Source organism: Anas platyrhynchos, chromosome 16, assembly GCF_047663525.1.
Source record: "Anas platyrhynchos isolate ZD024472 breed Pekin duck chromosome 16, IASCAAS_PekinDuck_T2T, whole genome shotgun sequence".
NCBI classification, from domain to species: Eukaryota; Metazoa; Chordata; class Aves; order Anseriformes; family Anatidae; genus Anas; species Anas platyrhynchos.
Window position 1 is genome coordinate 2,946,624 of NC_092602.1, and position 1,114,574 is coordinate 4,061,197.

At 46.8% G+C, this 1,114,574-nt stretch overlaps 35 protein-coding genes and 6 long non-coding RNA genes across 142 annotated transcripts; 22 read left to right on the top strand and 19 right to left on the bottom strand.

Annotated features, from left to right (window-relative positions):
- Positions 1-2,602: 2,602 nt before the first annotated feature.
- Positions 2,603-17,717, top strand: ANAPC5 (anaphase promoting complex subunit 5). 2 transcript variants are annotated; one of them, XM_072024603.1, is made up of 17 exons: positions 2,603-2,885; positions 3,553-3,632; positions 4,218-4,327; positions 4,668-4,863; positions 6,645-6,714; positions 8,096-8,197; positions 9,087-9,277; positions 10,192-10,273; positions 10,971-11,060; positions 12,009-12,190; positions 12,680-12,815; positions 13,049-13,123; positions 13,874-13,995; positions 15,174-15,281; positions 15,769-15,916; positions 16,524-16,686; positions 17,095-17,717. In XM_072024603.1, exons 1-17 carry the CDS (start codon positions 2,682-2,684, stop codon positions 17,307-17,309), a joined length of 2,274 nt encoding a protein of 757 aa, XP_071880704.1. In that variant the 5' UTR covers positions 2,603-2,681; the 3' UTR covers positions 17,310-17,717. The 2 variants fall into 2 exon arrangements, with proteins under 2 accessions (XP_071880704.1, XP_005028244.2); XM_005028187.5 differs by having other exon boundaries at positions 2,604-2,885; positions 6,648-6,714.
- Positions 17,718-18,771: 1,054 nt separating this feature from the next.
- Positions 18,772-33,513, top strand: CAMKK2 (calcium/calmodulin dependent protein kinase kinase 2). 9 transcript variants are annotated; one of them, XM_027470151.3, is made up of 18 exons: positions 18,772-18,980; positions 22,650-22,763; positions 23,202-23,671; positions 24,421-24,468; positions 24,827-24,880; positions 25,018-25,069; positions 25,170-25,303; positions 25,985-26,021; positions 26,207-26,228; positions 26,321-26,409; positions 26,513-26,712; positions 26,797-26,850; positions 27,135-27,208; positions 27,448-27,535; positions 27,781-27,876; positions 28,291-28,419; positions 29,480-29,580; positions 30,297-33,513. In XM_027470151.3, the coding sequence occupies exons 3-18, from the start codon at positions 23,258-23,260 to the stop codon at positions 30,370-30,372; spliced, it is 1,668 nt and encodes a 555-aa protein (XP_027325952.1). In that variant the 5' UTR covers positions 18,772-18,980; positions 22,650-22,763; positions 23,202-23,257; the 3' UTR covers positions 30,373-33,513. The 9 variants fall into 9 exon arrangements, 7 of the variants coding, with proteins under 7 accessions (XP_027325952.1, XP_027325949.1, XP_027325953.1 ...); XM_027470148.3 differs by having other exon boundaries at positions 18,772-18,960; XM_027470152.3 differs by having other exon boundaries at positions 18,772-18,960; positions 22,656-22,763.
- Positions 33,514-33,827: 314 nt separating this feature from the next.
- On the bottom strand, positions 33,828-41,806 carry P2RX4 (purinergic receptor P2X 4). 2 transcript variants are annotated; one of them, XR_005269659.2, is made up of 13 exons: positions 41,280-41,806; positions 39,675-39,822; positions 38,636-38,707; positions 38,481-38,553; positions 37,907-38,003; positions 37,618-37,698; positions 37,370-37,511; positions 36,922-37,058; positions 36,082-36,167; positions 35,489-35,582; positions 35,340-35,405; positions 35,160-35,255; positions 33,828-34,471 (listed from the first exon to the last, which is right to left on the bottom strand). XR_005269659.2 is itself a non-coding variant. In XM_027470156.3 (12 exons), the coding sequence occupies exons 1-12, from the start codon at positions 41,408-41,410 to the stop codon at positions 34,439-34,441; spliced, it is 1,170 nt and encodes a 389-aa protein (XP_027325957.1). In that variant the 5' UTR covers positions 41,411-41,799; the 3' UTR covers positions 33,828-34,438. The 2 variants fall into 2 exon arrangements, 1 of the variants encoding a protein (XP_027325957.1); XM_027470156.3 differs by lacking the exon at positions 36,082-36,167 and having other exon boundaries at positions 41,280-41,799.
- A 184-nt stretch (positions 41,807-41,990) lies between these two features.
- Positions 41,991-62,792, bottom strand: P2RX7 (purinergic receptor P2X 7). Of its 3 annotated transcripts, XM_072024610.1 has the most exons (14): positions 62,363-62,792; positions 61,332-61,607; positions 56,387-56,519; positions 55,774-55,845; positions 54,820-54,892; positions 53,754-53,850; positions 50,631-50,711; positions 49,955-50,084; positions 49,377-49,507; positions 45,941-46,034; positions 45,434-45,499; positions 45,220-45,336; positions 44,329-44,424; positions 41,991-43,870 (listed from the first exon to the last, which is right to left on the bottom strand). In XM_072024610.1, the coding sequence occupies exons 2-14, from the start codon at positions 61,340-61,342 to the stop codon at positions 43,400-43,402; spliced, it is 1,572 nt and encodes a 523-aa protein (XP_071880711.1). In that variant the 5' UTR covers positions 61,343-61,607; positions 62,363-62,792; the 3' UTR covers positions 41,991-43,399. The 3 variants fall into 3 exon arrangements, with proteins under 3 accessions (XP_071880711.1, XP_071880710.1, XP_005028243.2); XM_072024609.1 differs by lacking the exon at positions 62,363-62,792 and having other exon boundaries at positions 61,332-61,958; XM_005028186.6 differs by lacking the exons at positions 61,332-61,607; positions 62,363-62,792 and adding an exon at positions 58,118-58,321.
- A 771-nt stretch (positions 62,793-63,563) lies between these two features.
- On the top strand, positions 63,564-106,396 carry IFT81 (intraflagellar transport 81). Of its 2 annotated transcripts, XM_021277952.4 has the most exons (18): positions 63,569-63,988; positions 64,808-64,911; positions 65,594-65,774; positions 68,758-68,847; positions 69,901-69,966; positions 70,286-70,396; positions 71,674-71,758; positions 79,325-79,488; positions 81,907-82,002; positions 83,968-84,114; positions 92,288-92,437; positions 94,448-94,576; positions 95,686-95,775; positions 96,927-97,013; positions 98,637-98,708; positions 98,795-98,880; positions 103,791-103,836; positions 104,790-106,396. In XM_021277952.4, the coding sequence occupies exons 1-18, from the start codon at positions 63,845-63,847 to the stop codon at positions 104,970-104,972; spliced, it is 2,031 nt and encodes a 676-aa protein (XP_021133627.4). In that variant the 5' UTR covers positions 63,569-63,844; the 3' UTR covers positions 104,973-106,396. The 2 variants fall into 2 exon arrangements, with proteins under 2 accessions (XP_071880708.1, XP_021133627.4); XM_072024607.1 differs by lacking the exons at positions 92,288-92,437; positions 94,448-94,576; positions 95,686-95,775; ... (3 more) ...; positions 103,791-103,836; positions 104,790-106,396 and adding an exon at positions 85,394-85,533 and having other exon boundaries at positions 63,564-63,988.
- A 32,686-nt stretch (positions 106,397-139,082) lies between these two features.
- On the top strand, positions 139,083-184,313 carry ATP2A2 (ATPase sarcoplasmic/endoplasmic reticulum Ca2+ transporting 2). Of its 3 annotated transcripts, none has more exons than XR_002400541.4 (21): positions 139,083-139,936; positions 141,000-141,017; positions 141,108-141,190; positions 149,143-149,247; positions 151,992-152,130; positions 162,811-162,891; positions 164,682-164,767; positions 165,657-166,121; positions 168,808-168,896; positions 171,406-171,508; positions 172,046-172,177; positions 172,269-172,391; positions 172,560-172,778; positions 174,074-174,409; positions 174,641-174,861; positions 175,546-175,748; positions 176,184-176,269; positions 176,721-176,854; positions 177,892-178,009; positions 178,123-179,689; positions 183,211-184,313. XR_002400541.4 is itself a non-coding variant. In XM_021270084.4 (21 exons), the coding sequence occupies exons 1-21, from the start codon at positions 139,819-139,821 to the stop codon at positions 183,222-183,224; spliced, it is 2,994 nt and encodes a 997-aa protein (XP_021125759.1). In that variant the 5' UTR covers positions 139,084-139,818; the 3' UTR covers positions 183,225-184,313. The 3 variants fall into 3 exon arrangements, 2 of the variants coding, with proteins under 2 accessions (XP_005016370.1, XP_021125759.1); XM_021270084.4 differs by having other exon boundaries at positions 139,084-139,936; positions 178,123-178,243; XM_005016313.6 differs by lacking the exon at positions 183,211-184,313 and having other exon boundaries at positions 178,123-179,786.
- A 3,858-nt stretch (positions 184,314-188,171) lies between these two features.
- LOC119718476 (uncharacterized) lies at positions 188,172-191,497 on the bottom strand. Its single transcript, XR_005269628.2, has 3 exons — positions 190,594-191,497; positions 189,655-189,798; positions 188,172-189,461 (listed from the first exon to the last, which is right to left on the bottom strand). It is a non-coding gene; the product is annotated as an uncharacterized lncRNA (long non-coding RNA).
- A 2,958-nt stretch (positions 191,498-194,455) lies between these two features.
- ANAPC7 (anaphase promoting complex subunit 7) lies at positions 194,456-202,083 on the bottom strand. Its single transcript, XM_027469814.3, has 11 exons — positions 201,793-202,083; positions 201,286-201,472; positions 200,835-200,954; positions 199,329-199,440; positions 198,938-199,091; positions 198,690-198,832; positions 198,212-198,329; positions 197,565-197,761; positions 196,874-197,098; positions 196,330-196,480; positions 194,456-195,480 (listed from the first exon to the last, which is right to left on the bottom strand). Exons 1-11 carry the CDS (start codon positions 201,891-201,893, stop codon positions 195,291-195,293), a joined length of 1,698 nt encoding a protein of 565 aa, XP_027325615.1. The 5' UTR covers positions 201,894-202,083; the 3' UTR covers positions 194,456-195,290.
- A 1,264-nt stretch (positions 202,084-203,347) lies between these two features.
- Positions 203,348-207,990, bottom strand: ARPC3 (actin related protein 2/3 complex subunit 3). The gene is made up of 7 exons (XM_027470218.3): positions 207,686-207,990; positions 206,712-206,811; positions 205,858-205,934; positions 205,507-205,575; positions 205,134-205,260; positions 204,473-204,567; positions 203,348-203,635 (listed from the first exon to the last, which is right to left on the bottom strand). The coding sequence occupies exons 1-7, from the start codon at positions 207,689-207,691 to the stop codon at positions 203,573-203,575; spliced, it is 537 nt and encodes a 178-aa protein (XP_027326019.3). The 5' UTR covers positions 207,692-207,990; the 3' UTR covers positions 203,348-203,572.
- Positions 207,991-208,544: 554 nt separating this feature from the next.
- GPN3 (GPN-loop GTPase 3) lies at positions 208,545-213,201 on the bottom strand. The gene is made up of 8 exons (XM_027469817.3): positions 213,040-213,201; positions 212,827-212,935; positions 212,522-212,689; positions 211,641-211,765; positions 210,830-210,945; positions 210,063-210,159; positions 209,767-209,895; positions 208,545-209,025 (listed from the first exon to the last, which is right to left on the bottom strand). Exons 1-8 carry the CDS (start codon positions 213,085-213,087, stop codon positions 208,963-208,965), a joined length of 855 nt encoding a protein of 284 aa, XP_027325618.1. The 5' UTR covers positions 213,088-213,201; the 3' UTR covers positions 208,545-208,962.
- Positions 213,202-213,215: 14 nt separating this feature from the next.
- On the top strand, positions 213,216-219,554 carry DENR (density regulated re-initiation and release factor). The gene is made up of 8 exons (XM_027469818.3): positions 213,216-213,361; positions 213,899-214,013; positions 214,979-214,998; positions 215,245-215,329; positions 215,938-216,021; positions 217,667-217,783; positions 218,422-218,561; positions 219,278-219,554. The coding sequence occupies exons 2-8, from the start codon at positions 213,908-213,910 to the stop codon at positions 219,320-219,322; spliced, it is 597 nt and encodes a 198-aa protein (XP_027325619.1). The 5' UTR covers positions 213,216-213,361; positions 213,899-213,907; the 3' UTR covers positions 219,323-219,554.
- Positions 219,555-219,699: 145 nt separating this feature from the next.
- Positions 219,700-234,460, top strand: CCDC62 (coiled-coil domain containing 62). Of its 7 annotated transcripts, none has more exons than XM_027469807.3 (13): positions 219,700-220,186; positions 220,305-220,468; positions 220,733-220,925; positions 221,540-221,706; positions 222,418-222,519; positions 222,850-223,018; positions 223,104-223,205; positions 224,062-224,150; positions 225,163-225,266; positions 225,873-226,607; positions 230,354-230,534; positions 230,701-230,832; positions 232,474-234,460. In XM_027469807.3, exons 2-13 carry the CDS (start codon positions 220,433-220,435, stop codon positions 232,558-232,560), a joined length of 2,097 nt encoding a protein of 698 aa, XP_027325608.2. In that variant the 5' UTR covers positions 219,700-220,186; positions 220,305-220,432; the 3' UTR covers positions 232,561-234,460. The 7 variants fall into 7 exon arrangements, 6 of the variants coding, with proteins under 6 accessions (XP_027325608.2, XP_027325610.2, XP_071880705.1 ...); XM_027469809.3 differs by lacking the exon at positions 219,700-220,186 and having other exon boundaries at positions 220,193-220,468; positions 232,474-232,566; positions 234,273-234,460; XR_003500816.3 differs by lacking the exon at positions 219,700-220,186 and having other exon boundaries at positions 220,193-220,468; positions 230,354-230,478; positions 232,474-232,566.
- Positions 234,461-237,386: 2,926 nt separating this feature from the next.
- HIP1R (huntingtin interacting protein 1 related) lies at positions 237,387-253,411 on the top strand. Of its 2 annotated transcripts, none has more exons than XM_072024602.1 (31): positions 237,387-237,606; positions 241,339-241,402; positions 241,754-241,896; positions 242,102-242,158; positions 242,468-242,548; positions 242,683-242,759; positions 243,098-243,159; positions 244,193-244,333; positions 244,521-244,578; positions 244,666-244,741; positions 244,933-245,070; positions 245,145-245,276; positions 245,584-245,767; positions 245,858-245,946; positions 246,214-246,330; positions 246,710-246,811; positions 246,980-247,174; positions 247,371-247,518; positions 247,728-247,814; positions 248,091-248,198; positions 248,333-248,469; positions 249,092-249,202; positions 249,323-249,381; positions 249,663-249,693; positions 249,827-249,889; positions 250,407-250,507; positions 250,900-251,005; positions 251,796-251,919; positions 252,014-252,075; positions 252,224-252,427; positions 253,022-253,411. In XM_072024602.1, the coding sequence occupies exons 1-31, from the start codon at positions 237,514-237,516 to the stop codon at positions 253,025-253,027; spliced, it is 3,156 nt and encodes a 1,051-aa protein (XP_071880703.1). In that variant the 5' UTR covers positions 237,387-237,513; the 3' UTR covers positions 253,028-253,411. The 2 variants fall into 2 exon arrangements, with proteins under 2 accessions (XP_071880703.1, XP_027325605.3); XM_027469804.3 differs by having other exon boundaries at positions 237,388-237,606; positions 252,510-253,411.
- Positions 253,412-257,279: 3,868 nt separating this feature from the next.
- VPS37B (VPS37B subunit of ESCRT-I) lies at positions 257,280-272,121 on the bottom strand. Its single transcript, XM_027469816.3, has 4 exons — positions 271,936-272,121; positions 263,448-263,619; positions 262,736-262,818; positions 257,280-261,590 (listed from the first exon to the last, which is right to left on the bottom strand). The coding sequence occupies exons 1-4, from the start codon at positions 272,038-272,040 to the stop codon at positions 261,093-261,095; spliced, it is 858 nt and encodes a 285-aa protein (XP_027325617.1). The 5' UTR covers positions 272,041-272,121; the 3' UTR covers positions 257,280-261,092.
- Positions 272,122-278,293: 6,172 nt separating this feature from the next.
- Positions 278,294-291,808, bottom strand: ABCB9 (ATP binding cassette subfamily B member 9). Of its 3 annotated transcripts, XM_027470031.3 has the most exons (12): positions 291,712-291,808; positions 289,680-290,365; positions 289,244-289,358; positions 288,773-288,903; positions 287,223-287,428; positions 286,479-286,676; positions 284,864-284,992; positions 283,712-283,900; positions 282,942-283,115; positions 281,426-281,585; positions 280,939-281,075; positions 278,294-280,055 (listed from the first exon to the last, which is right to left on the bottom strand). In XM_027470031.3, exons 2-12 carry the CDS (start codon positions 290,284-290,286, stop codon positions 279,726-279,728), a joined length of 2,376 nt encoding a protein of 791 aa, XP_027325832.1. In that variant the 5' UTR covers positions 290,287-290,365; positions 291,712-291,808; the 3' UTR covers positions 278,294-279,725. The 3 variants fall into 3 exon arrangements, with proteins under 3 accessions (XP_027325832.1, XP_021125752.4, XP_021125753.4); XM_021270077.4 differs by lacking the exon at positions 291,712-291,808 and having other exon boundaries at positions 289,680-291,407; XM_021270078.4 differs by lacking the exons at positions 278,294-280,055; positions 280,939-281,075; positions 291,712-291,808 and having other exon boundaries at positions 281,433-281,585; positions 282,970-283,115; positions 289,680-291,409.
- Positions 291,809-297,720: 5,912 nt separating this feature from the next.
- Positions 297,721-303,036, top strand: OGFOD2 (2-oxoglutarate and iron dependent oxygenase domain containing 2). 5 transcript variants are annotated; one of them, XM_027469739.3, is made up of 7 exons: positions 297,724-297,857; positions 297,960-298,016; positions 299,004-299,114; positions 299,854-299,953; positions 300,801-300,925; positions 301,406-301,663; positions 302,335-303,036. In XM_027469739.3, the coding sequence occupies exons 1-7, from the start codon at positions 297,735-297,737 to the stop codon at positions 302,608-302,610; spliced, it is 1,050 nt and encodes a 349-aa protein (XP_027325540.1). In that variant the 5' UTR covers positions 297,724-297,734; the 3' UTR covers positions 302,611-303,036. The 5 variants fall into 5 exon arrangements, with proteins under 5 accessions (XP_027325542.1, XP_027325540.1, XP_038043334.1 ...); XM_027469741.3 differs by lacking the exon at positions 297,960-298,016 and having other exon boundaries at positions 297,721-297,857; XM_038187406.2 differs by lacking the exon at positions 297,724-297,857 and having other exon boundaries at positions 297,978-298,016; positions 299,004-299,953; positions 300,483-300,925.
- ARL6IP4 (ARF like GTPase 6 interacting protein 4) lies at positions 302,657-307,850 on the top strand. 5 transcript variants are annotated; one of them, XM_027469744.3, is made up of 6 exons: positions 302,657-302,797; positions 303,793-303,982; positions 304,235-304,564; positions 304,983-305,100; positions 306,009-306,078; positions 306,307-307,181. In XM_027469744.3, exons 2-6 carry the CDS (start codon positions 303,805-303,807, stop codon positions 306,361-306,363), a joined length of 753 nt encoding a protein of 250 aa, XP_027325545.3. In that variant the 5' UTR covers positions 302,657-302,797; positions 303,793-303,804; the 3' UTR covers positions 306,364-307,181. The 5 variants fall into 5 exon arrangements, 4 of the variants coding, with proteins under 4 accessions (XP_027325545.3, XP_071880473.1, XP_027325544.3 ...); XR_011803767.1 differs by lacking the exons at positions 302,657-302,797; positions 303,793-303,982 and adding exons at positions 302,970-303,426; positions 307,188-307,850 and having other exon boundaries at positions 306,307-306,482; XM_027469743.3 differs by lacking the exon at positions 302,657-302,797 and adding an exon at positions 303,290-303,426.
- Positions 307,851-308,187: 337 nt separating this feature from the next.
- Positions 308,188-441,752, bottom strand: PITPNM2 (phosphatidylinositol transfer protein membrane associated 2). Of its 16 annotated transcripts, none has more exons than XM_038187403.2 (27): positions 441,356-441,752; positions 426,391-426,490; positions 375,536-375,708; positions 360,255-360,469; positions 358,608-358,729; positions 356,707-356,940; positions 349,186-349,509; positions 346,089-346,184; positions 342,501-342,605; positions 341,546-341,616; positions 338,618-338,862; positions 337,950-338,139; positions 336,750-336,869; positions 336,253-336,464; positions 331,195-331,370; positions 330,664-330,834; positions 327,787-327,936; positions 322,711-322,872; positions 320,443-320,649; positions 318,542-318,690; positions 315,867-315,983; positions 315,028-315,144; positions 314,724-314,872; positions 313,824-313,973; positions 313,551-313,734; positions 312,103-312,231; positions 308,188-311,814 (listed from the first exon to the last, which is right to left on the bottom strand). In XM_038187403.2, exons 3-27 carry the CDS (start codon positions 375,611-375,613, stop codon positions 311,467-311,469), a joined length of 4,221 nt encoding a protein of 1,406 aa, XP_038043331.2. In that variant the 5' UTR covers positions 375,614-375,708; positions 426,391-426,490; positions 441,356-441,752; the 3' UTR covers positions 308,188-311,466. The 16 variants fall into 16 exon arrangements, with proteins under 16 accessions (XP_038043331.2, XP_027325532.2, XP_038043329.2 ...); XM_027469731.3 differs by having other exon boundaries at positions 322,711-322,875; XM_038187401.2 differs by lacking the exon at positions 441,356-441,752 and adding an exon at positions 435,678-435,696 and having other exon boundaries at positions 322,711-322,875.
- Positions 441,753-443,695: 1,943 nt separating this feature from the next.
- MPHOSPH9 (M-phase phosphoprotein 9) lies at positions 443,696-471,992 on the bottom strand. Of its 4 annotated transcripts, none has more exons than XM_027469738.3 (24): positions 471,805-471,992; positions 469,939-470,071; positions 468,995-469,145; positions 467,573-467,662; positions 463,953-464,473; positions 462,838-462,961; positions 460,721-460,811; positions 459,361-459,467; positions 458,852-458,977; positions 457,586-458,022; positions 456,567-456,725; positions 455,378-455,465; positions 454,416-454,631; positions 453,500-453,547; positions 453,063-453,127; positions 451,255-451,356; positions 450,436-450,573; positions 449,839-450,014; positions 448,911-449,075; positions 448,473-448,593; positions 447,571-447,674; positions 446,298-446,509; positions 445,690-445,758; positions 443,696-445,051 (listed from the first exon to the last, which is right to left on the bottom strand). In XM_027469738.3, the coding sequence occupies exons 2-24, from the start codon at positions 470,043-470,045 to the stop codon at positions 444,950-444,952; spliced, it is 3,519 nt and encodes a 1,172-aa protein (XP_027325539.2). In that variant the 5' UTR covers positions 470,046-470,071; positions 471,805-471,992; the 3' UTR covers positions 443,696-444,949. The 4 variants fall into 4 exon arrangements, with proteins under 4 accessions (XP_027325539.2, XP_071880471.1, XP_021125748.3 ...); XM_072024370.1 differs by lacking the exon at positions 471,805-471,992 and adding an exon at positions 471,584-471,610; XM_021270073.4 differs by lacking the exons at positions 469,939-470,071; positions 471,805-471,992 and adding an exon at positions 466,812-466,844 and having other exon boundaries at positions 468,995-469,031.
- Positions 471,993-472,151: 159 nt separating this feature from the next.
- Positions 472,152-476,316, top strand: MTRFR (mitochondrial translation release factor in rescue). Of its 3 annotated transcripts, none has more exons than XM_038187414.2 (4): positions 472,152-472,253; positions 473,807-474,117; positions 474,717-474,952; positions 475,979-476,316. In XM_038187414.2, the coding sequence occupies exons 2-3, from the start codon at positions 473,842-473,844 to the stop codon at positions 474,927-474,929; spliced, it is 489 nt and encodes a 162-aa protein (XP_038043342.2). In that variant the 5' UTR covers positions 472,152-472,253; positions 473,807-473,841; the 3' UTR covers positions 474,930-474,952; positions 475,979-476,316. The 3 variants fall into 3 exon arrangements, with proteins under 3 accessions (XP_038043342.2, XP_038043338.2, XP_071880476.1); XM_038187410.2 differs by having other exon boundaries at positions 472,153-472,253; positions 474,717-474,957; XM_072024375.1 differs by lacking the exon at positions 472,152-472,253 and adding an exon at positions 473,383-473,531 and having other exon boundaries at positions 474,717-474,957.
- CDK2AP1 (cyclin dependent kinase 2 associated protein 1) lies at positions 476,255-492,643 on the bottom strand. 7 transcript variants are annotated; one of them, XM_005016295.6, is made up of 4 exons: positions 492,427-492,643; positions 480,852-480,958; positions 479,864-479,990; positions 476,255-477,081 (listed from the first exon to the last, which is right to left on the bottom strand). In XM_005016295.6, the coding sequence occupies exons 2-4, from the start codon at positions 480,927-480,929 to the stop codon at positions 477,014-477,016; spliced, it is 273 nt and encodes a 90-aa protein (XP_005016352.1). In that variant the 5' UTR covers positions 480,930-480,958; positions 492,427-492,643; the 3' UTR covers positions 476,255-477,013. The 7 variants fall into 7 exon arrangements, with proteins under 7 accessions (XP_005016352.1, XP_027325547.1, XP_027325548.1 ...); XM_027469746.3 differs by lacking the exon at positions 492,427-492,643 and adding an exon at positions 491,301-491,716; XM_027469747.3 differs by lacking the exon at positions 492,427-492,643 and adding an exon at positions 489,638-490,088.
- Positions 492,644-499,852: 7,209 nt separating this feature from the next.
- Positions 499,853-535,123, bottom strand: SBNO1 (strawberry notch homolog 1). Of its 2 annotated transcripts, XM_038187277.2 has the most exons (33): positions 534,940-535,123; positions 528,803-528,936; positions 528,105-528,209; positions 527,161-527,470; positions 525,408-525,449; positions 524,935-525,035; positions 523,750-523,846; positions 522,451-522,611; positions 521,707-521,840; positions 521,482-521,572; positions 520,401-520,562; positions 519,694-519,829; positions 519,513-519,618; positions 518,081-518,234; positions 516,426-516,608; positions 516,204-516,301; positions 515,452-515,603; positions 514,668-514,865; positions 514,199-514,369; positions 513,932-514,101; positions 512,762-512,893; positions 511,412-511,547; positions 510,896-511,008; positions 510,720-510,791; positions 510,180-510,279; positions 509,607-509,681; positions 509,208-509,354; positions 509,035-509,129; positions 508,732-508,824; positions 508,174-508,311; positions 507,541-507,617; positions 506,782-506,975; positions 499,853-505,972 (listed from the first exon to the last, which is right to left on the bottom strand). In XM_038187277.2, exons 2-33 carry the CDS (start codon positions 528,932-528,934, stop codon positions 505,830-505,832), a joined length of 4,218 nt encoding a protein of 1,405 aa, XP_038043205.1. In that variant the 5' UTR covers positions 528,935-528,936; positions 534,940-535,123; the 3' UTR covers positions 499,853-505,829. The 2 variants fall into 2 exon arrangements, with proteins under 2 accessions (XP_038043205.1, XP_071880518.1); XM_072024417.1 differs by lacking the exon at positions 525,408-525,449 and having other exon boundaries at positions 534,940-535,120.
- Positions 535,124-536,990: 1,867 nt separating this feature from the next.
- LOC113845362 (uncharacterized) lies at positions 536,991-539,200 on the bottom strand. Its single transcript, XR_003500934.3, has 2 exons — positions 539,062-539,200; positions 536,991-538,458 (listed from the first exon to the last, which is right to left on the bottom strand). It is a non-coding gene; the product is annotated as an uncharacterized lncRNA (long non-coding RNA).
- Positions 539,010-548,935, top strand: KMT5A (lysine methyltransferase 5A). 2 transcript variants are annotated; one of them, XM_038187186.2, is made up of 8 exons: positions 539,010-539,224; positions 539,546-539,640; positions 541,646-541,802; positions 542,950-543,166; positions 543,929-544,013; positions 544,379-544,438; positions 545,366-545,556; positions 546,662-548,935. In XM_038187186.2, the coding sequence occupies exons 1-8, from the start codon at positions 539,080-539,082 to the stop codon at positions 546,870-546,872; spliced, it is 1,161 nt and encodes a 386-aa protein (XP_038043114.2). In that variant the 5' UTR covers positions 539,010-539,079; the 3' UTR covers positions 546,873-548,935. The 2 variants fall into 2 exon arrangements, with proteins under 2 accessions (XP_038043114.2, XP_038043115.1); XM_038187187.2 differs by lacking the exons at positions 539,010-539,224; positions 539,546-539,640 and having other exon boundaries at positions 541,665-541,802; positions 542,851-543,166.
- Positions 548,936-550,748: 1,813 nt separating this feature from the next.
- Positions 550,749-555,263, bottom strand: RILPL2 (Rab interacting lysosomal protein like 2). 2 transcript variants are annotated; one of them, XM_027470232.3, is made up of 4 exons: positions 554,652-555,263; positions 553,725-553,876; positions 551,524-551,634; positions 550,749-551,064 (listed from the first exon to the last, which is right to left on the bottom strand). In XM_027470232.3, the coding sequence occupies exons 1-4, from the start codon at positions 555,246-555,248 to the stop codon at positions 551,040-551,042; spliced, it is 885 nt and encodes a 294-aa protein (XP_027326033.2). In that variant the 5' UTR covers positions 555,249-555,263; the 3' UTR covers positions 550,749-551,039. The 2 variants fall into 2 exon arrangements, with proteins under 2 accessions (XP_027326033.2, XP_027326035.2); XM_027470234.3 differs by lacking the exons at positions 550,749-551,064; positions 551,524-551,634 and adding an exon at positions 551,655-552,120.
- Positions 554,303-557,044, top strand: SNRNP35 (small nuclear ribonucleoprotein U11/U12 subunit 35). Of its 4 annotated transcripts, none has more exons than XM_021270069.4 (2): positions 554,303-554,517; positions 555,833-557,044. In XM_021270069.4, the coding sequence occupies exon 2, from the start codon at positions 555,836-555,838 to the stop codon at positions 556,631-556,633; it is 798 nt and encodes a 265-aa protein (XP_021125744.1). In that variant the 5' UTR covers positions 554,303-554,517; positions 555,833-555,835; the 3' UTR covers positions 556,634-557,044. The 4 variants fall into 4 exon arrangements, with proteins under 4 accessions (XP_021125744.1, XP_027326032.1, XP_012951928.1 ...); XM_027470231.3 differs by lacking the exon at positions 554,303-554,517 and adding an exon at positions 555,146-555,271; XM_013096474.5 differs by lacking the exon at positions 554,303-554,517 and adding an exon at positions 555,379-555,635.
- Positions 557,045-558,011: 967 nt separating this feature from the next.
- RILPL1 (Rab interacting lysosomal protein like 1) lies at positions 558,012-582,907 on the bottom strand. 4 transcript variants are annotated; one of them, XM_027470230.3, is made up of 8 exons: positions 582,396-582,906; positions 578,910-579,060; positions 573,840-573,958; positions 572,795-573,013; positions 567,960-568,132; positions 567,448-567,540; positions 563,286-563,373; positions 560,681-560,820 (listed from the first exon to the last, which is right to left on the bottom strand). In XM_027470230.3, the coding sequence occupies exons 1-8, from the start codon at positions 582,699-582,701 to the stop codon at positions 560,815-560,817; spliced, it is 1,155 nt and encodes a 384-aa protein (XP_027326031.1). In that variant the 5' UTR covers positions 582,702-582,906; the 3' UTR covers positions 560,681-560,814. The 4 variants fall into 4 exon arrangements, with proteins under 4 accessions (XP_027326030.1, XP_027326031.1, XP_021125740.2 ...); XM_021270065.4 differs by lacking the exon at positions 563,286-563,373 and adding an exon at positions 564,217-564,292; XM_038187184.2 differs by lacking the exon at positions 560,681-560,820 and adding an exon at positions 561,250-561,336 and having other exon boundaries at positions 582,396-582,907.
- A 2,103-nt stretch (positions 582,908-585,010) lies between these two features.
- TMED2 (transmembrane p24 trafficking protein 2) lies at positions 585,011-590,996 on the top strand. Of its 2 annotated transcripts, XM_027469783.3 has the most exons (5): positions 585,011-585,247; positions 586,154-586,346; positions 586,767-586,787; positions 588,504-588,611; positions 589,483-590,996. In XM_027469783.3, the coding sequence occupies exons 1-5, from the start codon at positions 585,068-585,070 to the stop codon at positions 589,605-589,607; spliced, it is 627 nt and encodes a 208-aa protein (XP_027325584.1). In that variant the 5' UTR covers positions 585,011-585,067; the 3' UTR covers positions 589,608-590,996. The 2 variants fall into 2 exon arrangements, with proteins under 2 accessions (XP_027325584.1, XP_027325585.1); XM_027469784.3 differs by lacking the exon at positions 586,767-586,787 and having other exon boundaries at positions 585,013-585,247.
- Positions 590,997-591,271: 275 nt separating this feature from the next.
- DDX55 (DEAD-box helicase 55) lies at positions 591,272-597,946 on the top strand. The gene is made up of 14 exons (XM_027469772.3): positions 591,272-591,459; positions 591,689-591,739; positions 591,828-591,914; positions 592,189-592,280; positions 592,394-592,456; positions 593,161-593,310; positions 593,789-593,978; positions 594,237-594,319; positions 594,635-594,766; positions 594,888-594,980; positions 595,533-595,647; positions 596,399-596,567; positions 596,915-597,216; positions 597,708-597,946. Exons 1-14 carry the CDS (start codon positions 591,352-591,354, stop codon positions 597,873-597,875), a joined length of 1,803 nt encoding a protein of 600 aa, XP_027325573.2. The 5' UTR covers positions 591,272-591,351; the 3' UTR covers positions 597,876-597,946.
- A 104-nt stretch (positions 597,947-598,050) lies between these two features.
- Positions 598,051-602,050, bottom strand: EIF2B1 (eukaryotic translation initiation factor 2B subunit alpha). Its single transcript, XM_027469773.3, has 9 exons — positions 601,915-602,050; positions 601,731-601,832; positions 601,492-601,628; positions 601,290-601,406; positions 600,697-600,809; positions 599,768-599,836; positions 599,240-599,315; positions 598,922-599,047; positions 598,051-598,486 (listed from the first exon to the last, which is right to left on the bottom strand). The coding sequence occupies exons 1-9, from the start codon at positions 602,009-602,011 to the stop codon at positions 598,331-598,333; spliced, it is 993 nt and encodes a 330-aa protein (XP_027325574.3). The 5' UTR covers positions 602,012-602,050; the 3' UTR covers positions 598,051-598,330.
- GTF2H3 (general transcription factor IIH subunit 3) lies at positions 601,918-607,085 on the top strand. 2 transcript variants are annotated; one of them, XM_027469779.3, is made up of 13 exons: positions 601,918-602,057; positions 602,197-602,276; positions 602,602-602,711; positions 603,105-603,268; positions 603,508-603,570; positions 603,826-603,855; positions 604,209-604,237; positions 604,322-604,396; positions 604,883-604,936; positions 605,628-605,696; positions 605,826-605,961; positions 606,043-606,079; positions 606,160-607,085. In XM_027469779.3, exons 1-13 carry the CDS (start codon positions 602,048-602,050, stop codon positions 606,227-606,229), a joined length of 927 nt encoding a protein of 308 aa, XP_027325580.1. In that variant the 5' UTR covers positions 601,918-602,047; the 3' UTR covers positions 606,230-607,085. The 2 variants fall into 2 exon arrangements, with proteins under 2 accessions (XP_027325580.1, XP_027325581.1); XM_027469780.3 differs by having other exon boundaries at positions 602,605-602,711.
- Positions 607,086-607,278: 193 nt separating this feature from the next.
- Positions 607,279-618,105, top strand: TCTN2 (tectonic family member 2). Its single transcript, XM_027469771.3, has 18 exons — positions 607,279-607,450; positions 607,771-607,884; positions 608,184-608,257; positions 609,337-609,532; positions 609,761-609,861; positions 610,101-610,297; positions 610,526-610,655; positions 611,264-611,399; positions 612,098-612,163; positions 612,800-612,928; positions 613,625-613,702; positions 614,001-614,081; positions 614,470-614,581; positions 614,978-615,081; positions 615,488-615,644; positions 616,321-616,446; positions 616,943-617,031; positions 617,815-618,105. The coding sequence occupies exons 1-18, from the start codon at positions 607,378-607,380 to the stop codon at positions 617,928-617,930; spliced, it is 2,079 nt and encodes a 692-aa protein (XP_027325572.3). The 5' UTR covers positions 607,279-607,377; the 3' UTR covers positions 617,931-618,105.
- A 421-nt stretch (positions 618,106-618,526) lies between these two features.
- Positions 618,527-636,154, top strand: ATP6V0A2 (ATPase H+ transporting V0 subunit a2). The gene is made up of 20 exons (XM_027469769.3): positions 618,527-618,806; positions 619,901-619,979; positions 621,208-621,305; positions 621,864-622,001; positions 622,530-622,630; positions 623,316-623,442; positions 624,533-624,615; positions 625,000-625,093; positions 625,426-625,638; positions 626,064-626,214; positions 626,982-627,121; positions 628,075-628,232; positions 629,735-629,825; positions 630,123-630,241; positions 630,711-630,921; positions 631,478-631,597; positions 631,854-631,973; positions 633,177-633,294; positions 633,902-634,073; positions 634,974-636,154. Exons 1-20 carry the CDS (start codon positions 618,690-618,692, stop codon positions 635,074-635,076), a joined length of 2,553 nt encoding a protein of 850 aa, XP_027325570.1. The 5' UTR covers positions 618,527-618,689; the 3' UTR covers positions 635,077-636,154.
- Positions 636,155-636,288: 134 nt separating this feature from the next.
- DNAH10 (dynein axonemal heavy chain 10) lies at positions 636,289-692,303 on the top strand. Of its 3 annotated transcripts, XM_072024388.1 has the most exons (78): positions 636,295-636,651; positions 637,702-637,847; positions 638,646-638,751; positions 640,043-640,158; positions 640,672-640,864; positions 641,560-641,717; positions 642,382-642,612; positions 643,149-643,339; positions 643,802-644,000; positions 644,780-644,974; positions 645,608-645,778; positions 646,520-646,696; positions 647,029-647,202; positions 647,526-647,695; positions 648,426-648,577; positions 648,975-649,139; positions 649,827-650,034; positions 650,478-650,634; positions 651,644-652,117; positions 652,576-652,734; positions 653,133-653,249; positions 653,319-653,421; positions 653,652-653,830; positions 654,515-654,726; positions 655,047-655,203; positions 655,616-655,849; positions 655,950-656,072; positions 656,222-656,455; positions 656,968-657,191; positions 657,682-657,951; positions 658,041-658,224; positions 658,513-658,647; positions 659,232-659,384; positions 659,944-660,132; positions 660,242-660,388; positions 660,792-660,983; positions 661,156-661,274; positions 661,448-661,606; positions 661,919-662,054; positions 662,180-662,302; positions 663,612-663,746; positions 664,046-664,262; positions 664,743-664,862; positions 665,769-665,914; positions 666,348-666,500; positions 667,066-667,326; positions 668,030-668,202; positions 668,581-668,674; positions 669,758-669,925; positions 670,245-670,433; positions 670,910-671,081; positions 672,003-672,206; positions 672,998-673,078; positions 673,499-673,696; positions 674,347-674,508; positions 675,043-675,217; positions 676,064-676,245; positions 677,011-677,147; positions 678,076-678,293; positions 678,674-678,895; positions 679,538-679,685; positions 680,201-680,480; positions 680,866-681,095; positions 682,146-682,419; positions 682,826-682,930; positions 683,453-683,607; positions 684,331-684,485; positions 684,721-684,904; positions 685,528-685,728; positions 686,924-687,133; positions 687,535-687,630; positions 688,301-688,472; positions 688,970-689,101; positions 689,607-689,818; positions 689,905-690,072; positions 690,327-690,507; positions 691,560-691,705; positions 691,968-692,303. In XM_072024388.1, exons 1-78 carry the CDS (start codon positions 636,420-636,422, stop codon positions 692,112-692,114), a joined length of 13,767 nt encoding a protein of 4,588 aa, XP_071880489.1. In that variant the 5' UTR covers positions 636,295-636,419; the 3' UTR covers positions 692,115-692,303. The 3 variants fall into 3 exon arrangements, 2 of the variants coding, with proteins under 2 accessions (XP_071880490.1, XP_071880489.1); XM_072024389.1 differs by lacking the exons at positions 691,560-691,705; positions 691,968-692,303 and having other exon boundaries at positions 636,290-636,651; positions 689,905-690,050; positions 690,327-690,498; XR_011803779.1 differs by lacking the exons at positions 688,301-688,472; positions 689,905-690,072; positions 690,327-690,507; positions 691,560-691,705; positions 691,968-692,303 and having other exon boundaries at positions 636,289-636,651; positions 689,607-689,624.
- Positions 692,304-692,416: 113 nt separating this feature from the next.
- Positions 692,417-759,226, bottom strand: CCDC92 (coiled-coil domain containing 92). Of its 7 annotated transcripts, XM_072024418.1 has the most exons (10): positions 759,032-759,226; positions 758,118-758,299; positions 757,514-757,641; positions 750,654-750,717; positions 721,341-721,421; positions 717,655-717,834; positions 711,491-711,635; positions 697,049-697,195; positions 696,629-696,670; positions 692,417-695,323 (listed from the first exon to the last, which is right to left on the bottom strand). In XM_072024418.1, the coding sequence occupies exons 7-10, from the start codon at positions 711,507-711,509 to the stop codon at positions 694,548-694,550; spliced, it is 984 nt and encodes a 327-aa protein (XP_071880519.1). In that variant the 5' UTR covers positions 711,510-711,635; positions 717,655-717,834; positions 721,341-721,421; positions 750,654-750,717; positions 757,514-757,641; positions 758,118-758,299; positions 759,032-759,226; the 3' UTR covers positions 692,417-694,547. The 7 variants fall into 7 exon arrangements, with proteins under 7 accessions (XP_071880519.1, XP_012951916.1, XP_012951917.1 ...); XM_013096462.5 differs by lacking the exons at positions 717,655-717,834; positions 721,341-721,421; positions 750,654-750,717; ... (1 more) ...; positions 758,118-758,299; positions 759,032-759,226 and adding an exon at positions 713,018-714,069; XM_013096463.5 differs by lacking the exons at positions 717,655-717,834; positions 721,341-721,421; positions 750,654-750,717; ... (1 more) ...; positions 758,118-758,299; positions 759,032-759,226 and having other exon boundaries at positions 697,049-697,256; positions 711,491-711,642.
- On the top strand, positions 725,403-729,870 carry LOC119718475 (uncharacterized). Its single transcript, XR_005269625.2, has 3 exons — positions 725,403-725,533; positions 726,480-726,651; positions 728,807-729,870. It is a non-coding gene; the product is annotated as an uncharacterized lncRNA (long non-coding RNA).
- An 11,483-nt stretch (positions 759,227-770,709) lies between the features above and the next one.
- LOC110352112 (uncharacterized) lies at positions 770,710-826,611 on the bottom strand. Its single transcript, XR_011803783.1, has 17 exons — positions 826,416-826,611; positions 822,714-822,822; positions 820,367-820,535; positions 818,124-818,217; positions 817,239-817,374; positions 814,615-815,551; positions 813,281-813,444; positions 810,000-810,153; positions 809,308-809,480; positions 807,924-808,043; positions 805,800-805,968; positions 799,592-799,879; positions 797,226-797,435; positions 783,148-783,310; positions 776,890-777,401; positions 776,387-776,495; positions 770,710-771,591 (listed from the first exon to the last, which is right to left on the bottom strand). It is a non-coding gene; the product is annotated as an uncharacterized lncRNA (long non-coding RNA).
- On the top strand, positions 816,359-834,353 carry RFLNA (refilin A). Its single transcript, XM_027469782.3, has 3 exons — positions 816,359-817,051; positions 827,046-827,155; positions 829,028-834,353. Exons 1-3 carry the CDS (start codon positions 816,386-816,388, stop codon positions 829,359-829,361), a joined length of 1,110 nt encoding a protein of 369 aa, XP_027325583.2. The 5' UTR covers positions 816,359-816,385; the 3' UTR covers positions 829,362-834,353.
- Positions 834,354-844,696: 10,343 nt separating this feature from the next.
- NCOR2 (nuclear receptor corepressor 2) lies at positions 844,697-1,066,582 on the bottom strand. 25 transcript variants are annotated; one of them, XM_027469767.3, is made up of 47 exons: positions 1,066,284-1,066,582; positions 1,003,587-1,003,798; positions 990,715-990,842; positions 981,727-981,907; positions 962,715-962,894; positions 957,252-957,365; positions 946,567-946,623; positions 942,846-942,898; positions 932,596-932,662; positions 928,065-928,237; positions 926,808-926,901; positions 924,379-924,557; positions 921,350-921,404; positions 919,415-919,513; positions 906,430-906,554; positions 905,371-905,543; positions 901,409-901,471; positions 892,175-892,317; positions 887,532-887,679; positions 884,119-884,692; positions 879,506-879,626; positions 878,416-878,659; positions 874,427-874,582; positions 873,785-873,924; positions 873,601-873,706; positions 872,819-872,923; positions 871,836-871,939; positions 869,364-869,514; positions 864,918-865,070; positions 864,444-864,530; positions 863,725-864,002; positions 862,649-863,012; positions 859,926-860,153; positions 859,525-859,770; positions 859,246-859,395; positions 858,677-858,817; positions 858,406-858,568; positions 857,315-857,748; positions 855,566-855,709; positions 855,272-855,414; positions 854,734-854,927; positions 853,032-853,181; positions 852,177-852,322; positions 850,910-850,963; positions 848,344-848,571; positions 846,733-846,912; positions 844,697-846,643 (listed from the first exon to the last, which is right to left on the bottom strand). In XM_027469767.3, the coding sequence occupies exons 2-47, from the start codon at positions 1,003,689-1,003,691 to the stop codon at positions 846,468-846,470; spliced, it is 7,497 nt and encodes a 2,498-aa protein (XP_027325568.3). In that variant the 5' UTR covers positions 1,003,692-1,003,798; positions 1,066,284-1,066,582; the 3' UTR covers positions 844,697-846,467. The 25 variants fall into 25 exon arrangements, with proteins under 25 accessions (XP_027325568.3, XP_071880500.1, XP_071880514.1 ...); XM_072024399.1 differs by having other exon boundaries at positions 857,201-857,748; XM_072024413.1 differs by having other exon boundaries at positions 926,808-926,904.
- On the top strand, positions 895,693-902,368 carry LOC139998812 (uncharacterized). Its single transcript, XR_011803784.1, has 3 exons — positions 895,693-896,698; positions 898,224-898,850; positions 899,473-902,368. It is a non-coding gene; the product is annotated as an uncharacterized lncRNA (long non-coding RNA).
- LOC139998813 (uncharacterized) lies at positions 957,378-959,340 on the top strand. Its single transcript, XR_011803785.1, has 2 exons — positions 957,378-957,744; positions 958,398-959,340. It is a non-coding gene; the product is annotated as an uncharacterized lncRNA (long non-coding RNA).
- Positions 1,066,583-1,114,574: the final 47,992 nt, after the last annotated feature.

Genomic DNA, 1,114,574 nt, shown 5'->3' on the forward strand with positions numbered 1-1,114,574 from the left:
AATTTTATTATTTTAAAATCCAGTTTCGGCTGGCTTCCAAGGACCTCTTGCTTTATCTGTGCTAGGAATGGGGTGTGTCAAAAAATAAAAATAAAGAACCGTGTATAATAACCAAAAGCTTGCAACCAAAAATATTTCATTAAAAAAAAAAAAAAAAGCCTTGAGGCAAGCTTTACATAAGAGCACACAGAGCCAGGAACAAAAGAGGCTGCTGCCAAAAGGAGGGATGGACAAAAGTGGCTGAAAATAGATTTTGACCACAAACCCAATTTACTCATACAAAAGGTTGCGTAGAGTCTCTAATAATTTGTGCAGGCTGGATCTATTTTTGGAGCAGGGCTCATGGAAGAACTGAGTCCAACAAATGTATGTTATTGCCACCAGAATGTCACAGTCTTGGCAGCTCCAGCAACAAGAGTGGAGCCAGCTCCTGGATTTGCTCTGTTCCCATGCTTTCGTTCAAACTCAGGTTGTCTCTTCTTGGAAGCATTTATGTTTCTCGAGAAGCTTCTGATAGACTATTAACTTTACAAGTGTTTTAATAAAAGATACTGTATTAATATATATATTTTTTTTCCCAACAATAGCCTGCAATTTTAGCCAACGCACTTGAGAAGACAGTTGGAAAGCTTTCTTTTCTCCTATCAGTGGTAGAAGTGGCACATACCCCACATTTCTCATTAAAGAGATTTCTGTAAGACACCTTAAGACACCTTGTTTTTTATAAACTTTTATGTCACTTAAACTCAGTTGATTCAGAGAGTCATCCCTGCAGTACCGAAGTATACGCAGATATTTTGTTAATGATCTCACGCTAAAACATGAGAGCTCCTCATGCAGTTGCTGTAAGTGACATAACAGCTCTGTCCCACAGATGAGAAAAAAACAAGCAAAACCTAGAGTTTCTCTTTTAGCTCTGGTGAGGACTTGTGACAAGAAATCCTCCCCAGCACAGATGTTTTAGGGAGCAACGTGGGCCTAACGGAGCTGAGATCTGGTGACTGTGCTGACAGCTGCAGTTGCCACTCCCGCCTTAGCTTGGGCAGATCTTGATGATTCATATTTGTAACATGTGATTTGAGATCAGTTTATCATGTCTAAATTGTAACCACATAAATTGTTTTTAAGCAGGGGACTTGACTGCATAAAAAACAGTTTAAGAACAGAACCCCAGCTGCTACTGTGTGGCTGACGAGTGGCATTTGTAGAGGTTCTATTAATAAAAATCTTGCCCTTGCTGAGCCTCTGGATTGTGCCAAAGAAGCATTAAAAGATTTAAATCTATTAATGCTAGATGTCCCATTTACTTCTGTCATGAAAGAACAAGTAATGATGACTCGCTGCAGCTCTGTAATCCCCCAAGGTTTTACACATCACAAGAGAGTGAAGTAGGGAAGTGATTCTTACTAGGAAACATTTTTTTTAATGTAACAGTTTGCAAAATGTTATATTAATGTTGAAATAAAAGTTAATCTCTGGATTTTATCTGGGAATTTCAAACTGGTTGTTACCATGTATAGTAGCAACAGTCATTACAGTAGTCACTTTTTACACCAGAGACACAATACTTTGGGATTACCTTTTGAGAAGGTTTTCAGATTACAGAGTCTCAGTTCAGCAGATTTAGTGCTGCACTAAAATGCAACAGTTCCCAAATCTATGTGCCAGCTATTTCATGCTTTATAACTTCAGGTACATTACATGGGGGCTTGAGCCTTGTTCTGGTGTGATAAAGGATGACCTTTTCAATTGTGTAAATTAATCTTTAACTTAATATGACCAACATAATCTCTTGCTGCCTATTTACAGGGCTGGTTATTGGGTATTGCGGGTTAATTTAAATATACTTTAAAAACATATTTTAAACTTTACACAATATACTGTACAACACGCTGAAGGTTTATCAGTTTCATTTGCATGTTGACTTTGGAGAGTTACACAGAAACGTCAGGATTTGGGCCAGATGCGTGTCACTTCCTTTTTATGCCAACTTCTGCAATCGCTGACCGCAGCGTTGGGTCTTTCTTCTCCTGCTGCTCCCTGGCAGCCCATGTTGCTATTTAAGCATTTCCACCCAAGCTGTCGTGCTTTGTTTTCAGGAAATACCAGTAAATTAACTTGTATAACCTCACAGCTGTCGCTACTTCCTGCTCTTCACATTCAGATATTATAACAGAAGCTCTTTATATTCAGATATTATAACTAACGAGCATTAGTTCCTGGAGATCTAGGGTCATGCCAGCAGCAACTAACCACAACACCAAGTTTCTTAAATGGAAACGAATCCTAGGAAATTACTCCCGGCTTGATTTGCCTCCTCCTCCTCTCACAGCCCGCAGGCATGAATCCAGAGCAAGTCAACTGAGATCCCTGGGGACACGCAGATGTCTAATAACAGCGGTTTTGGGTTCTCTCACCAGAAATTGAGTTGTTTTAATAACCGGGAGTTTTATTGGAAGCACGACACCTCAGGGAGGAACCAAAAAGCACCGCTCCCCCCTCCCGGAACGTCTCCCCGCGGCCCCATCCTCCGGCCGGCCCCTTGGTAGCGGTGCACAACCCCCGCTCCCGATTGGCCGAGGCCACTCCCACGTGACGGCGGCGGCGGCGGCGATTGGCTGGGCGGGCGCGGGCGGTTGCCTTGACGACGGGGCTGCGGGTGATGGCGGCCGGGCGCCGCCATGGCGAGCGTGCACGAGAGCCTCTACTTCAACCCCATGATGACGAACGGCGTGGTGCACGCCAACGTCTTCGGCATCAAGGACTGGGTCACCCCCTACAAGATGGCGCTGCTCGTGCTCCTCAGCGAGCTGGGCCGCGCCGGCTCGCAGCTCGGCCTGCTGGAGAGGCGGCGCCTCAACAGGCTGCTGCTGCCCCTGCTGCAGGTCGGGGCCGGGCCGGGCCGGAGGGGAAGGGAAGGGAAGGGAAGGGAAGGGAAAAGAGAAATGGAAGGGGAAAGGAAAAGGAAGGGGAAGGGGAAGGGAGAAGGAAGGGAGGGAAGGGAAAGGGGGTTGCTCCTTGGCATCATGGCCTGTTTAGTTTTGGGCCCCTCAGTACCAGAAGGACATCGAGGCCCAGGAGTGTGTCTACAGAAGGGCTCCGAGGCTGGTGAAGGGCCTGGGACACAAGTCCTGTGAGGAGTGGCTGAGGGAACTGGGGGGGTTTGGTCTGGGGAAGAGGAGGATCAGGAGAGACCCTCATTGATCTCTGTAGCTACCTGAAAGGAAACTGTGGGGAGCTGGCGGTCGGCCTCTTGTCTCAGGTAACTGTGGTAGGACTAGAAGGGATGGCCTCAAGTTGTGCCAGGGGAGGTTCAGGTTGGAAATGAGGAGACATTTCTTCTCAGAAGGAGCAGGCAGGTGTTGGGATGGGTTACCCAGGGAGGTGGTGGCATCACTGTCCCTGGGGGTCTTCAAGGAATGGTTGGACGTGGTGCTTAGGGACATGGTTTAATGGTTGACATTGGTGGTAGGGGGAAGGTTGGATCGGATGATCTTGAAGGTCTTTTCCAACCCTAGTGATTGTATGATTCTGTGTCGCTGTCCTCCCCAGGGGCCCGACATGCCACTGTCACGACTGCGCAAGGCCATCGAGGAGTCGTGCCCACACCTGGCCAGCTCCGTGCACATCAGGTAGGTGCCAGGCCCTGACAGGCAGGGAGCTGCCCAGGACAGACGCTAAGTGGTGCCACAGCTGGGGCATTCCTGCACTCTCACATCAGCCCCACTGTCTCTTGATAACCTCTCTGCCCATGTTTACATGCCCAGTTGAAAGGGCCATTTGTCCAGAGTGAAAACATGCTTCTGCAGCTTTCCTAGTTGTCACAAACAAGTTCTGAAAGGCACACAAATCAAACATTGAGGAAGTCTAGTTTAATCAAGTCTCTATGATAGAAACCACTTGTTTCAACATTAGTTAATTCAGAAAATGACAGCTTTAAAATCAGTATTTTTTTGATTCCTAATTTTTGTTAGAGTAAAAATCCCTTCTGTTTGTTCTCTTTATTACAATAGCAGTTTTAAAAAAAACAACTGATCATTAATTATTTTCTTATTAAAATTTAATGTGTTTTGATTTTATTCATTATGTAAAAACCTTCTGGACATAATGAACTATCTGCCTTTTGGATCTGTTACTGCTTACTCGTCTATACCTGAAATAGAGGACTATTATTTGATGTATAATGTTTAAATCCTATTTTTTTTCCCCCTTTTTAGGTTGAAACTTATGGCAGAAGGAGAACTGAAAGATATGGAACAATTTTTTGATGACCTTTCAGATTCATTTTCTGGGACAGAGCCAGAAGTTCATAAAACAAGTGTAGTAGGTAACTAGATATTGTCTGTAGGCTGTAGTTGATATGATGGTTGCTATTGAAGGAATTCACTCAAGATACAACTTTGTAACCAATAATTTTCCACAGTCTGCAGTTCTTGCTGCTGCTAATTGTTCTGTGATCAGATAATCTGTGAGCTTTGCCACTGAATTAATTAGAGATTTATACTGAGCAGACCTGAATTTTATCAATTGGTAGGCTGAGATGAGACACTTAAGCTAAATTAAATAGTGCAATTTAAGCAATTTAAGGTTATTACACTGATTTGTAGTCTCCTCTGAATCGGAAACCTTACCTAAAGGTGTCATAACACAGATGTTTTCCTTTGCAGGCCTGTTTCTGCGCCATATGATCTTGGCATACAATAAACTTTCTTTTAGTCAGGTCTATAAACTTTACACCGCACTTCAGCAGTATTTTCAAAATGATGAGAAAAAAAGTGGAATTGATGAGAATGATATGGAGCTGACGAATACAGAAGAACAGGAGGGGAAAATGGAGAAAGAAGAACTTGATGCACCTCTAAGGTGATATATTAATACGTTAAGTCTTTCCCACTTCTGTCAGTAAATTAGTTGCATTTTGGACTGCTTCTGTACACATCAGAGCAAACTGAGGCTTTGTCCAGGTCAAGCTTCTACTCCTGTTAAACTTCTCAAAGTCCATGGACGCTCATCTGTGGCTGTCCTATCACAAATGCCACATTACAATCTGGGATAATTTAATTTTAGTGCAAGTGGACAAGTTATATGAACTTCAGCTGCAGTATTGAGATGTAGTGTACCGTAAAGTCGTACTAGCTCATATCCAACTTAGAGCAGGATGTCGCCGATTTGTCTAATGCATAAAGTTTAGGTCAAGGCCAAAACTTAAGAATATTGGCTTAAAAATTTATGAACAGTATTTTTGCTAAAGAAGTGATTATCATAGTAATCTGATCTTGTTGATTTTTTTATTTTTTTTTTAGCCCTGTGTACAGATCACAGAGCTTGTGCTGATGTTGGTTTGCAGTTACTCAACTTCAAATGGTTATTGTAGTTCAGCAATACACACTGAATCTGGTTTCTTTCCTGTAGTAGCTGCTTACTGTTTTCGGCACAGATAATGTTAAAATACCGAATGTTAAATGTTAAATATTATGTTTAAAATACCGATTTGCTTGAGGAGGAGGGGAAGAAAGGGGAAGTGATGTCACGTTTGTATTCAGAAAGTTCTGTCTTTATATTACTGATGAAGTTTAAGGCATGTGAAGAGGAGGTATCCAGCTGTGTGTGTTTTTTTTTTTTATTTTTTTTTTCCTCCTGGAGCCTAGTGCACTCTGGCCGAGTTGGGTGGCCTCCCCGTTTCCGTGGTGCCACCCTGTGGTATCATTTGTAAATGGCAGCAGTTGTGCTCGCTCTCAGAAGATGGCGGTGCCCCATTCTCACACTCACACAGGGAATTGCAGCCTAAAGGCCAGATGCTGCCCGTTTTCCTTCTGTACAGCCCACTGCTGAATGATTCTTCCCTGGTTAAGCTAGGGTGTGATGTGCTAAAGCTGTTGGAAAGAGCACTGCTGCTTCCAGCAAGGAAAGATTCCTCTTTGCGGAAAAATTAAGCTTAATATTTTGGTTTCTCTTTTTGCTTTTCTCCAAGTAAAAGTAATAACATTTATTTAAATCAAAGATGTATGGGAGGCATTGCACTCGCTAAAATGTTACACTGTAAGAATAATCCTCAAAGTATTTTGTGTATCCATTTACTTAAAATGTGCTTTTAAAATTGTCTTCAGATAAGCTCATGCTTGGGCATGCTCTGCTGCAGCTTGAGTCAGTTAACAATTCTGGAGTCTTGCTTTATGCTGTAGTTGTTGTCTTTGCATGGAATGAACTTCGGGCTGCTTTACAGAGCAGCTGTTTTCTGGAGTGATGTATGTGGTGAAAGTGCCAGTTCATTTCTTTGTGAATATCTTTAGAAAAAAAGGAAGAAAAAAAAAAAAGGAGCTAGATGTTTAAGTATATCACCACAAATCTTGTATCTGCTGTTGTTGTTTTTGTTTTTTCTTAAATACATGTGTATTTGGGGTAACATTCATACTGACCACAGTCTGTGCAGGCTGAAGATAGCAACTAAACAGTGTAAAATCACTTGGATTGTTAAGTTTGATGTGGTGGATTTTATTCTGTATTATTTTTTCTCCTTTTATTTTCCTTTTGTGCTGCTGAGCTCTGCTATCTCATAAAAATTCATAAAGCAAAAGTATGGAGTGTCTGATAAAAAGTATTTTCTCTATTTCATTGCCATTGTTTCTAACTAGAGTGCTTTTTAGCAGGGAAGAAGAGGTATCTTGCAGTGGGCCTCTTTCCCAGAAACAAGCAGAGTATTTTCTTTCTCAGCAGGTATGTTAGTTGTGAATGAAGTTGAGTAAATGATCTGTAAGATGATCTTCACCTTCATTTTTATCCACAGTGTCAAAATGATGTGTTTTTATATCTGTTAAAGGTTTGTTAATTATCTCAAATGTAGTTGCTCAGTATGAGCACTTGGGGTTAGAATTGTTTCATCTAAGCATGTACACCAGATGATGATATTTGATTTGGAGAAGGTCACTTCTGTTCTGACTGCTTGCTTCAAATGTGCTGTCTGCTAAATGTGCAATGTTGTTGGTTATTCTAGCTGGTAAATACAAAAAGGAGCAAAAATACACATGGGCACCATTGTTAGTAAATGCGCTGGGTGCTTATAATCGTTTGCTAATAAAATAAAATAACGTAATATGTACTGTTTCATACGCATTTAAAAAGCTCAAAGTGACTTCTCAATCCCACTAGGACCTTTACTTTTAAGGGTTGTTGCATCTAGCAGCCTGACTGCAGCAAGGTTCTGCAGCTCCACGCCCCCTGGTGCAACCAGTGGTAAGGCTGAATGTTACCTGCTACCCCAGTTCCCTCTGGCTGCTCAGGGTGAAGGTCTGTTAGGGGAAATGTGTGCATACTTGCACCCTTGCTCTCTCAATCCTGCCAGCAGCTGAGCTTCAACACTCAGTTTATCAAGTAACTGGCACCTGGATTGCCCTGTGTCTAGTTCTGGCACAGGCACGCAGAGCCCTGCAATCCAGCTCCAGTTGCTGGCACTCTAGCTGCCTTATACACATGTGCATGTGGAATGGACTCACTACTCATCCAGGAGTAGTTAGAAGTGAGATTAATTGAGAAGACAAGACAATTATGATTTACGGATTTTTTTTTTACCTGTGTGTATAACAAACATTTTCTCTCCTAATTAGAATATTGTGGAGGAATCAGATGCTTAGGACGGTTCTGAAATGTGAAGTCCTTTAATTATTCACTAATGCTTATTCCTGTCAATAGATTATTAATTTTGCTTATCAATTGATCTACTTCCTAAAGCAAAATATGGATTCACTTTTGCTTAGTTTGGTTTCGTGATTGGTTTTTGTTCGTGAAAGAAGCGTGTAATTCCAGTGAGCAATCTGCTGTACTAGTTCTTAAAAAGGAAACTTAAAATTCTTTAAGTACCTTTGAACAGTCATTTGAATAAGCTTTTATTTTACTCAGTCTCTCTGATCTCTGGAAAGTGAATGCTGTAATATAGGATAGAATAAAACTGCCACGGATGTTTCAGTGTCATAATAGAGCGGTTCTGAAATCTTCTTTAACGCTTTCTCTAGAGATGACAGAGAAAATGACAATCATGTATCAAAATGTATTCCTAATGCTCCACTTTGAGTTACTTAGCATTGGTTTCATTTTTTTCCAGGCTTCTTTACTAAAGAACGATGAAACAAAGGCTCTTACTCCAGCATCGTTACAAAAGGAATTGAACAACTTGTTAAAATTTAATCCAGACTTTGCTGAAGCAGTAAGTGTCTTTTTCTTCATCCAAAATGGTTTTAAAGGGATTTCTTCATATCTCTAGGATGGGATTATTTGGGAGTATTTTATTCTATATTGAAACATAAGCAGATGATGAAAATGTGAGAAAGTTCCATGTAAATGTTTAGTAATTCAGACCGAAACTCCTGAAGGTACCAAAACCTCAGTTAAGCTAAGTACTTAACAACATGTCTGGCTTCATGCATAGAAATAATCCTCTTAATTTTGGTGGGTCTGTGTCAGTGCATTCTTATTGAACTAAATCTAAAACTTTTTTCCTCAAAAATGTCAGGCCTCATACTTGCATAGATTAAAAACTAGCATTGAATACCTGCTGATTTTGATTTTTGATGTTCACTTCACTTCTGGAGCTTAGCTGCAATTTACAGTGAAAGCAACAGACAGCTCATGTTGAGAGTTGGTTCCAGACCTGCACTGCAAGCATTTGCCTTGTACCTAGAGAGCTTACTCTTGAGCAGGTGCATTTCTTCCTGCACAACGTTTGGAAGCCGTGTTCATGCTTCTGAGTACCTTCCTGAGTGCAGACACAGTAGGAGTTGTGCCTCCATTCCCACTCAGCACATAAATATAGGCATTCTGCCTATGCTGATGTCTTGGGCTGGGTGGAATAATTCTCATGGCCTGATCTTGGAAGATCCTATTAGGAGAATGACCAGTTTTATTCACGAATTAGAGAAGTTCTGCACATTTATTTGCATCAGTATCATTGTGACTTCTGGTCAGCACTTTCCTGGCCATATCTATTGCTTCATGGTTGCACTTGCTGGACAGTAAGACCACACATGGTAAGTATAAACCAAAACTTTGTTTTAATAGCTCCATATAGTTAAAACTGATTTTGTTTCAATTTTTAGCATTATTTAAGCTACTTAAACAGTCTCAGAGTGCAAGATGTCTTCAGTTCAACGCACAGCCTTCTTCATTATTTTGACCGTTTAATTCTCACTGGAGCAGAAAGCAAAAGCAACGGGGACGAAGGTTATGGTCGGAGTCTGAGATACGCTGCTCTGAATCTAGCTGCGCTGCACTGCCGCTTTGGCCATTAGTAAGTCAAAATGTACTGCACACATAAAATTCATCTCACTGCATCCCGTAAGTACTGATGGATAGGCCTTCAGTTCGTTTTGAAAATCTGTTTGAGAGAAGGGACTTGTCTAATTTGATAGCAGCTATAGTTGGCTTGGAATTTTCTTGTAATCCTGATTTGTTTTGGTTTGTTTTTATTTTGACATTTATTTGGTTTCCATAATAACCGGGCCATTTACAGCACGGTGAGAGTTGACATTTGTCTGCGTCCGGTTGTGACCATTTCTTAGGGATTTAAGTTCTCCATTGCTACATTTCCATGACCTCAGAAAGGTCAGTGGACATAAGTGCTTATTTCCAACTATATTCCCAAGAAAGTACAGTTGTTCTTTTGTTATATTCAAATCAATATAGAGCTGATCATCTGGAAGAAGAATAATTAAAGAAAAAGCCATTTAGGAGATGCATATTTTTAAAAAGCTGTAGTGGTGGTTGTTATTTTATTGATAAAGCTGGCTCACCTATCTCCATGTACAGTTTTCATTTATTGGCTGCTTCCTGGATGAATCCTGTAAAAGGACTGGAGATGGAAAGGAGATAAGAAAAATTAATGACCATTATTTCTATATAGGGAGATACTTAATGTTGCCCCTGTTCAAACACTAATTTGGCACTTTGGCAGGTACACAGGTTTGAAAGCCTGCTTAGGGGTTACAGTTGCGTTTTTGTAGTGGCTTGCAGATGCCATCATGCTCATTAGCCTTGGGTCTAGAATATGTTGCTGGACCGCTAGGCTTTGCCATTCAGTCTTTTAAATCAGTTTTCTTCTGAGTGCGATATGCATAATTTAGATCAGTATTCCTCTGTGGTGTTGTAATGCTGTATTTTAAGCATGGTGGTGATCCTAATACGTTCTTTTTTGTTTGCTGATAGTCAACAAGCTGAACTTGCGCTTCAGGAAGCCATCCGAATTGCACAGGAGTCTAACGATCATGTTTGCTTGCAGCACTGCCTGGTAAGATAGCCATGTTGAAACAGAGGTTAAGTCACCTTTGTCTGTTACCTCAGCCTTTGAACTGTTGCAGAACTACTCTTACTCTAACATTTTGTCAAGTGGATCAATAATTTGAAGGTGACTGTCCCGCAGTGGGGTGATGTTTTTAGCAGATGGGTCACCAGGAGCAACAAACACTGGAGTGTAGGGAGATCACAGGACGGTTTTGTTGTGACTCGGGTTTACTTCCTTAAACAGGAGTTGTGATCCCAGAGTTACTCAGTACTAAGCTCAAAGTTTAGTCTGATGTGCTTTAAAGAGCTGAAGTATTTCATAAACTTTCTTCTTACTGTCTTCTGGATTTTCACAGAGTTATCCTCCTTTTCAGCAAACAAAAAGGAGGAAGGGAAGACTTAATTTTCTCTCTATTTTTTTCTGTAATGAACATCAGTACTGTAATGAGAGAGAATCTCTGCAACCAAACTCTGGAGGTGCTGCATTCCACAATTGACTGTATAATGGGTTTCTGTGCATTACTCTGAAACCTCCAGTATTGACTCTAGTATTCTCAGGCCCGTGCCCAGCCAGGCTAGAGTTCTGATATATTTTGGTGATTCCACAGTTCTCATGCATTCCGTGCAATGCTGTAAAATGTGTTCCACAAAATGCTGTAGCAATCAGCTATTTGCAGTGACATTTTAACTTTTTCCCTTACTAGAGCTGGTTATACATCTTGGAACAGAAGATATTTGATAGCTGTGTTCTGCTGGAGCACTCAGTAAACAAATCTTTACACTTTGGTTTGCCCGTAAGTCTGTTTCATTTATCCTTAACTGTATTCTAAAACCTTCATACGGGAGTGAAGGGGTGTATGCATGGTAGGTTTTTGTTTGTTTGTTTTTTTGGGGATGGTCAAAATTATTAATACAAAATACGTAATTAAATTTAAACCAACCTATTTTATACTCCAAAATCTACCTGTTTCTATTATTTTGACTCTTTATATTAACAACCAGAATTTAGTTGCTTTATTGTGAGTGCATTATCACAAGGCATACTGTTTTTCCTTCTGCCTTGTTTGTTTTTCAGCAGGAGAACTGTGGCCACTAGCCGGGCCCTATGCACCATTTAGGTCCATAATGCAATCTGCTGGTGCTCAAGGGAGGTTCTTATGCCTCAGCCTTCCCTGAAATTCAGTGCTGATGCCTCTGACAGGGCTTTGAACGCATTTACTTGTATGGCTCTGTCCCAGCTGTGAAATCTTGTATGGTAGCTCTCCCCTTAGATGGTTTTATGCCCTGTATCAATTGCTGTTTTCCCCAAGATCTGCAACCTCTTTGAATTGTTCTAAAAGGAACTAAACTGCTGATGTTGGGAGATGAAAGCAGACATGGCTATTTGGTGGGGAAGGGGAGGAAAGGCTCTCTGTTTTCACAGCTGTTTCATCACTGGAGAAATCCAGGTACAAGTCCAGTCATCCTCTTTAAGACTTCTGTGTGGAGGAGTGGAAATTACCTTTCACATCTATCAAACTGGCATTCATGTATGTGTGGGTGTGTGTAAGTGTGTATTTAAAGAAATGCCTGGAGCAGTGTTCCTTTGTCTGTGCTGAATAACATCACATCTTTTTCTTTGGGATTTTTTTCTTAATTTATAACTTGCTCTGATGTAGTTCACAGGTGTAGTGCGTAGCTATCATCTATCATCTTTCAATGACTTTCTTTTATGTTGTTTTTTTTTTTTCCCCTCTTCCCAGTACCTTGCTTCCCTGGGAATACAATCCTTGGTTCAGCGAAGAGCTTTTGCAGGAAAGGCTGCCAACAAACTAATGGATGCCTTAAAAGATTCTGATCTGTTGCACTGGAAGCACAGCTTGTCAGAGCTTATTGATATTAGTATAGCACAGAAGACTGCCATTTGGAGATTATATGGCCGCAGGTATTTCATTTCTTTTCAACTCTTGGGTGAGCTCACTGTACTTGGTAGCACATAATGCATTCTGAGTTATTTATATAGATGTAACAAGTGACTGTGTCTCTCCAGTGCACTAAAATAAAGCAATCAGATAGTGATTTGATATAGGCTGGGTTCAATTATTTCCATTTCCTTGTGTTCATTCAAAAATCATACTGGAGAAGAGATTGAGTTTGCATTTAGTAGTGGCAAATAGTGCATAAGTCATTCCCATGTCCCCATTTTCAGCATCACTGTGCTTGGACCATGTGCAGCTTTTGGTTTGTAGCATTGGATGTGCTTGCATAGTCTAGAGTTCCTGGGTAGCAGTTGTTTTACAAGTTTGCATTCTCCCCCAGGCCACTGGCTTACCCCGAAAATCAGTCTGTAGACCACAGTCATAACAAGACTCTAGATTAAAAAAATGGTGGTTGGTTGTTGCTTGAAAGCTAAAAGATGTTTCTCTTGCTCAAGCACCATGGCACTTCAACAAGCCCAGACATTGCTGAGCATGAACAGTCTGGAGGCTGTGAATGTGGGCGTTCAGCAGAATAACACGGAGTCCTTTGCTGTAGTATTGTGTCACCTGGCTGAGCTGCATGCAGAGCAGGTGAGTTTTATGGCTAGTCGCACAAAAAGTCATTTGGTTGAGAGGATGTGTGGGTGGTGTTGACAGAGAGTGCGAGACTTGAATCATGTTTTCTTCTGCCTTTAATGTCTGTATTAGGAACAAAGAAAATAAAGGGCTTTTACCTGGCGAGTTCTTGCCATGAAGGTTGGGTCGAAATCAAGGGGAGCAGTGCTTGCCTTGGTCTGTTTATCAGTGCTGTTTTTCTGTTACAGGGATACTTTGCAGCTGCTTCTGAAATACTGAAACATCTAAAGGAGAGATTCCCTCCCAATAGCCAGCATGCACAGGTAGAATATATACGATTTAGCCTGTAACTTGCATAACTGTTACACAATAGGACCTGAATTCATACCCTCTTTACTCTGGATGCTTTGGGGTATATGTTTGCTGATCTCATTTGGCTCATGACCCCTCCAGAAGCCACATAGCATAAACTCTTCTGCAAAAGTGTGAAGAAGAAGCCTTTGTTTTAATTGCCTCCTAAGAAAAGGCTGATTAAATAGAACTGTAAGTAACAGAGGAACATACATCTGCTTCATGAGCACACACAGGAATCAAATGGTCTACGTCAATTTGGAGCTTCAAAGTACTGTTTAATTAGTGGTAATTATTTTGATATATTACACTCCAGAAATAACTGAGAAGAGGCTGTTTTTGTGCAACACTGGGAAACGTTAATATGTCAGTCTAAAAGGCACTATTTATTTTACAGTGTTTAAGATTCTATTAAATTTAGCTTGGTCCTTCTCTTTTTGTTATAGGACAACTCTACTATTTTAAAGTAATAGTAATGGTTTTAAAGCTTTTTTTTTACTTAAAATATGGTCAAATAGGTGAACAGTGGCATTGAAACACTACTCCAGGCCTAAGCATTTCTGTTGAGGACTGTAATTTAAAAAATACAGTAATTGGACAGTCGAGTTAGTTGTGTCTAGACATAAATATCCACGGGGGAAATAAAAATTAAGTTTTAACTTGGGGTTAGACAGTGAGCAGGTGCAACTTCTAAAACATGTTCCTGGATGTTCTTTGTTTAGCTTTGGATGCTGTTTGATCAAAAAATACAGTTTGAAAGAGCCATGAATGATGGCAGATACCATATAGCAGATTCTCTTGTAGCAGGAATTACAGCACTTAGTAGCATTGAAGGAGTATACAGGTAAGAAATCGTGAATCCGCATATGTTTGCAGGTGTATCCCGTGAAGATAATGAAAAACGTAGCAAAATGGTTGCTGGCAATCACGTGTGTTTGTGTTCTTCCCTTTCCAGAGTTAATTACAGTCATGTTGTCTAATGTGTAGTGCTTATTCCATTACAGTATATCCTGTAATCATCATTTCTAGTTGTTTCTCTGGACGTTCTAAGAACAGGAATAGCACCGGTGAATTTCTTGTTGTTTTAGCGCTGTAGATCTGGCCTGAGAACACAAAATATTTCTTCAAAATTTGCCATGGTAGCTGTAGTCAAACCTGAGCACTATGCAAAATTTTATAAAAAGACAGATCTAAGGGACCTAAGGCCAAATCTCAACTCTGCTACAGTAAGAGCTTGAGTTATGTCTTCATCTGTGTCCCAGTTTCTACATCCGCAAAATGGGACAATACTTTTTTTTTTCTGTCACCTCAATTTGTTCTCGTTTCTGAATGGAAACGTTAGAAATAGAATAGGGTTAAAACTTGTTATTTGCTGAGCATGAAGACAGTTTGCTGTTGAAATCAATTTCTTGTTGTTTTGCAATGAGGCAAAACACCTAAAAACATAGCCGGTGCCAGTAAGCCGGAAGATCGCTATTCAAGCTGTGGGACCTGATGCTTGTCCTTCTGGAACTGGACTGTCTTACTTCCCTGATCTTTAAATATAGCACTCAGTATATGGGTTTGGGGTGTTTTTACACATCCCCTACAGCTATGTATTTGTTTTTTTTATTTCCTTGTTCTCACTCTTTCCCTCTCGCTCCGTGTCCTTGTTAGCTTATGCCAATTTTAGCTACCTTACATCATACCTGTTTTTCATCCACAAATAATTGCTTCTGCTTTCCAGTTTGCATGCCCTCCCACTTCTGCTGCCTCTTTGGCCTTTGTTTTTGGCAATCCCTGTTTTCTATCTAAAGCTGTTTCTTGAGTTTGATTCGTTCTGCTGTGAGTTGTCCAGCAATCAGAGCTACTTGGTTTTCCCTCTACCTCTGTGCATAGCACGAACATGCTTTGTCAGAGTGCTGTTCTGCTGTCACAAGAAACAGAGGTCACAAAATAAAGACCTGTTTTACCATGTTCTGAAGAGCAGATTTGTGTTTAAAATATTTATATATCAGTGATGTTTTCTTTCTACCACGGCAGAAAAGCCATTGTATTGAAAGCCCAAAATCAAATGTCAGAGGCGCACAAACTCTTGCAGAAACTGTTGATCCACTGCCAGAAAATCAAGAACACTGAGATGGTGATTAGGTAAGAATGTTTCATTTTCAGAGTATTAAAGCTACTTCGCAGTGGTTAGAATCAGCCACTTCAATTTGTCTGTGTTCGGACTTCACCAGTCCTCAGGTTACCTAAAATGATTTGGAGATTGTGAAATAATTATTTCATTTGTTAAACATGGTATAGAGGAATCCTCAAAATATCACAGAATTGAAACCTAGCACCACGTTATATATGTATATGTAACCTAAAAGGTATTAAATGCTTGCAAAATGAATAATAAGAAGAAACGTGAATGTAACTGTGCTTTTGTGCCAACCTTCAGAGTAGTTAATGTTATTTCATCTTTGTAAGGAGGTGGGATTTCCTCTTAAGGGTGCAATTTAAGTTTATTGTATGTACAGTAATGTAATTCATAATAAAATCAATACTGTTACGGATGGAGTAATTGGGAAACAAGTGGCCGTGTTTCATCAAAAGAAAACAGTTTATAGTTCTCTCCTTCTCTGTTGATTAGCGTACTGCTGTCAATAGCAGAGCTCTACTGGAGGTCTTCATGCCACACCATAGCCTTGCCTGTCCTACTGCAGGCTCTTGCCCTCTCTCGAGAATATAGTCTACAGTATTTGGCTTCTGAGACTGTGCTGAACTTGGCTTTCTCCCAGGTAGGTTTGATTTGTGTTTTCACAGGGCTGTGTGGCAACATTTTTGCTGGGGATCTGGGTACAGTTTTCACTCCTGTGAGATTTGAGACCATAACCTTGTCGGAATTAAATTATTGGTACTGATGAAGTACATTCTAAATGTAAAATCTTTTGGGGAAGCTAATAAAAGTTGAGTTCCATGTGTATCGGTAAGATGGGTAGCTATTGTATATACTTAAGCAGGCAAGCATAAATTGGCCCTGCCTTCATTTCTCCAGTTGTTATTTTTATGCTGTTTTTTCAGCTTTCTAGTAGCACAGTTTGGCATGTGCCTGAATTAAAAATAATGCTGGTACTGGAGTTCAGTTACACTGTTTATTCTGAGCTGGCAGGGACCTGGTTGTCAGCACTGACTGGAGGACCCATGCCTAATCATTCCAGATAGTAGTTCATGTCTCCTAGTAAGTTTTGATTTACAAGAAGATTGTGGGGAAGAAAATGACGTCCTTGTCTGTAGCATTGCTGTGTTGGAAACAGATGTGGCTTTTGTGGCTTATTCTGGTCTTTGCAGAAGGTCATGATCTCACCAGTAGATTCCAGCATTAGACAAGCAAAGTTTCTCTTTCAGCTGATCCTTGGCATTCCTGAACAAGCCCTGAATATTTTGCATATGGCAATTGAACCTGTCTTGGCCCATGGAGCTGTACTGGACAAAGGCTGTGCCATGTTCCTGGTGGCCAAGTGTCAGGTGGCTTCGGCAGCTTCCTACGCTCAACAGAAGAAGATTGAAGGTAATGTGAAGAGTTAACTCTTCCCCACTGAAACTGTGCTCAGTTGAGAGATACAAACCAGGGCATATGTTGGAGTCCTGCTACATAATCACCATTAATGAAGTTTAAACGATATAGTGGAGTGTATTACCTGGTAATCAGATAGGAGAATTAATTTGGAATTAGTTGTTCAACAGATGCAGTGTTTAGAACAGCAAGTTGTTTATGCGGTTTATCTGCGTGCTTCAACACCCGTATTTTGCAGCAAAGGTTGAATAACAGACACTAGCTGAAGGACCATGTTGCTAAGACACAAACTGTTTTGAAAAGCTGAGGAATTTATAATTGGGCTCCTTAGAATGGAGCTGCATTGCTCGGAGTTGTTGTTGTGTTATTTTCTTAAGTATGACTGTCCCACCTTTCTCACAGCTTTGGAATCCGCTATTCTGAATCTAAATGAAGCTAAGACTTACTTTGCCAAGGTGGACTGCAAAGAGCAGCTCAGAGATGTTCTCTACTTCCAAGCCCGGCTGTTCCACACCCTAGGCAAGACCCAGGAAAGGAATAAATGTGCCATGTTGTTCCGTCAGTTGCACCAGGAACTGCCTGCACATGGTGTCCCCTTGATAAATGCATTCAAGTGACGCATTTAAAGATGAGATTTGTTTGTTTTCCACTTTTTTTTTTTTTTTTTTTTTTACAAATGTCTTTTTACTATATTCAGTCATTTGTGTTTCAGAACAACTGCCAATAAATCATGGTCTTCTATGGAACATGCTTGTACTTTCTTTGCAATGACGTAGGGGAAAACATGGATTTTCACCCATTTTGCTTCTCTTCTGTGCTTGAAATTGAGAATTGAAAGGGGGGGAAAAAAAGAAAGGACTCCTGACCGCATTACAAACATGCTGTGGGGAGCAGCACTGTTGTGATGAAATCTCTCAGTGACATTTTCAGAATCAGTGCTGCCCTTATGAACACCGGGGTACAAAAATAGTGAAAAATGTAGGTGAGGCTTCTTTGTGCTCAGTTTAAGTGGTACAGAAGGGGAAGTCTCATGTGAAATGCTTTCCTTTCCTTGTGCTTAACCTGTCCATCGTCTCTGTAGCTCTGTAGACATGGATGGTGCTGGCAGAAGGGGAAAACAGGATTCAGTTGGAAGGCTTTAATGGTACAAAGTCCCGGCACTGTTGCGTTAGGCACATCCTTGTGCAAAGAGTGGCTCAGAAAAGGAAAATGTGCAAACAAGAGCCTTAGCTCAGCTGAACTACGTTTACTGTGTGTGTTCTTCCTTAGGTGCTGGCTGTAACTTACCTGCGCTGGTTTTATCTGTGGATGACCGAGGACCGCAACTAACTCAGTATCTGACCCGTTGCCATTGACTGTAAGCAATTAAATCCTTGTCTGGGGGGGAAAAACCAATTCGGATGCCATGTGGGATTTCATGGGCAGGTGGGATTGCACTGGTGTGAGTGCAAATGTGTGTGCTGAGTGAACCCTGAGCACTGGGCTGGTGCTGGTCCCTTCTGCTGGTACATCCTTACACCCCGCTGCTGTACAAAAGCTGAACCTCCTGGTTTAGATGTAGAGCTTAGGGATATGGTTTAGTGGGGACTGTTAGTGTTAGGTTAGAGGTTGGACTCGATGATCTTGAGGTCTCTTCCAACCTAGAAATTCTGTGATTCTGTGTGTTGTAAAGGCGGACAGGTACCGTGCCAGGAAGCGCTCCGTTAAGCCGCGGGGCTGGTAGCGATGAGAAAGCAGCTTTGGGACCAAACCTGCCTCTGCTGGAGCCCTGCCAGGAGAGGCAGGAGGATAATAATAATAATTTATTAAAATGAAAAGTGGCCCGTGCTCCCTGAGCGATGCTGGAGCCCCTTGGGCCGAGCCCTGTTTGCAAACCCCGTATGGGGACAGAGAGGAGGCTGAGCTGGGGACCCCCTAAATAAATAAATAAATAAAATAATATATTAAAAAAAAAAAAATACAAACACCCCCCCCGGTACCCCCAGGGCCCGGCTGCTGGCGCTGGGGGCGGGCAGGATGCGGCTGCCCGAGGGGGGCGGGAGGGGGGAAACCTCCCCTTCCCCGGGGCGGAGCGGGGCCTCCCCCCCGCCTCCCTGCCAGCCTCCAGCCTCCATCCCAGCCTCCGTGCCCGGCTGCCTCCCTCCCTCCCTCCCTCCTTTCCCTCCTTTCCCTCCTTCCACCGGAACGGAACCGAAAGCAAAGGCGGCGCCGGGCGGCCCCGCTCCGGCCCCGGGGGCCGCGCCCTTCCCCGCGGCCCAGCCCAGCCCGGTACGGTCCTATACAGCCCGGTACGGCCTGATACAGCCCGGCACGGCTCGGTATCGGTCCGGCCCGCTCAGGTCGGTGCCTGCGGGCGGGGCGGGGGCGGGGGGGTTGCGGCTGAAGCCGAGACAAAGCCGAGCCCGGAGCGGGGACGCCCCGGTAGCAGATCCGGCCTGCGCGCGGCTCCGCCGTTATTTATTTCATTTAATTATTATTAATTTTTATTTTTTTTTTTTTAGGGGGGAGGATCGGTGCTGGCACTACCCCAGCCTGGGCTGTGGGGTCCCGGTGGCATCCCGGGGGGGGGGCTGGAGCTGTGGCTGGAGGCTGGAGGCAGAGGGGAGACCGGTGCCAGGGGGCTCCGAAGGGGGCTGGGGGCTTTTGGGGTTCCCCGGGGCTTCCCCTAAGCCTGCAGGGTTCATGCAGAGAGCAGCAAGGCTCGCTTCACCTTTGGGACCAAGTTCCCATCTTTGCTGCACACCGCTTGCTGCCCCCCCCCCGGGGAGCCCTACAGCTCTGTGCCCCCCAGGGCTGAGGGTCCCAGCCCCTCCCGGCCCCCCACCACGAGCCCTTGGGGCGGGTGCGGTGCTTTAGGTTAGGGCAGAAGGATGGAGCCTGCTCCAGGGAGCACTGGCATCGGATGGACCAGGGGTAGGCGGCCTTAATGAGGCTGGGGAGGTAATTTGGGGGAGGTTTTGCTGCCAGCTTGGCCCCAATATCTTTAATTAGTGTTGGCAGCGTGCGGGGCCATAGGGCGAGAGGCTTTGAGCCCATCCTGATGCCAGGTCCGACGCTTGCACTCTCATTTTGGGATGCTCATTGTGTCCCACTGAAGCAACGTTAGGCAGTATCATCGCTGTTAAAAAGAAATCTTGTTCAAGATGCTTTTTTCTTCCAGTTGGAACCTGCCACGGGGTTTTCTGCCCCCGCAGTGCTCCCGGCCAGCCTTGGTGGTTTCCTCCCCAGCTTGTCCCATCCCATCCCATCCCGGCCGCGGCGATGAGAAGCCCGGGGACACCCGGCCTCGGTGGGGGCTGGGTGCCTCTTTCCAGTACCTCGTTATTTTGGGTGTCCTCCGACTTCTGAAGAAGCCGCTGAGAGATTTTTTCCATTAAAAGTCAGCCGGGGATGCATATGGTCTTTGTATACTACGGTGACTAATAGATTTCTGGCAAGGTCTGAGCTCGCCCGTAGGAAGGGAAGCGGCGCTCGATGCCCCGGAGCTGCCGATGACACCGCTCCTGGCACCGGCGCTTCCACCGCTCGCTGGGACCACGGAAAGCAAACCAGCGGCCGGATTCTGCCTGGCCGGAGCTGCCCCGGGCAACTTCCAGGCTGCTTCCAACCTCTGGGAGCAGGGGGAGGATGTGTGGGGGGAGACTCTGCAGTGCAAACCAGCCTTGGTTTAGGTCTGTGCTGAAATCAGTAATTTTTGGATCGTTTTTTTGGGTAGCACGTGAGCTGATCCCCCCCCCCCAGCAGGATGGATGGAGGTGGCGGCCGTTGCTTGCTTCTGCTGTGAAGGTGAAAATGGGGCTGTGGGGGGCTCGGAGCATCCCTCAACCTGGTGGTTTAGGGTCCGTGGGTGCCCCCAGGGCTCAGGCAGCACCGAGTGCCACCTGCGGGTGGCTGTGCCGTGTCCCCATGCTGCTGAGGGGCTCCTGGCCAACTCGGGTTAGGGTCAGGGGCACGATGTCAACAGAAATGACCCCCAGAGGTGTTGACTCTGCTTCCACCCTGAGCGAGGCGTTGGTTTCTGTGTGCTCTGACACTTATCAGTGTGGGGCCTACATGGGGACCCCGCTGGGTCACCGCGGTGGCCACGTGGGCTGTGTCGGTGGCTTTGTCCTTGTAGGGGCCACTTTTGTCCCCATTCGTTTCCACCAAGCCACGTGGCCACGGTGCGAAAAGGAGGGATGACGCCTGGGCTTCCCAGCCCTCTTTCCCTTTTAATGCCCCTCTCCTCGGTGAATTAGATGCGAGACTGATTGCTTCGATAATCCTGCTGCAGCCGCTATGGGTTAGACGTGGCTCGCAGCCAAAAGCTGGCCCGATAAATCATTCCTATACACCAGGCTGCTACAGTTCCTGAGGATTTTGTGGCATGTGCTTTTTGCTTTTACGTAAGGATCTGCTGGATTTCACACCAGAACGCGCCGCTTTTCCCCGCACAATGCTGGGGGTGGGCGGGTAAAGCCCCCAGGCTGTATTTCTTCCCTTTGGCTTCATTCCCCCACAGTCGATTTTGGTTTTCCTCTGCCCAGTTACACGGCTGTCTTCCTCCTCCTCTTCCTCCTCCTCGGCATCCCTAAGTGCTTATTAAGGCTAACTGGCTGCGTTATTCTTAGAGGTTATTCCCCTTCCCTTCAGTAGCTGGGTCTCACTTTTGGGTTTTGCTTGGGAATGGCATCCCGGTGTCCTCTAAAAGGCCGGATTCTGCACCCACCCTTTTTTCCATACAGACAGAGGGGAAAAAGAAAGCCACAAAACTTATTCTCCACCGTAGGAGTTGTGAGGATGGTACTGGGGTGACTTTTAGCCTCTTCCCAGAGCCCTGGGACGCCTGCTTGAATTAATCAGCCCTGATCTGTTTATCCTGCTCAAGCCAATTAACTCCATGGTCCAGGGCACGCTCGCTTCCGAGCCTTATTTCACACCTCTGCTTTGCTGTGGCCCAGCAGAACGGCTCTCGCGTAGCCACCGGGAGGAGATGGGGACGGCCACGTCCCCCCGGGGACCAGCAGTCCCCCGGGGGTGGCAATTGGCCGTGGCCCCCCTCGGCGCTGCCTTTTTTGGTGCGTTTTGCCTGGGCGGCCGCGGCGCTCAGCCAGGGTGCAGGGCACGGCGTTTGGGCCCCGGCCCCGCTGGGTGGGATGGTTATTTATAAACGCTGCCTGGCACGCTTCCCCAAGCGATGCAGGCAGATAGAAACTCCCGCCGGGTCTGTCCGGGCCGATTTGGGGCAAAATCAAGGGGAAGGAGGGGTGTTCCTCATTATTTTAGCGTATTTTTGAGCGTGCTTTTAAACAAGCTGCCGTGGTCCTAACGGCTTCATGCGTCTTGGTGCTGGGATGCGCTGCCAGCTGCACCGGGGGAGTTTCGCAGCCGTGGTTTTGCTGGCAGCGCCCGCGGGTCCCGGCTTTCTTGAATAACGAAGCCCCGGCCAGGAGCGGATTGAGCGGCGTTTCTGAAATAGTTCTGTCCTTGTTGCCGTTCGGCGGCTTATTTATAGCTGTCGCATCGCTTGCGCTTCTCCGGAGCGGCGAGCTGCACTGTGCCGACTCGGCTGCGCTCTCGCTTCAGTGCCGGGGGTGAAATAACTCAGGTTTACAGATCAGGGCTGGAAGTGGCAATTTGGCCTTCAGAAAGTCTGGAGGAGGGGGGCACCGCTTGAGTTTGGCACTTGCCTTGTAATCGGTCTAAAGCACTCGTGAGCTGGGTGCAGCCTGGAAACTTCAGCACGGCCGAGCGGAGCTAATTTTAACCTGCGGCCCTGCCAAGGTGCAGGAACTGGGCGGAAAACCCAACGAAGCCTGGTCCTGGGCACTGATCCGGGGTGGTTTTATTCATTTGCAGCTCGTGGCAACTCGGAAACATAGAAATTAGAAATGATGGCACAGCACAGGAGGAATGGGTGTGTGGCTGCTGGCCCCATGATGTGCTGCTAACGGAATTGCTTTCTCGTTTCTTCCAAGGTGCAGAAATCCTGTCCTTGCCAAGGAGGAAGCAGGGAGGAGGAGAAGCTGTGCGGATGCAGCGCGGCGGGCAGAGGTGGTGAGCCTCAGGGCCAATCCCGCACCCCACGCTTGGTAAGTGTCTGTACGCCCCTGGGAGCAGCTTCCTTCGGGGGCAGTTTGGCAGAGATCTGCCCGTTATGAGAAGGAGAGATGGGAACCGAGCGGTATTTTTGTGTGCTTAGTGCAGGGTCTGATCCTGCCCATGTAAAATACCACTTCGGGGGCCTGGTTGCTGAGTTCCCATGGTGGTGCTGTGCCCTGGGGGTGCTTAAATAAAGGGGGTGAGCAGAGAATTAGCAGTGGCTGATAAAGGGGGAAGAATCCTGCCTGGTGCCACTTGGTTTCCTCCGGTCACTTCACCTAACATTAGCTGAAGCCATTTTTTAGGTGTGAAAGCCCTTTAGGGACCTTCCCCGTGCGGGATCCTACCAGTAGGTGAGGGAAGGGCACAAAACCTCCTTGGTCCATACCAAGCCCTGACGCAGCCCTTGTGCAACACCGTCCTTGCAGGTGCACGTCCCCATCGGAGCACCGCCGGCAGCCGGGATGAGGCCGGCGGCCTCGCCATGCCTTCCTGTGTCCCCGGCAGCTCCCCCACAGCCCCCCGGCCCCCACGCCACGCCGGAGGGCGCAGCCAAGCACCCGAGCTGCCGCTGAGCGCCTGCCGCCGCCGCACCATGGAGTCGCTCATCGTGGTGACCGAGTGCGAGGCGACGGGGATGGCGAGCGAGGAGGAGATGAGCGTGGCTGCCGGGGAGGACGGCCGGGAGCCGAGGGCGAAGCTGAACCTCTCCGGCCGAAAGCTGTCCCTGCAGGAGCGCTCGCACACCGCGCACTCGCCCAGCAGCAGCGACGGCGCCAGCGAGCGCTTCATCTACCCCTCCCTGCCCTACTCGCCGGTGACGTCCCCGCACTCGTCCCCGCGCCTGCCGCGGAGGCCGACGGTGGAGTCCAACCGGGTCTCCATCACGGGACTGCAGGTGAGGCTGCGGGCCTCCTTCCTCCTCCTCCTCCTGCTTCCCTCCCTTGTATTTTTGGGATGAAGTCTGCAGGAGTGTGGGGGAATGTGGGGGAAGGGTGGCAGGATCCTGGTCCATCCCTGGCTATGGGGACAGCCCCAACCTGGGGGACAGCACAGCTCCCCGGGTTAATGCAGTGGGGAGAACGGGTTGGCTGCGATTCCCTGTGCCACCAGCTCGCCTGGCTGTGTTTTGGGGTGCTGGGGTGCGGAACAGCCAGAAATCAGATCCTGGTCCTGCTTAATCTGCCCAGATGCAGGCCGCTTCACTCTTTAGCTCCTTTCAGGAATTGGCAATTTTTGGGTTTACCCTTAAAAAAGACAGACCCCAGTGAGGCTCGGAGAGAAAAATTGTACTGCCTGCCCTGGCCTTCTCAGCACCGACAGCAAACGGGCAGCAAACACCCCCGGGGCAGCACTTCGGCTGTTGAAATAAAAAAAAAATTTGGTGCCGGGCAAGCGTTAAAGCCCCGGGGCTGCCAATCGCCGCCGCCGCCCTTCATGCTCTCGTTTCGCATGAGCGGACAACGCCGCCTGCCCGGCGGTGAACGTTGGTAATTAGCTGTCTCTAAACGAGCCGGCACGTGGCTGCGTGGCGTTATTGCCGCTGAACCCGAGCTCTCCGGCTCCATCCTGGAGCTGCCAGCCCGGGCGTGGAGGGCAGTGTCCACGCACCTCAGCTCCTGGCAGATTTGCCCTCTCTCCCCGCAGGACTGCGTCCAGCTCAACCAGTACAAGCTGAAGGATGAGATCGGGAAGGTGAATATTCTCCGGCTTCAGGGATGGGGTGGGAATTCGGGGTGCAAACGCGTTGGTTTTGCTCTTGCTTTCAATCCGGTGACATCGATTGTTGAGTTTAGCCCTTCTCTGTGGCAGCTCCCCTGGCTCCATGCTGCAATGCTGGTCTTTTGGGGTTGTGCCCATTGATTTATTTCTTTTAGTGATCATTATTTGTCCCCTTTCGAACAAAATGGGGTGTCTGAGCCTTTCTGTGTCCTCCTGGGAGAACTGTGCTGCCTGCTGACCCCCGGCATTGCCTGGGCTTTGCAGAGGAGCCTGGCTTGGTGCTGGTTTTTGTTTTTTCGGATGGGTCACCTATGGCTGTGTCCCTCTCTAGGGCTCCTACGGCGTGGTGAAGCTGGCCTACAACGAGGACGATAACACCTACTATGTGAGTGGCACACGTTCCTGGAGCACACAGCGGGGACAGGGACAAGGATGGTGATGGGGACAGGGACGAGACAGGTCCCCTCTACTCACCCCTGCCCAGTTTTTGTGCCAGATCTCACCACTTCTCCCTTCTTGCAGGCAATGAAGGTTCTCTCCAAAAAGAAACTGATGAGGCAGGCGGGCTTCCCCCGTAAGTGGCACCCGGTGGCATGACAGCTCCGGGGCAGGTGACACCTCGGGGACATGGAGGGCTCGGAGCCATTCCCACCCCATTTTTGCCTTTCCCGCAGGCCGCCCGCCGCCCCGTGGGGCCAAAGGCGCCTCAGAGGGCTGCGTGCAGCCCAAGGGGCCCATCGAGCAGGTCTACCAGGAAATTGCCATCCTGAAGAAGCTGGACCACCCCAACGTGGTGAAGCTGGTGGAGGTGAGCGGGGCGGGCCACCAGGACATCAGCGTGGACGGAGGAACTGTGGAGGGGCTGGGATTGGGGTAGAGGGGCTGGGCAGCTTCCTCTTGTTGCAGATTCATGTTTTCCCTGTTACGAAAGGTCTTTTCTTCCCTCCTCCCCCTGCCTAATAATTTTCTTTCCTGCACAGAAGGGAAAGTGCAGAAATAATTTGCTTCCTTTGAGGATGCGGATCAGTTTTGGGGAGGAAGTGGTGTGCCTGTGGGCTCTGCAGCCGCACTGCCCACCACCCACTGCCTGCGTGAAACGGTCCAGAGGAAACAAAAATTGAGAATTAAGGACAGGCAGGCTGGAATTCATTTGGCTTATGAGTCAGATGATGCTTCCTGCGTGTCTTAAATATTTATTTCCAACTACATCTTTTCTCTTCTTCTTCCCCCACCTTGTGGGTAGAAGCTCCGAGATTAGCAGACTGAACCCACATGTTTTTAAATTAAAATGTCATGAGCAGGACCCGAGGGTGGGTGGGAGCTCACAGCCTGCCAGAACCCCCGTTCTTGCCCGCCCTGAGCTCCTGGGGGGGCTTGGTGCAAAACTGAGGTGGCTGATGCAAAATAAATTGCAACATTTCACTTGCAAGGCAATTTCTTGATTTTATTTTTGTTCATTGTCTAATTTCCTTTCTGCTTCTTCTGACAGGTGCTGGATGATCCCAGCGAGGACCACCTGTACATGGGTAAGTGCCCACAGTCCATCCTCCCACATTTCAGTGTGGCTGCTTATGGGGCTGGGTCTCTGCGGGGTGCATGGGGCATTTTTCTTACATTCACCATTAAAATAATTGCTTTTGTGCTGGGACCATGCTTGCAGGAGCTTGCACCTGTACATAATCAATTATCCATGTTCCATTCTCTGTTGCAGTGTTTGAACTGGTGAAGCAAGGGTGAGTTTTCCCGATTTGCCCCCCGACGCGTTAACACGGGGCTCCTTTCGGCATCTCCGGCCGGGAGCCAGCTCTGTCCTCTGCCTGTGCAGCCCCGTGATGGAAATCCCCACCCTGAAACCTCTCAGCGAGGACCAGGCTCGGTTCTACTTCCAGGACCTGATCAAGGGCATTGAATACTGTGAGTGCGGACAGCACCCAATTCCTCATTTTTATTGTTCCTACCCCCGGGGGTTTGGCTCCTGCCTCCTTCTGCTGCATCCATCATTTCCCTTCAATCGCAGTGCACTATCAGAAGATAATCCACCGGGACATCAAACCTTCCAACCTCCTTGTGGGAGAGGATGGGCACGTCAAGATCGCCGACTTTGGTGTCAGCAATGAGTTCAAGGGAGCCGATGCCCTCCTCACCAACACGGTGGGCACCCCCGCCTTCATGGCCCCGGAGACGCTCTCAGAAACCAGGAAAATCTTCTCTGGAAAGGTATTTAATAGTGATTTTTTTTTCCCTAATAACCCTCCTTGCACATGCTGTTGCAGATCTGAGGATGCTTTCTTCTCTCCGCAGGCTTTGGACGTGTGGGCCATGGGAATCACGCTGTACTGCTTCGTGTTCGGGCAGGTAATGGTGTTTGGTAGTGCTGGTTTTGTTTTGGTGCCTGCATTCAGCCAGGCACTGGCTGGATTTTGGGGGCAGGAGCTGTTGTAATAATTTGGCCATTTTTAGTTAAATGTTATTTTCACGGCTTTTCAAATAAGACACTGCTATAATAAGAAGCCTTCCAGTATTTCCCTACAAGCATCTCCTTGTTCTCCCTGGGCCCCATGAGCCCCCAGCGCTCTCCAGGCTGCCCTGCTCCTGCTCAGAGGCTGTTCCTCTCCTCAGTGCTCTTTTCTTTGCGGCAGTGTCCTTTTATGGATGAAAGGATCCTGAGTTTACACAATAAAATCAAGACCCAAACGTTGGAGTTCCCAGACCAGTAAGTACTCAAAAAAAAAAACAAAACACCCACAACCCCTAAACCATCAGCCCTTATTTTAAAGCATGTCCGTGCTGTTGTCCTGGGCAGATTCCAATTTTTGGGCTCTCCCAGCTCTATGCATGTGGGACCATGCTCCACATTGCCCAAAACAAGGATATTTTGATTGTCTGGGGAGGACAGCGGCTCCATGCCTGGGGCTGGGTCCCCGTCTCACCTCTGCCCTCTCCTCTCCCAAGGCCAGAAGTGACGGATTTCTTGAAGGATCTGATTACGCGTATGCTGGATAAAAATCCTGAATCGAGGATTTCGGTCCCTGAAATTAAGGTACTGCCCCCAAAACCTGCTGGTGGCCATGGCCCCACTTTCGTGGGGCTCTCCTCGCTCGGCTTTTTTGGGCTCAGTTTGCTAGCGCCAGGCTAGGTTCTCCCCATGTGCCCAGGCTCCCCCCGGGCAGGTAAGTCCCTGCTCCTTCCCCTGCTCCGGGACCCGCTCAGATTTGGGACCTTTGGTGCCTCCAGAAGTCGCAGGCAACGGAAATCCCCTGAGCCTGGTATTTCCTCTGCTACCAGGCAAGTACCTTGCAACAGCCTTTGGCAGGAGATTTCTGGTCCTTCGCCCCTGCAGGAACCTGGAAGGGGCGAGAAGCTGAGAAAATGGAGACAAAGGTAGGGGGAAAGGATTGCGGGGGATTTGCCGAACCGGTCCGTGCTCCTCCAGCGGCTGCCCGGGACGCCAGCTGTGCAGGCAAGGAGACCAAGGGGTTTCTGCCTGGATTAATTCTAGTCCGAGCCCGGGGCTCGATGGGGCTCCCCATCACGGCTGTTCCTGTGTGCGGTCTGGAGGAAATCCCCTCTGTAAGATAAGAGTGGTGATAGGTTTTCTGTAAAACCCACGGGGACGCGGTGTTTTGGCGCTGCACGGCGCCGAGCTGCGACGCCGCGTCTCTCCCGTGCTCCCTCACATTTCGGAAGGGTACAGGCGCCGTAGCTTGGGCGAGGAGATGCGTTTGCCAGGCCTGTTGTGGTTGGAGTTACGAAAAAGAGGCAATCGTCCCTGACAGGCTGTGTTATTAATTGAAGTTGCACCCTTGGGTCACCAAGAACGGAGCGGAGCTGCTGCCTACCGAGGATGAGAACTGCACCCTGGTGGAGGTGACGGAGGAGGAGGTGGAGAATTCGGTCAAGCACATCCCCAGCCTGGCCACCGTGGTGAGTATGAGCAAGGCGCGGTGAGTGCAAGCGAGGCACGGCCTGCAAGCATGCAGGCCCAAAGGGGAAAAGCCCAGGATGAGAGCTCTCTCCCAGTGTGTTTTCTTCAGCCCCAGATAATTCAACGTGCAACTCTACCTTTCTCCATGCAAGACTAAAAACCAGCTCTTGCTCTAAAGTGACTGCAGCAGTTGAGGGTTGGTTTTTCCCCATTTGTGAATTTTGCGCTGACCTCTGTGGTGGGCACTGGCTGCAGGGACAGGCTGCCCAGCACTGCTGGCCCCCTCAAAAACCCAGGTGGGTTCAGCCCAGCTCAGGGTGAATCAGGGGAGTGTGTTCCTGGGAACCTTTTTAAATAACGCACCGCCTGTGGCTAGATTTGAATTTTCCCATTTGCATTTGTTCCTCAAAATTACCCTCCAGCCCCTGATCTCCATTCATCCAACTGCGGGCATCACACTCGAGTGCCAGCCGCACGTGGCTTTGACTCTTGAATTAAATTCCTTCCCCCACGGGACCCGGCTGGCACGGGCATTTCACATGTGTGAGGGCTCTCGCTGCACGGTGCTGAGCAGATGGAGAACCCAGAGAGGGAAGAGAAGCAATAAAAATTCAGCTGGGGGTTCCCAGGTGCCGAGGGAAAACTGCACTGGTTCCTTCCTTCCCCTTTCCCCGTCCCTTTCCATTTAATTTTTCAGCCAGGTAATAATGGGCAAATGGGGATTTGCAGTTACAGGATGCAGGAATCAGTGAAACCTGCTCCCCTGGGCGGAGGAAAGGATCCCACACTTGGTTTTGCTCTCCTGCCCAGCCTCGCACCAAGCGTGGCTGTGATCTGCACCCTCATCTGTTGTACCATGGCTTTCAGATGAGGATACAACCTCTGTGTTAAGCAGTGGGAGGCTTGTAAACGTGTGTTTATTTATTTATTTTCTTTTAAAGAAAGGGAATTTTGTTTTCTGTAGTTTAATTTGTTGAGCACAAGGGTTGGGTGTTCCTGCTGCTCTTGAATGAAAAGAAAAGCAGTAACGCCCTGCCCAACCCCAACCTGGTCTTGCAGATCTTGGTTAAAACGATGATCCGGAAGCGATCCTTCGGGAACCCGTTCGAGGGCAGCCGGCGGGAGGAGCGCTCGTTGTCCGCCCCTGGGAACCTGCTGCCGTAAGTGTGGGACACCCACAGCCTGCCCTGCACCCCGGCCAGGACGTTAACACGTGCCCTATCTGACCTCAGCTCCTTTGTGGGGTCTGGGGGAAGCTGGGGTTTGTGGTTTCGAGCATCCCTGACCCTCCTCTGGGGTGCAAAGCTTCTTTTCCCGGTGCTTCCCGCCTGTCACCAGGAAGCTGGGTTGGGGGGAACGTGGTCAGAGTCATGAAGGCTCTGTGGTGGGGACAGTGCAGGTGCTGGTGTCACTTTCTGTTTTGTCCCAGATGCTCAGCAGGGGTTAGGTGGCTCCTCTGGAAACTCGTCCTGCCCAGAGGTGACTTGTCCTCAGCCCAGGTGACCCCTGCTGCCCTTAAACACTGCCCACAACTCCCAAAATATGAGACAAGGCTCAGTTTGCCTCTTTTCTCAGCCATGTTTTCTTCCTCCACACTGGAACGGGCAGCACATTTTGTTACCCCTCTGGAGCAGGGTCGGGATATTTCTGGGTCCCCCCCATCTGCCCATGGGGCCACTTTTTCCTGCAGTCCCAAGGGAGGGGGACTGCCAGGAGCACTGGGAGCTCCAGCCTGGCTCCGGTGCCTGCCCAGTCCTCCAGACACCCACAAAACAACACGCAGGGAGCAGAGGCAGCTTTCTCCTCCCTCTGTCCTCACCCTGCCCCAAACAAATTGCGGTGGAGGAGGCTTAAACCGCTTGCCGTCCTTTTAAAGCAGGAAGCAAGGCAGTGAAGATAACCTGAAATGCAACGACTTGCCCAACGTGGGAGAGGAGGAAGTCCTTTCGTGAACGGCCGCTTTACGGTTCTGTTGAGCAACTCGGTCCAGGGCATGTTACAAAGCGTGCGGCTGAGGATGAGCGACATTAACAGAGCCCACACCAAACGCAGCATGACGCGGCGCTATTTCAGTGTAACGCTGGGTGTAGAGCTTCCATAGCAGCATGTTGTAAGACATCCGACTCCCGTATCTGTCATAACCATTGAACATCTCTGATTGCTTGGACCGCAGACTTCTCATGGGGGGAAAAAAAAAAACAAACGTGCTGGCAGATCCCGGAGAGGTGAGCGATGGTGTTGAGCAGCAACAGCGCATTGCAAAAAAAAAAAAAAAAAAAAAAAAGGCAGTCAAACAAAAAAAGCATTTGGAACTGCTTTTACCTGGTTTTTCATGCCAAAAAAATTTCCAGGCACTATCGCCAACGTCCCAGGGGTGTTGTATGCCCATCTCGTGCGCACGTGCAGAAGTGTGAAGCTTTTGCAGAGCGGCATGCGCGACAGCAAAACGACACTCACGCACTTGGAGGGTTCACGACCTGCCAGAAATGTTGCATCTATTCCTCGTCGTCCTGTTTTGGTTTTAATTGACACCTTTTTAACTGCATGAGAACAAAGCAAAACCCACCTTTTCAGCTTTTTTTATTTATTTTAAGAATGCCTACCTTTGTGAGCCGAGTTGTATTAAACAGCATCTACAGGATGTTCAGAAAGTGAGGCTAATTGCAGCGTTTGAGGACGCTGCCTCTCCTGAGGTCTTGGTGTTGGTGGGACTGCCAAGGGGTAAGTTCAATACTCAGTGTATGAAAGGAAAAGGTACTTAAGGGCTTAAGTTCAGTCTGAACTATTTTTGCTGCAGACATAAGAGTGAAAGGTGGTGTTTAGCTGAATGTTTTGAACAGCAGAGGAAGCACTAAAAAAAGTTTTGTTTCTAAATCTTTTACTTGATCTAGATAGCTATACTAGTAACTATAAAATTCAGGGTAAAATCCTTCACTTCCATGTACATTACATGGTTTACTACAATTAAAAATAATACAACTTATGCTATTTTTTAAGTATAGACTTAGGGCTTGCTTAGACTTTAAGATCTTAACGAAATACATAGATTAGCTAGTAATTTTCAAAGAAACCTTTGTTTTCCAAACTCTTCATTTGGATTTTGGGGCCAATGCTGTGTACTTTTTGCAAGTTCGTTACCAGTAATTTGTGAATGCCTGTGGATCAGAGACTTGTTAGTAAATTAAGTGTATATCTAATTCATGGATTGTTTCTTATGAAGAGCTCCTTCACCTGCAGTCAGATTTCTCTGATCATTTTTGTGGTGCTTGTTGAAAAAAAAAAAATAATCGTGTAGTGGGAGAGACTCTGGCTTCTGGACTCATGTTCACAAGGTCTCTGTGCTCGGACAAAGCTGGAGAGCGGCAGCGTGTAGGTGAGCTGGCGGAGATCAGGGTTTGGCTGAGCAAAGGGGTCCGGGTAAGTACGGCTGGGCTGTGGCTGGAGCATGGGGCCAGGAGGAGAAGGTACTTTAGGAAACTGAAGTGTTAGGAGTGGTGAGATGGCTGCCTGCTGACCCCACCACAGCTGCCCCATTGTAGGCTTTTAGGACGTGACTGTTCCCTTGTCTTCCCTCACCTTGGGCGCTGCTGGCAGCAGAGTGCTGAGGCTCTTGGCTGCGGTGGGACCTGGCCCAGTAAGTTCTGGCTCTGACGGGTCCTTGTTGAAGTCGGGTGGTGTTAGTGAGCGCACAGGTGCCTACACAAACTGCCCCGTACGTCTTTTGATCACCTGAAGCGATGCTCCCCGAAGGTCGCAATTCATTACCGAAAGATTGTGCTGCTGGCCTCTCCAAAACCAGTGCCTCTGGTTTGTGGTTTGGGAGCAGTACGGTGGATTTGGGAGCCATAAGATGCACTGTTTTCCTCCCATTTTTTGTCCAAAGCTATGCCAAAGCCCTGCAGCTTCAGCTTTGGAAAAACCAAACAAGTAACTTGGGTGCCAGCACTACTACCACTGCCTCCTCCCCTTTCTCTGAACAGAATTTGTTCATCGTGGAAACGATGACTGGGAGTGGGCATCTTGGTTCTATAACCTTGTAAATGGACTTATTCTGAGGGAAAAAAAAAAAAAAAGAAAAAAAAGAAAAAAAGGGATCTGATTACTTGTAGCTGGTGTGTAGTGATGTGTGTGGTGTGTTTTTGTTAGAGGTGGGTGAGCTGTAGCGATGCTCCACACTGAGCATCTCCAGCTGGTGATTTGGCAGGTGCCTAGCAAGACAGTTTAAATTCACCAAACAGGATTGCCAGGTGCAATGCAGCTTCTGAACAGAACCTCCACCAGTTCCTTGGTGCCCAGTCACAGTTACTGGGATTCAGATGCTAGCATAGATCGGTCTTATGGACAGTGTGGGCTTGGTTCGTACAGATCTTAAGGCTCAGCACTTCCCGAAGGTACTCTGCAAAAGGCTTGGATCTTAGTGCCAGCTCTGGTAAGGCTGCAGCCAAATGCACGTTTCCAAAAGAAACTCGATGTAGATTTTCTTGTTGATTCGTTCTGTTGAAAGCGTAAAGCTTGGGTGTGTGAGGAAGATGTATCTCAATGCATGACCTGTTAGAAAGCAGTACTGTATGTTTCAATCTGCCCAGTTCCCTGTCTGCTGTTCCTTAGTAATAAAGCTTGCTTTTTTCTTATAGTGAAGTAAACATTTTGCTTGTGCCTTGGAACTGGGCTACAGCTTGATTTCCCCAATTCCCCTCCTTTCAAGCAAGCCCAGTGCTGACTGTGGGGTTAATGCTGGGTACGAAGCCTTTTGGGCTCTGAAAGCACACACGGGAAAGTGCTATGGGGAAACCGGGCCTCTTGTGCTGAGTAGTTTTCTTGGTGGTCCCCTCTTACCTATCAGGCAACTGATCTGTTTCTTTTTTAGAGTCCTGAATATTGGCAAATTTTTATACTGTTTGTTTAATGACCAAGGCTTGTGTTTCATTCCTACCCCTTTATTATGCATTTAACTTTATCAGGTGTATCAAGTTTAAATACTGTGTATTTACCACTTTTAAATTATATTACCGAAGAAGAAAACAACTAAGTGTTTTTCCACACAGCTGTTCAAGCTTCTCTGTACAAGTTGAAATAAATGACATGCAACCACACCCTGAATTAGTTGATCAAGGGGAACCGTTATCCTGTTTGACTGGTCTTTATCAAACAGATTTTGCTGGTTGAAAAAGGAGTCTGAAAGCTCCTTCCTATGTTACTGAAGTCTGGTGCTGTACCATTACTGGGGATCTTGGGCAAGGAGGAGACAATGTGAATTATTTGTGGGCTATTCGTGTGCACAGACTGGAGAGCTGACTCTTGGCAAGACACCATTTGAGTTGTTATTCTCAGCTTGGTGCTCAGAGCAGCAGCAGGCAAATCAAGAATGAAACAAAACCAAAACCCAGCTTGCAGGACGCCAAGAGGGTTGATAGAAGTTAACATTTTATTAAAAAAGAAAGCAAATTTTTGCACAGTGGCACAAACAGAAAATAGAACTTGTAACCAGTAAACCACGTACCATAGCACAAGGGAATGGGGCACCGCTTTATCTCAGTTGATGGCCACTGGAGCTTGGGGACAATTAAATAGAAGGAAGTCTCACCTAAACATCACCATCCCTCATGGTGAGGAGAAGTGAGCTGATAACTGCTCTCCTAAGGTTAGGCAACACATGCCAGGAGCCACGTTTGCTGTAAGGAAGAGCCTTTGCTGCTCTCTGCTACCACTGAGCTCAGGGAAAGGAGGACTGTTGAAATGACAGTGACATTATCCCAAGCTCATCTGTGCAGAGGTCTGGCACAAAACCACGAGGCTTTGTATGTGCTTAGTGCAGTTCACCTGGAAAGGACAGATCCAGTTCTCCTCTCTGGGGGTTGGTTCTGGCTAGCAAAAGGTGGCGAGTAGTGAAGAACATCCCTTTCTTAGGTTTGTTCCCCCCTTCCTTCCAAGGAAGAGAGGGGCAGGTCTCACAGCAGGGTCAGGGAAACATTCACAGCGTCAGTTCACAGCAGCAGCTGGTGCTGCAGCAGCAGGAGATCAGGAGTCGGTTCCGTAGGTCTCGCCGTCTCCCTGCAAAGATCAGAGATTACGTTTATCTGCCAGAGAACTGTTCTTCCACTTCCTCTCACACAAACCCCTCTCTGCACAGGCGATCTACTCTCTGCTACTGGACTCAGACTTTACAGTGCCAGTGCAGCAGGTCTTTTGACTCAGAACGCCTCCTTTTTGGCACTGCCCACCAAGCACAGGGCTGCAGAGCACAGCTCTGCCCTCAGTACCAGCCAAGGAACCCCACCAGAGGCAAGAGGAGGGCTAAGTCCTACTGGCCTGATGGATCCTTTAGCTCCTGAAGGGGAGTGGAACTGGCCATCAGCAGCCTGGTTTCAGAAAACACCTGCCCAGGGGCTGTGTTTGCTTGCAGCAGCAGGCTTTGGGGGGATTTAAAAGCAGCAGAACTGTCTGCAGCTTGTGGGAGGCAACTGCCAAGGACGGCAACCCAGAACAGAGATGCAGTGGGAGCTCAAGTTCTTGAACATACACTTCCCTCTCTGAGAGTGGTTGCCCAGGAAACACAACATTTTTTTCTAGTGCTTCTCCCCACAACAGCTCTGAAGTAAAAATGAGCTGCTCTGAGGACAAAGTTTCCTCACAGCTGTGGTACAAAGCCTGTGTTTGATGTGGACTTTGTACATCCTGTTTCAGAACGCTTCCTCCTCTGATTCCAAAGGCATCTCGCCCTGCCTTCATTGATGCTTACCATCTCATAATCCTCCACATATTTGTATTTCTTCTCCCGATAGTAGTATTTCTTCTTCATGCAGTTCAGGACAACAAGGTCGCATAGCACTGTAGCCTAGTGGAGATTGGAAGAATTTAAGGCAACGATCCTCAGAACTCAGCCACTAACCTGGAATTCAGTCCTAGTGCAGTCACTTACCACTCCAAACAGCGCTAAGCCAGAGCCAATGTTAATCATTGTAGGAATTACATCAAACTTTCCTGCCTGGAAGACAGTTACAAGGCTAAATATGTTTTTTCCGTATCTCTGAAAGCCCTCACCCCACAACCTCCACGAAGTTGCCCTACCTTTCCAAACACTATGATATCAAAGCGGATTCCATAGGCTTTGACAAGTGTCCGCGATTCAACGCCACTACTATCCTTGTAGTATTTTGCAAACCTATAAAAAAAAAAAAAAAAAAAGTAGGTCAGAGCTTAGCTGGAAATGTTGAGGATCCTTATGTGATCTTCATGCAGCATCCAGGTGTGTTCCCCATCCCAAAAGGATGGGCTAAACATTTGTACTTCCACAGATTAGTTTACATGCAAGCAAGCACATACAGGAGAAAAGCCCAGAAGAGGCAAGTTTAAAACTGCAGTTAGCACCAGCCCAGTCAGGAGACTTCTAAAGGATAGAGAAAGGAGGAAGTTAGGTGAGCAGAAGGACAGATGGGGAGAAATTGAGCTACACATGAGAATCAGACCCTCACAGAGGCAAGCAGGAGGCTGCAGGAGCACAGCAGCCACAAGAGGGCAGGGCCGGGAGCAGGCAGCGCGGGAGGCAGCAAAGCTCACAGCTCAGCTCGGCACACGAAGGCGGTTCCTTGTCCCACACAACGTGACTCGCACGCAAATGACACGGAAAAGGAATATGAACAAATAAGTGAGATTAGACTTACTCTGTCACATGGTTCACTAAGCCAGGAGGAAGCACAGAAGAGGGTAGAAGAGAACAGGAAGGATTGGTAAGGGCAGGCACCATGGTCTGCAATTAGCAAGAGCATCTCAGAGCCTGCACCAGCTGGGCCGCGATATCCTCCAGCCTGAATCATCTGACACCCCAATACTTGCAGGCCTGGCACCTCCCAAACACGGACATGCTCCGTGTGCATGGCAGCAGCCTCCCACCACACCATGAAACAATCCTCGGCTCCTGTCTGAGTGACTGCAGGCCCAAGTTCACGGCCCTGGCTGGCAGCAAATTCACACAAGTTCTACCAAAATTGATTCCCTCTGCTAACTGAGCTGGTGACTCCAGAATCAAGCCAAGCCCTGAGCGGTTTCCTCATGACCAGGACAGTTGCAGGGATCTCGGCAAGGAGGGTGGCCAATCCATACCATAGCTCTGAGCCTGGATGCAACCAGCTGCCCAGCTTTGCACTCAAACTGCTTTACTGGTGGTACTGAACCCACCCATACCAACCAGCACATGTATGTGGTGGTGTACGCCAGAAGGATGCTCCTGGTGCAGATCTGGTCTCTGACTGACAGAGACACCTTCTAGAGGCTAGTTTTTCCCTCACCTTGTACAGTGAAGGAGGCCCTTCAGCCTCCCAACCCCGTGCTCCCTGCCCCTTACATCTCACAGCACCAAAGAAAACCTCCAAGCAAGTTTTACAGCATCAGAGGAAGTCCGAGGACCAGCTGCAACTGCCAGAGGAGCGCAGGCAGCCTGCAACACTGTGCCAACGGCAGGCGGAGCCACAGGCACAGCAGGGTCCCTTCCATTGCCACGTTACCTGAAGTTGTACCCAGGTGAGACGGTGTGGGCAGTGTCCTTGTTGTCAAGGCGCCGGAAGGAATATTTCGGCACGCAGTAGGAAGCAGCTCTGTCAAGGTTGCAGTCCCAGTTGATCTGCAGCCCCATGACTCCACCCTGCAGAGCAGAGGAGAGGAGCTGGTGAGCAGTCCAAGAGCCTGAGTAGCCTAGCACAGGGCTCTGGGCTGAGCAGGACCCTGATCACTGGCTCATGATGCACACCCAGTCTTCCCCACTGCTACAGGAGAACACAGCCCCACCCAAGGCACCCAAGGCCAAATATTGCTAAGTAGAGCTGACTCTGCTCCCTCTGGCCAGGGCAGTTCTCCGTTTTGCAGCTAATGCATGTCCCATGGCTCATGCCACCAGGCGGGGGGGATGATTACTTACTGCTCCTATCCTACATACCCAAAAGGTCTGCCAAATACCTCCACAGCCATCTCCTGGAAGTTCTGCCCTGCAGCTTCAACTATTTTCCCTAGGCGAAAGATAGGGCAGAAGGGATCTGTCTTGGAGTCATAGATGCAGTTCTTGAGGTAAGTGGAGTTGATAGTGGGGAGGATGTTTCGTCTATAGGGGAACAGAGAGAGGAGATCTGTTGCATCTTCTTCCAGTTGTCCAGCTCCCCTTTACTGTCCAGGAGGCCAGGCAGCAAAACGCCTCGCACACTACTTACTTGGTGAAGTTGAATTTGGGATACCAAATATTGTTCTTCACCAGAATGGTGAAGTTCTCGGCTCCTTGCAGAAATGCTGGCCTGCAAAACAACAGAAAAAAGTAAATAAGTTTCATTTATATTTTCACAAACAAGGTCTTCATCACTGCAGGGCCTTTGATGATAACCTCTTTAGCTTTTCCCAATAGTAATGCGTAAGGAAACATCATTGGTTGTGGCAGAAACCAGCTGTGTACTGCTGGCCTCCTCTCAGGAGGGCCACCACAGAGTAAGAAGACAGAGCTCTCACTTGGGTACGTGATAGTCATCTTCCACAGGACACCATGCAAAGACTTCACAGGTCTTGATGCTGTCGTTGTAATTTACACATTTCCCAGTTTGGATGCCTGGAAAGACATGCACATGGAGACATTCCCAAGGAAAAGTAAAGAGGTAGTATTTGCCCTGTGATGTCTCCTCACTCTTTAAGGTGAAAGCAGTCTGCTCGGAAGGGAAGTGCCACTGTCTAATCCTCATTATTTTCCATTGCAACTTGTAGTACAATTTCAGAGAAAGAAGCATTTTCCAAGTCAAATCCTCATCTATGCATGTGAAACTGCTTCATGGACTTAAGGTCTTGAAAAAACTCTCACACTGTTTACTAACTCACCAAAGCACACATCCATCCAGTATCCACCCAACGCAGTTAAGCCCATCTGCTCTTCCCTGGAAGAAAAATGTGAGCTTCCTTTTCAGTTCTCTTAGGTAGGAAAGAATGAGAACAAGGAGACTCAAGCGGAATGCTGCTTCCTTCACAGGAGAGTGGGCACAGCGCAGAGATATCACAACACAGAATGAAAGAGCCCTTGCAGCAAGTTTCCTACCGTTGCTGTGGGTGCTGACATATCCTGGAACACAGCTGTTGTTCTTGCTGCACTCTGTTTTATCATCTGGAAGCTGGACAGGAACAACAATTAAACAAAACTCCAAAACCATCCCTCCCCACACCACGTAGGATTAAAGCAGACCCTGTACCTACCTCTGGACATTGGCCCTGGGTCTGGTTTAGTGTGAATATCATGTTGGTCATGACAAACACACTGTTCTCTTCCTGAGCATGCAAAGCAAGAAGGAAATTTAAGAGTGACAATACTATGCAATAGTATATCCACGGCACTGCCCCAAATGTCAAAATGTCTTTACTGACAAAGCTGAGATGGTCCTGCAGAGGGGGCTTGTTAAAGGAGCAAGATCCCACGAGTATCGCCTGATACCACTGCCTTTGGGCAGAGGAAGGAATGTGGGACTAGCAACCCCTTCTGTCCTCCCATTTAGCCCCTCCTTTACAATATGAAAACAGATCACAGAGCTATTCTGGGGGTTACAAGGCATGACCAGGAATAAAAATCCAGCTGCAAGCTTGTTCACAACTCTCACTTTTTTTTTTTCAGTATATCTACTGAATATTTGACCAGTCTTGGTTTGTTTCTGCAGTGAACACCACCTCCATTACTTTCAGATCTATATGAGTTGGGATCTGTTCTTTCCTCCTGCTCCATTAATATGCAAATACGATCACTCAGCCAAAAACTGGCTGAATACTATCACTTTCTGCACCACAACTGACGCAGACAGAGTGACCCACAACTAGCAGCTTGGCCACGTCTGCCAGCCCTGAAGGCCACGTACTTCCCACACAGCGCAGATTCCTGCAGACACACCGCCAATCAGTAACTACAGCAATACCTCCTGTTCAGTTCCGGATCAGATGAGTGGCAGGCTATTCCTTGGGCTTCTGCCAACAAATTATCTTTGAATTGTTTGCCTTTGAGAGTAAGAGGGAGGATGTGGTTATTGCCACAACTTTTTCCTGAAGTCTGCAAAATTCTCCTTCATATGCATACACACACACACACACACACTTTGCTTGAAACAAGCTTCCTAATCTGCTTTATTTGCTACATTCTCTTGTATAAAGGCTATGCTGGAGCAAAAGCTGTTCCAGACCTCATTGGATTTTGGCAGAGCAGCAGCTGTTTCTTAGAAAACCCACCGTCTGCATGTGAAATGATTCATACCTGAGGAGGGATGACATAGTCAGCTACATCCCAGACCCTGGCTCCCAAGGAGGATGTGTTTGTCAGCGTTACTCCTTTCACCTTTGTGGTTACAGAACTGACCACAGAGTCTGTTTCCTGGTAGCCCTTCTCCCACACAAAGACCCAGCTGCAAGATAGGGATTGCAAGAAAAAAATAAAGAAATCAAACCACACAGCACACATCAGAAAACAGCTAAACATCATAAATTAGCACAGGCAGTGGGAATTTCACCTTTTTCCATGTGTAACCTGAAAAGGCAGGTCCATATAATTTCACAGTGATTTGCTACAAAAGTCACAGGATCAGCCATCTCCCTTCTGTTTTTTTTTTAAGTGGTTTGTCAGTGTCTCATTACTGCATAATTGTATGTACGTCCTCCCACTCCCACAGGTGAACATCAGTTCACAAGAGGGGAAACAGCACAGGGCTCTGACATGGTCTCCACTACTATCACCAAGCAAACGTCACTTTGACTCGGGGCAGTCAGCATGGCCATTACTGCTGTATAGGTGGTGGGTCTGGTCCACACCATCTATTTTTGGCTTTTTATTTAGGTATTAAACAAGAATAGGATGAAGTTTCCTTTCACCAGCTGCGTGCAGGAACGAGAAAGAGACAGAGAGTGCGCTGCAGAAACCCCCTGTTAGTGAGAGGAGCAAGGATGCAAGAAAGCAACTCTCAGGATAACCAGTTCATGACTTTTCCCAACTACATGCCTTAAATAATTACAGTTTTCAGGTTTCCACTGGCACTTACTGTAAAAGCTATACACTCACATCCTTTGCTGCCAGTGAAGGATCCATCTCCTCAAAAAGCATTTCAGGACAACTGGGAATTAGGTTAACTTTTACAGCTTACACTGATATTTCATATATTCTCAGACTGCAGCAATCCACACACAAAGCACAATCTTTGCTCCTGTGACCAGGAAGGGCTGCCCTGGTTTTTCCTTGCTCCTATGGGCCAGGGCCACACCACAGGAGTAATTCCTGTCAGTAAAACATTGACCTGCTGCCTCTCTCTCATGGCGGGCTGTCCACCACCTGGTTGTCAGGTCTTTCCTCACAACACAACGCTCTTTGCCTCATAAAAGCTTTTATATGTTATAAAATGCTACCTGTGACCTGGCGACAGGTGGGAGGGAAAGCCACCAACCCCTCTCCAAACTTTACGCCATTTGCGTCCTTCTGAATAGTGATTTGAAGCAGCCAAGACCCAGTTACCGTCACCCACAGGCACACATCTGCCCTATTCCTGGAGCTCACCCCACATTTCTTCCCCCAAAACGCCTCTATCCCACACATTTCTTCCCCCAAAACGCCCCTATCCCACACGCTCCCTCTCCTCAGGCACGACCCCAGCCCTCCCCTCAGCGCCCCGGGGGTCGCTTCCCGCCCCTCAGCGCCTCCCTGACAGAACTGGGGACCGGGCAGCCGCCGGCTCCTTCCCCTCAGCCCCGGGGAGCCTCCGCCTTTGGGGCAGCCCCAGACCGACCCCTGCTGCCCCCTCAGCCCCTCGAGGAGCCTCCCGCCCTCCTCCCTCACAGCAGCCCGCCTCCCTCAACGCCCAAGCCCCCAGCTCACCCGATCACGTAGGCGAGGATGGCGAGCTGCACCCCGCGGTTGACGAGCCCCACTTTGCGGCTGCGGATCAGGACGATGCGGGGGGTGTCATACTCGAAGAGAAAACTCTGCACGGCCCCGCACCACACCATGGCGGCTGTCGGGAAGGACGGGCGGGCTGCCCGCCGCCCTCCGGCCCCACACGGCGGGCAGAGGCCGCCGCCGCCCCGCCGCGGAGCCACAGCGCCCCGAGCAGCCCGGAGAGCGCCGCGGCAGCCCCCGGGGCTCGGAGCGGCTCCCGGCGCTTCCCCAGCTCCTTCCCGCTCCGTTCTCCACAAGTTGCCTGCCAGCCGCCCCTGCGGCCTCTCTCCGGGCTGTTTTCGGCAGGGTTTAGGGAGTGGTCCGCGGCCCTGAGCCCTGTGGGGCGCCCCGGGATGAGCCGGGGCAAGGCTCTGCCCACAGGCTCCCCTCAGCTATCCCGGCAGGGCAGCGGGGGTGGCCTGGGGCCTAAAAATCCGTGTTAAAAGAAAGAACCGGGCACTTGTGGGTCCTGATTTTTTTTTTTTTTTTTTTTTTTTTTTTTTGCTGGTTTGTTTGTTTTTCCACACTCCTCGTTGTTAGCAAGGTTATGGGGAAAGAAAGTAGCAGGCAAAGAATTAGATGAAGAGAGCTCACCAAGTGGCAGTGGGGTTTTCAGACATTGCAAAATCATTGAAGAGATTCTAACTCAACTAGTAAAAACGCTCTGTTTATTACAAAGCCAGTTAAAAGTGACAGGAGAAGGGGCAAGAGGGAGCGTTAAAGAAAAACATACATGAGAAAAGTGAAAAGAACTTAAAAATCACAGTTTTAAGTGAATATCCATTGTAATTCTTCCAAAAGGAAAGATAGCGCACGTGTCAGAACAGGAATGCATTCATGCCAACTGTAATCTTTTCTCACTCTAGATATATAAAATGATGCAATGTGAATGTTAATACAATTAATGTATATTACAACTGAAGATAGAAATACAGCTGACAATCTCCCAGCCATATATCTCAAAATGTATGTTGGGAATTGAAACGGCAAACTGCTGGTTTAGCTCGGAGAGAACAAAGCTTACTTGAAAGGAGTGCAAAATATACACGTTACAATCCTTCTCACCCTGTTTCTACAAAAATAGAACATGGCCAAGTACAACAAAAAGAAAGAACTGAAAAGGTGTTGGAGCACAGATTAATCTACCCTAAATTTGCTGTTCCTTGGCTGTGGCCTTATGCATCACTGTAAAAAGCAACTTGCACTGTGCTGCATGCAGTAGGAGGAGGTGTAGGAGGCAAGGCCTGTTAGAAGCTAAGAGCAAACAGGAGGACAAAGACTAACATTAAAATTCAATGAATATGAATGAAATGCCTGAAAATATTAGACAAAGATGGTAAAAGTACTTTCCACTGTAATTCCCGGTTTAAGGTAAAAGGACCAATACAAAGAGAACAGCTGGGCTTTTCAGAAAATGCTTTCTCTGTGCCACTGAAATCTAAAATAAGCCTGTTTAATCTGGACAGACTGTCAGGCCTTTAACAGTGAGTTATGAAAATGCATACTCACTGGCTTCTTTCCAGAACCTCTGATCCAGAGCTGCAGCAAGGTGGTGAGGCTAGGGGAGAGAAATGCTCAGGACTACATCTTCAACTGATCTCTCTTTTGGGCTTCCTTCTTTCAGGGGTCATGCTTTTAGATGGTTCTTGGCTCCATCTTATTTTCAGGGTGCTGGTCATCTCCTCACTCATCTGGGAGTCTGGCACACTCCAAAGCAAAGACAGGAGACCTGGAACCTCTCACTAAAATGTAGCCCTAAGAGCTCACCCCAGAGGCTACATTTCTAAACCACACAGGGTGAGTCACAGAGCAAAACAAAGGGAGAAGTACATACTTTAGCTCAAGGTACTTGTTCCTCTAAGACAAGCAGTAGGCAACAGTCCCTCTCTAATGATAATATACAAAAATTCAGCTGCACAGCAAAGATTTTGGGATGTCACACACTTTCTTTTTCTTCTTCTTTTACACATATAAAAAAAAAATAAAAAAATCCTATGAAAGAAATCAAAGGTTAAATGCCCAAGGTAAGCCACTGCATGAGCTCAAGTTGTGCTGCTTCCTCATTCTATCTTAAAACCAGTATAGTTGCCATCTGCTTTGGGATAAGTACTTCTAATCACCCCTCTGCAGCAACTTGGGATGACAGCTCTGTCTTCCAACTCAAAAGAGCCAAAACGCCAGTGAACATACTGCTTGTAAGCAGCATGACGCAGCTGATTGCTGGTATTGTCACCTTGCAGGTCCAGAAAGGGGTCTTCGTAGAGAAGGGCTTTATTCAGGGTTTCTCTGGACAGCACCAGCTTCTTAAACCAATAGGTGGTTGTGATGCACGGCCCATCTGTGCTGCGGCAGCAGAGCTGCTCGTGGAACTTCTGCGTCAGATTGCATTGGCCACAGCAGCACCACTTGGGGCACTTCGGAGAACGGGTGCTTTGCATTAGACAACTAAGCTGAGATTCTTCAGTGTCATGGTTCTCATTGGGCTCCTTGGTGAAGAAGCTGCAAGGATCACTGAATTTCACAGGGTGATTCTGCAAAGCAATTCCCAACATAAATTAGATGATAAAGCATTGCTGCTGTTTCATCCATCTGCAGAGAGAATTTACAACAGTGATCCTCACCACTGGGTCTTTCGTTTGACACAGCACAATAAGTATAATGATGATAGATCAGCAGATCTGGAGGAGGATTATCTTTCTGTGTTGCCAACGCCCACCCTTGCAAAATCGAATTGACACCTTACAAGTTGTTTCAACACCACCACACTCCCACTAGCACATGCCCACTACAGGAAAGCAGCAGTTTTTAGCTGACTCTAGAAAATACATCCTCTGGTCACAGGACTTACTAACTTTAGGGGGGCAATACAAATCCATTTTTAGTCACTCAGGATCTAATCTAGAAATATGGGGAAGGGGAAATCCAAATCAGTTTGAAATGACATTCCTTTCTGAAGAGGGAATCCCGAAGGTTAAGTGTCTGCCTTTACCTCAAAAATGCTGCCTTCAGCATCCTGCAAGCTTGTTTTCAGAGGCCTCTTTATCAAAATAACATGTGGCTTATCAACATAGGACACAAGCATCACCTGTAGAGCAGAAGAAATTAGCACTGTCAGCTGGAATAGTTACCTAGAAAGCTGGGGATATAGCACAGTTTTGCAGTCTGTATGCTGACAACAGTTCCCTGCAACTGTGTGCTGCAAGAGTAGATGTATCCCAGTATCTGGGATAGCAAGGACATGGGCAGCAGCAGGGACAGACAAAGCTAAGGGGAAGAGAGGTTATGGAACTAACTGTAGCTAACTGCAGGAGTGCAGTTGTGCAGGGCCTTTATGTGGAGAGTTCATCTTTGCCTTTCATTAAAAAACATTTGTCTAAAATGCTGGGGAATTAGTAGGTGTACCCAAGAGTAATAACTGGTAATGCCTTGAAAAAGAGGAAGAGGAAATTCAGGTTGGCAGGGAAGAGCCTTTGAGCAAAGCCCTCTTTGTAGATAACCCTTCTGCGACCTCCTTCCCCTGCTTTAAAGGGTCACTACTCCCAGCGTGTTTCTCTGATAGAGATGGTGTTGCTCTGCTCTGCCAATGATCTATGTGCAGAGCCCACTGCAGCCATGCAGTGCACAGCTCCATGGAAGCTACCTGGAGATTCTCTGGCATGAAAAGGAGGAGGCAGTTCCCTTTGCCAACTCCTTTATGCACTGGATCCCGCAATCCCTCTCACAAAAATCTCTGATCTCCTAAATCCACAACTGCAGGCTGCACACAGCGTGCAGAAGAACAAAGCCCAAGCAGTGAAGCAGGAATGAACCACACAGCAATTACGAAGGGTTTGATCTGTGGCATTTGTGTGTCTACTGAACAGCAATTTGCATTCTTTACCTGTTTTGGCTCCAGCACAGTCTCATACTTCTTCCTGATTATATTATCACAGAATTGTATTTTCCAGCAGCCGGAGCAATTGTATAAGGAAAACAAGATTTCAATGGCAGTAAAAGCCTGCATAAGAAAGAAAAGCAAGTAGTGATTCCACTTTTTTAATGAGACTGGAGTTCTCCAGAACTGGCTCTATTAACACAAAAACCAAGTCTCTCACCAAACCAAAATAGGTGATTGTGGATCCAATGAATGTGAAGAGTTCAACACTTCTAAATTTTCCACCCTAAAGGAAGCATAAAAGAATATCTGGGTAGCAAGATCTATAACCACTCACTCATCTGAATGCCATTTCTCTTTTTGTCCTTTTACAATGATTCATCCATCCAATCCTAAGATTACATAAACTATCTCTAACACTTTGCAGGGGAAAATAAACAATTTGAGAGGGAAACAGCGGTGACACACAAGGTTCACACAAGGTTCATGATAGACAAGATACCTGTTATTCTTTGTCTAAACAACAATCCTGTCTCTCTCAACCCTGCTATGTCATTCTCAGCTTTGTTCTCCTATGCCAGTTGAGTTTAGATCTACTAATCTGACAGGACTTCCATTCCAGAATGATGGACAGAAGAGGGGAAAGGGGAATATGGCAGACGCAGGGCTAAAGAAATAGTAAGTTTTCTTCTCTCCTCCCTCCACAAAGAAAAACAATTGCATTTACTGTGCCAAAGACGAGGACATCAAACCGTATTCCATAGGCTCTGAAAAGTGTTCGCTGCTCCTTTCCATTTTCTCGCTTGTAGTACCTTGCAAATCTGCAAAAGAACAAATGAAGATCAGTGTGGCTTCCCTAGGGAATACAATGATACAAAAGTGCAGAACACAAAAGGGGGCATAGTTTCTTTTGCCTTCTTTCTTACAGCCTTCTGAAATGCTGGAATAAGCATTCAGGAACAGTTCATGAAGCCAGCTTCATCGCTGGCAGTCTAAACTAAATTAATACACATGTATGTAGAGATTTAAGCAAATTAAAAATCTAGCTAATGTCCAAGGAGTGTTTTGCTGTCACCATTCAAATCAGAACCTAAAGCTACAGAGGGAAGTTCAACTATGGGTAAAGCAGTTAGAAAACCCTAGCAAGAATATATGAGGAACTGGCAATGGCAAAAGTGCCCATGTTCTTAAGTCTTTTAATGCTACATTTTCCACTACCTGCTCTGAACTCCTGAGGACACTTCAGCATGCTGGATTATCACTCATTTCCAACTCCTTAAGCAGCAGAGAGTGCCAAGAATCACATTGGCCTTTATGAACTTCCAGTTTCTTATTCTATCAACAACACGACCCGCCTGATGCACAGCTCACATCAGCTTATGGATAAATAGTCACAGAGCATGCAACAATGAGATCTTTTTCAAGCCTGACAATGAAAAGCTGGCAGTACAGACAAAATCATTACATTAAACTGAAAGACTTACTAAAACACACAATGGCACTAATTCTCAGCTACTGAAAACAATACCGTATGTCTTTTGCCTCAGACTTGCTGTCAGGATTTAAAATGCTGTGTTGTTCTTGACTGGTTTACTTGAGTGATCTCTAAATCCTCTTCTCCTTCATTTAGATAAATAATTTGAATTGCAATTTGCTGAGCTAAAGGGCTGCAAGGTTAGTTCCGTGGGTGTCAGATACTCACAGATCATTCTGTCATTGTTAATCAAAGTTTGTTTTTATAGTTGGCTGCCTGTTCTACTACAAGAAGAGTAACTGTGTTTAAGAGGATATGTCTAGCATAAATACTATCAGCTCAGCCTTCTGATTTCCAGTGTCTTGGTTTACTCATTCAGATTATAGAGACATCTAAAAAAGAAATACTTTTTCCTCCTTTCTTTACTCTTTGGGTTCAGTCCCTGCAGCTCTGCTTTGCCATCTTGATGCTAACAAACCAGCCCAGAGCAAGCTTTTACTTGATTCCATTCTGTATTTCGCATTCCCTTTGCATTCTACTCCAAGCTAAGTTTGTCAGACTTTTAGACTACTCTTAATCAGTTTCCTAGATCATTTGCTTCTCATTCACAGAGATACAATTTAAAATTCTCTGAAGGAAAGTCACTCAGAAAAACACAGCATAATGTGTTCTGCTTTCTTCTTACTTGCACAGATATGAAATACCCTTTTTGCTTGTGCTGAATGGTTCCAAAGTCTATGACCAATGCATGTTTTACCAGCCAGCTCTTAGCCTCCAAAGCTTGCAGGTCATTTAGGCTTTATTTTAAAGTTTTCCTAACTGTTTTCAGGATCAGAGGTTTTCTCTAGCCCCCATGGTAGAGGTTATTTCATATTTCTTCTTGATGGCATACAAGCTTTCTTCTCTGTAACAGCTTTGTGCTCAGAGATGACCTGTTGGGAGCTTTCTTGACCACTGTCTGAAGCTTTGCTCCCTTGCACCTCAAGTAGTTATTTTCTTTCAGAAGGCTTACATCTTCCCATTCAAGTCTATCACAAAATTTCCTCTGGAACTGGGCTAAAAGCAATAGGACTCCATGCAGACAGGTTATAACCTGCCTAGAGTCCCCATCTGGACTGCAGGGGAAGCAGCGTTCTATAACCTGTTTCTTAGGGTCTTTTCAAAGTTTTCTTCTGCTACTGATCTCTGCTAGCTTTGGGATGCTGGGCTGGATGGACCTCTGGTCTGATAGTATGTTACATTCTTATGAAATGCCACACTGATGAATAAAAGTTTTATTGAAATATATTTATTGTAGGATCATTTCCTTTGGGTAATTCTACTGAAATCAGCAGCCGTTTATACAGGTTTGCATACACCAGCTCAACACTGTGGCAGAGTTTGTGCACATTCTTCCCTGAAACACCCATGGCTGTTTTAATGGTATTATGTTCAAACTATTCATCATCCTTCAACTTTCACTGTTTTCACTTTTTGAATTGCTGCACAGACCTACTCTCCACCTCTTTTTTAAATTTTGCAGACATCAGAGAAAGGTTTTCTTTTGCCAATAAAACCCCTTGATTAACAGCTGCAGAATCAGGCCATCTGGATGTTGTCTGGTATCCTGTACACTCTCCCAGCAGGCTTGCCTGTGTTCTCAGATGAAGCTCACTTCCTGAGTACTAGAGTTTTACTTCCTTTCAGCACACATTTCAACTGCACCACAGCAAAATAATCTTTCCACTGGTATTTTGATGCTTAAAAAACAGGATTTCGGGCAAACCCATTCTTGGCATTTTGACCCTAGCTGTTAATCTGATACTAATATCCTCAAAACTACTCCAGTCTTCCTCCAAAAGCCTAAGAAATCCCCTTTGCCTGCAGAAGTCTATTGAATAGAAACATTGCTGGCCTCAGCCTTGTAGAACTGTCCCACTTTTAACTTGTGTTCTCCCCCATCTCCTGTCTGTGGTTGTCAGCTCTGAGGGAACACCTATTTGTTCCTTGTTTGCACAGCTCCAGCAGAACACAGCTTTGACGTATATTGGCAGCTCTTTGACAGCTCAGACACTCATGCTAGCATCACCGTATGAAAACCCACGATAATAACCAAAGTCAAAAAGTGCCGTTACACAAAAATTTTGTCCTAGATCTGAGGGATAACTTCAATTTTAAACACGCTGATATGCATTTGATAAATTGTGTAACTATTTAGAACTAGAGTCACAACAAGATTTTTTGTTTGAATTTCTCGTAGGTCTGCTGTATGAACACAGAACCAAATGCTCTAATTTACTTTTAAATAAATCTTGATTCAGTGAACTGTAGGGTTACCCAGATGTTAGCAAAACATTTTATTTTATTTTATTGCCTTAGGAAACTCACAAATTTAGGTAGTTTAAAGCTTCAATTGCCATATGGTGGAAGCTGCCCAAACTATTTTCTGTGTTAGTTCCCAGAACACTTGTGGAAAATTTCTAGGCCTTTCAACACAGAAATAAAACCTCCTACCATACAACCATGCTCATCTGGAAAATGACCATGATGATACAACTGCAGTAAGGACATGAAGTTAAGTTAAGGACATGAGTACTGAAGCAAAGCAGAATCAAATATTCAGTTGTTCCAAGCTGTCATTCTCCACACCTCATCACATCTTCGCTTCAACTCAGAAAACACCTTACTTGCTTCATCTAACATTTTTTACCTGTAGCTGAATCCAGGGTATTGGGTTCTTGTTTTGCCATCAAGGCGGCGGAAACCATACTCTGGACTGCAGTAGTAAGACCAGCTGTCTAAATTACAGTCCCATTTAATCTCAATGGCAATTACTCCTCCCTAGAAACAGAAAAAGTAAGTGTGAGGACTAGTGTGATTGCTGCCTTTTCTGAACTTTTTAATGCCAAACATAAGCCACTATTTGTGCCAGTCCGACTTTTGGACAGTTTTTTCCTGAAGCAACATGATTTATGATGTGCTTTGGTAGAATTGAAAGGTGATCATGAGTGACAGCCTTATACAAGGCCTATTTAAATGAAAGGTGGTACAAGGGCCTCTACAAGCTACAGTAATACAAACCAAATAGTATCAACTCTGTCAACGCGGTTTCATTCTGTGAGATGATTAACGCATTTATTTTTTAAAATGTGAGGTTATGTTGGTTCTCAAACAACCTGTTTCTAAACCAAGAACAATTCCATTATATGGCAGACAGGAAAATATGCAGGAAGAAAAAGAAAGAAAAGTTTTCACACCGAGCATAACAAAGAAAGTAGTATCACAGACCTTTACTGCCACCTCTGAAAAGTTCTCTTTTGCTTCCTGAAGGATATCTCCCAGACGGAATATTGGACAGAGAGGGGAAGTTATCTTGTTGAATGTGCAGGAAGAATTGAAATTTGGTGAAATATTTTGTCTGTGAAGAACACATAGAGTTGTTTAAAATTAAAAACAAAAGCTGGAGCAGCTATAAATACAGCTAAGGGCCTTCACTTTTACTAGAAGCTGTGTTAAACGTGCTCAGATTGTACTTACATGAGCTTTTGTTTTCACATCTACCAGATCTATATTTCCCTAAGAGAGATCTACAAATCAAGATCAATTCTTTACTCTTTGAATATATCACAGGCAAAATTTACCTGAGTAAACTAAATATTTTTCACTTTATAATCTGGACCACACAACTGTTACATTGTACTTTAGTTGTTTTAGCCCAACATAAACCAGTATATCTGAACGAGCGATTTTATTGTTCTGTGCCTGGGAGGCTGTGATCCCAAGCTCTTCTATTTCTCTCAGTTCCTGAAGAATTAATAGGACTAAAGACTTAACAGCTGTTGCTCATGCAGATAAAGCCCTGAAGACAGCCTTTCTGAGTAAAGAAGGTGCCAATTTACACAATCCTTTCTTTAGAGCACAACCACTCACTCTTCAGAAAGCATTTGGGAATGTTTGCACTTACACGGTGTAATTAAATTTTGGGAAGTGAACGTTGTTCTTTATTAGCACTGTGAAGTCTTCAGAACTCCTCAGAACTGCAGGCCTAGAAGAGAAACATCAAATGAAGTAACTTCTTGTACTTAAATGCATCAATTAATGCTATGCTAATTTATTACCTGGAACATTGTCAGTAGGCAGAATACTTTGCTGAGAAAGAGATTGAAAAGCAGAGTTAAGTGACTCAGGGAACCAAGAAAGATAAAGGTCATTCTCTTAGTTTTAGATATAAATTGTTCTCTCCCTCTTGCTCTTGCTTGTGTGGGCTGAGCCTAAATGTGTGCTACATGCAGCTAAAATATGAGCTCACAAGACTTCTCGTATAACTCTTGCTACAGAATAGTAGTAAGAGCATATACCATTTGACAGCTGATTATTTCTGCACAATGACAAAGGCAGTTTCATTGCTGGTCCCTGCAGACAGGTGGCCATTTATGCCAGAGCTGCACAGCTAGTAAGAATATAAGAATGAGACATGCTCTTATTCCTAGAGGATGTCTCTGGAAGTCAGGCATCAATCACATCATCAAAGGCTGTTCTGCCTTTCTAGAAGATAGCGGTTTGAGGGCTTACCCTGCAGACTGTGGGGAGACAGTGGTTTGTGTCACTAAATATGTTGGTGAACTGCAAACACCATGGGAAGCAGGCTGCCAGTCCTACCCTTCCTCAAAAGTCATTTATCTGAAGCTAATGTGGCAGGAAAGAAGGCACTTTCCTACAAATTGCCAGCTGAGTTAACCTTGGCCTAGATTGCATGAGACAATCTCTGCTACACCCCAGGACTTGCCTGGGCTATAGAAGAGAAACAGATGCAATTTTTAGCTATATATGTCGTGCACAGGGACAGCGCTGGACTGGAATATTCACACAGCTCTGTTTTGAAAATGAGTCAGGAAAATTTTAATTTTCATCAGGACAGCCATTCCAAGGGGTGTAAACAGTCTTCAAAGCAGTCATCCATATCAAGGACAGTGCTTCTAAGCATGCAGTATTTTTCCTATCATTGCACTTTGAGCAAAGCCTCTGCATCTGTGATGACTAGAAGCACATTAGTTGGGTGACAGTTTCCATGAAGGACATCTCAGAGCATCTCCTAAACAAAGTCAATGAATGAGAGACATGGCTGCAAACCAATTTAATACTTGCAGATACTATCTGGACATAAAAGCTTCTGAAGAATTTCAGTGTATAACAGTCAAGACATGAATAATGTATGTTAACCGTTAAAGAGATAAAAATGAATGAACCTATAATGTGGAAGTGTCTGCAACTCATCCACTGGGAGGCATCTGAAATCTGATCCAAAGATCTTCTGGAAAACGTGGTGTAAACACCTATCCTTGGGCCAGCTAATCTGACAGCTATGCCCTGTTTGAGGCAGAAATGAACAATCAAAAATAAAAGAATCTTCTTGCCAAAATGCAATAGCTTTGTTTGGCTCCTTTGTTCAGCTCCAGCCATAACTAACGGGAAGGAAAAGGAGTACTCCTGTATAGCTCATGAAACTTATCTTTCAAAAGAATTTGGACAATAAAGACAATCATGGGTGTAACCAAAACCCAACATTTCTCCCTCAGTATCTCAACCAGACGGCAAAACTTCCTGGGCTCTGACCTTTCTCTTATATATTGTTCTGGTAGCAAACAAACACTCAGCTTTGCTATTTAGCAATTCCTCCTTTTTTCCTTGCCAATGAAAATTGTGAAGGAACATTTTACATCAGAGGTTTGGATCAAACCTCTCATCCATTATTTTTGGTCCTTGGTAGTGATCAACTACTGGCACTGTAGAGGACGATTAGGAAACAAGACAGAATGCGTCAACTGTGCAATGTAATAAACGACAAAATTCCCTTTGGAACACACGGCAGTAAGCCTACACAACACGACATTTGGAAATGACTGGCAGTCACTGAGACTTTATCAAAAAAACCCTAAGATTCCAATAGCTCAGGAAGCTCATGCATATCTTTCCAGGATGCTGTATGAACAGTAATATCCTTCCTGTTTCTGGGCAAAGCCTTTTTTCAGATCACAGCTCTGTCTGCAAAAGTAATGGCACTTCCTTTAAAGAGCTGAAAAAATCTCAAAGTTGCTGCAGGAAGTGTTGTGAGCCCTGGATGGAACCTGGCAGTAGAAAAACTTCTCAGTCTCTGACATAAAGAAAAGATGGGATATATACACAGAATTGTGCTTGTTATCTTTTAAAAGCAGTGAGTTAATGGAAGTGGTAATTGACCTGGTTTCTTACATGTATATTTCAAAAGCTGGTTGAGAGAAGCTAAAACTGATTAGTCATCCACTCTTAAGTCTTAGAGTGTAATTTCCAGCATCTCTGTAGAAATCAAAATGATTATACAATTTCTTCATGCTTTGGCTGATATAGAAAGAAAATGGACCAGTTTCTTCTTGGAACACTGCACACTTATGCGATTACAGAGAAAGATGGCCACAGGTCTCCTCCATTCCACTCTCTGGGTCACAGCAACATCGTTCCCCAGAGTCTTTTTCCTCCAGTTTTCTTCAGCTCACTATTATGTATTGCCAGCATTGAGGTTTTCATCACCTGTCTAGAAGGATGAAGATGCTGTTCTTCAGTCTGGAGAGGACCCCCAAATGCTACTGTGCAGCACAGACAACCAATCCAGTACTACTGTTCTGAGTGGTGGAAGCAACCTTGCTGTGGTAAATGCACCCATAAGGAGCTTCTACACCTTAAAGCACTGAGCCTGGCAGAAGAGAACCCCAAGTCAGGAAACCTATCTCACACTTGCCTTGACATTTGAATTCATGATCTAAATGCCTCTAGTGAACTCAAAATGCGCCTATGACATCTAAAATTGTTTTTGTGGAAGCTGCATGATGTTACAAACTGGAGGCTTCGGTTTTACTGCACAATCAGCAGGACAATTGTAGAAGGAATTCATTTAAATAGAGTAAGCATTAACAGTATGGCTATGAAGAAAATACCTGTTTTACAAGAGATCTGTACATGCCTGAGCAAAGTGATTATCCTAAAATTGTATGACTCTGTCAAAGCAAATCCTTTTTTTTGACAAAAAAAAAAAAAAGGTAGATTTTTTACTTACACAGGGGGGGTTTCCTCCATTGGCACAGGGCACCATGCCGTGACCTCACAGGTTTTAAGAGTTTCATTATACTGCACACATCTTCCTGTTTGAACTCCTGTAGAGAAAGCATTTCTCATTCAGCAAACACAAGAGTTTTGCACCATATAGAGAGTTTCTACATGGCAGTGGATTCCTCCTCAAATGTAAAGCAGAGGTTTTGACATTATAAATTCTTGCAGCTTTCTGTTCAGGATAAAATCATGGTCCTGCCACACATCATCAATCCTTATTTAGCCCTTTACTTGGGTCAACAATGCTTGCTATTGTTTGGACTGAGGATGAAGTACTTTCCTGCAAAGTTTTCCATTAAGTTACATATCTGAGTCTTGGTATAAACTGAGAAATTAGCCGTTTCAGTCAACTGAATCAATTAACAATCAATTAAACAATTAACAAGTTTAATTCAACAACATAAGCAAATTAAACAAGGATATAAAGGTAAGCAGAAAAACTTAATTCTTTCTACGTTCCTGGAGAGTCAGCATTTTTTGTGAGTGCCCTGTCTTTACCAGCTAAAGCACTAATTCAGCCAGAAGCCTGAATTCAGGAATCCCAGCACTACAAAGAACTCACATAGCTGATGAAAACTCTAAGATGTCTTCTGGACAACTAGCCCTCAAAAAAGGACAGATGTCATTGTCTTATTCTGAGAACTAATTATCATGGGGATGTTACAGACCCTTCAAAAAGATCCTGTAGCCACTCCCCTTGCTGAGCAGTCATGGACTTCAATGGGAGTGACTGGAGTCTGGCCTTAATTCACATCACGGTCTGCACTCCTCTTCACATTTGCCCTTCCTCAGCTCCCTTTCACTGTTTCTCTTTTTAGAAAGGGCATATAGAAAATGGTAAGAACTCTGTTTTGTCGTTTCAAAAACAGGTTATCAGATATCTCTCAGGATTCTGTATTGTTCTACTGCAATTCTTCTCCAAGTTGGAACTTGTACGTTCTGCACTGGTCAATAATGCAACAGAAGGTAGTACCCACGAACAATATTTCAATCTGAAAATGCCATTTACCTACCATTACTGTGGACATATGCACTCCCGTTTTCACAGGACTTGTCTGTAGAGCAGATAGCTTTGGCAAAGGGAGCCTGAAAAAATGACAGAAAAGAGCAACATAAATATATTCCTCTCCATACCTATGTAAAAAGTCTTTCTTAACTTCAATGCAAAAATAGTAAATAATAAGAAAATAATGCAGAGGAAGTATAATCCTTATTTATTATTATGCTTATAACAAGCACAAGGCTAAGCTAGCTGAAAAAAAAAAAAGAGGAAAACAATATTTTTCTCACTTATAATAACACTTTCCTTTATTATGTCCTTTCCTGTTTTTTGTACTCTTTTCTGTACTACTAGGTGCAATAGATCTCATACTGGACTATTTCTTTGTTTACTAACAGCTCCATAAACTTTTGCCAGTGAAAGTTAACTTGTGTTTAGGAACTATACTGCAAAGTCCCACTTCTAGGCCAGCCAGATGAATGAAGAGGAGAGCTGCAGCAGACTACCACATTTGGGCTAGAGAAAGGAAGGAAGGGAACACGTAGGAATGAGCACCATACCAGCAGAGAAGCTGATAGCACTTCTCTAACTCCATCACCCCTTCAGGTTTTTCTCAAGACCAGCAGCAAAGCCAGAGAAGCTGCACTGGCCTGAATGTCACCACTGCCTGAAAGCGATGCATGTATGTTTGGCAAAGTCATTGCTACAAGGCAAAGTCACAACTGACAACTGAATCCCCAGGAAACACCAGAGTAGAGGAAAGAAATGGAGCAATTAAAATAGATTTTGCATGCTTTCTGTTGAGATACAAGCATTAAAAGCAGCAGTATTTGCTTGCACAGGATGGTCCCAAGGACAGTCCACTCTTTTACATCAACATTAATGTTTGCTCCTAACTACTGTCTATTTGTATTCAATACCATCATCCTAAATATACATTACAAAATATATATATATATACATTTACCTCAGGGCATCTGCTTTGAATCTGGTTTTCTGTCTGAATGACGTTGGTCATCACGAAAAAAGAGTCTCTTGACTACATGGAGAAGAGAAAATGAATCTACATGAAATTTCACAGACTTTTTTCAGACCTCAGTCACTCCAGAGCATTACCTGGAAGGACAGTGAGGCTGTTTCTGCTCTACCACCCCCCAACAGACATTAAAGTTCAATCTGGCTTAAACAGGAAAAGCCAGGGACATCATCAGGGCATAAATGAGCAACCAGGGCAAAAAGGCCCCGATTTTGTATTTTTTAATCTGGCATTGCAGCCAAGAAAAACGTGCTGGCACTAACTAGTAATGATACTATTGTGTTTAGTACCACTATACTGGAATAAATCTTTTGATTTTGTAAAAATTCATAACAAATAGCATCACAGAATTATCATAAAAGAGGATAATCTTTTCCCTTGTACCGGGGAAGAAAGGGTAGATTTGGTTTGGTAGACTGCTGTCTCACATGTAAAGTCTCCTTTAATGTTGCTGCTCATTCCAGGAGAGACATACCAGGAAAAAAAAAAAAACAGATGCACTAACAGAAGTTGAATATTATGCTGACATTAAATTAAGACTTGCCTGCATTGGTATGGCATATTCTGCTGTATCCCAGATCCTGCTGACTGCATGAGCCACTCCCTTCACACTAGTGCGAACTGAGCTGGTAACTTCTTCCTTCTCCTGATAGCGCTTGTCAGCGATGAGGGTGTAACTGGCCAGATTAAACAGAAAGAACAGGTACACTCATAAAAATAAAATTGGGTCAGTTTTTTTTGTATCATTTTTGGACAAAATGCACTGCAAGATAAAGTCAAGCATTTTCAAGTAACTGAGAGCCGTTTGGTGTGAGACTGATGCATCATCTGGGCCAAAGTTTCCCTTGGATTCACCTTTGCAATGTTCAGCTTTGTCAGGAATGAGTTCAAATACACACAGAGAATTTCTATTTTCACCGCTTAAATGCTATAGACAGCATTAGGTCACATCCTGGTTCTTCAGATGCCATTTGTGAAACACCAACTAACTGCAAGGGGGCTTAACGTCATCCAAAAACTTTTGCCCATGGTGCATTACTCTACTTAGACTTTGATCTTTTGTGTCACAAACAGTAGTGTCCTCTCTATATTTGGGATTTATATTTTTTTTGGGGGGTGGAGAGCTTAAAATACTTAGTCTTTAACTTTCCAGAGTGAGTACTCTTGCATGTCATTCTGATTGCTTTAAAAATCTTGTCCTAATGCTTTTACTTCCTCGCGCATTGTGTGTGTTAATGATAGAAAGTCATCTCTGTTTTTATGCTGACAGGGAAGTCATTTCACTCATCTAATTCATGAAAGAACTGTCAACTTTGAAAACTACTGTATGTTCAGAAGGTACTTTCCACTCTACATAAACGTACCATAAAAGGCTTTATTTGACAAACAAACTGGCTGCATAGCCACAGGAGCCAGCACCATTTCAGTTTAACAACAGACTCTTCTGGAGGGGATAAAAGTTTCTGAAGGACAGAAACTGAAAGCAACTGATCAATGCTCCTCCATTTATAGTGTCTACTATAACAGTGTTTCAGCCTTTTCCTTCAGGAGAATGGTACTTTGGGATAATCGTGTGTTTGGAAATTGGCAGTAGGAGCCCAGGTCTGAGCAGCAGTAGGTGCCTGCATTTCCTGCCAAATTGATTCTTACTGAGATTGCGATCAGTGTGCTCAATGTTCTGGCCTGTTGCCCTCTCATAAGAAAGAAACCAACCATCTAAATTTGCAGACTTTGTTCAGCAAAGACTTATCACTGAAAACAGCCCTACTTTGGGAGCAAAGAGGAAAATCTGCCCTTTAGAGGCAATCAATTACTGCATATTCCTAGAACACCTTATTGTTCTTGAAATCTGCTTCAAGGGCTAATTGGCTATTTCATCTGTTAGGTGTATCTAACCCTAGATAGGAGACTCTGGAACAAGATCTAATCTCAGAAACACTGGTGTAAATCTGAGATTTTTAGTGCAGGTAGTGTGGTTTTAACAGAACAAAAATGAGAACCACACAGCAATAAATGAAACTGAAAGCATTTGTTAGTAGAAACCCAGCTCTGTCCTAGTAACCCCACCCTGTTAAGTAACCTCCTGTGCCCAACTCCCACCACCAGGTTCCCACTGCCACATCCATCTTCCAAGAACAGCCCAACACCAAAACAATGGTCTTGAGTTGCTGCCACAGAACTCAAAGCACTGAAAACCACGTTGCAAGCCAGACAACCTGCGAAACAAGCAACATTTCTTAGTGTACAACACCATGTCCCATCACCCTGCACTTACCAAATATATATGGCAATAACTACATAAATGAACCACTTTGCACATACACATCCAACGCTCCGAAAGCGGATTGATTTTGGAGAGTCATAGTGAAATGGATCCTTCAGACAGCCGCACGAGACCATTGCTGACACTTCCTTTGAGAATGAAATTTCTAACAGCTGCAACTGGTTGGTGCTGTCTTTTTCCACTACTTCTCAAGCCACACCACTTAAAGGCACAGGCAGAGACCTATGTGAGTACCGGGGTTCCCCAGGCCTTCTACAGAAAGGCAGGTAGTGGATCAAGGACTGATATTAACCGCAACTAATATAAAGAAATGGCAGACAGGATGCCAAACACCTTCTTTACCTGTCCAGAGAAGGAAAAGGACAAATTAACCTGTTTTAGTTTTATAAAATAAGGTGAATTCCGCTAAAAAGTAGTCTGACTCAGCCTGTTGACAGAAAAACAAGCTCATTGCAGCCACCCACGTTTATGTACGACAAAGACAGTTTTGAGAGAGGGAAGATTTTTTGAATTCCCTTCAACTGAGTACCCCTAGTGTAAATTTATGAATTCAGACTTTTTTCAAAGAGAAAAGTCAAAATGCCAGATGCATTAATGCTGCTAGTATGGTCCCCAGCTAGCCCAGCTTTCTACAGTTAAAAAGTTCTGGTTTGGAAAAAAATGAGAGAATTTCCTGCTAAGTTCTCAAGTCCTACTTGTTCAATGTCTGGGGGAGAATTTCCTTTTACTGAATCAATCCAGACATCAAGCCTGACTTTGAAAGCTCCGTGAAGCAGTAAATACTTTCAAGCCCCTGACCTGACTTGAAGAAGGATGGGAAGCTTTTATATTGCTTAAAAGGCTTGATTCTTCCGTGTGAATTCAACACTTTTTTTTTTTTTTTTTTTTCAAAACGCTTCAGCAGGAACAGGATTAGGGTTCACATTAAATTTGGAACGAGTACCGTGGATCAAACCGCGGGACTGTTAGCACAGGACACTTATTTTGTCTCCAAGAATGGCCATAAATAGATGCCTAGGGAAGAACGTAAGGACCAAGAAAGCAAAAAAATGATTCTTCCAAATAGTTTCCCAGTCTGTTTGCAACTCAAGGACACCCTTAGTCAGATATGATTATTATTTTTTTTATATTCAGTAACCTTTAATAAATCCCCCTTCCATTAACTTATCCAGTCTTCCAGGTAAAATTTTAGCATCTTCAAATCCCTCTAGTAAGTATTTGCACAGCTAACTGCACATAGCCTGAAGAGTCACAACCGTTGATTTGTTTAGAGAAGGAGCACTGAATTTCACCCTAGAGCTCCAAAGCTGATTGCTAGCACTGCTTGTCACCTTCTGCCAACAGCACCATCCCTCTGCCACCTGCAAACAGCACCACCAGCACTCAATCTTTCTGCTCCTCTGAAATCCCATAGACCAAAGGCCTTAAAACACAGTGAAATGGGAAAATGGAAGCTCACTAGTTTCTACCATGGAATTACTGTGCAGCCTTCCTCACATCAAATCCTCTTCCAGTGTGCCTTACTCAACATCTTTAAAATGAGCTGATCATTTACTTCCCACTTCTTTGGCAAGCTGTGGGTGCATCACTAGCTCTGGTTTACATGAGGAACTGGGTGGCCTCAGCCACCACAAAAGAACCTTGCTGGGTGTCCCTTGTCCACATAGGCAAGGGGGAAGCTGAGAGCTACAGGAGCATTAAGGCAGAAGCAGCAGCTCAGACGGTGAGTCTCTGCACTGGGAAACAGCAGTACAGAAAGGTCAGGAGGCTCCTGGCCATGCTCCTCCCACTCCAGAGGTGTATTCCAGGCACCAGTGCAGCTCTTCTCCTCAACAACCATATCAATAGGCATTTGCAAAAATAAACTGGGTTCTGGTTGCACCAGGAGCTGAGCACTGCACTGTGAATTATGCTGCTTGGCTTTCCAGGAGAGGGCACTGCTACATCAACGCGCAGGCCAGCACCTCACTGGAGTCTCCTTGTGCCTTGTATGTCAACAGCCTTGCAACCCTTGCTCTCAGCATCTCCCACAGTGAGCGACACTCTTGCAAGCAGATGCTTTGCCTGAAGCTGGGGCAACTGTAGAGATCAATCTAAAAGGACTGAAACCTGCACGATGTTGGCCTCCTTAGCCTGACTCCCCACCTCCCAACACTTTACATCAGTGCAAAGAAGGTGCCATATGCTTCCAGACTGGACAGATGCAGATGACTTTCATTTCACATCATTTCACAATGATGACACAAGGAGTAGAGCAACAATAAAGCAAGCTTTGGGGACATCAGTGGCCACAAAGATTTTCAGCTTTTTTACCTCAGTTTGCATGGGACACAGTCCTGTTTGGTCTCGGGATAGTTTTGTGTCAGGTAGGATTAAAAACAAGTTCAGCTAGCTGACCAAGTCCCTACTCTGATTGAAGGCAACACAAAGTATGCAGTTTGGCTCCAGCTTCTGATACGCCATAGTTCCATGCACAAGCTGCTCAATGTGCTGCAAGCCAGCTACTGGCATCTGGCTCAGGGGCTCAAGGAGCAGGTGTGAGGCTACCATCTGATGCTGTAAACACAGGAGAAGGAGCTGTAAAGAAGTAGAGCTGTTGAGGTGGGACCTGTAAATCTCATTTTCAGAGTCAGAGAAAAGAAGACTGGATCAGAATATATTAGACTCAGATTAATAGGACTAGGTTCCTTCCTCTTGTAACAGAAGACCCACACAGAGGCACAAAATGTATAAAATCTGCAGAACAGATATATTTCTTTGTTTGTTAGTTTGTTTGTTGTTTTCCCCAATCTTTTACTATTTTAAATCACCTAGGATGCTATGGCTGTAGTTGTGATTAACTATTCAGAACCAGTTTTTTTTAGCTGTTAGAATTGTCTTAAATGCTTTTAGCACACAGGAAGAGGTCACATTCTGACCACAAATATGCTTGATTGTTTGAGACATCAGTGATCATCCTTATGCTTTTGCTGACCACAATCCATACCGCTACACTTGATATTAGTGACTTCAGCAAGCAAAATCCTGCTATGTACTAACAACTGCCAAAGCTGCAACTGGGAGGAACTAGAAACAGACCTGGGATGCATTTAAGTGCTAGAATAGCCAGAAACAAATTTATTTTTAATATAAGCCAGTCAGACCTAACTGTACGTATAAAAACACAATAGCTATAATAAAAGAAAAAAAAAACAAACAAGAGGACCTGGATTGCATAAGACATGCTGCAGTAATTGGTGTCTTCACTTCCTAAATGCTCTCATTTTCACATTAACGTCTTCCATCTGTTTGGGATCTGAACTCAGCAGCTCGGCCGGATGCATTCATCTTCTTGTCCATGGATGTTCCCATATAAGGTGATCTCTCTTTGCCTGTGGAGCACGATTTCAATTTGCTCAGGTTTCGTTCGTCTCTGATTTGCTGGCCTCTATGGTCGAGCTCCTCTTGCAGTTTTGTAAGGCAGTCATCCACACAACAGTAGCTATAATGGGAGGAGAAAGTAATGAAGATGTGCCTCCAGATCTAAAAAGACCTAGATAGCTTATTTTGCTCCATTCTCTTTCTTCTGCACACTGCCTCTGCATGATACCCTTTTAATAAGCAGTTTCCATAAGCCTTTTCCATTCAGTATAAAACATGAGCCCTATCCAGAGAATTGGACAGAACTCTAGGGCAGCACCGTTGTAACAACTCACTTGTCATTAGAAAACTTTGTTTCAAATTCTGTATAACTCTCCATGCAAACTAACTTGGGAATTTGGAAAATGCCTGCAGAATTGTACAACAAATATGTATGAACACTGGCCTTCAATTCTGTGAGACCTGATCCAGGCATCGCATCACCTCAATTAAGATCCGAGTTCATGGATTTTCACCACAACAGTGATACAATCTCATGACCTTTTTTTTTTCTTATTGTTGTGTTTTCTAATTTTCAAACATCCTTCCTCTTCTTTGTCATCTCTGTAACACTAAGGAGACATACAAAGAGGGGAACTGTCCTTTATTTCTTAGAAGGTGCGAGGAATGGAAGACTTAACAAGAATCAGAGCAGCACCCTCCCACCATGCCCAGCCCAGATCCAGATCCCTCTCGCTGCCCTTGGCGCTGAAGGCACAATCCATTTTCTCCCCTGTACTGAAACAAGGATGTGTTTCTGTATTTGCAGAAACATGGCATTTCTCCAGCATTAAGGAAGTACTGCCCAGGATCCGTGGGTCTGCCACTTCCTATTACCTTTCTGTGCAGTCTACAGGGAGCAGAACTGGTCCCCAGTGCCTCCATGGGAAATACCCTTCTCATTTGCTCCCTCTGTGTATTCTATATGCTCAAAATACTCATCAGAAGAAAAGCGTAACTGATACCAGGAAAGCATGACAAGGGAAAGTAGATCTCTTCTGGGAACTTGTAGGTAGATACGATTCCTAAAGGTCAGTATACAGCCTGAAAGCACAGAGGAAACATGATCTGGTTTTTAAAGTTCAAATCCAGCAGTCAGGAGACTCGGATTATGTTCCTGGCTTTCATGCGCAATCAAAAGCTCCTCATCCATCCCCTCTGTGACGGAGTTTATCCAGTTAAAAGCTAGGACAGCAATGTAGTGTCACTTTTCAGGCTCTCAGAGAAGATCAGTAAATTAGGATTTTATGAAGCATTTTATATTCCTCAGAAAGAAGAAAGGAGCTAATCTAAGATAGACGCAGTACTTAGAATTGCAAAGCGTTACATTTATGATTGCTATTTACTGAATAAAATTCCGCAGTGATTTACAACCTGTGCATTTCAATTGGCACCAATTTAATATGACTCACTGCATATTTTACTCCATCATCTGTGGACTCACGTGGGTTTCTAAGACAATCCAAAAAGCTAATTGTAGTAGCAGAGGCTCCAAAATCCACCTATTTAAGGTCTAAATGTGATTTTTGAAGGATCTGCAATTAAAAAAATGTGCAAATTGGAGATACCACTTTCATGAACAAGCTCCGGAGTCTATTTTTGATTGTTTGGTATTTTTGAAGCGCCTGTCCTCGTTCAGATGTGGTATTGCTCACACTGACTGTGTGCTTATTGCTCTGCTGAGGCACACTGGCAACCCAAGGACATAATTTGCCATTCCCCCCTCACGAAGCGCCCCATTTTCCACACAGATCCCCCGTGCTTTCCTCCACAGAACTGAGACAACCATTCCAGTCACGGACACCAGCGCCATTTCCCATCGTTTTATTGTGCCAACGACCGCCAGAAACCCTAACTGGGTAACTGCAGCAATGCGTTTATACATCTACACGCCACAGCATCCCCCTAATACACCGGGGTGCTAATTATACGCGTTAAAAGGTGAATACATTCCACCAGCGCCCCGCGCCACTCTGCGCATGCGCAGCCCCCTCCCGCTCTCAGCCGTCCCGGCGCCTTGGCTGAAGCGCGCGCGCGGCAGCGTCGGAAGTGACGTCATCGCCCCGGCCTGGCAACCGTTACCATGGTAACCGGGAGGCGCTGAGGGGAGGTGAAGGCCCAGGCGGCCCCGGCGCCTCAGGGCGCTGCACCCCGAGGGTCTCCGAGGGTCCCGGCCCTTCCCTCGGAGCCGTGGGGCTGCCAAAATCCTCGCTGAGGTGGTGCCTGGCCCCGCTGCCCCTGTCAGCCCTCCCCCGGTCCCGCCGAGGCCTCCTCACATCACCTCCGGCCCCGCCGCCGAGGCTCGGCCCGGCCGCCACCATGAGTGACCAAATGCAGTTCATTGTTGAGAAGCTCAATCAGGAGCCCTTCAGGAAGAGCTACAATCTGATCACGTTTGACTCCTTGGAGTCCGTGCAGCTCTTGCAGCTGCTCAGTGATGTGCTGGGGGAGATTGACCCGAAGGTAAGGGGGGCAATCGGAGCTGCTCAGGCCTGGGGAACTGCAAGCGTCACGGATGGGCTCGTCACAGAAACTGCGCTGAATGCTTTTATTTAGGTCTGGCTCCGTGTTCCTTGTGGCATGTTTGGTTTACCAAAATAGCTTGTATGAATCTTCCTGGAAATAAATGTGCCTGGCAAGAATCCTTTTTGTCTCTACATCAACGTGGTTTTGGCAAACAAGCAAATGGTTCTTGGGCCAGGGATACTGGACCCTTGCCCCCTAGAGTCTGATGACTATATTTTATCTTGGGAATCAGGACACAGATCTTACATTGCTTCAGACTGACAATGACTCCATTCTTAAGTCAAAAGTCAGGCTGTGTCTTGCGCACTTACACAGGGTAGTGACTGATCAAGAACTGAGCCTTGTGATTTCTCACTTGCGATAGATATCGAGTTGTTAACTGCCTCAGCCTCGAGGCTACCAAAGGTGTGTATGAGATCAGAGGGTTCATTCACGTACATGGGGTACAGATATATGTGCCCTGGTCTGGTAGGATCCCAGACTTCCTTGGTGGAAGCAGATGGTTTGTCTATATAGAAGCGGTCCTGTGAGCAGGGAGAACATATGCCTAGAATAAAATTACCTAAATACACATGTAGGAGAAAAATCTGTTAAAGAGAATCAGAGCTTGGTGATAAAAAAGAATGTTCTGTATGGAACATCTCACTTCATTGATGTATCATATGAAAAGTAGATGAAGTCAATTCTTTTAATGTTACCAGTTAATTAACATGATTTGAACAAATACTGTTTATTTGTTTATTTACAACTATGTAGCATATTGTTGACATCAGAGAGGAGCTGCCAGAGCAAACAGCTAAAAGAATGTTGACTCTCCTTAGTATCCTTAAATACAAACCTCCGGGAAGTGTATCAGACTTGTAAGTATCTTTTTGTCTATAAATTGCAGCAAAATGTGCTTTACATATTATGTGCAATGACCTGTAATTCAGTAGTTTTTAAAATTTTTGACCTTGACTATTCAAACGGGCACCTGTAGAGCTTCAAAGATTGTTCCTCGACTGTCCCCATGGCATATGGCTCCAGTGGTGGCAGGAGAAGGCTCCTGCAGGTGTAGGGCAGCCTCTGGGGCCCGGCTGCAGTGGCCGCCGTGCCCGGGACCTGCTGTGAGAGCTGCTATTGCGGAATCGGCCAGGAGAGGGTGCCGCCTGCCTGGCAGGGTCAGTCCTGCCCTGTCCCCTTTAGCCCAGCCGCACAAGGTTGCCTTGCGCCCTCCTGCTTCAGGTTGTAGCCCCAAAAACCTGTGATCTTCCCTCATTGAAGACTATACTCTTCCTGAAGAATATCCCTGGATAGGAAGAGGCGTTGGTGCAGGCTTTAGGCTTTTTATGTGATACAGGGTTTTTATTTGCCTCATGGTAGCAGAGTTAGGATCATGACCAGCAAACTGGCATCATGAGTGCTTTTTGTTTTAACACCATTAAGAAAACCATTAGGCAAGTGGAGAGAGGATGTCAAAACATTGCTAACTGTTCCCAGCCAGCATTCTTGAGTTTGAGATTTATCGGTACGTGATGTTTGCTTTTTCTTGTTTTTGTATAGGAGCGCGTTTCGCCAAGGGTTAGTTATGGGAAGCAAACCTGTAATTCACCCTGTCTTACATTGGCTTCTTCAGAGAACCAATGAACTCAAGAAAAGAGCTTATCTGGCACGTTTCTTAGTAAAATTGGAAGTGCCAGTGGAGTTCCTGCAGGATGACACTGTGGCGGACGTCAATAAACAGGTAGCAATTTTCATGAATGCCAATGTTTTCTTTACGTTAATTAATTGAAATGCCAGTAGGAGAAGGGATAAATGAATCAGGGAGTTACCGTTGAAGTAGATGTTCAAGTGACTTATGCTAACAGTTAAAAGCATGTTGGAATCAAGGGTGGGCGACAATTCATAAAGAAAAGTATATGCATTGACCTGCTTTCTTCCAGTAACCCTGAGATTGTATGGTAATAGGTAGCATTGAATTAAAAGGTTTTAAGTTAATTAAATACTATATGCTAAATAATTGCTAAGACAAAGACTTATTATTTTTTAAAAAACTTTTTTTTCATTTCTGTGATCTTTGATATGGATACTTTTAACTTTATAAATTACCGTTTCAAATCAGAAAACAGTATGACCAAAAGCCACTGCTTCCTAATTGTCAACTGATTGTATAATATTTAGCCCCTAATATTTATATTAGCATTACCCCACTTCTGCTTCAACCATTTTTTAATTTTTTTGTGTGTGAATAAATCTTTTTTTTTTTCTTGGGCTGACATTCCTACTCATGTTCCCACTTCTTTTGTGAGCATTAAATGTTGATTTTAGATAGCGAGTCTGGGTGGGTTTAAAATGCAAAGCTTAAAGTGAACCAATGTTATGTTTTTACATTTGTGTTATCTGAGGTACATATTTACTTAATTTTTATCCAGTTTTCTCTGCATTTTGTTAAATATAGTTGCTTGTAAAATCCCAGTGGTTTTTTAATGGTTGTAACAGGTAACTCCATTTATTAACTGTGCACCAGCAAAGCTGCGTAGCCTGACTTTTCCTTTTTTTGTTACCACTTCTACCATATCTGATTTATAACTTAGAATAACTAAGCGGAAGTAGCATGGAGAGAAAGGAATGCAGATTGTAAGTTTTTTCAGTATGTCACAGTCCCAATATATATAAATATCCAACTCCATTAATTCCATTACGTAAAATGTGTTCCTTTTTGGGATTACAGTAATGTAACCATCTTATTAAAATAATACCCTACTGATTTAATTCAGAACAGAAGCTGGGGTAATATAGTGCCTTTATGTAATTTAGCATAAGCATGCAAATAATTTAGATACTAATGAATTAAATAATTTTGCCTAGGTATTTAGATAGACAGGCACGGAATAGTGCATTTTAATAGAAACATTTAAAGTACGAGAATCTGGAAATCGTAGAACATGATCAAGTTTTATGGGTGTATAGAGTCAAACTCAATTATAATTTTGCAAATAATTTTAAAAAGATCCTCAGAATACCTACCACCTTCCCAGTTGTATTGTGATTTGGACATCGGATTGGCTGCAGTGTATAGTTGTAAAAACAAGCAAATCTAGGCATAAATCTAGTTGTCCAGTCTGAAATTAGTAGCTCCCAGGTGCCAGGAATCTTTTTTTCCATGGTTTAAACCTGAATGTTCTTTGGTCATTGAGTGTGTCACTTATTTCAGGTGTGCGTGGGCCAGCTGCAGAATGTTTTTTACTCAGTGAAAGTAAAAAAAAAAAACAAAAAAACAAAAAAACCCCCTTCCCTTTATTATGATTTGGCAAACTGTGCTGTGCCCTTGTTTGAATTTTGCCATTGGTCTTGAAATTTCATATCCCAATAAGGAAGAGGCTTGCTAAACTCACTTGTTGAAAAATAGCGAATCCACACAAAGGAGAGCTGATGGACATCAGCAATCACGAATACAGTTGCTCAGAGATTACTTGCTGTTTCATTATTAGCTGAACTACTTCTATGAAGCCTAAGTAACTGTAGGCTAGTTGCTTTTCTGCTAGTACCTTTTTTTTTTTTTTTTTAACTCATTATTCATCATCCAGCCTGTGTATACCTTCTTATCATAACTTATTTGTTTAACAAAGATCTTTCTATTATTTAATCTCTTTCTCAGTAGCTGTTTTATTGCCTTTTTTTTTCTTCTTTTTTTTTTTTTTTTTTTAATTAATTTCAGCTTGTCAGTGTGAGCCTGCTAGTGAAACAATCAGAAACAAATGAAGTATTTCTAGAGGCTGGTTGCTCAGGGTTTTATAGAATAGGATTGCTGCTTCACCACTCAGGGATATGTCATCTTTGTTTGAACTGGCCTTTGCTGTTGCTATTTTGTGTTCAACAGTCATATCAATTGCTCTTTCCAGGAAGTAAAAAATGACTTGATATTCTCTGTTTAGATTTCTCCATCTTACTGAATGGCTGTTTCTGTGGAGATTATTCTTCCCTATATCTCAGCTTGCCTTTCTCCAAGTTGAATCTAAATTTATTTCCTATCCATATTTCTAAACTCTTTCTGTCCCCTGTTATTTCTCTGCCCACACAGACTTTCACACTGCCTCTCAGTTGAAGATTACTGGTGGGCAACGTACTGGTGTGGAGCTAGCACACTGTCTACTTCTCTCTAGCTGTCGAACTACATATATCAATCTCTATAACATACTGAGGGCACGATTATGCAATATGTCAAAACTATTTCTCACATGTTAAGTCAGGTGTGCTCTTGGACTGCTTTGCTGGATAGAAGTTCAGTGCTCTATAAATTCAAGCCCTGTTGCTTAGCTCAAGCATCTTGTTAGACCCAGCTTGTCCTTTTTAGCCTGGTAATTTTAACACGTGTGATGTACACAGATTTGTAGTAAGAGAGAATAATTTGTTAATGTAGCTTTGTCCCTTTCAGCTAACATCTTATCCTCCTGTTTTGAAAATACAGTATGCATTGCAAGGGAAGAGGTGAAAACATCGAAGACGTTGTGAAACTTCTCAGTGTATCTTCAAATGGAAGATAATTCACTGACATTTTTTACTTTTGTTTTATAAGTTGATAAGCTTTAGTGGTGAAAAATCCCTTGAATTCTTGTCTTCACCTTATTTCTATTTCTGTATTTACTGTCTCAATAGTAATGCAGCATGTTGGTCTGAAAGCCCATAGCTCTAGAGCTCATTCTGCATATTTTTATCTCATTTTATAGTATGAAGAACTGATGGAAGCGTTTAAAAACCTACATAAGGAGTGTGAGCAGCTCAAAACATCTGGTTTTTCTACTGCAGAAATAAGAAGGGTAAAAATATGAAAAAATAGCACAACTTTTGAGATTTTTTTTTTGAATGTCAGTTTTATTTTTCTGGTTCTGTGGACTCACTGTGTGTAAGTTGTAGAGGTCGGAGCTAATAGGCACTGCAGTTGCTTTTTTGAAACTGTTCTCTGTTGGCAAACATGAGAAAGTCCTCTCTCATGCTTAGAACTGAGCTTTCTGAAGCAGATTGGGAAACAAGGCTGCCAAGACTGTGTTCAGCATGATTTTCAAATATTAGAACTCGTTATTTTTTGTGACCACAAACTGATATAAAACCTTTTCCTTTACTGATACAGGGTAATAATGTCAGAGGTTGTTGAATGAATTAAGGACTTAAGTCAACAAAATGGTGCTTCTGTGTGGCTAGGGTGTTAAGTAAAGATATTTGCCCCATTTCAGCAAAATATTTAAGCATGAATCCAGCTTTCCAGTAAGACACACACATAAGTTAAGCAAGTTTTGAGATAAGGACTAAATTGGAGAAGTTATTTCCTTTTCTCTCACAACTGTCAATCTGTGGAGTCCTGCTGTTGTAAGATAGGATTAAAGGAGGATAATAATTGGGTACATGTTTTAGAACAATTACGTGTTTCTTTTAACAAAATTTTAGTGGGAAAAGTGGAAGCAAACATCACTCCTATGCAATTTCATGCAAATTATCTGCCAGGAAGTGTAACCTTTAAGAACATGTGACCACATCAATTCTTGAATTCATGCTGAATTTTTCTTGTTTCTGTTTGTTTTTTATTTTAGAGAAATACACACATTTTTATTTTAAATGTTCACATTAGTACTCAAGGATGCAGATAAACTATTGTTAACATAAAGAGTATTGGAGCTGAGGAGGATGTAAGAGAGATGGAAGAGACTGGAATCCTGTGTGTTCTAATCATAGATTGATAAAATTATAACCAGTTCAATGTATTCAGAGAGGAATTATGATTTTCATGATTTTCATGTTGGTTTGTACAGTATTTAGTCTAATCCATATTATATAGTAAAATACATTAACATTTATTTATTTTTGCTGCCGTTTAGGATATCAGTGCAATGGAAGAGGAGAAAGATCAACTCATCAAAAGAGTAGAGCGTCTTAAGAAGAGGGTAATAAGAGAAGTAACGCTGTTACATTTCAGTGTCATAATCCTTGGCTTGCAACTCTGATTTTGGAATGCAAACAAGGATTAGGATAAACATACCATAAGTCTAGGAAGGAGTCAAATAACTAATTGACCCACAGGGAATCTCCCTAGGCGTTAGTCCAGAGCTTTTAAGAATCTTGAGTCCAGTACTTTGCTGTCATTTCTGAGTAGTAACATGTATGGAAAGGAAGTGCTAAGTGGGCTTGTGAGACATATGATCTCTTTTAATGTATTTCTCAACTATCTGACAGTAACATGCACTATTTATCCACTTGCTGTAGGTGGAGACAGTACAAAATCATCAACGAATGCTTGAAATAGCAAGACAGCTTCGCTTAGAAAAAGAGAGAGAAGAGTCTTTGGCTCAACAGAAACAAGAACAAAAAAATCAGGTATTGACATAAGAGAGTACCTATTAAAATAAATAATTGTTGACATCTGTTTGGGGGTCATGCATATAAAGAAGTAAATCAGAAATAAACAGAGTTTCTCCCAACATCAGAAAATTAAATCTCGTTTAAAATAGAAATAGCTGTGTACATTTTAAAGGAAGAGGCTTGACCCTACAAGTTTTGAACATCTCATTTAAGACTTTTGGCTGCCTCATCTGCCCCTGACATAATCATTTAGCAATCCCAGGAAATGTTCCATGACTTACTGTGGTAGTACCCAAAGAGAGGTCATTACATTTATGGTAGCGAGCAAATGTTTCCTTAGTTTGATTATATCTCTGTACACTTGCACTAAGATTTCAGTGGCTAAGTGACACAGCAAGTACCCAAACTTTTCGCTGTGGATCGGTGCAGAGGGAATAAATATTCAGGAGCAACCTTTGGGTTTTGGTCCTTAAGTCTGACAAAGATGATGCTGTAGGAAGCACTGGAAGCAGCTGGAATCTGACTATAGGGCAGGTTTTATTCCTAAGATATGTGGTGGAAACAAGATTCTTTAATATAAAGTCCAGCACCAGACTGTTGTATCATCTCACCAAATTCTGTTGATTTCAAATATAACATGAGCTTCCACACTGTATTAAAAGGAGAAAAACTCAGATTTCTAGTATTGCAGTCTATATCTGGATTTCAAATTAATGTGAATCAGGGTTTCAAGCTGTTGGGTCTTTGCTTGAGGGAGATCACAAGTAGAATGAAAGGGATGTCTATCTAATTCCACTTCTTTTTATGCCTTTCCCGAAATTGCAGAAATGCTATTCACTTGGATGTTGTTTGGCAACAAGCTTTGCAGTGTGTTCTCCACTTGGCTCAGCATTAGAATGGTGGATCGCTGTGACAACTCAGCTGCCTTGCATGCACTGCAGTAAAAGATAGCTAGAATCAGGACTGCAGTAGAAAACTGTCTTTTTTATTGTTGTTTTAATGTTCAAACCACTTGAAGGTTTGGTTAAAAAAAAAGTTGAATGATTTTCTGCCATAGAGAAAATATCACTTGGGAATACAATAACACTTTTCTTAATTAACACTACAGAATATCAAGTCAATCCAGGCCAATTGTTGAAAATTTCTTTTGGCATGTTCCCTTGCGAACCAGCTGCTTATAGCTACCATTTCTTTTTTGTATTTGGGATTCTTTTTGATACCTTTTTGTTTTCATTGCTTGGATATGCATTTCAAATGAATTAACTTATATGTGTCCAATTGTGTCTCAAAAGTTGTTCCATGCAGAGCAGAGACTGCAAAGAGCACAGCTCCAGCTGAAAGAGATGCATCACGCAGTAGTGGATTCAAAACCTGAAAGTAAGTGGTAATCTATAACGGCTGGGGGTTTATGCTTTTTCTCTGTTAGAAATGAAATCAAAACTGTATGACTGTCAATAATATGGTAGTGCCAAAAAGCCTATAGGAATACTGAGCTAACAGAAGAAATAACTTGTGTTCTGAAGTCACATGCTTGAGATACTAAGGCTGAATGTGCCTTGCCATAAAATGCCAGGTTTAGTGAAGTTTTATGTTTTTTGTGTTTGTAATTGAGCATCAGTGAAATACTGCTTCTTAAAATTTTTCTCAAGAGAGGCAGGAGACCTTTTCTCCATTAACACCAGCGACAGGACCCGCGGGAACGGGGTTAAGCTGAGGCAGGGGAAGTTTAGGCTTGACATCAGGAGGGGGTTCTTCACAGAGAGAGTGGTTGCACACTGGAACAGGCTCCCCAGGGAAGTGGTCACTGCACCAAGCCTGTCTGAATTTAAGAAGAGGTTGGACTGTGCACTTAGTCACATGGTCTGAACTTTTGGGTAGACCTGTGCGGTGCCAAGAGTTGGACTTGATGATCCTCAAGGGTCCCTTCCAACTCAGGATATTCTATGATTCTATGAAATACATTGAATACTATGTTTTAGTCAGTGTAGATTTGTGGGATTTTTTTAGTTTCATCCAATAAAACATTCACGTGAAGGGCTTTAAGGTCTGTTTCTTATTGTATTTTTTTATGGTATCAAAAATAAAGCCACTTTCTAATTAAGCTTTTATAGAGCATGGATTTTACACACACACGTGTATATACATACACACATACACCTATACGTAAGATTATATACACTAGATACTTGTATATTAATGCATAGACTTAATATAAATAAATATTTATAATATATAAAATACTTTGTTCTCGTGATGTCACTGTAGCTGATTTATTCGTATGTTGCTGCATTACATTAATTATGTCGAGGCTGCTTCTGCTCGTTTTCAGTGGTATCTCAGTCTGCAAATAAACTCAACAAAATAAATTATACTACTTGTAGAGTAAGTTAGTCCTCTATGATCATTTATAAAAATAGCAGGTGGGAAGGAATTGTGGTTAGTAGATTAAATGCATAATAACTATCTCCAAAGGCTACAGTTTTACAACATCTAAGCTGCTGATGGTGTAGTTACTTTGAAGGAAATGTAAGAAGGATTAGCCTGAGTCAATGTAGGGTTCAGTGTTTCTCATGCATGTGACCACAATAAGGTTATCAGTAACCCATCACAGGATTGATACAGGTTTTATGCGCCGTTTATACAGGCATTGAGGATCATTAATATAGAAAAATTCTACTGTATGGAAGATTGTATTGTGAAGGCATAAGACTCAGAATGGTTCTTTTCCCAGAACTTTTGCAGTTGCATTCGAAGTTGCTCTGGTAAAAAAAAGCCATAGAATGATTTTTGTTTTATCTACAAATTACTTCCCAAATGATAGCTATAGATTTAAATTTAGCAAAGTAAGTCATTGGCCTACTTTTTCAAGTACATTTAGTATTTCAGTTGCATCACAGAACAGCTTTGGCAGTTGTTTTGAGTTAGAGGATTTTTCTCAGTCAACAGCATGTTATGTTTTTATTAGTTCATAAATTTTATTTTTTTTTTAAAACAATGTTCATCAGCTGCTGAACCACAAATGGAACTAAAAGAGTATCTGAACTATCTTCTTTACTCTGAGGGACCTGCAAGTAATTTTGTAACCGTTCCATTTTTGCAGTAGCTACCAGAGAGTTTATACAGCAAAGCTGTGTCAACATTTCTATTTCAGTTCCAGGGGTATTTTTAAGGCCAGTGGAAACTTGATGGGTTCAGTTCACAGAAGCAAAGGTAACATAATAAAAAGTCAGTAAATATGTTGTTTAATCATTGAGATGAAAATAAAGTTTACTCATTTAATTCCCTTGTCTTGAGTCCTGCTTGCAGGGGAAAAAAAGTGTTTAGATGATCTGAAGATAAACTTGGAGTCATTACTTAAGAAAACTTCTTCTGAAATTTTGCCCAAACAAAGACTTCAGGACTTAGCCTTGTAATTGCTTTTCTCCATACTAGTTACAAAGACACTGCTTGTCGTAGCAATTACAGAATGCTTTTTTATTTATTTATTTTTAATAATTAAAATTAGGTGACCAAAGTGCATTGAGTAGGATAACATTTATTTTAAAAGCTTTGTTGGTCTACGGTTAGCACAATTTATTTTAATTAAAAATAAAATAAAATAAAATCCCTTTGGCTGAAGTTCTGTATCTCAGCTGCCTACTCATATCAGTATAGCTTGTATGCTGACAATTCAAAGGCTGTTTGGTAGTTGTGGATTTTCTGTGTAAATCAGATGCTTTCCCTTAAAATAATTGAGTTCCATTTTTAATACTTAGGTGTTTTTACTTCCAAATCAAGATAAAATTATAAAAGTTGTTGTGAATGAGTGGAAACTTTTATATATGTCTTACAGACACATGCTGCTTCAACTACTTCATCTTATAATTACTTTAGGATGGCACTTTTTAAAGAAATGTAAAGGAATTCTTTAAAGGATGCAACTAGCATGTATTTAAGAGTGGCGTTAATATGCAATTAGCATCAGTCTGCTTTAGCTGTACCAGGGAAGTATAATTTATGGTTGGTAGTTTACTTACTTTTAGAATCATAGTAAGTTATTTAGAAAACTTTGTACTGTTTCATGAAAAACAGTTGATCATTGTCAAATGTCTTTCAGACTAAAATTGATAACATTGGTTTCCATAGTGCACTCCTTCCTTGTTTATTAACTTCAGTACTACCCAGCATGTTGCTTAACTACAGAGTTAGTTCCTGCTGCTAGTACTGACATGAATTTCTGATTTTTTTAAAATTCATCTTTCTTTGTTCTGGATATGAATAGAATTTTTATTGATACTGATCACTAGTTTGAATAACCTAGCCCATGATTTCTCATCAAGGTTGCCATTTTTTTTTGCTTTGAAATCTCTGTTGGAACAAACACAAATTGTGAATGCCAAGAAGTGAACTGAATTACTGAAATTCTTGATCTCTGTCCATTTTACAGAACTTTATTGTTCATTTTATTAGCAGAAATATCGAGAAGTAGATGACTGGCTTGAAAATATTGATTAAAGAATGGGTTAAGAGGATTTTTGTTGATAAACAGTGAAATGTGTAATTTATACACTTAATTAAGTTGGTATGGAATAACATTTAGAGCAAAGAGAACATCAAAGATACCAGTTAAAGAGGAAATGTTTTATACAGATGTCTCTTTTATATCATTTGAAACATTTTATGAAAAATAGAAACTTAGGAGACTATTACTAATATTTTCTATTTGAATGGAAAGATTAACATTTTTATTTTCGTTAATTTTGAACCTTTTCATTTGGCCACAGAGCTATCTTTCCCTAAAATTCCAAGTTTAAATAACTTCCTTTCAAAACTACAGACCAGGTTACAATTTTGGCAAAGGAGAATGCTTAGGTGGAACTTGATAATAAAATTGCTTATAATGATCTATCGGAAATACAATCACTGTCAATTCATACAAGGTTAGGGGGAAACCACTTTTAAAGTGGTTTAAAAACCTAAAAACTCAGCACGACTTATGTTAAATGGATTAAAAGGAGTTTACTGGAGCTCCCAGGGTCAAAGAGGTGGTGCTATCCTTGCATTTAGTTGTAGAAGGAAATGTAACAGAAAAGTTGTTAGCTCTTTTTTTAACTCAGGTATTTCCATCACTGCAAAACCGCGTCTGTGGTTTAGAATTTGAGACGGTCGTTGAAAGTTAGATTTCAAAGAGACACAATAATATTATAACATGGAAAGCATGCCTTACAGTACAAGATTCAGGAAGCTGTTTAATTTTTGAAGGAGATATTGAAGAGATGATCTGTCATCATCTGTCATTATTTGTATGTCCCAGATCTCTTTTTAATATGGGGAAATGGGAAGTGATATCATTAGAAGCTGTGGACTGAATCACTTAAATACTGCTTTGTAGAAGATGATTGCAGACAGGGAAGTGAAGGCTTTGACGTTTAGCAAGTGAATGCCACGTGGAAGTCTATTCTGCACCTGCCTTTGTCATAGCCTTTCTATGTGATATTAAACAAAGCGTTGGTCAATAACCTATAAAATGAGCGCTCTTTTTTTTTTTTTTTAATTATTAAATCAGTTAGTGTTGCAAATGTTTTTGGTATAGAATACACAAATATAGAGGGGAAAAAAGTAGTAATCTGAGCTCAAGGTGGATCAAACTTTAGCTCAATTAGCAGAATTATGCAGGGAAACTTGCCTTTTTCCTACATGACTGAGCAAGCACCAAGAAACTCTTTCTCCCACCCATCTCTTTGCAATAATAATAAAAATTGAATGGAAAACATGAGGAATTACTGTTAATAGCTCTTCACATGTAAATACATGGTTGGCACAGTCTTGCTAAAATAGCCTTAGGGCACAGAGCCAGACTTTTTGTGCAGCTTACGTATGTAGATTTTGTAATCATAAGTCAATGTTAAAACATTAAAAACAGGGTTTATGTGTGTAATGGAAAGATTTAAAGTATGCTTGCTTTTCTTTCCTTGAGCCTGGGAATATGAAAAAGGGATGTCTTTCACTGAAAACAAATCTTAAAAGAGCTGCCCTGTGTTTGTTTTCGAAGGTTCAGTTAAGCAGCAAAAATAGCTCTTAGGTAGTTACTTCTCCATATGTCAAATCATATAGGAGGAAAATATCTCCAGAAGTATTTAGGAAAGAAACTACATTAGTCATGAGGGATGTTGACATCATCATGTCTTTCCCTGTCAAGATGTCAAGTTTTAACTTGCTTCATTGCTTGGTGCACCTTCAACAGCAAGCGTGAATGCAGAACCAGCCAGTGTTTAAAAGAAGCCGGTAATAGCTCTTGGGTTATCTGTGAAGCAAATCTAGATAGTGATCAGGGTTGTACCCTGTGAAGCCAATAGGCCTCTGCTCTTTTGAAAGCAATCATTTAGGCATGGTTGTTTCCTGAGTTTAGTGTCATATCTATGATGAATTATTTAGGCATATTTATGCAGTTTTATAAGAAGGCTGGAGTAGGATAAGAAATAAGATATAAGTTATGTATGTAGATTTTTTTTTGCTACCAAGAGGAAAGCTAGAAAACAAGAAATTAGTTTGATTAAACTGTTAATATTAAATATCAGGGTAATTTAATTGACATCACTTTGATTTCCACGCCAAAGTTCTTGGTTATAAATATCTAGTTGGGAGTTGTGCTTCTAGTCAGTTCTGAGGTGATAATTCAGCTCACGGTGTACGTGGGAAGCTTTGCTGCATTTGCAGAGGTGGTGGATTTCTAGTGAGACTTGAGAATGTAGTCCTTCCTGCACAGCTCTGTGGTGGGCCGAGGAAGACTGGAACCCAGTTCTTTTGCAGGAAAGAAGTGGGAATTTTCATGGGTTGATTAATGTTCCCTCTGAACGTCCAGGGGTGTTTCTCAGGTTACAGCTGTAGCGCCCAGTGCCTAATGGTTATTGCATGCATATAGTAAGTACGGTTTCCATTCTGAAATTAGTACTGATGCTGTTTATTTTGTGCAAGATGAATGACCTTTCCACATAGAGGAAAAGAACCTATGACATTGTTGCTTTTCATAAACACAGAGATCAACAAACCAAACTGCTGGAAAAGAGGAATTCCCACTCATTTTTAGTTTGCGTTGACTTTATTTTTTTTGCAGCACTGCTTTCCCTAGGGTCTGTTTCCTTTCTTCTCATTCTCGAGGCTTTCTTAGAACTAAGAATGGCTTATTTCCTCTCTGGCAGCTAGACCAAGTAGCTTTCCTTTCAGTCAAAGCTGAGAGCAGAGGCTGAAGAGGATCTGTCAGTACTGTTTCTAGAGGTAAATAGTTGCAAAAGAATGGGCCCCCCTTTTCCAAGGCTTGTATTTCACTGTGTTCTGTTTTCTTTTGCCAGTCAGCGATATGGTCAGCAGGCTCTTTAGCCTGAGAGCCAAAACTCTTCTTTCAACCTGCATCCTTTCCTCTGTCTGTTTCAGCAAGGTCAGCTCTGTTATTGTATCTCTGTACTCAAGCTTTTATTTGTGTAGAGAAATACAGAGATTTGAATTTCTTGTTTTTCTTTGTGCTCCATAGTAATTCCATGTTCTCAAACAAACAACAACAAAAACCACCCCACTCCCTCAGCAAGTAGTTTTAAAATGTACCCAGGATACTTACCTTTTAGTCATCTAGATCATGAAAAATACTCTGAAATACCTGTTCCCACTCTCATCTGACATGTAACTTGCAGATCTTACAGTAGTCCTTAGTAGAGGTGTCTTGGAGGAGTAATTGCACTAAACTGCCTGTTGTCAGCACACGACTGTGTAATGTAATTTAAATAGCAGCTTCATTTTTTACTGTCATATTTTTCTAGCTGTGTATTGCTCTTACCTGTATGTGCCTATGTTTATTTATAAGTTATCTGTAAAGGAGGTTAAATTACTTTATCTAGCAAGAGCCAAGTCACAAGCATGGTATCATGCAGTGTGCATCAGGCTTGCGTAGAGGAAAACTTAAGTGTGATTGCTTTTCTCAGTAGAATTTTTGACATTACACAGCAATTTCTTCTTATTTTTTTCAATTCTTTTTTTTTTCCAGTATTCACAGTCAATATACTGTCCCAAGACCAAACATTTGTTCATGAAAGAAAAAATAGTCTGTTCCTTAGAGAAAAGCAATTTATAAGTGTTACAGCAATATAGAAGACTAAGTGTATGTAGACATCCATTTAATTCTGCTCATTTTAAGGGCAAATTTTAGATGCCAAATTGGAACAAAGAAGTTTTATTTTAAGGAAGAATTTCCAAGTGTATAACAGATCTTACGTGAGGCTGGCCAAATTAAGATCTTTGTTCTATTTTGAGACACAGATAAAGGATTCATGCTGAGATAATTTCTGTCTGTAGATGATGTAATTCACATGAAACAATGACCTACGTAATCTATGGGTAGAACCAGCTTCAGGATGCTTGCTCCTCTGCACCAGCCAGGGAAGCTGTAAGGGATACAATCTTCAAAGGAGCCCTGAGCAAGTCAGCACAGCTGTGATGTGTTTTGCTGTCACTTACCCTGAATGCATATAAGCAACCCAAGCCTAGCCATCAACTTTTAAAATTTATAAAGAATGTAATTCACAACAAAATGTAACATGGAATCAAGTATCTGGATGTGTGAGACATGCACAGGGTTATCAGTGTTGTGTGTTGAATTTTACAACTGATTCAGCTAGACTTTTGTGTAAGGGTTTTACTTGTTCATTGATTAAAATAATTTGTTGAGAAATTAATAGTTGCATGTTAGAGATGCAGATGGATAATGAATGTAATGCATATTGTATCGTTTAACATCCAGATTAAAAAGCTAAAACGAGTAACTACCTGTTTCTTTGAGTTTTGAGAAGAAGACTTAAACATTGTGCTGTTGTTACTGTAATCTGCTGAATACTTTAATATGTTGGGGAAATGAAACTTAATTATCCTCTACATGACTTTGGGTATAGACATACATTGATTTAATCTGTTTTTAAGGTTTAATGAAGAAACTGGAAGAGGAGATAAATTTCAATTCATACCTGACTACTGAAAAAATACCTAGGGAGCTTGAAAGCAAGAAAAAATCAGTATATTTCTTACAAAAGACAGTTGGAGAGCCAGCTCTGAGTAGATCAGATCTCAATGTACTTGAAATGAAGGTAAGCACTTAATTGGTGTTCCATACCATCTCTAGAGTTCTTGTATATTGCAGTTTTCCTATCCTTACTTTACACCCCTGAAAAAAGGTTTAATTCCCAAAGGAACATCTTTCAGCTGTAAAAGAAAAGATGTGTTAACTTGCTGAATGCAAGCTCTTAGATAAGTTAAAAAAAATATATATAAAAATCAAACCCCAAACCACAAAGCCCACCCTATCCTTAAATGCTATATAGAAAATCATGTTAGCAATTTGCTATGGTATGAGCAGAGATGTTAATTCAGCGTTAAAGGTTTGAGCAAGTTAAATATCTGAAAGAAAAGTTGTTTATAGAAAAACTAAATTTATAACTCAGAAAAAGAGCAGGATTTGTTGCCACTTAAGTACATTTGTATTGGTTTTATATTTGTATCATTCTAAATTCAAGATTAAATATGTAATATGGTTTAGAGGAATTTAGAGTAACACTAATCATTAATATTTCTGTTGATGGTGTTGAAAGTTTACAACAGTCTTAGCTAGGGTAGGAAGAGCAGTCCTAAGTACTACTATGTACACCGTTCAGTCTTAAATGTCCTCTCCTTCTCTCACCAGTTGGAGATCCTAAATTATTAAAATCCTAATTATTAAAAAAATAAATTGCTGTGAAAGACGAATAGGCAGAAAACAAAGTATTTGTAATTGATCAGAGAATGATTACCCCATAGAGGTGTGAGGGCTGTCATCCACCATTCTTCCAGTGTCTTATAGAGAGAGGTTTAACAACTTAATCATCATCATGATAGCCTGCGTGCGCCTGCGTGCATTCGCTCTGTGGCACACGTCAGACTAATGTAATAAATGCCCATAGTTTGTTTGGTTGTTTTTTTTTTTTTGGATCAGTCATGAATCAGCAGTTGAGTGTCATCAAGAATACGCTCTATTTTAAGGTTACGACTACTTTTTGTGAAAGAAAAAATAGTGACAACCCAATGCCATTTTGAATCCTGATCGTTATAACTTCTAAGAATTACAGCATTATTAAACTGTAGATTAGGTCTGAAACATTAAACTAGCTCTGTGATTCAGCCTCTGCTTTCCCAGTTTCTTTCTTTAAATCAAAACAACATTTGTGGTTGCAGTTATTTCTTTTAGGCATAGTCGAAGCCCTGTTTTATACCTATCTTTTCCAAAAGTATTCTTAGGATTTTGGCAATATTTCAAAGAGCTTCAAGATTTCTTTTTCACCATGAGGTAACCTTTTAATTTGTTATATTTTGGAAGTGTGTTCTTAACAGATAATAAAAACATGTCATATACTTGGCTGTAATCACAGCATGGCCTGAGCATTTCTTTCAAAGGCAGTCTTCTATTATCTCAATGTCTTTAAAAGGAGCTGAATTGCAGTAAGTATGATATTATCATGCATTTTATAATATATAAAACAGGAATTTTATTCAAAAAATTGAATCCTTATGCCATCTTCAAATTCAGACCTGTTCTAACCACCAGTAGGAAAAGAAATAGGCTTTTGTAAAGGAACAGAATTTACTAGTGAGTTTCTTCAGGTTTTGGACTATTCCTGGTCATATTAAGCACTTCATTTCAAATATTTAGCTTTAAAAGTTCAGATATTACCCATAGTAATGTTAGGGTAATGTCCAGCACTGTACATGTATTATGTTTTGACTTTGTTGGATTTCAGCACATATTTACACTGCTTGCTTATCAACACTCATCTAGGTAGCAGAGAATTAAAGGAAGGTTGCTAGGGCTGTGGTTCAATGGCTGATGAGAGCCCCAGTTTAGCATTAAGTCAGGAGCGGAAAAGCTGGAATCAGTTCACTGGTGTAGCTCTTTATTAGTTTCCCGGTGCAGTTAAGTTTCAGCTAGAATGAAGATCAACAGTTTGAGCCTATGGACAAACAGGTGCATTTTGCGTCAGTAGAAAGAAGGTATCAGAGAGATGGAATATGATGAGACTCTTCAAACCACTGATGCAATTTAGTATCAGTTCAATTTTATCTGTTCCTCTTTAAACTTCTGATAGATACTTGAGTGAAAAGGAATTTTAGTTAATACCGCTAAAAGCACATTTTCACGTAGTACATGACACCGTTCTTTTTTCTGCCTATGTGTGCCAATTTACATGCGTCTTCTGTATACGTGTACCACTTTACTTAATTTTCAGAATAAGCTTAATGCTTCTGCCTTATCATAAAGGCACAGAACTGGAAATAGAAAAACATAGTCTCTTCCTGGCAAATACTGAATGACTCATTGAGTTGTTTTTTTTTCTTCTTTTTTCTCTATTTTAAAAATGGAACTGGTAATATTTCCTTGTAACTGGGTTGTTAGTCTGGCTTGCAAAGCATTTAATTCTTGCAGAAGACAAAGAAAGAAAGCTCTGTTTCTTTTAGTTTTCTGCTCTGTTTTTCAGATAAATGAAGTAAATGCACAAATAAATCAGCTTATTGAGAAAAGAATGAGCAAATATGAGCCAATTGATAGTAAATTTTCCATGTATCGCCAACAGGTAAGGAGAAGCATTTTTTAAGTAGGAGCAGTAAAGCAGTTTTAGTCACTGACTATTTGACATACTGATTTTTTTCTTTAATTTATTAAAGCATAAATCAGAAGAAATAAATAATAGTGCATGACAAAACCAAAATCAATAGCTGTTGAATATATGTATGTTTAGGGCTTAGTCAAACAATTGTTTTCAGTCATTCTAGTGAGTTTACGTCAATTGCTGTCCGAGGTGTTGCCCTCACAGTAATTCTGGAAGGATCATTTTGGAGGAGCTATTTTGGTAAGTCTCCAGCTGTGGACAGATTCTTACAAGGCAGCATGTGGGCTGACTGCTGCAGTCAGACCTGGATGCAAAGCTTTGTGTTTGACCACATGCTACTTTTCCTTTTACATCTGTTAAGAAGGTAGTCTTTGATTTTATTTTTTTTCATCCTGAGGCTATAAAATAGTCTCTCTATAAAATGGGCTCTGTGATCTAGTCTCAGTAAATTTGTAAGTTATAAAAAGGATTTATGAAATCTAAGATTTTTGGAGCTTACACAGAAACATTTCTTTTCCAGCCGACCTGTGTAGCTGCTGATTTTATTGAAAATTTTCATAATGATGCTTATAGTGATGAAAAAAAAAAAAAAAAAAAAGGCTTGGGTAAAATATTCAGTGATAGGAAAAATTGTGATAAAATCTATACTATAGTTCAATCACATATGAAATATGAAACACCCAGTTCTGTTTTGTAAGAGATAAACTTCTTCCCTAAAGAAAAGCCTGCTACATAATATGCTGGTGCCAAAGACCACCTGGCTAGTGATACTCCTACCTATTCTAGCAGTTCAGGTTGCTGCTGTGAGTTGAAAGCATATGGTGGTCTTTGCTTTGTTCTTCTAGGGACAACTTGCTTCTGTTTCACAAAATAAACATATATATTGTACTACAGTTTGTTGCTGCAGATAGCTCATGAAGCAAAGAGCTGAGCAGATCCCAGCAGAATTCTGTTAGATATATCTGTTAGAAATAAAGCTGGCCCTCTTAATGTAGTGTGAGAAAGCCGTTACATTTTGCTTCATTTTTTCTTTTTTTTTTTTTTCCTTCAGATGAAGAAACCAACCATGCATCCAAATTCAGGTTCATACATCTAAATTCATGTGTTGTGTTAAAATATACTTTGGCAAGATAAAAATACTTTTTTTTCCTGAACTAATGTATGCTTATGTTCCTAAATCTGTTGACTTCTAGTCAAACGTTAGGTACTTTTAAATATTCTGCCTGGTACAAAACATTATTTTTTAAATGCTTTATCTTCTAGACTCAAAAAAAAAAAAAAAAAAAAAAAAAAAAAAAAAAAAAGTAATCTGTAATCTACACTATTTCTGTACTGTACTGCTTTATTCATTCCCTTTTAGCTATTTGCCAAGATCTAGCGGCTAGGTTCTGCTGTTAGCATAACATATTTCTGTAGGTTGGAGTAGGTTGGAGTTATAAAAATCTGTATTATGACATTTGTGAAATCTTGGATATCTTTCCAGTTAAGCCATGTTGATGTATCTCACATATGCACAAAAAGGGACTAAATAGATTAAATGGAGCAGCTAAAATGTGTACCTTTTTCTTCAATGAAAATGAAAAATGAGGTGAAGAAACATACATCTAAAATGTAAAGTAAATCAGTATGAATCTGAGAAAAAGGCTAAGATGGAAATCTTGGCTGTACTAAAGAAAGTTGGGAATTTGCAATTCGCTTCAATGAAGCTGTGGTTTAACCCGCTGTGTATAATGTGTAACTGATGCTTTTTTCTTTGCAAAGAGATACGCTCACATTTCCTAATGAAAATTAGTTTCCTACAATTGAAATGTGTTTACAGTGGTGCCATGCCTGAAATTTAAGTGTTTATGTTTTACTAATGATTAAACAAGTCTAAGCAAGAGCAATTTGCACTTTACTTGTCCTTATACGTTTCTAATATTCATGCAGGCATCTATAATTTCTCGGAAAAAGGAAGCTAAGGCAGAAGAACTTCAGGCTGCTAAGGAAGAGATGTCCAGCGTGGAAAGACAGATGCTACAAAAGACAAATCAGGCCCAAGAGTTAGAAGGCTCTGAAGTTTTGAAAGGGGATGAGGTATGCAATGTAACTGTGCAAGTGAGGAAAAGGAAATTTGTAAGAGAGAGATCAATTTTTTTGTTAACTAATAGTTTCCATTTAACTTCACATTTCAAAAACTGCGTCTACAGTATTTTATCCATTTATATAGTATGGTGTCAAACTACATGGCCTCAGCGCTGCAACAGGCTGGGCTCTGCTTTTTTATGTATTCTAAGTAAAAATTGGATGACAAACAATGTATATGAAGACATTTTTAAAGTGCAGATAGTACAATGCTGTCTAGTGCTTTCTAATGCTTTCCAATATTTATGCTGTAACAACACTTTTTTAAATACTTGATTTGTAGCGGTTTTCAAATTAATAATTTAAATTATTCACATTGTATCTAATAGATTATAAAGTACATGCAGACTTAATGTTGGGCTGTCTTAACATTCCAGAGCTTTGAGTTAAAATAATGTCAATATCATCACAATGGTATGATGATAAATAACTTTAACCAACTATAGAAGTCAACAAGACTAATGAGGGGATTAGGACTTAAAGTGATTAGTCATGTAGATCAATTTTATTATTCAATGTATAATAAAAATCTACAATGTTACTATCTATTCTTTATATGATAGATGATCATAAGGTGCAATACTAGCAATTACCAGAAATGCAGGGGGTTTTTTTGTATTTATTACCCCCAAATGCTTTTACTTCAAATAATATTTTCACAGACCCACCCTTTAGGTGCATCATTCTCTGAATTAGTGTATCTCTTTATTCCTCATGTACTGTCTTCATTTGTACTGCTATACTTTAGTAAGAGTAACACTCTTTCCTTTCTTTTTCTTTGTCTGTTTCTGTGCTTTTTTTACATACTACTCAGTACAGTGAACGCCCTTTGTAGAAGGAACTCCCTTCCCGATCCCATAGGACATGCCTGTTCCACAAAAATCTGTTTTCTTTTAAAGGAGTCTTACAGAGTAAATAAGTATGGGAATGTATGTGTCCACTCATGCATAAAGACTTCCTGCATATTATGGAATCTGTGCATATTTCTCTTGTGCCTTCTTGCCTGTCTCCCCTTCTGTAAATCAAGATGAAAACTATAGGTGCAGTTACCATCCAGGGTTACGTTTAGAGCAATGAATATCTCGAGTCTGCTGAAAGTAACTCATGCTACAAGACTTCAGCAAATCTTTGAAGAATTAACATGTTGATTTCTCTTACTATGATGTACAATAGACATTCATAGGTAGCAATAGTAACAAGACCACTGAATTATACTTCTCTCCACCACAAGGTTTTTATCTCCAGTGGGCACCTTGATAGAACCTTTGACAACTTTAAGACAAGAATAGAAAGCAGACAATCTGTGTTTCTGTCATGGGAAAGAAATGTTTAATTAATCATCAGGAATGCATTACAGAGACATCACATATGTTTTACATTATTTGTAAATACACTTGAAAGGTAAGAAATACTTGATGTGCCTACTCCTGAGCGGGGGCAACATACTTTGATCAATAGCAATTTAAGGAGAGAGGGGCGGGTGGGAAACACAGTTACAGAACCTAGGCTTGATAATGAAAAAATGAAGTTAACTGTCTGATACAAGGAAGAGGCTCAATACAGAGGGGGAAAAAAAAAAAAAGAAAGACCTGTTTTGAACATAACATGCATTCCTTTTGTTCAAATCTGTTCTACTTTTGGCTTTTTAAATATTTTAAATCTTCATTTTGATGCATGCAGAATACATGATGGAGCACTTTGGGCAAAACATCAGCTTAAAATAAGAAGAGTTTGCCTTTTTCTAAAAAACATTTCTTGTTCTGTAAAATACTTTCTGTATGTTGGCTCAAGGAAGCCAGCATGATATGATCAACGTTCTGTTTCTGTTTATTAGTTCATTAGGTACACTGTAGTGGCACTCACAGGCACTCCAAAGCAGTAAAAAGAGTGTTTTCTATGGCTTAAAACTAGCAAAGAATTTGGGTTCTTGATGATTTTGATTGCTTCATTTTCAAAGGTCACAGTTACCTCCTCATCTGGAAGAAGGAGGTAGTGATGTTATTATTGTTTTTTTAAATGTCAGCTAACAAAAATGCTGCAAAGGAGTTTGGTGCTATAGTTTTCGTATCTCCTTAAAGTAAATGCAAACACGTATTATAGAAGCAGTCCTGCTTCACAGTCAAAGCTGTGAGAAGATGAGACTGATAGATGATACAAATAAGTTGTCGGGGAAGAGGTGATGAAGCAAAAGTGAATTGAACAGGTTATCTTTCATCAGTAAGTTTCAGTTCATCGCTCACCTAGACAACCTTTCACTGTAGATTTGTTTCTAATGTGATATGTTTTTCAATTTGTATTTTCTGTTTCACCGCTCTGTTACTCCAGCTTTAAGCCAATACCTAAGGAAATCTTGATTAGTGTAATGGTGAATCACTACTGCACTACATATGTTCAATAGAGACATATAGGTTGTAGATTCAACCTTCACTTTCCACTGTCTGACAACAGAGAGCTGCTCTTATGCTTTCTTGTTGCAGTCCCACACATTAGTATTTAGTTCCTCCATTTTCGAAAAGGAAGAAAGATTTATTTATTTTTTAAAACAAATAGATTTGCTGTCTTTCGTCTTGAACAGGCTGTAATCCTGTCACATTTAACTTACTAAATGGTGTGTTTAAGTCAAAGAATTATTTTTCTCCTATGCTCAATGTTTCTCATCTTCTCTTTGTCTACCTTTACTGCATCCTCTTACATCATAGCACCCACAAGATTTGGCAATCAAAGAATTAGTGCCTTCCTAGCTTGTGCTCCCGTACCACAATTTGGATCTTCAGTTGAGGTCTTCTTAGCACTTCATTCACCCAAAGGTCAATCCTGGCTTATGTTTTTAGGTGCTAGTATTTTGCTTTCTCCTCTAATCATAAAAAGGAATGTTACAGCATTCCAGTTGGTTCAAGAGGTTGTACAGCTACATAGAACTTAGAAGAAACAGCAGGGAATAATCAATTCATTTACATCAAACACACACACAAAAAGGTAGGAATAAATTGTCTGCTTCAATGATTACGAAATCTTTTTAAGTACTTCAAACAAAGTACAATGAACATGGGGCAAAGTTGGCAGGCTCCTAGCTGCAGCTGTCAGATCCTGAAAATTAGGGAATCAAATGTTGACACTTAGAAGGCTAGATGGTTCAATTACAAGTGATCCTAGGTAAAGCTGTGATATTTTTAGTTCTTTACACAACACATTGTACTTTTCAGAGTTCAGCATAGGGCCCCAAGAGCCTAGACTTTCCCAAGGTATCAGAATAGACTAGTACCATAGCTGTGCTTAGCTACAGTAGTTAAAATAATGTTTTTGAGAATGTGGTATAGAAAGTCCTATCTGTTAGTTACCAGATAGGTGAGGTTTGCATATTAATGAGTTAATGCATATTAATGAACGCATATTAAGGAGTTTAATCTGTTCATACAGATGCCTGCCTATACCCTGGTAAAACTATAAAAAAGGTAGAGGTTGATACCCTTTGAAAACAGAAGACAGATTTTTTGGCCATACATCTTGTTATTCTTCCTCTGAAATGGTTGAGTCAATCCAAATCGATGAGAAACAGTTTTCAAGCCCCAAACTAGGCAGATGGATTTTTAAGAGAGTAGCTGTTAAGGAGCTCACTAGTTGACCATTAAATGGCTTAAACCAGACCGAGGACATATTATCCTGTTTATTACCTTTCCCCTGACCTTTTCATTAAAGTCCTAGGTACAGTTATATTCCTGTCTGTCAAAGGCTCCTTAAACAGGAAAAGCGGAGAATAGATGGCAGCGAAGTCTAGAGAACGAAAGTGGCAAATCTGTAGGATTCTTACAGAAGCCAGAAGCTTTTTGCTGTAAGAAGTTAACCGTCATTTAAGCCAAATGTATGCGGTGATTCAGACATAAAATATAGCTTCACAGAACTGAATGCTCTTTCAGCACCCACTGGCATGAATAAATCATCGATTTTATTGATCTGTGCATTTCCTGTGATAACTGAAAATGTTTTTTCATTAAAAATATTCTGATTGGCCCCAATTATTAGTAATGGCTATTTTAATATTTCTTTCCTGACCAGAAGCAAGCACTCCTAGAAAAGATATCCTAACTCAGTGCTAATGAAGAATTTTCCTGATCTATCTGTCTAATGAGCAGATTACAGGATACTTTCTTTTCAATAGATTGAGATAATACTGGTTGGATCTTTTAGAAGTTTGCCCTTCTGTGTATGAGTTTATAACTATATCCAACAGTGGCTGTACTTGCTCAATTTTAGAGCCTCTTAAAAAAAAAATACTGAAAATCTGTCATGATAAGGAACTTTTCCTAACTGAATGTTAATACTTTGGACAGTCTGTATCCCATTAATTGGTCTAGTTAAAAAATTAAAACATCTGCTCCTTAATTAATAGAAATAGAGATAATCAACTAAGATTTTCTGCAGTTACTGTCCTTATGCAAATGTTATTAACAAAACTGTTTATTTGGAATCTTCTTTTGATTTTGTGTTTCAGAAAGATTATTTTTTTTGTACAATTAATACTTTATTTTCTGTAGCACTTTCATGTGAAGAACAGTTTGATTATAATACAACCAAATTGATACAGTAATCCACAAAACTTCTAATTGATTTGAAAGTGAGGGATTAGTCTGTGGTCTGTTCTCTTCTGTAAACAACTTTATCTATTTTCTCCTTTAATGATAATCTTAGAATAAGAACCTTGTAAAAACTTCACATAGGGCAAGTGTTAACTTTTAAGGAGATGAAAGGAAGGATTTATAGTTACAGTATAGGCACAAGCATTCGAGGAGCTGGGCTGTGATCATTTGATAGTTGCAATTCAATTTTGTCATATGTAAAATTACAATAACACTTAAACACTTCAAAAAAGCATTGAGAGAGAACCTGTTGATTGCAATTGCTTTCAGCTAAAGTTAGTGGAGAAGTCTAACATACCAGAACTGGTGGATTTTTCAATAAACCTGGAACACAATACAGGAAATCTGCCCAGGGATGCTAGATACCTGCCTGCTCCAGGACCTTACATGAGATAGTGAAGTCCTGCTTCCATTCAGTCTGTTTCACAGTCTGGATTCCACGCTTTTTACGTTACAGTCGCCCATAAAAATAGCCAAGAGGGAAAATCATAATCTTTCGTTGCTTTCATTTGGATAGTTTTTATATCTCAGGGGGCTCTGGCTCGGCTAGCAAACATGAGTCTACAGGCTTGTTTACTTTAACCGCTAACTCAGTGCCAACATTTGGTCCTTGTCCAGTCATTTAATCTTTGAAGCTTAAATAACTATTTGCGTTAAGTTGCTTGAGAAAGAAAAGCTCACTGGCGGACACAGCCTCGAATGGTGCATTACTGGGGGCACTGACAGATCCATGGGAATTCTGTAGGTTGAGCCTGCTGAGTTTCTACGCAGGGAGCAGTTGACCTGGTCTATGGGAAAGTGCTGTTGGTCAAAAATGCAATCCTTTTGGGTGGTTAACTTTACTTTAAAGTGATATGTCTTGACATAGCTATTCTTTCTTGAACTCTTTGTAGTATTTAAACCGCAGTAAAATCCAATCTTTTATAGCATTTTAAGGGCTTGATTTTTCACATACATATAGATGGGAGCGTGAGATATACAAAGCTTGAGAAGTAATGCTTACCCAAGTGAAAGCACTAGTATTTTGCAATAAATTTATTTGTTGTTTTTGGAAACCTAACAGAATGATTCTTAGCTTTTAGACTGGAGAAACCTAATTTTTCCTGAAGATCCCTATCAGCTGCTGACTTAAGTGGAGTTAAATCTAACAGCTCCAGCTCTGAATTTGGCCCTGGATCTAAAGAAGGTTTCAGTTAGTGAGATTTTGAGAGGTAATCTGTGCTACAGTTGGAGTAGGTGAAGTCTTTTGAAAATTCTGCCAAACTATTGATTGATTTTCTACAGGTATTATATTATCATTTTGCTGCTGTTTTTTGTATCTTGTTTCACCTTCTTTGTGGGGGAAAAAAAAAAAAGTTATGTGAAAACTTGCTTACTTTTAAAAAGCCAGAGGTTGTGGTGAAAGATAGACATCTATCTCCTAAATGAATAGATTTCACTTGTCAGTGTGAGCAGCTTGTAGTTCATTTTGCATGAATTTTTTATTATATAGACTTAATCAACTAATAATAGAACTTCAGTGGAATCAGTTCTTTAATCAACAAGATCCTTTGACTCCCATTGTAAAATACATTATGCTGTGCATATTGAATATGCAAATACTCTACCTCCCACTCAAGCTATTTTCAAGACCTTAGAAGTAGTTATAGAAGTGAAGAGAACAATAGTTTGCTTTTCACCCTGGGATAAACTGTCAGAAAATGGTTCAGTTTTGATTGGTGTATGTGGTCACACAAAATAAGTTTCATCCTTTACATAATTTTTTACTATATTCCACTGATCAAATGAAATCTCTCAGGAACTACTCCATCAAGACCGAAGACTCTGCTCCTCTTAAATTTTCCTCGGTTTGCTGGAGAGATTCTATTTATATTCTTATAATCTCTTGAAAATCACAGAAAACTTGGTGTTATCTAAATGAGACAAAAAAAAAAAAAGTCTTTTATATTAACTAGGAGGATATAAGTGAATTTGTTATGAAAAATAATTAATTCTGGTAATACCACACTAATTTGGCAATCATATATTGAAGACAGTAGGACTGTAGCAGATCTGCCTCCATTGTGCAGTGCTGTGGCTTAGGTGACCTTGTCTATCCTTGTCCTAGGTAGTACGCACAATGTAAAATGGTATTCCAAAGCCACACATAGTCCAATCTGCATAGAGCACATTGAGTAATTTGTGGGTTTGTTCTTTCACCAAAAACGTTTATAGCTTTTGGCTTTAAAAATAGTTGTGGAGCATAGCAAGGGAGAAGCAGCTTTGGCCTAGATATTGCACAGGATGGCAGATGAACAGGGTTGATTTCATTTTGGGCGTTTTGCCCAGGACACTTTTTATAGAACATACAGTTACTCTGGGGGTTCTGAGGCTGTGGTCACATTGTTTTTTTGAATTTCTTCTTTAGAAGGGAGAGTGGCATCATTTTGCAAAAACAAGAAAATAATGTAATTTCAAAATCTAAGTTCTTTTATGTTTGAGCTTTAAACTCCTATCAGTGGTAGCAGGGCTCTTATTTTCTGTCTGGGCCTGCCTGTTTTGCACTCACTCTGCACATGCTGAACCCTCCTCAACGAGGAACATTCTGCAGCCTATTCTTACGCTATTTACTCTAATAAATTGTATTTGTTTTCCATCTTTGGATCTGAATGCATTTTAGAGCTGTGACTGGCAGCTCAAAGAGCTAAGCCTGTTTGACATATGGAAAGCATTCAGGCAAAGAAAAACATTACACGTTTCTTTCAACACCTGATTTTTTGTATCTCTTACAAATTGAGCGCACTTGGATTCTGATATAATTTAGTGAAGGCTGCTATCTGTAAGGATGTGAATTATTATGCTTAGTTTTTAATAAAAATACAAATTCTCCATTAGATTAGGTTGGGGTGAAACATACTGCATTTCTTTGCTTTTATTTTCCTGTTTTTAAAACCTTAGCTTGTGATATCATTTAGTTCTGCAACAGTCAATGCAACAGAACATAAAATTGTAACTATTGAGAACTAGTAGTTAAAAAGAAAGCTAATGTTTTTCCCATGCTCTATTTTTCTGCACTTTCTTACCATGTTTCTTGGTCTGCAGAGCTCTCTGTGGGTAGGCACTGCTGATCTGGTGCTCTGTTAAAAGTGCAAATTCCTATTACATTACCTTTTTATCATCCATGATTCTCAGAACATTTTGCAAACAGTGATTAGTTTTCCAGCTGTCAACTGGTGATGAGCAGAGCTGAATGATCTCCGTATTACAAATGAGTGAGCTGGGACGCGGAGCAATATAGCTGGTTTTCTTATCTCACACAGCAAACAGAGAGCTGGAACTAAGTAGACCCTGGGAATCCTTAATTCCAGTCCTCTATTTTAAACACTTAACCTTCAATATGCAGTCCAAATAGGATAATTACATGTTATATAGCAACAGTCAGTGATGAGGTCCTTTTTTGCTTTACATTGAATGACAAATGCTTCGATTCTCTCTCTTCTCTCTCATTCCAGTTTAAACACTATGTTAATAAGCTCCGGAGCAAGAACACATTTTATAAAAAGAAGCGACTGGAAATAGCAGAAATTACAGCTGAGTATGGTATCCTCCAGAGGACAGAAGAACTTCTAAAACAGCGCCACGAGGCTATTCAGCAGCAGTTGGTAATACAGGCATTAACTACTCCCACAGTCCATCATCCTTGCTTCCCTGATAACTAGCTATATAATAAGATAGATGCTGTTTTGTTAGTTTCTAATATATATCATCCTCAGCGCTCCTGCTGTCATTAGTCATTAGAGTACAAAATTTATTTTTGTCTGTTGATTGTGCTAAGCTGCTGTACTTTATGTTCAGCAACTGTTTTTTTTACAGGCAGTCATGAATGTTCTGCCATTTCTTAGAATGAGGGGCTTGACCCTGCTTTTTGAAGTCAATGGTAAATCTTCACTAACTCCAGTTAGAGCAAGGCTGGATTAGTTTAAATCAGTTTTTGGTATCCACATACATAGTAAGGGCTTTGAAAATAATATCAACAGCAAGTAGGATTCAAGTTACTGCTATGAAATATACAGGAATAATCTTTAAAAAAAGAGGGGGCAGGAAGTAAAGATTCTATCCCGAGAAAATCTAGCAGAAAATGTGTTTCACAGTAAGTAAAAAATGTTAAACTGGATGAATGATTTTTCTAGGCCAGAAGAGTAGAAATCTTTTTGCTCTTCTTAACTGTAACCATGTGGGCAGTATACAGTCATCCCAAATGCAAAGAGATTCATTTTTAGCTCACAAAAATCAATTGTTGTAGAATTTTCTTTTAATATCAGTACTCTTGTTATCAAAATATTTTTATTTATATCTGTTTTTGGTACATGTACATATTTTGCATTTTTTTAAACATAAAACTATTTGCTCAATTAAAAAAAAATACATAAAATAGTCTGTGAAAAGATATTCACATAGTTGCAGTGGATGATGTCATGGTATTTCAGTAAGGCACTCACGTTTAATTAAAAATAAAACCAGAACTGCTACTGGGTAGAATGAAGCACCTAAGCAGTAGGATCAGAGCTGTTCTCGTGATTGCTACTCAGCTAGAAGGAGGGTGTGTGGATGTATGTTGTCACTAATGATGTGTTTATTTACAGCAGGCTAACTAACGTACACCAGTCATCTCACAATATAATCACTGCAGACAAAAAGCACTAAATGTTTTTTTGTGATGCGGCTACACATGGTCAATACTATGTTCCTATACGAGTCTGACCTTTTCTAAACTACCTTGTAGCAAAACCAAAGAGCTTTGACTTCATAACGTTCTTGTTATCTGTAGGCTCATTCCCGGTGCATCCTGCCAATTCTACATTCGTACCCTCAGATGACTAGTGCACACGTTTTCCCTATGATATCAAAGATACCTTTCCTAGCCTTGGGCACAATGGCCTGTCAGACTATACCCTGCTATTAAAGTCAAAATGCTCCCATCATAGTAGCAGTAGCTAATAGTAGATATAAATCTTTTTTTAAACGTATGGTTATAAAAGGTTTTGGAGGACAATGGGCTTGGAGTTCACAGATAGATGACTCTTTTAAGAATGAATATTTTGCTTTTTAATAAATTGTGGATGCATAATCAACACCTAGCTTTCAAATTAGAGCTCTTCCTTACATACATAATGAGCAAGCATTGCTAAATACCATTACATCAGCATATAATTAAATGTAAAGTTTATGTAAGTATATTATGTAGTGTAATGTATTACTATAGTATAGTGTATATATATATAGTATTACTATAATGAATACAGTGTTCACTTAGTTTAACTTGACAGTTGTTTATAAAATAATTAGCTACATTGCGTCTTCTGATTAAGCATCTAGATTTACAACAGAGCCTGACCTAAAGTTTACTTTACTTTGTGGTAGCTTTCTGTTAATTTCATTGGGTGTTAGATAACAAAATAGTGGTGTATTATAGGAAGTTGTTGTTAGCTTGCTGTACAGGCCCTAGATAAAAAGTCAGTTGTTGGAGCAGCTAAATTATTAATCACTTTCAAAATAAGTTGATTACAGTACGTTTCCACTTTCTTTACTGTATTTCACTTCTTTGAAGGAATTTGCTTTATTACTCAATTAATAGACTCACACTCAGCCTTTGTTTGTGTGTGTGTTTGCAGCAAGCAATTGAAGACAAAAAAGGTATTTCTGGATATAGTTACACCCAGGAGGAGCTGGAAAGAGTATCTGCAGTAAAGAGTGAAATGGATGAAATGAAAGGCCGAACACTAGACAACATGTCTGAAATGGTGATTTTTGTCTTAAATTGTTGTACTACTTCAGTCTCAATTTCTGGTTCCTCAGAGTATAAAACTAACTTTAATATTTTGGTTGTTTTTTTCATTTTCCTTTAGTATATGTTATATAAACATAAACATATATAAAAACGTGTATTTTCAAACAATATAGACCTGCAAATGTATATTGGAAAAGTTTACTAAAATGTACATTTCTTTTGATGAGTGAAGAAGAAATTTAGAATTATTAAAAAAAAAAAAAAAAAGAAAGAAAGAAAGAAACACCTACTTCCCTCCTCTTCAGAAACAGTAGAGATATCGTCTTGGTTTTAACTTTTTTTGTGTGTGTGTGGTTTCATATTTGTTCTTGCACAGTATTTGAAAAGTTAAGAGGTTTGAATTGTTAACAGAATCTTTTTTTTCCTTGTATCACTGGAGTTAAGCATTCATTAAAAACCAATATTTAACATTCCCAAAGAGCTAAATATTTTTTTCTTTTTCTCTGTAGCCTAATTTTCAATTATACTTAGATCTGTGGTCTTCCAACTTAATACATAGCCACAGAAGCAAAATAAAAGAGCCCAAAGCAAAATAGCGTTCTTTGAAATCATTAAGGCACGTTAGAAATAAAATGGTATAATTAAATAGCATGAATCTCAAATAGAAAGCTGGATAGAATTTGAATTTTCAGTATAAATATTTTAAATTGACTCTGTTTAAGCATGTTCAAATTTTATTTAACCTATGCAGGGTGTGTTTGCTTGTTTTGTTTTGTTTTAAGGATCTCTTTTTTTTTCAGTCATGTCTATGCAGCTCATTCTTTTTTCCCACTCCTTAAGTTGTTTAGGTGTCTGGCTTCTGGACATGTCTGTGGTGTTCTCACTTCAAACAATGGAAACAGAATTTGTCTGGTTTGTGGTAATGACCCTACTGCAATATGGCCTCTTTCCCTTAGTTAATTAGGCCTGCACTTATATTTTATTATACATAGTTCAGTCTCCTTACATCACATGTTTTTTCTCTCCATATTTTGGTTTTCTTCTCCTTTCTTCTTACATGCCCAATAATATAAATGTAGTATTAATATATTATTTAAGTATATTATTTTGTCCCTCTATCAGGTAAAAAAACTGAATACTATGGTGGCAGAGAAGAAGTCCAGCTTAGCTCCTGTTATCAAAGAACTGAGACAATTGCGCCAGAAGTGCCAGGTTAGTAGAAAAACTTCAGAAAAGCTTTAAACAGTGCTTATTAATGAATTAGGGTAGGCAGCAGCAGACTTTGGGAGGCAGTCCTATGTTTTGCTCTGCAAATTTGTCCGTGCAGTCAAGTGTTACAGCAGGAGTTTATTGTACCTACAGACTTCTAGTGTTTATATGTCTATGCACATCCTCTCCCTCATAAGGCACCAGTAACTTCATGGCAATGCAGTTTAGGGGTTGAGCTAAGACCACATAAAAATGGAAGTCAGAATATGATTAGTTATCAGACGCCTAAATGCTTCAAATAATGCAAATCCCTTGTGTCTCATCAACTTTATTTAATTGCATGCCTTGTTTTGTGTGTTTTTTCTTGTCTTTGAAGTAGGTTTATTTTAATCTATTAAACCTTCCTCTTGTTCTATGTAAATAAGGTCAAAATTACAAAGAAACATCATTTACAGCTCTGTTGTGTTGTACAAGGACATAATCAACCCTGAAGGAAAGCTGCAAATATCAGAATAGGTCAACAGTGATTTTTAACAAACAACAAGAATGGAATTCTTAAAAGCTGACAGTATAGGCACAACATCAGGCAAATATTTCGTCCTTTATAGTAATTTCTAAAAATAATAATAAAATTTAATTACTATACCAGGGGAAAATTAAAAAAATCATGGCTTGAAATCATAGCAAAGTTAATTTTCAAATTAGTTTCAAAGCTTTTTCTGCTTTAAATGGATTGCAAATAATATTTCGTTGATCTAAGACCTATATTAGTCCATATGAATGACAGATTTCTCTCATTGCTGTAGAAGTAAATAGAGCTATGAAATTCGTAAATTCTTAATTTTCAGTTTTGTAATTATATTTCCTTTCTTCTTGCAAAGACTGCCATATTTGTCTACCACATTAAAGCTATGGCTGTGGCTGTAAAGAGGAAATTTGCATGCTGTGTTGTGGTGTATACAGCTGATCTGCCAGTATGCAGCTTTACCATGTGTAATAAATAATACCCACGTGCCAGCTAGTTTTATGTAAGTGCCGGTGAGCGTGCCAATAGCTGAGGTTGATGTGTGACACCAACAAGAATGGAGCCTGCTTGAATGTCACATGTCAGTTGAAGGCTTTATTTATGTACTCTTTTGCCCTTTTCACATAAGGAATTAACTCAAGAATGCGATGAAAAAAAAATCCAGTATGACAGTTGTGCAGCAGGGCTAGAGAGCAATCGCTCCACGCTGGAACAGGTAAGATGGTGCCTTGGTCACACATTACTAAATGCTGTGCAACATGTTATTTATTATATCTATTTATTATGGTTTGATACATTCCTGTCTTCCCTTTTGATATGGAAGCTCACTGCAGGTGGAAATGAGTAAGTGGTGATCTACAACTACATAAATCATGCATGAAACTGCTGTGGACTAGCTACAGACCCACACATCTCCTGTTCTGAATGAGCTCAGTGGTACATGTACATCGCTCCATCCACTGAAGTCCAGCACCGGTTAGCAAAAGTATTGTAAAAGATCCATCTGCCAGAAATCCTGCTGACCTAGTAGTATCTGTTAGGAGAGAATCTGACAATGAAATGTTAAGGATTAATTTGTGAAGACAAATCTTCAAATGCATTTAGCAGACTCACTACATTAGCAAAACCAATCCAATGGTTAATTAATGCACTGAAACTGATGGCAAGGATACTTATTAAATGTGATTTGTCTTGCATTCTTGAAAATTATAGACAAAAAAAAAAATATATATATATATATATTTCTTTTTAAATGCAGCCATATAAGTATAGCTAAGGGCTTGTCTGTATGTAGTTTACATATTGCTTGCACTACAACACTTCTAGGAAGGGAGGTACCTAAACTAGTTCTATACTCCGATGTGGGGTCAGTATTAATGTACGTGAATCTGCTTTATCTCACTAGATTACCTCCTATGAGCTTTGTTTGGACTTGATTTCTCAAGGGTTTGCCAACATAAGGAATGTATTTTGCAATAAAAAAAGGTGTACATTTAAAGTGTAGGTGGATATATAGATATTCTTTCCCTGCAGTAAAAGTACCTATATATGGTTTAATCCAAGAATAATAAAAGAACGTACAGATGAACCTGCTATGTGGTAGACCTTCTGTAAGAACTATTTTGCAATATCAACCTAGGCTTTTTCCTTGGCAGACAAACCTTAGTCATGTTCTAACACACGATGACAATCAAGTCCACTGATTAGGCTGGATGTGACTGTCAACAAACTTTTGCAGCGGAACTGGTGAATTCAGTTTTCCAGCTGATGGTCTGAAATTCATACGGAGACACAGCTTTGGAGTTGACAACTTCATTGTGGTTTAGGAGTACATGTAATCCAAATTCCATTGAATTACCAATATTCTTGGTATATTTTCTTGGACCGTTTAGGGATGGGACTAGCCCCCTATCTCCATACCCCTCAACATAATTATTGATTGCTAATTGACATACCATCAACCTGTCTGTAGGTTCTAACATACATTTTGCAGACATGTTCTAGGAAAGGAACCATATTTAGCACTTAAGATGTGCTTAGAAACAAGACTTTTGGAAGTACTTGTGAAGTGTCTTGTAGGAGTCAGATTTATTAGTAAACAACAATTAAGTCTTCTCTAACTGTGACTGAAACTCCACATCTAAAAATGGTACCCTTTCAGTTATCTTTCCCTTTAAGAGAGATTTCTGTAAAGCCCAAATATAAACATTTAAGAAAAGATGAGTTCAGAATTATGCCTGTTTCTGTTATGGACTCTCGTGGTTTATATAGCAACACAGGGCATGTACTATGGACTTTGAGTTATGTTATCCATTGAAATCTTATTCCTGTACTACAGGAAGTGAAAGGACTCCTTGAGGAGTGCATTCAGGAAGAAAGCAACTACCGTTATGTAAACTGCATGAAGAGGGTAAGATCACAGGAAGGACTAAATCGTTCTTTGTGAAATGAAATAGAGATTATATATTTTTAAAACATTTGTGTCTTCATTTATAGAATCTAGAAATACAGCTCCAACGTGCTAAAGAAGAAATGAAGATGTACGTCTCCCCAGATCCTCAGGAGAGACGAAAGGCAATTCGGTAAATGGATTATTGTGTTTCCTTGTGTTAACTTGAGGGATATTCATAAACTGAGACTGAAGTTAGGAATTTTCTCACTGGCATTTGAACTGAAGGAGTTCACCTGATAAATTTAGAAACACTATAATAACCTAAAAATAAGCATCTTGAATTCCAGTATATACTGTTGTAAACCTATGAATTCTCTCAGACATACCAAAAGATTTTCCCTTCCTGCTGGAGATTATAGGCCCCAGATAGTGGTTTTAACTTGCAGCCCCTGCTGGCAAAGGCTCAGAAAAGCTGTGCTTCAGCTAGGTCCCGCAGGAAGTGTGTCTCTACCAGACATAATCCCTCTGCCAAGTCTATACCAAGACTCCAGCAGGCAGGAGTTGGTCTACCACCTCTCAAAGACAGCAACCACATGCTGCCCTCAGATTCTGGCCAATTCTTACAAATCTACTGTTCTTTCAGGTGTAATAGCTATCACCATCCCTAGTACAGAAATGGGGGACTGCGTAGACACATCCAAAATGCATTTTGGATTGCTACTATTTGCAGTTTTCACTGGAGGTAGAATGATTAATGTTCCATACCGTCACAGTAACCTTCATTTTTACACTCAATTTAATTGACAGAACGATTGCTTCAGACTGAGAGGTTTTTCAGGACCCCTTGCCTTTGTCTGGTAGGAAGAGAAACAGAAAAGGTTATGCATTGAGCTGATAAATTATTTTGTGTAGTTTTCCATTTCAAATAATGCAGTCCAGCCAAAAAGATTGAAATGTTTTTTGAGAATGAGATATTTTGGTTTAATTATCTGTGCAAAGAAATCTAAATATTACCATGTCATACAGATTTTTTATGCTTTACAACATACCAAATATTTTTGTAAAAGTATCCTGTTTAAAATTGTGTATATATTAAATCTTTTCATACAATATAAAAGTTGAAACAAAATTTTAGCAATAAAGTCCACAGGCTGGTTCAGCCCCATCAAAATTAAACACCAGAAAAAAAACATAATGAAATATTTTTAACTTTCATTTGATAAAAGTGTGAAAATACCTGTTTTATTCTTCATATATTTTTTTAATTTTAGAAATTTGTATGAAATAGCAATCCTGTTTTCCAGCTAGTTTTATTTTTGACCAAAAAAAAAAAATCTTAAATTCTAGTTGTCGACAAACTGAGCAAGATTAAGTTGTTGTGACTAGATTTATGAAGTTGTCTGTGGCTTTCACACAATAGTATTTATCAGTCATGAAAATATTTACCCAAACAGTAGATCTGTAGTAGTAAAGTTAAGGTCTGCTGTGTTAGACCAAGAAGTCTGTTTTTGTTTTTTGTTTGTTTGTTTTTGTTTTTTTCACATTTTTAATGAATGGAATGAGTGAAAAACATTTTGATCTTTTGAAAGTACGATTGGGCCTCCTCAACAGTGCAGTCACACTGTCTAAAGGAATCTCTGCAGAGTACACCAGTTTTAGTTCAGTGCAGAGGGGACAACAGCTCTGCCTTGTACCTCTCCATCTCACAACCCGCATCAGTCAGCATTCCTACAGTTTGCTTTATTGTGTAGGCTTTAAAAAGCCACAGCAATATCAATCTTTAACGTGAGGCCTCTTCCTAAATTCCTGCGTTTGTATTTCAGAGACGTGACAGATTGTTGCTTGAGATCTGTATAAACTGTCATGTCAGAGCTGTGGTTCATGTACAGCTTTCTGTGCAACATGCCAAAATGCTTCGCAAAATTGTCCCATTCACAAAACGATTCAAAGACATGACTGAGTGGTAAAGCAAAGACAAAACTAAATTAGATAAATAATAATCATTCTGCATTTCATTTTAAAGCTTTAGACAATCCATCATGCAGATGTCACAGCAGGAAAACAGAACCACTACCTGTTTATCACTTCTTAAAGAAGAAGAATAAGTTAATTTCCCAAGATATCTGTCCTCTTAGGTCTCTACCTCTCAGAACAATTTCTGGACAGTTCTCTTGCAGTGGTGGCAACTAGGGAAGCAACCGTAAGTGGGTAGTAAACACAGAATCATGGAATGGTTTGGGTTGGAAGGGACCTTAAAGATCATCTAGTTCCAACACATCTGCCAGGGATACCTTCCACTAGATCAGGTTGCCCCATCCAACCTGGCAAACAATCAAATATAGTTCAGTATCACCTGAGGCAATTTCTTCACTCATTGGGGAAGTGGAGTGAAAAAAGGCAGTAGCTGATAGCTAAGATTTTACAGGCTCTGGAGTGGGGCCGTTGATAGAGACAGCCACATGTCAATGAGAAAACTCCAAGGATTCTGTCAAGAGACACTGAGAGATGAGATCGTCTCCTCTGTCAGATCCTTCATAAACTAGAAATTGTCCTGATGCACCTTGAGAGTGGTGCCAGTGGAGCTGCATCTCTTGCTGTTCCAGAACATGAACCAGAAGTTGCTAGGAAATGAAAGGCTAGATTAATATCCATCAGAGGCCTTTTGCAAGGATCCAAGCCATGAAAATAGTGAAATACTATGCAGAAAACAATGTAGGAAAAATAAGAGTAAGAGATGAATTAAAACCAATAATGTTATGGTGAGAGAAGAAAAGGATGTAAAGACAGAAAGTGAGTGGAGGCTAAGGAGCTTCTTACTCTCACAAAATAACAGAATGCTGAAGGATGCAAAAGATCTATTGAATGAAGGCAGATTAAAAAAAAAAAAAAGAAGCAGAAGGGTAAAAAGAGAAATAGCTGTGAGAAAAATCTTAGTGATGATGTGAACATTCATTAGTATGAAAGGCAGCAGAGCTCAGCCAAGCAGCTGAGAGGAAATGCGGGTCAAGCAGCAGGCACTGGCCTTTTATGGCCTTGCAGGGAAGGGGAGGGTCCGAGTTTATTCACAAATGTTAAGCAAAAAAAATGCTCCAGCTCAAACACTTGTGACAGAAACATCCACAATGTCGATACTCGCGCAGACAAGCCCCCAAATCCAAATGCTGGAATTAAGGGTGAGTCCAGCTATGTCATTCCAGGTATGGTGAGGAGAATGTGAACAGAGCATTATCTCTGCTGTCCCTGCTTCACTTGCTAACTGTGGGCACAGAAGCTAGAGAAATTATCCCTCTCACGGTGACTACACACGTTTCTGACCTTCCATAAGAGGTCGCAGACCAGTTGTGTTTAAATTAATTACAACAAAGTTCCATATAGAGATTTTTACAAAAAATGAGAAGATAACAAAATGTTTCTAGACATCATTTTAGAATGTGAACGTATTTTTCAGCAGGCACTGGAATGTAAACGGAGTGAAAATGAACCATAAATAGAACAGCACTTTCCTAACAACGTATTGAGCAAAAAATGTCTTAATTCCAACACTCTTTTTTTTGAACATAAACTCTCTGTTCCGTGGAGTCAGTTCTTAGGAATGTGAAAAGTTAATTTTCTTCTCTAAAAATAGAAGTTTGTGTTTTTTTTTGTTTTTTTTTTAATGAAGTTATCAAGTTGCATTCTTTCCAGTCATCATTATAAATAGTAAAGAAAAACTTACTAGGAAAGACATCTTATTTTCTGATGATTACTTTGAAAATTCTATTAAAGAAAAAAAAAAGCACGTGTTCTTGAGGCCAAATGTGTGTGAACATACGCTGTGCGCCAGTGGAAATAAGAAGATTCAGTGTTGCTCTGATTTGGTGAGGATTGCTAGGGATCAGCTGTGTCTGCACAGCGCTTGGAGCAGTCTCAAGACTGCTCTGATTTGTTCTGGCTCGAATTGTCCGAGAGTGACAGATCATAAAATGATCCAGCTGCATTCCTTGCACATCCCTTCTGCAGGGAGTATGGCAGGCAGGACCAGGTGGCCTGGGGCCCAAGTGCTCCAGTTGAAATCCTGGAGTAGCTCATAGAAATAGAAGGAAGGGATATAAGAAACATGATGCATTGGTTCTACACTGCTGCTCACTATGCTGTAGCAAACCTTCACACTGATAGCAGAAAGGCTGGTATTTCTTTCTGGAAATTAGGATTTCTCTATGCTTAGTTCTTCTATCCTGAGCAATTTGAAAAGTTCTTTAGATGAACTGGGTTATTTTTTATTCCACTAGCAAACGCTCAATCTCTAAGTGTACCATGACACATGAAATACAGTAATTTATTTTTAGATTGTTATTGTCCTATTTCAAAAACAAACAAACAAACACAAACATAGTAATGTATCTGAATCATGCCATTATGGTTTGCAATATTGTATTGTCAGGTTTCATGTATTAAGTTTGCCTGTGTCAGAAGGCAACCCAGCCACTTGTTACAGACAAAGGTGTACAGCCAAGATTTTTAATAACGAATGTCAACAGTTACACTTCTAAACCTATATTTAGGCACCTAAATGTGATGGCTGTCTTCGGAAGGTGAGGGACACACAGCGGTTCTATTGCAGTGACTGGATTTGTTAAACCTGGACTGAACTACTACTCTTCTTCATTCCTCTACTTTCCCACTCATTCTATCCCTACATTCATGGCAATTAAGGGCTGTGGATTTGTAAACTCTGATGTTTGTACAAATTAGGGCCAAGGGCTAAGCTTAGAATACCACTAGCATAAATACATCATTAAAAAGGGATCAAGTATGTCTTATCTAAACGATCTTGCTGTTGTCTTCAAGCTGGAAGCAGCAGTAATTATGCCTGCTTTGAAAACGTAAGGGATTTTATCCAATACCACTTTTGCCAACTGCACAACTGAGAGAATCAAAAGCAATCCCTGATGTCAAGGATATGTTGTCTAATGACTAAAAGGTTCCTTCATGCTTTCTCTTCTGACTGTCTATGCATGAACCTCATAATACCTTCAGAATTTTCCATGGTTATATCATTATTCTGTCCTATTATTTAGAACCAAATAAAATCATAATAAAATTATCATATATTTCCTTTAGAGAGCAGTATACACGAATGATCCTTGAGCAAGAAAACCTGGGGAAGGTAAGAATGAGGTTTTTACTCTGTAAAAACATCACACAGTTCATATTTTTGTGGGCCTTACTACCAAATGTTGTGGTCAGTCTTTTATAAAAAGCATATTGCAGCCTACAAAGAAAATTCCATTACTGCTGGCAATGGTAATTAATACCCTGAAAAGAGATCATGCTCGCTCTTCAGGGCTTGATTTCCTGCAGTGTATAGCATGAGCCACTTGTAAAAGATAGTCAAACAGCTTAATGTGACAGCACATTCCCTGTAAACCATTTGGATAAGAAACTGAAACATGGACATAACAAACTGTGCCAGCTCAAATTTTATGTTGTATATAAAGCAACCCGTTGAAGACAATAAATTTTGAGCCTGCCAGCTTTATCACTGTTATTAAAGGCCAAGGGATCATCGTTGTAGCAGTGCTAAACAAAAGCAGTTGTCCGTTTTTAATCTTGCATGAAGCTCAGATCAGCGCGGAAGAAGTTAGGCTTACGATTCATGCTAAACATCTTTCTTTTATTAGTTTTCTTTTTATGAGTCAGTCTGTGAGTGATTTCTGCAGGTTTGGGCCACCACTATTAATGATCAATAGCAGGTTTTGCTGTGAAACATTAATTTCACGTCTATAATATGATAATATGAATGCATTGCAGGCTGCAACTTGACACTGCAAGAGCTCTGTATGGAAATAAACTCGGATTTCTACCATAACTTCTCAAATATATGAGACCATTATTTAGGCGGTTTTAAGACACTGAAAGGATTGTCAATCCATACAAAGCAGATAGATAAGTCCCAGGTGCTGATTCATTTATTGCTTGCAAGGAGTGTTATTAACTTGAACAAAAGGTAATAATATTTCAGTAGCATATAAAAATCCTTGTCATTCCAAGCTGTCTTTGTAAGCAATTTTTGTGGTATAAAACTACTTCAGTAATCTAATATTTTTGTATTTTTAACAGAAATTACGAGAGAAGCAGAAAGTTGTACGGGAAAGTCATGGGCCAAATATGAAGCAAATTAAAATGTGGCAGGACTTTGAGCAGTTAATGGAATGTAAGAGAGAATGTTTTCTAAAACAACAAAATCAAACAGCCATTGGTCAAGTCATTCAGGAAGGAGGTAAAGATAGGCTTGTATTATGAATTCTGCCTTCTTTATAACAGCATAAAGTGGGAAGACATTGTATTGACTTCTTAGAGGTAACCTCTTTCTCAACATTGCTGCTTTCATCATTTCTGTAAAAAATTGTTGTATTTTATTTGGTTTTGGTGGATAAACAAGGAGGGCAACTAAGCACTTGATGAAGCTTTTCCTCCATTGTTTAAGTGACAACAAAACGTGGTTAGGAAGATCTGTTATGAAATCTGCACTAGGGTGAACCTCATCGTAAATCTGTTTTATGAGTCTGGGAATGGCATGCATCTGCAGAGAGATCAAAGGGAAAAAAAAATCCTTTTCCAGGGTCACGGAAAACTTATGTAATTGCTCTGCTCCTTATTCTGTATCTCTAAGATTACATTTTTGCAAGGTCTGGGACTCGATATTGTATAATTGTGGACCTCCTGGCTTGGCCCTCTCCTTCCCTATTGTCTTTATTCATCTAGTGTGACTGGTAAGAATGGAGCCATTTTCACTCTGAGCTGCACAGACCTTGCCTGCACACTCCTAGTCATACTTTCCTTGCATGGTTGAATTAAACTGATTGTGCTTCCAGGAGACAGTTCATTGCTACAGCGTCAGGAGTAGGTTCTGAGAACAATTACTTGGATTCTGAATTTTTTTTCCATTGTCTTTTGTTGGTTTTAACAAATGCATTTTTCTTGCACATATACCTTTTTCTCATTTTTCTTAGTTGTCCACCTGAAAGTGCTAGCTGTGGTCCCCTAAAGGCTTTCTCCACTGAGGGCATCTTGCTGTTTCATGTGTGCAGTGTGATTCCAAAGTGGTTGCACTAGCCAAAGAGGGACATCCCAGGGAAGGAGGGCTATTGATGGATGTAAATATGGCACAGTGGTTCCTGTATATGTCCAGCTATGCCAAACAGGTAGATATGCAAGGCTCCCTCATACTCTGGTTTTAACCTGTGAGCCACAGGCAACTGCCACTGCCCTTAAAATTGCATCGTGAGACCCATGACTGACCCAGGGTAAAAGGAATGCAGATGAGGCTTGAAACTGTCCCTCACGCTTCATCATTTCTGATGAGCGCCTCTTAGTCACAATCAAAGACTAGAAGCAGAGAGATAAGTCTGGGTGACGAGAGCTCCTGCTGTTCTTCTTTAGTCTCTTGGCTTAGTGGATTTCTAGATAGGTTTTTTCTTCTTCTTTTTTTTTTCTTTTTTTTTTTTTCCCCTATTTCCTGCCTAAAGTAGAATGGACTTTATCACTGATAGTTCTTTCAGATGTAATTTGGACACAAAAAATTACTTGGTTTTCTCTGATACATACCTATGAAATCTGCTGCTGTTTCCTCTATCAAGACAGAGTCTGGTAACTGTACAGTTCCTAGTTTGCCTTTACATTAAATATATTTGATAACAGAACTAAAATAAAATATGATGACTCCATTTTGGCTGCATGGTTTTATTTTTCACATTTTGTAGGTGAAAGAAGTAATAGAAGGTAAATGCTTTGTGCCAAGTTTCTTGCTGGGTTACAGGAAAAAGAGGTTTGAAAAGCTCAGGGTCATTTAATGACATTTATTTCAGATGCCCCCCAGAAGGTTCAAAACCCCACCAATGCCTAAGGAGCACGTCCACAGATGCTCAGGACATCCTCATGTAAGCCCTCCCACACTGCTGAATAGCTGAAGATAGTCTTTCTCAACAGCTGCACGCTAATCTTTCCCATGACAAGGAGAAGCAGCACATTCTCCCCTACGCACATTTTCACGGAGCATGAAGGGAAGGCCGCTGTGTAGGACACAGGCACAGGTAGAGTTAGCTGCAGTGAGGGGAAGGCGATGCGTTGCCACCAGAGGCTGCTTCCACGATGGCAGCAAGAGAACAGGCTGGAGGAAGGCGCTGAAGGGAAAACGTATCAACCAGAAGGGGAGAAGCTCAGGAAAAAGGCATGTGCAGACTACACGGTGTGGGCACAGTCATCTCTAGAGCCATCTGTAAATTTTCTTCTTGCTAGCTCTGTAGCATCATTACCATCATGTACCACCATCACCATCGTTACCATACATCACCTGCATTGCATTGTAGAGCCTATAGGTCTGAAGGTTATGGGAGTCATGTACCTGGACTTCCAAATGAGGGTTTGCTGAATAAATGCCCCCAATAGTAAGATAACATAGACATCTAGACATAAGACGTGCTGAAAACTTGGGATAATCACCAAAAACGGGCATCTAGGTTACTTAGGATGCAGTGCGGAAGGACTGCCTGTGGTTCAAAGCCAGCAGAAAAAGGGGGAGGGAAAGGGAATATCATACATTTCAATTCAAAACTTTTACCAAAATCCTAAAAGCTCTCTTTGACTAGACCATTTATACAGAGATTTATTATGTGGATTAGTCTGCTGCCCAGGAAAAAGTAATGCTTTTGAAATTCATAGCAATGATGTAGAGTAAGACAGTATAATCATTTTCTGTTTTTCAGTTCAGAGTTACCCTAAAAATAGTTCATCTTTCTTCCTTGTAAAAACAGTTTATTGCTAGTTACTCAACGATGACGTGATTGTTGCTCTGATCTGATTAGTGCTCTGTCATTTGTACTGCACCAAGAAAGGGCACACAGATTATACACTACAGCAGCAGCAAAATTACTTTCTGAGACGAAGCAGAAAATCATAATAACTGTTATGAAAAGAAAATTGGAAAAACTCAAGCTATTTTTAGCTTTTATATAAGTGGACATTTAATAAATGCAAATTTAATGGATTCTGTTCACTGGCTTTTCCACATAGTTTGGGATTTGATGGGAGCATTCAAAAATCTTTGAGTTTTGCAATTGTATCTTTACTTCCTAACTTGCAACAAAAAGCTTACTTCTGTGGTTTTTTTTTTTTTTTCTGTTGTTATTATTAATAGTCTAGCTGGTTAATTAATAAGATGAAACATACCATAGAGAAAAAATACCTGCCTTTCCCCTGTGAAGGCTGAAATAAATAAAAAATGTGCACAGTTAAACTTGGGGTCTCAGCACTTACCAATTTCTTCCATTTGGAACACCGATCAGAGCAGTCACTTACGAGCAGCAGCTTACTTTGCTTCAAAAGGCTTCTCCTTATCTTTATCCAGAACTGGATGAGAAAGTATTCCAGCTATAAAAACTCCTGTAGTGTTGTGCAGCTTTGCATTAGTTAGTCACGTTGACGTCAACTGTCCCTAGAGCCACAGGAGATTTGCACATAGTGCTAAGAAATGAAATAGTTACAGGCATCAGAAACAGGCATGAGAAAACATCACATTCACCATATTATTTAACCAGCCATTTTATCATCTGGAGATCAGATTATTTTGTTTATATTCACAGTACCATTTTACCTCCATATGAGCTATAGTAAGTAAAGTAAATGTTCTTATGCTTCCTTAAGTAACCCAAATCTATGAATACTTACTTGTACACCTTTATTCGCATAGGTATTACTACGAGTGAAGCCATGTATAGTTGCCTACAGACATCACAGTTAGGTGCTGCTATTGTGTTTTATTATGTTTAAATATAGTGATTTCCAGAGCTTTCTTGATAAGGCTTTCCTACAGCTGTGATGGTGATCACTGTTACAAAACACAATACGGCAGAAGCATTTAGAGCAGTTCAGAGCCTAGAAAATGGCCTTATGATGAGCATGAAAAACTGTTCTCCAAATGACTTGCTGGTTCAGGAGCTGGAAATGAAGTCGAGAGCCTTTTTTTCTTAGATCACTGTTTCTTGTCTGGCCCAAATCAACAGCGACTGAAAATTCTCTGTTATACCCAGTGGCTGTCCTCAGCAAGTGCTCCAAGCCGAGCAACTTGGCAGTATCGCTCCAGTTCCTAAATCACCACTCTGGCAGTGTCTGGTGAGCCTGGAGTCAGCGGCCACGAGAAGGCAGGCAGACATGGCTGGGAGGCCGCAGAGGCTGAAGTGCTGTCGCCTGAAAGGTGTCACCTTGGGAGAAAGGTCGTGACACATGGCCGCGGTGGTGTGGGAAACTGGAACGCCGTCATCTTGGTTGTGGATGAGGACAGCATGGATGCTTAGAGATCTGCTTTCTCTCATTGGCCCTGCCTGGATTTGCTCAGATTTAAGTGAAAAAGACAAAGAACTCATTCTCAACGTTTGCCCTACATTATCTTTTGTAGCGCTAGGTCTCCTGCTGAAGGAATGCTGTTAACTCTTCAGCTCCCTATCACAATCGGTAATGGGAACAGATTTTTTTTTTTCAGGGACGTGTCAGGGTTCCAGTGAGGAAATACTTCATGAATCAACATTTTGTCACAAGGTACTACCTGTCTTGACAACACCCAATTGATTAATTGTTTTTTAGCAATCAGAATTTGACCTACTTTCAGCTTGTTTAAAGAGTTCTTTAAATCTTCAGTATGAATTTAAAAGGGGTTCTCCACATTCTCAGTGTCTCTCTTTCTTTAGCGTTAGTTCCACAGCAACAGTCTCCAAAACCCCAAGGCAGCCCATCTTATTCCAAGGTCATTGGGTGAAAAGGGTATTTTTCACAGTCGCATTACACTGATTTTCACGATTGTAACAAAAAAAAACACGCTGTCAGCCACGGTGCCGCGGTAACGTCAAACTCGGTGAGGAGCTCTGGTGTTAGCAATCATACTCCAAATAATCAGCAGGAACTGTGAGACAAATCATGCAGTCCTTACTCTCACAAAACCCTTACTGACTTCAGTGGGAGTTTTGCCAAAATAAGGTCTGCTGGATTTAGCTCTGTATTCTTCCTCCTGACAGAACAAGTAGGAATTAAAAGGGCCAGCATCAGATTTATGAGACAGAGGAAAAAAAGAACTATAATTATCTTTAAAGTAATGACTTTCATCTAACACAAATCAATGTTCCATTAGACACATCCTAATTTATAACAAAAATTGTTTGTGCAAGTTTTTCTCAGCACAACCAAAATCCACAAGTAGTTAGCAATACAATTTGATTTTTATTAGACATGTATGAGAGGCTGTCTTGCACAAATCTAGTGCTGGAGTACTTAATAGTGTTCAAAATGCAGCCTTATGCATTACCTTGTGTTTAACGGTATTATTTTTATTTATTATAAAAATAAGAAGTATATTTTTACCTTTTTTAAAAATCTCCATTTCTCATAGTTTTGAGAAAAGTGTGTTTTTGCAAACTGGGATGCACACAACTGGCATTTGCTGAATGCCAAGAACTAGAGTACTTTTTCTGCAAGAAGATCTGCACAAGCCAATGCCTATTGCACCGTTTCAGTTCAGTCTGTCATTACAGAATAACATTTCATTTTTAAGCTTCTAAATTTTATTGCAACTGCTCAGGTCTTAAAAACACTCATTTATACAATAAGCACTTAATTAGGTCTACTTCTGAAATAGGATAAAGCCAAATCCTGCACATTCTGCTAATACTGGAAAAAATGCAGTTGATAGGAGTATGGAAAATGAGATCTTACCAATTTTCAAAGATAAATTCTCTTCTCTCTCCCTACTTCTTTTCCTTCTAATGGAATAGAAAATATGCCTGGCATGTAGGAAACAACAACAAAACTATAAAGGCATACATCTTATACAAAGAATAACCATGTAAGGGAAATAATAAAATAAATAATCTCACAATGTCTTTATTATATATTTTACAACTGGTTCATGCTGAAAAAATCATGATTGAGATTTTTCTCTAATTAAAATAAATCTGAATGCAATTTTTTAACAGATTACTGTTTTTTAAATATGTTGAAACTCTAAGGTTATAAAATGGGAAGAATAAAGCAGTTTATTTGGTTTACATTATTGCAGCATTTTCTGGCAAGTAACAGTGTTTAGGCATTTCTTTGGAGTTAGCACATAAATCTTAGAGCCATTAGTGATGAATTAGCAAAAGCAAAAAGGGTTGATTAATTTGGAATTCTAAAAATTGAAGATCTAAAAATTAAAAATCATGTGAAAATGATGCATTTTGCGTATTAACTAGCATTTAAATGATGCATTTTTCTGAGACAGCATCCTGTGGACTGCAACATTCAGAAACTGATTTTTTTAGAGTATATATAAAACATCGTACCCACCTCCCTTTTTCCATGTTTTAAAGCTTGCCATGTTTTCACAGCATATTTAAAAGAAAACAGAACTGTATCAGAACACTGAAAGTCACCCACAGACAACCTGTTCCACTAATACTTTTACATTTATACAGCATCTTTTGTCCTAAAGGATTTCTCTACTTCATTTTCATTTTATGTAGGCTGATTAGAGTGCTCAGGTATCTGCATGAGTGAGTCAGGAAACAGTGAGAGATGCAGTTAATGTTCAGAGGACAGCAACGAAAATTGGGAATTTATTATCTCATGAGCAATGACAAAGTCATCTCAAATCTCCTTAGGAAAATAGATCCCACAGGTACAAATGAGAAGAAAACCTGAATCCTTCTAACAAAGAGATGGAATGTGGCATACTTCGTAGTGGGTTGTTACCGATGTGCCTACTATTCCTTTTGTATTTACCACACTGTACTTCAACCATTTGTATGTGAAATGCATTGCTTTAAAATCTCTATACACTAAAGGTTCTTTTCTGCTTGTTGATTTAATTGCGTGAAGTGAAGCTTGATCATAAAATATAACGAGAGGGGAAGAGAGAACTCTTATCCTGGAAAAAGCACTATAAATATTTTCCTAGGATCATTAACACAACCCTGTAACACTTCGCTCAGTGCAGCGGAAAGAATTATACAATCATTTAATGAAATTTCTAAAAAGTGCTTATAATTCCATCCCAAATATATGTGTTTTTTTTTTTTTTTTTTCAAGTGTAAAGAAAACATCCTAAAATTCTTAATTCTGTTATCAAAGTTATTTTCAACTTTTGAAGGGATTCACTTGCTAGGGACTTGGCAGTGTCAAACAAATGTTCGACTTTTATTCTGACACTTCTTGAAGAATTTGATTGAAACTATATATGTCTAGATAACACCCAACAAAGTGCCCCTCTTGCGTTTGTTTCAAGATATTTTTGGAAACAACAGAGGCGACCTTGGATGGAGCTGCTTTTCCAATTTAGGACTTCATTTGGTCTAAGAGAGTAAAATTATACTCTTCAATCCTTTTGTGTAGCCACAAACAAAACAGTGTTATTATTTTATGCTGTTGTAAAATTGTTTTTCTGTACCTTGCTAGCAGTGTCTATCTGTTTAGGATAACAGTTATTTTCGGTAATCAACAGTTACTTTCAAATGTACATATAAATAGTCCTCTAGTGTATCACATGTCCCTTTAAAATATTGTGTAATCAAAATGGGCACTGGTCCTTTATGGAATACCTTTGTTTCTTAAAACTAGCGTTAATAAATAAGTGTTACCCTTTATCTTTGCTTATAGAGAAGAATCTGATTTCAAGCCAGGGCTCGCACACACTTGATGTAAAGTCTAAATGAGGAGAGTGGTAATGCTGGCAAGTGCTCTGTGATGGGACTGCCACCTGTCCCGATCACAGGAGAAATATTGTTTGTCAAGCTTCAAGTTTAAAAGCCAAGGTTAGGAGCCAGGTTCTCTGTACATCTAGAGTGGGGTGATTGTTTTTTTCTGACTTTGGTCTGCCAGCTGTGCAATTGTGTCTGCAAACTTTTATTATATTTAATCACTTAGGAAGTTTTAAATAGTTTGCACTTAATTTTTGTTAAAATCAATATACTTTAATTAATTTGTATTAGAGTCTGTTACAGGCACACTGCAATCTGTAACAAAATGAAATTAGCTTGTTGCAATGATAATGCAGTTTCATTGCTGTGCAGAGAAACAGAATTGACAGAGTATGGTATTGTCATTTATCCTCTATAATATTTACCGTCTTAAATAATAATTTAGCCCTGTGTTATGCAATGGTCAAATGCAAAATATAATATGGAAACTAAAGCTGGGATCTATTTGGCATACGTGGTATATGCAAATGCAGATGTAAATCTACTGCTCGGGTATATTGTTTAAACTCATTTGGTCACGCTCCAATGTCAATACATATTTTTATAGCTCCATTTTCCACTCATTATGACTGATGGTTCAAGAGCTAACTGTAGAATATGTAGCTCCCTGATTTTATGGCATTGTCATGTACATTAGCTGCAGACAGCTTAAGAGAACTAACTGTTAATTGATCCTGTGAACCTATATGTATATTAGTATGACTATATTAGCACATGCACAAATCAGGTTAAAATAAACTGTTTGGTACAGCAATTTTCATCACAGAATCTCAAGATAATTTACAAACAACCTTTACTAAAGTCTGTTGACCACACAGCCAGACAAACAAGTTGCTATTATTTTCTAGGTGAACAAACCATGGTACAGAATGAAGCAGAAGCAAAACCAGGAATCTGGTCCCTGTCTCTGGTATGCCCAGGATCCCCAGCTCGATGCTCTACAAGAAACCTGCCTGAGTCCTCTCCTGACCCTTCATGTTCAGAAGCCCTAACCCTCATCCTAGCCTGATGCTTACCAGTGCAGTTGTCAGCGTCCCAGCTCTGAGTATCCTCGTCTGACCTCTGCCACTCCCTAAAAAGTAACTCAGAAGTAAAACATTAGTACATTTGCAATGTATTAATTTATTAAAATATGTAAAGGAAAGGTCATAACAGGTACTGATAAACAAATATGATACGAATGTGAAGCCATTTTTCTGAAAATTTAAATTAAATTCTAACAGGGAGTTTCAAACTATAAAAAGCATCGCAGCTACCTTCACTGAGCTCATGGAGGCAACAAGACCAAATGTGAGATTTTCTGTTATCCTGACAGCTTTTGACAATCACGAAGAGAGAAATACCAGGAGAAGCAGTCCTAAGTAGAAACACGGTGTGCACATGCATACATGCAGGCAAACAAAGATTAGGTTATCTTAGTTATAAAGCAGTGGACAGCATTTTAGGGCAACTTATTTGTGTGCCTGTCCTGTATAAATTTTTAGCCTTTTACAAGTGCCTACGTTGTGCTGTAACTGGAACGCTAATTATACAACTAGAGAAATAACAAGAAACTTTTTCTTGAACACCCAGAGGAAATCAAGTTATTTTTCACTATTCAGTGTTGCTTTCAAAAATGTAAAGAGGCGTGACTGAAAGCACATGGGAAAACCTATCAGGCTTAGAGCGTGGTGAGGGATGGGAAAGTGTGTGTTTCTGGTTCGGTGCCCTGGCCACTTGTGGTCAAAGCTGTTTCGTCTGCTTGGTTGGTGTAACCTCAGTGTTCCGGCTGCTGGAATTGGTTGGAATTGGTTGCAATAAGACCCTCTCAAATACGCAGGAAGCAGATTTATCACTGGAGCACTAATTTTTGTTTTTATATGTGAGAACAAATCCAGGGTCACCTCAGTTAATGAATAAACCAGTCAGTGGTGATAGGCCCTATTTATTCTGATAAATTTGGCTTTAAACAAAAATTGAACTTTTGGCATATATACCACAGGGGAATAAAAAAACATTTTGCCTACAAAAAATACTCAGTGTCAACAACACAAAAGACTTACATATTAATATTGTATGTTGAAGAAAATCCGGAACATCATGGCTTTCACTAAAAAAAACAAAACAAAACAAACAAAAACAAACAAACAAAACACCTTTTTAATGCAAAGTTAAAACTTTCCAAAGAAAAATTATACTTTCTGAAGAAAAAAAAATATGTTTCCTCAGCAAAACAAAACAACACTATTAGCTTTAATGGAAATCTTCTCCTTACTTACTAGATATTCAGCCTGTAATTCCATTAGAATCAGATGAACTGTTCACAGCAGGCTCAGTGATGCTTACAGCATTGTATTCTCCCTGGAAAGGCATGGATATTGGGGTTTAATAATAAGGGAATTTTTCTTTGCTACAGCAGCTGCATCAGAGCCAGCTTTACCTGCAAATACACAGTGCTAATGCAATTTATCTTTGAAACAATCCCTATGGGTACATCGAGGTTTTATAAAAGGCATTCAACAAATAGAGCGGGTTGCAGTGTTATTGCTTCACTGATGCATAAATATTGAATATCCAAACACAACGCTGGTTAATTAAGTTGGGGGTGACTATTGGTCAGAGATAAGGCACACGGTAAGTAAGCATGGATTAAGCCTGCCCTCTTACTGCACATACTGTGGTTGCTCCCTGCATACAATGAGAATGGAGGTTTCCAGGAAATTAAATCCAGCAATAATTTACACCTGGAAGCTAAAAGAAGGTCAACAAATATTAGATGGAGCTTCTTACATTGCAGTGTGTTGTACAGACTGCATGGAACTTCAAAAACAAGTAAAATAACAGGGAGAACCTTGCATTTAACTGAAAGCATTACTTGGCATATACTAACACCTTCATGGAAAAATGTCTTTGCAAGGCAGACAGTAAACTAAAATTCACAAAATGCTGCTTCAAAACCTGACATACATGCAAACCATGCAGGCACGCACCCCCTGCTGCTAGACCAGAGCCAGCAGCAGGCCCAGCCAGCCAATCTGCCAAAAGCAGAGACATCACAAAACATGTTCTGTTTACACGATTTTATTTTCCAACATGACATGGTTCACAGCCATTACTGCACTGATGGTAAAACACTCAATCCTCATACCTATGTGCATGCAGTTGTACCCACCTTGCTCAAACTGCTTGCACAGCTGACTCCATGTAAAGAGTTTTGGAGAACTGACCCATCTGAAACCCCTTTTTCCAAAGGTTTTCACAGCCACCCATAGTGGACACACAGGTCCACAGACATAGCTACAAGAGTCTGTATGCAGGCTCATTCAGCTTGCATTTTTTTTTTTAAAGATAAATTACTACATAAAGTGCTGTCAATGAACTAGAAGGGTCTACACCAAGAAGAGTGGGCAAGTTAAAGAGCATGAAAGAAGCTAGGTGATGGGCAGAGCACGCTCCTGCTCCCACTTATCCTGCCTGTGGAACAAAACTGCTGTAAAGAAAACCCAGACTGCCCAAACAGAAAATTATGCAAGACAGTTGCTTCACATTCAAAAGAATTCTGTCCCAGATGACTTAAAAAAGCCTGTGTTGGTATGTTCATTGACAGGTTAGACTAGCAAAGCAATGCGCGTTACTGAACAGTTAGGAAAAACCACCTGGTAGCCCGAAAGAGGTGGGACTGCCCTTCTCTGCGGTACCATTGTTTAAACCAGCCTGCAATTATTGTGAAAACATTTCTTCCGCTGTGCTGGCACAAATCTTTGTGGGGCTGCACAGCCAGCCTGTTATTAACTCAGTTACTCAGCCTATAGCCACAACTGAAGGGGAGAGCAGCAAGCAAGGAGCTGGGAACAAGTGGGCATGGATGAAGAAAGGTGGTCTGGAGCTTCCGAGACTGCCTTCACTGCCAGAGAAAATGCAGAACTGCACCAAAGTCTGCCTTTTCTGTTGTCCTTGATGTGCTTCGGTGATTAGCCAAAGACATTCTGAAGACAAATTAGAAAAATAACAACTGTTTTATTAAAAAGCTCATGAGCGAAGGTGAAATATCCCCTTCATCAGAACCTACGTCCCTAATGGGATGTTAAGTGATCGCAGAGTGAAATAAATAATAATTAAAAAATAGACAGAAACGCTGCATCATTTAACAAATGCTTACCAGGCGACCAGTAGTGGAGGGCAGGAAATTAATACTCATAACTTATGATTAGGTTTGCCAGAGGAGTCACATGCTGCTGTCCTTTGTGTGATTCTCAGAAAATGAAAGATGCAGAATGAGATTAACACATCCAAACTTCCCAAGCTCACACAGGCCTTTGATTTTCCAGGGAATGTTCTTCCCTCCATCGTCCTCCCCTCACAGGACGTATGTATTTGTTAACTAGACCAAGAAGTGGGGGAATCTGTTTTCCTAACAATTTACCTGATGGCATAAATCAGCCTACATCACTTTCCTGATACAGAATCTTGGGCAGATCCCTTCCCACTTCCTGACCAGGATTTTGGAACAACCAAAGAGAAAACAGTCTGCCCTAATTATGTACTCCATCATTAGCACTGAGCCCTGCTTGTTAGAAGGTAGGACTTCACCACTTCTACTGAGTGTCACCTTAATGTCCAGGCACGTTGGATCTGTTCTATAAGGCTGACAGTTAATGTGAGATAAAATACAGCAATAGGAGGATCATAAAAATGCTTATGCAAAAAACAGTGGAAAGTTCCAAAATACTGGAATGCAGTTATGGGTCATTCTGTAATTCAATTAGACAGTATTTTTCAATCTCTTTAGCTATGTGAATTTAAAATATGCAAAAAGCCCTACTTCATCATGTGTCATGTATATGGTCAGCTTAAGGTATGAACACATGAATGACAGGCACCACAATGAACGTTTTTCATACGTTCCTTTGCAAAAACAATACTGCTTTGTTGCAAAGGAAGCACTCCTTAACAGTATTTTTCCGAGTGAATGCTTTCCTCCTGAGCTTCATTCAAAATATACATAACTAATACAAATGTAATAATAACATATCTAACTGCCAGCAAATCATGTCATAGCATTACGATATGCTTAATCATTTACAAAAAATGTCGTATAAAGTCAGAATATTTGCTTATGGGAAATATACTATTTTTCTAAGGATTAATAGGATGGCAATTATTAGGGGAATGATTCACTTGTGCTGTATCTTCTCCAAACTGAATGAACTAACCTCTTTTAAGTCAACCAAGTCACACCTAGCTAGGAGAAAAGAGTCCGACCCAAATAATCCATAATTAGATCATCAGCTGCTAACACTATTGATCTCCTGAGATTTGGGGTGGCCTCAGCTGCCCTCATTCTCCAGCTGCAACTCAGACTTCATTCTTGAAAGAAAGGAGAAATTTTAAAAAGACGTGTGGAATAGTAAAATAATGATGTTGACTATCTGCCTTAGAATTGTCTTAATTTGTTAACGTATGATCAGAAATCAGATTATGACCATGTCAAACAGAACAGCAATTATATTATTGCTTACATAACTGGGGGTCTGGTTGCTGCCTTTTATTACAGCTTGCAGGAAAAATCAGGAGCCGTTCAAAGAGATTTAAGTTGATAATATCAGGCTTATACTGTCAAAATCACTGCATAAGGTTAAGCAGCAAAGACAGCCTTTCCACAGTTCCATTTTTACAAAGCCAAACAACTGGATCAATACCGAAGATATAAAACAAAAAATTTCTGTATTCTCACGTATTGGGTATTTTATGCTTAATGCCTTTAAGAACATGATATTCTTGGAATAATTCAAATTGGTATACTGTGTTTCTAGTATTTCTTTTCCAGTGGTCAGTATATGAATGGAGTAGGTTACATTGAACTTTCTTAATGATATATATTAAAGTAAAAATAAACATTTCAAATTTAGTAGCTTATGATGTAATTAAACAAAAAATGTTAAGTGCAACGATTTTACTTTGATTTAGAATATCTGACTCACAGCACAGCTCTGATGACTACTAAATCTGCTTGAAAAAGCAAATCTTATTGGTACCAGGTACAAATAAAACTCACAATCCTTTCCAAAAATATCTGTATTAAATCCTGTCAAGCACAAACATACTGAGACACACAGGATCCTTCAGAAGGATCAGAAGGCCCTCACACTAACTGCAGGGTTTTTTCCTCATTTCTATGGCATATGTTGTATCAAAAATCACAGCAAAAAGAAATTTCATGCTCAAAACTGAAATTTTTTCTCACATTTAACTGAGCCAAAAATCCTGTGATGGCAGAATTAAATTTGGGTTTGTTCTTAAATGGTAAGGAAGCTACAATATGGAACAATTACTGGTTTTTTACTCCCAACTACAAAGACTGTTACTTTCTCTGAACATTAATAATCATTTTAAAGTCATCTGTAGCTGTCAAATAAATCCATTGCCTCTGCCCAGAATTTCTCATGAACTTTGTTAAAGGAACTTGCATATGTACTGATCTAGAAGAAATAATTAATCTTTTTTTTTTTTTTTTTTTTTATGTAAAATGCAATGAGTAGAGCAGATGGGAAGTGACATTCACTTATAAACACTTACATGTAAGCAACATCTTAACCTAAGCTGAGGCTCTCTTCCTCAGATGAAAGATAAAAAGTGGACTGCTACCTTAGGGCCAGATCAGGCAGCACATCTAAAAATTAAATTCTAGACTGGTCAGACTCGGGCTGGGGAGAAAACGGTTTTGGTGATTTCAGTGTCTTTGTCTTCCACCAATATTTTTATTTTCTTGCGGTATAAATATCCCTAGAGGGAAAGATCTCACTGCATGTAACTCTTTTTTTCTGTTGAGTCATTTGGCTTGTTTATGTATCCTATGTAGAGGTGTAGTTTTACAAAATGCCTACTGCATGCATGAAGAACTCCTCTCTGAACAGATCCTCTACCTGAGCATCAGGGAAAGAAATAAATGTGTAACCGATGACATTTCAAGGGCAAGGAAAACAACTGTTCAGAGGAGAATTAGCTGATTTGGTTGGTGTTTATTTTTACTTCTATCTAGCAATCTGCTCTCCAACAGAAGATGCTTATTTGCAGCAGAGAAGGCTGTCTCCTGTTTGGACTGGCGCCCGATCTGGAGAAAAGGTGCGATTAAGGACAAGAGGTATGTCTTAAGTATGTATTGGCTAATGGAATAGGGTCCTGCTGTGGGAAGGGATATTGTGTGCGTCATGTATGATAGCTAATGAAGGATAAATTCTGCATTTCTTCCCATCATGCTTCTCATCCACTACTATATCTTAAATCTGCCTTACGCTCAGGAGTACTTATTCCAAACTAAGATATTCCACATCTGGAATTTTAGAATTAATTATTCATCAATAACTTATGTAGGGAAGCTCTAAGGTATAGCTCAGTTAATTTATTTTACACATGCTTACTGCCAAGTCGGAGGGCATAACAATTTCACAAGTCTTTTCCTTTCAAGAACTGTTTGGAGAAACTTTTACAATCCTGGTATCCTGTAACGAACGTCTGAATAGCTGCAGATTGCAAACTGAAGTAAAACAGATTGCAGCAGAATGGCGAATAGGTTAAGAAGCAGAAAAGAGCTGTTACTTTTTGCTGCAATCCCTAAGAAAAATGTAAAAGGATGGAATCCAATTCCATCTGCCTAAGGCTCAGCCCTTATTTTTAGGTTATTTCTACTGTAATGATTTTGTCTTGCATGCTCTCTCACATAAGACATTAAACAATGCCGAGTTACTGATGTGCCAGCTATGGTATCCAGTAGTTACCGAATATAAACCCGAGTGTTTGCTTTCTCCAAGTCTTTGCCTTGGTAATATCTTTAAACATAATAGCCTCTGCCTGTTGGCTTGTTTTCTCATGGGGAGGGTGACAGAACATTTTGTGTTCTCTTATCTTCAATAGCAATGAAACAGGAGGAGCTCCACAATGCGAAACCAAATCTACTGCTATTAATACAACATCCCAGCCACAGAGAAGAGATTTGTTTATTTATCAAAGCTAGAGATGCCTCTCTCTGACCTTTCCAGAGCTTGTGTGCTTTAGCTGGGAATAGATTCCATAGAACTGGATGCTCTTTTTAAAAATATACAGTAAAAAACTTACCCGTCCCTGAAACAGAGCCAAGGCTCTATCCCCAATTACATTAAATGCCCCGTAACTTGGAATATTTAGAGTCTAACCAGGGCAACAGTCCGTATTCAGTTTTGATTACTTTGCAGCTGCACAGAGACTGGCCAGCTTTCCAAAGCCCACTCGCCCTTCTTGCTGCCACTCAGCGGCATGCTCAGCTGGCTGTAACCATACATGGGCCCACTTCTCTCGGAGGCCTAACATCTGCCTGCAGCCTAAGAAACCTGCCAGCAGAGCTTGTTTTTTCTTTGCAGAATTAAAAAGTGTTTCAGACCGTACAGTTTTGTTCTTTTTTCTTTTTTTCTTTTTTTTTTTTTTTTCTCCTCGGCCATCGAGTTCCCCAGCTCAGCACGTCGATTCAAACACCGCTCACTTGGTGCCTGCTCCATGACTGCTCGGTATTTCAGCCTACACAGACTGTTAATGAGTTACAGAAGCAAACCTGGGAGTAGGAACTAGAAGCCCTGCGTGTCCTGATTCCAAGGCAATAATCATATTATATAAACGAAGAACAATATTTATGCCATCTCCTCCTCCCCCAACAGTTACAAGAAGGCAGCACACAGCCCTAGGAAGCCTCAGTCTTACCTGATAGCTGTGCTTGGAGCGTGCCTGCCTAACAGGGCCCTTCCAAAAACCAGGGCCTATGGATGCCTTTGTGAAATCCCACAGACTGGGTTGGTTCCCCTCTCTTGCCTACTGTCCCTGTCCCTGGGCAGCTGCAGCATCCCTCAGCTGTGTTGGTCCAGTGACCATGCAGAATTGCCAGCCGCATCACCAAGCTGTTCACCTGAAAGGTAACACAGAGAAAAAGTCATAAGCAGTCGGTTCAGCAACTAATCTGTCTGTCAGTTGTAGTGATAAAACCGCTTGTGGGGCTGAACAGGGAACCTTTTTTTTTGCTAAGTGACTTTGCAGTGCCTGTACCCGTGGAATGAGGGAAAGTAAAGGGACTGAAACCAGCACCAAGGTGTAAGATGGGAGCACTGCTGCTTCTTTGGGCAGAAGTACCAGATTTGGGGCAGGGTAAGTTGTCTGTTGAACTGTCTTATGTCAAAGTCTTGTTTTAATTATCACTTACAGTTTTCTAGGCATTACATGCAGGGTCCTGTGGTTTGACAGACCAATTATTAAAGTAGCCTTAGAAATAAAAGGCAAGAATCCAAGATAACTGTCTTCTCTCTCTAACCATTGGGCAATATTATCTATAAATAAAATCTCCCAAATATTATTCTGAACCATATAGCAGCTTGGAAGGCCAAAAATCTGTCTTTCATTACTCTAGAGACTACTTCACACTTTTGAGGGAACTGGTTTAGCAGTGATGCATCCCCTCATGCTCTGACCAACTTCACACTTCATTTTTTATCCAAATCCAAGTAACAGGCTTTGGGGACCTTGTCTGTATTCCTTCCTACTCAAGTCTGTTCCCATCTGCCTGATCCCCTCAGTGACTTTATAATACTTCTTTTGTGTCACCAGAACTACTGCTGCCTCCCAGTCAAACTTCCCACACTGGTCTCTAAATCTGCACTCCCTGCTTTGCCGTGTTCAGATTTTGGATCTGCGAGTGCATGAATAAGGGCTTGTTCGGAGGCACAAAATTTACTACGGCCATTTTACATTTTGGGTTCAGACTGAGCTCTGTCTCCATGGAAAATCGCCAAAAGGCATCTGATCCTGGTAATTAGGGGACGGTTATGCGAGGAACCTGTGGAAAGAGGGCCCTCAGCCTGCCCGCTCTGCAGCTGGGGTTTCTCCCTGGCAGTTGAGCCCGGTGATGTGAGAGGTTAGTCAAGAGTGGGAGCAGATTCCTGTGGGGCTTCACCAGCCAAATTCCTATCTAGCAAAAGGTTGCTACAGCAACTCTGAGCCTCCCGAGATACTGAAATTATTGTAATGGCTGCTGAAACACCTCCCTTCTGCTCTGAGACTGGATAAGGAAAATCCTTCCCTGTGATACAGCCTGGTTACCCACTACCATGCTGCCACACCAGCTCCGTACAAGCTCCAGGCTTCCCAAACTTGCTCAGGAGCTGTGGCCACCTTTCACCTGAAAGCAAGATGCAGTTACCCATTTGCATGTAATGCAAACATAGGAATAATAAACCCAAACGCTACACAACTAGCACTATGCTCCCAGCACATTTTTCCCATGGAGAGGATATGAGAAAAAAAAAAAAAAAAAAAAAAAAAAACAAGTCATAGGATAGGAGTGAATATTCTACTGAGTGAGCTGAACAGAATATAGAAACCTGTACATAGCCAAAATGTGTATAACCAGGGTTTCTCATTGACAAAAAACACATAGATACGAGAAAACATAAACAAAGCAAAAAAAGGGACAAAACCCCTCATAGCTTCCCAATGACTGTCCAGAAGTTTTTTGGCTGCCTCCAGCCTGAGCATGTTTTCCTCTGGCATTTGGCCCGCTCACAGGTCATTCAGTCCACTGGCGTATGTAATAAATACCAGACAGAGATGATGCTTTGGACAGAATGGGAACACTTGTGACCTAAACAGGACCTGGATCTAGTACGGGGTGGACTAAGGATAACAGGGGCATAGAACCAGCAAGTGTCAGCATACTCCTAAGTGCAAAAACTTTCTCAGAATTGCTCCTGTTTACCTCCCTTTTGCTTTTGAGCTACTTGGTTTGCTCTGGAAGCCAAAGATGAAAACAGCCCAATATCCGTTATCTGAAATTGTAAGAATATCTGTTATCTGAAACAGCACCCGTGCTTACCTGAAATAACTGAATGACTTTTAAACTTATTTCTTTAAAAGAGAGGCCGTAGCTTTTTTACAGTTGCTCGATTTAAACCTGACCATTGCATTTTGGTCACAACAAAAAAGGATCAAATTGCTCTGGGTACAGATCCAGTAAAATTGATACAGTTACCTCCTGGCAGAATTTGGCCCAACACCCCTGGAACATCCTTTGGGATTATTCAATTCAAAATATTGCACTAATCCAATCTTCTAAAGTTGCCAAATGTTGTAATGTCTGGTATCAGCATGTGGCTGATATTTTTTGATGCAAGCTTGGTCTCTAGTTAATAGGGTATTTCTCTGGTTTCTTACTTCCACCAGGTCTGTGAGTTTTTGGGCTAACCCTGAGAAGCCTGAGAACGAACTTTGCTTTCAGTACATCAGAACACCATGCTCAAGTCAGAGGAAAGGGTTTTTTTTGCTTCCTTCAGTGTAGTGTCTCCTGTGAAACTGATTCTCACAGATCAAGAAAATTATAGCATTTTTAAAACAAAACATTTGTTAACTAAGGATTTCCTGGATTTTTCTGCTTTCTTATTTACACTGTGATCTGGATACTGTGAAACCACTGTTTAACTTCCAGTATTATTTATGGAAGCCAGGCTGTTGCTGTTTCCAGCCCTTACAGAGAACTTTCAGTTTGCAGTTTCAGTACCAGGTGCACAACCCCGGCTTAAATTAATCAGCTGAGAAGTAACACACTGTAAGTACGCAACCCTCTGGCGCCCTGTCTGAAGCTCCACAGGTAGGACCTTTTCTGCAGGCTGTAAGCTACCTCAGTAGTTGGGGTCCCAAATCCTGAAAGCTCCACGTCAGTGACATCAGAACTTGGGATTCTCCAACCTTTTCAGTAGGTACAAGTTTGGGAGCATTCCTGTTGTGCACAGAGAGAAATTTGGAGTTTTATCAGCAGACTTCATGCCTAAGCACAGAAACAGATTTTAGGAAACGAACAATTTTTATGAGGCTTTGCATGTTACAACTACTGATCAAAACTCTACAGTTCACAATAGAAGGAAATGGGCAAGGAAAAATGATTTAAGCAAACTGGATCCAGTTTCTGTGCAGTCAGTGTGACTATTCTGACTTAAAACCATGGTGAAAACATCAGTTTGAAGTGTGACTCCCCCAGCACATGGGCCCTGGGCTTGCATGCTGCAGCATTATGTGCTACCATTCACAGCTGCATAAACTAAGTGCAAAGTAGTTTGAAATTGTTAGAAAAACAGAAATCAAGATTTTTAATTATTTTGCATGAATAAAAATGACCACGTACGAGACAGTACAGAACCAGGTCAATGAAGCTCACGTGACTGCTATCTAAGCAAGGTTGTTAATGATTGCACAATAGGGAGCTGTAACGAATACAAGAGGATGAGAGAGAGCAACAATAAGTAACTTATTGCAAACTCTGCTCAGGTGCTCCTTTACCTTACAGTTCTCCTGTCCGACACCTGCAGCTTTCTGTCACCTGGCAGAAGACCTGGCATCATTGCATGAACTTCACCATCACACCAACATCAGTTACAGCCACCAGAAGTCTTCTAGGACAACAGATAAAGGTTACAGCGTGCTGAGGACCTAAGTGGATGTCAGTAGGATGGAATACCATTGTTTTCAAATGCTTTTTTGGAAACCAGGGGAAACACATCCTCAAAGTCTTCGTTTAAAAGTATTAAGACTGCAAAATCAAACACTTGCTGAAATTAGAAAATGCTGGGTTAGAAAAAGAAGCCCGGAATCACGTAATTAAAGATTACTTTAGGGTACATGCTTGGAAAGGCAACCTTTCTTCTGGCATTTTCTAGCTTCAGTGTGCAGCAAATTATTCATATTTTGGCAAAGATGTTGGATATGTAAAATGTATATATTATATATAGAACCGTATTTATCTCTGGTATATTTTTGTCTCATAAATGCAGTTTCCTGTTTCCATGTTAGAAATTACAACATTAACATATTCAGATGCCAGTTGCTGGATTTATTTGCTTCTTGATAATCCAAATGCTGAGCCTGGATGTGCTCTGCCTCTCCATACTTCAGTCTTATCTAGCACTTTTTCTAAGCCACCCAGATAAATTATCTCAGTGTCCTGAGGTAAAGTGATTCTCTTGTCCAGGGTGTCTGGATTGCTCCACTATTTTTTTTTGCCACACAAGCATAAGGTCTAGCGTTAAGACCGATGAACAGAAGTTTTCTATATTTCACTAATTTAATTTTTAAAAAAATGTGCAATGCTGTACCAAGAATTTTGAAATAAAAGAATTGGCTTTAAAAATACTGCTTTAGCAGGAATGTGGCCAATTTATTTCAGTGTGCAACAATCCACATAAATAAAAAGCAACATATGAATCTGAAAATATTCTTCCTGTAGAATGAGAAAAGCGGAAAAAAGAATAGAGAAGGAGACCCGCTAATTCATCTTCTTTCAAATCATGTAAGAATGAAACATTCATTTGCACTTGAACAGATTTAGTTCTCCAGAAGGAAGCAAAAACAGTTTCCCATGATTTTTTCCCTGAAAATTTTGTAAAAATCCTTTGAGTTACTAAGTTAATATAGAAGCAAAAGGAACATATTTAACTTTTATGGCATTCAAATTCTGAATCACACACCTCACTAAAAGATATATTTTCATTCATGTCCTCTTTCTGTAATATGGATGTTCTGCAAAAGCAGCAAAACACTGCTCTTTGTTGCTCTGTTAACTGTTCAGTATCTCAAAGCGCTTTAAGTGGAAGTAAGTTTCGCAACGTATTGTGCAGACACTTCAGTTTCATTTAGCAAACTGAGGCACTGCTAAATCTGAGAGCAGAGTGCAGTGCCTTCAGTAACCCATCTGCACGCCCATTCCTTAGCCTTCCTCCTTCTTTCCAGCATATGCACACTTCCAGAAAATAAAAGGCAGGCAATGCACTTTGCATCCTCTGGCCTGGTTAGGGACCTAACACGACACAGACCCCAGAAAACATACATGCAAGATGCAGGACACTGAACTTGTTAGTTTCAGGAAACCCTGATTGCCTCCATTCAGAGGTTAATGAAAGATAATTGTGTACATTTGCTGTTTGTTACTCAAATATCACTTCCTTATGACAATACGTGTTACCTAATCTGCAAAGGTCAATGAATTACTCTTTAGTTCCTTCCAAATGCCTGTGCAATGAACTTTGCCATTTCTAATACAGACCTCTCAGTAAAGAACTGGTGGTGCAGGTTTGAGGCTTAGAGCACCTCTCAACCTGAAAGCACCTTTGATGCCGATGTACTTCTAGCACTAACCATAGACCTTTGTAACTCTCAGACCCAAGCAGAGACTTCCCTGTAGAGCTGATTCAGAATTTGCACAGAATCCAGCACACACTAAGCACATAAGGAGTGTAGTTACGGGTTTTTTTTTGAATCCTCATGTGATATAAATATGATTACCCAATGTATTGGTCCTCAAACACACGTGGAAGGAGATTTCGGAACACTGAGATGCACTATCATCTGAAGTGTGATAATAGGTAATAGCTTGGGTGAACAACTTACTCCGCATTGTCAATTGGATCACTTGAAAAAAAAAAAAGAGGAGCAAACATGGAAAAATTGCAGATCCACAGCTGGTCAAAACTGCATAAACACACAGAGGCTGGTACCACTGAAATCAGTCCTAACGCTGCACAGAGCTGCTGATTTTTCACCCCTGTGGGGCTCCACTGAAATCAGACATGTTTGTAGGGATCCTCAGCACAGCTTACGGGGCTGGGGGCTGTGTTCTGAACCGGTGTGGATAGTTTGAATAGCACCAGAAATCTCCACGTAAAACCAGGACAGCAGGGTTTAACTTAGCAGGTAGTGGAATGCACAAGCATAGCACAGAGACAAGGCTGGGGAATTAGGCTGCTGGCAAGGAGCAGCTGAAAGCTGATTGAACACAACAGATTGGGCTTTCATACTGGACAGATAGGCAGCAGCTATTTAAATGGAGCATTAACAGTTTTGCTCTTAATTATTTCCAAACCTTCCAGCTAATGCAAACTCAGTATGACATGTATCCTGGCCTCATTTACTTGCTGTTTCTGTAGGAATCCAGTTAAAGGAGAGTTGAATGGCTTGTTGAGAATTTCTGTTTAAAATCATTCTCCTGTAACTGCTTGGCTTCTTTCTTCAAGCAGCTCTCATGTAAGTAATCAAATATATACCTCACAAAAATGCTTACTTTCTCCGTTTGAATTAGGATTTCTTTCTGAAATGACGCTGCCCTGCAAGGCAAGGAATGGTCGTCATTCTGAGCCGGCAGCAGGTGGAAGGCCAGTAAACTCCAGAGCAAAAGAGAAACTTTATACCTTCACAAAAGGGAGATTCCTGTCCTCACAGTTGTGGATCATTTGCTTTTTGGTCTGGGATGACCTGAGATCGTGGCATTTCTATGTATAGCACAGCTTCTTCTAGAAGTTTTAAAAAGTGTATTAGTCATAAGTTTTATCTCAGATAATTGTTCAATTAGACTTGTGAAAGCCACAAGGGCTGGTTTATATCTCAAAGCACAAAGCTAAATAACCTCATAAACCTTTACTAATAAAAACGTCAAATTCAACTCAAACATCCCTGAAATAAGAGAATGACCTTCCAGAATCATGTTCCAGCAAACTGTTCTAATGCAATTACTTCCAAAAATGAGCGCTTTGAGCCTTGTTTTCAGACTTGTATTTTCTATACATCCTCTGATATACTATCTGCCAACAAAGATTGGAAACCCTCATCAGTACTAATGTAGTATGGATCCAGGGTAGGTATACAACAGCACTTGTGACAACAAAATGGAATGGAACAGAACAGAATAGAAGTAGAATAGCTCAGTTGGAAGGGACCTTCATAGCTCTTGTAGTCCAACTGCCTTCAGGGCTAACCAAAAGTTAAACCATATCAAAGAGGGCATTATCCAAAGGTCTCTTTAACACTGACAGGCATGGGGCATCAACCACCTCTCTAGGAGGCCTCTTCCCAGCCTTGCCCACCCTCCTGGCATAGAAATTTTTCCTAATATGCAGTCTGAACCTCCCCTGGCAAAGCTCTGTGCCATTCCCATGTGTCCTGTCCTCAGTTAGCAGGGAGGAGATCAGTGCTTCCCTCGCTATTTCCCCTCCTGAGGAAGTTGTAGAGCAATGAGGTCACCTCTCAGCCTCCTCTCCTCCAGACCAGGCAACCCAGGCATCCTCAGCCTCTCCTCACAGGACATTTCCAGCTTTGTTGCCCTCCTCTGGTCACGTTCAAGGACCTTAACATCCTTGCTGTATTGTGGAGACCAGAACTGCATGCAGTATTCAAGGTGAGGCTGCACCAACACTAAATACAGTGGGAGGATCACCTCTTTTGACCAGCAGGCTATGTTGTGTTTAATGCAGCCTAAAGTGCAGCTTGCCTTTTTGATAATCTGTCATAATGACCTATCATAAAGACTGCTGACTGGCACAAATCCAGCCCATCAGAAATCTGTCACCGTGAATTTACAGCCTGAGATCTGTATATTCCTTTCATTAAAAAAATATGCAACGTCTGCTTTTTAGTTCATCGTACTCAGGAAAGGAAGAACGTCCTCTCACCGAAATGAAGTGAGAATGAATTTAACTGAGCCTCTTTCCTAATCAGAGTAATTGAATTCATTCTTCTTTGAGCCAAAATGGCAAAAAAATAAACTACTGGTACTGCCTCAGTTTACCGTGGTGATGAGGTATCTGTTCTGAATGACTGAGAAATTCAGAATGAATGAAAATGCTCAGAAAAAGAAACAGAGCACAATCTCACACGTGTCACCCAGGATCAAGCAGAAGGATTATCTGGAAAGTCACAGTTTCAGGTGGCAACCACAGCTTTACATAAAAAATGCAAATGTAAAGGGGATGAGTGTTTCCATCAGAAAGCTGGACATGGCACTTAGCAGCAGTTGCAATCAGTAGCCTATATTCTTAGCCACATGGAAAGATAGAGGTTTTTCTCATCAGCCAAGATGTCTGGAGAAAGAAGAAACAGAACCAATAGGAGCTAATGGCTCTAGCACTTCTTATTCAGCACAAAAATGATTGCGAAATGCCCACTTCTAGTATTTTGAGGCCTTAACAGGTGTCACGATGTAGCACAACCCCGAATTTGTCTCAACATACAAGAATGCTGACCACGACTCTGTTTCCTTTGGGATGGTGAGCATCCACTGGCTTTGACAGAATGCCTGCGGAATTACCACAACTCAGTGAGTGTGGACATTTTGAAAAAAGTCCTTAAAGGTGTTGCCTTTAAAGGTCAGTCTAAAGCAGTAGACACCTTCCAGCTTTGCAGAGCAGCATAAAGATCTGCACAGCAAATATGAATTAGCAGATCTGCTCATCCCTTCCTACAGCTGTCATAAACAGGCACTATAGGCACACAAGCCAGAAACAATTCATGTCTTTATCACTCTCAACGAGATTTTCATTTGTCTTTCTGCTTGGTCTTTTCTGACACATTTGAACTGTGAAAACTCTTAAATGTGAAAGGTAATCAAGTTCACACTCGGGAATGGTACATGAACTCAACACACTGCCCCAAGGCTTAGGCCTGAAGGAATTTCAGCTGTGCGGAGATCCGATGGAATAAATGAAGACAGAAATACAAGGCACATGCTGACATCGCTAACTATGAGAACAGGCAGGCATTATGGGACTGATAAAAATAGGATGGGGGTAGAGGTGCATGCAAACCAACATGGCTTGCAACGACAGTGACTCACATTCCTTTTGCACGTTGTTCTAGCTGCCATGTCCTCCCCAGATGAAGGCAACACCACCCAGCACAGCTGAGCCCATGTGGGACAGCAACAAGGCTTGCTCTGTTCTCAGCGGCTGCTGCAGAAGTTCTGCCACACCTAAATTATTCCTGGAGTACTTGGTCCTCCTCCTCCACTTTCTGCATGGCTGATTGAAGCTGCAACCTGGCCCTAATTTTGCAGCTAGTCTCAACAAGTACAGTTAACAGCCCAAAGCATTCTTGGCATCCTGGAGCAGACATGAGCAAGTCTTTTAGTAGCTGATACCCAAAAGAGACAGAATATATTTTCCAATTATGGATTTTGGATAAAAGTTAGGAGTTACGAACTCCAGCTAGACAGTTTGTACTGTACCTTCCAATTCAGCTACGGATGTGAAAGATTCTTGAATTTGCAGTCAGAACAAGGTAGGACAACGTCTGCTAATGCTTTTACTTTCTGTTTGCAGAGACTGGAAGAAAAAAATCTAGTTTCTCCACAATGGAGCAAGTTTTTGTTCCAAGCTTTATTTTGCTACTTCATTGAAGACAACATATAGTGCTGTATGTTTTTCACATTTCTTGTGCTATAAACAAGAAAAATAGGTTATTTATTTTTTCATACTTAACCATCCTCATACCTCATATTTATAGGTTTTTATATCACTGTATCATCTGTGCTAAATGTCGTTATTTTTCTTGTACAAATAGGGCACTGAGACAAAATGCTTACCTACATAAGCCAGAGGCAGAGTTGGAAATAGAATTGTGGTGTTGTGATTTTTTTTTAAATTCCAATTCAATATTCATCAACAGAAAATTCAGAATCTTCATTGACAATGCACTTGGATTTAAAACATTATTCTGCCCAGTTTTAAGATACTGTATTATGTCTCCAGATGGCTTTTTCTTAGAGCTATACAGCTGGAGTACAAGTGTTCTGAAATGTCCCAACTGAATTTCAAATGAATATCAAAAATAGGCAAGGATATACATGATACATGCAGAATATGTATCTAGGGAAATCACAGAAGATCTAGTTTCCACTAGTTGGTTATACATAAATTATTTAGGCAATCTTAGTAAGCCTGTTGATTAGCTGGAGGCAAAGATATCTATTTTAGTTGTACCTAGGGTCAGGATTAACTCACAAAACGTGGATGGCATTGCCAATAAAACAGCTAGAATCATTTCAGCAACCTCATTAAAAAATGAAGTAGTCTCCTTTTATCCGTTTAAAAAAAATCTTTTAAGTTTTCCTTAACAAAGAAGATGAGATTTTTGAAAATCATGTGATAAATGTCTTCTAAAGCTATACTAGAAACTATTTAGGGTGACTGGAGAAGGAACAGGACTGAGAGCCAGGAGACTATTTCTATTTCTAGTTCTGCCATCGACTGTGTGACTTTGAACCTCAGCGCCTGTTTTTGTGAAATGGGGATGATAATATTTACTGTTCTCTCAGGGATACTGTATAATATCATTTTCATCAAGGCTTATGGAATGCCTAACATCTTAGATTAGAAGAAGTTTCAAATTATTAATAAAATAATAGAAACCGCAATATCAGCACTACTATTAAAAATAATGTTTGTTAATGCTATTAATAATAAATTATAAGCTTGATAGCATGGTTCTCAAGAAAAACCCAACCTGGTCATAGCAGGAATATCATTCTAACACACTTCTAGGAACAAGAAAGCTGCCGGCATAGCTTCAACATGGGAGTGGAAAAGAATTCATGAAGTTCTCTGAGCAATTGTAGGTGGTAGAAATGAATATCTTTTCAATAATGCTTTGTGACACAGGAGCAGAAGCAGCTTTAAGAGCTGAGCAGTATTTTTAAAATATGACTCAGGAGAGGTTTTCTTTTGCTAACAGAATTGGGAAAAAAAAACGCAAAAAACCACCCAGGAGTCAAACAATCTTTTAGAAACCAGGAACCTTGAAATAGAACAAGTATTGTAGGTCAGGATAATTTGAGTTCACATGTAACACCATTGGCACAGAAGAAATCTATGCATAATAAACAGAGAAAAGCAGACCTGATCTACTGGAGGCCTTGAGCTCTGAGAGATTAATCATAAGATTTTTTATTTTCTGAGTGACCAAAAACTACCACAAGTAATTTGGGAGGTTAAAACCCCCTTCAACAACCTATCATTTTCATGAAATACCTAGATAGATTGTATTGAACAGCAGAAATGAGATAAGGAAGCAGAAACACGAAAGATCAATACAGCAGTTATTCCACTAAAGCAAAATGCATTCAGATTTGGTTAGAGTCACATTAAGAGAAAATGAAGGCAGTCCTGCAGCTTCTCTTTTCTTCCTGGACAGCCCACATTAGGAAGCTGATGTGAGGACCTTAAGAAAGGTAGGGGAAGGTGACAGACACAGTTTAATCGCACCCATTAATTGCACACTGAAATATTGCCTTTTTAAAATAAAACCCACACAGACTGTGGGTTACACAGACTTCTGATGGTTCAGACTGCATGAATGTAACTGGTAAACCAAAGAGAGCATTTGGGTTTGATCTCTATTCTTTTTTCCTACATCATGGGAAAGGAAGAATATCCAACATAAAAGAATTTTAAATATTTTGGAAATTCTATATAATATATCACATGACTCACAAAAGGGCTTTGTTTGATGGTATAGCAGAATTTTATCAATGTCTGCAAACTGAAGTGTGCTCCTTCAGTACGTTGATAGTAACTGAAAATGAAGTAATCTCCATGACTAAGGTGCTACTCACCTACATGGAGCACATAAGGATGTCGTGCTTTCAGTCTTGAAAAGTCATAGAGAGTGTGACTTCACTGTGATTCAGCGAATATATTAAATGATAGATATGCGTTGCACAGGGGAACTGATCATGGCACAGTACTGTAACACCGGAAAACACCCAAAATATACTGTTTACATACCACCCCGATTATAGCCTCTGATAGTGTCAAGAGATGCAAACCAGAAAGTTTTAAAAATAAGTAGTTCAGATAGTTCACTTCAACCCAAGGCTCTTACTATACAAAGCTTAATTAAATAGAAGGTGAAAAGACAAAAAAAAAAATGGCAACTATGAGCTACATTCTGGCTGTCATTGCTGCTCACAGACTTATATGAACATATGAAAAGCATGTACTTTTCTCAGCCATCCTTCTTTCTTCCATCCTATCACAGGCAGGACCATGCAAAGCACTGTGTCTCAGTAATTTCCATTCTCTTTTCCTTTCAGTGTACAAGACTGGTTCTGTCCCCATAAATATCTACAAAGCAGGAAAGGAATTTGAATTTATAGTGCCCCTAGAGACGGATACAATGGTACTATTAATCTACAGTAATTATTGCCCTACCTTGTAGCTGGTAGTTTCTAGGACTTGTCATTAGCCTGCTAAGCACCAGACTAACTCACTTATACCTGATTAGTATAGAAACAATGTGCATTACACGTTCAAGAGAGCGCACAATAAAATCTAAATGCCATGGTAGCATTTCTAATACACTTAAGAATCACACAAAGAAAACCGTCCAAAATAATTATCTTAAGTTTTAATACTGTGAGAAATCAGGCTGTGTTGTGTGTTTGTGTGTGTGTTTGTGTGTCCAACTTGGAGCTGGCACTGTTCTGAATGCCGGAGACTGACTGATGGCTTCAAACCTGGAGCAATTTCCTTGCTCTGAAAGTGGTGGCCCACTAAATTCTACAGGTAAGTAATATGTAGTGTGACCAGAACTATGACATCCCAGTTAGCCATCAGCTTGTTCCAGACATAAAATATAGGGCAATTTTATAACGCCTCCCAAACAGCAAACTCTACCATTCAATCAATATTGTGGCTGACCCCACATCCTTACAAGCTTGGCAGTATCCCTAGCCACTTCTACAGATAGCAAAATTGAGCTCCAGAAGCACACAAGGGATATTTACAAAGGAGAAAAATGGCAGCTAGCTGCCAAATTAATCAGAATTAGACCTTAATTAGATGGAAAATTCAGGTCAGGATGAGAACATAATTCAAATCTCATGGGCACCGACCAGTGCTTTATTTCTAAAGTTGTTGTGCATTTTTAAGACAGCAGTCAAGCTGATTTCCCTTTAAGAGAAATGACTCGGCCAACAAATAAAGATAAAATTATTTTTTCAGATATGATGGATCTTGGTTCTGATGCTCTCTCCCATACTCCTAGATCTCCTATTGACGTCAGTATTAGGATAGGCAGATTTTTCCAAACAGGGAAATGGAGATGATCGTGGTAAATACTCTAATGGATACTTCAGCGAGAAACTAAGTGACTATCAATAGGACGCAGAAATCAGAGAGGAAATCTACCAACACAAACTGTGATCTCTTATTGATATTGGCACCAAGATGAGAATCTGTCTCGCTGTCTCTTTTACACTACTGAGGCAGCAAGCAGCTGCTCTGTGCAGGAGCAGTGATCCAGTTCTAGAAATCTCCCAGCAGCAACCCTACCCTTTGTGTTCACGGTCTCTCAGGTCTCTATGGTAGTCACATTCTACCTGCTGCTGATACAGGAATGCACGTTGCCTAAGCAGAAAAGAGATAAAGAGTAAACTCAGATTATTTTAATTGTCAAATTTCAAACTCATATTTAATCCCTTATTTTTCTACTGGTTTTGTGTAACTGTTTCATCGCAATATTTTTTGCATTTTGCTGTTTAAGCCATAAGCTTCTTAAAGGGAGAGAGGGGAAAAAAAACCCTTGACATAATACCATGAAATCAAAGAGCAAGCTGACTGGAAAAAAACAGTTACTATATTTAAACTGCATTATCCTATCACAGATTTGCAGTTTTTAAACCTTTCCACTTTGATCCAGCATTTTTGCAGTATTTTAATACGTTTTGGTAGATTTCAAGTGGCTGAAACATTTTAATAACTGTAATTTAAGAGGAATAAAATAGTACTGTGGGAGGAAGAAACAATGCCCCCGTTTGTCACTCATGGAGATGTGTGTTTGAAATCATCTGGGGTAATAAGAGCAACGAGTCTGGTGGTCTCAACCTAAGTCTCATTAGGCAATTAGCCAATCTGCAAAAATTATTACACATTTTGGCACAGTTAAGCAGTATAACTTTATCTGTGTCCGCTGAAAGAGATCCAGGCCTGGAATAAAAGGCTATTGCTGGTCAGCACAACAAACTGCCATTTTGTGTGGGGCGCGCCTCTCTCTGCTGCTGGTAGATCCAGTTAAAACTATTAATCTTTGAAACTTGAGCTTGAACTTGATGTTTTTGTGTACAAGAGACAACTCACGTTACAACCAGTAACTCTGCTGTGAAGCTGCTTTGCAGCAATATGGATGAGTTAATGTTACTGCAATTTGAAGGAAGGTATCCTGCAGTCCTTTCTCGGGCCAAATTCCCATTTACTTCAATTAGTAAGCATTACAGGAACAGTTTTAATACTGCTGCCTGAAGTGTTGGCTTCTTCTTCTAATATATTACACTGAAAAAAAAAAGATAGCAGGCCAAATGCATGAATGGTGTACTTCCATTATGTGAATGGAATTTCATCAAGGCTAAAGCTTGTTGTGTTCCTTTCCAAGGTAACACTAAAAACAAACTGCAACTTTATTTTGTAACAGCAAAATAAATCGGTTTCCTTCTTCCTTACAGATGGAGAACGTAAAGCTATCTCCACATGGTGGAAATACTTGTCTCCTGGAAGCTTTCATCGGGCTTGGACAGCTTAGGCGTGCTGAGGTGTCTTCCTTCTGATTGGGGTCAAGATAACCATATTCTTTAAGAGACAAGACAAATTTCTTAGGAAACTTTGTGAATCCCTAGATACCAAAAGATGGGAAGTAAGACTGTCTTCAGGTCACACTTTTAAGTTTATATGATATCAATTGATGCCAAAATTTATCATGTGCTGATTCTGCTGCAGCATCTGCATGGGTATTTGTAGTTCATTACGCGCTATGTTGTGTAGGCCAAGCACTGTGTCTGCAAATATTCTTCAAATTTTCAGCTGACAAATGACCTTTAAGGATTTGAAAGGTATCACTTATGTAGAAATCCTCAGTGATCAGCTAGCATCAATCTTGCACATCTATGGAAAGGCAGGGAAACAAACCTAAAGGAAATGTAGATCTTTATCGTGCTCTGGAAGAGGAAGTCCTAGAGCAGTCTTTGATTCAGCCATTCTTCTCCTGATGTTCACTGAGCTGTAACAGCACCCAGAGTCAGAAAAAACACAGGCAGAGAACTGTACTTTCAGGTTCTTTCCACATTTTATGTAGGGTCTGTGTTCAAAAGATGCAAAAGAATGGGAAGGATCAAGTCTTCTGTTCTCAATGGAAGAGACAGAAACAAAGGAAGTGGAGTTGTCAAGCTGTAGCTGGACTACTGAATCCTAGAGAATGCCGAGAGTTCACCAGGATTTGGTAGAATGCAAACTCTACTCTCCTAGCCACATTTCTGCCTGCAAACAAGTTGAAAGGACACCATATCTACTTTTTTTTACATACTCTGCCAAGTTCTAATTGCACATGCCATTGTTTTGGTATGCTTAAATAATTTTCCGTAAGCCTTTTTGGAGGCAGGCACAAAAAGGAAAACAATAATGACATAAAAAATATATAACAAAGGGAAATAATTATGAAATAAGACCTTTTTTTTTTTTTCCCTAATACCAGTTTGTTTTGAAAATTGTTACTGATACTTAATTATATTGCTTTTTCTATAACATTTACAAATAATACTTCAAAGTAGTAAGAAAACGAAGTGCATGACTTTCAAGTGCTTTACAGGGGTTCTTGTATACAAAGTCTAGTAAAATATGTTTGTGGGGAAAAATGTTGGTGTGGTAAATGTATTTTTACGTAATGTTACATATAATGTAAGCTGTGTTAGTATGGTAGAAGATTGGAAGCTACCCAGGCATACCATACTGCCAGTCAGTGAAATATATTAATTGAAGTAGCTGGGCTTACTGTGTATATATCCATTTGGGAAATTACATGTCCCTTAACGTTGCACATGCACATACTATGGGGACTGACATTGAGTCTATCATTTGGAGGTGCTTGATGACAGAGGTACATATGCACTTGTGTGTTGGAAAACTGAAAACTTAGGTGTGGCTTAGTTGGGCCTGTGACAGGCATTCATCAGTTGTTCTGTTGGCACTGTGTGCTTTTTTTCTAGGACATTGTTTTGTAAGAATATGAATTTCAGATGCATGTGTACCCTCTGATTTCAGTTATGTTTTTGGGATGATGGAATCATGTATTCATAGAGCACCACGAAAAATAGCAAAACAGCAACAAAAATATACAGTAAACTGTATATAAACTATACAGACTCTCATGTTAACATTCTTGCCTCTGTCACAGGGTATGTGTACGTATATGCAGGGTGATGCAGTGATACACGAAGCAACATAACTGTATTCAAGCAACATTTGGCCATGCAGATTAATCCTGCTGATAAGCAAGATAAAATTAATACGAGCATGGAATAACTAATTCTCATACTTGAACTAGGTCATCTGATTGTAACTCATGAATTTTGTACAGAACTGCCCTGTGAAGTACAGACATGCAGACACTAAATCCTTATCTGGACATTGGCTGGTTACACAGGAATCTCTTCTAGGACAGCTGTACTTTTGCTAGAAAGGATAGAGGGCAACACACAGCTTAGAATGTCATCATTTAATATTGGCTGTCCCCTCTCCTCACTTCTTGTGCCAATACAGAGGTAAGATTAAGAGATTTTCCTTCCAGATCAGCCAGTTCCTCATAGCACGATATTGTGGGTGGTTTTTAACACTGGTGGATATGCAGATTGTATGTAGGATCTGCATTTATGTAAGCCAGGACACATGTACAGATCAGCTTTTGTGGTTGCACACGCATACACAGGAGTGTTGGTTGGAACTGAGTGCTTTTAAGGGAAGGTATTTATATTGTGTCCTGTATTGTTTGCAGCGTGTTATGTATAGCTGGTGTCACTAGTGGCGGTCAGTGCTGATCCCTCTAACAGCTTGTGTTGTGTTCCCTGAAGTTTCTGTGAATTGTTGGGGAGGATGGCTAAATCAGTCAGTTTTCTGTATTCTATATTAGTTTTTCAGTCTGTGTCACTTACCGAGATACTGCGCTGCGGAAGGCTGGTATCTCACACCACACACGCTGCTGAAATCACACCGTGCAGTTTCTACCTCCTCATGTTATCTCGGTGCAAGCCGGGGCTGAGTGTGTGTGTTACGGTTATGCTGGCGGGGCAGGGTGCGACTGGAATGGGAACTGGGGAAGGCTGGAATGGGAACTGGGGAAGTCTCGTGGGAGGCACTGCTCTGTCAGCACAGGCCCCGTCACGGCCGGGGCACGATCTTTGGGGCACAAACCCTTCAGTGCATGCACGTTGGCACACAACTCGTGATTTTTTCCCTCCTCGGGTGGATTCAAGGCTGTACGAGGCTCCTGTCACCACAGAAGTGGAGACAGCCCCACTCCCCCCTTTGGGTACTTGACGATCCTGTCACGACACAAACAAGGGCAACCCCACACGCGGCTCCAGTCACGACAGGCCGCTGCGCTGAGACACCCATCACCTCATCCCTCCTGACGGGGCTGCACCCCCGCGCCCCCACAACCACCAGACCCACGTCGAGACCGCACCATGAGGCGGCTGCCACCGGGAGCCGGACCAGCTCGCCCCCCACCCGCGGGCCTCATCCCCCGGCAGGGCGGAAGCTCTCCCGCCGCCGCATGAGGCCTGCAGCGCCCGCCTCCTCCTCCTCCTCCTCCTCCCCCGGGCGGAGGGCGGCCGCCCCGCGTTGCGCAGGACCGCGCCAGGCACCGCCACCGCCACCGCCACCGCCATCGCCTCAGCGGCCCCCGGGCGGGGCCGCTCCATCCCCCGCCCCGCTCCGTTCTTCCCGCCAATGAGCGGCGTCCACATGCCGCGGCGGCGAGTGGGGCCCCGGGCGGCCCAGCTCCCGTAAGTTACATTAGAGCAGCCGCCGCCGCCGGTGCGCGACCGGAGCCACGGAACCTCGCGGGGGGGAGGGAAGGAGGGGGTTGAACGAGCCCGCAGCCCTGACGGCGGCCTTGGGAGTGTGTGTGAGGGGGGCGTAGCGACCCTCACCCGGCTGGGAGGGAGGCAGCGGGGCGGCTGCGCCTTTTTTTTTTTTTTTTTTTTTTTTTTTTGTGTGTGTGTCCCCCTCCCCTCCCCTCTCCTTCCCCGCCTCTCGGAGCCGTTATCGCCGGCCGCGGGGGCGGCTCGGAGCTCGGCGAGGCGAAAGGCGAGGCGGCGAGGCCAACCGGCCGCGCTCTGCCCCGCGCCCCTCAGGCCGCAGCGGCTCTCCTCAGCCAGGCTTCGGGGGTGCCCGAAGCCCCGCTCGGCTCCCTCAGAGGGCGTGTGGGGTGGGAGGGGGGGCGGGGGCTTTTTTTTTTTTTTCCATCGGGTTTTTCCCCCCCCTCTCCTTTTTTAATTTTTTTTTTTTTTTTTAACGTCCCCTCCTGCCTCCTTCGGGAAGAGAGAGGCGGTGAGGTGGGCTCGGGGGCTCTCCTGTGGTGCGGGAGGGGGTCTATGGTGATAGCACGGGGGCGGTGGGGGACAGAGCCAGGCGCTGAGGGGGCTGAGGAGGGGGCTCGCCGCTGCGCCCGCCGCTGACGAGGAGGAGGAGGAAGAAGAAGAACCAGAAGCCAGGCACCATTTGCTGCTCCTTGCCCCAGCCATGGAGAACGCGCACACAAAGACTGTGGAGGAAGTTTTGGCTTATTTCGGGGTCAACGAAAGCACCGGGCTCAGCCTGGAGCAAGTCAAGAAGCTGAAGGAGAAATGGGGCTCCAACGGTAGGTGAACCGGCCCCCTCAGCCGCGGGGATGCTGTCGCTGGCATTCGTCTTCTTTTCTCCCTCCGCTCCCTTTTTTTTTTTTTTTCCTCCACTCTTTTCTCTTCCGCTCATCGTTCTCGGGGCCCGGTTTCAAGGCCTGACGTGTATGTATTTGCAAAGCCGGCATCTCTTACAGGACCCGGAATAGGAGCGAGGGAGAGAAGATGGCTGACTTGAACTCCACCTCGTGGGTTTCTTTCATACCCCGAGCTCGCAGGGCTGCTTTGGGAAGGAGGATGTCACCTCCGTTTCCTTTCACCTTAACGGTGGGAAATCTTCTTCCATTCTGAAATGAAACACCGTGGGTTTTTTTTGTCCGTCTTGACCTTCATTTTTCTATGCTTTCCGATACCTTTCTGTCCCTCATTTTACATTCTTCTCCGGAGTCGGGACACAAAATTCGTCAGATAGGGCGATTTAAAAAAAATCTTAACTATTTGTCCTTACTAGTCCCTTTTGAACTATGATGGCATTGTGTAAAAATGAAAAGCTGTGAGAAAATTATATGTATTTCTTTTTATTAGCTTTAACTCCCCTTTTATGCCTCTCGTAATGCTAAATGTAGTTGTGGGGAAATAAAGAGAGAGCAGAAATGAGAAAATCCTGAAATGGAGAAAAGCACTTGAAATATTTTGAACCAAGTTCCTTCTTTGATTTTTTTAAGTGGTTGTGGAGGAAAATCCTTGTCAGAAAGCATTTGGAAAGCATTTTAAGCCTTTGACCCTTTGTATGCAGCAACAGCAGAAGTCACACAGCTGGCTGGAGTGATGACTTGGCTGAATTTACAACCCTTAGCAGCTCCCAGCTAACCTGTATGTGTCTTAAAATGCAAGACTAGCAGGCCTATTCAGTTCTTACAATGAAAAGAGCTGCTTTAATGGCTCTTAAGGTATGGCTCTCAAACCCAACTGAGTCGTGTGTAGGATGCAGAAGCAGTATCTGGTGGATGCCTTATAATTCTCTAATGTTTCTTCAATGATTTCTTCTCTTTGACATGCTTCCTGAAAAAATCTGACTGACAGAATTACCAGCTGAGGAAGGTAAGCATTTTTTCTTGAAATTTTCTAGTTTTTGTCAATAGTTCATCCTTTTTTATATTCATGACTAAATGTCATCTTTACCCATTGCAGGAAAAACCTTACTCGAGCTTGTGATTGAACAATTTGAAGACTTACTAGTTAGAATTTTGTTGCTGGCAGCTTGCATATCTTTCGTAAGTATGAATTGTTCTTATTTCATTGGCTTGTATATTGCAGACTCAGAAATGACGTATGTTCCAACATATAGGAGCTGTACACCCTTCTCTTTCTTCAAGAGGTAGAAGTATAAGATGCTTAGTAAATCTCTCTCTCTTAAATTGGTTGCCTTGTGAATGGATTTTTTTTCTATGCTAAAGAAGAAAGTTTTGGGGAATCTTTCACTGCATGAGTCAGAAGTACGTAACTATGCTAGGCAGGTATTTTAAAAGTACTTCTTATTCAACCCCGCTTGCTTATTTGAAGTGGGATTTCCCAATGCTTTTGTTGGCTTTGAAAACTAACCTTGAGTAAGTGTTTAACTGGTCATCCTTCTTGCCTTTGAGTTAATTGTTATCAAGCTCAATGTATAATCACCGCAAGACATTTTTGGATGCAGTGCAGACTGTAAATAGAATTTACATGGCGAATATTCCAGTTGCCTTCCCTTCCTGATAATAGCAAGGTGACAGTTGTTGCTTTTGACAGTGACAAGAATGATGACGGCTGTGATGGCACCATTGTTGACCAAATTTGGTAACTGACCTTTGGATAGTCTAGTCATAAAATGAACATCTTGCTTTGCGTACAGGATTAAAAGAACAAGAATGAAATTTAATTTTTTTTAGAAAAGCACGTTTAGTTGGTCATCTTATGCAATATGTAAAATGTATGCGTTTACAGAAAAAATGGAAATCTGAACAAAGTTTTAAGTCTAGAAGGAAGATGAGAGCTATGCATCTTAGGGAGCTGGATGACAGGAAAAAAAGTGCAGAATATGAAATTGTTTCAGTAGAAGTAAAAGTTTATAGTAGACTTTGCCCTCCAGTTGTAATTAACTACTTGGAAAAAAAAAAAAGCTGCAGCTGTTAGGGGTGTGGAAATTGTGACTCTAGCTAAGGGCAAGGTAATTAGATGGGCAGAGGAGAAACTGTTCTGTAATGGGGGAGGATATGGAGTTGGGGGAAGGGTTGACCTGTTGTGGCTGCTGCCGCATGCTGTGGTGCTGATCCTTGACCAAGGGAAGTTTTATCTATCCCCACACCGACACCTCCTTTCAAAATGTGCTGGGTTTTGGTATGTATATACCGTTACCAGCTGAGCAGTGGTTGGTGGCATTGATCTTGGCTGTGGACACAGAGGTGCTTTACTCACTCTTCTGTTTCCTGGGGAGGAAATTGGGCTGCCCATAGCAATTTGAATAAACAGGTCATTCAGAAGTCTTTTTTCCTCTTCTCTTTCTCATTTTCTTTCCCCAGAGGATGGAAAGGGGATGAAATAAATGACAGTACAGAATATTGTTAGCCTTTACTTCCAACATATATTTTGTTTTTATTGTAACCAAGTGACAAAAACAACTTCACCAAACTTAAAAGATTTAATTGCCGAATGAGTATTCAGTACATCACTAGACTGACAGCAGTCATATAATATGCACTTCCAAGCATGCTTTGCAAACTTTATTAGTAACTGGATTCAATTTCTCTTTTTCAGTATGCTTAATTTTCCTGCCTAATTAAGGGGAGACTGTAGTCGAAAGGAGCGTAGGGTAGATCTGGGTTCTCTGCTTTTGTGCAACTGGCATGGTGTATGACCTTGGGCTACTGCTCTGCCTTTTCTCTGTCTCCTATTTAAGAGTTATGGCTACCTGCTGTAGGATTATTTTGGGAATAGCAGGGATTTTCCTTTGAATGAAATGTAAAGGAAAAAACTTAATACATTTTATTTCTGCACTTTAAAAGCACTCCTCCTTTGTGTTAGTTTCTGGCTTTTCCCCTGTTCAGAATGTGATCATGCATTGTCTGATTTTATTTTGTTTTGACACTTCTTCTTGATGAAAGCATATTAGAGGCTTTGGTAGTAGCTGCAAGGAACTGTTGAATGTGTTCATAGATTGTATTGCTGTAAAATTGGGTGGAATTAACATCAACTAAATTCTAGTGCTCCTGAAAACATTTGAAGAGTGTGCGTAGCTGTGTTAAGCATGTGGACAGTAGTTTTTCCATGAGAGAACTTGAAAATAACTACATTAAATACTGGTGTCGTATGTGAAGTTGAGACTAATAAATTATGCTAAGTCATTCTTATGGTAGAAAAACTTAATACTGAAAGTTAACTTAAATGCGTGTATTATGCTCTTTTGCAAGCCTTAAGAATTCAGTCTTGCCATTTGTTCTGTTGGAAAGCATGCAAAACTTCCTGTACCTTAGAGATCTTGAAATGGATAATTAAAATGGAGTCAACTAAATTTGTGTTGCTTTAGGATATTGAGTAATACCACTGAGAACTGCTCTTTCATCTAATAAGACTTTGCCTTTCTTGGGGGCAGTGTCAGACCCCTCAGACTTACGCATGGGACGGATGTGCACATTCACACTTCAGTTCAGTGACTACTTCTTACTATATTTTATTGTTTGATAGACACTACAGTACTCAGGTAGGGTGTTGGATAGTGTACCAGCAGAAGTAAGACTGGATAATGGCTCTGGGTTGAAATAACGTCCAGCTGAAGACTTACAGACCTGGTGTACTTATAGACCTGGTGTACATCCAAAAGGGAGTTTCTGTGGAGATGCTTAAATGAATTGTTTACTTTGCATGACAATAGGGGAAAATGGCTTAACGAGCTTGGGTTTAAGAATGAATGACCCCCAGATCTTGCTAAGTCTTTGAATTACTAGTGAGAGGGCCAACAATTGAAATTAGGCATGAGTATAGGATTGACTTTATTTTTAAGCTTTGAGTGTGTCACTAAAACTTGCTAGAACTTGAGCTGTTGAGTGTACTGAAGATCAGATGGAGAATGTACTTCACCGTGCTAGTGGCAGCCAGTTGTCATTGCGTGCTTGCAGGAAAGGCATGGGTGCTGTTAGGGCAGTGAAAGTAGTGTTCTTCTTCACTGTCAGTTTAAAGAAACAGTTGAACTTGAAGGTTCAGGTCTAAGAGATGGAACCTCAAGGTATGTTAGGGTACTAGTTTGTGTCATGGAAGCTTCTCTGGTAATTGTGTTGTGATCTTAAATCGTATTAGATTTTTACTATTATGATTGATGGCACAGAAAAAAGTCTTTAACATTGAGATCTGCATTCAGCTACATTTTTGTGTAGCAACATCACCTATTACATACCATAATATTCTGTATTCAGAGTGCCTTTTGTGTCCTCTACTCCCACAAGCCCTGTCAGGTATGTGTCAGTAAAATAAATCAGACTAACAGCTGATTCCTTGTCACCCTAGCTGATCGCGGGGGTCATATGCTGCCTGTTGCCTTGGCTGTAGATACCGTGTGCTACATTCCAAGTCGGAACTGCTGTTACAGATGTGCCAAGTTAGTAACAGCTTCAATTCTTACACTGTTGTTTCTCCAATATTTTTACTGGCCTTAAGTATGGCTTTTGAAGAGAAACAATGTTATTTCTGATTTGAAGTAAATGGATCTACATGCGCACTCGGATCTTGTCTCAGTGTTTTGTCGGACACGGTGAAGCTTTTACAGAGGTAACTAGTGAAATGCATCTCAGTGGTTCAGGGGCTTTGGTAGCTTGATTTTCTAGGTGTAAATAAGAGGATGTTCAATTTACCATGAAATCCAGCTTTTAATCCTTGCTATGTCGATAACACGCACTAAAATCTACAGTATTTACGTTAAAAATAAGCTTGCTTTGCTGTATAAATCACTTCAACAAGTTGTAAAATGTTACTTGTGCCCCAGATTGGGAATAATGCTTTGAAGAATGTGGTGTATGCTTAACTGTACAGTCCTATCTTTGCATCACATTTCTGCTGAGTTCTCTTCTACACGATGAAGTATGTGCTTGTAAAAGCTTGTATTTTAAAGTTAAAACTTCAGCATCCTGAGAGCACTCCTCTTTGGTTCAATTACTTCTGTAATGCTTGAACTAACTTAAAAGTGAATGTTCTGGGTCTCTTTCTGCTGGTGAATGTGTGTGTTTAGATGAAAACAATATATTGTGATTTAGGCTGGAGATGTTGGTTATATCCTGGAAATTAGCATGAGTATAGCCTCATCTGTGTTAAAAGGTGAACAAAGCCGCTGGTGAAGGGAGTTAGATGTGCCAGTAAAATGTTGCAGGCTTTGCCCTGGGATCACCCCAGAGCTACCTGGTAAGGTCAGGAGCTGTATGTGACATGAGATAAGGGTTGCTGAAGTACATTACACTGGCATGCTTTTAGCCAAACGCAGATTACTCAATAGGACCCGAGACACCAAATGATAGGTGGGGTGACAAAGGAGTAGGAAGCAATTGTGATTCCATTTTAATCTGTATAAATTAAACTATAAGTATTATGTATATTTATTGTTCCTGGTTTCGCTACAGTAATCACAGGAATGTTCTTGATTTAGAAGTATGGAGTAGCAAAACTATTGGATATTTATGATTTGCTAACCCAATAAAATTATTGATTTCTTACCAATAATTCTGGCCAAGATTTATTCTTTTTCTTGGATAGCAATTAAAAATAAAATCTGTTAGCAAATTGGGGATTATTTCCTGGTCTTCAGGATAACTGTCAAGTAACTAGAACAAGTATCAAGACTGCTAAAAAAAAAAAAAGCTTATCTGCTTAAAATTAAGCAAATTTGTATTGAGAAGAAAAATCGTTAAAAAGATTTTTGAGAAGTGGTAGTTAGTATTCTGTCCAAAACATACTGAATCCTAACTTAGAGTGTCCTGTGAGAAGAGGGCTCTCTTAAAGGCTTGCTGTAGTTCTACATGACTAGCTTTAATTAGTCTAAAACCTTTTTCGTCAGGATGAGGTCTTAATCTGCCTGCTTGCTTCAAAGTTTCCATTGTCAAAATGAAAAACAAACAAAAAAAAGCCTTGTTAGGTTGCTGACAACAAACTGTTTGCTTTTCCTCTGGTAGTAGGTACAGCCTGCTGGACAACAGAATTTTATCTTGAAACTTTCATTCTTCATTTTATTCTTTCTGTTACTTAATGACAAATGGACATGTGAGGCAGTTTGCCACCATAACTTAACCTCGCAATCCACAGATATTAATTTGTAGAAATGCAAAAGGCTGTAAGGACACTTCTGTTCTTGCAGCTGTATTGATCAGTAGTCTGCCTCATTGCTGGCTGACTTCTGCATTGTACTTCTGACCCCCTTTCTTTAAATAACCACAAAAACTAAGTGCTGTTTGCCTGTTGCATGTTTTTGGACTTAGTATCCTGCAGGTCCACCCCATTATGCTTTGGATAAAGTAAGCTTCTGTAAGCCATGACTCTAGCAACACTAAATCAGATGTGCTGAATGAAAGTTGTCCTCAAAGCTGCTTGTGTTGGCTGTTGGTATGGGACTGGTAGGTCTTGCTAGTGATTTCCCTTATGCTGTCAGGCTCTTGTTTCCCCTGAGCAATTATTTTATCTTTTTCTTGCTTTTTAAAACATAAATGATAGTTTTTCTTACTGACCTGAACAGTCCATTGGGGATCAATGATGTTGTAATTAAGCTTCTCTATGTGTGAGTTTAAGTGGTTAAAATATGGTGGGGCCCTTCTGAGTAGTAGCCAAAGATCTTTCATGGAAAACCGCTTTAGGGTTTTAAAGTGTGCAAATGGAAGCTTTTTTGACATAGACTCAATGCCTTGGGCAAGAATTATAGTCTCTACTAGGCTTTGATTTACAATCTGTTATCAAAAATGCATAATGAAATGGTCCTAAACTTACATGTATTACTTGCTCTACCTTTTGAGCTTGCTGTGTTTGTTAACTTTAGGCTACTACCAAATAATAACCCCTGTTTGTTAGTGCAGCATGTTTTGTCGGTCACAAATGTCCTCAGTGGAGTGCTAATGTAGCAGTAGTTTGCTATAGCAAAACCAAGGACTTGCATTCAGGTGTTCTGTTATTTACATGCCTATGTTTGCACTCTAGAACTACACGGTGTAGGTTCTGTTACACAGTTCATGGTTGTGTGGAAACTTTGCGGGTGAGATGTGTGCTGCTTGCCTCCAGGATTAACTGTTTTTCATTTCAATCTAGTTACAGATCGATAACTTTGCCAAACAAGCAACAGTGAAGATCTAAAGCAACTTGGTAGATTTGTACTGTTAGGATTTCTGAGTTCATCTGCTCTTTTTGAAATAATGGTATATCGAAAGAAAGATCTCAAAGTTAATTTTGGCTCTCCTTGATGCGCGTGGATCATGCTGTTCCTGTAGCTACTTTCCTTCCCTCTTGAAGTTGCAGGCTTTCTCGATGTTGCTTTACAACCCACATGGTCTTCAATCTGCAAAGATTATGGTTTAGTATTATGTAAAGCAGATGTTTTACTTCAGTTAACCTTGCAGTTGTCTGCTCTGTTAAGAATGCTACAAAATGATTGAATTTCCTTGCTTTTTTGGAAGCAGCATTGGCTTTGTGGAATCCCAATAAAGAAAGGGAAAGAAGAAACGGATACTAAGCAGCTTTTCTGATGGTGTGTGGCTTTGTATATGCCAAGGAAACTGGGACGTGCTGTTAGCCATTTCTATAACTCTGCTAGAGGCAACAGTGCTGGTGAAGAATAAAAGCTGCCCATGATGTAAGGAGTAATGTGTTGAGTGAAAACTACCGTGTAGGCTGCGCTTCAGCAGGTCAAATGGCAGAAGCTGTTACTGGGAATTGAAGATGTGTGGTGTGGGAGGAGGGAAGAGGCATTGAGATGTGAAGAGCATAAGAATTCCTAAGTAAATCTCTCTCCAGAGGGATTACACAGACCCTCCAAATTATGCATTGCCAGTTGGAGTGGTTCAGTCTTACTAATCATAACCTGGGTCTTACAAGTTTATTCTTTTGTAATAAAATTTGTTGTTGCATTGGGTTTGCTTGACAGTCTGCTTTCTGCTTGAGGCTTTCATGCTGCTGCTCCTTCTTCCTTTTAACGTCCTGGAGTGTTTCACAATTGAGCAATAGCTCTGAGCAGCATGTCAGTGGAATTATGGTGCTTGCTTTAGTAACGGTTTGCTCACTGCAGTCAGTGATTCAGACTGCTGCTGTTGCCTGACTACCAGTCCTAATTATCTCAACACGTTGTTCCTATTTACTGTCACTTTCCAGGCTTCCTGTTGCTCAATATGTTGACGAAAAAGCTCTTCCTCTCTGGTCACGTTAGCTTGACTTTTCTTCGGTAGCTACAGAACTCTGCAGAGGCCCTGATGCTTACCCATTCTCCTGAAGCCAAATGAATGGTAGAAGCCTAAACCTAGAATATGATTTGAAAGCAAATGGATTAAAATCTTCTTGGAGTCCTTTATGCAAGTTTTCCTGTTGATTTACTTAAAAAAAAAAAAAAAAAAAAGTTTAATTTTTATCAGATCCTTGGCTCTGAATTCGACTTCAGATGTAATTGTGCAGTTCACTTAAATGCTTCAATAGGACATCAGTTGTATTTTAATTAGTAGATATTTATTTTCGTATGTACTCAGTGAAAATTTGTAAAGCTATTTTCATTTGTGTAAGTTACTGATAAAGAACAATTCAGTTAAAATTCAGAATCTAGCTATGCATAAACCTTAATCATGCGAAGCTTTAGTACTCTAAGTAGTCAAGCTAATCAGTCTGCATCTTGTTTTAGACAGTAATGAAAAATTTTTGCAACTTTTCAGTGCTGGAGCCGTTGTCATGACTTCTGCTTTCGTTTTTGAAGCAAGAGTAGCAGTATGGTTCCCAAAAAAATAGCTTTCTCCTTTAAAAGAAGAGCAGGTTTCAGAATGAACTTCGTACTACTTCAGTAAAGATTCTTTTTCTCCTTTTCCATTGCATATTGCCAACTCCTTCAGGAGCTACAGCTTGGAAGATTTGAGGGTTCTTCAAAATTGCTGAAGTCTGAGGAGTTGAACCTCAAGCTGAAATTCACTGTGTCTTAGGTTTGCAAGGTGTCAATGTAAATCACTTAATTTAAATCAGTGTTTCTCTCTTACAGGTCCTGGCCTGGTTTGAAGAAGGTGAAGAAACAATCACAGCATTTGTAGAGCCTTTTGTAATCTTACTTATATTAGTAGCCAACGCGATTGTGGGAGTGTGGCAGGTATGCAGATACTTTTACAATACCAAATCACAAATGTTTTGGAGTTTCTTGGTTTAAGAGGAACTGCGCTCTGTAGTGTCAGGTGCTTCATACAATGCAAGCAATATGTATGGCTAGATTTAGATTCTTAAGAGTCTACGTATCATATAAATTCCAGACGAAGTATTGACTAAAGGTGAAATGAAAGCTTCAGAAGTATTGCCAACAAGGCAAAGTGCCTGTCAGTTTGTTTAGCCATACACTGATCAACACATCAACTCAACTGTCCAGAATGAAGTCCTGAATTCAGGAAATAAACATTGCAAAGCTAAGAAGCAGTCATTTGTATAGGCTTACAAAATGTGGCTTTGTTCCAGCTGAGGAACAAAGGATGGGACATCTTGTAATTTTGTTTCTTGTCTGTTTCCTTTTGAGAATAAATACTAGTTTTAGTGCATTTGTTGAGGGAATTAACACAGTATTCTTCCTCTTCAATTACTACAGTTCTTAGTTATAAAATAGTATTGGCAATAACACATACTGACACTTCTTAAAATAGTCAGAATGATACGAACAATTTTGACTTGCCAAATTTGATCACTTCTGATAGAACATTTTATTAGATTTTTTTCTGCAGATAAAAAGTATTACGGGGTTTTAGGGTAACTGAAGTCCCTTGCAGGTTTTTTTTAAAGGGGTAGTGCAAATGTAACATAAGTACTTGCTATCCTAGCAAGTTAGGCTTCAGGCTTTTTTAGAAAAGAACAAGCAAAGCAAAACACAACAAACAACACAACAAACCAAACAAATAATGCTCTCCAAAATAACAATGAAAACTAAGGGAGAGACCTCTTAGCATGCTAAAACACGTAGGAGTCGAGCCTAAACACTGTTAACCACCAGAAGTGTCTTTCCGTGGCATTGCTATGTGTTTCTACTCTTTGCTTTTGTTCAAACACAAGTAGCAGAAGATTGATTTTTCTAGCGGAATCTTGCTTGCTGCACAACAGCTAGAGCTGGTAATGGGTGCAGAGGTTATGTAGAGTGAAGAACGAAAGCAGTGCACGCTTTAGTGTCACTTGTATAAAGCAGTTGTGGAAGAACTAATTTTTAATAACTTGAAACTGTGTGTTACAATTCTGCACATAATCTGAAGCCTGAAATCTAAGGTAAAGCTATCCGTATAGTTTGGGAATTTGCTTGTGTAGTCAGATAAACTCTTGTAGGGAATAACCAATTTTTTCAGATGTGCTAAGTGTGCAGAGAGTATCTGTACATCTACATGCAGCGAACTTAATTGTGAAACAGAATTGCTGCACAGATTAAATGACTCATTCCCTTGTTTTAACGGGCATGGAAAAAAGTCACAGTACGTAGTCCCCACCCATAACTGTATCTGTTTCTACAGGTACTGTGAGCAACTGAGTCATTGCCTTAGCTCTGCCCTTTTCAACCTTTCTTTCCATGTGCACATTTCCCAAAGCGCCATCTGCTAGTACTTAAGTGGTTGACAGGACAGTGTACCTACCCTTCAAATCAAGCAAACTGGGAGCAAAAAGATATGGTCAAAGATGCTGAGATGTTAACTCTTAGTTAATGCACAGAAAAGTAATGTCAGCATTATGTTGTTGAGGAGCAGAATCAATTTTCCTGGTGGAATATGAGGCTAGTATTACTAACAGCTTTTGGGACCTGCACTGGTACCTCTTCACGGCCTGGCACAGAGCTGTACCATGTAAACAGAAGTCCTTCAAGGTAGCTTTGGTGAGCTGCTTTGTTGTATGGAAACACCTCATACCTCAACCTTGGACTTTTTGAGGATTAAGTGTCTGTTTTGATACGTGCTGGGTCAAGTTTTTATCGTCTAGAAAGGCCGGTATGTATTTGAAGTGAAGACTTTCTAAAATCAAGGTGTACTAGCTGTACCCTTAGCATTTTCAGGACTGTATGATGTTTGTACTTGCAAATTGAGTGAGAAAATGAGAAATAAGTTATTCCTCCATGAGACAGAGCATCAGTAATGATAGACTGCTGGTTTCTTACGTTGCCCTATCTCTTGGTAGCATCACTGCATTGACAGCAATCTCTGGTAGTGTTAAGCTGAGGAAACTGCAATTGAGATAGGAAAGTTACTGTGCTAGTGTTTGTGGAAATAAAAACTTGTGTGTGGGGATTCTTCTAAGTTTGTAAGCTGTTAGAGAATCTGGGGAGGCTTCTTGTCAGTGTGCCTAAATTTCACTGTAGTGTGACTTAATTTGCTGAAATGAAACTGATGATAATGCTGTTGGGGAAACTTTGAGCATCTTAACTTGACTCTTGACTTCTATTAGTAGATCAAACTCAGTATTGCTAGCCCACTCCAGTTTGAAGGTAAGCTGGTACAGCTGAGACAAGGCTAGGATTACAACTCGTGGATATACAGATGCTTTTTGACGTGAAAAAAAAATCACTGCTACATAGAACAGTTTGTGCAGCCTCCCTGTAACAAGACATAAAGGATTTTCTTGATAGGAAATTCTGCTGAGTTTGAATAAACAGCATCTAGCTTCTAAATGTCAGCTAATATCTGAATTTCATTGTAATGATTTCCAGTCAGCAACCTCATAAGGGGATGGGTCACACAATTTTCGTTGTGAATAAATGTGGCTGAACTGAGTCAGTAGTATTTGTGTGATGCTGCATTTGAAAAGTTGGGTCTGACATACTTACCTTTCCTTACCTTGAAGGCTCTTTAAACTGCATGGTTTTTTTTTTCTGTATTTTAGGAAAGAAATGCTGAAAATGCTATTGAAGCTCTTAAAGAATATGAACCAGAAATGGGTAAAGTATATCGACAAGACCGAAAGAGTGTTCAAAGGATTAAAGCAAGGGACATCGTCCCGGGTGATATTGTAGAAGTGGCAGGTAAGGCTCATTTATGTGGTACATACATGTATTAGTTTGTATTGTAAAACTGTTGTGGGGGCCTTGTCTTAATGATTTGAGGCCCTGGGGGGAGTTCTTAGAGAAATCTTAAGTATATGCTTCACATAAAGAACAACCTTGCTCCTGTTCATCTGTAATTACTTTAAATGTGCATTTGCACTGAGGGGATTGTTTTTCAAATTGCCACTTAGTTTAATTAGCAGGTCTAAAAGCAAAGCATCTTAATTGGAGTACAGGTTTTAAAACACTTGTCACTACTCTAAAACTGCATTTTCGACAGTCTGGGTTCAGACTATCACGTAACTTGTCTGTTTTCTATCACAAATTTTTTTCCTTGCTCTTAAATGTGATGACTGAAATTTTGGAATGCAGAGATTTTTTTGTTTAGTCACACTCTGTCCTTTAGATAAAGAAAGCTGTAATTTAATTTGAATTTTTTTTTCCAACTCTTATGCTTGCAGCGGCAGTCCTTTTTCAATTTCTTGTTACAAATGTCTTCCTCTGTCCTCAGCTAATATGTGCCTGGCATGTGACATCATTGGTTTCTCATCTTTGATAATGCCTTAGCACGTCTTTCTTTTATGTATTGCTGTACAGGAGGCTGCAAATAGAATAATTATTAAATAAGTAGAGCATCCTGTTCTCTACTGTGAGCATTTGAACCCCATGCCTTCATTGCTTCTTTTTAAAATAGATAAATAAAGTCCTAGATCAAAAGATTTGATTCTTGCATCAATTTTTTCAATAGACTTGTCCTAAAAGATGTATCTTTGTCTGGAAAGAGTACAAAAATGGACGTATGAACTGAATATGTAAAACCCTTTCACTTTGGTGATAATGCCACAGCAATATCTCTTTCACTAAATTGGAGTGGTCAGTGACTTTGTTTCTGATTTCTTCCCGGATAAAAGTGGGTGGTTCTTGTTAAATGTCAGGAGTAATTGCATACTCATATTTCGTAGGTCATTATCAACTGTTAGCTGAGTGATTGCTCCTTTGGGAGCAATTTAGGGTGTACATCAAACTATTTCTTTTCCCCTAGCCTTCCTTTGCTTTTAGAAGTGGTAGCTGTCGAAGGTGGAGATAAATATATACCCTTAAAATTGATTATCCTGCTGTTTTAATTAGTAGGCAGAGAGAGTATGCACTCAAAATGAAGTTGGTGTTGGCTGGCTTCCCAGCTTTCATTCCTTGAGAAACTTTTAACGTTTGCTAAGCCCTGTCCAGAGTCTCAGTCCTGTGCACAGGATGATTCAGCTACGGCAGCTCTGGCTGAGGTGACTGCGAGTGAGTGAGAATCGCATCAAGGCTGAAGCTAGTTTGCTCTTAGTGTCTGTGGGTGAAGAACAAGTACAAATACAAAGTGCTGATAGCTGAAATAAAGGGTGAATTATGATACCTTGTCACTTACTCTGCTGTTTTACCTCGCCATTACCGTATTCTACAGTCAATTTAAATCCATGAGTTCTGCAGTGAGATGTTGTTTAAGCAGCTGAAGTTTTCTTTCTCCCAATTTTAAGTGCTTGCAATAGACTGGTGGTTCTGGAAGCAGTTTATCATGGGAGTATAGTGATTTTTGTGGGGTACTTAAATGAGTATTGGTAGAACAGCAAACTGACTGTATTTTATACAGGTTTGGGGTATCCAGCTAAGGAAAAATGCTAGATTTTGTTGCTCTGACAGGTGTCTAGAGCACAGAAATTTCCCAACTGATTCTTTGTTATTTCAGAAGCGGCAGAGAAATCCCATTTTCATCTTGCAGAAAAAGACAAAGCTCAGGTTGTATGTAAAACAGCTGGGGGATGTGCAGGCTTTACTTACATTGCTGTGCGTTGTCAGTATCAATAAAATCAATTGCTTGTGACTTTTAGACATCTCTTTGGAAAATCTTTGTCTGAAGGAGAAAAACGAATTGGAAATAAATTGCTGACTAGAATGTGTATATTGCTAGGCCGTCTTTATCAAGCATGGTACCCTATTTTTCACAGGGGAACTATTGCATTATTTTAAAATCTGATTGTAGATCAGTGTCTGATAGTTTGCGTGTGGAACGGATTTAAAAAAAACACACTAGTATGCTTAGTAGAAAAACAAAATTGCCCAACTTTTGTGATTGTCCTTTAACATAAATAGTCTAGCCTGTTGACTGACTGTAGAAGTACATACTAATTAAAACACTTGCTTAATCTGGTGGGTCAAATAGTCCTGAGCATGTTTTAAGCACTCATTTCTCTTACATTGGTAAGTAGTCAGTTGCATCTTCAATGAAAGTGACTATATGTGTTATATTAAGTATGTCATGTGGTTGTTTTATACAGAAAGTAAGTGCTTCAGTGTAATATGAACACTGATACTGAAACAGTATAAATTCTAACTTGTAGTCAGACAATGATGAAATTTTAATCATATCAAACTCAGAAAAGCTCCCAAGCAAGTTGAGAAGAGCAATACACTATGTACCAGCTTTAGTGTCAAGACCTGGAGGTGAGGGAGAGTGTGTGCATGCCTGTCTCTCAAGCGCAAGAGTATTGTGATGGCCTTTGACATGGTGTTTGCAAAAAGATGACCATGTAGGGAAGTGACGGAGCACTTCATACTAGGATACATATCTGGGTATGGAATTCTAGGCAAAGTGCCAATGACATTTGTGTGTCCAGGCGAATATCTCTCAACCAAGTGGTGTAAATAACCAGGTGATAGGTTTCTCCCCTGTGTTGATACCTAATTTTAAAGAACTTTCTAAAGGTCCTCTATTACAGAACAGTTAATGCTATAACAGCTATCTTAATTTGATGTGGTTACATTGGGGTCTGATGCAGAGAGAACTTGCTGTAGGAATTGGTGGATTGGTATTGCAATTCATGCAGAAGTATACATTTTTATATTTGCTTCTTTCCACCGCAGGAGTTCTCTGAGAATAAGTAGCATTGAACCATTTCCAAAATTATTTGGTCTATCTTGTAGTTTTGAAGCCATTAAAGGTAACCTGTGCAGTTAAACATAACCAAAAGACAATACAATAATGGCTAATACCATTACTCTTTATTTTGGCTCCTTAGGCTATTCCATGGAGCTTGACTGTGTTCATTACATAGACTACTATGCCTCTTGGCCTTCTAAAATAAAGCTATGTGAAGATACTTCCTTTAATTGCTCTGTCAGCTGGGGAGATGGATGCTGGGGTATTGAAGTAATAGGGGGAAACTGCAGGTCTGCATTGTCACTGTGCAGTAAATGTGGAGTACCTCGAAATAGATTAGGCCATCTATCTCTTGAGGGGCACTGTCTTATGCTTATCTTGGGAATCAGTGTGCACGCAGGCACTGTGGAGTGCTTGATGAGCAATTACTGGTTATTATGGCTGGCAGCTAACATTCGACATAAATGCCACGCTATAATTTTGCAGGTGTACCAGCAGACAGTTGATGGTTTGAATGCCTGGAGACTATGCAGACATGAATTGCTTAACTGTATATGTTCAGAAACTTTTCTTCCATGTCTGCATCAGCAGAGCCAGTGGAAAAGATACTGTATAATCATCAGGAAATCTGTGGGATGGAGTTGGAGTTTAGGGGTTTGGGATATATGCCTTAAATTGGCTTGCAGAGCTCTAGGGGGCATAGTTCTCAGAACTGTAGTGTTTGAGGGTTACTAAGCTACACTGTTTGTTTCTTCGAATTGATGAACTGAAAAAAAAAGTCCAGATGCTGTCCTCAAATGGCTTCTCTGTGTGCCTGTCTTAAATGGATTACCACTCTGCTCTAAAACCTTAAGTTTATTGGAGGATGCACTCTAAATTGGTAACTAGCGGCTGCCTTAATAGATTAAAGATGCCCTTTGATGTTTTGAGTGTTTGTCTTGGTTAAAGTAATATTTTAAAGAGAAACTTAAAACAGCAGGGCTTTAGTTCTTAAAGTTTTATATGAAGCCCAGTCTGACAAGCTGGGATAAACTGGTTGCAAATTGCTTAATTATAAAAGAAGCACAGTAATGAATTTTGTTCACTTTTTTGCATTATTCTGTCTAAAGTGTTCTGGCTTAGATGGTGTATCTAATTAGATTTCTGTGATTTAATAAATGGATGTTCACTAGTTGTAATTTGTAAGTGACCAAGCTGGAGTCACAGTAGTCCCTTTTTCCCTGAAATGCTGAATAGTGGTTTCTGTCATCTACTGTTACATCTGTAAGTACTCAACAGCTTAAAAATACACAGACTTCCCAGAAATTGATGCTTATTTAATTGGTGGATATGCTTGAATACTCACTTTTAAGTTTATACCTGGCATAAAGTATGCAAGTGCTGCTTTCCAAGGCTTTTAATTCCAACTGCAGAATATTTCAAGATACTTTCTAAAGCATAAATACTTTATAATTAAGGGAAGATGAATATTGGCATTAAAGTTGGGAAGGAATATTCTTGAACTGAATTACGTCAGACTCCAATGTGGTTATGAAGGAGCTACAGGTTATCCGTGTAGTATGAAGAGCAGACATCGATTTTTGCAGAATTTATTCTAAAGCAACTTGGTCTCTGCATTTGTGTTACTTTTTTAATGACTAGAATTGATCTTCAGTGCTAAAGATACAGGCTTATTTTCTGTGGAGAGGTAGTTGGAAGGAGTGAGGGTGGCATACCAAACAGCTACAACACAATGGAGTGAGAGTTCAGTCCAAAGTGTTGACCTTCTGGTGGCTGTCCTAAAAGCATACTGCTGAAAGCAGCTCTTGATATGGGGGGAAGAGTCAACTGTAGGTATTTCTTCTTGCCTAGTGCAAGTTGTTGGGTTTGCTTTGTAAAAATGAAGCACCAGCTGTTTTGCTTTTTCCATGAAGTACTGCTTTTGCACCAGAAAAAAAACACACATGGAAATAAAAACAGAGGTTAATAAATACATGTATGCATAGTACATAAATCTGTGGGCTGCGGTGAACATTTTGGCTGTCGGACTCTTCTAACACATCAGAGGCAGTTCTGAGATAAGAGTGCAGTCCAAACTTCACTCGGTACTCCACTGACATCATTACCACGGTGGTGGTTATGCATGAGGTTCAAGTCAGGGCACAGCCTAAACCCGTGTCACTCACTGCACGCATTTGTAAGTTTAACAGACTACTCTCTTGTTTTTTCCTGTTTCTTACAGCAGTTTCCTCTGGAGTTGCTGAACTGTTAGTGAAAAACAGTGATCGTAATTCTATTTTAATTGTTGGTATTCGTAGTATATCTGGTGTTTTATATTCTGAATAGAACCAATACTGCAGTGGGATTTTAATACAAGTAGTACTGAACAAAATACTTGATCATCAAGATAAAGTTCTGCTAATACCGTAATCGCCCTCACAAAGCAAGCCTTTCCTTTTTTAAGACTAAGAAAAACTTGCCCTTTGGTGCTGTGCTGCACTTCCAGAATGCTTACTGGTTGTTCTTGGATTGCCCAAATGCAGTCAGATTTGGAAATGGGACTTCAGCTTTGGTGGGGAAATGTCACCTGCTGCTCTACCTGATCTGGCAAAAGTGGAAGCTTAATGTAACAGTTTCTTCTTTCTGCTATTAGATATTTTAATAGGCTGATCACAAGAGTTTCCATCTAGAAGGTGGTGTTATAAATAAATCCACTGATTAAAAGCTGAAGCTAGACCAAGTCAGATTAGAAAAAAGTGCAGACTTACAGGCTGGGTATCACGTTGGCACAACTTACTAAATGTTCTGGTGCCCTCTTCAGAGAGACTGACATTCAAATATGATTTTCCAAAATGGAAGCATTAAAATAGGAATGATTTGTCTTATGTATTGCTCAATACACTATATACTTTTTCTAAATAAAAACCTTAGTTCTGGCTTTGAAATATTTTGCTCCCAGAAAGCTGAGTTTTTTCCTGTTTTTTCCTGTCTCCTTGGTTGTCATTGATGAGAATGCAACATGAATAACTTATGTATGATGTTTTTCTTCTACCTCTAACAGTTCTTAGGTTTGGATATTTAGACCTCTGCATGCGCTGTGCAGTAAGCTCCAAGGATAACTTCTGTCTGTCCAGAATGGAGAACAGCATGTGGTAGAGAGGGCTGTTTTGTGAATGCTCTCTAATCTGTAGCATGTGTCATCAATGTGAAAAATTGACTCAGAATATGTTGTTTTGCTGTCTTGGCAGTAAAACCAAATGCTGTTTTACTAGTATGGTTAAAACTGAAGGGACCACTATTTTAGTCTACATCTTCTTGAAAAGAAATCCATCTTAACTGTCTTTGGGTGTAAATTCAGGTTTACAGTGTATTTCACAGTCCTCATTTTGATAACTTGACACTTCTGACCTTGTATGAAAGAGTAGGTGGACTTCTTGTTTTGAAGAGCTTCTGATTTTTCGTAGCATTTTTATTATGCCCTATATAGGAAATGTTAAATTTTATTCCTGTAACAACAGGTTAAATTTGTAGTCAAACAATAGGAAGACTGGGCTGTGTGTGAGAGGAAGACGAGTATGTGAAGAGGGAAGAAGATGAGCTAAGCTGAGTTCGTTAAAGAAGTTTAGTATCAAAATCATGCTGCCACAACTAAACTTCCAGATAGAAGCAGTTCATTATGTTCAGATGTCAGTTGCAATTGTTACTGTCTGTCCAGCAGAAACAATACTCAGCTCTGTCTAGGGTCCCATATTGTGTTACTTAAGCCTGCTCATTTCAGTTCTTAAACCTTGTGGTGGTATCTCTACTGTAGGGATTTTTTGATTGCTTGTTTCAATTACCTCAGTTTCATAGGCAGTTTATTAGTAAATACTCCCCACTGGTATGTATTCTAATTTAGAAGATAAACTCTATTTTTGGGCAAGAGTGGACTTTAAAATAACAGATTCTTTAAGAGGCTAAAGATCTCATTAGGAAAAGTGGCCTAAATAACTGTACCCATAATAGTATGTAATGTTGGAACAGATAAAGAAAATGGTTGTTAACCCTTTAATGTTTTGGCAAAAAAAATAATACTCATCTTTTTTTTATGGCTTTAGCTTTTTTTTCCTCTAACCTCATGATTTATAGAACATGTCTCATCACTTCATAGCTTCCCGGGCTGTTGGAACCATAGGCTTCAGCATGCTAAGAGCATTTCTGCTGTAGGAGTCTCCCAGTAACTGCCTCTGTGTTCTGACAGTTCTGAAAATAAATGTTTAGTGTTAACTGCTATCTTGGAAAGTGGTAAAGGGATATTGGTTCTCAAGTTAAACATTTTGATAATGAATTGATCATTCCAGGACATGGTCACAGCGAGGTATTAGATTAGGACTTAATGCGTTCTACGCTTGAAGTCAATTTGAAGACTTGAATCATTCAGGGTCACTTCCCAAGTCCAACTGGGCAGCCTGCATGCTGGTTTTTCATTTAGGCTTTTGTTCATGAGGAAGCCCTCTTTAGGGAACTGCAGTCACATCTGCAAATGGCACCTGTTTTACTTGAAGTGTGCGCCTTTGCCAAGTAGGCTTCAAATTGAACGCATGTAAATGATTGCACACAGGAAGAGTGGAAATTGACCCATAATGCTGCCATGGCACTGGGAGGAGTCAGATAAGTGGGGAGCTTTGAACTCCAGAAGAAAGGCTAGGGGGTGAGGTGTAATCAAGATAATATTGCTAGGTAGTTGCAAGTAGCTGAAAAACTCAGTATTTGCAGGTATTAATTGTCCATATTTTCAGTGAGGCAATGCGGCTTGTTTAAAATACCTTTAACTTGTATTGCAACTAAATGCGAGTCCAGTTTCTATCAAGGAGAAGAAACTGTAAATCACATGCTACAGTATATACTCACATGCAGTTAAATAAGTGGCTTTCTTTGGCCTCTTCACATGGACTAGGCTTTTTTAAGATTTCTTTGTGGGATAAAGCTCGGTATTATAATGCTAAAATGCTATTTTGTGCATGAACAAAAGGATTGTGAGGAAAGCTGTAATGATATGAACCAAGCCATGCTAAAACTGTTCCAAGTTTAATTTGTTAAAAATAATTGATGAAAATACTTCTGTAACTGACTTGTGCTTTTAGGCTTAAAGCTATGAGATTATCTAAAGTTAGACTATATAGACTGTAGCAGCTCTGTATTAAGCAACGCAAATACATATTCTCCTAATTTCTTGTTGTCTTCTAAGTCATGGCTTTGGGTAATACTTGTAGTTGTTCTGTGGTCTAAAATAGTTGATTATCACAAAACAACACAAGATTGATTTGAGTTAAAGTATATGGAAAAAAAGCCTTCTACTTATAGATGAGATCTGCATTAGACTGCTCACCAAAGAATTTCCTGTCTATCATAGGATAAATTCCTATCTATAGTAAGTTTCACTTATGCTCATTAAAGTGTATTTGAGACCATAAATGCCTTAGTGTCGTAGCTGTTTTGCAGAGAGCTGCTCAAAATAGTTCTGTAATAGATCCTGATATAAAGTTGTTTTTTTTTTACATATTGGAAATACTTTGAATGTTTTAACTCCAGCCTTCTCAAATGGAGATGGTGAGGGAATATAACGCATCTTACCTTAAATTGTTGAGATAAACTTAAAAGCAGCAGTATTGTAACATTAAATGCTTCAGTTCTGATGATAGAGGCAGTAATAATAGTGAGTAGCTCTTGTGGCAATATTGTTGCTTGAATATCAATCTACAAGAGCAGGAGTCTCTCCTGGCACATCAAATTTTTGGGAATATTGTGTTTGAGTTTGAACAATTTAGAGCTGTTCAGAATCAGTGCACTGGGAGATGACTCGTGCACTCTTCTGTCCAGTTACTTGAAGGTACTTGTTTACAGCTGCTTTTTGTATTAAGAAGCAATGAAGACTTCAGCATAGTCTTGGCAAATGTGGTAGTGTGTTGGAGTGGGCCGTAACTCTCCAGCTGCTGTAAGAACTACAAAAATGCGTATGTGGATTGACAGGCATTATGCCCCATCGCACTGAGGCATTAGCCTGTTGTTCAGTGATATCTGAAAACCAGCTGCAATTACATGTCTGCATATGAACTTCCCCACGATGTCAGGAGAGCATATTGAATACTTTTGCCATTTTTGGCTGAGGTCACTGTTCGTCTAATGCTATTTTCTCTTGCTGCTCAAGGGCACGGTGGCTTAAATTAGTTTTCACATGCTATAAAGATACAAAAAGACAATTTGTGGCTATTTATGGGATCCCTTCATATACACATGCTTATAAAAAGATGGGCAACTCCTCAAGCTAACCTGCTCGATCTCTGCTGGTTTTAATGGTGGTTGGGGCTTTTTTGATGTTATAAAAAGTCAGGTGGTGCAAATTTACTCAGTGTTCAAAGTAGCACTTAATTCTCTTCAGCATTTTGTTCCTTAGCTTTCTTGTCTGAGTGACTGTATGTTCTAAGGCTGTAACACCATTGCTGACTTTCTCATTGCATTATTTGTTAATGTGCATTATTGCTGTTAGTTGCATAAGCAGCTCCTGCAGGAATTGCAGCTTGTTTTAATTTTACTGCAGGGACACAGTCCATTTACTGAGAAAATCATCTCTTATTAGCTAGTTATTGAAGTATTCTCCCTTGTCTTTATGCATTCTTTTATAATAAAAATGAACTTAACACTTGAATAACTGCATTGCTAAAATCACGTTAGGAATAAACATGATTATATGCATTTGTTAGAAATGCTGATGTGTGAATGTAGACCCCCTCAAACATCAGTCAGAAATGTGGCAAGTTAAGTTGCTTGCATGCAACAATTTATTTGAAGTAGTCACAAAATAGTGAGGCTTAGTTCTTTCACTTTCCTTACAAAAATAGGAAAAGCTCTAGATAAGAGAAAGTAGAAAGAAGGAAGAATTAATTGTGGGATGATAAAGATGCTGGAGCAAAACTGGCCATGCAGCTCTGGCAGCTGACTTCATCACTCTGCCATCTTTAGGAGTGTGCTGTTAACTGTTCTACCATCTGCTGCCTTGGTATCTCAAACACTTGATAGAGGAGGTGGTTCTTTATTATTATTATTATTTTCATCCAGTGTTGTACTCTAGAAAATAGGAATGTATGACAAACACAGCATAGAGTTCTGCCAAAATTTTATGGGGATTTGGACTGTGGTATATTTCATACAGTAGCATTACTGAGAAGTAAAGCTAGTTCATGATCTGAATTTAGCTTTCAATTCTGAAATATCTGGCAGTATTCAAAGGAAAACATTTAAAAGAGCAGATCTGCATAAGCAGTTTCTAAATAAACATGGATAATGTTCTGATCTCTGAAGAACAGAAAACTGACTTTGGGCATAAAGAAAACAACCAGAAAACTGGCCAGGACAGTTTCTGAAAAGGAAACTTGATTCAACTTATAAATAACCAAAATTTGTAGCTATGTATTCTGAAATTGGTTATCTTTCTCCTGAGAATGTAGTCATATGATTAGAAATACAAAATAGTGATTTTCAAAAATGTTTCTTTGATAGGATAGAGATCTTGAAGACAAACATACAATTTCCAAAGTGTATATTGGATACTCATAAAATGAGAGTATTGTGAACCACAACATATTTAAGAAGCTGTTAATAATCTTAATCACCTAAACATTTACTGGAAAATTCATTTTCCTGGCTGATAAAGCTAATAGCAGTTTGGTTAGAAATCTCACCAAAAAACAAATACTAACTTTGTCTTATTAATTTCTTTGCAGTTGGAGACAAGGTTCCTGCTGATATAAGGATTACGTCTATCAAATCTACAACTCTAAGGGTAGACCAGTCAATTCTCACAGGTATGAGTTCTGTGACTTTTGGAGAACTATGCGTACATTTGGAAGTGACTTTTTACTGTTCTAGAGTAATATAGACTATTTCCCTATGGACAAGCCAGAAGTTATAGAAGTACAATGTTGCACTTAAGTGCAGTATATTTCAGATCTAGTTACTTAAATTTTAGTGGTTGAATGCGTTAACATTGTCACTTGTGTTCACATTTGTGGGGTGAATATTTTTCTGAGGTTTATAATACCTTTTTGATATTTTTTTTAGTCGAGAAGCACAGGAATCTTATGGGGAATAATTTCTTCCCTAGTTTATGCATTCTTCTAGGTCTGAACATCCTGTCACTGCTTGAATATGAAAGTATGGAAATCTTGCTAAATGTCTTCTGTAACACCAATTTTCTCTCACAAGAGCTTCTAAAATACAGGCAGCTGTTAAATTGCTGTTACTAAAGCCTTATTTGCTGAAATTCTGTCCATGCACATTCATGTGTTTTCCGATACTAGCTCTCAAGCGCAGGAGCTATATTTAGAGCGCTTTCAGATTAGTTGAAAACAAAACAAAGTAACGGTACTTCTGAATATAGGAAAGAAGCTAGGAATCAACCAAGCATGTTATAAGAGTTTTCTCAGCTGGAACATGAAGATCTATCTGCCTGTTTTGGTAGTATAAATAACAAATGTCAACTAGCTCTGAATTTTGAAACAGTAAATTATTCATCAAAAATTTATTTTTGATCCTTAAGTTCATCTTGAAAAAACAGGTTGCAAATTTTCTTAGTACATATCCTCAATAGCACAAGACTGGTCAAGCTTACTTCTGTTTAGCATAAGAAAATATAAGCACTCTATGTTTGTAAATCTATCAGAACTGGAAGAAGTAGAAGTAGTCAACTGGAAGCTTGCATAAGGGGAATAATGAATTCCCTGCCATTATTTAAATAACTGAAAATATTTACTTTTTTTTTTTAAGAAAACACTTTTTGAGCCTATTTTAAATTGATGTTTGAGTCTTCTAATTAGTAAAACAGGACTACAGTCTAAGATGCTCATCAAACCTTTTAAAAGTAGGAAGCTTTGGCTCTCTTGGGCTTACAAAAAGTAGTATGCTTTTAGCATCAGTCACTGAGTTACCACTCGTTTTGAAATCTGGTGTAGTAATTAACATCTGTTCTTACTGAGAAGAAGCTTTGTATTCCGGTGTGATGTTTATGGAAATTGAGACATTGAAGGTTTTTATGGAAGAGATTTCAGAAGGCTTCCAGCTAAAGGAGTTAACTGACAGATGGCTGCATAGTGTTAAAAAGAGAAAATCAAGGTTTGCCAATAGATGCATAACTGGTAACATGTAATTATTTAAATGAGAATGTAACTCTTCCAATGCATAGAGAACAAACTCATGAATGCATGAGAAGCACAAAACAACACTGAAGTAGAAACTTCCTTGTGAAATAATGAGAGGTCATCCTTGATGCAGTAGATCTTGATAGGTTAAAATAAGGAGTGGAGTGACTACCTATGTGACCACTTTAATGTCTCTTAAAAGACATGGTTTATGCTTCATTGATTTCTAACTCTATAAAATGTTTACTTAAATCTTACCTTATTTTCATTAAAAGCCAGCTGTTCAGTTCTTTGGTCAGTTGAATTATTTCCTGTTTTCCTTAAGCAATTAAAATAATTTAAAGAAAGCAGTTTCACACACAGTCTTTTTCGGACTGAAGGTTATAACTTTTGATTCCCTACAGGACTCAAGATGATACATGTATAATCTCTTCTTAAGGCTATTATCTTCATTTTAGGTGAATCTGTCTCTGTTATTAAGCACACTGACCCTGTACCTGATCCTCGTGCTGTAAACCAAGACAAAAAGAACATGCTATTTTCTGTAAGTTGTTTTGAAAGTTTTAAAAGAAAGTGAGGAGAATTTAAAGCCTGAATCTAAAGGCCGTATGACTTTGCTGTATTCTCTGTGCCATATGTATGTAGTCTCCATGTGCATCAAATGGAATGAATTAAAAGTTAGAAGTAACTTTTAATGAAAGCTGTCCTTAGGGAAGATGCTTGTTGAAACTAGTTTGTGAGGAAATTCATTTTTGTCCTTTAAAATAAAGTTTTGAAGGTTGGAGCACGTGCACTTTTAAAGTACGCCTAAATGACTGCTCTTTCTAAAGGAATTGTTCTCAAGGCTGATAAGAATGTGTACCTGAATTGTGCTATTGTGTTGCTAAAACTGAGAACTAGCTTGATAAAACAGAAATATGGAGTTGATTTGAAACTTGTTTCATGGAAGTGTTGAATGCCTTTCAGACACTGAAATAACTCTTACTGTTGGTGAACTCCCTGTAGAAAACCTAACTTCTTGCTCACGTTAAACATGTTCACACAATCCCACAGACCATGTCTGTTACTCACAGTAAATAACATAATTAGGATTGGTTCTTGCCAGGCTAAAACAAAACAAACCCTCTTAAGATGTCAGTAGACATAGGTACTGAATGTATAGCAGCTGGATTTGATTTTGATGCTTATAGTAGACCAGTATAGGTTCGTATTAGGCCTAAATTGTAAATATAAATTATTCTATGCTGGAATATTCTCTTGCATATATTGGGGGAATGTCATTCTTCCTCTCTTCTACCTTTTCCATATCCTAACTCAAACATGTTCTCTAGTCTGGCCTTGTATAAGTGTGTGTTGTTTTTTGTTTTCTTTATTAAAGGGAACTGTTTACAGTTTGAATGCAATTTGTTTTCTCTTCCCTTTATGTACATTAGGGTACTAACATTGCTGCTGGTAAAGCTATGGGAGTGGTTATTGCAACAGGAGTAAACACTGAAATTGGCAAAATTCGTGATGAGATGGTGGCTACTGAACAAGAGAGAACCCCTCTCCAACAGAAGCTGGATGAGTTTGGAGAGCAGCTGTCTAAAGTCATCTCACTTATCTGCATTGCTGTTTGGATAATAAACATTGGTCACTTTAATGATCCGGTTCATGGTGGCTCCTGGATTCGAGGTGCTATCTATTACTTTAAAATTGCCGTTGCTCTTGCTGTTGCTGCTATTCCCGAGGGTCTGCCTGCTGTCATTACCACCTGCTTGGCTCTTGGAACCCGCAGAATGGCCAAGAAGAATGCTATTGTTAGAAGTCTTCCCTCCGTAGAAACCTTGGGGTGCACCTCAGTTATTTGTTCTGACAAGACTGGTACCCTGACCACGAATCAGATGTCAGTCTGCAGGGTATGTTGAATTGGCTTGCTCTGTTTTTCTTTCTCTCCTCAGTCATTCAGTTTGAATAGTCAGCGTTGTTTGAATTCTTTTGATCAGGATTTTTTTCATTCTCATATCATGAAAATCTTGCTTTATTTTCCCAAGATAAACTTCTACTTTTAATTCAGTTTTCCAGCGTGTAGTGTTTAAAGGCTTTTATCTCTTCCCTTATTTAGTCATGGCCAAAAATAGCTGTACCCGCATTTGATGGAAGGAAAGGTTGTTTGCAAGCAGCTTCCTATGGGCATTCTGCAAGCATGTCAGACTACTGGCGATTAGTTAGTATGATTTGTCCAGTTTCAGGAAGTGGTAGGATGTGTAGAAGCATAAAAACATTCACTTCGACATAGGAAGATGATGATGGTGGAGAAGCTTAGCAATGAGAAAAAGGTAGAAGGTTTACTAGCAGTAGCTTGGATGGTCTGAGTTCTCTTCTCTACTGTTTCCACCTTTTTTTGGTTATCGTTGCTAGTTGCTGTTGCTCTGATGTAGATCCCTGTATTGGTTTCAATGTGCATGACTAATCTGGCAACTTGAGGTGCTGTTGACCCTGTCACCTGCATTGCCAGGGTCCTCTTCAACCAGCGTATGGTGTGCTTTTATGTAAGCATAAGTGATGTGTGCGCCTCCCTTTTTGCTAGTATTCATTCTTGTGCTGATTGAGATTTTTATAGCTAGTCACCTAATACAATACATGTTGTGTTGCCAGTTTTCCATGCTTCCCATGTACTTGATATTCTGAGTAGGAATTTTATGGAGAAAACACTAAGTTCTTTTCATAATTGTAAATGTTCAGCAGCATAGCAAATTTATGATATCAAATGTTTGTTCAGTCATTACATCGGGTTAGAATTCCAAATGTGTAAATGTTGCGCACTACAGACTGGTATTTTTGGCAGAAGTTTTTAAGTCTTAACCACTTTATTCTCATGTGATTGATTTTTCTTTTTAATCGGTGGTTGACTTATTCTACATGCTTCAGTATTGTAGTATTTATACCTAAGAGACACAAAGCAGCTGCTCATCAGTATTCCAGAGGAGGTTACTTGCAGTAGAGTTGCATAACTGCCCTAGTCTTTGCAGAGATTTTTCATCACCAAATGCAAGCTGCCAAAAATGAAGATGCCAAAAGCAGAAGGCTTCATGGTTAACTCGTTTAAGAACCTTCAGATGTATTTACGTAAAAACTCAAATGCTCTACTCCTTAGATTCAGAGGGCTAAATGTTTTACATCTCTAGCAGTACAACTTACCAGGTCAGGCAGCTACAGAAAAACCTTAATTGCTTGACTTTGCGAAGCACAGCAAAATCCTAATATCTGTAACCAGTATGTGTATTCAGCTTCACTTGAAGCAGAGAGATTATCTAGCTTTTTAAGAAGCATTTTTACAATAGTAATTCCCTTTTGCAGTTAACAGTTTTCATAATGTTAAGTAGTAATTCCTGAGTGTCCAAAGGAAACCTTTACTAAATATTTCAGTCAAAAGCAACACTTCTTTAGGAGAAGATTTGAAGTCTTGTTTTAATGTCCTCCTGTCCTGTTATCTCAGACAAGAACATGTTTACTCTGTTTTATGATGTTCGTTTATCTGCTTGTTTAGCTTTTTATTTTTTTAAAATTACTTTGAAGATTACAGGGACTTGAGACACTGCAGACCTAGATATTAGGCTGTATTTTGTGAATGCTTGCCGAAAACATAAGGCTGCAGAGTGAGGGGAAATAAAGATCTTAAGATGAGGTATAGCAAAATGGCTCATAGTAACCAACTTCTAAGAAGTTGTATTAAAATACACTATCAATCAATGAGAAAACTTTCTCCTCTACTACCAGCTAGTCCTGGTAGAGTATGACAACTTGAGGTGCCACATTTTTATCTCCACTTTCACTGATTTGAATCTGCTTGCAGCTCTCCTAGAACGGAAACAGAAACAAAGGACAGATGAACGGATGCATGTGTCTTAGAGCACAAATGCATCCTTCAAATTAGTGTATTTATTTGAAAATAACTTCAGCCTGTACTGTAGGGACACTTGAGCTGTCTGAATGGTTCTAATCAACCAGTGTAGACTGACTGTAGATTAAGTCATTGCAAATGACTTAAAGAAACAGGATAGGAAATGCTTTCACTGATGTTAAGGGGAACTTGTAGTCTGCCTCTTGCCTCAAACCTTACCTGCTGCATAAAAAAGCTTCTGTTATTTGTAGATGCTTTGTATTTTTGCTTTGGTAAGAATTGTCAGTGTACAAGCTGTCCTGTGCTGCTTTTGATTGGAACTGCTACGTCAAATGTACACAGGAGAATTGAGTCTGAAGCCAAGGAAGAACTTAGGCACAGTCAGGATTGGGAGCTAGTCTAGTCCTAATAGCTGAAGTTAAGTGTATGCTCTATAGGATTTTTTCATCTCTTTGATCTACTTGTACCACAATTGAGTTTTCAAATAAGATCTGAACTGAAATGCTGTGTTCTGTACTTCATGCTTCAGTACAAGGAGCTGTTCAAACATGTATGGGAGTGAAGTTCAAAGTATTGTCTGGTTTTGTCTAGTTTGTTTACTGAACGTGGACTTGCTTCTTGTACCTGCATACTTAAGGTTTAAATCTCATGCATTAATTATTTTTCAAAGGCACTTCTAACACTTCTAACTCTAATTTCAGATGTTTGTCCTGGACAGAGTAGATGGAGATAACTGTTCTCTGAATGAATTTACTGTAACTGGTTCAACATATGCTCCAATGGGAGAAGTGTAAGTGTTAAATATTTGTCTATTTACTCACTGACTGTTACAGTAGACTTGCAAAGTGATGTGTATACTACTCAGTAATTGAAAACTCAACCAGTGAGAGTGTAAACTGCCTCAGAGAAGACTTTCTTAAAGTATCTTATGAATGTGCTGAAGTTTTCTTGAATTTACTGTAAATTCCTCTGTCCTGCCCTCAGCAGTTGGTGGGGCTTGATGCTTCTGTACTTGGGTAGTATATGTGTTTGTCTCAGCCTGTGGCATCTGAGCTGGTACTAAACCACTGGCCTTGAAAAGGCATGATCCATTTATGTTTTACTTCAGCAGTTTCAGGTCTTTCCTAGTGGGATAGATGGTTCATCCTGAGAGCTTCTAGAATCTTAGGGTTCTGATTCTAGAGGGAGAGAGCCTCCTTCTATCAGGTTGTTCCTGCTCCTTTTATTTGGCCGGTCTTTCACGTATTTTTATCACTTCAGTTTTACAGAATTAGAATTCTATGTGTAAAGTAGAACTAGATTCAATTATTTTAAACATCTCGACCTTATGGAGTTTCACATACAGGCCTGTGACTTCATGCAGTCTTCACCAATCTCAGTAGCAATTATCCCTCTTTATGGTCTTAACTGCTATCAAAATTAATGTTCTCAGCAGCTGGAAATCTTAATTCCCCAAGTCTCTTTTTGTTTCAAAGCTAATTGCTGTCAAAAGCTTATGCTTCTGTTTCAGCAGACAGAATTAGACAAGGTGACACTCTAGATCCTGAAACGCATCTAGCTATTATGCTTTTGCTGCTCTCTCAAGAACTAGAGATAAATGAAATAATAAAACTCAGTGAGGTGACAAATGTGAGTATAAGAAGTGTCATCAATGTATGTTAATGTTCTGTTTTTACTTGCTGAAACTGGGGAAATGTGAACAAGTGTGTGAGTAGCACTGCGTTCATGTACATAGCATTTTGTAGTGACTGAAACTTTTCTAGTGACTGATTTCTCAGTTACGAGACTGTGTCCTGAGGCCTGACAAAACGCTCTAAACTGTTTGACAATGTGCATGCTGGTTTGCAAAACGAGACCACAAAAATGAAAGTGATTGGTAAGAACTGCAGCAAAAGCTAGTAGAGTGCATTTCTTCATTTTTAGCTAATCAAAAAACCTGAAGCTTAAGAAAAAGCTTCACGTAGAACTGACCCCACAACTTTGACTCCATGTGTAGTTGTGTTACTTCAGACATTGTGATTGCTGATAAGGTGCAGGCAGGGGAAAGCTGGTATAACAAGTTAGGGATATTCAAATACACTGGTTGTCTGCAGGTTCAGGACAGGTGAAAGCAGGATGTACCAGCTGTGACAGATGATGTGACAAACTGAGAGCTGCCGAGAACTTTAAAGAGTTAAGGGCTTAGAGCTGCTAAATTTTGCTTACGACTGTAGGATTATATGCAAAATGGAACTTTAAAGCATACTTATTTTTAAGATGCATTTTGTTCATATGCTATTATGCAACGCTGGATTTCTTTTGCAGTACTACAAGAGGCTGAACAAAAAGCTTACATAATCAGACGTCATAGGCAGTGTTAAGCATTCTTATGGAGCAGTGATTTATTTCTATCAGACATTTTTCTCCTTGAGGGCTTTAATAAGAGATGGTACAAGAGAATTGTCTTGCTGATTCTGGTAAAAATAACAGCATTGAGCACTTCTTCTGGTTCCTTTATGTTTACTCTAGAAGTGTGCTGATGCTACAGAAAGTGAGTTCATTTATTATCTATTTCTAAATGTGGAAGCAAAGAAGTTCCTTTTATTTGTGATGCCTGAAGGGTATATTACTTTGGGAAAATGTACCTTTGCTTTTCCTAAAGAGCTCAGATATTCATCATTAAGTATATATAACTACTAGAAAAGAATATTTTTTTGCTAGTGGAATTTGTGTTGTGAAATTACCTAGCTTTTTATTGATTTAGGAGATTCGCATACAGCACAGATCAATTTTTAAGAAATAACAAAGACCAAATCTACTGCCTGTCCAGTTCATGCATAGCAGTAAATCTGCAGAATGTGCAGTGAGACTAAGGAAGTTAAGCTCCTAATGTCTGGCAATATCCTTTTCCTTGGAACTCCCGTCCAAGTCATACATGCTGTAATACTGATTTCAGATTCTTCTTTCACTGAGCTCTTTATTTCTGTTCTGTGTTGCTGTATGACTGTCACTGGACGAGATAAGGTTTTGTAATTCAGGTAGTAATTTCATCGGTAATGTTGTTCTGTTCATTTCTGTCTGATCTACAATTCAGATTTCACCTTTATCAAATTTATATGATAAACTTATATCAAATTTATTTTTGTCTAATAACTGCATATCTATTTAAAGGTATCCGGATTCTCTGAACTCTGTAGTTCCAAGTCCTTAATAAGCATTGTATTAAATGGCAATACAGTAGCAGGTTTAAAGAAGGGAAACATTAAATGCTAATTGTAAATAACTAATGTAAATTTCCCCCTTTTTCATCCTCTGGGAAGGCATAAAGATGACAAACTTATTAAATGTAGCCAGTACGATGGCCTTGTGGAACTTGCAACGATCTGTGCGCTCTGCAATGATTCCTCATTGGACTACAATGAAGTAAGTACATATCCTGGAAATATCCTGGAACAGAGGGGAGTGTGAGAATGAGGATAAATGTTTGTTCTCATCTGTCTATGTAATACCTTTCAGTGGTAAATCCCCTTCTATTCAAGGAAGAGTATTTAGGTCTTCTTAAGCATTAATTCTGGGAATGACTTGTTTGTTGAACACTGAGGAAACTTAAGCCAGGCAGTAAGTTTAATCTGGAACTTGGAGATCTCTTGCTGTGTAGAATGCACTGCTGCTTTCTTGCTTTGCCTTGCCTCCTTAAGGTTGCTACATCTCAAAATGACTTGAATACTTGATAAGATGCTGACATCATTCTCTGCTGGTATTGAGAGGAAAGGCTTGAAATTTTCTACAAATGAAACTCCTCAAAGTTGCTTTTTAAAAATAGTTTTGCTTGTTTCCTAAGCCATATTAAGATTTGTTAAGCATTTTTTTTCCATTGTGAAACTTGAACTTTGTCTCCAGTAGGTTTCAGCTGAGGGTTAAAGTAAACTCTTGTGTTTGTTTGCTTTGTGTTAACTAAAGGCTAAAGGAGTATATGAAAAAGTGGGTGAAGCTACAGAAACGGCACTTACCTGTCTGGTTGAAAAGATGAATGTATTTGACACAGACTTGAAAGGACTTTCTCGAATTGAACGTGCAAATGCTTGCAATTCGGTCAGTACTCTTTTATCTGGAATTCATTGGGGAGTGAGTTTTGGTACATAAATTGTCTAAACATATTGTTACACTGTTGTCTTCTTAAAAGGTGATAAAACAACTCATGAAGAAAGAATTCACTCTGGAATTCTCAAGAGACAGAAAGTCTATGTCTGTCTATTGTACACCGAACAAACCAAGCCGCACGTCCATGAGTAAGATGTTTGTTAAGGTGAGTTCCATGCTGGAGAAGTGCAGTTATGGAATGGCTACAAAGACTCCATAACATTAGAAATTATGGCCAAACTGCTTGGACATAAAGAACTTTGTTAGTTTAAGCAAATGCTGTGTTGGAAAGGAATTTTTTTTACTAAGATTTTTTCTTGTTTGCCTCTGCAAGGGTGCTCCTGAAGGTGTAATTGACAGATGTACGCATGTCCGTGTTGGAAACGCTAAAGTAGCATTGACCTCAGGAATTAAGCAGAAAATAATGTCTGTTATTAGAGAGTGGGGAACTGGTAGAGACACATTGCGTTGCTTGGCTCTGGCAACCCATGACAATCCACCTAGAAAAGAAGAAATGAATCTTGAGGACTCCTCAAACTTCATTAACTACGAGGTAATTTTAGTTAAACGTCCTTTTAACATTTCTTCCTCTCCCAAATGGGAATGGTGACTCCTTATGTTTGGCCCTTTTCTTGAGGTGTAGTTAAAGCTGAGAATGTCTTACTGGGTGTTTTTGATGTCAGACACAATTAGCCACATCTATGGAGGGAATTATCAGTTTATAGAACAGATTGTATGTAGCTTTAAAGAAATTCAAAAGATACTGTCTGAGAATATTCTGTGGTTTCTGGTAACTGTCCACCTTTTTCTTTCACCAGTTAATTTTGGGTTTAAAAGCAAAATGTGCATTTGTTCTTGATGGCTGGTTATACATGCTGTCACTTGGCTAAAAGCAGGAGAAATCAGCTAGAAACCACCTACAAGTTATACTGTTTTGCATATATGCATACAGTCCTGAAGGTCATAACAGCATAAACTGTTTCAGAGACTGAAAAACCTTCCCAAAAGTGCATTGTGGTTTCGGCTTCAATGATTTTTAGTTTGACGCTGCTCAACTGCGAAGACCTCTGGGGATTTTATGATGAAACCTCACTACCATTTTGTGCTCTGAGGATCAGGTTTACTTCCCCTCCTCCATACTGTTGTCTGCGAAAAATCTGTCCATGATTATCATCTTAGCTACTCTGTAATTTTCCAATGAAATCTGTATCAAGGACTTAGGCTGGGGTGAAGTGTTGAGGGGCGTGATAGCAGTTGGTGAGTTTTGGTTTGTGCACTGTGCTGCTGGCTCTGATGGTGAAAAAGAAAGACTTGACTGTAAGTTGAATTTGCAAGGGTAACAATTAGATCACAGCTAATGAAATGAACGTATTTGAGGCAAGGCTTAAAAGTGTAGGATCCCATTTCAGTGTATGCTTGTGCTCTTGGAATTAACTATGGCCTCTCGTGCATGGGGTACCATGTAGCATTGTGATTCTGAAAGCACCAAATGCTGCCTCACCTCCTCATACTTGTCAATGTGCGTATAGATGTGTGACATTTTGGTTCTCCCACTCTCTGAATTAAGTGTCAGACCTAAAGCACTGTGAAAATTTAGCATGGCAAAACAAGTAATCCTTCCAGAATGAAAACAACAAGCATATCATACATAATACACTGGCTTTGGCCAAACATCAAGTTGACATAGGCTTCAGTGTCCAGTTGCTCAATATAGAATATTGGGAATGGGAGTAAACACAAAGGTCACTACACTGAGATGTATGTTTAGCGTGCAAATAAAATGATTGTTTTGCTAATGTCAGATGTCTACAGGTTTTTGTGCTAAAACTCAGTGCTGTATTGTTTCAGACCAATTTGACCTTCGTTGGCTGCGTGGGTATGCTGGATCCCCCAAGAATTGAAGTAGCTTCGTCTATAAAGCTGTGTAAACAAGCTGGTATTAGAGTTATTATGATCACTGGTGATAATAAAGGCACAGCAGTAGCTATTTGCCGACGCATTGGTATCTTTGTGGAAGATGAAGATGTGTCTACAAAAGCCTTTACTGGCCGTGAATTTGATGAGCTCTCACTTGCTGCCCAAAGAGATGCTTGCCACCATGCCCGTTGCTTTGCTCGTGTGGAGCCTTCCCACAAGTCTAAAATTGTGGAGTTTCTTCAGTCTTTCGACGAGATTACAGCTATGGTGAGGAATTGAACTTCTTACTTGATTTGAAAGGCAGATACTGTGTTTAAACCTAAATTATGCCCTGTCAGACTGATGCCTTGTTCAGGACTTCAGCTTTTTCCTGAACTCCATCTCATAATAGTTCTGTGCTTAAATGATTTGATCTAAAATACCAGACGCGATGTGAAATTCTTTTCTTGTCCTATATAAAAGTGTCTGCTCTTCTTCAACTTTAAATTTTTGTTTTAGACTGGTGATGGTGTCAATGATGCCCCTGCGTTGAAGAAAGCAGAAATTGGAATTGCTATGGGTTCTGGTACTGCAGTGGCTAAAACTGCTTCTGAAATGGTTTTAGCAGATGATAATTTCTCGACTATCGTAGCTGCTGTGGAAGAAGGACGTGCAATTTATAACAACATGAAGCAGTTCATCCGTTACTTGATCTCTTCCAACGTTGGAGAAGTTGTGTGGTAAGTTTCAGGTGTTTTCTTTGGGCTAGAGTAGTGATGATGGAGTCTATTATTCATTTACTTCCAGTATTTCTCACTAAAACCAGAGAAACAGGTTCCGTTCTCCAGGTAGTTGGCTCATTGTGACTGTGTGGAATGAGGTCTGTATACTTCCAGGGTCAGTAGCATTTACTGGAGAACTTTAGCATAGCACAAAAGCTGAGCGTTGCATTTTATATAATACTCTAGCTCAGTAGGTGGCTAAGATGCTTTAGTTACTTCTGTGTTTGGAATGCTTCTCTGTGGAACTTAATTGTAAAAATAAGAAGACAAAATCTTATAAGATCTGTTATTTCAGATAACATAGCAACATTTAAATGTTTCTGTAACTTAAACCTCAAGTTACGGAAGAAAGTCTCTTACATGTCCTGGGGAGAAATGTTGCCCCAGTGCCACAGAATGTAAGTATTGATCTCCTAACCGTTGCTTACATCAAAGCATACTTTCTCCCTGAGCAGAATATAATACAGCATTTGTCTTGCCCTATTTTTTGTAGACTTTAAAGCATTAAAAACTTTAATGCTGTTTGTGATATGAAATGGATAACTCCATGTGAGAGAACAGAAAGGATGCTTTAAGCTTAAGCATTAAAAAACTTATTTGCGTTCACAAAAATAAGCTTATAATTGGTGGGTTTTCTTATAGTATCTTCTTGACTGCTGCCCTGGGTTTTCCTGAAGCTCTAATTCCTGTCCAACTGTTATGGGTAAACCTTGTGACGGATGGTCTCCCTGCTACTGCTCTGGGCTTTAATCCTCCTGATCTTGATATCATGAATAAGCCACCCCGCAACCCTAAAGAGCCACTGATCAGTGGATGGCTATTCTTCCGTTACCTAGCTATTGGATGTAAGTAGTAAGAGCTTTCTTATTTCTCTTAACTACAGCATGTAGATTTTTTGAGGCCCACTTTGAAATCAGTGTCTAACTTTTGCTCAAGTTCTGAAAACTAGCAATAGATGATCTGTAGAATTGGTATTCTATTTTGAGATTCACTGTTTTGTGTATTTGCAGGCAGTGCTATGATAGAATGGTAAAGCAGTAACTTTTTCTTTTCATTGCTAACAACAGAGGCAGAAAAAGTTATAGTTGCATAACATCAGTAAGACATCTACCACTTCATCAGAAACTTTTAATTAGATTCCAGATGTATCTTTTAGATAAATTAGTCTACTTTTTTTTTCAGTACTCGGAGGTTTCGAAGTAGAAGTTCAGGTGTGGCAAGTGAGATGTTCTCTTGCATAAAGTTCACAACGCTGAAAAAAGTTGTTTGTTTTCCTCAAGGTTATGTTGGTGCTGCCACAGTGGGTGCTGCTGCTTGGTGGTTTATTGCTGCTGATGGTGGTCCAAGAGTTACCTTTTATCAGCTGGTACGTGCTCTGTTTAGTTTCTCCAGGGAAAGGGGCACATTCCTTTTATACATTTTTTTTTCTACAGTCATTTCAAGAAAAAACAGTAGCTTATTTTTAAAAAGATTTATGTAATGAGATATTCTTTTGGATTTGTTAAAGTAAAACTTATTTTAAAGACTAATCAATTGTGATCAAGCTCAAAGGTGGCATATCTGAGCTGCTAAACAATTCAGAGGACTGAGGGGTGTCTTGTAAATAAAAGACTAACCGAAATTTTTCTGAAGCTGGCAAAAACTTTTTGTTTTTCTGGTGCTTGTAGTGTCATATTAGACACTTGTCTCTCCTGTAGTGTGGTGCTTGTAGGATTCATATTTGAAGTTTTTTATGATACTACTTACTTCCTAATAGCCTACTTTACATTTTAAAAGTTAACGAGCTGTAGAAATGAGTTCGTGTTTTTCTGTTCTAGAGCCATTTTCTGCAGTGCAAAGAGGACAACCCTGACTTCTTTGGTGTCGACTGTGTGGTGTTTGAGTCTCCGTATCCAATGACGATGGCTCTTTCTGTACTTGTCACCATAGAGATGTGCAATGCTCTCAACAGGTTTGTATCTCCACATCAGAAAGCAAAGCTTTTGCGTAGCTTATCCAAAATCCCACCTTCTATGCAGCTTGGTTCAGAGTATGTGGACAGCTCAACGAGTAATGAGTCATACTTCCTTTCCAAATCCTGGCAGTGCAAACAAAATGACTCTCAGATAACAATTGAGATCCCTTATCATAAGGTGTATTTTTAATTCTGTCAGTTCATTCTGGCACTTTACTAAGCATAAGCAACTGACATATTTTCCGTTACTTTTAATCTGAGCTTAATTAATCAGATTATCCCTCCCATGTGATATCAAGGAGAACTAAAATAAGAATGTTGAAGATATGGAAAATAATTTTTCCTGCCCGAAGGGAGTGTGGGTTTAGCCAATTAATGTTATTATAAATGGAAACCACTAAGTAGCACAATGTCAAGGATATTTTCTTCAAATAGCTTAGAGGTCACTTTAAAGTTGGTTTTTAAAATTAAGTGTGCTGTGGTAGTCCTACATAGTAAGGTACTGCTCTACATTTGGTGTTCTGTATCTCAGACTCCTCTGCAGATTGAATCTGGAGTGGATTTAAAGAATAAGCATGAAGAAGGTACAAGTGGTACAAGTACATGGCCTCCTCTTTATTTCCAGTCTATAACTGACCTTTGGAGGAAATGGGGAGGGAGAAATAGGGCCCCAGCAGCTGACAGACAGGAGGATTCTGTCTCACGCTGTTGTACCCAGCATTCTATTCTCTCTCCACACCTGTGGAGAGGATGTCAGGGTCTTAGCAAAAAAAAAAAAGTAGATTAGGTCAGGAATGGGCAGAATGCACAAAAGCTTTCAAAAACAAACGTGAGACTGAACTGTGGTCACTCTGTGAAGCAGTCTTCCAGGGTAATCTAAAGTTGTAACTTACTTAAACCATGCTTTGGTGTCCTTTCCTTCATGACTGGGATAACTGGGGCTTGCCTTGCTGCTCTTTCCAGCTCTTTTCTGATTTACTGAATTTCCTATCAGTATCTTGTACGTACACACATGTACTGTGTTTCTGTTGCAGTCTGTCAGAAAACCAGTCCTTAATGAGGATGCCCCCGTGGGAGAATATCTGGCTGGTGGGCGCTATCTGCTTGTCCATGTCACTCCACTTCCTTATCCTTTACGTGGAACCGCTGCCAGTAAGTACTTTATATCCTCATCTCTGAGCTTGGAGATGGAGCAAAAACTTGTTGGGAGCTTGAGACAAGGGGTGGAGGAAGAGCAGAGGTGTAATACTTGGCTTTTCTTTCAGATTATCTTCCAGATCACACCTCTGAATGTGACGCAATGGCTGATGGTATTGAAAATCTCACTACCTGTCATTCTGCTGGATGAAACACTTAAATACGTGGCCCGTAACTACCTGGAACCTGGTAAAGATAGTGTGCGGCCTGCCACCAAACCGTGTTCTTTGTCAGCATGCACCGAAGGAGTTTCCTGGCCATTTGTGTTCATTACTATGCCCTTGGTTATCTGGCTTTACAGCACAGACACTAACTTTAGTGATATGTTCTGGTCTTGACTGACATGGTGACAGTTTTACATTGAAAGAAAAAGTTTAACTTAATCAATTTTTTTATTGTTTAGAGCAACTGTCTATTTCTGCTGAATTTTCACATGAACATATTTGCCGGTGATGGAGGTTTCATACTCTAGATTTTGGTTTTTTGCTTTTTCTGACTTCAGTGGGGGCAATATATTCCTCTTTTATACACAGTTAAAGTGTCCATTGACATGTACAGAGAACTAACACTATTTTATGCAATTTTTTTGTAGATGAAAAGCATGTACAGTGTTCTGTTCAATAGTCTATTCATCATGTAAAAAAAAAAGTAAATTTTTTTGAGCCAGCGGACACTATCAAACTAAATTGGCAGCAGATTTTAGGGAATGAATGTGTGTTGTCTGAAACTAAAAAAAAAAAAAAAAAAAAAAAGAAAAAAAAGCATGTAACTGTTTGTCTTCTGCATGATCATCCCAACTTAATTTGTCATACAGTCAGGTTTTATTTTTTTCATAAGCCAAACTTTCTGCACTGGGTAGAGAGTACTGCTACCTTGGTCAGGATTTCTTCTGTATCCCCTCTTCCTGCTCCCTTGCTCTTGGTTCTTGACTGTCCTTGTTTACACCAGTTTCTGTATGAGGTATGCCTAATCTTGCTCGTGCAGAAAATATCATTCCAGGTGCAGCCTGCTGGGGTTCTTCCATATTCTCAACACACAGTTTTTTTTTTAAAGATTATTTATTTAAGTGTCTATTGTATTTTTATTGTAACAGACCTTATTTTGCCAGTGTTGCCCATGATGCAGGGATAGGGAGGTTTTCTTCTGTCTACTTAAATCTAAACCAAGCCTTTTTAACCAACACAGTCTGTTTTAATTCCAAAAGAGCGTTTAAGTTGAGTTTTAATACCTTACTTACATGTGTCAGATCTTTTTTTTTTCTTCCCCCTTTAAGATCAAAACTTGTAATGAGACCTGGAAAAATAACTTGCACTGCATAGCTAGAAATTGGATTTCCTACACTTAGGGCACTAATGCTAAGTTGTATACATGGAGTTACTCTGCTGGCCTGTTGTTAGCCTGACTTGAAGTAACAAGCTCGTGTGTGTGTTTTGTAAAATCTGTAAATAGCACATGACCAAATTGAACATATTGTATAGAACTATTTTTATTTTAATGTGGCACTAACCACCTTCATTATTACGGTAAATGTTAAAGCATGTTTTCAAATTCAGTCCTGTATCAACAACGTGTAAGTCATTAACAGTCCTAACTGTGGTGTTTTTCTCCAATGCCTTCCAACTTTCATCGACTAAAGTGAGTATTTCTCTTCCATTTCACCATGCCAGTGGTGACTTGCTGTAAAATAGCATATGCTGTATACATGTTGAAGAATAAATAGTAATTTCCTTCATTCCCATGCTGTGTTTTGTCAAATTCTGCTGTGCTACATTATTATCACCACTTTAGACTCTCGTTTTATGGTGTGAAGCTGAAATTACTGATTCTGAAGGTAAAGCGCTTGCTTTTGTTTTAGTGCATTTTAGAGCTTGTTTTAGAGCAGCCAGGAGCCTTAGTGTACCCCAAGATCCTACAGCTTTGTCTTAAGTTCAAGATAAAATTGGATAAATCTGTAACTTAAGACAATGACAGGTGTTTATATGAATGTTTAGTGTGCAGAACACTAGTACTCATGGTCAGGTGCTGGTTTACTCTGAGGTTTTGTCCTCCTCTGAGCACACCAGCCCTTCTCTAGGAATAATCCACACAGTGCTCAATGCGCAGGTGCTTCTCTGCTCCTCTTTGCAAAAGCAGCTTATTGTTTCCAATGAATGGAAACACTTTGAACAGTGGTCATACAAAAAGACAAAAGAACAGTCTTGGCTTCACAGGATAGTCTTTGAAAATTGTACAAGGGTCATAATGCCTTTGTTGAGTAGCAGGTGCTGTGTTATCTTGTGTTGGCTTGAAATCTGCTTTAATAACCAAATTCAAACAGCTTTCTTACTCCTCATAGCTTTTAACTACCATTTTCCTCTCTGCTCTTTTAGAGCCAGCTGGAATCCAGTGAGCACAGATTAATCCTTTAGGTTTCAAGCTTTCAGATATACATGCCAGCCTCAGAATACAGACCTGATTTGAAAGTCCACTGCATTGCGAATACTCCCTGTTTATGTAAACATTGATATACTTTAACTGATGCAGAAGTGACTCAGGTAGGGGGAGATAGAAATGATGTAAGAGGTTTTTTGTAGAGCTGTAAGCGTTGAACTCGCTTGAATGCCCTCTGTGTAAGGAGGAACCTGTCTTTGCCAACCTGGATGTTTTGCATACCACAAAACCGATGGCCAGCACCAGTCAGATGCTGTCTGAATACTAACTGAGCATTTTAAGGCTTGCTCCTGTTTCTTCAAACAGGAAACTTAAAGGTCATGTAATTTAGAATTCCTTGAGATCAAAATATATCCACGTCCATTGTCATTTGTTGGAAACAATAGAATTGTGGCCAGATTTTTTTCAAGGGGGCAGGAATAGCCACTGAATCTTTGAGCAATGGCTCTGTGTAAACCTCCAGAGCTGTGCTTTTCTAAGCCATGTATGTGGCAGTAGTTGAGAGCAATTCTTGTACAGTTCTTTTCCTGTCTATTACACAAAATAATTCTTGTATACAACACCTTTCTCCCCATCTCTAAGACACTGAAGGGGAAAATGGATAAATTAAAATTCAGTCTTTGACACGTTCTGTTGAATCTTTGTCTGGCACACTCAGTTGTGTATGTTGAAGACAAATCTTGCTGAGGGCTCACTTCTATCAGTTATCTCAGGGTCTCACTTGCAGTAGGAGCCTTCTGTTTCTTGGAGTTTACCTTTGAAAGCTAGGCTGTTGGTGGGCGAATGGAGTGGCATTTATCCCTCCTGACTACTTCTGCAACCTCAGGAGCCTGGTTTTGTAGGGTTTGCTTAAAGAGCCCAAGCGATCTTAACCTACCTTGCTTTTCTTTATTATTTTTAGATGTCTCCTGGTCTTGCTGTCTAGACCTCTTTGCAGAAATGGAGCAATAGGGTTCCCTATGATCAGTACTTCATTATTGTTGGTTCAGTGACAACTGCTGTTATACTTCAGTACTTCTGTTCTCCAGGTGTTGCCACTATAAGATGCAGGCCAGCCTGGTGTGGTCTGGACTGGCCAAACATTAAGACTTACCATGTGCTTCTTCCCCTGTGGTCAAGCACCCAGCACTAAAATTGCTCTGCTGTGGGCTTTCAGGTTTTATTTCCCATCTCAACTTTAAGAAGATAACTTCATTCCTTTTGTTTCCCTTTGCTCTCATCTCACTGAGCTTCATCTCTCTGGTCTTCTGAATTCCTCACACCTTGCTTGTTTTCTAGCACGTGAGGGGTGTGTAAGATTAAATGTTGATTGTGACTGATGGTACCATATGTGAGAAACACCAGGAGGGATCCCAGCTTATGCTGGGAAACCAGTGGGTTTTGCTATGACAGCAGCGCCTCCTGAATTCAGTGTTCTGTGGGCTGGTCCAAAGCAGAACAAAGAGGATGGTCAGGCAGCTGCAGTCATATGCCAGCAACATGGAGACAAGGGCTTTTATCTTTGTCATGCCCCAGGTGCTCTCAGCTTTCAAATGGCAGTGATTCAAAGTACTGGTTTTGAGCTGCACAACTCAAGCTGCTCCTTCTTGCCTGTATCCAGGCACTAAAATTAGTCCATGGTTGGTTTCTCAAAGCATTACCGCAAATAAATCAGTATGAAAGAAGCTGCAGAAAAATACATCCCAGTCTCTCACAGTGCTGCAAAGCTGATGGTTGTAGAGAGGCCGTTCTGGAGAAAGCTCATGGTAAGAAAATGAGTTCTTAATCTGATGATAAAATGCAGTACAGCAGTCCTCTGTCACTGTTCGAAGAACACAGCTGATGCACAGACTATATGTGGTAAACTGCTTAAAGATGGTTAAATTTGCTGAGATGAAGGGAGGTAAAAACTGATACAAAATTGTCTGTCTCTTGCACCTGTCTTGTTTACCTTCTTGCACTTCTAACCATTAACTGTTTCCCTAATCTCTGCTAATTACATCCTTAATTGCATTAATATTATGCATTCTCAAATCCTAGCAGGAGAGCCTAAATTTTAGTGTTAAGCCATGTTTTGAAGAGCCACCCTTTAGTTCTAGGCAATCAGAGTACACTTTTTCCAGACCCAAGGCTAACCTTACGCTGTATTTTAGGGGTAAAGTCCAGTAGTTATACTGTACTCTACCCTTTGCCTACGCATTAATCTGTGTAGTTTAATGACTTCTTCGGAGCTTTCCTACTGCTTCCCAGAATAAGCTGCGTAACTTAAAAAAGGGACATTGTTAGGTCACTTCAGGGCCAAACTTGCACTATAATGCCTCAATTAAAAGAACACTCTTCAAGATTATTTATTTTAAAGGGGAAAAAAATAGCTCAAACTGGGTACTATAAGAAGCTAAAAGACAGACGAGTCTCCCTTTACTTTTTACTATTACCACTAGTCAGGCAAAGAAATGCAAACGCTATCCAAACATACCTCAATTCATCTTCATTTATGGTCTTCTGGAGAAGGTGCTGACTTTGATGATAAAGGGAGCTCTGCTGAATTCAGAAGAGCTGAGACATAATCCAGAGTGTCCTGGGCTTTAAGAACAAAGTAACCTGAGAGTGTCCCTTCAATGACAGAGCAGTTGTTATCAGACTTAACATTCTTTCTTCTGTCACTGTTGATCTTAGTCTTGCTTTTACAATGATACTTTGCATTCATCCTTTTATTAACTGTTTCCTTTTCTTTCTTTCCTTTTCAGCAATACTGGAGTAATCGCTTCCTAAACAATTTTGCAGAAATGTAAGGTTGTTTTGTTGCGTGCATGTGTTTTTAGCAACACATCTGCCAAAACTTCTGCATGTATCATGTGTAAAGATTCTTTGCTTTCCCTAAAAACAAAACTCATTGTGTTCTCTGTGGAAGAAATGTGTGGTACCATTAGGACTTCAGATGTACAAATGTGCAATATAGTTACAGAATTGGAAACTCTCTCCAGAGAAGTTTGGGTTCTGTGCAGCATGGAGAAGAGTTTGTTTATCTTTGAACAAGAATCGCCGAGCTGTCAGCCAATTTTCCATATTCCTGTATGTAAAATGTCAGTTTATAAAATGTACAATATCAAAACTGCATGCCTTCGGTTGTAGACAAATCTCTGTATTGTATCATCCAAACATACTACTCTATAACAGCTTATGTACAATGCTATCCTATTTATAAAACTCATTGAAAAGATTACAGATGAATGTTAAACTGTAAGCCTCCAATTCATACCTTTGGATTTTTTTATCATGTGTGCAAATCAACCTGTTTTGCACTGTAATGTAACTTATTTAAATCTAAGGCAGTAAGACAGATGTTGGTGCAATACAAAATATTGTGATGCATTTATTTAGAAAGCAGCAAATGATTTAGCCAGTTACCACAACTGCATGTATGACCTTTAGAAGTTGTAAATAAGATCAGTTGTCTATTTACATGCTGACAGTAAGAAGCATCACACCTAGTTTCATTTGTATCAGGTAAATAAATTTATTCTACAATACATACTTTGTGTGTTATTTTATGCACTTTGTTTTCCGCAGGTACATGCGTACATACTTCAGCGTGCTCTTATATTAATGCCAGGATGACACATATTTGCACCAACAGCATTGCAATCTTTCCTTCTAGAACTATGCAGATGCCAGCTGCTCTTCCAGCAGTATTGACCTCCTCGCTGGTGTGACTTCCTCTGTCCAGGGGCTTGTGTGTGTGTTTAAGGGACACTGTCAAGTACTTTGATCACTCAATTTTTTTTAAAATGCTCCATTGTTTGTAAATCCCTCTGAGAAACTTAAAATAAACATTTCTTTCCCAACTACATCTCTATTTTTTGTCCTTTTCTATTTCCTAAATTGCCCCAGCCCTCAGTAGCTGCTGGCCCCTTCCACCTTCCATAGGCAGAAGGAAGATTAACCAAGAGTGCATTTGCTACAAGCCATGACCAGCCTGCTTACAGCTGCTTTTGTTAGTCATGGCTTATTCCCTTCCTCAAGACTTAGGCAATTCTGCCGGTAAGTGTGTTGCAGCAGTGCAGGTCCCACCAGGTCACAGCATCAGAGCCCTTGTTACAGCATTAGGCAAGGCTAAAGCACTCCAAAGGGTAAAAGCTGGGTTAGCCAAGTGTCCTGTAATGCTCTGCTCTGACTCCTATAAACTACGTTTTGTTTGGAGTAAGAGGAGGGAAGTAAGGGCACAAGCAGAGCCTCTCTAACTCTGCAACTTCAGCCAACTTCAAAGGGGAGTAATGCGTTTTAAATTAACTGTAATGCCTCTCCAACTAGCCCATGATACCAGCACAGCGCCAGCAAACAGCGTTATCCAAATTAGGTGACATGTCTGAGCCCCTTCAAACACAACAGCACGAGGTTTAAAAATACTAGAGCCGAATTCCGCGGCTGAGCTCCGCTATATGATGGTCGGCGCTGCATTAATACATAGGGCTGGAGGAGAAGGCTGCTTCCTACTATGGTAGTGTTGTTCCCAGCAAGCTGAGCTCTGCTCCTAACCTCTGGGCCAAGGCTGTCAGAACCGAGTTCAGCACAGCTTTTATCTGCAGCTGCAGCTCTTCCCTCCACCTTATTTATAGACCGGCTCCTGCGCACACCAACAGCACTGTCACCAAATAACCTCCCGGAGCTGCTCCCAGCACAGGCCAACAAACAGCAGCTGTCCATTACACTGTGCAGACACCTGAGCTAAACAATTAAAATCATTTGTTCAGCCCGTTAGGGAAGAAACTGCCCCATTAGCAAACATCTCTAGGCTGGTGTTCAGGAAATGGTAAGAAAAACAAAGCGCTCTTTATCGACTACAGGCAGCTGAAGTCCAGTTTCTCAGAACACACACACACGGTGTAGCAACAGCCTGTAAAAGTTACTCCTGCTGCCCAGCTGAGCTGATGCCCTCTTTTCTACTTTCATAAATACTTGCCAGTCTGTACGTTTGGTATCGGTGCTGTTGACAATTATATTAATTCGTTGTTCAGAAAACAGCTTCAGCTTCTACTCCGTACTGCTGCCACGGTGCGAGGATGGTTTCGGCATTTCTGCGTTGACAGCACAGCACTGGGGAGTGAACTGAGACCAAACCCTTAACTTAGCTTTAAACATTTTTTTTAGTTATGATCTGCAAGCATAACTAGTCCCCAGATGAACTGCAAGCAGCACTTCTGGAGTAGAGCCACACAGAGAAAACTTTGTGAAGCTCAGTGGGTTGCTAGGTACTCAAGTGCGAGAGCATGTGGGGTAAGAGATGCTGAGATAAACAGCTTCATCGCCCCCCTCCTCCTCCTCACCTCGCTGCACAGCCCTGGCTCCAAAGCACTGCATGGATGGGCCCCACTCTGACAGCTGCGGAGGGAAGAGAAATGGTTCCCAGCACCCTCAGGAATTACGGGCAAATTACATCAAGCTCCAGGACAGGAGGCAGAAAACAGCCCCAGCTCACAGCCAGGTGAATGTGACTGCGTAAGATCTGAACCCACAGCCACCCCCAGGCTGGTGGGTGAGAAATGAGGAAAGCACTTGGTAGAGGAGAAAGCTCATTTGTTTCACAACCTCAGCTCTGAAAAAGAGCCTCAGGAAAATCTACGGGCCGAGCCCACAGAAGCCGCAGAATGAAGAAGAGCATCCCACCCTCTGCTCAGCCTGCAGAGCCCTGAGCACCTGAAGACAGTTTTAGAACATTTCATCCCCAACGATTCAGCTGCTCTAAACCAAACTCCACCAGAGCACCACACACCTTCCCCACCACCGGCTGACTTCTGTCCCCAGCAATCTAACACAAGCCTGCTGCTGTGTCATTCGATGCCCAAACCAAAGATGCACAATCAATACCGAAGGGAACCAATCTAACTGCAGTCATGACCTCAGGTTCTGCTATCAGCCACAAACACCTCAGAAGCAGTTAACTGCAGCCCAGAGCTGAGGCTCTGCAAAGCCCGCGGGACGCTGCACAGAAAGCTCTAAGCTAAGTGGGGCAGCACCGAGAGCGGCGACCAGGGGCTGACATGGAAAATGTAGGTCAGCTCTACTGGTGCTGAAGAAACCCTGCAAGATCAGTAGTCACCAAGCTCGGAGTGCTCAGAAGCCTTCTGACATGGGTTTAGCAGGCTCAGCTGTCTGCCTAACAAGGTCAAGGCCCCTGCTGTGTGTTTAAATAGAGAGAGAGGGACCCGAATTCATATGGTAAGAGTTATCTTCATCAGCCTCCTGGAGCAGCTTGAAGGGAATGCGCAAAATCATGAGAGCACCCAGAAACTTCCCTTTTAATTAGTTCTTCTGGAGGCTGTACGAACTCCCACTTGCACATAATCCTAGGAATAACACAGGATTTTGCTGACATCACCAGCTTTAAGAGAAGTAAAATTCTGTAGTCTTGCTCTTCAGCAATGGCCAGCCTCCAAGAGCTGCTTGGGGTGTCCAGCTCAGTGTTTCTCTGAGACTGAGCTGCCATAATCAACTGAAATAGACTTCAGAAACAACAACAAAATCCCCAGACCTGATAAGCCTGGGCTGCTATAAACCCATGCTATTTTTGCAGGTGGCAGAGTCAATTTTTCCTACCGAGGCAGGCAAAGAACACTGCTTTACTATTGGGGTGAGATAACATCAGAGGCTAACAATCAAGCTGCAACCAGCTCATGCATCCAGAACCAAGTCACACAGCTCCAGTGCATTGTGATTGCAAAACAGCGACGCTTTGGTCTCGCGCCTGTTCCTGCCCTGCCCTGCATTCAGTGAGGCACGACACCCCAGACAGAATTTGTAACTTAAAAGTCAGTTTATCTTATCATTGCCCTCCTGCAGGACTCGAGCACTAGCAGAGACCTTCAGTCGAGGTTTGAGACCAACCTTCACCAAGCAAAAGAGGGGCACAAAAGAAAAAGCTCCCACCACCCCTGAGCTCACTGCAATGTGTGTCCTTTCCGCCCCTGGAAGAACAAACTCGCTGTTTCTCAGGACATCACCACGAGGCTTTGTACCTGCGCTGAACTCCTAACACGAGAATCCACCCCCCCGTGCTCACAAACAACCGGCAGGTGCTGGAAATCTCAGCCTCTGCCAGGCAGCACTGACTGGGTGCGGACTGCTTGCCAAAACCGTGCTGCTCTTCAACACAGCTCCCAGGCGTTTCACGGATCAAAAAGAAAACCAGAAGGAAATGGCTGCAGCATTGACTCAGTCTCCAGCCCATCAGACGATGCCTGCAAACCGCAGCTGGCCTCTCAGAAAACAAGGCCAAGCTCCCAAAGCACCCCGAGCCTGCTTTAACAAGTTCTCTGCCTTGCGGAATTACGGAATCTCCCAGAGCGACACTGCAGACATTTCCACGGACATCCCAGCGTTGTGTCAATCAGATTCCGCAATAAAACAGCAAAAAGCTGCATGTAACGTGCCAAAACTAGCCCGAAGAATGACTGTGTACACTGCACAGCACTAGATCTGTATCAGCGCATGGAACAAACAGAGGAAGGCGAGTGCTGCTGGTGGCTGCCCACAGCAGTGGGGAACGAGATGTTCCCTTAGTTTGGGTTGAGGGGCAGAGATAATAAAAGTGCTGAAGTAAAATTCAAGCACCTAAAGTCCTGGAAAATTCCTTTCTCCAGTTGACGCTGATCCCGGAGCACACAGACTCCCTGGGACACTTCTCTTTTCTTCCTGGAACTGCTCTGACACCTTACACTGCCTTTCTGCGTGCGCTCGGAGCTGCACTGGTAAGACCAGTTCAGCATTTAGCTCTTCCTCTGCTAATCAGGTTCCACACGCTCATTAGGCAGTCCTCAGCCCGAAGCACGAGGGCTTTTTTTCTGACAGATGTACGCTGAAAGACTTAACACCATCCGGCCTTTCACAAAATGGAGTTGCTGTTGCCCTGCTTTTACAGCATAATGGGATTAAGAGCTCGCCTCCTCCCCTCACCAGCTGCCATTTGTCTTTGAAGTCCTCATCAGGACACTTCCATCTCAGTGAAAGCTCCACTGGCAACATCCCACAGAACCACTCAATTCCTCTCCCTAGCATCCTAGTGAAAATGCAGCCATCACAGGGCTGGCACTACGAGTAATCCAGGGTTAGAAATAGGACACACGCTTTTCCCTTCCCTCAGGGCAGGGGAGATGAAGAGCAGCCTCACCTGCAGCAAGCAACATTTCCCTTCAGGCCATGCCCAGGAGCTTTGGGAGTTTCCTTCCCAAGGCCAAGAGCCCAGCAGCAGGTGAGGTTAGCCCCTGTGTGTGTCTCGACACCCAAGTAAGGCCAGATGGTGCACATTCTTCCTTCTGCCCTTTAAAACCTCTGGATTGATGGCACGGATGGTAGATCACAGCACAAAGGGAGATCAAACCAACCTGCTTCCTATTCGCTCTTTTCAGACAATAGAGGTAGCAAGAACAAAAGCTGAAATCAAAGAACAGCACGGGAAGAGTTCAGTCCCTTTTGCAAAAACTCAGATATTTCCAGGGATGGAGTGTTACTGGGTGGAAGGTCCTTAAAACTTCTTAGAGCCCAACATTTTGGTAAGGGAAGTGAACATTCAACAGAATCCTGCAGCCTTATCTAATTGTCTGAGTTGCAGTGTGACATCCTCTGCAGAACAGTGGTTAGCTGGAGTCACCTTCCTGCCTGCCTATTAAAAGCTGTCCTAGCGAGCTGAGGAAACATTAAAGTCCACCTCCATACACAGCTTCTCCTCTTGCAACAATCAGCAGCAGCAGCAGAATCCAGCAGTTATCCAGGTCAGCTTGAATTTACACTAACATAGGAAGGGCTATTTTTCAGAATAATGCCTGATTTTCCCCACATTAAACAGATATTTCAGCATATGAGACAACTGAACTTACAGAAGGCACGAACTGCATGATCCGGGCCAGTTCGGAAGTCGCCTGCATTCCAGATCACTCAGGTCCACCAGACTGACAGCCCGCTCAGTCCACGCGAACGTTGCCTCCTTCTTGGTTCCACTGTGGACCTAAGGAGGAAAACCAAAACCTGAGGTTAGGCTTTCTGCCAATTTGGTCTGCCTGCAGCATCACTGGCTACCAGCCCATCAAATATTCCAAGGCAGAAAAGCTCCTCAGTCACTGACTGCAGATACTTGCTGGCTTCCCAGCAGACAGGCTTTGCAAATGTTTATTCCAAGAACCATATGGACTGCAGCTTACCCAGACCAACCAGGGTAAAGAAGATTCATATCTGCATGCTGCTGTTCTTGCTTTACTGATGTCATCATGCTGAAGTTTCCTGGAAAACCGCTCAGTATCCAACAAGATGAAGCCAAGTTACCAGCTTCAGCTCTTCAGACCATACTACACATCGAGGGAGAACACAATATATTAGACAATAAACATTAGGCAAATAGCAGAACAACAGAAATCTGATAAATAGTTCGGGGAAAGAGCTGGCATCTTAGTGACCTTTACAGCAATGCACAAGCAGTGTGCTGTCTCTCCAGCCAACACAGGAATGGAGTCTTTTGTGCCGCCAGATTGACCCAAGCTCTTGGATCAGATGCCAGCGTACAGATCTCACCTCTGCCAACTGCTAAACCCTCCCAGCCCAGGGAGCCCAACCGGGAGATGTTCCAAGCCATCAAAACCCCTCGTTAGCTGAGCATCGTGTGCTGCTGCCTGCCCGTCAGGCGGCTTTGATGTAATTGGATTTTCTGTTCTCTGTAAATATTTTAGAAATTGTCAAGTCCAAGTCTCAGGATGTGGGCTTTTTTCCCCTCTTTTTCCTCTAGACAAGCATTCTGAGGCTCACTGTGCTCTAAAACAGACAGCTGACAGCTAAAAAGAAGCAAGTTGAAGTGACCAAAGGTAAAACTTCAGAATGCAAAGTCACTGTTTCCTGCCAGGTCACGCACTGGTTAAAATAACGTAGTCAGAACACAAGCAAGACAGCCAGTTCAGCAGATGTCATCTATTGTCCTTTAAGAAACTGTACTGCCTGTGAAGGGACAGATGTACAAAACCCAATCCTTTTTAAAACCTGTATGTCAGGAATTATACTGCTGTTGGTAGATCCCCAAACCATCTGCATGCATCAACATTTTGATAGGCGGACAGAGAAAGAAAGAAGAGGAAACTGATCTCCAAACTTACAAAGCCCTTTGCCTCTCCCGGGAGCTGGTTGTGAGCAGGGAAGCTGTTTGAAATGGAGGCTTTTACAATGTAAACATCTGTCAGTGACTCGCCATGGTGAAAGCTTCCCCTGCACATTCCATATAGAGTATTAAACAGCCATTAGCATTAATGTTAGCTAAGTGTGTGCAAGGCTCGAGACAGCAAGTGAAAACATAGATCATTCCTTCTGTTTTGCTGTCATCAACAGCAATCGACGTGGACTAGCCAAATAGCTTTGCTTAATACATAGATATTGGACATTGTTACAGTGAAATCCCCCACACGAACAGTTTATTTTTCACCGAGCTGTTTGCACCAGAATACACCCTTCTTTTTCTGCACCCAAACACCCAGCTCTGTGTACTCTCTGCCTCCTTCTGACCAGCTTCCAAATGACATCTTAACCAGTCTGCCAGTTCTGAAAACAAGCAGAACTGCAGGAGCAGCAGCAGCTGCCCAGTTCTCTCCCCTTCCACACCATCACACCATTATTCTTCCTATCTTGTCATCCTTCCCTCCAAGATCTGGTCACTGGACCGTCACAAACCTGTTAATTATCAGCAGGGCCTTAGGCAAAGCTCCTACACAGCAATTCAACAGCAACACAGCTCCCAGCTCCCTCCTCCTCGATATCCTTGAACCAAGCAGCCTTTTGTGGGGCCACGAAGCAAGCAGATAAAAAGTAAAATAAAAATAAATAGGATGGGAGAGGAGTGTGAATATTTCTGAGGGAATTTCAGGAATCTTGTTACAGGATTACTTTTCAAACCATTACCCAGGCAAAACGGGCAGTACAGGAACACGACTGGTAAGGGAGTAATTCCTTAAGCTCACACTGAATCCTTTCTATGAAGTAACTATTGCAAAAGTGACTACAGTGTAATTGCTTTTTACTGGGTACTACATAAAGTTGTACCAACGTACTAAATTTAATCCCACCTAAGGCCACTAAATTTAAAACCCCTGGAGTCTGCATTAATTTAGATTTATTTTATTTTATTTTTAATATTTGGCTACAATATACCTGTGTAACTTGAAACCACAACAGTACAACGTAGCCTTTGAGATTTCTTTACATCTGAGGTCTGAATGAAGAAATAGGGTTTGCTGGATAAAAAAATATTCCTTGCCTCTATCTTCGACAGATCAGTTTCCACATCACTGAGCTTCTGAAAAGTAAGGATAGAAGAAAAGAATCACTACAAAAAAAAAAAAAAAAACAAAAAAAACAGGCCTAATAAGACAGTTATTGAAAAAAAAAGCCCTAGTTAATCAAAAATCTCTCCATAATCAGCAGTAACAGAAAAGGAAAAAGCACCTCAATTAGACAAAAACATTTATATTGGCCAGCAGTCCTCATTATTTCTGCTTCACAGTTCTTAGATTCTCAAGATCTGGAAATCAGAATTCTAAATACTGCCAGTATTTTAGTTGTTATCAGCACATCATAGAAAGCACTGGCAAGTCACTTGCTACAGAACATATATTATTTAGATAATTCCTAGCCACATCATTGATGTGTGATACTTTTCGATTCCATTAAATTAAGACTCATCCCCAAGCCTATGTAAAGGCTTTAGATCTGAAGAAATCCCATCCCCTTATATCACTTCTGTATCTTGCCTATCATAAAGCAGGCAGGAATTAAGAACCTGTTAATGACATCTGTGATTTAAACGTCAAACAGCTGTCAGGATTTCAAGCAATCACTCTGTCCTTACCCAACCCAGAGACTAGCACTGGCAGATGTGTCAGTGCTGTAAAATACAACTGGATGGCAACAGCTTCTTGCCTCCCCTAAGAATTGCTTCATTTCTGGGAGCTTACATCACAGATTTGACACAGCCTGAACTTCAGGTTTTGGCTTTGTGATTTTTACTTCTAGCGTGCAGAGCACATGATTAATGGACAGAATGAGATCAACTACATAGAATTAGCTAATTGTTCCAGTCTCTAAACTAGAATACCAGTAACTAAATTTGAGTACAAGATTTCTGCAAAACCCAAGATCACGTTCTAAAAGTAGAGCACTAATGAAGGCTCATTAATAGGCAAGAAAAACCCCTTTAGAATTCTCAAGCTAGTGCTAAGTACATCTATCTACATAATCTCAAATGCTTTGGCACATATGACATTTTAAAGTTCCTTATTCTCTACAATTAGAGACTACAAAAATAGTACAATTACTAGCAAAGACTACAAACAAGTGATATAATCCTAATACACCAGGTCCTTACAGAAGCATTATTTACAGGTATCTTTTCACTGGAATTTTCACCTTCAATAAGGAATAGAATTCTCAGAAAAATAAATCAGCAAGGATTTGACTCCATTTTGACAGCTATCTTAAGGTGTTCTCTGGTGTACCTGGGGCTTGTTTGCTAAAGCTGCACGTAAGGACACTGTTCGCTTCACAGCATGCTCATTTATCTTGTAGTTTCACCTCTATCCTACAAGACATTATCAGGTTATCTACAAAAACACTACAGAATGATTTAGTAAAACTGTGGTTCTCAGCCTTCCTGTTCTATGCAAATGTTGTTTCACAAAAATGTGTAAGAGTAGTGGTTTCCACCTGTGATTAATGACTTATTTCAAGGAATTATTAGAACAAAAAGGCCAAGCAGCTCACAAAATCTACATCATGTACCTCATATGCTTCTTTCATCAAAAATTAAATTTGCCTGTTCTTCAGTTTAATAACATTAAAAACTATATTCTTTCATCTACAATGAATGTTTGAAATAACAAAGCTAATGAACCTTCCTACTTTTCAGACATGGAATACAATTTGATGAAACCTTGAGTGTGAAGAAAACACAAGGGAGGTGAAAACAGAAAAAATGCTTTGAATTTGCTTGTACGTGTATACTTTTTTCATCAGACAGCAATAGTATAAACACTTAGGTTCTTCATTAAAGAAAAAAAGGGTTTCAGGCCTCTCACACCAGAATGCAATTAACAAAATGTTCACTAACTGAAACACAGCCATTTGGTGAATTTATTTAATTAAGGAGCAGTCACAGTTTATGCCAATTCAATCACCAAGATAGCAGCGTTCTGTTCTTTTCTGTTCTTCCCATATATTCTTCAATTAAGCATAGCTCAGCTTGATATTTTGGAAAGTCTAAAGCCCCTAGAATTCCAGAGAGAACACATACCTAGATGTTTGTTTGTTTTTTTAAATGGATAAACTATTAGACTCCCTTTATAAGATGTGACATAAAAAAGCATTTTCAAAATAGGCTACGATAGGAGTATCTGCCTAGTCTCTTTGTTGTGCATTTTTCTAATTCATGTAGTGCATATTACAGAGGAAAAGAAATTTTACCCTTATCTGCATTGTACTTCTACGATTAGGGGGAAACTTGTTTTCCATCTCATGTATTTGTAGCAAACAGGCATTTTTCCTCCAGCTGATACTCAGAACTACTTTTTAGTCTTGTAATAAAGTCTGTCTGCTCCAGCATAACTGTGGTAACAGAATAAATACAAAAGGAATTAAATTGTCAAGATAAAAAGATGTTTTCGTAAGACTAAGGAAATCAGAGCTGTAAGAAAAGTAAGAGCACAAAGTAATTCCTCCTCCCACACACCAAACCCACAGAATTGAAAGTTTCTGGATTACACGACGAAGCTCACCCTGGAAGAGATGATGCTGAGGAGAGAACGTTGAGAATCTGTAATCGAAGCAATGTAACTTGGCTTCAAAAGGTGATGGAAAACACAAGAATTCAAACATTATCTCCCAACAGGAAGTATCTAAACATGGCAAAAGCAAGACAATACATACTTGTATAATTTTAACATTTTTACAGTAATGCATGTGGAAAGGGATGAATTCTTTTTATATCATTTTAATTGTCATTGCTGTATGCTGAATGTGAAGTGCTTTGAGTCACTGATGAAAAACCATTTAGTAACATTCTGAAATAAAACTAAAGAACATTTAAAGAGCATTTAAAAATAAATGTTAATGTACAGACTTTATGTGATTACAGAGTTCAGTAAGGATTGGGCAAACTGCCGTAATTCTCCACCATTGGTACAATTCTGTACACACAGAAATCGGTCAACTACAAAAATGTCCTCCTAGACAATGCCGAGTGGCGTATCAAACGTCTCCTTTACAGCACACAGAAGATAAAAAGACATGCCTTATAAAAAGACAAATTAATTCAACAAACACAGCAAGAGAAAAGTGCTGCTTTCAGCCACACCAAAGCAACTCCTCCAGACTTCAACAGGAGTGTGAGCCCAAAAGGTAGCATATAAACAAGGGAACATACAAACCTTTTTCACAAAGGAATACAAACCGCTGTATTTACAAATCAATCAAGCACACTTAGCCCTGAACACAATTTAGACAGTTCTCATCATAAACAATAGGCTTATTATGCACTTTAGATTCTATAATGCTTCTAGTTTTAGCAGGGATTTTTTGAAATTAAAAGTTGCAAATAACCTTCAGTACAGTTAATCCCTTATACTTAATAAATAAGAAGCATTAAGAATCTTCATGGCATTGAGATGCATAGAACTATAAATGGTTTCAGAGTCTATAAAAAAAAAAAAAAGTCTTCTGTTACTGCAAAAAAAATAGCTGAAGTTCTTCAAAGAAGAATGGCCCCGGTGGTATGTTCATGTGCCAAAACAAGCCTCAGTAAGAGAGGCCATCACTGCATGCCAAACCACTGTTCTTGATCTGCCCACTGGGCTGCTTCACTATCACTGCCTTCCAAGTCCCCCTCTTCTCCACTTCCCTCCATATCATCCACATCTTCTTCCTGGGTTGCATCTGTTGGGCTTTCCTCTTTTTCCATTTTCTGCATTCCTTCTAGTGACTTCTGATCGTTTGGATCCAAACTGAGGGAAAAGAAAGGAAAAAAAAGCATTGACTTAAAACTTAGTATTTTTTTTTTATTTGTAATGCTATCATAAAAAAAAATCATCTTGTTTTGTGCACTTCCTGTTTAGCACCACCAAGAATTTCAAATTAGTAGATGCAGCTTCACCTCAGGCTGACAATAACACCAAATATTACATCTCTATACAAAACCATTTTGAGCCTCACGAATGCACTTCTCTAAACATCACGCTCTTTAAGGAAACTTAGTCAACTCCTTCAGACAACACTAATTATAAGAATGTGGAAGTAATAAAAATTTAAATGACTATGACTAAACGCATCATTTACAAGACAAAAATAGCTGATCCATTTACGCAACACGAGTTTATTGTGGATGTAATGTGCTAGATTTAAGGTAAGTTTAACTTTTTGAAATTGAAATATGTAACATTTAACGTAACTTTATAAGATAACATTTAGGTTCTTTATTGAATCACCTATTTAAATTTACTTAATAGCTCGTGCTCATAGAGCACCTTCTATTCTAAAGGAACAGATCCTAAAGTTGCCAATTTAATAATAAATACAAAAATCCACACCTTAATCTTTTCATCAGTAAAGGAGCTGTACGCCTGGTGACATGTTTACCGTTAACACCATCCCTAAATTTTGCACTTCTCAGTTCAAAGCCTTATGAGCAACTAATTCATTATCAGGTCATGTTGTGTTTCTGTTTTAAGGGAGAATGATGTAGAGCTACCTCTGATGCATGCCCTAACCAATTAGTGACTCAATGCTCAACTTTTTACTTGGAGTTGATTATGGATTCTTATAAATACGCTGCAACCTTGGAGTCTCTGGGTTACCTTAGGGCAATACTGTACTGGTCCATCGCTTCCTGGTATTCGTTGACAGCTACAAGAAAGTCTCCAAGTATTCGATGCAGAACACAGTCACTCTGATTAGCCAGCGCGTTCCTCAGCAAAGCAATTCCGTCTTCATACTTTTGTTCTCTACCTGTTTATTTGCAAAACTACAGTTTTAATTAATAGTTTAGACAGATCTATAAAAGTCAGACTGTGCAGTAAAAGCCATCACAACATGGAACTATTTTTTCCCCTCAGAAGTGACAGCATGAAGGATAGTAGTAATATACTTTCTGTAAGCAGTAAATGCTACACTCATGAATACGTATACTTTGAAATCAAAACATTTTGCCTGCAATTGTTTTAAGTGCTGCAATGTCAGTTGCGAGATGCAATTAATTCTTGTTCTTTTCCCTTCAGAATAGAACTGACAACCCCCTGGGCTGCAGCATCACCATCACATTCCTTGCATTGATGAGGCTGCATAATACTATAAAACATAATTAATATTGTAAGTAAGTTGACATGGAAAAAGTGAACTTACTAAGAAGTTCTGCTTTCTTTACGACAGCTTTAATGTAATCAGGTCTTTGTGTCAGCGCTTTGTCCAATAAAGTTTTTGCTTTTTCCTGTGTGACTGGATCTTCAAGACAGACTGTTGCTAACAAAGTGAGGGTCTGCGCGTTTGCTCCCAGAGTTTTATACACATTATTTGCCATAACCATAGCTTCTCGGATACTGTTAGATGCTAGGTAACATTCGATGAGACCTGATGATGAAAAAGGAAAACATTTTAGCATTACTTTTAACTCTGCAAGAAAATCCATATTCCTCTGAAAATATATCTTTATATCTTTTCTTAACTACTTGCCATATAAACTTGTTCCAATTTAGGAGACAGTATGACAAAATGAAGTTCCCAGTGCAAATAACTACACAGTTCACATTATCATCTGAAACTGATTTTCCCAAAACACCCAAGTCTCTTTATAGCCAGATTAAAGAATTTAAAAACAAACATCTTTTTTGAAAATCGTTCTTATAAATACACATGTTCTCTATTATCTCTCATCTAACCACTTTTCATAGAAATGTATAGTTTTGGGGGTAATAATAATGTACTTACTAGAAAGTCAGCCTGAGGAAAAAAAAGAACTCCTATTTTCTTGTTTGATAACAACAACAATCATCACCACCACGCCAATGCTATCTTTCAATAGCTTCACTTCACTCACCTTCATAGCAATCCAGCCTGCAAGGTGCAAGACGTATTGCTTCACGGAAGTGTATTATTGCTTCCTGTACCCGGCCCATGTTCCTAAGAGCAGCTCCTTTCAGCAACAGAGCTTGAACGCTATTACTATTAAGCTGGATAGCTTTGGCTCCTAAATATAAGGCACGGGAGTATCGTTTACTATAGAAACTATGACACCTACGGAAAGACAAGATGGATTGTAAACATGTACTGCCTGCACACATTCACTGAGGCTTACAAGAGAGAAGGAAAAAAAAAGATTACAAGCAACTGTTGAGCTTCTTGGGTTTCAAGTTAAAAATACATGTTCAGGTAAAAACAAACTTCTTTTCAAAAGCTAAAAAAAAAAAAAACACAAACAAGCAAAAATCAATATGAATATTAAACATTATAGCTATTTAATATATCATTACTCCTGAACAGGTATAGTAACTCAAAGAGGTTTAGACTTACTGAAAACAACCAAAATAGGTATTTATTACTAGCTAAAGTTACCCCAAAACCAGAACACAAAGGTTAGAAAAGCACCCTCTGTACAAAAAAAGCTGAATCCACTCTATCAGCTGTAATCCACCTCATGCAGCAAATCAAGAGGGTCATGGTAAGAAAGGAAAGAGAACATCTTACCCAGACACCACCCAGGGTTCTGCATGCTGATCAGAAATATTGAAGAGACGGCAGCCCAAGTTCTCCACATCCTCCAGACGACCTTCCCGTGCCAATAAATAACCATATACATCCATTCCTGAAGCAAAACATTTGAAGGTCAGTCATCAAGAAACGGAAAACTCATTCACAACAAGAAATAATAAAAACAAACTTCTTAAATTATTTTTAATAAATGCTTCTTTGGCAAACCACATGAATAGCTACACTACCTTTTAATTTTAAATGACTGGCAACACAAACACCTACTCTGACCTGTGCAAGTACCAGCAACTGGTCAATGTACACAATTTTGGAGTGTAAATTCTGAATTGAAAGCCAGGTAAAGCAATATTCAATATTCTACTGAATGTTTGTTTGCATGTATCTGCCACTCTAATGTTACTCACCAGATCATTACACTAAGTAAACTTTTTTTTTTTTTTTAGGATTTACTCACCTTTTATTAGGTAAGGATCCAGCATTTGTGCTTGTTCAAATTTTAGAATAGAGTTTTTATTATCTCCAGCTCTGAAATACAGGTCTGCTAAGCTCCCCAGTAAATCTACATTATCCCGCAGCAATGACTTTTTCTCTAAAGAGCTTTAAGAGAAAAGAAACAGCTGTTATTTATACAATGTCATTTTAATATAATTATACATAAATATAAAATATAATTTGATTACATCATGCTCTTTCAACTCTTACCAAATGGTATTGATTGCTCTCGTGTTATCTCCAGTATGCACAAAAGCATATGCCTTGATCCACACTGAAAGCCAGTCCAAGTTAGGAATACTCTGAATTACATTCATTGTCATAGAGGCCACTTCCGCACCTTTCACGGACAGTGAGAGCAAGCCTATTCAGAAAGATACAAAAATGAATTAATTAAGTCAACATAAACAATATTAAATACAAATTAACTGTCTGAAGACCAGAAACTCCATCCCCTGACAAGCACAAAGAAGCAGTTTGTCACAATGTTCTTTATAATTTCCATAACGCATTCAAATTACAGTGAATTACCTAGTCCTAAATATAATTCAAATTATAACACTTTTTAGTGCTGAAGTACTTACAGTATGGAGAAACCTACCTAGTATGGCATCAAGTGCTAACGGGCACTGTCTCAGTACTTCTTTGTAGCTTGTAACGGAGGAGCGTTCTTGACCCGCTTTCTTGTACAGATTTGCCAGCATCATGTTGATCTGTAAGGAACACAACGGCACTAGAGTCAGGTATGAGAAAGGAGAAATCCACACTAAAAAAAGGTCACAGCTTTGCCTTCAAATATGCTCCCTCCCTCCTGTTCTGGGCAGAAGTTATAATTGCCAACTTTTCTTCTAAGATCACTATAACATGCCATTTACTATAAAATTAAAATTGATTATTCTGAGTCCAAACATAAAATTTGTATTCTTCTGTATTGACATAATACATCTTGAAATCTCAGTATTTTGCACATATGATGTCAAAAAATGAGCAAGTGTTTATGTATGATGCCAAGAAGGACCTGTATATCCATTGCATTAACTTTCAGTGCATGTCTCTGATCAACAGAAGTTTTCAAGTAGGAAGGCAGAGAAAGTTTCCATTTGGCTTCTGAATAAAGTTCTTGACGAAAGAACAGAAATGATTTGAGCTCTACACAGCCCAATTAGTTTTCTGCTACAACACCTTTCACTAGTGTGTATAAGTTAAAAGCTTTCTTTCCTTAATCTTTTCTTCTTTTTCTGCTCTGTAATTTGGTCTTTAGACAGAACACCTGTACATTACCAGAGCCTAAGCCACATACACTGCTTTAGGATAAAATATAGTTGATTGAGTTGATGCCTTTATCTTTTGGCCTTTATGACTTAACAGAGCCAGAAGGCACAGACTCAACATATTTAGCACCTCAGTCCACAATGGGATCTAAATATTTAGCATTATCTAAACTGTTATTAAGAAGGATGAAGTGAATTGGAAAGACGGAGCATCGGCATTCCTTCAATTTGCCAAAGTCTTCATCCTTTCAAGCATCTTGTGTTGCTCAAACTCTACAATAAGAAATGATGTGCAACTCCTTATACATTCTGGGTTCAGGAACATATTAAAACACTTGTTGAACTTTAATAATCATAGTTTAACAAGTTCAACTGACTGCCTAGGCTACAAGTGTCTCCCCTTCAGCTCCAGCTGGTGACAGAACGTCTTTCCTGTCCAGCGATACACAGCTTTTTGATGGAGGTTAGGACTCTGCCCAGCTACATCCACAAAATAAAGTAAGGCACGTTAAACCTGTACTTGGCTCTCACTTTTTGAGCCCCACCTCAAAGCCAGAGCAAATTATTTGGTTATCTCGCACTCACTCGCTAACTTGCTGTAACTCAACAGTTTACAATCATATGAACTTTTTTCCTGGTAGAAGTGACACGCGTTTGTTGAGAGTAACCACACTTTCCCCTATGAAAACTACTCATGACTACATCCAAGAAAGAATGGACAATGGATGGATGATACAGATTTCAAGCTCTATTATACTCAAAGACATTGCTTTACTGGCCTAAGGATTAGAAATACACTGACCAAGGACTTGTGACAAACATCTGCCAGAACAAACCTTTGGGGTTCTCTGTCTGGAAGGAATCCCATCCAGAATAGCAATGGCATCTTTATCTTGCTTCAGCATCGTGTAACATTCAGCCATTTTATATTTCACTTCAATTTCAGATGGTAAACACTGAAATAAAACACAAACATTAAAGCACATTAAAGTCACATTAAAAAACGTAAATAACATCTCCTCATTAAACGTTTACAGTATGTTAGAAAAGTCTAGTGCAAGAAAATTAAAAATGCAACTGACCGTTGGTTCTCATGTCTTCAAAAAGCATGAATTGCATGTATAAAAAAACCTCATGTTCCAGGACCATATTAAGGTTTTCATTAGAAAATAGGTTTATTTGACATGATAAATCCACAATTTAACACTACATCATTAAATCAATAACATTAACTGAACAGAGGGATGGTGATCATTTTATGCAGCACATTAGTCAGTTTTTAAATACCTGGCTTTGGGGGGTTGATGCAGCATTCCCAGTAGAAGGTCTTACTTTTGAAGTTTTACTTAAAGCCTTTTTCTGCTGCAAGGCCATCGTGTACTTACTGACAGCATTTCTATACTCCTTATCATGGAAAAGAGAATCCGCGTGATATACGAGGAGTTGGTATTTCTGAGATGGTGAAAACAGTTCCCTAGGAAAAAACGCAAACAGACTGAGTTCAGCTAAGAGCCAAAGGGATTCCAAAGCATGTGAAGCTTGCTTTGTCTGCCTTCAACTCCCAGCTGTTGCTGCTCCCTTGCTGCACTGGGAGGGCCCCTGGGTAACAGGTACAACCCCTCACAACGATGAACTGTGAGGATTTCAGAAGGGGATTCCGGCGTTAATTACTACCTCAAACAACTCTTTAGGGAGTTAGGGAGAGCCCTAACACTGAGCCCTCCTCCTCCTCGCCTCCTGCCCCCAGGCTCCCCGCGGGCCTCCCCCTCAGCCGCCGGCGGGAGGGCCACTCACGGGTTGTTGCCGCTCATCGTCAGGAGAAGCCCGCTGAGGAGCCGCACGTTCGAGTGGAGCCCGGCGGAGGCCATCTCCCGGACGTGCTCCACCACGCTCATGACGGCGGCGGGAGGGCACGGCAAGGAGAAACGGGGCCGGGAAGGGACCGAAAAGAGACCGGGAGAGGACAGTGAGGGGACTCGGAAGGGAGCGGGGCCGCCGCCGCCGCTTCAAAATGGCGCCGCCGCAGGCCCCTCACACGACGCCGCCTCCGCCGCTGCCCTGACAGGCGCTCGGCGGGGCAGCCCGCGGGCGGGGCCAAGGCCCCCCGATAGCTCCGCCCGCGCAGCGCCGCCTTCCCTCAGTCGGCTGAGGGGCGGGCGGGGGACGGGAACAGGGAGGTTTGCCTCAGGCTGGGCACTGTGTCGTAGGGGACTGGAAGAGGACTTCCCCAGCTCAGTAGTGTTTTGTGTAAAAAGATTTAGATTCTGCGTTTGCAGAGCTCTTAAACCCAGCCGTTTTTCTCTCAAAACCGAATTTTCTCCCCAAACTTCATTAACTGTTGGCTGTGGCAGCTAAGTGTGACAGAAGTCTCGGAGGTTCTGCCTGTAAAAATAGACAACTGAGAAGAAAGACCCTTTAAAATCCAGGTTTCTTCTGGGACACGAGCAGAAGAAATGCTTTAACTTGTGCCACCATTAACTATGAGGCATGGAACTGCCTCTCAGAGGGTCGACCTCACAGCAATAAGATGAAACAGACATGTTGGGATTTTTTTCTTACATCAGCTTGATTTTTTCCACTCCCTTTTCTACTGTGAAAGGGAGTAAAATGTGCGAAATGTAGAACGTGGCTACTCTACTGCCACCAACAGCAGGAGGAGCTGTCAGCTCAAGGCCACCACAGCTCTCAGTGACTGTGCCAAGCAGCCCAATGTTAAGGAACACAAAGTGTGTTGGTGCTATATGGTGGCAATGAAACAAGCATTGCCACAATGTTTTGCCACTAACTGCAATTTTCTGTTTAGAAAATAAAACAAACTCACATTTGCAGATCTTCAGGAAGCCATCAGATTGATCAAAACAATTTTTGCTACTATCGAGCTCATTGTTTGTCCAAATCTGCCATCACAAAGGCAGCCTTGGACTAAGTTGTATGTAATCTGCCTGCATTACTCTTTGAAGATGTTTTAGTACAAGGAAGCACTGCTCTGAAAAAGATGTTAAATAATCAGGACGTTGCTGGAGACCACAGCCCCTGCATTAATCTTGTTTATAATACGAATGATTCACTTCTGATTACTTTACCATTACACAATAATGATGGCTTTTTCACCAAAATTTTGATTTTATTTCTTTGAAAGCTATCCATAAGACATAAAGCAGTTATCACATTAATTACAAGCTAAGTTTATTGAAAAAAGGTAAAAATCACTGTACTTTAACACGTGATACTGAGACTCTAGCCAGCAGAGCAATTACATACGCCCCCAGGCACACACATTTCTCCTGTCTAAACAAAAGCCCTGTTTTAAATGCTAGCTGTAGCCACTGATAATAAAGCAGCCTGCATCTGAAACAGCACATTAGAAATCTTTTATTAAGCACCAGCTTAATATTTGCTTACAGTACTCAATGATCTTTTTGCTTTAACTTCCTTTTACCTCTCATTGATTTTTTTTTTTTTCACGAGCACTTAATTCTTCCTTGGTACAAAACATACCCAAAAAAAAAAAAAAAGAGACAAAATCCTTTACACGTGTTCCTGTGGAAATGCTTAATGTTGCTACTTTGCCTCTTCACTGCCCAGGACCTGAGAGACTCTTGTTCATGAACTGTCTCTTCACGAAGCAGATCCACCACTGCAGAAGAAAGTACAAAATAAGAAAATATGCAAAAGCAGTTTCAATGCAATAAATTAAATAGTGACTTCCAAGTACTCTACCACTGACAAATAATAACAAATGTTAAGGCTCCAATTTTGCATATACGGTTTTCCCTATTGGTTTCTATTGGAATTTAGGAAAACAAGATGACAGGAGTGACAAGATGATCCAATGAGTTATAAAACAGGGCTGCAGACTCTGAATTAAGGTAAGACATTCTCCTTTCTACTATTTCAATACTATTTTTGCCATTATTCTGTATATGCTATCTCTTTCAATATATTTAGTCCAGTATAATAATGAACAAAGGGATGCATCAGAAGGCTATGCCTTTGAAACTAAATTAGCCTAACTACTTTCAGTATTAAAAACAGTCATATTTGCACATGAAACATATGACCAAGAGGTAATTCGTGTATTGATAGGCTATTTTTTTAATCTGGGTATGAGGCAAAACGGTTTACTTCAAGGAAGGTATCAGATCAGAACCACCCAAGAAGATAAACAGCATTTCTCATGCCTGTAAATTTCTGAAAACCTGGAATCCTTAGCCGACAGCATGTAATACTTTGAAGAATTGAATGAGACACCAGTTATTACTACCCTGCTTTTAAAAGTTGCCAAAATCGTCATTTGCTGTCTTACAATATTACAGATGAAATGTATTGAAAACTTGCAGTCTGATATCCTTATAAAGTCAGGGAAGCCTGCTCCAAAGTTACCCACCCCTGATCTTTCACCCCATCACCTCACTCCTCTGAAAAAACAAGCAAGTCTCTCATTAAATCTGTGTTGATCACAGCAAAGCCTTACCTTACTAGGCTTGTCACTCTGAGGATCAAATACTTTTTCACAAAGCCGAAGACCGGTTTCTTGCCTGAGCTGCTGCAAGTAGGCTCTCATCACCTCTGAAACACAACACAAGCACAAAATAACACCAAGTGAAATTGAATTTATCATGAAAGCATCGGACACCAATGCCTACAGCAGAAACTGTGAGTTTTCACACCTTTCAGCTTGCTGGCTGGCTGAGTTGGTTTGTTCAATGTACAGCCACACTTGGGATTTTTACATTTAATTTCATATAATGTTAATATAATTTTATATAATTATAAAATCAGTAAAAATGGTTAACCAAACCAGTTTTTTTCTCTTTGGTACCTTTGCCCATCATTACAGACTTCCTCTTTTCCCAGTGTAGAAGTTGGCTTGGGCTCAGTTACAGAATTTATCTAGCAATTATGTTGATGCAAAAGCCTCAGATCCCTATTGCTCTGTTCTGTTGGATTTATGCATCCAGGGAAGTTTTTGGGTCCCTGAGGTCAGAAAATCCAGCTCATGCAGCCCACAGAAGACAGAGCTACAGATTCAGAAGATTCAGTTTTCAGGGTCACTTTTCTAGTCATAGTCACAAAAATGCAGCTGATAAAGTACGGGCCAAAGGAAGCTTTCAGAGTTCTTGGTTTATTCTTACCTTCCTCCTGCTTGTTGGTAGGTTTGGCATAAATGGCATTAAGTGGAAAGCCCGGTTCCCCAGGGATTGGGAAGTTAGTGATTCCTAGCGTGTACATCTCCTTCTCTCCTTGGCCTTTGGAGTTACACTGGAAGAACCAGGCAAACAATTGATTAAAACTTCCAAACAAAAGCCTTAGACTCAAATATTTTACCAGTCACTAAAAGACTCATCAAAATTATCATCACAACATCTCTTTGGAGATCCACAGCCTCAACTATTTGTGGCTCTGACAACTGGGACTGTGGTGAGCAGTGTTAGTTGTGCCCCTAGGAGGAGAACATCAGCAAATACTCTTAAATACAATCCCAGAACAGACTGTTTCCCTGCTTACCTTTTGCAGCTTTTTCAAGCACTCAGAAATGTAGAGAGTTATGTAGATCAGTGTTCTGTCGGCCTCATTCTGCAAAATAAGAGCACACACAGAGTCCAGACACTGTTAGACTACAGGATGTTTTATGGAACTGGTAAAAGTTTGAAACAGGAACGAATTCAAACCATTTGTGATAACTTCCTCATCAAAAAGGAACTTGTAATTCATGACATTTATCCAATTAAAAAAAAAAAAGTGGGAGGAAGGGGAGGTTTTGTTATCTAATAGGACTATTTAACATGAAAAGAAATGTATATCTGTACCATCAAATATCCAAGTCTTACTGTATACACAGTATCACAAAAAAATTACCTTAATTTCATAATTTTTGAAGAAAACATTGGCTTTGAAGTAGTAGATGGCTTCGTCTATAATATCTACATCCTTAGCTTAAAAAGAAAAAAGAAAACCAAAGTTAAACGGTGTACCAGTGCACCACATTTGATCATAACGTTTATTCACTGAAGTAGATAAAAAATGATTCTTCCAAAAGCAAAATAATTTAAAAAATGCAGAAAACAGGGCTACGCTATAGTCTTTGCTACATGGAAGACTGGTGAACTCAGACCATAATATTTAAGTTTCCTACTCTAACAGGAGTTCTAACTCCTTTTTCCTCCTTCCACCATGACTTCTCACTTCACAAAGGGCAGCAGTTCAGCAGTTCCCCAGTTTCCTATTAGCTGAGTAACTTGAGTGTTCAGTGTTGGAATGCCCCAGACTAAAGTTTTGTTTTTTTGCTACCCTACAGTGCTGCCTTTCTTCCTCATCATCATTCGGCTTCTGAGCAGCCGAGCGTCCTCAGCCTCTGCCCCAAAGTGCGAGTTCTCTGCAGTTAAACCTCTGCTTCCTCTGACATCAGAGGCTTTGCACCACCACGTCCTCCTCAGAGCCTGCTGACAAGCACACTGAGACACTGGAGGAAGTGTAAAGATAGTAACGGTAGGCTTAATTTCAATTACTAAAGTAACCAAATTACCCAGAGCTGTTCCAGATAACTATTGTATGATAATTTTCTATGGCTTGTAACACTTCAGTATCTGAAAACATCACCTACAAAGCAATCCATTTCTAAGCCACAACTCCTCACTGTTACTAGGTCTGGTCTGGGACAAACTGAAACGACTACGAACAATATGCAAAGGGGCTTTCAGAGATAAACTTACTTTCCCGGGGCGCTGGGCCTTTGAACTGGCTTCTGATGGGTAACAGCGCCATGTTCCCAACTAGCTTGGTATCAGAGTCCATTAAAGTTGAGTGGTAAGCCTACAGACAGGGGAGAAGACTTGTTAATGCCACTGAAAATGGGCATTTCAGCATCCGCTTGGCAGCGCAGACAGATCACAGCTCTCTCCTGTATCCGCACCGAAGTCAGTTTTGTTGGTTAGCTGTGCTTCCAGCAACCTTTCCTTGCAGAAACAAATTATTTTTTTCTAACTGGGCCCATATCTTAGCACCATTCCGGTGACGACCACCACCTCAGCCAACACTTATGTTAGGAGTGATGGAAGGGAGGACAAAATCATCCCGGCCAACCTGTGTGTGCTGCTCCAGCCCTGGGCTGCCTGAACCCGAGTCGCAGAACTCCACAGGGGGAGCAGCCCTGCAGTGGGGCATGGCACAGGTCACGAAATTGGTCATTAAACGAGTTAGTTCTCCATCATTAGAAAGGGATTTTGTTCCACGTCTAGCTAATAATAGATGATAATTACTAAAATTAGGCTTATCGCATACATACTCAAGAAAATTTCTGTGTGCTACAACAGGTGTAAGCGGGGTAAAAAAACCAACCCTCTGAATATGCCTCTTCCTACAAAATTGACTTTGACCAGGTGACCATTGAAGAAGCCTTCCCCACCCCACAGCCCTGCCTTTGCGGGGCCGTGGCAGGCTGCTGCCCCCTAGGCGGGGGGAGGAAGAAGAAAGAGGAAGATGAAGGCTCGGGCCTTGCAGCAGCCTCCCACCGACACCAACCCCCTCCAAAGCGCCAGCCTCCAGCGGCTACGGCCCCGTTCCCCCCTCAACCCCGGCCCCGTTCCCTTTTCACCCCCGGCCCCACAGCCGAGCCCGAGCCCGAGCCCCGAGCCCCGAGCCCCGGCCCCACAGCGCCCGCCCGCGCCCGGCCTCCCGGGCCCCTCACCGGCATCTCGGAGGGCAGGGGGCGGCTCGGCGGGGCCGAGCGGGTGGATGGCAAGGATTGGTTCCCAGCAAAACCTTTCTCTTCCTCTTCCTCGGCCTCCGGGGCTGCAGGAAATGAGGCAGCAGGGCGGTGCGAGCAGGGGAAGCCGCAGCCTGCGCCGCCCCGAGAGGCGCCGCTCCCGGCCGGGGAAGGAGCTGAGGTGGGGAGAGGGGTGAGGCAGCACGGAGCCAGCCCCAGCGGGGTGGGTTTTGGGGTGAGGTGTTTGAAAAGGCCCAGGTTCGTCTGGTACTTGCGACCCACAGCCCTCCCTGGGAGCCAGGGTGTCTAATTTCCCCCCTAAATGACTCGTTGTGTGATTCAGGCAGGAAAAATGATGGGAATTTGAAGCTGAAGGGCTTGGACTTCTTCCATGCTCCATGAGCAGGACACGGTCAAAGGGATACCCCAGCTCCGCTGCATGGGGCTGGGAGCAGCCTTGGGACTGTGAGGATCCTTTCTGCCCAGACCACTCCCTGATTCTATGACTCAGCCCTAGGATGTGCCAGGCTGGAGGTGAGCTAAACCAGCAAAGTTTAATTCAGCCACATCAGGCCCCGACGTGATGGGGTTAAGGATTAATCCCAGACAGGCATCAAGACATCCACATCATGACATTAACCTACCCTGTAACTATTAAAAAATTACTTGTTTTTTTGGCTCCATGTTTCAAAGTTCTGAAGAACTATTACTTGGCTGATGTTCATGTTTTGTGGGAACGGACTTAATTTTTAATACACAAACCATATATCCCATATAGTGAGAGATGTCATGCCTATACATAGGCATCCACTGAATTTAAGCATTACATAACCATGAGACCTTCATGGAAAATATTTTAATTCAAGGACTCCATGAGCAAAACTCATTCCTTAGGGTTAAGGAAAAGGCAAGGTTGAAAGATACTTGGACATGAGCAGCAGAAAAACATCCTCCAATTCAGCTGAAAGTAGCTTAATAAATAATAAATTGGACTAATACATTTTGGGAGAAGAAATAAAAACAAAATAAAATTGAAACATTTAGGAGAATCCAGGAACTTTCTGTACTTAAAAAAGAATTAAAACCAACAATATAGTTCATAATATTCTGTCATATAAACTGACATATAGCCCACTTCTCAGTAGAAATGTTAGTTATCTTACAGATAAAACATCAAATATATTTGTACAGCAGTGGATTTTTCGTTGTTTTAAACACACAGGCAAGGTATTTTCTTCCTCTTTCTGAGCATCTATTTTTCACTCATTTACATGATCTTGAAAATACTCATCCACAAGAGCAGATTTATCTTCTTCATTTTCCTGCCAGAAAGAAAACAAAAAAGGTAAAACCTGACTTTTTCCTAGTGGCTGTTTTACATTGTCTGTTCTGTGATGCTTTATTTTAGAAACCACAACAGGAACAATGTCTAATATTGTTCCATAAAACAAATTGCAAAACTTTCTGAAAAGCTGTTTCTAGAGGTATGAAAATGTATAGATCAAAATCTAAATGCAGGTATTTTGCATGTTCAGAGAGTACAAAACCAAATTAAAAGCATTATAGAAGCACTGGACTTGTTCCTTATGAGTTTTGAGCTGAGTAATAAAATTAGACAAACCCTGGAACTGATTTTAACCCAGTGGTCTTCTATCATGTATTTTACATGATAGATGTATGAGAGATACAGATGAGGAATAGCTTTGCAACATGAGATATTGATGCAGCAGATTTTATGGGAGTTTGAACAAACATGCAGGAAAAGATCTTGGTGATCTTAATGGCCCTTTCTGACCTTTAAAGGTTAAAATTCTATTATTTTTGAAATTGAAATTCAACACAACCATTTGAACGGTACTTGCACAAGCAAGACAGTATTAAAGAATCTAATTTTTGTAACTATAAATGAAGATGATATAAGCATTGTCACTAAAAGACTAAACATGGCTTACTTTGAACCATACGAAGGCAATCATTTATTAACAAGGCAAAGAACACATTTCTATTATGACTTGTATTAAGGAGCCCTTTTAGTTTTCATCTTATCATCAGAAGCACCTTACCTTTGGTTCTTTAAATTCAAGATCCTCTCCATACTGAATGGTAAGGTCTATGTGTTGCAGAACTATGTTTATACTTTCCTCATCAGAGCGATCAAAAGGTAGAAATCGAACCATACCGTAATCATCGATCTAGAGAAAGGATTCAAAAGACATGAGAAAGAATATGCACTAAGTCTCCTCACAGCACTCTAAACCACCGCCTTAAACTACGCTTATATTTTTGTAGTCCAGACTGCTAAAGCCATTTGAAGAAAAACTGCAAACCAATGGTAGTTCCCAAATCAGAATATACGTACCAATCCACATATGGATTTAGTCAGTTTTTTGAACATTTTGCTTTTCAGTAGATTTGTAGAATCTTCAATCATAGAATACATATCCGGATCTAAGTACCTGGCAGAAACAAATTCATCATTAGCACTGATCTACAGAATACGTGAGTCACTATGCTTTTATTCAGCTACCACAGCCAGCTATGATTCTATGATCTGAATGAACTAACTTAATATCATGGCAACTTACAACCCCTGTTAAATATAGTTCTTGTAAATATTTTAATATTGCAGATTATGATTGCTAGTAAAAAAAAAGTGTTCGTGTTTTTATTTTTCTTTTTGCTACTATACTTCTATACTTAAGAAAGCTTTGAGAAAGACAACAGGGAATACTATTTTTTTCAAATTGTAGTACAAATGTAAAAATAACACCGAGGTAATTCAGTATGTTCAGTACCAAAACAAGTTAGGATCACCTTTAGTTTAGGTTTTCAAGGAAGTGCAGTACCCCAGAATGTCATTCAGAATGATGCAAGTTATTCAAGATATTTTTTTTACAGAAAAATCTAGAGATATGTACACACATATCTCTAGATAACCTTTTGACTTTGACTAAACTGTAAACATCCTATCCAGGCATTTAAAGACCACATTTGATGCAGAACAAATCCATCTTTTGCCATTCCAAAAAGAGCGTATTTTAAATGGGGGAAAGATTGGACTGAATTCTGAGTGAAATTTACCTCAAGGTTATCACGCTACAGAGCAAGTAATGTTTTGGAACTTACTTTTCTATTTCCTTCTTAGCTTTCTTGCTCAACAAATCCATTTTAGTCATGATGTTAATCTGTGGAATCTCTAAAGAGATCATTGCGCTGAGTGCTGCCAGAATTCCGGAAATAAACTGAGTAAATATAAAAAATAACATGGTTAAATACCAAAAAACACAAAACCATCAAGCAGGACACAATCTACCATACAGCAAGTCCAGCTAATGAATACGTGAAACATGGGCATGAGGCCAAGTGGGGAAGTCATTATCTCTGTTGGAAAAGGGAGGTGACAAGGCTCCTATCTGCCAGCTGTTTCCAGAGCTTTAAATCTGGATCTGTCACATAAAAAGACATTAACAAAACTCAAAGCCCTTCTCAGGATTCTTATTGCTGGCTTAGGGAAGGGTCATACTCTCTCTCCAGATCTGAGAAGGCTCTCATAGAATCACAGGACAATTTAGGCTGGAAGGAACTTTTAGAGGTTATCTGGTCCCTACCAACACTCAAAGCAGAGCTAACTTCTCAGTCAGATTAGGTCGCTCGGGGCTTTTGTCCACCCAAGTTTTGAACAACTCCACAACCTTCCATTACGCAGCCGCTCTATGCACCTGCTCCCTCCTGACCATTCTCACAGTGCAGGTTATTTCCTTTACATCCAGCTGGAACTTTCCTTTCTACAACCTTTATCTGAGACAGCTAATGACGGAAATCAGATCTCCCTTTCTAGTATTCTTTCCTTCAGCCTAAACTCAGCTCTCTAAATCAGATTCCTTGTTCTACATCAATATGAACTTTTACAATTGTTTACAAGATTTCAAATGGATACCTTAAAAGATTCCACCATAAATTGAGAGTCAACAAGAAACACTCCACAGACACGGAATTCCCACTGCTGAAGCTGCTCCACCAGCTGTTTCATCACTGGCAAATGTGTATAGAGTTCGATCTGACCTAAGACACATTTGGAATATTAATATGCAGAAATGTAAAGATAACAGAAACATTTCAAAGTTATCGGTTATAGAAACATGGGCATTACACTTAGTATGAATGACAGCTGATAAAGAAAGCCCAATCTTCCAGACAACTGTGCCTGTATTTGGAAGGAATTGTACTGGCAAAGTAGAAATGAATTAAGAACTTTGTTTTCCTTCCTTAGCCTCCAGTTAGCATTGGTTAGCAGATGCCAGTCTTCTCATGCTACATGCTGCTAGCAAAAGTCAGTGCTGTCACCCAAATTAGAATGGAGACAAGTTCACTTCTGAAGCATCTGGAAGTGACTCTGACAACTGTTAATAATACAAAAATACATGAAAAGGAGGCTGAAGGAAGACCTCATCAATCTCTCCAACTATCTGAAAAGGTGGCAGTGAGGAGGGTGTCAGTGTCTTTTCTCAGGTGACAAGCAATAGGACACAAGTTGCAGCAGGGGAGGTTTAGATTAGATGTCAGGAAGAATTTCTTCATTGAAAGGGTGGTTCGGCATTGGCCAAGGGAAGCAGTGGAGGTATTTAAGAGATGTGTGGATGTGCTGCTTAGGGACATGGTTTAGAGATGGACTTGGCAGTGTTAGGTGATGGTTAGACTTGATGATCTTATGGGTCTTCTCCAACCTAAATGATTCTGTGATTCTATGACCAGCACAGAAATCATCTTGAAAACATCATGCTGCGCACAAAGCACGACACCAACACAGGAATTGTTCACCTGGGCAGTCGAACAGTATGTAGTCATCCTCCACATGCCCCAGGCTCTCCTCCAGCCAGTTGAAGTTATTGGCGAAGTACTCCATGCAGAACACCAGCCCCCCGTTGGGGCCAAACCGCAGGGAATCGTCCTCCATAACATCATCCACCTCGATCAGCTCGCGGATATCTGCAACGACATCAGGCACACACGGTGCATCTGTGAGGGGGGCTCCCCGGCCCACCACCCCCCCAGCCCCCTCAGGAACACCCCCAGTCCCCTCAGCAACCCCCTTTTCCCCTCAGGAATCCCTCCTTCCCCCTCACCTGCCATCACGGGGTACCCGAACAGCTCCGCCGCCGGGTCCAGGTTGACCACCTGCACGGCTCTGCCCAGCGCCTCGCAGTGCTGCACCATGGCGGCGCAGTAGGTGCTCTGCAAGGCACAGGCGAGCCGTCAGCGCCCTCCTCACGCTTCCCATCCCGTCACCACACCGACCCTCGCCTCCCCCCTCCCATTACCCCCCTGTCCCTCCTCACCTTCCCGCTGCCCGCCGGGCCCATCACCAGCTGCGCGTAGCGCGGCATGGCGGCGGCCCGGAGCTAGCGGGAGGAGCGGGGGGGGGGGAAGCTCCGCGAAGCGGCCCCGCTCGGTCTCTCCGCCTCCCCGTAGCCGGCTCCGGTCACCTCACGGAGCGGCTCCGCCCCGAGGCTCTCGCGAGAGGGCGGCGGCGGGGCCGGGGGAGGCGCGCGGGGCCCGGGGCCTGCAGCCGCCGCCGCCGCCGGTGCTGGAGGAGGAGGAGGAGGAGAAGGAGGAGGAGGGGGAGGGGGAACCGCGGCCTGAGGGGGCCGCCCGGTAACGGTGCGTGCTGCCCGGCTTTACCTCAGCCCCCCTCCCGGTCCCCGGAGCCCTTCTCCTTGTTCCCGGAGCCTCATCCCCGCACCCCACGTTCCTCCTTCTCCTCCTCCTCTTCCTCCTCCCGCGCCCTCCCGGCCCTTCAGGTGCCCCCGCCGGCCCCCAGCCCCTCACAGCCCCCGAGCCCCATCGCCCCCCGGCCCCGTTCCCTCAGCATGTTCCCTTAACGTAATCCCTCACATTTCGCTTAAAACAGCGTGTTCCGTAATCCCACGTGCTCTCCTTGCACATTTTTCTTCATTTTACACTACATTTCCTGCCACTTTTCCTCCTCCCTTGCGTCCTACAGTTCCAGACTGCTTGGAAGCTTTTGCAGCCATTTTCCCCTCATGGTTACTCCCGGATTTCTCCTGCTGTTCCTATGATCGCGTGTCTTTTCTCTGGGCCTTGCACTTCCCTCAGTCTCCGAGGCTTTTGCTGAGCACAGGAAGATGTGAATAACCTAAAACTGAAGCCCTGACTGTTTCGTTCTGTGACCCACAGGCTGGTGACATGGCCACAGATGTAGCCGATCCTGTGGTCCCTGACTGCAAAGGAGACGTAAGGAGCGGTGCCAGGTCAGATGCTGACTATCCTCTTCGGGTTCTCTACTGCGGAGGCAAGTGCTGAAGGGGCAGTGGGCCGCGATTCTTCCAGTGTGCTGTTTGTGAGGGCAGCCTAGCGGAAAGAGTGAGAGAATCGGAGATTTTCTTCTGGACAGCTGTTGTTGAAAAGATAGGCCATGGTCAGCGTGACCTTTCTGAGCTTCTTTCTGAAGTAGCTTGTGTGGTGGATTTTATCCAAAGCGTTTTTGGTGAAATGTGGGGGGCTCATGTAAAAGTTACATTAGCGGGAATGGTGTTCAGGCTACAAACTTCTGAGCAGATTTGTTCCTGCAGAAAGCTAGTAAAAACCTAGTACCTTTAGCACAGGCGAGGTCTCTGAGTATCAGTATGATAATAAATAAAGTTAGAATTAAAGTGATCATTGCACTGTGTTTAGAATTCTGTTCTACTCATTACATTTTTCTTTAGATAGATGAATTTTTAAAATGAAATAACATACTTGTCTAAAACATATCTCTCAAGATTATTTATTTCTCATTGTGCTTGAACACAGTTGCAGGGGATTAGAAAAGAATCCCTGCTGTGCATGAGTCTGCACAGTTGGTTTGGGTGTGTTTTATTTAGAGTCAAGCCCATCCAACAAGTTACCCGTCTTCTTTGATGGGCTTGGGCCTAGATTTTCTTGGATCTTTGGGACATAGGTAGCTCTTGGAAAATAGAGAGCTATCCAAATCTGTATCTTTTCTCCAAATTGTATGCATCTCCTACTCTTCTTTCACTGACTGATTGCTCTTGTTGTGATAGTTTTATTCTAACACACAGTATGTGATCAAATGACTAATGGGAGGAAAAACTGTGGGGTGGTAGCAATAAAGTAATGTTTTGAGTCAGTGTGAGGTTATAACCAGAAGTTGCAATGTAAGAAGTCATTCCTAGCTTTAAAATACCAATTTGAATGAACACCAAGGTTGTAAGTTGAACTTTTTTGTAATTTCTTTTTTTTTTTCCCTTTCTCCAGTCTGTTCACTGCCAACAGAGGTGAGTTATTTTTTTTGTTTCTTTCTGACCTACGATTTCTATGATGATTCTTTCTGACCTTTTCTGGCTTTTAATTGTAGTAGTTCTGTGCTTCAGTTGCTCTCATCTTTAGGATGCCACGAGGCTCCTTATGTGCTGCTAGAGTGTTGGTATTGAGTCACTCTAAGGAGAAATGACTGAGCTAAGTAGAAAATGTATTTTGCTCTATTTGTTTGTGACAACATTCATGTGTCCTTTCTTCTCTAGTACTGCGAATACATGCCTGATGTGACTAAATGCAGACAATGGTTAGAAAAGAATTTTCCAGATGAGTTTGCAAAACTTACAGTAGGTAAGAATCTTTCTCTGTGTTCTGGCTTATATGCGTACTTATACGTATTCAGAAGTCTTTGAGCTTGTCCGTTTCTCAACTTTTCCATATTCCAGTTGTCTGAAAGTTAAACCATTTCCTCAAAAGTCTAGCGTGCTTTTGGATGCTGTGAAAATAAGTTTGTCAGAAAATCTCAGAAACGATATTTGATCTTCATTAAGGTTTCTGCTGTAGCCAGGCATCTGTGCATTTGTTTCCTGTCAAAGTTAATGTATCCAATTTTATGTCTTCCCAGTCAACTGAATTGCTGGAGGAAAGGTCATTAGTGGTAGGGAGCTTGTTGATTAGAATTTAAATGTCGTTAATTTCTGTTCCTTTTTGGAAATTATGCAGAGACTGCATTGAAACTAACTGCATCCTCGAGCTGAATGTCACAGGTCTAATTTGTCCCAGCACTAGAATGAGGTTGTAACGTGCATCAGTCAGGGAACCATGGCACTAAAGCAAGCTGCTTAGGGATCTAGCAAAACATCACTGTGCCTTACTTCCCGTTTCTGTAAGGGCGTGTGGTAATCTGACCACTAATTTTGTTCTCTTTCTTCTCACCACTCCGTTCTGATGTACGTAAGAAAATTCACCCAAACAGGAAGCTGGGGTTGGAGAAGGCCAAGGAACTGCAGGAGAAGAGGAGGAGAAGAAGAAGCAAAAGAGAGGCAAGGTCTAAATAGTTGTTTGTGGAATTGATTCATGAACAGTTTGGGACATCTTTTTCTCATCTGTAGGCCTGGACGAGGCACGGCTTTCTTGTGTTTTGGTTGTGTTAGCTACCCTTCGACTCCACGCAAAAGATACCCACTGGAAGAAGCGTATATGGTAGCAGAGTTGGTACAGCGATGTGTGCGGTGTTAGTGAAGAGACCTGGGTTGTGTATCTGATTGTCCCATCATTGCAATGGCACTTATTCGGGGAGTAATTCTTTAATCCCCAAATCAGCTGGCATACCTCCCCAAATGCCTGTTTCTGCCCTGTTTAATGTGAGCTTATAGGTTGCTTGCAGAGTAGAGCAAAGATTGTTTGCCTCTAGAAATGCCTCATGGTGCTGCTTTTGCTTTTTTTCCTTCCATCCCTTCCCAGTATTGTTAGCTATTTCTGTTTAATTAACATACGTCCCATCATAAATTAGAATGCTGTGGTTATTAATATGTATTTGCCTGCTTATTGTCAGCTTTCTATAGTGCTTCATAAATGATGGTTAATAGTGCAGTAGGATTCAGATTTTAAGCCACATATCGCTGCAGATGTTTTATTTTTGTGTCTTGGTAACTGGTTATGTTTACTTTGTCAGTGGGATATGTGTAGTGACAACAGTAACTTAGGATCTCTAGCTTGGATGCTTCTTCCAGAGACTTCAGAACATTTTCTTTCAACATTATTTTATTGTGTGGGGTGCTATGGCTAGTATGGATTTAGTTATAAGTATTTAAAATCATTGGAGATTTTCTCCTAGAATCTCAAGTTTCATGTAACTTTGGGTGTGGTTTTGTGTGATGGTACAAGATACTCTAGAAGAGAGGGTGAAGAAAATGAGCAAAAACTTAGTGCAGATGTTGACTCAAAAAACTTTGAGATAGCTGATAATTTAAGACAATAAATTGATATCAATTTATAGTAATGTAGAACTGAGAGTGCTGCACATTAGGGAAAAAAATATTTGCAAGGGGTTAGTTTGCTTGTCATAAATTCTTGGTGAATTCTTGGCTTTCCTGGTGAGAAGGCTCTAGAACAAAACTTCAGTTACCCTGGGGTAACTTGAGTTTATACAAAGTCAACTAACTACTATGGCTGGCTTCTGTTTGAGGCATGTTTTTTATCTACTAACCCATATATATAAAATGTTTCATACATGTCCTGCATGAATATGTAGAACTTAACGTGCTGTTTAACCCAGCAGCCCAAGCAGGCAGGTTCTTCTGGCCTTAGTAAGTGGACATGAGTTAGTTGCTTTGCATCAGACCCAAACCGTAGGGATGTTAAGCTCATGAAAAACATTAAAGTAACAATTCATTCCTAAGATTACTATCATAGAAAAAGGGGTTACATGTAGACCAGAGTAAAGTGTTGGGAACCCCCCGTTTTTATCATTGTAACAGGGTTCTGATGTGTGTGCTATGCTTTAATGCGTATTTGACATGCATAGGTTATTTTTTGTAATACAGAGCTTTCTTGTGCAATGTATTTTTGTTTGCATACATAGATGGGGAGATAGGTTTCATTGTTTACAGGGTTGAAATCTGACTTAGTCTTTTGTCTTTAAGTATTATGTCATTTAACTGTGTAATCTTATCTTCTGTTTTAAAGGTGGAAGAGGTCAGATAAAACAGAAAAAGAAGACTGTACCACAAAAAGTTACAATAGCTAAAATTCCTAGAGCAAAGAAAAAATACGTCACAAGAGTATGTGGCCTTGCAACCTTTGGTGAGTTCTGTTATGTGTATTTTGTTGCCTTTAGATGTGCCTTTAACCTAAGATGTGCTTGCCTTTAACCTAATATTACCTAGAGTCTTGGCTTGTTTCCTGTGAGCAAAAAAGGTTTCAATTCTGAAACTTTATTCCCCCCACTGTAGGTATCTGGTCTTCTCTTCTGTTATCTTCCTTCTAGTTTGTATTTCTTCACAAACTTTTTTTTTTTTTTTAAGTTAACTTAAATGCTGGATACTGTCTTTTATTCTCTGCTGGTACACCTTGTCTGAAATATTTAACCAGTTCTTCATTCTCATTTAGCAATCATCAAATAAGAAGTTACTTAGAAGTGGTTTTTTTTTTTAAACAGTTCTGCGTTTGTGTTTTTGGCAAGTGCATGCAGCCTAGACCTGCAGAAGCAGAACGTATAGATGACTTTTAGTGATTTTGGCCTTGAAGAGTGCTAAATTTGTTAAGTCAGTTGTTTTGTATATAAATATCAGACTTTTGCTTTCCGTGGAAATCGTATTAAAGTTTTAACTATAAAATACCACTAGTCTTTCAACAGTTAAGATTTAAATTTTGGTTGTAAACTTGAGGAAAAACTGGTATGAAAATGACTGTACTTACACTGTTACTTTTCCCTTAAACAGAAATCGATCTTAAGGAAGCGCAAAGGTTTTTTGCTCAGAAATTTTCCTGCGGTGCCTCAGTAACAGGAGAAGATGAAATAATCATTCAGGGGGATTTCACAGATGACATTATCGATGTAATACAAGAGAAGTGGCCTGAGGTAATAAACAATTTCTTCTGTAAGACCTCTAGTTTTCCACAGTAGCCTGTGACTTTTCCAGTGATTTTAAAAAATGGGTGTCACCTTCAGTAGCACAGACTGTTGTGCAAAAGTAAGACGAGTTGTTGCCCTTCCTCCTAAATGTGAACAATTAGGTTAAGGAGTGATTAAAGTTGAAGCTGAATGTTGCTTCCATTGTCCAAGAAACATTAAATCCTTAAAGATTTAGTGTAGGAAGGAAGGTGTATCAGAGTAAGAGCTGTCAAATATCTACAGCTTCTTCCTGACCACTTCTTAATGGTGAATGCTTCAGTGTTCTTGTGCTGCCATTCTATTTTTCAAAGTATCTTAAAATATTGAAAAAAGTTGTTCTTCAGAAGAAGGGGTGAACTCATTTTGAGTTGAGCTGAAGTGTAGATGGTTGAGAGTTTTGGTTGCACTGCTCTAAGTGCAGACAGTTTCTTTGACTCTCCCTTGTTCTGGTATTTCCTGGTTTGAATTCCTTCTGAATAATTCCGTAGACTTGTCCTTGGTCAGAGCCTCATAGGCTCAGCTGTGTGATATAGGCATGTGTCACTCCCTCGGCATTTACAGCAGTGAGTCTCAGATGGCGCTGTGTGCTTCTCCTGCACTTCATTACATGTACAGTGAAGAACGTTGAGTGAGATGCGTAACAAGGAAATATACTTAACCTGTTTTGGCTTTTTTCCCTGTAGGTGGATGATGACAGCATTGAAGATCTCGGAGAAGTCAAGAAGTGATAGCGAAAGACTACCTTTATTTAATTTTATGGTTATTAATGATGTAGCCAAAGTGAGGCTTCTAAATCCATTGACTCTGCAGTGAAACTGTGGAGAACCCGTATCCTTGGCATTTTCACTGTTCTGTATAGGCTGCTTCTTTTTTTTGTTGTGATATTTGCCAAAGCTAAATTGGGGTTCTATCATGCTTACGCATGAAGTAGATTTAAATAAAATTACTGTTCCTCACTAAGTAGTGTTTGTGGTCTGTAGAGCTACTTTCCATCCTAAGCATATAGGAAAATAATAATTTAAGTAATTAAACGCTTATTTTTCATCTGCTGCCCTTTCTGCTGAGCTAAGTATTTAAAGCATGTATCTGGTGTACAGAAATGCGTACCTCTGACTTACCTGCATAAAGTCTGACTGCTTGTTTGCTTCTGCACACTGTGTTCATGTGGCAGGTACAGTGAAGTGAAAGCTGTGCAGCCTTCCAGGCTCCTAGCGAAGAGCTCCGAGCACAGCTTTGGTGCTTTGTATTTCACCGCCGCATTTAAAGACATTAAATGCTCCCTGCTGGCGTTGTCTTGGAATTGCCACTATAAACTTACACGACTTCAAACCCACTGTGTACATTATCCTCTGCCAAGTCCTTTTCTTTGCGATTTTTGGCGATAAACCCGTAGATGTAATTAGATTTAATTAGCGAGACAGCCGCCTCTCTGCAGCTGTTCCACGACAAGCCCGAGGGGGGCACTTGCCCTTCGCTGACAGCTCCTGGCGGGCGCGGGACTCGAACCCGAGGCCCTTCCCCTCCGGGGCGGGGCTTCTGCCTAACGGCCACCGGGGGCGGGGCGCAGCCGTGGCGTCAGGGCCAGGGCGCCGGTGGGTGGGGGGCTGAGGGGAGGGGGTCGCCGCCTCAGGGCTGTAGTGGGGGGACTCCCCAAGGAGTTTTACGTTTTTTTGTGATTATTTTTGGGTGTTTTCCCCCCTTTTCTCGCAGGGCTGCCGGATGAGAAGGCGGCTGGGTGGCCGTGCGGCGCCTCAGCCAGCGGGAGCCGCCCCCCCCTCAAGGCTCCATGCCGGCTGCTGCCCGCTCCGGGCTAACGCCTGGCAGCGGCCCCGGCCCCTATGAACCCGGCCCGGCCGCGCTCCGCTTCGCCTCAGGTAAAAAAAAATAAGTAAATAAATAAATAAAACAAGAACCGGGGCCCTGGGCAGGGGGCTGCTGGAAACGTGAAGCGCTCAGTGTGCTGCTGACGGCTTCGGGCAAAGCCCACAGGTGGCACCACAGCCGCAGGCAGCGTTTAGGGGCGGTCTCTGTGCCTAACATACAAAGATTTCCATTTAAACCGACCCGGAGTTTGTTATCAGGAAACTGGGACGCTTGTTCTTCGTGCTGAAGTGTGTTCGCCGTGTTGTGTTTCCTAGAAATTCAGCCCGAGCTTTGAGAGCAGCACCATTGAGAAGCAGAGGCGAGAGCTCCAGGTTTTAATCGCAGAACTGAAGGATCGAGAGGAGGAGCTGAATGCCATGGTTGCCGTGCATCAGAGGGAGCGCCTCGCCTGGGAAGATGATCGGCAAAAAATACTGACTCTGGCAGAACGATGCACCTTGCTAAACAGTAAGCATTGTCTATAAAGAATAGGATCCCGGTCTTTCAGTAAGTTTGGATGCTTTGAGCTCTTACTGACAGCGTTGCATCATGTATGGAACAATTTCCTACACTTCAGCCTTACATTTAATTGTCTTCTTTCTGAGATCAAAACTTCTACAGTGGTTCTAAAATGGACTGATCATGTAGGACGTTCATTTGAATTTGTAAATTGCTTCTGTGGACTCATGAAGTAACTATGGAGAGAGAACAACTTGCAAGCATGCCGGTGGTCTGCAGAGCCCTGTGGCCTGAGGTTCTGCTGCAGAGCTTTGATATCATCCATGAGGCACCTGTATAAATCACCTGGTGGCTCCAAACAGCCTTGTTTGACAGCTGTACCACAGAAGTCACCATGGAGTTTGTGTTCTGTCTGACCTGGGTAACAGGAATCCTCATTTGGAGTGCACAAAGTGAACATTCATTTCTGAATTACGTGATTTTAATTGAACACTCATTTAATTCATGGACACAGGATTAAATTACTGTACATACATTAGTATAAAATCACTGTCCAGTAATTAAAATCTCAGAAGTATCTAGCGTGGTTTCTCACAATTACCTTCTCTTTTTTTTTTTTTTAGATGAACTGAACAAGAGAAATGACATTATAAAATCATTAACCAAAAAGTTAAAGCTCTTAGAATCTCAGCAGAGTGACAGTAAGGCAATATGTGAAATTACACAACAGAAGTTTAAAGAGCTGTCTCAAAAACTAATAGATGTGACTCTTCACTGTCAGGGTCTGGAGGTAGGAGTTTAATAATGGTCTGATTTTGCAGTCCAAACATGTGGAATGCCAGTGACACTTGTGAATTTCACTGGTGAATGAATATTTCAGATTATCAGGCTCCTGAGTTGTGTGTCTTTTAGTACAGTAATTTTAGATCAAGGTGTCGATCTGAATCATGTGGAGGGAAGAAAAAAAAAAGCTTTTCTAGGATAGGATTTGGAATTTGATGTTTGCTTACTTAGTTTTGGAGAACATTGTTCAGAACCAACTTGCTTCCAAAAATCTCCGGCACCATGACTTCGTGTTAACCCCCAAAACTGTACTGGTACTTCACTGGGAAGTTCCAGAAAGTCTTACTTACGCTACTGGTTACTATTAAGAACTGTTAATATTCTGTAACTGGTTTAAGGATATGAATTATTTTTTTTCAAATGACTTGGCAATGATGTGTTTATTACAATAATCTTTCCCCGTGTCCAATACGGTAAAGCAGTATTCTGTGTTTTCATCTATCTAATAGTTTTAAGGCATGCAGGCTGTTAAGGCCCTTGATGACAAGCAAGTTTAGATGTACAAGAACTGGGGAACAATTTCTATTTCAGCCTTCTTTTGTCCAAATCCTCTGTTGCCATTCGTGATTTTTAAATAAAGTTGTCCATACATTTGCTGGCAAAACTGTAACTTTGAATTAGTGAAGTAAAAATTGACATCGTTATTTCTGTTCACTAGGAGGAAAATCAAATTCTCCGCTGCTCCGTTTTGGAACTGTCTGCTAAGAAAGGTCAGCTGCAAGCTAGAGAACAGGAGCTTCTTAAAAAGCTTGAGCTGAAGGTAACATCTGTCATCTCATCAGGCACTAACTGTGATCAAAATGCAGTGCATTTATTGGTGACTGACACAGTGTTTTAGTCTGTGTTGTTTTCACATCTGTTTAATTTTTTGGCTTGACTGAGAAGGAAAAAGTGGTCAACAAACAATAAACTGGTTTATTTTCATAAAAAGGCATGTTTCCTGGCTTTGATTTCTTTTTTCCCCTCAAAAACCCAGAAGGAAATTTGTGAAGTAGCTACACTTACTGCAGTAAGGCGTACTGTTGTTTTGTTGAGATCCATATGTGAAGGTAAAACAATAATCAGGAATATGTTCTGTTTCATATTTCAGGGAGAGGCTGTACTTGAAACAACTGATTACATTGCTGAGTTTACATCTAAATTAAAGCTGGAGAGTGCACTGCGTGCAGCAAAGGCAGAAGAATTCAGTCTCAACAAAGAAAAGCAGGACCTCAGACTGAGACTGAGAGAACTAATACTTGAAACAGATAAGCTGAAAGGTAAATGTTTATACCAGGCACCTCATTAAGTATGGACCAGCGTGATTTCTTTTCATGCTGGGAAATACTATGTTTTGTTTTAAAGATGACCTCTGTGAAAAGATGAAAGAAAATAATAAACAGCAGGAAGAAATCATTCACCTCAAACAAGAAAATGTCGTCTTGAAGAATGAACTTGCACTTAATGGTAAGTGCAGGCAGTTGGCTTTTCAAGCCTTGACTTTCAACAGATCAGAACCTTCTAGATGACAGCAGTTCACTGGAATCTGAGGGAGGCAGCTTTCTTGACATTTAATAAAGGTAGATGCCCTTCTGTGTTATTCTGTGAAAGCAGTACCTAGGACTTCTGCAGGGACAGTTTATAAAACCTTGTAAAAGCACAAAGTTCACCAATGTGACGATGTGTGGAGGAGTAAATGGTTCAGAGGATTCTCTCTTGAGAATTTTTGAGACTTTCATGTCTCTTGTGGTATTAATACAATAAATGGGGGTGGTGTTCTTCCTTCTGAGTTAGGTTGCATAGAAGTTGGTGATATACTGAAAAGATGCAACATGCAAAGTCTAGAGCTTAGGCCCTGTGAAATTACTAGCGTGTTCACTCCCTCCTGTGGGCAGCAAGCAGGTGTTGCTGTTGAAGCAGCAATATGTTCACAAATTCAGTTTGGTACTTTGGTGCTCGGTATTTCCCAGCACTTACCTGTACAAGCCATGTTTTAGAATTAAGTACTAAGCTTCTTTTCCATGAAAGAATGTAAACATGGAAAAGTAAAATGTATCAATCAATGAAGTTGAATATTGCTACTAGTAAAACTAGATGCTGGTTTAGGTGAAAAGCCCGAAGAAAATACCTAATAAATCTGTGAGACAACTTACTGTGTTTTTGTTCAGAGGGAAAAGAGATCCCGTTGATCTTAAGAAAGTGCTTTTATTTTGTTTAGGTACTTGTTTCTACTGCTACAGACATGCATAAACAAATGTACTTGATTTGTGTCTATTCACTTAAAGTAAGTAACTTGAAAACTATATAACATGTTTTGAAACAGTTGAGAAAGCAAAGAGAAAGGATCAACTTCTTCAGTTTGCCAAGTCTAAACAAGTACGGACTGACACGGAGCTATCAAGTTTGCGACAGGTATGACCCCAGTTGTGCTTCTATTCTGAGATTATAAAGACGTTTTTCAGTAACATCAGATTTGCATAGAACAGTGTGAAAGTTAAAACTGTCTGTTCTTAAATAAGAAAGAAAAAAAAAATCACATTTGCTGTTGCTGCCTTGTTGAGACACTGCCAAATGTTGATATTTTTTTTTTGTTTAAATTAAAAATCCTTGATACAAATCCTTGTATTTACACGGGCTTTTGGCCTCTATTGTGTAGTTGTATCTACTTAGTTCTGCAATGAGTAAACATCCCCGCAGCACCCTGGTGAGGTAACAGTTCATCAGTGTGTGTATAACCAGAAGGTGCTATGCTCCGAAGTCATCTGAAAGGCAGTGGGAGTTGGGTGTGCTGGCTCACGTGTGCCCAAGGTGAACTCCTGCAGCATAAAGGGCAGGGTGTACCAAAAGAGCTTGCTTCAAGGGAGACTTAAACCCAGTGTGTTCACCTGCACTTATTTGATGTTTCCAAGGCACGTTCAATATTCTTTTATTGCAAATAATTGATCAGTGTGTTATCTTTCAGGTTAGCTATACAAAACATTCCGTTCAGTGAAAACCAAAACTGCAGTCATCATTCCTTGTCCTGTAATTTTGCTTTGAACAACATAATAACAACTTGTGCAGAGTACTGAATAGCAGTAATGATATTTTATTTTTGGTTCATTGTGGTTTAGTTACAGAAGACCACTCCAGTCCTGTAATAAAAATACTGTTTATTTCAGAAAAATGTTTTTGTAAATACATGGAGAGAGAGTCCCTTAGATTTGGATGGCTTTGACAATAAATTGACTACAGATATGTAAAAATGGTTTGTTTAAAAACAAACGCACAAAATAACAATAAAAAAACCTGCACATACATTAAAAAAAAAAAAAGCTTATAAAAATATTTTGAGGATCTATTTGGAATACCAGCAGTGTGTTAGTGCCTGACAGCAGCGTTCTTGCATTCCAGAACTTCATTAATGTGCCTTGCTATCTTTAAGCAGATCTATGTAAAACAGCAGCGTGACTTGCAGTTTCTTCATGTCAACTTGGAGAACTCTCAGGAATTACGGCAAAAGCATGAAAAGGTGGCGTATGAAAGGAGGTACAGAACTCTTTTTTTTAATTATTTTTTTATTATTTTTTTATATATACTAATTTACTCTCCAGGAGACTTCACTGTTGAGACACAGTTGGCATTCTGAAATAGATGTGTGTTGTGTCAAGATGGCTTTGCTGGACTTGACCAGATATCCAGTGCAGTTGTCAGATAGCTGTTTTACGTGGTCAGGACAACATAAGAATCAGTCTCAGAAATGAAATATTGTATGGAGGTCAGACAGTTCTTAATCTCTTTTAAAAACTGGAATATTCTGGTGGTATGGCTGTTAATCTGGCCCGCTATTCCACATTTGAAAAACAAAATTCAGTTTGCTTTCAGATTAGGAAATTGGTGCACACCCTGAAAGTTCAAACAAAATTATCAGTTGGGTAAAACATGAGGGAACTCTCAGACTCTTTTTACAAAGTAACATGGTTAAATAGGGGCAGACTTCTGTTGGGTTTGGGCAGGATGCAGCTGCTTGTTAGTATATAAGCCACTGTAGAACCATGGCTACAGCCTCTAGTTAATGTATAGCTTTATCCAGACTAGTTACATATGCTCTTTAAATACAGTATTTCTGATTATTTCTTTTTCACACCACTGTAGCATAGGTACGGTGTTCCCTGCTCCTGAAAGTAACATCCAAACAGAGTCGGTTAGGACTGACGGTACCCACAGGGTATGCGAGGATCATGGAACTGCACAAGTTCCGAAAAGCAGGGTAGAAAACACCTCTGAGATGTGTGAAGTTGATAATAGACTGTTACTGGATGCATCAGGCTTGGAGAAAACTACATCAGCACGCTTAAATCGGTGTCAAAAAGTTGTGAAAGGCTTGGCAGTGGAAGAAGAAGAAAAGCAGGATGTTGCATCAAGCTCTGATGAGCTAGACAGCAAGCTATTTTATGAGGCAAACAACACGAGGCTGTTGAGAAACAGGGAAATCTCTGAGAATGAAGTGGAAAGCAGAGACCAGCAAACTTTTGAGTCATCTTCACCTGAATATTGGCTTAACATCAATTCTTGTGTAGATTCGCAAAATACCTTGATCCAGAACGCCACATCTGACAAAGCTGATAATGAAAATAAAATCTGGGAAGAGAGAACTGGAATTGTATTTGGTCAAAAAAGCAAAGAGACCTCTGTTGCAATTCACACATCTGAATCTGAGTCATTTAGTAGTAACTTCATTATTAAAAAAGATGCAAGGTGGAAGCCCGTATCAGATCCAGAATGGCTGAAGATTTTCAAACCTGTAAAAGGGAATGGAAGTAAATTGCAGAGAAAAGATTGCAACTGTCCCAAGACTGCAGAAGAGATGAAATATGCCAGTTCAAAAAGGTTATGTACTTGTTACATTTAAGAAGTAGACAGGGACAAACTAAAGTTATGTAGAAACTCGAGTGGACAAGCTCTCAATAATTTGTATTATTTCAGGGGATCTTTAAAGTAACTGCTGTTTTAAAATTAGACCAGCAACTTGAAAAGTAGCAAATTTGAAACAAGTTAAAATAGCTGTAAGGTATCATTATTCTATTTTTATGCTGCATAACTCACCAAATAAACCAGTTGAAGAGAAAAATGCAGATTTTCAAAAATCTTTTGATTTTTGGAAATCCCAGATGTTACTTGTAAATCTGGTGGGTTCTGACTCAGTCCAGACGTGGACTTGTACAGTGACATTACTGTAAGGCAAGAAACAAACCCAGATTTTGTGTGATGTTTTACTGACTGTGTTATTTCTGTTGAGAAATCACACAGTGGCTGGGCAAGAATGTAGGACATGGCTCTTCTGCACAGGCTGCTTTTCCTCGCTCAGGACAAGATTTAAAGGACAGCATCTTCGTTCGTGGGGCTTTCTCCCTGTGTTTATCCTGGGGGAGGAAAGCGGGACGTGTGGCTGGGGACAAGCAGAATGAGGTTTCTAATTCTGAGAAGTGTCAGAAAAATACTGAAGTGTCTCAGTGGCACTGGAAGGTGTCTAAAATATAAATGCTGCTTTGCAGTTATAGAAGTTGTTTTTATGCCTGCACAAGCAAGGGCATTCAGAGCTGTGACTGTTTCTATGGATTTTTAGTGCTGGTTCCTCTTCGTCCTTTTGAAAAAGTGACTGGCTTTCCAGTTAACACTTCTGAAGTTTTCTGAAGATTTCTGAAGTTTTACAAAGCGACTTCAGAGCTGCTTTTTAGATGGGCGAAGAAGAGGTAGCTTTCCAGCTGATAGTTTGACATGTACAGTAAATGAACAGCTGTTTAAACCTGAAAAGAGTTTTAACCAGCAAGTCTGGCCCAATACCCAAACAATTTAATGTTATGGAAGGGAAGTATCTGATTGTACCAATGCTTTTATTCTATATTGCTTTTAAAACAAAAATACCATAGAAATCATTACTGCAATGAGACAGACTTCTTCAGAAACAAGGTGAATGAGCAGCTGCTGGAAAAAATAGTGCTGTCCTGGCACATTTCCATGCAGCTTAGCTGAGCTTCTTGTTGTGTTATTGACTGTCTTCATTTTCCACTGTCCACAAGTCATAAAACAAGACTTGCCCTTACGTCTACCCTCACCTCTCTGTATTTACTCTGTCCAGCAGCACAAATGACACATTGTCACCCCTACAAATCTCTTCTGAGGCTGAGTCACTCAAACTGCTTTCGTTTTTTGACTCATCCTTAAGGGGATTTTAGGGGAGAAGGAAAAATTCAACCCAGGCAATGCAGGCAGAATGGATATCTGTCAGTACAGGAGGGCTGCTCCAGCTGTTTGGAGTTCGCTGAGCTATCAAGTTTTGATCCTAGGAGCTATGCTAGGAGAGACTGGAGATAGATTGACTCCAATGCCTGTTCTCCAACCATTGCTGATTCTGATTCGCCACCAAATACATTCTCACCCTGTAAATGGGAGGGAGGCTGTGGTATTGCAGTCCTCAGCATGGGCATCTTGTTTGGCTACTGCCATTAATGCCTTAACACAACATTCCTCCTAGGACTTGAATCTGGATCCTCCAGTTTCCCATTGCTGGCCTCATAGTGCTGATGATGTATTCTGTGTGTACGGAAGGGTGCTGGCACCTCCCTGTCAGCCCAGCAAATATTTTTGACATGAGTTCTTGAATTCTGGACAAGCCAACAAGCAGCCTATTAACTCTGCCAAATACCATAGCCAGCTGCAGGAGAGATCGTGAAGAGCTGTAAGGCAGGAATCCTTTCTGTGTGCTCTGGCTTAAGTGACTCCATTTACGTTGGACCAACATTTACTGGCTTGGGATGTTTATTTCAGTTCTGTTTTTAAAGACAGCAGTTACTTGTTCGGTGTGCCCCCGCAGGAATAAGCCACCCGTGCCTTCAGCCAGCTCCCTGCCTCAAAATCCAACCCGTTTCTCCCCGCTCCCTCCCAGCCTGTGCAGTCCTTCAAACCTGGCTGTGCTCATTGCCTTACCTCTGTGTCCTGCTGCGAGGCTGCTGCAGCTTGTTTTGTCACAGCTCTCCAGAGCCTGCTCTTGTCAGAAGCTCACAAACACGAGCTCCTCTTTTTTAAGAGCCTATTGTACCCCTGTGTTTTACAAGAGAAGTGGAATGAGACACAGCATACGGTTCTCAGCTGGCACCTCTCACAAGGGCTTTTTCTTAGATTGAGTGGCACTGAAAAATAAACCTTTTTGAGGCAGCCTTGCCAGGTATGGAATGGATTGCGCCACCGAAACAAGTATCTAAAGAATACTTAACCAAACATTGGGAATTTGAAAAGTCTTTTATTTAATGGATGTGTATTTAAGTAACTGATGCAGGCAGTGCTAGCAGTCATGTTTTGTTCAGAAGAGTGAGGAATATGGAGATGTTTTATTTGGGGAGATGGTTGCCATTTTATTTACTTTTTGAAAGCTTTATGAAGTGGAAATAGCAGCTGAAGATGAAATGCGCTGCAGAGCTCAAACCTGCTAGAAGAATCCAGGGCACGTCTTTGAACACGCTGCAGACTGCATTCAGTCTGGGGGCCAGGTGATTTCAGGGAAAGATTTCTTACGTATATTTGGGCTGCTGCTGGGTTCCCGTACTGCTGGAGCAGATGAGCCAAAACAATTCCTAATGCGCTGCAGCCTTTGTTAGTTCTAGGCTTGATTTGTGATCAGTTGTTGCTGGAGCTGGCAGAGGGATGTGGGATGTTATGATAAAATTCTGATTTAAGCCACTGAAATTGAGAACTGTTTTTTTTTTTTGAAGGGTAGACTTCAATAAAGTTATCTTTTCATAGGGGAAAGTTGTGAGAAAGTTTCAATCCTTATACATGCATATTAAGGGTTACAGACCCTATCAGGCAAGCTGGTGGTATTTGTAAGTCAGTGTTTTGACAATAATAATGTTCTGGGCCTGATTTGTTGCTTTAATTGACATTTAAATTGCTTTTCAGATAGTCCTAAATATACTCAGATACACCCAGTGCTAAATTAATATTTTTTTTTTTTGCTTTAAAACCTGGGGGAAGACTCATGCCAATAGCTTGTGTGCATCAACTCCACTCTGAAATCATGGTCATGCAACTGAATTTGGGGTTTAATCGCGGTTTACCCAAAATGAACTTTAAATGTACTGTTTCCTCCTGTATTTGTAAATAAATATAAGAAAGCCTCTTTGGGAAAGCTCTCCTGTGATCTCCAAAGTGAGATAGTGGTGTTAAACATCTGAGATTCTCTTGAAAAAGTTCACCTACAAATATTAATTTGCCTAAGTGGTGATTTCAAAAAAAGAAGAAGAAAAAAGGAATAGTTTATGAGAGAAGGAACACCACCGGAGTAGTGGGAGGAAGTAGATACTGCCTTTTGTATGCTCTTTGGGATATTAAATACATATCCTAGCACACGGCAATATCTTCTTGAAATTGGTTGAATGTCAAACCCTTGTCCTCAGAGACTGAAGCTCATCTAGTGAAGATGTCAAACATGGAACAGCTCTGAGAAACAGAGTGATCTCACATGTTTGGTTTTCTTGGGTCGGGGCCCATAAATATTTATTTATTTCTCTTTGCAAATTTAAAAAGAATTGTGATGCTGTTTCTGGCAATATCTTATTTTTCTATTTTTTTTTTAACAGTGAAGAAAATGTGGATCTGAATTCTTTTCACTCGGATTCTCCCCGTTGTTTGACGTCCACCCACAAAGGAGACAGACCTCAAAGATGTGAGAAGTTCTCTGATGCAAACTCCTCCTTGGACATCGGTAACCTTTCAGTGATTGAGCCAAAAAATAGATGCTGCAATCCTACCATCAACAAAGTCAGTACTTTATTGCAGAATGTGTTTTATTAATTTTATGAGGAATTATGACTGATTTTGAACTGAGACATTTTTTAATGGGAGTGATGATTCTTGCTGTTATAACTCTCTCATCTATTCTAGAAAGATGATTTCATAACTGCGGCTCGCTTTCTGTCTCCTCCAGGATGCCTGTTACCCCACAAGTAAGCTGCAGCGTGCATTGGCTGAGTCTCAACAGATGGTTGCTGATCTGGAGCTTAGCACTCTCCTCCACATGAGCCCTCGCTGCAGTCCAAACAGCAGCAGCATTAATACGGTATTTGTTGCTCTTCTGTGACTAGATTTAGGTGACTGGGAAGAGTCACTGTGAACACTGTGCTTGACCTGTGCGACAACATTATAAGCAATATCCTCCTCATGCTTTGCTGCAGAGCAAACCCCTGCATTTCTTTGCATAAAATGCTTGGATTTTTTTATAGGATTCTTTATGGCTCCTTAAGGTCGTGACAGGATTTGACTTTTGCATGTGTCTAAGCAGATGGAAGGAAGAAGGCATTTTGGAGCAAGCTGTAGGAGATCTAGAAAAAAGCGAGCACAAGTATGACTTGCACTCAGAACTGGTTTATTATGCTGGCTATATTTGTGGAAAGGAGGACAGTACAGGAAATGGTGATACAGAGAATGGTTTTGTGTAGGAATATAAGCCTGACTCTCAGCATAAATAACCTTTGAATTTTTGTGGGTTAATAGTTTTAGTTCTTTCATTGCAGGGTCAGAGAGCATACTGAAGGGGCAAAGAACCCGTCTAACAGCTGTCACAGCAATGCGTTTTATGAACATGAACTCTGATAGGAGGTTTCTGTCCTGAGTATGTGAGCTACAGCAGTCATTGGAGAAGGAGGCACTTGTTTGTTTTCGTAAATAGCCTTAAGAATTTCTGCTTTGACAAGATTTGTAACAAAGGAGATTGTATCACTTGTCACTAGTGTTGATGTGTATCACAAAGGGAGAATTTGGGCTCCTAATGAGAAGGCTGCATGCTGAAACTTCAGCTGTGCTTTTCCTCTGAAAGTATTACCTCTCCCTAAAAATGTTGCACTCCTTGAGGCCTTAGATGAACTTGACCAGAACAATCTTACTCTAAGTACCGGAGAAACAAAAGTAATTCTGATAACATTGAGAACCAAAAAACCTTAGTTGTGCTGGGACTGGCTGACAGAGGATAAAGGTTGTGTGCCAGCATTTGCATAAACTGAAAGGATATTTTGTTCAGAAGTTCATCTGCAGGATTTCATTCAGCCTGAAAGACGGCAGCAGTGTAGTCCTTTGCAAAGACTATCTTGTGGGATGGATTCCTGAAAAGCCCTCTGCAGAACAGTAGTTGCTTGTGGCTCTTGCCCAGCCCCATCAGATGTCTGGCTCCTGCTCTGATTGGCATGCCACAGCTCGGCTGAACCGGCCATCCTTTAGGCGAGAGCACGACGCTGCTTTACAACCTGACACTGCGTTTTTCAGCTTGGGAATTGGCTTCTCCTTTGGAATGGCTGTTGCTTCGGCGGGTAGAAAATAAAGCACGCTCATATTTTCTGGCAAGGGTAGCTTCTGCACCACATCTGTAGAACTTTGATCTACTTTCGGAGCAGTTCTGGGCAAAAACTTGTCAAGCATGTTCTGGTTAATCTATGCAGGCTAACTAATCTCTGCTTAAAACCAGGTCTACCTGAGGCTGTTTTAAACTGCTCTTTAAAACACAATGCATGTAAAAAAATAACCCTTAAAATTTAATCAGTGAGAATTTGTGCCTGATGAATTCTGTGCCCTCTTTAGGGGAGGGGGGAGAAGAGGAGGGAAATAAAAAGTGTACCATTGCTGCCCGCCAGTTTGAATCTGGGACCTCTGTAATTCTTATTGTCCAAGTTCCTTGATTTCCATGTAGTGTTTTTGCATTACAATATAGACAACAGAACTTGCAGAGACTCTTCACAGAACGCAGTTGTCTGGTGCAGAAGAAAGAGGTGCTAAGCTTCCGTTCTTTTCTCTATGATATTTTGTGAGTATGCTTTTTTTTTTTTCCCCACTTGATTTATTTTTGTTTGTTCTCATTATAAATGCATCTGCAATATTAATACAAGTCTCTGGGCTTCTGAGATGGGCCTGGCACAAGATTCTAAGTGCACTGCTCTGAATGCATTTCCGATAAAACTCTTGTGAGTACTGTAGCAGCAAACACATACTAAGGCAGCCAGTAATTCCTTTAGTCAAATAATTAAACTTTTCTCAAGCATGTTTCTAACGCTTCCTGCTCAGAAAAAGGCTGGGCTGTCAGATCTTGCAGGTCCATTCCTGAGCCTGCAGCTTTTCTTGTACCTGCACACAGCTTATTGTAGTTGGAGTCCTTCTGTGTGTTACAGATAACAGGATCAAGGATATGAACATTGTTGAGTAAGAGATTGGGAAGTGTTTTTCAATGCCACGGCCAAGGGCTGTTTTAGCATATTGTTCCAGGGCTCAGATCTCCAAAAGTAGAATGTATTGAGTAGAGCTGTTTCTGAATATAAAAAAAAAAGCAGCCTTGCCCATACCAGATTGTTCTTCCTTTTCTAAATCAGGAAATTTCTCACTGTCTGATTATTTGTTCTACCAATGTGAGTTGGATGCTTGCAAGAGGCACCGTGTCGTCTGGTTCTGAGGACAAAAGGGTAACCAGATATGGTTAAAACACAGAAAACCACATGAAACTGAGTAACAGCTAGCAACAATGGGGGAAAGAAAAAAAAAAAAAAAAGGAAATCTTCCAGTGCTGACACAACCGCAGAGCGTGTCTGCAAAGGGAAATTATTACTCTGTAAGCTGGAGTGTGAAGCTGTGTGGCAGTGGCTTTCTAGTATTGGTTCTTCATGGGGACAGTGGGGGTGCTCTTATGCAATTTTGGGCCAGTGGAGGGCTCAGTTCTTTTCTCGGTATATTCAAACTGCACTCTGTGTCTCTTCTGTGGAGCTGAACCTTTCATGCCCCTGGGAAGTGGTGTTGGTTTACAGCACCCTGACGTTCTGCTGTTTCGGCAGGTATGCTCTGCATTAAGCGCAGAGACACTGAGTCTTCTCTCAAAGTGAGTTGGGTCTGCTTACTGCACGCTAATGGGGCTCTCAGAGGAAATGGATGCTGAGTAGCTGGAATGCCCGGCCTCGCTGTGCTGTAATATTCCTGTGCAGAGATCTCTTCTTTTCCTATAAAGATAAGCCCCAAGCTAAAAGAAGCAGGAGGGTTTGTAGATCGAAACCAGCGCTGTGACTTGCATCCTGAAACCACTGATGTTAAAAAGTTTCAGGAGCAAATCCCCAAAATTGCTGAGCACCGTGCTGATGCAGCAAAGTGGTAAGCACATGCTTAGCCTACAGAAATAATCTCATTTGCTTCAAGTGAGAAAGAACTGATGGAACAAACGTACCCACAATTCACTGTAAATCCATGACCAGGTTTAGTGACTCTGCAAGTCACTGGCTGCTGAATAAATCTTAATTTTTTTTCTCTTAATAAAAGGCATTGAATCAACTGTGATGAGTTAAAAACAAAGCAGCTTTTGCAGGTTCAGAAGTAACTAACGTGTTCATGTAATTTCGTATTGAAAAGTGATGGAATTTCTTTTTTGTTGATTGCTTTCAAGTCACTTGATGGCAGGTGCAGTGCTAAACATTAGGTTAATTTCCTGCTGACAGTGATTTAGCCATTTTCACCGGTCAGTCATTTTCTCTTCAGAGAGAAACTGAGCTGGGGAGAGCTGAAGAGCCACACAAAGGAGGAAAGCATTGGGAAAAAAAGGATCTGTTTGGTTTTGGACAGCGTACTGTGTGCCACTTCTTGTTAACTGTGACTCAGTGGCAGGCCAAGGGCACAAAGATCACTCCTTTTTGCAAAACGAAATTAAAACATTTTATTTCATAACACGCGAGTGGTATCCCTGAGACTGTTGTCCTTCTGTGAAGCACTTCATTTACAAATCTGTCTCCTCTTTATATTTTTATTGTATTTTTTGGTCTGTCTTCAGTATGAAAATGTATATAGTAAATTGACGTATATGTGATTGCTTAATATATTTCAGAGGAAATAAAAGCCTTCTGTCTTTTAATACAAATCTTCAATTTTCTACAGTGGATGAAGACATTTCCATTATAGAATTATTTTTGAGAACTGAAGATCAGCAGCCCATCAGCTACAATGGAAAGTTACCTAACTTTTTTTTTGATAGTTCTATGAGTGTTTGAAAGACTCACAAGTAGCAAAAGATGTGACTACGCTGGAATACATTTCAACTTGAAATAAAACATACAATGATGCCAAGGTAAACAAAACTATTTTTTATAGCAATGAGGTCAGGTTAAATACTGGCTTGTTTTTCTAAGAATCTTCAATGTGTAATTGTTACCACACAGCAACTATTTTTCATACCTTTTTTATGGTGGTTCAGAAATAATTTTAGAGCATGACACACCAAGCATTCATTTTTGTTAGTTTATTGTTTTTGTTCGGAACTTGCCGTGTAGAGAGATGAATAATGTTTATAGGAAGTTCCCAATTAGTGTTGTAACCAGGAAATGCCTCCTACATTGTTGAAATTGGACAGCTGTCACCCACAAGGTGGGCAAAACAACTCTTCCCTAGTGAGCAGCTATTTATTCTAGCAAAAGCTTACAGCAAGATCAGGTGTTTGCGTGGACTGTTTTAGCACTGTATGGCAATGGCTAACCATAATGTGACTGGCTTTTTAGCATTTAAACTCTCTTTATCTTTGACTACTGAGCAAGACATTTCATTTTCAGTTTGAACTTTTTTTTAATGAAAAGGTCAAATAAGCTAATAAAAGAGATTCTTTTCTTACATCCTTCTTGCATATTTCACACACTGTCCAACACATTCCATACTTAATTTATGATGATTCTCTGGGACACGCGACACCAACTGCCCAGAACACGAGTGCAGGGCAGGCTCAGGGTAGCCACTCAGCCGCGTGTGGCTTGCAAGCAGCCTGGGGCACCTCTGCCAAGTCCACGTCCTTGTGCACAGTGCCAGCACTTTCACTGTGTGGGGGTAGCTGAGCAAGGGGTGTCTCTGGCCCCAGCCACTGCTACAAATTAATTGCAGTGAAATAAAACACTTGCACCATGGTTTCCCCTTGTTAACTTTCACATAATTCTCTGCTTTCTCTTTAATTACCTAAATGACAGCCTGCTTTCTGTCCTGTACTAATGGCCTCAAAATTAGTTGAACAATTCCGGTCACAGCTGCCATCCTGCAACCTTTCCCTCCTCTGCCTACAAGCATTACAATTGGAGGGAGTCTCTTGCTTCTTTTTTCAGGAGACAAAGGCTGTTTTCCATAAACCTTTAAAGCACATTTGATTCCTCTACCTGCAGAGAAAATTTCTAGGCTCTAGCCTCAAAATGTAATGCTATGGGTATGACAATAATTCCCCAGAAAAAGTCACTGACAGCAATAGCACGATGCTCACCCTGAAGCTGTCCAGCTGCCACCACCCAACTGGCCAAGTTAAGTCAAACCCATGAGAAATTCCTGCAACTTCCTAGCATGAGCTGAGCTTTTTGACTAAAATGTGTTGTGTTAGCAGGCAACTGTACTGAACCCTCTTGTGAATTTAAAATGCTTTGCTGCTGGCATTAAGATTGGAGTGGGAAAGTGAGCTCAAGTGATATAACAAGGATCAGAAGAGCCAGAGGATTTCTTGTTGGGGCTGCCCTAGATTTCTGTTGCTGTGTTTTCCTGTTGAGTTCCTGCCTGTGGAAAACACAACCTTCCCACAGCACCCGCATGCCCTGGTTTGCAGTTGCTTTTCTAGCGTGTGTGGGGCTTGTTCCGGAAGGGGAAGAAGCAGAATATTGGGGCACACTTATTCAGGCATTAAGTGACTTACAAACCAGCTGTATTATCTACTGCACTCTGGAGCTTGCGTTGAAACTCAAGCTGTATCAAACTTGGCTGCCTTATTTCTGGAAGCGTTACAAATACTCCAGGGAGCGCCTTTGCTATTGTACTCTCATACTGAATTATTATTAAAGGAAACAAAGCTCCTGTTCAACTGCAGCTTTCCACAGGGGTGGACGAGCCCTGTGCTGCTTGGTCGTTATGAATGGAAGGCAGAGACGTGGGCAGCAATGAAACTGAGTCCCTGAAACGTGTGGTGGGGTTTAGGGAAGGGTAAAGAAGGGCTGCAGAGCTGGTGAAGGGCCTGGAGCACAAGCCCTGTGAGGAGTGGCTGAGGGAACTGAGGGTGTTTGGTCTGGAGAGAGGAAGCTCAGAGGAGACCTCATTGCTCTCTGCAACTACCTGAAAGGAGGTTGTGGGGAGCTGGGGGTTGGCCTCTTGTTGCAGGTTACTTGTGGTAGTGCTAAATGGAAAGGCCTCATGTTGCGCCAGGGGAGGTTCTGGTTGGAAATGAGGAGACATTTCTTCTCAGAAAGAGCAGGCAGGTGTTGGGACGGGTTGCCCAGGGAGGTGGTGGCATCACTGTCCCTGGAGGCGTTCAAGGAGAGGTTGGATGTGGTGCTTAGTGGGTGACATTGGTGGTAGGGGGATGGTTAGACCAGACGATCTTGAAGAGCTTTTCCAACCCTAGTGATTTTGTGATTCTTCTGTGAAGGGGCTGGCTCATGAGGTGAAGGAAATCGGAGCACTCAGGGCGCTTGGGCACAAGCCTCCAACACCCAGAGGCGAGGACGAGGGGGCCGCGTGAGGCCGCGTGGGGCCGTTTGGGACCGTGTGGGGCCGTTTGGGACCGTGTGGGGCCGTTTGGGACCGTGGGAGGCCGTTTGGGACCGTGTGAGGCCGTTTGGGACCGCGTGGGGCCGGGCAGAGGCGGGTGGCGGCCGCCAGGGGCGCCGTGGGGCCGGGCGCAGTGCGCGGCCGGGAGGAGCCGCGGGCGGCGCCGCTCGCTCGGTGCCCGGTGCGCGGTGCGCGGAGCCCGGTGCGCGGAGCGGGGCCCGCCATGAACAGCATCAAGAGCGTCCCGGCGCGGGTGCTGAGCCGCCGAGCGGGGCACAGCCTGGAAGCGGAGCGGGAGCAGTTCGACAAAAACCAGGCAAGGGCAGGCGGAAGGGGTTGTGGTGTGTGTATGGGGGGGAGGATCGGGGATCCCGGGGATCCGGTCCCCGTCCCCGCGGCGCCGGCTGTGAGGGGAGCGGTGAGGGCGCTGCGGGACCAGCCCCGCTCTGTGGGGGCTCCGTGGGGGCTCCGTGGGGCAGCGGCGCTGCACGAGGGGCCTGGCCGGGGGTGTGTGTGGGGGGGAAAACTGGAGGCCACCGGGCTTTGGGGACCCGCCGTCCGTCTGTCCGTCCTCCCCGGTGGGCACCGGGCTGCAGCACGGGGTTGTTCTCCCCTTTCTCCCCTCACATCGCCCACCCTGCCCCGGTCCCCGGGCTGGTTTGGTCCCGGAGAGCTCCCCCCGCGAAGAGCAGGTGCTGGTTTCGGGTGTTGTGGTCGGCCACGCTGGGTGGGAAGCGGCGATTGTTGGGGTTGGGGTTGGGGTTGGGGAGCGACACGGGAAAACCGGTGAGTCCTGCTCCTGCCGGACCCGTCTCCTTCAACCGCCCCACCGGGCAGCGCTGAGAAATCACCACAGCGTGAGTGCAGCCTCCTGCACCCAAGGGCAGCCTGCGCCTGCCGGGCAGGAGCACGTCCCTCCACCTCCTTCCATCCCTTTTGGCTTTTCCTTCCCTTGGCCCAAGCCACAAGAGAGAAGTTGCATCGTACGAGCACGTCGTGGCCCCACACGGATGCGACTTCGCTCGCACGTCTTCACTCGCTGCAAGGCATCCTACAAAAGCTTCATCCTAAGCAGGACGTTTCCAACATCGTTACAGGGGTATCGATCTGCCTTTTCCGTCTAATTATAGCTGCGGGGATGGCCACTGGGCGGTTGAGGCTGGTGGCAGGGTGGATTTCATGCCCCCACCATGCTGCGGCAGCAGGAGGCTGAAACCGAGCGCTGCCCCATCGCTTCTGCCCCGTGCCGCTGGTGCAGGTGGGTATGCTGGGCCTGGTGTGAGCCTGGTGCTCGTGGGCAGTTTGGAGGCCGCACAATTTTCCTGGAAGTTCTTTTTGAGGTATTGGTGCAGGTGTCCCCCTCGGAGAGGCTGCGTGTGGGACGTGGGAGCCTGCTGTCCCCACAGGGTGCTCACATTGCAATGTCATCGGAAGCAAAACTAATGTTTTTCTGTGCCCAAGTTTTTCCTTCTCTTAGACACGTGCCAGAAGGTAAAAATCCAACCAGCTAAGCATCCACATACGGCTTCTGAGCAGTACTTTTCTGGTATGATTTGGGGAGGAGAAGTGTTAGGAAAGGAGCTCTGGAGAGGATCTGCAGCTCAGCTGATCCAGCAGCCCCCGGGTTGCCCCAGGGGAAGTTTCCAGCCTGACGTCCTGCTGCCAGAAATCGTCCTGCTGCCAAAAATTGCTCCCCGCCGTGGTGTGGGGACCTGGCATCCACCTGCCGGGTGGGGATTGCGGCACCGCAGGATGCCGGGGCTCGGGGGAGCTGTAGGCGGAGAGGCTCACACTGTAATTAAAAGCAGCCTGGAAAGAAAGGGTGGATGTAAACCATGCTCCTTCATTTGGGCGCTTTGATCCCGGCTTTAGTCACCAGCTTGGTACGTGAGGGCTGTGAGTAAGGTGTTCGGGCTGTGCCCATGTGGGTTCCCGGGGCCCGCAGGCGGGCAGGTTTCGGGGTCTGACCCCCCCCAGCTGTCAGCGCTGGGGTGGCGATGGGGAAATCGTCGGCAGGTTGCATAAAGGTTTCGGCCAGGCTCTTTGTGCACCCACGCTCACAACCAGGACGTGTCCATCTCCAGATGTCTCTGTTTTGAACCACTTTTTTGGGGACTTCCTGGCCAGCCCGAGGTTTGGAGGCAGCAGAAGCACATCCAAGTCGCTTTCCCCAGGCAGGGGCATCGTTTTGGTGCTACCTTGGTTTATTTGGGACCAAGCTGGACGCGGTGTCTTCCACCTCAGCAGTGGTGAAGGTGGCCTGGGGGCTGCTCACCTGCTCCGGATATAAATCAGCTCAGTTCAGCCCTCAGCACTGAATCACTGAGTGAGAAACCAGCCCCTCCAGCAGCCCCCAGGCTCATGGGCAACAAGGCAATAAAACCACCAGCACCGATGGGGACTGCAGGAAGGTTTTGGGACAGGCAGGCTGGTCCCAGCCCGTCCTGTTGGGTAGACACGAGTGGACAAGCTCCCATCCCCTGGGATGGATCATCCCCTGGTGGTGTTTCCCTTGTTCCAACCCTGTGGGGATCGAGCTGAGCCCACCTCCTGCTGATGATTTGAGCTGAGCTTGCTGTCACTCCTTGCAGGGCAGGAGACGGCTTTGCCCTGCTGCCCCCTGAGCAAAGCACCCCGATGAGATGCAATAAACCACCCTTAGGGGCTTGTTAGGAGCCTTGGGGCTCGTTAACCTTCGGGGTTAAGAGGATTGCATCTAGTTGCCAGCTTAACTCTGCTGCTGCTTTACTGACCCACATGGCAGGGGAACGCCAGGGCTTCCCTGAGCACAACCAAAGCGAAATTGCTGCGGGCACAGCAGTTTTGGGCTCACTTTGGGCAGTTTGGGGCATAAACGCCTTCAGCATCACCCCTGCGGCTGGGCGGTGGTGATGCAAACCCCAGAGCCTGCACCTGTGTCCTGAGGGCTGCTCGGCCCCAAAATGCTGAGACGAGGAGCGCTGATAATGCCTGTGGGGGGATCAGCTCTGTGAGTTTCTGGTCCCTGCTGATATTTGACAGGACAGCAGCGTGCTGGAGCTCAGGGCACTGAGTTCCTCAAGCATGAGCTCCTCTCACCATGCAGAATACCAGGTGACCCAAACACAGAGCTGGTGTCAGGAAACCTGCGTGCTGCCGGGAGGTAAGGCTGGAGCAGGTTTTATGGCCTGTGCACAGGGAGGGACTGCGTTTCCCTTCCGGCACAAGTGCCAACGGCGCGCTTGCTTCCTGCTTTCCTGGCCACTTGGCTTTTCCTCCGCGAAGGCACCGGTGACAAAGGGCTCTCAGACGCAGGCACGGCCCCAGCGCTCGTGCCAGGGTGGAGCAGCCCAGCTCAGCTGAGCCTGGGACGGAGAAAAATCCTCGTGGTTCCCAGCAGCTCGGTTTTGGAGCCCGGCGTGAGCTGAGCGATGTGTCTGGCTCCTATTTTTGGGACCAAACCATAATTTGAAGCGTGATTAAATCCATTAATGTACAGATAACCATCCTGATAAGGGCAGCATGTGGCACTCCTCTCCATTAACCTCACTTCTCTGGATCGTGGCATCGCAGCCCTGCTCCCTCCTTGCTTGGGGGCTGCGTTTTCCCGGAGCTGCTCGCCTGCGGGGCTGCCATCAAAGCCGTGGAAAAACACCCGGTTCAAAGGCTTCTTGTGATTACACAAACAACCCGAGAATTTGGCATCTCGCAGTCGTGCTTTACCGCTCGCCGGCGCTGAGTTCAGGCTCCAAAAATGCCGTGTGTTTACCGGGCCAGCCGAGGGTACCAGCGGCTCTTGTTGAGCCGCCAGCCATGTGCCAACGGGGAACGGGGAGGGCTTCCAACAGGCTGCTTTGTTCAGGGACAAAAAAGCCTGGGTTTGCGTGTCACGAAGGGTTTCGAAGTGACAAACGTGGTATTAAATTCAGAGTAGTCCCAAAGAGCCCCGGGTGGTTGGGCCGTTCCCAGCTGGCAGCACACCCGGCTCTTTGGTTGGGGGGGGACGCGGGTTGGGGACGGGGTGGCCCCGAGGTTTGCTGCTGACTGCCCATCTCTCCTTCTCCCGCAGGCCATCAGCATCAGCAAGGCCATAAATACACAAGAGGCACCGGTGAAGGAGAAACATGTGCGCCGTATCCTTTTCCTCAGCTGCTTGGTGATGTGGGAGCTCCATTCTTGTCCCTGCAGGAGATCTGCTGCCTCTGAGCAGTGCGGTGCCAGGGCAGGGGGGTTTTGGGGTGTGGGACAGCTTGGCTGGGGTGGCATCTCGGAGGTTCATCCATCGGTGAAAATGCAAAGGAAGGAAATGCTCCACGGGATGATTTGAAATGCTTGTGGCAGGAAAACATGGGAGTCCCTAGTGCACCCTGCAGCCAGGAGAAATAAATGGGGTCTTGTCTGTGGGCACAGCTCCGTGCTGGTGGCCTCTGAGCCCGCAACGTGTCCCCCCTGTGTGTGTCTGCTTGGCCTTGACTGCTGGGAAGGGATCATCCTGGGGACTCACCATGAGAAGGGGGCCTTCACCTTCTGGTCCTACGCCATCGGGCTGCCCCTGCCCAGCAGCTCCATCCTCAGCTGGAAGTTCTGCCACGTCCTGCACAAAGTCCTGCGCGACGGCCACCCCAATGTGAGTGTTCCCTCCCAAACATCCCTCCCACCAGCTCGGTCTTTTTGGGGGAAGCACGTTGCATCCCTTGGCAAAGCACCCCATTAGCTCCCAGCCCTGAAACCTCCCCAGCCTCTGGCATTTGGGGTTGAGCTTTGAGTTTTGCTGTGAGGGGCTGGATCCCGAAGCTGGATCCCTGTTGCATTGCTCCCACTTCTGCCCCTAGGTCCTCCAGGACTGCCAGCGGTACCGCAGCAACATCCGCGAGGTGGGAGACCTGTGGGTAAGTGGCAAAGCTGGGGAGATCAGAGGTTGGTGCCTCGCTGGGGGCTTGGGAGTGGGTACTGGGGCTTCCCTGGGGAGGGAATTTGGGCAGGGGCTGATCCCCGAGCACCTGCAGGGGATGGAAGGGCCAAAAAGCATCACGTACATGGGGAAAGCAACCCACCAGCAGAAATAACCTGCTGGGGAGTGGGTATGGGTGCAGCGAGGGGCAGGTGGGAGAGGGTGAGAGCTGTGGGGCTGCTGTGGGTGGCAGGTGGTTTTCTGCATCGCTCCAGATACCCCAATTTTCCCTTTGTCTCTTCATCAGGGCCATTTGCATGACCGGTACGGGCAGCTGGTGAGCATCTACACGCGGCTCCTCCTCACCAAGATCTCCTTCCACGCCAAGGTGAGACCCTCCGCAGCATCTGCACCCCCAGAGCTCTCTCCTTGCTGGGGCACCCGGTGGGGTTTGCAGGGGCATGTGCTGCACCAGCAAAATTATCAGCAGCAACAGCTGTTTGTTTTTTTCCTTTTACAAAGCACCACGAGTTCCCCCCGGGCCTCGAAGTGTCAGATGAGGTGCTGGAAAAGACGGCGGGGACAGATGTGAATAACATGTGAGTGTCCTCGTGGGAGCAGTGTGCTCCCGGGTGGGTGCATCCTGCTAACCAAACGGCCTCATGAAAGGCAGCCGGCGGCGTTTTTAAATCACCCCTGGTCTGTCAGGGTTCAGCGGTGCCTGGTTTCTCCTAGAGCAATGAGACACAGTGTAAACACAGGGAGCAAACACACCAAAGTCTCGTAGATCAGAGGGAGGTGGGGGGGAAAAAAAGGACTCAGTGGGAGGAAATGCAGCCTGGAAAAGTGGCGTCCTGTAGGAGCACCTGTAGCAAGCATAAACAGCTGGAGCAACGATATCCGTGCTGCACAGTGACCCGTTCGTTTCTTTTGGCAGCTTCCAGCTGACAGTGGAGCTGTTTGACTACCTAGACTGCGAGCTGAAGCTGTCAGAGTCAGGTGAGGAGGAGGCAGGTCCTTCCCAGCTGCCCCGGGGCTCTTGAGCAATAGTTTCGCTCTTTGGTCAGGAAGCAAGTTCCAGTTTGGGTCCTTTCTCCTCCTCCTCCTCCTCTTCCTGGAGTCTTTGGAGAGAGTGTCTCAGCTGGTTTCCCTGTCGATGTTCTGTAGAGGCAGTTGTAGGAAAATATTTCAGAAATGTGGTTATTTTTAGCACACCTGAGCAGTGCACAGCGCTGCTCTGAAATGCCTTTTTGTGCCTTTTCAGCGCAATGATGTTAATTGTGTGCATTACCCAAATCCTTTCCACCCCCCAAAGCAGAGCACGGAGGCTGTGTTCCTTTATAAATATTCATTTCCTCGTGTTGAAATACCTCCAGCAGGGCTGGTGGCCCCTGCCCATGTTTGCTTCCCTTGCCTCATTCTCCAGGAATTTTGAGATGGCTTAAAAATAAGGTAGTTTCTTCCCCTCCATCAGACATCAGGAGCGTGATGCTGCCCTGGAGAATGGGGTGCAGCGGTGGGGCCGTGCTCCTGGCTTCGTTAGCCATCCGCATCTCCTCCTGACCCAGTTATACAGAGAATTTATATTCATAAATATTTCAAAGCTGAGCGGGGAAGAAGTCAATCGATGCGCTGCCTGGATTTCTGCCAGGGGAAGGGATCCATTTCTGTGCCGTCCCCTGCCCTCACATCCTGCCCCAGCTCTTTGCAGGGCAAAAAACATCGCCTTTCCCGGCCACCCCTTGTGGTGGCAATTACCAATGGCAGCTGTCCTGCCCATTTATCATCCCGGGTTAAATTCCTCCTATTTGGGATCGGGGATATCCGTGGCAGAGCTGAGCCCCCATTACTTCTGCCACCAAGGTCCCTGTGGGTGTTTTTCTTTCACGGAGCGGGTTTGTTCCCTGCTCAGCAGCACAGGACGGTGGTTGGCAAAGCCACAGCTGTCATGGTTAATGATCAAGCTGAGCTGGCTGGAGCCTGGTGGCTCTGCAAACACGTCCCCGGCGCCTCACCGTGCTCTCCCCTCCAGTTTTCCGGCAGCTCAACACCTCCATGGCGCTCTCGCAGATGTCGGCGGTGCAGTGCCGCCTGGCCCCCCTCATCCAGGTGATCCAGGACTGCAGCCACCTCTACCACTACGCCGTCAAGCTCATGTTCAAGCTGCACTCCTGTGAGTCCCCACACCCTGCACTTCCCCTCACTGCATCCCCCGTCCCTGCCGCTGCAGTCACCCGGGGATGCCCCTCCTGGTCCCACCTGGCCTTTGTAGCCTGAGGGATGTGGGCATGTGGGAATAAATTCACAGCTGGAGTGGGGCAGAATTTGCAGTCACTGCTGTCCCCTTCCCATTGCCACAGGTCTGCCAGCTGACACCTTGCAAGGCCACCGCGACCGCTTCCACGAGCAGTTTCGCAGGTACCCGGGGCTGACACAGGGCACTGGAGTCTCTCCAAGCCTCCCCACATCCCCTTCAAGCCGTTTTTCTTTCCTTCCCCCTTCCAGCCTCAAAAGCTTCTTTAAGAAAGCCTCCGACATGCTGTATTTCAAGCGGCTCATCCAGATCCCCCGGCTGCCGGAGGTACGGTGGGGTTTCAGCATACGATGGTTTGAGAGGGGTTTTAGGGTGCATGGGGGTGTCCCCACAGCCAGGGGGCCTGAGGATGCTGCAGAGGGACACACCAGCACCTCGTGGCAGTGAGGGGTCGCCTCCTTCCCCGTGGCTCTCCCGAAAATCCATGGAGGTGTCACCATGACTTCTTGTCCCCACAGAACCCCCCAAACTTCTTGCGGGCGTCCGCGCTGGCAGAGCACGTGAAACCAGTGGTCGTCATCCCCGAGGAAGCCCCCGAGGACGAGGAGCCAGAGAGCCTCATCGAGATCAGCACAGCTTCCACCACAGAGCCCCAGGTGGGGGCACGGGGAGGGGCAGAGACCCGTGGTTGGGGGCAAGGACTCAGCCTGACGCCCTCTGTCCTCCCCAGGTCACCTCGGATTTATTTCAGCAAACCTTCGGGCCGCCCAACGGCATTCGGGATGACAGGGACGCGCAGATCGAGAGCCTGAAGAAGGAGGTGGACACGCTCCGCGCGGAGATGGAGAAGATTAAGCTGGAGGTAAAAGCTGGGCGGGGGAGCAGCTGCTTTTCCACACTGTAGTGGGGAAACCCAGATGGGATCTGGCAGGATTGGGGCACGGGGTCCTGGCGTCCTGTTTTGGGACCTCTCCCAGTGCCAGCACCCAGCTCCCAGGGAAGCAGACGGGACAGAGGACAACCTTGGGTGCTAAAGGGAGACCTTCCTGGGGCATCTTGTGGCTGCTTTGCACAAAACTACAGCTGGGCACCTGGAAGGAGGTTTTTTGGGGTAGAGGGGGTGTTGGCACCCCCACGGGGCAGCACCTGAGCACCGTTTGACCCCGCAGGCGCAGCGGTACATCACGCAGCTCAAGGCGCAGGTGAACAGCCTGGAGGGCGAGGTGGAGGAGCAGCGCAAGCAGAAGCAGAAGGCGCTGGTGGACAACGAGCAGCTCCGGGACGAGCTGGAGAAGCTGCAGCAGGTGAAACAGGACAGCGACCGGTCCCTGCGGCTCTGCGCCGAGGCAGAAAGTAGGTGCAGGGCAGCTGCTTTGCCCAGCAGCACCCGTGGGCTGTGGGAAGCCACTGGAGCGGGCGCTGATGTGTTCTCACCCCCTCCAGAGAAAGCCAACGCCACCGAGATTCGCTACACGAAGCTGAAGGAGAAGCACAGCGAGCTCATCAACACCCACGCCGAGCTCCTGAGGAAGGTAATGCCACTGTCTGCAAGGACCAGATGCTGCCTTTGTCCCCCTGTCACTGTGTCCCCCCAGCCCAACCCTGTGTCGATCCCATCCTTCTGCACTCAGAGCCCCCCAAGCACCCCTTAAATTCATGTCTGCCACCAGCCAACATTTTGGATGCCACGAAAAAGGCATCGCCCCTATTGCCCCAGCCAGGATTTGGGCAGAGGGGAGGGTGGAGGTGGTTTTGTGGCGAGGGTCACCTCTCTGAAAGAGCCCCGTGTCCCTGCACAGAACGCGGACACGGCCAAGCAGCTGACGGTGACGCAGCAGAGCCAGGAGGAGGTGGCGCGAGTCAAGGAGCAGCTGGAGTTTCAGGTTGAGCAGGTCAAGCGGGAAGCAGAGATGAAGGTGAGCAAGTCATGGGGCCACAGGTCCTGCCCCGGCCCCGCATGGAGCCCATCCCAGCCCGGGGCACGTGGCACATAGGGGGTGGTTCGGGACGGTGCCTGGTTCAGGAGGGAAGGAGCTGCCCTGGCTCTTCATTGTGGTTTTATTTGATGCGTGCTTTGTTCGCTTCTTGCCCAAATCTGCCATTTCTTCCCCCAAGAAAATGCTGTGCTCCAAACCTCTGGGTTCGGATGCTTTCGTTCCAGCAACCTGGGGGTTGCTCCCCAAACTCCAGCCCTTTCAGCCCCCCTGTTCCAAGACCCCCAGACACCATCCTGCTCCCACAAACCGCCACCAGGCTGGTTTCCACTGAGCCCCAGCACGGGTTTTTTGGTTGCAGCTGGAGGACCAGAGCGTGCAGATGGAGCAGCTGCGGCGGGAGCTGGATGCTCGGCGGGACGAGCTGGACCAGGCGCAGAGCTCGCTCAGCCACGCCAAGCAGGTACCCGGGGAGCACCCAAATCCCTGCTGAGCCCAAGAGCAAACTCACTGGGGTCCCTCAGTGTGGGTCCAGCCCATCGGTGTCACAAGCTGAGCACGTTCTCAGCCCCTTCTGTAGCCATGGGGTGATGACCCGTGGGTGACAGGGTTCTCCTGGCCCTCCTGACAGGCAGGCTCGGAACTCAGCGCCCAGCTGGAGACCCTGCAGGCTGAGAAGGAGCAGCTGAGGCGCTCAGTGAGCGAGAAGGAGCGCGAGCTGCTCTCCACGCGCAGCCTTGTCCAGGAGAAGGAGCTGCAGCTGAGCCAGGAGGCCGACAAGGCCAGCAGGGAGATCTGCGAGCTGCAGGGCAAGCTCCTGGAGAAGGTACAGTGCTGCGCCCCTCGCTCGGTTTTGGGGAGGGTGCTGAGCGTTTGGGGGGCTCTGCCAATCTGCTGCCGATGCAGCCATCTGGATGGGATTTGCAGCACGGGATGCTGGCCTCTAATCCTACAAAAGGGACTCTTGGTGATGGGGTCACTGTGCCCCAGCCACGTGCCCACACCTCCCTCCCACCCCACAGAGCAACCAGGAGCAGAGCCTGCAGCAAAAGCTGCTGGACGAGCAGTTTGGCATCCTGCAAGAGGCAGTGCGGGAGGCTGAGGGCATCCTCCGCGACGCGGTGGCCAAGCTGGACGACCCCCTGCACGTCCGCTGCACCAGCTCCCCAGGTATGCCCTGCAGCCCCCTCTCCCCCCAGGACAGGTAACGTGGCATCTCCACTTCCCCCAGGCATCTTCTCCCACCACACATTGAACCTGAGGAGTTTGGGGTCTGACTTCCAGAGTGGGGATTTTTTTAGCTCTTCCTGAACTGTTCTTTAAGGGTTCCTTCCAACCCAAACCATTCTGTGATCCTAATGAAGCTGAATTCCTTGCAGATTACCTGCTCAGCCGTGCAGAGGCGGCATTGGAGTCCACGGATGCGCTGGAGAGCGGGCACGCGCAGTACGTGGCCTCCATGGCAGGTACCTGGGGCTTGAGACTGGCAGCATTGCTTGGATGTTGCTGTAATTTTATATATCCAGCAGCCCCTGGCCGTTTTGGGGCTGTCAGCAAGCATTCACTGCCTGTGGCGGGGGGAAGACACAGCGGGTGGAGCTGGTGGGTCCCCATGTGCTTGTTTGAGGAGTCATCTGCAAGCTGGAGGGGTCAACGCCAACCTCTCCAAGCCCTTGTGCTGCCTTTGGGGGGATGATAGTGCCCTGGGCTGGCTGTCCCTGACCTTATTCTCCTGCTGGCAGATGCTGCAGCGCTGGTGGGGGCTCTGTCTCTCTTCGCCCACCTAACAGCCGACACCATCGTGAACGGCAGCGCCACGTCCCACCTGGCTCCCACCGACCACGCTGACCGTGAGTGGATGCAGCAGATGCTCTGGGTGGGGTTGTGCTCGTGGGGGTTGTTTTTGGTGCTGGACCCTCTGTCAGGTGGATGTGGGACATCCCTGCACAGCGAGGGGCCCGCCACCGACCTGTCCTCTCCCCAGGGCTGACGGAGACGTGCCGGGACTGCGGGCAGCGGAGCCTGGACTACCTGGGCGAGCTGAAGGACAAGCAGACGCTGGGGCGTGCTGAGCTGGGGGACGTGCGGCGGGCGCTGCGGGGTGTCCTGGGGCTGGCCCAGGTAGACAATGGAGAGCTGGTTTTTACTTTAAAAAAAAAAAAAAAAGGAAATGTGGCTTTTCCTGTTGCCCAGAGCTGAAATTGGAGATGCTGGCTTGGAGTCAGCACTTTGGGGTGGTTTGTCCTGGTGACCTGCAGGTTCTGGTGCATTTTCTGAGCACTGAGACACTTCCTGATGCATGGGGATGGTCACCCTCAGATCAGCTGATGTCTTTCAGCTCAGTACCCCTGTGGTATACTCCTGAGATATCAAATTTCCCAGCTTTCAGATGTTTCTTGAAGCCTCCTGTTAGTCTTTTCCATTGACATACTGCAAATTTCAAAGGCCAGCAGCTCTCTAGAGCTCTGCCATATTAATTCTGCCAAAACTGCACCTGTATTTGTGTTTTGCCACCTTGGTTTGGGACATTTCCTACCTCTGAGGTCCTTGTGTCGTGTTTGCTGCAAGGTGCTGACCTAAGGGACTCTGCCCTTGCTGCCTGCAGAGTGCTGCTCTTGCAGCTTTATTTATTTAGGTGAGAAAAAAAAACAAATTCAATGCCTTCTGTGGTTTTATTCCTTACAAATATTTTCTTCTCTTCCTCTGCTGAAAACCTCCTGGCTGTTGCTGCCTCCTCTGGCAGGAGCTGAGACCGAAAAGCTTGGACATCAAGCAGGAAGAGCTAGGGGACATGGTTGAGAAGGAGATGGCTTCCACCTCCGCAGCAATTGAAGATGCTGTCAGGAGGATAGAGGTGAGATGAAGCTGTGGGATGGGCCCTTGGGCAGTGAAACGTCCACTGGTACCTCCTCTCCTCCTGAGCCCTGCTTGATGCAGCGCGTCATCCCACCTTCCCTTTCCCATTTCCCAACAGGAGATGATGAGCCGAGCCAGGACCGAAAGCTCTGGCATCAAACTTGAAGTGAACGAGCGGTGAGTGTTGGGGGATTGCCATTTTGGTCCTGCAGCGGCTCTAACAGTGGGGCTGGGTGGTGTTCTGAAGTCTCACGTGCACTCTGGACCTGCATTTTTCTAATGCTAAGCATTAAATTGCCTTATGAAGGTTGGGCCTTCATATTGCACGTCTAAGTTAATATTTGATGGCTGCTTAAAGGTAACCTTCAGCAGGCTGGTGTCTGGAAAAGACTCATTCATTAACTCAGGCCAAAGAGGGCTCTCCTGGATGCTCAACCCTTTTTCTTGTTTCCTTACAGGATTCTGAACTCCTGCACGGACCTCATGAAGGTCAGTACTGCAGGAGATGAGCTTCTCAGGGGCTCACAAACTGCACAGAACTTTCACTTCCCACCACTGGCAAAATTGATCCTTCTGTATAAAATCCGCATCAAACACCAAAACCTGTTCTTCCTCGTTCCAGGCCATCAGACTTCTTGTAATGACATCCACAAACTTACAGAAGGAAATAGTAGAGAGTGGCCGGGTAAGTCCTCCCCTACGTTCATCCCCGTGCACTGACGTGAAATACACACAATTTCCCACAATTTGCAGAAACAATTGCAGAATTTCCCACAATTTGCAGAAACACCAGCTGAATTTCTCACTTTCCCCTGTTAGTGGCACATTTGCAGCCCTGCTGGCTGGAGAGGGGCTGCTCAGCCCCGTGCTCTTTGCAGACCTTGCTGTCTCCTTTACAAAGCTTTGTCCATCTAAAGATGATGGCCCAGACGTGTCTTAAACCCAAACCAAATTCACAGTCTCGAGGCTCCAAAGTTAGTTTTCTTGGTCCATATTTAAGTAGGACAATAAGAGCAACCTGAAGGGCACAGAAATGCTGCTCATCCCTTGATATATGGCTTAAAATATGGCTTTATTTATGTCTCTATAAATTGTTATATCGTATGAGGATTTTTTGGTGGATTTTAATGATTTATGGATTTATTATACATTTATATAGTAGAAAGAAGCTAATGCAGGCCATAATATTCTTGTAACAACAGGGGGCAGCAACAACTCAGGAGTTTTACGCCAAGAACTCGCGCTGGACTGAAGGGTTGATCTCTGCCTCCAAGGCGGTGGGCTGGGGAGCCACGCAGCTCGTGTAGGTACCTGGCTGCAGAACGTGGCCGTTACCCCACTCAGATACTCCCTGGCTGTTGGGGTGGTTGTGTGTGGGTGGTTGGGGTCAGGGCACCACATCCTGAGGTGTGCTATTTGGAAAATGTAGGGACTCGTTTGGAAAAAGCTTTAAAAATCTTGTCCACTCTATTGCAGGGGCACAGTCCTGCCTCCTGTGGTGTTTTATCCCCATCCAAAACTTCTGGATCTGGGGTTTGAGCAGTTTGCTTTGTAAATGAGCTTTAAATAACCAGACAAAGCTGTGGTTTCAACATCTGATGCTGATTTCTGAGGGTATAGTGGGAGGCAAATAGCCCCCGCTTGTGCTGCAGTGCGAGGCGAGTGTCTCTAACACGCTCTCTCTTCCGACTGCAGAGAGTCAGCAGACAGAGTTGTCCTGCACACAGGCAAATATGAAGAACTGATCGTCTGCTCCCATGAAATCGCTGCCAGCACGGCCCAGCTGGTAGCTGCCTCCAAGGTGAGCATCCCAGCAGGGCTGGCTGCACACCACGTGGCAGGTTTTGTCCTTTTGTTCCCATCGTTTTGTTCCAGGGCTGTTCTCAGGCACTGGTGCATGGCAGTCCTGCCCATGGCCTCCTTCCCAGGGAAGGGAAGCTCTTAATTGGAAGGGGATTATTAAAATTGGAAGGGGATTATTATTTTCAAGTTGGTTTCTGCTTTTAATATGTGTCTTCACCTGCATGAATGCTCCCACACCTCACAGGGCTTGCCTCTGATGAGAGGTGTAAAACCTCCCATCTTCCTCCTGCCCAGCTGATTATGTAAAGAAAATAACTAGTGAGGAACCCAGGGAGAGCTACTGCAGGAGACAGCATTGAGAGGGATGAATTTCGGTCCTTACCACCTTTCTTCTTCATGGTGACGGAGGTTTCAGTGAGCAGAGGGTTGGAGGGAGGTGGGCCGAGACTGCTTTTTGTGGCAGATGATGTTAAAATGAAGAACGGGGTTGTAAAAAAATTATCTGTGCACCAGTGCTGCTTGTTCGTGTGTCCTTGGCTCACGTGGGAGCAGTGGTGGCTTAGTGTCCCCAGGCTGAAGGAGGTCACCTTGTCCCTGATGGGATCAGCAAGTCCATCTGTCCTTTTCACATCTAGGTTGTTATTCCCAGTTAGGCCACTGTAATGGGGTGGGGTTGGTGTCCCTGCTCCCGTGCAGGATTTGGCTGCCTCACTGTGCACCCGTACCCCTCAGCTGGCAGGCTTTGCGGCCACGCTGGGGACCCGCGACCATCTGTGTGTTCGTTGCAGGTGAAAGCTGAGAAGAGCAGCAGGAACTTGGGCAAGCTCCAGGAGTGCTCACGCAACGTCAACGAGATGGCGGCCAACGTGGTGGCTTCCACCAGGACAGGGCAGGAGCAGATCGAGGAGAAAGGTGAGGTTTGGTAAAGCAGGAAGGGAAAGCTAAAAGCTGAAGCCCTCGGTTCCTTTCTTGGCCTAGTAAACACCCCCCCTGCTTTTCTCTCCAGACACCATGGACTTTTCAGGCATGTCCCTCATCAAGCTGAAGAAGGAAGAAATGGAAACACAGGTGAAACCTCCACACGGGGAGGAAATGAGGGCTAATTCGGTGCTGCCATCCTCTCTGGAGGGGGCAGCACAACACTTTGGGGGGTTATTGCATCCCCATGGCCATTGCTGCTGGGCACTTGAGGACCAAGCGTGCTCTTGTGGTGCAGGTGAAGGTGCTGGAGCTGGAGAAGTGTCTGGAGGGCGAGCGGGTGCGCCTGGGCGAGCTGAGGAAGCAGCACTACGCCTTGGCTGGCGGCTACGATGCGGCGGAGGATGGGGAGGCTCGTCCAGCACCAGCCCCCAGGAGAGGCATCCTCAAGAAGCCGGCCCTGGCCCAGAAACCCGGCCACGTCCCGGGGCCAGACAGAGAGGTAGGGACATCAGAAGAGGGGGGACATGGGGCTGGGGACACGTTTGTGCCCTGATCTTTGGCTTTGTCCCCTCTCGTTGCAGCCTGAGCAAGACGCCAGCCTGCACCGGGCGCAAGCCGTCAACTTCTAGTGGGACCGAGGGGACGGAGCTGGGGCCCAGCCCCGGGGTGGGGGCAGCCACAGCAACGCTCTTATGTCTGTGTTTTAAACAGATCGCCTTGCCTCTGCACTGGTGTGCCTTCGTGCGCGGGGGGTCTCCTCCCTGCCTGGCCTGAGAAACTGGATTTTTTTTTCTAAAGTGACTTTTATTTTTTTTCACTCAGTTCCTATCAGTAGAGTTGTCGGCGTCCTGCAGTTCCCCAAGCAGTGCAGGATGCCCTCCTCGTGGCCTGCTGAGCAGCTCGCCCAGTTTAACTTAATTTGGGATTCTTTTGGGTTGATTTTTATTTTATTTTTTATCAGCTCTAGACATTTTCAGTAAATGTAGCTCTCTACTGTACTGCTTAGACCCTTTCAAAGAACTGTGCAATGTTTTTGAAGTAGGAAACTGCTGGGCTTTTCTTGCAACTGTTTTTTTAAATTCCCCTTTTTCAGGAATAATTTGACTTTGTTTCAGCGTGGGATCAGCTCTCAACAGAGAAGGGGAATTTAGCTTTAACAGGCGTGAGGAACATTTTGTAAGGGAAAAAGCAGGTATTGACACACTGGCAATAAGGATATAAACATTTTTATTTCCTTTTCTATTTTGTATTACTACAGCAACAGCAGGGGATCAGTTGCATTATGTTTTATATGTAAGATAATTAGCAGAATTAAACCTAACCGTGGCCTGCAGGAGCCAGGGGACGTTAAACATGGCAAAGTCTGCAGCAATAAGGGAACGCTGATGGGAAGAGATGGGGGGCAGAGGAAACGTAATCAGCTGTATCTTCTCCTTGAACTACTACCATGATGTAGATTATTAAAGCAGCAATATTTAAACAAGGTGTGGTGCTTGGGCAGCGGTGGGGTTGGCACTAAAGCGTTTTCCAGAAGGTGCTGAATTGCCTCCTGGTGGGGAAGTGCCTCGGGGGAGTTCAGTGATGGTACAGGGGTGGGATGGGTGAGATGTGGCCGTGAGATGGAGGCTCCTCGCTGCCCCTCTGGGCCCCCATGGGCAGGAACAAGACACCAGGAAGGGTTTTGAGCCAGGGTGGCTTTGTGGCGGATCATACAGGCGATGAAAGCTGTGGCTGAAGGCACAGGGCCAGGCACCTGCACCCAGGGCTTGCTGCTGGCTGCAGGGCACCCGCCCAAAGTCAACGGGGAAGTCTTTGGCAAACCTCAAGGTTACTGACAATTTATTTGAAATTGCTTCCGCTTCAGCCTTAGGATGACAGAAAGGAGATGTTTCAAGGAATCTGTTATTCTGCAGGGCTGAGTTTCACTTCAGCTTCTGGCACAACTCAGGTGCACCCATGGACACCTGAAGCAAAGACACCCATAAGAGGGTGAGCACAGCACCTGTGCAGCTAAGAGGAGCAGTGTGAGGGGCCATTAAAAAAAATACCGAGAATCAACATTTTCATCCAGTTCTGCATGACACTAAAGCAATTATAAAATTTGATACAAGCCACAGTACAAAGCATGTACATGTAGTTCACCATTAACAATAGACTGTGATGCTGTTTGTTAGAATTACAACTTGCTATATCTAAAGAATGAAACCTTTAGAAAGCATTTTATTATTCAATAGTGTAGCTGCCTCCTGAAGACCTAAGTTTTCTGCAGTTACACATCACAAACCATATTACCAGGTTATAAACAACCCACCCTGGCAGCGTGGTGAGCTGTAATTCTCATTTCCCAACCAATCATACCCGTAAAGAAGAGCCCACATCTTGAAAATGGGCTTTGGTGTTTGTTAAATACTGGTGTCACTGGGCAAGACAAGCAGCTAGCTGACTCCTGCAAGCTACAGGGAGTGCTTCCCCAGCCTGACAAGGCACATTCTTCCCTGGAAGGCAAAGCAAAGCTCTTATCTGCAGCAGCACTGGAGGAAAGGCTTTAGTTTATTGGGTGACCAATAAATACCACACCGTGCTGTCACGTTACAGCACCAACCGTGGCCAGCCCTGTACTTCTAAGTTTCGTTTCTTCCTGAAACCCTTTCTCTTCACACAAGGAAGTGCTTGCTGCGGTAGCTTGCAGTCTATTTATAGGCAGTGATAACGCTGTATTTGCTGGGAGACTGACGTCACCCTGGCCACTCACACCAGCACATCTCATAATGGAAATATTGATTAATCAAGAATGCTAACTTTCAAATTGTGCTACCGTAAATCTAGCCACAGCTCTATTTAAAGTTTAAAGAATTCAAAAGCAAAGCGATATTGGCTTTAAAAGCAGTCCTGTGGGTGAATGGAACTTGTTCAACAACGCTGCTGTTTCATTATGGTTTACTTAAATCAATACTTGCAGAGGCTGCAGGTAAAGTGACCCGTGCAAGCATGTACAAAGTCAAAAAAAAATAACAGCACAAACTAGCCCCAAATGCCATTTAAAACAAAACTTACGTACTAAAGTAGTTTTATATCAAAATTAAGCTTGCTGTCCATTTTAAGATTGCCTCAATTCCCATTCTTTTTGGAAAGTATTTTCTAGTCATAGCAGTCATGAAAAAAAATAAACAAACCACATCACAAACTGTCTATGCAAAGGTTTAGTCTAAGATTCCATCAAGACGCCCTGCTGTACAGGATCCAATTTGCTAATGAGTTTTAAATGCCATTATTGTATCCGTAGAGCAAGGAACATGCTTAGAACTGTGCCGAGAACAAATTTTACTCACTACTTGCGACAAAAACAGTGGAAAATAACCAAGAGAAAGATGTGAAACATGACAGTCTGCTCCCTCCTACCAAGGGTAGTTCAGTGCAGTTTATTTTTCTTGAAGCAGTTTTCAAGCAGCCTCTTATTGAAGCCCTCCTCTCCCCCCACCCTCTGGCTTCCTCGGCAGCCAAACCTCGTGTAACCACAAATGAGTTTGGATGTGAGCGCACAAAGCAGCTGAAGTTGAGCACCTGCACTGTTAGAGAGAGCGAGATTTAGAAAACACAAGTCTCCCAGATCACTAAGAAGAAAATACTCCATTGAAAGTAAGCACACAAATACAAAATGCTGCTATTACAAGCTTTAGGAAATCAGGTAAGAAAGAAACTTCTGTAAAAATGTTTTTAAGAGCCCTTCAAGCCGTGAGCAGCCGCCACCCACTTGCGGGGTGGGTTATTTCCCTTCTGAGCCTAACCTGCAGGGCACCAGGTAAGTGCTTCTGTGCAACACTGTTCTTGGCACAGGCATTCCCTGAATGGCCCAATTGGGAAAATTACTTGGGAAGGAAAGAAATCTCAGCCAAGACAGACATTTTACAAACACCCCTGGGGTCAGCTGACTTAATTTAAAACAGCACGATGCAAAGAGGCTGCATATAGCCCGTGCAAAACATCACTGGTAGTGTGGGACAGCTAACAGACACACACACACAGAGCACCCCAAAAGGCAGCATAGCATTTCCACAGCACAGTCAGCCGGGGCACATGAGTGTCATAAAGCTTCAGGTGAGAAATCAGAAAAAGAATTTCAAAAGAAATCAGTCTAAAAAGCACCCCGTGCTTCAATCACAGTGACAAAGACTCAGAAGTAAACAGGCAAACCTGTAGAAGATTCTGTCGGGGTTGATTAATGTGCAACTGGAAGAGGACTCAAATTAGAGGAACAAGTGTTACAGTAGGATGTGTATAGGTTTGTGTGACCTCCAAAGCCAACTTCCAAAGAGAAGGGAGGGCTCAAGACATGAAACACTACCTGTGTCACCAACACACCGCTTGCAGCTTTTGTGTTAATTTTTTTTTTTGTTGTTATCAGTTACCCAATTGACATGTGGGTCCCCTACCTGGCAGCATCTCACTGCACTGGCTTTCTCTCCTTTGGCTAAGGAACAATCACACCTAGATCAATGGTTTAGCACACAGTGGCCCCATGGAAGGGCATCTGAACACCCCCGTTTCGGAACAGGCACTTCTCGAGGCTTGGTGCATACCTCCAAACCACGGGCATTGCTGCAGATTCTTAGGAGAGCCGCGTTAAGGAGCTGCAGCTTTTACATAACACCACCTCCTTCCCTCGCCCACCTGCACTGAGTCAGCACAGCAAGCTTTCTGTAGTTGTAGTTCCCTATTTCTGCATTAGCAGAAGGTGATCAAATCTCTGCAGCCACCACAAATGGAACACATCAAGAAGAAAAAAGGAAAAAAAAAATTAAAAAGGGATTTTCTCCCCTATATTATCATCAGTTATTCTGCAGCAGGACTTCTATTTAACATTGTTATTAAAATGACGTTACAGAAAATTACATCAGGTTCTTTCTGCTCTCTGACTCATATTCCTAAATAATTTTGGTTGACTCATTTCTTCTCACTTGGCTGAAATCTAAGTTTTTCCTCTATTAACAAATAAAAGCGGGCTTCCCCCTTCTCTCAGCTTTTCCAGGCCAAGACTAGACACTTCCACTGTTCTAGGGAAGCGCAGGAAACAAAACTGCAGAGATTTGACCTGGCAAAACAGCCCACCCACCTCTTCGCTATGATTAAGATGTGCAGAACCTGAGTATACGTGTCCTGTATCAGCTGCACACACAACGTATATCCAGCCACTAAAAACACAAGCAATGGATTTATTATGAGCAGTTATTTTCCTGTAAATTTAAGTTCCACATTCAGCTACAACTGTATGTGATGTATATACATCATTAGTATTAAAAAACATGAGCATTATCTCCACCGTGATTGAAGGAAGCCGCAATGGGAACATGACACCAGGAGATATGATATTTTATTTAAAATCAGACCACAGTAGATTACAGAAAGACTTATTATGCAAACAAATCCACTGTACATTTCACAACTTGCTAGGCATATAAAATTGCCCCTTTATTCAACTGTCCAGCATTACACAAAGAAACCATTCAGGTGCAGGACGACTCTACCTCCTCTGAACTCAACGTTTGCCAAGTAGCTCTGTGTTCAGGCTCGAGGAATTGTCAGCTGGAGCTCTACGTCTAATTCACTATTCCAGTTTGAGAGGGCAGAAACATCCACAAGAGGTGGAGACTGAGGTTACGAAGTGGGAGCACTAAACAAAACGGCCACCCACAACTGGACTGTGCCCAGGGCCCTGCCTCCTGGAACTGCATCAGAGCTTGTATCCTAAAGAGTCCCTCCAGGGTCACGGTACAACCGTGACCCGTGTGGATCAGCTGTGTCGGAACAACTGACTCCGCTTCCTCCGAGAGACAGCACTGAGGTGCAGCAAAACTCAACCTAGAGTTAGACCCATTCAATGCTGACCATCATTCCAAAAAAAACCCCAACAACCCTAACCACACACAATTGAATTAGTCATAACTTACAAAATCTGCGTACAAAAGACTGGCAAACGTAATGCCATCATTTTCAGAGAGCATTTTCAACCCTACCAACACTCTAAAGCCGTGTTACACATCAAGTTTAAAAGATTTTTCTCCGCTCCAATTGCTTTGGGGAAGTATATGCTATTTGCAGCAGACATGAAAAATCCTCAAGACAACATAAAATATATTTTGGCAAGCACACTGAGCTACCCCATCTCAAGTCTCGGCTTGCCTATGGCATTTTAATCTCACTATCTTATAAACAGTGCAAATTAGTACAATTCTAAACATCCTAGCCATAGCAGAATTTATTAACTATAACAGAACAGGAGAAGCTGTCAAAGGGCAACGGTTCAAAGCACTGACAAAGCTTTTGCCCGACTCATTCAGATTAGTGTTCTGTAACATTTTTTTTTCTGAAAGGATTTAAACAGCTTTCCACAGTCATCTTTCTCCTATACCCTTAAACATTACCAGCAGTCAAGTACATATTTACAGTTTGTGCGCACACACACACAATTAATGGCAAAAACATTTTCCATGAGCAGCTGGATTTCAGTTACGGGACTGCTATAACTGAAACATCACATTAGTTGTATCACCTATGTTCAAACTAACCCATCAGTGAAGGCAACTATACGCTCACAAATAGCAGATACAGCCTTTCTTGATTCTAAAGTATGAGGGTGAGATTTTTTTTTTCCATTTTTTTATATAAAGAAAGTGCTCTTGAAGAGCCCTTAAATTAGAGTTAAACAATGGCTATTCAAATGATAAAAATGCTAGTATCCTAGTATTACAATCACAGGTAGTGATCCTAAGGCACATCAGCCACATGCATATGCAATAATGCATTGTTTTGCTTTCAGACAGAAAAACTGCATTAGCTTTGTCTGTATTTAGTTAGCACAAGAGCTTGTTTTTAGATAAAGTATCCCTGAAAGATCATGTTATCACAAAAGTTACCAAAAGACAGAAAATTTAACAAGTAGTAAAAATACTTTTGGACTACTAATACCAATAAAGTTAGATACATAAAATGCAGTGCAAATTCACAATACACTTATCTATCACCTCCATCACTTCTGAGGATTTGCAACTCTTCAGAAAAAAAGTTGGCACTTGATAAGTGTAAAATATACCTGGTTGTTTTTATTAAATGTTAGCAAAACTAATTTGGGATTGTTTTAGTTTGTGTAGCAGGCTCAACGTATGAATTTCTATACTCAACCACCACCCTGGTAGCCCCCACCAACTTTTATTCTTCCTAGGACACAAATCATTTCTACAGCAGATTTATGTTTAGCATTCAGATACGACAGTTGCCATCCAAATACCAACACTAATAGCACAGCAAAATTTTTTTTTGAAACAAGTCATAATCAACCATGCTTACACAAATGCTTCAATGAGAAAATAATACCAAGAAAAGATATTACACTATTTTAAAAAACACATCCTGTACCATCACTAGATTACAGAAAAAACACACTTTGCAAACAAATCCAATGCACGTTGCTTCACAAACTCCCCCATCTACAGAAACTTTCCAGATTTACACTGGGGAATTGGTTCAGATGCCAGTAACACTGACCAACCTTCTGCCTTTTGTCTTCAGAAGGCAAAACAAGCCAAATAACTGTATTTTCAGAATAGAGAGCTTCCTGTTATGAGATTAATTTAAAATCAGTATTTGCTAGCAACCACCACACTCCAGAGGAAATGATTAAGGGACAGTCAAGGGCCTTATGTGAAGAAAAAAATAATCAGATATTCTATTTTGACTGAAGCTGTTCATAGCACAGAGTTCCAAACAATGTAGTGCATTCCAGGACAATGATAAGAATATTTTAAAATAGTGAAGAAGATATGACAGATTCCTGATCATGTCGTCCTTAAGTCAGCATGAATTAGTTGAAAGTTGTTTGTGGGTATGAAAAACTGATAATGAATTTGTGGACATATTCTGCACAAGCAAGTGTTAAAGATTTGCCTCTCCCAATGCTAGATTAGATTAGCAGCACGTGCCTAGAGTCATATTGAGAATGAGATCTGAACTCCCCTAAGCAGCCTCCCTCTTCGGTGGTATAAAAAGTCATGAAAGGATGATATAAGAGGCAAACAGCCACCATGGAGTTCAAATTTTTTTGTTTCGACTGCTTGCACAGAAATGTTAACTGCAAATTCCAGATAGATAAGCATGCCAAAAATTGCAAGACTAAAGGAAATGAAGAAGTTAAAAACAGTTCTGCCAAGCAAGAGATGGAGTTTGAGGGACAAAATGAAGTTGTGGGAAATTACATGATGTGAGAATCCAACACTTAATTAAGAAAATACCCTGCCTGGATTCCTGGAATCACATGATATCAAAAGCTAAGCACCGGTATATAAAAAAAATTAACTTCTGTATCCCAGGTGTGGAAAAAAAAATATGAAAATCTTAATAGGTAAAGAAATAAAAATTCCTGGTAAAATTTCTATAAAACCCTAAACTGGCTCTACAAACAGTTTAGTTTAATTTCAAGAGACCAGGACTTTCAGAGTATCAAACTATTTAGGAATGGGAAGAGTGCATACTTTTATTGTGAAAAATCTAAGGTAACAACTGAAATGTAGAACTGAAACTTGTGTAACTTTTACTGTTTAAAAACTCTAGAACATTATCTGACAACAGTTTCAGCTCAGCGAGCTCTGAAAGTGTTGTGCACCTGGCCACAAATGCCACTTGTCTGGGCGCACTGTGAAGGCTGCTGGTGCAGTCCCCTCCAACCCTTCGCCCAGCACTCACATATGGCTGTTACCATCCAAACACTGGCACTGGTAGAGAATTCTTTAGAGAGACAAATAGCTCCCGCTTGCCACACACACATCCTTCTGCAACAGGAATACATCAGAACAGAAAAGGATGCTGATTTACCATCGCTAAAGAATTCGGAGATTTATAACGTCAGGAAATCCACTGTGCACTGTTTCACAATTTGATGGATTTACAAAATTTAGCCCCTATCACCTTCCTAGAAAGTTCTTGCTGTCACTGGTATTTGAAAACAAAAATAATCACATTTACTAAACACAATTTCAAACCTCTGTGCCAGAGCTCAAATTTTATACTCCACTGTGCAAAAAACAGAGGCTTTCCATTGCCTACGTTAAGTCTCTGACAGGGAGAGAAAAAGGAAATATAAGCACCAATACATTAAGTCAGGCGCACCAAAATATTCACTGGAGGATAAAACCAGGATGTGGTGGGAAGCGAGGTGGTCTTTGGGGAAGAGCTGGAGGATACGGTGGTACGAACTGAGATGGGTATCCTGGCTGTGACACTTGACTTGCAGACTGAGCTCCCGGCCGAGGTGGGAGAGGAGGATACGGAGCACCTGGATAAGAAAGAGCTGGTCCTGAACTCATGGCTGCGGTAAAGGGAGTAGGAAAGCGTCCTGCTGGGACTGAAGGCGGAGGGGGTGGTATTCGTCGGGGCACAACTGAAGGAGGAGGGTTTGCATCCGAAGTGTAGGAATCTTGAGGTGCTGGTGTTGTGTCAGGTGCTCTCGGCTGAGCCAGCGGCTGAACCTGTGGAAGTCTCTGTCCCTTCAGCACCATCTCTTGGAGCTTCTCGATTTTTACACGTCGCAGATGAGCCAGTTTGCGCTTGCTCTGGTACTCGTCAATGAAGGAATCCAGTGGTATTTCACCATCAAGAAAATTTTCTGCCATATTCTATCAAATATGGAATAATCTTTTAGAAAACGGCATACTCTGAGACAACCTAAAGGGCTTACGTCCTAAAAATAGGGTAATTTTGCCTGTGATTTTCCAGCTTGCATATGGAGGATGACTGGCATATTAAGAATTCGAAGCAGAATTTTGAATTAGTTATTACTTAGAAGCAGTGGGAGTTAAATACCATTTTTGCTGAAATTTATGCTGAAGTAACAGCAGTAAGAACATCTGAATCTGTCTCTGAACATTTCCATGATCATCAGAGGCAGGACTGAATCAAGCTCAACAGCTTTCCAGATTGCCAGCTAAGCTGAATTACGGTTTAGTACTGCTTGCAATGCCAACAGAAACACTGAGAACTCTACAAGCCTCAGTACTGAGAGGTAGATTATTGCTAAACCAGATTTAATACTCATGCTTACTTGTGGCAAAGCAAAGCTTTGGGAAAATGATGTTTTAATAATCAAGAGAGGTGACCACACATACAATCATGAAATTCAACTTGTCCTGGGAATGTTTTTTTTGGAATCACAAGTCAAGGCCAATAAGCAGATCTTTTCCCGGATGCTAACAAACTATGTAGTTATACAGAATGTCCTATAGGCAAATCCACTAACAAAACTAACCACTCCCATTGCTCTAAAAACAAGCCACCCTTCAAGCACTTGTAGTGACCGTTGGCACCTAGACAGGTACATTGAAATCATAATGGAATATTCCACCAGAACTGCTGCAGTCATCCCTCTCTTCTTACAGACCAGCACAGGCAGTTTTTCATTAGGTTACTAATTGATGTTTGTAATAGATTAATACAATAACAGGCAAATACCATTAAAAATATTTCCACATTTAGATGCTGTTAGTTTGAAGGCAATGCCAAGGAACTAAGAGAGTTTGACTTTCTCTTCTGAAAAATACTGTTGTGTCTTAAACCTCAAAGACCTTAAGAATAGAAAACAATTACTCAAAAAAAGTGTCACTGAAATCAAGTGACTGCTTAAGGAAGTTCAAAGACCAGACCACATACTTAAAAATATCCCTTTAGACTACTTATTACATATTCAACGGTATTATATACTTCAGCTACCCCAAGTCTTCACTAACGGGTATAAAGTGGCAGAATTGAAGTGTACTGTCATTACCTCTGTGTCTTCCTCAATCTTAGCCCCCTCTGTCTGAAGGAGCGCTAGCAGTGTCTCCAGTGAAGCATTACTGGATTGTCTGTCTGTAACGGCATGAAAACAAGAGTAAGTGACAGCTGTTTGTAAATGACTTTTAACCGAAGCTATAAAGTATCATCGAGCATAAAAATCTTCTCAGGCACATCTGTATAAACAGCATACTCTACTGACCTAGACAGGATGACTGTCAGACTACAGTGAGACAATACGACATTTAAGTAGTTAGTAATATTGTCATGGTGCTACAAACAGAAATTATAATGTATAATAACGAAAAAAGCACTTCAGCAAGTGTAGTATCAGATTCACAATACTTCATAACTCAATATTAGATGAGAACATTAAATACAAGGTTGTTTGATTTATGACTAATCACTGGAAATTCAAATCGGGTTTTACTTTTTAGCAAGGTGGGCAAGTTTGATCATTTAGCAAACAATAGCTACGTAACCATATCAGTGTAATTGAAAGAATCAGTAGCGCATGTTCCTGGGTGTAAGAGACGCTTAAGTCATTAGGTTCATGATCTATTTCAGAACTACGTGAGAATGAGATTCGATTTTATACCCTAATTCACAGATCTAAAAATGAGTGAAAAAAAAAAAAAAGATGCACAACAAATTTAAATTCGCTTAGGAAAGAGCAAACCATAATAACCAACAGAAAACGTTACCTAGTTTTGTTTTCTTTATCTGGTATGCTTCAAAAAGAACTTGCAGCTCTTGATATTTTTGAGTCAAATTTGCTTTCAAAGACTCCAACTTCGGCTGGAACAGAAGATTGTCCTCTGCCAGACTGCGGTTGCTGGCAAGAGTCATGTCTTTGCTGTGTTGAACATTTTGGGCCTGCAAAAAGAAAGGTGTGTGAAGTGACAGTGAGGATGTTGAGTGAGATTAATGGTTATGTAGACAATATGGGAATTTCAAGACTACTACATAAACAGCAAAAGCTCTCTGCAAAAATCAGTACTAGTGCATTGGAGCAGCAAATAACAACAATACTTTGTTATTTTTTATTTGGGAATGCCTTCTGTTTTGGCGGGTATGGTCAGCTCCAGCTATTGCGCCCATTTTCACTCTCCCTCTCTCTCCTATGCCAAATTTTTCCTCACAAACTATTTCTGCTGCTCCACGATATACTATTTTACTAGAAAAAAATAAGGCCTACGCTGCAAACAGCACGTTAGGGACATCTACATGTACAAACACAAGCTCACACACAGGGAACATCGCCTGAGCGATTCCACTATGAGCACGGTTCTCCCTCCTCAGCCAGCACCACCCGTGAATTCATCGCTTCCAAGCAGGAGTTAGCACTGACCAGAGGGCACCTTCCCATATGTATTTTTTAACCCCCACATGCAGCAGACGGTTCATTAAGCAGTATTATTTCGAGCTTGGGGAAGAACTACTTTTATTCCAAACATTTGAAGAGAGTTTGTGCCTGACCTGTTGGCTGCCACGGCCTTGTGAGATCAGTTTTACACTCACGCCCTGCTATGCGAAGATGCTTTGTATGAATTCCTACCTGTTATTTAACCTAGATGCTTCATCCCCACCTCACTCACCGCCTTACCACCCCATGATGAATACTGACAGATAAATCAACAGTTGCTCATAAAAACCTTTGAATTCCACCCGTAAGATGCAGCGAGACTGCAGAAGACCGTCATCCTTTATCTTACTATAATGCAAAAAAACAAGCATTGCATCGTTATGGTTCCTTCTCCAGAATATTCTTCCCAAACTATGTTAAATCAAATCTGGATTAATGCCAAAAGCCTGTGTTTCAGCTCAATCCTGCTGCTTAACATATTCTAGCCCAAAGACATGATTCTTAAGGAACAAATGACAATTCCCATAAAACCACTGCCAGCAAGATTCCGAGTTTGCTCGCATATGCACAATTTTATCAAGACAGGCTTCAGTAGCTTTGGGAAAGACAAGTGTTCAGAAAAAAAAAAAAAAAAAAAAGACATCAAAAAGAAGGGAGGAAAAAGCAAAGGATCTGATTTCAGTCTGAATCAACAAGTGGGCTAATTTTCCCATGGCACAACAGACATTCTATTAAACCTTCTTCAAAACCAATTAAATGCTTGGTGCACTTCTTGTGACCTCCTACATTAACATGCCCCTTCTACCCCACCTTCAGTGCAGGCATGAAAAGTACAGTGCTTTCTTCCTTTCACACTCCTGGGGGGACATAAGAGAGGCTCACCTCTGAAAGGGCAAAAGAGGAAACCTGAATGAAAGGAAATCTGAAAATCCCTGAAAAGGAGGGGATTAGAACTCATGTGTTCCTGACAGTCTGAGCACAAGGCCATGTGCAACAGGTGGAAACATCTCCCAAGTATAGCAGCAGTGTCTTTATAAGCAGTTACTTCCTTTTAAAATTTTTATACACTGCTTTAACCTGCTAACTTCAAATTTGACTCAGCATTGCTTAAATACATATTTAAGACTTAAATACATCCTGAGATATTGCTCCTCAAATATCCAAGCTTTACTTTTTTGCGCTGTTCTTGCTAAACCACTCAAAAAAATATCATCAAGTCAAGGATAATGCTGAGTCCTAAACTGTACATCAATCAAAATAAAAGTCTATTCTAAGCTGTACAAATGGGAGGAACTATTTGTAATACTGTTTTGGCTTCTCAAGATTCTCACATCGAGCCTAAACAAGCTTCCAACCCTATGCTTGTGTTCAACTTGAATACTTTCCAAGAATAAAAAGAAAATCCTCTCTTCTCACTTTTGATTCCAATGCAAAATAATTTAAATTAAACTCGTTGCTTCCATTTGTTTGTTCTCTTATGATCCAACGCAGTTAGACTCAATTTTAGTAAGCTGAAGTCCTTGTTTTACATTTTTTCCAAACAATAATGAATGGAAACCAAGTACACACTATTTAACAGCTTAATTACTGACATCCAGCTTCTTACCAAATTACCTGCCATCACCACAAGTTTTGTTAACTGGCTGCCTTGTGAACTGCCAGCCAAAGAAGATTGCGTGCAAAAAGATTTATGCTTTCTGATGCCTCTCCTCTTTCACCATTTTAACGAGCAAACTACTTCCTTCAAGTGACTTAAATTTGGTCTGGTGATCACATTTTCACTGCTTGTAGGGCTGATGTTCTCATTTCAAAGTAGTTGTGCAGTCAGGCTGGGAAGACCAGTTTTATGAGCGGACTTTGATCTTTCGTCAGGATGAAGAACATGTTATGTACATTTTTTCTAGAGAAGTAAAAACAGAGGAATGAAAGATACGCAAATCTATAAACATTTCAAGAGTACAAATCTCTGGGAAAGGGCATTACTCAAATCATGTATGTAATAAGGAAGAGAAGAGCTCCAGGTAAATAGGCAGAATAAGAGAAAAGGCTTCTCTAAGTGATATAAAACTTCAGCTACTTTTTAAATAACTCTCTTCCTTAGGTACCATAATGTACTTAACCATGTACATAGCGTGCAGCAGGGCTACAGATATGAACAAGGAGACAAACACCTAGCTTTCTACAATGACTTTCTGAAGAACTTTACTTCTGAATCACTATGAATGCGCAAGATGAATAAACATCATCATAATAGGATATATTTGTCTCATAGGTGTAAGAAACAAATTACTATTACAACAGCACTTGCAAAGTCAGAGTTACCTGGTTTGATGGCAGACAAGCACAGGTAACCCACCTACATCTGACACAGTGACACCCTTTCCTGACCTTGCCACCTGATGTCTAGCGACTACTGACTACCCTATACTTAACTGGAAGTCTTACAAATATGTTTTTAAAGACGACAAAAAGCTGAGCTATTCTTAATCGCACTGTAAGTTACAGTGCTTAAAATTACACAAGCCCTAATGACTCAACTTCTCCTGTATTATAGCACTTCTAAGAAGGGCACGTTTTTCTAAGAAATTGAACAAAAGACACAATTCATATTTAATGATCAATGTTAATCTTGAAGTCTTCGCTTCCAGCTTTAGTCTCTGTACCAAATTTCTTTTTGACAAATGGGCAGTTAAACAGATGAGAAACTCATATTGAATCTTGCTCAAAACCATGCAAAGAACCAACTCTTCAATTACAAGGTAAACTTAAGAAGAACTTCTTTCTGAAACAAAGATAAAGACCCATTCACCTATTTGGGACATTTTAATGCTTCATTTCACTGAAAGAAATTTGGGGAGGGAGTAAATTCTAATTCCTAACAAACAGAACCAATATAAACCCAAGCCAATGCAAACTGAATACTACGACAATTTTACAAACCAGAATAATCTCTGGCACAGATGTAAATTCAGTGTCAAACTTTTCTGCAACTGTTCCACGACATTTAGAAGTTAATTCAAGGACTCAGAAAAGCAAACTCTTAAATTAGCCTAAAAAGCCCTAAAGAAAAGCTTTCAAAAATGTTGCCTGATTTAAAACCCAAAAAAAAATAAATAAATTGCACAATCATCCAAGGGTCTAAGATCCAGCATAGCGTGACCCGTCTGCTAAGAGTACCAACGCAGCACAAAGCACGCTTTCAGCATCCATTCAATAGCTATAACAGAACAAGGAAGGAATAAATCCAAACCAAGTTATTTTGTTGTCAGATCTGCTCTGCAACAAAAAATTGTATTATTAGGGAACTGCTACTGCATTGGATGTTCGCCTGCCTAATGGAAGTAGAGTGAAAAAAAGTTACCAACAGAAATAAGCTCAGAGCACGCAACTCGAGCAGAATTGCTAAGACGACTGTTGAGGTTGTGTGCAGGAAACCTGAATCTGAAAACAGATGAAAAATACCAGCCAGAATTGTGAGACATAATGAGACAGGGCGATATTAAAGTAGAATGTGCTTTTTTTTTTTTCCCCACTTGTTTTCCTTTTAACTATCAAGGCCTTGCTATGAATTCTGAATGGGACAAACAGGGTGACACGGAGCTTCTTACAATGGGATTTTGATGGCAGAGGGATTGCTCAACACTGAGCTCTAAACCAAACTGCGGGCAAGGCAAGGCAATGAAGTCACATACACGTGGAAGTTAAAGACAAAATCAGGGATTATGAAGTTATTCAAAACTTAAGATGCTTAAATAGTTTCTTTAAGAGACATAATTTGAGTAGTTTTACTCAAGGATTTACTTAATAAGCACTTGTAAGAACAGGCAGCAGCAATTGCTTTGGGAATGGAAATCCCACTGATCTCCTGAATTGCAGCTTTGTTTCATCCCACTTTTAAAGTGAAGAAAAGTGCTGGACAAAGTTAAAATACGAGCAAGTACTAGGACTAGCTTAGCAACATTTTTACTGTTTACCATTAATTCCAAAATAAATGTTTGCCCTAAGAGTGGTTTGTTCAGAATGACTCTGAGAAGCATCCCTCCTGTTGACCTAAGGCACGTTCCCAGTACAACACGTCCAGACCAGGTCCTTCTGCCACCGTCCGAGCAACTGAAACCCCAAGGAGCCACAAAGTGCACCCAGTGCTGCTGTAATTACAAGCTGGCTTTGGCAGGCGTCAGGACAAGAAGTCCACTGGTACTTTCAAGAAAAAGTCTCTCGAGGAGCTACAAATAAAACAAACACTTAAACTCTCTCTTTCACTTGAATTACATACTTGTAATTTAGGATTCAAATGCGCTGTCACACTGCAGAATTATAACTATGCACAGTTGGAGTGACAAATTAACCCTTGAAATAGGAGCCAACAGGTGCAGAGGAGGAGAATAAAGACGTCTTTTACAGAAGATTTAGGAGTGCTTTTCATCAAGTACTGGTGAATAACGCACCCTCTAATGGCATCTGTTTGGTAATAAATATTAAGACATATTCCAAAATAAACAGATTTGCTAAATTTAGGTCTGATTATGCAAGTACTAGCTTAAAAATGAGAAAATAGAGGCTAAAAGGTAAGTTGCGATTCCTAAATGTTTACTCCTGCTGCCCAGAACTGCAGTTTGTGCCCAGCAGACACAGGCAGGTTATTCATTCCGTGCTTAGCTGGAAAAGAAAATCCTATAGTTGTCACCAAGTCTAATTCTTGACTTTGTAGCTAAATTTCATGTTTGGCAAACGGGAACATAACCACTCACACCATGTGGTTTTAGGACAGGATAAGGAATCCAAGAAATCTGGGCATGCATTCACATCGTTTGAACTTGGGACTTTCTGCAGACTGCCCGATCTTTTCAAACAGCTTTTGAGAAAAGGGCTACACTCAAAAACCCTTTCCATGCCTGCCAGCAAATTCCAAAATGCTGGAACGAGAGGAAGGCGATGCATTTCTGACGACTTCATTTCATACGATAAAGGTGTTGAAAAGCAAATAATTTTGGCGGTGGACATGGAGCGTTCAGTAACACAATGCTGCACTGTTAAAAGCAAAGTCCTAGTACAGGTCACGAGACGACCAACTCTCACCAGAGAAATTCATCGAGCTACCACCAGTATCCCATCACAGACTCACCTATGCTGTTTAGAATTACCATTCTGAGATTGACTTTTACAAACAATGTACTTTTATTGCGTGAAGATGAATACCATCGATGTACTACAGAAATTAACCTCAAAGGATTATCAAAAAACCTCCTCGATTTCAAAAGATGAGGAGTACCAGACAATTGGCTTCCTTCCTCTTTCTACCAGACAAGATGTTCGTTGTTCAAGCGCTAAAAGCCCAGAGGCTTCAAAAACAACCTTGCAGACAGAAAAAAAAGCAGCTTAGCTCTTTGATGCCACATTTGTACACACCTGGGGTTACAGCATGAAGGACACTGCCTAAGCACATTACCCCAGTGAAATATATCTGCACACAAGCACACACACGCAGATATATATATGTATTTATATATATATATATGCCTACACCCCCAGGATGACATATACAAATCCTGCTCAAGTGCTGCACAGGAACACATTCCCTTCGGAGCTGGAAGGAGCCTATTTTTAGCTATTAGCAAGAAAGCCAAGTGGTTTTCCAATCCCTTCTCTCTGTGAACAAAACATTGTTTTTCTGAGCTGGGTTTCCCTCGCAACGAGGAGTACAAAGGTTTTTTCAATTATGGGATAATCAGCTTTAGCCAATTTTGCCACTGAAAATACGAGTGACCTCAGAGAAGTGACTCAGGAAACATGATTTAATTGGCATGCCCCAATAAAATTACTAATTTAAGGACTTTGGAATAACGCTACAACCTAGATACATCCAGACAGCAAACCAAATACCTACACAAGCAGCAGTGAAGTTACCATGGCTTCCCCTTAATGTTCAGGATTTCCCTCTCTCCCTCTTCCTGCCACATACTTCATTGTGAAAAATCAGGAGCCAGCAGCACAAACCCAAGGAGTAAACAATTCAATGAAGGCAGTAACAAAATGAGGAAGTATTTGAGCAATTCCAGGATAGGTAAATGCTTCTGAGTTGAACAGACTCTGGTAAAAGCCTCCGTGCACAATAAACAAGGATTACACCCGACAGTACTATAGCCCTATTTCCACACAGCTCAAATACCTTCAACCTAGCCACACTTTCCTAACACCACAAAATATTCCCTCGGGCCCGGAGAACTTTACTCTACAATTTAAAAGCCTTCTGTTGCCAACTAAAGAGGGAAACCGGAGGGTCAGATCGAGAAGACGGTGTAATCCTGCAGAGAGAGACAAGCTTTGCCACGAAGGTCAAGAGGTTTTTTTGTCACTTCTCACCCACAGTCTGAAGTCTGCACTGACCGAAAAACAGAGGCTGGCTGGGCCAGCCCACCTACTGCTGTACCTTGCCAGAGGTCATGCTGCAATCAGCAGCACTGCACCCGTTCCTATCTACACCAAGTTAAGCCCGTTATGACCCGCTGGCTTTCCTTAAATCCTCAGTCTTGCCACGGAAGGGTTCTCCTGCCTCCCAGTAAGCCGCTGGGGTCTCCAAGATCTTTTCACATTTTACTTTCCACAGCGGCATCTATTTCTTCAGAGGTTTCTTAAGTCCTCAACATAAAAACTCGTACAGAAAGCTAATATGCCCAACCCTGTCTCGTAAATCTATTTACACAAAGTTTAAGAGAGAAACACTGCACAAAAAAAAAAGCAAAAAGCAGCTTCCCAGGACTCCTCGCTGCCAGCCTCGACCCTCGGAGGGCCCCTCCGTTGTCTGCGATACTTTAACGCTGCGGTGATCCCGAATGACTTCCTTGGAAGTACCAGAAGGGCAGGGATCGCACTTCCAGGAAAAGCAACAAAAAGGGACCTTTCTCAACAGATGAGGCTTTTTAATCAGCTAAGCCATTTTTTTTGTTTGTTTCCCCTGGGACTTCGGTCCTCCGATTTAAAACAAAAGCAATAACACCAGATCCTGGGAAATACAGCACGCTTGCTTCTTTCAAAAAAAATGTTCTCATCAGCAGCGGATCCATCTTACTTGCCGTCAGCTGACTGCTCGGAGCCTTTTCGGGGCGTTTGGTGGAGCACAAAGCTGGGGGAGGCTGCTCCCAGCACTGCCCCACGCTCACCCACCAGCACCCAAAAACCCCATACGAGGGGGACCGGCAACAGCGAGGATCCCAAAAAACACTTCTTCTATTTGGTCTCAGCAAGCCCAGACCCGAACCCATGCTTTGAGGGCTGACAAAGAGGCTCCAAACGAGTACAAAAAGCCCCAGGAAGGCTGACAGCCTCCCCGTTTTTGCCTCTTTTTGACTTAAAATCACCCTGAGCTCAAGAGCACGACCGGGACCGGCTTCACCTCAAGACCCCCCCCCAATCGGCGCTCGGCCACAAAACGAGGAATGTGTTAATGGGAAAAAAACATATATATTAAAAAATAAACACGATACCGTCCGCTTCTCCCTAATTTAGCCCAAAATGAGCGATTTCAGTGCTGCCAGGCCCCCTCCTCCGACAGCCGGGCTCGGGAGCGGGGGGGGGGGCAACGGGGATCAGGGGGCGGCAGACAAAGGGCGGGGGGACCGGGAGGGACCAGGGGGACACCGGGGGGACCGGGACGGGGCTGGAGGGGGGGGGACCGGGGGCACCGGGAGGGACCAGAGGGGACCGGGACGGCACCGGGGGGGAGGGGGGGGGGGACCGTGGCACGGAGCCACCTGCGGCGAGGTGGGGGGCTGAAAGTCACCGGCACCCCCCGGCCACCGAGCGGCGTGGCGGGGGTCCCCGCTCACCTCCTCCATCTCTCGGGCCATGTCCTGCAGCCGCTCCTCATCGTCCAGCAGCGCGCTCAGCTCCTGCAGGCTCAGCGCCTCCAGCCGCCGCGCGTCCACCGCCATGGCGGGCCCGGCCCGTTGCTTTTCTTTCTCCCCCCCCCCCCACCCCCCCCTAAAAGCCCCAAGCGCTGCCCGGTCCCGGTCCCGGTTCCACCCCCCCCCCCCGGTCCCTCTCCCGTTCCCGCCACCGCCCGGAAGTGGCGCGGCCCCGGTGGCCCGGCCCGGCCCGGCCCCGCCCCGCCCGCGGCGCCCCCTGCTGGGAGGGGCGGGGCGGGAGGAGGGGGCGGGACGCGGCGGGGCGGGGGGCGCTGAGGCGGTGCCACAGGGGATGATGTGTGTGGGGGGGGGGGCAGGATGGAGGCGTTCGGGCTCGCTGCTTTCGGCCTCTAAGGGCTGGGGTGGGGGCAGCGGGGCAGGAGATGGGGCTGGAGTGGTGGTGGGGGTGCCCCAGGGTGCGGAGGGGTGGGTGGGCTTCCCTCAAGGTGCCAAGCATCAGCCCTCAGAGCCCCTCGGTGCTGCCTGACCGCAGGGGCTGTGGGGCTGGCTGAGGTGTCAGGGCTTGGAGCGGCCATTTGGTGGGCACCGACCAGCTCCGACTGGCCTCTGACCGGCTCAAAGCACCCCTCGAGTCCCATGTCCTGAGCTCTGTCACGACGTGACGGTGCTGCTGTGGGCATCCTCGTTCTCCTTTTGTGTGTAGCTGTAAATGAGGAAGGAAAACCAGGAGGATTATTTAATTCTCACTTCCTTACCTGGTAGGGAGTTGGCCGCAGCAAATCGCAGAGTGGCTGCGTTCTTCTCAAGCCTAGGCCGAATACCTATTTATGCTTAAAATAGCTAAAAATGCATCTTGCCAAGCTTCAGTGCTATTCGTTTTGTCCATCATAGGCACTTTCTTCATCAAGCATGAAGGTCAAGAAATGATCTTTCTTTCACGATGTATTTTAGAGTGAATTTGAACAATTTTGAAATAAAACCGGAAATTTTTACATTAAGAAGCATCAATTAAAACATCATGGCTCAATTTGGTTTGTTTCTGATTTACATCCATTAAGTACACTTACAAATATATCTACATCATCGACATTTTGCTACGTACTTTGTGATAACACTTTGGAGCAGTAGCTCTCCAATTACTGCTGATGCTGGAGCATAGATGATACATACAATTACGCCTGGAAATAATTAATTGTGTTAACGTAGCCTGGGCTGTATTCATCTCTAGGCACGCACCACCTTCTGGCTTGCTTTCGTAGCTGATTGTGGGCGTGGGTGCGCCCATTTCCCAGTGTGTAACTGGAGGGAGAACCAGGATAAGCATGTGAGCCAAAGGAACAGGGTGGGAAATGGCCATGGGGTCCTTACCCTTTGTATTTGGCTTTTTTGATCATTCTGAAGAAAGAAAATAAAAAAATCAATGTGGTGAACTGAATCAATTTCTGATGTAATCCTACTCAAACATAATGACATTAGTCACGTTCAGGAAGTGACCCAGTACTTCCTGGCAGACCTGAACAAAGACAGCACCATTGTGATTGTTTCTTTTTGTCCTACAACTAAACTCAGCTCTCCATCTCCCCCAAAAACCCTCTCTGTCACCTCACAGGTCGCAAAGCCTGACAGTAACACACTGCCAGCAGAAGGCTTCCCGGCCTTCTGGCTGTCTAGTGCAGGGTTTCTGTGAGCTGAGTGCTAGAGGCAGGTAAGAGAGGTCAAAGCATCCGGCAGCTGAGCTTGCTTAGGGTGGGGAGAACGTGATTAGCGATATGGGCATGTGTCTGCTCTTCCACGTCAACATGCCTGCGTATCGCTGAGCAATGTGCCAAACTCCTCCTTGTGGGGGTGCTGTGCTCGGAGCTAAGATGAGTAAGCAGCTGTACCCCTTGGCTGTGACATGGCTTTTCAGGGCTACTACAGCCTGACCTTGTTATTTAAAACCAGCAGATAGCTGCCATGTCAACACGCTATCGCATGCCATATTTGCATACACCCATCAAAAAGAGTTGTAGCCTGGTGTTGAACCAGTCTTTAAATCTCTACATGCATGCAAGCATGTATACTTATGTGCGGACACACACCCGTATAAGCAGAGGAATTAGCTGAGGGATTAAAAGAAGCCCCTTCTTCTAAAGAACATTAGTGATTCTAACTTCATAGCATAGCAAGATAATTGGTATGGGGGGAGTGTGGTTTAGAAGAGTCTGACTCAGCTTCATGTTGTAAATCTAGTTTCACCACTGCCTCTTCGTGTGATCCTGAGCAGCGTTCTCAGCTTCCCTCAACCACAGGGCCTTTTGTTTAAAAGAAATAAAAATCAAAATAACCACTCAGACCCATGCAGAGAGTGGAGAGGAATAGCTCACAGTGAATAATGCTGGTGGAGGTACTGTGGGTGAATATCTCAGCTGAAGGGCACTACAGTATTACCATCACTGTATTGTCAATATGCTGATGGGAAAGATGATTCTATATTACAGTGACCTTCTCAGGGGATCTTCTATGCAATTATATAATTTGTTCTTGTTTATTTTGCATAGGGTTGTTCTTGGAATTGTACTGCTGTAGACATCAAGGAATGGATTATTTGAATTTGTCAATGGTAAACAATATTTAATTAGTTAGAAGCCATATAATGCAGAACAATGAAGTCCTCAGAAAATGCACGGAGAAAACAGAACTCATTTGTGCTCAAGTACAACATATATTGAAAATACTGTTTCTCCCCATGTAGATAAATTTGCATTCTGAGGTGTTGGGGAGGAGTGTCAATATTAAACATCTGGTCTGCTTTTTAGTACTCTGAACAGAATCTGCATGTGATTGAGAATTCAAGTTCGGCCAGAAAAACAACTGAGGTTGAGAGACAAAATAGGGGTCAGCTGCTTTTGTCTAATTACACATTCTACTTGGATAGGTTGGAAGGTGCCTTTCCATTCAGCAGTCTTCACGAAAGATTAAGGTTTTGTGACAGCATATCACTTCGACAGAACATGAGGAATAGCAGATAAACTAGGATTTTAGGCTACAGGGATTATCAAATATTGCAACGCTGCAGTCTGAGATTTATCAGCTGCCAAGCCCTGCTTCTTCTTTACCTTTGCTAAAATCCTTTTGAAAGGTGACAGTACTCATGAATGTTAAAAATGTAAGCAGGCAAAGTACAGAAGCCAGGATTTCTTATTAAAGGAGAAGTAGAACAAAAACTCTGGGAGGACCACAGTGGAAGCTGTGTCGTGGTGAATAAGAAGTCAGGCCACAGTCATGGGGAGAACTGGCATCCAGCCCAGTTTAAATTAAATGTTAGTTGTTGTTTTTTTGTTTTTAAATTTTTAAACCTGAGCCTGGATTTCCTTCTGTCACCTCATATCCCTTTACAGTCAACAGCACTGCGTCCATGCATATTTATTAGATTTAGACATATTTTGCAAGTCACCTTCACAACTTCTTTTATTTTCCTGGACAAACTGGTTGGTTACGTAGAGACTGAATTTGCAAGTCTAATCTTTGGAGGTTATTAACCCGTTTTAGTCTGGTTGCTCAATAGGTAGATAAGTTTTTAGGCTTCTTTGCAATTTCATTTCCTCATCGAAGTCCACGCTTCCGTCCAGATTTCACAGTTTAGATTCCTTCACACATGAAATGACCTTTATATCTAGCCTCCTGGTGGAAAAACAGCAGTTCTGCTGTTAGTATTGCTTTCATTTAGCGAGCCAGAGGCGTGAAATGAGCAGGTTTATACACCTGCATACACATTCTTTGCCCTAAGCTCCCAGTGACGCTGAAGGAAACAAGGCAGACGCTATTTCTCCTCCCCACGCTAAGGTGCAGCTCCAAACCTGAACTGGAAGCACTCTGGGTATTTATTTGCTTGTGGTATTTCCAGCTCTGCTGAAGGCCTAGAAAGCCCAGCCACTGAAACACACACAATTACATATTGAGGCAGAGTTTGGGGTGCTGGGAGACAAGCTGTAGGAATAAACACAGCTATGTTTTTTCCATTACACCGCATTCACATTTACCTTCTCTGTGCAAACATACAGGGGTAAATACATGTTGTTTGGGAATCGCTGAGAGTGTAGGATCTGCTCTTGAACTTTGTCTTGGAGAGTCTTCTCCAATGTTTAAATTAAATAAAGCTGTGGTTTTACTCATTACAGGACATGGTTTGAGCTTATTAACTGTAAGGAAAACAAGCTATTACAGAGCATACAGTCAACCTTTGTCAGCACCTGTGCTTTTGAATGACCATTGGCTTCCAACTCTGCCATGACAGCCTTTAGGCTGTGCTCCACGAGTTCAGGTTTCGGAGAAACACATCTGAGTTCCCTGTGGAAAAAAAGACTCTCCCCTTCTAGGAGAATAAACTTATCCGCCTTGCTGTCATCCAGAAGTGCCTGAACAGATCTTCTTTGTGTTCCCATGTAAACATCAGCTCCGGGTAAACATGCAGCCACAAAATATTACGTGTCAGGGTCTCAGAGGGAACGGCGGCCTTTTTTCCAGAACAGCCTGAAATTTGGAGACTGCACACAGGCTGCGAGGCCCAAGGACAAGGGCAGCTCCAGATAGAGCACTGAAATAATTGCCATTGCTACACCAAGTTAATACAGCCTCACTCTTGGCCCTTGCTTGGCCAACAGGCATTTCTGACACCAATTTTTACATTACAAGCAAACCCTGAAGAGGAGACAGTGCTCCTATGGAGACTTAGCACAGTGTTTGTTTGTGCTCATGCTCTAATTTAGCTTTCAAGGAAGTCTTTATGAGTTCAGGCACTTGGTTCCCACCCAAAGTTTCTTCTTTGGCTCCCTTGGGAGATCCAGGCCGTGCACGAAAGAGAGCAAGAGGCCTGAAAAGAATGCTTTCAGCTGGACCAGACATGACACTCCTCACGAAAACAGATTGAAAAATGCTGAGCAAGCAACTTTGCATACATGGAACTGCAGCTGAATGCAGCGCCCCGGTAAGGTAGGGGAGTCCCGTCATAAAAAAAAAAAAGTCATAGCTGGAATGATTTTGTAAAGCAAGATTTTCGTTACAGTTACAGGGTTTGTACAGGTTTGGGAACAGGGCCAGCAGAAATGCCTGTGTTACATTAGTATTGCTGGAGCCCTGGTGGTGTGTGGAGCTCCCACCACACTTCCAGGCCCTAAGAAAACCCTTACAGCTTTAGCCTTCCAGCAGATCCACTCGTCATGTGCCAGCAGCACAATAAAAGGACTTGTTCAAGCCCCAAGATGTAAAGCTCAGTGGAAAAGGAGCCTCGAGTTATCTGGATGCAAGAGAGAATTCAGCACCAGTGGCAGTGAACAAAGTCAGGCCCTGTTATCAGCTTGGCCTGGTGCCACCACAGAGACAATCTGCCCATTCCAATTCCCATTTCAATTGAAGCTTTTCGGACCCAAACTGGGAGTACAATGCTGGGATTATCATCACAACACGCTTGGAAAGCAGGGCTCCCTTCCCCAAATTCACTGTAGCCTTTGCAATAAAACTAACCCATGTGTATCCTCAGATTCTTCTTACTGCAGCACTGCCTGGGAGGCCACACACATCAGGATCTAATTCTCTTTTCTGCCATCTCATGTAATAGTGAGCATTGTCCTAACAGCACTTCTCAGGGTGTTGGCTTCCCTAATTCCCAGGTTACATTACTTTATTTTTTTTTTCTTCCAGTTTTTCAATTAAGCAGCAATCAATTCCATTTCTACAACCCTAGAAATCTGCTCAGTCGCTGATAAGAACACAGAATTAATCGCTTGCCCTCCAGCACTGGGTGGAACCCCTCTTTATACCCACAGTGAATATTAGCATCAGGCAGGAACATACTGGCCATTTACTGAAATGATGTGGAGAAATGATTTCAGTGAGCTTTTGCAGCGTGATAGAGGTTTCCCAAGTGGAGGAAGATAAGACAAAGAGAGCTCTCTTCCTTCCAAGGCACGGATTTTTATCCTATCACAAAAGCAAGCAGCTGAAAAGACTCCAGCCACAAAGCCCTGTGCTTTGACAACAGTCAGACTGCCTGTCCTTTTGTGTGAGACTGACTGCCAGATGGGATCCGGGATGGAAACAAGTTCTTAAACAAGTTATACCTAGTGCGATGGTTCACGGTCATTATCAGATGCTGAAGGCTGTTACATACCTCATTCTCCATAGGTACTTCTTGTTATTCCCCATGAGGGAACCAGAACATGTGTGGTAAGCAGCTGTATCCATCCATCATCTCAGATGAACATTACCTTGAAAAACCCAGATGTTCTGAATGCAAAAAAAAAAAAAAAAAACACAACAAAACATCCCCCACTAGACTGGCTCAATGTTGAGTGGCAGAGGTAGTATTTTATTTTTGTTTGAGCATCCCTCCTCAAGGACACTAAAGAGTTTGTAAAACATCACTGAACGAAATCAAAACAGTGCGAACAACAAAACTGCAAAACTGCCAAAAAGTAAAACACAGCAGCATTCAAATACCGAAAAACATGAGAGCTAAAGTGCTTGAGATCATTTCTTAACTATGCACAGTCTGAGTCAATCTTTCCCACCAAATCCAATGCTATTTTTCAATAGCATCTGCCTGGCTGCATAGGTTTCTTCACCAATCTATGGCAGCATAACACTACTAAGCCAGAGCCATCACACAAAAGGACTAGGAGCAATATACGTCTTTCTTTCCCTCTTACTAAAAGTTAATAAATAGTACTCAAAGAAACACATTTCACAGTTCAGGCAGCGGAAGTTTGACTTCCAGGAAAGTGACTGTACGGATTTCCCATGCAGTGAAATCACTTGCATTGCCTGAAGCTGAACAAAGCTTTGGTGGGTTCTATAAAGTGCTGTCTTTTAGTATTTTATGCCTGTCTTTAGTAGTGTTTTTTCAAACCAGCACCGGGGTTGTGAGTTTAAAAAAATACTGAAGTAACAGACTGAATTTCAGTGGACACTGGAGCCAGACAGACATTGTACAGTGCACACAGAAATATAATAATAATTAAAAAAATCCCTAACCCAATTATGGTAAAACTCTTCGTCCTTAAAAAGAAAACCAAACACCCACCAAGCACCAAGAGTAAATCTGAAAGCAACACCTGCCTCCTGGTCCCCTGGCTCATTCCAGGAAGGATGATTACTACGTGAAACAAGCTCAGCAGCAATGGTTGTGAGCCTGAGCCTGCAGGCACTCAGTGCAAAACTCTCCCAGCATTCAGCCCCATGGAAGGGATCCCGTTTTCCCCGAAGCTGAAGGGAGCTCCCTACAGACTTCAGCAGACTTTGGACTGACCCCATAGATTGACAGCAGGAGCAGGACCTTGTTTTACAGTCGCTGCTTTTCTACCCAGCCAAGAAAGCCACCCCCTGAAATTCCTGGAGGGGTTTTCAACCTTCCCCTCCATGCATGCATTTAACATCCAGTACAGTTAATAGCAGTTACACATGCATATCAATGGGAGAAAAGTCCCAGTCGAGAGGAATTACTGGTAGTAAGAAAAGAAACCCAGTAGAAATGCTGAGAATGGCTAAAGACCCAACTCCCCAGTCGGTTTCCCTGTTTAACCAGCAGGCGTCTGCCCCGCCGGGCTGTACTGCAGGAAGCTCTAGAAGTGTGTGGTTTTTGTGTGCACGGCTGCGTGGCGCACGCGGGACGGGACGGGCGAACGGGCGGCGTTGTGCGGCGTGCCGGCCCGTCGGCAAGCTGCCTCCTGCCTCGGCATCCCAGCAAGCGTCTCCAGCGCCGGCCCTCGCCGCTCTCACTTGTGAGCTGTGTTGTTATAATCGTCCTGCGCCGTGGCCGGGAGGGAATGGTCTATCCTGAACTCTTCCTCCAGCCCGCTGGGTGCCTTCGCTGAATCTCCCCGGGCTTCGGGTTGGTGGCCGCCCGTCTCGAGCCCCAGGATCTGTCTCTGCACCAGCTTGGAATAAAGCCCTCCTTCTTCCATCAGCTCCTTGTGCGAGCCCTGCTGCACCACGCGGCCCTTGTCCAGCACAATGATGTTGTGTGCCTTCTCCACAGTGCTCAGCCTGTGAGCTATGACGAGCACGGTGTGGTTCTGCAAGTCGCCGTAAATCGCCTGCTGAATCTGCACGGGAGGAAAAGCTGTTAGTGCACGAGCATCGCTGGTACCACTTTGGGAGGGGAGGAGAGCAGCTTTGTGGCTCTGTGTTAAGAAATCTCTGTGCAGGTTTGCTCTCCTCTGGCTATGCAGAGGACACGAGAGCAGGACTCCCTGTAGCACTACCAGCACCGGCATGTCCATCCTGGCTCTCACTGCCTAGCCACAAATCCTCTCAGTCCAGCCAGCTCACGGATGCGGTATGCATCCATCCACTGCCAGGAAAGGGCTAGGGTGGTTAAATGACAGGTCTGCTCTTGCATGCTGGGCTCTCGTTAGAGCTGGGATGCAAATAAAGGCCACGCAGCGTTGGCACAGACTGCGGGAAGCCGATACCTGGGAAATGCAGCTGCTTAGAAAGGTGGGGCTGTTTCCTGGGAAGCTAACAAGGCAAACCAAGAGAGCTGCTTTCCAGCCAAGAGACAGACAAAGGCGCTAAGATCTGAAGGCTGGCAGATGGTCAACGGGCACACATCAAATTGACACCCCCAGCTATCCAAAACCAGCCCCAGGCCGGCATCAGATACCACGCATGATGCTGAGGACAGTGCTCTGCTGCTGGTAGAGCCGTTTGGTTGTCACATCCCAGTGAGAAAAACCACGGCACAGCTCACAGAGCTCAGGGCCCTTCCTGCAAGTATGGCTGGTTCGGTGCCTCAGCTGGGATTTCAGCTCGGGTAGTCCTACCCTGCCTCCTGCAGAACCATTTTTAGAGTCTTTCTGTGTGTCTTGGCCCAAAAGGCTGCATGGTGTTGCTGTATGCCAGCTAACACTTCGCACACTTCAGCAGCTGGCAGGGATCCTGACCTGAGAGGGCTTGGCAGGCCCCGACACCCGGTCACCCACTCACCGCGTGTTCGCTCTCTGCATCCAGCGCGCTCGTGGCTTCGTCCAGGATGAGGATGGGGGGGGTTCGGATCAAGGCCCTGGCAATAGCCACTCTCTGCTTCTGGCCACCCGACAGCTGAGCTCCTTTTTCGCCTGCCTCTGTTGGATCAAGAGAGAAAAAGGGGGCAAAATAAAAATCAAGAGCTGCCACCAAGTTCAGCGCCCAGCCAACAGCACCAGGATGGTGGCACGCTTTGAAGCAAAGACCAGATAAATGCTACGGCTCCTGCTCACTTGGCAGATTAATTTAAATGTATTAAACACCTGCAAGGCTACAGTCCTTCCCTCCAGCAGCAAGTTCTCCGAGTCCCAGGGTGTGAGGGACTGATGCTCATGGAAACAACCAAAGGAGGAAGTCCCCAAGCCTGGGAGATCATCCAGGTCCCAGCTTCCCTCTCTGCCTTCTCATGGTTCCCTCAGGGTCAGGGCAAAGGGAGGGATGTCAGTACCTGTGTGGTAGCCGTCCTGTAGCTCCGTGATGAAGGCATGGGCGTTAGCCTTCTGGGCAGCCTGAACAACCGACTCGAAGGAGGCCGAAGCTAAGCCGTAGGAAATATTATCAGCAATGGAGCGAGCAAACAGCACTGGCTCTTGGCTCACCAAGGAGATCTGCAGAAGGAAAGGGAAGAGCAGGCAGTAAGGAGCTGGAGACACGACGTCTGACATCTCAGATCAGCAGCATTTCTTCCTGCCAGGTAAGGACTTGAGTGGGCAGAGCCACACCATTAAACAGACAGAAATTCCCCAACGTGAGCTTCCAGCGACGCTGGTACTGACAGGGTGCTGGGAGGCTGCTGCATAGGAAAGAAAACGCAGGCAGTGCTGGTATGTTGGCACCTCAGATGGGCACCCCCTGTCCAGCACCCTGCTGTGGTTTTGCTCCAGGCCCATCAATCCCAGCACTGTCTGCTCTTCCCAGTATAGGAAACCAGTTGCTGGTACAAGGCAGACCAGACAGACCTTCTCCCAAAATCTTGCTGATTTCCCGTTCAAGGCTAGTTGTCACAAATGGGCCCTGTGAATAATCCCCCCTGCGTCTTTTAATCCAAAATTAGGAAGTTCTGGACATAGCTGATGCAATTCCTTAATTGCTTAGCAACGGTCTCCCTGCCCCACTGTACAGCCATCGCTGCTCACTCTCAAATTCAGCCTTTGTTAAACAGCCTATATTGAAATAAATTGAACCCTCCAAATTATTGCTCAGAACGGGACGTGAAGAGAGCCAGCAGGATACGGTCATATTTTAATTGACTTCTCCCCATGCTCCTAACACCACACCAGGCCTGCTAAGCTGAAAGGCTCGCTTGTCTTTTAGTTTTCACTCAGTACAGGCAGGGAATGTAAATTAGTCACACTGACTTTGGCTTTCCAGCCTGCTTCTGATCAATTGTTTTCAGGTTTTCCTGCTGACTTGCGAGGCCATTCACTCTGGGGGCAAACAAAGCGGGCAGTTACTTGCAGAGGAGATGGAGACTGATCTGTGCTGACACGCAGACAAGAGCCAAGGGGCCCAAACCCCTCTCTCCTGGGGAAAGCACCCAGCCCCTCCACTGCTCCCGCTGCTGCTGGCATCTTGAGCAGTTTAAATCCCAAAATCTCATCTGAGAATTACTTTAAGATCTTAAGGTAGAACATGCTGGAGGACTGTAAAACACTTTTTCCAAACTCAGTTTAGACTGTAATTAATCAAACAATGAAAACTGTATTTCTAATGAGTTGTCCAAAAAATACAAAAACACAACATGTTCCTTGTCCTGGTTTTGGAAGACTTCCCCCTCCACACGAACCGATCACTGCCCCTTTCCCTTCTGTCCCCACAATCTAAATTTGTTTCCTGGGCCACCTCCAGCTTTCCGGACATTTTGGAGGCTGCCAGCTCAAATCCACAGCCACATGCACCACTGCCATCCATCCCCTCCGACCACAGCAGGCGCTAGCTAGAAGACACGTAGCAGTCGCTCGTACCACTGAGTGCAGGTACTTGTGATCGTACATGTTAATGGGACGCCCGTCGAGCAGCACCTGCCCGTCTTGCAGAGGGTAGAAGTTCTCCAGGATGTTGACGCAGGAGCTCTTCCCGCTGCCCGAGGGGCCCACCAGCGCCGTCACTTTGCCAGGGTGCAGGGTGAAGGACACGTTCTGCAACACGGATGGGAGAGTGTGGTCAGGTGCTGGCCTTCACCCAGGTCCTGGGGCAGTGCTTTGGGCACTGAGCAGGGGATTTAGCCAAATTGTGGTCCCCACCTTGATGGCGAGCTGCTTCAGACATCTCGCCTGCAAAAGACTAGCTGTTTGCTTCTCCTCCCAGCTCCCTTCCTCTGAGGAAGCAAGAAGCCTGCAAACTCGCCTTGAATTTGCCTGCTTGCATGGCAAGACCTCCAAAAACTGCACGGCTTTGCTGTCTCACCCTGCCCTGTGACCCCAGCCCCTCTCTCACATGGAAGCAGCCTGAGACAACTTGGCACAAAGCCCTGTACCACGCTGACGTGTTCAACGTCTGAGCTGGGAACAAGGGTTTTATTAATAAAACTCCTTCCCTGTAAGGAAAGGCAGCTCTGGACACCCACTGTTCATTATGATCTGTTTGCCAGCATCCCACTGAGCCTGCCTTTACGCATCTCCAGAAGGGCAGCTGACCTTCCCTGTGGGCTGGGGATCAATTATTGTCGTGACAGAGGAATATCGTGATAGGAATATCCTCCTGATGGGGAGCTCTTCGCGCTGTTGGGGCTCACCTGGAGGACCTGCGTGGCAGAGCGTGTGCGGTAGGAGAACGTCACGTTTCTGAACTCCACCTTCCCATCCACGTGGTCTGGGGCCAGAGACCCGTCGTTCACCATTGTTGGCTTGCGGTCGATGAACTCGAACACCTTCTCAGCAGCTCCCACCCCCTGCATCAGGCCGCTGTAGACGGAGCCCACGGACTGGAAGGGAAGAGGCAACGATGAAACCCTCTCACGTGATGGAAACGGCAATCACAGCCACTCGTAAGGAGAGTGGTCAAAGTGTTTCCAAATCCATCACCTGATGTTAACTAGAAGCAGACAGAGAAAGAAAGCTCTTACCCTCACCCAAGGCTTATTCCTCTCTGGAATAACGCCCCATCACGCTGGCCCTTCTCTGTTAAACCCAGAACTGCTGAACAGCCTGTACTGCAACTGCCCCTCCCATTGGAGGAAGAAAAAAAAAAACCCAAACCATACGAAACGCACACCAAAACCACAGCCTGGAAACACCACCAGAGCCTGCAGTTATCAGCACAGATGGTGAGAGCTGGGCGAGCTGTCTCCGGCTCTGCTCTGTCACTGAAGCACCGCTGAAACCAAACTTGGCTGCGAGGAAACCTGGACTTGCTAATTTCTGCCTCAATTAGCCAAACTGACACCTTGGCGAGGGGGAGGCAGCCCCGGGTGGGCTCCACCATCCCGCCCACAATCCCAGCTCGCTAACGCGCTGCCAACGCAGCAGCTTGCAGCCTGTTCCAGGGAAGTTTTTAAAAAAAATAAAGTAATGTAATTAAGCTCTTAATGAACCCTGAAATTTAACAGGCAGACGCACAATCTCGGCATCCTTCATACCAGGAAACGTGCTTGGGAGACAGCCAGGATTCTCCTGTTCAGCGGGGCCAGCCCAAACCTTTTGGTGCTGATTGCCTTATTGGTGCTGAGCTGCTCTGGGTGCTTTCAGGTGTCCAGGCGTTAGCAGTGGCTGTGTTTGTGGGGCCACAGTGGGATGGGAGCGGGGAGCAGAGGGCACACAGGTGGACGAAAACCGCCCGTGTGGTAGGGTAGGCAACACCGTGTCTAATCCTGCGACTGCAGAGATTGGGAACATCTGGAAGTTGAACATCACCTTGATACGGGGTGTCCCAGAGGGATCAGGCTCACCTCCATGCAGTCTCCCAAGACGAACTCATAAATGATGAAGGATATCAGGTTTCCGCTTGTCATTTGCCCAGAGATCACGAGGTGCCCGCCGTAGTAAAGGATGCTGACCTGGACCACCAGGAGGGTCAGCTGAAAGCAAGCAAACAGCCCCAAATCAGCAAGGACGACTGACGTTTTGGTGTCGCTGTAGTTACCCGCACAACATCCCACAGCCCAGGAGCTGACATTTATTCTTTGAGCCCCAAACCAAGCATCCTCGACAGCCCATGGCTGACAGCAGCGAGGATGGATATGAAAAGGGAAAAACAACTCAGGTACTTGGGCTGGGATCTTTCAACAAAACGAGAGTCCAGGGGGGCAACATCCAAGGAAGGAGAATTTATCTGAAATCACAGCGCCTCATCGATGTCTCTTGGGCTAACATCCTCAAGGATAATGATCCATGCTCGAATTACCCAACACATGCAGTCACCTCGCCACTAAAATAAACTCTGTTATATGACTGTGACACATTTTAATTTAGAGCACCAAACCCAGCCAAGAGCTAATGCACAAAATCCCTGCAGCACAACCTCAGCTTGAGATCAGTGTGTGGGGGTGCCACCTACTCCGCGGAGACAGCTCAGCCCTGACGTGACAGATGACAGCCCCGTGCCTTTAGTCAGCCTGCTTCTTTTCACGCAATGCCCAGCGCTCTGCGCAACGTTTGCCACGCAGGCTGCTGCTGGGGAAAAAGTTCCTTTGCTCTCCACCAAGATCTGACCTTAAGATCCTCAGTTTCCTCTGAGAAAGGCTCCGTGAGGGCTGTGCTAAATCTGTCAGCTTCTTTTTACGTGAGCCCCACAGGAGCAGTTTTGATGGTTTTGGACTCCTTTGATTCAGCGGGATCTGTTCTGACCCAGTTCTTGCCGCTGGCTTCACCTGGTTGTGCAGGAACAATGCTAGAAATGCTCCGATTTTGCTTCCAGCTTTGGGAACCCATAAGCCTCCCACAGCTGCACGAGGGCGTCATACCTCAAAAAACCTTTCAGCAGCATCCCTGAAGTCGTGTGGGTAAGGGCAGCCCGACACGAGGGCTTTGCACTGCCTTAGCTGCTGGTGCAGAAGCCCTGGACCATCTGGTCCCAAGCAGTGAAAAAAACACTGCAAATAAAAATAAAACACAACAAAACAGAAATCAGCAGCCTCCCCTTGCCACTGCCCCCACACAGAAGATCTCTGTTTCTGAGCAGAGGCTCAACCAACGCAGCGGCTGCTTCCTGGCTGGAGCAGCCGGAGATGAGCTGGCACAGGCATGCAATGCAGCAGCCCGAAAACACGGGGTTTTCCACGACCTTGAGCAGTTATCAGTGATATTTTTATTTACAGGAGAAAGCAGACTGCTCAGCGGCGTGATGCAATGCTGCCCTAAGGGGGAACGGAACCGTATTTTCGATGAGTTCAAAAAAAAAAAATTAAAAAATATCAAGAGATGGTGGTTTACTGGCAGCAGACACCAAGGCTGGGCTCATCCCACAGAGCTCCAGGAGAGCGTGGAGCAGCACGGACATCACACCACGCGTGGTTTGTCACCTGAAGTGATGTCCCCTGCCCATCCCTAGTGCTGGTCACCTACCCCGCTGGACCACACGTAGTAGGTGTAAGCCAGGGCCTCGCGCTTGTTCAGTTTGTACACCTGCTGCAGCTTCTGCCAGTACACGTTGGCCTCCGCCTCCTCGTTTGCAAAGCTGCGGACGGTCTTCATGGCTGAGATGGTCTCCTCGGCGGTGTTGTTGGCCTTGGCCAGGGCATTCTGCACGTCCTTGGAGAGTTTCTGCAGGGAGCAGGAGCAGAGGGAGCTCAACACACATCCAGCTGCCCTTTCTCAGGCTCAGGAGAGGGCACGGGGGCATTTTCCAAGGCTATGGACTGAGCCAAGGCTGAGCACTGGGATGCATCCCCCACCTCAGGACAGTGGGGCACATGGTGTAAGACTTGTGTGGGCTGTGGTATTAATCATGGGGGACAGACCTCTGGCACAGAAAGGGAGCTTGGGGCTAGGTTTAACCCTCCACCCGAGTCACTCCAAAGGGAGAGGAGAGGAGAGAACATTCAGCAGATGAACGAGCAGGCACATATGGGACATCTTGTGGGCAAGCTACCTCCCCTATCAGCTCCTGAGCATGAAGGTAACAGCCAGGACTATGCTGATCTGCCCACATAGGTGTAACACTGTCCTTCTGCCCCCACTGCAGCCAGCAAAACACCCCAATATCAATCCCTGCAGCTCCAAGGCCACCCACAATCCCCACAACAGCTTCCCAAGGGGGCCAGCCCAGCGCCATGGCACACGACAGCCACACCAGCCCCTCCTGCCTACCTTGTAGTACTTGCCGTAGACATCGGACACCAGCATGATGATGGGGAAGCCCATGAAGGTGACAAGCGAGAGCTTCCACGAGAGGCTGAACATGAAGAAGATCACCCCCGTGGCCTTCACCACGTTGCGCAGGAAGATGTTGATGTTCTGGGACACCAGGTCGCTCACGATGGTCGTGTCCGACGTCAGGCGGGAGATGACGTCCCCTGCAGGACCGAGGGGTTGGGGAAGGGAGAGAGGGGACATGTCACCGTGACAGGTCAATGCCTGGCCGTGTCCCATGTCCTGTGATGGGACCACACACAGCAGTCCTGGCAGATGGAGCTCCTCATCCAGCCTAGGCCCTGACTCGGGGTTTGCTGAACAGCGTGGGTGAGGATCCACAACAGTGGATGTGAAGCAAAGCAGAGGAGCTCAGGCTGCTGGATGCACACGGGACACAAAATGCATCCAAAAGCACAAACTACATCTTCGTGTCACTGAGGACATCTGCAGAACCAAGGGGACTGCCTCCGCGCTATACCCTGGAGGGCACCCTGTGGGCACACAGGCCTCCACGTGGGTGTTCACTGGGCTGAACCCCCCTCTGGAGCTGTCACCCCAGACCCCAGCTCATTTCTGAATGATGCCAGGAGCCCTCCACGAGCCTGCCAGGGGCTGCTGGCACCTTTTCCTGCTGTCCTCGCAGGACCAGAAGCACTCCTGGCACAGCACGCCCCGCAGAGCACGAGGCAGCTTTGGGTTTAGCTGTGTGTCCTGCAGCCTGGAGGAGGCCCAAGTGACCTGGAGGATGTGGGTGTGACAACTAAGGACAAAGCTCCTGCAGTGGAGATGAACATTAAGAGCCAGCAAACACCACCCTGAATTTCTAAGTACTTGGCCTGTCTTCGAGTGCAGCCAGGGCCGAATCCCCGTACTGAGCAACTGCTAGTCCAGGGTTACTGGATCCCACTTCCAATAACATCTCCAGTGTCCTCAGCTACCAGGGCAGCTTGCAACGATTGCTAAATACAGCGGTAACCTCAAAACTAAAAATATCGCCGGGAAGAAATTAAGTGTGGGAAAAGTTGCAGCCGACTGGGACCACGCCAGAATGACACAGCCGGGGACGGGACTGAGTGGCAAGCTGGGAAAGCCACAAGCAAGCACAGCAAGCTTTACACGCCCAAGGTTTCCAGTGCCTGGAGCAGAGATGGAGGGCAGCCGATCAGTGGGAACTGAAGGGAGGTGCAGGAAGGGGAAAGGAGGTGTTTTGGAGATGAGATGGCCAGAGATGAATGTGTCAGCCCCAGGGCTGCTGGATGTCAGGCTGGTTGGTGGCAGAGTGACATCCTCCAGGTGCTGGGCAATCCTGACCCCATGGCAGGGAGGTACCCAAAAGGTTGAAAAAATAAATAAAATAAAATAAAATAAAATAAAAGCTTTCTATCCCCATTTCTAAACACGAGCATTTGGGTGCCACCTCCAGGAGGGCAAACCAAGGGGAAAAATACCGTACGCTGGGACGGGATGGAGGGACTAGAGCAAACCCAGGGGAAAGGGGAACCCACCTGTACGGTTCTCATCAAAGAAACTCATCTCTTGGGACACCAGCGACCTGAAGAGGCAGTTGCGGAGGCGGATGTTCAGCCTTGCAAATATGAGCGTAAAAACGCCGCCCCGGATACCTGCGGCAAATGAGCTAATTGCAGATAAGAAACGTTATAGACCAGTGGACACGAAACCCACTCCTCAGCAACACAAACACACCAACGCCCACGCCGAGGGCTTGGGCAATGCTGTGCCGGTACCGTTTCCACCCCGGGAAGTGATTGATGGTGTTACCAACCCCACAAGGGGGCACTGGTCCTAACCCCAGCAATGACACCCGTCAGGACGGGACATGGGGCTGCCAGGACAACCTTCCCTGGGGGGCCCATCCCCTGTGCCTGTTCCTGCTCCCCACCACCACCACGGCCTCGCAGCGCCAAGAAGCACCGAGACACCAAAACGCATCCCTGGGTGCCAGCCCCCGCGATTACCTTCCTATGGCAAGCAGCGACATGACCAGCACGGCCGTGGAGAAGCGGTCCATGCTCTTCTGCACCACGATGCCGTCGATGGCCAGCCCCGTGTAGTAGGGCAGGAAGGTCTCTCCTGTACGGGAACACAGGACGAGAGGTTACAGACCCACCACAGGACCTGCATTCCCAGCCACGAAGGCCCTTGGCCAACCCCATCCCCACCACGGAGATATTCATACCTCACATGAGATGTACCAGGAGGCACAGCCCTCAGCAGCACACAGAGATGTCCCATTTCCCATTGCATTTTATCCTCCACTGTACATTTTGCCCTTTTAACCATTCCCCCAGCCCGTTTAGGAGGTGTCACCCATCTCAGGAGCCCCCCACGTGGCTCCTTCCCTCCCGACGAGAGGCAGAGCACCCCACGTCCCCCTCTAGCCCCTTTGCTCACCCAGCGCGGCCACCAGGAGGAAGAAGGAGGCGATGCCCAGGAAGAAGGCGTCCGGCTTGGTGTACGACAGCAGCTTGTGGATGGTGGGACCCGCCGCCTCCTCCCTCTTGTCCCGGGGGGCATCGCAGCTCTCCTCCGCCTCGGTGCGGGACTCGGAGCCATGCCCCAGTGCCTCGCGGGAGGACGTCACGCAGGCCAGCAGCTGCCACAGCCCGAAGGTGGCCGCCAAAGCCACGTAGGTCCAGGCAAAGAGCCCCCAGAACCAGGGGTCCTTGATGGTCCTGCGCACCTCGGAGTAGAGCAGCAGCTTCACCATCATGTAGATGCCCATGAGGAGGCAGACGACAGCGATGAAGGTCCGCGAGGCCCTGAGGCGCCGGGGGCCGTAGGCTGTGTTGGTGGCCACCCCGATGGAAGCCCCCAGCAGCACGCAGCTGCGGTAGAGGCAGCCCCCCCAGACGTCCAGCAGCGAGTTGAAGATGTTGAAGTGCCGCAGGTCCTGCAGGATGTCCCGGCCGCCCCGGCCGTGGGCGTAGAGCAGCGTGGTGACCACCACATCGACCCCGCTCAGCACCAGCGTGCTGGCCACCGCCTTCCAGGCACGCATCCTCCCGGCCGGGTTGGGAGCCACTGAGGCGGTGGGGGGGGACGGTTCTAGTGCAGGGAGGACATGGCCACAGTGTCCTCTGTGTGGGGTGAGAAGAAGGGGATGGGGTTGGCATTCGCCACCGGGAGGTGGTGGGGAAAGGGGAGCAGGGTGCGAGTGCCTGTAGGGGAAGCCATGCCAGCCGCCCAGCATCTTGATCCCAAACACCGCTATCTGTTCCTTCGTCCCCTCCTCTTCCCCTCTGTATCTCTCTGAAATATTTCATGGAATTGGAAGCCCAAATGAAGACAAATTCCCCCTCCCACATCTCTCCATCCATCCTAAATCCTGAGCCTGAAACCTCCCCTTGCATCTCAGTGGGAAACTTCATCCTCGCTTGCTGTGATGGCCCCAGGCCCACCCTGAGGTCCCAGCTGGGCAATGCCGGGACATGGGCACAGGGCCACGGGGCCAGGACATCTGTGCAGCCCTCGTGCCCTGCACTATGGAGCCGTGTGGTTATTGAACACAGATATTTGGGATCTGAGGGTCCCTTCCTGCTTTCCCTGGGAGGGAGCTGAAATCAAGCACTTGATCAAAACCCTATGAAACCGTATCAAAGCAGAAGGGAGAGCAGCTCTGCTTTGTAACAGCTTCTCCTCTTCGAAAACCAAAAAAAAAAATGCATTATCTCCAAAAAATGCATTATCAGTGATGTCTTGAGGCCCCTTCCAACCCCTACAATCCTGTGATTACAGCTCCAGGAGCCACAGCACCCTCCCAAATAACCATTTGGGGCAACCCTCCGAAGGTGCTGCATAAAATTCGGAGGCTGCATAAAATTCATTAAAAAAATCACGAGGGAAAACTACAAAGCAGCTGGAAACCCACGACCGCATCCCACGGGAGAGGGAGGCTCCGAGGCGGGACACCGCCCTTGCTACCACGCGGAGCTCCGACCCCACGCAGGGATGCTTGGGACCGGCTCCGAAGTGACATAAAAAGCAGTAAAAAAATAAAAATAAAAAAGCGGGACTTCCTGAGCTATGCCCAGAGGTGCTGCGCTTCAGGACGAGGCAGCGTGACCGATCCACGCGGGATCAGCCCCGTGGAGCAAGGAAGGGCCCTACAAAGGCCCCCCGCGATCCGTGGGCACCGGGGCGTTGCGGGGTCCACGGAGAGCCCTTTTGGGCTCTCCGTGGACCCCGCAACGCCCCGGTGCCCCTGTATGGGGTCTTGCCCCACCCCAGCATCCTCCCACCCACCTACCCGCACAACCCACGCAGCAGCTTTTCCCCGCGCCGCACCCCCTTTTCCCACCAACCACCACCTCCGCCCAGCCCTCCGTGCTCCGGCCATTCCGTAAAAACCCTCAAAACCGGCGCGGAGCCCCCAAAACCCTCCCAAATCCCAACCCACGCAGCGCGCCCCAGCCCCGTTCCCTACCTGCGGCGGCTCCGGCGCCGGCGCGCCCGCTGCGGGAGAAGGTCGCGGGTGGGCGGGGCTTATCCCAATAGGCCACGCCCACATCCCCCTTAGCCACGCCCCCTCGCTGCGGCGCTTTCCCGCCGGCGCCACCGTGTGCCGGGAACGGGGGGTGACCAAAGGGGAGGGGGGCACCGGTGTCGCCCCCCGGTGTCACCCCCCCGGTGTCCCCCAGCCCTGCACCGCCTTGGCCAGGGAAGCCTCAGGGTCCCCCCCCGCACCCTGCAAAATTTCACAGAATTTATTTTATTTTTGGGTAGGAAAGAAGAGGGAAAAGATGAAAGGGCCCTAAACTGGGCTCGGTGGGGTTTTATATGGACCCCAAATACAAGGAAACGTCAAACCCGGCTTGATGGGGTTTTAAATTAGCCCCTAATAATTAACCCCTACTACAAGGAGTGCTGCGAGGGGTCTGTTTTCAAGAAATTCGGCTTATAAATGTTTTTAAGCCCAGACAAGCTCGTGCCAGCACTCAGCCTCTTCCCTGCTCAGCTCCCAGGTGGGGGACAAGTGACACCGGGGTGGCCTGGGTCAGGGGTCCTAGCACGGGACTTTAACAGGGTCTGCAACCCCGGCAGTGCAGGATCTATGAGATTCCTGGAGTTCACCCCCCTGTCCGGGGTGGAACAGAAGGAAGAAGGCAGTTTTCTCCGCCTGGATGACCAACAAATGAGAATCTTGCATTTCGTTGTCGATTTTAATTCTGCTACTGAGTGCTCACAACTAAACAGCTCGCTTCAAGCCATCCCCACGGCCACAGGGATGCAGCCAGACCTGGCGTGGCTCTTCCCGGGTCAGGCTGCCAGCGGGGAGGGCAGATTTAAGCTGGAGGAAGCAGACTGCGACCTGGTGAACACCGCCTCCTTTCTGGTCCTTCCCCTTTCTGCCCCCAGATCGCTCCCCAGGCCTCAGTGCACTGATTCCCGTGTTCCAGGAGGAGCCTCTCGGCACCACCGAGCCCCCTGCTGCCCCCAGATGAGGATGGTGCCACTTCTCTGTGCCGTAGGGATGGTCCAAATCCGGACCAGGAAGGGATGGAGCAGAGCCCCTTGTCTGAACCTTCCCTTTCCTCGCTCCCCAAGACAGAGTAGGTGCGTCCACGCGCTGGGCTCCCACACAGCTGGGACACGACCCTCGGGAACAGTTCGCTCTGCTGGCCCCAGCCCCGCAGGACCCCCAGAAACGCCCCAGCAGTTAACTGGTTTTCTTCCCCCCGGCCATGCTCTGCTCAGGCGGCAGGACTGTCTCGATTTGGAAGGACACAAACTGGCCCTTCTTCAGTTTCTTGAGGGGAGAGGTACCGTTGCTCCCAAACACGTTGTCTTCCACTTTGAAGGCGAGAGAGGGCAGGCCCCGGCTTTTCCTCTTCATGCTCTTGCGCTCCCGCTTGTAGGCTGTGGTCATGTTGGCGATCACCTGGAAAGCAGAGGAGAGGCTGCTTAAAAATCAGCTCAGCCCTGCTGCAGCTCTGCGGGCAAAAGCTGTACCGACAGCGTCAGCACTGCTGGCGGCACCTCGAGGCACGGGAGGGACCAAACGAGGTCTTTCCACCTCATCAGCCCCAAACTCGCAGAACTCATGGTAAGAAATGACAATTTGTGGCTGTGCTCAGAGTTCTCCATCAGTAGAGGGCAGAATGGGATCTAGGCTGGAGCTTCAGGAAGCTCCGAGCACCTCCTGTCAACCACAGCTCCTGCTCCTGCCCCGTTTGCAGGTGGTACCAGCGACCCGGACACCAGACAGGGCAGGACACCTCAGTGTGACCTCGTCTACCTTTTTTTTTGGCACACAGGTCTCCAAGCACTTCCCAAAGGACACTGAGGCTATTTTTTGAGGCAGGAAACTAAGACACGGAGACAAAACACTTTACCCAAGGTCTCCCCACAAATTAGAGCCAGTCAGGAACTGAACGCTGGCCTCGCTCCCTGAATCCAGCCCACGGGGCCGCCGGCCTTCATGGGGGAGAGCCCACAGGCAAGGGACTCCTGTGGGGTGGCATTTCTGGACAGACAGGGGGCTTGGCAGCAAGACTTACGATTTCTTTCACAGCATTCTGCTGCTCCTGCACGGCAGCTGTGAACGGGGGGAGGCCGTCTGCCTTGCTGGAGCTAACGCCCTGCTCCTTGGAGTCCTTGACGAAATCCACCTGCAAGGCACAGACACGTGGGCGTCACCCTGTCACCACACCAGCACCAAATGTCCTGCATGACTCCGCTCCGCCGAGCGGTTACCTCGGAGGACAGGCAGACGTATCTGTTGAACATGAGGAAGAAGGGGGTGTACTTGGTGGCGGCGTTGACCGAGGTGCGGAAATCGAAGAGCACGGGGTCGAGGTGGGTGTCCCACTCGCCGGGCTTCTCGCTCACCACGCTGCAGATGGAGGATCTCAGCACCTCGGCGCTGCGCTCGTCCAGGCTCGCGCAGTCGGCGGGGTCTGCGGGGGTGAGGATCTGTGAGATGTTCCAGCGCTCGCAGAGATGCCGGCTGACCTGCAAAGGGCACCGCAGCAGTGAGCGGCCTCCCCGTGCCATGTGGCTGCAGGGGGGGGCACTCACAGCGCTGCCTGTAGCAAAAAAAAAAAATGGAGCAGAAACGCTCCCCGAAGCCTGAGGTACTACAGGAGAGGGAGAAAGGTGTTAGCGGGCATGGCAAGCTTGCTGGAGAAGTCATGGCCTGACCAAGTATTTTGCAACAACCTTTGTAACTGAGCTTGAGGCTTCTCACAGCACTGGCAAACTGGGTTAATCCCAGCGTAGGGCAGAAAGCTCAGGGGCATCATCTCATGGGACTCTTCCTTCCGAGCAGAGAGGCTGCAGTGCGCCTGGAGAACTTGCACCACCCGACTACGGCCTCAGATCAGGGTGAAAGCTTTGGAAAGCACCTACAGGGTGGTAACAGGGCTGGGGCTGGGAGGTGGCAGCAGCAGCTCCTTGCACCCCGTGCACGGTGCGCTGTGGCTCTGCCTGTCGGACCTGCTGTCTAAAAAAAGCTTGAGATCACGTTGCTTTCCCCTGAACCACCCAGCGTGTGACCTACCTCCTCGCAGAAGTCCCAGCTCTGACTGGCGTAAATGTTCTTGGACGCTCCGAACCTGAACAAGAAGAGGACACACAATTGGTTTTACTCCACAGACCACAAAGCAGAGCAGCCGATCCTCACAGGAAATGGGGTACAGGAGGGACAGAGGGTCCCCAGTGGGGAGAAGCAGGCGTGACCTCGCCTTGCCGAGAGCAGGGAGAGCTCTGCTGCCCGTATCTGTTCTGAAACAGCCAGGCCTGTTTGTTCAGGAATGATAAGGCAGCAGGAGAAGCAAGCAAAGTTTCTTGCTCTGAATGCAGTCTCTGCTGGCCCCACACATTTTCCACCAGGTACTGTGGTGAGGGGCACTACACAAGTGCAAAACAAACGCCTCCTGGGAGGGATCAGGGTACAGGTTAGAGCTTCTGCAGGGAACTGGGGCACAAACTCTCCTGACCTTGGAGCAATGCAGAGAATCATTTCTGCCTCTTTCTCTCTTCCCCTGCTAACAGGAGGAGACCAAGGACTTTGTAAAGAGCAAATGCAAAGCACTGCATGGCCTCTCCTGCAGGAGAGAGCACGTGCTCTTGTGGGGAACCATCTTGTGGACACAGATCCTATCTGCAGCACTTCACAGTGCCCCACCTCACTGCAGAGGCACAGTGTAACTGACAAGAGAAGAGCCCACCTGTAAAAAATCGTAGCTAGGGCTTTAGCCACTGACAAGGGATCTTTCTTCTGCAGAGGAACAGCCTCAATCCACTTAGTGAAATAGTCGGTCACAAGGAGGACATGTGTATTGCTCTGGCTTGTCTCAGGAAAAGGTCCTGCATAAACAAGCACCAAGAAAAATCAACATGATGCCACAACATCGCCCAAACGAGGAAGGTAAAAACCAAACCTAGCAAAACAATTGCTGCAACAAGGCAAACAACCCTGATTCTGTTTGGCTGTCGTTTAGACAGTACAGCTCTGTGACCTTTGTCATCAAAAATCCACCCAGCACAGCCTCAATCCTAAGAAGCAATGCACGCCCACAACTCCCATTGTGTGTTGAGTGGGAACCCTGCCAGTCCCTGGATCAGGTTGCACCTCGGGTAAGCTGCTACGGCCTCCGTGACACCTCCTCACCGCAGAGCTAGGAGGCTTTCACTCACGTGTGGCCCTAAGTCTGCCACGCTTCCTGACGGCTGGCGCGGAAGCCCTGAAGAGCCTGTTTGACAGCCGCAAACACTCACCGTGAACATCTAATCCCAGCACTTCCCAGGGAGATTCCACTTTAACAGGTCTGGCTTTCCGTGATACGTTCTTGTTGTGTTCCGCATTCTGGCATGTTTCGCACATTTTGATCTGGGAAAGGAAAAATTCGTATCAAAGGACTTTATAATAGGCTGACAATTTCCGTCAGATTCGGACTGAACAGGTTATGAATAGGTAGGAGGGGCAGTAACTGTGTACAACTTCCTTCTACCCTACAAAAATAATGGGACAAAAGAGAAAGAGGACAAAAAACAACAGGCTGACACAGTTCACCTCTGACAAACCTCACCCAGACAGATTTCACAGATGCAATAACCAACTTTCTGAATGTGATCTATACCAAAGACATTTCTCACCCCGCTTTGGAGCAAATATTTACTGTATTTTAAACTTCTACTGGCTAGAGAAATTGTCAGCCCCAGGGTGCTGGAGGGGCATGGGCTGCTTGGACCACGCAACATAACCGCACTTCTCCAAAGCAGGCCGTGCCGCAGAGCCCTCCTGGAGGGGACTTTCAGCAATACTCTGGGTGAGGCACAGCAGCCCGGAGGAGCTGATGGCAACACCAAACAGCTCTCATTGCAATAGTTTAGTGACCTGAGGAGCTCTGGCAGGAACCCATCCTGCTCAAAGCCAATCCCACGTTCCCATCCTGCCCAAAAGTGCCCTGCATGAGGATGCCAACCTGTGCAGGCTTCCTGAGGCTCTGGGGAAAGACACCCAATTTACCCAGCCGACTCAGGCCATTCCAGCAGTTTCACCTAGCAGATGGCTTCAAAGCAAGAGCACCAGAAACAACCCCCCCCTGCATTAGGGCTCCTCCAGCTGCTCCCTAGGGTCTCCTGCCTGAACCCTTTGGGGATACGCCGGTGGCACAGCCACAGCCGATGCTCCCCACTCACCCAGTCCACCACATCCTTCACGATGCCCAGCCAGTAGTAGCGGCTCTGGATACGGTGCACGGTCTTCTTCTGGCCCAGGTGGTTGCCGATCTCGGTGAAGTGGCTCTCCAGGAACACCTGCCGCCTGCGCTCGGGGTCCACGATCACCTCACGCTTCTCCTCCTTCTTGGGCCCCACATAGTAGAGGCAGCCGCCTGCGGATGGGCAGGGAGAAGACATTTTAGTGCCACACACCTCATACCTGCTGTCCCCCTTACCCCAAACCCCACAAAAACCCCCACCCCACAGCGACAAAACCCTACTGCAGGCAGCATCACCCCCCTCACACACACACACACCACCTGGAGGCCCCCACACCCCAAAACCACCTCACAGACCCCCGGAGGGGGCAAAATTCCTGTCAGCACGCCCCCCCCCCCCCCACACACACACTGTGAGGCGGCTGTTTGGGATGGGGAGAGGGGGGTGGCTGCCCACCATCGAGGACGAATTTCTGGGCGTAGCGCTTGAGGTTCTTCCTCTGGATGGAGCAGAAGCTGGGCGGGAAGCAGCCGTCGGCCAGCAGCCGCTGGATGTCGGCGAACTTGCTGCTGGGGCCGCCCGGCTCGGCCGCCGCCGCCGCCACCACCTCCTCCTCGGCCACCTGCAGCGCCGCCTCCATGCTGAGGGGAACCGTGACGGGACCCCCCCCGTGCGCGCTCCCGCCTCCGGGAGCCTCCGGGAGCGCGCACCCCTTGCCGGGAGCGCGCCCCGATTCCCCTCAGCCCCTCCTCAGGAGCCGCTGCTCAGGGGCCGGGCGGGAACATGGCGGCGGCGCGGCCGTTCCGGGCGTGCTCCTGTTTCTTCTCCGCTAACATCTTCGTGAGGCGCTGCGGGCTGCACGTTCGGTACCGGCACCGGGAGCAGCTCCTCAGCGACTACGGGACGGTAACGGAGGAGGGCAGCGGGCAGAGGGCGGGGGGGGGATCGGGGTTCGTCCCACTCCCCCCCCCCCTCCCGGGTCGTTGCTCACCGCCGTGTGGGTTGCAGGAGCTGAGGGAGCGCGGCTGCGGTAGCCCTGAGGTGTTGGAGGATGTGGTGAGGGAGGTGAGCGGCGAGGGGACAACTGGGGGACATTGGGGGACAATAGGGGGAGTTGGGGAGGGGGCTGGGGGTCGGTCTCTGGGTGTAGGTGGTTGTGGTAGGGCTGAGGGAATGGCCTCCAGTTGTGCCAGGGGAGGTGGAGGTGGGAAATTAGTGTTCAGGTTGGAAATTTCGAGGTGTTTCTCCTCAGAAAGAGCAGGCAGGCATCGGGACGGGTGGCCCAGGATGGTGGTGGCGGCACCATCCCTGGGGGTGTTCGAGGAGAGGTTGGATGAGGTGCTTGGGGACGTGGCTCAGCGGTGACACTGGTGGTGTGGTGATGTTTGGGCCAGCTGATCTCAGATCTCATTTCCAACCCTAACAATTCCGTGATCCTGCTCGGATCAATTCCCTGGCTCCCCAGGCCAGCGAGCTGTCAAACAGCCGGCTCCAACTCCACCCCTCCTTCCTCGTTTTCCCAAAATGTGCCATAACTAATCTCACGGCGGGTTATTAAAGATGAAGAGTTACCCGAATCAGCTGCTGCTCCAGCTGTTTGGTCTGCGATGACAGATCAGCCTGTCCCGACAGCGCTTAGCAGTAATCCCTTCGTGACAAGTCTGGTCTCCTTCCTAGCAAATGTCTTCATCTTGGACAGCGCTTGTGCTGTCAGGATGTAAGCCAGGCTCTCAAGGCGTAGGCCGGTGACTCACGAGGTGTCAGAAATGCCTGAAAGGGTTGAAAACTTGCAGCTCCACGTGACATGTCCATGGAAAGGCTTCAGTTATTTTTTTTAAGCCATCCGCTGTGAGAATGCGTCTCAAATCTCTCTTAGGAATTTGAATTTTTAAATATTTATAGGTTTTGTCTTGACTACAGAAAAGCAAGGCACGTACTCTGTCTCCCAGAGGTACACTGAACAAAAATAATTGGTTTGAAACAATGAGCAGGTTCTTTGAATTGTTTTAGTTATCCATTTGGATTTTCTAACGAGATGCTGTTTATTCCTAGATCGAGGCAGAAGTGCAGAGAAGAAAGCAGCTAATCCATCAGTCAGCAGAACGCAAAGCCATCATCGCCAGCCGTTACAAACGAAAACACCCCGAAGTGTACGTTCTTCAGGTAGACACTGGGTTTGAAATCTATTTTGAACCCAAGGAGCTGGCTGAGGGTTTGTTTTTGCAGTAGGGAGCCCTCTTGTCATTGGGATTGTGCGCAGTTCTAGAGCTGTGGCAGCCTGGCTCATTCTCCAGGCAGGATTCCGCCAGGTTTGTAGCCGGATGAGGGTCGTTCGTTGTTAAAGCTGCACCAGCACCCGGTACTCAGCTCAGAATACCATCAGTAATTTGGATCTGAAGCATCCCTGCGGCACACAGGGTTAGTGAAGGCTGAGGGACAGCTACAGCAATCGGCTTTTATGCCCATAACTCACAGAGAAGTTCCGAGTTGCTCTCAGCTGGAGGCTGGCAGCCGGCTGCCTGCCTGTGTGCACCCCTCCCTGAGTTGCTCTGTTGTGCTGAGGCCAGGACAAGATGTGAAATCCTTTAGGAATGACTTTGCATTTATCCGTTAGGTGTCCACGCTGTGAGTCAGGCTCTTTCCCATCATGTGAAGGATAAATCTGGTCGGTTATATTTAGAAATACTCACAGACTACAGGAAAACACAATTTACTAAACCACTAAAAACACCAGTATCGTTTTCTGCCACAAAAGTAACCCAAGTCTCACCATCAGCCTTGCTCCCTAGACTCTATAAAGTTTCTATGCCTTTGTGGAAGCCCGTTTCCCTCTGGGGCTGTAAAAGACAGTGCAAGCTAATTGTGTGTCTGTTTGTATTTGTCTTCCTTCCCTGGATGCCAGGATTCTTTCCTGGCCCCGGAATTTTTAGAAATCGTTAGCTACTGCACTTCACCAGATGCTCATCTCGATGGCCTCCTGCGCTACACCGAGTCCTTCTCAGGTAAAAAACAAAACAAAACAACCCATCATCGACAAAGAGCACCCGCGTGACGCTGAGCCTCAGCGATGACAGCTGTTTTCGAGCCCTGTCTTTAATAGCTCGGATTTGATATGCAGCCGAGACGAGCAGGATGTTATTTTCTGCCTGATGAGAGTCTCTGGAGAGGCAGTGTTGTGCAGCAGTTGTGCTCTGGATGAGATCCTGTGTTCTGCCTTTCCTGTCCCAGCCTGCTGATGTCTCAGCAGAGGCTCTCGCTGCAGCAGGGCTGGGGTTTTGGTTGTACTGTAACCTCACAGGGGAGCCCGCTGAAGGAATCCTGCTTGCTAGGAGGGCTTGGTTTTCCCTCCCCAGTGCTTTCCCATTTCAGACAATCCCCCTAGGTTAGTCTGAGCTGAAATATTCTCAGTCTGGCTTTCAGCCTTTTTAAAAGAGATCTGGGTTTTCAGCTTCCCTGGTGGCATTCGTGAAGCTCTCTTTGTACCAGAAATGCTGAGAAAAGCTGAAAAGTTGTCTCCTTTTCTCAAAACAGAGAAAAATGTGCGTGCAGAGCTCTGCTCTCCAGAGCTTCTCAGAGCATTTCCGTGGCACCTACAGCAGGCATTTAAATCGGTGCCAGGGCTCGTAACTGGCTGGAGAAGCCTGGAAGCAAGGGCCCAGCGTGCAAAATAACAAATCCATCCCAGAGCCAATCCTCAAGACCAGTGCCAATCCTCTGAGCAGCTGGAGCACGACGCGAAGCGTGTGGGTGCTGCGTTCTCACCAACATGAGCACAGTCTAGCTCGGCAGCACAACAGCCAAGCACACCCCTGCCTGTTATTTCCCCAGCTGTCTCCCTTCTCTTGGCAGATAAGAGGATCTATCGGCTGCCAGTGTTCACGGAGGAGTTCTGCCGAGCCTTTGTTGAGGAGCTGGAGAACTTTGAGCAGTCGGACATGCCGAAGGGCAGGCCCAACAGTATGAATAACTATGGGGTAGGACTCAGCAGCTCTCGTGCTTCTTTAGGGGGAGCGTTCACGAGCAGACTTTGTTTACCTTGTTTCAGGATCCTTTCCATTCCAAAATGTCTGTATTTGAGTACAGCTTTGTTTGGGTACAGCCTCCTTAAAGGCTGAGGGAATGTGAGTGACTTGTCTGGAGACAAAAGGACAGGGAAAGGCAGGGACAGGGTGTGGGAGCTGGTATCTCAGAGCAAAGAGTGCCTTGCTTTTAAACAACACGCCTCTAAATCAAGGCGTCTGGTTCTAAAGAACACTCAACTTTTGATCTTACTCTGTTCACCACCACTTTCCATCTGATCTTCTTTCCTCTCCCTGTAGCTGGAATCTTTGTTCTTTGGCTCTTTATCTGAGCAAGCAGCAGTGTTGGAAGAGAACAAGGCAGCTTAGTACTTGATGAAGCAGCAGAGAACCCAGCTGCCGGTCAGCTGCTCCCAGCTCCTCTCTCTGTGGCAGGTCTTGCTCAACGAGATAGGGATGGATGAAAACTTCATCACGCCCCTGCGGGAGAAATACCTGCGGCCCATAACGGCTCTGCTCTACCCCGACCTGGGGGGCGCCTGCCTGGACAGCCACAAGGCGTTCGTGGTCAAGTACGCGCTGCACGAAGACCTGGATCTCAGCTCCCACTATGACAACGCAGAGGTCACCTTAAACGTTTCGCTGGGGAAAGACTTCACAGAAGGTGGCTTGTACTTCGGGGATTTCCGGCAGGTACTGGGCACATTCCTTACCTGGAGCCTGCTTCTGTTCCCCTCTAATCCCAATTCCAAGGCATTGACTGTTCTAAACAGCAGTTGTTCACTTCTGACAGTCCAAAGCACTCTGTCCCTTCCCCTTTTTTTCAATGTAGTGGTTATACAGGAACCTTTTCTGCAAGGAACAAGATCTCCCTGCTCAAGCTAACTGCAGCCAATTCAAAGAGAGGAGAGAGCTGTGGTAGTAGAAGGCAGAGTGAGACAAACCAACCCATCTTCCCTTAAGGAAAAGGATGAGCAGGGAGGTGCTGAGTGACAGGGAAAGAAGTCATTTACTTCACATGAGACTTGCACCTAATTCTGTAGCCCCTATTCTCTAAGAATAGGGCTAATCCCCCTCTAAGAAGGGGATTCTTCACAGGAGAGGGGTTAAAAAAACCACCATACACTGGTGAAACTTTTTTTTGGACTGAAACTCTGTCTTTGAATTCCCTCTGGACCTGTCACTGCAAATGCCTTACCTGAAAGCAGTTGTACCAAAGTGCTGCCAAGCCACCAGTGGCTGTGTTTGAGGTACAGCTCATCCTTTCCCTGTTGCTTGTTGAAGAAATCAAAGTTTTAACTTGCTGGCCACTGTTCTTCAGGGACTTTCTGGTATAATGCTGTACCCACCTCCCTTTGTTCCAGGATCCCAGCCCCGTGCCCAGCTACATCGAGGTCGAACACGTGGGGACCCAGGGGCTGTTACACAGAGGAGGGCAGATCCACGGGGCGCTCCCCATCGCCTCGGGGGAGCGCTGGAACCTCATCGTCTGGATGAGAGCCTCGGCCATCCGCAACCGGCTCTGCCCCATGTGCAACCAGAAGCCCGAGCTGGTCGAAGCAGAGGGGTTCGGAGACGGCTTCACGGAAAGCGCTGAGGACGACGTGCCCGAGACTGTGGATCTCTGTTCGCTGTGGTAGCAGGTGCTAGGGCACCATTTCTCTGGACCAAGTTGCCTAAAGCTGTTTTCTGCCCTTTCGGGCTGCTCTGACAGACTCTGGTGGATGCGTGAGTTGTGTCAGAAGTCACTGGCACCTTGCTGGGGATGCAGAACCAGTCCTGCCGGGCTGGGGAAGCCGCCTGCGTCCCCTGCTGGTACTCAGCCAGGTGAGGGCTCACCCCCAGCGTGGTGGGGGGATGCTTGGAAGGTGTAGAAAGCCTTCAGGTGGAGTCACCGCAAGGGCTCTGGGAATATTTCAGGGGTACGGGAAAAATAACTGAAGCTGCTTGGCCTTTGTGGAGGCCTCTGTGCCAACAGCAGGGTTGCAAGGCTCTGTAAATGGGAAAGACCAGTGCAATAAAACCACATAACCCGCAGAAACAGTGCAATAAAACCCGAAATTTGCCACTTCTCTGCTATTGGCGGGCAGTCCTGGCCTCTCCCAGGAGAAAAGCTTTTGGGTTGCGGGGCAGCAGTGAGAGATCTGCCCCAAACCGAGATAAAAGCGGCTCAGAGCAGGCTGCTGGGAATGGCGTGGGGTTGTCACCACTGGAAATTTACCTAAAACAGGCTCAGAAAAACCCACCGGGAGCAGTACCGGGAGCTCTGATCCCCTGCGGCGGCCGAGGGGGTGCCTCGAGGGCTCCAGGAGCTCTTCGGAGCCATGGGCCCTGCCGAGCCCCGGAACCAAAGCGCGCGGTCCCGTTGCCAGCCGGCGCCGAGCGCTGCGGACCGGAAGTGAGGGGGGGACCGGGCCGGAGGAGCAGCGGCGGCGGCGGCGCGGCCCCGGCCCGCGGTGAGGCCGGGGGGCGCCGCGGGAGGGGAGGAGGGCGCATGCGCGCGGCGGCGGCACCGGGGGGGGGGCGGGGGGAGGGTGAAAGGGGCCTTAAAGGGGCAACGCTGCCGGGGCCCGGCTCTTAAAGGGGCCGCTCCCTTCTTAAAGGGGCCGCGCCCTGCAGGCTGCTGGCGGCCCCTGCTGTCTCCCGGGGGGGCGTCAGGGCGGTAATTAGCTGGGGATCCTCGTGCCCCTCATTAATTGGGGGCCCTCGGAGCAGCCCCGTCCCCCAGAGCTCCGGTGGCTGCCCAAGGACGAGGTGGTCCCAGCCCTGGCTGCGGCTGGGTTTGGGTAATTTTGGGGATCCCAAGGGCGCTGTCCCCGCAGGGCTGAGGCGCCATGGCCCGCAGCCAGCCGCGGAAGCGATCGCGGAGCAGGAGCCGGAGCAGGCAGCAGAGGAAGGAGAAGCGCAGGAAGAGCAGCAGGGAGCTGCACTCGAAGCCCGGCAGCAGCTCCCCGGGGAGGCGGCCCTCGGGGCCTCACAGGCACGGGTCGAGCTCAGCAGCCACCAAGGAAGGTAGGGAGAGGCCTGCGACCCAACGTTTTTAACGGGTTTTCTTGGGGCAGGTGGACAAAGGGGGCTTGGGTGGGAGAAAAGGATCCCTGCCTGTCACATCAGCGTGTGCTTTGTGCCCGTTTTGGTGGCAGCACCGAGGGGATTTGCCCTGGGGCTTTGTCTTCGTGCTGGGAGAGGAGGGCACCAGCAACGGGAATCCCTGCTGCTACAGGGCCACAGCTGCCCTGCTCACCCTCTTCTTATGCATTGCAGAAAAGAAGAAGGAAGGAAAGAGCAAAAAGAAGAGGAAGGCAAGCACATCGTCCTCTGAGACGTCTTCCTCCTCCAGCTCCTCCTCGTCTTCGTCTTCTTCCAGCTCCTCTTCCGATGACTCCAGTGACAGCGAGCCCAAAGCAAAGAAGAGTCAACACAGCAAAAAGAAGCGAGCGAAACACAAAGAGAAAAAGAAGAAGAAGAAAATAAAAAAGAAATCCAAAAAGAAGTCAAAAGAAAAACCTACGGAGGAGAGCACCAAGGCAGAAGTGGTGCCTGGCCCCTCACTGGAGCAGTGGCAGAAGGAGTCGCTGGTGGACTCCGGGCCAGGTAACGTTCACGTTTCCCTCTTGCTTAGCCAGGGAACACTGCAGTGGGGAAAAGCTCCTGCGCGTCCCCTTTGTGGGATCCACGCCGAGTGTTGTAGCAGAGCTGTGCACGGAGCAGTCCCTGACTCCTCCCTCCTGTTGCCTTTGAGCAACACTAAGTAGAAGTAAGGAGCTACATACATAGATTGGTGAGTTTTTAGCTCTAATTGTGGCTGTAAGGTGGAAAAAGAGACACCAAATTAAAGGACACAGCAGTACCAACCTGGCAGAGCTTTGGGGCCATCCAGCAGCCCTTCTTTGGTGTGGTTTGTCACTGACCCACAAGCACTGCAGGGATCTGGTGCTGTGTTCCTGACTGCTCATTGCAGGCACGCTGCGGTGCCGCTCGAGCACAGCTCTGACTAATGGACACCTTCCAGTCCTGACAGATGAACAGAAATCCCGCATCCAGGCTATGAAGCCAATGACGAAGGAGGAATGGGACGCGAGGCAGAGCGTCATACGGAGAGTCGTGGACCCTGAAACGGGGAGAACCAGGTACGGGCCCTCGGGGCAGAAAGGAGGCAGGATCTCCCTGTACAGGTGGTGAGGGGAGGAGGCTGTTCTGCTGTATGGGGCCATGTCCCCTTTATCCCCTTCAGCAGCAAAAGCCTGAGCTGAGGCCTTGCAGATCCCTCCTGTCAGCCCTGCAGATGGCACGTTGGGCACCCAAGGGTGACATTGTGCTGGGTTCCTACACAAGTGGCACTGGGCTGCCTCCCAGTGGAGAGCTGCAGGTGGCAGAGCTCCCTTTTATTTAATCCTTGTGGCTGGAGTGGTTCAGCTGTGTCCCATTAAATGGGGCCCTGCCCCTGCAAAAGCAAAAACCAGAGGGGGGTGGTGGTGCTTCCACACCCTCCCTGTTTCATGCTCCTGCCTTTCAGGGCTGAAATGTGCCCTCAGCACCTGGGGCTGAGTGGGCAGGGAGCGTGTTTTGCTTGAGGTTACAGACAATCAGCCTGAAGTTCGTTTAGCTGCCAACTAGAAATGACCCAGATTTTAATAAACTGCATCCTCCCAGCGAGCAGCAAACATCGTGCTGAAGAGAATTGGGCATGACAAGTCCGGTCTTAAAATAGAAGGCAGCCTGCGGGGCTTAGGGAGGTGTGGAGCTAAGGTCAGTTCCCCGGTAGGCACGTAATGAAGACAATTAAATTCCTGCTCGTGGTTGGAGGTGGGAGCTGCCTCTGACACTGCTGGAAATTTGTGCAGCTGAGATGCTCCGGGGCCTGGCTGCCTTTCAGGCCCAAACTGGCTCCCGTTTATGAGTGGCCCCTGTGTGCTTCGGGCATTCGGGAGCAGACCTGAATTCAGTGCATAAACAAATAAAATAAGGAAGGGGTTTTGCAGAGGCTGGGTCTGAAGCAGTAGCTGTCACAACTCATGGCCCTGTCCTTGTCTTCCAGGCTTATTAAGGGAGATGGAGAAGTTCTAGAAGAAATTGTCAGCAAGGAGAGACACAAAGAGATTAACAAGGTAACGGGGGGCTCGTCACCATCACTGACTGCTGGTGGGAGGGCTGGGGGGGCCACAGCTGAGGGGCTGCTGCACCCAGAGGCGTTGTTTTCGCCTCCTGGGACCTGAGTGGCTCCACTAGGGCAAAACCAAGCCCTGGCAGCCCTGCAGCGGCCCCAGCGGGTGGGTGCTGGTGGATTTTTGTCCTCGGGAAGGCCGTGCTCTGAGGGCCTGTCTCTCCCTTTCCAGCAAGCCACCCGGGGGGACGGGCTGGCCTTCCAGGTGCGGACGGGGATGCTGCAGTGAGAGCCTGGGCTCCAGCCGTGCCGGGGGCTGTTCTGCAGGCAGCAGCCTGGGTGTGATGAGCAGGACCCTGCAGGTGGCACCGCGTCAGGACGCTTCCCGGGGCACTTTCCACCCGCTCTGTAAGTTACTGACTGGGAAGAAGAGCACCTTTAATGGGTCGTCTCCCAGTAAACCCCTTTTCGAGAGGTCGTCTCCCCTCTCTCCTGGCTGTGATCAGTGTGGCTGTAATGCGCTTGGGTCCTGCTTGCCCTGGTGCCCCTTTTAAGGCCTGAGGAGCTCAGCAGCACCGAGAGGTGCTGACGCCCCTCAGCTTTGGGTTTTGGCTGGCAGGAGGCATGGCTGTGGCCAGAGCATGCACCAGGGCTACAACACTGGCAGCTGGCTGCCACGTCTTCCCTTCAGGGGCTGCTCTCGGTCCCATCCTTGCTGCCCTGTGCATACCCAGCTCATGGACCCTTTGTGCTCACCCACCCTGCTCGGAGCAGAGCGCCCGTGGTGCTGCGTGGCTCTGCTCAGGCTGCAGCACCCAGCCTAAGCCCTCGAGTGCCACCCTGCGCAGGGGCTTTACTCATGCCCCTTTCCCACAGTGCTGGTCCTGGGCAGCAGCAAGGCTCTGGGGGTCTCGGGGCCTTTGCCCACAGCAGCTGTGCTGCAAACAGCCGTCATTTTCCCCCACTACAAAGTCCATAAAGCTACAAACTGTTAAAAAGAAAAAAAAAGTGGTAATTAATGGACAAATGAGTCCTGTTGATCCTCGCAGAAGCCCTCAGTGCTGTGTTCGTGGCTGTAACCCTCCATTAAACTGGCTCCTGCTCCCATCCCAGGCTTTGTGACTCGTGTTTCTAGCGGCTCCCAAAGAAGCAGACGAGAGACGAGCCTTCCCATTTCTTTAATCTGTGTAACTCACAATGGTACTGTACACAAAGCACACCCAGGCATTGGAACGATGCACTAACAGCAAGGAGGAGAAGGAAGTCGTACAGAAGGTTTGTCACACACAAGCACGTCACCTGCACGGTGCTGCGCACACGGGGGCAGACCCAGCATGGCCCGGGAGCACCGGCTGGGCTCAGGCTGCTCGGCCCGGGCTGCGGGCGGGCGGCCGGCGCCCTCGGGCATGCCCTCCGGTGGGACCCCACACGCGCGTCTGTTATTCCCCCCCCCCCGAAGCAATTTTTTATAAATAAAATATAATTAACATCGTCGAATATAAAATTGACAGTCGAGGGTATCGACAGGCAGAGGGTGCTCGGGACAGGGAAGGGACCGTAAGGCTTCTAGAACTAATAGGAAATGCAGCAGACGGTGGCAATACCTGAAGAAGGGGCTGCTACAGCAAGCACGGCGGCTGCTGGGCGGAGCGGGCGTTTGTTAGTAACCCTTTGGCTAGTTACTGCTCTCGGCTCGCGTATCGGACACTGTAAACGTTTTTTGGTATCAGAATTTCGCCTCACCTGACGGAGTGAGCTGGCCACCCAGGGAAACAACTCGGCGTGAATGCATGGGGGTCCTTTTTTTTTTTTTTTTTTTTCCTTTAAAAGACTTGAAAGGGACAGCGTCAGGTAGAAAGTCTGGCCCGATAGTTCCGTAATACAAAAAGCTGCTTTTTATAAAAATCTGAGCTCCACAGCAGAGTTTGATTCCCATGGAAACAATTAGAAAAAAAAAAAAAAAGGAAAAAAAAAAAAAGGAAAAGCCTGAGGCAGCCTGTGCAGTGCGTGCTGTATTGTGCTAATGTGCGAGTACAGGACGTGGGCTGCAGCAGAAGCAGCGCGACTGTCAGCGGTCGTGCTGGTGGCTGCCCAGACAACAGCGACAGGGAGGTGCACGAGAAACTTTTAATAGGCTTTCATTTCCAAGCAAACACGTCCTTTGTAACAAAGATAAGTTAGGTCTTGAACCTGACAGCGCCCCTTTAGAAAGGACGGGAGATACATTCATCTTTCCCTCACCATGTCCAAGTGGATCCTCTTCCATACACGTGGAAAGACATCGGGTCACATGCATCGCTCTCCAAAACAGCTCAGAACAAACAGGTTATAGACACAGAATTCAACTATTGCTATTGTTCTTTGAGTGAGTAGCACGTTGATCTTTGCTTCAGAGAGATGAGTGCCAGATGGGGGTGTCTGAAGATAGACTGATGCAGACTGTGATGGACTGAATCGGTGGAGAAAACTTATTGGCATATTTCCTGGTAACTACACCCACGTCATCTGGTATTATTGCAGCAAAAAAGGTCCTGCTCTACAATTGCTTCTCCATATCAGATTTGTACAATGGCAACAGATGGGGGGCCAGGGAAAGGACCTGGGGAAGTTTCAAGAAGCTCAATAAAGGATGAGGACAGAGGTGCTATGATTGTCAGTCTGGTTAGTAGCTGTTTAAAACGTGAAGTGATGGAGAGGTGAGTATAATATTGCACTTCTGCATTCATTGACAGTTACATTAAACTTGGTCCATGAAGTAATTGCTTTGTACATAATGCCTGAAACAAAAAGCTACATTTTTAAATATTAATAAACCCTGAAGGTTCCAGTTCCTCCAGACATTTCTTCCTCTACATAAATAAATAACTTTCCATTTTATATATCCACTTTGTATGTTGAACATTTACATTCGCCTCTGTTTTACACTATCTACACATAAGAAAATGTGAACATCTCATCAGCATTGGAAAATGTACAGACCATGCCTTGGTTGTGGGCTTTGAGGAAAAGTTGAATTTTGCAAAGGCCATATCCAAATTTGCAGAAATTGTTTTTGTGATGTGGTTTGGTGACTTCACAGGATGGATTGTGGCTTGGCTTCCTACTCGGATGGCAACTGTTTGATAGAACATTCGACTAGCAAAAAGCTGTGGGACGATTCACATTGTTTGGAAACCCAGCGAGCTCCGGATGTACATTCAGAGAGAGCTTAGCCGGGCCCACAGAAAGGGAAGTCAGTTTTCGGTAATAAAAGTCATCGGATACATTCTGCAATTGAATAATTATCAAAGAGAAGTGGTTAAGCAGTTTGCAGTCAGGCTGCAAGGACGTGGGAGATGCACTGTGCGGGCGGGCGGCTGGGTGTGAGCGCCCCGCCGGCAGCTCAGCACTGTCCCTCCGCTGGCGGCGCAGGCAGCGCGCGCGTTGCGCCTGCACCGACGCCCCGAACACGAGGTCTACCTTGGATGCCTGATGAGTTTAGGTTTGCCTACTGTGGCCCGGAGCCAAGTAGCAGAGCAGTGTTCACAGTGCTGTGTGTCTCAGTGCGGCCGTCCTGCACTTCATATTGAAACAGTTAATAAAATGAAGCAGCCAGTCTAAAAAATTGTTGTTATAAATAAGATCCTCGTAAGTAGAAAGTGATATAAATACAGGTAAGGGTGGTGGGGGAAGCGGGGTTACACACAGTCGAGGAGCTCGGTAGGACTATAAAATCTCCACGTGAAGAGGCCAACTGGAGGCTGTAAATGGGCACCCCGAGCCCCCCCGGGGGGTGCCCCTCTGGCCCAGGAGGTGTGTGCAAGGAGGGAGCCAGGCCCCTCACCGTGGCCAGAAGTCCTGGCCAGGCTGACCTGGGGGGGGACAGGGCTACGGGGCTTTCTGGAAGCCCCCGCTCTAGGCACTGTTCTCCTCTGGTGCTGCAGGCACCGCACTGCACACCCTGCACGTCTCGGTGTCACCAGGGGGTGCCGGACAGCAGCGATGGCTTCCCCCACGCACCGGGCAGCTCCCTCACCTCGCACCCAGCCCCGGCTCGCTCCGGCAGCACACAAACCATCGGCTCAGGCACAGCCGCTGAGAAACACACCAGGAAAATTAAGATATGGCCTTTTCTTAAGCTCGCCTGACTTTGTTGGCACACTTCCTTACAGTCTCCTTACTGCTGGAAAAACTTCTGCACAGAGTTTTGTTGTTTTTTTAAATATATACATATACATATATATACGTGTGTGTGTGGGCGTATGTATATGCACGTGGATGGATATACATACACACACACACACACCCTGGCTTAGCAATATTTCTTTGTCATGCACTACAAACAGTTAGATGTAGCTACATGAGATGGTAACAGGTTTCCATTCTAAAAATCATCAGTGCAAAAAACAATGAGGTTTTACAGTTCAGTAACTACCGGTAAAAGAAGCGAGTCTAGTTCCCATTGAAGCTGCTACTGAACTTGGAGAGAACCTGGGAAGAAGAAAATGTCTCAGAGGTGGGTGTTGAGAGAGTCAGACCCTGCATTTGGATGAGAAGAACTGCTTGCAAATATATGGTGGTTAGTTTTGGAAATAATATAGAGCAATATTTGGAGACTTTTAACAGCAAATTAAGTGTCTGAGGCTTGTAACAGCTCAGAGTAGCTTGTATTCTTCTTTTAACAGGTCAACACGTTAAATTCCATCGGCTTCTAAAATGTCTCTTTAAAAAATAACAGTAATAACGACCCCACTTGCTTGGGCGTGAATCTGCCGACATTCTGCCCCTACCAACAGCATCTTTCTGCTTGGCCACTGCACATACTCCTTGCGAAAGTGGCTGAACTTGAAGCTCCTCGTACAGGTAAAGCTCTCGGTTGCTCTGCCTGGCGCAGCCCCTGGTAAATCCCTCGCTTGGGGCTGTCTGTGCCGGGGAAGCAGCGCGCTCACTGAACCCCAAACCCACCCCGTGCCAGCACTGGCAGAGCACCTTGGTCTGACTCCTGGGACAACCAAGAGCAAGTTCCCCCAGCCTCATCCCCGTTCCTGTGGCTCTGAGGACAGCACTCGGTCACGCGTATCGGAGCGATGGCTAACAAGGCGAGGAGGCACGTATTTACAGTCACTAAACCTGGATAAGAGAAGGAGGCAGGAGAGAGCGCGATCTTGACCTGGAGACTTTCCCCCCCCCGGTTTCCAGCTGTTCCTTGGGCTCACGCTGCACAAACCTGACGCTCCCGCTTGCAAGGCCTGAACGTTCCGCGTGGGAAACATCCCATCTCTTCCCAGAACACCACGATGTTATTAGAGTAGCACCATATTTACCCTTCCAGCCCGTAACGCCGGCCTCGTCCCTCTTTCCTTTTGTTTTCCCCTCCGGTGGCTACAGCCGACAGTCGCTGGCTCTGGCTCGGCTACTTCTGCCCCAAGAGGCCAGACTCCAGGCGGGATGCCGCGCTCCGACCCCAGCACCCCGTGGCGATGCTCATGCTTCTTTGGCTGCGTTCCCTGTCCCTCTCCTTGTCGCTGTCGGACTGGCTCTGGGTGCGCTCGGGGCGGTGGCCGGCGCTGCTGCCGCCGGCAGCTGAAGGCTGGGAGGAGATGGTGCGCAGCAGGTGGTTCCTCTTGCGCAGGAACTCGGTCTGGCTGGGCAGCCCGAAGCTGCCCTTGCGCAGCGCCATGCGCGTGGTGTTCTTGGCGGGGCGCGAGCGGTGGTTGTACTCCAGCTGGGCCAGGTGGGCTGCGTAGCCCTCCGTGATGAACTGTGAGACAAGGGGGACAAGGGCAGGCGTTAGAGGGACAGGAGGCGTTTCCCCGCTAGGCTCTGGGAGCTGAGTGCTTTCACTGTGCCACACTCACTGGGTGATGTACAAGACATGGAGCCACCCAGAGAGATGTCACAGGTCCTGCTACGTGGGACCTTCCTGTCTTGAAAAGCGCCAGGTCTGAGAGCAGCTTTAGGGTGACCAAATCCCCGCTGCTCTCCCTCCCACGGGAGGCCCTTGACTTTTCGGGCAGCACCCAGGGGGCTCTGACGAGCCGGCTCCTACCTGACACTGGCTCTGCAGCTTCTTGGTGGGTCGGCCAACGATGTAGATGTGGGTGGGCGGGAGGCTGATGGAGCTGTACACAGAGATGTCCTTCGTGGAGCCGTATGCCGCGTGGATCCTCATGTGGAGCTGCAGGGAGAGAAAGCAACACGCGGTCAGAACATATGGGCGCTGCTCCTCGCTGCTCAACAGGCAGGGCAGCTTTTTTTTTCTTTTTCTGAACAGCATTTGTAGGAATCTCAGGTCAATAACTTATGTAAGTTCCCAGCTGGATAATGCACCGCTGAGCAAAGCATTAATTAACAGAGCTGGGGATGTTTACAGGCCGGAACAAGAGGAATAACAGCAACAGGCCAGCAGATCTCCTCTGGCTGAACGGCTGCCGTGCCTTGAGGTCCGCAGGGGGCAGGGACGCCGCACACTTCACTGCCTGCTTGCCACTAGGGGAGAGGAGAGTTTTGCAGCCCCCTGTGCAGTCAGCAGCAGCACGGAGCCTTCCCCTCCGCTGGCTGTGCTGCCACATGCGATACCGCTGCTCAGCACCGCGGGACGGAAGGAGCAGGGACAGGCAGTGACACACAACTGCCTTGCGGGGGTTCATCTGCCTGCACTCCCAGCGGAGAGCAAAAGCAGCTCCTGGCCAAAGCCTTCATCAGGGGGTTGAAGCAGGGGAGGTGCTGACACTGGTGCCACCACAGACCAGGCTGCTTTGCCCCCAGAGCTGCAGGCAAGCCGGGGATATGGCCTCTTTGGCCCTGGTCACAAACTTGTCCTCCCGGAGGACAAGGGAGAGCAGCTAGCGCGGCCCTCGTGGCAGCAAGTCGGAGACAGCTGCTCCTGCCTCCATGGCTCAGGTCAAAATGAGAGTCCAAGGGTTAACGAGGGGTTCCCTGTTCTTCAAGGCAGGGCACGAGTGCTCTGGATGCTGACAGCTACTTCGCTTGCCAGGCAGAGAAAAGCTTGTTTTATTTGGAGCTTTTCTGAGCCTCTGGGCTGAGTGACATTACGGCCTCCCTGGGGTGAATGCTCAGGAAGCCGCTCTACGCAGTCTCCTGTCAGGGGTAGGTGATGCAAGGCCACTCCCTGCCGCAGCCCCACGCCCTCCAAAGGGCACCTCAGACCCGCAGGTTACACGATGGGCAGACAGAAAGCCACTGAGCAGGTGACAGAAGCACACAAGCAGGGAAGGGGAGGCACCGCTCCCTCTTTCACTTGGCATTTGGCATTGGAAGAATCGGTGATGAGATGGGACAGTGCAGAGCGGAGATGACACAATTTAACAGCACAGACACTTTGTGGAGCAATAAAAGGATGAAAATAAAATGAACAGAGATTAATCTTCCACTGCAGGTCGCATTGCTGCCAAGAGACTGGTGCTGACAGGGGCAATTGGACAAGGAGCAATCTAAACCCGTGCTACGATCATATTTCAGCAGGCGCAGGCTTACGTCCGTGATGAGGGATTTCAGGAAGTTGGCCTTGTGCCGCAGCGGGTCGTGAACGAGCCCATCGCAGAACGAGACGATCCCATGGGGGAAGTTGTGCTGTGCTAACCACGCTACCACCCTCTGCTTCTGCATGTCGGGGCGGCCTGTGACGTAGATAATGAGGTAGCCAAGGTCTTGCCAGTGCCTGGAAGAAAACCCACAAGTCCATGGATTACAGACCTAGAGCAATGCTACGGGCAAAGCAAACCGACTGCCCCAGGCCCTGCTGCTCACCGTACAACGTCGACTGCTCCAGCGCGGACTTTGGGGTCGCTGCCCATGATGGAGACACTGGCTGCAAAGGAGCCGTCGATGCTGAACACCACAAACTCCGTCCCCTTGGGCAGAACCGTGATGTAGCTGTCCGCATAAGTGTGGTCACCCCTGAAAGGGAAACAGATGTTTATAGGCATAAAGATACCGAGGTTCTTTCAGAAGTAAAGTGCACCACGAGCCCAAGGCAGCCCCAAATCTGGCCCAAAGGCTCTAACAGCTGTGCTACCCTTGGTTAGAGCAGCGATGGGCACTGCAGGAAGGACTCTGTGTTGAGGTAGGGTGGGAAATCGTGCTCTGGTGTCAGTGCCCATCAGTGACTCAAAACACACTCCCAGAAGAACATAGCTGCTTCCACCACTGAAAAGATGCTCCTCTTCTCCCCCTTCCAGAGCTGAATGCCAGCAACTGGAGCTGAGCTGAAACCTTGTGGTCTGTGAATTACCATGAGAACAAAGTTCTGCCTCTCAAGGACAAGATTATAGTCTTTAAAATATGCTCAGCTGTGCAGTTTCGTAGATGACAGTGAGGCCATACACCTATGGTGCAGAAGGCATGCAAGCTCCTGCAACCAGAGCTCAATTACCATCCTGTTCACGATGTAAGAGGCAGAATAAAACATGAATCTTCCTTTTATAGCTGCAGAGTACATATCATTTTGCTCCTGTTGCTGGTAAACTGCGCCCTGAACACACCCAACAATCAGAGCTGCCACGCAAGGAGGGACTGTACTCTACAATTATCAAATTCCTCTTTTATTCTGGATTGCAGGTCTATGACTTTGTCACGCAATCGCATGGCCTGTTTCAAGCCTTTTTTATCCCCTTGCAAACTAAGCCACAGCCATCCAAGGTACATCACCTGACCACCATCTTGACAGGGTACACGCCAATGCCCAGGCGCCGGTTCTCAGGGATGACGTAGGAAATTCTGCCACTGCTGTTGCTGATCTCAGTGTCAAAGTAAACCCACTCTCCTGACGGCGGCTGGGTCATGATGTGGATGTCCACCTGGGAACACAGCAAGTCTGGGTCAACAACGGCGATAAAGATGAGTTGTACAATGGGCCAAGCACAGGGACCTTCCATCCAAGCCCCTTCGTTCAGCTAGACCAAGGCACAAGGGTAGGAAACCCTTTGGTGCACAACCCCCCAGCAGACCGTACCTTCTCTCCCGTGAGTGTGACCATATCGAGTGGGCCGTACATAAACCTCCCAGTTAAGGTCTGGGGCCCATCTTCATTAGCAATGGTGTCGTTTATCCTGTGGTTGGCTGCGACATTCTACACAAGTCAAGAAGAAAAAAAAGGAAAAGGTTCAGTGATGAACAGTCTCATAGGGGAACGCCAAACGTGACTGCACAAATCAGTGCGGGGGTTTCTGTGTCATTCCCCACCCAGGTCACCCACAGCTCTCAGCTTCAGAAAATAATTTGACCTGTAGGGGAGGTGAGACTTTGTGCCCTGCACTGATGACAGGTACAAAATGTATGTGTCTGAAGAGCCCATTTAAAAGGCAATTTGTATGTGCAATTCTGTTTCTGTCCATTGGATCTTACACTTTCGATTTAAGAGGCAATACAAACAGTTGCCAGAGAAATTTGCTGACGTTGTTTCAGCTCTAGCAGAGAACTGCCCTCTTTCAGGAATCAGAAACATTTCCTGGGAACGAAGGGCATTCACACAGGACTTGTGTTCTTGAACTTTGGAAGAAGCTGCTTCTCCTTCCCTGACCTCCAGCCACACTCGCTGCACTTTACACGGAGTGAAGGCCAAGACCTTGCTGATACAGATCTTTCGGGTGCCTTTTTCACAACTTTATGAGTGAAATATCACTAACATACATCAGCAGCATGATGTCTCTGTCTATATAATATGGCAAGAACATGGACAGACGCAGGTGCCCACGGTGGCTGCCTTCAGCACCGTTCCTGCAGCCCAAACTGAAGCCCCCGTAGGTGACAGCTCTCCCTGCTGCAGCAGAGGCAGCCCCCAGACCCCCTCACCCGCAGCTTCACGTGTGTCCTCTTGCGGAGCCACTTCTCACGGGGCTTGGAGGGGGTGAAGACGGACACCTCCTTCCCATCCAGCTCCAACACGCTCGAGTTCTCGTGCCTCATCACCTGTGGGACGACAAATCCCATCCGCAGCTTAGCCACTTGCACAGTGCCCCCTCTCCTCCTGCCTGCGCTTTCTGCATCTCCCCAGCCTGTGCTGAGGGAGGGCAGTGCCTGGACAGAGACAGACAAGTTCTCCTGCTGGGCATTTGGCTTGTCAGCTAGCACTTTGAGAGGCTGCTTCCTTAAGAGCAGAGAAAATTGGTTTCTTCTGAGCTAGCAAAGTCTGTGGCCAGCACTCATTTAATCCTGGCTGGGATGCAGGTAAAAAGGGCGAGTTATTTAGACTGTCAGGAGGTATAAAACTGGCTCAAACACAGCAGAAAGTGCTGCATTTAGAGACCTCCCTTCCTGCAGGCACTCACTAGTCCCATGGTCTGGCAGGGACTGATCTCCAAGCCAGTAGGTGTCACTGCACGGGAACAGAGATCCGAGAGGGACAAGGTCACGTCCCCAAGCCTTTGGGAGCAGCTCCTGCCTGCCAGGACACAGGCAAGGATGGAGAAGGAACCCAGAGAGAGGAGGGTTATATCCTACCTAGGTTGCTCTTCAACCAACCCCAGAAGGGAAAAGGAAGACCAACACCACAGACTTCAAAGGCGAGGAGGTGTCTCAAAGGCTGCTCTAAGGCTGGGGGGTGACCCTGCAAAGAGAACTCCAAAACTGGCAGCAGTCTTTTGTGACCCTGACCCTCCAAAATATTAAGAAGACTCGCGTGTGTCAGCTCTTCTACAAGCTCTCGAGCACAGCCTGTGGGGTCAGCAGCTCTCCAGCTGACCCAGGCAGTAGTGGTCTGGCACAGACCAGCTTGCTTTGCAGAGCTGAGGTTGTTTTTTCTTCCCGGGAAACAGAAAAAGGACCCCAGGGAGGGTGAGCTTGCTGGGGAGGGATTTCACAGAAATCCAAGGCAAACAACATAACAAGTTTTACTGAAAATTATTTAAATCGGGAATCTATTTTGAGTCCCACTTGGGCTTATTTTAACAAGATTCAGTCTTTGGAGGCTAACACTATCCAACGGCTTTCTTTTACACTTTGTCCAGAGATTAGAAACAAGTCCTTATTAGGGGAAGAAGTGGTGTGGTGCTCTGGAAGGACAGCAAGAGGAGAGGGCATGAGAAAAATGACAGTCTCGAGGCAGAGATGAGCGAGTAGAGACAGACACTGGGGAAGCAGGGGTGCCACACTGCAGAGGCAGCCACTGGAGGGCTTTGAGCAGACGGAGAGCTGCAAGAAATGAAGTACCCCACTGTGCTGCAGCCCCAGGTTTGGGCTGAATCCTGAGTAATTGGCTGTGCTATTTTGGGAGGGGGGCCTTTCACGTGTGAGACCATCGTGGCTGTTCCCACTCAGGCACAATTATGGGTCCCTCACTGCCTTCAGCCCCGCTGGGCTAAGTTTGATGCGGGGCTGTGGTTTCACAGCAGCTGAGCTGGCGAGGTGTGTGCCAGCACGGAGACGTCTCGCTGGGCGAGATACAGGCAGAGAAGAAAGGGTCTCGCTGGATTATCGCTACTGCTCTGCTGCCACCAGCACCGACATCTCTGTTGTTTATGGTTCGCACACAATTTGGAAAACAGCACTGAAAGAAAGTTTGCCAACAGAGTCATAAATAATTGAGAGCTGCAGTCGAGGAGGCTGGAAGGGAGCGGGGACAGCTTAACAGCTGAGCTAACACAAAGCAAATCCAAGCGCCGTAGTGGGCAACACAATCCACTGAGTTGCTCTTTGTTTTGTTGTGTTTTTTTCCACTTCCATGCTCCAAGTACCATTCCTTGAAGGGGTTCATACTTTGTAAGGCAAATAACACTCTTTCATCCCCCAAGGAACTGAAGAAAAAAAAATTGTTGAGGAAAAACAGATTTTAAACAGTGAATTTAAATCTCAGGCCAAATTTAGGTTGACAGTCTGAGGCATCAGACTGCAGAAATCCCCATTTACCTAGCCCCAGGAGAACTTCTTTGTACCGGAGGAACAAAAACAAAATCCCAGCACAGTGACGATGGTCTGGGTTCCTACAGGAGACTGCAGTAACTCAGAAACTGAGGAACCCAGCCCTATTTATCAACTCATGTCAAACTCATACAGAACTTCTTCGGTTTTATCAAATTTGGTGCTATTTCTGTTTAGACACCAAGAAGTTTGTTTAAGTTTCAGACTTGGGATCCAAACTCACACACAGAGAACAGCTCACTTGCAAAAAACAAGTGCCTCCGTCTTTTGCCACTGCGATCTGATGGGAAACAGCCCCAGGCTGCTTGTCGCACTCCAACGCTCCTTGGGGAGACTGCCTAAAGCCTGCTTTGGTGGCAAAACCCAGACCTGAACTAACTGGGTGCAACAGCACCCATCCATTAATTTTGCATGGGAGCAGCTCTGCTAGCGACACAGATCAGAAACAAAAAAACAGGGAAGAAGATGGACCTGCACAAAGGGTATTTTCTCAGCTCTGTGCATCAAGAAGAGTAATGGAAGGTACAGTGGAAAAATAAAAATCCTCCTCCCCTTTTTTCCCCCAGCAGAAACAGAACCCAAGGGAGATGAGGGTGGGAGGATGACCGTACCTGTCTCAGCAGGAAGGAGACAACGTCTGTGGACTCCCAGTAGCTGGCGTGGAAGAGGTGAGGTAAGGCAACCGTGGGGAAAGCTGTCAGGGCATCAGGACAGTAGAGAGCGTAGTCGATCCTTTTGGTTCCCCACCATTTGGCAGCAACTAGAAGGAAAAGATTCATTCAAAGCAGGTTCATGTGCATGCACAGTCTGTCACAAATGGTATTTCAAGGCGCTGGCCCCTCGCTCCAGGTAGGCCAGGAAGCTGCTCCCCAGACGGTTGCACTGTTAAGAGGGAACGACCAACCCAGGGCTTATTGTCTGCTCAACCCAAAGGAGGAACACACGGAGGCAGCAGCACTTGAGCTCTCCTTTATTTAAGGACATACAAAAGCACTAGAGGGCAGGTATTAACTTGCCATTAATCCGGACCACAGGGAAGGGATCCAAAGCTCACGTGCAGTGAGCCTGGGAATCCACGTTCCAAAGCAGAAGACAAAATTGTCTCCTGTGGGATGTGGGAGGAAGGATGTGCGTGCTGTCCACTGCAGTGTGCCCAGGTTATCTCCAGCCCTGCTTCAAACTCCTTTAGCTCTCCCCAGGGAGTGAAAGACTCTTTGGCACCCAGATCTCAGCCACACTGCACAGGATATGAATGCTGGGAGCCCACGTGAGATGTTAAAGGTGCCACAAGGCAGGGTGCTATGGCTCTTGCTGCCAGGATTGGCAATTCCCAGTAAATCCTCATTGCCTTCCGAGGCCACCATGGTGCAGGTGACAGAGACACCTGGCCCAGCGGCTCTGGGACTCCACTGCATGGGAGACTGAAAAATGCACCGAGATTTGGGTGGGCAAGGTTACAGAAAATTCAGAAGAGTTTCTTCCACCAAACAGCTCACACACAAGTGGCTGACAGCCACTACTCGCACACCACCACACTTCAACGCTGCCCTGAAGACACACTCATCCTTTCCAGTTCCATAACAAGCACGTTTCAGCCCAAAGCTTCCGACCCTGACAGCGTGGGCAGCTCTCCCAGCAGTGAGGAACCCTCAGCTCCTGCACCCTCTGGCCTGGAAGAGCAGCCATGGAAAGAAGATGGGTCAGGTGAAGACAGCAATAGGAAGAGCTGAGTTTGCATGCAGGTCGCAAGATGGGGTTTTGGCAGTTTTTCCTCTGACTTGTTTTTCTCTGTAACAATTTTCCCTTTATATGGACTTCCAGGAAAGCTGCCAGGCATAAGGTGCAATCCAACAAAGCCTTCTTATTAAGGGAAAGCTGCTGGTGATGAGCCCCGATGCTGAACTTAAAAAAAATGGACCCATCAGCTCCTTCCAGAGCCCAGCACAACCACTGTGAAGTGCAGAGACTTACAGCATCAGCACTTCCCCATGGCCCAAAACCTGGTGTGCCGAATGCCCAGGCCACCTGGGGCCATCCTAACGGCCCTTGAGATTCCGAAGAGCCAAGGGAAAGAGGAGGAGGGCATTGCTGGATCAACACGGCTTTTCCAGATCACACAGGCACCTCCTCGCAGCCACTTCTGACTTTCTGCCTTCCAAATTGGCAGCTCCTGGTCACGTCCCAACCTTTAATTTCTCATGCAAGTCCCCAGCTTGGGTAACTCCAGATTCTTTGTACGAAGCAGACAGGATTTACTCTTCTGTGCTCAAAGGACAGCATGAGGGTGGTAGAGGCAGAAGCGTTGTCCCACAACTCTGCCTAGAAGAACTCCTGCTCTTGCCAGGTGTTAGCAGTGTTATTTATGAGTGACCTTTGGAGCAAAGTGACATAAGTACTTGTTAAAATGCAACCAGAAATTGCAAGTGTCTCAGTGAAAGCGCATAGATTTGTTGTGAAGATCTGTGACCACTGAACAAGAGGAGGTTGACTGGAGCTGGTCTCTCCAGAATACCTTTCTTGATGTCCAGGTTGGGTATCCGAAGAGCACAGTCTGCATCTTGACTCGGTGGCCCTTTGAGTTTTCTTCCCTTTGAAGGGACTTCATCATGTTTATGCTGCCTGCGTCTCTTGGATGAAGTCTGGGTGGGGGATTTGTGAGGGAGTGCAAGTTGGGACAGAAGGCTAAACCCTCTACAATGGTTAAGGTGGTGTTTGGTTTCTAAAAAGAAAAATAAATACAAAAGCAAACAAAAAAACAGAAATCATACTTCTTACGGCACACACGATGCAGGCAACACCACTTCCATCCTCCAGAAGCTCACGCTGTGAGGAAGCTGCACCCTGGGGAGGGCTCCCGGAAGGGAGGCACCATTTTGCAGCGCCCCTGTGGCCTGCAGGCCATGTCCAACCCTCAGTGTATCAGCTTCAGGCTGCTGCTGTGCTAATGAAATTGAGTATAGGAGCTGCAAGGCTGGGGCTGAGGGGCTGTACCAGCACGGGGAGGTGAAGGAAGGGGCTGAGAGCACAGCAGGGAGAAGGAACGGGGCTGGTCACAGGCCAGGTGCTGGGGACAGGTGCCCTGTGAGACCCCATGCTGTTGGCCGGGTGCTGCCCAGCATTTCGGCAGCTTTTCCCCACACCTGGTGAGGCCTCTGGAGGGCCAGACGAGTGCTGAGGGCCAGACTTCTCCCCTCTGGTGTCACAGACAGGTTTTGATGGCTGTGAAGTATGCACAGGAATATTTCCCACAAAACATAAGTCAAAATAACTGGAGGAAAGCTGTAAGACTGCCCAGATCTCTGCAGGCAGGCAAGGGGACGTGCTGACGGACATGAGGGCAGCAAAAGGTGCCCCTCACGTTGACCAGTGGGTTCCCCACCTACACAGCATGAGCGCCGTGCAGGCCTGATCCTGCCCTCAGCTGGCGGAGGCAGGATGGCTGCGGGGCCTCACGCGGGGCCTTCAGGCACCGTCCTGCCATGAACCCTTCCTAACAAACAACAGCAGCCCCCAGCTTCCCTTCTGGGCTGGCTGAGCTTGGCAGCTCTCCGTGGGTGTGAAATGAACACAACACAAACACCTTCTCCCCGAGAAGCCTTCCTCCCGTGCAGATTAAAAGTTAGCAAGAAAGCTCGTCAGGACGAACACAAGAAGGCACGTTGGGCTTACAGCATCGGCTCTCGGATGTGCTTCAGGGAAGAAAAGCTCATTTGTCCAAGGGCAGGTAGTGTGTTCCTGCTGCAAAGGTTGCCTCAGACAGGACAAGAAGCCTCTGCCCTGTGCCCACAGACTTCCAACAGCTCACACTTGCCTCAGGGAGCGTTACTAAGCTCAGTAATTAATTATGAAGCAAATTGTTCATAGCCCTGGAATTTAACGTGCTGGGAACGGACTATCTCTAAGTTTTCATCACTTTCTGAGACAAAAGTTTGGGATGAAGGTTTTTTGGTTTTTAAATTTGTTTGGTTTTCAGCCTCTTTCCATCTGAGTTTATCAGAGGTCCCTGAGGATATATTCTGTTAATCTCACACCTTTAGCTGAAACGAGGAACAGGCTGAACTGCTAACAAAGGCTGTTGTTCCTCACCATGTTAGCTGTAAAGTTATACGGGTTTTGATAAAAAATAAAAAAAACATCCTTTTTCTCCTCACTCTGCTCTGGGACATGGCTCATAATTGACTGACTCTTGGAGCTGCCCTCCAGGCTACAGAAGAGCCGAATTTTCGATGCGAAGTAATAAATAACCCAAACCTTTTTCTGCCTTTCAGCATTACAGAAGGGCTTACTCGTCCCCTCCTCTTGTGGATCACATTTAAGTAATGTGCATCAAGCCACGCACCACATCCTGCATTAATAATCTACAAGCGCTGATCCCCACTACTTCTGCCCGACTCTTATCAACAGCAGCACACAAACATCCCTTTGGGTTAACCCTCACCACACAGCAGCCAAATGCCGCTCAGAGTTATCAGTTATTACCATTTTTGAACAATTTACACCATAATCACCAGCACAGTCCAACATGCATAACACGGCAATGGCCCCTGTGTCATAATCTGGCTCCTCCAGGGGAGACGGTAACACGCAGCACTGACTAGGACACAATCAGGTGAAGGTGAAATAGTTCCAGGTTTGGTTATAAATGGACAGCATATCCCAGACAGACAGACAGACGGACAGAAGCTGCGTGGCTCTGAGCCAGAGCAGGGCGGTTCGGTGCACGGCGCTGAGACAGCGGTGTGGTGGCGAGCAGAAGTGTTGGAGGGGGTGAAACACTTACTGTTGGCTATGTTGGAAGCAGTGTAACTGTCTGCCATTCCTGAGACCTGGCTGGCAATGCTGATCTCACTGGCTCTCCGGAAGCCCCTGAACTGAGGGGCTGAAATGGGGGTGGACAGGGACGCGCTTTCCATGAAGACGGCACCATGAGACTGAACAACATCTGCTACAAAGTTGAAACAGGGAAATCAAAATATTAGACCAACAGACAGAGGCTGGGCAAGATGAACTTGAGAGGAGGAAGAGGAGGCAAACAAGGCTCGTAGATGCAAAAAAACCTTTCAAAACTGATCGGAATGAAAAACATTTCATCGGAGCTCTAGTTTGAAAAGGAAGCAAACACCACAGCAGGCAAAGAGGCATGTGGCAGGAAGAGCAGTCTTTGATTGAGAAAAGCAAAATAATTAGCTAAAAAAAAAAAAAAAAAAACAAATCCAAAACCCCAAACAAAAATCCAGGCAGACTTATTTAAGCAGCAAGAACAGAAGCATGTGTCATACATACAGATGTGAATATATACAACTTTATATATTCACACTGAGACAAAATAATAACCAGGGGAAGGAGAACAACAACAACAAAAAACAACCTTTAAAAAGGGATATTTGTTTTCTTGAAACATTTAGACTTAAATGAACATCTCCAAGATAGAAGCATTAATGCAAAAAACATCAAGAAAACATTTTCATGCCTGGCATGGACTAAATTTGAACTTGTATATCATTGCTGATGGATACAGCCAACACTCGTTAAACTAAAACAGGGGCTACTGAGGAAAAAGGAGCCTGGTGCTGAGCACTTACATCTCCAATCGGTGTTGGTGGATCGGGGAGCGCTCAGTCTCTGTGAAAACAGAGCTTCTTGTGTACAATGTGCAAGTCTGGATTTTAGATCCCAACCTGAGGTTTACCAAGTGTGGCTTAACCCTCTAGTACATAAATACAGAAAAGGAGGATTTAAAGGCATGCTCACGTGGCCCTTATACATGTATTAGGGGGAAACGGACCTAAAAACATTCAGGACTGGCAAACCAAGAGATGCTGAAAGTCAAGATAAAATCTCTGCATTTCATTTTTCCCCCTGTAACAGTGGTATGAGCACCCACCCCTCTGTGGATGCTCTGAGGCCAAATTAAACGTCTCTGGGACATCCTGCACTGCAGAGGGTTTGTGGTGCCAATACCACGTGCTTCACAGCAGGCAACACAGGTATGACAGTAACATGCAAAAGCAAAGCTATTTACTACTGCTTTAATGTTGCCCATCTCTGTTGTATCTGAGTAGCAGCATCTGAGCTTTTTTTTCCAGACAGGGCAAAAGTTTGTGCCCAGCTGGGCAGCGGATGCCACGGGGAACACAAGTAAATTACTCCCCCGCACCAACATCCTCCGCCTACTTCAGCCAGTTTGGCAATCCCTGGATTTGATCCCAGCGTGCGGCTGACACGAGGCGTTGTTTTGGCAACTGGTTTATTTTAATACAGATCTTTTTGCTTGGGGCTACTGCTCTGCTTCCTCCGATCTTTCAGTTCACAGCAGCAGTGTCTGTGCCCACACAAATCCTGCTGCAGCGGAGGGAAAGAGAATGTATGAAGCAGAAAATGTGTAGATAAGTGTCAGTAAAAGAGTTCTGTTCTCTGCAGGGAAAATCAGGCCACAAGCTGCTCTGTGTAAAAGCTTTGTGGACTGCAAGATCTGAGTCCTAGCGGGAGCCTGACCTGATGATGAGCTTCACACACTGCCCACGTTGTGCCTGAAAGGCCATTACCAGCATCACTTTCTCAGCACTTTCCTCCACTTTTCACCTTGCCTCAAGCTGCTGGCTGTCAAGGCTGCTACCAGCATCCACAGCCCAGCCAGCCCCACTAGGCCAGCACAATTTTCTTACTGCAGAAAGCTCCAGCACAAGGCAGGAGAGACAATTCGACCAGTGGCTGTGCTTGGGGAACATGAGCCAAGCCAGGAGCTGGCTGAGTTCAACCCCACAGACAGGGTAAGGGGTCTCACCCCCACTGCGGGCACCTACTGACTGCAAGACCTGGCACAGCCCTCTCACCTCTCCAGGTTACCCCTTCTTCTCCTTGCCTGTACAGACTGAGATCCTTCTGCAATAATCTCTCCCATCACACAGGTGCCCTAAACATCAGCACAGGTGATGACTGTCAGCTCCCCTGAACTTGGTCAGATGCAGGGAGAGGTTTGGCTTTTTCTGACTAGGAAAAATGCCAGGCTCAGTTTAGCTTGCACCTACCAGCGAGGCCTGAACTTCTTTTTCTCCCTTAAAAATAAACATCTGTGGCTTGAATTAGGAAGCAGCTGGAGTCTTACACCAATGCTACACAGGAGGAAAGGCTGGGCCAAATGGGTTGATTACGGCTCTGGCTGTTAGCTTATCTTCCCTTAGCTCTGTGTGATTTTTACCTCCTTTTTTTCATGGGCCCGGGAGCTGGAAAGTACATAAAGTTAAAAACAGTGGCACTCTGGGCTTGCTTTCTTAGTCATCTGGCTTTCTGTGCCTAGCTGTGGATTTTTGAGTCTGAAGAAAAAACAAAACAAATCAACACACAAAAAACACTTCAACAACCCCTCCAGCACCATGCTAGCTAGTGTCACACAGGAGTCTTTCTCCACTTGTATAAAAACCTTATCTGTTTTACTGTTACTGAGCTATGTGCTGTGGCAGGAGTCTTCTCTGCAGGGGCTGACATGCAGCCCAACTGCACCGTTCCTGCGTCCAGCCCACTTGGGTGACTGTCATGTTTCTCCCTTTTCTCAAGCTATGCACCCTCTGTTCCTGAAAGATTACAGTTTCTAAGAAAAATGAGGGCCAGGAAGAAGCAGGGCAGGAAACGTGGACAGAAAACTGCCCCTTTAGCCAGGCTTCCTCAACCCCAAAGCTGCTGTGACAGCAACTTCCAGATAAAAACCTGTGACCTGACCCACAGGAAAAAAAAAAAAAAAGAGAACAAAAAACCACAAAGAAACAAACTAACAACATTTTTCCTAAACTGTGTATTCTTTGTACCAAATCTCTTGGGCAGGAAGGTTCTTGCCTTTTGGAAACCAAGGGGGCTGTCTTTGGGAATGATGTGACCAGGACAGGATGCAGCAGATGCTGCCACAGCGGCACAAAGTGACCAAGCCCCTGCGACAGCTCCTGCTCCAGAAGGGCCCTGCTTTCTGCTTTTCACAGGTGGCAGCCCGTGAGGTTTCTCCAGCAAACACTTCCAATCCAATCCAGATGCCTGGAACAGGACCAGCACCAGAAAGATCAAGTTTAGCCATCAACCACCAAGTTTAGCTGTTTCTTCAGGACATAGATAGAGGTGGACAGAGGTGCCACTGGTTTGCTGAGCTGGCTGAAACGTGCTTTGTACCATGTCTGAGAGCAGACCTCACCAGAGCGAGGAAGCTCCCGAAGCTGGAGACCTGGCCCTAGTGGCACCCGGCAGCACACGTCAGACCGATGCGTGAATTGAGATTTAACTGCACTTCTGCAAGAGCTGCCGTAAGAAGCAAAATCACTTTGTTTTTGCCTGGCTATGGCTCTTTAATACTCATTTCAGTGCTGTACCTTTTTGTTTATGGACCCATTCGTCAATGTTCTTACTAATTGTTTCGCACTCAGTGAACGGCACCGGGCCATCCTTCTAATGTACTGCTGGCACCGAGTTAAGTCCTTGGGGCATCCAAATGGCACATTTCAGTATATGCTCTTTGCAGGCTGAGCTGTGCCACTGAAGCAGGGAGTACTGAAAGCAGTTGAAGATATGGAAGGTTCAATAAAAAAACAAAGAAGCCAGCCAGCTGCCCAGCACAGGCCAGACCCTGCCTGCACCAGTCACCAGCCAGTGCTGGGCACTCTGCAATTGCTACCCTGAGATCAAGAGCCACACAAATTTCCACACAAATTTCAGTTGTCCTTAAGTTGTTATGATTCTGGAGATCCATTCCCAGTGGCTGAACTGGGAATCAGCACCTGCTGCAGTCACACCAGGCACTGCTTGGCCACATCGTGCTCTTGAAACACAGGGTAGAGAGCAGAGAAGCTTCTGAAAGCCCTGTCCTGCCAGCAGGATGTATCAGATAACAGCTAACGGGCATTTCATCAGCGACCTCCGAAGTGATTAATTAATAGTGCCAGATCCTTTCCCTCTGCTTTGTTACAGAACATCACAGCACGGGCAACATGGCAACTGCACACCTGAAAACCATCAGGGAGAGACTATCTGGGATAGTCAGCGACGTTGCCATCCTGTATGACCACATAACGTACTGGACTGCTCATGAACAGCAAGGGTCAGCTTGTTAAACAAATAAATAAATAAAAGGCAGCTGAATCAGGCTCCCAATGCAAAATAATAATAATAAAAAAAAAAGGTGAGAATGGGCAAGAAAGACATGGGAAAGAAAGAACCAAAACAAAATCAAATCTCATTAAAATTACGATGCAGCACCAGCCACCACCAGAATAAATGAGGCCATGCAGCATTTACAACAGTAAAATAAGGCAAAACGAATGCGTCAAAGTTTGCTTTTAAGGCAGAAGTCGCGAAATTAATTTTCAAAAGCCAACACATACAGCTACCTTGGGGTCTGAAAGCCTCAGTCAGTGTATTCAGCAGAGCCACAAGCACTGTCCAAACACGAGATACTCAAATAGACAAAACCTGGTCTGACAGGCATTATGTTTCTGGCCACGGTGCAGTGTGGCTGAGTGCTGGAGAGTTGCACGCTGTGGACAAACCAAACTGTACCCAGGGGATCCTGCACACAAGCAGGGCCACCTGGGGACTCCACATCTCCGTGCCAAAGCCTCTTCCCAGCAGCACAGCCACCACAGAAGGAAAAAAACTGAGCATGTGGCAGCAGTCTCCCCTTCCAAACTGAGCACTGTAATGCCAACTCATTCTTTTTCCTGCTGGGTCTCCCAGACCCCAAGCACGATCCCATGCAGTTTGTTCATGTGGCACAGCCTGAGACACAGCATGAAGATTTCAGCTCCAGGAGGTAACAGTATGATCTCCAAAAAGCACCCCAAGTACCCAAGACAACAATACAAAAGTGTAGATTACACACACTCAGCAAAACCGGCACTTTTATTGGAAACATCTTGCCAATTCAGTACGGGAACAGGGATACTTGTTTCCATGAAGCTGTCCTGGTGCTGGAGAGCACCCAGAGGGCTACTTTCCATGAGGAGGATGGGATTGTTCTGGATTGTCTCAACTAGAAGCAGATGGGAAAATAAAAAAACAACAAAAAACAAAAAAACAGAAGGACAAAGAACAACAGACATGCGGCCACAAAGTGTTAACATACAAACAGTTACAACTGAGCACTTCAACTATGAGTCAGGGTCTTCAATGAAAGGAAAACCTTCAAATAGAGGAAAAGAAACAAAACATGGGTGACTTTCCAAATAGACCCACATCAGAGAGGTTAACTGGTAGCAGAGGAGAGCAAAATGATGGCATTTCAACCACAAAAGAAAAAGGAGTCTCTTAACCAGCTCCTCCAAATGAGCTAAATTCACAAATACCCAGCAGATCCAGAGAAATCTTTTTTTTACTACAAGGAGAAAAAAAAATATATGCTCTAAGGGAGATTTACTTGAATCAGACTCACAGCCTACACAGTGCAAAGCACGGGAGTAAGCAGGGATGTGAATTTGATTTCACTCTGCACGTTGGTTGTAATCAAACAGGGACCCAGCATTTAGTACAGATGGCAAAACAGAAGTCTAAGAGGCTTCCTGAGCCCTGGACCAAAATAAATAAATAAATAAAAAGCCAGCTATCTGTGCAAGGAGATACACACAAATAGTGCTACAGAATGTTTAGTACATAACTAATTATAATTGAGCACCTGAATTGCACATGATCACCAAATCGTATCTCTTAATTATAGCAACAATTAACTTTTCTGGAGCACCCTACGGTGAATGCTCCTGCTTTAGCAGTGGCTTTGCAAATCATGGTCAGAACAGCCCTTCTGGGTAATGCATAAATCTCAACATAATTTTTACTCTAATGGAAAGGAATAGTCTGTTACTTTATGATAAGCTAACGAAGAGGCTTCATCTTACTCAAGAAGAGAATTTAAAGGTGCTGTTTTGTCAGTTCTATTCACCATGGTAAAGCAGCATCTCTTTTAATAACAAAGCTCAAACCTGGAGAGGGTTCTGAAATCGTTCAACCCTTCTCAGAGTTGAGCTAATTGCTGTGTAACTCCTCTCCATTACATTACAGAGAAGTGTCTCTCTAAACTTAGACACAGCCAACTTAACAAGGGTCCAGGGAGGCCCAGTAAATTAATAAGATCACTGCTTGTTGCACAGAATGATAACCAGAATGAAGGTTGCTCAATGGCAATGGGGCTTTTGCTTCAGGCTTCACTGAGAACAGGGGACTTGAAATATAGTTAAGAGGAAGAAGGTATTTAGGAATTTTTATTTTAATTTTTATAAGAAGCCACTTGCAGCTGATACCTAAAGCATACCCCCAGAAAAATCTGCTTGTCAAGTTGCTACAGATTCCCTGAGCTGTTGTAACTGGACTGGGTACAAATGCAGTTGTGGGTGGATCCATTTTTAAAAAGTGTTGCAGCAAGATCTTTGCTAAATTTGATGAGTGAGTAGGGCCTGCAGAAAGTATTTTATTCACTCCATTAAACATGGATTTTAGTTTATGCCCATTTAAACAAATCAGATTCAGCAATTAAAACAATCCTTAAAGATACAGATACATACAAGACAACTGTTCTGCATTTTCAGTTTAAAAGTGATGCAGAGCATCAATTTTTTATTCACCTCTGGATATATATTTCTCTTCATTTGGTCCTACATGATTAAATAAATGGGAAATTACCAGAATTTTAGAGAAAAAAAGTCCCAGTCTTTCTAGCTGATGGCTTTTGTATTTGACTCTGGTTTGCCAGCATGATTTCTTGTATGCTGTAAATCTAGTTTTACAGTAGAGACTCTTAGTTGCTCTGTTTACTGTTAAGTAGCCTTTGACTAACAACCTAGAACAAGGGAAAAATTACGGTGAAATTCTTCTTCTTGCCCCAAAGCCTTGACCCTGCAGGGAGCCAAAGCTTTAGGTGAAGCAGAAAGGTCAAATTTAGTTCTGCACAGTGCAGAAAGCTTCTCACAAGCTTCCTGAAGAGCTCCTTGCAATGAGATCTTGCACTGAAATGGCAACAGACTATGAGAGTCTAGGCACAGAAGTGAGGTGAAGATGGTAGGAAATATAATTTATTTAATTAGATCAACTGCGAGAGCACTGATGTAATGGGAGCTGAGGCAGGGCATGGTCAGGACACAATTGCTTCAGATGCAACCCAGGCAGCCAAAAGGACATGCAGACAGCCATTTTAGACATTGTTACTGCTGCAATTGGGCTAGAGCAAGTGAAAAGGCCACTGATGGCAGAGGAATCCTAGGTATCCTAGGAAAACAGTGTCTCACTGGCAAGGTGGCAAAGGCAAGGCACTGTCACCAGCCCACCCGTGGGCAGTAGCCAGTCCTTTGGCTGGTTCCATGAAAAAGCAAAGGGTGCAACCACGTAAATCATCTCATGATGTCACTATTGACTCTGCTCCTTCCAGTCTTCACTGTCATCCCAAACATCAAGGTCCTGAAACTCAGCCATGTTAATCATGCTTCATCCAGTCCCAACCACAAGCACCAGCTTGGGTGTTAAGCAGGGACCTTCAAAGAGAGGTCACCATATTCTGACTCTCAGCAGCTGATGGCCTTTGTGTGACACATGTTAGGCATTGGAGTCACAAGGCACTGATTTTGTTGGAAGAAAACTACTTTTGATAAAGCAGGAACAAGGTTAACATTACGGGGCCAATTCCCTTTCTTGGCCTTTCCAATTGCTTTGATATCCTCATGTGAAGTGTGGATATAACCCTTCAGACTGCTAATATGAATCCGAAGTGACTTACCCAGAACAGCAGAATTGCCATCACCCAGTGGGAACCTCTGGTAACGGGGAATATTAAAGGGGGGCAAAAGGTAAAACTTTCTCTCCAGAAGAGGCTCGAGGCGTGAAGCAGATGGGTCTGCAGGGTGGAACAGGTTATAGACCTGCTGGCAAGCTGGTCTGAGCTGAAAGACTGAAGAGATGGAGAAAAAAATATTCAAATATCACATGGTTATTTGTTAGATTACAGTAAATATTTGTCTGTAAAACAGATAACAGTCAAGTTTACAAAAACAGAAAAAGCACTGAAGATTCATCATCTCCATCATCTTCCAGTTTAATCAATGGAAACAATTTATCAGCACATCATGTACAGATTCAAAAATTTCCCAGTATTTTTAATGTTTTGAACTAAATGACAAATAAATTGTATCATCAGTGTCGGCTAGAGCATACAGTGATCTGATTCCTTATGGTGCAGTAAGTGTTATACATAAATATTTGTTTTTTACTGGATTACTCAGTGAGCTCAACAGTTTACATCAGGACTTACTGTCAAGAGCTGGAATGACAGTTTTTCGTAGTGCAAGAACCAGACCCAGGGGAGAACCAAAGAGGAAGAAGTCCGTGATCTCAAACTCAAACTTTCCAATATTTCCTCCATCCAGCATAGTGGAGCTACTAGATCGCCTGGATCCCGGGTCATTTCTGAGAACACTAGAATGTAAACTAGAACAAGAGCAGAAAATAAAGACAAAATTTTATTCATATTGCTTTTTTCATAATTGATGACCAGATAAATGATTGACAGCAAAAAGAATTCTGTCTCTTTAGTGAAGAAACGGTGCCAATCAACTCTCCATGCCTCTTCACTGTAGTTTATTATCCAGCAAAGTGTCCCCCCAAACAATGACCCAATTTCATTGGCATCACATAGACTGTACAAATCCAAGCTTCAAGTGGGTTCATTTACACACTCCACTCTCCTTAAATATTTGTTTTTAGGAGTCAAAAACTTGGTTACTGCTAGTGGAACAGTCACTGGCAAACTAAAATAACCAGCAAAGCAAAATTACTAGAGCACCAAGGGAAAAAGCAGATTTACAGCGTTTCACTCTATTACACACATCACTGCTATGCTTTCTGGCTGTCAACATTTGAGTTCCTTCCATCACCTTACTCTCAAATGTTACGGAAAGCTGTGCTTACCCATTTCTTCCTCTTGCAAGTAGTTGGACAAATGTTACAGTATTAAAAAGGAAAGAGAAAAAGAAAATGGGAGGGGAAAAAGAAAAAGGAAGATCAAAATTCGCAAGAAGATCCTTGTGTACCAAGTTTGAAGCACAGTTTCATGCATGTGCATGGCACACACTGGGAATGGAAATGTGGGGTAATTAACCCAGTGACCATGGGGTAAATTGTTTCTATCATGCGCCCAGGACCCTCCCACCTCTCTTCTGCCCATGAGATCACGTATGCCAAGTTATTACCACTCAAACTACCTCTCAACCCCAGCCCAACAACTCCAGGTAACTGCACCTAAAAGATACAGAATATGTCTAAGCTTTTTTCTGTTCCTTTCAGTTGTCAAATCTCCTTGAAAAACTCAACCTGTGTGCAGTGCAGGCTGGCCGATACAGAGGTTTAAAGCAGGGATTTGACGTCACATATCCTTTGGACATGGAGGCAGAGGAAACAGGAACCCTCAGATAACACCACGGGGGAATCCACCCCCGTGCTAGGAAGCAGTGTTTCTTTGCAGGCTAGATCTGGGATAAAGCTGAAGTGGCAGATGTGTAACTCTAATAACCTGGTTCACAAAAGGTTTTCTGGGATCATTCTCTCATGACCGTAAAGCAATAAGCTGCAATTTCTTTTCCTCTCCAGGTTCTGCAGATTCAGACTGCAGCCTCGCTGGGCTCTCACTGCTACAGCTGCAAGTGGAGGGCTGCAGACAGGCTACCAGCAACATCTTAACAGGGTGTTTTCCAACACTTTAACAAGCATCTGAACAGAGTCTATAAAATATGTAGGATAAATGGATACCACAACAGTTGGGCTGGATGAAAGGTTTACTGGCCTGAAGTCAGACACGATGCAAATGGAAGTCTCTACCCAGCCCCAAGACGAAGTCCCAGGTGCTCAGCAGCACTTGCATGGCTCTGCGTGCCACAGCACTGGCTCCCGGCTGCTGCTTCTGAATGCGGCGTGTGCCTGCCCAGCTGGGCACTGCCATGCTCAGGGAACTGGGGATGCTCCCTCCCCACCATCTGGAGCCCTGGAACCGTTGCACTCGCTCACCCCTGCGCACACTTCCCCTCTGGGGTAGCTGTTTTTCAGTAAAAGAAAAGCTGCAAAAATGCAGATGGGAAGAGAAGCGGGTTTCACTTGGACTGAGTTTTCCTGGCAAACAGCACATTGCCCCAGAGACAGCACCTCTGCTCTGCTGGCCGCTGCTCCCAGCAGTGCTCAAAACCTTTCTCCTCGTGCCCTGCTGCCAGGTACTGCCTAGAGGAGCCCGCCCGCACGCCTGCGGTACTATTCTCTTGGTTACCATCCGCAGGGAAATATAACAAGCTGACTTACGCCAGACGTACAGATCACAGAAAGTCAAAACAGTGATGTCAAAAGCGAGAGGAACAAGAGGTTACGGCAGTGACAGCTAAAATGAGTATGTTCCCAGTTCTGTGATGTGAACGAGCCTCCCCGAGATCGCACTGCCAAGATGTGCAGCGCTGAAACAGATTTAAAACAAGCCACCTTCAGTGAAGCTACAATTATTTTAGCTGTCAAGACTGCAACGCATTAAGTGTGCCGTGTGTAAGGAATACAAAGTTATTTAGAATAAGTTGGGTTTTGCCAAAGACAGGGCAGCAGCAGCGTGATCCGAATGAACAGAAAGGATCCTAACGGCGGATGCGTTACGGCAGGGCTGGTACAAGGCTTTTTGTGTATTTGCTCCTCTTTCTGTGGCATCTCTTGGTGGGGAACGGAAGAGAACGAGAACAGCCGTACCGCTCAGCGATTTGGACAGCTCCTCTCGTTTTACCAGGAACTTGATAGTCTTTTTTGCAATCAAAAGAAACGAGAGCCAAGGGGAACTCTGAATCCATCATGCTCCAAGCAACCTACAGCGCCCTGTTCTCCCTTTAAAAAGCAGCAGATGTACTGTGTGCATTAATTAAACAAGAGCTTATGGATTTCAGAAGCAAATCAACTCATTTACAATAATACAAGTACAGCACAGCCAGAAATAATGTAGTTGTGCAGAAGGACTGAATTTAAAAATAAATGTGTGATTGTAATCTCCAGATGCTGCTCTGGCTTGCTGGGCATTATCCCAGAGAAGCGGGTAGGTCTGATACATGAATAAAAATGAGTGTCTTTGGCACAAGCTGAGATCTGCAATAGGCACGGACAGAAAGGCCCCCATATGCCAGGCTGCCAGTATGCGGTGCCCATTAGGAAAACTTGGCTCTGCTCCGCCAATCTCCTGCACGAAGCTGTGTCACATCAGAGCTTAGTTTTCATATGGGAAAATCATTATTTAGTGACAGCGGGAGCGCTGGGGCACTCAGCCCATGACTGTGCTGCTCGGCGATGATGGCTGTGAGCACGAGGTCTGGGGACGGGGCCAGGTGTGACACCCTGCCAAGAGGCTGGAGTGGAAGAGGAGAACCCCTGCCCCGAACCGCCCCTGATCCAGGGACTGGAGGGGGAGAGATGCAAAGACAACTCACGGCATCAGGCTGCTCTTTTTCCTGAATTAATCTTGCTCTTGAGCTGTGGGAGAGGCTTATTTTTGACCCAAGGTCTAAAGGTTGATTAAAAAAGATATGAAAGCCCCAAAGAAGTAAAGGTGCAGCAACTCATCAGCTCACTGAACACTGACAGCCCTTTCCAGGCTCCCCTCGAGTGCTTCCTGAAGGGAGCAGCCACACTCCTTAGGAGACGGAGCAAGAAGGAGCAAGACAAAGCTATCTGGAGACAGATGGCACCGTGCAATCCCTCAGCCATCGCAGGCCCACTGCTTCTGCTAAACCAGATGCAAAAATGCAGCAAGACTCCAGCCCACTTCCCTGCACTCAGTCTGTGCTCTGGAGGTCAAGAACAAGGAAGAGAAAGCACATTTTTGCATGACTCATATTTTCTCCTGTAATACAGGAGGCTGTTTCAATAAGGTATGAACAAGAGACTGATTGCCTTTTATTAACCCGCTAGAAATAGCTGAGAAGCTTATTGTGTTTTTTTGTTTTTTGTAAATGCAGCTTATCTTTCTGAATATAGTAACTCTGTGCCCCAATGACATTCCCTTCGGTGTTTTCTCTCTCCTATGAATCTTTTGCAAAAGGGCCCCTGACGTGGCAGGACAACAGGAGCCCCTGGGCTGGAGCAACAACTGCAATTAACGAAGAAGGAGAAATTGGAGACAGGATTTCAGCTCAGCACAGGGCAAAAGAAACAGCCTTGGACGCAGTTACAATGCAGATAACAGCGTTTGCTGGGGGAGACGTTGCTCCTCAGTACCTGGGACACGGAGGGGGGAGAGGGATTAAGAGGATGATGCAGCCTGTCTGGTCCTGTAGGAGAGAAAGGGATGGGTTATCCAGTTCCACAGGCAAATGAGTCAGAAAAAACAGTCAGAAAAAGCCTCTGGGCTTACAGAAGTAATCCCTGAATGATCAGCAGCAATGGAAAGACCGCTATGAAAATTTTATCAGTTATGTTAACAGATACGTTTCTGAAAGTCCATTTGAAGAAGCTTTGCAATGTGATACTGAGGGCTTTGGTAGTGAGTAACAAATGTGAAACGTGACCTTGGTGCAAGGGTGCAGTCCTGGCAGAGGACAAAACCCAATCCCCTGTCCCTGCGCCATGCAGGGGCCCAGGTTGCTTCGCCAAATAGTCATGTAAGACAGCAGAGAGACAACAATCCTTGTGTGTAGGTGAAGGCTGTTGCCTGAGTCAGCCAAACAGCGAGGGCTGAGAACTTCTTGCCTAGAGCATCCAACTGTCCCGGCACCAGAAACCTGCTCCTATGACAGGAAAGGGCACTGCAATTCAATCTCACACTTGAACTAGGCCAAAATTAAAGGACACAACACATGCTCAGCTTTCCCAACAACAGGTCAGCTTTCAAAGAAGCTTAGAAATTAAAACAACACTCGATCCCCAATCCTGCTTCCCTGTTTTCACTCACCCTATTCATATATTTGCTTTTTGACCTCCCTGCCCATGGCAGGGGGGTTGAAATTTGATGATTTTTAAGGTCCTTTCGAACCCAAACCATTCTATGCTGCAACCGCAGCACAGCAAAAAAAGCAGTTACCTGACTGCTTGGGTTGTCAAGAGACAGGATGAAGGGCTGCTTCCTCCCATTGTAATACAAAGGCAGTAGAGCAGCTGGATTCTCTCCCTGCCACTAATGGTGCTGTTATTTTTTTTTATTTTTGTATATACAACGCACTCAATGAAATCTATACTCCTCCAATCTAAAATTACACTTTCCTCCACCTTCCTTGTCACAGGATGACAAAGCAACATTGAAGTTTCCTAGGTGCACTGATCTCAGCTCCAGAATATTGCTGGTTCTGTTTCTTCTAAATCTTACCTTGAAAGAAAGGCTTGATGCTGCTTGATTGTGTCCAGCTCGTAGGTGGATGAATCACTCCTTTTTCGTGGCAGCTGCTTCTTTGGATCTTCTCCATTGCTACGGGGAATATCAATGTTGCTCCTGCTGAGGTGTCTGCTGGCTTCCAGATTAGAGCCACTGGAGCAATAGGTGTTGTTCACTGTTATTCCAGGAGACAGGAGGTCGGTATCCTGGGATTTGAAATACATGGATTTACCACTCTGGCAGTTGAATCAGGAATACACCCACATTTTATCTTTCTTCTTCCATCCTTCTCTCACCATCTACACCAAGATCCCATTCAGGGCAAAGCCACCAAGTCCTGACACGTGCTCTAGGACATACCTGTTGGCCTGGCCATCAATTAGGAAGACAGCCTTTGGCATTTCATGCAAAGATCCTTACTAAAATCAGGGGCTGTGGAGGTGTTGTGGCCAGCACACCCATTCCCAACAGACACTGAGAACCAGCATTACCTGGACACTCACAACACTCCCTCGCCGACTGCTGTTCTGGCTCTCGGACACAGTCTGATTGCTGTAGCATAAGGCATCAAATCCCAGAATTCCTCCAACACAATCTCCTACCAAACAGACCTGAAAAAGGCAACAGAAGTGGGGCAGGGAAGAGCCCTTTGACTTCAGTTCAGAGATGACAGTTAAAAGGAGTGCTGGATTATACCTGGGAAAGCTGCTGTAACAGGATAACCAGTGCTTTCATCAGTAAATCTATTTTGTCGATGAACATCCATTTAGACCCTGCAGACTCCTACTAGCTAACACAGTTAGCTAACTAGCTAACTACTAGCTAACACTACTAGCTAACACTAGCTAACATGTTCTAGCTGTCCCCACCAGCCCACTGGAACAGGGTGGAAGCAACACAGAGTGCTGACTATTGCCCTAAGTCCAGCCTCAAAAAGACAAGCTTGATTCCCTCCTCATCAACTGCCTGTGCTACTTCAGGCAAGCTTCCCTGTGCTTCTGTTCCCTGTTTGTGTTGTGAGGAGATAATGCTGTCCTGCCTCCAAGTGTGTTCAGCAGATAGGCAAAGTACAGCACTGAGACCCTGAGTAGTAGAGGGCTGTCTGGGGCCCCAGGGCTCAGAATAAACTCAGGGTGGATAAATCACACTGCAGTAGAGCAGTGGGCACAGCCTGTTCAATAGCTTAAATCCCACTGGGCTAGAGAGTGCCTTTGCTCACAGAGGTGTGATGCTCAGTCATGGTATTTACAGGGCACAGCAGCTGTGCTGTCTCAAAAAAGAAATCCACTTTTGCAACAGGCAACCCCAGTGAGAGCTGCTGAAGGTCCTTTAAAGACAGGAACACTCAAACAGCCTTGGTTTGCAATGGGAGTAGAGATCACATTTAGTAACAAAGGTAGCATTCCTGATTTGGAAAGGTGTGTCATGCTGAAAATTGATTAACTTCACAGCTTTGTAGCTTCATTTCTGAACACCAGCTCTGACTTTGTTTGGAATCCCAAAGGTTCTAGACAGAGCATAAGCAATAATCTCTCTCTCCTTCAGAAAGAAATGGAAGCATGCTTTCTTATTGCAGCTCAACCCTGTCGTGTTTCCATCCCTCCTGAGAGAGTAATGAAAATAGAGCTTCAGAAGGAAATTGCTTCACTTGCTCTTCCTTTCATTGTGGCTATAAACAGCTGCTGGCTCACCTGGCCATTGAATGACATGCCCTCCTGGGATCTGATGAACTCGCTGTAAGCCTGGTTGGCTCTGACGATGACTGTGGCTACTGCTTCTTGGTACTGCGGGGATGATGTCGCTAGCAGAGGGAGTGCAGCAAGGGGGATGTGGTCCTGGCTGTTGGATAGGCAGCCTTCATCATAGCTATATGGGCTGAGGCTGGAGAGGGCAAGAGAGATGGGAAATACTCAGCCTAAGATGCAGACTGGGGAAAGCCATTTACAGACAGTACAGTTAGTAATGAGGATTGCTTAAAAAAAAAAAAAAAAGGCAAAAAAAAAGCCCCAAGATAGAAAAGGCCATTTACTCCAATGTGAATGGGTGAGAGCTTAATAAATCTTTCCCTCCCATCAAAAGTAAATCTTCAAGGACAACATACTTACAGTGATGGAACAACCCTCAGACAAGGAATTAAAGCCTTAGTATTTATTGGATTAATTAGAATAAATCAATCACAGAACTCTTGCTGCATGATTACTGTATTCACTGCAGCTAAGTATGAAATCGAGATTGAATGCCTCTCCAGTATATTAAATAAGTGCATTCTCAAAGCGTGGTCAGAGCGATCACTACCACATACAGAGCATTTCATGGATTAAAAAAAAAGGCAAGCACAAAATTTAACCCATCCACTTACCTGGACACCAGCGAAAAGGCTTCGGAGCAGATGGCTGGGCAAGGGACTAGCCTGATGGCAATATGTCCAAGAGCAGCTGGGTAATGCACCCTCATCACTGTGTCAAACACGGTGGTGATGGTGTTGACATCCCCTTGCTTAGAGCTCTGATCACCACTTCCCGAGTCCAGGATGTTCCCCCCGTGGAGTACCAAAAGGAGGACATGAATTTTACTTGGCTGCATTAACGGCTGCACCGACTCGTCCTAGGTGGGGATGAAACAGAACACGGTAGGAAGGCTTGTTCTGCAAAGAAATTGTATTTGCTCCATATGCATTTTATGCAAATTTTATCACATTTTCTCCCCTAAGATAATACATGGTACCTATAATACATGCATTAGCCACATCAGTGCCACAGAAGGATGAAATGCCTGCTCTCAAACACAGTGGAGATGAGAAAAGAAAGCTAGGGAAGGAAAAGAGATACTTAATTCAGAGGACAGTGTGGGCACAAGCACAAAAGAGCATAAACTGATCCTGAGTAAGTGTGTACTGAAAATAAGGTTTCTTAACGCAGGAAGCATGAAATTTTAGAATAATCTCTCCATGTTTTGGGTAAGAAACTAAACTGTCTTGTAGAGAGAATGTGCTTAATTTATGGAAGTGGACCTCAGATACACCTGGATGCAACAGCAGAGAACCTGACTTCCCCTTTCAGGTCTTATTTCCCACACAAGAAAGAGGGGAAAAAAAGAAAAAGAAAAAAGAAAAAAGAAAAAAAAAAAGTTCCCTGTAACCAAGAATGGCCAACATCTGGCTGGGAGACTGCTGCATGAACACAGTAAAGGTTTATATCATGGCTGTCCAGGTACTTTGCTTCCTACATCAAATAAATTCCTTGCCTCAACAGACAGCCTGTAGGTTGTATCTGAACTGGGGAGCATTATCACCACCAGAACAGCTGCACACCCAATTGTGATGCCCCAAAAGCAGGTACAAGATCATCCACTTGCACTGGTTGCACATTATAACACAACAGAGCAAACTATTTTTAATAGCTGTCCACTCTCGGGGCTTTCAGTGTTAATGGCTCCCATGCAGACCCAAATCCCACTAACTGTACACCTCTAAGACATATTGAAGCAGGAGGTGCTGATCTTTGCTCCTGTGCCTCATCCCAGGGGATGGCAGAGAACATTTGAGAACATCCTGGCTCCTTCCCCAGAGGAAGGCAACTCCCTGTAGCCATTGGAAGGGGGTAAGGAAGGGGTGAGAGGCAGAAGGGTTTTCTATTTGGGAAATTCTTTTCATTTTAGCGTCTTTAGTCCCCTGTTGTCTTTTGAGCAGTAATTGAGCCCCTGACGAACATGCTGGTGGGAGGGAAGCATGCCCAGGCACACATTAGCAGCCTAGCAGCTAGCTTGCATTTTTACCAGATAATGTTAAAGCATGTGTTAATACACAGCCCACCAGAAGCATTAAAATTCACATCCAAGGCTGTAATAAAGATTTTCCAGACTTCCTGCGCAAGAATGGCCTTTAATTATTTAGTACCATTACATTGTATTAATGCCTGCTCTTTAAACCCCTGATTCCAGTTTACAGTGCTTGCAAGGTGAACTTTTGCCTGGCTGGAGGCATGGGAGGAGTTCTCTCCACATCTCAGCACCGCTTTTGCTTTCAGCCAAATGTTTAAGTGCTCATTTGGAGAACAACATGAGTCACCAAGCTCAGGTCATCTGGAGGCTTATCAGCAGTCACTTGGAGGCACCTTTGCCTTCCAGTTCATTAACCTCTGCCCTTAAAGGAAGTGGGGAACATGCAAGCAACTGCTGATTAGTTTGGGGTGGAGGTGGCTGTTTCGAACTTTCTTGTGAGATCTGGAGTCACTTAAGACACCTGATTCTTGGACTACCTTTTGGTAAACTGGAAGTCCCCACAATGGTGGCTAGGAAGTTTGAACTGTTTTAGTGGACTATTTGTGAACAACTACAAATAACAGGCATTTTCACTTCACTTTCACGCTCTTTTTCTAAAATGAAGCCAGAAATGGGAGGGATCCGAGTCTGTATAGCAAGACAGCAACTTCTCTGCACCATTTCAGCCTCTAGGTGAAATCTTTAGGCTGTAACTTGTGGATGGCTTATGTTGAGTTGGCTGGAGCCATTCCCATCCCCAGCCACTCATTCTCCCTATAGCCCTCAGCCTCTAAAGCAAAACCAAAGCACCATGAACATACAGCTTGGCATGTAGAATAGTACCAAAGACCATACCAAACTCATCATTTTTGACTGGCTGTGACATAGCTTGGGCTCAGCAGGCACTCTGCAAGCAGCTACATCTGTGCCGCACAGATGCTTGCAGGGTAGGATGAGTACAGCCACTCCACAACACGCGGTCTCGCTAGGACTCTGAAGTACAAGAGCTGTATATTCAAAATCTGGAAAGCCAGGGGGTAATTATTTATTATTTTATCCTGAGCTCTGATACAAGCTGTGCTATAACTAGTTTCCAAACAAGTCCCTGAGCAGCTCGGAGGAGTGGGCTACAGCACAGCTGTGTCAGTGGGATTACGGCAGCCTGCACCGTGGTGCTGCAGGAACACGGCTCTCCTGCTCCCACATCTCCACCAGCTCATTTGGCATTATCAGGGCAGCTCTACCAGCAGTGCCTCAGGCAGCAGTTATCCCCACAGGATCAGTGTTTTTTCCAGCTGGATACCTGACACTGCCTGCAAACGACAGAGAATTTTCGATATGATGTTCAAAAGACAGGTGAAATAATCCCTTAAGCCTAGCCATGGAGTACAGAGTATGCCAGCGTGGCTCCAAACAACACACAAAGACAAGACACCGCTCGCAGCAAAGGAAGCAGTTTACCCCATTTACCCCACAGGGAGACTTTCCAGCAACAAGGGATCTCATTATAAGAAACCAAAGCACTTACTTCAATGATGCTGAGCCTCTCTACGCTGGAGCCAACGTGGTACTCTGCTGATGTCTCGTGATACAAGTCACCTGGAAGCACAGAGGTTTAAAACATCAGCACTGCAAGACACTTTGGCAAAGACAGTCTTCCAATAAAGGCAGATTGTGCCAATGCCTCTCAGCCTTTTTGCCTCACAGCGCTTTAATTATTTCATCTAATTGCCCTCTCCTTCCCACCCGCCTCCTTCCACCAGAGAAGCCTGGGCAATGGCAGGTCACTTATTTTCCAGTAATTTCTCATAATCTCTGTAAGCAATAGAACACAAGCACGCTATCCTCTCATTACAGCAACCCAGCATCCTTACTGCATTAAGCATGGCAACAACGGGAAATCCCTGCGCAATTGTCAGAAATGATCAATTTGTGGGGAAAAATAAAAGGAACGGCTTGAACTGTTCGGGGGGAGCAGAGATCTGATGTGCTCGTGTGTCTGTGCCTACACAGACTGACTTTGTACCAGCAAGCCTAGGTGTCAGCTTCTACTGTGCTGCTACATGAATCGATCTGGTTGAGGAGTCAGCTTCTTTTCAAAACGAGCAGGAAATAAAACCAAGGCAGGTACGGATAAGAACAAAGGATGGAGCAAGAGGAAAGAAAAGCTGGGAGAAATTCGAGTAATTCAAGACGGAGCTGGAATATTTCATCATTATACGAGAGAATCCTGGCTGTGGCACAAAAGCACCCAACCAACGTGGAAAATAAAGAGAATCGAGAGCTTCCTTATCCCAGCTCCCACTGGGCAATTCTATTTCAGCAGCGCTGGGCAGTCATTTTTGTGCTCTGTCTCAGCTTTTCCTTTTATGAGTCGAAGATAACAAGTTTTTCCTTTTTCAGACTGGGGCTGTAACAATTACCTGGAAATACTGTGAAATATCACATGCAGTTTTGGCTAAAAAAAAAATAAAAAAAATTACCCTGGACATCATCGCATTCAGGGGTTTCGATTTTATCCATCAGATCATTGGAACTCCATTTGGTTATTTCTTTCGGGAACATTTCCTCATTGTCAGACAAGTCCTCTTTAAAAACAGATGTTTTGAGAGTCACACACAAACAAATATGTATACAGGCAAGAGCACAGAACAGAATTTTAAACAAAAGACCCCACAGCTCTATGTAATCTCATCAACATTTGAATGGTTTAAGTCATAATAAAACATGATTCTTTACCAGCTTTTGTTAAATACAGCTTTTGTTATATAATATATTCAAAAGCCTATTCTGAAACGAAAACAAAACCTTTTAGTTGCATGTTGGTAAACAAAAATCCTACGATGTGGAAAAAATCCAATGGATTTTTAACACTACCATTTGAGGCACCAAGGTTGATGTTTTCTTTGCCATGCTTTCAGCTTGGCACCACCTTGTAACACCGCCCGAGGATGCCAAAGCAGCCGGTAGGTTCTGGTATGGAAGAGGACAAAGCAACGTTGGCTGCTAGGATCCTCCCTGAGTTGTTTGAAAGCTAAGTGAGGTCTTTGGGGGAAGCAGCGATAAGCATCACTATTGTTAATAGGACTGAATACCTAAAAAGGCATGAGTAATAAAGGAAACATAAACTCCCCAGGCTATCTTTAGCCCAATTTCCTTAGGAGATGAGACCACACTGCCTGTCTGCCATTTCCCTCCTACCTCAAGATCCTCTTCCCTGGCTAATTTTACTACAGTTGATTAAGAACAAGGGTCGCAAAAATATGATGTTCCTAGGAGCGTAACAAAAAGGAAGAGGCATACGGAGGGCAGTCCCTATAAAACACCACCCAGCAATATCCAGAAAGGGTTAACAGCCTTGCTCTATATGAGCCCATGGAGGATCGATGCCAGGCTGGGGGACAAGGACAGCAGGCTCGTGCCCTGAGCCCACACAACATGGATGCACTGCACAGCCCTAACTGCCAGCAGCAAAAGCCCAAATTGGGCTTTCTGGGAAAAGAAACAGCCCAGAGTCCTGGAGCTGCCGTTTGAACCCACAGCAAAGCAAACAGCAGCAGTTCAAGTCTTCCAATGATGCTTTTGGTATGAGCTGCTGGTTCCTTTTTTGCTTTTTTATATTAAGGATGCATCTTTTACTGTTGCAGAGGTTAATTGGTTTTTAATTTATTTATTGTTCTGTGCTTATTATTTCTTTCCTGAAAATTTTGGGCTTGTAAATTTAATAAAGAGCTATAAACATAATAATAACAGCAGCATTTACAGATGCCTTGACAATCTACAAGCTGTAATCTTTGGAGACCCAGCCTCGGATTCCCCCTTGTTGCTGTACAGTTACGAAGAAGATAATTAGCTGGAAGAATCCTAGAATCAGGACCAAAAAGATTTTGAGATATATTACTCTTTTCAACATATCTGAGCTAGCAGCTCAGATCTAAGCGCAAGCCAAGCGAAGACCAATCATTTTTAGGAGTTTCTATTTACACATTGACCATAAAAAGACAGCAACCTGGACACTTGCTATCAGCATGCCATTTCCTTTTTCAGCTATGGAAAAAATCCGAGTAAATCTCCAGTTCCCTGCACGAGGCAGTGCAGAGCTACCTGTTCAGAGCAAGGGGAAAGCATGCGCGTGCGACACACATGCTAGCAGAGAATTAGGGGGAAGATAGCACTCCAAGCTCCTTCAGCAACTTAAGCTAAACGTTGAACTTATTTCCTCGAGAGGTTTAATTACAGCCCTTATTACTGCTTAAGTGATCACTGAAAGGGATACTACTCCTGTTATTAGCATTTATTACAGGATAGAAATTAGATATTACTGTATTTGTCACCATCTTTACACTAGCATGCCAGTGCACGGGGATGAGTGGGAAGCCCAAGACAAGGCGGCTTCCCGGGCTCGGGGTACGCCCACTGCATGGCAAGGAAGCACGTGTGTGTTTGGGAAGCACTGCTGAGGATGCTGAGGAACTCTGCTGGGTGTTGGCTTGTATCCTGATCCATGCCAGTTCCCATGGCACCAACCCCCCAGGCAGGATGAGTTGCACCAGTGCTCAGCCCCTGCTCAGCCCCAGAGCTGGGAGGTGGTACCTGCGCTCATAAGCCAGAATCCCATTAAATTAGGCAGACCTTTCAAACCCAACTGTGTGGGGACTGCAGAGCACAGTCTGTATGTAAAGGGAGGTGCATTGTGTACGAGCAGAAGAGGCGCTGCTGCTTTTCCTCGTAAACTCCTCAAAGTATTGCAACAGAGGGGCAGATGCCAACCGTGGCACGCATTTTTGTTAGTTCTCCTTCCCAGGCCCCTCAGGAGCACTCCAGTGATTCCCTGGGGGCCTGCATCCCAGGCAGAGCTGTCTCCATCTCAATTTTATTACTGAGTAGTTAAAAAGCCAAAAAAAAGAGGGTGGATAGCAGCAATGCCATTTCAATGACTCACTCCTCTTTTCTTGTATGTATATTGCTACAATAAATCCCTACAAAGTTTTTGTAGATGCTACATAAGTTAATAGAGACACTTAAATGAAGTTGGCCCTTCTCTTTCTGAGCAAAAGACACATTCATCACCTTGACTTACAAGCACACTGGCCACTTGAGCTGCTGTTGTGCAAGTCCCCAAAGCATGCCGCATTTTACCCCAGAATTTAGGATGTGTGCCTAAAGACTTGATGAGACAAGTCCTCTGGAGCATGATATTATAATTTTTTTGAGACTGAACTTTAGCTGAACATTACTGAATTTCTGCTTTACAAAACTGGGGTGTGATCTTCTAACAACTCCATTTCACAGAAAGGTCACCAACTCCAGCAGCACGCGTTGCGCACAGAACTTAGATTAGCATTATGAGCCGAGAGAAGGGTCCATCTGTTGTCAGCAGAGATGGAGCCTCTCAGGCTTAAACACACATAAAGTACAACATATAAAATGAATGCAGTGGCACAAAGCTTCTTCACAAACATGCACAGAAAAAAAGGAAAAAAAAAAAAACACCACAGCTTTCTCCTAATATGAACAGTAAAAATAATTCTGGGAATTCTGGAATGAACACTGATGAATTTTGGCACATGAATTACCCCAATGCATTCATTACTGTATTTCTAGGAACAGGAGAATAAGGAGTTAATAAGGCAAACTTTGGTCTCTTCAAGCCCAGACAGGACAATTAATCATACATTTTACTGATTAAAAAATAATAATAAAAAAACCTCACCTTACTGAATCAGAATCATTAAGACACACCCACCATCCAGTTAGCATTGCTGAATTTTACCCACACATTTGCACCAAATAAAATACAGCTCCAAAAGCTTAAGACTGCTCAAGATCACTTCAGATATATCACACAATCCGAAACGCTGCTGATAAATATAAGAGTCTGCTGAGTGATGCTGGGGAAGCTCGAAGAAGCTGCACTGACGCTGCACACAGCTTGGTTAGAAAGGAACGGACTTTAAACAAAGCCAAAAAGTCTTGCTTCCTTCCCCGCTCACCCCCCAGCCTCTCATGCTTTCCGTCCTCTTCCCCCACCATTTCAGGTAACAAATGATGGTAATTTAGGCTCCACATACCATGTGCATCAAAGTATTCATCATCTGAGCTGTCATCCGAATCCCTGGCAATGCTCTGCATCCTCCACTCAGAGATACTATGGCGTGAGGGACTTGCTGGAAGAAACAAAAAAGCCTTATGCGATATGCTACATCGACAAGACAGAGAGTTCCCAACATGATCGTTGCTAGAGGAAGAGTCGTGTGCTCTCTATGAAAATTCACTGCTGCAATATTAAAAACACAAAACCCTGATGATGCTGGTGTGACGTCAGTGTACCGTTTTACAGATCCTGTTTGTTTACTGTTGTTATAACCTGCCAGCAAGATGTTACATTAAAGCAAGCTGTTTGTACCACTCTTATGCTATTTTGAATGGCAGCTATTTATAATTGTTAGTAGGACGTGCAAAATCAGCTGGGTTTTAAAGTTTGCAATTAGGAAGGAAGCAGGCTGATTGGAAGCTTTCTTCGTGCCTTTAATCAGCACACAAGCCAAGCCTCTGCTTTGCTAACTTTTGGGTGGGTAGCTCAGCAGAGCAGCCTGGATAGAAATAATCTGTTTTCTGGAAGGAAATTGCTTCCACACAAATTGGATTAGAGATCTATTTAAACTTTAAACTTGAATGATTTAAACAACATGCTATCCAACTACTTCATAGGGGAGCTGACAGAGCAGCTGTCCTGGTGTAGCGGAGAGAAAACCCAACAATCCTTCTGGTTCCTGCTCACCCTCCTTTCCTCACACCCACCTGCTCCCTTTTACTTTCCCCTTCGGAGCTCCCTGCACTATATATAAACGCATTACAGCACTATTTTATTCAGATATATTTTAGTAATGATGCAGCCTGAACTCTGCTTGACTGAACTTGCCCCAGAAATGCAGTCCGATGAAGGGAACTGCTCAAAGAACAGAAGATACAGTTCCTCCCCTCTTTCAGATCGCTCTTGCATGTCACAGACAGAGCACACACAAAGTCCTTGCAGCAGCCACCCAACCTAACACAGCAAAAACCTGAGGAGACTGACAAATTCCCATTTAGCGTGTGCAAAGACACTGAAATGCTCCAGTTCCTGCGAGAGCTGCACGAGCTCTTTTCAGGCTGTTGTAACAGCATCGAAAATGTGAGCAAAACGCTTCTCATTCTAATTCTGCTCCCTGATTGTCACATGCAAAGACGATGGAGAGCCTGTGCAGTCATCTAATTGCAGCTCAGCGCCGGCTGGGCAGCCCCCAGCTACCCCACCGCCCTCTCCTTTGGGAGCAGGGGGAGCTCGGCAGAGCAGCGCTAATTCACGCCGGAGTGACGTCAAGGCACTCGCATAATAGTTGCTAAAAATAGAGCATATAATAACATATGGGATGGCGACAAGGGTCCTGCTATCACCAGAGGTCTCGCTCGCATGGTATGGAAAAGACTGAGATCTTCTGGGGAGCGGCGTTGCTTTTTTCAGCCGGAGGTAGCGGTTCGTCGAGACAGCCCTCCTTGCTTCCATATGTTAATGCGCTGCCAGCATGAAGAAGGATTAAAATATCCGTGTGACGTACTTCTCAGCACATCACAATTCATTTCTTTCATTACTTTTCCTGTAAAAGCTGAGGCAATCTGCAGAATAAAGCAAATTCACGCTTTGCTACCAGCGAAAACCTTTAAGTAAAACCCTAAAAGGGCTGAAAGCTCCAGCTGCCAGTGAACGTGTCAGCACTGGAAGAGGGGTTTCGTAACAAAGAGCATAATGAGAGATGGGCACATCGCTATAAAATCCTGGTGCAAGAGAAGTAGCCAGCATTTTTATCCTTATCCAACGATTTATGAAGCGTCTGGTAGGTTCTTCCCCAGGGCTCACTCTGGTGAGTCATCACGAAGTAAAACTACTGCTCATATCTCATTCACCCTGTGATGAAATCAGTGATGGAGTGGTAAATAAAAATTGAGAATCAACTCCCAATATTTAGTAGATATGTGAAATGGATAAGCTTCGCTCACTCAGATGCCCCTTCCACTGTCACTGGAAGAAATGCTGCCCCTTAGGGTTTTCAGGAAAATCAAGATTTTTTTCCCTCTCGCTGCAAGAGCTATTACCCAGATATCAGCTGTGCCTGACTAAAAGGAGAGGAAACTGTTGAATATTCAAGCCTTCTTTCTGTCTCTTGCTGAGGATTCACCCCTTTGTAGAGCATGGTTCAAAGAAAGGAGGAGTTTAACGTGGGGGAAAAATAAAAGGAAAAAAAAAGACAAAGCTGACTACTGCTGGAGAGGTGAATGGTGATGTTCAAGACTCAAAGCTGAGCCCTTACAGAGGCTTTAACAGCAAAATCCCGAAAACTTCCTGAATGATATTTAAAGGGGAATGTAAACTCGATCCATGGTCTCACCTAGTCCCAGGCTGGGAGTTTTGGTCCCCAAACAGCCACCAGGCATTACCACCCACAGAAGGCAGCAGCCCCCACCCACCTGGTTTCAGAGCACAGTGACCTGCCTTAATTTCTCCAGCAGCTGATGCGGTACCGTGCTGTGTAAGCTGTGCTGCGGCACCCACAGAGCCAAACGCCTGCTTTCGAAATGAACGGCATGTGGTGAGGTGTAACCACAGCCCAGGTGCCCCGGGGTGCCTGGTAGTAACTGCCTCCTGGAAGATGGGAGCAGTTAACAGCCACCCGCTGCTGGGCTGGTTCTATAGGGCCACAGCACACAGGCAGACATCCAGAAGGGAACATTCCTGAAGGACCAGGACTTCTAAAAGCCATCAGTGGCTCATGGGTAATGGGGCAAACCCTCTCTGCACTTTGTTTGTCATCTTCTGCCACCCAGCACTGCTACCCAGCTCCTTCCTGCTCTTCTACCGTTTTCCATAATTCCTCTGCTTTTGAGATTTGTAAGAAGTCTGCCACGTGTCATTTTGAGAGTCACACTTATGGGATAACTACAAACATTTCCAAGCCCACAAGAGGCCACATGAGAAGACTGAGCCTACAACACCAGCAGAAAAAGCCTCCTATGAGCGCTGAAAGGACTCCCAGGAGAAACGTGTGTTGTCCCAAAGGTGCTGCCATAGTCACACTTCTAAAGCCCAACCTCCACACAGTTCAGAGGAATAAATCATCAGCAGCATCTTACCTCCTCTCTTTGAAGACCGTGAGGACTTGGAAGAGGTGGACCACTGCTTGGTAAGTGATCTCCCAGAGCCTGTCTCGCTGTTACCAGCAGCATCTTCTGTGTCCACAGGTGAAACTGTGTCGACTTCAACATCCTTTTCACCAGGAGTGTCCTTCACTCCATGCTGCTCAGTATCATTTTCACCGCAGAACTGGGCCATCTTCTGAGCCAGCATCAGCTGTGCCTCTTTCTCCAGCTGCCGGATATCCTCAATGGTGAGCCCGTACCATTCATCCTGCCAGCACCATGCCTGCCGATGTGCACGGACCATGACCTTCCGCAAGCCTGCAAAATCAGAATGCCCCAGTCACCAAAGCTACAAAACTGCAGGAGGAGATGCGTTCCCTTCCCCCAAACCTAAAGACACCGTGGCATTGATATTACAGCAGTGTCGACAACATAATGATGCAAGCTGCAGAAAAGGATTCATTGCATTTATCAACCACGAGGATGGCAAATTGGTCGTTTCTGTACTGTAGCTCTGCAGTTCTTGCTAACCAACCGTCCACTGAAAAAGCAGCTGGTCTTCTGCTGCTGCTTTGAACTTGGGAAGGGATTTCCTAATTCCAGATCCAGGACTTTGCTCTGTGACTGCCTGCTCCGCAAGGAAAGAACCAGGCACAGACCACATATGTCATTCTCATGAAGTGCTAGGAAGTTGCAACATTTAGATCCAGCCCTCAAAATGAGGCATGTTCCCAGAAAAAGAAAGAAAAAAAAAAAAAAAGAGAAAAAAAAAAAAAGCCAAAACCAGCAATTACTGCTTAAAAAAAAAGAAAAAAAAAAAAGTTGAGAGATTCAAGTGGATCCTTCATGAATACTACACAGCCCACCACAGTATGTGACATGACAGAAGCACTTCCCACACTGCTTGGTGCTAAGACAACCAAAACCTCTCCTTTTCTTGGAAACCTGGTTTCTGCAAATGGTTTCTATACATCAGTGAAACAGCATCACAGATATGAGATAATGGGATGGGAAGCAAAGGAAGGGAGGGAATGAAGACGCTGTATTTTGCAGAGACTGTCTTTCTTCAGCAGCATGAGAAAAATGAAGTGTGTAAAGCTAATTTAAAGTATCATTTCAATGTGTCACATATCTGAAAGGAAGAACCATCTCAAAAGCAACACAAAGAGCTCACAACAAGGCAAGAGAAACTTGCCACTGAGACTCAAGCATATTGGCTAACATCATCGTATCACCAAGACTTCTAAAACCAAGTATTCACTGTGGATTTTTGACAATATTGCTGCTTAAAAGCTCATGCCAGGACCAAGCTCCCAACAGCTATTTATTACTGATGGGAGCACACAGCAGTAACACTGCTTTTTAAAAGCTTCTATAAATACTGACAAACTAATCCTCAGGTGCCCTTCGGAAAAATCAATAAATATTGTTCCCCCTTTCATTACTGGGAAACTGAGGCAGAGAAGGGTTGATGGACATGCCAAAAGCAGCAGTGGGTTTATGGATCTACAGCTCTGCACTGCTGAGCCTGGACAACAAAGCTGGCAGGCCGGGAGCCCAGGCACTCGCTCTAATGAAGGCCCTGGCTGAAGCCCACAGGCCGCAACACCACTGCTATTACGCACTAGAAAGCAATCAATAGGCTACATTAAAATCATTTTGGTTTCTAGAGTGGCAGACTGAGTTCTCTAAGCACCACCAGAAGTGAAGATGGCTCCCACAAGCCACCCTCCATTTCCAGGAGCGGGGCCGAAGCTGAAGGGTCCCACCACACCAAGGGTTTCTGAGCTGTTCCCAGCCATCAATGTTCACTTCCCTGTGGTAAAAAAAAGTCTTAGATCTCACTGCTGCCATGGTTTCTGTGATATTCATCCTAAACATCCCCTTGTTTTTTCAGTGATTACTTTTTTAAGCATACAAAAAGCTTGTTTTTATATATTTATTTCCTTCCAGGCCTGGGCACTTTATTTTCTACGCTGCACTTTGGCTAGTCCTTAATGCCACCAGCTATCGCCAGTCACCCTATCAGGAGGAAATAAGCCGAGAGATCAGCAGCTAATAGGATGGACCAGCTCAACCTGAACTTCATTTGCACAGTAAGATTAAATCTATCAATATTTTATGTACTTCTCTGCCTGACTTTCAGATGGGAGCTCCACGTAACAGAGGCAAGTTTGAGCCAGAAGACTGCGACCTTTTGGGGGCAGAGCAAGGGGCATCAGCAACTTAATTCTGTTCAACCTTACTCGAGATTCAGAGTTATTTCCTTCACCAGATTACTTTTTGCAGAGCTACGGCAGAATGTTTTAGCCTCTTCACCTCCTGTTATGATTGACAATCAGCAGAGCTTAAAAAGCAGAGATTAAACTCCCATCACATCCACCCTGAAAGCCAAGAAAACGTTCCCTTGCTGTAATTCAGTCCCTCACACTAGAGCCATTCTCCAGGCTTTCTTGTCCACAACACACAATTCTGCCTCGCTTCAAACACCTTGAAAACAGACTGTGATCAGGCACAGAGGCCAGCGGCCCCCTTGCACTCATCCGGAGGCTTCCTCAGATACAGGGCTCAGCAGGATTGTGGGTCCCCAGCCTCTGTTCACACTCCTGCACCCAGCCACAATGCCACCAACTCCTCAGAAATGGGCACTGATGCCACCAACCACATGTATTTGTTTTAATGGACTAACATCCTAGGGAACACAAAAAACACTTGGTGTAATAAAGTTCTCCTTAAGTTCTTCTCTGCCTTCTCTCACATCATCCCTTATATGACCAAAAAATACCCAAACCCATCACTGCCCATTTCCCATCCTCCCAGCCCAGCAGAACCCACAGACCTCCCCAAACTGCTCTTGTCAGGCTGATCAGACATCCTGATCACCCTTTCTTAAAGCCTTTTCTTTGGAAAAGGAGATGGCATTATCCATCATTCTAGATCAGTTATGAACCAAAAAACTCGAGATTATTTTCCTAGCCTCCAGCCTTCACCTGGGACATGTCAGTGATGCTGCTTTTTTCTTTCTCAAGCACAGGGAGAAAACCTGGAAGAGAGTGAGGCTGTCCAGGTAGAAAAGAAATTGAAAAATAAACGTCATGGCTTGCAGAAAAAAATCTCCACTGCTAGCAATGGAAAACTTGAGCAGTCCCTGTAGGCACACACAGCACTGAGTACATCACTGAATTCAACTTCAACTTGCAGCACTGAAGCCTTCCAGTGGGCAGCAGAGACCCAGAGGAAAGGCGAAGTGCCCCCACACAGCTACATGAATTCAAGATCCAGCTACAAATGACTGACCTCACCTGTCAGGACATGGCTTCCCTTCCCATGCAATGGAAAAAGTTGAGTTTTACTGCAGTTTTTCCCTAAAATGTCAGTGAAAAACAAGCCTTTTATTTGGAAAGTGAAGAGGGGATGGATCAGACGCATGAAATAGAGCATAATTGGGAGCAATTTTCTTTTTAACAGGTCAGAGATGCCCATCAGGACAGTGTTGAAGGCAATTTGTGGGCCAGTTTGCCTTCATTTTTCTCTCTGGCAGGCTGTGAGGTGCAAAAGCCTCCTGCTCAGCCCGAGAAGTCACTGTCCTGTGCTTAATCCCACATGCGGTGCTTCCAAGCTGTGCCTCACGGCCAGTTGCAGCCCCCTTGGCAGTTTGCCTCACAAGCCTGCAGCATGCTGCTTGGCTGTGGGGCTGGCTGGAGAGGGCAGGAGGGGTCCAGCATCCCACCCGCCACTTTATTCCAGGCCAGACAGAACCCAAGAAGCCCAGTGAAGAGCAGGCTCTGGGCAACACAACGCTCCTGTGTCCCACCCGGGTGCCTGCTCTCTTCTTGCCTAAAAATTTCCTGTCCTCACAGAGCAAACAAAACGAGCTATGTGGAAGAACAAGGGGTAGGAGGCAGTCTCCCAGAGAGGTCTTTTTGCTGTGAAGGGAGAACTGAAAGCACAGGAGAATCAGGGCACATGTTAGAGTAGGTTTTCCCTTCCACCCCGTGTGCGCATGTTCATCTCAGGCTTCTTTTCCAGAACTGAAGGACAAGCTCACAGTCTAGGGCAGGCAAGTCACCTACTGAAGCCAGTCCAAAATAAAGGGAACAGGATTTGTATAACGATGCGGGTAGCAGCTGATTCCAGTAATATCAGTAGTTACCAATACTTTGTTATTTCTTTGTAGAGCATAACACTTTGGTTAAAAAAAAAAAAAAAGAAAAAAAAGGAAACCACACATGCACATATGTACACATGCAGATCGAGTTCAGAGGTACTCATCATTTCTGTGTTGTTTTAATTATAACATTTCCCACTGCTGCGTGCAGAAAGATGATCTGTGAAGAGTCTAGCAGGGTGCAAACATTTAAATCACTCACCCTTCAACTCACCACCTCAACAACTCTGCCGCAGAGACTGCCTAAATCCTTGAAGTGCTGACTTTTGTAAGTGATTTGCTTGCAGATTGTGGTGTTGAACTTAATTTCACAAAAGGAAGTGTAAATGAACATGAGACAAGCCAGGATAGATGAATTTTAAAAGCCTTTGTCTACAGTGCTGGATTTGTTTTTCAATCTGAAGCAAAAATAGCAACTGCAGAAAAAAATCTGTATTAAAAAAAGAAAAAAACCACCACACCAAACCCTGCCCAAGCCTCTCTCAACTATCTGCATAGAGCAACTGTTCAGACACCCATTGATTATGTACCCAGTGGCAACATCCCAGAGCATTTTATAATGCACTCACACAACTTCCTGGCAGCCAATAAAGGATGCCTGATTCTCCTCAGGCAAAATTATTTTGTTGATGGTCACAACAGATCCCATAACCCTGTCAGTACAGTTCTGGTTGTCTGTTCTGATCAAGGGTAGCAAGCAGATATAACTGTTGGTTACCTTATCTTCTCTTGCTCAGGCCACTCACAAGGAGAAATGTGTGGTCACACCTGCGTGGTGCTAACCACAACCTGCCTTCTCTCAAAAAGGCAAAACCCTACTGCAGGCCCCAATGGGCAGAGCCCATTTGGATGAGCTTTCACATTTTAGTGCTCAACTGAAGCAAAATTTCTGCAGAAGAGCTTTCTAAAACCTCTTCCTCTTCATCGCTGTGTGACAATTTGGGCATATTTAGCCTAAGATGCACTGGCTTAGACAAAGCTCCAGTTACTGGGCCGGGAACGCACTTTGCCATGGTGTATAATCAATAACCCATACACAGTCAACACGCTTGTTTAGCAACAAAAGAACCAGAGCCCACGTGCACAATTAGGAAGCAAGTGGGAGCAGAACATTATGCAGTGCCAGTCCAATTAAACTTAAATTCTATGGGAAAGGAGTAAAAAAGCATACAAATATTACAGCCAAGTAGACTAATAGCCCACAATTTTAGTCTGTGTCTCGGGCTGTCAAAGCACTGAGTAACTGTCCAATTAGTCATCAGAAAAAATGGCTGTTGCACTCAGAAAGACTGAGAACATTTCAACACCATCCCCCAGAGTCACTCCCTCCGCACTCAGTAGCCTTTCCACATATTACAATCCATCCATCACCTAACTCAGAAGTTTTCTTCGTTCAAGTCATTCTTTAATTTTAGTTTGCACCACCTTGGGGAAAGTTTGGATCCTACTCTTGGTTTCTGCCTTGGTTTTCTTTCTGTCTTGATGACCCTGTGCGGGAAGGGCTAATTCCCCAAGAAAACAGGCTCAAAGGAGCCAGGAACCAGCAGAGAGATGCCAAGGAGAGGCTGGCAGACGAGAAATCCCTGGCACCTGAGAAATTTGGTTCGTCATCCAGTAGCACAACACACAAAGGTCTCCACCTGCTTTGGGTTATCAGCTGAAACCCCAAAACTGGGATCACTATCTAAGTCATGTCTTAGCCCCCATCCTTCCAGCTTACACATCCTCACACCTAGCTAGCTGTCTTTTCTACACAAGCCCTGATGCTTTTTCCAGTCACTAACAGCTTGCCTATGGCTATCCCACTGCACGGGGAGGATACACATCTCTGGGCACCCAAAGCTTTTGCTTTCATTTTTCACTCACTCAACTTTGTCTCGCCTTAAAGACTTCTCTGATTTTATGCATCTTAACCACTTTGAAAAACAGTATTTGCCATCATTATAACAGAGTGGAAAGGCTTTTGAAAGGCAGACAATAAGCTGGCTCGGCTCTCGGCAAAGCCTCAATCAAGAGGGAAATGGCAGGCAATCTTTTATGAAATACAAAAGAAACATTTCTAAGAGACCACAGTTTAATCTATGCCAAACACCTCCGAACAACTGGAAGAGTCACATGCTTCTTTCTCATTTAACAGATACAATGGAGTTGTTATTCTGCCCCCATGTTTTGCAGCATACACTAAATTAACCCGTGTCACTGAAACACCAAGGGAGTTCATTGCAGAGAGGCACTTGTAATACAGCCTGTAACAGGTAAAAACTTCCATCTAGGATGAACTAAAGCCAAAGGAGCTCTAGCAAAGGGAATAGACTATTCAGAGAATGGTGTGCACCATTCACCACTGCTCCTTCAGTGTTTTTCACTCTAGGAGCTCCATTTAGGAGCACAGTATAACTAAGAAGAGCTGTAAAATTATTTATTTATTCCAGCATCAGGCACTTCAAAGAAGCTTTGCATGTAGAAAAGGACAGCTACCCGGGTCATGCAGGAGAATTCACTGCGTACAGAAAGCAGGAGACATCATTTACAAAGTCTTTCTTTGGCCTTTTCTTTGCCAGAGGACAGCCATAGCTCTGAACTTCTCTTGAGATGGGAATGTTTCTTTAAAACATTCTTTAAGTTATCCAGCTGGCCATAAAGCCTGTCTCCTCCGGCAAGGCTCAGAAACTATATCAGTTGTGTTATAGATTTTCTGTGGAGAACAAATTACTGCTACCACCTGCACAGTCCCCACTTAGTTACTTCTGGGACTCAAACAATAGGCTACCTCCTTAAAAGCATTGACCTAAGAATGATGCACCAGTCAAAGAAGCACATTTACTCACAACCGAGAGCTGTCAGTGACCCATGGAGAGTTATAACACAGCGAGCTGGGGAGCCCTGAACACCACAGCCCGGAGATGTATGGCCACATAAAGACCCACCTGCCCTACTGCATGCTAGGGACGCTGCAGGGACTGGTTTCCTGGAACCACTTGTGACACAGAGTTGAAGCTCATTTATTTGAGCAGCCCTTGAGGACGTTGTCCAAAACAAAGAAAAAATGGCAGATTTTGAAAAAGATCCCAGTTAAGCAGACAAATCCTGATTTAAAGAATAAAATACACTTGAAACCCTTTCAGTAGCTACATGTGATTAGTACTTACACATACCACAACCACAAGTGATAGAATAACACTTTTTTGAACTGACCAACAGCTCTGCAAAAGAGTAATTGGGTCTGAGAGTCTTTTCACAGACACGCCTTGGGATAGCATACATTGCACATACCTCACCATTGTATTTCAATTTGGAAACAACATTAAGGAGTTGATTGTAAACCTTGCAAGACTATAAATGCTCACCAACATCATGGATAAACCGTTCGATTTTCGACTGCATCCCCCAGTATCTGAACTCGACTTTACAAAGTTTATATGCACACATGATCGGGTATTTCCCAGGGTTGTTCTTGTACTCTTGAATCCAATCTTCTGAGAGAGGGCCTCTTTTAGTCTTTACTGATTTATACAGCTTTGGATCCTCCTCAGCTTTGTATTCATGTGGAGGGATAGGATCTTTAACAATATCAATAGGATCTGTAGGAAGAATAGAAACAGTTAGACACTTCCTTTGCCTGAACAAAAGAAGAAAGTAAATTTTCAGCAGCTATTTCTGTTTTAGCAAGTACCAGAAGCATTACAACAATATCTGTTTTTACTTAAACAAATGATATTTGAATTGTTTATATGCTGCTGCTGGGTAGTGATCTGCTCTACCAGAGCAATTCCTACGCACACTTCCAGCAAACAGAGGCTTTGCTGTAAACATTTTTGCCCAGTGACTACAGGTCCACAGCAGATCTGCTCATGACATATTTCTAGCTCCAAAGAGTTCTTTTGCACGTCCCATCCCTCAGCTTTTGTAGTATGACCGACAGTATTACAGCTCTACCTAATCTGGGACACTTAAATACACCTACCCCTTTTTAGTACTTTTATGGAATAGCTGTTACCACTGAACGTCTTATCTTTGGCATCCATCAAGTGAGGTTACTGTTAGCTCCTCAATCTTTACTGTTACACCAGATATACTAAGGAAGGCAGAAAGTTTAAAGCAAGTCAAATCGTCCTCATTAACACTTCATCAATGAAGAAGTGGAAAGTGCAATGGGAACGGAGTGAGTGAACATATTTTTAAAATCTGCAACCGCCAACCCAAACCACAGCAGCAGAAGTTCGGACTGAAGGGCAGGATCTCACTTCCCAAGAAACAACAGCTCTCCCGACACTTCTCAGGGAGGCAGCATGACTCAAGCCTATTTGTTCAGGACTGAAAACCCAATCAGATAGGCTTTGGAATGTGGACAGTCAAACTGAAGTTCAAAATGAAGCAGTTTAAATCAAGTAACACTCAAAATTGCACTGGGTTACCGCCGTGGCCAGCACGTCAACAGAGCTTAAGGAGCCTGAGCAGCCACTAGATGTCCTTCCCCAGAGCTCCTGCTGAGCTCAGCCCTGGGACTGCAAGAAGTCAGCCTGAGCTCAAGTCACTTCTCAAGCCTCGGCAGCTTCAGAGCAAGGGATGCTTTGGTTCAGTGAGGCTGTAATTGCCAGCACTCCCTGCTATGCAGCTGGGCCTCCAGCAGATGTTATGGGCAGGGGCCATGACGGACAGCAAGACAGAGGAACTGCTCTAATGCTTGCCATTTTCTGCCTTTTGACAAGATGTTCCGTTCTGCCTTTTCTTTTGTTAAATCCTTAAGTATATCAGGCTCATTAACCCAACCTCCCAAAGACAGCTGTGGAGCTGAAGTGTTAACTTGCATAAGGGCAACAGGAGGGGAAGGAAAAATGAAATACACCTTCATGCTTTGGAAACGCAGCTAGGAACATTCTTTCATATACCCAAGGGAGATATTTAATTATACAGCTACATTTTCCCCAGTAGTTATTTCTATTTATCATCCCCAATATCATTAGCTGTCCAACTTCTCTCAGGAACAGCACAAATAAGACAGAAAAGCATCAGCTTCATTTTACAGACAGGGGGATTCAAATGGATTTCCAGGTGCTTTATAAGCATGGAAGAGAACCCAGGTTCTCTCTACTCGATGTAACCCTGCCCAGTAGGCACACCACTGATGGGGTGCACACAAGGGTTAGGAGTGGAAGGGTCAGGCCAAGGAGATGGGGCATAGCAAGAAAAATCCTTTACACAGCAAAAAGCAGAATGAAGGAAGAAATAAAAGAAAAGGGCTACTCACCTAGAATGGTTTGTCTTTTTTCTGCAGGAGAAAGGTTGAAAACGTTGGCGTGCTCTCCTGGATCAGTTTTGTAGTATGTCTCAATATCAATAGAGAACTTCTCCACAAAAGGGCATGTATACCTGAAAGCAAGAGCAATACAGCTTGGAGTAAATCCTGCTCAGTTTGGCAAGCAGAGAAAATGCTTTCCTAAGATGTGTAAAATCAGCCTGAAATCCAAGCCAGCCTTCACTCATTTACTTCAGATATACTTAAAATACTGACTGTACAGATTAAAAAGATTTTCTTTATTAAATTCTTAAGATAGGAGCTTGCCTTGGACTTGTGGCTTCAGTGGAATAGCTCTGGTTTAGTGAAAGCCCAACCCCATAGCACAAAGGGATTTGCTCCCCCTGAGCTGTTACATGGATTTGAGGGTGAGAAGATGCCAATGCTTCCACACTGGGTGGGTAGTCTCACTTTGCAGCGACACTGACAAAAGCCTGTGACTTAGTTTGACAATGCCTCCTCCAAAAGACAATTGTCAGGGCAGACCACATCTGCAGGAGCAGTGTTAAGCAAGGAGATAACTTTTGGGTCTGCTGTATTAACAAATTCTGTCATCCTTACAGACACCAGGACATCCTAGAAGTGCATTTTTAGCAGGAAAAATGTAGGGTTCTTGCCTGGAATTTGCAGCAGAATAAAATACAGACTGGTTCCGCCCAAGACCAGGTTTCCTGGCCAGGTTACTGACTCACTGACATTTCAAGAGGATGGATAAAAACAAACTGAAAGTGGACTTTAATCACTGGAAAGTCATAAGATCTGTATTATTTAGTCATGAGCAATTGTACATACACACACACTGGCTACCCACCTTTCCCCAAATTCATGTTACTTGTAGAGGCCAACTAAAACAGAACTATGAAAGTTACCTACACTTCTGACAAAAATCAAAAGATCCTAAAGCCTTTTTATTATGACAAATGACAGAAACATCACACTTGCAAAGCTGGAATAGGGGAAATGCTCTAAAACAGAGTAACTGGTATACAGGCTACTTAGTCCAGGGCATCTGAAGTCCTCCCAGACAAAAATCAGCTGAAACACAGAGAAGCAATCACCTCCCTGGAGCCTCTGGCTCTCTTCTCTTCTCAGAGTGAAAACCATTGGGCGTAGGTTTGTTATTTTCTAGCTAAAATACAGTAAGATAGTTCCCAGAAAAGCAGCATCATATTTATTAACAATTTTTAAACATTCTTCTCTCCCTCTTCTTTCCCTCTTAGGGCAAGTGAATCCTGTTTTATTTGATAGTGTTCGACATGACAACTTTCCCATCACTGTGTACATTTATAACTTCACTGAGCTAGCAGATAACTGCAATGTTAAGTAGAACACAGTGCAGGATACCAGACTAAATAAAAACTATTCAAGATTTCCCACGCTTTGATGGACAAAACAGCTCACATTTTAAAGCAGCCAGTCACAAATTCTCAAGTACAGATGCAGTCAGCCCAGGCAATGCTGATGCTTCTGAGATAAAGCACTCAGGACTCGATGCCATGTTTTCTCTAAAGGATATTACTGGAGATGTAAGAGATGCCACTGCATCAAAACCTCTCCCTGAAGTAGGGAAACACCTCTGGACATTTTGTTAAGTTTTACCTTGTCCTGGTATAAGGATATGCATTCCACGATTCCTCTTCAACTCGCAGAGCTGCCTTGGGCAATATTGACCGAAACCAGCTGGGTATGTGCATACCAATGTGGTACACTTTGTGAGTATACTGCCCGTTGCCTCCTGGTCCATCCATGTACGGCCTGTTCTCCAGGATCTCCACTCCACTGCCTTCCCCACATGTCTCCTCTCTGCTCTTTTTCTGAAAAGGAAAATATATCACACAGTTAGGCTTTCCAGTGTTTTGTACATACCAGGGTCTCAAAGCACATGAAGATCAGGGTGGTTTCTAGGACTCCTGTTGATCACAGTTTTATAGCCACAAGACCCGTAGCAGCACCCTGGCAGTAAGATTACCAAACCTTGAAATCATAAATGACAGATTTAGAAACTCATCTGGCCAACAGAGGAACCGGGACGTGATTTATTACAGATCCACTAGAAATCTGGATTTGACATCTCTATAGCTACGAGAATTTGCATGGAGACCTCATGACACAAATCCCTCCTCTTATAATAGGTAACACATTGCTCTTTCCGAGAGCACACTAAACCTTGGCTCTGGCTTTGAACCACCCAACGACACAAAAAGCTTTTGCATCAGTGGATGACATGGCAAAGGGGAATTTGTCCAACTTGGCACATTCTTGTGGTGGTGTATCAGCGTGAAGAATCACACACATACACAGCACAACACTGCAGTACTAAAGACTGTTTTATGACCTAAACCCACAGGATTTAGGGGCTTGTTGCTTGTGGTCTGGCAGAGCAGCAGCTCTCCAAGAACAGCTTGGAGACTACGCTCTGCTAATTAAGATATTTAGAAGAAAGAACTCAAGTTTGCCAGAATGCACACAGTACCCCCTGGCAGCTTCAATATTTTGGCTTATTTGTAGCACTGTCCCTCATTGAGGGACCTGGCAAAAATTCCTTCAATAAAACAAACAAATAAACAAACAAAACACCTAATTTCAGTGCTTCTAAGAAGAGCTAGAGGCAAACCAAATATTTGTTCAGCAAATAACACATTTCAGCAGATTAGATGATGGATAACCTTCATCATTTCCAACCAACAGATTCATATTATTAGTGTTTTGAGTTTTTCAGTTTACAGTCTTTATTTGAGAGGACGGTACCCTGGAAATTCAGAAAAAAATGGAATCATACACAAGAATCAACTGTGAAATACAATGCAATAACAACCTCTCACTTCTGGCAAACAAACAATTCCTCGGAAAACAAGACTTAACAGAAAATGATTAATAAGATGCAAGAGATCGGCTTCTCGTCTTTTGAGGACAGCATGATAAGCCAACGGAGCTATTTAAAAAGAGGGCTATTTACTTCTAAATAACTCTCAAGCGATTTTAAATTTAAACAGCTGCAACCAACAAATCTAAATAACTGACAATCTGAATAGTCATTTTTTCCTACCCCACAAACTGTGAAGTACTGCAAAAGAGAAGCACTTTTTTAAAGTTTATGTCTAACATTCAGCTGGCAGTTCATTAAAACACACATCCTCTTAAAACAAATTACTGTCTTTCAGTTCTTATATAAGCATTGACCAAGTCCTGTACAAATATTTATGACAATAACATTAAATAATCTTGATGACCCAAAAATCTGGTTAACTCAAAGGTCTTGGAAAACGAAGCAACCCAGCAGGCATGGAGAATGTGTCAGACAGAATAAGAGCGCAGCATCTGCTCTGAACAGTTGATACAAATTATGGAGGTCTAGAGTCTTATTATATGGCAGAAGCACGTGGAAATCATAAGCAGAGGAAATACAGATTCTCCTTGTGCCAAATTACCACATGTGGAATCATACATCAGCTAGATTGAAAATCACTGTTCCAGATTATGTGGTTACCAACAATTCCAAGTCCAGTCTGCCAGTCCTTGTTTCGGACCAAAACCCATTTAGGAGTTTTTCAAGAAATCCACAGCACCGAGTGAACTCAGTACCTGCTAGGGTGGTGCAAAGCCAAACCTGCACAGAAGAATCGTGTCCCTAGACTTACAGCTGCTTGAATTGTAATGGAAAACCAAAACGCTGAAGATTTATTTTGTTTTAATAGCCACAGTTGAAATTGAAATTAAAATGGATAAAAACACTCAGGCTTTTCTTCTGGGAACGTGATTTCATGCTCTTCTTTTCAGAGGTATCTCTGAGAAATGCCTTATCCCTCTCCGATAGCTCTCCACTTCTCCCTGTCTGATCGCTGGCGATGTGGCATGGTGTCATGCTCCCAGCACTTGGAGAGGGAAGGAAGAAGGGAAAACCCCAAATGAACTGAGACTCTTTGGGGAAGTCAGTTTGCATCCCACTTCTGATTTCTGGTTATTTTATTCACTTTTGCACACCTGCAGGAGACCACGAACCCTGTTCTGAGAGCAGTGCATGCTTCCTCCTTCAGCCTTTCCAGATGACCAGCTCCTGCCGCAGCCTCTTTCACCCAATTGCAAACCTCAAGCAAGTTTTGGCCCTGTGTGTTCCTCCTGCTTGTCACTTACCTACACAAAAGAGGACAGCAAGAATATTCTCTGAAATGAATATGAACTAGGAGCTGCACCTCTGCATGGCAGAAATCAGAGCTGCAAAGTTTACATCTCAAACTCTCTTTTGAGCAAGGACTGAGGCAGGCCAAATTATCCTCAAAACATAACACAATTTATCACTGGGAAGAACACTACAGTCAAAGAAAAACTCACGAGAAATCCCCAACAAAGCTGCCTCCCAGCCCTGCACGCTCTCAATTACCATACAGAGAGGGCTACAAGCACAGCGAGGTCAGGAAGGAACAAAGAGGCCAGGTTAGATGGCGAATGGTACAATTACCAACCAGTCATAAAGACAAAAATAAGATACATATCTTAGACAATAAAATAAAGACATCAGCAACGCACACTCAACAGACCAGGATGATACTCTGTGCTAAGTGGTTCAGCGAAAGTACACCACTTCTGGAAGTGAAGAGCAATTTGCTTTCAGCCATATAGCCTCTTCACGTCTATTGTGACTCAGCTACAGCATGGAGAGGGCTCGTTACAAGGAAGTGGTCTGTAAACAACAATTAAAAAATAACCATTGATTAGGAAAACATTTGGCTTGAGAAGTGTCTGGCAAGCCCTCTCCAAAGACTACCCGTCTGCTGGGAGTGGCAGCTGTGCAGGCATTTTAGGGTCAGTCTTTAAGGTTTCAGCCTCGTAGACCATGACCCTACAGAAAAAAAGACACTTTATTTAGCAGATCACCTGTGTTACTGCTACTTGCTCCTGACAACAGCATCTTCCCTCTACATCCTCTGAGGAACAGTCCCCAGCAAAATCAAAGAGCAGCTAACAGCCTTTATATGCAAGGTATCTAAGCTGTAATCACAGTAAACCGTCTTATATTGTATTACAACAGGAAATCCAGTCATCCCTTTAGAAGTCCCTCTCCTCTGCTGATGCCACTTGATGTTCTGCACAGCCCCATCAATAGCTTTCCAGGACAGATGGTGACACAGATCCCTCCTAGCTAAAGTAATAGCATTAAATTACTCATAACAGGGAACCCAGAGAAGCAGATGCACCATGATTAGCAAGAATGCCAGTTACTTAAAGGGTTCTATTAAAATAAATCTCTTGGCACTGCAGCATAGCATGGGACACAGCACATGACCTCACCATCACAATCACGGAATGAATAACTCCGATGAATGTCGTTTAAACATCGGGCTAGCCTAACCCCATTTATCATCTGTCCTTCACAGCAGGAGACAAGCGGCTGCAAACAAAGCCTCCCGCCAGCGACGACGGGGTGATCAGCTTGCAGGTCTTCCATCCCCTTGCCCAGCAAGACAAACGCCTGGTGTTTCATCTCCAGAGTAAAGCACAACCGTGTACGGGCTCAAGTCCACGCACAGAACATCTCTGCAAAGTCTACGGTTGTGTTGCAAATGATTCAGTGCTTCCATTTCTTCTTTTTTATTTTTTTAATTGTAACTTACTACTTTGAGCAATGTTGCAGAGAAGGAGTAAAGATGGGGTGGGTTTCATGGAGATAAACAGGCAATCCAAGCATTGTTCTAGCTTTTAAAAACAGGTTACAGCTATAATCCTACCTTGTTTACCGCTGATTATTGTTTACACTTCAACTCCTCAATCCAAGTAAGTTAGACAGTGATTATAAAGGGTTGACATGTTTTAGTTTCACAGTGAGGTTTCTTGGTGCGTTACCGCAATATATTTACACAGTGCCAGTGGCTTATTTCAATGACCCATGAGAGTTTTGATTTGAGATTATTCAAGTTATGAAGACTGACAGCGCTCATTTGGTAGACCTATTGTCCATGAATAACAAGGACACAAAACCATTGTCTGGAAACAATAACCAGAACAATTTTTTCCCCTCCAGCTCCTATTAGGCAACAGGATATTTTGATGGTCCAAACAATTTCTCCTGGGAGAATCCATTAAAATAACACTCAAGTCTTGGGATTTCTCATCCCATTTGGACACGGATACTAGAAACTTACTGCTGGTAGATGGTTTCAGCTGATAATGATAGCAAAGGCATCTACGTATCCACTGAACAAGAACATGACAGCAAATTTCCCCAGAGGATCCTGCTAACACTTCCTCATACCGTTGTGGCAAAGGAGACTGAGATAACATTCTCTATGGCCAATTACTGGGTTTTGTCATTTCAGATCCAAAGGCTACCACAAGTGGCAATGAAAACCCCAGAAACAACCCTGTCCTTTGGGAACTGGAGAAAGCCTGAATTGCCTCACGCAACTCACCAGAAAACAGAATTCCTGAGGCTGCTTAAGATGGATAAATCTGGCTGGTTTTGGATAGTTTTTAAGACCTGGTTTGACTAATCAGAACTTTTTTTTTCCCCTTGTTCTGTATTAGAAAGGAAGACCGAAGGCTCTGAAGATGTAAGGGGCTGAAGAACAAAACTTAGGATGAGGATGGGAGAGCAGTAAGTTACCTGTGTTCAGTTTCTTCTATATGTTAAGGGAGAACTATTCCCAACCATCTCTGGTTGGATGTCATTTAGGCTGACCGTGATTTCACTCTTCTAATTGATTTTCCAAAGCAATGCCCCTTTCCCATCACCAACCACCTGCCCCTGATGTGCTCCTGGCACACACTACGAAGGTGCACACACCAAGGGACACACCAGGGCTGCACGCACCAAGAAGGTGCCAGTTACACCACAGCTGGTGCGCTGCAGGTGCGTGTAGTGTGACAGTCATTTTACACCTTTCTTCCCTCCCCTATCCCCCCAAGAAAACTCACGAGAAGATCCCATCCCTCACAGTTTTTTCACTATTTTGTTAGGTCACAAAAGTCAAGCGTTAAGTTTGGGCAGGAAATTAAATTCCCTCCCCTTCACTTTTATGCTTAAAAATTACCTTTTTCCCCCCTCATCCTTGATAGACAGGAGTTCAATAACCCTTTCCAGAAATGCTGGGAGAGCTTAGAAGCACTGCAGCCTGTTGGCTGGGCTCACTGTGGCTATACCAGCATCGAGCACCACAAATAAAACAGCACGACAACAGATGCACAGTTGCAGCCATAGCTGCTGCAAGCCAGAATTACACAGCACCTAAAACCAGAAGGCCAGCGATAGAGATGCTGGAAAATACCGAAAGGTCCCGAACCCAGTACGTGGCTTATTCTTCACACATTTTTCCAGCAGAGGATTTTTGTACGTGGATAACAGGCACGGTGACTGTGTGCACACACACGGGTGTATCCTTTCTGTCTTCAGCTGTCTCTTGCCGCGGTATGACTCAGCGCTGGGTTCTGTTAGCCACTCCTTTTTGATCATTTGAACTGACATCTAATTCATTACGAGCAACCAGCTTTCACCACCACCAACCTTCCGTCTGCTGACACAGATTATCTGATAGACCAGGCACCACTCGTGCTCAGTATTTACTGCAGGTACTCCAAAATCAGGTCTTTGACCATGAAAATGAAATGTTGCTTTATCCCAAAAGCGTAGTTGAGCTGTATGCCTCAAACCATTTTTTCCCCCAAAAAATGCATGTGTCAAAGCCCATGAAACATTCAATTAAGGTGTTATCTATCACCTTAATCAGTTTAATACCTGAGGAAAAAACTTTGTTAGTGTGAAAAAAGAAGGGAGCAGGGGAAATGGTGCTCTTCCGCTCTTACAGAAGCCAAGAAGGAAAACTTTTGATGAGATCAAAATTGACATAATTTTATCAGTGCACGGCATCTTCTAAGAGCAAACAGGAAGTTACACGAATTTAATTAAAAATAAAAAAACACGCCCATACTGTTATTAATACATTAGTCTGCTGAAGTAGAACAGCACACACAACCTTTGGCTGTCAGTCGAAGGCTTTTCTACTGCACTCACAAAGTGCCATTAGTGCTACGCATTAGAGAGCACAGGCTCGGCGAGGGAACAGCCTTTTAAAGAGGGAGAAAGTGACTTGAAGAGACAGAGCTACTGGCAGGGCTGTGTGTAGCATGCAGATCTTTCAAGCCTCATTTCAACAAATTAACTGTGATGTGGCAATCTTCACCGGGCTTGAGTCGGGACCTTTAACAAGATACAGCAAAACAGTCTGCAGACACTCAGCAGCCCTGCATCGGGGAAGGCAGGTCAGCTTCCCTGCTCCTGTTTAGCAGGAGTTGAGCACGTGCTTACTGGTTGCATTGGGAAGACAATATTAAAGGAGGCAGGAGAGAGGAACCTTGTTCCCCCCCAGGGCTGGGTTTTAATGGTACTTCTGAACCTGCACTTTGTGAAGTACAAATCAGAAACAATCCATGTCAAGCAGCATTGCTGGAGGACAGTGAGGAACTCGTGAGTTTGGTTCTTGTTACTCAAACTCACGGCTTACTGCACCTCTTCGTGCACAGCGATGGTGACACTGCCCGAATGGCAAACCAAGTTCCACCGCAGTGGGGTTTCCCACTCTCTACATCCTTTGAGAAGTTGCAGACGCCACAGGACCCTAATTTTGTATACACCACGTGCATCACATTACGGATGCAGGCAACTCCGAGCTGCACCATCCGTTTCCATGGCAATGGGACTGCATCAGCAGTCAGCTGGGTTGAGTTTAGGCCATCCTCACCTCGGCTCCAGCGCTGCACACAAATCCCTGCTGCTAACACAAACCAAGTGATGTCACCAGTAACCATGGTGCCCGCGCCGAGCTTTCCATGTGCCCTTTGCGCTCTAACATGCATCCTTCACGCATGACAATTGCTTTAATCCAATTAGTGCTCGTAAAAAAAACTGCACGAAGGGCCAGTGTCAATACTTATTTAGCAAAGGAAGGTTAGCTCGAGTCAACAGGACAACAATCCGAACACGAAGCTCTACGATTGCACTTCCACTTCTCGTTGCGCTGCACACGTAGGAATGACCTGTAACTGGAGAGAGGGGAAGGAAATCTGTTCCTCGTCAATAGTTTTATTAATGAAGGCAGAGGAGCAGCTGTTTTAAATATCCCCTTTCTAGGTTTGATCAATAGCTGGGCAATGCACAGTGCTTCGTTCCAGCTGGGCAGTATCTCTTATCCCAAACATCAGCACTTTGCTGGTTGAATATAAAACCTGTTTTTAAGTGCTCCTACCACCCGTTCGAAAACAAACAAAAGGAGTCCTAAAACGAGAGTGAGTTGTAAAGAGTGCACATGGAGAAACCAGAAGACTGCCCAGACAGGCAGGAACCCGGCCATCATACCACGAAAAGACCCTGCCATCTCCCACGCCGCTGCTCAGAGCCACCAGGAGGGCCAAGCACCTCCTGCCCTTCCCCTTCAAGCCAGTCTGGTTTCACTGGGTGTACCCAAACACATTAATTAGGCAGAAGATTTTGAGAGTAACCATAAAGCTGTTGTCATCTGTCTTCCCAATTGAGCATCGCACAGATGTAATTTCCAGGAAGGCTGACCCTTCAGGTCCTTCCCTGCTCTGCAGGGAGCTGCCCTCTGATCACCGCCCTGCCAGAAGCAGGAACATTATGGGGCTCTTCCCTCGAGTTTACCAAGCAAGAATTGGGACTATCACACACAAATGGCTGGCCTTTTGTCCCCTGCTTCAATCACCGTGTAATGCTGCCTCCAAGTAGGCAGCAAACACACCAAGAGAAAGAAAAGGATGTCATCCCTGAAGGGTCTTCCTGTCAGAAGAGCCACTTTCTGGCGGTAAGGATCTTGGTGTTCAGGAGATTCTGGGTCTGATCCTGCCACCCCTTCACTCTCCTGAGAGCTGCCTGAGGTGACGGTCACAGACCTTTGCACTGCCCCCAGCCCCAGGCATGACCAGCAGCTCCACCATGGCCAGCAGCTCCACCAACCTCCGAGGGCAGAAGGGCATCGCCACCAGGAGAACTCAACATACTGGGAGAATCCTGCAAGAAATCCCAGCCAGCAGAAGCAGAATAAAGCTGGACATTAAGAAGGCCCTGACCCAAAAAAGGGGCTGTTCTCACCCCAACAAGCACAGGTTACTTGTGCCTCATCTGAAGCATCATCACTCTTGGGTAATTTTCTTGTAATGTAAGACGTATTCCTAAAAAAAGCCCTAAAAATTAAAGCCGGGACAGGTTGTCATCAGGAGGCTCTTGCAAGACAGAGCACAGGTATGCACAGCATTAATTTGTAAAATATTGTATGCGCTGCATTATTTAGAATCAGGTCTAGAAATTAATGAAGCTGTTTGTACAATACCAGGATATTTTGAGGACAATCAATTGCACCGGACTATAAATAATTTACAGCATTAAGAGAACCGTTCTCATGGCCACTCATTAATCACTCCGCCTTACAAAGACACCCAGCCACACTCCTACGGAGCCAAGGCTGTATGTGCCAGAGGCACATGAATTAGGAATCACTTTATTATGGAGATACCTCAAACTTGTTTACCCCACACGCTCCATCTTTCAAAATGTCTGCTGCACTTCCAGCACAATATTTCATCTTACCTCAAGTATTTCCTTCCCTGTCTTTAAATGAATTTTTTACTGCGTTAGCTATTCCACACACACTGTCCATAAGGATTACTGTCCCTAGTTTAAGGAGAAAAAGCAAGTTGCCCATTATTGTGCTGTGAGTCAGAGATAAAATTTCAACTCCCTGTTTCAGATCAGTTCTGATCCTCCGACTATATCCCAGATTTTAGGAACCAAGTGCAACTATTCCCTAATGGGCTGTACACTGAACTACCAGAGGACTGGCTCAGAGAAATCCCCAGAATTTTCCTAATACCCGATTCATTACTTGCCTTCAGGTCCTAGAAGTGAGGCCCTAATCCAGATCAACAATCAATATTTTGTTCACAAGTAGACAGATCAAATTTTCTTTCATAAGAATACAAATGAAAGAGAAGGAAAAAGGATTTTTGACAGCCGCAAACCCAGTAGGATTATCGGTGCTGAAACTTTTATTAAAACTAGTACAAATCTGAAGTTTTAAATCATGTTTTGTTATAACCTTATCTCAGCTTCACTGAGTTTTGTTGGAGAGCACAAGCATGCCGACTGTAAAGGCACCATAGCTCATTACTCGAAAATAAAAACTTTCTTTACCAGGCATGGAAGAACAGCCAATTTAAGAACTGTTCCAAGATAATGACTACAAAAGCAGGAAAAAAAAAAAAAAAAAGTTTGCTATTTCTGTAGGTTTTTCCAAAACATTAATCCATATGGGTGCCAATGTCAACTCCTGCAAATTGGACGTTAAGTCTGGGAACACGGAATGCAGCCCTCCCTTGTTCCTGAAACAATGCAAGTGTGAGCATCTCAGTGTCCTCTTTCATAAGGACACAAACCTTTGTGATCACAGACAAAAGGTTATGAAAACCAGAGGAGGAAGAGAGAACATAAAAGTCACAGATTTTGAATCCTGCAGCATAGAAATTCACTAAAATCCTCAAATCGGGGTTTTGCTTTTAGGAGACTCCGCATCTTCCAAGGTCTCCGGAGCTGTCAGCAGTGTCACCTGCTTTTGAAATTAAAGCATACATGTCTATCTGTCCAGATGGCCAAGGCATCTGCAAACGAAATGAAAAAATAATCAGCCATCCTGTTCTTCGGTGTCCAGAGATGAAGGGTTGGTTTGCTTTCCCCCCCTCAATCTTTCACCATCTGCTGAGCCTGCTGGCAATTGCCAAGTGTAGCTAACAGTTTAAGGGACGAGACTTTTGCACCCAGATACCACCACGTGGCCTCAAGAATTACCGAAAACGGGCTTTGTGGGGTGGAGTCTGTTCTCAAAGGCCCAGCCTGAGAGCTACAGCCAAAGAAAGGAGAACGCAGGGCAGTGCGGGGGTCTGGAGCCCGTGATGAGCAACACACCACTGCCTTTTGGAAGGGAGGAAAGCGACTCCACCAGCACTACGACAGGTGAGCACAGCACACCGCAGATGCTTGGAAACATGCTCTGAATTTTCAGCAAAGCCAATAAATGCAGAGCCCTGAGGGACCGCAGAAGACGGGCTCATGTTAAAAGATGCAAAGAGCCCTCGACGCCCAGGATCCCGGCCAAGTTCAATGGGCAGTGCCGAGCAGATGGGTTTTCCTAAAGAGATTGCCACAAACAAGGGCCAGAGTCTTTCCCCAGCTGTGGACCCTTGAGGTGCTGAATGACAAAAGTATTACTGTTATTAACTCAAGAGGATGAAGTAGCATCTTAAAATAACTCCCATCCTCAAAAGGCAATCACTAGGTCCAAGAGAGCCTTTCTAAAATACTCCGTCTTGGGAGGAAGGTCACAAGTACCCAGAGGAAACTGCTCAGGTCACAAGTACCCAGAGAAAACTGCTCAGAGCAAGAGAGGACTGAAGCTGTTTACAACAGAGAAACAGAGAAAGCAAGCTGTGCACGCTGGTATAAATATAAGATTTAATAATGTGAGGAATCCTCTTGTCTTATGCAGGGGTCAGAAGGGGAATGGTCTCTCGGAATCCCATGCCATATGGAACTGCAGTAATGAATGGTATTAGGACGATAAATGGGCTGACCTTTGGCTAATAACATACTGATCTTCCTATGAATGCATTCATATCTTGGAATATAAACTTTCAGGAGATAGAGACTTAATATTAAAATGTGTGTTGTTTCTGGGGCAAAGGGGAGACACAGAAAGTACATTCACTAAACACACAAGAAAAGAAAGCATATGCTACAGGAGAGGATAGCTGCTGAGACAAACATGCAAACATCTAGAAGAGAAATAAGTAAGAGTCCTTTTAATAAGATCCATCTAAAGTATAATAGAGAAAAAATAGAGCGGTCCTATCCTTTGTGCCCAAGAGGCTTCGCAGTCCTTGCAGAGACAGAAACATTGCACGTGCCTTTGGGGTGATACACAGAGTCAGAGAAGACATCCATGACAAAGTCCTTGGTTCAGCATTTCTGCAGAAAGAAAGAAATCCCTACAGATGCTTAGAACAGTCCCCTCCAACTGTTTGTGCTTCATTTCGGGTCTCCACAGCCAGCACTCACCCCAGTAGCTTTCTGCTTATGTTAGGATAGGAGCCTGCAGTTCCCCCAGTTTTCCTTTGCAGTCCTGTGCGCAAGTCTGCAGGTCAAGTTTATCTAGACATCTCTCCCCCTTGGAAGCAGCAGTGGGATTTTAAATGTGTGTGTACAGATCTTATAAAAAAAAAGATTATGATCTAAAACTCTTGTCTAGAAAAGAGATGCAAAAGCTGATTTCATTGGTTTGAAATATTTTTTGCCTTTTATGCACCAGAACGACAGGCCACAGTGGACAGGAAGATCACTGATTCTGAGTTCAGATATAAAAATTAGTATGTTTCAATTGGACAGAAAAAGAGAGAAAAGTGCAGCTATGATGAAAAAAAAACAAACCACAACCATTGTGCACACGGAGGAGATGAGATCTAACTGCTCCGTGGCTAATACAGTGAGGGTTCCCAACCCAACCATGCCGACAACGCCGCGTGAGAGGTTTCCCATGAAAACAGTGATATTGATAGACTAAAATTTAATAGAGGAAAGCTACTCAGTTTAGACCTGCTAGGCTTCAAGCAACTGAAAGGTACATTAAGCCCTTTGCTGTAATGTAAAATTAACTTATTTATGGAAGAATCTAAGTGCTACTTAAAGTACTGAAACCACTGTCTCTGTAGATAATATTTCAGAAGCCAGCAGAAAGCAATACTTGAAAGACTCCTTGTTTCTCCACCCTCCACCTCCCCCAGAAAAGAGGAAAAAACAAAAGGAAGCAGCAGGCCACTCATCTCAGTTTTCACAGGTTTACAAACCAGCTTGGGGAACTTCAAGCATAAGAGGAGCTACAGAGCAACGTGGGCACGGACACAATGATTTATTGTATGTCTCGCCTGCCGAGTGGCACAGCGTACCAACAACAGTTTATATAACGTGCAATTTTAATTCTCCCATCCTGCAAACATGGTAAATGTGAGTACAGCCTGTCCTGGCTCGATGGAAGGATCCTTTGCTACTTGGGCATGATGCTGCTTACATCAAAACTGGTGGAAATTTTGTTATGGGTTGCAACACGATGGAGGGACTGTTCTCTCCTGGAAGGAGATGAAAGGACCTTCCACTGCAAAGGCAAAAATCTCCATAGAAATGTCTTAAAATGTGACCACAGTATTACAGCTTGAGTCTGAACGTCCATGCCAACATGTCTTGGAGGGACTACTTCTGCAAAAAGGGTTCCCAGAGCAACTGCATGGAGCAGTTGTTTCATCCCCAGCTAGGAAGATCTTTTTGGAGATCTTTAGCTGGGAGGATGCTGAAATCCGGGAGAATGATATGATTGCTCTTGAAAGAGCAGCTTTCTACCAACTGGTTTGGAGCTTAATAGGGAACTTCACTCATAAGCTTGAAGTTAAATGAGTGATCAACTTCAAGGACGTGCTTAAGACTGCCTAAAACCCTTGAGGAATACTTGTGACATCTCCTTTTTACCTTGTTGGAAAACTGCTTCTTACAGAACGGGCTGATTGGCGTCTCCAGTGGTAACAACACCGTATTGTATGCAACAAATGTCTTTGAAATGAACCTTTTGCTCTTAAGAATTGCTCCTCTCCCCAGGAACTACTCTAAATGGTTCTGTTCTACACATTTCAGACAAACATTTTTAAGAAATGCCTCTACACTGCTGTTTTATACAGATATCTCTGCTTGTTCCCCTAAGGAGGCTCAACCTACATGGCTTGCTTCTCCTGTGGCCTCCCTGCACATTTCAGACGCAAAATAAAAGACAGACACGAAGCACTTTCCCATTCTCTGAAAGGAACGCAAGTCATGCTCCCCACTGCTCTCTCTCCAGCAGCTGTCTCACAGACAAAACCTCCGCTTCTAAATCACACTGAAGAAAAAGGACATTTCATAGCATGGTCTAGGAAAAGCTCCCATTGAAGCTAGCAGGAATCTTTCCACCAATTTCAAGAAGCAAATCCCTACCTAATGCTAATAAACAGAACAGAAACTCCATATACTACCATAAGTGACTTTTCTGTTTTTGATAATTTTATTTTTTTATTTTCTATTTGAGCTAAGATGACTATTTTTAGTGTAAAGCACAGCTAAGCTTTCCTCCTGTAATACTCATAACAGAGTAAAGTCACTTGCTTGCCATGTACTTCTGTAGCTCACCTGCATCTTGGGCTACATCCAGCATCTCTTACTGTCCTGCGCTGGGTAGGTGGAAGGAGAGCAGAGACCTGATAACATCACTTCCCAGCATACCAGATACTGGACCTCACCTATGAAGAAACCTGATTTTGCTGCATATCAAAGAATTAGAAATTTAGAAGCAGGGCTGGATGGAGGTGTAGTTTCTCATGTAGTTTCCTGGGCCGCTGCACTTCCCCCCTGCACGAAGCCCTCACTGCATATCCAGTCCCTTGACATGAAGAACTGGCCAAAATCACTGTCAAGTGGACAAAGTGGAGCCCAGTGCTCTGCATTAATTATTTTAACTGCTGAAAGCGAACAGCAAACTCATCCCACTGACCAAGTCCTCCACAGCCAAATAGTTCATCTGACAGCACGCCTCGTGCAGGCACTCCCCAGTTAACAATTCATCCTCCGTTAAATTAGGTGGGCTTTTCCTCCTTAATCACATCGTTCTCCTGCACGCTCTGCTGCTCGCTGAGGAGTTCTGCACAGCCAACACACTGCTTCCATTAGCCAGCTCTTTATTTAAAGCAGCTGGGCTAAATTTGGAAGAAAAAACTTGTGACAAAATAGTTACAACAATATTCAAAGCTACTACAGCATCAGGAAAAGCTAGACAAAAATGATGCCACCTAGGAATAATGTTTACTAATTTACGTTCACATTTAGGTCAAGCGCACAAAGATGATACATATCCTGTATTAGTGTCAGAGAAAGGAATTCTGCAGTTATCACTCGAAAACGCACACCATACACTGCCGTGGCAGTCGAGTCCAAGTGTATGAGTCCACAAAGAAATACAATTGGATGGCTGGGGGAGAGAAGGGGTAGAGTTGTGCTTTTGCTATATTTTTTACCTTAATTTTAAGTCATTTTAGGTTTTAAACCAAAGCAGATTCTGCTAGCATTCATCCCATCACAGAAAGAGGAGTCTAATACTGCCAACTCAGTATTAGACGTGTGCTTTGTTGGATAAGCAAAATTAAATTTTATTTAAGGTGCAGGACAATGAAATAACTCTTCAAATTCATTTCCTTTTAAAAATGCTCCCAGTTGGATTTCAAACACTGGGAGAACATGGGCACAGAGGATTTGAGTTATAAAAAACCAACATTTTTATTAGCTGTTTTATTGAAGAGAGGGGATTTAACAAAAAGTCCCACCAGTATTCAACAGCCTATTAAAAATAACATAAGTTTTATGCCTCGACTGATTAGTATCTGTCTCATAGTGGCACATAACCATTACATCTAGATTTTTCCCCTAAATTCCAAGTAACGCCTGTTTCTTCAGCCCAATATCCTCCAGTTCAGTACCCAAACCCGTAGCTCAATGCTTCCCTCCTTTTGAACAGCCTATCCATGAGTCAGTATTTCCCCAGGTAGGTAGAACACACAGAGGTTTTCTAATTTAAGGACGAAAGGAGGCAGAACTTCAGGAATTTATAACTGGAAGTTCATATTCCGTTTTCCCCCTGCTCAGAAAACCTCAACTTTAAAATAATTAATTCTCCACATGAATGAATACATTCTCCACATGCTCTTTCACACGAAGCCCTGTGTCAGCCTGCACCAAACACACCAGCAGAAGCGTTACTGACCTGTATCATGTACAGCTGCGCGATTCGATATTCTTCCACGCTCATTGGAAGGGGAATACGATACTCCTTTATAAGCATTTTGAATACAAAGTCTTTCGTCCACTTAGAAACACAATCCAGAAGCTTTTAGTAAAGGCTCCTTAAATAATGGCAAGCAAATGCATTGAGGATCCCTGAAACAGAGCGAGAGAGAGCAGCAGTTATTTTCCATTCTTATTGGAGAACATCCTACCAAGAAAAAAAAATAAATAAATGAGCTCAAACGTTAATTTTTGTAATAGCAATAAGCTTAATAGCAGAGATGAGAATCCCTGGAGTGTTACCAGACCCTTAATATCAAATTGAACAGAATCTTTTAGAGGAATTTTGATTTGCTTCATGGGATACCATTAAAGCTATTACCCTCCTGACCTTTGCCACCGTATCAATCAGACTTTCATATGCAATAGCATCTCCATGGGAGAGATGTGACAAAAGCTCAAAATGAATAGGCAGACCTTTTGTTGCTAGACAATAAAGTATCTCTCCAATGTCAGCAACACACCAGAGATGCATCTACTCAAAGGTACCATGTTTTATCCTCTCGTGTTTTTCAGCTGCAAGAAAAGGCAGTAATTAGACTCCTTCAGCCCTCACAAACTCTGTGGAGAAGAATGTCATTTGGATTCTAACAATGAGGACAGCCAAAATGCATTTTTCTCCCCTCTTTTATTTGGAATTACTGTCTTGGTAGGATCCATTCTTTTCCACCTCCAAACAGTCTACAGGCACAATCCTCCCATCATTGATGGCAACATCAGACTCATTTTTATACTCCTGCTGCATAAGAATACAGCCAAAGATCAAAGTGCAACCAAAAAATCCCATCATACCCAGCCTTGAGGCAACTTGATAAAATTATGGCTTAAGAATATAGGGAATATAGCATTTACTACACTAAGGGTTAAAGCAGTTTCAAAACAAATGTCCTTAAGATTCCCCACAGGCTGTAGATAAAAACAATGAAATAATCTAAGGAAGGGGAAAAAACAAGACCAGGGAGGAAGAGAGGGCGCAAGGGGTGAAGTTGCCTGCTATCAGCACTTTGGTGACTGCTTTCCTAGCATGGAAAGCACTCGCCTGATTCCTCTTCATCATCAAAACTCCCCTTTCTGCTGTGCCTGCTTACTGGGAGTCCCCTAATACAGCTGCTGGAGGGAACATGGCCCCAAACCCTACACCTGGGGAAAAAATCCCTGAATCAAAACCACCGACTTATCTAGTGGATTAAACTGCAGCCTGGGAACCAGGAAACTCCCCTCCGCTATCACGGCTCTCCATACATCTCGCTGTTTGCACAGCACTTCACTGACCTTTTACGAGGTTCAGAGAGGTTAAAACACGTGCCCGTGGTCACAGAGCAACCAGGGACGAAACGCAGCGGTGAAACCCGGGTCTGGGACTCCTGATCTGCTCCAACCTCTCTGCCACACCTGGCCCAGCACCAAGCTTGTGCAGGGGCATGGACCACCACCATGGGCCAGCCACGGGCTTGGCACAAACCAGGGCTGCTCCTGCAGCCCCCTTGCTGCTTTGTTGCCAGCTCGCTGCTGTTCGGTGGCCACGTTTCTGGTTTGGCTGTAAAGCCCATCCATCCTGGACCAACTCTTCTGGAACAAGCTATCCGTCTAGTGCCGCATCAGCTGAACGATTTATTTTCAAATTCAATTCCATTTCATTTTATTGCTGTCAGAGTAATCTGTGTGTATGTATGCACAGAGGGGGGAAATAATAAATAATAATAATTCATCTTTGCCATGCAAACTCCGTGGAAAACAGTTCTGGGAAGGCTGCGCTCCTCAACGCTGCCGTGCCTACACGCAGGCGTCTGCATGTCCGCACGCACGTGCAGGATTTCCTTCATCAAGCTAATCCTCCAGAACAGGTGGGGATAATCTCATTAGGTGGGTTTTAATTAGTGTCATGGCAAAGAACAACAATAACCTCCATAAGATGGATCTTAAATGCCATCCCAGATCTGCACTGGTGAGATGCCAGGATCCCAACTCTTGGAGCTGATGGGAGACTCAGCAACGTGGCTGGAGCAGTTCTTTATACTTAGAGATCTTTGAAAATCTGATTTAAAAGCTTCTCCTCCCCAAAAAAATGCTCTGGAAGTGATTCTGCTCCCACCAAAAGAACGTCAGTCACGTCTGCCTCTGCTGCTTGCTAAAACCAGGATATTTCCTATCGATTGGAAGAGATGAATAAAACAAAAATAGAACCTTAAAAGCAATAAAATGGCAGGAAACCAGTACCAAGAAGGAAAAAAATGTGTTTATAATGAAGTGCCAGGCAGGCAATAATTCAGATGGCCAAGACACGGGAGAGACTGCTTTATTACAGACACAAAACACAACCGTTTTGGCCCCCAGCAGCTCAGCAGCAGCCACCACCAGCCACAGCACTCGCTTGCTCGAGTGCACCAGGCTCGAGGAGCATGGCTGGTCCCAGCCACGGGTCCTGGTCCAGCTGGCTTCTGCTTTCCACTTTCCTGTGGTCAGTATGGTTTGGTTCAGCCTGCAGGTCCCCAAGGGGCAGCAGAATCTGCTCCTGTGCCTGCGGAAAGGCAGCGCTCCCACGGACTGCTCCGGCAGCTGCCCTCTGCAGCCAGACCCGAAGGCTGGGCAGAAAGCAGCCCTGGAAATAGCCTGGGCAATAGCAAGAGGCAGGTTTCAACCCCACCCTGACTGTGAGGGAGGTGCAAAGAGCAAGGCAGGACAAAATGGCACTTTCAGGCACTCACAGCAGCCTCTTTCCAATGTCTCGAGGCTTTAAAGAGAACCAAAGCACACCAGGACTGCTTACTGTACTGCCCAAGCAAAACAGAGAGCACAGCAAACACTGCAGAGAGAAAAGAGAGCCCTTCTGGGATGACACAGATTTGAAAATCAGGTCTCACAACGTGGTCTGTGTCCCTGGCACTCACCCCCATCCAGCTGCATTTCGATGGCAGGCTGGATTTCGGCTGCCCGGCCTCCGAGCACCGAGCTGCACCTTCCACGGGCAGCACGTTCGTGCAGGCCGTTATTCAATTTGTACACAGACCTGATAGTAACTGTACGAGCCAGGCACATAATTTTATACCTCAATTATTTCAGAATCAGGCTTTCAAAGCATCATAATTATACCGCAGAGTCAATATCCTGCCGCGATGAGTCAGGTCCACCTTTGAGCTATTGCTTCAGGCTGGATGGAGGCTAAGGCACTGTGTGCTGCATTTCCTTCTCATTTTCACATTTTCCCTCGTAACAGCGGCAAGCTTCTTATGGAGGTGCCCTTTCTTTAAACAGGGGAGCTATCAGGATCTGCAGAAGCTGAGCAGATCGAGAGAGACAGCGAAATCCTCAGCTTAGTCCCCGAACTTGGTGTCTGGGCCGTCACTTCAGGAGCATCAGGGCCAGGCTCCCCGTTACTAAACGAGGTAGCAAAGGGCGGATGACAACCGACAGCTTGCAATTAAGGAATAAGAGCTAGTGTATGAAGGGTATTCAAACTGCGCTATTTAAGTCCAGGAGGCCAAACCATGGCCAGGCTTGACAGGCTGGCCCTGAAGGGCATGGAAATTGAGCGTTAGAACAAAAATCCTGGCTCCTCTGCACGTCAGCTGGGCCCAGTGCAGGAAAACTGCTCACACCGATACGTTCAGGCTAAAAAAGGCCCGTTCCTGCTCCGTTCCCAGCTGACTCTCCGAGCTGTCACCTCAACGGCTGATTTTTGACCAGCTCTCCTTTTCTGTGCCCCGGTTGCTGAGCACAGGCTTTTTTAGGACTGGAACGAGCCAAAGCACGGCAGCCACAACACACCTCATGCCAGGGCTGCCAGTTTCTGTGTTCAGGAGGGAAGAAATAAAACCCTGGAAGCAGAGAGCAGCTGTAATGAGCTTTTCCTAGCCTCACACAGGAGGCTCGTTTTACACTATTATAAAGTTTAAGGACTCATGCTAGGGAAGAAAAACCCATCACGGAGGGTCACACAGCAGCCAGCGGCAGAGGCAGGTCCCAGCCCAGGGACTGAGGTCCCAGGCTCTGACAAACCATTGCCTGCTCAGGGCTGTGCTGCCTTCTGAAGCTGAGAAAGCCTCTCACTCATCAGCTCAGCTATTGCACAATTTTCCTTGGAATATTTTCACTGAGAAATGAGAGATATTAAATAAACAGAAGCTGTAAGAAACAGGTAAAGGTAAAAGGACAAGCAAAGACGTTACCTGGAGTCCTCACCTACCTTCCTAAAGACTTTCTTTGGGTTTTCTACATCTCCTTAACCCCCCAAATAGATGCCTCCTTGAAGAAAGTGATATTTAAGAGATGTTAGCGTTGTTCCCAAGTGTATCAAACACTTGCACCTTTGGGAAGCAACACCAGGCTTAGCAGCCTGGCCACCACCGCCCTGCTGCAAAGTTCCCTGAAGGAGAACACGGTGCCCTCGCAAGACGGGAAGCGCTGCATACACATTGCACTCTGATTTATTTATGCCATTAGAAGAAGCTGCAGAAACGTAAAAGATCCCTAGGACTTAAGTCAGCATTTTTTAAAGGCAACCTCAACACTCACACCTTGATTAATGCAGCAGCCTCCCTGCTGGCCCAAATGCAGCCTTGCTCAGCCTTATCCAAGCAGAATATCAGGGCTGCAAAGACCCTTAGTTATAATTTTGACTGTATCACCCCTCTTATTGGCACCTCTTTGCCAGCACCATCTCCTTTTCCACATCAAACCTCTATTCACTCTCGCCTTCAACCCCTTCAGGCCATCCCTCTCTTGTTCAGCACTTAGTGGTCGATCTGGGTTTCCAAATGAAGGCTGCCAGCCTTCATTTCCCTAACAAAAAAAAAAAACAAAAAAAAAAAACAGAGAAGCTCTGTTCGTCCGTGCTGTCCCTGGCTCTCAGGAGAAGCTCTCCGTTAGGATCTGGGAGGCATCACTGCCGAACCTGGCTCATCAGCAAGGCACAACCTACCACGCCGACCAGTCGCGAAGGTCTCCTCATCTGGGAAGGTGTGATGCTCTCTGTGGGATCGGCTGGAGCAGGACTGTCTCATCCGATCACAGGAATGACCAACATAAAGGTCAAGGGGAAAGCACAGTTTGTGAGGGCTTTCCAGGCAGATGAATATTGAGTGTTTGTGCTTTATCATCCCCTCCTCTCCACCCTGCTGAAGTGATCAACCTGCACAGGCTGGCTGAAAGGTTAAAAAAATAAATAAAATCTATTTTGTGGTTATTTGTGGCTACCATTATTCGCAATAACACTCAACGCTGCACGCAAAACTCTCCCTCACACACACACGCACGTGTGCAATATATAAACTGAAGAGACAGAACGAGAGGCTTTTTTTAAATCAGCAGTTTTCAGTTTTAGTACTCCGGTCATATCTGCTGACTGGCAGCTACGCAGATTTAAAAATTCATCAGCCCTTGAAAAAAAAATAAATTAAAAGTTAAAGTTCCTTAAAAGTTCACGGCTCATGCTATTACTGATTGAAGGATACCATGTCGGTAAGTAATGTTCTTTGTAATCATTCATCTTAATCATCCATCTCATCTGTCACGTCTTTTTTAAATAGAAGTTTTTTATGCAGATGCTTACGCATCTGAGTTTCAAGACTGAGTTTAGGTCACTTCCAGGAGTGAAGGAGAAGCCAGTGAACATTTATTTGCCCGCATCACAACAGGAGCCCTAGGGGCCTGCCCTGCCTCCACTGTGTCTGGCCATAGCCTGCAATGCAGTCAGTAAGAAAAGGGAATTGGGAGGGGGGGGATAAATAAAATAAAAAAGGAGGAGGATGTAAATGCAAGCATGCCTGGAGAACAGTTTTCCTCAGGTGTAAGCTTCAGGACAAGCTCACCAGGGTATTTCAAATGCAGGTAGCAGTGCTAAGGGCTGAGGACAAAACGCTGCTCAAAAAGGAAAGCACAGAGAGTGAACACAACTCGCATTTACAGTACTTAATCTTTTTTCCATTATTAGATACAATTTGACGTCACTTATAGAATTTAAGAGCTCATTGTAAAGCAGACGTTTATTACAACAGAAGGATGGAATCGGTCCAAATGCAATATAGCTACACTGGAGCTATTAAATCTTGTTATAGTTCACTGGGCAGCCAAATACTAGCTTGAAGCAATGAGAGGGAAAAAGAAAAAAAAAAATCATCACACCACACCAAAGCAACTACACGCCCCTATTTCTCCTTAATTATTCAATGATATTGTACTGTCTCTTCATATTTTCCATTTCTGTTACTTCTTTAGCATTTGGGGAAAAGCACAAGCCTGACTCCCTCCCTTCGGCCTTAGAAGTGATGCTGTGGTGCTCAGCAGCCAGTCCTCTACTCACATGCTGACTTCAAGGGGACCAGGTAAAGTCCATCAGCAGAACTTTGGCTTGAAAATTAATGTTTCAAGTCATGCCATGCCTTCAGGTTATGCAATAATGAACTAATAAAGAAGCCATTAAAAGGACTAATATGCACAGTGAAGTCAGCGATGAGTTCGGAGGGAAAGACAAACCAGTCTCTAATCCTTTTGCTGATGCTGAGGGATAAAGCTGAATATTAAAAAGAATGCAATAGAAATTAAAGGTTAAAAGTTTCCAAGTAGTCTCCATGCTCTGCACAAACAGGGCAGCTGCAAAACCCCGAGTCTGGTGGCCTTGCACAGAGCTAGACTCCTCTGTGAGCTGCAGAACCTGGGCAGACCCTGCCTTTCCCTGGCTGCTCCGAGCCTAAGTCCCTCACTGTCACCTGCTGAAAATAGGCAGAGATTACACACACGCATGTAAATAGAGATGTGTCATATAGATTTTATATGTGTATGTATATATAGACACGCACATGTACACACACACTTACAGAAACAAAAATAAAAGCACTGACGATGTGATAACTGCAGTGTGTTGGCTGAAAACAGACTGAAAATTGCTGGGGTGGGATAAAATACTGTAAGGAAAAATCTATGCAACGCTACAGGCATACAGTGATGGACAATATTTGGCTTTTATTTGGGAAACGTCCATTAGCTGAAGGCCACTGCCATGCAGAAGTCTGGGCACTCAATGGACAGTGGTAGCAGGGAGATGGGATGCTGGCCAAGTTAAATAAAAAAAAATTAAACAGCAAACATGTCTAATTTCTAGGACAGCCCTGGGAGACTATCACATTTACACTTCACACCTTTGGTTGCTACAATTCCTCTTCCTGAAGGAATTGAGGAGAGTGAACAGAGAGAGCACTTGGTGCAGTCTCCACTGTTCAAGACCTCGCTTGGATTAAAGAAGTGAAAGAAAAGCCAAGAACAAGCCCAAACATAACCGTGCTCTTCACGATCCACGGAACAACCCTTTCACCTAGCTCACAGAAGCGCTGGCAGCAGCATGACACAGAAATTTAACCAGGAGAAAGACAAAGGATGAACCAGAGTCAAGGGACGACCTCACCTCTAACTCAAGTCATCATCCACCTCTCTCTTCATGAGCTGCTGCATTAGAAATTGCATTAACACTACAACATACCCTCTTTTTTTCTTTTTTTTATAATTACATTATTATAATGACAAGAGCAGGAAGTCACGAGAGCTCCTACTCTGTCATCTTAGTAGTCACCAAGCATGTAAATTTCAAGGGTAAGAAGTTCTTGCACCTCAGCCTGGCTGCTCCCAGAGCGCTGCAAACCTCCAGTGAGCAGCCCCCCAGGAGGTGCTCAGGAGGAACAAAAACCTATCATGCTCAGACCTGCTTTGAAAACAAGCGGTCCTACAGCTAGAGCTGCTTGGGAACTGGGTCTATTTCTCTAAAAAAAAAAAAAAAAAAAAAAAAAAAAAAAGACTGTGAATGAAGAAATATACTTCAAGCTGCAGAACCAAGGAGTCTCAGTCTGCAGATTATTTACAAATGTAAAAGGCTTTCGCTGCCTAACCTAAGTTATTCTCACTACAGTTCATGCCTCTCCTTTTGTGCCAGTCTCAGGAGAGGTTAACTATTCTTCTGCAGTTCTCATTTTCATATTGAAAAATATATGCCTCCCTCCCTCGTCTTTCTTCTGAATTACAAACTTTCAGTCTCTCCTCGAGGGTCACATTTTCCAACCCTCTTCTGATCCTTCTGCTTCTTCACCCCTCCTCCCACTGATCCACCACCAGACCTGACGAAAAAGGGTAGCTTTTCTTTCATACATCTTTCATATCACTCTTGCTCATATATATTCCTGCATGACCTTTGCCAATGGCATAAAGCAGCTGATGGCCACTCAGTCCAAAACCCACTGCAGCCTCATCTCATCTCCTGCAGAAAGGCGACCATACCAGTCATTCCCTATTAGACAGTTTATTCATGGGACTTTGCACTCATTTTACCAAATACAGCACATTTCAGATTGCTCAAGGTTAGTTTGAATTTTTATCCTGCCCTCCAAATACCTGCAGACCCACTAAAGCTGACTTTGAGACATGAGAGGTCTATTTCCAATTTTGGGATTTGAGTCAGACAGACCCTGGACTGCTTTCTTTGTAGCTCCCTATCACACTGAAAGGGGACATCAACCACAACTCCAGTTTTTCAGTAGTTACAGTCTAGATGGAAATAATATTTTATTACTTCACTTATGCAAATATCACGTGGAAAAGGGAATGAACATTCATAGCTGGTTTTAAAAGACTATTTTGTAGAGGGAACAGTGTATGATTGCAAAGTCAGTGTTACAGCACCATCATATTTCATACTGGTTTCATTAGGCTGAGATTTGCCTTGCCTAAAGGCAAGATAGGGAAAGAGAAAATAAGTCCTACTCCATCAGAGGAAACTTGGAATGACACCTAGATCCTTGCACAAGGAGCCAAACACAGCAGTGAAGGTTGATGAACAACGCTGCAACTGAGATGGAAAGTTAAGAGGCCATTTTGCACAAGAGGGGTAAATGTTTAATATCTCTATTGCTTCTTTCATCCATAACATCAATAGATTAACACTGCTTCTGTGGCTGTGTAATTTCTTTGGAGTTTTGATCTTGGAAATAATTACACTAAATATTTCATAAGTGCCTTTGAAAGTTTTTTGGTTAATAAAGAAAAAAGAATTGCCAGCTGCTCTCAGATTGCAGCGGGATAATGAAGGTGCATGGATAATCAATAACCATTTTCAGTTCATTATTCAGCACATTTTGGGCTGGTGCTATTTCTTTCCCTCTACCATTCCGCATCCCACATGCGGAGTGACGGAGCATTTTTAAACCATCAGATCTTACCGCTTTTGAAAAGCATTCTTCATGCTAACCACAACGTGGAACCCCCAGCCTCTAATAACGCCTGCAAAATTTATAGCTTTCCAGGGTGCTTTCAGCTGAGCAGATTGCAAGCTGGGGCAGAGGAGGCCAAACTGAACTACTTGACGGATTGAAGGAGTTTCTTCTTTGGTGTAAAAAACAAATCGCTGCATTTCTTCAGCAACTCCCAAGTGCATACCAGCTCAGACTGGATCTTGCATTAAGTTCCCTTTCGATTTGGGTAATTTCTGTTGCTCGTCCCTCAACTTTTTAATAAGATGAAAGAAAGGTGAAGTTTCTGTTCTGTTAAGTCACTTCACTAGTCCCTACATATAGCAAATATACTCAAAAATCACTCATAGATTTAACCTGTGTTACCTCTTGGCTGCTCGGGGCCATCATCGGGCCAGGCCCTTTTCCCTTCCAAAATCCCCCAATTCCCCCAAATCCAGCTGCTGCACTGGGACCACACTTGCTCCTCCATAAAACTCGGGGCTTTGAAGGTGTTTTCTGGACCTGTGGGATATATCTGCCAGAAGAGAAATGCCATCGCCTTGCTGCTGGAAAGGACTGAGCAGAGTCACAATTCCAGCCAGCAGGTCTGACTGAGGACAGCACCATTTCTGTGTGCTGCTGAGGAGACACAATGCAGTCATGGGAGGAGTAAATCGAGAGGCTTCTGGCAGGAGAAGAAAGTCCTGCCAGGAGAAGGCTGACCTGCCTTTCCATCAGAGAACACGCATTTGCTAAGCTGAGGCAGTATTAAAGCCCTAAAAGAGGGCAGCTTTTCTCAAGGATTACCAGTTACTGGCCACGACAGCTCTTAAAATCTGAGCTTGGCCTAAGCAGCCTTGATTGCTAACCCCAACGCAAAGAGTTATTTTCCATCAGGCATCCAGGGGCGATCTCCAGGATTCCCCACAGAGTTTGCATAATGGCAAAGGACAACTCCTGGTGCCGGTTTGGCCCCAAACACTGGCCCCTGACTGCTGGAGCGCTGCTGGACACCAACATTTCCCTGTGCTGCCATCCCGTCCCCCCCAAGCAACAAGGCCCACAGCACCCATAGTCACCATCCCAGGCACAGGGCCATCATCCTGGATGCCACTGGGCCTCCTGCACCTCAGGGGAGGAGAGGTGGTGAGGCGAGATGGAGGCCTGCAGCTCCATTTCTACTTCTTGGCAGCTGGGGGGGGCTCCGCTGGCTTCTTCCAAACCAGGGTGCCTGCGACAGACATCGCTATGAGAGACCCCAGTGACACTTCCAAGCATTAACCTGTGTGTCCAGCCTCCCCTGGGAATAGCCAGACCCGCTCCACCTACAAAAAAACACCAAGGGACATGCTGTGAGCACTTAAAATATAGCCAGAGCTGGAAACTGAATCCAGGACCTGGGAAGGAGCAAGGCACACGGATGAATCCAGCGGACCACTTGCTGAGAGGATAAGCAAAGGGAGCTGAAGCCATGTTGCAGAAAATTCTCTCCTTAAGAAAAATCAAAACCTCTTGGTTTTACAGAGTGGAGTTAAATTGGAATCTGCCCGAGACATCAGCATCCCCAGTGTAACCTTCAAAATCCCATAAGATCTTGATTTATTAGTTTAGCTAGAAACTTGAGGGAAAGAAAAAAAAAAAACTATTTATTGGTGCCTTTAAAAAAAAAAAAAAGTTTTCATGGCAAAGAAATGAAAGTGGACACTTTTACAGACACAATGCAGGAGGCAAATTGAACATGTTCTTTGCAGTCAGATACAGCTGGAGAGACAAGATGACAAAAAATGACAAAAAAACTGCTGCACGGTATTGGAAGGGAAAATAAAAGCCAAATAACAGCTACACCTTCCATGCAAGCAAACCTTGGGGAGGAAAATTAAAAAGCACCCACAAGAGATACCTGCAAAGCATTTAAAGTGCTAGTTTAAAACAAACATCAGAAAAAAAGAAAAAAGAAAAAAGAAAAAAACACATTTGTCTTCACCTACTTGCTATGTTTTGCTTTTTTTAATCACCTCTTTTTCTCTGACCAGTTTCTCAACAGCCCTGCTATTTCTCCACCGCCACAGCCATCCATCTTCTGATTCCCTACAACACAGAGAAACCTTCACAAACCTCAAGGCAGAGGACACCTGCAGGAAAGCCGACCATAATAAAACACCCAGGTGCTGAGACAGAATTGGACCAGCGGAGGCTGATTACACCGCCGAGTGACATTGTCCCTCCCAGGAGGGAAGCCAGCTGCACCTTTGTATATTTAACTTCTGCATGAGCTTTTCTGAGCACAAAGTACAGCGTGTTTCTACGGAATACTTATAAACTCTCCTCTGATTAAACTCGGGGCCAGCTATACAGCCTTGCGCTTGTTTGGATTTCTCGACATGCAATTCAATTACAATTCCTGTCATTTTGCAGACTCGTGAAACAAAACCCAATATAATAGGGAATTAAAAAGGCACTGTGGAAGGAACATGAGCACCTCCAGCCACTCGGGACACCCTTGGGCTGAAACCCCCCGGACCCACCATGGCAGGCTGGGCTGCCCAGAGGGTTTTCTGCTGCTGCTCTGAAGTGGAGAGAGATGGCAAGAGGGGTGAAATGTGGGGAATTCACTGCAAGCCAGACATTAAGCACTGCTACAGAGACAAGTGGAGGTACGAAGGTAAGTTCTGGCTAGAAAAAAGAGGAAACAACCCTGTTTGACTTAGTCACCCAAATGGAGTGAGTGTATGCAGTGGCTGCTCCAAATCCAAAAGAGCAGCACTGCCTGGCTGGTGCCCAGCTGTGCTCCTTGCAACCATCACACAGCACTTCACAGATGTATTAAAGCTTTGCCCTGGCCTCAGGAGCTAGGACATGTATCATTATCCCTCATCTGTTGGGAAAATTGAGCTACAGAGAGAAGTGATCTGGCCCAACATTCAGAAGAAAATTAGTGAAAGCCAATTCAGGAGTTCCTGGGTTCTGTAAAAACTTCCCCTTTTTTCCCCTTTTAAATAAAAGAGGAAGTCAGAGAGCTCAAATAAATCAAGTTTTGCTGATAACTGACATAATTCTGCAAGACTAAAGACTAAAGCCCGCCGGCTGCAGGGAAGTGCCTGGAAGCCTCAAGAACTTTTCTTTTTATCTTAAAAAAGCAGATAACAAGCACAATCCATGAGCTTGACTCGGTTGTTTGAATGCAGCCTGCCACAGCCTGTGGCTTCATGGCCCTCAGGACAAGCATGGCCACAACTGCATCCCTCCCTCTCCTACAAGGGCTATGAATATCCTCAGAGTTAGAGTTTGTACAAATGTCAAGGAATGAAACCAGCCAGGATGAAGAGACAGTTAAACCCTCACTTCAAGCAGCATCCTCACAGAAGCTTGTGCAAATAATCCTTGCTGTGGATAATGTTATCAGACATAATTAAGTTTTGCTCTGAACCCAACAGGGACATTAACACCTTGGGAATCACAGAAGAAACTAACTTTTCAGTTGTCAAATGCACACGACAGAACTCTGAAGCAATTCCTGCCTCCTGCTTTAGCCTTTTATTATGGCCTGTTCAGCTGAAGAACTCCCCATAGCCTCTCCCCACTCCCTTGAGTTTCAAAAATCCAAGGTCTGAGTTTACTCAGACTCCCCTCATGGAAACAATGCTATTTCCTAAGGAGAATTTCTGGATGTGACAAAGCATTCAACTGCCCAAGACCACATATTGTGGTTTCAGTACAACAATACGAGCCAAAAGTCTTCCCAAGGGCTGATTTCTCGTGTTCCTTGAGGACTTGTGTGGAATTATGTGTGGTTTAATTCCTCAAATTAAACTTGATTTCAATTGTCTTCTCCAACCAAAAATTAAACCTCACAAGTCAGTCACGGTGTCCTCCAACAAAGGGTCATTCTGTGCCCATGGGACAAATGAAAGCTACTTAATGAGGACCAAAGCTAAAAATTTGTTTCCTGACCTGCAAGGCCAATTCAAATAAACTCTTCTCCTCTGTTCCCCATCAAATATCCAAATTGTGTCTGGAATGTCCTCTTTTTTAAGTGTCCTTTATAAGAAAGCATTACAAAAACAAGTCCAGAAAGAAAGAAGTCCACAAAGGTTTATGGCACAACATTTTCCTTTTCATTAGGAGTAACATGGGATGAAAACCTTGCTCCAACCTGACAGCAGCTGAGGAGGCAGAGCACAGAGCAGAAAGTGTCAAATCCCATCAGTTCAGATTTCAGGGACAGCTCTGAAGGCCTCAACTGCCTCATGCACAGTTTCTCTCTCCTTAAATTCCTCCTGGCCCTGTCAGGGCAGGCACACTCATCAGGTTGTCTCATCTGACTGGTGCAGTTTCCAGTCTGGGCTGTACAGTTCTTGTTCCAGTCTGGCCCAGTGTTTTACGCCTTGAGAATTTCACATCCTCACTATTTTGGCTTCGTGTGGCAGCTGTCAGAGAGCAGGAGCGCCGCACGGCTTTTGTGAGAGCCTCACATGCCCTTCATTAAAGGGCATTACAGCTGTATTTATATCTGACATAAATCTGCTTTGTAAACAGTGACCTGATTCAGGATCTGGACTTTCTTAGACTGCGACATCAGAAGCGCATGTGTGCTGGCCCCTAATGGGCAGCACCAGACCTGCCTGGCCCCAGGAGGAGGCACTGCCCACCTCCAGCAGCAGCCCTTTTGCTTTGCTGCAGCCCTGCAGGTAACCTTCCTCTGCTGCCCACCTTCCTCTGCTGCCCACCTTCCTCTCTGACTGCAAATGTGATGGGATCTAGAAGAGGAGCCAAGGCGCTTGAAGATGTCAGCTTTGGTCACAACACAGCACAAAGAAAAGGGGAAAGAGAAGAGAGGATGATTATCCTGAACAATAAAAGTGATTTACATGTTACAGGTAACACAAGTGTCTGAGGACAGTGAAGTTTGGGCAGTTTAGACCAGAACACACTGCAAGTGCTGTCTCATGGCCTGACCAGAAGTAAGTAGCTGTTCTGAAAATCAAAGGCGTGCTCTCACTCCAGGCACCAGACTGTTTTCTCATCTTATTTCTATTTGCTGGCAATTCCAAACGCTATGACAAAAATGTCAGCTCATTAGTCTTGTTCTTAGAAGTCTTAAGCTCTCATATATGAAGTTGGTATTATCAACAGAGTCCATAAATTGCAGCTAAAGTCCATAAAGGAAGCAGTCATGACATAACCCCAATTTAATCTGAATCAAGTTGCTAGAGTCAAAGAAGTGTTTTCCACAATGGTAATTAATTTTTTAAAAGAATGGATGAAAGGGGTTCTCAATTAATAGAATAGGGAGACAAGCTAGAGACGATTGTCCATTTTACTAATACTGCAATTTAACAGCTATTCAGCATCTAATAACTTCTCATTAAAAGTCAACCCTCCCCTTTCTCCAGCAGATTAGCTACCCATTTGTCAAACACAATGCAGCCTCATTAGCCTAAAAGTTCAATTTCTGCTTTCCCACAGATTTGCTTTTATTTTGCTGATACCAGTAAGCTAAAACCCTGAATGACAGCAAAGTCCAGAAACCAGCAACACAAACACTCCGTTTGTTTTTCACAAGTTCTGGATGACATTTGGGATGCCACGTTCCCAGCAACTCCAACTGCAATACCACATACAAGCAGTTGGAGCAAGAGCCAGGTAGGAAACCTCTGGGTCCTCTTACACAATGCACAAGGCAAAGGCATGTCCATACTCTGGAGCTCACCTGACAGAGGAGACTAGGGTTGCCTTTTCCTAACACCTTTTCCACCCAAAGAACAGCCCCGTAACACTGTACAGACCGTCTGGAACTGCAGGGCATAGCTGAAAAGGAGACATAACAGCAATTTCTGCTTTTAGCAGAAGTTTCAGTTGCCATTACCTTGAATTTTTGGATTGTGATTGGTCTTCACCTATATAACACAGAGGTTGATGTGTTGTTCTGAGTGGTTGTTTTAACCAACACCAGAGTTCCACAAACCTTGCAGCAGGGCGGGCTGGCAGCAGGATCACTCCTAGCAGTCAGAGCTCAGGCAGGACAGCAGTCACAGCCCTGAGGTACAGCACCAGCACCCTTAGAGAAATGTGTACCTAGACATACCATGAGCACAGGCAGGAGATGCATTAGAAGATTATAGCTCCTGCCAGGGCAACCCTAAAACAAATAACAACAAGAAAAAAAACCCACACTGACACCAGCAGGGAGGACTGGGCTCTGTTGAGGAAGAGTACGGCCACACAGCCGTGCACGGTGTCTGGGAACGTTATTGAGACCTAAGACCTCAGCGCAGAAAGAATCCGTCTGCACGGATTTCACCGCAGGATCAGAGCTCCAGGAAGCCCCTATAAAAGATAACAGAAACTGAAAGAGGTTACAACTAAGGCTAATACCACCCAAAAGCTAAAGCAAACAAAAACATTCCAGTCTATCGGCTTTATCTGCAAAAACTATTCAGCTGTGTTTAAGGCTGTAACAGCCATATGCACAGGCTTCAATACAAGGGACACCTTTCCCCCAGCTCCTGCTGTTGTAATTCGAAGGAACGGATCCAGACATCAGCAGAAGGGGAAGTTCAGGATATATACAGCATTGGTTTCCAAGAGAATATTTCTCGTGTTACGTGAGACCAACATTTTTAGCCAACTTGGCAGAAAATAGACAAGCTGCAAAGCTATCCTAAAAATACCAGTCCTGCTAATTACAAGAAAGAACAGCAAAGCATAAGCAACGGCAGCACTAACAATCCATACTTTTAGTGACACCCTGCTAACAATTTATTTTTTTCCCTAAATCCACACCATTTCTAAAAGATCATCTCAGTTGCTTGGGTGTGCAATAGATGCTTCTAGTTTTATGTCATGCAATTGAGACAAGCCAAGCTCATCTCAGACTGACTTATGGCTTCATCTGTGTGATTTACTAACATGTTTGTCCTCCTCCACCTCTCCTCAGCACAGCGAATATTTGTTTTCATATTCTGGAATTCAGCTGCACCCAACAGGGACCTTTGCAACACACCCCCAGGTACAGAGGCAGGGCACCAAGCCACCAAGAAATGCTGGAGGGAGATCAGGGAAAAAAAGAGAGAGAAAAATCACCAATGATTTGGTGAGGAGCAGGAACGCTATCTGAGGGACAGCACGACAGCTGGAAGGAAAGGCGATCACAGCATCGTTATCTGTGAACTGAAGAACCTTGGAGCTGAGGGCAGGTTTTCAGTTTGCCCAGACCGACAGCTCCAGCGGGGTCTGTGCAGCCGTGGCACCTTGTGGCCGAGAAGCTGGCCCACGTCTCTGACCTCTGTGGGAGGCAACTCCTTGCAAAAACAAAGCAAGGAGAAAAAAAAAGTGGCAGGAAGGAGCAGAAAAGGGTAGTTTGAAATTGCTGACCCCACGCCTTCTCAAGAAGCACGAAGCACGAGGCCCTAACCACTCCCCTCGCTGCTCTTCCCCTGAAGATAAGTGCTGGAGACCATACAGGCCATCTGCCCTACTGATGTCTTCCAGTCATTCACCACAACTTCAGTGTAATTATACAGAGAAAAAATCAAAGAAAGCAGAAAAACATTAAGACAGCATCAGCTAGAACCCAGGAGCTTATCCTCTGCTCTCCCACTAAAGCACGAGCTTTTGCCAAAAAGCAGCTACCCCTCCTTCCTCAGGACCGCACCAGACAGCCTCAGTGTTTTTAATAAACTGATAAAGATCAAAAACCTCCAAAAGCTTGTAAAAAGCTTAACATCTTAGCCCGGGCTGGAGGCGTGCTGGTGACAGCCCGAAGCACAAGCCAGAGCAAACTCGGGCCCGTGCTCCTGCGCCGAGGGTTGGCAGCGCTCGCAGGAGTCTACGGCTGCAAAAGAAAACTTATTTTTGTCACTGAAATCAGCACGGGTGACTCACAATAGGCTCAGGGAGCCTCGTTGAGTGTTTTTTTTTTTGTTATGCAGTCACTTTTCACCCTTAATTTTCAAAAATGCTTTGAGTGACAATAACGACAATAGAGCATAATAGCCATAATTAGCTAGCGTGAGAGAAAACTTCCAAGTTCCAACCTAACCAGAATTACTACTTGAAAATAGGCCTCACAAATGAGTAACGCAGTCAATCCCCATTGAGCACTGAAGCTAGAAGAGAACAATCTCAGGGGACTGCCCGTCACCTTCTGCAAATTCAGCGGCACGGTCCAGACAGCCCTGGCAGCAGAGAGCAGGAGCAAGCACAGCTCAGACGGCTGCTCCGAGGGCGATTTACTGCTGAATAAACCACTGGAAGCATCTCCGACTTACCAGATAAATGGGTCTGACTGGACCAAAATCAAACAAATCGCTGCCTTCTCGAGCACAGGTTAATGTATTTTTTTTCCAGCAGGACTAAGAAGGTAGAAAGCACATGGGCAAGCTTTGAAAACAACTCGCCAACCGATGGCTCGACATGCACCTTTTGGGAATCCTTCCCTCGCACATTTTACACAACCCAAACTGCTCTTTTAAAAAGACTGAAGGCACCAGCAACACTGAGAAGCCGATGCAAAATTTGCTCCATCGCCTTGTGTTGTCACAGGGCAGAGAAAGGCAAGAAGCAAGAGTGTGCAAAGAGACCAGGAGGTGGGATGTTCTGTCAGCCTTTCTTTCACCTGCGCTGCTCCCTGGGCACAGCAAAGGCCAAAACCCACCCCCAGCCCCAGGGCTGTCCCCAAATCTGCATGCTCCCCCCCAGGCAAGTGCTACCTGACCACCAGCACAGACCCTCTTGGGTTCAGTGACAATGGTCAAAGGTTTGAGCACCCCATATGAGCAGGCTGGTGAAGGCAGCAGTCGAGTTTAGGACAACCACCTCCGCTTCTCAAAGCGCCAAAGTTGGCCAGAATCTTTATTTAGGACTAAAGTCCAGTAGCTTTCCTCTGAAGAGGGGATAACATGGAAACTATTCTTGCAGAGTTTATTTTGAGCTGAAAATATTTTCCAGTTTCATGTTGACAAGCTGGGGTTCTAACCGTGCTGTGTTGCAGGATAATGACTGGATTTCCAAGGCCTGACACGGGGCAAAGCAGAGGAATCTCCATTTTCCTCTTTAAGGTGTTTGTTCCTGCAAGAATTTTTATGCTTTCAAAATAAGGTCGTGTGCTCCTGCAGCACGAAAGGGCCCCAAAACCAGACCACAGCTGATGCTATCTATCATCCCAAGTAAACTGTGATAATCAGATCAGCCAAACAGTTATAAACTGACCGTATCTAAAGGAGAAGGAAACAATTTTCTCAGATTCCTCTCCCTGGCAATCACCTCGGAGATTTTCCAAACAACCAAGCAGCGTCAGCCTCCCGAACACGTCCCAGTGCTGAGCTCCTCTGGGACTCAGAGACAAATTCCTTCAGCCCTGCTGGAAGCCCGGGTCAGCCTGTCACATCTACTGGAGAAAACACTTTGCTAGAAGGATGCAGTAAAAGCATGCATTAAAACCTCTCGTTTTATCCACACCTCCTGCGATGCCTTCAAAGAGCGTTCCTGCGAGTGGCTACAGAAACCCCCCGGGAGGAAACCTTCCACTCCTCACCCAACGCAACGTACTTTGGTGCTGCACAAAGGGAGGTTGCAAGGGCAGAAGGGACGATTTGCTGTGTCTGTACAGCACCTTCCCTCCCCAGTGGCCCCACACATCGTGCTTCAGAAGTGCTGCCAGCCTGAGGACACCCACAGGGAGAAAGCCACTGAGCACGAGGAGGTTTTGAAGGTCCGACGCACAGGAACAGAGCGAGCTGCACAGCACAGCAGCAGCACCAAAGGCACGTCTCCAAAATCCCACCTGGGCTGCTTATTCAGGCTGTGAGGCACCCACGGACCAACGCTAATTACCGCTTGCACTCTTACTCAAAGTGAAAGGGGTTAATTAACCAAATGCATACGCGTACCTTCGGAGCTCAGTCCCGGCAGCTGGAGGCACCTGGGTGCTCGGCCACCCCCCACTCCTTGGAAGCAGCTCCCCAAGGGGCACAGAGGACGGGCGCACGCAGCTACAGCAGCAGCGAGCAGGGCACTTGTGGCTCTTCAGCTGGGAGGTGGTGAAACGCCTTGCTCGACACGGGACCATCAGCTAGAGGATACCACGTGCATTATTTTTTTTTTTGTGAACAGGAAGTTGCTGCTCTGCTGGAACACAAGGTGCTTCGTTTTTGCCCTGTAACACACCCCTGTTCCTGCAGGCAGAGCTCAAATGTCTCCGCTGCCCTGCTCTCGGTGTTGAGAAATGCTGTAAAAGGGACTGCTAGGGCTCGAACTAGGGGTATCGGAAAGAAATGCCACCAGTTTTTATTTTTAAATGCATTTAGCTTTGTGCAGAGTTAAGAACTCTCCCTCAGCTCCCTCAGATGTCCTGGCACGTAGCAGTTCTGCAAAAGGCGGCAGAGACAAACCTTTCCCTCAACAGAAACACGCTGCTCGGGGTCACTCACGTGGGTCCCTGTCCTCTTCCACTCCCAGAGCAGTAATGCCCTCCCTGGGGCTGCTCTGAGCAGCAGCAGCATCAGGGGCTGCGGAGCACAGCAACCATCCCCAAGCTGCTTTTTGCTTACTCTTCTCAACTCGGCGGGATGGAGGAGGCGTCTGGTCTGGACTGCAGCCTGTAAGTGGCACCTCTGGTTACGGTGACCTTAGGCACCCCAAACATTAATGTCAAGCACTCTCTGCCCCTTTCCCGAAGCATGATTCAGGCACAAATTTAGCACAAGCTAAGCAATTCAGAGAGTGACTGTGCTGCAGTCAGGAGGGTTACTACACACCACCCAAACCCATGACATTTCCATAGAAACCACAGTGGGAAAGAGAAAAGCCTCAAAAAGCTGACAAGAGAAAAACACTTGGTGAAGTAAGTAATTCTGGAGGGAGAAACACATGCGTGCGAGGTCCTCCCTGGTTCTCCAGCAGAGCGGGTACTCAGAGGTAAGAGTTAGCATCACACCGAAGCCAGCAAAACTTGGAGAGACCCACCTGACACCACGACACAGCCCTGATGCAGAGGCTGACCATCCAGAGCATTATGCGGCAGAAGAGGAGAAAATTTGGCTTTTTAAAAAGCAGCAGAACAAAGCCGAAGGAGTTCTGGTTTTCACGATTCTAGTTATTAAGAGCAGTGCTGCAATTTGTTCAGCACGCCATTAATTTCCTCCAGGTTTCAGTCCCTGTCTGATGGGAATAACCACGCATACCCCGTGGGGAGATTTCAGAGGACAAACTTGCTGAGCATTCCAAGTAGCGCTCCCTGTGATCTGCAGGGGGATTTTTGCTGTTAATGTGTCACTAAACGTAAAGGAACTTCCTTAACTTTTTTCAAGATTGGGTAAAGTCTTCCAGAATATACGTGGGATTGATTAAGCAAATAGATACCGGGGAAAGTGTAACGGAAGCAATTGATTCTTTTGGTCAAATAACCTCCCTGCTGAGAGCAGGAATGAAATAAAATTAAAAAATAACGTTACTACCAGGTGCACACATTTTCAGCTGCAAACTAATAAGCCACTCCCAGCAAAAAAAAATAGCTTAAGTATGTTCCATTACACACATGCCTACTCCAGAGAAGTGTTATGTGACATCAAGGAAAAAAAAAAATCAGTCAAGAAAGTGATGGCTTTTAAATAATTCAGGATGCTCTGCTCTTGTTCTGGAAACCAGTCACATTCCAGTGCTTGGCAGAAGCGAGCCGGCTCTACTGGGAGCGACGCAAACATGCACGGAAGGAGGCTGTTTGTTCCAAACTGAATCACTCGGTGAGATGCCTGCTGCATCTCCAACCCTTTCCAGGCAGAGGAAAAACATCCCCAGCTTGCCTGGTGCTCAGCTCAACCGACTGCACACCCCAGCACCTTTCCACAGAAGGAAAAGCCACGCCGAACTCCACGAGGTTCGGAAGCAAATGTGCAGGCGAGCATTTCTCAAAAGGTCAGGGATGTTTGGTTCAGGCTCGTTAGCTCAAAGCACAACAAGGTTCTCGCGTCGCTGTCGGCGGGACGGTACAGAAACCCCTGTGACAAACACCCTCAGCGTGCAATAAAAAGCCGAGTCGCTTACCGTGGTACAAGTAGAAGCTGCCGGCAGCGCTTGCAGAGCTGCTCTGCTCACACAGCACACCTCAAATTAACGTCGCTGGCTCCAGGCACACACGTCTCAGATCATGTGCAACCTGCACCCCACCAAGGCTTCGCCGTTCTCTCTGCTCAGCTGGTACGAGCCGACAAATCGTGCCAGGCATCGAACGGGGAGCTGCACGAGCACGCGTGCGACGTGTGCGCCTCGCTCTCCTATCGGGGCTGTGCTGCTGCGAGCTGATTGCCCCCGTTCTTCCCTTTGGCAAGCCAAAGCTTCCCTGCTAGCATCCTTCATAAACAGCACATGACTTTCTGCCTAGAAAAAAAATGGGACTGCTTTTTGGGTCTTGAAAAATACTTCAGCCCGACGGATGCGTTTTTCTCTGGAATTAGTTTCTAAAGATATACTCGAGCTGCCACTTCATCAAAAGCAGAGCTAAGGACACTAAACAAGTCAATACATTAAATGGTTTATCTTGTTAGAGGTTTTACAGCTATTTAATAATGAGTGCTAGTAACTGCTGCCTGTATATGTTTATTATTGTATGAGAGTCTTTAAAAAAAGCTCTGTGAAATGGCACAACCTTGCCTTTCAGCTGCGTAAAAATTCCCTGCTCCAATCAATATCATCATCATTAGCAAGAAACTAAAAAAAGATCAGCAGAAGCTATAAAATACAGTAAATTACATTCTGCGAACAGCTTCACTGCCACCATATTTTACAGAAATCCCATTTAAAATTCGCACGTGGAAAAAAAAAAAAAAGAGGTATACGCAAAAAAGCAAATCTGGGCAGGAGACAGAGCAAATATGTTGTGTTCTCCGACGAGCGGGATAATAAAAGCAGAATGGTAAACTCCGAGCTGACCTTTAGGGGTCAGTCACATTTTCCATGTGCTGTTAAATATCGCTTGCAAAGGCGGGGGGGCAGCGGGGGGAAATCAATTCAGAAGGAAATAAATAATACGCGGTGTTTACAGGGAGCAACCAGCCTGAAGTCGTTACTTTCCAAACCAGAACGAATCGCCCATCGCTTCTCTGGACCAGAAGAAAGCTTCGCGTCCCTCCGCTGATGTGTTGGCACTTAAAGGTTTTACACACCGCGGGGTCTGTGCCTCCGAAAGCAGGCAGGCGCTTCCATCAGGCAATGAACGCGCATTCCTCCCTCTCCCAGCACTGACGGGCACGGCAGCTGAGTTCACAGAGCACGAGAAGAGCGTAAGCGTTTCTTCGGCCAATAAAAACAAAACTCAAAGCTACAAATATAAACCCGACCTGGACCACGAGCCTGCTGCTGAGGAACGAGTCGTTTACCCTTCAGCTTCAGCTGTCTTCCCAACCAAAAGGCATTGAGGGATGCTCACACTGTTACCCAAGTTGCTGCCACCTTATTACCTGGACAAGGCTTACACCACAAAGCCTCCCCTTCGTTATCTCACACCAAGAAGAAATCCAAAGGCAAGGAGATGGAGGCACAGTCAGGAGGAACTGGGATGCCAGGAACCAAACCAAGCCCGAAGGCATGGGTTGTGGGGAGGCCACCTGTTAGTCGCAGTCTGAGTGGATGGTCCCTGTTTTATGGTAAAGGTGATTCTCGTCTTGAAGGTGCTCCTTGATGAAAGGACTCACTGTTTGATATAGGGAAAAAACTAACTCAAAGCTAACAAGCAATAATTCCGTTTATTTCCATTTACTTTGCTGTGCCAGGTGAGGCTACCTCCCACACCCAGTTCAAAAAATCCCTACTTTAAACCTAGAATAGGAGTTTGAGACAAAATAGCCAGGTGATGCTCGCGTGCAGAGCAAATACAGCAATACCCCATTTCTCTCTGAAAAGTTGGCTTTTTCGGGTTGGCTTTTTCCAGGGATTGTTGCGTAGCGGCACGCTTTTTTCCTTTTTACCTTTATGCCAGCTTCTCTAGAAGGAAAGCAAACAAGCCACTGTGACTAATCCTTAGCTTTGCCAGCTGACAGAACCCATTACATTACCACACCGTGCTTTAAAAAAAACCTAAATAATAAAAATGACAATTTTTTGAGGGGAGGAGGAGAAAACGTGATGCTGTGGGAGATCCTGCCCTGGTCCCTCTGTGTTCCCCCCAGTGCATCACCCCAGGCAGGGGCTGGCACTGCTCCCTCAGCCCCAGGAGCCTGCCCGGTTTGGGGACAGACACCGGGCAGAACAGCCACGTTCAGGCACAAAAAGGGAAAAGCGGCTCTCTGCGATACAGGAGCCGCCACGGTTAAGTTGCCATGGAGAAAAGGGAACTGCTGAAGTGTCTTGAGGTACACGGTGCCGAGAGACATTACAGCAAAGCCAGAGGGAATAGAGAAGCAAATGGATTTAAGTGCTCCCACAAACCTGAAGCTTCCAGACAAGAAATTACCAGTAATTACTAATAATATAATTTTCATGCAGCACTCATCAGTACGAACCAGTTCTGTCCTCACAACAAAGAGGAACAACAAAAGCCACAAACAGTTACCAAATTAGCTTATTAAGATCTCTGGGATTTTTTGAACCTTCATAACCATCAAAATTGGTCTGAATGCACAAACACGATTACAATAAAGAGGCCCAGAGATTTTCTGGGCACAGCAGCAGCAGCAGATGCAGCTTCATCCCGCAGGCAGCGGGCGCTGAGGAAGCTCTTCCACGGGCACGACGGCCGCTGCCCCGGAGCTGCTGCTCGCCTCCCGCGCTGCTCCTCGAGCTTAGGAAGCTGTTGTTGCTCCTCTTTCACACTCGCTCCTCTATTTAAAAAATAAAAAAGCACACACTGAATGGCAGAGCTGGCTAAGCAGACTGTACAGCCCACAAGACAAAGCTCGCAGCAGAGCGAAGAGGTGCTAAGTGAGAGAGCCCAACGGGGGCTGCTGATTTTCCTCCTGTGTCTCTCCCTGTTCCCCATCAAGGCACGGCCCCGTAAGCCATGATCAGGCGCTCGCTTTGTTAAAATCCAGGCACAGCAACACTCAGCCAAAGCAATCTTCATCTGTCCGGCAGGACCTACGTGCATCAGAGGTGGAACCGCTGGGCTGAAAAGCCCCCACGGTGCCTGGCTGACTCGGTGGAGCAGCTGCAGTCAGCTCAGCAGCACGGCGAAGAGGAGAGAGGTGCAGCAGGACGGAGGCAGCTCTCTCTGCTCCAGCTTCTGGCCAAGGAAAGGGGAAGAAGAAGGGGAAGAGGAAGGGGAAGCCGCACAGCTTGCTGTCCCCAGCCACCAGAGCAGCAGCCGGACCAGGACGAGGACACAGCTCGCTCCAGAGATGATTTTAGCACTCAGGGAAGGGCTAAACTATCCTGTACGGCTGCATCCATTCATTTTCCAGAATCTCAACCTCCCTAATGATAACAGTTCCTGGAAGAGCGCTTCTAACCAAATTAGAGGACGTCTCACAAGCACGTCCTTGGCAGCAAGAAGGCCGTGATGTGGGAAGACGCCTGACTGCGTGATCCAGGCCCTCCCTAATTCAGTTACGTGCCCCGTTGAGCAGAGGTGAGAGGCAGGTGTTGGAAAAGCAGCCTGCACCCGAGTTCGTGGTCTGTGGGTTGCATGCATGTGTTTTTTCTCCCACACACCCCATTTCTTTTAAGTAGTGGAATGAGTTGTTGGTCTTTCACCTTTACCAGCACCAGCTGTGCTGCTGAGAAAGGTGCAATGCTCATCTCCCATTAAAGCTGAAGCAGAGACCTGGGTTTTGTTGGAGCAGGAAGGACAGAGAATGGGAGAAGCTTCATCCTACACTGAATTAGGCATCACCCAGACATGCTTGCTCAAGGAATTTCTATGCAGCGGAAGAGATTTCCCACAGTGACAGATACTTTGTCCAGTTATCCAAACTAAAACACCCATTTGACAGGGGATTCAGCCCATCCTCGGACACACTCGTGCTCTGAAACATGCCCTTAAAAGGAGACTTGGTTGTTCTTTTGCATTAAGCAAAGCTGTGTTAAAATGTTTGTTTCCAATGGAAGAGGGAGACAGACATCAGGAGGAAGCAAGCTGTGTCTGAAGAGCAGAATTTCTGGCAGATGGGTCAAGAGCAGCAGCTGTGCTCACAGAAACACACGCATCTTTGCATACTTAGGGTTGCCATTTGGAAAACATCACAAAAGACAGCCTAGAGCAGAGGGAAAAGGGGCCAGTTTTGACAACAGGTGTCAGAATACACTTCTCTTGTACCTTTCCAGGGGGTGCTGCAGACGGATGGTCTATTGGGCAGGGAAAAGGTCAGCATTAACAGCAAAGCTGTACTGGTTATGGCAGTACCTGAGATACCCTGCAGAGATATATATCTTAACTGTGGTGTGATCGACACAGTGCCTGTGTCCAAGTCGAGTTGCTGCTGTTCCCAACCAGGCTTCAATCTCCTTGGCAGCCCTCTGGCTCCGTGCACGTCGGCAGCACGTCTCTCCTCCCCAGGGACAGGGTGGAAGTTACCTACACAGCGTGCATGGGGTGTGAATGTGGAGAACAAAAGGCTTCCATCACAAAAGGCTTCCATCAAAACAAAGAAGCGACACGTTTTGGCCTGCGTCCTCGATGAGAAGCAGGTGGTGAGCGCAGGGATGACCAAGGAAGACTGAAGCTGAGGAGCTGGAGTCCAACAAGTCTGCAGTGCAAGAAGTCGTGTTTAATTTCTACATCACCACATCCTACTGTGCCCACTACACACCGCTTTTTGCAGCGGAGCCAAAAAGCAGCGCCACACAACTGCGAGGCAGGCACGATCGAGGCAAAGGGCTGCTGCTGGATTTACTAACCTGTGTCACGGAAAGAGCTACAGATGCCTTATCATCGCTGAAATGTTACAGAGATAACGCGTGTGCGTGTTAGCTGCCTCCTGGAAACGCAGCTAAGGGCACTTTTCTGCACTGAAAGCAGTGCATCAGATCTTTTAGGCTAACAAAAGTCCCAGGCACCCAGCAGAAAATGAGAGCTTCAGCATTAGCACCACCAACTCTGAAACAGCCTGGCCTCAGCAGGCTCTCTCTAGAGCCTCCTCTCCCTCCTTCCAAGACGGTACAAACTGGTTATTTTCCACAGGTAGGGCCAGGAAGACCCAGGAATTGTTACAAGCAGGACAGAAGTAATGAGTTTGCCAAACCCCATGTGCCAATGACACTTAAAATGCTGCCCTAAACACACAGTGTGGTAACAGCAATTAAATAAGCAACAACTTTGTACTGCTGCAACCTTTTCCCTGAAGGATTGGGAAGTGCTTAGAGGAGATGCTCTTGTCATGCAGGCACAGCTTGGTCCTCCTGCATCCCAAGGCTGGGGAGGCAGCTCTCCTGTTTCAGAGGAGCCCTGCACAGGTTAATGAGCTCTCCTGCCTTCTCCCTTACAGCTCAGGGATACAGAGGAATGTCAAGTGTGATGCTGACATCTGGTACAGCAAACATTTACAGGAGGGCTGCAGTAAGAGGAGGAAGAGCATTAGAGAGGATCGTGTCAAAGCTGGGAGCCAGTCCTACGAGCCTTTTGTAGGTGAGCACACCCAGGATTACTCCTGGAAAATCAGCCTGATGTAAAGGAGAAAGCAGGGCAGCAGGAGGATAACTCTGTCAGCAACACTGATTACAGAGGAAAATAAATCACGACCCTATTGCAGGTGCCCTCAGCACCATTTCTTTACCCTGCTGAAAGCCTGGAAAGAGCAGCAGGACTCAGGAGAAGGAGATCACCTCGAGTTCAGCCCTGGCTGAACCCCGTTCTGCGGGACAAATCCCATAACCTGCAGGTTACCCCTTACCCCAGCCAGAACCAGCAACCTAAGAGCTGGCAAGCACGAATCCCTTTGCTGCATCAAGTATTCAACAGGGTCAGCTCTTGGCAATTGTTATTCCGAGGATCCGGTCCTTCAACTACTCGCTATTTATGCACATTGTTCATCTGAGCGCGCCTCGCACTTGTAAGCATTCGCAGGGCTCCAGATAAGACTTGCTCTATTCATAAACAGCGAGGCTCAAACAGAGAAAAGATCCCTGCCTTATTCAGGGCTATTGAGAGAAGGGAAATTAGATAGCAGGTACCGAGAGAAAGCCCGAGCGTGTGTGTTATGTATTTAAATGGAATCGACATTTCTTCAAAGCCTCGTCGGTTTGGCTTTTTTACGGTTTAGGGGATTTCTTTGGCTTTGGTGTATTTTTTTTTTTCCTCCAGAAGGCTGCAGTTGCAAAGGTAAGATTCTTAACGAAAGTGATCGAACAGCTCCTCTTGTCACAGCGGGAGAGGAAGAGGGTAGGAGAGGCTGAACGCCACATACGCGACACGAGCAATAACCGAGCTTACCGGGGATAACAGGAGGAGAGTCAAGCTAGAAAACAAACAAAAACAAATAAAACCACGCATGATCTAGAGAGTTTAGATATTTAATGTATTGTCACAGGAGACAGATTGCCCAGAACAAAGTAAACACAGAGGAGGATGCATGATGTGGGGTGCTCGGGCAGCGGCGCCGTAGGTTCAATGTTTCCTTGCTGTGTTCCCCAGTCTGCAGCTGGGGCTGGACACGGCCTCTGCTCAGGGCTTAACGAGCCAAGGAGACTTCTCTTCAGGGAACACAGCAAATAATAAATTCAAAGACAACTCTATTTTGCTATTGTATCTTCTTAATTCCTTACCTCATTAGCTCAGTTGTAAACTAACCTTTTTGCTTCTGTTAAGATTTTCCCCCTGTAGCTGCCATATTACAGTCATGCTCCACTGCCCTTTCAAGAACTTTTCCCCCTCGCAGTCCAAGAACCAATTTTGTCACTTCAAGCCCCAAACCTGTAACCACATGTGCTGACAGCTTTCCTGAAGTTGTGACTACAAACGTAGGTAGGGAGCACAGGCAGGGTTTGTGCTGCTTCAGGAGAAAAAGCAAGTGAAGCCCAGCACACCTCCACCTTCGGAGAAACCCTGCTCCGCCAGCTGCTCAGACTGAAAGCAGCTTCTCACAGCAAGGTTTCAGCAATCCCCCACTCCCTTCTGCTGCACAAAGGGAACCGATCCACCTGGAGCACCGCACCGCATTGCAGGCACTTCTGTTCCAGGAGCGCACTCTCCATTTTCATCCTCTGCTCTACATGGGCGCAGTAACCTCTCTCCAGGCTAAAACCCACATAAAGCAGTTACAGGTTGAAGAACATGCAGGAACAGCAAAATAAAACTAGCATTTCTGACATTATTGGGCTGGTGAGTCATCAATTAATGCTTGTTTGTCAGCTCCTATAAAGGCCGAGATCTTCAGAGGCAGCTGGGGCCGGCAGACCCTTGACTGAGCAGGCAGCCGGGCTCGGGCCAGGCTGCCCAGAGACACAAATGCCCTTCCTCCCCCTTTAGCTGCCAGCAGAGGCAGGAAGGGATTAGAGAGGAACTCCAAGTGACAACATCCTTCCCTCCGGCCCCTCTCCCAGCTCTGATCTCCACCACGAGCTGCTCAGCACAAACCCCAGCAGCGTTTCAGACAGCCCAGGCGCTGCCATCAGTTCTGTCCCTCCAGGGAGGCACCTCTTCCACCCCAAAAACCCAGGGCTTAGCTTCTGTCCCTAGCAGAGGGTTCCCTCACAGCTGTGCTCTGGATTCGGAACAGAACCATCCGTCACACATCCAGGAGCTCATCACTGCAGGTCTAACCCATGCCCAAGCCCCAAACAACAGCTGCAAGTCAGAAAGCACCACTGCAGGTCAGAGGCAACACAAAAAGGCAGCTTGCTTCAAGCTAGGCACCTTGATTAAAATCCTGTCGGTCAGGATGCAGAGGGAAAACGAGGGATGTATTTGCATTTAATGGCAGGGCCCGCATAGTAATTGGCAGTCTCTATACCCAGCCTCACAAATATAACTTGTACTGAACGCACGCTTTATTGCTTTTATTCTTACACTGGAGTTTTTCTTCTCCTAAGGCAACCCACTGAGCCCTTCCCATGCTTTTCCTTCTCCCCGACCACGAACTCTGTTTGAGAATAGTTTTGCAGAACAGAAAAAAACCTGTCCCCTGCTGGAGCCAGCCAGATCAGACTATTTTCTCTAAAGGTAACAGCATTTAAATATAATAGTAATCTTTCACAAGCAGGAACTAATAAGCTGGTGATCAACAATACCAAAAAAAAAAAACAAACAAACAGTACTTGTCAGGGACCAAGAGTCAAGTCTCTTATACCTAAGAACAGTTTCCACACATGCCCATTGCCTTGCAAATTTACATCAGCTAAAAAACCTCCACCACATGGGGAAGGCAGCTTGTTTGAGGCTTTCTCTAAGTAGGATCAGAGGCAAAGTGTTCACAAGTCCCGATAAGAAAGTAGCAGCCTCTTGATGTTTAAGTGGCTTAATGTTTTGGGAAGCAGGCCCTGAGTACATTGGTGACCCAGGGTGCTATTGGAAAACTGTGCTTCTGGTGCTTAAGTTTTCCTAGAGCCACCAGCTTCTGAGTTATAGGATAGCTTCTGAGCAATAAAACCTCCCGTTGAGCAGCTTGAGTTTTCCCGTAGCTAATTATCAAAAGCCAATGTTGGCAAGGAGCATTACGTGCTTATCCAGTGGAGTCAATAAGAGATTGCTCATTTGTGCACATTTTGAAAGGGCAACCCCGTCTGCCTCGCCTGTCTTTCATTGTTATATTTAAATACATTAATATTTTAATCTTCTAAAAAGCAAAAGCAATTTATCTCTTCTTTAAAAATAAATAAGGTGGGGAACGCGATCATTTTTAGACAGCGGTATCTAGAGAAACATTTTAAGGCAGATGCAGACTCGCTTCAATACCCCTACAGCATACAGAAAGTCAGATCCAAAGTCACGCAGGACTAAAAACAGCTCTGGGTGCCCAAACTCACACCTTTCACAAGGAGCCAGGCTTTTAAAAGATAAACCCACAACCACAAACTAATCTCTTGAGAAGACGGGAACAGATAGATTTCCATCACTTCAAAGAAATATTTCCTCCCATGTTTTACAATAAAAGAGATAAATAATAATAATAATAACAACAAAAGAGACAGAAAGAGACAGACAGACATCTGGGTTATGTTCTAAATGTAATTAGAAGCCTGACAACAGGACAGAATAATGTCAAACAAATTACAAGCAATGTGTTTTCATTCACAGGGTGACAAGTCAACAGGCAGTCAGTTAATTTTAAGACTGATTATGTACCAACTCCTTAAACAAGATAAACACACTCACATACACGGAGAGCAACAGGGAGTCCAAACACACCATCGATTTCCCTTTGGGTAAGGCTGAACATCGCAGTTGTATCCGAGAAATAAAGAGAGGGAACATTTTAGGAGTTTTGTTTGTTTTAAAAGCAGTTGCCATTCCCTTCAGGGTGCCCAAACCACCGTGCTTCAGAGCCCGGGTTTGGGGCTGCTGCACATCCCCAGCGTGCACCGAACACTGCCACAAGCTGCTTAGGAGAAAATCAGGTATAAAGGCGCTATGGGGCACAGCTCCCACAGACAGTCCCGCCTGATGTGATACCTTTTGGGAAGAAAAGCAGCAGGATCTTGAACAAAGATCCTTGGAGAGCAGCACCCTGATGCTGCGTCAGATGGCTCCAGGCTTCCCAGCATCCCTGGGCACCGCAGTGCGCAGAGGCAGGGAAGGGCTCTGCCATATGAGCACACTCGAGGGCTTTTGCACATCTGCTCTTTTTGTTGTTTTTTTTCCCCTGCTTTGTTTCCCCCCAGCCCATCAAGGTAGGGAGACGCAGCCCCTCATGAGCAGAAGGGAACCTGCTAGTTGGCAACTGCATGAATTTGATGGTGTTTTTTTTGTTTGTTTGTTTTGTTTTGAGCAATCTTAATTTATCAAGTAGCAAAGGGGGAAGATGCCCCGCCCAGGCAGCTAGGAACAAGCAGTTGCAGAGGGCATCTTTTCTATTCTCTTGCAGTGATAAGAACTCCCTATTTGTTTGAGTGATGGTGGCTTCACGGGAACACCAATGCAGAGCCAAAAGACGACAGCTGTGACGTAAATAGAGGAAAAAGCAAACAGACTCGGTACTACGCGTTAAGGCAGCAACGGGACACGACGGTGGAGACGCCAGGCTGCAGGGAGAAACAATGCAGCAAGACAGAATGACAGATGAAAAAAAGAAAGGTTACAAAAGCAGAACAGACTAGAAAGGCACTTATAGGATAATAATCCTTGCCTCTGTTTCTAATTATATCTGTAATACTTAAAGCTGAAAGGATTTTAGAAGGCCAATTTACTTTTCGTCCTCTGTGCCATTTTCTGTTGGCGTTTGCCCCAAATGCCTGAAGACAAATGGCTGGTTTCAGCATCTGCTAACGCACGCGTGCAGCTGGGGTGAAACACTGCCCAGGAAACTCCGCAAGGGATGGAGCCAAACCAGGGACAGACACAGCCCCGGCAGACCAGGACAGGGCAGGAGGAGAGGGATGGGCACAGGTCTGCAAGTGCATAGCACCGGGTGATAGGAAAAGGAGCCAGTGCCTGGGGCATGCTAAACACCTGCAGCAGTCTCCAGCTTTCTCCAGGATTTTAAAAAGGGCAAGGGTTTATTAGTGGAGGGCTGGTAACATTTCGGTAACATTTCCCCACTGCTCTGTCTCAGCTTTCAAGTCTGGCTTGTTTGGTATTCTCTGGTCAACAAAACCCACAGGAAAGGCACCACGGCAAGCACAAGAAGAGAAGCATCCCTGGGGGTTAAAATCCACCCATGGTGGCCAGGGCAAACTGGGCAGCCCCCATCAGACATGTCCCTGTTCTCTGCCCAAGGAAATGCAAACCCAGCAATACCACTGCAGTGACTCTGGGCACCTTCTGGTGATAGTTTTAAAACAGAAAGCTGCGGAACAACACCGGACTGAAAGTTAGACATCAGCTCAAAACACTGTGTACTGGATTAACCAAGCAGAGATAAAAATTGTAATCTCAGAGCTATTCGGAGCAGAGTGCTCTGGAGAGGAAGCCGTACTTAGCTTATCTCCTCGTGAGCAGTAGTACTTCGGTTTCATCTGGAGCGCTGTCACTGTAGAGATGCAGTGCTCTGAGAATTTTAATGCCTTATGCCCTGCTTCAAGAAATCAACCCAAGTTTCAGAACACCAATGCCTGTCCCAACAAGCAATCGGTACAAACCGTCATAACTGGAAACATTTACAATTTGGAAATGCACAAACATAATGAAAAATGCAGCAGCACTGCCAGCACACTGAGAATTAATGCTGCTATCTGGAGGGAAGGGAAGCATCTCTACGCTCACTATTTGCTGCATGATTCACCTGAATCTCTCTGCTAATTAGCGTTTTCTACCAGAAGTAGGGGGAAGGGAAAGATTTTTGGAAAAGAAAAACTACACCAGAGATGTTGTTATAACAGTTCCGAATATTTCCAGTAATGCTTCAGATGCTGCAGTGAGAGATCTTACCCAACAGCTTTTGGAAACAAGGCAGTAATATTTATCATCATCACCTTCCCCAGCTCAGTATGCTGAAAGCTGAACAGAGAAAAAAAAACAGACAGCCTTGGAACAGTTAAATGTTTGGGGGGGTTGTTTTGGCTTATTACTGATAACCAAAGCAGGAAAACAGTCTGAGGGGACAGGCTGCACGCACCACACTAGACCTTGTCCCACAGCAAAGATAAACACACTTTTGCAAAAGGAGGAAACGGTTCCAACATATTGAGCAGACATTCTTGAGATTTCTAAAATTATCTTTCCGACTGCCGAGCCTGAATCTCATACTCCTTACAAACAGCACTGCCCGAAACTCGTCCCCCTACAACACAATGTGGCACCCCCATGGCCTGGTACCACGGTTTGGTACATCCAGGACATACCTGCTCCTGGAGAGGACTCTTCCAGCTGCTCTTTTCTTAACCAGAAGCTTATGAACAAGGGGCCCCACTGCTTCCTCAGGCAGCCAAGGGTCAGATCCCAAAATGAGGACAGATCAGAGCCAGCATGAAACCAGAATGGTGCAAGGGGCTCAAACCAGCCACTTCCCAAAGCCACGGGGAAAGGCGTTGGTGCTACCACGTTGCACTTGCAATTATTTTGAGCAATCAGCTTTAGAAAAACACTAATAAATAAGGTTCATTACTCCTTTCGCATAACAGTACAACTTGTACTTAACCTTCCTGTCACTAAAGAAATATTACATTTAAGAAAGCATCGCAGTATCAATTTAACAACTGAGCAAACAATACCTTCACGCTGTTATGCCTGTTGACCTTTGATTTACAGCTACATTTTTGTCAGGTTTCTTTTTTTTTTTCTCCCCTCTCTTTTTAAATTAAGATGCTTATATCCTGACAGGTAACAAAGTTCACTCTATTAAATTAACATCTGCCATCAATAATGCACTATCAGAGAGTCAAACATTTACAAAGCATCGAAAACGGGTGACCGAGCATTGAACGGTCTTCTTTTGGATAGGTTAAGAAATGAAAACCCAGTCAACACGTGAAAGCTAAACACTTTTTGCACACTTTTTTGGTCTGTGAACAGTGGGCTCCAAACACTTGGCTTTGGGACTGCCACCAGAGGAGCCCAGCGGGACGGCGCAGGCTCCTCGCCGCGCTGAGGTGACCAGGCCGGACGCTTCATCAGCCTCGTGTGTAGAGCACTGACTGATCTTCCACAGCCATTTTGATTAAAATAAAGTTTTTGAGAGCAGTTCTTCTCCTTTCCCAGCCCCACAGTAAGCTTTACACTGGGCTCCTGGAGACTAATCCTGCCCTTTCTCCCATTTTAAGATGGGAGGAAGAAGTTCAGCAGTTTCTTACACTACATGAGTGTGGATCTTAGCAGAAACCAGCCCGTGGCTTGTATGGTCTTGGCTTCCCTGCCAGTAGGAGCAGTATGTGCTGGGTGAAAAAAGTTGTATTTCTTTGTGTGAATCCTTGTAGCTCACTGCTCTCATACGCAAGTACCCACTGTCACTTCTGCAGCATTTAAAAGAGGCAAAGGAAATGAAATGAAGACATTATCCTCTTAAAACAAGCGCTTTTTTGTGCTAAGGCCTTCAGTGAAGAAATATAAAACGCGATTGCAACAAGAGCTCGGATTGCTGTTTTAGACTCTAATGGCTTCATAACAGTAATTAAGGCTTCTTCCTGACTTCATAACTATGCCATAATGCATTTATCAAAAGCGTATTACCACAATGGACACATTCACTCTTCCTGCAATATTCTGCAGCTCCCTTTGGACACTATCAGTAAATAAAATCTTATGCAGTCCAATTAAAGAAAGCATAAATCCAAATCATTTCTTTGTGGCTATCTTTGTTTTGAACACACTGCTCTGTCAAATTTCTAAAGGGAAAAATGTGCAAGCATTTTGAATATAAAAAAAAAATCCCCAGAACAACTCCAGGATGCTGAGTCTTTCTTTTCTTAAGAGCCATAGGAAGGAAGGAGGAGCATTACTCAGGAGCTTTGTTTTTATCACAGAAGGAGAGGTTTTGACAGCAGAGAGACTATTGTCAAGTGCATTTGGACTCACGTCAAGTTTCTGCCTTGACAAATTGGACTGGGAGCCCTCTCACAGTGAAAGTGCACGAGAGAACATAACACGCAACGCAGAGCCATTTCTCCACTTCAGCGAGCAGCAGAAGGGAATTACAGACCTCTCCCCCCCCATCCAATTCCCTCCAGCGGGCTGCAACAAGCCCAGCAGAGCGGCAGCGCTCCGCAGGGACCTGCTCACGTGCGTGTATCCTCCCACCAGCCCCCTGCCCACGCAAACCCCACTATTTTATTGTGGGGAACACACGTCGCTGCTGCCAGCTGAGCTGCAGGAGAAGCGGCACATGTGTGAAGCTCACACTGTGTAATGACTGCTACCAAAAGTGCAAATGCAAGTGGGTGAGTATTGGCATGAACTATGCTGAATGTAGCTAAAATTAGGGCTGGCAATATGGAGAATCCATAATATCCTCTGCACCTGGGTAGCTCTGGGGACTCGAGCCCAAACATGCTTTAACTGGAGGCTGGAGGGAGGGGAAAAAGAGGGAAGATGCAAAATACACATGACCTTCTTCACCATTTTTTTCCTACCCAGCAGAAGGGATTTTGCATTAGCCACCCTGCAGAAACAACAGCTAGGGTGGAGATATTTGGGAACACATTATCATTTCTTTGAGCAAACGAGAGATATTTTAAACCAAAGTGGTACTCAGTTCCAGCAGCAATTCTCAGTCCTTGAGATACTCTTTTTGCTATGTACTTCTCCCACATCTCTTTACCACTACCCTAGGAAAAATTTGGCAATTTGTTTAAATATAGATCAATTATTTTTGAGTACTCAAGCCAGAAGTAGCAAAACCTACTTCACGTAAGGGAAGCAGAGTGCTTACCATCCCTTACTAGTTAATCTGTGTTCGGTGCAGAAGGTTTTACAGCAAGGAGCTCTGACTCCTCCTTGGTGCAGGGAGAGCTGTGGGCAAGAACCAGACCATGACTTTTCACAGTGTACTTCTGCTCTTCTAAATTTAGTACCTATGCAAAAACCACCACCGAATTTCCCTAGCAGCACCGGAGAGGTGAGGCACAGTGAGCTCTTCGTTTTTTTGTCTCTGCATTGTGGGGACAGGGGTTGGATCCCTCAAGAAGTCTTCTAGAAATCCTGTCGGTGAAAGGAGAGAGTACTAGAACTGGCTGCAGCAAATGAAAAGTGTAATTCAACATACTGACACGTGTCTCACCAAGGTGTTCTATTAGCTACAGAGGAAGGAGCTGCACCAACATCTATTTAAAGAAAAAATAAAATAAAACCCTAGGGACAGCATTATCCAGGGGCTGTTCCTGAGGCCACCAGCCAGAAACCGACTACCAAGCTTTCATTCAATAAGGTACTGCCACAAGAAAATTACCTCTTGGTGCTAATGGGCTCTTAGTTATAATCCACCTCTTTGAATAAGGAAAAAAAAAGCACTTATCAAGGAATTTACTACAGATTTCCTTTAATAAGTCCTTCCCCCATTCAGTGTTTCCCAACAGGAGCTGGCCTACCAACTACCATCACCAGTAATTCTTCCCCACCAGGGAGACAGTAAAATAAAGAAATTCAGACCATACAAATGCAGCTTTCATCTTGGGAGCAAGTTATTAGGGGCCTTCTCGCTGCCTGGCTGACGTCTGTACCCACTGCTGGCCCTTTCCTTCTCCATTAACTGCTTGCAGAGGTAGAAAAGAAGAAATGCTGAACACGTAAGGTACAGTCAGAGACTCAAGATATACATACTCATTTAGCTTTATTTATAGTAGCAATTATTTTAGTTAGTTAGTTTTATTTACACTAAGAATAATAGGCCCAAAGGCTCCTGGCAAAAGCATCCTGCTAGGGCAGCTGGCTAAACTGCCATCGTGCTGTGCCAGGTATTCCCTACCCGAATTGCCTACTCTTGGCATATCCCAGAAAAAAAAAAAAAAAGAAAAAAAGATTCCCCTCTAATTTCCCAGAGCTCCTGAGAGTTCCTACCTGCTTGGGCTGCTCTCTGCCAGCTCCATGTCGCTGCCAGCCCAGATCTCTTGGCCAGTGCCCTACTTCGAGAGCGCGTGCGGGGCAGCCAGCCTGCAGAAACCCCGCAGAGCTATCAGCGGGTCTGTGCAGGGAACGCACCAACAGGTTCCTATCCAGAGCTCAAAATGCCTGGAAACCCCCTTTATTTCACACTTTTGCAGCAGGTGGTGATGGAGCACATTGTGCGGGGTAAGCACACGGAGCCTCCCAGGGACAAGACCCTCGGACAAGAGCTCGACAGCAGCTGCGTGGCACGATGAAACGCCCGAGGAAACGAGCACTGCCCAAGCTACAACCCTTCTGCAGGGTTCTCGCATCCCCAGGACATCACACTGCTGCAGAGAAGCAGCTTGGACAAAGCTGGGCTGCTCGATTCAGGCTCTGAATGGCTGCGCCCATGGGGACGGGAGCAGAGGCAGAAGCAGCAGCCCTGGGGCTGAGCCAAGAGCTTGCAGGGCAGGGAATAACATCGTTTTTTCCTCAAGCAAAGCCCAGCCTGGCAACTTTTGTTCCACTGTCCTTCAAGTGCATAAACACGCTCCTCTTAAGGAGTTTACCAAGAATAAAGGAACTAACTCCAATAAAGTTTTATCGCTTCCTACACCCAGTCCTCAGGGGAGGACCAGCAAAACTTTGTGGGCAGCCCTAGCAAGCATCTGAGATTACGCTGGGACACATCTACAGTGGAAAAATAGATTCCTGCTGATATGCTGGCAATCGGAAGTGTTAAACATATTCAAGATATGTTTAGCCCCAAACCAGAAAGGAAGAAAAAAAAAAAACCTTCGCCCTCACTTATAAGCTGGTCACACCCTTGAGTTCCCAAGAACTCATAAAATCCTCACAATCCCTTTGGAAAGGAACCACAGGCTGCCCTGCGGCCAGGGAAGTGTGAGGTTTTGCAAGTGGAAGGGAAGTCTAAGGAACCAGGTACTGAAGGGCAGGCAAAGAGCACAAATTCATGTCAGGGCCCAGCTACAAACACAAAGGAGTAGAAATCAGAAGGGTTTCTGCCCCTTATATCCACAAGGCGCTTTATGCAAAGAAAAGCACAGCGCTTTATTTATACAGAAACCTTCTTTTCAGCCCGCACCACTTAGCTATCCATTATCAACCCCAAAACAACAGGGCACAGTAGGCTGCTTTAGTGAACAGCACGAGCAGGAAACACAGAGATGTGGAGCAAGATTTAAAGCTCAAATGATTCAGGCACTGTATTTTACAGGAGGTCATTCCCTGGGCCTTTATACTTCATTTATCAAATTACATTTGAATTGGTGCAGTCATCCTGATTCAAGAAACCATAATGCACCTTTCCCCTTCAAAAAGGGGAAATAAATACTTTATTTTCAAAGCGTTTTGTGCCAGAGGATCTCAAAGTCCTTCCCTGCCACTGTGCTTCATAAAACCACGGAGGCAGCCAGCTGCTTACCTGCAGACAGCCGTCAGAGGTGCCAAGAAGTGCTCTGCCCGGGGTGGCCGGCATCTCACAGCCAGTGTTTAGCCCCTGTGTGAGCCACTTGCCCGGGCTGCTGCCCATAATGGCTGGGATCTCACAGCCATAACGTTTTTCTACTGCTTCCACTCAGAAACACCCTGGTGTTTGCTCAGGAGCCGTCCCATCATGAACACGCACGCTGCAGCTCCACGGCAGCGGAATTTCTGCAGAAAGTCAGCGAGAGCAGCACTGGCTTGCCAGCCACCTGCACCACCTCCCCCTTTAACTCCAACCCAGAGGCATGTTACAATTGCATTATTCCTGCTAAATAAAATTATTTTCCCCTGTTCCAAGACATAAAACAACCGCGTTATTATAGTCATAGCTACCGTGATTTAATAATTTGAACAAAAGACACACACAATGATAGGAGCATATTAAGTAGCCCAGCACTTCATTACAGCTGGAACCAGCATTTATGATCCCCGAAACCAAAGATGGTCTTGAAAATTATATGCCCAAATGCGTCACTTCAAAATTACAACTTAATCATATAATATTCAGCACAGAGCTTTAAAAAAAGCTGATCGCCTTTTGTTTTTTTTTTCCAGAGTGAAGAAAAGCCCTGAGATAATAAATCATTTAATGCATCGGTGGAAGCAGATTACTTACGAAACAGGATTTGCAATGCAAAAAGTGAATCATGAAGCATCACCTTCACACTTCACCCTTCCTCACGCACGGCTGCTGAAGGCTGCCTTCCCAGCTCGCCCACCGCCTCCCACGGCGGGTCAGGGATGGGGCCAGCAGCCCATTTCTCCAGCATCCCCCTGCACAAAAGGGTTTGTCACGCTCTCGGAGCCACACGAGGAACGAGCTGAAGCACAAGCCAGCCGCTCCAAATCCCCAAGTGCCACGAAAGCCCTAGGCCAGCTCCAGCTGTACGGAGAAGTTAATCTAGCAGAACGCTTTGGGCACTTAGCTACAGCCCGAATCCAGTTCTTCGCCAAGACCGAGGACAATATGTTATTAACTGAAGTTTAATTATATCCACAAACATACATTTCTAGCTGAGGCACACAACCGCAGCTCTGTAGATTTGTTTGCTCTTCTAGTGGTCCCATTAAGAAATTAGTTTTGTGCTCACTTTCGTAGTCCAGAACACGCATTTATCTGGGATTCAATTTGCTCCTGTTTTGTTTCCATAGGAATTTCACTGGTTTCATATTAATTAAATTATGCCAGCAACAGACAACACTTCACAAAGGACCCTCTAATCAGTGGCTAATAAGGGCGGGCTGTAATACCGCATTTGTGTAAAATTGGTAAGATTATTTTCAAAAGACAAAGCACAGCCTCAAAGAGCACGCTGCCGTCTCCCCACCTATCAAGCGCAGAAATTAAGTAGATCTTAATTATTACGTCTGCAATGCTTTGGGTAAGGCGCGATCGATTTCCAACCAGTATCGCTTCCCTGTAGGAAGAAGAATGGAGCTACTCGTAATATATGGACGATGCATTTTGCTTTTATGAGAAAATCTGCAGGAAGAATGAGTCAGCAGCAGACATCTAGCCAGGTCTCCACAGCCAAGCAACGACTCTACGGGAGCCTCAGCGTGGAAGCCTTCCCACTCCAAAAGACCCAAGTATAAGAAAATCGCGTTGAAAGGCTGCCCACTCTCCCCAAAACAACCCGATAACCCAACTGCCACAGAGGCAAGGCAGCTAGCTCTGCATGTTTTAGATCTTCCCACACTCTTTCAAGTGCATCGAGTGCATGTGCGAGCGAAGAGCGCGCGCTCCCTTTCTAATGGAGGGGGCAGAATTCAATTAATGACACCGATCTTTAAAAGTCAGCAGAGACTGCACAAATGGCTCATTCGGGAAATTTTTCTTTCTGAAAGCTTCCGTGCACCATAATAAAGCAACCATTGCAGGCATTCATTTATTAATACAGAAAGATTTATTTATGAGAGATCTGCAATCAGCTTAACCTCTGAAAGCGCAGCCTGATGTAGCTTAGCCCCTGGCTAGAGTTTCTCAGCTGCTTTTACGTCAGGAAGCGGCGCCCATCAGCTCCGGGGTGAGCTGAGCACAGCCCAGGCAACACCCGAGCACTCGCTTGGGCTCGAGGCTGCCAAAGGCAGCGGGCTCCCAGGCTCTGCTGCGATGCTGGGCTCCGACACAGCAGAGGGACCGCAGGTAAGGAGAGGTAGGAGGTGGCACAGCCTTCACGAATGCCGTGGTGCAAGCCCTGGGAGCTAGAGAATGTTGGCTGCTTTCCTTAAAGGCTGCTAATGTGAGGCTACATTACCCAAACCCTGCCTTCCTGCTAGAGGCAGCCCGCTCTCAGCTGGTCGCAGCACGGAACAGGCGGCACCTGCACATCACCAGGTCTCTGCTGGGCACAACGCTGCCAGATCCACCGGCAGCAGGAGGTTGGCAGTGACAGAGCCACTTTATTCCAAGCAGCAGTACAGAAAGTTCACTTTTATTCAGGACACAAGGTAGCTTACATTGAAGAGAAAGGGGAAGAGAATGGCACAGGGAGTTATTTCAATTCGTAACAGGCAGCTACTAAGAAATGAGGAGGGAAGTTTTACCAATTTATTTTTTATTTTTGGAGATGTTCTTCCATAATTTCACAAAGCCCAAGGAGTCAGTAAAAGCATACTTCAGGTCTTTAAGGAAGCAGATCCGCATACCACCTCAACAATCTCTTATAAGAGACAAGCCCAAATGAAAGCACTGCCCATTTTCCAAGTATCTGGATCCCAGCCTTCCTCAGCTTGGCTTTTATCACTAGCAAACAGCCACGGTGATAACGGTGAGGCTGAGGACAGCTGCCTGGAGAGACAGCGGGGACTGCTGAACACAGTACGAACTCAAACACAAGTCTCACTATATCAAATTCAAAAGCAAGAGCAGTTTTTCCACCCACAGTAGCCCAGGACCGTAGTTTTCCTTCCTGCCTTCCACCCATCCTGTTTGGGGAAATCCTTCGTCCCTGGCCTCAAAGGGCAGAAAGCAGCCATCAGCACAGACATGAGCGCTCCACAGCCCTTCCAGCACACCTAGAGGGCTGGGCCAACCCCTCCAAGTTATCTCAGTCCGGCTCTGCAGGGCAGCAGTGCCCTACACACCGTGGCCTTGCCAAGAGAAACCCTCCCTGCCCCGCTGCTCCTGGCTCCGCACAACGCAGGCGCTGGTACCGGGCCAAGACTGAGCATCCGTGTCCTCAGAACACAGGGGGAGAGGGAGAACTGCTCAGCGCTGCCTCAAACATGAGAGCCAACAATTACAGTGGATGACATCTTGCATGTAAAAAACCTTTGAGATGTTAATGTTTGTCAGCCCCATCACTGTGTCTCCCCCAGGGCCCCTCCCCTGAGCTCCAGGAAAAAGCAGCAGAGTGCTCAAAGCAACGGGGAGCATGGGCCAGAAGGGTGACATGAAACAAATGGCTCAAGAAGCTTGTTCCACATGCAGAGGACATTACCAGGAAGGACAGAAAGTAGTCCTGAAAGAGTCCACCTGAAAGAACAGCACCAAGCAATTGCCTAAGAGGCATCATGGTCAACACAGCTGCCGGCTCCACAAGCCACAGGGATGCCCTTGGCCGCTGCTGATGGGGCAGCAAAAGGGACAAGAGGGCTCAAAAATCCTCGAAGGGTTAGCAGCTGGGGGGCAGTCACCTCCCAGGGGCTGGGGAGCCCCTAAACCACCCCGACAGGAGCATCTCTGCCCACATCCCCTGCTCCCGCCTCACGCGGTAGCTCCTCACCAGCGGCTGATTAAAGCCTGCACTGACATCTGAGGACTCAGAGGCAAATCGAAAACCCTACACTTCTTAATCTGATTCATGCTTTTTTAATGACTGGAGTTGGTATCATGCGGAAAGCATCTTTTGCAAGACAGTACTTTGACCACTGCTGTTCATAAATATAAAAAGACTTGCTAATGCTTTGCTAAACTCCTCGCAGAAGTATTTATATCAGCACCCCTCTATTTTTTCCAGCAATAATCTAATTCATGTGCCTCTTATCTTAGCTATGAAACAGAATGTTAAATCCAAGATCACAGCTCATTTAGATAAATGGGATTGGGCACATCCAGCAAATCATTCCTGCTGTGACATTTCTACTATTGACAGAGTTATTTCCAGACCCAGCGTGGGCAGGGAACTGGGAGGACTCGCACACTTCAGCACAGTCCCTGCCCCTCTTTGAGGTTAAACAGGAACAGCCAAAATTTCAAAAGGGCCTGTACCTGGGTCTGGGCACATGTTAATAAGCGTTCTGGCAGCCCTTCCCAGAAATAACCTTCAGCAGTTACCTAGAAACATAATCCATCAAAATAAACCTCATAAAAAAAAAAAAAAAAAAAAAGAACTTTTTACTGGTAGATTGCATTCTAGCTATATGCAGAAGAATTAGTACCCAAACTAAAGCCATTGATCAAGGAAATGAAGCAAATTAATTTCAAGATTATTTCCTTAGACAGTTCATATATAATCACAAACAGTGCTGGCTGAAAGCTTCCCTTCCATCATTCTTTGTTACTCGACCTCAGTCCTTAAGAGCAAACCCGAACCTCACAGACCTGTACGGGACCTGAGAGCACCCAGGGGAACCTCAGCACCTGGTAGGCGATGGCCTGAAGCGAGCCTATTGCTCTGGAGCTTAGCACCCAAATCATCGGGAGCAGATTAACCATTCTAGCCAAGTAAACTGAAAGTTCTCCTTCAGCACTGGGCCATTCCCCTTTTTTCTAGAGCTCCTTCCCCACATTCTTTTCTTATCTGAATAAATACGGTATTTGCATCTCCCTCCTCTTATCCTCTTTTTTTTTTTTTTTTCAAAAAAAAAAAAAAAGCAAACACGACTGCTGGGATGATGCAGATACAGCACGAAGATTTTCCTCAGATCCTCGGAGCGCTCCTGATCTGCATATTGATTTTTAGTCATCGTTCTTCACAAACAAGCTGGATACACAGGAGGGTTTGTCAATAGATCTGCTGGAGCAGCTTTCTGCCTGCTCACAGCCAGCGGGGCCGGGCACAGGGACTGAAGCAGACTCACCGTGCAGTACTAGAAGTGGTGCTTTTTGGACCACTTGAAGCTTTCGAGCCTACACGCAGCCAGAAGTGGTCGCAGCCGGTCAGCCACACCCGTCACAGTGCTTTCAGTGCTAGGGTTATCTCACTGATAACCTGCAGGCACCCTGGGGACAGCCGAGCCACGTGCACATCCCCACGCGGATGTTTCACGGGACATAAACCCAAACTTGGCTGCAGCACGCGATTTCCCAGCATTGCTCCCGAGCACTGCGTGAGACACGCTCCGCTTGGTCTTCAGAGGAGAAACCAGCATTGATTTCAGGGAGCAGACGTGCTTCGTATACAGATGCAACACAACTGCTTGCTAATACCCATTAACAGCTGTACACCTTCCTAAGAACCTGATTTTGAGCCAAAGGAAACGCAACTCACTATGAGGACAAGGATCTCTACAGCCACACGCTGCAGAAATTCAGTTATTCCTAAATCAGGGAGCTGGTACTCCACTCAAACCCATCACAGATGGTCTGCTTCTAGGAATTTAACTGCTGTGGGCCAGTCAAAGAGACACACAATTTCAGGATTTCCATACGTTCTCTTACTCGGGTAAAATTCACACACTAACCCTTAAGCACTTGCTGGCTCTGGGTACACGTTCAGCCCCTGCTGCCCTCGGAGGGAGGTGTGGTGGCTCCACCTATCTAAAGTCCTAGGGCAGGTTCTTCTCAAGTCTATGAAGTTTTGCTTTTGGCCTCAGTAGCAGTGCAATAAGACTCTAAATAGGTCCACGGACAATAACACAGGCAACCTGAAACGAGTGCAAGAAACCAGTACTAGGAAAGAGAAGCTCCAAGGAGTGTAGTTTCTGCAAATAAGGTTGTTTTCTGTGCAATAAAAAGATCTTAAACATCCCTCTTACCTGCATAACACCAAACAGCCTTTGCTTCCCAAAGGCTTTAAGGCAGCAGTTTTCAGTTACCTTTCCCCCACCTCTACCTCCCCTGGCATTCCTGCTCGTCCTGAGCAGCCTCCTGGCAGCCCCTGGGAGGTCTCACTGGAAACCATGAATTAAGTACGTGTTTGTCCTGGCTCTTTCACAGTTAGAAGGACGTTTAACAAGTTAACCCCACATTTCTTTTCTCTGTCTTACCAGCAGAGTTTTGGATGACTAATCGAAAGACTGAATATATTCTAAAGATCTAATTCCCCCTTCACTATTTATACCAGGCAATGTCACTTTGTCACTAGGCTGGCTTTCGACTGCAGCAAACTTTCCCACTTAACAGCCCCATAAAACCAACGTGCTCCTACCAGCAGACAGAAGTGCTTTTCGCTCCATCTCTCCCTCTCCCGAGTCAGCTCCAACTGTCACCAAAACCACAGTAAGCATTTTCCTCCTTGGGAACTGTGTGTTCTTGCAGTAATATTCAGTGGACCAGAAGAGTCTGGCATGAGAAAAACATCTGATTTCTTGGACTAACTGCCAGAGAACCTGTCTTGGCCAGATAGTTATTACCACCAAGAACTAAAAATTCAGCTGAGTAGGTTAAAGATGCCCTCGGCAACTAATACTGGCATTGAAAACAGCGATCAAGCATTCAGCCACTGCAGATACAGCTTCGGGGCTTACGACTGCTCCTTAAAGAGTGCTTCTTCCTGCAGTTATTTGTAACCGTGAGCAAAACGTTCACTCTTTAAGTTAGTGCAAAGATGTGCAGAACTCCCAGCCGTGAATCGCTACCCCTACTTCAGTAAAAAAGAAAAGCAGTCAATAGCTGTGCAAGAACCTTTCATTTTTTTATTTTTTTTTTAAATCTGTTTTCAGATTCAAACCAGTATTTTGGCTTAAATCAGACTAAGCATTTAAAGATTGAATTTATTATTTTTTGTGCAGTTCGTAACACCTTAGACCTACCTTGAACCTTGATGTACTGACCCTGGGAGCATCCTGCACATCTTCCCCTGCAGGGCAGAGATCTGCCGCGCTCAGCCACGGCAGGGACTGCTACCTCTGGGCAGCACTGAGGAGTAAGAACTAACTGACTTGTAGGAGACAAACCAGCTTCAAAACAGCTTCCTAAAAACCTGCTCAAGGCAAGTTTCCCCCAGATCATTTCAACCATGTTTTTGCTTCCCCAAAATTGTGCTTGTGTGTTGGAAAAGATGGAAACCATCTCTGAAAAGCTCCCAGCAAGTCACGTCTCCACCCTGCTCTGCCTCTCCAAGGAGCCTTCAATCACTTCATGAACCATCCCTTTCCACCATGCGTTAAGGCATCACAAAAGTGAGTCTTCAAGCACGTGTCCTGCTGTCTGTCCCCTTCAGGAAGGGTCCTACCCCACTTCACAGGAAGGTTGCCATTGGGAATTTTATCAAAAATTACACAGCACCTGCTCTGTGCTATGCTCAGGACACCCTCCTCTACAGAGCTTTTCCATGAGGGGTCGTTCATCAGGTCTTTATTTTTTTTTTTCTTTTAAAAGAATCTGGGCCAAGTCATCCCTGCTGTAGCTTTAATGACGTCAATGAGCTACAGCAGGGGTGAAATTGGGCCATTATTTTTTATGTCCATATGTCACGTGCCCATTAAAGAAAAAAAATGCGAAAGAAGATCAAGCAAGAAGAGTTATTGAATCAAAAGACTATCCTGTGCAAAGATTAACATCTAGATGTGGAAAGTTTCTCTTTTGTTCCTGCTGTGCATTTATAAATGTAATAGTTTATGGAAAAAGAAATACTTCTGTAGCGTTAAGGTAAATGCAAGCTCTGCAGTGACAAATTATATTCACATTTTATATCCTGTTTTGATAAAAGTAACAAAAAAAATCTTTACCAGGAAAAGGCCTCTTCAAAACTCAACAGAAGAAGTGACACAGTTGCCAGTAACTGTTCATTTCTCCCCAGTAAGCCAACATTAATCATACCCTGCATACCACCAGCCAGTAATAAAGGCCACTGGACCTTGTTTTGAGCTCGTTTCTTAGTAAAACCTAACCAGGATTATACAAATGTCAAAATCAAAACATATGAAACAGAAATCTACACCTAAGCGATGTTTTCTGTGAATGCTCAAAGCCCTGAACACCAACGTGGAAAGGAACACAGCTGGGGAGACCAAGCCCACCAGATGTAGGGCGCCAGGCGTGAAACGCAGCCGTAGCGGCCACCGCAGCCCATCTGCCTGCTGCCAATCGGGGCAGAATCACAAACCACACAACGTGCCTGGAGCAGGCGTGCACGATGTATTTTCCACTGACCGTGCCCCAGACCATCGGGTCCTGCCCCAGGCTGTCAGCAACGACTCAGCCTGGCCAAACCACAAGATGCATCACAGCCAGCGAGACCCACGGGCAGAAATTCTCAGCCCCATATTTAAAAGCTCGCTTTACTCATACGCTCAAAGGTCACTTAACACATTAATGCTGCTCATTCATCAGCGGTAAAATTACTCACCACTATGCTTACAGAGTCCTGTCAATATGCCTTTAAAGCTAGACAATTTTTTGGAAGCATCCAGGAACAGCACTAGATCACAAGAGCGTGGTGTCCAGAACTTCTCCTTCATAGGTGACTTTTCATTCAAAGCTTAATAGGAGATTCCTCTGAAATCCTCGAGTCCAATTCTCTAACCCTCAGCTTTAGTCAAAGACTGTCTTTTTCCCCCAACTGCTCTCACTCATAATAACAAGTTGTTTATTTTCACAATAAAACAGAACAATTTGGGGTTTTGCTTTTTTTTGATCCCTGCCCCCCACCATTCCAGCACCGAAATCAAAATAACTTGAGATGGAGAACGTGTGACCTCCCAAGCCTTTATTTACAGTGTCACAAACCACAGGGGAAGGAACTGTCCGAGTTTTCCAGCTGGAATGGGAACAGCAGGGAGAAACGTGCTCTCGTTTTTGCGGCCGTGATATTTAACACATCACAGGGAAGGAGGATGGGGAAGGGGAGGAGAATTAGAAGCACGTAACGATGCCACGGAAATACTGGGTGAAGAGGTCTCAGGCATGTAGGTTCATACGATTACATCCTATCACCCCAGAAATAAACAGCTTTATGCAGGCAAATGTAATTACAAAGCCATTCTGACACACGTTTATTGGTGCTGCTTCTTGACTTCTACATTACACGAGATCAGAAGATACAGAAGCCTTCTGGACTTCACCAGCCACGAATTTTTATTAGACCTCTAATGATCTTGCTTCATGCTGCCACCCCCAAACTGCTACAACAAAGCCTTTATCAAAAACAAGAAGCCTAGAAGCAGTGGAATCTGCCTCAGCTATTTAAACAGCGCAGACAAACACAAGAGAACGAGGTTTAGGTCTATAGAAAGTTACTTGCAGCAGGAAACCGTCAGTTTGTGGTTAGAGCCACACCAGTGTTACAGCTCTTTCCTCCCAGTTAAATACGTACGTCCAAACAGTTCCTCATGTCTAGGGCTTCTATTATAAAAAGGAAGAAAAGGACTGAGGAAAAAAAGAAGAAAAGCCACCTTAGATCCACCAGAAATTTCACATCAGACCATTCAGGAGACTACCTTTTTTAACAGGGCTATTTCTGTGCCTTTCCAAATATTTATGATCTGGACTGTCAGGTCTAACTCAGCTCACCTGTAACCACCTCCTACCCGTACAAGGCCCCCAGTTCCCCTCCCTGACCTGCTAACAGCCTGGCCCCATAACATGTGTCACCCGAACCCGTAACCTTTACACACTGAGGTACGGGAACACCGCGGTTGTAGTGCTGTTATGCTGCCAAACAGGGTTCCCCTCCTTGCTGGCACGGCAGCAGCCCTCACCCAGCTTTCTAAAGCGTTATCACCTCGATCTAACTCACTGTACAGTGTTTTGCAGTACGCAAAGGATCCAGCTTGACAACAGATTGCACACAATTCAGGCGGTTTCCTTAAAGCCAGCCCTCTCAAGGGGCATTATTGGCATGTCACAGGTCATGCAGTAAGGCCCCCGGCAAGTACAGAGCACAGAAAAAGTAAGATTCAGCCCCAATTTGTCTCTATGTAAAAGGGTGCAGGGCTCTGGGAGAGAAAATCACATTCTGCCTCTTCTGACGGAGAGGCACTCACTCATCCCATCCAGCTTCTGCTCTCGTAGGAAGGGAAGAGGCAGAAGCAGTGCAGGGTCCCTGAACAGCTGAAGGCAGGATGCTGAGGGACAGAGCAGGCAACTCCACGGCTGCATCAGCACCTTCCACCTCCCCTTATCATGCTCCTTCCACAAGCCAGCTTCTCACTGCGGTCCCACAGCCACGATAGGAACATCGCAGGTATTCAGATCCTGCTCTGCCTTTCTGCTTCTGCCAGGGATTTAGGTTGCTTTCCTAGATTTTTAAATAATTCCATGCAAAATACTCCCAGGGATGACTTCCAGAGGACTGTCTTCCCATTATTTTTGCTCTGTCCTGCTTCAAAGCCTCCAGGCTGCACAGGGATGCTGGTAGAATGCTACAGCATTTTCCTGTGCTGTGGACATTGTTATTCAGCCCTTTGTTTTCATGAACGCTGCATTCCCTGATGATGTTTAAAACTCATTTTTCTTCTTATGTTCCTCACCTGCCAATCCAGGGACATTACTTGCTCTCCAGTGATGCAAGAGGCACAAATTTGTTTCACTGGGAACACACCGAAGGCACTTTTCCCCTTACCCGCCCAGGCTCTCAACAACCACTCGGGCACCTCTTGGAGAGGAAGATCAGCCCTGCGGAGTGCTGAGTCCTTCAGGCAAGTGAAAAGAGCCGTGCCACAGTCCCAAAGCCATGCGAACCTTAAACATTGCTAAGGATTGCAGTTCTTTGCTGTTACTGCTAATTCCGAGAAATGCTCTCCTCTGCAACACCCTACAGGGGAGCAAGGGGACATCGAGTGATCTATAGCAAGGGAGGCATAGTTTTTGAGACAGAGATGTCCTCCCTCAGCATGGGAGCACAAACTCACATGGCAATTAATGCCACTACATCAACTCCTCTGGTAAAGCTGCTGACAGCAGCGTCTGTTCCCGGAGAGACCTGTCCACAGCTCCACCACAGGGCTGCAGTGGGCAGAAGAAAAGCCGCCGAGCTCTCTCAAGAAAATTAGGTATCCCACCGAGGGACAAGCTGCAGCAGTGTGAGCAGCCTACTCGAGCCAGCCCTGGGCTCTGCTGATGCTAAGAGAGGCTTCAGGGAGGGAATCAACAGAGGGAAGGGCAATGAATTCACCGGGAGCCAATTTGCTGACAGGAGATAATTAAAGTATTCAAGTGACCCTTAATTTTCAAGGATTTCAGGTATTGCACATTAATACGAAGCTAGTGTCACTGTGATTTCAGTATAAGTGCTACAACTTGGAAATGTGTTTTCAATTTCTCTGGATTTCCTCGGTCTGATGTGTGAGCAGTCTCAGATCCAAACTCATTTACCCCTTCTCTGTTCTTCCCAGCAATCCATTACTCTTAAACCAAAAGTTGGGAATTTTGAGTTTTAGCATCCTGCAGCAAAACTGCAAAATTGCTACATCACCGTGTCACTGCAAAGAGAAACCTTTGGTGGAGTTAACAGTTAAAAACACTTCTTGACAGAGGGGGAAAAAAATAAGCGGCAAGGAACTCACTGGAGGAAAATAAGGAGATGCAAAACTACCCATTCTGGTAGTCTAAAGGCTGACACCCCATCTACTGAAAAACATTTCTGTTCAGCCACTAATTTTCTGCACAGATTTAAGAGTATGATACACATTTCTAGAACTCACATAAAGGAGGCTTAGCAGGAGCTGGAGACACACAAAGTGAACCCATAAGCAATACTCCAGAGGTTAGAGCACAAGGAAGTAGCAGGTAAAAAGCAAACAAGTCTCTTAAGATTTACATCCCCATCTACACTCTACTACAGAAGTTTGGCATGGCAATCCTCTTGAAATGTAAAGCAAGTTAGAAGTTCAGAGGATGGGAGGAAAAAAAATGAGGGAGGTAGAAATGAACAGCAATGTTATGGCAGCACCATGGGCTGCATGCTGTTTATTTCAGTACAAATAAAATGTAATAAGGTTAAGATTTATTTTTTATTTTTTTTTAGGGGGAGACCCACAGAATATTTAAATACACACACAAAGTTTATGTTAATTGCACATCCTGCACAGCCATTTTCCCTTTTGATTTATTTATTTGAAGGATTTAAAATAAACAAGAAGACTGACTGACCAGAAAAAGGGGGGGGAACGTGAGTTTTCCTCAAAAAGAGGTTTATCACCAACACATGTCTACGTAATTTAAGCCAACCACGTCCTGTGGCTGCCAAGCCCTTCTCAAAGGCAACTCGTACAGCCATTCTTCCAGACTCCATTTTATCACGTTTCCCCTCTGCGGATATTCAAGTGGAACCCAAGCTAAGGTTAATCCCCTCTCTCACCAGCAAGCGAGTATCCACCGGCCTCATTACCATTCTCCCTAGTAACATGTAAATGTTTTCTTCTTCTAGTATAGGAGAGAAAGAACAGCCATCCAGCTGAACTGCCAGAACCTACCTTCTGCAAAAAATCTCTCTAGATGCTTCTGAATGCAGGAGGGAGCGGAGACAGCACTGCTGGAAAAGGATGTCACTGTTGGTCCACATGTGTCAACATCCTAAAGAAAGATAAAGCACAGTTGCTTAACTGCCTTGCCCATGGGAAATCAACAGCAAGACTAAAGCTGCATTATTTTCACAGTTATACCATGCTAATGGCTCCTATGCAAACAACATACAGCTACAACGTTTTATAATTGCACATCAGAGTTGCTCTGCAGATATCCCTCCGGTATGTCAGAAATTCAATACGTGATGGTAGGCGGCAATGAGCACCTCAGGGATTTAAAGTGCGTTCCAAGCTATGAGTCATCGCCATCTCTAACTCATGGAAATTTAAAAAAAAAGAGAAGAAAAGAGGGAAGAAAAACACACACACACCGCACTGACCACTCGTTCGCTCGCCCTGCACAGTATCACAGCTTCCCCCCAAAGCGTTTCCCTTTTAAGTAGAGCGTTGAATGATTTTCACGAAGGGGAAACCATCACAGACCTCACTCCAGATGAAAATTTAAAAAAAATAATCATCATTAAAATCAAAAAGAAGAAAGAAAAAATCAACGTAGCAGCATTCCTCCAGACAGCTCCCTGGGGAGCGGGCAGGATCCCACGTCCCAGCAGCGGAACCAGAGCCACCCCTGCAGCCACCCCCAGACCTTTCACCGCAGCGGGGCCAGGCCCACAGGACGGCAAAGGTTAGGGTATGAAGCAGCAGCACCCACACAGCTCAGAGCTGAGAGACACCAGGCTGAGGCGGCCCTTTACACCTCATCTCACCACCACCGGCTTCCCTCCAGGGCTGTTTTTGTCAGGGGAGCCGGGGGGAACTCTTGTGGTTTGCCTCGCCACGCCGGGCAGCAAGCTGCGCTCCTGCAGGACTCCTCCTGCAGAGTCCCCTCGTTACCAGCAGCCTGGAGGAACTATTTTTAATGCTGCTTTTACAGCATCTGGCGAGCACTTCGGGTCACACACACGCACACGTGCTCCCCCCTCTTAAATCTTCCCAAGGACGTTCAAGTTCCTTTAGGTGTTTTTAATTTCTCGGCCTTTATTTCTGCCTTCTGTCTTGTCCTCGGTTGCTCTGCCCCGGCTGTCACCCAGCTGGGGGGCAGGACAGGGACAACCAGAGCACCTGCAGCCTCCCCCCAATGCCAGGCAGCCACAATATTCCTGTCCCTTTTGAGGACGGGTGCAGCCATACCCCCTGACAGCACAACCTGTGGTTTGCACTACAACATGCAAATCCATGTCCGTACACACACAAAAAGAATTGGATTCAAAATGCCAATGAGAACGAGGCCCCTGCCCTTCCCTCGCACACTCCATGGGGAGAAAAGTTGCATTAGCACGGACCAGCCAAGCACCTCTCAGAGCATCCCCTCTGCTGGGACCCAGATCCAAGCCCTAAGACCAGCACCCACAGCCAACGGGTTACAAAAAATAACTAAAACACCAGCACACACTGCTTGCTGCACCAAAGGACTTGGAACATTTGGAAAACATGGGGACCTTTAGCCGTGACACCCCGCTCCAGCCAGCAGATTTAGGTCTCATCGAGACTTAAAAAATAACATAAGTGGGATTGCTTGCTATGCTTGTACCTTCTTGCACAGCAACCCCAAAAAATGAAAGTGCTCGCATGGGTCAGATTCCTCCTGGAGGAAGAGCAAGCATGAGTAACATTTCGGGACCATTAATCTCAGAGATCTCACCAAGAGCAAGCAGCCAGACAGCTTAAAAATATATTTAGTCCACAAATGCTTATTAACGTCATTTGCTGATTCACAGCTGAGCCAGTCGCACGGGGCCCAAACACCACTTCTGCTTTCCCAGCCCGGGTAAAAAAAAAAATAAAAATAAATAAAATAAAATTGAAATAGCTGGACATCAAGTGGCTGAGCCTACCTCCAAACCTGCAATGCAACTAAGAGCTTGTGCACACAGCACAGAGGCAATACTCACACCACACGATGATATTCAAGGACTTTCTTAGCTTTGTCAGGTGCTCTGGAAGGTGGAAACACCAAGTATTGCCCACCAAGCTAGCCAGGATGCCTACAATTCAGCATTGGCCATTGCACGGTGGGGCATCATGCTCACTAGATGGCTGCAGCGTTGGGTTACAGAGATGAATTCGTCTTCTGTCCCTTCACCGACTGCCGTTCTTCCTCAACACTAATGTGGTCCAGAGCAGATCACATTTAAAACTGACTCTGCAGGCTTACAAGACGACCAGTGAATAGTTACTATTCTTAAAATTACATCTTGAAATCAACTGAAGAACTACCTGATGAAAGTTTTGGTACATATAAACCTCTGCAAATCAGGTTTCAGGTCTCTGCTCTTTGGGGCAGACATAAACCCACTGAATTCTCGTGAAATTCCTAACTCAAAAAAAAAAAAAAAAAACACAATTCAAAAAGGAAGTTTAAAAGGGCTTAATCCCCTGCTAGTATACGTGATGCCATGATTTAAAGCCCAAAGGATTTTTTTCCTTAAATCACTTATTCAAATCTGTACGATGGAGATATATTTAAATATAAAATTTTAATCTCGCTTTGCATTTGAACTTGTGCTTTCCTGGAGAATAACTCAGTCAAATTATTCCTTTTAACCACTCTAACACACCGATCTGTAAACAAACAGGAACCCTCACACTCCCTTCCCTTTCTTTTTTAAGAGGATTAATTACATTCACATGGTTTTATAGACCAATATACATCTAGTCAGATCGAGTCTTGCTATTTTTAATGTTTCACAATAATTCACTCCTCAGCTGCATCAGGATTTACTAGTGTCCATTCCACATTTGCCTTCACCAGGTAGAGAAGTTTATAAAGACGCTGGATATGCCAGATATCCTCCCAAAGGGCACATCCACCGCACGGCACGGTTAAATAGATATTTTCCTTACGCAGAGTCAGCCCAGAGCCTCATCTCACCAGCACTGCAAAAAAAAAAAAGTGCAGTTCTCGGAATGAGGAGGGGCGTGTAAGAACAGGTTTCAGTGTACAGTTGACCCATCACGGGGACAACCCTGAAGGTCTCACCACGCAGTTACACAAAACTGCACGGGCAGCCACAAAACCTCCTCAGTTTTCAAGCAAAGCAATCCTCCTACCTGCTTCATTCTTTTTTGGTTCGGGGTTGGGTTTCTTCCCTTTTTTTTGGAGGTTGGGGAAGGATGACCAACTTTCTTATTTTCAGTGACAGCGAGTCTGAAATGATTATTCCAAACAGAAAGAGCTCTCTCTGCACTTGCTAACTGTACCGAAATCAAAAGTGATTAAAAGCAAAAGCATTTCTGAGCAACAGAAACCGAAACTACACCCTTTGGAAAAATGTAAACACCAGCATTTTCTCTACAGTAAACTCTGAAAGTAGCAGATAATGAATGGAGCCTAGGACATTATGACACACATACACAACTTCTTTTTCTGGAATAATCACAGAATTCACCTTGATTGCATGCCCAAGTCAGCACTTTTTATACCCACTGCAGCTTGCAGAGGCCTCGCTGATGGTATCCTTCCTTTTATTTTTAGGTGTGAGAACAGCTTACCAACTCAAATTTAAACTTAAATGTTATGCTTAAATCTTAAAATTAAATATTACAGCCCTTTCAGATTAACAGTAATTAACCCCACCTGAATTTCAGATACACGTTGTGGTACGTGGTTATCAAATCCAAGTTAAAACTGGTTCTGTCCCATAACTGCCCTACTGAAACCCAGGGGACCTCGGGTCCCTGTTAAACAAGGGGCACAATTGTCCAAAGCAACCAAACAAAACCATTTAGAAGCACAAGTTAATGCAAGAGTTCCCAAAAGGCTAGAAGAGCATTGTTATTCCGAGTCATTAGCAAAAGACGATCGTTACAGGCTTCCTCCCAGGAAGCTTCTCTCCAAGAAGTCCTGGGGAGCTGGGGTGGCTCGGACCTGAACCCACAGCAGTCACATCTGGCCTTGGAGCAGCCCCACACACATCAGATGAGGGAAATGAAAGATGCAGCTGTCGGCAGACAGATTCATATGAAAACACCCTGTGCGAGGAGGATGAGGAGCCACCCAGCAGGTGGCAAGCAGCTCATTTTTAGCACAGATGTCAAAAACGCTGCATTACACCAGTAGAACTGGCATCTGCCTTTCCAACGAGGATGATGAATTGCGAGATGCTTTCTCCTGGCTTCTGAAGGCTTGCCTGCTTAACCAAAGTGTTGCACTCCAGTTATCAGTCCTCCTCCTTAAGAGGCACAGTCACTGACACCATTGAAACACTTCATACTGGTGGACAAACACACTTGGTGACAACCCCACAGCAGCCCAAGCATCTGCCCAAGAGCAGAGACCTGCATAATGCAGCCACATCCACCTGTGCAGCAGCTCTTGCCCTGGGAAACACCCAGGCTCAAAACTGCTCCTAGCAAACCCTGCAGCTGCTTGAGCTCAGCCCACTGCCTCTGTATATCTGCATTTCTGAATACTTAGCCCTAAAAAGTGTCAGCTGTGCTCAAACCCTGCCTGCTCCCAGCTTGCAAGCACCAGTTTCAGACCATGGGAGACTCAGAGGAGTCCTTCATCCTCAGTGAAGGCGTTTTCCATTCTCACCCACCAGTTAGTCACCCTAAAACAATAAGGGGATATAAATGAGCAACTAAAAAGCAACAAAGCAGGGAGAAATAATATCAAAATCCTGAATAACTCTGTAATCACATGAAAAGGCTCCAGGATGTGCCAGGAAACAGAGGAAATTAATGAACAAGCAAGACAAACACAGCAGTTAACTAGAAAATATGAGCAGCTCCGAAAGGCACCCAGATAACTCTTCCCACCTGATGCCTGCAGCACCTGCCCCCTCCAAAGCACCCCAAGGAGCACCGGGTCCTGGCCTCGCTGACAGCACCCAGCCCCAAGGGGAGGGAGGGAAAGCAAAAAGGTTTCCAGAAATGCCCTGGCCTCTGGATGTCCCTATAGCTGTAAAAAGCTTTTCACCTGCAAAACCCCCACCCTCCTCCAAGAAAATGCATCAAATATACGTATGCAGCTCCACTCTCCATCACCCAGTAAGATGGGAAGGGTTTGGGTGTATCGCCACACACCAAAACCTGCTTCCCAAATCCCCCGGGACACCTCTCAGCTCCCCAGACGGGTGCTGAGCTTCTGCCTCCACGGCAGGATCCCAGGAACCACAGACACCAGCATCTGCAGCACGCGGGCATGGCATTGCTCCGAGGTGGGTCCTCATGCATTCAGACCTTAAAATCTGCTTCTACGAGCATTTATTTACAGCCCAGCTCCCGACTCCCCTCTGAGAGGGGTATAACCCAGGTGATTTTTTCCATGAGTGAAAACCCAGAAGTGGAGGGAATAAAAAAAGCCTCGTGGTGGGCTCAGCACCTGTGGATGCTGAACACACCTGATGTGTTATGCATGAGATCGCTACCACCCTGTAAAGATTTCTAAGTGAATCAGCCAAATAGGGTCTCTACAGCCTGCTTTGGGAGAACCTTTCTTCCCCCCACAACTATTTCAATCCAACCCCATGCTTTATGTTACCTTCCAGTCATTTCTACTGCCTGGATTTCAAGCAGAGACCTCTGCATCAGCTTCCACCTTGCCCCTTCCCATATAAACGTGGCAATTAACAAAGAAATTAGTCAACTATGCAACATTTCACCTTAAATAAAACGGCTCAAGCAATAATACACCATTTAATCCATACTTGACAGGCAGGGAAGAAACATTGTGTCTCAGTAACAGGCTTAGAGAGGGTTCAAAATCCATTTCATAGACCTTGATGGAAGCCTGTCCTTGTCAACGAAAGCCCCAATCCATAATAATTCTCAGTATTGTGCTTTTATCCTCCTCTTTATCAGAGCTCATCTGCTGATCAATGAGGAGTCCCATGGAATAGCACTTTGAATTTCAATGTCAACACAGCAGTACTGTGGTAATGATTGAAAATATTTACATATTGCCTCATTGATCGTGGGGTGTTCTTTTCCAACCATCTGGCTACTGGGCACTCTTTTTTTTTTCAGGGCTTTAAGCAGTTAGAAAGCAGGTTATCTGAATGTCTTCGGAGCTGATGTCCAGCATTGCACCTGAACCAGGTTCTCCTATCATTTTTAACCCGAAATATTAGCGGTGGCATTGATCCATTTTCATCACATCTTAAGGGAGGAAAGAATTCTCCTAAGAACAAAACCAAAAAGCCCGCAGACACCTGCTCCGAGCCTACGGGAGCGAGATGCCAATTCAGCTCCAAGGTCTCATTTTTAATGTGACTCAAGGGTGTCGCCACTTTGACAACAGATGAGTCAAATGGAAATATGTCACTCATTCTGCACTCTTTGCCAGCCTCGAGATAAAGCAGCCCTGGAAGGTTTGTTTTTTCCACCTCCAGATGGAAAACCTTCTGATAGCTGCAGTGCCGAGCCCCTGGGCTCTGGAGCACGCGGCTGTGCTTACACCACCTTTAGGAACTGCTTGAATTGTCCAAGCCAGGAGGCTCAGGCCAGCTGCTGCCACGCAGGCTGCAAGGACGAAGCCTCGACGAGCACCCAGGAGCCTTCCTCACCTTCCCAGGCTGGGGTCTGCACACCCAGACCCACCAAATGATCCCCAGCTGCAGCAGGCTGCCCATTGCCCCACGTCCAGACACACAGACCTGGGCTACACGCAAGCAACTGCAACGAGAAACAGGAATTTAACCTCAGGAAAACCCAGACAAAAGCAAAAAGGAGGAAACATGGGAACAGAGGTGCTCCAAGCAATGTGGCCACATGCTGCACCAAGCCCCAGCCACAACGCTGCTTGTGCTGTGCTGGCTCCTGCCTCGCTGGTCCCAGCTTTCCAAATATATTTAAAAAAAAAAAAAAGCTTTGAGAAGCTCATCTGCATACAATCTCCTGGAAAGTTTAGCAGGGAGCTAAATGAAACGCACGGGAACGACTGACATCTACACATTTGCTGCAGGAGGCCTCTGCAGAGGGCTGGGGAGGAATATTAAGAAGATGGTTCTCAAACAGTTGTTGAGCTGATTTCAAGGCTTTTTTTTTGATGGCTCCAAGCCTGTTTATAATCAGGAGGAGACTCTCTGAGCTGCTGGTGCCATACACTTGATTTAGGAAAAACGGAGATCTAAAAGTCAAATTATACTCTGCCTTAAACCAGGAATAGGAATAGTCTCTCAGTACCGTTCAGCTGATGATTTTGATAATGATGTTTAAGATAAAACATTCTTCTCTCTTCTTCAGTCCTACTTTACCAACAAGGAATAAAACACAAATTCTGCCAGCAAGACGAAGTACAGGCAATGTAAGAGAGAGCAGGGAAAAAATTGCTCCAACTTTCCTACCTCTGGTAACGCCGGTGCTCAGTCAGGCAACAAAACCTCCCCTCCAGGGCAAGGTCTTTTTCCTGGCAGGGCAGTCATGTGAAGGACTGGGCAGGAGAAGGCTTTCTCCTACACAGCCCAGGGGTCTGTACATCTACGATGCAGCAGATCTGGCACTTGACCTAAGGAGGGCCACTGAAAGCCAGGCACAGAAGGAAAAGCACCCATGAAACATGGGGAGCAGTTTGCCTTATGGCTTTGCATAAATACTGCTGTGAGCAGCCAGTTAACGAGACACTAACTGATGAACTTTGCTACCCAGGGTCTTCCCCCTGCCATCCTTGCCCCGACACAGCGATGCTCCATTTCCAGTACTAGGATTTCCAAGCAGAGCCTCAAATACCAAAGTGCACACCCTCAGCAAGGCAAGTCACAGAATCGTTTAGTTTGGAAGAGATCTCCAAAATCACCCAGACCAACCATCTCGGCTCTTCTGACCAAAGTGATGCCTTCAAACCGGGAAGCCAACATGCAGGAGCTGTCCTAAAAGGCTATACTTCAAGTAGGTTGACCCTATTTACTTCCTTCCAACAGCGATAGTGTACCAGATAAAGGTGCCCTACTGACATGCCTATTTATAGGAATTAAATGTAAACAAAACGCAGCATTAAAAGCGATTTTGTAGTCCCAAAACAGAGGACACATTGTGTCCACGCTGAATGCGTTTTTAAGGATATTCACTGAAGGACGTTTACCATCTGTTGAAGTTAAAACCTGGAACAGTTTTACAATCCAGATACAGGTTAGACAAACAATGGGTCCCAAGAGCCTGGATAAACGATGCTTAAAAACAATGGAGAGAGGGAAAACAAACGAGCTGTTTGCTCTTCTCATTTTCCATCACTCTGCTTTGGTGGAGTTGCACAACGGGCCTCAAAGCACCGTGCCAGCCCTACCCAAAAAATACGAGCCCACCTGGAAACAGGGTCCACGGGGGCTCACACCACTGGGTGCTGGACCATGCCTGGAGGCAGAGCCGCTGGGATTTTTACTGCCCCTTCTCCCAAATCGTGCCCTGCAGCATCTCCCACGCCTGCTGCTGGTTATCCTTGCTCAGGACAGAAGCCACCTTCCATCTTTGGTTGTAAAAAACCCGGGAAGTCAAGCACAGGGAGCGCTATAAAGAAGATAAGGTTGACAGAGAAAAAGCTAGCGTGAGGCCTTCCTCCCCCTTCTGTTCCTTCCCACCAAATATCTCCCAGTTATTTACATCCTCACGTCCCGAACTCCCCCTCCAGTTTCACAGTTTGCAGTTAACCGCGTGCTGCTGGAGATAACACATGGTTAGCTTTCGGCATGTTTAGGCTAGAACACCCTCCGAACGTAACGCCAGGTCGCCAAGCCCACAGAGGGAAGTATTTCCAGCTGCAGAGGCTGAGGAGAAGCGAGGGACACAACCACGAGGCTGCATCTCCCCAGCACCCGAAGGGAACCAACCTACTCAGCGCAGTAGGTTGACTAACAGCTTGGGAACGCCTACAATTGGTTCTCAACCTCGGATCCAGAAAAAAAAAAAAAAAAAAAAAAAAAGATGTAAATATTTAGATTTCAATTTCATCGGATATGATAAATATAAAATGCCTATTTCCTTCTTTAAAAAAAAAAAAAGAAAGAAAAGTAGCGCTAACGTAGGTAAACCACCCACACAAAGTGATTCTGTGGTGTTTCTACCTTGAAGAGGATACCTGTGTTACAGTACCAATCTAAAACCAAATTACAGTCCCAAATGAAGTTATACCCCCTGCACTGGGCATACGTAAAGCATACTTACAGCCATGCCCACGTACAAACACACAAGCAAAACCCTTGGTTGCTCCCTGCAGGCAGCTGGTGCCTGACAGTCACTACCTGCACGGAGAAGCCAGGGCCCTTCGGGGTTCCCGGTGCCGCCACCGCTCTGACTCTGGCCCAAATCAGCTGCAGGAGCCCCGGGGGCAATCACCGAGCCCTGCCGCAGATCTGTCGTAGCCAACCTGGATCATACACACAGGAGAAACTGAACTACAGCTTACCACGGCTGTGCTGTAAGAGCCTGAATCCTTCCACAGCCTTTTAAAGCACCTAATGGAATTACAGCCCCACCAGACAGCCAGGTTAACAGTCGTGCGAACAGCAAACTCCGCTGGAGCTGCAGATAACAGGGCCTCACCCCAAACCACCAAGATATGCCAGGGCACTTGACGTGCCGATGTGATTACAGGTTCCCGCCTTCCAAATTAGTTATTGCCCTGTTAACAAGGAACGCCTCCAGGTCATTGCTCTGAGGGTTAAGGCAGCTAATACGCCTGAATTGATGTCCTGGGCTCGGTGCTCCTTACGTAAGCAGAGATCCAAACAAATCACGGCTCGCGTCCCGGGCCGTCACAGGAGCCGCTGCCACGAGGACGGACCAGGAAACTCGCAGCTGATCGCTCGCTGCTCCCTTTCCTGAGCACCCACAGGAGTAATAATGCCGCCTGCCCGGCTGACACCATGCCCCCTCTCACTGCTGGCTTGCCCATGCCCTAGCCAGGCTGTGCTAAGTGGGGAAAGAAGCCCGAGGAGAAAGCCCCCCACAAACCCAAGCCACGTGAAGGCACAGACAGGACAAGGCAAATCCCTTTCCCTCGTGGTGCTGAGGCAGGCTCTGTATCCTCAGCTCATCCGCTTTGCTGCAGAGGGGAGCTGTAAGGTCCTGCTCACTGCACTCAGCTGGCCAACACAACTGAGACAGGACAAAACCCTGCACAAAGTCCTCCTTACCCAAAGCATTCAGCACTCAGATTATTATTTTTTTGAGACACACATTGAGGTCCGCAAGGATGCGGGTTTCAGGATGCTGTAAGCCCTTCAGATCTATGTGAGCGAGAGCTCCTGGCGGCTGCTTAAAAATGCTTAAAAAACCCGGTGAAAAATCTCCCATGGAGTCCACAGGCGCTGACTGGGCTGGGGGAAGCTTTAGAGCAGCCACAAAGGGTTACACTGGCTGCTCGGCCGCCCACGCTGCTGCCCTGACAGCTCCGCTCTGCCCAGCCTCTGCATCAGCCGAGGCGTTCGCCTTCCTCCCAGCCTCTGCGGCGCGGCTGCAGGCAGCGTGCTGCCCCACGGCAGCCCTGACCCCATCCCCAGCGTGCTCACGTTCAGCCCCAGTGTGCCCAGTTGGGCTGTAGCCTTCAGCAGCCTCGCCACCATCCCCAGAAGCCCACACGTGGAGACGCTGCTGGACCGCTCGGGAAGAGACACCGCGGTGCAGCTCCTGAATTCTTCGCTGCAGAGCCAGCACCGAGGTGCTGGGGGCTCCGGGGGATGCTGACTGCATCTCCTTCTGCTCTTCTTTCAATTTAAAATTAAAAATAAACACTTTCCTCTTATTATTTGTTAATTTAAGAACATCTGTTCACAGTTACACCCCTAAAACCCCTCACGTGCAGAAAACACGCGACCACGCGCGCCTTCAGGAGCCCTGTACCGACTTGGCTCTGCGCTGACCGAAACTCCCCGACATGACAGGATCTGAGTTAGCTCAGTGCTAAATTGCTTTGCTGTTCCTACGTTAACAAATGATATTTACACGTTCCTATTTTGTCCACTTAAAGTTTCGCAGAACTCCTGGCACAGACGCTACCAAGAGAGAAGCCACATTCCCTTTCAGGTCGTGGCTAAGCTCGCGCTCAGACTCCGCAGCCCCAGCACGATGTTGTGGTGTGTGGATTTCCTCCAACATCCAGGAAACAAAGTTAAAAATAAATAAAGTGTTTTATTTATTCCCTTCCTCGCCCCTCACCCTCCAATTACTCCATTTCCATCCGCTTTGGATTCTACAGAATAGTGTTGAATATAAGATGCTTTCGGGCTCAAAATTAAATTTAGACATATCTCACTAATTTGGGGATACACAGAAATACTAATTGCATCGTATCTATATCAGCCAGCTTTAAAATTAAATTAGAAGATATCTTCACCATTTAGAGAAATTGACTGTTAAGAAAACCGTGGTTTTCTTACGCTGCTTTTTGTTTCTAAGAAAATTAAAATCTAAGAAATAAAGAAATCGATGTTCATTCCTCCTCCCTTCTCAAAGCAAGGCATGTTTTTCATAGAAGTAGCCTGAAGAAAAACTCTGCCAAAAATTGTTTCTCAATGGATTGTGCCGGTCCCAGAACTGGTCGCTATCATGAATAAGCAAGAATGGCACGAGTCAAGCGACATCCAGGAGTCAGCAGCAGCTTTCGTTTGCCATTTTCTGAAGCTTTGCAGTCAGGCTGCCAAGAACAAAACCGAATGGCAGGATTTTTATTTGGGTGTAAGGGGGAGATTAATGCTGGCTTGGACTGATGGAAGGCACCTTCTTTATATTACCTTCCTCAAGGGATGTGATGCTCTGTGGCCGACTTGCAGAAGCAGTAACAAATTTTGAATTAAAAAAAAAAAAATAAAGAGAAACTATTTATCTAAATTCAAAACCCCTCAGCACCACTGTCAGTTATAAGTTTTGAGATTTTCTTTTTTTTTTTTTTTTTAAATAAAAAAAAAAATCAGGACAAGGTCTTTCCAAACTGGTTGCTGTCAACTAAAATGAGAAGTTAGATAAAACTCCCACGTGCCAGATGGTAAATCACAATAAACGCTTGGGCTGTTAGATGCACAACAAGCAGCAAGTGCATTGAAATGCACCATCAGAAGCGAGCCTGAAATAGAAAGGATATTTTAATAAAAAGTTCTAATCTGGGGGAAAGTTCCTGGTTGAGCTCACCAGAAGCAAAAGTCCTGCACCGAGGGCTTCTTGCTTTCCTCACCACCTCATGTAAGCACGAGGAACAACTAATGATTTTAGCAGAGTTATTTCAGGCTACTGTCAGCAAGAGCCTCGGAGTTCACTATTTAGACATCACTTTTGACCCTTTCTGCCAAGTTACTTAAAAATATTGTTAAAGGATACCAGAAATTTGTTTACTCAAACCATTACTGTTTCCTGAACACAGATGCAAGAAAAAGTTATATTAAGAAGATAAACAGCTGCTACTGTATGCTGTTTAAATGGCAACAAAAGCATCTAAGGGCCATAAAGGGAATAGTAAGGGAATTAAAACGCATTTTTATGCATGAAGATGGCTAACATCCGTACATTCATTAAAGTGGTATCAACCATGCTTTTAATTAAAAGTTAGTGACAGAAACTTAAATATGATTAATGAAATCTAACAGCCTACCAGAAGCCTGCTCTATCAAAAGCAAGAAGCACAACAAGCGGCGTTTTCAGCCCTTGCTCATTTCCCATCCCTCTCGGAGATGCTGCCACAAGCAGAACACATCACAAGGACGACAAAGCAGCATTCCTGTGAAAAAAAGCAAGCTAGGACAAGTCTGCAACCACGCTTTCGTGCTTGGTCATTCCTAATTTTGTGTATCCCAGGGAGGCGTTTCAGGTAGCGAGCAGCCCAGGGCCAAGCCAAGGAGCTGGTGACCTGTCAGAATAGGCAGCTACGCAGCCCTCTCTCGAACGTCTCAGGCACGAGGTCTGCAAAGGACAGGAAAGGCTGTCCTACAAACACCAGCCTCCTACTCAACAGTGGAAAAAATCACTCAGAAGCCAGCGCTGAACTCTGTAACACAGGCAGACTTCTTGTGTTACTCGGGGGCACAACACAGTCACGACAAAAATAAACTACACGATAAAAATACAGCGCAAGCAAAAAGACAAGGCATGGGGAGGGAATCAGTACGCCAAAAGGAGCCCTACAAACTATGTATGTTTCAACACGAGACCAAACCACTGCCCATTTAAGTCACAATACCTGTGAAAGCTGAGCTGTGACCACTGTCCTACTGAACTCCTGTCCCATGCAGAGCCAAGCATTTGCAGATTACGTCTTCAAAAGACTTAAGATGTTTTTTGGCACCACATTATCTACTTTGCTGCTTCCAGAGCATATAGAAGATGGAAGTTCTTACTTCAGAGCGGTTATTAGCAGAGGAAGAAGTTGTTTTTGTGTGGTTTTTCTTTTTAAGTGCACAATTTGAATAAACTTTGTCTCAACCACAGCATTTCAACATAAAGCGTTGATCGGACTGCGTTGCGTGGCTGACTGCACAGGGCACTGCTCTGCACCAGGAGATGGGCTCCTCTCCTCGCTCCTGGCTCTGCCCACGATGCTGCAGCCCAGCACGCACCTCGGCACGCTCCTCCGTGCTTCTGCTTCTTCAGTGAAGCAAGAGGGGTTGGGGAGGTGAAGGAAGTGACATTAACCCTCCTGCAGCTGGGCAGGGAGTGAGAACTGCTCATGCTGTAGCCTGCTGGCACGGGGCAGCAACAAATGCTCCAGAACCAAGCCCAGGGTTGTTCAGGGGCACCAACACCGGGCCCTTTTTGTCAGGTTGAGCCCTTTTTATCAGGTGGAGAGGCACCAAGGGACCACCAGGCCCAGCAGCCTCCCAGCAGAGAGCTCCCTTCTTGCAGCCCATCATCTGGCTACAGAACAGCACCGCTGCTTGTTCTGAGGGGAAAACCTCTCCCTCCCACCCTCTCTGGTGCAGACACTGCCTCAGGAGCCTGCCCGATGTCCCCAGCAGTTCACTGACCATCAGGGGTCTCTAAGGCCCAAAAACCCATGAGGATTTTTGCGGGCTCTACCTCAAAGGTGTTCCTCCTGCAAGGCTGCTGCAGGTCTGGCCCCTGCTCTCCTGAGGCAGACCCCACAAGCAGAGGCCGGCATGGGCAGCGCCTTCACCCTCTCCTCATCACAAAACTGGGAGGTTGTGGGGCTGCCACCACCCTGCCCCTACTCCACGATACCTGGTAACTAAATTCAGGTAAATTCAATCCCTGGGGAAGTGCTAATTGGGAAGCCAGGATGAGGAGGGCCATGGCCGGAGCGAAGCACCTCACCGGGCGTGCTATGGCCTCGTGCCTGGCGTGCTCGAGGGCTGCCCTGACACAGCGCTGAGGGTGCCCCTCAGCTGAACGTGGCAGGGGGATGGTGGCTGGGGGCTGAGGAGAAGGGAGGCTCCAGCACTGAGGGGAAGGCTGGGGCACAACCCAACCGCCCTGATGTGCCAGAGACCGCGTCCAAGCAAGGTTACGCTCGCTTATCAATTTCACGTGAAACAACCCACAGCCGAGGCACGGCGCTGCTATGGCTGCAGCGCCAGGCGCATCCCTCCCCTCTCCTTTATCCCAATATTGGGGAAACTTTCCCCACCCAAGCATCCCGCTGACCGCAGGAGGCGACCGAGGCGGCCCATCCCTGCCCATCCCCGGCCCCAAGACCCCGCGGCACCCCCGGGAGCCCCCGGCCGGGCACCCCGCGGCCCGCAGGGGCCGTTCCTCCACCGGCCGCCTCAGCCCCACCGAGGCCCCGGGGAGGAGCCGAACCCAACCCAGCCACCCCAGCCCCTGGTGGAGGGGGGGAAGAGGCTGCAGCCACCCCCTTGGGGCCCGGCCTTTCCCTCCTCACCCTCCCTTCTCTTCCAGCACCCCCCCTCCCGCAGCGAGGCACGGCCCCGCTGCCCGCCAGGTGCCGGTGCCCCCACCCCGGTCCCTCACGCACCGGCTGCTCCCGGCCGCGGTTCTCGCTGCGGCTCGGCGGCTGCCTACGGGTCTCTGCGTGCCGACATGCCGGAGCTCCGCTGGCATAATCCCCCCCCACACACACACGGCGAGGGTGGGCCGGGAGCAAGCAGCAGCAGCGGCGGCGGCGGCTTCTGGCTCGGCTCTGCTCGTTCCCTCACCCGCCGTGGAGCTGGCGAGGGGGGGAAGAGAGGCGGGCGGGCTCGGTGCTGCGGGGCGGGGAAAAAAGGCGAAAAGCCTCAGCACCCCCCCCCCAGCCCCTGCACCCTTGCTCCTGCCGCACGGTTTGCTTCTTCTTCTCCCCAGCCCCAGCCGTGCCCACCCGCCGCGGGGAGCCGCCACTTCCTTCGGCGGGCCGGAGCTCCCGCACGGCGGGCGGCTGGGGGGGAGGCGCCGCCTGCTGGCCGCGGGGAGCCCCGAGCCGCCGGGGCTGGGAGGGAGGGGGGGGGACACCAAGGAACGCGGCCCTTAGGGCTGGGGGTTACACCTGGGGTATCGGGCCCTTCAAAAGCCGGAGGGAAAAATCACGGTTTTGACAATGTCTCGCGTTCGGAAATCTCGGAGTAAACGGCAGCAAAAAGGGGGTGGTTTAACTTTGAAGGTGTTGTCACCCGTCTGATTTTTTTAAGGGTGCATCGCTTCTCCCTGCTGCAGGTGTAAGGTATTATCAGTAACCAGTCTGTTGGTCAGCACTGGGTAATTCCGAACTCATCAGCCTCAGCTGCCGTCAGCTTCGTGCTTTGGGCTCAGCCTCGAGGACTTGCACACATCTCACCAGGACCTGCTCCCAGGGCTGCTCCATCTCGGGTCCCATCCCTGGAGGGTACCCGTGCTCCTGGATGCCCAACATATTGGCTTTACTCTCTTTTGTAAGGACTACCTGCATTGCCACTGTAAATTCTAATCAATTTTTTATTTACTAAGAGATAAAGTTCCCAGTGGAAGGCAGATCGTAACTAAAGTTATCAATGGTACAGAGACTTTTTTTTTTTTTTTAATAAATGTTTTCTATAGAAGGGGACAAATAAGAGACTTTTCCAAGAGTTAAATCTCAATAAACGTTACTATTCCTGCAACACTCATCGCAGAGAAACTATGCATGGGAGGGGCTTGCAAGGTCAGTCTGAGAAAAGCTGAAGATCTGAGCAAAACCTAGTAGGGTCAAAAAGGTGATGAACATCTACAGAGCTGAGAGGTGCCAGATGGAAGAATGCAAGAGGAAGACAAAGTCCTGCTCAGAAGAAGCCTAAGTTTCTGCTTCTCTAGGCCTTAATTGTCCCCAGGTATGGAAAGAGACAATACGGTTGTGTTCAGGCAAAGAATTTTGAAAGCTCTTGAAATTTAAAAATTTAAAAAGACATTATCCAGAAGAGTGCACAGCAAGTGCAGTCATTTTCCAAACGTGCCCCACTTTTTTTTTTTTTTTTTTTTTTACTTTTTTTTTTTTTCTTTGTGATGCTTCAGGTCTGATTTTCAGAAGCACTAAGCATTCAGGCCTCCCACTGATTTAATCTGGAACTGCAGATTCTCTGCCCCTCTGAAGAATCAGGCTGAAGGCACCATACTGAAACAGGTCACCCTAAGCCAGACATTTATTTGAAAAGGTTGTCCTAGAAGTTTACGAAGAGCAACACTTAGATATTATTTTTTCCCTTCAGTGTTATAATAGAACAGAAATAGCCTAAAGAGCTCCAACAGATGGAGGAGGACTTTTGATTAAAAAATAAATTCTGACTCACACTTCAGTTTTCTGGATGTAATAAAAAAGTACATGAATATGAATAGCACTGGAGAGAATGGAGTGAAAGTAAAGGGAGGTTATAAGGAAAGGCACGGAAAGAGCTGAACCGATTTACCTGCTTGTTTCAAATGCTTGTCAGGAAAGTTCTGTTTGTTTTTGCTGATGAAAGAACAAGACCATTAATGGACCCACAGTAAGTTTTCTAGTGATGGGTTCCTTGTGAAAAATGCTACTTTTGAAGGATACTTCTAAATTCTGCCTGTTAATAATTTAAGATGATGGAAAAAATAACTTGTTCAGCTAAATACTGGAGTTGCACTGGGAAGTCAATGTTCTTTTTTTTTTTTTTTTTTTTTTCCCCCTCAACCCCTCTTTTGAGGGAAAATGTTAATTAAGAATATGAAATACCATGAAAATTCTGAGTCTATTGGTGTAGCCAGGAAGTATATGCAAGCAAGTCATCTCCAAGCATTCAGGCCCAATTTCAACATTTTAGAGTAAAAGGGAAAATGAGTAATTAGCATCCTTGACTTCTCACCAATTCTCATCTTATATTAAAAGCAACCCACATGGCAGAAGTGGAGGCAAAAAACACTTTATATAAAAAAAATAAAAAGACTGTGCATGGGTAGGACAGTTCTTCATTAAATATCTTAAAACAAAAGCGCTCTAATTTTAGAAACAGACCTTCACAAGCTTCCTTTATGACAGCTATTCTGGCCTTTCCACTGCAAAATAATCACATAATTGGTGGCTAAACATCTTGAACAAGGACAGAATTTGAAACACACAATATGATTAAAACCTACATTATCGCTGATGTAATATCCCAGAACCTATTATTGTTCTTGGGCTAGAGGAAAGAATCTAATTAAACATTTATTTAATATTAAAATGCAAACTAAAATATCAATGTTGAACAGTAATTCAACAACATGCCAGCTAGCAAATACATATTTTTCACCAAGAAAAATGCATGTATGGTCACAAAAATAGCTTGGATTTCATTTGGAAATGCGTGCTTATAACTGCGGTCAGAACACTGGCATGGCACAAAACCCCAAACTAGCATTTTAAAACAGGAGCTGCAGTTGGGTAGTTACACGTCCTGCGGTGTCGGCTGGAGTTGAGCTGCTTGGTGGGAGGCAAGCTGGCCACTGTCAGTCTCACGAATTCTGGTCCTCATGATATCAAAGAATTACTCCCTGAACTGTTGGGAGACACCAAATAATTTAGAGCAGTATTTTACAAAGGTAGCCAGAGGCGGCCAAACCAGCAAAACATATACCAATTTGCAGTCAGCCAGCCATAATGTAAGTATTCCTCACAGTTGTTTGTCACAATGAAAAATATCCAAGTTGTAAGACTTAAAAGAAAAGGATTTACCATATAGCAGCAGTTATAACACTGGTAATTCATGTTGCCTTTTGTATGAAAATTCAAAATTTACTATTAGCTATATTTACAACGTAGCATAGATATTTATAAAATGGTGAGGAAAATGAAGTGCAAAAAAGATAACACGGTCATTTTCCAAAAACAAGCTGCCTTTTAGTTTCTTCTTATTATACATTGAATATCATTATTTAAAAATAATTAATATTTCTAAAAATATTACAATACAGGATAAACATCAATTTCTCAACAGTAACAAAAATATGTTTAAAATATAGGTGGCTGTTTGAAGTACAAAATATTGCTGTGTGTAAAGGGTAACATAGTTGTAAAACTACTATTTAGGGTTTATAAAAATACAAAACAATTCTGCATTTACTGAGTGCATAATTACATATTAGTGCAAAAAAAAGCTTATTTGAATTCAAGAGTGAATTGTCAAAGATTTGCAGAGGTACGTAAAACATGAAATCTTTTCAGAGTCATGCGTATTGATCCCAAATCCCTGTTAATCCTTTCCAAGCGATCTTCCAGGGCTTCCTAGCAGTTAAAGAAAAAGAAAGGGGGAAAAAAAAGGATTTAATAACATACAACAAAATCCAGTGATCCTTCTAAAATTAACATGCTACTGTTATTCCTTTAGTATCTAGTAGTATTTTTAGTATCCTTTCTGATATTTTGCTATCATATTCTGTTAGCATCTAAAAACTAGAGCCAGACCTATAGATTTCTCATATTATTTTTTAATGTGTGTGTGTGTGTATTTGTGGGTTGTTGACTTTTTTTTCCTCCTGCTCCCATTACTTTTTTTTTTTTTGGCTTTGGCATTCGGAGTCACACCAATAAAAATACATAAACATATAACTACTATTTTTTGAATTATTGTCATAAATCACACTAACTTATACCTTTTACAAGATAATTCAGAGTGAATTTATGATTAAATTGAGGTAAATTCCCCATTATCTTTTAATGCTTCAAAGGCTAGAGACGTTTTAAACAGATTTGCAATTCAGCCATATTCAGGAACAACTCTCAGTGGAAAGGTAAAATTCCCATAGTAATTGCAGTAATTGCACTTATATCAATTTCAAAATTTGAACTTTCATCTAAACTATGTGTCCTCAAATTGTGGAAGAGCAACTGAAGAGAACAGTTGTAGGTAAAAGTTTTTGCACCTGATTTAATCTTGCTTGCAAAGTCATTCTTCCAGCAGAACAAGGAATTCGACTCAATGCAGCCTCAATCTAATAACAGAAAATATTTCAGATGTAAATTAGAGCCTCAAGAGCCAATATAAGCCTTCCTAATTAATCTTACAGAGAGGTGAGCTACATAAGCCACAGACACATGTCCAATGTTGTTCTTAAACAACAACTTATGTTACCATAACACAATGCCACACCAAACTAATATAAAAGTTAATCGTAGAAGTAGACACTCAAGGAACATTTTGAAGAGAACACTCTTAGTTGCCAAAATAACCTTCCTGGTTTGAAAGGCTGAGTTAAGCTACTGTCCATTAAAGAAGAAAGTAAATTTACTCCAACCCTTCCATCCACTCTGTGTTCAAGTTAAAATTACTCTCCTTTAACAAAGTTGGGAACAGTAAAGGACTATAGTGTCAGAAGCAGAGCAGGGAATGATAATGGCACGTTCCCACATTAACGATGGAAATTATGCATGAACTTCAGCCATGCATGGGGTAGGTAATACAGCTATACCCCTCACCTCTCATACAATAACTATGTTTAGTCACAATTTTAAAATAAAAAATCATCTTTGCCTGTTGCTTTTCTTGAGTCAGCTCATCAAAAAGCCTCTCTGTTTCAGCCAGAGTCTTCATCCTCGGTGCATACTTGAAGTCTCCCTCACAAGGTGACAGCAATGGCTCATAGTTCTGTGCTACGCTCCTCTCATCCCATGCTGTTGCCTTCTTCACTCCAGGATTGACAGATTCAGCACAAGAGCTATGTCGGACACCTGAATGCTGCCTTCCTATCAACAAAACAGGTTGCTTTTATTTGTTTTGTAATTGTCTATTAAGTTATTAGATAGGATAGAAAAAGAAAACGATAAAAAAAGAAAAGAAAAGAAAAGAAAAGAAAAGAAAAGAAAAGAAAAGAAAAGAAAAGAAAAGAAAAGAAAAGAAAAGAAAAGAAAAGAAAAGAAAAGAAAAGAAAAGAAAAGAAAAGAAAAGAAAAGAAAAGAAAAGAAAAGAAAAGAAAAGAAAAGAAAAGAAAAGAAAAGAAAAGAAAAGAAAAGAAAAGAAAAGAAAAAAAAAACAAGAACAGCAGTGTGATCTTGGAGGTACATAAAATGATAGGAAGTAGCAAAGCCTCATTAGCTTGCCTTAAGCAAACTTCCCAGAAGAATGCAAAACATTTGGATGGGTCATCTTTCAAGCAATCTTTATAACACAGCATATTTTTTTTGTTAACAAACAGATTAATGTATTGTGCTCAACATTTCTAAATATCACCATGTAGACTAGCTGTCATGAAAACACTCATCTCAATAATTACATTAATAAAAACAAAAGCAGAACATTGTGACAAGAATTAGAAAATTAGAAAGATTTGGTTCAATCAATCATTTAAAAAAAATCTTAAAACAACTGGCTTTATTATATTTACTTTTTCTGTTACTAAACATTGCATTACAGATAGGAATTTTATTAGTTTGACTGAGTGTGTACATCTTAATATAGACTCTAGTAAGATATGCATTGCATAACTGAGTTAAGCATAGGGAAACATATTGCCCTTCTTTCTCAATTTAATTATTTTTGTTTTTCTTTTGCATTTGTGCACACACGCATATACATAAAAATAAGATCCTGTATGAATGGTATTTCTCAATCTACAGTAATAAGACAAGATATAGAGGATTTTTAGAAATTGAACCTTATGGAGTAACATGTCAGCTTTCTATTTAAACAGCTGTTACCAATGTGGAAGAAATTATGGTAAAAATGTTTCTGTTGGGAGATAAAGTACATTTTATAAACTCAATAAAAGAAGTACAAAGAAACATTTTCGCCTGCTTTGGAGGATTACCTTCTGTATCATCTAGCGAGAGAAACTGGAGCCTTTTTCTTGGATTACTGTGCTGTAAAGTAGAGGCAGGACCAGTTTCCAGGTCATCTAGAAGTACATCAAATCTACAGAATGAGAAGCATGCAACAATTATTCACTAGAAATGATTTATCAACTGATGCAGTATTTAACCAAGATGGTTAAAGGTAGGAAATAAACAAATTGTTTATAAAACAATTTCCATAGTAGTACCATATCCCAATACACTCCCAACTGCACTTTCCAAAATGCTTAAATTCATGTGTCTTTCTTCTGGAATAGGCCAAACCATCCCTCCCGAACATACTCAGCTCCCACACAGTCATTCCCAAAACCCAGAGAGGTGCTACACATTTCTTCTTCCTCATACGTGTGTCCTACACTTTAATCTTGCAGCTAAGCGTGTTCTTTAAAAGTCTACAACCTTTACCAAGCAAAGACCTCTACAGAAACCATATTACATAGCTCGGTTACCAGAAAATTCAGCTTATGCATCTTCTAACATGCTTATAAATGACGCAATAGGTAGATACTAGTTTCAACTTTTATTTACATTTCCTGATAAGCTGCCTGTAAATCTGGACTTACTCCACAAAACAATTCTTTTATAACCTTTTTGTCACCGATCAATGTCATTGCAAGATACGTAACAATAAACACAACACTTCTCCTTGGTAAACACTAGATTACAGAAAGCATTCCAGATTTTTCTCGCCATGTTTTAAGAAGTAAAACTTAGGTTTATGTTTAGAAATCTTCACATGACTCAGATTTTCCACAACTTTTTAAATGAACAAAAACCAGCAGGAACAGTATTAAGCCTGCATAAACATACTGCTGCTATTACAATCATCAGAACACAATTGTATTCACAAAATTCATACCTTGTCACTGTGTTTTCATTTTTGCTAAGCAAATGGCTAAATCCAGGAGAGAGGTTTTCTTTTGGAGATCGTTTTGGGCTGTACGTCACAGACACTGGCGCCAACATTATCTCTCGTCTTGCTGTGAGAGACAAAGTACATTCAAGTACCTAAAATTCTCTCTGCGCAGTATTTCCCATTCATGTGATCTTATGTTTACATCTTTAAAGAATGCTTGTCAAAGCTATGTGTTTATTTAAATTATATGAAAAGGTCAACACAATACAGAAAAATGAAATTACTGTGTTTTCTATGATTTTAGAGCTTTTTTCCATATTGTCTACTAGAATAATGCAGAAATCATACTTTTATTTTTCTTTCTTCTAGAGCAGCCTTCCATTATTTATATACCTTGCGTGCATGCAAAAAATATGAACCAAACTTCAGAAGAGCACTTACTTGGAGTATTTGATTTCCTGTTTGAAGGAGGAAGGGAGGATGACCTCTGTCCACAAGGGGAGCTGTACCGTTTCGGTCTCTGTTGGTCTTTACCTTTCTCTGGGGATCGGTTAGCAATGCAAGAAGTTTCAACAAATCCAACTGTTTGACGTCGAGTTGTTGCTTCTAATTAAAAACAAGAAGCGACTACATTGATCAATACTTTTTTGATACAAGAACTCACAAATACTCTCTTGTACTCAGCTTTTACAACAATTGCACTTAGTCTGCCTCGTGCAAACATTTGTGCTGTTTTACTTAAGACTCATTTCCTGCCCATCACATTCACGAAATAGTTTCACTAACTTATGAGAAAGGGTGCTTTAACATATGATGTTAAATAACAGACAACGAAAAGCAGGATAAAAGCTTATTTTGGTTAAGAAGCTTGGAGTACCCGCCTGAACCAAGACCATAAGCATTTAAGAATGACTCGATGTTTTGTAACTACAAGGCTTCCCAAATCAACATTATTAGAATGTCTCAGTGCAGTTCCACAATACATATGCCAGCTTTCATAATAACATTCTGATACAGCACTATGGGAACAAAACTAAAATGGATTTAGAGCCAGCCAGAATTCTGTTAGGACTCCATTAACTGTTTATAAATACTACGTTATTCTTAGAAAAAGAACATCAACTACTCTCTAGCTTGAGACCTAACAGCAACCTTTGCATTCCTTCTATTTTAAACAAGCCCCTTAGCTGTATCATTATGAATTTTCTTAGGAAAACTCCAGAAATTTGCATGCTAACAACCACATTCATTTCACCCCATCACTGAAGATGGATGAGCTTTCATGATGATAACAAAACCAAAAGACATGCAAACAAAGAAAGGCCCATAAAGACAAGTTTAGGAATATAAAAGTAAATTAAAAAATTACTAGCTGATGAGTCTTCTTTTTCTGTCTGTGTACCCCAATCTTTAAAAGCTTTTCCTTCTCCAAGTTCTTTGAAGGCTTTTATAATTGGTGCTTCTGACATCCCATTTTCTTTCTTTTCAATTGAGTTTGTTGAAGAGTCTTCCTGTGAGGAGTCTTTTTCAGGAGGAGAATGATGCCTTAAAGAAAGAAGCAGGAAGAAAGATCAATTTTTCCAGCTTTATTTCAGCAATCCAAATGCAAGCTGAACAGAAAAACTGGGAGAAATTTATTTTGAGCTTTACAGTTGCCAAAGCAAGATTTTTAGAGTTGTTCTTAATTTCTGCCAAGAACCTCACACAATTGTGTTACAGACAATCCAAGAATCCAAAATATGAGATAAGCTTGATAATTTGACATCTTCTTCAAAGTAAACAAATACTGACAGAGGCTTTAGCAACTTCTGAGGAAGAAGGTAAATTACCGAGAAATGAAACTACACCTGAAGCTTCGCACTAGCAGTGAAGTCTGGAAATAGGAATCTGGTCAATTTTGAATAAAATTATGTTTTAGAATTGTTCAACTTCACATCACATTGGAGTCTGAAGGAAATCTGCTCACCTTGAAGGAATATAGGTTTCTTCTAGCCTGTTGTCTTTCGGGCTTTCCTGGACTTCCAAGGGCTGGCCAGTGAAGATTGAATACTCTGCTCCTGGTATCAGCCACTTTCGCCTGCTAACATCAGGAGTTGCCAACTTGCTGTGGGGAAAAAAAAAAAAAAAAAAAAAAAAAAACCTCTGAATTATGAATGGTTTTGAATTTTTCTTGAAAAAAAAAATAATTAGAAGGTATTATTTATTTGTTCTAATTAGAATCAAATAAAAAATATACAATAACTTTGTAAATACTGTAGAAAAATAGCAGCTTTTCAGGACTTTAAGACATAGAAGCACCAAAACAGAAGAGAGACCAACTTCTAACTTCTTTAACATACATTCACAATCCTTACTGGAGTATGCATTTTAACTGAACTTCCACACTACTCGCAGCATACCCGTACAAACTATAGTTAGAAAAATAAAAAGCAGTAATGAGCCTCTTAAAACAAAGACGTAAGGGCATAAAGAAAACTTCTAATGTCTAATTGGACTATTAGATTTTATTCCCAAGATCTTTGCTGAGCATGGAAATCTCTATTCAGCTTAGCAACTGAGACCAGTCTTCATGCAGAAAGACTAGAGACAGTCTGCCAAATAACACGTGTGTTATCTGATTATTATTTTTTTTAATAATTTCTTGGCACATGAAGTCTTGGGATTACATCATGTGTTTAATCCAGTTTAGCCTATGGACTTACATCTTTATCCATTGTTACCCAAAACACATTAAAGTATTCTAAAGCACGTGACCTGTTTTCATATTATTGGAATATTCACTTACTTGGCACAAGAGGTTCTTAAACGACTTTCAGTAATATGGCGAAGTTTCAACATATTTTCATGTTCTACCTGCTTGAGCTGAGCTTCAAGTTTTGAAATTGTCCTAATGTAAAAGTAGCAAAGATGCATAAGATGATTTAAAATATATAAAGAGACATCATATTTCCTGGAGTTTACTCATTTTTATTCAGATATCCTGAGTAGAGCAGAAGAACAAGAGTAACTATGAGATTTCTATCTATCCATAAACACGTAGATAAATATGTGTTTGTATCCTAAGTCAAATAGGTTAGGTGACCTAGCTAGAAAGACAAGACCAGGAGATACTGCTGTGGATCAAAGCGTTCAACTCCTAGGGGCTTTGGGAGGGGCAAACAAATGTTTTTCCTCTTTGAAATGAGGAATCTACACAAAGGACTCCCTGACTGATTTTAGTGGGTGGCTCCTTCTCCTGTGTGTCACTCACGTAACTGCCAATCTGCTGCTCATGCAGCCCACATCTTCAGTGCAATACAATTTTAGGCATTCGCTGCTTGGAGAATAGAAATTCAGGGTTTTGGAACAGGATGTAAAAATTGCTTTTTTCCACTTTATGAGTATGGAATGATCCCTAGCTAGCAGCATCAACAGTCAGGCAGGAAAAATAGAAGCACTAATAGAAATACCATACTGAACTTTCTTTCACACTCTCTTTATTTCCTCAACAGTACAATAAAAATTGAAGGCAGTGTATTTTTGGCTCCTTTCTACTCCTTCCTTAAATTCTTGCTATTCATTCTTTCCATTCTTCTTCTTTAAAAATCAGGTGATCTGAGTAACAAAGTATTGCAAAACATATGCCTGAAAATGCATTTGCTTTTTCTTGTTTTAGTTTTAACTTTACACGGGTTAATGCTTAGTTGCTATGACATTTGGAATGGATTTTGAGGTGAAACTTGTAGCCACATTTCTAGAAGAATCATCAAAAACCAGGCACAAAAAAAATAATATTTCTAACAGTCTTGGTTTCAGCTGCTCATATAAAACAGGAAAGGAAATAACAGCACATGCCCCAAAAAAAAAGCACTGAGGGAGATGAACGACATCACACCTCACCTCACTGCAGTTCTACAATGCCTGCCCTAGAGCCCTCTCAGAAGTCCTCTCCTCCCACACATCTCTAAACGCCACCGAACAACTATGCTGTTTTACACCCTTGATTAGGAGTAGCTGAGAAATCCCAAACTGGAGGACACATCCATAGCCATAAAACTCTTGATGGTCACGACTGTTGCCTAGTGCCTGCCCAGAAAGCATAAAGCTCAATATGTATCTGTTCTCCCAACCACAAGACAGATCCAGGCTTCTTGAGAGACATCCATAGCAGGTATTATTTCTGCTATATATGGAACACTTTCTGTCCTTTATTCACATTCAGGAGCCATAATCTCAAATAGTGGACTCCTGTCAGCATCCTCACTCCTGAAAACCTGCATAGAGACTGCTAAACTAAAGATGGGGGCTCCTGAGGAAACAACTTCAGTAGCAAAAGCTTGAGCAGCAGACTGGCTGGGCTATCTGACTGACAACAGAGAGGAAGCAATTGCAACCCACTGGAAGAGGTTGTGATCAAGGAAGTAAAAACACACACCACATTTCTTAGAAATGACAAGATTCTTCATATTTGTGCAAAGCTGCATAAAGCAGCATGAAATACTTCATAAGATGTAATTAAGATTGCAAATACACAAACTTGATAGTCTAGGACTAAATGTTTGGGCCACAGGCTGTATTTCATATCGTTAAAATAGTAATAACATTCACATTTACCTTTTCAAATCAGAAATCTGGGTGTTTGCATCAAGCAATTTGTTTTCAGTTGCATTTAATGTATCCTACAAAGTACAAAAGGAAAAAAGTAACGAGTCTGGAAACTACATAGTGTCTACAGAAGAAAAAAAATAACTTAGATCTTGAAAATAATACATTAAATATGCCTTCCTATTTGAAATAGCGTTCCATTACATTTCTTCGGCTTTGACTTCACAGTATTTTTGCTGTCTACAACTAGAACACAATATACTCTAAACTCATTCTTTTTCCCTTTTCAGGGACTCTGAAGACGCAGTAAAAAGCTTTCAGCAAAAAGATATATGTATCTCTCATTTTGTCTTTTTCCTAAATACTTGTGTTAAGTCAGTTAATTCTGTAATACATTACAACAGATTTTACCAGCTTGGGTTTTTAATTAACTAGTGCATATTTACCTTTACTCTTTCATGTTCTTTTCCAAGGGACTCATATTCTCCTAAAAGCTAAAACAAACAAAAAAACAAGCACATATGGAGAGTAAACATAACTAACATTTTTGTTGAGTGCTATAAAATAAATTACTTATCTAACATGCTTATAAGCACTATGGGCTATACAGAATACATTTAAATATTGTTAAGTTCTAGCATCTCCTAATCAGAAAAAAAGTTACAGAAGGGATAAGAACTACATGGACAACGTATTTCTAATTGTCATATAATTTATCTTTAAAAGGAACTGAAGAAGCTGAAGTAGAACTCTTCACAGAACAGTAGAACTCTTTACTGGCTTTTAAAGTTGACTTTGTATTTAAAGTTTTATTTGGAAAATAAATAAATAAATACAGGATTTAAAGCATCACGTTTCTTTTCCTCCTAGTACCCATTTTCCCGAAACGAATCAAACATTCCATAAAGCTGTTACTGAAGAATCAGAAGAACATTTGCTTTGATTCAGTCTAAAATTATACATAAAATTAACGGTGATGACTTACAAAAGAGATTCAGTCCATTCCACATAAACTCAGGAGAACAAAAAGTAACTTGTTCTGAAATTATTTCCTACAATACCTCTACAAAAAGATGAACTAATAGCACAAAGTAATAAAATACCTGAGAAAGGCTACAGCAAATGTTACCATATCACGTACATAATTGCTGCCTTAAATAACTGTTTTAAAATATCTATCAAGTCTGTGGTATAACATAACACCTAGCCTACAAAGCAATCTACAGAATATTTCTGCTCCCTCAGATGTGCATTAAGTCTTGGAAAACTACTCAGAGTATACCACTGCATAAACACCCAGGACTTGCTGTGTTGGTAAGATGCAATGCAACTGTAAAAATCATTTCACATTTTCTTACTCACATTTTGAAACATTTTATTTTCTTCTTTTAACCTTGCATTTTTATTATCGGATAATTTATAAGCTTTTTCAAATGCTTCCTCTAGATCTTTAAGCCTTGATTTTAGTCTACTGATTGTGTTATCCTTCTCTTTATTATTTGTGCGCATTTCTTCAATACGTTCCTGTAAAACTTTGGAAGTATTACTAACAGCATAAAAACGTTCTCTCCAATCTGTCTGTAGAAGAAAAACAACATTAATTATAATGCTTACCTTGCAGATTTTTAGTTCAGAAACTAAAATAATCTAAACAGAATAGCTCATCAACAGACGTACAAGATTATGCGCATTTCTGTGAGGTATATTCATTTTATATGACTTAAAATATCTAGAAGTTACACCTCTAATCCCAACTTCTTGTCTTGCTTCCCAGCAAAGAAAAATGTCTAAAAGGTGGAATGAATTAGTCTCTCCAGGTATTTAACTTCCATGACAGAATGCCCTGTTCTTTCATCAATAAATTCAACTATGCAGTCATAAACAAACAGGTCTGACCTAGCCAGAAAGACTGTATAAGTACACTTAAACAGGTAATATTTTTGCCCCAGTGCAAATGAGATTTCCTCTTAATTACACAGCTCTAATTAGAAATCAAAAAGGAAGTAATTAGATTTTTTTTTTAATCGATTCTGGCTTTGAGTGAGACATCAGAAACGAATGACAATATTTAACTATTAAACTTCATTTGGTTCCTATAAAGGATTGTTTATAAACAAAAGTGATTATGATTCAAGCAAGGAGCCTTCAGAAACACGGCTAGGAAAGTCGCCTCTGTAACATACTGGCTGATGTCATATTAAGAGAAAGGTTGAAAATAAAATACAGAAATACAGATTAGCTTAACAATGAATAAGTGCATCCTCTTATCTTTTTAGTTAAAAAGCAACTTGAATTAATATATGTCACCACAAACATATACTTACCACTTGCTTTTCTAGCATATTATTCTTATTTTCAAGGGCTTTTATGCGAGCGCTTGCTTCATTCAGAGCTGCATCTAGTTGGTCACACCTACATGGAAAAGAGAGATAAAATCAAAAATCTCTTAAACTTTCAAATAATAAATCTACCTTTTATAGCTGCCTTTCCTCTCTAATTTTGGTACCCAGCCTGGGACCTCTTCCCATACTCTACAGCTGTTGCAGTGAGCACCCAGCACCTCTGCACAGAAAGGCTGCGGTGCTCAGAGGGCAAGCAGCAAAGTGGGAACATTTGCTCAGAACCATCTGGAGTCTGTGCACAAGAGCTCCACGACCAGAAGCAGCTGAGAGGCACCAGAGTGGAGTTCCACTTGAGCTAATTGATGATGCTGTGTGATAATTAATGACTGAAAGCATACCACAAGCTTCTTGTAACTCAGTAAATGACTGCTCAGAAGTCACTTTTAATAGGTAGAACCCACTACTGCTAAAACAGAATTAAGGAAGAGACCCAGCTACCCACACAGCTTTTCAATAACTCTGAACGCCATAAATTTTGCAAAGTATTTTAACTGTCTAAATTTTTAATATGTATTTTGACTGGCAGTAATGATATAAAATCACATTGAACCTCTACAGCAGTCACCCAAGTGGCACCGAGTACACAGGTGAGGCACACAGCCCCCGGCAGTAATATCTGGTCAAAGAGCACTGACTGGTAAATTGGCTTTATAAAGCTACCAATAAATTCAAGACTTTTCCTGTAACATCTGGAAACATCTGGTAGTTTTGACGTGAAAGATAAAGAGGGATGATGTTCACCAGCACGACAGGCAAATACTATCTTATGACTGTGATATTTCCATTAAAGATTGCTCAGGACTACCTCAGCCTGCCAGCCAACTGCTTTTGAGCAAAACTTATCCTACCTTCAGCAAAAATCAAGTCAAACAAGACCTCTGGTCCAAACATCCCACTTATCACCTAACAGTCATTTTAAACCAATCTTAAAAGGATGCATTAAATAACGTAAAATGTGTGTTTAGTAGTAAAATATTAGTATCACAGATGCATGAAACATTCAGAATTGAGGAATGACAGACATTTCAAGATATTCTAAACAAGCATATGTAGTTTTTAAAGTAGAAATAATATCTTGTAACAGAGAAAGAAAAAGATGGATAAACAGTACCTGTCAGCAAGATTTTGATTGATTTTCTTCAAATCTTCAGAAGAAGCAGCTTTATGGCTTGCCTCTAGCTGCTGTTTTAAGCTATGTATCTCAGCATCATAGTAAGCTCGTAGATCAGCTATGTGTCGAGCATGTTTTTCCCTCAAGTTCTGCCTAATCCTATATTCAAAATTAAGAACAAAAAAAGTTTCCAGCTACCAACATGACCACGCATTGCCAGCTACACTGACTCAGATGTAATGAACTCAGCACATCAGTATCTCTTGCAGAGTTTTGTTACAGTCAAATTGAAGCAAAGGAAATTTGTCATCTAAAGCAGTGGTGTCAGACACCCAAGGCTGGCATGGAAGCATTCACATTAATAACACAAAGCTTAACTCCTTCTCTCCTTTTCTACCCAGCAGAAAATATGCACAAGAAATTAACCAGGAAACACACAAATTGAACTGTCTTGAAACAGTCAAGACCCTCTGCATAAGCCCTCACACATGGAATATATGCCACATTTGCCTGTCACTGCGCAAATCATGAGAGCCTCAATTGTGATTGGGGGATATTTATTTTTCCTAAGTACAGTAATTCTGGGATTATCCTACCATTTGACTCTAAAAACCATACCTACCACAGAACTTTGAAATTCTGTACCTAAATCAGCACCCTCATACAGCCTAGGAAGTAAGCATGTACTTTTATTTTAATGTATAAACAGAAATAATAAAAATTAAAATATGGAAAACTGTTTTGTGTTCCAGGTAAGGCTCTGATATTCATGGGGATCAAGGAAGACAGTACAAACACCATGCTTAAGATTAAATAGTATGGTCTCAAAGACATTTATAACAAGTGGAAAATGACTGTTCTATCTCCATGCCATTTGTACTTCAGGAAGAAGAAAAAGAAAGAAAAAAAAGCAATGCCCAGCTACATTCTAAGCTCACAGAACGTGCATGTTTTGTTCATGTCACCAGTACTGTTCTTTCATGAAGGAACTAACTTTAAAAAAAAAGAAAAAAACTTACTTTGACATTATCACAGGATCTTCAACAGATGCCACTGAAAGATTATATTCTGGTAAACTGTTGTCAGCACACTGAGTAACAGAAGATGGAGTTAGAGTTAATGTTTCTTCCTCCTCAGTGTTGAGTAAAATATCACTATTAGCATCGGTATATGCCATTGGAAAAGGACAGCTGGCCTTGTTTTCATTTGGAATTGCATGATTTTTCCAGAGGTCCAAATGCACAGCTCTGCTACCAGCAGGATATTTCGGGGAATCATCACACTGAGATGAATTGCTTGTCCGTGAAAAAGAGTCTGTATCACAATGACTTGAAAATCCAGGTTCTGCCATAGAGTCTGGAGAAAAAGGAGTAGTCTCTTCAGGAATATTGAAAAAGCAATGGCCTGGATTCTGCTGACCGGGTTTCATGTGCAGGGTTGGGTCCAACGTCAAGATCTAGGAAGTAAGTTACAATACTAAAAAAAAATGTTTTAACTTTTGGTCATGTAAATGGAATTAATCTGAATACATTAGTCATCCATACAATGTATTCCAGGAATTACTCTGAATGTTACTACAATTATTTGATATTGACAAGCAAGTGCAAAGACAAGAAATCTGTAACAGCTCAGAAGATGATACATGTACCCAATGCTTGCAACTTGTGTTTCTCAGTTTCTGGTAGGAATAAATGATATATCCAGCATCTGTAGCTGTCCAGAAAATTTCAGCCATATATATAAACGAATTAGGATGCTTGCTTGCAGGCTAAAGCAATAACATTGTGCAGTTACTAAAATCATTTCGTGGATTACATAAACAAGACAGTCACTTATTAGCCCCTGTGTAGCCTTGTACATTACATATACGAGGAAAATCTAAAGACTACGTCCTGGATCTGGGTATGGAAACAAGTTTGATAAAGAATACATGTACTTCTACAACCCACAACCCGTGCCTATTCACTTTTTGAGGTGGAAGGAACTCGTCTTGTAGAAAATCATAAGAAAACCCTGCTTCTGCAACTGCAGTCCCATGTGCATTTCAGCAGATTCACCCCTGTGTCACCTTCAAGGATGTGCTGCAAAGGTGCTCCTTCATCCAGAGTGTTCTCAGGGGTTCTTTTCAGCTGGATCCCCTCCCAGTCTGGCTCATCACATAGTTGCAAAAATTGCTGTTCCAGCACAGCACTGGAGGTGGCAGCAGGTGCCGATTAATGTGAAAGCAGCCTGTAAAACCTAACATATCTTCAAACTGAGATGTGGAACAAAGATAATAACGTTACCTCTGGTGGGTGACTTGACTGAGAAGAAGGCATAAAATTCATGTCTGGCAGCTGCTTGTTTTCCCTTTGTCTCTTCTGATAAATATCCTTCAACGACGATAGCTTCATTTCATCAGCAGAAGATGACTTAAGGAGGTGAAATTGCTACGTTAGTCTTGCTGAACACAACCCTTCACCCCCAATTACTTCTTTTTGGCTAATGAAACAGTTCAGAAAAAACAAAGGCTCTATTCAATGCACCCAATTTAAAGAACTGTCGTTAATGAGGCAAATACACCTTTAATACACTAGTTAATCTCTTCTTGTCTCTTACACCATTTCCTTTAGATGACAGAAGGTCAGTAAATTCCAAGTGAAGGTAGCCAGGGTAAATGAATAATGGAGACAGTGAGCTAACAAAAAGAGGCTTCACAGAAAACTTCTCTTCTGAAGGGCTGATTCTTTCCATTTGTAGAAAAGGGGAAAGATGACAAATATAACACAACTTTTAGAACATGCACAGAGTCTACCTGATCTGGTGATACTTTTGTGGAGAAAACATCAGTGAACTCATTTCCGAAGTTCTCTGGTAAAGAGTGATACATGTCCTTTTCATCTAGTTTCCAGTACGAAAGTCCTAAAAGAATCATTGGAGAAAAAAGGTTAAAATTTCAATCTCACTGCTATGGAGCTGGAATCCCCAAAACCATTAGAAAGAAGTTATTCTGCCAATGAACAAGAGTAGTGTATTAATTACTAGCATCTATTGCTTAGGGATTTTACTGAAGTATTTGTTAGCAGAAGTTATAAAAATCTCAACGCCAAACACAAGCAACATACGTAATCAGTACTATATCACACAGCATCGCTAATTAAAGGTGCAAATTAGTGAAAATATAGATATACTCTTTGGTGTTCAAGGTCATAGCCTCATTTACAATAAACTGCCACATTTCTAACAATGCCAGTATAGCTCTTAAAACTTATAATGCCGAAGGAATAATTCTAGACAGCCACTCAAGGTTACAAACTCTTCAGTTTGGTGCTCAACTGCACACCGTTACATGCAAAAAGACAGCCTACCGGGACCCACCTACTGTGGGATGGCACAAGAGGAACATTTAAACAGTCTTTATCCCACTTCAGTTTCTTATATGTGTGGTTGTGTAGAAGAAATATACATCATTTGCAGGGCTACGTCTCTGTATCCCTGTTTGTTACTGAAGTGGATCCACCATGTTATGATCAAAATACATAAATTAGTTGTTTGGCTTTGACAAAAAATAAAATAAAATAAAGCACCCAATAAAACTGTAACAGCAAAACCATACAAAGCTCCCCCCAAAAAGAACAGATGCAAAACCACACTAAAACAAAAAACAACCCCCTTCACTCACACGCACCCCAACATAAAAAATAATAATAATCCTCACATTACACACTGCATTATTTTGTTCTTGTTTATTCACAGAACTACTGAATCATTCCTTTGGCTTACAGGAATTCTGCTTCTATAGCCATGCACTCCTGTGATTACTAAACCATCAGTGGTGCTAATATTTTTAAAGGTCATTTTATCCCCTACCATGATTTTAACAGTAATTACGTTATGAAACAGCTTTAAATACAAAGCTCAGCCTTGAAGCACTGAGAAATTTGAAGAAAAATAAAATTGCCCAAAGCCCTGCATCTGCCAGCAGTGATACACAGGAGCCACCATCAGTTTGAAACAAGACCATGAGCAGCAGAATTATACTATATCAAAAATTATCAGCTTTTCTGTGCTTATACCCTCAGTACCTCCCCAGAAGTATTGGAGGTACGTTCTAGTAAGCTCTAAAAACACAAATCGACAGAAAAGGAAATTTAAGGAAAAGATATTAACGATACCTGAAGCTTCAGACACTAAGGAATTTGGGCTTTCAGTTGGTTGATTGAGGTAAAAAGTGTAAGGTGGCAAAACAGCATCAGTAGAGTTTGTCTAAAATTAAAAGGAGAACACAAACTTATAACAAAAACTGCGAGGCAAGAAAAAAATTTGAGAGTCTAATTTAAAAAAAAGCATGTAGATGCTGTTAGCCTTTTTACACAAATGGATTAAACTTAGTGATGATGATCCAAACCTATACAATTTATTTTAAGGGCAATCAAAGCCAGAAGGGGAACCAAGATAAGCCATATAATTAAATGATGCTGGTAGCTTCTAATTCATGTGCCAGTCCACTTATAGAGCATTTTTTAGATGAGGTATTATAAAAATACACTTTTTGGATAGTCATCTAAACCTTCCTGCTCCTTAAAAGGTGCAAGTATATAGAGGGATGATGACTTACCGATAGCGTTACTCCTTGCTCATCCTAAGACTGGAATTTCTTATATTCAGCTGTTATGCCTCCACCTACCACAAATCAGGAGGTAATATTGTCTACCATCTCGGATAGACAAGATACTACATACCCCCTGTGTAAGATACTACATATCCTCCTCCCCTCCACTCCAAACTTCCTCCTTCCCTTCACTCCAAACTTTTTAGGAGCTAAAAAACTTTCTCTCAGCTAAAAAAAAAAAAAAAAAAAAAAGGAAGTTTAGAACTAGAGTACAACTTTTTGAATTATGTAGGATATTACCTCAAGGCTATTTTGTCCCTTTTGATGTTTTTATTAAGGTATTCTCCTTCGTCTAAGGAGGAAGAAAGGAACTTGAAGGGGCAACAACTGAATTCTTACAAAGGAACACAAAGATTTTTTTTCAAAATCTGTGTTTCTTACACTAATTTCCATTAGCCAATAGTGTTTGCACTGACAATAGAAGACTAGAGAGAGCAAATCCAAACTGCTATGATTACCCTTTCTGGATCACCCTCAAAGTGACCACAGGAAAGAAAACCGACCCTGCCTTGTATCAAGTGATTCATATTTTCTAGCTCTCCAATTCTCTTGTAGGTGGAGCCTTTCAGAATTTCAGGAATTATTTCCTTAAAAATAGCATACAGATGCTTGTGACAATTAATATATTCAAACTAATTCAAAAACTTCAGTTACATGTATGATGAATACTCATGCAATCATGTTGCATAATGTCCTTTTGGGTCAGAAATGTTATATGTGGTTAAACTTCCCAAAATAATTAGATTTGTGGACATACAGAAGGAAATATTTAATCACAGGGGGTGGGGAAGAGGGAAGGGACGCACAAAAAATAAAATTCATCTCAAAAGAAGCATTTTGAGCCAATTCTGCAATCGTGGCAATAGGCTTTACCACAAATAGTTCTAAAAAGCCAAAATTTCTCCTAAACTTCTATTGTGTGGGTTGTTTTTTTAGTAACCAGTGCTGTAACTGAATTTGGAGTAGTTCAATTTAGCCAAATCATGACCATATAAAAGCATAAAATTTATTATTCTTACAGAAACAATACAAGAAAAAAAAGTTTGGATTTTAGCCTAAGAGTTTGCTAAAAACACACACACACACACAAAAAAAAACCCACACTATTAGTCCCATACAAAGTGGCTGATGTCTCAATATGCAAAAAGTTTAGCAGCTTGCATTAAATTCTGTATACCAAAAGAGACATCAACAGCTGAAATGGAAGACCAACATTTGTAAAACAAAGATCCTTTAAAAAATGACGGGACGCAATAAGTTACCATGACCTGATGATTTAGTTGAGAATGTGACTGTTATCTCTACAAGGAAAGAATGTGTGCCACTGAGGCAAGCTAAAAAAAAAAAAAAAAAAAAAAAACAAAACTAGGCAAGGAATAAAATAAGCCAAAATAGCAGCTTTGAATAGGTATAGAAGGATCCAAGCAGTAAACTCTGCCCACATTAACTTTAGACATATCAATGGAAAAAACACTACTCAAATGCTCAAAGAAAGCAAAACAAATTTCAAAAATTTCAAATTTCAAAGCAAACACTGAATCAGACCATACTATAACTCTAAAAACTAGGAGTGACAAGAGTAAAAATTTAAAAATAAAACTAAATCGGAAGGCAACTTACATTCTCCAGTGGTAATTTCTTTGCTTGTTCATTTCCTTGCATAGAGGCTACTTGTACTTCTTCTGCATTTATTCTTTTGGGTTGGTTTTGTTTCAACTTTTGTGCCCATGATGTTAAAGACTTACTAGATGATAAGAAACACACATACATACCATAAATATATATTCCCTTTTTCAATGGAGAAATGATCCCTACAGAAATCAACTTCAATAGAAAGAAGGAAGAGAATGTGCACATCAATGGCATTATGATCTACCTTGTATGTTGAGATAACACATCTCCAAAACCAATCCTCTAAAGAAAGCTGGTTCTGTGTTTCCTAACATAGTAGCAAGGCACAAGTTCATTTTCACGATTCTCCGTTTTTCCAACAGACAGAGCGTTTTTATCTCTGCAAAATACTATCACGGATTCACAGGCAACATGCTGCCCATGTGAGCTCTGATATTGGTCACAGCTGTATGAAGCCACTGCCTTTATAGTCTAGCCTGACAGGGAGAGTTGCAAATTCTCTGCAACTAGAGCAGAAGTTGGTCAGTTATTATGGCTTACAGATGAGCCAAAGTAACTCAAAAAAAAAAAGTTTACTAGATCCACTCACCTTTTGGACATAACAAAAGAAAAACAAAACTTAACTAAAAACAAAATAACAAAAATAGAATAAGTCACACATTTGGCTGTTGTCTGATAAAAATTATTACTGTAATACATTCATGTAAGATAGCAAAAAATGCTGAGTACCACAGCAAAATGTGTCATGTAAAATTGATAATCAGCACCTAAATTTCCATGTGTAGATAAAACAGTATATGCAAACTTTATCTTAGCTCATGTTTACAATAAGGAGAGTTCTGTATTTTTCTCCCAACATACCTACAATAGGTAAACACTGCAGAAACAAATATGCATCACACAGAAACGTCAGACTAAAGAAACACATTTATCTACCAAGTACCTAGGTTCTTGGGGGGGGGGGTCATGTGTTTACTTTTGCTTTTTTAGTTCTTACCATCAAGAAGTTCCATTCAATTCTTACATATTTCTAGTTACCAAAAGGCATTTACTGAGTGAGGACTGTATAATAAATTAACAAATTTGGAAAGTTTACCACTTACCTGCTTTTTCTTCCACATTGCGCTTCATTTACCATATGTTCACATTCAACAGGAAAACCTAAAACATCATTCCTTCCTGATGAGCAGTTTTCCTCTATTTTTTTTGGTAAAAGTTCTCTTGTATTTTGAACAGTGGCTACAGCTGCATCACTCTGCAATACTGCTGCATCACCCTGTCCTTGAGAAGTTTTCTCCGTGCAGTCTATGCACTTGACAACGTCATTAGATTTGCTAGCGTTCAATTCAGAGGCAGAAAGGGTGCCATACCCACTGTTCATCGAAGCGTCATTTGCAAAACATTCCTGATACAGATCAGATGCATTTGGCTGAGTTTCTGATTCATTAGATCTAAGCTGATTGACAATGCATTCATTTTCTTCAGAGACTTCAGATTGCATCCCCATTTGACTTCCTATTGACGAAAAAGTGTCTGTAACCTTCACAGGCAAACTTCTGCTCTTGCCAACACCCCAATTGCTGATCTGCAGTTTCACTAACTGCCTTATTTCATCCTGAATCAGCTAAAGAATAAAAACAAAAGGCAAAATTCCCATGAGATCATGCTACAAGTCATATTTATATCTTGATCCATCTTCAATTCACGTTATTAGCAAGGGAATTAGTGCATTTATTTCAAACAATTCAAATTTTTCAATGCATCCACATCTCATGCATAAAGTAGATATATGCATACTGTGCATAACAGTAAAAGGTGAATGGTAACAACTCAATATCCAAGCAGAGAATTACAGGTCTCAGGAGTATAAGTATATTTACTTATATAAAAAACCATGCATGCGTGTATTGGCTACATGCCTTCAGAACTACAGTTACCTATCAGCCACCTAAAGAAATACCAGTTATCTAGGCATATCATTAGAAGTGGACAAAGTCATTGGCTAAATCAAAGTCTAAAAGACTTTACAATTTGGATTTACATATTTGAAGACTGTAAGGATGCTTTAATGGAAGAATAAACCATTACTCTGTTACACGAATAGGAATAATGTACCTCTGTAAGATTATTCACATAAAACGTGGCTTCAAAATAGCTGATTTAAGTAATGCATTATTGGGTAGTTCATTTAATAAAAATATTTACAGTTTGATTTATTGGTTTTTGGTCTCTGATAGAGTGGAGAAAACCTATAAAAAGGTCACTTGAAGAGACTTAACAGGTTATTTACTTTTTAGTCTGCAATGCCTGCAAAGAATTATTTTACATATATATATATATATATATATATATATATATATATATATATATATATAAAAAAATATATGCATATATGAACTAATCTACTACACTGAATTGTTTAGTGGTGTACTAGTATACTGAAATAACTAATTTTTCTGTCAAGGCCTATGAAAAGACTTCATGCTAGTGCCCACAGCTGTGTCCTTTGACCAGGGAGCTGCACTTTCGCAGAGCAGTGCTGCAGTTACTGAACTCTCTGGGGGCGCACAGCTCTTAATACACATTACAAGACCAGAGTATATGGCAGTTTTCAAGAATACATTTCAAACCAATTTCTCCCTGGAAAAAAAACTCAACTTTCAATAATTTTAAGAACATGAAACTCTAGTACTGCTTTATTCACAGAACTACAGGACATTACTCAGATAAGAATAGCAGGTGCAAAGCACAAATTGATCAAAAATCATTTGTTCTTTTAAAGTAAGATTTTTTTAAAAAAAGGCTTAATTCTAAAGGAACTGACGTGCAATGCTAGTCAGAATCAAGCCTTGTATGTTCTACAAATTTGCAAAACAATTAACAACTGAGTTTCAGGTCAGTCTTCCTATTTAAAAAAAAAAAAAAAAAAAAAAACAGGGATGACATTTCTGCAATAACAAAGTTTTTCGGTGATTTGAATCATTTTGTTGAAGAAGGTAAGGAAGAGAGAATAAAAGTGAAGAAACAGAGTTGTGGGTGGAAAAAACTGATCAGATTCCCTGCTGGCATTTAATCTTTGTCAATAGTACTTTGCAGGAAAGGTGAAAGACTATTATTCTAATTAAACAGTACTTCTACTTCTCCTTGTATAGTCATAAATAGTTCCAAGAGAAGAAAAGACCTAGGAAAATGAAATTTCAGAAATTTGTATAGAGTTTGGGGATTATAGGTAGCTGTCTTATGTTTTTAAATCTTCTTCAATAAATCCTGATCTTAAGATGATATGCAGTTGGTGACAGGATGTCATTAGCACACTTGTATTTTACTGCATAATTCAAACCAGCTGAGGGCTGACCCCAGCGTAATTCCAAAATGAACTCAAGGTCTTTTGACCCATTTTTTGTTATGACAATATATTTTTGTAAGAATAGTTGGTCTTGAAGCACCGCATAGAGCAAGTTGTATCTCAGAGCCATGTCAATGCTAAAACAGAATCTTGCTCTTTGACCCCAAATAGTAGGTTATTACTTTGAAGTTTTATTTTTATTATTACTAGAACATGTTGAATCCCCTGGGTTTTAGAAAATTCACTAGCCTACCAGTTTAAGTTTGAAATAGTTCCATCTAGTTTACCTAATGCATTCATACAACTGAAAATATGTTACAGCCGTTGATTTTTACATTTAGTGTGGCAGTTCATGCAGTTAGTTAAGTCCCTGTGGATACCATGAACTAAACTCTTCCAGAGGTAGCCTTTCCTATTAATAAAGACAAAAAACAGCAAAGGCAACACAATGGATTAGTCAAGACTACCATTAGCAACAAGTGAATCAAACCACTACAGTAAGAGGAAAAGAAATATGAGGATAAGGAAACACTGGTGGGACAAAACCAACAAGATGGGAGAGAAAAGAAAGAAAGGTGGAGGGGGAGAAACAGGAGATAGGATAAAAGGACAGTACCTCTTGTTAATTCAGTTCAGGAACTGTTGATTACTACTAGTGTAGAGGGCATCAGGAAAGGGAAGGGAAAAACAGCAACCAAAATGATGAAGACATTAAGCATTATATAGTTAGAGAATACTGTCTTTTATACATACATATACATTTCTTCTGGTTTAAAGGATAAATACACTTCAGCAAAAACGTGAATCTTCATGTGAGCCATCTGTCTTATTAGAGAGGAGACTGTTTAACCAAAGGGTGAAAGAGGTGTTCAGCTATTCCAGTGAAAGTCTTCCTGTGCTATATACTGTCTAGACTAGGGAATCACGAGTTGCACAACAGTTTCTGATGAAAAGAAAACTGCATTGTTTCAATGTTAGAAATGACACAGTCTAACAGATAACATAAAACAGCTTGTACCTACAAAGTCCAATTATCGTGTGGGCGTTCTGAACCGTTTTTGACAATAAACGCCTGAAAACAAATAATCCAAGAATCTTCAATTCTGAAATGGTTCCTACCAGTTACTTGTTTAATTAGCCAAGGCTATCTCAAATATACACACTGTAAATTGCCAGTCCAGTCCCAGTAACTGGCTGCCTGAATTGCCAGGCCCAGTACACTTACAGGAATGGAGGGGAGGAAAAAGAAAAAGGAAAACAAAAAGAGAAAAAGAGTGCCTGACACTGTAGTGTGCTGTTTTGTATGGCAGTTGGGAAAGAAAGAAAGAAAAAGAAACATTTAACCTAACCCACCCACACAAACAAATCACTACTCACTTGGATTTGGTGGTGGAACTGTTCTTGCTGGGCAACTATTTGTTCCTGGCATTGCTTTTCTACCAGTCTCAATAACTGCAGCCACCTTGTCTATTAAATCACAAAGTAAAATAATTAAGGCATAGTCATACGGAATCTCTTACCTTCTACTCTAGTTACATAATGGTTTTGCAATCTTATACTTAAGCACTGACATAATACAAATTTTATCACTCTGGTTGTGCACCCCACAATATATACAGACCCCTGTCACATCAATCACAGCAAACAATTCACTATAGACATACTCACTGGAAAAAAAATCCTTCTACGCAAAAAGATAGTACATCTCTACAATTAATTTTGGCTTTAAAAAAAAGAACAAGGGAAGTGAGTTATTCTATTAAAAAAAATAATAATAATAACTTAAATGAAAACAAAGATGGCAGAAAAATACAATTGAAGTTTGGAAAGGCAGGTTCCAGTTCAATAAGATCCAGGCAATCTTAAAATTGGTAATTAAGTACCCTCACGTCCAGTGAACCACTTGCTCCAATACAGAAAATCTTCCTTTCAACAATTCAGCCAAAGAAAAAGATGTATAACTGTTTAGTGAAAACTAAAAGATAATAAATAAATACATAGTGTTCCTAACGTGTGGTAAACTCTGAATTTTTATAACTAGTTTTATGCTAATGTTTATGGAGCCTGGTATTTGATGCCTAGGACACAGGACATAAAACACGTGCCTAAATGCAGATATCTACAATCTTTTCTTGGAGCTGTTAAAGAGCACCAAATTAAGCATCTGTCAGAAGACATTTTATTGGAGCGCAGCCAGAAAGCTCAAAAATTCAGCAAGAACCAGCCCATGGTGTGGAAACTTGATGTTCCCTGCAGAGACTAAAAATAATGATAAAATATAAAATTTAAAAAAAAGGGGAAAAAAGGGATTGTGAGAATCAGCTCATTGCACCAAGATAATGGTTTTTGTGTTTTTTTAAATCTGAAAACGAACTAATAATCTACACCTCTTTACAAACAGAATAAATAAATGATGCAACTGAGACAGACATTTTTAGAAGAAAAAAAAAAACAACTACTTTCTAGGATCTCTTTAGACTTCATCTTGAAGTGCTGAATAGAGGTTTAAAATTTTCAGTTCAAAAATTTGCAATTGCTGTCTTAACACTGAAAAAAACATTCACGCCAGAATTGTAATTGTAGAACACTCATACATAAAAAGCGAAGATGAAATCACAACAAAACCCATCCACATGATTAGTTCACAGCACTGTAAAAGCATTTGTCCCATCACAAAGGACAAAGACGTATTTAATCTCTCACTGCTAAACTGTACTATCACTAGATCCATCTTCTAAAAGGCAAAGCTGATACATTAATATTTTTTTCTTCTTTGATATAAACATGAATATCAAATACCTCACAGTTCTTCACAATTTCTGAGTCAGCATTTCCAACGCTCTGGATATCTCGCACGAAGGAGGAAAGCAGCTCAATGGAACCAGGTATTAATGAGGACCTGCTATTCCCTGAGTAACCAGAAACTCCATTGGGATTGGACGAGGGACTTCTGGCGAAACATGAGGAAAAACATTTCAATTATTTATTGTGCCACCTGTCCAACATAGTGGCCAAAATAATATGCTACAGACCCTATACAATCATAAAGGAATTATATGCTTAATTTACATTTGACCCTAATCATGCTGAAAAAAGCAACTTCCATAAGAATGAGGTTGTTTTTCAAGAAAGTGTCTCAGAATCTACAGTGTTATCTTACATACCATTTAAACCCAGGAGCTTTCCAAGACAGCATAATCAGCACAAATGTTATTGCTCACTAGTACAAATGTCAATTAAGACAGCTTTTCATCAAATCTGTATGCTTCTTCATAGATTCTAAGGTCCTCAGTTTACAGATATAACCTGAGAAACAACGAGTTACAAAATTCAAGACTACTACCTCATTTTAAGAAGCTGCACAAGCAGTAAGTGACTTGTCATTCTTATCTCGGCACGTCAGCCAAGGAGAACTACTCCTAATCTGACACTTGGGCCATTAGTCTATATTTGCCCTTCTTATTCATTGAATATATCTTAGACATCAAAAAGAAAAACAATTCCCTACCCATTCTAAGATGCACAAGGCAACAGAAGTTACAAAGTTTAAGGAAGATTTTAACACTTTTTTCATTAAGGCTTTTCTCATTAAACATTTTACCTGCAATTGTACAGAAAACTAAAATATATCAGAGTATTACATATTACTTCACCTTGGTAACAATGATATATCAAGCATGCTACATATGAATAACAAAAATAACAGAAGCATTTGTTAGTAATGCCTTCAATGTATCATTTACCTGTTACAATTCAAATTGCAAACAGAGCTGTGGGTATTTCTGACATCAGACTCCACAGAAGCTGAAGAGACTTCTTGCACAGCATTCACCAAGTCATGGTTTTCCATATCTTATGTCCCAATATGAAGTCACCCTGCAAACACAAAGAATTAAGTTATCACCCTCCTATTTTAAAAAGTCATTGGACTTTGTTGTTTGAAGAAACAGAATTTGATTAAAGCAGCATTTTCTTTTCAGCCAAAGCACCCCAGGAAATGCTGGCATTCCAAAACAGTCTCCTCCTGCCCTGTGCTATGCCTGCAAATAGCTGCTAGTTGGTCAGCAGTGTAACTGCTGTGGCTCTTCTAACTCAAAAAGAAATCCCCATCACACATCGAAGCTGGGACATAAGGGGGGTGTCTCTGAATCCCAGTAGAGCAAAGTTGTGGAGTTTGTCTAAAATCTGGGACTGCACAGTCCATTTTTGAAACTTGTGTGAAGCACAATTAGAGAACAGGCCTGTTGTCAATGCATTTACATCTGCGGAAGGGGGCTCTGTGCCTTCACTGCACTCAACACACTCCTCAGAAACAAAATCAAGAACTATTGAGCTGGGCTGCAGCTCACCAATTCTACCACAGAGTTATCTGAACGCTTGTTTTATTCTTACTGTAGAATGTCAATTCAAAAATGTGTTAGAACTGCTTTGAGAGAATTCATTGTCAATTGGTAAAAAAAAAAAAAAAAAAAAAAAAAAAAGAAAAGAAAAAAGTCAAACAGGAATCACACTTAAAAACACCATAAATAAAATACAAGCATACAAAACACTTGAGCAATGGATTTACAGCGCCCAAAGCAGCAGTTTACAAGAACAGCAGCATAAAAACACGCTTCCAGTGTCTGTAATTCCATCGAAAATAAGGCTTTGAGACACACTGGTGATTCACTTATTTCAGCATCTTCTCTGCCCTAGCGGATTCACCCTAAGCTCTACTGCTGCAGAAAAAACTTATGATCATCTTGCAGACGGAGAACAAGAAGAGGCATTAAGAAATAAATGTCATCCTGGCGGTCCGTGACAACACCTCATCGCCTTGGGGCAGCCCAGTGCCTCACAGCGTGACCATTCCTAACAGAGCTCACAAGGTCACACAGGTTTAAACTGTAATTATTTTGAGGTATCTGGAGCCGTACCTCACAGAGGTAGTTTTGAAGCATAAAAACTCATTTCCACCCGAATTAAACCCATGGATAACTGCTGCTTTCTCCCTGTTTCCCTGGAGCCAGGGGCTTTAGCATGTTCTCCAGCGGTTTCCTTTGGGAAGGGGCAAACTGGAGGGAAGCTACCCCGAGACACGCACCCCTCTGACAGAGATTTTGGGGATAAAGACAGGGAAAGGAAGAAAAAAAACCTTTATTATGTTTATAACGGCGCAGAGCCCCGAAGGTTATGAGGCGGCAGAGGCACCCTGAGAGCAGCTGGGCGCCAAGAGGGGGGGCTCCGGCAGCCACCGGCAGCCACCGGCATCGCCCCGGGCCGAGATCCCCCCCTCAGGGCTCCGCCGCCCCCTCAGGGTCCCCTCAGGATCGCGGCGCCCCCTCAGTTCCCGCCCAGCCGCCCCCAGCCCCGCGCGCGCGCAGCCGCAGCCCCTCAGCGCCCCCTTACCTCGGCCCCGCCCCCTCCCCGCGCCAAGCCCCGCCCCCGCCGCGCTCCCATTGGCCGCCCGCCCCCCTCGCGCTCCTGTTGACAGCGCCGCGGCTCGCGATTGGCCGGCGCAGCCGTCGCTCAGCGAGGGAAAAGGGGCGGGGCGCTGCGGGCGGCCTGGAGGCGCTGGGGGCTGCGGCCCCGCCGCGTGCCCCCCCCCCGGGGCTGGGCCCGGCCCTTACCCGCATGGCCGGCGGCGGCCTGCATCGGCGGCCGTTAAGGGAGAGCCAGGCTTGGTCCCGCCCCCTCGCCGCCGATTGGCGGCCGCTGTTGGAACGCGGGAGGGGCGGAGGGAGCGCCCGCCGGGGTTCTGCTCGCTGATTGGCTAGCTTGGCCGGCCGCCAGGCCGCGCCTCCCCCCGCGATTGGTTCGGCGGGGAAGGACGCGCGTCGCTGCGAGGGGATTGGGCAGCGCGGCTACGCGCCGGATGGCTTCCCTCAATCCGATTGGTGGAGGGCGGAGGGGAGGGCGTGCGCGAGGCGCGATTGGCTCTCAGCGGATGCCAATCAGCCCAGAGGTTGCCCCGCCCTCAGGGGCTGCGCGTGCGTAGAGGCGAGCAGGTGCGTGAGGGGACGCGCGCGCATGCGCAGTGCGGCGGGGAGGGGGGTGGCGGCCATCGCGGGGCGCTGAGGTGAGGGCGGCGGGGCCGGGAGGGGATCGGGGACGGGCCCTGAGGCTGAGGGGGGTCCGGGAGCGGGGACCGCGGGGCCCTACAGCCGTGAAGCCGCGGTGCGGAGCCTCCTCAGGGGTCCTGCCGCCGCTGGCGCCGTTGCCCCGGGCCCACAGCGCCCCCGGTAACCGGGCTGCTGGGCAGGGGCTCTGCGAAGTTTGTCTGCGGGTTTTTTTTTGCGGTTAAAATAATAAAAGTTGCCTTCTGGTGCCGCCAAGCGGAGGTGTTTAATTGCGAATAAAAGCTTCTTATATTGGCCTCATCGGTGATGTGTAACTTGTGTGGGTATCTGGTGTTCGGTGCTGCTGCTTCGTGTGCTGAAGTATTTTCTAATGAAGCAAATTTAAATATTTAAAGAATGAAATCGTTTACTAATTGCTTACCTAGCGCCTTGTTGAAAAACAATATTTGACAGCAGTAGAAGCTGGTGTTCCTCATTGTCCATGAGGAGCTGAAGCATAGTGCCAGCCCCTGTGGCTGTGTTAACAGCCTGACCAGGAGGAAATCAGCGGGTGAAGCAGTGTGCGAAAACCCGGTGGTCTCCTTGCCCTTTGGTTCTCTCTCCTCCCTCAAAACTCCCTGATGGGCTGCATTGGAAGTCAGGAGAGTAGAAAATGAAGCTTGTTAACAGAACCAAAGCAGGAGAATGCTTCTGATCTGAAATTTAGCTCACCACTTCAGACCACTCACCAAGTTCTATGTACACTCTATAGCTCAACCACAACGATTAGAAAACAACGCCTTAACGGGGCAAGTTCGAAAGACAAGTCCAGATTATCTCATCCATTTAGGTAGGGATTACTCCATGTCCTGTACTAACCTAGCATAAAATAAAATCTCAGAATTCAAAGTCATAGATTAATCTAGAACTGCAAATGTACATCCCTAAGTTCTGCCCTGTACCACCAGGCAGTTGTCTTGACTGACCAGTCGTACATCTTTGTGACAGGCAAAAATCCCCCTTCCCGTTCTAACTTTAATTTCTCAAGCTGTGTTCTCCCAAATCTTTACAGCCCATAAATTTGCCGCTTTTTCCAGCAGGTTTCTTTCAGTAATTTTGAGTGCTGGTTAAGGCAACAGAGGATTCCTGCACCCGCAGCAGTCCCCAGCAGTTCGAGCACGTTTTGACAGGTGGATTGCAGGTCCTGTTGCCAGCAGGACAGAACCAGGATGCACAAGGAGCGTCAGCAAAGGCTTTCCTGTCAGGCTGCAATACAAATTTGTTATTCTCCAAGTGGGGTAGGAATACTGATTTAATTTATTTACTGTTTTCCAGATCCATTTCAGCAACGCAAAAATAATCTTGACTATTTTAGGAAACCTAATTGCAATCAGAACTGAAATCCCATGTGGAATGGTAAATGTTTCGAGGCAAATAGCTATGAAACCAGTTCAAAAGGCCTTGAAAATAAATCTATAAGTAAATAAAAACATCACACAGGATGTGCAGCTAAACTAGAACATCTTAAAATAATGATTCTGATCGTAAACCCTATTCCCTACGTCTGTTTCAGGTTTCTTTCCAGAGAAACTGTGTCTTCATTTCTGTATGAATGTCCCAAGTTTATTGCATATTACATTCTTACTGAGACAAGCACGTACAGCATCTTGGAGGCCATGGATTTTGAGGAAGCAGCAACTTTCCCTGCTCAGAATGCCCTTGTTTCAGGCAGCAGGAAAGAAGAACTCTCTCAATCTCCTTGGACTAACTGAGGCACAATTAGAAGAACAGTTTGTAAGAGGTGATGGCCCGGGAGGTCAAGCCACTAACAAGACAAGCAACTGTGTTGTCTTGAAGCATGTCCCATCTGGGATTGTAGTGAAGGTAATGACATTTTAATTCTTTAAGTCCCAAGTTGCAGCATGTCCTCCAAGTCTCCTTTTATAGCGAGCATAATCACAGAGCAAGTGTCACAGAGGAAGAACCTCAGCACAAAGCGGTTTTGGTTAATGGTAGCTAAATAAATGTGGGGTCACAGCCCATCTTTCTAGCTTTGGCACGCAGTGCTATTTTGTAGTTTCAATAAATCGCATCTCCTTACCCTACCAGTGACAGCCTTTGAGTTCCTGTCTCCTGCATAAATGTACTCATTAACTTATCCTAATCTGCAAATTCTTTTTAAGCATTACTCTTAGGTACCTATTGTGGGTTAATACTTTTCAATTAATCTTCACTTCCTTATCATAACAAGGGGGAGACACAGTTCAGTTAAACTCAGAAGTAGGCTTCCAAGGTAATGTGGAAGCAATCTCGTTTGCCAACAGAATTACAGATTAATGCAAAGGCTGGTCTGGCAAGTTCCAGTAGCAAGTAACTATGAGGCAGCCTCACCAAAATACATCATCTGGATACAAAAGTTCTAGCAGGAAAACAAAATAAACAGGTCAAAGTTGCAACAGAAGTGTTGTACTGTGTTTCCTCAGTGTCATCAAACAAGATCAGTGGAGCAGAACCGAAAAATAGCCAGAAAAATCCTCCAGGAAAAAGTTGACCTCTTCTACAAAGGCGAAGATAGCGATGTTTTTAAAGAGAAGAAAGCAGCAGAGAAGAAGAAGCAAGAGAAAAAAAGAAGAGCAAAGGAAAACCTAGAGAGGAAAAAGCAGTTTAAAGAGATGCTACAATTGGATAGCAAATAAACATGAAGAACCGACTGGCTCTGGTAGGGTAAGGGAGAAGTTTGTCATACCTAAGCACAGTTTTCCTACTAACTATAATGTAGGGTTTCATAAGCACAGCCAAAATATTGAGTAGTGACCTGCTATTACAGTAAGACTGGAGTGTTAAAAGCAGGATGTGTTCTTACATCTGTCTGCCATCATCTCATTGCTCATATTTAGTAATCTGTTCTGCCAAGTTCAAAAGATGATAAAGTAAGCAGATCCTTCTGCCTGATATGATAACTTAGGCTGTTTCATAGGAGTTCCAGTAAATAAGGAGAACAGACCTTAAAGGTCTTTCCATCCTTACTCAGACAATGCCTCCACTGATAGAAATCCTTCAGAAACAGTGGCCAGGTTTAGATGAGAAATGAAAAGTTGCTTTGTGCTATTGGTCCTGATGATGGAAACAGATGCACTGATACAAAGAGCCACCAGTCACAGGCTGTCTCCTTCAGATCTGTTAGCTTAACTGCCTGCACAGATGCTCCATCCCTCTCAATTCTGAAAGAATTCTAAACATTACCTTTACGCTTACCTAGAGTGGTGGTGAGCATTGCTGGGGAGCCGGGGAAGGTGGTCCTGCAAGTGAGGGCTTGTCAGACATTTTCTTCCGCTTCAGAGGCAGAATTAGGTCATTAGAGGTAAAGAACAATGTGCATTGGAAGCTGCCTGCCAAGGCAACAGAGTCCAGTTCGTCCAAGCTGTGAAGCAGTTAACTTTTCTTCTTAATGCTATATTCTTTTCAGGGATCCGTAGCTCCATATGTATTAGATATCCCAGGTATCCTGTCTTCCCTAGGATTTAGATTTGGTTGTACTGTAGTGAACTACAGTTCTGTTTATGCTATGCTGCAGTTAAGCTTGGGTATTTCTGTAACTTCACTCATTTTGATAGTTACCCATTTTATGCAGCTGCTTTTCCTTTGTTACTGTTACTTTGGAGCCACCAGTGAAGTATACTTTCCTATTTTAATACCGTTAAAATGCTAATTGCTTAACTAGAGCTTCTCTTTAATTTTCGGACAGAACCCTCACAGACTGCCACTGCGTTCTGACTTTCAGCGATGAAGGGAGAGAGCTTCAAGAACCAAAGCTGTTATACGTATTTTGAAAGCAAGGTACGCTACTAGCAGCTGTACCACCTGCTTAGAGAGATCGACCGCATCAAGGGAAACTCCCCAGCAATCTGCAGGCCCGTTCCCTTGTCCTGAATTTGAGCCTCCTGCATGAAGGTTAAGACTTTGCTTCTCGTACGTAGAGTATGGATCTGATTAAAGTGACTGTAGATACTTTTAATACAAATTGTTAATGAAAATAAGCTTTATTACATCAAGTAATAAATACATACAAAGATGCAAATAACAGTTTTAGTAATTTATCCAGAATTTTCTTTTTTTTTTGTCAAACAAACTGAAATCTCCAGCCTTAATGTAGAAATTAGCTTTCAGGACGTTGTTATTATTTAATAGGTTTCCCTATTTTCCATATAACTCATGCACTTTAAATGGACTTCAAAGCACTAACAGTCATGCAAATGTTTATGCAAAACGAACAAAAAAGGAAAAGTAAGAGGAGGGGAAGGTTATTTCTAAGCAGGGTCTATGCTGTATGACAAATTGTGACATAGCAGACTACTAGGTACAGCATGCTATTCTGCATTTATTAAAAAAAATCCTTAGAGCTTATGTCAAACTTTGAAAGATTGACCATTTGGGGTTAAGTGAATATAGTGAAAATTAAAATAAACAGAATGGGACTGTGACTGGATAAAAAGAGAACTGAAATATAGCCTGGGAGAGAGAGCATTCCTCTGCATGCAGTTCAGTTTTCATGTTTTAGAAACATTTTAGGGAGTTTTAATGTCTTTACAAAATGCAAACCCTCAGTAAGTTGAAAAATCCTTGTTTTATCATTCTTAACTATACATTTTTGTAAGGGCAAAAAAAGAAAGATAAAACATTCAAAATAAAGGAATTTGTCTGAACGTTTCAAGAGTCAAAAGGAATAGGTATTACTTTTTCTTCATTAAGAGATGGAAAATCTTGCAACTGCATTGGTGGGCTAGGATCTTGCGTTTCGCTCAGTCTCAGCCAAGCATTCCCGAACTAATCCTCTAGCATGAATAATGCCTGCAAAAGAATTGGACATATTTTAAATGATCTCATTAAGGTGACACTTGCAATGACAGTCCACAGAAAGGTTTATGTATTTCTGTCCTGAGTTGCTAAGGCTACCACAGCTTGCTAGAGAAAAGGGAGAGATCCTTCACTTACCTAACAACAGCCACTACTAAAGAAGTTTGCTTTCCCAAACTGGCATTATAAATTGAAAATAGCCCAAACCAGCAGTCAGAGCATTATGAGCTCTGCAGGTCTGCAGTGAGAGGTATAGCTTAACATGCAGTGCAGGTCTATTTACAATCAGGGACTTAATTAGAAAAAAATAAATCTTTCCAACCTGTCAGTTATTTTGCTACAATGGGGTGAAAAAAATCCTAAGTTATTTAGGGAATCATTTTAGCAAGGTCTAAAAGTCTTAATTAATACCTTGGAATAATTTTCCAAGTGGATGCATCAAAGTCCAAGCCTTCAAAAAGTTGCCTAAACACAAGTTGCATCTCTTGTAAATATAGGAGGATATTTTTTATGCTGTGTGCAGAAAGTCACCTCCTAACACTGGCTCAGCTCCCAGTGTAAATCATCGCTGCTTTACATGCTGCCGTATCTACTCTAATCTGGTAGACATAATGTGGAATTTTCCACTAAGAGTCCTGTTGCCTTGAGTTCCAGCAATCTGGACCTTGAGTCTTAATCCTGGATCTGAATCTAGGTTCATGTTCACAGAGCTGCCCGAAGAGTAGAGCTCGAGTTAGATTTTATAATAGGAGACAGACAGATTTCTCTCCAACAAGGTTATATTTTAATGTCAGGAAAAGACGGGTGATTTCTCTGCTCATTCGTGCTCCTTAACAAGGGTGGACAAATGACAATAAGGCAATAGATGAAGTTTAATCTCTACTTAGAGGTAATAGATTCTGTCTCTAGAAGGCTGCTAGCCCAGAGCAGCCTCTACATCCAAGGAGCAGTGATTTGGGACTTAATGTGTGCCAGGCTTTGCAGAGGGTTAAATCGACACAGACAAGTAAAGCTGCATCCCGCAGCTGTGGGAGGCAGAAATGCACACTGAAACCAGTATACTGGGCCTAGATCGGGTGGCAGGACGCCCAGTTTATGCAGCAGAACTACCCTGAATTATGTAGAACACTGGGAATTTGGCCAATTTTAGAGGTCAGCAGCCTTTGTGCTTAGAAACAGGTGGAGCTGGGGACAGGGACTTTATTCAGCAATAACCTCCACATGGCCATGGAGGCTGCAGTCACATGGTTACTCTCAATCATTTCTACTCTCACACTTGCCCATGCTCCTTCAGCCATATGGCTCCCAAAATGCAAAGAGAGGTATGTCTGTGACCAAAAGATGGCAGCAGAAAGTACTTATTTTGGATTTTCTGCAACATTTGCAAGTCAGTCACAGTGGCAGCACTGAATCTTAAACCTACATTAGCTAAGGAAATCCTCGCTGCAGTAAGGAGCAAAACAGCTTTGTCTCAACTAACCGAACCGTTATGTTCAAAGAACGTCTGCCTCTCTCCCGATCCCTCTCAGGTTGTCCCTGTTAGCCTATTGCCATTCATGATCTATTAATACTGACTCAGGCGATGCAATAAAGAGAGACTCCAGCAACATTGATTTTAGCTGGGCCAGATTCCACTTACCACTCATCAGCAGACTTTATTGCATCCTTTCCCAGAACAGCTACTAGTCATTTTATTGCATGTCACGGCAGATATATTACTCTCCCGTAATGGTTGAGCCTTAAATAAAGCTTTGTAGTCTTGAGTGAAGGTAAGGGGGATTTGCGAGGTGGTGAAGTTAGTCTGTTACAATAACATTCCCATTCAGGTTCGAATGAATGAGCCAAACTCAGCACAAGGACCAAGGAAAGGGAGGAAAAGGTAACTCCGTATACTGGCAAAGGACAGAGCTGCCAGCGCAACCATTGTCAGTGGCATTCAGGGTCACTCCAGGAGCTGGAGCAGCGGAATGTCCCACTGCTCCTTCAGAAATATCCCTTGCACGTCCCCTGCAGGGGACAATGTCAAGCTGATGTCAGCAGTGGGGAATGTGGGGGTTTCTTTTACACTGCGAGGAAAGGGCATTTCTCTGACCCCTTTTAGCTGACTAAGCAAAGCTAAAGAGACCTCATCAGCCAGGCCTAAAAGCTTCTGCGTCCCTTCCGAGCGGACTGCTAATGACATCCACTTGAAGCAGGTAATGGAGCCTAAGCAGCCCGACGCTCCACGGAGAGCAAGAACACGTATGTTTGACATCTTGGTCTGAACAGCTTTTGCTGATAAAACCACCTTGTTTTGCCTGTCTCTCTCTCTCCAGCAGCCTTAGTGATTTACCACCGTGTAATTCACTGCGTATTTCTCTAATCAAAATGCACTTCAGTAAAGGGTCTTGGGTCAAGTAGGTGGGTGATGTTTATGAGAGGAGTGAACTTGGCTGCATATTTCTGAGGATAGGGAGAAAAGGCAGTTGAAGGAGCAAGCAAGTGACTAGGAACCTGGCAGAACACCTCCAACTGACAACATAAGGGTTCTAAATTAACTTCAAACTATTAACTGAAAATCCCCTTGTGCCCATGAAACACATTTGGCCACTAGTTTATCTATCAAATCCAACAAGAACAGAGTATACCAAAGTTTCAGTTACTCGTTAATACACCTCGTTTACTAACAAGCCTCAGACAGCTGTCTGCTTTCAAGGGGAAGCACTGTCACGAAGCTGTATATAAGCAGTCAGCACACAAAGAGTATGGGACATTTAAAAAAAAAATCAAACCTTACCTCGTTTTAGCCTCTCCATCGCGCTTTTACTCCCAGCGTACGTGGGTCTGATCTCTTTTCCTAACTCTTCTATGATAGCTAGAAGTTCTGCATATTTGCTTTGCGGTACTTGACTGCTGCTGGTACCCTGTAGTTGAAAGTAGATTGATCTCAATTAAACGCTGCTAAAAACAAAACAATAAGAACACACAGCAACTGGAAATTCACAGAGGACCAGAAATAGCCCTGGAAGCCACTTTTTTTTTTTTTTTAAATAAAATTTCCTATTTGTTACATAAACATTATTTTCTTTTTGCCCTTCCTGCTACAGTTGGACAAAATGCTACATGCCCTTCCAAAATCAGGCTTAACTGGGAGGATGCAACTACAAGATTGGAACCTTACGTGAAACAGAAGTTAAATCAGTTCTACAAAAACAGCAAACAGAACTACTTGTTTAACCCCCTCTCTGCTTTTATCAATGTTCAGATGTATGTTCTGTGGAGGAGCTAGCCAGGTAGGGAGAGTGAGGTGTAGATAAAACTGCCCATATGATAAGGGGAATCCTGTAAAGTGGTTAATAAATTTCACAGAAAAACCAGCTGGATTCTTGAAGCTGCCCATAGGAATGTCTGTAACACGCACTTCATGAGACTGTAAATCTTACGTTATCAGTTTGCCCAAGGAAAACAGTTAAAGGTGTAGGAATATCACTTTTCGAACAAATAATTTTTTAAAATGTCACAGCCCTTCCTAGCAGAACATAACTCAAGACACGGTTCACTGTGACTCAGAAGGGACTAACAGTTAATTAGTAACTAATCTCACTCAGCACTCTGCTTAGTCTAATTTGATCCCAAGACATGTGCGATGAATCAGTCTGCCATTTGGGTTTGATTTCAAACCTTGGTGGGAGGGAGGAACACCTCAGATTACAGGCCACAAGCCACGCAAACCATGCAGACGTAGGGTCGGAGACCTGGTTAAAGCAAAACAAGCAGAGCTGTACCTGCATCCCTTGTGTATACCCTAGGGACGGGGGTCCGTAGTCGTTTATAAGCTGTCTGTATTGCGCAGACGTTGCCATACTTGTGGAGGGAGAGTGAACGCTCCCAGCTGTAGAGAAGAAGAGAAAAAAAATCTGTTATTATCTAACGATGGATTAAACGGTTACATCGGGACACACTTGAGGTAGCTTTTCACTTTTCTAAAGCCGTAACCTCTCACCTTTGTCTAAGCCGACTAACGCCATGCCAGAGCCACACTATTCCCTAGGAAGAGAACAGTTAAATGAACGCTTCCCCAACGTTTGCTTTACATTTGAAAATAGCACAGCCTGCAACATTATCAGCCCAAATTGTTTGCCTAAGAGTGAAACGGTGTAACATGACAGGTTGTTCTGCCGCGACAAACCAAATATTAAGGAGCCCTATTTTTGCATATATACATTCCACAGAGATGAGTCTAACGTACTGGGCTATTTTTACTTTTTCGGTGCAAGTTATCTGAAAGCAATTTTGCAACTCAAAGTGTCATCACATGGTCAACGGCACTATTTTCAGCCGATGCCAAAACTATTCATAGAGAACAGTCGGTTGAGGTACATGGGATCTGCTGCTCATTTAGTGACATCGGAGGTGAAGAGCACTAGCGTTATTCCTCTTTGTGTGATATCAAACATTTTTAGCAAGTCAAACAGGGCGGCGTAAGTAAACCTAAGGAAAAATAACATCTCTTTGGGTTATGGTTACTTTTTCTAGTGTTATAGAAAAATATGTATATGCATACGGGGTTGTGACTCAGCTAAGAGTTAAAGAAGCAGACTCAGATGTGATCATTGGCGAGCTGCTCCAGAAATGAGGAATCAAAACACCTCTCCACCCCGCAACGGGAAGAATCTGGGGTTGGAGAAGCAACCTTTAGATTTTTCTTGAAGGCCTTAATTATGCTGCCCCTTTTACAACTGCTTTAGGGGACCTGCTGGTTATGGGCTGCGCACTCAGAACGAAGGCGATGTTCGACCTAGCTGCTGCTCTTTTTCACTCTTGCAGCTAAGCGCCCCTGCATCCACTGATGCTGCTGTCTTCGCCTGCAGGCACAGACACAGCCTGCCTGCTGTCGGAAAAAATCTCCCCTCTTACAAACTTCCTTGCTGCAAATTCCCAACTGCCTTCCCCGGGAGGAACAGATCTTATTCACCAGCCTTCATTTGAATCTAAATTAAACTGATGCCAAAAGTCACTGGGGCTCAGAACTATGTAAATCACTAGCTTTGTTTAAAAGTTGCAAGTGATTTCATTCCCTGTTTCCCCTCACTACAAAAAGAAACAGAAAGCCAGTAGTTTGTGAAAAGCACTGCTGAACAGACTCTCCTCCTCAGTTGGGAAGTCTCTTTCCACTTCAGAATTAATCACAGGATATCACTGTGGTGGTGTCTTTGTTAGGAGAAGAGAGCATGTTCTTAATTTCAACTAGACATGAAATCCTAACGAAGGTAAACTGGGCTGGTCACTAGGTCAACTTAAAAAAAAAAGGAAGGTTTCTCTGTCTTTAACTAAGCTAAATTTTCTGGCTTTACAGTGTGCGTTTCTGTTACTACAGTCTCACGTGGAGCTAATTGTCACATTTTGCTGAAGCATGGTAAAAAAAACTAAACACACCCATGGAGTACGGCTCCTGCACTGTGAAGAAACAGAACGGATGCCAGCTCTGCTCTCAATCAGTTCTTCACATTATCAGCTCGAAATGCATGCACAATTGCAAGATTTCTGTACTTACAACTCAGCCAGTATTTCACGTCCAGATGACTGAATTTCAACACTTATCAAACACGGCACAACAGCAAACCGCATCTTTCCTCCAAAGATTTCAAAATGCTCCAAAAACCTTAACGAACCCTTTGTGCTATACAGTAGGAAGGTTTAATTACCTCGATTAAGTAAAGAAAGACTTAAGCGATTTTTCCTCACGTACAATAAAACAAAAGACCCATCCTGTAAGGACTTGTTCCTAAGCTGTTCCTGCAGGCAGTCACCCATCATGCACACAAGCCCTGGGAGCTCCAAACTGGTTCTGAACCAAGGCAGGGACTTGGTTTTTGTTTTGCTGAGTGGGTAAATCAGGATGCCTGAGCCTGGTCACCCAAGACCATTTTCCACCACCCTACCAGTTAATGCCAGTATCGATGGTAATTGTTTCAGGTCACACTGATTGAAACAACTACACGTGCTTCATCTGTATGAAATAACACCGCAGGGCACGTTGAGCTAAGAGAGAAAGCCCTACAAGAAACACGAGGTGGCAAAACAAAGCAGTGAATCCGGGGCCAACCCAAGCTTGGCGGACACAAGGCGCTGCGGTGGACAGGAGCCGGCCTCGGCACGGGAGCACGAAGCCAGGAATGACTCAATCAGCACAGAACTACGAAAAGAAACGAGGAGAACTTTGACCAGGCAGCGATGAGTAAGGACCTGCCGCTGGAGTCTGAGCATCGCCGCCGACGGGAATCAGCAGTCAGCTCGGTGGCGGGTGCCGCTTCGCAGCCAGGGGTGCTGTATTGTCTCCCGTACCCAGGCGTATGCAGAGCTGTGCTGCAGACACTAGAGGCCATCGCTGAGTACGGCGTGCCCTGCCAAATGACAGATCGTGGTAACCATGGTGAGTTTACCCGTTTCTTTGCAGTCTGCATCAAAAATGTAATAAGACATAATGCCATGCGCCGACCACTTTATCAGCAGCAGCAGGCCCGGAGAACAAAGAAAAGGATTCGACTTGGCCGTGGCACCGGGCTCCGCACACCCGTGCCAGAAGTTGCGCCACTCAAACTCTGCTGGAGGGAAAGGAAAATGAAAAATCCCCGATTTCACCTCAATTCAGGATGATGCAATCGTGAACCTGAAATTAATTGTGGGGGTATCATTATCTCGCAGGGTAATGGACCTTAGGCTTTTTGACCTATCGCTCCGTATGTTAATCTCGAGGAGAAGCCGTGGGTCTTAGATGACTATTAGTCAATTAACCCAAAATACATCTGCCATCTGCATGTCTGAACATCCTGTACGTCTCAGATTTAAAAAAAAATAAATATATCACCAGCTACTGCTATTACTGTTAGGAAGCAAAATTAGGCCAGCGAGTCTCGCAGTCAAGACCCAGTCAAAAATCAGTTTGATGATTAGGTATTCACTAGAGAGGAAAAAAGGAGGGGGGATCTAAACAGGCTTGCTCTCTCATGTTAAAATAACAATGGAGACAAGACAGTTACGAATTGACAGGATCGAAAAGGGAGTGTGCTTGGCACTGAATTCGAGTGACACCGTGTATCACCTCCCAAATTGTCTCAGCACTTGCTGCTGTTTAAAACCTAAATTAATGTACACACTTTCCTCCCTCCACTTTCCTAATTAAATGTATACAAAACCTTTTATATACCCATTTATTCTTGTGCCAACAATGTCTTTTATTTCTGTATTCACACAGAAGACTGACAGAAGCGTTTTTTTCTCCACAAAAATACGGTGATTTTCTTGCTAATCAATATTACCCTTTACCAATGGGGGGGTAGGGAGAGGTCTACAATACAGCAAAAAGAAATGAGATTTTTTTGCCAAGATCTCTTCCTTCCAGTGGTCTCTCAGAGCCCCACTGAACACCCTGGAAGACAAAGGACCAAGAACCAACCTTTGTTAGCCAGAACTCCCACTGACCAGGAATCTCCCCATTTATTTCCAGTAGGTTTGTAGGGATCCATTCGGTTCCTCCTCTACTGCTTCCGAGCCAATTTGCCAGTCTTGAGTTTTAATTCTTAATTGCTGTTGCTTGCTGGAGAAGTAACTGGAAAGGCAGCTTACTGCACACCCCGCAAGGAAGTGGTGGGAGTGGGAACGCTGGGGGTACTCTTACCTGATCTGCTCCCAGCAGATGCCATGGCATCCACGCAGCTCCTACTGCACCCTGTTTAACTCGCACAAACAGCAAGGAAAAATCAGGAATAGTTCCTCAACTCAACAAGTTACTCCCATAAAACTGACTTAGGCAAGTAGAGCCAACCCCACCAGACATGTATTTCTCTACCACCTGCACATTGTAAGGTCCTAAAAAGCTCCATGTGTAAGCTCCTGCCATTTTACTGCCTCTGTATTCAGGAACACGATGGTATCTAAGAAGAGATCCCTGCAGGTATGCAGGATGAGACAGCCAGGAGTTTCCCTGTGAGGACGTAATTTTTGCCCTAAAATGGCCAAGTTTGCAGCAGAACACACGGGGAGCGTTCACGTGAGCTGCTCCCAACGTACACTGTGGGGCAAGTACCTTCCAGCCCGGGGAGAGACAAAACCCATCGCAGAGCAGCCGCTTCTGCAGCGAGTATTTGCACACAGCCTGAAACACGGCTGTAGTGTTCTGCCTGGCTACGAGAACATTTGACTCCCTAGCCCTCCGCGCACTTTGGCTGAAGCTCAGCGAAAGCTGAACTTCATCCATCCGTGGGCCACCACATGCGTGTCTGCACAAGCAGATCTACGGCACAGCCAAGCAACACACCGAGCTGTGCAGGAGCTGCCAACCCAGAGCAAAAAATGCTGACAACCCCTATTTCCCCCAGCCCTCCAATAAAGTTTTTTTTAATTTAAAATAATGGACCCCATTCTCATTCGCACAAAACGTTCCTTATAGGACTGGCTGTGAAAGTTAGATTTTCACCCACTATTTCCCCCCTCAAACAGCCCGTGTGGTAGAAACAGACCTTTCTTTGAATAAAACTATTTCATTAAAAAAAAAATCCAGCACACACATATAAATATGTTCTCAAGAACTAGGACATTCTTTACCGTAACAGCCAGAGGCCTTGCTCTTTTGATCTGTCACACTCTGGGCCTTTCCTCTGGTACTCTCGTTCCATTTAATCTTTCCATGTGGATAACGGCCATGTTTTATGTCTGCTCTTTCTTCCTCCTCCCTCGCTTTTTTTTTTTTTATCAGAAAAACAAAAGACAGTCCCTCAGACTCCCCACCATTCTTCTTTTCTAGCTTAAGATGGGCAATTTCTACATTACTGAGTTATCTGGCACAATGGGAATGGTTCAAATGATTGAGGCATTTAGGATGTGTACACCACATGTAGCTGGAGTGAGGGGGTAGGATTTAGGACTAGATTGTAGTCAGGTCCCCCAGGACGAGTGTCTGTACCAGGGATATGGCTCAAAGCTGCCTTTGGTTTGGGCCCCATGCTCCCATTAAAGGATGCAGTGCCAGCGTTGCACAACTGGAGCACAGCTTCTGGTTTACTTTTATGCAAAAGGAATGAAGTTTGCATGAACCAAAACCACCCTGTAACTCAACCAACAAGTGGTGGGTGGGGACGATGAGGAGATTTGCTGGTTGTGAAAACCATACCGTTCATTGCTTTGAACCTAAGTGCTCTGGCAGACAAAGCCAAAAGTGCCAGCTTTCTAAATGTCCCAACAAGTCCACTCAAAAATTGCTAATTCTGAAACATGCTTACTGTGTTTCTTTTCAGCCTGCTCTTTACCTCACATGGATTTCCAGTGAGCAGGGAACCAGCAAATTTCAGTTTGAATCTTGAGGGTTTGAGGATGGAATATCAGCTACGTATCCTAAAAACTATCCCCTCTGCTAAGACGTGAACACTTTGCTCCCTGCATTGCTTACGGCAGCATTCCTTCCAGCACTCCCACTCTAAAAACCAGCTTCTCAATCTGGACAATATGAAACCTAAGCTGTCTGCAAAGGGCGACAAGCAAGGCATTTGCTCATGCGAGTGTGCGCTGCGGTCTTAATAAGGAATGACCCAGTAGTGTGCTCGGTTTCACCTCGCAGGACTGAATGAAATTGGTCTCTCCAGTTGCAAGAAACAGCCCCAGTTCGGGAAGTTCTTTCTGGTTCACCTCTCAGCGAGAATTTATGCTGTTCACCACAAGGCTCCTGCTCGCTGTGGGGTGCAGCAGGTGCTCTGTCGGCCCCGTTGGTCCTCAGCTGCGGCAGTGCCTGCTGCACAGGGCACAGCCCCTTCCTTCCCTTGTCACAGTCTGACGGAATTTATTTCCCCAGATTCTACGCACGCAGGTTTTTAAGCTTTATGACAGGAGTAGGGGTTTGCCTCGATGCCTGCCATTTTTGGAAGAATTGGGATAAAACCAAAGGAATACCCCAAGCTCTTTCTGCTGGCTTCTGGATCTTAAAACTACTGGTCTCAAACCTGTGCATACTCTGAACAAAATGCTGGTTAATATCTCCAACAGAGCCAGAAAATGCCTAGAAACAGGGAAAATAACAGAACTACAAAATCACAGAATGGTCTGGGCTGCCCCTGGCGCCATTCAGCCTGGCCTTGAGCACCCTCAGGGATGAGGCACCCACAGCTCCTCTGCCTCGCCACCCTCTAAGTGAAAATTCCTCCTCAACACTTCACCTGAACCTGCCCTGTTTAGTTTAAAATCGTTCCCCCGGCCGCACACCCCCAGCTCCCGGCTGGCCCCACAGCGGAGCCGCCCCGGCCTCCCAGCACCCCGTGGCCTCCTCTGGCCCCGCTCCAGCAGCTCCGCGTCCTTCTGGTGCTGGGGCCCCTCCAGGTGGGGCCTCACGGGGGCGAGCAGAGGGGGACGATCCCCTCCCTCGCCACGCTGCTTCCAATGTGGCCCAGGGGACCGTTGGGTGCTGGGCTGCCAGTGCACGGTGCTGGCTCATGTCCTCTCGAGCCTGGGCAGTCCCTGTGGGTGGCAGCTCTTCCCTCTGAGGTACTGATGGCACCACAGAGCTCGGGGTCACCCACAGACTTGCTGAGGGTGCCCACAATCCCACCCTGCATGTCACCGACAAAGACATTAAACAGCTCCAGTCCCAACACCGCCCTGTGAGGGACGCCACCCGTCACCGGTCTCCACCTGGACATGGAGCTGCTGACCACAGCTCTCTGAGAACGGCCATCTGGGCAGTGACTGCGACCACCCAGCCCAAATATAAACTAAAAACCAGCAGTCTACAAACTGCACGGCTGCTGTAAAGCTCTCTGCTCCCACCGAAGTCGATGGAGAAGCCCCGCTTTACCTCAGCGCTTCGGCCGGCCCTCTCACAGAGGAGCTGAGCTGAACAATATAAAGCACAAGGCGAGGAGGAAGCTGTGCCTTGCAGGGCTCAGCACAATAAGCAAGAGAATAAAAACAAAACACTGCTGTTAGAAAGGGTAACAGAGGCTCCCCTGGGACATGGCAGGGCCAGGTGAGGCTGGAAGGAAAAGCCGCAGCAGCACAGGTCCTGCTTACCTGCCGTGCAGGGAAGGTGCTCGTGAGGGAGGTTAAATGGGGCTCCCCGAGCACAGACAGTTTGGAAGCGACAGCACTAAAAGCAGAGGACAGATTCCCAGAGCACAGGCACCCCAGGAGGGAGATGGATAATTTGGCCAAAACACTACGAGCCTGGCTGCAGGCACCCCTTGAAGGGTGTCACCAGTGACTCGGGCAAGGCGAGGAGGAGCAGGCACCGAATCCTGCTGCGCCTCCATGACCTCCTTCCCACAGCCTGGTGTGAGGCAGAGCAGTCAGCACCCGGATGCCTCCAGCACCCTGACTCACTTGCGGAGCAGCTGCGTCTTCCTCACCCGCAGCCATCCCCGACCTGCCCACAGCCGGCCCCACGGAGCCTTCCTCCCCAAGTGCCCCCGTCCCGAGGCAGCCCCTCTCCCCCAGGACTTCAGCCCAGGTTTCCCAGTCCCCAGCACGCTCCCGTGCCAGGACGGAGCACAGTCACCCACCGAGCACGACTGCTTCACCTCACCGGGCCACTCACTGAGATCAGTTTAAGCACGATTTCGCAGGGCAGCTGCTCTCAGGCTAAACTTGAAAGGAGTTAGCTCTGCAGCGAGGACGCGGCTCCAGGAGCTGAGCCTGCCCAAGCACTCCTGCACCAGAAGCCCTGCACTGCAGGGAAGCAGCGTTACCTCCCAGAGGAAAATCCCTGCGAGATCCACAGCTGGCCAGAGCCCTCCGTCGGCTGAGACCAAAATACTCAGCATGCACACGGAGAGGCTTCTGCAGGGCTGGTTTCAGGCCAAAAGGGACAGATTTCCTGTTTTCCTCTCCTCTGCAGGACGGGGGAGGGGGGTTCCTTCACCCCAGGTTTGGAAGCGACCCTGGGATTTCTGCTCCCGGCTGGGGGCATTCAGTGCAAGCACAATAGCGAAGCAATCTCCTGCAACTCAGAATCAAGCTCCAGAAAGGAGGGGGCCATCTGCAGTCATATCACTCCGAACGCGATATGTGCAACTGCAAGGACTGCTTTGTCTAACTCCCTTGGCCTTAGGCCACGGTGCTGGCAATACCACTAGCTAGAGGAAGAGCTGGTGCGTGAGGATAATGGCAGAAGACAGGGAGGGAAGAGAGAGCCCATTTTGGATTCCGAGGAGGACGTTCTTTCATTGAAAAGATTCTGGGGGTGTTGAGGATGATCCGAACTGAGGAGAGAGGACAACTTAGACAAGAATAGTTCTAACATGACAGCGAACTGCTGCTAACTTGCCATTACGGGAGGGGGGAAAAAAAAAAAAAGGAAGGGGGGGGTAGGAAAGATAAAACTGCCTGAAAGAATCTAAAACCCCGATCGCAGCAGGAGCGTTAGAAAGCACACGGGCACGGCAGCAGGAGGACCGGAGGCAGAAACTTCACCGCTCAGCTCGTGCCGTGAGCGGCAAGCTCGCAGCCCTCACCAGCAGAGCAGCCAGCGCCGGGTCCCCCCGCGGCACGACCTAACCCGCACCCCTCACCCACCACCGCAAAATACCACCTTTGTTCCCCCTGCAATTTTACGGCTGTTCCGGAGCGCCAGGCACAGGTTCTCGTGGGAGCCGGCAGGAGAACGATTTCCCTTGCTGGGCTTTGTTTTGTTTCTTTCTTTTTTTATTTTTTTTTTCGCCCTCCGGTGACACTTCTGCTTTTTGTCAAAAATCCTCAGCACATCCCCTGCTTCCTGACCCCCTTGGCTGGACGGTGCGCGGCCCCATGGCAATCCCCACGCTGCTGCCCGGCTTGCCGAGCCCTCCGGCACTCGCAGCCCCACCGAGCTCAGCTCCAAGCAGGATCGGAGCACGCAGGATCAGATCCCGCACGCAGGCGGCTGAGGTGCAGGGACCTCGGCTCCTTGCACCAGCCGGTGACAATTCCTCGCCGTAAAATAAGCTCGCCGCTCTCCCAATAGCTAGGGCAGAGGTGCGCCTCGTTAATCCCTTTCGTTCACCCACATCCCAGGATTACGACCACGCACCGGGGCAAGATCTCCCTCCCTCCTACAACGAGCAGCCAAACTTTCCCCTTCTCAAAAATCAAAGAAATTAAAAAATAAAAAATAAAATCAGCCTTTCTGCCTGCGGACGGTCTGGTGGCATCCCCGCCGGCTGGCGCAGCAGGGGAAGGGAGACGGGAATATTAATTTTAAGTCGGCACTTAAACTTCTCCATTTTGGTTCGGTTTAATACAAGCGAGATCCCCTCCAAATTATCCCAGAGCTGAGCGATCGCTGCTGCGGCTTTGTTCGGGCTGCAGCGGGGCGGCCGCGCACCCTGAGGCGCAGACCCCAGCACCCACCCGCCCTCACCTCTGGAAGGCAAGGGGAGGGGGAAAAAAATAAATAAAAGGAAAAAAAGTTAATCCCATCAAGGAAACTTTTCAGAGAGGAAAGTTGGAAAGGCTCCCGTATGGATCCAAGGAGGTGTGGGGGGGGGATAAGGAGTGGTTTTGGGGGAAATAAAGAGGAATTCCCGTGCACCCCCATACACACACACACACACACACACTTCCAAAAATATTTGGGGGTGAGCGGAGAGGGCTCGCCCGCCCGGGGCCACCCCGCCGAGCTTGGGTCGCTGAGGGGCAGCGGGGAACCGAACCGAGACCCCCCCCCCCGACCCCCTCAGCGGCGGCGGAGGGAGCGGGGCCGGGGTCCCGGGCGGCCCCCTCAGCCCCTGAGGAGCGTGAGGCGAGGCGAGGCGCGGGGCGAGCGGCACTTGCGGCGTCCCGCCAGCAGCGGTCCTCGCTGAGGCGCCGCCGGAATATTCCTGATCCAGATCAATCAGCCGCCCCGGGGAGCCGGGCATGGAGGAAAAAAGCCGGCGGCCGGAGGAGAGCCCCCCCCGCTCCCTCCCTCCTATCCCTCATCTCCTCCCCTTCCCCGGCGGCGGCTGAGGCGGCTGAGGCGGCGGAGGCGGCTCGGGGGGCGGCTCGCGGCGCCCCCGCGGAGGGGCGGCGCGGGGCGGGCGAGCGCCCGGTAATGGCGGCGCGGAGCCGGGCGCGGGGAGCTGGCTGCCCCGCCATCGCGGGACCGGGCACCGCAACTCGAGGCCGGGGCTGGCCGCGGGGCTGCCGGTGGGGGGGGGGGGTTGTGGGGGGGGGTGGGCGGCACGGCGGAGCCCCCGCCGCACGCCTCCCAAAAACTTGGCACCCAGTTGACTTACCCGGGGTGAGGGGAGTCCCGGGGATGTGGGCGTTCAAGTTGGGCTTGTAGGACATTCCCAGAGACATGGCCAGCGGGGGCGAGGAGGAGGAGGAGGAGGAGGAAGGAGGAGAAGAGGCGTCCCGAAATTCCCCGAAGCGTCTCCGCGTCTCTCCCAGACACTTTGGGTTGTTTACAGCGGTAGCAGGCACCGGCAAATATGGCCGTCAGTTATATTGACACCCACAATGCAATATATCATCCATACATCATGAGGAGACGCCGATCCCAAAACTTTAGGGGAGACGAGGCAGCCGCCCGCCGCCCGCCGCCGCCGCCGCCCCGCGCACCGAGGCGCGGCGGGGGCGCGGAGGGGGCGCGGCGGCGGGGGGGTGCCGCCGCCATCCCCTCCCAGACAATGGAGCTCCCCTCAGGGACGCCGCCGCCGGAGGAGCCGGGGCGGGGAGGGAGAGAAGGAGGGGAGAGGAGGGGAGAGGAGGCGGTAGAGGAGAGAAGGGGGGGAGAGAGAGAACCCGAGAGGGGGGGGGCGTTTTAATCAACTTCGCAAAGTTTGGCCGCAAACTTCGCCTCCGCCGCGGCCCTGCCCGCGCCGTGAGGGGAAGGGCTGCAGCCCCCTGCCCGCACTCACCGGGCCCAGCGCTCCCCCCCCCCCACACACCGATTTCTGTGGAAAATACCTGTTGATAATTTTAGAATATCGTGGGTTTTTTTCTCCCCTCGGATGCCGCCAAGGAAAAATCCGCCTTTATTTTATTTTATGTTTTTCTTTCTTTCAGACCGCTATTATCTACCCGCCTGAAGGTTGAAGGTCGACGGTAGATTGCGGCTTCTGAGGGATTAAAAAATAAATATTTTTGTTCGTAATGGACTCATTTTCTGCTTGCGAGCAGCTGTAAGCTTGCCCACCAAATATATATATTTACTTTTCTAAATTTGCGGGATAAATGTTGAAGCTTTTTAGCCTGCGTCTGCCACTCCACAACTCATCTTCCACCCTCTATCATCATTACATTACTGGGGTTTTACTAATACACAACCACTCAGGAGCTGGATAACCCCTCTGAGGGTATCCTGCCCGACCTGAGACCCCCAAGGTGAGACCCCAAGGTGAGACCCCCATCTCTTACCAGAAGCCACTCCAGGAGCAGTGAGGGTGCCTGCAGTTTTATTGCCCAGGCTAACGTCTGCCCAGTGCTATCCGCTGCTTTCAGTGCCAGAGATGGCAAAGGCAGGGAGCCCAGTCCCGCTCCTTGGAAGTCAGGGGCAAATTCCTTTGAAGTGACGCTGGTTCAGGCCTGTAGCATCTCTGGTCGAGGGCTGCTCTGCCAAGGGAGGCAGAGAGCATCTCCCTCACACAGACACAGAAAAAAATCGTGGGGCAGCTGGGTGATTTCCTCAGCAGGGAGAAGAATCGAGCGAGCCAGATACTGAGCTCCCCAGCTCATGACCTAACGACTGCACACTGCGTGACAGAAGCATCTGAAAATTAGGACTGGTACCAGATAAAATACATAAATTTGTTACAGTTTTGTATTTTACCTTACGTCCAAGTACACGACTGCAGCTATTGTGGTGAAGCCCAGAGTAGCACAGATTACTCTTACAAGTGGTCTGTGCTCTCACCTCTCAGAGAGGGGACCTGAGAGCCCCAAGCACAGAATTATATATGCTAGTGACAGTATTTTGACAGCGGTGCACAGGGCTTCAAGAGTGTAATTCTCATGAGTCCTGAAAGATTTTGCAGGTAAACCCTCACACCCTGCACTGTGTCATTTAGAAGTCTGCATCCCCAAAACTTTGCATTCAGCTTTGTAAATCACTGCCTGCCTGCTGGTTCCTGGATGGGCAGCAAAGTCCTGCAGGCGAGGGGCACGCCGCACTGGGATTTTCCATTGCTGCGTGGTTGTTTACAGCCACACCAAGTGAGTGCGAAATGGGAGTGTTCAGAGCCTGCCGTGGTGTTTTTCACGGCTTTGCACCAACTCTAAAAAACTGCACTCAGGGCAATGCTGTGAAGAACAAGATCTCCTGTGTTTTGCCTGGTTTTATAATGATGGCTTAAAAATATACGATATTCCGGGACATGGGTGGGGTGGCATAAGGAGATGATTCGGTAAGGATTAACCTTTCTCCAGCCCAAGATATTACTTGCTTTGGAGCAAACTGACTTAGCGTGAGATGCTCAGGCTTGTAGGGCCAGAGTACTTGCCCTGTAAGTGGGAACCCAGCAATACCACAGCATCACTCAGTCTCAGTATTTTATGTCTGCTCTTCTGTTCTCCTGGTGAACGATCTCCTGGTCTTATTGCTTGGCCTCTGAAGTTATGCAAGCTCCAACTGCCTTTGCTGGCTGCCTGTTGATTTTTGCAGATACCGCGGACGTTGGCTTGGATAGGAAGTACCTACAAGTTCTTCCTATCTGCCATGTGCTCTGTGGAGTTTTACCAAAGTTATTTTGAGCCAGGTGTGGCCACAATAAAACCACCACCATGCCTGGGCCCCAGGATGACAGTTTAGCTGGGTGACCACAGACTCGAGCTCCCTCGGAGGGGCTGCCTGCAGTTTCAACTTCTTTTGCATCACGGCATGGCTTGCGCTGCTGAGGGTTTTGTTCTGCCCCTGCCTTGAGGGTAGCAGCTACAGTTCCAGCAGCTTTTGTGCTCCAGGCTGCTGACAGCAAGCTGCAGGTCTCTGCTCTGCAAACTGATGGCACAGCCTTGTTTACTGACAGCAAAAGCAGCTCTTAATCACCAAGTGGCCAAGTCATAGCGCAGGAAATACAGCAGAGCAATTTTCTCTCCCACGTGACATGTTTCAAGCCTTCTCCACACTAAGAAGTAACTTAAAAATAAATGTTCCTATGCTTTTCAGCAAGGGAAAACGGACGGTAAGAGGTGCCTGTCTCTGCAGTCATCTGCAATTCCACTCACACACTGCCACAACACCTCCCATATTTTCCAGGTACACCAACCTCTTTCTCAGTGGTGTTAAGACCTGCAACTTTCACCCTGTTCCCCCCCCTTTTTTTTTCCTTTGTGTCGTCTCAGTTTCCTCTCCTGGTTTGACTTTCTCACCTCTGCTCCTCCCAAACCACTGGGAATACTCGGCAGCCAGGGTTTCCACGCAGTGAGCCTTCCAGCCCCTGCTCAGCCAAGCTCTGACTGACATCGAGGAGGTTTTCCCTTCGCAAAGCTCTGCGAGGTTGGATGCCGAACCCCTCTGGCAAGGGTGTAGGGAGCACAAATGCAAAGTGTGATGTTGGAAGGCGCAGGCAGCTGGCTGTCAGGACGGCTCTCCAAGGCAGAGAGGGGCCTTGGCCCATGCTTCAAGACAAACTCATTTGTCCCCTTGCGTCTGGAAATCAAACTAATAACCATCAGTGCCTGCAGAGCTATGCTGCAGCACACTCCGAGACCTGTGAATAGAGTGTAAACGAGTCTTGTTTCTTATCTTCTTGGGTGAAATGAACAATGAGAAGAATGAAAGATGGCACAGAAAGCCTCTGTTTTTTTGCTGGTATGTCTTTGACATGTAAAACATTACATGTGCGCATTAATTTCAATGTAATTAATTGTTGTCAAGTTTAATGAATTGAGTGACTTGGGGATGTTCTGACACTCACCACAGAGAGCCATGCAGCAGCGAGAGGAAAGATATGGGAAGTTTGTTCCTTTTTCTGCGGGGAATTCATATTTAAATATTTATCCCCACATTTCCAGGGAGGCAGCATCATAAATAGAATAAACATAAAGGTACCCATAAGTTTCTGAGCACTAATTTCATCTGCAAGTCTCCAAACTGTTCTTTGGTACTAAAACTAAGACGAATGTCTAAAACAAAGTGAAAAGTCCCCTGCTTGGCCCAGGCTGAAAATGAAGCCTTTGAATTCCTGAGTGTGGGTGGATTTAACCCCTTTGAAGAGCACAAATGGTCGATGCATACCCCGAGGCTGCTCCCTCCAAATCGGCAAGGCTGCAGGCTGGGAATATGCAGTGACTGCAGCAGGATTTACCCAGTCTTGGGGCAAAGACATGCAAAGCAGCTTCCTGCAGCGCTGCTTATTTTGCCTGATACGTACCAGCAGCTCTGGGGGCTCAGCACCACGGATAACTTGGGGAAGCCCAGGCCTGTGCCATGCTGCACTGTGCTGCACGTACGGCTTGGGCTTCGGGCCCGTGCTGTGCTGCACAGCTCCGTGGCTGCAGGCTGACCTTGGCCAGCTCACAACAAAGGAACCTGCAGGCGAGTCCCACTTCATACCAGCGATTACACCACCTGCGTGGCCTTGCCTTTATCTAGAAGTGCAGAAAGTTCTCGTGTGAACATCCTTTCTGTTTGACAGAAAGGACAAGCAGAATTGTTTTCTTTCCAGAAAAGCCTGTAGCAGCTTGAATGACCGAAAATGGGCTAACTCTTTCCACAGCCCCGGCATGCTGCACGCCTTTCAATACTGAACAACTCCACATTCCTGCATCTGAAGGGACATAAGTTTATCTATGCTATTTTCTCTTTCTATTTAGTGTTAGTGCTAGCAAATAACATTTGAAAAGACACCTTCCAGAGCCAAACACCTTCCTCACTGATCGTAATGAACCAGCACTTCCTGGTGCAGAACACCTCCTGCCCCAGGCCCTGCTCCAGGGATGCTCCCGGGGTCGTCTGGGACGCTGACAATGAGGGCAAATTGTGCATTTTATCCTTTTGGGCTTCATTGTCACTCCCTTATCAGCTTGCTACAGCTCCTCACACTGCTGTCTCTGTTCCCTGCAACTGCATCCTCCAGGTTTCCGTCCTGTTCATTTTGTTTCCAAGAGAAATCTGACAGCCCTTGGTATCCCTCCACTATAATCTGCTTTCTGGCTGATGTTGGCTGCTTACTGCCCCATCCTCATCAAAATGCACAAGGAACGCTCGATCCTGGATAGAAATACAGATTCCCTAGTTCTACTCTGATACCTTTTCTCCCCGAAATACCCCTGAAAGGACTGGATTGCTCCCCCCAGCGGGAAGCAGCCCTCTGAGACCCTCTGTGAGGGGGGCTGCGACGCAGCGTGACGAATCCAAGAACTCTGCCGCAGCAGCAGCGAGCCAGGCCCCAGGAAATCCTCTTCCAGCGCCTGGCCCGCATCAGCAGACAGGCTCGCTGTGATTTTGGATATAAGTTTGGACGCCTATTCCGGACAGACTCTCCCCATAAATTCTGCCAGATAAACTTTTTCCCAGCCGAGCCCTGCTCCCCACTTTCAGATGGTTCCTCCCAGGCCAGATGCCATATTATCTGGAGCGACTTTTCCCTCCCAGCCTTGTTTTCCTCCTACTCCTGAGCCCTTTGTCTGTCTGCCAAGTGGAACAGCCCTGCCAGGCAGACAGCTGCTCGGCATCGCTGCGCGGGTGCTGCCCTATGGGCCGAGGAGCTGCTTCCAGGCTCGTTCCATCTTTGAGGGGGATGCTGTGCCTGAGAAATGGCGTGTGCAGGAAGGAGGGAAAAACGAGCACCTGTAAAGGTGTCAGAAGGGACTGGAAACGCTTAAGATAAAGAGGCCTTAATGCTACTTGGGTTTGCCTTAGAGACAGCGTGAGGATCGAGGCTGCTCCCTCCTGCTCTGGCTGGAGGTCTCCCTGGAGGACCGCAGCCCGGCACTGAGAAGTTTCCAAGCCCTTAGCCACAAAAGCGCAGGCCTGGAATCTCTCTAATGAGAGTTTTCCTCTTTGCCAGGCGAGCAAGCACCAGGCACCAATATCAAAACCAGCCAGATTCCAATGAAAACCAGCAAAGAAAATACGAACGGAAAGGAAATCGGTCTGCTGGTTAAGCCCAGGCAAACAGAGGCACGGAGCCCTGCAGCCAGCAGGACGGCCCTGCTGGGAGGGAGAGGCTGGCAGCTCCACCGAGGCTGCTCCTCCTTCGCTGCTCGCAGGGACAGCTCACCGCCTGCAGAGCATCCCGCATCGTCTTCCCAGACAGGCAAGGGCTCCACCCTGCCCCATGCCTTCAGTTTGCCTGCAAGGACTCTCCCTTCTTGCCCTGCGGGCTGGACTCCTGCTTCCCTCCCACTCCCGAGCCCTTGAAGGCCGAGCCAAGGCGGGCGGCGCGGCCCAGGGCGCAGTCAGCTGGCACCGCTGCCCTGCCTCTGCCTCCCGCCCTGTGGGCCCCGGGCGGCAGCACCCCGCCCTTTGGCTGGGGCAGACGAGGTTTGGAGACTTGCTTTCATCCCAGCCCTGTCTGGGAAAGCTCCTGAACCTGCTCTGCAGCTGAGAAGTGGAAGGATCCACAGCAAAGCTGTGCGCTGGCCTCTTGAAGTGCTTCCCCTTCGTGGGCTGTGACCAGCGGTGTCAGACACCCCCGTGCCCAAATTCGAGTGGTGCGCAATAAGCGGCCCTGTGACAGCTGCGATGGCTGCAGGATCTCGTTTCCTTTTGGAACCATGCACTGGGGTTAAGCTTTTGGCTTTTGTGGCTTCACAGAAACCCTTCCAAGTGCAAACCGAGTGTCACCAGACCCGCGACATCTTCCTGAAACAAATAGTGAAGGGACACCAACTCGCCAGTCCCTCAGCCTCCTTGCGACATCAAGCTTCGAGCCTGATGGGAGCGTCCCCAGTTGTTTTGTTATTGGTCATTTGAGCAGAGGAAGTGGAGGAGAGAGTAGAAGCAAAGCCCAGGGATGGAAAATGGAAATGACTGCGAGGAAAGGAATGTGGAGCTTCCAACAACTTGGGGAGAGGAGAGCAGAGCAGGGAGAAGGGGGAAGGAGGAAAACCTGAGGGTAAATTGCAGCAACGCCATTGCAGATTCTTGCAGAACGTAGTCCCAAGTCAGTGACGGGCTGTGGTCTCCAGGCAGGCTTTGTGATACTGCCTGCAAACCCCTTCTCCCCATACAGAAGCAGAGAGAGGCTCAGGTTCCCCCACGGTCTCCCTGGAGCAGAGATGCTGGGTGTTATCCCCACAGAGCCACCAGCCAGCCTGGCAGCGGCCGTGCCAGCTCACCTGGGGCTCTCCGTGCACAGGGAGCAAGAGGGACAACCCCAGATGTGGAGGATTTACAGCCCTGGCAGATGCTCGTCACAGGAGCGAGCATCACCTGTAATTTAAATAGTGCAGGCTGAGGCTCAGAGACCTGACAGCAGCCCCACACCACACAGCTGAGGCAGGAGCCCAGTGCAAAGCCCCCAAGACCCTGAAGGAGCCACTGCCCTCCTGCTGCTGCCCAGAAAGGGGAGGCCACAGTGTCCTCCCCTCCCCAGGAGCACGCTGGCCTGGGACTGGCTTTTCTCTTGCCAGGGAAGGAAGGAAATGCCAGTGTTGGCTCAAGTCCACTCCAAGAAGAAGCAAATGGCCAGCGGGACATGCGCAGCTCAGCTGCTGTCCTGCAGCCCCCAGGCCCAAGCTGCGGATGGACAAATCGAGTCCCCCCCCCCAAAAAAAAAAATCAGGTAGGAGATGGCACCAAGAAAGGCCCCGTCTGAGAGGTGCGAGCACGGCGCAGCACTGGGTGCTCCCAAAGCCTCTTACACTGAGGGCAGTGCCAGCAGGTTGTGGAGGCAGCGGCAGGCCCAGATCTGCACTCTGCTTTCGTTGCTCACATCTCCGTTTTTATTCACTCCAACTAACTTCAGGGGAGATCTTACCTAGAAGTAATTAAGGTGCTGGCACCCTGGTTCATGACTTAACTTGGCCGCTCTGGCTAAGCTGATACAGATCTCTGTTTCGTGCCCTGCAATTCACTGCGAATTCAGCAGGCACAATCAATTTTCCTGGCTTTTGTGTAACGGGACCTCAAGTAAGGAACAAATAAACTAGACCGGGACTTCCAAGAGTAAAGGCCATCAGCTCACTGGCTGCCTCTCTGTCATTTTTAAGGTGTATTAGATATGTAAATACAAACACACATTCACACACACACAAAGCAAACAAACAAAATATCCAGTATCTTAAAACATTTCTCCCTTACACACCAAAGTCTGCTGCTTTATTACTTCGAATTATAGAATTACTACCTAAGTTCTGAGGTTTGGGTATCTTCATTTATTGCTGAAATCTTGGCATCATCACTCTTCTGGATTTGGGGAAAAAGAGAATAAAAATCAACTCAAAATTATTCACAGTGACAGGATTAGATTAGCCTGTTTATCCCAAACATATCCCAGACATAGGAAAGATACTTCCGTGCTATGCATGGAATATAAAGGAGTTGATACTTCCCAATCTGGATACAGCTTTCATAAACTCTCCTCCCCTTTGTAAGATTACTGCAGTTAGCATTCAAAGAATCCTGCGAATCTGCTCTTAGCTACCAGTCATGCCAATGCAATGAACCAGCGAAACACCCTCTGTCGTTTAAGAAGTGCCAGGTGCCTAAATAGATAGCAACAAAGATATTTGGCTTATTACAGCACAACTTCTGCTACTCCGAAGGATCCTAAGATGGAGCAACAATTCGTATGTTTAACGTATGCAGAAGTGTTGCTGAAAGGCGTTCCGGTGTAAACAGCCTCTGTGGGGAAGTTCCACAATAGAAAATTAAAGGGGAAAAAAAAAAAAAAAAACAAGGTAGTAGTCAGTTTAATTTATTTAGCTTAAAAAAGAACTCAATACATAGTTTGTGTTCCACAGTTTGTCATTTTTGTGAATATAAATCATTCTAAACACTATTTTATTGCCAGGCACTCACAATTCTGCCACTTTGTATGAGAGCAGTTGGCCCGTGCAGGTATCGTCTGCTCAAATGGGGAACGCGGGGACGTGCGGTGCAACACTGTACTGTAGGGTGGTTTTTAAGGTTGGCAAACATTTCCCATTAGGATAGGCAACAACAGTAACAAAAATAACCATACACAATTCAACTGAAATGTTACACGTCTTTGGAATTTTGTCAGGTTGGATTATTAAAGATGCAGACTGAAGTAGCATTAATAGGGAAGTCCTGCTATAAAAAAATAGCGTGTCCTTAGTGCAGAGGTAGTCTCACAGCAAAAGTTATTGCAGGGGTGCAGTACAGACCCTCCACAGGATTGCCAAAAGCTGCTGAGGCAAAGAACACCCACCTCAAATAAAATTCAGTATGCTGTGGGGCTTTCTGTAAATAATTAAACAATAAATCAAGTGACCCAGCAAATAAAAATGCCATCGTGCCTGCAATGAATCTGGCATTTTACTGAAGTTAACCTCTCCAAATCAGAAAGCAGATAGGTAAATATACTTGCAGAAATGTCTCTTTATCCTTCCCAGTGCAAATCAAATGTAGGAAACCCCCTCTGCTGCAGGTGACCTGTCTAATTATGCCCTAAGAGCAATCAAGTTCAGAAACACTAGCCAAACTTAGTTCTTATCAAGCTTAACGTGTGTTGATTCAGCTACTTCACCACTGGTGGACCTTACTTATTTATTTATTTTTAAATATACCATTTAAATCTGGATGTATTTCTGTGTTGGTTAAGCTAACTGCATAAGTGCATCGAATCTTTTCCCTTCAGTCTGTCCTCCCAGCACAGCTGTCTTCCGTTTACACGTGCAGCATGGAAATCTGTGAAAACCTGCAGTGTCAGTTCATAACACAGCAGATTGAAATTCTATATGCTAGTTTTGGCCTCAACTTAAACCTGCCCAGCTCCTATTCTGGAATCTTATCATAGCCTCAAACTTTGTCCCCTCAAAAAACGTTTTGGGACCAATTAAGGAATAGTGAAGCAAAGCTGATTAAGAAAGTTCGTACTAGGTTTTTACTTATCAGCCAATTCAGCAGAAGCTGTTAGAGGTAATTTGCCCTCAGCTGTTCTAATTGCAGCTGAGACACTCCTATTTCCAAGTCTTTTCTTCTCTCCTTCATGTTTTTCTCCTCAAAAAGAGAACTGTTGCTTCTCAAACTGGGTGCACAACCTAAGCAGCAAAGGAGGCCAACACTGCTCTCGGCTGTCTGAAGCGTCAGCCCCGGAGGTTTCCCATGTCTCATTCTGCACTCACGCATGTTTGTGGTTGCATTACTTCATTACTTCTGCCAACTTTGTCAGCCTTTACCATCAGATTCCACGACACAGAACCATACAGCTACCAGCACACGACCAAAACGCTTCTTTCTCAGCATTCATTGTTAAGCCTGTATTGACCATAGAAATTACCAGAAGTATTTTGCTGCTATTTGCAGCTGGATGCTTCTTACAGTGACTCTCCAGTCAATGGACTTTGCAAACCACTTAATTCTGGAAAAAACCTATGGGCACAGTCCATCCCAGTGTGAACAAAAGGGGAAGGGCAAAGCTGGTGTGAGAGCTGCTGGAAGCTCAATAAGCTAAATTGGAAACAGACAATTCAATGAAATTCTCATCTGTCTCTAACTTAGATCTAAAGATAAGTGTTTTTATCTGCCAATTAAAAATGTGCACCATTTTTCAAAGGTGTAGAAATTCCCTTACCTCTGTTTTGCACATGTACAGGAAGCTCAAAACTTTCCCAGGAAACAATCTACAAGAGCAGCATCTTTTCTACTGCCAAATTATCCCTCTCTTCCAGAGTGCTTTTAAGACAGTTAATATTTAATATGGATATAGCAATCAACCTTTTACATGTTAGGCTAGTGGGCAGGTTCTGATGCTGATGTTAATTCCCTAGAGCTCTTCTTGTAGGAGCTCACAGAAGGCATAACTGGAGATACCAGTAGGTGCAAGAAAATTTAAATTTACCTAGGAATGAATCTTAAGATCTGAAACACACTGAAAAAAATAAAGAAAAACAAAATATGTTTCTTTCTGATACAGGCACTAAAAGTGAATAGTACGAGTCAACTCGAAGATACTGGGAACCAATTTCTTGCAAGAAAATGCATTATACACTAAAAATATCAAATAAAAACACACAGCATGAAAAGGACCGTGGAAGACAGACAACTGATAGTTTTGAAAAAAATGATGACAACATATTAACATCTACGATGTATGCAGACATCCCTTGGAAGTTTTATATATGCTATATATATTTCAAAGTACACACAAATTGCCTATTTGGCAAGTTGAGAAAATAGGAATACATCTTGGGAAGGTCATGAAGAAAAAAACACACAAAGGAAAACAAGAGTTATTTACATTCATTAATTCAGTAGCCTTTAACATCTCTATATACATACATATTCTTTCTATATATGTACAGACTGCAATAGGATCTGAACGAAGCTTATTCCAAACGCAACTGAAAAATACAAAAACCCCTTGATAATTCACTTGACAAATGTTTACAGGTTGCAGAGCTTTCTTAATTTACAAAGAAAATACCACACATTGAGTAGACAACTAGCATCTTTGGGGAACTTTAAGTCCTTACGAGAGGTGTATATTCCTAACACACCACACAGCAATTGGAAAAAATCCGAAAATTTGCTGTGCAGAGTGGGTTTTAGGGGGTTATAACTGCATTTGCTGTGTCAGACACATCTTAAGTATGAAACTAGTTAACAAGTCAATATTCAGTAGCTGTCAAGGGACATTTTAAGAAAAGAAAACCCAAGTTTTTTATCCCTTCATTTCTCAAGTCAGCTTAAAGAAATATCCTCCCCTTCTACAGCGTGCTTCCGGAACTCATCCAGTACAGGAATTTCCACCAGCATCTTACATTTAGGCTTGCCTCTGTTATCAGAGGCATCTATCCTTTATAAATTTAACATCCATTTCAGATGCTGATTTTTGTGAAACAGTTCTGTTGTTCCAGAAGTAACAGAAATATAGATACAGTTCTAGCCTTATATTTATACGATGTAACAATTGGTCTCTCCTTTTTCCTCCCTTTGAGGATGTTTTTCTGACAGGCAGTGCTGCAAGATATTAACACATCCCTGTCCTTATCTCATCCATAGTGCTATTCATAGTCCTTTTCTTCCCCAAGTGTTACCAGCAGTTAATACAAGGATGTATTACCAAATAATAATAATTAAAAAGATCTAGCAGGAATTTTTGAGAGTATATTTCTGTAGCTTGAAGACTAACTTTCCTTCTTTGGAAAGTTAACCTTTCAGATGTTGCAACACTCTGGAGCTGTGGATGCAGCTGTGTTAGTAACAGAATGACAGAGCCAAGGAACTGAGAGTGGCAAGTGGGTAGAGAACATGCAAAGAAGACTAAGTAGGGGGAAGCCAGTACTGGAATAGGAACAAATCTTACAGCTCTTTTAGTATGGTATAATTTTTTCCTCCAGGTAACACAAGTCTACAGGAAATTTAAGAGGGTGTGAACGGTTTGGGTTGGAAGTGGCCTTTAAAGATCTAATCCACCCTGCCGCTACCAGCAGGGACATCTCGTGTATTTACTACTCCATTTTACTGAGGATTAAGATGGAAAATACCATGTCACCCTCAGAACAGAAGTTATTTCTACACTGATTAAAAAACAACTGAAGTCCACATACACAGCTTGCTGTTACTAGCAATTTGGTTCACTATCTGTTGCAATAGTAATCTGTCAACATACTTCTCAAAATCCCATTGCTTTTCCTGGAGTGGATGCCAAATACATCCAATGGTGGGTACATAGCACATGAACATCCTCCCCCACACCCTGTCTGTGGTCTTGAGTTTTCCAATGCATAATCAGCTTCTCCTGATATCACAGCATTCAGGCAAGCTTCCCTTCTCTACCAGAGGATTAAAAAAACCTCAAGACACACCTACCACCTGCATTACAAGTACTTTACAGAGATGTAGCAGGTGCTAGAGCAATATCATGCATGCCAATTTATCCTGGATCTGTATTTCCAGTTTGTCAGAACTGTGTTCCGACCATTTCAGGTTGTGGAGTTGAGGAGAGCAGGCCGAGAGGAGAGCAGGTGACTGCCTTCCACAACAAGCACGTGCACCGTTACTGCACGGGGATGCTGGCACTGGTAGCACTAACAGAGCCTCAAGTGAAATAATCCATGCAAGGGAGCTCACTTCAGCCTGAATTCAGTGATGGAACTTCTGGCCCCATTACTTATGGAAAAACTGAGACACTTGAATCTGGCTCCCTGAAGGTTTACAAAGTGACATGCTACGATAAATTGCTGCTCTGGCAGGAGACCCTTATTTAAAATCTGCATCAAGGTCTAAATACAGTTTACTTCTTGCCTCTCTAATGAGTTCAACTGAAATATTTGGACTGCAAGACAGAAGCCTGGTTAAAGCAGACCAGAACATGCCAAGTCCTGTAAATTCCAATTGTAAAGACTTGTTAGTTGTTTTTTTTTTTTTTTTTTTTTTTTGGAATACAGTGATTGCCTAAACAAGACTCCACTTCTTGTTAGTACAATAACTTTTATTTGACATCTACAAGATCATTATCTTGTAGTTTTTTTGGACAGGTTTATACAATCTCAATTTTTCAATAGTGCAACCTGTGCAAGCAAGAAATGACAAACATTGTCCTTCACTTTCTTATAAACATCTACTATTATAGGCAAAACAAAACTTACCCATATTATAGATAAGTGACTATTCACATTTGTACATTACAATTTCTTTTAAACAGCTCCAGATAAACTCTACAATGTCTTACAACATATTAAACAGTATTCAAGTTACTGGGTAACAGAAACAGCACATACAGCGGAACCCTCAAGTGTTTCCCATTCTCTAATTTACAGCTCAAGTAAGGTTTCATCTTACAAGTGACAAATTAAATTACATTAATGAAGTAAAAAATATAAGATTGTATGCGAGATGGAAGTGAATTTGCACTTAAGTTTCCATAACCACCTCGGATTAAGGAAATGCTTCAATTTAAGGAAAAATAGGCATCCAGCCATCTTTGCAGTACACATTAGGAATACCATTAATACATTAAAAATGAACTAATTTTAATTTAAGATGTTTATCACAAAAAGAACATGTTGTAGACTCAAATATATAACCCCCAGGAGAGAACCAGAAAAAATGCAACACCTGGGTATAAACACTATAAAAATGCAATAACCAATGCTGTACAACTAAGATTGTGTTTCTCTCTGAATTCCTGTCTCGTGTATTTATCCTGTCCATGCCCGTTTCCAAAGACATGCACTGTCAAACAGAAACTGGGAAGGAACCTGAATGCATGATGTGCAACCTCTAGGTTTCATGCTTTTATAAACTTATAAATTGAAGAGAAAAACCCAATATATATTTTCTATATATATACTCAATACATGCATTCAAGGATATCTCCCACAGCAATGGCATTGATGCACTGCGTTAAACCCTGAGCACTGTATGACAAGATAAAAATAAAGCCTGCTTGGGGACTTTCAAGCATTTTCAAACAAATTGTGGTTTGTAGCTTAAAAGGCCAAAAGTAAAAGCAAACAGGAAGCACTACAGAGAGCATAAGGAAAGACAGATGCACCACCATGAACAACTGCTGGCTTTCAGTTCTACCAACCTTTTTAGATCTCTTTATTTCCCAAAGTATTTGAGAGCACACAACTGAACTGAAAAAGTTATATTTCTTTGGAATCTGTCCCTGATTTTTATGCAAGTGATATGCTTTTACAGCCTTTTCCTCAAACACCAAAATCAACACCTGTAGTTTGTCCTCTTATGCATTGTTGAAATTGGTGATGCTTTGTGGGTGATGCTGCTGCCATATCTGCTGCTGTTGTACTGCAAGCTGTTGAGACTGGTCTGACGTCGACAGGAGGTTTACAAGGGGCGATACACAATTTGCAGGAATGATCAAGCCTGAAAACAGCAATAAATCAGTTGTTTCACAAGCGTACAATTTTGTTCCTTAAAACTTCAGGCCAAAGGCTGACGATTCCACCATTTAATTTAGGCTACACAACAGTGCCTGTTTCTAACATCAAGTCTAACCAAGCACAGCTACAAGTTTTGCCATGTAAAACCAGAATTCAGCTATTGCTGTTTTTCTAGTCTCAAAAAAAATACAATAGCATGAAAATTTAAACACAAAACACCTAGTTTCACTATCTTATAGAACCGGCACTATTGTGACATTACAGATCATGGAAAGTCCACATTTAAAAAAAAAAAAGATTTCAGACTCTAGGATATCTATGCTATGAGAGCTTCCCTAAATGGTTTAGCAATAAGACATTACACACTTATCTCAAAGTCACTCTAAGCTACTGGTTACATGTGCTCAAAAACCACAAAGGCAACCATTTCAAGGGCTCACTGTTACTTGCGAGAAATGGAAAAAAGCTGAGCCCTTATAGTTTCAAAGACAGGCTGGCTGGAACATGCTGAATTTTATTGCTTGTGAAGGAAAAGAACTGAGAGAATAAACGTTTCAAAGCCTGTCTGGAAAAAAAAATTCTTCCTTCTTTAACTTGAGTCAAAACAGCGTTTGCACACCCAAATCCCTATTTTAATAGTACCTTCTGCCCATCTTCAACATGCACACAGATAAGCCTTTTCTCTTGTAAGCATTTTCATAAAAATATCTCCTACATGGCTCTCAGAGGGACTTGTAAGTTACAACCACCTCTACCTCAAAATGGAAATAAAGGAGCAGACAAGCCACTTACCTACGATCCTCTGACCGTCTTCTGTTCTTAGACGAACTATTTGCATTTTCACATTTGTACCACTCACAGAGGCTAGAACGCCTTCTACTTTTGTCCAGACGCTCAATACTGAACCACACAAGACATAGTAAGTTCGACAGCGGAGTCCCACTTCACAAACTAATCCCAAGCCTGCCTTCTTACAATTGCCTCTCCTAGAGGAAAGAGGAGAAAAAAAAGCTTTCAAACCAAAGTTCAGTTAAAAATAAGCCTTGAAGTTATGTAATATTATTCGGAGTTAAATAAGTGCTCCAAGTAAGTAAGTGGAGGATACTTTATCCACAGCCACAGAATGCTTTTGCTGGGAAAGTTTTGAGAAGTTTTTGCCTATTTAGAACCACATCTTCACAACGTAAATCTTTAAATCAAAAAATACCACTAATTTAACTCCCCTAAATCTGTTACATACGAAACCAGTATCTGATCAGCAAGTTTCAGAAGCTCTGATATTAACCTCAAAGTTCTGCCATTGTGCTGTTCCCCTGGAAGGAGGACATTAGCTGCTGAGTTCAGACACTGCTAGAAGAGGTAGCACGAGAGCAGCTGTTGCTGAACAACTGTTTTGTCTTTACATGAAGTACAAATATTCCTCCCCTCCCCCAAATATTACCTTAACTATTCTACCACAAACAAGGTCTCACAAATACAGAACACCATTAACGATAAACCAGTTTGTGTGAAACAGCTGAAGAAAGCATCTATCTGCATACAAATACTAACCAATACGCATGTGTGCAGGTGTCTGCAGAAGAATTGTACTGCTCTAACCAGTGTGGTAAAGCATCTTCAGAAGGTACCTGGAGAAGTAATTCAAAGTGGAAATAATATTAGTAAGATTGTTAGTAAAATACATCAAAACTTGCAAAAAACAAAACCAATTTGTTCATTATTATGAGAAAATAGGGAGCACCAATGGTGAAAAAGGTACAGTGTTCTATAATTCGAAGAATATTCAATCAAAATGCAGTCTTGAAGCATGAACAAAATACTTGACACAATAGAATCTCAGGAAGAATAGTGGAATTTCAGAGTTTTTCAGTAATTAACCTAATTTCAGTTTCACTTAGAATACACCATACATAGTTGCTTATTCAAGAGCATGCCTGTACACCTTACAGAGAAGTAATGCTTTTCCTTGCCAGCCCTGAAAAACCAACCCATTTTATATTATCACAATACAAATTACTTGTATTCAGAAAGCTTTAGATATAGCAATACTGAAAGCATGTAGCTATACTTGCAAAACCATGCTATGCAAAAATAATCCATAACTCTGATTTGACACAGTTGTATACAAACATGAGAAAAAAAGAGAAAACAAAAGTTTGAAACTAGCATCATTTTAATGGTTACCTTCTTATATTTCTTTTTCAGGTCTGCACATGTTTCTAGTTTGAGCTGTTTCCCAGTATTTGGTCTGTATACTAAAAAAAGCTTCTTTTTAGGATTCACTTCCTTCACGAGAATAGCGGTTTTCTTGTTATTTCTTATCTGGAAAAAAGGTTTCAACATGGTGACAAGTCCTACATTAAACAAGTCCATACTGTGTTCTTAGCCACACTTCATAATAGCATATGTGCAATAAATAATAACCTTAAAGAGTATCACTATATCAAAGTTTTCCTTATAGTGAAAGCACCTGGCTTTCTTGATGAAGGTTTTACATGAAAGCTCCTCACTTAAGCTCACAGTCCTATCTGCAAATACCCAGAGCTATTAAAAAAGAATGCTTCATACTTAAAGAGTTGGAAACAAACTTAACATGAATCTTGAAGTAAAATTAAAAGCATTCTGAATAAACTGAACAGTGACTGACTTGAACATTACATTTTTCAAACTAGACAGCTTATTTGGTTAGCCCCAAAACAGACTTCTCTGAACATACTCATAGACATGAGCAAAGGATCTTACCTGTAGTGATAAATAAAACCCATCGTCCGGACCTGTTTGTTCTGCCCAGAGCTTAGTTGCTTCATCCCAAGACATTCCTCTCTCTACGCTGATCTAGAAGAAGGTCACACAGGGATATTTGAAAAGGAACAGGCATTTGAACAGTTACAGAAATGGGAACTAATGGACTACAGAACCTAATATCAACCAATGAAAGGCACGGAACCCTTCACTCAATGCAAGCTTAGCTGATCACAGTATTTTACGAACTTACTGAAAAGCAAGCTATTAGATCATACCAAAGAGGAAAAAAAAACAACTTACTGTGTATAATTCTACATGTCCAGAGGTAGAATATCCGGGAGTTAAAAACTTCTTAACATCTGCCTTCCTTACTTTCTCATCCCCAGAGCCCAGATCTTAAAAGGAAAGAACAGAGTTATTCCTCTTATCTTTTCTTACCTAATTACAAGAACATTGACATGTTGAGTACTCACCTAAGATGCCCATATCATATCTTCCATTCTTCTTAGCATTTTGAATAACAGCATTTAACGTGTCAGAAAAGTACTGGAATAAAGCATTCTGCTGATGTACTTCCATACCAAGAATTCTATTCAGAAATTTTCCTATGTTGTTATAATCTAAGAATAAGAAATACATACATCAGATCAACAAAGATTAAATTTAACAACAACAAACTTTCAATGAATATTCAAAGCATCTCAAAAGGACTACTTAAATCCATTCTTTCAGAATGGAAGAAAGCATTCAGAAATTCTTCAGTCTTTTTTTTTTTAAAAAAAAAAAGATAATTACATCATAATGTAATCATAATATGAGTGGACAGGTGATTTTTCTTAGTGACATTCTAAAGATACACTAAAAGCAAATACCTTTATCAAGTGTTAGAATTCCAGATCTGTCTTCTACATTTATCAAGCCCACACCAATCAATCCTTGACGAACATCTAGGGGAAAAAAAAAAGTTAGATCACAGCTGCTTTGACATCTAACAATAAACCAATGACATAACTTATTTAATCAACCTTGTTTCAAGATTGAATCCCAAAACTTCGATACTCCCAAATACATCGCTTGCAATAGACATAACTTTGCCTTCTGTCCTTTCAGAAAGTACAAGTAAGGAAGACAACCAATGACATTATATATGAAACCACAGGAGAACAAGATACGTTAACTTTGACCATTATCTGTTATAAAAGAGCTATACTTAATACTTTGGCCAACCTGATTCAGAACGTGTTATATTGAGAGAGTTTACGTATCTTGTTTCGTATGTGAACTTCAACATACAGCAAAAATACATAGGAATAAAAAAAATCCACTGACAACCAGCTAATCAGTTCAAAGAGCAACAGTATTTTCTAGCTCTAGAAATACTTGCATTTTCTGTATTCTACAGAATGACCAAAACCAAGTAATTAAATCCAGTGGATTAAAATTACCTTTGAAAAAGTCTCCAGGAAAATCAGGTGGTGGAGAGACCATTGGGGAGTCTAAATTCACAATGGATTTCATAACAATCTCTAAAGCATTCCTGCCATACTGCATAAGAAAAAAAGTTGTTTTAACAACATGATTCAGTGTTTGTGCCTCAGCTCCTACCATACATGGGTTAAAACAAGCATTTCTGATTCACAGCAGAACTTTTCACTCCTTATTAACTTTTCAGTTATTAGTTACACTACATAACAGCCCAGTGTTAATTTCTAATTACAATTGCCAAATTAATCTTTTAATTTTAAATGAAAAGGCTTCATTGACTTCTGACCTGGATTGTTAGCAGATGCAGAGAACTTACGTGCATATTTCTGCTCTATGTTTTCTGGCTATTTGTAAAGCCACAATCTTAATTCTATTTCAGAAAGAGGCCTTTCATCAAGAAGTAGCAGTTAAAAGTATAAAATGCTTCACATGAGATGGAAGAGGTCATTTGTGGAATAAGCACCACAGCATGAGCTTTCAAACAAAAATAGAACTGTCACCTTGTTGTCAAAATTGAATCTGCTGAGGTCTCGAGTTTCTGTAGCCCGTCTGTCACCGTGGGTGAGGGCTCCCTGTTAAGACACACCTTTGTGATTAGAACAAATTATGGAAACAATAATTTTAGCTCTATTTTCTCAAATGAAGGATCAGATTTCTTGGAAGGATCAGATCTTACCAAGCTTTCCAGTCTTTTTGCAACTATGGATGCAAATCTTTGCTCTCCAGCCAACTCAGAAATTAGGAATACATACTCTGGAGCAGTCACTTGATTGGACCTGTGAGTTCTTCCTGGATAGTTAAACAGAAACACATATATTAAATAAATTCCACTTCAATGAACATTTGAATTGTTGAGAATTAAGAAAATAGTTTAACCCCACTGAAAATCAGCTTCTGCTGTAATACAACCAATGGAAACTGGTACAAAAATAGAGTTTTGGTAACTTTATGAAGAGATTTGATATATGCAAAACAAACTAAGCTGTGGCGTAAATTTGTTCACTAGGTTTCTTTCAAAGCTTTTGAGACTATTAGCTACATGTATGACTATTAATAAAGGTGAATCCACCACAGGTGAAGGAGATTTTTTAAGGATTCCTTAAGAGGCCACTTAGTCATTCTTCACATGAATTAACTGTAAATCTAGTATTACTGAATCTGCTAGGAGAAAGATACAAGAAGAGTTATTTACCAAACTGCTGTATTGCTCTATCCGCACTCCATGGCAACTCCAGAGTCATGTGAACTCTCCGCCTCTGATTCTTAGCTCTACGGTCTGCTTGCAATGAGATACCAGAGCTGGCAGCCTCTGAGATTATGGCAATGTTCTTTTATTAAAAAAAAAAATAAAAAAAAAAGATTTAGTAATAAATCCAAGATCAAGTTTCAGTTTTCAGTTTCACAGAAAAAAAATTATTTCAGAATTACTAACATGTCTGGAGTAGTATCACTGTCATTTGGTCTTAATATCTCAAGAAGGGAAAGAGGGGAGGGGAAAAAAGTCTGGTTCTCTATCAGAGCTATAAATGCTAACTTTTTTTTTTGAGAAAAGTTTTTTTCACTTTTTGGCAACACCTTTCTATGCAAATGAAAAAAGGCAGTGTTACAGTCTTGCCATTCTAAAGGACACATTTCTCTGATGGGAAGAGGAAATGAGAAGGGACAGAGGGAGACCTGTTCGATAGCAAGCAACAGAGAAGAACTACAAAAAGTTGTGGCTAATACCACGTAAGGAAGAACACGTGGCCATTCTGGTATCTGCATTTGCCTTGAAAGAATTTAAGCTCTTGGACTGTGTGCAAGTCACTTACAGGAACATGAATATTTCCCCTCAAGTGTAGTAACAGATCACAGAAGTTCCACACAACAGCTACATTTACTTGATTTGCCCTCTTGTGGTAGCATACCCAAATGAATCAGTTATGGTGTTTGGTTTTTCCTCCTCCTTTTATCAGCTCCAATTGTATCATTCCAGTCATCATTTCTTTTCAGAGTACAATTTAAAGGACAAAAGCTATTGCTCTTCCCAGCATTACTTCTCAATCTGTGTTAAGGTTACCAAACTCCCACCCTTTCTCATTGAAACTCCTTCCCCCTATTGCACCAAGTCAACCTAGCTTTTCCCCCTTTCAACTGTTTTCTCTTCGTAGGAGAAGTACACATTAATCCAGATAAAGGAATCTGGAAGACATGGAAGGTTTGTCTGCTTTTTAAAACACATGCTGTTTCAACAAGACTAGTTTAAGGGTGCTAGCTTTCCAACTGGCACATATGTACATGCCTCCTAAGAACAGGCCTCCATGCCCACCCAAACTAGAGCCTGACCTACAAAGAATGTTGTAGCCACATATTAGATAGGACTACTCATCACACTGGTTTGAAAAACAGAATGCACAGCACTGAATAGGAAATGCTTTCTCGCTGGTACTTATTGTACTTAAAGTCACTTACAGTGAGATAAAAGTAGACTGAAATATTCGAGTTGTTGCTCTATGTGACTGACTCATCTAGCAAGTTCTTCTAAATCGTATTTAAGAGCTACCTTATCTCCATCCATGAACCTCTGCTTTTCTGTGATGTTCAGAATTTCAACAGGCACATCAAGTTCAGATCTTGACTCATAAGATATGCTGCCATCATCATTGCTCACAACTCTCCCTTTGCGGCCTGTCATCTTTAAAAACAAAAAGGGAATATAAACTCATTATGATAATACCGAAATTATTACACGCCACAAACTTCAAGCAATGATGCTATTTATTCATATACCAACCTTAAAACACAAATTACTGATTCTGAAATTTACCAAGTACAATACTCCAAGCACAAAGCTACATTTGAGAACCTGCATTTTTTTTGCTTGACGTCATTATCTGCTATGTGGAACACTTATTCAGAGGTGGCTGAGGGAAATCAAAGTACGAGAACATATTTATGCAGAAACATACACTACACCACTGTCCGTAACGGATTTATTAGTCATCAAATAATTCTACAGACTACTGTTGAAGTTATGTCTTAAAAAGAAGAGTCTAATGCCTGTCAGAAGTGAAGAAACGCTGTCACATACTAAGAGCTTGCTATTTTTACTCCTGACAACAGCAACTGGGGACATATAAAAATGCTCACAACTCCAGAGGCCTCCAAAGGTACTAGGAAAATGAGCTAAAATGGTAGCTGAGATTGTCAACGATTTTAACATGGTCTTTTAAATCATGATGATGTTTCTACCTGACAAGGACAGGTAGCTTAGAGACATGTTCCTAAGATTTTTGAGAAAGAGATATGATTGCTCACCTGACTTTTCACAAAGTCGGTTTTATTATACAGGTTCTTAATCTTTATTGCTCATATATACCAGCTTCAAACTGACAACAGCTAGTTTGAACTATATACCACTTAAGAGAAACACAAACTAATGTTATTTATCTAATAAGAAACTACCACCAATCTCAGAAACAACCTGGTTATTCATCAGAGCTCTTCCCTGTATTCCAGTAAAATCTTCAAGTTTCTCCTTCATGCAGGGACATTCAGCAAAAATAAGTTACATTCTCATACCTGTGAGATGTCTAAAACTGACGATCAACTTCTCTTTTAAGATACTTAGGCAATACATAACCTTGAATGACAACAATGATTTACTGCTGCCAGATCAGTAACACAGCTGCAGTAGAAAAAAAGTCTTCTCTGAATGTAAACATCAGCCTACCTCTGCAACATTTTCAGGACCACCCAGTTCATCTATAAGCTCATCCAGTGTATTAGGTGGAAGATCTTCAGCCAGCTTTTCCAGTTTATCAAGCAGTTCTTTCTTCATTTGTTGGGCCCTTTCAACAGCATCCTGACTTGTTACAAAGCTGCTGTTTGTGTTACTGTTTGCTGAAATTTAAGAGAAAACCTTTATGATTAGAATTTCACTGCTGAATTGCTAAGTAGGTGAGCCAAACAAGTGAGTTCCAAAGAAATTTATTCTTACCTGATGTGTTGGTGCTAGAAGTAGTGGTACCAACACTGGAAGTAAAACAGCTAGGTCGTTTTGAGCCAAGACCAGAAGCTAATAAGGCACTTTGAATAGAATCCGGGTCTATACTTTTCTTCTTTTTCTTGTCTTTATTTTTTTTATGCTCTTTTCTAATTAGCCAGGGATCTAGGATTAAATAAAATATTTTCAAAAAGTTTACAAGCATTCAACAACAAAATGCATCCTTTCCTCTGAAAACCAATGTTCTTGTCACAAAAGGTGACTTACAGAAGTCTGAATTTTAGTGTGTAAAAATCTGCTGAAGAGATGCAGATCACTCTAGAATTAATTCCTGTCTCAGTAGGATTTAACTACAACCTTGTCATTCACAGTCTTATTTTTGGGTCACTGAAATATTTAAGACTTTACGCTTACTATCTGCAAGTGCAGATACTTGCTTCATGAAGCACTTAAACTGCCTTACCGTCTTCGTCATCTTCACTGGATTCATCTCTGAATGGGTTGAAGTCATCATCATCTCCAGAACTCATATATCTGAGGCTCTCATTGTCACTTTCTTCATTGTCTGAAGCATCAGATTCACTTTCACTCTCATCAGAGCTGCTACCCGCAAGGCCACCTGTTTTACGAGCTTTTTTGGCTTCTCTGCTTACTTCTTCACCTAATGCCATCACCACCCCAGGACAAAGAGGTAAAAAAAAGTTAGTTTAGACCTTGTAGTCTACTTTTGACATTTGTTTTCAACACGACAACATACAAACTGAAAAAATATTCAACATTAAAACCAAATCTGTTTAAAATAAATTTAAATTTTTTCCAGTAACCCCTCCCCCCAACACTTTTAAAATCACTTGTTTTTGGTAAAAGTATCACCAGCCTGTGGAAAGAGGGTACTACTAGGCTTCTCTTTTCTTAGTCATGAGAACAAGGAAGCAGTTATTTGCTTGACTGCATCAGGAAGTGGTCTGATATACAAGCTGCTTTGGGACACAATCCCACACTAGGTATCAGCCCAATTTTTGAATGAATAACTAAAATTTACAGATTGTATTACCTTGGCAGCAGTTTTAAGTCTATTAACAGAAATTTGTAACAGAAGTCTTAGAGACCTGTAATACACGCTCTTCCATGAATATTGGTACTGATACTTACATTCCCACAATTTATTCTTTCCCCCTCAGAGTTCTCTTTTCAGCAATTGTAAAATTGCTATTTTCACTATATTAGCGTAGCAACTCAAGCGTTACCTTTCCGCTTCTTTATTTTGTTCTCCTTGCAAGGGCTGTCTCTGGGTGAATTGTTGTTGCTTTGAGCAGTCAAGTCAATTCCCAACAAGCTAAACAGTTTCTTCCTGTCAGGAGCTGGAAAGTGCTTTTCAATAAGAGACTGGAATACTCCTCTGTTTAAGGAAAAGAAAGTTCAGTTCAATTTGCATTCATCTAAAGTAGAAACTTGTAACATTTGAACAGCTTGACTTCTGTGAAGAATTATTCCTCATGAATGCAATTACAGATGCACCCTGTATAATTATCACCCATGTTACTGTGTTTGTCACCCTCTAAAAAACAGTGGTAGGAGACATTTACTTTACAGCACTGTTACTTTTAACTCATTAAATTGGATTTTGGTGTCAAGTGTTATTGCTGCTGACATTTTCTTACTGCTCAACGTTTAAATGATAGATTAACCTAAATTATTAAGAACTTCAGCAAGGTAGTCTCAGTATTTGATCTGGCTCATCTGATAGAAGTTTTGCTGCAAATGCAGCATGCACTTGACACATCTACCCTCCCGCACACTTTGAGGTAGAACAGCACCAGCTGTTCCACCCGAAAACATCATTTAACATGGCATTAACAGAACCAGGAACTACAGAATGGCTTATATAAGTAATACTGTCAGGCTTCACATACAGGCAGCTTAAGCACAAATTGCTACATGTATTCCAGTATTCCAGTCACTTTGCTAAAGCACAGTTCTGACAAACATCATATCTTACTTTGCTGTAGAAACAAAGTCATTCAGTTCACCACCACCTTCCTCCAAAGCTTCTAGCGTCCTTGCTTCTCCTGTTGACTGCAGGCCAATAACAACACACTAAAGGACAAATTAACACAAGGTACACGTTTCAATACCAGAGTACAAAAGCATGTTGCCACCATACCTTTTAAAATATTACATATAAACAAAAATATTTAGAGGTAAGTCTTCATCAACTTACTTTCCCATTCTTGATTTCTTCCCGAGCCAGCTGCACCACCCTCTTCACTTTAGATGCTATGCAAAGGTACTTGAAAAACCTCTGATGAGCTGACCAAAATTGACCCCACATAGACTTTTTCATTCGTTGTTCTGCATCAATAAGATCAGCTGCTTGTTGAAATCTTTCTCTAGCACAGACCCACTGAAAAAGAGATTGTTAATTGCTTTATGTGTCACATTTCAAGGCTATATAGATACATTCTTTAGTATCCAAATAAAGACAGAAGAGAAGCGTAAAGTTAGGATACTACAGGACTGCAAGTCAAGAAACTCCTTGTACATCAAAGCACACAAAAAGAAAATAGTTATGGCTGAGTGAAGTCAAAATATAATTACTTTCATAATGAAAAGCAGATATTTACATTACTGCCAATGCAAACGCACAGTTTTTTCTAATTATCTACTTTCTCCATTAATATATTCAGGCTAAGAAAGTCAAGAGAACTGCCCATAATTAGGCATAAGCAACAACCAAAAAAAGAAAACTACTGCTTTCACATTTACAGTGTTTTGTTATACTCTTTAAAACTTGTCTAAGACAAGAACAGTAAAGTAAGACTTTTGCATGCTTTTAAGTAAGCTTTGGATACGAGTCTAATGACTTTTAAACAACTTCATAAAGTACAATGCTGTTTTGAAGTTGATGTTATAGCTGTCAAAGAACAATTTTAATTATTGTAGCTATGCAACATGAATACTGAGTCATGCTTAAGCACTTATTCAGCAGGTAAAGACCCTGTTCATTTTAAACAATGTCCAAGGAACAATTAAGCTGTGTCAGGAAGTTCAGATTCCCTATTAGAAAAAAGTTCTTCACTGAGAGGATGGCAAAGCACTAGAACAAGCACCCCAGGCAGGGGATTATGGCTCTAAGCCTGTGTTCAAGAAACATTTGGACAACACTAACATATATGGCTTAACTCTTACACTGAGCTATGTAGAGTCAGGAATTGGACTCTATGATGGATCCTTTCCAACTCAGGTTATTCTCATTGTAATATTTTTTCCTAATACAGTGGTGATACTGTACAAGAATGTGTACAAATGAATGTGTTTTGTGGACAATATTAAGAACAACAAGAGATAACCAGCCAGGAAATAATAACATTAAAAGCAACGACAGCTTTGCCAATTCAGACTTGATCCACTGCATATGTAAAACTACTGTCCTGCACTGTTTAACTACAAGCACCGCTCTACCATACTGCTTCCATGAAGAAGTGTGTGCAGACTGTCTAGCACTTCTGCAGCTTGTTGTCAGCTCAGTTGCCTAAAGGGGGAGGACTGGAGCAGCTATGGCCAGCAGGAGAACAGCAACATCTAAGGCAACAATGACCAAGGTCTCTGAAGCACTGCTAGAGGTCTGTGGATCAGTCAGATATTAGAAGATGCACCCTAAACTACAGCTTTTATGACTCCAAACAAGAACTAGCAGCTTTTGCCGAAGTCTTAAATGCAAATTTTTACACTAAGATGATACACAAGTAGATGCCATTCCTGTCTTTCAACAAGCAACAGTACTATATTTCATTTCAAAAGCATTTAAGTTTAATGCAAGTAACTTGAACCTCTCAGAACTCAAGACAGGAAGCAAATTTAAAGAAGCGTTCTTACCAGTTTCACAGATTTATTGTACATTTTAACATATTCCTGTGAAAGCAGAACTTCATCAATTTTGAAAGTTACACCTGAAAAACTCAACTGTCTAGCTATGTACATTCCTCTCAGTTTCATATCCATAGCAACTATTTCCATGGCACCAACACCTCTAAAATAAAACAAAAAGTGAATGTTAGCATTTTCAAGAGCAATGATTTGTTAAAAACACAAAACAAAATTCAAGTGCTTTACAAATAAATAGCATGCTTACAAACGTGAAGGAATGTTTTCAAAATCATTAGGAGTGTTTAACTAAACAATACTAATAAATAAGGTCTTGAAATCTAGCCTCCACATAGAACTACATGAACTACATCCCTGCTCCTTGAGTACTACATGTACTCCAACGGGTATAAAACACTCAGCTACTTTTTCCCCAAAAATGACCCAGCATGCATTAGGATATCAACTCATTAACCGTAAGTGAATGATTAAATTGGTCCAAACATGTAACAATCTTTTATTGCAATTTTATAAACTCCAACGAGGATTTAAAATAATGGATACAAACTATATTAAGTTATTTTCATACCAGTATAAATCTGAATAATTAAGTTACCTAGTAACTTAAGTTCTCTTCAACAGAAACACACCTTTAGCAATACCTCGAGAGCACTGAAGTCAATTGCAAAGCTAAGCTACTCACAAGCTTGGGCCTGTAATTTCATTATTGCTCGTTTGATGCATACTCAGTAATAAAGTAGAGACTCCACTTGCACAGTCTAGAAAAAGCATGCATCATGTAGATGGTATGTGAGAAGATGCATACTAAGCCCTATTGTAGCATTTTGAAGTGTTCAAAAATCCTTGTCAAGTAGGCAAAAACAGAATATATTAAAATGCTCACCTACCAAAGAATGCAGCAGTGGCATTATCTCCCAACCTCGCACATTTAGTTTTCTTTAAAAGGTCTAAAATACGAAGTACCTTTCAACAGCACACGTCATTTCTCTGAACTGGGTTCTTATGCCAGAAAGCATAAGAACAAGACTTCTTACTGTTAAGCTGCCTAAGCTGAGCGCATAAACATTAGAGGGCTTTTGCATATAGGGAGACACTACCTATACTGAGCACACTCAGTATACACAGTGCGTTTTCATGATTAGCAGCAAAACATTTTCACCTCATACCACCACCCACATTTTGAGAGGGCCATTCTCCTAGCCAGCTTCTAAACCTCTCAAAATCTTCTGCAAGTAAGGGAAGCATCTCATCTTTCACCACATAAGATAAATTACATTTTTGCTAGATTTAGAAGCTAGAGGCAGAAAGTCCTTAGTGACAGGATGAGTCTGGGGAGGACTGTGTGTGAGCAAAGACAAAGAAACTGGAAAGCACATTCAATCACAACCATATGTGTTCTTGCTATAGCTCTTCAAATTATTACCTTCTTTCGACAGCCTGAATAAAGTCACTGAATTCCCTAAATGGAGTTCCTTCACCCCATATTCCAAGACGGTTCATGTATGCCATATTTCTTGGCTCAGATGCACCTAGGAGAAGAACACACTTTGTACCAGTGCCAGTAAAAGCATACAAACATTTAATGCGAACCAAGTAGTACATACCTGTGGCACTAGCATAAACAACCCTAGCTTTTGGAAGTTTATTTTGAAGTTCCAGTACAGCCAGACCTGTTTTTGTCGGTTTTGATGAACCAACAGGACACAGATTCTTGGCTTTATGACACTCATCAAATACAATCTGAACCATAATTAAGGAAAAGGTTTGCTCGACTGATTTTTTTTTTTTACCTGAGAGTTAAGAAGAGAAAACAAGAAAGCCTACTAATTAGAGGTAGGTTACAAATGGTAAATTGCACTTTTTACTAGTCACATTTTACAATCAACACTTTAGGAAAAAATATTTAGCTAGTATTTAGTAGCACAACTACCCATACTCTTCAGAATTGAATCCTTCAAAGCATCATCGATACTCCCATACAAAAACACTTAGTATACTGGAGAAATGGAATATGTAAGCTTAAGATTCTTAAGTAACATTTTAATTTTGTGTTCTTTATAGAAAATGCAAAAGCTCTTCTCTTGTACAAGAGTTGTGTGTTAACAATATGATGGTCGTAGATTGCCATGAAGTTTTTTTTTGTAAGGCTTCATGTCTACTGTCAATGCATGAATGCAATTCATTATTGTGTGACAGTACTGTGAGAAAGAACAAATACAGAAGTACCAGAAAATAAAAAAAAACAGGATTGTCTTTAAGGATGTGCGCTGAAACAACAGCTTTGTTACAACCAACTTCAGAAAAAGGATACAACTCCATCAAAGTCTTCACCACACCAGTGAAGAAGCTGCTTTAATCTGGTCTTGTATTTACCACCAGACTGACTTTCACCAATAAGAGAGGAATATGTGGCAAAAATGACACCCTTCTTCACGCTTCCATTGTGTTTGGAAGAAATCTTCCCATACTTGAACTGCCGTAGAGATAAGAAATCAATTATTCAAAGGATTCCTCCTCAGAACCATCTACCATATGACTAAGGCATGCTGGTGGTCTTAACTTTATGGCTTGTACACTTTGAAACCCCTAGACCCTACATCATGCTTAGGGTATATCTGGCTTATGGGAAGTTGGTTAAGAGGTTTTACAGCACTCTGCTTATACATATACTTAAGAAAGACTAGATCTGAGGCCTCAAAGATTAACAGCCAAGTTCTTCAACTTGATGGTTTTCTTAGCTTAAATACAATTAACATTTTTGTTCTGATGCATTGCTTAAAGCTATTTAGAGAGTGTATTTATTGCTGCTACTATAACTGACAATTTCTAGAAGCTTTACTGTATTTTAGAAAAAAAGCAAGAATACTAACTCAAAAGGAATTTTAAGTTCAGACAGGGAACTCAACCAGTAATCACACTTCACAATTTATGTAAGTGGCTAATCCTAAGCAGACAGCACAGAAAATAACTTCACGCGTTGCTGCCATTTTAATACATTCCGAGAAAGTCTATTATACAATAATTACACACAAAGTGTACTACATACAAACTCTGCACTGGTGGTGTAAAAATGAAAACATGCTACAAAGTCTAAAAGATTTAAGGATTATTTCAACTTCTAGAAGATACTCTATTAGTAGTATCAGTAGTAGTTTGAATAATAATGTTTAAAAGTCGTATGCTAAGATTTAATCCTACAAGGGGCCTATTTACATGATTATCTTAAAGCACTGCATGGTTCTCACAAGATTAAGGCCTGTCAAACAAGACCTAGACAGCAGTTTTATTGAAATTAGTACATTCTTGCTCTTAAAACAGTTAACATGCATAACTTGTCACACAAGCGTACCTAAAGTTTTGCCTCAACTGTACATAGTAAAAAGTTTCCACACCTTGTTTAATGAATGAACCAAAATGTTTTTTGCTCCAATATCTCTCAAGTCTCTTTCAGCATCGTATTTCAGATCATTCGACACGCTAAACCTGAAGATATAAAAAAGCATTTAAGTTACAGCAGTTCAAAGAGCAGTTCAAACATTTTTCAGAAGACAGATTACACTGAATTTAAGTACTATAGTCACTATAACATCTGCTCTAACAAATCCTTACACACTTACCAGACTGCTCTTTTTCTGCCTAACAAGTAATTTTCATAGATTATCCCAGCTATGGTCCTTCCTTTTCCTACACCAGCACCATCACCTATCAAGAATCCAGCTCTGTCTCCATTGGGCAGGAATGTTTCATGTTGCTGTAGGAGAAAACAAAAACTTGTACTCATTCTCCAAAACACATCACTGCGGATTGTCATAAGCAAGCCAACATAAGAAACATCCTATCGGATGAGACCAGTGGTCCACCCCACCAAGCAGTTTCTGACAAAATGAAGTTTCATTGAGGGAGAGCATACGAGCTTGACGGCTCTACATGGTTCCTGATCCCTGCCTCCTTCCCTCAGCACCTGGAACTGGAGTAGAAGATATGCATGGGTCTAGTCACTAACAGAACACTAGCAGAATTTTCTTTAAACCCTTTGATACGGTCACTGCTTACTTTGTAAAGATTCTCTTATCAGTTTCACCAAGCTCCCATTTGTGCCCATTTTGGGGAATCTGATGAATAAATCATAAATCTTGATTTTTCATCCCCCCTTTATTCTTCCGTCTTCTTCTGCCTTAGGCCCAGACTTTAAGTCTCAAATACTCAAGGGGCAACTTCTTCCTACGACCATTTTATTTGTCCTCTAACCTTCACTACCTTCCTGATTTACGGAGAGCTGCATACTCATTATCAGACATGTGCCCACTGAAGTTTTTAATACAGCAGTAAAACACGCACAAGAGACGTAACATCTAGCATACCTGGGCTGCATAAGTGATCGCTTCAAGTTGCAAAGCTGACAGCCAGCCATTATCAATTGTTTCTTCTGATATCGATGTCTGGTACCACACATCAGGAGGAGTTACACTGGATAAGGAGCTGGTTTCCACTACCGGGTCAGGATGACGTAGACCAATTTTTACTGGTTGGGAAGGTAAGGGGAGGAAGGAAGAGGATGAGAACATCATAAACAGATCCGTTGCTACAGAAAAGGTTAGTTTATTTTCTAAAACAAACTGCAGTTGACCACTGCAAAGGTTGAACTCAGGAAATACACTTCATTGTTTACTCTAAGTCATGTTAAACTATCACATACAAAGGAATATATCAACCTGGGTTTACATAACTGCAATTCGTAACTGTTTCTCTTCTAACCACTTTCCATCAATTTTAATAAAGTTATATAAAAGCTCATTGTATTGAAAATTAAAAATATTTATGTACTCAATATGTTTGAAACTGCCCTGAACTTTGCCTTCCCCAAAAAAATAGAGGCAACCTCAAATGTCAGAATCACAAAAGCAACATTCTTCTCACTATTTATACAGTGCTGTTTTTAAGTAGTACGAGAAGAGAAAAGATTTAGAACAGACATGGTTTAATTACTGACAGATATCATCCGTGACAATAAAAATTAACCATTTAGCTGCAAGCCTCACACAATTTTTTTTGCTTTACTTTTAGAGCTGATCATTAAGTAACTAGTAAATAAGATTAGACCTTTTTGTCACTAATTACAATAAAGAGGGAAAAGGAGAAAAGAGAGGAGATGGCAATTAACAGCTGTAAGAGATTTGCTTCCTTTTTAGAAGAATAAAAAGGCAATTCTAAGAAATAAAAATCAGGAACAATATAGGAAGAAAGCACTTAGGGTAAACTTCATACTGAAAGACTCAAAATGGATTTTAAGGATATTAGTGACCACTCAAACTTTTTATAAGACAAGTTCCTCTGCTGAGGCAGAAAACTTAGAGATAAAAAAAAAAAAACAACAAAAACCTTAAGAGGTAAAAAAAACCCGATTTCAGTTCAACTCTATTTATGAAACAGGCAGTGCTCAACTAACGCCTTTCTTATTAAAGAAAGGAACATTACCTTCCAAAACTAAGTGCTATAGAAGAAAAAAAATCCTAGGGAAAAAAACACCATAAATTCAGATTTTTTCTTCATTCATATAGAAACCCATAGGACTTATGGTGTATGCTATTCACTCCAGTCTAGTTACTAAAAGGTGTCAAAACTTTTCAGCATTTTAATGCAATTAAGCTTTTAGGTCATACATTTTATTGGCATATACTCAGCGTAAGTTTCTGCATGGCCCATTTCTTCTTCATCTTCTTCCTCAGGTTCCTCCTCCTCTTTTACTGCTGGCACTTTCTAGAATAGAGGAATATCTGCATTAGAGTATTAATAACGTGCTGTTTGACTATGTCCTGAAAATTAAACTGAGAAACATAATGAACATAAACTTGCACTTGACTTTCCATAGCACATGCAATAGAGCAGAAGGGCAAACTACAAAAGGAAATGTACATCTCTTAGGCTCTGAAGGTATCTTCAAACACAACATCATGGAGCTTCCTCTCCCTTACAGAGAGACTCACTACAGCATTTTAAGCCCAAGCTTAAAGAAAGAAACTTAAAGAAAACAACAAGTTAAAAAACTAACTTTCAGGTACTCCCATGAAGACTCTTCTAGTTGCACTTTCATTGCACAATTTCACACCTTCAGGGAACAGTTACAATAGTTACCACAGTTATACCCAGTATTCTCCCAAACTTGACAGTTATCCATTTTTACTGTGATTTTCATTACCGTAAATACACTAATATTTTAAAACTCTCTAGACAGCAACTCAAAGTCTTTCACAATTGATATTTAATATTTCAAAATTTGCCCAAAGAAATTTTTTGTGCCAGTTACTGAGGAGCACTGCTCATCACAATCTTCAACCCAATTCCATCAGTGAAGATGCTGAAACTCTAAAACATGTTCTGCTGCTGTAAACATCTATTAAAATTTAAGGCTATTGGATGATACTCTATTTACATCTTAAATCAAACCACCCAAAATGTCAGTCATGCTAGAGAAAGTCTCCTGGTTTCCTTGTTGCTAGCTACACAGAGATATTTAAAAGAAAAACATCTTAAAAACACACAGCAAGTGAGGTGTTTATCAGCTTTAACTGGAGCACATCCTTTCATATCCAAACAACAAGGTGCTGTTAAAGATAACTTCAAGTAATTGTCATTTGGTATGCAGGCTGCCTGGTCTACATGGCTGTTAGTTTTAGTCATCTAATCAAGTACTCTTAGTGGAGAAGCAAACCTTTTGAAGAAACAGATGCACTCAGTACAATTCTACCACAACAGGCAAATACAAGTAACCACTGAAACTAGTCACAGTTGGCTGGGGCCAATAAAATATAAACTCAATTAGCAGATTAACTACTTGTACTACTTACCATAGTAGGTGAAAAACTCCTCATTTTAATATCGTTTATCCATATTCTTGCTACCTCTTTTGTGGAAGCCTCCTTCTTCACTGCACCATTGCTTAGATCAGCTACAAAAAAAAACAACATCCGCTGTGTTTTACAGGAATTCCCTCTAAACGCTGACTCAGATTTCAACACTTCTCTTCCAGCTCATTAACAGAGAAGGACACTATTGTTCAGTAGGACACAGGTGCTTCATAACGCTATCATTATTTATGTCCAAAAATAATGTATCCAAGCACACAAGGATTAAGTTCCACTACTACTTAAGATTTCCCATGCAATACCATCACATCTGACACAGGTGTGCATTAGTTTCAAAATAAAGAAAGAAACCTTCACCAAATCTAGATACAATATTTAGAAGTACTCCACCTTGTGAACTTCTGGAGTTTAACAACAAACCAGAAAGCCCCATGTTTCAACAGTAATGAACGTACCTGGTCTGGTGGCATTTACCACCTTAGGAACTACAATTATGTCTGAAAAAAAGAAAACCAACTTTGGTCTCGTTGTTTAGTTTATAACAGGATCCTTCAAAATGGAGATCTACTAACTTGCCTGTCCTCACCCACATTTGGCATCAACTAGCAATACGGTTCAGTACAGAATTAAAAGAAATTCACGCAAGGATACATGTAAAACAATTAAAGGAGCTATCAAGCTTCCATGAGGTTGATAGTCAATACTTGTATTAGATTTCATGCAACTGACCATAGGAAACAAAACAATTGCACAGAAACCATTTGCATCAGAAAGGCTGCATAATTTAAGTTTTTGTTTACAACCTGTAACTTCTGCTGCTTGAGTTGTATGAGAAGACCACGCTTCCTTCCACAAGCTCCTCTGCCCAGGGTTTTCTACAAGTACTTACCAATTTTTTAAAATTATTTTTGAATAATAACAAAAAAGGTCCAAAACCACAAGCACATAAATAAGACTAGAAATGTGGTTCTAGAAGTCATGTTCCCTTACTTGAGAGGATGCACATTCAACTACTTTCTGCAGCTGTGCCACTACACCACCTATGGGGTCTTGTTACTTCCTCATTATTTACATGCTTCTGTGAGCTTTCATTTAGTACAAAGAGACTGAGATCCTATAAAACTCTTTCCTGTTCTCCCTCACTGCTTTTCCTGCCTCCCACCCCTCAACTTCAGTTGTTTTTTCAAGTTCAATTCAAGAACAGTGAGCAAAGAGGAACATTCTTGTTTCCATCCTCACAGCTGGCTTCATTTAGAGTGCATTCTACCTGCATATGAAAAAAGGCATACTTTCATCTCTGCCTATAAAAATTAGCAACATTTATTTCAGAGACAATGATAATATAGTAACACAGAAGAAGCCCGTGTACTTCTCAGGAAAAGCAGCAATAGAGCTATTTTCAAACTGAAGTAGCCTAATCTTACCTCATGCTAAAATCAGAATAATTCAAAAGAATGAAACCAGTATGTTTCGTGCAATACTTTAGACATCAAATTGCAATTTAAAAATACACATGCACGCAGTTTTTCCCCTTTTATTTAAGCTAATCGTGTTAGTTAACTACATGTTAGAAATAGCATACAAGAAAAGACTATGAAAGGTATCACAAGGTGAAGATTTAGAGCGTGCTAACAAAATACTTCTGGCACGTAACACCATCTTTAAGCGGTAACATGGAAGCAAACAGCAAGTTTTTAGCACATTTTCTTAACACAACAGGTCTGATGCTTCCCATGGAATTTACAGGGCTACCAAGATTCTCCTTTCTTGGGAGATACTTTAGAGAAACACCGTATGATAGGAGTACTACAGATCTGTTTTGGAAGATGCAAGAGAACAAGCCCATCTGTTGTAGTTCCACAGCAAACATACAGCAGAACAAGAACTCACACAGGCTCAAGACAGCTAAGCCATCAACTTCAGTAATGCCCACAAATTAATTTTACAAATTTGCCAGCTGCATTTTAAAACATCATTTTCCCCATTCCTTACAGTAAACTGAAGGTGTTACTTCTTAAAAGCCTGTTATTTTTATTATTTCACCCCGAATTGGAGTTTGAACAGAATTTATAAGGTTTTCTGGACACTTTCATTTTACTGGGATATTCCAAAAATCAACCAAAATACAAGATGTACAAATATTTTCACACAAGATGATTTTACCATTTAACCAAAATACTGTAATTATGAAGAAAGAAGAACACTCACTTGCTGCTGTTGCCACTGGTTGGGCAATGTTAGGAGGTGGCTTCAATTTCATTAGTTCATTAAGACTATTATTCTTCAGAAGATCTTTCAGCTGAATCTGGTCCTTCGATGGTGCAGTGGTCAAGGCATTCCGTACTGCTGGTGCTGCAACTGAGGGTCGAGTAGTCGTGCTGGTCTGAATGATTTTTGCTACAGTAATAGTCTGCCTTGTGGTTGTAACAGGTGTTGTTTTTGTCATCACTATTGTAGTCCCCAAAGTTGGAAGCTGATTTATTTGATTCAGCACAAAGGTTGTGGTGGATGGTGGTTGCTACCAACAAAGAACCAGGGAGATTTTTCAGACAGCAGTGAAAAAAGCAGACTATTAGCCTTTCAGCTAGAGCACAAAAGTGACCATTTAAGAACTCTGTTAATAAGAATTGCCTTGTGGTACAACAGTCTGAGCACTAAGCGTCTTTCAAAACATTTATCACTATATTGCTGTATGTTTTTGCATTTTTTTTTTTTTTTTAAGATAAATAAATAGGATGAAGGATTAAATATCTAGGCACGAAACACAACTTCTACAGGTATAGAAACTCTAAACTGAAGAGAATTTCCAACATACAAACTATCTCCACAGTTGTGGTGCTCAGAATTATCTGCAGTTACAAAAGGTGATGCATAGCTCAGGTACAGGCTTCAAATTCACAAAGCTTTCACATACCCAGAATATGCATGCAGGGGAAGTAAAAGGCACACTGGACACCCCAAAATGTTTTTCTGCATGCTGTTTGTCTTCTTTGGTTCTCCTTGTCATAAAAATCCTATCAACCCATGGGTCTGTTCAGCTTTCACAGGCTCAAAATACATAGCACTGAGATGATGTCTAACTGGCACATTACAGTCCTACCTCTTGTATGTGTACCTTAGTGAAATGTCACAAAAAGCCCTGAAGTTCTTACCCGAACATTTAATAAGGCTGGAGTTGATACTGTCTCTGGTTCTTGTTTCACAGCAGCTGTGGCCTCGGTTTCCAAGCCTAGCTCTAATGCACTAAGTGGCACTGACTGCAGAGGGAAGAAAGAAAGTATCACTAGGTACTCAGATTAGCAGGAAATCGAATTCAAGTCTAAACACCCACCCACAAAATGAAAGTTAATGGGGAAGTCCTTAACTGAGCTTATTAACAAAGGCTGCACTGGAAACAAAGGTCATGAAGTGGTTATTTCCATCCAGAAAAGTTAAAAACCATTAGTTAACTGCAGAGACAATGTTATTAGGTCCGTGATGTCACTGACATTTTATAGGAAGCAGCCAGAGTCCAGTGATATTAAGAGTGTGGACATTTTAAGGGAGGGCAAGAAAACTCCAGTAACACAGAGTCCTCTATGGACACATGACACTACATCCCCATTTAATGTAACGAAACCAGGCAAGTTAAATATATGACTATAGTGACCTCAATAGCGTGTTTCAGATTGCGTTAGTTTAAAGTTTAAAATGATCTAACAAGTCATTTGCCAATCTCAGCACTATGAAGCAATAAATTTATGAAAATTCCACATTCTTTGAACATTTGCTATGGACCCTCCCTCCTCTCCCAATACATCAAGTACAAGCTCTTATGTCCTCTAGCAAACAACAGTGTTCTTGTTTTAACCTGCTGAACAGCTGGAGTTGGAGCTGGATTTGCAAGAACCACGTCCGGAGAGTCAATATCAAATAGATCATTTGGACTGATTCCACTCTCACTCAAAGCAGCAAGCAACAGATCTTGTCCTGGCTCCACCATCTCTAAAAAATTAAGATCATAAATACAAGTTACATTTAATTGAGGTTTAGTGTGCATGTGCACAGCCAGTTCAAGTTTCCTTTCCTAGATTTAAGAACGCGTGCAGTGCAGTCACCTGTCTACACAGTTTCACTTTCTGTATTTGTTCCGGCTCCTTTGTTCGTTTAAAAAAATAATCTACAAATCTTTTCAATATGCTCAAACTTACAAGTAGGTAGGAAAAAGTTTGCTACAAAGAATGCTATGACACTCGTAAACTTACAGAAAAAAGGCCTTTTTAGTCTTCATCACACTACATTTTTAAGCACGACAAGAAATATCAAGAGGCAGAAGTGGCGAGACTATTATGCTAATGATGTGTCTCTGTCAGAGAAGCACAATTAAAATTCATTTAGTTTATCTTGTAACAACAATTTAGTGATAAAAAGCTTGTAAGGAAAGCTTTTATTTCTTGCGTACCGTTTCATTAGGTAGTAATTCATTCATGGGAGAAATTTTGTTTTGCATAGTGGGAAGAACAAATGTTCCATATTGTAGTATGTTAGCTACACATTAAATAGGACACTAGCATCAGGTCACAGGCTCCTTCATGTGTAGGACAAGCAATATTAATTCCAAGAAGCTTTGCTAGGCAGCGTATAAACTTCTGAAAAAGCCAAATGCTGTTCAAGACAGATGCGTTTTGCTCTCCTAAGGAAGCCCATTTGCCCTAGTCCTAAGAGAAAAACTGAATTTCACTCATTACCTCAACTATTGCTTACATATTCCAAAATACACTTTAAGCAGAAATTCATTTCACTTGCTTTCCACACCACCACCACCCCCCATTGGTAACAAACCAGAAAACCAACAGAGCTGAACACATACTCTAAAGCAGATAAGAACACAAAAATATTTGCCATTTCCGACACATTCACAGAGGAAGCAGCATTCAGTCACTCATCCTTCTCTACGCGTACACTGAGCCACAGCCAGCTGGTCGGTTGCACACACCACCTAGCACATTTGGCAGAACAGGTAATTCTTGTAGTAAATAAAGCCTCGGGCATTTAATTCTTGTTCTTCCTAGCTCTAGTATGCCTGATAATAGGGAGAGACCTCCTTTTAGTGGACCAACTCTCAGACGGTGGCATAACAGCTGGAGGAGTGGACGTACGGTACAGGGACAAGGGGAAGATGTACTTTTAAGCCTCAAAGACTGTTCTGTCCAGAAGAATACCAAAGCAACAAAATAATCAGTGGAACTGCTACTAACCCAATGCCACCCCATTAAAGGCCATTTGCTATGTCAGAACTATACTCTGACCTTTTTTTGCCTAAGAAAAATAAGGCACTTGAGGTGATCAGCCAAGTCGGCAGAACGGCCTACTTTGTAGTTTATTGGCACGGCAGATCTGAAGATAGCGAGCAGACAAGTTCCGTGTCAGCTCCTCCAGAGGACGTCACCTCCCACGAGTCCGTCTCCTGGAGCCCCGAATGGGTCAATAAAAGCGAGTAAGAGCAGACTGCTGGCTTTACCTTTCGGAAGCATTAAGCCCCCTATCTCATGAAAGGGGTCTATAAATACATACGCACATCAAAATGGGAAGGATAAATCTAATTTTCCTCAGGCTAAAATACTGACAGCGATCATTTTGTTTAAAGGCTTGCAGCATTGTTCCCTGATTATAAACTGGTGGGAGGAGAAGGATGAAGCCTGAAAAATGAAGTTTGGGCTTCTCAATCCTTTTGGGGTTCGGAACTTCAGCCACTGCAGGTGAGTTTGTAAAGTGAGGGGAATTAGCACTGGTCACTCCTTCAAACTGGCGGCCCTGAAACACTTCACACTTGTAATTCTGCAGCTTTCATTTGGGAAGGAGCAGGCACTCTTCTGTACAGCACAAACACCTTTGCTCAACACAGTCAAACAAGAACATCTAAAATGTACAAAAAGAGTGACAGTTAGGTCATTGTTCAGCCTGCACATGGCTTTGCTCGAGCCATCTCTAGGAGGAGCTATGGCTAGAGCCCAGCTGAGAGGTAAGTACGTCCCTCTGTACAGAATAGGGGGCATGGGAAAACAGAAGCTTGGAGCTGTTTACTTAAGTATTCTTTTGTTCTAGTTCCCTTTAAGATAACTTCTAGTCTAGTATTGCAATACGAGGCAAGGACTTCCTATGAAATTAAGACTCAAACCAAGGCTAGGAAAAATAACAGCACCACATAGAAACACACCTTGCCCAACCACTCTAAAATGGTGCCACAACCTATCAAGTCTGTTTAAGGTCAAGTTTAACAGAACAATTACACTGAACACTTCATTTTTAACCCTTATAAACACAATGGCTTGTATATTTGAATCAGGGTGAGTTCTGAAAATCAGTCACAGAAGTAATTTGTTAATTGCTTGCTTCAAAGTTTCTGCGAGATGAGCAGCAATAAAAGCCAGCATAGCAATTCCTAGAATTCCAGAGTGCGTATGTTCAGCTCCGAACCCCCACTTTCCTACCAGAGCTGTCTTCATACGAGAAATCCCCCAGCTGTATTCCTCCCATGCTAACTCCTGGTTTAACAGTCTTAAAAATTAGCTTTGGCTGGACTGTTAGCAACCGTTAAGAGAAACAACAGCGATTGTTTACTTGTCTGTCAGACAGCTTGGACAATGAAAGTTTGACTAACTAGTTTCATTTATTTTGTTTCTGGATGGTGGGAACAAAGCTGCATTGTTTGAAACTAGAACAAAAGGAATTCTGAACTTCTAGAATTTTTACATTAAAAGCCCTGAATACTTGGCACCAGTTTTAGATTTTGTGAACCTTCCAAGTGCCACCGCGCTGCCACCCCCCCCTTTTCTCCCATGTAGTTTTAGATTAGTAAGGGAGAGAAGATGAAAAAAATACATAGGAAAAGCTGCATCTTGATAGCTTATTTTATTTTTTGTGACATACACTAGTCAAGCCTAAAACGTTATCAGGCTGAAACAGCCCCATAATCTTGCAAGGTAGGAGGCTTCCTAGTTAACATAAGTGAAAACAACTTTATCAGGCTCTGCAGCTCAGCTTTGGCAATACTATATAAGGACCTGTTTGCCACATCTTAAAAAACTCCAAAAGAAAATATTTATAAAAAAAAAAGTTGTGAATATTACAAGCTGTTCCCTGAGCATTTCACCAGTTGAAGAGCCATTCTGAGCATGCAGAATCTTGCAGACAAGGTTGTCTATGTTTAGTCAGGCTGTCCAGTGTCACAGAGCAAGAACCAACCTGTTAGATAAAAACTAAAAATATGGATTTATAAAATTTCAAATGGTAGTGTCCCAGCTATTCTTTGCATTAAAAAAGAATACAACCTGCTGCCATTTCGAAGAGGCCTATGAAAATATACCGAACATTTTTGTAAGGTACTATACTGCTGAAGAACAGGGCCTGAAACTTTGATAAAATGACAGTTTCCCTACCACTGTGCATTATGTAAATAATTCCTGATTTAAAGAAACAAAACCAGAATGCCATGTTTAATATTACGACATGTATCCATGCCAACCTGGCTCTCTCCCTCCCTCCATTTTAGCTTTGTTAGAAAGACAGAAAACAAAAAAAAAAATCTAAAGCACACGGAGAGCAACCTGCTCTCCAGTTCCCCCAAGAAGAATAGGGTAGAATCTGAAACCATGAGAAGGTTTCATTCCTAAATCTGTCAGTTCCACATCGTGACACTGTATCGGTTAAGAACCTATAAAAGGCACTGAACTACAGTATCACAACTTAGCCTGAAGTTAACATCCCAGTCAGCTAGGGAAGCTGTTACTAAACCCTTCAGACAGCCGGCCTCTGGCATGCCCAACCTGCAAACTCGGTTTTAATGCTCAGCCTGCAACACTACCACAGTTAAGCAACTAGTTCTCCTTTTATTAGGAGGAGCTTTCTGAGGAACACACGTCACTTAAGCTATGTTGGAAGCCATGTGAGGTATCATGCAAATCGTGATGCAGCACTGAAAGGCAGATGTGTACCCCGGCTGCCTGACCTGTGCACTAGCGGCAGCAAAAACATTTCACAATCCCATGGCAGCCTCGCACAAGGGATGTGTGAGGGCTGTTAACCCCCAGTCCCACTCTATGGGATTCGGTGGATATCCACAGGGGTTTGGCTCATCCCAGCTTTAGACTCCAGAAAGTAGCCTGGGTAACAACAACAGCAACAAAAAACCTGAGCTCAAACCCAATCCCTTCTGCTCCTTTCCAGTCACTACCCAATCAAGGAGTACAAGGCTAATTACTGAACTCACCCATGCTTCCACGCTTTAACCTCAGGACTACTGGCTAACGCTGCAGTTAAATGCACAAAGTTATCTTCAGATTTCTGTGAAAAGCAGCCCAGTCCTGTAAATACCCTGCCAGTTGTTCAAACACTGCTTCTCTCCCCAAAGAGAAACCCACGAGGACATGAGGCACAGCTCAGGATATAGCACACCGTGGGATTCAGCTCTGCCCTAAAGCTCTCTCCCAACTGTCTTATGAATTTTACAGCAGGCAGGACGTACAGAACCAAGATGGGAAATCCAGCTTTTTTTTTTCCTTAATATTAGAAGGAAAAACAATGCAACGATTTGACGTGAAGTCAGCTTTCAGACTAGACACATAGAGGTTAAGTTAGCTGACAGGAAAGGTTTTTAAGAAATAAAAACCCAAAAGAGGTGATCACAGCACCCAAACACCAGAACCCTTCCTCAGTTTTGCCGTGAGAGTCAGTTCCAGGTGTAACCCAAGGCACAAGCTCCTAGAGCAGCTATCAACCTGTTCTGACACCAAAGAACTTGTCCGGACAGTAAGGCAAACTACCCACGTTTTTATTTTTAAAGACTAAGATCACATTAAAATAAAACAGCACACCAGCAAGAAAGAAAGATAACAGGAAAAAAAAATCTGAATGTCATGCTCTTACACAACTCCTACCGTAGTAAATTATTTGCTTGACATCATCAAGTTCTTCCATTTAAGAAACTCGCAGAATATCCTGGTATTTTCACTCGCTACTTTAATCCAGACAATTTATGTACTTCAAAGGCAAACAGCCTATCGCCGAGTTAAGAATTAACTACAGGTTTTGTGTTTTTGTGTAAGAAATCGTCGTTTGCTCACGCTAATAACCTAACACGTTAATTTAAATGGTTTTTACGCGTAAGGTACTAACCTAATCTTTAGCATGCACCCAAGACCAACAACCACGCTGCAAGGACCTAGAGAAAGAGCTCCGTACTCCTCGTTTCTCCCCTCCAACAAAGCGCGGAACCCGGCCAGATAAAAATAACAGCGGGACGAACGGGAGGGAGCCCCGCAAGGCCTCCCCCCCGCACACACACACACCTCAGGGCTCGGCAGGGACGCGGGGCCCGCTCCCCCTGGCAACCCGGGGGCGAGGCGCGGCGGCCCCGCAGGCGGCCGGGGGGAGCCGGGGGGGAGCCGCCGCCACGTGGGGCGGACAAAAACTTCCGGGTTGGGCCCGGAGCGGCTGCGTAACCCCGGTACCGGGGGGCGCTTCGGCTGCGGAACGCCGGTACCGGGAGCCGCCTGGCTGCGCGGCCCCCCCCGCACAACGAGGAGAAGGGGAAAGGGCGCTGGGTGCACCGCGAAGCACCGGGAATCCCCTCCGCGGGCAGCGCGGCGGCCCCGCAGCCCTGAGCCGAGCACAAAGGAGCCGGGGAAGCCGCGGCGGGGAGGCCGGGGGCTGAGGGGAGAGGCCGGGGGCCCAGGGGAGGCCGCCCGCCCCCGCTCCTCACAGCCCCGCGGGGCTCCCCGCCCGCCCGAGGCCCAGCCCGGCCCCCGCCCCGCTCCCAACCGCCCCCCGCCGAGGCCCGGCCCGCGCCCAGGCGCTGAGGCAGGCTCGGGGCCCGCCGCCACCCCCGGCCCCTTCCCCTCAGAGCCCCCCCAGGCCCGAGCTGAGGCGCTGAGGGAGCCCCGGGAGGAGGCCTCGCCGCGCAGGGAACGCCCCGAGGAAGCCGCGGGGAGCGGCGCGGGGCTCACTCACTCGCTCGCGTCTCGCTCCCGGTCCCGCCGCGGCCGCTCCCCGCAGTGCCCGCCGCCGGCCCCGCCGCTCTCTAACTGCCGGCCGCCATCTTGGCCCTCCCTCCCCTCTCACAGGGGAGGGGAGGCCGGAGGGGGAGGGGGGGGGAGGAAGGAGGGGGAGGGCCGCCCGCCCGCCCGCCGCGCCGCCCCACGTGACCTCCGCCGCGCGCCGCCCCCACGTGACGCCAGGCGCTGCCCGCCGCTGGCGCGCGCGCGGCGGGCACGTGACCCGCTTCCCCCCCTCCTTTACCCGCCAAGGCCGCGCGCGCGTCACGTGACCCCGCCGCCGCCTCGCGCCCCTCCCCCCCCCCCAACCGCCCCCGCCGGGCGTTTTGGCGCGCTCCGGCTCGCGCCCGGCCATCACGTGACGCGCCGCTCCTCTTCCCGCCCCGCCCGGGCGGCGGCCGGTCCCCGGGAGGGGGGAATAAAAATTAAAAGAAAAAATGAAAATAAAAAATTAAAATAAAAAAAAATAAACGGAGAGAGGCTCCCACGGTCTCAAAAAAGCGCCGGGCACAGGCTCGGGGCGGCGGCCGGAGCCGGGAGGGGCCGGGCCGGGCCCGGTTCCCGGGGGTGGGGGAGGGGAAGGCGGAGGCGAGCGGCTGCAGGCGGTCACGTGATCCCGGCGCCTCCAAGATGGCGGCCGCGGCGGGGACGCGAGAAGCGGCGCTCTCGCGAGACCTGCCCCGCGCGGGGCATCATGGGAAGAAAAAAGAGCTGGGGCTGCGCGGCGGGGTGGGGGACGGTGCGCATGCGCGGTGGCAGGGCGGGGGGGGGGTTGGTGCTCAGGCGCATGCGTGTTGTTGAGGCGACCGGGGTGTGCTTGTGCGCATGCGCACCGCTGAGGCGCCGCGGAGGGGGTGCTGTGCTCAGGCGCATGCGCAGTGCTGAGGCGGCGCGTGAGGCGGCGGAGCGGGGCCGGTCCTGAGGAGCCGGGGGGGGCTCGGCCCCGGCCCGCCGCCATCCGCGGTGCTCTCCGGGGGTCTGCGGGGCTTGGGCACGGTCCTGAGTCCCCCCCCCGGCGAGGATCGCCCCTTTCCGCCGCTCCCCTGACAAGAGCTGCCCGGCCCCCTGAGGAGAATGCGGCCGAGGCCGGCCTGGGGGTGCCCCCCGGCTGTGCCCCCACACGGCTCGGCCCTGACGGGTGGGCCGCAGGGTGTGGGAATCGCAAAGACCTGGCTGCTTGAGAACCCGCCGGCTGCACGGGCTGGCTCTACGTCTGGAGAGCGTTGTGCCACTGAAGGCCCTCAGACTCGTTTTTTTCCTAAAACGAAGGCTTTCATCAAAAGATTTACCCAGTTGTGTAAGAATGCAACAATTTCGGAGGATTTTCACAAAGTTGAAGCAGGCATAAAGCGTGGGCGGTAGTGAAATCTGTTTAAAATGTTAAGTACTGCGCATTCAATTTTATCCAAGTCCACCCCCTTCTTTTTATTACACAAAAATCAAGCAATAAAAGTTAGGCAATTTAAGATCTAAGTAATTTAGATCAATCAGTGATGCTTCAGACACTAAATGGAGGAAAAGATGACAGACGGCTGGCCAGAGATTAGAACAATTTAAATGGCACCTCACTTCTCGACTGTTGCCCTCTACATACCTCAAGTAAAGGCACAAAGGAGTACAGGTCACATACAGCATATTTAATGCTAAATGCATCTGAACAGCACCACACAATCATGACAAGAACTCATCATTTCTGATGTCTTGAGTTGAAAAGAGGCCCGGGAGCAGAGTTTATGATCATCCTCAACTGGGAGGTGAGTAACCCACTGGTGGCACTGCTGCTCCCTGCTCACGTGTAATTACCACATGAAAAGCTATTTCCCTATGACCTGAAATATGAAATAAGTATGTCACCAAATGCGCTTTTTGGTTAGAGAATTTTTTTTTTTTTTACCACTGGGTAGATGTTACTCTGAATGTATTTTTATAATCAAGGAAATGGAATTGATGCCTACTAACATTTTTCTATACAACTTTGTAAAATAACATTGCTTAGCGTAGCACTCAGCAGTTACCCTCAAGGCATTTATTTTTACTTCCTTTCCGAGGGAGAGGTACAGTGGCTGAAACAAAATTATCAGCATTTCATCTCGGAGAGAAGCAATCTGCGTAAATGTTGTGATGCTTCATCGCAAATTTGACAGGTGGGAAAGTGAGACATGCAGCAATCACTCGTGCTCAGTTGGAAATACTTAACAAGTGTGTCTTTGTGGTGTGTCTGAAAGAAATTTAACTGTCAGATTCAGAGGCACCCAGTCCTAAAAAGATGTTTAAGAAACGATTTGAAGTGTTAATGGAGACTGGATGTATTTACTCTTAAGATTTTTTTTCCTTTCTGAGCACACCCAGCGCCTTGCTCGTTATTTCTCTTGCTGTCCGTTTCACATTTCACTGTCAGAAGGTTGTGCTCTGAGGAGCTGCTCTGACGCTCTCTGGGAGATGAGATTTGGGTCACTGGGTTCCACAGCTGGTGTGAGGAGGAGCCCTGCTGCTCTCTCTGGAGCACTCGGCAGGCCGACGCTGCGCGCCGAGTCACGGTGACTGGCACTGGCGGCAGGCACATCCTCCGTGGGCTGCGGGCTGATAACGCTGGAACTTCCCCTCGGCGCTGGCTTTTTGGCCACAGCTCCCCGAGGAGCTGACGCAGGGAAACCACCCCCTTCTGTGGGGAGCGGAGGCCAGCTGGGGATGACGCTGTTTTCTTTGTTGCTCTAGAGATGAAAATGATTTAGCTTGCTTTGCCCTCTAGTGGCAGCCTGGACGGCTTCGATGCCAACTCGGTTGCTTTGTCTGTTACACATACATAAAATATTAAGAAATATCCGAGATTAAATAAAAATAAACTGAGCAAAGTGATAGGAAAGGAATTTACAGAGCTTCCCCAGGATACGACAAATACTATTCCCAAATTACTGCAGGAAGGGAACCGTCATTAACAATTTATGCAGGATTTTTTTCCCTGTGACATCGTAGTTGTGTCAAAAGCACAGCGTGAATTGGGGTGGAAAAATCAGCCCAGATTTTGCCAAGAGCTCCAGTGCTTCTCCGGAGAGCCTGGTGTGCCTGTCGTAGTGGGGCTGCCTGAGGACACGACGCCCAGCTGGCAGCAGCCCCTTGTCTGCTAAGGCTTACAGGAAAACGCCCTACATTTGGGTCACCTCCCTGAAAAGCAGCAGCGTTGCCACGGAGGGCACAGAGCTGGGCTTCTGCTGCCTTTTCTCAAAGCACCTGGGCACCTCCTGAAGCTCACAGTGTTGCTTTTTATTTATTTTCTGTTTTCTTCTTAAGGAGAGGGGTAGTTTTCATTGGTACCAACACCTTCAGCAGGTTGACAAAACCCCGTGTGGATACTCAAGAGGACAAGTGGCTACTGCTAAGGTGCCGGTGGGCAACCATTCGCCACGGTGGAGGTGCAGGGGCTGCGTGGCTGTCGGTCCATGCCCCAGGCACGCCGGTCGCTGTCGTTAGAAGAGTCCTAACAGGGAAATAGGGCAGAAATAAGGGAGCCTGGCGGCGCCTTGCTGCTCGGCGTCACTGCTCTGCTTGGCCATGCGTGCGCGGCAGCTTCCTGACTTCGCACTGCCAACACAGAGCCTCCCGCTGGTGCGCGCTGCGCCTCCGGTTCCCCTTCACCCGGTTCCACTCCCTCGTGTCCCGGGTTTATCGCCGGTTCCACCCCGCTGACACCAATTCCCCGGTATTTCACCGCATGCGCTCGGGGCTGCGAGCAGGGCGCCCACGGCCCTGCAGGTGCTTCAGGCAGCCGGGGCAGCCCCGCCGTTCTCTGCTCGTTTTATTTCGGTGCCCTTGGGCCACGCCCGGTGCCGGTGCGGGGAGGACCAGGACCGGCCCCGGTGGTGCCCTCCCCGCCCCCACCCACGTGGCTCAGTCCCGCGCCTTTGGGGGCGGTCCTCCGCGCTCCGCCAATCAGAGCGCCCGTTGCCCTTCGCGCGGGCCAATCAGCGCCCGCGGAACGCGCGTTTAAACGCCGTTCCCGGGAGCTTGCCCCGGCTCCGCTTGACACGGAGAGGGTGGGGCTGTGCCACGACACCCAATCAGAGGGCGCGGCAGCGCTTACCGACAGCGCTCTGAACCAATGGGAAGGCGGCGCAGGGCGCGGCGTCTCCCCGCGGAGCAGTTGGCGGCGGCGGGGGAGCTCCCGGGGAGGGCGGCGGCGGAGCCCGGCCGCGGGGGGCTGCTGAGCGCCGGGCCCGGCCGCGCCGCCGCCGCCATGGCGAAAGGTGCCGAGGCTCAGAGAGGGGAGGCAGTGGGGCCGGGGGTAGCGGCGGGGTCTCCGAGGCGCGGGGCAAGGCGGCGCTCGGGGCTCCCGGCGGCTGTGGGGCGGCCGGGGCGCGGAGGCTCCTCCCGGGAGGTGCTGGCGGGGCTCCTCCCCCGCGCGGTGTGCGCAGCTCGCCGGGAAGGGGCTGGGCCGCCGCGGCTCGGCCTGCCGGGAGCAGCGAGCCCTTTAAACATGGCGCAGGCCGCGGCAGGCGGGCAATGACGGTGGCCCGGAGGCAGCGCCGGCCATGGCTCAGCCGCCGCTCTTCTCCTCTCGCTCCTAGGGAAGAACATGCCCAAGGCCAGGGCGGGCGGCGCGGAGGAGGCGAGCCCCGAGAACGCCGAGAGGAAGGGCCCCGGCCGCCCCCGGGCCGGTGGGGTAAGCGCTGCTCGGGCCCCGAGCGGGGCGGGAGACTCCTAGGGCCTGCCGTGATACCCGGTTACCCTCACGGGGCGGTAGTGGCCGTGCGGAGCTTCGGCTACCCGGGAACCGGGCCTGTGGGGTTCCTGGGGTGGGTCAGGAATGGGGGGAGTGTGAGGGGAGTTGGGCTGCGGCCGTGTCCCTCTGTGCCCTGCTGCCAGCTGTCCTGAGAGCGCCGGGTGCTGCTGTCAGCCAGCCGGCAGGCCCCAGGGTGGGCGATATTTGTGACATTTCCGGTGCCCTGTGGTCGTTCTAGAGGCATCTAGCTAGAGGTTGGTAATCCCTTTGCATTTAAGTCTCCGTGGAAATAACAGTGGGTATTGTATCAAAACCCCAGCCTCTCTCAGCAGCTCTTAATGTGCTCTGCTGTGCTGAGAAAATGTTTGCTTTAGGTCTGAAGCCTGGCACAGACAAAGACGTGGCAGCCGTGCCTCTGTAGCTGACAGCGCAGCAGGAGGGGAATTGGGAACTGGGGAGGAGGCTGCACTGAAAAAGTGGCTGTTTGGTGCCTGTTAACAGCGAGCTCAAAGCCAGGAGGCTTCTTTGGCAGGTGAACTGCTGCAGTTGGCTGCTTTTGGCTTTCTCTGGAAATGCCCATATTTCAGGTTCTCACTAAACTCAAAGATTTTCTCAGTGCAGGGTTCACTGCTTGCATTTGTTAAAATGCAGTGCTTTTGTAGCACTTAATCCTTACAGTCAAATGGACTTCCTCCTTCTCAGGTTGTTCTGCTGCAAGCTTAATTCTTACTGAAATTTATTTATGCTGTAAGATTTGAGCCTTTAACTGGTTTTATTTTGAGTATGAATTATGTATGCACTGAGTATGTTACTCATGTCTTAATAACTATTAAAATTATCATTGGTATTCTATTGCATGCTTTGTTTACTTTACTAGTTTTATGGGACAGCATACACCGGACCATTAGTTTAGTCAAGTGGCATCTTTGAGCTATTTTGTTTTTTAACCAGTGAGAACCTTTGTATGCTTAAAAAGGAGGCATTTTTTTGTTGTTTCATCTGGGTTGCGGTGCCTGTAAGTGCTTTTAGTTGAGTTGAAATATGCCAAGGCAAGCTTGCTCTAGCCAAGCTGCCTCTGTTTGCCCGGACACTGAGGCTCACAGTCACAATCCGTGTGCCCTCTGCACACAGTGCAGTCAGGCCTGGCCAGGTGGCAGAGACCACAAAAGCAAAGGCAGCCCAGCTCCACAGAACTGCTAGGTCTGTGCTCCTCACGGCTGATGTTCTCCGAGCCTGAGCCCACACACAAACCCTGGTCTTTGTGGCGTTTAACCACATCAGAGCCTTCACCATTACCCTCCTGGGACCACGTGTTTTGCCCTTACGTGTTTTTTTATGCCGTGAACAACATCTACACTTTCTTTTCTTTATCCGTTATAACACAAAAGATAGCATTGTTTATCTCCCAGACCTTACTGAGAGATGTCACTCAAAGTAGGCTGTCCAAAACTGATTCCTGTCCACAGTGTTGCTCAGTAGAGCATATAGTTAATGGCAGTGATATATGACGCTTTACAAGAGTATTTGGGCAAGCTCGTACCTCTCTGACTGTGAGAGAGATGTTTGAGGCTTGTGCAGTTCTTGCTGTGTTATTTGTACTTCTCTTGGCTTGCCCTCTGAATAGCTTGGTTATTTTTTTAGTACCAGAGTTCACATTCTGAAGCACAGGACGGAAATTGTAGTTATGAATATCCCATCCTACCACATTTCATGTGAGTCTCTTCTTGAACTGAAAGTTTGCATTAGTAAAGTTCTCCAAGCGCTTACCACAGTTATGTTTTCATGTAGTAGAAATAGCAACGGTAGCAAACATGAGGCATTACGGCAATATAATTTACGTTTGCCCAGTCAGCTGTCAGCCTTGTTTTTGCAGCGCGTTATGGATACCAGCTGGAGGTTCCTGGCACGTCTGTAATGTACTGATTTTTGTGTGGCTCTGTTTTAGGAGAATGTGTTTATTGGTCAATCCAAAATCTGCAGCTACCTGAATCCTAGCAAAACTCCTGGTGCTCGCCCCCCACTTCAAGAAGAAAACTCGGTCATGTATCACGAGGTGAAATGTCAGGGCAAAACACTAAGTGAAACCAACAGAAAAGGAGATGGTAAGCTTGATATTTGGATTATTGGCTTTACAAGACATTCTTTCCTCCTCCCCCCCTAGTTTCAGAACTTCAGGAGGCCAGGCAGCTCTCCTGCCCTGGTCGCTTTCTCAGTCCTACAGCTCTTATCAGCAAACAGAGACTCTATGGGGGTGATGGTGTCCTTATCCTTTTCAAAGCCTAGGTCCTGGATTTACGGGGCATTGATGGAAAAATAGATGAGCTGGTTTCTGTTTAAAGGTGTGGTTGTTAACTGTGGTAATCTGTCAAAATGTTCTGAGGCAAACACTTGTAGCAAGTAGGTGTTTTAAGCCCCATTTAGCACAGGGAGTCTGAGGTTTTCTGGGAACTGAGAGCTTTAGCTCCCAAGTTTTAACAAGAAGGTGAAGATGGCTTTAGCCTGTTCTGCAGTGGAGCTGTGGCCTTTCAGCTGTACTTCATTTCTCTACTGAGATCGAAGCATCTGTTTTGTCATGTGGGGCTTCAACCTGGTAATTTGCCTTATATAAAAACTTTATTCAGTCTTAAGGCATGCTTATTTACCTCTAAATCAGTGAGCTGAGCAGGAGGATGTGGTCAGCTCAAGGTATGATGCACTCAGCAAAGAAAATGGAATGGGCGTGGATTAGGCTCTTTCTTGGAAGTGTCTGACCTTTGGATTCCTGAGTGGTATTGACTGCTTTGTACCAGCCTGCGAGGCTATTGATCACAGCAGTGCAGGATCCAGAGACTTGCACTCCTTCAGTGCAGGGTGCTGATTCATCAGCAGCAACTTGATAGCTTAGAATGCCAAAGGCACTGACTGGCTAACTGAGCACTTGGCTCAAATACCGCGCTGAAGGTGCTATGGGTTCAGGTCAGGTTTGCTGCTCAGTTTTCCAATCATGACAAGGTACTCAGGCTCTGTTTTACCCTTTCTCTTTCTCTGTTCATGCCTCCTTCTGTACTGCATGTAGTGTAGCAATGACTACTCAAGAGTCTGGTAAGTGTCTGGGTTCTAGCACAAAGAGATTGTATCATTCATTCCCTTCCTCTTTCTCCTGTTTGACAGAACTAGAAACTTGGACTAGAAACCATTGGAATTCATTTAAAAGCACTCTGGTATAGATGATCTTGAGTTCAGAGCCTTACTTTATTTTCCTGTCACCAGAAAAAAAGAATGGTAGCAATATAATTGAAGGTGCTATGAAACCAGACGACCAGAAAGATAAAGAAAGTGGGTGCAATACTCCGGTACCCTCTTCTGATCAAAACCAAGAAACTGCAGAAACTGAGAAGACACCCCTGCCTTCCGATGGTGCTGATGAGGCCAATGCAAAGCCAGCTCAGAAAAAGATGGTTAAAACAAAACGCGGACCAAGGAGAAAGTAAGTGGCTTCTGAATAGTAAAAGCTCTTCTGCTTTATGTCCTTTTGTACTGGGAGGCTTGATCTACATCTTATGCTCAGGGGAGATATAATCAGACCTGTCATTAATGTTTCTCTTGTTTGTTTAAGCAAATGGCTATGTTGGAGGGAATAAATTTTAAAGATGACTTTTCCTCAAGAATAGCATGTTTGAAAATATAAAATAGCACTCAAAGTACACATCTTCTTGCAGATGACCTTTTCCTGCAAGCAGGGCTTGTGTATTTTAACTCAAGTGAAATAGTTTCTGATCACCTCTAGAAAATGAAATTAATGAACTATTAAGACCTACTTTTCTGTGGACAAATGGGAGTGTATCTTGCCAGAAACAGTATATTGGATTAATTGCAGATGGTGGCTTTCTGGCTGAGCTGGAACCCTTTCTCGTGTTATTGCAGTAACGTAACCTAATATTAATGAATTCTTTGCCAAACAGGTTATTACCTAAATTTTAGAGAGCCTTCTGGAAAGGACAATAAGGTTTCAGAGTTGTTTCAGTTGATTTCCAGCGGTATCTCATTCCTGTGGATAAAGGACTAGTAGAGGATGTAACTTGTGGCTTGGGAGGAAAAGCAGTGATGAGAAACATTGATTCATCCTGACCAACTTTCAAAATACCAAGCTTGAAAGCAAAAACTTTTTTACAGATACTTGTTCTAGAGGTGTAACTGTAACTTCAGAAATAGTCTGATATGTGTGATCCTTATTTTTCTTATTCCTTAGAACGCAAGGAAGAACCCCAAATCGAAAAGTGACAGATTATTACCCAGTTAGAAGAAGTTCCAGGAAGAGCAAATCTGAATTGGAGGTAGTGCTTCTTGTTAAAATCACATTGCTTATAATGTTGCCATTTAATTGAGTGTTTGAGAAAGCATATAACTATCAGTGTTTCCACTATGTGGAAATGTTAAAGGTAATGTTAGCCAGTTCACTGGAAGTGTTGTTAAAAACACTTCTAAAGTACAGAGATGTTGATCCATTTCTTTTAACATAGAATCTAGATGATGATACGTCTTTGGGGCGGGAGGGTACAAGTCTCTCTACAATTTTAGGAGGATGGGATGGTTTGGAAACAGGAGTGTCACTGGCTAATTGTTTCCTCTTAGCTGTGGTACAAACTACAAAATCTGAAAGGATAATGTGGTCGTGTGTTTTGTCTTGTTTCTTCCCCAGACTGAGGAAAGGAGGAAAATAGATGAACTAATTACAAGCGGGAAAGAGGAAGGAATGAAGGTAATTGCAGTGTCAACCCGAGTAGCTGGGCAGTCTGTTGCTCTTAATCTGTTTAAAGAGAAAGTTGCAGAACTCAGAACTGTTCCAGTTCTTTGGTAAAAGGATGAAAGTGGAGCACACTGTCTACCCCTTTTGAATGGGTAATACTCGACTCTGGAGAACATATTCTTCCAAAAATGGGGTTAGATATATCCTCTTAACTGTAATACGTACAAAAGGTAATACCCATATACCCACTGAATGGTAACAAATTCTCTTATCCTGTGTACAGCTAGTTGCTGTGGGTTCTTCACTGAAGCTAATTGATTCTACTGGTTCTCTGACCACCCCTTCTAGAGTTTAAAGCAGAAGTAGCTCCTGGAAGTGCAAGAGAGCTGTGAACCCTCCCCCCCCCCCCCCCCAAAAAAAAAAAAAAGAAAATGTAGCCTGCAGTTAACACTGGATCTTCTAGGATGGTGATTGGAGAACTTCCTTGGAGTGGGAGAGTTGCCCAGGTTAGGCTGGGGGCAGAATAATAAAATACACTAGTGAGTGACAAATGTGACTTCTGTGATTGATCTTTCTGTACCTCTGACATTTCTTCCTGTGCCTGCTGATGGTGCCCTTGAAATGGAAAAGCTTAGTCCCTCAGTAGGTAGTTTAAAAGGAAAAACAGATAACTTCTGTGTATGTAATTTATTTAAAGTAATTCTTAGTTCCTTTTTTTCAAAATCCATGTTAACTTGTAGGTTGCATCTTGAACTCATCCTGATTCTTCCATGATATCATGCATTGTGCTTCCCCAGCTCTGTCTGCAACACATTAAAAACTGCTACGGCATGGTGTTTGTGACAAATGTGACGCACGCTCATTTCCTAGTAAATGGCATATTTGCAGTCATGTAAATACTTTGTAATTTCCCAGCTGATTTTCTTTTCAACTCAACAGATTGATTACATTGATGGCAAAGGGAGAGGCGTAATTGCTACTAAACATTTTAATCGAGGAGAATTTGTAGTGGAATATCATGGGGATCTCATAGAGATCACTGATGCTAAAAAGCGGGAAGCCGTGTATGCTCAAGATCCATCCACGGGCTGCTATATGTACTATTTTCAGTACCTCAGCAAAACGTACTGGTAAGCTTCTTTGGACATAAGTGTAGTAGTTGAGCAGTAGAAACTTTGCTGTTTTTTCTTGTGGTGTTTTCATACAATTTTTATTGGGAGCCATGAATTAGGGAATTTTCTTGGAGCACTTTCACAGTCCAAGAGCCTCCTGTACCTCAAAGCTAAAAAGAATGGCAGATGACTCAAAGCTGCCTTCTCTGAAGCACAGCACAAGCTATGTGGAAAGCTGTATCCGCTTGGATGAGGCTTACAGCTTTGCCACGGATTTCTGCCTCAACTCACTGTTCTGTAAAATTCTCCTGAGTTGTAATGACTTCTTTGAAAAGCAGTACGGACAGACCCTGTAAGAGAAACACCTCCTTCGGCCATACTTGACTGGGTCTTTCTTTCTCTAGTACCTGGCAACAATCTCATGTGCGTGCTTTATCACTCTGCTGTTTTATTTGCCCCAAACTCCAATTCTTCTAAAGGAAATGCTCTTCCTTCTTTCTTCCTTGGCCGATGCTACTATAAACTGGAGTATGGGTTAGTTAACCTGTCTGTTAATTACCTTGAAGAGCTCTGTATTCTGAGTATCTGCCTTGCAGTCTAGATGTCATAGCAATAGCTGCCATTGCAATTCTTAGAGCACTGAGGCACTAGAGCTTTAAGATGTGTGTCTCTGGAAGCTGGACACGTAGCCTTTGGGCATTATCTTCTCTGAGTAGAGGCTTTTTCATTTTTCACTTGCTTACTCTGTGGAGACTATTTAGGTTTGACACAGTTTTCTTGAGGGAGATTTTGTGAAGGTATAAAGGCTTTCTGGTGTTGTCCTTCATTTGGGTTGTGCTATTCCTTGGGAACAATTGAGAGCTGCTTAGAAACAGGCAACTTGAGAACATAGTCTGAAGCGTTCATTTCTCTGGTAACTTACGTCTTCCAGAATTACTTTGGTTAACCTACATAGTTCTTACATACTGTTTAAACATATGAATATTCCGTGATGATCTTTTTCCTTCTTTTTTGAACCTTGTGTGAATTCCTAAGTCTTTCTGTCTTGCACTTCGGTTTTTGTCCCCTGACATGACTTGTGCATGACATGGAGCAATCCTGCACTCTGTTCTTGTTCTTTCAGTGTTGATGCTACAAAAGAAACTAATCGTCTGGGAAGACTGATTAATCACAGCAAATGTGGCAATTGTCAAACAAAGCTCCATGACATTGATGGTGTGCCTCATCTCATACTGATAGCTTCCAGAGACATTAAAGCAGGTGAAGAACTGTTGTACGACTATGGAGACAGAAGCAAAGCTTCCATTGCAGCACATCCATGGCTGAAACACTAACTCTTCATCTTTGGGTGTGATTTTGTGTGTGGATTTCTATTTTTTTTGACTGAGCACGCTCTACAAGGAGTCAGTGGATTTTTATTTTATTTTCTCCTGCCCTCATTTCCCTCAGCTTTCTTAGTGGACTGCTTATGGTGTTCTGAGCTCCTTGAAAACTACCTTTTTGCTTCGCAGTTTTTAAATTCCTGTTCCAGATCTCCAGGCAGGCTTGAGTAATTGACATTAGATTGCCAAAACTTTTATATTGTAAACGGAAACCCTCCCTAAAAACTGAACACTTTTTCATAGTGACCAGTGCCACCTGAGCATGTGAAGACTTGCACAGATTGAAACGTAATCGTTTGGGTTGTGCTTCTACTTTTGCAATGAAATCTCATGCTCCGTTTTGTGGGGTGATGAACTTGGCATTAGCTTTATGACAGCAGATGTACTTTTGAATGCTGACTCTTGCATCCAATGGCTTGTCTACTTGTCAGACTTGTTTACATCCCAGTGCTGACAGGATTTTTTTTGAGATGGATGCTATTGTTTCTGTCATTCTCAAATCTGTGTTAGGGATCTAAGTCTCTTCCAGTGCGGTGTCTCTGGCAATGAAGTTTAAATGCACTTGTGCTGAGGGAAATGGATGGTCAAATTGGCTGCTTTCATCAGAGAAATGACTCCAAGCCAAATGTGGATGGATTTTGATAGACTGGGTTGATAATGATTACAAATGTGGAGCTGTAACTTCACAGTGAGAATCAATGCTTGACATTACTTATTTTCTAAATTTGAGATGGTACCTTTTTATAGTTGACGGCTGATTCTTGGAGGTGTCTCCTAGAGGGTTTTAAAGAAGCAAAAGAAGCTCTCTCCAAAAATTTTTTATTGCCTTTCTATGCTAACTAGCCACATCAGAAGCTATTTATTTACTGTGAATGCTTGAAATAGAGCATAGTGGTTCCAAAAATAGGAGTCATCTTCATATGCAGCTTCAAACTGTAATGATGGAGTTCATGCAATGAAGAAAGTAGATTCCTTATTGCCTGGTCCTGTAGGTCTGTCCAGCACGGTCTGGTCCCACTGTCTTAAATGGGAGCTGAGCGTTTGGCATCTTACAGATGTTTGTAACACGACTGTTGGAGAACCAAATGGGTGGTATAGGCGGGCAATATACAATGCAGGTCCTTTATGTTAAAGATTAATTCTTACCGGTTGGAATTTTTGCCAAGGCAGGCTTGGCATGTGTGTAGATGAAGATGGCTGTGAGCCATCAGCCACGCTTGCTGCTGGAAGATGTCGGCAAGGGGTCTGTGGCTCTGTTAATGTCTTCTATTCCTCAAGTCTTGAAGGCTGCAGCTGCTCCAGCTAATGCCCTCTAGGACAATCTTACATGCTTGCCTATGTGATAGGTTAGACAGCAACAACATCGTGGTTGTATGCTCCAGCAGCAAGAGAGGTGGCTTAGTGATGTATTTTTTAAATTAAAAACTTGAAGACAATGTCTCTGTAAAATAAAGAATATATTTATTATTGATGAAGTGGCTGCTATAGTACCTGTCTCCATTGCAGATCGTTAGCATTTTGAAGGAAAGCTGTGAAAATCATTAGCCATTAAATGCTTAATGTTATTTACCATTTAACACTAGGCAAGCTCAGCAGAGAAAGCCTTTGTATTTTCACAATTTCTGAAGGATTAACTGGAGACCTGTTACCTTACATGTACTGAGTTACAAGTAAGCTTCTTTGGCTGACTTGTTCTAGTTGGCAGTGATTTCTCTCTGGTCTCAGTAACAGAGACGCTACAGCAGTGTACAGTACCCTGTTCTAGTAGAGTGCTTCCCTGAAGTCAAAATTGGAATCAAATGCTTCTTTATTTGTTCTTTATTTAAACATTTGCTTGTTCTTATATCAGGTTAAATAGCTTAAAACCTCTGTTCTTCAGCATCACTTCCGTAAATGAGAAAGGGAGAATCTCCCTGTTTTACATAAAAAGGAAAATGTCTTCTCTGAAATGCTTAACTGGTAATCAAGTAGCACTGCATCGGAAGATGGTAATAAAGCTGATATTGCACTGAGAATGTATCTTTTACTTTTCTAGGAGCTATATATACAAGTGTATGTATATATGTGTGCATATATATGTTTGTGTGTATATATTTCAAAATAATTTTCACAAGAACACACAGTTCTGATTTCATCCTTGTGCCTTATAGGAAGGATTCGCCTTCTAAATAAGGTTTAAAGCACTTAGCAGGGAAAGATGTCCTTGGGTTGGGAGTTAAACGTCTCTCATAAGGTTTGTTCCTCTTTACCGGAGGCAGCAAGGTTGTTTTAGCAGGGCTTTAACCTGCCCTAGCCAAGGAATTTGCTTCCATTCTGAGAGAAGTTGGGCGGTTCACTTGATACCAGACTGGATGGATGCAGCTGTGATGGTGCCGGAAAAGAATAGCCCCAACTGGTTGGGGTGCTCTTCTGTCCCCTCTAACTGGTGAGCCCCTGCTTCTAGTTTTCAATAAAGAACATCTTCAGTGGCAACTTGAATAATTGCTGCTTTCATTGTCTCCTTCAACTAACAGTAAAGAAAGGCTATGTTACAGTCTTCTGTACCTCCTTGGCAAGCTGCTACTTTTACACTCATCTGTTTAATTTCTGTACTTAATGAAACAACTTCAGATAAAGATTTGATAGTATAATTACTGTGGGTTTGGACATAATCCCCAACACCTCCCCCCATACCCACCCACCCCCAAAGGATCCTGGAAAATACATCTTTGGATGAATCACCCAGGAATTTGCATTTCAGAACATATTTACATCTTTCCAGGTCAGATATGTATCCTGGCTGTTGCCAAGGCCTTACAGTTGTTTTTTTTTGTTTTGTTTTTTGTTTTCCTTTACCTATAAACCCTTGAAAGAAGATACAGCAACTTCTTCCCTGCTACCACGCTCTAGAAAATCTCAGACATAGGAGAAAGGCTTATCAGCATTTTGAAGATGACAAAGTTATTTCATAATTTCAATGCACTGGCTGTGTTAACTGTAAACTAACCTACCTCGGTCAACCATCTTTGTCACCTTGCGAATTAATGTACAGTTGCCAATAAATTCTGAGCCTGCAGTCCTGCCTTCTGCGGAGCCACGTTTGCATTGTGTGTCTGAGCAGATATGCAAGCTGCCCTACATTTTTCATGCTGCTAGCATACGAGAGGGAATCAAAGGACTTCAGAACCTGCTTTTATTTCTGAAGAGTTTAAGATCATAGTTGGGTTCCTGTCACTCCTCTTTTTATGTTTGTTCAGAGACTACTGCTCTTGAAATTCTGCTTTTTCTAAATGTGGAATCTAATTGGTATTTTTCAAGCTTTTTCTACTCTTCTGTTTGCCCTATATCGTTCTGCTAGTGATAAGTGTCATTACTTAGGCTAATACACAGCTCGTATCAGCTAACTGCAAACTCGAGCTTATGAAAAAAACACAACTGTCTGCCACATAAGGCCCTCAGCTGTCAACTGAAATGTCTAGTGCATCTGTTCCAGTTTGAGTTTGTCTGTGCCTCTGAAATGTTACCAGTCCTTGATGTGTGCGAAGCACAATGTGGCAGCTTTTCCATTGCTGTGCTGTTCTCTGTCTTTAATCTTAACCCTAAAGGGTCGCTCCTGCGTGTGCCCCTCTAATGCAAAGAAGGGCAGAACAAAAGCAACAGGGGACTTTTCTTCAAGCAGTTTAGGAATTGCTTTCCATATAACATCAGTGAGAAGTACAGTTGGAATGGGTGCTTCTTGCCCAGCACTTTGCTATGAAGATGTGGGAATGGCATATATCCTTTATAAATAAAATCTAAATCTCATAAAATCATTTTGGGCTGAGCATTTTGATAGGCAGACCAGATAAATCTGTGGCCACAGGCTCTTTTAATAAGAATAAAAAAAAACCACTCATATAAATGTTTATTCTTTCCAGATGGGTAATGTCTGGCAGGAATCCAACAATGCAAAAAGTGTCAGTTTCTAAAAAATTAAGGTAAAATCTTCTGTGAAAAAATATACAACAGAATTCTTAGGAGATTGCTTATTCTTTACAGTAAGAGTGATGTTTTATTTTCCAATCCTTGACTCCGAACTCCTTCAGAGGCTTTCAGCAGTGCCATTTCTGAACGTAAGTGGTTAAAAGTTCTCAAGGATGTTCATTTTCCATGTTTAAAAGAGAACCTGCAAAACAAAAATGTACAAATGGAAAAGCAGGATCATACAGTCCGACTGCTGTGTCCTGCTATTTTGGGGGACTTTTAAGGACAAGGCTTGAGCATGTGGGTACTGCATACAGCTGTGTACATACAATGTAAACAAACCTCCAGGGACAGCTGGCATGAGCTTTCATGTGCTAACAGGGCCCAACTCACATACATTTGTTCTGAAATGCTGATTCTTTATAGAAAAAAAGTGATACCCTGCTTGCCAGGGTGGAGCTTGCTTTCCTGTAAAGTACTTTTTCCACAGGAAAGGATTTCCCTATCAAGTTTTAATTTTATAGAGAGGAGAAAACAATGTCCAGCTAACTAGGCCAAAGTTCAGATTTCATCCCTGGATTCACTAAATGTGAGGCATGTCCTTGTCCCATGTTCTGCCAAAAAAGGTGAAAAAAACAAACAAAAACCAACACAAACTTACAGACGCTTGGTGATTTTCTTCTCTTCTTTGTCCTTGCTGGTTCTTGGGCTGCTGCCATGGGATTTTTTTTCCACTTCTTGAGTTTGGTCCTTTGTCTGTGAGATGATCCCACTGGCAAGAGAAGTGGATTTTTTTTTTTTTTTGTGGTTTTGTGCATAGCATGGTATAGCATTGCTGTCCGCATTTAGTCCTTCAGTGGGCAGCCTGGGACATGGGTGAGGGGGTGTTCCCAGGACAGGCGCGGCAGCCTGGCCCACTCCTTTTAATGAATTATTCATATTTTCCTTGAATAACTACTGCATTGTAATTTTGCTTAGGCTATGCTGTGATGAGGACACTAAAAAAAAAGTAATGAGCTGACTTTTCAATGAAGGAAAAATGGCAAACCATAACACGAGTGAAAGGGAAGTGTAGTTACATACTGGATTTGTATGAGTCCAAAGACAAAAACAAGATGCAGACACAAATAGTGATGTTCTGCTTGGATGGATCCATTGTACCTTCAGCACAGCCATGGAGGCTCAGGCCACACAACTGGGAACAGAAGGGAGATTCCCAGCTTTTCCTGCAAGGCAGGTGAGTGTTCCTCTTTCCATCCTATAGAGCAGAAAAGACAGGCTTTGCCTGAGCTGTAGATTTTGTCAGGCTGCTTTCGTGCTGTTATACTGTACAAGGTTGTAATCACACATTCTTCAGCTTCACCAGCTTCTCCTGCTTGCAATCGGGCTAAATTTTTACCAATTGCATATTACATTGTATTTTTGCAGCATGCTAACTTACTACTCTGAGCTGACCTCTCTTATCTCAAGAACTGAGTGGATCAAAGTTTGTTACTGCAGTAGCTGAAGGCTGAAAGTAGCTAAGCAGCACTGCTTTTTGGCCATCGAAAACACATACACAAGACATTTTAGAATACATGTTCAGATTTATCCTCTTCCCCTGCAGTTTTATGTGAACGCTTAAAGGGAAGGTGGTTTTTGACTCAACCTGTAACACTGCATGAAGAGAAAACCACATAGCACTAGTTGAACTGAAAAGTAGCCTTGATGCATTTTCTAGGTACAAAGCACTGTGACATTCACTCAAATATGTAAAACATTCATACCGTTGATTTTTAACTTGCCATGTAGAAAGCTGTATAACACAGCTGGGAAATCAAAGGCAAGAAGCTATTCCAATGGTTGCACTGCAAAGGTAGTCAGCTGGGACGGGGAAGTTGGTGCCTCACTGTTATGTGAGAACTGCTGCTGTGCAGACAGTTTGTAAACTGACTTTTTGGATTTAACTTTAACTTCTTGACTTAACTTGACTCTTACAGACAAGGCAAAGGGCAGGCTTAGCAAATCTAAGAGGTTGTTGCTGAGATAACTCAACTGAAATCTTAGGTGCTCAGACATCTTGTGTCTAGATTAAGAAGTAATTTCTTGCCCCAAAGAGCTTATAGTACAGCCAGATGATGAGGGGCATGGGTGGGTGGGGAGAACAGCCTTGTAGGTGAAGCAATTTGTAGCACCAAGAGAAAGACCCTTCCTACATCCCATCCGTTGGAGCACACTGATTCTCCTAGGCTGTTCCTTTCTAGAAAGGCAGAGATCCTTCTCTGAAAGAACCTGTTTTGCATCATTTAAGTGTCTTACACAAATCCCTATTGGTACTCTTTAAAAATAAAATCTTCTCAATGATAAAGAACTTAACAGTCTGCTGCCTACATTAATGCTACACTCACTCTGGGGACAAAGGAACAGTAGATAAGCTAGCATGCCCCCATCTGTACCCAACAGACACGTTGGAGGAGGAAGGAAATTTTGACTAAAGTGAGATGGAAATCCCCATGATCTTCTGGTATGTGGCTTTAGACAAGAATAACACGTGTGCAACTGCCGTGACTATATAGGTTAATTTGTGCGCATGAGAATCCAGCTTGTGTGTGGAGTTGCAGTAACCGTATGTAGGCTTTCAGTGGGACAACCATCAGAGCAGGCTGCTAACTGCACAGACTAAGAGTTTAGTTTTAAAACTATATTGCATAGATACTTCATTGTTCCCCCATATTTCTTCGCTTATTTGTAGGCTCTTAGGAGCACAGATGTCTCACACATATTTTGACAGTGCCCAGCCTAAATTAGATGCTCAAACCTGCAATACTTTGATCTGATAAGCTCCCCAGACAACATTGTTAGTTCTTTGCATGATATATATACCTTTTATAGCACTGTAGCTCCTCTTGCACCACTAGAAGCTGAGCTTTCAGCTGGTTACGCTCCTGCAGCACTTCTCGCAGCTCTTGTAACGTGAACCGAGGGCGGTTTGGATCCGTGAGGTCTATTACCATTTTGTCTGGTCCAAGGTTGAGCTGTAAAATAAAGGGGTGAACGTGATCTTGTAACCTGTCATAAACTGGGCATTCCTAAAGTAAAATCTCAGACTTTTATAAATCCTGGTAACTCTTAGTATCTGTATTTCACAATCCTGTTTTTTTTTAAGCAGTTACTGTTTTTCTTATTCTCTGTCTTCCCTAACCAAGTAAGGGGCCTACCTGTGAGGCTCTGACCACATCTAAAACCAGCCTGTTCCAAAGAGTTTGCAATCTCATTTGCCAGGAAGCTGAAAATGAAAGCAAGCTTTTCTGGTGGTGAGAGAGGCTGAGAAACCTATGATCACACCGAAACACTGTAGCAGAGAGACTTCTGTTTTCCTAAGGCCTTTTTCTTAATGTCTTTTTTTTTTTTTTTTTTTGTCATGTTCATCAGCTTTCCTTGTGCAGAGTACCAGAGTACCAAAGCTTTATTGTACGATAAACGGCAAAGTGTCTGTATGGGACAGACTGGTGCTGAGAGCTGTACAACTGTGGATCCACGCTCTGAAAACCTGTAGCTGTGTGTATAAACTGCTGTGAGCTCTACACGTAAACCTACAGCGAGGGATCCCAGCCAGGCATCGTGGCCCCTCCGAGACCCCTTGGGCTGCAACAACAGCCTGCAGACGGTGACAAAGGTACCCTCCAACCCCTCTGGCGTGAGCCTGGTTTTCGTGACAGACATGTGGCAGCTCCCAGGGCCTGTCCCGGGGGCAGGGACCCCCGCAGCTCCCTGGCAGCCCCCGACCCCCTCCGGGGGTCCCGCACCCACCTGCGGGGCGCTGCCCGGGGCTCCCTCTCCCCTCAGCGCCTCCACCTCCATCCTCAGGCGGTCCCGCTCCAGCCTCAGCCTCTCCTCGGCCAGGCTGCCGCCGCTCACCAACGCTTCCAGCATCTCCAGCACCCTGACGATGCTGAACTGCAGCCGGGCCGCGGCGGCTGAAGTCCGGGGACCGGCGCTGAGCTGCAGCAGGTCCCGGCCCACCATCGAGGAGATGTCGTACACGTCCTCAGCCGTTAGCTGGAAGGGGCTCTTCTCCAGCGCGCTCTCCGCGCCGCCGCCTTCATCCTCCTCCTCCTCCTCTTCCTCATCTTCTTCCTCCTCCTCCTGCCGGCCGTGCTGCATGCCCGCCGCTGCCTCCCTTCCCCGGGGCGGGCCGGCCGGGCTTAGCACCCCCCCCTCAGCCGCCCTCCTTCCTCCTCCTCCCCGCGGGGGTTTCCATGGCGGAGCCCGCTCCTCGCCCTGCCCCTTCCCCTCAGCGCTCGCCTCAGCCCGGGGGCGGGCTCGGGGGAGGCGGCCGCTGCTCCTTGCCTCCTCCTCCTCCTCCTCCTCCTCCTCCTCCTCCTCCTCCTCCTCCTCCTCCCGCATGTAGGGCCGCGCCGTGAGGAGAGGTGAGGGGGAAGGGAAAAGGGTTTGGGGCCGGGGGGAGCCCCTCAGGACGGGGGGCGCCAGCCCGCAGAGCCCCGGGGCCCTCAGCGCCCGCCCGGCCTCAGGCGGGGCAGCGCCGGCCGCAGGCTCCGGGAGCCGCGAGAGGGCCCCGCCGGGCCCCGGGGCTGGCTTTGGAGGTTTTATTTTTATTTATTTTCTGAGGATTGTTGTGTTTTGGGAAGAGTTTTTCAGCGTAAGGAGGTGACCGGCACCGCCCCGTGAAGGGTTTCGCAGCGTTTTATAGATGTTTGTGCTCACGCGAGCTGCTTGCTGCTGTGGAGGCAGAACGCTGCTGCTGGGCCTCAGCACCTACCTGCAGGAGTGTAGGTAACACTGTGGTGTCCTGCTGAAAAATCAGGATCTAACAACAGTGACACGACCATTTTGTCACACTTTTGGGGTTTCTTGGGTGAAAAATGCTGTACAGCAGTGCCAAAAGTGCTTCTCGCACCACCTGATTTTATGTATAAAACATCAGCAGTGACCTGCGTGTGTAACGCTTATTTATTTATTTTTTCCACCAGACAATGAATGACTGGGCCCCCATAGCAAAGGAATATGACCCCCTCAAAGCAGGGAGCATCGATGGCACGGACGAAGAGCCCCATGACCGTGCCATATGGAGGGCTATGCTGGCACGTTACGTACCCAACAAGGGAGTTACGGGAGATCCTCACCTCACCCTGTTTGTGGCAAGGCTCAATCTTCAGACAACAGAAGAGAAGTTAAAGGAGGTCTTTTCCCGGTATGGAGACATCAGAAAGATCCGTCTGGTTCGAGACTTGGTCACAGGCTTTTCCAAGGGTTATGCTTTTATTGAGTACAAAGAAGAACGTGCTCTGTTGAAGGCCCACAGAGATGCCAACAGGTTGGTTATTGACCAACATGAGATCTTTGTTGACTTTGAACTGGAGAGAACTCTCAAAGGATGGATTCCTCGGAGGCTTGGAGGTGGGTTTGGAGGCAAAAAAGAATCCGGGCAGCTACGGTTTGGAGGACGGGACAGACCTTTCCGAAAGCCCATCAATTTGCCAAATGTGAAAAATGATTTCTATGGAGAAGGCTCAGCAGAGAAAAGAAACTTTTCTCGAGAGGGAACAAGGGACTGGAGAACAAGGGACCGAGACCATGAAAGGAGCAGAGAAAAGAGATGGCCAGAAAGGGAACGGTCATGGGCTTGGGGTGACAGTGAGAGAGAGAGGGACTCCAAAGATGAGAGGAGCAGAGGAAGAGACAGGAAGGACAGAGATAGGAAAGACAGAGAGAGAGACCGGAGCAGAGAGAGAGATACCAAGAAGCAAAGAGATGAAGATAAGCATCGATAGCTGACAGCACCACGTCTTACAGGAACAATGGGAAGTTTGGGTATGGTGACCATTCTTACCGTTCCCTAGAATATTGTGAGCCAAGTCCTGCTGCCCTTAGTGCTGCCTGGGATCTGCCTCTGCTGTCCTGGTAAATGAACTGGTGTGGAGGAGGTGATGCGGCAGGTTTGGCTCCCTGCAGTCTCTGGATAAAGCTGCTGCACCTTCTGGAGGACACGGACATGATTCAATTGCAGATGTCACCGTCAGCTTGGGGCTGTGAGCTGCGTTCCCTGAACCAGCAGCGGTCGTGTCACTGTCTTGTGCCTATGACTTTGACCTGCTAGCAGCTCTCTGTAGTTTGGTTCCTAGTGCAGTTACAATACCTTTTGTCGAATTGTTCTTCGGAGAAATTAAATTCTTCTATTAATATTTTGAAGTGGTGAATACTGTAAGAAATGCACTACATGTACTGGCACCCCACTGAAATTGAGTACGCACCTCATTTGATACTCAGCTTGCTGCTTGGATGAGTGTTCGTGAGAGAGCTCCATATTTAATTCTTTATGTGTCAGATGTTCACAGTCATGTTGTGAGACAGGTGCCCTTTATGAAGTCACTTGTGAAGGAATAGAAATGAAACAATAGCAACAAACAAAGCTTTTGAAAAATGTGGCCCAAACCAGAAGCTGAAGGGAAGTGACTTTATTTTCTTGAAGACACTGGGACAGGTGAGATCTTAGTAATACTCCATCCTTAACTAGTTCTGTAAGGTATGAGAGGCATGTAATAAGAAATCTATTTTTAACATCATGGGAGGGTGTCATTCCCTTTATTAGAGGAATGCACACCACACAGCAGTAAGCAGGTCAGAAAACATCCCCAGTCATTATGTCAGAGGTCACTTAAGGATGGTGTCATGGCTCGATGCTGTGGTTGCAGCTGCATCCAGCTCTCGTTTCCTCCTCTCTGCAAGTGAAGTCCTGTCTGTGCAGGGTTTGAATGTTCCAGCAACTGGGCTTGCTGCTGGTTCTAGCTGAATTGGGGAAACCAGAGGGCAAAGCACCCTCTATTTTCTGGCAGGATGTGTGTACAGGATGTGTATCCAGACATGCATCTTCCACTGAGGAGCTTACAGCATTCCTCAGTGAAATGGAAAGGATCTGTGGTGTTCTTTGCCATCATCAGCAACTCCTAAATATGTGCTAATATATTTTAAATCATATTCTTGGCAGTTTTTGAATGGCCATATCCAAAACCTTGCCCAGTTTGAGGCTGTATTTCCATTTATAAGCCTTTTTCAGGGGAAAGAAGACAGACCTGTACACTGCATCCCCAGAACAGGTAGTAAGTTAGACTTCCACAAAAATAAAAAAGGACACAAGTCTTTCAGAAACGCTTGTTTTTCAGAAATATTTATTAAACCGTTAAAATGATTTACTGCCCAACCAAAACAAAACCAAAAAAAAACTTCAGTGATCCTGCACTTTGGAGACAGGATTGTTACGTCCCATACCTGACAACATCCCGGCCCCTTTTTTAAAAGCAGATTTTAGTTAATATTGAGAAACTACACGACAGATCTTCAACTCTTTACATACTCATCCCTACGTGCCATCTTCTCAGATGACACTTGGTGTGTATAAACTCAGCGCTTCTAACGTGAGAAGGAGGAGCGAGGTGGTTAATACTAGCAGGTCAGGAGTGACTCATTAGATTTTTGAGGTAATGGGCTACAGAGATGAACAGGGAAGGTTGTACTGCTTAGTGCCATTGTTTGAAATCAGCTGCAGATTTGACCCAACAATAGCGCACTGGGCTCTAGCGTATGGGACTAGCTGTACGTGCACTAGGCCAGGAGAGTTTTTAATACATGAGCTTAGATGCTGGGGGAAACAGTTCAGCCTGTGGTTTCCTATTATCCCAGCTCAGTGCTCTTGGCTGATTTGAAAGCAATGTGCTTATTCAGGCTGGGAATCTGCCGCATTCTTGCATTGTTTCTGATCACTGCATCTCTTCTAAATGTGTCAAATGACTGTAAACTATGCTAGGGAGAGAGAGGAATCATTCACAATTTATTTAACTGCCTGATCCAACTGTAGTGTGCTCTTTATTCCTCCGCCCCCGTGCGGAAGTGAAGTCAGGATGTTAGCAACTTAACTTTACAATAAGACTTCCCCCATGTAAGAACCGACTCTCACGGCAGGGTGAAGTGCTGCTCTTTTATGGATACAGCTTTCTGTAAGCATAAAACTCATGATGTGTTACCAAAACGTAACCAGGCAAAATTATCTCTGCCTAATATTAGCATCAGATGCTAGTGTCACTATTTCAAATGGAAATGCCTTCCGTGTAAGGCCACATTTCCCCCTCCTGCCCCAAATGGCAATGATGCCTGGCAGGCACCATAAACACTTTCTCTACCTAGAACCCGCTGAGGGTCTGTGTTCAAACAGAGCAGTTACAGGCGGGAGCAGAGCAGCGTTCAGCCCACCCCAGCAACAAAATGGTTCCCTGGCACAGCTCCCCAAGGAGTGAACCGTTTGCTGCCCTTACACATTTAGGAATCTGGTGGGGGATCATCCTGGACTGAAAACAACTGGCCTGTACTCGACACCGGGCTCTTCACAGAGCAGATGCTGCACTGCCACCAGCAGCCCCTAGCACTAAGCAGCACCTGCACAAGCCTTGCTGTCACTCGAGGAACTCCTCACCAGCAGTGCTCTGCTTCAGCACCGACTCTCCTGGCAGGCAGCGACGTTCACAGGTGACCTCCTCACCACCTCCCTCACAAGGAGGAGCAGCCGGTGGCTGTGTTTGTGCTCTCCCACTGGGCCAGAGCCTGGTGAGGTGCAGAGCCAGGGTGCCACACGCAGTGGTTATACTGCACGGAGCTTTAGTGTTAAGGTTTCTGTAAGCACAACCTCAGGCGGTCCCAAGGGTCTCACGCTTACTTAACTGCAAAGCGGATCTAAAACCAACCTCCTGGCAGTTCATGTGTGGGGTTTTTGGGGGCAAATTAAGGCCCTTGTAATTGCGGGTTACCCAAACATCAATCAACAGCAGCAGAGCAACCTGCATATGCAGAATTCGCCCACTCTGCCACCCAAAATAGTGTTTAGACTAGTCAGAAAAAAGGTTTTGAGTTGGAGTCATCTCTAAGTTAGTTAAAATAGCTCGTGTCAGCTACTTGAGGATGTCTTTTACTCTGAGTTAGGCAGAAAAGTGGAGTGTGACTTAAATCAAAACCTGTCTGTGGGAAGGGGACCTAACTCCTTTACAGCAACTGTGCTACTCTAGGGGGAAGTCCCTGGTAAGAAAAAAAAATAAGTGTTAGAATTCCTCATAGTAAGCAATTTGTTTTCTGTTAATACTGCAGAACTCATGGCAAAATGCAAGGCACGCTCACCTCGTACATTGGTTTCTTCATGCTTTAGGCACTATAAGCAGCAAGGGAAACGTATACACTCACTATCCCTCTCAAGGCTACTCCAGTTTATCAATTTGTATCAGGTGAATTTCCAAGTGGTTACTCTGCAAAAGGCAGGTGCCAGCTGAACTTGACAGGACAGAGCAGTACTAAGACCTGCCATGGAGAGTGGCCAGCTGTGGTGTTTTCCTCTTGAAAAAAAAAATCCTAGCAAATTATGAAAAAGCAAACAACCCAAAATTTTAACAAACAGGGTAACGGAGTCTTTGCCAATAGATATTGTACACTGCAAACAAACTTCTATTAATGGCACAGGTCCTTTTTTTGGTTTAGAGAAGCTCGTGTTACTGTAGTTAATGCGTGAACAAGAACGTAGACTTGTTATTCAGCACGAAACAAGTCATCTAGAAGCTTCAACGTCCCAGGGCATCGATGACTGCAAAGCTTGGACTCTGTGTTCAACAGTCACCAAGTGAACAGTGCGGGATCCCTTTGGAGGAGTACAGCTGAGACACAACCACAGAGGTGTGCAAGGCAAATAAAAACGACGAGCTGCCAGATTTGTTCACAGAAGCTTCTTGTTACTAGACTGTTGAGATCTACTGCAGGAAGCTGATCACCTCAGGGTTTTAGTCACAGGTGCTGCAGGGCTTCTTGTCCTTGTTCGGTGTAGGTGTCATCTCTATTTGAATTTGACCATTCGCCAAAAGTATCCTGGAAGTGGACATTTTTCTGGGATGCCTGCATGCGTCTCTTATCACGAGAGAAGAAACTAAACCTTCCGGTTAGGAAGGAGGAGGAAGGGAGGGGAGGGAAAAGAAAGAAGACTGTTTACCGTCTTGAAAACACTTCAAACCCCCGACACGACACACAGCACAAAAAAACACAGAGAGCAAAAAACTCCATTTGCATCTGCAAAAACTAAGGCAGTGAAGCCTGATGGGAGTGCATGTCAAAATGTTATTAGAGATGAAGTCATTGCAATCTCAAGCAGCTTTGCTATGGAAGCTTCACATAAGCTCTAACTGCTGTTGACTCTGCGAGGTGCAGTTATTGTTTTAGGTGTATAACCTGCCCCTTCCCCAGCCTTGAAATACAAAAGCAACAAAATACAACATGTTAGTTTCTCAGCATAAGTAAAGTGGTATCTTTAGCATTAAATCTGTATAATTTACCATGAAGCAGAAATAAATAATATTTTTAGGGGTGCCAGCAGGGAAATTCATAAGATAAAAGAAATAAGCCTCCACCATTTTTTTCTAAGTGAACAGATTTTGATACATACGCTAGATTCCTGCAAAAATAATTGAACAAATGCACATGGGCTCACAAGAGTTTGCAGGATGAAGGCTCTAAACAAATGCACACAAATGTGCACGTCATTTCCTGTCACACAGCTTGGGTGCTCTAAGATAATGACGTACGTGAACCAACAGCCATTTAATACAACAACATATTGCCAGCTGACAACACAGCTAAAAAATAGTCGGAAAAGCGCTTAGTGTCATTCTCATTTGTATAGCATGAGGTTACTTGATTAAGCAAACTCAATATTTGTAACGAGTTCAGTACAAGAGGTGTTAGTGCAGTGTTTCAGTCTGCTGAGAAATGCAAAAGTTTTGGTTCCAGCTGCCGAGGGTTCGAGTTGGCTGCATGCCCTCTGGGCTTCACTGGTGCACTTCAGGGGGAAGCACTGTTGTGCTTGCACAGGACCATGCACAACGCGGTGCTGATCCAGGATAGGACTTGCTAAATGCTTCTACAGTAAGAGATTACATAAATATAAATGCAGCTCTTACAGCAGATGGACTGTTTGCCAGGGCATAAACCTGGCCCTGTGTCTACACCCCACTGTCATCACTGTTCCTCCTCTGCCTGCGCTCCCTTCAGCCTCCCCTCAGTACCACGATCCCAACCATCCCAGCTGTCTCGTGCAAAACAGGGCGTTCTGCCTCTGATGTCACATAGGAGGCTGAATTTGAGTGTCAGGTGAGGCTTAAGGCAGCTTTCTCACAAAAACATCCTATGATATGTGCAGGTAAGGACACTGATAATTATTAATAAGCTGTTCTTGACTAGAAAGTGATATAAAAGGCTACCCAAGTGCACTGCAAAGTAACGGATGTTGCTAGCAGGACCTGAACTTTTGCATTTCCTGGCTTCAAATTACAGCCTTAACAGTGAAATAAGTCTTTTGCACTTAATTAGTCTGATAGTTTTCTCCCACTTTCATCACAGGAGCTCAAATTCACACATATATGCTCTATCTTTTCAGGGCCAGGTCCAATTCCAGCTGACACGTGACGTGTGCATTCACTAGGGATTTCTGCTGGGCACCTTCAGTCCTGCGTGGTCAGGTTGAGCACCCTGGAGTCCACGCAGAGGACTGCTCTATTTATGCAGTAAGTTTCAAATGTCAGCCTTCAGTAATTTTTCACTTTCTATCATGAAATAAGTAAGAGAAAAATGTTTTTGTAAAATCTCTACACCAAGCAGAAGGATTAGGGGGGTTTATTCCTTCTGAAACAATGAAAATGGTTCTTAGAACTTGAAAATGTTTATGGAGTATATGCAAAAAAGCATATCTGTGGAGAGGAAGGGAATTGTGTATACTGTGTTGCTGCTGTAGATGTAAAGACCTCTAAAGCAGCAGTTCTAATGCAAAAAGAGTTTGCTTTAACAATTATCAGCAAGTACCTCCTCCAGCGACAGCCAAGAATAGGGTGACAGAATTGATTATTGAGTGTATACTCTATTCCAAAATACATAATTAGAGACAAAATCTACAGTGCATAGAGAGAAAGAAAACATGGAAGCAACAACCTATCATTAAAACTGGAAATTACTGTAGATATCAGCCGTTACATTCTGCAAATCTAACTCATTTGTAACAAGTCATTAGAATGACATTTTTATTTAAAAGCATTCGTGTGAATTATGAATAGGCTGGCTTAGTAAGCAAAATTAACAGATTATGGTTAAAAATGCATATTCTATCAGTTTTCTAAGGAGTAGTGATTGGTTTAGCATGGTAACAGTAAGGCAAAAGGTGATCAAATGTCAATAGTTGAGGATGAGAACGGAGGACTATGACAAGTTGTGCACTGACTGGTCATTCTGATTGGCACTTTGTGCTTCTGTGATCCCACAGGCAGCCGATGAGAATGCAACCAGCAGTGCGTGTTAACAGAGGGTCATGCAAAAGGAAAACATGGTACCAAACATTTAAAAAAAAATTCCTACAAGGGACACAAGTCTTCTTATTGGCTGCAATGTGGGATCATCTGGAATCAATCCAGCTGCTACCATGGGCATTATGGCTGTAAAGATCCTGGTCAGGAAAGTACAGACACAGAAGAGGTAAGACTGGAGCAAGGGAAAGAAAAAGCATTCAATTAAAAAGAAAAGAGGCAAACATGATACACGGGGTTACTTTGAATTACCACACAGGACATACTACAGGGAGAGGTGGATCTGCATCACCTAAGACAGCTCTTCTCACTGAAAAACTCTCATTTAGAAAAAGCAGTCACCGAAACAGTTTAAATTGCTCTTGGATTTCTAAAAGATACCACTTTTCTGTTGTGAGGCAGCCTGCAGTCTGGGTTGGATTTCATCAGGGTATCACCACCTCTAGCAATGCAGAGCAGAGTGCACATTTTTCTTCCCAAGAAACAAACAGGCACAGACATAATGAAATGAACGATGAAGGTGTATGTTAAATACAAAACAGGACTGTGCTGTGACTACCGGCTATTTGCACAGAAAACAGGGTTAGATAAGACGAGCATTACAGTTAAAAGACTTTACAAATTAACGTTTGTTAATAGTTGATAGTTTCGAGTTAAAAATCACCACAGCTGAAATCTTAAAATCGCCTCCTGTGCAAGCTACTTGGTTAAAGGGCCTGGGTACCTCTTCCAGAAGAGCCTGCATTGTTTCACATGCAGAAAGATGCTAACTGCAGGCAGCTAAGTACTGGTTTGAGACCTTGCAGCTACTCCAGCAGAAACACTTTCTAGCTGGCTAGCAGCAAGATCATTTCTTTGTAGGGATTCAGCACTTTCACTAGGCATTGGACAATTCATGCAACTTAGAGGCTGAGAGCATGCCGGCCGGGTGCTCAGCGCCCAGCCAGCCCCACACAAGCCTGCCAGCACACCTTCATCCGTACCTGGAACACCCTCTGTTTTTCTAAGGGTTCTCCTCAGAGGTTCTCCCTTGTGCCAAATATTTTTTTGAACTGTGGACTAATGTCAATTAAAAATTAAGTTGAAATCACGAGAGACATTTCACTTGTGACCAAACGCAGCTCTCCCCAACACAGCCACCCTTAACTGCTATTCTTAGATTCCAAACAAAAACAAACAAACATTGTTCTACCATTAGCAGTAGCTAGGACTTCTACTTTTACACACTGTGGCACACTCAGTTAGCTGCAGCAATCAGGCAGACACATCAGCTTTTGTAGGCTGCAAGAATAGGAAGAAAACGTATGGCTGTTTCAGGCATTACATCAGTGACAAACAAGCACATATCCGTGAGGAGAAAACAAAAGGGTGTTTTCTGCTCAAAACAGAGGGAGCATTTTTAATCCTTGCACTCTTTCTCCTCGATAAAGCCTCCTGGTTATATTATTTCATCAAAATTCTGACATGTGATGTGGCTGAGACAAATGCAGTATGATGAGATCAGAACCCAGTTTGCCCCAAACCTGCAAACTCTGGCAGTAAAAAAATGTGGATTACTGTGACTTCTGTTTCCTTTTCTTTATGTGGGTGCTGCATAGAAACATCTGAGCACATCTTAGATGGCACAAGCTATACATATCTCATTCCCTGAGATACTGCATGGTCAAAGAAAAAGAGGCACACTACACAGGCAAGGATAAAACTTCTCCTGAGATGACAGCATCAGTCTCTTACTTTTGTACTTCAGCTTTTAGTTTAGTTAGGAGGAAAAGCCTGAAACAGAGGACAAAAAAAAACCCTGCTTTCTTTTATAAAAGCACTCTGCACGCAGACTTCAACCTTATGAGCTTTCCTCACATCATTAGGGTACACAGAGTTTGTGTGTCAGCATGTTACCAAGGTGTCATAGGTGAGGTGCTGAGAGTGTTCGGCCTGTGACAGGGAGAAAGCAGCTCTGGAGAAAGCTTGCAGCAGGCCAGGAGTGCAGGTGGAGGTTTTAGAACAGGACCGGACAGACACTACACTTGGGTTCCTTGTTTCTCCCAGCAGTGAAATTTCCTGTCTTTTTAAAGCCGACAGCTGTACCCCTGCCACCAGCCCCTTCTTAACCACTTTGAGGTCTGCTTGGGTTGCAGGAGTAACCAATCTACAAACACAACACTGACTAGACACACAGCAGAGGGGGCAAAGAAAATAAACCCACACTTGGCAAATCCCATCCAGACAGGCTGCAAGGACATGACATATACGTAAACAATTACTGTCCTTCAGGTTATTTAAATAGAAGGTTTTATCTTCCCTTATTGAATGTGAAGGCTAAGTAAGGAGAGAGCAGAAAGAAACTGAGGGATTGAAGACGGCAGCTAAAGAACATAATTCCATCCCAACAGCAGGCTCAATACGCCCTTTCACAGTCCAGCAGAAGAAGACTCTTACCTTCTCTGGAACAGGCCAAAAGAACATGTTTTCACTTTTTATTGTGCGAGTTTTCAATTACATAAATTTAACCCAGAATCTGAGAAACAGGAAGATTAGATAGGCACCTGAAAATGTGTACTGATCAAATGGCCTGATGCTCAGCGGGTACTCGCTGATAAATTAACTGAGAGGAAGAAAGCAGCAAGCACCACAGCTAGTTGGACACGCTCACGTTCCGCCTGCCATGGCTCCCTGCACTGTGATGTCTGCATGCAGACGGCAGAGCCAAGGCTGACACCCAGTCAGCGTGTGCTTTGACTTACAATGGCTGCTTACAGCTTCATAAATCGACTGTGGGGCTGCAATCAACACAGACTGGGTACACTGAAAACAGCCACCCCCCCACAACAGCGCAAGCTTTAAAAAGTACTAAAATAAATTTAAAAGAAAAAGAAGCATTACAGGGGAGAGATCTGGTGAGACAAAGTATTATTACCAGTCACTTAATGAGTCCAAACTCAAAGTGTGTTTTTCAGTCATATGAGAGGAAGGGCTCTCAGCAAACCACGCAGCACAGAGGGAAGCTGGGGACTCTTGAAAATAATCAAAAGTGCCCTCCTGACTTTATGGTGTTTTGGACCAGCACAGATCTTCCCATGAAACTTACTGTCACAGGGCTGCTGCTATTATTAAACAAAATCTGGAGGTTATGGACATGAAGACAGGATGGAAGAGCTTTTTATGCTGAAACAAATGATTGTTCCAAAATCATTTATGCAGTTAAAAAAACTATGCTTCTGGTATCAGAAAAAAAATATCCGAAGACTTGCTGTGAGATTATGAGACTTAATTTGGAATAAATCTAGAAGGAAGGAGTTTCAACTTCACTTTTGGACAACACTGTTAAACCCTTCACCAGGAGAGGGTGGGGTTCTTTCTAGCCAAGAAAGCTGGCATCCTCTCCAGCAAGGCAGTTGTACAGCAAACAAAAGGTTTTGTGCTGTCACAGTCAGAATCTAAAGACTTAGATCAACAGGGAAACAAGCCCAGCAAGGTCATGGTGAAACCTCATTTTCCACACCCAACTGCCAGAGGTCTGCACTTGGCTTTACTTGTGAACAACACTCTTTACACATCTTCCGAGCGTGACCTGGGGGCCAGTGGTTTGTGACATTCACCACCTTAGGGACTGTGCATTAAGGAGCTGGGGCTTGTGCTTGAACAGGAGCAGTGCTCCTACAATCCTTGCATGCTGAGATTGGTACTGACTTCAGTTCTGGGCACACAGGACAGGCTGAGTGGTGCTCTGGATAACACCACATCTATTAGCACCTCCCTTTGGAGTACGACTGCATGGTGGAGACAAAAAAATCCTCTGGGAAGATCAGGTGTCTGTCATTAAGCGTTCACTGGCTCATACAGCTATAATGAAACAAAGCAACACATGCTCTTTTGGCTAGCCTGAATTACATACTTAGGAAAGAAACAGAATTGGAGTGGGCTTCTTGCACACGCCCATCTAGCCTATAAACACAAGCACATGGAACAGTTGTATTCTCTACTGCTGTCTGCATGTAGGAAGCAAAAGGTGGCACAGCAAAATCTGAGGTTGGAAGCTCACCTATAAGTAGGCTGGAGTTTTGGCCAAAGCCAACTCTTGTTTCTTGACACCTATCCAATGTTCCTTTCTGAAGAAAACACTTGCAGACATTCAGGACCTCTCCCATATACGTTAGGGATGTGGCTATCAGCATTTGCAGACTATATCCAGTATCCTTAGAAAACATGCTACTTACAGTCGTTTGATTCCAGATTCAGGCTGAGTCGAGGGTTTTGACTGAATTATGGGCGGAGGTTGAGGGGTTCTGGTTTCTTCTTCTATTTCCTCACTTGAAAGAAAGAAAAGGTAATTAATATTGTCCTCCAAGCCACAGAAGCGCTTTCAGTTCTAAAATTCAATCTGAAGGTGGACTGTTTATGAAGAAAGGGTCTCCTTTCAATATTTTCTTCCCATTTTGACAAACAAATAAAAAAGTAGAAGAGGAATACATGGAATAAAAGTTCTATAATATCCATTTTAGACCCACTATTACCCTCATTTTTTAAGTTCAATTTTTTAAAATGTTTCTAATCTTTCCACGAATCAGGGGGAATCTGGGAGTTAGGGAAGGATACAAGTTTTTCCCAATGTTGAAAAACCAGATATAAAAGCTTGTTGGACACTATTTAAGAGCACATTTGTTCTTTCTAGACCTGACCTATAGCTCCTCTGTGCATAGCATGCAACAGGAGAGAAGACCTAACCTACCTTTTGTAATATAAAAGCTCCTCTTGAAGTAAAAACACTTTAGATTTCAATTCATTCCTCTCATGAAGGACATCCCGGAGCTCCTGCAAAGTGAATCTTGGACGATTTGGATCTTTTAAGTCCATTGCCATCTTTTCTGACTCTGAGAGGCAGTCGTCATTGTTTGATTCTGTCTAGGAAGCGAAACACAGGCTTTAAATTCACTATGCAAATGCATTTCTGAGGAGTTTAAAATATTTATCGGTCTAATCCCCAATATCTTTCTTTTCAGCACTATTAAATATTCTTTTAAGAGAAAAAATACGAGTGTTTTCTATTTTATTTTTCATGTTAAAAACTGTCAGCAGGAACAGCTCAGAGATCCAATCACTTTGTTCTTTCTTGTGCTCAGATTGACCGATGACACACACAGGGCTGATGATACCATGGCAGCTCTCTGAAAGACGATCTGAGCGCTGTTCTACCGCTCTTCACTCGGTGCTCAGGGGAACCTTGCAGATGAGGATGACCTAAGTGACCTTCAGTCAAAGCCCTGTGCTCACAGGAACCTTTCCCAGAGTTGTATTTTTGGGAAGATGAACACACACGGCCCAATTGTTTCTAGCAGCCTAAAGACTGGGTCCAAAGTGGGTCACCACACAGGTGCAAGCTTTCTTGTGGAGAAATTCCTGTGGAATCCAGGTTGCTAGAAAGCCCATTGAAAATGTAAAGCCTAATTTTTGATAAACAAGCCTGTTTAAGGAATGTATACTTTTAACCAATAGGGTAAATCAAACATCAGCCTTTTATATAAATACTGAAAAAATAGCATAGCAAAAATCATGACAGTTCCTTCCAGTTCTTCCACAAAGAGAAAGTTTGTTTGGATGTAAATATATTAAGTGGAGATTTAAGTTCTTATTGCCTTCATGCCTTTATTTAAAAATGCAGAATTGGTATTAGCACTAGGATCTAGCTACAAAGTGGAAGAAACCTGCAGACAAAACAGCGGAGCAATGTACATCTGTCCATTTGCTTGATTCACCCCATTAACCCACACGCATTCCTTTACACAGATGGTATTAAATAAAGATAGATGCACAAGAGGTTCACAGGAAATTATCCAAACACTTTTCTTCTTCACCCTCCTAGGTTAGAGTCTGAGCTGGTTTGTACAAATAACCTCTTTTTTGCTAGATTTTGCTCCAATCAGCAAAGACTGAGGGCTGGTAGCCAATGCAAATGTACCGCCCAAAGCCAACAAGCGATGTCCATGGCAGAGCACGCAGCTATTTGAGCTGCACGCCTGCCACTGCAATTCCTGTCTAACCATCAGCCTGGCACAGAGAGCAGGGAACGGCTCTAATTAGAAGAGGCACCATTGCCACGGACCAGATGAGCTAGAGAGAGGTGAAGAATGCATCCTTTCTCCCCAGAGACTGAAGACACTTTCTCTCCTGCTGGCTTTGGGCCTGGGCTCTGTGGCCCCGTTTACAAAGCGGGGTGTCCTGGCTGAATCAGCAGCAGTGAAGTCATCCTCTTCATTATTAATACACTGCTTGCCCAATTCAGCAGTGACATGTTAACAGTGGCTGTTACATTCCTGGGGGTACCAGAGCACCCCATCAGCCTTTGCCCCTGCTTCCTGATGTACGGCCCTGCCTCCTACAAGCGAATTAGATGGTTTGCTCTCTGCTGCAGTCCGTCAGGCACGTACAATGCTGCTGTGCTTCTTCAACATCGTGGTACTGGAGCTTTTACCAGCACAAGCTCTATACCACAGTGCTCCTTGAAGTTCTTTCATCTTGTAATACCCCTTATCCTACAGCACATTTGCTTGAGTAAGACAGAAGTGGTGTCACATGCACAAAGGAAAGTAATAGGAACCATGAAGAAGACTGAGGGATACAGCAGAGCAGAGAAACATCCCCTTGGATTTGCATTCTTACTACTCTGATCTCAGCACCAAGCCAATTTGCAGATTTTCATTTTGCCTGTTCCAGCAAGTATTTGAGTATGCAACATTCGCTTTTCATGAACATTTGTGCTAGTAACGCTTCACTGCACAAATTCTGGTGGGAAGCAAAAGCAGGAATATGGCCAAAGTTATTTCCTCTAAAACATGCCTTCAAATATTTATATGTTGGTTCTGCAGCAACAGAGCAGCTCTGTCCCAACAATTAGATCCAAATGCCATAAGCAGTGCAAGAGTCAAGTGTGCTCTCACTCATTTTTGAAGCACAAGACCCCAGCTTTCCTGTCACTTCTTGGATTAAGAAAATTCTTATTCAGTTGTGAACAATCACAGTGAGGCAATGGATAGAAGTACGGTCAGGAAGAACAGAAAGCACAGCAAGTCTCTGCAAAACTTGTATTTTCAAATCTTTGGACACATGCTCATGGGTTGCAGTGAAATGCTGTTATTTGTTTGGTCATAATAGAGCATATCATGGAACTGTGACTGCACTGTGTTTTGTTTCTACCCCAAAGGCTTATACGCTATTAATTGTAAAGCCACTGTAAATAAAACCCAGAGGATACAAACAAAAAAATCACCCACAAAACATCAACTAAGAATCTGAGTTTCTGGGTTCACAGAATCACAGAATCTCTAGGTTGGAAGAGACCTCAAGATCATCGAGTCCAACCTCTGACCTAACACTAACAGTCCCCACTAAACCATATCCCTAAGTTCTACATCTAAACGTCTTTTGAAGACTTCCAGGGATGGTGACTCAACCACCTCCCTGGGCAGCCTGTTCCAATGTCTAACAACCCTTTCAGTAAAGAAATTCTTCCTAACATCTAACCTAAAACTCCCCTGGCGCAACTTTAGCCCATTCCCCCTCGTCCTGTCACCAGGCACATGGGAGAACAGGCCAACCCCCATCTCGCTAGAGCCTCCTTTAATATACTTATACAGAGTGATAAGGTCACCCCTGAGCCTCCTTTTCTCTAGGCTGAACAAGCCCAGCTCCTTCAGCCGCTCCTCATAGGACTTGCTCTCCAGGCCCCTCACCAGCTTCGTCGCCCTTCTCTGGACCCGCTCAAGCACCTCGATGTCCTTCTTGTAGCGAGGGGCCCAGAACTGAACACAGTACTCGAGGTGCGGCCTCACCAGAGCCGAGTACAGGGGGACGATCACCTCCCTAGCCCTGCTGGTCACAGTGTTTCTGATACAAGCCAGGATGCCGTTGGCCTTCTTGGCCACCTGAGCACACTGCTGGCTCATATTCAGCCGACTGTCCACCATCACTCCCAGGTCCTTCTCTGCCTGGCAGCTCTCCAGCCATTCCTCTCCCAGCCTGTAGCTCTTCTTGGGGTTATTGCGCCCCAGGTGCAGGACCCGGCACTTGGCCTTGTTAAACTTCATACAGTTGACCTCAGCCCATCGGTGCAGCCTATCCAGATCCTCCTGCAGAGCCTTCCTACCCTCAAGCAGATCGACACACGCACCTAGCTTGGTGTCATCTGCAAACTTACTGAGGGTGCACTCAATGCCCTCATCCAGATCATTGATGAAGATGTTAAAGAGGACCGGCCCCAGCACCGAGCCCTGGGGGACGCCACTAGTGACTGGCCTCCAACTGGACTTGGCTCCATTTACCACAACTCTCTGGGCCCGGCTATCCAGCCAGTTTCTAACCCAACGAAGCGTGCGCCAGTCCAAGCCAAGAGCAGCCAGTTTCTTGAGGAGAATGCTGTGGGAAACGGTGTCAAAAGCCTTGCTGAAGTCAAGGTAGACCACATCCACAGCCTTTCCCTCGTCCACCCAGCGCGTCACTTTGTCGTAGAAGGAGATCAGGTTCGTCAAGCAGGATCTGCCTTCCATAAACCCATGCTGACTGGGCCTGATCGCCTGCTTGCCCTTCAAGTGCCGCATGATGACTCCCAAGAGGATCTGCTCCATGAGCTTCCCTGGTACTGAGGTCAAACTGACCGGCCTGTAGTTCCCCGGGTCTGCCCTCCGGCCCTTCTTGTAGATGCAACAAGCAGTTGTACTGGAGTTGCAGAAGGATGTTAAAACTGCTCAAAATATTCAGGGGAAGGGGGAAAATGACATTCTTCTCCTGATGCAGAGCCACAGCTACCAAGATACAAACCCACAGCATGGCTTTGTTCTGGACATCGCAATGGCTGCATCTCATGCATGGTTTAGACAGGAACCATTCTAACTGCAGGGCTCCTCAGCAGTTACAGGCCCATAATGACCATCACGAGTATCACAAGATTTATCTCCCTGAAATGACTGAATGCCAGAAGCTGGACTAACATCAGGCCTGTTTGCCCCACTGCAGACCAAGATGTGAGACAGATCTGGTGTTTGTAGAGACTCAGCAGAGACTTTCGTAAAGAGTGTTTGTAAAGACTCTTGGAGACACTGTTCCTAGTCAAGTCACCGGCACAACCTAGGCTTGCCTGCACACACAGCCAGGGAGAGCTTTAGCAGTGTGACAGCAGCCAGCCCTCCCTTCACCTTTTGTTTTTCATTCTTTACATTATGTCCAGGGGCCTGAAGAGGACAGGTAGCATTTTAAGATTATGAAACAGAGATTTCAGGCAGAGCAGGCATATTCCACTGCATGTGAATGTTCTGTCCTCAGGCACTGTCTGCCTGCAGAGTTCTGCATTGCCTCTGGGACCCCTTCCGACACAATTTCTTTTCTACTGTGGTTCTCACGCCACCACTGTCATAGTGCTGTGCACCTTCAGGAGCTGTTGGGGCTTGCAGATTTGCATGCTCAACCACCGCTGCTTCTGATGCATGTTGATCACATTTAGCCAACGAAGAGGTGTTATGAAGACTAAGGCTCTGTAAAAGGCTGTTTTAAGAAGTGATTTGTAGTGCCTCTTACCTTTATTTCCTCCCCATTTTGGCTGTCCTCACCCTGCAGTTTTTCCCTCAGTTTCCCCAGCTCTGCTCGTAGGCTGCCCATCTCCTGTTCCTTGGTTTGCAGATATGCTTCTAACTCCACCTTCTGCTCGATCAGTGCCTTCCCCTGAGCCTCAACAACAGTGATCCTGTGCCGCAGGTCGTGGTTAATTTTCATTAACCTGTTCTGTTGCTGCTGAAGCTGCAAATGTAGAAGGTCAGCAGAAGTTCAGTATCCATTCAGCTATCAGCCATAATGGACAAGTCCCAGATATTACGTTAAAGAACACGTACTGAGTTCCTGTTAAATTTGATCTGGAAAATTCTCCTCACCCCCTTATTAATATCTAATCATCTAATACTGTTGCAGGCACCAAAACTTCTTTAATTCGTTTCCAGAGTAAAAAAAAAAAAGAAGTACTTTTCTCAAAGCACAGGGAATTCTCCAGCTAAAACCAAATCCATCACTTCCAATATAATGTTTCAAAAAAGCAAAATTCAAGGACGGGGTGGATTACAGGATTTTGAATCACTTCTTAAACTCCCTGCTCTCTCCCTGCTGCCAAACTCTGTGGAGAGTACATAAAAAATACGTAGTACCTGCTCACCCAAAGCAGGGGTGGATGGGTGGGTTGAGGAATGGGACTGCTGAGGAAAGCTGCACTGCCAAAGCAGAGATTCATGAAGCCAGAGCAGGTTACCTGTCCTGTTCCCATGAAAGGAGGGAGGTGTCAGGTCTTCAGGGAAACAAACAAAACAACAACCTGTCCTTCCTCCTCCTTCCTCCCTTGTTACACTGGTTTCCAGTCACGTTCCAAGTGTGCCTGGTCCCTCCAAATGCAGCAGAGGGCGTGTGCCTGCACCGCCTGCCTCATCATTTGGGGCATTCCACAGTTGTGCTGGACGTGTCAGTTTCTGGACTGATAATCTGACATTGCTTAAAAATTCCACTTTAACTTAAATTTGAAAGAAAGCTACAGAAGCATGGGTGAGAAAGAAATGAAAGAGAAAGAGCAAGAGCCACTTACAGCCTCTACATCCTCATTTTTAAGTCCGAGTTCCCGGTCCTTTGCCCTGATTTCATCCCTCTGTTTATCTACGACTTCCTTCAGCTTCTTCATGACTTGCCGCTCTCTCTCCGACATTCCTGGTTAAAAAAGGAACACAGAAAACAAACTGAGGACAAGCAGGAGCTGCTGAGACTGAGAACAATAACAGTTAGAAATATTTGGATAAAGACTCTGGAAGGTGCCTGCTGGTAGAATTAAAGAGAAGCTGCTGGGAGATGCTTTGAAGGTTACTTTGAGGGCAGCAGGGAACACAGATGACTAAGTCCACTCTACAAAGCCACTGCACAGAAACTCCTTGCGAAAGGAACCAACACTCCTCAGAAACATTTACAACAGTGAAGTGATCTGCTGCCTCCATGGCTTTACATCAGTGTTCACTTTATGCCCCATGGAGCTGATTTATTTGGGTGATAAGCTATAGAAACAGGTGGCTAAGACCTTAAATTTTGTCTTGCAACCCGTTCCCCATCCTATTGTATGATAATTCACCTTCAGGATAATTGTACTACAGAGAAAAGTACCATAGGGGCTTTCACTTTGGAAAGACATTTGGAACATTGCCAAGATTCCATCATTGATCCTGTTTGAAGATGACTAAGGGATTAGCTTAACCTGAAGTCTGACCAGTGAATCATTAAGAGATGTCATAAATCACAATGTAGAAATTGTTATTCCATAATCTGCCATTACAGAGATGATCAAGAACTCCTGGGCTACAGCAATGGGCTCTTCAGAGCAAACAAAGCAGAAGATTTACCTTGTTAGGATGATAAATCTATTGCACTAACTTTTTCTTGTCATTGTACAGAGATGTGCAGTCTGATGATCCTGAACTGTCACGTAAAACCACCTTGCACAATGTCCCTTTTGATGGCTTGAAGATGAGAGGCAGCAATCAGGGCACTGTGTGGCTGCTTGTTCTGTTACCTCTGGCAAAGCACTTCATTACCTGGGTCCTCAGCTTCCTCCACCCATGAAAGCAAGTAGTGATAATTCACTCAGCTCCCTCAGATAGCTGGAAAGCTACTTCCTTCTGTATTAAGGCAGTTCCCACATGAGACCCAGTGCATGCACATCCAGTGGAGCCAGCTGCTCAAGTCTCTACCTTCTGACATCAGCTCTGACTCCTGGTTATGTTCTTCATCAGAGAAATCCAAAATTGCTCCCATAAGATGGGTATGTTGCATGCCTTTAGGGACTCCAGCTTACAGAGTTTAGGAACAGTAGCTTACAGCTACATTTGAACTGGTAGATAATACAACAGAGCAAGACAGACCTGAGAGGGACAAAGGGAGCAGGAACTCTGGTGGGTGTGCACTTCTGCAGTAGCTGGGGGTTCCAATGTGGGTGTACAAAGCATGTCACTGCAAACAAGAACAGCAGCTCCAGTCCCTCATTAAAAAAGCACTTGGAATCTCCCGGAGCAAAGACCAGGTAACTGCTCTGCTGGGAAAAGGACTGGGGATCAAGGCTGGCTGGGAAGCTAGTTCAGAGGACGTGCTCCCATCAAAGCCCAGAAATCAGCTGAGTGACGACGTGGTGTTCATGTTCTCGTATTACATTCTCATCTTTTTAAGTTCTATGATAAGTCTGCTCTATTTTGGGAGCCTGGTCCTCTTTGTGTTGCAGGTTCTAGTGTTTTGCAGGATACTTTTCATTCTTCACTGCAGTAAGGGCTCATACCCACTTAGAAGGACAAGTAGACACTGACACACACTGCTGCTTGCTCTCCTAAAAGATCCACGCTCCTATCACGACACAGGGCTGGAGGTCTAGAAGCCTGTACCCAGCCCTGACACCTTTCTGATCCCTAAACCTCTGACTTAGTTTCCTGACTTGCAAGGACATAGGAAAAGATGGAAGAACTTTGATAATAACTGAAAGGAGCTGTGTAGAAGAAAGAAAAAACAAACAAACAAACACAACCAACCAACAACCAAAGAGCCAGACAAGGACCCTTGCACCAGCCAGCACAACAGACCACTGGAACCTTCCCACAACTTGTTCTTGTTTACCTGCAGTTCCTGAACCCCGCTGTATCTGCAAAACCCTACTATAGGTTTCTGGATCCACCCTTCCCCAGCCACTCTCAGGGCTGGGGCCTAAAACATCAGCTGTATCTTAAAACAAAACAAAACAAACAAACAAAAAAAACACTCCAAAACTTTGCCCTGAGGTACAGAGGAACTGCAGTGAGGCTGACCAGCAGTTCTACCCCAGTAGGAGCTAAGAATAGTGAGTGCAGCTATATTCATTAGTATTTGTGCAAAGCTTTGAGATTTCTAGATAGCAGGTGCTATTTAAAGAATAAAGTACCATTTCGGTGCTGACTGCTTTTCCTCCCACTATACTCAATTTTCTCTGTAACATTTGGTGAGCATCAAAGACTCAATTGTGTGCATGGATCACTACATTATCCTCTTTATTTCAGGAGGAGAGGAAAGGAAAGGTGGGAAGTGTTTTGAAACAGTCACTCACATCTTCCATTTCTCAGGCACTAGGGAAGAGGAGAGGGAAATCACCAAGTGCCCTAAATGTAAAGTAATTATCTCTAAATGACTCAAACTATGATATCTGCAACATCTTAAAGGGCACACCCAGCTGGCTTCTACAGGCACATCCTATGAATTCAGAGCTTCCTGTGAATGGCTGTGATCACAACATTGTTCTAAGGAGCAAGAGAAAGGAAGGAAAGGAAGGAAAGGAAGGAAAGGAAGGAAAGGAAGGAAAGGAAGGAAAGGAAGGAAAGGAAGGAAAGGAAGGAAAGGAAGGAAAGGAAGGAAAACCATCCTTTATGTTCATGCTTGGAGACGTGTTTACTGTTGAGTTTGTACAACATCTGTAGCAAGAAGCCAAAGCGTGGTCAGGGTCTGTGGCACTTCCTAAACATTCAGAACAGAAATTTGCCTTCACTTTGGAAAGGGAACGGCAGGCTGCTCAGCAGCTGAGCACAAGAGGTTTACATGACTGTGGGCACCCTGCTGCCAGTCCGTATTACCATCACCAGCCTGAGAAGGCAGCTCCTCTCGCAGCAGAGACGCAGCAGCCTGCTTGTCCTGTTTGACACACGGGTCAAGTCTGCTTGTGGCATTTCACTAGGATATTCTGATCAGTCAGCACCAGCAAATATGCACTCAGTTTGAGCTCAGGGAGGAGGAGTATTAACGGAGGTTGCAGATTCATCTTTAACCTCTCCTATCTATTTTGTATTCTGCCACATGGAGCCTTTCATACAAAGACTGCTTGGCTCAGGCTCTCAGGGAGCATATGCTCCTCTTATTTATATGGGATTGTGTTTGCCTTTCTCACAGACACCTTCATTATGCTAAAGCAAGGCTCTGTGAACTATAATGCGACTATTAATTGGCAAGATTGAATCTCAAAGCCTTAGCACACCCAGATCACTGTCCTCTGTTACCCGTACTAAAAACAACTCCTTCAACTAACTGTCTGGTGAGCAGGCAGCAAGCTGCTAATCCCAGGAGAGTTAGCCACTAAAGGAAGACATGAGCACACCATCAAATCATCCTGAGATATGACTGGAGTCCGGGCAAAGTTAGTCTAGCCAACAAAGCGTTTCGCTTGAACACCTGCCTCTGTAGAGTCTGTGTGTATCAGATCAAATGATGGAAAGGGGAAAAAAGCAGCACGACTGCTTTTTGACATTATTTAAACAAGTAGTTTGAGACAAACCTGATTCCACTCATTAATTATAAATATTCCTAAAAAAAATAAAACAATTGGGCTTGTTTTAACAGGTCCCACTAACAAGCTGAAGTTACTCTAAGTGAGGGTGATTTGACTTGAACTGATCAGTTCAGCTAATGAATATCAGCGATCCCAGAATCTGATCTCTGGAATGGGTTTTGTTTGTTTTGTTATCCTTGCGTAGACACAGTAAAAATAACATGCAAAGCATGTGTGGCATTTGCTTGGCTAGCCGAATGTAAAGAGTATGGTTATATTTAAACGCAAGCACATGAGCTGCAGTGAGCTAGATATCCACTGGAAAAAAAGACGAAAAAACAAAGGGGAAGATGGTTCTTTTTAACAACACATCAGTCTTTATGGTCTGTGACACATCACTGCCACTCTGACACTTGCCATGGAGTTTGTAAGCTGGCATTGAGCTACTTCTTAGAGATTAATTGACTACTAAATTGAAGGAGCTGCTTTTTTTCTAGAAAAGTGGTAATCTTTAAAGTTTTAATAATTTTTGCTTTGAATTGTGGAGCAAATAGACATCTGTTCCTCTCCCCCTGCTCTTTGGAAAGAGCTATTTGCTGAGCTGTGGGTAAGAGCTGAGGACAGCAGCTGTTTCAGTCACTGCAGCAAAATCTACCTGCAGTTGCCAGTCAGAACCTTTTGTCTTGAAATTCATTCTGCCTCCAGAAAGGTGCTCATGAATTAATCAGTTATTTCAGCTCTTCCGGATTCACCCACTTCCTGCTTTATAAATCTCTTCACCTACTCTAAACTGACTGCAAGTGTCTTGAACAGGTGAGGGAATCCTAAAGGGTAGTAAACCACGTAAAATCAGTCTCTCAACATATTTTTATAGCATATCTCTGCATGGTAGATTGATGTAATTCAGACAAATCTTGATTAGTTGCTTTACAAACAATTATCCTGGGTAGACTGACAGTTACACTTCTTTTTGTGCATAACGATGTGAAATTGCTGAATGGATTATTTTTTGTTAGAAAACGTAAGGAGGGATTAAGAATGTTTTTGCAAAATGCTAGCTAAAAAGAAAAAGAAAAAAAAATAACAATAGACCAAACAATGATGCTAGACTACTTTCAGAGATGCTTCTCAGCCAAACAGAAAGCTGTTCAGGCTTCTCTTTCCGTCCTGCCCCCACCTCTTATGCCTCCAGTGTAATCACGTGTTCAGAAATTGTCAATTCAGAAAAAAAAAAACACTGCATTAGTCTATAGAAAAAAGAAATCCAGAATATCCAGTATTTTGATAATGTATTGCTTTTCGTAACAAAAGCAAGTACTGAATTTGAAATACCAAACTTGCCTTCATGCTTCTGAAATTCCTCTTCCGTGAAATTAATGTCTTTGTGAGACAAGTTTGTCATCAGTTGTTTATTCTCCTCCTGCAGCTGTGCAATTTGGGTAAGAAGGTCCTGTGCTTCCCCTCGCCAGACATCCTCCACCAGTTCTAATTCCTAAAGGGTAGATTTAAACACATTAAGAGTCTTGGACTGGACTATTCACAGATCAAACCAGTAACAATCCTACTTCGATTCTTACGGAAAGCAATTACAGGAGACTACTTTGAATTTCTTGGAAAATATTTACCTTTGTGATGCCAGCATCAAAAAAATGAGTACCAGTCTCTATATGCTAAATGCTGAATGTAAACACACGAGGAGTCAATTCCTGATGCAAACGTTTTTGATGTGTGAGTTACCCAAAGAGTGGCTACTTACTCCCCATTTTTCTGTGAGAAGATTAAGCGGATTGCAATACAGCCAAACTCGAGCAAGAATTACCTCTTGCATCGCTAAAAGCAACCACGAAGGCTGTTATAAATGCCCCAGAAACATCACAGCACAGACAGGGGGAGGCAGCGTTAGGCTCATTTGGAAGGAGCAGCATCTGAATTTCTGTTACAAAACAAGTGTAAAACATGGAGTGCCTGAGACTGTGCCGCAGACCCAGAGCTCATAGTCTGAATGGTAAACACAAGACAAAACTGTGCTGCTTCTTACAGAAATTGTTCTGTATGGAAGTCTTGAGGGACATCTACGTTAGCGGCAGCGAGAACGGTCAAAACAGCAGCTCCCATTTGTCAGGACACCGCATGTCAACAGCAGCTGTCACCAATCCCAGTAAAGGTCAAATTAGGACAAAAAGTATAAGTGATCAAGGAAAAACGGTTGTATTAGAGTTTCATTTGTTCCAAACATCTTTGCCATAAACCATATTTCTGTAGTGGGGGCATTCTCTACTCTGTTTTCATGTGTATGCTTCAAACAGAAAAAGCTGCCTGCAAATCACTGCAGCCAGGCTGAGTCACTTGCTGACTTTCGCATTCATCCAGCAGGCCCCTCTCCTACCTAACAACAAAACACTCAGACAACAACCCCGCCAAGCACAGCTCTAGGCTAAAATAAGCTCAGCTGAGAGATTAAAGGATAGCTCTCTGCTTTGAATGCATGCTCTTGACACTGGGAAATCACATTCCTATTGATTTCCGGGTCCAAATAAAATGCTATTTTATTCCAGCATTTATTATTGCATCACTATCATTTTATAACCTCTGTTAGTGTGCTACGAGCTTTGCAGAAAACACTATGATGGATTATAAACAACATATAGAGCATTGTAAACTATGCAGACTTGATTAAGAAAATTTCATGAATCGCAGCTATTTTTACCTGAAACTCTTGAGAAATACAAATCTGTAATTAAACTGTTTACTGCCCAGTGATACCTAGACGATTTACAGTGATGCTGCATGTTTTAACTCTGTAGCCAGAACAATGTGCTGACCTAGTTTAGGAAATGAAACAGCACATTCACCAGCTATAAGCATACTGATAAAAAATAGAACACACAAAACCCCAGACTATCTAAACTTACCTAGTGTACAGGGAGCTACCCTGTAAACACACAACTATACCAAGGTTTAACCTGGCAAACGTTTTATTTATTGCTAATGAAGAGCCCGAGGAACTGTAGCAGAAGTAAACTCCTGAATCCTCACTGCCAGAGGTGTCTGACAGAGCAGGCAGGAGATCTGCAGGCCCATAGGTGCCAGCCAGCTTGGGACACTCCAGCCATGCTCAGCCAGGCAAGAAGGATTCCCACCTGAAGGCTGAGTGCTCTGAGTGCTAAAACCCCATCAATTGCTGCTTGCCAAGGACCGCTAAAAGCTGCCTGAATTGGCTTTTGGATGCTTCTTGTTCACAAGTGTGTCCCAGTCTCTGGCCTTTTGTGTTTACCAGTATCTGTCCTGTGAGAGTTCGCCTTGAAACGCTCGCACTGGAAGACAGTAGGATGTGACACTACTGGACTGCAGCAATGCAGCGCACTGGGAATCGACTTAATTTAAAAAAATGCATCGTATATTTTATTTTCCCCACTGAATGTTTCCACACAAGTTTCCCATGGATTGTCTGAACGCTCCATGAGCCACTCTGTGACTACTGGAGAAACCAGCAGAGTACTGGTGGTTAGCTGGCAGGGGCTGGGTGGCACCTGGCAAGCACAGTCGTACGTGGCTGACACGTTTAGGAAACTTCTTAACACAGGCGTGGACTTCAGAGGCATCTATGCAGACTGTCAGCTTTTCCAGCGATACTGGATGCTGCTACCAGGCTCAGGTCAGTGTCCATTTCACCAGGCAGCGTTTTTTTGGTATCTAGAGATAAAGAATTCCTGCTGGCTGACAGTACAACGGTCTCAGGGAAACCAGCAGAGATCTGACTGCAGACACAGCACAGGACCAGCACAACAGCCCACCGCTTGCTTCCATGATCTGTTAGAAGACAAAGGCATGGGTTTGGGATGTGCTGTAATTGCATCCATTCTCTGGACCAGTAGCCTTCATTTTCTGGAGACTTACCAGGGCTTTATACACTAAAGATCTTCTACCATCCTTTTCAGGACCCTGTCCTAAGACTCCTTCTGCAAAACATTGCAAGAATTGCCCTGGATTTTTCATATGCTAAGCACAAGTCCCCAAGCTGATTCTTTTAAACAGACCTAAAACTTCCTCAAATAAATTCAAACTAACACTTGGAGCTTGGGGTCTCACTTCCAGAAATTCCCCATTTCCTCTTTAATCTGGGCCTGTCAGAGCAAGCAGGGATGGATCGAGGCAGCAGCGATGCTTTAGCAGTCCCTTGCTAGAAGAACCATTTACTTCAATCAGTTATCCGCCTGGTATGAAAATTAGATCTGGCACTTCCATTGCACCAAGTGGCACAGCTCATGCTGTCCTGCTGCATGAGGGTAACAGGATACGGGAAATGATCTCCATCCACCCTGGGCTTTCATGGGGTTGGGGACGCTGCACCAACCATGGGTCAAGCCGAGGGACCTCGTGCTGTCAGAGGATGGAGCAGGAGCCTGGGGGAGCGCTCCTCCCTGCTCTTCAGCTCAAACACTGACCTGAAATCCTCGGTCCTCTGTCTCTCTCCTATGCCTTGCCTACCTGATGAGCATGCCAGGAAGATCAGAGGAGCTCTGGAGAGACAAGGGTATCGCAGGCACTGACTTCTCCTGGCCTAGCAGGAAGCGGCGCAGTCAGGAGAGAGGAGCACTTGGAGGGAAACGCACTGAGAAGGAAAGGCGGCGACTGGGGAAGGGCTGGGGGACGGGAAGGAGGCAGGGAACTTCCAGGAGGGAATTAAAACACCCCAATGACAACCACACACCCAAACCCCCGGCGGTGGTGAGGCAGCATCCCCATGGGGCTCTCCCAGCCTCCTCCCCGCTCTCCCCCAGGCCGTCGGGGCCCGTATCCCCCATATCCCCCCGTATCCCCCCGCACCTTCTGGTGCTTCCTCTCCTTCTCGATGCGATCCATCCTCTCCAAGCGGAGCCGGTCGAGCTCCAGGCGCAGCTCCTCCAGCTCGGGGTTGATGTGGTTGCGGCTCACCAGCACCTCGAGGATCTCCAGCACCCTCACCACCTTGGGCATGAGGCGGGCGATGGCCTCGCAGCCGTGCTGGTCGATCACCCGCTCAAACTCCTGCCCCACGGCCGAGGCGATGTCGTACACGTCCATCACCGTCAGCTCCGCCGCGTTCTTCTCCAGGGCGGGCGGCGCCACCACGCCAACGCCGCCGCCGTCCATGGCTCGCCCGGCCCCGCGGAGCCCTCATAGGCGGCGGGGAGCCCCCTCCTCACGGGGCGCTCTCCTGGCCGGGGACCCCCTGCCCGGCTCGGCTCTGCCCTGCCCGGTGCTGCTCTGCCCCGGGGGGACGCGGCTCGGAGGGCTGGGGGGGGCTCGCACTTGGCCGGGAGGGAGGGGAGGGGACGGGGAGGGGACAGGGAGGGAGGGCAGGGGAGGGCGAGGGCTCCCCGCCACCTCCTCCTCCTCCTCCCGGCCTCGCCCCGAGCTCGGGGCCAATGGAAGGCACCGGGAGGGCCGGGGGAGGCCCCGCGCATGCCTGGGACCGGCGAGGGGAGGCCGCCGGGGGAGGCTGCTCGGGGTTCGGTGCCCGCCCGAGGCTGCTGCGGGGAGAGGGGCCCCCGGCGGAGGGGTGCTGGGGCTCGGGGCGCTGCTTGTGCCCGGGGTTCCCCAGGAAAAGCCTCGTGTGGGTGGGAAAAAGCGCGGTGAGGTTTTGGGGGTCTGCCTCAGTGCTGCCCAGCTCTCCAGGCTGTACTCAGCACTGGTAAGGCTTCACCGCAGCGTCTGTGTTGTTGCAGCATCCAGGGGTCACCACAGCCCCCGTGTTCAACGCTGTCAGGGAGATGATTCCCACTGCAAAAGAGTTAACGAGGGCTGAGGGTAACGGGTGGCTCCACACAAACGTAATGGGAGCCACAAAACCAAGTTCTGTGTGATGGTAATGGTCTTGCTCGCAACGTTTTTGGGTTTAGGTCCTTGCTCTGCAAGAGTAAAGAGAGTCTTTATGCCTGGACATGTGTTCAGGGTATCACTGAGGACTTCATGTGCAGAGGTAGTTTGCTGGCACAAATCAGCTTAGTGATGAGTCACATTAAACCAAGACACATTCTTCTGGTTAAGATTTTCAGTACTTTTGCCTTCAGGTGTGACCGTGTGCTTTTGAATGTTCTTAGGGTGATTAGTGAGAGGTGCTGTGGATGAGACTTAAGATATAAATGTGCCCTGAATTGCTCTAAGTCCTAATTCCGCTACTTTACACAGCACAGGAATACTGCGTTAAATTTTGGACCAGAGACTGCGAGTGATGTCAAACACTGGAATTAGTCAATGGAAATAAAACTGAAGTTACGAAAACAAAGCTTGGAATGACTAATACATGCTGCATGTTGGGAATACAGAATTAACTCTCTTATTTTTGGCAGATGCAAAATGCCAGTGCAAGTGAATGGGAGATTTAAGTGACATGAGAAGCAACACTGTGACACTCAAACTTATTTGTGCCACTGTGTCAGCATTGCATTCAGTCACACGTGATGTTTAAGACACTTCCTTGTGTGCTGTCAGCCAGCTCTGGTCTTTGTTGACCTGGACCATTAAGTTAAAAAAAAAAAAAAAGCCTCCATACATCTGAGTTTGACATTCAATTGCCGATTTTATAATAATAATCAACGATATCCTGTGAAAATGTATCTACATGTAGTTTGTGAAACTTCTTGCCAAAACGGAATACCACAGGAAGCTGCCCAAAGTCCCAGGGAGAGCAGGAGGAGGATGAATAATGGCACAGTCATCCTTTCCTGGCCAGCGCTGCTTACGAAACCATGAAACGTGGTAGCAGCGTGAGCAGAACTTTGGGAGAGAGCTCTGCAGAACCTCGGGGATCAGACGGGATGGGAAGTGAGAATTTGGTCTGAGTTAGTGATGAGAACGTGTTCATACCACCAGCACTCAGTATCTGATTTCCTGTTGTTATGTACAAATGCATGCAGGGGAAAAAAAGTAATAATTTAGAGAATGTGCTAGTGACAAAGTACTTTGAGGCATATGACTCGGGGGGCTCACTGAAACGTGTCAATGTTTCACACGGAAGCCGGTTTGTGCTTAGTGTGTAAACGCTACGGGGCTGCTCGCAGCCTCCGATGCTGCCGGGAGCTCTCGGTGCTTCCCCGGGGCCGCCCTGCCCGTTACCGCGCCCCCCCCCGCCCCGGGGCCGCCTCAGCGCCTCAGGCCCCGCGCTCCCGCCCGGTTGCCAGGCAACGCCCCCCCTCCCTCAGCCAACGCCGCTCCTCCGCTCTCCGATAGGCCCACCATCCCCGCCGCGCGCTGATTGGCTCTCCCCAGTGCCTCTCCGCGCCCCTCTCCGTTCTCATTGGTCTCTCCGCGCACGATCCCCGCCCCCTCCCCATCCCGCGCTCCCCTCCCCACCCTCCCCTCCTTTTGTCCCTCCCCGGCCGCCGTCTCCCCGGCCCGTACGTGGCAGCGGCGCGGCGCTGACCAATGAGCGTCGGCCCCGTGCCCCCGGAAGCGGCGTGGCTCGCGACCGGAAGCGCCGTCCCCCTCTTCCTGCCGCCCCGCCGCTGGGCTCCGCCATGTCGGCGCTGCGGGCGGTGCTGGCGCTGCTGGCCGCGCTGGGCGCCCCGGCCGCCGCCTACTTCGTCAGCATCGACGCGCACGCCGAGGAGTGCTTCCTGGAGCGGGTGCCGTCCGGCACCAAGATGGGGCTCATCTTCGAGGTGGCGGAGGGCGGCTTCCTCGACATCGACGTGGAGGTGAGGCCCGGGCCTGCCCGCGCGGGGGGCGCGCTGAGGCGAGGAACCGGGACGGGGAGGGCTGAGGGGGCTCCGTGTGGTGCTGGGCGGCGGGGGGCTGCCCGCGGCCTGGCTGCGTGGCCGCACAGCGCTGCTCGGTGGGTGGCTGCCCCCTGCAAAGCGTTAAAAGCCGTAGGGGAGCAATAAACGGGAATTGGTCTCGTCCCGGTGGAGGGCACCTCGCTGCTGGCCCGTGGTAACGTTAACGCGAGGGAGCTGCTGCTGAAATGGAGCGGAGCTCTTTACGTTTGCCCGTTGGCCCGAAGCAGGAAATAGTCAGGAAGCTGCGAAACTCCCCTCGGTTATCGCCGGTGGAACCTCGGCAGCTGGGCCTGGCGGCCTGCTGGGGTGGGAGACGTCAGGCCACGGCGAGCCCGAGCGTTCGCTGCTCTGGCCCTGTCAGAGAAGGCAGTTGCAGCACTACAGGGTATTATAGCCAAAGCAGTGTTGACATACTGCAGGATGCCCTTTTTTCCTTTTTGTTTCCTTGCAAACACCAGAGATAAGGTTTCTCTGCAGTTGTTAATTTGGCTAACAGCCAGCCTTGTGGCCGGCGTTGCAGCCAGCTCACATCTCCCTTGTTGAATGCCTCTTATCTTGAGGACAGATGCCCAGCAATCGCAGCCAGAGGGCGAGGCTTTTACGTGGCTCGCCTTACTGAGAGTGCTTTACAGATTCCTGTGCAGAAAAATGCAGCGTTACTTTGGGCTGTGGGAAGGAAAACAAAAGAATGCCAAAGCAGTCAGAGCATGGGTGCTGTTGTGAATCTGACTAGATAGCTTCAGGATGTGCATGCGATCTGTCATGATGCATTTTAAAGCGCCGTATGTTAAATAAAATGTATGATATCTTGTTTTCCCTGTTCAGATTACAGGGCCTGATAATAAAGGGATTTATAAAGGCGATCGAGAGTCCAGTGGAAAATACACATTTGCTGCTCACATGGATGGAACTTACAAGTTTTGCTTTAGTAACAGAATGTCCACTATGACTCCCAAGATAGTGATGTTCACAATTGATATCGGGGAAGCTCCAAAAGGGCAAGATATGGAGACAGAAGGTGAGGAAAACTTCTGGAAAGAAATTAGCTCCAGCTTGCGAGCTTTTCCGTACCTGCATGACTTGTGAACTTGCCTGGCATTCTCAGAATTCCTGATTCTTCAGGCAGTCTAGGTAGCTGTTCTCTTGCACAGCTAGAATGGATATGGATATTTTTAGACCTCGTAACCCAACTTAATGCAGAATCACCAGGGAATCTTTTGGCCATCAGCAGAAACTAATGCTCTCATCCTTTAGTCTTTTCATCAGCCTCATTCTCTGATTTCTAGTTTGCTCAGCAGTACGTAGATTACTACACGCATTAGTTGAGCTCTTTGATAAATGTGCTAATAAAAAAAAAAAGCTCTTAGCTGTGTAAGTTACTGTTTTATCTGCAGCCTTTTGTCCTGTACTTGTGTTCATCTCTTACACTTTTCTCTAGGTGGTGGAGATACCTGGGATGGTATGTGTCCTGATTTTTGAAAGCTCATTAGCATCTTGTCTTTTGCAAATGTTTATTCACTAACAGCTAACGTTTGCTTTTTCTCTGTAATGTTTGTTTGTAGCATGAGAATGTCTTTTTAATAAACTACATAAAAGGTCTGATTCTGAGCAATGCTGAGCACCTGCAAGCTTCCATCGAGGCGTTTATGTACTTAGCAGCTCTTGGGATCAGGTCCTTCAACGGGCCGAGACAGTTGGTCTTCAGGTGGTTATTTATGGCTAATGCAAGACCAGATTAGGAGGATTTTTAGGGAGAATTGAACTAAAACAGTGAACATCCAGGAATTAGATATTTTAGATGCTGTTTACTTTCACTGAAACAAGTGTTGGATAATCAAGGGCTTTTGGAAGCAACAAATTCCATCTCTGTTATGAATTAGCAATAACTTTACAAGAAAACTTCAAATTTGTCATTTGCTGTAAAATAAATGTTTGGGTAACAAGTTCTAAAGTTTTCTTTAGAAATTGCTAGCTGAAGCTAGAAGGAAAAGAAGCCTTTTTTTTTATTTTAGCAAGTAAATAACTGTGTGCCTTGAGTGCTTGATAGCTTTTGAACAAATTTAACACATTCCTAACTTGAACTTTTCATAAGTCTAAGTTAAATCTTTTTATTGAATCTGAATAGACTCTAAATATGCATCATAAAGAATATTAATGCAGCTTTAACTTTTAAGGCAAACACTTTCCCTTGAGTGTGCTTTTAGTGGATTTAAACAATCCCTGCAGCTGTGGTTTCTTCTCTTACTAATAACTGCACGCATTGCAGTGACCAGTTGGCCATGAAAATAAGGGATTGACAATATTAGCAAAGTGAGTGTGGTTTAGACATCTATTTAGGTGTTAATTATAGCTTGTATGAGTGTTACTCTGTCTGTGGAATGACTGCTTGAACTTCTCTTGGTGCTAGAAAACTTTGAAAATCCCTTGCATCATTCATAATTTTTCTAAGTGAGCAGTTCTTTGAGCATGAAGGTGTTTAAAGGACTCTGTGATTGGCAGGGCACTAAACCTCCAATCTCTGATCCATCCATGTGCTGAATTATCTCAAGCTAATTTCCTGTCATTATTAGTTTATTTTCCTACTCTTCTGCTTTCATGGCATACCAGAACCTGCCCTGTTCCAGGCCCCTTTGGCAATGTTTCTGCTGAATGCCGTGCTTCAGCTAAACAGGAGGATCACAAGATGTGCCACTGCTTCAGAAAGTCATCTCATTTTGCCAGCATCATGATCTTAAGCTAATTCCTCAGTTGTTCTATTTTTGCAAGCTTAACAACTAGAAAAGGCTGTATTGTGAAGATAACTTGCTTGGAATATGTTGGAAGGTATTTGCGAAATAGCTAATGGTATGGTGCTGATCTCATGTGGTCTTACACTCTGTTTTTCTGGAGAGGTATGTCCAGATGGGATACAAGTGGGCTGCACTGCCTGTCCTGGGTGTCCTCTGCCACCCAGAGAAAGGTGTTTTCTCGCTTGTTAAATACCATGGAGATGTGTTAGGAAATGTGGCGGTGCGATAACAAAACCTTATGGTGCTGTAAGGCTGGGACGTGCAGTTGTATGGATTGCATTTCTCAGAACTTCCTCTGTGACAGGAAGCTAATTACAACTGTTCGTATGTTCTAACAAACTGGTTTTGGAGTCAATAACAGAATTTCTTCTGAAATTATTCTGCAGCTCATCAGAACAAGCTAGAAGAGATGATTAACGAGTTAGCAGTGGCCATGACAGCCGTAAAGCATGAACAGGAGTACATGGAAGTTCGTGAGAGAATACATAGAGCAAGTACGTGTCTTTGAATTAACTGCCTTCTCCCCTCTCAAATGCATTTGAAATCATCTTTTTTTTTTTTTAGGTTAAAGTCCATAGCAGCTTTTTCATGTTACTTAAAAATTTAGAACAAGTCCTGGAAGTTCTGTCAGTATGGTAAAGAGCGTGATTGACGCTTGCTATCTTCTTTAATTTGGCTCATCTCTCATGTAACGAAGATCATTATGCAAAGTAATCTTTGCTTAATTGGTGTAAATTCTGTAATTCTTTGAATGTCTTACTCATGAAGATAGCAGTAACAGTGTGGTTCCTAGCACTGGACTAGGACTATGGCTCCTAGCGCCTGTCAGGAATAAAGGGCGAATGTTTTTAATGTGAAAATACAGCACTACGTTACAGCCCTGGCCTCTCAACATTTTGAACCTATGATTATTTCCAGTTTTGTGACTATTTTTTCTTTTGTTACTAATGGTCTGACTTAAAGTGCTGAATTTTTAGACCCAGAGATAACAAACTTTTAGAGATTTGAAATTCCCCACTTGACTTTGAGACCTTAAAATGTGGCTGTTGCTTGAAGCAGCAGGTGACATCTGGTTGGCAGTTACACATCTCTGTCGGCCTCTTTGAAGGTGGGCAGAATACAGAAAGACGTTTCAGTTTGTGTCCAAAGGTGAGGTTAACATCTGCTTGCACAGCTTGAGATATTCAGAAAAATAAGCCCCTGAGCTCATCCCTAAGACTGCAGAGTCTCAGAGCACTTGTACTGACATAATACAAATATCAGTGATGTAACTCGAAGGTTTATGTGCAATTGTTCAGTTCCTGTGACTAAATAAAGTACTTTTAAGTTTGTTTTAAACTGTTGTTTTTTTTTTTCTCCTAACAGTTAATGACAACACAAACAGCAGAGTGGTCCTCTGGTCATTCTTTGAAGCTCTTGTACTAGTTGCCATGACACTGGGACAAATCTACTATCTGAAGAGGTTTTTTGAAGTCCGAAGAGTTGTTTAAGAATACTGTTCCTGGTCCTGGATTTCAGTTCACTATCTACCAAACATCCTGGTCACAAAAAAAGAGTCATTTAGTTTCTAAACCCTCTTTACTGAACTGTAAAACTTATTTGCTTACGTTCCTTCCTAGTTAAAAATGAATTGTTTTTATATATCTTCTGTAGCAAAAGCTATGCTGAAATCTCATCACTTGATTGGCATATTTTTTTCACTTCAATCTGCCTAGTCTGTATGCTAAGCGAGGTCCAAGCAAGCCGCAAACGCTGTAACTCAACTGTAGTAACAAGCAATGTCGGTGTCGTTTCTAACTTTCTGTTTCCATAAGTACTTGCAGTTCTGTCTAGGGAAAACGGTACAAGGCCCTAATGTGACTTGCATTTTTCACGTCTTTAACCCTGCAGTAGGTGTTATGAAAGAATCCCTTCTTCACGTATAGAAACCACCAAGGAGGAGCAATTGGAACTTTATTCTGAGGAACTTTATTCTGGTAATGAATGGAAGACAGATGACAACTTCCACTCTAGTATGTATACCTGGTTAAAATTGAAAAGGAAGTCTTTAGTAACAGTCCCAAGTACTCCAACTTATTTGTGAAGCTTTTTAATTAAGTGGTCGATTATCAAAATACGTTCTCTCCTCTACCAAGTGTTCACCATATGATTTTTAGTCTCTCACCGGTTTCCTATCGAAGCCAATCGTGCAGTGTCTTGGCAAACAATAGTTGGCCCTTTGGTTTTTGCAGCTCCAAAGCTCAGCCTGTTGGTGCTATTGCAGAATGCAGTAGTGTTCAGGAAATCTGGATTCCAGATGCCAAAGGGTTAATGATTCTGGGGGTTTATTGCGATGCTATGCAGCCCTTGTATTTAAGTTAAGTGGCAGCCTCTGCCATTATCTGGTCATAATTAGCATAATGCTAAATACTGGTGTGTTTTCTTTTTCAGGCACATGTAGATTTGTTTTTGTATAAAGTTACTTTCCTTGGTATCTGATGATCGGTTTAAAATTAAAGCAGCGTCTGGTGTGGGTGCTGAGCCAGGATTATGTTGTGACTGATGTACATTAGTTGTAATCATTTTTGGGGTGGGGGGGGACCTTTTCCAGGGGGGAGCCTCTACAAGTTACACACAACAGTTTTGTACAATTAATTTAAAATTTGTTACAGGTTTTCATGTTCCAGGTAAAGATTTTTCAACCTCGGGCAAACACTTGCAGCAGTTCTTCAGCAAGGTGGCTGTTACACCTTATTGCAACTGTTGTGTGCCAATATTTTTGTGTAAAACACGCAAAATTGAATTCTGAGATGTACATTTAAAATTGCTTGTGAATCTACATATGACCCAGGTTCGATAAAATAAACAAATTCTTTAAAAAAAGAAAAAGAAACAAGAAAGCTTGTCTCTTTCTTCTTTGAGCTTACGAGGGGCTGCTTGGCACTTGAATTTTTTTTGTGTGAAATATTTCTTTGGGTGTTGGGAAGTCGTTAGGCTGCTGCCCTTATGTTGAAGGAATTAAAGGTAATTGTACACTGGCATTGGTGCTACTGGGCTCTGGCGCTGCAGGGCCTCCAGCAGCGCCTGAAGGGGCGATTTCCCTTAAAAACGGGATTTTTTTTGTGGTACCTGGGGCTGCCGCGGGGCGTCGCGCAGGGCCGGAACCAAAGCTCCGCGGGGCGAGTTTCCGGGGGGGGCCCCGCCGCGGCCGGACGCTGTGAGGGGGAAGGGCCCTGGCGGCGGGACCGGGTCGAGATGGAGGCGGTGACGGAGGGGAGCTGGGAGGCGCTGCCCGTGGCGCTCAGCCCCGGCGTCCTGCGGGCGCTGCGGGGCCTCGGCTTCACCGGCATGACCCCGGTGCAGGTCAGGGGGGAGCCCCCGGCCCCAGGGGGGGGGAAGGAAGGGGAGCTCCGGGCCTTGTGAACGCTGTGCAGGCGCTCGGTCGCAGCCCTGAGGCCTCCCCTCAGCTGTCCCCTCGCTCGGGTGGTTTCTGGAGAGCTCTGGTGGCTCCTGGGGGGGGGGGGGGGAATTTGGGCTCGTTGATACTTCCAGCAGCGCCAGTTGAACTATTCCTGTGGTGTTTCTCTTCCAGTCCGCCACCATTCCGCTCTTCATGAGTAACAAAGACGTCGCTGCGGAAGCGGTGAGTGTTGTGAACCGGGGGAGCCTCCTGTTTTTCTCGGTTTGTTTCTGGTGCTGAGGAAGGGCTGATTCCGTTTCTCATTTCACAGGTAACAGGCAGCGGCAAAACCTTAGCCTTCGTAATTCCCATCATAGAAATTCTTCTCAGACGGGAGCAAAAATTGAAAAAAATGCAGGTAAGATTAAGATGTTCGGTTCTGAATGGTTTACTATGTTCTTATGATCCCTCAGTAAGATTGGGGACCTCGGTGAAAGCACCAGTCAGTCAAACTGAATACACGTAAAGTGTCTGTGTGCTCAGCTCAGGTATAACAGGAACAACAAACTGTGTAAAAATTGAAAACAAATATTGGGGTGCTTTCTTTACACTTACCTTACAGTGGACAATTTTCCCGCAGTCTTTTTCCTGTTCTGTTACTTTCCATAAACTCCTTTTGTCTTCTTGTGCAGGTTGGAGCTATAATTATCACACCGACAAGAGAATTAGCTATTCAAATTTATGAGGTTTTGTCACACTTCACAGAACACTTCCCCATGTTTAGGTGGGTGAACTTAAGGCTTTTCATGACCTCTGTTCCCTTTCCTTTGGACTTGTGTCATTTGTAGACTAGCAACATTCAAAGGTGACCTAAATCTTTCTGTTCTCTTGTTTTAGTCAGATTCTTTTAATAGGCGGTAGGAATCCCATGGAAGATGTTGAAAAATTTAAAGAACACGGGTAAGTTGATTGGCTGTAATTTTTATCAGTGCCTTGCAACTGTGATTTTCTCCTTGTCATTAAAACTTTCGCATTATGAATTTGGTTTTGCTGGTGGTAAAATTTGATGGTACTGCATAAAAATGTTTGGTATATGGTGAAGAAATTGTGGATTCTTGAGTGGGATGCGCCATCCTGAGATGGTAATGAGATGACAGGAAAGGCTCATATGAAATTGGTACCATTTATGTGCTGTCCTAGTAAAGCACAGCGTACAGCCTGGTGAATTGAAAAACTGTCTGCACTGACAGGTTTTCAGTTCCTTCTTTTGTGTAAACATTTTACTAGCAGTAGACTCGGGTGAGATTCTACGTTGAATCATTTTCTGGAACTATTTGGTGCTGATACTGATGGGGAAAGTTTGGGGGAATTATACTTGCTGCTGGCTTTTGCATGGAGGTACCAAATATTCCTTCTAGCTAATGCTTGCTTTCTATAGTTGATGTTCTAAACTTCTTTTGCTGCAAATAGCGTGCTTTCTCCTGAGGGCATTTTCTCCCATCAGTGTACTGTCTGAGAGATCCAAAAATATGAATACAGTGGAAAATAGCACAGAAATTGTTTTATTAAGAGTGCAGATGTGTGCTGTCGTAATTGTTAGCAGATTCTCCAAGGTCCTTGCCTTGTGAGGTTATAAAATTGCTGTATGTCATTAACCCAAACAGTGGGAACATCATTGTAGCTACGCCAGGCCGCCTGGAGGATCTGTTCAGAAGAAAAGCAGATGGGCTGGATCTCGCAAGCTGTGTGAAGTCTCTTGATGTGTTGGTGTTAGATGAAGCAGACAGACTTCTCGATATGGGCTTTGAGTCAAGGTATTTAAATACTAAACTCCAGTTATACTTCTGAAATTTTAAATGAGTTCCTGTGTGATTGGTGTGAATGAGCCTGGCCTACAACAGCGTCTAAACTGAGATTTGTTCTGTTTTGGTCTTTTACCTCTCTTGGCTCTGCAGACTACATAAAGCACTTGCTAGAAGGGGAAGAGGATTGGGAAAAGGTGATTCCTTGATGAGTACAAAATTTAAGATTTCTTTTTTGGTGATATTTATTAGCACATACTCATCTAAGGGTCGGTATTTACACACTGCAATGACTTAAAACACTGTAACAAATAAGCTGTGACATTCTTTGCCTTTTTCTCAAAAAATTATGATGGTTAACTGAATAGAAGATGCTGTATAGTTGGCACTCAGTAATAAAAGCTATTTTTTTAATAAACTCACAGTTCCAGTGATTAAACTTGTGAGGAAGATCTTGAGACATTTATGTTTTACATGTGCTTACTTGCAGTTTAAATGCCATTCTGGACTTTTTACCCAAGCAGAGACGGACAGGTCTGTTCTCAGCGACTCAGACTCAAGAGGTGGAGAACCTGGTGAGAGCAGGTCTTCGGAATCCTGTCCGCATCTCAGTGAAAGAGAAAGGAGTGGCAGCAAGCAACACACAGAAAACTCCAACACGCCTGGAGAACTACTACATGGTGAGGACTCTGTGCCTTGTGGTATTTTTTTGCTCCCTTTCCCTTTTCCCTGGTTCCATCAACAGGTTTTTAAATCTTGGCCAGTTCATGGCCACATTAACAGGGGAATCAGAAGTCTCAAAGACACAAAGCTCTTGCAAGTCCTCTGAAGATCAGTAACCAAAATTGAGGGAAAAAAAACCACTAAATTAGCAAATGGCAGGTCAACTTGTATCGAGTCCATTTCCTTATGTATTTTTTTTCTTTTGCGTTGTGTAGATATGCAAAGCAGATGAAAAGTTCAATCAGTTGGTGCACTTTCTTCGACAGCACAAACAGGAAAAACATCTAGTCTTTTTCAGGTAATTCCATTTAGCTTTCATTGTGAAAACAGAGTGGTGTTTTATTACTTGAATTTCAAAACTCTGCCCTGTGTTGACAAGGACACAACTACTTTAAAAGTGTTTCATTTTAATAGCAGTCTTATAGAACATGCTGGTTTTATACATATTTTTAAAGTAAAATGTATATATGGTGATTAAAAAAATGTACCTATTTTAAATAAAAATAGGCAAAAGTGGCTGTTTTTGAAAGGGCTCAGACTGCTCTAGCTTGACTGCCTAAATCAGATGAAAAATACAGCATAATCTTTTGCATTTCTGTCATCATCACAACAGCACATGTGCCTGTGTGGAATACTATGGGAAGGCTTTGGAGTCCTTAATTAAACAAGTGAAAATAATGTGCATTCATGGGAAGATGAAACACAAACGTAACAAGATTTTTACCGAGTTTCGGAAGCTCCCAGGGTAAGACCATACAAATAGGCTAAGCCAGCCAAAAGTAGTAGTACAGGATATGAAATTGTGTCTGAAAATACGCTTCTCTCAAATGACAGTTTAATGAAAAAATGCTTTTTCTTCTTCCTAGAGGCATTTTAGTTTGCACTGATGTGATGGCCCGGGGCATAGACATTCCAGAGGTACACTGGGTTTTGCAGTATGACCCACCTAGCAGTGCAAGGTACAACATCAGATCTTAAGAACCTTTACTTGTGCTCATGTTACCCTACTGTTAGATACAAATTGAGAACACAGAGCTGTGGAAAATGCATTTACTTGTTGCCTGAAAGTTGGTCTGAGTTTGTGCAAAATAATGCATGAACAAGGGAGGATGGAACATTGCACTTTAACTTGACATCAGTTACAATAAAAATGGTGTGTCGTGCAGAAGTCAAACAGGTTGTCACCACTTGCACTTGTATGAAGAGGCTTTCTGTTCTAAGGGTTAGTATGAGAATACCAAAGAAGTAATGGGGTGAAACACCAGGGTGAATGAGAGCAGAGAGTGGGTACAGAGCTCTTCGAGGAATGGTACATTGGAAGCTCATTTGAAAGGAGCTTTTCCATGTGATTTAACTTCTATTGCCATAATTCTCCTGTGCGAAAGTTATTAGTTTAGTTCAAAAATAACCGGCACTCTACGTTTTCCATTCCGTCAGATTTGCCCTTTTGCTCACAGCACTTTTGAGTCAGACTGAGTGTCTCTGCTTAAATGAGCTCTGTTTTGTTTCAGTGCCTTTGTGCACCGGTGTGGTCGAACAGCACGGATTGGCAATGTCGGCAGTGCTCTTGTATTTTTGCTTCCCATGGAAGAATCCTATGTTAACTTTCTCTCAATCAACCAAAAGGTTAGTAAATTTTTATTCTGTCAGACAAGGGGACAGGCAAGCTCACCAGAACCTTACTGACAGTGATGTTGAAATCCAAATTCATAGGGCTAAAGGTCACGTGCATAGATAATGTTTTAGCAGTCACATAATTTAAAAAAAAAAAAAAAAAAAAAAAGACGAGCTGCTTATTAATCACCAAATTCAGCTGTTAGAATGTGATTGCTACCTGTGTTTTTTTTTTTTTTTTAACTGAATCTTTGAAAGGAACACGTGATGCATCGATTAAGGAAAGGTTTTTCTTTTCTAACGGTGTGTAGGTTCAGCATTTCCATAAGGCAGCAAGGGCTTACACTGCTTCTGCCTCAGATCCTACCCCAGCCACTTTGTGTGCTACACCCTCGGAGCTGCTGAAAAATGGCCAGAACAAATTTGTTCTTGGAATATTTGACCTTGAATTATTTCCTGGTCCTGCATTTATGGGATTGAGTTCTCTAGAGGCCTGCTAATGGGAACATAGCTTGATAAGGCATGAGATGAAGGTGTTGCCTTCTCTTGAGCTGTACTGTGTGAGCTCTTGTGCAGGGCTAGGATGATTGTTTGTGGGGCTAAACAATGAACTGGAGTTTTTAAATGACACAGTAAAAGATAGAAAACTGGGCTCAAAGCTTACTGAAGATTAACTGGGAAGAAGTGTGTGTTTGAAGTTTCTTTCACAGCACATTTTAAATCGTTCAGCTGAACTTTTTCTGTTTCTTTTTTTGGTTTTCAGTGTCCCATGCAGGAAATGAAACCGCAGAAAAATGTGTTGGATCTTCTTCCAAAACTGAAGTCTATGGCCCTAGCTGACAGGGCAGTGTTTGAGAAAGGGATGAAAGCATTTGTGTCTTACATCCAGGCTTATGCCAAACATGAGTGTAATCTGATCTTCCGGATAAAAGGTAATTCACAGCAGGACTGGTATCTTTTACTGTTCTTCAGAATACAGTGTTTGATTTGGCAAAAAAACCACAACACAGTAGTGTTATTCAGGAGCTACAACTACCCATTCCTGTTCTCAAAGTTACTTTCTGCAATGTCAGATTCTGACAAAACTCCTATTTTCTCAAGAAAATCAGACAAAAGATTTAATTAGCAAGTTTGACTGAAACAGACATAAGCACAAGTAAGTGTGACTTAGCATTGTTACTAGTATAAGTGATAGAATGAAAGATAACTTAAAGAGTCATGAAAAAAAAAAATAACTTTTTATCCAGTGGGATAATCTTTATAATTTTTACTTTAACAGATCTGGATTTTGCTACTCTTGCGAAAGGTTTTGCCTTGTTAAAAATGCCAAAGATGCCTGAACTAAGAGGAAAATGTTTTCCAGACTTTACTCCAGTCACTGTTAATACAGACTCCATTCCATTTAAGGATAAAAATAGAGAAAAACAGAGACAAAAGCAACTAGAGCAACTAGAACAACAAAGAAAGGAAAGACAGGAAAGTGGAGGAAAAAAGAAATTAATAAAGAACAAATCCTGGTCAAAGCAGAAAGCCAAAAAGGAGAAGAAAAAGAAAGCAACAGCTAAAAGGAAACATGAAGAGGTAACTGTGCCCATTCTCTTAAGAAACATGTCATTGTTATAACATAGGTGCATACTTTGAAAAGGCAGGGAGCAAAGGGATTTTAGTCTACATAAGTGAGATGCACTGCAGAATTACAGACTGAAAATTAACTTTCTAGGCCCTTGACAGGCAAAGTATAAAAATAAAAAGCATAGAAGAAGCTTTTTAGATCTAAACACAAAAACAACTTACTAGTGGTAGTGAATAATGCTGCCAGCATAGGCTGCATGGGTTTTCCTTCCACGAGCTCCAGCAGCACTTAATTGGACAGTACTTCGTTGTTGTTACTGCTTTTTAAATTCTCAATAGGTGTAACAGAGTTAGATAGTTTCCTAGGTAGAACCTGAGTATTATTTCCTGCTTGGACTCTTCTGGCAAAGTGTGGGTTGTAAAATTCTGTTGTGTTCAGATGTATAGAATGAACATGGTTTGGTGTTGAATTTAATTTTCTGTTTTTCAACTGCCAACAGGGCTCTGATGTTGACGATGAGGACATGGAAGAGTTGCTGAATGACACAAGACTCTTGAAAAGATTAAAAAAGGGGAAAATTAGTGAAGAAGAGTTTGAGAAGAGACTAACAGGCACCCAAAGCAAACTGAAAGCAGAAACTGTTGCTGACTTAGAGTCTGAATGTTGACAGTTGTTCTAACCAGACTTTTATGTTGATATTGCCTATTTCAATAAAACAAAACATTTGTAACAAAATAATGATGCAGAGAGCAGAACTGATCTAATTTCTTCATAAAGGGACCTAACAGGTCGCTTTCTTCAGGTATGTACCACAGATCAGTAAGTGACACCACACTTTACAATGAGTCTGAATGCACCGTAAGGTATTTTATTTTACAGTATCAAAATATTCCACCCATCTTTAAAACATTTCAGGTCTTCAGAAGCTGTAGCGACTTTTTTTTTTTTAATCAGTGGTCCATCCACTGGTAATGCTTTGCCTTAAATTCAAGAAGGCTCATAGTTACTTCAATCCTTATAATGTTGTCTTCTTACCACATCCATATAACTTACATCATCTTCCACTTTCTTACAACTGTGATAGTCGTTGAAGATGACACATTCTGTACAGTGTCCTTTTTGTTACAGATAGAGTTTAATAAGTTCATCACTGACAGCTGACGGAGTTAACACACCAAGGTCTGTAAACAGTAACGTGATTAGTGATGGTGATGTGTAGTCAATCCAGGGATGCTCCTCTGTTAGATTCGGACTTGTTTTCAGAGTGTCTGCTTTGTACTAGAAGGAAACGAGACCATTAGTTATTACACATCTGCAAGCTAAAAACCCCTTTTGGGCAAGGGTGGTTGTGAGCAGATGTTTGTGGTAAAACTGAAGGAAGTCCATTTAAAAATGGCACAGGCTGCCACCTTCGTCCCAACTGTTTTATCTTTTGTACAAACTATAGTCTGTAGTTCTGAAGTGTCTCAATCTAGCTATTTCTTGTCCTCAGCTACTCCTCCACCCCAAAGGAACCACTTTAGGAAGTCAGTGATCGTATTAAGACAACTTATGGCTGTCTGACGTTTGACTTTACAATGGAGCAACTCCATATTATGTCAAGTAAGCTAGAGTAGACATCCAAATAAATGAAGACGTGCTCAGAAGAAAATTACTCATAGACACGTGAGTGGATCTTAGCCTGCTACGAAAAAAAAAAAGCATTCCTCTTACCTTAAACTTATCTGGGACATCCCGTTGATTTAGAGGGAAAAGCCTCACAAACTTGAAACTTTCTGCTACCACATAAAATGGCTTATTCTGAGCTTTGGCGCACACAGCAATTTGATTTGTGCCAATCTGTGGAGACATGTAGAAAACATGCAGACTTGGTGCTAGGAGGACATAATACTGCAATATTTTTAACAACAAAAAAACTGACATACTGGATAACGCCCCAATAGAGCAAGGATTTTTCAGAAATCCCTGACTTCTTCAAATTTTTAGAGTCCAGAGTTTACAGAATGTTATAGTAAACTCACTACTTATTACCTTGTTAATAATGCCTCCACTTTCAACTACACCTTCAGCACCAACTAAGACCAGGTCCACTTTCTCCATAATGTAGCTGTTGAAGGGGGAAAAAAAGGCATTTTGCACTTAAGCAAGATGTGAGATTCAGAATTGTAATAGTTTCTTTTGTCACATTTTGGATTTATACTAAGCAGTAGTAATTTAGTAGTTAGCTTAAAAAAAGCCACAATGATAACACATGGGAAGTAGAAAAAAATGTAGCTGTTTTGTTTAGCACCTCAGTTCCTTTTTCCAAATATCCCTGAGATCTAAGATCCCTTAGGTCTGCCTCTATTCTTCATTCTAATAGGCAAACGTCAAATACTTGTTTTGTAGTAGGCATATTCTGCTAATCATGCACCTAAAGGTGTAACTTGTTTAGCTTGTTTGACGACTATGACAAACTAAGGAACAATTTCTGTAGTTTGAACAAGCTGCTAGGAACCATACATATAATTTAAAATAAAATTGTGACAAACAATATTAAGGTTTAATGATCAGACTTACCCAACTGCAGCATCCAGAATCACAGTCACAGGAATATCCAGCTTCCTCAGGGCTTTTGCCATTTTTTGCCTATTGAAATAACACGTTTGAAGCTAAGAAGACTTTTTAAAGACAATGCTAGAAAAATATTGTCTGAAAGACTGAAACCCGCAACTGCCCATATTGCTTGCCAGCAGTTTTGTACCCCCTAATAGAAAATAAGTTATCCCGTAGAAATGGAAACATTACAACAAACCCAGCAGAAGTAAAGCGAGGCTGTTTTAACAGTCAGGAATTACAGCTATAGAAAGATGAGTCAGTGAACTATTAAGATGACAGGTTACTAAGCCCTCTCAGCTTCTCCATCGCCATGATGTAAGAAATAACTACTAGCAATGCACTCCACGCTTTAAGCGAAGCTGATAAATCATACCTACTTAATTTGGCTGAACATACTTGATTCAAGTGAAAGTGGATAGCAACATGTATTATCCAGTATGCAGGATATGCTCTGAAGAGGGAAAGCTTGCTCTCTTGCTAACAGTAACATACTTTATTTGGCATCTTCAAACAATGTTACCTTGTTATCTAAATGTTTTGCTGTGTGATGCTTAAGACAATGCTGATTATTTTAGCCTACTTTTGAAGAAGGCAACTAGAAATCAATTATTTACTGTCTCCCGGGGAAACAGGTTGCTTGGCATGGATTGAGAGGTTGTAAACCTTTGAGGAAAACCTAGGTAAAACTGTAATGAGGATATTAGTATGGGAAATTGCTTGCTAATACTGATATTTCAGTTTTTCAGAATAATATGGTATTATTAGTCATACAGTTATCATTTAAAATGCTACAAAATCTCCCATATTTTAAAAAAAGCTAGTAGGATATTTGACGCTAGCTGAAACTTAACCTGCTAACCAAGCTCAAACACAAATTAATGAATACTTGCCCTGCTTGGTCTGGCTGTGATTCAGTAACATAAACGCTGAATCGCTTCTTTGACTCAACAGCTGCTTCTAACACTCTGAGGACCACTCTTGAGTAGGCATGTGTCAATATTCGCTGTCAGAAAAGATCAGATATTACTTTTTGCTGAAGTTTAAAAAAAACTTTAGTTCTGTTAGTGGTGCCGGAGCTTTTAATTCACGCATCTGTCAACATCAAATAATAACATGATGTTTGTGTACTATAAAACACAGGATGGCAAACATACTGTGAGATGGACGCTATGTGGCCAGCCCTGACACTGTCGGGGGGTGACAATCTAATACTTTAAATGGAAAGTTGATGTTGTGATGCTTCAGCACCTCATAGAAGTAGGCCACAGCTTAATGCTGAATTGCATGGGAACTGAAGTAGGGGAGGGCAGAAGCCTTAACAAAATAAAGCAGCGGGTGATGTTATCCCTATGTACTTGCAGAAGCCGTATCAGACAACACTGCCATGAATGTGACTGAACTTCACTCCCCTCCTCTTCTGTTTTTCCATCAGTGCAAGCAGCAAAGCGCCAGAACAAGAGCAGCCCAGCCTCGGCCTACTTACAGCACCGTCTCTGATGAACGGATGACAGAGCTTGGCGATTTTGTTCCTCGACAGCGAGACCTTCCTCAGGAAAATCTCCCCGCGCTCGATCATGATTTCTTTGCATTTGGAGTAGTCCTGGAAGAGACGGTGAGGCGTCTGCTGCGAGCCCGCTGGGTCTCGGTGCCAGCAGCGTGGCCGAGCGGGAGGCAGCCGCCCTTACCGAGTACTCCAGCGAGGTGAGGCTGATGAAGCGCAGGAACAGCTCCCCGCCGGAGGAAACGGCCACCGAGGAGTCCACGCGTGACAGGGTCTCGATGGCATCCAGCAGGCTGCTCCTCAGGCCCTGGATGGTCTCACCTGGCGTGTGTGGGGAGGGCAGAGAGAGGAGCGCGGTCAGGGCCGGGCCCGGGGGCTGGTGCCTGGCCCCGAGGGGGGGGGGGGGGGATGCCCGGTGCCCACCTCGGTCCCGCTTGAGGAAGCCGAGCAGCGCGCGGATGGCGGCCACCGCCGAGGCCACGTCGGGGTCGTCCCTCAGCTGCGCCCTGAACGCCTCGATCAGGTCTGAAAGGGAAAAAGGAGGCGCCTCAGGCCCGGCCCGGCCCGGCTCGGTCCCACCCCGGCCCCGCTGCGCGCCCCCCGGTACCGTCGGTGCTCATGGCCGCGCTCCCGGCCGCCTCCCCGCAGCCGTGGGCATGACGCGGCGCCCCTGGGCGTGACGTCACGCCGGGCCCTGACGTCATTTGGAAGCGCCTCGCAGCGGCGGCAGCGGCAGCGGCATGAGCGCGGGTGAGGCGGCGGCGGGAGGGAGGGAGCGGGCCCCGGGCAGGGGGGAGCTGAGGGCGGCCCTCAGGGGACCCGGTCCCGGCCCCTCGGAGCCGGTCCTGTCCCGGGGAGGCCGCGAAGCACGGCGCTGTGTCTGTTGCAGATGAAGAGCTCAGCCTGCTGGTCATCGTCATCGACACCAACCCCATCTGGTGGGGGAAGAGGGCGCAGGGGGAAGCTGAGGTACGGCTGCCGGGGCTGAGCTCGGAGGGAAAGGCTCCTTTTTTCCTTTTTGTCCTCGCTCTTATCGAGTGGGCAGCGAGCGGGGGTAACCTGGGGTTCCTGAGCAGTGCTTGTCTGATAGAATGGATGTTAGAATGCCTTCTTAAAAAGACCTGCTGCTGTGTGTCCATCAAAGCCTCATATGAATGCTCCTTATGGAGAAAGGAAGCTCCAGATCTTAAAACCCAAGTTCTTCCAGCTGCAGTTACTCAAGAGCTTTCTCGTGAATTGTTTAGCTAGATGTTACTGTGCTGTTTCTGATTTTTTTTTCTTTTTTTTTTTTCAGCAGTTCACCCTATCAAAATGCATCGATGCAGTGATGGTACTGGGAAATTCGCATTTGTTTATGAATCGTACCAACAAGCTTGCAGTAATAGCAAGTCACACACAAGAAAGGTAGAGGTGCTTCTTACCTGTGCTAAAGTTTAATGGGGGCTTTTCTATATATATATCCTGATACAGTGTAGGAGAAATAATCTGATTTAGTGCCTTACACAAAGCAAGAAAGAGACAATGAAAGTGACAAGTTTCTTATTTAAATGGGTATTTTTTTACCCAGATATTCATGTGTCTCAGGATCTACATGTAAGTGCAGGAATGGTATGTCTTTGCTTTTTTAAATGTCTTGGAAGGACAGTGAATGTTGGTATCACACCATTTAGGGTTTGAAGATTTTGTGCCCTAGGTTGCATTTTTAATGTCTAAATTATTTGAAATTATATTTCTGAATATTGTTGTCTAACAAGCTTAAAGTTGAAACAGAAATGCTTTTTACTTCCTTTCTTTCAGCCGTTTCTTGTACCCTGGGAAGCGCTGGGCTGTTGCCGATCTCCTTGGAGATGGCAGTAATTCTGTGGAATCTAATTGTTCTGGCAGCAAAGATGGAAAATATGAATTGTTAACAGCAATAAATGATGCAATTGCAGAAGAGATTAAAGATCTCATGACAAAAAGTAAGGAAAATAAATTTCTAGGTTTAATATTTTGAATTGCAGAGCACTTAGGCTCTCAAGGAGTTTTAGGAATTTTCTTTATTTTGATAATCTAAATTTGAATATGTTTAGAGTAGATAACGTTATTACGTTGGCACTTGGTGCCTGTCAGTTAATCTAATGTGCCAAAGATAAAACTTGTAGGATTTAGTATGGTCAGATTGAGCAACTGTCTGTAATTTCTGTAACTTGTACTGCAGCTGACATGAGGGGCCAGCAAACAGAAACTTTGTTAGCAGGATCACTTGCTAAAGCACTTTGTTGTATCCTTTTTATTACAGAACTTTAAAAACCTTTATCTGTTTTCTAAGACTGATTCCTATAATATTAGTTGTGCTTCAATAGAGGCTTTACAATTACTGCATTTTATAATAACATTCAAAACTGAAATGTTTGCTTAATAACTGTGGGTCGTGCTTACTAAAATGTGTGTCGTTTACGGTGATGAATACATGGTACAGATATTGCAGTTACTTCCAAGGAATATAACATAAATTCCTTAACATCATCTAATACAGATATTAACAAGATGAGCAAAGAGGTAAAAGGTAATACCTTTCTTTTGCGCATTTACACAAATATGTAAATCAGAATAATGAAAGAAAATGCATAACAATCAACCTTGATATTTCTAATCAATATTTAATTGTTTTTGGACAATAAATGAAATGGGCCTGCTTTCGTAACGACTCTGAATTAGTGTACAGATACTTGTCACGCATTTCTGCTGCTCTCTGTGCCACTGGGACTATAAGATAGTTTCATATATTTTAACTGAAATAATAAATCTAACACCTCGGGTGTTAGATATTTAACTGAAATGTTAAATGCTATAGAATTACAAGAGCAAACTACGAGGAATGAGTGTACTCATACATTTTATTTTCTTTTCAATACTTAGCCAATCAGGAAATGAAATCAAGGATTTTGGTAAGAGATTTGCTGTTACTTTTCTGTTAGTCTTTAAATCCAGCGATACTATGTAGGTTAACAAGTCTGACTTGCTTTATTTAGGTCATAAAAGCTGCAGAAGACAGTGCATTGCAATATATGAATTTCATGAATGTGATCTTTGCAGCACAGAAACAGGTGAAGTTGTCGTTTCCTTTGGATCTTTTATTAATATGTAAAAGCATAAAAAAATGTTCATTTTTGTTATGATTGTGATCTGATTAAAGAATGCTTGAAAAGAAACCTGTCGTGCCCAGGGGGAAAGCTAATCAAGCTTTAAATAAATAAATAAAATTTCACATCACTGCATCTTAACATAAAAGGTTTGCTAGACTAGTTTAAGATTCCTGTGTAAGTACAGACAGTAGCCTTTTGTCCTGCCTTGCAGGTAATGTGTACAAGGTACTTCTGCTGGTAGTTCTTTTAATGCCATGTGAGAGAACAGAGATGAGATTTGACTTTGTGTTCTGACCAAGGGAAAGAGCTTTGTTATCGCTGTGGTGGTCCTGCAGCTGTAAAAACATGTATGATGGTAAAACTGGTGAGGGTACATTGTTCATAGCTGAATTTCTGTTGTTTTTTGTTTGTTTGTTTTCTTCATGCTTTTCATCTCTTTGCTTGCAGAGTATTTTGATCGATGCCTGTGTCTTGGACTCTGATTCAGGTCTTCTACAACAGGTACAGAGTTTATTTTTACTTGCTGTTTACGTGAATTCATAGGTACTTGATGCTAGGCAGTCTGTCATATTGTAAAGGGAGACATTACACCCTTTTATATGACATCTTTTATGCCCTTTTATTATAACATAGATCTGTATTCCTTTCTTCTTCCTTTGGAACAATTACTATAAATTGTTTTCTTCTTTATAGGGCTAAACATATTTCATAGCAATTCACTTTGTTTTTTGAACAACAAAAACATGTGGGATAACACAGCAAATACTATGAGCTTACTAGGGTATAAATTATGCCTCATGGCACATTATCTGGAGATGCTGTTTTTCAGAATTCTTCTCAAAGGAGGATTGGGGAGGGTAATTAGCAAAATCCTATAATTTTTTAGATATCACAGAGAGTATCACAGAGACTGAGGTATGAGTTGAACAATTGAGATGAATGAGAATAAATTTTTTCATTTGTCTCTGGATGTGAGATCATAGTTTATTTTTACACTTTAAATGATTCTTTTCTTTTCATAAGAGCAAGAGAGATACTTCATGATGGAAACAGTTGTTACCATTTCAATTTTTCTAAGTGCTTTCATTTTTAGTTCTTTGAAACATGCAGACCTTGAGCAGCATGTGGATATTTTAAATAATGTGTAAATTTAAACAGACACAACAATCTGATCATGCTTTCTGTTTTCCAGGCCTGTGACATTACAGGTGGCATATACTTGAAAGTGCCCCATATGCCATCACTTCTGCAGTATTTATTGGTAAGATATTTAAAAAGCACTTAAAGTGTTTTTTCCTGTGTTAGACGTGAAATCTTACTGATTTCATTGACATGTTAATACAGCAGTACACTTGCAATTTCTGAAATACATTTTCCTTTATTTGTATAGTGGGTATTTCTCCCTGATCAAGAGCAAAGAGCACAGCTTGTGCTTCCACCTCCTATTCATGTTGACTACAGAGCTGCATGTTTCTGTCATCGAAATCTCATTGAAATTGGTTATGTATGCTCTGTGTGCTTGTCAAGTAAGTTTATAAATATCTAAGACTCTAATTTCTTAAATTCCAATGGAACTATTTTAATGACAGAAATTTTTTATTTTTCAGTATTCTGCAACTTCAGTCCTATTTGTAGTACGTGCGAGTAAGTGTTTCTTCTTGTTTCAGAGTTGGGTGTGAAAATACGTTCAGTGTACCTGATAGCTTTTTTTTTTTTTTTTTCAGGACTGCTTTCAAAATATCACTGCCACCTGTCATGAAAGCTAAGAAGAAGAAATTAAAATTAGCTGCATAACAACACTACGTAAATGCACCATTGTCTCCTCCAGTAATTCCATGAAATGGAATGTACTAGAGAAATTGACAGCACTTTTTATAGGATATGAAAGAGAACTGTATGCAGTCTTACAACTTGTTTCTTACTGGATAAATATTTAAATAGTATTTTCTACACAGTAACAAAGCGCTGTATTACCATGTAACCTGTGCTGTTTTAAGTACTATTTCTTAATTGTAAGCAGAAGTTGTAGCTTGTTAAGATGTAGATCTTGCAAAGTTAGAAGGTATTCTTGCCATTGCAAAGCTTCTACCTCCAAGTTATTTTCAAAGATAAAGCTCTGATTGGTTTTAGTCCTATGTTGGTGTAAAGATAAGTTATGACTACTCCTGATGTGTAGGTTCTGAGTCTTAGCACTGTGTTATTTGGGGACTTTGACATTCTGTTAACCTTTGCTACCTATTTTTTGAGTGAAACAGGCTCAGTTTCAGAATAAATAAACCAAAATTTTCAAGATGGTTTAGAAATCCCCTTCCGTTTAAAGATGTTAATTCTTCTGCATGTGCACACTTGCATGTTTTATATTCTTTTATTCCCTTTGATTGTGATTTTCTCCCAGTTGTGTTCTGACTAGTCTTCTCAAAGGAATACAGAAAGTTGTTATTTCCTACTTAAAAGAACTTTTCTTTCTTAAGGTGCATAGAGGAATTTGTGTAGTCTCAACGCTTGCATCATCAGGTTTTTATCAGCTTAACTTGTAATTAGGGCCCAACTCTTACTGGCTTGTTTCATCACCGAAAGCCATTTTGTTTGAAGCCTGTATTTATACTTTGTACAAACCATTTGTAATAAAACCTGCTCCTTTTCTCATACAGTTACTGCTGTGGCTACCACATCTTTTTAAGGGTGAGCCACACGGACTTGTTACAATTCCACTGTGTAAGAGCAGAGGAGGCTTGGGCAGGGAGGACATCTCTGGAGGAGTCAGGAGGAACCCCGACACCCCGGGCCCGGCCTCGTCCCGGTGGCGGCGCTGCGGTGCCCGCCCTGAGGTGCCGAGGGCCCCGCCGCCTTCCCGCCCCTTCCCGTTGCCATGGCGCCGCGCTGCCGCCGCAAAATGGCGGCCGGGCGCCCGGCTTCTCGGCGGCGGGGCCCACCCTGACGCCATGGCAGCAGCGGGCCTCGGGGCGCTGCTGCTGCTGCTGATGGCAGCGGCAGCACCGCGGGCTGGGCAGCCCGGTGGGTGCCGGGGGGCGAGGGGAAGGCTGCTGAGGGGAGGGGACGCCGGGGACAGAGCGGGACCTTCCCCGGCTGACTGGCGATGGGCTAGGGCGGGAGGGCACGGAGCCCCCGAGGGGTGGCGTGGGGACGTGCACACTGTAAATACAGTCCTGTGGTAGGCAGCACGGGATAATTTGTGACTTTTGTGGCAATTTAAAGTATGTCAAGGTGTAAGAAGCCTAAATGTGAAACCTGAATGCATCTTAAAGATAGTGCCTTTTTCAGTTTCTGCGTGTATTAAGATGTGTTCCCCCCCCCCCCCCCCCCTTTCTTTTTAGTGTTTCAGCCTTCTTTTATCCATATGTCTGGGCCAAGAGTTAATTCGTTTTTTCATGGAAATTCTTCAGGAGTTAATTTTCATATAATTTTAAATCCTATAGATGAAGAGACAGGTAAGAATGCTTTCCCCCCCCCCCCCCCCCCCCCCCCCCCCCTTAGTAGCATATAAATTCTCTTTATTTTTTTCCTGCTAAAGTTACTGGAGCAATATGAGTTCATTTACTACTTTAACAGTTACTAAAATAGTAACTCCTAAGGACTTCTGCTGGTTAAGCCCTTAGTCCTCTGTCTGCTTGTCAGCTGAGCTTAAGGATGTGCCTACCTGAAGCCACAGGAGAAATTTAAATTTACTACTCATTCTTTTCAGTCTTTTCTAAATGAAAACACAGTATATATTTTTATTTTAATATAGGAAAATTGCAAGTTTCAAATTGCAGTGGAAGTAAAACAGCTGGTCATTGGAATTTGAGCGTAACACCTGGTGTGGTATGTAAAATACTGATTCTTCCCTAAAATAGGAAGGATTGGATTATCATATGTTAAGGGCTAATGAAATGTCAACAAAATGTTAATTTACTAGCAACCTGGTTTGCGTGTCTTGCCCTTGCCGTTTTTCTTTGATATAACTTGACATACAAAGCTGGTGAAGGGCCTGGAACACAAATCCTGTGAGGAGCAACTGAGGGCACTGGGGTTGTTCAGTCTGGAGCACAGGAGGCTCAGGGGAGACCTCACTGCTCTCTACAACTACCTGGAAGGAGGTTGTGGGGAGCTGAGGGTTGGTCTTTTCTCACAGATATTAGCGATAGAACAAGTGGGAATGGCCTCAAGTTGTGCCAGGGGAGGTTCAGGTTGATAATTAAAAGAAATCTCTTCTCAGAAACAGCAGTCAGGCAAAGGAACGGGTTGCCCAGGGAGGTGGTGGAGTCACTGTCCCTGGGGGTGTTCAAGGAAAGGTTGGACATGGTGCTTAGGGACATGGTTTAGTGGGTGATAGTGGTGGTAGGGTGATGGTTGGACCAGATGATCTTGGAGGTCTTTTCCAACCTTAATGATTCTATAGTTCAAGACTGTTACAGATCTACCGGAAGGAGCTGGTAACACAACAGCATTTTTATATAGCATGAGCTCTAGAACATCCACATCTATTACAATTGTTTTCAGCATTGGTTACGTTACATATAATTCTTTAAAGCTTTTGTCAACTCTGTAGTCATTTCAACCTTCAGCTGAAGGTAGCTATAAAAATTGAAATTTACATTTTTGGTTATTTGTTCTTTTCTTTAAAGCTATGTGTGCAATTTCTGAGGGAACTTGTTCTGCATGGATTCCTTACAATTCCGTGTACAGTTAATATACTCGTTTTATTTGCATATTCCAGTAGCATACCCTTAGTCATTCTGACTTCAACAAACATCTGATTTTTATATTGGAAGAAAATCATTGCATTGTGGTGCTGACAAAGTGGTACTGAAATTTCTCTTTTGGGAACTGATGAGTGATACAAATAAGAGCAATTTAATACAAGCTGTCATATCTGTCAAACTTTATTCTGCGTTTTTCAGGACACATCCAAAGTGATCATAGACTTGACTAGAAATCTTCAGTTGTGTTTGCCAAATGCCACTGACTGCTGCACAGCACCTCTCTGCGTGCTGGAAACACTTCAGGTTTTAGCTTGCCGTGATTCGGTGGTACTGGCACATCTCCTGATTCAAGCTGAAATATATGCCAACTCTTCCTTTACAGGAAACGTGTCAGGTAAGTGTTTAGATATGCTCAAGAAGAAATTGTATTTTCTTTTCCTCTATATATGAAAAAAGAAAATCTGGGACTTCAGCAGCAATGATTGATCCTTTGTAATTGTTAATAAAATTTAACAAAGGATTTATACACGGTTGGAATAAACTGTAATGTGCAGGGCCTACTTCTTGGGATTCTAGTTCATGTGGTTTAATTTGTCTCTTCTTTTTTTGTAATTCTTTTTAGAAGATGCATCTGTCATCCCTAACCAGGTGTTTCAGCCCTTGGGCCCTTGTCCTTGTGACCTGACAGATGGAGCTTGTGATGTCCGTTGTTGCTGTGATCCGGTACTTATTTCATACTAAACTTTGAAATGTTTCCAAAGTTTCTAGGCTCTGGGGAAAGTGAGGAGAGAGAGAGGTACTGATATTTCAAGCTAGAAGAAGGCTTGTCGGGGTTTTCTGGTATTTCTTATAGTATATAACACATCTCTTTACAAACCTGGTTTGTTTAACTGTGAGTAGGTTGTAGGGGCTACAGTAATGCAATTACTGAGCTAAAAAGTGACCGCTGTTTTCCCTTTCAGGAGTGTACACCAGATTTGAAGAAGTTATTCAATGAATCATGTTTCACTGGAGTGTTTGGTGGGGATGTAAACCCACCTTTTAATCAGCTGTGCTCTACAGAGACAGATGAATATACTCCTGATTGGTTTCCCTTCCTTTGCGTGCAGTCTTCTCTTAATAATACACCATTTCTTGGCTACTTTTATCATGGCTCTATGTAAGTTTTATTTTATTTTTTTCTCAACACATGCATTAGCCATGCTACTGAAACTGTAACTTGTTTTTTATAATGAAAGCTATTTTGAAACTGGAATTTGAAGGTGTGAACTTTAAATGCAAATGCAGAAATGTAGTTGGTACTATATGAAAACATGGTATTTGAGAGCAGATGTATAATTATTTGCATGAGATAGGGAGTAAAGAATTGTTTAATTTTTGAACTTAGTTGCAGCTCTACACCAAGAGTTCCTTCATTTAAGATCCCTTTACAAACGTCTCATGCGAAAGTTTTCACTGGTTACAGTCAAGGAGATCCAATTATGACAGAAGAAAATGAGTATTTTACCATCCCCCAGGTAATCATGTCCTGTTTAGGGCTTCTGATTCCTCTTGGCTTGTTTGGCATTCTCTATCACATTCCTTATGTCTTTGTAACCAAATTCTGTAACTTGCTGTTTTGAACTGGTAAAAAATATTTTTCACCTAGCACAAAATCATTATTAAAAAGAACATTATCCTTCCTGTTTTCCCTACCCAACTCCCAAAATGGTAATGTTTTAATTATTTCAAGAGCTAAAAACAAGCTTGGCATCCCAATTAGTAGTTTATGGCTTATCATATTTCTGTATGTTATTTGTCTGTTATATTATGGAGCACTGTAGTTGTTTTCCCCTTGTCTCATCTGGCTGTATTTTTTTAATACATTCTGCATTATAGAGAGAGGCTTGTTAGTTAAAATTAATTTGAAAAATTGAGATGAAGCGGGACTGTGCATTATAGCTATTTTGAAAGCTGTCCATTTTAAATTGTAACCTCTTTTGTGATATTTTGCTAACATCAGATCACTTGCTTGTCAGTCATATATGGCTGTAGTACATATTTGGAGCATTTCACTGATAAATAGTTTTAAAATGAAAAGCAAGAAAAAAGCCCAATGTACGTATTTCTGTTGAATTACCTGCAGCAATCCATGGCGGGGCAGTGTGTTGGAAATGCCCCTGTAGCTTATCTTCATGACATTGATGTTAAGTGCCTCACTGATCTATCATCTTACAAAGAAGGACTGCCCCATGATGTGAGAATAAACAGTGGTACAGGAGGTATGTTGCATTAACCATAACAGAAATGTATTGTATGTTTTCCCAGCTGATAGAACAAAAGAAACCAGAGGACTTCTGACATGTCAGCTACATGTAATATCATTGATACTTGGTGGCTGTAGTTCAGCATTTGGGGATGCTCTAATCAGCATTTGGGGTGGTTTCTGACAGCCTTCTAACAAGATTCTCACAGTTACCCAGGACTTAAGATATAAGAAATAAACGGGAAACAAAAGCCAATCCCATTGTCTGTTTCTGGTGACTCATACTGAGTATGGCTACACATGACAGAATAAAGCATCTCTTGATGTTGTTTTGCAATTGTTGCAGAGCCCTTTTTCTGTCAAAAGGGTGCAGTATCATTTTAGAATTGGTGAGAGGTGCTTTTTTCTGCATTAACAAAGCATATACTTAGGAAGTGTCTTTCTGGAGTTCGAGATGGCATTATTAACAGCATGAAGATAATTTATTTTATACCGCCTAATTAAGTTGTCTAATTTTTTAATCTATACTACCTTTGTAAGATCCAGAGATAATTAGCTATGCTCTCATAATACATAAACAGTTTGGTCCTTTACCAAAAGTAATTTTCTAAATAATTTTCTGCTCCATTTCCATAATAAAAATGATTGTACCTTGGATGTGAAAATACTATCTATTAGTCAGGATTACTGCAGTGGTTTTTTTTTTATTCTCAGACTTCATCCAACAAAATGTGATCTATAGGACCATCGCTGACATGGGCAAATTCATTGCTAAAAGCGGTATGTCTCTTCCGTTTAATAAGTGCACTTCTTACCGAACCTGGATGAAACAGTTGATTTTGATGCCTAAAATGTTTACCTGCATTGATTTTTAGGAGGGATCTTGTATGTCTTCTAGTACTCAAATAAATAAGTGGCAGGGCATGTGGTCTGTGTGAGCTCTTGTGCCTCTTTAGGGACCCTTTTCAGTCAGTGAAGCAGCTCTTTGATGTAGAACAGTGGCTCCCAGTTGGTGTGTGTGTACCGCAGCACAGATGAAGTGTTGAAACCAAGCTGGTGTGTTTGTTTTTTTCTGGGCAGTTATGTTCCTCTTAGAGGGATGCGATGAAATTAGAGGGAGTCCTGTGTCCAGAGCCCCATCAACTGATGAAATAAAGCCCAGTGCTGGGCTCTTGAGGCTAAGCTATGAAAGGACTTGCAACTACAGATGTTAAAACATTGATAAGCCAGAGGGCTGTGCTGTAGGTGCAGCATTCTGACCTTATATGATGGGACTTAAACAGTAAAATAATTCTCTAAAAGATCAATGTTATAATTTCCAGAATTTTGGTAGAGATTTTTAAGGTGTTCTTCATTTATTATACAGCTTTCTAATTAGCAATGCTTTTAATTGAGTGGTTTTCTTTTCTTCTGCAGAAAGCCTTCCTACTACTGAGATTTTGTGTCAAAATGTAACGTTCGCAGAGAATTATACGTTCATCTGCAAAGATGAGAACATAGAGGGAATAAACGTCACAGTCTTCCTTGGACGTTTATGTGATGGAGGTATCACGATACTTCTTTTACAGATTTTTGACTTACTTTTATAGAATATAAATATATTAATAGAATATATAGAATATAAATATATATAGAATAGTTCAGTTGGACAGGGCCTTTGAAGAGCATTTAGTCCAACTGCCTGACTACTTCAGGGCTAACCAAGAGTTAAAGCATATTAATGAGGGCACCATACAAATGCCTCCTGAAGACTGACAGGCATGGGGCATTAACCACCTCTCTAGGAAGCTGGTTCTGGTGTTTGACCATCCTCACAGTGAAGAATTTCTTCCAAACATCCAGTCTGAATCTCCCCTGGCACAGCTTTGTGCCATTCCCATGCATCCTGGCATTGGCTGCCAGAGGGATTCTTCTTTTGTTCCCCTCCTCGGGAAGTTATAGAGAGCAATGAGGTCATCTCTTGGCCTCCTTTTCTCCAGGCTAGACACCACATTTTTTTTTTATTCAGCATGAAAATTCTTTAATAGACTGTCTTTATTAGTTATTCTGCTTAAAAAGAATTTCCTTTGGACTCTGGAAGAAAACTTATGGGTCTGATTTCCATTAATTTCTATTATTTTTGAATTTTATGTTACTAATGAAGGATGGAAGTTTGCATCCTATGTAGAGCTGAACAGAATATTTCTTGCTAATTTGCTTATTTAGAAGTTTTTTTTTTTTTTTTTTTTTTTTTTTTACCAGAAATATTGACACAGAGATTCACAGCCAAATTTGTAAGTTTGAAGAGTAATAATGAAGAAGAACTGTCTGGGAATCCAGGTATTAGTTCTTTATTTTGCTTCTTAAATTAATATTTTTTTGTCCTGGACTGACCATCATCAGTGACCGTATTTTATACCTCTTTCATACTTTGTTATGTTACTAGCCTCACTCTCCTATCTTCATTGTACTGTCAGTTGTAATAGTGGTGATTGGCTTTTAGGCTAAGCATTGATTATTTTAAGTGAGGCTACTGTAATGGAAAAGTGTTTACTGTAAGACTGATGATATATATTATTAAAACAACGTCAATGCTTGTAGATTCTTACAAAATGTTTGCAATTTCTCCTACATTTAGGTTATCAAGTTGGGAAACCAGTGAGAGCTGCAAATATGAATGCTTCTGATACTTCTGGCAGCCTAAACATTTTTCAGCCAGGTACTGACTTGCAAGGTTGCAACTTCAACTTCTTTTACTGCTAAAATGCTTTTTATTTTGTCCATATTTTACTTCAAAATCTCCTCTAAGCCAAATTTTGCTTTTTTTAGACTATTTCGTAGCCTTCATTCAAACTTCATTGAGAAAGCCTGTATTAAGTACCTGTGTTAGTGAGTACAATGTACTTTAGGTATCCAAACATATTGCAAAGGAGACAATTGCAATGGAATTTAATATCAATATTTCCAGTTGAATGGACTTTAATCTATTTGAATTATACTACTTAGTGTTTTGCATCCTAATACTTGATATTTTTTGCACAAAATTGAAAGCTAGAGATGAAAAAGTAAATATGAGAAACCTCTAATAATATGTTTTTGATTTACAGCTGGGAGAGGTTTATGTACATCAGCAACTGATACACCAGTTTTGTTTGGATTAGATTCCTACTCTGGATGCATACTAGAAGTTGGTATTAATGAAGACTGCACACTTTTAAGGTGAGCTACACAAGATGAATTGTTTTTCCCTGTATCCCTCTTGCTGCTCCTTTTGTGATTTTCTACAAGTTTCTACTATCAACACTGATACGTTCTTTTTAAATGTTCTTGCATACATCTCAGCTTTCTATGGTTGAGATCATAAAAATCTCTTGTGGTTGAGATTATAAAAATTGTTTCACTCAGATTTCCTCGTATTCAAGTGAGGATTACATTGGAGTGGGATACTTTGTCATTTTGTACCTTTAGCAGATAACTCAATACTTGAAGCTTGTTTTAACTAAATGATAGCGTCTTTCTGAGGAAACTGATGTTATGATATAATACTGCTGTAACCCAGAGTGGTTTACACTATAGATTTACTTTTTGCTTAATATATGATGTTTTTATTTTCAGAGGAAATGTAACTGAAAGATTGAATTCATTAATACAAGCTACTCATGTTGGAAAGAGGAGCAATTCAAGTTACAGTGATGTAAATGACTGGGTGGAAATTATACGTAAGTGAGGTTTATGTTGTTATTTGTAGTCTAAATGTTTAAAATATGCTCTTGTAGTATGATCATCTCAAAATAGAATCCAAATGTAAAGTCAAGTGCCTGAAGATACTGATCTGTGTCTGGATCCATCTAGCCATCCACGTATAAATTCGTGCACACACACACATAACTTCACATGTATATGTATACTGCAGTAAGATGTTTACAACTGTCAATCAGTAGATATAATAACTTGGTATTTTTAGTTCTCTGTGGATAAACTATTCCTTTATGTATATTTATACAGAAAAAATGTTTTTGCTGTATTCCTGTGGGACAGTTAACAATGTTTCACTGGAATGTGACAATAATTACTGAAAAGATGATATTTTCTATAATATTTTCATTTAACTCTGTTCTTCCACAGGTCTTGATCCATTTAATCCTAAGACAAGTGTGAGCACTGGAAACTTGAAAGGCATTTGTCCAGATATTCCTGCAAATCTGAATATTCGCATAATTTTTGCGGATGTGGGTGCAGTACAAGGGATTGCCCGTCAAGAGATACTCGCTGTGCAGATCAGGTAGAACAGAGCTGTGTCTCTGGCTATTTGATAAATAAATGTTTCATTTTGAGACTCACTTATGTGTCATACTCAGATTAAATTTTACAAACATACATATTATTTCCAATTTTTACATGCCTTTTATTTGTATTTGGAACACAAACTCTTTTGAACCCAACCAGAGGCTGAAACTTAGGTTTTCAATCTCCTGAAATTAAAAAAAAAAAAAATAAATGGTGACCAGCAGGCAATCTTTGTGCTTCATTGAAGTATAAAAAAAGAAAAAATATTGCTGCCGCCAGTAATAGGCGTATGCAGGGCATTCCATCAGAAGTATGTTTTAATTCCTTGTTGTGGTGGAAAGGATAACAAAACAAATGTCTTATGTTTTGCCTTACCCTAGTGAAGAGCTGCTTCCTGAGAGCTGTGGTAAATGTTTTCTTCTTTCCTGAAATGGGGGAGTTTAATATTGCAAACATTTTTTTTTTTTTTTAAGTCAATACAAATCAAATAAATAGATTGAACACAATCTACCTCTTTTTCCAGCCTTTGCACATTCTCCCTCTGCAGTGTTGAAAATCCATCAATCATTAACCTCCTTCAAAATAGTGTGTATTTTGTCCTTTTATGGTTATGTTTAGGCTCTGCATTTCCACTTTACAGCCTTTTGGTAATGTTATTCATGTTCTTACAGTTACTCGACTGTCATATGGCAATTCCAGTGTGGGCTTACCTGTGAAAACACTGTCAGCTTTCTTCCCATCACTGCTTCTGTTCAGTTCATCAAAGTGCCAGCTCAGCCACCGATTCCAATGACAAGGTAATTCCTGTATTTAAAAAAAACAACACACAAACTTGTCATTAAGTTAAGCAGATGTAATGTAAAATGCATTGATCAAAAGGTTATTTTGGTTTGCTGGAGTACAGAGCATGAAGGACTGCTTCTAATATTTATTGAGTAACAGTTTTGTAGGTGAGGATCTCCCCAGAAGCATGCAGTGTGGGAAGGCCTGTAAATTACTCTGCCAAGTTGTCATTTGGTTTTGGCAGAAAGCATCCGTGCCTTTTATTTGAGTGAGCAGAGATTGTTGTGTGAAGCTTCTAAACTATTGCCTGAAGATTTGCTCATCACAAAAAGAAACACCTGGCTAAAAATGGCAGATAGGGAATAAAAAGGGGCTTCTGTTTTGTTAGAGGAACTAGAAGCTTGTGTTTTTTTTTCTTTCGTGTAACCTGGCCACTTTTCCAACTCTTTTTTTTTTTCTATTTGTCCTAGTGTTCTGGTGGTATTGTAGGTAATAGACATGTTTTTTCAGGTTTCAGATTAATTATACAGAATTTGACTGCAATCGAAATGATGTTTGCTGGCCACAACTCTTTTATCCAGTGACACAGTTCTACACAGGTAAGAATAATAAGCAATGTGGAATGCCATGAACTGGCTGTATTTTTTTGAAACATAACTAAATGTGTGGATTTTTTTCTGAAATAATAGTTTGTAGTAGGAAATTGGAATTTCAAAAATGTGCTCCAAAAGTCGGATTATATTTCTTTCTTACTAATGCATTAATTTATTAGTTATGCTTGCAGAAAAATAACTGCAAGAGTGCTTTGCTGATTGAAATTTTGTGAGCATCTGTTCAACAGATTCTTCTTCATGCCTGTTTACAGTTGGGAGGGAGGTATGCTTTCTAGAGAAAACGTTGCTTTATTATAGGGTTCTGTTTCTGTGTCTTGTGGTAATTGTGGCATTGCATTAATGTGGGCTGTTGCCCATGAAGGGAGACTCTCATTTTGCCAGTACGTGCTGTTCTGTCTGCCTACGGAAGCTGCAGCAAAATCTTGCCATGTTGGTAAGAGAGAGACCTTTGAAGTTTCATTTGTGAACAACTGTGATGGATTATGTCTCGTGGGAGGCTGTATAGATTAAGTATCTGGCATTTCAGAGGGTATCAAAGGCACTTGGACTCTGTTCTGAAAGCTGCATGGACAGAAGCACGTGTCTATTACCTGTACTTCAGGGACTCAAGTTCTACAAAGTACAAAATTTTATAAACACAAAGGATCTTCTTTGTTTTATACTGTTATTTTATTCAGGTTATGTATATACTTAAATCTGTATCTGACAGTGGGTTGATGTCCAAACTGAAGCTTAGCTTGTGCTTATACTTTATCTTTTTTTTTGCAGGAGAACCCTATTCCCAATGTCTCGCTAAGGGCCTGTCACTGGCATTTCTTGTTTTCATTGCAGCAATTTTGAGTAGCCCTTGGTTTCCTAAAGTAAGGGATAACTTTTTGATTTAGAAAAATTGATGTAAAGAAAAACACTTTGTAAATAAGTACATTTTTGTAAAATTTATGGACAGATATTGTATTTTGCAGACATTTTATATGAACACTTAAAAGACGCATGAAACGAGTGCTCGTAGGATGCATGGAAACTGGTTGTATTAATAAAAAATGAAAATGGTAGAATTAATTTTGGGTTCTGGAGCATTTGGTGCAGCAAGAGTGCAGAGCTGGCTTCAGCAGCAGGGCTGGGGGCCATCAGTCTGGGTGGGCGTGTGGTGGGCCCCTGGGGCAGCAGACCCAAGTAAAGCTGGCGTGTACACCTCTTTCTGGAACAAGGAACTGAGTATTGCTGCCTTAGGACAATAATAAGGCAGTTTTTTGGGGGGCTGTAATCTGATGTGGTGATTATCTGCTTGGAGCTGCCTATCCCCCACAACACCCTTCCTACAGCTTTTCTTGCGGTTATTAACCACTGTGCCACCCGCAGGTACATTCCCAGGGCTTAGAGGATCCCCTTTACCCCTCCCAGCCCTTTATTTTCTCCTTTCCCCTCTTTCCACGTGGACCCCCTTGGCTCCCCCCCCCCCCCCGGCTCCGCCTTTCCCCGCTCGGCCCCCTCGGGGCCCTGCCCCCGGAAGCAGCCGGGCCGGGCCGGGCCGTGATGGCCGCGGCAGCGCGGGGCAGAGCCGGGCCCCGCTGAGCTCCCCTCCACACCTCATTTTCCCCTCGGGTCCTTTCCCCTGGAGCCCGTTCCCGGTGCCGGGCCCCACCATGGGCTCGCTGTTCCGCGGGGAGCCGCTGTGCCTGGCGCAGCTCTTCCTGCAGAGCGGCTCGGCCTACGAGTGCCTCAGCGAGGTGGGCGAGCGCGGCCTGGCCGAGTTCCGAGACGTGAGTAGCGGGCGCTGGAAACAGCCCCCGGGGACCCCCGGCTGGGCGCAGGGTCCGTGTGGGGGGGAAAAAGAGGGCGATGGGAAGGCCGCGGCCTTCCTGAGGCAGCGGGGAGGGCCCGAGCCCACCCCTCACAGGGGTATTGTAAGCTCTGGGGGTGGTGGAGCATCCTGCAGGGAGGCTGTTGTGCGCCTGAAGCCACCCTGATCTCGGTCTGTAGGTGCTTAGCCAGGAGGTGCAGCCACCCCACTGACAGACCGATGGAAACATCGCAGTGCTGTCAGCTCATTCCTTCACCATCGCACGCTGCTGCTCTGTAAAATGAGTTTGTTCCCAGAGCAGCAGTTCACCTTGAAGGAAAGCGAGTGCCTCGCTAATAGAAGATGGGTTGGGCAATAATTAACTTTTGTTTCTGCATAGTCTCATTGTAATTATATGATCTTTGCTTGCTGACTGAGACTTTGGAATTTCTCTCAGGTATTCTTCATAAACGTAGGTTACAAAATCTTAGTAAGGAAAACTTACATAACAACTAATTACCAAATAGAATGGGTAGGAGGATCCTGTAGGAATTAGTACTTGAGTTTTGTGTTTAAAGGCCACTGATGCCATTTCAGGTAGTCCAGATTTTAAAGTTGAACGTGTAACCAGAGACAATGCACACTCATGGGAAAGTGGGGAAAAAGATCTGGTCAAAGTTCAACATTTCAAATAGATTTTATGGAAATACATAGCAAAAAAATATTTATCGATAGGTTCTTTTTTATTAATTTGAAGTCTTTAAGCAGTAACTTAAAATGGTAGGAATAATATGGGGGTGGTTTCTCCAATAGACTTGAGTTAGTTTGTTATCAGTGTCTTTCATTCTTTTTACTCAAATCATTCTGTTTTAGTAAAACCTTGCTATTTGAAGACTTCTGCCTTTTTTAAAATAGCTTCCTAGCTGAAAAGCAGTTTTTAGAAAGAGAAGGCTTGTAGAAAGTTTTGCATGCACGGTACATGCAAAACTGGCTCCATGGAGTCAGAGAAACAGCTGTGTTTTTTAGTGGTGTTTTTTTGTTTCATCACCTAATAAGCATTTTATCCTTCTTCAGCTCAACCCAAATGTAAGTGTATTTCAGAGAAAATTTGTGAATGAAGTAAAGAAATGTGAAGAAATGGAAAGAATACTTGGTGAGCTTTATTTTCATACCTATTTTCATCTCATCTGTGGCTTTAATAAAGTTCACTTTGCCAGAGGATCTATAGTGGAGGTTTCAGCTAGAGCTTTTCTTGTTTTTCCTAGTGTTGCACTATTCTAACGTTTTGGAATCTTTTAGACATTTTTCCTATCTGTGAAGAAATAAAATGCATGCACTCAAGTACATAGAGTGTCTGCAGCTCTTCGCAGCTAGAGCTGGCTTGTTTGACTGCAATGCTGAATTGGGTCAGAACATACAAATATGTTCTTTAATCTGCATTCATACGCTGTGTCAGCTTTGAGTGTATCACAGGTTTGTTTAAGTTGGAAGGGACCTCTAGAGATCACCTAGTCCCACCGTCTGCTCTAGCAGAGTAAGCTAGAGCCCATTTTCCAGGGCTGTGTTCAGTGAGGTTTCCAATACATGTACAGGTAGAGACTCTACAGCCTCAGGGCTGCTTGGAAAATAGAAATGTTACTCTAGATATTCCCTTGACTAAAAAGAAAAACCAAATTTCTCATGTAGTGCTGTTGAACTTCCAAGCACTCTCCAAAGCATTTTAAGTTACTAATAATCGTTTTCACATGATAGTCAAGGAATAGAGAAAGAACATGAAGAGCATTACAGCCAGGATGCCGATTACTTCAACATACCCAGAGGAAAAGCTGCTGTTGAAAGATTCTTTTATTGAAATCTCTTATTAGAGCCACGTGCTGGTCATGCCAAATATCCCAGTAGCTGTTGTGGCAATCTCACTGCCCAGCATGAGCTGCAGGCGTTGTCAGGGTTTCTTAAGCCTCCTTGTTTGAACACCTTTTATTCCGAACATGGGATGTTGAGCAGGGCATCAGTTTTTGGCAGATGGCATTAGGAGTAGAAAGTAGCATATTATGAAGAGTCAAAAGCTTCTTAAAAAGTGCTTGCGCTTGGAAAGTTTCGGTCTGCGGTCCCTGAAGATAGTTTACTTCTACAAATGCCCAAGGGAGCAGTGCTCTCTGTCTTGTGTTGCTAGCACTTCATAAGTCGATCTTTTTCTCCATGGAGCACTAATCTTTATCCTTCCTTTGTGTTCTTCCTGAAGACTCTTTGTGTATTGTTGCCAAAATAAATTAATAAAATAATTAGGGCCTGATGCTGCAGTGTTGTCACTGCCCTCAATAACAGCTGAAGATCAACTGTGCAGTTTTCAGTTTCATTTCTGATTGTGTTTTTTTCTCCAGGGTATTTAGTACAAGAAATTAAAAAGGCGGATATTCCTCTTCCTGAAGGAGATGTTGCTCCTCCTGCGCCCTTGCTGAAACACATTTTAGAAATCCAGGTAATTTTTTTTACACTCCAGATGCCCGAACTGTTCTCAGTTTAAAATATAAATTAAAATAAATAAACAAAAATAAATATATAAAAACACAGATAAACAAATTTTTAAAGTAATAAAAAAAATAAACATCCATGTTTTCCAGGGTGTGTGGGAATTTTATATGCCCAAGACTCTGTTTTCCCATGTTGGTTGTGTAATGAAACACGGTGCTCTTTCCTGTGAGTGCTTATAATTTTGAATAGCATTCTGTTCTGCTCTAATTCTATCGGTAGAATAGGTAGCTGACTCATTCCAAGTTCTAATTCCAAGTCTGCCTTACTTAGCTCAAACACAGATTAGAGTCGTAACAACAGACTTAATGGATGCTAGTGGAGGATCAAGTATACTTGATACAAAGCGATCTTTGGCAGGCTGAAGAAGAAAATTTATGGAGCTTAAGTTAACTAAGAAATTGAGAAGTTCCTATTTTTAAGCCAAATTAACTTGCTTAAAATTCATCCTCCCCTGGTTTCCAAAATGGAGTAACCGATTCTGTATCGCTTTTATTTCGTGTAACAGGAACAGCTGCAGAAACTGGAAACAGAATTGAGGGAAGTAAATAAAAACAAAGAAAAGCTGAGGAAAAATCTGCTTGAACTGACAGAATACACATGCATGTTGGATGTCACACAAACGTTTGTTAGGAGAACAGCAGAGGTACTACTTGTGGTGTTTGACTATAATTTGTGTGTCATGTGATGGTTCTGTTGCGTGCTGTTAGTGCTTGTAGTTAAGTGCATGACTTCCTGTTGGGTTTTACACCACCGTACATTATTTGTTTGCTTGGTACCTAGAGAACCTGGCTCACAACTACTTGTGCTTGTATGTACAGGCATTAGGCATATCCACAGCAAAACGCAGCCCTGAAACTTGGGAGCTCTGTGATTTCTCTGATTCATCTGAAGGTTACTGCTGATGCCAGCAGACGATGAAGTCATATTCGTGTTATTTTGATGTGTAAATTGTGCTGAGAAATTTATCACATAACCTTTGCAACAGTGACTATAATCGCTGAGTGACTCACATGAGATCCCAAGATATCGTTGTTATCTGAGTTGAACGCAGGAAATGCTTTTGTAGTTTTACTGAAAGACTTTACTTAATTAGCTTTTCTTCTATAGAATAATAAATGAACTAAAATATTTTTTTCTGAATGCTGTGAATGATCTTTCTTTTATTTCATAGTATGAATCCCATTTACACATGAATTATGAAGAATTTCCATCTGTGGAAAACGAGCCATTTGTGGATTACAACTGCATGCATAGACTGGGTGCCAAGCTTGGGTAGGTATGGTTCAGCTGAGGTATGCCAGCTTGTCATGGTGTGCTGTTTCAAAACTGCTGGATGAGCTGCTGCAAATAACAGGCTGGTTTCTCAGGATGGGATGTTGTGTGACTCCAGTGATTTAAGATGAGTCAAACCATTTTAGACTGAGTGTCCCAAATGCATTTCTGAAACAAAACTGGATTCTTTAAAGGGATAAGTAGGTCTGCACCAAGAATACTGTCATAAAGCTTTTGTGTGTGTTTAAAGCATCTTCTACTGTACAAACTGTTTTTCCAGGATAAACACACAGTGTTTCAATGAGCTGTTTGAGTCAGTTGTAAATGTAACATTATTAATGGTATTGCCTACTTGCCTTTAAAATGATATAGGGACACAGCTCCCTGCAATGTCGTTATTAGAGTACCTTACTGAATAAAAAATTAACGACCTTACTACTGCAGAAAGAAATTGCATTAAATATTCTAGTTGTTTGTTCAGACTTATAATCCATCTGTTTTCCAAACAGAAATTGCATCTTTATTTTATATATTGGTTAGTTTCTATATAGGGTAGTACTTCCTTCTTTAGAGTTGACAGATATTAAATTCTTGTGACTGATCTGGAGTGATGATGTGCTCTGAGATTTTAACTCGTGGATCTTGACTTATTTTTCAAATGTGTTTTTTTTTTTTTTCCCCATAGATTTATATCTGGGTTAGTTCATCGAGCAAAAGTTGAAGCGTTTGAAAAAATGCTGTGGAGAGTCTGTAAAGGTTATACTATTCTTACGTATGCAGAGTTGGATGAATGTCTGGAAGATCCAGATACAGTGAGTAAACATTGTAACTATTTTTTTGTTTGTTCGCTTTGTATGATGTGAAAGAATTGCTGCTCAGGTCTGCAGTGAATATAAATGATGTCCTAGAGCCTTTAGAGAGAAAATCATTTTCAAGTATTATTACTTCCAAGGCTTCAAAATTAGAGGTCTCAATTCCATCATAACTCTAAGAATAGCAATTAATTTTTCATGGCTCAGCTTGATCACAGAATATCCCAAGTTAGAAAGGTCCCACAAGGATGATGGAGTCCAACTCTGGGCTCCACACAACACTACCTAAAAATTAAAACACATGTCTGAAAGTGTTGTCCAAACACTTCTCCAACTCCAGCAGGCTTGATGCTGTGACTGCATCAGGCTGTGAGTGGGAGCCTGTCCCAGTGCCTGACCACCCTCTGGGTGCAGAACCTTTCCCTAACGCCCAGCCTGACCTTCCCCTGTCCCAGCTCCATGCCGTTCCCTTGGGTCCTGTCGCTGTCCCCAGAGAGCAGAGCTCAGTGCCTTGAGGCCTCCCGTCAGCCTTCTGTCCTTCCAGCTGAACAAACCAAGTGACCTTGGCTGCTCGTCATATGTCTTGTCCTTTATTGCAGAACTTTATTGTGGAATAGTTGTGTCTTTTGTTTGGCTACCTTGATCAAAATGCGTGGCATAGATGCCTGCTTGGATATTTATTAACCAGGTCTATACAGGCCATTACCTTTTAATAACCCTTTTATTTGTTCATTCATTCAGTAGTTAAGGAAAAAAGTCTGGAATATGGTCAGCCTTCTATGAAGATTTTTCTCTAAACTTACAAATTCACTTTGTAAATTAGCAGCTATGGCTGTCTAATATTAATTTAAATTTTGCTTTGCATCTAATTTGTAACACTTAATTTTTTTCAAGGCTTATGTTACTAAAAAAAACCTTGAAATATTGGTACACTTGAATTTTTGTTTTTTGTTCTTAACTAAAATGGTGGAATGTTAATGCTACTGACACTTTTCTAATTATATAGTAAAATAACAAATTTGAATAAGTACAGCACAGGAGAGTTGTCGGTTAAAAAGCAAACTTCATCAACTTAACCTTTTTTTTTCAGGGTGAAACCACAAAATGGTTTGTGTTTTTAGTGTCCTATTGGGGTGAACAAATTGGCCAGAAAGTTAAGAAGATTTGTGACTGGTAAGAAGTAAATTTTATATATATATAAATAATATATGTAATAAAATATATAATTTCTTTATGTCTGGATTGTTTTCTTCTTTGTTTCCCCCCCTCCTCCCCTTCCTTGGAAATGTTAATTTCATGCAAGGTTTTGAAGTTAAATCTGTTTTTTTCCTAGCCCCTCAGTTGCATCTAGCTTTATAATTATCTCACATACAAATAAATGTATGGGTCATTTTATCTGCAATCCTTTTTAAGTATTGGCAAAACAGTGACTGTGAGTTGAATCTGGTCTGTGGTTATTAGGCAGCATGTATAACATGCAGATTTCACTAGGGCCTGGGGTTGGCTGTTATTTTTCTTTAGGTTGGTTATTAAGTACAGACTTCTGTGTTTCTGTAGCTATCACTGTCATGTGTATCCCTATCCAAATACCATGGATGAGCGCACAGCAGTTGTAGAAGGACTAAACGTTCGTATTCAGGATCTTCGTACTGTGAGTAAATTCTAATAGTATATTCCCTTTGCTGTAGTTAATGCACTATAGGAAATCACTTAATGTATCACAGTATTAAATACATTAATATGTTTCTAAAATGTTTGCAGCTATGGATCTGAACTTGACCCTATGTAGTGTCCGTGGTCTTGTGTTGCAAGTATTTACTATACTTCAGGATAATTCTACTGCCTAAAACAGAAGGCAGTGCTTATTGTGGCCTCCTACAAATGTGGTTCATCACTGAACAAATACTTAATGCTTTACTGTGGTTAACATAAATGTTCCTACATTTTTCAATGAAAGTTTTTTGTTTTTCTTCTTGGACAAAGGTGCTGCAAAAAACTGAGGATTACTTACGCCAAGTTCTGTGTAAAGCATCTGAATCCATCTATACATGGGTTATCCAAGTAAAGAAGATGAAAGCCATTTATCATGTACTCAACTTGTGCAGTTTTGATGTCACAAATAAATGTTTAATTGCTGAGGTTTGGTGTCCAGTGGCTGATCTTCAAAACTTGCGCCATGCGTTGGAGGAAGGTTCGGTAAGTCAGCTGAATGCTCACAGATGTTAGAATTTCTGTCTTCAACTAACTATATGCATAAGGAAAGAAAAAAAATAAAATAGGGTGAAAATCAGTCACAGGCAGGTCTTGATCTCTGTGTACTCATACTAAACAATTCCTTTATGGACAGAGCCTTTTTTAGTGTTTTGTATAAGAAAATTATTAAAATTTGATATTTCATATAAAGTAAGGATTAGAACACTGTATGTTAGTGTTTTTAGAGGAACAGATTAGTGTAATTTTTATTTTTTTAAAGGCACAAAGGGATAAATGTTAAATTTGAGGGTTACTTCAGGCATGTTTCAAGATCAGTGAAACAGTTGATAGAGAAAACATTTTCACTTTGATTAAATTATCAACTGAGTTTTCATATAAATGTATCTTCTCTTTCTGTTTGTAATCAGAGGAAGAGTGGAGCCACAATTTCTTCATTCATGAATACCATCCCGACAACACAACCCCCTCCAACTCTGATACGTACCAATAAATTCACCTCAGGGTTCCAAAATATTGTTGATGCTTATGGAGTTGGAAACTATGGAGAAGTTAATCCAGGTTGGTCCTCCAGCATCTGAACTGTGAGCTGTGCTGCCATTATTGCTTGTTTTGTAAGGCTGTGTGTTTAAATACCTTGCTCAACTAGACGCCAGTTGTGGCAAAACAGTGACAACCATACAAGTAGCTGTTTGAAAACCTCAGTAGCTCATCAAAAGTACAAATGGGGTTCCAAGCAGTAAGATTGGATTTAATTTTAGTGCATTATTTCAGCATTAAAACAGCAGTAATGATTGTATATTTCTTTATAAACCTTACCTTGGATAAGAAAAAATATTTAGGGAAAAGAAGAAAACTTGGTAATGGCTACTGTTCTTGCTCAAGTATGCAAGCTCATCCCTTGAAAAATCCTGCTTGTTGTATGGCCCAATTAGTTTAATAGCCTCATGTATTTTTGTAGCTATCTTGAGTATGAGACTATCATGTCACATTCTACAGGAGAATGTAAGTTATACTACAGAGTCAAAGTAACTGTGGAAAATAACTATTTTCTCATATATTATATACTTTCTCATATATTATAGAACTGTGAGCTGAAGCTCATCTGTGGAGTTGTCACTACAAAGGGTATATTTAGATAAGCAAGCTTTAAACTGAGTTAAGTTTATGGTGTGGGTGAGATGTCTGTTAGCATGGGGTGAAATGTCTTTCAAACTTAAAGCTGAACAAATCAAGAGGTTAAAATACTTTAATTGCTTACACATAATTCAGATACCACCATCATCTATTGTGCTATGTGCCTGAAATCTGTTATGTTGCCATTTCAGCTCTCTATACCATCATCACTTTTCCCTTCTTGTTTGCCATTATGTTTGGAGACTTTGGGCATGGTCTGCTGATGTTCATCTTTGCACTCCTGACAATACTGTATGAAAACCATCCTAGGTTACAAAGATCACAGGATGAGGTAAAGAAAATTATAAATAACTTAACCTCCACCAGCAAGATAGTTTCAATTGGATAGTTACTGTGTTTCTGGAAAGTAATATTTTTAGTGCATGTGTTTTTTCTTTGTTTTAGGATTTTACATGTTTAAAATTACCATATTTCTCAAGATTAATGCTTGTCAAGATTAATAATGCTTGTTTAGATTAATTTTAACAAACTATTATTTTTATTTGAGAGAGGGGGCTTGTGTTTCCTTCTGCTATGGCTACTTAGCAATGCGTCAATTTTACGGAATGGGATTACAGTGACTAACCTGAAGAGAAAATGGCTTTTCAAATTCCACCTTCTTTTATTGTTTCTGAAAATGAGCTGTAGTTTGAAATTAATAACACTTAATTTTATCTCATCTTTTAATGACGTAAACTTGGAAAGCAGGAACACTTGCATCTCTTGTTAGAATTATATTTAATTAAGATTAACTTCACTTCTTGAAAAACAGTCCAGGGGAAGTCCAGGGGAAGAAACGTGGCTTACAAAGGCTATTCAATTAGTATAAGGATACCAGTGGGAAAAGTCTCAGTTTGTGTCACGGGAGCTTGCATGGGAAATTCAAATCTCTTCATTCACCTTAAACCAAAGTTGTCTTTCTGAATCTACCTGCTGCTAGCTCTATGTCCTAATGCAGCCTTTGCATATAAATCTCTTGGCATGAAGTTGCAAATGTGGAGATCTGAACCTCAGTAATTTAGTGACTGGTATTTGCAAATTGCTTATTTGGATGCTTAAAGAAAAGGTGTTTGTTCCATTTTGATTGATCTTCATACTATTTATAGATTATTTGCAAGAATTTTTAGTTTTTTAGAAGTTTTGTGAGGCAAAAAATGTTTCTTTTAGAAATGTGTAGATAGCAATTCACATAGCAGATGATGAATAATGTTTTCTTTTTTTTTCTTTTTTTTTAAATACTTACAGATAATGAAAATGTTATTTGAAGGCCGATATGTTATTTTATTGATGGGTTTGTTTTCTGTATACACTGGACTGATTTATAATGATTGTTTTTCAAAGTCATTAAATATATTTGGTTCCGGATGGAATGTTTCAGCAATGTTTGAGCAGAAGGTTTGGCGGTGAGTAGCATACCTCCGTTTGCTATATCATTAAAGCAAATCTACTTCCTGTAACAGTTTAACCCTTTGGCCCTTTAGCTGTCCTTTTACTGAGAGTAGTAATGAAATCTAGCAAAATCTAGTTAAACTATCAAATGCTAGTGAGCTAAGCAATAAGTTTCTTCTAAAGTTTCATCTACTCTTAAAATAAAAAAAAAAGCATTAGTAGTTATTTAGAAACAAAATAAAATTGTTTGCTTAAATTGGAAAATCCACAGAGAACACAATTTCTTCCAAAACTGCTGTTGGAATTGGAGTATGTATAATTCAGTCGGTCTGTCAGGTTAATCTCTTACCAATACTACTTTATAGGGTTATCTTGCTGTCATGTTCTCAATCACTGAGATAATTTTCTAGACTTTTATAATTAGATTTAGATAAAAATCAGTCTCCTCCTGGACCAAATTTCGTTGCAGTACCCTCATGCTATCTATGCTAGTTAGGAACTTGTATTAAAAACTGCAGCTAGCATAATTATCGGTGGTAAGAGCTCACATGCATTAATTTTAGAGGCAATATTTCTTGGGTTAATTCAGTGTCTAAAGCTCCTTAGGGGTGTTCAGCATCTCTTCTTGTGGTCTTCTTGAGGTTAGTTCAGGATGTTTATTTACTGATAGCCAGCAGTTTTCTTTCAAAGTGTTAAAAGTGTACAACTGTTCTGCTGTAACTAACGAAAATAGATAGAGCAAAGTTTTTGAGAGAAATAGAAAACACAGGGCAAGTTTTGGAGAAACTTGTCCCAGAATACAGTTCTGGAATTAGCCAAGAAGTATGGGTATCTACTGTAAAGGTACAATGACATTAATTATCTAGCAAATATTAGTCTATGTACAGCCTTTCTTGATAGCGCAAAAAAAATAAAGCAGGCTGTGAAAAAGTAGTTCTGATAAATCACATAAACTGGGATAAGTTTATTATTTTAGGGTGTTAAGGCCTTTTGGTATTTAAATGTTCACAGCTTGCATTTCAAAAACAGGAAGTGGCTTAAAGTAGAGTCAAAACTACTGACTTCAGTTCAAATGTGACAAGGTTGCAAGTAATTTGTTAATTAAAGGAAGTGATTTGTTAATTAAAAACAGTTTGAACTTATAGTGGAAACCTTATTTTTCCCTTTTACATTTGAATATGCAGTCCTTTGAGTGGTTGTTAGTGAATTTTATGTAAAAGCAAATTGGGAGCTTTTACAACGAAGCTTTATTCTAGGGGAATGCAGAATTAAAAAAATCTAGAAACTTTCCTTTTAAAGACAGTGAATTAAGAACAGGTTCAGAGCCTTGATTTTGGTTGTTATTTTTACTAGCTGGATCCCTTGTACTTAGAAGTTGCTTTATCCTTTTACAGGCTGAATCTGGGTGAATGCTTTAGTTATGGAAAGCAGGAGTAGTGTCCTGCAGAATGCAAGGTATACATTGCCACAGTGTTTAAACCATGTTAGATCTGATTGTGATTTTCTTTCTCTGCAGTCTTGAGGATCTGAAGTCTAATCAATTTTTAACGCTGGATCCAAATGTTACTGGTGTATACAATGGAGCTTATCCCTTTGGAATCGATCCGGTTAGTTTTATTCTTTTAAATTCTCCTTTGTGATGATTACTCATCTTTAAATTAGGCTTTGGTATGCATATTAGGAAGATAAACATTTTTTTTTCCCATAGTATGTTTTTTCTCTCCATTCAAAATGTTTGTTCATTTATGAATCAAAGAAAGACTTAACTATTTTCACAGAACTCAGACTTCAGTTGTGATTTCATTTTGAGGTAGAATTATGCTGTCCTAATAGAAGAAGAATACTGTTTTATTCCTGTTATTACATTGTTCTGAAATGTGTGTTTTGTCTTTTTTCTTCCTCAGATCTGGAATTTGGCAAGCAACCGTCTCAGTTTTTTAAATTCTTTCAAAATGAAAATGTCTGTGATTTTTGGAGTAGCTCACATGACGTTTGGAGTTGTATTGGGGGTGTTTAACCACTTGTAAGTACAAAAAGTTAAGATAATATTGTCATTACATGCTTTTTGTCAAGTCTTGAATTATAACAGTTAACCTGCCAAGAGAAGTGAAGATCTATTATCGTGTTTAAAAAAAAAAAAATAATAAAAAAAATGTATTAAGACAGTAACAGGGAGATTTCCTTTTACATAAATGAGGCAATGGGTCAGTATTATGCCAAAAAATCTGAAGCGACTGATAAATGTGATAACTTATTTTACTTTTTGTTAAATACAAGTACATGCTTCGTATGGTCTTGATTTCCACTGAAATACCTGGTTAAATTTTCCTGAATATGAAGAAATTATTATTATTTTTTTATTCTAATTTTAATCCTTCTCCATAAAAGTGCAACCACTGTTCTGTTTCATTGAAATCATGTTTGGGCCCCATATTTATCCTGACCTTTCTTGGTAAAACTTTTTTTTTCCCTTTTTTTTTTTTATCTTTCAGGCATTTCAAGAAGAAGTACAATATTTATTTGGTTTTTCTTCCTGAACTTTTATTCATGATGTGCATTTTTGGCTACCTTGTGTTTATGATCTTCTTTAAGTGGTTAGCATACTCTGCAGAGGACTCTACATCTGCTCCTAGCATTCTGATTGAGTTTATTAACATGTTCCTGTTTCCTGGTGGTGAAACAGATGTCTTTTATACTGGGCAGGTCAGTAATGTGCTTGCAATCTTCTGATGATTCTGTGTTCCCTGTGCAGTTAACTTCTTTACAAGTCATGTTCTCCTATGAAGGGGAATGTATCAGACTAAGGGGAAAATGAATGAACGGTACGATTTTTTCATTCTTAGTTTTAAGATTTTATGTAGTGACTTGTAAAAATATGTTACTAGAACAAGAACAAAATCTCCCAGTTTATTGTTGAGGCTAGAGAACAGAGCAGTATTCTTGTGATTTTGATGCTTTCCTGTGTACTCTTAAAAAAATAAAATAAAATAAAATAAATCTTAGTACACTGAGCATCAGTCATGCATTAACTTAGAACCAAGTCCTGAAGGTGTCGGGTGCCTGTAACCCCATTTAAGGGCCTGATTAAGTAAATACTTGCACGTACATGCATTTTCAAATTGGAGTACATGCCCACTGATATCAGTAGTATTTTTCTCATATTTTGCTCAAACAGTTTTTTAAAGGAAAATGGGAAGGCTTTTACTAATTTTGATTTTGGAACCTGATCTAATTTTCTTTCTTTCCTACTTATGAACAGGTTGGTCTACAGAGGTTTTTACTGAGTATTGCTTTCCTTTCTGTTCCCGTAATGCTTTTTGGAAAACCACTTTATTTATATTGGTTGCACAGTGGAAGACGAGGCATTAGAACGTACAGGGTGAGTATTGAGATACATTTAGATATTTCTTCAGTATAGAAAAATTGAGCTAGTAATATGGCATACAGAATAATGTCCATAACTAGATGCTTCTACGCAACATGGCACATTCTCAACTGTAATGTATGATAATGCTTTGTTCCTCTACACTGGTCATTTTTGCCTTTGGGAATGTTACTTCTTGCAACTACTTTAAACAAACTTTGACACTGAGAGTCCACTTAGCAAACAGACATGATGCATATCAATTTTGCAGAGTGGCTACAAGCTAATACGAAAAGAGAGTGAAGAAGAACTTTCTCTGCTGCGATCTCATGATGTGGAAGAAGGAAACAGTCATTCAGACAGTGGTCACAGAGAGGGGGAAGAAGAGGAGGTGACTATCTTACTTAATTTCTAATTAGTGTGTCCTTGAAAGCAAATGAGAAGTTGAAAATCAAGAAGATTGTTTGTGTACTGAGTCCATGGAAATTTCTAAGAATATCAGCTGAGCCTTTTCAAATACCTTGATGCATGAATGCAATTAGTGTATTCTTGTTTGTTGCTATTTTATCATTATTTGTTGATATGTTCAGATTGTGGTACAGCAAACCACATCTATCTGTAGTGGAGAACATGAAGAGGGCTTTATTTGAATCAGACTAGAGTTGTTTTGTTTTTGTTTTTTTTTTTAATTGAAGAAGTGGTATAAATTTTCTTTTTTTTCCTGTATGCTTTTATGGATTCTTAACATTAAGGAAAGAAGATGGCTATGCAATTTCCTGTTAATTAGCCTTGACTTTCCACCTAGAGAAAACTTCTTATAGTTGAAAATCAGATGTGACAAAGCTTATTTCTAATGGCGGTTTGGAGACATTAACTTGAATTTCTAGTCCTAGCTATTATTGCTATCTAGTTTGGCCAAATCTTTAAAAGTATTTACTGTTTCCACTGACGTCATGTAGATTTTTAAAGCCAGGAAACTGCTTCGGTTTCTGAGTGTGCGGTCTACCTGTAGTAGTTACTTCACTGGGGGCGGTAGAATTTTGCTTGCTATGTGTAGAAAATAGAAGAATTGTTTGCTTAAATAAAATGTTTTAGTTTCTTGCAAAGGAGTTGAAACTTGCAGTGGTATTAGGCTTGGTGCTCTACTAGCAACAAACACATGAATTTAGATTTTTCATTATTAATGTAAATGCTTCTATGTCACTTGTATTACTAATAATTAACGCTAATTTTAATGATTCAGAAACTTGCGATATCAATAGAATAGGAATTGGAGATGTGGTTGGTTTTACTACCTTTATTTTTCAAGTATTAGATCATATTCCATGTGGAAAACATAAATTTGCATACATCTGTCCACAAAGTAATTAGGGAAACTAACTAGAAAACTGTAGCATCTGATTTTTTTTGTGGTGGTGGTTATTCTGTAATGAGGCTCTTAAACGTGCCAGGGGCTTTTTTAAAATTTGATATGAAGTCAGTGTATTACCCCTTAACAGATTTTTCTGTATAGTAAGATTTGCAGATGAATGTTTTTTTTTTTCATGCTGTGCTATGTTGTTCAAATGAATACAAATGTATTTTCATATTTTAGTTTAATTTTGCAGATGTTTTTATGAATCAAGCAATTCATACCATTGAATACTGTCTTGGATGTATTTCTAATACAGCCTCGTATCTGAGACTCTGGGCATTAAGTCTTGCTCATGCACGTAAGTATTTTTGTTGGTTTTTGGTTGATTTTAAATCTGTTTTGATTTTTAATGCCAGGTAGAGTGGGGCTGGCCTGTTGAAGCGATACTACTATGAAATTATATTTTACTTTATAATAATAATAATAAAAACTATTTAAACTATAAACATCTATATAAACATCTATGGAAAGCCCCAAAACTAAAATTGTAACTTACTGTTTGAAACCTAGTAACATTTTTCATTGATTGTTCTTGGCTGTGTGGAAGTTGATTTATCTGGGTACAATGTTACATAATAGTATATCAGTGTCCACTGTACCATTTCTTACCTTCCCTTAATTGACCAGTTTGAAAGGTATTTAAAACTTGCTGAAGTCTTAATATCATAGTGCAAAATGTTGCCTACAGTAGACCTTATTTTGAAACTGAGATGTACCTTTAAGTATTTCTTGAAGGAAAAGGGGAAAAAAAAAAGGGGGGGGGGGTTAGCATGAAGACTTGGTTGTAGTTTCCATGCTCAGCAGATCCTGTAATCCTGGTTAAGATACAATACAGGTCAAGTAGAGTAGCTCACTTGGTGGATGTGTGCAGTATCAACATGAATTATGATTTTTTTTTTTTCCAGAACTATCAGAAGTTCTTTGGCAAATGGTGATGAGAGTGGGTCTTCGTGTGGATACAACATATGGTGTCTTACTGCTAGTCCCCGTTCTAGCCTTTTTTGCTGTGCTAACAGTTTGTATTCTTTTGGTAATGGAGGGGCTTTCTGCTTTTCTCCATGCTATACGACTTCACTGGTAAGTTTTAACTCACCATTTTATACTTACCTCACTACAGTGTATACTGGCTTCTTTAGAGGAATTTTTGTTTCAAAATATTATGTGACTTTTTAATAAGTGTAAAGTTAAATAGTCTAATGTTATTTTAGTAGATTTTATCTAATTGCATCAAATAAATGGCTTGTTAGTTGAATGTGAATATTCCTCAGGAATACTTTCAGTACATTCAAATATTATATTTGCTTATGGTGTATATTGACCTCTACCACATTGAGTTTATTATGTGAAATATGAATGAGGACATTTGATTTATAGTATTTTAGCTTTTCATACCATAGAATGTTAGTCACTTTGATAAACATTTTAAGTTTCCATCTGGCTATATCACCGAATGGCTCTGGTCTGTTTTATTTATTTGGCTCAGAACATTATATCTGAGTAAAACTTGCTAAAGTGGGACTGCCAACCCTTAAATATTTTCATCCTTTTTAGTCTCAACATCACGAGTTCCACATTATAGAGTGGATTCAGGGACTTAGTTTGAAACTTGATAAAATTTACAATGTAAGAAAAAGCAGACATTTAGAATATAAACACATGATACAGAGCTATTTGCATTGCTAAGTATTGTCATCATGATACTGTAGATTGGCAAAACAATTAACAGCAACTCAAAAACTAATTAATAAGACTTTAGTGAGATATGAGCCATAACAGCAGAATGTCTGTATGTTTGAGTCTCTTGAGAAACATCAAATTTGCCTGTGACTGTGATAGGAAGGTTAAGTAGCTGCACAGAAAGCGTAAGTGATGGGATTAGGATTGGTTTCATTTGGTTTCTCGTGTTGTACAGTTCTGTTGTTTGACAATTGGTCATTTTGGATTAATATCCAGATTTTGTTTTTTATCTTGTTTCAGGGTGGAATTTCAGAACAAATTCTACACTGGTGGAGGATACAAGTTTACGCCCTTCTCTTTTAAGCACATTTCTTTACATTTTAATAAAGATGATATGGCATAGTTTGGTTGCTGTCAGCAGAAGTGTTTGGGATTGTTCTAGTAGGACAGTGTTTTTCACTGATTGCCTTATAATGCAGCCAAATAATTTTGTAATATATACCTCCCATAGAACTACATAACAATTTGGAGCATCTTGTAAAGTATAGATATAAACTGTACATTTTTCTTGATAAACTAATGTTGTAAATTAATTTTATTCTTAAAAAAAAAAAAAGTGTTACTGCTTGTCCTAAAACCAGTGTAGGCATTTTTTTGTTTAAGCTGTTTATTTTCTTGACCAATTATTTCTAAGTTATCTGAAACATTTTAATCATATTCAACATTCATTACTACTCATATAATCATATACTTAGGCAAGCTACCATCTCATGTACTTTGGGAACAATTTAGCAGTGCAACAGAAGCAACATCTATTTTCAGTATTTATTCCAGAAGGATAACATAATATAAACATGTACATAGCAACATGACATGCTCTTCTTTGGCCATATTTAAAATTGCACTAAAAATGTTAACTTTATGTTCAGAGTTCTGCCCTGAATTACTACTTTAATGTTTCAGAAGCCACAGTCATATTTAATGGTACAGGAGGCAGGATTAGGTGTGGGAACTTGAACTTTCAGCCCTCTTACTTCTCAGTAATGAAGAATTTTGTGATACCTGCTGGTCTGTAAAGCACCTGCAGTGATTGTTATGGGTAAGAGCCTCGGAAAAAACTTGCACTGTCTAAAAGATCTTCGTGCAATGTGGTATCGTCATGTGGAAAGTTTCTACTCCTATGAATAAGGTTATCAAGAATGAAGAATGGGTCTTAAAATCAGGTGTGCTTGTTTGGCTACCCCATGACACAAAAGCCTGGTTTGTCTAACGCTGTATCAAAGCTGTTTTTACCCAGCAGGATGGGGGGAGGCTGCAGGGAGACTGCAAAGGGGTCATTTTTTACATGTGTAATAATGGGGATATTGCCATAATGCTTTACAGCTGTGGAAAGGAAATATTGCCATATTGCTTAATAACCGTGCCAGTTAAAATTTGCACTTATTTCATACTAATTCCGAATAAAAACACTCTTTACGCTGTTCGGAGCCGGCCCTTACATCCCTACGTAGCCACCTGGGGCCCTGGCCGTGCCTCACACAGAGCCCGCCGGGCGGCGGGGGCTGAGGTAAACGCGATCGGGCGGGAAGGGGGCCGGGCGCGTGAGGCGGCCGTTGGGCGGGAAGGGCGCGTGAGGCGGCCGTTGGTCGTGAGGCGGCCGCTGGGCGGGCCGCGGCCATCGCTCCTCCCCGGGCCGTTACCCCGGATACCGCTCGGCGTCAGGCGGCCGCCCGGGGCCTCGCCACCATGAGCCTGAACGACGTGCGGGTGCGGTGGCTGCGGGACCAAGCACTCGCGTCGCTGGGGCTGAGTGATCCGGCGCCTTTCGAGGAGCTGCTGAACCGCCACGGCGGTGAGGGGGCGCGGACCGTGCTGAGCTTCTTCAGCCGCGGTGCTGAGGATGATGAAGAGAGGAAAGCTGCGGGGGTGTTGCTGCTGCGGGTCGAGCGGCGCCCCCAGGAGACCGAGGAAGCAGCGGGTGAGGCTGCCCTGCTTGCCCGGCCTGCGGGACCCTCCCTAGTCCTGCCTAGTCCTGAAACCCTTCCTGCTGCCCTCTCTCCAGCTGTTCCTCTCTCCTTCAGGCCCCTACATGTCCCATCTCTAGAGTCCCAGTCCCTTTCCTTACCCCATTCCCTGCCCCACCATCCCTTGAGCTGTGCCCAGCTAATAACTCAAAAGCTTCCGAAACAGTTACTTGCAGAAGCAAGAGTCCTGCTCTGGTGCTTTATATCCATAAGAGAATTTTGTTCTTACTGTGTAAAAAAGTGCAAAGTTAAGCATGAAGTCTGATGTATGTATAAGTAGACTAAAGGAGTGATGTGACACAACTTTCCACTCTGTACCTCTCAGTGGATGCAGCTACAACACTGCAAGTTGGTGCTTAAAGGCATCAAGACAGGGAGAATTAATATTGCTTCATAATAATTATAGCACACAAAGAAGTGTGATCTTTCCAGTTGGGGATGCAACTATGCTTCTTCCACCTTTTAACTGTCTAGAAGCCTGTGCTGAAAGGGGAAGGAGACATGGTGCAACATCTGAAAGACAGGAAAAATAACATTTGAAATTCTTGAATGGCCCTGGAATTCATGTAGTTGTTTCTGTGTTACAATGTCTTCACCTTTGTTTCTTGGGCGTGGCATTGCTACAGACATTTTCCTCATCATAGATCAGTCACACACAAAAAAAATAATTTTTTTTTGAAGGTTCATTTTGCAAAATGCTTTCATCTTGAAATTTGTTAACCTATTTATTTTATACTAAGAAGTCAATTGTGTTGGAAAATGCTGATAAAGATATTATAGATAAAGCCCTGTAGAATGTAGCATGGTCACTTCCATGTTTGGATTCAGTCCTTCAGCAAGAGTATTCTCCTTTGGGAAAATGTATGGATGTCTGATTGTTGAAAGGCAGTACTGTATGGAGAAGAAAAAGGTCAGTTACTTAATTTTAGAAGAAAATTGGAAGGATCCATCTTATGTGCATGGAATACCTGTTCTTTAAGTGAGTTCTCTTGTGTTATTCTTAGACACGACTCAGAAAAGTAAGACATCTGATCCGGAACCCTCAGACAATAAAAGTGTGTCAGGTCATGTATCAGCTCTCTCTAGCGTGTCTGAATTGAGTGAAGTAGAGCAAAGAGTTGCAGCTGACGGTGTGGAACACACACCCCATGTAAGTCTGTTGTATTCACTCTGTTCTTTTGGGGTATGAAGATTCTGGCTTTCTGATGCAAATATATCAGTAAAACTGATGGGCTAATTAAGGAGGTACAATGCAGACCAAGGACTCAGAGCAGAACAGAACATTTTACAAGAACAAAAATTTTCATTGAAACCATTGGCCTGTGGTGTCTACCACAGCCTCTGAAATTGACTGACATTACAAAGGTAGTTTACTTAGCAAAACTCTATGTTTTTAGTGAGGAAACATGGTAGTGAGTTACTCAGCTACCACATTAGCTATTCCCAGGTTTGCTTGTAACAGAAAAGTTGTAGTTAGAATGATTGTTAGATAAAGACACCATGGGAGGATCCTGTAAGCGACAGTGAAAAAAAGGCTTTTGTACCTCGAGGCTTTTGCCTAATTAGACACTTGGGATGGAGTCTGGCGTTTATAACTATATTTAGTTTATGACTGAGATGCAGTGGGAGGGGAATAGGTGCTTGCACTTTCTCAGAAAGGCTCTATGGGGGGCATTTAACTGTGGTCCATTTTTTTTATGTTTCAAGCACTGTTGCTCTTAGTCCTGTTGGTCTGGAAATTAACATTGTTTTTTACTGTTAGCTGAGTGATTTTTTAAAACTTTTTTTTTTTTTTATGTCACCTGTTTACTTGGACAGCAATGTGAGGATAATGTAGTTAAAATAATGCTTCTATTCCATTGCTTATAGAAGGCAAACGTTGTCTTGCTGTTAGGAAACTTGGCAGCAAATAGTAACAGTCATTCTTCCTTCATGTTTCCTGCTTCAGTTAACAGAACAGAAAGCTGACAAAGTGTATTTGTATGCGGCTCTTGATGAAATTCCTGAAGAATTTGTGTCAGATGCTAGTGTCTATTTTTTGAGAGACACCAAAGGTATTTGTCCTGAATAACTGCTGGCTCTATGTTTCCAGACTTTGTATCAATTATAGAATCATTTAGGTTGGAAAAGACCTTTGAGATCATCAAGTCCCACTGACAACCTGACCTGCTGTGTCCCATCACTGTCCCTTAGCAACACATACACACATTTCTTAAATATTTTCAGGGATGGGGACTCCACCACTTCCCTGGGCAGCCTATTCCAATCCTTGACCTCTCCCTCCATGAAGGAATTCTTCCTAATATTAAATCTAGCCTTCCCCTGGAGCAAGTTGAGATCATTTCCTCATGTTCTATAACTTTTGATCTGAGAAAAAGGGGCTGACAACCTCCTTGCTGCAACTTCTTTTCCAGGAATTGTAGAGAGCGGTGAGGTCTCCCCTCAGTGGTAATGACTGGGACTTAGGCTAGTGCCTATCCATTCCTAACTGGGTAGGAATGCTCTTAGAGTAGAGTAGAGCCAGGAATCAAGAACACTTTTCATATTAAATTTTTGGAAAATTACGTATCTTCCACATTTTGCCAACAGGGATGAAGCTTTCAAGCTGCTCTCAGAGGAACTAATGAGATTTGGTTACTATAACTGCTAGAACTGTACAAAGTGCATTGAGAATGAGGAGCTGTATGTGAAAGTTGGACCATAAGGTGGCAATAAGCACAACTGGGGTTATCAAACATCCAGACCTGACTCAAATTTTGATATACAATAGCAGCATGTGAGAGAGAGGTTCTATTCTGATAGTTCATACTTTTATAATAAAGCCAGTGACAATAGCTGCTGTTTCTGGTCATGGTCAGACTTCAGTATCTAGTTCCAGTCCCTTCTAATCTGAAGCTTCTAAACTGAAACAAACAGCTTCTAAACTGAAACAAACAAGTATTTCCATGCCTGTTTACAGGAACAATCAGCTGCCTGTTAACTCTAACTTAGTGCCAGCCACTGATCCCAGCATACATTTATGTGGATTCACTCACTGAGCAGCAGCATGTGTGGTTTAAAGCTACTAAGTATTTTGTATGTGCCTATTACTTTCAGTTTCTCTAAAATCATGAAATTTGAAACAATAAAACTTCATCAAAAAAATCTGCAACATTAAAACCAGCAGCAGTTTTGAAAGTGGCTTGCATCAAGCCTAGTTTATTATTACAATGGCAGTCTGCTTTATTGGAGTTTTAACTTGTTATGGAAAACAATTTATACAATTGTTTTAATAATTGTGTTCTGTACAATTATTAATTACTTAATTATTGTATTCTGTATGCTAATTGTTTGTATACTGTTTAGAAACAGTTACTGAACCTAATGACCTGACTGAAGCTAACGAGGTTCTTCCTAAAATGATAGAATTTGGTTTACTGACTGCTGATACTCTTTTGATGCTAAAGAATGTCATCTCACAGGTAAATGTTTTATGGCTTTTGTATGTGAAGTTTTCAGTTTTCTGTGCGTGATTTGCCTATTTAGTATTCTGCTGACCATGTAGACTACGTATATGAAATCCTCTCATGAATGACCTTCTTATGCCAAAATGAAGTTTGGGGTAATGCTTTTTATTTTGTTTCCCAAAATTTTATAAGGATGTGGAGACAGTCATCATTTCATTGAATTGCCTGACCCTATATAAGAAACATTTAAGAATGTGACACCACATACTTCTATTTTTGTGCTGATAGACTTTTGTGAAAGTATGCTGGAGCTATTCTCCTGCAGAACTTGTGGAGAGAATAGTCCTAAAGAGGTGAAATGGAATGAGATACATTTAAATTAAATTTTAGAACAACCTATCCAAATGCTTAAGTGAAGTAGTAGTAAGCTGAGGGTTTTGTTTATTTGTTTATAAATACAAACCATCTAATCTATGGTTCCTGTTTGAATTATACTTATTTTTTCCTGCTCTCTCCTGTAATTGGCAGCGGTCTGAGGAAGCTTCCTTACATCCAGATAGTGAAAGCACAGGCTCTGAAAAAAGAAGTTTATCTGAGACTGAGGTTGCAGGAAAGAAAGAACAGCCTGTTGAGTACTATAATACTCAAATGGGGAGTGAGCTCCTAACAAGCACACAAGAATTTTCAAGTATTACTCAGCAGATGGTACAGCAAATTGAAGGTGAGTATTCTGCCTATGCCAGTGCTATGTTGATTAGAGTACAAGACAATAGAAGAAGGTTCACCTAGGAATGGCTTTGTTTAGAATAACACATACAGTTTCTGGGGAAGCTCCAGATCTGATTAAAGTTTCTTTTGCTGATCACAGTAGTATTTTTACTGCTCTGAAGCATAGCACACATATGAGGAATGGACTAAATCAGTTTCAAACAGCCTGGAGTAAGAATTAGGAGGGAGGGTAATCATGCCTCAGTTCTTTCCAATGTTCAGGGGACTCAGGCCATAGCAGGATATAGAAGGCAGAAGACCAAAGCAGACTTGACATGAAGTTTAGCATCGTGTCTCTGATAGGGGTTAGTGTCACACCATTGAGGAGAATGTAATGGTCTTCAGTTAACAGACTGATATTCTTCTTCAGCAAAGCCCTATTCCTAATTTTTAATACTTAGAGGTTGCGTTGAAGCTTGAAAGCTGAGAGCTTTTCAGTTACTTCTAGGAATATATCTTTGTTTGCACTGTATTAACTGTGAAACAACTGGATGCTTTTTGTCATATTCTCAAATAGGCAGAGCAGATGGTATGTTACCTATACTCAAGTAGCTAGCAAAATGGAAGGTGTAAGCCATTTCAGTGATGTTACCTTAACAGTGCTGGTGGAACAAGACAGTTAATTTCAGATGCCTTTTCTCCCAACAGGAGAAATTAAACTGGACATGCCAACTATAAATCTAAACAGTGATGCAAGTGTTCTTGCCACAGTTCCAGAAGTGGTTGAAGCTCTTGAAAGTTGCGCAATGACCTGGCAAAAATTAATATCCGCAGCTCTAGAGGAACAACTGAAAAGGGTTCCACAGGTGATGTTGCCCATAGCACCAAGCTTGTTTTACTCCCAGAGACATTTCTTTATTTCCACAGTAATATCTCTGAATGGTTTGTGCTCTGTTTTAATCAAACTTTGTGTTTCATTTCTGGAAAGCCCATTTACTAATTGAAGTAAAGTAGAACAAAGGTAGTGAGTACCTGCGTGACTGCAGGAAATGGAATATAAAGCAATTCTCTGCAGATCCTATCCACCTGGGAGACTGTGGAAAACCAAGGCACTTTAGCTAGTTGCATTCTTACTTCTAAAACCAGTGAGATAGACATGAAATATTAAAAATACAATGCTTTAAAAAAATATAGAGTACTATATTTTCCCTTGAAAAATCATCTCTCCCAAACAATACGCAATCTAATTGTAAGGTTCTGATTCTTCAAAAAGTTACACATATGAGTAATACCATTTAACGTAATAAGATGTTTCATGTTTACGAAATAAAGTGGGCATATATTTTTGCAAGCACGAAATCTTCAGATCCAACTCAAGGATGTAATCCCCATTTTTTTGTTGAATCACATCTGGGTTTTCTCAGTATACAGCATATTGGAAAAAAAAGAACAAATATAAACCTCATCATAGGTTTTCATCCTCGAGTAATTATAATTTAAAAATTTTATTTTTCTGCACATATCTTGTAGGGCAATGGTCCACTTGCAGAAATTGACTTCTGGCGTGAAAGACATGCTGCTTTATCTGGTCTTACTGAACAGACAAAGCTTCCAGGAGTTGAAAAAGTCTTGGCAATATTACAGGAAGCTGAATCTGAGTGTAGCAAAGATTTACAGGCAGTCTTAAGCGACCTCAGAAAACATCATGTGGAAGCTCTAGATAATGCTAGGTTCCTTTCAACTCTTGAACGCTATTTGAAGGTATGTATCCTTAAGAAAACTGTGGAGTTGTAGCTGTATTTGCCCGAGTTTGGTTTCTTTGTTGGTCTATTATTATTATTATTATTATTTATTATTATTATTATTTTACCAGCAATAAAGATATACTCTAGATTTTTTACATTTAATAATAAAAAAGCTTGTTTATTTTGTCTGAATTGCTGCTGTTCTAATACCTGAAAGCAGAAGCACAGAGCTGTGAACAGCTTGGTTTGTAAATCACAGCTTTGGAAGAATGAGATAGCACAGCTGAATTAAGAAAAACAAAGATTTATCTTCTCCAATTTTTGAGGTAACTTCTATCACTGGTTAGAGCTGATAGGTCAAGTTTAAGTTCTGTTGAAGATTATTCAAATAAACACTTGGGCTAAAACCAGTCTTAGGACATCTTTTTCAGAAAGTAGAATACTAATGAGACAGTACCTGACAAGTATTTGGAGCAATAGATGCAAATCTGCACAATATTTATCTGTATTTACATGAGAACTTATTCAAATTATTTAAAATATATTTAATAGAATTTAACACATGGCACTGGGTTTGATGTTGTCTTGGACACAATTCCTTTGCTGATGAATGCCCTGAGAATGGTATGGGTTATCTCACGGCATTACAACAAGGATGAACGGATGGTACCCCTCATGGAACGAATTGCGTGGGAAATTTCAACACGAGTGTGCAAAGCCGTGGATTTACACACCCTGTTTAAGTAAGTACTGGATTCCTATTTAACAAGGCTGCATTTATTAAAAGCTTTGCTTGTTTTACAGGAAGTGTGATTGATAACACTTGCATTGAATATGTTTCAGTGTTTCTCACTATCTGAAGTTGTATTAGAAGGTCAATTAAAAGCCAATTAATGTTCTAGTTTTCACAAATTATTGAATCAGCCTGAAGAAATAGGTGCTTGTCCTCTTTTCTCTTGAAAGGACATAAATCAATAAACACAATGCAAATACTCTGGTACAAAAGTGACATAAATATAAAAATCAGTCCTGAAATAACTTTTTCAAAATAAATTTCACTGAAAATGAAGACCTTGCAGTTGTAAGTTTTGCCTAGATCTTGTACAACTAGAAGATACTAAACCAGGATAGATAGATCCAGTTGAAATATCATTTTATATCTATAATCTTTCCATCTATAGTATCTTAACTCTTTTGATTAATAGAGAAGATAGAGCTGCTGCAAAAAAGAAAATAGCAGAAGGAAAAAGTACTCTTGAACAATGGAAGAAATCTTATTTGGCTGTTCGTGCCCAAATTGAAGCATCAGGAAGAGAGCAACATTGGGAATTTGACCGAAAACGTTTATTTGGAAAAACAGATTATATGGCTTCCATCTGTCAAGATCTGTATGACATTTTGCAGGTACTAATATAGACAGTAATTAAAGAGGACAGTTTGTGGTCAGTGTCTTTTTCAGGAGAGGAGATTCTTTTGTATTATAGTTGTGGAAGTATTAATAGCCTTCATTTATTTATTTATTTATTTATTTATTTATTTATTTATTTATTTGTGTGTGTGTGTGTGTGTGTGTGTGTGTTCAACCTTAAGAGAATTGAAATAACTCTTCTCAAGGTACTGGTTGGTGCCATGAGAAAGGTATTGCTGTATACAGTACTGTTATCAACCTGCAAACTTGTAACAGTTGTTTCACAGGTTTGCAGTTTTCATTTCTCGTTAATTTAATGGTATCATTTCAGATAAAATAATCATTTAAGTATATTGTAATATAAAATTTGACCGTATATGAATCAATGTATCAACTGCAGGATAATATACATGAAAGATAGGTGCTATGTGCAGGTTCCTTTAGGGTAGGGTAACTAGAAATAATAGTTGTCCATCAATCGCCACATGCTATGTAGACTGTGTATGTAAAATCCCTAGTGAAATAAAAAGAAATAATAACTGAATGTTATCTGTTTTGACAAATGTGGTGTTGGGGCTGTAGATTTTTTTTTTTTTTTTACCCCAAAAAGATACTTCATGTCTTGCATAGGCATATACAAAATGTAAATCACAGCAAGAATTGATTGTTCTCTGGGCTATAGTTATCTTTAAAGGAAACTATAACAGAAGAATATTAAATAGCAAAGAAAAGCATTAAAAGTAAACCTTTCTGTTATGTTCTTCTGAATTAACAGGTTGTTGAAGAGTTTTACAATATATTTGGTTCTGAACTGAAAGCTGTCACAGGTGATCCAAAACGTATTGATGATCTACTGAGAAGGGTAGATAGACTAACTAGTCCAATGGAAGAACTGACTTTTGACCCTTTTAGCATCAAAAGCACACATGATTGGAAGTTAATTATGGGAGAATTTAGAACAGAAGTTTCAGTAAGTGCCATCTACTGTGATTTTTCCCCCTTATTCCTTCCTATATGAAAATCTTTCTAGAATGTCAACATTTTCAATTAAAGAATGAATGATATGCTTTTTTTAAAAATATATAAATGAGTGAATACATAAATGAAAATGTGAGAAGTTTTACCAGATTTTTAAAGTCAGTATTTTGTGTTCAAGTACTTTTTGTTTATAGCTTCACTTCATCTTGCAAACCAGTGAAACATGTTTTATGTTCATTGGCAAAATAACTAGAGCATGAGCAGAGGCTACATATGACCTCCCTGTACTCGTGTGCTGACATACCTCAATCATATTCTACAAAGAAATCAAACTTTTTTCTGGATTTACTTCTCCCATTCAGCTAAGAATAACCACAAATGCAAGTTGTTACAATGCCTTCTGTGACTTTTATACCTGCCCAGCAGACACTGGGTTAACACTAATTTCCTGTAGCTTACTGGAAAGCCATCAGTTTACTATTTGGTCTTATAAATTGCTAACAGTAAAGATATGTCCCAACACTATTAAAAAAAGATATTTTAATATTGCCTTCCTTTCTTGGTTTTGCAAGATGAACCTCTAAGTGACAGGATTTCTTGGCCTTCTTCCTTTGTCGCTGTCTAGGTTATTGAAGAAGAGGCCAAAAACTTTATTGATGAATCTTTCAAGACCCTTCGATCAGCAGAAGCTGCATTTGACATGCTGTTAAACTTCAGACACATCCGCTCTCGTGAAACCATTAATAAGCAGATGATGATGAAATTCAATGATGTTTTGGACCAATACTGTAAAGAGGTATTTAATTTAGCATTTCTTAGGTAGTATACGGAATTCTTCAGTGAAAATAATAAATCTGTATATATATCTTTAACACATATGTAGTGTCATTTACGATCCAAAAGACTGCCAGGCTTTTAAAAAAATAAACATAGTAATTGTTCTCACTTTTTTGGAACCTGTACAAGAAATAGCATGGTTAATTTGCTGAAATTATGTGCACATCTGTTTATTTGTAGCACAGTACAGGAACTGAAAGATGTTTACATGTGCAAGGAGGCTTGTGGCTATTCCTTTACTTTGTGAGCAGCAGTTCAACAGCAGTCTTTTCAGAGAAAAGCCATCTTTCAGCTTTCTTGTGTTGGACAATAAGTTCACAATATGACCAAAAGGAGTCCGAGATTAACAGTGAAGGCAGAAAGAATTTCTGGGTTCTGGGAAAATAACTTCTATGAAGCCCAAATATTGGAAAGTTTTTGCTATCATAGCATTTCTCTTGGTAATTCAAAGAACACTGAGTTTAACAATAAGATGTAATCTCACAAAAAACACTGACAAAGTAGCAGTTCCACAAGACACAAAAAGGAAGGTGTTCTGTGTAATGCAGTTAATGCAAACAAAAGATGAATAGAAAAAATGAATTATTTTTATCTTGTTGCTGAAATTAGCTTCAGAGCCTGTGCTGTGTACCAGGTTAGATACTTACCGTGGAAAAACAAGTGGAGAAATGATTCTTAGCAATGTTTTATTCTCTTTTAGGTCGAAAATGTTAAGCAAATCTTTGTTCAGAACCTCAAGGATCCACCTTTGTTCAAGAATCACCCTCCAGTGGCTGGAGCAATATATTGGTCCCGATCCCTTTTCTATCGGATCAAACACACTATTATTCGATTTCAAGAAGTAGAGGACTTACTTACTAGTGAACGGGGAAAGGAAGTATGTTGTTTCTTTTGCTGTTTAATGAAGGAAGAATACTTTCCTCATACCATTCTTCTGGGGAGGTGGAAATGTTCTTAAGTGAGCAAGAATGTTTTTGCACATAGTAAGCAATGTTAGACGTGAAAAGCTGATTGGTACCTTCCCACTGTTTCCTGAAGAAATAGTGTCAGAATAAATGACAGAACTCAAGAACCTGAATTCTTCATCACCTGTATTACAAGGCATTATTTACCCTCTCATCTGATAAAGATCAGAAACCTTATTAAGACAGGATAGTGGAACATTTCTCATGATCTTTAAAATGAATTATACAGAATTTTCCTTTCTAGGTAAAGCAAATGTATCTTAAGGTGGCCAAGAGGATGAAAGAGTATGAAGATCAGAAATATGGTCATTGGACAGAAGGAACAGAGCAGATGCTCCCATTGTTACTGAGAAAACCTCTGCTGATGGTTGTTACTGGTGAGGCAGCAAACCATATTAATCAAGAGACTTCTGAGCAGGTGAGAGAGGAAAATAACATACCTGATTTCTCTGTGGGAAAGAACTGAAACCTATCTGATGTTTGGTGAGATTTTTCGAAGAATGATGTCTTTAAGAGAAACACTGTTTTTTAATGGAAAATTTTAAAAAGTACTGAGATCAAAATTGAAACTAGAATGCTGAGATTGCTGTCAAATTTTACTGGCATTTCCACAATCTGAATGTTAGCTGTTCTGTCTGACTTTTACCTACTGTCTTATCAAATGTCTCCAGGAGTTAACTTTTTCCTTGTGTTGTAACAGTCTGGTGTTTCTATGCTTTCTGCTGCTTTCTTGTGTTGTAGGCCTCGGCAACAGAGGAGCCTCTCACCACAGAGAAAAGAGTGCAGTTCATAGTGAATTTTCCTCCTAGACTCCAAGAGATTATAACTGAAACAAAGTACATGGAACAACTGGGGTTTCCAGTCCCAGAAATAGCAAGAAATGTGGCATTACAGGAAGACAAATACCTTGGGTAAGGTTATAACAGAATACCTGCTCTCATACAGATTTTCAGCAATGTTTCAAGTGATTTCACTCCAAACCAGAGTGTGCCATGAGTCATCAACTTTTGGAAATATGAGAACTCGTAGTAACTTCTTTTAAGGGTAAAATTGCTGATGGCCATGGTACACTAGCAGTCTTTTCTCTTTCGCTGTCTGCATCCTTCTCCCTGTAGCACTACATTTTACAAATGAACACCTCCTCAAAATCTGAAGGAAATACAAGGAAAGAAAGTACTTTTCTTTTTTTTGCAATGAATTCTTAATGCCATTTAGATTTCAGTTCACATTTGAACTCACTGCCGCTTTTTTGTACAGCCTTGGATAAGTCACTTTTGCCCAAATTATCACAGGCACTTAGGCACAGAGGTGTGACAATAAGAGACCTAACTGGATTTTAAAGTTTACCTGTTGAGTTCATGTATCTGATTCAAACTGAGGCTGTCTTAAATACTTCTTCTGGGTTGGGGCAGGAGAGGATGGTCTAGCTACTACTGGAGTCATAGATGATTTTTCTTTTGTTTGTGAGAGGAAGAGAATTGTATTTATGATCAATACATAGCCATTATTTCTGAAAATTTTGATTTATGTGGAATTTTGAACAGAATGAAGAAAGTGATCTGCCTTGTTCAGAACGGTATTTCCAGAAAATAATGATTTTTATTTTTTATTTTTTGTTGTTATGTTTCTTACACTCATTAGATATACAAATGGATTAAAAACCATGCTGGATCACTATCACAACTTAATGGGAACATTGAGTGAAGCAGAAACCAAACTTCTTGATGACCATATTAAAGAGCTCTGGAGAGTATTCAGATCAGGGCACAGAAGACTCAACTGGAACTCCCTAGGTAATGGAGATACTACTTTAGAATGGCCTTTGCTACTGATTTGCAGTTCAAATATTCTCTTCAATTCTGCATTCTATTTGATTTGTCAGATTAAAGCTATGCATCCTTAAACAGGATAGCTTATTGCCATGGTGTAAGACAGAATAGTATGTTAGACAGGGTCTGATACAAGTGGGTGTTTCTTATGTTTTTATTATATGTAAAACACCGAGTGGAAATGGATATAGACTGTTAGAGCTAGAAGGGAGATAGATGAAGGATTAGGTGATAAAACATCTAATCTATCTTTCTGCAAAGTATCAATTAATTCTCAAACACATCTGGTTGTTGACAATTTTGATTCATTGGTGAAAGATTTGGTAGAAGAAAGAAAACAAATTATTGTAATTTATTTCAGGTATTGGTGACTTTACAATCCAATGTACGCAAGCCATCAGGAAGTTTGAATCACTCGTCCATCAGATTCATATTAATTCTGGAATCATAAGCGACAAACTTCTGTTGATAGAATCAACAAATCTTTTTAAGTTTCCACTTCCAAAAAATGGTGATGAACTTCCTAGTAAGTCTTTGTGTTTTCATTTTGGAGCTCCGTGATGTTTTATCTTGTTCTGTCTGCTACTTTGCATTTTTAGTTGCGAAGATCAATCCTTATAATAGTTACCAGAATAAGTTATAGCAGTATTGCCTGGTTTAATACAGGAAGCACAAGCAGAACTTCAGTACCCTAAGCTGACAGTGTCAATGAGAGGAACTTAGACACAAGTATATAAATAGATCATTTGACCTTGCTTTTGATTACTTTCCCCCTAGCTTTCCCTTGGATTCTTCTTCCTTCTTATATGCAGTAATGTAGTCTTATAGTTGCAATCTGCATAGAGTGTCAGCTTCCATCTGGGCTATCTCGACCACACTCTTTTCCTCAGAGGGAAATTGCAGTGAGGTGATTGTCTCCCAGGCCTCCCTTTCGCTTCCAGTGATAGGGTAGGGGTGATGTACCACATTTCTTCCAATGATTTGTGAGTCTTACAGAAGTTGCTTTTGCATCTAATCGTTACTATTGAATAATTGAATCCATATAAAATCAGAGGGTTGAAATATTAATAAATTAGCATTACATAATGAAGATATTTTTCTAGTGTGCAATATCAATTTCATGTTTACAAATAAAGACCCGCTAATTGTTCCACTACTGAAATCTGTTAGATCTTTTGCAGTTATTAACACTGTTTTTTGTAATCTTTTGCAGATATGAAAGATTTTTTTGTATATGTTAAGGGTGAAAGAGAAAAAGATACAGAACTCATGGTTAGAAATTATACTGCCATTCCAAAATCATTAACAAAAGTAGAAGGACGGGTTGCCAATTCAAAGAGTGGCAAATCTCCCAAATTAGCTTCCTATTATGCATACTGGGAAAACAGGATTTATCAGGTGTTGACAGAGTTAATTTTGAAGTAAGTCAGTTGTTTGCTTTAATGGGTTTTTACTCGTTCATCTTTAGTATTTTCTAGATCTGTTGTTCTAAACTCATGTATACTGATATTCTGTTTGAATACCTGAGTGATTTGCAGTTTGAGACAGACTTATATTTGTACTGTTCTGTTTGTTTGTGCAAAGACCGTAGTCTCAGGATCCTTTTGCACCAGTGTATTCCCATTCCGTCCTTCCAATAGCTTCTTTTAGCCCGCCAAGTTTTTGCATTAAATCAGTCCTAGTGGGGCAATTTTGCTTAGATACACATCAGTGTTTCCAGCTGAAATAACATTTAACTGACTTCTGGCAGATCTGATTGCATATCTAAGTGCATACCTTATAATTGCAGTCTCTGTTGGACATTCTGTGGAGGGATCAGTACCTGATCATTACTGTCTGTGACATGATTTTTTTCCTCTCGCAGGAATTTGCGAGCTTTTAATGAAGCTGTTCTTGCAAATGTGCCATTGTTCCAAATAGAAGCTGTTTTATCTCCTCCCGAGATAATCTTGCAACCTAATGCCAACAAGATTGACAAAATGATGACACAATGCATCCAAGACTGTGTTGAGGTCACTAAGGTGATTTTTGATTAAAATTTAATTGTTGCCAGATTTTGCTTGTGATGATTATGAATTAATTGGGCAAGTATTAATGTCAAAGGGAATATTCATATTTCTCTATCTTGAAATCAAAATATCCAGTACATAGTTCTAATTTTACAGACTGTCTTAACTTTGCAACCTGGTAACAAAGGAGGAAAAAAAAACAACGCACACACACACAAAAAAAAACAAACAAACAAAAAAAAAACACCATAAAGCTTTATGTACTTTTTACTTAGGCAAAATTATTTGCTGCTCTTCAGCTTATACCATTGTAAGGACATCATTTGGTTCTATAAATCAGCATACATCACAAGGAAATAGTTTTCACTGCAGATACTTTTTTTTTAAATGTATGAATAACCTGATGGAGTAACAAATATGGGTAGCCTTCTCCATATTACAGCTTTCCACAAAAGTAGCAAAAAAAGAGTTCAGAAAACGATAGGAGAAGGGCATCTAGGACAGCAGGTTAGCAGTAGATGGAATATGTAGCTTGTTGACAAAGATGTAGCAATATTTTCTTTATTTCATACCATAAGTATGATCATGTTGAACTTCCAGAAAAGAAGCCAAATATTGTGGCAGTAGTCCTGCCCTCTGATGATGAAGAAATGATTCCAGATATCACATGAAATGAATAACTTTAGATCAAGTGTGCTTTCTATGCTCAGATTTACTGTTCTGTTCTATTGCTGCATCCAGCCTTTCTAATGTAATACCTCTTTTCCTGTGCCATGCTATATTGCAACTCAGTGGAGATTTTAAAACAGACTGAATAATGCATGGGAAGATTTTGTTAGGATGAAATTAACTCTTCTCTCAAGTGTTTGTGAAAATATAATTTCTTCTCATGCTGTCAGAAAAACAGTTGATTTGAGAAATCATTCACTTCCTACATAGTCTCCTAAATAATAATGAATTATTTGAATAATATTACTCTCTGAAAAGTTACTATTTTTCAACCCTGTCTTGAAAACTCTAGCATTTTGTGCGCTGGATGCACGGCACATGTATTGAATGCCCTCCTCAGCATGTCGAAGATGAAGTTATCACTTTCAGCTTTTACAGTGACATCTCCCAGAATCCTCTGATAATTGAGCAGGCTGCTCTCATCACTCAGAATGTCCACAAACTCCTGGCTTCTCTCAGCAAGTATTTGAACCAGTGGAAGAGGTATCACCTTCTGTGGGAATTAAACAAAGACATAACTATAGAGAAGTTTGCTGCAAAAAAGCCTGCTTGTGTCACCTTTGATGAAAAGTTGCAGTTCTATATGAAGATAGCTCAAGAAGTGACTCAACAGCCCTTGATTAAAGATGAGCAATTTATCAGGCTTCACATGGGTCCTTTAGTTTACATGGTGAAGGAGAATGCTAGAGACTGGATGATTTCACTTGGAAAGCTGCTTAATGAGTCTGCAAGACAGGAACTCTTCAATCTTCAGGAAGAGATTGAGGTAGGTGTTCTCAGTTCTTCTTGTCCTATGTAGCTAGTACAGAGTAGCAGGTGACCATTTGAACTACTCTCTGAATTGGTTGAAACTGTCTGGTGTACTCTGGTGTGCCATACATAAAGAGGTGAGCCATCAATCAGTGTAGCTGGTAAACAAGAGAAAACAGTCACACACACACAAAAAATAGGACTTTCTCACTCCTGTGCTTGTGAAGGGTCCAACTAAGTAAGCCTGAAGTTCCCTTTAAAACACTGCTTATAACTATTTTTTGTACTAAAAACATCCCTACTGTAGTGGTGTTTACTTTGTGTTGATTTGTTGTTGTTGTTATCTTTATCCCATAGACTATCAATGTAAATGAATCAGCATATTATTTACTTGTGTTTTGTATTTCACTAATAATTATAATTTTGGCTATTTGCTTTCCTGGTGTTGCCTCTGGAAATTATTTATTTTTACAGAAACTATCACAGAATCTTCAGATACCACCTGATTCCCTGGAAGAGCTCAAAATTGTCCTCGGTACAATTGCAGAGATCAGAGGCATGTCACTCAAGGTGGAACTGAAATACTTAGACATCTGGGAGAGATACCGAACTCTTGCAATGTACAGTATTCCAGTAAGTGAATGTTACGCCTTGTCTCATAAAACAATTTGCGTTGGAGCTTGGGGCACAAATGCTTCACATGTGAATGAATAAATGTTTTCCTATTAAGACATTTCACACAATCACTGTACTGCTGAGGTGAGAAGGGAGATTGTCGAGTCCAACCTCCCTTCTCAAAGCAGTATCTCCACTTTAAATGGACATATTGCATGTGTTTAAATCTGATTCATAGAATCATCAAGGTTGGAAAGGATCTTCCAAATATCCAATCTAAACCTCCCCCAATGCAACCTGAGACTGATTCAGGTAACTTCAAACTGTTTTCATGTTTTGCACATTTACAATGTGAGTACATCTTTATTTTCTTGTGACTAGTTATTGCTTGTGAGAGAATGCTTGTTTTGTTTTAGATAGCTGAAGAAGAGCAAGAGATGGCAGACAAGATTAAGGAAAAGTGGGAGGCTCTCTTCTTCGAAGCATCAGAAGTTGATCACAACCTTGGAGGCATAAAAAAGAAATTCACAGAGGTAATATTTGTAATTAATATAAGAAAACAGAAATGGAAAAGAAAACAACTTAAACACTGTTCTCTTTAGATGACACAGCAACAGATTGAGGAGTACAGTAAGGAGATAGCAGATTTCTTCCATAAATTCATGGCTGAAGGGCCTGGTTCTGTTGGGGAAAATCTTGATAAAGGTAAATGGATTAATATGTGTATAGTGATGCCTTTTTTTACAAAACTAGTCTTTAGAAAATTCTTCAAAGGTTAAATAAAACAAGCAAATTATGATTTCCTTATTGACATAAAAACTGTTCAAATGGAAATGTGACATTTTCGGTACTATAATTTCTACAGAAATGCCATCTTACTTATTTGCTATGATTGATAGGACTGTTTATCTAGAAAATTTTCTCTCCTTTCCCAGGATTGGAACTCCTGGCCATTTTTGAAAAAGAAGTGGAGAAACTGGAAAAAGTTCAACAGGAACTGGGCAGTGTTGAGAGACTTTTTGACTTGCCAGCCACAGTGTACCCTGACTTAATGAAAGCACAGAATGATATGAAAGGTCTAAAGCAGATCTATGAAATTTATGAATTACAAAAAGTAGGTGTATGCATACATACACGTGTATTCAAAGCACATACCACACATAAAGTTGGAGGGTAGAAGCTGCTTTAGTTACTATCAAGCCTGTATCTGAGCCTTTGCATGAAATAAACTGTGACCTGTAAATGACTGTCACCATGAAATGAGTTTAATGATGTTAGCAGAGAAACAAAACAACGTCTCTGGAGTGAACCAAACACATGCTCTTATCAGATAGGAACAGACCCTGGTCCCCCAGAAATTATTGGGTGGCCTTATACTGCACAAGTCTCATGATTATTGCAGTTGAACTACAGTTAGCTTTAGTATGTGTACAGGTGACAATGTGGTTCTCGGGCTTTAATTGATTTTATCTATTTTTAATATATATATATATATATTTTTTAAATTAAAATGCCTTGATAGCAGCAGCCAGATCAATCACCTGTAAAGTATGCTCTTACAGATGATTTTCCTGTTGTTTGTATTTTTTTTATTTCTTTGTTATATAACTGCTTGTGTTTTGTTATGAATCTGTCTTGAATGTGAACCTGTCTCTTCCTCTGTTTGTAAAATGTTAATACAATTATATGTACATACTGATTGTGGTCTCTAGATCCTACTATACTGATTTTTTTTTTTCTTGGTCAGAAATAAAAAGAAATATTATTTATTTTTTCTTCCTGGTGCCCTTGTTCCCAGGCAGCTAAAGAGGAGTGGTCTCGGACACTCTGGATAAACCTCAATGTCCAGTTTCTTCAGGAAGGAATCGAAGGATTTCTTAAAGCCTTTCGAAAGCTGCCCAAAGCAGTCCGCAGTATGCCAGTGGCCTTTCACTTGGAAACAAAAATGAAGGCATTTAGAGACTCCATTCCTTTATTGCTTGATTTGAAAAATGAAGCTTTAAGAGAAAGGTTTGATTTGATTTATTAAAAAATATATATATATATGTATATATATATATATGGGAAGATTTTATTTGTTTTGTTAGAACTTTCAGTTTTAGTTACAGAGGCCATGATGTGTCCTGCAGCTTGAAACTTCACTTTCTGCTTAATGAACTGATGTAATAGCATATACCGTGATTATGGTGACTGAAGTACTTTGTGTATTTAAAATACTAGTTCTTTAAACAATACGAAACGTGGTTTCATTATTATATTTAAAATTACAGTTGTTTTCATTTTTACTGTATTGTGATGGTTGGTATAGTTGTTGCGTCAATTTAAAACAGGCATTGGCAAGACCTTATGGAGAGAACAGGCACAAGATTTGAAATGACAACAGAAACATTCACTTTGGAGAATATGTTTGCTATGGAACTTCATAAACACTCAGATATTATCAACGAAATAGTTGGAACAGCTGTTAAGGAACTTAGCATTGAGAAGGTAATATAAAAATTGTAATAAAACTCAAAAGAGATGACAATAGTTTGTTTTATGTGAGATCTCTATTGGAATGGCAGAAAATTCTGCCATCTTCAGGGAGCTGCTGTGAAGTAACTAATAGATCAATAGCTCTGTTAATAAGCTACAACATGGCACAGAATCTTAGTTGTCTTGACTTCCGCAGCAGTATTTTGGATTTCTGCTATTACATTAAGCAAGTCTAGTTTATGAAAAAGGATCTGAAATGGAATTTATTCCATTTTCATCACAGTGTTGTGAAATAGACCTCCTTATAAACCAGGGGTGAAAATCTGTGCAAAAAAACTTTTCTGAATTAATTGATTTTAAGTTAAGATTATAATTCCCTAGTTTTTGAAGACTGAAATACGCATCTTTTTATGCTTACATGCAGGGTGTGAAGGACATAGCAGAAACATGGGAACAAATGAAATTTACTGTACAGATATACTTCAAAGGCACTGAGAAGAGAGGATTTATTCTGGGATCTGTAGATGAAATTCTAGAGGTTCTTGATGATAACAATGTCAATCTTCAGAGTATCTTGGGCAGTCGTTTTGTGGGTCCTTTCCTTGCAACTGCTCACCACTGGGAAAAAACACTGTCATTGATTGGTGAAGTAATTGAGGTAAGGAGGAAAGTGCTGGACTAAATAATTAATGCTTATTTATAATCAAGGTTTTCTATTGTATTTTTTTTTGTCTTTGATGGCAACATTTGACTCTTAGATCTGGATGGTGGTTCAGAGAAAATGGATGTACCTGGAGAGCATCTTTATTGGTGGAGATATAAGATCACAGCTTCCAGAGGAAGCCAAAATATTTGACAGCGTAGACAGGATGTTTAAAGAGGCAAGTAACTGACTTGACTTGTGATCAGCACAGTTATTTAATGTGTTTTGCTTTTTGTTTTTGCTGTGTGTTTTGTCATTAGCTAAATATACTTTAGTATAATCTATTGCTGTTCGGTATTTTCTAGTTTTTCTTTTCTTCCCATGTAGATAATAGATGAAACGGTAAAAGAACCAACGATAAAAAAAGCCTGTGAAGCCCCAAATCGTCTATCAGACCTCCATCATATAAATGATGTGCTGGAGAAATGTCAGAAAAGCTTGAATGATTATTTGGATTCCAAGCGAAATGCCTTCCCAAGATTCTTCTTTATATCTGATGAGGAGTTGCTTAGTATCCTTGGCAGTGGTAACCCACTTTGTGTCCAGGAACACATGATAAAGGTACAGTGTCTGGTTTTCCAAAGTGCTTTTAGGTGCTTTTAAAAGTTGAACAGACTATACTGTACATGCTCTTAAGGGTGCACTAATATTTCTCGCATACAAAGAACATCCTGGCAGCTTCTTGAAGTAACTTCTGAATAAATAAATCAAATCTGATCAATGGTCTCTCCTGACTCTCATACTGGACAGTAGTGGTTATGGTAGAGAAGATTCAAGACACACCAGAATGATCAATCATTAAAGAAACTTCTTGTAGCTCCCGATAGGTCTATATTTCCTAGAAAAAAAAGGAAAAAAAAAGAATGTAATTTGAGGCAAATCATTTGCTTGTTTACGGTGCGGTTGGGCTGCTGAGCTATACATCAGCATTTATATTTGATTACTTAGAGCCAGATCCATTTTTGCTTTAGAGTCCATGGAAATTTCCTTTCAACATTAAATGGGGGCTAGATATACTTAAATCTCCAAAGCTTGGTTTCTCAAATGCCAGTGAGTTTCTTTGTTGATTTCAGATGTATGATAACATAGCTTCCCTGAGGTTTCAGGATGGTGATAATGATAAGAAAATCGCAACAGCCATGATTTCAGCTGAGGGGGAGGTGATGGAGTTCCGACAGGCTGTAGCTGCAGAAGGCAGAGTGGAGAATTGGATGACAGCAGTGCTAAAAGAAATGAGACGAACAAACAGACTCCTTACTAAGGAAGCTATTTTTCGATACTGTGAAGACAGAAGCAGGTGAAATAATCAGTATCAAGATAATACAAATACCTTATATGTTATTACGAGCCTGTAGCGATATAGAAAATGAGAAACTTAATTTTAAAATTTTTGCACAGTTTAGCCTGTATTTCTGTAAGTGGAGGGGATATGCATGCATATCCGGCATTTTAACTGACCAGAAAAAATTGTGTTATCTATTGTATGCTATTTCCTAAGCCTTGAATTTTAATTTTTAGTGATGTGTGTAGTGTGTTTTTCTCATTATGGATTCTACTTGGCAATTGTTACATAAGGAATAGGTAGTTTTTCTCTGAGAGTATTTCTTAGGCTTTAGAAATAAAACATCACACCTCGATGGAATTCTATACATCTTTATAAACCTTTGTCCATGTTGTAGCTGTTGCAGAAATAGGAGGAGCTTCCTGGTTTTTTTTTTTTGTTGTTCTGATGAGTTACTTAAAATAAACAGTAACTCAGACTCCCAAACTATATCTATTTCCCACAGAGTTGATTGGATGTTACTCTACCAAGGCATGATGGTGCTGGCTGCTAATCAGGTGTGGTGGACATGGGAGGTGGAGGATGTCTTTCGGAAAGTGAAGAAGGGAGAAAAACAGGCAATGAAACTGTATGCTAAAAAAATGCACCAGCAAATTGATGACCTGGTTACTCGCATTGCAGTGCCTTTGAGCAAAAATGACAGGAAAAAATACAACACTGTTCTCATTATTGATGTTCATGCCAGAGACATTGTCGATACATTTGTAAGAGACAGGTAAACTCCCCAACCTCTTGAGAAAATACCATATCCACAAATTGTATTTCCATCCTTTTATCTCATATAAGCACATTTCTCTTGTGTAGCATTCTGCAGGCTCAGGAGTTTGAATGGGAAAGCCAGCTGCGTTTTTACTGGGACCGAGAGCCAGATGAACTGAATGTGCGGCAGTGCACAGGCACATTTTCATATGGTTATGAGTATATGGGTTTGAATGGACGTCTTGTGATCACCCCTCTTACGGATCGTATTTACCTTACACTCACACAGGTATATATTAAAGTAGATTTTTGCTAACACACATTTAAAAAATATACTTCCATGCAACCACATAACTGGCAACTAAGAGATAAAGTTGAAAAAAAAAACCACACAACATTTTGAACACAAATATATCTGAACTAGGTGGCAATAGCCTTCTCAACTGATTTTCTCAAAGATAATATAGAATGCATTCACAGATAAGATTTAAAGTTTTTTGTACCCACAGGTTTGTTCATGATTTTGCTACCAGCTTAATACAAATGCTTTTCTTTGCTTTTTGCTCTGTCTTCAAAGGCTTTATCAATGTTTTTGGGAGGAGCACCAGCAGGGCCAGCCGGTACAGGAAAAACAGAAACAACCAAGGATCTGGCCAAAGCACTGGGCTTGCTATGTGTAGTGACGAACTGTGGAGAAGGCATGGATTTCAAAGTAAGTATTTAAGATCTGTATTCTCTGATAGCAGTTACTGTTCATTTTCAGTGCCCAGGGTAAGGGCATAATTTCAACTTTTGAATAAGAGTAGTTGGATCTCCTGAAGGTGTCAGATCTGTTGTCATTAATGCCTTTTGCCAGGCCCCAAAAAAGTGAGTATATTTAATAATTTGATATTCTTGGAATTCAGGTTGTAAAATACCATAGACTGCATTATTCAGACTTGTGTAATCATGACATGATCAAGAATTAACCATTCCTCCCATAGAGGTACTGTACCAACTGATAATGAAATATAGTAAAAAAATGTCTATTTTGAATAAATTCTCAAAGGAATTTCAGGATTCAATCTATGCTTTAAGCAAGGAAACAATGACTAGGTGATGTGTACCTGAGCTCATCATGGGCTATCTGCACTTGACAAATATTTATTGAAAGACCTTATGACAGATTGCTAGTTCCTGCATATATGGATATCCAGAGGCTTTTCCTGGTCATTAAGACTTTTAACATACTTTAAAGTTTGCTGATTTTTTTTTATGTACTTATTGCTGAGATATTTTTCTGCTTGTTTTTGTTAGGCAGTCGGTAAAATCTTCTCTGGTCTTGCCCAGTGTGGAGCATGGGGATGCTTTGATGAATTCAATCGTATCGATGCTTCTGTGCTGTCAGTCATTTCTTCTCAGATTCAGACTATTCGAAATGCTTTAATGAATCAGTTGAAAACATTTCAGGTAAAGATTAAAATGGAAGAGCAATTGTGAAGGCTAATCTGGTGCATGAAGCCAAGATTCAGGTCTAGACACCATCATTAGATCAAAGGGCTGTTTCTTTGGAAATTACTTTGTGCTGAACATTTCAAATTCCATAATATGTACTCTTACATACTCTCAGAGATATTAAATCTTTCCTTATTTCCTAATCCTTTCCTAGCTTTTCCCTTTGTGAAGTGGGATAAGAGTAATCTAAATAGGATAACAATAACTAAATGGGATAATAATATAGTAGTAGTTACGGAGAATATTAACTTAACTTGATGCTTAATTTAATGATGCTTATTGGAATTCAAAACCCTTAGACAAAAGATTCTATTGAAAAATTTGAAATGTCTTGATGTTTATGTCCAGGATGCAAATAATGAGTTGAATGTACCTACATGACTAACTAAAACTGAATTTTTAATATGTTGTGCTTACTGGGTACCCCAATATTTCTGTTTTTCTCTTTTATCAAATGATACTATTTATTTCAGCTCCAAATACACATTGTTCTGAAGTTTTCTTACACTTTCAGTTTGAAGGACAAGAAATTAACCTTGATAGCCGAATGGGCATTTTTATTACGATGAATCCTGGTTATGCTGGCCGAACTGAGCTCCCTGAGTCTGTAAAAGCTTTGTTCAGGCCTGTGGTGGTTATTGTACCAGATCTTCAGCAAATCTGTGAAATCATGCTCTTTTCTGAAGGATTCCTTACAGCAAAGGTAAGAAAATTGTATTGCTATCCATACCCACATATACACCCATGTATGTGTGGTCAGTGTTTGGTCATGACTTACATATTTGTGATTATCTAACTTAACTCTTAAACAGATCCTTGCCAAAAAGATGACAGTGCTATACAAGCTGGCAAAAGAACAACTTTCTAAACAACATCATTATGATTTTGGACTGCGAGCTCTCAAGTCAGTGTTGGTGATGGCTGGAGAACTGAAAAGAGGATCAGCAGACCTCAGTGAGGTAGACTTGCCACTTAATTACCCTCAGCAGATCATCTTTTTCATTAGGAATAGGATGTATTGACACATCTGCTGTTTGTCTGCTTTGGAAATAGGAACACTGATGTTATTTGTCTCTGTATTTTCTTACTGAGTTTCATCATGCCCTCTGCCAGCATGTTAGTATCAGAACTCGAAGTAGGAAAACCTATAAAAAAATAAGGTGCTTTACTTCCTGGTATATATTTCATATGCAGTTTTGATGTTAAATCTAGGATGCAAATAGCCTCTGGGTGAATTAATTTGCATTCTCAAAGCTGTACTAAAGTAATCAGGCAATGGTTTTTAGAGGTGTTTGAAAGTGCTACATATTAAATAATTGGTTAGCTATTTGGTAGAGATTGATTCTGCTATATTTTGTTTAGGAGGTTGTACTGATGAGAGCTCTACGAGATATGAACCTTCCCAAATTTGTGTTTGAAGATGTACCTCTCTTCCTTGGCCTAATATCTGACCTATTTCCTGGTCTGGATTGCCCTCGAGTCCGCTACCCTAACTTTAATGATGCTGTAGAACAAGTGCTGGAAGAAGGAGGTTATGTTGTTTTACCAGTCCAGGTATAAAAAAATGTTAATTGCCTGACTTTTTGTTGTAAACATTAGGCTGGGTGTGCATTGCTGCACTCTGGAGTAGTTCCAGGAAAGCTAAGCAGATATAGACCAGCTGCTGATCTTGTTCATAGAAGATTTATGAACAGCAGTCTATTGAATTAATATGTTTTTTTTTTAGGTGGATAAAGTTGTTCAGATGTATGAGACAATGTTAACTCGGCACACTACAATGGTAGTTGGACCTACTGGAGGTGGCAAATCAGTTGTCATTAACACTTTGTGCCAGGCCCAAACCAAGTGAGTATATTTGATAATTTGATACATGGAATTCAGGTTGTAAAATAGCATAGACTGCATTATTAAAACTTGCATAGTCAAGACAGGATCAATAGTTAACTGTAATATTTGCTTGGGTTAACATGAAATGGTATTGTGTCATCCTAAAATCGGTTTTCTTGTTGCGTTTCTAGGCTGGGATTATTGACAAAACTTTACACACTGAACCCTAAAGCCATGAGTGTGATTGAGCTGTATGGGATCCTTGACCCTACCACACGAGACTGGACAGATGGAGTACTGTCAAATATTTTTCGGGATATCAACAGGCCTACAGATAAGAAAGAGCGAAGGTAGACTGCTAGAATTCATTGTAATGATTTTTAGATACTAAGTTTTATGTCAATATTTTATTTTTATATAAAACAAAATATACTGTGCACGTTCAGAAACAAATGCAAAATAAAGTGCCTAGGGGGTCTTTCTGTCTCTTGTGAATTTCGCCCTCAGTGAGATGGAGAGAAACCCTGCAGTTATCAAAGATACATGGGAGGCTTCAAAGCACTTGGATTGACATTGGTATCTTTCACGGCACCTCTGTATTGTGAAATATGTAAGTGAAATCAGAGATTAGTCACTGTATTCTTTGGATCCTGTATCCACAGATACATTCTGTTTGATGGAGATGTAGATGCTCTCTGGGTTGAAAACATGAATTCTGTCATGGATGACAACAAGCTACTGACGCTGGCAAATGGGGAGCGGATTAGACTTCAGTCACACTGTGCTCTGTTGTTTGAGGTGGGTAATGAATATACCATTCGATACATGGGAAGGGTTAGATACAGCTAGGTCTACAAAGCCTGAAAAGCAGTTACTCTGGCTATTCTTTAAGTGTATGGTTATCTAGTATGTTCATTTTATAGGTTGGTGACCTGCAGTATGCATCTCCTGCCACAGTATCCCGCTGCGGAATGGTTTTTGTAGATCCTAAAAATCTGAAATATAAGCCTTACTGGCAGAAGTGGATACAAAAAAGAGAAAATGAGGTGGGAATTTCTGAACTTGGTCATAGGCTATTTATTAAATACTGAACTGTATACAGATGTTAAAAAAAAAACACATCACCTTTGTAAAGTCAGTTTGATTTTCTGAATTGCTTTACAGTTCACTTGTCATTAAGGTCTTTGTTACTGAGTTTCATTAAGTGTGTAAGTTGGCCTTCAGTCCTTGTTCATGGAAAGATGCTCTATTAGGATGGGAACCAGTGAGAGAGGGCCTGATTTCTAGAGTTAAAGGCAGAAAAAACAACTCACATTAAAGAATATTGAGTCTATGGCCCTTTTAAATGCACATTGATGGTTTCTTTGCAGTTTTATGTTATACTATGACAAAAATAAAATACAACATACTAATGTAGAACAGTTTATTTGAAGAGAGAGCCTGTGTTCTATATTGTTTAATTATAAGCCCAAGTACCCATCTTCTCCTTCATTCCTAAATTGATTTCCTAATGCATTTTAATTTATTTGAATATTTTAGTAAAAGTTACAGGGTTAATTAATGATCTTTCATCTTTGTGTGGTATTACCTGCTTTTCATGTAAATGAAATTTTAATTTTAATATGAAGTGCTCAATTTTTGTCTGTATGAACTATTGTGTTTTATAGAATAAGTATCTTTTGTGCAAACAAATATGATTCGAAGTCTTACATTCTTTCCAAATGTCCACACTTAACTGACGCATCAAGGTCAGGAGAGTAGTTGCCTTACACTCTCTCCCTAGTCAGTGCAGTAAGACAGGCACTTCCAGAGCGTTGTTAAGATCTTAGCAAGGACGAATTCCATGTTCTGTACCTGTCTTTCTCTTACCCCCTCCGTTGTAGGGGGTAACCTAATGCAAATATGATCCAAATGTACAAATCTCAGCTAAGTACAATCTGGGACAACAAATCCAATCGCTAGGCCTGTGGCAGAGGGCTAAACAGAGTTCTCAGATTTTCTAACTTATAGTTGCTTCTGAGCAGAGAAGAAACAATAAAGCAGTTTACATGATCTCCAAAGAGTTAAGTGAGATTGCTTAGGTCCTTGTTTCTTTCATTTAGAATAAAAACTCAAGTCCACAGGGAACTCAAGTAAGACAACTTAGTTGCTATCATATGATGAATCCAGATCCTCACCTGATGAAAACCCAGTCCATACAACAATGTCAAATTTCTTTATGTGACTGTACCCTGTCATTGCTAGAAGTGATTCCTACAAGAGCAATTATATTTGGTTAGCCACGTGTTGATGGAAAGCTTTGCTTTCACAAATCAGCTTTCAATGGGATGAATTCTTGTCCTTTTCTTCCTTCAGCAAGAGAGAATTGAATTGAATCGTCTCTTTGAAAAATATGTGCCCTGCCTTATTGATATGATTACGGAGGGAATTGTGGATGGCAAACAAGGAGAAAGGCTGAAGACCATTGTTCCTCAAACAGATTTAAATATGGTGAGGAATAGAAAGTAAATGTTGAAAAATCTTAAAAGTGAAACTGAATAATGAAGAGACTAAAACCTCCCAAGGAAATCACAAGAGTATAGTTCACACTTGAAATGTCAGTTTGCTAACAAGAGACAACAGAAAGAGTCAGTTCCTAACAATGCTCTTCTGTCATTAAAATTTATATCAGTAGATATACCTGTAAGAAGAAAAGATCAGTAAGCACTCAGGCATCTAAAAACATATTAAGGGTTCTTACGTATCTAAATGGTGATTCTATTTATAGTTTTGTCTTGTTTTTTCAACAGGTGGTGCAGTTGACTGTGATGCTGGAAGCTTTAATTGTGGTACAACCTGATGATCTCGATGTTCTGGAGTGCTTCTTCTTGGAAGCTTTATATTCCTCCTTAGGTGCTGCTCTTCGTGATTCTGGAAGAATTAAATTTGATGAATATGTTAAACACATTTCCTGTATGTCAACTGTTCATGATGACAACATCCTTGCTAAGCCAGGGGAGTTGCCAGGTAGGATTTTTTCATAATTTACTCTGAATCCCTTTGATTATGTTGGAAAAGTCTTAGTTTCCATAAAGCTACAACACTGTTCTTCCTTCCAATTAGCTATCCTGGCTGCAAAATAGGTTTGATGTTCTCTGACTATCAGTAAAAATCCCTTATAGTTCCTGATGCTAGATGACTCTTAGCAACTGGTTTATCCTCACAGAACAGTCCTTTCTATGCCAACCTGAAAAGATAAACAGTGAAAAGATAAACAGAAAGGGAAAGGAAAACCAGTGGAAAGGTGGTAATAACCAATAATATGATCCAAGTGCAGGACTAGGAGAACTTTATTTAATGTCTTTCTGGGTTAAATGATAAGTAAATGGAACAGTATTGCACTGCATGGTCCAGAAATCTTACCCTTCATTTTCATTTCAGTCAGGTTATTTTCTTATGAAATATTTCAATGTCCTAGAAAACTTCCAGCTCTTTAATGGTTTGCAGGTCAGCTGCCAACTTTGTATGACTTTCATTTTGATGGTATTCAAAAAAAGTGGGTACCTTGGATGAAACTTGTTCCTGAATATATTCATAATCCTCAAAAGAAATTTCTTGACATTCTAGGTAAGTATAAGATAAAATATAGTGATGTTATATTTTTAATTTATAGTGTGTGGCCACTGAGTGGGTGGCACTTAACATGAGACCTCCTCTTTCTGTGATGAAGGTCATCTGCTCATGTTCAGTTTCTGGTGATGGCAGAAATCAATTTCTTTAATGTTCTTGTCACCGCTTAATAGGGATAGAGTTGATATATACAGCACTGTGTAATAAAGAAATGAGGAAAGGATGAATATATTTTTTTCAATGCCTAAAGCTTATTAGGAGAGCCAGAAGAGCAGAAAATAGATTCACAATCTGCTCTGCCAGAAACCCTAGGAAAAATCTCAGACCAGTGGTTCAAATGCTCAGTAGATAAAAATTACATTCTTAAGGCCACTATTGGTTGTTACTTAAAGCACTCTATAATGGTGAAAAGTGCTTTCCATAGTTAACGGCAAATTGACCCAGGCTGTTTTATAGTAGGATTCAGCAAGCACAGGTTAACTTCACTGACACAAGAGATAATGGTATGATCCCTGAAGTTGCTCCTGATGGCAGGCTATTCACAAAGAGCAAAATTAATCTCTGTAGAGTTCAGAGAAAATGCTTAGGATCCAAATAAGTCCTGATTATGTCCTTGAAATAGGACCTAACCAGTCCATGGCCCTCCTATATGGAGGAAAAATTCTTTTCTAACAGATCTATAGTAGAAAAGATCCCAATGATAAAAGCTGAAAAGAGATAGTGAAGCAATTAGAAATTTCCTTTGACATTGGTAGTGAATTGATATTTCATATTATGTCTTTGTGCAACTGCACATTAATACTTGGTGAGTCTGATCCAGCACTATTCTATAAATATAAATCTCCCAGCTGTACTGCACTGCATTTTAATTTAACCTGCTGTCCTATTCATAATCTTTTTCAGTGCCTACAGTGGAGACAACACGCACTACTTGGTTGCTAGAACAGATGGTAAAAATAAAACACCCAGTTGTTCTTGTAGGTGAATCGGGTACTTCTAAAACAGCAACTACACAAAACTTCCTAAGCAATCTGAACAAAGACCTTAATGTATGTATTGAGTCATTTTGCATTTTTTGTAAAGCTGCATTTTCATGTTGTGTCCTTGTGTTAAATTTCCATTATGAAGCCTGAGCCTGTGGGTAGCAATATTAACTTTAGCCTCACATGGGTTCAGAGATTGAACTGCAAACTCAGACACAAAGTGTGTGGATGATTTGAGAATACCTAAAGATCAGAAATATATATATATATTTTTTTTTACTTTATAAAGTAAAGCAAATGTATATTGTCAAAGATTTAAGAACAGGATTTTTACTTTTTTTTTGTCATGTGTAATTAAAGTGAATAACTGGACCAGAGGAGTGTTTCCTGTATGTCCAATAATTTAACATAAAAAATATCTTCTAGAATGATCTAGTTTAAAAAAAAAAAAAAAGGAAAAGGTAAAAATCCATTCTTAACCATTTCCTCCCCTTTGCAGATGCTGCTAGTGATTAACTTCTCTTCTCGTACAACATCAATGGACATTCAGAGAAATCTAGAGACAAATGTAGAGAAAAGAACTAAAGACACTTACGGCCCTCCCATGGGAAAACGTCTCATTGTTTTCATGGATGATATGAATATGCCAAGGGTAAGTTGTGAATGGTTTGCCAGGTAGTTTAGAAACATCTGGGGGGGGCACTGCTGTGGTCCCTTCATATATAGATCCAGCTGTATGAAGACACAAGATCTTGTATTACAAGTCAAGGAGATTCGTGGTAAGTGTATAACTGGATTTCAGCTTAGAAACTTTGGAACAGTTGGACTTGTGAGCAGCATGGAGTATTTCTGTCTATTACAATCTTTGTCTTCTATATAAAAAAATATCTCCTTTTGGATCACTTCTTTATGCCAATAAAAACATTTGTCTGTGGCCTGATATTGGTTGCAGGTTGTCTCCTGTAGGAATCATGCCTTCCTCTTTGCAAATGGGTCAGGAGAGTATGTGTGTATGAAGTTTATCTTGGAGAAGAGGCACTTCTGCTATATGAGACATTGGAATGAACATTCACGATCAATGTCAGAGCTTTACAAAGCGTCATTTAGTCCTTGTAACGTTCTCTTGAGTAGGGAGCACAATATTTCCACATTTATAGCAGTATTTGGTGTGGTGATGTACTGTGCTCTAAATATCTTACCTCTTTTCTGTTGCAAAGGTTGATGAGTATGGAACACAGCAACCCATTGCCTTGTTGAAGCTACTACTAGAAAAAGGTTTCTTGTATGACCGTGGTAAGGAGATGAACTGTAAAATTTTCCGAGACCTGGGTTTTATTGCTGCCATGGGGAAAGCTGGAGGAGGTCGGAATGAAGTTGACCCTCGATTCATCTCACTCTTCAGTGTTTTTAACATACCTTTCCCTTCTGAGCAATCACTGAATTTGATCTATACCTCCATCCTGAAAGGCCACACTGCGGTAATTTCACTTTTTAAAGGATTTCTTAACACGTTAATAATTTTGAAATAGACATTTATTTCTGTATTGTCACAGAACCTGAAATCATTTCTTATTTCCTGCTTATTTAGAATCTCATGCAAACTTTTCCCTGCTTGTATTTTTCAAGAGATGTGTTTACACTGTGTAGATAAATTCTTGAATAATATGTGAACTTTCAAGTAAGGAGGTAATTTGTAAAACTGGTACTTTTCATAGGTTGAGACCTGTGAATCAATTGGTTATGGTTCCTATAACCACATACACAAAGGTCAGCGAAGTCTATCCCAAATGACAGTGAAAAATTCAATGTAATGCAGTAGACTGCATTACTAGGCAAGTGAACTGCAACATCGAGTTAGAAGAGAGCAGTTTATTTTTTCTCCAATGGAAGTGCTGTAAAAAATCCCAGTCATGGAGTGTGATGTTATTTTCAGCATTGTGCAAACTTGGGGGTAAAGATGGACCCTGCCCGAAACATTTAACTTCAGAATGTTAATACTGCACAGGAATATGAATTTCTAAAAATTTTGCCCTTAAAAAAAATTTGCCCTTAAAAAATTTGCCCTTAGTTATTTGAAATATGCCAAGTCGGGTTAAAAGCTAGAAAGCAGAATATGTTTGATAGTATTCAGTTTTGTATGGGCAGTTGCATGAAAACTTCTCTTCTTTCTCATGTTTGCAGATGTTTAATGAGTCTATATCAGAAATCTCTGAAAGGATGACAGAGTGTACTTTGAAGCTTTATAAAATGATTGTCTGTGACCTACCCCCTACTCCTTCCAAATTCCATTACATTTTCAACTTGCGGGATCTTTCCAGGGTCTATAATGGACTTACTCTTACAACCCCAGAGAGGTAGGAATATAAAACTTGCCTTCCGTGGTCCTAAACCTATTTATATGGGATGAGGCTGGGTGAAAATGAGGCAGCTTGGTAGTATGAGAAATCAATCACATTTTGTCACTTTTCTTTAAACTTTCAGCAAAATGAGAAGATGTTTAGGAACATCATAAATTGTGATATTATTATTGATGACAAATATTGATACATCAGTCTTTCTTAAGTAAGATATCTGGAGGTAATAATGAAAACTTTTTTCATTCTTATGAAGAGAACAATACCAAAAGAGATTTTTTAAAAAAAGCCCAGACTTCAGTCAATGTTACTAAATCTGTGGCCTTAGGAATCTTATCAGTTTGTTTGGTGCAGATTGATATTTTGATATTAACGCAGGTTTCAAACAGTCACCCAGATGGTGAGAGTTTGGAGAAATGAGTGCCTGAGGGTTTTCTATGACAGGCTGGTTAATGAAACAGACAAAGCATTGGTGAGTAATTTCTTTAATTTTTTTTAGTAGTCACTGAGTATTACTGTGGCCACCAGCAGTATTACCACCTGAAAAGCAGTATTACCAACTGTTGCATTCCACTCATAATGCAGATTTGTTTAAATACTATGTTGCTCGATTAACTTAAAACATGGTATGAGGAGTTTTTGTTTCTAAAATAAAGTTACCATGGCAGACTAAGTGAGCAGATCTGCTGAAGGAAAAAAAAAGTGTAACTAGGTTTGCCTGTCTGGGAAGGTTGATTAGCAGTGGTACAGCTGCCAGAGTGTGAGAGCAGTGCAGGAGAAATCTCAGGAAATGACTCCTGTTTCAAATCAGTATTTTCCTTTAGGAAGGATTATATCAGAATGTGACTTTACAAACAAGTAGGAAAAAGAGAGGTAAGAGCTAAGTTTCATTTACTCAATTTTGGTTGTTATGGAACTCTAAAATTCTCCAAATTAAATCAAGATGAGAAAATTAAGCATTAAACATTAAATCAAGAGCAAATTACACCAGTTTTATAGCTTGAGGATTAGGAAAGGATTTGGATAAAGTTTACTTACATGTAAGCTACTTGCAAAGCAACTTGCTTAGATAAAAAGTAGTAGACTTAGGTGGCTTCATATTTTTCAGCTTAATTTTTTTCTTCTAATATAGAATGACAGATTTCCAGATCAATTTTCACAAATGAGGGTAATTATGTTGCAGCTTTTCTGTATTTCTACACTTAATTCAGATTTGCGAGATTTGTGAGAAATCTTGGTGATAAGACATCAATATGAATGCTGAGAAGAACATTCATTAATATAATATTAATACAAATATAACATATTTTTTTATCAGGTTTGTCCTTTTTTTTTTGTCTTAAACTTCTGCAGCTTAGTATTAGATCATTTTATATCATAGAACATAAACAATAGGAGGCTGTGGTCTGTGGATCTTCTGGTGACATACTATTCCCTTGAAATCAGTTAGTGTTTTAGCAAAGACTCTGCATTATCAGTGTCACTCTTCTGAGTGTTCCTGGACCTAGAAATACCTGCTTTGTTAGGTTGCCTGACTAATTTCATTTATTTGAAGGTACAAGGCCATATAAAAAAACTGATTGAAGAGAATTTCAGAGATGAATTGGAACAGGCCATGAGGGATCCTATTCTTTTTGGAGATTTCAGAATGGCACTGAGTGAAGGAGAACCACGTATTTATGAAGATATCCAAGACTATGATGCGGCAAAAGCTCTCTTTCAGGTAGTGTGCTTCAGCTTGGAACTGTGCATGATTTTGTCTCTCTGCATGCAGAGTGTGCTGGAGCCTGCCTCAAACAGTAAGAATTTTGTTCTTCTATGTGCACGTTGCAACAGTGAGCATAGAAGAACAACCTCCCACCCCCTTCTGTGGTCTGGAGTAATGAAAATTGAGTATCATCTATGGAGTTGGCTGTGCTTTCCAACTGTTTACTTTCCCTGATGATCTTTTGAAGCAGTAATGCTGCAAAATAGATTGTTATTTTATTAAAATTATTGTTTGCTTGATTTCCTAGTAACATTCTGACCACCTTTCTCTGCAGGAGATTTTGGAAGAATATAATGAAGTTAATATTAAAATGAATCTAGTCCTTTTTGATGATGCTTTGGAACACTTAATCCATGTACATCGCATCATGCGGATGGATCGTGGCCATGCCCTGCTTATAGGAGTGGGAGGCTCAGGAAAGCAGTCTCTTACAAGATTAGCTGCCTTTACAGCTGGATGTGAGGTTAGTGACTGCATCTTTGCAGTGAAAGAAGAAAAGGAAAGCAATACTGGAATCAGGATTAAATTGAAGGGGGTTAGGAAGAGAAAGTCAATCAAGATACAATCAGGCTGTTTTTCTCTTCCATGTGAAGAGAAAAACATTGCTTGGAGGTCTAGACAGTGGATGATCTAGGCAGAAACCCTGCTGTGACTGATACTGTAATATTAGGAAATGTTCCTCCCTCAACAGCCTCTTACAGAGGCTGTTGGCTTGAAAGAGAAGAACAAAAAAGGAGGGTGAAGGAGGGTGCGATCCTGCAGGGCTGTACAAATGTAGTTGTTTAAAAAGAATGTAGCACTTAATTTTTTTGATACTTACACATTTACTGAAGTTAGTATATAAACCAAAACCTTTGATTCAATCTAATTAAAATTGAGTTTCATAGTTACCGTTATGTCTTGCATCCGTGTCTTCTCAATATATGTTTGCATCCTTAGGTATTTGAGATCATCTTGAGTCGAGGATACAGAGAAAATAACTTCCGAGAAGACTTGAAAAATTTGTACCAGAAGCTGGGTATCGAGAACAAGTCAATGGTCTTCTTGTTTACAGATGCCCATGTAGCAGAGGAGAGTTTCTTGGAACTCATCAATAACATGTTAACTTCAGGTGACACAGACAGCCTGAATTACTGCCAATTAATATGCTTGCGAATTGTAATTTTGCGTGCACCCTTGGTCCAGCTATTACAGTTTCACCTGTGTCCTCTGCTGATTTAGTTAGTTGCACCTTTCAGTACTACCTGATATTATCTTGGCCTTAATGATGGCTTTTTCACATAATCTTACTGTCATTTATATGCATTTGGGAAGGCTATAAGGGTTAGTTCACACTGATCATAGTGTTGCAGGAGTCTCAGATTTCTTCCAAGACTGGACTACATCTTCACAGTTGCATTTAGTCACAGGCCCACCTTTTCTCTCATTTGCTTTGGAATTGCACTCACCTGAAATGCATCAACTGCTTGTATGTTTATTCTAAACTATAATTTAGTATCTTTTATTGTATACAGCAGTTGAAAATGAGCAGCAGCTGGCACTGTGTGACCACCCTCCTTATATAAGTTCCTATACAGTCTGATTTGAAAGGAGATGTATTAAATCTCAGCCCTTTCCTTGTGTAGTTCTACAGGTTCCATTCTGCTTATGGCAGTCGTTAGGGAATTTATGTGATATTACCATGTGACTGAGAGAATGAAAATGAATTGATGGTTTGCAGACACTAATGATGATTTCCTCTGCAGAGTTAAAAATGTTTTGTGTTCTTGTGACATTTTGTTTATGTTGCTGAAGCCCAAACAAAACCAAATCTTCCTCTAAATCCCCTTGCATCATCCTAAGTACTTACTCTATTTTCCATAGTGGCCTGGGGTAGAGAAGGAGGAGAGATTAATAGGTTCATCCAAAACTGCCCAGAATCATTTTGGCTGAACTAAGTTTAAAACCTGTGACTCTGATTTCTCATCTTCTCTGCCCCAGCACTATGGTTACAGGTTGTTCTCACTAGCATTCTTCTGTCCTTATGTTCCAGGAATGGTGCCAGCCCTTTTTCCAGATGATGAAAAAGACACCATAATGAGTCAGATTGGAGATGAAGCTACTAAAGCTGGTGTGAATCCAACTAAAGAGAGTGTCTGGCAATATTTTGTAAACAAATGTACAAGCAACCTTCATATTGTCCTGGGAATGTCCCCAGTTGGAGACAATCTGAGAATGTGGTGCAGAAATTTCCCAGGTATTAATCGTATACGCTGGTTAGTCCCTTCCCTGTGAAACACAGGTTTGCAGGCAAGAGAAAATCTCCAGCAGGCATTCACACTTTATGGCAACTAAAGCTAAGAAGAGCAGGTTTCATGATTAGACACTTGTGTAATTTTTTTTCCAGTTAATTACCACATATCAGTGTGTATTATTGATTAACATTTACCAGATCAGTTCATTTTCCAGCTGAATGGTTAGAAATCAATTAGTCATCTTCATTGACCTGGAACTACACAGGCAGCCTATGTCTGCAGCCTCTCTTCTGTACTTACAGAGGAATGCATCATATTAAATCGTTATGAAACTAGGATGGTGGTAAGTGAAACATTTGTGTATCCAAAAGCAAAAGAAGAGCAGGATGAGAGGGACACCTACTGAGAGAAAAAACACCTGAGCCAGGTGGACATTGCTGTATAACAGGTGGCTGAAAGAAGTCCTGAGAGACAGGAGCCACATGAATGGGGGGTACTGGTGGGAATCCCAGCCCAGATACTAAAACATCTAGTTACTGCTCTTGACTGTATCCTGCAGAATGTTACAGTCTAAAAAACAGTATGATAGTGTTAGCAGGACAGAGATGCAAAGTTGACTGTTTACTATCAAAATAGAAGCATTGGCTTTGTGATAATTATTGTTCCTAAGTAGGAATCAAATAAAACAGATCCTGCAAATTCTTTATGCAAATGAAGCACAGGACGGTCTGGCAGATTAAGGTCTAGTTTTACAAAGGAATTGTTTCAGGTAACATTATGCTTTTATTTTAAGGTCTTGTCAACAATACTGGTATTGATTGGTTCTTGCCCTGGCCCCCCCAAGCCTTGTTTGCTGTTGCAAAATCCTTTGTAGGTATGTAAAGTGTCCGTATTTTAACTCCTTAACACTTGGGCTAGCCTAAGAAACGTGTTCTTTAGTTTGAAATTATTGTAGGTCTCATTTTCCCATTGTCATTGCTATTTTAAGTCTACATGGGTAATGCAAAATCCTGGTCAAAAATGTTTTTGGATGCAATTTTCCTACTCAATTAGATTTAAAAAAATTGGTGAAATTCAGTCTCCCAACTCTGGAGACAATGTGACGTGGCTACCTGCTACCAGGAGGCCTGTGTTCTCTTCTGAACTCTGTCTTGACCTTGCTTTTTGCTCCAGAAAGCAGATTTTTTTTTTTTTTTCTCACCTGGCTTAAATGTATGTTAAAGAAGGAAGATGGTCATTGACATACTCTTAAAAAAAAGTCTGATTTGTTTTTATTTTCTCGGCCCAATTTTAGGAGGTAACACACGTGTTCCAGCAGAGATTTCCAAGTCAGTGGTTGAGCACATGGTCGTGGTGCATGAATCGGTAGGGGATTTTAGCAAGAGGTTTCTGCAGAAATTGAGACGTAGCAACCATGTTACACCAAAGAATTACCTTGATTTTATCCATACTTATTCAAAACTGTTGGAGGAGAAAAATGAGTTCATTTTAGGTAAGGCTGTGTAGCCATTTTCTCCTTTTTAATAAACAATTTAAATATTAAAAATAAAATAGTGAAATGTGGTGAAAATGGGTGAAAATCCCACGTTACCCACATTATGCAAAAATAATGTTATCTATACTATCTCAAATGTTGTGCTGACATCTGTTTTTGACATTGGACCAATATCCTGGCCATATATGAATGTTCATAATCTGTCTACTGGTATGTTTTTCCCAAAGTCTTTTGTGGATGAACCTTAGCCAGAGTTTCCAAAACAGACACTTGTCTGCTTGGGTAAGAGTGATTAGATTTAACACCAGCTCAGCCTAGCTCATGGTTTTACATTCTTCCTCAAGCAGCAATTCTTGCTCGTACTTCTGTGGGCACTGAAATATGTGAAAAGGATAAAACATGACAGTGTAGTAGGAAAAATAAGCTGTGGTGCCGGGCCACTATGTGGCAGCTCAGGTGACATTAACACCTTCTAGGGTGAGCGGTTTAGGAAACAAAAAATCTCTCACAGTGGTTTTCCTTTCACAACTGAGGTTGCCCTGCTACAAAGTGCACCTATAAGTATATTTACCTTCCATGACATTGTCTATTGCTGTGCAATAATTCCAATGAATCAGTAATATTTCTCTCTTTTGTTTCCTTACTAGCACAATGTAAAAGGCTGGATGGAGGCTTAGATAAACTGAAAGAAGCTAGTATACAGCTGGTTGAGCTGAACAAGAAACTTGCAGAGCAAAGGATTGTGTTAGCAGAAAAGTCAGCTGCTTGTGAGGCTTTGTTAAAAGAGATTTCGGCAAACACAGAAGTAGGTAGGTGGTTTACAAATACTGAAGAGTCCCACAGGCTAAGCAAGGCTTACATAGTCTGTGTTGGGTCAGAAGACACTCTAAGAGCTCAGACTGCTTTTGGAGATGACCCTTTTGTTCTGTCTATGCTGATTTGGTATCTTGCTAGAAGAGTAGGTCCTGTATCGTACTCGGATTGCCATAGCTTTGCACACCTAATTACCGTGTTCTGCACTTGTCTTCCCTTACCAAGGTATAGGGTGTAATGTGGGAAAGAGAAATTAGCAAGAAAGGGACCTTGTCATTCAGAAAATTGCTTTTAGAGGAAAGACAGGGAAGCAAAGGAGGAAAAGAGATTATGTATGCTTTGTGTGGAACACTAACAGTGTTCCTAGACTGATGATGGATGGAGCCCTGTAAACACTGGCAAGCTAGCTGTAAAGGGTACTGAGTTGATGGTAATTTCTGATTTTCAGCCAAGAGCAAGTCTATATTAGTACATGTTCTGCAAACAAATTTTGAATAACCCAGTTATGGTCCTGCTTTTACAATTCATAGCTGAGGAGAAGAAAAAACTGGCTGAAGAAAAAGCTGCAGAGATACAGGAACAGAATAGGATTATTGCTATGGAGAAGATGGAAGCTGAGTCAGCTCTGGCGGAAGTCATGCCTGTTTTAGAAGCTGCCAAACTGGAGCTGCAGAAGCTCGACAAGTCTGATGTTACTGAGATCAGGTGATTCATTCGGATGTACAGTAGCATAAACCCTTGGAAATTCACTGCAAGACCCTTGTTTGTAGGTCTGAACTTTAGCTTTATCTTCCTCGTATTCACAGTGTGTGGGTAAAGGTCAGGACATCAGTTGTCTGGGAGCAGAGGTCACAACAGAATCTCCTGACTTCTAGCCCAGGACGTCTCCTGAAGCCTGTTCTTCCTGCCCTTCATTTGATGTCTTTCCTGTAATTTCTACCCTGTGTCTGATGCACTGGAAAATGCTTTGGTTTCTGCTTGAGCAGTGGCTGTCCAAACCCCTTCATTCTTCCTCAATTTTTGTTCTGCATGAGTAGGAACACATAACAGTTACTTTTCAGGGATGCTTTGATAGCATCAAAGTATACTTCTCTGCTGAATTACTTCCTCCTTTGTTTTTATAATACACCTTGTATTTGGGGACACGTATGAAAGCACATCCAGTCTTTGGCTCTCCCAGAAACAGTAACAGCTTTCCATTCCCTGTCACACTTGCTTATTTTAATTTTTTTTTTTAGTAGATCTGTGGATTCATCCTGTACTGCTACTCCCAAAGGACAGCTGCCTCACTGCCCTAGGGAAAAATACAGATTAGGGTTTTAGGCCTTCCACTGCTGAAATCCTTTAGTCTCTTATTGATCAAATTGCCCAAATACAACAGTTGGTTTTGAGCTCATATCTAGTTATTTGTTTCTTGTCTGGGCTGGAATATGTTTTTCCCTTTGAGTAGGATGTCTTATGCACTAGCTGTTGTTGGCAGTCTTAATGGGAAGCACATGTTTGGCATCATGTGCTTTGTCTCCTCCATTATCTCTTTCACCTGTTTTCTAGATCATTTGCGAAACCCCCCAAACAGGTGCAAGCTGTCTTGGAATGTGTTCTTATAATGAGAGGGTACAAAGAATTAGACTGGAAGACAGCCAAAGGAATGATGTCAGAGGCAAATTTCCTGCGATCCCTGATGGACATAAACTTTGATGGAATTTCTTATAGCCAAGTGAAATCTATCCGAGGTAAGTAACTGACCTGTGTACTTGGAATGAATGCAGTAACTTGTTAATGTCGTTAGCCGTGTCAGTGGCAATCCTTCTGGTGTTCTTTGGAAGGTAGGATTCACTTTGTGCAAAGGGACAGCCATGTCTGGGGTGCTGCAGATGTTGTGCTGTTGGCATTACTGGATTTTTCAGAGTACAAACACCTTCTTCTCTGTGTTACATCCAGTTTGTGCCTTAGCTAGGGCCTCATACACTTTGGCTTAGAGCAGGCAAGAAACAAACAGGACAGCTGAGCAGGCCCCCTGTTTGCTTTTAGATACTCAGAAAGTAGCATTACAACCTCATCCGCGTGGTTACAATTCGGATGTGATATGTACACAGTGGAAGAAGATAAGCTATATATAAAGGTTATTGGTCAAACTTTGCAGGTACTCCCAAAGTTGTAATCCATAGCTCCATTAAGAGGTGAATTTGATTCTTTCAACAAAATGGCATCTAACTTCTGTGGAGAAAATAAACCTTGATACTGAGATATGCTTAACAACTCCTGTATGCGCTCCTTTTTTGGAGAAAGAACTTGAGAAATCGCTAGCAGTATTTTTTTGGTATTGTTCTAGCCCGGTACCTTCATCTTAAGTTCAGAGTCTCTTTAATATTTTGACAAATGTTTCATATTGTCTGTCATATTGTTGCTCAATATTGCTGGTATGGAAACCTTATTTCTTTGAGGATTTCTGCACTATAATTAACTCACTTTCAATATTTTTGTTTTTGCCCATTTAGCTCTGTTAAAGAATCTTAATACTACTGCCACTGAAATGGAACTTGTTAGCAGAGCAGGCCTGGGAATGTTAAAGTTTGTTGAAGCAGTGATGAGCTACTGTGATGTAATTAGAGAAGTCAAGCCAAAGAGAGAGAAGGTAGTGTATGGATTCAAACTCTGAGGAGGACAAAACATGATTGTTATTAGAAAAATAACACATCAATTTCACAGACAAGGCCCGTTTAAGAACTCTGAAGTGCTTAACAAGAGGTGTTTATAAATATTGCAGTAGGGGTGAGAAATGTGATATTCAGTGATAAACTGCTGTGTTTGTTGTGCTGTGATGCTGTGGTAGGGGTTCCCATCCACTCCACTGCATGAAGGAGGTGGAGGAATTTGGTCAGGTGGCATTTGGTAATCTAACATGGTTAGAAAAGCACAGTTTTTTAACTGTCTACTAAAAGCATACTTCAAAATGAATGGCATTTGGACAGAGTAGAGCTCAGTAGTACACAATATCCACGCCCCTTGAGCACAGACCTTTCTCTTAATTTTTTTTTTTATTATTTATTATTATTATTATTTTTTAATAAAGACTGGAAACTTAGCTGTGTTACCAAAGGAAATCCAATGTCCAGAAGATGATGTAGAGAAAATTTCTTCAAGAAAAGCTCTTTACATGCATCTAACCACTGACAAACTATATTCACTAGATGATGGGCCTCACAATTTTTGAGGTCATTGTTACTGAGTGGACAAACCTCCCTTTTTGTACAGGATAATAGTCTTGCAGACCTGCCAGGTATTGGTAGGACTGCTTACATGTACATGCTTAATACAACTTGTGTGTTGAAAGATCTGGTTTAGGAGACTTAGCTGCTTTGTAACTACAGTTTCAGACCATAATGTATATATTTAGGTTGGGGGGAGGTGGGTGAAAAACTGTGCCAGTTATTTTAGCTTACACTGTTTATTACCAGGATGCTTTAAAATAAATGAGATAACCAAAAGAAATCCAAGAATTTAAGATTTCTCTCAAAAGCCTTTCTTTCCTCTGATACTCTTATATTTCCTTCTTAATGTAGGTGGCGAGGCTAGAACGGAATTATTACTTAAGTAAGCGGGAACTGGAAAAGATAAAGGCAGAGCTAGCTACAATTCAGGAAGAACTTAAAGCTTTGGGGGACAAATATCAAGAGGCAATAAAAGAAAAACAACAGTTACAAGAAGAAGCAGAGATTATGCAGCGGAGATTAGAAGCTGCTGACAAACTCATCTCTGGCTTGAGATCTGAGAACGAGAGGTAAATCTAGATTCAAAGAGGATCGCTCTTGACATTAGATGGCCATGTGCCAGGAATAAAATATATCAAACTGAGACATTTTTGGGAATGCCTCTTCCCATGACTTTTTTTTTTGTGAAGAGCTAATATTCATTCTAACTAATATTTATGAGACCTTGAAAAATGCTAACAATTTTAATGCAGATGAGAAAGGTGAATTAAGATTAAAAGGGAGAAGGTTCAGACCAACTCAGTGTCTGATGAGAGATAATAATGAGAGAACTTCTGACTGTAAGTTTCAGGGTCTGTTTCAATTTGCAGCTAAATTAGCACCAGTTAATGTACATAATTCCCATCCCCCTGTTACAAACTCACCCAGGATTCCCTTATTTTTCTTTCAGGTGGACAAAAGAATTAGAAGACTACAAAACACGAAAGTTGAATTTGCTTGGGGACTGTCTGCTCTGTGCTGCCTTTCTGAGCTACGAAGGAGCATTCAACTGGGAGTTTCGTAATGAAATGATTTATCAAATGTGGCAAGAAGATGTCCTCTCACGAGAGATCCCTCTCAGTCAACCGTTTAGGCTAGAAAGCCTTCTGACTAATGAAGTGGAGGTTAGCAGGTATGTCCAGTAAAGAAGTCCAATGACTACTGTATGTGAAATCATAAAGTGGGAGTCTGGATCTGAGTCTGTAGCATAGAATTGGCATTGTGGATGGAAGTGCACAGCCATTCTAGGGAAGAGAGCATTTTACTTTCATGCCTCAAAGATGGCAAGGAAGGAGACATTTTTTTTTTCCTGGTTAGCAGAGGCTGTTTGCTGTAACAGACCGTTGTTCTTTATATTCCAAGGACATTCAGTGAACCTGCACGCATATAATGCCTTTTTATATATATATTTTTTTGTGAGTTACCTATAATATGTGTTCAACTCAAGGCCTAACAGGAGTCTTTTCATTGACTTCAGTGAATTTGGAAATAAACGCATGCCCAGGTAACCCATGTTTCAACTGCTGCAAGATTCCTCAGCAAATACAACAGTTGGTGTTTTGAGTGGTGTAGTTACAAATGACTCAGTCCGAGTTTTGACGCTGCTCTTGCAATCCCATACGTTATATTGCTCTTGCAATCCCATACATTATATGTTTGCTTGTGTTTCTAATACTATGCTCAATGGATTGCATAATTTTACTGACTACTGAAATGTCCTGCTCTCCACTCAAGTTTTCATTCCAGCTTAGTCTTTGATCCATTGCCTTCCCAGGTGGGTTTCCCAAGGATTGCCTCCAGATGAGCTCTCCGTCCAGAATGGCATCCTGACAACATATGCAAGCCGCTTTCCACTCTGTATTGACCCACAACAACAGGCATTAAACTGGATTAAGAAGAAGGAAGAAAAAAATAACCTGAGGGTAAAGATAAATTTTTAACCTCTTTACTTGTTTTAAAAGCTGCATCAATACTTGTTACCTTGAATGGGGAACAATTATGCAGTTATATAAAAACAAATGTGGTGACTATTGTGTCTCTAAAATGGATAGCAAGTATCACTGTTCACATGACCTTCAAGTCCTTGGGGATGATTATTTTTTCAGGATCTTGGACAGCCTCAGTACAAGAAAAATAATATAACCAAAATGCTGGTGTTGCTTGTGTTCTGTCTCAGCTCCAGGATGGAGTTCTGTATGACAGTAACACAGTCAGAGGCATAGTTGGAATAATTCTTCAAATGGAAGTCGCTCTCAACTGATCAGAAAAAAGAGCATTTTTACTGTTCTGTACCAGTGTAGTTTATATCATTTATAAGAGTAAAGGCAAAGAGTAACATAGAGCAATCTTCATTAGTGCTAGCAGCTATTGTAAAAATAACGATGTTCAGAAAATTGAATCAGTCCTGTTTGCATATCTTCCCATTATTCTCTTGCAGATGGCTTCCTTTAATGACCCAGATTTCCTTAAACAACTAGAACTTGCCATAAAGTATGGAAATCCTTTCTTGCTGCATGGTGTTGATGAATACATTGATCCTATGATAGACAACGTCTTAGAGAAGAATATCAAAGTTGCACAGGGGCGAACATTCATTATCCTGGGCGACAAAGAGGTTGACTATGACAGTAATTTTAGGTTGTACCTGAACACCAAATTAGCAAACCCAAAGTATACTCCCTCTGTGTTTGGCAAAGCTATGGTTATCAATTATACAGGTAAGCAATAGTTTGTGTTTAGTAACAAAGTAGTGATTATGCTGTAGTGCAAGTTTAGGGCATGTGTGGTTTTCTGAAATGACAACAAAACTCTGAAACTTCATAGTCTCCCTTATACTTATCATCTGACTTAATATAAAATTCTTCTCACTTCTCTCTCTTAATTTGAAATGATCTGAAAGATCATTAATTTGAAAGATCTGTTCGTAGACCTGCCAGGTTAGGATGCATTGGTAGAATCAATATATACAATTACTAACCAGGTCACTCAGTTGTATTGCTGTAGTTTTATGAGATGATTAAGATGAAATTAACTGTCTAAAGGCTGTCCTTATTTAAAACAAAACAAACAAACAAAAAACTGTGTGCTGCGTTCTATCTGTAGTTACGCTAAAAGGTCTAGAGGATCAGTTGCTCAGTGTCATTACGGGTTTTGAAAGAAGGGAATTGGAAGAACAGAGAGAACATCTCATCCAGGAGACAAGTGACAACAGAAACTTGTTGAAAGATCTGGAAGACTCTCTCCTTCGGGAGCTGACATCTTCCACAGGAAACATGTTGGACAACTTAGACTTGGTGCAAACCCTGGAAGAGACGAAATGCAAAGCTACTGAGGTACCAACTCTGTTTTTTTTTTTTGGGAGAAGGATATTTGCTTATAGAACTTCTTTCATTTTCATTGTGCTTCATCTTCTTTCGTCCTTGAAGCTAGGAACTAGGTTGAAAGCAATGAAGAAATCTTACAAGTTTGTTGCATCTTTCAGTATTGGGCAGTATGCTTTTTCATCCGAGAAACAAATCCTACCTTCAGGAAAGTCCTTATAAGGACCAATGGTTCTTTACAGTTCTAAGTCAAAGGGTTTGTGATGTATTTGTTTCAGAGCTGAAAGAATCTCCATCTTGGATTGTATCAGATCTGAAATGAAAAATTAAGATATTTGTTATTCAGAGAGGATATCGAATCTCTGTCCTTGGAGGTTTGCCCTTGTGGGCAAAACCACAGCTGACCTGATCTAGTGGTAGTGATAGTCCAGTACTGTGCAGAAAGTTGGACTAAACATCCTCAGAGGGTTTGTCCCACACTATTTCCATGATTCTGTGTTAAACTTTGCCTTTACTTTCCATAAAAATACAAGGTGGGATGTTTATTCTAACCTTTGATTTTTACAGTTCATACTTCTTCTTTAGGGTTACTTGCCCAGATTCTGAATATAGTCAACAGAGAGGCACTGGTAGGGAATGATTCTTTTCACATAGTTCAGATGTCTGCAGTTGGATGGGGACTTTGCCTCAGCAGTGTCTTTTTTACTGCTCAGACTATAAGGGGGCATGCAAGATAACTAGCTCTTATTTCTTCACAAAGTCCTGTTTGCCTTCTAAGAGAAATTTTGGTACAGTGTTTAAAGATGATTTGCATTTTTACATAAATATAGTCTTTTTAAAAGTAAGTTAATATATGGACGTTACTAGTCTTCAGTATCTTGCCTCCTGATGTTCATATGGTTTTAATGCATGCCATTACATGCAATATTTTTAGGTCCTAAATGTTCGCCATTATTGTTTCAACATGGCTTAGCCACAGAATAGCTTTGCTTATTGTGACTTGTTATATATACTATGGACCCGTGTGTTAACTACTTGTGCATAATATCTATGTATGGCTAGGTGATCGAAAAACTTGATCTGGCTGCGACAACGGCGGTGGATATTGATCGACTTCGAGATGGCTACAGACCAGCTGCCAGGAGGGGAGCCATTTTATTCTCCGTTTTGTCTGAAATGTCAGTTGTCAACATCATGTATCAGTACTCCCTGGTCTCCTTCTTAGATGTTTTTGGATTCTCTCTTCGGAAATCCATGCCCAGTCCCATTCTTCTGAAGAGGTTAGAAAACATCATGGATGCATTGACTTTGAACACCTATAACTATGGCTGCACAGGTTAGTGCAATTTAGTGATACTGTGTTGTTCAAATGCTTGGTAAAACCATGCTTTCAGTTGGTTTACATTAGAGGCAAATTACCAAACACATTCACTACTGTTCAGATCTCAGCATTGTTCCTGGTTTATTCTTACTACTTCTATTCCTGTTTGAAGAAACTAATGCTTTAATTATGGATTTACAAATGGCAAATTGCTGTTATGGATTTTGCATTCCTGGATATTTCTCACAGATGCCATTTTGATTCCAAACATGTAGCTGGTCCATACTTCTGTAAGCCTAACCCAAAGCCTTTGGTCACCCAGATCTTTGTGGCGTGACCAGATGCAGAATGTAGATTTAAAGGTTGCTCCCGTTCCACGTTTTAGCACCATATTTTTGAAAATATTCTCATTTTAATGTAGGCTTGTTTGAGAAGCACAAGTTATTATTCTCATTTAATATGACTATCAAGATAGAGCAAGCTGAAGACAATGTTCCACAAGAAGAACTTGACTTCTTTTTAAAAGGTAACATGAATATATATATATATATATATATAGAAATGTATAGCTATATGTGGTGATAACTAGATCTTTCAAAGATAGATTTTTGTCTAGATATGATTTGCTGTGAGAGCTAGAACCTGAAGTCAGCTGAAATATGTTGGTTTACACAAATTTTGGATTTTTACTTTTTTGTTGTTGTTGTTTTAGAATTTGTTAAACAGTGAAGAGGCTAATCTGTTTTCACTTACAGTTGTTGACAAATCTTGTATTAGCCATGGACAATTAGAATGTTACCTGAGCAAATAGTGTCTTGTTACTTTCTAACTTTTTATAAATAATTTTAGAAATGGTTGAGAAGATACAACTTCGGCTTTTGCAAGCACTTGTGAAATGGCATATTTACTTTAGCAAACCAGTTTAATCTTATAGTGCTTCCAGAGACAAATTACCAAATGGTTCCTCTGTGCAGTGGGACTGTATGTGTGGTCATGTATTGGAGAATTTATGCCATGGACAGTCACTCTGGTTTCTGAATGTGACTAGGCAATATTTCCCTGGAGAAGAGTACACGAAAGAAACCATTCGCTTGGCTTCCAGATCAAGGCTGGGAAGACCTAATTCGCTTGTCTGAACTATTTCCTGAGCAATTTGAATCTCTTCCAGATGATGTGGAAAAAAATCCAGATGTATGGAAAAATGTACGTGCTTTTCTGCAATCCTGTTCTCTCTCCTTGTTTTTCTTCTGGAATTAAATGTTCAAGTATGATGCAATGTGCCATAGGACTCTGTAGGAGGCATGTCACCGCTGGCTTTTTCTGACAAGGCCTTCCTTTTCTTCTTGGACTCAGTGATTGGCTTATTTCCAGAAGAATTAGGGCTCTTATTTAAATGACAACCCCCCCAGAATTGTCTCTGATATATTGTACGTATTTTCCAGTCAAATGCCTTAGATGAGTTCTTTGCCCCATTCGAGTCAGTGGAATTTTTGCTGTTGGATTTCAACAGTCAATATTTCGCTGTTGTTTCTGTACAGCTAAATTGTACTTTGATCTTCTTGTGGCAATGAGTTTTATAGGCTAGTTACAAGCAAAGGCTTTCCTTTGTTCTGCCTTCAGTTTCATTCCATGTCTTCTTGCTTTATAAGAATCTTTCTGTAAGCAATCTGCTAATACTGTTTGTTGCTGTTTTCTATATCTTAAGAGAATTACTTGTCATATAATTAAAGTACAGATGTGTTTTTGGACTTGAATGCTTTATGCTGTAAAATCAGTATTTTTTTTTCAGCTGGTTGAATTTCTTCTTTGTTCTCCTTGAGTATCTTAGCCCTTCCTCAATCAAATAGCTTTGCTCTGCTTTTCCTAGTAATTTCATTGATATATCCATTTGATCCGTCTGCATTGTCTCCTACCTTTTCTTGCCAGTGGTATGACACAGATGCTCTGGAGCAGATGCCATTCCCCATGCAGTACCAAAACAATCTCTCAAGCTTTCAGAAGCTCCTACTTTTGCGATGTTTCCGAGTGGATCGGGTATATCGGGCAGTAACAAACTATGTTACTCTGACAATGAGTGAGAAGTAAGTCAACTTGTTTTAAATTAGAATACTACTGTTAAGGTATTTCACACAGAACTGGAGTTGTACTCAGTTATGTAACTGGTTTATATACTTTGTCTAAACAGTAGAGCATGTTTTGTCTCTGTTCCATTTCTATGTAGTCTGCTATGGATGTTGATGTCTGTGTAAGAGTCATCTTTTACACATGATGGCTACTTTTTTGTAGAGCAGCTTATGGTGCTTCTTTTCCTACCAGGTATGTGCAGCCCCCTGTGATCAGCTTTGAAGCTATCTTTGAACAGAGCAGTCCCCACTCACCAGTTGTTTTTATCTTAAGTCCTGGCTCTGATCCCATTAGTGACCTCATGAAACTGGCTGAGAGGACAGGCTTCGGAGGGGACAGACTGAAATTTCTAGCCATGGGACAAGGCCAGGAAAAGGTAGGTTCAGTGGGCGGTTGAGACATTCTGTGGGCAGTGAGTTAGTGTGAGAATGGCATCCTGTTATTGTCACGGGCCTGGCGAAATTTCCTTTCCAAAGGCCTGCTCCATTTAAAATGGAGTTTCTTTGTGCTTCAGACATAGCGTACAATATGCCAGCCTGGGAATAATGCTTTCCTGTAATGTGAGCGAGAGCATTTGGCTGTTAGGCTGATTTTATGGGTTTGGTTAGGCTACATTCAGAATTAGGTTTTCATGTTAGAAAATAGTTGAGCTGAAAAGACATTGCTCTGCAGCCTTTCAAAGGTTAATCGGTGACCCTGTCTTTGTGTAAGGACATGAGCTGATTGGAAAACAGTGTTTGTTACCAAAAACAGGATCCTGCTGCTCTTTCTGTCTTTCTTGTAGCTTTCATTTTTGGTTGTGGTCACAGCTTAGCAGCTGACTGAATTTGCTGTGTTTTTGGTCAGTGGGAGAGTTCCAATTAGCTTTGTTTAGACACTACTTCCTAGGCTCTGATCACCTGCTAGCAGGAAGAAATCTGTTGCACTAACCCATTAGAGCTGGTTTGCTTGCAGGATAAAGGGAGAGTTACTAACAGACGGTCCTTTCTTTCTCTCAAGATTGCTCTGCAGATGCTGGAGAATGTGGCAGTTAGTGGAGAGTGGCTGATGTTGCAGAACTGTCACCTTCTGGTGAGGTGGCTTGTCACTCTGGAAAAGGCCCTGGAGAAAATTACAAAACCTCACCCAGACTTCCGCCTCTGGCTGACTACCGACCCTACCGAGGGCTTCCCAATTGGAATATTGCAGAAGTCATTAAAGGTACTGTGCAATGGGGAAACCCCAGTCAGGAAGACATGGCCTGCGTGTTCAGAAAAACGGAGGGGCTTTGGGAGGAGCATGACCTGAATGTAGGATGTTGACTTGGGCTGTATGGCTTTTTGTCTTCATAAGCCAAATACATTCTTCATCATCCTGTTTATCTTCTGGTGATTTTTTTTTCTTTTGGGTAAAAGCTGTTCAGCATATTTTTTCCTGAAGCAGTTATTTCAGAGTAAAGGTTTGTGAGTAAACCTGGAGATGTGACAAATGCTCTTCAGACTGAAATGCTGCCACAAGTATATCAAGTCAGAAATAATCCTGTCAGTCCCAGATGCTGAAGTACAGAACTGAGGTCTGTGCCTAGCCTGGCAATAGTACCAGCGGAGCAGATGCTGTAATAGGATAATGGTTTCCAGCTGCTAGTTCACAAGCAAGCTGAGCTGATTATTTTGAAGGCGCAAGCCATGATGCTGTCCTAATGTTCTTTTCTGTGGCTGCTTTATTTCTGTTGTGGTGAACCACTCCTGTAAACATAATAACTGTATTTCACAGATCTGAAGGCAGTGGTATAACAGATCCACCCAATATGTGCTCCAGTGTATCAATGACAGCTCTAGAGTATTCATCTCCAGCAGTGCCTAATTCTGCAGTGGGGGAGAAGTGAGCATGAACATATCTTTGATTTATGACTGCAGATACGCACTTTGTAGGTCTAGCCATGCGCAGTAAGATCAAAGGTTTTATAGTACTTTGAAAATGTTGCCAGGAAGCTGGCTCTGCCTTCATTTGATCACCGGTAAAGACATGTTAGAGACTGTTAAGCCGTTTTACTATCATGATATGTAGGACACAGCAAAATGTGTAAAGTACTGATAATATTTCAGTATATTTGATCTTCGAGTATGATAAAATATTGATGTCTTTCCAGTAACATGGCTAGTAACATGGCTATTTCTAAAATAATACTAAGTTTCTCTTTACATATGTATTTTTACCTTGATGTACTTAAAAGGTCAGTTTCACGTCTTTATATAAGAAAAAATCCCATATTGATATGAATTCAGGAAGCTGATAGTTTTTTTTTTTTTTTTTTTCACGTTTGCATTGTGTAACTTACTTAGAGAATGTGATACATTTGCTGTTTATTTTCCTAAGGCAATTCAGTAATTGATGGCTTCCCTGATTATTTTCATAGGTTGTAACAGAACCACCTAATGGTCTGAAGCCAAATATGCAAGCCACCTACTTCAAAATTCCCCAAGAAGCCTTAGAGCAATGCCCACATCCCGCCTTTAAATCCTTAGTCTATGTCTTGGCATTTTTCCATGCTGTGGTTCAGGAGAGAAGGAAGTTTGGGAAGATTGGGTGGAACGTTCCATATGACTTTAATGAATCCGATTTCCAGGTAAGAAAATAGTGACAATAGCTCTTATATTTTTGACTTGCTCAAATTATTTTTGAAAACGATATATCCAGATTTAATCCTTTTTCACAGTAACATTTTGCCTCTCCCTTTTCCTTTTTTTTTTTTTTTTTTTTTTTTTTCTTCTGCTGCTGTGGACTCGTGTAGACTCACCATCTTCTATAACATCAATTTCGGCCACTAAAGCTCAGATTCCCAGTCCTTCATTATTATATTGCCTCCCTTGTGGGCTTCCTTTCTTAACAAGATGTACATTTAACTTTCTAATTCTTTGAGGAAGAAACTATTGTTAGCTTTCAAACAAGAACTACATGAAGTAAAATCTATGGACTTGTATAGATGATTTATGAATCTTATCTCACACATTTAAAAAACTTTTTTAGGTCTGCATGGAAATTCTTAACACATACTTGACGAAAGCTTTCCAGCAAAATGATGATAAAATCCCGTGGAGCAGTCTCAAGTATCTTATTGGTGAGGTGAGTGCCTACAATGTCACTAAGCAACATGGGTGGCTAAAGAACCCTGACAAATGAAGCTTCCTTTCTGTATGAGCTGCATCATAAACTAAAGCTGGTTGAGAATCTCTCCTGGGTGGTTGTCTCACTGCCTGAATGAAACAGGGCCATTGTGTTTAACTGCACAACAGGGGAGTTATGGGGCTTAATTAATTTGGAGTGAAAGAGCCCTTGGGATCCTGTGATGAAAGGTACTGAACAGCACAGTGTTACAGTATTAGTAGTACAGTGGAGTACTGCTGATGTGAGCTGTACGAAAGGGTATTTCTAGAGCTCTTGCAGTGCTGTATGTGGTATGCGCTGTGTAGCAGCTGGCCAGTTCAAAGTCAAGGACATCTTACAAGATATTATTTTGCAGCATTTAATCACAACTGAGATATTACCTAAGGGAGTTCCTGTTACACATTGATCACCAAGACTGGCTATTAGAAGTGGGCCGGAGCAGTTACCGGACTGAGTCAAACACTTCATGTGTTCCCCTTGAGAGGGAGCTAGAGAAGCCATGAAGGGAAACAGCATTAATCATCCAGTCACTGCGGCAGCAAGTCCTTTGGACCTTTCAGTGATTTTATTTTTTAAACTGTATTTGCTGCCCCAAAAGCCAGTGGTGTATTAGTATTATTATTTCTAGGTCATGTATGGTGGACGTGCAATTGATAGCTTCGATCGTCGCATTCTGACTGTCTATATGGATGAGTACCTTGGTGATTTCATATTTGACACATTCCAAACCTTTCATTTCTATAAAGATGATAAGGTTGATTATAAGATTCCACGAGGGACTGTAAAAGATGACTTTGTTGGTAAGCAATGCTTTTCCTGGACTTAAGTTAGCATTAGAAATAAATAAGGCTACTTACAGTATTCCTGCTCTTCCCATGGCCAGTGTTGGACATGAGAAATCGGAAGTAACTTCAGGCGTAGTATTTGTACATGTTGCAAAGTTATAATCCACAGCTGATAATGCTTTTGCCTCATATGAGCAGGCCCTCTTAACGTGTGAGCTTACCAGCCAGCTCTTCACAGTTCTTAAAAACTCCAACAAAGCCCTCCCCAGATAAACAGCATGTTTGAAATGTGGTACCTTTCCATAGTGGGGAGGGTGTGGCTGTCTCTGTATTTCATGCTCTAAAATGTTTATTCAGTCCTTTCAGTATTTCAAAATCAGCTATAGCATTTCATTTTTTTCAATCATAACAATAACAAAAACCACTCACGGAATTCTCTTACAGCATTCTTTCGGTCTGGTAGCTGTGGCTTAATATATGGTGTATTTATGAAACATGTTTTTGTATTGCAGAAGCGATAGAATCTCTGCCACTTGCTAATACACCAGAGGTGTTTGGGCTTCATGCAAACGCTGAGATTGGGTATTACACAGAGGCAGTTCGTGATCTATGGTCTCATCTCCTTGAGCTGCAGCCTCAGACAGGTACATTCACCATCGCTTTGGACTGTTTCCATGAATAGGAACTAAGGTGGTGAGCTCTGTGCTAAGAGATTGCAATGCCAACCGTGCCCCTGCCCGCTTCATGGGGTCTGGGGCCTGGCATGGACGCTGCAGCCAGTAGTGCTGCCTGCACCCTGCACGTTGCCACAGGCTGGCACGCAGAGGTTTCTGTGGCTACACAGGTTAGCGTTTGCCTGCCAGCACAATGTGTAGTGGCCTCGTGGAACAGAGGTGGCAAAACAGCAGGGACTGGGAGGCAAGCAAAGCAGCTGAACTGCTTAGTCCTGCCAGCATGGAAATTGTTCAGCATGTGCCCAGTGGCACAGTTTGAGGCATGTGGGAAGTCTTCTAGTGCAAATGTCAGTGCCACAGGGACTGGGCAAAGAATTCGGTGCCAAAAGGTGAGTCAGCCCTCAAAATGGTCTTAGAGAATAACAGAAGGGATAATTTATTCTGATTTAGTCTCACTAACCCATTTTTATTTCAGGTGAATCTGGTACAGGAATTAGTCGAGATGAATATATTGCACATGTTGCTAAGGATATAGAAAGCAAGATACCACAAGTATTTGATCTTGCCCAGATACGAAAAGGTTTTGGACTAGACATATCCCCTACAACTGTGGTGCTGTTGCAGGAACTGGAACGTTTTAATAAGCTGATCATTCGCATGGCAAAGTCACTGGCTGAACTACAGCGGGTACGTAAGAGCATAGCTACTGGGTGAAATCAGTTGGGTTTTAACTGCGCCCATTCAGGCACTCAGGACTCTCACTGTCTTTCCAGGCCTTGTCTGGGGAAGTTGGAATGAGCAGTGAACTGGATGACGTGGCTCGGGCTCTCTTTAATGGACAGATTCCTGGAATCTGGCGGCGGCTGGCCCCTGACACCCTAAAAACACTTGGAAATTGGATCATTTTCTTTAGAGCTAGGTATAACCAGTACACCAGCTGGGTGAGTAAGACACTCTAGATAAAGTTCTCTTTTTTGTTAACCTGCATGATACGCTGTGCAAGTTAGTGCTAGGGTGCAGAAGTCATTGAAACCACGCTGCTTTAAATAAGTTACTTGAACTAATGTCAATTACTACCTAAAACAAGACCGATTCATTGTACAACAGTGGAGTTGAACTGGTTGGTCTCTAAGTTGAGTGAGGTGGTAGGAGAAGAGAACAAGTGCTGCAGGTTGTCTTCTCGGACTGATTGCAGGTTAATGAGTGTGAACCAAAGGTGATGTGGCTCTCAGGCCTGCACATTCCAGAATCGTACCTGACAGCTCTTGTTCAGGCCACCTGCAGGAAGAACAGGTGGCCCTTGGATCACTCCACCCTCTACACTGAGGTGACTAAATACAGGACTGCAGAAGACATCACTGAAGGGTCTATACAAGGTAAGTGGTTTTATGATCATTTGAGGGGAAAAAAAAGCAGTTAATTGGGGCCAGAGGGGTGAGGGAGAGAAATTGCTTGGCCTACTGAATGGAATTATTTAGATCATACCTCTGCAGACAATGTGCGTGGTTATGGTTTTAACAGTCCGCATGATTACAAGCTGGAAATCAGCTTGGTTCAGGTTCCTGCTTTGCTGCTGAGCAAGTGTATACACAAATGATGATCTTTTTTCAGCTTCTTTCACACACACCTGTATATTTCTTCAACTTCCAGCCTCTCCTTGTCTCTCTCTTAATCTCTTTATGTATTTTCTTAATGGGAAAAGCATTATAAACTTGCTAAGACTAAGTAAACATGCATTTACACTGCAAATAATGTATTTAAGCAAAAAAAAAAAAAGTAAATATAACTGTTGTATTACGTATTGTGTATATATATCTCTTAGAAATGACAGTGTTCTAATCACTAAATGCAACAACCTCTGGCTAGAGGGCCAGGTAAGCAACTCTTTTTGAATATCATACCTGACTGGAAATGGAGAAGAAATACATTTGCCAAATATAGCTATCAGTTAGCAACGAAAAAAAAGGTCACGTCAAGCCTAGATTATTCTGTATTTACCAACATTTCAACAAAAATGCTTGGTATTAGAACAACTCTGTCCAAACCCACACCTTTTGTCAGCATGAGCTAACCTTCAGAGTGAACAAGTTCTCTCATAACTTGGCTATTACTTGAGCAAATACCAAGGGTGGTATCCACTGTGGGGAAGAAAACTGGTAGGAAATTGGTATTTATTCCTGTTTATCACATATAATGCAACTGAGCCAATTTTAATTTAAAAATGTTTTTTTTAAACCCACAGCTCACAGCTGTGTTATACAAACAGACACCACAGGTAAATATACCTCTGTGTAGATGCAGTTTGAAAGGATAAGTTTCGTCATCACTGTATTAATGCCAAGGAGAGCCACTGCAGGAATAACGTTGCCTTAAACAGTGTTTTTTAGTGGCCTGACTTACACAAGATGTCATATTTCTGCCTTTACAGGTTGCTTTGTTTCTGGCCTGTTCCTGGAGGGAGCAGACTGGGACATAGAGAACAGCTGCCTTACAAAAAGCAAGCCCGGAGTGCTGGTGGTGGAGTTACCCATTCTGAAGATAATCCCCATTGAAGCGCACAGGCTCAAACTCCAGGTACTTTTCCTCTGGGGACACTGAGGTACATTTGTTTATCACCTTCTTCCTATTTTTAAATCTCAGTAGCTGCTGGTCATTTCCCTCTTAGCACAACCAGAACTACCACTAGCATTTTAGAGTATGCAGTGTGAAACTTCTTACAGAAACAGAATGAGTGAATTTCTGAAGTCAACCATCTCTCATAGAGGCTCCTCTTGTTTCCACTTTCATGCACTTTGAGAACTATTCAGTGTCTTCCTTTTCTTCCACACTCTTCTAGAATACCCTCCGGACACCGGTGTACACCACCTCCATGAGAAGGAACGCGATGGGCGTTGGCCTTGTTTTTGAAGCTGATCTTTACACCACAAGGCACATTTCCCATTGGGTGCTTCAAGGTGTTTGTCTCACTTTGAATGCAGATTGATAGCTTGAAGTTAGGCACTAGATTTTTCTCAAAGAACTCACTGCCTCAGGGAGGGAAGGAAAAAACAAAAACAACAAAGAGGCAAAGATTCACTACCCTGGGTGGGGTAGTGTTCACTTAGGTGTACTTGACCTTAAATAGTATGTTACAACTAAGCTAGTAGTCTCAATAAACACATTTGAAAAGGAAGTGTTTTTCATCATTTGCATTTTGTTTTAGAAACACTCTGAGTTGCTGTGTACAGATATAGGAAAGATGTAGTAAGTTTGTCACACACACACACAAAGACTAAGGTTTGCCTGTATGGTTGTAAGAAACATTTTTAATTGCCCAAAGCATCGCTTCTGCTGTGTTTAGAAGCGATGCCTTCCATCGGCCTTGAACAAGTGGCAGGGTAGTTCACTCATACAATAGATAGCCATCATAATATGGCAACAACAACCAAAAAAACCCCAAACCGAAACCACTGCTGGGTAATGCAATACACTTACACGTGGTAAACCCTGGAATAACAAGCTGTCTTTAACCAATCATTTTTCAGGAACACAGCCTTCTCCCTGTCCCTCCCCACAATTCATGAAACAAATCCTACCACACAACTGACAAGGCACAACACTGACGAGTGTTTCTTGGGCTTTAAACTAGCAAGTGACTGAATTGTGAAGGTGCACAGGCAGACAACACGGGAGGCCTTAGGGCTAGTGGACATTCAAATCCTCTCTGACTGGCAACAACCCTGCTGTAAGTTATCATGTTACACAGGAAATTTAGCATTACCACAATTAGGAAGAACAGCTGTCTTCATCCTGCCAGTGCCTTTTTTTTTTTTAAGGGAAGCTGACAAATAGTTGTTATCCAAGGCTCCCGAAGGAAACACACACCAACACACAGCTGCAGAAAAAGCTTAAGGGGGTTAAGACTACAGCTGGCAAAGAGGAAGGAAAGAGGGCAGGCAGGAATCCTTCACCAGGTTTCACAAAGGTTACGTGTTCCAAGTTTTTGAAGGCACATCATAAGCTTAGCAGCATTTGGGAGCCATTTTTTCTTGCTTGTCCTACTCAGAGGCTGCAGACAAGAGTGAAGCAGAGGTGAGCTGGAGGTGCTGATCAGAATTTAGGAAAAAAACTGTCAGATTTGTGCTCCCGTCCAAAATTACATACTCACACTGCTCTCAGTATGCCTTTCTTTCCTAGAAAAAAGAACAAACATAAAAAATCAAGTAGTCTAACAAGAGATGTTGGGGCTACCTGTTGCTAACTAGGCAGGAGTAAGGGAACCAGGACAAGTACAAGGCAAGCGTGTCCCAATTGGCTGAGATAAAACTTGAGGATGCCAGGTTCTCCTCTCGTATGAATTGGTTAAGTCAATTACATTTCAAACTAAATGCACACATTTTAAAGGGACAGTATGGGCTTCTAATAGCGTATATATACAAGATATATATATATATATATATATATATATATATAAGCTATATAATAGCTTAGAAGCCCATGCTGTCTGATGATACCCAGAACAAGTCTACGGCTTTCAGGAAACAAAAATAATCCCTTTATAAAAAGAAAAAGTGCAGGTTAGAGCATAAGGAACCATTCCCATATTGGATAGTCAGTTACATTTGCTCCCTGAAAAAGGAGCTCTGAGCCAGTATGGAAGGTGCCACAAGTGCAGTGTACAGACTAGTGTAAAACGTGCAATGAAGCCATTCAATAAAAAAAATAAAAATTAAAGAAGTGTTCTTACTCTTTCTGTAAGAATCATTAACCATTGAAAGGAGTGCTTTAGACTCTCCTTCCCTTTTTTTTTTTTTTTTTTAAACTTAAAGCCACAAACCAAAGTATTTAGGACTAATAAGTAATACTTGCTGGGACTCTCAGGATTTTTGAGCCAGAGAAACTATGAACACAATTTGCAACCAAAAGCCTATGAAGGTAAAAAGTCCTTAGTGCCTTTTAAAGTATAGCTGCAGCTGCATTATTTTCAATGCTACCATGAGAAAAGGCTTTGTCATGGAAGTTAATGTTTGTGTACGAATTGCTACATACACAGTGGAGGCAAAAGACCTGTTGCTATTTTAAATGCTAACAGCCGTTACCTATTGCTGCAGGGTTAGAGCTAAGTTTGTTTTCATTAACAATAATAACACAGCCTGCAGCCTGTGCCTTTGTCCACATGTGTAGTTACCATAAATGGAGCAGTGCTCAGAAGCAAGCGGTCAGGTACCCCTGATTTGGCCACAGCATTTAGTAGTTATATGCCTTGCCATATGAACACAGTCCTATTAGGGTTCATTAGAGGAGAATAATCTATTAATGATGTATCTGGAAGAAGTTTGGCATGCATGGGGCATCAAAAGAAACTTTACTGCAGGTGCTATTTATCCTATAGGATCACAGTGCATAAACAGCAACAGAATAGAGCAAGTGATTTTACTTAAACAGTTCTGTCTGTCCCTGAGTGCTTTCTGACCACTTTGCTTCCGTTGACCTGATCCACTGCCAGCGTTTCAACCTCCGGCTGAGGCTGGGATGGCGCGACGTGGTGGATGCGATGCGCCACCCCAATGTGTGCCTTGTGTGGCTTCTCTCGGGCCGGACTGTGTGATTCACCAGATGCTCGATCTGAAGCAATTGGTGGAATAACCAACGGCCTCTCCTTGATAAGGTGGACCTCTGCCGTTTCTCTGGCCAACAAAAACGGAGTGGGATCAGGCATGGCATCCACAGGCTCTCTTAGCAGCAGCTTCCGGCTATCCGATCCTATTCTGTAGGCCTCTTCAAACTCAGGGTTGAGTGGTGTTGACAGGCTCTTCTTCATTCTGCGTCGTGGAGTCTCCGGCAGTTTGTCTTTGGGAGGGGCTGGCTTATAGTTGGACAACACTGGACTGCCAGAAGGGGTCCCCTCTGAAGTCCCACTGGAACTCAGCAGCTTCTTCTTAGTAGCGTGCAGTTGAGAAGTTAAATAAGCAATAGTGCTTGCTCTCTGCTCCAGTTCACTTGACAGCATATTGAGCTTATGGCTTTTCATTTTTAGCTCTTCCAAATACTTCTTTTCTCTTTCTTTAATAGTGTTTTCCAGCACCATTATCATTGCATTCTTTTGTTCCAGTTCTTTCAATAATTCATTGTTTTCAGCCTCTTTGCTTTTCAGTTGAGCTTCAAGATCTTCACACTTTCTTTTGAGTTCATCACTTCTTGAACTACCATTTTCTAGAAGAACAGGAAAATCATTCAAGTTAATGACTATCATTAAGTAAAACAGTGGAGCAGGGTTCCTTTTGACAATTCAAACCCATAAGACCCCAAAGGCTAACTTGTGCAAATGCTGTAAGAATCACTTTATCTTCAGAAGCACTGGGATGGCTCTTACAGAAGAGATGAAGAGCTACTGCCACTCACCACAGTTTAAAAGAAAGCAGTTGACACCAAGTAAAGATGCTTCACGCATTGAGGTAAATGGGGATTACAGAAACCATGAAGACATGCCCAGGCATTAGCTTTGGTCCCCCATGGATGGCGGAAGCCTGTGACTGTAGGCAGAGACGTTCCTCTTCACAGTTGTAGAAGCCTCTACCGGGATGAGGTGTCTGAGCCTGGCTGCCTCCTTTTCACAAGAACACGCCACCCTGTACACCAGGGGATCTTGCACTGTGGGCATGCCCTACAGGCTGACCCCATCTCCGCACCTGTGCCCTCACAGCACACATGGGGCATGTGGGGTGATTTTGTCACTCTTTAGTTTTTACAGCTGGACAGCTTTCCAACTGTTCAGCAGGGACCTTCAGCCCCAAATTCTCCAATAACAAGCACTCTAGTCACAGAACTTTCAACTATATATTGTTAGACATTGTCCCCTCCACAGTGGACAATGTCCATGTCTGTCACAGCACCAACACACCGGCATTACTAACAGACCACCTACTCTAAAAATCCTGTTATAAGTACCTGACATACACCGCAATATCAAAAACTAATGCTAAGCCCATGCAAAGCAGCTCAGTTGCCTTGCTAGATTTGCCTGTGTTGTCTCTTATTCGCGACACACATCCAGTCCTACACTGTCCCTGATCCGGGAGGTTACACCCAGGGAGTCTCTCATTCCTCTGCTTCACCTGTTGATAACATCACAGAAAGAAGAAACCTTTGTGGTATGATAACAATACCAGCTAAGTTTTAATAAGTCTCTCTCCTGCCTCTAAAATTCCGTTCCTGCTTGCAATGCATGCAGCATGCACAGGGAACTCGGGAACTGATTGTCTAGAAACAGAGGAGTCAGCAGTTCTGCACTCTTTCTAGCTCTTTCGAAGATGGACTTGTAAAGAACTTGTGACATTTACTCCATAAATAACTGTAACTCTGGAAAGTAGAAAGCTCCTCTTGTATCTTTTGAATCTGTAGAGTCAACATCCCATACGCAAAGTATTGTCAGCTACTTATAATAGAGAAAGTAAAACATTAAGAAACATAAGGCAGTTTAACATGAACACTAAACGAAAAACGTTAGGCATTCCTTACCTGACAAATCTGAAGTCTTTACAGTCAGCTCATAGGTTAAATCTGAAGAGGAAAAAAAGTTGTTTAGCTTTCTTTGTTAGAACAACAACAAATAAACCACTTGGTGAGCATGTTTACAGTAATAGGAGATCCACTGCAAAAGATCAAATCTGTAAAAAAAAAAAAACAAAAAAAAACCACAAACACAAAACAACCCAGCCACAGAACAATCCCATGACAGTTTTTTTTTTTTTTTTTTTTTTTTTAAAGACAGATCTTTGCTTACTGACCACACTGTCATGCCCTGAAATACACACACCCTAACTATACCCCAATGGGGGGCTCTGTTGCAGAGGCTTCACTGCTAAAGTAGGAAGCAGTTACCCCATTCTTGTGAAGAGTCAAGCACTGACCTAGCATATCAGCACGCTTTCCAGTTACCTGTGCAGTGCTGCTGCAGGCGTCGAATCTCAGCGTGCAGGCCTTTCAGTGTGTTGGCATGCTCTCGCTGAAGAAAGAGTAGATTCTTCTGGGCACTGTGTAGCTGGTTCTCCAGGTTTGAAGTTGCCATCCTGGCATGCAGTCGCTCTGTCAGTAAACAGACGTAGAACGGTAACACGCAGTTATCTTGCGGATATAAAGATCCTCACTACAACAAGAATCAACAGAAATAATTGAATTATACTATTAACAAACTGATATGCAAGCAAGCAAATGCCCCAGAAGTGTGTTTTTCTGTTTCATGACTATTTCATTGAGTAGTGCTCTTGGTTCCTAGAAAGCCTAATTTAACTCCAGGCCAGAGCAGCACAGGGAACTCATTTGTTTGGAGTTAACACATTTAAAGGATTAACTTCAGACAAAGTCACTAATCTTATTACAAGATATAAGTGGAGTTCTGAGAAATGGGCTAGTATGTCCCTCTGTCTGGTTGGGTGTTCTCCATGTACCTCCTGGGTTACAGGACTCATTAACATCTCTGGACAAGAAAGATGAAGAAAGGACTAAACTGCATCGTCACTAAAGAGAAATGCAAAGTAAGGAGCCCTTAACTTGCAGCTGAGCCCAGCAGCGTGCATGCATGTGGCTGCTCAGGGGCACCATAGCTGAGAAGTGCACACTGGAAGGGGGAGGAGAGTGCTCTGGCTGCTGCTGCATTTCAGCTGCACTACAGCACGGACGCTGGCCCCATGGCACTGCAGCCTGGTGTCCCACACAGGCCCCAGTGACACTGCAGTGAGGCTGTGGAAAAGCACAATGTCCCATTTAAAGACAAAACAAGCAGATATTTGTTGCTGAGGTCATGAGTAAAAGGACAACTCTTACACCACTGGGGTTTCCTCGCAGAGCAGTCTCATAAAACTAGGCCCCTGGCCACAACAGTGCTCAGATTCAAATAAAGGCAGAAATGGTTTGCAGTGCGATGCTGGGAAGCATCTTTGAAGACCCCTGCTGTGTTACTACTGCTCCTTGTAAGGCAACAGTGGTTTTAAAACATTGTATACCCACAGGCCAAACAACAGAGAAACACCTGTCTAGTAGAAATGGAGACACAGACTCACAAATGAATTCTCTGATAAAAGGTACAAGTGCCTCCTCATACAAGGTGCAGCCAGATGCTTCCCTGGGGCTCCCTCTGTGACATCTGAAGAGTACCTGGTGAGCTGCGGTGGCAGGATGACGCTCCAGAGGAGCATGGACAGGAGTTACCAGGTCCCTGGTGAATCTAATCAGTCAGTCATGACACTATTTTCTTCATTGTCCTGCTTCCTAGGGAAATTTAACTCTAAAACAAGTACACTAATGAAAAAGTGCAAAGATGACAGCATGCCACCCTCCTGCAGCACAAAATACTTCTAGTTGCTCTTGAACTTCACAGTATGACCATTGCCCCTCTCTGTGTACATAGGGTGCTGTAACATGAACAGCACTGCTACAGCGAGGGCACACAATGCTGCTCCACCTACAGCTGTTTTGCAGAGGCTGCTGGATCTACCCGAAAAGAAGGTTCAAGAAACATCTGCCCTCAATTCCTCCACATTGCTAGATTTCTCCTTTCTTTAGCAAGGAATCTGTCAAGCTTGGGAAGCCTTCTCCTCAGACAGCCCAAGAGTGTAAAGACAGCACAAAAACAGGTGGGCAGACAAGTTTGAGAGCCAGGCTGGTGGGAGGGGGAGTAGCTCATGCTGGATGGGAATCGCCCAGGCTGTGCTGGGGGAAATGCCAAATTTTCAGGGCGCCGCAGAGGACAGCTGCTGACCTGCTCCCAGGAGCGAGGAGGAGAGGGCTCCCAGGCGTCCTGTGGCACCCTGCACACAGCTGCTGCTGGTGCCCACCATCCAACAAGGAGACAGGGCCGACAAAGCCGCTACCATGCTGTGTCAGACGCTGCTGTTGCACAAAGGAGCATTAGCTTTGTCATTTCAATACTAAGGATAAATTGAGTTATTGGTGTAGCTTTGTAAAAGGGATTCCAGCCTTTAGATTGCAAAGATAAGACTCAGGACTCTCACCATCTGCAATGGCATTACAGCTACAGACTGTAATTGTGGGATCACGTTGTGCAAGAGATGGACCTTAATTCTGTCCCCTGGCTACCTCGCAGGCAGCCTTAAGTGATTCATATTGCTAGGTAAAACATTTCCCATTGGGCTCTTTTGGTACGTAGTTTTGTGACAAAGATTTGATTCTACAAGTTTAAAGTTAGTAGAACATAGAGGACACAACATGCATTTGTCATTCCTTAAGATAACACAGACTCATTTTAATTTTATATCTTTCATCCCAAAGATGTAACCCAAGGAACATGCAAATGACCCCAAAGAAACACCAGAGACAGAGCCTTGATAAAACATTTGAAAATTAAAAATGTACACACACACACACACAATCTTCCTGGCTTTATGTGTAACCATAACTGACATCATCAATGACTTATCCCTACCACAGAAACATATATTTGTCAAAAAATAAAGTGAGGGTGTAAAAGACTTTCACAGAATTGATTTCTATGCAAGAGGCAAAACAGAGCTTTCAGTTACTTTATAACGAAGATGAAAGATCAGGTTCAGTGCTCAAGAAGAATGAGGGAAACAGTGCCAACGTGCTTTATTGTGTGGAACCGGTCAGTTTGCAATCAACACAATTAAGAAAGAAGCAAGGTACAGATCAAAAATACTCTCAAAAGAGGTTTCTGGGTTGGCTAAAAATGAAGTAACCTCAGTCATGCGTGCAGGCTCCTGTGCAGCCACTACATTAGAGCGCCTCACTGAGTTCGGACTGCTTTCTGCCCTTCAGGAAGGGGACGCACTGGGAGCCCCATGGCCAGCCCAGGAACCTCTCGTGCTGCAGCCTCAGCTGGTGTCTCACGGTCACAGCGGTTACCACGGGCACTGTTAGTTTAAAGGATTGTTGATGCTTTTGCTGTTACATTTTCAAAGTGACTTCATCCTGTCCGCAAAGCTGACTATATGCAGAAGCTACTGAATCATCCAATTTTGTAAGTGATCATAATACTCTTATCGACAGTATGACAGCAGAACAAAACCTGCTTCAGAGTCCATTCCCTCAACACAGCTGGAGCTGAGACTGCATGGTACACTGAGGCTCAGAAGGATTTTTACTAAGAAATGTATTTTCTAAAAAACATGAAGTACTGACAGTGCTATGTGACAGAACGGTCTACATATAATGTCCTGGAACCTTTCCCATCCCACTTGTTACTAACCACTTACAGGCTTTATGCTTCTAACTATAAACCCAACAGAAAAAGTCTTCATCACCAGCAACAAACTTTGATATGAAACGTTCATAACTCAATTCTTGGAAATAAATGCATTTTTAAACTAGTTTTGCTTGTTCTCACATTCAGAGCAAGGCTGTCACTGTTAATGCCTTCAATTATTTTTTCATCTCCATCTCTTCCACACTAAAGATCACACTAAGATTACCTCATCTGAATAAAAACAATCAGAGGCAGGCTAGTTTTATGGGTTTGGGAAGAAAAAAAACAAACTATCAGCATCAGAGCATCACCTCCCCTGCAGCACCGGTACGTGATCAGTGAGAGCAGTTCCATCAATCCACCAGGAGTTTTAGCTGCAGCCCCTCCACGGTAAGTCGGTCCTCCCTCCTCTGAGGATGAAGGACCAGAGGACTTGCAGGCCTTCTGCAACCCTCCGAGGCTTTCCTTCCTCACTGCAGCCTTGCAGTCTGCCTGTCCTCTCCTTCAGCCATTGCAGTGGCTGTCTAGGAAAGGGAAGGCCACTGTGGTAAAGTCACAGTTTCCACAGAGTTCATGGGCAGCAGCTTCAATCCAGTCCCCATTCAGCCCTGCCCTGTCACATCTTTGTACACAGCACATAAAACACAGTGCAATCCTGTACTCAGGAACAGGTGAAACTACCACGGGAACAGGGAAGATGTTTTGCAGAGACAGTCACTATACAAAGCCACTTATGCTGAGAAACCTGCTTCAGCTACACAAATTAGTATTCATAAGCATATACTCCAAGACACTATTCACTTTATAGCTATTTTACTCCAAATTAAAAACACAAACCTAGGCCTATTATTAAAGCCTGGGATCTGGATAAAATAGATTTCTACTGAATCTGCCAACTGAGTTCATTAATACAATATTAAAAATATTTTAGTTTATTTTTCTTCCCTTATTTGTGCATCAGAAATTTCCTTGTGAGTTTACCTGCAAATACATTCACATTCTCAGATACCAAGGGATCACATGCATTTCACCCACCTCTTGTTTTTCCCCGTAGGAACTTTTTAGCCAGCACCTAACCAGAAAGCTGGCCAAACCACCAAAGCAGAAGCCAGCCACTGAGAAAATATCTCCCTAGAACAGCATCAAGTCCTTTTATGTCCCTAGAGATAATACAACTGAACTGGACAAAAGGTAACTGAAAACACGGATAGATGTGATCAGGCAAACCTAGCCAACTGATACGTTCTGGGGCAAGTTTATCAAACAGACCATGTCAGAAGATCTAACACAGCACTAAGAGGAAGGAAAAAGCCTCCTGGCACGACATCCCAGAACAGCACTCCTGAGAGCTGGGAGCTCTAAAAGCTGGACAGCACTGGTGCTCCCCCTGAGGAACCTAACACATTACACACTATGCTACATACAGAAAAACCTACAATTCATGCCTCTAACACCACCCTATTTATGCTGCTTGCATGGCTTGTTCCAATTTCTTCAGGTCTGTCAACGGAGTTTTTTTTTTTTTGCTTTGCTGGTGCAGCTTGTCATTTTGGAATCGCTTACTATCCTAAAAGTACTGCCGAGCAGACTGATTGCGGAGTAATTCCTCAGTAAAAGCAATCGATACAAAGGACTTAACTTCCCTACTGAGAATACTGGCTGGCACCACTGTTTAAAGACTACTCTGGCTATGGCCTACTCCACTTACTCCAAGCTCCCTAACAATTGTTAACCCCCTGTTTTGTGGTACCACACGTAGCCACAAATCACATCTAACAACCGGTCTCATGGGCAGCTGAGATCTTACAGAAACGACTATCAGTCTTCAAAATCTACACAGGTACATTCCTGTTGGAGTTTCTAAGAGGAAATCCTATAAAGTAGTTCCGGGATTGCAATAAGCTCATTACATCTCCTGCTCTTCCAAGCCTTAAGGAATGTGAAGCCATGGATACGATTACAATTAAAAAGCACAGGATAGATATGAGAAATGCAGACGTCACCCAAGTCCTCTGTAAGAGCCAGATGAGCAATCTTTACTCTCACTATGAAAATCAGCAGGACAGATTTCAGAGCAGCTAAGGCAATGCCGGGAAGAAAGCTGTAACCGCATACCGCAGAGTAGTTTGGGCTCTATGGTTTTTCTTCCTTCTCTGGTCTCCAATCCAAGGTTTTTTTTTTTTTTTTTTTTTTTTCTTTTTTAAATGCTTGCTTTGTTCTTACACAAAAGGGGACTGTGAAACACAGAGCTAGGCAAACGCCAACTAGGAATGCATCTGTCACTTGATAAGGTTGATAAAACATTAAAAGGGGCATCACAGTATTCAACACTGCACTGGTAACACACCTGGTTCACAGGAAGACCAGCATTAAAACCAATTTCCAACCTGTCACAGTCACAAAGCTTTATCTGTATGACGTGCTGCATTCCACCCTTAAACATAGAGTATTTCTCATTTCTTGATCACTACAAAACATTTCTAGATATAGCTAGAGATTTAGATCTGGAGACATCCCTCCAAGCAGTGGATTTAGAATTTGTTATGAATACAGTCTGGGAGAGCAAACTGAATGAAGCAGCTCTCCTTCAGAAATGTGAAGTGCAACACCACTCCCTGCTGCACCTGAGTCCTCATCTTCTCTTTACTACGGGAAGGTAATTGAACGTTCTTGTAAGCTCACCCTGAAAAGGAACTGTTCCACCTCTTTCCTAAGTGCGTGTTCCCTTAAAAAGGGAAAAATCGTCTTAAATTTAAAATAAAAAGAAAGAAACAAGAGCTTCCAATATCCGACATCATCACATGCTCACCATAAACAACTGCTAATATTTTAACAGCCAAATCCTACCTTGTAGATGATGAACAGGCTCCAGGCCTTTTCTGATCTCAATTATTTGGATAGAGTTCAAAATATTTCAATGAAATGAGTGCAATTTTCTGGCTCTGTATTATTAGGTGCCAGTGCACAACATCAGAGCATATCCATACCTCGCTGCAAGATAAGAAGAGGGAGATGCTAATCTATGATTTTAGACACGGTCTAAAGGAATCCACTGCAACAAAGCCCAACTGACCACAGTTATTTAACATTTTCATTCCCGTTTGGGATCCACTGAACAAAACAGAACAAATCTCCTTCAAAAGAGATGGGACAATTATCACCTGGAAAACCAACCACTTCAGCTCCCTGCCAACAAATATCCAAGTCTTTTTTGGAGACACATTTGGGCAGGCCAACCTTTCCCTCTAAACTGGTATCTAGCTGTTGCCCCCTCAAAATGTGACAAACTGCCAGAACACTTTTTGCATGCTATACAAAATACAATTTCAAGAACTAATTAAGGACATGGGTTCTCTTGGAAGAACCTTGTAAGTAACAGTCCCCATTTTACAGACCGTCACTGACCTGACCAAACATTGCTCAGTACTGTAAGCTCTAATGATAAAATGCCCAACTGCCGGACACTTAGCTGTTCTTTGCTTAGATCAGCTCTCCCATCTCTAGAGACTTATGCCATCTGAAAAGTGTTTGGTCAGCTTGTTTCGAAGGGCACGCAGAGAAAGCCTGCAGTCTCCACAGCCAACTCGAGGGCTTTGCTGAGTGTCCTTCTGCTCAGACATTTCCTTTACCCGCACAGCTGACCCAGTACCACTGCATATCCACCGACATAGATCCAGCAGCACATCCCAAAGACAGCCTGCTACGCAGGAGCAGATGTATGACCCCCTCCCCACCCCCCTGTGCATTAGACCAGACCACGTTCACTAGTTAGCAGTTCTTGAAGTTCGCCCTGCCTTTCAGACTACACACTAGGCCATTGCAGCCACCTTCAGCAGCTCAGCTTGTAGCAACAATTCCGGACACTATTCCTGTGATTCTGTGCCAATGTCTATCAGCTCTTATCACATCTAGCTGTGGTCCCAGGATGCTGTTCTCACACTCTTTTGGTTTATGTCTTTAAAGCCAGACAAAATTAGTTCTTTCCTGGAAACAGCTGAAGGCAAAGATGAAATGTGCCACCCCCCTCCCAGAGGAAGGATGACCGTTTTCTCAGCACCCCTTCTATTTCTAACACTTTTTGATGTTGTTTCACTGGGTAGTTTTTCCACCCCATTTCCTCTTCATTTTGTGATCAGGGATTCTGCAGACTCTTTACATGGAATCTCTGAATATCCCTGAGGAAGTAGAGTTTTAATATTTTAGTAAAAAGAATAAAATTTTGTTACTGTAACAGCAGTGGGTATGGCAGCAGGAAGAATAATTAAGAGGACACATCTCTGGTAGCAACGCTTTCATTCCTCCAGATGCCTTAACCTAACAGGCTGGTGGTGCAGGAACCACCGACTGCTTACACGCTGCCCTGTGTGAAGCCACGAGGACTGACAGGGACAACAAACACAGTTCCCGTCCTTGAGACCGCACCACCCTGGGGCCGTCACAGTGGAAGCAGACTAAAAATAAGCCAACGGTAAGACCACTGGTATGCCAGAGACTGGAAGAGAATCACATTGAAGTGAAGCGGTCCTGCAGCGGCATTTTAGACCTGCATATTTTCCGACTGTTACCAAGGTATCCCAACACTATGGCAACCGATGCTATGGCTGTCAAGAAGAAAGGGCTTACTCTGGCAGAAAACACTGGAAATGACTAAAGTTGGGCGTTAGGGAAATGGGGAAGGCATCACCTAAGTAGCACCAATTACTTCAAAAACAATACTCTTCTTTAACGATGATTTTTTTTTTAAGTTATATTAAAACCCCTCATGAGTAAAGGGGTAATTTAGCAGAACTGGCAGGCTCTCATCAGTAGCTCCTGATGAGTGGATTTTCTATTTTATTCACCCCTCCACTCATCCCGGGGAGGAAGGAGTTTGTCACTTTAATACAGCCTCCATCAAAGCTTTCATAAATTGCACCCCAATCACAACTGGTCGGTTATAATATTGGAAAGAAACATACTGCTCTTTCTACTAAAGCCAGTTGCTTTTGCAAGAAGGGCAATGAAAAGGAAGTTAGTCTCCAATTCCCCCCAACACTAACATAATATCAGTGTTACACATAAGAATGACTCTGATCCTATTACTTTCAGTCATTAAGTTCTCCGGCTTCAGTTAAAGCTAAATCAGGCCTTCACCTTGCATAGCACCTGTGGGAGGTGTAGAAGGGTATGTTAAGTACAACTCCAAACTTACGCTTAGAAATTATACCGTGATGGAAAAGTCAGTTTTTTCCCCTATGAACACAACTTTGTGCTATCTTTTGAGTTCACTCTCTATGACCAGTAAACGATGTGTGAATCACAGAAAGAAGTCACAGAAGATGTATGTGTGTCATTTTAAAACGTCCCAGTTCTAAAGGCTTAATGAAATGCCAACCAAAGCAATTATTATGGCTGGTTTCACATAAGTGACTTCTTTTTTTCTCCTCCCACTTAGTAGAAAAATAACCTGCCACGATGCAGATACGCAATTGTGCATGGCTATCCAGACTAGCCATGACTTTGCCTCACACCTTCCACTCGGATATACCGAGCAAGTTCACTGCCACGTTTGTGAAATGCTCCAAATCCACCTTCCCCTGGACTGCCTAGTGCTGCAGGCCGGGGAAGTGGTCCCACTGACACAGAGCCACCTTCCCACTGACTGGTTTTCACTGAGGGATTCACACTGCAGCCACCTGAAGGGCAGGGGAAAACGGGTGAGCGGAGCAGGCGAGTGGGATGGGCACAAGTGCGTCCTGAGGCAGCAGTGCCAGCTCCTAGCACTGCCCTGAACTCAAGCTCCCACTGCGAGGACAGCAGAGGGCATGATTTTCAGAGTTCACCCAAGATGAAAAGCATCAAGAGAACTGGCTGGACCCCGCTGCAGAGCACAGCTACTTGAACTGCTCTGCAGAATAAAACAACATTTTTCCAGGCAAGTTTAACAGGCTGAGGAGTATGTTTGTTCTCTAAAGCATTCTGTGACAGTTGTTTCCTAAGGCATCGATTTGATTGTTTGAGAACAATCAAACAGATGAAAATTACTCTCCATTTTGCTGAAGTAAAGGTTTTGAGAGCTGCTGCTGACAGGAACCTAGTGGCAGTGATTACCTATGTCTAAGTTCTCCCCATAAAAAAGTACAAGATTTTTTATTAAATAATATGATGCTGAGACCTAGGTACCTTGTACTCTTACCTACATAACTCAGGTACCTGGAAGACAGCAAAGCTAACAGAGCTTGAATCAAGTTTTCATGAGGAACGGAAAGCAAACAAGCACATATACTTGTGTTACAAAGGAAACCTGCCACTAATGACATCATTCAGGCTTTTTCCACACAGACACCCCCTACGTGTGACACCTCTGTCCCACAGTGGTGTGATCAATGACACCTTGTGTGCCCTCCCTCTGGGCACCGCCTCGAATTACCAGGAGCTACCTTCCCTGGTGAACCTTCAGCCTTTCTACAGGCAGGCACTTGTGGGAAAGGAATTTGCAGGTGGCTTCGCGCTGTTTCACATGTCCCTGAATTAGAGAGAATGAGGAAACGAGCGGTAGAAACAAAAACTCGAGCAAGGTTGAGATAAAAGTAAATTGGCTACAGTGTTAAAGATGAGCTTTGGGCATTGGCCACTTGCTGGCTGGCTCAAGGCGCGTGTCTGAGGGTCTCTAACCAACTGTATGACAGATTCGGGCGTGAGGACAGCGCGTGGGGCTATGGGGAAAGTAAATGTACTAGTGAAAAAGGGCAATAAACGTCTCCTGTTCAAGAGCTATCAGGAGTCTGTGTCTTGCATCCCTTCAGCACTGTTCTATTTGGGTGGAAGTCATGAAAAGTTCCAGTTTTCAGTCAATCAATACTTTTAAATAACTTTTATCTTGAATCCTGGCTCTCACACACATAATTAAGACTGACAAACAGCGAGATATTTTAATGGTATTTTCAAGTAACACCCCAAGTTTTCCTAGGAGTGAAATGAGAATAAACGTGCTCCTCAACAGCAGGAAGGAAAGGGATCCAAATAAAAGGCTTTTTTTTTTTTTTTAATAAAAAAGACTATTTTAAAACCAGCTTACAGATATTCCAATGCACTCAGAATACATTATTTTCAGAAAAGATTTGCCACATCTCTAACTTCTCGTAGCATGTAAATGTACTGCTCCCATTTATAATACCATGCTCCTTCATATCATCAAGGGAAACAAGCTGGTGCAGCATCCCCAGACAACGTTACTGATCCCATGGAGATACTGACCAACACCCATTATCAGACTGCTGGACAGCTTCACTTAGAAGAAAACAGTTTTGCTATCATTTAAAAATGAACAACAACAGATCAGGCACACGCTCACTAAAGATACTACAACCAGATATATGAAGGATACCGGCTCTCAGAGAAGTGCAGGAATTGGAGACAAGGTGCAGCAGGCAGCACCTGAACACCAACACCCAAACCCGGCTCTCCAAAATACAGCACTCATCATCTTCAGTTGCTCTTTCAGGTGGTGTGTTAGACATACGCACACGAAAGGAGCTGGGAGTGTTCTGGCATGCTGCGGATGCAAAGGGAAGCCAGGCTCTGATGACAGCCTCCTGCTTGAACAAAGGGCAAGCGCCGCGCTCGGGCTCCACCCTGGCGCTCAGCACCACGTCTCCAAGGGACAGGACCAGCGCTGCCACAGCCCGGCCTGCCCACGCTGCTGGCAGCTGCACAGCACCAGCTGACTGCAGCATGCTTCCACTGCCGACAGTGTGGAAGCAGAAATAAGGCACACAAACCTGTGCTTTTCTACATCTCACAGCCACTCCAAGCACACACACGTTTTATTGTATGCTGCAGAAAACTGACATGAACAAAGCTGCAGACAGCCAGACCACAGATGGTTCATGCAACCGCCTTTTCTCAACACCAACACCCTTAGGTCTTTCTTTTCTCAGCCTGTGACTTTGTTTTTCAAACAACCAGCAGCAGGAAAACAAGGAAGATCTATGCACTTGTCTACTCCGACTACCCCTATTTCCCCTAAAGCACAACAGTAAGCTACCCGACACAGGGATTTCTTCAGTAAGTTGCTGCCTGTTAAAAACCCACTGCTGTTAGTTACTAACAGACGCATTTACACAGATACACAAATACATAGTGTCACTTGTTACTTGTCACCAAAAAGATCTCAAGCATTATGAACTATTTCAGAAAGATGTTTACAATTTGCTATGTTTTTTTTTTTTTTTACTACAAAAAATGAGGTGAAACGTGAACTTGAGCAAAAAATGGATTACATAACAGCATTCTGTTTACACAAGTAAGCGTTGCAATACATTGTGAATCTTGAGAATATAAGCTTGAGGATTTTGCAATTTTAAAACACAATTTCTTAACCCATGGCAAAGCAATAACACACTTAGAAATCAGTGCGTAATGGTATTAAAGGCAAACTAGTTTGTAAACAGTAAAGTAGAGGGGCTACAGTTGTACTAATGTTCCAAAAATATTTTACCGTACATTATGCTTCACATTCTGCAATAATAGGACCAGGGAGTTTTTCTTCTCCCTGCTGCTGTTAAAGGACCCACTAATGTGGCAGATGTGAACAAACAAATATATTGCCCTTAATGCCTACAGCCCCTTGAATTAGGGCATATGGAAGAAGAGCTTGATTTTTGTAATTAGAATGATAAAGAATATACATTTTAAATACATTTAAAAATAATTTAGAAACCTTAGAAGTATGCAATTATACCTGGAATCTTAAGTAAAGGAAAGAGCTTTATGGAATGAAATAAGATTGCTATTTCTGAGTTTACAGCAACCACTGGACTTAAAACTGCATTGAGCATTTGGACTGGTCACGAGGCCTTTGTCTTTTCTAAGGCGATAGGGGCGGAAACTTTACAGATACACAAAGCAGAAGTATGGCAATAGGATGAAAACAAACAGTTATGCATCAGTTCAGCCAATTTTCTAATATTTCTACATATTATATAATCAATATTTTCTGCTTAAGCAGATGATACTTTCCTCTGTTACAGCCCTTTTTCACTAAAAATCACTGCTGGAACATCAGCACAACATTCACATAATTACAAGTCTTTTATTATCTGCTTAAAAAACGCTAGCTTTAAATAAATCAAAAAGTGATGCTCAATTCAAGAGCACAAATGTCTGTTTTTGTTTAAGAGCATAAATGTCCAGCTTCCCGCAGAGGTTCAGTCACAATAAAGCACTACAGAATTACATTAGCTAACGAGCAAGTTATACAGAAAAAATGCACTGTATTTAGTCTGTTTATTTATTTATTACGTCAAGGAGCATAGTTTATATTGCCAAAGCCTCAATAAAGCCTTTTAAGCCTGAGCATCTTACCACCGAGGCAAAGCCAACAAGTACCCTGTGTGCCTCCTGTGCACCTGCAATGCAGATCAAAACGGCCAATTCCACCCTCCAAGGCCGCCTCGGCGTCTGGGCTTTCATTTACCTCCACGGGCTCGGCTCTGCCCAGTTTTGCTGCCAAGCTCCCACCCTGCTGCTGTCACCCCCGGAGGCAGCGCCCCTCCTTCCTTCCTCCCGTGTCCCACCCCAGGGCTCGGCTGGCAGAGCCTCCCCGCAGCTGGCAGCTCTCCATGTCCGATGTCGCGCCGCATTTCTTTGCTGCCAGGGAGGAACCCGCTCGCCTCAGCCCAGGGTCGCTCCCCACCCACCTGCTCCTGCCTTACCGGCACAAGGGCAGCGCTAAGGCCGCCAAGCAAAACCCGGGGCGGGGGGCGGCAGCGCCGAGCTGCGTTTTCCAGACAGGGAGAGAAAAACGGGGGCGGCTCCCCGGGGCCGGGGGCACCCAGACCGAGGTCCCCGGCCAGCAAGGAGCCGGCAGCCGCCCTCCTCCTCCTCCTCCCCTCAGGAACACGAAGCGGGGCCGCCCAGCCCCCGGCCAACCCCCCCCCCGCTCCTCTCCTCACCTCACCTCACCTCACCGCCGCCGCCCCGGGGCCGCCTCACAAAGGCCGGGGGGATCCCCTCAGCCCCTCACGACAGCGGGGGGGGGAACGACGACAACGCGGAGCCGTTGGGGCCGCATCCCCTCAGCCGCAGCCCCGCCACCCCCCACCTCGGGCCGCCCCTCACCTGCCTTCGGCCCCTCGGCGGCCGGCAGCGCTCAGCCCTCAGCCGCGGCTCATGGCGCCCGCCGGAGCCCCGCGGGGCCGGCGCTCACCGGCGGCGGCGGTGGCGGAGGGGGGGGGGCGGGGGGGACACGGACGGGGCCGGGGGCGGCGGCGGCGCAGGCGCAGGTGCGGTTGCGGCAGCCCGGCCCGGCGCTATGGCAACGGGGGGGGGGGGGGCAGCGGCCGTTACCGCGTTCCCGCCCACGGAATGGGGGGGGGGGGGACGGGACCTGGCCGCGCGCTGAGGAGCGGGAAGCGCGCGCGGGGGGCGCGGGAAGCGCGCGGCGGCTGCAGGGGGCTCGCGCGCGTGGCTGCAGCGCGGAGCGCGTGCACGGCGCGTGTGCAGCCTGCGGGCGGGAATGGGGGCCGTGCGTGTTGCAGCAGCCGAATTTGGGGGATTTTTGTGCCAATTTTTTTTTTTTTTTTTTTTGCTCCCGGCCGCACGTGTGTGCGCTTTGCTGCAGGATATCTGAAATAGGCACAGCTGCATCAGGACCCTCGCATGGGTGTGCTGCTGGGGGTGGCTCTGCGCTCCGTGCGCACCTCTGCACGTGCACCGTGTTTGTGCGCTGCTTTCTGCACCGACGCATGCACGTGAGCTGCACTCACACCAGCTGGGCACATCCTGGATGCGCAGCCCTGGATGTCTGTGCATCTGTGCTGGCTGCACGAAGCCACGTGAGATGAGGCCGAGTAACACAATCACATTTCTGTCTGCTCATACGAGTTCACGTGAGCATCAAGACGCCCAAAATCCCCCCCACACCCAACAAACGCACTGAGGTTGGGGCAGTCGGGGACTTGGCCATCACTAGGACATTGGCCCTGTGAATGCATGGGGAGAGCTGAAGCTTTGCCTTGCACGCAGATTGTGGCTTTTCTGTGTTTGTAATGGAAATAAAATACTTTGTTATGGGGGACTTCAGAATGAAGACACAGAAACTTGATGATGTTCTAAGGAAAAAGAAGCATGCCCAACACAGGTTGGGTATATTTCAATATACGCATTTCAAAACTTACCCCAAACCAAACTGAGCATGAAGCAGCAAGCTGATGGGTCTATGACTCCTTAGCATGATTCAGTTGCACATAAGCCAATGGAGGATGATCTACGTGTGCTTTGCAGTGTATGGCTCCTGGAGCTGGGGTAAATGCAGCACGTCGTCTAGAGGGAAATATTTTCCAGAAGGCTTATTAGTTCTTAGTTAGCAAAGCTAAAACCAAAAATAAAGGATAAGTTTTAAATGGATAAGCGTTAAGTGGGAATCTAGGAGTGAAACGACGAGCAGAGAGGAGGCTGTGCAGGGATGCGCAGGAACCGGCCGGCAAGGTCAGCCAGAGCCGAACAAGCCCTCTCCCACTCGTGGATTTCCTTCCATTTTATCTCAGATCCATCCAGCTTTTTATATAAAACAGGCTGTAACAGGGTGGACTCTTAATTTAAGATCCCGTTAGGTGATGAAGGAATGGTCTGAGGAGCTGATTCACTTAGGACTCGCGCCAGGAGAGAAATGCATTTGGCTGTTTGACTCATCCTGGCAGGGAAGACGGGAGGATGTTAAATTCAATATGGGTCCTTAATAACCTAACACAGATGAAGGAACCCCCCAGCCGTGTTGCTGGACAGAAACTGCTTTTTATGAACTGCCCTTGGGAGTGTGACGTTCAGCCAAGAGAAAGAGATGCCTGCAACCCAACAGTGTGCTGGAAACAAAAGGACAAAAGCACAGACATTTAGAAATGAACTAGAAATAGTGCTTAACAGTGCCATTTTTTCAGCTTGCCCCCTGGTTTCTCTGAAGTTTTCATTCTGTGAGGTTTCAGCCTGCAAATGTCACCCCAGTTGGTGGCTCTGCTTCAGCAGCTGCATCAGCTGCCAGGTGAGTGGCATGCTGAGCTGCCCCACTTTTCGTGTTCGAAACGGAAATATCTTGGTTGTGCAGGGTGCTGCCAGCTTGGTAATTAACGTGCCATGAATATCTGCAGAGCTCTTATAAAAAAAGGGTGCTGAGTAGTACAGCTAACTGTGCTCAGTGGCTCCTCCTTGCAGAAGGGGAGGAAGTTCAGGCCCTGACCACAACTCTTGGCCAAGGGTTTTGTCCCCAAAATGCAAATCAACAGGTCAGCAAAGGGTAAATCCAGGCCCTTAAGACAGGAGTGCCCTCCAGTAAACTCTCCATCAGGGATCACAAGGAGCTGTGACTTGCTGTGCAGCAGTCCTCCAGGCCCTACCTGTGCTGCCTGTGGCCATGCCTCTTGTGTAATTGTCAGTGCTTCCCAATTAGAGCTGCCTCTGAAAAACGCAGGCACTCTTTTGAAGATGGGCTCTAAGCAACCACCCCAGGGTCAGATGAGGAAACTGAGATAAATCCCAGATCTGACTCCCATGATTTGACCGGATCAGGAAGAAAATCCAGCAAGCAGCCACCCGATCTGTAGACCTCCGAGTCCTGGCTGTCGGTTCAAAGACCTCTGTCCCTTTATGGCTTATTCAACCACACAGTCAGGCTCTGCAGAGCGGGGAACTCCTTGCAGCAGTGGATTTACCTGGATCTGACGGGATGCAAGCATCTGCAGACTGCCAGTACCCTGCTGCTAAGCACAGGTCGGCCAGTTTGCTTGGGAGTAGCTGGAGAACCGCGCTGATCCCACACCACGCAGCCCTGCGTGCCCTCTTCAGGCTGGCTGTGCTGTGCTGGAAGCATCTCTGAAGTTTATATATAGAAATAAACCAAGCGGCTGCAAAGCCTGAGCAGGCAGTGTAATGCCCATGCAGGCAGAAGGCTCCCAGCAGTGCCGGCAGCAGCAGGAGCTCTTCTCTGTGCCATGCTGCCTGGGGACAGAGAGAGGGACTGGGTAAGGATGAGTGGAAATCAGTTTGTACTTGGTTGAGGGGCCACGTACACTTTAAAAGGTCCAAGCTAATTAATTAATGGGAGACGAGTGTCAGGGAGAGGTGGGGGCAAGGCTGATGCTGTCCTGTACCTGTCTCAGATGATCTGCCTCTTACCCCGTGCTTTCTGTAGTCTTGGGTTTGCTCTCCAGGCCTTCCTAGGAGCAGGGATAGAGATTTTCCAGGACCTTAGAGGCAGTGTATCTTCCCCCTATTGCTGTCTATTTGTTTTTTAAGGTGCCCCTCTACTTTCTGTCACTTGCTTTTTAAAGAGCACAGATTTCAAGGAGAGGAGACAGCAGCAGGCTGCAGGGCTGGAAGCAGAAGGGGTTTGTCACCTCTCCTGGGATGCTGCCTGTGGATGTTGTTTCACTTTGCCATGCATCTGTGACACCAGCACACACTGCTGGCCGCGTTTTGCTTCTGGTGATGCAGATCTAAATCCAGACTCCTCCATTCCCTAAAGCCAAAGGCGTTACCGTTAACTAGATCAGTGTGGCTGAGACGAGAAGCTGGGATTAGCTTCACATTCACCCCGGTGGAAAGAAGACAGTGCCGGAGCAGCTGCCACCCCCTGCATGCAGGCAGCCTGCAGGTTGCATGAGTCCTCTCCTCTTGGCAGCAGGGTGATGCTGGGAGCGGGACGAGGGAAGAAAATTGTGCAGAGCCTCTTCCAGAGCTTGCGGCAGAGCGAGGAACAACAGCTGGGATGAAATTCAAGCAAAATGTTAAAATCTGACGGGTGATGTGATCCCTCCCGAATCCAAAGGGAAGACTCCAAAAATCAGAACCAAATGTACATAAGTGCATGTATGAGACACGTCTATACTAGTCCTCATTTAGTACCTCTGCCATCAGACATCCTATTCGGATGGCATCAGTGAAAATACCCCAGTTGTGGCAGGCCAGCATTACTCCTGCAGCCCTGTGCTGGAGTGTTGCCTTCGGTTCCTCTGCTGCATCTTACCAACAGCCTCTAAGATAATTAGCAGTCATCAGATGAGATCTGATTTTTAACAAAATGAAGATTAAGAGAAGGGGGAGAAGACTTACTGAATGGCAGGAAAAGTTGGTGTCAGGGAGTGACAACAGTTCCTTTTATTGTCCTCTGGAAAACAGTGCCATGACCAAGGATTTATTTACAGCAGTTGAAAGAAATAAGGGAGGTGCTGCCATCTCCTTAAGGCAGAGACTGGTTTTAGTTATTGTTGTTTCACCTTTGTTTCCACAACACTTAGGCCAGTGGGGTTCCTGGTGCGAGACAAAGCCCCCTGCTGCAAAACAAATAGCATCTGATGACAGGGGCTGAAACAGGGGCTCAGACATCTACTGAGGAACAGAACTGGAGAAAGCAGGTCAGGATCCAGGAGGTGCCTGATCCAGGGTTGGAGGATGGGAGCAGGCTGCCGAGAGCCAAGCACAGAGGGAGGCACAACAAGAGATCCTTTTTGCAACATTGCTGCAGCGTGGGTCGCTGTTGGTGAAACAGTGCTGAGCACAGCGTGGTCATCAGCCGGCTCCCAGAGGCAGCATGCTGGCTATCGCTGCCTTAAGCAGTCCTTTGCTCTACAGTGGGATGCTCAGGAGCATCCCTGTTTGTTTTTAGTACAAGAGCATCATCTCTAAATAGATCTGCCTGGCCTTGCTACACGCAGGCAGCTCCCTGCAGCAGCGGGCGGCCAGAAGGGCTTCGCATCCTTGATATCTATCATACATTCACCAGAAAGCTAATTTAGTGCAAGCTGCCCTTATCTCATCCATTAAATGTGCAAGTGAATTGACCAGCTCCCTGATTGGAAAACATTGCTCTAATTGCTGCCTGGGAGAAGGCAGCAGATCCTTGCTGGATCAGCCCCTTATCTGCACTTTACCAAGCACACACTTAGAAAATCCGTTATTTTTCAGCGATAATTCATGGGGTGGATGTTGGCCAGAATTCTGTGATGGTACAAATCCTAACAATCTCAAGAGCAGTCCCCACCTTTCAATTATACAGGCCTTTCCCAGGGACCCGGGGAGCAAGGGTTCCCATTTCAATTAGAAATGGTGTGATTAGGGCCCAGAACAGCTTTCAAAAAGCTCTTCAACTACGCAGCTGAGCTTAGACAATCCATCCCCAAATGACAAAGGACAAATTGTGAATAGTTTGGAAGTAACAGAAGACCAAACTTCTTCTTTTTTTTTTTTTTTTTCCTGGGGCAAAAGATGAACTGTGCCATCTGCATTTTTGTTTCTAAGGCTTTTCCAAAAACAACTAAATAAATAAAATAAAATCTATTCTAAGTGCACAAGCAATCACTGACAGATTTATGTGTGTGTGCCCAGGCTCTGCCTACTGGGTTCTATCACAGATCATCACGATAAAGGCCAGTGACCTCTATGTTCAGGGAGCAAAATACAGACAGAGAACCTTCTCCGTTTTGTCCAACCCGCTAGATGTGCTGTAGCTATTACCATGCATTAACTCTCGTCACATACATTTACACACAGACCATGATTGCTTCCTTTCAGGTCAGTGATAAAGCGGCTTTGGAGAAGCAGATTTGCAGTGGGAGATGTACCCTTGGGCCAAAGAATCGTTAAATCATCGGCATCAAGAAACCTACTGCAATGCGACTTGACAGCTGCACGGTGCTAGGCCGGGGCTGTGTTTACTCTAGACTTTTTGCCCTGGCTCACGCTGAGTTTTTTTTTCTTTTCTCTGAGTAATTTCCCATCATTGCTACCACATGGGTTCATTTCCATGGCAGAAGAAGAGACGAGTCACTGAAGCTGTCGATAGCTGAATCGGTACCATCCTCTCCGCAGGTCCCGGGGTCAGCAGGCTGATGCCTCCCCCAGCGAGGCAGGCAGGCAGGTGGACAGCTCCAGATCCTGGCTGTACCTGAGAACAAAGCCAAGCACAGCAAAAAGTGCTAGCCCAAACAACTGCAGGGGGTCTAGAAACTCCTCCAGCAACCAAACTCTGTGCTTTATAATCCTGCTGATTGCTTTGTGTCCCACTGAATCACCCACTGGCTCCATGCAGTCCCACAGCCAGCCCAAGGTCAGGCTTGTCTTGCACACAACCAGCCTGCTGCTGACACAGCTCCCCCTTGCCTCGTCCTAATAAGCAATGGCCACCTTGAAGAGCTTTAAGCTTTGTTGGACAAAGAGTGGGAGGAATACAGCATTCATTTTTGCAGATGGGAGATTCAAGGCATGGAAATATTAAATAACCTGCCAGAGCACACTGGGAAGCTGAGCTACATTGCCTGAGGGCTTGCCTCACATTTTGAGAGAGATGATCTCTATTCCCATGAACGAAACAGGCTTACTGTTAGCTAGGGAAGTACAGATGCCTATAATCTGGTTTGCAAAGAAAATGGGTTTAAATGATCAGGAAACAGCACAAAGATCTGAGCTTGCTTTGGGAACCTAAACCAGCCAAGAGGTGCAGCATCCTGCTTCCATACAACTCCCGTCTGTGGTCTTTAGGTGAGGAAAAATGAAGGGATTTTGTTTCATCTATCCTGATGGTGAATGGTAATGACCTGCAAATTGGTGTCATGTGCAGTTTTTGTTTGTTTGTTTGTTTGTTTTCCAGGCAGTAACACAATTAGGCCTGTTCCATGGTTATAGTTTTGTTCCTTGCATTCAGGAGGGTTTTGTGCTTGCTGCTGGGCAGCACTGCGTGTCTGGGAGTTGTAAAGATGTCTGTGGTTTTACTGCTACACTTTTACAAACCCCAGGTTTGTATTTTTATTATGATTGCTGCTGTGAAGACATTTAAAAAATATTGTGTTTCTCTTCGCTGATGTTCCTCTTGATGTTTCAGGGAGTTGGGAGGTACTAGCAAAACATGCCAGGTGAGCCAGGAGAAACTCCTTCACCCCAACCCCTACCTTCACTAAACTGGGGAGGCACAGGATGTTTTCCTTCATTAACATCCTGTTAATAATTATTTATATTAACACATTTCAGCAATTAACATAAATTATCATTATTAAACCACAATACATTTATTATCTTAGCATAAATTAACATAAATTAACATGCTAGTGTGAAGCTGTATCAGAACAGAGCACCGTATGGGATGTTGTTAGCAGCCCAAGATAATGCCGTTTTCCCCCAGCCTTCCTTTCTGCTTATCCAAACCTCATGTAAGTACTCCGTTCTTGAGGGTCATGGACAAAGCGCACAGGCATTTAACTGTCACTCTTTCAAACCTGTTTTCAGACTGGGGGGGGTTGTGTTTTGGATTAAGTAAATTATATACAAAGAGGAAATTTCTCCATCCCTTCCCTCTTACCTGAGGTTAATGGTAAACCTGAGATGCAGAGATGCACGGGCATTTGGCTGCTGTAGAGCTGTATCAATTCTCTCTTGTGACTAGCCAGGGGAACTCTGAAACTTCATCACCCTGCCTTGAAGATACAGAATTGTTTCCATTAGCTTGCTTGCTGAAAAGACCAAAAAGGCACGTAGGAACCTGCAGACATGAAACGTGTGGTCAGTGTTGGCTCACATCTTTCTATTGTGTTTGGTTTCAAAGGGCTCCAAAGAACCTGGCAAGTATTAAGGAGTTAGTGATATAGCTGTAAATTACATGGCAGCGTCCTGAAAAGAGACAGTTTGCAGTATTTGGTAAGAAGAAAGTTAAACTGCATTTACTGTATAAGCTGTTGCGAACACTCAGCCCTTCTGATCGATAGGATGAGGATGGGAACAGCTTAAGATAGGGTATTTTTAGATGCTGGGAGTAATCCTGTATTATTTATTATCAGAGATGGTTTGGTCCAGCCAATGATAATGACAGCACTGCAGTCGCTGAGTCTCAGCCTTAAATAAAGTATTCATGGATGCCATTAAAACGCTGCTGCTCATGTCCTCAGCAGATTTTGCAGGGATGAACTCTGAGATAATGCTGGGAGAAAAGGCTGCGTGAGCAAGTGGCACGAACCCCTAGGGGGTCCAGGCTACTGATTTTCCATCCAGCCCTACCACTGATTTGTGACCTTTAGCGAGGCAGATGCCTTCTCTCCGCACACCTCCTGCCTGGCTGGGACTGTCAGTGGCTGTGCAAGCCTGCAGCACCTGGAGCAACAGGACCGAGGTGTTGGTAGAGGCTTCGTGGCATTAGAGGGATGCCAGCAGTAGATTATCACCGGCTTGAATCACTGCATGAACACAAAGCTGCTCCGTCAGACACAAGGCTGTGCCCCAACCACCCCCTTTCTGGCCTTGCTGTGAAACCCTGCTGGTGGCAGATCTGCCCCTGCTGCAGGTTCCTCCGGGGACCTCCACGCACGGCCAGGGCGCAAACAGAGCTGGGCTCCAGGGAACGTTTCTGAACAAAACTACACGAGATAGAAGGTTTTGTATTTTGTTTTGTGTTTTTCCATACAGGGTATGGTGGTTTGGCATCTGTCAAGCGACCAGATTAAGAACAGATGGGGAGAGATGTGAAACCCCATTGATCTCTGAGGGATTATTTCAGAAACGCAGAGCCCAAGCGCATGCTGGATTCCGGCCCCTGCTCTCACATCCTTCCTGCAGGGACTGCCCGAAATGGGTTTCATGCTGGTGGGGAGGTCTTCTGCTCCTGTGCCTTGGGCACCTCCGATCTCTTGTCCCTGTCCTGCCCCTTCCAGCCTGTCCCATCTTGTGTCTTATCAGGGATGTCCGGGGGGAATTGCTCAGGGAGAAGGGCTGCTCCCTGCCCTGCACTCCCAGCCTGAAGGCACTGACACCCTGACACCCCTCCTTTGTCCACGCTGCGTGCTGCAGGCAGCCGGCTTGTAGCTCCATTTCACAGCTGGATTATTGTCCATCTTTAAAACAAGTCAGGTTGCAAACTCCACATAACGTTCCTACTCCAATGCTGTTCCTAGCCCGGGTATCACCACATGCATTTTTTGCTTGCAGCCACCAGAGGACACTTGCTTTCTTCGCAAAGAGTTTGCCCTCCACTTGGATGCAAGAAGGCAAAGAGGAAAAGATGCAGAGCTCGGCCACATGTGGGCACTGGAACAGCAAGAGATGGGCCCGTCCCAGGCTGCTTTTCAGCCCCAGGGCACTGGTGGTGCCTTTTTATTTAGCCTTTCATGAGAAGTTTGAGCTGTGCCTGCAGCAGGCTGTGAACAAGGCAGGCTGGCTGTGCTGGGCTCCCTGGGCCGTGTTAGTGGCCATCCCCTCAGGCTCGTAGCCCCCAGGTGAGGCATTACCGGGCTTTGTGTCGCTGCGCCTGACTCCGTGGGTGGCAGGAGGACTGTGGGCGGACTTGGCAGCGTGGATGCTGGTAGCAGTGCAGATCTGAGTGCAAAATGCAAAACCTTGGCAAATGCTCTGTTACTGAGCTCGCTGTTACATGGCTGTGCAACCAAACGAGCTTCCATCGGGATCAGATCTGTAACTGTGCACACGGAGCGCCTGAGATTCAGACAGCTCAAAAGACTGTATCAAAGCCAAGCCAGGACTAACCCCTGACCTCTGCAGCCTGCTGGCTGCTCTGTCGGCCTGGAGGAACATTAAAGTTCCCCAGTATTCAGCTGTGCATGCCAGGAAGTGCTGGACGAGCTGGGGTTGCAGCCCACAGCCCCACGGCTGCTAAGGCAGGTCCCAGCTAAGGCAGGTCCCTGCAGTTCTGGGGCAGTGAACTGCTGGGGTGAGAGGTACTGGGGCTCCCAGGTGCCCAGAGCAGCTCAGCCCTCTTGGAAGGAACATCCCTCCTGCATGTGGCCCTGAGACAGGCTTGAATGCAGGACAGCAAAACTCCCCATGTGGCAAACGGCTAAGCCCACAAACTGCCCCCATCCCATCAGGGGCTGATCTGGTGAGCAAGGGCAGGGACATCTGCAGGGCAAGGTGTCATGGCACTGACCTCAGTGTCTCTGCCTGTAAATACACTGTTCCTGCTCTCCTTTTTCAGGCCAGCCCTGTTTTGTGTTTGCAGGGCATGCCTCTGGTGAGAAGAACTCAAAAAGACTGTTTTTGTTTACACTCGTGTTTTCTAAGTGGGTAACTTTTTGTATAAGGGTTGCTACTGGCTTTCCCCACCTCATGCGGAACGCTGATGTGTTTTAACTCTGGTGATTTATGGGAAGAGAACCAACAAAAGGAGGAAGAACACAAGTGAAATCTCAGCAGAAAGCACAGGAGGTGTGGGCCACGTATGACAAACACTGCACTCACTGTGCTCTGTAAAACCGACACAATCCTATCTAACCAGTAACCACGTGTCCTTAAATCATCTTCTTTAAATCACAGCAGAAAAGCGATGTACAGGAGACTTACAGGCAGACTTTGGGTCCACACCAAGCAGCTGAAAAGCTTTGCCCAGTGAAGCCTGACCCTGCTCTGGCCATAAAAGTCCCACATTGTGCTTTAAAGATTTGCTAGCTGGGGTTAAGCAGCTTTCTGGTCCCGTTCTGGTCACATCAGCTAGATGTACCAAGCCTTCCTAGTCCATTAACAAAAAGAGCTGGCAGGCCTAGATTTGATGACTGTCTGAACAATATGAAGAGGTGGTGATTTGCTGGCAATGTGTAAAAACAGGCAGCAAATCAGCTGGCAACATGCGCTGGATTGAAATTAAATCAAAGCAAAAGGCAGATGACTTTGAATGGGCTCCAAAGGTCACAGAGAAACAAGCACAAAATGATACGGTTCACTGGAAAACAGAGCAAGCAGAAGGAGCACCGCATCTTCTTGGCACTGGGAGCTGCTGGCATCTATTTGCTACAAATGTATTTCGGAGTTAAAAAAAAATAATAAATTTATCTGGAGGGAGGCTGGAGGCATAAAAAGACAATTAAGTGGTACAGAGAAGCCTGCCATGGCACTGCAGAGAGTGGGCAGAAACCATGGTGCTGGGAAGGGCTGAGCACACAGTGGGGTTGTGATGCTGTGGGGATGGGGATGGTGGTCACGGGCTCCAAGGTGGCTGTGCAATGGGCACTCCGAGGGGCTGGCTTTGGGGCCATTTCTGTGCCTCACCTGTGCTCCACGCTGTCCCAAGCATTCCTCACTCACTGGGAAGGGCCTCCTTCACGCCATATGGGCTGCTCGAGTTGATGGCTACTGGGTAATTGAATGTGTAAATGCAATTAGCACAGAAGAAACATCTCCAGCACTAGAACACTGAGGCCAATGGTCCCATGTACAAGGCGAGATGTAACCAGCAATGAGCAAAAACCAAACGAGAACCTTTGCACCGAGAACACAAAACAACAGTGCCCCAAAGTCAGTGGCAGAAGCACCCTCAGGGCAGTGCAAGGAACAGATGGGTCAGCCTGACCACGGTGGGATGTCTGAGCAAGAGAATATGAATGAAATTTGGTACTTTCCTTATCACAGGGTCCATGCAATACCATTGAAACACATGAGTCAAAAGTTTCCATCACCTGGCAGTTTGGTTAGCACAGCATTAAATTCTCTGTGCAGCTTTGGGGCTGGCAGCAGGTGATTTTCCTACACCTGGATGTTCTAGCAAGGACAAAACAGGCAGGAAAAGTGCAAATATCCCCTTCTCTCTTGGCTGTTAGCAAGGGCAGACCCTAGCCCCCCTAGTAGCTCCTACACAAGGTGTTTCCTTAGTATGGAGTGCATGCAATCCCATGCATGCCCCTTGCCATGGGGCTGTGAGGGATACACGAGCTTCATCCGAGGGAGGAACTGTCTCAGGGCTGTCTGCCTGGGTGGAGGAGTGGGTGGTGGGTGATGCCACTTCCAATTCCTAGCAGCAATCTGGATGTGTCCGTGCTGGGAAATTGCAAAACACTACGTTGTACTAATTAATGCCAAACGGGAGGGCTTTGAATATACATCATCAAACTAACCTTTAGCAAACCTCAGATTCCTTCCATCCATGGGTATCTCATAAAAACATTTATATTTATTACGTGGTAATGGAAACACACCTCAAGAGCACACTGTCCAGCACAACCATAATGCTGAGTTAGGCTTAAATTGTCTAACGCACACAGAAGGAAACACCGCTCTGTTCATTCATGCTCCAGGGCTGCTATTTTCACCACTGGCAGCTCCTGCTGCACTAACTAAAATACTTCTGATCCAGTCCAACAAGTTTTTTTCCAGGTTTGCTTCTCCACAGCGAAACCACAGATCGTGCTATATGGAAAGCTCGGAGCCTCGAGAAGTGTAGAGTTACTGTAGGTTGCAGCGGTTGGATTTGATCCTAAAACAATGAAACCGAATGTGAAAAAGACACAGATGGCTGTCGCCTCTGTGCCATTTGGAGTGGTTTTTGGTTTCTAGCCAGTCAGCCCCATGCCACAGTTATGCAAATAAAGGCAGCAGAGTTCGATGCAGTGGTACACACATCTCCAACAGGCTGTGGCAGGAGGGATGAAATAGCTGCGTGTTTCTGAAGAGGGCAAGAAGATCAGCACGCCAGCTTGAAGGACAGAGGATTTAAGGACACAGAGTGAAACCTGTGGAAACCTCCTTGAGATGGGGGCACACGGGAGCAGTTCAGCCCTGCTGCCCTACCACCAGCAACGAGAGGCAGAAAAGGAAAGTCTGATGAGAACAGGAATGAGAAGAAGCCATGGGAAAATGGTTCAAATTGCCTTGACAGAGGGCACACTGCTGAGGTCAGACCCTGAATTCCGCAAGGTGTAAGGGGATGTACATGAAACTGCATCCTCTTACTCCAGGGTTACACATAGCCCTGGTGAATTCCAAGAAGAAACACACAGAACTGCAGACCCCTTTTAAAAATGCTGCTCTTCAGTGAGACACCAGCAACAGAACAGATTTTGATAGCTGATAATTAAACTCCTAATCAAGCCCTTTTTAAAGATGCCTGATGGCTCCCTTCTCAATCTCCTGTAAGGATCGGGAAGGCTTAGAAATGTAATACAATTCTGTGGCTGAGTTAAACATCGGGCAGGTTTCAGACTGTGTTTTACTAGAACCAGATGAATTTCTAAGCTTGAAATCCAGCGTACAGAATGCTGATTAAGTTTGATCTGGTGACCATCTGTCCTTGTGTTTGTAGTATGAGTAGCTAAATGAAATTCTGGAAAAAAAGGGTTATCTTAAATACACACAGGATAAAGCAAATTGAAGAAAGCCCCATTCACTGTTGCTATGTGAATCTTCTCAGCAAGAGGGGAAAATTAGGTCTGTCTCTGAAGTTACATATGCTCAAACTCACTTTTTTGACTCTTGGAAGCTGAAACATCAAGCTGTAAGCTTTGCTTTAATTGCATCTTGTGAATTTTCCCTTAGCTGCACACTAAAGCCAAGCAGACAATACATTGATTTCTGGTAATTAGAAATGTTTTAGAGCAAGTCAGTATCTTGGAAGGTGTAAACTGCTGCTGCTCAATGCAATTTCTCACCCTTTCTGCCTCTGCTTGGGCCATTAATCACCACAAATGACTCCTTCTCTCTCTTTCTCTCTCTTCACCTTTATATCCATCTATGTATCTATCCATCTTTTCATTTAGATAGAGCATGAGAAGACAATTAAACTGTGAGTAATATCTCAATAATCAACCATAGGTCATTAAAGAGCAGAGGTGATGGCTGCCAGATTTTTTTTTTCCAGTCATAATGGAAACTTGCTGGAGAAAAGAACAGCATGAGAAGTGGTGGCATAACATAATGCCCTCCTTTGAAGAGAGACACTGAGAGGCTGGGCCCATCAGCAGCCTGAAAGGGGAAGAGAAAGTATCAGGAAAAGCAGAAAAATAGCACTGGGGGATCCCACATACAGAAACAGAGACAGTGCTTGTGAGGCTGGCTAACGGAAATGGTTTCTGACATGCAAAGGCACCAAAGTCTGTTCCCCGAGCCCCAGCTCACGCCACGCGGTTCTCCTCCCTTCGTGTGAAGAACCGCAGGGAGTGCAAAGCAAAACCAAATTCAGTCCGTGCCCCGTGCCAGTTTTCCCCGGCTGCCCGCAGGACTTTGCTCTTTGAAACGGAGGGTATCTGTTCTTTAAAAGGATTTGTTCACATGTCAGCAAGTCCGTCTGTGTACCAAAGGGAAGCCGCCGAGGATGGCTGCAGGGCTCAGGCTGGGGTGTGGGACAGCTGCACAGGAGGAGGCGGCTCTGCAATAACCACAACAGAACCGACCGGCTGGGAGCTGGGGAGCACCTTGGGTGTGGGAAGTTCTCTGCTACTCCGGGAGCTGCCTGCTCCAGGCTTTCCCACCACTTACCCTGAGCCTGACTGCTCGATCTCTTGACAAGAGGGAGAAGCCACGAGAAGTCCTTGCAGGGGCTAGAAAGGAATTTGGCAAGAAGAGCCAAGCAGGCGCCTTTGAAACTCCAAGTGTGTTGGCTTGTCTGCTCTGGTGACTCCCTGCGTCCCCAGGCACGTGGATTCCACAGGTGTTAATGCTCAGCAAGGTGGGCCCTGCTCATTTCCAGTGGCCAGGAGGGAGGCTGTAGAGACAGTACCTGTGCAAGTGCATCTGGCTTTGATAAAACCCTGCTATTAGCGTTCAAAGTCTCTGGCTGACACAAGAAAATCCAGTCGTTAGGCTGCTTTCTACCTCAAACAACCTAGGAAATGAACACATCGGGCATCATTGGACTAAATTTATGCTTTTTACATGGCCATTTTCTTAGCATTTTTTTTTCCTCTCTGAAGTTTAAGAGACGCTTGTTTTCCTTGCTAATTCTTTCCTCCCGGGTGCTGATAGGGATCTCTGTAACACGAAGCCAGCTGGAAGAAATTCAAGCTGCTTTCTAAATGCTGTTATGATAGAGTGCAGGGGACGTGTCTTTGAAGCTGCTGGACTCCAGAGATGTCCCTGATTCAGGAGAAACGCAAGAGGCAATTAAGCTCTTTTTCTGGACCAGGCTTGGAGCCCCTCCATGCGAAAACACAACCACTGGCTGCTGTCACCCCACACTGACCTCCAGGGAGAAGAGAATTTGGGCAGCTGTTATTTGGTCTATCTGGGAAGATGGGGGCGTTTGGCAGAGCCACCTCCTGATGCTAGGGAGGCTGCTTTGACTTTGTTCAAACTAAATAGTCCAGGTCAAGGGAAGGCGTGAAGATCCCATGATTTGTGGTTCACATCTCAGACACATTACGTCCTCTGCTAAGTCTGGAGTAGGAGAAGGAACAAGAGAGTCTCATCTCTCTGCCTTCACAGAGTCGAAGACACTTGTTGAAAGCAGAACCTGTTGCTGGCAAATGTGTGAGGTGAGTCAAGGCAGCAACCTTGCAACAGGGCATGGGACTTGTGAACATTTTCATGCAGGAGATATTGTTTTATTTTTTATTTTCTAATTTTATTTTAGTTCCTTTGCTTCTCATTGTCCCTTCTTGCTGCACTGATCCTGCTGTACCTGCATGGATCCCTGTGGGAATGGCCTCCATGACACTGCTGTGACAAACAGGGGCTTGTCCCTGGATTAACACAAGTCCATGTGTGGGACAGAAAGGGGGTGATGGTCACCATGGCCCTACCTGGCTTCTCCTCCTGTCCTGTCCCTCCCTGGTGGGTCCTCCTCAGACACCACCACTCAAAGTTAATTGAAAAGGGACCACGGAAAGGGACAAGGAGCAAGTCCCACTTCCTGGTCACACAGACAGCTCTTTTTATGTTCAGTGAGCTGACATGCTTTACTCTGCCTCCCCAAAAGGCCCAAAACACCCTTGTGTAAGGTGAAGTGAAAATCCTGGCCTCATGCCTGGGAGCTTCAGGTGTTCAGGCCCAGGGGCTCACACTGCCTAAACACAGCCCCAGCTGCTGGAAAAACTGGCTGGTTACTCCATCCCTCTGCCAGGGAAGGCTTGTTTCTGGTTCTCTCCTTCCCGGTCCTTTCTGTAAATGGGGTTGAAATCCCCATGTAAGGGGGCTCCCTTGGTCCTGAGGGAGGGAGACAGTTCCACAAGCACACACGTTGGTTATTAGCACCTTGAAGCAATACAAGAGGCAGACAAAGAAAAAAAGTCCTCTAAAGAAGAGATATTCAGCCTGATGTTTGTACTACTGGTTCAGTCCTAGTTCAACTCCAAGGCGCAGGGAAGAAAAAAGGAAAAAAGCAAGCAAAGGGCTTTCCTCTGAGAAAAGCCCAGTGGTTTATTGAGCTCTGGCCCTGTTTGAAAATCTGGCTTCAGTCATGGCTCCAAGTTTCTTCTTCAGAGGAGAAGAGGCTTAGCGGGACTCCGGCATGGTGGGAGGCTGACAAACCATCGTGAAAACCATTTGTAATGTGTGGGGCCTCGGAAGCAAAAAGAAGAGACAGCCAACAGCCCTGAGGAAGTGCAAGAGGAGAAGCTGCACATGGGTTCCCGGTCCACAGAGATGAATCCAGGTCTGTGCCTTCATCTCCCTGCCCCCTTCCCTTTGTAGATATTTCCTGCGCAGACAGTTTCTATAGGCATTTCCTGGAGAGGCTGCGCAGCCAACGTTGCATTTTTGACATATTTTTTAAAAACCACACTTCGCAAAGTTAAGGGGTGTGTGTAGGGGGAGCACAGAAGCAGAATTGCCGAGGCAACTTTATCTGCACAAAGTGTAAGCAAGTTGCCAGCCAACTCTAACAGACTCTGCATCAAACCGTACAATTTCCTAAAGCACGCAATGGCAAAAGCATCAGGTTGCCTGTCTGGAGTCAGCCTCTCTTGAGCTTTCCAGGGCTCTGCTCCCTCAGCTCAGCCATGCCCTGCGTTTTGCAGGGTGCAAAGCAAAACCCAGGGCAAGGAAAAGCTGGCACCTCCGGCAGCCTCCTGGCCCTGGGTGCTGTTACTCTTATGTCCCCGTGCTCACACATCCCTCCTCCTGCACCCACCTGCTTGCTTTTGTCTTTTCCACGATGCTACGAGCACTTTGGAGCAGGTCTGTTTTACACGGCTGCGTGTAGCACTTTCTGTGATGCAGCCCTGGTTCCTGGCTGAGTGCTCTGAGCACCCCCATATCTACATCTATATTGCAGTCCTCTGCCTTGGGAAGACAGAGCACATGGCCATTTTCCTACCCGTCAGGGTGCAGGGAAGCTGGGCCATGGCCTGAAAACTGGATGTAATCGCATTGCTGGGGGTGCAGTGCCTATGGCAAAGCCCCAGGAAAGGCTCCCTCTGTTGTATGATTTCAGGGTAGATTTACAGCTCTGAGGTAAGATGTGCGCATCTCTGGTCCTGCCCCACAGGGTGGGGAGGAGCTGGGACACCGTCACCAGGGACACCTAATTGCTATAAATGATGGCAGCTGGAAGTAGAGAAATCGGACAGACAGCTCCGGCTCTGCCTTGTTTCTCTTGGCTGCACAAAAGAACAAAACTAGGCTGACTTCTGACAAGCCTAATGCCCAGGCAAGGCAGGCACGGTAGTTTTTAAAATAAAGGAACCCCTCTGGACCATCCTGTCTCCCATATACATACTGGTTTACAAGCATCAAGCACAGGGAAATAGCTTCAGAGGATTTCAAGTCCATATAAGACCACGTAAGAATAGATGCCAGGCTGGCCCTAAGGATGTGGTTGAGACCTGCCAGCTAATTATTTCATTAGTTAAAGAAGTGACTCAGCCAGTGCCGATCCCACCCACCGGTGGCACCTGTAATTAACACGACACACAGAACTGGGTGAATATCCACAGATAACATCCAGGGATGGCACTTGTGTTGCTCTCCCTGCTTGAATTTCTCAAGACATGTAAGAACACAATGCAGCAGCCCAGGTAGAGCTGCTCAAGGGGAAATAAAAAAGAGAGAGCACCCTGGCAAGAGCACTAGTGGATGAACATGTCCTACGAACACCCTGGGACCACTGGGGGCAGGAACTGCCTTGTCCTGAGCCATGCTCAGCATCCACCCCTCCCAAATCAGTGTGCTGAGTGATGCTCAGCCTCACACAGCGCAGTCCAGCAGCTGTAACTCTTCCTCCCCAGCCTGGAGTGAGCACCCAGTGGATCTCACTTCTCTGACTGGCAAACCTTAACACCAGGAGCGCGAAGCAGCCTCCTGAGTCGCCACCCTCAAAACCCGAAGTAGAGAACATGTTTCAAAATAAAGGCAGCTTGAGTGGTGTCAGCTCTGCTTGTGTTTGTTTCTATGGAAAATTGTTACTCTAATGTGAGTCATGGGAGTAATTAAGGGATAAATAGCAGCACTGCAGTTCGTCAACACCCTGGTGCCATTGCAAAAGCGAAGGGAAGTGTACACATTCTTAGGGAGACACAAACCCAGCCAGGATGCAGGCAAAATAACCATTCCCATCCTTTGGGCTTTGGCAGTCTGCTCTGGCCTTAGTCAGGCTGGTGTCAGTCTGGAAGAGCCTTGCTGATGTGATTTACCAGGGAACCAGTGAGGTCAGGGTTGTGACTGTTCGGTTTATGTCAGGATGTACCAGACAGAGAGACCAGTGCAGGAGCCCAGCATCATAAATGTTGTAAGCCCAGATGGATGTTGTTGTTAAACTGGACAGTAAAGGAAAGCATAACGCACGGTTGCATTTTTTTTTTCCCCTTCAGGATATGTTGAACAGAAAGAAGAGCTGAAATGGCAACTTCCCAGGCTGGCTAGAGGCTACAGCAAGTGGGTTAATGTGTTCTGAGTCACAATCCCCCCTGCTAATTAATCAACAATTTGGCAAATGTTTACTACAGCACCCTCGGTGCTTCTGCACACATCTCCCTGGCACAACAAGTGCCACTTGGACACGGCCAATTTACCTGGCTTCAGGGCTGGCTCACCTGGTGCTCAGCAACCTGCGCTGTCCTACAAGAAATGCCTGCAGCCTCCGTTCCTTCTGCCCGGCAGATCTGGCACCACGGCCCCTCGGGGGTGCTGGCATGGGAGGTGATGGCAGCTGCTCTGGAGGGGGATCTGAAGAGTAGTGATGTGTGCTGTACGTGCTCTGTATTTGCACCTGTCCCTGTGGAAAGACTGCTTCTCACCTGAGATCCACACTGTGAGCCCTTCCTTCATTCTCCATTCTCTTTAGTTTTTGAGGATGATTTCAAGTGACTTACTTTTCCACTTTCTAACAAGCAATTTAAATGCTAAAGGGCAGCTCCTCTGCTGAAGGCAACTGAAGCCAAGAGAACTGTGACAGTTTATGCCAGCTGAAGCGTTGCCTTTAAGTAAATGTTTTAAACTTTCCACTAAGGAGACTAAAATAAGCCATAGCATGAAACATTAAGAGCAAAGAATGAACTCTGGAGACCAGAGGGATTTGGGAAATGAAATGAGATCCATCTTACTGGCACATTTTTCCCCTCCTGTCTATTTTTGGAATTTAAAAAATTCCCCCAGATTCGTCTTCGACAGACCAGCTTTTTGTTCAGAGACCAGCAGTGAGCAGCCTCCCCTTTCACACAGAGCAGGTGAGCTTTGGCACGCCAACATACAAAATACAGACCTGGAAACTATTAATATCTTTTACTGCTGGAACATGGCAGGGCCTGGCACAGGTGCTATTTGTTTTCTTTAACAGGCTTTTCAGCTATGCAACTTGCAACCAAATACTAGATGAACAAGAAGATTTCAAGTTAGTGAGCAAGCCGTGATCAACCCAGCTCTTCTCCAGAATGCTGTGACACCTACCGTGACCGGGTGGATTTTACTTCGGGCGTTAAATCATGGGTTTGACTGCGTGGCTGTGGTAATTGTGTTTACAGGGTGGAGTGGAAGGCAGCCTGGTCCTGCTCATTGGACTCTGGACAGACTCAGGAAACCTGGGCTCCAGCTCCTGGCCGTGGTATTAACTCTCAGTGGGACCTCAGCAAGTCACTTCAAGCTCAGCTCTCCAGTTGGCTTGCAACCCACATTTTCCACTGACTTTAAATGGGGCAAGAGATCTTTGTTGCCTATGAAAACCGAGCCTCCAAACACTTCAGTATCCCCATGTCTAAAACAAGGAGGAGAATATTTTGAGATCAATGGATAAGAACACCTGCATGCGCTAATACCTACGCACCCTGCCAAGATATTGGGAGATTAAGCAAATATTTTGAAGGGCTGTAGGATCTTATGAGGCGGGTATGGGGCTGTTTAGTTTGTCCAGGACATATTTTTCCCTCCTTTTATTTTTTTTTCCACAAATGGGGAGATTTCAGGCAGAGAAAAGAAGAAGCATATCCTTTACAGGTTTGGTTTCAGCCATGCTGATCTGCTTTGTGAAAACTAAACTAAGAACACCTGCACAACCCCTTCTGAGACACAGCAGAGGGACTCTGAACTGAGGAGGAGCACATCTGATGGTGCCCTAAGATTTGGCTTGAATATCTCCAAATGGAACATAGCTGAAAAAGCAAATCATTTAGGGAATGCTCTGTCTGGGTATCACAGACCACAACTCCAAACAGGATGTAATGAAGCTGATAAGAGCTCAGACAAGATTTGCTCTGTAGTGGGAGACTTGATCCATACAGTGTGAAAGCTAGGTCCAGTTTGGGGCGGCGCATTTCAAGGAAGATAATAGACTCAGTGGAGCGTGCGCAGAGAATGAAATGAACGATAAAAAGGTTTTGAAAACATGACCTGTATGGAAAGGTGGAAGGAAGTGACTTTGTTTAGTCTAGAAGAGAGAAGAATGAGTGGAACATGATAATGGTTTTCCAATATTTGCAAAGGGGACAGCGACTGCTGTCCAGAATTCCGGAAGGGCACGAAGAAATCAGTTTAATTTATAGCAAGGAAGTTTAAGACAAGACTGTAGGAAAAGCCACATAAATAGAAAATGCTCAGACAAGCTACCTATGGAAATGTACATCATGGGAAGTTTTTAGGGACTGGACTGTAGCAATTCATATGCAAAGCCAGGTACTTCATAAATCAAACAATGGTGTTTGCAGATGCAAAGACATAAGATCGTGCCAAGTATGGGCAGACTGATTTACACAAAACAGATCTGAAAGTCACCCAGGTGTGACAACACTGAATACAAGTTGAATCATTCCAATTAAATAAATATAACTGGTGTGGAGATAGCAAACAGCACTACTGTCTTCAAAATTGCTTTCAGACCTCATCTCTATAGCATAATGCATTCCTTAAAAATCACTAATGACAAAGGAAATTACAAAGAAGGGTGACTGTGATACTGACCTCAACAGTAGAGTGCTACAGCACCTGGAAGGCTTTCAAATCCAGCACATCACAAAATAAATAAGTCACTACATTGTCTGACTCAGGCAATGCGCCTTTCTCTTTATCTCTGTCTATTCTCCCTCTCACCTTCTGTGTCTGAAGATTAAAAATAACAACTTTATGTATATTTTCACCCTCCTAATCACTGGCTCAAGTCACCGTTCTCACAGCCCTGTCTCTGCAGCACGGGCAATTAATCTGCCTGTGCAGCAAGATGGGGAAGGTTCAAGTGTGTCACCTCCAGGTCTGAACATGGAAACGCTACAACAGCAGAAACACAGCGTGCAGGTGGCTCACACAGCCAGTGAACGTGTCTGCAGGCACACAGAGGCTATCCACTTCACAGCCCATGCAGAAACCTGCAGGCATCTCCTGACAAAATCCCCAGTCCCAACTCTGATTTCCTACAGGCAACAGAGACCCTTCCCAGAGAGCTGAACCTTGAGTTTTGTGAATGCTGATGGTGCAGTTGTTTTGAAATGAGAAGAGGATTTGCAGGAACTACTGCTCCTGTCCAAAGGGAAGTTCTGTGTTCCCCATGGGAAGAGGCAGCAGCACCTTGGCGGAGAGAAAATTGCAGTCTTCTGATTGGTTACTGATAAGATTTGGGTGAAAATCCACTCCCAATGACACTATTTGTCCCCCACTAGTCTTGCAAAATCTCTTCCTCTAGGGCTGTTTTTTAATAGTACACTGATAAATTCTGCTGGAGGACAGTAGCACAGGGCAAAGAATGAGTCGAAACCACCCACTGGTTTTAAGGAACTAAGTAGCCTGCAAGGACCAGGTGCTATCATGATGAAAGCTGGTTGTGTGGCACTGCCACATAGCAAACACATCTCTCCAAAGCTCTAGGTAAGAATAAGGACAGTTACTCCAATCCTGCAGACACAGCCTTGCTCTCTTCCCAAAGCGAAGGCAAAGTCTGTGCCGAGCCAGCTTCTCTGTGGGAAGAGAGATGTGTTCAACACCAAGACGAATGAGGGGATTGCCGGGATGGAGCTCACAGCTGCATGACAGTAATACAGCCCTGCTGGGCAGGGGGAACTTGCTACAAGCACTGACCTACCTAATCCACTGGAGATTGCCTGGCCTTTCTCATCTGCTTGCCAGAAAGGCTCTCAGGTCTGTGCCTCACTGCAGGGATGCCCTGTGTTAGTTCCTCTTCCATTTTTCACTTTTTTTTTTTTTTTTTTAATTTTTATATATTTTTTTTTGCCTAGGAAACCTCTTGTTAGGCAGGACTGAACGTCCTTGAAAGCACCACTTATAACAAACAACCAGGGGCAGATCTCAGGCGAGCACTGCACGAGTCAGAGGTCACAGCTGGAACTGCTTTTAGGGGAAATTCAAAATTACTGTCAAAAGCAGTTCTCTCTCATTTTAATTGTAATTGGTTAATCTCATTTTATTTGCCTTGTGGCTATGGCTGTGAAGCTTAGGAAACTCTCGGGGCCCCTGCTCCGCTCTCTGTTACCCTGGGAGCAATTCTGAAGACTTCAGCAAAGTTGCACTGGATTTATTCCTTGTGCCACTGAGACCACAGGCTAGTGCTTGGAGAAAGCTTCAGCAAGGGAGGGAATGGATGTGGCAGATGTCTGTTCCTTTTTCAGAAAGGAAGACAAACAAATGGTATTCACTGATTTAACCCTCCTCATGGCCACTCTGCTAGGAGCTGCCAGTGGCCAGTGCAGGGAGGGATGGGCAGGGCTCCAGGTGGTACAGCTGTTCTGGGAAGGGTTGAAGAGGGTGTCAGGGCAGCATCAGCCACGGATACACCCCATTAGATTTGGGGAACAGAAAGTCTCCGGGAGCAGTCTGTTCCTGTAAATACATAACACACCACGCACAGTGCTGCTGGCAAACTCTCCACTAACATGTTGAACCTACCTCTGCGGTACGCTAACAGCAGGGCAGTGCTTGTCCAGTGGTAGCTCATGGAAAGGTGGAGCGCACAGTAAATATGGGTTTGCACAGCAAGACACTGCTGCAAGGCCAGGCGGTGCACTAACAACCTGCACCTCGCCTGGTTTGAGGCTGGCAACGATCGAACACGTCGCTGGCTTGTCTGAGGCCACCACCGCCCCCGCCTCTCCTCGCACACGTGCGCAGTCACAAGGAATTTGCTGCTTTGACTTGCAGGCAAGTCAAAAAGCTGTCGAACAGCGATCACATCTAATACCACTCATCATCACCATCAATTGTTCTCCAAATGAAACAGCCCCCGTCGCCAAGCAAAATGCTTTGGAAGATGTTTTTCCAGTGGACACGCATCCAAAGTAAATACAGGAAAATCTCCTTCTCCAAGCACTTCTCCTGATTACTTTTCATTCAAATCATTAGTAAACCCGAGATACACACACAATAGCACAAGGCTGATGAAAACCCACTTCAACATAGTGCCCCCTTTTTTCCTTTTTCCCAGAGATTAATCCTCTTTGTTGCTCTCAGCCTACAAGAAAAACATCCCGTCAGCCTGTCCAGAGCCAAGACGATGTGCACATCTTCACACATCCTGCCTGTGAACATCCTTCGCCAGATGACCTGCCAGTTCTGATGGGACCCTGGTGCTGCAGCTTTGGGATTTTGTTTTCAAGCCACACCATGCTCCACCCTTCTGACTAAATCCCATCTCAGCCAGAAGCCCAGGTTGTCTGCCTTGGTATAGAATGAGACAAGGGAAATTCTTCCTTCTCTAGGGGCTGGGAAGGAGCCCCCGTCTCTTTGAGGACTGAGAGCAACCCCAAATCCCCGACAATGACAGTTTGGGCCTGGGAAGAGCTGAGATCTGCAACCAGAGCAGAAGCAGGAGGAGGAGAGAGCTTGGAACAACAGCTATGGCTTTCCCTCACCGACCAGCCCTCACCAACTAGCCTCGTCAAGGCCGAAGCTTAGTTCTGCCAAGATTTGAGTCCAAACCACACACAGCCTGCTAGCTTCAGTGGGTCCCACCCAAATGGCCCAGGTTCACTCAAACCTCAACCCAAGATCTGGCCCCAGGCTCTGCAGACAAGAGCTTCTCTCTTCTTCTCTTTGCCCAAATCCCTGCCTGCAGCAGATGTCCTGGAAATCCTGGCTCACTGTTCGAGACCGTAAAGAATGTATGAAACATTCACTCAACTCCAGTGGCCCAGAGATGGCAAAGGCAAATTACAGCCCTCTAGTTCCTGGCCTCTGTGTGCAGGCATTGCCTTTGTGCTAAATGCTGTGGGCAAGAAATGTTCTGGTTTGCAGGAAAGTAGGCTTCCACCCATTTGCTTTTCCCTGAGGATTTTCTGATAAATCACTACCTGGCTCTGCACTTGTCCCCATTTCAGTGTGATGAGACAGATCACAAGACCTGGATGCTCTGAGCCCAACACTTTGCACTGTGCAGGCAGGTGGGACTGAGGATGTCAGCAGGCTCCCTTCCAGACCTGCCGTACCAGACACCAGGCTGGTTACCTATTTCTGTGCCAAGTACTAGGCAGCCCAGATCCTCTTCTGGAGGTGCCTGCACTTCAATAGAAGACATTTCTTTCAGTTTTCCCTGACCTAGGCACGCAGCAGAGCCCTGCTGCATCTGCAGTGAGACTGGGAGTGTTCAGATGTTAAACATGCCAGAAGCTAGGACTGTACCACTGCTTGGACAATCAATATTTCCAGCATCTTCGGTCTTAATTCCTAATGCAATTCACTTTCCCCTGCCTTGGATTGCTTCCTTTGCAAGAACACTTGGCTCCTTTCTAGCCAGCTCTCTGTCTCGCACTTGAAAACAGGCTCGGGGCCCTCCTTCAGCTCTCCCTGGGATGTTCCCTGCAAGTGGCAAGCAGCTGGGGGTCTGGCAGGGACGTCTGCTGCTGCGCCACGGCCCCGGCAGCACCGGGAGGCACCAAACCAGAGCCGTGTGCCAAAGGGGCCGTGCTGTCCTCAGCTTCTCTGTATGTGCTGGAAGTGCCTGGGGCAAACGGGGCTCCGTCCCCTGCAAAGGCAGCTGCAATCACTGTCTGGAAAAGAAAAGCTCTTTCTTTTTGGCATCTGGACGTCTGTCCTGATGAGCAGGACCTCAGTGCTGAGGAGCCTGGGAGAGCTCTGCTTCAATCAACAAGCCTGGCACTGCAGTCAGCCAAGCCTGTCCTGCCATGCCCTCGGACCAAGAGAGGCTTTGGAGATCTCTGCCCTCACTCCTCCTTTTCTCTCCTGTGATTTATGTAAACTCTCCCCCTCAAATGAAGGTTCCCTGTGTGGTGGCCTCTGAGCCACTGGCGACATCCACCCCTGATTTTTCTCACCTGCACTGGCGAGGTGGATGTGCTTCCCAGAGCTGCTGGTGACTACAGCCCTTCAGGGCAGACCCGGTACCTGGCATGGCTCTGCCTGCCCCTCTGGTTCTGCTGGCAGCAGCCAGAAGGGCACAGGAGGGCAGTGCTCCCAGCCAGGCGAGGCTGTGGCAGCCCCCAGGAGCTGTGCCTCAGCAGGAGGCCTTGCTGTCAGTGGTACAATATGACAGGGACCTAGGGGAGAACTGAGACGCCTTCACAAAAAGCCCACCCGTCAGCAAACCTCCCAGCCCTGAGACTTTCTTCTGTGCAAATGCCTGACATTTACTAGCATAGCCTGAATTTTGGGCAAGACTATTTTTTTCCCCTCTTCTTGCTCCATAGCTCACTGCTGACATTTTAAGAGCAGCGATTCTGATCTCAGATGATAAGCTAAATCCAAACCTCCCGAGGCTGCAGCCCAGAGAGCAAACAGCTCTGTCTTTCACCACTTGGAAAGTGGGGCTCTGGAAGCAGCCCTCTGGGTGCCCAAGAGCTGTGCAGGACCATGCTCAGCTATAACATAACCAGGAGCCTTCCCATAAGTAGTCAGCAGCCACCAGCCAGACTGAACACATTGTTCAGACTGCTGTCTCACGAGCAGGGCTTGCAGTGATGGATTATGTTTCCGTAAAAAAAGGAGGGAGGAGGTAGCAGCCGTGACAGTGACTGTGGTTGGTAGGAACTGGTCATAGCTGCAGAGCAAGAGAGGAAGGGAGGAGGGGGCAGGAGCTGCATTGTGCTGCTTTGTTAGTGCTGACACCACGACAAACCAGAGCTTGGAAGAAATTCGACTTTGTGTTTTCTCCCCCTTCCCTCTCTCAACCCACCACATTTCTCATGGAACAAAAATCCTAGCCTTTGCCCAGCTCTACCGCTGGAGCACTAACGCTTTGGCTGTGGCGGTGAATTAGGTCCTGGTCCCTGAGAAAGCTCTTCCAAGGCACAGTGAAGATTTTGTTTGTTGGGGTCTAACCCATGTGGCAGCTCATAGCTGCCATGGTTGTGAAATTGTGCTTTTTCTTTTCTTTTTTTCAAGCAGCCCATATGAAACAAGGATAGGAGGGCTGTTCAGAGAGACTATTCTTAATGGTCTGAAAATAAACCCAGTATTTTTCTTGGCTTGGAGAGGAAAATGGTTACCTTGATTGAAACTTGGTTCTAACATACATTGCAGACAGTAATGAAGACTGCAGATATAAGACTTGTACAGGCTCTGTTACACAGACCTTCACAGATGTCTTTTTTTTTTTTTTTTTCCTCATTCTTTCCCTTCTCTACCCAAAATGCTGCCTGGTATAGCTAGGAACCTTCAATAGCTTGTTGGGAAAAGGAGCTTTGTCTGAGGTGCAAATGTTGAGAACCACCTTTTATTCTTTGCCATACTGACAAAGGTTAATGAAACAGCTGGCATTTCATCAAGGCCAGCACTGAAAATTAGGGACAGAGCTGCCATTAAAAATAACCAGATGCAAGAGCTTCTATCCCTGACACACCGGTCTTGAAATATCTCCCTCTTGGGCTGTACAGCTTCCAAGGAATAGCAGGAAATTGCAATTGTTACACTGTCCAGAGAATGGATTTAATTTGTACTGTTTTATCCTCCCTGTTGGAAACTATCCTCTTTTTTCTTCCACGCCAGCTAAAAAGAAAAGGAAAAAGGAAAACAATCCAACAAAACCAGCACATTTCTCTATAAAGCTTTCCATGCAGTTGAAGCATGGTCTACCATAAAGCATGCACACTTCCTCTACTAGAGGTATGGATTGCATTCTGCAGGGCTTCTTGCAACATATCCATATAGAACATTTTAGGTGCAATATTGAAGCTGTTTAATTAAAGTCAGTTTGAAAGCCACTGGTTAGTTTGTTCAACCAGCACACAAAGTTGATGCTAGAGGTGTGGGTATATATTTGCTAAAGGAAGGGCTGCTGCCTTGTGATGAGGAAGAGCTGGTAAAAGGGGTTAAATGAGTGCTGTCATTGAACCCATGTGAAGGCAAAGCCAGAAGATTGCAGTTAAAATAGTCTGCAAGGGGGGGGATTAAATTGACCTTTGGATAGAGCAGGAAAGAAGCTGCAGTACAAGTAACACTTTGAATTGCCCAGCAGCGACTGTCCAAGCAGGGGCTCAGGAGTGCTGGCTGGTTTAGATTAGATCAGCAGGCACCAGTTTCTTCCTAAGGCCATCATGTTGCGTAAGTGAAGTTTAAGAGCTGGGCAAGTTAAGAGCATGCACACAATGGTGATGTTGCTCCAGCTGAAGGGCAGTGACTTGTTGAGCAACCATAATTTAATTGCATTTCATCACATGCCTGTACAAGGAGGTTTGCATTCAGCTAAGTCACCTGTTTTCCTTAAGTAGGTACAGCTCTGGCTACGCAGGTAGAACCAGCCTTAGGACAGACAGGTTGCTGGCCTGGGCAGACAACAAAGAGTTGAAGGTTTATCAGGGCTGAGCAACACTAGACACATTATTTAAAGGGGAATTTTGTACTCTTGTGACATCACGGTGGGAATATATTTGGCCCTGTTAAGACTGGAAAGATGATTGCAGTGATTGAGTTACGGAGGCGTAATGAATTACCACTGCTCATCAGCTGAGCTGCGGTAACCGACTCTGCCTGTTGAATGCACAAAGTACAATGTGTTAGCTCAAGGCTAATTTCAAGCAGAGTGAGGCATAATGTGGTTACCCAGAGCAGAAGCTGGCCTGAACCCATAGGCTAAAACCCCCTTGCTTTTGGAAAAGTACCTCGTAACGTTAATTGGCTCCAGAAGGGTTGGTTTAACAGCTTATCTGGCTCCAGAAGTGCAGCGATCCCCAAGCTCACATGAGGACCAAAGGTGGCTGCTCGCTTAGAGATGTGCAGTCCTGTTCCAGCCGAGCTCTGAACCTGCATCAACAGCACAGTCCCTAGTTTGGCACCAGAAGCAATTTAGTGCCGGCTCAGGAGGGAGGAATTGTAAAAACGCAGTGAATCATTAACAGCCCGAACCTGGGAGGTCTAAAGGAGGTCAGCAAGAAGGACGGCGGCTCTGCAGTGAGGCCATGAGGAAGTGCTGGAGCTGCTCCGCTCCGGTGCTCCCACCCCGAGGTGATCTGGCTGGAAGCAGATGAAAGCAGCCTGGGGAGGCACGGTGAATCACTCCTGTTGGGAGCCGTTCCCTCTTTCAGCAGCGACTGTAGCCAAGAGCTGAAGTGATTCATGATTGTTTCGGCTGAGGGTGGGAGACAGACAGAGGATGGCACAGCCCTGATCAATGCCTGTCGTGGGGCCAGGCCACGTCAGGTCCCACAGCAGCCCCAGGGCAGGAGAGCTGCAGACCCAGCACTGCTGGGGCTGCCACTGCCAATGTTGTTGGCTCATTACTGAAACAGGTTTTCCGGCTTTCTCTTCTGCCTCCTAAAGCTTCATTCTCCCCTCTCTAGAGAAAAATAGGAGCTTCAAGAAAACTTGTCTCTCCAGCTGTCTTCAGCCCCATCCTGTCCATGTGGGGTGCTGAAAGGGAGGACGTGGAAGGGAGAGGGCATCGGAGAGCAGGGGTGGGAAAGGGAAGCAAAGGAGAGAGCAGGGCTTGGAGGGGAGAGCGTGATCTGGCAGGGGGCAGGCTGTGATGTTGGGGTTCTGAAAACCAGCACTGAAATTGGGTGGTGAGGCAGAAAGGAGGGGCTGCAAGCACAGATGGGGGCTCTGGCTGCTGTTCATGCAGTCTCCCTTGAGGGGCTCCTAGCTTGACATGGCCTGCAAAAATGCCCAGAAATCCTGTGCACCTTTATAATGCTCTGGATAAAATTTCAGACAAGAATGAAAGCCCCAGAAAAACCTGGTTCCATGGAAGCCCGACACAAAGAGCAGTTAATCCTGGACCTTGCTACCTGTCACAGTGCATTGCACCTCCCCACAGCTGACCCCCAGCATGAAGCACTGCTCCTTTGCCTAGCATCAGGACCTAAGTCAACAGATCTGTGTTAGTGTTCAAGAGGGCTCTTACCAAATGGGGAGCTCTTGGAGGTGGGATGGAGAGCAGGCAACCATCAAGCCCTTTTATAGCTGGTCCCAGAGGATTTTGTTTTCCTGCTATTTTTAAGTTGAACAGGATTGAGTTTCACTGCAGGAAATAGTTCTCCTCCCTCCCACCCACCTTTCTCTTTTCTACAGCACATTGGAAGAGCAGCCTGCTGTCTGCTGCAGGTTTCCAAGAACCAGACAGTCAAACCACAGACAGGGCACTTGCGATCTGCAACCAGAGAAATAAAGGGCGAGAGGCTTGAGAAGAGATTCCCCTACTTGCCAATGCTCAAAATGTTAGGGTGTATGTGCTGGTGAGATTCATCCTTCCCCATTCCTTTAGACTGGGCTGAGATTGCAACTGGGATCTCAGAAGAGGTTTCTGTGAAGCCCCTAAAGACGGGTTGTTCATATCCCTGGAAGTTGCCCTGCCTTTCCTAGGAGAGCAACACTACAGAAAGACCTCAGGGTGCGAGCACAGCAACCTGCACTCAATGAATTTCTTCTGCATTATATCACTTGCAGAGCTGGACATTTGCAACAGCACTCAAACACGGGCTTAACTCTGCATTCCTGTTAGAAACAAATTCAATCAGTCAGTGCAATGCTCCTAAAACCTCAACATGTGTGGGCTGCAGTAACATCGCAACATGGATTCCTGCACACCAATAAATCTGTACCTCATTGCAGATGCAAAATGGGCATGCAGCACCCATGTTCTGGGCAAGATGCACGTAAGCCATTAAACTTGAAGCTCGAGCTCAATTCCCAGCCCATCACCTAGGATTTAGAGCAGGGGTCTGGCTAATTAACAACAGCCTGATAGTTGCTGTCTATAGTACACCAACTTTTAATCTACAGAATTCACAGCCCAGCAACAACTCCCTCAGTCCTTCCCCATTCTGCTGATACCGATCAATTTTGCTCACCAGACACAAACCCACCTTTTCTGCAGTGAGCCTGAGGCCAGACACAACTCATTTCTCCCATTTTCCTTGCAGTGACAGTGCAGACAATGCCTCCTTTGTAGGTGCTTCTACACGCCTGGTGGAAAACCTATTGGAGACTAGCACAGTTATATCAATAATCTCCTGTTTATTATTCCTCCTGGCACAGGGCTTGCCATTACCTTCCTAGCACAGGCAATGCTTTCCATTCATCTTTTCTCAGCCAGGTGTTTGCTCATTTGCAGCAGGGGGCTTCAAAAGAGACAAAGCTGCAATTGATGGGAAAAAGAAGACCAGGCTGCTGCCAAGACGGGTCCTCCCTGGGGACGTTCATAGTCATAGAAATGATTATTACAAAGTCTTTCAACCGTGGTTCTACACACCTGCTAAAAAAGCCTTGACTTTGCTTTCATTGGACCTGCCTTTCTGATGACCTTTGTTGGGCACCTGTTAGTCAAACACTTTTTGGATTCACATCCTTCCAGTGCAGCCAGTCTCATGCAAATAACTCCTTCTCACTCCACTGAAGCCAAGGACCCAGCTCTTCTGGGGTGTGCAGGAGGGCTGTGCCTGCAGTGGGACAACCCCCTCAAAGTGCAGGGTCTGATATTGTGTTTTTGGCCTACACTGTGATGGCAATGTGGTTTCAGACAGATTTAAGCATGGGCTTAAAGTGCAATAGCTCTTTCTTGTCAGCTCTGTGCGCAAAGAATTCCTTGTTTAGGGTAAGGGAGTCCAAAGACAGCGAGTTACTACTTGGGAATAACTTCACACAGACCGAAGCAGAATCAGGTGCCGGCACATGGGCACACTGGAGCACAGACATGGAGCAGCAGCAGGTAGGGCTGCTGAGTACACAAACCCAAGCAAGTGCCTGTTAACGAACTTGCAACACAACTGCAGAGCAGAATCCAACAGAGACTCCTCTGCAGAGACCTGTTTCAAGAAAGTTTAAGCAGCTATCTGCTCTCCTTGTTTCTATTAGGATAGCACAGAATAGCTAAGTACATGCACTTCTTAGGATCTCTGCTCAGCATCACACAGGTTTAAGGATTAAGTTAGGTAAATTTATGGTAACCAACCTCAGATAGCTTTCTGCACATCTGCAATGTATGGCTGTAGTCTGTAAAGACCGAATACCTGATCATACGCATGATTCAAAGTAGGAATTCACTTTGCCTGTTTCAGTACCCTTTGTAGATTTGTACATCCTTTGCACAAAGAAGGGATCCTTTATGCAGAAGGGCTCTACGCTTCCATCAGCATAAGGACCAATTTCCAATGGGCTATACTGTCTTATCTCCTATCCCATGACCTTCTGACTCTGATAGTTAGCTTGTGAGGGTGGACCCAGAGTTAACATTTAAACAAAATCCAAAAGGACATGTCAAATTAACCAAGTTCTTGGCTTTGGCTTGGGTGCAGAGCTTCAAAAACACCCACTCCCTTCATGTGACACATTGGTCTGGGAGATATGGCCGCCTCTACAGAGCTGGGTACATTTTAGGTGCATAAAACTTGAATGAATCTTCCTTTTCTCACTCAGTCAAATCTCACAGTGTGAGCTGCAGCAGTACAGCTGCAGATGTGGCAAGGCTTCTACAAAATACTTGGGGCTAGAAGACTTCTTGGCAGGGTCTGCTTGTAGAGTCACAGTATCTCCCCCTTTTTAATTGCACGAGGGCAAGTAGGATAAGTAGGATGCTTTGCTGGAAAGTGGTGGAAACATGGAGTCCTGAAAACTGAGCAAGATGCACAGGACAAACTAAGAATATCAGATTTGGGTTTGCAAAACAAATCCAGCTGGTGGAGGGAAGACGTGAATTAGAGCAGACACAGAGCAAGAGTCCAGCTGGGAAACAGACCACAGCTATCCTGGAGGAAAAGAGAGCTTTTCCAGCCCACCCTTCCCTGCACTTTTGTGGCAAAGCCTCACAGATTTTGAACCAGAACTGCCCTCTTCCTCCTCCTCTGCTCCCACATGAGCAAGCTGTCTGGGACATTAGCTCAGCTCTGCTCAGGTCCCACTAGGTTCTCTCTCTTCCTGCAGCTCCCAGCCTCTGGTAACAGATATCTCCGAGGCATGAGATGAACCCATCGCATTGTGGTTACTTCAGTTCCTTCCCTTTTGTCTGCTTTCAGGAGCCAGCACGGGCTCCTGGATGCAGATCACCCGGCTTGGCTAGGGTCCTCACCAGGGAAAGACCCAAGTCATTGCTGTTCAGACACTGCAAGTCCTGAACTCTCATTAGTAGTGCGAAATTGCTGCCTCAGTCACAGGAATTCACTCTGGTAATCCCATGCACAATCACGAGCTGGCTGCTCAGCAGGATTCGCATCTCATGATCTCAGGGACAAGCTCCTTCTCCACTCCCTTGGCCCTCCAAAAAAGCTGGCAAGGAGCTGCAGTCAAGCTCTTTGTGTTCCAGCAGGGTCACTTTTTGCCCTGCCTCCCAGAGAAATAGGCACAGAACCTGGGCTGCTGGTACAGCCCAGCAAGTGGCAGGGGCACCCACAGCCAGGAAAGACACTGGAAAAAGGCCCTAGGAAAAAAAAGTGAAGAACACTGCAGGGCAAAGAAGAAAAAAGGAGGGGAAATGCTGCTGGCTAAATGTCTTCATTCAGAAGTTATTACTTTGTAAATACAGCTCTTGCTCCTACTATATTTTCACCCCTTGGCATCACAGAGGAGCTATAAATATAGGTACTGATTATGCCAAAGTCTGGGGAAGGTGCTACAGCCTGCCTCAAAATGTGGGCTGGCACCCGTCATGTGCAAAACAAGAATGTGCTGTTCCTCTATGCAGGTCTTAACATTTCGAGCCAGACAGAGGGAACAAATGCCCGCAAACCACTTTATCATCATCAGAGACTAGCGAGACCTCATCTACATGCCTGCAGCCCTAGAATCTTTCCATGAACATTTCCAACATGCGTACTGCAAAAGAACATTTTTGTCCTTGGAACAGCACCATGGCGGGAGACTCTCACCCAAGGAGGGATGTCTAGGCTTGGCTCACAGCACTCTCCGACCCTGAGCACAGTTTGTTTTTCTTCTGGGTGCAGAAGAAGGTAGGCAGCGAGGAGCTAGATCCTCCCGTTCAACCTTCAGAGCTTCTTCACAGCTCAGTGCTACTCGAATCAAATGCCAGCTCTGCTGTGTAACTGAGAGCCCCGCGAGGCTTACACAGGCACTTTGGAGCAATTTGGAAGTTTACCACCAGGCAGCCCCTTGGGTAACAACATACCTGTAAATACCATGGGCAGGAAAACGGGCTTGTGTGTGTATGCGTGCAGTAGGTTCATAGTGATAATGCTGTCTGGATTTGCAACTGTCTAGACAATGGGAAAATTAGCATCATGAAACTGGATAGTTTTGTGAAATGCCCAGCCAAATATCTGGGAAATATTTTTGTAATGGTTCTCCTCAGAGGGAGATATGAGCCTGAGCCGTCCATTAGAGATGCAGTTCTTTTGTCTTGCTTTCTGGTCTGGGACAGAGGGCTTTAACTGAGCCTGCTGAGCCTCATCTGCCATGCTTTCCAGCCAGATGCCGGGTGCTACTGTGGAGGAAAATAAGCCCACAGCACAAGCATGGCAAATGAGCTTTCTGTAGGATGGAATTGCTGCTTTTCTCGCATGGAAAAGAAATTTCATCCTTAAAACTGGAGGTTAGGACCTCATGAGCAGTGTTTTACATCTGGAGATAAACAATTAAAAGCCTGTCTCCCCAGCTTGTTTTACAGCATACAACAAAGTCCAAATGATTTCTAGGTTGCAACATTTAGCTACTGCTCCCTATGGAGTAAAAGCTCACAGAGAGCAAGCAAGACTCATTCTGAACTTCCAGCCTGGAGCCCTGGGAGCCATTTTCTTAAATGATTCATCTTCTCAGAGAGGCACGGGGAGCTCTCCTCTCAGCTAGGACAAGAAGATGCAGCAACCAGGATTGCACTTATGGCTAAGGCTCAGAAGTCATTTGCCTCTGTGGTGTCTGAAAGGCCCTCCTCAGAGCTGTAAAGACAAGTTCTGCCACTATGGTTCTTGCTCCTGTAACAACCCTAGAAGTTCAGCTGAGCAGAGTTGGTGCCAGTGGGAAGAGGGAGGGAGGCAGGACCCATCCTTCCTCAGATGGCAGATACTTGAGGCTCTTGCAGTATCTCCATCCTGTGAAGAAATCGGGACAAGCTCAGACCACAGTGGTACTTGGGAGCCCTTACACAAAGGTAACAAGCCTGCTGCAGCCGAGCCCTTCTCAGAGAGGCACCAGTGTCCACAAGGAGAGAACACCAGATCCGCACCTGGAGGTAGGTTTCCCCAAACCAGGAATTTGCTTTAGATTTGGTTGCCACTTCATTGTCTTGACATTCAAGTAAAAAAAAAAGATATATTGTCCTGTTCCATCCTTTTTTCAACACCTTCCGTTGCTTCTCTGAAAACCTTCAGAAAGGGTAGGGGAGACCAGACACCAAGCACCTTATCTTTACCGAGCAAGGATGTTATCTTCCCCTCAAAGGAATGGGCTCTCAATTCATCTCAGGACAGCAGAGTTTAGGTAGTGGCTCAGTATTATTGATGATTGTCAGCCAGGGAACCTTTGGCTTGGTTTACCTTGTGGGAAGCCTTGAAAAACTGCTCTGAGCTTTCAGTGGATGTGTTATACAAATAAACAGAATAATATTTGCGAGCCCTGTGTAGATTCCAGGAAAATGTGGTGCTCAGACTGGGGCTTCTCCCCACGAACAGCAGTGGAGGCTTTCTTTCAGAGTCAACAATGACAACCAAAGGTCTGGATACAAAACACAGAAGGACTTTTAATGCAGAAGCTGAAGTTGCCATGGGTCACTTTTAGAGAGAACTCACATTTTCTTCTGCGAGGGGTTGTGTGATGTTTCTGGATGCTGTTCAGCAGCAGTTAAAAGAGATCTGGAAGGACAGTGTGTTGTAGCATGGGGTTTTGAAACCAACAGACCTGGCTAACCTGAGGAGGGAGATGTATGGTAAGGGATAAACTGCTGTGGGAGGCATGGCCAGAGTCATGCTGGTGCTAACAAGAAAGCTCCAGGAGAATCAGTGCTTGTTTGGGTATGGGTGGCTTGGCTGCCTAGGGCGTTAAGCTGGTGCAGTGCCCCAGAGCGCTCACAAGAGGAAACTTGAAACAGAAGCCTGAGCAAAGGATTGAGCTAGTGACCTTTTCTGTACTGAAAGACTCCTGTGGCATGAGGACACAGCTGATCCACAGCCAAAAAACAAAGCCTTCAAAACACAGCATGCAGGAAATGACTGGCACACAGTATGCTGCCAACCAGACCTCCATGTACCTGACGGGTGTGTGAAGAGAACCCTACGAGCCACCAGGGACAGGTCTTCCTCTCCAGCAGGGCACAGAGAAAGCACTCACAAAACCTGAGAAAAACAGATCCAGGGGTGTACTGAAAATGAGAAGCTGCCTTGCACCGATCCCACCATGTCGTCTGTCAGCGAGCAAGGAATTTTATTACAGTTGCACTGGCCTAGCTGAATTTGTTCTTTCAGAGACAGTGGAGGCTTAAATGGAGAATATGGGGTCCTGAGAATAGCAGTTATGGGAAAAGCTCTTAGCTCCTTGACTGGCCCTAATTTCTGATGAGGTATGCCCCGTGCAGTGACCCATGATGCAGAGCAGCACCCACAAGGCAGCCCTGGTGGCACCCTAAGAGACAGTTTGGATGAAGAAGGGAGGCCAGAAGCATGGGCAGGTAAATGTAATCTAATGTTGAATTGGCCTGCAATATTTGGAATGCGTTCAATGGTTCCAAGGTGTTCCACTTTGCCTAAACTGACCTAAGTGAAAGATTTTATTTGTTTTCTTGACAGAAATATTGAGAAGTCGCTAAACAAGGTCCCAGAGAAAGAGGGGTAAAGCTTCACCCCATACACTCAGGATTCAAACCAAGGAGGCCTGCTTTGCTCTGGAGATGAGTGCAGAAGCAGTTCAGAGAAACCGAACAAAATAAAAGCCTCTGTCCCCCATTTTATGTCAGAGGAAGATGGTATTTAAATACTTTTCAGATATCTTTGAAAGAATTTCCTACTCATGACAAAACAGCAGCACCAGAAAGCTAACATTCTTGTGCTGCAGATTCTGTTGTTGTTTGACTGTTCTGAGCTATTTCCTTGCTCCCATCCATCACAACACTGACTGGCCCATTTTTTCCCCCCTCCAGTTTTTGTAGAACTAATCTTTTAAGTTTTGTGGAGTTGATCTTGGCTCATGGCACACACCCCACATCTGTTTTTCTAGGCCTTACCATTTGACTCGGAATGATTGCGTTTTAACTTCATCCCCCCACTGCTACCGTCAAGTTTCAAAACAAAGCACTCCCACCACCAAGGCATACCCAGTGCCTGCGAAGGCACATGTCCCCTCACCTCCTGGTACTGAAGAGTGGAAGGTTACTCCAAGAATTTCAGCTGCTTATTTATTATTCTTTAAGATGATATGGTGAGAGCTGACAACATAAGTTAAGTACAATTATTCTTTATGAATGAATTTTCAAAGCTCTCCTTTTGGTTCTTACCCAAAATCCTTTGAAAGCACACCCGCAGATCAGTGGGACTTGACATACTCTTACTGGGCATGTTGTTTATGCTCCCTTTTGAAATCAAGACCTGATAAACCGTCCATCCCTGTTGGGCAAGTTGCCAAAGACTTTGAGGAGAGCCTGGCTTTGGACCGAAGACCTCAGCACTGCATGTCCCAAAGTGACCATGGCTTGCCAGAACCAGCAGGTACTTGGTCTCTCAAGGTTCTCCCAAAATTGAAGCTTCTAAAACTATGAGCCCTCTTTGAAAACATAAGGCCTTAGCTTCTTAGTGCCCTTCCTGAATTTCAGTTAGGGAAATTGGAGGGGAAAAATACAGGTTTCAGAAGGACAACTGCTACATCAGAGATAGGATATACTTAAGCAAGAGCACGTCTCTTGAGCACGTAGTCAGAGAAACTCTGCTGAAACTCTGCAGATTCGTGACCTTCAGTTAAATTTGGCTAGATATATCTGGAGTGGATATGCTTTCTACCACTCTGCATCTGGTAAGACAGTTAATAAATACTTCTTTCAGCATCATCTTTCCTGTGGTATTTTGCTCATTCTAATTTTGCTACTAGGCAGAACTCAGAAATGCAGGAATGTGAAAGTTAGAGGGAAGGTTTTGTCCCAAGTGCAAAACAGTCTGGGCTCCAGTGCACATTTCCTTTGGTGTGGGAGTCAAAACCCAACAGAAAAGATGAAGGCCACAGGTTAAAGGTAAATCCCTGCCGAGGTAACCTCTCTTTCCTGGCCTGTGAGCACTGCAGAGTCCTGACCACCTTTGCTGGGTTAACCCAAGTTCTGGATGGCTACAGAACTGAAATAGTAGCATTAAAAAAAGAAAAAAAAAAAAAAAAAAAAAAGATGTGAAAAGAAATTTTGAATGCTGCTATTTGGTAACTTAATTACCTTGAAGAACAAACAATGAGGGAAACAGTTTTCATAGGGGAAAACTAATAGGACTTAAGGAAAAAAGGTGAAGTCTTTAAACTTTTATACAGGGTAAGCTCTCTGGTTGCAATTAGGAAATGTTAGCTCAGTCAGGCATGGAGAGCTCTTCCTTGCCAACGTCCGAGTCTTGTTTTGTCTCTGATAATTCCACATTCTGCAAGAGACAGCTCATGTTTGATGGTAGTGGGTTCAACATATAAGGCTAAATGCTGTCCTGGCACAGTATGACCCTTCAAAAAAAAATAGGGAGGGAGATTTTTTTTTTTTTTTTTTTTTTTTACTGACAGTTTTATTGAAGATAACATGTAAGCAGCACTAAGAATGATTATTAGCTATGTTTTTCAAAGTCTGGACAAATTAATTCTCTTATTCAAGCACAAAGGAACAGCTTTAAAATATCTTAGCTGTGTTTTGACATGCAGAGAAACGAGGGATCTTCAAAACAGCCATTCTTTGCTATGAATGGTACCAGAATATGGCTTGTATCAGCGTACAGGGCCGATACTGTTCAGTGTCTCCACTTTCTCCATTCAGGTTTCCCTGTTCTGTTCCCCATTCTCAGCCCTTCCCAACTATAAGCCCAAGAGTTATTTGTGACCATCAGAACAGCAGCAACTGACTGAACCAGTGGTACCACGCGTTTTCTTCAACAGCAACTCCACATAACTGTTATGCCAACAATAAATGCCACATAACAAGGAATTAATCCACTCCACCCTCAGTCAAACCCTACTGACATTAACCCTTACAGCTCCTCGCTGTATAAGGAAGCCTGGGGTGAAGAACAATCTATTTCTTAGAGTTATTCCTGCAATGGGCTGCATCAAAACAGGGAAGACCATCAGGCAGAATAGCTGTGTTTGAAACACCTCCCTCTAGATACGTACTTGGCTGCAGGAAGGAGGAATTTGGAGAGATGGCTGATGGATGGACACATGGATGCATTTTAGTGCAGTATAACACAACAGGACTCCTTGGAAATGAGTGTTCCTCACTTCACTTGGCCCAGAATTTCTTGTGTCTCCTTGCAGCAGGTGGCCCTTGAAGTCCAGAGAGCTCCAAGCCACCCTGCTGTTTGTAGGATGGAGCTGAGCAGCCCATACTGCTAATTGGCCTCAAGCCTCCTATATTCATTCCTTCTTCTCACCCCCAACACAAAACCCTTGACAGAGCAGGCGCACCTTGGAACAACTAAGAAACCCCAAAGATCCAGATTTGGGAAAAAGCAGGTGGAGAGCACGAACAACACATTTACAGTGGTCACCTGAGTGCAGCACTACACAAAATACCAAGAGGAAGAGTTGAACATTATTTTCTTTTAAACTACAGATGGGATGCATTAACCACAAAGGAAACACAAGAAGAGCCTGTATCTGGAAGGAATAACAAACATTTGCATAACATGCATGGTGCATTCAGTGCTAGCAGGAGGTGCTGCACGAACCGTCCAACAGGCTGAGGACCTCTTTTGTCAATGGGATTGCAAAATTAGAAGCCTCCTCCCGAAAGTGGCCTGAAAGCAGTTAACTGGGAAAGAAAGTGGGTCAGTCTCCCAGGCACAGAAACCGTTTCATCTCTCAGAGTCTACACAGCTTCCATGTAACCCCCGTATTGTGCGGCAACCAGTTTCAGGATTCCATAGTAAGATACACAGAGCAAATTCATATGACCCCATCAAAATACAAAAAGTTTTACTACTTAAACCTGTACTGAAATTTGGGTACACAAGTGCCCTAGGTGGTGGCATAACAACCTATCACACAGGAACACCACAGGCTGGGGCTGAAAGCTGTGTAACTGCAGTGATATAAATATGCTGGTGTAGCAATACCAGTCTTCCTCTCCACTCTATCCTGGAGATTGCCAGCACAGCTTCTCTCCACCACTCTACACTGCCTCTCTCACATGTGTTGAGGTTGTAATAAATTCCAACTATTTTCTCCTGCAGGCATCAGTCAATAGTAGATGGCTTGAGTCAACAGAACTTAAAGTCATTTCAGGTAAGTCAGACTCCTTTATCTACCATCTCATCCCTTTTTTCTTCAGAGGATGATGTAAGAATGGATCCATCAGACCCATAACATATAGGATCACCCAAAGCTACCTCCTCACAAACTGTTGCCACATGTAACATCAGGGAACAAACCTTGTTCTTTAACATAAGTACTAAGGGCCTGCGTATTTTGGAGCAAAGGGAGTGTGGCTGAAATTCTTCCCTTGCTGACATTCTACAGTGCTGAGCTGTTAGGGCAGGCACCAGGAGCAACAAATGTAAAGTCAAAGGCATTGTAATGTAAGGAAAGGTTGGAGAAACACAAACAGAGTTGTCATAATAACATAAGCCAGAATTCATTACCCGTGTAACCAAAAAGAAACTACTGATATTCCAATTTCCACCCATAAATAGCTGTAGTTGGGGCTCTGAGTTTAAAAAGAATTGAATGACTTACCATATGTTGTACTGGGTGGTTTCAGTCGGAAGTCCACAAAGGATCAGTTAGACAGCAATTTTTCCTGTTGAGACAAAAACCAAGAGGTAAAAACTGCCTTGCCAAGCCCAGAAGATAAGCACAAAGACACATTGTTTTAAATCACAGGGGAGCAGAGTATGCTGGAACACATAAGGCACAAAGCAAATACAGACTCTTTGGGTGTTTAGACTACCGCTTGTCTGCGTTTTTGCAAGTTGGGTTGAATGAAAAACAATTTACAAGGAGTTCAGGGTTACTGCAGGCATGCCAGAGAGTCTCAGCAGCACAGGGAGTTGTTTAACCTGGGAAGTGAGCTTATTTACAGGTAAAGGTTCCAGGTGTTTAAAAGGCAACGAGGAGATGCAGCTCAAAGAGTGTGGTAGTGAGGAGCTGGCTCACAACTTCACAGCTAGACCTTGTCCTGCTTTTCCCTCCATCACATGCTATGATGTCCAAACCTCTTGGCAAATGGGTCCCACTGCAGCTCCCTGCCTTTATCCTGGACAGCTTCATTCCTGGAGATGCAGCAGTGAAGGGCATGGCCAGCAGGAGACATCCCAGGTTTTCCCTGGCCTGTTTCTGTGCCAGGGATCTACTTTGTTCCTGTGCCCTGAGCATCCCAGTTACCATCAGAAACAGACCTGGCATCCAGGCTTTCTAGTCCAGGAAACTGAGTTTACTGATGGGGGAGGTGTACAAGAGGCATGGAGAACCAGCAGAGGCCCTGCAGACACTTCACACTGGTTACTCAGTAGATCAGTCCTGGTGCCTATGGGAGAGGCAGGTTGTCTCAGTCACAGAAGACTGCAGACAGCAATTGAGGGTTGCTGCAGCAATGGCTGAGACTCAACAACCTCTGTCTTTACATCTCTTCCCCTGTGCCTGCAGAGATTGCAGGTTCTCTAGGACATGGCATATCTTTTACCTTCTACACTTGCAGGCAGCATTGCAACACTTACTGGGATCAATGGAGTATCCCTCAGCAAAGCAGTAAGGGGAGACTTTCCTTTAATCCCAATTTATCCCAGAATAGACTACTCCAGGATATTACCCAGAGTGTATTTGCCAAGCTGGTTTAAACAAATATGAGGAAGCTCTGTGAAGCAGGTCCCCTGGCGTCCCAGCCTCACCAGCTCCTGAAGGTCCCAGCCCAGAGGTTAAAAGGCAGGAGGGGAGCAAACAGCATTGGTTTTGTGTGACGCAGAGGGCTGAGAAATTTTGAAAGACAGATTATTCAAAATAAAAAGTGGTGCAAAAACAGATTAGAGAACTACCGTGCCGTGACTATTAATGAAGCGATAGAAAATATCAATCACTCCCCAGCCTCTGAAGCTTGCTGTGAGAGAAGAATTAGGAGATTTTATGTTCCAAGTACCAGGAAACCGCAGGGCCCTGGTGCCTAGTTCTCAAAAGAACACTGTTTGAATCACAGGGAGGAAAGCAGAATGCTGCAAAGAGAGCCAAAGGCAGGGTTTAAAAATAGCATCTTTCAGTCTAGTATCTTTTTTCTTCTTCTTAAGAGCCTGGATATAGGATCAAGTCAGAGGGTGGATGAAGAGAGCAGATTAGCCCTCGTGGAGAGAGTTTCCCTAAATACAGTACTGCTGGGTGGTGGTGGGGGGGTCTCAATGTCTGGGGAAAATGTGGCACCATTCTACCACCTCCCATCCAAAACAACAGATGAACACATTGTACTTCTGGAACGATTCTGACCCTGGCTGCATTTTGGGGCTATGAATGCAGACAGCAGAGGAGAGGGGGACACAAGAGAGACTGAAGTGGAAAGCTGGCAGCAGTGATGGATATGATGAATGCTTCCCCTGAGTCCAACCTAGGAACAAGCCATGCACAAGGAATGCTGCATCCTGCTTACACTTCCCAGGCATGCCCTGGACTGAAATGCTGAGGGATTCCTGTACCCCGTTAGTGGTGGCTGCAAAGTGGGCTTTCCTGTAATTTTGGAGACCAGCAGTACAAAGCTACTTTGGAGAGAACAATGCTGTTAAGGTATATTATGGGACAGCAGCAGGAAACAATGTCTGGTGCAGCCTGAAACCTAACACTTCTCCAAGAACTGTTTCACTTGATGTTTCACAGCCAACCCCCAGCACCCCAACTCCCCTAAAAAAAACAAACAACCCCCAAACCAAAACCCACCAACGCTATCCCCTAACACACTTGGAACAAGCACTTGCATAACCCTGCAGTTTGTAAACCCATGGCAAGATGTTGCATGTTTAGAAACTGTGAGGCAGAAAGGAAAAATTCCTTCTAGGAAGTGGAACTCAACTTCTTCATGTATCTAAATTACAATCAAGGGCTGATCAGGCTCCTGGTACCAAACTGCTGGCTTCCTCATATCATCTGTGGCATATATAAGACGATATGGAAGAACTGCACATCTCAAATCTCCTTTCTATGCATTTAGAACCTGATTTAGGGTATTTGAAGTAGCCTTGCAAAGAATGAAGTTCTGGCAGAACCATGTTAAGAACGAATTTGAATTTACAGCAAAGACCCAGGCGCCCAACAAGCAATTCAGTCATGTTTTGACACAGGAGAGTTCATGTCATGGCCTAGTCCAGGAAAACAAGTGGCAAAATCCTTTTCTGAAGGTGACTAAGTGGTTTGAAGCACGCTTATACCAGCAGACACTGGACCTAGGTGTCTTACCAGCTACCAGTTTCATGCTTTCCTTCTTTGTTTATCGGATAACTGAGGCAACAATATCTCATTCACCTCCCATTTTAAAGAAAAAAAAAATATATCCCCCTGAGAAGCCTTCAGATGCTGTTCTTTTCCCACATACAGCTCCAGCTGTTTTCACCTTTGCATTACTCGTTCTGTGCAGATCCAGGTCAACTCTGCAAATAACTTCCTGGCATTTTTAGAAGCCTTTCACTCTGTGATTTTTAGGTGGAATTTCAAAGCTTTCCAATAAGATACTTATGATTGGCCAGGAAGAACACACACATCATCCTTTCTCTATCTCTGTATTGGCTGAAAAGCTCCAGGATATATTTGCCAGGTGACATAAACTATGTTTTCCACATATCCTTGTATTCAGATTAGCTCTCCGCTAACAGCAATTCACCAGCAGTAAAATTGGCTATAAAACTCCGTCATCAGGTGTTTTGTGAGCCAAATCTCTGAAACCTTACACAGGATGACCTCCTGTTGCCCAGACCTAGAGAACAAGACAAAACTACTGCAAAGAGCTCGTTTTCCATTATCGCTGCACTGAATGGGCTGCATCATTAAGGCCCCAGCAGCAGGAACTGCAAGGCAGCCCCTGTCCTCAGGAGTTTAAGATCTGAGCCAGACAAAGCAGAGAATAGTCCTGAATTACCTTTTCTTGTACTGGGATATTTTAGATGAATAAAGCTGCAGGTTTTGGCACGCAGCAGCCAGCCCTGACCAATTTGCTTTGTATCCAGACTGCTTAAAAGGTACCAGGGTAAATTCATCCCTTTGATTTTTGTTTGGGCAGAATTCCAGGTCTCTTATTGAACTCCCATTTTTGATTGCACGCCATAACTGTGCCAGACAAATATCCATCCAAAGCAACAGCAGCACGTCTAGCAGATCCCCTGGGAGTTTACATTAATGTCAGTGATGTCCAGGCACCTTCTGTCCTTGTTCCTCTGCTCAGGACCATGCGGCCAGTGCAAACTGAACGATCAACAACACTTTACATGTGTGCAGAAGCAAGCCCGAGCTACCACAGTTATGACATGATGTCAACATGGGGAAAAAAAAGGAAACAACAAAAAACCTCCACACCTGTGCTCCTGACATGGTCTGGAGCACTGGAAGCCTCTCCTGGGAACCCAAAACAGTTGCTCATGTCTAATCTCTGCCTCAGTTTTAGCGGGGAATTTCCTCTCTGCACTTCAGGTGGAACAATATTTTAAGCAAAGCTATTGCAGCCTGATGACTGAAGAGGCAATTTAAGGGAAGGCATCCAGTAGCTGGAACTACAGCTCCATTATGTTATATTAACTATTGAGCTCAGTGTAGGAAGCCAGACAATTGCATACTGAATTAATAACGTTACTTATTCCATTTGGTGGAGCATGGAGGACACTTAATCGTCACAGCACTTTAGGTCAAAGCTGGCATCAACAGCTCAGCTCTGAGAGTGTTTTATGGAAAACATAGAGGTGGATTGAGTAGCTGGAAGTGAAAAGAGTGTGAATGTGTGAAATACAGCAGGTTTGGTAATAATAAAGTTATATGGCCTTGATTCTTCATTTCGCTTCTAATGCTCTGGCAACACTTTGTCTTAGGGAAGAATAACCAAGTCCCTAAAGATAAGTTTGGGTTGGAGCATGTAGAGGACCGAAGATCCTATAGACCTTTTTTTTTTTTTTAAAAAAAAAATAAAAAAAATATCAAAACATTTATTATTTTTAAAACAAAAAGTATCTGCTTAACCAAAGCAAGAAAATGTCACAGACATTTTTTGGGGGGAGGAAAAAAAGTAAATAAAATAATAAAAGCTCTGAGAATGAAGAATTTTATTTGGAACGATCAACTATTAAGTAAATGTTTGCAGGAAGTTTCAGCCGTAGGAACTCTACCTTTTGAAACAGAGGGATTAAAACATTACAGAACTACAACAGGGCTTCCAAGATATCTCCCCTGTTATGCTTCTTTCATTTCTCTACTTCTTAATTTGGGGCTCTCCAATTGCCATCTCTTTCAGCCATACGAACCAGCCATCATGAAAGAATCAGCATTTTTCCCCATCACTCAGCAGGAACAGCCTATCACTACATTTCTCAACCCTAATCACCTCCAACTGCTGTGGGTTCTAAAATTCAGTTTACTGGAGAAAAAAACAACTGATCTGCCATTTCCTGGAACTCTGATTTCCATGCCTTTCACGGAACAATTTCATTGACTTCACAGCAGCCTATCTGGATTTACACCTGTGTAAAAACAAGGCAAGAAAACTGACCCTTGGTGTGGAATATCAAGTTCATAAATGTGTTTTGTCTCTCCATGAATCTCCCCATCTACCAAGGTGAACAGCTGTTGCTATAAATCAGACAGTCTGAGCTGGCCATTAGAACTTCATCCAGATGATCCGTTTAAAATATACAAAGGCAAGGTTTTGGAAATAAAATCTACCCTGATGTCCTCAGGGACATCTTCTGTTGGAGAAAATCTCACAATTCAAAGCTAAAATTAGCTCACTTGAATGCTTTTTCAGGAGAGCTATGATACTCAAGAGTAACATTGCCTCGAGAAGGCCTGTTAGATGACTTAAGGGATCCTAAACATCTGGCAGCTTGGTACATACTGCTTTGGAGACATCTAGCATCTTTTTCAACTTCTCTGTGGGTGTAACTCTGGACTGTTAGCTCAAATGGCTGTATCTGGTCCAGTTCCCATCAACCATTCTCTCTATTTGAGAAGGAAACACTTGCTAAAGTCTGGAAACAGCTGGCAGAGTTGGGCGTAGCTTGTATTAACAAAACACGCTCTTGTTTCTGACCACAGGCTGCCCTTTAAGTTCTGGCTGCAACTGCCAAGGGCTCTTCATAGCTTTTAGGGTGAGACCACGTCACCCAGGATGTACAGGCTGACTGTTAAAGGTTGACCCTTGGAGCATAACACTCACTGACAGGACAGATAAAGCTTTATGCAAAGGTAGAGGGGAGCAGGATGAGTCCCATTTTACCAACTGGGAAACCGAGAGGCAGGGTGATCAAATTACTGGCCTCGTATTACTTCCCAGGGCGAGCAAGAGAACAGTATCTTCCTTTCTCAGGGGTATGCACTAATTCAGGTGGGTCAACATGCAAGACCTAGCCACGCACCATTCACCAGCAGTTTAAATCCAACCAGGACAGGGCTGCTGGACTGAACCTCCCACTCCTTTCCGTACATAGCACACATCTGCTCTCGTTCACATAAAAAGGTTAAATGCAGCTCAAAGGGGCAAGATGGTTGATCAGTCTCACACCAACTGCACAGTCACCTATTCCCACAACAGGCAGTCTCCTCTACCTTCATGGTCACAGCTTTGTCCTGAAAGGTAAGAGCAAGCGAGGTGTCACTGTCCTGTTAGGCTTTGTTGTTCATCTTTCTAAGGGCAGTGGAGTGTCAGACACAACATGAACATGGAAAAAACAATTAAACCCAGTCAGAGCACTACCTTGAGCCCCCAGACAGTCACAGAGAGTAACAAGCCCAGCTTCTTTTGCTCAGTTCCATGTGTTCTGAGACCATGAAAAGGAACTTTATGATATGCTGGAAGGGATGAAGTATTAACTATCAAAAACTAGACTGAAGTAACCAAGAGCATGGATTATTTTTTGCTTTGATACATGCTTATGTAAATTCAAATACATATGCTTAAATGCAACCTTTCTTCAATTCCAGCAGAGCTTATTAAATCTATTTAAGTGAGACAAGCTAGGCTCCGTGTAATGCCAGGAACTCCCCAGACAGTTTTCCTTCCTACTTAATATGATACTCTACAATTACACATACCAGAGCCTTTCATTCAAGCATTTTAATTTACAAATACTTTTTACATTTTTTTAATGTCCCTACGGGCAGGCAGGCATTAAGAGTCCACTTTATTCAAGAGTAATCAATCGAAGTGAGGAGAGGCGGCCTGTTTTGCTCCAGATCACGCACTGAAATACTACCAGAGCTTAGAAACCTCCTTCCTTGTCCCTGCTTAGTAGTCACTCAGAAATACAATTTCCACAATTTGATAGCAGATACATTCTCTGAATGCTGGGCCCAAAACTCTGAACAGAGATGTGGAGAATAAACTCAGTAGCCAAAGAAAAAAAACAAGGAAGCAAACAGAGACTAACCTTAACCAAAATTGTCCACAGTGAGGACCCCCTTCACCCTTTCTTCGGTAAGTTCCCTTACCAAGGGAGCACTACTCTCTGTCATGCAAATCTGTCAGGCCACGTGTCTTCCCAGCACAAAGCGTTTTCTAGGGGAGAGAGGTATTAATTACTAAATACTTACTAAAATACTTGAACTCAGCTGTGTGTTTTCTCAGCTATCACACAACAAACTGCACAGCTGCATACAATCCCAACACTCAGGCATATCTTTTCTTTTTTAACTTATCAGTTCCATTATTTCTAGAGTTTATGATGAGTTTTAAGAACATGATTTGCCCCTCTCATGGGCCCAAAGACAGAATCTGTTTAAGTCCAGTCTCCACAGCTCTGTGGAGCTTACAGAAAGCAGCCCAGTACCAAGAAATACAGGCTCCAATGGGATTCTTACCAAAGCCAGCCACAGGGCACCAGCTTGTCTTCTGCTAGGACTTCAGATTATCTCTATCAACCCCTAAGCACTGAGAAGCACTGCTGCTATTAATTCCAAGGCTTAAAAGCAATCCCTAAGAAGAGACACCCCTTTAAACTCAAATTTTTAAATAAATACCACACAGCCAAGTACCTTCTGCTCAGGAACGAACTCCCACATGACACCTTTGCTTCACACCTGCAGAAGATGCACCCTTGGGGTGGAGCTGCACAGCCTGGGGCAGGCAGGTGATGCTTTCTTTGCTGGGGTGCAGCCAAGGGCTTCAGGTGACATAGACTTCAAATGACAGGTAGAAACGAAGGCTGGAGATAACACTGCAAGTCCAAACCAAGCTGTGGCAGTATTTTTCCATATGCTCTTTGTAAGTGGAGTGTAATTGTACAGATGAGGAAGCTCCTACCTTTACACTAGAACTGCTTATGAGAGAAGCAACCTTTCTGGAGAGGTCAAATTTAGGTAATCGGGGCCAGCCATGCTGGTTCAGGGCCATGGAGAATCAACAGCCCCTAGGTATTACAAAATAAGCATCTCCCCTGTCTTTGCTTGGGCTTTATAGTGAGACAGTGACCTGGCTGCAGCGGAGACAGAAGATTAAACCCAAGGTGCAAGGGGCAGGCTGTATCTGTAGGAAGTGATCTGGGCTGCAGCAGTGAAAGCTGGGAGATGAACAGCCCCAGGGATGGCTCGAAGCAAACCTTGCCCCAGCGTTTCTGTTTGCAGGTCTGTTCCTGAAACACTCTGCGCACAATGTTTAAAGGGGATAAAATGAAATCTGCCATCCCTCCATGTAAATAAAGGGATTTGTCATAAAGCTAACAGATCCTGCTCTTAAGTAGTTCCCAAGAATATGAAGTGACAATGAGGTGCCTAAGAAAATAACTTTCCCACTGCCTGGGAAAAACCACTCCTAGGACAATAACTTTACAGCTGTGATTGATACAGGCTTTGCAAGAAAACAGGGGTCTGAAAGACTCTGTGTATGGTCTCAGCAAGGAGAACAAAGACAACAAAATAAAGGAGATATTTTTTAAGGGTCTGTGTCTTACCTTCAATTATCAGCTTGAAGGAAACGTTGCTGGAATGGTTACAGCCGGCCAGTTGCTCTGTAGGAATGTGATATGCACCTGGCAGGCACAGGGAGCAGTGAGCTGCTGCTTGTAGCATGTTGACCACCCAAGGGATCACCCTGGTAGGTCACGTTCATCGTGGGTTCCCACTAACTGTTGTGGTGCCACTCTCTGGCTGCCCTATCACTGCAGAGGTGATGTGGACTTTTTTTTTTTAAATGGCCCCGCAGAGAATTTTTAGAGTTGCATTGTACCCAAGAGGCTGAAGCAGAGAAACATGAACCTGTGACCTCCAGAGCTGAAACTCTAGGGCTCCACAGGAGTTTTGTGGTTCATTTACTATGAAGCTAGGTTTGCTGCCAGGTTTGAACCCCCAAGACTTCCTAGTACTACACCCTGATGGTCTCCCTTCGGGATACAGTACGTTCTCCTACCATTTCCCCATCTCTTCCCATGAGCTTGTGAAAACAAAGAAGCTCACGTTTGATAACTGCTCCACGCAGAATAATTAGGTGTGATCACAGAATCCAGCAATGGAAATCATTTACCCAGTGGGTCAGTCTCACTTTCCTGAAGAGGGCCCAGACTGTTGGCTCTCTCTTTTACTGAAGGTATAAATGGTTGCTGCTTTCTAAGAGCAAAGTTCTCCCAAAACTAAAGTTATGATGGACAGAGAACAAGCAAGCTCAGTTCATGAAGAAATACAACTTCCATCTTCATGTCACTCCACTGAGTTGAGGGCAACTGCAGCAGCACTGATGGTGGACTTACCCATCAAGGGGAAAACAAGGCTTCCTTCAAATCCTCTTTTATTTACTCCAGTCAGCTGTGCTGAGTGTATTGATTCAATCAGCTATTTCCTTAACCATAAAACCAGATGTGCGCCGTCACGGCCCATCTACAGGGACTGAATCAATGCCATTTAGAAAATGCAGAATAAAAATAAAAAAAAATCCCAAGAAAGCTGAGATATGCTGATGTTTGGAACTCTCAGAGTTTCATAGGTAAATTGCTTTTCTTCTGAGTCCCATTTATTTTTGTTACCTCCAAAGAAATGCTGTTTTAGCCACATTTCTTGGAAGCAGCGTTGAGATCTAATGGGTTGTTACTGATTTGAATTCTCAGGGGAGAGGCTGGAGAATAGAGGGAATGCAGTATTATCTTTGCTTCTGGGCATCAGCAACTTCTGCAAGCAATACGGTGCAGTACATGTCATTCTTTGCTGAAGCAATTAATTACCTTGGTCCCCAATGAGAAGAAATATTCAGCTTAAAAAAACACTGCAGCCCTTTGGACTTGGGTTAACTTCTGGGCGTCTGGGTAGATGTGTGGATTAGGGAGGCTGGAGCACTCAGTTTTTCTTCTCAGAGCATGTTCTGATTTTCCACTATACTTCTTATAGACACTGTCACCTGAGGCAGTTCCTCTTTGAGAAGAATCCCGTAAGAAATGTGGCCTGGCTTCTTCCCAGCTTTGAGTTCTGGCTACCAGGTCTCCAGGTCACCTATTCCTAAGGAGCAGAGGAAGAGAAGGATCTGAGGGCTGTGATGATTTCTCCATTTGCTGTGTCTTTCCACCATGGCAAAGGTGATAAGGTGGGGTCCACACACCCGCTAACACCTGATGAACCTCCTCGTATCCTGCTCTTGCCAGGCTAGAGAGGCAGGGTGAGCAAACGCCAGCACTGCAGGAGACTGGGGCTGCTATGTCTCATCTAAAACTGCAGCTACAAAGAGGAGAATTGTACAGGAGTGGGGTGGAATTTTCTGCAGAGTGCTTTAAGCAGTGTAGCTGGAATAGGCTACGTGCCAGACTGTAGACATTCCTAGTGCAGCTTTCCAGAATGTGAATAAATTTGAAATATATGTACAAAACACCATACAAGATGGGCCCTGAAATGCCTGGAGAGTACATGGCATTGCCTTTGTATCCTTAGGGTCTGAAGGGATTTCTGCAAGGCCAGGCAACCCCTTCAACTCCAGTGTCCATGTATGCTGACCAATTCTTTTACTATATTGAGAAATTACCTCACAGTGTCATACCTCTCTAATGCACAGACTCATTTCCCATTGATTTGTCCCTTAATTGCCACCAGAAGATGATGTAGCTGTAAAATACCACAAATATCATGGAGGCAAAGGGAACTTGAGATTGTGTTACTTTGGAAGGCCCGAGTGGGCTACAGAGTCTCAGAGTTGGTCCATCCTGAGATCCAAGCCACTAGGGTAGAGTCAGAATTGATTCACTGCAAAGGGAAGTGTCATTTTAGCAAATGGATAATTCAAATTTAGGAATCACTGAATAACACTCAGGTGAGCCATACCCTAATGTCTACCTAAACTCTATGCCTAATGTACATACCAGCTCTACATCCAGTCCTGTGCTCTTTTGACACTTCACGGAAAAAAAACACAGGGGTAGTGTATTGCATCACAGGTAGCAAATATTCCAGACCAATATAGGGTAAGTCCTATAACAGCTGAGCAGTCTCTGGGGAAAGACTGCTGCCATATAGATAGATGTGCTTTCCTCTGGTATAAGAGTCAGTGGGGGTCTTTCTGCTGACATAATAATAATCCTTCGTATCACCGAGCACTGCTAATTAAAACCAAAAGGAATAGAATATTTTCCAAAGATGACTTGCTATTTTTCCGCACTTAAGAGACTTGTTTGACATCCGAAGAGTGGAGCTCTGTGTTGGCATGGGCAAACACTTAAATTAGTCCAGAGGTAGCTTTTGTCCTTTAGTAACCATCATAGTTGCAGAAAGAAATAAGTCAACAGCAACAACAAACAGCAACAACAAACTCTGGAAACACACACAGCCAAATGTTGGATTTAAAGGCAGGAAAATGGCCTATGTACTGTTCTGCTCCTGACCTGTTCTTTACACTGTACTGTTTTGCACGTTGCTCTTTCTCTTCCCCAGAGCGGAGAGAAACCAGATCTTAAAACATTCACAACGAATTTTCAAATCAATAACATGTGAGACTTTGTCTAAAAGGTAAAGTTGTTGTAAAAATCAATGTCAGAGAGAAGGCTTTGCCAATTCAATTATACTTGTTCTTCTCAAGCTGAAAAAAAAAGGAGAAACAAAAAAAGGAAAAAGATGTGGGCTTATTTCAAGCCCAATAAATGTTCCTTGGGCTAACATCCCAATTTTGTAAATATTCTCAGGGTTTCTCAAGCCAGGTCCCCTCAAGGGGTCGTAATTAACTCTAAATAGGGTTACCTTGATTTAAAATCAGCCTCATTTCAAGCAGTGTTTCTGCCTGTGTCCACAATTTTAAAATAATGTTGTGTCCATTAGATGGCATGAAAGCTTACCAGAAATAGGAATCAGCTTTCAAAACTTAAACACAAGTAAGTGTGATTAGACATGGCAGCTGTCTAGAAAATATTCAGCTTTATCACTGAGTATTGGGCAAAATATGAATGATTGTACCCATTCCAGTAAGCGCAGAACCAGAAAGGCTCCCACATTACCCTCTGCTTCTCGAGGCAAGTTTCATTTTAAAGCTTGACCCCAAAGAAAAAGAAAACAGCAGATATAAGTACAAACAGCTGTGCTCCTGCTGGCTTAGCTGGAGACTTCAAGGAGCTTGTGAATCACTCACCCAAAGACATGCTGTATACAGCACCCAGCCAAAGTGCTGAATCCAGGCCACCGCGGGTAGAGTGAATGGTGCGGCAAAATCCTCATACAGCTGTGGTATCACAAAGGTGCACGTGGCACAAGATTTCCTCTCTGGCCACGATCTCTCTTTGTCCCATACTACCTGTTACGCACCAACCTCTCTCATGCTGCACATGGAATGAAAATTTTTTGGAACAATAATAATATTTTTGATCTGCATTCATAGAGGATAGTCCTGAACTGTATTTCAGGTGCTGGAAGCTGCTTCAATGCCAAATAATATAGACAGAATCAAGAGCTCCAGTCTCTGATCTGGACTGCTTGCATTTTTTGCCTTAGCATGGGCATGCCACCTCTGTGCCTCGTGGATAGGAAATAACACGTCTGTCCTGAAGGGCTGACTAATGCACACCCTGATGTGCACTTGGTACAGTTTACTGCCAGACACTTCTCCCTCCACCAGAACAAAGACATGGCAACGTCCTTGTATCCAGGTATAAGGCTTGCCACATCCTGCTCCTTGTCAAAAGGCTGTCAATAATCTTCTCACAGCTGAAAGAAAATGCCTAGGAAATAAATACCAACACCAGTAATTTAGGTGCAAAGCCAAACTCTGAATGACCCTAGCCTCTCTCACATGACAGAAATCTCTTATAAATATACACCAAATACAAAATCAGTTACAGAAATACCCTGAAAAATCTGTACTTGGTTAAACTGAAACTAAACCATGTCAGGAATTTGGGTAAGTTTTTGCTTAAAGTCTATCATTATTGGCACTTGATCAGATACAGATAAGTTAGATTTCCAGCTTGTAAAGAGAATAACACAAAAGGAATTGGAGTAGATTAATTTCACATGTTTTGTTTCAGGACAGGTAGTTTTTTAAAGCACTAAAGCTATGTTAATATAACTCTGCATTACAACGGAGCTGTAATTTACAGGAAAAGTTTTAAAGCCTGTAGTCCATGCATTTTTGCAATGTTTAAAAGGCTTTTTTTTTTTCCCCAATATGGTGTCAAGTGAGTAAGATTCAGAAGGTGTTGAACACATTATTTTATTTATTACTGTTTTTACCAAACACTTAATCACATTCTTTTATTTGTTCCTCACCAGGAGAACAGAGTTCAAAGGTGTATTTTGTGACTTTTTAAAAGTCACGTTTCTCATTACATTTTGCTTATATGCTACTGTAACACCAATCCCAAACACAACTGGGGTTTGTCTGTGCCCTCCGTAGAGTACCTGCACTGAAGAGCTTACTACTGCAACAGACAAAAATAGAAAAGGCAGAAGCACTCCTTGCATTTCACATGGGGAAGTGTGACAGGGACAATTCAATGCTCTATCCAAGATCCTGTGGTACCTTTGGGAAAGGGAGGCATACGACCTTTAAATCCCTTGAGCTTTGATCTGCATCCTTAAACACGTCATCTGTTGCCCAAGAACGATACAGATGGGTCTCCTTGGAGGGGTGATTGTTCCCTGCAGATGTTCCTGACAGCAGCTATCCTAGCACTGTACATTTTTATGGCTGTCCTGCAGGTGATGCATACGAAGTAAGAAGCTGGTGGTCATTTTCCTGCTGTGCAAGAAGACAGCAACTTTGAGCATGAAGTAGAAATAGGGAAGTAAATAACTGCACATGACCATGAAAAATAGTAGTGGAACACAGTAGTTTTCAGAGGAGGTTATGAAAAGCACAGGAGCATTCTTTGAAAGGATGTGGCCATTTGGAGTAACCGCATCTCAGATGCTAGGACCAACCTATTTATGATTGCTTCTTCCCAGAGGAATCACTTCAGGGAAAACCGTGTTCATTCACAATGCCTTACCGACACAAGTCAGTCTCCCTCCAGCACCACACTGAAAATGCAGTTCTAATACACTTCTCACTAGGACACTGAAGACAAGTGATGTTGATAAAGAACTCTGGAATCTGCATTTCTAGGGAAGGGGGTTATATCACCAGGATTTATGATGAAAACCTCAGTAGGCAGAGCACATTGCAGGACACAAACCTCAAAACATCCCCATCAAGCCTCCTTTTCTCCAGAGATCTCTGCTAACACTGCAGAAGCAATAAAATACTTTAAACATACTGCATGGACAATAAATAAAGCCAACTGTCAAAGTAAAGACCAACAGATCAACTGGATATGCTCCAAAAAATATCACAGTGCTTTTAAGCTATTTCCTTTTCTGTTAAAAAGGTATCGTATCTGGTTCTTTACCTAAACCATTGCTAGACAAGAGGGAAGAGATATTAAAACTCTTGCAGACATTAAAGTATTAGAACACTCTAATGTTTTACTGGGGAAGAAACACACAATGGGGAGGGAATATCCTTGCAGTATCTTTTCACAAGTTAACTGGCAGCACTAAAAGCCATTTATTTCCAAAAGCCTGGACTGATGTTACATTGGATCTCATGAAAATAGCCATAAAGTCTGATTTACCAAAATGACTCCAATGGCTTTAAGCCTTGGTGAATGACAGAGAACCCTAAAAGTAGTGTGAGTCTATAAAATCAACACAGTGTTTGATATAAATATGGTTTTGCAAGTTAAAATGAAAATATTGAATTTTCTATTAGGAAATCACAGATAATAGACCAGCTAGGGAAAAAAACAAAACAAAACAAAACACAACTGTTTGAAGACCATGAACTTTGTAGATATCGGTATGAAAGGCAAGCTTTTTTAGAGTATAATCTCATTTTTATTGATTGTCAGAAAAATGAAAAACCCCTTGCACAAGGTGATGGAGAAGTCCTACTGTGACCCGGCTGTAGATATGGGGACTTGAATTAATCTTGTGACTTGTTTTAACTGAGCTGCTCCTGCATGGTGCTGGTATTTCTCTCATCAGACACCCCTGTGAGCCAGACTGTGCTGTCATTTCTACTCTACAGGTGGGGAGCAAGGGCAGACAGGAGTAAGGAGTAAGGGGCCAGAGTTCTAACTACACTTGTTTAAGGAAATTAAAGTATTTGTTGAAACACAGCTCAAGCATGCCCATACACAGCTTGATTCGTTCCTAGCCCACTCAAATAGGAGTGTACTAAATAGTATAAAATACAACACCTGGATGTTATGATGAAAGGTCAGAACCACCTGTTGCAGAATATGCCAGCTACTGTGATCCCAATGGCTTTCCTGTGCTCATCCTCACTGTGACTATCAGCAAACTACACAGAACAGTTGCAATTTCACTGGCCTCAAGACTGTGAAAAATGCAGCTTGTAAAATGCAACAATAAGGATGCCATTGGTATCTGCTCCAGTCCGTTCATATGTCAACAACCACACCACACGGAAAGGTATTCTGAATGCCTAGTAAATGGTTTCCATATAATTTTAGGGAGGAAACTGGCTTTTCAAGTTAGTCCCTGTAAATTCTGAAGACAACTTAATAGGTCAAGGAGTTTCTGCCAAAGGAGCTCTGCCTCTGCTGTAGAAGAAACTCGCTGAAATTTGTAGTCATTCCCTTGAAGACTTTCTGAATTGTGTCTTTAAAAAAAACAACACTCCAAGACAAAGCCAGCATCACTCTCCTGGTGATAATGGTGCTTACAGCCCTTAAGAGAGACTGTCCACAAGTATAATTTCTCAAGGCAAATCTGGACGGTTTCTTAGCTGCACATTTCTCTTTTAGTTTATGTTTGAACGCAGACTTGGGATAAGTCCAAGAGCTCCTTCAGTCATCCCATGCTGCAGTTTTACCCAGGTACTTAGGAGATGCAGAGCATCCACACACTGGTTGTATTCCTGTGTGGCAGGCCCCTGAGCGAGACTGCAAGCTCCCAGAAAATGAAGGCTTGTAGGTGCACATTCTGCCAACAAAGTAAGCAACCTTTAAAAACACAGGCTTAGAAATATGATTAAAAGGCCAGGTAGTCTCTAAGCCAGAAGAGAATAATCTCTCTGTCTCTGTGAAGCCCCTTCCTTTCCAGCGGCTGTACTGGCTGTTGCGGCCAAGCCAGAATGAAAGATGCTTTGCATGACTTTCAGTATTTACTCTCACAGGAAGCTCAGTATCCTGTCTGGCTGTTGGTATGCTCACCACCTGATTCCAGCACACTCCAAACAGCAAAGTCTTTTTACACAACTGGAATGTACTGCAGTTCAAATGCCGGGAAGAAAACAAGCAAGAAGGGCTGCTCCTGATTTGGTAGGGCAGCGTGCTATTTGCTTAGGCGTTAGCATTGAATCAGGCTCTTTCTGTGGCAGCCCAGCAGAGAGGCACAGCACTGTGTGGCTGTGCACTTAGTGAGTAATGCAACGGGGACACCCTGAGACCTTGGAGTCCTGTGGATCCTCCATGCTACAGCCTTCAGCCATTTGTGAGGTGGCAAGGACCACATCAAGACCACGAAAAGGAGTTAAGGCCTGCTTTACTCTTTAGGGCAACAGATAGTTAGCATGTGTGCAAAAATTGTCCTTCCAATCAACATTTCTGTGATTCTGTGGTGGGAATTTACCAGTAAAAGAGTGATTCCATCACCTTTCCATTCGGTTCTGGGGCACTTTTTGTGTTGTGGGCTTGGGCCCACCACTCAGAGTATGTTGATAGACTGGAAAAGATTCAGACAAGAGCTGTGAGATGAATTAAAAGGCTGCAAAATTGCTTTTAATCAGAAGCATCCAAGACTGCAACTTACTCTTCATGTTACGGAGTGATCTTGCATTCTGTTGAAGCAGAAGTACGGGGAACAAAACTGATCATAGGCTTTTCATTCTGGCAGACAAGAGGTATAATGAGATTTGGTGGCAGGGGCCTGAAGTGAAAATTTCTAACAACTGGAGCAATTTATTAAGGTAGCAATCAACTCTTCACTACTGGCAACCTCTGAAGCAAGATTGGACTCCTTTCTCAAACACATATTCAGTTCAAAATACATTGATCTGGAACTGATTTTGATTACTGCAGCCTGTGTTATATGGCAGACAAGAACTGATGACATAGATTCTCTCTTTATGCTTCTACAAAACTAGGAATCTTCCAAGAAATTTGGCAAACCTCTGATTCCTTTTTTTACAAACATTCACTGACTTTAAGATACACGTTACTAGACCTACCCAACTGACCTGAAACTACAGCCCAACCACAAGTAACATCTCCCAGGGAGGTGGTTCATTGCTGAACCCGTGCAATTTTTCCCCCCAACTGCATTTTTGGAGTTGAATAAACTTAGAGAAAGTTCACAGGTAACATGTGATCTGTAATTTCATACAATAGCTAGCTGTAAACCCTCTGGCTGCGTTAATTCAGAAACCAAAAAAACCCCAAGATACATTTCTTAAAAAGCAATTAAGAAAACCCTCCCAACAGCACACAAATGAACAATCTCAGGTTGCACATAACACAAAACACACCCGGCATTTTAATTCCTAATAAGCAGAGCAATGCAAACACAACTACAGACATTGTTTCCTAATTAAGAGAACGTACCCCGGGATGTTTACAGACCCCTATGGAAATGCATAGACATTTGGTTGCCTAGCAAATAATGGAAGCTGAAAGCTGTCTCAGCTAGGACATTCATGATTAGGCTGGCAGGGGTGGAAATAAAAGCTCCAGGAGCAAATGTAGGGAACAGTCCCACACTGACCCAGGAAAGGCAAAGACAGTGCTAAGGGGAGTTATGTAGAGGTACGCCGTAACAACGATTTCTATTTGGATGTTAGCTTACCACTACTCAGCATGTGCAACAAGCTGAATTCAGACTGCCTGTAGGAAGGACCTGGTGGAAGCACCCACACATGGATGCTGCTGTGTGGCTTGGGAGCTCCTTTCCTTCAGGGCACGATACTGCTGGGCAGATGGTGCATTTGTGAGAAACTAGAGTCCAGTCGGCTCCAGCGTGAGGCAGCAGTGTGTGTGCAAAAAATCAACCAGAGAGGCTCATTTGCCACATGGAGGTGAGAGCAAAGAGATGCACGTGGCACACCACCTACAGAATGTGTTTCCTGATGGCTGGGTAGCAAAATGCTTCGGACAGCTGGATTTATGAGCCTGCACCATTCGTGACTGTGGCCTGGGTCTCTGAAAGGAGAACCTCCTGGGGTCTTAGGCTCAGCTGTGTCTGAGAACTAGTTCATACCAACCCCCCAACCCTGCCTTTGCTTCAAGCCATGGAAAGCAAGTTCCTATGCTGCTGGCTTTTGTGTTTCAATAAACAAAGGAATTTAAACGAACAATTTAATTTTTACTGCCATTGGGGCTAGCTCCAAACTACACATTCTGAAGTTTTGTTTTCTTTGCTGTCACAAGGAAACTCTTGTACACAGCAGCTCTACTTCCAAATTATAACACCTTCATGCTGATGTTGGTTTCATCCTCTTGGGAAGGGGAAATAACAAAGCCTGGCTCAAAGGAACAACATGTTTTCCTTCAGGTTAAGTGGTCAAATAGATGTGGGAAGATGGATCATACACTTGCTTGTGAAAGGAACTGTTTTCCCCAGCATCGTCCCCCATTGTGGTATTGGTTACCACAGAACAAACTTTTTCCATCCCAAATACAACAAAGAAGTACATCAGACAGAACTACCTCCAGACTATGTTGTCCTTCCACAGCATTCCTTCACCCTGGAAAAGCAGAAGGAAACCTGCCTGTATGGCAAGCCAATCACACAGCACTGCTGCAAGCATTTCCTGCCTTACTAGTTTCACCCTCTGTGCTCCTACAGCTGAAGGGTTCCAACTCAGAGCCTGGGTTTGAAAGGGGAGAGGAGCATAAGTTTGCTGGGATTTAAAGGTTGCTCCAATTTACAGGAGCTCTTAGTGCCCTGTCATATAACTTAAGTTACCAAGTTACTGGATATAACTTTAAGAGAATTTGGTTTTAACCTGAAACACTGAATTTTGTGTGTAGAAAAAAAACTTTTTATTTTATTTTATTTTTTTTATGATGAGGTGGCAGGAAACAAGGTAAAATTAACTCCATAATCATTAGCCAGTTCTGCTCCTGGCCAAACAATTTCCATGATTAGTAAGTGGTGTTTGCAGCAGTTCTAATCCCTCTTTGAGAAATATTTCAGATCAGCAGTTTTCAACCCTCTAGAAATTTCTTTTTCCAGTGCAAATGCGAGGCTTTAAATCGTGAATTTTAACCTGCTGATATCACCTCTCGTACCCATTACAGACCTGCAGCAACAGTCCACTGCCCTCACTAGGTCACAGCTGCTGCTCATATAACTGGCCCTATTTGTGTCACTCAGCACCAGCATTTCTACACAACTAGAAATTTTGCCTGCCTTTATTTTAGCACACAGAAATATAAGGTGTGGTGAAGCAGGGGGAAGGGATGTTTGCAATGGCTCTAATCTGCGAAGATGGTTTCCAGCTGCATTTCACATACGATTTGGGGTTTGGATGAAGTTTTGACAGAATTTCTCCATGAATTATGCAAGAGGCTGCTGGAACGCTGCGAGTACACAGATGCACAAAGAGACTTGTTCAGGCAGCGCTCAGACAACACGCTGCCATCTGACACGTGAACCAAATCAAAGCCCACTCCACGCTGGGGAGGGAAAGGGAGCAGTGGACCCCAGGGCTGTGGGGTGTCGAGGTGGGGAAGGCAGGCTGCTTGCAAGGAGGTGCTGCGATGCAGCACTAGATGGTGCTGTATTTTAGAAATAACTTTGCCTTGTGGGTGCTTTGATAATTGGATGCGAGCTCAAAGATGTGGCAAACACATACACATGCTCCTTTTAAGACACTTTCCTGCTCTCTCCAAGGAAAGTATGGGTTTGTTTGCTGGCTGGTTTATAGCATGGGATTTAATATGGGTTATTGACTTCACAGCTGCTGAGTGGTCAGTTAAACTCTCCAAATGTTGCTGTTTTCCCTTGGGTAGATAAAGGCAACTTCAGGGCACCACGTAGAGTGTCAGGAACAACGTTGTGTACCCATGTCTGCTCATCTCTAACTTAGCCTCTTCCTCCTGATTTACACTGGTGATAATCTCCAAAAGTCCAGCAGCAAACTCGTGCTTAGGCTTTGTTATCCCTCAACACAAGCTCACAGCTGGTGTTCAACTGCCAAGAAAGCTGAAACTGGGTAGCATTGGGCATGTGGCTTGTGCCAGGAATGTCCACAATGGTGCGTTTAGAGCAGCATCCTTCCTAGGGTTGTCACATTGCCACAGGCTGCATGATGTGAGGTGCTAGAACCCATCATGTCCCTGCTGGAAGCAACATCACTTGCTGAGGTAGGGCTGTTCAGATGTGACGGGGAAGTCACGGGATCCCAGGTAAAGGGAATGCAGAAATCTTTGAAATTAGTGGCCTAAAAGTCACATCTACAAGGAGACAGGCTGCCTCCAGGGTTCACTCCTACTGCTGTTTTTAACTGTCCTTCTGCTGGATCCGTTTGGTGTGTTTCTAAAGATGCCGGACACGGATTCAAAGCTGGCCAGTTACCCTCACTCTCAGCCACTCCAGCAGGCATAGCAGGCACTCTGCAGTTGGCTGCATCGAGCAAAGCCTTCTAGGAGCTCTCTCTGGGATAGGAAGGTCTCAGACACCTGCTTATTGCAGTGAGCTGTCCAAGGAGGAAGACGCACTCTCTTTCCTCCTAACTCCAAGCACAAGTAAGTTTGGTTTCCTGGCTACAAACAGGGCAATCCAAGCCAGGAAAGGGTAATTAATGTCAGAAAAGATCAGGGACGCAGTGCAGCAGAGCTCACTTGGCAGGAACACAAAGTAGGGAGGGGGAGATGTCTTTCAGTGAATCTGCTAAGTGCCAAACCAGCCATACAGTTGGCTGGGCCAGGCTGTTAACCTAGGAACCAGTCTCTTCAAGGGGTCAGTCAGCTTTCTCTATAGGGCATCAGCAGCCTAAGCACAGTTTCTTAGGAGGTAAGGATGGACCAAACACTTATTTTTAAATATGAGCCTGTAAAAAAGACCATGTAGAATGGAGGCTGGTAAAACCAGGGTGTCTGCAGGGATGCTCAGCAGAGGCCCAACTCTGGCTGGGTGCTGAGCAGCCTATCCCACTATAAAGCATGGCAAAGTTTAGTTTGGCAGGAGAGGCGGTGTCTAGCTGCCAGGGCCTTGGAGGGGAGTTGGAAGCCAAGGAAACACTATTCCAGTGGACTGATGCTTCACTCAGAGTCAGCCATTAAATGGAGATGGAAGGTTTGTGATCACATTTGCTTCATAGTCTGCAGAAATCCACCTTGTACAGATCTCCCACAGCAGATAAAACTCAGCTATAGGATATACTGTGCTCTAATCCCAAGAAAAGCATAGTAGCTAAAGGAAATGAAGCCATTCTAGGGCATGTCTAGGAGCCCCCCAAGATACATCCTCATGCTGTGGGAATTAGCTCTGCAAGAGTTGCCTCCTCTTATCCCCAGGTCCCTGTGCCATCTCTAATAGGGGAAAGGATGCCATGCTCAAGGGCTATGTACAAATTGGAGCACGGATAAGCAGAAAGAGGAGACTGCCTACGGCAGAGAGCAGGACAACAGAATATGTCATGTCACACCTGAGGATGCTATTTTGAGAGCTCAAGGCAGGTTGAAGGAAGTAGAGTTATTCTGCTCGCTGGGGAAAAAATGTTGGAAGGGGGCTGGCATCTCTCCCAGACTGGAGCGAGTGGTGCTGCAAACAGCCCAGGAAAAACAAAACACGCTTCCCTTTTGTAGGGAAGAGCAGCCAAACTGGGACTCACAGCCTTGGCTCAGAGTCCATCCACAAAGTGTCTGCCACAGTCTGCCCATGGGTTGCGTGGGCTGTTGGTAAGAGTTTGGGGCAACATGACCAAGCCCTCAGAACCTCTCCCTATCCTGCTCACAACTAATTTTAGCAAATAGTAGGAATCAAAGCACTACAGCACTCCAGGCTTTGACCTCCCCTCACTCATCTGTCAAACAAATAAGCTATCAGGGGTACACCATGCCACAGCCTCCCATTCTCTTCCAGTCTCACACTGTTCTGCTTAGTTCATCCAGTTTTCAGTTCAAGTTTTGTCTTTGCTACTTTGGCTGTATCAAGCACAGTATTTTTACATGGGATTCACCACATGTTCTATCTAAACAAGGCCTGTCTTCTATCTCTATGATTAAGTCTGTGGAAAGGAGACAGATCTATAGAAATCCTCAACAGAAAATACATAATAGGAAGACATTAGGGGCTACTCCCACTACAGATTACTTCAGGGAAAAATGAAAAAAAAAACATTTAAGGTTGCTACTGCAAGCTTCAATGCTGGAGGAAAAACATCTTGAAGCTAAACTGCAACAGCCCACAGCTTGGGGAGAGAGTGACCAAGGGACTGCCATGCTGGGGTAACTTGTCTTCCAAGATTATCCCCTCAGAAAGCCAAGCTAACGCAGCCCACTGGCTGGCTCTGCAGAGATTTTAGATCTTGCAGCAGGACAACCTGATGGCCAGGGGACACTTTTAAGCAGAAGGGAGAGGTAAAAATCCTGCTTTCAATTAATTGCATCACAGGGGAACCGGAGGGCAATTTGGATTAAACTATTAAGGCTCTTTCAATCAGTTCCCAAGGGAAGATCCGAGCATGGAGAATCCAGCCAGGAACAGCAAAGAGGGGAGCGAGAGAAACATAGTAAGGGTTGTGAGGAGGGACTGACATAAATGCCCTGCATAAAACCATGGGTTCACACCCATCTGGACCCTGCCACTGCCAGCAGTAGGGATGTGGGGAGGTTCAGGCAGCTTTCATGAAACCTGTTGCTTGCAGATAAGGGGGTCATTAGAGAGTGATTTATTGCTTGCTGACCTGCCTGGAGATCCCTCAGCAAAAGAAAGAGTGGTGCCCTGCTACCCTCATATACCCGGTTTGTGTGTGGCCCAGTTTCTAACTACTTATAAAGTAGCCTCTGTTTTAGAGGATCCAACTTCTCAGTCTCTCCATGGGCAAAGCCAGGATTTTTTTGGGTTCGCGCCTGTTGCTGTCTTTGGGATCTGCCTTACTGCTCCTTCTTGGATTAGAAAGTATGCACTACTGGCAGCTAGAAGCAAAGTCTCCTCTCCCCACATAATGCCAAAGACTCATTTCTTCTCTTCAAGTTTAAATAAAGCTCTACTGTTTTGAAGTGCTATAAAGGGCTGGCTTTTGTTCTGTAACTACTGATCAGAGCCTTGCAGCTCCAGGCCATCAGGCCACCACTCAGCTCCTCTGCACCCCACAGCCAGGCCAGCTGCCCCTGGCTGGACAGGGGAAGCATCTGTCTCACTCCCACTTGTAGGACCAGTTAACCAGACTGGATCCCCTGCTGGGAATCAGCCTAGAAACTGGGGTGAGCCAAGTGCATCTTCTGTATCCAGCTTAAATTCCTAAGGTACAGCATAAATACCTGACTGAGGCTGTGATATGGCAGCTTTTTTGGCAGGACTTGGCGGCTATGGACTTGGGGGATGGCTCTAGTAGTGTTTTCAGGCTTTAGAGGAGCCATCTTGTGCACAGAAAGCAAAAGGCAGATGAGCAGAGAAAAAATTCGGTTTGATGAAACAAAACTAGTTTGTTCATGGTATATAATAAGAAAAGTGGCCTGGTCCAGACTATATTCATCACTACACCTAGGAGCAACTAGAACAAATCTATCCGAGTTCAGTTTATTAAAATAACATCCCCCCCAAAGTAGCTGGAAATCCTCTGTATCTGCATTTTCGTTGTGTCCTTTCTCTGCCTTTAAAATTCAATGAATGCCAGATGTCCCTGATTTTGCTCTCCAGCAAACAGGTATCTTGCCCAAACCATCCTTTTCAAATTAGACACCATTTGCTGCAAAGTTAGTTTTATGAAAGTGAAAAGAGGGCAAATGGGAAGGGACAAGTGAAACGCAAGAACTGCCGGCATCTATCATGTGCAAAATGACTGTGAAGAAAGTGGGGGACATGCTGCAGCTGTCATGGCAAACAGCAACAGATTGAGGGCATGGCATAAAGATGCACAGAGCTCTAATGAACAGGAAGAGCAAAGCCAGAGCTACAATTTTATCCTGTGTTGATATTCTACAAGAAAAATGATCACAGAGCGTTTATTGTCCCCTTAACAAGATCAAGCTTAATAACAAAGCTACACATGTTATTTACTACAATGTTTGCCTATTGCATAAGGCAGAAATATCTGCTGCCTGGATCCTCGCTGCCTGGTGAGGTCCTTTCTCTAGGAAGGTGGGTGGAAAAGACCCCAAATCCATGTTTGCATGAGAGATTGATGCTGGGGAAGGGCACGCATATGTGGATTACACTGGGCACCAGCTCAATTACAGTACAGACAGACAGGTAACACAAAACCCAGCCCATCATGCTGCTCCCCTTGCCCACAGCCCCTGCACAGCTCCCATACTCTACAAGACACTGGTAATGAACAATCCACAATTTGCATAAGGCAGCTTAACCCAAAGTGGGCTGTCATGGCCAGCAGGCTCAGCTTCATATCGGAGTGACTCCCTAGCAGGTCTGCTTAAAGTGCCTGAAGGCTTAATGTTCATAGTGCCTTTTCTGCATAGAGCCTGAATCCCATCCTCGTACAGAAGCCTTGAATAGAAGAATAGGTGCCTATAATGCAGAGAAATAGAGGCTACAGGAAAGAATGCAGAAAGATGTGAGATGCACAAAGAACAGCAGAGAGGACCTGGAGCATCTGGGCGGAGTAACAAGACTCCAGAGCTGCAGGGAGCAGTGGTGTGGAGTCTTTTGCTCAGACAGAAGAGACACACAAATGGGCAAATCACAACTCCTGTACTTGGTGGCTTCGTGCTCCAGCACTCTCAGAGCTGCAGCACATGCTCTTGTTATATGCATTTTCTGGAGTGCTCCCCCTCAGCACACTCCCTAGTAGTGGCATGTTCTCAGCAGTCTTGCTGTAGAGAGCAATGGGCTTGTTACTGCTCACTTGCTCACACTGTGCTCCACGACCTGAACCACTTGAACTTAAGCCCTGCTTGAACAAGCGCACTGTAAGCCATCTCTCCCCCAGCTTTCTTCCATGTTTATGAGCTTCTGCTGACTTTGTCACCTCCTTGCTCCAAAGAGGAACAGGAGGGAAAAAGAAGATCCTCACATTTAATTTTCATAAGACACAGTATCTGCTTTTATCTTATCTTATCCACTAGAATATGCCTGGGTGTCAGGGAGAGGAAACTGGCCCTGGCTCAGCAAAAGCAGGAGTTCCAAAAAGTCTCCCAAACACAGCACAAAAAAGAAACATCTTTATCTGTCAGGCACTGTTTTACAGTTACACCCTGTGGGTGCACATGATTGATTGTTTGGGTATGTTTGCCACATGTGAAAGCATCCCAGGAGCAGTCAAACAGGAATATGAAACTACTGTATTCTTATACTGATATAATTTTACCTCCTCATTAATCTTTTAAACCTCCAAAAGACATTAAAAGCCTGCATTTAAACAAGGTGTAGAGGACCTGGGCAGAGTGATGGAGGACACACACGAGCCAAGTAACAGGAGAGGAAGGTAGGAGATATCAGTGCATATCAGCAGAAAGCAGGGTTTGGAGGGTACTGGGGACATAGAAACCTAAGGTGGCTCAGTGTGGAAAGCAATGGCTGATACTATGAAGAAATACCAGGACAAAATAAGTAATACCAGACAAAAGCTGAGCGAACATCTTACTTTGTGCCATTGGCCCTGGTAGCAATCTGCACGGCCTTCTCTGCTCCTCCACCATGGCAAGCTCTCTGCTCCCTCTTACCTGATGGGTGGTGCTGGCCAAGCTGGGAGACATGCTGCCTGAGCAGAGTTTGGGTCCAGATGCTGTCAGGTTGGTACTGCAGAGTCCAGCTCCAGCAGAAAAGTCCACACTGTGAAAACAAAGTCAAATCTCCCTGAGCAGCTGATAAAGGAGAAAACAAAACAAATCAAACAAACAAAAATGGGAGAAAGCAATTTTCTTCAACTTAAAAACAGTGTCTAAGCAATTCTGTCATGCTGTTCAGGTCATGCTGCTGCCATGCTGCATCAGGCAACATTCCTTGCAGCACTGCTGATGCAATGCAGAAGGAAATTAATTTCTGATGTGCCAATTACTCACCAAAGGCTTGGAGCATCAAACATACTCTCAGTAGCCATTTCACAGGGCAAAATGCTTGCATGGCCCTTGCATTGGTTTAGCTTCTGAAATTCTACTGAACCACATTATCATTGTGTTGCCAGTTTTGGAGCTGCCAGGAAAAGGTGGACCCAGCTAGCTTTTACCTGCTTTTGTTATTAGTTGGCTCAGGTTTCGGTGGTAACTCTCTGCCTGCAGAAAGCCGTATGAAATATAGCAGGGGTAGCATCTGGCTGGGAGGTCTTTAGAACAAACGCATTCATCTCGTCCTTCAGTACTGCTGTTTTACTGGCAGGTCTAGCTGCTCTTAAGTTCCACAAGACAGATTCCCAGCCCTGTCAGAGTGAATCAGTTCCTTTAATTCCTGAATTCAGTTCCTTTAATTCCAGAGTTTGAGCATGACTCTGGGATTCTGAGCCTGCTCAGGCAACGTGCAGTCCTCATCAAATAAGCCCCACAGTATTTGGTACAGCTGCTGCTATACAGGACATCTAGTGATGACTCGCATTTACAGATTAAACTGTTCATCTGGTGATTAAGTTAATTTATAAATATTGTTGTATGGCACAGATCTACTCTTCCTTTTTCTCAAACAGTGGCTGGTGGGTATGCTGCAGTTCGTGTCTCCTACAACAGAGTTAATCAACTCACAGTGCACCTGAAATTGCATAGAAAAGAGACATTTCAGTTTTAGAACCTTGACTCAAAACATCCCTGCCCATATAAAGAATCCACAGGAAAATGCTGTCAGCATGTGTTGCTGCTTGGCAGAAATGAGGTAGAACTACTCCCGTTCCCAGGCTCTAAAATCAAAAATCTCCCCATTTGCAGGGACTAGAGAGCCAAAACTGATCTTACATGTAGGAGCTGTCTTCCCCCCACCACTACAAGGTAAATGCACAAGAGATGCTGGTTTCTTCCCCAAAGAAAACACAAACACACAGACATGACAGAAAGAATAGGTAAAGTCAACACTAGAGAGCCAGTTCCGCTTCTCACTGATGCATGTGTTACCCTCTTAGAGCTAGCTGGGACACGTGTATGAAAATAAGGAAAGAATTTGGCATTTGGGCTTTGAAAAACATCTAAGAAAGCTCCACCCTACCAGCATTATTTTTTTAAATCCATTCTTTTTTCCATGGGGCAGAAAGTTACGTTATCTTAATTTAACTGAAGGAAGGATGGAATGGAAGCACAGAGAGCCCTAAGGTAACCCCATTTCAGTGGTAGACCTGCATCCTTCACCATGAGAAAAGCTTTCACCACCAAACTGTTTTGCTTCAGCTCAAGCCTGACATCCAGAATGCTTTCTCTGCTGTCTCTTAACCCCCTTTACTTCTCCTAACTTCTCCAGCAAGCAGACTGCGAGCGTACCAGCCACAGCATCTCCATTTCAAATGGTTTGGCTTTCCTTTCCACAACACTATTTCCTGACTCCTTTTTCCAATCTGTAGCTTGCTGAGCAGAGGATTAGGAGAAACTGAATCAGGCAGAAAAAGGTTCTCTCAAGGCTGGCCTGCAAATACCACCTTCTCCCTCTAATCTCAGGTACCCAGCAGCTCCTGCTTTGTACTGGATACACAGAAACCTCCCTAAATTATGTGCATGTGAGCAAAGGGATTGTTTTGAAATCAAACCTTCTGAAGTGTATCTTGATCCCAGCTCAACTTTGGACACACTGTTGAAATTTGGATTTAATTAATTCCACTTGAGTTTTGAAATGGTGCGATACATTTTTCAGAGGTTTTTTCCCCCCATTTCCTGGATCAGAGCCTCAACCGCATTCATGGAAACACTGAAGGGAAAAAAATCCCTAGCAATAATTCACCAAGTGGGAACTGAAAACATTCGCTGAAGAAGAAGGAACCTCTTGGTCTTTAGATGCTGGGAATAATTCAACCTCTCCTCCCAATTCCCTGAGGCTCAAACAGCCCTTTTTCCGGCAGAGCTGTGGTTATTTGAGCAAGCTGCCCTGGGGACAAGTGCATGTTACTTGTAGGATTTGGGCTGGGAAGATCAAGCGCATGGATTTGTAGGCAAGAAGGGTTTTGTGTTTTAATAACTGCCAACAGGCCCACAGAAGAGCCTAAGCTTGCAGGAAGAAAAGCCTGCTTGGCAGAACTCAGCTCAAATATCTTGGAAGCACGCAGGGAAGCGCAGACATGTCTGTGAGCATCATCTCCAACAGTACAACATTTTGCATGCAACGAATGTACTGATCCAAGACTCATATGATCTCCACTTTATGCTTCTCTCCTATATTGCTATTTTTTGAAGACGTTTCCCAGAATAACATGTGCCCAATCAATAATGTTAATATCACTCAATAAGCAGTAAGCCATCTTTACTGTGTGTGCTATTTGCAGCTGTACAAACAGGGCCATCAGACATGGTATTGGAGTGGTGCTACCTCCAGAAATGGAGGCTGCAGATTTCCAGGGCAGCGAGGTGTCTGCATCTTTGGGAAGAGACAAAGAGCAAACAAGGATGCTGCCACAGCATTCCCTCCATCTCCTGCAGGTAAGTGACTCTGAGACATACTTTGATTGCAATGAAAACCCCGTGCAGGGCCATGGAGGGTTCTAGCATTACCCTTCAGCTTCTCTCTTCTCCTTAAAAGAAGGTGTTGGTTTCCACAAGTGATTTTCTTCCTCTGCCTCCTAGAACAGTCCCAGCAGCATCACAGGGGCCTAGAAGGAGGCTGAAGAGGGCAGGGGATCTCAACAGGGAAACTGAACAAAAAAAAAGTGTCATTTTGAATTCTTTGCTCTTGGTGAGTTGAATCCTCTCAGAGCATCTGCTGACCTACAATTCCAGCCATTGTGGGTGGCAACGAGACCCTCTCCACTTCACCCCAGCTGTAATAGCTCGTCTCTCTGCTGGGGCAACAGAGGTTCTCCTTACACCTTGACAGAAACCAGATACACCCTCTAGGACTACAGAAGTAGTTCCAGTTCCTGATGTTCAGCTATGTTATTAACACACAGCATCCATTGCCTGAATTCTCCCTGACAAACACCGGAAACACTTAGAACCTGAACTTCCTAGACCATCCTCATGTTGTTGACAGAAAATCAAAACCAAATCCTATTTACAAACAGAGCAGGAGAGGCCAAGAAGCTCATCTGTAGAAGTGTGGAAGAAACTTGGTCCTGATATGCAATGAGCATGTTTGCAAGTGGTCTGCAGGGTGAAAATAGGTGACACAAACTAATCCCAACCAGGAGTCAGACTCACAATGAAGTCCTGAACGCTAGTCTGACTACTAGGAGAGCAGATTATGAACTAAATGCTCTCTTCTTCTTGTAAAGCACACTCAGAGCAGCAGAACGTGTTAATGCCTGGTCATCACCCAACCTCCACTCTGTGAGCTGCTAGCAGGTAAAAGTACTGCCAGCCTGCATGGAAAACACATCCATCTATTTTCCTTCTGCCATGTTTTCTCAAATCCATTACACATAAACCTAGAATGCGCAGAGGGCAATGTATACACCGATCGTATAAATTCCTCTTCAAAAATATACAGCATGACCAAAGACAAACCACAATCCCACAACTGAGCACACATACAGGACAGATGCGCTACACAACTCAAGTTTCCTTTACTGCTAAGAAATAATTTCATCAATTTTGTTCTCCTGTATTTTGTGATAGCTAACTGGGTCTCTCCTCAAGATTCCTGGCACCTCTAACGACTTCTGAACCTAAAGCAAAAGACTCAGTTGGATTCTGATTTATTGGACTGCAAACCAATAGTCACCAGTTTACCTGGTACAGCGTCTGTAGATTTTAGCCCTCTGAGTGCCACTTGGTGATGCAGACAAGAGACAGCAGCAGAATCTGGCACCTGTCTGGAACAGCCATTGTGTCCCTCCAAACACCTATAGCCCAGGAATTGGACTGGCGGGGGGGGGGTCTTTCTTCCTCAGCAACTGAACCTAATATTTTCAGATGAAGTGTTTCCAGGGTAGAAATTCTTTAACTAAACATTTTGCCACCAGTAAAATGCTTGTTCATTGGCAGAAAATATTTGGGTGTAACTAGCACCTTGAAATATAAATGGAAGACAAAGCACCTTTGTTTTGATCAACTGGAAACAGAAATGATCCATTTTGATTTGAAGTGACTTCAACTCAACAGTTAAAAACAAACTTAAAAGAAATTAAAATGGAAATGAGTTGAGGCTTTTACTTGAACCAAGATGCCTCTTAAATGTTTTGGCATGAACACTGAATTTCCCAAATCTCTTTACACTGTTTATTTCTAAATACCGGATGTCTGGTTTGCTTGGAGAGAGTGTGTGCGTGTGTGTGTGTATAAAGTATTTGCCTGGCTCGTCTGTCCCAATGTCACAATCATAAAACACAGACTTGAACTCCTGGCACTGGGGGAAAACACAGCAGACAAAGAAAGGGCAGGAGAGAGCAGAAATTATGTTTGGAACTGCTTTTCCAGTAGTATGTGCTAGGGTTCTCCTCCACAGCAATTTCTGGGAGCCTAAATCACTTGTTATGCTGGCATCACCTGACACAGAGGGAGACGGGGATCAGCACAGGGGATACGAGTGAAGACAGTTTTGCTCCTTAGACAAGCCAGTGGTTTTTCATATATCCAGATGAGTTTCTTTAAAAAGTTTTCATGTATTTCTAGGGAGGGGACAGGCTTTGTAAGGCAGAATAAAAACTTACTTTCTGAGTGTAAGCCCCGAGGGACAAGCACTGGCTTCTCACAAAAGCTTTGCCCAGCACACTCCCCAGCAGGGCAAAGCATGGAACAACTAACACTGTAACCATGTGAGGTGTCACGAGGCATGTTATTCCATCCCGGTCCTTCCAGCACCCTGAACGAAGAATCTATGGTAATTACTCATAATCAATTCCAGATTGCATTTCCAAGGACCTAATCTTCAGCTTCATAGCAAAAGCACAGCACCTAAGCCCAGCTTGAGAAAGATGCTGGTCATCTGCCATCCAAAAGGCACGAGGTGGCTGGGCAGGGAACACCAAGCCTTTGTCTCCTTTCACATTTAAGAGAAAAGCAGTGTTCTTGCTGTTGGGCTGCTGCCAGAGCTATTTCTATCAAGTGAACCCACCGTGGACAGCAGACTGTGTAGTCAAGAATTTAACAAGCCAAAATGTCTCCCCTGATATTTGGGCTACTAAAGACACACAGCTCAGCACAGCAGGTTTCTTCCAGCAGCTAAGCTGTCAGCCACGGGCGTCCCTTGCTGTCTATGCACACAGGCTGGGAGCACAAAGGGCCAGGCACGCTCTTCAGCTTAATGAACCACAGAAAGACCAAGCCAGCATGACAGCAGATGCAAACAAGAATGTAATTAGAGGTGGATTATAAATCTCTGGCTAGGTACCTGGAAACACTTGCATTGTGAGAGAAAGCAACAGCTTTGCTGATGGCATTTGGACTTAATTTAGGTCACGATTACAGACAGGGTGCTCTGAGCTGGCAGGGGTCAGATGGCAAATCAAAAACAGGCTCCTATTTGTCTTGACTCCTGCTGCTGGCCTCACCTTTCCAGCCCCACAGCCCAGACAGAAGCAAGCACTGTTTTCCCCTGGCCAGCTGGTGAGCAGCGAGTGTGGTGCAATTCATGCTCACTCTACTTGCACTGTGTCTGTCCGCAGAGCAGAAAAAACAACAACATAGTTAAGTTCTTTTGCTCTAAAGAACATTTTTAATATCCAAAAAGCAGAGGAGAGATCTAAACCCAGCAGGGGGAAAGCACAGGTCAGCTGCTCCACAGGGAACCCCAGCTGAAGCCACGGGCCCTGCATACTCAGGGAACATTCAGAGAACCCAGAGACAGACTTTTGAAGAGACCTCCATGCCACTCTGCACCTCCAACTCACAGCCTGGAACATTTCTGGTCAGCCAGGGCACCACCCCAGAGCACGGCAGCTCCAAGACCTCTACTGGCGTGTTTCTATCTCTGTACAAAATGGGGTAAGTTGCACATGCTGGTGGGGAGACCCTCAGCCAGGAGAGAATTGGTGGAATATGTCTGCCCACAGGAGCACTATTTCTGTTCAGAGCTGTTCATCTGCCTCGTGATACAGCTCCCAGGTGGATCTTTGCCAAGTTTGGGGCTGTCACTGGAGTGTTTCTTGCTCTTGGTGTTGAAATTTGAAAACATCTACTTTGAACTGTCTCCCTTACACCATGTCACACTTCCTAGATAAGCCTGGCATAAAGCTTAAACCTGCACACGCTGTCTCAGGCAGGTGCCAGTGAGTGGGAGTTAGCAGCAGAGCACCGTGAACTCAAAAACTCTCTGCTGTTCCCAGAACTACACCGTGCCAGTGGTATCTGCAGCCAACTAGGAACAGGAACACGCCTCTGAAGTGATCTCCAATCCTTGATACTGAGTGGAAGGAGCCACGACTCACCCAGAGCTGGAGAGCACATGCTTGGCAGAGCAGGTGGGAGACTTCAGACCTCCGTATCCCACCACCAGATCTCGCTGTCTCTCCTAGAGCACCTCGGGGAGGTTCTTTATCCTTGTCTATGTAGGACAGAGAAGCCACAGTCCGATCAATCCAGGAGACAACCCTGTGAACAAACAGAGCATGGAAGGCCATTAACGGACACATTAATAAATGAGCTGATTTTTCAAAGGGTTGGATGGCATTTGAAGTGTTAATGACTGAAGGCTACTGTATGATTTCAAAGCTAGCTGCTATGGACACTGGCTGGCTTTGTTTGAGGTCGTTTGCATTTCAGGCCCACCAGCTCTCATTCATCTCCAGAGAGGCATATTTAGTTGTCACTTGAGCTGAACCCTGACTGACACTTCATGCTGATTTTTCTCAGGCATTGGGTGGCTGGTCAGCGAGTCCTGGCAGAGCAATGCAAAAGTAGCTGCAAAGGTTGGGGTCTAATCTAAAATCCCTCAGAGTCCCTGCAAAACATTCCTCTGCTATCAGTAGCCTTTGGATGGGGGCCATCACAAACAAGACACATACTATAGTACATCACAGTTATTTCAATCCAGGAGAGCAAAACATGTTTCTAAGGGACAACTAGCAGCTGGAGAATGGAGTGTGAGTCCAGTCCCCTGAGTTTTACTCCTAACAACAGCTCATGACCCATCAAGTGCTTTCCTGGGGAACCCTGCTCACTCTGTTTGCAGGGGGACCCTTAAGACCATCAGTTTTACTGCTAAACCTTTACGTGGTCTTGCCCCAGTCCTCTTCCCTGCTATCACACCACAGTGCAGCACTGCTGCTTGGACCAAATAAAAACATTGCTCCTAGTCAGAGCCACTCCATCCCTGGCAGACACGGCTCTGCTGCAGAGTCCCACAGGGGCCATTCGATGCCTCTGAGTTCACAGTTCTCTAAATAACCCCCTGGTGCCAGAGGGCACATCTGCTCTACACGTGCTCACCAGCACACAGGTGAGGTTTGGTATCATCTGAATAATCCATAAGCACTGTTTGCTTTCTGGGGGGTTTCTTCCTTCAGCTCCATTTTCTATGTTTACCTGAAAGACATCAGGGCAGTGTGTGGGGGTGTCTCTGAACATGAGGGGAAAAAAAAGATGACCAGAGAAAGGGGCTGGAAAATTCAGAGAAGTAAAGGGATAAAATAAGAGGAACAATACACACTGCATCGTGGGGTGAGCCTCTGTGTATGTGTGGTCACCCATTTGTTGTTTATTCCTTCCCAAATTCAAAACAGCCCTGTTGTGCTAGTCACAGAAACAAGCGTGTCTGTCCTCCTTCAAGGGATCTGCTCCCTCCACACAGTGGCTGTGTACTTCACTGGAGCCATGTTGGCTGAGGAAGGACAATGGTCGCAGCTTTTGCTATCGTTGTTGATGCTGAAGTTGGATCCCAGCCTCTTGGACACATCTGGGGCTCTGCCAATACGCTTGCTGATTTTTAAGCATATAGGACAATACCTTGGCAATTATTCTCCTGCAACAGAGCCACTGTCCTTGGGAATCCATGGCTTCACTTGGCTTCTGGAGCTGATCCTGATGCAACATTCAGTGAATGGTGTTTTACTGCCCTTGCTGACCAAATTGAAAACCTCAGCAGCCTCTAAAAACACAGCCTGTGTGGGACCAGTGGCTCACCTCACCTGTTGTTCAGGGATGCAAACAAACTTTTTTCCAGATAGAATTAGAAACCATATAAACTGATCTCACCCCCCGTAAAGGGCTTTCCATTTCTTGTGTCCCACCAGTTTGCAGAAATCCTACTACCTGTAGCATTTTTACTCAACACCACACTATTCTGAATAGGACTGCAAATTAAAACAGCACATCAGGAGGTGGGCAGCCCAGATTTTCCTCCAGCAAAGCAAGGCAAAGAAAAGTTAAGCACATCCTGAGCTTCAAAGAGCAGACACTTCTGAAGAACAGACAACTAAAAACACTGACTTCCATCACAGCCCACAGTTGCAGCCCTTGACAGAGAGAAGACTTAAAACTAAAGCTGTCCTAGGGCAGAGTGGGTCAAGCCCAGCCAACTCTAAGATCTTCCCCGCCAGAGTGCAGCATCAGACAATTAAAAGAAGAGTAGAAGGCCTTACTAGAGGGATACACGTATCCTTCTAGCAATTAGCAGCTTGGGATGAAAGCTCTTTGTGCACACAGGTTGTAGGAGAGGATTTGTGTTTTGTAGTGCTGTTCCCCATGGCTCCATCCCCCACTGCTCTGTGCTCAGCCAGCTTGAAAAAGATACTTCTGAAACCCAGTTACATCAGCACTCATGTGCCACAGCCAATTATTTCTCTGTCAAATGGTGCCTAATTATGGACAATCAATTATTTAGTGCAGAAGCTTTCCCGCTTGGCAAGGTGGGAGGCATACCTTGCCTCAGGGCTCTCCGTGCTGTTTGTGCCCAAGCAACAGGGGGTTACTGGGGGGGGGTCACAGACATTACACTGGAGTCACGAGCCCAGCAAACACAAGGAGATAATCCACCAAATGTGCTCAAAGAGACCAGCAGCATGTGTGAGCACGCCCTTAGTATACTCTGCCTTCCAAAGCAGCATGGTTTAAACCAGATGGTCCCATGAAAGTGTTCAGTGTGCTATCTTGGATTATAAATATCCTTTTCTGCCACTTATTGCTGTCTCAGAAGATGTTACAGAACCCCTCTATACATGAGACTATCCAGGTGAAGTCCTACTTCCATCTGCAGTTGTCTGGGGGTTAACCTGGAACAAATGCCCCCTAGATCAGACTGGGTTAGGGCACGACCACACAGGTCACATACTGAGGCCAGTAGGTGGGAGATAGCTGGGAATTCCCTCATTTTATTTAGCATCAATGAGGACAGCCTACCTGGCAATAGCCTTGGATCTTCTTATGCTAGAAGGAGGGAACTCTGGATGGTTTGTGAAAAATAGCCATGGCAGTAAGCATCAGATGCTTTTCCTGCTCTAAAATATACAGAAAATGGATTATTTTAGCCAATATAAAAATGCACTAAGAGTACATGAACAATCCAGTTACAGGAAAGAATAGGGCAGATGACAACCCTGTTAGGGAAACAGGAGGAAAGCAGAGATAAAAGCAATTTATGCACTTCAAAAACAAATCGATAAATAAAATTGTTTCACTCTTTTCCTCTCAACCTGCTAAAATATGCAGTTAGCTCACTTACAAATCAAACACTGATGGCTTAACAAATTGCTTCAAGTTCTTGTTTGCTCCCCTTAACCTCTGAAGGGTGAAGTTAATGCTCCCATGGAAAAATTACTAAGAAGTTTCTAGTTTGGTGTGTCTTCCAAAGTTATATGAATTTCAGTAAAAACCAAAACATTTTCTGAGAAATTTTCAATCCCCTCCAACCTCTGTCAGCTTTCCACACCTCCCAAACAAATCTGTGAAAAAGGATATTCGTGGTAAAGTTTCCATCTGGATAAAGAACGTTTCATTAAGGAACAGAACGAGACACTGAATAAAGAGTTCAGACCAATTCTAGTTGAAACACTGGCTAGATGCATTTCCCCAAATTGCTTTTCTTCATCTACTTTCATGCTATTTTCCTGCATTTTTTTTAAATGGAAAAAATATTCCAATAAAGAGGACTTGGAGGGTCCCAGTTTGCACTATACAGAGCTTTTATAGCTGCTGGGCGCTTAGCAGATCGGGGCTCTGTTTGTTTTAAATATGCATTACATTTATTCCAAATAAACTCCATAAATCAATCTGAGTAATAGAAACCAGAAAAGTTTATGCAAAACAAATATAGAAAGTCATAAATACTGCGTTTAAGATGTCATTTTTGTGGCTGGTATATTTCTATGGTATGTTTTTACTGTTCGTGGGATAAATTTTTCAGAAACATTAAAATCTTTCCTCCCCTCCATTCTCTATAGGTTTATCCCAAAGAAATAATGAGGCTAGCTCTATAAACCAGCATTTATTAAATCCAAATGGGCACTTCATCTTACAGTAGCTTTCAATATAACCTATTTGATCTTTCAAAGTAGTTGGAAAATGATTTCAAGGGGAACTTTCACAGAACAAATTAACTTGAAAGAAGAGAACACTTTATACCCCAAAGAGGGAGGAAAGCAATTTCCTCAGTTTGTCTGTCTCCGGATTCCCCTTAGCCTGACGGCAGATATGCATGCTCCAAGAGGCACTCTCCCTGGCTGCTATTGCATGATCTCAGCAGCGATGCCAGGAGCCTATGGAAAGCAGGGTCACAGACCCGTAAGACTACAGTCGTGACAAGTTTATCTCTGGTGAAACTCCAGCTTACAGAAGAGATAGGAAAGAACAGGCTCATATGGAAACTAAAAACTGTTTGTCCAAGCTGCAGTTCAATTCTGCCTCTTAAAAGTTATTTATTTTTTTTTTTTTTGGAGGGACTTTATTACCTGCTTGCTACAGCTCTTCAGAGTAAGCAAAACCAGCACTGGGGCCATAACCTAGTCAGCAGATTCAGGGACTTGGATTTTAAGAATCTGAAGCTTAAGGCATTACAGGTCCTCAGGGAGAGGTCAAGACCCTGGGACAGATGAGGTGCCAGTTTTTGGGGTGTTCCACCAAGTACTAAATCCATCAGCTGGAGAACATTATGGCTCCCATAGCCCAAAATTTCTCTTTGGATTCCTTCAACTCCTGCATGCATCAACAACCCTGTCTGAGCAAGTTTCTCAATTAACCAGGATATTAGGAATCTCCATTCAGTCTGAAAGCTCTGTATGAATCATCTTCATTAGCCTATTTTACAAATGTTAATTTTCTGTCTCCACACATGTGAAAACTGCAGGAACCAAGAAGAGAATTGAGCTGAGAAGGATGAGGCATTTGGGGACATGGGGTTAGGGAAGAAAACAAAGAAGGTTTCTCTGTTTGAATGCCAGAGGAGAGCTCTTGGACTGCAGGAGCAGCCTGGCTGAAGCATTTCATCCTAGGCCAGGATAAAGGGAAGAAATAAAGAGCCAGAATTGGACTGTTCCCTACAGCACACTGAACTGATGCTCTCCATCTCCAATGTCTGCTGTTCTACAGTCCCTTGGAAGGTTAACAAGTTTATTTGAAGAGTGCTGGCTTTACCTTCCAAAGCTGCATAAGCTCCCAGGAGGGAAAACTTACAATTTTGAAAGGCTTTAGGAAAAGAAGATTTCCTTAATTTGTTCTTTCAGGGACCAGATATTTTTGTTTCATCCTCTTGGTGAGGTTAGGAATGGTATGTACATAAAGCTTCCCTATAAACTGATTTCTTTTATTACTGTTAAAGGCATACAGTACTGGGAGTAATAGTGCAATATCTAAACCAGTACCTACCAGATTTTCTTCTTTAACTGTACAGTGGGGCAGGGAAGGGCTGATCCTTATTTTAGACATGGGGAAACTGAGGCATTTTGTGAGGACAAACATAACTTGGCCAAGTCAAAAAAAAAATAGCCAGTGGCAGGTTCCAAAAGCCTCATCTTGGTATCCTAGCAATAACTACCTATACTACTTTTCTAGCAATAAGGTTGCCTTTGAGATCTCTACACCTTTGGTGCTGGAGGAGGGTGAATATGCAGGCAAGCCTTTCTTGGCTCCTAATGAAAGCTTTGTGCCCCACTCAGCAATGCTCTTCTGGCAGACATACTGGAGAGATTGCCTGCAGGCAGGCACAAAGGTAGGATCCGCCAAGAGCACAAACATCACCTCTCACTGGTCACCTACCTTCTGCAGCACCTAAAAGCCTACCCAGAGCCAACAACAACCACACTCCAGACAGGGATTACCTACTGGCTCAGGGCTGTGAGGAACCTCGGTTCACCTATAATCACCTTTCCCAGCACAAGCAATCTTTGTCTGAGCTAAGAGCCATGGCCTGGTGCTTCCCTATACTCTCTGTAACTTTCCAAGAGAGACAAAATCATTTGCTGCTCTGTGTTTAAGCCAGACAGGTGGTTTCACTACATGCTGCTCAGTGGATGCCATGTTCCAGCCCTGCAGTGGCTGTATGTCACTAGTTTAAAGCAGGACTGGGAGAAAGAGGCTAGGAAAGGAGGCATCCCTCTTACATGTTTCCTGAAGGGGTTTTGTGAAGCTTAACTTAAATTCAAAAGCCTCCTGTTCTCATCTTACAATTAAAAATAATTCTACCCTCATTTCTTTCCTAAGTGAAGCAGAAGGAAGTTGCAGAAGTACCACGGATACCAGAGAACTCATTCAAGGGCAAGGGATGCACTGAAGAGGCTGGTGGCCATGTTATTAAATTACAGAAGTAAAACTTGATGGCTGGAGCAGGTATGGTTCTTCAGGACATCAGACTTCCCTGCTCCAGTCCGGGAGCTGCAGTCATGCTGGATCAGGTGCTCTGGGCATTTGCAAAGAGAGCTGTGTGGTGACAGCCTCTCAGAGCTATTGCTACAGCCAACTCTGAGAAAGGCTGTTGACAAGGAGGAGAACTATAATAAATGGGTAACTCCCATGACAAGGCAGAAAACTATTTATAGCAACCTTGAACTCCACGGCTGGCTAAACCTACTGTGTTACTCTGCAGATGCAGAGAAAGAAAACAAGACACCCATTCTCTTCAGGTGGCTGGATAAATCAAGCAGAACGTGAAAGCATACACAGGGAGACTGATGCTCCTGTGCGTTGATCCAGCAAAAGGACAGTACAGTATCAAGCCCATGAGGGCTTGGAGAAAGTCTCCCCCCAGAGAATCTCTAAACATCTGCCCTTTTCTACTCCAAATAAGAAAACAAGTGAAAGAAGAGACATTTGGAGAGTCTTAGACAGATCTGAATTCCCCCAAAATGTCTGTATGTGTGCCAGGGTTTCGCAGAAAAGACTGATGATGTTTCAGGATGGAAGTGCAGAGAGGTATATGTAAATATACCAGAGACACAGGGCCAGGGTAGCTGGCCAGCAGGCTGGGTGTAGAAGTGGAGCAGCTCTGCTGTGCCGTTCAGCAAGCTGCCGAGGAAGCAGAATTGCCATGTAATAAAGTAAAGGCAAGATGTGCAGGAGCAGGGTCTCCCTCGCGCAGCCTTTGGCAAGCTGCTGGAGGGAAGCAGCATGCTTCTGCAGATGCAGAGGAGCTGTCAGGGGACAGGATGCTCCTCCCAGTTCTGGCTGAGGCTCTGCAGATGCTCTAGCCAAGTCACGTTTTAACAGCCCCATGCCTCAGTTTCCCCAGCTGTAAGCTATTATAGGGATGTTTTGCGGCTGAATACAACCCCGTATCCACAAGGCAAGCACAGCTCTTTGGACAGATGATCCCGAGGAATATAAAGCATTTGCTTGAGATTTTTTCCTCTGCTTCTCTCTGATCTTTGATGCTGTCACCTAAATAATTTACAACGTGAAGAAGGAAAAGAAAAGACCAGAAGCAATCACACCAAAGCACCCAGCCTCCTCCAGGCATGGCCCAGGAGTTTTGAGTTTTGGGGAGAGAAGGAATGTACTCCCACCCCACCCCCTCATCAGACCTTCTGCATGATGACATGCAAGTGATTGCTGATCCTTTTCTGGATCTGGGGACTGACAGACTTTGAAGGCGGCTTGGCATCCCCAGTTATAAACCAGGGCTTCAAATGATCAAAGGTGCCAGCATTTTTTGAGGTCTCATGAATGAAGTGGGTTGGAAATGGGAGCTCAGAATTTGGGATTGGCTGCTAATGTCCCCAACGGTGTCATGAGCACACTGCAGGTAATCTGGTGGCCTTCCTTGCCTGCTTGACGTGTCACGAGCAGCACATGGAGGGCAGGCTACAGCACAGTGAGACATTGTTCCTTATCTGTTTCCTAGCATGAAGGATATATTCTGGAAGTAATTCTAGCACAGGATTTCCTACATGAAAACCAGACCTTCAACAAAGAGGCACTAGTGACAACAAAAATCGTAGTCAAGCTTTTTAGATCACAGCTGGAGCTTGCAGATGTGACAGACAAGGGAAAATACCCCTTCTTTTCATGGGAGTGACTTTGGTTTAGGGACTACACTCTGTCCTGGGTGTGTTATGTGGACTGAGACTGGACAAGGGTTCTTTGGTGTCCTAATCCTTATTAAATGAATGGATTTAGGCTGGAGAAAAGGAGACAGGAAGACATGGAGTGGCTCTGAGTTCACAACTGCCTATCAACAGCCTGAGAGCAGCCCTCTTTCATGTGAGGCATATGGGACACAGATACGAGCTGCTTCCAGCCTGATGTGGCTGAGAGGGGTGGGGAGGGCAGGATCAGTGTGAGAGGTTTTACAACCTGCAGCCTGAGTGCCAAGCCACCAGCCCCCATGAGCTGTGTCAGGTGCGCAGGTATAAATCAAACTGCTGGATGTGAGACTTTTGATTAACATGTCCATGGACTCTCACATTCCTTGCACCGTTCTTTGAAATTTGAACAAGCAAAGCTCTGTACAGCAGTTAATGAGGGTGCTGGGACAAGCACGTTGCCTGGTGGAGAGAGGAGCAGCAGGAACACAGGCTAGTCAAATAGCCTTTTGATAGACCAGGCTCACTCAGCACAGAAATGCTGCCTGAGCCTGAATTCCAGCTATGAACCCTGACTGCCCTCATCCCGAGGTCCTCTTTGGGAGAACTGCTCAGTGTGACAGCAGACCAGACCCTGACCCTTCGCTGACTGACTGGCTGTCCTTCCAATTCCAGCCTTGTAGCTTTGTAGCATTTCACACATTCAGAGCCCTACAATTACATCATCATCCACTGCCACAAAGATACTTGCACGTTACACCATGACAGTCTGTCATCTTCATGATCAAAACCATGTCGTGTATGTTTTTTCTGGATTTACACACGTTAACCAAAAGCCATGAATTCCAGACTCCCCAGGCACTAACAGATTTTAAATGAGCCAAGCGATATTCATTACATTGCAAAAGGATCACTGAGACGTTACCAAGAACACCTTTGGAGTTCTCCATACACCTCCTGAACAGAGCTTATCAGTATCTGTCCTAACTAGAAGGCAGTTATAGGCTGTAAAATCCACATCACATATCCTGTTACTGAGATACTGTTCTTGGCCCAGAGGTTCAGTTCAAAGACACCCAAGCCTCATGCTTGAAATTCAAGACCACCTTTCTGTTTCCCCTCCACCCCGTGATGAAGGGATCAAATTCACCCTTTGCTCTGACTTACCTTTTTTCTTTTTTTAACTGGAAAACCATTAAAGACTGACATGCTGTTCACAGACATCTCACAGCTCTGAACTCAGTCTGGTCTTGGTGAAAAGTGGCCCCATACTTTACACTGCCCAACACAAGTCCAAAACAGTCTGCCTGAATTTTTTTTCCCTTTTTTTTTTATTAACTCAGACAATATTAAAACTGGGAAGGCTGCATTAGTACAAATAAAATGTCTCCTGAGAGCATTCAAAGACCACAGTCAGTATGAAAACAGTGTATACGGAAAGCAGAATCTACTCAGTTATAAGGCTTAATACGTGGACACAGCAAATGGGAGACTAGGCTACTTCTTTGAGCAGACCCCCAGCTTGACCCTGACAGTATGGGAGTTTTGGACAAAGGTCTCCATCAGACTGATATTACCCTGTCCTGCAACATATCCAAGGAAAAATCAAATGCCTGTGCATTTTCCCAGCTTCAGCAGTGAGAGCTTCCAATAGCAGACAGACAAGATTATGTTCTCACTGTGTTTGTCTCCTTTCTTCCCCATCTCGCTGCTGCTCTTTCTTCTCTGGCTTCACACTACACATTCTGGTTTCATCATTCCAAAGCTCATCTTTGCTTGGCCTTATGCCTTCTAGGAAACAGTCAAATTCCAGCAGCAGCAGCCCAGCCCATCGTGATTAACGTTTCTCTGAAACACCATTTCTTGAAAGCCATCTGAACAACCCTTCAAAAGCTCTCAACTAGAAAGGAATTAGTACTTACATTAAGAACCTTAACCTCTCCATTTTACACTTTAGCTGCTTTGCGCACCTGCTCTGCTTTGAGTGATAACTTTATAACTTAAGAATTCAAGGAGGTATCAATAATAAAATAGGCGCATGCCGAACTGGCATATACTCCGTCTTGGGGACCTAAGAATTTACACTGATGTGCAACCTTGGTCATCTCCCTTTGATCCGAAAGCTCCTTTAGATACACACTTTGGCCAAACCTTGAAGAATACCAGGTTTTTGAATAAGAACTGAAATCAGAACTGCTTTTATCAAGCACCATCAAATGAAAAAGGTCATTCAGAAATCTTGTGTGATTTAATAAATACATATGTAGTTTAGCTGCTTGGGTTTCTTATTAAGGAACTTAATTGCTGTATTTTAGTTTACTTGCCATTTCTTAAATAAAAGCATTTTCATTCTTTATGAGGCAGTCAGCAGGTGTACACCTAACTTTATGTCAACATCTGAAAACTACTTATTGCTCATTTACCTCAGAGAAAATTAAAAAAATTGGACCACATCTCAAGAAAAATAAATAAAAGGAGAATGCTGTGGAGCTAGAGCAGAGGTTTTTAAAAAAAAAAAAAAATCAAAAACAGGAGAGGCTCTCTTGAATACTTTTTCCAAGCGCTGTTGTTATAGGTGTTTCCTGAGGAAGTGACTGACTTTTCCCTTCCCTACCCGCTTCAAGATTTTTATTTTTTTTTTAAAAGCAGAGTCTGAGAGGTGTAAGCAAACCACAGCAAGCAAGCATAGTGGACAGTTATCTAGCTTTGCTTCTTGAATAAACAGATAGGAAGAGAAAGACTTTTTTTTTTTACACTAATAAAGCAAAGCAGTGAATAAAGGTAGTCATGTGCTTAATTTTAGGCAGGTGCCTTGCTAAGCTATGGCCTCTACAAGGCCACACAAAAGCATCAGTGAAATTAAATGCCATCTAGTTGTTTTATGACTGTGCTTCAGTGCAGTGCTCTTGCAACTGGAAGCCATCTGGCTGGGGATGGTTTCACGTTCTCTGATTTCACAGCTCCCTGCCCAGCAGGTCAGGGCACAGGGAGGACTCTAGGACCTCCAGCAGCATGATTCTACCTGAGCTTTCCCCTTGGATTAACATCCTTACAATCAACTACGCAGAGTTGCTGAAGCCAAGTCTTAGTCCTTTGATACCCTGACTGCCAAGAGCTCAGAGAAAAGCTATTACAAGGCCCAAGCTTTGCTCTTCATGAAAAGATTCCAATTAAGCTCAATCCAGTGTATGCCCAGGTTGGATCCTACAGGATTCAGGCCTTGGTGCCAGCTCTGTGCATCCTTAGAGGGCAACTGCCCACAGAACTGGCTAAAGGCAAGCACCGAGCGTGCAGAAGCACTAAGCTGTAAATCAGGGTAGAAGGCAAAGCCCGGATCTTAACTCCCAATGCAGACACATAAGCAGCTGGCAAAGTTGTCCTCTGGTTTTACACCGACACACCTCTGCTCAGCTCTGCAGAGTGACTCCAGATTTACACCAGCACCACTGAAAATGAAGCCAGCAACCCCTACACCTCAGCTGAGTTTGCTAGTTAATCAGGACAGGGGCAGCATATTTTGGGCAACAGAATTCCATAGGCTTTTGCCATTGTTCCTTAGCCAGCATTGATCAGAGAACTAAAAATGGTTGCCAAGTCCTCAAAAGATTTTAGTGTGAGCGATGCAGACCACATGTGCTGAATGGTAAACAGTTCTTGAGGATCAGAATAAAAAGGTCTTTATAGTCCAAGCAAACAAAAGTAAATGCCAGAATCTAAATGAAATTGAGCTTTCCAAAAGCCTGAGGCTACTAAGATTTCAGCACTGAAAGTGTAGTGTTGTTTGCTTCTTAGAAAGTCCGACAGAACATCGCAGTATCGAGAGGTGACCCTGTCCTGTTCCCAGCAAAGCAGTGTCCTTTGATTCTCTTCTTGTTTCATCCCATCTGAAAAATGTCAGCCCCAACAGACTGCTTGAGCCTCCTATTAAAGCTAAGTGTCATTGATTACTTTGTAAGTGGGTAGCCAGCAAAGAGGGGAATGCTGCCAATGAAGTAAATACCATTTATTACTGAACAGAGTAACATGGAATACAGCAATCCAGCCACACCGCCCAGAAAGACAGTCCTAACACTGAGAAAACTTTGAAATACTTTGCTATTCAGTTTTAAAGATGTCTGTGAAAAAACACAGACCGAATCAGAGGAAGAGTTGTTACATTTGGGGACCACAAGTCCCCAAGAACCGAGTAAAAGCATGTGTGTTGGAAAGGACTCCAATTTAGCCACTGTAGAACAACTAGTGCTGTTCTGTCCATGCTGGGCATTTAAAATTATTCCACAAAAATCCCTGGTCCTGCTTCAAACAACCTCAGCAGCAGATCCTTTCAGATCACTGAGCCTGTGTGCAGAAGACTGCCTAGAATTTTAATCCAGCTGAGAACCAAAGGCTCCTGCAGGATAAATCCTCATGCAAAAGTCCCAGTTGGCCCCCAGACACGTTGCCTCTGTGAAGGCTGATGAATGCCTGCAGCTTTGAGGTTAGACAGCTTTTGGTTTGTTTAAACTAAGTTTTGGCTGCTGCAGCATAAACCTACTACTGCTCCTGCAGTCCTCATAGGCTGTGCGGGGCTGCCTCCTCCACTCCAGCACAACTGGTGTTGCAGCTGCCAGCAGCTGCTGCTCGGATTCCTCCAAGTGCATTTACTCCTTGCAGCTCTGCCCATGGCTTCAGAGCACTGCTGGCACGGAGCAGAATGGAACACGCTGTCTCCCCACCACCTCTCAGCCCAAATCCCTCCTTCTTTGGCTCACTGCTCAGTCCTTCCCTATCTCTGTTGTTTTCCCAAGGCACTACCTCGCTGATTTAAGTGGCACTGTTCTGATTCCTTCAGTATGAAAGCACAGGTCCAACCTGTGCAGTAGGTCTCTACAACTGTGGTAAAACAGGGCATGAAAATTCCCCAAGGAAGCACGTCCCATCTCTGTCAGAAAACTTGCTTTATGTGGGCAAGGACAGCTCGAATCAAGGGCAGGGGAGAGGGACAGGACATGAAGACATGCAGTGTCACTAAGGAGTTTGGAAAAGGTAAGGCAGTTCACACAAGGAGAGAGATTCTAAGCCCACTAGCATGGCTGGGAAGATGTTTTAAGATTAGAAATGCTTTTACACTTGAAGCTCATCCCACCCCATACAAACCACAGAGGTACCATTTTGGTATTACAGAAAGAAGTCCTGTATTGTATCCTCTGCCCCTTCTCTTTCTCTCCAGATCTGTACCCAGTACACACACCAACTACGGTAGAGCTGACAAGTTAAGAAAGCTTGTAAAGTAGCACCAACCCTATAGTTCCTTAGTTAGCTCTTTTATGGCCCTATGGGTGAATAGGGGAAAAAAGTATGGTTCACCTTGGGCCTCTTTTTCCCCACAGAAATTCTTTCCAGTATTATTTTACAGGTTTGCACATTCCTGCAGTGAACAGAAACCCCTAGCATAACAGGCATTTAAAAAACATGCTAAGCTACCGTGAAGTAAATTACTGACTTAACAGCCAGGCACCTACAGGTATAATTGGATTTCATTTGAAGAACAAATTAAAGCAATGTGCATATTAGCCTCTGAGTCTGCAAGGGGCAGAGAGATTCTGGAAACTTTCCAAAGTGCATATGATTAGAAAAGTCTTACCAAAAAGCCCCAGAGATAAGAGTCTCACTGAAGAAGGACCATCTCCCAGGGATGGCCAGACCCATGCCTAGCTACAGCTGTCTCCAGGCTCCCACAAGACATGCCCTGTGAAGGCTGCATTTGAACTATGAACTGCAAGGCAGGGGAAGAAAACGCACATCAGTGGAGCCTAATGTGGACACACAAGGAAGCCGAGGGATGGATACTGCGGTTACTGGCTCACGATGTTTCATATTCCACTGAACTGCGAAGTTAAGAACCCTTTTCTGAAAGAAAGCCTAGAGGCAGCCACGCTGACTTCCCTCTCCTCCAGTATCAAATCTAGCACTTCACTATATCTTAGGGCTTTAGTAGTGCCTGTACTCCTGTCACATCTCAGTTCACACACTACTAAAGACATGGATAAAACCCCTGAGAAACTGAAAAAGGCACTCACCAAAATTTTCTCCCAGCAAGATACTCTGCTGCAGTGACAGTATGCCACAGGTCAGTCTCCTCAGATGTCAGTAATCACCACTGGAGGAATGCTGACTACAGGATGAGTTTCTTCAGGATGTCTCTTCATAAAGAGATGGGACTAGCTTCCTTGCTGCTTTGACTTCCTCCATCCACACCTCTTCTCATGCTTGCCATCTCCTCTTTTCTCCTGCCAAAGAGAAGAGAAAAGGATGAAAACAATTAACAATTAACCAGCTGAAAAAGAAAATAAATAACAGCCACTGATGGCTTGAAAGTTAAAGCAAGGAAGTAATTTGTGGAACAGCTGAATGAAGAAGGCATCAAGGCACAGTGTAAAACAAACAAACAAAACAATAAACAGATGCAAGAAGTAGAGTGAGATAATGAGAGAGATAATGAACAGTCTGTTAGCAACTTTGAGGCTGTCTTGGATGTTATCCTCCAGTTATTTCCAGGTTTCTCTTTACAACAACCCTGTCCCTAGAAGAGCTGCTTTCCTTCAACCCTATTTAATTTCTGAACACTCTGCTTCATGAACAGGGCCCAGATCTCTCTGGTGCTTTCTCTCTTCTGACTGAGAAGGCCACTCAAAACCTCAGCACTCAGCTCACCCAGACAAAGCACCTGATTTCAGCTGCGCAGCCCAGTCCAAGTTAGGCAGCGAGTAACTGCAAGGCTGTTTTTTTCTTGACAGCACTGTTCACAGCCCTGCCCTGCGGAGTCAAGGGACTCAAATGACTGTGCTGAAGGGCACCGTCATCAGATCTTTGGAGAAGGGGAACAACTTGACATGAAATCCTGCTAGAGCAGTGCAGAAGGGCGGCTTGGCTGGTGTCGATTCAGAATATGAGACTGTAATAATATTTGCTGTCGGTTCAACCTCATATACTGCGTACAAAAGCCTCTGTTTGAATAAAGGAATAGCCAGCGAGACATGAACTGAGAAGAGCCAAGAAACTCAAAGCAAAGTCCCAATTCTCTTTGTCCGGAAATTTAACTGTTTTGGAAAGAAACAAAAACACACCAAAGGTAGACATAGAAAGGGCAGGACAGATTTCTTGCTGATCTTTCTCATCTTTCCTTGACATTATTTAAGAAAGAATTAGAAAATGTGCGTTCCACAGAAAGGGTTCAAAAGATTATTTTTTCCCCTCATTTAGGGGGACTTGTTTGGCTCTCTTAGACCAGCCTTAGTTTCCTGGATAAATAGAATTATGTTGTGTTTTAATAGCACACAGGTTAGAATGGAAAGAACCAGGAATCAGGCAATCTAGACCCCACCCTACCCCTAGGACAAACCACTTGCTCATACGGCTCACAGTCAGTCACAAAGGTACACATGCCTCTGCCTTTGTACCTGCCTAAGCCAAAACACCTTCAGTATCTCCCAAAGACCTGCCTAAAATGTTTTCAGAGAGTTGGCACGTAGCACACTGAATACCAGAGCCTTTATTGATATCTGATCCTGGAACACCAGAAAATCATAAAGTTGATTATCAGGAGAAAGGTAAACATGGTCCAAGGCCAGAGGAGTATCGGGATGGAGGAAAGTTTCTCAGGCTCCCACCTAGACCAAATTACTTTTAGCACAGCATTCAGATGACTTCTGCCAAGGCAGTTGTTTTTGTAGCTAGTGACTCAGACTGACCGTCTGGGAGACATTTGAGCCTGTACACAACAATAAATATAGCAGGTGATCAGTTTGGTCATATGAATGCTGGTAACAAAGTTTTCAGGGCAACAGAGACCAGTATAGCAGTGCTGAGGCACCAATATTAGGATATTCCATTTGACTGTGTTTTTCCAAACATGGTAGAGAAGGCCCAGGCAGCCTTACCTGCTCCAGACACTACCTCTTTCTCCTTGAGGTGCATTTAGCCAGATGGCAGGTATTTTATATTTAGAAAAACATTCATTCAATAGGAAAACATTTCTGCAGGGTTGACGTCAAAAGGCTGGAGAGGGCAGTTAAACACAGTTCAAATGCAACAGTCTAAGAAACTGAGCAGCACATCACTAACAGTCCTATGAAGCACCTACAAAGTTCTGTCAGACTCCTCCAGATACCTGATGCTCTGTTCAAAAAGCAGCAAGAGCAAACCAGTCTTGAAACAGGCAGAGAGCCTCACATAGATCCAGCCAGGAAAGCAAGAGAAGTCTGAGGTTGCTGTGACCTAAAAGGCTATATTTATTCAGGATAGTTCCCTTACTAAAGGGGGCATCCTCCATGCAAAGATCTGGCAAGGAGCAGCAATAGGCAGCTGCTCCCTACAGGGCTGGGTACCAGATTTCAAGCATAGCTTGTGCCAGGCCCCTGGAAACCTACTCTCAGCCCCACAATACCTGTAAGGGGCAAGCAAGGCAGACGTGGTGGCAGCATGCAACTTCAGCCGAGTCCAGATCATCATGAAAAAAACAATGCTGATGCAGCAGGTCACACATTACTACAGAAAGCCTGAAAAAGAGATAGAGGCCCAGGTCTGAGCTTATATACTGCCATGCAGCACAAAGGCAGAGAGGGGGTGGTAGAGGCCCCGGGTGAGGCTGGTCAGGATTAATAAGGCCTATTAATGTTCTCAGGTGCAGCTGGCTGCCTGAGCTTGGTGGATTGGGTAGAAGTGGGGGCTGCAACTGTAAAAAAGAAAAAAAGAAAAAACAAAACACATGAGGACAGATTTCAGCTCATGTGATTAGAGTTTATACTAAAAATAAATGAAGAGGTTCCTCCTATGTGAGGATTTTGGCAGGTTGAAACTTGGTAAATGGTTTGTCTGTAATATCTCAATAATAGATACTGCTACCAGCAGCTTCTCTAGCTTCTGTCAGATACTGTGTTGTTCCCATTCTCCAAACCATTCCTTATTTCAACTATGGTGATCTGCATCTGTTTGCGAAAGAGAGAAACTGAACTGATCACTGTTAAAGCAAACAGCGAAAGAGAGTACTATGACCTCTATGATACAACAGGAAAACATGAGGCACAGAGAAGTTTCAGTAACCCTGCTGGTCTAGCCTCCTGGGGGATCCCTGTCTGGTGCTCTGTTACATCATGTTGCCTTTAATTTTATTTACACGCTGCTCTCCTTCCTCATAGACCAAGATTTGGAACCTAACATCCTCCTCCATGCTTGCTGCAGTTTGAAAATTGGATGCAAACCCTATCACTAAAGCCTATTTCAAAACAGCTAAATAGCTGACTAATTTGTCTTTTCTATATTTTATTTTTATTTTTTAAATCTCCAGGTCTATTCATAGTTCAGTTGTTTTCCAGAGACAACTTGTTGCAGTTTGCTTTGGTTTGAATGGGGCTTTGAAACTAGTACCTAGGGTTCACCACACTTCTACACCAGATCTTGAGGAACCAGCAGGGTAATTTATGAGACAAGCTACTAGTCTTCAAAGGATAACAGCTTTTTAGCAGAAGTCCCTTTTCGTCAAAGGAATTTGCCTTTGCCTTATAAACTTGCATTTATATATATAGTTTTATGTATATTTATAAATAAAACCAGTATTTATTTTACACTTATCATGTCTGCATGATGTGTGTATAAAGGTCAAATGAAAGCAATTGTCCTCAAAGTTTTGGAAGAAGTATTGTCTGAAGACAACTGCTCCCAGCCCCTCCACAACCAAATGAGGGATTGTCACACACTCCATGGAAGCAGCCAGCATGGGCTGGCCTCCCACTGTCCAGTGCTGGAGCGCGAGCAGACAGCAAACCAGCATGTGCCAGAGAAATTTAACCTGTGGGGGAACTCTGCCATCAAGGAATCTCCGAGGAAAAGAAGCTCAAGCAGATAATTAGAAAGGCAGGAGTGCAGTGCTGCCCTGGGAAGTGGTGGCTCTGCCCTGCTACGCCCCTTTTGTGACTAGATCTATCTGGAAAATACCAGAATGTTCCTAATTTGCCCCCCACAAAAAATCCTTAATGCTCTCCCCTGCTGCTACAGAGAGGGTTGAGGAATGGCCCTGGATACAGCCTCTGGCCTCATCTCTCTGCCTCCTTCCTATAGCAAGGCTTCCCGGGAAGCAATCTGCCTGCCTGAGCAGGATTGCTTGGTCATTGCAGTGTGCTGAAGGGCAGCCTCAGGTCATGCTCACAGCTGTGCTTCCCATTCACAGCCTCGATGGGTGACACACTTGGCCCTGGAGGCAGAGGAGAGGTGCCTCAGAAACAGTGGTGATACTGTCCTGACCCAACACTGAATCCTGGCCCCACCAAAAAAAACAAAAACAAACAACAACAACAACAAAAACAGGACAGAATTCTCAGAGGCTGAAGCAAGAGAGTGCAGTCATAATGAGGCAAATGGTGCATTCTCTACACCAGGCAAAGATCATGAGTGCATCTGCCAAGACCTCTACATGCTAAAGGATACGAACAGCCTGGGAACAGCCTGGATGTGCAATGCAGTGCTTCCAGCTCCATCTTCTCTTCCACGTGTTCCCTGGAACACCTCTCTCTTTACTTAAGGAAAGCTGCATCCTTACACAAAATGCCTTCTGCTGAGTGCTGGGACAATGAAAATGGATCACAAGCATTGCTGGAATTAGTCCTAAGATGGGGACTCAACCATTCTGGAGCACAGATGGGGTCAGGTCAGGTTTTTCCCTACAAACAGGAGAAGCCATGTGGTTTTCGTATAATTTGGAACGTTTTCTTACAGAATGAAGATTGATTAGATGTCTGGAGTTCCCCAGAAACAATGTTGATAGTGTTAGCAGCCTGCACACTACAAGAACCCATTCATGAAAAAAAATAATCCTCATTTTTTAAATCTTTTTTTTTTTTTCTTTAACTTTATGTTCTTGCAAAAAGAAGCTTATTGGGTAACTATCAGAACTCCTCTTTCATTACCTTGTCATAAATCCCACAGGCTCTGAATTCCTTTAACAAACTCTCAGTTAAATTGTGACCTGCCTATTCTAATAAATAAACCCTTTTTACCAAAAAAAAGCTGGAAACAGCCATGAAGTTGCTCCCCTTACCCTTACTCCAAGTTCTGCTAATTGAGACATCAAAGCAGATGGAAAATCAAGGTTGTGACTGTACAATCCCTGAACATTAAACTCTCTCTCTAGACCATTTCCAAACAGGGCAACTAAGTTTTGTCAACACAAATCTCCCTCTGAAGTTTCAGCCATATGTTATATTCTTTTATCACTGTTTCTATGAATGATGAAACAGCTGCTGTCTTTCACCCTGAGGTGGCTGTACCTTGGGGGCTATTGATGTGTTCCTGGTTATATCTCGTGGCAACTCTGCCTGTCAGGCAAACTCTGACATCCTAACCCAGCTCCATGTCAAAACCATGCTGTAGCTATAAGCAGAGAACATACTGCCCCTTCCCTCCTCAGTGGTCACATGGAGCAGTGCCTAATTCACAACAATATGTAAACATTTCACTTACATCCCAAGAAAAGATAGTGCATGGCCTCTGGGGCCAGAAAGGATCCACATCTTTTTTTTTTTTGTAGCTGGTTGGATGGGATAACGTATGTGTACCCATGGTAAACCGCAAACAGAATGCACAAACTAAGGTTGCTGTTGGGTAAGAATGGATCATGTGGTGCTTGTTTTCCCCCTAATTTGCTGGCATTGTTTTTCTGCTGATGAATAACCCCAGTGAAGTTCCCTGGCACATTTTCACTCAGATTTATCTCAGGCCTCTGAACACTGAACAATTAGGAGAGAGACTGAAATGGAACCAGGTTTCAGTGAAAAGTTAGCACCTACCACGCGCATTTAAATGCTCTATGCGCTGGACAACTAAGTATGTTTAGGACAATATGCTGATCCCCAAAAGGCTTTTGCAGATTTCCTTGTAAAGCAGACAATGTCCAGTGACCCAGTGCCATCCTTGGCCTACAATGATGCACACCTACTGCAGAGACCCAGTGAAGTTTGCTGGGCGTCCATGTCCTGCAGCAAGAGCCCAGACAGTCAACTTGGAGCACCAGCGCTTCTCTCCAAAGCTTCCTGGCAGGCTCTGACTTGGTGTAGAGGGAGGGAGAGAAGAAATTTGAAAACACCCTTTCCTCTCTCAGAGGAGTGTGCTGCAAACAGCTCTGCCTGCCAGCTCTTGCGGTGTAGTTGCCAGGCAGTAGTACTGCTCTGCAGTCCAGGATCAACAAACTACACGTTTGTATTCTCACCAGAGCCAGCATTATTACTGCCACAACTTAACACCCTTCAACAGAAACTGCTGCAGCTGTGAGAGATGCCTTGGGAATCAAGACAATTGCAGCAACCAGTGGACGGAGGAAGCAAGAGTGGCCGCTATAAACCTCATGGACGAGGCAAACACTCTCCTTCCAGTTATGGGTAGGAAACAAAATATCCAGTACTTTGATGGATGTAAAAAGATGTGTAGGAAGGAAACGGACCAACCAAACTGAAGATTCAGCTGAAGGTGCTGCAGAACATGTGGCCACTTGTACAACCTCAGCAACCGTAAGTGACCAGTTACTTGCGTTCAGCTTTAAAGACTCATCAGCACTGTTAAACTCTTGTGTCGGTAAAGATGAATTGAAATGCTGGAAACACTTTGCTTTTTCTGTGCACAGGTCAGACTCAGGCCATTCAAGACAGTTGGAGCAGGCTCCAGATGAAAGAGTTTAGGCGTGGTAATTACAGTGTGAGACTCGCTGTCAGTGTTTGTAGAGCAATCTTTTCATGATGCATAGCAAGAGGAATGGGTGGGGTGAATGAGATGATAACAATTCATTGCAATCAAGGGTATTCTTCTTTCTCTCATTCCAGTGAACCTGTGAGACCACGGACAGGATACAAATAATAGAAAGCACAAATTCTGTGCTTTGAGCAGTTCTTTTTCTCTTGTGGGACAGCACCTTTTGCTGGCCCCCAAAACTACTGGTGCAGACAAACTGCATCATGGAGGGACTTCTCCGTTTCCTAAACCTGAGGATGACAGCATTACATATTCCAGGAGCTATTACTGCTGCAAAACCTCCTGAGCAGAAAACCAGATCATCTCCTGAGACAACATCTTCCATCTGGAGCTGATGCTTCACAGGGAAATTATACATAAAGAAATCTTAACATTGAGCTTGCAGAATGCTCTCTCTCTCCTTGTTTATTTCAGCAAACAGAAGATAACTGGCCACAGAGGTGGCAAAATCATCTCATCATCTTCTCTCTGACAAGCTCGTACCTTCATACCATCGTGGTGGCTAAAAAGCTGTGGATGGCTTCAAATCAGGATTTATTTTTAGGTTTCCAGACTGTGTATATTCCTGCCAAAAAAGCCTGGTCCAAAGTTTATTCAAGTCCACGATAAAAATGTCTAATGGCGTGAATGACCTTTGGATCAGCTCCAAAGAGTGTGCACTGATATTAGCACTGGGGCTGGCTGGGGATTCCCTTTGGGAAGGCTGCCCAGTAAAGAGGTGGTTTTCACAAAATTGAAATTTTCAGGGAGAAAAACATCCTGATTTTGAACCCTCTTACCTTTCAGAAGCAAGAAATAAAAATACGCTTTTTTTTTTTTTTTCCAATTAAGGAAAGTCAAGAAGCAGCATTTTCTACAGGGCCAGTTGGAACAAAATCAGAAAACTATGTTTTGGTTTGAATGTGTTCAATAAACCTTTAAAACCTCATTTTCCTATAAGTACACTGCTTCACTGGGGTTGTGGTTTAGATGTCTCATCTTTCCCACAGGCTCTTTCCTTGAGGACTCCATTCTCCTTGATGCAGAATGGACTCCAAGGTCTGCGAGACATGATAGCAGCTACACACTGTCTCCTGAGAAATATGGGTATTAAATTCTCAGATGAGAGCTGCCAGGAGGAAATACGATTCAAGGCTGATGCTCAGGGTTGAATGTAGTTCAAGCAAAGCGTTATGGGTTAATTGAACAAACTAAAGGGAAGCATGTCAACTTGGAGCACGGCAACACATACTTTTGATCCAAAAATGTCAGAGTAAAACTTACTGACCTCTGCAAACCAAGATGTTTTGAAATTTTTTGCCATGAAAAATTTGGAAACATCAGTGTTTTTTCACAGCCAAAGAGGGAAACAAAGGTTAAAAATTCCCAAGACAGAAATTCTGCATTTTATTTCACTCTCAGTAATGCTACAAGGAAGCAAAACTTCATGTCATTGCAAGTACCAAGAAATAAGAATGGTGAGACAGAAAGATGTAAGAAGCTAACTGCTCTGTAGCTGAAAAGCCCTGCAGAACTGAGCATCAAACATCTACCCTCTCTCAGCAGCTGTCTGTCCTGTATTTCAAGGGTCCTTTCCCAAGTTAACACACAATCCCCCGAGCTGGAGGGATTTGAAAGTTGCCAGCTGATCAGAGAGCAGATAGTTTTGAGTAGCCACTTCCCTGGATGCCCTAGAACACCATGGAAGGCTGCATCTCTAGGGCTTTGGAGAAATCAATTTGACCTTCATTGCACCATTTTCTTCCCTGGAGTTATTCATGGTTCATCTAAGGGAGGCCAGCAGTCCTCCAGTCTCACATACTCACCACCCAGTTGACAGGCAATAAAGTGGCATGTGTGGCAAGCACTGGGAAAATCACCTTTTGATCTCATGGAAGGTGGTCCTCAAACCAGGTCATGCTTGAGAGAACTGGCAGGGAGACTGAGGAGAGGCTGGGCTGCAGCTGTCTGTGCTGGGGCGGTCTCCAGTTCAGCAGAATATTTGCCTTTCTCTTGCTGCCAATTTTGGAGCCTTTATAAATACCACACCTAAATAAAATGGAATAAAATAAATGATCCTCTTCAGGCACCCCACGCCCTTCCATCATCCTCCCTAAGAACATCTCGACATCCAAGGGCTGCAGAGGGGAGAGAAATTATTGTTGAAAATAACTAATATGTGGAAGAAAACTATTTATGCTGGCTCTGGAGCAAGGACAAGGTTCCATTACCTACAGATAATCAAGTGAAAAATGTCATCCCAGGGCCTGCTGTGCAGTCAGCAGTGACTTTTGCAGCAGCACAGCTTGTAACTTGCAGCAGCAGAGATGCAGTCAGGACATGGTGTGGGGGAGCAGCCAACCCCTTCCACGTCACTCATCCAGCAGTAAATACTTCACAAGTATCTCATCATGTCCTCACTAGTAAATCTGTCCCTTGATGTGCTAGGTTCTGTTTTGCCATGAAGCACAAAGCTTAATATTTGCTAATTATTTCGCAAGATGCCTTTGTCCTTGTGAATGCTCCTGGTCCCCATCACGGGGCTATTCCCTGGGGGTCTTGCACTTAAAGGGCAATATTCACCAAATCCCAGCATGTAAAAAAGAGCTCTTGATATTTAGACACCTGGTCTGAAGAAGGTGCTCAGCCAGAGATGAGACTGAAGGTAGATGTAACACTAATTAGCTCTGAATCAAAACACGGCTCCTAGGAAAGGGTAATACCACACACCTTCAAACTGGACAAACTATGCAATCTATAAAAGTCAGCTCTGGAACATACACTACAGTGTGCTATTTACAGCACCCTTTTATTATTGTTATTATTATTGTTATTATTTTCCTTTTTACCTGGGGACTGAATGTTTGGGGACTGTGGAAGGAGAAGGCCGTACATCTGGAAAGCGTCAGATTTAACGCCCGAAGTCATCAGCCCAGGTCAGCTAAAAGTACATGTTTGCTTCCAACAGCAGCTGTGCAAACTCCTGTTGCCTTGGTTGTGCAGGGCTTATGTAAAGATTCCTCAAAGACAGTGCCCTCTTTGTGAGCCCAGAGCTCTGCTGATCCCTGGCAGTTCCAACCCCAGTTTCAAAAGAAACGGGCCTAAAATGGCACTCCCACCGCAAACAGATGTGTTTCAGCCTCTGTCTAAGGCAGCATTCATTTCATCATGAAAAGGAAAACATCATAATTTAGGGTCACACGTCTCTCGCCTGTCAGTCAGGCACTGCCAGCTATTTTTACAGCATCCCAGGGTGTTGTGGCAGTCTAGAGAACAAGTGACACACCTTTCCAAGGGCTGTGTAGAATGATACCACTCAGTGAGGAGCTCTGAGCTCCGAGCTTTGGTTTTGTTCCTGACTTTTTTTCTGAACAGAAAATATCTCTGTGTGTATTGTGTGTTTTTTTTTCTATTGCACATTGATTTTCTTTGCTTCCCATTGCTCCACAGACTTGCTCTACCCAGTGCAAAATATGTATTGTAGTGTTAGAACCTTTCTCATGGTGCTGTGGCATGTGGGTGGACCAGATGTACCATGAAAACAAGCTCTCTTGCAGCAGTAGCCAACAGTCGAACAAAACTATACATACTGTGAGAGAAGCCAAATTTCACTCACTGACTTCAGTAGCTTTTGGTTGCTCCTGTTTTACATTGTGATTGAGTCCGGCCAATTTATTTAACCTAATAAACAAGATTATAATTATAAACAGTCCGGTAAAAATACCTGTCATCTGAAAGAGGCACAGAGACCATTATAGAGAACAATCCCAAGCTTCCCTGCCTCGTAGCCAAATATTATATCTGCGATGCAAATAAAGCACCAACATATTTACAGTTCAGTGGGAGTTTTGATCATGTAATAGCTTCAGGGTTCAAACCACTGTTCATTAAAGTCCTAAGAGTCTTTGCATTGACTTTAACGAGCTCTGAGCCAAGAATGGAACATACAGAATTTTACCAAGAATTCAAAGTGGAAAAAACCCCGCCTTTGCCAAAGCTCATACCTTTGGTCTTTCTGAAAGCCGAATGCCTGAAGGGACTGTGCTCCTCTTGCTGTGCAGTTTCAGCCTCCAGGGGCAGAAAGCCCTGCTGTGCCCCTCTTGGCAGTGCCAGAGTTCCTCATGCTGAAAAATCCGCCAGCAGATTTCATTACAATAATTGCACTGGAGTTAATACTACATTGTAGAGAAAGTAGGCAAGAAAACACAAGGGAACAAAATCCAGATGATCAATCATCCTTTTTTACTGACACTGTCTTTATGTGGGTTGTTTTCACTGGAAATATACACCTAATAATTGCCCAGGTTCCTTGTTTTTTCAACATCATTTCTATGGTAAATGCCATTAGTTACTGTGCCATGGTGATTTAAAGCTGAAAACCTACTGTGACCTGAACCAAAAGATAGATTAACTTATCTGCTTTAACAAGGAGTTGCTTGAAAGCCTTATAGGAAATATTGTATGAACTTAAATTTCATATGGCCAGTAATTACTTTTCCTGTTATTCTTCTATTAAAGAAATACAAACGGAAATGGGGGCTCTGTGCATAAAGGGGACTGGGTTGTAGTGCTTTTAATCTGCAGGTCATCAATTCAAGGTAATTTAGCTGATGACTCCAGTGGCCTCAACCCAGCCGAGGGGACTGTCTGGGGACAGGTGACCTCACCTGGCCATCCACCATTGCTAAATTCTGGAAGGCAATTCAGTAGACTCAGAGGACTTTGACTGACCAAGCTCAAGCTTCCATCCTGTGTATGGGACTGTTGTTTCAGGCCAGCTGCTAAGCAGCTGGATACAGCACGGGCAGACACCAGGGACCTAGGTCAGTCCCTCTGAGCACCACATACAGAGGGGTCAGTCTGTCTCTAATTATTACAGAAATCAAAAGAGACTCCCATTGATACAGGGTTATTCCTGGATAGCCACGGGGAAGAGCAATGTGAGAGCAATCTCCTGAGAGCCTGCTGATAAGGATAAACAAGAAGAAAAATGGATTTTCAGCTCAGTGACCTCTAAGAATGAAGTTACCGATTTCCAGGATCTATGGTCTGATATCCTTGAAGAAAGTTCAATTCATAGCTTCCACTCTTTCATGAGGAAAGATGCTGAAATCACGAAGCAACTAGTTTTCAGTGGGATATTATCTGAGAACCAAAGACTTTTAACTTGAAAAGTTCCCTAGGACAGTGGATTCTAACTTTTTTTCCCATTTGTGGACTCTCAGCAATGATGCAGCTCCTGTACAGTGAATTTAAGCTGACTATAGGCTTGCTTTTCTTGGCTTCCTTCCACAAGTGACAAGTTGACAGCTACTGCTCTTGGAAGAAGATGGCCTTCCAATCCTCAGGTCACCATATGGTGCACAAATCATTTCTTTCATGTCATACCTGATTTAGAGCTGTAGGAAATAGAGCTAGGAGACCAGTGAAGCCATCTCCCCCACTGTCCATCACGTGTTACTGTGTCATGCCCTGTTTTCAACGTGCCATGTCTCAGCAGGCAATTTGAGAGCTGTGGCTGTCCTTCCAAGCTTTATAAGTGTGCTAAATGGGGTGGATACCTGGAGAAGAAATGTGCCATTGACTGTGAGACATTACAGAGGGAATAATGTGTCGTATATCAAAGAGACACAACACTACACCAATAGACTAGCCAAGAATATGAACTATAGGAGTCCTTACAATAACATCCATTTGTGGAGTCAAGAATCTAATCTGTAAGTTGCTCAGTGAGGATTTACATCTCCCCTCTGCTCCTGCATTCTAAACAAACACCAAAAAATCTGAAAAAAATGTTTATTCTTGGGAAGAGTTATCCTCACTATTATTAATGCTTCTTCCATTAAAAAAAAAAATTCCAGAAAATCATAAGCTATGAATCACTTACTTTTTTGAATTATTATTTTTTTTAATTCACCAGGGTAGCTTTTGGTGTGCTTATTTTTCTTTAACCATGCTTAGAACAAAACTGTCCTTCCCAGAACAGTATTTTTCCCTTGCTTGCCATGAAATTAAGTAGGATAGAAAAACAGAAGTAGGAAACATAGTGTATGTCTGGAAATCAGGGAGTGTAAACATACCAGCAGAAAGCGACCTAGTTCTCGCTCTGAATGGAAGAGTAACCAAAGGAAAGCACATTAGACATCTTAGCAGCTTGTACATGTATTCCTCCATGTGGTCTTTCTTCTCTGGCTTTCCCATCTGACCAGTCATTATTAGCTCTCCTACTCTGCCCTATGGATGGAAATGGAGACAACTAGAGTCAAACATCACTCTGAGTAATTCAAATAGACTTTGCTATAGTTAGCAGGAAAATATGCTGTAAACAGTTGTTATCCATGACTTGCAGGCAGGGTCCGTTTCCAGCTGGGCTGTCTGGGGACAGCCAAGAGCATTATTCCAGAGCCTAAGACTAGCTCTTCTCAACCTAAAGAGAGATGCTGTGAGTGCTGCTTGTCATCCATGGCAGGGAGGGCAAGAACTGCACAGAAGCACTCCCCCTCCTCTTCCTCTGAGTCATAGCAGTTCAAATAAACAAAGCAAGACAAGACACAGTTTGGATCAGAGACAAGCACCTATCCTGCAGCTGGAGTGTCAGTCCAGCCCTGCATTCACACTTGGCTACAGATTTCACCGTACCCTTACAGCTTTAAACACCACAATGTGCAAGTACAGATAAATTCTGAATGCTTTACTTGCACCATGAAATGGCACTGGTCTTATTCCCTTTCCGCAATCAGACCCAGAGGCATGCTGCACTTGAGCTAAGAGGGTCTGTTCTGTGGGACATCCTGCCACTGCCTCCCAGATGCCCCATTTGGCCTCTGCTGGCACCCGGCAAAGCTTTAGTTCTTTGCTTTTGATGCCTTACTCCAATCCTGCTGCAGTCCCTCCAATCGCCTGCTTGGTGCGAGAACAGGCCCATTGGGGTTGCAGAGCGCTCCCCGCAAGCGGGCAGAAGGGCCATGTAAAAATCAAATCCACATGACTGTATTTATACGCAACCAAAGAGAGGGCTGCTCTTCCAAGAAAAACTTTTCCATGTAAAAGAATTCTTAATCTCCCCTTTGACTGTCATTGTTGAAATGATGGCTTCGCAGGCTTGAAATTTAAGACCCTATCGGCGTCTTTTCTGTTAGCTGTGATTTATGAATGGTTTCGCTGTTGATTATCCCCCAAGATTACAGCATGTCAGCCCTGACAGACAAGCAGAGGAAATTTCACAGGATAACGGGCAGATCCTTCGCCAAGGCAGTGAGGCAGTGAGGTGTGTTTTGACTCAAGCGTGTAACAGTATCAGCAAATGCTGACTGGACTCAACAGGCAATTGAACAGACTACATGCAGCACCTTACTCAAAGGCGAGCAGAATCAGCAGAATTCTTTATGATGGTTTCTCTGGGCTTTGGACCTTTTGCTCTCTGTGTAATATAGCATTCAGTTATTTTTTTTGCCTTGGTTGTGGCACAAACCGTACAAACTGCAGTCAAAAACGAGATGGTAACATTTGCTGCAATGTAACCATCAGAGATCATCCTTCCTGACTGCAATGTAAGTCTCGTGTCTTGTCTGGGAGATACACTGTCATTCTGTCAAGCCCAGAATATTCAAAGGAAATTTGCTACCTTTGATTTATTGCCAAGAACAGACACTCCTGACCCCAGAAAAGATTCTGTGGCTTTGTTTTCCATTTCTTGCTAGACAGTTTGTTCCAGGTCACTGCTAGGAGGGAATGTTTATCTGGTGAAGGTAACAGGGCTAAGGCAGGTGAAGCCACAACTTGAGGGAGCTTTGCAGCATTCTGGTTTCTCCCACAGTACAGTACTGACACACTGCTAAAGGGAGACAGAAACAAGCTACAAGCCCTTGAGGTGGCTTGGCAAAGCTGTGCATGAGAATGTTCCAAGGAGAAGCAACTGCTTACATTAGTTTGGTTCCTTCTGGGCTGTGGCCTCCACTTGACCAGACAGCCAGGACTCCAGGTTGCAAGAATTTCTGATGTGGGGGCTGCTTAAAAATGAATGAGCAGGCCTGCTCATGAGAGAGGTGCTTTCATCTCCCAATAAACAGCTTCTGCTTGTCAGGCAAAAGGCTCCCTTAATTTGAACTCTGCTGCACTGTTCTGCAACATGAATTGTTATTGACATGCGGTTTCCAGGTCTGGCACTATGGATGTGCTTCCTGCTGCTCGTAACATCATCTGGACCTGTGCAGTGAGTGGCAGTATAGCACCCTCGTGCTGTGGAACAATTTTTGCCGAGGTAAAAAAACAATCCAGGAGGTATCAGGCAAGGGTGATCTGCACCTGATGTACCTGGATCCTGCTCTGTGGCTGCATTCCCCTCAGCTTGAGAGATGTGCTGCTTTGGGGCCTTTCAATACCATGATCACGAAGACACTGCAGAGAAGAAAGGCTGCACCTCTTTGGAAGAAACCAAAGAGCAAAGCTACATCCAACTGTGTCCCAAGCCATTCTTACTGGGGCTAGTTATGCTGTGGGTGTTCTGAAGGATCGGGTTCGACTGTGAACCAGAATGGACATTCCTAGCATTCTTCCAATTTTGCCACCCAGCCTGCTTCAGAAAAAGTCCCGATGTAGGTGTTTGTATCCTGTCTCTTTCTTCTCTCACAGTATTTGTCTTTCAAGCCTGGCAGCAGTGGAAGGAAACTTAGCACGTGATGCGGACATTCTGCCATGTCTGTGGGACTGCAGATTCCTAAAGTACTCAAACCTAGCTAAGAGAATAGCTGGGGAAATAGGAGGCAGAGGACCTACCCAAGCACACAGAGGTTTTAATCCCAGTGGATTGAAGGAAAGGTGAAGGCTTTTATTCAGCAGCTGGGCTGCTCACATCAGGAAGGCTATCTGGGCTCCTGCCTCCAGTGCCCACGCAGTCCCCTTCTCATTGATTCCCACCTGCACTACATCATTTTGTGCTAGTGATCTGATCATTCATGATGTCTTACCTGTAGGGTATTCATGGGTGTAAAGGGCTGCTGGATATTGTAGCACAATTGTGCTGGAGAGATGAGCTTTGCAAGAACCTGGACATAGGGAAGGGAGGCAGAGAAATGGTCAGGGTGGTGGAGAAGCTGCAAGGGGAATCCAGGAATACCAACAGTAGGAGCAGTGTCAGACATGAGTGCCATGGTACTTGGCAAGGCAGCCAGTAGCAAGGGGAAATGAACATACAAACATGGGGACAAAGTCCCAGCACTTAACTGAGGGATCTGTGAAGACCACATAGCCCTCAGCAGGTCTTGGTTTGTAAAGCCTCTCCTGGAAACCTCAGACACAATTAAACAGAGACTGGTGAGCCTGGGCTCAGCCCACATTGCATCCCTGATACTCTGCTTATTACCTGAGAAAAGCTGTCAATGCCCTGTGCAGTATCATCTGTTTGGCACACAGCAGGTCTCTCTCTGGTCCTGAGGAGCACCGAGCCCCTGCAGCTCCTCCAAAAGCTCAGAGGTTTCTTCATGTGAAAATATTCACCCGTTTCAGGACTGGGCCTGGGGTCATGTTCTAGAACAAAACAGACCAATTGGAAAAAAAAAAAAAAAAAAAGTTGGAGAAGCTGTAAGAACTGTGTTTCATAGAGACCTCTTTAATCAATGTTGGCAGAAATACACCTCTGTCTGAGTGTGAATCTTAACAGATACAGTCCAGCTGGAATTTTCCCTGGTTTTCTGCTGCTTGACTCGCCACTCCTTATTTATTGTTGTTTTACACTCAAATTCCCAGCTAAGTAGGGCTATTCCTCCAGAGTTAGTGCTGGTAGTAGAGACCGCTGTGCCATAGTCTGTGCCTCCACACACTGCTGCCCTTGTATCGCTGTGTTTGCACCTGTTTGTCTACACTCAGCTGCTTCAGAAAACTTCCCTCCAGACTTTTCCTTCCTCCATGTCCCACCATGCACACAAGGGCCCAGTTTCCCTGCTCCCAAGCCAAGACACAGGAATGTACTAGTCCCCAGTGATTCCCTCCAGCAAATTAGGAATTGCTGAACCAAGCAGGGTTTCAGTAGAGCTACATAGCCTCAACTGAAAATCCCCTGCTTGCTGTTTTTCTTCTTCAGTAGGGCACCATGAAATATTTACATTCAGTTTTGACAGGGCTAATTCTACGGCCCCATATATACATCTGCATCTGCACGCTGTATCCTTCACTGAGTTTCTACTCAGCCAAATTTTCACTGGCCAAGAACCAGACCCTGTGGCTTCAGGAGGACTTCTGACCAATGAACAAGTCATTTCTGTCACAGCCATCAGGACAGGAGGCATTTCTTACTATCTGCCACCCTGTGATTTACACAAGAGCACTCCATCTTGGTTAAGCTACACGGTACTAACTTTAAACAGACAAATAATAACACCATCATACGTGTATACGCATGCCCTGCAGCACCCAGCAGCAGTTTAGCCAGTTATAAGTGAAGTCAATACCCTTATAAAGGCTTGGGGCTGCTCAGTGGTGCCTAGCACATCAACAGTTCAGAGCTCGGCAAACCCTAAAACCATGAACACCCACTATTGTGCTGACCATGCATATTGTGCTGAAATTTGCTTTTAAAAATATACATTATTTAGCTCCAGGAAAAACTGAATTATAGCTTCTCAAAACAAGAATCAGATTCCCCCCCCCCTCCAATTGCTCCCTAAATTAGAATATTTCTAAATAGGATTGCATACTCACCCCTGCCTAGAGTCCCAGTCCTTTGTCCTGCTCCGTTTTTTCTCTTTGGAGGAAAGCAGCTTTGAAGACGCTCCTTCTCCTTGGACATACAGCCTCACCAGTTCAGTAGAAGGGCAGGGGAACTGGGCTGCAGGGGAACTGCTGCGCTGAATGTCTGTAGTTCACAGCATTAACTGGCCAGAGAATCCTATTACATGATAGGTAACAATCCAAGGCCTAATTTATGGAAATTTTGACCTTCAGTCCCCTTTGACATATTCAGATCAGCCACAGCCTGTGTGAGATGTTAAAGCTCTTACAGTAAGGGGCTCTAAATCAGCCCATGCCGCTGCTGGAGCCAATGAGCGGGTCAGAGGTAAGAATTCACTGAGGTTCGTGTGTGGGCTGCTCAGAGCCTGTTTGACATTTATAAATCAGTGACATTCTTCTACACAGCTCAGTGCATACAAATTGCTTCAGTCTCTCTGAGGAGGGCCCCTCATGTCAGTGAAGGCTGGATTTGGGCATCCTTGGCCTTTCCTTTTGACTTGTGCAGAATAAGCCTAAACAAATCCAGCTTTATTAACTAGCAAGGTCAGCTACCACCTTAAGCGTGACCTGCTCCCTCAGGATGGTGGAGTGAAGGATCTTTTAGAATCAAACCTATCTCCAAGGACTTCGTGCCGTCTTCAGGGCTTGGTCATGAAAGTCTTCAACACCACGTGCCATACCAGATGCCTCATGCTTTCATCAGCTGCCATAACAAATGTTGTGTTCATTAATATTGTTATTAGTGTAGTACAAACAGCCACGGTCCTGTTCTGCTCAGTGCTGGGCCAAGAGGAGGTGACCAGCTGGATGTCAGCAGCTTCCCATGGAAGCCTACTTGCCGTAAATAAAGGTCCACCAGGCCGAGACCTTTGAGTGGGCCTGCCCCAGATTTCTCACAGTCTGGCCTCTATATAGAGAGAAAACATGATGAGAAAAACATCAGCAGGGCTGCGGAGAAGGTAATGTTAACATCAGCCAGTTATTGTGCAATAAAAGTCCATCTTGGCTTCTCCAAGCCTGACCTGTTTAACCACTGCTTGCTTCTCCAAACCCCGAGGGTTTGCATGGACACCATGTTCCCTCAGCACTGGCAGTGCCCCGGCACACCCTGCTCCTCCCTGCTAGTGGCTGTCATGGTCTTTGGGACTCCTGTTGTGCTTAGGGTGGCCCCAAGCACACGATGGTGGGACATTGAGGCCAGTTCCTCAGCGGTTGTGGACCAGCAGCCATGGAGCTGGCTACAAAAAGAGATGTTTTGGGCTGTGCTGAGCCCAAAGGGCAGCCAGGAAGGCTGGGCTGACAGAGAGAGGCTGATGGTGGGCTCCTACACCGTTGGGTGCACTGCCATGGCCACCTGCTGCCCCTCTGAAGCTGTCCTGAGGTGAAGAGGGACGATGGCCATTGGGAACAGCTCTTCCCTCATGCCCACACGCCTTCACGCTGAAGGAAAAATCTGCTGGGGCAAAGGGATGGGGGGGGAGAGGAGGGAGCAGAAGGCAGCAAAAGAACTGAGGTAAAAATTTGACAGAAGTGAGGTAAAAATCTGACAGAAGTGAAGGAAAAAACCTGACAGAAGTGAAGGAAAAACTCTAAAGGGAGGAAAAACTCTGAAGGGAGCGAAATCAGCGTAGTGAAATCGCAGCTCCGCGATGGCGGGGGGGGGCTGCTCGGGGGGCGAAGCCTTGAGAGGGAGAGGGTCGGGAGGCGGCCGTGGCGCTCCCCACCTGGGAAGTGCCTGAAAATGTCGGGCCGGGGCAGAGCTGGGGGGCCGGGGAAAGGGGAGGGCGCTCCCCGGCTCCCCTCCCACCCTCTCCGGATAAATGGGCCGGCGGGAGGCGGCGGGCGGGCGGCAGCAGCTTGCGGCGGAGCGCGGCCCCTCCGGCCTCGGCTCCCCCGCCGCGCCCAGCGCTCCCTGCCGGCGGGGCCGGCCCGGGCTCCGCCGCGTCCCGGTTCTTTCCGTGGGGCCGGGGGATTGCGCCTCTTTTCTTCCCTTCTCACCCTCCCTGCCCCGGGGAGCCGCCTGGGGGAAGGCAGCCGGGGCAGCCCGTCCCGCCCGGGCTCCGGCAGGCTGGTGGCGGCCAGCGGGACTCGGGGCGGGGGGCCCCCGGGCGCCCTTCTTCCCCTTCCCTCCCTCCCTCCTTGGGAGGCGCTGGAGGATTTTCTCCCGCTGCGACCCCCTCGCTGCCCCCCAGACATGGTAGGTCACCTCCAGCTGCAAGGGATGGACGAGAGCCTGAAGGAGAAGAGCCGGGAAGGCTTGCTGGACAGCCCGGACTCGGGGCTGCCCCCCAGCCCCAGCCCCCCTTTCTACTCCCTCTCGCCCGGCGAGGGCCGAGCCGGGGGGGGCAGCAGCGGTGCGGACCCCCCGGCCCAGGGGCACCGGCGAGAAGCCAAGGACGGCAAAGTGGTAAGAGCCGGAGAGGGGAGGGAAGGAGAAAAGCGCCGGGAGAGCCGCGGAGCTGGGGGGACAGCGAGGACGCGGAGCCTGGGGGCCCCCTCGGCTTCCCCGGGGCTGCGGGGCACCGCCGGGGGGTTTCTGCTGTGCTCAGGGGTGGTGGCACCGCAGAGGGGGGACATCAGCAGCGACAACAAACCGGAGAGTGAAGCCAGGTCTTCGGTGCCTTCCTGCAGCACACGCAGGTCCGTGCCGGCTGCCTCCAGCATCGGCTGCGCGCCTGCATCCCGCATTCCTCCGGGCCCGCAGTGCGGCCACGTCTGCTGCAGCCCCTGCTGCAAAGAGAGAGGGAAGAGGTGGTTAGGACAGGGCACAGGCGGCTGTCCGGGGAGTTGGTGTGGGGACATGGGCTGGGGAAGCTCCCTGCCCCTTGCTGGAGCAGGGTTTTGGGGTGTGAGGCTGCACGGACAGGGTTGGTCTGGTGGTGGACCATAGGTTCTGGTTAGCCTGATGCGGTGCCTGGCAAGCAGCTGGCTGTGGGGTAGGATTTGGGTAGGTTTCCTGTGACTGTTATTCAGCTTGATTATATTTTATTTCCATCCCTCAGCTATAGAAAGCCTCTATAAAACTCAAAGTTCAGAGCATAAGCGATGGGGGGAGAAGTTTTTAAAGAACGATGAAAGTTCGTCCCCAGGGACCTTTCAGATTTTTTTCCCTAACATATAAAAGGCTTTTGTAGATAGAGTCAATACAGTTAATTGACTGCTATGCAGAATAAAAACTGCAACACTAATCTTTCCATGGGGTAAACTTATCTGCCAATGGATTAGTGACAATTCGGAGACTTCTTCCCAGTAGAGACACTTTGCAATAACTTAGCACAGCCTTATTTTCTTCCTCAAGTTCTGAGGCTATTTTAGCTTATTGAAAACTGCTTTTTACTCCCAAGCATGCCAAAACCATCCCCAAGAACAATGACTCCATCTCATCAGAGTACGGTGGGTAGGGTGTGAGATTAATTATGAAAATAAAATCCCAAACCCTCTAACAACCACTGACTGCGGATCCAACTTCGCAGCCTTACCTGCTGTTGCCTGGGCGTGTGTGTTGTCTTGATGGGACGGCTTATGTTCAAAGAGTTACTTGCATGCCTCTGATTTGGCAGGATCAAGCTGTTGCTGTGCATTTGTAAAATAAAATGTGGGAGGATGATGAATGAAGGTTTGCTGGACCAGAAAACAGCTGGGGTGGAGGTGTCTGTGAAGCTCCACGATGGGGATATAACAGCCTCCATTCCAGTGACTGTGACAGTCAGCCACCACTCCTCTCAAGAAAGCCCTTAGATATTGAAGGTGAAAGATCGTAATAAAAGAAAAATCTACCTCTTGAGCTGCTTGTATTGAGAGTTTTAGTGCTCCTAGAGGAGGAAAAAAGTTATTCCTGTGATTTGTGTAAAGCAGAACTGCATTTTCAAGTTACTTTTCTTATTGATTGCAAATTAGTATTTTTAACATTACAGAGTAACTCAAAACTGTGGATGTTTCTGATTTTCATATCACGTTGCAACAGCATGGGTAGCCTTGGGCCCCAGCTGTTAGAGTAGGGGTTTCATATACTGTGGATATTTCCATGCCCTTAGTAGGTCCAGAACATTGCATAGGTACGAACAGTGAAGTCAATTTGAGTGTATTATCTGAAGTGGTGCAGGACTGTGCTCTCAAACTGTTTGGTATTTTGCAAAATAAAGAACCAGGCTGGAGTTCTCACTCCACTTGACTGCACAGAGATTTTTCACTTCTCACTTACAGCCTGCAAATACTGTACTTGCAGCTGCTATTAAGAAAACAGGAAAAATACAGAGAGCATTGCTTGCTTTGTACTTCTAAATTTCAGTGTCTAATTAGCTTTAACCTTACCATTTAACAAGGACTTGCAGATCTATGAGCAATTATGCAATCCATGAATGTGCTTCTGTTTAACTCCACTACTCTGCTGTTCATCAGAGCGTGCAGAATTGGCAAATCAATAATTGCAGCTATTTGCACACCAACACATGCTTTTTTAATTGCTTATTATGCTAGTGTTTGTTTTGCTTATAAACGTGACAAAACCAGGAATGCAGTCACCACTCGTGGTGCTGTAATACTATAGAACCATATGGAAGCTCACTAATGGCCAAAACTCTAGTATGTACAGTTACAATAAATTGCTGTCAGGTGAACAAAACAACATTCCAGATCTGGGGGAAGGATTTCCTACCATTCCTTGCTGCAGACCTATCAAAACCACCAGTCTGAACCCAGTTGCGTTCTTTTGCAGTCAGCTATTTTGCTCCAACTTGACAAATATATTGAATTTTTCTGCTCTAGGATAGCTCTTTTTATACAGAACAAAATGAGATTGGAAGCCCTTATCGAAAACTTTTGTGTGTGTAAAATCCATGCTCTCCCTGCTTTGTGTCATTAACTGATTCTGAAAAAGTAAACTCTTTTCTCTTTAATAAGCACGACTTTGTTTCAAAGACAATGCACCATTTATTCACATTTAACCAGCCAATTTGGCTACAGCTTTGGGATCCAAGAAAATATGAAAGGCAATTTAGGACCAGAGTCATAAATACCACAAGTTCAACACCATTTAGGGACTTTTTTTTAATTTTACTTGCAGTGCAGGAGGAATTTACTTTTATTTCTTCAAGTAAAGTCTATGTGGGGAATTTGTCAGTTGTTTTGTGCTAAAGTGCAAATATCCTAATGAAAATAGAAGGTAACTTTGACCTAGTTTTGCCTTTTAAATCTGAAACATGATTAAATTGATCTTTCGTCTTGGGTTACTGAATTCCCTAGGCTTTTCCTGTAATGCTTGGGCAAGGGGAACACACATACCATGGAATAAATGTCTAATAATACACACAAAGAAGCAGTTGCTGGAAGGGTAGGGAGTGAAATGGCATCAAGATAGCCAGATCTGCTTATAGTTTTCCTTCTTGTTGTTGCCCTGTGATACAGTTTTAGGCTAGAAGGACTGATTTTGAGCTCTTTCTAGTGCTGCACTAAAATAAAGACTTGGCATCTGATGGCATCACTCCTAATGGATACCAGAAGAGATCAGGACCACGTTCATCTGCAAAACTATGCATCGTGCCTTCTCGAAGCAGCATACTTCTTGTATCCTCCCAATGCTGCTGCTACTGCAATGAGTTCCTTTTCATTTGAAAGATTAAATATTTATGAATTCAACCAGCCTCACCGTGTACTGACTTCTGTGGGACTACCCCAGTGGATCAGTGTTCAGATGAATGCCCCCACATAGGGAATTTCTACTTACGTTCAGGAGCTGTTTGACGACAGTGTGGTGCCAAAATCTGCCCTCTGTGGTGGGAAGAGATTCCAGCTTCATCTTACATACCGTGGAGGAGGAGTGTAGTTTGCCTCTTGGTGTAGCTTTCACGGGCATGGTCCTATCAATAGAGTCCAGGTCAGCATCTGTGCCAAGCCTGTAAGATTTTTTGTTGATATAAAAAAATAACAACAATAAACACATGTCCCTGACAATGCCACTTATTGAAGAGCTTTTGGGGCCACAGAGCCCATATCCTGCTCTACACTGAAAGAGCTCCAGGAAGGGGGCTGTATTCTGGGGTCTGGGTGAGGAACGTGTCCATCAAAGTGTTTCCAGGCCTGCCACCCCCTCCAGGGAAAGCACCTGGAGAGAAAGGCCCAGCACCCCCAACCTAAGCCAGCTTATAGCCCACACACGCAGCAGGTGACACGTCTTCCCAAGTCCACGTAGGTCCCAGCAGCTCTGAGGAAAGCCTCAGGCTTGTGCAGAGAGCAAGGCAATATCCACTGTTGGTGTGGTGCCTCTTGCCCCAAATGCTGTTCAAGTAAAGTGGAAATGGGCAAATTTCTCAGTGGACATCAGTCTGCATCGCTGGTGCAATTAGCAACGAGAAGGTAGTGTCAGTACACATAAGTTGGTGTGCTCTGCAGCAGCTGTGGGGTCGGCAGGCAGGTATTCCTGATCCAGGCAGTTCGTGATAAAGACAAGCAGGGAAAAAGTCATAGGACTCTCATCACCTATGCTAAAAATGTGGCTCTAGCTAGAGTGATGTCTTCTAGCTGTTTAATTTCTATTGCATCTCTAACACTGGACCATAAGTGGAGTAATACTTTTCCCACTTGAAGTAGAAGAGGCAGGAAGGATTAATTCTTTGAAATAATAAAACCCGGCTTTATACTTGAGCTCTGCATTTACTGTTATCACTTCCAAATAAAATCTCATCCGGCTTTGGTATAAATTACTTGTAATGTGCAATACATAAAGATACTGGGAAAATAAATGGTCTGTAAAACAAATACAGCTTATCAGCTAGCGCAGAGAATGTAGATGTGTGTCAAATAACTCAGCCAGATCTTTCATTACAGCTGTAAATAACAGCTGAGTAAAGTGACATTTTCATGGGCCTGACATGTTACCATAGTGGGAAAATGTGGTGAGAGATTTGCTTATGCCCTAGCGAAGTTAGGAGCTGGGAATTTGGGAAGCTGTATCCTGTTTGTATCCCTGATGCTTGGAAAACCGTTTCCCCTTTCAGTCCCCAGGGATGTAATGCCAAATCCTGGTGCCTTCCACATAATGACCATACCTAAAGGAGTCAGTTCTGGTCTGTCTCGCTTTCTGGGGAAAAGGTTTTTTTTGGGGGGTTTATTTTTTTCAAGTCACATTAATTTCCTTCCTTTCTTTTTGCTTTGCTGCCTGGAATGTGGCAGCTACGAGAACAGCCAGTAGACTGCAGGCCCATTTCATGGCACGTTATTTACCATAACTCCGCTTCCATTCTTATAAAAATACCCCAAACGAAAAGCATCTTAACAGAGCCCACTGATTCTAATTATTAGGGATAACAGAAGGTTATTCTGCCCACCGTATTATCTTTGCTGTTGTTCTCTGAGGTCTGAATACCCCCAGGAACAAGTCACTGAGGTGTCACTGCTGGCAGGTACAGAGCAGGGACATGGAGCTGAAGGCTGTGCATCAGGCCTAAAGCAAGAAGTCCTCTGCAATACTAACGTCAGCACAAAGGAAGTGCTCTTGATTAGCAGTGGGTTGAATTCTGTTCAGCAACTGATTTTATGTGTATTTATTTATATACTCCTTGAAAAACGCAGAGCTTAGCTACCCAGGCCTTTACATGCCTGAAAGGCATCAGAGTTAAGGCAGGGGGAAAAATGCAGCCAAACAAGAATCACTTCAACTTTTTTAATAATACTTTAACCCTTCGCTGGTTAAGGCAAAAATATGTACTGGAAAGGAAATAAAAATGCTGACCTATTTACTGCTTAATTTTCATTCACCTAAGGGCATAATCTGTACTTCAGCCTCCTCAACCTTCCTGGACTCCCAGGCTCATGTTCTTCCTGCATAAAGATGCGGGGTTGTGGTGGCTTCTACTGGGCTGTGGAGGATGGTAGCTGCTCAGTGAGATGAGTTGCTCAGTTTTGTGCTGAGCATCTGCTAAGTAGCAACACAGCTCTAATTACTGGGGACAGATTAATTAAGTCCCAGACATACCTTTCCAGCGCAGCAGTCCTGGGGTTTCTTTGAACAGACAGACCTTGACTTGTGGGCAGCCTGCTCTAAACGGCTTGCACAGGGATACAAAGAAACTCACCTTATTGTGAAGTGTCTTGGGATTGCTGGATGATTGCTAGAGATGAGCCAAGGATGGTCATTTCTCAGGGCAGGTCAGCAGTCCGGTGTTTCTGTTCTTTCAACCATTCCTGTGCAGAAGGAAAAAGAATTGCATCAGTTTTTGTTTGTGGTGTTTGTTTTTTTTTGACAGGCAGAACATTTTTGTTTTGTTTTTACCTTAAAATAGACTGGAAGGAGCTGCTGTCAAACTGTTGCCAAAAAGCCAACTTCTGGCGTGTGTCAACCATTTGGCATTTTAGCCCCAAAGACAAATCTGGAAAGCTTGGATGCCCTGTTACTTGCTTCCAGACTCCAAGTGAGATTCAGGAGCAGGTATTTCAGAACATCACTGGAGGCAAAACAAAAAGTCATCTGAAGTGCCTTTTAGTTGCTGCTCTGTAAAATCTGCGCTCGCTGTTTACTGACCCTTGCACCCTGTGCAAGCAGCTCAGCTGCTTGGGGAGCAGACTGCAGGGTCTTGCTGACGATTTTTAATTTTTAGACCATCCCTTGTAAGGTATTTACATCTTCCATCTGCAGAATTCCAGGTGACTTCCCCACCTGCAGCAGCTGCTGGTACTGCTCGTGGTAGATGAGCGTGAATCTGTAATGGTCTCTGGTGGGTGGCACAAGTCACTCACTGGCTTCGGCTCATCAATGTCCACAATTGTCCAAGCTTTCTAAATTAACAGGCTTAGTCTGCAGGTCTGAAGTTGATGCTAGTTTACAGCATACACGTATGATATGTATGCCAGAACTAACATGGAGAGAAGCAAATCCTGCTCTCACCAAATGCAGTGGCAACTTTTTGATTGATAGATTGCAGTCAAGCATGAGATCCTTCATTCCTTCCTGCACTCTGTCCCCACATTCTGGCAGAGCAGCACCCCTGGCACACAGCAGTCTGCAGAACCCGTTCCTTTACAAACGCTGGGGGCCAGATGCCCACAAACATTCCTGCAAAGCCACAGAAAGGACCTTGCCTCCTGCATCCTTGTCTCCAGGGGTGTTCAGAGCATGCTTACTGTCAGCATATGTTAGCAAGAAGTGGGAAGGTTTGTTTGCCTGGGAGCACTGAAGTTGCTTCTTTAAAATTGTTTCTTTAAAACAGCACTTTACAAACACCCTCTGCAGAGCTCTCAGGAGATCTGGATTTCTCTTGTGTTAATCCAGCAAGGACGGTCATGGTTACCGCCCTTCCAGCTTCATTATTTGGTGTTCTAGCAAGCTAGTCTGGAGCTGAAAAGCAGCTTAATCCACAACTGTTCACAACTTTCCCTATGGAAAAGGCGCAAATAGAAACAGGCATGCATGTTTGTCTGACACCAGAACAGCTTCATGGATGAAACATCAGCTGTAGCCCAGGCTCTTTTATATAGGAAAGAAAATCTCCTGTATGAGGGATACATATCTCCGGCCCTTCTGCCTTCACCACTTGAGACAATCTGCGTCTCTTTGCAGGTGATCCCCCAAGAGAGCAGTTTGCCTGCCTTCAGCAGAGCCCACGAATGCATGTGCACATGGGGTTTGATTCCAACACCCAAATGAACCTCTTCTCATGCACAAGATGTCTTTAGAAAGAGCACAGGATGTTTGCAGGCTGTTAAAAGCAAGAGATTTGCACCCTTATGAAGTAAGGCTTGTTGGATCTAAACAATTCACATTTCTGAAGGAAAGGGCTTTATTTACAACCAGAAAGGCTGCCCTTGCCCTTCTCTGTAAAGAGTGTTGAAAGCAATCCAGGAATGAACTTTGCCTTTTAGCCAGTGTTTGCTAGGGAGAGGGAACACATTTTCCTCCCCCCATACAAATTTCCCCATTTTTTTCCCCTCATCCCTTGTACAAATATTGTCCTTTTTTGGCAGCGGATTAGAAGCACTCAGTCACGAAGAGTGGCTGGCCATTTTACCTTACAATTTAACACACTAGTAAAGTGCAGGGATATTTCAGTATGGAAAGAGTAAACGGCTTTGTGGCTTTGGGACACAGAATTGAAGGGCTTGGAGAATTCAGATGAAGCAATGACATTTTTTGCCTTAGCCTAAGGCAGCGAGCCCAAGCCACCAGAGAAAACCAGACCTCAGCTAGTGTGAGCTGACACTGTCGAGCGGACTCCAAAGTTTGGCCAGTTAACAGCAGCCGAGGACTGACCTGGTGAGCATCGTGGGGATCTTTATGCTGTATAGGGCAGGGCACAAGGGGAGGCACCTCACCCAGCACCAGCAGTAGGAACAGGGCCACAGATCCAGGATTGCCCCCATTCCTCCCAGCCAGAAGGTGCTGGGGAAGGTGGAGGGAAATGGCATGGGAAGAGCAAGCCGATTGCTCTGTGTCCTCAGCTACCTTCAGCAGACACCATGAGGCCTGAGATGATCTTACTGACCAGGAGACTGATGAAAAACCAATGTGATTCTAGCGCACATATGGCTAACGTGTGGTGGAAGGTGGAAAAAACTCCATGAGCTTTTCAGCCACCTAGAGACCTTTCAACCCTGCCCAGTGGCTGCCAGCCATCTCCTTTAAAGAGACCCTATGTCCCTGTGTGCCATAAATCACTGCTGACAGAAAAGTGGTGGCAGGGACCAAAACCCACAGTGACATTTTTCCAGGATTAGGCTTAATTAGCCGCTGGGCTGGGTCCAGACACCAGACACAGGACCCCTGTATGTGGGAACTCATGTTTAAGAGCGCTCCACTCTAGAGAAGCAGGATTATTCATTTTTGTGGTGGGCAGGGGAGCCTAGGCTGGACTGTGACAATTTGTCAGACTAATTAACTGCAGGATGAAATTAATCTTAAGAACCCACTTTCAGTGGCATGATTTGGAGCAGCTCCATTCATTAAGAAGTCCTGGCTTGAAACTGGTTCCCTGCATCGCAGCGGCCACGGGGTGCCCCAGTGTCTCACCCTGCGCTCACTTGTGCATGGTTAACGAGAACATCCCTTGGAACAAGCCAGCTGCTCCTGGCATGAAGACTTCAGCAACAGCTCATCTACCACATTCCCCACTCGATCGTTCCAAGGGATACATTATTCTCAGCACACATTTATTTATGTGTCTGTATAAAACATATAGAAGCACTACGCACTTAAGTAGAACCACATCCTTTTAGTCAGCAGACTTGGGCCCTTTCTCTGCGTTACATCAGACTTCGAGCCCTTCTTCATGCTTGGAGTCTTTGTAAGAGCTCGCAGGCAGAAGAACAGTTTTTGTTTTGCTTTTTGGTAATGCAGAACCTCCCTCTGGTTGATCCAAGGAAACATTTATTTCTGAAATATTTTATACAGGACAGTTCTAAAGCGCTCTGGGCCCTGAAGTGAGGAGGTTGTCTCCACTCATCAGCCAGGTTGCAGCTCCTCACACAGATGTACCAACCATTGCAAACAAGTTTAAAAACCACATTTAAAAAACTCCACTTCACTTAAGCACCTGAAGCTTGCATCTACAACCAGGTCTAGAAAGCAGCTAACCTTGCCTGTTTTGCCTGTGAAGTCCTGGCTAAAAACCTAGCTCATGAGAGGCTCTGATAATTCATAACAGAGAAGGCAACAACACCAGGGTTAAAAATGACATGTAAAGAATTGCAGTTCTTATGAGAAGTGAGAAAGGAAAGGAAGGGATAAATTTCAAAGAGCAGATACTGCGACAGAGAATGCCAGAGGTCTGGGCAGAGTCACTTACCTGGGTGGTGAGCTGGGCAGAGCAAGGTCAGTCTTGGTGGGTCCAGAGGGCAGCTCGCTGCGCCGCATCAGTCCTCTGAGCAGGAAGGCAGCTGCAAACAGAGACAGGAGGGTGGAGGTGTTTTAAATGCAAGGCCTGCGCGAGGTTTGTCTGTGCAAGGGCAGGGATTAATGGTCCCATTCCATGCCAACCATCCTAAGGCTTTTTGTTTGTTTGTTTGGCAGCTTGACAGTGGTCCTCCCCTTTGAGCTTTCTGCATGGGGAGGAGTGGCTCCCTCCTTGTGATGAGCACCCCTCTCACCTGGAGCCTTGCTACAAACCTAGAAAGAGCAGGGATTATGAGAGGGAACTGGATGATGCTGAGACAATCAGCAAGGCGAGCTTAGCTTGTGTGCAATTAAAATCAGTGCTGCTGCAGCGATGTGTTCTCATTGCTGAGAGCCTGCCACCTGCAGTGTCCCCTGCAGGACTCAGAGGAGACCGAGTTCAGCAGTGCTGGAGGCACTGGTGTCCCCTGCCAATACTGAACGTGCTGTTCCTGACTGCTCAGCTCTTAGCCACAGCATGTTAAAAACTGTGCCAACCTCATCTATTGTGTCACAACGTTCACTGTACTGTTCTTCCCTGCAGATGCCTTACCTGCTCCTGAACCCAACCATGCCGGAGATGAGGCCTCGAATGTACCCTGTGTTTTTTGGAGAAAGCATTGAAGTCAGCCCTGAGCCCGTGCAGGAAATTAGGTACAGATGGGATTGGGTAGGTGGGTGGGGATTTCTGTCCTTTTCCTTTTTCTTTTTCTTCTGAAAAAAATATAATAAATGTGTTTAAAAATGGGAGTCATGGTTATTTTGATGGAAAGGGAGGGAGGGACAGGTAGGAGGGTAATGCCTGAATTAAAGACACTGATAGCAGCAGAAGTGGAGGCAACTAGGCAAGAACTAGGAGGAGGATGTAGGAGAAGACGACTTTACTTCCAAGGCCAGCTCATTTCCAAGGCTATGAGAGAAAACTGTTACCATCTGTAGGCTTGCCAGCCTGTACTAAGCAACCTAGTGGTCTTCATCCTGTTGCCTGCTGACTTGTATCCTCAGAAGAAGCAACATCATTATATTTGGCACCTGTTTTTGTTAGCCCTTGCAGCAGAGAAACCGACATTAGCCTAGCTCACAGAGAATTATCCTCCTCATGCCGGGGTGGTTCCTCAAGCCAGCAATCGAGGTGTTCTGACCTCCCGTGGGACTGCAGGCAGTGGCCTGTGGATAAACGTTCCCTGCTCTTCTTTTGGCATGGAATGTACTCTGCAAACAGCATGGAGCGGTTACACACAGCTTGGGGCACGGACGGTGGGAGGACTGTAAACCCAGTTCCCACCCCGCACAACCTATGCGAACGTCTCTCTGGAAATGTACCCCAGTAAATCTCTGCTTGCTGAGGAACTGCCGGCGGGCATGGTTTTATGGTGATTACATCGGAGTCTTGTTTTATGTGCGCTGAATGACTTGCTTACACCCTAGCTGTGCAAAATACATTACAGCAGCTCGGATTACATGCAGTGCACAATCAGTCAGCCCCCCTCCGGGTGGAGGTAATGACAAGCACACACCCAGCTTTTAATCTTTTTTACGTGGAACTGCACATTCCTTGGCTGCTGATTGCCAGAGGAGCGTTTGGGGAGTGGGGAAAACAACTGAAAGCCCTGCAGTTCCTCATGACCAGAGATTCTAGCAAGAGCACTTTATTTGGCTTGGTTTCCATCCATCCCTCCTGGAGGCCAGCACAGAACATGCAGGGCAGCGACATCCTGCATTCTAGGGGTTCTTCATCTGATAGCTTTGATCATTGCCACTTCTTTGGAGCCCAACAGCGTGGATCCTTGTCAGCCACAGCCCACAGCACCTCTTTGCTTTATCAGCTATTTGACCACTGCCTGTATTTTCTGAAGGCCCCAATAAGCAGCCTCACCCCTCACCTCCCAGTGCCCTGATTTTGGCTAGCTTGGGTTTCTCGTTGTGTTCTGATGGCAAGGCAATATAAAGAGGAAAAAAAAAAAAAGGACAAACATACAACTGTGACAACAAGTGTCTGTTACACTTTGTTTCTGCCACCCATGAAAACCTTATTTATGGCATTATTTTCCTGCTGAAACAGAGCTTGCATAGACAGCAGGGACTGTGAAAGCAGCAGCAGGTGTGTTGTGCAGGGAAGTTAGATGCCCCCTGACCCCAATGGGACATTTACCTCCAGCATAGCTCTCAGGATTGAGCTGATGTCCCAGTGGGCCCATGGAGGAAGACAGAGGAAGCAGCAGCTGCCTGGAGCCTGTGCAACAAGGTCCTTTCTGTCCTGGCACACACGGGCAGGCTATGTCCTCTGTGAACATGCACTGCAGAAATGTTGAGATAGCTTCCCAGCAAGGTGGGATTCCACCAAGATGCTCCATCAGGAAGGAGTTTTCTTGGCTCTCTGCTTTGGGTTGTAGGGTTTGCATCGGTTCCAGTGTCTGTGCACTAAGAGGTCCCAGATATTCCCAGCTCCATATGGTTAGAGGAGTCCTGCGTATCCTCTCCTTTGCTGCCTGGTGTGTGCTCATGACACCTTGCTGTCCTCTCTAGGTGCAATTCTGAGGTGAAGTACGACTCTGAGAAGCATTACCGGGATGACATCTTCTACGGCCCCATCCCCACTGTCACCACCTACAGCGAGACCGTCATCGCTGCACCCAACTGCACCTGGCGGAACTACAAGTCCCAGCTGATCTTCGAGCCTCGCCAGAAGCCACTGAGGTTTCAGAGCACGACCATCATTTTTCCTAAGCGTGCCAAGAACATTTACCGGACCACCCTCAACTACAGCCTGGGCTGTGCCAAGCGCTGGTTTTCTTCCAGCGTGCAGCTGGAACTTTGCGAGGAAACCAGCCCGTGTGTCATCTACAGCGAGACCCTCTGATCCACCCTGCCGCTGGCAACCTTGTGACCTCAAGGAGGCTGTGGCCTTTGCTGGGTCTCTGGTTGGGCCCTCACTGATGACGACTAAATATTAATGGCTGGAGAAAACGTCATCTTGGGTGAGGATGAACTGGCTGGGAGGAGGCTTGCAGGGCATGGGATGGTTTTGATCAGTGGAAGGCTGGCTTGCATTTTGCGACGTTCCTGACATTCGTGATCTGGATTTTATTTTATTTTATTTTTTCCAAGCATATCTATTTTTGACTTGTGCTTAGATGAAATCAAGATGACTAAGGACCCTATTACCCATAGCAGAGTGCTGCCTTGTGATCTCTGAAGGTCTTGTCTAGCACATAGGCAAGACTCACTTCAGAGCTATTTTGGTCTTCTTCAGAAAAGACCAACTGCAGAGTCAGCATCCGGCCTGCCCAGCACACACCAAGCCCAGTCTCTTGGAGTTTAAATGCAGAGGAAGATATTTGTGTCAATACTTCACATCCTGCATCCAACAGCTTACCTGGGAGATAGCTGCAATATCGTACCACTGCAAGAATATCAGGCCTAACTTGCTTGTGGGAGTGGGGACTGTCACCAAGAAAAAGAGGAGGAAAGCAGGTGCACAGTGCTCTTGCCAGCAGCTAGCTGTTTACATACTATAACAAGGCATGGCACAAGCAGGTGATGGGAGGAAGGCCTACCCTGACCCACAGCCACCTCTTCTGCGACCCCAGCCTAGCCACAAGGATGCAGGGGAGACTAAGGAAACTGAATAGCTATGGGGCTGTTTTCTAAAAGTGCCCAAGGGGCTTAGGAGCCCTTTTTCAGAAGTACTGGCAGCCCAAATGTTGCCATGCTGTTTGTTTTACCTAATACCCAATTTACAGGGATCTTTATGCACTCACAACCCTTTGAGTTTCAGGATATTGCAGAGAGGAGCATAGCACAGCAAAATGTTATCTAGCTTTAAAAAAGCTGGTGCAGGGTTAACTCAAGAGCAAGGTTTTTCTCACCTTCTCAGTAGTTTCCATACCTGTGTCATGGACAGCTTACCTGACTGTGGAGAAGCATCCAGACTGTCTCTGTGTAGAGCCTGAAGTATTGAAGAGGCAAAATCTGTGCAGGATTTTCTTGATCAGCCAGGTTGTAGCAATTAAACAGGTATTTCACAAACAGCTGGGCTGTCCCTGCAACAGGATCAAGAAGCCCAGAGATAACAAGAGTCACTACAGCCATCCTAAGGTAAACCATTCCCACTCATGAATCACATCTCCCAGTATCTCTTCACTTCGTTAGCTTGCTGAAAAGCTGCAGGAGCCTGGATTCCTACAGACATATAACCTTTGAAAATGGTATGGAATTGTCTCCAAAAATCATACCAAGAATTTTTGCATGCTGCTCAGAAGAGCCCAGACTTAGAAAATAACCACATAGATCTGGAAATTAATTTCCAGTGTTCATTCTTCTAAACTTTCCATTTTTTTCTGACTTGCTGCAAGTCTGATTGAGTTATTTCAGAATGCAGCTAAGAAGCCAAGTCAGAAAACCTATTAACAGTGTCAACAAGACACAGCTGATTGCCCAGAACAGTTGACGCACAAACCCACAGAGATTTAAAAAAAATCCCACAAAAAACAGTCTGACAAACTTTAAGAAAAATGGTGACCTACAAAGATACTTTTTTCCATCAATTTCAAAAGGCAAATGGTAGGTGTGACCAGAACTGTGACCTTTATGAAACAGAGTTCTCTTGTTTAAAGTGAAGCACTTTTTTTCTTTTTTTTTTTTTGTGTTTAACCAAAGGTAAATATAAAGTCTTTATATACAACAATCCTGACAATTGAAGCATCAACAGTACTGAAACGTGTATTATATGGTAGTGGTGAGCTCTGCCTCTGTCTGGGAGTTAGATGTGGGTAGGGAGAAATGTCTCATAGGATTTCCAAGGCTTCCACCTACTGCAAAATTATTTTCAGCAACACAGAAAGGAGGATTGTATTTGTTACTGGTCAGATTTTGCTGTCACTCACCATCAGCAAAAAAGCCCAGAAAAGCAACATCTGCCCCCATGGGGATCAATTCCTGAAGCAACCCGTGCCATGGGCCTCCAAGCTGAAGGATTGCCTGAGACTCCTTACTCTGACCATCCATCAGGCTTTTCTGCTGCTAACAGTTGAATTAGTCCCTTGCTCCAAGCACAAAGCTGCAGTTTCTGATCTTTGAGCAGGGCAGGTTTTCCCCAAAGGTCTGTCTCCTTGGGTCACAGTGAGAGGCCTGCCAAGCCATGGGCCTTCCCAAGCAGACGAGTCCCACACAGTCATCCCCGCACTTTCAGGAATTCTGCCATGTATTTATTTTGCATGACAGACCTGGCTTCAGCTTTTCTGCAAGTTCTTCCTGTCCTGTACGTGACAGAGCCAATGTACCAGGTTAATCTCATGATCTTTTTTATACTGGCCAACTGCAGTCTTCTACCTGCTTTGTCTGCTGTTCTGATTCCTCAACACTGGCTGCAATGGAAAAGGAAAATTAAAAAGCTAGTGTGCAAATACAAATCCAGTGGGTTTATATCCACCACAGCCTGGTCTTTGACCCCACAGGGACAGGGGCTGCTAAGGCAACGTCTCACGGGTGGACGTGGCCCCCAGGAAGGTGCAGGGGAGGGCTGCATCCTTGGCAGTGCAGGGTCCCCACCCTCCCAGGCTGCTTTGAAGCCTTACACTTTGTTTTCTCTGCAAATAGACTAGGAATGACCTAACAAGCTCCCACTCCTTTGAGCTTAAGCAGTTTTTTTTGGTCCTGCCATGCCAGGAAAAAAAAGCCAGCAGGCAGCTTGGGTTTCTAGGCTACCAAACACACTGAGCTGCATAGCCAGGGACAGGCTGTGGTGGGCTACCACCATGGGCCACATCCAAAACTGTGATATTGCCAAAAAAGTGCCCGTAGGAATTTTTCAAAAATACCATCTTAGATGGTGTCTCCGTCGGGCCCATCACAAGCTGCTTTTCTTCTCCGTGAAAGCTGGCAGTGGAAAGAGACTTTGTTCTTCTGTGCAAAACCACAATGGGCATGGATCCCACCCTGCCTGCCCACCCTCTGTCCTTATTGCTCCTGGGTGAGGGAGTGGTAAGAGACAAAAGTCATCTTGCTCTGAATTTGTGAGTGCTGATTATTATTATTATTATTTTTGTTTTGTTTTGCTCAAACACCAGAAATTGAGTTTTGGGTGCATGTTGCCAATAAACCGCTCCCAGGCACCAAGTGCTTTACTTCAGTAAAGCACTGAACTTTACTTCAGTTTTGTGCGTCTAGAAGAAACGATTAGTTCCACTAGCGAGGTCCTTTTCTTTTAAATGGAGCATTATTTATCCCAACCAACAGATCTTTGTTCAGGTGTGTTTTCTCAAAGATACAAATGATAGATCTAGCCCATGGAAAATGCTGCTCAGAAAGGTGAATTTCCTGAGCAGCTGGGACTGTGACTACATGATTTCTCCCCAGGATCCTAACATGCCCGTTGCCCACAGCCCTGCATGCTTGGTGGGTAAATCACATTCTGCCTTTAAAAATTATTTTCCACCAATAGTTATTTTGGGATCAGAATCTTTCTCACAAGGCTTCTGGGTTTTGGTTTTCTTTTTTGTTTTATTATTTTTTTAATTATTTTTATTTTTATTTTCTGTGCTTTTTTTGGGGGGAGGAGTGTCTCATGTGCAGTTTTACATCAGAACAGAACATTTCAGAAGGTCACTCTCTGAAAAGTGAGGGGTTTACCCTGTATCCCCTTCATGCCTGTGATGGTTTTACCCCTAAATGCAACAGAGTATGCTAGTATCTGGTCTGCCTGCATTGCTGTCATTGCATTGGGGCCAAAAAGGGGGAACCCTAGCTAAATATTGAACTTCAAGAATCTGCATAATACTTTGCACAAATGCAGAGAACAATTTTGACCAAAACAGTTTACGGTTTCTTTCATGTTTTTCTATTTTCTTTCCATTTTTCTTTCTTCCTAAGCCAGCTCTACTTTTCTCAATGTGAAACATATTCGCACCCTAGGTGCAGACTTTCTGGGAATGATGAAAATGAGGTTTGGGTGTTGATAGCAGTGTTTGAGTGAACTGCTGGTCAGAGAAGTGAATGCTATTTACTATTTATGTTGAGTGAGTCTTACAAAAAAAAAAAAAAAAAGGAAGGGTCACTGGAAGGTTAATGAACGAAAGTCTTTGCAGAGCAAACTGAGGACTGAAGGCTGTGTGAATCTGAGGTAGATGTGAGTGGTTCTGTGTGTGAGCACTGTGAGCTAGGATACTTAGCCATTGTACTTTAACTTGCCTTTTTTTCCTTCCCTGCAGGGAAGGGCATCCTTGCCTTCTTTAGAGCTGAAACAAAGTCAGGTCCATCCTCTGTCACAGTCACTCAGTCCCACTGAAGTCAGCGGACCTCAGCGTTCCTCAGGCTTGCAGGGGACTCTGTGCAGAGCTGTGCCTGTGTACAGAAAGGGGAACAAGTTATAATGATGGATCTTGGTGTGGGATATTCACATTTCTACTGCCAGATAGTCTGCTCCCTGAGGATTACCCCATCACTCACAAGTTCTGAACATATCCCCTGCAGCTCACCAAAAACCATTGTATTTGATGTCTTGGGAGGCACTCATTCCTCTTCAGATACTGTGATGGCCAAGAAAATGAGCAAAGTATCCTGCCATGTGAATCGTGACCTGAAGATGGGGTTGAAAGATGTTTGAGGGTTAGAGAAGGGAGAACATATTACTGGTGGAAATGCAGAAGGATGTGTCATATTTTTATTTTTGTAAGTCTGATTCTCTAAGTGCTTGTGAAGTACTTGACTGTTGTATATGTGGTGATGCAGTAGTTCTCAATATCCTTTTATTTTTGTATATTCCCCATCTCCACAATAATCCCTTCCTGTTCAACTCATAGAGAGTAATTTAAAAAGACAAAATTTATATATCATAATAAAATGTGCAAACTGTCATGCTGATGTATGTGAGCTTCCTTCATCTTCCTTACCCATTTTCTTGGTGCCTAATGCTGCTTTCCCATCCAGAGGGAATGTTTTTGGTGTCTTCCTCCCTCGCCCATGGGATTTAGCCCAGCTGCCCCAGGTCAGGAGGCTGTGGACCCATACGGGCAGTGCCATGACCTGACACCTGCTTTGTCCTGTGTGCCCAGTGGAAGTTTAAGTGACTCAGGCAAAGGGCAAGAAACTCACGCTTCCTGCAGAGGCTGTTTTATTCTTCAAGATTTCACTGGTCAGCAGTTTTACAATTTCTTCATCTTAAATTTCCCTCTTCCTGCTCAATCTTGTTCTACCCAGCTATGAAGCCCTGGTGCTCAGTCTAGTTAATTCCTCTCCCAGCTTTTCCATGCCCTTCAAGGGCAGGCAGAACCACTGTAATGCTTCTTTCATGGCCAGGTACCCATATCCTCGTACACTGCCAGGGCCCATGCTACTTCCTGGCTTTCCAAATCACGAAGGCAGATGGGTTGCATCAGGGCTAAAACCCTGCCTAGCCATGAAATATGTTTTAAACCCATTGCTATAAATGCCTGGGGCTCACCAGCCAGCTATTAGTAGAGCTCTCAGCTGTCTTCCAAGACCTAAGATGTCTGCAGGGAGAATCTGACACTAATCCTTATGGAAAAATCATATTGGATTTATAGGGATGAAGTCAATAGGCTTGGATGAAAACGGCTGTTAAATGCTAAGGAATGGAAAGGAGAAGGAAAGCCACGTTACGCAAGAGGCTTGCTTCAGGTGCACGGGAAATGCCCGTGTCCTCATCCCAAGTTTTTTTTGACACAAATTATGGCTGAACTGCTCCTAGGATGAAGGATGGGAGATGCTCATGCTCAAGCACCTGAGGAATGGCAACAGCATAGCAAAGGCAGGGGATGCACGGACTGGGCAAGTCTGATGGTCGAAACCCAAACGCCAGACGAAGGACACGTGCATCCACTCCTGTTATTTAAATAAAACCGTAAGACATGAATGCCGTCCAATGAAGATTCCTGAGGTGGCAGCTAAATCCTCAGAAGCAAAAGCAGTATTAGATGCAGGATATGTGTTTTGGCAAGCGCACTCTGATGAGCTAACTCCTAGTGGCTTTTACTGTGCCATTTGGATGTTGTAAATTTAAGCAGATGATGCTTGGTATTAGTTTTGCTCCTGGGATATTTCAGAGAGTAATTGCACATATCTCTGAGGGATTACAAGGTGCTGAAGTTATAATGGATGGACTTTGAGCTTGGATGAGATGCCTTTATGAACAGAAGGAAAGGTTTAGGCTGGTTTTACAGACAGCACGAATGCTGCGTTGAAGTGCCAAAAGCCTCACCTAGAGAAGTTGCTGATAATGGGCAGATACAAATTAATAATACTAAAATCCCACATGCTGGGATCCCAATTCCACCGATGCCTTTATCAGTCTAACTCCACAGCTATGTACAGCCAAGAAACAGTGAAGGGATTTGACAGAAAAAGAATCTGACCTGATACTGGAGTAGCAAAACCTTGCTGCCAGTCTGCCAGCTTGGAACTGCCACGTGCGAGGCCTTGGGCTCGATCTCTGCTCCTTTGGCTCAGCAGATGGCAATGTCACAGCCTGGACCCACAGAAGTGTCTTTGGAAGATCTAGGCAGTACCAAACATCAGGAGAGTTGTGTCACAGTCCTCAGAACGGTCACAGGCCTGTGCCTGTGCAGAGGAACGACCAGCAGCACGCCTGGGCTGAGGCACAGACTGCCTCTGCTGCGGCACAGGACATTGAACGGCCACCAAAGGCAGCTCTGTGGGGAGCAGACGTGGGTGGGTGGCAGGCTGTCACTGCAGCACTGCGGTAGCTCCCAGACCAGTGGCAGATAAGCGCTGGCACCCGACTCCTGCCTGCTCCTGCCTCTCCTGGCTTGTTGCAGAGAAGGCCAGGACCTGCCCGGCCCTGCACAGCTTCTGCACCGAGTCCCCTTCCTCTGACAACATGCTCAGCCGCAGGGGGCAACTGATGCAGGAATAGTTTGTTCTCAAATAGGATAGAGGGTCCTGGAATTGTTTTTTTGGGGGTGTAAGGATGGAGTTTTTATGAGCTCCATTTTCTGCTTCTAATAATGATGCTGGATCCAAACAGCTCCACGCCTCAGAGTCCAAGGCAGACAGGGAGTTCACATCTATGAGGATGAAAACGCTCGTCCTGCCAAGCCTTTGATGCTCATCGTATCCTTCCTACCCAGCAAACAGGCGGACAGCACATTTCTAGCATAAAAATATCCTCCTCTGCAGTTAACCACCTCCAGATTCCCTTCCTGAGCCCATCCTAGCCCGGTGATTAGACATTTCTGTACACATAAACATCCAAATCAGCTCCCTGGGGCTCTTCCTCTCTCACAAGCAGATCCTGAGACCAGCGGCTATTTCCAGCTCCTTGAAATACAAATGGGATCAGGGTTTTTCCAAGCTGACCACTGCAGTCAGGGGCCCACTGCTCCATGCAGAGCACTGTGCTTGCTCCCTGGCCATGCAGCCCCCCAGCACATCACCCATCACTCTGGGGATCAAGCCGCTCCAGGTGCCCTGCTCATGGTTTTGGGAGGCAATGCCAAGGGGCCACGTGCCCTGGGAAACCTACGGTGGCACCAGGACATGCAGTAGGGGTGCACAGAGGAGGGACAGTGCAAAGCACCCCAAGTGCAATGCAATGGAGGAAAGGGAAACACACACACAGACAAACATGCATGCAGGCACACGTGAGTACAAACTTCTCTTTGATGGGGGATTGTCGAAACGTTACCCTCCCTTGGGGCTCCGCAGTGAAAAAATCTGCTTATTCATAAACCAGCTAGAACCATCAATCCCCCATTTATCATTTTAACATAAATAATAAGGGCAAGAGGAACACGCCGGCAGGAAACCAGCTATAGATGTAGTGTTGAAATCTGCCCATTTCTTTTATGCATGCCCCACTTACTGATAATAAGCAGCGATCCAACCAATTCCTCATCTGAGTCCACAAGCATTGGATTACAAAGGACACAAGCCAACACCCTGCTTTATGCTAGTGGAAGGCCATTTGGGTGGGAGGCCAGCTAGGAGAACGCAGCAAATTTAAGAAAACACATTTGTCTTACTGACAAATGCCTCAGGAAATAAAAGCCTTCGTACTCTTCTTTGACCTCTTCCAATCACAGATGGGTTTTTGCCGTGCTTCCGACGGAGTTTGTTTAGCACCTGCCCCTCCAGGGCGTTCGCTGTAGGATGGTTTTAGGAAGGGGCTGCCCAGTGCCTGTATGCTCCCAAGGTGCTGATGCCCACTGCTGTGTTTCGGATGGGTGCCATGGAGCTACCAGCCCGTTGTGGTGCAGAGCTGGCCCTAAATTGGGTTTTAGCTTCGGGTCCAGCTTCCAGTGGGGCTCTATTGGATGGCAGCAGCACAGGCCTCTTAAAGCATCCTTGGCTGGTTGCTCATGGGCTTTGCCCTGTAATATAGATGGAAGCAGGGGATACAGCACCCAGAGACACCCACTCCCTGTCAGCTGGGAGAGGAATTGAGCATCTCCACTCCCTACAGCTCCAGCGGGAGCCCACTGTCAAAGAGAATGTGGGGAGCAGCCGAGCAGCACCCCAGGCTCGGGGTCCTTTGCTAAGCACAGTGCTGCTCTGCCTCTGGCTCTGCCCTTCAACTTTGCAGCCTGGGCCCTTTGCGAGTCCCCCAGCACTTGTAAACATTTTGGCAGCGCCAGCCCTGTGCGCAAGCCCCAGCCGTAGCCGAATGCACTGTTAACGAGCCACGTGTTTCGACAGCCTCCAGGCTTGGCACTGGACCCTGGGGACCCGGCTGAGCCCGGCTCCAGCAGTGCTGGGTGCAGCTCTTGGCAAAGCTCCGCTGGCAGAGGGGCGAGCACCTGGCTTGGGGAGAGCCCTGCTGTGTGCCCATGCCCAGCCCCTTCCCTGCCGCTCACCCCCTCCAAAGGTATCTCCTCGATGCGCGCTCAGAAAGAAAGAAAGAAAAAAATCTCCTATATTTTTAAACACTGCCTAATGGTGAGGAGTAACATCTGGAGCGCAGCCTTGCCCCTCACGCACAGTCCTCCCTGCGCAGCGAGCGGCTCGCCGCATCGCCCCACGAACCTGGCGGGACATTGCCCAGAGGGAAGCACGAGCTCCTCTGTGCTGGCCCTCCTGCACCTGCTGGTGGCCCGGGGACAGCAGAAGTGGCCGAGTGGCTACCAGAAAGCCCTGGGGAGGTGGGCGGCTGGTTAAAGCCCTGCTTGCAGCTGGGAGGTTCTTGGTCACTGAAAGAAACAGGGCTGCTCAGATCGCCCCCATTGCTTGTGCCTGTGCCTCCTGTGCTGGCCCCAGCTGGCCCATCGCCCTGGTGCACCCAGAACACGGGGGGCAGGAGAAACCCCACTTCCTTCAAGCCTGTTTCCAGCGAGGCTCTTCCAGCCAACATTAACACACGTTGCTTTACTTCCCAGCACGGCCCGGGGCAGAAAGGAACATCTGGACCTAATAAAAAGGTTGTTCCCCCTGCACAGAGACCCAGGAGCAACCTCTGCTGCGTGGTTCCAACCTCTGCCGCTTGGTTTCTCCTTCTCCAGTGGATGGAGGAGCAGCTCTGCAGGACGCTCCGGCAGCCCACGGGGACTGAACTTTGCCTGGTAGCTTAAAAGTGGGCCCAGTGCAGGGCAGTGAGATGGGTTTCATGTCTCAGGGGCCAGCACCACGTGAAATGGTTGTGACTTGTCATCTGGGTCTGGAGACGGGGCATAAGGATTTGTTGAACAGAACGGAGCTCTTTTTCTATTCCAAAACCACAAAAGCTGGAGATGGCTCTAACCCAAGGCCCGGGATTAACATCCCTGTGGGGAGAAGCTCTGATTCGGTCCAACTGGAATCCAGCTCCAGACCTGGCGCCCACCTCCAGGCACGCACCGGCCAGGCTCCTCGGGCCTGACCTCTGGCAGCCACTGCGCTTTCTCTACAGGGCTTGGGACGAAGCAGCAGCAGAAAACATTCCCTGGATCTTGGGCAGAGCTAGACCAGGATTGCCTGCCTGCTCTCCAGCCTTCCACAAAGAGAGGAGCTCACACTTCTTCAGCATCTGCCTCTCACCAGAGCAGATTTGGGGCCGTCGCAGTGCACACGGTGGAGCTGCTCCAAGTAGAGCTTGGGACCGTGCTGAGTTGGCATGCCGCATCCTTGGGAGCAGACGTTCGGATGGGAGCGTGGTGGCACTTCCTGCCCCTGCCATCTCCTCAGCAATACAACCAGAGTTTTCTCCCAGCTGGCACATAGCCAGCCATCAAAGAGATTGCGAATGACTAATAAATATGAAAAGAAGCTGGGTGAGGGCAGCAAAAATCTCTGGCCAAAGATCAAGCTTCACTGACAATTGCTGCTTTTTCTAAATACCCTGCCGAGCTTAAAGCAGCGTCGGCTTCAAAGCAGAACACCCTATAGCAGTAGCTCCTTGCTGCACTTGTACTGGCGGTGACACCGACCTCGCTTCAGACACTGCTCAACCTCCAGTCAGTGGCAAGTGATTTATTGCCACTCCGCTGCCCGGAGCCCTGACAAATACACAGTTTGGTAATTACAGGAGGCCAAAAATGAGAGGATAAACAAACCTGACGATTAATTCAGCTGTTACACGCGCACAGTGACACCTTTCCCAAATTTCGTGTGAGCCCAGACCTCCCTGGCTGGGCTCACAAACCAGACAGCATTAGCCAAAGTTCCCCGTGCCCTTGCCCAGCACCGATAAGAGCCAGGCATGCATCAAAAGCCTCTCTGGTTTCCTTCCAAGCCACTCGCCAGCCTGCGACATCTCATCAACTGCCAAAATCATCTCTTCAGCCCTCCACACCGTTATCAGAGAGCATACATAATTTCATGGCAAATCACAAGAACTAAGCAGTGATGTAGACTGCCACTGCCAGGACGGTAGGAAACGCTTCCTGCTGCAGGGCTCCTAGGAGCCATTACCAATTTTTTCCTCACTTTGCAATCCCGTGCTCTGCTTAGGGGCTGCTGGGCACAACCTGCCTCCTGTGAAGGGTTCAGGGACAAGTGTCCTTTGTATTCTGGTGTGTTTTTACCTGTTTTTATTTATCTTACCAAGCCCATTGCTGGGTGCCACAGCCATGTCTCTTCCTGCTACCAGTGGGGCGCACGGGGCGATGGAGAAGCTGGAGCACAGAGATGCAGGGAGGACGACCGCTGTCTCACTCCATTTCCTCACGGTTCTTCTGACTCGTCCAGGCCTGTCTGAAAAAAAATATCTTCCTCTTGCTTTAATTCTTTCCGAAAGAAAAGAAAACAAAGGAAAACACCAGCCCCATCATCCTAACTAAACATCAATTCACCACCAGGAGAAGGTCACGGTGCTCCTGCACCTCCTTATAGCCTCTGTCCAAGACAAAGCCATCAGGGAACATCTTTTATGTTTCCTCTCCCCTCCAAAAATCCCTGTTTGCCACCAAACCAAAACCTGAGTGAGTCTGGGTTTTTGACATTTTTCTTTATTGCTGGTTTTTGAAGCCATCTGCTTTTGTCCCATTTCATTTTCATCTCCTTATGTAAGAGCTTTTCAAGTAGGCCTAAAGTTTTCCATCATTAAATCATGAGTGCTGGCCCTGAACATAGCGTTTTCCCACCTTCTGTTCCTTCAGCATCAGTGTGAATTATTGACCAGGGCAACTGCTGTCAGCCCTCATCACCACTGAAATCCTGAGGCGGGAAGCTGAACAGCCTGGCTTCTGTTTGTGCTATTTATTAACTTCTAATTGCCTCCCGAGCAGCAAGGCTTTCCAGGAGGAACTTCAGCAGAAACCACTCTCATTGGGCCCGGAGACCTTCAGGCTTTAGGAGCCAGCACATCTCTACCTCGTGCATGCAGGGCTCTCAGGCTGGCGTGGATCCTTCTCCAGCCCAGGGACAGGAGCCTTTCAGACACCGTGCGTCCCCAGACAGACAAACGGGGTGGCACAGGACCACAGACAGCCCAGGAGCATCCCCCACGATTTGGGGCAGCCTGAATGGATCTTTAAGCACCCTAAATGCTGTGCCTTATACCTGTAAGCACAGATGCCCATTGCACCTTTGAGAAGCAAAATGGTATTATTATTATTATGTGTAAAACCGATTTCTGAGCCACAGAAAAGGCAGCTGAAGGGTCTCAGTGCAAAACCAGTAACAGCCCTCTAATGGGTTAAGTTCCACAGTCACACACACATCCCTCAGCCCCAGCACCTCAGCGGGAAGCCGGTTCCCCTTCACCACTTGCCCTGTGAAACAAAACCTCCTCCATATCCCCCTGCAGCACAGCCCCAGGCCCCTTTCCTCCTGTGGGCCACTTTCTGAGACAGCAGCACAAACCTCGTGCTCCAAACAGCCCCCAGACACCCCCCACCACAACCTCCCATGCCAAAAAATAATCCCGTGGGTACAGACATGGGTGGGGGTCTGATGGCTGCGGCCCCAGCCAAAGTCAACCAAAACCCACGGGACGGACATCAGGGGTAAAGCAATCCAGAGCAGCAAACAGCTACCAGCGCTTCTGTCCCAGCTGTTAATTAGGTAGAGCTAATTAGCTTCCCCAGTAATTCCCTACAGGGCTTGGGAGGGTTTATCCACCACCAGAACTTTTTCTTTTTCCAACCACAGCTGAACACTGTTTTTCTTGGCTGATATTCAAGGAGCATCGAAACCAAGGGGTGTATTTGGTGGCATTTGGTTAAGGGGTCCCAGAGCCATCCTTGGGGCCCAGGGTCCCCCAGCCCCTGGGTCCGTTCCCCACTCCTCAGGCCCAAACAAAACTCCAGGAGGTTGTTTTGTTTTGGGAGGGTTTTTTGTTTCCCCTGCGAAAAGCCAACAAAAACAGTCTGGGGCACGCAGGGTCGGGGGAAGAAGCCTCGGTGGCCAAACACATCCCGCTGCAGGAGAACCCAGGGGCTGTTTGATGTCTGGGGAGCTGCAGGCAGCAGCTCAGTAAAATAAAATGAAAATATAAATAAGAAAAATAATAATAGGGGAAGAAGAAAAATCCCTCTTCTGAGATGCTTCAGGCTGCTGGGAGACACATTAATGATGGGGAAAGATAGGGAAACCGAGGCAAAGAGGGGGCTGTGACAGCCAGCGCACCCACCTGCAAGCCGTAGAAGCATGCGATGCCCCTCGGGCTCCAGCCAGCAATCTCCCCCCTTGCCCACCTGGGGCAGGGTCCTTCAGGCACCACCGCTGGGTCCTGGGGGGGACACGATGCAACGTGGGGCCAACGCTGTGCCAGTGCCAAGGCCAGCCCGGGGCACACACCACTGCTCCCACCTGCAGAGCCACCAGCAGCCCTTTTTCCCCCTCTCTCAGCCCATTTTGCCGGGGGTTTCCCCAGCTGCACCCCACCACCACCGGGTCCCCAACCCGCCCTGCTCCCACCCACACTGGGGCATCAACTGGCTCCTCCTGGGCTTACACATGGAAAGAAGCAGGAGAGCTGTATTTTGCTGGCAAAGAAGCTTTTTTTTTTTTTTTTTTGGTTTGTTTGTTTGCCTTTTTATTATTTAAACAGTCAGGCAGTGTTCGGCCACTGCTGCCCACACCGCTTGCTGGTGGGCGCGCTGAGCAAAATAACAGTGAACAAACCCTTCACCTTCAGTAGAAGAAAACCACCCCTTCAGAGCAAGCTGCGTAAATATTTACACCTTGTGGTTTCTATGTACAGCCCCGTCTATCATACAACTCACTTCAAAACAGCTATGCACAATTTGCTTGTACAAAAGATAGATATTTCCCCCCTCGGTACAGCTGAAACAATAAATTGCCCAGTAATTTGCTTGCCAGTTTGTACAAAGTCGGTTAACATTACCTTTACACTGGGGTTGTTTTGTTTTTCTAACAGCTTAACGTGCCTTTCTCCTCCTTGGCTGCAGGATGGGGATGCATCACGGCTGGCAGCACGACGACTTGGGTGATTTGGGGCAAAAGCGCGTGAAAACAGAGCCTTTGGCTGGCAGGAGGACGTGAGGGCCAGGACGGGGAGGTGTCGCTTGCAGTGTTTGTGACTTGGAGGAGCAGCAGCTCCCCGCTTCCAGGTTTCCCCCAGGGCAGGACCCCGCTGAAGCCAACCCCACACACGTACCCCACACAGGGCCAAACCTCCAGCATGGAACCGCTGCCACCAAGGCCCTTCCAGCCCTGTGGCACCACCAACCCCTCCTCAAAACACCGCCCTGCACAGGCTACACACCCACACAGCCATCAGCCTCACGACAAAAAAAAAGTACCTCACAAACCTCTTGAAAACGCAGCGAGTCCCTCACAGCGCAGCCCTGGGCCGGGCCTCGGCTTTGCTTCAGTGCTTCCAGGCCTCTGGGTGAGCCCCACCAGCTCCAACCCCTCCTCCAGGCACACGAAGCCGTGGTGGAAAGGGCAAAGAAAAGGGAATGGGGCCGTGTAACCTCGTCCTGCTGCATGGCGGCGTGAGGTGGTGCCTCGGCAGCTCCTCGCTGCCTTTCCTCACCTCAGGCAGCAGGCCCCGAGCCCAGCCCAGCCCTCAGGATCACCTCTGGCTGGTGTGGGATGTCCCGAGGGGCCATGCCTTGGGGCAGAAGGGGACAAGACTGCCCCGGTTGGGTGGTGGCAGGGCTTGTGAGGGTGACACCAAGGGTGGGGAACCCAAATATCACCCACTGCCTCCCTTTGTGAGCCACAAGCTGAGGGAGCGCCGGCAGCCCCGCGCCTCGTCCCGCCGCCTGAGCTCAGCGCCATCTCCACAGCCAGGGCTGGTGCTGGGACAGCCTGTGAGGCCGGGGCTGTCCCCTCGGTGGAGAAAGCGAGCCCCAGCCATGGAGAAAACGAGCCAGGCTGTCCTCACGCCAGCTCCACCACCTCCACATCGCTCCTCCACGCTTCTGGGCACCGCGGCCCTGCCAACCGCATCCGCTCTTCAGCAGCGACCTGCCCCTGGCTCGGCCTCTCCTCAAGACACCAAAGCAGCACACAGTATTGCTACTGTGCCAAGTGGTAACTTTATTCTTTGTTGTGTTTTTTTTTTTTTTTTTTTTTTTTTTTCTCTGTCTGAAAAGGTTAAGGAGGCGGCTTTGAAGATGGGTCGAATTTTGGATCCCAGCAAAATCTGCGACACTTTAATAGCGTTATGCCCAGACATCAGCTCTGTTAGCTTTACATCTCAGAGCCATGAAGACACCAGCAGCAATAACCTGGGAACTGAAAGACTTCCACATCGCTTGTGCATTGTCTCGTTTTTTTTTTTTTTTTTTTAAAAAAAAAAAAAAAGCACAACAGAAAAGACACAAACATTGATGAACATTAAAAACCTGTACATTGTAAAAAACGGAAAACAAAACAAAACGGGAAAAAAAAAAACAAAAAAAAAAAACAAGCCCCAAACAAACAACAAACACCATCATTCTCTTGCTTTGAAATCAGAATCACCCTGGGAACATTGCAGGGGGAAAAGAAATAACCATCGAGAACGTGACAAGGCGATCCTCGCTGTCTGACACGCGGCGGATCAAAGAGCTGCTGGAAGGCGGCGCGGGCTGGCTCCCCCCGCAGCGGGAGAGGCGGAAAGTCTGTGCCGTGGTCTTGTTTCCTCTAGCGTATAGAATGCGAAGCATTTAATACATTTTTTGTGTTTTTTTTTTTTTTTTTTTTTTGCCATTTTTCTCCCCCAGAGCGAGAAAGCAGAAGTGAATGAAAAAAAGTCTAATATTTTGTTCTTTAACCATGTAACTGCAGATATGATCCAACATCATGGAATGAAAAAAAAATAATGTAAAGTAGAGCATTCGTGTGTATCACAAAAATACAATAAAAACTTTTTTTTTCTTTTTTTCTTTTTTTCTTTTTTAAAGTTTCCTGTGAACTCCCTGCCATGCCGGCCTCCTGCCCACGCTGCCCCTGCACCCGGCCAGCTCTGGAGGGCTCTGGAGAATCAACGACTGCAACCAGCAAATGGATTCTGCTGAATTAGCAGAGGTGTGTGTAACGGGGGGCCCTGCAACCATGGCAAGATTTTCTTTTTTTAATCTAAGTTCATACATTCTCCTGACTTACAGACAACTTTGATGGATCACTCTTACCTTTTTTTTTTTTTTCTTTTTTAAACATTTCCATACAATGGACAAACACATCAAAGCCTGTGTGTAAGAACAGAACCTCTTTTACAGCATGTAATACTGTGTTTTGTTTAAGTCCTTCCTTGCGTAAAATATTGACATAATTCACTGAAGGTATCAAAAATATACCCTGTAGACCAATACAATTTACAATTGCCTTTTCTCACCATTCAGAAAACAATGCACTTAAAGCAACCAAGCCCGTCCCCAGGCAGCGCGCGAGCCCCCCCCGGGGAAATCTCTTCCCACTCCAATTGCAGCCCGGGATATCCATCACCGAAGGGACCAGCTTTTTTTTTCAGAAACGGATCTTCCCTCCCTCCCCTGCTCCTCCCAGCCGCGTTCAAAGCGCGTGCGGCCAGGACGATGGGCTCCCCACACCCTCAGATCAGCCAGGGGAAACCAAACCAGGTTTGATCCTATTCAACATTTTTAAATCTTTTTTTTTTTTTTTTTTTTTTAAACCATCTCAAGATTTTGTGTTTCCGTGGCACAGCCCCACGGAGCCCCTCACTCGGCGCCGTGGGAGCAGAGCGTCCATGTGCGCGTGGCCCTGGGACGTGCGTGGCCACTCAGTCCCTCTCTCGAGCGCGGGGTCACCGCTCAGCCATGCTGGCAAGGACGAAGGTGGGATCCTTGGGTTTTGTATCGTTAAGGCTTTTTTTTCTTTTTTTTTTAGACTGAAGAGGATGCAGAAAATTCCAGATGTTGAGAACAAAACAAAAAAAAAAAAAAAGGAAAAATAAACCAACAACAAAAAAAATTGTCGCCTCCCAAATTGGCTGGTTGGGAGGAGAAGGTTAAAAAAAAAATTAAAACCCAAAAAAAAGCTCTGCTCCTGCGTCTTTGCTCGTGAGAGCCAGCGGGGCCGGGGCGCTGGGTGCTCGCCCCGGGCAGCTCGCTCGCTCCCCGCGCCGTCGGTTTGGTCGCCGTCTCCCTGCCCCTGGCTTGCTTCATTCACTGTCCGAAAGGGTTTCGTACTGGGAGCAGAGCAGGGGCTTGGGCTCCTCGTCCCACGCGTGGTGCTGGCTGCCGGGCGTCCCCTGCGGCAGGGGGGCGGCGGGGGCCGCCGTCACCACCCCGCTGGGGAGCCGCATGGTGAGCGGGTTGTAGGGGAACGGCGTCGAGCCTGCGTGGGGAGGAGAGAGCGGGGGGTCAGCACCATGGGGCTCACCCAGGGGGCTGCTGTGGGGACACGTGGCCCCCCCAGGGCCCTACCTGCGGATGACGGCCGGTCCTCCCAGACGCGGTTGGTGAGGGGCGTCCTCCGGTTGCAGTCCCCCTCCGAGTGCACCGAGGACACGGACGGCGGCCGCTCGCCAGAGGACAGACCCGGCGCCGGGGACTTGGCCTTGCGGCTGTTGGGCCTGGCAGCGATCTTTGGCTTTCCCCCTCCTCCTGCAAAGAGAAGTGCCCGCTCGTCACCAAGGCCCGCGGGGAGGCGGTCGCGGGATCCGGGCCGCGATGGATTTTTGGGGTCGGGGAGGGGGGGGGAGGAGTGCATGCACCCAGCGCTTCCCCAGCACCACGCGCGGTTTGAAAGCCTGCAGCTGCGGGTGGTGGCACGGGAGGGACAGGGATCCACGTGCCACACGCTGTGGCAGATACAGGGACCCCGTGGCCACGAGGGTGCCGCCACCCTGAGTGTATTCCCCGTCCCTGTGGTCCTTAATCAGCAAAATCAGCCAGATTTTGAAAGGCTTAAGGGCCAAAAGAGCCTGTGCTGGGTACGTTAGCCCAACTAAGCAGGAGGAAGCTCCCGAAGGGGGGACGGATGGACAGATGGATGGGCTCTGTGTCCCACCCCACCAGCCCTGGGCAGCCTCTGCCGGGCACAGGGAAGCGCGGGTGGAAGAAGCTGCTGGGATCATGCAGTGGCCAGAGAAGCTGTTCTGCAGCAAGCCGGGGAGCGCCTGCTCTGAGCTGGCCTGGATGTTAACACATGTCCCCGTGGCTTTGCCCCAGCATCACGCGGGGTTGAGGCTGCCCCCAGCACCACCGTGCCCTTAGTGGGTGTGCGGGGGACAAAAGCTCTCCCTGACCTGTCTTCCTTAGCTGGGGGTGTGCAGAATGTCCCTCCTGGCTCTGCTCCAGCCCCCCAAAGCTGAGCGACCCCTCTGCAGTGCCTGGCTGGGGCCCTCAGGTGCTAAGGCTCCGAGTACCCAGGGGCTCGCCCCCAGCCCTGGTCTCTGAAGACTTCCCTGACCTGTCCCTTCGGGCTCCCTTCAGCTCTTCCTCTCGCTCCAGGCCCTGTTTGTCTCAGCCAGACCCTGCCCTGACACCCCTGAGCCTAGGGTGGGGAGGGAAGCGTGACCCTGCCCAGTGTCCCCTCTCCTGTCCTTTGGGAAGCCCAGCTCCGGGCACGCGCTGCCCGTTTGGACCCGGCATCCCCTCCTGCTGCCTGGGGCCGAGGCACAGCAAAAGGGGCTTTGCTGGGTGTGCTGGGCACGGGAGGGGGTTTTACAGGCGGTTTGGGGTGGCTCTTTTAGGTTATGGCTTTGGTCTTTTGGGTGTGGGGTTCCCCCACCCTCCTTTACGTGATTTTAAAAAAGGGAGATATTAAAAAAAACTGTAACAGACGGGGAAAGAGCACGGTCAGTGGTTTAGAGAAAGCAACAGCACCTTCCGAGACTATTAAATTAACATCAAACAAGACCAGGATTAATCAGCGGATTCACAAAGCTCAAAGCTGGGGCAGGGAGAAAAGAAAACCAAAATGAACAAAAACGGGAGGGCGGAGGGGGAATAAATCCACCCGCAACAGGGGAAAAAAAACAAAGGCTGAGAATTAATAACACAGAGAGAGCGAAGGTGGAGAGGGCTGCAGACCTGGCAAGGAGCGCACGTCCTCGTTTCGTCCATCAGCAGGAGTTATGGGCATAGCAGCGGGCAGGCTTGCACTGGCATTCAGAGAGTTAAAAGCATTGGCACTGAGAGGTGAGCGCTCTTCCCACTGCTCGTCATATTTACCCATTAGGGCTTTCCTAATTATTGCCTCCAACCCCATGTTGGTACTGGAATTCTCTTGGACCGACTGGCTCCTACAACTGATTAGCCCTGGGAGATACGGGAGGGGGAGGAAAGAGGGGGGCGGGAGATGGGGGGGCCAAATGAGAAGAAAGATGGGGGGACGGGGAAAGGGGAGAAAGGAGACAAGGGAGGAGGGAAGAAACAAACAGTCAGCACATTCTCGCAAAGCAACAAACTTTGTCATCTTGTTCTGTAAAGCTCTGCAAAGCACTCGGCGCGGGTTGGCCCCCCTCCTCCTCCTCCTCCTCCTCCTCCTCCTCCTCCTCCTCCTCCTCCTCCTCCTCCTCCTCCCTTTTCCATCCCACCCCAGGGCTTGGCAGGGGCTGGCGGTGGGAAGGGAGCGCTGTGTCCATCTGCCTGGGGCCAGGGGCTTGGGGAGGGCTTGGAAGAAGTGGGGAAAGGGAGAGGGGTCTCTGCTGCACCCCGGGGGGGTGGCAGCACCAAGGGGGCTGCGCTCCCCACCCGGCTGGGAGCAGTGCATGGGGAGGTGGAGACCCCCCCTGGGGTCTGTAAATGTAGGTGTGCGGAGAACTTTGAGGCTGGGGCAGTTTTCCATGGAGGAAGAGACAGGGTAGGAAGAGGGGGCGTTTGGAAAAACCCCATGGAACTGGATGGGAAAGAGGTGCCCAGGTTTTGGCCCTGGCTTAAGAGGTGGGGAGCAGCCCCCGGGGAGGGGCACAGACCCCGCGGGGCCAGGCTATGCTGGGGGAGAGGGCAGAGTCCTTCCAGCCCTCCTCGCGCAAGCCCCTCACCCATCCCACTCCCTTCCTCCCCATGGGGCTGGGGGCCCGCGGCGGACCAGGGCCCCCTCCCAGGCTCGGCCGTGGCTACGGGACAGGCTGCAGAGGCGAGGTGGTGGTGTCCGAGTGGTTGTGAGTGTCAGAAGCCATGCAGTTATGGTGCAGCGCCGCACAGGGACCAGAGGGCACTAGGCTCAGCCACGCGACCGTCATTCCCAACGCGGCGGTTACAGGGAACAAGCAAGGGCAAAATACAGACACAAAAACAGCGGGCTGGCGAGGGAAGCCCCCCGACAGCCCCCCCCAGCTCGCCCCGTCCTGGGGGTGTTCGTGCTGGGATTGCTGCCTCTCCGCTCACAAAGGGACGGCTCCCCTTGTCCTGCAAAGGGGCAAGGTCTCTCCAGGTCCCCCTCCAGCCAGACCCTGCTCCTCGGCTCCCTACGCTCTGCTCCTCCCTCCGGCACAGCAGGAGCAGCTTTAACCAGGGGAGGCTTTGGGGAGGTCAGGCTTCACCCCTAAACTCTGTCTGCCACGGACCATCGGGTCCCGGCTGCTGGCAGGAGCCGCTTCTTCCCAAGGAGGACACCACTGACGGCTTGCCTTGCCCTTCTGCTCCACAAGTCCTTGCCCCCCTTCACCACAAGTCCTTGCCCTCCTACCCCACAAATCCTTGGCCCCTACCCTACAAGTTCTTGCCCCCAGGCCGGGGCTCAGCTCTCACCCCAGGACATATCAGCATGCTACGGATGCAGACCAGCACGGGAAGCGCGTGTGGCACCGGTGTGTGGCACCCCCCTGCTGCTGTGCAGCCCCCGGCTCCTCCCCTTGGTCATTCCTCCTCTTAATTATTAATAGAACAACCTGGAGGCGTCCCCGCTGTAGGAGGGTGTTAATACTTGATTAAGTATTAATTAATACTCGTCAGTGGGGATTCACTGGAGAAAGCTGCGCTGCTGGCAGGGCTGGATCCCCGGGGGCAGGCAGGATGTATAGGATGTGCCTCCTGCCCTCTGGGACAGCAGCCTGGTCCCAGAGCCCCAGCCACGCCACGGGACCTTCACACAGATGAGATGGGAAGGGCTGGGTGCTGCTGTGAAACCCTGCAGAAGGCTCTCCTGGTGCCATTTGTGTGCCCACACCGACATTTCTGCAGCTGTGCAGGACGCAGATGGCAGCAGCTCAACAGCCTCCGTGCCACCCTCCTGCCTCGGGCTGGGAAGCCACGCTGCCTGCCCAACCCTATGGGGTTGCTTTCGGCCCCTTTTTGCCAAAACCCCTTCCTTGAGCCTCTCTCTCTCCTCTTCTCCCAGCGGGGCAGAAAGCCACGGGTGCAGCAGGCCTGGGGAGGGTGCGCTGCCTCTCGGGAAGCCCCTAACCCCCCATTTCAGCTCCTGCTTTGCCCCTCAGCTCAGCTTTTAACCTCTCCTCAAACCCTGCAAGGCTTTCAGAGGAATCGCACTGGGAGCTACAGAGAGTACCAGGGCTCCACTCTCTCACCAGCCACAGCGCTCGGTATTATAGCACAACGAAACAAGGAAATGCCGAAATCTACCGAGCCTCCTGCTCGTCCCAGCGGTGAGCTCTGCATGGAGTGAGGTACGGTACAGAGACAGCGCGAGAGTTACCTGCTCCGGTAATCGCTGGCATATTGAAAATCTCTGTCCCAGGCTGCCCAACATCTGGAGAAAAACAAAGAAGCTCTTCAGTACGCAGAGCAGCGCACGCAGGCTGGCCCAGCCCTGCCAGCCCTGATGAGACCTCGCTGAGCCCATCACAGCACCGAGGGGTTGGCAGCAGCAGGAGCAGGTCTGCAGGTGCTGGCTGGGACCATAAATACCGCCTGGGCCACAGCAGGCACGTCTCATCAGCTGGGCAAGGGCAGAAAAGCAGAGCCCAGAGACCCAGGGTGATGTCCACGCTCAGTGCTGAGCTCCCTCCCTCCCTCCCTCCGGCCCTGCGGATTACGAGCTCTGTGAAGTTAAAGCCTCTCCTGCCTATGGGATTTCCAAAGGCTCACATCCCCACATCCATGGAGCAGGTCTGGGCAGTGGGGAGGGCGAGGAGGAGGAGAAAAACGTTAAATCAATATTTTCCCTTTTAGCTGAGCTGTTTGGCTTGGATATCGCTTTCCTTAGAATAACAGAAATCCTCATCAAATGAGAGGTGTTTCCTATTTCTGTATATTTTCCCTTGATAAGGAAATGTGTGGAAGGTCACAGGGTTCAGCCACACGTCCCCAAAGGGGCATAACAATGCTGTTGGCTCATGGTAACACCATCCAGGAGACGAGACAGCTTGGTCGCTCTTATCCAATGCAGCTGTTGTAAGATGGATTCAAATTGAATTAGTATTGACTGTATAATGCTGGGCTAAATTAAATTATGATCCTATCTACTCTATTAGTGGTTAATGAATGAATGGGCTGAATTTCTAATATAAGCCAGCCTGGTTAGTTTTACAGAGCTATACCAATATTGATGTAAGGATTAAAGTAACGGTTGGGGGAGATGCATCTCAAGGAGGGAGGATTCAGCTTGGCTGGCCATTCATTAAAATATCAATTGTTCTTAAGTCTCCTCCGTGCTCAGCTCATTATTTCCTTCCTCTTGAGGTTATCTGACACTGCCACACGGGTGAGACTGACAGCCCCACAGCAGGGAGATGCGCGGCTGGGAAACCTCCCAGATGCACACTGCCACTGCTGGCACCAGCAGGGCTGGGGAGGCTCAACCTAAAAAGCATTTGGCACTTGCACTGCCCAAAAAAGCATGGGGTGGTTTTGGGAGCTCCCAGCCTGTAATGCAGCAGCACCCGTTCCCAAATCTCCCTTGTTTAATGTGTCCTCAAAGCTTCCCCCTAGTGCCCCCATATACGCTCCCCACATGTCCTTACTGTACTCCGTCTCATTTTTGTTGGTCGTGCTGAGCTTCTTGATGATCTCCTGTTTCTTGGACTTCACCATGGCAGAGTTGCTCTCCGTCAGCTTGCTGAAGAACGCTGGAGGCTGCGTGTTGTTTCCTGGGGACTTGGACCCCATCCTGCAAAGCAAAAAGCCATCAGCAACCTCTGCAAGGCCAGAGTCACAAAGTCCCACCTCATGAGGCCTCTTCCTTTAGGGCAACTCCTCCTAATCAGCCTGGGGCTCCTGAGATATTTGGGATTTCCAACCTTTCTCCCCGTCCCTACCATGAATGTACTGCACAGAGCTGCAGCACCCTTACAGGTGTGTAAGGATCTGGGATGTGACTCTGCTTTTGGATGCAAAAGAAAATCTTCTGCCTGAGTACTTCCCACCGAGCCCAACTAAGTGCCCTTCTCAGACCTAAAGCTCAGCTCCCTACCAGCAGATCTCCTGCTCAGCCCAACACTCAGGGAGACAATTTCTACAGTGAGACGTTTCAGCTGGGACTGGCGAAGGCGTTCAGGAGAGGGGATTTGGGGGGACGCAAGGGGGCTGCTGGGATAAAGCGACAAAGGGGGACGGGACGTGGCTGGGCTGTGGCGCAGAGCATTGGGCCAAAATTGTGGCTGTATGTCTAGGAGGAGGATGAGCATGGAGGCCAGCTCCTCGGAAAGGTTTCGGTAGCCAGCTGGCCCCTGCTGCTGGGTTATGGGAGCTGTGAGGAGGGGAGAGCCCCCAGCTAAGCGGGGATGGGGCCACGTCTTAGGGCAAGGCAAAGGCTGGCTGTCCTCCTGGTCCAGGTGAGCAGGGGGCCGGGCACATCCCACCCCCATGCCCTGTGGTACCTCTGGTCCATCTGCTCGCCCTCGCGGTACAGGATCGGGTACGTGGCGCTCTTGGCGTGCTCCGGTTCTCCCACGCCGTCTGGTGGAGAGACGGGCTCGATACAGTTGTCCGGCCCGCCGCTGGCTGAGGCTTTGCTCTGCTCCGGGGACCTGGGGATGAGATGCAATCGCTTTATTGCAACATCCTCTGTCTCTGCACGGGGCTGGGGGGAAGGACTAAAATAGCTTGCTGTACTGCGGGGAGAAGAGCCAAAGCCTTCCCCACCCTTGCGGGCTCACGCCGCCTTTTGACACAAGCCCCTTGGAGCAGCGCAGCCCCGGGCATGTTTTGAACCACAGGCGTGCAGAGCAGGGCTGAGCTGTGGCCCACATTTCCAGGCAGCAGGCCAGCCAGCAGCTGCCCCAAATATCCCAGGAGATGCGAGGGGGCAGCCCTGGCACCTTCTGGCTCAGCCCCAGCGTCCCCCAGCTGCACAGCGCATCCCCATCCCTTCGGAGGCAGCCCGGAGGGGATGGATGCAGCCCTCCAAGTGCAGCCGGTGCCTGGGAGGCAGCCAGGGTCGAGTCCGTGAGGAATTCCTCACGGCCAGTTCTGGGAATTTACGTCTTTGCTCTTTCTGTGGTTTCTTTCTCATTTTTTTTTTTTCATCTCTGGGTGGCCAGGGCTGGGCTTTCTCCTCTAATGTTACGAATCCAATTCTAAGACCATGCAGAGCTGGGGAAATAATCACACAATGACAAGGAACCACAGGTCTGGAGACCTCCTTGTTCCTTGGACACATCTGGGTCTCACTGAACCGCTGGACTGGGGGTGGGAGCACAAACCCCCTTCTCAGATTCCCAGGCAAAGATTCCCATTTTTTCCAACTCAGCACAGCAGCAATCAGACTTTCCTCGTGCTGCTGTCTGCGTGATTTAGAAGTGACTTTAAAAGAAATAAAGGTGTTGCTTTAAATGGGCAATTAGAGTTGAGACATGGCATGTGTCTAATGAGCCTCTGATTCACTAAGACTGATGAAGAGAAAATTAACTCTGAACCAATGGTAAACATGCTTCTCTGTTGTTTTTTTTTTTGCACCATCTGTGGTCTGAAAGGTCAGTGCCAGAGACTGAGGACAGTGACAGGGCAAGAGGCCACAGGCACAAACCAAAACACATCAAATTCTACCTCAATGCAAGGTAACAATTTATTAATTTTATTTTTTTTTACTGTAGGGTGCTCGAGCACTGGTACAGGTTGCACAGGGAGGTTGTGAGGTCTCCATCAGTGGAGATGCTCAAAACCCAACTGGCCCCTGCACAACTGGCTCCATCTGCCCCTGCCTGAGCAGGTGGTTGGACTGGAGGATCTCAGGAGGTCCCTTCCCACCTAAACAACTGTGAAGGCATCACAAACAGACTCTAATGGGGTCTAGAAAGTATCTCTAGAACTACAGGTATGGCAAGAGAGGCACCACAGGGCAAAAATGCCTGGATCAGAAGGCAGCTTTACACCCTAGACCATGTAAAGAAGTGATCCGTGCAAGCCCCAAGCTGAGGATCCTAAATCCAGCGGTGCCAAATGGCAGCCTGCCCTACACAGCACCTCACTGGGGTGCCACGTAACCAAGGGCATCTGCCAGCTCCTCAGCCCTGGTTCACTGGAGGCAGGGTTTGCACCATGGCTTGGCAGATCCACTGTGGCTTGATTCCCTAAGCTCACCTCTTGCCTCCTTCGTTCTGCGGGGAGATCCTGGAGGCTGCTGCGTGCTCCTGCTGCTGCAGGTAAGCCTCGCTGGGGGTGCGACGCAGGTCCAGCACGGGGCACGCAGCCCCAGGGAAGGAGTACACCGGGGTCTGGATGTGGGAGTTGAGCTGCTGAGGGTGATGGCGCGTGTAGTCCTGGGTGATGACCTCCTAGAAGAAACCATTGAGTCAGAAGCAGAATTGGTCTCTACTTCTCATTTTGCAGGACATAACTAAGGGCAAGCAGGAAGGAATGAGGCAGGTTTTGTTCTTGCAGGGTTGTAATTTCTGCCTCCTGCCAGCAGTAGCTCTTGTGAGGGGCTTTATTTTTGATGCAAGGACGTGGCACAACCGTGCCCAATGCACCCTGCCCTCTCCAGCCCATGGCCAGCAGTGCTGAGGTCTCCAGCATCACCCCCAGCCCTCCCCACCAGATGTATTTCACATCGGCTCTGGATGTGGCCCTTCCCTCCTCCCCGTGCACCCCAGAGGAAGGAGAAAACCAGGTGAATTACACTGATGTGCTGTGCCAGCGTGACCACCCGCTGGTTCATGCCCTTGACGCTCTGGCTGGACTGCAGGGGCTGGCACTGGGGGCCGTCGGGCTGCCGGAGGTGCTGCAGGTGGGCTGCTTCGGGGGCCGAGGCCTTCAGCGAGGCTGGAGGAGGCACAAAGAGCAGAGCTGGAGCCAGGTGCCACCCGTGTCCCCCTCCTCGATGGCCGAACACCATCCTGGTACGGCACCGGGGCACCAAGCCCACCGTGCCAGCCTCAGGCTCACGCCGAGCACCGCCGGTCCCTGCCCTCACCTTGCTGCTTCTGCCTCGGGTCGTGCTCCCCGTGCCCCTTGTCCGCATCCTGCAGCAGCTTGGCCCCTTTCTCGTGGGACAGGCTGGGCGAGCTGACGGGACTCACCGCTTCGATCCGCTCAGGGCTGTAGCCACCGTGGAAGCCTGGGGAAAGGGAGAAGGGCGTTAAACCCTGGTGCTGTGGCCATGGTCACTGGTGGGCAGTCGTACAGGCAGCAAAGGGGGCAGAAAAGAGACCAGGAGAGGCCTGGCAGGTCTGGCTGAATGTATGGTCCCCTGGGGCTGCACAGATCTCAAAAAAATCCCCGATGATGCCAACAGCAGGGACTTGAAAAGGTCCCTGCGGACCTCAGGCCCTCCCACGGGGTGCGAGGATCCTCCTGCAAACACAGCAGGCTTCCCTGCTGCGGGGGCAAGAAGGCTCCTTGACCTTTCTCTGCCTTTTAAACCCAATGCACGGACACAAGCTCCATCAAAACATGCAGAGCTGGAATGAAAGACGAACATTATCCTCCAAGAGAGGGAGGAACCTGAGGCACAGCCGGGTCAAGCTTCCAGCCACCAGGGGCAAAGGACCCAGGGGAGCAGGAGGAGGCACCCGCTGCCTCCTGCCAGCTCAGCGGGTTTGGTAACACGACTTCTGCCTCCACAGACCTTCAACCTCCTTCTGCTCAATTCCTAGAAGCTGCCCCATTGCAGGCTGAGCTGGCAGGGGACCCGCGGTGCTGCCGGGAGGCCCCGGTGCCCGGGGTGTGCTCTGCCCCACTGCCCCACTGCCCCTGCCAGCCCCAGCGGGAGCGCCTTGGACTGTGCTGCTCCGGCATGGGCACGTGCTGGGGGGAGCCACCCTCACCCCCACAGCCCTCCCAAAGCCTTCTGGAGGCCAACAGGCCCTGGTGGATGCTGCAATGTGAAGAAGAGGCCTCCCCCTGCCCCCGTGTGCTGCCTGCTGCTGGGAGCCCAGATGGGTGCTCTGGGGGAAGGTTTGCCCCATGACAAATAGATGACACCTTGAGTCCAGCCCATTGCCATCCGGAGAAACTCCTCCTGTTGCTTTTGTGTCCTACATGGGATCGCAGCCAGTGGGTCCTGCGATCTGCTGGGGGAACGACCCCCGAAATGGCAGCTCTCTGCACCTTTCCCTCTCGTGCCGCCCCTGCTGCAGCCCCTGAGCCCACGAGGACCCTGCAGGGGATGGCACAGCCACGAGCGGGGCCGTATGTGTCGGGTGGCCAGCAGCCCTGTCACGCTCACACACACCCAGTTCTCATCTTAGCCCCTTTGATTTATTACCCACAACTGTTTCGTACAGACTGCCTGGGAATTGCTAATTATGGGGAAATCGGAATTAGCAAATTGCTATTGTCTGTAAAAAGCAGTACCAGGAACTGAACAACATTTGCAAAACAGGGCTTGGCAATGGAAAAAAAACTAAGAGAGTGTGGGAGAAGGGAAGATCCCTGAGACACACACAAATAAAGACTGGAATAACGTAACAACTGGGAGGGAGCGGGACAAGCACACTCGGGGAGCTGACAAAGCCAATAGCCAAAACGTGCAACTCAAAATACGAAATAACGAAATCAAATCAGTCTCAGGCCACAGCTGTCTCGCCCCTCCCCTCCAATTTCTTACCATCGCTAGTGGAGTCGTTACTTAGCGAGCCTCTTTCTCGCTGCCCCTTATCGCAAGAAATTTGGCGCATGATAATCACATCTATGAAGTTGGCCGCTGTCGTGGTGGTCTTACCGAGTGCTCGGAGCTCCTGTTCCTGCATTGAAAAGGGTTTACTTTGACTCTTTTCTCTACTGTGCTGCTCGGGGCCTGAGGCTGCGTGCTGCTGGTCCAGAGGGTGATGGTGCTGCTGGCTTTTCCCCTGTCCTCTGCTATAGTGATGAGAAGAACCGGGCCCGGAGGCGGGTAAAGGCCTTGACTCCATGGCTTTAATAGGCGAAGGCGACTGTTCGAGGGCGGCCCCGCTGGGCAGCTTTGAGGTGAACACGTTGTTGTCAGGCTGGGATCGCTCGGCCTTGCCTTCCCGCGCCCTCGAGGCCTCTTTCTGCAGGACGGCCGGGTCCATCATGGCTGCGTAGCCGTCCACCGCGCCGATGGAGGAGCGCAGGGCGGAGGCCGAGGGGAAGCCCGCGGAGCGGATCGGCGACGTGGTAGTGGTGGATGAGGAGCTGGAAGGTGACAGAGGACGAAGCAAAGATGAGCATGTGGTGAGAGGGGAGTGCTGCTAAGCAGCTGGCAGAGCCCAAGTGTTTAGCCCGGGTGTTAGCCCTGTCTGGCCGAGGTACTCGAAGCTGCTCTGAGCACAGAGTTGACCCGTGCTGGAGCAGGTGAGGAAGGCTCAGATGAAACCTCTGCCACCCACAATAATGGGCCATGGGGTATTTGCTGTGGTCTGGATGGTTGACCACAAGGAAGAAAACCCATGGGACAAGCCCATACACTTTCGTAACGCCAGAAGCAGGAAACTCAGCAAGAGCAGTGATACCTGCACGCGGACACATCCTTTCCTGGTAGCAGTAAAAAACACCAGGTGAAACAAAGACACTGCGTACCAAAACCCATCTCTCCCCATCACAACTTCCCCGTTAGCCCCAGTCCTGCTCCTGCTGAGACTGAATCACAGAATCATTGAGGTTGGAAGAGACCTCCAACATCACCTAGTCCAACCTATGACCTAACACTAACACGTCCTCCACTAAACCACAAGGCCCAAACAACCCTTGCTGCATCTCCGAGGTGCCCGCGTGGTGCTCATTAATTAGCCACTACATCTGCCCTCGGAAGGAGTCCGGGCAAGGGGCAGGGAGCGTGGCGTGGGGACGTACCGCAGGACGGAAGGGGTGGGGGTCTCCGAGGAGATGATCTTCATGTTGGTGTTGTGGAGCACGCTGGGGCGCTGCTGGATGGTCTCATGGGTGCGGGGCGAGACGGGAGAGTGCTGGTGGCTGTGAGAGTGCGAGGAGGAACGGCTGCTGGACTGCTCTGTACCTAGGGGCAAATACAAGCAAGGGTTTCGGCCCCTTGTTTTAGAGTCCCAACCCTACCCGCACCCAGCAAGGGCCCCAGGATGTGGAGCCGGGCTCCACTCCAGCCTACCGGGTCTCCAGATGGGTGCATGCTCCACTGTGGTGGATACCAGGATGGATTTTTCACGCTCCCTCTCACGTTCACGCTCCCGATCCCGTTCCCGCTCAGACACCGACGATCCTGACTGTTTGGTCAAGTGCGTGGGGCCTCCTGAAACCCAACCAAAAGGCAGTGAAAGGGCTGCAGACAACGCGATTCCCCACGGGGAACACAGCCTGCCCTTCACATCGCTGTGTCTGCAGAGCAGATAACGAACGGCTCCATCCAAGGTCACCTGGAGCAGGACAGCCCGGGGTGACCAGCACAACAAAGCCCGGGCAGATCACGCAATAGCTGTCCTGGCGCCGTCTCCAGGATGTGACCTTCCACAAAGCTGTTTGCCAGCTGCCACTTTGGGGGAAAAGGAGGAAAAGCAACGAAGCTCACAACCAGCAGAATCAGAGAGGCTGGTGCAAGGGAGCCGGAGCGCTGGTCCCCGAGCGGGAATGGATTTGGGCTCTGCCCCAGCACACCGAGCTCACGGCCCCGAATTGTTTAAGGGAGTCCTACCTAATGGGAAAAGCAAGCTGCAGCATTACCTGGGGAGAGCGGGGAGCTGCTGTGTCGGCTGCTGAAGGTCTGGGGGGGGCCGGGGATGTAGGTGATGCGGTCCATGGAGGTGGCGGAGGTGCCGGGGGTGGGGGGCACGAGGACAGGCAGGTGCGGCACTTGGGACAGGTCGATGATTCCTGGGAAGAGAACAGCAAGAGGGCTGTCAGGGTGACACCGAGCCGCTGCTGCTTGACCCCAGACACAGCTCCCAAAAGGTGGGAACCCCCCTCACCCCCCCGAAACCCCCAGGATGGATTCACAAGGACCTGCTGCATAGTTGAGGGCGAGCGAGGGCTCCCGGGGCGACAAGCCGCGCAGCATGTCCGCCCGCTGCGCCATGGCCGTGGCCGCGGCGTTGTGGTGCATCTGCTGGGACGTGATGTAGTCGTTGATGATGGTCTGGCGGTTCTCCATGGCGGCCGTGTCCGGGTACCCCCGGATGAGGTACGGGGGGTAGAGGTGGGGGTACGTGGGGCTGGGGGCCAGGTGCCTCGGCAGGTAGTAAGCAGCAGCTGGGAGAGAAGAGGAGGGAGAAATGAAGCGGTTTTCCCCACTCATGGGTTTTTGGGAGCCAGCAGGCCGTGCTTTGGCCTGGTGCAACCTCAGGTTTTGGAGCACGACGAGGAAAAAACGATCCCAAAGCAACCGTGCCCCCCGCTGAAGGTACCTGCTTCCAGTTGGATTCCCCTTGGGATGGCGGCGGGATCGAAAGCCAGCGGGATGTGTCCTCGGTACAGGTCGACCCCGCTCACGCCACGGAGCAAGTGCTCATACGGGGAGATGGGGTGGTGGTGGTCGGGCACGGGGGCGTGTGGCGACTTGGAGTTGGTGAGCTCTCTTGACGTGGGGGTGATCTTTCGGTCCTGGGACACCGGCTTCCCAGCAGTGATGCTCCCTGCAGCGAGCAGAAGGAAATGAGTCAGAGACTGAGCACCACGGCCAAGCCACGTCCCCGCGGGGTACCCCCTGCCAAGCGTTTCCTCAAGGGACGCCCACGGCTCCTGAACTCAAGGGACCCTTCCCTCCTTGCTGCATTGCCACGCTGCATTACACCGAGCCCCAGCCACAGCCAGGAGGAGAAGCCCGTCCTAAACCCTCCCGTGTGTGCCCCATGAGAAATGGAAAGGGGCTCCCACCCCCAACTGCCTGTGCCCAACCGAGCCCATCCGGACCTCTCCCTTTGACATCCTGCTCTCACCTTCCACCTCCCACGAGCAGAGGAGCGGGACAGGGCACGGGTACAAGGTGCAACACGCTGGGCTTACCCATCTTTGCTACAACAGCACCAAGAATGGGGTCATGCAAGACCTGGGGCAGCCCTGTGCTATTGGCAGGGCTGTGTGTGTCCCCTGGGCATGGCTGTCCGTGCAGCATTTGCACGAGGAGGACACCAGCACTTTCCTATTCATCCATCCCATGCACACCGTGCATCCTGCAGGCTCATCCTGCCCTGCACCAGCACCCTGTGATGGAGCCTGGCTGCTGTGCTCCTTGGCACACCAGCAAGGAAGAGGTTAGGGCTGCCGGGCAGAGCCGGGGACCCCAGAAACTCCTGGCCATGGTGATGAAACGTGGTTCAGAGGGTTCAAGCACCAGCTGCCCTCTGGAGCTGTCAGCTCTTTCCCAACACCCGGAGGGAGGTTGGATCAATGTCAGGGCCTTCCCTCGGCTCTTCCAACCTGCACTGGGCATTGGTGGCACTTCTCGCCCCACCTGGGACAAAGGGCACCATTTCATGGTGTTCCTAACAGGCTGGGGACAGCAGCTGACAGAGCCACCCCAAAGCAGCGTGAACACGCTCCTCTTGCACCAAATTGCACAGAAACGAGCCCGGAGCCATTCAGAAAGAGACGGAGCCAGCCTGACCCTCCCCATCAGCCAAACACATGCACAAAAGCCCCGTCCCTGCAGAGGGGCAGGGACCTGGACTGTGATGTTTGTCCGAGCCCTGGCTCGGAGAGCAGCGAGCCGTCCCTGCCCGCCTCCGTGTGCTGGATCCAGCCCCGCTGGTGGGGACTTGGAAATAACCACAGCTACAGCATAGGCTGGGCGCACCGCCACGCCTGCCCCTCTCACAAACCTCAGTGTCTTGGTGTGGCCACAAATAAATCAAACCTCCTGCAAGGGCAGGAGGAAAATCTAGCTGGCGTGGGAAGTTGCACTCCAGCTCCGATTTACGACTCCTCCTTGTATGGCCCCACTCCTGCAGATCTCCTGCGTCCCCAAACCCCGTGATCTCCAGACGGGCAGAAACCTACTTTGGTGCTGGCGCTTTACAGGAACGCTGATTTTTCCCTTGGGATCCCTCCCCACAGCCTGGGTGCTGCCTCCCCCGCGCCATCCTCACCATATGTGCAAATCTCAGAGCGCTGCAAAGCAGCTGAAGGCTTCCCCAGCAGCACTGACCTAGCTAGAAAAACAGCTAGAAAAGGCTGCAGCAATGGGATTTGCTGACCACGGAGACTTCCCGGTGTGCCCAGCCGGCCACGAGTGATGCTGGTGGGTTTTCGGAGAGCTCTGCCCTCTGCAGCCCCATCTCACGGTCCTTTTGGGGGAGCCATGTCCTGGCCCTGTTTTTCGGCAGCCTGCAGTGCCTTGTGCCACACGCCCCCAAATCATGAGACTCTTGGTGTAGGACAAGGGTTTGCAGGTGGGAGATGCGAACCTCCCAAGAACGCTGCCGCAGAGCTGGAGGAGAGCGGTGCCCCGGGCTGCTGAAGCTCCCCGTAGCTAGCAGGAGAGATGACAAAGTGTCCTAGGGACTGGGGTCTGCACTGCCCACGGGGGTGCCATAACGCCAGAGGACTTCCTGGGCTCCAGATCTGAGTGGGTCTCACCAGATCACCAGACCTGAGCATGTGTTTGGCCCCTGGGAGCCCTGGCGATGACTGGAACCAAGGGGAGCAGGGAGACCCCCCCCGAACAGGCTGGGGAGGCAGCAGACCCCAGCAGCCAGCCAAACTGCCCGGATCTACCAGCTCCGGAGGATTATGTGTACCTGGCGGTGAGGTGCTTGGGTGCCAAGGTGATGGATAAACACACAAGGTAGGCAAACAAACACCAGATCAGTGAAAGGGTGAAAATCCCCCTGCCCAGCGCACCGAGCACTGTTATTTCCTTTAGAAATAACGAAGTGATTTCCTTTAGAAACAAAGGTGCTCAGGGACAACTCCGGGACAGGGAAGACACTTTCTACACAGCATCAGCTTCACCAAAGTCTCCTTTCAGCTACCCCAGCGCAGGCATGCCCCAGCTCCCGTGAGTCAGCCCCAGCTGGGGAGAACAGGAGAGCAGGTTGGACGGGCACCTGCAGGGAACAGGTGGGGTCAGCAGCCACTTCCCGTGCACCTTGCTGCAAACCTCAGCATCCAGTAAAAGGCTGACAAGTACCTTCATGCTGCCGTGGCGTGGATTCCCTCGTGGAGACCGGAGACCCTCTGTGCAAGTGGCTGCTGAACGCCGTGCTGTGCCCTGCCTGGTGGTCCTCGTAGGCGAGGGCGCTTTGGTGGGGTTTTCCCGGCTCAGGCACAATCACGGGGGCCCCCCTGGCGATCGATCCACCCGAGTTTGTCACTGGGCTCGGCCTGTTTTTCAGGCTCTCTTCGTAAGCTCTCTCCAGGTTCCTCGTGTCTTGTATGACGTCCAGAGAGTGGACAGAGTGAAAAGTCCTCCCGGGACTGCCGATGATGGACCGCACGTCGTGCTTTTTGGTACTCGACGAAGAAGAGCCGCTGTCGTACTTCAGCGGGGTACCCTGCGGACAGACACAAGGCAGGTGAGAGGTCAAAGGGGCACAGAGCAGAAGGGGACGCAGCGACTGCACCCCACCAAGCTTCAACGGGGCTTGTGCTTCCCAGTTCAGTGGGTCGGGACACCAGTGACACCAGTTTGCTTGGTGAAATGGCAGCAGCCATCAGCACAGCGGAGAGAACAGCACCGAAACGGGCAGGGTGGGGTGCCCGCTCTGCATGTCGTGTTGTGCTACAACAAGACGAAGATGAGTCACTGCCGAGGGCTGGCTGTGCCCATCACGCCTCGCTCCTACACACGCTGCGAAATGAGGTAGGCCTGCGAGGTGCCATGGGAACCCTCCAAATATTTGCAGCCCGACAGGAGACAGCATGCAATGCTTCATCCGAAATGCTGGCCTCGCTGGGTTGACTCTTGCCCATAAAGCGAGGAGACCAAGGCTATGCACACCCAGTCACAGCTGCCGAGGGCACCGAGTCGCCTCTGGCCTTGAACGTGAGCCAAATGAGGCTACTCCAGTGTGCATGGACAGAGCACTGCCTTCCTCACATGTCAGGGAGCACGGAGGTTTTGTATTTATCTGAGGATGGAAAAGGGGAACCCATACCCAAACAGAGCCTAAATACTGAGCAGTTTGCCACCCCAAAGCCCTCTCTTCTCTCCTGTTGGGAGCAGACCCTGCAAGGGCAGCAGGCTGGGTAGGAGCGAGCCCATACCTGCGTGATGGAGCCTTCCTTCAGAGGCCTCGTCAGGGAGATGTCTGGGGTCCGCCTCAGCTCCTCCCGGGGAATCTCATGGATTGACCTTCCCGCTTCTTTCACCGTGGCCACCAGCCCTTCGTGGGCTGGCTTCATTTTCAGGGGAGTAAGGCCCTCGTGAGACCTGACCTTGTAGCTATCAGATAAGTCCCGTGGCGGAGTGTTTTCCCTCTTGAGCTGTTTGGCTTCTCTTCTGAGGTAGTCCTCATGGGCCTCCACGTAGGACCGAGGTATTCCTGCAGCCCCCAGGCAGACAAAGCAGAGGGTGAGTCCCCATCCATGCATTGGGATCCCAGTCCCCGTGAGGATGCTCAGCACCAGGGGCCTCCAGATAATGCAGGTAACTCAAGGGCTGAGCACACATGCAACTACATCGTTAACCCAACAGGACCCCCTCCCATTACCATCAGTTTCTGGACCTGTTTTGCACTACTTTCAGCCTGCCCTCATGCGAGTCACTGGGATTTTTACCCCTGACTCGGTGAGAGCTCAGGGTGGTGGAAGCTGAGCAAGACTAACAGCTTGTCTGAGCACAGAGCAGATCTGCAGCTGGACCCCAACGTGTCCACCTTGTGTTCCTCCTGCTCTAACCTGACGCTAAGGACAAGGTGCCACGCATGTGAGACCCTTCCCCGTGTTACTTCTGGCCATGGCCTTGTCCTGCCTGCAGGCATTACCTTGTGTAATTGAGCCGCGGATGTGGTGCTGCTCCTTTAGGTTATGGGGACTGTGTCGGTCTGGAGGGATCGCTCGACCCATGAGACCTAGGAGAGATCCAAGGGGGAAAGCTGGGTTGTGACACAGAAGTTCATTTAAAAAAGAACGCACAGGGACGGTGTTACCAGGGCTCCGGGGAGAAAAAAAATACCAACAGTTTCTAAATGACTTGATTTCTCTTTTTTAAACGTGCTTCCTTTTTTGTAGTCCTGGAACTGGTTTACCAGGGCAGAAGCCAAAAGCAGAGGCCAGCCTGTGTCCCTAGTCCTACCATGCCTGTCAGATGCTGTCCTGTTGGGACGTGCCATGGGATCCCAGCTAACCATTGCCAAAACACAGGTGTGGGAAGGCACATCATGTAGACAGGACACCAGATGGGGTCTCTGCAGGTCACAGCTGACACAGCATGGGTAAAAAGGTTCCCCCAGACCCACCTTCAATGCTGGCAGACAGCGGATCGCGGGCTGACAAGCCCCGGCTGATCCTCCCCTCCATCATGTCGTAGGTCCGCTTGGTTCCCGTGGTCTCATGCGAAGCTCCTGAGCTCCTGCTGTCTTCTTTGGGACACTGAGAAGCAGCCACCCCACCTGGGGAAAGGAACACCAAGAAGCAACATGAGGAGCACAGAAAGCTGGCACTTGATGCAGGAGGGTGTTTACTACTGTCTGTCTGTGCTACCAAAAGGTCAGATCCCATCTGAGCACCAGCCACCGCTCGGCACCGCAAGAAACGTCGCATGAGGTTGGCTTCCAAGAAATTCAGCTGATGTCTTCTCCCCTCCCTGCCTGCTCAGATTCCAGATCTGTGCCTCCTGCCTGGGTAGGAGCAGCCGCCCTGTCGTGTCCCGCTCCCTCCCGCCCTGCGTGGGCCAGACGTAGGCAGCGGGACAGCTCGGAGCCGGCACAGCCCTGGTGTCAGCAGCTGCAGTTCCACTGAACTCAGCCCTGCAGTGCTGGGGAGGGATTTTTTTTTTGTTGTTGTTGTTTTGATTTTTATTAGACACCTACTGTTTGGGATCTTGTCCAGTCTTAATATTTGCTGAGACACTCCCTGGGTGAGAAAAACAGGCAAGAGGGGAGAGGCAAAGCAGAGAAATCCTTTGAAGCAGCAACGAGCGCACACGAGAGACGGCGAGAAGTCCCACGGGTCCGAGCCGGAGCGATGGAGCAAGCACTGGCGTGACTGCAGGCCACAGACCACGTCCTCATCCAAACTCGGACCAGATTTTTCTACAAAGTGGAGCTTGAGACCTCGTCTCCCTGCGGCGGGCAGCATCACGCCATCCCCGAGTGCTGGGTTTGCCAGCGCAGCCGCCGGTGACCTGGAAAGCCGCTGCCTTGCCTCTGCGCCCGCCCCACCGAACCCATCCGCTGAGCCCAATTTCCTCCATCGGGTGCAGCGAGCTGTGAATCTCACAGGCCGGTTGCGATCCAGCTGAATGCCTCGTGTTTATGTAACGAGCACTGAGCGAGAGGATGTTGGCTCGGGGAGAGGAACGCCTCTGCCCATTATCTCTGGCCTGGCCGCGCCTGCCAAGGATTGCTGGTGCCCCGATCCTCCTCTCCATGGGCAGAGAATGTGGTTATACAATTAGGAAAACGGAGGAGAAGTTAAAAACGTTAATTCCATCGCGGACAATTGGGAATAAAAGTTGCCCTTTGAAAAGCCAGTCATTAATAAAACGGGATTATCACAACTTCACACCCACGGGTGCTTTCCGCCATCAGCATCCACTCGATCCAGAAAGGGTTTGGGGCTGCGTGCAGGGAAGCGAGAGGTGGATTGGGCTCTGAGCCTTCACTTCAATGTCATTCAAGGGGAAAAATCCGGGGGTGACGCTCAGAAAGGAGCCAAGCACCTTGCGGCAGACGAGGGGCGACGCTCCCACACCCTGTCATCAAGGCACATCTGTTGCAGAAGTCCCTGTGCGGAAGGGAACACGGCCCCGGGCACCCTTTGTGCTGCGGGGGAGCAGGGGGAGGGCACAAGGGAGGAGAGAGACTAAACAGAAAGCAAATCACTCCAAAAACACGTCCCTTGCCTTGCAGAAGCCCTCAGCAATCATATGCGGAATGAGAATAACCAATCTAGCACAATTCAGCTCGCACATGCTACAGGATCTCGTCTCATTACAGCTCTTTTATTTTAAGCACCCTCATGACACTAAAGAATTTGCAATTTTTTTTTTCTGCTTGCCAAAATTCATAATCACCAACAATTTCATTTTCCTTTTTTTTTTTTTTTCCCCCCCTTTTAACTCTTCGGCTTCAGGCTCTGAAGCCTTGCCAGGCTGCAGGGGGGAAGGAGAGGCAGCGGGGCTGGCTGGGCTGCAGGAGCAGACGGGATTACTCAGGATGTGATAAATGCTATCGAGCATGGAAAAGGCTGCTGTGAAGGGGAAGGAATTAAATTCCTCCTCCGTGTCTCCCACAAGGGGTAGGATGAGAGGCGATGGCTGGGTGTTGGGGAGCTTGGCTCCCCTTTTGCAGCAGCCAAGTCCAAAGCAGAAACCGGGAGGGTGCGATGTCCTCGACCCAGCCTCAAAGGTCTCGTTGATGCTCCCAGCACCTAAAGGATCACCTGCTTGTGGCTCTGCAGACCCACACCTGTCCCCAAGAGGGCTGCGACCTCCTATTCTGGCCACCCTGGCTATGGGAGGCACAGGGCAGTGCATGCAATGGGACCAACTTTGGGTCCCAGCTCTGCCCCGTGTGGGATCCCCTCTCGGTGCACGACTTGGGACCCAGGGGCCGGGGCAGCCCCCGTCACCAGGCAGCCTCCCCCATCCCCGCCCTGGTGGCACCACGTTTGTGCCCAGCCTCGTTCGACTCCAAACCCGGGCAGAGGAGATTAAAATAGCTCGTTGCACAAACAAGTCCCGAAACACTTCCCGCGTCCTCGCTGGGACGAGTCCTGCCAAGTGTCCCAAAGGGCGTGCAGACACAAGTCTCCTGCGGTGACACTTCTTATCTGGGCGAGAGTTGACAGCAAACACGGGCGGGTGCGGGACGAGGCGGCAGCCACGTGGGGAGCAGGAGGCAGAGCCCTGTCCCCACAGGTCCCCGCAGCCACCCGCAGGGAGGTGGCACCTCGCGAGCCTTCCCCATGGCATGACCCAAATTTGTGTCACCAAATGCTGTTTCACCAGGGGTGAAACCAGCTCCTGGCCCTGCAGGGCTGCTCCTGGACACCCTCTGCCCCTGGGGGGGATGCAGCCCGCAGGCGTGCGAGCACAGCAGCCGATGGGAGCGATACCTGCTGAGACAGGCGAGTGCCACCAGCATCTTGCTCGTCTCCGTGAGTTTGACTCAGAGGAGAAGTGACGCATCCCTGCTGGATGGCTGTCGGCGTGCCAGGGCTCCAGCATCTGGCTGTTTTTACACCGAGCCCTCAGGGATGAGAGGCCCCGGAGGACGAGGGGCTGTGGGGTTGCGGTGCCCATAGCTCGGCTCTTCCCGATGCCAGCCCTGGGCGAGGAGGAGCCAGGCACCGCGCCAGGGGCAGCTGCAGCCCTGCCGTGCCTGGCCCGGCGCAGAGCGAGAGGCGAGCACGGAGGAGTCGTTTCCAGCTTCACTGGAGATGAACATCTGCTTATCTCTAATGGAAGCCACCGGGGCTTGCAGTCAGGCTTTTATGGCCAGCGCTGCTATCTGCTGAGCAGGCGCAGAGGCGGGAGGAACAGCTGGTGGCTGCGTGCTGATGCCGCTAACGCAGCGAGGCAGCTTGGGCATGTACCGAGGCAGCGTTCCCGTACAGCAGGGGTGCAGGCTGCAGCACAGCTTTCGGGTCTTCCCAGAGCCTCCTGAGAGCATCCTGGTCCTCAGGCTCCTTGCAGCCACCTGCCCACGTTTGCTTTGGCAGTCCTGCTGCTGCACTGCTCTCCGGCTGCCTGGGGGTAACGTTGGTTAACAAGTGTCTCCGGGCTGGTCCTTCATGGCTCTGCACCTCTGGGTAGCTGGGAACAGGCAAATGCATCACCCAGAGAGGCTCCTTGCTGGGTGAGGGAATGGCCTTTCCCCATCCAATGGCTACGGGTGCTTTAGAGAACTCACAGGATAATGTAACGTGGTCCTGGTGACAAATAAGGCACCCAGACTCCGTCCCATGCTGGAGCTGGAGGAGCCAGGGGCTGACTCATTCCCAATTTTTAATGCAGGTCAATCCGTGCCACACTGCACCAGCACCGTCCTTCCTGAGACACGGGACAAGATGCCAGCAGCCAGAGGCACAGGAGCCCCAGCCACGACCCTGCACGCAGACGGCTCCGTGAGCGAGGTCGCTTCCATCTCAGCCAGCTGAACGTGCTCACATCCACAGTGCTGCTTCTTCTTCAGCCCCGTGCAGGTCGGGGCTGTGTGCCACCCAGGCCATGCAGGAAGGACACACCAAGTGTCCCACACCAGGATCACGATGATCAGGGAGCCACAAGCTCCCCTGTACCATGGGGAAACTGAGGCACGGTGCTGCAGTGCCCCAGAGGTTGCAGTTTCCATGCCTGGAAAGATGCATGATGCCCATGAATAAAAATCCTGATATCACGATAAATCTTTATGGCAAACTATCTGACTTGCCTCCATCTTGTAGGTTCTTTGGGCTCCACCTTGGCCCAAGACCCTGGGGACCCTCTCACGGTGTGGCATGTCCCACGGGCATCCCGCACCACGTCCCTGTGTGCCAGCAGCACCGCCTCCGAGGTGAGATGATGGCACGGGACAAAGGGAAACCCAGCTGTAGAGGGGGAGAGGTGGGACGGGAGAGAACCCACGCTGGAAGTGAACCTGCGAGGTCATCCCATCGCACGTGGTCAAGCCTTGCCTCAAATATCTCCCAACACCCGAGCACCGCGGCACCTGCCCGAGAGGCAGCGGGTTCTGACTTACCGTCGTAGGACAGCACGTGGCCCTTCTTCCCCTCGTATATGACATGTCCTTTGGGCAGGGCATCCTCCCTCACTTTCTCCGCTCTGCTGGGGCTGTCTTCTCCGATTATCCTGGTAATGGTTCCTTTGTACAGCACTTCTGCCGGGGTGCCCTTGGAAAGCCACCAAGATCCATATTTAACAGTGTCACAAGCAATTAAGCAAGCAGGCGCGCTCGCACACAGGAACACTCTGTTCCGCCGGGGGAGCCGAGCGGAGGAGAGCGCGCCCGGCCTCCGCTTCCTGACACAGCCAGCAGCGAGAAACCTGCAGCTTAATTATTGATGAGGACAATAACGGCGAGCGGTAAGAAGGTACGCGAGCCGGGGAAGGCTGCTGGGAAGAGGTGGGGGTGAGGGCAGCACGGGGATGGCAGGCACCAGGCTGAAAGGGGCGAGGTGCCGGGGCCAGCCCGGCTCTGGTGTCGGTGCTGTGGTCCTCACCTTAGGGCAGCCACGACCCTGGGCCTCTAAACCAGCAGCTGTGTTCTTTGCTGTGTGTTTTGGAGCAAGCTACCCGGCTTGTTGCCATCCCACAGGTGTGGGGCAGGGCTGGCAAGCACTGGGTTTTGCTCTCCAGACCCAGCCCTGCGAGCTGTGAGACATCCCACCGAGGCAGGGCAGGTGGGGGAGCGATGCCTGCCGTTGGGCTCTCCAACAAAAATAGGCTCCTCACACAAACTCGCATGAGCAGAAATCTCTGTTTCCCCAGGGGCACACGGGAACGTGGTTCACAAGCACCTGCCCTCCCCGACTCCCCTTCGAAATCCTCGGAGCTGGATGTCCTTGAGGATGTCGCTGCTGATTAACGTTGCTCTGCCATCACAGCCTGCTCGGTGCTGAGTGGGAACAGACACCGGGGGATGATGTCCCCCCCTGCCCATTGTAGGGGATGCAGGGCGGTGCTGTCAGAGCCCTGCTCCTGGCTGACACCCCCCTGCTCACCCTAACCCCACCGACTCCCAGGGCTGATGCCCACAAGGAGCCCTGGGGAGCAAAACCCACCCGTGCTGGCGTTTGAGATTCTGCACACTCTTTTCCCACCCCATCCTGGAGATGCCTCTGCTCTGTACCAAGCTGTCTGAGGGCCACCAGCCCCAAAAATCCCCCCTACAGCTGCTGGGATGTGCCCATGTGTGGTATCAGGGCCCTGACTGCTGGTGCTCCCGGTGCGCCCGGTGCCGGCTCTCCCAGCCCCAGGTAAAGTCGTCTTCCTTCCGCGGACGTGCTCAGAGGGGATTTGAAAGCAAGTGATGACAGATGGCTTCAGAGCACAGAGCATATATTCAAGATCTGCCTCCTGCACACTGGCTGACTAATCCGAGATCAAATATCAGCCACGGCACCGGGAGCTGCTGCGGGAGCGCAGGGACGCAGGCTGCCAGGCCAGCCGGTGCCAGGCAGCAGGAGGGATGGGAACGCCAGGAGCAAGGGGCAGCCTGCTCTGGCCTTGGGACCTTAATTCCCCAGCCAAGGGAATCCAGACGGATTAAAGAGCTGGATGTACAGCATCGTACAAGCTGCTCTTATTTCCGAATTCTGGCACGTGGGGCTCAGGACCCTTCGTGCCCACCCGTGGCTTCCCACAGCTGCTGCAGGGGCGCACGAGGGGATGCGTTTGCTCCACGGGGTTATTTGCAGTCGTCAAGCATCCACTCCTGGCAGCTGCTGGATGCAGGGCACCTGGCAGGAGAAGCTTTTGCTCTGAGCCAGGATTTAGGTTCAGGTCCCCAGGGCCAAAGGGAACACGGTCACCCTCTTTGAACGAAGCAGGCACAAATCTCAGCACGAGTGGCTTTGAATACCTGAATGACGGCCAGATAAAATCCCCGAGGGAAACAGGTGATTTTTTTTCTTTATGCTCTCTGCTCCGTTACCAGATGAGCAATAACTCACACGGCAAAAAACTATCGCCCGCTTGCCAGCTGCTCTCCTGAAGATGGATGGTGGAGATTAAGGCCAAAGCAGCTTCCTGCTCCACAGAGCCTTTGGGCAGGACCCCCAGCGCAGCGTGCTCAGCACTGGCAGACCTCATTACCTGACGTGCCCCTCGCAGCCTCCTCCTCTCCTCTGCCCAGACAGGGCCTTCCACCCCTCTCCTCCTCCTCGCTGCTTGCTTGCCCTGCCAGGATTATTTTCCCAGAGCCATTTAATGCTGCTTTTGCTCGTGCTCCTGACAGCTACTGAAAGCAAAGGGGGAGCTCAGACGCTGCGACGCTTTGCATTGCTGCTCGCTGGGCTCTGCTCTCCTGCAGGCTCGGCTGATGGGACGGGGCTCGTGCCAAGCTGAACTGAGGCTGTTTGCGAGGGCTCTGTGCTGCTGCAGGTGGCTCAGCCCCGTGCCACGTGCTCAGCGCACCCACAAACACCGGCACCCCAAGCTGCAGTGACCAGCAGCCAGGAAAAGCAAAGCCCGACGGAGACAAGGGACTTACATGCGTGATGGAGCCTCGGTACGTGATGGGCGACTCCGGAGGGGGCCTGGATGTGGGTGTCCCCTTGGTGATGCTCCCTCCCGAGGCAGAGCCGAGGGAAGTACCTGCAGGACACAAAGGCAGCGGGTTGGAGGCTGCATTTACTGCTCAGCACAACGTCTGAGGGGCCAAGAATACCGATGGCTAAGCCAGCAGGATTCGACCCAACCTCTGGCGAGCTGAGGGACTGAGAAGAAGCCCACCAGGAGATGTCAGCCTTAAATCCAGAGCCTTGCACAATTCTTCCCACCCTGGCCCCCAAGGGACCCAGCCCTGGGGCTGGGAGGTGCAAACAATTCTTCTGAAGCTATCACCTCCCTGCTGCCTTTGTGGAGGGACCAGGCAGATTTATGGGGCTGAGAGAAAGCACAGCCTGCCGCAGCCTCTGCTGATGTGGTCGGAGCACATCTCCAGAGAGATGGAGCTCCGGGTGGTGTGAGCTCTGCTGTGCGTTATCTGCCTGGAGCCGATCCACTGCACACCCTGCCTCTGCCTGCAGTAAGCTCGGGGATTTCACAAAGCAGAATTACCTAAATCACTTAAAAACAACACATCGATACTCACTCTATAAGGAAAAATGGGAACACTAGATTTAAATGAAATGTGGTCCCTGCCCAGCTGCAGCCCCAACACTGAAAACCAGTCGATGGCATTTAACTGGTCTTGCTCTGCTGTCCTGAGCAACAGATTGTGGGGTGCACACAAAACCTCTGCCAGGATCAAAGCCCAAGCCCTGACGCAGGGCTGTGGCTAGAAATGTCTTGGTGTCCCATTGGAGATGCTGCACAGACCTATCTGCCACCGCTCTGGCAATCTGAGCAGCTGGAAGAAAGGGGCAAAGAGACCCCTCTGGCTGGGCAGAAACCCCCAAATCCACCCAGACCTTCCCAGGGCAGCACGCATCCCCCCTGCCCTCCCACGCTGGGGCACGGCCGCACGCTCACCCCGCAGGATGGAGCCCTCCTGGGCCGGCTGCATCACCAGACTTTCTGGCTGGCTGGCCTGGCTTCTAGGAGAAAGTTGTTCCTGCTTTACTCCAGGAAAAGGCACTGGAAAACACGAAGCACAGATCAGCGTGGCCTCTGACAGCCTCCAGCTGGCACCTCCCGTGTCCTGGGCCACCAGGATCACGTCTCAGCCCCGCCTGGCACCAGCTCTTGTGCCTGGCAGAGGCAGGAGTGGGGACTGGCTGGACCAACAGCCAGGTCTTTGGTGGGGAGCCCAGGAGGAGGACTTGGAAGCGTCCCTGCAAAACCCACGGCTGGCAAAGAGCCTCCTCCAGCACCGCTGCAAGCAGCAGGGGCTGGCAGGTGCTGCCCAGGAGCACGCACTGATCCGATCCCCTCTTTGTGGGGTCACAGTGCAGGGCTGGCACCCACATTCCCCATCCAGACCCAGTCCTTTGCCCAGCTCCTCATGATGTTAAGATTTTTTTCAAATCTGCAGGCTGAACACTTTCCTTGTTCACTTCAGGCCATTTGCTCTTTATCCCACCAGCCTGGGGAGTGGCAATATGTTTCCTTCCTTCCATCCCATTATTAGCCAGAGGGTATTTATAGGCTGGGAAGTGTCCCTGCCTGAGTTGTCCCTTTCCTACACTGCATATATTTAGCTCCCTGTCTCTGCTTTCCCCAAAGACAACTGCTGTCATCCTCGGATCACACCTGCACCCTCTGCACTTCCTTGCCGTGCTCTGCGAGACATCCCCCGCCTCCCCATTTCTTACCCAGTTTCTTGGGATCCATCGTCAGGGGCAGGCCCATGGTGATGGAGCCGACGGGGACCTTGGCATGCTCGGAGCTGTAGGGTGTGTGGAGCTGGATGGGCATGCCCTGCGGTGCGAGAGGAGGGGTCAGGGAGCAGCTGCGGGTCCCCGCCGGCCGTTCCTGCCGCTCGCCCCCCCAACGTACCTGGGAGATGGAGCCCACGGGTCTCTCCAGCACAGGCGGGTGCTTGGTGGAGGAGATGAGGGGAGGAGGGTTGGAGATGCTCGCTAGCCGCTGCAGCCCTGAGCGAGAGCTCTCATGCAGGTTTAGCGGGATGGGGTGTCCTGCACGGAAAACACAAGTATTAGGGAACTGAGGGACAGCAACGTGGCTCTAGGATCCAAGCAGATAATCACTTTGGAGAGGACTGGACTAGTTTGAGTTATCTCCTCTTCCCTTTTGGTTCTGCATCCAAATCGTGTGCCCTCCAGCCAGAGAGGGACAGCAGAGCGAGGGCTAAAACCCTCCTGACTGCACCAAGGGCGGTGCAGGGAACACTCGTGGTGGTCTGTGACGAACCACGTCCCTCATCCTGCCCCGGTCAGGGCTGGGACACCCGCCTGGCTGCTCTCAGCTGGCCCCACCAGCTGTGAGGGAGGCTGCTCCGTGTTGGAGCAAAGCAAGGGGCTGGCGGCTTTCTGCTGAGCCCTCTCTCCCACCCAAAAAGAAAATAACTGCACTGATTTAAGGGAACAACCCGTGACGCTGGCTGCAGCCGCAGCCTCTGTCCTCGGCCGCAGGTCAGGGCAGAGGGGACGCGCCGTGCAGATGGTGGATTGCACTTGCCTGGGGAGTTATACTGGAACAAGTGGGGCTCCGCCTGGGGAGAGGTTTTGATCACATCCCGGGAGTAGGACAGGACAGGGGGCCAGCACGAGGCGGCCGTCGGCTCCGCGCTCAGCTTCTGGGCCTCTGCGATGGATGAGAAGTGCACCGACTTTTCTGCAAGGCAAAAGGAAGACAAACAGCTCGCTCAGCGGCACCCCACGGACAGGCAGACATGAGAAGGGAAGGCTCAGCGAGCAGCCCAAGCCACGCGGAGGCGAAACAACCTTCCTCCAGGCTCAGGCTCCTCGGCTGGGGGGCAGGATGCTGCCAGCACCCCGCGTCCCCCGGCACGCAGGGACATCCAGCGGGTGCTGCCTCGCTTGTGACAACCCCTTTGGTCTGCTGATGGGCCAGAAATAAAGGCATCAGCTTGTCGGATGGCAAGGGGACGATGCTCAGAGCCTGAAGTGACCAGCTGTTCTCCCAGCACCTGGGACAAGCGTGCTTTGTGAGACCGTCAAAGGCAAATGAAGTTCAAGACGGGCTCGGCGTGACGACTGGATGCGTCCTCTGCAAGGCAGCTGGGCTGCAGGCAGGGGAGCTTTCGGAAATGAACTGGCTCAGGTTTTGCTGGATGCCAGGCTGGGTTCGCCCTGGCTATAAAAAGGCTGATTCGAGGCCAAGCAGTGCCTGCTGGCTGAAGAGCCGTGCTGGGGGGGGTTTAAAGAGCAGCTCTCTTCTTGACCCGAGCACCCCGCGGGGTGCTGGGGAGAGGAGCTTTATCGGCTCCATCCCGAGCGCATCCTCACGCAGGAACGCTTCGCTAAGCAGCCAGATGAGACAGCCGTTTTTGAATGGATTAGAGGCAGGTTTGGTAGGATTTGCTTTTAATCGATAAACACTTAATTTTGCACTGCCCTTCTTTGTCAGACCCACCTGCATTGACCAGAAATTAGAAACTGGGCAGTAAACAATAGCAGTCACAAATGAACCCAGCCTTTAACCATCAATTTTTGATAAAAATAGATGCCTGAATCCTGCTAAGCCTAATAATAGGGCAAGTAGATTATCAGAGGCCCAATTTAATGAGGCTTTACTGCATTATCATTATTAATGCTCAGTGTACTCAGAAGCTGGGAGATTATTCTTGTCCTCTTCGGTGAGACAAGAAATCCATTATCAGCACGCAGAGGTGTCTGGGCACACACACAGCTGCAGCCTGGCGGGGCCAGACCTCGCCTGCAGCATCTTCCCTCCCCATGAAGATCCCATGCCAGATCCCAGGGAGCATCCTCCTGGCACAGGGATCCAGGAGCATCCTCCCCACCGACGGAGGGGCCGTGGCATCCCTGCATTTTCTCCCTTTCAGCTCAGCCCCACTCAGCTCCCGGGGGGCTGATCCAGCCCACGGCGTGCAGGGTTGAAAGGCGCTGGGATGGCCCAGCTGGAGCTGCTCTCCGGAGCCAAGGCACCACCAGCCAAGGCTCCGCGCCCCCTGGATGGCTCCCGGAGAGCCACGTCCTCCTCCCCGCCCCGCGGGTGCCTCTCCCTCCCCTCCGTGCCTCTGGAGCCTGTGAAATGTGGCCAGTTCTTAATTGCCCCCGCATTAGAGGGCGGCTATAACTCAGCCAGCTTTTGATAAAATAGCACTTACGCGGGGAAGAGAGAGTTCCTATTACCGTTTATCAAGCCCCTGGAATCGGAGCGAAGGAGTCAGAGTTTATACGATCCGTCATCCAAATTAATGCTCTTGGCTCCCCGTCTCCTCTGAAGGCCAACTGAAACACGGCTAAATCAACACACACCAAACCGCCGTGCGATAACCCGAGATATGCCCGACGGCGGCTGGGCACCGGGGGAAGGGATCAGGGATCCGTCTGCCTGCCCCTACCCGGCCCCGCGCTCCGCGGCTCGTCCCCGCGCTCTGGCCGCCCTCCAAGGCGATACGGACCCAGCCAGGAGCCGCGAGGCAGCCAACGCCTTGGCCAGGATGTGTGCAAGACTGCTTTGAAGCGGATCCAGAACGGTGCGAAGGACGTCGATCCCCCGAGCGGCTGCAGGAGTTTGAGCTCTCTTATCGAGCTGGGCCTCAGCGAGCCGCGGAGGAGGTGGCGGAGCTGCTGTGGGGAAGCTGGAGCCTGGCTACGAGGAGGCTCCGGGCTGCTCTGTTTGAGGTTTGCCGGCTGGGCTGGACTCTCCCCGTTTAACAAGGGCCGTGTAAACGTGGTGTGGCAGCACAACGTGTGGGGTGTGGGCACTTGCTGCCCCATGGGGAGGCCTTGGAGAGCAGGGGAGGGAAGGAGAACCCCCCTGGTACACAGATTTCCCTGCCTGTCTCTGGGTATCTGGCCGCAGAGACAGCGCTGAGCCACCAGCCGAGTTCTTTGCTGCATTCAAACGGGGCTTTGGGGACTTGGTTTCTCCCCTCGGGGTGCTTCTCAGCACAAGCCTGCTGGTTTTCACACCACAGATGCATTCACACCACGGAATGAAGACTCCCGAGGGCCCAAGTGCAACCCAGGCTCCCAGCGGTACCGGCACGCGGGCACGGTTAGCGGGGCTTGGAGATCCCCCGAGATGTTTGCTCCGCTCCTAATCCTCGTCATAGCCTGGGCAGCCTGCTCCATGCCTCTGCGTGACACAGGCCAGGTGCTGTACACCTTGCAGGGTAATTAGCTTCATTAACAGAGATCTGGAGCACTGCGGAGGTGGCCCAGAGAAGGAAGTGCTCCGTCCCAACTACTGGGGTGCGGTGGTGCTGAGCTCCAGGCTCCAGCACTGCCCGTGCCACGTGGTTCACCACGAAGCTGAGCCATGCAAGACGGATCTGCACAGGGTTACGGTGCAGGAGGAGATTAAATTCCATTACCCATCACCATCGGGGAAGGGCTGGAAGGGAGCTGATGTGCCCGGGCAGCAAGCACCGGCGCGGGATCAGCTGGGATGGGACCTCACGGGTGGCAGCACCGTGACTCAGGGGAAACTCCCTTCCTCAAGGTGAGCAGTCTCCTTCCCGGCTTACATGCAAAACATTCTGGAGGGCTGATCCACACACAGTGCTCTTTATTGTTTAAGGAAAACGAAGATTTGGCCAAGAGTCAGCAACCAGCTCCTCCTGCAAGCACATCCTCCTGTCCAAAAAGGGCCGTGGCTGCTCTGGGGGCTGAACGAGGGCACCGATTTTCCAGCAATGACCACAACCAGCACCAATCTGCCTCATCCACATGGCCTCATCCCCCCCATCCCAGTGCAGGACCCACTACTGGGGGGCATCGCCCCCACAGAGCCCAGCCTCCTGGCTCCTCTGATGGCACCGCTGGTGGCAGTGTCTCATCGACACCCAGCGGGCTACGAGGGGCAGGGACGGCGATGCTGAACTGGAACAGACTGTCACCGAGATTAAAAACACATTTAGAGGATAGTCTCATCAGGACTTCCCGACTCTCCTTAACCTTGATCCCCAGGTGCTCCAGCTAATAACACTTGAGCTGCTCTATGGTGGGAAACTCGGGATTGCTCATTAGGCAGCCAAACCACATCAGAGCTATTCCGGGGAGAAAGCACTGGGAATCTTTACAGGAACCTTTGGACTCCAAGTCACAGTATTAGCATTGATTTTAAATGAAATAATGGTCCCTGCTGAGCATTAAAAGCATTCTTTATAAAAAGCCAGCAAGGTAGAAAAGAGCCATTGTACCCAAAGCCCTGGCACGCCTCCAGGCCCCTTTGCTCTCAAGTGAATGGCAGAGACGCTAATAAAGGCAATCTTCACCTCCTCGGCACTCGACACTAGCTCGGTGTTTGCTGGAGGCTCAATGAGACATGATGTACTGTCTAATGAACATGGGAAATTAGCCATGCCTCTCCGGTCCCGCTTCGAGACGCTATTAAAGAGCTTTCAAGGGCTGAAGCAAACGTCCACCTAAGAGGAGGCAAGCTGCTGGCTGCGTGCAGCTGCACACGGGGCACGTTGTGGCACGGCTCGACGCACACCATCACCGCCCTACCTTCCTTGTCCCCGACAGCGGGGCTCCGGCTCTTTCCCCTCGGGCTGCTGCTCGGCTGCTGCTGCTCCTTGTCCGCCTGCTGCTGCTGCTGCTGGGCCTGCGACAGCTTGCTCGGGGGCACGTCCTCGCGGGAGGACTCGTGGGCTTTCGTGATCTGCTGCTGGTAGAGGGCCAGGGCGTGGGGAGGCACCTGAGGCTTCACGCTTCCACTCTGCAATATCCCCTCTGAGAAACCTTCGGAAATCTGCAACGGAACAGTAAGAGGTGGTGAAACTTGCCCCTCACAGCCATGGAGGCAGCAAGGTGTTACAGAGCCCCACATCCCAAACGGAGCTCCAAGGCTCACCAGCCACGGGAGGTTAAAAATCCCCCAGCAAAGAGCTCCAGCTCTGTTCTGGTGACACCAGCGGAGAGCCTCAGCCCTCCCTTGTTTAGAGCCTCTTCTCTGCAGTTAGTTGCCTGTAGCTTTTGCAAGCAGCTACATGACTGCAGCCACATCTTTTGCTGTAAGAAGGGAAACCGAAAGAGCCCCAGGAACGGGCCTTTCCCGAGTATTGAAACCCAGCACACACAAGCAGGGATTTTCTCTCCCCAGCCCACAAATGCTCCTCCTCTGGCGCTGACCCTGGAGATAAGAGGGTGCTTTTTGTCACGGCCCCAGCCAGGAACGATCAGCTTTTTGTGGCTCTCCAGTAGCCTTGTACTGAAAAGAGGAGACCAAGGAGAGCTTCTGGATGAGGAAGAGCAGAAACATGTTTTACGTGGTGACTTTAAGCACGAGACCAGGAGAAGCACAGGGCTGGGAGGGTGCACAGTTGCTTTTTAAAGCAAAAGGAGGCTGCAGTCATGTGGCAGCGAGGAGCTTTTTCTGTCCAGACCTCCCACTACTCCCTGATAGAAGAGCTCGAGGGACATCCAAACATCGCTGGCAGGCTCTCCGGCAGCGGGGAGCACGCTGCGCACAGAAGGCACCTTGCCTGCACGGGGCTCAGCCACCTGCATGCCAAGCAGGGGGACACGTCCTAGTACAAGTGTATGTGCAAGGCACGTGCTGCATCCCCAGCCCCAACCCTCTTTTTCGGGCACTTACGATGGGAGGGATGGCAGCAGCGCGCTGCTTCAGCTGCTTCAGGTCCAGCGGCTTCTGCGGCGAGGAGTTCAGCCTGGCCTCGCTGGCGGTGTTGAGCAGGCTGGGCCGGGGGGACAGCAACCTGAGCACAAAACAGGGGTTACGGGGGCAATGCCACGCACGAGCTCCACGTCTGATCGCTCCCCCACGTCCCACACCGCCCCGCTTCGTGCTGCTGAGCTGGGGAGACCCCAGGCTCCTGAGCACACTGTGCACTTGGGCTCCCAGCTCTGCAATCCTCTGCCTGGTCCCAGAGCTGTTCAGGTGGCTACAAACGTGCCACAGATTGCAGGGGTCACCCTGAGGCTTGGAGAGGGGCTGCTCAGCAGGGAACCCCCATGCACTGCCTGGAGCACGGGGTGCCTGCAGCCCCGGGGAGGTGCCTGCCACCCCCACCTCGGTGGGCTGCCGGTGCCTCAGCTCCTTTTAGTCTTCCAAGGGCCCTGGGGACCCACTCTCAGACGCAGAGCAGCAGCACCAAGCGAGCTGCAGAGCGCTGGCAGCTTTGCCGTGGGATAGCCAGGCCCAGCATCCACGTCCTGCTTTCCAGAGACAACAAGTCCCGTGGGACTCCGTGCTCTGAGACCATTCTGTCTGCCTCGAGAGGCTCTCAGTTCCTCTTTGCTTTGGCTGCTATGCTAATTATTTCTAGCAAACCTGCTGCTGTTGTCCAGAATAAGCCCGAGGGAGAAGCGGAGCCCGGAGTCACGGAGCAGGGCGACCTGTTCAGATTGCGTTTGGGCGCCACGCCACCCTCCCCAGCTCACTCAAGCATCACCCAGCACTCGAGATCAGCCTCACGTTCCTTTTCAAGGACTGTCTGTCTTCTATCAAGGCTCTAAAGCCTGGGAAAGCAACCACGCACACGCAGCTGGGCTGCCTGGATCACCTGAAAGGCAAGAGGCTGGATTCGGATGGGATTTGGTGCTCAGCCTCGTGGCTGCACAACCCCGTGCCCTCTCTGCTTGCTCTTCCCCATGGCTGAGCTGCGGGGTGGATGCTCAGAGGATGGCTGTGCCGAGCCCCCGCGCCTCAAAACCTCTGCCTCTCCTCCTGGGACAGGGTTCTCACTGCCACCGAGCACCACATCCCTCCTGCAAGGGCTGTAGGGTCCAGCTGATGCCTTGTTTCCCTGGGGCATTACCAGCACCACGGTGCCTTCCCCCCAAAACGGGATGGGAAAGGGGAGAGGCAAAGCCCTCGGGTCAAGATGTGCCCGTGCTGAGACCCCAGGGCCACGTCGCTCCAGGACATCTTCACTTTCTCTCCCTCCCAGCTCCCATTTGTTGAAGCCAGTTCATCGTTTCTAAGTTTTTACAGCGTGATTTGTTTATTTTAGCTGTTATTTCACCGCTCTCTTCAGCCTATAAATTTCAAGGTCATTCCATGCTCACCCTTGGATGAATAAACAAGCGTGGCCGGGCCATGTGCGGGGAATAAATACAGCGCTGCGCCTGCACGGCTGCATCGGTGCAGGAATGGGACCCACCTCAGGATCTGCCCCAGGGGTGGGGACTGGGATGCTCTGGGGGAACTGGGATGCCCTGGGGAAGCCAGGTGAGGGGCAGCTCACCCGAGCTGCTCTCCGGACCATCGCGGTGATGTCCACCCATGGGATAGCACAGGTGGGGTGATAGCACGGCTGGGGCTCCCAAACCGGAGACCACTGGGGAAAGCCCACGGGGGCAGCATGCTCTGCAGCCCTGGGCCCCATTCCCTGGCAGTTTGGGCTCTGATTTTACCCAAAAGAGGCCAATCTTCAGCCTGGTTTTCTGCAGCCCAGCGAGCTCCATCAGCAATGGGAGAGGATGGAGCTCTCCCTGCTGCAGGCACAGCTCTGTCGGGTGGATGCTCTGCTCTGAGAGGCGCTGGTCCTGTCCGCACACAGCAGGACAGGGGCCAAACATCCCTCAGCAGCTCTCACCTGGGGGCCCCAAACCCAACAACCAGTCCCTACGTGTGGGTGAGGGCACTGGGAGGAGCAGCGAGCCCTCTGCATGGTGTCAGCATGCTCGGGGTGAGCCCGGGGTTGTGCGGAAGGGTTTGGGATGAACAGGGCACCGCATCCACCCAAATCCTTCAGCTTTCACCACGGGGACCGGTCCGAGACCAAGGGACTGGTCGAACTGCGGGACAACCCAATACACCATGACCCCACTAAGATGGCCCAAACTCCATTTCTTGCCCACGCAATCGTTTCATAAAGGGGACAGAGACCGGGGGCAGTCCCCAGGTTCCCCCAGGGGGTAAGCGTGCACGGCCTCACACATTTCCCTCTGCCCTGACCTCCCCCTGAACCGCGGTACTGGCCGTGCTCGCAGCAGCCCTCCCAGCACACGCTGCGTGTAACCACGGACACTCAGCTGCCTCCTTTGGCTCTGACGAGCTCAGGCTGCGGCTCCTTCTCCCAGCCTAACCTTTGCCAGCTCTAACACCAGGAGGACCCACGGTGGCCAGCGACAGCCCCTTCCCCATGCTCACAGGGACACTCGAGCCACCCCCGTCCCCTTCTTCTGGGAGATGCTGCGGCCACCCCGGTGCTTTCATGAGCTCGGCAGCGCAGGGTGGGCGGGCGAGCATCGCCCACGTGCCCGGTGCTGTCCCAGCCGGGGCGGCTCACGCGGCATTTCGGCAGCCCCGTCCTCTCCGTCGCCTCTGCCCGCGTGCTCGCAGTCACGAGGCGCTGGGGCTGCGGTAGCCGCCCGCGGGCACGCAGCCTCGGCGGGCTGGAGAAGCGAGGAACCAGGGCAGCTGGATGCCCACGGCTTGTTAGAGGGCACACACCAGGAGGCACGCCTCTGGCTCCCGTGAGATTGCATTGAAAAAGGAGCGAACGAGGATGCGCACAGCATCCCCGTGGGCACCACGGCGGGTACCAGCCCCTGCTAACTGGGTGCAGGACACGGTGCGAGCCTGCTCTCAGGCTCTGCCATCACCTGCGCCTTCCCACCCGGGCAGCAGAGGGATGCCTGATTCCTGTCTGATATTCCTGGGAGCTGTCTGGTGGCTGAGATACCTGCACTGATCCACTGAGCAGCCCGGGTGGAAAACTTCCCGAGAAGAGCTGTTCCTCTGCAGCAGGGAGGCTGCTAAAAGCTGCTGCCGTCCCCTTTTCGGCTGGGTTCGTGTCAAAGCAGAGCAGCAGAGCCCTGCTGGCCTCGCTCCCCCTCGCAGGGAGGTTTCTCCCAGCTGGGAAGGGGAGGGCGGGGAGGGGTGGTGCTGGACTCCTTCCACGCCAGAGAGGAGCTCCCCACAGCCAAGAGGCCCCGGCCCCACCACGGGGCCAGAGCCAGCTGCATCCCCAGCGCCCCCGTCAGCATCTGCACTGCTTCCAGTGAGGGCTGCTCCCGAGGGATGCTCCTGCTCCCTCCTGTGCCGGCAGCACTCACCCACCAGCTCCCAAATCCACCGCAGTGCCCTTCTGGGAGCAGCGCTCCCGTTATGGGTGGCAGATCACAGCTGCCTGCCTCGTCCTGCTGCTTTCCTCGTCTGTTTTTTTTTTTTCTTTCTTTTTTTATTTTTTTTTATGCAGCCTGCCTGGCCTTGAAGCACCCGTCTGGCTGCCAACCACCCCCTGCAAGCCCTCGGGAGGGCTGCAGGATGCTGGATTCAGGACACCGGCCAAGGCAGAGGCAGGAGCCTGGAGAGGTTTCCGTGCCCCCGTGCCACGGCCGGGTGGATGCAGGAGGTCCCTCCCGGCCCAGGAGCCAGCGTGGATGGAAGCGGGAGCCACTAGAGAAAATAGCACTACAAAGAGGCACGTATTTATATATATTCTTTAAAAAACAGGAAACCCTGTCCCGTTTGTGAGGCTCTTGGGTGGGGAGGGCTCTGCTGCTGTGGTGGGAAGAGACGGGAGGGGAACAGGACGTTTCTCCTCCAAAGAGGCCGATGTTTCCCCTCCCGGTGCCAGGAGCCACCCTTGGAGGGTCACAGACCCCCTCGGCCACCGGCCAGGGTGGCTGCAGGGCTCGGGGCCATGGCAGCTCAGGTGAAGCCCCGGTGGTGTCTCTGCAGGAAAGCTCGCACATCCCTCACCGTTCTGCCCCCTTTCTGGCCGGGGCGGATATTTCACCCTGGCGGATCCCAGCAGCATCTCCGCCGAGGCAGCAGCTCGCCCCCTCTCTCTGCGCTGGGAACGCGTCCCCGAAGCGACTGCTCCCCTGCCAGCGCCGACTCAGACAGAAAAACCCTTCCCAGCCCCGGATGCAGGCAGCCCAGTCTACGCCTCTGCATAACTCAGCTGTCCCCAAGGGCACGTCCGGCTCCATTGCATCACCCCGCAGGGCTGCGAGCAGCAGACTCAGCGCTTCTGCGCCCAACACCTGTCTGGGGCCATTGCCCAGCAGCACCCCCGCGTTGGGACATCGCGCTGCCCGCGGGGTCACGGACCCTTCGCGAGCGATGGCCAAAGGGCCGCGGCCACGCGGGGACACAGCCGGCCACGTCCCTTCGCCTGGGGAGCACCTCAGCGGTGACGTTCCTAAAAGAAGAGCTCAGGAGGAGGGAGCACGTGGGCACGTCTCGCCCGGCCCCGTGGCCACGCCGTGACCCGTGCCTCTCCCCAGCCCTACCTGCTCTTGTCCACGGTGTCCTGTTCGTCCATCTCATCGGCGCTGCAGGTCGCGCTGGAGTCGCTGTCGGGGTTCACCCCGGGGCCTTTGCTGCCTTTGTGGCTCTCCTTCTTCTCGGCCTTGGGCGTCCCCTCCGCCCCCGCCGCCCCTCCACTGCCGGCGCCGCTTTCTGCCTTCTTGTCATTCCCCTTGTCCTTCTCCTGGCCGTCCTCGCTCTCCTCCTTCTTCACCTCGCTCTTGCAGGGCTCCTCGCTCGCCTTCTCCTCCGGCTCCTCCGTTTTCACCACGTCCACCACCAGCTCCTCTTGGGCCTTCTCCTCGCCGCCGGGCGCCTCGGGAGCCGCCTCCGCAGGAGGGCTGGCGGCAGGAGCGGGGTTGGTGGCGGGGGCCGGGGGCCCGGCGGTGGCAGCAGCAGCGTCGGGGGGCGTGGGGGCCTCTTCCAACTTGACTGCCGGTTCTGCGCCGGAGTCACCTCCCGGCCCGGGTGGTGCCTTGGCCCCGCTTTCGCCTCCCTCTTTGGCTTCGGGCCTCGGCGAGGGAATGCTCTCAGTGTCGGAGCTGTTATTTACTGCAGCTGAGAAAAGGGAAGAAATAAAAATAAGGATCGGGCTGAGATTCTCACTTCCCATACCGCTGCCTCCGCCCCCTCCCATGGGAGGAGAACGCCCTCGTTGCTCCGAGGGGGAGACGATCCCGGGGCTGGCAACGCGGGGCTGGGATGCCCCGGAGACACCCCGGGGGTCTCCCGGCTTGCCCAGCTCAGCATCTGCTGAGCGAGCCCCCACCCAAACCCCAAACCACACTCCCAGCAACTGGGTTTTCCACCAAAACCCTGCTGCTCGCTCCCGGCCGCCCTCACCCATAGCTCTGGAGCTCGGCTTTGCTCTGCCAGGCCCAGGAGCTCTGCGGCTCGCTGCCCGTCCTTGCTGGCACGGCGAGGCCGCCGGCTTACGTCCCGCGTGTCCCTGGCACTGCCACCCCCCAGGGCAGCTGGGGACCATCCCAAAACACTGCGCCTGTTTGTTGTCGTTGAAGCCGCCAGAGGCGAAAGAAAGGAGGTCAGGGTCGGTGAGAGCAAAGCTCTGCCAGTGCTGCAGGACAGGTTAATTATTAAATGTAAAGGATCGTTCCTCGGATCTGCTGGCGGCTTGAAAAGGGGCTGGAAAGGCCAGGGATGGAGGTGCTGCGGGGAGCAGGGGCCTGCAGCTGGAAGGGGATCGCTCCCTCCAGGTCTCCTTTGTACAGAGGAAGGCAGCAAGGGCCAGGTGACCACACATTGCCCCCGACACGCCTTGGCACGGCCCCTCGGGACACAGCTCTCGTTCCTGGGTCCCAAATGGGTAACGGGGCTCCCTCCCACGTCTCCCTTTACCTGCCTCTCTCCACAGCACCACATTTGGCTTCGAACACCAGCAAAACAGGGGACACAAAGATGTGGCTGTCCCAAAAGCCAGGCGTTTGAGCACACCCAAAGTCTTCCAGTTCCTGGGCACAGCTGTGCAGCTGCTCAGTTCCCCCCATACCCGGTGCTACCCGATGTGAAAGGGGCTGCCGAGGCACAAAAAGGCTCAGCCGGGCGCTGGGCTCTGCTGCACTCACTCTAGACCCCAAATCCGTGGCTGGGGAGGTGAGGAAGGGAGCTGGGTGGATAGGGGAGCACCCGGCTGGCTGCAAAGCCCCGAGCACCGGGCGAACAAGCGCACGTGCCTCGCATTCACAAGCAGACCGCTTGGACACGGGCGATTAATCACACGTTACAACCCGTGCCAAGTCCTCCTGCCCACCCCAGGGCCTGCCGCGTGGCCCCCAGCCCCAAGGTGCTCCCCACGTGTCTCCAAATGTCACCCCGGAGCCCGCGACCTTCCCGAGCAGAGCTCTGACATTTCTGTGCCCGTGACATTTCATCAACCTCGGCTTCCGCGTTCGCTCCGCTCAACAGCCCCCTTCGGAACCAGGCCCCCTCCGCCCAACGGGAGGAATTAGAAATGAGGATTGGGGCTCTAGGAAGGCAAAGCTTCAGCGAGTGTCAAGAGATCTGTCTTTAAGCTCAAAACCGCATTGTTTCCTCTCAGCCGCTCTCACAAAGAGCAATAACTACCTTTTACTCCGCGCCTCTGAGTCACAGATCACCTCGCACAAAGATTTACCTGGAATCTGCCTTGTAATGAGTCACTTCCAACAATGATTTGAAAAGATTTCCAATTTCAAGTCCCATTAGCCTGGGTGCTAAGGCCAGGAAGCAGCAGGGTGCCAGCAGTGCTGGTTAAGTTATTAAATTACTTTGACAAAAGTCAAATGGGGCTATTGTTGGAAAATTATGCACATTTTCTCCCAACTCGCTGCCGCGCTTTCTAAGCGATAAATAGCTGAAAATTGTCACTTTCAAGTTGTTTCCTTCCTTTCGTAGGGCTGGGAGAGAGGAAAACGCTCCCTTAAAAAGGGAACGGGGAGGAAAAGACCCGCTGGGGTCCATCAGCCCTGCTGGATAGGGGCTAGGGCAGCCCTGAGGGGGGCTCAGATTCCTGGGGGGGGGCAGTGGTGGCCACGATGCCCTGACAGGATGAGGATGGGCTGTGGGAGCCCAGTGGGTTACATCCATCCTCCTGCATCACCCAGGGGCTCTCTGCTTTGTTTCCCCCAGCAGCCTCCCCGTGGGTCTCTCCCCGAGCCCCCGCAGTGCCTGCAGTCTGCCCCGGCTCGGCCCTGCGCCCTGCCGAGCTGTGCAGGGCCTGGATTTTGGAGGAAAACAAGAAGAAAGCTGATTTACAAGAGCCAACGCTCTGGGGAGCGTGCGCTGATGGCAACTGGAAATAAACTGGTGCAAGAAGGGTACTTCTTGCTTCTCCAGGGCGAGAAGGAGCCGCTGGGCATCACCCAGGTGCCACCCTGCGGGGACAAGGTGCGCACGGGGTGGAGAGGGGCCTGGGGAGCGCAGAGCTTCGTCACACCACAGCTGAACTGGGGAGGACTGGGAACGGCAGCGACTTCAGGTGGCAGTGACTCGGCACCCCCCAGTCCTCAAGAGCTCAAGGCAGCAGCAAGAGCTGCTCTCCCTGCACACCCTGACTCCTGAGACCCCCGGGGGTCCCCAAAAGAGGCCGGCTGGTGACCGAGCCCTTGCATTGCACAACCTTCCCAAAATAAACATCCCTCCCGACGGACAGGGGAGGAGGGCAGCGATCCAGTGCAGCCCTCGCAAGCGTGAAATCCCGAGGCATCCGAAAGGTCACGAGCGCCTCGTGCTGCGGGACGGCGTCACCTCGGTGCGGCTTCAGGGTGGCACAACGCGGCCCCCTGCGAGCGGTGACATTTGCAGCCCCAGAAAGGCCACAGATGGCCCCTGAACCGCTCTGCCATGGCTGCATGGCACTGCCGGGATGGCTGAGCACGTCCCCTGCCTCGACCCGCCTCACCTTCTGCCTCCTCGGCCATCTCCTCCTCGTTGCCGCTTGTCCCCGACACCTCCATCTCCTCGTCCTCGGCGGCGGGAGGGAAGGCAGCTTCCTCGCTCTGCACGGCGGTGCCTTTTTTCTTCTTCCTCTTCGCGTTCCTTTCCTTCTCCTGGGGGAAGAGGCAGAGGAAGGTGAGAAGGAAAAGCCCTGTGGGACGGGAGCCGCACAGGAGCGGCCAGCACCCCTCCTGCCCAAAGGGATGAGAAGGGCACTAACACCACCGTGACCCCAGATCTGAGTCCTAATGCAAAACCCTGCATTAAAACCCTACAAAAAGTGGCCGCCGGGACCAGACTCGCCTGCCCAAAGCCCCAGGACGTGGTCTCGTCCAGCCAAAACCCTTGGGACAGAGCAGCACACGGTGCACGCCAGGCACTCACTGCACATGGGGCTGCCCCTCTGGAGGGAGCACGACTCCCTGGGGATGCTGCACCCCACACAAGGAGCAGACCCGGGGTTGCACGGTGGGTGTGGGATCCATCTAGCACTGCCGTGGTCGGGGTGTAGCATCCCCCTGCTCCCCGTCCTGCAGAGCTCGAGCCCCAGAAAACCCCCGGGGCAGGGTCAGCACTGACACGTGGGCAAAGGATGCGCCTGCAGGAGCCACTAGCACAGGGCCGCTCGCTCCTGTTTGTACCACAGATTTCCAGGGACCACCTCCAGCTTCACCAACACCCACAGCCACATCCTGACACCCCCCCTGCAGGGAGCAGAGCTGATGACCCCCGTGCAGCACAGCCAACACCACAGCACACTGCCTTTCGTGCGTCCTGCTGCGGGCGCTGCCAAAGGACTTTGCCTCCTGCTGCTGGTGGGGACACTGGGTGCGTCACGGCATCCCGAAGGGGCCCCAACACCCTGTGCCCCGGCCCTGCCCTAGGACAGCACCGTCCCCGCTCTCCAGGGCACGTGCCGCGGCCACGGGGCGCGCACACACCGCTCCCTCCCTCCCGCCCGCCGGCCTCAAGGAAAAGTCTCGCTCCTGCTATTGTTTCCTGCTCTTGTTGCTTGAATAAATATTACCAGTAGGAACAGGCCCATCATCTCCGGCTCTCCCTGCAAGCCCCACACGGATGACGTGTGTAGGACGTTTATTTACATGGATGAGAAGATAAAGCCGTGGCGGAAACGTTAACTTTGCTGCTGGATCCCTGCGCTGGGAAGAGCCCGTCCCTCCCCTCCAACCCAACTTTTCAATCCTTTAAAAAACTTCCAGATAAAACAAACAAATCCAACGGCTTTTTGCTTGGAAACGCTGCTTGCTCAAAGTCTATTTTTATCAGGCTGGGCAGGAGAGAGGGAAAAAAAAAAAAAAAAAAACACAACACAACACTTGAGAAACTGCTCTCTGAAGGGCTGGTGGCACCGTGGGAGGCGGGCAGGGCCCCTCCGTGCCCCGTCCCACCGCGGTGCCACCCGTGGTGGCGGTGGTCACGGTGCCCCAGCGCTCACACCTCTGTCGGGGCAGCGATTCGGTAAGTGCACGTTTTTGTCTGAAGCAGCAGTTCCCCGTCATGCTAATGCGATGACAAAGCTCCGACGTTACTATGGCAAAGACTTCTCTGCCTCTTACTCACGGGTCCGTGACTCAGGCGAGGCCGGGAGCGGGCTCTTCGCTGGGGAAGCAGCCGGGAAGCAGCCCCTGCCTCCACACCGCGCTCGGCTGGAGCCTGCGGAGCTGCCCCGGGGCACCTCGGGTCCCTCCCGCTGTGAAACCCAGCAGCAGGTCCCAGCCACATCCAGGGACACGTTGGAGGCCACCTCCTTGCCTCCTGCCCTGCTGGCAGCTCCGTGCAACTTTCCCAGCCTTGCTCGCGGGCAGGGTCCCCCCAGCGCTGGGGACACGGGGCCCCCGTCCTGCCAACAACCACGGGCACACCAGGCAGGAGCCCCTGCAGCCCGCATGAAGCCCACCAAGCATCCAGGCATCTCCCCCCACCACCGTGTGCTCTGCTTCATCCCAAAATGTTTGGCCTCTCCTTGCCACCACCAAGCAAAGCAGCTGGAGCGGCCAAACCAGCTGTCAAACCCTGCGACTGATGGGGTAAATCCATCGGTGGGTTCACCTCCCAGCCTCAGCCTCTCGTCAGGGTGACCACGCTCCCACACGGTGCCAATGACACAAATTTGACACTGCTGGGACCGACCTAAGCACAGGGTGACAAAGCACCTCCAGGCCCAGCCCTGGGGTCAGCCCTTCAGCCCCTGGAGTTTCGCAGGCTCTGGGTTGCAACACGGGAGATTCCCCCACTGCTTTGCTCCCCAAAAGCCACAATTAGGGCTAGCAGAGACGAGCGAGAGACGCAGCAGCAGAGCGGTGATAACTCCCCCGCCGCGGCTCCACAAGCCAGAACAAGCCCGAGCAGCCACCAGGGCAAAGCAGAAACCTCCTGGCAAAGAGCTGCTGGTGAGGACGGCGCCTTATCTCCAGCCGCCGGCAAACAGAGCGGCTCCGGGAGGACACCCCGTATCCTCACGCCCCGCTTGCCTTCAGTGCCGAGATTAGAGAGCACAGCACGCAGAAGGTCAGGGCTCAGCGATGCCGATGCCCGCGACGCACCCGAGGCGCTGGGCAGCGAGAGCGAGCCAAAACACCACGGCGCAGACAAAGCGAGGCTTCGAGGTGGCCTGACACTGCCCCAGCACCACCAGGACACCTGTCCCTCGGGCACCCCGATCCTCCCGGGACCAGGACCAGTTGCACACATCCCGATGGACCCCGCAGAAAGGGAACCCCTGCAATTCCGGGCACTGTTGCTGCACCCCAAGCCTTTTTCTCCCTAATGCTGGATGCTCAGAGCGGGGGGTCCCCTGCAGGTTCTGTGCTGAACCCTGATGTGTTTTGGGGCACGAGGGATGTCCCCAGGCTCTGCGTCCCATCCCGAGCTGGGGACTGCCACCTGCTCACCCCCAGCTCCTCCAAATCACCCGCACGCTGCTAAACCAGAGGGAAACCTGGGCTCGGGAGGGAGCCCTTCAGCCCTGTCACCCCTACCCAGAGGAGGAGGCTGTAATATTAACGAGCCCCGTTTGGGGAACTAATGAGATCTGCTAATTGAGTTTGCTCTCATTAAGCAAGAGGAAGAAAAGCAGCGCCAGTTTGTTTCCTCACACACGATCGGCACTAGCTGGCGGTGGGGAGGTCAGGGAGTAATTTGGGGATTTCATGGCGAACCTCCACCACGACGCACCGGCTCGCCACATGCCTGCTCGGCAGAGGTCAAGGCTGACTGCTGGGTATAGGAGATTAGGAGGCTTGGGTTGCTCGTGAATATATTTAGGAGTCAGGAAGGAAGGTCTATGGCAATTTAATCTCAGTTGTTCTTTCATTTTATTCAGCTCTCTGGCATCTGCTGTTGCCACAAAACAATAGAGCACAATAAATAACAGCTGAACGTTCATTGTTCTTCTACAAAACCGAATCCCATAGCCTCGAATGCTCAAAAAATAAAATGATGATGCTGATATAAACTGCAAGTGAGAGTGAGCAATTAGACTGGAGCAGTCTAGCGGCTGCCTTGGAGGGACGGATGCAGGGAAAAATGTGGTTCTGCAGAAAAACACTTCTGTGATATAATTTCTGAAACGTTAGGAAGCGGAGTAAATTAATACACACCGATCCCATCGCCAGCTAGGCTGTGTGATCTGATTTCAGATCCTCCTCGGTAATGAACAACGGTATCTTTCTAACATAACATTTTATATTCGGAGGGCTTTATGCACGTTTAATTCCAGTCTTTCTACAGGTTTTTTTTTTTTGGTCTTTTGTATAGTTTGTTTGCTTTGTCTCTAAAAACAACTCGGTGAAACATAGGAGCACAGGAGTGTCTCTGTGCATAGAGAATTAATAAAAAAGAATCGCCAATGTCTTCTCTTTCTCTCATTCCTATAGACTGACTAGGATATTAAATTCCTGGGTGAGTCATTGAATGTTTTCCTGTCTTTCTTTTTACTCTTGCTGTAATAGCTTGCTTGGAGAGATTCTTGCATTGAACATTGTCCTTTGCATTTTCAAAGCACCCCTTGGGGGTTTAAGCCATGTGAATTCTATTAGCCAGAAACTGGGAACCCCAGGATACTCTACAAATGAAATAATTATAATCCTTAGCTGCTCTTAGCAGTCTGCCCTATCTCCTGAAGGCTGAATGAGCCCCATTTCATTCATGCCCTGCACTTCAGGCCAGAAAAGCGGCGTCAGCCCCTTCTGACGGGGAAACCGAGGCAGGGAGCGATGCGTGTGTTTGCTCACGGCCACAAAGACGACCAACATCCACATCAGGATCAGCCTCCTCTGCACAATACCTGTCCCACCGCCACAGTTCTGGGCTAACCCCCTCTTTTCCTTGCATTGTCCTAAAACCCTGCGTTAGTTTGGGGTAAGCTGCCCTCAGTCTGCTCCTCCCCCCCAGTTTGTCACCACGCTCCGGGAGCCGGGGCACGCTCCCACACGGCACCGTCCCACATCACTCGCACCCCCAATCCCCGGTGTTTTCACCCCAGAACGTTCTCCGAACCGAGACTGTTCCCCCGTTGCTGCAGGACCGGGCAGGCCCTCGCCGGGAAGTGCCCGAGGCACCTGGCGCGGGCAGCGGGGGGATCCTCACCATTTTCAGTTTGTGCTGCTGTAGGATCTCGTCCAGGTTCTGCCTCTTCTTGTAGTTGAAGTAGAAGTTTTTGCACTGCGACACGGTCTTGGAGCCCACCATCCTGGCAATGGCCGACCAGTTCCGCCCATGCTCAAGGAGACCTGCGGTGGAAGGAGGGAAGGGAGAAGCGTTTAAGGCCAGATAAAGTCGCACAAGGGCAGCATTATCCACACAGGATGGGAAACACCCACTGCGCAAGCCAAACTCCACAGGAACAATATGGTCACTAGCACCCGTCTACAAGGCTTCCTAGGCCAGGGGATGACCTACAACAGCCTGTTTTTCTTTCCAAGGGGGAAAAAAAAAAGGCACTGGGCTGTCTAGCTCAGGAACAAAACATCCCGCAGCCACATCAGCACTGCGGGTGGCCAGGAGGGGCTGCCTGCCCTTGGGGACGGGAGCAGGCGGTGCTGCCGTGCCCAGGAGAACCCAGGAGGCCCTACAAAGAAGCAGCGGCGCTCTCCATCCTCCTGTGACTCACTGGTGGCTTAAACCAGGGTGACAGGGTGGCTCGGTGGGTTGGAGTCCTGGTACAGGTGGGGAGGAAGAGCCTGGGCAGGGAAGCAAGCAGGAAACGCAGGTGGGGTCCCCGCTGGGACCCCAAAAGTCCACGGGTTTGTGCCCTGCTCCTGGGGCTGTCACGGGTGGGACAGACACCTGCAGCGACCACCCCAGAGGGACGAGTGCTCAGGCTGCACGGCTCAGACCTGGCAAGACCCCGGGCTGGGAGGAACACCACGGTGCAGGAGGCTGGGGGGGACACGGCCCCATCACCAAGCCCAGTGAGGTGCCTGCTGGACACATCGGAGGTGGGAGCCGCAGCCCCGAGCCTGCTCCGCCTGCCCCAGACTCCTGGAGGTGACCTGGGCTGGGGCCACCCGGGCTTTCTGGACAATTAAAGCCTCGCAGCTTGCCATCCTTCCCATGACCTGATTTCCCCATCTGGGGCCATCCCTGGCCTGGCAGCTCGCGAGCTCTCGCGGAGGACAGCACGTCGGGGGCCAAGCAGCCTCTGAACGGGGTGTCCCTGACCTCAAAACCCCGTGCTGTGGCAGGGCAGCGCGTGGCACAGCTCCCCGGGTCCTCCCCAGCACGGGCAGACCCTGAGCCCAGGGGCACAGCGCTGCCACCAACGGGGACTTCAAGAGCTGGAAACCCACAGGGAACAACCTGCCCAAGGCACCTTCCTCTTCTCTAAGGGGTTTTTCTGCCCAGAGGTCACAACAACCCACAGAGCCTGGGAACGGGGACTGCCTGGGTGTCCCCGACCTCTGTCCCCACACCCCTCCCTTGTTGTCCCCAGCCCTGACACCGTGGGGCTCAGGACCCCGGTGTCCCACCCTAGGGCTCCTGTGAGCAGCCCTGCTTGTTCCTGAGAGCCACGCAGCCGTGCCCAGCAGGGCACGGGGTGATCTCAGCACCAGGGCCCGAGGGATGCACCTCTGAGCAGGAAACGTGCAAGGGGAGGGCATGCCTGGGGGGACACGGGTGAGTCTGCGCTGAGTAGGTGGCACCACGTTCCTCAGGACAGGTTAAAAAAACAAAACAAATAATAAAAAACCCAACCCCTCCCGGAGGAAAGCAGCTGTACTCAGCACGGCAAGAGTTAACGGCCCGGCCGTGCCTGTATCCTGCCCTGTCCCAGCACCAGGGCTTATCAAATTGCACGCAACACGCAGGCATCACACAGAGCGCTGAGCACCACAAAAGGCCGGGGCCAGCCAAGAAACAAGTTTGAGCTTTAACTCTGCAGCTCCCAGCGCCGCTCCTGCGAAACCCACGACCTCCGCCGCCGTGCTGGAGGGCTGGGGCTTCTTAAACAGAAAAAAAAATAAAATAAAAAAAAGGGATGTCCGGCCACCAACCACGAGAGGTAACGAGTCGGGGGCAGCAGTCCTCCCCCCGCGTGTCACAACCCAGCGCCGTAGCCAAAGCAAACAAGGCTCCCAGCCCCCTTGGCTCATCGCTGTGCCGTGCACCGAGCGCAGCACCCGGGGCTGGAGCCTTTTGCTGCGCCCCGGGTAAAGGCTCCCAACGCCGGCGCTGCCCCCGCTCCTGGAAGTGCCCTGCGAGCAGCCACGGGACCCAGCCTGGTAAACGGGGGGGTCCCTGTGCTGCCTGTGGTCCCCCACACGATGTGACCTTCACCGGCTGTGCGGTGCCAGCTCCCGCTGCCCTCTCCCCTACCGTGCTGGCTGTGCCACCCTGCCCAGCGCCGCGGGGACGCTGCCACGGCTCCGCCGGGAGCTCGCAGCTGGCCGGGCAGGTGGCTGCATCCGTGCCCGGCTCACGAGGATAAGGCAGCCTGTGGGACCCAGCGGGGTGCCCAGCCACTCTCCTCCTTACGCTCAGAACAGAGCAAAGCAGCAGCACCTGCTGCCCCGCCAGGAGGGATCACCCAAAATACGCCCCCGGGTACCCTCGCCACGCGCCCCCTGGCTCGGCAGCCCCCAGCCCAGTGCTCCCCGGCACGCCAGCCCGGCTCGGCACGGCCGTTCGTTTCCCAGCACAACTGAAACTATGACTAACTGAGTTATCAGATCGTACCGAGAGCTGCGCTCCTTGGCGTGCCGTGGGGGCTCGGCACGGCGTGGGGGCTCGGCACGGTGTGGCCCTGCAACCGCGGGGTCTGCCCCTGGACACGCAGCTACAGCTCCACGCCAGGCACCGGCCCCAGTGTTAATTAACCCCATCCTCAGCACCCCCCTGGCCGTACTTACATGCCGCGGGTCTGGCTGCGCCGGGCGGGGAGCGTGCCCGGAGCATGCAGCGGGCGGGCTGGGACGGACGCGGGCGTTGGGGCGCGCTTCAAAGCCCCCCCGGGCACGCCAGCTCGCGGCGAAGCGCTGCGAGTGCTCCGCTCACGCCCGCCCCGCTCATTTTGCTTTCGCTCCCTCGCAGCAGCCGGAGAAAGAGAAGAAAGCAAAGCCGGTTCCTTAAATCCTGGGGGCGAGAGGATTTCAGAGCCATGGGCGGCGGAGAGCGGCGAGCGGGCGCCGAGGCTGGAAACCGGGTCACAGGCGGGAGAGTCCTGACCCCGGCGCCAGAAGTTGGAGGGGACACATGCTCTGGCCCCAGCTCTCCTCCAGCGGGGCGCGGGTGCTCGGTCCTCCCGCTCCTCCTGCTCGCGGTGGAGCTTTTCCAGCCGGCTGCAGCCGCGGTTGTTAAGGTGGATGGAAGCGCCTCCGGTATTTTCTCCCCTAACCTCCTCGCTCAGCAGCTTGGGGCTACGGGGAGGGGAGGCTGTGCAGTTTCAGGAGATGCCCGATGTTGCCAAGAAAGAATAATAAATAAATAAACCCAGAGAAAAAAAAGGAAAAAAAAAAAAAAAAAAGCAGCAGAAAGGCGCAGGGGAGGGAGCAGCCGACGGCGCGCTGCAGCTCCGCTCCTGCCAGCCCAGGGACGGGGAGCCGGTGCCGTCGGTATGTGGCGGAGCAGCAAGCGAGCTCTAATCTGTTCCTCTGGCTGACCCAGGGCTCATTGCATCTGAATGTGACCTCTAGACAGAGCATTAATAACGAACGTGGCACTGACCCAAGCTGACAAGGGGTGCGGCCGCTTGGCACCGGCTCCCTCCCTCCCTCCCTCTCTCACTTTCTGTCTCCCTCGCTCTCATCTGAATGTCAGCGGCAGGGGGAGGGATCCAGGAAAACAAAGCTTGGCTAATAGTTTCCTCCGCTCTGAAGTGAATCAAAGGCGCTTTTCTTTGGGGAGGTGCACAGCCGGCGAGCCCAGCGGGGACAACGTGCCCCCAGCGTGGCTTGGCCCCGCAGCCCGCGCTGCTGGAGAGGTTTGGGAGAGGACGCGGGACGGCGCAGCCGAGCCGAGCCAACGCAGGGGCTGTGTGGGCAGCGGTGCCACCACGGCCTCTGCCTTGGCGCGAGCAAACGGGGGCTGGAGCATCGCAGAGAAGGAAATAAGAGGAGCCCGGAGAGCTGGGAGCACCTCAACGCGTGCTCGGAGGGGCAGATGAGGGGGCACCGGGGTGGGTGGGAGCCGGCCGCTCACGGCCCCTTGGCTCTCCGCAGCTGTGGGTTTTTATGTGATCCTTTCCAAGGCTCCCCGGCACGGCCGCCCTGCTCCACCCAGCTCTGGGAGAGGGTGGAGGGAGCCCGTAAAAGGGTCCCTTAATGGGAGCTCGTGCGGATTAACAGGATGGGGTTACAAGGGAAAAAATAAGTGACCTCATTCCCCTACGCCTGACGGTGCCTAGGAGCAATCCTCCAGCACCCCTCGCACCCAACTCCCCCGCTCGGGGAGCAGGGGATGGGGACCCTCCTGGCACAGCCAAAACTGTAACCCAGCCCTGGAGAAAGACCAGCACCACGCAAACCATGGCATCCTGAAAGCGTGGTCGGCGTCGCTGGCAACCAGCGCTCTGCTGCCAGCCAAATTAGCGCGTCGCAGCGATGCTTTCCCCCGCTGATCTCAGAGCGCTTCGCAGCGTGCGGGCGCGCGTGGGAGAACCGAGACACAAAGAAGGTGAGTAACCGCTCCGGGGCCGCGCAGGCGGTGGGTGGCAGAGCCGGGCGAGCACCGGGCTCCTGATGCCGCGCCAAACCAAGCCAAGCAGCGGGGACAGCGCGGAGGCGGCCAGCCCACGTCCCCACGGGAGGGGACATGGGGCAGGCAGGGCGACGCTCGCCCGTCCTCGGGTGCGCAGCACCAGCGTCAGCCTCCTGCCACGCTCCACTCCTCCGTGCTTGAAGCTCCCCGACTCGTCTTCCTACCGTCAGGCACCTCGCCTCTCCTCTCTCCGTGCTGCGTCCCCTTCCTTGCAGCCCGCTGGCAGGGACGGGCGCTCGCCCTGCTCCCCGCGGTTCCCCCGTCCTGCCGGGGATGCCGGAGGCTCCGACCCGCGGCCGAGCGCACGCGGAGCCGCCGCTCCCCTCGGGCCCAAGTGCTCTTCCTTCACCTGGCTCGGATATTATTCCTGCTCCCTTATTGTTGAAAAAATAATGCTCAAAATTAAAATGTAGGCTGTAAATTATAGTAATTACCCAGCAGTTCCCCCTGACAGGCCTTTTGTGTTTCACTCGCTGACACTCACTAAGCAAATCCTCGCAGTTTTCTCCTACATGCCTGAGAAATGTTCAGCCAACTGTGGCAGAAAGCGCAGCGCCGGGGGGGGCACCGCGGCAGCGACGTTACGGGCGTTATCCTGGGGGGCCACGTTCAACACATGCTGCCAAACACCTTGGCCAAAGGGCAGCGTGGCCAATTCACGCCTTGGATGTGGTTTTGCCCTCGTCGCATCCCATCTGCACCATCCAAATCGCCCTGATGATTTCTGCCCGCTGCCTCCACACGCACTTTGAGGCACGCACGCGGTTCCTCGGCAGCACTTATGGGGTTTCCCTGGATGGTGGGACCCCATGGCTCGTCCCACCCCACGGCCTGGTCCCAGCACGAGGGACAACACGCAGCGATGGGCACAGGCTGCAAACCCAGTTCTCCAGCCTATGTTTATTACCATCACCTATTTTTTTTTTTTTAATTAAAATAGTATTTAAAATTTCATATTGGAGAGGGAAAAGCTCCCGTGTGAGCGCAAGGAAGATGAAGAATGTGCGGGGCAGGGCTCAGTCCCAGCTTCCCAAGAAGACAGCATCGCCTGCTCCGCACCGCGCTGCAGCCAACTCCTTTTAAGAGCAAAGGCTGCCCTGCCAGGAAGAAGCGATGGAGGAAGAATGCGCAGACCTACACAGACCTACCTCCCCCCGCTCAGCCAGCTGTTCGTTCAAATAACAGTGCAAAACCAAATTAGGGTTGGAAGAGCGCATGCTTGTGTGTGTTTACACACCCGTGCAGGCTCCAAAATAATCTTGTGCAGCGCGATAGCGTGCTGAAACACAGCTGGGCTCGGAAGGCGATAGGAGACGGCCGGTCGCTGCCACGGGCACGCGTGTCGCTGGGTTTGGCCGTGTGGTAATTTGAAGAAACCAACATTTAAAAAAATCCTGCAGGTTTTTTTTAATTATTATTTTCATTTTTTTTTATTTTATAGTTTCATGGACAAGATGGAACTGGGGAAAAAAAATGGCCCAGGTTGGTCCAAAATTCATCTCGCTTTCTAAGTTGGTTTTTGGCAGAAGTGAAAATCAGCCCTCAAAAGAAAACCTGTATCCAAGGAAATATTTTGCATCCACCCAAAATGAACTATTTAGGAGTTTTCATGGGTTATTTAGCTCTTTGACATGGGCTTTTTACGCTCTGAAATGAACATCAAAATGCTCACACGAGCAGCACGCACACGGCTGGCCCGCCGGCCCCGCTGTCCTCTCGGTGCCAGCACCGCTCATCAGTGCCTCCGATACAACTTAGGAGAGTCTCAGCCCCTACCCAAAGCCTTTTTCTCTGCTGTTACACATTTATTATGAAAGAAATCAAACACGTGCCATCTCCTCTGCCAGCCCTGCTCGCACAGGAGGGCCCCCATGTCCCACGGGGACCCTCCGTGGGGCTCGGCAGGACCGTGCTGCCCGTGCCCATCCCTGTGACACCTCCATCCCAGTGCCTCCATCCCAGCTCTCCCCAGCCAGACCACATGGAGGAAAGGCGCAAGGAACACGATTTTGGCTCTGCCCCGACAGCGAGGAGCGCAGAGTCTCGGCACGGTGTAGGAGGAACTCAGGTGAGCAAGACATTACCATTTTTACTTGGCCTCTTTTCGGAGTACAAAACCACTTGTTAGACTCCAGGGGGCGGGGGGGGGGAAGCCCAGAACCAGGGCGAGAACAGATACGAGACTAAAGAGTAACGAAGGTTGTGCTGAAAGCTCCTGGTTCATCGGGTTCAGCTCCGCTGCTATTGCGAGCTGCTGTGCGATGCAGCCCCGCTTGGGCACGTACCCGCTGCTCGCACCCGGCACACAGACCGGGGGCAACAACCCCAACTGGCTGCTGGTGCTTGCCGGGCTCCCTTCCCAGCCCTGCAGGTCCCCCCCAAAAGCCGAAGCTGCCTAAACACTGCCCTGTGAGGAGCAGCGCCCGGCCGGCCCCGCAGAGCTCCGGGTGAGGAAAACCTCCTGCCTCCAACTTGGAATCGCGGCCCCTGCGCGACGAGGAGGCAGCATCAGAAAAACACGCTCGCTACCCCGTAATTACACCAATCTCAGCACATTTTGACAGACCAGTGAATCAAAGTTTATTGCATCATAAAAGTGTCATTAAGCAAGAACTTTCCTCTCGCTAGGTTTTCGTTCCCCTAGTTAACTTTAATAACACGGTACTCCCCTTTATTGTCTCTCCCCGCAGACCCGGTCCTGCCTTCTCCTACTTGGAAGCCCTCCGTGCAGCTCTGCCCTTCCAGAGCTCTCCAGCTCCTGTTCCCAGAGCCCTGCTCGGTGCAGCCGCTGGGCTCTGGCGTCTCACTGTCCCAGGGCTGGTTGCCCTCACGATGTGCCTGCCCGACCCTTCCCTACAGCAGAGGAGGGGGGTTTCATGCCACGCACAAAGAAGCTGATGGTGAGACTGATCTACCCACTTGCCAGTGCCAAGAGCAGAGGTCCCCGTCCCTCTCCTTCCAGGCGCACCGAGGCACTAACCCCCAGCGGCTCTGCAGCCTCCTGCAGCCCCTGAGTTACCTCCGGAGTTTGGTCGCGCTGCGAGTCGGAAACCCCCAGCCTGCCAGTCCCTGGAAATGCCAAACAGAGCCACTTCGAAGCAGCAGCGCGGCTACTTCCTGGCAAAGGGGAATTTGGCTTCTCTGCAGAAGTCTGGCGTTGAAATCTCAGTTTCCCAGGTTGTAGCAGGCAGGGGAACGTCAGCCCAGCAACCAGGCTTTGCAACAGCAAATCCCCCTGCCCCAGCCTGGCCCCCGGGCTGGAATAACGGGGTCAGGCTCAGCTTACGCAGGAGCCCGAACCACTACGTGCTCCCACACTTCATCTTCCACGCAGGCTTTGGCGGCTGGTTTTAGGACTCCTTAAGCGCACGTCCAGCATCCAGCACAAAACAGCGAGAGGCGTTTTTTTTTTTTTTTTTTCCCAACCAGATGCGATCTCCAAAACAAAGCAGCGCTCAGAAAAGATCCCTCCAACAGCACTCCCCTGCTCGGCACCTGCTCACCCCGCTGCCTGGCTCCGGGCCAGGCTGCTTGATTAAAGTCTATCCATTAAGTTTTGCATCTATAGAGAGCTACGCTCAGCAACGCGCGAGATTGGCACCGGGCTGCAAAGAGGGTTGGAACAGCTCAAAGGCGAGCGAGCCAAACGTTTTGGGATATTCACAGGCAAAGTAATCCGAGTCCACAGCTCCCACCGGCACCTGGGAAGCCGCAGCTCCAGGACGTGCAATCACCATCCTTGCAGCAGGTGCATTTTCCAAACCGAGCCGAAGCCACTAACGCGCCTGCCTGCGCTTGCCATCCCCGAACGGCGCTCATTTCCATTTTAATTTCGCATTTACAATCCTCACCGGGCCAGGAGAATCAGCAGCCACGCAAGCAGGATGCACGGGCTGGGGATGTGAACCCGGCAGCGGATCGACAGGACGTGACTTTGGAAAAAATTAAAGCAGTGAGAGGGCTGGCACGGGAGTTGCGCGGAGGGAGGGGGAAGTGGCAAGCAGGGCTGTGCCACACTCAGCACTTTTTCAAAACGGTCTCAGCAGAGGCTCTGAATCAGCTCAGGATGTCGAGAGCCCCGCTCCTGCCCGCAGCTCTCGCGAGCTCCCCACTGCACACCGGGCAGGGCTGGGAAGCCGCAGCTGCCTCCGCGCCGCGGAGCGCCGGGGTTTGCCACCCACAAATTGCTGAACACCAGAGTTACCAACACAGGCGGACGCCCTCGGCACATCTGAAACCGATTGCACAGATAGGACGAGGCGTCAGAGGGCGACGCGGAGCGAAACCTCGTGCTACACGCAGCACAAGCTGCAGGAAGCAGCAGATGAAAAGTCTTCCCCATTTCCTACGGCCGGCTCCGCTCTCGCGGGGACGCACGTGGGCTGTGGCCGCAGCACCGCCGGCACAGATGTCCCGGGGCTGCAGAAACTGGGCAAGCACCGCACACCAACACCTGACACCCTTCTTGTTTCCTCCCGTACCACCCCCTGAGGGTACTGCGATAAACCAGCAGCGAGACGGGCAGGATCTGCCCCACCACCCTGCGGTCAGGCACCCTCTATCGCATCGCCAGCTGCTGGGTTGGCTCCAGCAGCACCAACACGAGAAAGAAAACAAGTGGCTTACCTTTTTTAGCCGTCTCCATTTCCTCTTCAGTCCAGCGAGAGCTTTCGTTCATCTCCAGCGAAGCTGGGGGGGGAGGAAGGAAAGGAGAGAGGTCAGTGGGGACTGGGGCTGAGCGAGCCCGGCGAGCTCCGAGGGGCGCAGCGGAGGGAAGCAGTGGGTAATTGCAGAGGTGACTTAGTGAGGCTAAAACTATGTCCACATCTTAGGAGAAGGTTCAGCACTGAGGAAACTTTCAGGGTGAGATGTGGCAAGGAATCTGTTCCATGCCAGTCCCCTCGGCAGCATCACTCGCAGCCTCAGGTGCGCAGCGGAGCCCCTGCAGACAGGCTCTGTGCTGGCAGGGATGGGGAACCCGATGGCACTATGGATCCGACAGGCTGCATGGGCAGCCTGAGTCTAACTGATAACCGAATCACGTCCTCTGGGTGAACTTCACTCATTATAACCTCGTTATAATGCCAAAAAACACCTCCATCCCAAACACCACCTGCCTCTGAGGTGCGACCACCCCTCACTGAGCATGTGCTCTGAATTCCTCCTTCAAACCAAAAGCAAGAAGAAGTTACACCAATCGCAACAAAGACACGTCTGACTACAGTCACTCAAGCTCCACCTAAAGGTAAGAAAACAGCATAAAAATGGCTCAGGAGAGGACAGTGTCAGGGAAGACACCATCGCAGACAAGTTGGAAGGACATCGCTGACTTGTGGGGTCAGCCGCGGGGCTGAACCTCTCTACCCCCATAGAGAGGCCTCGTGGGTGAGATTCGATCTCTCGGTTATACCGAGAAACCTAACGCTCCCTACTGAGTTGTTTCACGAGTTACCAACTATCACGTAGTCGGTTGCTGGTCGCATTCCTGGTATCTGCATGCGCTGTGCAGCCAGTGCATTTATCACCAGCTACCCAAAGAACCTGCGCTCCTGGGGCTTCAATAAACTCCACCAGTCGTTTGCTAGGCTGGAAGTGCACTGTGCTGTTTGTGCACCTGGCTGGTGCGAATTCAATACACCGAATGCAACTTAACACTGCCAACTTGGGCATTGCTCAAATCCCACCAAGCCGCCCCCAGCCCCTCCGGTATCTCAGGACAGGCTGGAACACAAAGGGTCCTGCCAAAAATCCCTACCCTTTAACCCAACAGATGCCACCCGGTGGGCACCCTGCCCTGCACCCTGGTCACCGGAGGCACAGCAATGATAACCCCCGTGGCAGCACCCTCCTGGGCTGCTTCTGGGTGACGCAAAGCCTCCACTTCGGTTTCTTAGGGACTGGAAGCGAAGCCAGATGGCTTGAGGGAGGCAGCATATTTCCTGCTGAATCGCTGCCACGCTCTCTGGCCCGCCAACAACAGGTACCTAAGACGGAGCCGACATCGGCTGCGTGCTTTGGAGGTGGCAGACACGGGGTGGGACCGTCACCCGCAGCGGAGGAACCGCGTCACCTCGGTCACTTTGGCCTGCCACCTGCGTCGGTTGAGGGAGCCAGCCCTGCTAACAGCGGGCTCCCTCGGAGAGCTGGCACCGCCACCGCGCTCTCCAACACCTCGGAGCCACGTCCAGAAGGGACAGGGGCTCAGCTGATTTGGGGCCCGGAGCAGTTTGGGGTCAAATGGGTGCGCTGCTCCCAGCAGAGAGGAAGAGGAGGGTGCCAGCACCTGCTGCCCCTGTCCCCACACCCCGCTCGGTGCAAGGACACCGAGGTCCTGTGCGAAGCGCTCGCTGCGCGCCAATCCTGCTGGCGGCCTGGCACCGGCGAGCAAACCCTACAATAACAAACCAGGGTGTGAGTCAGAGGCAAAAAACAACTCGGTAAGGAAACAGATTTCCGGTTCAGGCTGCCAGCGGGTTATTACTCTAAACAACAGGCACAGCGTTATTTCAACAGCGATGAGAGATGTTTTGACAGTGGCCTTTTAGAATGGAGAGCAGGCTGATAGGTTAGGCTAGAGGATACGGGCGAGGGGAGAGGGAGGCATTTTCTAAGGGGTTTTATAAAAGCTGGGACCCTGCAGGAGGATGAGCTGGGCTGCAATGCCCGGGGCACACCAGAGCCAGAAGAATCTCCTACCCAGCCGGCTGAGCACAGCTACAGGTGTCCCCTTGCTGCTTCCCCCTGCCTTGGGCAGATTTGGGGCTGTGGCTCTCCTTTATTTCAAATCGAGTGTCCCGAACACACTTCACAAGGCCCCTAACTCAGCTTCGAGATGACTGTTATTGTATGGTGAAGAACCGTCAAAGCAATGGCCCGTTTGGTTTGATTAATGATATTTACTGAGGTTGTGCAGTTATGTAACAGATGCCTACTGGGAGCTCCAGCACGCTGCAGTTAAACCACAATATGGTTTTGTGTTGTTTTTCAATGTTCAATTGGTATTTAAAATGCAATAACTTTCTTAGCCAACCTAAATTAAAGCACTAGTGGAGAGACATAAAGTGTAACCAATCGCTCAGATATGCCACTGGAATCAATCCGCTTCCTTTTCCCAATTTAACACGGTCTGAAGTCGTTTCTGCCTGCCTGCCGTGAAGTTTATCAAGGGCTCGGAGATGCTGGGATAAAAAAATCCCATCCAAGTCCCTGGCATTATCTGCTCCTTCTTTGCAGCATTGCTTAACAAGTTGGAGACAGAGATCAGGGCTCCGTTGTGCCGGGAACTATTTATATCGCCTGGATGAAAACAGCGCTCGCAATCAAGGCTTCAGCCAGTTGTCAGCAGAGGAACGGGGAGGCGAAACACCTCCGAGTGATTTATAGCACATGGAACAGAACAAGCAAGAAACTGCAAAGAAAGGAAACCGAGAGGAGTCACCCTGCTTTTATTTTTGCCTCGCCTTAGGTAGCGCAGCAATAATTTTGTACTTGATAGAGTACAAAACATCGGAAAATCAGCCAAATTCCTTGATGTATTTGCTTCTCCAAGTCAATACACGAGCAGTTTCCAAGGGTAACCACTACCGGAGCTGCAAATGCCAGAGGCAGATGCACACGAGGTGTGTCTGGGGATGATGTTGTGAATTCCTGTCTGCCCCCAGACAGCTCTCCCCGACTGCTGCTCTCGGCCAAGCGCTGGCCGCGGTCCCTGCGAGCCGGCGGCGGTGCCACGTTACGGGCAGCATGCTCTGCCTCATCCATCTCGCCTTGAGCCCCTTGCTGCTGTGCTCAGCACCCCTGAAACCCTGCGCACAGCCCGGCCATGCCCCATGGGCAGGAATGGCCCAAACTCCTCGTTTGGCTCACGGATGGGGCAGATGAGCGGGGGAACTGGGGATGAGCACGGGCAATGAGTGCCAAACAAGTGGCACCCGGGGTGCGTGGCAGGAATGCAGGCACTGGGGAGGTTTCTGAGCAATGAACCTTTGCCACCTCACCACATCCTTCACAGCAGCCGGGGTAGCGGCACGGATGAGGAAGGAAGAGCCCGATTCCCAAGGCCATGGGGTTACAGACCCCACAGGCTGCAGCAGAGCTGGGTCCAGGTAAATTGGGCAGCTGAGAGGGGCAGGAGGACTGCGGGGAGCCAGGAAAAGCCCCAGCACACAGCAGGGCAGGACAGGCTCGGTGCTGAGCAGCCCCAGCAGCTGAGGGCACTGAAAGCCTGAGCCTCTGGCAGAGGGAAGCACACCTCCAGTGCAGGAGGAGCATGAGCCCTGCACGAGCCCAGCAAATGCACTGCTAAAAACAACGCCTTCCCTTTTCCTCTTTTGCAATACTTTCCCTCCCTCCAGGGTCCTAACACACACACAAATACTCAGCCGGGACAGCCCTTGTGAACGCCTCCGGTTCACCTGGGCGAGCAGGATAACAACTGGGCAAGAGAAACCTTCCTGCTGCCCCTGGAAAGGGGGTGCATGAGGAAAACCCTCCCTTGGGGGCTGGGGACGGGGAGCAGAGCAGGGCAGGCACCCCGAGAGCCGCGCCACGGTGCCCCCTCCCCGCTCCCGGTGCCGGCGGCTACGCACCCAGCTCTGCGCTCTGCTGCGGGGCGGCCGCCTCCTCGTTGTTGGCCTCGTTGGCCATGGAGCGGGTGATGCGCCCCTTGCGCCTGCCCTGGCTGTTGGCAGTTTTGCGGCCCTTGGAGGTGACGGTTTCCTTCTCGTCGTTGTCTTCCCCGGACGTGTCGTCGTTCTTGTCCCTGCAGAACAAAACAAGGAGTGAGGAAATCACCATCGGATCAGGAGGATTTGAGGGTCAAGCATTTCCCTGCATGGGTTTGGAATTTTTGCTGTGGTCTTTTGGAGGGGAAATTCTGCTTTATTTTTATTTTATTATTATTTTTTTTGCACGCACAGCCCCCCTCCCTGGCTAATTTGGCGTCGGGGTTATTTGCGGCGGGGTTTGCACTCCGCAGATGGCTGCAGCTCCACCACCAAGTGCACGCAGAGACCTGACAGAGACAGGTTTAATACCAGGCCATTCAAATTCATCACTGCCTCCTCCTCATTTATCTTCCTGAAAAGGACCTGCTGGTAAATGTCTTAGCAGCCTAGATATAATGAAGCCAGATGTTCTTTTAAAGCAAGTATTAATCCCATTACAGATAGCTAGCAGCCCGCGTGCCAACCTTTCCCCGCCGCGGCTCTGATGCTCCCCTGTTAGTTATGATTGTGTCAGGCAGGGAGGCAGGCGCGGTTATAAAACTGGTCGAATCCCTTGATCTGGAAGCTCTCATGTTGACATCAATAACACTAAAGGTGAAGCGCCACGCTCGGCTGGGCTCCGAGAGCTCCTCCGACTCGGGGAGGTTCTCGCCAGAGCAAAATAAGCCCGAGGATCAGAGCAGCTTTGCGGGTTGATCGGGTTTAAAAATAAAAAGCACATCAGAGAGCTGTTTTCCAAGTTTGGGAGCAGCAGGGGGGAGGAACAAAGAGGAAAGCAGGCTCTCCCCCTTCCCTCCCGGCAGGAGGAGATGGGCACACGCAGCCCAGCCCCGTGCCGCGTCCCACCCCGTGTCCACCCCGGGGTGCTGCACGGCCCTCGCTGCAGGCGGAGGGGAGCCAGGAGGGGAGGGCTGCGCTTACTTTGTCAGTTCTTCTTTGTCATTTTCTGTTTCCTGTTTGTCTTCCTCTTTCTCTCCCTCCTTCTCCTTTTCTTTCTCTTTTTCATCTTTCTCTTCTTGGCTGCTCCGGGGCATTTGCTGCTGCTGCTGCAAAACAAGGGACGTAAAAGAAAACAAACCTCAGCGGCGGGGCAGATAAAGCTCAGCACCTGGGCCAACCTAAACAAACACGGCCAAACAATGCCGGGGGGCCAGCGGCCAAGAGGAAAAAAAGCGCTGCACCACCACGGGGTGCCCGTCTGCGGGACAGGGTGCAGCCAGGGGCCGAGAGCATCACGGGGAGATCAAGGGGGTTTGGGATCAACCACGGTAGCCGCGCTCTGGGTCCCACTAAGGGCAGCGGGACAGCCCTGCTGTGCTCCCTGCTAGCTGTGTGGGTCACCACCCGCACTGGAGACACCCCAAGGCTCAGGGACACGGATGCTGAGCCCTTTTTTGCAGTTTTATGTGTGCACCAGCAGCCAGATGCCACCACCGGCACTGGTACCGACCACGGCGTGTTACCGGGGGGAGGGAAGGCCGTGCCTATTAGAATATTTCTGGGTTTTGTTTCAACAGCTGCAGGAAGGAGGATGCTGGGGAGGCCTGGTTCCCCTGACCTCCCTTCCCTCTGGCGACCAGCAAACGAGAGGAATTTCATAGAGGAGTAAAAATTAGAGACGGAAATGATTTATTAAAACCCTCCTGCTCCTGGCTAATGCAGGGCTGCTTGCTGCAGTAAATCCACCCGGCTCACCCAGCCCCTTCCCCAGCAGCAGCGCTCCCCCCAGCCCCGAGAAAGGGCTCGGCAACGTCAGAGGGGGGAAATTGGCTTTTAGAGGGGATTTATCAGCACAAGCCTGATCCCAGGTAGCCACGCAGGCATCTGGAAAGTGCCGTGCTGATGAGGTGTGCCCTGTCCCGGGAGCCTGTCCCCGGCTCCGCGATGCTCGAGCTCGTGGCTGCCTCCGGCAGCGGCTTCCCCCGCAGCAGCCGCGCTCAGCGTGAGCTCAACCCTCAGCCCCAAAGGGCTGCTGCTAAAATTAGAAGCCCGGAGCCGTCAAAAAAGGGCTTCAGAGCATTTCAACAAGCAGGATTCTTATTCTTCCAGGCCCCAGCTCAACGCAAGCCCTTAAAGCAGGCACGCCACGCTGCCATCAGCTGAAACCCCGGGGGGCTTTCAGCTCCTCCCAGCCCCTGCGGCACCTCCCTGCCAGCAGTGCCCGAGCTGCACCCACCCGCACCCCACTGTGCCATGGGGGCGACTCCACGGGGTGCAAGGCACCGGGAGGGCCGGGATGAACACTTGGATGCTGAGGATCTTCCAGCGCCCATAAATCTCTAATGCTTTGGGACCGGGCTGGCTGCTGAGGTGTGCAGAGCAGCTAAACCCCGCTCGGTGCTTTGTAGGATCAGTGTCAGCATCGGCCGGCGTGCTGGGGGGGCTGTGAGGGCAGCACCTGCAAACACGGAGCTCAGGGATGCAACTGGGAGCCTGGGGACACCGAATTCCCTGAGCAGGGCACGGATTTCCCCAAGGCAGGAGGTTTTCAAAGTGCGTGGCTTAAAGGATTGAACCCAGCAACTGGCCGAGAGCAGCACCAGATCTGACGTGCCGGGTGCCGCCCCAAAAACCTGCAGAGAAGCACGGGGGCAGTCGGCAGAAGCCTCGCTGTGACTCGGAGGCTGGCGAGCCCACACGGGCTGCAGGGGAGCAAGGGGCGCCCGTCACATGCGCTGCCCTGAACTCCCTGACTCCTCTGAGTCACGCCGCGGGTCGGCGGTGAACCCTGCACGGGTTCAGCCCAGACACAGGGCCACGAGGGGACGGCGGGGACTTGCCCCAGTGGCCCAGGGTTGGGCTGTGTGGGGAGAGCACGGGGCTTTGGGGCAGGCTGTGCTGTCACCACCCATGCTCCTTCCCTTCACCGAGTGCCCCGATCGGTTCTACTGCTGCCGGTGCTTCTCAGGCTCCTCCACAAATGTTTTCTCCTGGGGGAGGAGTGGAACCGTGCAGCCCTGAGACACCAGCTCCATGGGGTGAGGAATAGCCCTCAGCACCGAGCTGCCCCTACACACACACTCGTGGGACAGTTCGCCTGTCCTAAGCCCCCCCAAAAACACCTAGCCTGAAAAAAGTCCCCAGGGACACGAACCAAGGACAAGACAGCGAGGAAACGGGGCACTGCCGGAGAGGTTTCCCCACCCAGAAGCAGGAACAAGAGCATCACGCTCAGAGGGGCGGGTGCCCGTCCACAACCCTGCGCCCTACAAACACCATCCACCAGCAGCCGGCCCTATTCCTCCGGCCTTAAACCAGCCCCTGCTGCTGCAGGAGCCCCTGCCCCGGCAGCAGGCTCACGGGAGCTCCTGGGGGAAGCTCCGTTATCATTTCATCTCTTCTCAGCACTCGCTGGAGGCAGCGGGCTGTAACCCCGAGCAGCGATCGCAGCTCTTCCCCATAGTAACGGGCTGGGATCGCGGCGATGCTAATGAGCTCCCCGCACCAACCTGCAGGCACAGGGCTGCGAGAGGCAGGGAGAGGCACGAGCAGCCCTGGGGGCTCATGCCCCGACGCAAACACCTCTCAGGATGGCACCGGCCGAGCTCCATCCCACCCAGGAGCTGCAGAGCCCCCCGGCCCGGCTGCAGGGGATGGATGTGCGGTGTGTGGGGCTGCCAGTCCCGCCGTGTTTCCCCATTTCCTGGCTTCATCCCAAGGGAGGTTTCAAATCGAAGGTGGTGGGACACCAAACCAGCGCTCCTACCACCGCAGAGGAGCATTTTAATCCACGGATGCCCTCTAGTGATTGCCCTGGGCCGGCCGGGGCACGGTGCCCGATGCCAGGAGTGACATCTCACAGGGCAGAAATGCTGCGTGGGCGCAATGCCCCGCGTGCCTGCGCTCTCCTGCGTGTCCCAAAGGCACAGAGCAGGCGGCGCTGTCACCCCCAGGCCCTGCTGGGGAAAACTGCTCCACCAGGAGCTGCATTTTCTCCTTCCTTGCTGACATTTGTGGGGCCGATGGCAGCCCAGGCCCACCCACGCTACGTCCTTTACCTCCAACCTCCCACCGCACGGTGTCGGAGCCCGGCACAGCACCGGGAGCTGCTGGGCACAGGGGAAACCACAGCCAGGAGCCAGCCCCCAGCCCCCCGCCGGCCGGTCCCCAACCCTGCCCGGCACCGGGCTGCCCCCGCGGCGCACGGGGAGGCTATTCTTAGCTCTGGACACGGACCAGCTCTGCATGATTCAAGGGACGGGACGCCATCCCGAAGCGTGACGGGCCAGGAAATGCTTCCCCAATTACCAGATGATGTTTCCTTCTGATTCACACTGCCCCAGTTAGAGGTGGACCGGCAGGTGGGCTGGCTCTTATCGGGAAAAAAAAGAGGGCCAGGACTGAAACTGCTCCACTCTGGCAAGCTCCAGCCTCCCTCCAGCGACAGCCCTGTCCCCCCAAGTGCAGGAGGAAGAGCAGGTCCCCGCTCCCTGCCTCCTGCAGAAGGCTGAGGGATGTGCCCGAGGCCTGGGAAGAAGCCTGTGGCAGAGCAGGGCCGTCCCCTCCCGTCCCTCCCTTCCAGGTCAAGTGTTCTCTATGCTGCCGGACCGCCCTTCCTCCCCAGCATCGCTGCTGTTTGTTTTTGCTGCCAACACATCCTGTTTATTTAAAAAGGCCCCGGGACAAATCGCATGCGGGACGCGTGAGCGAGAGGCTGATCCTGCTCCGAGCCCCAGGGTGCGAGCCCGCGGAGCCGTGCTGCCTCCCTCCCGGAGCGAACGCCGTGCTCCGGCACGAGCTGCTCCCTAATTACAAACATCTGCTCACCTCTACCCCAATTCCCCAGCGGCCCCGGAGCAGCTGGAGAGGAGCAGAGCGCTGCCAGCCCCACCGGGAGCAGCGTGTGTGCCTCCAGCCGCCCCCTGGCCGGGGCCGCGGGCAGGCAGGCACGCTCGCACCCACCCACCCAAGGCCATGGAGCGATGCGTGGCTGGCTCGCGGAAATCCGCTCGCCCTAGCCAGCCACCCCCGTCGGACTGGCACGTCATGCCCGAGCACGTTTTCTGGGAACACCGGCTTGCAGGTAGGTCCCGGCCACCAAAACGTTGGCCCCACCGAGAAGCGCCCAACTCGCCGCGCACCCTGGCCGCGCTTGCCGCACCCCCCCTCCACCCCGTGTCCCCCTCCCCGGCTACAGGCCCTGGGTCTGGCAGGGAAAAAGCCACGGCGAGGAAGAGGTGCAGCTCCTCCCACTCTGTTTACTTCCTCCGCTCAGGCACTGCCTGCTTCTGGCAGGACAGGAGGGCAGCAGGAGGTGGGAAGCAGCTCCCCACCTTCGCCCTCCCCAGCTCCGCCGGAGACGCCCTGGGACAGAGAGGGGGGAATCCAGCCAGAAACCGGCCAGAAACGCCTTCCCGACCCACAACACGCCCCCCCCCCCGGCTCCCCGAGCACCCCACCACACGCTCAGCACCCCTCCCAAGCCCCTCGTTCCCCCCGGCGCTCACCTCTTTGGCCCCAGGCTCCCGTGAGCGGCCGGTCCCCGACAGCCCCATCGCCGGCTCCCGGCCCCAGCTCAGCGCCCAGCCATCCGGGCTCGCTGCGCCTTACGTTCTCCAGCTCTGAAGGCTTCCTGACGATTTGCATAGTTAAGCCGTAAACTAACCACAACATTCCTCTTATGATTTTGCAATCTGCTGGAATAACGTGGTCGCTCTAAGTCGAGTCGATGAATCATCATCTATAAACCACAGCTCTCGTCACCGGGGCTCTCAGTGCTGGCTGCAGCCAGCGTGATTAATCTGCGAGGATGCCAAGCCGAACCTACAGCGCAGGGCTATTTATTTTCCAAACTTCCAAGCCTCTGGAGAACCACTGCTCCTGCCTTCCCCGTCCCCTCCATGAGAGACACACGGGGCTGTGGCAGGGGGACAGGGACAGTGCCAGAGCCAGGCGCAGGCACCTCGCTGCCCATGGAGCATCCCGGAGCTCGCTGCTGGCCCCGCACACCTTGCACCTGAGGGACCCGCTCTCCTCCAAAGCCACAGGGATGCTTGGGGTGCTTCTCACCCCATGCTTTGTAGCTCCAGCAGAGCAAACCAAGGCTCAGCTGCATCCCCAGCACTCATGCTCGCAGGGAGGGGGACAGGGATGGCCATCCAGGGATGGATGAGCTCACTCCTGGCCAGCTCCTCCTGTCTGGCCACGCCGTGTGCTGGTGGATGTGCAGGTGGGGGACTGGCTGGCTGACAGCTCCGTGAGTCCTGAGAGCTGGCTGGAGGTGCTGCCTCCTCTCTCTCCCCCCAGGTTTTCAGGGATGCCATTTGGCAGGTGGGTCACGTCACCTCCAGCCCCGTGCCCAAAGCCACCTCCTCCTGCCTGCTCCTCACAGCACCAGGAAGCAAATCGCCATCCCTAATGCCAGCTGCACAGAGCCGTGCGTGCCAGGACTGCCCCGTGGGCCAAGTTGGTTCCTTACCTCTCCAACTCATCCCAGGCATCGCAGCGACGAGCTCTGAGACTTTTACTCAAAGGTGACTTTCCTGCCATTGCCACCAGGTCGCTCTGAGCCTCCTACAGCAGCCTGGAGACGTGTGCCAACACTCTCCCCACCCACACTGCAGCCAAACCTGCCGTGACAGGGAATTTGGGTAGAGCCGTGCCCTGCCAGCCACCTGAGGCCAAGCCCCCTTCCCTCCTGCAGACCTCAGACCCCTCGGCCGTGCCTCCTCCCACGTACGGGTGCTGGTGCCTCCCTTCTCCCGTGGGTGACCTCAGACTCACGGCATTTACGGCGCTCTCCTGGTGCGCTCGGCTGCGCAGCACGCTCAGGCCGAGGTCACCGCACGCAATCAGGGAGTCACAAATTAAAACCAGCTCGAGATAAGGCAAGGCAAAAGGCCCATGTTTTGCTGGCCCAGGAATGCTTGGGGTTTGCTTTACTGCTCTCCCCCTCCCTGTGCATCCTTCCACTTGCTTTCACGCTCTCCCCATACCCTGAGCACCCCCTTAGCGCCCTGCTGAAGCACGGCCACCACCCCGAGCACCCGCAGCACCAGCCACCACCAGGCAGCTGCCCAGGCTCCTGAGCCCCCCCCGAGCATCCTTCCATCTCTGCCAGCCCCGCAGCAGAGGCTCGAGCCCGTCTGCCACTGAGGTTTGATCCCACACAGCCGCTACAAACAGCACCTCCCGTCGCCCTCCCTGCAGGGAGCTCGCAGCCAGGCTGGATAGAGCGCGCAGGCGGGAGGGCTTATAAATATATAAATAAATATATATATATATCTATGCATCACGTAAGCGACTCCCAAGGCCCAAAGCCTCTGATCTGACAGTCTGGAATGCCTCAGTCCTCGCTGCCACCCACAGCCGCGGAGCCTGGCTTCTCACGACCGCGCGCAGCACCCTCCGCTCATGGGAGAAACCACAAATCAAAACAAGCCGCTGCCAAAACACGGAGGGGAGGAAGGAGGTCTGCTGGCTACTCCGCTTTGATCGCTCACAGCCCGGGCTCGGGCTTGATGCTGTTGGCTGCGGAAGCAAGTCAGAGAACGGAGGGCCAAGCTGGGATTTGATAAGGAAGATGATAGCGAGCGCGGGGCTCGCTCGGTTTGGAAGGCTCCCAGCAGGGAGCATGGGGCAGCCCCGGTGCCGTGCTGCTTCTCTGCTCCATGCAACCACTGCTCAGCACCAGACAGCGCTGGGCACAGCACAGATGTAGGACTGGGACCAGTAGGGTTGGGGCCGTGCACCTGGGTGTGGGCTCTCCACGCTGGGAGCCTCTCAGGCACATGCCTCCCAACCTTCCTACCGCACCGGGATCCTGCTCCAGCATGGAAGCGATTTTACAGGACCCTGCTCGAGCGATCCCTCCTTAAATCACCGAGGGCTTTTCCATAAGAGGAAATGTTTCTTTTCTGGGTCACTGCTGAGTTTTTTGAAAAGTGATTTGACTGCTTACGAAGGGAAAATGACCCGAGGGGGAAGAGAGCACAACATTTGGAAGTGGTGAAGACGAGCCCCGCTCCGTCCCAGGCAGGGAACACGTGTTTTCTCTTCTCTGCGGTTTGCTTTGCCACACTCTGCCCTGCTGCCAGGCTCCAGCTCTCCGCCGGCTGCTTTCCGGCTCCGCAGGGACCCCCCCCAGCACGGTGCAAACAGGGGCAGGGGCTGGGGAAGAAGCTGCTGGGCCCCACGCACACGCACAGGGGCGAAGAAAGCCCTCTGGGATTTTCAGCTGTGCCCGTTTCAGAAAGCACCGCAGCCACGCCGTGACCTGCCTCCCTGTTTCCCTTCGGCTCCAAGCCACGCATGGTTCCCAGTCAAAACTGGATCCCGACTGTAAATAAAACAACTTCTCCCCAGATCCGTTCCCTGTCTGGGACCCAAGAGGAGGACGCTGCGTTCCCCAGGCAGCTCCCGGCCCCCTGCAGCACCCAGCACTACTCACGTGAGCGCAGGCGCCGTGGGGCACTCGCCCAGGGGCTGCATGGACCTGCAGCCGCAGAAACACCAGTCCGAGCGCGGGGTGAGCCGGCGTGGGGCTTCACGTGGCTCCTACGCAGCTGTTTTATTATCTCCGAGATGTAATTAAGCTGCATGGAAGAGCCCAGGCATCGTGGCTGCGTGGTCCATCAGCAGCTGGTGCTTGGGCAGCCCGTGCCGGTGCCACCAGGATGGAGTGGCCGCATCCCCGCGTCCCGGCACAGCCTGCGAGGCTGCCGCGGGGTCCGGGACCCAAGCAGGGATCCTCCCGCAGCACCATGTCCTTGGGTTCTTTTCCCAAATATGGCCACGGAGTTCTGGTGTAATCACCCCCAAAATGCAGCTGGGATTCCAGGAATGTGAGTTTCCATTGTGTCTGCCCGCCTGCGCTGTCTGGAGGGGCGGCAGGGCTGCGGGAAGGCTGCGACTGCCTCGTACCGGGGACACGACACCTTATGGGGAGTGACCAGGGATGGGATTCTGGAGCATCAGGAGCCCAGATGGGAAGAAATCTTCACCGCTGCCCTTCTGCCATGGCCAGAACAGCATCAGCCTGAACACGGCCACACCTCACACCGTGCCTACCTCCTGTGCACGTCCCCTGCTCAGACGAAGCATGCGATGGGCATCAGACCCCAGAAAAAGCCCCGAGCCCTTGCTTGCACTCCAACACGCTGAGCTGCAGGAAGAGCACGAGGGACAGGCTGTTCTCCCAGAAACAGCCACTTTCCTTAACCAAAACCGGCTTCTTTCAGGGCTCCACCACTTCCAAGTGTCCTCCAGCATGACCCTTGCCTTCTCTACAGGGCTGAGTTTTGGAGCACGAGATTTTGGAGCACGAGATTTTGGAGCACATCTGAGGTTTCTGGAGGTTAGGTGGTCTCGTTTGGGTTTATTTTGGCTACGAGGAGATGTGGTTTTAAAGTGTGAGCACCTGCACCTGGCAGCACACACGAGCTCCCAAGGGATAAATGCTCTGCAAGACGTTTCTCTCCACAAGACCACAGCTCGACCAGGACCATGGCATCCATCCAGGTTCAACGTCTTCTCATGGGTCCTTCACCCCCAGCCAAGCCTGGGGAATTTTTCCAGCCCTCCTTGGCCACCAGCAGTGCTGTCAGACTGCAAACCTGTCCAGAAACCAAGCCAAATTCAATCCCCTCCAAAAATCCCAAATCAACAAGATCTGCGGGGTTGTTGCTTTAACACAGATGTGTTCCCAAAGAGCCAGGAGAGCCCAAAGTCCATGCGGCTGCCAAAATCCCGGTGCCCTGCTCAGGCTCAGAAGCAGCTGGGGGGTCCCAGGGGTGCAGTGGCAGGGCACCCACAGGCTCTGCTCCACACCTCCTGCAGCCGGTGCCTGAGACATCAGCCCCGTAAGGAAAAGAAATTTGGGTTGTGCCCGAGCAGCCTAACCCAGAGTGTGCACGGTGCGGGACGAGGCGGAGAATGGGGCTGTGCAACCTCACCACAGCATCCCAGCGGCGCGGTGTGAAACCATACCCCAGCACCAAAATCCCAGCCCTACAAACTGCTCCTGTACGGGGCACGTTGCAGCCACAAGCCTGCAGCCCTGCCCCTGCTCTGATCATCCCCGTGCTGCTTAAAGACAGTGCAGGAGCCGGCACACACGTAAATGCCCACGGGATAATTTATCGGTATTTGTGGCAGAGAAATCTACTGGTCACATCCAGGAACGTTTCTGCACGATGTGCTGCATTATTAAAGCAGCATTTTATGACAAATATCTCCACTGGTCTGAAAGAGAACTTGTCAAACCCTTGGCGTTAACAAGGAACTGCTCCCCGGATTGATGAAAATCGAATGCTTCCCAGAAATAAACACCCAGCACTCAACTCGTCAGCCGGTGCGGTTAACGGACCGAGGGTCCGTGCAGGATTTACAGCTTGCGAGGCAGCTCGCTGAGCTCCAGGCCTGCTCCTGGCACACGGAGAAGAGGAGGCAGTGGGATGAGCCCCGTCTGCAGCGCAGCGCCCCGGGGCCGGATCCTTCGGAGCCCGCCTGGCAGGCTGAGCCTCTGCCAGCAGGGCAAGCCGTGCCGCCACGCACCGTGTTTACGCTAAAAAAATGAAGGGCTTGTTTATAAAAACCCGGGCTCGGGCTGTTTATCCTCACCAGCGTGTGGGGATGGGAACGGTTTGTGTTCGGGGGAGGGCGGGCCAGCCGTCGGTACAGATAATTCGATTTGGTTTTTGGCAGGGGGCACGGAAGAAGGAGGGGGGGGTGCCTGGGAAAGCTGTCAGCCCCGGCAGGGGAGCGCGTCGCTGCCCGGCCACTCACGCTGCGGGGCACGGGAGCTGCCGAGCCGCTGGTAGAGCCGGGGGGCTGCGTGGGGGTCCGGCCCCTCAGGTGGGATCCTGCTCCAGAAGCAGCGCCGGGAGAATCCTCGAAAGCATCAGCGTTACCGACTGGGTGATGTCCCACTTGCCGTGGAAGATGTGAGCGCTGTGTGACGGCACGTCCTGCGGGGCTGCCAGGGTCTGTGTCCTCCTGCCGCCACGTCTGACTTCACCCAGCCTTGAGTCACCCCCGGCACCGCGTGGGGACGGTGGCTTCAACCCCAGGAACCCCCCGGCACCGTGGGGGGAATGCCACCGCCGCGTCCTGCTCCATCGCGCGGGCGCGCTGCTCCGAAACGCAGCGCGGATTTATTCCGGAATCGAAGCCCCGCATGGGATAACTGCGGTGAAACAGACGCGTTTCCTCCAGCACGGTTTCGGCACAATGCTGGCACTGCTACAGCCGGGCTGAACAGCTTGCCCGACCAGCGTGGCACATGGTGATAAGTGCAGTTTCGGTATCAGTGCCCTGCTCCCGGCACAGGATTAGGGGCGTTAACCAAGAGACGCTCCCTGAAATACCCCAAAGAGCGACTGCCACAGCCCCCCCAGGAATCACATCCACACAAGGGGTAGCGCTGCGCAGCTTTCATTACACGATCATGCTAATTTATGCTTATTACTGCACACTGAGTATTGGATCAGATCATTTTTACCATGACTCAAACTTTTTTTTTTCCCTTCAATGAGAAACGATACGCTTGGAAGCGATTACTTTTAGCACCGATTCCCTCCTTTCGGGGTTAAATGACATTTTTCCTCCCCGAATGCGGAGGATTATTTTAGAAAGGCTCCTCAGCTCAGCTCGGGAGCCGGAGCGTTGTGCATAATGATGCCTCGGCTGCGTGCGCCTTTCATTCATTCGCTCAAGGGGAGGCAGCGCCGGGAGCATGCGCCGCGCCTTGGACCGGGAGCCTGCTTGTTTTTATGACAAACTGGAAGCAGAATCATGTGAAGTCCCCGCTCTTGGCAGGAGAATTTGAGCAATAAGTAGCAGCTTTATGAGGAATATCCTTTGCCAGGGGACCATCAGCCAGGGAGCAATGGGATCCTTGTTTTTTAATGTACTTTTAATAAGTAGGCCACAATGATAAGCCTGACACCAGAGCAGCTTCGGTTCTACTTGCCATTATCCCCGCTTTTCTCTCAAGCTCCCCGCAGCCTCCGAGAGCAAAGAAGACCACCAAGCTCTCCGTGAGAAAAGCAGCAGGACAACGACACGGGGCCACTCGTGAAGCACTTTGTGTCGGACCCCAGCCGCTCCTCTCACCCCACAACGCGCACAGCTCCCTCCCCTGCACTAAATCCATGAATCCCACCTCTGGCACTTCACCACAGCTGGGATTAGGTCCTCGCCGTCCAGCTGAGCAGACGGCCCCACAACTGGCTGAAGTGGCACGGTGAGGAGGGACCCGGCAGGAAGGCCAGGAGGGGACATGAGGTGCAGGATGATTTTTCCTTCATGAGCAGCGATGCTCAACCTCTGCTCCACCAACACTGCACCGACAAATTTTGCCATCCCTTAATTGCTAAAGCACGCCTGCCTTTCGTTACGCTCGATGCAGGATGCAGCAAGTCCCTGCTTCCTAAACGAGGCTCCCGGTGGCAGCCCACGACCTCTCCACCGCCCCCGTTGGACCAGACTCACAAGCAAGGGGCAGCATCCCAGGAAATTCTGCGGCTGGAGCTCCTTCGGGTACTTGGAAAAGGTGAAATGCAAGCAGTACCTGCTGAGCGCAGGACCGGCGGGTCCGTGGCCACGGGGCTGGTGCAGAGCAGGGCGGCAGATTGCCTCTCTCCCTCCACACTTGTTCCTTGCTCAACTTAACATCGGAGCCAGAATGAGCTGTGCTAAATGTCTCCACTGCTAACAAGAAACAAATGTGGCCTCATGTTCTAGTTGCTGTGATCTAACAAAACAGACCATGGTAAACACTATAAAAATGTACTGGAGGGAACCACCCTGTGTTTGCTGGGAGAGGGACTGGATAATCTAATAGGGTTTTATCCATCTCTAATGTCTCTGAAAAAAAAGAAGGGAAAATTGGGCCCCGTCCATGACATTCGTCATGTGCGAACTATTCTGAATGGCTTAATGCTGCAGAAATCAAATTGGAGCACGGCTACCTATCTGCCTCCCAATCAGCATCTAGACCCAAGTGCTGCTTTTTATGGCCATGCAGCACGAGGAGCTGCTGATGTCAGCGGTGGTGTGGGACAGGCCAGTTTTTCCGTTCCTCTCCCCACGTTTTCCAGAGATCCCCCGTGCCATCACCTCGCTCTCCTCACTCCGTGGATCAGCGTTCACCTCACCAACCTGGGGGCTCACCAGGGGACCTCCCTCTGTCTGCGAGCATCTGCTGGGACAGGGATCCTGCCCTCAGCGCTCATCTTGGCACCTCGGTCTCAGCACCAACACTGCCAAGGTCACGTCTCGTTTCACATCTAGGCCACGTAACTGCACGCGTTGATCCATCACCTACCCCCAGGCACCTCGTGTTATCTGAGGGACCTGCCCAGCCCTCAGCTGGCACGCCAAACGGGTTTCGGGTCTCCTCTAGCTTCAGCACCAAACCTGCCAGCCCCCAAGAGACCTCAGACACCCTCAGGCATTTCAGATGGCTTTAGAGACCCCTGCTCAGCGGCCAGAAGTCACCCAGGCCATTCCCCTCCCATCCTGATACCAGTAGAAGAACCTCGGGCAGTCCCTGGCAGGCAGGAGCACCCCTGCCCAGGACACAGCCCAGCACCATCCCGCTGGCACGCCGACAGCAGAGGGGAGAGAGGAACTGCTCGGTTCTCAGACAGGACCAACATCTCCTCCGGGCAGGCTGCACAGGCCACCCCGGGTGACTCCTGACGCGTGGCCAGGTTTTCTGCATTCGCTCCAACCCCTTTTTTCAAGGGTTTGCTTTTTAAAGCTACCGTGACCTTGGCATGGGGACGGACAGACATCAACCGACAGAAAACAGCGTGTTCCGAAAAGCTTACACAGAGCAAAATCACGGCCCCGCCGCAGCCTGTAACCGCTCACGGGGCGGGGTGGGGATGCTCAGCCATGAAGTGCCACCAAGAAGCTGCAGCAGAGACATTTCCATGCATTTTTTTGCTCCGGCTCTTACCTGGCTCTTCCCCCGCCGCCGGTAATTCCTTCTCACGAGGTTCTTGTAGTTCTCATTCTTCTTGGTCAGGTAGTAGTACAGGACGCAGTCCGCCACCGTCTGCAAGGACACGGGGAGTCAGGGCACGGAGGGACCCGGCAGCGTTCAGACCCTGCAGCTCTCAGCCCCCCTGCCACCCCCGAGGCTCTGCAGCCACAGCAGGCTTCCCTCCGCGTCCCTACAGCAGCCCTTTTGGGGTGCTGGGGTGGGCTGTGCCCGCTGGAAGAAGGGGACGAAGCACATTGCCCTGGTATAACAAAAAAAATAAAAACGGGGAGCTTCCAAGTGACAAAGCGGGGCCCTTCCCACAAGCGTGCCGGCTCGGAGGTGGGGATGCAGAACAATGAGCACCCTGTGTGCGAAGCAGAGCGCGGGGCCACCCCGGGGCAGGGGGCAGGGCTGACCCCAGATGACTGTGGCAACTAAAAGCAGAACAAGGAGAGCTGCCTGTCACCCTCTGTTGTGGTTATGCCCCGCACAAGCTGCCACGCGGCTGTCAGCCAGCATTACTTCCAGCCACCGAGCTCGCTGGCTGGAGAGCACCCGGCTTCCTCGCCGACACCCCGCACGCTCCCGAGCCCCAGATCCCACAGCCAGCTCGGGTCCTGGGGTGGGAAACCAGCAGCTACGGCTGGGACACGGCTCTGCTCCTGGGCAGCAGCACGGAGCTGGACATAAAGGACAAAATCCCTGTGCCAATTCCTTCCCTTACCGATGTGGGCACCTGAATTGTGCCTTCGCACGGGGGGCAGCGGGTGTGCAAACAGAAATAACCCCACAGACCCCACAGCTGCATGTACCCAGGCACGGGGTGATGCCAAGTGCTCCCAGCCTGCCCCTGTAGGAGAGGTCCAGGCTGCACGGGGCTGCACTTTCCCCATCCCTATACAAAGAGTGGAACCATGTGCAACAACAGATTGTAACTTTTAAAGCGTTAATTGGATCCCTTTCTAATCTAGCCCTGATTACACACACACACACACACACACACAAACAAAAACTTACAGTCATCTGTTCCAAGGGCTAAGATCACTAATTTTTTTTTTTTAATGCAATTTAAAAATCTATTAATTCATTACATTGAGCCATACTTTGCATCTCTCTCCAACGGGATAATGGATGTGTTCTGTATCATAATTACAGCCTGATTTACAAACGAGTACAAATAAAATTAGAAGACATTTTACAGCTTGGAACACAGACTGGATTGTGAGCATCATCCAAGTCCCACCACTTTCGGCTTTAACAAGTGAGAGAGGCTGAAAAGAGCCTGGTGTCTTACAGCATGAATGGCAACAGAAGGTTGCTGCTGCCGCACGGCTTGCTTGCTGCTTTGGACAGGGAAGTCGAGCTCCTACAAATGATCTCCCCGGCCTGATTCGTGCAGGATCAGAGAGCAATTGAAGCTGGAAAGGACCTCGCAGGCCACTGGGCCCAGCCCCCTGAAAGCAGAGGGTTCCCCCCAACCCAGCAGATGTTGTGAGGATGAAACATGGTGTGAGATGGGCAAAGGATGCGAGTGACCACAAGACCCGGGGCAGACAAGGGCTGCTTGCTCAGGAGAGCACCTGGCCCGTCTGTCCTTCCAGGCTGGGTCTGTCCAGGCTTTGCCCGTATGGGCTGTCCCCCAGCAGGTACCTGGCCTCGCTCAGAGCAGGAGCAGAGCCGTGCTCTTCCTTCAGATCTCTTTTCCAAACCTTTCTGCCCCATTAACAGCATAAAGGAGGTGTCACCCCACCCTCAGGATCCCTCCCTGGGGCGAGGAGGGGACCCCCAGGGCCCTGAGCCACCGCCACCGAGGGGCCAAGGATCTCCGCTGGCTGCTCCAGCACCGAAGAAGGTGTGAGTGAGAAGAGGCAGTGTGAAAAAAAGTTAAAGCCTTAATCAGAGGCTTACCTTCCTGTCCAGAAAGGAGGCAATAAGGCCGAAGTTCTTCGGGTGCTGCATGAACCTGTGGGATCAGAGGACAGGGTTAGTGTGAGCCCTGCCTGCTGCGTGGCCTTGCCCTGTGCGCCCGGAGCAGCGAGGCCAGCTCCTCGGGGGACCTGAGCGTTTAAGAAAATATTTGCCTGCTGCTCAGCTTCCCAGAAAGACAGAGATTTTAAAGCTAGCCCAAGAGTGCTGTGGCTCCAACAGGCAGATGTTCAGTGCAGGTTGGGGGTGGCAGTGCCCGACAGCTGCCTGTCACCCCGCTCGGTCCCACGGCCACCCAGACCCGTCCCGAGGGCAGGGTGGGCGCAGAGCAGGATGGCAGAGGATGTGCTGCAGCTGGGAGGCGAGGAGGGAAGATGTGGAGAGCAGCTCGGCTCCTCCAGCCCTGCAGGCAATCCCCCAGGCTGCTGGCTGAGCCCTCTCCTCCTCCCTTTGCTGCTCAGCCCCACTGCCAAAGCCACTGCCAGGGCTGCGGGCTGGGTCCGAGGGCTTGGCCTGGCTGATTCCAGCCCAGCACGACACGGGAGGCATCACCCATGCTCCAGCACCCTTCCTGATGCAGGACCTCGTCCCCGCAGCAGCCAGCACAAGGCTTTTGTGGGTGACGATGAGGAGTGGGGGGGACGTGGGAGCGCGGAGGGCAGCCATGGGAGCGGGATTCGTCGCAGGGACTCCAGACTCCGTCCCACGTCCAGCTGCAGCCTTTCTTTCATCAAGTGTTTTGAAGGGCAGAACTTATACAAATATAACACAGACACCCATGGGAGATCCCCCAGGCCATGTGACTAAGTAAGTATGTGGATGAAAAAGAAAAAAAAACAAAGATGCTAGGGAAAAAAGAAAAAAAGAAAAAAGGACCCGGGCTGCTCAGACAGACTGGGATCACCCCACAGATCCTACGTGTCGTGCTGTGTGTGGCACAAACCAGGGGCTGAGCAAGGGATGGGGTTCTCATGGCCATGTTAACCATGACAATAACACAGATCAGAGGGCAACCCTGTGTTTTTTTTTGCCAGGTCAGGATGCTGCAACTCTCACAATGCCCAATGCCATGGGGACACGGTGCTGGCTTGGGTTAAAGGGTCCCACAGCCACTGCTGCTGCTCTCCTGGAAAACCACGGTCTGCCTGGGATCAGGCCAGTGACGTGCTTACACAAAGACCTGAAATGCTGCCTGGCAGGAAATAAATCAGAGCCTTCCCTATGGTTGTGGTTTTGATGGTTAAACTGGGTTCAGGGCTGGAGCTTGCAGGCCGTGCAATGCCTAGCTGCTTTCTCCGACAGCCCCTGTGACCAGGGCTGCACAAAAGCCCACGCCAGGTTTTCACGGGCTGAGGATGCTGCCTCTGAGCCACCACCACGGAGAGCACAACCCACGCTCACCTCAAAAACCCAGGCCAGCACCCAAGGTAGCTCAGCTCTCCGCGCACTGGGCTCAGGGAGAGCACCGGGGCAGCCCCTCCTTGGGCCTTGCTTCCAGCTCCCAAGTGCCCATCTCCACAAATGAGTTTTGCGAGAGCCCCAAAACCCTTCTGCATTCATGCCTTGAGCTCCGCATCACCCACAGCGATGACACAGAAACCACCGTGCACAGCAGGACGCAAGAGCTGGGTGTGGATCCTTCCAGCCCCATTAGCCAGGCATGGCCTCTCCATTAAAGAGCGAGTAATTAGCCTTTGCGTCATTTGCGTGCAAGCCTCGCTGTTTGGAGTGTCACATTTTAAGGGTAATTAGCAATGAGGGCTCTCCTCTACAATAGGCTTGGAGCTGTTTTGCTTGTTTTGTTCAGTTTTGGTCCATCCCAACAATGACTTATTTCAGCTGCAAGCAGGGGCTGTCGCGGGCAGGGGAAGGGAAGGGAAGGAGACTTTCTGGCATGGAGTGGCTTTTGGTGTCAGCGCTCCCCTCGGTCACCTGGGTGGCTTCCTGGGCTCTTGTTGGGTGCTGTGGATCATCTAAATTACACACCGGCTGGCCACCACCACCTCGTGATCAGAGCTGTGCCCAAACACGCAGCCCGCCCGCCACACCTAACGCACTGCAACCTCCCGGGGAAGCGCCTGCTCTGTGTGTCCAGCAGAGCTCATCCTGCTGCAGGCTCAATTCCAGCTCGGTTTTTAAGGACACCTATAGCACACTGGGGGTACCCAGTACACCCCAGTGCATTGTGCACTCGGTGTGAGGTGAGGGGGAGGCTGGATGTGGGGCTGAGCTGGGACCCGCGCTCAGCTGGCAGCGCAGCGATACCCTGGGATCAGAAATCCCCAAAGCAATCCCAGTCGTTCGAGCCAAGCTGTTCTCAAGCACTGCTTGCAAACAGGAGCAAACAATGCAGAGAGAGTTTGCTGCACTCTCTGGTGTGGGAATGCAGCCATGGAAACAGCAGCTGGTGGCAAATCCTACAGGCAGCGGGACGGTGCTGAGGGAAAGCACCGGATGGAGGCTGAAACCTGAGTGGGCTGCGTGGCTTTGTTTGATATTGGCAGCCCCGAGAATCCCCCTGGACGTGCAGGTAATCCAAAAATACCACGCTGCATGCAGCTCTGAGTTTCTCTGGCTCTGAACTTGAACTGGCTGATACAACAGGGGGAGTGAAAACAAAAAAACTTTGAGCCTTCTCCCTCCTGGGAGCAGCAGCTTCCCAGATCTCTACAGGGAGCAGGCAGAGCGAAATCACACGGGCATGAACACACCAAACGGATGCAAAGGCCTGGTGGGCAGGTTTGTGTCCACCTGCATCACCCTACCCCAGGTCCAAAGCGAACAGAGCGACAGAGGCTGCACCACAGCACGAGCTTCTGTCTTCACACCGGGTCCCTGGGTGCGAGATGAATCCTCTGGGAACTCCCCCAGGGCACCAGCACTGGGGCTGCTCTCTGCAACCACCACGCGCTGCCTCAGCAGGCTGGAGCCGTGGCCAAAAGCAGGGCAGGGGTCACATCCCGCAGCTCCTGAGGGCTACACGGAGATAGATGTCTGTGGGCTGCACTCACTTTTCGCGGAAGGTCTCCTTCTCCTGCTCGCTCCACATGTTCATCACCTGCCGGTCCTTGTAGACCTTCATGGGGTCGTCCATCAGGCCGTTCATGTTGATGAATTTCATGCGCTGCTGGTCAGCGTCGTAGAGCATGGGCGGGATGACGGCGAGCTGGCGCATCTGCTTCTCCAGGTTCTGGGGGGGGAAAAGCAGAGAGAACAGCTGGTCAGCACCGCGGGCCCGCGGGGACCGCAGGGGACAGATGTTCGAGAGGGAAGGACAGGAGGAGGAACGGGAGAACTGAAAAGCAAGCGCTAGGCAGCTTTAGTGCTGGAGTAATTGTAAATTAAACGCTGAAAGAGGCTATTGCCATCAGCCAGGAAGCAATTAATCTTTTTTTTTTTTTGGAATAAAAGGCTTTAAAGACGCGGGGTGGAAATGCCTGACTTAAGGAAAACAGCTCCTATCCGCAACGAGAGACGAGTCAAAGCAGCAGAGGCGCAGGGAGCAGACATCACACCCACGGCCACGTGGAGGTCCAGTCCCCTCTGAGCCGCCCGGTCAGCGGGTCAGCCCTGCACAGCCTCCTGAAGGGTGCGCAGAGGGAGGAGACCTTTTTCTGACCCACAGGAAACTCCCCAGGATGCCTCCCAGCACAGTCTCTGCCTTTCCTCCCTCCGTTCAACCTGAAGTGTCTCTGAGCTACCCCAGGCCCCCAAAGCTCCGTTTCCACGTGCTCCGGGTTGCCCCCGGGGGTCAGGTTCCCATCGCTGACAGCATCGATCCCTCGGGAGCTCCCACCCCTCTCCTGCCAGCTGTGCAGCTGCTCTCCCACCACCCGGCCACCTCCTCCTGCCCCGTGAGCAGATCGGATGTCGCCGTGACGGGGCTGCGATTCCTTTCTTTCCTGCTAGCAGCACAGCCCGGCACACAACCTGACACCCGTGGCTCCATCCAGCTCCAGCACGAAGCCCGGAGCCCAGGCTGCACGCCAGCACGGACTGGGCACACTGGTTTCCTCAGCTATGTCCAACACGGTGGCCAAATGACATCTCACTTGTGCTGTCCCCTACCTGAACGCTGGCTCTGCCCCTCCAGCTGTGCTGCCTGTGGTCTTTTGGCACAAATCCCTGATTCGGTGATGAAGGGAAACCTTCATCACCCTCTTCTGTTTGTGCTCAGCACCGTAACCCTGAGTCCTCCCTGCCACCCGGGATGGCACTGGGGACATAAATCCCAGCTGTTGACCCGGGAAGGCCAGGCCCTAAATGTATTACTTTAATTCACAGCGAGATGTTGGTTCCCTGCAGAACACTGCCCAACCCTCCCAGCAAGCTGCCAAACTCAGCCCTCTGCTTGCCTGCTGGGACCAAGCACACAACTGCAGGACACGGGGGTGCGGGACAGACCCCACTCAACCACCTCCTCCTGAAACGCTGCCCTCAGCGTGGACACAGACACTTCTGCTCGTTTTGTCACGCTCCTCACCCTCACTGGGACACCTTCCCTTTAGCCACGGGCAGCTCGGGATGCGCTGGGGGTGCTGGCTCATCGCACAGCTCATGGGGAGCAGCCCACCCGCGGTCCTCTGCGGGATGTGCTGGGGCACAGAGCTGGCCCCCGTCCCCTGCATCCTTCAGATGGAAGCTCTTCAAACCACCTTTGAGCAAAGCAAAGCGAAGCCTCCGGGCTTAGCAGAAGGCCAGAGAGGAATTTAGCAGCATGTGCTGTGCGGGAGGCCAAAGGCAGCCACTCAACGCTCCCCATGGCCACCTCCACTGCAGCGTGACACCTCCCCCTGCTCCTCAGCCCCACGCCTTCCACGTGGTTGCCTGAACTTGCTACCAGCAAGCTGCCTGCAGCCCGGCGCCGTGCACAGGCAGCAAACATCTCAGCTATTGCCGGGCAATGCCTGCTCTCTCCCCTCCCGAGCGCGAAGCCATTCACTGCAGCTTGCCTCCGTGCCAAGTGAGTGGAACCCTTGTGAAACCAGATCCAAAACGAAGCCAAGGTCACGGGGATGTTTCAAGATGAATGGAGCACTCCCAGAAGATGTGGGCCAACTGGCTCACGTACAAACCATTCATTCCATAGGATTCCCCTGTGTCAGGCTGCACAGCCCATTCAAAACACAAGGAAACAGAAAATGCCCTCTGCCCGTCAGCCGGGGCACCGGCTCCCTTCCCTTCCTACCTCCACCTGCAGTTGGAAGCAAGAGCAGTGAGGTGTTTGTGGGGTGCTCAGGGTCTGGTGTCCCTAAGGGGCAGTCACACACCACTAACTCCTACCTACTGGCCACCAGCTAGTAGGGAAGCCTGCCCACCCTGGAGCTGGTGGGGTTTGGCATCTGATTTCACCGTGGGACCTGGTGCTACTCCTCCTGGCCTTCCTGGAGAAGAGCAGAGTGGGAGGTAAAGAGGAGGAGAAGGGAAGAGCCAGCCTCACCTCTTGTTCCGAGAGCCCATCAATGATTTCTGACACCTCGTGTTCGCTGCGCGCAGCCGACATGGAGAGCCCTCCGCTGCCCCTCTGTCCTACCCTGCTGGGAAAGGGCAAGGAACATTCAGAAACTGGTGCTCTGCTTGGTGCTGTGCTCCACACCAAACACCCCCCGTGCCCCTCGTTCCTCACCTGTGCCATCAGCCACCTCCTGCATGGCTACCATGGGACATTTCACACCCAACCAGGCCCTCCCACCGTATTTTCTCGTGCCCACTTCATCGCCCCACAGCACAGCACAAAGGTGCCAGTGCCAGGACCGAGCAACCAGCACTGTGCTGCTGTGTCAGGTTTGCAAATGCTGCAGGAAATCAAGGTCAGCCAGCAGCATCTACCTCCCATCCTGGATCACCCGACGTAACAGCCACGTGTCCCAAGCAATTCAAACTTTTCTCATTAAGCAGGTACAAATTTAAAACAATTGTCAGTACCATTTGTCCCCTTCTCTTTGAGATAAAATAAAGCCACGAATTAGGAACTCTTCACGCATCCAGCTGCTTGCGGGGCACAAGGCAGTGATGGACACGAGCAGCTGGATTCTGCACAGCAGGTGTCCCTGGGCTGGAGTGGGAAGGACGGGGAGTTTTCAGCAAGAAGGGTGGGGATCACAAAACTGCAGCTCCTGGCAGGAAACAACGTGACCTCAGCTGTGCTTTCAGTGAGGAGAAAATGGAGAGGGGGGACAGCAGAGACAGGGACACCCCTTTCAGGGAGACGCTGCTCCTTTCATAGCATCTGCAGTCGTTCCTATAACCTCTGCAGATGTTTCTTCCTCCTGCCCACGCTCCCATCAAAGCACGAGCGTGTTTCAAATCCCTGACATGACCAAATCCATCTGCAAGCCTCGTACATCATCATTTGGGCTTAGCAATGAGGAACTAATTAGTGCCATCCCAGTCAGGTGGCCAGAAAAGGGAGCTGCCTCTGTGCTCTGCTGCAGCCAGCCGGGAAATCAGCAGCCAGGGGAGTGGGCAGCCACATTCCTGACATTTTTCCTCCTGCTGGAGCTGCTCTGAGCTGCCCTGGGGAAAAAGCAGCGAGTGACTTGTCTGCTGGCTCCTGCACTTGGTCCATCCTAGGGTTATGGGACCAGAAGGGGAGAAATGGGACTGACAGCCATCCCAGCCCGTCCTCCCGCCGACAAACAAAAGAGAAAGGCTGTCCGATACCGGCCCAGCCCCTTCCTACCGCTTCTCCTCTAACCTCTGCATGCGCTCTTGCAGTTCCCGCTGCTTCCGGATCTCTGGGAATTGCTTCTCATAGTATTCCCGCACTTTGCTCTCCTTGGCACGGCGCCGCGGGTTATTTTCGATGCGCTCCACTTTCTTTTCCCAGGCCTCCATCAGCTGGTCATAGCGCTGGCAAAACTTCTGTTCCTGGAAGGGCAGAGCGAGAGGGAGGTCAGGAGATGTGCCTGGAGAGGGCAGCTCCTCAAAGCCCTTCCCTCGATGGCTGAGCGTGAGTCACAGTGCTGGAAGAACCGCGTGTTAGCAGGACACGGGCACACTCCGGGGGCTGGGGCCAGCCCAAGGGCAGATTGGCAGTCCAGCCCATCGGGTGCCCTCAGGCTTTTCCCTCCCAAGCCCAAGATTTTGGGTAAAAACAAAAGCCTGACTTTGCTCACCCACCACCCCTTCTGCTGAGCATCCTCCGACACCCTGAGTGCTTGATTCAGCAGCCAGAGCCCCAGGGAAACTCCTCTGCAGCTCCACTACGGGCTGCTCCCGAGTCCATGGAGCTGAGCTCCACACATCTCAGCAGATGGACGGGGAGCTCAAGCACAGCACAGCTTGCTGTTCCCAAAGCACTGGGCGCAGGCACAGTGAGGGCTGTGCTCCCAGAGGCGCTGTGCTCAGACTCATCCTCACCGGCTGGAGGTTTGGAAAGAAAAAGCTTTTAAACGTGCACAGAACCCTCCTGCTGCAGTCAGTGAGACAACGTGATTTCACGGCACTAAGGATTAGCTCTCAGATGCTAATGTGTGGTTTAATATTATTACTAGCAACGTTGTTGGGATGCAGCACGTGCCTGGCATGGCCCCGTCCTTATTACTATCATCAGAGCTCACACGATGCCTTCTGCATTATCACTGCTTCCAAACGCTTAAAGCAAAACCCTCTGGGTGGGTTGGAGACCTCTGATACCAGATGAAAACCTCCAAGGTACTGCGGTGAGGGGGCAAGGCGGTGGAGGGAAACAGACCCCAAAGATCTGGGCTTCCTGGCAAGGATTTGTGCCCGAGGCTGCGCAGGCTGCAAGCAGGGCGTGCGCACACCGCCCGCCCGCAGCACCGCGGCTCCGAAGGCACCCGCCTCGACTTCCCCAACGTCAGGCAGCGACAGAGCTGTCATTTAGGAGACGCCACCTCCTCCCCTGGCCACAGCTCGCTGTGCCGGGGAGAGGTTTCGCTGTGGCAGCACGGACGGGCAACCCCTGCCACCCACGCACAGCGGCGCTGGCACTCAGCGGCGCGGCGCGGTGGCAGCCAGCCCTCGGCCACGGTGCCCTCGGTTCCTGCACCCCACGCACCAACCACGCTCCTCCCAGGGGTTTTTGGGGGGCAGCCTGGTACCCAGAGCTTTAAAATCCTGTTTGCAGCACAAACTGAGCCTGTACTGCCAGCCGAGGTGGCCTCGAGCTGTTCTGCCTTGCCGTGGCCAGCCCGTGTGCCCGAGGTGCCTGCAGTGCCGTGCCCCCGCCCCGTGCCACGAGGGACGCTCACGTGAAAGCAGCTGGGCAAGCAGAGGGGATTTTAAGGTTTCGTTCTGAGCGAAGCAAGTGCCTTGCAGGCCCCAAATCAGGAAGCGAAAGCAGATGGCGCTTTGCAAAATAATCAATGGCAAACCCCAGGTTGCCTCCCTCCCCCTGCACTCCTGAGCTGAGTCCGCGGGCTGGTTTCAGGAGCCGCCGGTGCGTTAGTCACCGCGGCAGCACCGGGGCGAATCGAGATTTCAAAGAAATAAAACTCATCTCTCGCCGCCACCATCCTACGGCTGGAGGGAAGTCCGGTGCCACAGGACTTCCCAGATGCACCCTGCTCTCGTCTCACTCTCTTAGCAACCAGAATAAAAAAAAAAAAAAAAAAAGGAAAAGAAAAAAAAAAGCAGGGTGAGGTAAAACCCACCAAAAGGATGGAAACGCCCAGTTTCAGCCCAGGAGGCAGCTGGGTGACCCCGAGCCAAGTGGATTTGTTGTGCCACGGCCCCAGGCACCAGCAGCAACAACTGGTGCTGCTCCCATCCTGGCTCACGGGCTCAGCCCAGGCATCCTGGGCCTGGCCATGGCCCAAGCAGACCCATCCTGTGATCCTACAGCCTCCTGGGGGCAGTTCTCGGGGCACTCAGGACATTCAAAGCACCTCCAAACCCTGGGGTGATGCACACTAACCCTTGCCCCCCAGATCAATTAATTCCTGCAGCACGGGGGAATCGCAGCTGCTGCGTTTTCACCCCTCCCAAATGACAAACGAGAGCTCCCATCCTGCCAGCACTGCTACAGCCTCTCGCTTTCGGAGCATCGCGTTTGGGAAGAGGATAAAAATACCCCGCAGGGTTTACCGAGCCGGGGCGCCGGGAGGCAGCTGGTGGCCGGGAGCCAGCCTTGCTCCGGCCCCACAGAGCCCGGGGACGCCGAGTTCACCCAGGACAAGGGCTCGGGGAGGGTTTATTTTAGCTTCCTTGATGCAATTTGTTATTCAGAGGCCCCTTACAGCACTCTGTCCCCAGGTTTTCGCAGCTCTAGAGGCTCCTGGGTCAGGCACTTCAGGAGCAGGAGCACCTAATCCTTCTCCAAGCATCCTCCAAGCCAGCGTGTCCACTCCCAGATGAAACACCCACGCCGGCTCCTGGCCTCGGTGCTCCCTCTCCTCCCCTTCCCGGCTCATCCTCCCACCAGCCTCTCCATCCCACGAGCGGTGGCGAGCCAAATGGGCCCTGCCATGCTGAGCTAAAAGCGGGTGAGTAGTAACGCTGCCGTAGCAGCTGAAGGCAGGCTGCAGGCTGCGCCAAGCCCGCCCGCAGCCCACGCGCCCGCAGCTCCTCGGTGGGGAGGAGAAGAGCGAGGGTGGCAGGAGGAGCTGCTCCAATCCTACACCAGCCCCACCGTTCGGCTTCCCCGCTTGATGGAGATAAACCTTCTGTGTCCAGAAGGGCTCCCTGTGCCCTGCTCTCACTGCAGCATCACCGATTTGGTAGGAAATAAAAAGCTTTTGCTGCGCCGACCCTGGTGGAGCAAGAGGAATCCCTGTGGGCTCCTCCAGGGGGGCTCTCGTGGCCGAACCCAGGGGTGTGCTCAGCCCCTGCTCCAGCTGGCCCCGGGCAGTGGCAAGGCAGCAGCAAGGGCAAGAGCCAGCAAGGAAGGCTGGCACGTCGATGGGCTTTGCTAAAAATAGGGCCCGCTACAAAATAGGCAGAAAAATAGCTAAGCACACCCGTTCTGCAAACAGCATCAGCAAATGTGTGCGCTCTGCAAATTCAGCAACCTTCTGTTGCCTGTTCTGTAGAATAGGCAAAACGCTTCCCTAAACTGAAAAATCCCCTTTCAAGGACACTGAATAAACCGGCTGGCAGAAATTCACCTATTTTGCATGACAGGCGACTTGACTGCAGGCTGTATTTCAGGAACCGTGCTCCTGCAGCCTAACTAAACCTTTCCCCCCAGCTCCTTGATATTCACAGCAGCCTCAGTCTAGCTTCGGCACAGCTCCCGTTTGGTTCCCTTCTGGTTCCAGTAAAGGACAGGCAGCTCTGCCCTGAGGAAGGGGACACCGACCCTCTGCCCACCGCTGCAGGTCCTGGAGCAGTGCCAGAGAAACCAGCACCAAAGGATATCCTCCAACCCACAACATTTGCACCTTCAGACCCTGACGCTGGCACCTGAGTCCGACCCAGCACAGACACACATCGGGAAGTGGTGCTGGCACCTTGCAGGTGAACCCAAAGCCCTGCGTGGTGAGCTGAATCACCCGCCGTGCTCGTAAACAGCGAGACACCACAAAATCCACCCCGCGCTTCCCGGCTGGGGTCGTTGGTTGCTTCTGACATTTCCCCTCCTTCGTGCAGCACAACCAGGCAGCTGCTTTCGGCTTCCAGCTCCCGCTGGCAGCAGGCAACCGGCAGCACTGACAGCAGCAATTCTATAAATCCCATTTGAACTTTCTCCTCTAATTGCTAGGGCCCTGGAACAGCGCTGTGAAGTCTCCTACCAACACCCACCTTCCCCCTGACACAACCAAAAACCCCCTCCTGGAAGGATGCTGGAAGCGATCTTGCAGGCAGGGCTGTCCAGAAATGACCTGCCCAGGGCCTGGTTTTGTTCTGAACCACAAATTCCTAGAACATCGCTCAGTGACCAGAGGCAGCTCAGCCTCCTGATCGTTTATCAGAAGCGGAGCCAGCTTCTTTCACGAATCTCTCGGGGTTCAATTACTCACAAAACAGACATTTACCCTAGGAAAAGTCACTCTGAGATCGCTGTGCTCCCCTGTGATGGAGCCAACCCCGTGTGCGTGCTCCACGCTGGGTGCTCGTGGAGGGAGGTGCTGCACGCAGCAGGGCCGGGGACCTCTCCTTTACATCCGAGTTGCTGTTAGCATCAGAGATGCCACGGCAAGGAAAAAGACAATGCAGCAAACAAAGTGCTCAGCGGGTCTCTGCTGGAAAAATCCCTTTCCTTTCTGACATAATGAATTACGCTGCTTTAAACTCATAAAGCGGGGTACGCAGGAATCACTTACCCACTGCTTGCGAGCATGATTTCTCCTCTTAAAGTACAAAATTAACTTTTTCCGCATTGCCTGGTTTCTGTAAGAGAAAAAAAAAAAAAAAAAAAAGATGAGATCTGGTTAATGAGTGGGCTAAAATTCGACGCCAGGCACTCCCAGCTCAGCCAGGAGGTCACAAAGCCGCTTCCACCTTAGCTTGGAGCCAAACCAACGTCAGAGCAGCGAGCGCGGTTATCTGGGGACCTTGCGCCAGCTTTATGGAAAGATCAACAAACTCTCGAACACGAGGAGCACTGACCACGTCTGCTGGCGAAACCAGGACCAAGGTTGAGAGCTAAGCTCATAAAATCCCAATTCTGCTACCAGTTACCGTGCGCTCAGCACGGATCAGAGTCCCAACAGCACCTGGTGGCCGTCGCACGCCACCCAGGGCAGGGGCACGAAGGCTGGGACGTGAGGGCGATGCCTTCTCCCTGCCTCCACCTCAGGACAACAACTTTTCCCTCCTGTTTCCTCCTGTGCTTGAGCTTACGGGGCATCGGCAAAGCAACACAGACACACACACACACCCCAGGGTTATTCACCCCGGGCACCGCCGTGCTGATAGGGAGGCCGGGTTGCAGCAGTGCTGGCAGCAAATATCTCCTGACCTCTTGCTTGCTTGGAGCCGTGCCTAACAAAGCTGCAAACAAACCAGCCAGGAAAGTCCGGCCACTTGCAGAAGTGTGACCTCAAGAGAGAAACCAGCCGCTACGACCACAACCGAGCCAGCGTCTGCCCAGACACCTCCTCGGTTTCTTCTTCTTTCTGCTTTTTCAAGTTAGCACGAAACGCTCTTGCAGAAGAGAAACACCCACCGAAGCAGCGAGGTGCTGGAGAAGCTGCAGGAGCTCCGAGAGGCTGCACGAAACCGAGAGCTGAGCTGGTGCAGTTGTTCCTGTTACAGTCACAGCAATAAAATCTCTAGGTTAAAGGTAGGGAGCGGGGACAAAGGAGTTTCCTGAAGTCTTTCCTCCGGATTAGAGGCAGAGCTGCAGCGTGTAATTACTGGCCAGGAGCTTAGCAGCATCACGCAGGCACGTTCTGCGGGATTTAGCACAACGAAAACACACCCTCACCGACCCCTCAGTTCCCTCCCGTCCACATCCCCTGGCTGGGAACAAAAAGCACCCTGCTCTCCTCCTACATCCCTCAACGTAGCCTCCACGATCTGTTGAGCAAGGGCTTGGATAGCAAACCTCGTCCTCCCATTCCATTTCAGAAATCAAAGGGGCATTGATCATCAGGGTGGGGGGGGAAAGCTAATAAACCCTCAGACGGACACGTTCTGCCTCTGCTCTTTTTTGACGGTACGCTTACAAAGGCCCCACTGTTGCTCCAGGCTGCACTGCAGAGATCAGAGGCCACCTCATTAGGCATATTAACAAATATCACTGCCAAGGGCTGCTTCTCCCTGCTGGATCGCACAATGCCACTGTCTTTTGTCTCTGTCTGTGTGGCACCATCCTCCGAGGAGCCGCAGAGCGGCTTGGCAGGCGAGGGGCTGAGCGAAACCTCACTGCTGAGCTCTGGGAGAACAGCCCTAAACACTTAGGGAAACTGAGGCACCCGCAGGCTCTCCTCCCCTGGCTCCTTGCGTGCTCCTGTGTCCTGTTGTGCCTGGCGAGATTTCTCCTCTGGCTCCAGCGCTGCGCGGTGCCGCAGCGGGCAGCCGGCCCTTCTGCAGGGACCCGGCTGATGGATTTCGTTCCAAGGCTTTAGTTCTGCGTGAGAAAGCTCCAACAGGAGCCCGTGCCCAAAAGACACATTCCCATTGTTTGCTTGTTTATTCCAACTCTGATGGAAACTCTGCTGGAGCGATGCTCCTGGCGGTAACTTGGGCACAGCCCTGGGCTGACTCCTGAGATGCGCCTCCCTCCTGGGCTCCTGTCAATTTTGGGTACTAAAACAGCTTGAAGCATGAAAAAATTGACAACCAAAAGGCAAACTAAAAGGTGCCTGGCTTGTAACGCTCTTTTACCTTTTTTTGTGACTATTACATCAACCCCACCACTTTTAAAGCCCTCGTTGCTCAGCACAGAGCCCAGCACTGCTCCCCGTGGTGCGCAGCCCCGTGCTGCACATCGTGCCCACACACAACAGAGCAAACCCACCCAGCAGCAAACTGCTCGCCCCTTTCCTCCTCGCCCCACCAGCACAAGCGAAGCCCAGCGATGGGTTGTAGGGGAAGGATTTAGCCCTGGAAGGGCCGGCACAGCCAAATCAATTCCTGCCCTTCACGTGCCAGCCCAGGAGCGGTGTGGGACTTTGACACCGCTGCTGGATCTGCCGCAGGAGCCTGCAGCAGGCAGGAGAGTAAGGGAAGAAAATCAGGAGCTCGTACACAGCTGATGCATTGCCTTGAGTTTTGCATCATGGCTGACCTTGGCAGTGCTAATAGAGGCAAAGATTTAATGGCTCTGCAGCTGTAAAAATGGGGAATGCCTTGAACGCCCGTGGATGTTTACCCCTGCCAAGGCTGAAACAATCAAGGAGTGATTAAAAACAACAACCACCCCCTGCTAAGTACCCGAAATGTTTTTGCCACTTTATCTTTTCTTTTTCTTTTTTTTTTTTTTTTTTTGCATAAGGTCAACCTCTGAAAGGTTAATAAAATCTCGGTAAATATAAATAGGCTTCACAGTTTATCTTGCTACATGTGCTGCTGTTACTTAGAAACCATTTGCAGGGAGGTTAATTCAGGCCACACGTCTCCGAAGCACACGCTGTGCTCCCTGGGCGAATCAAACGGGGAAAGAAAATTCCTGCGGCACAGCCAGGGAAGGTAAAGGCTGTCTGCTGGTAGCCCTGCACAGACACAACCAGCGTGGAGCAGCCTGTCGGAAAGGTCGCTCTTGCAGCGTGCCAACCTTCCTTCATCATCCTCAGCGGATGCCTGAATCCTTCCAAATCCCCGCCTGAGGCTTGCCAGTGTGGAAGAAAAGCAGCGCATCTGGAGACCTGGCTGGCTTGGAGAAACCACGCAGTCTGCAGGCAGAGGGAAGGGAGGCTCCTTAGATAAAGCAACAGTGACTCTTGTGGGCAGCTTCAAGTACTGCTGTGCTGCACAAGACCCACGTCACACACACCAGGGCAGGCTGAAGTGATCGTGCCCTGTCCCGTGTGCAGCTGCTGCGGCAAAAGGAACCAGGCTGGGATGGACACAGCCCGCTGGCAAGCTGGGTTTTGGGGCTGCCAGGTGGCACATCCACGTCTTCGTACGTGACAGCCCTCGATGCAGCTCCCTTCTGTAAACTTGTCTCACAAACATCGGTGTTTCTGCTCTCCCCGCTAGCCCAGAGCTGCTGCTGCTCTCAGAGTGCTCTCCCAGCTCCCCAAGGATCTTGGTCCCCCGCTGCTCAACCAGCAATAAATCCCATTCCATCCCTGCCGGGAATAGAAAGCCCAGCCTGCCATGGAGGCTGTGGGTGATTTGGGATATTTCACACCGGGACCCGTTTGTTTCCATGCCCAGGGTGGCAGCAGCTCTGGAGGCAAACCGCCCAATTCAGAGGCTGAGTGCACGCTGGATGAGCCCAGCAAGAACCCTGGTCCCACCAGTCCCCAGCACCTCCCCACGAGCAGCAGGGACAGAAGGAACCAGAGGCTCAACCAGTTAAACCAAACTGGGAGCGTGCTGCTCGAGCGTCACCCGCCACCGGTGCAGGAAGCGAGATTCGGGTATCTGTAATTTGGGGTGTGCCTCAAGGACTGCACGTCCTTGCGTAACTCTTCCTCGTCCCACGGACCCGCTGACCTCGCTGGTGGGTCCCACACCTCAGCAGGGTTCTCAGAGCCGATCTCCAGCCCACCAAGTGCCCAACAAAAAGCCCATCTCATCTCCCCCCCCTAAGCAAAGCCGGGAGCCCCGTGGAAGCCGCCGCTTCCACCTTAACGGCCTTGGCGCAAGGTTGCTTTTGTTTTTTTGGCTTTCACAATGGGGCCAGTCAAGGAGAGAAACTGTAACTCTGACTTCTGAGTCACTTGGCTCGGGTCCTCATGAATTACTTGGCTGCGAGCCTTCTGGGGGTTGCAGCCTCGTAAGGATGTGCGCAGCCGCACGCGCGGCGGTGCCGGCGGAGGTGCGCGCGGGCGCTGCCGAGGCGCCGGGGTGAGACTGCCGAGGACACGAAGGGCCCACGAACTGCGGCACACCTGCCCAGGAGACCTTGGGCCAGGGCGAGAGGAGATGAAAGGAAGTCTGCTATTTGATCAGAACTAATCACGGGTATTTAATTACCCAGGGACGTCTTTCATCAGCCAGCCAGTGCAAACAGAGTCGGGATCAAGCCTGCAAAGAGCGACGGGAAGGAGGCCGCCAGCAGCTGGCAAACCCATTGTACGGCGAGATTTATCGTGCGGGGCCGGAAACGGAGAAGCCTCCTGGCAACTCGACCCAAACAAAGCATTGCCAGCGAGACTGCAGATCTTAAATCACAGGACCCGCAGAGCACAGCAAGAACGCTCCAAGGTTAACCCAGACAAGGGAGCAGCGCAGGCACACGTAGAGATGTCGAGATGTCTGTGTCCCTGGGGGCAACGCTGGGAGCGGGGTGCCAAGCCCTAATGCTGGCAGCAGGATGCTGAGCCCTGCCGAGAGGGCAGGGAGCAGGATGTCCTTTCCACGGGTGGCTGCGCTCAGTCGTTCCCTCGCTCTGAAATGGCCGGGGCGCAGCGATGCAGCGTCACCTGTTAGCCCACAGGCAGGTCACGTTCCTGGAAAACGAACTGTTCAGAGCTTTCTTGCAACATTCAGGAGCTCTTTCTGGGGAAGAAAAGCGGAGCAGATCTTCAGTTAATTCGCCTTGGAGCGTTTTGATGGGCTAAACCAAGAGCACCCTGATGCCGCTGAGAAGGCAGTGGTGGAGGTACGCAGCCGGTCACGCAGCCAGCAAGCTGCAGCTGTGCCTAGAAACTAGTCAGAGGAAGAAGCCATCCAGAGGTCTGCCAGCTTCCTAAATCACGTCCTGCAGGCCCACGATGCATTCGGCTTTGGAGGCCCGAAGTCATCACCGTAATTCATCCACGTGTGAAAAAGTTGGTGCTGGTGATTCACCTGGCAGCTCCGAGGGCAGCGAGACCGCTGCGCTCCGAGGAGGGGGCGCCTTGGTGACACAGCCTGGCAGGTCCCTGCGGTGCCACCCCCTCGTGAAGATGCTCCCAGCGAGATGCCCAAACGCCTCCCTTGGACAGCGGGTACAGCCACGGCCACGGCTTTGAACATCAGGTTGGAAATTCCTGCCCTGCCTCTTTAGTGCCTAGGAGCTTAGGACCAACAGGAGACAAACCCAAGCGAGTGCAGAAGCATTTCTGGGCATGGGTTGGACACATTTGATGCCTTTGCCTCCCCTTGAAGCCCAAGCATTTCAGGATAGTCCATGCAAGAGAACCATGGACTGGCAAGAGCAACAAGCAGAAGGCTGCAGGATGGCTCCGTCCTTTAGAAATTCATCACAAGGAAATGCTCCTGCTCTGGTACGTGCAAATAGAGAATAAAAGAGATGAGAAACCTTGAATGGGATGAGCGGGGAGCTGCTAGGTGAATTTCTAATGAGGAAAATGTCTACAAGCTCTAATAAAAAGAGCTGAAAGAGAATGCATTAGTAATTGCAGGGTTTGGAAGAGCATTTGTGTTACATGTCAGGCTTTTACTATGAATTTAGAGGCAATCCATTGCTACTAAACCCCCTAAACAGCCAGTAATGAAAAGATGACTTATATTTGCCAGAGTGACAAGTGATTTGGAAAGCTGTAGTTAGCAGCAGATTTTCAGAAGAAAGCTGTTCTGCTTTTGGGAAAAAGGGGGAGAGGCAGCTCAAAAAGAAAAAGGTATTCAGAAGCCCCTAAACCTCTCCGAACATCCAGATGAAAGATTTCCGTTCCGCACATTTCCCCCCAAGAAAAGCCATCAGCTGCAGACAGCAACACAAACGGGCTAACAGTACACACAGCTGGGCTGCCGCTGCATCTCGACGTGCAAGAAAATCAGAACCACACAAAGCTCTTGATCAGTTTTGTGCTAAATGTAAACTCAGACACCTCTGCGGGCATCTCGTGGGAACACTGCCTGCTTTCAGCCCAGGATTTCTGAATTGCAGCACAGCAGCAAGGAGAAGCCCTTGCAAAGAGGGCTTAAAGCAAGCTCTGTAAGCAGCACCTTGCACGTGCTTACCCTGGGCTTTTCAGTTTTCCTCTGGGGTGCTTTTTCCGGGCTCAGAAGCTCACGTTTTGCTTTCCAACACAAATCCCACAGCCTGCGATTTCAACATGACTGCCTCGAGAAGGGGGAGGAGAGTCCTACCGGGCTGCTCTTCACGGCTGACCGAGTCGGAATCCACTGCAGCGGAGGCGAAGGCCCCCTCGGAGAATCTCTCTCCAGGAGGACAGCAGGTAATTGATCCTGCTCGTGTGCACGCCTCGCCTTTGCTCAGACACTTGGCAGAACGAAGGTTAAAGCCTTTGGGGCCAGGAGCCTGGAGAACACGCAGCGACCCTACTGGGGGTAGGAAGAGCAGCTCTCACCCTGCACATCCACCAGCTGGCAAAACACCAACAGCACGAGGCACAGAACAGATGCGGTGGTGCTGAACTGGAGCACAATTAGGTGCCCTGTATTTCAGCAAGGTTTAAAAAAAAAAAACAAACAAACCACGAGAAGTCTCCGCATCCCCTGACCTGCTGCAGAATCCATCAAGCGGCCTCCAGTTGGCACACCGCAAAGCTGGAAAATTCATAATGTGCACGAGCGTGGGCCAAGCTAGCTCTGGGAACAAGCTCACGCCATCCCCGTCGGTGTAAGAGCACTTCAATGCTCTCTGTACTTTGTGTTTCCATCCAATGAAGCAGGTACTGCGGGCACGAAGGCCCCTGTCCTGCCCCAGGTAGGTCAGCTCCTCGGCACAAAGCCCTCGGCTGTGCCTTGGGTCCCGCAGCAGCTGGAGCATGCAAAATTAAGCACGCTTGCTGGAAGCCTGCGCTCGCAGGTGAACCGGAGGGACCCGAGCAGGCGGGTAGCAGAGCACAGCGAGGCAGTCAAACAGGACTTAAAAGCTTCTGAAACTGCAGACACTGGGATGAACTGGGGCATGAAATTAATTTTAACTGCACTGAATAGGAGACAGGCCATAAAACTCCGCGGAAAAGAAGAGACCAGGAACGTTTGAGGAAGAGCAGAAAATCTTCCCGTAACTCCCCAGTCAGCTCTGCGAGCAGAAGTGACTCATCCCCGCTGAAAAGCAAAGCAAACAAGCAGGAGGAATTAAAGCAGTGTTGCAACGCGCAGAGTATCGCTGCAGAGAAATCGAGGAATTCTGGCTTTGTGATATTCAAATGCCTTCCCACTGACGCTTGCAAACATTCAACTGAGAAAAAAAAAAATCACCCTAGGAAAAGTTGGGGGGGGGGAAAAAGGCATCTGTGAGTAGAAGCAGCCTGATCGTCCTTGCATGGCCAGGTAGGAGGCTCCAAACCCACCTCCCATGGGATCCGTTTATTTTTAGGGCAACAGAGTCAGCAAACGGTGAGGTCTCGGGGACAGAATCACCCAGCAAGGTGCCAAAAGGCTTCTTCATCATGGCTAAACCTGCTTACGGTGAGGTTGTTCAGAAGAACCTGCACCAGCAGAACCATTCCAGCCCAGCAAAGCACAGCCTGCGGTGCCCTGGCAGCCCCCCCCGGTGCTGCAAGGCATCGGGCTGGTATCTCCAAGCTCCCTGGGGTCTCCCTTCACCTCCTGGGGGAGCAGCCACCCCAGGCCAGGGAGCAGAAGCTGCTCCTCCAGAGCAGAAATGCCCACAAGGAGGCCGTGGGTGGGATTTGGTCAAGATGCACAAGTTTAACACCTCCTCACCTTGGGCACACAACCGTGAAGTGTCTGCTCGCTGCAACTGCTGAGACCTCGATTTTGTGCCTGGCCCTCAGGCACCCAAACATCCTCTACCGTGCAGCAAGGACACAAGAGGTGGGAGGACAGGACTCACCGATCTCCCCGCACTTCTCTGCAGGCAGCACAATAAAATCCAAACCCCAGGACCTCTGAGACAGGCCCACGGTCAAAAGCAGCAAGCATCTGGAGCCCAGATAGCTCGAGGGCCTTTCCCTGACCTAGATGTGTAAATGCACCCGGCTGGCATCAATAACCAGCTGAAGACAGCTAATTGCAAGGTTTCTGGAAGGAGGAGATGGTGGCTTTTCATTAAAACCTGTGGTTTCCTTCCCATGCTTTTGCAGCATTAATCACCGAGAACATTAACCCCAGGGCTCCCTGCTTCAACCTCACCTTGGTTTTCAACCTCGCCTTGGTTTATCACCGCTACGGCCACGAGGGAGGGAGGGGAGCCCGCGGCAGGGCCGGGACGACCTTCCTACACACCAAGAGGAGAGGACAGCCTGCTGGGGAGGTGCTGGAAGCTGCTCCCACAACACTTCGCGTCCCATCACCAGTTTCACTCCTGCCCTGCGCAGTCACCGTCCCCTCCTGCTTGTGCCCATCTTCCATGCAGTAACGAAGGACAGGAAATCATTTAAATCGCAGGAAAACGTCATCCCAAAACCACAAATATTGGCAAGGGAACGGAGAGTGGGTGAAGTAGCTGGATCTGCTTTTAACTCGTTCTTCCGTGGACGAAGCCAGCCGGCAGCTTGAAATTGCCACCTCCAGTGCCCGGCTGGTGATGGAGAGCTTCAAGAGGAGGGGAGGTCGGGGGACCCTGGCAGATGGTGGCATCCACACGCCACAAGTGCCTGGGGTGGGTCACAGCCTGCAGTGTGAAGGGCACGTCCCTGGGCCAGCACCGACGCTGCACAGAATGGTTTATCAGCCGTCAACTCCCCGAACCAAGAGCCAAACCCAGGTGTGAGAGCAGGGGGCTGCAGGCTCGTGGTGAGCACAGACCCCGCGCCAGGCATCGTCTCTTCTCCCAAGGGTATAATCAGCACTGCTTCGTAATTCACGGCTTGAATCAGTAAAAGCTTGAGGGGGTGGCTCTGATTCCCTTTTTCACATCTCCACAGCTAGCAGAGCACACCTGAGCGCGGCGCACTGCGGGAGGCAGCCGGTGCGCAGGGCACACATCTGCCCACCGCATGCACCAAAATCCTGGGCAGCCCTTGCCCAAGGCTCCTGGCAACATCTGCCGAGCTCCAACTGGGGTAAATGCAGTACCAAAGCCACGTTTGCTGCCTCCTCCTTCCCCCGGTGCTTGGGGACAGCAGCATTTAAACACCGCCAGCGCCTGCCGCGCTCCCCTGAGCCCCGGCAGCAGAGCACAACAGCAGGAGCCCGTTAACTCTTTCCCTGTAATTCCCCTGGCACCAATTAACATACTGCTGAAAAGCAGAAGATTATTAACTTTTGTTAATAGATTATTAAAGATGATTATCAGCAGCTGACCGAGCCCGTACCGAAATAGACTTGCTGCAGGCAGCGCCGAGCAGCCCGCTCACAGCAATCATCGCTTCATTCAAGCCAGATAAAAGTTTCAGATCTGGTTTGCCTATTCAAATTTCCAACAATAATCACAATTATCACTATTCTCATTATCTGTTATATTTCTTCTGTGTTCAGGAAGTCGTTGTGGTTATTAAATGCAAGTTGATGATTAAATCATGTATTGAGGTGATAAGTCATAAATTACATGATTGCTAAGTCTCAGTGAGTATCTCTGAAATAACCAGTTGTTATTAGACATTCAAGAGGTGCTTCAGGAAAATCTAATTGTAATTGCAACTTCTCATTTCACTTCAGCTTCCCCGCATGCAAACACACACGCGCGCATGCTGGCAGCTGATTTCGTACTTCGGCATGCGTGAGACGAGCCGAAAAAAAAAATAAATAAAGCACCACGCAGCTCGTCTCCTTCCCAAACACCCCTGGACACCGGTGTCACCCACACGGCAGAGCCGCCACCAAGCGTGGCACCGGGGAGGGCAGAGCTGCAGCACCATGGGGCTGTGTCCCCCAGCCCCCTGCAGCCAGGGTGAGAGCCCTGCAGGAAAGCTCTGAGAGAGGAGCCAGGATTTGCTCCCACCACCCCCAGGAAAATCAATCGGCACCTTCAGCATCTGTCCCAGCTCCCGGAGATGGGTCGTGCTTCGGGCACCCCGAGTGGCGAGGCAGCAGCTCTGGGAAGGTACGGACGGGGTCTGGGAACGAGCGAGCATCCCCCGCTGCAGCCTAGCACACAACCTGACATTTAGAAGAGCCTTTATTGCCCCGTACTTACATTTTAATGTTTTCATGGTATTGCCTGGTGTCTGAAGGCTGGTTGTATAACGGCTGAAATAAAGAAGAAAAATGAAGGCATAAATGGTACAGCCTGACATTTAGAAACTTAATCCTGGCTGGAACTGCCTCCCGCCACCCCCCCAGCCTCACCAGCCTGGGTGCAAAGGGACAGCAGCACCCGCAGCACCACCCGGCCCCTTCCTTGTCCCCGTGCCCCCCGTGTCCCCTGCCGGAGGGAGCTGGCTGCCGGCAGCGCCGCCGAGTCCCCGCGCATCCCAGCGCAGCCCGTGGGAGGGCAGGCAGCGCCCGAGCTGGAAGCGTTTTTGCTACGTAATGCCTACAAAACACGGCCCGGCGCGGTGCCTGGCTGCTGGGCGCCTCCGAACAGACGACACGGGGGAGGCGAGGGGAAAGGGGGGCCCGGGGAGCGGGCAGAGCCAGCCCGTGCGCTGCGCGTTGTTATGTCTACGCGGCGGCAGCAGCACGCCTGAGCTCCCCGCAGAGCCACCAGCAGGGACAGGAGGCAGGATGAGGCTGAGCCCCTGGGGTTTCCAGCAGTGCAAGGGGTGGGAGAGCAGCTGGGCACGTCCCTGCAGCCCCCTGGCACCCGTGTGGACAGTGGTGATTTGCACAGAGAGGTGTGGGGAGAGCCATCCCCTGCAGCCCATTGCTGCTGCGTCTTGGCACCAGCAGGTCGCCAGCTTCTTTTTTTTGGCTGCCCTTGGATGCGTCCCTCTGTGCTGGGGAGGCACAAGTGATCCCTCGGGTGCAGGGAGAGGTGGGGAGAGGAACCAGCGTGGCCCTGAAGGCACAGTGGGGCATTTGGCACTCTGCACGGCTGCCAGAACAACGCACCCGGACACCGTGCTGGCGATGCACCAGGAGAGGGGACCAGCCCCAGGAGGAGGTGTGTGCCCAGTGGGGTCTCCTCCCCGGGGAGGAAGCAAACAGAGCAAACAGGCTGGCACATGACAAGGTGCGAATCTCCTCTAAGAGAAGGGGAGGCACCCGTGTTTTGGTTTCTGTCTGGGTTAGAAGACTCCTGTGCACACGGGATGTCACCGATGCCCTGATGGTGCTCAGCTCCCCGGAGGCTGCTGAAATATTTCCACTGCTCCTTATCTGGGACACGAGCAGCCACTCACACCCTCAGTTAGGGAACCCGGGTGTTAACGGGCAGCCCCTGCACGCAGCACTTGTGCCATTCAGAAATAAGAGACTGGGACCCAAAGCCAAGTTCCACACAACGAGAGCACCTCGAGGAGATTTCTGACTGCCCAGCACCGGGACTCAGCCCCTGCAGCACAGCGAGCCAGGAGATGAGTTTTACCTACCCCATAACTAAATGCTAAAAAAACTAAATGCTAAAAAGAGGAGCGAGAGGCACCATCCTTCCTTCCTCAGAGCTGTCCGCAACCTGCCCAGAATGACAACTTTCTAAACGAGTAAGCAAAAGCAAACCTGAGGGGTTGGATGGCACGGGGACACGCTCACAACGTGCACGGCACTGCTGCACGGGAAGCAATGTGTACCACGTCCCTCTGGGGATGACATTTAGGAAAAACAAAATCGCCAGGCGAGCTGTGACTGGGAAATCCGTGGATTTACTGAAAGCTCTTTAAAAATAAAACAGAATGGAAGCCCTCGATTGCTTTCTGGTCACTGCAGCATTCAGAGCGCAAGTCTCAATGAAATTTCTCCCTAGGGGAAACACGGGGTCATTTTAAAGTGGTCTCAGCTACACGGCAGGGATAACACGGGGATGCTCACGTTCACCAGCTACTACAAAACCACAGCCTCGGGGGCCCTGGCTGCTCCAACACCACAGCATGCTCATCCCTGGGGGGCTCCGTGCTGCCAGGTGCCCCTGGTCCCAGTGCAGGGGGGTGATTTTACAGCCAGGGAGCCCAGCCCTGGTGTGGGTCACGACCACTGGGCTCCCCAGCGCATCCTGCATCAGCTGGGGCTGATGTTGGGGCCCAGGGAGGAGGCATCAGGGCACCCAGAAGCCCATCAGACAGGTTGGAAAAGCACCACTAATGGGCAAAGGGCTTAGGGTGCAAATCTGCACGTTTAAAACCTGCGGAGCACAGAAATGAGGACCCTCCAAAGAGAATCAGACATGAATCAGACCTCTTAAGGCAAAAAATACAGGGCTGGTGCTTGTAGGTTCAAAGCAACAAGCAGCTGGGAACAGGAAGCCAACAGGAGCTGCTTCCTTACGATGCTCAGCTCCCAAGGTTACAAATTTCAGCGCAGATCTCATAGCCCAAAAGCTGTTTAAAAGACTCAAGTCAGGAGCTAAGAGTTTCCTACCAGAGCTGGGCCAGCACCCAGCAGCTTCCAACCGAGGGGAAATCCATGACACAGCCCCAAACCCCCGGGTAAGTCCCTACATGTCCTATCCTGGATCGCTCTCAAAATCCCTTCTTCCACCTGCTGTTGGCAGGACCTGGGTGCTGGGAAGGGTCCCTCGCTGGGCAGGCAGATGGAGACAGCCTGTGCGAGGCACACAGAGCACAAGGAGGGGCTGGCAGGGTTTGCTTGGCAGAGGTTTCCCCTCCCCATCGAGGAACAGGACGGAGAGGCAGAGGAAAGTTTGCTCTGGGCTCTGGCCCAGCTCCCAAACTCCCCCGAAGACACAGGCTGGCTCTGGAGTGTCAGCGCCCGAGGGAAAAGCATCAGCAAATCCAAAAAAAAAAAAAAGAGGGGAAGAAAAAAAATAAAGGTGCGTGGGGGAAGGAAAGGAAGTGCACCATCTTTTGGATGAGGAAGCACCAGTCCCAGGCACCGCCAACCTTCAGCAAAAGGCCAAAGGGTTTGACCCCGGTGACTCAGAGGAAAAATAATGCGCCCTGCCTCCCCAGCGAGGAAGCGGGCTGCGACACGCAGCAGCGACCACTAATTCCCTTGTGACCTCTCCCTTCCGCACTTGGGGAAGACAGTGATTAGTCCCACCTCCGCACAGCAAGTCCAAATTACAGCTGATGAGCACAGCCAGGGCTGCTACATCCACCCTGGCAGGACGGGCTCCCTCTGCTGCACCCCGCAGCTGGTGCAGCGTAAGGGATGCTGCCAGACCCCATCCGGCCCGCTCTGACCCTTTCAGCTGCTTTGCTCTGCACCATCACTGCAGATGCATCATTTTTTCCAGCACCTTTCTCATCCTCAGCCCCTCAGGGGCTGTTTCCAGCCACCCCTCCAGCAATCAGCTGCTTGGCTTCCAGCGAAATTGTGCTGGATGCTGGAGCAGCCCCAAAATGACAAGTTATTAAAGGTGTTTTTCTCGGTTTCTGTGTGCATGAGACAGAAATAGGACGCGCGCAGGTCCCGATACCTGCAGGCAGCTGTGTTTGTGACTGGTGTGTGTTTTCAGAGCCCTTTCCCCAGCACCCTCCTTCCCCTTTCCTGGGTGCCAGCGTCCCATCATGGGGCTGTGCGGTGCCAGAGCCCCCCCGTGTCACCCTGCCCTGCCGCGGCATGTGACGGAGGAGCTGAAGAGTTAACGCTCTCCGAAGAGGGCTGTGTGTGTGTGTGTGTTTCAATACTCATCTCAGCCACTTCGCTTCCTGCCTTGGTGCCGCGCCAGCGAGACGTCCTGGCCAGCAGCACACTTCCTTCTGACGGCTCAGACGCGCACCGCCGGGGCGCTCGCCTCCCGGGGAGCTCTCCGAGGCTGGCCCCGCTCCAAACCCCCCGCGGGCAGAGGTGGCACTCACCAGCTCCACTTGGGGACCCAGTCCTTCCAGGATCCGGTGGGCAGCCTCTGCCTTCTTCTGCAGGGAGGGAAAGCAAAGAGGGGAGGAGGGAGAGAAAGAAGGGAGGGGGGAGAAAAGTTATTTCTGCTGCTGCTTACAGCCACAGCCCTCTGCTCCAGCGCCCCACCTGTGCCAAAACCCCTTCCCAAACAAATCCCTGCAGGCAACGGGCAGCGGCAGCTCGAGTTACCCCAACACGCCACTGGGAGCTTCCCAGCACCCCAAAAAGTCCCCCAAAGCCCCCCCCAAAACCCATCCTCGCCCCGCAGCCCCGGGCTCCTCCAGCTTTGGAGCTGCTGAACCGTGCACGTTACCTCGGCGCGGCCGCAGTGCGAGGAGGAGGGCGGGCGAGCCCACATGCACACAGAGATGCCCTTTCTAGGATTCATCGCTCCGCGAGCATGTGATCATTCTACTCGAGCTGCCCTTGGCTCCTCGTTTTGCTCTCTCTTCCCTCCCCTCCCCACAGCCGGGGAGCCCTTGGCTGCCCCCTCCCTCCCCAGCCAAACCTCCCCGCGCCTCTTAGAGAGAAACCCCGAACACGTGGCGGGGCTGCGGGGTGGTTACTAATTAAACAGGCCTGAAAAGAGCCATGGGCTCGCTGCGGCAGGAGCCTAAATAAAAGATGACATTTTCAGTAAACAGCACTTCCTCGCAAAGCCAGGCTTTTCCAGTACTGTTACTAACAGCCTGATAAATCCAGAGCGCTCTACGCCGCCGCCGAGGCACGGGGCTGATCCGACAGAGCCCAGTACCTGGCAGCGAGAGGGACAAGGAGATGGATTTTCAGAGGCGTTTGTTCAGTGAAACGGGTTATTTTACACGTGGGATAGGGGGAGAGGAAGCCTCCATCTCCTTTCACCCCCCACGCCGGCTCCCAGCAGGATGCGCCCTCCAGGCTCGCAGGACACCCCACATCTCACCAACCCCACACCTCTGTGGGTACCCCGAGAGCCACAAGCTTCACCCCGCTGCCAAGCGTGGCCGCCCCGCAGCATGGATGCAGGCAGTGGGTGTGCAAGCTCCTGGCTGGGGTTTTGCACACCCACACCCAGGCTGAGCTGCAGGCGGGCACTGCTGCAGCCCTGGCCCCGAGCCGTGAGTCACCGTGCCCGCAGCCACGCTGCTGCTCCCCGGCAATGCACAACCCAGGCTGGGTGGGTGACGAGGAGGAGCCCCCAGCCCCTCCACTGACTGCTCTCAGGAGGATGTGAAGCTCTGTGAGATTCAGAAGTGCCCCCAAGGATGCTACCAGAGCCGTAACCACGAGCTGGGGTGGCAGAGCCCGTGCAAAATTAAGCCTGAACCCTGCGCTCCCCAATGCTCGCAGTGCCCTCACCCCTCCCACGGGCTCCTGGGGCAGAGCACAGCCACCTACAGCAGATTTTGGGCTCCAGACCAGGACAGGAGAGCAGGACACCTGCCTGGGATGCAATTTGCAGCTGGGCACCGCAGAGGCACAGCTCGAGCCCGGGCTGCAGCCCCCCAGCGGCCTCAGCCTGCATAACCTGCACGGCTCCGCACGCCCCGTGCCCGTCTGCGGCTGCAGCTCTGCCCCTTGCCTCTCCTCCTGCCCTCCGAGGGCATTTCAGCCACAAAATCAGGCAGAGCAGCGTACGAGCCTGCAGACTAACTCATGCCTGAGCCACTCGTATCAGGGAGCTGTCACATTTGGCCTCCCACAAGGAAATAAAGGGAAATCAAAAATATCAACGCGGTCAAACCCAGCCCCTGCAGGGCTCTCCAGAAAAGGCTGGTGAGCACCGAGTGTTTCCACCGCTGTGCACCAGGATTCATTAACGGGAAGGAGCTACGCCTGCCCTGGGACCTGCCTGCTTGAAATATTCATGGTGCTACGGAGAACTCGTAGACAGAGCTTAATACTTCAGTCTCTGAGAGTGATAAAACCCACTGATCTCACAGCCCATCCGCATGGTGACATTAGGACATCTTAAACAATTAAAATCGGGGTAAGACTTTGGGCAGGGAAGGAAGGGGGGCACTAAAACTGGTACAGAACCCCCCGATCTGCTTCCAAGAGGGGATGTGACCGAGCTCCCTCCTCCACACCAGCAATTCCTGGTGAGTGGGACACATCCTCTGAGCAGAGCTTTTTCCAGGACGTACCCAGGACAAAAAAACAGCGCCTGATTAATTGCAGGCAGGTTCAATAACTACGGGTTGGGGACTGCAGGCGCAGCCTCTCCCAGCAGCACCAGTGAAGGATGCCCGAGGATGCCCCAGCCATGCGTGGGTGCTGCTGGAGGGCTGCGCGTACAGCGCCAACAACGCGGAGAAAAGGCTGAACGCCCTCAGCCGCTGCGTTTGCCATGTTTAGACAACTTAATGAGACAGCCCAGAGGCAAATCACCATCGGCAGAACATGTGGCGAATCAGGAAGAATGACATGATTTGTCTTGCATTAACTGCCTGTAACGCACACGTCTCCAGAACGAAAGATCAGGAGGGAAAGCGATTCCGAGCACGTCAGATCTCCGTACGCGCACAAAGCGATTCTATCATGAAAGCCGCCCAATTAACACTTGACACGCACCGTAATTGCTGCTGCTCCTTGCTGCATTTATCAGATGGGAATGGAGCTGTCTGGAAGGCCAGGCAGAGCCACGCGGGAGCTGGTGGCAGAGCCAGGAACGACGGATGGCTCCTACAGATGGGTCCCACCGCGCTGCGCCTCGTGCCAGAGCACAGACAGCTGCTGGAAAACCTGCTCCTGCGTGGCCCAGCTACCTGAAACCCACTCGGGGAATTTAGGCAAACCTCAAATCTGCCGGCCCCAGCTCCTTCTGCACCCACAGGATCCTTGCAGGAGACCAGGGCCAGCCCTGCTGAATCCTCTCCTTTCCACAGGCACAGCCACCGAGGACTCGACTCTGATTCCACGAGGAAGACGTTTCCTGGCTGACCCTCCAGGAGGAAACCAGAGAGTTCATCCCCACCTGCTGAACAACCCCCGCCAGCAATCCCCATTATTTAACCGAGGGGGACGATCAGGAAGCAAATCTAACCATTACTTCCAGCGAGACGCCCGAAGGTCCCCGCTGCTTTACAGCCCCTCTGCTGCTCCGCAGCTAATGACCCCTTTTCCGGAGCTGGTGCGGATCCTGCAATGTTGCAGAGCGCTCAGCAAGGAGGCGTTCGCAGCAGAACCGAAGCCCCGAGGCTGAATTTTGCTCCCGTTTACATCAGTTGCTTTGCTCTGGGTTTCATAGCAGCATGGGCACAAGCGAGCCGGGGGCACGTCCTTCTGATGTGTGGGCACCGTTCGTGCTGACGGGTGGAGCTTCCCATCACACACACGTTTTCCGAGGGATGGAGGGTCTCAAGAAGTGTGGCTGAGCCACAAATGTCAACCAGTGTCACCGCAGGTCCCATGGACACAAAAGGGGACCCGCAGACACAGCAAGGAGAAGCACCTGCCCCCCAAAATCTCCCTCCCCAGCTCCTCCCGCGGGCAGGGATGTGCAGATGGCTCTCACCTCGCAGGACTGGGCTCCCACCTGGAAATAACGGGATCTTCACCCGCAACAAAAACCTCCCTGCAGACTACAAAAACCTCTGCTCTCCCCTAAAAAGCATTTGGCTTCAAATCAAACTCCAGCCTCTTTTTTTTGGATGGAACTTAAGCGAGGGGTGGGAGGGGAAGGGGGCAGGAGGGCAGCGTCCCAGCCGCGTGAGCTCCCATGGGGACGAGGAGCTGACCCCACGAGGCAGCACCGCACCCAAAGCCGAGCGGCTGGGACTTCACGTGGGCTCCTCTCAAAGCGAAGTTTAAAACGGGAAGATAAGGAAACACGGGGGTTATTTTGAGAAAGCGGATCTGAAATTAGGAGGCGGCATTTTCTTGGAATTGCTCCAGCCATCACTCCAAGCCGCTCCGCGCTGCTGCCGCTGAACTGTGCTCCCGGGGTTATTTATAGCAGCCCGTAGGCAGCAGGCTGCTGGCCGTGCTGGGGAATGCGAGCATTTCTATTTGGGACCCGGCCTGTCCTGCATGGAGAAAAGCAAATCTTAAAGAGGCAGCAGTGTGGACAGGCTGGGCAAAAAGGAGAATGTGTGCGCTGCCCTGCTGGGACCAGACCCTCACCTTGCAGTGCTGGTTTCACCTGGAAGGATTTTAATTCCTAGGACCGAGGGTAACCATCTTTTCCCCTGCAGTCCCAGCCCCCTTCCTCCCAGAGAAAAACCAGCCCAGAGCTCGCTGCCCTCCCAGAGGCAGGAGCTGAGCCTGCAGGACTCCCCTCGCACCCCTCCTGCCGCAGCAGCGGTGGCAGATCCACCGCCGGGGACTCCCCACTGCGATGCACGTAAGGGAGGTGACAAATGACTCACAAAGAGCAAGGAAGCCGAGGAAAGGCGGCTGCGTGCTCATACCCGTCCTCGAGCATCCTGTGTGGAGCGTGACAAGCCGGTGGCTCTCTTGTCCCCCCGTGGATGGGCACTGCCAGCCGGTTTCTGAGCTCTCCTGCTCTGCAACCAGCGAGGGCAAATCCTGCTCCGGGGCTGGGCTGAGTTTCCACGTGCTCACACACAAACACAGCACCACGCTCCGTCATCTGGAGGGCTACGATGCCATGAAAAGGTGTGCAAATATGAAAAGTGATGTGCTGAGGTGGTGGGCACAGCCTGACGAAACTGCACAGAGGGCTTCTGGAAATCAGGCTCGGCACCGGGGCTGCTACGGGAAAAGCCTGGGGACTCCATCCAAGGAGCAGGCAGCGTGCTACAGGGTTTGTGCTCCTCCCTCCTGACGTATTTTGAGTTCTTTGCACCTCTTGTCTTTAATTCCAGGACCTGAAGATGCATGACACACGGTATCTGGTCTGGACTGGTCACATACAAAGCCTATAAGGCAGTGCACCACCACGACCTTCGGATCTGAAGCAGATTATTAGAAATAGACCCCAGAACAATTAAAAAGAAAAGTCTATTTTCTTTAAAAGCTGAGGAAAAGTGAAAGAAATCTGAATCACTCCGGGCTAAGCATTTAAATGTTATTTTTTTGGAAATCTTGCTATTAGGCAGCGGTGTTAATAGCTCCTGACCTCTGACCTTTCCAAATTTCCCCTGGATTACCGTGCGCCACTGAGCCGAGGTGAGGCAAGCCCAGAGTGAAAGTCATCACCAACAGAAGCAAAATGAACGAGGCCCTTCCAGCAGCCAAGCGCAAAATGCCCCCATCCTGGCTACCACATCAACCAGAACTTGGAAAAAAACACAAAAAAACCCTGCAGATTTAATGTTCAGATGGCGTTTCACTGATAAGGTTTTATTTACTGCACCAGCTCCGTGCTGACGACGCAGGCCTGATTCTTCCCTTTCTAATGTAAATCAGGAGTTCATAGAAAATCAGTTACACAGACATAAAATCACCATGGGATCTGAGTCACGCTCTGTGCCTTTGAGTAGTTAAAGGCTAGATTATACTTTGCAATGCTAAAAGCGTTCATTTATTTATTCTCGTATTTATGGATGGGGCATTAATGCTTCATGAACGCGCGGATGAGGGTGAGCGGATAGCCAGGAATACGCTCGGCGCAGACACAACAGCAGCAGGGGGTGGAAAAAGTTCAAAACAACCCTTTGAATTCCAATTTTACAGCATAATGCTGAATTTATAGATAGATAGCTGTGCCCTTTTGAAGGAACAAGCACCGAGACAGAAAACGAATTAAAATTTAATCTTATTGATTTCCACCAACTCAATCCCCAGAGCGAGACAGGCGCTGCTGCCTGCTTCCCCTGCCTGCACTGCATCAAACCGGGTTTTTCGGAGAGCTGACAGCAGAGCGGGGAAGGGCTGGGGTGGCTGTGAGCCGTCGGCACCCGCAGTACGTGGAGATCTCACCGCAGCCCTCGTCACGCTGCTGCGGGTCGCAGCGCTCAGTGTCCCCGCTCCGGCACGGCGGTGACACGCAGGGCCAAGGCACGCTGCATCCTGATGCGACCTCGCTGATCAAAAAGGGAACTCGGTGGTTTAGAGGAAAGCTGGCGTGCACTTGTTTGCAGGGATGGAGGCTGCTTTTTATCTGGCAGGCAGAGAGCAGAACCCTGCCTGGCCTCGGTGCGCAGGGCTGCAGGGCTTTGCCTGCCCGCACCAGGCACCCCCGCTGCTCCACGCAGTGCCTGCAGGAACCCAGATGGCAAATCCACACTGCCACAAGGGTGGGACAGCGAGTGTGAGCACGTCTGCGTGCACGTGTATAAGGTAGCTGATGGGGAATCTGTGTATGAAGGGGACTCTGAGGGCTTTTAACCCAAAGCCCTGCACCAGAGGGCTGCGGGCTGCTCTGCACGGCCTCCTCCAGGCAATGCCAGTGCAGGAGAGCTCAGCGAGCCTGAGACAGGCTCAGGGAGCAATTCAGAGGCACACTGCCCTCCCTGCATGCCTAACGAGGGGCCTGCACGCTGCAGCTCAGAGCACAGAAACGTTTTCAAGGCCAGGTATGTCACAGCTATTTCAGGGGAAGACAGACACGAGGAATCCCAGGAACAACCCAGCAGAACAAAACCACGGCTAAAAACACAGCCAGAGGATCTGCCCTGGTTATGGGGATCTGACATGAAAGGGAGATAAATTCCCTCAATATAATAACGCATCGCAGAGGTGCAAATTGAAGCCCATGAACAGTCTGTGCCACAGCTACTGCCACAGAGGTGTCAGACCCAGCAGGAATCGGCTTCTCTCCCACAGGGGAGACACCGAAGGTCACTCACATGGTTTAATTTAGGAGACCCCTCCTGGCTGCACTGCAGCCAACCTCTACCAGCAGATGTCCATCATAATCTGGTTTCTCCGGATAGCTCAGCACCACCCCATTGATGCCCAGCTCCGGGTGTGACAGCGGGCTGGAAATCGCACCCCACCACTCCACCACTGGCCCTGTGGCCCATGGCACCCAGCCAAGGTGGCCCTGAGCTCCCCTCCGCTCACAAACAGGCTCCCTCTATCACTTTCCAAAGCACCTCAGCCATTCCAGCACCTATCACTGGTTTTGAACGTATTTCTGTCTCTTCAAGGGCTAAAAACCACTTCTGAAAATAGGACTCAGATGCTTTTGAAAATGCCACCCTGTTGTTTATTCCCATTTCTGTCTATGCAAAATAACAAAAAATATTAAATCGCACTCTCATACATCCTTTTAGGTATGTTTAGACAGTTTACACTCACAGCTGAAATTTTGGCTTTGGGACAGGTGTGTGTGTGCTGTTCTGCATTGCACTGCAGGCATTTCCCAAGAGGTGTTTATTCAGGTGCAATTTCTCAGCTCATCTTGAAGACGAGATAAAGCAGCCCTGCTCAGCACATAGTGTCCGGGGCAGCAGGCATCGAGACATCAGAGACCATGAACGAAACCACCAGCTGCCTCTCTGTAAGCGCTGAGACCCTGAAAACCCCCCCAAACACAGCCACAGCCTCACAAGGCAGCATTTCACCGTGCTCAATAAGAGCTTTTCTCTCTCCTGCCCTCCCAGAACCAGTACAGTCAATTTTTTTTTTTTCTGGAAATCAATTACTTGTCCAGCAGAGTGTAGCGAGAGGGGATTACAGGTCACATTCTCCACAATTACGCTCTCCAGCACCGAGGAACTTTCCAAATCGCAGGCGTTAAGTAGGTCGCAAGAGGGACAAGCGGCCTGAGGGGTGTTTAAGCAGCCGAGCACCTGGATTTTCAGAAAAACAGCCACCCCAGCACCAACCCGCACCTCAACCCCTCGGCCATACCCAGCACGGCGGTGAGAAATCCATACAGGCTTCCTTGACGAACCCTGGGCTAAAATTAGCAACCATTCACCCCTGAAAAGCCGCAGCTATCGCCAAAAGGAAAAGTAGGTCAGAGAACGGCTGGCTAACTCGATTTTCCGGCGTTTCTAGCCGCTCTGTCCTCACATAACCTCCCCTCTCCCAGGCACCGCTCTCGCTCCCTCCTTTGTTCGCGCTGTGACTGCTCGCAGTGTGCGGCTCCGGCCCCGGGCTGGCAGCGGCGGTGGGAACGGGCACGGCAGCACCCGCGTGCCGGGGGCGGCACAGAGCCGTGCTTCAGGGGGAATTCATTAAAGCAGAGCCAGATGAGCGGCCCCGTGCGAACCGCGCCGCCTCCCACCTGCTCCACAAGCGCAGGCTTTCTCCCCCGGCCATAATATGGCCCGGTAACAACCCGCCGGGGCTTTGCCAGCCCTTCCGGGGTGCTTTGCTCTCTCTCCTCATCCCCAGGCCTCTGAATCCTCCTGCTGCTTGTGCAGCCTCCCTCACACCGAGCTGTGCTCCCCCTGTGCACGGGCAGCAGGCCCATGACAGCACCTTCCTTCTGCGAGCAGGTCTCGAGGCACCCAGCAGGCCTTTGCTGCTTCTCCGCCACACATAAGAGGCAAAACAACTCAAAATTTGGCTCCCTGACCTTCCCCACCCTCGATCATTACATCTCTGTTCAGCTCGCAGACCTTTAGTCCTACAACTCACCCCTCCAGCCCACCCGAGCCGCAGTAAGGCTGCAACACAACAGGGCCCACCCCGTGTCCCAGGGGGCTGGGGTCACCCCGCTTGTGGTGATGCCACCATCAAAGGAACCCAGTGTGTGACCACCAGCGGCCATTTTCCGTGTGAGGGCCTCACTGTGGGTGCTCCGTGTCCAAATGTGGGGAAAATCGGGGCCTTTCCGCTGCTTTGAACGTGTTCCAAAACTGCCATCGCTCGGCCTCAGCTGTTCCACGTGGCCTGCTGTCTTCCTCAGAGGAGGAACTCCAGCCTGCTATGGTTTCTATCAAGCAGAAGGGAAGGATTGTTTGGTCCGAGCCTCCTGCCCACAGACAGGCTCGCTCACACGCTATTCTCAGTGGGACTCCACAACACAGAGGAGGAACCTCCATTTACCCATCACAGAGATCACACGGATATGAACACAGAGCCGAACTCCAAATTACGCAGAGATTTGGTGCCAGCCGTGACCTTCCCTCACTGAGCACCCACCTGGAAGGTGGGCACCCTATTGTGAAGGTTAATAACAAAAATACTCCTGCTTGCAGCCCAGCCTTGAGGGTCAGCATAGCTTGGAACCACGTCAGGAGCATCACAAGGGGATGCCACCAGCTTTGGGCAGTGTGCGCGACACCTCAGGCATTACAACCATTCGAAACCCCACACCTGCTCCTGCACTTTGACAGTACCTATGAGGCCAGAAGCAGCCCTGAGGGACTGGTGGGGGCTTCGGGAGCAGATCACAGCTGGGAGGGACAGGAGTGAACGTGTGCCCATACTGCTGGGGCAGGAGCAGGTGGAAATGAGGGATAAAATAGCAGGATAAGGGCCCAGCAGGACACTCAGCCCTGCACCACATCCTGCTAACGGGGACCACACCAACAAAAGCTTTTGGAAATACAACACATGAAGATTCCTTCCCTACCTCACTGTTATCACCCATTTCTTCCCCTCTTAACATGGGCCAGGTACGTGACAGTGCCCAGGGAGGATGCGATCAACTGAATAGCGATTTAAGTGTTTGAGATCTCCTTCTGTCAGCCCAATCCTCGCACAGGATGCATCAGCCACCCAGCCCAAGCCTCCTGCGAAAGGCACTCAGTGGTGCCAAGGGGAGAAGCGCTTTAGAAGTGCTCGGCACCTGCCCGGGTGGTGAAGCCACCAGCAGCTGTTGTGTGCTCACGCTTCAAAACGCGCCGACCTCAGCCCTCGGCCACTTGCACAACAGGCCAACAGGCTGTGCCAGCGCCGGGCTTCCGATTGCCGAGGGAGAAAAGCAGATGGAAAAAGTACAACCGGGAAAATTGCGCTGCCTGCGAGCGCAGGGTACGTGGATTTTTTTTTGTTGTTGTTTTTTGGTGGTGGTGGCGTGTTTTTTTTTTTAGAGTCAGGCACCTGGATTTCTGCAGCTCCCAGGGAAATCGCAGGCCTCGCAATTCAAAATAATTAGCGACTGGTAGTTTTCCTTTTATGCAAAATCATCCTTTTTATCCAACACCTAAATGAAAATGAATGTGCTTGATTATCTACCAAAGGGCCCAATTTTCTAGCATCACTCCAATGCGCAGCAAAATCCACGGCTCCTCAGGCTGCTATTACAGGCGATGGCTGAGCGCAACAAATGAGCGGTCAAGGCAGAGATCCAGAGGCAGTGATGCCAGCATGACCTTTGCTAATGCCATTTACAGCATCAAATATCCACAGATCCAGCCAGGGCTGCATCCACGTCCTTTCTGCTCCAGCCCCGTGGCTCAGGGGCAGCCAGGAGGGCTCAGACATCACAGACATCCCTCACCTCCCTGCAGCCCACCCCACCAAGCCGAAGCCCAGCGTTCGAGGCAATTTTCGACTAGGCTCACTCCAGGGGAGAGGATGAAGCGAGCTACTTAACAGACAGGGCTCTGAAGCACCTCCTGAACGCTTCAAATCTAACACTTATCACAGGAAACCCCTGCAAGCAGGTTCTCACAGGGCTCAGAAGACGTTTGCACTTCATCCACACAGCAGAGAGAGCACCTCAGGGCTAACGGGGCTCCATCCATCACAACTTCCCCCCTGGGGGCTTTCCCCCGCCTGCCCCTCACCCAGCCCCTCCATCCCCAGCAGGGATGACACAGCACAACCACACAATCTCCGTCGTTTCCAGACTCACCCTGTTCTCGTCGTAGATGATCTGCACCAAGCTGCGATGTTTGGACTCGATCGGAGGGGGGGAGATGGGTTTCTCAGGCTCGGGTGGTTTGGCTGCTTCTTCCTCCAACTGTTGCTGTGGAAGGAAAAAGAGGGGAGGAGGAGAGTGAGTCACAGCGAGGGAGGCAGCCGTCCCCGTCCACACGAGACTCTCTGCGGTGCTGCGACCGAGGCAGAAACCGCCACGGCAGTTCCTGTGAGCCGTCACGGGCAGCTTCGGGCCGCGGTGACATGGAAGGGGGAGGAGGGCTGCAGGCAGCAGCGCAGCGTTGGCCTGCCCTGTCCCCGTGCTGGTGGGGCGGTGCAGGGCAGAGGAGGACCACCAGCCTTCAGCAGGCCTCCCGGAGGGGCTCAAGGCTAGAAATAATGGTTTTATTCGAAATCCTAGAGGGGAGCCGCAGCTCTTGCTTGCCTCCGGAGCTGCCATCTGCAAGGGAAGCTGTGGAAGGGCGAGGGTGAGTGACGAGGCTGCTCTCTGCTGTCGGTTTTCTCTTTTGGTGCTGCGGTTGGAGGAGACACCCCGGGATGATTGGTGTCAGTGCAATGACTTGTGCACCTCCGCTCTGCTCCGAGCAGGAGGCAGCCGCCCCTGTGCGGTCAGATGAGCCTGAGCAGGGCAGAGGAGGCCAAACGGGAGAGGCAAAGGCGAACAAAACCACACTGTGCTGCTCCCTCCAGCACCACGGAGGCCGCCACGTCCCCGTGTTCAGAGCCCAGCAGCCTCCTCGTGTGTTCCTACCCACCCATGTGCTGCTCGCGGCAAGTGTGAATTACAAACCATGGGGTTTAAAGGAGAGCTTTTGAACATCGCCGCCATCGGCAGGCACATTCCCTGTACAACCTGGGCCTCTGGGTCTCCTGAGTGCTGCGAGGCAGGAGGAGACATCAGAGCCCTCTCACCCCGTTTGAGGAACTGCTCGGATGGAAGAGGAAATAACAGATTCCTCCAAGCTCCTCCTGTGGCAGTGGCTCCCTGCGAGGACGAGGAGCTCACGGCAGCTGCGGGGCAGGGCAGACACAGAGAGGGAAGGTTTCTCAGAAGCCCCATAGGATATTTTTTTTCTCCGCTCAGCCCCAAACCTCAAAATCTTTTTATTTTCTCCTGCAGCTTTCCCTGTTGAAGCAAAGGAAAAATTGACCACATCCCTTACTGGGAATGAAAATGCACCTGGGACTGAGCAAGCTGCCTTCATGGGAGGAGAGGAAGCCACCATCCTCCAGTCAGCGGTGTCTCCTGGTCTGAGAAGAGGATGGGCACCTATTAGCTCCTCACATCACCTCCGCTCCCCGCTGCTGATGAGCTTTAGCACTGCTTGGGCTGCAGGATGCAGTCCAAGAAAACACTTAAGCACACGGCGAGGTCTAGTGGCTTGTCCGAGGTAACTCCCAGCCTCTAAATTAAACATGGGGTTCAGCGGGTTCTGCCCTCCCACGGGTGCCCATCTCTTCCACGGGGAAGGTCAGCAGCACAGTGAACGCCCTGATACAACCCAAAAGGCTGCCAGACCACAGTCCCTGCGAAACCCAGCCAGGATCCATCCCTTCGTGCCCACAACCAACCAAGGCACGCCGACGAAAAGCAAGAGGAGCTTTTCAGCTGTTCCTCAGGTGGCTCACGGAGCACGAGGGGGACGCCAGCTCTTCGGGAAGCCCCGGCTCGAAGCTCGGGCTGCCAAGGAGCTGTCAGCACGCAGCGGGGCTCCCAGGTGCCTCCCCGCTCCCGCGCTGCTCCCCCGGAGCCGCGGTGTTGGTGGATTAGCAAAGGCACCCCAGAGCCCCAGCTCCGAACAACGCAGAAGAGAGAGCCGCAAAGGCATCAGTCAATCTGCTCCTCCTCTCGGGGAAAATATTTGGGTAAAAAAAATAATAATAATAAAAAAAAAAATGTCAGAAACTTGGCTGCATTGTTCTGGAAACCCACAAAAATTCTGCGAAGTGGTCGGCTCGGCTGTAATTGATTTCAGACAAGAGGATTTGATGGCATATCAGGAAATGAAAGTTTGCCAGTAAGTGGAGGCTCATTAAAAGCAGCTCGTTAAAAGAAAAAAAAAATACAAATCTAATTATAGCTGAAATACAGTGGAGAATTAGACTCCGCTCTCCATGGCGTAACACTGCACAGCTATTAAAGGGCCAGATGCTGGAGGCTACGGATGCGGGCAGAGTCTGCGGGCGCCGCAGCCCGCTGGAACGGCAAACCTGACCTCAGCAGGTTCAGCCCGCGACAGCTTCCCCTGGGAGCTGTGGGAAATGGCAAAGCGAAATAGGTCAAGGTTCTCAGACACGAACAAAATGGATTTCTTAAAGGTCTGCCACAAAAGCTAGGCTGGGACTGTGACCTTTACCGGGAGAGGAGCGGGCTGAGAGATGAGACCTGACGGCTCCACACTCTCTCCCTCCCCACGCCCAGCAGCGACTGCCTGGAAGTCCTCTCCTCTCCCCAAAAGCCAGAGCAGCGATGTCAACGGGATGCAAAATGTCATCATGAGCCGTGGCACTGGCTCCCCCAGCACCTGCAGGCCAGCCTGGCTGGAAGTGAGGGAGATGTCCTGTCCTGTCCCATCCCTGGCCAGCAGTCCCTCTGGCTGCAGCATGCACCGCAGAGGGGCCACCAGAGCCTGGCGGGCGCTGCGCCGCAGCCAGCATCGCTGGGCTGGCAGGAAGGTGGGTGACACTTCAGGAAGGTGGGTGACACTTCAGGAAGGACCCATCCTGCACAAAAACCTGCCCCCACGTTGCCTGATGAAGGCAGGGTGGTTACGTGCATGTCCTACGCACCCAGCACGGCGTGCCTGATGGGCACTGGGCTGCCCAGCAGCGAGGAGAGGGCTCCCGGCCACCACGCGCTTCTGAGAACTTCCTTCCAAGAGCCTGGGGGAGAGGAGGAGAAAACCCATCCAGGAGATGGAAGGGGAAGGCCCCGAGCTCCCAGTCCAGCTGGACACCACCAGGCAGGGCTCCGTGCAGCCGCCAGCTCCACCTCCATCACCAGGTGGGAGTGTTGTACTCCCGGAGAGCCCTGCGCCGAGCTCGGCATCCAGGGAGGCTCAGGCACAACTGCGAAGAAAAGCCCAGCAGTTTATTTCTTGTTAAGATTCCCAGTGCCAGTGCCAGGAATAAATGCATGAAGATTATCCTGCGCTGTCAGAAAGAGGGGGGAGAAAGAACTCAATGAGAGATGGAAGCACATATGGCACATGAATGAGCGGGGGATGGCTGAGCAAAGCGGCCTTCTGCCAGGGGTGCGCAGGATTTGGGGAAGGTTTCTCAGCTTGCTCGAGTCTTTTGCTTCTTGAAACCCCTCCTGCCAGCAAAGCCGGGCAGAGCCTCCGTTGCCATTTTTGGAACAACTGAAGGCAGAGGAATAGTGAGTTGTATTTAATTTTTTAATTTATTTTTTTTTTGCGCAGCCTTTCCTTACAAACGAATTTAATTACCCCGAGAAGGCCTCCCAAAGAAGACAGAGGGGAAAAGCATTAGGAAATTACGGCCGTGCACAATTCCTCCCCTGCTCCACCCCCTGCTCCGGGAGGAGCGGGATCTGTTTCAGGCTGATTGCTTTTCCCTCTCCCGTGCTTCTCCTGCGCTGACAGCTCGGAGGCGCAGACGGACAAAGCGCTCCCGCAGACCCTCTGGCAGGAGCCCGCAGCAGCCCCCGTGTGCCCGCTCTCCTGGAGGAAGGGACGGGAGGGCTGGGACGTGCGGGGATCTGCCACGGGTATACCAAATGGCTTTCCCTCCACGTGCCTAAATAAATAAATAAAGGAGCAGAGGGGGTGACTTTGCTGCCAACAACCACTTTCGCCTTCTTCCCCACTCATCAGAGCATTCTTGTGGGGAGGGAGAATCGTAAAATTTGTTCAGAGGGAAAGAAATAAACCAACCAAGCAGCCAACAATAAAAAAAAAAAAAAAAAGCTCCTTTTCCTTATGGAAGGACAGCTTGCTTTTAACGGCAAGGAGCATATGCTGCTCCCATCTACTTCAGCAGCAGCTCCTCAGACCCTGAAACAAGCCCCCAGCGGCTCTGCAGTTACCAGGCCTCTCGGCTGCCACCACAGCGGGCACGTGCCCCCCTCTGGAAGCCCCTCACCTTGCAGGAATGGGACATGAGTGTGTTTTGCACCTCCTTTGCAGCTCCCCCAAGATCTCAGCTCCCTTTCCCTAAGCACCCTGATATATCTGTAGATAAAATGCAACACAAAAAAGGTCCCTCATGTGAATTAAACCACGTTGTTGGAAGACAAAACGCCCTGCTTTGGCTTGCAGGAAAGAAAGGGAGAGTAGCTGGTGTGTGAAAATCCAGCTCCAGCAAAGAAAGAGACGTGGGGTGTTCCTGCATTCGAAATATTTAAAAAAGAGCCAGGCACAGGACAGGAGCTGGGCTATAGGTAGGGGGGTTGGGAGCCTGAGAAGCACGTGAAGCCTCTCGGGCCAGCTCTCCACACTCATTTTTCCTCTTCCTGCTCCACTTGTGCAGATGGGGAGGAAGGTCAACAGCACACTTGTCCTCGAGGAGCACTGGCCTCGTCCCCATCTCACACACAGTGACAGCCCAAGCACGCGTTTTGCTCCATTGACAAATTCTCGACAAACCTCGGGAGAGGCAGTTTGGGATTACCAGCCTCGGGGTTTTTAGCAACTTGCCACGAGCAAAGGAAAAAACAACTGGGAAGAGAGATACAGAAGTGATTTGGTTTAGGAAGTGAAAGCCTTTAAGTCCGTGGGTTTTTCAGACATCCCCCAAGGTTTTGTCATATTAATCTCTTAATGGGTTTATGGTAATTGTATATGTGGCTACAGTAAGGCGGGTGATCCTTCTGCTGGGGAGTGCTCTTGTGCAGGAAAGGCACTGCCTGGGATCAGGTTCAGGTCCCTGGCTCGGGCACAGCTCTGACCGCAGCCGGTCAGGGCACTGCCCGTGGCTGCAGAGCCCTGGAGAAGCGGGCTGGATGCACGGGAAGGCTCGAGCGTGCGGGGCCGTTAGGGTGCAGCAGCAATGTTTTAAATAGCCCAGCACTACAATAGTAGCAGCAACAGCGCTGGGCAAAGACAATTGCTGGAAAGGGAAAAGAAAAGGTCTGGTGCTGGGCTGCACAGAGGACTCAGGCAACCCGGACTGCATTTCATCTCTGCCACTGACTGCCTGCATGACCATGGGCGAGTCACTAAATAGAGATTTTTCTCCCTTTATCACATTCTGATGTGTCAGAGAGCCCAACACTGAGTTTCCAAAGCTCCCTCATCTCGCAGCCACCAGCCCCGGGTTGTCAGCACAGCAGCCACGTCCCCACATCCCGAGGAGCAGGGACACAAACCTGGTGGCACTGCCACTTCTCCTCTGAGGACGTACACGGGGAGGGACAGGGTGCAAGTCAGCAGGCAGCAGATAGGACGTGTTCTCCCCTCCATCCCCAGCCTCTTACCTGCTTCTTCTTCAGCTTGGAGATCTGCTGCTCCACCATGGTGATCTCGCGGTCCACGCGGTCCATGTTCTGAATGAGCTCCTCCTTGGACAGCCGGGCCGGCAGCAGGTCCAGCTCAGCATCGGGGTGCGTAGGGCTGACGGGAGACACGGGCTCCAGTTTGCCAGGCAGGCCGCGATCCTGAGGAGCACAAAACGAGCAGGTCAGCTTTCCCAGCAGGGATCCTCCTCTCACCCTCCCACAGGAGCTGTGGCAGCTCCCCAGCACGGTCCCAGCCCTCTAAGACACACACACACACCTCAAAACGCCTGGCTAAGCGCTACCAGCTGCTACATCCCATTGCTGCCGTGTGCTGCAACCCTCAGCATCTCCAGAGGGCACCAGTCTGGTCTCCTGGGGATGCTACAGCAGCTTGACCTCCTGCTAAAGCCTCCAGGGCTCCCATCACCTGCAGTCCTGCAGGACCAAACCCATGGCTTGCAGGGCTGAAATCCTAAGCACCATCCCTTCGTGTCTCAGCAGCCAGCTCACGGCACTGCTTCCTCGAAAATGAGGCAGCCACACGCTCGTCCTCCTCTGACACAGCCCCAAACACGCTGGGAAAAAAAAAAAATGAAGCACACTGGCTATGAGGGCGGCCCCAGGAGGAAAGGGGACTCCCAGCTCCTTCGGGTTCCCCTCCACCTCCCTAAGATCTTGGCAGGGTGGGGGGAGCCCCAGGTGCGAGATGTCCAACATCCTTCCAGAAACAGAGACCGCAGAGACGGATGAGGTCAGCTCCGATAAAAATAAACGGAAGTGATGGAGAACAGATTCTTGCAAATTCCAGGTACAGCAGCTCTCTGCTCAGCAGGACCTTTCAAATCAGACACCAGATGGATCAGCAAAACCTCTGCGGCCGTCGCAGAGGCCAGCTCTCATTTCCCCTCTGCCTCCAGCTCGTGGTAAACGCACTGAAACTTGCAGCTCCTTCTCCAGAGAAGCGATGACTTTGCTGATGCCACCGAGCCAGCACCCCACGAGCACCCTAGAGGCACAACTCCTCACCCACACACCGCCCTTCGCCCCCAAACTCCCAATTACTCGGAAGCCTGACTCCCACAGCCCCGAGTTTTGTGCTTGGATGAGCTCACGCAGCCCTGATGAATGCACCTGGGATGAAGCAGCTGTGTGACAGCAACCGGCCACGCAAACAAAACCGCGTTCTCCCTCCTGAGCAGCTGCTCCAAGGGCTCGGTGCTGTCCTTGTTAGCTGCTGGTGCTCACAGCCCCGTCCGAGCACGAGCAGCTCAAGGTGACCGCTTCGGAGGGGAGCTGCGATGGATGGCGCAGCAGCTGGGGGAACTCGCAGCAAGAAGGGAATCACCGAATCTGGAGGAGCTGGTGCAGATGCTTCCTCCTGCGTGGTCACCGAGGGATGTGCAGCACCGGGTCCAGGGCGCTGAGCACACCCAGAGCACCGTGGCTGCAGGCACCAGCCCTGCCCCGACCCGGCTTTGTGGCGAGGTCCAAGGGGACCCCGGCACGCCCTGACCTGGGGCAGCGCGCTCCCGTCTGGCAGTTGCCCAACACCTCAATTAAACCTTTATCTCTACGGTTGCCGAGCAGGAGGATGGATTTTCTTTCCCCCTCAAGGGGGCAGGAAGCGGGGAAGAGGAGCTGCGGCTTGGTTTGTAACCCTAAACCGCTGCCAGACTGCAGCACAGCACCCTGCAGCTGCTGGGGAGGGGAGGGGACAGGGAAAGTAAACAAGGGAAGGAGTTCACACAACCTCGCTACCTTAATTACAGCGCGGGGACAAAGGCGACCTTGTTCTGCACCAACTGGCGCTGCCGTCCTCCCCTCCGCTCTGACTCACGGCCACGGGCGAGCGGCCAGGTCCCACCACCGGACCCAAAGCAGGTGGGCTGAGCTGGCTGGTGCTAGCAGCCCTCCAGAAGGGCAACTAAAGGGACACTGAAGGTTTCCAGAGAATCCCAAAAGCAGATCCCATCTCGTTTTACCTCCCTAGGTTTAGACGCCAAAAAGGGTCAGCCTGCTGCATCAGGGACGTGAAGTTCAATGTCTTGTCCACAGGTGTGGGGTTTGTGTTGGATTTTCTTTAAAGCCAAGAGGAGCAGCACAACTGCAAGAAGCAAAAGCAATCGGTTGCTCCCGTAATCTGGTTCAGATTAAGAAACAGGGAGAGAAAGCAGCAGAGGCTTGTAGGTGGGTAAACTCTTCTAGAAGCCAGAAAGCTACCTGCCAAAAAGGCAGCAGAGAAAGGCTTCCCACAGCACACGGGGAACTGAAGATACTCTCTCGTGTTGGCCAATACACAAGACAGGGCATTTTTAATCTGCTACTTGGCACAAAACCCTTTGGTAAACTTTTCTGATAAAATTGTGTCCTTTTACCTTTCCGAACGTGAAGCAAAACAGCAGCAAAGCTGTGTAAGGGGAAGAGCTTCAAGTCAGAGCACAAAACCCATCATCATCTTGTACTCTGAGGTGATGACAGCAATAAATAGAGGCAGCGTCCCCAGACCTCAAATCACTGGTCCTTGTTGTTCCACCTCAGGTGAGGAGCAGCGAGAGGAATTAAAAAACAAAACCAAAGGCCAAAAATCAGCCCAGTGCTGATCCCTCGCAGCACAAACCCCGCAGCCGGGGCGGGCACCTGGATGCCTGCGAGGAAGGACCTGGGGGTGCCAATGGGTGGGGGTGGCTTTGCTTGGTCCACTGCTGCTTCCTCACCCTCCAAGGCAAAATATACGCCAGCGCTTCGGATAGCATCACAACCAGGCTTGGGACAAGCGTAGCACGGAACCTAAAATCCTCCTGATTAACAGGGAGCCACAGGCTTCGAGACCAGCACAAGGGGAGAGAGCTGGAATAAGTCTGCTGCAGGGAAGAAAGCAATTACTGCATTACTCAAGTTGGTATTTTCTCAGTAATTACACCGTTTCCGTGCGATTTGTTTTTATACGTGGCTAACAGCTACTGGAGATCCTGTTTATTCCTGGCCTTATTATTATGGGATTTGTACGGTAACGAGGGTGGGCGAGCGGGGGGCAGAAGCTGCACGCACCTCCCTGCAGCAGGAGGAGATGCTGGCAGCGAGGAAACCAATTATCACTGGGAGGCTGTGAGACAGCAAGGCCAGGCTTCGGGGGTGCTTCTCTTCTCCTTTCCACCCCCAGCACTGCACCTCCATCCTCTGGGCATTAAGGTGAAAACAAGTGTATAAATGCTTAAAAAAGCTAAATACGGGCCAAAGGATTTATTTTTTTTTTTACTGGAAAAGCGTCAAATACCACCTGCCCCATCAGCAACCCCAGTGTGACAGCACTGCACTAATGCTGACAGCAGAAAAACGTCAAAAAGGCCCCAAACCAACATCCCCCGTCCCCGGAGAGCAGCACAAACACGGCGTTAGAGAGCCCGAGCAGTGAAAAGTACATCGAGTTATTACAATTCCTTTGTTTGCAGCCATCTGCTGCGCTAATGGCTCTTTCAGCAGCCCAATCCTTGAAACGGAGTTTTAATTCTTAACTACTCCTGGCACGCAGCTCGGCCGCGGCCCCGCAGCGGCAGGCGAGGCAGGCTGGAGGAGCACACGGCTGCTGGACGTGGCACCGCCTGCCAAAACCATGCTCGAGGAGAGGGCTGAGCAGCTCCCGAGGACCAGGGGACTGGGATGAGGTGGCTGCAGGACCTGGAGGAATGGGATGAGGCAGTGCAGGATGGAGCGGGCTCACCACGGTGCTGCAGACCCAAGCAGTGCCGAGGCATCGCCCGCCTCCTGCCTCCGCTCCCACACAGCAGGGCATGCGTGGGCAGCACAGGTACCCAAAAAATACATTCACCTTCCCCCGACGCAGCCCAGCATGAGGTCTCAGGGGACTGCACAAAGCCAGAGATGAAGGAGCTGTCTGAAGACAAAGTCGTTCTTTTTTTTTTTTTTCCCCCAATGTTTTTATTTTTCTTCTAAAGAAATGCGACTCGATGAGAAGGCGTACGAAATTCCTTTCCCCTGTAACCCAGCTGAATTCCACAGAGCCGGGGCAGAAAATATCCCAACAATTTTTCAGCTTGCACGAAAGTAGGTCAAAAAACTTCCCCAATGTTTCAACAGCTTGAAGCAATTGAATTGCAAAACCAGGAACAAATGCTGACCCTCCCTCCCCTCCCCACCCCCTCCAGCAGATTTACGAGGGTGGTAAAACCTTCCCAGTCGGTGTTGCAGTTAAACGCACTAACCAAAGCAGAGCATCTCGTCTTGCAAAACTTGCTCGTGCTTAAAAGAGCCGTTCCGCAGTGTTATCCTTCACAGATGCTGCCTCTGGTCCTGCGGATGGCAGGATGTTGCAGAAGCAGCAGCACAGGCGGATAGACGCGGCGAGAAGCTCAGGGTAACGGGGCAGATCGGGAAAACCTTGCTCAGACAAACTCCCACCGAAGCCTAAGGCATTAAACTGACAAATGGATGCTGCGCCTTTCATTACCTCCTCGCATTTCCCCATTAGTGGATAATAATTGCATTGAACTCGCATGTTCCCTACTGACTTCGCAGGAGTGATGAATTCTCACCTACCCATCTCCTCATTAGGACGAGGAGCTAATGGCTCCGCCTCTCATTAAGGATTGCCCAACGTTTCCTATCCGAAAATCCTGGGTTTTCCACTGATTCTAAGTTTGTTAAGAAATTAGCTATCTGGGCTGAAATTTTCCATGCTGAATATTTGCTTCAGGCTTTTTTTTCTTTCTTTTTTTTTTTTTTTTCCTTCTAAATAGTAAATTTCAGCCAAAACAACTCTGCCTTTTCCAAGAACAAGTTTAGAGGAAAATATGCCTTTCTGCAATGCTGAGAAAAATTCTGGAAACCTTTTCTTTGAGCATCTTCAGCAGCCCAAAGCTACGGAGCGGAGTCGATACATCTGGCAGGCTGCTCTGTGCCAGCGATGTGCCTTTTGCTAACTCGGAAAAAAAAAAAATGAAATGCCCGAGTCAAGAAGAATAAAATCTCCTTTTGATGCCCGCTTGGCTCAGTGGAAGTGATTCGGAACTGAACGAGCAAAGGCTGTCCCCAGGGGGCAGGTGGCAGGGAGCTGTGGCTCGGGTCCTGCGCTCCTGCAAGGCTCCAAGCTGGCATTTTGGGGAGAAAAGCACGGATCTGGAAGGCAGCCCTGCCCCAGCCCCTCTCTGCCTGCAAAGCAGGGCTCGTGGCCCCCCTGCCTGCTGGGGAAGGAGCTCGCTGGCACGCCGGCAGCAGCAAGTTGCCATGAAAGCTGTGAGGAAATGCAGGGCTGGGGCTGGGGGGGCGCACGGAGCCCGAGACCACCCAGCAGGCGGCGGGGCTGGAGCTGAGGAGCAAACCACCTGCTGCTCAAAGAGGATCCAAAAGCAAAGCCCGGGTCACAGAGAGCAGAGGCTGCATCCTGCTGCTTGCAGCAAAAAAAGCAGGGGGGAGAAATTGAGGTTGTCAGCGTAACCCCCAGAGCAACAAGCCCTCGAACTCGTCACTTTGCAGCTTTTCATGCGCCCAGCAGCCACCCAGGGCATCACCTCACCTGCGCTGCCGTCGCACCAAACGATGTATGGCACAGAACATCCTTGTCCCTGTAGCACACAAACCCCAAATCCTGCCCTGGCCTTTGCTAACCTCAAATCATCCCTTTAAATGAGCAGGGCCTCCTGCTAACCAAGTTACAATCAAAACCAAACCAAAACAAAAATTAGGAGCTGCTGGAAGAATACAGGGGGGATTTTCTGAGAGGCTAAGGAAGAAAAGCCAGCCCACAGAAAGCCGTGCTGTGGCTTCCCACCAGGACTCGTGCACAAGGCGCCCCATGGCCAGGGCTCAAAGCAGCCCCTTTCCCTGGAACCGGCCAGCTTCTGGCAGCTCTCACAGGAACCTCTGAGTAATCGCCACGGCCTTCCACAGAAGCGCAGGGCGCGGTGGCACGGCCCCACATGTCCGTCATCCCCCCAGCCCCACGGCTCATGGGGTTTCTACAGGCAAACCCTGAGGGCCACAACATGTACAGGAAATCTGCTCGCTGCTTTCAGTGGCCCCAGGAGCATCCTGCCACCAAACCGAGCAGCTCTGTCCCCAAAGTTGGGTGCAGTGGACAAACAGGGGGAAGAAGCTCCTCCAGCCATCCCTGCTCGAGATGCCCCTCGTCTATACAGATATGGACACCTCGATCACTTCACGCCACTGAAATTTTTAGCCTCCCCGTGTTTTGTAACACCACCTGTCCTCTTCTGACTGCCACAGGCAGCACAGCGAGGCCTGAGCCTTCCCAGCACGCCAGCCACGCAGGGCTGTAGCACCAAGGTCCCGCTAATCCCTGCGGGCACATTCCCTCTGACCGAGCATTTGAGGACGCAAGAACTGTTCCCTGGAAACCTGCGACGTCCTAAGCAGCACTCAAGAAGCTAGAGAAGCCCTCAAGCCCTGTGTGCCACGCTGAGAGCACGCTGGAGTTTGCCTTTTGTCAAAAGGCCTCTGCAGAAGCAATTCTCTGCTTTTATGCTAGCACAGCGCTCATCTCACAGCAAATGCCATCCCACAAGCAGCGTGTGTTAGTCCTGCAGAAGGAGGCAGGCAAACGCATCCTCTTAAATCCACCCTTCACTAGGCATGGCACAGAAGCCAAAAAGCAGAAACCCATCCCACCTGGCACGGCTGTTGCAGCCAAAAAGCCGGCGGGCTGCAAGTCAGCGCCATGTGAGACAGTGCGGCGACACAGGCTGCGAACGCGGGGCCAGGTCCTGAGCCAGCTCAGCACCCACTGCAGGAGCTGGGACACACCAGGATATCCACGGTGCTCCTGTTCCTCCTCTGCTCACAGAGGGTGTTCCCGGGTTGTCACCTGCCCGGCTGAGCCCCCCGTTTTGGGACCCCCGGCTCGCTCCCTGGTGCCACCAGGTGCATCCTGGCATGGGGCCACGCAGCCGGGGGAGGGAAGCCCACCACAGCCCGCTTCTGAAAACCTCGCTCGTTTGAAAATAAAAAAATCGAGGGGAAATGGAAAGACAAAAGCCCTTCTCAGCCTGGTGTTATCAAGCAGAGGAAATGAGACTTCTAAAGCTGCCATTCAGAGAGGAGTGGGGGGGGAGAGAAATCCCACTCCAGACGCACTTGAGCGAACAGCTTTTGAAATGGAAATGTCGCTCTTCAGAAACATTTGAATTTCCTCCTATTGCCAGGGAGGAGGAAGGAGGAAGGAGGGAGCGGGGACTCCTCAGCCATGCAAATTCAAACGCCGGGGCCCATTCAGGCAGCACCCAGCCGGCTGCGCAGGGGATTTGTCAGGGAGTTCATCAGGACCAGCACGAACACGGGGAAGCTGGCTGCAAGGGGCAGCAGGTTTACAGGGAAGGCAATGAATGAAGACAGCTCTATTTAAGCGCTCCAAGTAAGATATCCTCCAAGGCTGCCCAGTCCGCCTTCCCTTCCTCCATTCTCCCCTGGGCAACGACTGCCTAAATTGTTTTTCCCCAAACCCAGGGCGCTGTGCTGTGAGAAAGAGCTCAACTGATGGAGAAGGGAAGCGAGAGGAAGACCTGCGATGGCATTAGCAGTGGTTGAGGCGTGCTGCAGACCCAGCTTGATTCTCCTCTTGGCATCTTGCACCAAAACAGTCAAGGGCTGGGGGTCCCAGCACCAAGGTCCTGCCCTTTTCTAGCAGCTGCTCTTCAAACCGTGTGGGTTCTTCAGGGAAAGCCATCAGTTGCTGCTCCTACAGCTGTCCACCGAGCTCCTCTCGCCAACCCCACGCCACCAGTTCATTGCTGTGGCACCTGTGGGGCCATTCAGCACACAGGTGTGTTCCAGCCATGCCCTCACATCAAGCACCAGGAGAAGTCTTCAACGAATTTCTGACTCCAAGACTCACCCACCCCATGGCAAACTATCTGACCACAGGTCTTGTCTGCAAAAACCACAAATTCCAAAGCTGCCGAAAACTGGACTTAAAAGCAATCCTCCAAAGACCTTTTCTTTTCCAAAATCTAGTTAGATCTCCAAAGTTCAATTTTCACCAGCGAGGTCTTGTTGTTTCTGTTGGAGCAGCTCGGTACATACACACACACGACTTTTAAGACTCATACGCACGACACAGGAGGCAAACTCGACAGCCTGGAAACGGCTACGGGTCAGTGGTGAACGCGACCTGTGAACTTCACCAGTTGAGATAATAAACAAAAAAAACAAGCCCCGTTTTGATCAGGAATCCGAGCTGGTCTGCCTTCCATTTAGCAGTGGCTGCACTGGGAAACTTGTTTGAGTGTGAAACAAAGCGCACAGCGCCTTGGATGCTTTTGAAAAAACAAATTCAACCAACATGAATAGGCTTGGGGGAAAAACAGCCCTCCCTTCAAACAGCTTTTAATGAAGCTTCTCGTGGCCTCGCGGGTCCCTAGCACCGGTTTTGTAGCTCCCCGCTCGCTCCGGCATCACCCCCTTAGGCATCCCCAGCACGTGCACGGGACACGGGGACAAGGCACCCGCTGTGACAGCAGTGCCCGCGGCCACCCCTTGCACACACAGCCCCGACACGGCTCGGGGAACAGGGACAACCCCAAATAAAGCCCCACGGAGCCGGGATATTCGCTGACAGCGGAGCACGGGTGGTGTAAAAGCGAGCGTCAGCTGCGCTATCAATCACGGCCGGCCGCCGGCTGGGCTCAATGCTTTATTGTTCTAATAATTGTGCAGACACGTGGAAGGGGGAGCCTCGACACCGGCTGTTTGTTTGAGTAGCCGTTTCCTGCCCTGCTTTCCGTCAGGAGGCCGCATCCCGAGGCCTGGCGGGGCTGGAGACCCCCGGGACCCCACCACCGCCAGGCCCGGGGCAGCCCTGCTCGGGTAGACGTGGTCTCAGGGTTTAGGAACCACCACATCCCAAACTTGATACTCCTTGAGCATCAGGGCATTACCTGAGGTTAAAGACCAAGAGGGAAGAAGGCAGGACAACAGCTCTCCAGGGCTCAGGGGCAGCACGGGCCTAGCTTCAAGGCCTGCAGGGCCAAAATGCAGGCCCCGGCCTGGGCCTGTTCTACAGAACAACGTGAAGGCACCCCTGCCTTTCCAGGCCAGCACGTTAGAGAAAAAAACCTTAATATCTCAGCTCCCATGGCAAGAATAAGCCCACAGTGAATGTGGTATTATCTGTTAGCAAAGCAGCAGCTTCCCACCAAGGCTGGAATTTCCATCTCGGTTTGGCAGGCACAGGGCTATGAAATGATTACTGTGTTTACTTTTCCTTTGCTAACTATAAAATCCCATTCCACTGCCCTGCCAAGAATGACTGAAGCTAATAAAATTCAGGCATTTGGAAGAAAGCAATAATAAACTTCCCTTTTGGGGCCTTTATGATGAAATTTCCCCACTCCAATCAGAGATTATGCTGTATTCATGAACACCAGTGATGTCTCCAAGTGCACCTAGATCGACTCAAATCAATATTTAGCTTTGCTAGAGACTATAAGCCTTTCTTCATGTGGCTGCTGAAGGCTGGATCATTGAACAGCACAGCTACAAGAAGCCTTTGAAAACACAGCTTGCAAGTAGAAGGCAGCATATATGCGTGTATCCATATACACGAATGCAGATTGTTCAATTACTTAAACTGTGAAAAATATAGAGACATGGAACACGTATGTATAATTTACATACCCCCCAAATATATTGGAAGCTATTAACAGAACAGTCTATACATTTAATCACATACCTGCATGTTCTCCAGTAGCTTTTAGCACTTGGAGGCTCCTGTGTTTATGTCTGCCACTCGCCTGCCGCCGAGGCAGGAACACGTTAGCTGCTGGGGGCTATCTGCCCTACGTCATACCTGCGATTGCTGGCACGAGATAAAATGAGGCAGACCTGAAAAACAGGCTGAAATAAAAGCCTGCGCTTGCTTTGGTCCCGTAACCACGTGGGCCGGCCTGCTTTGCGCCAGGCGATGGCTCTCTCCTCAGCAGCCACGGGAAGGCCGACATCCCAGGCGGCGGCCAGAAGGCAGGAGAGGAGCTATCAGTGCTCCTCCTCGGGGAGGAAGAAACCAGCCATGCCTGCTGCCAGCACACCGGCAGGGGAGGAGAAGTGCCCGGCAGGCAGTGGAGAAGCTGGCTGCGGTGAGCACCGTGGGCTCTGCAGCCTGGGGCACTCCTGGAGACATGGCGGAGGCTCCAGTGCCGCAGGCTGGGAGCTCGTCGAGCTGTCTGAGCAGACAAACTGTCCCCCGAGCACAGTGCCTAAGGGAGGGCCCGACCAGAAACTAGCACGAGCACAGCCCAGGAGGAAGGCAGAGTGCTCGCACAGAAGATGCTTGGTCAAAGATGACCAGAGACAATCACAACCAGATGCGGGTCAGGACCGTGAGGAGGTGTCCCAGGTCATTTCACCCCTCGCTGCTTCTCCCCCCTTCCTTGGACTGACCAAATCACGGGGCAGGATGGAGCACGGTGCTCCTGCCACAAGCCAGCTCTGCAGCCGGGTAAAAGCACGTTTCCAAGGGCAGAGGGAACAGGCTCCACCGCGTTCTCAGTCTTTATCCTCTCGGAGAAAGGTGCCAAGAATTAGAATTACATTTTTTGAGAGCAGCAGAACAAGCCAAGGGCCTGTCAGCTTGTCCTAAAACAACCCCTCTGCTTGCAGAGCAGGCAGCCAGCATTCCTGACGCACACAAGTGTCCATCGGCCCCTCGCCCCCCCCCCCCCCCACAGCGCAAAGCTGCGATGCATTTTGTCATGGAGCAAGCCAGCAAACCCTCCGACTGTTCTCTGCCTAGAACGCAGCCAAAGAGTTTTTACATTTAAAAAGCAGGTTTGGGTCCAAAAAGCAAGGAGGTTTTCAGAGTGATTATAACGAGGGCCTTTGGCACTCGACGGCTCCTCTCGTTATCGACGCTGAGGGTGTTGTTAGGAGATGAGGCTCCACGAAGCACGGAGGTGAAGTTCCCGAGCTTCAGCAAGGGCTGTTGCCATGTTCAATATGTTATTACAGCTCCCAGCACCACAGGCACAGAGAGCAGCAACTCCTCGCTGCCAAATCCATCTCTGAAATCACTCCCCCACTCCATCCCCTCCAGCAACAGCAGGCGAACACCATCGATCGCTGCTGCAGCTCCGGCGCTTTCCGCCCAGCGCGGCGGTGGAAGGATTCAGCACGAAATGCCCTCCTCCTCAGAAAGGCAGCACGCAAAATTAATCTGATCGGTGTCACAACTCGCTGGCTTTTGTTGCATGAGTCAGAACTGTGGATTTACTGCATTTCATAACGATGGAAAAGTACAGCCGGGCAGATGTGCTAGGTGCTGTACGCTCACGGCGACGATGCTGAAGCGCTCCCAGGGCCTCTCGAAGCCCCTTGGCGAGGAGGAGAGTGCAGCCGTGCCGACCGAGGGAGCCCAACTTCATCTGTGATAAGATGTACGTGCTTGTGAGTCGGTAATAATTTCCTGCTGCCTCATCGTTTGCACAAACTGGGCAGATCCCATGGAAGAATCACATACCCCGTCCCGGAGCACGATGCCTCCGGAGCGAGCTGCAGCGCACACAGCCCCCTGCCAGTGGATTAGAAGCGAAGAATCCCAAAATCGGGCTGAAACTGCAGGGGGCCAGAGAAACAGCCAGAATGTCACAGCCTCTCGCTACCAGGCCTGAATTTGTTCCTGGAAATGTGCGCCAGGCGTGGGTTTCTTTCCGCCCCAACTGCTCAAAACCTGACATTTCTGACTGACCGTGGGCGGCCGGCACCAGCGGGCAGCACAGCCCTCGTCACCTGCGCTGCTCCTCGCCTCCCAGCCAGGGCACAGCTCCTGACACCAGCCCCAGCTCCTCAGCTCCACCTGAGGGCTCAAAGTTAAGCAGCAAACTAGCTCTGGCTATCGCTTTCAGGAAATAACAGCAGGGCACATAACAATCCTTGCTGTTAAAGAAAAAATGGGCTTCAAAAGCATTTTACTCCGTAACAGATGTACAAACACATCAAAGACAGGGAAAAAAAAACAACAATCACTGTGAATCCATGCAGCACACAGCTCGCCAGGCTGCCCTGCTGCAAGCACAACCACTGGCTCTATTTCTTCCAATTACAGGGGTGAGGCATAGGAACTCAGGGGACTTTCTTTCCCCCAAGCAGATCAGGGAGATGTCACACTACGTGAGCCTTGTAACATTGGCCGAATGGAACAAAAAATGTATGTAAACGACGAAGCAAGTTCCCAGGGAGCAGCCGGCCTCGTCCCGCTGCCTTCTCAGTTTGAAAGGCAATTTAAGAGGTCGTTTCGGATGTCCATGAGCACAAAGGAGCCGGAGGAAGCAAGGCCCAGCCACCTGCACTCGAGGCACGACCGGTTCACCTACGGGTTTCCAGTGGCAGCAGGACTGGAGCAGCCGGGCAGAGGACAGCCAGCTGGGAGAAGGTCGAGCTCACTTCTTATACCTCATCTCCAGAGCGTTTCTGCAGCTCACGAGGGCTTCCCCTGCCATGCCTGCATCTCTCAGGCCATAGCTCGGTTTTTTGCCCACATGTGGCACTGACCAACCCTCCTGGATGCGATGCTCCTCCAGCTGCTTGGTGCCTCGGGTGCCTGTCCCTCGGTGAGCAGCAGGGGCTGCTGACAAGCCCTCGCAGCTCTCCAGCTTGGCAAGGGGCGATGAACCAACCTCCTGTACCCACCACGAGTGCCAGACGCTTTGCACAAGGCTGCCCAACGTGTGTGCTCATGCACAGGTGGGCAGGGCTGACGCACACCCGCGTCCTGTTGGAAACGGTCTTCTGGGGAGGGAGGAGAAGGCAGAGGAGAGAGGAACCCAGCCAGAAGTGTTTGCAGCGTGACAGCATGAACAATGCAAATATTTCAGCTTTTAAATATGTTTGGAATAACCGAGAATGACAACATCTCCCTCATCTTCCCAGAAATAGCTTTGAATCATTGCTGCCCTAACGCAAAGTCCTCCCCCACCCCACAGGATCGTTTCTGCAATTCGATTTTTATCAGGCACAAGACAACAGCGTGAGCAGCCGCGTGGCAGATGGGTGGATGCTCGGCACGCTGCAGTGGGGTGCTCCTACAGCTCTCCAGCTCAACAGCCCCATGCCGCTTGCTCCTGCTGGATGCCCAACTGCACCACCAGTTTGGGACCAGTTGGTCCTGGGGGAAGCCCCAAGCACGTCCCGGAGAAGGAGGCTGCAAAGGGAGTTGGTAAGAAACGCTGCTCCCTGCTGGGGAAGGAGACCAGAAGCAGCGGTGAAACACTTGAGGCATTTCACCTGTCGCAGGGCAGGGAGCTGGAAGTATTTGGGGTGTCCTCTCTCCATCGGGAGCCTATCTCCTGCGGCTCAGCACTCCAAGGCTGAGGTCACCGTGCCTGGGCACAGAGTCTGCGGCCTTTCCCTACCCACCAGAGGCCAGGTCCTGTCCTGAGGAAATCACCTCCCCTGGGGTAAATCTGGCAAGGAGAAAAGCCCCACATCACCACTGGCTCCCCAGCTTCATCAACAGCCCCACCAACAAGCCCGGAGCTGTTTTTGCCAAGCGCAAAACAACCCGGGGAGAGGAAGGGAGAGCCCCGTGCAATCCATGCCATGGGCTGGGAGGCTACGGGAGGAGGACGTGCGCCCAGGGAGGGCCGAGGCTCGCAGCTCTGCTCTATCATCCAGCCGCTTCGTGCCATTGTTCCACGGCAATAAATCTGGGGAGGCACCGGGATCCAGCTCCGCTTTCTGCGGGTGGAAGAGGCCAGAGCTTGAAGGGGGGAGCCCGAGCTGCCCAGCTGATGTGAGCGCACCGCCGTCGCCTCGCTTCTCCTCGCTCGCTCCCTCGCAGGTCGCCGTGCTCAGCAAGTTTGCGAGCCCCACTCCTACACATCCTGCTCGAGCGCCGCAGCTCGCCGAGTTCAAAGCGCTGCTGAGCTTCCACCCCCTCCGCTCTCCTCCCCCTGCGCTGGATTACTCAATTAGAGATTATGCCTCTGCCAGCTCCCTCCTAGCCAAGTGGGGCCTCTGCCAAGGTCAACACAAGTTCCAGCCAGTTTCATTAATAACTGTGAGACCAGCCCACTGGAAACTCTGAGAGGTTAATCCCAGCAACAGATCAATGTTCCCATAACAAAGCCAGGCAGAAAGCACGGAGCGGAGAGGAGCCTGGTGATTTACCAGCCCGGCTAGCGGCGCTGGGATCGGAGGCACCCACCTCCCCTCGCCTTGCAGACTGGGTCCCAGCCAGCGCCGAGTCCCCCCAGCACCTCCCCGAGCTGAAGGCAGGCAAAACCCTTGCAGGAGGGAAGCCGCAGCCTCTGCTTTTGGAGTTCCCAGCCTCAAATCCCTCCCGAACCCTGGCACATTTGGCAAGGAAGGGAGCAGGGAGCAGGAACAGGGCTCCCAAAAGGCTCCTGCAGTGCCCTTGGTGCATGGCAGGGGTAGGAGAGCAGGGGCTGGCCGAGCGCCCTCCCACCGCACCGCAGAGCTCCAGGAGCTTGTTGGAAATGGGGCTCTGCAAAATGGGCAGCCGGTGTGAAATTTGGCATGCACGGTGCTGGCTGCAACGCATCATTAAAAATGCATTTTAAACATGTTAATTCAGCCTTTTTTTTTTTTCCAATTAATTGCTTTTAAAGCTACATTAATGTGCATCAAAGCATAATGCCCTTTGCCCTAATTTCTGCTTGCCATATATATTTCCTGGCCTTGCTGCTGCCTGTTCCTCGAGTCCCACCTTCTCTTTTCCTATCCCAGCTTCCAGTGCACACCGCCACACAAACATTCATGCAGAAAGGGAAGAAATTAAAACCCTCCAACAATGTAAAGCCGAGCCTGAGCACCACCACCACACGGCCTGTTAACAGCCTTTTTCCACCGATAGCTGTTAACTCTTGTACAAAAGGGGGAAGTGGCATTGTCCCTGCTACAGACGGGGAAATCTGCGACACAGAAAGGGGAAGAGACTTACCCGGTGACCAGCGGCCTGCCAGGGCGGATGGCAGCGAGGTTCGGGTTTCCTGCACCCAGCCCCGTAGCCGTGATCCCACAGGGCTCCCCGGCAGCACGGCCCTGCCGGAGCAACGGGCTCCGAGAAGTGCAGCCAGCCAGCCTGGCGAGGGGACTACATGCAGATCACGCCTGACTCACATCCTATAGGAAGAGCAGCAAGCCACATACGTGGTAGAAAAGCAGTCTCAGAAATGGGAAGAGCAAGTGGAAGCGTAGAGGGAATAAAAAGAGGTGGAAGAGAAGGGAAGAAGCAGGACTGGCCCCCGGCTCTGCAGAGCAGCGAGCAGGCTCTGCGCGGCCAGGCGCAGCATGCGGAGCCGGGGCAGCACCGCCCGCAGCACCAGCACGCGCGGATGCACAGAGACAGGGCATCACGCAGACACACGGCTGGCCTGCTGGGGAGCAGCCGGCTCTGTTCTTATCTGGCGTTACGTGACAAAGGTCCGTGGCTTTGTTGGAGAATATGCAGACGCCACCGAGGGTCCTGGGAGCCAGCTCCAGCACCTCTGCCAAGAGCACGGCCGGCAAATCCGCGGCACGGCAGCTCTTCGGCAAGCTCTCAGTGATAGAAAAAGCAATTCTGCTTTACTTGTGCCTGGCTATTCTCAGCTAGCTCAAGGGAGCACCTATTCAGAGGCAACATCAGCCTATGCTAAGGTGGAAGGCATGGGGGGGATTTCATTTCTCGTCCCCCCACGCAGCCTGAGCTCACCTGGCTCCATCCAGCAGCAGCAGCACCGGGCTCCGTGCCCTGCAGCAACGTGACAGCCACCTCGCCTCCAGGGAAAGAGATGCTCAAGTGGGGAAAAGCAGGCAGGAAGACAGCCTTCTGATTCTGGCTTGAAAAGAAATACGAGTGCTCAAGGATATGAGCAAACCAAGGTTCACACGAGCAGGTAATGTCTTTCTGCTACAACTGCGACTTCGCTGTAAAGCTGCTGCTTTTGAGAGGCTCACTGCCCAAAGCACGCCTGTTTTCTCCAGACGTACGGAGCTGATCTAATAACAGACATTGCCTTCGCCTTACGAACCCATCCTTACTGCTGCTGTTATCCACAGCGGGGTAAAAGGGGCCTGGCTGTATTTGGGAAAGAGACAGATGAGGAAGTGATGAATAAAAGCCATAAAGGGTCTACTTCTTTTCTGGGGGTGTTAATGGGAAAAACTCCAGAATCTGTTACCAGGATTTGCCACGTCAATTACTTTGTTAGTGTTCACAGCACAGCTCATGGCCTAAACCAACGGCCGAGGCCGGTAAGCCCAAAAAAAAAAGGCAGAAACCCCCCATAAAAACGGTGCTGGCTGGGGAGCGCTCTGCTGGGCAACATTTAGCTCCATCCCTAAAACCACCACAAAGAGCACTCCTGGCACCGAGGAACAAACGGAGCTCCTCACAACGCCGTGACTGCAGCACCGTGGAATGGGGTGAGGGGTAAGCGGATGACTCCTAGGACACTGTTTAAGTAAGCACCAGTGTGTTTGGTAATACTCGCCTCACGTGGTGCGTTTTACCCCAAGAGCTCAAACAGTTTGCAAAGCTGCCCTAGATAAAGAATCGACTGCCTCCGTCACGCACTGAGTCAGCAGCGGAGGCAGGAATAGCACCTCTCTCTCTCTCTCTCTGTTCCAGGCTGCATGCTCCCATCTCTGATCCAGGCATCCTGCATCTGCTCCGACCACCGTGCAGCTCGCAGGGCTGTGCCAGCCCTCCAGCAACACCCCGTGCCCACAGGGAGGGAGCGAAGCTCATGGAAGGACCCCGAGAGCAGGTGGATGGGATGAGAGAGCAGGGAGATGAAGGTGCTGCTAGAAGCAAAGCGAGGCCCAGCGTCTGCTGGAGGAGGCAGAGTAGCTGCTGGAAGGGAGGCACCGTGCTGCCTCGTTTTAGGAGGTCACACAGACACGCAGAGCGACTAATAGCAGTGATGGAGACCTGCGCAGCTGCTCATCAGGTCCTTATCAGCTATTGCTGCTGCTGGCTGAGCACGGAGGCAAAAAGGAGATTTAGACGTGTAAACAGCCCAGATATGCACGCGTCCAGAGCTCACGGCCAAGGATCGGTCCCAGTTCTCAACCCTTCCCCTGGACGAGCACACCGAGAACACGTCCCTCAAACAGGCTCAGAGTGATGCACGGATTAACTGCATGAGCTTTATCACAACCCTCATGTCCACAAGCAGTTTGTAAGGATGGCTGCTCAGTAATGAAGCCAGAAGACTGCTAATAACCCAACTTCCAAAGCTGCGAAGGCAGCGAGACCTTCCGAGGGGTGGTCCTGCACCCCAGGCTTGCCTGCTGCTCCCAGCCACTTAACAGCACCGAGATCAGCCTGGTCTCACAGCATCCACAGTTAAACTCACTCTGGAAACAGCCCTGCCAGTTCCGAGCTCCACTCAGACGCTTCCCAATCATTTTTTCCTCTTCCCAGACTTAGAAATTACAAATGACTCCGCTAAAAGCATAATCTTGTCCTGCTGAATTGTCTCGCCCAGCTTTCTCTCTCTCTTTCATTAACAAATGTTTTAAGCCCCATAAAATGCATGTAATTCTTGGAAATGTGTCACAGACCAAGAAGTAAATGCAGCCCCTCAACTCGGCAACTAATGCCTCAAGAGTGGCTTTGCCTATTAGGAACAAATAGCTGAGACAATACGTGGTTTTCCGGTGAGAAGCAGCACAGAACTGCTGATGGAAATAATGTGCAGACAGAAAAGCTGTCCTGGTTTCCTCACGTCTTTGGAGAGAGGATATTTTTTTGTCTCATGGCCAACAGTTTATTCTCCCCATCAGCCACCCAGCCCAGCATCCGCAGAGAACGCTCCCCGGTTCAGCGCCACCGCGGTGCGGCTCGCGGCGAGGGGCAGCAGGCTCCCAGCTGGGCTCGGCACCGCCTCATCAAGATGCAGCTCCGAGGGAGCAGCAAAAACGGAACGGAAAAGGGCCACGGCCCCTCAGAGGCATCTTTTCCAAGGCAACACGCTATCGAGAGCGAAAGGAGGGAGAGCTGAAGTGTCTGGTGCGTTTTTCATTTCGCGGTTCAAACGCGGCTCTTCGGCGGCAGCAGCTCGGCCACCGCAGCCTTCTCCTCCGAGGAATCTGCCCACACCTCCCTCAGAATCCGAATCGCCCCTATTTTCCCCAGGTTAAACCTCCTTCTCACTCAGGACAGCCTCACATCATGCCCACCAACCCCGTTAGGGGAGAAGTCTGAATATCCTGGCACTGCCAAGCAGAGCTGCGTGCCCACAGGTTACTGCAGCAGCTCCCGCGGTGATACAGGAAAACATCCCTCTCACCCTGGGTAAGGCTGCCAGCCTCCCTTCCCTTTTACTCAGAAAGCCCCAAAACCCAGCCTGCAGCTGCATTAATCCCCAGTGCCCACGGTGCTGGAGCCCCAGGGCAGCACCTTCCTGCCAGCCATGAACACATCTGAGCTCAGGGCAAAGCCAAAGCCAACTTACCCCGACAGCACACAGCTAAATCCGAACAGACACCCGAGCACGAGATTTTTCTTTGTACTATTCATCACACATGCAGAGGAGACAATTGCACGTAAACAATTTGCTGTGTTACATGAGACTAAGGCAAGGGAGGCTTTCCTGGGGAAGATTATATTAAGGAACCACCAGCAACCAATTCCAGCCCTTCAAACACCAATATTAAATAAAAGAGATGTGATAAATGAGAAAGGTCAAATAAAAATCAAATCAAGGCACAGCATCCAGAAAAGCCGGACACGACCAACCCTAATTCAGCCAACAGAACTTCCCAAACGCTCTGGTGCATCTAATAGCCTGGTAAACACAGGCCCATGACTATAATGGTTGAGGAGAAAACCCTATATGCCTTCCTTTTCCCCAAAACTGTCCCCCCCATCTCACTGAATGCCATCCAACAATGCCGAGCTCCGTATGACGCACCAGGAACCACCACCTACAGGGATTTCAGCAGCGGCAGAGCCCCCAAGACCCCTCTGCACAAGGCAGGGATCCCGAGGTGCAGAGCTCCCACGGCGCTGTCCCCGTACCTTTGAGAGATCCTCAGTCCCTGCCTGCTGGCTCTGGTTGAGCAGAGGCGAGTGCCGCAGCAGCGGGTCCTGCAGCAGATCCAGGCGCGGCCGCTTCGTTTCAATGAACTCCAGGTCTGACGGCTTGGTCAGGTCGGAGAGATAGGAATGCGCCTCGGTCCTCAGGTGCAGCTCCTGAGATCTGGGGACAGAGAGGAAAGGAGACTTGAGAAAACAGGCACCCAGCTCCAAGGCATGAGCCCTTCGGGCAGGACAGAGGGCTCACCCATCCCCCGAAGGAGGGATGAAGCATCTCGTACCAAAGACGACATCCCGAGGAAGAAACGCACCCTCCTCTGCGGCTGGAGGGTAGGGATTTATTTCCTCAAACAGAGGAGGACCGAAAGGGGCCACGTGCAGCTGTGTGTACCCAACACAGACCTGGCAAGCCATCGAGGTGTTATCCAGCGACAGCAGTGGTACTGACTACTCACATCAGGCCCGAATGTCTTTTCACCTGTTAAATGCGACGCAGTTGGTAATACCTGGAAACTGTTTTTTTTTTAAACAAGCATAAAACTTTTTGTAGCTCTGCGTTTCCTAGCAGGATTCTCCTGGGGGAGCTGTAAAGGGATCCTACAAAAATACACTAAACCTTTTACTATGCCCAAGGATCAGCTGCGCTGAAGCAGCTCCAGAGGTGTTTTTAACACCTCATGCAGATGTCTCTCTTAAAAATTAAAATGAAACACAGAAGATTCAAAGATTGGAGAAAAAAAAAAAAAAAAAAAAAGGCTTTTTTTCTTTTTCTCCCTTAAGCAAGACTGTTGGAGTCCTCCTGAGCTGTGTGGTGCCAGCATCCTCCCAGCCACCAAAGGACGAGCGGATGCCTTTGACGCTACTCAAAGGAGAGGGAGGGAGGGAGGCGTTTTGTCAAGGGCAAGCACAGAAGATGGGGGTCTTGTCTGGGGCTTGGCCCCCACCCACAAACAGGGACTGCTGACTCTCAGTTTTACCTAGCTCATTAAACACCTCGCAGAGGAGGACAGAAAGGGAAGGAGCCAGAGCCCTCTGAAGGCAGTGGAGTCCCCCCAGAGGCTGTCAGGGCTCTAGACTGCATCCGAGGAGGTGGCACCTGGCACAAACCTCCTTCCTGGGGACCTTCCTGGGGAGCAGGCACAGCCACTGTGCTCCCCTACCAAACCCTGCCCAGCTCTGGGCATGTGAGCCACGGCTGCTTCTGTTTCACCCCCTCTTTTTATTTTTTTTATTTTTTTTCCATTTAAACACCAGCACCGGTCCCAAAGCAGGCGCAGGCCAAACTCTGCTGCTGTGGGTTTGGCACAGGCGCACTGCGCTGAGAGTCGGGCACAGCTTGCTGCTGACACACAGAAACAGAATCTGGCTCGTCCTCTTCCTCCTTCCCCGCAGAAAGGGGATGGGAGAGCCGGGAGCCTCTGCTTTTACCACTCAAACCCCGAGCTGCGGGCACAGAGAGCGAGCACACCACCAATGCAGGCTGAGAGCAGAGCAGCCCCTCGGTTTGGCACTGAACACCGCTCACCTGCACGCTCTCCCGCTCCCAACGCAGAACTTTTCTCAGCAAGCCCAGAACCATCCCGTGGCACCTCTCGAGTTTCCTGCTGGCTCGCCCCAACCCCTTGTGCAAACCCTGCCCGCCCGCAGCTGCACGCCGCCGATTCAGGCCCTGCTGCAAAGCCCAGCAACAATGAGCAACTGTTGAGCTGGGCAGGTGTTAAAATATTCCAACACCCAAGGCTCCGCTGTACCACGGCAATTAAAAATCAGATGGATTTATTTTCACTTCTCCCCCCCCCCATCATTTTTTTATTTTTTTTAAAGGCTGTATTACCAAGAAGCTGCTAATTGCTGCAGGACAGCTCCCAGACCTGCCAGGAGCACGCTGCAACGCGCTGCACCGAACGCACGCAGTTTTAAGCGCTCGGCTTCGTGGAGGCAGTTTACTTACGTTGAGGCTGGGGCCATGCCGGGGAGAACAGCTGCAGCGTTGCAGGGTGCTATTTTATTTCCATTTCCACATCCCACTGGAGCTGTTAGCTCCCTGCACTGGAATTTCCAGCCGCTCCCAGGATGACTTTGCCCGGCACAACCCGCCCAGCCTGTCCCGGCTGCGAGCAGAAAGGCTCCTGCTTGAAGCCTTCACACCTTTCCCTCCTCAAATCCTCACCCGCAGCCGGCTCCTTCCAACCCACTTTTACACAGCGATGACGTTGCCATCAGCATAAAAACAGCCCTGCCTAACACACCGCCGTCCCGTTACACCGAGCCTGGGGTTTCGCTGCGTTTTCCAACTAGTTCCCACCTGGCTGCCGTACTCCAGAGATCCCTGCTTGGCTGAAGGGAAAGAGAGTTTGTAATTGCAGGGGAGTTAAGCATCATTACGTGAAATAAAACAAACGCCAGTGTTAATTACGGAGCGGGGCGGGTCAGTCCTCACCTGGAAGCCTTCCCCACGAACCCAACTCGACCTGCAGGAGCAGAGCAGTGCTGATGCACCAGGGTTAGGGTTTGCCCTCGTGCCCAGCCGTCTGCACGCAGCTCTGCTTTGAGCCAGAAGTCCGGGATGACCCGAGATGAGACCTTTGGTTTATTGCTAATCTAAAAAGTTAATTGCCCACCGCCAGCTGCAGAGCCGGGTGACTCACAGACCAAGTCTCTCCCCGGCAGATCCTGGCGTAAATGGCTGGAATCGTGCAGCTGCAAGGTGCTCAGCACAGCCTGCTCCCTGCAGCCTGGGAAAACACCGCCTGCCACGTCGTGCCTCCAGCAGAACCACCTGAGCACAAAACGGGTTAAAAAGGGGTTGGAGTGCTAGCTGGGTATAAAGGAGGCTGAGCGCATCCATCACCTGGGAGAGAGGCTCCAAGCAGACATCCCGAGCTGCCCTCGGGGAGTTTGTAGGAGCAGCCCTGATTAGATCTAAATGGAGCTTACCTTTATCTTCCTTACTTTGCTGAAGCTAAATCACAGGGAAATGGGCAAGTACAAACTTTTCCTGAGGTCAAAGAGAAGCTTCCCACCCCCTTAACCCACCTCGGGAGCACTGCCCTGCTCTGCAGAGCACCAACCCCCTCCTTTCTTCAGATCTTCCCCTTCTCCACTCCTCCAAGAAGCCAAAGGCGGCAGCAGCAGGCAGATCCCGAAGCAGAAGCCCCCTCTGACTTCACCCAGACTTGTCCTCAGCACCAGGGGCTCCCAACACCAACAGGAGCTCCAGGCAGGCTCCCACCAACTTCCCAGCAATGCTGCATTTTAAGTTTTGATTCCATCCACAAATGGAATCAAAACTTTGGCTCCCTACATCGTGGGGCCAAAGACAGGCAGGTGGGAAAACTGGCTCTCGCCGACTCTTGGAACAAGAGCGAAGGTAAACGATAGCCTCGCTGCAGCTGTTTATTTCCTCTGGCTGAGATGGTTTGGTGGGAAACAGTCTCCAAAAATAAGTCTAAAAAAAATATCTCCAGCCCCCACAGGTACAGACAGACAATAAAATGAGCGAGCACTACAGAAAACCACCAGTGCTGCAGTGAATTATTTATAGCCAATGCTAAGATTTGCAAGAGGTTTCAGCAAGCTCTTTATGGCCAATGATATCCAGAGCAGGAGACTGGGCAAATTGAGACCTGTTAAAGAGAGAAACCAGAGGGTTCGTAGGAGCAAACCTGCCACCAGGCAGCTAGAAAAACACGCACAGGGCCGGCTGATATATTCCCTCTGTCATACAGCTGGAGAGGGAGGGGGGGAGAAAAAAAAAAAAAAAACAGCACGACTTGTCTGGGTAGGGAAGGTGGAGTTCTCACGCCCTGAGCCACGTCTGCCAGCAGCAGGGCTGTGTCTTCACAAGCAGAAGGTGCGGGACGGCCCCGAGCAGGACGCTCTGCTCACCGGGATGCTCCACAACACCAGCTTGAGCCCTGCAGGTCCCCGCTACCAGGAGGTTCCCCCCAACGTGTCCTCGTTGTGCTCCTGCATTCCCGCACACACGGGCAGGCGGCTGAGCTTCGGCAGACCCACGTAAACCCCTCAGCCAACTTCTTCCGAGCCAACTGCAATCTGATGGGAGCAGATGCTTTATTTTAAAACGTGCATATTTAAGAGGGCCGTGCGTGGAGCCTGAATTATTCATGGCCAGGACCAGCAGAAAAGCTTCAGCGCTGTGCCACAGAGCGGCACGGGCTCGCTCAGGAGGATGAATACTTGTGTGTCCCTGCAGCTCCCTGACGTGCTCCTCATTCACCTTTCTTCACACGCTCCGAATCTGGAGTCCTGCTGGAAAAACCTCTTGGCAGTCCTGGGTCGCTGGAGCGTTCGTTGCCCTAATGACTTGAGGGACATCCCGTGTTTCACCAGACCTGCTGCCCGCAGCACAAGATCACCTTTCCTCCCTAGAAACAAATCTGGTTCAAGATTACGCATGGAGAAGTTGCTCCATCAGCTGTTACACCTCCACGGCAGCCAAGGCAAAGCCCAGCTTCCCCCTCACACCTCGCTGCCGTGGCACAGGGACCCGTCCCACGAAGCCTGGTGTCCCCACATCTCCTCCGAGGCCCCTCGGTCACCTCTGCGCCCACATATAAATGTGTCCACAGCCCACGGAGAGCAGTGGGTGCTTGTAGGACAAGGAGTGACACCAGCACTGAGCACCCACGCACCAGCAGCTGCCCTCTCCAGCCAACATTTTCCCACATTCATTTAAGGAGGGAGAAAAATCCATCTCCCAGAACACGATTTGGAGTGCAAAAAGCCACCAAGATCTACAGTTGCAGGGGATTTCAGCCGCGCCGGTGCTCGCTCCGGAGAAAAGGGTCACCTTTAAAAATGGAAACTTTAATTAAAGGCCATAAATAAACTCCGACTGGTCACGCCGTTAACTCCGGAGCAGTTGGTGCCATTTGGCCCGGCGCAGATGAAGGCAGAGCAGTGCACATTGCTTGTATTTCCAGCGGCCACGCACGCCGCACCGGCTCCCCACCCGCTCCAGCCTCCCACAACTCCTCGGGCTCCTCGGCCAGAAGGATTAATCACGTCCAATAAGCGCAGTAATTAGGCCTGCTCTCATGCTGGATTGCACATGGCCATCTCGGGTGGCTGCAGGAGCACGGCAGCTGCTCAACGTATCCCAAATATCATGCTTCAGACGAAGGCTGGGCCAACTCCTCTCCAACTCCTCCTCCGACTGCTGAGCAGAAAGACTCCAAGAAGAGAGCACGGTCTCATCAACTGGTAAAATAATCTCCGACGAAAATAGTGACTCATCTTCTTCTGGACAAAGGCGGAATGCACCGCGTTAACATGCATGCCATTTATTTAGGGCCACGTTTTCTGCCAGCGAAGCCATAATCCACCCCAGCATTCCTGCCTTGACGAGGAATCTCGCTTCAAAACTGCGACTCGCACGAGGCCAGAAAAGCCCAGGTCTTTGATTTCTCAGCCCCCTCGCCCCACTGGCACCTGCCGTTTAACTCAATCCACTTTGTCTCCTCTCAGATCAAAATACACATAGAAGAGGAAGAAAAAAAAAAAAACTAATCCCTGTCACCTTGCCAGGACATTCCTCCGCAGGCATTCATGGTACGACTTGTACCAACGGCGGATCCTGAAATACTTCTCCTCGCTCCTGCAGTCCAGTTGGCACAGCCGGCTGAACAAGCTAAGGGGAAGTCGCTGGATCCTTCCAAGAAAAAGCCTGCTACCAAAAAAGTCATCAAGGAAAGCAGCACATCCCTGCGGAGCAGCACGGAGCCAGGCGACCCTATAGCAGCGCATGCCGAAGGGCTCGGGTTTCCTTCCCTTCTTCCAAGCCAGGAATGCTACACGGGGAGCTCGGGTCTCTGCCCGTCCACCAAGGGATGACGACAACTCTCAGGGCTGACTGACCCAAAACTTAGGAATGGGGCCCTGAGACAGTCCCTGCGGCACGTTGCCACTCGAGTTTTTGCCACAAGCAGCTGATCTGTACCTAAAAAATCATTAAATGCTCCACTGCTAATTCCCTTTTCACCAGGTTATTCCTTAGTGACCACAACAAGACAGCAGCCTGGAGAGGGAAAAAAAAAAATCCTGCGGTGCTCCAGGAAGCCCATCTAACCACCTTCCACTTGCACTGCACTCACAGATTTATTCTTTCAAGGGGTGGGAGTGATCCTGGAAGAGCTTCAGACAGCACAACCACCACCAGACAGGCTGCTTCCTCTCCAGTACCCAAAGCAGAGGGGACTGGGAGGGTTCCCCCCCCCCCCCTGCAGCCAACACTTGCTTGGAGGGGAGGAGGAGGAAGGCAGGAAAAGCAGCCTGGAAATTCATAACCAAATGCCTGACGCCCACCAGCGCTGCGTGCCAGGCAGGGCATCGCACAGCTCGCCCCAGATGAGATTCCTCCTTTCAGACACAGCACACCCTGTGCTTCCCTCTATTTATTCCCCCGTGCCCGCTTTGCAGACGTTATTTGTTTGCCATTGGTCGCTCCCTCCTCCCAGCCCCTCACGCTGAGAGCCAGCTGCCTCTGCTCAAAACCCATCAATCCCAGCCCAGGAACAAAGCCAAAGTGCTTACAGATGCGCCTGGCGTGAACCTGCCAAAGGGGACTCAGCTGCAGAGACGGCTGCTCTCACCGCCCTCCCTCCTCCTGCCTTTGCTCCGTCGCAGGCAGACCCAAAGTTAGGTTTTTTGGGGGAACATCAACATATCAGTATCCAGCTCCACCTATTCCAGGAGCCCCGGGGCCCCGCAGCTCCCAGGTGAGCCACCACACTCCCCAAGGGCTCCATTTACGCTCCATCAGGCATGGTGTTACAGCGGATCCTCACGCTACAGAGATGGAAAAGCAAAGGCCATGGGAGAGGTTTTAAAGCACGGCACTTAAAGATGCAGAGAAACAGCTCTGCGAGATAGACCAGCACCTCCCCGACCTCAACGTGACTTAAAATGACTTCAATAATTAATTACACTAGGTTGAGAATTTCTGCAGACCCCTCATTTTGCGTCCCCAGATGCACAATTTCAGGTTTTGTTTCTTGGGTTTTTTTTGTTTTTTTTTTTTTAAGTTTGCATTTTGGCAGAAGATGCCAACCGAGCTAAGCTGAAGTGGCAACGCTAGCTTTATTATCAAGTCTAATTTTTGCAAAAGTTCAATTCTTCAGATGCTACAGGAAAAAAAAGGATGCAAAGTAAGTTGGGGCTGTCATTAAAAAAGAATTCTTTTTATAGCAAGCCAAAACTTAAACATTCAGGTTGAAAGTGCTGAGGCAACCACCACAACCGCTTGGATGCGTATCCTGTGTACCTGACAACCCCAATTAACATTTGCCCACAATCCACGTGATTGTCAACAACAACAACAAAAAAAAATAAGTTTGGGGAGTTTGAAACATTTGTAAGCTGAAGGGAGATGCTTGGATGACCACAACAGATGAGGTGTGTGGCACAGCACACACCAGGGCTTGCAGCTGTTTTTTCAGTTATGCAGAACCACCAAGATCTTTTTTTTTTTTTTTTTTTTTAAACAGCACATTCAGACCTTGAAACCTTCGTTTTACTGGAGAGCAGAACTGGTTCTCCGTTCTGCAAACCATAATTAGTGTGAAAAGCAAAAGCAGGCAGGAACATGTTGCCAGGTCCTCGTTACCCATCTCCCCCGTATTTAGCTGAGCCTGGTTCGCTTCCAACTTAACCGTGTTACACTGCGCTAAGGAGAAGTCGGCGCTGGGGAACCAAAGCCAGCCAAGGCACCGTGTCACGCAGCCGTAAACGACTCGTCAGAAGTGACATTACCCCTCTGTACATGCAAGGGTCACGGGCCTGTCCACAACACAGAAGACCCCGTCCAGTAGGGCAAATGCTAAGCTAACTTGGGAGATTGTTTTTTTGCCTCCAAATTATCATGGTTTTGTTTCTGCTGAGCACCAGGCTGGGTCCATCCCACTAGAAACAGAGGGGCCTGTCGGCATTTCCAGCCAAGCCCCTGGTGCCCTGGTTACTCTGCGCCCTTACTCATTCAGCAGCCTGAGACATACCAGGATAGTCGGGCTGGGGGGGGTACTTCAAAGCTCATCCAGTCCCACTGCCTTTCCTCTCCCCTAACAATTATGATTTTAGAGAAGCAGATTCATTTCTGGCTGGCCACAGGCAGCGGCTCAGTGACTCTGCACTACTTTTATTCTTAGCCTAGGGAGCAAGCATCAAAAAAATGCTTTGCATAAACCTACGGCTGCAAGGTTCTTATTTCACTTCCAGGCAATTTTTTTTTTTTTTTTTTGCAAAACCACTAAGCATCAAATGCAGAAGAGAAACTGTGAGAGAGCAGCATTTTGTGATGAAACAGAGAGCGAGAGTGATGGCCTTTAAAACAGAGCAGCTCCCGCAGTTAATGCAGCTCCAGCACCGTGAGCCTCATGGCACTCGTCTGAGCTGCACACCCAGACACCGAGAGCCTGACGCAGGAGGCGACGAAAGCGATGAGCGACACAGGGACAGCCGCAAGGGCATTGGGCAGGGAAAGCAGCACCTCAGAGAAAGTGGCGAGGGGAATACAGAAAGAGAAACAAAACCAAATGAAAACGGGGAGGAAGAGCAACAGAAGAGGAAGCGGAGGTGCACGATGGCAACGAGCTATTCTCATCCCTCCCGTCAGCCCGGGGAGCCACACACCAAAACCAACGGCACATTTTCTCTGCTGGAGAGAGCTAACGCAGCACATTGTAGCTACACAGCGATGTGCAGCTTCACAGATGGTGTGTGTGTGTGTGGTGGGGAGGGTTTTTTTTGTTTAAGATGTCTTTAAAACGTATGACAGTGCAAGGGGAGAAGCCAGAAGGCAAAGGAGCCACTTGCATTAGCTAAGAGAGGCGCAGCACCTGCATGCAGTCAGTACCAGTAAGTAACCAGGTAGTAATTTTAAGTTGCCCAGGTCTGTGTGAACCCTCCTGACATGGTCGCTGTGCCCCATGGCCCCACAGCAGCCCCCGGTACCTTTCATTGCCCGGCTGGAACTCGGAGAGCAGGGACGGCCTCCTCCGCTGCGGCTGCATGATAGACCCCGGCGGGAGGTGGGAAGCGTAATCCCTGGAATGATGCTGGTACTCTAAGAGCGCGACATCCTGCAGGAACAAACACAACAGCTCGTTAGGATGGGGGCAACTTTCAGGAAAGCTGTGAACCCCAAATGCTGGGAAGGAGCCATGTCAATGCCCTACAGCCCCCAGACAGGAGCTCAGCCCCAGCCCCGGAGCAGGCACGCTGGCATTTCTGGCACCCCCAGCAGCTCTGATGATGGCTTCAAACCCAAGACTAAGAACAGGTAAGGATAAAATGAGAAGTCGCAGGATACCTTCAGCTTCCACACAGCCATATGGAGAAAAAGGAGGAAAAAAAAAAAAAAGAGGAAGAAGCACAAATGTTATCTCAATAGGTCCCTTTAAACACAGCTCCCCTGGGCTGAGCTGAAGGGGTTTGAAAGGATAGTTCGCTACTTATTATGTGCACGTCCCTTTTGTTCCTTGACCCTTGGAGAGTACAGTACAGTATGTTCCTGACTTTAATTAAATAAGAAGCCCTCCTGCTCTGTGCCACAGACTGCTTCCAGCAACAGCATTTCAGCAGCTACGTTTCAATTGCTATTTTTTATTTGCAGATAGATACTTGACCAGAAAAGAAGAGTAATCATCTAATTAACTAAGACCTTCAGCAATGGCATAGAAAGCCCTGCCACAGAATATCCGTGGCAACACTGACACATATTTACATTAGAACCAATCCCACCTGGGAGTCTATTTCGAACAGTCCTCACCCAAAATGACACCAAAAAAAAAAAAAAAAAGAAAAGAAAAAGCAGCTCCAACTGCCTCAAAAAGAGAGAGCAACATCAGGGTCAGCAACAAAACAAAAAAAAAAACCACCCAACAAATAAAACACCGAGTACTTGCAGTTGGGAGGGGAAAAACCTCTCAGGCTGAACAGCTGCAGCAGACGTTATTTGATCAGATGTAATGAAGACTGATAAACGCCAGCACAGCAGGGACGAGCCCCAGCGAGGCTGAGGGGCAGGGAGAGGAAGGTTTGGAGCCTGCAGTGCACCAGGCGGCACCTCCAGAGCCCTGCCCGAGGTGTAGGTGAATGCAGCACCCAGCACCCAGCCAGGCTCCCCTCCAGCTCCAATCAAGGCCCAGCAGCTTTGGCCAACGGAGGATAAAACTATGTGTTCGCCCAGCAGCTTTCTGGAAAGCCAGGAAGCAAAATAAAAACGCTACGCACTCCTAACGGGGAGCCAAGAGAACCGGAGCCCCGGCCCCGAGTTCAGCCTCGCTCACAGAAAAGCCAAGAAGGTCAAAGATGAAATGGAGGAGGAAGGGGGGTGGTGTGTGTCCGAAAGGCACAGCAGGGTATTTTGGGAGCCAGGTTTATCTTTCCCCAGCATCAGAAGCAATGCTGTGGTGCTGCCCTGACTGACCTGAGGAGAGGCCAGGAACCAAGGTCCCAGGCGGCCCCAGGCTGCGGAGCAAGGGAGGCCTCACGGCACGAGGAGGACAGGCCCGGCTCGTTTTATCAGGGATTTTTGGCTTCTGACATGAATCCAGGTACTACAGAGGGAGCTGCCCTGCCATGCTGCTTTTCTTAGCTCTGCAGTCCCCGTACATGAGGTCCTAGAACCAAAACACAGCCACAGCCGGGAGAAACTCCGACACCCGACAGGCAGGAGCACTTCGAGCACTTGGATTTCCACGTCCCGGCCGAAGGAGAGTCACTGCCCACGTACAGCAAGCTCCCCTCCGCTCACACTCATCCCAGTGTTAAAACAAAACGCGGAAAGCCAGCGGTGCAGCTCCTGACGTCTGCACACAAAACCACCACGCGCCGTCTGGGAAGGCGCGCCAGCGGGCCCGCGAGCAGGCCAGGCACCTGCTGTGGGCGTACAAACGAGAATTACCCGTCTGGGAGGCTGTGCCCTTGAGAAAGAAAAAGAAAAAGAAAAAAAAAAAGGCTCAAGTGTCCCGAGAACCATCTGTTTTTCCTTTCCCTGTGCCCACACTCTTCGCCTTCTCCTCCTCTGTCCTCTTCCAGGAGAGGATTTGGTGCGGCCCAGAGGCTCGATCCACCACGGGGCCGGGACCACGGGCACAGCTCGCTGGCACCAGCACCAAGGGCACCAATTCTGCTCTTCCAGGTGTCCCCCGACGCTCCCTGCTCAGCTCCACTTCTCCCATCGGCGCTCGATTTTACGAGAAAAAAAAACGTAACACGAAAAGCTACCGAGGGGGGATTAAACCTGACAAATTCCTGTGCCCCGTGACGAACTGTCAGAGGAACCGTGGGAGACCTGGCACAGCGTAGGTGGATTAATTGCTCCGAAAGTTACTACAGTAAATTGCACTGTGAGCTACGGCTGTGTTTTTCAGACGCGAGTGCCGGGAAGGTTTACGAGCTGCCTCCAGAGGAGACCTTGACGCTGTTCAGCCGCGTTTTGAAGGCAGACACCAGGAGCCACCCTGCTGCCAGCGATGTCGTGTCCTCCACACACGGACAGGAGCGAGGGAGCGGGGTCCAGCAGTGCCCCGACACCACAGCACAATGTGATTCACCCCACAGCCAGACCCACAGTTTCTAGGGCCGTTTTGACAGCTGCTCAAGGACAACTGAACTTCAGCAACTCACAACTCTGCAGCCCCGAGCTGCACAGTGCTCCTCTTCTGTCCATTGTTTTGCTGGGTCTTGCTCATTTGCACTTTTTGCTCATGTTCTCCCTCCTCGTCTGTTTGCATCTCTTCTTGCCCCCTGCAAAGCCTCCTCCCACTCCTCCAAATCCACCGAGGGGTCAGAGCACTTTCTCCATGGCCCTCGATACCCCTTCGCCCATTGCCTCCTGGTGGGACTTTGTTCCTTTCCTTTGTTCCTTCCTGTGGCTCCTTCTGGTTCAGGTGCTCGCACACAGATGTACTTTGTGACTCGTGGAAGTTTTACAGAATCTCATAAGCTCTGTAAACATCATGGAATAGAAATTAAGAAAAGAGAAAAAGAGTGGAATGCCACCGACACATCAACAGCTCTGGGGAGCAGGAGGGGGGTTTCCCAAAGGCAGGAAGAGATGCAAAGAGAAGGAGATGATGAGCAAAAGGTCAAATCAAGCACCTTTTCCATTTGTGTTGATAGAAGTTCTGTTTCTTTACGGCCCCAAAAGAGGGAGAATGTTTCCAAAACAAAACCAAAGCAAAACAACCGAAGTCACTTGGGAAGTTTCAAATTCGAGACCTTATCACTCTCCTGATAAAACAGCAGCTTCCCAAAAATACAACCCTGGGTGAAAGGAACTCAGTCAGCTCCAACGACGTAGGCAGAGGATAAACAAACCGGCCAGAGTTTCCTCTCTACCATGACTGTACCGTCTGGAGCCGCAGACGGATCAAGAACGTGCAAGGCGATGCCAAGGCTGAGCTCCCAGGCTGGGGATTACGCTCCTGCCCCACGCCACCAAAACACTGCTGGCGTTAGGCACAGCCCGGGGGCAGCCATCCCAACCCATAGAGGTGGAAACCAGTCTGTACAGCACCCCACGGGGTCAGCTTTTTAAGCAATGTCCCCCCAAAACGCCTCTACAACAGAGCACGGGGGGGATGAAGCTGTCCTTAGGAACAGGCGTGGGGACCCACGGGCAGCAGCACCCTGCCAGGGGCAGGCTGAAAACTGTGGACAGCACCCAGCCAGGAGAAAAAGGCTGGACCCTTGTGCCTGGGAGCAGCCAGACATCCAGGCGCAGTGAAGAGGCCGAGCTGTCTCCGTCTTCCAGCCCAGAAACGCGTTGCTCTCTTCGTCCTTCACGAGCCACCTGCTATTACGCCATGCTGGATCGCTGCCCCAGCCCAGGCCATCAATCTCGCGTGCAAGAAACAGACACTTCAAAACCAGCAGGCCGTGTCTCCAAAGCTTAGGGCGAAGCCAGCTAAGTAAAATTAGAAAATGACAAGGAAAATCTCCGTTATCCACTTTCAAGCTGTGCACCTGCGGTAGTGCTGGAACAAGTCACCTCGGTGAAATCCAGGAGCGAGCTCTCCAGGGCTCGGTGCCCCGCTGCACTGCCCCACAGCTCCCAGCGACCCCCCAGGAGGGGCAGCCCTTCCCCACCAGGACACCAAACCCGCTAAGGGGGCAGGGGACGCAGGCAGACAGCTGCCACTGCCAGCAGAACTGCAGGACCTCAGATTTTGGGTGCCTGCGGCGTACCCTGCATGGTGATTTAGCAGCCAGGCTGCAGCCCCAAAGCAGCCTCGGGCAGACTTCAGGCCAAGAGGCTGCTGCGAGCCCCTGGCCTCTCCGGAGGGGCTGGGTTCACTCCCCAGCAGACCCCCTTGAGCTCTTCCTGGCCCCACAACACAAAAAAGGGCCGGCGGGGCCGAGCCAGCAATAACAGCATCGCCCGAAACGGGCAGACCCAGAGTGCCTACAGCACCATAAATCACCGCCACGGCGCGGTACAGCGCATGGCCAGCGTTTAGATAAATAAAATGCTAACAAGCCAAAAGCAGCCTCATTAAAATACACTTCTTCATGCAGCAGACTGAAAAGGTGCTCTGGCACCGTCAGCCTTCCAGCAAGCTGTCCTTCGCTGCCAGCGAGGGAGGCGGGAGGCGCTTGCACTTCCCCTGCCTGGAGGTGCTGGGAGGGGGAGCTGATGAAAGCGCTCAGTCTCAAGGTCTTTTTGTGTTATTACTCAATTCTGCAGCACCGAGAGCGCCGTCTCCCTCCCCTTCCTGGTAATTCCTGTGACCCTAAATAACCCGAGTCTATCAGGCTCATTTAGATACAATAATCAAACTGTCTGAAGCCAGGAGACTGAATGCGCCGTTACAGAAAAGCCTTCAGTGGCACAAAAACACAGACAACCCCACGGGAGAAAAGGAAAAAAGAAAAGCTTTTTCTTATCTTTAAACTCTTTTTCAGAAGCTTTTGGTCTGCTGCCTCACCTACCGTAAGCTCTCCAGCAAAATTCTGCGTGTCCTCTGACCTCGGGATAACCCACGTACCACACCAACGACTGCACGCAGCCGCACAGCCTCGCTGCCGCCTCTCGCTTTCTGTTTTGACCGTGTGCACTTGCTGGCCTGCCTCGCTTCTTCCCCCTGCTCGCAGCTGCCTGACCTCCAGCTAGAGGAGGAGAAGGAGGTTTCAGAGCCACGCTGAAAGCGCCCCGGGCTCTGACCCGCAGCACAAAGAGCACAGCCACATGGACGGGGCATCGGCCAGCAGCGTCCGACCACGAATCAGCCCCTGAATGTGAGACCCCAGAGAAAGGAGGCTGGAGGAAAGGAAGAGCCGGTCTCGCAACAACAAAACTGAACCGCTCCTCCTCTCTTCCTCCCACCAGCAGAAAAACAAAGTACAAACACCCAGCGCTTTTGGTTCCCTGGGGAAGCAGCTCAGGAACGAGCCCGCGGAGATGTCGAGCGCAGCCAGGCGAGCACCTGCGACAGAGCTCGAGCTGCCTGGAGCATCACCTCCCTCCCCGGCCGCTTACCGCGTCTCCAGCTGAGAAAGCAACCAGGAGCTCCCCTCCGAGTTTCTGTGCGAAAATAAAAAGACGGCTCCGCTTCAAACCACCGCTCTTCTTGTTTTGCACCGACACCCAGTAGGAGCGGTCCCGGGGTCACTCACCACATCCGCCAGCTGAGCCGGCTCCGCGCGCAGGGTGGCACTCGCTGGAGCAGCCGCCTCTAATCACGGCTTCCGCCGCGCCGCGGAGGCGGCGGCAGCTCCCGGGGCCGCGGCACGGGGCTCCCGGCACACAGCGCCCTCGTCCCGGCCCCTGGGCTCCCCCTCCTCGAAGGCAGGAGAGCCTCCAGGGCTGTGAATCCGAAGCCGAGGGCTCCGAGCACCATCTCAGGGGCTGCTCGGCGCCAGCCTGCCCGGCGTTGCGCTGCACGGAGCTGCCACCTCGCAGCCACCTGCTGGGGCTGGGCAGGAATGAGGCCGGTGATGGTGGTGCCGTGCGAAAGGGGAGCCAAAAAAACAACGCACTGCTGGTTGTTCCTCTATCTGTGGAGTGTCCCTTGATTAATTTTTAGATGATGAGGCCTCACGAGCTGTACGCGTGCTGTCCTGGGAATGCCTCTGACCCGTGGGGAACCCACTGGTGGGGCTGGTGTCCCCACGGGGCCAGCAGAGCCGAGCACTTTTTGGCTGCTGCCCCGGCGTGCCCTGCTCGCCTCCCAGCAGAGCATTTCCCCACATCAAAGGACACCCTCTGACACCCTGAGCTACACCCCAGACAACCAGGCCAGCCAGAGGTGACACGCCAGACCGAGAGGTCGAATGTGGCATTTGGGGCTCGAGCGCCCGGCACAGCACGCAGCAGGTCGAGCAGGCTGAGCCGAGCTTCCCACACCCACGAGCACACCACCAGCACCGAGCGGCGAACCCAAACGGGAAACCTGCAAGGCCCTGAGACCATCCAGCAGCTACCACCTGCGCGAAGATGCTGCTCAGGATGCTTTACCTAACCCTGGCTGAGCAGGAGCTGGGCTCGCCATCAGTGCCACCGAGCGGACCAGCCCGAAATGGGGGGTCCCCAAGGTGCAGGAGATGTCCCTCACCCCCCGCTTTGTACTCTGAAAAACAGAAGTCGCTTTAAATCTCTTTCTGCCAGCAGCAAGTGTGACCTATTTTAGCAATAAAAGGAAAAGCTCTCTGGTGCCTGGATACCCCTTGGCGCTGGCAGCAGCTGCTCATCAGACCGAGAAATGCACTTTTTAGCCGCTGCCTGGAGAAAACAATTTTTTTTTTGCCCAAATCCGATTCAGGTAGGAGGAAGGGGGAAGGTCTGGGAGGCACCAGCACGGTGGCAGAGCGCCCGCTGCTGCCCCAGCACAGCAGAGAGTCATCGACTCCGGGAGCAAGAGGAAACCTCTGCAGATCGTCACCGCTGAAGCGCAGAGGAGGTGGTTATTGATCAAAGCAGGCTGGCCCCGAGCACGCTGCTGTCTGCCCCACATCCTCCCCAAAACGCTGGGAGGAGCTCGCTGCAGAGTCAAAAAACAAAACAAAAACAAACAAACAGCTCCTCCACGATCAGCTCTCCTGCTGGAGATAAGGTCAGCAATAAAAACCTGCCTGAATACATGCATTTTTATCTTGCCTACGGGGACGCAACATGTGCCGAGAAGACAAACGCCCTCATTGTTCCGACCCGGCCTCGCTGCCGTCCATCTCTCAGACGCTGCTGAGTTGGCCTTTTGTTTTAGGAGGTGACCACACTGCGCGTGGCCTCTTCTTGGAAGGCATCGATTTCTGCTGCCATCCCCGCGCTGGGGCCGCGGCTGTTGCCAGCTCCATTAGCGCCTGCAGCAGCTGCACAGTAACGCACCCATCCTGATGCCTTCTCCCCCTCCCTCTCCAGCAAGCCAGGGCTGTCAGTGCTGTTTTGCTGTCCTGAGTGTGCCATCCATGGACAAGAGGTCGCGGCATGGTGGGGGCAGCTCTCGGTGACGCTGCCTTCCTGGACCCATGACTGCCAGAGGTGCGCGCAGAACAGCAGCACGGTCGTTGCAGGGCTGCACGTGGATTTCTCTCCATCACGAGATTTTTGGTCCCTTCTTTTGTCCCCACTGGGACAACACCTTTGAGCCATGAGCGTCCCGCCTGCCCTTCCTCCATCCCTCACGCACGCTCTGCTTCCAGGAGATGGTCGGGGTCACAAACGCTCCTGTGGGATGAGCAACCCCTTTCACACCACAACCCAAAATTTCCACCTTAAAAACACCAGGTCGCCCTGCTCGTCAGCACAGCCCTTGTGCAGGAAGCCCCCCAGCATCTCCCACCACACGTAACACCCATCATCACCTACCTGGGGGGCTGTGCAGGACCCTGCTGCCTGTCCACGTCCCCCATTCAGCCCTCAGCTACGCTTCCTTCTGCCCCCACAGCAAGTTCTTCAGGTCAAGGGACCCGACCTGCTTGCTGGTTTCAATAAATGTGCCAACAGTGCCAGCCAGAAGCAGCCCCAAACCCTGCAGGAGGCGTTTCCACCCCGCTGGCTGCAGAGGCTGGTGGAGCAACACAGCCAGAGGCAGGCTGGCAGCACAGAAAACCGCTGCACGTCTCCAAAAGGGGCATTAGTGGGTCTCTACCGATGCCAAACCGCACAGGCAGCACAGGTTTTTTTCCTTCCCTGCGGATTTACAACCTTGAGATCAATCAAAAGCAAAAGGAGTACCCTCTACATCAAGCCATGCCCAAAAAGCAGATTAGGGAGCAGCCACAGACATTTGCAATAGCTGGAAGAAAAAGAGCTGTTTTGGCTAAGAGCTGTGTGCTGGGGAAAACGAGCCCTGCTCACAGCAGCTCCCGTAAGCCAGCTCCTTGTTCCTGGCACTGCAAGAGAGACCCCAGGGCAGGGAATTAGGTGTTCTGTTCCTTCCCTTCCAGCTCTCCCGATCCCGCAGCACAAAGCCAATTCTCCTAAAACCGCTGCTCAAGCTGCTCTGATCTCGTGAAATACTTCGGAGCAAATCTCAGGGGCAGTGCAGGAGAGATGGTTCTGAGCTCTCGTGACAGAGCTGATGGGAGGGGGGATTTCCAAGGTAGGTTTTTGCCCTCCTTCGGCCATTAGCTGCAGGCTGGCAGACAGAGGCAGGAATCAGCCCCTGCTCAGCCCCGCAGCCGGTAGCAGGAGCCTTTCTTACCCGCTCTTGGAGGTGGTTGGAGACGGCTCCTTGCAGCCCGGGGGATTTTAGCATTTGGCACTGTGAACTCTTCCGTTCTGCAAGCTCCGGGAGCTCTGACACAGACTGGCATTTTGCTTCCAGTAGATAAAAGAGTGAATAACCACTCCGAGAAAAACAACGCTGCAGCAAGGGCGCCTTGTGCTTGTAATGCCGAGCACGCTGCCTCTCTACAGGCTTACCTGATGTCACATTGCCACTGATCATTTCCCTGTGAAGACGAGCCAGCTCCTGCCACCTCAGGAACTTGCAGCTCCTTCCACAACAAGACACTCGCTTTAAGTTGCTCTACTCCAGCTGCCAGGAGTTGTTTGGGCAGGGAAGGCACACGCTGCCCCCAGGCCACCGCTTGGCCAGGACAGCACATCACCACACCAGTTTGCACCGAGCTCTTTGCTGGTTCAGGCACACAGAGCAGAAGTTATCACTGGCCAAAAACCAAACAATCAGCCGGGGAGGCTGCTGCACAAGTGCTGTTTTGCAAACAAAGGTTTAGTGCAGGAACTACAGAGGCTCACAGGGCTGCTCCTAACACAGGAGAGGTGGCACGGCAAGAAGCATGAAGTCCTTGAAAGCTGGAGCACGGGGTTAAGGAAGAGGAAAGCTCACGTTTCCACCTTGCTGAAGCATCCTGAAGGGAATGGGACCGCAAAACATCAGGGCACCACCAGCAGAACAACCGCCGGGGCACTGCAAGCGGCTGGACACCCGGGGAAGAAGAGCAGGGAACCCTTCTGCCCCCAGGGGACATCCATCACCAAGAGGCTTTGGAGGAAAAGGGGCCGTGTGCTATGCACGTGGGACATGGATCTGTTTACAGAAAATACCTGCAGGTTGCCTGAAAACGAAAATCCTTCGTGCCAAGGTTTCCTTTGAGAGCATGAACTTCGGACACATCAGAAGGTTAAGGGTGCAAGTCGTGTGTTTGTTCACCTCCAGCCAAAGGTCGCGGGGCATTCAAACCATTCTGCTGTTCCCCAGCTGAGCACGACGAAAAACAGCTCAACGCCCCAATATTACAGCTAATTAATATGGAAAACAAAAACGTTTCCCCTGCAGTTTGGCCAAGAACCATGTAACCTCTTCAGAAAAAAATAAATAAAAACCCACCCACCCTACTGATTTTTTTTAAAAGTAAAATTACAAAGTCCAACTAAACCAGAAACTTTTGACCAAGCTTCCTTCTTATCTTTAAAAGCACGCACATTTGCCAGAGTTCTTTATTGAGTAATTTTTTTTTAATAAGATGGAATGAAACCTGCGGTCACTGTAAGGCAGCACAGCAAATTCACGTCTGCCTCCCTGACAGCTGCTGGCACCCGATGCCCATCAGCGAGGAGCAGGACGCCCTGGTACAGGTGGGCACCAACCCACCCTGCAGACGAGAGCTCGCTGCATCACCCTGCAAAGCTCAGGCTGGATCCGGCCCGTGGGCCCGCAGCCCAACCCCAAAGCTGGCAGCGAGGAGCGAAGGCAGGCAGCAAACTCCTTGCTCAACCACTGCTGGATCTTCTCCATCGGCGACGAACACAGCAGCAACTCCTGGACCTGGCTGCCGGGAGATGCTGCCCATCTGTACACGGCACATTTCTGTTTGCTCATTTCAAACACATTTTTTCCCCCCCAGGTTTTGTACGATGGGAGAAAAAAAATGCCCGTCCTGCTTTCCGCTGCCTGCTGCCCCTCCACAACGCCCACTCTCGCTTGCCTCATCTGTGAAATCGAACAGCTGCAATCCTTTAAATCACTTTTCATAAAGTGTCTCCAAGCCTAAAATAATGTCACGGCTCATTTCTGAGCTCAGTATTCCTGCCGCACCGCATCTCCCTGGGTGCGACCGTCACAGTTGGGCTGTAATTATTTATTTGTGTTATAATGGCATTTGCAGCCCTGCTGTGCTCAGCCCCACGCACGTGCCCAGGAGGAGGTGACCCAGGGAGTTTCCCCAGCCAGGGGAAGGATCCCAGGGCTGACAAATTCCCAGTTCTCATGAAAGGCTGTCGTGGGATGCAGCAAACCAGAACCAAGAGCTAATTAGATGCAAGGCACGCTAGCGTTGGGTTGGTTTTGGCTTCCCTCGCTCTCTTCCAAACAAGCTCTCACTGTGCAAACACACCCCATGACAGGACTGACCTGGCCAAGACATGCGAGCAAATACCACGGACTTTTTTTTAATATTAAGCAGCGCGGAGACTTCAAAGCGACTGGGCTCTCCTCTCCCGACCGACCCCAGCAGGGACCAGCCCCAGCCCCAGCACTGCCAGGTGAGATGCTCGCGGGGGTGAGAGGCTGAGGGTGAGAGCAGACAGCACGGGGACAGGAGCCCGAGGAGCACCTTCCACCCTCTCGAGCAGAAGCAAGGTGTGCTCGATCCCCCGGGGCTGGCACGCTTCCCCCGAGCGGGCGACAGGATCCTCCTGGCCGTCCATCCCGAAACCTCAACCTCCCCTGCCCGCAGACACCCGAAAGGTATCGCGTAACTTTGGAAGATTGCGCCCGGCTGTAAAAATAGCTTCTAGGAGCAAACGCCAGCACCGTCTTCCAACATTAATAGGATAGAATAAAACCGGTATTCACTCCAGCCAGGCAGCAGGACAGGTTGGAGAAACCCAGAGCTCTGACTTGCAAACAGCTGCCCCATTTGGGTCGTCCCGCTGTTGCGACACGAAGGGGAGCAGTGTGTGTTGGCAGGAGACAAGGGCTCAACCCCAAGGCGAGGAGCCGCTTGTGCTCTCCCAAAAATCCCTCTCCTCCCTGGGTCTTCAGGCTTTGGGATTTGTCTTTAAATTGGCTCTGCCACAACAGCAGATCTCGCTCACCTGGGCACATTCTGCTCCTGATAAAAAGAGAACTGGGATTTTCTTGTTCAGACAAACGCTCTCGTTCCATCCCACCTCCCAAATAAACACGCTCACACTGATGGAAGCAAATCTCCGCTGGATCAAACCAGGTCAGCCTGTCTCATACCCTGGATGAAAAGCTTCTTTGTGCAGAAGCACGCAGACCCCAAGCAAGCTAGATGAGCCAGTTAATGCAGCCAAGAGCTCGCCTTGCACCCTCCTTACATTTCTATTTCAAAGCCTTTCCGAACTCCGGCTCTGCTCTCCGCGCTGCTCTGCTGAAGCCCAAAGAGGGCAGACAGGGGAATTTCACCCCTACACTGACATACCCCGGACTGCCAGCCTTTCAAGTCAAACCTTAAATTCGGCGCAGCAGGAGCTTTACAGTTCAGCAGCCTTCACCATCAGACAGGTAACCCCGAGACGAGGTCACCTCGCTAACTGAGCGCCCTCCCGGCTGCAGCTCGCCACCACACTGGCTCCAGAGAGCAGCCTGACAAGTGCGCGCCACACTCCAGCACCTAATAAGATTCATTTAAGCAGCCTGAGCTGACTAAAGCTGTTCCACTAAGGAGAGTTTTTTTCCATTAAGGGCTTAAGCCTAAAGCATTCAAACATCCAGGATGAGCAAGCACAGATGTGAGTGACAGGGCACAGAAGGGAGAGGCCGGATCTGGGTGAATTAACCCATGCAAGCTCCAGTGCCTTCGATAAAGCACAGCCAGCGCTCGGCTCAGCTTACAGCTTGATCCACGGGGAGATGAGAGCACAGGTCAAAGGGGAGGGAGGAAGGGAAAAATAAGGGGAAAGATAAGATGGAAAAGATCGTGGGGAGGGCCAAGGACAGGCGTGCTGGGGAGCGATGAGCCCACACCCAGGAGAGGATGCGGCTCCCCTCGTGGTGCAGGGCGAAAAAGGTCACGCTGAAAAAGACCAGAGCCAGTGTGCTCCAGCTCCAGGTGGGCAGCGATCCACGCCTCCCCTCTCCCCCCAGTGCTCACCAGTGCTGCAGCAGCACCCCAGTGAGCTCCCAGGGTGGATAACTGGTCTCCAGCATTCAGAGGTGATGAGCCGGAGCCCATCACAGCGAGGGCTAGGAGGAGAAAAGCTGAAAGCACCGTGCAGAGGAAAGGAAGAGGATCGCATGAGAGAGGAAGGATGAAATCCCATATCGCAGAGGCAGAAGCAGCCTGATTTCTCTGCACCAGCTCCAACAGAGCCCGTGCAGCTGCAGCACTGCCCCGTGGCTGGGGACAGCCCCTGCCCCGCAGGAGGTGAAGGAAGGCGCCCTGCTTACCGCGTGCGGCCGTGCGATCTGCACCGGGTAGGACATGGCGTGCGGGGGGTAGCGCGGCTCGGCGGCACGCCAGTTCTGTGTCACCGGCTGGGTAGATCCAGACATGTCGAAAGAGCAGACGCGGCCTTCGCTGCTTCCAAATCGCCGACGGAGGATTAGGAGAGCCGGGAGCTCCTCTTCATCGTGAGCGCGCCTTCCACGTCACGCAATAACTGCGAGCAAAAAGAGGGAAGCAGCAGATTAGAACTCAAGTCGACCACAGTCCTGTAAAACAGCTGAACATCGAGCCTCGGGTGATCCCCAGGACCTGACTACTCGTGGTTCTCCACCAGCGAGCCAAGCCTGATGTCCCAGCAGGTAACTGGGCACCGGACTGCCCAGCAGCCGTCGCAGCCCCCGGGGCCACTCCGTGTCACCTCCAGAGCCACCCGAGTATTGAATCAGCCCGGCCGATTAGGATCAAGTGCCACAGAAGACGGCGTGGCCCAGGAGGTATTTTCACAAACACGTCGCCCACATGTTCAATGGTTGATCGTGTGTTGCAACCCCTTTCGCAGCTGTAACGCAGTCAGGAAAACCAGCAGAGTGGGAGGATGCCCCCAACCCCCAGGAGAGGTTTACGAGTTGCCGATTGTTACAGACACTGCGAGTGGCGTCTTTGGAGAGGGTCTCAGGCCTCCACTCGGTCAGGATTCCAACTAAAAAGCAACAAACGTCTACGTGCTGCCAGTTCAGGAGGCACTAACGATTATTCTCCTGTTAATGGTTAATTACACACAGTGTAAATTCCCACGGCTGCCTGGATTTGAGGATGCTGCCACCACGGACCCGCGCGGGGAGAGCTGCGGCACCGCTCCCTCCTCCTCCATCTCAGGCAGAGCCGCGCACGCCGCCTCCTCCCCAGTGGAGGTGCTTATTAAGTACAGATTTGTGCAAGCTCCGCAGCGGTATCAAACTCTTTCATCAGCACACACGGAGCAGCAGAAAGAGCTTGGTGTGCTGCGAGCTACCCGCTGGCCTCTCCCCGCCGCTCTCCGGGGCGCGCAGCGAGCCCGAGCCAACGCAATTTCAACTGAACCAGCAGTTGGCATGTACAAAAACCAAAAAGGGGTGGGAAAAGAAAAGAAGAGGAAGCCTTTTTTTTTTTTTTTCTTTTCCCCCTGCGAGACCACAGATCAGCCCGTGCTGATAAACCACTCGCTATCTGCGACGAGCAGGCACGGGGCCGCCTCGCTGCTGCGCCTGCATCCACGCTCGGCTCGGCAGCCAGACACAAAATCAAACCAAACCAACGGCCCCAGCGGGGCCCGGCGAGCAAAGGAATCCCCCTTACAGAGGGCTCGAGTTATATGAAAAAAAATAAAAATCAAATTATTCCCATTAAGGCCTAAGGATGGCAGAAATGTGGATGACCTCGATGTGGGCTATTGAGGTTTGCCCCTGATGGGGAACAGGACAGCTGCCTTGCAGGGCTCAGGAAAGCCCCTGAGCACGTGGGGGAATTCAGAGACACCCAGCAGGCGGTGGGGACATGTTTCCACTTCCACTCTGAGTGCCCTGCTTCCCCTTGTGCATCCTGACGGGATGTGATGTGAGCCACAACCCCCCCGAGCAGGCGGTCAGGCACCTGCTTCACTCACCTCCGTGGCCACCACGCTCCCAGGGCTTGGAAACGTGGCCACAGGGCCAAGCCGTGTCCTCAGATCGCTGGCCCCAAACCTCCCTGCAGCTGCCAAGGAAGCATGCGCAGCACTCGAGAGCACCGAAAGCCAGCTGGGATCTGCACAAGTTTCAGGTACTTTCCCAACAACAGATCTGAGCTCGGGCATCCTTGCTCGCAGCCACCTGGGGGTTAATTTGCACACACGTCCGTACACATGCTCGAAGGTGAGGGGTCCTGGAGCCCTTGGCAGGTTGCACCGAGCCAAGTGCCCCACTCAGAGCTCACCAGGAGGACTGGAGCACACCACGGCAGCTGTCTGCAGGGGAAGAAACGCGATGGCTTTTTCTCTTTTTTGTTAAAAAACAAAACAAAACAAAACAGCCCTCTTCAGATCACAAGTTCAGCTTTAAGACGCAGCGCCAACTGCCAAGACACACTGTCACGCTTCAGGAGAGTTTAAAGGCTTTTTTGCTTCTCTTTGTGCAGGCGGCGAGCAGAATCAAAGCCCTCCAGACATTCCCCAAACTTCTCGGCGCGGCGGCGAGTGGTGACCGTGCCAGCAGATCCGCGGGCACCGCGCTGCACAAGGAAGTGACCGAGCTCAGATATTGGAGACCACAGTTTCGAAGGGGTGGAGATGTGGGGGGAAAAATGCCATTTTCCCCCTCGGTGCCATCTTTACGCTCATCAGCTCCTGGCAGGCCAGCTCGGGGAGCACCAAAGAGCGACAGCTCCCCAGCTACAGGAGGACGGCCCCAGCAGCCGGTCCCCGTGAATTAATTGTTTGTAAGAGAGGAATGCAAACAATAGGGGCAGATTAATGGGAAATGAAACAGAAATAGCGCAGCCAGGCTCCTTAAATCTTTAAGGCCGGGCTGTTTGGTTACTACTTTTCTCAACTGATCTTGATGAGGAACAGACATTGTCTCACAGGAAAAGTATTTCTTCCCCCCTGGTTGGAGCCCTGATCAGAGCACGTTTTATCCACAGACCTGCGTTAGCCATTACGGTGCTAGGTACGAGGAGATTTACAGCCTGATTAGAAACAGGAGAAAGCGGGAGGTTCCTGGCAAATCCAGCCCCAGGACGACAGCACAGAGCTGCGGACGAGGCGAGAACCTGCAGGGGCTCCTGAACCCGCTTCTTGCCTCCCATCTGGGAGCCTCCCAGGACCCTGCCCCGCTGCTGAAGCCTTCAACACCCCCTCGCCATGGGACAGGCTCTTGGCACTTGGCCGTGGAGCTGTGCATGCCAGCAGCACAGCCCCGACCCCAGCAAAAGCACGACACACGGATTCTGCCCATGCTGAGCAAAAGCAGCAAAAGATTTACGAGTCCTTTGCAAGAAAGCTGATTTGCTAACAATTAAAAGCGCTCAACGCACTTGTTGCTCTCCAAAGTCAGAGTGAGCCCGGCGATGTGCTCCGTGATCCCAAGGGACAGCAGGATTCCCAGCTGGGTCCCCGGCTTGCTGCTGCCAGGGTAGGAGCGTGGGTGAGCTGCCCTAATTACCCTGCCGGGCTTCGTCTGGCTGAGAGGTGAGAGCAAGGCACGCCCAGCGCTCCGAAAGCCCCGCTCCAGCCCTGCTTACAGCACTCGTAAAGCTCTCAGTGAGAACAGGCTGCTCAGCTGCAACATAAACACTAAAAAAAAAAAGCAAAGACCTGCTGAAATGAGATTAACAGACCATTCTGTTTCTGAAGTGCAGAGTAACGTTACTCAACTTGTGGTCTACAGAGCGTGATGGTCCGCAGGAGACGTTAGAAGGTAGCCCACAAAATGACAGCAGAAAGACAACGAGAGGAGACAATTTATTAAAGGCAACAGCCCGGACCGCCCCGCCACGCATCCCCTGCCTGGGATGCGCTCACCGGGGTGCATTTAATTGGAAAATATTGGCACGAAAGCTAATGCTTAACTGCAAAACGATGCAAGTTTTGGGAAAAGCAATCAGCTCCTCTTTACTCGGACGCTGAATATGTGACGATTTTCCTCTTCGAATACACCCTCAAAAAAGATGCATCCTCCAGTCAACTCGTGCATTTCGAAACAATAATCAAGGAGACCTTCATTTATAACGCTTAATTAATACCGAGCCACAGTGTTCGCCTCCAGGAGCCCGACCAGCCAGCCATGCCCGAAGCCCCAGCCCGCACGTGTGCGCGGCCCCGCAGAAAAGCCCCTTTATTGCCGGCAGCCGCCCCGCAGCCCGTAAAGGCATTCACATGCCGTACGGCCCCCGATCAAAACCAGAGCTCAAAAGCAGCCGGAGACCTGCCCCCGCTTTCTTTAGAGTGCTGGTGGAAGCAGAAAAATAATTAAGACGTAATGAAAATGGGCTGAGGGACATTCCTAAGGAGCGCACCACAATGTAACGATAATGGATTTGTCTAATCAATATGTGCATGAAATTTTCTTGGAAGACAGCTGACATTATCCACAAATATTTGTATGTACTGTATCTATTAAGGCCTTTCAATAGGAAAGCCGGCCGTCTGCCATAAATTTAGGGCTCTATTCAGAATAACAAAGAAAACAATGTCACTGTCTGCAGCCCAGGAATCCACAGTAGCATTCAATCACAGCGGGGTACAGAGGTTTTAAATTAAAATAGCAGCACAGGGTCAACAGGAAAGATCAGGCACGCCCCGAGCTCCTCCGGCAGGGCTCGGGGCCCTTCACCCCGTGCCATCTCCCAGCACCGTGCTTGCCTTGGAGGAGCAGAGCAGGAGGCAAGGGCTCAGCACAACCTGATGGATCACAGCACCACGATGGCTGGATGTTACCCTCATGAGCAGGCACAGCGGGTCCTACGGCCACGGAGGGGATGGCAGCAGCTCAGGAGCCGTGCCTCGTCCTTGCTGCAGTGGCACCGGTGGCTCCGTGCGGCACCGCTTCAGAGCCCCGAGGAAAGGAGACTTCTCCGCCCTGCCCTTGTCACTGCCCGGAGCAGCAAAGCGGGATTTGGGACTGGTGTTACTGCTTTTCAATCTTTCCGAGCTATTTTGGGCACAGGACCCGCGTTTAGCTCTGCCCCGAGATAACCTCTGCCAGCGTTCGCGAGCAAATCTTGGCACCGCGGCCGTGCGGGGCAAGGTCGGAGGGTTTCATTGCGCCAGGCCCCGCTCCGAGCAGCGGCACAGGATGGGCCTCGTGCTCCGGCAGCACAAAGCACACCCTGGGCTCGTGCCATAACTCCTTCTGCTCGGCAGCCCCAGGGCTGATGGTCTGTTTGAGGGGTCCCAAGCACAAAAGCACACGGCTGAGCTCCCGCACCACCTCTCCAAACCCCTTCGCTCCCTTCTCCGTGGCGAGTGCCGGTGCACGGGCACGCGGCCACCCACGGCACGCTGCTGCTGAGTGCCTGCCCAAAAGGGACCCTTCAAACCCTCAAAGATACTGACAAGGAACGGGGGGGGGGGGAAAGAAACCCTACAGAAAAAAAAAGGGGGGGGGATTTGGATCCAGGCACGGGCCATTCATGAAACAAAGGAGTTATTTTAAGTGTAGGCTGGAAATAGAAAACAAATTAGAGCATGCGAGGCCTTTGTTGAAGATGATCTGCAAAGACAAATGGAAATGCCTTAAGAGGAATTTTTTTTAAAAAAAAAAAAAGCACACACACAGGCACTGGGACTGAAAAGGGAAATCAGGCAGGAGGCTGGAGGAGGAGAGGAAGGGAAAGGAGTGATGGTCAAGTGCCAGAGCACAAATGGGACAGAGGCAGCCAGAAAGAGGTACGAAACCCAGCACAGGACAACAGGAGGAACCAGCAGAAGTGCCTGGTAAAACCCCAGGCATGGAAAAAACGCTGAAAACAAGCCCGATTTCTGACGGGAGCACAGCCAAAAGCTCCAGCCCCAAACACTCCGGGTGAGTTCACACTGAGAGGTGCCCCCCCGGGACAGGGGGACCACGGGGTGCAGGTGGGTGGCAAAGCCCCTGCTCCTCCAGCAGAGCCCAGTCTGAGCTGCGTGCCCATACTGGGGGATGCAGGGCTGGGGGGGAGCCACGGGGCCCCCCTCCCGTGCACCACCCGGCCCCTGCCCCGCATATATTTGTGAGATCTTTCCCACTTCGGCGCCCCCCCTTACATTAAACATGTGCTTAAATATCCTAACTGTTATGCCGTACTAATCTCAGTTTAATAAACACGCGCAAGCAACTTTAAATCAAGGCAGAAAAAAAAAATGCAATTCCTTGCCAACACGCGATAATGATATAGTAACTGCGGGCCTGCTTCAGCCCCGCTTCCAAGCGCATTAAACAGCACATTAACAACCCTCGCTGCACCACCACATCCTCGCTGCATCCCCTCGCAGCTCCCAGGAGCTAAGCTAACCCCCAGCCTAGCCAGATAAACACGGCTTTCAGCCTGCGAGGGAGCTTACCAAGCACCTGGGAGCTTTATTTATTTATTTCGCCCGGCACACGCTGCTGCTCATTTGGTTTTCAAACACTTCAGCTCGCATCGCTGCCGAGACAAGTCCTCTGATGTCTCGGGCACACCATGAAAGCCCGGGGAGTCGTCTCCTCGAGGTTCTTTTGTTGAACAAATTACGCAGCTCGGGAGTGACATTTTTGATTATTTACATCCCGCATAAAGAAGGGAAACTCATTTTCTGGATTCCCTGAGATAAGCTCTTTGAGGAGGATCGCACCGCTAAACACTCTCTCCTTTTGCACGCTTCCCAGTTTCAAAGATGACAAAACATCTCCTTGTTCTAAATTATTCTTTCTCTTTCATGATCCTCTAATGATTCAGGAGTCTCAACTTCACACAAGCATCTTTGAAGAGCCCCGGCTGCCAGCGTAAGAGCTGAACTATTGTGACAAACGGCACAATTTAATGCCTCCATAGGAAGGCGTGTGCAAAGGAGCAAAATTACCCTAGGGAACTGAAACAAAGCCTGCAAATGAATTAAATGACCTGTAAACTAAGGTACTTGAAAATATGAGATGCTGTGCAGCTGGGCCATAAAATATCACTGAAGAATGGAGCCACTCGAGGCCGGAGCTGATCCAGACTGACCCATTTTGCTCCAGGTTGGGGTGAAGGAGCCGTACTCACCCAGGACATCACCGCACCTCCAACGCCGGACAGCAGCTTCAGTGATGCTAACTCAACTGCTGGTGATCGTCTGTCAAATACCAGCTCCGAACCCTCCACCAGGCCCTTCTCCCAATACTCCCTGGGTAATTACTGGTAGATTGAGTCCATTTTCAGCCCGGGTTAATGACCAGATTCCAGCCATTTGTTCCCGCGCGTTTCTGCTGCTTTCATTTCTCCCCAGGAATTGTGATGAGTTCAGGCTCACCGGTGGCCCGGTGAAAGGAGCCGCTCGTTAGTTCAGAGCAGAGCAGCCGGGGAGACAGGTCTACGCGGTGGGAGCCATTAATTGGGTTTGTGTTCTGCTTTCCTCGGCTGGGTAATTAATAGCTTCTAGACAGAAAGTCAAAGCCTCTCTAGAGGCACCAAAAAAACTTCACCGCTTGCATCCGAGGCGTAGCAGCTCGCGGGATGCCGGACAGCCTGCGGCGAGGGAAGGGGGACAGGAGAAGGCGACCTCCTCATCCTCCTCCTGCTCCACCAGCTGGCACCTGTTTAATTTCCCTTTCCCAGGTTCGGAGCAGTGATTTTGAGCCTGTGGTTCGCAGCCCTCTAGGAGTCTGCAAACTCCTCTTCAGTTGCTTTTCAAGGGCTCCTTCCACTCCTGCTCCGCAGACAGGACACGTCTCAGGGGCTGCCCTTCCACGAGGAAGCTCGAAGCCTCCCCGAATTGGAGGGGCTGACAGATCTGGTTTGAGTCCCGTTGTCAAGCTTTTCTTTCCTGGGCAGAGCTTTAAGAAATTTCTCCCGGGATTTGCACAACACACAGATTGCAAAAGTAAACCTTGGGGGGGAAAGGAAAACATCGTTCTGATCGCCACGTATTGCATGACTCGTGCTAAGCTTTTAAAATCCCAATAATTGACACCACCACACACTGGAAATTTACTCAACGGCCTCAGAAACTGAGCCTGTAAAGAGGAAGCAAAGGCAATGGACCTTTTCTTTGCCCAAACTCAGACAACTTTATCTCTCTTACACTCCCTTGTTCATTTGAGAGAGCAGGACATTGCTTTTCCTTAGATATTTAAGTTTGGCTACCCCACACTTTCATGAAAATTTTAGCTTCAGCTACAAAGTTAAGCAAGAGGAGCTTGTGCAAAGAGAAAGGCTGAGACGTTAAGCCTGGAAAGCTGCAAACTGTACCTGCTGCAGCTATCTGTAAGTTAGAATAAACAAAGGAAAACACATTTCAACAACTTCGGCTACACATACGGCACATCTGAAAATAAAAAGCAACACGAGCACATGAAGGAAGAAATTCCTTTCCCTTCCGTTGTTCTGTTTCTTAATGAGAGATGTGAGTTTTTACCTCACTCCATCCGACCTACCAGGGACTGTTCACAAGGGATGGTTGTCATAGCTTCTTGGGGCCGCACGCACATTTTTTGTCAACAGCACTGCAGGTAAAAACCTTGAGGGAAGGAAAATTGGCTCCCAAGAATTCAAGAAGTGAGTTTCTGAATTGGCTTCTGTCCCGGGAACCAAAAGCATGATCCCACAAAGGCTTTTTCATAGGTTGCAGGAAATCAGCCTGGCAATGGGTGTTGTGTCTTCGGTGACGACTGCCTACAAGCCCAAATCCAGCCTCATGGCACGCACCTGGATGGGGTCCGAAGCCTTTGACCCACCCGTCCCCTGCTACCAGAGGAAGGGGCGAACTTTGCCTCGTTTCCTGGTGAAATTTCCGTTTCAGTCCCTGGGCTATCGGCCTGCCCTGTTTTGCAATCGCTGAACTCAGAGCTATTTATTATTAACAACTATTGCTACTAAAAAAAAAAACCCTCAGCCACCCAAGTCACTCCTCGGATGAGTCACTAGCCCAGCTCGCTGCCGAGGCAGCGCAGGCACAAGCAGGTACCCTCGGTCACCCCGCGCCTACCTACCCCGGGGCTGAGGTTTCGGCTGGTTACTCATCCTCCAACCCTCGGCCACATGGCAGGAACGAAGAAAAACCACGAGGGAAACGTCTGACGCAAAGCGCTCCCCGCCGGCTGGGAAGCTCCTCTGGTGGGCGAGCAGGAGCCTTAGCAGTGAGTTGACGAGTTCGGGCAAAACTGGTCAGGGCGAAAGCACTGGGGAAATCAGCACAGGCAGCAGCAGTCACGGTCCCAAGGTCAAATTTGGTGTTTATGGAGCTACAGGAACAAGTTACAGAATAATAAACTTCTCCGAGTTTTCCTTGGCACTGGGCTGGCACAGGGACAAGGGAGGGTTTCCATCCCCAAATCTCCATCACCTTTGCTTGGGCGGCTGAGCTGCTCGTGGAACAACTGCAGCCAGCAGCCCTGGCGTGTTCATGGAAGAAGCCAACGACGGTGGATTTAGCTTCAAATAGCTGTGGTCCTGATAAGGACTCTGCATGGGGAGGGCACCGACAGCCACGGCCACCCCCAGCACCTCGTGTGAGCTCCCCTCTTGTCCGGAGCCCAGGGGAATCAAGCCCTGCTCCACCTCACCGCCCAAGCCAAAGGACACAACAACGCACAGTGTTTTTAAAATAACCAAGAGGCAGCTCGTAAAGGCCTCCGAGCCCTCTCAGCCCCCCAGTTTCTGCCAGCTGGCCTCTGTCGGGCTCCCCGGGGAGGGGACATCCGCACCGCGTCCCCCCGGTGCCCCAGCAGCAGGGCCAGCTGCCACCGCCTGCACCCAGAGCAGGAGCAGAGCCACCGCCTGCCGTGGTGGTGCCTGAGCCATGGGCTTGGAGCAGGAGGGAGCACGGCCAGAATGAGGCGTGCAGTCAAGAAAACTCCTGCATTTCCCTTAAAATCCCCAAAGATCAAGGGGTGAAGGTGCTTTGGGTCTGTTCTGTGACATGGATAAAACTGAGATGCGTTTCGCTAACATCCGAGGAATGTTTAAACAAGGAAGCCCTAAGGAAGGGGTAACACTCCAATTTTATGTTGCGCAGGAATTTTTATGGATGAACTGAACCGCCCCCACCTTCCCCCGCTACGTTTTGTTGCATGCCTTGTCCAGGAAATTGTCTGTTTTAATGCAAAACACTTGACCACAATTTCAACCGATGCAAGATGCTGCGGAGCTGCGTGCCCTGCAGAGGCAGGGTGTCTGTCACTCAGCAGCACTCAGGAAATTCTGGGTTTCCTCTGCAATCACAGCCAGGCTGTCCCAGCGCCTGCTGACAGCCTCCCAGCTGCAGGGTGCTGCTTGGGGGAGCCAAAATGACCCCACTGGGAAGTTGCTCACTTACCTACGCAGGCAGGACAGGGGGTTCTTCTGTCCTCCTCCCCACAGCTCTGCTTTAAGGGGTGTGGAATGGCTTAATTATGCCCCTCCAGGTAGGAAGAAGTCACTTGTCTTTAAATACTCGGGATTTTATTGAGTTAATGTGTTTTAACGAGGTCAGGGCACCAAGGGTAAGCTCTTACCCACCGGGGAATTCATTGCTTTCCCCCCCTCGCAATTAAGCAGCATCTACCGTGCTTAATTCTGAGGCAGGGATTAAAGTCACACGCTTTGCAGATAAAAAGTCAAGAAAAACATTCAAGCAGTCAGAGAAGGCAAAGAAACCTTCCCTTTCTTCGTCACATCTCACCTGAAACCCACACCAGCACCCAACGCTGTGCCCCCTGGATGGAGCCAGCCAGGCAAGGGGCGCCTTCGCCTCCCACCACGGGGAGTGCTGAGCTGCTCCAGCCACTGGCTGCTGTGTTTGCCTTTTGCCAGGCTGGGCATTTACCTCCTTTATTCCTGCAGGGCTATGGAACAGCAGTTCTGTAGGTTAAAGGAAATCTGCCTCTCCAAAAGGCCCGTTTATGAGAAAAGGATCAGTGAGAGCTGTCACAAAGATGGGATAAATGACGCATCTCCAACCTTTGCCAGACCCAGTCCTCCTGGAAGCAGAGTGCCCACGGACCCAGGTCTCACACACGGCCTGAAATAGTCCGTGAATTCACCTAAACAAGCAAACTGTAAGCAACGCTGTACCCTGGGAAGCCACCCCAGTGCTTTACCCTGCGGGGCCTCTGCGGAGGCCCCCCCGAGCCCAGCACGCGGCTGCTGCCGCCTCGCTGCGCCGGGGCTCCTGGCTCCACGGGGATTTCACGCTTGGGGAGCGAGGGAAGCTCCCAGCTCGAATCCCTGTGGTCCCAGCAGTGACAACAGCTGCCGAGCAGCTGGCTGGGGGCTGAAGGAGGAGCACAGCCCGTCAGAGCCTACCCGCAACGCTCGGCTCTTCCCACGTCTCCTCCGGCACGGTTGGTTGCCCACTGGTAGGAAATCTCCAGGAGCAGATAAATATTGCAGATGGAACGAACTGATAGATATCGCAGACAGGTTCTGGAAGCAAACACACGAATGAACGCCGAGTTGTTTGACAGCATGGGAAGAAATATAAATTGCAGCTTGCCCCCAGCCCCTGCAAAGTCTGGGTTGTGTTTTCACACCAGCCCTGTTAGCCCGTTACACAGGCAGCACCTCTGTGCCAAGCTCCTGCTTCCAGAGCCCAAGCGCAGCCCCGCTGTTGATGCTCCACGAAGATCACTGCACTCGATCATTAAATAGGGGTTTTAATAAACAGGTAAATCCATCGTTATAAGCCAGAGCTCTAAGAGAGCTATCAGGCTCCATAATAACCCACACTATCGCCAACGAAGGCTCTTGTACCTGCCCATAAGACACCCTCACGGTGCTGATCTGAAGGACAGGAGATGCCATCTATCAGTTCTCGACCATTCCTATGAAGACCTTAATGTAAATACCGGCGATAGGCGGCCACATTTCATGTAGGTGATGCTAAAAATACAGCTGAAGCACCGCACAACGTTCAGGAGCAGTCCTCCGGGATTGCACTGGAGAATATTTAATAAAGTCAAAAGCTGCAGGCTAATTTCCCCTGAGAGTTGCCACTTAGAGCCTGTCGCAGTGAGGATCCATCACAGACAACACCGATTCACCCACAGCGAAGAGATTAAAAAAAAAAAATAAGCTCTTCTTCCTTCCTTCTTGCCCGCTGCCAGCCATTAGGACATCACCTTGGGTAAAGGAAGGACGCCCCTGGTCCTGAGCGCTGCCAACAGCACAGCCCTGCAGCAAACCTCAGGGACTGGCTCCTGCTCAGCAGCATGCACGCCCTGTCCCCAAACTCCCACCCCATAACCTCCCCGGGAGGATCCACGATCAAACGATGCTCCTGTGCGCAAGGGCACAAGGGGAAGGCATCTTCCGTCCACTGCTTTAGGAAGTGGATTTGGGGTCACTGTCCCTTGCGTAACAATAGCTACTCAGGGAGGATAAGATCAGCCGCTAAGCGGGATTACAAATTTATCTTCCCTCAGTAGTGTGATCTTCCACAAATAATCGTATCACGGAAAATAATACAGGAGGTATTTTTAAGAACCGTTCTTTGAACCGCTCGCAGAGCACGAAAACACCCACACGACACAAATCAGAGCTTTTTTCTTTTGAAGTGCAAGGGCAACGCGTACCGCGGGGCGGTTGTGGATGTATGGCACTGCTGTTGCACCTCTCCCCCCAGCACTTATGGGATGGGGAGCAGGAAGCAAAGCACCACGGCTCTGGTGTCACCGATAAGCCCCAGGAAAAGCAGGCAGCGCTCAGAGGGGCACGGCCAGCCAGCCGGGCTCGGTTCGGAGGAAGAATTGAAGCACCACCAGCCCGTGCACCTTCGGGAGCTGGGATTTGAGGTGCTCTGTGCCTTCTGGCAGCACCGCCCCGCTGTATCGCCAGCTCAGATGTGGAGAGCAGCTTCCTGCCGCAGCACTGCCAAAGCTGATACCGGCACGGTTTAAGATCCAACCCCTGAAGAGGATGAAAGGCATTTTTTACACTCTCGCTCCTTGCTTGGCACTGAGCAGAAGCAGCTCAAGGAGCTAAGCTAGCAGAAAACCACCCCACGAGCTCCCGGGGCAGGTACAAAGCTTCAAACCAACACTCAACTTGCAAATAAGCTTTCAGAGACCACAACTGAAATCCATAAACCTCTACCTCCTGGACTCAAACCCAGTGGTTTTGAGGTGGGATCAGAAGTATTTTCTGAAACTGTGCTGGAAATTAGGAACTCTGTGTGTAAACAACACAATTTGGAGCTGCGCACTTCCCAGCACCATTTAAACAGAGACATCGCCTCGTCCCACTCATCGCTGCGCCAGGCAGCAGTGGACTTACTCCATCCGTGACATCCTGGGCTGATTTGATTGCAGGGCCGGCTGCATCACCACCCACGAGACATCACACGGCTTCCAAAGAGGCCCCAGCAGCTTCTAAATAACTTAAATTAAACAACTTCAATAGACGAAGCCACGGAGGACATGTGTTTAAGAAGTCTCAGGCTATTCATTGAGTGGCAGCGCTTCCAACGCTATCTTTTGGAAAGATCAACAGGCAGACAAAGTATTTTCACGCGTCACTGCTGTGTCAGTGAGCCAGCACACGCTCATGAATGTTTTGGTTCCAGGAAAAGTGACACACACGCGTTGTGACTCAGGGACCCCGCAGCAAGGCGGCTGAGACCAAGGCTTTGCATGAGCGTAAACCAAGGACATCATCGCTGGTGGTGGGAAGGGGCGAGCCAGGATTTGCCAAGTCCAAGATAAGGAACGTGTGCTCTGAACCATCTCCCTCCAAGGGTGGGAAAAGTACTCAGAAAAGATTATTAAAAAAAAAAAAAAAAAAAAAAGGCATGGCTCTCAGCAGAAGGTAACTTGAGTTTCACAACGAGGATCCCAAAGAAAAGCAAGCAGCCATCACAGAACCTGGCAGGCAGCAGCTGGGAACGTGCTCAGGACAGTGTCCTGCTGTCCCTGTGCCACACACCAGCAGCGGATCCGTCACGGGAAGCTGCTCCTCGCCCGGCTCTCCCCCTGCGTGGACTATTTGCAGCAACAGCATTAGAGCAACCATCAAGCAGATGCTTAAAAAATGCAGAATGACGTTCAAATGACATCTATCCATAAATCAGCCCAAACCACAAACATCTGAAGAAGATTTTCACTTAATCCAATTTACTGTAATCTCTCTCTTTAGTTAAAATGACAGAAATGTCAAAATGGGACTTTACTCCTCTGTCAAAGCATCTCATGGTGAAAAGGAAAATAAGCAGGCTCTCGCAGGCAGCACCACTTATTAGGTTAGAAATGTCAAAACTGTACTTTGATTCTAACTATTAGCAGTCACATCCACATGCTGTGCCCTTCTGTTTCACTTCATTTCCCCCAAAAGCGGGCGCCGAGCATATGCTCGATGCCAAGCGCCGTCTCCACCACGACACAAGCCCTGCGTTTGGTGTTTCCCATGACCCTGCGCCCATCCCTGTTCAAGGACACGTGGCCTCTTCCTCGGCTCTGTCCCATGCTACACCTACGTCTTGTTTACCATCAAACATCTCAGGAAGCCTATGTTCTATTCCCTAAAAAAAAAAATTAAAAATAAATGAAAGAAACCAAACCTTCCGAACAGACCAACCTTAATCTGCTTTCCCCCATCTCTCCACGCTAATTAGCAAACAGGATAATTGACTCTGTGCCTGGAATAAGCCAGTCCGCAGATATATTCCTGCCGGTGAGTGTATGCGTGTTTTGCCCCAATGGTCACAAAAATTAAGCCATTATCCAAGAGTCCAAGAAAGCAAAAGAAAAATACCTCCTGTCAGAGGCGGGGGTCTTCATGCATTATTTAATGAGAACTCTGTTGGCAAAACTGGTGTTGTTTTTATATAAAAGCTAATAGAAATTGTACCTCCAGGTGTCAAAACACTGATGGTAATTCCTGCTGCCTCAGACATCTTGATGTTTCAATTTTAGCAGTATGAGGAGCCTGCAGGGAATCCAAGAGGGTAAAGTGCTTGTACTCAAAGAGAAGCAGAGAGAAGGAGAGCCTTTTTATTTCTTTATAAAGGGCTCAGGGGAACAGTTCTACTCACTGGAATTATCAGATCTGGTTCCCCTGCTCCTTCCCTTCCTTGAAAGAGGGAAGAGCAAGGTAGGCTAACAAGGAGCGATTGTGTCGTGTCGACAGGAAAAATCAACGAGGCTGCTAAGCAGAAGCGTCAAGACAAAGAGAAAGTGAGCAGAAGACAGTGCTGGGGTGCGGCAGCACAGGTGCAGCTGCTGTTAATGGATTAACGGGATGCTTAAATGGTTTCCAGAGAACAGACAAGCTGTGATGGAACGGCAATTTTATTTATTTTTTTTTTCTCCTTCAAGTTTCTGCCAAAAACCACAGCAGCACGCTGGATCCCAAGCCCCTCTGTTACCTCCCAGATGCCCTTCTTTGGTCCTGCCCATTGGTTTTCCTCTTAAAAACCAAACTTCTGTAACATCCTGGTGTCAGTGCATGGAAGCATCCCCCAGGCCTTCCCTGCAGACCTCCCCAGCTCACCTTTTATACGATCTGCTCACCTTCTCTCACCTGCCGTCATTCCTCTTTCTGACACAGCAAAGATTTCATTTCCAGACCCCAGCACTGACAACCCAACTTCCCTGGGACAGCTCCACCACCAGGATCAGGCAGAACCGACTCAGCACATCACTTCCCAGCACCATCATGGGTCACCAAGTCAAAAAATAGAGATGCACGAAGCACCCCCACCGCCACGCACCCCTGCAGTGCACAGCGAGCTGGCCAAAACGAGACTCACAGCAAAGGCACGAGGCAGCAAGCATGCTTTCACACCATTTCGGTAATTCATTCGTTATGGGACTTAGGAAATTGTTGTTTCAGACCCGTGACAATTCAGCAGCGTCCCCATCTTAAACTGCACCCGCACCAGGTGTGCCACAGCCCAATGATCCGAGCAGAAGGTCCAAAATCCTACAACTTTGGGGCTGAATCTCCTCGGGAAGCCCCCGGGAGCACGTCACAGGCCAGGCAGCCCCACACCGCTTCCACCGCCGAGGGAAGAGGAATCCGGACGGCGGGAGGGGAGGGAGGGCTGGGGGGGACAGACGGGGAGAAAACAATAGCTCAGGAATTCGCGAGCAGCTCCGCGTGGTGTTCAAGAAAATAAACAACTTCTCCACGCCGCCGCGCAGCCGGGGACACAAAGGTCTCGGAGAGATCCTCCGCTGGGTCGTGAACTCCCACAACCCCGGGTTCAAAAACAGCGCCGAGGAAATTCCCAAGGAAAAAGTCAGGCAGCGCAAGAGCGAGCTGAGCCCAGCAGTGCCAGGCCGGCTGCCCATCGCCTTCCACCTAAGCGCACGCCGAGCCCCTCGTACGTTTGTGGTCCTTGCACCGAGCGGACCCACACCCAGCTCCCATCTCGCCCCAGCACGGCACCAGCGGCCGGGGCATGGAGAGGTCCCCTCATACCCAAATCCTACAGGGTCTTTGGGCCCCCCCAGCACCCTCGCTTACAGCTCCGCTAGTGCTCTGGGGCTGGCAGCCGCTCCGAGAGGCGTTTGTTGACTTCTTGCTTCTCCAGCCGTGTCTCACAATGCGTGGTACAAACTTGGAGAGGCAATGACCTCATCCGAGCTGGGAAGAGGGAGGCGGGGGAATTGGCGACTTGCCACCTTCTCATTTTTCACATTACGAAAAAAAAAAATAATTTATGAGAGAAAGTCCATTTTATTAGTCTAAAAAAAGAAGGAAAAAAAAATCCCATTAGAATGAGCCTCGGAGCGCGCCACTCACACAGCCCCACTGCGGCTTCAGCAGGGTGCCCCACAGCCCCACGAGACCCACGGGTACCCCAATGCATGGCTTTGGGGACACCCTGGCTCTGCAAACAGCTCAGGAGGGCACGATGCTGCAGCACAAGCATCTCTGCTGTCCGGCCAGGCAGATTTACTTCCCCTGAAAGCACGGGGAGGGACCTGCAGCCCTCTCCACCACGTAACCTCTCCAAAAGGGCCATCATATACACAGACCGTGGCTGGCGACTGCATTTGGGGTTCAGGAACCCGGGAGCAGGCCGTCAGCCACGGCTCTGCGGTGAGCAGCGGGTGCAGGGCATGCCCTGGGCTCTGCCCCACACGCCGTGCAGCCTCCCCGAACACACACACGGCATGTGCGCCGCGCGCCGCAGACACGGGACGCATGAATCCTGCATACTCACACATTTTATGCACTCGTATTACTTATGTTATAGATTCACACATACATTACTCATAACTGTTAAGAACAGAACATACAGTTCGTCCTGGCACGAATCCCAGAGGAAGAAAAAAAAAAAAAAACACACACAAAAAAAAAAAACCAACCTCGCAGTAACAAATCTAACTCGAGTCCAACAGCATCTGTGGTAGGAGCTAGAGGAGCATTATGGATCATTAAATTATTGAATTATTTTGTATAACACACCCGTGTGTCGCCAATAACACGAGTCGAGCCTGCTGTTTCGAGGAGCATTTCCCGACCTGAAGCACTCCCCCCGTCTCTGAAGTTTTTGCCTGTGACTGTCGCGCACACGCAGCAACCACAGCAAACACTGGGAAAAGCCATTTATTTCTGCAGCGTGCCTCTGACAGCCCCTCCCGTACAGCAATCGGTTCCACGCCTGCTCCGTGTTTCAAGTCAGGGCCCAAACACGTTCACGTGGGACTGTAATTGTACCTAAATAGCAGGTTTTTTCCTCAAGTTCGGCACGCTGGCCAGAGCCGGCTGTGTTTTCCAGACGGGACTGTCACAGCCGTTCAGATATTTCCTCTTCACACCCCACACCACGATGACAAAGTCAGCCCAACCAGCACCACCGAGAACCTAACTCCCCAGCAGGTCACCAGGCCATGAGGGAAAACACCGAAATCCCAGCACACCGAAGCTTTCACCTGGGTTTTAACCACTACAGCAAGTCTGGGGCATATCAAAGCATTTTTCTTCATGCCCCCTCCACACATGGGCTTCATCCACTCCAGTTTTACACCCGGCCCCAGCGAGGTTTAAGAAGTCACAGTTTGTTCTTCTCCTTCACTGAAGGAGAGGGGAGCAGGAGGCAGCAAGAAGCAGCTCCCCCCGCTGCCCCCAAGCCCCCGTCCCGCTGGGCACGGGATTCCCAGCGCGCCACCGACATCCTCCCCGGGGACTGCGGTGCCACGACCCTTGGAAGCAGCAAAGCCGTCCAAGCTCCAAGTTTTGCGGGCAGAGTTTACCGGCAATAATTCCCTTTCTGCAACAGCCAGCACAAAAACAGCAGCTGCAAACTCCCACTGGCCTGACCGAAGTCAAAACACACCGCGTGCTGCTTTTCAGGCAAACCCAAATTACAGCGTCGTCTGCTGACTGTTCCAGGGACGAACAAACCCACATTAATTACAGGCTAACTTCACAATTCACCTCTCAAAAGCACGAAACATCAGCACAACTGCTTTGATCCCAGCGACAAATCCCTCTCCAGCCGGCACAGCAACGTGTAAGACCAAGACACTCGGGGGGAAAAAAAGAGGAAAAAAAAAAAGGAAAACACAAACTTTTTCTCCCCATTCTGCTTGCTCACGACCTTCCCCTCCTCCCCAAAAAAAAACCATGCTGCAAGCCAGCACGGGCTGAGGGACACGGCCACGTCTGAGAGCAGCAGAGGCTCGCGAGCCCTCGCAGCTCCTCTCCTCCAGCCAGAGGCCGGCCACCTCCGGGCAGCCGCAGGAGCGCGTTCCCAGCCTCCAGCGCCGCCGGCTGCTCCCGTGTCGCAGGGCCAAGTCCCAGCTTCTCACAGGAACTTCTTTCTGCCCCGGCCTGCTCCAGCAAGCCAGACAAAACGCCACCAAAACAAAAGCAGCCCGGTCATCCCGGGGGGGGCACTCACCTAGCGGCATCCCCGCATCACCTCCGCAACCTCCCGCATCGTCAGCAGCCCGCGTCGCCGCTCGGAAATAAATAAATAAGAGAGGCCACACAGCCTTAAAACTGAGCTGGAAATGAAATGGAAAGCCTGTAATTATTTCTCAATGCTCCTGCCAGTCTCAGCCTATAAACACAGTGGATTACATAAGTCCACCCCTCCTGTTTTGAAGCCAAAAGTATGAGCTTTTCCTCCAGCTCTGGCAGCAAGTAATAATTCCTCGTAGCCATGGCAACGCTGGCTGGCTTCCAGCAGACAATGGGTGAGTTGAAATACTGCGAGGCCTTTTTATAGCTTAGCTCTGAAACCCTCTAAAATATGAGCTATCTTATGGCTAACCCAACTCGACAACCTCTCTCCTCTTTAACTGTTTCCTGACGGCCGGTCCCGGGGTCGGGGATGGTTGGCGAGGGGCTGCTCCTGCTGCCCTCGCACCCCAGGCGAGGCCCTCGGTGGCTTCTCCCCATCCTGTGCCAAAATCCCAGCCAGGAGGGCCTGCAGCAGCTTGTGGTGTTTGGGTTTCTCCTGGATTCTTTCAGGCTGCTGCTCTGCAGGTAGGTTTTCTCTGATGTTGTCGCTCCATCAAGCTGTATGAGGTGCTCCTCTCGTGATGCTCAGGTGCGCGTTACGCCGCTCTTGCTGTCTCGTGTGAGTAGGGACGGGGTTTGTGGGGCTTCTGGGCACGATTTCTGGAGCAGCAGCAAGCCAGCAGCTTCCCAAGGCCTTCTTAGCAAGTCCTGGGTGACCTCACCTGTCCTCCTGGATCTGCAGAGCTGCAGTGAGCCCTGGAGAGCTGGCCGCACGCCGGGCACCCCCTGTCCCCACGCAGTTTGGGCACGTCCTACAGCAGGACGAGGAAAAAGCATGAACACACCAGCCTGAGACAGACACAAGACTCGAAGGGAGGAGGAGACAACGCTCAAGGCAACATCCAAGTCAATGGCACACTTCAGACTGTTGAATTTGAGTTTCAATTTCAGGGTTTAGTGACTGGATTCCATCCAATTCCACCACAAGCAGAGGCTGACGGACACGCGGCAGTTCCCAAGCCCACGAAGTCGGTGTAGGGCTTCCCACAGCACACCAAGCTGCCCGGGACAACCCCACAGCCCCACGTCCACCTCCGAGTTGGATTGCCACAGCTCCAAGGAACGCTCACCCCAAGGGCTGGGAGATCCCCTGCAATCTGCCGAGTTTTGCAAGTTAGCAAATAAGCAAGGAAAACAATAGAAATTAAAGAGAAAAAAATTTAAAAAAGTAAAAAAGCAGAGCCAAGGCCACCGCAAAAACACAGTTAGCTGACTGGTGAGCGCTCGAAATAGCGCTGCCAGCATTCACGACCCGGCTCCAAGCCTGGCAGCAGCTCTGGGAAACCCAAAGGCCCCAATTCTGGTGATTCTGCGGGGCCAGCCCCGAGAGCACTTGGGAGGAAAGGCTTGAATGCGTGACCCAGGGGAGCCTTTCACACTCAGAGACGAGGAGGCGAGCAGAAAAGACCCATTTCTTTCTAAATCTCATTAAATTGGAGAGCACGATTGTGATTTTTTAATGCGCAGAGGTGATAATACTGCTTGGAGCTCCAGCTCAATTAATTATTTTATGGGGATAAACACACGAGGACGCACTACACGCAGGCCATCAAGGTTTCCTGGTACCTGGCCTCGCAGGCTCAGCCCCTGCTGCAAGGCTGCATCTCCTTGCACCACAGAGCAGCAATTCTCACCGGAGTGGGAATTACTCGTCAGGATACATCAAGCTGGAGCTCAATTTGTAGCGCTGAATTCTCACAGAAACTATCTGGGGGAAAAAAAAAAAAAAAAAACTCAAACAATTGTCTTCCCCCTCTTAGCACAAACCAGGATGTGGCAAACCCTGGCAGATGCTCGTTCTTGCAGCGAAACCTCCGAGATGGCCACGAGCAGCAGTTGTTGCCTCGGATAATTGAACACACGTTGTGCTACTGCGGCGCCAGGCGAAGCCACGCACGGGGCAGGAGCCGCGGTCCTGGGAGCTCGGGGTTAATCGAAGCCCAGACTTGGCCGTCACCTCTCCTCACGCTGCTTTGTCACATACACGTCTGGAACACTTGTGTTTTCTAGGCGAGAAGCGCAGTTTTTGGTTTTGTTTTGTGTTTTTTTTTAAATGACCAATTTTCTGGGTTCCACCCCGGTAAGTAAGAGGCGAGCAAACCACAGAGAACTGAAACCCAGAGAGCTGCTTCGGGGCGGGATCCGGCCCTGCCTGCCCCAACACCGCAGACATTTGGCTGAATTTCAGACTTGGCTCCCGGGGTGAAATCTCAGTGGGTCTGGGGATATCTTCCTGAACAGGCGGCGTTCGATCCCTGCCCCACGTCCCCAACCTGCTCCAGCACTCGCCATCACCAAGATGGTGTTTAAGTAAATGTGGCCACAAAATACTCTCCCCACCAAAGTCTGAAAATAAAATAATAATAAAAATACAAGCTCTTTGGGAAAAAAAAAAAAAAGGTGATGTTTTCTCCCAGCTCTGAGGCATCACATGCAAAGACACAGGACCTTCAAAGCAGGCTTCGGGGGCCACAGGAAAGAGAAGAAAATGAGGTCAGAGCAGCTCTGGAGAAACCCCGCTGCCCTGCCCCAGACCAGCCTTCCTTCTCCGGGCAGGGAACATCCCCACAACAACCCCAGACACTCGGATGTGCGATCCAAAATGGGGAATAACAAGTCGCAACTACAAAGCCCCGCTTAAACTTTAAAATGGCATCGCACCACGCACGCTCTTCCAGCTTCGCCCCTTAATTAAAGAGGCTATTCTTTACAGCGCTGGAGCCGCTCCAACTCCCATTGTTAAATTTAAAATAAAATCCTGCAACCCCACAGCATCTGTAAGACATTAAAACATTCAATACTGACTTCTTTATTCAGCTTTAAGACATCATTTAATGATTTTTCCTCTCAAACCCCAAATCTAAGGATTTAAGGGAAATAACCAACAGCACCTTTTACAGGATGCTTTTTTTTTTTTTTTTTATAACCGAGCCTTCTGCCATAATATCCATGACCCTTAACAATTCAAAACTAATTGAAAACACTTGATCACGTACAGCTTCTAGACGGGCTGCAAGACCAGAACCCATCCAGCTCCGGGTGTCAGGACAAAGCCGGCCCCGTAGCATGGAAGCCAGCTCCAACCACGATCCATCCGTGCTTCGGGACAAAACACGAAGCAAGCAGATTCGACCACAGAAAATCACCATGAGCACAAGATGAAATACATCAGAAAGACCATTTTGGTCGCTGCTAATAACGCTGTGCAACCACAAGCCAGAATCTTGTTGTTGTAACCACCAGCACTGCACGGTCGGCCTTCATTTCCCCTGCTCCCTCCGGAGAGGAGCCGCACGCAGTGGTGTAAAGTCGTGCTGCCACCGCTCAGGTGGTGCCCAGGCTCTGGAAAACAGACTTCCAGCTACAGTAAGGGGTCCGGACACGATGCCTTTCCTGATGGGATGTGGAGAACACCCTGGGCTGAATGCCAGGCCTCTGCAAGTCAGCGCGGCCTCCACACACTGCACGGGGAGCAGGAATTCAAGGCTGGTGTCCAGCATTATCACCTCTGACCATGTGCTGGGAGGCCACGGGGCTGCTGATGAGCCCCCATGTTTCCATGAAGCCCGTCCAGCTCTAACAACACTGCTGGTATTCCTCCTGTTGGCACCTCCACAGCCCCAGAGATGTTTTGGGGTGACGGGTGGAAGCGCAGGAGACCTCAAGACTAACGTTCAAGTGCAGTTCAGGAAGGAGAAGGATGCCTGTGGCCTCCTCCCCAGGAGAAAGGCATGCAAGAAGGTGACCTGGGTGAAAGGGGCAGCTCCACAAGGCGCAGGGCTCCATCTGGGTATCCCCAGAGCACCCTGTCCCCACCATGAGCCTGCCTGTCGCACTGGGGACCATTCCCCTCCAGCCTACACACCAGCGAGTGCCGTCGCTTCCGTCGCTGTCCCGGTGATAGCATCTCATCGGCGCTGTGCTCGCGGCCACTGCTGCCTCCTCGCTCACCACCACTCCGCCGAGAACACGAGAAGGGCAGCGAGGTTTGCAGAAAATCCCGGCGAGTTATCTCGAGCAGTTCCCACAGCTAATTAAACCGCTCAGTCATGCATGCCTTAAAGTTCATAAAACTCAAAAAAAAAAAAAAAAGTCACAAAAAAACAAATACAAAAGCCTGACAATTAGTGGAAGCAGCTTTGTTTGATCAACTCTCCCCGTCCTGCCAAGCAGCTGTGGCCACAGCACCAAACCGCTCGGGCAACCCAGCCCCGCGCTGACCGAGCCACCGAGCTCCTGCCCCCAGCCCAGAGGCGCAGCCACACGGCCAAGGCTCGGGAAGCCAAAGCCTTCAAAAGCACAGCCAGCCCCAGGCGAGATGCACACCGGGCCTGCCTGTCCCTACAAGTGGAGCCTGCGGGGGAAAAAAAGCTCGGCGTGGGCCAAGAGCGTCGTCAGGAACCCGCTCTGACGTCAGGCAGCGCTGCTCGCACAGGCAGACCGGGGAAACACGTGGCACGTCCATAGGAACCGAAGGATGCTGGAAGAGGAACACAAAGAAGGGAGGAGATGGAAAAAGACGACTCATTCAGGCACCGATGCAAGAGCTGGCATTCCCAGGCAGCCTTCCCCTAAGCGGATCGGGAGACGCGGCAGCAGAGCGCAGCCCGTGCGCTCAGTGAGCCCGCGCCAGCGGAGCAGAACCGAGCTGACACACAGCCCGAACTGGCACATGGCAAAGAGCCACGGAAGGAGAAAATCCACATGCGTAGGAAGGCAGCTTCAAAGGAAAAAGGGAAAAAAAAAAAAATGAGGGGAGCAGGGGAAGCGTTTCATCATGCTTTTTAGAGCAACAAATTAGAAGGGAAGAAAAACAACATCAAGAACACGATCCAGAGCTGTGCTACAACAATAAGGCTTCGCAATTGTTTCAGGGAGCTCTGGATTGTACCCTTGCCAAAGGCACTGCCCAGGCTATTCAAAAAACTAAAACAGCGTGAAGAACTATTCCCCCCCCCCAGGCACACCGCCCTGGTACGCGGGACCCCGCGCATCTTCCTGAGCCGTGGGACAGAGGCAGGGCAAATGCAGGAGGCCACTTGAACAAACCCAAGCTCTGCAAGCAAAGCGAGAACACGGAGGAGATACTTGATAGCCGGTTACAAAACATATCAAATCCCAGAGCAACCCAAAAAAAACAACTCGCTCGGGCTGGATGTGGAAACAGGAGGCAAGCGAGATCAGAGGAAGTACGAAAATCCCTCTTGTGCAAGCCATGAAGCTAGGTACAGATTTGAGGACCCACGTCCAGACACCGCCCAGCAGCAGTGGCTTCACACGGGTTTTAAAACAAGGCTGAGATCTTTAAAATTTTTCCAACTTCTTTCTTAATTCAGGAAATAGTAAGCCCTGAGCCTACCAACCACCACACCGATCCTCTCTCCGAGGATTCAGCATCCCCTTATTTGCAGTCCGAAGTGGAAATATTCCCTCAAGAAAAAAAAAAGAAAAGCAAACCGAGGACAGGGCTGAAGCCTGGCCACGCAACTGCGATGCCTCCGGAGCGCACGGCTGCTTTCTGTTTGTGTTCAGCCAGAGCTTCCCCTCCACGCCCCCCTGCTTCCCCTCACACACTGAGATGCCATTTCAGATCTCCTATCTGCCGCCTCTGCCCACTGCATCCTCAGGGTTTAAAATAAGAACGCTCTGACAAATGCTGGGCAAACCCAGTCACTATGAATACTGCAAAAGCAGCGGCCGAGGGATGTTGCAGCCGAGTCATCTGCTTCGATATTTTGTCCCCAAGAGCTCGGCCAATCCATTTAGCAATAGAGCAGGATGCTAATAATAGACACAAGGATACACAGGAGATAAATGTACACAAGACAAAAATAAACTCCAGCCTTGCTATAATTTCAATGCAGGAGCTAAACTGGGAAATGATAAATGGAGACAGTTTCCACAGTTGAGTCAAGAGGAAAATTTAACTCCCACCATCCCGCGAGCAAGCACGTCGCGCGCTGGGGGGGGCGGAAACTTTCAGAAAGCTGAAGGGCTGGATGAGCATTACTTTTTCAATACGTTTTTCATTATTTCAAACGACACCAAAAAAACATTTTACAGTGCTGCAGCAAAGCTAGAAGCAGATATTAAGCAACTGTGCATGTTCTCGAGCTGCCTGCAGTTGCGGGGCCAACATCCAGCCCAAAAGCTGCCTTCAGATCCCCGAGAGCGGTGTAGCTGCACCGAAGCTCATTTCGATCTCAGTAAGCGATCTCAAATTAAAGCTTGAACACGCTCGTCCCCAGCTCTGTGCTCCTACATTCGTTTTTCCTTTATGAGTTTCAGCCCATCTCCAGTTGACGCGCCCACCACGCTCCCCCTGCAGCCCCTGCCCTCGCCTTCAGAGAGCTGGCCCTGGCGTTTCCCAAATTAACTGTTCCCACACACAGATCCCCCAAGGGCTAACTCTGCCCTTCCCACAGGAATACCCAGCGGAGCCTCGGGGATTTCACAACCCTAAGCCAGGTGACGCCACCCGTTACACACAGCCACCTCCTGCGTGATCCAGCCAAGGCGCGCGCACCGCGGGCCAGAGGGGAGCTGCGGTCGCCTGGCCTGCCCCCGCCGCGATGGCTCGAGCCAGGGCTTCACCCGGCTGCCCTCAGATGTATCCCAGGCTCTGGGCTCCCCAGCAGTCCGTGTGCCCCGCTGAGCCCACCCCAAAGGGGCTCCAGCCCCACAGCACCCATGGGGTCCACAAGGTGCCCTAAGAAGCGGCACGGCCACCCCGGGGTGCCTGCAAGCACTGCTGCACTGACAAGCTCTGCTTTTAAGCCACAGCTCCCAGGATGGTACCAGGGCAGCTTTCTTCTGTCCCCGAGCACCTGAAGGGGACCCCAAGCAGCCCTGGTATTTCTCCCATCTGATTCTCTCAAGCTCTCACTCTGCAACTCAACAGGCACGGGGTCGTTATCCAAGAGCGATGAAGGCCTGTTCCAACCTTAATGCTCCCAAGATGGACCAGAGCAGATCTTGAACCATGTTCGAGCCCTTTCTCTGCTGTGTGACTGCTTGATCCTCTCCTCCCTTAAAAAACAGCCCTGTCTGTGGCTTTAAAGCCCATTAAAGGGCACATCTTGGGGCTAACGACCACACGAGCATCCTTCTTTGGGCAGCTTTTGGATCAGAATAAAGTTGTACAAGATCGTTACCAGACTGATGAAGGTGTAAGAAACTGCTCAGAAACCCTGCCCAACACTAACTCCAGGACAGGTAGGATGGCCCCAAAGGTCTCATCCAGGTTCAGAGCTCACTCAGTGAAGCAGAACTGGACCCTCACCTCTGCTCACCCAGTTAAAAAGGAGCAAAGAGCCACGCTCCGAATGGACAAGAGCCTCTGCATCAAACCGTGGACATCTGGCACACTTTGCTGATCATGCACACAAGGTATAATGCTATCTAGTAATCTCAGGAAACATCCATGAGTTTTTCAACCTCCTCTAGAAATTGAGATTCAACAGGAAACCACAAATACACCAGGCAATTAATTTTTCTTTACCAAATGTTTTCAGTCATGTCGCAATTTTAACAGTAAGCAAACGCTTTGGGTTCCTTCCAGTTCTTGTGCAACGATGTTCCTCATTTTTCATTTTCTTTTTTTTTTTTTTTTTTTAAATAATCTGGCTGAGATTTTCAAAAAGAATTTAAAACAAGTTAGGAAGCTGGTTCGAACGGAGCCTACTCTCTCCACCAAATATTTACCCCCCAAGAGGTTTTTATGTCACACAGCGGAGGTTTTCTACAAAGAAAACAAATAAAGACTTTTCCCAGCTAAAAATACCGAGAAATAGCCTAAGAAACAAGAGCAGAAAAACATACCCACCGACACAGGCAACACCGAGCCCTCTGAACCACATAAATAAAAGTCTCATTCAAACATTCCCCCCTTCCCTCCCAGCACCATTCCAGGAGAACAAAGAAACATTAAGGCTTACTTTCCTGGTGTACATTTGATCAGACCTTCTGTTAACACAATATGACAACAGCAATGAAGGGAGGAATATCACAGCTAAACAACCGTCTACCATTCCCCTTTCCTTCTGCTGAGCCCTTGCTGACGCAGGGATGGAGCAGCTGCTGTCTGTTTTTAAACAGCTCCATATTTCATAAGAAGCTGCTGATTTCTGAAAGGACAGAAACCCCAGCCAATGGCTTACAAAATACGAACCAAACGAAAGCAATTCAGGACACAGTCTTTAAACATCGTGTCCATTTGCTCTGCTTCCTTCCAAGATACCACCACAGCTGAAATCCCGGAGACAACTTAGCCCCAAAGCCTCCATTACCCCAGCAGCACAACTATTAGGTGTTGATTTAACAAGAGCAGAGGACTCTGGAAAACCTATCCCATGGCTCTAGAGAAGAAAATATTAAAATATGGGAGAAAACCCAATGCCTCCAGCTCGACACCATCATAGGGACAGCACCACGTTAACATTTCCCTTCCCAAGTCCTGCCTTCTGCTGCCTAGGGGCACCCTATGGACATTAAATTGTCCCTCGGGATGGGAAGATTCTCCTTGCAGGACCCAGCCACGTCTTCAACATCTGAACACTCCCCAGCAAAAGATACAGATATAGATATTTATTTTTAATCAGGGATGTATCAGATCTCTGGAAAGACTCATCACTACTGAAATTCCATACTTGGCTCTTAAAAATCTCCATCGTAGGATACAGGTCACTGAGCAGCAGGATCTCAAAGGAAAGGATGTTAAAGCCTTTTCTGGTCTGACTCTCCAGCTCTCACTTCGGCTGTTAAAAATAATGTGTTATACCCGGCAAGTCCTTCCTGAGAGGCTCCAGATGCCTGCTGTCTCCTTCCCAGTTAATAGCTGTAGTAACAATACCGCTTTTTAGACTGTTTGTATCATGTTGATTAGCTCGGATAAAGACTTGGGAAAGGAGGAGGGAAAAGAGAACATGCAGTGGGAGGGGGACTGAAAAAAAAAAAAAACGAAGTCTTTCATCTGCTCTAATAATTAGCAGGTCATGCTGAAAATGATCAGCATCCCTTTAAAGCAACTGTGCATGAAATGTGCGGAGCCCTGCTCAGGTCACTGCACCCGTGCGAGTCACTTAGCTGGATCAGTCACCGAGACCTCGTGGCTCGCTGAACTCCCCGGGCTTCCCGCGGGCTCCTGCCGACATCCTTCTGATCCCTTACCCTGCTCTGGCAGAGGCGGGGTAGCAAGGATCTTGCCACAAGGGCGGCAGGCACGAAGGTGCCTAATTACAGGTTTGCAAAGGGCCTTCAGATCCTCCGATAAAGCACAGAGCAACGTATCGCAAAGCATTTGCCATCCCTGGAGAAAATCAACTGAGCGCAAAGGCCTCGTGTTCTTCGCCTGTAGGTCCCTTTTCCCAAGACAATCAGTAAAGAAGAGGCAGACTCTGCCCAAACACGACAAGATCTGTTATTATTCATCCCTGTAGCTGCAGTCCCAGACGTCTCTCCGCAATGCCCACGTTGATTCACCCAAACAGCTTTCCCTCCCTGAGATGCGCTGCCAGTTATGGATCCCCAAGCCCAGACAAGCTGTACGTTACCCTGAAGACCCCGTCTAGGGCTTCATACACAAGCCCTAGCCCAAAACTATCAACAAAGACAAAAAAAAAAATGAATTAACAAGCCACTAACAGAGCTCCGTGGTCATTTGGGGTCCCTCTCCTCCCCACGCTGCTGTTCTTCCAAGAGGAGCAGAACCAGCTCCGCTGGAGCACAGGTCCTTTAACAGAACTGTCCTCCAAAGAGGTGAGGAGATGGTTCTGATGACGATAATTCCTTCTCTCATGTACTCACATCCTTCTATTAAGGACACATTACCTCAAAGGTCAGTAATTGCAAGCCATAGACAGCTCCGGCCTTGACAGCCCATCTTCGAAATGCACTAAGTGCCTGACCGCGGGACTGTGCCCAGGATAGCAGGAGACTGCTGCTAATGTGCTGTCTGGCAGGAGGAGAATTTCCTCTGGCAGCTGTGATGGCTGTGTCTTCTCAAGTGTCTTTAATTTCAGCGGCTTTCCTCCCCTTCAAAATAGCCCTCCTGCCCCAGCTCAGGGCTTGCTCCGAGACAGGCTGACACGCACCTTTAAAGCGCTGCTTGAAAGAAGCCTGGAAACATGGAAATTAAGAGATTACTTTCAAATAAAACCATGGGTTAAGTCATCCTGTCCGGCCATGTCCCCGAGCCTTGCCACAGGCACGGCTCTTGAGCCCTCTCCCAGCTGCTTTCCAAAACCAGGAGCAACTCCCCAGGTATGCGGAGGGACAGGAAGGACGGGGACAGCCTGAGAGACACCAGCGTGGCACAGACACCAAGGAAAAAGCACCAGGACGGCCTGACTCCTCCCCAGCCACCTCTAAAAATGCTGCCTGAATCCTGACAGCCACCAGGGCCGGTCTGGGAGAGCAGCAGGAGCAAAGCAGAACCCTTGGCAGGAAGGGAAATCACAGCTTTAAGCAGCAGAGGCTGAAATCGCCCCAACTCCCTCCGGTACAGCAGAACACCACTGCTCACACCTCCCGGGACAAAAGCATTTCCCAGCTCCTGCGTCTTGGGTTTATGCCCTCTTTGTTCTACCTGAAGGCAAAGAAACCCGAAGGAGCTCAGGAGTTAAAAAAAGCACCAAAAAATGACCAAAGACACACAATAGATTTATCGTTGTTAATGCCAGTCAAAGCAGCAGCCGCCTGTGTGGTTGCCACGTGCTTCTTTTTCAACTAAAAACACCCAGAATTATTACCCTAAAGATCCGAGGGGTTATTTATCAGAGCACTTCACTCACTGTCCAAGATTACACTCACAAAACTATCATCTCCAGAGCACAACAGACCAGATCAGGACAAAAATCACGCAAGGTCTGTCACAGAAATTCGTACTTCTAAAGAGGGGCATCACCGACAGGAGAAAGGGTGAAATGCTACAGACACTAGCTTGAAATCAGCACGATCCTCTTTGGATTTGTTTTATTCCTTCTCCAATTCAACATTCATCTCTAAATCTAACTGCTGTGAGTACCCTGAGCACCCACAAAACTCAAGAGGAGCTGGACGGCCAGGAGCACCCCGTGCACCCCACCAGCACAGAGGCGCACCGCTTGCCACGAGGTGCACGAGCTGCAGGAACGCCCTGGGAAGAACATCATCGCCTCCCTGTCCCGGAGACACTGTTGTGATACCCGTTTTTCACACTCCAAATTAACTCCAGACCCAAAAATAATTTAAGAGCTTAAAAAATAATTTAAGAGCTTAGGAGTTCAACACAATTTGCTGCAAACGCCACGCAGGGCTTTAGCCTGAAGCAGACGTTTGGAGGAGCAGCCTGATGGAGAGCCCGTTCCCCGCTTGTGGGCTGGGAGCTGCGGCGTTAACAGGGAAGATACAGACCCACGGAGAGCATCTCTTATTGTGATGGTACTTGTAAACAACAGGCTGCAATCACTGCCACATGGGTTGACGATCGTCACGAAGCCAACACACAGCCAGCAGCAGCAAGAACCGCAGTGCCTGCAGGCCTCCAAGGCACACCAGCACCAGGAGCGAAGAGTTTTCCAGTTAGCTCAAGTAAAACCAAAACTCTGCATGGCTTGCTGGCTTTGTGCTCAAGGTGCTCAAAGTTAAATCTCATGCCAAGAAAATCCAGTTTTCTTCTTCATTCATAGGCAGCCTCCTGCAGATGTAACACGAACCACTTGCCTGTTCCTCGTGGATGAAGCCACGGAAGGATTTGCACAACGTTAGGAGAAACATCAGTGCTCGAGTTCCCTCTGATAGGGAAGGAGGAGCCCTGCTTGCACAGGGGATAGCAGCAGAGGCTGATCCCTGCATCGCAAGCAGGGCCAGGCTTTGCTCTCCGGCCAGGGAAAGGGCTGAAGTGGCAGGGCCAGGATTATTCCATCCACCCCGAGGGTGAAGAGATCACGCAGACTCCAGAGCAGCAGAGGATCTTGGCAACTGCCGCTTCCTACGGCAAATGGTTCTCAGGGGCCTCGTCCAAGCTCCTCCAGCAGGAAGAGGGGAACTTCTAGCACCTCATTGCTGACATTTAAGAAGGCGAAGCTCCAACCATCAAGTTGACACCGCAGCAGGGAATCAAGCTAACAGGTATACGGTTGCACGCTCCCCGGGGTGTGGATTTCAAATTACAGCTTAAAAGGAAGAGAGGAAACCAACCTGGGAAAGCAAGCAGCTTTAGCTGGGGTGTGTTTATCCCCACGTGCATGTGGCCGTGCCATGATGTAAACACCTGTGCGGATTGCACAGCGCTCCCCCAGCGGCGTCCACGCCGTGCTCACATCTGGAACCCTTCACATTTTAAATACCCCTTGGCTACCTTCCCCCTGGTGCCAAAACGCACTGAGGAAGCGGCACGTGCACGGGGGAGGAGAGGGCTCGGGGAACATCAGGCACGGCACCGAGATGCTTCAGCTCTCGGGCTGGCGAGCAGGCGCTGGAGATGCTTTGGTTTGTGAGCCGGTCCCACCAGGTGACAATTCCTGCTCTGCTGGGCTTTACAACACAAAGCAAATCCACGTTGCTCCCAAGTAAACCCAATGTTTGTTATTTCTGGTTCTCTGCTTGCTCTATAGAGCTCCAGAGCCGAGCAGCATCATTCTAAGAACGGAATAAAACCAAGTGTGCTGTGCTGCAGAGCTGACCCTGAGCACAGACGCTGGGTGCCTCCTTCCTTTTAGGCACCCCAGAGGGTTTCAAAGCGCCCTGAGGACAGGCAGATAAACCTGCCGAGGAGCTGAGTGTTAAGAGGCCCATCAGCAGCTCTGCAAGAGACGTTTAGCTCGAGACAGAGGGCTGTACAAAACCCCTGTGCCCTCACTCATCTGTGCTGACCTTCCTGGCCTGCCCAGCTCTCGCAGCCGGCCCCTTGTCTCCTCCTGAGCCGCCGAGGCAGAGGCTGGCGTGACCCCAAGCCCCCTTTGGGCTCTCTGCTTTCAATGCCCGGCCTTCAGAGAGCTGACCCCAAGTCCCCAGGGTTAAGGGACGGGCACAGGCTGACGTCAGGGGGGTCCCTGCATCACCGCAGCGCCTGCCCTTCTTGGAAGCAGGGCTGCTGGAAGCCGAGAAACAAAGCAAAGGCTGAGCAGGGGGGCAGGAACATCCCCGCTCCCCAAAACTTCCTCACCTCGGGTATTTGGAGGTTCAGGGGTTACAGCCAGCAGCCGGCCATCCACCTGCAGCAGCCAGCACGACCTCGTCTGAACGCGGCACATTCCAGCGGGGCTGACGAGTCCCAAACATTTGCCTGGTAAGGCCAAGAGGTTCGCAGAGCAGCCGTGCTATTTACTTTCCGAGTTAAATTCTATCTAAGGAAATTTTTGGGCTGCATTCCAGAGACGTTTACCTCCCGTACCAGTCTACCCTACCACAGCCACACCAATCCCCTGGCAGAAAGAAAATAAATTATAGAAATTACCGACCCGGCTCTTTGATAGAAGCTCCCTGAAGATCCTCGCTGCCACGGGAGGCAGGAGCTCCGGGAAAAGTATTCCTCTTCTCCCCTGCCAGGACACCTGTTTATTTGGATGCCAAATACCAATGGCTCCAAAAATACAAGACGGCCGAACCACCCGCCTCCCCCCGCTCCGTTTGAAGATGATGGATGTGCGCTGCGGAGAGCGGGGCAGCGGCAGACGGAGAGGCCTTTTTAACACCCCCACGGCCCGCTGGCAAGACAAGCAAATCAGTCACTAACGAAGATCAAGTCCTAATTAGACCTGAAACGCGGATGGATCACACAGAACAATATTTGTGAGCGTTTGTGTGTTAGAGCTACTTTTCTGCAGCAACAAAAGCCAGAAGGGCCTGAGGCAGCCACAGGCAGGAGGTGCAAGCTCAGGGAAAGAGCTCGTGCTTAAGGGGAAAGAAAAATAAGCAAACCACCCCTGCAAATAAAAGGTGCCTTTTGATCCAGGATACAGCACAGGGGCTGGAGACACAGCACCAAGCAACCTGCCCCGGGCTGTTGGTGATGTTTGGCTGGGTTAGCACGGTTCGATGGGGATTTGCTGCCCGGTGTGTTGCTGCCCGTGCTGCGGGGCCTTCCCCCGAGCAGGCAGAGCTCAAATAACCCACGGGCAACTGGGGAAGAACATCAGGATGCAGCCACTGTGCCCAGGGCATCATCCGAGCCAGCTCCTGGAGAGGAACGGGGCCAGCAGAGCCCAGCAGAGCGGGGCAGGAGGCAGCCCTGCAGAGAGCAGCACATACCTCAGCCTTGGGAAAGCAGCAGGAATGTGGCACAAAGGTAACTGCTACAGCCCGGGGCCGCCAGATGAAAGCGGGATCAATACTCCACTATGTTGTTTAACCCGTTTATTAGGGGGAGGGGGGCCGATAACCCAGCAGTCGCGGTGCCGGAGGGTACACTTTCACCCCGATCTAAGTCAGCCCGATGCGAGTTCCTGCCCAGCAACACCGCCCCAGCCAAGTGATTGCAGCCTCGCCGCAGCGCGCACGGAGCCAGGAACCCGGCAGTCAATAATGGAATAAACTCGAGGTCAGCAGCCGGGGGAAAACACACCGCTTCCAATTATTCCCGTATTGACACGCACAGGAAACGCGGGCCCGTGTTTTTATTTATTTATTTTGAGTCTGTCTGCTCCCAAGCGGGGCCGAGCCAGCTGCTAAAATTACTAGGTTTGGTTCTCAGAGGCTGCGGGTAACCTGCACGGTGCCAGCCCAAGCCTCGAGCCCCGCAGCGAGCCACTTGCTCCAGGAGTCGGGCCGGTGACCGGCCACGATGCCGCCCATGAGCACGGGTTAGGGGGCACCTGAGCGTGCAGCACGGCTCTGCCGAGCTGCCTCGGGAAGCCTGGCCTCGAGCCAGGAGGGAGAACACAAGCTCCCTCCAAGCAGGCAGCCAGAAGCCCGGCCAGGCGCATTTATGCAGCTCCATTTCCTCTCCAGGCCGTTTTTTCCCCAGGAAAACGCTGCAGCGACAATTTGCGCCTCCAGATTCAAAATCTCGGCGGCTCTCTAGCAACTGAAAACAGGCAGAAAATATTTTTCTCCTTTTTCCCTTCCTGCGTACAAGGAATGTTTGTTTTATTTTTCCACCAGACGTGAGCAAAGGGAGGATGCGATGACACCAGCCCCCACGGGGAGCATCTCAGCCGAGCTGGTGTGGTTCCTTCCTCCAGCACAACGAAGCAAAATTGCTCCAGACGGGAAAACAAAACAACGGGCACGAGGCAGGACTATTCAGACAAGCAGCAGACACTGAACACAGCCAGCCTCTCTGCTCCAGGAGGGAAAGCCAAACCACTCGCCCTGTGGGCACCAAGCAGGGCTTCCAGCCTTTGGGATCAACAAAGCACCGGGTACCATCAGATGCTTGCACCCACCAGCAGCTAGAGTTGAAATTTAGCACGTTTAGCTGGATCCCGATACCAACAGGGACTGTGTGCAGATCTGGCTGCCCTCTGACAACCTCCCCGGGGTGCTCCTTGGCTGCTCGTGGTGCCCGGTGTGTGCGGATGCCACGGGCAGGGACAGGAGCACGGCACCAGCAGAAGCGCGACGCGGAGATTAAAGACTTCTGGAGAGCACCGAGTGCATCAATCACACTGCTCCCCGAAATTCATTTTTCTCCGAAGTACCTGCTTGCCAGAGGGAAAAGCCTTCGGGGCTGAATTTAGTGCTCCATAAAAAGCCCAGATTAAGAGCTGCAGAGGCCGCTTCCTCCGGTCCTCCCCCAGCAGCAGCGACACGGAGCTGCTGCAGGGCAGCCTCTGCGTGCTGCCGAGGGGAAGCTGCCGGCACAAAGGGCTGGCACGGAGCACAGCCCGGTGCCCCAGCTACGCCTTGGCACCCCCAGCACCAACACTGAGCATCCCACCGCCGTTCCCAGCAGCGGGAGAGGCACCTGCCTGCATGGAGCTGGCCTCCTGCCACCCCACACAGCCCCCAGGTCGTAACGTGGAGCAGAGCCCATGGGCCAAAAAAGCAGAGCTGTTCTGCAGCACACAACGTCTCATGGCTCAGGAAATAACCAGCAGGTAAACACCGCCCAGCGAGCCATTCGCTCGCAGGCAAAACCTCTGCACATTTTTCCCCCGGCTCCCCAGTAACAAAGCCCTAAAACAGACCCAACAAACCTCCGCGGGGCCTGGCTGGGCTCGCTTTCACCACGAGCAAATCAATAGCTTCCCTCTATCTGCTCACGGGGGGAGGAGAAGGGGCCATTTCTTCTTTCCCAGCCAAGACATCTGCACAAGGCATCCAATGTGCCGTGAGCCAGGACCCCTAACGGGGAGAGCTGAAAGGAGCTGAAAGAGCCCTTTGGCACGGCGCAGCTGCCTCCTGCCCTCCCCGCTGCTGGCACTGCCAGAGCCTTTCATGGGGAAGGTTTTCGACCCCAAAACAGCCCCCCCGTGACCACCGGCAGCCCGGTGCTGGGTGCTGCTGGTTCGTGGGTGAGGTGGAAGAGGAAAACCGCCCCAAAATGCTGTAGGTAGGACACAAGGCTCCCACTCTGCCCAGGCAGAGCTGCTTGCTCGTGCCATGGAGCAGAAAAAAGGAGGCTCAGAGGCACTGAGGAGGAGGTGGATAGGAAGGAAAGGCAGGCCTGGCATTCAGGAGTCCCTGCTCGGGGAGGGGAGACGGCTTCACAAGTCCAGTCACCGGCCAGATGGAGAAAGCAGAGGGTTAGGCTCCACGCAACCCCGTGTTACAGCAGAGCTGTGTCAGTCAGACCAGGCTCTGCCTCGTTATCCGTCATGTTTACAGCACACGTGAAGGGTTTCTGAAGAGCAGATGCTTTTCAAGTTTAATAACTCAGCCATTTAGAACCGCGCAGTGAAAACCCCGCAGTGAAAACCCCGCACACGGAAAGGAACGCATGCAAAACAGCAGCCTTTTTTGTTGGTTTTCAACTTTCCTTTAAACAAACTACCAAGAATACCAAAAATATTTGGTTTTGAAGAACGCCAGGCGAGGAGGATGTCTAGAAGATTGAAAGCACAGAGAAGGAAAAACAAACACGAGGCGACCCTCAGACAGATCCTTGTGGGACAGCTTCCGAAAGCCACATGAATCAGGAGCGCAGGCTTCCCTCGAACAGCATCAATGGGCTGCGTCACCAGGGCTCCATCTCTGCCGCAGATCAAATGCCAGCCGAGCAGGAAGCAGCTGACACTCGGCTCAGCCCGATGACACACCGTGCCCTTTCCATTAAGGGGCTCCTCTGCTACAAGCAAACTCACGTCAGCGTTTTCTGTCCCTTGAAGGAGAAAGGCGAAGCTGGCATTTGTGCCTGCTGCTGTCCAGCCAGAGCTAGCGGGTCCCTGGATGCCTATACCCTCTCTGCAAGGATGCTGAGCAGCACCAGCACAGAATGGAAAGCCACAAAATACCCGATGGCTCGTCTTGGCTCCGGTACCATCTCCCTGTGTCAACTGGAACGCGCCGCTTCAGGTCTCCAAGCCTCAATTTCCCCGTCTATGAAAAAACAGCGAGCGAAACTTCACCGCTCAAAGAGTCAAATGGAAAACACCTGTAGAAGAGACTTCCCAAGCATAACGCGCGCTCTTTGTACTTGTTATGATCAGGGTTTGGGCTGGGAATTGTTCAGGGCATGAACTACCTGTGCCGGGGGCTGAGAGCAGGGCAGCGTGCTGGTAGCACTCGGGGCTCAGCATTATCCACACACCCACCTCATCACCGCACTCACTTGCACCACGAGTGGCTGCTCTCCGTTTACTCTCCCATAACCACACGAGCGTGGCGTTCAGAGCGCTGCGTTATCGCTACAGAGAAATTACTGTAGGGGACAAATTAATTACGTATGCAAAGCAGGCTGAGAATAGGCAGCAGCGCACTGTACCGCCGCGCTGTTAAACAAAGCCTCCAAGAGAACTTCCCTCGCGCGGAGGATTACAGATCCTACCCATAAAAGGCTCAAGTGTCCCTGCTTTATCTTCATTCCGTTTAAAAGGAAACAGACTTCCCTGAAAACCCGATATAAACACGCCTTTGCAGAGCGAATGCAAACAGATTAACGCACGCATCGGCAGCAGGCTGGAGGGGAGGCACAGACACATTCCTCCCGCTGCCTACACGCTCCGAGATCCTTCTCAGAACATTACAGAGCCTCATTAGCTAATGAACAACCCGGGTCCGTCGTCACACAACCCTCCTGCCTTGGTTTACAAACCCACCCCCAGGATTTTGGGGGCAGGATGCTCCTTGCTCCTCCGGAGCACGCACACGAGCGCGCCACGGCTCCGGCTCAGCGCTCGGCCGGCAGCTCCTGAGTCCCAGGGGAGCAGAGCTCCAGGTCTCAGCAGCCCGTGAAGCGTCTGTGCAGGCAGAAACCACCATAAATTGTTGGGTTTTTAAGTGCGTAGCACCGGCTGAGGGCTTTAACAAGCATCTACCAAAACGCTGCCCTGTCAAGTCCGGGAGCGTCAGCATTAAATCCTGGAAGCAGCCAAGACAGAAATGGCTCCAGAGGCAGACAAACGTGTCTCAGCGTTTTTCCCCGGCCTCACCCTTCTCCGTTAGCCAGCGCCTGTTTGCTTTTGCTTCTAAGCTTCACTCCCCTGCACAAAACCATCTGCTCCGGGAGGTATTTGCTCAGCCCACAAGTTTTCTGCATTTTTTCTGCAGGGCCCGCGAGTCGGGCGTTCCCAGCCCGGAGGCCCAGGCAATGAAAAATGACCTCGTTCCCGGCCTCCTCGGCAGCCCTGGCAGCCCTCACACACCCGGTCACCCGGGGAGGCCGTCTCACCGCGGTCGTCTCCTCCAGCACCCGGCTCCTGCTGCCTTTGCCAGGTTCCCCTTTTGGAGAAAAACGCCGGGATTCAGCCTGGACCTCGGGTGGGAAGTTCTGCCCGGTAGGAGAGGCAAATGGATCCTGGAACGGAGCAGGTGGGCTCTGCAGCAAGGGAAAAAGCCAAGTGATCTGAGCACGGTGGGGACAGATTTGCAAGGAACAGCACCCCAAATGAGAGCCCTTCACATCTCCAGTGGGCCAAGCTGCACCACCACAGCTCGGGGCAGAGCTGCGGGTGCATACGGCCTCTGCCCGTGGCCAAAATAAATCAGCAGGTGCATCACGGGGTGTCAGATACAGCCTCTCCTCCAGCCGAGGACCAGCGCAGGCATCGGGGATGCTGTGGAGGACCAGGGGGTGTCAGAGCCCAGAGGGATGTGGCCTCCTCCTCCTCCCCCAGGGCCGGAGACACCCACAGCCCCGCGTCTTTGAAGGCGTGCTCTGAGAGCACAACCAGCTGGGAAGCCGCAGCACAGCTCTCAAAGCTTTCCTGACAGCCAAAGAGACTCTGCCCCGGGTCATGCTTTGTAGGGAGGCCAGCTCTGAAACCTGGCCCGTTTCAAGTCAGCTTTTATATAACCAGCTTGCTTCTGCAGGAGAGGTTTACACCACGCCCATCACCACGTTCCCTGGGTTCGTGCGCTCAGCCTCTTTCAACACAGGCCTTTTTTTCCCTTTTCCCAAGGCCTCTTACACCCACGTCTTCCAACTGCTTGCTGCAGCTACGGAGAGCCACGTCGGACCTAATGCACTGCCCAGCTCCTGCTTGGCCCGGCCCCAAGCCCCAGCAGCCCTCGGCAGGCTCTGGATGCAACTCCAACACGGCGAGGAGCGCTCCAGTTCAAAGCCCAAGGGACGCAAACAGGATCTCCAGTCGAGCAGGATTTGGTGGATGGAGGTTATTAGCGCATTACAAATAGAACAGAAATTCAGGAAGCAGTTATCTCCAGAAAAGAAAGATTCATTTCCTTATGATGCTTGCAAATCACGCTGCTAACTTCAGATCGGAAGAGCTTGCGCTCGGTAGAATGAAATTAAGCATGTTGGATCACACAGGACACCTGAGTGGATAATAGCAGAAAATTAATGGAAGGATATGTGCCTCGGGCAGAGGGCTGGAAGACCAGCGAGAGAGCTGCGCACAACTAAACTTCATCATGATAAATGGAGCCCACTGAACACGCCGCAAACGCAGAAATGCGGTGATTAGACGAACACCGGAGGTTCAACGTCTTAAAACATTAATTTGTATTCTCCAAGAGCATCTCTCCCGGCCAACATAAGCAGATGTAGAGCCTCCTTCCAGAGACAAAAGGATGGGGGGGGGCGAGGAGGGGAACCAACAGCAACGCACTTTTGGAAAACGCTTGCCTCGCACAAGGAATTTATCCCTGGATCACCTCCAACGAAAGCCTTCCAGAGCTGCAAATGAAATGGGACTGCAGAGATGAAGTAAGCGGCCCCTCAGCTCCTCTGCTGACGATCAAGAGCCTGGCACTTTCGCAGGCTGGTGACGTCCGGGAGCTCACTTTCCCCACGTGGCTGGAATCACGGGGCAGCTCTTCCCACCGCCGCACCGGAGCGGGGACAGCGATGGAAAGCACAGGGCAGTACCAGGACACGGGCTGCAGCCACCGTTCAGGCAGTGCTGAAGGAAACCCGTGCCCTCGCAGCACCTACCTGGGTGTTTCCACCACCCTCCCGTGCCGTCTCCTCTCCTCCACCGGAGCATCGAGTACTTCGCTCGCACATTTCCAGCAATCTGTTGTTTTCACCGATGCAGACTCACTCCCTCCTCGCAAAACTAAATCCCGGAGTCTCCCTCTGACTTGCCTTCACAAGAATGCTAATTAGGTCTTTACTATCCTCAGGCTTTCTGAAAGAAAACAGGCATCTGCCATGTGCACTCCCACTCCAGCTCTGTTTTCCCACTCCAAAGCAACAACACAAGTGTGTTACTCGGTCAGTGACACGCAGAGGACGCAGCCGGCGCGAAGGAAAGCGCACGGGGAACCTGGGGAGGAGCTGCACCACCAGGAGCACTGCATGCTCCTGAGCTCCACCAGGAGCTGCCCACCCAGAGGAGGAGGACACGCACCTCGCGGGGGGCTGCACCAACCATCCTGCCACCCGCTGGGTCCCTGCTGGCTTTCCCTCAAGGACCAGGCTGCTGCCGTGCCCCTGCGCCCACACGGGCTCTCCAGCACGTGTCAGACCCTCCCCGAGCCACCCCAGTGTTTTTAGCACAAGGGGCTAAAAATCTGCTGCCATCCATTGCTCCCACCGATGACACGCCCCCAAAACTGCCCTCCTGCACCCTCCAACACCGCAGTTTTACGGCTGGGGCACCAGCTGGTTTCTCCACTCATAACCAAAGGGGGCATTTCCAGGAGCCTCTGCCCCCTTCCAGGCGAGGCAATGGGAGTCAGGAGGATAAAACGTCCCCCGGCTCCCACGCAGGTGAGCAGCCCCGCTGCTGCTTCTCAGCTTTCCCACTCAGGAGATGCCTCACGGCCCCCTCCCCACCTCATCTGTGCTGTGCTTGGCAAGCAGACAGCTGAAACGCAAGGGAACGGGCTCAAACACCAACATGGCACAAGTGGCTTTGGGGGAAGCGTTTCAGGGCTGGAGAGAGCCTTTAAACGCAGGATAAAGCCCGGGCCGTGCAGCTGCTGAGCCAGCTCTCTCATTCCAGGGGCAAGACTACTTCCCAGCACGAGAGGTCCTCTACATTTCCTACCGCCAGCTGCACGAACAGGACTCTTATGGATGACACACAAAAATCCTCGACATTTCGGAGCCACTCAGCGAGCGCACGTGCCAGGTGCCTGAATTAGTGCGGAGACCACGGTGAGAGCAAAGCTTTCTCCCAGGAAGCCTGTCCCACCTGGGACGTCCCCTCTGCCTACACAAAATCCTCTCTTGGGGAGTTTTAAGCCCGAACTCTGCTGCTGCAGCTCCCAGACCCCGTTCCACCCCTGTCCTCCTCGCAGTGCTGCACGGGGCCGCTTTGTCCACGCAGCGTGCCTCGGAGCACGGGCACAAAAGGACCTGAGATAAGCGTGTAATCAACAGGCCTCACCCTCGCTGCTCTCCCGCTGCCACTGCTCAAAGGGAACTTCTCCTTCCTTTCCACCCCTCCCCAGCCTCTCGCCGTCTCTTTTTGGCAGCCAAGCCGACAGCTGCGACCACGCTAAGCCGGATCTGGCAGGCTGCTCGGCGGAGCTGTGCCTGGGGACAATGCCTGGCCGGAGCCAGGCCATCCCCACGGGCTCCTCTCGCTGCTGCTGCGTGAGCCGGGCTTTCCGCCGCAGCTGCGCCGCTGCCCCCACGCCGCTCTCCCACCCTAACCCCCGGCGGACCCCATGCAGCAGCCCACGTGCGAAGTCCTGCCCGCTGTAAGCAGGACTCACCACGTGGACTCAATTCTGAGCGTAGTACGGAGATGCTGAGCTTGAAGGTGCCGAGCTTGAAGGCACAGGCAGGATCCATCCTGCATCGCATCCCGGGCACCGAGCGCACCCACGGCGCATCCCAGAGTTATCCCCAGGGAGCGGTGTGTCCAAGGCAGCCCAATCCTGAGGTGTCTGTACACCCAGCCCTTGCTCTACGGTTCGTAGCGCTGCTTCCAGCCCTGCTGCCGTGGTCCTTCCAGGCCGCCGGGGAGGCTCCAGAGCCGTGTCTGTCCCCGCAGGGAGGCGCAGAGGGGCTGCGCGGTCCCACCCTCCCCGCTGCAGCTCCTCCGGGGCCTGCCGCGAGGAGCAGTGGGAGAGATAAAAGCTCCGTGTCTCCAATGCGCCAGCGGAGCTGTGAGACATCAAGAACAATCTGTACTGTGTTTTCAGGAAATCCTCTCTCTTTTCCATATTCATGCTGTTCCAAAAAACTCCTACATGACATCCCCTCCAGAGCAGCACAAGCTATTACAGAGCTCGGGAAGCGCAGACAAAACCCCGAAGACGCTCTCGCAGCACATTCGACGAGGCTGATGGTTTATCCCCCGACTGATCTCCACCACTCGTCTTCAGCAGCTCCCGAGGATGAATGAAGACCTCCTGGGACTTTTTCCCGAGCGCGGTCTCCGCTGTCTTTCCCTGGGATCGTGCTCTCAGGACTGAAATTCAGGGGTCAGAGCATGGAAAAGCACACGAAAGAAAGACAAGCGGCCAACATCAGCCACCTTTCTACACCTGATGCCCCACTAGCAGCGAGCACAACCCACAGCCACCAGGCTATGACACAGAAGCCTGGCAGGGACGTGCAAGAGCTGAAGGGGATCCACACCAGCCGGGTTTTTGGCAGCTCAGCTCATTCCTCACCTTCCTGGTGTCACCGAGGATGGCTCACTCAGTGCCTGGCGGCCACCAGGAACAGATGGGACCACGCAGGCGAGGCTGTGGTCCTGCTGGGGGCTGCCTCGTGGCTGAGACACACACGGGGAACCACAGCCTGCCCCGAGCCTTCCGCCAGCCCCCCCGAGGCGGCAGGTGAAAGGGGTACACCCAGGACACACAAAGGCCAAACATAATTGGGCTCAACGTGCACCTGTCCTTCAGACAAAGCCCGCTGCCGGGCGTCAGGCTGTGCCTCTCGGTGTACAAAGACGGGTCTAAATCTGCCTGTAATGGAGCTTTTCAGGCTGACTGAGCAGTAATGTTCACAAGCTGCTCCCCTCCAGGGAATACTGTATCTTCCTCACCGCATTACCCCAATCAGAAAGATCAGTGAACAGCTCAAAGGCATGGGGTGGAAGAGGCACCGCTGCTGCAATTCCATTTAGAATCTCTCGGAATATTTTATTCCTCCCTTTGAAAGCGACAGATTGGGTATTTCCACGTCTCTTTGAAGTCTGGCAGAACAATTCACACCGGTGGACCAAGCAGCCCTTGCTCCTCGCGCCGTGCCAGGTACTGCAGGCAGCAGAAAAGTCTCTTTGAAAGCCCCCCAGAGCCACCCGAGGCAAAGCTTCCTCTGTAATCAAAGCCCGAACGCCCGGCCAACAGGTACCGATTTCTCTTCATCACAGCAAGCTTTATTTCCATCACAGCGTCTTTATTTTCAGAAAGTCGCCTGGAAAATGAAGCGTGGTGCACCTCCAATCCAAAAAAACCTTTCCTTGGCAAGCGCTCGGTTCCCCCCTTTCTGGCAGACGCTGAAATTAAATACAGCCTCCCTGTTTATTTCCTCCTCGCCACGGACATGCACGTCCTTGCTGAGCTCTGGAAGTAATTTGTTAGCTGGGAAAAATAAAGATTGCTTGCTCCTACATAAACCACGGCTGGTGACAAGAGGGGAAAGACGGGGCTGGAATATTCCTCGTGTTTTACTGAGGTGGCTCTCGGGGTGCAGCAGATCAGACTAAAAGCACAAACCTGACCAAGAGAGCCAAGCAGCCGGGTCTCAGAAGGGTGCTGGGGAGATCAGCACCTCCTTCAGCACCCAGGACCGCGTCCCACGTAGCCCAGCTCTGCTGGAGCGGCGGAGCCCACGGCGTTGTGCTTGCCAAACTCACCTCCTCTGCTCCCGAGTCTGAGGGCTGGGGGAGAAAAAAAAAACACACAGCCTTCCCTCGCTTCATGTGCAACAGGGGAAAATAAGCAACTCAGTCACTGCTTCCTCCAGCCCAAAGCGCAAATTGATAGGATCATGCTGATCTAATCCAGAGGGCATTCCCCTGCAGATTTTAACAGCCTTTAAGTAGGTCATGCTTGGGCCTGAATTTCTCAGCAAGCCCGGCTCTGACAGATTTCTAGAGCATGTGTAGGTGCGCCTGTGTTTTTCCCTCTCCCTGTAGTACCTCACTGTGTGAGGCTCATAACCAGAAACCCAAATTAGCTCAGCCACAGAAGGCAGCGAAGTCTGAGGGCTGGATTTCTGTCGGAAACAGCCAGAGGCTGCATCTCTCCAGCCCAGCAACCTCCTCTCTCACAGGTGCTGGTGGCAGTGGATAATCTCGGAGGGCATCCCTCCTACCCGGGGCTTCCAGAGGGGTAAAGCCCAACACCAACCGGCTGAAGCAGCACACACAGAGAGGAGGAAAGTGCTGACGTGCCCAGGGCCAGCCCAGCTGGGAGGGAAAGCAGGAGGCATTGGCAGCAGGCCTGCAGGGCCCCATGCGAGGTCCCACTCCTCTCTCACCCTCCTCCGTGGCACCGGACCCAGCCACTGCCCTCCCCAGCTCTGGGGACACCACTGGACAAGGCTACTCCTAAAGCTGTCACCAGTTCCAGGCTCACCCAGCCAGCCTGTTGCTCATTTCAAGCTGAAATACCCCAAATCCAGGAGGCTTGCACAAAGCCACGCTCTCCACTGAGCTCATGACCTGCCCTCCTTCACCTCCCGTCACTGGGAGCAGGACGGATCCCTACAAAACAAGCAGGAACCTTGCTTTATCAGGCTGTGAGAGGAACACATCCCCGCTTTCCCTTCATTACCCCGGGACTGCTACAAACCACACAAAAACCCCCACAGAGCTGCTCTTCCGACGAGGCACTCAGAGCCCTTCCCATTCCTTTAATTTCAGACGCTCCCAGCTGTCGCAGCGCCTGCCTCGGCCTCAGAGGACTACAGAGGCAGGCTTTCTTCAGGGTCCTGGACCGCTGATGTGCAGAGCGAGGAGGAGAATTGCATTTGCCGAGGCTATGAATGATTTATCACCGCACTGACTGCGAGAGGAGCGGGGTCCCAGGGCTCTCCGCACGACCAGAATGGCGCAGGCGGGCTGCATCTGCAGAGCTGTGTGTGTGCGCTCCTCAAACCATCATTAAGCACCAGGACCCTCCAGAGGAGCATTTATTTCCTTGGGAGCACGAGGGAGACGGCTGCTGAGAAAACAGCTGGGCAGGATTTAGCCCCATTATATCCGTCTGTCTTGTTCCGCTCTCTCCCTCCCCTTCACCTCCCGCTTTAATTGGGTACAAAAATAGAGATAATAATGAAAATGCAGCAAGAAAAAAAAAAAAGAGGGGGTGGAGGGGAAGCAGGGCGCAGGCCAACGGCGGGTCACAGCTCTGCTTGGTGGTTTGTACTTTCCTAAACCCCCCTGCCCCAGGCTTTAGGACCTCATCCCCTTCTCCCGATGTCCACAGTGGCACACGGCTTTCAGCTACGAAAATGGGCATCGAGGCTTCTTAATGAAACGGGCTTGCATTTCCCGGCAGTTCTGCGCTCTCTGGAGACGAGGCGATTAAACAAATACACAGAGCGAGAGCCCGGCCTCGGCTCCATCTAAGGGAGTTTGGCCAGGGGCTGAAGCGAGGCAGGAATCTCAGCGCCTGGGCTCCCACCACCCGCTGCACAGACCTCGGATAACCTAATATTGCGCCTGCCTTTAAGGGTGAGGTACCAGCAGCCAGGCAGATTTAATATGGCACGCTGCGCCGAGGGATCCGGCGGGATGGAGCCAGGCATTAATCACCGCTTCTCCTTCCTTGGGGGGATCACGCAGGCGAAGCCTCCCGCTAGGAAATATTTATGAAGTAGTTTTTCAGCTCTGGACGCCGCAGACTTTTTGTAGTTACTGTGTTCCTGGATTGTTATGCACAAAAACCCTCACCTCAAACGCAGTTATTAAAAAAAATAATAATAATAAAAAAGCCCTGCTCCCTTGGAAAGCAGTCCTCAAATTAGCTGCAGCACACCACCCCGCCTCCATCCCCACAGCTCTGCATCCCGCTAATTACCCCGCAGACGCTCCCTGTAACGAGGGAGATGGCAACCTGAGCGAGGAAGCAGAGGACCAGGCAGGGTGCAAGCAGTAACCCTCCCCTTGTCACTACCTGCACGCGCTCGAATCATTTCCTCCTTCCTCCCCAGACAACCTGTGGATTACACGCATGGCAGTACAGCAATTACCCTCTTCAATTACCCTAAAGACTCGGGAAGAATAATTGTTTGCAATGGAGAGCCCTCTCGCCTGCTCCCCACACAGAGCCCAACCCTTCCTGCAGCCTGCAGCAATCTGTATGCTCCGCAGGGCACGGCCAGCACCAGGCAGTCAGCTTTAATTTCCTCGCAGCCATCGATATGCAGCAGCGTGGCTCACACAGTTATCTGCCACGGCCTTCCGAGGGTTCATTTCTGCTCTCCCCCCTTCCTACGTATCGCAAAACGCGAGCAGGGAGAGAAGGGAGCAGGGAAACTTCTCTAAACAGCCCCCACCTCCCAGGCTCGGGGATGCAGCACGAGCCTGGAAATGAAATCCTCGCCGTGCTTCCAGGGCCGGTCGGAGGAGCAGCACCAGACATCAGCTGACACCGGCAATTACATCCAAATAGCAGATACAAGGTCTGTTATCGATCTGTTCCTAGAGGGAAGGACAAGCTACCCAGTAAAAAGGGGTGTCACGTTATTAAATTCTGAAAGGATAATAACCCAACACGAAGGGCACAGCTGCTACTGGTACACTTCAGGCTCCGTTTCCGCGTCTGACAGGGAGCAAAGATCAGCGGAGCGCTCCGGCGTTCGGAGACAGGCCTCGAAATTGCAGGAATAAATTAACATATCCATATCCAAATTACTGGGCTGGAGGGGTTGCCGAGCTGCTGGCAGGGGCTGGCCTCCCGCTACCACCAGTCACTCCCCGCAGCGCCTTTCCCTCTCGCTAGCTGGTCCCGCGGTGCTCGAGTGGAGAAGCAAAACACTTCGACCTTCCCTACCTCTGCAGCTTTGCTTCCGAGCAGGAGTTTGAACAGCACCAACCCAGAGACTGGGGAACACAGGGCAGGCACAACAGGCCTCGGAGAAGGTGTTCAGGAGGCCAGATCTGCCCGCAGGAACCCAAGCCAGGCGTCCCGGCGAGGACAGCCAGCTCCATGCAAACCTGCCTGGGTTCTGCTGGGAGAGGCACACACGGCAAAGGGAAGCGAGTCAGGGCCCTTCCACATCAGCAGCTCAAAGGAATCAGGGAGTTTAACCAAGCTGCTACTGAAAAAAAAATGAAAAACGGGAAAAGTTATCGATTTGTATGAGCTCGGAGTCAAGAGAGCCATGAATTATTCCACAAGGCAGCGGAGATGACAGATTTCTCGGGCACTTCAGTGGCGCGCCGTGCAGAATTAGGGGCTCGGCTCCTTTGGCCAGACTGGCCCACGGGCAAGCAGCGATCCCTGAAATGGGTGCGGGATGGGTTCTGGGCCACCACCCCATTAACAGCACTGCAGGGCACGCCGGGGGTTACAGGAGGAGCCGGACAGACAGAGCCAGGACAGACGCGGGATTTCATAGCATGCTTGGGGGATTTTCCACCCTGCTGCAGCCAGCGGGTCGCTCCGTCTGCATGAACGAGATTACAAACATAACACAGCGAATTAGGAGCAAAATGCCCCTGCCCAAACTGACCCGGCTGGGGAATCCCAGTCCCTCCAATCATCCTGAAAGGCATTTGGAAATCAAGGTGAGAAGAGCCCTACAGATACCAGCCCTCATCCCAGATATCACAGAAGTCCTGGGGGAAACTGGGATGAGCTCATGGTGCTGCCAGCAGAGCAAGGAGCAGATGCAGGACCTGCGGGGCTGCCACCACAACCCCTGGGACCCCAGTCCTGGGGGGCTGCCCCCCTCCAAGCCAGGCCATACACCAGAGCCCTCTGTACTGGGAGGACTGGTGTGAAAGCAGCAGCTCAGAAACTTCTGATGCTGTAAGTCCGTATGAAATGCAGCGAGGGAAGATCAATATTTTCCTTTTGTTAAGTCAATCTGGGGGCTGTGAAGACACGGGGGCAGCAGCCCCGAAGGCAGGCTGACGGCCCCGCAGCGGGCTCCGGCAGGCAGAGGCAGCCCCGCTGGAGTTTCAGGAGGTGCAGAGCAGCACATCATCGATCCCTTTATCGCCTGCGGGTTGCCATAGACACCACGAGTCCTTCCCCAACGCCCCCCAGACCCCCCCACCGCTTTCCAATTGATAGCCGGGCAAGCTTTTGCAGCACCGTGGAAATTAAATCCCTGCTGGAGGATCTGGGGGCTCAGGGCACACAGGGCTGAGAGCCCGCAGCTCGGGGCAGCCCGTCCATCCCTCCCCAGCAGGCAGGGCCAAGCAACGAGCCTCTCCTGAAATAAGTATTGCTGGGAGTAAACAGCATTAAAGGGGGGTTTCACACGAGCTGGAGGGTCAGCTTCAGCCGCCAGACTTTTTCCTGCCTGCTGCAGGGAAAGTCACCCCTTGGTATGCAGAAGATGCACAAGCTAGAAACTTTTGGGGCAGAGAGGCCAACCCCAAACACACTGCACAAAAACGTGAAAAAAAAACTCTGCTGAGTTTTTTTCAGTCCCAGCCCCACAGGGACCTCCCTAAGGACACCACAGGAGACAAACCCAGTGCCATGCAGACAGACCCGCTGTTATCGCAGCCCCGGGGCCGTGGGGCAGGCGGCTGCAGGCCCCGAGGGAAACTGGAGAAGCGTGGTGTAAATACTGAGTGTGCCCGGAGCCAGAAAGCTGGGCGAGGGCTGCAGGCATTTCCTGACACTTCCCTCTCACGAGCTCTGTCAGCCCGCCAGCCCCGCGGAGCCCTGCCGTGGGAGGCACGGCGCTGCCGGGCCCTCGGTGCCACCGCCACAGCCTGCGACAGCAGAAATGAAATTCCTCCCACGCAGCGCAGAGGCAGGGCTAGGACATCCAGGCAAGCAAATCCACCCAAATCTGGTGGAGCTGAAGGGGAGAAAATGCCCGGGAGCAGCGCAGAGCTCTCCAGCACACGAGCGGCTGCCTCACCTCTCTGTCCCCGATCACCAGCACCTTGTTCCACCCCGACGTGCCTTGTCGAGGGCCTTGTCGAGCTCAGAACAACGCAGAAACTTGTGACCAGCACCAGTCTCCAGCCTGGACACGATGCTTTCCAGCAAAAGCAGCAAGTCCCCAAGCTCTCTCACCAAGCCTCCGCAGCTCTCCTCTTCCCACCGCTTCCTCGGGTGCTGGGACCTGCTGCAAAACGCTCAGACGTGGCGCTGGGAAGAACCGAAGGCCAGCAGTACCTGGGAAGTACGTGCCAGAAAGCAGAAAACACGGCAAGTGCTGGAGGGAAGGAACTCGAGAGATCCGTCATTCCAGGGGGGGGAGGAAAAAAAGCCATGTTCAAGGCCTCCTCGGTTACGTAAACTTCATTTCCATGTCTTTTATCACTGATAAGATAAGCCATTGCTCAAGTTCAAGTTCTGTATCAAGTAAACCATGATAATCCTCTTAGGAATTCCCCATGCCCCAGCTTGAACAGACCTGCAGAAAAGAGCTTAAGGGGTTGCCTTCGGCTTAAAAAAGAAACACACACAAGCACGCAGCCACACACTTATTTATAACGTAGGCAAATTGGGGCCCGGGATAGAATAGGGAAGGCTTAAACGGGGCTGCCTGAATAAAGGGAGCTACTTCTGCCCTAGTTCATCAAGGCTCCCAGCCACGGCTGGGGCACGCACCGTGCAGTCGGCCACAAAGAAAATCGCCCTTCCGAGAAGGATTTCTTGCAGCAGCGAGGAGCTGGAGGATCCCGAGAAGCAATTCAAGCGATTCACGGTCAGCCCCACGCACTCTGTGCCGGATTACGCCAACAAGAGCTTCCCAGGCTGCTGTGTTTTTTTTATTTCTTATTACAGCAGAGGATAATTTCACCTCACCTGAGGCCGGTGGCAGAATTACAGTGATTTCAAGCAATTACCCCCCTGCTCCAGGTGTAAGAGGGGAACTCGCCACGACCACCCCGTCCTGTTGTACCCCTCTATTGTACCGTCAGGGCATCCAGATGTGAGCCACCGCCTGCATTTCTCAGCCTGTAATCTGACCCAATCTCACAACTGGATATTCTTCCTAACCACTTAAACGTGCACTTGCACACACCGCCTCGCGGCACAAAAAGGCCACTTCATAAACTGCTGATTGCGAGGTAGATGGCAGAAATAAACAAACTCTCGCCCTCTGCTGCCGCACGCCATCAGGATGCAAATTACCTGGGCCAGCAATTTTATCGCAGCATCTTCCAGGCGACTGCCAGGGCCAACTTTTGAAGCCTCACGCTTCGCTTTACGGGGATAGCTTGACATCACGGGGCCACCCTCGGCCACCCCCAGGCGCTTCAGTGACGTGCGGCCACAGCCCAGGAGGGCACAGCCCTGCACGAGCGTGGCAGGCACAAGAGCAAGGCACCAGGCAGCGGGATGTGGAATCAGGACTTAAAACGAAAGCTTTTTTCAGGCCTATCGACTTCCCTCAGGCAGCCCAACGGGCTCAGGTACCCACAGCTGCTTCTTACTCATTTCCAGCTAGCGAAACTTTCATCCCTCCAGCCCCAGAAAGAAAAAACTGCCTCTCCCCCTCAGGTCTTCCTCAAACGTGCCTGGGTGTTTTGTAACACGACCTGAAGCTGCAGCACACCGAACCGAACAGCTCTCTCCTCCCCACCGGCAACTTCGGGATCCTTCGGCGCTGCCTGACAATCCACAAACCCGTGGCAAAGGTTGTTTTCAAATCAGCTGCCGGAAAAGCTCTTCCAAGATAGCAGCTGAATTCAAATCACCCCAGCAATTATAGCTCAGGGGGATTTCTAGGTTTTTCTTTCAAGCAACCTATCTGAAAACAAAACAAAAGAGAAAAAAAAAAAAAAAAGCTGCTTTAAATCTCATTAAAAGATTTCAAAGTGTGTCGCAAGCATGCCACATTTTCCACCAAGGCAAGCAGGAACAAATCCAACCCTCTCCACCCCATCTGAGGAGGTTTTTTGTCCTGTAAACCCTCGCTGCGTGCCCCCCCCCGTTTCAGCAGAGGAGAGGGACGCGGCAGGGTCCCCAGCTGCTCCAGACCTCTCGACATCCCGCTCGCCGCTCCGTCCCGCGCCGTTTCCCACACGGGGAGGTTTGGAGGTTTTCCACGCCGCCCTCCTCGGGTTTTCGCCCCTTGCCTCAAGGCCGCATGCAGATGACCGTGCTTTTTCTGAAGCCGGTGCCAATGAGGCCGCTGCATTCGTTATCCGGGAGGATAATGACAGAGTGCAATTCAGTCAACAGCAAATCCTCCCCGGGGAGATGCCCTCTGACCTCTCCCGAGCTCGGGGATGAAAGTAGACAGCCAGATCTCAGACAGGCGGCAGAGCTGAGTGAATAATTCCTAATGAAGCCTTTCATCTCCCCTTTTGTTTTGGGGCGGGGGGGACGGAGGGAAGCGGAGGGAAACGGTTTGGCACTATCCACCAGCAGAAAATGATTTTCTAGGGCTACTCCAAATCAGTGGCGGCCGCAGCACATTTTTCATGGGCTTGGGTTCGTACACGGAGGACAAGCTGCTCCCTGCAGGCAGCGGGGTCCAGAGGGGGAGAGCCGAGCAGAGCAGCACAGCCCGCAGCAAGAGCGGGGATGCTGCTGGAAATCTGGCCTAAAAGCCCCGTAGCAAGCAGCAGGGTGAATGCAAATATCTACTCAAACTGCATTTTTGCAATAAAATTTGGTTCCAGCAGCAAAACGTGAAGGAGAAGCAAGTTCCTTAAGTAATGCCCACGGAAAGCCATGGACACAGGGACCTCACCTCTCCCCGTGTCAGCCCTCACCAGCAGCTCTCTCCAGGTTACAAACCCACGAGCTGGAGAGACAGCGAGTGTGGGATACGAGCAGATTGTTATCCCCGACAAAAAGCAGCAATTCTCTGATCTCCTGCGCGAATTCAGCGGCAGAATCAAGTCCTGCAGCATGTCCTGAGTGTCACCCAGAGGTCTTAAGGGAAATAAGGACAGAAAAGGGGCAGAACAAGAACCTCAGAGCCGCTTCACAAGCTTTGGGTCACCCACATGGCACCAGACCCCATCCGTGCAGTACCGGTTGTAGGCGCACACTTTTCATCCCCATCTCTCCGCCAGGCCTGAGCTCAGCCACATCTGAAGCAGTCGCTTCCACCCAGCAGCTGCCACCCTTAGATCTGCCCTCCCCAGCACCAACATTTCACGCTGCAATCAGGAATTACACAGAGGGCCCACGGCCCCGGGATGCTCCCGACCCTCTTTGAGGCAAACGAACCGACGTGAACCCACACGCTCAAACCGAGCTTGGCGAGGGTATTTATAAAGACGCCAGATCCCAGGGGTACCGATGACAATCTCTTCCCCAGTAAAACCCGATTCCAGCCCCAGGCTCTCTCAAACCCCCCCTGACACCCGGGACGTCACGCGCAGCCGCGCAGGGAGCAGCCGGCATCCCCTCCAGGTGCCCAGCGCACGGGGCCGTGATGCCAGCGATTAGGCAGAGCTTCAAAAGGAAGGGAAACAAGAGTCCTAGTCAATGACTGACCAGAGGAGCGGCTCAGGCTGCTCTCATGTGCTCCTCTCCCAGCGCATTTGTTTGCCAGGCTGCCCGAGAGGCTCCCAAGGGTCAAACCCGAGGAGCCGCGGGGTCAGCGGCTGCGCGGTGATTTCAGCTCCAACGCAACAAACAAAATCCCGAAACGGCGAGCGAGAAGTTCCCAGCCTGTACAATTAAAACTAAAAAGACACGGATATGCAAATCCTCTAAGCTCAAACATGCCAGAGGCAGCATCAAAAAAAAAAAAAAAATAAAGAAAGAAAGCCACACGTGATTGCTGGAGATCAGAGGTTAACAATATTTAGTGATCTGCCTCACATTCTGACCGGCTCGCAGGGGCTGTGGAAAGCAAAACCCTGCTTTCAGGCTATTTTGAGAAGCACTCACAAGGTTTATCCCAGAAACTGCTCTCTGCCTACTCGGATTTCTCAACCGAACCGATCACATGGCGCTCCGACGGCCTGCCGAAGACACTTGAGACTTGCAGCGCTGCCTGCCACAGCGCGGCTTTTAATTGAGGCTGAACTCCTTTAGCCCCTGCTGCAGTCGTCAGCTCCAATCACTGAAATAATAATTAAACCCAGGAGGAACGGTCCAAAGCAGTGATGCCCTTAACTAGTGCGTTAAGACGGGGAGACCTGCAGACGTGCGCAGACACCTCCAGGACGTGCTGTTTTCTTTCCAGCCTGCGGATCTGCCTGGATTTTGGATCTGCCTGGATTTTAACGGCGCCGTAGGCACGGCAGGGATCTCGCAGTGCAGCACAGAGACAGAGGAGATGCAGAAAAGTGTCCTTAAAACTTCCTTTCACCCCGCCAAGACCGAGGAGAAAATCGCAGCGAGTTTCACCCACTTCGGGACCTTCCTCCTCTAATTCTGGGAACGTCACAGCTGCTGATGACCTGGGTGGGCGTCCAGAGCAGAGCACGTGGTCCTGCATCAGCGTAGCTTGGGCATTTGCCCCAGCTCACGGGGTCCTAGGAAGGAAACCTGCTGCAGAAAGCACGCCGAGAAGCGCGGGCTGCGAAGGCTGGTGGTGCATCAGGCAGCACTGCCCTGAAATCCAAGGGGAGAGCCTCAGCCTGGAAACTGCTCTTCGTTAGGTTAATTAGTCGAGTTTGCTGTAACCAAGTCGGTTACCATAGCCACGGTGCCCGGAGAGGAACGCTGCACATGGGTGTCCCTGCTCGGGACCGGGGCCGGGGGCTGCTGGCCCTCGGCACTGCACAAACACCGCTCGCAGGGAGGCTCCTGGCCACACATCACACGGCTGCTAAAAATAGTGCTGGAGAGCAAACAGGTTAATGGCACGGCGAGAAAACGCAGCCACACACGGAAATAAACAGGACCCGTGCGAGATCTGCCCCCCCAGACCGCCCCGTGGATGTGTGAACAACCAGAGAGATGCTGGGTGCTCTGAAAAACCCAACCCCTGCCAGCAAGAAGCGACGGAGAGCTGCCCGTCTCCCCGCACACACAGCCAAATCTCTTTCATCTGCTCCGGTGCCTGGAAAAAGTCCAGAGTTAGAGCATTTCCCCAAACAAGCACATATTTTAAGTGTCATTAGCTACACTCTGCCCTTTTATGATCAACATCGTTGCTGTCGCTCACAGATCCGCGCTGCAGCACGCGCTGATCCCTGGGCTCGAGGCACGCCAGCAACACCCCACTGCTCACAGAGGGGGAGAAGGGCAGATTTAGGGAAGGGGGAGAGAAAATTTGCAATTTGACCAAGCTCCTCCAAAAGTGGGGAAAAGGACCCTTCCCTCTCCCATCTTCTGTTCATCCAGTGCCTAACTGGGCCGCTACTGGTCAAAAATAACTGGGGGGAGAGGCGTTACGAGAGGGACACGGTGAGGAGCAGCATGGTAGGGAACTCAGCCCTACAGCCCCGAAATTTATCCTAAAATCAGCAAAAGGCAGTGGTAAAAGTCAAAAAGCTCAGCCCTGCTTGACAGACAGCCCCAAACCCATTAAGGAACGCGATTCAGCGCCACCTTTCTCAGCAGGTTAATGGTAAGCTGCTACTTTTTTTTTTTTTCCTCTCTTGCAGATGCCTTAATTGCTTGCTTCATACAGATTTCACTGCTGTGCTTATCGCGAGGCTCCGAGCCGGCCGTGTGACGAGGGTTCAGAGCGCAGGGCAGACCCATTTGTCTCTGTAACTAATTGTTCTGACTTCCCAACGTGCACACCAAATTGACTTGGCAAGACCGCAAGGCAAAGCTGCTGGGTTTATTTAGGCGTTTCTTCCAAGGTGGCAATCCAGGCACCCAGGACACGGCACCATGGGCACCTTTATCACATTTATGCAAAACCAGATCGACCGAAGGCAGGATCAGGCCCCAGGTTAGCAACATTCCTGGGCACGTCCTTTACACCAGGTATTGTAGCCTCAGTTACCTGACTCCGAATTCACCGGCGAAGTGCTCCAAGTTCACGAAGGCGAGCGCCAACGTTTTTACTCCTGGTTGTAGCCTCTCCACGACACCCGAGGCGTGTGGCCTCGCCGATCCCAGCGCAGGGAGCGCCTGTGTTAGCCAGGCACGTCCGACCCCAGGTAACGCGGGGCTGCCGTCGTGCACGGACACGTTCTTCCTGGAACAGCCCCGTGCCTGCGGCCAGGGGGCTGCCCCCGCACCCGCCTCCCAGCTCCGCCAAAGGTTCAAGGTGTTTCCGCATGAAACAAGGAACTAGAGCCAGGCGAGCACAACGGCGCATTGTGCGGGGAGCAAAAGCCTCCTGCAGAGAAATCTGCAGGCTTTTCGAAAGCACGACCGGAGGAAAAACAGGGCGGGGGGAGTGCCGCAGACAGAACTCAAAGTTCTTGTCCTGGTGGAGCTGATAGCAAAACGCACGTGGTGGGAAGCAGGAGCAAGCAGAGGGCTTGCACACCTCTGTCTGGCACCTCAGCACGGCTCCTTCAGCTCTGGGCAGAGCAAACTCCCCATTTCCCAGCTCTAAAGACATCCACAAAGCGTTCTGGATTGCAGGAACACCAGTCTCGATGGAGATGCAAGCCTCAGCTTCCCGCAGCGCGAGAGCCGACAACAAAAACACGAGCCTTAAGGTATGCACTCACGTCTCTCTGCTTTCGTTTCATAACGCTGGAGAAAACCCAAACTCCTGCAGCACTTCAGCCCATCGCCACGCAGCCCTCAGGAGCACTGCAGGCAGCTGGCTGGGTGCTGGACCAAAACCGCAGCAGCTCTTTCCGTGCCTCTCTAATCACTGCACCTTCAGCCCCAAAAACGCCAAAAAAATAAAGATTTTTTTTTTTTTTTAGCAGCTACCTCATCGAGACAGCAAAAACAAAGCCAAGACTCAAACCTACAAATGAAGAGAAAAACAGCAAGCAGAAACAAGGGCTGGCTGACACCTCCTGTACGTGCTGTCAGCAGGATCACCTCCTCCGAGAACAAGGCCGCAGCGCGATGCTCGGCGCACACAGCACATGGCAACTGCTCCACGGCCCCAATTCCAGGGTTGCACAGAACCCATTGCCTCGCAGCTCAGTAACCAACAGCCACTTACACTCCCCCAGAGCACTCCAGCACCGTACGCCGCCCCCCAGTCCGATTTTTGGCTCTTGACCTCCTCTCAAGCACCCACTCGGGGCGCAGAGAAGCCTCGCACCCTGTCACCAGTCACGCTCGGCAGCTCCAGCCACAGGTACGCAGCCGAGCCAGCAGCACAGGAGCTGTGCAAAAAACATCTCAAAGGCAGCCCAGGGTGGCCACCAGGTCTGCAGAGCACACGCAGAGGCACCACAGTCACCAACAACCCCAGCACACAGCCAGCGTCCAGCATGGGTACATGGGGCCACCTCCTTGGCACCCTCCAAGTGGGTTAGTTAAGACTAAATGGCTTAGTTAAGACCAGAAAGCCTCAAGGAATAACACTGATGGCTTTTTCCACTGCCGGTTCAGAGTTTTTTTCCCCAAACACTGGATCCACAGATTCCCATGATGTGCAGACTTTGCTGCGTTTTCTTTCTTCGACGGTTTTTAATCGGCTCTGGTCTAGCATTTGGAAATTGTTATTCACACGCACACACAACAGGAACAAGGCTGCAGGGAAACACGAATTTCACTGGGCTGCCTGTTTGTGTCTGTGGACACCACCTCACATATTACCAAATCAAAACAAGGCGGCCAGCTTCAGCATGAAGGGGGGAAATGAAAGGGCAGACGAGTGACCTAGAAATGAAGCGGAGACTTTGGCATGAGCTCGAAACTGCAGCAGAGGCAGAAAGAGGCAGGGAGAGAGCTTTCCAGGCTCCATTTTGAAAGCAGCTACCAAGTGGAAGTACAAGACACGGTACCTGCAGAAAAACAAGGGCAACACCTGGTCGAGGAGGTTCTTCCGAGGGGTAGGAGTGCCCCCCTTCAAAGAGAAGGAAGCCTCGTGCCAAAGCAGAAGGGATGCAGTTATTTAAAGCCTCGGTGCAGGAACCCCCCCCCTGCTCCACGAGCAAACGAGTAGAGAAACTTCCCAAGCGCCCAGCTCTGATAGCAAACACCAGGGCTGCTCCACGCCCAAGATTTACATACCACATGAGATCACGAAACGCATGACTGTAATGGCAAGGGCTTGGCGAGTCCGTAGCCGAAGCTGCAGGGCTCCGAGCAGCGGCTGAGGAACGCTGCAGCCACACGTCTCGCAGCGCGGCTCCAGTACAGACTCACCCTGCCAGTTCTAATTGGTTCGGGGAGGGTGTTAACGAGCTTCTCCTCTGTTCCAGCAAGTTTCAGGCTCCGTCAGGTAGCGTCCACGGCGCTGGCACAGAACCGACGCAGGCTGCGCATCGCCCCCAGCAGGGCTGACCACTTGCCCGTGGGCCAAGCTGGACGTTGGCATGGCACTGGGTGGCCCACCATAAATTCCTGGGGACTTGCAGCCTTAAAACCAGCTCCTTGCATCGTCAGGGCAACAGCTTGGTGGTAAACACTTGTCCAGGGCTGCAAAGTGCTGCTGCTCCACCGATAAACCACGCGCTCACCAGAGCTCCTGCAGCACTGGGAGAGCAGAGCCCTGAGATATTCACCAAGTGACCATGTACCATGCCGCTGAGACCTGGTCCTATAGGAACCTAGCTGTTGGGGTCATTTCATGTGGTTTTGAAACATTTTCCTATGGAAAGCTGACTTCTCATTGTTTGCTGCAGCCCATGAGAAGCCCACACATCCTGCGGCGGAGAAAAGAGATCCTCCACCTCCGAGCCAGGGCCGTGGGGTTTCTCGGGAAGCCTGGCTTTGCGTGCCATCCCAAACAGCCCTTCACTCTCCCCTTCCAAAATCCACGGCGACACGCTCCGAGGAGGATGAAGGCTGCCCAGGGAACGCGAGTCCTCGGGGACCAAGCACATACAATGGACTGATCCCCATCAGGAACCTTCCCAAACCCCGTCATCCCCCACCCACAGGGCTGACACATTTCTTTCATTTTGCCTTCTTTAACGTGAAGCCACGGCAAAAACGAAGGCTTGCAGCACAAACCCTTCTGCCCAAACACGCACAGGACAAACGCTGTCTTGTTTGGGAAGACGACGGAAGGCATTCGGATCGCGGCGCTGAGCACGAACCCAGAGCCTGAAGAAAGCAGGACGGAGGGGATGGAGCAGCCCCAAAACCACACGACAGATGGGCACAGCAGCGGAGAGCTCCTGCAGGTTGCCTGCACACGCAGGGAAAAAGAGTGGCTGGGCAGGAAGGGTTAACGCCCCGGGTATTTGGGGCCGAAACCGCGCTTCTGGGCACCGCCACAAGGTCCGGCGTTACAGCGGGGAAACAATGCTAAATAAAGGTTACGCCGAGTGGTATTATGTAAATAATTCTCCTCCACAATGAAAGGATAAACCCAGGGCTGCCTGGTTAGTTATTAACTCGGGAGCCAGCGCCGCGGAGAGGAAATCCTGCCGGCTCTCCCTCCCTCGCCATATGTACCGGAGGGCTGCAGATGGGCCCGCAGCTCCCCGAGACAATGCCCAGCACATCCCCTGCCTCTCCCCAGGCGCTGGCACTCTCCCCTGGAGCACTTCCCACCGGAGGAAACCATCTCAGCCCCACCACATTGTCTCCTCCGAGGGCAGCCTGCTCATCCCAAATCCTGCCACTGCCCGGGCTGCGTTCAGAGCCCTTCCTCCTCCTCCTCCTCCTCCCTGATGGGAACACGCTCCTCGCCACGTCCCTCCACGTGAAGCCGGGCCCGGCCCTTCCCTTCCCCCTGCAGGCTGAACCTGCTGGAGTTTGCCTCCCCGGCACCCACCGTTTCTCCTGCCCAGAATAACTTACTCAACCTTTCTGTCGCCTCCTCCCCCCCTCTCCGCAACCTCCCTCCAGCCTTGGCCTCCCGACTGAATGCTTTATGTTTGTCAGACAATTTTAAATCTGTCAGCAATTCATCCATCTGCTGCCTCCTGGGTTGTTTTTTTTTTTTTAATGCTGCGAGCGGCTCCGGGATACAGCCTTGCATAAAACTCTCCATGGAAAATGGAGCTGTATCTCATTTAGAAACGGAACCAGCTTTGAGATCATTTCTTTCCAAGGTGTTGGGCTGTTTCAGAGGCTGGCTTCTCCCCTGCAGCCAGCAGAAAAGCAGCGATGCTATCCGCTCTAAAATAAACATCATGGGAGCGGCGATAAGGGGAAATATTTCAGCTGACTAAGAGCAATGCGGGTTCAAATCCAAGCGTAAGCTGATATTGCTTGTAATTTGCTCCCAAGCCAAAAACACACACCGGGAGTGAAAAAAAAAAAAAAAATAATGGATGGCATTAAACAGCGAGCAGCACACTCAGCGACTCTGCACAACTTCAGCATTTGCATTATTATTTTTTTTTAACTAACCTTCACTTTCACGGATCATAAAGTTAATTTGGAGCCAACTTCCCTTCCCTGTAACTAGAAGGAGCTGCCATCCCTTACATGTGTTAAGGTTTGCTCCCGAGCTTCAGAGCAGTCAGGGGCATTCCCCGCGGGCACGTAGCCACGCCGCCTGCTTTGCTCGCCCCATCCCACAGCTCTCACACCAGGGCAGTAACTGCAGCCCCTCCACATCCATCCTGGCCACCTCTTGGACACCTCCAAGCCCAACTCAGCCCGCTGGCCGGGTGGCTGCAGCCCCCCCGGGCACGCTCCTGGCCTTCAGTCATGCAGCCCGTGCCCCCGAGGCTCACCAGGGGCCTTGGGAAGAAGGGAAGTGAGCAGAGGGGTGGGCAGGGGACTGGGGGCACAACCCGGATTTCTCAACTCCCTGTACAGTCCCGCGTGTGGGTCAGGGCTCACTTCCCAAAACTGCCAAATCACGCATTTCCTGCTGCTGTTCTGCCCTCCTTCCCTTCCCAGCAGCTCCCTCCCTCGCCTGGACCAGGCTCTGGGGGCACTTTGATGCCCGCAGATCCAGAGGTCTGCCTCCCCTCGCCAGCTTCCCTTTCAGGAAGCAGCTCTGGTCACGCTCATTACGTGAGACCCATTTCCATTTTCTTCCACAACACAAAAATCCGACCCTCAGGCGCCACAGGGTAAATCCGAGGCCTTGCCACCTGTGTGCCAGGGCAACCCCAGCCATAAGGAGCAATTCTCCACGACTCCAACATGTCAACACAGCAAAGACCCCAATTAAAGCCACACCGAAGCTTATGTCATGGCATCCGAGATGAGAATCCATGACCTCACGATGCCTAAATCCTTCAGCAGCTGCGAAAGCCTCAGACATTGACCACAGCAGCGCCTGGGTGCTGCTGCACGTCGTTCCCAGCTCCATCAGAGCCGACCCTGCTCTCTGCTCAAATCTCTCAGCGAGGACTGAAGCGTGTTGCAGCTCACCCAAGGGCTGCTGCACGAAGAAAACTGTCCTTTCAAGCACACATTGTCCTTGATTCCCATCCTCATCTACCCCTGCACGTAGCCCACGGACTGCATTTGGCGGATCGCTGCTCGCAGCCACAAAACCCAGGAGAATCAGCCCCTTGCAAGAGGGAACCCTCGCATGAGGGCAGAGACTTCACCAGCAAAACAATTCAAAGCGTTGAACCACACGCCACCTCTCTGCCCTCAATTTTCAGACGTGTCCATAGATCTGGCTGGAAGGAGCCATCAGGTCAGGGCCAGGGAGCGCTGCACCTCTCAAACCCAACCCAATTTGCCACTCTTCAAATCATCTGCCCAAAGCCCATTCCAGAGATTTTACCCATTTAACCCTCCTTTCCTACCCACCCTTGTGATCTCCCCAGTTTTACATCTTTCCTCCCCTCCCTAGAGCCAGAAGATGACGCTCACTCACACACACAGGTTACGGCTGACGTTATGTGGGCTTCTCCCACCGCGACCCACCTGCACCCAGGACTGTATTTCAGCAGAGGAATGTCCCTGGGTCACTACCAACCAACCCAGCAGCAGGAGAAGCACTGGAAGGCATCAAAGGGCCAAATAACACACGTGCATGTCACGAAACACGAGGACATCTGCTCCGACCAACTCCAGCCAGCGCAGCCTGGAGCTGCAGCGGGGACGAGTCGGGCAGCTCAGCTCTATTATTACCACGTGTCGCTATCGGCACAGCTGCACACATGCCTTCATCGCCAATCATAACAGAACTGCCTTCAGACTGGGTCTTGTAATTACAAGACACGAACACGGCTGAACCAGCCCCCCTTCGGATTTGGCTCCGGGGCCGGGTACAACCTCCACTCGAGGCGGCTTGGTCCGAATCCAGCCGCAGCCGTTAGCAAAGGCGAGGTAGTGCCAAGCAGCAGCTGTTTGGTGGTGGCTCGAGTGAAGCAAGTCGACGGTTTCAGTCCAGATCTTGTCGTGAAGAAACGCCCGTCACCTCCCTGGCACCCAAGGTGTGAAGCCAGAAGCATCCACCCTCCTCTCCAGCGTGGGAGCCCTGCCGCGGGAGGTGTCCCTGCACGGAGCTGCGCAGCAGGCCCTGACCTCTGCAGGGCTCTCAGAACCAGGTACGTTTTGCAACTTGGCAGAAACACAGGGCTAAATAACAGAAACCACCACCCACATAAAGCCAGAAGAACAAAGTACCAGTGTTTTCCTGCCCCAGACATGTGCATGCCCCATCTCCTCTCTCGCACCAAAAATAGCTTCTACTTTTTCCCTTTTGGCAACAACAAAGTAGGGTTTGAGTGCATTTGCTTTCAATAAACTGAACGCGTTTTGCAAGAGTCTCTCTCATACTGAAACTTACCCAATTGAAGTTATAAAATATTGTCACACGCAGAACTTCCCTTCCCTCCCGTGGCTCCTCGGGACTCGGACTGCAACCTTTCTGCCCTCCCCGCACGAGGCACGGCCTCGGAGCCAGGAGGGCAGAGCTGAGCCCCAGAGCCACCAAATACATCAGCGGTAAAATTCAGAGATTTAAGCACAACTTCATAAAAGCCATCCAGAAGTTTTGTTGCCACTTTCAGAGGAGTTGGAAATGCTAACCCGGCTGTCCCAACTCACTTCCCTTCCCTTTATGAATTATCATCATCACCCTCAAACCCTTCTCTTTAAAAAAAATCACACAGCAAACCTTAACCTTGCTGATAAAACCTCAGCCAAACGCCAAAACTCTCACCCCACGCAGCCGAGGAACACCACTGGAACAACACCACCTCCAAAGTCAGATTAAAAACACCGGATTCAGCAAAACCCCGCTGTCTTCAGGCACTCGAAGCCCCAACCTTTGCTTCGTGAGAATGCCGAGGGAGAGGTCACAGGAGAGTTCAAACCATAAACGCCTGCGAGCCCGGGGAAATACCCGCTGCACAGATCACCTCCAGCACCACGGCCCCTCCGGGGCAAATTCTTGAGCTGACCCAAAACACAAAGTTCAAGGAGCAGACCCAGCCGGGCACAGGCCGGGGCTTCCAGAGGGTTTGAAGCAGCGGGAGGCAATGGGGGGAGGTTCAGAGGGGTCAGCACAGCCCATGAAGGGGGGTTCAATGGGGTCAGCACGGCCCCAAGCCCCCAGCCTTCGGGCCGTGCAGCAGCCCACATGGCAGGCAGCTGCCCGCACCCACCGCAGCCCCTCTCTTTGTGCAGGGCCAGGGTTACGGGAGCAGCAGGAGAAGTGAGAAGGGGGAAATTTGGAAAATCTGCAAGGAAAAAAAGCATCACTCCGGCGGCTGCGGCTGGGAGAGGAGCGTACACTTGTTGCCTGCAGCCACCGGCCCTGCTTACCCACCGTAAATATTGACACGGGAACAACGCATCGCCGGGTGAGCTCTGGAGTTTGTAGATCCCCACATTTGGGGTTTGGGGTCACTCCTCGCCCCCAAGGACCCCGTTTTGGGGGCAGCGGGGCCGAGCCTGGCCTGGGGCTGGATTCACCCCACTCGGCACCGGTCTCTGATGCGGATCCGTTCCCTGGGCTCTCACGGCGAGCGTGAAACCAGCAGCTTCAAACATGTGTGTCGGGCGAGAGCCCGAAAAAATAAAGCAGAATTGAAAGGGATTTTTTTTAAGAAAGAAGAAAAAAAAACAGCCAAAAAAAAGCACCGCCACGCTGCGGGGGGGGGAAGCCTGTCCCCACAGCCCCCCCATGGCTGCCAGGCTGCCTCGCGTGGGGGGGGGGCTTTCCGTGGAAAGGAGAAGGGGGAAAAAAAGGAGAAAAAAAAAAAAAAAAAAGAAAAAAAAAAAAAGAAAGTTTCTTCCCCGCTCAGCCGCTCTGGGTGCACATTTTCATTTTTACGTAACCGCGGCTGGCTCGCCGACCTACCTGCCTGGCAGCCCCTCCGCTCGGCCCCTGGGCGCCGCAATTAGCAGCAATTAACGCTGCTTCCCCCCCCTCCCCTCAAAAAAAATAATAAATATAAAAATAACCACGTTTCCCATTACCCACCCCGTGGGCTACCAGCGGGTCCTGCGTGGCCGGGCTGCAGCCCACCCCCCTTAAACCCTCCTCCCCCATTCACCCCGCGCTAATTAATTAGCGGGGGCGGCGCTAATTAGCTGAGGGGGGGTGCTCTGCGGGGCTGGCCCCCCCCCCCTTTGAGGTGCTCCTGCCTTACCTAATCCCGCCGCCGGCTGCCGCCCCCCATGGCCGCTCCTCGGGTGCTGCCTCTGCTCCTCCTCCTCCTCCCGCTGCGGGGCCGCCTCAGCGGCCGGCGGGGCAGCGCTGGGCGCGGGGGCTCGGCCCCGCCATTTGCGCCGCGGTTATAAATCCAGAGCCATGGGGGCCAAAACAGCCCCTGGGGGAGCCCAACCGAGCCGAGCCGGGTTGGGCTGGGCTGTGCTAAACGGAGCTGCAGCTCCCCTCTCTCGCCCTGCCGAGCCGAGCCGAGCCGTGCCCTGCCCGGCCGGGAGGGAGGGAGGGAGGCGGGCAGGAGGCGGGCGGGTTTCGCTCCCTGCACCGCCCGCTTGCCTTAAAGGAGCCGAGGCTGCCTGCAGAGCTGGGTGCTGCCCTCCTGGGGGTGCTGAGGGGGGGTTAGGGGGTCGTACGGAGAGGTTGGGGGCAGCCCCCGGTGCCCTCGGGTGGGCTGCTCGCGGCTCCAGCCTGCCTGAGGTGGGGGAGCCTCAAGGGGTGCTGGCTGTGGGCAGCCCGCCTCAAGGCCTGGCTGTGCTTGTGGTGAAGAGTTTAGCTCCGGTGGCTCATCTAAAGATGCCCTGTGAGGTTTAAAATCATGGAATCACTGTGGTTGGAAAAGAGCTACAAGATTGCCCGCTCTAATTATCCCCCTACCAGCAATGTCACCCACCAAGCACCACGTCCAACCTCTCCTCGAACACCCCCAGGGACGGTGACGCCACCACCTCCCTGGGCAACCCGTCCCAACGCCTGCCTGCTCTTTCTGAGAAGAAATGTCTCCTCATTTCCAACCTGAACCTCCCCTGGCACAACTTGAGGCCTTTCCCTCTAGTCCTACCACAAGTAACCTGTGAGCAGAGGCCGACCCCCAGCTCCCCACAGCCTCCTTTCGGGTAGCTGCAGAGAGCAATGAGGTCTGCCCGGTGCTGGCTCGTGTCCAGCCTTTCATCCACCAGCAACCCCAATCACTTCTCCTCCTGCTCCCCGTCCATCCCCAGCTCCATGAGGTTGGCCCCTCTCAACCCTCTTGCGGCCCCATGTGCGTGCCACCAGGCGATGCGACACCCCAAAACCTTGCAACCTCCCTCAACCTGCTCCAGCTTGGCACCACCAAAGGCATGCGTCCCTGCAAAGGCCACAGCTGACCTTTCACAGCTTTTGGGCAGCCCACGTGCCCCTTTCCTTAATTTTTCCCAGTCCTTGGTCATACGTGTCCGTCTGGCAGGCCGAGCACCTTGTGAGGCAACGCGGCGGATCAAACCTTCCCCTGGAAGATGTGATTATCTCTGCAGATAAAGGACCGGCTCTATCAGCCTTGCATTGTGGGGTGTCCCTGCTCCAGCCGCCTAGCATTACTTGAGCTGTGCCTTCTTTTTTTATTTATTTTTTTTCTTATCTGCAGTGTTTCTCAGGGAGCTTTCATTTAATGAATGGATGGCGAGTCCCGTACCACTGCAAAAAGGCTTCAGCCGTTGATTTTACTGCAGCCAGGAGCCAGGCGTTTTGATTCTACTGACCTCAGACAACATTATATTCAAATGTATTTAAAAAAAAAAATCCCTAAGGGTTGAACACACTTTTCAGCAGGGCTGCCTATCCCACCAGAGCACAGATGGATTCTTTGACTGCGTTTCTACAATCTGGAAGACCACGGTCCCGAAGGAGATGGGCTGGCATCGCAGCATCAGTACAGGCTTTTAGTAGTGGCACTGCTTTTGTAATAGAGGGGATGGTTTCACCACATTTCTACGTCTTCCCCTGCTCCTGGCTGTCCTGTAGGCCCAAACAGAACAAGCAGTGAGTGATGTCCTGCTCTGCACGGAGCTAGCCTCGTTACACCCCATCCTTAACAACCTTTCTCAGGGCCTCCCGACTTGGCGTTTCCAAGCTTTTTCCCAAGCAGAGGCGGAAGCTGAGAGTTTCTTTTTTTTTCCATGGAAATCCCTGAGCAGCTTGTGGCAGGACCACGAGGTGCCAGGAGCCGTGGCCTTGCCAGGACGAGCCTCCCCAGCACCACACCGAGCAGGGGACACCGGCAGCAGGTCTTGGTGCCAGCCACATCCCTGCACATGAAAGACCCGAGAAAGAGCAGGGCTGCCACTGTAATCACAGCGTGTCTGCGCTGCGAGGCTGGAGATAGCTTACACAGATTTTCCGTAGTGTTTCACTTCTAAGCGGCCGTTGATAGCTATTCCATCAGATAAAATGGTAATGCAGCGCGCCTCTGAAACGGCGCATCAGCAAAGAAGGGGATTTCAGATCTCAGCGGAAAACTGGAGTCCCGCCTCGTATTCTTGTCTTGCAGTGTTTCGGCATTAAACTCGCCTGATCCCCGGCACAAATGCAAGAAATTGGGGCATTTTCTCACTTGGGTTCACCTAAACTCCTCCAGGAAAAGCAGCGAGATGCAAAACAGGAGCCACCCGCACTTTGAAACCGCCCTCCCATGGAAAGCTTCAGGGGAAAGTAATTAAATTTAATGCAAGCTGCAGCCTTTAAACTAAGTCATCCTGTAATTGCCTTTATCAGAGCATCAGCCCACTAGAACTAATGCTCCTGGAAACCACTCCAGGGGAAGGGGGGGGTCCCTCCAGGAATATGCGTGGCCCGTGGCAGCTGGCAGGTCCTGAGTTATCAAAGTTAGAGAGAGGCCTGAGTCCTGCAAACAGCGCGCCTGTGTCCTTGGGGGGCTGGGGCTGAGCGAGGGCAACACCATGAGGACTTCCAGCACGCAGCCCCACTGGAGCATCACCGACATGGTGTGGAGGGCTTGTGCCAGGGCTGGGGATCACCTTGGGAAAATGGATCCATCTCCAAAGAAAAGCCAAAAAGGCTCCGTCTCCGAAAAGCTAAAAAGGAAAGAAGTCTCCAAAAAGCCAAAAAGGAAAGATGCCTCTGGTGCTGCTCTGCGCAGGGGCTTGCTCCATGCCCACCTCCCCATCTGGAGTCCTTCACCCAGCCACTGCCCTCGTTTCCAGCCTCGGTCACGCCAGCGTCCCCGCCGAGTCCCCACAGCCACTCACAATCTGCTGCAGACAGCTGCTCGCGCCTCTTCCACGTTCGCTTTCAGGCTGGCGGTGGTTTACGGATGACGAGATATGGGTATCCCGAAGTAGGTGGCATTCAGCGACATGAGGAGAGGAGAAAAACTGAGATGATGCTGGGTGGCAGCTGTAGGCTGGGAACAAGAAGCACCAGGGATACCTTCGGCTCTGGCAAACGCTGCAGGGCAGATACATCAGGGCTGGTGGGGCTGGTGGGGCTGCGGGGTCCCCAGGACATGCACCCACAAGAGCCACATCTCGTAGGATCAGCAGGGGACCTGGTTTTTCAGCTCGGATAAAAGCAGCAAACACAGCCATTGCATAAGAGCAAATATTGCCCTCTGCCCTGCAGTGGGGATGGGCAGCGGAGGGGCTGCAAAATGAGGGGCATAGGGGTGTCGGGACATTAGGATAAGGGGCATGGGGACATGGGGACACCTGCCAGCCTGCATTTTGGCCGGCACAGGGGTGGGTGCCACCAGGGCAGCTCCCACAGTGAATACCTGAGCTCTCCCGCAGCAATGAATTGCTGCAGCTTTATTAAATCAATATTAATTCATAATCTTTAGCACACAATTACAGTTATCTCACACACAAAACTCCCCACCTCTTCAAATCTCTGATCCGACAGGGTTATAATTAGCTTATTACTGGCCATACATCTGCTAATAACTTTTCCCTCAGCCCTGCGAAGTGAATTAAGGAGCGCTAATAAACCATGGCTGTTAATCCATTTATATGTCTTAGGCTCTTGTCTAGGTACCGAGTTTTAAGATCCTTTAAAGGGGGTTCTCCCTGTCCCAGGCCACGTGGCATGGACACCAGGGGTGGCTGGTGGCACAGGTGATGTCCCACTCGTTGCCCCAGAGGGTGCAGTGCTTTCAGGAGCAGGATGTGAGGAGAAACTCAAGGAAGCATTTGATAAGCTGGGGAACCTCAGAGGATGTAAGCACGGGTCCCTTTTCCCCGTGCCTTCCTGTTCTCAGCCCTGCTGCCTGTGCCTGGCACAAGGCAGAGGGTATTTCGGGAAGGTCCACGGCGATGTGGTGAACCCCCAAAATACCATTTCTATGGGAACAACAGGCAGGAAGGTGCCGGACACGGACCCCTTTCAGCAGAGCTCCAGCACTGCCCGCTCCTCTTCACCACGGAGCATTTCTGGGGCCATTCATTGGCGATAAGGAAAGCGAGATAAGAGATGGCTGGGGGGGGAGGGAAATGTTGATCTACAACGACGGCCGGTAATAAAGGGCAGCAGAGAGGCACGGTGCGATGTGACGAGATAAAAGCAGATGGCTGGCTGCTGCTTCTAATTATAGGTCCCCGCTAACGAAGAGGGTGCTGATTAGACTGACATTGTCCTAGGACGCGTGCTTCTGAGGGAGCTGGCTCTGCGTCGGTGCGCACGGCTGCCCCGATTGGGGGTCCCACGTCCTAAGATGTGTCCCCACTGTGGGGACAGCTGGGCCCAGGGCATCCTGAGGACACCGGGAGAAGCCAGCGGAGATATTCCCCGTGCCAGGGAGGGGACTGTGGATGTGACAGCCACCGCTGGGCCACCTCGTTGGGCGCTGCTCCAAATCCGAGGTCCCAATGTCTGGAGACAAAAGGAAGCTCCTTTTGAGTAAGAAATGCGGTTGAGTCTCATGGGTGAATAATTTATGATGCTTACTGTAATAAGACAGAAAAAAAGCCACATTCAGTTCTGGTTTCATCATATTTTTGGCTATGAGTAAAACAGTAGAAAATGATGAGGGCTTCCCACAGCAAAGCCAAGTGCCTGAGACTGAAACTGGTAGCCAGGCCACTTCTAACCAGAGAGTTGATCTTTTGCATATTTTCGGTCATGTTGGCTCTTTTTCTCCTCCATGGAAGAAACTTGCCGTGCAGTTAGTTAAAGCACTGTTGTGTCTCCCTCGCTGAGCTCATCCGGCCAAGCAGGGCGATGCCCTGGCTCACATCCACGCAGGGCAGCCCCTTTCTAGGGGCTGGGGAAAAGGTATTTCCCTCTTCTATACCCACTAAAACTCCACTAAGAGCCCTGCTTTGGGTTGGAGGAGCAAAAGATCTTAACAAAATATCCCAGAAATGAGCCACAAAACTGAGGCAGAAACATTGCGAGGTCTGCAGAGGAAGCCGGGCTGAGCGGCTGGTGAGCAGCTGGGCGAAAACGGGCAAAGGCTTAAAAAAAATGAACCAGTAAGCCTGAAGTGATGTTTGGGAGTCATTCCCTAACTATTCAAACATTCATGCAATAACTCTTTCCAGGTGAAGTCCACAGGAATTACCCGCAGGGCCTGGATCAACATTGGCGTGGCTGGGAGGGCGCAGAAGAGGCGCAGGAGGAATGGGGCGAGGTGGCGGTGACACGGTGCCCGGTGCCCCGAGCAGCTCGATTTGTTTAAATCGGAGAAACCTTTTGGGGATGGGCCCCCCGGGACTTCCCGCAGGAGGCAAAGCTCACACTGTGCCCGTGCTGCGCACACGCACACCGTGCCAGGCGCTGGGCACCCGGCTGAGGGCGTTTTCCCACGGCCGCGGAGCTGGGCGAGCGCCTGCAGATTTTCCGACTGGTGACTGCAGCAATTTCAAGTCCTGCTTAGCCAGGAGAAGCAGTTGCCAGGGCACCCAACCTTTTGACATCTTAATGAGCAAAGAGCTCAAAAGGAACCTCGCCAGGATTATTTCTTTTTTTTTTTTTTTTTCCCCTCCCTTCTCAGAGGATTCAACTTTTCATCTCCCTCCTTCCAAGCATGAGACGCGAGGATAACGAATGAGCCCGAGGAGTTCAAGCCGCAATCACCCAGCTCCTTCTAGCTGCAAACAGGCAGGAAGCGTGCGCTGGAGAGGAGACGTAATTAGGTGCAATTCAAGAACAGCTCATGAGCTATATTTAACAGAAGGGCCGACTCTTCAGCAAGCAAAAATCCGCGTAGGAAAGGCGGTGGCGGCAGAGCCGCCCTCCCCGCAGCCCCAGAGTCCTGCCCTGTGCTGCAAACACCGCTTCGTTATCGGGCCCTAATGGCTGTTCAGCCCATAAACAGCTCGTGGGAGCAGGACCCCTCGTGGAGGGGATGTTTTTTGGCACTCAGTTTTCCCTTCGGTGCGATTAGATTTCGCCAGAGGGAGAACGACGCAAGAGCCTCGTTCCTGCTCATCTTTCCTGCCTGGCACAAACAGGAGAGCCCTGCTGGGCCCCCCAGCGCCACGGCAGCGAGGACACGGAGATGCTGTGCCTCTGCCGGGGGAGGAAAAGCCACGAGTGCACGCAGGTGCTGGGTGGGATGGCAGCGATGGGCGCCCACCTCCCCTTAGCGGAGACACGGCGGTGCCAAGTCCAGATTTACCTGGATTTATCTGCAGAGGCCTCCTAAACGCACACGCACACCGAAGTTCCAGCTTAAATACAAATCCCAGAGAATCAGCCTGTGAAACTCTCTGGAAAAACACTCCTATTTTCCTAATTAAGCCACCAGGTGGATGCCAAATTTGCATGCCAGGCTTTGGTGACACTTCCCCGGGCCCAACGGGCACCAGCAAGATGCTCAACAGCTGCGAGAAGCAAACCGTGCCCAGCAAAACCCTCAGTTCTCCAACAGCAACCCCCAAATTCGTGGGCCCTCTGGCAAAAAGAGCCAGCAAACCTCGTAGGGCAGAGCCTAGGGATGGTGCTGATGGTTCCCTGCGAGAGGAGGGGAAGGAGCTCCTTGTGCCGGGACGTGAAAGCCGGGAGACGGGGGAGCGCTATAAATAGGGCATATAAACTTTCAACTGACAAGGCTCTGATTTTGTTATTGTAAAAAGAGAGGGAGGGAGAAGGAGAGAAAGTGCCTGGATAGAGCTGACAAAGAGGGAAATGCATGCAGAGTGCAGGTTTGTTCCCAGGAACGCGCTTATTATAAGTCAGATGTAGTTAGAGCTATTACTTTAGCTTCAAATGAATGAAAGGAAGGAGAATAAATCCGCCTTTGTGCCAGGCTGCCTGCAAATAGCATCTCCCTCCAGCAAACCTGCAATTGTGTTTGCATGAGACATTTGTTAGAATAAATGCAATTTAAGAAGAAAAACAGTTCCCACCTACGGCAAGGGAAGGCCGCCGGTACGAGTGGCAGCCGGCGGAGGAGGAGGAGGACCAGGAGCGCCTTCGTCTGCAGGGGCAAGGGCCCCCTGTGCCTTCCTCCTTTATCTTCTGCGTGAGCAGATGGGAAGAGAAAAGCACCTTCTTAGAAGTTTGTGAGCATGCATGTCATAGTCCTGAACCATTTCCCAAGGTACTGAAAGCGCTTGCGGGTTTTGCTTGATTTTTGCTTGGTTTAAGCAAATGAGGTTGGATGGGTTGGATGCTCCCGGAGCATTTCTCCACCCTCAGCAGCCCCGGTGGCTTCGGGGAGGGGACCTGCAGGGCTGCCACCCCCAGGGCTGCCATCCCCCAGCCCCATCCCGCAATGAATCCTTGTGCTCAATGGCTCCATGCCTCATCACCCCGGGGCACTAATGGGAACAAAATCTGCCTCCAGCTGCCCAGAGGTGCCCTGCAGCAGGCTGAGGACGATGCCCAGCACGGTGCACGTGTGTCTCAGTGCCACCACCAGGCTTTGGTGCCTGGCCCATGCCCAACTAAACCCCCTCTCCTGCCTCCTTGCCCACCACTCGGTTTCTCTCTCTTTTTTTTTTGGCTTCTTACCCAGGATGCGGCCCAAGGGAGAGGGGAGAAACCCTCTGCAAAGTGCCCTCCTGCCTTCTTCTGTTAGTATTATTTTTAATATCATCCCCGTTGAATTTATAGGAGCAACAGCCTGGGAAAATGACTTTACCTCTGGTTCCTTCATAAATTTTTAATAGGGCAGAAATGGAACCAAAAGGGATTTAAAAAAAAAAAAATATGCGTTAGCGTCAAACTCTGGCTCTATTCATAATTAATTATACTTTCAGGGGGAGGGGAAAAAAAAAGAGGAAACATAATTACAAGCTTCTAGTGAGAACATTCATTATCATGCTAATGCCGAAATCAGTACTGCTGCGCCTCTGTGTGTGTGTGTGTGCCTTTGCTCTAATTACTCGGTGTGCGGCGTCCTCCAGCCACCTCGCTGCGGTGCCGCACGGGGCTGCAGAGGCAGGGGTAAGGTGGGATGAGAGCAGAGCCTTCAGGGCTGGGTTTTGCCCCGTGTTTCTCAGCATCACTCCCCAGGTGCCCCGGCAGTGCTCGTTAGCAAGCAAGATCCCCGAGACTTTGGGTTTTGAGGCTTGCAGAGCACAGCGAGAGCATCAGGAGGGCTTCAAGGTGCAACGAGCCAGGGGTGCACAAGGCAGGATGGGGAAAGAGGAAGGAGCGCAGAGCGGGGTGAAGAGAAATAAGGCAAAATTTGAGATGTTTGGTGCCTGACAAACGCCTGGGTTTGCTGTGCCTGGGCCACCTTGCAAAGCAGATCCCATGCATCAACCCTGGGAAAAGCATTTGGGCTCAGCCAGGGTGCAAAGATACCCTGGGCAGGGCAGCCAGCTGCAATCTGGGGAGAAAAGGGCAATTTTAAATGCATTTTTTTAAAAAAAGGAAGAGGCTCAACTCATCCCCAGCACACTGATATCACAACCAAAGGGCATTTTCTTTGCTGTCCCAATCCACTCGGCACAGGAGATGCCCCAGCACAGGACCCAGCCTCCCCTGCCCTCGTGCAAGAAGAGCTGGGTGCGGGGAGGTGTCGGTGCCTTCTCCGTGCCCCCAACCCACAGCAGGGCCCGGCGGGGGCCGGCACGGCCACGTCCTGCTGGCCGTGGGCTCTCAGAGCTCCGGCTGATGTTTGAGAGGGAAAACACCAGCTTGGATCGGCGGCTCCAACACCTCGCTCAGTCCCAGACATGTTTATAGACATGAGTTATCTTAATTATATTAAACCTAAGTTAGGCATCTGCGCAATCTGAGCGTTTCTGTAGAATAATTAAACCGATCTCCCATTATTTCTGGAGCTGCCAAGCGGATGCCCTACTTTTCCTCAGCACGAGCACATCTCTCCAGCAACAAATCCCCTGGCAGGCTGCGGGAGCCGGGGTCCGGCCGGCAGAGGCGAGCAGAGCGGGGGGCACGGAGCCCTGGTCGCCCCCCACCGCCTCCAGCAGCTCCCCAGCCCCGCTCTGGCTCCTTGCTCCCATCTCAGCGCTCAGCAGAGGGCAAAGCCAGCCCTGCACGGGGCTGTATTTGCAAATTGCCTTAATAGCCTGAGAGCAAACGAGGCCCCAGGGCTGTGCCATGGCCCTCGTGCAACCTGCAGCAGCGGCTCACAGCCCACCAGGGATGGGGCAGAAATGAGAATGGGAGGAACCAGGGCTGGAAGAGGGGACTGCTGGAGCTGAGCCCCGGTGCAGGGCTGTCTCTGGGTCAGTAACCCTCTGCTCAAGGAGGACAGTGGTAATTAGAGCTCTTCTGCTTGCCTCACTCACGTGGGAAAAGCAACCAGCTCCTGTAGTGAAGTGGAGGGAGAAAAAACAGAGAGAGAGGATAATGTGCAGTGAATTTAAGTGGGAAAGCTTTAACAAAACCAGCAGCTGATTGAGGCTACCCTAAACGAGCAGTGCAAGGAGCCAGCGCACCCCAGGCACGACAGCAGCTCCCATCCAAAGCCATGGTGGCTCCGAGATGCCGCACAGGCAGCACCGAAGCACGGCTGTCTGCATGCGAGGCGGGGAGAAGGCAATGCTGGGAGTCCTCAGGATAAGATTAGAGGCTTTTCTTTCAAAGGTGGGCTCTGTGCAACATCTGGGAGCCATTCCCATCCGTGTGGGAGCGTGCAGGCAGGCGAGGGGCCCCTCTGGCCTTGCTGGAGCTCCAGCTGTGCCCAACGCCAACATTTGGGGTTGCCTGCGAAGCTCTGCACCCACACCAGCCCCAGGGGCGCACGGTGTTTTTGGCCAGGGGTGGCAAAGGGCTGCTGGGGACCTGCAGTGTGGTCACTCTGTGAGCCGGGCAGCTGCTTGGAAAATGCTCACCCCACCTCAGCACACGGCTTTGTACCCAAAATGTGTTTGGGAGGCAGAGGCCAGGAGCCTCAAAAAGAGCTATGCAGACGTGTCGTGGAAAATAAAGGTATAAAGGACAACGTGGCACCTATATGGCACAGGGCATCAGCACTGCCATGCTCCTGCACCTGCGTGGTCCTTGGGGCAGGGCTCGGATGGGCTCTGCAACGTCCCCAGGCACCGCGGCACCACGCGGAGCTCGGCCACGATGCTCGGGCTGCAGCGAGCGCTCGCATGGGGAGAGAAACCAGCGCGGCCCCCCGAAAGCCCTTCCCCTCCCCGGCAGATAAAAGGGCCTCGCTGTTCCTCAGCGCGCTGGAGCCAGAGCCAAGCTCCCTGAAAGAAAACAGATGACCTCTTGTTCTGGGAATAGCTACAATCCCTCCCTTTAGCTTTATCGCCGGTTGAACCCTGCCCAAATGAAAAGTAATCAGCCATGACACGAGCATCCGCTGCCCCGCGCAGGCAGCCAGGCGCTCCCCAGCCGGCCCCTAACGAAGCTGCCTCATTAGGGCTAACGGGGCTGCGGGAGGCTTTGCACGCCCCATGTCTGCCCACGTCTCAGCCCTCGGAGCAGCCCGGGGTGCCCACACCGCTCACGTTTTTGTGAGTGTGCCAAAAACGCAGAAAGGTGGCACAGCGCGTCCCTGCCTGGCGCCCGGCGGTGTCGGGATGGTGCACGAGGTTTTTTGGGGCTCACAGCCCATGTGCAGCCAGCACAGCCCAGGCTGCGGGTCAAGTCCTCACCTCTGCTCTTTGCGTTTATGCTGGGAGAATACAACCGCACTGCACGTGAACTGCTGAGAGCTGGTTAACGATGTATGAAAATAGCCCAGGAGCCATTGCCAAAAGCGTCTCTGCGGTGGGTTCTCGCACTGGGAACGGAGCCCACGGAGCTCACCGGGGCTGGGATGGCATTTCAAGCCCCGCAGGTTTCTGAATCCCTTTTTCCAAAGTTACCAGCAGCAGCATTTCCAAGCCAGCCCCAAAAAACCGCAAGCTGCACAAGGCAGGGAAGGGGTAGGGAGAAGAAGAGCCGTGTACCCAGGAGTGTCACCCCGTGGGCCAGCAGTAGCCAGAACATTTTCCCTGAAGCCACAGGGCGAGGATAACACCAAAACCCCGACCCACGGCGTTTTGCACAGCCGTGGCTGCGGTGGGGCGTGCGAGCCTGCTTAACCTCCAGATCCCGACCTCGCTGTTCCGGTACATAAAGCAATTCATTAGTCATTACTGCTTAAGAATAAAGGGGATTAGGTATTTATTCAGCATGATGTGATGGGGATCGTAAATTTTTACTGTGCTCCTTGAGATGGCCCCGGGAGCAGATAAGGCAGCGGGGCCGGCCGCAGCCCCTGCACCCTCGGAGCCTGGGGGCAGAGGCTGGGATCACACAGACACCCGGACAGACCAACGTCAGGGATGTCTTTTTCCTTGCTGCGCTTCGTCCATCTGTATCGAACAGTGCAGCTATGAATATTCAAGAGAAAAGAGAAGAAAAAAAAAAAAAAAGTGCTAAAAATTTGTGACATTTTCAGGATTCGCTTGCACTATCCAGAGAACATCATTCACAGTAATTACGAATAAAATCCACAGCTCTTCACGGATGACAACAAATCCAAATGGCCTTTTTACACAGTGAAAATATTAGCCTTAACACGTTGTTTTTTTTTTAAATATCTTCCAACCAGTTGCTGCTTTCACAGGCACCTCAGAGCAGGCTGATCTTTTACAAACTCCTCCCGTCGCGGTTCCATGTGCTGCCTGTGCTCTGCGCTAAGGCCAGCAAATGAATAGCACTTTTTTTTTTTTTTTTTTTTCTTTTTCCTCCCTCTCATTTGAGAGTTTTCTTGGTAGGGATGAAACCACGGAACAGAAGGCCGCCTAAATGAAATTATTAACCCAGAGAAACCACTGAAGGAACTTGATTAATTTGCCGGGTAACAGAGACTGGTTTGTTCTTTTAGGCAACACATCTTAAAGTAATTGAATCACCCCTTGAAAAAAAACAGTAGATGATTGAGCCCTGAGGCACACTCGTTCACTATCCTTAATAAATCTCTCTTTATGAAGGAGGTAGTATGCTTTTCTCATCAGAAACCTGTTAATTTTTTTCTCTTCTAAGTAATTGAATACAAAGTTCAAAATCTATCTGCAGCATCCTTCAAGAAAAAAAAAAAAATCAAAGGTTTATCTCACGTTTCATCTCAGCAAGTTAATTATGCTCTCATAATTGAGTTAAACCAGCAGCTTATTAAAAATACCACAGGACCATTTTTTATTTTTTTTTGATGATGTACCGCGAGCCCCAACTCTTTGGCAGAGCCAAGAACCCAAAGACCTGGCTCGTGCCCTGCACGCAGCAGGAGGCGCCCAGGATGGACCTCTCCAACCTGGGTTCATTTAGGAAAAGAAGCTCTTTGGACTTTTCTCCTCCTTTTTTTGATATGGGACAAGGGGATGGAGTCCAGCTGCTGTCATAACCTCAGCTGGAGCGGCGAGGCCGGTGCACACAGGACGGCACAGGGGGGGCACCCAGGGCAGACGGAGCATCAGCAGGCTCCCAACACCTCTCACCCAGCCCTTGTGCTCCTGCCTTGCTCCAAGGAGGGTCTCCAGGACACCTTCCCTGGGCCAAGAGCCACCATCCTGAGAGGGATGAGTCCCCGACATTTGGGGCAGGCTGCTCAGTGCCCCCATGGCAGTGCTCCCCGGAGAGCTCACGCTCAACCAGGTGCGCCCCAGCCTGAGAAAAACACCGGTCTTAAGACCACCTGAGGGCTCACTACATCACCACTTCACACAGGAATCCCATCTAAAAGCCACTGCAAAGCCAGCAGCCAGCACCCGCTGAGGCCAGAAAGCTTCAGGGACTTCAAAGCAGCTCGGGACAGAGCTGTCCCTACCGCAGCCGTGCCCAGGGACGGACTGGGAGTGCCCAACGCCGCAGCACGGCGCACACGGCGCTTCCGACACCAGTGTATTTCTAATCAGCATCTCACTTCAGATTTTACTCATTCAACTAATTCCACTAATTCTAGGGAATTACAGAAATAATTGCTATTTTCCAATAGATACAGGCCTGCCTCTTGAGACAGAAAAAAAAAAAATAAGGCAAAAAAAAAAAAAAATCAATGAAGCACTGTTTAAGAAAAGTCAAAATAAGCTATTTCCATCTCCTCATTTGCAATTAACTTCGGAGCATAACACAGTGGGAGGTGGTTCATGGGAAAAGTACGGCTTCATTGTAATCCTCCCTCCTTTGGAGTGGAAGGAGCGGTGCAGATGGATGCGCCGAGGCAGCCGCCGCTCCCTGCAGGTCGCAGCTGCCCCGTGCCCCCCGCGCTGATCCATGGTGTGAGGCCAGGGCTGTGGGGTCACCAGCTCCATGCTGAACCCCACAGTGCCACCCCGCTGGGCAAGGGGCCACGGCTGGGCTCTCATCGCCTGTGGCCACCACGTGCACAGCAGGGCACCACAGTCCTCCATGAGACACCCCTCCCCATCCCTATCATCTCTGTCCCCATCTCTGTCCCCGTCTCCATCCCAATCCCATCTCCATCCTATCCTAAGAGAAGGCCACCTGTTATTATCATTTTCTTATTTTTTTTTAAATTAAATTGGGATTTTTTTTATATGGCAGCTTCCTTTTCTTCTCAGCCACCAGTGACGGTACCAGCAGGGGAAGGGGCAGCCCAGCAGCACGTCGTCCCCTGGGGAGCTGGGCACAACTCACAGCGGTCCCAGCAGGATTTGTGCACTGTGGGGCACCCCAACACCGCTTTGCCTTGTGTCAGCCCTGCTTCACCTCAGGAGACCTCTCCGATTATGGGCGTTTCAGCCCCGTTTCCCCAAAAAATAGGCAAAGCAACAGCCTGGAGGCAAGAGGGACCTGAAAGCGCCGGTTCCCCTGCATTGCCTGGCAGGGACGGGTGCTTCTCCTTGCTTCCAGGCAAATGCTCCTACAGGGAGGAGGCAAGGACCCAGCTGGGAACCTCCCTCCAGCCCCTGCCCGGAGGCAGAGGATGCAGACTGTGAGGAGGACGTGAGTCTGGGTCGGGTGCTTCATCTGCCTCGAAGATTGGTTACAAAGCAGCGGCTCAGAGGCTGATGCCCATCAGGGGAGAAGGCACCCGGCTGGCTCCTGCTTCCCAGCAAGAGCAGAAACTTGCTGATCCATCCTCAGCCCCATCCTCCAGCTCCCGGTGACCTCTGCCAGAGATAAGAGCACTCGGTCCTCCCGCCAGCACTTCCCATCCCTTGCCCTACAATATTCCCCCCGCGGCTGACGTGGCGACCTGCCGCCGAGCGTTAAGCATGCACCGACGTGAGACTCCCTTTGAAGACTTTTCCTTTTGACTGTTCTATTTTCATCGCTGTCCTCATCCCTCCGTAATGCTCCCGTCTTCTGCTCAAGTGTCATCTCCAGATTTTCCTCCCAATTAATATTTCTATGGCAACTGCATTTAATTTTGGAATCGCGGCGCTCGCTGGGTGGCGGGACCAGACCCTTCCTCCCCGCCTCGCCTCCCCGCGCCTGCTGGGGACGTTTGAGCCGTGTCCATCTGCGAGGGGCATGGCTCTCGGAGCACCTTGCCCCCCTCGATGCCAGCCCCATGAGGGTTGGGCCAGGCTGAGCTCAAGCTCATCATTTATCTCATGCTCCTTTACTGCTAATTAGCCTGTGAGCACATTTATTAGCTGCTGTCTGGAGCAAAGCACAAACATTTGGGAAGTGCACCCTGTAGGATCCAGACTTTGGGAGCAATACAGACACCCCTGAACGCCCTGGGAGGGGGCATGCTGGGCAGCACAGCAAAATGCTGTGAAACGAGGAGAGATTGGGACTTCAGGAGGCAACAGGAGGAGTTAGAGATTCTGGAGACCCCGTCTAACCCAGCTGATGCTGACGGGTACAGAGGTTTCTCCCCTGTCCTGCCCAACCCAGCGTGGTGGGGTGCAGCCCCCGCTGCTGTAATGCCACCAAGGACAACCCCAGGACCCTCCCGCAGGGCTGCGTGTCCAGCTCACAGCTCAGAGGCTGAGCACCACCCTGAGCGGGGTGCCTGAGGGGCTTCAGGGCACTCAGCGCACTTCAGGGGCTTTTTTCTTTTCACCTTTCGGTGTCCCCCTGCTGCCAAAGGAGGGGTGCTGGGGCCGGTGCCCCACACGCAGCCCCCGTGCACCGGCTGTGGGCTGGGTGCTCCCGCCCGGCTGCGCTCACAATATCGGCGTTATTCCACGTCCTGATGAGGGAAGCGCAGAAAAATGTCATTTTGGAAGCTGAGTAACTCAACTCCCCGCAGCTGTGGCTTCGGCTGGGCTCCAGCTGCTCCCCCGCCGCCAGGGCTCCGCCGCTCTCCCCCAGGCACCGGATTCCTCCCGAAACTCGCTTCCCGTGCCGGGCACTCACTGTGAATGAAATGCCAGCAGAGGAGGGAGCCCGGCCCTGCATTTTGCTCACGGATGTCTCCTCTGGGCCATACCGAGGTGGCTGCACGGGCACGGTTTGGTTGAGCTCCCATTTGCTCTGCCCCAGGGCTGCCGTTGCCCAAATGAGCCAAAAAAAAAGAAAACTCCTGGGGGAGGGATCCCCGCCCTCTGCACTGCCTGAGCTGTTTTTTCCCTTCTGCCTTCAGCAGCCTTGCCCAGCTCGTGCCACGGCATCAGCTATGGCCCCAGCCCTCCTGTGGAATAGTTACCCCTTTTGCCATGGCACACACATCTCACCCCAAATCATGGCACTGCTTTTTGGAGGTGACCCACGGGGATAGGAGAGCTCCCAAGGTGCTGTCCCTCCTCCTGCCATTGCTCAAGGATGTCTTGGGGCAGGTCCCCTGCAGGTGATGACCTCCTGGGGAGGATGTCCCTGCCTCTCAGCAGCTGTGGACACCGTCCCCATGGGTGCAGGGACACGGTGTTACTCATGGGCATCGCTGCCCCAGCTGGAATCCCAGTGGGTATTTTAGGCTAGGGAGGGAACCACGCAAAAAGCACTCCAAAGAAATGGAAAAAAGGGATGGAAAACAAGCAGCATCCCCAAGGGCTGGTTCTGGGTATCTGTCCCTCCCGAAGGGCTTGTGATCAAGATGCAGAAAAGGCAGGGAGGGAAGGATGAGGTGATGGATGGCACCGAGCCAAGAAGGAAAGGCAATGGTGAGGGAAGGGAGAAATGGGGGAACGGCAAACCAGCAGCACAAACGCGACCGCAGCAGGAAGACAAAGCCCTTGATCAATCACCCCATAGGACGTGACCTCTCCCCATGCCTGTTTTTTTCCTGCTATTCCCTCCAGAAACTTGTGGTCTCCTGGATGCGCTCAGGGGCATTGAAACCTTGAGTTCTGCCAGGGGAGCTGAGGGGTGCTGTGCATGCCTCATGGGCTGCTGGGCAGGCTGGTGGTGGCACACGGTGCTGGGATGTGCTGTCACAGCCAAGCACGTGTGATATTGGGACAGCCAGCTCAGGAGCCCAGCACCACTCATGCCCCAAAACCCTCCCCTGCGCTCCCCCGGCCGTGCAGCGCAGCGCGCCTGCCTCGCCAGTAACAACAGGCACCAACATCGTGTTTAACCTGCGATCCTCGAGTGAGATCAGCAAATCCGAGGGGCCAATTAGGGAAAATCATCACTTCATTAGTTCCCTGAAATGCAGCCACGGCTGGAATGACAGGCGGCAGTGCCTGCGAGGCTCGGCTCGGTGCTAAACCCCAGCGAAAGGCGGAGAGAGGGGAAATCGGCGCCGGCCACCGGCAGCTGCAGTGAGGGCAATGAGCCTCACGGAGATGCTGAGCCTGGACCGTGAGAGCCAGAACAAACAGCGTGTCCTCGCGTCCCCAGCTGCCAGGCTGCAGACCAGCTCCGGGGCAAAAAGAATTAGAAAAGGTCCTTGCTTATTAAATGCTGTGCATCGCTCCCAAACGGGAGCCCTGGAAGCCAACGAAGCCACCTCTCCCTCCCTGCATCCCCCTGCCTGGTGGTAACGCTTCGTTTTTAAGCCAGCCCTGCAAAAAATGGTGAAAATTGAATCGCCCTGGCTCAAAACCTTGTGGCTGCTCCTTGTGGCAGGGGCAAGAAGCGCCTCGTTACCTTTTATTCTGCTGCTAGCAGCCGTGCAGCTAATGGGAATGGTTACCACGGGCCCAGCTTTTGTCCCGATTCCTCCTAAAATTCACCACCTCGTGAGAACTGCGATCAAAGAAGTGGGAGCACCCAAGCTGGGCACCCTGTGCGAAAGTCTATAGCTGTACCAACACAAAAGCTGCTAAAACACCATGGGTGGCATTTCACGGGTCCCTGTAACACGCCGTGGGTGAGTGCCAGCCTGCCAGCACCTGCCTGGGGAAACCTGGGGGGAAAAACTCGCAGCCGAGTGGTGCTCAGTGCTCGGTGCCGCGGGCTTTGGCTCCTTCTCGCTGCTCTTTAACCTCCTCCTGGACTTGTACTCAAGGAAAGCCGTGACATTTATCATGAGAATATCCCTCGGTTAAAACCGGAGCCCCTGATTATGTTAACAATTTGGTAATGAATTAATGAAATTTTCCAGTGGAAAAGAGATTGTGAAACTCTCCCGGGAGCTCCCGAGCCGACCCAAGCAATCCGTCACAGGACGACGGCTGCAGTCTGGCCGCTTGGCGTCTCGCGCGGGCTCTGAGCTCATGGCCAGCCTAACGAGCAATAAATAAGAAAGCAGAAGACGACCGCGGACGCCAGGGATGAGCCGGGGGTCTCTGGCTACATCGATGCGGGTTTCTGGGTGAGCTCAGTGTGCTGGATGGGGGCTTCTCTACCAAAACCTGGCCGTCAGCACCCCCTAAGCCAGCCCTGCGCCATGGGGCAGTCGCTCCAGCTCGGCACTGACATCCCTGGGCATCATCAGCAATAATATCAAAAACCTCAAGGTGCTTAAAGCAACCAATATCTGGGGCTAAAGGAGAGATTACCATTATCCAAATTGCCTGCTCCTTGGAGGGAGCTGGGCAAACCCCCAAAGACACAGCCTGGGCAGCCGGGGACGCTGCGGCTGCCCCGAGCAGGGTCCCTTCGGGGAGCCCGGCCCCATAGCGCAGCACCACGCCTGAGCCCCACAGGGCAGAAGGTGCTCCAGGGAGGATTTCTGCACTCAAAAAGGGGGTCACAGCTCATTGCAGTTCCTCAACAGCATCACAGTTTCATCGGGATGGAGTGAGAGCACGAGCATGCCCACGTATGCAAGGGTAAATCCCCATTTCTGGAGCTGCGCGGCCACCGCATCCCTCCCCACATCCCGAGTCCTCCGATTTACAGCTGGGAAGTTTGCATTGACTGTGCTCGGAATCATTAAGCTACAAACCATACACTAATTACGGTGCCCTGGGCAAAAGCGTTAATCCAAAGAGCATAAAATTATAATGACTTTCGTGGCATAATTAGACCAACCAAGACAAACAGCCCAAATAGCAGCCGCGGCTACAGCACGGCCCCGCTCCCGGCTCAGGCGAGGGTCGGGCGCTGCCGAGGGCAGGGGGTGCTGAGGTTTGGGTCGGCTGTCACGGCAGCAGACTCCAGCAGGTTTCTCAGCCCCTTTTTTCTGCTCTAGACATCAGCCTCAGGGCCTGGCAGGGATGCTGGCCGGGTGCTCCTGGCTGCCGAAGGGGCTCGAGCACTTTCCCTTCCAGCTACCCAACCAGCGAGCCAAAACCAGCTCCCGCACCACAATCCTTATTGTTGGAATAACCTGAGTTTCCTGTGAACTGGAAATGCATTTTTTAAAGTGTACTGTGCCTTGAAACAGCAGAGATTTCAAACTGGGGGGAACGATCACGTCTATGCTGAGCCACAGACATCACCCGAGCAAAGCTCGCCTTCCAAATCCTCATCAACGCTGATTCCTGAGCCCCCACCTCCCGCTGGGCCCCCAGCCCAACGCCTTCCATCAGCTGAAACTTTGCCTTTTTTCAGTAAAACCTCAGATTTAGCAATGAAAGTGGAGCGAAGAGGAAGGAACGCGGCACGGAGGAGCTCGCTGAAGCCTGCGTGTCCTGCGTCTGCAGCCAAAAGCCCACGCCACCGCCTGCGTGCGCGGAATGAATCGCCCTCAAGTAAAATCTAATCAAGAACTTTTCCTTTCTTCCCCTTTCTCAAACAAGGGCACTATGTGATGTGTGCAGTCTCAAAAGGAGATTTACTAGACACCGCTGTGACTAAGGCAAGATGTAATTAGAAGAGGGGAGGGACATTTATCATTTGCCAGAGTGAATTAGGTATTTCGACTTCTCAAAAGAATTGAAAGCAGAGGGTGAATTTTTTTCCAATTTCTCTCACATCTCCAATATTATTAAGTTCAGCTAGAAAACACTCGAGACAAATTGACTCATCTGAGCCCATCTCTTTATAATTGTTACACATTTTAAATTGGTTTAGTTAAATGAATGCTTCACATAGTGTTTGACAGACTCCGTTGTCTGGATGCGATATTAAAAATATCAAAATCAACACAAGAACTAGAGCAGAGCTTAGGGATATTGCTTTTCTGAGTGCTGCATATCGCTTTAGTTGAAATGTAGCATATTCACATAGCTTTAAACACGGTTTCAGACATGGATAAAGAGATATTATTCCTTTCCTATTAATAGTAAGGCGTGTTTTTCTCTTTCCTTGCTACTTAGCATGAAGTTTGCAAGCTCAACGCCAAACCATCGGGCTGAGCAGCCGTGGATTCGTGCACAGAAGTCATCCACCCAGTGCTTGCCCACAGAGCAAGTCTGCACGGTGTGATACCTTCGTACGAGGTCTGGCATCTCCCCCCAGCCCAGCAAATTCCCCCTGCCAGCCCCTTTCCACCGCCCTGGCGCGCACACAAGACGTGCCACGGCTCTCGTCCAAAGGCTCCTGAAAGATGCCGGGAGAAGGGAAGGAGAATCGGGGTCTGCAGCTCGCCAGCGTGATCTCGGATCACATTCTCAAGGCTCAAGAGCTTTGCGAAAACCCCAAGCCAGGCAAAATAATTGCTGATAGGGAAACATTTGAGCAGCTCAGGCATGCATTAGATAAGGGATCTTGTTTCTTCTCACCCTCCCCTTGGCTTTCGTGCTTCCTTTCCACATTGTTTTATCGTGAACAGAAAATAACCAGAGAGAGACAGAAAGAGCGAGCCTGCCAGCTGCGTGATTTATGCTGCCTGAAGCCAAAAGCCCTGATAAAGCATCCACAGCCTTGGACGGCGACGAGCGGGGCTGCAGCAAAGCCGGGTCCCAGCCCTGCCCTGCCCTCGGATCCCCCGAGATGCAGATCTCAGCGCGTGCCCTCGGAGGGGTGGAGGAGGGAGGTGTCTGCCTTGAACAGCTGAGGCTTTGCGACTCCACAGCCCGGTTTGTTGCTCTGTCACATGGATAACACTCGGCAACATTTTTCCCAGAAATGGGATGGGAATAAGCAGGGAGGATGGGAATCGACCTGCCTCCTCCCTGAGACCAACGTGCGCTTATTCATCCCTACACCGGGAGCGAGATTTCTCCCTTGTTTAAACAGTGTCCCCAAGGGCCTTCCCCTTCCCCGTTTAATAAATAAGCGTGTCAACACCAGCTCTGCACAGCAAAGCGAAGGGCACTCAGCAATCCCCCCACGGGACAATTAAATAAAGAGAGGAGAAAACAAAGCCCAGGCTCAGCGTGTGCAGAGCCGTCTCCTCGCGGTGCCGGGACAGTGGGATTTGCCCACCTGCATGGGCAGGGGGCTGATTTTTGCTTTCCCAAGGAAAAATTTGGCTGCTTTTTGCTCGTCTCTGAGCTGCCTGCTCACCAGGAAGAGATTTGCACGCGGAGGGCAGAGCTGTCCCGACCCGTCGTCACCATCGGGAAATGTGGCGCTCACATCCCCTGCGCGCAGGGGAAGGGGGAGAAGGCCCCCTCGAAAGTGCCTCGGAAGGAATTTAATTTAAAATGGATTTCACATTCGCGTTTGATGAATTAAAACCAGTGTGGTTTAACAACTATGTAATGGGTTATATATATGATCTGTTAAACAGGTGTTTGAGGTTTAGCAATTATCTAATAAGAGACTCATACATATTACAGTAGATAAACTTCAATAAATATGTTCTTAATCAACCGGAGAGCACTCAACATACAATTACCATCCCTGCCACATCTTGTTGAAATGAGCAGCTGATTCAGTGCAGGATGGGGTTTTATGTGCTACTTTAAAAAAAAAAAAGAAGGAAAAAACATGCCTCTCGCTCGTGCAGCCGCTGCGTGGTGCCGGTGGTGAGGTCCCTGCACTCGGGGAGCATCTCCCAGAGCGCGGGCAGGGCAATGGGCATGGGAGGAGGATTGTGCCGGTGATGGGAGCAGCACTGACCCTCATCTTCTCTCCCATCCCGTTGGTTTCACCCCACTGGGGTGCCTCAAACAAAGAGGCACCGGGAATGGGGCAGAGCCGCGCACCCTGAAAGCTCCCCGGGGGCTCAGTGGGAGCGCGGCCGTGCCAGGACCTCGCGGTGGGTCCGGGGGGTGCAGGAACCAGACCCCAGCGGGGGCGAAGTGTGATACTCCGGCTAATTTGCCACTTTCCTAGCCCGGGTGTTAAAGCTCATTAGCACATTAGCGCTGGCTTTCCCAGCCATAAAACAGTAGGGGGGGGATCGCCAGGAACCGCTGGAGACAAAGGCGCCCGGTGCTTCTGCAGCTTCCCCGCTGCCTGTGCCCCAGAAAGCCGGGTTTCACCCCAAACACAGGGCAGGAAAATAAACACGGGGAGGGGAAAGCACCCAGAAAGCACCCGGGTGCAAGCAGAGCTCCTGTGAGTTCGTCTGCTGGTGCACAGACCTCGGGTAAAAGTTCACGTCGGGTTTCAATCGCTGGGGACAGAGCAGAAATTTTTCCTGAGGAAATGCAAAATTTTTACTTGTAGCCACAGGATCTCTGCACAAAGATTGTGAGCATCCTGAGGGGGAACCACCACACACCTACAGGTGGCTGCACTGGGGGTCCTGGCTGCTCCTGGGGTCGGGGGCCAGGCCCGTGTTTCCTTGCCCAGTATTGTGCCCCAGCACACTAAAAGCCATGTGTGCACACACAAACAGCCAGTCATCTCCCCAAAAAGCCTCCTCCGACACGACCTACCCCCACGCAATGCCTCCTGCCCCCACGGGCTGTGCTGGAGTCAGGAGAGCTGCTGGTGGCACCGCTGCCATCCTCACCAGCGCGCTCCTATCGATCGCTGCATCGCCGGCTGTTGAATTATTCCCTTTTAATCCCTTCGAGCAGATGAGACGTAAAAGCAGAGGCCATTAGTGACTCCGGAGCGATCTGCACGGCCTTAGCCCTGCAGGCTGACCAAAATGTGAGATGGACGAGGCAGGAGGCACGCCGGAGGGAGCAGCACTTAAATAAAGATGTCACGGGGAGAAAAGCAAGGAGGTGGCGGGTGCTGAGGGTGCCCCACCACTGGTTTCCACCCCACCCCAGCGAGAAGGGGCACCTGCTGCAAAAAGCAGCCAAGGGCTGAGCATCCTCAGCAGCTTTCTCTGCTGATCCCTTGCCTGCAGCACCCGAAACACCCCCAGTCCTGCATCCCTGCAGCCCCACGAGGTGTTCGTCTCCTCTGCCCCTCGGGACGGCCACGCTGGGCTCCAGCTCACAGCACGGGTGAAGGGAGAATAAAAGACACTCGGAGCTTTTTTTAGACCCGAACGGAGAAGTTGTACAATCTCGGCTTATAAATAATTGAGGGGCTAATGTGATCTCAAACTGAGCACTTATTAAATGGAAACGTCCCTGTTGACAGATGAATTCCTGTAAATTTTCTTTGGTTGAGCTCAGATGCCCATTTTCTGCTTTGAAGCAGATGAGGTCACCCTTGCTGGAGAGAACATGCTGCGGCGAGAGGGATGCAGGCCTTTTTTTTTTTTTAAGGAAAAAAAAAAAAAAGAAGGTACCAATAATAGCAGCGATGCAGGACTGAGATGTGAAAGGAAGGTGAGCGCAGGCTGTGTGCACGTCCCTGTGCCCTCTTTTGCTAAAGAGCATGGCTCAAACCGGGCTCTGGGGGGTGTCCCTGGCAGCGAAGTCCCCCTGTGTCACCCAGGGGACGTGGTCCCAGCAGCACAGGAGGGGTCGGGGGGCTCGGGGACCCCCCCTGGGTGGGCAGCGCAGAGCCTCGGCCGCCCCGGCGCGCCCCCCGCCTCCCCCCGCGCTGCCGCTGTGTTTACGTTCTGCCTTCCTTCAATTATAATTAATAGCGGCTCATTATCAGGAGGGGACCGTTTATAAGATTCAATTAGAAGCCATTTATTTTAATGCTTTTGAACACAAAATGAGTTTGATCTCAGGAAACATTTCATTAGCATAATCTTCCCATAACGAGATCATCTTCCGAGCCTGACGTCTTTACCGCCGGGTGCCAGGAGGGGACCGCGGCCAGCAGCAAGGACGTGGCCGTGCCCACCGGCCCCAGGGCGATTCCCACTGCTCGGGATATCAACCTCAGCCAAGCCAAAAACCTCGGAGAATTCACATTATTGGATTCCCAGGGGCAGGAGGCACCGGTGGTGCCGGAGCCGTAAAGGGCAGCAGGGAGGCACCGAGAGCCTGGCACCCATCAGCAAACACACAGGGGGTGATGATGGCAATGCCCTCGCCGCCCCCCCCAGCTACAACCCAGCCTCCTGGGCTGCTCCAGCAAAGCCAGAGCCTCTCAGCAAACCTGCAGCATGGCACGGGGAGAGGCTGAGGTCATTTTATTCGACTGCTCCGCTTAGGAAATTTAGTCATGAAGCAGGAATGAAAACTTGTGTCTCCTCCAAGTCCGAATACTCAATGCAGCACGGCCGTTTTTTTTTTTTTTTTTCCCCGAGGATAATAATCTCTGATTTGTTGCCCATATGGAAGACGTATTGGTTTTCCATCTACCGGATGAGTTATACGTTTCATAAGCTGAGCTGCCCGTAGATTCACAGTAATACGAAATCATTCACCCAAACTGTGCAGTGCACCACCACCACCGTGTAGTTTGGGTATAAAATTATGCCACGGACATATTTTTAAATGCTCGGTGTTTATCAGAGCCCTGTCTGGATCTATTGCGTTTCAGAGGACGATGCTCACCATGCCCTGCAACATCCCCTGCAAAACAGCTGGAGAGAACACCCCGGTCCTGCACAAATGGCTGGGCAGGGCTGGGTTTGGCTCCAGGGCTGCCAGACACTGCTCCGGTGTTAGCTGCTGCTGAAGGAGGCAAATATTTTAAATGCACGGGCCATACATTCTGGGAAACGTAACACACACAGCGAAAAAAAAAAGCATTGCTTCCCCAGATGGGCTCAGAGGAGGCAGGGACTGCAGCGCGCCGAGCCAGATGGCCGGTAACTCAATGCAGCTGAACAAAAATCCCTGGGCCAAATTCATCTTCCCAGCAAATTCATCCCTGTCCTGAATGCGAACGGCATCCAGCGCTGTGCTGGGGATGAAATCTCCCCGTGGCTGTGCCCTCCCTGTGCAGGACAGGCACTGCCCCGGCACAGCGGGGTCTGGACCACACCAACACGGGGTCTGGGAGCAGGGCGAGTTTGGCTGACTTGGATAACAGCTTCAGGAATGCCTTCCTGCAGCAAACAGCCTCACAGCGGAGCTGTAGGCTCCCCGGTGGTCTGCCAGGTGGCCCCACCATGCCCAAGGGGAGCCCTGTCCCTGGGCAGGTGCCCCCCTTCTCCATGCAGCCCCCAGCCAGGAGCCCGCTCTGCTCTTCAGTGCCACCCAGGAGACCCCACCTGCACCTCGGGGGTTTCATTGATGTTTTGGCCAGAGTAGAGGAACAGAAAACCTGCTTCTGTGCTCAATTTCGGCTTCTGTGGAAACTTTGAGGCTGGAGGCCAGCCAGAAGCTGCCCTGCCAACCGGAGCAAAGCCCAGAGAGCTGCTGGCAGTGACTGAGCCCAGGACCAAAAACCCCAAATCCAGCAGCACCTGCAGCAGCACTGACCAAAATCACTTCCCAAATATCCCAAACACACAAACAAGCCAAGGGGCTCCCGCCTCCATCAGCAGCCGGGGAGGCAACAGGAGCCTTGCACCACCTGCACCAACAGCACTGAGGAACACATCGCATTTAGGGACTGATAGCCAAGCAATTCCACAAAAGCTGATTAAAACACCCTTCGATCCCCCACCAGATTTGTTCTCAGCGATGTAATTGCTCCCTGACCCCACGGGGTTGAGCCCCCTGCTGCTTTCCAGCTACCGGTGCCGAGCGCGCCGCATCCTGCAGCCGGCACTCGGCCCCCTCCGCTTGGTGTCACCGCAGGTCTGAATCACTCATCTGGGCCAGGACCCCAAATGGGTGTAAATATCAGTCCTTTGAAGGAGGTGAAAGGAAAACCAGGCCGGCCACGTGTTAAAACTCACCAAAACAACAGGAGGAACACGCATTTAGGGAAGAAAAAGCTGAGCATCAGCACCCAGGGGAAGGGGTGAGGGTGCTGAGCTGCTGGGCGCACCCTGCCCCTCTCACTGCCTTGCTGGTGTGGTGAGAGGCGGCCTCGGTACCGCCAGCTCGTCCCAAATTGTTCACATTCCTCTGCTAATCCCCAGGTTACACCGTGGAGGAGCTGGGGGTTTCTTCCCCTTGCCCTCCTGAGACCCGCAGCGCTGAGAGCCCAGCACAACCTGGCTGGGGAAGGAGCCTCTGCTCCCAAAGAGGGCTGAGGATGGGACAGAGACCGATTTGGGGCTCCAAATTTGCCCTTGCTAGAAATAACATCCTTCCTCCAGCTAAAAAACTGCTGCACCAGAGCAGCTTGCTGCTCCCAGGGCCGTGTACCAGGCAGCCACGTGGTGCTGCGCTGTTTGCACGCTCGGGAAGGCAGCAAGTAACAAAGTACAGCCCCCAAAGCCCTCGCACAGCTCCTGCAGGCAAAACAGCCGGGCACGCAGCCCTCACCAGCGAGCAGGGTGCCAGGAGGTGCCCGTGCCCAGCCTCTCGTGTGGGGAAGGCAGAGAGGAGCAGGATTTGGAGCGGCACGCGAAGGTACGCAGAGCTGCGTGCGGCCCCCGCGGCTCCGCATCACCGAGGGCTGTGCTTACCAAGCCAGCTCCCTCCTTGCCAAATGCAAACACGCTCCTCAGGGGAACAACAGAGCGAAGAATTTGGATGAAGGAGCTTTAAGGGAAAAAAAAAAATAAAAAAAAAAAAGGAAGACATCCAACAAACACCGAAGGGAACAGCTAGCGAACAGATTTCCAAAAAAAATCAGCTGCTAAAGTGGTTGCTCTCAGGGGAGAGCCAGTTCGGAGCATTCCCATGAGCTGCTGCTTCAGCGCTTCCTCTCCCTGGGATATCCCCCGGCCCCAAAGGGTCCCGGGTATGCATTAACCCCGCATCTGTCCCGGCCACCCCGTGCCACTGCTGTCCCCAGGCCCCCGCGCCACAGCATCTTCCTCCTGCATGCGCGGCGCTGCACAGCCATTAAGCAGCATCGCTCATGAGCAGTTAAATAAATGATGCTGCTGCAATATTGATTCAGCTGCGCGGCCCTCTGAATGCTACATTAGCGTCCTGTTAGCAGGCAGAGCAAGAAAAACCTCCGTGGGGCTGGCCCCGGCGGGGTTGCGCTGCCCGCGCTGCGCCCGCGGTGCTCTGGGTGGGTGGGGACGGGATGAGCCTTCGAGCTCAGCCCAGGGCTCTGGGTTTTCCAGATGGTTTGGCCGTCTGGGGATGCCTTTTCATGCCTTTCGCAAGGAAAGAGCCCTCCCTGGAATATGCGAAATGTGAACAAACATTGAAGTGCGGAGACAGATTGCATGAATATTTCCTTCTATTCAGAGCCGCGGACTAAAAATACAGATGTGCCAAGAAATCAGAGGGCGGCTTTTCCCCTGCGCCACGACACTGCTGGGATTCTTTTTATAGCCTGAGGAGTGATGCAAAAGGAGCCTTCCCTAAAAGCCAAGAGCCCATTTCTGCAGGGGAAAATTGCCGTTTCAGTGGGGGTTAGCCCCATGCGTGCAGGAAAGGGGAGGCTGGGGGAAACCCAGAGGGGTCCTGGCGAGGACATCCTTGGATGCACCAAAGCACCAAAGGGATATTGTTGTAACAGTGCTGGTGGCCACCTCGGAAGCAATGGGAGCACTTCCAGACGCCTGTGATGCTGCGTGCCACCTCCTGCCACCACCTCTGCAGCCTCCAGAGCCTCGCCTGGGCCAGCGTGGGACTGTCTCACCCCATCCATGGCACTTGGCAGCTCCCCGAGCCCCCAGGGAAGCTCCTGAGCCGCTGCCCCGGTTCAGTTGTCACCCTGGAAAAGCTCCGTGCCCGCTCGCTGCGTGCAGGCAGAGCTCCTGCAGCGCCGGGGTCAGCCCCTGCGCAGGGAGCAGGCGCGCTCGCCGCCTGGTTCGAGCAAGAAAATCCATACATGGTAGGAAAAGTTTTTAAAAGGCACAATCATTTCGATCTCAGATAGAGCCAGCATGCTATGGAAAGAATTTCACAATTGGCAGAGCAGGAGAATCAATTTAAGGTGTTTACACAATGCAAAGCTCCCAGTGTATAATTACCATTTTATAGTCAATCAATTGTAATTCTGATCCAGGAGCGCGGCACATGAAAATTTGCATTTGCGAGCACCTTTGATAAATTAGCGGGGATTATTGAGTCTGTGTTTGCAGAGATTTTGGTCTGGCACTAGGGAAGGATTTAAAAATGGCAAAGTTTTTGCTTCTGCAGTTGAATACACCAGGGGCTGAGGAATTTAAAGCCATTTAGTTCTGGAAGAGAAGTGGGATTAAAGCTGTGGAGAGGGCAGGGATCTATTCTGTATTCGATTAGGAGTTTTATGATGCAAAGAAGCTTTGGGGAACGCTCCAGCTCTCCCTGCACGGGATTACAGACACGGCTGTATTAATTATTAGCATTAGGCTAACACCTAGCAGCCCCCGAGGAGAGACGGGGCTGCTCCCTGCCGCGGGCACCGGGGACACTTTGCTGCTGCCAGCGCTGCGGGGACCGGCACGGGGCAGGGCGATGCCAACCCAGGGGGCTGCCTTCTAGAGGGATGGGCAGATAAAGAGGAAATCACCCCAAATTACAAACCTACAACACCCCTAGCCCAGCGGATGTCCCTGCCATGGACCCATGCTCATGGCCCTGATGATGCCAGGAGCAGCAAGAATCGCTGCTCCCCACCGGGGCTGCATCCTGCAGGGAATCCTTGCTGATCCTGATAAATACCCCAAGGGAAACACACGTGTGGAGCGGTGCAGGGGGCCCTGGGTGTGATTCCCATGCAGGGGGGTTCATCTCCAGCACCCAGCTCGGCCAAAAAGGTGATGCTGAGCTCCCTGCAAAGCTCACGACTCGCCCTGTGCGAGCGGGGACCTGCACGGCACCCCTGGATGCCACAAGGCAGCAGAGCACTAAGCTGCCCCTTCAAGGCCAGGCTGAGCAAAGGAGGAATTTGAAGGAATTTGGAGGAATTTGGAGGAATTCAGAGGAATTTGGAAGCCCACAGCCCAGACAGAGCCAGGTAACCACCTGACTCTCTCCACTGCTGCCAGCCTGCCTCATCTCACTCGTGTCCTAAAGTGACTTCTAGCAGCAGTTAATAGACCAAGGGGGAATAAAAAAAATAAGAAAAAAAATGAAAAATGGCCCCGAGGAGCAGCGGGCCCAGGAACCACGCTGCTGCCAGCCCCTCACCAACCCCAGGGAAGCCACGGGCAGGCTCTGCAGGGCGCCCAGGGCCAGCTGCTCCGCAGGCACAGCTCCCTCCTGCTTTGTGCCGGCTTTATCATGGTAATACCAGGAGCCCGGTCTGGTGGCGATAATCTCCTCTTTCTCTGCCTGTTTCCTCAAGGGGGTAAAGATCATGGAGCATTAACAGGGCGGATGTGCACTTTGAACCAGAAGCTGTTCCCTGGGCTATAAATCAGGGCCTGCCACAGCAGCACAATGGCCCTGCAATGAATTAACCCCGACGCGGTCCCAAGCGGCGAGCGTGGGGCAGCCCCATGAGGGCTGGCTCGGGGCAGGTGGCTCCCCGAGGGCTCCAGGCAGGTCGCTTCTGATGCCCACGATGCTGCTGCAGCCCCAGCAGAGCCAAAAAAATGCCAGGTTGGGTCCAATCGCTCGTGCTTGGGGTAAATCCCTGCAGTTTGGGTCCCGGTGCTGGCACTATTAGCTCGCCCACGTTGCAGAGAGGACGGGCTGTGGGTACGGGGCTGCCTTGCTGGAAGGCAGACCTCCAGAGCCAGCAAAAAGCAGGGAAAGAAACACTTGTTCTCATCAAATCCCACAAGACAGAAGACTTCTGAGCATCATCCATTTTGCCCTGGTAGCTCAAAATCCCTGTCTCCAGCACCTGCCCCTGCCCTCATCCAAGCCCATGCCCTCCAGATCTTCGGCCTCACTGCCGAAGAGGAGGAAGGGCCCGGGCTCGTTGCTCTCCAGGAGCATTTCCCTCCTCACCGCCCGCAGCTCTCCGGGATTTCTCCCTAGAAGCACAACCCCGCCTTCCCCTCCCCACAGCCAAAAAGGTTGTATTAAGCAAGTCGCTAGATTTCCATCTCGAACAGACTGTTCGGGGGTTGTTTGCAGCCTTTTTTTTTCTTTTTTTTTTTTTTTTTAACATCTCAAGAACTGGTGCAGCAGAGAACGCACACCACACTCAGTCCTCGTCTTGCATGAAATGAAAGAGAGAAAAGTGCAGGGGGTGCCACGGCGGTGCCCAGCACAGCTCCTGCCCAAGGTCCAGCCCCATCACCTCCTCCCCAGCACGCGCCCTGCTCTGGGCTCTTCCCCGCTCTCCCTCGGTGCCAGCAGCACCATCCCGGTGGGAACTTTGTCTGCCTGCATGGCTCAGATGTGCCAGCATTACCACGCAGCAAAATTTATGTGAAATTGAGACCTAAACGCTTCGGTGCTAATGGAAGGAAGAGCGTGCGTAGCGGGAATAAAAATCTGATCAAAGCCACGCGCGGCGAGGTGGCAGCACCCATCAGCGCCCAGAGGCTCGCTCGCCGCGCGTAGGCTCAGGCTGTTGCTTTCACAAGCTTTAAACAAGGAGAGGGGAAATTACCACGCTTTTGCCGCCTGGCTTTCCTCCCATCTGTGCCGCCCAAGCGGTCCCTCTCTGCGCTAAAAGGTGTAAAAGGACGGAGAGGGAAGCGCCAGATGACTGGAACACAAGCCGCGGTACAGCGAGTGCATTTTTTTTTTTTAAGAGACATTTACATTTAAGGAAGGAAAACTACATCCATCACCAGCCCATCGGCACTCTCCCTCCAGCACGTCCCCCTCTCCATCGCTGTGAATAACGCCTCGTGTCCAGGTTGCACAGCCAGGCTTTGCCTCAGACACCCAGTTATGCTCCCCGGCACTCCTGTGACTTGGAATAACCTCCCCGACACACAGAGCAGGAAAAATACATTTTTAATTAAGTGCTTTCTGCTGAAGTTTTTATAACCGAAAGGTCCCGGAATGAGAACAAAAGCTTCCTTTCAGACAAAATAAACGTTTGATGAGGGTTTTAATCAAAACCAGCACAAGTTTGAGGAGGAAAAAGGGTTGTGCCAAGGCAGCACGCTCCTGCGTTTCGGAGAACATGAGGTTCCCCAGCTCGGGCCAGCTCACCCCATTGCCCATGGGGTCTGCACCCAACCCCAACCACCCCGTGGAGCTGGGGCACCCTCCCTGCACCACCCCACAGTCTGGCCTTGCGTCCCAGGCTCTCCTCAGAAGCCCATCAAGGACCAAGGCTGGCCCCAAATGTCATCCCATGGGGATCCCATCCCACCTGGCCGTGGAGCCCAGCCAGCCCCGTGCCCTCCCAGACCAACACTGCTGCCCCAAAGCCCCGGTTTTGTGGGGAGCAGCTGAATATTTGGAGCCATTGGCGTGCTTATGGGGTGAGCTTGGTCTGCTAGAGGGATGCTCAGGCCCCTTATCCTCTTCAGCAGGTGACCCACACGAGCACCACCTCACCTCGCTGTAGAGAACAGCCCTCCCAAAACCCTGCACCAAAGACCTGCCGCGAATATGTATTTTATATATATATATATGTGTGTGTTTCCTTCTAATAATGAAACATTTAGTTCTAGGTCACTAAGCAAAGGAGATGGAAGAGGAGAGGGAGGGCTGCTCTGATCTCTTTTGCTGCTTTTTATAGAGAAATGTTCTGCTTTACTGCCTTGCTGGGGAGAGAACTGTCCACGGCGTAAATGGGGACTGGCTCCCAGCCAAGGCTCCCGGCTTTAACCTGCCCGTGCTATCAGCTCCGGGCTCTCGCTGGTAACCAAGGGGAAGCAGCAATTTACAGGAGTGTTGTAAAAGCCCCATTTCATTGTGGGAACAGCCAGATATTCACAGGAGAGCTGAACGGCCGTATCCATCCCCCAAAACCATCCCAGCCCCAGGAATGGCCCTGTCCAGACCCACAGCACCTCCCCGGCAAAAGCCTGGCTCAGGAGACCCTTCCAAGAGCATCGTCCCCACCAAGCACTCTGTATTTGGCCTTTCTTTAGTGCTTGGGCATGGGCAAATACCTCATGCCACAAAAAAGCAGCGTTATTGCAGGAATAATGCTGAGAAACAGAGGAAAAGGGAGTGGGGAGCTGGATTAAACAGCACCTGAACCTAAACTCCTGGAAGTTCATACGCTCCTACAGCAACATCCTACGAAGCTTTATGTAAAATGATTTATATAAAGAGCAGTTTGCTTATTTTTTATTCCACATTACGAACCAATAAGCAAGCAAAACCCAAGTCATTACTGAAAAGCACGCTCTCACGTAAGCCTTACAGAAAATGCCTGTCTCGTGGCTTGATAGCCATAACAAAAATGATTAATAATCTGCTGCAGACACTTATAATTGCGATAGCTTCCTCTTGTGAATTTAAATAGCTTTCTTGAATTACTGCCTTTGACATAATCAATAAAGCTGAGTTATTGCTTTATCAGGCGCTGCTGGGGAGGCAGGAACGGGGCCAGGCCCCCCCGCTGCCCGCCGGGGGTGAGATGTACACGGGGTGGGGGGCTCTGGGGGGACAGCAGGACAGAGGGGACAGCCCAGGCACCCCGTGAGGGCTGTGCCCCTGGGGCCGTGGAGACCCCCCCGGGGTTATTTACATCCCTTCAAACAGACCTGACAGCAGGATGGAGAGCGGGTGGGACCCCAGCGCCTCCCAGCAGCAAATATTTAACGAGGGCTTGTAAACCCAACCAATACGTTGAACTTTTCCCATTTCCTATAAAAGGGCTCTTATTTAGCCCAAGCAGGCTCTGATGTTAGACGTGGGGTGCTGCAGTGTGCCAGCATCCCCGGGGGCACACGGAGAGGGTCTCTCCACCAGGATTTCCATCCTCCCTCCGCTTCGCATGGAAAACGGTGCCCATGGTGGGTAACCCCCGCCAGCAGGATGGGGCAGCGACGTGTCCCTAGGGGTGGCTTTGTACCCACAGGACTTTCCCCCCCTCGCCACACACGTGTCCCCCACCAGATTTCTGCACAGCAGGAGAGGAAGCAGCAAATGGGGCTTGAGCAAACGGCTCCCACCAGCGCCAGCAGCACGGAGGAATATTTTATTTTCTCATTTCAGCTTAAAACCAGAAACGTATAGATTTTTCCCCCTCCCTTCTCCGCAGCAAACAATAATATTTCTTTCTAATAGGGAGGCCAAAGCAAGAACTCATTTCGAGCTTTCAGCAAGGCGCTCCGATTTGGCAAATCCCTGCTTTAATTCAATACCCTTCCACGTCAACTTCATAAATTAAAGAGAAACGCTCCAAACCCATCACGTAGGTAACTAAAGGGCCTGAGGAGTATGAAGGAGAGCGGGGCTGCACTACGGCCCCCAGAGCACCTGCTGCCACCCCTGGAGCCAAAAAAACCCAGAGAGGGGCAACCCCGGCACCATCCCATGCGAGGCACCAGTGCTGCCCTCACAGCAGCTCTTTCCTCTCTTCCTCCCCAATACGAGAGCTTCAGGAAGGTTTTTCTCTGTGTCTGAGCACCACAAACAGCCCTTAACCAGCCCAGCAATGTGCTGGGGGCAGATCCCATTTTCTGGCCCCATCCCTCTCTGGCGGGAGGGAGCCTAACAATCACGGTCCGAAAATAACCCCCCCGAGGTCAGCAGCGTCCTGGGGAGCGAGCAGTTTCACACAAGGAAGAGGCTTCAATTCTTAACGCCAAGCTAAATATTGACTTTTTATGAGCTTTTTTTTTTTTTTAAAGTTGGTCATCTCATTCCCTGACCGGGGATGGAAACAGCCGCCCTGGTGGGAACCCCGCTCAGAGCTGGCTGCCCGCTGCAGACAGATAACGCATCGACAAGGTTCAGTGCTCAGATAAAGTCGGTTTTGGCTTCTAAACTCATGCCTTTGATAGAGTCTTTGAAGCGAAAAATATTTCCAGGCCTGCTCAGCCCAGAGAACAGAAGATTCGGGAGGGATCTGATCAACGTGTAAGAGTTTCTGAAAGGAGGGCAGCAAGAGCGTGGGGCCAGACACTTCTCAGCCGTGCCCAGCATTAGGACGAGAGGCAATGGGCACGAGCTGCACCTCAGGAAGCTCTGTCTGGACACGAGAAAAAGCTCCTTTACTGTGTGGGTGAGTGAGCACCGGCCCAGAGAGGCTGGGCAGTCTCCTTCCCTCGAGACATCCAAAAAACATCGAGACCCAGTGCCGGGCCACATGCCCTAGGGGACCCTGCTCGAGCAGATGACCTCCAGAGCTCCCTCCCAACCTCAACCGTTCCATGAAATGCTGCATTATATTAGCATGCAACTATTTTTCCATGAGAACCCTCTGCTAGATCCCCCCAGTGAGCAAAAACGCCCCCAAAATTAGGGAAAAAAAATTCTCCCGAGGCTTACGAGGGCTTCCCATAACTCACTCTGGCTCCCTGCCGTAATAGAGATGGATGAGTCACAGGTGGGGCCAGAGCGAGGAAATAACATTCGTCATTTTGATGGCACCTTTTAACAGGAGCTCGCAAAGTGCCTGAAAAGCCCCCGCCGCAGCTCCATGGCCAGGCAGGAGAAATTCCCCTGTGGGCAGAGCACCAAACCAAGCCCCGGGCCCGCTGGCTGCTGGAGCATCCCACACTGTGCTGTCCCCCTTGGGAGCAGGATGAGGTGAGGGCCCCAGCCAGAGCCCTGAAATGCCCCAAACCACCATGGGTTTAATGGGAAAACCAACCCGAAGAAGGATGTGGGGGGCTGCAAGTCAGAGCTGACCTTAATTTCACGCAGCAAAATGCGATGGGAGTGAAAATTTCCAACAGGATCACCTATTTTAAAGAGACAAATGAGCAAAACCTTTTAATTTGAAGACGTAGAGACAAGTGTAAAGTGGGAGGAAACGTTCCTTTTCCTTGACTAACCAAGCTGTGCCACATCTCTCTCTTTTTGCCCTAATCCCTCAGGTGCTCACACCGTGCACGGAGCAAAGCCCCACGCCACGGGAGAGCCCTCCCGGTAACATCTCCACTGGTGGGGAAAAAGGGACTAAGGCACGTAATCACATCTCAGTTTTAGCAGAAACCATTCTTTAATTTAATCAGCACCAAGGGTGTCACACGAGCGACACGTTAAGCTAATAGACGGGGACGCTGCTGCTCCAGAATTAAAATGATCGGAAAGCAGAGGCAGGAGCCGGGCGGCTCGCTGAGAGGCTCAGCACCCACCCCTGGGTTCACAGCAAATCCTGCAGGGCGATGCACAGAGGGGAGATAAACCTCAATTTAGGAGCATCATTTTGGGGAGAAGACAATTATTGCTCTTGGACTCAAGTCAGGCATTAACATGAAGCTCAACGCCCTTGGCAGTGCACCCCCAGGGGGTTTGGCTCCTGTTGGAGACCCCTGGGCTTCAACGCTGAACTACCCCACAGGCACACGTCATTTGGGGAGCAGGATGGGCCCAGTCCCTGCCTCAAAGCAGCTCCCCTGTTCCCAGCTCAGCACTGGAAAATGAGAGGAAATTACAAAAGCAAAAAGCAAGGCTATTGCTGCAGCAACATCCACCAAGGGGGCTCTGCGGGGACGGCGAGTGCTGGAAGCAGAAGGCAATGTTCCTGCCGGAACGCCGGAGCGATTACATCTTCTGCAAGGACAGAAATGAAGATTAAGGCCCCGCAGAAACGACTGACGATTTCAAGGGAAGGCACAGAAAGGGAAAAAGGAAGAGAGAGAAAAGGGGAGGCTCCCACTCAGGAGCACGGCGCAGGGCAGCGCTGGGCCGGATCCTGCCCCAGCCTGCGGGGAGGCCGCCTCTCACCGGGGCCTCTTGGCACCAGCACGAGCAGCCCCCTCACTCCTTTCCCCCACGCTCTGCCTTGTGGGATTGTGAATTTTAGGTCATTTCCACACTAAAATGATTTGAAAAGCAGAGGGGCCAGCCCCTGCTCTGGGCTGCGCAGAGGAAATTCCTGCCGGTGCCTCGGGGGCTGCTCCTCGCCCCAGTACCGCCGCCAGGAGCTGTCAGCTCTCGCTGCCCCCAGCCCCTTGCTCCGTGAGCCCCCGAAAAAGAGAGCAGCCAAAGAAAATCTTTAAAACCTGTTAATGCTGAAAGTGAGCCTCCCGAAAGGCTGCAAACGTGAGAGCGAGCGGTGCAGAACAACTGCCTTGACAGCCCCCGCCGGACGGGCGTGCGAAGGACCTCGCATTTACACCAGGGCGTCCTGGGGACCGCGAGGCACGGCCCCCACGTGAGGAACGTGCTCTGAGGAAGGACAAAAACAGCAGAGAAGCGTTGGGAAGAGAACAGTTTAAGAACCCTCAGCACCTCGGTGCAACCCCACGGGGAATTACGGTCGTAGGAAATGTGTTGACGTGGTGGTACAAGGAGCGCCGCGCAGCCCACGGTGCCAGGACACCTCGGTCCCGTTGCTGTTTGCAGGACTGGCTGTGGAAAAAGTCCTTCTGCGTGTACCAGCACGCACAAACATTCTTCTGCTGAGCCTTTTATGATCGCTTTAGCAGCAAAAATGCAAACTGGGCCTGAGAGCAGAGCGAGGCGGGACTTGCCCACGGGCCATGAGGTGGCTGCAGCGCCCCGTTCCTCCCCACCACCCTGCCCACGCTGAAGCCCACCCAGGCCTGGCCCAGCCCCTCCAGCAGGGGCACACGGCGAGCTGGCTGCTCTCACAAACCCCTATAAAACTCGATCAGATACCTGCAGGCATCCCCAGAGGTGTGAGCGAAGCAGCATCTGCCTGGAGGCTGCCCTGTGCCATGAGGACGCATCCCCTGTGGGGCAGTGACTGCCCCCCGCAGCCACGCGTCTGGATGTGCTTGGAGGGAACGATCCCATAAGAGCAGGTCGGCCTTGACAAGAACCAGTTTCCCTGTTTCTTGGCTCTTGCCCTGAGCTTGCGGGGAGGTTTAAGCTATCACCTGCTATATTAAGCATGATATGCGGCTTAATGGCCAAAAAGCGCGGATCTGGCCTTCTGCCGCCTCTCCCACCCGCGCTCCCAGCTCTTAAATAATTTGCTCCCTTTAATGTCTTTATTCGAACAGGTTTTGAGGCATGGCAGAAATCCACTGTCAGCATTTATGGAGAGAGAGGGAGAAGGAGGCAGAGAGGCGCAGGCAAGTTATCTAAATCCCGAAAAGCCTCGTTTGAGGCTCGAGACGAACAGGCACCCCATAAAACACAGCAGGCAGCGAATCCACAGCTCCCGGCACTGTCAGGGCTGCAACTCTGTGCCTCCTGAACCCCCCCCCACCGATGTCTGGGGTGCCCAAGACCTCTGCCAAAATGCAGACATCATAAAGCCAACACCCCAAAATAAAGGCACACTCGGATCACTGCTCAGCCCCTGGCAGTGAGGACGAGCATCCACAGCCGCCTCCTTGGGGACATCCTCCCCAGAGAGTGACCGGGTTATTTAGGAACCTGACGGAGCTGGGCACACACCCAGGCCCATAAAACCCCTCTGTGGTGAGGGGATGAAGAATCACAGCCCCATGGGGTCCTGCAGGCCCCTCACCCTGCGCGGCACCGCAGCACGTTGCCCTCCTCCAGCCTCCAGCGCCCCATCCCGAGCGTTTATCGAGCCGAGAGCATCGCTGCTGCGTGGGAGGGAGAGGACGGCAGGGAAACCTTAATGCCATGAGTGTGTCCTCTAATTAACAGTGAGCCAAAGTGCAAAACCACCCAGAGCACGTGCAGTGCACACCCCAAACAGCAGTAGCCAAAGGCCAGGAGATGCTGCAGGGCCCTGCCAGGGCAGGTGAAGGGGGGCGGGGAATAAAGCTGAGAGCAGCCGAAAGCAATTCCTGGGGAGTGCAGCAAGTGTCTCTTCCTCTATAAGCACACTCGGAGCTTTCGTTGCCAAGCTAAACATTATTCTAACTGTGAAACTGAGACCGTAATACGTGTCACAGTTGGAGACTAGCAGGTTTTTATAACCAAATCTGGGAAACAACAGGCACACGCTTACTCCTAATACATCACAGCTTTTCCCTGGCTGGAGCCTTCCAGCAGGTGAGAGGAGGAAATCCCTCCCGGGGCCGCAGAACCTGCAGGCGGCGGGTCCCTGAGCAAAGCCACCGATGGTGGAGGGGACACACAACGGGCTCGCTGCCGGACTTCCCCACCCGCTAAAACTGCGAGCACACATTAACCATCTTCCTGAGCCCATCGGCACAGCCGTTTTGCGGTCATTAAATGCATTTCCTTTATGTTTCCCCGAGGCGAGAGCAAACCTTGCTTTCAGATCATTTGCGAGAAAACTCTCCAAAGACTATAATTTACCTGCTGCCAGCGCCATAAATCTTTAAAATTAGTGAGCTGACTGTTTGCTAATGACCATAAATGTGTTCGCTAATACAGCCACTTTTTAATTAGCTCGCAAGAAGAGCTCTGGGCGTCGCGGGACGCTCGAGGCTCCGGGGTGTGAGTCAGCACCGGGGTGGTGCTGGGCGTTATAAGGGGGACAGGGCTGAGCCCGGCACCCCCCCACGGCCGGTGGTCTCCCTGTCGAAGCACCAGCTCCACGGGGTCACGTTCCCCTCCCTCGCCAGGCAGCGGTTCTGCCTGAATTGCCGCGTTTATCCTTAATTACCGTGCGGAGAAGCCTGATGCATCGACCGCCGCGTGGTGGCTGCAGAATTCACATGCCGGGAGAGGCGATTTCCAGAAGTTCACCTTGTTGCATCCTTCCCGGGGAAGGGACCGTGGGTTTTGGGGTGTCAGCAAGCTCACACCATTAACGGGGCCGGATCCTGCCCGCTGACAGCCCCGACCCCGTGCCTGCAGGGGCAGCAGCTTTCCGATGGCAGTCACAAAAGACGGGGCTGCAAATATTAGTAGTGCTCGCAGGCATTTTGCAAGGAAGACATTTTAATTTAAATCAATGAGTTATTGATTCATTTTTCATGCTGGAAAGGGAGAGCGCAGTGTGTATTTCTGCCACTCGATCTGTACTTCTGATGACCTCAGGCATACAGTATAAACCTGATGTAAAATATTTCCTTTCCTAATAGGGGAGCTTTTATGGCCTTGGACCTGAGCGAGCAGAAAGTCATCTGGGAAAGGATGCCTGGATAGGAAACCATGGCAAGGAAGGTAATTAATGTGCGGCGCATACTCTCAAATTAGCCTATCCCTGAAGAGGAAGGAAATGAATCACAAGCTGAACTTTTATCCAGCCTCGGGGTCTTCTCAGACACTTACAGAATTTCCTGGTGCAGAGGAGCCGACGCAGAGCTCGGGGATGAGCAGTGACACCAGGGCACGGAGCTGGGCCCCGCACCTCCCAGGAAGCCTCCCCGTGCCCGGTGCTTGCTTTTGACGAAGGATATGGGGTCATTTAAACAGCTCCATGCCCCCAAATTGGGGGGCTGTGCTAGGGGGCTGGGGGCTTGCCGGTGCCAACGAGCTGCACCATAAAGGAAGGGCCAAAAAGTCCCTTCAGAAAACCTGCCAGGGCAAGGTCTTCGCCGCCGCCTGCAGCAGGAAGCGCTGCTGGGGGGGATTTTTTGGGAAGATCTGCTTTAGGAAGCTCAGGGGCAGCTTGCTGTGCTGTAGGGACAGCAACCATCTGTGCTGTGACACAGAGGACCAGCCCAGAGGACACACCAAGGACCAGCGTGGCACGGGTACCGTCTGGACTCCAGAGACCCCTCACCCAAAAAGCCAAAATCCCATGGGGATGGGATGTGGGACAGGACACAGAGCCTGGCAGCGACCTCCTGGCATCTCACAGCGCCTGGGCTCCAGCCAAGGAAGGTAACAATGACCACAGGCACCCATGACCTTGTTTTATGGCTTTTCCTCCCCAGAAATCAAGCATTTCGATCAGCCTACCGGAGGAACAGCCTGGCTGCGGAGCAGGATCTGCCAAAAGGGTTTTTCCACAGCTCCCCACGAGGTACAGGCAGGGCTTGGCCCAGCCTGCGGAGCTGCGTCCTTTGAAGCCCGGCTCATAAAACAGCCACGACAACCAAACGGCTTTAATGTCTCCAGCAAAGCAGAGCTATAAAACCCTGAGCGAGCTTCCAAGAAAAGCTGCCTGTTGGGGGTCAGGGCACAGCCGGGGAGGCAGCAAGGAGCTGGGGGCAGCAAGGATACCCCGGGGTATTTGCAGCACCGTGCTGTGGCAAAACCCACAGGCAGAGGGAGGCAGTGCCACTGCCCCCGAGGTGTGCCAGGGATGCTGGAAGGGGTTTGAGAGGCAGGGAGGAAAGGCACAGCCCCTCCTTGCACCCTGCTCACCCCCCAGCACGGCATGGCTGCCAGAGACGCAAAGGGGAAGGTGCAGCCCTAAAGAAGCCCTTTTGCAGCTTCTCCTTCTGCAAAACCTGCGTGCAGGCAGCGCTGGCTGCTCACTCATCAGGGCTTTTCGGCAAAGGAGGCGCCGCATCAAGGGCAGTTTTTCTCCTCGGCACGACAGCCTCGAGTACTCGCTCAGGCACCAAAACCAAGCCGAGAGAGAGGCTTGCAGGTGAAGGGAAGAACTACCCCATATAATCTGGATAATCATTCGGGGGGATGTTTGGAGAAGAAACCCTTCTGGTAATATTAAATGATGAATTGCGTGCCAATAACTTCCCCGGCGCCGATCAGAAGACATTTCAGAGACGAGCAGGATACGAGGCCGGTGCTGACAGTGACAAATTGGAAGTGCCGACAGACACGCCGCCCTTCCCAGCGCGACGGCGAGGAAATGCCATGTGTCAGCATTTACAAATTAAACCTGCAAGCGGCTGCCGCAGCCTGCAGGACGGAGCCTCCCGGATAAATTCCTCTGAGTCACTGCTGCTTCAGAGGCGGCTCTCTCCGAAATTAGGGTGGCTCTGGGCTGGTTTGAAGAGTGAAATGCAGAAGCCGCATTTGTCATGCAGCAGCGTCCCAGCTGGCATCCCCGTCCTCTGCTCTTAACCCCTCTCTCTCCTTCCTGCACAGGGCCACGGCGTTTTGGCCACGGCTCTGTCTCCGAGGGGGGGTTTGGCGCTGAAGGACACGAAGGGATTTGATGCTGGGTAGGATGGTGAGGCTGGAAACCCAAAGCTCGGGATATTTCTCCCACAAAGACGACCCCAGGTCCCATCCCTGCCAAAAGGTGGGGACGTTTTTCAGTGCAGGGTCACTGTGGGGAACTGCAGGGTTGCAATTAGGAGAGGCAAAAGAGGAAAGTGAAGCCCGAGCGGTGCCTCCATCAGGGAGCGCGGCCGCTCCAAAGGCACCTGCACTTGCCAGCAGAGCAGAAGGACCCCGGCAAAACCCGCCGAGCGCTCCAGAAGCAGAGGTGCCTTGCCAAAAGAAGGATTCCTGAGCAAACAATAGGTCTTTGTATCGTTAAAGAGCACCAGATGGCTGCTGTTGGGGTGATCCAATGTTAGGAGATGCGCTAATCTGTTGTCAGTGAGGAACAGGGACAAGGAGCAGAGCAGAGCAACCTTGCACCAAGCCAGAGCGTAGCTGTAAGGAGAAAGAGCTGCTGTAAAACGCCTCCCTGGCTCAAAACCTGCAAAAGTGCTCAGGGCCAGTGAGCCTGGTCTGCAAAGGAACCGGGGGAAGAAGCAGAGCTGAGAGGAGAGGGGATTTGGCAGCCTCCCCGGGGAGGTACACCTGTGTCACACCAAAGCAAGGCGCAGGGACGGGAGGGGGAAGCAGCAAAGGCTTGTCCCTAGTGTGTTAGAGGGAAAATCCTCTCTCCAGATGCGTCCCACATGTGGTGCCCCCACATGCTAACAGCGGGATGACTTTATGCCAAAGTCTATAGACCGAAGGGGGGCAGGGGGAAAAGCACCAAGTACTGAGTCAGAGGAAGAAATTTTGCCTATAGATGGTAGAAACGCGAGGCAGAGCGCGTGGGATGGATGGGGCAGGTGGGGGAACGGCCGCCAGATGAGGTGGCACGGAGACACCCAGCGAGCCACGAAATGCCAGCTGTGGAGCGGGACAGAGCTGGCCCCAGGAGCTGCGCATTACGCGAGGCGAGGCAGTAAAACCACAAGAGCCAAGCCAAAAACTTGCATTCTGCAGCGCTGCTGTCATAATCCCAGCGGGCACTATAAACTGCACAACAGCAGAGAGAGGATACAGGCGGATATTTTGGGTAGTAAAAACCCAACGATAATTCCAGCTAGAACCAACCGAACCCACCAGCCAAATGACCCCAATCCTGTGTGTGGTTGCTGGAAAGGGAAAGCCAAAACTGCCCGGAGCTGCTGAGATTCAGGGCCCTGAGCATCCTCTGGGCACGGCGGTGCTGGAAAGGGAGGCACCCCTGAGGATGGGACCCCAGGCTGGAGGTGAGATGGGAACACAGCCCCCGGGGGGGATCAGACCATGATGGGTTTTGGGCCACCACGTTTAGGGCAGCGGGGAGCTTGTGGTTTGCACACTAAAGCCACGTTCTCCAAGGGAACAGAGGCACACCCAGCCTGTAAAGGAGTGCGTGCTCCTGCCCAAATAACCAGAGAACTGGCTCGTGGTGCCGGCTGTCAAACAGTGGCAGCAGCTTGGGGAAACGCAAGCTTGCAGCCGTGGCTCACCTGGCACGGGGGGCGCAGCGGAGGGGACAGGCAGAGCCAGCCGTTGTCACCATGCACAGCCCAAACACAGCGACGGAACAGAAACACGCTGCCTTCAGCCTAAAAATACTCCCAGAGCCACATAAGCGGCTATTTCTTGTTCCTGCCTTGAAAGGATCCAAGACAAAGCTAGAGAGGACAAAGCCCAAGGTCGAGCCTTTTGCCAGGACATCCACGGAACATGGGAAAGTTTTCCTTTCTCCCAGGCAAGAAGGCCAAAAAGCTCTCAGGCGTTGCTGGGCCATTTGGGGACAAAACTGGGCCACCGAAGGCAGCAGGAGCAGAGCCACTGCCTGGGTGACACTGCTGGGTGTCACCTCAGCTCCGTGGCACCCAGCAAATAATTTGTGGGAGTGGTGAAAGCCTCTGGAGATGAGCACAGAAGGGCAGCCAGGTGATGGGCAGGGGCTGCCGGGGGCGGCAGTGGCCGTGCCGGAGCCGTGCCGGAGCCGTGCATCCGCTGCAAAGCCCAGGAGTGTCCCCAGGCAGCGGGCTCGGGCAGCCGGCCAGCGTGAGGCTGTGTTTCCACTCTCTCATACCTGGCACCAGGCTGAGCTCTCCCCGAGCAGCCTGGAAGGAGTTTAACGCTTCCCTCGGCCGCCAAAAGCCGTGCGGGGACCCAGGCACCGCCCGCCTGCCCCACCGGGTGGCTGCGCCCTTGGTGCCTGGGAACAAAACCCCAGAGATTTTAAGGCACAGAGCAGCGATTTCCCATGGATGTGTGCAATTTGTCGGCTCTGAGGGTGCAGCACCCAAAATCTCCTCCTGGCACCTCGACCACAGCCGCGTTTCGGCAGCCCCCACCTCGCTGTCCAGCCCCAGGTCGCGGGCGCTGCTGTCTCCCCCATCGGGCTGAGCTCTCGGCACAGGGGGAGAAAACTCCTGGTGATTTATGTCCTGAAGCAAAGCTAATGCCTTTAGGAGGAGGTCTCTCACGCCAAGTCCTAGCTTCAGAAAAAATAAATAAATAAGATCGCATTCATTAGTCAGCTCACTTGGCTGGATCTGTAATAAGAATGTAATAAACTTTCCATATGTCTCTGATAAACCAGGCAGCTTAAGTTATGAGCAGAAAAAGGCATCAATTTTTAAAATGTCAGAATTTGCCATGCAGCTTGGGCCAAGCACTTGTTCTCAACGAGACAGGGGAAGGAGCCGGGTCCAAGTTTAGAGCCGAAGGGGAGGGGGGAGGCCGTGCCAGCCCCACGCTCGCCGCTTCTTTTAAAGCCCTCGTTTCCACCAGCCGAGCACTTCTGAGCCCCCAAAACTTCTTCTGTAGGTTTCACCCTCCGGATCGCTGCCTGGAGGGGCTGCAGAGCAGCGTCAGGATCACAGCCCCTGGGCACTGCCCTTTGGAAAAGGGCTTTTGAGAAGTGTCGATGCCTGCAGGCAGAACCCAAACTCACCCCAGCGACCAGGCCAACACAAGACCTTCAAATCCCATTAAAAGTCTCTTCCCACTGCACGGAAGCCGTGGGAGATGGACGCACACACCCTAAAGCAAGCAGACCCCGACCCCGGTGACCAAACCCGCAGCACAGCCAACACCATCTGGCAGCAGCACCGCGCTCGTGGCCAGCCAAATCCCCGAGGAAAACCCACTTTGGGGTGCACAACACGGGGCAGACCCACCAGCACCCCTTGCACAGGGCACAGCTCCCTGGGGACACCTCACCTGGGGTGAATCCGGGCCCGACCAGCCCCAAAGAGTGATGGTTTTTCAGCACTTTAATTACAAAGCAGTAGGCGAGAACAGCGTGTCTGATGTTCAGCAGGAAATTGAACTGCAGAAGCGAGTCAGACATATTCCTACACGGCTCCCTTAGCAACTCTGGGAAAGTTTCCAAATTCCTGCACCATTAACATTTAAGGAATCGTCTCTGAACTCTGGTAGTTAAACAGTGAGGAGAAACAAGACACTGTAAATGGATTTGTTCGGTGTAGGTCAGGCACTGAAGGGGCTGTTTAAATCAGGGCTTGCTGCTTCACAGTGACGGCAGAGGTCTGGCCCGAAGCACTCCATCATTTGAAGCTTACCACCTTTTTATTATTATTATTTTTTTTATCACTATCAGGCATCGGCAGCACCCTGCACCCAGAGCCACCGGGCTGGGGGCTCCCATCCACACCCACAGTGCATCCATCCACAGCACAGAGCATCCCTGACACTGCACCAAGAGACACCTTGCTGCTCTGGGCAGGAGAGAACACCGTGATTTATTCCCCCAAATGCATTGGCTTGACATCTTTATCGCTGTTTGCAGCAGGAGCAGACGTCGGTGCCAGAGAGGGACTGCACACGCCGTCCCCGACAAGCAATTGTGTTTCTCTGATGCCCGGCACAGGGTGCTCCGGGGGCTCGGGACGCCCTTGAGCATCCCTTGTTTTGACTGAATCATTTCCTGGCTAAATCACTGCAGCTGCCAGCACCACGACGTGTGCCTCAGGCTGCTGTTGGCAGCTACAGACCACGGCGGCGGGCTGTGTTTTCTCTCCAGTGCCCACCTCGTATCTGAGCGCGGTCTGAGTGCCCACTTTCCGAGCATAATGGGATAGGTGGTGGTGGAAAATGTCCCTTTCCAAACAAACTGGAGTTCTCTGGCCTGAAAGGTGAGCAACAGCCCACAAGACACCGTTTCTTCCCTTGCTTTTCAGTTATCCTGCCCCATGCTGCATGGAAGCATAATTGTAGTTGCAAGCCTCTGACTCAGTGCCCTCAAACCCAGCTGGGAACCAGCTCACTGTTTCCTCTGTCCTCTTGCAAAGGTGCCAAACCCCATGGATTTGGACATCTAAATCTGGGAATCTCGTTTTTCGTTCTTATTTTTTAAGCCAGATGTGTGAAATGCACCCACCGTGGCAGCCTGTGCCTGGCAGCCCCCGTGCACCGAACGCTCGTCCTGCATCCAAGCTGCTGATGGCACCTCAAGGCGATGCAAGGCACAGAGGGTGAAGGGAGCAGGGAGAGGAGAGGATTTACCAGCAGAGCAGCTCCCGTGGCTGGAAACCACCTCCACGGGGCTCGAGCCCCATCCGGCTCCGTGAGACTGATACAGTGCCAGGGAGCCCTTGAGCACGGGGTAACAAACTCAACCCCAGCTCCAGTCAGTTCTCCCGTTTATAAAATAAAGTGCCCAGCCTCATCAACCCACAGAGCAAGGAGGGGGCTGTCCCCTGTGGGGACATCGTGTCCCCCAGCGTGCTCGTGCAAGCAGGCAGCTTCTGTGCACGGGGTACCAGAGGCTGCCTCGGAAAAACACGTGCCATTTGGAGACGGTACAAAGCACTTGTGTTCCTCTGCTGCCCAAATGTTTGCTAGATGTGTAATTCTCTCCACTAACAAACCCATAGGGAAAAAAAAAAAGTCTGGAAGGGTTTTGTACGCTCTCCTGGGACCATGTTTCAAGTCTAATTGCCACTACGCGTCTTTAATTTCACGTGGTGTCCTTGCAGCTTCTCCTAATGCAAACTGGGGTTATTCGTACCCAGAAAGGTGCTCAAAAAGCCCCAAAGTGAGCTTCTGATGGGGCTGGGGCAGGCTCTGCGCTGGGGAAAAGGAAGAATCAGCCCTGCATGGATGCCACAGCCCCAAAACACAGCCCGGCTGGCCCCGGCACTGCTCAGCTTGAGAAATAAAACCCAGACTTGCTGACGAGCCCCCTCACCATCCCCTGCTCCTCGATTTACTGTTATGTATTCGGACACGTCCCCGTTCACCTGGTCAATAGTGCTGCACCGAGAGCCTATCGCTCAGCCGCACCCGCGGCGCTCGGGCAGCGATGCTCCGGCATCAATCACCGGGCGCAGGAGAAATAACAGCCCCGGAATATTGTTGTCCCAGGATTAATGCCTCTTGCTGTGAAAACAAACGTCCCAGCCTTGCCTCAATGTTCATTTTTGATAAATGATTTGACTTCGCCTTGACACTTCTGTAGCAGCAGGAGACCATTATCCTGAGACAATGTTTTATTCTATTGACATTATCTCTTAATTATAACGTGAGCGATATCAAAGAGGGAGCAAGAGCCCACCAATTCCTCAGGCAGAGCTCGTGCAGTTTGCCCTGTCAGGGTGTCCAGGAGAGATTTCCCTACGGCACTTGGATGAGCTATGGCAGAGGGGCAGGATCCGTGCGCTGCCCTCCCATCACTGCGCCAGTTCGTGCTCACTGAAGGGCTGCGTATCTATACCCAGGAGCAAGGTATTTTGGTTTTAAATTTGCAGAAGTAGGGTTTGTTTTGTTTTGTGCTTTTTTTAATTTTTTTTTTTTTTTATTTTTTAGAAAGACAGAAAGGTTTATATGTTTGCATATTTTTTAACGAGACTTTAGCGAGATTCAGCAGGGATTTGGCATTTACCATACCTCAGAACACAGTTAACATTCAGGTGAAGTTTTTCTCAAGGGACCAGAAGCCTTATGCTTCAGGGGTTCTGTCAGCTGCTGCCTACTGGCAGGAGAGAACCCACAGGCGAGCACTCACCTCTGCTTTTTTGGGGTTGGCACCCCCAGGAACACCCAGAGCCCAGGCACTGCTGTGTGCTCAGCCCATGCTCCGAGCCGCTGGGGCTTGGCTGTCAGCAGCTCCAATTGGCATTAATTGTTTGCAAGGTTTGGTTTTGCAATACCATTTTGCACGCAAAGAATAAACAAGAAGACGGGGAACCGCAGCGCACTCGTCCTTAAAGCCCTGAACCAGAGGAACCACGTCTGCTCCCTTCAGAGGAGCACTGCCGGGCAGCGCACCGCAACTGCTGTGGGAAATATCAAAAATTAGCACTTTATAATCTTTAAATTGAGCCAACTTAATTCATTTGCAAGAAGCAGCACGGCACCTTGTGCTGGGACGTGCTTTCTCCAAAGCAGAAAACAAATGCCCAGGGCTGGTGCCCACACAGGAGGGCTGGAGCAGGAAAACCCGTGGTGATGTCGGGTCAAGAGAGCACAGATGGAGACGACAGGCTCACTGCTACACCTTCCTTCCCCCTCTGCACCTCCAAGAAGGACACCTCGGCTGGGGAGAGGTGCCCTGTGCCACCCCTCAGCCAGGCGGTCCCTTGGGTAAGCGATGGGGCAGAGGGGCCAGCTCCTGCCCCACGGTGCCAGCACCGCGTGCTGCTCTCACACTCAGCCCCTCCCCGGTTCTCCCTTTGAAACTGGAGCACAAAGATCTCCGTAGGGAGCCTGTGTTGATTTGTTTCACGATTTCCATTAATTACCAGGTAAACGAGATCCCCACGCACTCCTTGGGCACCTTGCCTCGTTCGTTCAGGCTCCTGACAGCTGCTGGAGCAGCCAGGATGCCTGCAGCACGCGATGCCTGGCAGGGCACCCTTTCGCTTGCTCTGACCTCCGCAATCAGCCCATCTGCTTTATTTCAGCATCGCCCCTTGGAATTCGTTCTCAGCAGCTAAAATCCATCCCCGTGCAGGCAGAGCAGCTCACGAGGCCCCATTTGGGCAAGGGGAAGTGCCTGGGAGCCCCTGGGGTGCACACCACTGGCACGCCGAGCTCCAGACCTGGCCAAGGGCTCCTGCCCAGCAGAGCTCACGCACAGGAGGCACCGAGAGAATCGATCAGAGCCACATGGCACTTTAAACACTGAAACCTTTCCTGGAAAGCCAATTAACAGCACCTAGCAATTAAAGTCAGGCCACTGCTGAGCACCAGCCACCTTTGGGTGGAGGCAATGGGGAAGAAGGGAACAATCTCTGGTTTATTACACGGGAGAGAGCCCGTGCTGTGGCTGCAGTTTCTGACTTACGAAGGACGGTTTCTTCCCGGGGCAGGGGGATGCTTCAGCTGGGATTAAGGGGTCAGACACGCTCGCGTAGCCACCAGTGACATGCCCCAGTGATTTACAGGCACGCAGAGGGGCTGCAGCCAACCGACCGACCGCGGCTTTCAGGGATTACTTGACGCAGGATGAAGTAGATCAAATGCAAATGGGTGCATGGTATGTGAACAACCCCAGCCAGCCGCGGCTGCTAAACCCTCTGGTTTCTTTCACGAGGCTTTGAAACGGGGAAACGGAGCTTCAGATAATTTATTTGCCAGGGGCACCGGGAAGGGCAAGGGAGTATTTACGAGGCAAAGAAAATCCACAAGGTATGTCTGTGGGGATGCGCCCGCCAGGGCACCGAGCGGGGATTAGGCAGGGAGGGGGGACAGATCCCAGCCTCCACCCCTCGATTGCCTCCTCGGGA

Coding starts and splice junctions, on each gene's coding strand:
- EIF2B1 (XM_027469773.3), bottom strand. CDS start 602,011: ATGACGTCAGGGCCCGGCGTGACGTCACGCCCAGGGGCGCCGCGTCAT. Junction 601,407..601,491: donor TCACCTCGCTGGAGTACTCG/GTAAGGGCGGCT, acceptor CGTCTCTTCCAG/GACTACTCCAAATGCAAAGA. Junction 598,487..598,921: donor ATGTCCCAGATAAGTTTAAG/GTAAGAGGAATG, acceptor GTTTCCTTCTAG/TACAAAGCAGACACTCTGAA.
- DNAH10 (XM_072024388.1), top strand. CDS start 636,420: ATGAGCCTGAACGACGTGCGGGTGCGGTGGCTGCGGGACCAAGCACTC. Junction 659,385..659,943: donor ATCAGTTGAAAACATTTCAG/GTAAAGATTAAA, acceptor TTACACTTTCAG/TTTGAAGGACAAGAAATTAA. Junction 680,481..680,865: donor TATGGTTATCAATTATACAG/GTAAGCAATAGT, acceptor TTCTATCTGTAG/TTACGCTAAAAGGTCTAGAG.
- NCOR2 (XM_072024390.1), bottom strand. CDS start 1,003,691: ATGTCTGGATCTACCCAGCCGGTGACACAGAACTGGCGTGCCGCCGAG. Junction 981,908..990,714: donor TTCCAGCCGGGCAATGAAAG/GTACCGGGGGCT, acceptor CTCTGTCCCCAG/ATCTCAGGAGCTGCACCTGA. Junction 928,238..932,595: donor ATCATGCTCGCAAGCAGTGG/GTAAGTGATTCC, acceptor CTGCCCTTCCAG/GAACAGAAGTTTTGCCAGCG.
- GTF2H3 (XM_027469779.3), top strand. Junction 603,856..604,208: donor GATGAGCAAAGAGGTAAAAG/GTAATACCTTTC, acceptor TTCAATACTTAG/CCAATCAGGAAATGAAATCA. Junction 605,962..606,042: donor ATGCTCTGTGTGCTTGTCAA/GTAAGTTTATAA, acceptor TTTATTTTTCAG/TATTCTGCAACTTCAGTCCT.
- VPS37B (XM_027469816.3), bottom strand. CDS start 272,040: ATGGCGGTGGACGCGCGGCGGCTGGAGGCGCTGAGCCTGCAGGAGCTG. Junction 263,620..271,935: donor TGGCCCGAGAGATGGAGGAG/GTGAGCGGGGAC, acceptor TTCTTTTTGCAG/GCCCAAAATGTTCAACACAG. Junction 261,591..262,735: donor AGATTGAGGAAGACACAGAG/GTAATGACAGTA, acceptor CATATTTGATAG/AATATGGCAGAAAATTTTCT.
- CAMKK2 (XM_027470151.3), top strand. CDS start 23,258: ATGCCTTCCTGTGTCCCCGGCAGCTCCCCCACAGCCCCCCGGCCCCCA. Junction 25,304..25,984: donor ACGTGGTGAAGCTGGTGGAG/GTGAGCGGGGCG, acceptor TTCTTCTGACAG/GTGCTGGATGATCCCAGCGA. Junction 29,581..30,296: donor GCCCCTGGGAACCTGCTGCC/GTAAGTGTGGGA, acceptor GTCCTTTTAAAG/CAGGAAGCAAGGCAGTGAAG.
- RILPL2 (XM_027470232.3), bottom strand. CDS start 555,248: ATGCGGGAGGAGGAGGAGGAGGAGGAGGAGGAGGAGGAGGAGGAGGAG. Junction 553,877..554,651: donor CCCCGGGCAGCGCCCCGCAG/GTGGGTGCGGGA, acceptor TTTATTTTACAG/CTCAACCTTGGACCAGACAA. Junction 551,635..553,724: donor GAGCTACAGTGCTATAAAAG/GTATATATATCA, acceptor TTCTCTTGCCAG/TGGGATCATCTCACAGACAA.
- ARL6IP4 (XM_072024372.1), top strand. CDS start 302,970: ATGGGAAAGACCAGTGCAATAAAACCACATAACCCGCAGAAACAGTGC. Junction 304,565..304,982: donor GCTGGTGGACTCCGGGCCAG/GTAACGTTCACG, acceptor GACACCTTCCAG/TCCTGACAGATGAACAGAAA. Junction 306,079..306,306: donor GACACAAAGAGATTAACAAG/GTAACGGGGGGC, acceptor CTCCCTTTCCAG/CAAGCCACCCGGGGGGACGG.
- SNRNP35 (XM_021270069.4), top strand. CDS start 555,836: ATGAATGACTGGGCCCCCATAGCAAAGGAATATGACCCCCTCAAAGCA.
- MPHOSPH9 (XM_027469738.3), bottom strand. CDS start 470,045: ATGGAAAACCATGACTTGGTGAATGCTGTGCAAGAAGTCTCTTCAGCT. Junction 458,023..458,851: donor AGTCAAGTCACCCACCAGAG/GTAACGTTATTA, acceptor CTTACTTCCTAG/ATCTTGACGTTGGACCCAAC. Junction 446,510..447,570: donor CTCGCTAGATGATACAGAAG/GTAATCCTCCAA, acceptor TTTTGTTGATAG/GAAGGCAGCATTCAGGTGTC.
- P2RX7 (XM_005028186.6), bottom strand. CDS start 58,242: ATGGTCTCGTGCGGCTGTCTGAAGGATCCATTTCACTATGACTCTCCA. Junction 50,712..53,753: donor ATGGAGGAAACCCCCCCTGT/GTAAGTAAAAAA, acceptor TTTCTCTTCTAG/GCCTGCAGTTCTGAGGAGTT. Junction 44,425..45,219: donor CTGTGCTGGAGCCAAAACAG/GTAAAGAATGCA, acceptor TCTGCTCTACAG/GTGATGCTTGTGTCCTATGT.
- DDX55 (XM_027469772.3), top strand. CDS start 591,352: ATGGAGGCGGTGACGGAGGGGAGCTGGGAGGCGCTGCCCGTGGCGCTC. Junction 591,740..591,827: donor AAGACGTCGCTGCGGAAGCG/GTGAGTGTTGTG, acceptor CTCATTTCACAG/GTAACAGGCAGCGGCAAAAC. Junction 593,311..593,788: donor GATATGGGCTTTGAGTCAAG/GTATTTAAATAC, acceptor GCTTACTTGCAG/TTTAAATGCCATTCTGGACT.
- HIP1R (XM_027469804.3), top strand. CDS start 237,514: ATGAACAGCATCAAGAGCGTCCCGGCGCGGGTGCTGAGCCGCCGAGCG. Junction 237,607..241,338: donor AGCAGTTCGACAAAAACCAG/GCAAGGGCAGGC, acceptor CTTCTCCCGCAG/GCCATCAGCATCAGCAAGGC. Junction 249,382..249,662: donor AAACTTGAAGTGAACGAGCG/GTGAGTGTTGGG, acceptor GTTTCCTTACAG/GATTCTGAACTCCTGCACGG.
- TMED2 (XM_027469783.3), top strand. CDS start 585,068: ATGTCGGCGCTGCGGGCGGTGCTGGCGCTGCTGGCCGCGCTGGGCGCC. Junction 586,347..586,766: donor GCAAGATATGGAGACAGAAG/GTGAGGAAAACT, acceptor ACTTTTCTCTAG/GTGGTGGAGATACCTGGGAT. Junction 588,612..589,482: donor TGAGAGAATACATAGAGCAA/GTACGTGTCTTT, acceptor TTCTCCTAACAG/TTAATGACAACACAAACAGC.
- P2RX4 (XM_027470156.3), bottom strand. CDS start 41,410: ATGGTGTGGTGCGGGGCCGTGCAGAGTTTTCTCTTCGAGTATGACACC. Junction 39,823..41,279: donor ATCCTCGCCTACGTGATCGG/GTGAGCTGGGGG, acceptor CCTATCTTGCAG/CTGGGTCTTTGTGTGGGAGA. Junction 37,512..37,617: donor CCCAAATTCAACTTCACCAA/GTAAGTAGTGTG, acceptor GTTCCCCTATAG/ACGAAACATCCTCCCCACTA.
- TCTN2 (XM_027469771.3), top strand. CDS start 607,378: ATGGCAGCAGCGGGCCTCGGGGCGCTGCTGCTGCTGCTGATGGCAGCG. Junction 608,258..609,336: donor TGAGCGTAACACCTGGTGTG/GTATGTAAAATA, acceptor TGCGTTTTTCAG/GACACATCCAAAGTGATCAT. Junction 614,582..614,977: donor GAAGACTGCACACTTTTAAG/GTGAGCTACACA, acceptor TTTTATTTTCAG/AGGAAATGTAACTGAAAGAT.
- KMT5A (XM_038187186.2), top strand. CDS start 539,080: ATGGGAAGGCGGCGCAGGGCGCGGCGTCTCCCCGCGGAGCAGTTGGCG. Junction 539,641..541,645: donor GCCGCCCCCGGGCCGGTGGG/GTAAGCGCTGCT, acceptor GCTCTGTTTTAG/GAGAATGTGTTTATTGGTCA. Junction 544,439..545,365: donor GGAAAGAGGAAGGAATGAAG/GTAATTGCAGTG, acceptor TCAACTCAACAG/ATTGATTACATTGATGGCAA.
- ATP6V0A2 (XM_027469769.3), top strand. CDS start 618,690: ATGGGCTCGCTGTTCCGCGGGGAGCCGCTGTGCCTGGCGCAGCTCTTC. Junction 621,306..621,863: donor AACACATTTTAGAAATCCAG/GTAATTTTTTTT, acceptor TTCGTGTAACAG/GAACAGCTGCAGAAACTGGA. Junction 633,295..633,901: donor ATTAAGTCTTGCTCATGCAC/GTAAGTATTTTT, acceptor TTTTTTTTCCAG/AACTATCAGAAGTTCTTTGG.
- RFLNA (XM_027469782.3), top strand. CDS start 816,386: ATGTCGGGCCGGGGCAGAGCTGGGGGGCCGGGGAAAGGGGAGGGCGCT. Junction 817,052..827,045: donor AAGCCAAGGACGGCAAAGTG/GTAAGAGCCGGA, acceptor TCTTCCCTGCAG/ATGCCTTACCTGCTCCTGAA. Junction 827,156..829,027: donor GAGCCCGTGCAGGAAATTAG/GTACAGATGGGA, acceptor TGTCCTCTCTAG/GTGCAATTCTGAGGTGAAGT.
- ATP2A2 (XM_005016313.6), top strand. CDS start 139,819: ATGGAGAACGCGCACACAAAGACTGTGGAGGAAGTTTTGGCTTATTTC. Junction 141,191..149,142: donor TGGCAGCTTGCATATCTTTC/GTAAGTATGAAT, acceptor TCTCTCTTACAG/GTCCTGGCCTGGTTTGAAGA. Junction 176,270..176,720: donor GAGTTACCTTTTATCAGCTG/GTACGTGCTCTG, acceptor TTTCTGTTCTAG/AGCCATTTTCTGCAGTGCAA.
- SBNO1 (XM_038187277.2), bottom strand. CDS start 528,934: ATGGTGGAGCCAGGACAAGATCTGTTGCTTGCTGCTTTGAGTGAGAGT. Junction 521,841..522,450: donor CGATCACTTATGCAGCCCAG/GTATGCTAGATG, acceptor TTTCTCCTACAG/CAACATGAAACATTCCTGCC. Junction 514,866..515,451: donor CAAAATAAAGAAGCGGAAAG/GTAACGCTTGAG, acceptor TGATGGCATTAG/GTGAAGAAGTAAGCAGAGAA.
- CCDC62 (XM_027469807.3), top strand. CDS start 220,433: ATGAACCCGGCCCGGCCGCGCTCCGCTTCGCCTCAG. Junction 220,469..220,732: donor CGCGCTCCGCTTCGCCTCAG/GTAAAAAAAAAT, acceptor TGTGTTTCCTAG/AAATTCAGCCCGAGCTTTGA. Junction 221,707..222,417: donor TTCACTGTCAGGGTCTGGAG/GTAGGAGTTTAA, acceptor TCTGTTCACTAG/GAGGAAAATCAAATTCTCCG.
- MTRFR (XM_038187414.2), top strand. CDS start 473,842: ATGAATGTCCCAAGTTTATTGCATATTACATTCTTACTGAGACAAGCA. Junction 474,118..474,716: donor CATCTGGGATTGTAGTGAAG/GTAATGACATTT, acceptor GTGTTTCCTCAG/TGTCATCAAACAAGATCAGT.
- OGFOD2 (XM_027469739.3), top strand. CDS start 297,735: ATGGCGGCGGCGCGGCCGTTCCGGGCGTGCTCCTGTTTCTTCTCCGCT. Junction 297,858..297,959: donor TCCTCAGCGACTACGGGACG/GTAACGGAGGAG, acceptor TGTGGGTTGCAG/GAGCTGAGGGAGCGCGGCTG. Junction 300,926..301,405: donor ACAGTATGAATAACTATGGG/GTAGGACTCAGC, acceptor TCTCTGTGGCAG/GTCTTGCTCAACGAGATAGG.
- RILPL1 (XM_038187184.2), bottom strand. CDS start 582,701: ATGGACGGCGGCGGCGTTGGCGTGGTGGCGCCGCCCGCCCTGGAGAAG. Junction 579,061..582,395: donor AGGAGAGGAAGCACCAGAAG/GTGCGGGGGGAT, acceptor TCTACCCTTTAG/GAATTAGAACTGGTGGAGGA. Junction 573,959..578,909: donor GGAATTTCAGAAGCATGAAG/GCAAGTTTGGTA, acceptor TTTTTTAACCAG/GAATGTCGGAGAGAGAGCGG.
- ANAPC7 (XM_027469814.3), bottom strand. CDS start 201,893: ATGAGCGTGGTGGAGCACGTCCGGGAGATGGCCTCCGCCGGGCTCCAC. Junction 199,441..200,834: donor CCAGACAGAGAACCCCAAAG/GTTTGTTCTGGC, acceptor TGTTCCTTACAG/ATCAACATGATGCTGGCAAA. Junction 195,481..196,329: donor CAGTACAGTATTGCCCTAAG/GTAACCCAGAGA, acceptor CTTTTCCCTCAG/TTTGGATCCAAACGATCAGA.
- ANAPC5 (XM_072024603.1), top strand. CDS start 2,682: ATGGCGAGCGTGCACGAGAGCCTCTACTTCAACCCCATGATGACGAAC. Junction 4,864..6,644: donor GAACTTGATGCACCTCTAAG/GTGATATATTAA, acceptor AGTGCTTTTTAG/CAGGGAAGAAGAGGTATCTT. Junction 13,124..13,873: donor CCAATAGCCAGCATGCACAG/GTAGAATATATA, acceptor TTCTTTGTTTAG/CTTTGGATGCTGTTTGATCA.
- PITPNM2 (XM_027469731.3), bottom strand. CDS start 375,613: ATGCTTATAAAGGAGTATCGTATTCCCCTTCCAATGAGCGTGGAAGAA. Junction 360,470..375,535: donor CGCAGCTGTACATGATACAG/GTCAGTAACGCT, acceptor TTTCCTTTTCAG/AAAAAGAGCAGAGAGGAGAC. Junction 349,510..356,706: donor ACGGTTTATCCATGATGTTG/GTGAGCATTTAT, acceptor CTGATTTTGCAG/GCTTGCGGAAGGTCATGGTC.
- GPN3 (XM_027469817.3), bottom strand. CDS start 213,087: ATGCCGCGCTACGCGCAGCTGGTGATGGGCCCGGCGGGCAGCGGGAAG. Junction 212,936..213,039: donor GCCCGGCGGGCAGCGGGAAG/GTGAGGAGGGAC, acceptor TGTGCCTTGCAG/AGCACCTACTGCGCCGCCAT. Junction 212,690..212,826: donor CGGGTACCCCGTGATGGCAG/GTGAGGGGGAAG, acceptor ATGTCGTTGCAG/ATATCCGCGAGCTGATCGAG.
- CCDC92 (XM_072024418.1), bottom strand. Junction 696,671..697,048: donor CCTGCAGCAGCACTGCACAG/GTAACTGGAAAG, acceptor TTTCCTCTTCAG/ATTTAACCTATGAGCTGACT. Junction 695,324..696,628: donor AAAGACTTCAGATTTGTCAG/GTAAGGAATGCC, acceptor CTGTTCTTCTAG/AAAATGGTAGTTCAAGAAGT.
- ABCB9 (XM_021270077.4), bottom strand. CDS start 290,478: ATGCTGGGCGGCTGGCATGGCTTCCCCTACAGGCACTCGCACCCTGCT. Junction 281,076..281,425: donor ACAGGACGGCTACCACACAG/GTACTGACATCC, acceptor TTGATCCAACAG/AGGCAGGCGAAAAAGGAGCT. Junction 280,056..280,938: donor ATGCAGAGAGCGAACACGCG/GTGAGTGGGTGA, acceptor CCTCCCGTGCAG/ATTCAGCAGGCGATTTACGG.
- CDK2AP1 (XM_027469746.3), bottom strand. CDS start 491,367: ATGTCTCTGGGAATGTCCTACAAGCCCAACTTGAACGCCCACATCCCC. Junction 480,959..491,300: donor CGGGACTCCCCTCACCCCGG/GTAAGTCAACTG, acceptor TCTTCTCTACAG/CTGGGAGCGTTCACTCTCCC. Junction 479,991..480,851: donor GGTATACACAAGGGATGCAG/GTACAGCTCTGC, acceptor TTTCAACTACAG/GGTACCAGCAGCAGTCAAGT.
- DENR (XM_027469818.3), top strand. CDS start 213,908: ATGGCCACAGATGTAGCCGATCCTGTGGTCCCTGACTGCAAAGGAGAC. Junction 214,014..214,978: donor TCGGGTTCTCTACTGCGGAG/GCAAGTGCTGAA, acceptor CCCTTTCTCCAG/TCTGTTCACTGCCAACAGAG. Junction 217,784..218,421: donor ATGTGGCCTTGCAACCTTTG/GTGAGTTCTGTT, acceptor TCCCTTAAACAG/AAATCGATCTTAAGGAAGCG.
- IFT81 (XM_021277952.4), top strand. CDS start 63,845: ATGAGTGACCAAATGCAGTTCATTGTTGAGAAGCTCAATCAGGAGCCC. Junction 94,577..95,685: donor TAGACAACATGTCTGAAATG/GTGATTTTTGTC, acceptor TCCCTCTATCAG/GTAAAAAAACTGAATACTAT. Junction 95,776..96,926: donor AATTGCGCCAGAAGTGCCAG/GTTAGTAGAAAA, acceptor TTTTCACATAAG/GAATTAACTCAAGAATGCGA.
- ARPC3 (XM_027470218.3), bottom strand. Junction 204,568..205,133: donor TACCAACAAGCAGGAGGAAG/GTAAGAATAAAC, acceptor GTTGTGTTTCAG/AGGTGATGAGAGCCTACTTG. Junction 203,636..204,472: donor AGAGTGACAAGCCTAGTAAG/GTAAGGCTTTGC, acceptor TTTCTTCTGCAG/TGGTGGATCTGCTTCGTGAA.